General features: G+C 42.4%; 2 protein-coding genes across 5 annotated transcripts; one reads left to right on the top strand and one right to left on the bottom strand.

Moving 5' to 3' along the window:
- Window positions 1-165,280: 165,280 nt before the first annotated feature.
- BMPR1B (bone morphogenetic protein receptor type 1B) lies at window positions 165,281-397,720 on the top strand. Of its 3 annotated transcripts, XR_009555817.1 has the most exons (14): window positions 165,281-165,413; window positions 228,436-228,509; window positions 296,024-296,228; window positions 354,413-354,572; window positions 367,018-367,120; window positions 368,143-368,245; window positions 373,627-373,723; window positions 375,638-375,776; window positions 377,511-377,703; window positions 379,882-380,179; window positions 384,092-384,267; window positions 385,506-385,636; window positions 392,708-395,187; window positions 395,510-397,720. XR_009555817.1 is itself a non-coding variant. In XM_060247045.1 (13 exons), exons 3-13 carry the CDS (start codon window positions 296,156-296,158, stop codon window positions 392,831-392,833), a joined length of 1,599 nt encoding a protein of 532 aa, XP_060103028.1. In that variant the 5' UTR covers window positions 189,350-189,423; window positions 228,436-228,509; window positions 296,024-296,155; the 3' UTR covers window positions 392,834-393,187. The 3 variants fall into 3 exon arrangements, 2 of the variants coding, with proteins under 2 accessions (XP_060103028.1, XP_060103029.1); XM_060247045.1 differs by lacking the exons at window positions 165,281-165,413; window positions 395,510-397,720 and adding an exon at window positions 189,350-189,423 and having other exon boundaries at window positions 392,708-393,187; XM_060247046.1 differs by lacking the exons at window positions 165,281-165,413; window positions 228,436-228,509; window positions 296,024-296,228; window positions 395,510-397,720 and adding an exon at window positions 344,547-344,675 and having other exon boundaries at window positions 392,708-393,187.
- A 19,659-nt stretch (window positions 397,721-417,379) lies between these two features.
- UNC5C (unc-5 netrin receptor C) lies at window positions 417,380-910,687 on the bottom strand. Of its 2 annotated transcripts, XM_060247042.1 has the most exons (17): window positions 910,550-910,687; window positions 638,881-639,102; window positions 598,770-598,913; window positions 561,020-561,123; window positions 520,282-520,462; window positions 510,373-510,540; window positions 508,110-508,274; window positions 488,702-488,758; window positions 485,538-485,729; window positions 466,177-466,521; window positions 462,530-462,617; window positions 450,327-450,495; window positions 447,899-448,132; window positions 434,187-434,336; window positions 433,348-433,512; window positions 421,376-421,554; window positions 417,380-417,946 (listed from the first exon to the last, which is right to left on the bottom strand). In XM_060247042.1, the coding sequence occupies exons 1-17, from the start codon at window positions 910,671-910,673 to the stop codon at window positions 417,781-417,783; spliced, it is 2,853 nt and encodes a 950-aa protein (XP_060103025.1). In that variant the 5' UTR covers window positions 910,674-910,687; the 3' UTR covers window positions 417,380-417,780. The 2 variants fall into 2 exon arrangements, with proteins under 2 accessions (XP_060103025.1, XP_060103026.1); XM_060247043.1 differs by lacking the exon at window positions 488,702-488,758.
- Window positions 910,688-1,077,657: the final 166,970 nt, after the last annotated feature.

The raw sequence follows: 1,077,657 nt of genomic DNA, 5'->3' as shown, positions 1-1,077,657 counted from the left end.
ATTTTAAAAAAAAAATGCTCATTTAACCTCTAGACTCCTAGATGTGTCTTTATCATTACTTAAGTGTAGCAAAGTAAACACTGACCACATGTTCACTGAGGAGTTTACAAGAACGGCTGCCTCAATGTGCAGTGTCCAGACTTTAAGCAGCCCTACCACCTCAGTGCTTTGCAAATTCGATAGATGTTTGTAGGAAGGCTGGAAAGTTAGATACCTGACAGAAGAGGGATGTGTGCATTTTTAGGAACAGTTTTTGTGGAAAGTCTGCAGCTTGTTTAAGGTGCAGTCTTGAAAATCAGACTGGGGAAGTGGACAGTTAAGGGTATCAAATCAAGGTGGTTTGAGAGGTTTTTGGTTGTCGTAATTAGTCCATCATTCTCAGTGAACAGCGCATTTTAAGTTTCATTGGTACTCAACTAAATTAGAAAGTAGGAACTGCTGCACTTTGTGATCCTCATAGCATGGATCAGGAATGAGGTGAGGGCACCTTGATGCAGACATCTTCTGGTTTCTACAATCATTGTTTGGAGCTTTGTTTGACTTTGCTCAATAGGGTTGGTTTGTTGCAAATGCTTGCTTTGATTTTCTTTTTGGGTCCCTGCAATTTTTCTTCTTCCTTTAAATTTCTGTTGTCAGCTTTGCTTTTGGATCCTGTTACAAAAAAAGCACAGTCAGTGAAGTGATACGATGTGTACATAAATAAAAAAAATGCCTATGGAACTGCAAAACTCATGTTGTCTCACTTCTTAAAAATTCATTGTATTTTCATAAGACCATAGTAGAACAGCAAAAACATATCAAGCAGGAATGCCCTTAGACTCTTTCTGTTTGCTTTATTCTTTGCATGATTTCCAAATTTTGGCTGTATAACAGAATATTTTGGCAGAGGTGTGTGCAAGGATGTCTGATCTCTATAAATTCGAGACAGTAAATAGGAACTGTAATTCTATCTTCTCTGCCTAGGTTTATCTGATACTGTATTTAGCCTTGGCACAAAGCATTCTCTGATTTCACTTTAGGATATTTAACCATCTATAGTAACATGGTCAATTACTTCATGATAACAGTAGCCTCATAAGATTCTTATGAGCTGGGTATCTTTTGACTAGGAGAATGTGCTGTTGTTTTCTACCTTGTTTGTACAAGAAATGAATGCTGCACATGACTCTATAAAAAGCTAGAGGCAGCTTTACAGGAATACTGCCCCTGCTTTCAAATGTTTAGATTACAATTAAAGACAAATGCAAGTCTATTTGCAAACAGTATATTAAACTCCAGAAGCCAAACTCTTAAATGCATCAAGTCCATGTTTGACATTTTAACAGCATAGGGTTGGTTTCTGTCAAGCCACAATATAATTTAACATTAAAATGCACCAAGAAACAAAAATAAGAGATCTGTCATTCATTCATTAAGAAACTGTAATCTAGTGTAATATTTATAGTCCTAAAACTCAACAGTGTGTTTTCACAATAAATCCCCTTTCATTGCTCCACATAGAACAAATATTTCAGTCAAAAAGCTTGCTGGTTGAAAAGTACCATGTTTAAAGATCTTCAAAGCCCACCCCCCCTTTTTTTAAAAAAGTGCACATAAATCCTTTTAACCAGCAAAAGCTTAATTTAGGCTGGAGTTTTACTTTCTGGGGACATTAATATCGTGCTCAGACAAGATCTTGGTTATATCAGAAACACACAGGGCCTAATTTATTATTAGCAGCCTGGTGTTAATTAGGGGGAGTTACCAGAAATAGTTTGCTTGATGGAAATTTATTAGGAAATCACACTTTACTGATGGCAAAATGGCAGTAACTGAGAGAGCACAGCCTCTATTCAAAACCAACTAATTAACAGGGTGTTAAAATTCCTCTGAGGAGAACTTTGGTTCTAATCATGGGAACCTCTACCACTGGCTTCTCTGGGCCATTTAAAAGAGGAGGGGAAGCACTACTACCCTTCTGAAGTTTCAAAAATGGTGAAATATTTCATTGCCAATGAAATCATTGAAGCCCCAGCTTATTACACAAGAGCAGAGATGATACTCCTTTTTCACCAAGCTGCTCATTTATTCTTTTCATTGGCATTTAACTCTTTCCACCCTGTAAAGCAGTCATTAATAATTTTAACTGTTTGGGAGGCTTTTTTAGTTTTCCAGAGATAACCTTGTATTGAGGTGCATTTTCAGATCATTGTTTTTAAAATCTCAACTTTTCTGTAAAATGGAAGCAAGTCAAAGACTAACTAGGTTGCTTTAAGGAATTCATAAGGAGAATTTTTCATTTTCTTAAGTTCCGTGACTACACTGGATGTGGTATCTGCATGTCCTGTCAAATCCTGCTTAAAGATGTATCATAAAAGAGTGGAGCTAGGAAAGTCAAATGTGCAAGAGGGGGGAGCGTGCTCACAAATGCCCAGTTTTCTGTAACACCATTCAGTGTGTCTGTTGGACTTCTTCAATAATTATTCCAGAAAATAAGTAGCAGGACAACTATAGGTTTACCATGTACATTTTATGTGACAGGCAGCACACCGCATCATGTTTCTGTACTGCTGATCATGTGGACCTGCTTGTGGCAGCTGCATATTCATGCTGTGAATAGCTAATCTCAATTTCTTGCCATGTTTCATTTCTATATGCTTCTGCTTCTACCTCCTGGTACTACTTAACACAAAGGTTACATTTCTTTATTTGCATTATTTATAGTCCACTGAAACTCAAGGTGAATTAAACCCTACAAGTCAGTATGACTGACAGGATGGGGGCATCCAATAAACAATACCGTAGGGCTTGGATTGCAGAAATAATAAGACATCTGAAGGAAAGCATAAGCATGTAAACATGATACGTTAAAAATGCAGAAATGACATAGTAGGACCCTACTTGCTGCAAGAGAAAGTATGTGCTATGCACAGTTGTATAGTGTTATAGTTCCTTTACTGAAGAATTTTTCTGAACAATTTATTTAGAGCACAACCCTATTACCTGTGTAAAAAAAGTTCTCTTGAACATTTCAGTTTTGCATCATTTGCAGAAAGCCAGGAGTGTGGGAGCCTTCCGAACCTCACCAGTCAGACATTCTATAAGATGGAGCCCACAACAAAGAATGCAAGTGTATGGGTGGTTGCTGGTTTTGCCACTTGGAGGGTGGCCCTTGCAGAAGGCCCTGCTCAAGTGAGCAAAGATGTCTGCAATATTTTAAGTTTTTAAGTCCAATAGTCAGAGGTGGAAAATGGAACCCCAGAAGAACTGGTAACTGGGTAGGAACCCCAGAAGAACTGGAGTCCTTTGTGCATTGTCAATTACCATTATCCTGTATTCCAGCATAGTGGGAGCTTCATTTCTTCCATGAAATGTATGAACTAACAGCAACATTTGAAAAAGAGATTCAAAGAGGAATGTTATGCCTCAGAGGTATCAGCTACTTGTTTGCTTGTTCTGTTCCAGTGTCTGCTGTAGCCACCTACAAATATCGCTAGAGATATTCCTTTAAGAAGCAAGAATTCCTCCCCCCACAGGGTCACACAACAATGATCTCTAAGGGCCATTTATGTTAATTGCCGGTAAAGGTTCAGATTCCAGCTGCACTTGCTAAAATGTACATCCCCTCAGAAGCCTCAATAAACAATTACAAATTGCACATAGACATGATAGCTGCAGTTCTCATGCACTGTGACTGTGCTGCTATCCTATATAAGATTGCCCTTGGGAGCTGCTTGGGGGATGCTGATGGAGTTAACTGCTGTGAATTTGTGATCAAAGCTTTGACTAGCATGAACCATGGTAGTTAAAAATTCGCAGGTAATAACTTCTAAGTGTACCAAGCTAACAAATGATCCAGTATTACTTTTTAATTTACTTCATATATACTCTTACCTTTCTCCCCAGTAGCAACCCAGAGTGATTTACATAATTCACCTTTCTTGAGAGAACATAAGAGCGGGATACGCGGAGTATAAATCACAAATTAAATTACATTTAAATTAAACATAAGAGAAGCCATGCTGGATCAGACCAGTTACCCATCCAGTCCAGCACTCTGTGTCACACAGTGGCCAAAAACCAGGTGCTATCAGGAGGTCTGCCAGCGAGGCCAGACTCCAGAAGCCCTCCCATTGTTGCCCCCCAAGCACCAAGAATACACCAGGGCGTCACTGCCCTGGACATAGTGTTCCATCTATAACAGGGGTGGCCAAACTTGCTTAACATAAGAGCCACATGGAGTAAACATCAGATGTTTGAGAGCCACAAGACATGAACATCAGATGTTTGAGAGCCACAAGACATGAACATCAGATGTTTGAGAGAAGGAAGGAAGGAAGGAAAATAGATGGGGAGGGGGAGAGATGTAAAGCAACTTTAACTTGGCTTGGAGAAGTGATTTAAAGAGAGAAATGCCTTCTCCAAGCTGGCTGACGGGTGGTGGAGCTTTGAGAGCCACACAATATGTGTGAAAGAGCCACATGTGGCTCCTGAACCACAGTTTGGCCACCCCAATCTATAGTGTCCTTCCATTTTATATGTACATAAACCCTGTGAAGTAGGTCAGGCTGAGTATGTGTGACTGGCCCAAGGTCATCCAGTGAGCTTCCACAGCAGAGTGGGGATTTGAATCCCAGACCCTAGTCCAACACTCTGCCCGTACACCAAACTGGCAATACCATTTTACTTAGACACCAGTCAGCTTCGGATTTTGTCTTGTATAAAAACTTTCAGAAAGGCTGAGCTACAACAGAAAGTCACCTTGAAGCAGCAGCTTGCTTCCAGTAAGTACAGTACAAAAAATACCCTTTCAATTTTTGTTAAATTGCAGAGTGGAAATAAATCCAAATGATTGCTATAAGCAGGCAGTATCAAATGCCACCAGGTAAAGGACTACCTAGAGCAGTTGTAAGATGTACTTAAAGGAGACACTTGGGGCTAATGTATGTGTCTTTATATATCAATCAGGGACTTGTGGGTGAAGAGTCTAAACTGCCATCAAGAGGTGCAGAGAGTGAAATGATAGGAAAATTGTGTTTTATTATGGCAATTTCACACATGGAAGGCATTATTTGGTACTGAATTCACTAAAAGAACTGCTATACGCATTATGTGGAAGAAGATGGCACACAGATGAGCTGTCCCCAGACTGTAGCCAGACAGTTAGCGGCCGCAGTCACACTCACCATTAAATCCATCCTTAACCCGTCGCTATTATACCCCACAGCTTTTTTACAACGAATTTCCTGATCAGACATCCCTCCATCCTTCAGTTCTAAGCAGCGTTGGTCCCATCATTGGTTGATCAGAGGTCTCAACCGGACCTCATTTTTTGAGATGGCATTCCACACTCGCGCAAGCGCAGTACCGTGGGATATCGTGCTTGGCTTTTTTTTTTTTAAGGTGCCAGAAAAGATGGGCGATCTGCCCCCCCCCCCATTTAAACACCTGGAAAGGAAGGGGAAGCCCAGGAGTTCTCTTTGCTGTCTCTCCGCCTGGCGGGGAGACAGCAAAGGTGGGTGATCCTCCTCCCCCCCATTTAAACACCCACCATGGTGTTTAAATGGGGGGGGGCACGGCAACTCTCTTTGCTGTCTCTCTGCCTGGGTCATCTTCCTCCCCTGGCAGGGAGACAGCAAAGGTGGGCAATCTGCCTCCCCTCCCATTTAGGAAAGGTCCCCTGGGCAAGCACCAGTCATTTTCGACTCTGGGGTGATGCTGCTTTCACAAAGTTTTCATGGCAGACCTTTTACAGGCTGGTTTGCCATTGCCTTCCCAGGTCATTACACTCCCCCCCCCCCCAGCAAGCTGGGTACATATTTTACCGACCTTGGAAGGCTGGAAGGCTGAGTCAACAATTGCTGGCGCAATGATATCATTTGGAGTGGGCTCTCGTAGGGAAGCGGATGTGCGCTTGCAACGAATCAGCTACAATGGCGCGTTCAAACATAGAAAGTATGCTCGGGAGTCGTCGGAAGCATTCTTATTCCGGATTTAATGTACTATCAAAAAAGTCCACGTCTCAGTCGTGGCAGTTTGGGACACGAACGAGCCAACGACCATTGCCAGATGCTGATGTTTGGACAACCGCATAAAATCCGACATGCCCATCTCGTCAGTTTATGTGTGTCTGACCTCGGCCAGCAACTCCCTGGATGCAGGGGAAAAAATAACAGATCAGAGAATAAAGCTTAGTATAACCTTTTACCTGCTATGCAGACAGCCTGTTCATGAACCAATATTCAAACATATCCCACCCTATCTGAAATTGTCCAAAATCCTTACTGAGTGTCTGAATATACCTTTTAGGATCCCTTGTAAAAGCTACCTTTTAACCCTACAAGACACCTTAGCCCCTTCAAGACTTCTCAGGAAAAAAGTTATGCTGTAGAAAAATGTGTCCAGTCTTTTCTAGTTGTTTTCAATCCTCTGCATACCAAAGGCCTGTAATACGATTGTACTTAATAGCTTTAAATCATTTTATGATGTAAGATTTTGAGCTGGCATCTCCCCTTTCCCTCAGTTTTTACAAAATAGCTACAGCTCAGTGAACATGAAATGCAAGCGGAGTCCGAGAGTGTGAGAGTTTTTGGTGCAGCTGCTGTGGAAGTTGGAATGATCCTAAAGGTTAGTTGCCATGGCTGGCTGTGTTAAACAAGCCCCACTGTGTGTTTGTGGTATGCAGATTATGTGCTTCATCTGCTGATACTCCACTGTGCACATTTGGTAGACTACTTCACAACATTCCCCTAGAGGATCTCCAACCTCAAGCGCTGGTTTAATACACTGCCTTGTCATTTGACAGAGGGTCTAAGCTCCTTTTGGAATTCCTCTCCATCTGGAATAGTTCTCAGTGTGGTGGTGTAATATGGCACGCAGCCAATATGCTCTGCTGCATTCTTGCTATCTCTATCCCCCACGGTGTTCTTAAGGCCTTCCTGTGGGCACACATGTTTTTGGCAGCAGCTGAATTAAACCTCAGAGAAATACACCTTTACATATAAGTGTGAAGTGCTTTGGCCTTCTTATTTCATGGAACGTGCAGCATAATTATGAGAGACATAAAACTTGCAAGCATTGGAGGGTTGTGAGATTACATCACTGGAGATAAACCACTAATCCTTCAGATTCTTTTCTAGTAACTGCCTTTCCTAGTCATTTTCTTCCAAATATTCCTTCAGGCTAAATAAATCTCAGACTCATATAAGATATTGTTCTGGAAGCAAAAGCTGATGTGGGAATTCACTCTTCATGAGTTATAACTCAGTTTAAATGGATGCAATTTTGGGGTGGCTGCATCACATACATAAGTTTATGATTTGTTTGGTATGAAATAAATTGCTGAACATGGAACAATTGCCCTGAGTGTAAATGGCAAGACATAAAAACCAGGTGCATTTTTTGCTTATCATGTCATTGACAAAGAAATAGACAAATGTGACTCTCTTTTTTTGGCATGTGTGAGCTAGTTCCTAGAAAAACTTTAGTAGACTAAAAGGTGCTGAAAAAGCATGTAAGTGCCTGTAGCCATTGGGTTCAACCCAGTGAAATTGACTGGCAGTAGATTCAAGATGTACAAGAAGTACTTCACGCAATGTCTAAGTCACAGAACTCACTAACTTTGCTGGTTTTAAAATAGAAAAATATGTTAAGGGTAGATTGATCTAAGGTGGTTAGTCATAATGACTTAATGGAACTTGAATTTATACCTCTGGATGCCAGCTGATACTGGGCAAGGTCTGAGATTTTTCTTCAGCACTGCTATTTAAAATCCTTTCGCTGGAGGTGAAACATGCACATGAAGCTGCCATATGCTGAATCAGATCATTGATCCATCAAGGTCAGTATTGCCTACTCAGACTGGGGGAGTGGCTCCCCAGACTCTCAGGCAGAGGGGTTTCATATCGTCTAACCACCTGGTCTTTTTAACTTGAGATGCTGGGGATTGAACCTGGGACCTTCTTTGTAGCAGGCAGCTGCTCTTCCACTGAGCCACAACTGCTGCTTGGCATTGCACTTGTTCATACAAACAATGTGATCTGAGCTAGCTACCTGCCCTTGCCTGATCGTTGTTATTGTATCTATGGTGCTGTCTAGTAAAATGCACAAAGATAAGTCAATAAGGAGTAGTAATGGTAATTGTGTGCCATCAGGCCTCATCCAACACAAGACCATGTGTTGGGGAGGGACGGTGGCTCAGTGGTAGAGCATCTGTTTGGTTAGCAGAAGGTCCCAGGTTCAATCCCCAGCATCCCCAACTAAAAAGGGTCCAGGCAAATAGGCGTGAACCCTATTTGCCTGGACCCTTTTTAGAGCCGCTGCCAGTCTGAGTAGACAATACTGACTTTGATGGACCCAGAATCTGATTCAGTATAAGGCAGCTTCATATGTTCATGGAGTTTCCAAAGAAAGAGATGAGAAGTGGCTTGCCATTGCTATCCTCTGCATGGTGTCCCTAGTTGTCCTCAGTGGTCTCCCATTCAAGTACTAACCATGGCAGACCCTGCTTAGCTTCTAAACTCTGACAAGAGTAGGCTAATCAGGACTATTCAGGCTGCTCTAGAAGGACTAGGAATACAACATTCCAAGAGCCTAGGGTCACTTTGGAAGATAGGCAATAGATGCTGTAGAGACAGAATAGCAACGTGTCCTAGAACAAAGTTAAGAGTCCAATGGCCCCTTCAGGTATGGCCTCTGAAGGGAATCTTTGTTTTCAGGCTTTATGGTGGTTCTCAAGAACTTTGTCAATAAGGGCCACTGCAAAGGCAGAATTGCAACGACATGGAGTAAAGTTTATGCCACAGGTTCCCCTTCACTTCTGGAGGAAGCCAGACAGCTCTGATAAATATTAACAGCGGTGCCTCTTGCTAGGGATGAAGAATATTCCCTATTTCACTTGTTTTTATTTCAGTTATATTTGTATCAGATTTCAGTCATTCACTACAGGTTTTGTAGATTAATTTGAATAGTCTATGCATGTGTAATTGTTGCTATTTTTATATGCAAAACTATGTGAAAGTAAAGAATGCAAGGGTCACCTCACACAAGTGAGAAGTGAACTTTACGTGGAGATTTGGGGGTTGAAACAACAGAGGTGAGATTTTTGAAATTATCCCTTCATCCAGTTTTGGTTATACTGGATGCAAGCAGGCAGGGGTTGTTAAAGGAAAAGACCAAGTAAAGCACAGATCAAGTGACAATCGGCTCTTCAAGGCAAGTCTGCCAGCTACAGATGAACCCTCTAAACCAGAAAAGTGAGCATTTGTACCAAGTGGGAAATTAGAAGAAAGAGAACATTTTGAAAACAATCTTCAAACCACTGCCCTCCCCAAGTCTACAAAGATCTTAGGACAGAGAAACTAGAGTGGGAGACAAGGCACATACTGATCCTTTGAAGGAACAGTTTATAAAAGCTTGCTGCATTGCTGTCTTGATGACAATCTAGGAATCAAAGCCAGGTAGACCAGGACCAACATTGAAAGGTTATATGTTGGACACTGCTAAACCGGATTTAACTGGTCACTATAATCCAATCAGCAGTCTTCCCTGAAGGACCTCCATATACAAATGGGGATGTGCGGCATTGCTGGCTGTTCCCTAACACCAATCTAAGTAGAGCTTAAGGATCTCCCCATGAACCTTCCTGTTCCTTGACATTAATTTATCACAGCAATAAGAACAGTTCCCATCCCATTGTGAGCAATTTATTGTTGGGGTCAATGAGAGTGTGCTTGTTCCAGGGATCATGTGGGGCTGAACTTTCAGTTTCTGTGAAACTTGTTAAGCAAGAATCCACTTTCTGCACTGATAAGATTTTAAATGGAGCACCTTCATTTCCTATATCTGCTTTTAATTTTGGTCTCAAGTGATACAGCATAGTTATAACACAAAGATTTTTGAGGACTCTGTTAATGAACATGACATTTTCTGGGATTTTCTTTGTCTGTTTGTTTACCACCAGATCTCTGTCTGAAAGCACAAGGCTGCTTCTCTTTCAAAAATCCATTATATTGATTGCAACCATCACCACCACCACTCTGCCCTGAAAGTGTTGATTCCTGACTCAGAAGGTTATGATTCCATATTCAGAGGCAGTGAACCTCTGAATCCCAGAACCAGGAGACAACATCAGAGTAAGGCCTCAGCCTCTATGCCCTGTTGTTGACCCTGTAGAGCAGGGGTGTCAAACATGCGGCCCAGGGGACCAAATCAGGCCCCTGGAGGGCTCCTATCAGGCCCCCGAGGAATTGGCTGTCATCTGCTTCCTTCTCCCTCTCTCTTGCTTCCTTCTGAATAACAGCTTGCTTTGCAAGGCTTGCTCAATTGCACAGGAGCTACAGAGCAAGGACTCTATTTTCTCCATTGGCTGAGGCTCCTCCCTTGGAGAGCAAGGGGGGAAGGGGAGCTTGCTTTGCCAGGCTCTCTCAATAGTAGAGCTACTGAGCCAATCCTCTCTTCCTTCTATTGGCTGAGGCTCCTCCCCTCTCCTGACCCCTGGGGAAGGAAGGAAAGAGCCAGAGCTTCCTTTGCCCAGTTTCCTGGATCCCATGGGAGAGGGACACATACAGCCCGGCCCAACATGGCTTGGCCCAACAAGGTCTCATTTATGTCAGATCCAGCCCTCATAACAAATGAGTTCAACACACCTGCTCTAGAGGAATTGGTTGGCCACTGTATGAGACATGATTCTGGACTAGATGGACCATTGGTTTGATCCAGCAGGGCTCTTCTTATGTTCTTATGATGGATCTTTTTTCTTTTTAAAAAGGTGGGGTTGCATTTGCCCCCTTTAAGAGTGAACTAGCCATCATTCCCCCCATTAGATTTCTAAAGAATAAAAGGGAAATGTGGGATCCTTTTAAACACCTTTTCTTCCCCCTGAAGTGACTGAGGGACCTTGATATTCCAACCAGCCTAAGATACGTCTTGTTTCATAACCTCGAGCAAGTTCCACAACTCCACTGAAGTCACTGGAGTTGGAACTGCAGCTAAGCATTAGCTGAGGACTTGACAACTCAGTCCACAGTATACGTAAGCAAAACGGAAATGACCATCCCAAAACTTTTATTTCTTATATAAGATCTCAATAAATATGCCCTGTAAATTATCCATAAACATCTCTTATGTACACTGGCATAGCTGCAGTGCTCTCATTTGTTTTCCTGATGGAACGTTAAAAAAAAAAAAACTTGTCCAGTTTCCTCAAGTATACTTTTATGCATGCTTTGGTCAGTTATATTAATTCTGTTTACCAATAAAACCAACAAGATTTCTAGGTTATAAGCTTTTAAGAGTAAAAGCTTCCTTTGTCAAATGCAAGTAGGAATGGAGATCCCTGAGCACTTAGATCCCAGAAAAATCTTATTTCTGGAAATCTTGTTGGTCTTTAAGTTGCTACTGGACTCGACTGTCTTCTTTATGTGTGTGTCAGATTGCTTCCGATTTATGGCAACCTTAGGTATGAATGACTTCCAGAATGTCTTATCGTTAACAGCCTTGCTCAGGTCTTGCAAACTGAGGACCTTGTCTTCCTTGACTGAATCAACCCATCTTACGTTGGTTCTTCCTCTTTTCCTGTTGTCTACAACTTTTCTGGCAGACTGACACAGCTGCCTACCTAAAACTATTTACCAGTGCAGTATTTTGAGTTCTACTAGCTATAGCTACTAAACTGGCTGCTATTAACATAGGGCAGGGGTGGCCAACAGTAGCTCTCCAGATGTTTTTTGCCTACAGCTCCCATCAGCCCCAGCCAGCATGGCCAATGGCTGGGGCTGATGGGAGTTGTAGGCAAAAAACATCTGGAGAGCTACCGTTGGCCACCCCTGACATAGGGTTTTTCAGAGCCAGTTCCTGATAATGGTTTGGCTTGGATCCTGATCTCCTTTCCCACTCACACAAGAAACTTGCACTCACAGAAAAGGAAGAGGACGATTGTTGCTGAATGGTCCCTTTCACTGCAGCCTCCCCACTTTGACCTCTGTAGTGTTCCCAGGGATCTACTGATTCATGGGGTAGAAGTGGGGAGGTGAAAAAGTTGCTGTTTGTGTAGTGCAGTTTGACTCACACTGCATAGGATCCAAACCAATGTCTGTCATTACTTTCTCCCACAAAGTAAATCAGAGCTGCAGGTCCACCTTCATGAAGGACATCTGGCTGTAAATTTTAAATATCCATTGCAAAAATTATCCTGCTAAGTTCCCTGCAGTTTTACAAGAGCTTTGGTCACCTATGCAATAAACAGAGGCTGAGTAAGAAAGGGGAAAATGACAAAAATATTAAGTTGCATGGAAAATAGTTCTAATAAAAGCAATCGTGTCTTTGAGAATTTTGGCTCCCAGCTGTTTGGGAGGAGGGGTAAAACATATAAAAGAGGACATATTGAGAAATTTGCTAGAAACTAGAACATTATGGCAGTAGCCCAGAGTCCTCTTGCTAATTTGTATAGACAGGTTGCTGCATTAGATGAGGGAGTATTAAAGAATCTCTCCAACTGCTCTTCTTAATCTCATATGACTAATGATTCATGCATGGGGCTGACAAATGAAGTTCTTGTTTGGCAGACCCATTGGGTTCAAGTTGACCCAAGAGTGATTTTTTGGGAAGATCTCACCCTGGAAGTCACCTTCTTCTGGCTGATCTCTTTAGTCTGAAGAGTAATTGTAATTCTTCTGGAAGTCACCTTCTTCATGGAAATCTGCCTATCGTCTCAAGCATATCCTGCTGTCTATCAACTAAAGAGTTGAACCTAATGAGTATGCTTCATAAAAAGAAATGTTTCATAGCCAAGGTGCTATTTTAGAAGGTCAGTGTTCAAGGGGTAAATTGTGAGCAAAATCAGATTTTCTTTTCCTGAGTTGACACCCATTGCATGCCAAGGTCTATAACAAAGAAGCATGTCCAAGGAGAAAGCCAATAGCAACAACAAGGTCCAAGATGTCAACATGAGGTTCTATATGACCAATTCCTCACCAGCAGTTGCTCCGCCCCTGAGCTTCTGCTTGAGCTGGTTCAAGTGACCAATTCCCCACCAGTTGCTGTGTGGGTGCCTTTTGATCCAGGGCTACCTCACATTCCCCTTGCGGTGACCAGATCTCCAAAAAAACCCAGATCCGGTCACTGTGAGGGGAATGGGAAGTAGCTGCAGATCAAAAGGCGCCCGTGCAGCAACTGGTGGGGAATCTATCGCTTGAGCTGGCTCAAACAGAAGCCTGGGGGTGGAGCAGCTACCTGTGAGGAATCAGTTCATGACTTACAGCATAATGCTAAGTAGAGTGACACCCTTCTAAACCCATTTTCCCAAGCAAGTACATTTTATGCATGTAGTCTGTGTAAATCTGTACAACAACTCTATGAAGGCGGTACTAGCCCCCAAGTGGTACAATGGAAGCTGAAAACATCAGTGCCTAAAACCCTGTTTGTGACAGCTTTGGAGCTGTGGGTTTCTTGATTAGTAGCTTAGCCAAGAGCCATTTGCCAATAGCTTTGTATCCATTTAAACGATCCCAGTGAACTAAAACTGGAGCGCGACGATCTAGCAACAGTGATCCATGCCACGGTCACCTCGAGGTTGGACTACTGCAATGCTCTCTACATGGGGCTGCCTTTGTGCCGAACCCGAAAGCTACAGCTAGTGCAGAATGCCATGGCCCGGCTGTTGTTAGGACTCCCAAGAAGGGAGCACATCCGGCCAGGGCTCCGGGATCTGCACTGGCTGCCAATAGCTTACCAAGTCTGGTACAAGGTGCTGGTTAATGTTTTAAATGTTTTAAATGGTTTAAATGTCTTAAATGTCTTAAAATTTTAAATGTATTAATTATCTTAACTGTTTTTATGCTTAAATTGTACTTATGTGGAACTTTGTGCTGTGAGCCGCCCTGAGCCACTTGTTGGGAAGGGCGGGATAAAAATCATTAAATAAATAAATAAATAAATAAATAAATAAATAAATGAATGAATGAATGAATGAATGAATGAATGAATGAATGAATGAATGAATAAAGGATGGGAGTTTCATCAAAGGTGATGAAGCAGAGTGCAGCAGAGATTCTGATCCATGTGATTGTGGGCCCTTCAAGGTGACCACACAAGCCTATCCCAGGCCTCTCACAAATATCTTCTGACATCACCTAAAAGCACTAAGTAAAAGATGCTTATCTCAGAAGTGTCTCAGCTGCAGGCAGAAGTGTCTCAGCTGCAGTAGGAGAAGGTGCTTGGATCTAGAACAGAGCTGCTGGTAAGCTGTTGCTGAGTGAGGAGAGTTTGTTTGTCTGGGGGTAATTGCTGGCCCCACCCTCTGCTGTTGCTCTGGCTGTTGAGTCAGAGATGGGTGGGGGCTTGAGCCTTTAATTTGCAAGGCTCATCCTTGTCAGAGGTGCGAGTCTTTGGCGTGAGCCAAAGGGCTCTTGGCTTGGGACTCTTGGCCTGAGGGTCTAGCTTGGGGGTTCTATAGATAAGTGGGTAGTTACCCAAAAGTAGTTTCAAGTGGCAGTTGGTAGTGGGATTTAAAGATAAGTGAAGATAAAGAAAATTTTGAAATGGATTGCAGCAGTATGGCTGGTGAGGGAGCAGAGGCAGTGACGTGTGAAGACTGTGGGATGTTTGTATTTCTACCTGAGAGTAGCACGAATTACACTTGCAGCAAGTGTAAGTGGCCCTGCTGGAGGAGAAGATACAGGGATTAGAGGCTCGTTTGTGCACACCGCAGTGTATAAAGGAAGGTGAGGATTTTCTTGACAAAACGCATGAGGCGCTCTTGAAAGGACAAGAGGAGAGAGAGGAAATGGTATCTCAGCAATTAGAAGAGAACCCAACACAGGAGGAGGGTTCCTGGAAAAATGTAACCCGAAGGAGAAAGAAAATCAGGAGATGTTCTGAACCCCTGCTGCTCAGCAATAGGTTCCAGGATCTCCCCACAGTAACTGATTTTGAACCATTGGAAGAAGGCCTACTTCCCCAGCCTCCATGAAGCTTGAACAAAGTTTCTCAGGATCCTGTGGATAAGAAGCCTGGAGCTTCTGCTCCCCAATATAGGAAGAGGAAAGTGGTGGTGTTGAAGACTCCTTACTCAGAGGGGTGGAGCCCAAAGTGTGTCAACCAAGCTTGTCATCCCGAGAGGTCTGCTGTCTGCCGGGAGCACGCATCCAGCATGTGACAGAAAGGATTGGAAGACTTATCAAGCCCACGGATTACTGTCCTTTCTTGCTGATCCATGTGGGAACAAATGATACTGCCCGTCATAGCCCTGAATGTATTAGAAAAGACTATGTGGCTCTGGGTCAGAAGATGAAGGAGCTGGGTGTACAGGTTGTGTTCTCATCAGTGCTTCCTGTTGAAGGCCATGGTTTAGGATAAGAAATAAGCAACTGGCTACGTCAATGATGTCATCAGGAAAGATTCGGATTTCTGGACCATGGCTTAAGCTTTCGAGATGGTGATCTTCTATCGGGAGATGGTTTGCACCTTACAGCGGTAGGGAAAAGGGTGTTTGGTAACAGCCTTGCTAACCTAATAAGGAGGGCTTTAAACTAAATTGTATGGGGGAGTGAGACAATAATTCAAAGCCTCGTATGATGCCAGAAACTGGGGAGAAGAATATTAAAGATTGCAAAGAGTGGCGTATTCGCTAGGTAATGTTAACTTGCGGGCTTGTATGGAAACTAAACCCTCACGATGCATAAAACGTGGATTCCGATGTCTCTACACTAATGCACAGAGTATGGGAAACAAACAGGAGGAACTGGAAGTCCTAATAAAGGAAGGAGACTATGACATAATAGGCCTTACTGAAACGTGGTGGAATGACACTCACAACTGGAATATTAGGATTCAGGATTAAAAGGGACAGGCAAATGAGAAAGGGCGGAGGCATAGCAGTATATGTGAAGGAGGTATATACTTGTGAGGAAATATGTGAATCAGAGTATGGCAGCTCAGTTGATAGTCTCTGGGTAAAAATAAAAGGAGTAAGAAACAACAGTGATATTATTGTGGTGGTCTGCTATAGACTACCAAGTCAGGCTTGGATGAGATACTTCCACAGCAAAGTTCTCCAAGAGAAGGGATACAGTGATCATGGGAGATTTCAATTCCCCAGACATCTGTTGGAAGTCCAACTCTGCTAAAAATGAAATTCAAAGTCAAATAGATTTCTGACTTGTCTTGCTGACAACTTCCTTTTCCAGAAAGTGAAGAAGGAAACAAGGGGATCTGCTATCTTGGATTTGATTCTCACCAACAAGGAAGAATTGATTGAAGTGGAAATAGTGTGCACCATGGGCAGTAGTGACCATGTGATTTTGGAATTTACAGTCTTAGGGAAGGGAAAAGCTATACGTAGTCAGATTTATGGGTTGGACTTCAGAAAGGCAAACTTTGATAAACTTAGAACTATGCTGGGTAAAATCCCATGGTCAGAAATACTTAGGAGGAAGGGGGTTCAGGAGGGGTGGGAGTTTCTTAAAAGCGAAATACTGAAAGCACAATCACAGACAATTCCTATAAGAAGAAAAAATGAAAAAAGCCTAAAGAAGCCAAAGTGGCTCCATAAACTGCTCTCTAAAGACTTGAGAAATAAAAAAGACTCCTTTAGGAATTGGAAGGAGGGCCTTATAACCAAGGATGAATATAAACAAACCAGTGCTTGTAGATAAAAAGTTAGGAAAGCTAAAACTCAGTATTAGCTTAGGTTGGCCAAAGATGCTAAAAACAACAAAAAAGGGTTCTTTTCTTATGTTCAGAGTAAGAAAAAGAGCAAGGACATGGTAGGCCCATTGCGAGGGCAAGAAAGTGAAATTGTAACAGGTAATGAAAAGAGGGCGGAACTGCTCAATTCCTACTTTTGCTCAGTCTTCTCTTCTAAGGGGAACGGTGCTCAACATGGTAGAAACAGAACATATAAGGAGGGTATGAAATTCCAACCTAGGATCAGTGTAGGGGTAATACATAAACACCTAGTTTCTATAAATGAAACTAAGTCCTCAGGGCCAGATGAATTGCATCCAAGGGTTCTAAAAGAGCTTGCAGATGTAATTTCTGAGTCTCTGACTATTATTTTTGAAAATTCTTGGAGAACAGGAGAGATGCCAGAAGATTGGAGGCGGGTGAATGTTGTCCCCATCTTCAAGAAGGGGAAGAAAGAGGATCTGGGTAACTACCGACCCGTCAGCTTGACGTTTATACCTGAAAAAGTTTTAGAACAAATAATCAAACAGTCGGTCCTGGAACATTTAGAAAGAATGGATGTGATTACTAAGAGCCAGCATGGTTTTCTCAAGAACAAGTCATGTCAGACTAAGATGATCTCTTTTTTTGAGAAAGTGACTACCTTGCTGGATCGGGGGAATGCTGTAGACATTGTTTATCTTGATTTCAGTAAGGTTCCACATACTATCCTTGTTGACAAGTTGGTAAAATGTGGTTTGGATCCTGTTACCATTAGGTGGATCTGTAACTGGTTGACAGATCACACCCAAAGAGTGCTTGTGAATGGTTCCTCATCCTCTTGGAGAGGAGTGACAAGTGGAGTGCCTCCGGGATCTGTCCTGGGACCTGTTTTGTTCAACATTTTTATCAATTATTTGGATGAAGGAATAGAGGGAATGCTTATTAAATTTGCAGATGATGCTAAATTGGGAGGGGTTGCAAACATAGAAGACAGAAACAGGATACAGGATGACCTGGACAGGCTGGAAAACTGGACTAAAATCAATAAAATGAATTTTAACAGGGATAAATGTAAAGTTCTGCATTTAGGTAGGAAAAATCCAATGCATGGTTATAGAATGGGGGAGACTTGTCTTAGCAATAGTATGTGCGAAAAGGATCTAGGGGTCTTAGTGGATCATATGCTGAACATGAGTCAACAGTGTGATGTGGTGGCTAAAAAGGCAAATGCAATTTTGGGCTGTATCAACAGAAGTATAGTGTCCAGATCACATGATATGATGGTATGGCTTTACTCTGCTCTGGTAAGACCTCACCTGGAGTATTGTGTTCAGTTTTAGGCACCACATTTTAAGAAGTATATAGACAAGCTGGAACGCGTCCAAAGGAGGGTGATGAAGATGGTGAGGGGTCTGGAGACCAAGTCCTATGAGGAAAGGTTGAAGGAGCTAGGGATGTTTAGCCTGGAGAGGAGGCAACTGAGAGGTGATATGATCACCATCTTCAAGTACTTGAAGGGCTGTCATATAGAGGATGTTTTCTGTGGCCCTGGAAGGTCGGACCAGAACCAATGGGTTGAAATTAAATTAAAAGAGTTTCTGGCTCAACATTAGGAAGAACTTCCTGACCGTTAGCGTGATTCCTTAGTAGAACAGGCTTCCTTGGTAGGTGGTGGGCTCTCCTTCCTTGGAGGTTTTTAAACAGAGGCTAGATGGCCATCTCACAGCAATAAAGATCCTGTGAATTTAGGGGGAGGTGTTTGTGAGTTTCCTCCATTGTGCAGGGGGTTGGACTAGATGACCTTAGAGGTCCCTTCCAACTCTATGATTCTATGATTCAGTGGATGAGATGCTACTAGGGTTAATCACTTTGTGTTAGAAATATCTTTAAGGGCAGATTTATATTAATTATTAATTATATAATTAATATATTAATTAACCCACTTATCTACTCTGCACCTCATAGTACAAAAGAGATAGCTGAGAAAAGGGAGGGGAAGAATGGATGCCTCATGCTTTATTGCCGTTACTGTGCTGCATGCCACCTCAGGTGAAATGTTCACAGCTGTGAAAACAGTATTTACTTTTTTGAACAAAATCATCTATTCTGAACATGGCCAAAAAAATGTGGGTTAAACACCCACTGACCCACATACCACACACAGAATAAGGCCATATTCCACTGGCTTGGAGGAATCCCAGAAAAAGTTCTAAAAGAGATTATTGAGGGGTGACATTTCCCCAAACTGGAGAATGCCAACTGCGCATCACTGTGGGGTTGCCCAACAAGCAAGGCAGTAATAGAACCTTACTCTAGGCAATCCCAGCACCAGCATTTGGGTCAGGAGCACAAAGCAGTGATTACAGCATGGTAGAGAAAAGGCTAGGAAGACAGAGAAAGAGATAGTAGAAACTGGATGGGGCGGGGGGGAAAGGAGAGAGAGAAAATGGAAGGGAGAAGATAATGGGAGTTGAAAAACAGTGGGAGAAAAGGCTGGGGGGGGGGGCGGAGAAAGAGAGTGAAATGAGGGCCAGGGCAGAAGGCTGCAAAAATAGAAAGAGTAAGAAAATTGAAAAGGTAGAGTAGAGGGAAGGTGGAGGTGGGGGAAAAAGCCTGTGGAAAGAAAGAAAGGGGGAAATAGGGTGGTGGCAGGTTTGGTGGCGACCTCCAGGTAGTAGCTGGAGATTGCCTGGGATTACAACTGGAGAAAATGGCCGCTTTGGAAAGTAGACTATGGCATCATTCTCCACTGAAGTCCCTCCCCTCCCCAAACCCTGCCCTCCTGGGGCTACATCCCCCAAATCTTCAGGTATCTCTCAGCCCAGAGCTGGCAACCCTAGATGACAGAAGCCTGCATAAAAGAGAGAGAAAAGCGAAAAACAGGAGGGGTGAAAATTGGAGGAGAAGAGGGGAGAATTTGGGGATGAGGTGAATAAAAGGCTTGCACAGAGAGTGAGAGAGAGTGGAAAGGGGAGGCTGGAGAAAAAGAGAGGGGAATAGGGGAGGAGGAAGCCTGGTGGGAAGAGACAGAAGGTAGGGGAAGTACAGAGCGGTAGGGTTTTCCTCTCCTGCAAGATTTGCAGATCCCCAGCTTGTAAATACATCATCATTCCTTGCAGCCTCTTGGACAAACATTCACTTGGACAAATAATGGTGATCCGGAACTGGCTGAGCTGGAAGTGGGAGGAATGAAAGGTGAGATCAACTCTTGCAGTTTTTTTTTCTCTTCAGATCCAATTGGAGAGCCTGAATTCTCTACTGCTCTTGGATTAGGAAGGGATACGGGCATCTTTGTCTTCCTGGGAAGCAAAATTTGGCTTCATTGGGCACATGGCAAGGCCCACCATGCCCACCTCAGCTAGAGAATGGGAGAAATACCTGGAGACACTGACATAAGCAAATTCCAGGCACTTAGTTGGCCAACAGCCTTTGCACCTCTTTGCTTTCAGACCCTCCAGCCTAATGAGGCTAAAAGACGTGCAGGGAAGTCACATTGTGCCCATTCAACATCATTGACACTGGCAGGAAAAAGAGAAACTGTGACTGGGAGGAACATGGCTGCCAAGTAGGGCTGCCAGCCTCCAAGCTTGGAGTACTCCTAGAATTACAACTAATTTCCAAGCTACATAGATTAGTTTCCCTGGCAGCTTCAAAGGATGGGCTCTGTTAAAGGGTGATTAACATGTGGAATTCACTGCCACAGGAGGTGGTGGCGGCCACAAGTATAGCCACCTTCAAGAAGGGTTTAGATAAAAATATGGAGCACAGGTCCATCCGTGGCTATTAGCCACAGTGTATGTGTGTATATAAAATGTTTTGCCACTGTGTGACACAGAGTGTTGATGGGCCGTTGGCCTGATCCAACATGGCTTCTCTTATGTTCTTATGTTCTGTGGTACCATGCCCCTGCTGAGCTTCCTACTCTTTCTAAACGCTCCTGGCACTACCACCCAGATTGCCCAAGCTGGTGTTGGAATCCCTTCGACCAAAAGGGTGAAACTCAAGGACTAAACTTTCAAGAGCCCAGATTAATCAAGAGCCCCTATGACCACGGTGGCCAAACTTGCTTAACTTGTGAGCCACATAGAATAAACATCAGATGTATGAGAGCCACAAGACATGAACATCAGATGAATGAAGGAAGGAAGGAAATAGATGGGGAGGGAGGGAGAGGTGGAATGAAAGCAACTTTAACTTTACATGCATTCTCCAAGCTGCCATCTGGCTTGACTTGGAGAAGTGATTTAAAGAAACAAATGCCTTCTCCAAGCTGACCAGCAGGGCAGTGGGGCTTTGAGAGCCACACAACACGTCTGAAAGAGCAACATGTGGCTCCCAAGCTGCAGTCTGGCCACCCCCACCCTATGATATTTGGGTTGGCTCTTGGTGATATAAGTTGGAGACTCCATCTTGGTCTGGGAGCCTGTGGGTAATCACAGCAGTCTTGGGGGATGAAGGGGAAGGAGTGGCTGCTGCTGGAAGAATAAAAGGGAGAAGTGATAGACAGGGGCCCAAGGACACTCCCCTTTCCTCTGCAGCCCTCTTCACACAGACCTTTCCTTGCAGCATCTGTGCTGCCCCTTTAAAGAGAAACCAACAGAATTCTTCCTTTTAAAACCTTCACACCTTTGCTCTCGCCCCTTCTGTTCCACATGTGCTGGTTAGTAACCTTCAGAGAACTTGAGTGGGCAATTTGGGAGGTGGCGTTTGCCTGCTTCCTGGCACCTTTTACCAACTTGTGGCAGACGAGAGCTTGTTACATTGATTCAAGTAAATGTGAAGTTGTATTAGTGCCACAACAGAGAATAAGCAATGTGATTTCCTCAAAATATTGGCTTAACCTTCCTGCCCTCGGAGAACTCCCTATTGTATGTTTTGGCACCTCTACCTGCAAACTCATCTCCCAGCCAATCCATTTGTTTAGTCTACAGGAGTTGGGCTTTACGCAAACACATTTTGTTTTTCAAAAGCCTGGCTTAGGAACCAAAGGCACGAGGAGGAGCTGAAAGGTAACAGTGCTGCCCAGCTATGAAGGACTGTCATGCACACTTGACACTTGTTGCTTGTCCCAGGAGATCCTCATTAGTAATATTCAGAGGCACCATATTGACACAACGTGAACCAAATCTTTCTGCCAACAAATCCTTCGGCCTGCCCTTGAAATGAGCAAACACAGGGAAGGGCAAGCAGCAGCCAGAAGCCTACAGACACTTTTTGCCTAATTCACTGTACGGAGGATATATTTGGCCTGTGGAGATGGAAATTAAACTGGATTCTGGGGTATTATCAGTGGCACTCACTCCATGGCTCACAGAGAGCCACATTCAGCCTCCTCGGTAGCTCAGTTCTTCCTTTCATCTGGGTGGGTGCGGTACCTTCCCTTTTATGGGATGCCCTAGCTCCACACCCACCTAGACTGTATCCAGTCCCCTTCCCTGTGCTCCACCTGGGAGACTATAAAGGGAAAGGGAAGCCTTCCCTGCTGCCTGTCTCATTGCTTTCCCCCCATTCCTTGGCTAGTCAGGGGTGCTGCTTAGCTTCCCCCATCCTGGCTTTCTCCAAGTCTTGGCTTGACCTTGCCTTCTGGCCACACCCCTCCCTGCTCCTGCCTGGCTCCCAGCTGCTTTCTTCTCCAGGCCTTCCTCACATGGGTGAATCAGGCCCCTGTCTGATCTCAGCTCAGGCCTGGGACAGGGTCAAGTTTGGGTCAGGTGCTGGGTCCCAACAACCATTTACTCATTCCACTGCTCTGGCAGCAGCTGTATCAAGGTTGGGAACCACTTGCCGACAACAAACCCCACCAGACAAGGTCTTGCCACTTTCTAGAAAGGTGAAGCAGATGCCACATTGGGGAACAGCACTCAGAAGAGCCACAGGTGGTTCCTGAGCCCCTGAGTGAGTATCACTGAATTAGTGTGTTTTAACATTAACAGTGAGACAAAAATTTAATATGATACTAATTTAAGATTCCTTGTTATCTGGTATATTTTGGGAATGGTTCCTACTGGCATGGGAACTGGCCATGTGACACAGGCAACCCACACTGCTGTTCTTTGCAGGTCTTTCAGTAGTAGTGGAGGAAAGTGCCATCCACTTTGAGCCAACTAATGGCAGCTCTGTAGGGTTTTTAAGGCAAGAGACAAGCAGAGGTAATTTGCCACTGCCTGCCTCTGCATAGCAATCCTAAGACTTCCTTGGTGATCTCCCATCCAAGTACTAATCAGGTCCGATCCTGCTTAGTTTCTGAGATCTGATGAGACTGGGATAGCCTGGGTGGCCAAATTGCTTAATGTAAGAGCCACACAGAATAAATGTCAGATGTTTGAGAGCCACAAGACATGAATGTGGCTGGACTTGCTGTGACCTATCATATCCCAATATGCTGACCAGTCCAGCCAGCCAGCACAGCAATGGGGTGGGACTTGGAGAACACAATTACCTTTAGAGGGAGAGGAAGAGAGGAAGAGGTGGAAAGAAAGCAACTTTAATTTTAAATGCATTCTCCAAGCCAGTCCACGGGGTGGTGGGGATTTCGAGAGCTGCACAGTGTGTATGAAAGAACTACATGTGGCTCCTAAACCACAGTTTGGTCGCCCCTGGCCTGGACCATCAGGGTCTTTCAGTAACAACCATATTACTATAGAAAATATTTGGTTTGTTCTTCAGACTGAATAACAACCATTTCAGCCTGAGGCAGCTTCAGGCTTTCCAGCCACATCAACCTATGTTGTACAGCTCTTGTATACAATGCATTGTCCCTGAAGTATAATCTGCAGTTGATGCATCTCAGCTATTATAATGCAGCAGAAGATCCTTTATAAATTGATGAGAGACCTGTGAGATGTGCATAAGCCAGTCTGAATTTTCAGAGGAAAGATAGTTTGTACACGTAATCAACTTTGTGTGCATATCTGCAAGCACCCTAAATGTGAGATTTCGGTATTGTACCTAGTAGAACACGACAGCAATCCTCAGCCACCTTGGCATACACCAAGAGAGACTGGAAGTCAGTGCTGGGTAAACCTAGCATGTGCTGTTACAGGTTGCAGTTGTCCTGAGAACAAACCCTTAGTTGTCACCTATGCTGGATGCTTTTGCTACATTAAAATTGGACTTGTTTTTGGTGAAATCCACGATACTATTTGGCTGTAATTCTTCTATTCACAGAATATACTTTAGCAGGTCTTGGGCATTTTATTGGCCTTTAAATCTCTAACCGAGTATGTGTCTAATTTCTTAATGGGTTCCTATTTGTTTCCTTTTAGTTATTTTTGGTACAAAGTTGTAACATCGTGGTACTGGATTTTACGGCTTTGGCACTGTCACAATCACCCATAATGGAGACTGTGTCAAACCTTCCATTAGACACTCTTGTTTTCTAGAATTTTATGATGTGGGCATACTGCCGGATCTTTACGTATATGCTTTTTAAAGAATTTTTAATTCAAAATTAATTTTATGAGAAAACAATTTGACTGTTTATTTTTATTAAGATGATATCTGTTTCAGGTACAATTTTTTTGCATAGTTTGTTCCAAGTGTAACAGATCACATATTATATAAAGCCTGAGTTTTATTCTTAATTCCTGGTACTACTACTCTAAATTTCAGCAAATATGTGAACCAAAAAAGTATTCTGGGATGAAATTCAAGAATTGTCGATTATTTAGCAAAAAGCATGGTTTCATTGCCTTTAGCATCTTGTAAATTTTTTTTAATGGACAGGATATTAAACATTTAAAAGTATTTGTAATTACTTTTCAGTGCAATTTTATAAGGATTTTTCTTACACTTTCCTGGCTGTTCTGTAAAAGAGACCGTATAATAAAGGAAGTAATCTGAATTACTGAAAAATAGACACTGTTGTTGATTCAGTTTCATATTATTCATTCATTGCTGATCTCGAATCCCCCTAGGAACCCAAAATAAAATAACCTCCCTACATTTCCTCTGTCCAAGAGGAACATTTCTAACCTACTCTACTCTAACCTACTCTAGGCCCAATCATTTGTCTTAAGAGCATAATTAGGGATGCTCAAACACCCACTGTTTCGAGTCATATCCCATTTGCTGATCATGAACATGGAGCCTTTTTTTTTTTAATCGGTTCAGTCATTGATCAGTTCCAACATGTTTGATGTGTTACTTTTCATTTATTCATACAGTACAATACAATTAGCATTTTTGTGTGTGTGCATTCCATGATCGGAATCTTCCTTTTCCCCCTCCCCAAGGATTTTTTGTCACTGCAGATTTGGCAGCCAATTTAATAAATGTACGTTTATAAATAAACGCTATTTTAAGAAAAAGACTTACCATTTCATATTGTGTTCTGTTACTGACAGTTCCATAGCCAGGATTGGGGAGGGGGAGACAGGGGCAGTTTAGTATAGTGAAACTTACTTCCGAGGAAACCTGCTAAGCAGATCAGGCTGCCCAAATGGAGAAGCTGCTCTTGTTTTGTTTTGACTGATAGGACTGGTTCTAAATGTTTTCTGAGGGGGGGGGGCAAAATTAAAAAATGGCACCTCCTTATGGGCCACTCTGTATTATGGTCCCATAGAATACAATGGACTCCATACCCAATTTGGCACCCCCCCACTGTCAGCGCCCTGGGCAAGCACCCCCTTCTGCCCCCCCCCCCCCCTAAATCCAGCCCTGTTGACTGAGCAGCCAATGTGTGTCTGTTCCAGGTCAGGGCTGGCAAACATTTATGAGAAATTTCATATTAACTTTACTTTTGTAATACTTTGGAGGTTTGGATTGTTCAAAACTGTCACCTTCATTTTAGCATAGACTCCAGCCTCACCCAACAACACTTTACAAATGCTAATGACCTCCCTGGCCAGAAAATTCACGCCTCCAGCTAGAAGCTGACAGCACAGAAATGAAAACAGCTTTTATCTCCAAAAGGTTTTTTTTTCTCTTTCTCTGATCTCCCTACCAGAACAGACATGGCACAATCAATCTTCTGGCTGGGCTGGACAAACTGAGGAGGGGGCTTTGCTTGGCAAGAGCCCTCTTGTAGCTACAGGCCTGTTTATTGACCTTATTTTGTCCATGCACATTTTCACACACCCTTCAGGAGGTGTCATTCCCCCCTCGCATAGTTAACAGACCAAACCAGCAGGAGAGGATAGCAGCAGAGACTGGGGGGAAATGATGTTGCACCAATGGCATGTTATTTCCAGCAAATCCGCCAAAGTGATGTCACATCACTAGTGTATCATCAGAGATAACACTCTAGGATTCTGAGAAAACTCAGCAATAAAACTATAGAATTGTTGTCCAAATCCAAATATTTGCCCCTCGTGCTGGCCCTCAGTGGACCACTGGCCAATGGAGAGGTGGACCAAGAGGGCTCCCTGCCAACCTTCCATGATCTTGAGTGGAATCATGTAATGTGAAACCCCTCCAAGGCAGGGAAGTGAAACTCTACCATCTAAAGGAAACAGAACTCCACCAGCACCACTACTGTGCAGCTGCAAAGTTGCTTGAGAGCCAGGAGAGTAGGTAACAGACTGGATGTTCAGCTGATGGATAACTGCAGCTGTCAAACACTGTATGTTCACTTATCAAACATATTTGTTGCAAGATTTGCAGCATTCCTTCATGTAATAGAACACAACAAAATCAAATGTCTTTAGTTTTTGGTGAACCAGAGACACAATGGGTTCTTGTTTCTAAGCAGAGGTGACTACCTGTTATCTGTGGCTCTTTGGGTCCCCAGCAAGAGGAGGAATGTGGCAGGAGGAAAAAAGAATAACATGTACCTTGCTGTCACCTCCTGCCTGGAGCCATTGCTACTCAGAGGCCTTGGACTTTACTGGGGTTGCAAAAGAGTATATGCACACTTTGCTGGTGTTGCTGGGGCACAAAGTGGGCTGCAAATGAAGTGCCACGTGAGCTTCCTCTGAGCGCCACCCTGGGTTCTGTTGGGATGGCAGAGGAGGAAGGCATTCAAGAGCTTCCTCTGGCTCTGCCTTTGATGACTGCTTCTGTACATCAAGGACTGAATGATCCATAACACCCAGCATAGAAGTCTGGCTAAATTCACTCTTCAACAGAAGTGGATTCGAAGATGCAAAGCAGTGCCGGATTAAACCATGTGGAGGCCCCTAGGCAGTGAAAATCTCAGAGGCCCCTTGCAAATTATCTCAGAGTCGGAGCACCCCCACCACTACCTGTGGGCCCCACTGCAGTCTGCAGGCACTTAAAACCCCTTCTACAAAGCTGTGGGGGAAAGGCAGAGAGAGGCAAACTTGGCAATGTCGCCAGCAGCAGTTGCACCAGGCAAGCTGGGCAAAGAATGGCTCAGTTGCTGGCTGCACAGGCAGGCTGGGAGAGCTGCAAGCAAGAGAAAAATGGGAGCTGGCCCGGGACCCCTAAAGAGGTGGGGCCCCATAGGCCAGTGCCTACTTGGCCTAATTATTAATCTGGCCCTGATGCAAAGTAGGGTTACTAACCTGCAGATGGGGCCTAGGGTTCTCTCAAAATTACAATTTATCTCCACACTACAGTGATCAGCTCCTCCAGTAGAAAGGGGACCTTCAGGTGCTGGGTTCTCTTATGGTATCACATCTTCACTGAAGTCCCTCCCTTACCCAAGTGTCACTCTCATCAAGCACTGCCGCCAAATCTCCCACTCAAACTTGGCAACCCAAAGGCCAGAGAATCGAATCATGAAGAGCTGGACTGGTCTGTGGGTTATTCTGGGTCACAAGGAGCCTTTGTGTACTCTAGCTCCAGCATATAGTTTGTGAAGGACTCTCTGGAGCACACTGCAAAACTTGACTATCAGGCAAGGGACTTAATAGTGCAAAATCTCATAAAAGCTTCAGACCTAGCAACATGAAACACAGTATTGTGCCTTAAGCTTTTAAAAGGTTTCTTGTTGGCTAGAAATTAAAAGTCTGGATGTGGACAAGCTTTTCCGATTGCATTTGGAACAGGTGTCTGCTGCAATGCTGTGGAAAGAGAAAAGCAAGCACCAGGAATTCCCAGCCTTTGAAAGAGCGGCATAGAATGTGCCTGTGGGGTTGCCAAAGCACAGAGGCTTGCATGAGATATTCATTGAAAGGATAGGACAGTGAATGGAAAAGAACACATATCTGCGAGAATCTGGCAACCAACCCCATCCCCCCCTCCACACACACACACACTTTAAAGTTTTGGGATAGCAATGCTGCTGTGAAGAATGTGAATAGTCTTTGAAACCAATTTAGGTGGTAAATCTTGAGCTTCAGGCTTTCCAGGTCAAAGTCACTCACCTCCGTGAATATTTCAGGCACTGCAGTTTCTGCACTGAAGCCAAACCAGTGGGTCCCTGATCCCATCCAGGACTGTTTACATGAGTTCAATAAGTCTTAAATGCAGGGCTTTTTTGAGCAAGAACACACAGGAATGCAATTCTGGCTGGCTTGGTGTCAGGTGGTGTGGCCTAATATGTAAATGAGTTCCCACTGGGCTTCTTCTACAAAAAAGCCCTGTGTGAAACAATGGTGATGTCAGGGAGTGTGGCCTAATATGCAAATGAGTTCCTGCTGGGCTTCTTGTACAAAAACCCTGTGCAAAACAATAGTGATGTCAGTGGGTGTGCCCTGATATGCAAATTAATTCCTGCTGGGCTTTTTCTACAAAACAAGCCCTGCTTACATGTGCATAGGACTGCAGCTTCAATGTGTTTGTTTCTCCAAGCACTCACAGGGATCTGTAGGCCTTTTGTTCTGGAAAAAGAGGTACCGGAACTCTCAAGAGGGAAATGAAGGAGAAACATACGAGCACCTCTCATGAGTTTTTAAACATTTTTTTGATAATTTTGTTTCCATTAAGAGGTTCTGGAACTCTGTTCCACTGTGCTCCTCCAGAAAAAAAGCCCTGGGGATCTGAAGGGACCAGTCAATACTATGTAGCAACTAATGGTTAGGATCCAGTGACTCTCATCCAGTAAATGTTCCTGTGTTGGAGAAAGTTTTCCATTAGGCTTCTCTGTGTGTTGGATAAAGGTTTGTTGGAAGGGATTCAGTGGTCCTGCCCTATGGTTCCAGCATTTCAGATATATAATTTGGATCTGAAGTAATAAATAATATAACCTGCCTTTCCCCTGGCATAGTCAAGGCTCAAAGTGAGTGATGACAACAGATCTCTCTCTCTCAGCTTGACTTCGCAAATGAAGATTTAAGAAAGGTGCAGTAGTCCATGTCTGCTGCAGGCTCGCTGGTGGCTGACAAGACGAATGCGGGACAGGCAGGTCTGGCCACAGTGGCTGCAGGGAAAAGTCTGATTTGGGGTTGGTGCTGTAGCAGTACGATTCTTTCTCTCTCGTGACAACAGATACAATGCGAAAATATTAACTAAAACCAGGGCTTTTTTGTAGCAGGAATTCCTTTGCATATTAGGCCACAAGCCCCTAATGTAGTCCCTCCTAGAGCTTACAGTAGGCCCTATACCAACAGCCTTGTAAATTCTTAGAGGATTGGCCACATCAGAGGTCTGGGGCCTATTATGCAAAGGAGTTCCTACTACCCAAAAAGCCCTGACTAAAACACGTAGGTGAGCATGTATGTGTGTGTGTTGTTTATATCTATCTAGTATAGATGACTGGAGAAGGAAATGGCAAATCACCCTGTAAAAAGTCTGCTGTGAAAACGTTGTGATGCAATGTCACCCCAGAGTCATAAACAATTGCACAGGGGACTTCTTTTGCATCTGTCTGTCTGTCTGTCCGTCCGTCAAGCACTTAAGCCAGAACTGTTCAGACTGCCACATTTAAGTCATTTTGTGTTACAGAAATTATTTGCAGGCAGACAGACTTTTAGTGGTAAGCTACTGTAATATTTATGCAATTTTAGTAAGGCAGTTCAACCATCCATGGGTATGCTGGGTGACTTTCCCATTGTTTTTTCTGTAAAGAAAGTATGAAGGTGAAAGGCATACAACTGATAGTAAAACTAGGTCATTATTCCTTCATGCTAGATATTACACATCACAGCTATCAGATAATCAGAGGCTTAGACCTGGAGGAAGTTTATGTTAGACTTGCTTAGTGGGGAGGGAGCTTGGATGGTATTTTGGATGTATTGTGGGTGGAAGTGATAGAATTTGAAATCAGGCAGACACATTATTCTGGAATAGTAAAAAGAACAGAATGTACAGTGAGGGCCGGCATAAATATTCTTGCACATTTTACAGAAGACATAAAACAGATTCCAAATGGTGAATGAGAGCAGGTGCAGCATTCATGGCCCAAATCTGCAGCTTATCAAATTGCTTTTTCCAAGGAACAAAAAATGTTTAAAAGTGGTGATGTTATCATGGCCAAACATTTCATTTCAAACAACTCCCCTTCCTCATGTTCTAATGGGTCATTGCAAATCAATACCATGATTCCCTTCAAAGTCACTTGATTATTATTAAAAGTAATAATTATTCAGTTCTGTTTCTAACAAATGTGTTGGGAAAGGCCAATCAAGAATACACTATGGGTTGTATCCATATTGCAAGTGGCATTCTTTTCCTGTCTCCCTAACTTTCCTGTCTCCCCCTCTTGCTGCAGTCCACTGAACCCCCACCCCCAATTCTGTACTAAGGTTCCTGGAACCTCCAGGAAACAACACCTGGTAGGGTTGCCAGGTCTGTATTGAAAAATATCTGGAGACTTTGAGGGTAGATCTAGGAGAGAGTGGGTTTGGGGAGGGAAGGGAAGGGAAGGGAAGGGAAGGGAAGGGGCCTCAGCATGGTACAATGCCATAGAGTCCACCCTTCAAAGCAGCCATTTTCTCCAGGGGAGCTGAGCTCTGCCAGCTGGAGATCAGTTGTAAAAGTGGGAGATTGCCAGGCCCCGCTTGGAGGCTGGCAATCCTAACACTTGGCATAACACTGAAATTATAAACCAACGGTGTGACTCAGTTAAGACAGCTTCACATGTTCAGACCATTGATCTACCAAGTTCACCATTGTCTTCTCTAACTGGCAGCAGCTTTTCATAGTCTCAAGTGGAGATCCTTCACATCACCTGCTACCCAACCATTTTAGCTGGAGATGCCTGCTATTGAACCTGAGATCTTCTGCATGCAAAGCATATGCTATACCTTTGACCATCCGTGTGTTATGTCCCATCAAATCACTGATAACTTATGGTGACCCTGTGAATGAATGATCTCCGAAGTGTCCTGTCATTAACAGTCTTGTTCATATTTTGCAAACTGTAGGCCATGACTTAGTACTGCTTTCTGCAAATATCCAAGTTGGATATCTCCGCATCGTTCATTCTTGCATGCAGATGTGGAATAAGGAGAGCTGATCCTATGGGGTCTGGATAATTTATATTGCTTAAAAAAGGAGGGATCTGCAGCACCCACAGGACAATCCCATTCCATATTGTCACAGCACAGGCAATTGATAGGATGCAGAAGAGTCAGACCTCTGTTAATGCATACACTGATTTTACTGGCAAGGACACCCTGATTCTTAGCTTAGAGCCATCACATGCATAAGACTCAGGGTCCTCCTTGCCAAGCCTTCATGATGTTCAAGGGAGGCGAACCACTTCCTGTCACCCAAACCAGTGGGCCTGTGGGTCAAAGATAATGGCATCCCTCAAAGGGTCTCTGTCCCAGGTATCTTCAGCCTACAAATTATGCCACAGGGCGCCCACCTGAGCTATACAGTGTTCCCCTTGAGCAGCTTTTCCTGCAGTGCCACCACCATGAGAAGGGAATGAACTAACTGCTTGGTCCCCCACCCTACCTCTAATGGCTCTCCAGAGGCCATGTTGCAGGTCCACCAAGAAAACAGCCTGCATTCACAAGATGGATTCTATAAGGTTTTCTTCCCCCACACCTGACACAGCATGCAAACCAGAGGGGGTCAGGCTGTGCTGACTGTTTCTCTTGCCACTGCAGCAAATCCTTCCCCTTCCTACACCTCTATGAAGGTGGCAGTTCTGGAACAGCCTTCTCCCAGCACGAGGAATTCTTTTAAGAGCAAGAGTGTTATTGGGGGAAAGCTGAGGTACTACATGCTAAACTGGTTTATTGTTAAAAGATACTTGGCAAACTTTCAAAGAATATTTTTATTTTATTTTATCAAATTTATATCCTGCCCTCCCCTAATGGGCTCAGGGCAGCTAACACCAACATATTAAACCACATTTCAATACAGATCTTTCCCTCAAACAGCTTGATTTTATTCAACATCCAGAATGTCTTAAGCCATCCTGAAAAACTTTTAAAAGATGGCATTGCTTAGCATCTTTATATTAATCCACCACTAATGAAAGTTGGAGGCATGTAGTGATACCACCAGTTCAAAGTTTTCTTTTGCTGTGAGCAAACTGGGTAGACCTAGGCAACCACTAAATCTTTTAGCCCTAATGTCCTCTGTATTATTGTTATGATAATTCCTAAGTACTTTACATGTTAAAACATTTTAGGAATTATTATTATTATTATTGTATTTCCCTGTAACCACTAATATTGTAGCCTATTAGATATGGCCACTGTGGCTCTTGGGGAATCCACCCAGCATTTTCAGTGCTTCCTTATGCTGAGATAGAAACAATAGCAAGGGATATGGAAACAGAAGGAAGTTCCAGATTTTGCAAGCTTCAAAATCTGGACTTGGGGGCATGATATTGTTGCCAGCAATATACTGGTACATGATGTTATTTCAAGTAAATGCATTTTCTGATCCAGGGTGGTTCTATATGGAAAATGCCATGGAATTTGTCAGAAAAGGTCGTAAATGAGTCATGCATGCTTTAAGATATTCATTGTTAATCTGCCTGTTGAGAAGCAATGTACTTGATACTGCCATAACTTAACCTTCCTCTTACATGTGGGAGAGGCTGTAAAATCTTGGGATGCTAATTGATTAACTAAGATTCTTGCCTGCTCCAGACTAGCACAGATGGCAAAAACAGTACCCACAGCCAAAAGGAGAGCAACGTAGTGGCACCAAAATGCTCACACAGCTTTAGAGCCTCAAAATAAGAATTGCTTCAGTTACTGTTGCTCTGTTGAGGCCACCTTTGAATTTATATGGTAGTAAGCCACTTCCTAAGATTCTATTATTCTCAACTTGGACCGAGAAATAGAGTTGATAATAGAACGAGGGAGAGAAAGAAGTGGGACGATACACATAAATGGAGGCTTGATCTGAAAGGGACTGGGCTCATCATAGGTGGGGAGTGATTTTTTAAATCTACACCACCTCCAAAATTATTTGTTTGTGCTCCTTTCCTTTCACTCATGTAAGTGAAAGTTTGCAGTTTTCTCCTATGAAGGAAACTACAGCACTGCATTTGGAGACTGTGTTCTAGTGACATTTCACCCCTTAGACTGGGTAGCCTATCTCTGCAATAGGGATTTGTTATTGGGGTGCACTTTTTATGTGCAAAGATGCACCCAGTTTTCCATGCAACATGGAGCCCATTTGTTTCCAGTTATCCATGCCCCCAAATGATAGACCTTTTGCCATGTGATTTTGTACAGTATATAGATAGTGTCAGGTTTCCATGCCCTATTAGTTATTTTTTATTACTTATTGCAGTTTTGAATTGCCTAATCTCTACTATTTTGGGGCTCGATGCAATGTACAGACTTGTAAAAACAACAGAAACAATATCAGGCTCCTCCTTGCCAAGTCTTCATGTTGCTCAAGGGAAGTGAACCACTTCCTGTCACCCAAACCAGTGGGCCCGAGACAAAGATAATGGCATCCCACAAAGGGTCTCTGTCCCAGGTATCTTCAGCCTACAAATCAGTGTAATACATTAAGGTGAAATTTACAATGCCCTCCCATTTCCAGCCTGTGGGTGCCTCATGGATATGGTGGGAGGAATTAAACCAGTCAAGGGAGTAGAGAACAAAGGGAGGTGCCACCCATTATGTAAACTGTCATTGCCCTCAACAGAATGCCTGGTGGAACATCTCTGTCTTACAGGCCCTGTGGAATTGCATAAGATCCTGCAGGGCCCTGTTGTTATCTGGCAGGGAGTTCCACTAGGTTGGGGCCATGGCTGAAAAGGCCCTGGCCCTTGTCAAGGGCAGTTGGCTATTTCTGGGGCAGGGAATCACCTGCAAATTGTTATCTGAGAAGCGTAGTACTCTCCTGGGAGTGTACTGAAGAACATAGTATAGTCCAGAAACCGGAGAACATAAGAAACAGAACCTAGGGTAAAACAATCAGATAGCCTATAATTGTAATGGCTGCAGTGATCACCAGCCTCAAGAAACAAACTTAACCCCTGCTTGGTGGCAGAGTACAATTTTTAAGAATTTTGTTCCATACAATTGAACCACTTCCATTCATTCTATACAAAAAGTGATGTGCCACAGTGGTGTAGATAGAACAAATCTGTCTAAAATAACTGCAGACTTCAGGCCACCCTGACCTGTATTCTAATCTACATGACTAGTTGTCTTACCACATTGTCTGATGCATTTCACGGCTGCTTTAGAAGGTGGACTCCATGGCATTATACCCTACTGATTTCCCTTCCCACCCTAAACCCTGTACTCCATAAGTTCTACTTCCAAATCTCCAGGAACCTGCAGTTGTCAACATTATTCCTATTGCAGTATCTGGTGCTTCTCAAAAGGTGGCTCAAGGGAAAGGGGAATCCTCCAGAACACTGTGAAGTGCAATGCAGGGATCTACAATGGGTAGAGAAATTGTCCTTTTGGTTATAGAAGTGGGATTTTGGATCCAAACTAAGTACTCAGGTGAATGCAACATTATCTGTTTTCAAATTTATATTTCTACTCTTCTTTGCATTTAAATCATGTTTTAATGGAATCAGTTTTATATACTAATTATGCAAAACAGGCCTGCTGCCCTTTGCAAATATAAAACTTTTGTGAGGCTCCGAATTGTACAGACACCTGTTATTCTCCTTCATTCCCCCCCCCCCACACCAAGTCGTCCAAATAAAATTGCATGTGAGTGTGCTGAACAGATTGAGTCTACCACCACCAGAGATCAGAAGTTCAAGAAAGACCTTGGAGACAAGTGACTTTGAAAAACTCCTGAAAAATGATTGCATTTCCATCATGATTGCATTTCCTTCAGGGAAAAAGTGCATTTCCATCACCAACAAGATTGATTTTCCAGGTTTCAAGAAAGCATTTTAATTAAATTAATATGTCTGGAATTAAATGCTCAAGGAAAAACCCTTGTTTGGAAAATAACAATTGAGCAAAAGAAAAGAAAAGAACCCCACACCCTAAATTATTTGTCACCTCATTCTAAAAGAACGTAAGAGGTTATATTCACAGGGTTATGTCAGTTGAGGGTTCTGACTGCCTTTGATGATACATTCAAATAGGATTCCAGACACTAGTTTGTGTTTTTATAGCTAGGATATTCCAGATTGGCCATAACAGAAGATTGGATAGGCTGCTTCTTCTTACTTTGAAAGGTATTTCTCAATACAAAGCAATTTTAAGTTTTATTAACTTGGAAACAGAGAGAGCCAAAACTATATTTTGGATAAAAGAAGTCACCTCTCGAGGATGTGAAACTGCCTTTTAAAAGGATTCTTTACTGTGTTTCTGTGATCCTATGTCCATAAAATCCAGAGGAACGATACTTTCATAATAAGGTATTTAAACTATAGGTGATGAGGGGAATGATCATATTCTCTCCCCCCCCCCCCCGCCAGATAACAGTCTTGTTATTAATTTCCAGCACTGTACAAAAAAAAAGAAAAGGAATAATTCTGGCCAAGACATTTGTAGAGGGTAAAATCATCTTTGGATTTACAACCCCTGGGTGTATTCATGAAGAACAGGGAGAGATTTATGCAGGAGAGATTAAGTATGGGAGAATACCCAACAACTCTCCTACTCAAGAGGAGCAGTGAAAAGTGATTTGTGCAAATAAAGCCAGGCTGGCACCATTTTGTGTATGGAAGAAGAAACGAAATCATTTTTATTAGCACCTTCCTGGTTTTTATATTTTCAGTGCAAATATGTCAAGTTTTTAGACGCCAGCCTGTGCCTCACAGAATGAGAAGCACTCAATCAATAGGGAAACAAAGAAAACTTCCTTTTGTCTGGGAAGAAATCAGTGCTGCTTGTGCTGGATGAAAATAATATTCTAGTAAAGAGTTTCTGGGAGGAATGGTGGCATTGTCAAGCCTGATCTTTTCAGATGATGATCTTGGGAGCTAAGCAGAATTGGTACTTGGATGGGAGGCACCAAGAAGTCTCTGCAGGCAAGGCAATGCCGAACCACCTCAGCTTCTCGTCTGCCTTGAAAGCCCCTTGCTGGGGTTGTCATAAATTGGTAACAACTTAATAGCACTTATGCAGGACTTATTTTTTGTAGAAAAGGACCAGTAGGAATTTATTCGCATATTAGGCCACACCTCCTGATGCCAAGCCAGCCAGAACTGCATTCCTGTGTGTTCCTGCTAAAAAACAACAACAACCCTACAGTTATATATGTAAAGTGTTTCTCCTTTCTCCAGAGCCCGGTATACTGTGATCTTTTGCTCCACAAGGACGGAATAAAGAGTCAGACACAGAGTATTGGTATAAAATTGGGCCACTTTATTCAATATTCTAATAAACAGCAAGGGTACCCCACCAGCGGCCTGGCCAGGGCTAGGGGTCACTGCGACCGCTCCCCTGCCATTAATGGGCAAGAGACCCAGCCCCCCAGCTGGAGCTGAGTGTTACTCACCTCCCTCCAGGCAGGCCCAGCAGGGAGGCATGCACCAGAGGGCCCAAACCCAGATGCACGTCTCGCCAGAAAGGCACCCTCTAGCCGAGCCTCCTGGACAGTCTGCATTCTCCAAACCCAGGTCTTCAAACCCGATGGCTGATCATGCCAGACCCCAAATTCCCCAAAAGGGGGATGCTTCACAGTCCTCCCCTAGCCGCATAGTGCCCTAAACCCCAAAAACCAGCCACTACTAAGGCCAAGTCTCTACTTAGGGCTTAGCGCCCACCGGGAGGCCCAAAGCCCCCCCGCAACCCTTGCTGCAAATCTCTCAGGAAAAGCATATTACCCTTTTCCGAGAGATGGACCCCATCCCCTCTGTAGAGATCAGGAAATTTCAACAAAATGTCCGGATGCGGCAAATAGTGGCCCAACCCCTTTTCCAGCACCTTCCTGATCTCCTTATTAGCCTTATACTGGGCCCTTTCTATAGCTGCAGGGTCCCAAGCACAACGCCACACCAGGCGGGGCAGCATGGCTGACCAAATTATGGTGATCCCAGGCCATCGCTCCCGAATGTGCTGGAAATCATCCCGGGCCTGCCAAACTAATGCCTTGCCCTTTAAAAGTCCCAGATCGTTACCTCCCAGGTGAACAATTAAAACCTGAGGAGGAGGACCCACACAATCTTTAAACAACAAAGGCAGCAGGCCCGGCCACTGAAGGCCCCGGCGCCCCCGCCATTCGATACACACATGCTGGCTGAGAGCCAACCGCAGTTCTCCGAGCCTGATGAGTGGCCCAAAACACGTGGCTATGGCCGCATATGAGAACTCGGCTCCTCTGGCCAGTAACAACAGCATCTAAAGAGAAAAAACAGTTAAACAAGAACAGAACCAACAATAAACAGACACCAAGTCACTCATAGCCTAATAAAAGGACGCACGTAAGCCTTATAGGCTGAGGAACGCCACCTGCCCAATCTCTGAATGGAAGTGGAAGGATACCCCATGACAGCCGCTGTTGAGGCTGCCCCAATTCTAAAGGAGTGGGTCCCAAACCACACCCCAGACAACGCCAACTCACCCAAAGCCCGTGACATTACTGCCCAAAACTGATGCTTCGTCAACGGGCTACGATTCGAATGTATAAACAAAAACCCCTCCATGGGCCCCTAACTGCCAAATAAGCAGCCAACGCAGTAACTGGACAAAGCTCAAGCTCTGAACAACTACCCAACTCGAGCACCGTACCCTTCTGCAACTGATCCATCTTAGAGCGACGGACAGTGATGATTGCCTTACCCGCAAATAGCTGCAGATCCCTTAACAACAGAGCCTTACCAGAAACAACGTTTCTAGACTGTGCCACCAGCTCACTTACTCCAAGAGCCCCCCCAAAAGCTAACAAAGACGCAGCGTGAAACAAACATGCTTCAAATGATGAAGCACACACCACGTCCCAAACCCTCTTCAAACCCCGCAGAATCAAAGGAGACACAGGATTCCACATATCAACCCTGGGATCGGCCTCTCTGGCCCACCCCTCCAGCATCTTTTGAATACGAAAGTCAGCTGTTTCTTCCCTATAACCCAGTGCCTTACTGACAAAAGCCAATGCAGACAGGCGCCCCCTAATGGATCGCACAGCCAACCCCTTACCTCGCAGCGAAACACAGTAATGGAGCAAATGTTCCACCGGGAGGGGCCAAACCCTGCAATACCCTACCTCAGCCCTAAAGTCTTCAAACTGCTGCACATCCCGTTCGTAAGACTTCCTGGTGCTGGGTGCAATGGCTAGACCTATCGCTCTGCAGGCCTCAGCTCACCAATCAGCCATAGCTCCTGGGGCATTGGCACCGGCTCTCTGTCGGCATCTGGGGCCAGCTGATGAAACCTCTCCATCTGCTTACGAGATAGAGCGTCAGCCACCCCGTTACTCACCCCAGGAACATGCTTGGCTAAAAACAAAATGTTAAGCCGTAAACAACGCAGAGTGAAGGCCTTCACCAATCTCATAACCCGGCCAGATTTGGATGAAAAGGAATTAATGATGTGGACCACCGCCATATTATCACACCAAAAATGGACAGTGTGATTGACCATATCCTTCCCGCACAGCCAAACCACAACTAAAATAGGAAAGAACTCGAGAAACGTAAGATCCCGGTTCACACCAACCTTTACTCAGGAGTCAGGCCAACTATCCGCGCACCAATGTCCACGGAAATATACTCCAAAACCCAAGGAACCAGCAGCATCAGACATGACCTGAAGCTCAGCTTGAACCTCATGTCGTCCCTCCAAAAAGAGACTCCATTAAAGGACTCCAAAAATTCCTGCCAAATGCTCAAATCATCCCTCATGCTGCAGGTGACCCTAGTTCTATGCTGAGGCAAGCGTAACTCTGCCATAGCATCACACAGCCTTCTAAGAAAAGCCCTCCCAGGAGCAACGTCCCCAAACGGCAAAGCAGCAAAAGGCACCATCCCATATGTTGAGGGTGCCCCCATAAAGAAACCAGCCATGCCAGGATGCCCTGCGCCCGGGTACACACTAGGAATGCCTTGCCCACATGACCAAGCCCAATTCTGAAACGCGCCCAATGCAGAGGAGGTAGGCACCCCCGCGGTTGACATGGAAGCGCCCTGCCCGGCCACCAAAGCAGGCCCCCATGCTCCCCATGGCCAAACCTACGCAGGCCCCGCCTGTAAATTATCACCCGACCTACCTCCGAATCCAGCAGGAACCAGTGGCAAACCGACCCCCGATGCTCCAGCCGCCATGAAATCCACCTCCAGACCGCAAAGGCCAGCGTCCCTGCCAGGCACGACTCCACCAGACCTGCCCTCAAGAATAGACAGCCTGGTGAGAATACTCGCCTGCTTACCCTTCTTAGATTGCCTCACACCATGCTCCCCACCTGGAGAAAGGATGCCCGCTGCCTGTTCCAATGCTCTCAATCTGCAAGCAATATTGGAATCAACCATCATATCACCCTCCTCATCAGAAGAGGATAACGGTGGTGGTGGCCTTTTTGCAGGAGCCTTGGGTGCCTTAGGCGCTGGCTTTTTTCCTTTGGGCTTGCCCGACCCTTTTCCACCAGCCATCTAAATAGCAAGCACAAGACCACAAAATGGCCTCCTGCAGCTCCACTCTAAAATTGCTTCCCCTGGAAGAAGAAAGGAAACTCAAAATGGCCAAAAAAGCCTCTGCTGCACACCAATGTCTCGAGTAGGAGAAAAATGGGGGGGGGGGAGGGGGAGGCTCTCCAAAATGGTCACCTGCCAACCTCAAGGGCAATAATAAAAAAAAACCGGTTGCCCCACAAGCCCACATCCTCAAAAATTAAAAGGGGAAAGACCAACCCCTGGGCTCCACAACCCCTGCACCAGCAGACCCCAAACCCTAGACAGACTCAGCCAACAAGAAGGACAACGCCACGTCCTCCACCACCTCCGATGCCACCACCAGCCCGCAGCACTGCAGCCGATGCTCCAGCCAACGCTCCAGCCAATGTTTCACCTGCCGCTGCCCAGTCGACTGCCCCAACAAACCCCAACGTCCAACCAAAAACAAAAGAAAAGCCTCAGCCGATCGTCTGCCAAGATGAAGGAGCCGACGAGGAGCACCGATCTGATAGTTAGACTGTCAGATCCCGCCTTTTTCTCTGCGTGCTGAAACGGGAGCCCCCTGACTCTTCCCATCCAGGGAAGCAAACTCTACTCATGCAGCCTAGCAGCTATGCTGCAGTCTGCAAGCATAAGATTATAGGAGCATTACAGGCAAAGTCTCTCCCAGGAGTTCTTCAGGTTCACATTTTCTCCTAGCAGGATACATTTACTCCCATTTTCTATGTTATATGCAAGGTTTTTTGTTTTGTTTTTTTAGCAGGAACACACAGGAACACAGTTCTGACTGGCTTGGTGTCAGGGATGTGTGGCTTAATATGCAATTGAGTTCCTGCTGGGCTTTTTCTACACAAAGCCCTGCACAAAACAATGGTGACATCAGGGGTGTGGCCTAATATGCAAATGAGTTCCTGTTGTTATATGTGTGGCTGGAGGTTCATCTATCTAAACCATATAATAAAAACATAGGAAGGATCAGACAAAGGTCCATATAATCCCATATCTATCCCTGTTTTCCCAGGCTCCATCCCTAAATCTCCAGGAGTTTCCCAACATAGACCTGGAAACTCTACCCCACAGCTCCTGCTGATGGCCAGGGGAGACCTGACAACCCTGCCCATATCCCATTTTCATTGATATGATCTATGGGCAAAATGTAAGTACTTGTTTTGAGCGGAAGAGGTTGCTAAAGGAGGCAACTGATAATCTTTTCAAAAATGCATAGGAATAAAATTGAACAAGCAATGGCAAGAGCTGAATGCAAATTTATGTTTATGTAGCAGAAGAAAACATGTGGAACGATAAATCTTGTACACCTGGGAATTGTCAAGAAATGCTACCTCCCACCCCCAACACACAAAGTCTTGCATTAGGTGTCTCATAGCTGAAACTGTGGCATTGAGAACAGGTATCTGGCAAGCCTTCACAAAATTAAAACATGTATCCTAATTTTTTAATCATATTTTTTATTCTGCCCTTTCTCTTGGGCATTCAGGTTAACATGCTTAACTCTTCTGTTTCCATTCTTCCCTCACAGAAATCCTGTGAGATAAGTTAGGCTAAGACAAAGCGAGTTGTCACCCAATGTGCTTCATGGCCAAATGGGGATTTGAGTCCAGCTCTTTCCAGTCACGACTCCACAGTGATGTCTCTTGCCACATTCCATATTCGATTCACAGAAAAGCTAACAGAATGACTTTAAACAACATTAACATAAACAACAACTATACTGTCAGAAGCCTTTAGCTGTGTTGTAAGTCATGTGACTGTAGAGCAAGTTCACACATTACCGGCTTCTCAGCATTGTAAAGTATAATGTATCTGAATTATGTATTCTGTTACTACGCCAAGGTGACCTAGATTTCATGCCCCAATCCCATTGTCTCATCAACCCCAGACTGCAGAGCCAAATACAGAGTGAGAAAAGAAGAAAATCAGCAGACAGGTTTCAAAATGAAGGGGGAGGGGAGTTCTTCCAAACTAAAAGGAAGTAGATTGGGGGGACGTTTGTGGACTATATTGGGCCAGTGCTGTTTATCTGGAGAGGAAAGAAATTGAAGGGCACTGAAGTAATATGGATCTAGGGAAACAGAACTGACCTGTTCAGGTCTCTCAAGGCCAGCCTTGCCCTTTCGTGTGTATAATTTCTGCCAAGTAAATGACTAAGGAATTCAACAGTTTATTTAGGTAAGTGCTCCTACACAAATGGTCTCTCTTCTATCTGTGCTGAGATGGTTGCCTTGTTGGGCTGGCCCTGAAAATGGCTGTCAGCATGTATATAAACTGTGATTTTAAAATTACAAGTCTGCACCCTGCCTTTGTTGAGAGAGAGACAGCTGTACATGCCCCCAAAATAAGCAATCACTTCTGTTTATTATACTTAGGAGTTACCCTGCAGAAAATGAACTTTCTGTTCTTTAATCTAAGAAGATATATTCTTCCTCCTCCTGTTCACCTGTCAAGTAGGGATTTACAGGATTTAAATGGTTGTCATAATACACTGTGGAATCTTTCCAGGGGTGCCTGGACTGAACAGGCCTCAAGCCTGCTGGGATGTGGTAGTCCCTGGTTTACATCAGGCTCTGGTCAATCGTTGCTCTCAGTCCCAGATGTGTCCGTGTTTAGTGTGTTGTTCTTTGTCACAAGCCCCTGACATTCTAGGGTTACCAACTCCACCTTGGGAAATTCCTGGGGATTTGAAGGAAGTGTCTGGACATATGCTCCCTCCTGTGAATGGTAGGTAAGGCTGTCAACTATAGGTTAGGAAATACCTGGAGATTTTGGGGGTGTAGCTTGGGGAGGGTGAAGTTTGGGGAGGCGAGGGACCTCAGCAGGGTGCAATGCTATAGAGTCTACCTTCCAAAGCAGCCATTTTCTTCAGGGCAGGGGTGGAATTCTAGCAGGAGCTCCTTTACATATTAGGCCACATACCCCTGATGTAGCCAATCTTCCCAGAGCTTACAAAAAAGAACCTTGTAAGCTCTTGGAGGATTGCCTACATCAGGGGTGTGTGGCCTAATATGCAAAGTTGCTCCTGCTAGAATTTCACCCCTGCTCCAGGGGAACTGATTTTGTTTGTCTGGAGATCAACTGCAATATTGGAAGATCCTAATAGTAGGGTTGCCAACTCTTGGTTGGGAAATACCTGGAGATTTGAGGGGAGGAGCCTTGGGAGGGCATTGTTTGGTGAGGGGAGGGACCTCAGCAGGGTGTAATACCATAGAAGTCACCCTCCAAAGCAGCCATTTTCTTCAAGAGGCTGAATGGCTGTCACCTGGAGATCAATTGTAATAATGGGAGATCTCTAGATGCCACCTGATGATGATGATATTGGATTTATATCCCACCCTCCACTCCGAATCTTAGAGTCTCAGAGCGGCTCACAATCTCCTTTATCTTCCTCCCCCACAACAGACACCCTGTGAGGTAGGTGGAGCTCAGAGGACTCTCTCAGCAGTTGCCCATTCAAGGACAACCTCTGCCGGAGCTATGGCTGACCCAAGGCCATTCCAGCAGGTGCTGGAGTGAGGAGTGAGGAATCAAACCCAGTTCTCCCACATAAGAGTCCTTAACCACTACACCAAACTGGCTCTCAGTGGTGCTTTCCAAGTTTTGCTGATCATAAGGAGGGCATGTATACCTAGATGTTTTCATAGGTGTTATCCTCACACAAGGTGGTGTGCAGGAAGGGGTCGACACACTCATATCCATTCTTCCACTCTACATGCCCAGCCAGTAGGGTTACCAATTCTCCCACAGCCTCTGGCAGGGGACTGTTTTTGTGCATGCTTTGCGTGTGCAGCACAATGATGTCACTCACAAGTGACATCATCACACCGGTGATGTTGCACGCCAGCTGCTCTAGGAGCTTCCAGGAAAACTCTATAGTACCACAGAGTTTTCTCTCCCAAATTGCTAGAATGTCTGGGAAAACCATAGAGTTTTCACAGAAACTCCTAGAGCAGCCGGCGCATTACATTGCCGTGTGATGACATCACTGCGAATGATGTCATTGCACTGGTGACATTGGGAGGATCCCCCCCACCAGCCCAATGTGGGTACCTCCAGGGAGGGGGAACTCCCACTCGGCCTGGGAACTTGGCAGCCCTACTGGCCAGTGTCATGGGTCAACCTGATCAAACCAATGCCAATGAGGTGAAGGAGGCTGACAGTGACCAGGAAACATCTGATGCAGGGCCCCACTCACAATCTGATGATGGAGATGTGTCGGAAGATACTGCCACTCTGCAAATGGAAGGCCTGCCAGCCAAAGATAGCACACCAAAGACTCAGGCCCCAAATTCAAAGGAGACCCACTAGGCTGCTTTGCCCCACCCCCCAATCCCCAGAGCTGCAGGAATGCCAATGGCAAAGAGTGCAGCACAAGCCATAGGAGCAGAGGTGCAGTGCGCATTTAGCAGCCCAGCAGCATCTGAGGCTAACAAGCCAGGGTGATAATTCACTTAGCAGCTCAACACGTTCCAGCTGTGAACCTGCTATAAATGAAAATGAGCTGGGAGTGAAAGCAACAAGTCACCACACCTCTGACTCAGCAAACGCAACCCTGGACTTTGCTCTGCTCCTGTGACCTTCAGACTGGCTCTTGACCCTGACTCTGGAATCACCCTCTCTGTACTCATGAACAATTTTGTACTACTTGACCCTTCTGAGAGCCAGTTTGGTGTAGTGGTTAAGTGTACGGACTCTTATCTGGGAGAACCAGGTTTGATTCCCCACTCCTCCACTTGCAGCTGCTGGAATGGCCTTTGGTCAGCCATAGCTCTGTCAGAGGTTGTCCTTGAAAGGGCAGCTGCTGTGAGAGTCCTCTCAGCCCCACCAACCTCACAGGGTGTCTGTTGTGAGGGAGGAAGATAAAGGAGATTGTGAGCCACTCTGAGACTCTGAATTTCCGAGTGGAGGGCAGGATATAAATCCAATGTTGTCATTATCTTCTATTTTTTGGGACAATGCTCAGAACTGTGCCCTGATTCTTCAGTAGCTGACCTTTGAACACCTCGACTTTGATCTTGAAACTTGGCTTGGGCTGAACCCAGACACTGACAGCCAGTGGCCAGGGAGGACCTGGGAACCCTAAACTATTCAGTGAACATGTGAAGGAATCATGTGTGCGGGGTTAGTGAACAAAGGAATATTTGTAAGTGAAGAGATGCTTCAGCTGCAGTATTGACCCGTGGAATAGATTCCAGAACTCAGTTCTGGGTTGCATAACTCTTCTTGGCTCCTCCTTTTCAAATGTTTTCCTATCCTGTACATTCCCATGAAATTCACAGCAGAATTTCTGTTTAAATTTGCTATCATTTGATAGCAGTGCCATCAACTCCAGCTGTGGAGGAACTAAAATCATTCTATTTGTGAGAACAATTCAGCAAACATTTATAATGCAAAAGTTTTCATGTGTAAGCCCTATTTTTTGAGTTCTCACCAAATTTCACCTAAAATAAAACTATGAGCGTCTGGTCCAGCATTCTGTTTACCAGGCATTTCTATGCTAAGTACATGCTATTTCAGACCAGGTGGGATATAATATTTGAATTCATTAGTAGAACATGATTCAGAAATTAGAGTCTCTCTGTTCAAAATGGGACTCTCTCATTGTTGGAAATGGCAGAGAAATTACTCTTGTGTGTGACTGGAGCTCCTTCAGCTATACCTAACAATAGAGAACTCTGCATATGTATACAGGTTTCTGAATCACAGTTATATTAACTTGCAACACAAAGCAAAAAGTTTTGTTATGATGACAGAGAACATTGATTCTTGAAAGTTTTAGTAAAGGGATCAATCCACATCATCATATCTTTAACTGGAACCCACCTGTTAGTTCCAGTTCCCAAAGAGAAACAATCTACCATGTCCAAGCTATTTGGAATTCATGATGCAGGGAGTGTGAATAATCTGCCATGAACTTTCCTTGCACGTGTTCTACTGAAATGAAGCATGTGTGCCAGAGGGCTGTTGAGCTTCCACGCAACTCCTCTTTGGTTTGAGAAGCTTTTATGTGATGGATTCCCAAACAGCCCTGATGCATTATGTGACTTTGGATGGAAGGACTGGAATAAACAAGGGATTCCCAATCACTTTTGCAGATGTAATATGTATTGTGGAAGCATTAAGGGGCCCTTCACTGTCCCCCCTTCCCCTGAGTAGAAAGGATGAATAACAGTGAACATGCCTTTCCTTGGGCCTAACTAGAACAATTGTGAACTAGGAATCTGTTTGGTGTACTGGATCAAAAGAAATCTGATTCTCTGGGAGCTTCATTGGACCAAAAATAGATAATGCTTAATGCTGGAAATCTTCCCTTTCTCCCTGGGGTAGAAGAACTGGTCCAGTAGATTGTGTAACATGGCAGCTCTTAAAAGTACAATGTCCCCAAAGTATTGGGGAGTGCTCTAAAAACATAATGCCATTGGACTTTTATTTTTAGTCCAGGTTAATTGACAGATGGCTATGGGGTGGCACTATGCACAGGGAGATCTAGTGAAATGGCTTTAGGTAGTCGTCACTGCTGTACAATGAACATTCCTTGAATGTATGTAGTGTTTGCTACTCCTGACAAGCTATGCTCTTTGTGGGTTTTCTTTTTCCTCTCTGTTTTATAGGTGTCTTATCTTCCAATATTTTATTTCTAAAGGATTCTATTCTTCTGTGTTCTTATGGATACACAGCTAAGATGAAATATTAACTGCTAATGGCAGGAGATTCCTGTAGCTAAAGACTGATTTATCCCTGAAAGCCTCATTATACACACACACACACACACACACACACATACACACACACATATATTGGCCACTGTGTGACACAGAGTGTTGGACTGGATGGGCCATTGGCCTGATACAACATGGCTTCTCTTATGTTCTTATGCTTTTATTACTTTCTTTATACCATATGTGCAGATACCCACATGAAGAAGTATTAGAGGGAACCACATAGTACATGGCTGCAACCCTTGTAACTGGAAAAAGTGTGCTGTGGGTGTGGAGATACCTGCTGGCTGCCTCCATGCCCTTTTTAATTAATAGTACAATTTTCTCCATAAAGTAACATAATCAATTGCTCAATCTTATGCAGAAAACAAAAGGGGATTGTATTATGTGGGAGCAAGCCCACATAGGTGACTGTGGAATTGTGAAGACTGTTCTCATAAACCTAATAAAACTGATACCTGTTGATACCTGCTGCAGAATTGTGAGGTAAATAAACAAAAAAAACCTCCGCCATCAGAAGGAAAGTTCATAGCTTATTGTTTTGCATCCTCTGTGTGTTTTCTCTTTGTATGGAGTCTTTCATGCACCCCCCCCCCCCCCCCCAATATTTAACTCTGAAGTGGTACCAGTCCATTTTTACTGCTATAGTGGGGTTGCCAGGTCTGGGTTCGGAAATAACTGGAGATTTTGGGAGGAGGGTGGGGCTTGGAGCATAATGAAGAGGAGGAGGAAGCGATTGGATTTATAGAGGCTACCTTCCAAAGTGACCGTTTTCTCCTGGGGAACTGATCTCTGTCACCTGGAGTTCAGCTGCAACAGCAGGATATCTCCAACCACCATCTGGAGGTTGGCAACCCTAGTAATATGCTACCTCATTCTCCTATGCATGCAGACTAGATTTCCTCCAAAGAGAGTGACTTTTCTCTCTCATCTTCTCTTTAGCTTTTAATGCAATAGGTAAAACGATCACAGTTTTCCAATGAGGAAGAAGTGAGTGACAGTCAGTCATGTAACTAGTACGGAGAAGATGGAGGTACTTGCTGTGTACAAAATCAGTGTGGTGCAGTAGTTAGGGTGTTGGACTAAGATCTGCGAGACCCAAGTTCACCAGGGAAGCTGGGTGACCTTGGGCCAGTGATATACTTGCAGCCTAACTTACTGTTCAGGGTTGTTGTGAGGAAAAAATAGAGGAAAGAACAATGTAAACTGATTTGGGTCTCCACTGGGGGGAAAGGCTGGGTACAGATAAAGTAAATTTAAAAATCCGGAGAAAGAATGAACCAAGCTGTCAAAGGCCACGTAATACACTATTATAAAATAATGTTAAATGATGTAATGTTTCATTTTCACTTTGAGATCATTAGATAATGGTTTCATGAGGGTTGAATTATTAGGAAGGGAATTCAGAACAAATCAGCAAGTATCATAATGCCCCTGTATAAATCGATGGTGCGGTCTCATTTGGAATACTGTGTCCAATTCTGGTCACCGCACCTCAAAAAAGATATTATAGCATTGGAAAAGGTGCAGAAAAGGGCAACTAGAATGATTAAAGGGTTGGAACACTTTCCCTATGAAGAAAGGTTAAAATGCTTGGGGGTCTTTAGCTTGGAGAAACGTCGCCTGTGAGGTGACATGATAGAGGTTTCCAAGATAATGCATGGGATGGAGAAAGTAGAGAAAGAAGTCCTTTTCTCCCTTTCTCACAATACAAGAACTTGTGGGCATTTGATGAAATTGCTGAGCAGTCAAGTTAAAACGGATAAAAGGAAGTACTTCTTCACTCAAAGGGTGATTAACATGTGGAATTCACTGCCACAGGAGGTGGCGGCGGCTACAAGCATAGCCAGCTTCAAGAGGGGGTTAGATAAAAATATGGAGCAGAGGTCCATGAGTAGCTATTAGCCACAGTGTGTGTGTATAAGTTTTTGGGCCGCTGTGTGATACAGAGTGTTGGACTGGATGGGCCATTGGCCTGATCCAACATGGCGTCTCTTATGTTCTTATGATCAGAAGGCAGACAGCAGCTTGCTTTGGAGCCTAGAAGTTGGTAGGAAGCCTTATTTGTTTGTTGTTTATTTTGATTTATAGCCCTCCCTCCCCTGTACAGCTGGGCTCAGAGTGGGCTATTTTTAAAACACATTATATGCAATTAAAACATTAAATAATTCTATAATGCAATAAATATCATAAAAGAACAACTAACACAGTTAATAGATGGCATAAGAATATCCCAGGTGGGAGATGAGTATCCTAAAGTCTATGTAATATCGTTTAACTCCCGCCCCCAGTTCAATGATTTAATTGAAAAATAAATAAATAATTACAGAATTAACATAGAGTGTACATTAAAACAATTATCTAACAATTACTGACAAGACAATTAATGAAACACCAATTATAATATTGTTTAACTTCAGCCTTCCTCTTGCTATATGTAAGGGACATAGCTTGGGTGGGTTATGTAAATTTTATAGCAAATAGTGCACTTGGAAACTGTCAAGTGTTATATAAAAGCTATGAGTTGTTACTAAACAAATGCTGCATTTTTCAAAATACTTGAGTATTCCCAATAATACAGAGAATATGCTATTTAAACTATTAAGTTATATAGTTAGTGTATGAAATCTAGAACAGTAGGACATAAAAAGCAATTTGATCTAGAATACCTTTGGGATTATTCTGGTATTGTATTGAAATCTGACTAAAGAGTCTGAACTCCTGAACAAATACTATTGGCTTAAACTAATTAAAAGCTCCAGAACATGAAGTTAAATATGGGATTAGTCTACATTATTCAAGCAACAAGTGGTCTACATTATTCAAGCAACAAAAATAAATAATATATAGCTTTAGGAAAATTAGATGGATACAAATTGCCTTTGAAACGTTTAGGAAATGTTAATAACTTCATGCATACAAGTAATACCTTTGAGCTCAAACATATTAGTAAATATAATAAGCTTGTGAGTGTAAGTGTCTGTAGTGTGAATACTCTGAACCGCAGGATGTTTTCTTGCAAAGAGGTGGGCTGAGTACATTAGGAAACTATTTTTACCCAAAGGCATTTCATTTGTGTATCACTATGGAGGCGGTCACTATTTGTGTGTGTGTGTGTGTGTGTGTGTGTGTGTGTGTGTTATTTATTATACTGAACATGCCTGGAGGTTTCTGCACACTAAAGCATTATAAAGGCTGTACATAGATTTTTCTTTTTACTAATGGAAAAGCAAAGTCAATTTGTTCTCATTATTATAACCGAAATGAATAGGAAAACTACAACATTGGTTAAAATTCATTAATATTTGTTATTCTGGCACCTGGATGTCTGGCATACAAAGTTCAACGAGAGTTCACTTTCAAAGGGAGGGGAAAGAGAAATAATGAAACAAATAGGGAACCTTTCCAATAATCATAAATAGGTCTTGTAACAGAAGATAATTTCTCCTGATAGGTCTTTTCCACAGTGTTTGCACCAAGTATCAGTGGCCTTTCTATGCTCTGCCTGAGCTAATTTTGTTCTTTTTCAGCCAAACAGTTTCTTTCTGTTACTTTTGCAGTGCTGATGTACTATTCTATTAGTGACATTCGTGTGGCACATTTTGAGTCTTGTGGCACCTTTGAGACCCACAAAGTTATAGGTAAGTTTTGTTGTGCATGCACACTTCTTCAGATACATATCTGAAGAAGTGTGCATGCACACAACAGCTTATACCTTGAATAAAACTTTGTTACTCTTAAAAGTGCCACTGGACTCAAATTTTGTTCTGCTTTTTCAGATCAACATGGCTACCCACCTGATCCGTGAGGCAGTGGAAATGATTCGCTGATTTTTGCTTGTGTGAGAGGAAGTGCTGCTGTTTAATTAGTCTGTGAAGTTTCCTCTTATTCTCTTTTACCTTTGTGTTAGTTTTTGAGGAAGTATGTCTGTTAATTTTGTTGTAAATCTGTTAGGGTAAATGTTTTGGGATTTTATTTGCAGTATGCAACTGAACAACAACAACAACAAAAAGCACAAATATTGAGTTTTTGTGTGCTCTCACAAAAGTCTGTTTGTCTTGGGGGGGGGTGGGGGGTCATGCATGCAGTTTACATGCCTGAATTCTTTTCCCTCAAGCGCTATTTCTTTCAGTGTTTGTTTTCCAACAAGCATTCAAACTTGCTGAGAGCACTGGTAGTTCGGTCTACGACCTAGGCAGAGGTGGTAGCTCCCTCAATATTAACATTGGTCAATATGCCCACTGTATAACACCAGGGCTTTTTCTGTGTACTCATCAGTGTCCTGACCTGGATGGCCAAGCAATCTCAATCTTGTCAGATCTTGGAAACGAAGCATAGTTGTCCCTGGTTACTACTTGGATAAGAGACCACTAAGGAAATCCAAGGCTGCTATGCAGAGGCAGGCAGTGGCAAACCTTCTTGATTTGTCTCTTGGCTTGAAAACTCTACAGAGTTGCCATAATTCAGCTGCGATTTGATGGCACTTCATGGACATACATACACACTCACTGGTATCAAGTACTGGCCTCTTTTTTGGAGGCTCTCCCAATTTCCTGAGGGGGAAATTGGTAGAACCTTATATACCAGTATGGCACCTTTAAAACAACAACAGCAGCAAATAATTGTACAACACTGCCTACTTCTGGAGATATAGATGTATGCATATGTCTCTTCTTCCTTGTTGTTTGTCCTTCTTGGTGTGGAAGCAAAATATTTTCCTCTGTGTCCCCTCTATAACACTGCCCAGAGGTGCAAAATTGAAGTGGTTGTCCCCAATTCTGCCAGTTTTGTCTCCTCCAACTATTTCCCCTTGGTGATCTGATTGCCAAGTGACAGAAAAGTGTTTTGGCCAGAATAGTGGGCATCAAGAGAGACACAATAAGGCCCCTGCAGTACATTTCCTTGTAGTCAAAATACAACCCTCTGTGCCTATTCTGTCAATCTATCTGCTTATCTTAGGATGCCCAAATGCCATTCTACAATGGTATCTGCTTTCCTTGGAGACTTCGGGTTGCCATTCTGGAACTAGGGTTACCAAGTTCAATTCAAGAAATATCTGGGGACTTTTGGGGGTGGAGCCAGGAGCAAGGGTGTAACAAGCACAACTGAACTCCAAAGGGAGTTCTGGCCATTGCATTTAAAGGGACCACATACCTTTTAAATGCCTTCCCTCCATTGGAAATAATGGATAGGAGCATATTCTTTGGGGGCTCATAGAATTGGACCCCCTCTTCCAATATTTTTGAAACTTGGGGAGTGTCTTGAGGAGAGGCATTGGATACTATGCTTAAAATTTGGTGCCTCAACCTCAAAAAACAGCTCCCCCCAAGCCCCAGATACCCATGGATCAATTTTCCATTATACCCTATATGGAATAATGGAGTGCCCAACAGACATTTCCCTCCCACCCCTACTACTTTCTGATGACCTGAAGCAAGGGGAAGGCCTCCAAACTAGGGGATCCCCTGCCCCCACCTCAGGATTGGCAACCCTATTGGGAACTGAGGAAGATTTGGGGGGCAATGCATGGGGATAGGTGAAGTTTGAGGAGGGGAGGGAATACAGTGGCAATGCAATGCTATAGGCTCCACCATCTTAAAGCTGCCATTTCCTGCAAGAGAACTGGTCTCTGTAGCCTGCAAATTAGTTGTAATTCCAAGAAATTCCAGACTCCATCTGAATGTTTGGCTACTGGCATGCCAAGGGCAAGACTTTCTGTCTGTTATGTGAAGGTATTACTACAGTGACAAGAGCTAATAACCACAAGACTTTTTTTGAGCAGGAACATACAGGAACACAGTCCCAGCTGGCTTGGTGATGAGGGGGTGTGGCCTAATATGCAAATGAGTCCCTGCTGGGCTTTTTATTAAAAAACAGAAAAGCCCTGAATAGCCATATTTGTATCTAAAAAAGATAGTTGAATTATTCTTGAATTATTACAGATGTTCTGTGATACCGTGCAAAAGCAATTTGGCACAATATGCACAGTGCCTATTCCCATACGTTGTTACATAACCTTCCCAAAATTAACAGAAACCCCTTCAAAGTGAACTCTTTTTGCACTGAGGAATGTCAAAAATGTAATTCATTTTGTGTGTGTGTGTACATTTTTCATATTGTGACACATGGTTGTGCTTTTCCCAGGATCCTTGTGGTTACAGAAAATGTATTTGTTCCAGAATTTGCAGTTCACAGACACCATATAGGGTTACTACCCTTCCTTCAGCTAGGACCTGGAGATCTCCTGGAATTACAGCTGATCTCCAGATGACAGAGATCACTTCCTCTGGAGGAAATGTCTACTTCAGAGGATGGACTCTACGGTGTTATAACCTGTGGAGGTCCCTCTCCTCTCCAAACCATGCCCTCTCCAAGCTGTACCCTGAAACCTCTAAGAATTTCTCATCTCAAATTTGGCACCCCTGGACAGCAGGGGGGAAATGGAGAAAATTCCAGAACTTTCAACCCTTTTTGGACTAGGGTTGCTGCCAGGTCTGTGTTGGAAAATACCTGGAGACTTTGGGGGGTAGATCTGGGAGAGGGCGGGGTTTGGGTAGGGGCCTCAGCATGGTATAATGCCACAGAGTCCACCCTCCAAAGCAGCAATTTTCTCCAGGGAAGCTGATCTTTGCCAGCTGGAGATCAGTTGTAAAAGATGGAGATTTCCAGGCCCCACCTGGAGGCTTGCAATCCTATCTTGAACTAGGGTTGCCAACTCTGGTTTAGGAAATACTTAGAGATTTTGGGGGTGGAGCTCGAGGTGAGCAGAGTTTGGGAAGGGGAGGGACTTCAGTGGGGTATAATGGCATAGACTCCATCTTCCAAAGTAGCCACTTTCTCCAGGGCAACTGATCTCTGTTGCCTGGAGATCAGTTGTAATAGTAGCAGATCCCCAGCCAACACCTGGGGATTGGCAACCATATATTGGACTGCTCATTGAATACATGTAGGTTTGTTTGGACCTGAAGAGCAGTCTAAGGAGAAAAGGTCCAAAATTTAATCTCAAAATTCACTTTAATAAAATGTTGCAATCATGTATAATTTTCAAAACGGTGGCACAGTTATTTGGAAAAGATGTAGACTGAGTCTTCACTTTTCAGAAATGCAAGGATTATGTTGTATTCCACAAGTGAGAGATCAACAGTGTTTCTTTTTTGTCTATTGGATGGTTTATTTGTGTGTAATTACAAGGGCTGATCTTACCCTGACATACATAGGGCAATCTGAAGAAACACTCTGAGGTCAGGGAGGTGAAATCATGCTGAGAACCTTGCCAGAGAGCTTGAACATTTCTGTGGCTTTTCTCTGTTTACTTTGGAAGTAATATCAGGTTCAGACAATTACCCACTGGTGTTGCAGCTGACAACTCCAAGCAGTGTCGCGTTGGATAACTATCTTTTCTCTGAAACATCACTTTTGAAATCCAAGAATATTTATAAGTGATCAGAGTGACGGGGAGCCTGTGAATTGTGAATGAAGTGGTCTCTCTGGAGAAGAGAAATAAGTCCAATGGACAGAAACTTTGTGGCTTTTTGACTGAGAATTTGTGCACACAGAAATGCTGCAATCCAGGATACTTTGTGGACAGAGCACAGTAAAGAAACTGCAAATAGGGACTGTATGCATTACACAGAAGTATGTGTGTTTTGTGTCATGTAGAAAAGAAGAGGGATGTAGCTAGAGAGTTGCCTCTCATGCTTTTGCTTAAATAGTTAATATGGCATATGAGCACTATGAGTGCTTTGAAAAGGCCTGTGCTCCTTTCATCAGTTTAAATCTATGAATTCCAGATCTCTTTGTTTCAGATAGTATGGAATATCTGGTTCTGGGCCCTTTTCTGGTGACTGAGAATTACCGGTTTCAAGAAGTCCATAGTTTGTGTACTTATTGCTTCTGTTTTACAGCTTTCGAATACACACTGTGTGTCCGTACATGTACAAGCACACACACAAGTGCTAATTTTATGTTTGACTTTAAGAAACAACTTTTCCCTTTTCACAGCAGGAATAACAGCCCTTGATATTTTAAGCTGTCATTTTCCAGTTTCCAAAGTTTAATTCATTCATTGTCATTTTGCCTGATTTCTTTTCTTTAATTGTTTTACCCTTTCCTTATGGCAAGCTTTAATTTGTTGTATAGCCAATATTTGCCCATATCTCTCATTTGTCTCTTTTTCTCCTGGCATTTCCATTGTATGGTATATGTTCCCTGCATGTTCTGTTTCTGAGTATTGTCCTGTGTCTTTGTAATACAAAGAATCTAAGGAAATTCTTAATAAGATGCAGCAAAGGACTCGACAGCCAGTGGAAATTTGGAAGCTAATTTTAAGGGATCTGCTAGTACAGTGAGCAGGAAAATTGCCAGAAGACCTAGAAATTTTAGTTATCCGAGGATAATCTGTAAAGAGGAATTTTGCTACCATAAACCACAAAAATCAGACAAGAGCAAACATTCTGGTAACGCCTCCAGTGTTTCCAGGCACGGTGGGTCCTAACTCTTTTTCACCTGCTTTCAGTGGTTCTGGCTCAGGTCCCAGGCAGGGCCTACAAGTGCAAAGGTGCATGAAAGGGAAAAGGCAAACAAGATTTCACCCAACATGTCAAGAACTTATCAAAGGTTCAGTCCTAGAAGTGGGTAGCAGGTCAGGTGGAGGCACTTTTTGTTTCTGCATGTTTGCTTTTGAACTGGTTTGCATGCTGCTAGGTGTGTTTAAATGTCCCAAAATCTTGCTTTCATCTCGACCTTCTCTTACATTAAAAAAATGTTTTGGCCAAGGCAGGTGTGCCTAAGGGGGAAAAATATATAGACGGCTCCAGCGCATGTAAGTTTGAGGCATGGCTTTGTGCAGCACTCCCTGCCACAATTGTCAGATCCCTTTTGAGCATCAAATATATGGATTTCTTGAACAGCTGACAAAAATGGAAGAAGCAGGCAGAACACATTGCAATGGCGACTTGGGAGAAGAGACAGTTGTCATTGTCTGAAAGAGGTGGGGAGTGTGCAAAAACAATTCAGGGATCTGTTTTGGTGGAAAGGCTTTGAGGCTGGGAAACAGTGTCCAGCTTGCTTGAGCTGGTCATGACAGGATGGCTAAGGACCCAGAGAACTTCTTGATTTCTTGATGGGATATGGATGTGACCTAGGTGTGACTCTAGCTCAGGGGTGGCCAAACTTGCTTAATGTAAGAGCCACACAGAATAAATGTCAGATATCTGAGAGCCATAAGACATGAATGTGGCTAGACTTGCTGTGACCTATCAGCTCCTGATATGCTGACCAGTCCAGCCAGCCATGGAGTGGGACTTGGAGAACACATTTAGAGGGAGAGAGAGGAAGGGAGAGAGAGGAAGAAAGCAACTTTAATTTTAAATGCATTCTTCAAGCCACAGACTGGCTTGGATCGGAGAAGGGATTTAAAGAGAGAGATGCCTTCTCCAAGCCGACTCACAGGGTGGTGGGGGCTTCAAGAGCTGCACAATATGTGTGCAAGAGCCACATGTGGCTCCGGAACCACAGTTTGGCCATCCCTGCTAAGCTCTATGTGAGGAGGAAAGCTGCAATTGGGTTGTAACCCAACATATCATGATGACAAGCTGTAATTCTGAGCCCCGCCTACCTACATGCAATGCCATCTTCCTTTATTGCTTCTGCAGGTGCCTGGGTGGGAGGGACTGCTAAGACAAAAGGGGTCTTGAAATCTCCTTATGTGCCTGGCCACAGTTATCCAGGGGCTCTAATCACATGCAGGTGATATTATTGCAATGAAAAATACACGGGACCCTTTTTTGAAGGTTCAAAATAAGTAATTGGCTGAAAATACTGCAGCAAGGGTCCATAACTTGACAGCCTTGAAAGATGAATACTGAATGTCTGTTTGCTCCTGGGCACAATTCAAACTGCTGACTGTTGCCCATAAAGCCCTAATTTATCTGAAATTAGGATATTTTAATTGTGCAGTTGTTTACATAGTCACTCTACTGTACCATTTTAAATACCTTCTTCTATCTGAACCTACCTGTCAATTCAAAACAGCACCAACAACTTTCTAAAGTGACACAGGTAAGCATAAAAGGCAGAACTCTCAGCTGAAGCATCCAAGTTATAGAATTTCCATCCTATAGAAATTCACAAGATAGCAGGACTACTAGATTTTTGACACCAGGTGAAAAACCGTTTCAAAAAAAAATTATTTTTCCCAGCAGAAACTCATTTGCATATTAGGCCAGTCAGAACTGTGTTCCTGTGCATTCCTACTTTAAAAAAAAAAGCCCTACCGATTCCAATCTAGCCATAGTGATTCATTCCACAGTCACCTCCCACCTAGACTACTGTAATGCACTCTACATAGGACTGCCCTTGAAGGGGCTCCAGAAGCTATAGGCAGTCCAGAATGCAGTGGCGAGATTGCTGATGGGCTCTTCTTGAAGAGATCATATCTACCTTGTTTTGAACTGTAGTGGCTGCCAATTGAGTTCTGGATCAAATTCAAGGTGCTTTAAAGCTTTCTTGGAGCCATGCTGGCTGGGGCTGATGGGAGTAGTAGGCAAAAAACATCTGGAGAGCTACCGTTGGCCACCCCTGCTTTAGTTGGTGATTACCTTTAAATCCCTAAATAGTCTGGGACCTTCATACCTGGCTGACTATCTCTTCTGACATTTTCTCCCTTGAAATTTGCATCATTCAACTCACAACTTGTTTCTGGTGCCTGGCCCCCAGAACATTTGCCTAGCATCCACCAGGATGAGGGCCTTCTTTGTAGTGGCCCTATCCTGGTAGAACCAGCTGTCAGATGATACAACCCATAGGGTCTGCAAAACAGAGCCGTTCTTTTTGGCTTCCAGTTAATTGGGTTTGTTACCTGGGCTGCTTTTTAGTTTTATTAGTATTGTGTTTTAAACTAAGATGTTAATGTTTTAATTGTTGCAAGCTGCTTCAAGACCACCTGATTGCAAGATTTATATATTTATATAATATTTAAATAAATAGGATAAAATAAATTTTAAAAGAAAATAATTCAACAGTGCTAGTGAAACCAGCTTGATTTGGGTTTTTTTTGGGGGGGGGAGAATACTTATCAAAAAGCTGTGTTTTATCACTGGTTTATGTTGGTCTTTTTGTTATCTACCAGAATGTAGTCATTGGGAGAGCAGGGCAAGAAGTGGGGCTTTTTAAAAAAAGAAACAGCTCAACAGGAACTCATTTACATATTAGGTCACACCCCCTGATGCCAAGCCAGCTGGAACTGCGTTCCTGCTAAAAAAAAAAAGCCCTGACAAGAAATATACAAAGTAAGCAACATAACAACAAAGTTTCTTCCAGTTTTTTCCTTAGCCTGTGACTGCTATGACATTTGTTTTAAATTACTCCAGCACGCGTCAGTAAAAAATACACTTTGTCTTAAGCACTGAGAGATACAAGCCTCGTGAGTAAATGGTTGTTAAATTATATGCACTAAGGCTGTTTTTTTTTTTAAAGCAGTTGTTTCAAAATTGATACAATATGGGTTATGGCTGAGGAAAAACTAGTGGGGAAATAAAGCAATTGTAATGTCACACCATGGGCAGCAGTTGCCTACTATGAATGGGCAAACTTTTAATATTTATTTTGAATGTCCATCCCATGGAAGACTCCTTGTGCCATGGTGAAAGTTGGCAGGCTGCTTTCTTGGTCATTGGTGGCCCATAGTGAAATTACTTTATTGGCTAAATGAGCGCTTTAATGTGATGTGAGCAAGCAATAATAATATGATGGTATGCAGGGCTTTTTTGAGCAGGAATGCAGTTCCAGCAGGCTTGGGGTCAGGGGTGTGGCTTAATATGCAAATGAGTTCCTTCTGAGCTTTTTCAACAAAAAAAGTCCTGTGCAAAACAATGGCGATGTCAGGATGTGTGGCCTAATATGCAAATAAGTCCCTGCTTTCTACTAAAAAGCCCTGATGGTATATAGAAAAGTTATGTATACTTTAGAGTGCTATCTGTTGGAGAAGAGTTGAGGAACACATCACAAATGTGGGTATGGAAAATGACCATCTGGGTTATGCATGCAGAGCAGTGTAAAGGTTATGGTGTTGCCCACAGCCCATGTGTGCACATGCACAGGCATACACACACTCTTCTGATACACTGTGGTATGCACAACTAAGGCCTTGTTTGGGGGGGGGGTGGCATGGCAGAGCCCCCAAGGTGATAAAGTGCGCTGCACTTTTATTGAAAGGCCCTGATCTGAGTGGCCTGAGCTAGCTTGATATTGTCAGATCTTGGAAGCTAAGCAGGGTAGGCCCTGGTTAGTACTAGGGGGGGAGATCACCAAGGAAGTCCAGGGTTGCTGCACAGAGGCAGCCAATGGCAAACCATCTCTATTAATCTCTTGCCTTGCAAATCTTACCGGTTGCCATAAATCAGCTGCAACTTGAGGGCACTTCACTCACTCACTTTCTCTCTCTCACACACACACACATAGTCAAGCACACATCCAGAGTCAGCCGCAGACACACACTCTCCCTCTGATTGCAAGTCATGGATTCCAGCTTTGAATGTTCTTTTGTATAAATGCTTCTGCAAAGGAAACTAGTACAATGCTTGCTAGTTTTCAGTTTCCAGGGAGTTTTTACCATAGCAAACCATTCCAAATTGTGATACCCCCCCCCCAGTCTGAATTGGAGCAGTCCATTCTACCACCTAAGTTTTCCTTCACTTCATTCTCCTGCATCCCTGAGCTAGGTCTATAGGTAAGTGATCTCCACCCCTTTAATACAAAGTTGCATGTGGGGATTCCTTCAAAATATGTTGGTGGCTGGAGTTCAGAATGTGAATTTATAGATCTTCCAGACTATTTAGCACAGTCCATAAAAGTGTAATTGCATGAGTATGCTATGCTCCAATGATGCACCTCAGACTCTTATCTCTATGTGAGCATTTTAAGCAGATAATCCTTAAGGATCAAATCCCTACCCAGCAGGAACTCAGTTGCATATTAGGCCACACATCCTGGCATCACCATTGTTTCACCAGCAGGAACTCATTTGCATATTAGGCTACACCCCATGACAACAAGCCAGCTGGAACTGCATTCCTGTGTGTTCCTGCTCAAAAAAAGCTCTGTCCTTACTTAAAATGCACTGGAGAGAAAAATGTTGGTTGTGGAGAAATTGCAATGTATGACAATGTCACACACGCAGGGTCACTGATAGTACATTCCTAACCTGAATCCTTCATTAAAGAATTAAATTCTGTTCTTCTGAGACTCCTTTCTAAATACACATTTCAGATTGCACTTTTAATTGCTGCCCGTGCTTTCACACACACTGAAAAATTCACTTTCGGTGCACTTTGCAACTGGATTTTACTGTGTGAAATGGCAAAATCCACTTGCAAACCGTCACTGGTGGATTGTTAGTTAGCATATGTGAAAGTGCTCATGCTGTTTTGGAGCTTCCATCTGGCACGGTGTAGTCTCTCACTGGCAGCTGAAAGAAGGGTTGCCAACCTCCAGTTGGGGCCAGTTTCACGCCACCCAGGACTGTTGACAAAGCCAGTGCCGTAGCAATATTCTCAGGAGAGAACACGGGAGGCCCAAGTTGTGTTACTTCTTATTGCAATGTGTGAAACCGCCTTCCTGAAGTAAACGCCGCCTGCACTTTAGCGGCGCCGGGGCGGGGGGGGGGGGGAGGAGAGGAAAGAGCTGCCTCAAATCCCTTCTCTCGCCCGCTTCTGGCTCTTCACAGGCGCTAGTGGGAGCTGGAGAGGGCCAGGCGACCAAAGCTGCAGCCCGCTCGGCTCGGCGTGCGGAGAAAGGAGGCGCGAGGGGAGTCACCGCGCTGCAGCTCGGGCGCCGGGGCGCGAAGCGGGAAGCGGCGTGGTCGGAGAGCAGAAGGGAGGGCAGAAGAAGAGGCAAGCCGCTGCTTGCTCGCTCGCTCGCTCGCTCAGGGGAAGCCACGGTCGGCGGCCCCGGGGGAAAGAAGCCCAGCCCCGCGCGCTCCGGGCGCTGCAGCCTGCCGGCACGCACTCTGGCTTCGCAAGTGAGTTGGGGCTCCTCCGGGCTGCCTTGCAAGGTCGAGGCCGGGGCGGGGAGGGCTGCCTCGGCCGTTTGTCAGAACCCTCCGCGCCCTCCTCGCGGTTGCTTTGGGAGACGCCTCGGATAGCCCCAAGGCGGAGGGGCTTCTTGCGACGGGGGACGAGACCGGGCTACGTTGGAGACGGGGAAGCTCCTGCCAGGCCTTGAGGCGAGCGAGAAAGTTCATGAGGTCATCCTCAAAGAGGGTCCCACCGGCAGTCTCTGGTCACCCCCCGCCCCCTCTGCTGGGCTTTGCCCCCAAGTGCGCTGCTGCTCTAGCCGGAAAGGGGAATGCAAACTCGGCTCTGCCAGTTGCACGAGTTAGAAGAGTGGGAACCTGGGAGCGCAAAGACGCTCTGCTGAATTGCTAGCCGCGGGTGGGGACAGAGGAGACCCATCCTCGGGTGAGCCTTGCAGGAACGAAGTAAAGTTGCGTCTCTGATACTTTCCGTGGCACCAAACTTGGGAGCAGCAGCTCTTACTGGTAGGGTCTGTAGTGCGGGAAGGGAGCAGCTTCCCTGCAGAGAACCTTGGTCACAAGTGACGGTAAACACGTGTACAGCCTGCGTGTATGTGCGTATGGCCTGTTCGTAAAAAAGAATCAATGTGTGAACGCTTTACCAATGAAACTGGGAACGAGTAGTCCCTGGGTAATTGGGGTTTTGCCCATGTTTTGCAGGGGCATTGAATGTAATGTGGGAATCGCTGAACGCTTGCATATAAAAATTAAGTGTACACTGTATGCAGATTGTATGAGTCTCTGCTGTAACTTGTGAATAGGGCATTAATGTCAAAGTATGACATGGGACAAGAGAAGCCTTTTTAAAAAAGTAATGCTTGCTGGTGTTAGGGTGGCTGGTTCTGTGTCACGGGTGCTGTTGTGCCGTCCGTTTAGGCCAGTGTGGGGCCAATGTAGTGATTAGGAAAGGCCTTGTGTGGATAGCAGGTGTCCAAAGTGTTGAATTGGACACTGGAAAGATGTTGGCAGGTGAGACTGGCTAGGTGAGGCTAAATTCCAAAGGAGTAGCTGGGCCAGCCTCTTGCAGCAAAACCAACCAAGAGACCTTACAGGAAGGGACCATGGTTCAGTGGTAGAGCATCTGCTTGGCATGCAGAAGGTCCCAGGTTTGATCTCTGGGATCTCCAGCTACAAGGATCATGTGATAGGTGATGTGAAAGACCTCCGCCAGAGACCCTGGAAAGCCAATGCTAGTGTGAGCAGGCAGTATTGGTCTTGAGGGACGAATGGTCTAATTCAGTATTAGGCAAACTACAAATGTTCATGTGACCTGTGGCACTAAAGACTAATGTGTTCAGGAACTACAGTGGCAGAAGCTGCCACCTTTGGAGAAACGTCATTTGGATAAGTCCTTGGAACAGCAGTGGGTTTTCTGGAGCATATTTCAAATACAAGTAGCGTGGGAGATTTGACACCTGCTTTCTGTATTGTTTCGGGGGGAAACTGTTGCTTTGAATGATGTGGTATTTTGGAAGAAGGGACATCTTTTAAAAGTTGGGACCTTTAAAAAAAAGTGCACATGGAGCAACTGGATAGAGAGAGATGTAAACCCTTTGCATGGTCCCTTTGCTATTGACTGGCTGCATGGAAAAGTGGGGCAGGAGCATAGGAGTACCCTCCCTTGCAATCACTAGATCATAAGCAAGGTGAGTAGGTTTGGAGGTAGTGTTCCCATGTGTGCTGTCTCCAAGTTGGTGGCAAAATTTGGAAGACAAAGTCTGTGATCATGGAGAGAGAAAGTCCCATGGACATTGTTTCCACATGTAGGTACCATAGTTACCCTTCCATGATGCCATGAAGGTGTTGATGCCTTACACTCTCTCTGCATTCAGTCAGAGAGTTGGAAGGGATCTCCAGGGTCATCTAGTCCAACCTCCTGCACAATGCAGGAAACTCACAAATACCTACCCCTAAATTCATAGTATTTACAGGCTCACCTAGTCAGTCTCACTTGGAGGGGTTATGTGTACAGACTTTCATTTGAAAGCATCCATGGCTGGGAAATGTTTGGGTATATGTCTATAACAAGAGCTTGATTGAGCTCTGACCACAGAGAGGTTTCAAATACAGAGGTGGCCAAACTGTGGCTCGGGAGCCACATGTGGCTCTTTCACATTGCATGGATCTCAAAGTCCCCACTGCCCTCTTGGCTGGCTTGGAGAAGGCATTTCTCTCTTTAAACCACTTCTCCAAATCAAGCCAACTGTTGGCTTGGAGGATGCATTTAAAGTTAAAGTTGCTTTCTTTCCCTTTCTCTCTTCCCCATCTATTTGCCTTCCTTCCCTCCCTCCTTCTTCCCACCCACCCTCCCTCAAACATATGACATTCATGTTTTGCGGCTCTCAGACATCTGATGTTTATTCTATGTGGCCCTCATGTTAAGCAAGTTTGGCCACCCCTGTTTCAGAATAATTTTATCCCTCCTTATGTTGTGCACTAGAAGCTATTTAAGTTTTTGGTGTGAGCTGCAATTTGCCACTATGCCTGAACTGGCAAACTATGGGGGTTGCAAATTGTGGTTTATTTACACTTTGGAATCCTTGCTTTGCAGATTGTAACCCACAGCTTGTCCTTTCAGGTCCGAGGGGGACAATGAAAGTAACTAACTAGCCTTTGGCACATTAAGCCTTGAGGACTAAAGCCAAACTTTTTCAAGGTTTCCTTGTATGGAATCTCATTGAGATTACAGAAACAATAAAACAGTGCAGTCAGCATAAAATATCCAGTGAAGGATTTAGTAGGACTAGGATTACAGAATTAGAAAACAATGTGAACAAGGCAAGATATGCAGAGTGGATTACAAAAATAGAAGACAATGCAGCAAGAGCTTGCTGATACCTACAGTAAACATTGCAGTATAGCACAATCTTATTCCATTATGAAATCACCCTCCTGATCTGCTCCATTCTGCTACAGTTTTAATCCCTTTATGGGAATGCCCTCCTGAACTCTTGTGTTTTGCACATACAAAGCTTGTTGCATTGGTTAGGGAGTTGAAAGCTGGTGTAAGCAATAGTAATATTTATATAATGATTGTAAAATGTTTGAAGTTCTTCCCATATACGATCTCTATGCCTTATAACAGCCTTGTATGGTGGGCTGGTATACTGCTTTGGAGGTCCAATTGGTTGCTGAAAGACAGCATGTTACCTAAAGCTGCCTCAAAGCCTCAGCTCATATTCTGTATTAGGTCTGTAATTTACATACTGAAAACATCTAGGATTCTGTGTGTGCCATCGAAAGTTGTATCCAAATGCACTGCTTTGAAGAAGGGTGTAGGAGGGAACGTTCCTACTAAATGTAGTACAAAGTAAAGCAATGGATACTAACCCCAGGGGTTAGTGAAATGAGCTGAGCCCATCTTATGTTCTATTTGCTTTTCATAGGTACCTCTTGTAGGGCAACTTTGTCCAATTACACTGTATCAGAAATGTGTTGCACTATTGCATAGTGGCCTGTGATACTGAAAAAGGTAGAACAACATATGGAGGTGTCAAGGCAAGCAAAACTCCATCAGTATGGTAGAGGAAGAAAAATATTGCAGTGAGGTGGGTTTAATCAGTGTAACATGGATCTTACCTCTAAATTGACACGATGTCTAGTTAAGCTAAGGCAGAGGTGTCGAACACATAAATGTCATGTTGTTTGGCTGGACTGTGTGTGCCATAAAATGTAACAGGAGGTACTGGAGAAAGAAGCTTTATAAAGGTGATTTCAGATGTCAAATGGCAATAGCGAGTGAATGACAACAGCAGGCTTGATTGGATTAAGTGTGATATGCAAAGGGGTGGTAGGTGTGGAAATACCAGCTTTGGTAATGATATAGGACAGGGTTTCCCAAACTTTTCTTTCCTGTGGCCCGGTTATTTTCACACTTCTCCTTCGTGGCCCACTAAAATTTGGGGGTGGAGCCAGGAGACTTTGGAGTGGAGCTGGGAGACAGGAATTATGTAATTTTCTGTGGTGTCAAGGACCAAGTGATGTCACTTCCAGGGCTCACTGAATCAAAATTCCACCTTTTCCTGTGATGTCACTTCCAGGGCACTTCCCCAAACCTGCCTCTTCTTCGGAAGTAAATTCATTTTCAGAAAAATCTCTCTGAAACTCATGTTGAGCCAAAATGGGGGTAGAAGGTGGGCGGTCCTCTCTTTTCACCCCTACACCTGCATGCAGCTATCTGTTTGTGTGTTCTTCCCCAGCTTGCAAGCACTCCTAATGCCCATGTTCAATTGCCTGCACCACTTACCCATCCCTTCCTCAACAGCACTGGCCAGTGTATGCAGTTGGGAGTGCTGTTGCCATTGCCATCAGGAATGCCAGCACTATGTACCACCCACACTGGGCCCTGGCAGCTGCTCTGCCTCAAAATATGCTGACACTTTTAGTAGGTCCTTCCTTCAGCTGCTACTACTGGAACCCTGCCTCAGGCTACAACCAAGCTTGCTTGGTTTCAAGAAAATCTTTTGACACCTATTTTTCATACTTTTCTTGGGTTGAAACACGGGGAAATTGCTGTGAAAGGTAGCAGAGAATTGTACTGCAATTAATGAATTTCAAGTTACATGAAGTTCATACAAGCTTTTCTGCAGCTATCCCAAAAAGGATATTTATGAGGAACTTGCAGCTTTTTACTGGCTGTGTTTCCCATGCCTTTAAAAGCAACCTGTTGTGCAGATACTTAGCCAGTGAACTTCTTTCATCCTTTTTAATATTTACAGGAGGAGTTAAATTTTGGTGTCAGGCAGCTGTTAAAAGCAGGACCAGTAAAATGGTGCCAAGTTCAGAGTACCATCTCATAGAAGGCCACTTGGCTATAACTGGGGGTGCCAACTTTTTATCCAGTCCAAAATTCCCTCATACAATGCCCAAAAAGCACCAGAATGTCCACCAATGGGGCCAGGGCACTAGAAGCCCTCCCACTGTTGCTTCCTCCCCCCAGCACCAAGAATACAGACAGAGCATCACTTGCAGGGAAAGAAAGAAAGAAAGAAAGAAAGAAAGAAAGAAAGAAAGAAAGAAAGAAAGAAAGAAAGAAAGAAAGAAAGAAAGAAAGAAAGAAAGAAAGAAAGGAACAAAGGAAGGAAGGGAGGTGGCAAAAAAACCCTGCCTTCCTCACCATCAGATGACCCCAAGCCCGCAAAAATTCTGCCCAGGGGTCGTTTAGTAAAAAAATGCCCACTCCCTGCCCTTCCCAGCTGGAAAAAAACACACACCCTTCTTTGTTGCCCAGGCCTCCTGGGGAAATCTCCCCAAAAGAACATACTGCAAGGCACATGAAAACCCATACCTTGAAGAACACTTCATGGGTCTAAAGTGCCAGCAGATGCTAGTTTTTCTCTCAAACACTGGGAGTGGGGGAGAAGGAAGGAGAGGCAGCCCAGCTCCTCTCTGCACAACACAGAGATGGGGCAGGGCTAACTTTGGCTTTTCTTGTGACCCGGTAGTGTGGCTTCCATGGCCCGGTACCGGGTCATTACCCTGCAAATGGGAAACGGGTAATTTAATAGAAAAAGAGGTGCTGAAGTTCATTAGCACAACTCATTTGCATATGCCACACATCCCTGGCATCAGTAGAAGGTGTACTAAATTAGATCAGCTCAGCATCTACCTTCGAATGTTTCTTGAATTAAAATTGTCATAATAAAACCTTACTCCCATCATACTTTTAAAATTACTTTTTACTCTGCGGCCACAGTGGCATGATGAAGATTTCCATCTGTCTTCTTTATATTTTGGTTATTTTCCCATTTTTTGTGCGGGAAAGTATTAGAACATTTGTCAAATCTTAAGAGTTCAGCAAAATTCTCACAGGGGGTTTGAACAATGGAGCCCAGAAGCAAGGGGTTTTTTTTTAGGAGAGGGGTAAGAAAGAAAAAGAGCACAATAACATTTAGAGATTCCAGAGCTCATCTCCTGTGAGCTCTTGCCCAAAATGAGGCTTGGACACGTCTGATATTAGAAACCACAACATTCAGTTGCTGACCTAAGAGCAGCAGTGCTCTTACAAAAGAATTTCAAAGGAAGATTAGAAAGAGGGACTGCTGAAATGCAATTGATAACGATGCTCAAAGCAATGCGTCCTTCTGTGGTGAACTGAGAACTTGTTTTCTTGTCTTATTATCATTTGGCATCTGAAATCACTCCACTCTCCAAGATATAAGGACCAATCCAGGTGTTCTAATTCCTAATCAGGGTCTTTTTGAAAGAGAATAAGTCCAGATAGGAACAGAGAAATCCATTTTTTTTTAAAAAACCCAGCTTTTCAGACTAAGCCAAAATAGTTTCCTCAATATACATTGTGCTTGCCAGAAGAATCCACCCACTCACCTACCTGCCCACCCAAGAAAAAGTGTGCTTGTACACCAAAGCCTATACCTGGAATAAAGCATTGTTAGTCTTAAACTGCCATGTTGGGACTCCAAATTTGTTTTTTTTTCCTCTCTCTCTCTCTCCAAAAGAGAAGGAGCATCCCTGGAGAAGGAAGCCGAAGCTCTCTGTGTGTGTGTGTGTGTGTGAGAGAGAGAGAGAGAGAGAGCTTTGTTTTTGTATCTCTCCAGCACAAAGCAGAGTTCGTTCTCTCTCTCTCTCTCTCAGAGGCAGGAAGCGAAGAGCCACTGAGGGAGCTGGGAGAAAGCTATTGTGCCGTTGCAAAGTATTTAAACTCCACTTTTCTCCCAGTGAGGACCCAAAGTGGCTTTGTTCCATTACTCCATTTTATCCTCACAACAACAACCCTGTGAGGTTGGTTAAGCTGACAGAGCGCAACTAAACCAGTCTCACTCAGCAAGCTTCCATGGTGAAATAGGGACTTGAACTTGGGTCTCCCATATCCTAGTCAGACACTACTCACTAAACTATACTGGCTCTCCAGATGAAGAATATATGGCTCGCGCTTGTATACTCCATGGATTCATTACTGTCATTAAAAAAACCAGTGAACCGTTTTTATTAACTTTGCAGGTGTAGCTTTTTGGGAGACCAACTGCTTTGCCAAGTAGAAGATCCAGACATTTATCCCAGTTCCTACCATTTCTAGTTTAAAAATTAGCTATTCAGGGAAAGATTGTTGCCTGGGAGAATCAGAGCAGACAACACTGGAACACACACAACGCCGTTTATGCTGAATCAGACTCTTGGTCCATCAGGGTCAGTATTGTCCTCTCTGACTGGTGGCAGCTCTTCAGGGCCTCAACAAAGGTCTTTTCACATCACCTAATTTCTTTTTCTTTTTTTGCCATCAAGTCACAGCTTTACTTACAGTGACCTTGTAAAGGTTTTCAAGGTAAGAGATATTGAGAGGTCTGTCATAACCCTGGTATTCCTTGGTGGTTTTCTAGCCATCCATGGCCAATCCTGCTTAGTTTCCAAGATCTGATGAGATTGTGCTATCCAGGGCAGGGCTGTCACATACTGCCTGATATTTCTAACTGCAGATTGAACCCTGGTACCTTCTGTGTGCCAGACACTCTACCTCTTATTCATAACCCTCCCAAATAGGCTTACCCACTTGGCCAAGTAAGCAAGTGGCCTGATTTAAAGATAGGTAGTATTGGATGTTTAGATGTGTAAAAAGCCTTTCTATTGCCCAGAATGGTGTATTTGTACTAGAAGACATGAAGAAGAAGACTGTAGATTTATACCCCGCCCTTCTCTTTGAATCAGAGTCAAAGAGTGGCTTACAGTCTCCTTTATCTTCCCTGTGAGGTAGGTGGGGCTGAGAGAGCAGCTGCACTTTCAGGGACAACTCTTGCAAGACCTATGGCTGACCTAAGCAGCTGCAAGTCGAGGGGTGGGGAATCAAACCTGGTTCTCCCAGATAAGAGTCCACACACTTAACCACTACACCAAACTGGCTCTTAGCTGAAGTTCTTTGACAGAGGTGTTGTAGGCAGCTTGTGCTCTGACCTGGATAGCTCAGGTTAGCCTGATCTAGTCTAATCTTGGAAACTAAGCAGGATCAGCTCTGGCTAGTACTTGGACTGAAGACTTCCAAGGAATCCCAGGGGCGGGATGCAGAGGCAGGCAATGGCAAACCACCTCTGAATGTCTCTTGCTTTTAAAATTCTATGGGGTTGCATAAGTCAGCTGTGACTTGGCAACAAAAGCAACAAGGCAGTTGGTTGGCAATTTTAACATAAGCAGCTGGCTCTTAGAGGCTTTAGAAGTGGAACATGGAAAGGTAGACCTAAAAGATGCCTGATATTTATCTAGCCAAACCTCTGGTGTTGAACTAGTACCTGACATTATTATGACGTTACCTCAATTCATAGTAGAATATGCTTGTATTTTTCATATTGCATCCCTTATAACCACCTTCTATTTTGGCTGAAAATAAGTAGTTCAAGGCCATGCAATATTACTTTATATTTAGCAGAGTCATGGGTTACTGTAGTATAGATCAGGCCGTTTTGTTACAATCTTCAGCAAGGATTTTTCCGGAAATCCATGAGTTCTGGTTGCATGAAAATCTGATATTACTGATTCCTTGCTACAGATAACGACCTTGCATGTTTCTTAAATGTTTTTTGCATGTATCTTTTTGCAGGTTTCTTTAACTCATGGCCATGCTGAATCTTGGTTTTGTAGTTTTAAGACTGGATAAACAACCTTATGCATTTTTTTGCTTGCTAGAATGAACTTTTGACTCTGTGCAAAATATTACATGAATGTAAAGACTGCAGGATAAAACAATCCTAATTGAAAGCACAATTTATGGTATATCAACTGCTTGGATTTTTACATCAGGATTTTGAATCAACGGAATCACAGCATTCGGCCTTCATTTCCTTTGTTTTGCTGCTCTTTGAATTTCAGCAGGGAATCTTTGTAGTCCAAACCCAATGCTCTGTTCCTTATATCAGATTTTCTGCAAAGTCCCTAACAGATTTGTCCATGTCAGGGAAATTGCAAAGTGCTCAGAAGGTGAAAAGCAGAAGGGACTGTACTATGCCAGCCTGTAAATTTGAAAAATCTGTTATATGGAGCTTTAGAGTGTAAGAAGATCTTCATTGGAAATGCTATCTTAGTTCAGCATTCTGTTTTCAAACTGAGGTGCTTTGGGGAGTTCAGATATGGCAACGATGGCTGTACCTCCTATTTGTAAAGAACTCTCCTTTTGAAAGTGCACATAATTAGTTCAATGAATGCATGACATTCAGTTATTTTTCTTTTGGGCTCATATTATTTAGGATTGCCAGAGAAAAATGTTATGATGATAGAAGTAACAAATAGTATTCTTGGATATTTGATCTACAGATCCCTTCCCCTCAATCCTCTCTTGCTTAGAGCTTCTGTATGGTTTTGCTTTTTGTCCCTCCCCATCAGATTATTCCTTTCTTCAGTTCTGTCCTGGCATAACCGTGGTTTAGTTATACTAAGCACAGTTAATCGACCATCTGAACTGCACCACTACACCAACTGAGATAAGACTGGATATCTCAGACCAGGATACAAAACTGGTTTATTAATCAGGGTTAGTCCTTCACTGTGGTTTTGAGTCATGTAGAAATGTAGTATCTTGGTTTGTTTCAAAACTTCTTACTTCCACAGCCTACAAAATTGCCTAGTGAGAGCAGTTCAAACTCAAGACTGCTATCACCAGTGGCTTGACCAAACTATTATGAATCTCTCTGGCCACAGACACCTGTCTCCCCACCTGCCCCCCAAAGACACAGCAAAACAGTGTGTTCCTTCCTTGCATCCTTATGGGAAAAATGGTTACAGATCTATCTACAGTGTGGTTCACACAAGTACTCTTCGTATTTATTCCACTGAGACAGTGGACATTTGGAAGGGGAGTTGGAGGAGTAAAAGCAAACTGTACCCCAGTGTTCCCACAGTAAAGCAACCCCCACCCATTCTTTAATGCCTATCTTGTCTAGGTTACTATTCACAGCTGTTACTGCTCGGTACTTGCTTTCTCTGATCAGTAAATTGCCTTTAATGCAGCTCTTGCTATTGAAAGGGCCCTTGAGAGTGAATTTGGTTCAAAGGCTAGAATCTGGAAGATCTCGGTTCAGAAACCCACTCTGAAGCTTGTTGGGTAACCTTGGGCCAGTCACTCTCTTCCAATCTAACATACCCCACAGAACTATTCCAAGGATAAACTAAAGCAGGAGAGAAGATGTACATTACCCTGAGTTCCTTGATGAAAGGGTAGGACAAAAATATACTAAGTCAGCTTCTGTGAAGTTGGGAACTGAATGTTCTTAAGTATGTGACAGGCAGCTGCTGATAATGTGGAGATGGAAAATACTTGGGGATATTATGGGGTTGGGGGTGAGATTGTAGTGTCTGCTGTAAGAATCTGATATGCCTTGAGGCAAAGACAGGACATTTAGGACAGTTTGGTTGAAACTGTGTGTGGCAGCAGCAGGTGTTTATTTTCCCCAGGGTTTGGTGGGGCAAGGGTTAACATGAAGGCCTCACTAATTTCTTAGTTGTCCTCTGAGCTGAAAGGGCATGGCCCAGTGATGGCAAAGGGGTCGCCATGTTAGTCTGTCATATCAAAATAAAAGTTCAGTGGCACATTAACAACTAACGGTATTTCATTTCAATATGAACTTCACAGCCTATTTCTTCAGGTAGATATGTGAAGGAAAATTGTATTGGGAAATCTTATAGAGAAGGTTGGGATGAGGAGGAATTGAGGCTTGTGAATTAAGCTATGAGTCTTTCAAGTATAAATCTCACTGTAAGGAGAAAATGGAGGCGCTTATGTCGACAGGGTAGATGTAAGTACAGTAGTAAATCAGCAATATTAGTAGTTTAGCATTCTGGATGATGAAGATCAGAAATTTAGCCTTATAAGCATATAGCCTAAGTGAAAGTTAAGTGATCTTAGTACAAGGTTATAGTCTGATAAAACAGGGGAGAATGTGTTTTTGTATAAAATGTTGTTCAGTTGCAGCTGATTTATGGTGACCTCAGCAAGGGGCTTTTGAGGCAAGTGAGAAGCAGAGGTGGCTTGCCATTGTCTTCCTCTGCAGAGTCTTCCTTGGTGGTCTCCCTTCCAAGTACCAACCCTGCCTAGCTTCTGAGATCTGGTAAGATTGGACTACACTATGCTGCCTTCCCCCAAGGCTAAGAATAGTCAGTGTAATGTTTAATTTGTATGAGTTCTAATGCAGTATTTAAAGGGCCAAACTACATATTTCAGCAACTAAGAGTCCAATCTGTGGCTGCAGACAACATTTTAGTGGATAATTTAGCCATTTAAAAATGGCTGTGACCTTGTCCCTCTCCACAAAAAAAGTGTGTACGGGAAAGGCAAGAACACCTGGTGCTGCCATAGTATGGGCTTGACCAGGATTGAGTCCTCATGGCAATTTTTAAACTGGTAAAATTTCCTGTAAGGTGGTTTCTGTGGCAATCCTGTGGATCTGTGGCCGCCATTACCAAGTATTTTAGCTTTCAGGGACTGGTTCTGAGAATGTTTGACACTTCTCATAGGAAACTTTCCCACCCTCCCATTGCTGGCAGCTAATGATAAGCAAGTTGATTATGTGGTGCGACTCTGCCATCAGTTAGGCATTGTAAAGCAGATAGCAGCAGGGTCTCTGATGCAGAACACACTTCTGAACCCAGGATTCACTGATCATCTGTGGCCTGAACACATGTTTCGCTAACTAAGTCACACAAATCACAGGGAATCATGGTATATGTGAACTGACTTCAGATCTTCAACACAAAGCTTGTTTTCAGACCACTCCCTGTTTAGTTGCACTTCTTTTACCCATGCTGATACTTCACTGGCCTTTGCCTCTAAATCATTTTTTCAGCCTCCTTTCCTCTTGGGTATTTACTCCTTAGCTTTCTTATATTCTGTCTGAATAAGGACATGGGGACTACTAAGAAAGAACAGGCTTGATATCAGTAACTAGAGTCAAAAACAGGAGAAAGGAGCAGGTTAAATTTCCAGAAGGATATCTTAAGGATATCTTAGTTTATGTACCATTCAGTTGGGCACCGCAAAGGAGGCTGGGTGCATTAAAAGTTTGTCGTCATCACCATTATCATCCCCATCACTTTAGCAACAGAGCTGACTGCTGAGTGCCTCCCTCCAGTTTCTGCTTATGGTTTCTGTAGGCTGTAGTTCAACTGGTTTGGATGTAATGGCAAACTATGGTAAAGAAACAAGACTTGAGTCCAGTGGCTCCTTTAAGACCAACAAAGTTTTATTCAGGGTATAAGCTTTTGTGGGCAACACACTTCCTCAGATAAAGAAGCATACAAAAGTTTATACCTTGAATAAAACTCAGTTGGTCTTGAAGGTGCCACAGGACTTGAGATTTGTTCTGCTGCTTCAGAGCAACAAGGCTACCCGCCTGAATTTATGGTCAGGAAAGTTTCAGAAGGCAGCCATGTTGGTCTTTAGCACAGTTAGATTCAACTCCAGTAGCACCTTGGAGACCAACAAGAGATTTAGAGTATAAGCTTTTGAGAGACAAAACTTTTGTCAGACATGTATAGAAATGGATATCTCTGCATCCTTTCATTCTAGTCAGGAGGTGAGAGGGATGTTATAAAGGTTGCAAAGTCACCATGCATGTTGTTATCCGATTGATTAGAGCAGAGGGGAAATGCTTGGGGCAGAAAATTAGCTTCTGTGGTGAGATAAGAGTCCTTAGTTGCTATTCAGCCCTGGAGGGATCCATTGTTCTGAATCTGTCAATGAGTTTGAGAAAGAGGATGTGAAGAAGGAATCCAAGTGTGTGACATAAGGGAGGAAAAATCTTTAGAATACTGATTCATTATGAACAATTCACTCCCTTTTTACAAGTAAGTTATGTATGGCTTTACTTTAAAACCAAATTAAAATTAGTTCACAATAAAAATTGAATTAAATATTAAGTAAATATTAAATAATGAAGTTTGTTTATATGTATGTGTGAGAAAGACATTTCTCTTTTGCATGCATGCCGATTTGCAGTTTCTGCTTGAAGTGACTGACTTGCTTGACGTAACCAGCTACAATCTTGTAAACTAAGCATATCCTTCAGCGGATGGGGTTCAGACTGTTGGTGACCTTTCATTCTTAAGATCAGAAGACTCAAAATCTGGTTTCAGAATATCTGCCAGCAGTTTAATGTCTCTGATTCATGAAAGGGTGGTTCACAGACTCAAGTTGGCTAGCCTTTTAAAGCCCTTTCTTTGGCATTGTTTCCCACAAAATATGAACCTGCATTAAAAAAATATGGTTTCTAATTCCAGTTGTGTTGAACCAATAAAAAAAATGTGTTATACATAAATTGAGGGGAACTTTCTGCGTTAAGGGTAATATTCCAATGATATTTCTTTCTAATCTGGAGTTGCTGTATTGAATTCTGAGATTTTAAAATGTGTTAGAACTATACTGCCTTGGTTCCACTGGGTGGGGGAAAGTGCTGTCAAATCACAGGTGACTTACGGCAACTGGCAACCCTGTGGGGTTTCAAGGGAAGAGATGTTCAGAGGTGATTTGCCATTGCCAGCCTCCACGTCATGACCCTGTTATTCCTTGGAGGTCTCCCATTGAAATACCAGCCAGGGCCAAACCTTCTTAGCTTCCAAGATCTGATGAGATTGGGCTAGCCTGGGCTATCCAGGACAGGGCTGGTTCCAATTAGCAAATTAGAATTCCTAGGACTGAGCGTGCTTTCTGGCTAGCACTCTGAGAGGATCTGGAAGCTGGGTGACTGCAGATGTTGGTGAAATGGAGAGTCATTGGCTCCATTCCTACAAAACTTAGCAGGCTTAGTTTTCATGTTATCTAGATGGATAATGACAAAAGTTCACCCCTCTGTCCTTACAAAGGACTGACGGACCCCAGTTTGAGAAATGCTAGTTTAGATGCTAATAGCTGCCTTGAGTTGCCTTTAGGAAGGAGATACGAGGTATAAACTGAATAAATAAAATCTCCATTGTGAAATGGAATATTAAAATATTTCATTATCTTCAAGCAGCTTTTTAAAAAAATTCAGGTGTAATTAGTTTTGTTTCTGAATTATTTCCTTGATTATAGTTTAATTTCCTGTTTTCACTGCCTAAACTGAATTCAGAAGATTTAATAGCCTCTCACAAGTCTTAAATAACTAGAAAAACTTATATATGTTTTCAGATATATTTCAGTAAAATCTGTGTGGGATCAAGTAGCTTAGTGTTATACTGTAGGCTGTGAACCATCAGCCGCTGCACATCTGGTCGTGGATTTATGGAGTCTGCTATCTCTTATTTCCGATACCTTCCTAAAGGGGATTAACTAACACATTATATCTCTGGCCACTCGTTAGGCCAGGTGGAAACCTGTTCCATTTCATCCAGTTTCATTTTGACATCTGTTTATTTAACAAACAATAAGTTTTTTTTCTTTTGGCATATTAGATTGGATCCCAAGGTGAATGTCAACATTCAGATGGTGTCTTCCGCTCATGGAAGGGCTGTCTTATATCTGATGCTATAGTATGCACAAAACAATGAAATTAAATGTAAAGGTGTTTTCCGTTGTCCATTGCATGAGGACAACTAGAGAACCTACTTCTTACAGCAATTCTACTCATGGTTCTTTAGCTGTGTTAACAATGATGATGAATTCTAAGGTTTTTTTTTTTGTGGGTGGGGGGGAGGAGTTGTGATACAGTCCTCCCAACTCAAAAAAGGCTGACTCCAACTCCAGGGTTTGTACATTCACCCAGCTTCTTGTGCCAGTATCTACTTCCCAATATTTGCAGGAGGCAGAGAGAGCCAGGAGTGTCAGTTGGTTCAGAATTTTTAACATTTATTTTACAACATTTATACTGTGCCCATTGGCATACCTAGCCTATTTGGCATCCAGGGCAGATAATTTTTAACCCCCCCACCTCCGATACTCCCTCTAAACTGTGGAGTCTTATGAGCAATAATTCTACTTCATGAGCTACTGGAATTAAAGTTGTGAGATACTGCATAAATTAGTTTGCTCTGGGGCCATTTTTTCCTGAGCTAAGACAAAAATGTGTGAGCCAAAGGCTAAAAAACTGTGACCTAGCTCACATTGACTCAGCTTAGAGGGAACCCTTTCCCCCTCCTCTATTTTTTTTGCCATAAAATCACAAAGCAAGAGGCAGTTGGAGGTGGTTTGCCATTGCTTGTTTCCACATCAGTCCTGCTTAGCTTCTGAGATATGATGAGATTAGGTTAGGCTGGGGCTAGCCAGGTCAGAGCCCATCCTCTATACCAGGGGTGGCCAACGGTAGCTCTCCAGATGTTTTTTGCTTACAACTCCCATCAGTCCCAGCCAGCATGGCCAATGGCTGGGGGTGATGGAAGTTGTAGGCAGAAACATCTGGAGAGCTACCGTTGGCCACCCCTGCTCTATACAACAAAATTATTTTCAGTAATTATGAAAAACAAAGAAGAACAAGGGCCAGAAAATAGATTCAGGTGGGTAGCCATGTTGGTCTGAATCAGCAGAACCAAATTTGGTCTTAAAAGATGCTGCTGGATCCAAACTTTGTTTCAGTGGCCAGAAAAAAATTTGCAGACAGTGAAAAAAATATTTAACTTCGTACATATAATCCTGCCTGGGGAAAATCCAACATGATGTTCCAGCATGAGATCCAATGTGGTGTAGTGCTTAAAGTGTTGGACTAGGTCCTTGGAAATCCAGATTCAAATCCCCACTTGTGCCATGGAAGATTGCTGGGTGACCTTGGGCCAGTCACATTACTCTCAGCCTAGCCCTGACCTGGATAGCCCCAGGATTGCAGATCTCAGAAGCTAAGCAGGGGCTGATGTGAAGGCAGGCAGTGGCAAATCATCTTGACAACCCTAAGTCAGCTGTGACTTGACAGCAAAAAAATAAATAAATCTGTCAGGCTACTTGTATTCTGAGCAGGCACTTGGGTGGGGGCTTCTGTACTCCATTTTAAAGCTGAAGAACTGATGATCCCAAATATCTACAAGGCATTTAGAGAGCTTGGAGTCTGCCTTTGTACTAACTTTTACTAACTAACACTAGCCAAGGCATCACAAAATGGTGATCACAAGCTTCATCAAACTAGATGTTACAAAACACACTACTCCCCAAAGGTGTCCCCATCCTCCATTGTTTCCAAGGGACTAAGGTCAAACCAGAGGATCTCTGCAGTAGAAACTGAAGGAGAGTGGATTTTTGCAAGCTCAGCAGAACCAGTGCAATGTACAGAGTATGCAGCAGTAGCAGTACAATCACAGAGTGCCCAGCAGAACCCAGTGCCATTGTGGCAATGCCAGCTGATGCCAAGCACAGAATCACAGTCCAAGGGGAGGGGAGTGGAAGCCTAGCAGAAAAATTGCAATGTACAGTGCCTAGCAAACCCAGGGCTATTGTGGCAATGCCAGCCGATGCCAAGCATGGAATCACAGTCCAAGGGGAGAGGGTTGGAAGCCCAGCAGAACCAGCACAATGTACAGGGTCCAGCAAACCCAGTGTTTTCTGTTCATAATATCAACAAAAGCTTACGACTATACTTCTCTTAAATATGTTTTATCACTAAGCAGGATAGGGATGTGAAAGTCTTGAGACCAAGAAGTGAAAATAAAGGGGGAGTGACACAGAGAATTTAGGTGAAGAGGGATAGAAATGAATGAGAAATGTGTGGAAAAGCGAGAGAAATTAAAAGACGGAAAGGTTGTTTGCTTTTGAAGATCTGACTGAACTGAGTGCAAGGAGAGGAAGAAAGAAAGGCTAGATTATTGGAGAAAATGACCAGCAAGGCTGGCAATTACTATTGCAGCTATCAGTGTGCTGTCTCAGTTGTTGCTAAGCGAGTTTGCTTCTGTCTTAGAAAAAGGGAGTCCAGCTGATCCTAGCGTGCTTTTTGCTATGCTCAGAATTCCCTGATCCCCTAGTGGCTGCAGCCAGAACTACCGTTTAAAAATAAAAGGAAAGGTGTTCATCTGGATACATGCCATCGCAAAGGACCCCTTCAAAGACCTTAATCTTCAAGGACCGCTTCAAAGACCTTAATCAAGCTGTGCCCAAGGCAGACCACACCCCCTGCCCTGCCCTTGGTACTCCACTGGTTGTGCCTTTCTGGGCAACCAAAGCAGTGGAGTTGAATGCTATCTTCTCTTTCAGCGCCGCTAGCAAGTGATAACCAGGGATTTCTGAATTGGAATTTCAAGATGGATAGACTTGTTTGGGGGTGGGGTGGGGGCTTGCTGTGTTTAAAGAACCCTTCTCAGTTGGCAAGGACCAAACTATATCTGATGGTGTCCTTATGTCTGCTGTGGGGATTCCACAACCAATTTAAAGTGATTTAAAATGCTGCAAGGGCCTGATCCTGATTGGGTCTACACAGAGCCAGCTCATGGGAGTAGGCCAGGTAGGTGGCTGCCTAGGGTGCCACCTGGCCCACAGTGGCTCTGCTGGGCACATCCTCCCCCCTCCCCGCTGCTGTTGACTTCCTGGGTCTGTACAGACCTGGGAAGCTGAGAGCAGCAGGGTGGTGCAGACTTGGGAAGCTGAGAGCGGGGTAGCCCTGGGTTTGCAGTGTGACTGGCTGAAGCACTTTCGATTCTCCCCTTCAAATGCCAAAATGGACTCATCCTCCACAGCTGTTTTGGCATTTGAAAAGGCTCAGAAGGACAACAGTGTCTCACCCTGTTGCATCGTGGGCCAAGTCAGGATCAGGCCCTTGCAGCATTTTAAATCAGTTAAAATAGTGATAGCATTCCCAAGGCGGCACGAGGACATGACCATGTCTAGTTTGGCCAAGTCCCCTCCTTTTCAAAGATAAGGTTTGATACTATGGAAATTGTGGTACTTTGCGATGGCATGTATTTGTGGGTTTTTTTGACCACTTGAAAAGATGCTGAGTGTGTGTGTGTTGTAGTTTGAACCAGGATGAGTGGTAGTTTGCCTGTCCCTTAGCTTAGCTTGCATTTTCTGCTTCTTTACAGTTCATTATCTATGGCACTTCAGCAGGGGTGGAATTCTAGCAGGAGCTCCTTTACATATTAGGTCACACCATCCTGATGTAGCCAGTCCTTCAAGAGTTTACAAAAAAGAGCCTTGTAAGCTCTTGGAGGATTGGCTACATCAGGGGTTGTAACCTAATATGCAAAGGAGCTCCTGCTAGAATTCCACCCCTGTACTTCAGTATTAGTAGCGTGATAACAGTTACATTTTCCAGGCATAATTTTTGTTTTTGAAGGACTGGTTTAGTGCTTGTCATTTTGATCACCTCAAAGGGAGCAGTATACCTTGATGAACTACTCCCTGCCAATGGTGGCACTGAAAGAGTTAATGTAAACATGGTGCTGCTGTTGTTGCAGCAAGGAATGCCTTCACACTGTCGCTTCTTGGTATTCCTCCTTGTTTTTCAGCCCCTATTCAATATACCACTTTTGAACCCTTAAAACTCTAAATGGTCTGGGCCCCTTAGTATGTGAGAACTCGCCCGTGTTTACCCCCATGTTCCTTAAGATCAACTCCTGAAGTCCATATCATCAAAGAGATAAGACCGATAAATAACCTAAGAGTGGGGCCTTTTCCTCAATGTTATGAGATTGCTTTGCCTTTGATAACTGACTGAGTCAGCTGTCTTTTAAGAGACATGTAAAGATTACATTGTTCCACCAGGGCTGATTAAATTGATCCTGCCTCAAAGACTTGTCCGTTGGTTTCCAGAATGCTTGAGGAGATTTAGAGAGCTTGACTCACTCAAGGTCTTGTTTGGGCCTGGAATTCTAGTTTCCCTGAGAGCCAGCATGATGTAGTAATTAAGAGGGATGGTGAGGAGAGAGGCCCTGAGGACTTTCCTTCCCACTGGAGGCCTGCTGCGTCTGAGGGACTGTGGCTGGACCAGCTTCATCAAGAAGGCAGCACTTCTGGGACACTGACTGCTGGATCTCTGGTTTGGGAAGGGAAAGTACTTTGCGGGAGTGGGAGGGAGCACCATAGCTTGTGAACAAAACTGTGTTTACTCTTATAATAAATAGTTACTTTGCTTAAGTCAGGGTGTGTGAGGGGGGATTTAAGAAAGGAGGCCTTAAGTCTTGTACTTGCCCTTACTTCCATCTGCCTGGGTTACATTTGTGGGGGCTCATCCGGGATCCCTATATTATTGCAAAGTGTAAATTGTGAGTCAGGAGATTTTGGGCTGTATTTTTCACACACCTTGGATTATATACTGCATATATTGTACCCTGAAACATGGCCATTCAAATGCTGGAAGGGTGATGCAAGGGTCTGGATATTGTTTCTCAGAAAGCTGTTTTGGTTACTCGGATTGCTGAAGGATGTGATATTGAGATGGTAGAAAAAGAAGTATGCTCCATTGAAGCTTTGGGTCAGTGCAAAGTGTGGGGTCTGTTTTTCAGGCATGAAGACAATGCTTATGTTGCATTAATTGAGTTGCACGTACCTGCAGGACAATTACACATTCCTGGAAGTATTCCAACTAAGTTTGGGGAATAGTATTTATAAGACACAGTACCCAAAATGTGGAATTTGTAAAAAAAACTTTCAATATTTTTAGAAAAAGAAGGCAAGACGATTTCTGAGATGGAGAGTATTTTACAAACCCCAGATTTCAAAGCAGCCACTTCCGATGACAGTACTTCTTGCACAGAAATGATAAAAGCTATGGGAGAAATTCTTGGAAAGGCCTTGCAGGTTTGCCCTGATTCCCTTACTGGAAGCAGAGACTCTGTTCTGGCAATCTAACACCTGGGCTGGGTGAAGAAGAGTATGATGCATGGATCCAGCATGTCAAAGCAATGATGCAGGACTGGGAAGTACCTGAGGCTGAAAAAAGAAGACGTCTTACTAGAAATCTGAGAGGGCCTGCAATAGATAACATCCATAGCCTGATTTCTAGCAACCCTCAGGTTAGCATACAAGAATGTGTTGATGCTTTGGAACACACATTTGGCAATATGGAAAGTGCTAAATATCTTCTTTGTAGATTCAGAACAACCATACAGAAGGAAGGAGAGAAACTGTCTTCCTATTTGCAGAGACTGGAGAAAATTTTGCAAAAAGTAATTCAGAAAGGTGAACTTACCCCCAGTCAGATGGACCGAGTGAGAGTTGCCCAAGTGCTAAAGGGGACTCTATACAACTACTTCTAATGAGGATCCATCTGAGAGAGCAGCAAGAGAATCTGCCAACTTTCTTCCAGCTAATGAAAGAAATCTGAGAGGAGGAAGAGAAGGAGATGACTAAGGACTCCTTTAGAAAACAGGGTCAAAGAACCACCAAATCAATGGCCCATGCTTCAACAATATCATATATGACAAAAGCTGATGAGTTTCCTCCTGACCATGATGAGCCAATAGCATGCTTCAGGGTGTGGGAGCAGCTAACAGAAGCAAGGTTCAAAGAAGAGGCCAAGATGAAGCTGCCAGGAAACTAACAGGAGCACATCTTACAACTAAAAAACAGGAAGACCATCTTTCTTCTGCTATAAGTGTGCTAAGGATGGGCGTATATCTCTTCGGTGTCAAGAAGAAGAGAACCGTTCATTAGTAATTCAAAAACTTCGTGGCATATGGGAAAGTCAGGGAAACGACAGACAGGCTTGGTGAAAGGGCCATCCAAGTCTGAAAAAAAGAGTGGCCCTGACATGGAAGGCAAGAAAGATGACACTAAAGTTGCTTATCCAGGGTTCCCTACTGGACTAGTGGGACTCTGTGCAGAGATCCAAGTGAAACTTGAGGCCCAAGAATGTAAGGCTGTGCTTGACAGTGGATCGCAAGTTACCATCGTTTTCAAATCCACATATGACAAAGTGATGTCACAGATACCAATCCATCCTCTTGAAGGACTCTATCTACGGGGTCTCAGTGAGTCAAATTATCTGGGCTATGTCATTGCCCAGTTGTAGTTTCCTGAGGAAGCTGTAGGAGTTAAGGAGGTAATGCATACAATGGCCCTGGTTTGTCCAGACCCCAAAGGGTTTCCAGCTCCTCCTGTGATCATTGGGACCAGCTCCCATCTTTTCAGACTGCTTGCAAAGTACTGTTAGCAGCAAGCTGGGGAACAGTTTTTGGACACATTAAAAATGCATTCATTATGTGCAGCAGCTTATCGGCACTTCATACAAGGTCATGGAGAACTTGAGCAGCCAGTGGGGACTTAAGAATATATGGGGCAAAGCTCTATTGTGATACCTGCATGGTCTGAGAAGCAACTTCAAGCACATATATCTGCCTCCAAAACACAAAGAGGGACTGTTCTTCTAGACCATCCTGGAGATCCAGGGTTGCCTACAGGATTATTGGTCCTGGCTGGACTTATTGATCTACATAAAGGAAAGCATCCACAAGTGGTGGTGAGGATTGCCAATGTACCCAATCATGACATCACACTAAAGCCATACCGAAAGGTGGCAGACCTGTTTGAGGCTGTTTCTGTGGAAACAGAGATCCTGAGTTAAAATTAGATCCAGCTGTAATTGACTTTGGGGATTCACCCATTCCTGAGGCATGGAAGGAACTTCTGAGACAGAAACTCTGCCACAGAGCCCAGGTATTTTCACTTCATGAATGGGATCTTGGGAAAGCCAAGGATGTGGAACATCGTATTGGACTAACAGATCCTTCTCCATTCCGTGAATGATCCAGGAAATTGGCATTAGCTAAGATAGATGTAAGACAACACCTTTGTGACTTACCAGCTAATGGCATTATCACTGAGTCCCGTAGCCCCTATGCCTCACCTATAGTGGTAGTGAGGAAAAAGAATGGGAAAATAAGAATGTGTGTTGATTATTGGACACTAAACACACAAAACCTGACCAGTACACTATGCCTCGTGTGCAAGATGCTTTGGACTGTCTAATTGGTAGTCAGTGGTTTTCAGTACTTGACCTTCGGAGTGGATTCTGTCAGATTCCACTTGCAGAGGAAGATAAGGAAAAGACAGCTTTCAATTTGAGGTTTTATCAATTTGAACAGATGCCTCAAGGCATCTCTGGGGTCCCTGCCACCTTTTAGCGGCTCATGGAAAAAGCTGTGGGGGACATGAATCTGCTGCAAGTATTGGCTTATTTAGATGATCTCATAGTGTTTGGGAAAACATTGGAAGAACATGAGGAACCGCTTTTAAAAGTATTGGACCGATTGGAAGCCTATGGGCTTAAGTTGTCACTTGAGAAATGTTGTTTTTGTAGGACATCTGTCAAATACATAGGGCATATAGTGTCACAGGAGGGGGTTAGTACAGATCCAGAAAAAATAAGTGCGCTCACTCAATGGTCACGTCCTCGGCATTATAAAGATCTGAAGACCTTTTTAGGGTTCACTGGTTATAATATTCAGTTTGTCCGTGGCTACTCTGCTATTATGAAACCCCTAAATGATTTAACTAGAGGTTACCAGTCAACTAAGATGAACCCTCGAAGTGGCAAGAAAAAGAGGTTAATGAAAGGGACCACAGAGGAACTTTATCACGATCCTTTAGAACCTTCTGGGGAACAATGGGATAAAATTGTGAGAGGGTATTTAAAGAGATTATCAAATGTCTAACAGAAGCCCCAGTCTTAGCATATGCAGACCCCAGTAAACCATTCATTCTGCATACAGATGCCAGCATAAATGGACTGGGTGCAGTATTATACCAAGAGACTGATGGGAAGAAATGGTCAGTTGCTTTTGCATGCAGGGGACTCACCCATAGTAAGACCAGATACCATATACACAAACTGGAGTTTCTTGCTCTAAAGTGGGCTATCAATGAGAAATTCCGAGACTACTTACTTGGGGCTAAATTTCAGGTGCGGACTGACAATAACCCACTTACCTATGTACTCACAACTGATGCTTCTGGTCACAGATGGGTGGCTGCCCTGTCCAACTATGACTTCAGCATTCACTATCGAGTTGGAAAGGCTAACATCGATGCAGATGCCTTATCCCGATGGCAGCAAGATGACAGGCTGGTAGTAATTCTTGCTGAAGGCATAAAGACTTTGTGTGGAGAAGATGGGCTGAAATCAGCAGGAGCCCTAGAAGGTGGTGTTGCAGAGAATCTGGGTTTGCCACCTGAAACTATACCTTCTGTGTCTGTCAACTACGTTGCACTACAACAGTCACCATTACCAAACTTAAATGCTACAGATTGGAGTGAGGCTCAGCAGAGAGATCCTGATATTAGAGACATTTTCTTTCTTGTGAAAAGGAATGAACAGAATCTATCAAACAATGTGACCCTGTCAGCTGGTGCCACCCTCTTGTGGAAAGAAAGAAGGAAATCACAGATCATTAGTGGGGTATTATATCGAGTCATATCTGAACCAGTAAGAGGGCAATGCAAGCAACTGATCTTGCCCAGACAGTATCGATGGACTGCAATGCGTGCTTTACATGATGATTTAGGACATTTGGGAATTGAAAGGACACTGGAGCTACTTAGGGACAGGTTCTGTTGGCCTCAGATGGCAAAAGATGTAGCCAGGAAGTGCCAGACCTGTGCATGCTGTGTTCAACGGAAAACCCTGCCCATTAAGGCAGCTTCTCTAGAGACCATTAGCACCTCTGGCCCAATGGAATTGTTGTGCATTGACTGATAGGCAGAATTATGGAAATATTCTGGTTGTGACAGATCATTTTACATGCTATGCCCAAACTTATCCAACGAGAGACGAGAAAGCAAGCACTGTTGCAAAAGTACTTTGGGAGAATTTTTTTTCTGTCTATGGCAGGGGTGGCCAACGGTAGCTCTCCAGATGTTTTTTACCTACAACTCCCATCAGCCCCAGCCAGCATAGCCAATGGCTGGGGCTGATGGGAGTTGTAGGCAAAAAACATCTGGAGAGCTACCGTTGGCCACCCCTGGTCTGTGGATTGCCATCAAGGATTCATTCTGATCAAGGGCCAGATTTTGAGAGCCGCCTGTTGAAAGAAGTGCTGAGCCTGGCAGGAGTCAAGAAGTCAAGGACTACCCCATATCATCCTCAGGGTGATCCCCAACCAGAAAGATTCAACTGCACTTTGCTAAATATGTTGGGCACCCTCCGGGCTGAGCAGAAAACCAAATGGAGCCAGTATATAGCCTTCTTGGTGCATGCCTGCAATGCCACCCACAATGATTCCACAGGATTTACACCATACTTCCTGATGTCTGGGAGAGAGCCTGGACTCCCAGTAGATCTGGGAGATAATACTCAGACTCATCTTCAATATGTGGAAAGGATGAAGCAACAATTATAGGAGGCCTATCGGCTAGCCACAGCAGCTGCCCAGAAAAGCACCGATCGCAACAAACATCGCTATGACGCCTGAGTGCGGGCACATGAACTTCTACAAGGGGACTGAGTACTGATCAGAAACCCAGGTCTCCCCGGAAAGCGCAAGTTGACTGATAGATGGACTGCCGTATGTTGTAGTCAATAAGCTGGGAACTTTGCCAGTCTATAGGGTCAAGCCTGAAGATAGCGATGGGCCTGTGAAAACCCTTTTTATTGAACATATTGAACATATGAAGCTGCCTTCTACTGAATCAGACCCTTGGTCCATCAAAGTCAGTATTGTCTTCTCAGACTGGCAGCGGCTCTCCAGGGTCTCAAGCTGAGGTTTTTCACACCTATTTGCCTGGACCCTTTTTTGGAGATGCCAGGGATTGAACCTGGGACCTTCTGCTTCCCAAGCAGATGCTCTATCACTGAGCCACCGTCCCTCCCCTTCAAAGAAATCACTTGCTTCCAGTTGGACAGCTGCAAGGTATACCTGAAGCAGCACTATTAAAAGTCCAGCTTCAGACTGAAAGGACAGTGAACACTAGCAGGAAACTGAGAGGACAGGGAAACCTGCCTGCTCAGCATTTACAATTTGGAGAGATAGGTGATACTTCTGAATCGGAGGATGATGGGTTACAGGGACCTGTCTTGGGGGATGAGATGTGGCCTAAGCAAGTAGATCTGCTGGACAGGATGCCCCATTGAGATGCAACCCAAGGAAGCAGTGTGCCCTGCCCTCTAAATGCAGAAGCTGAACCCTTTTTGCCACAAGCAGTACTGCAGAATTCAACAGCCACTGAAAATGTAAATGCTGATACAAATCACCCTCCAGTCATGATAAATGTTGAAGAGGAGAATGTAGATAAGCAGAATAGCCCTACATTTGGCAGTGAGACATCTGACGAAAGCCCCTCCTCTGCACTGACCCAAAGTCCAGTCAATGAGGAAGAAATAGCCTCACCCACTATTAGGAGATCCAGCAGAGAAATACAGCCTGTAAGAATATTAACTTAAGATAAACCTGGTGTTTCAAGTTATGTACCTGTTGACCCTCTGAAAACATTCGTCACTAGAGTTTGGGCATGGGTTGATGCCGTTTAGACATGCAACATTGTGTTCCTATAATATAGATTTGCCGGGATGGCCAAATTATGGCTGTGGGGGGGAGAAATGTAGAGCTTTGGGGATATATGCTGTTGGGGAGAGAAGTGAAAATACTTCATCTGCATATTGGGAGGAGTGTATGTAGGAGTGACTAGAAGAAAAGACAACTGGGTAGTAGGAGGAGCAGAGGCCTAGTCGTTTGGGCTCTCCAAGGACTGAAGTGCTGAGGCCTCAGCTGAAGAGATTTTTGTCTGGTGTGGGCCCTCTGTTTTTTTGGAACTGACTGCTTTTCTGGAGGAGGTTAGCCCCAGACCACCTGCCTATGAACTGAAGCTGACTTCTTCTGTTGGATGGTGAGGAGGAGGCCCTGAGGACTTTCCTTCCCACTGGAGGCCTGCGGCTTCTGAGGGACTGTGGCTGGACCAGCTTCATCAAGAAGGCAGCACTTCTGGGACACTGACTGCTGGATCTCTGGTTTGGGAAGAGAAAGTACTTTGGGGGTGGGGAGCACCATACTCTGTGTACAAAACTGTGTTTACTCTTATAATAAATAGTTACTTTGCTTAAGTCAAGGTGTGTGAGTGGGAGGGGGGATTTAAGAAAGGAGGCCTTAAGCCTTGTACTTGCCCTTACTTCCATCTGCCTGGGTTACACTCTAATCTGGAGAACCAAGTTTGATTCCCTACTCCTCCATATGAAGCCTGCTGGGTGACCTTGGGCCAGTCACAGTTCTTTCAGAACTGCCTTAGCCCCATGTACCTCACTGTCTCAGCCCCACTTTCCTCACAGGGTGTCTGTTGTAGGGAAGTGGAAGAGACCCCATAGGGTAGAGAAAAGTGGGGCATAAAAATTAACTTTTCTTTTTTTTCTTGAGTAGGGTTTGTCTGACTTCTGTTCAAATGGGCCTAGCTCTCTGGTTTAATTATGAATTAAGAGAACATTGTGAAAGCGACGTCACCTCAGAGTAAAAAATGACTGGTGCTTGCACAGGGGGACTACCTTTATCTTTAAGAGAACAGGTTAGGGATATTTAGTACAAATGGATAAAAATTGGAGCCAAATCAGATAGAATGTGCCCTGGAGTTCATTTGAAAGCCTATGAGGTGGCAGTGACAGTGGTGAAGAAATCTTTTTTTTTTTTTTTTTGGTCTCTTATGCCTTTGTATCCACCTGCTAAATTTTGCCCTTCTCAATTATTTAACATTGTACAGTGTCTGTTGACACCTAAGCAAGATTTGGTTGAGTTGGCATCTGATAGGAGCTGTGAAACATTTGCTAGATTCTTTGCAGATAAAAATCTCTTTGATCCACTGCTATCTGGATGACACATCTGCCCTTGACCTATTTCAATCTGGCTTCATCCTCAGTCTGAGACAGTGTTAGCAGCTATAGTGGACAGTCTCAGTAGGCAAATAGACAGGAGAAAGGAGTCCCTGTTGGCCTTGCTTGGTCTCTCAGCAACATTTGGAACCACTAGCATGCAGTCTTATCACCTGGAACATCAGGTGAACATAAGGCATGTGGCTTTGTGATGCTTCCAGTCCTATAAGTGAACATAATAGGTCAGGGAATGCAAAGCACAGCAATGGTGAGATTTGGAATCTGTTTTCTGGAAGTTGGCCTATGGGGTGCTCAAGGCTTTTGTTCTAAACCTGTTGTTGTTTAATATTTACATCAGACTGACCAGGGAGATCGTTATTGTGGCATGCAGGCAGATAGTGGCTTGGGGAAGGCATAGCTGCAGAATGAGGCCGAGGGCCAGTCCAAGGGTTGAGTACCAAACAGATTCAGAGGCAGTCTGAAGGCAAAGTCTAACAGTCCAAGAGTCAGTCATGGGTCAGATGTCACAATTCTGAGGTCTATAGTCAGAGGCAGTCCGAGTGGTCACAACAGTGAACTGGGTCCAGTTCAGAATGCAAGATTGGCTCCAGTAGAGTGGTTACTGGATCAGAGGCAATTTGACTCATTGCTTCTATGCCTGGCTTGTCTTCTGCTTCCCTGTTTATGCTAAGATCACAGCTGGGCAAGTTTGTGGTGTTAGTGATTCTCCTGTCTTGTTAATGCCAGCTGTCTCTAGGCTGTGAGGTGTGCGCTTTGCCTCCTTTCAAATAGTTCATGCCATGTCCTTCACTGCTGACATTCCAGTGGTCCTGGGGACGGGGGAGGTGAAGTGGCTCATGAAACCTTGTCTGAGCCTAATGATGGCCAGCTCTGTATATATCTTCAGCTAAGCCCCTAGATGCTGCTGTCTTAGTTCTGGATGCTGTCTGGAGGCCATGGTCAAGTAGCTAAAGGAGAGAAACTGAATCCGAACAACACTGGGATGATGCTAGTCAGAAGGGCAGATAGCATGAGAGAGGTTGCTTTGCCAACTTTGGGTGGTATACTTTTGAGATTAGTGGACTACTTTGTTAAAAGACTAGAGTTATTATAGGCCCGGATTAGTGATTAGAGACGCAAATTGATGCTGTTGATAGATTATATGTAGTTACCTCTAGCTCATATGTAGATAAGCAGATCGTATGTAGTCACCTCTAGCTCAGAAGGCACATCTTCTCATGGCTCCAGATTAATTTGGTTGTATGGATTCATACTACTGTAATCCGAGGCTAGACTTCTATAACATCTTGTATGTTACAGACTACTTTGAAACCTCAGTTGGTACAAAATGAGCAGCTGCATTGTTTCCTGGGGCAAGTAGGTGCAGACATATTACAGAAATTTGAGAATATCTACATTGGTTGCCAGTTTTGTTCTGGGTTCAGTTTGAGGTGCTGGTTTTGATCTTCAGAGTCCTTTATGGACTAAGACCCATGTACTGACTAGGCCACCTTTGTATGGTTCTGTAGCACCACACGTCTCCCAAAAGGACTTACATTCCCCACTTCTTCCAAAATCAATTAAATCTGCTGCAACTTAGGGGTTTTTTCAGCTCCATTCTTATGAAGTGTGCCATCTATTTTAGTAAAGGCTATTACTTCTCTATTAATTTTTAGAAATAGGTGCAAAGCAAAGTTTTTAAAGAGAACTTTAAAAACTGAACTGTGATAATATTTTGTTCTTCTGTGATGGTTGGAATTTGGTTTTTGGTGATGCTGCTGCTTTAGTTGGGATAATGTTCATGTTAATGATGCCCTTTTAATAGTGAGACATGTTTTAAATGATTTTTTTTTACTTCCTTTCTATGCGAAAGTAGAGTGTAAATATCAAAGAAATAAATAGTAGTCCTTTAAGTCTTATCTGCTGACTTCGCGTTTGGCTTTTTTTCCTGTTAGCTGGTGTGTTGTGATGTCTCATTGCTATTAATTTGGCAGGAGTTGGATTTTAATTCTGCCACTACTCTTCTACAAATTGTTTAATGTTTTCAGGTTTGTATGGCATTGGATTTTAAGTTGTAGTTATGTTTTTAAAACATTTTGTAAATTGCTTTTAAGTAGCTTTAGAAAGTTGGTGTACATTTAGGTAAATAAACTGTGCTTATTCTGGTGCGTGCCATCCTCCATCCCTTTCTGCCCCTTTGAGAAAAGCATAGTACATCCTACTTGCAAATGAGAAAAGGGAATGCCTCTTCGTAGCCACTGCACAGGAAAAGAAGAAAAAGTCATATACAGAACTTCCCAAGAGTCTTTGTATTCACCTTACACTGTGATTAGTGTTCAGTGTAGTTTTCATCTTGTGGATCTCTGACATGGTTGTTAAGATGTTTTTTGCACTTTCACTGTAGTCTGTATTGTTCTGTTTTCTTCTGCAGTCAATCACAGTCTGTTTTCCATTCCGCCCCCTCACCCTATGGCTAAGTGTTAATCCAGGAGTGTCAGACTCATTTGTTCTATTTAAGATTAGGTAGGAGAGACATAAACTTTATAAAGGATGCAGACAAACACAAAGATTTTTTTTTAAAAAAACCTTAAAATAAAACATGCTTAAAATGTTAGCACTTGTCGGTTTTAAAGGTGCTTTCTTTGTATTTCTCCCATGGGATCCAGAGAACTGGGCAAAGGAAGCTCTGGCTCTTTCCTTCCTTCCCCAGGGGATCAGGAGGGGGCAGAGCTGCAGCCAGTAGAAGGAAGAGTGGCTTGGTTCAGTAGCTCCACTGTGCAATTGAGAGAACCTGTGAAAGCAAGCTCTCCCCCCCCCCTTCCTCCCCAAGGGAGGAGCCTCAGCTAATGGAGAAAATAGAGGTTTTGCTCTGTAGCTCCTGTATGATTGAGCAAGTCTGGCAAAGCTGTTATGCAGAAAGAAGCAAGAGAGAGGGAGAAGGAAGCAGATGATAGTTAGTTGCTGATTTGGCCCCCAGGCCGAATGTTTGACACTCCTGTGTTAACCCTTTCTTCAGTTCACATGTTCAGCTTTTTTCACCTCACTGACATAACAAGATCTTAAAGGTAACCAACAGTTTTCCAGTGCTTCAATGAAAACTCCAGTAGAAAATACACAATAATGACCCTGTGTGGATCCCACCTTTCCACACATTGTGTCCAGATGTGGGTAGACTGAGGGAGAAGGAGAGATCTGTGGATATTTCAAGCTTCAGGTTGAACAATTTCATGTGATAAAGCTATCATGCAAACACACTCTTAGGTTCTAAAAAGTTTGCAGATCCGCAGTCTAGGGTTAAGGTGAGGTAGTGAGACTAAGTTTGCGATGGTTGTCCAGAAAAGCTGAAATCTCCCAGCTGAACACTTGGTCTTGAGGAACACTGGTGGATGGTAGCATTTTCAGACTCCTGAAACTGCTGTAGATTAGACCCCTGAAGTAACATGCACAGATCTCTTGATAATTATTTTGAAGCCTCTGACATAAAGAACAGAAATACTACAACTAATGACAAAAGTTTTTGGAGTGTTCAATTATGCCACTGCCAGTTCCACTTTGCTAGTATTGCAATCCATGTCAGTATCAAGTTGTATTTTAAACATGGGAGTCCAGTGTTTGGTAGAGTCCTCCTTTGGTAATTTAGCAGTGCAGTGACATCACAAGTTACTCGAGCTTTGTCCTTGTGCTAACCATAATGTCATTACAAGCTCCTTGATGTGTGTCGTATCAGGTGGCCTGATTCAGATCTCATGAAATAAATAAGGGAAAGCATCATGGAAAGCTTTAGTTGAACCATTTTAAAATTTACATGAGCCCAGAATAAATCTCATAAGCAAATGTAATTTGTAGGGATTACCAGGATTCTTTCCTAACAATCACTGTTTAGTATAACCATTAACATTTCATTTTAAGTGGAAAAAAGTCTCCTTTTCAAATAGATATTTACTTTTCTGCAGAATGTCTTGAACTGCAGAATATCAGAACATGTGATAACAGTATTGAGAAAATAAAGATTCTTAACCCAGGTTCATATAATTTTTCCATTTTAACTATACATATATTAGTGCTGTGAATTATAGATTTTGAAGGCATGAAACCTTGGTCTTATTTCTTGTGTGAATAGGCCCATTGATTCATTGAGTCACTGTCTGGGTGAGTTCATGGAGCAGCATTTGGTGGAAAATGTGGTAATAACTGAAAAGTGGTTCTAAGAATTACATCATCTTCTTTCTCAGTGATCCAGGTCAAATATGCATGTTTAGAGTATATATAATACTATTTTTTTTAAAAAAGGGCAAATGTATTTTGTCCCTTAAGCCAGTGAACTCTATTTGTTTGGGGCATTATACCTTACAAAGAAACTGCTGTGAAAGCTACTGATAACAAATGAGAGAGATTTCGTAAGAATTTCAGAGTTCCCATGCATTATCTTCATATTTAAATGTTTTAAAATACTTATCTCCTACCTTTTGCCTGTCAAGTCAAATGGGACCCAGGGCTGCTTACCAAAAAGTCATGCCCAATAGGCATAAGAGTCCAAAAAAGGCAGGGTTGAACAGCTGGTCTTACTCAGCCCTGGCTGGAATTCACTCTTTCCTCTGGAAGCAGGAGCAACGTTCTGAACAGTAGCTGATACACTACTGTTCCCTTGGTGGCTTACAATTCTAAATTAAAACCATTCATAATGCAGTATGTTCCCATTCACCCAAGAAAATGTGTGCAGCCAAAACCCCACTAAAAGTCCTAAGAAATGAAACCACCATAGTGTACCTCCTGAAACTGTCTAAGGATGATGCTCTCCTCAGGGAATCTATCCCACAAAGTGGAAGCCATTGTTGAAAAGCACCAGGCTCTGCTGAATGTCAGGTGGGCAACTTTAAGCAGGGGGATGAGCAGAATGATGATAGCTAAAGGACCATAACTTGCCCATGGGGACATATGAAGTTGGTGGGTGGTCCTTCAGATATGTTTTTCCTCTAAAATGAATTTGTGTGAGCTAGCTCAGTTTTTTAGCTTCCAGCTCACGCATTTTTGTCTTAGCTCAGGAAAAATGGCTGCAGAGCAAACTAATTTATGCAGTAGCTCACAAAGTAGAATTTTTGCTCACAAGACTCCACAGCTTGATTTGAACTTGGAAGCAAACTGGCTGCCAGTTTATAGTGCCTTATATCAAATCTTCAAAGTAAATCGGAGTGATCATTTACATATTGAAATGTCAGATAGTGGTGAGTCTGAGAACCAAAACAAATAAGGTACTGGAAGATCTGTGGCTGGAATTTTGCTGTGTTTCTGAAGGTTAATAGAAGTTTTGAGGCCCCACAGAATTTGTCTGAGGATGTTGTCTTCAAAACAGTTGGTGAAACCGCATATTAAGAAAAGTGTTACCCTCTTTTTCACCTACATCACAGCCATAGTTTGGTCTGGGAACATGTTAGGATTTACCCAGCTCTGTTAAAAGGCTATCACAAATTCCCAGAATCTTGTCTGTGTTTGCCCAGGAATGGTAGTTTAGTCAAGGCTATTGAGAGATGAGTTTGACCTAGGACAGGGGTGGCCAACAGTAGCTCTCCAGATGCTTTTTGTCTACAACTCCCATCAGCCCCAGCCAGCATGGCCAATGGCTGGGGCTGATGGGAGTTGTAGGCAAAAAACATCTGGAGAGCTACCATTGGCCACCTCTGACCTAAGAACCTCATGGTTTACAGTCAAGATAGATTCAGGTGGATAGCCATGTTGATCTGAACCAGTATCAGCCAGACCTAGTTAAGTCATGCCAGTCAGGTAGCATCAAGTCACCCAGAGGGTGCTGCCAGGCTTAGGGTACCCAACCTCAATGTGGAACCTGAAGATCTCATGGGATCACAACTGGGCTCCAGACAACAGATCGCTCTCCCCATCCTGGAGAAAATAACTGCTTTGGAGAGTGGACTCTATGGCATTATGTTCAGCTGAGGATTCTCACTTTACTGACAGAAGCAACTTTGGTTCCCTAGCAACAGCCTCTGGCTAGCACCTTCCGCAGTGGCCCAATCCTCATCTGTCCTAGGGCAAGACTGAGGAGAGGAGTGAGTGAGTGATAGGAAAGAGGTGGCCACCATGGCCTCTGAGGAAAAGCTTTGTGAAGCTGCAGCCAAGTGGTGGCCCTTTTTGAGGCTGGTTGATGGAGAAGACACAGAGAAGCATCAGAGATGTGTCTGTCTCTGTTTTGGTGGTTTGTTCAGTGTTCCTGGGCTAGCAGAAGGTGGGGGAGAAGGGGAGTGAGCCAGTAGGAGCGCAGAGGTGCAGAGTGACAAGTAATGGACCAATGGTTTATGGATCTCAGGTGTCAACCAGTGGGAGAACTCCATTTGGCCAATACAACTGTGTTTTTTTATTATTATAAAGGATAGAATGGTAGGAGAAATGCTTGCCAAAGACTAGGGGACACGTGATGGAAATATGCTGGGAACTCTGGCTATTGTTCCTTTATGCAAGCATGTTTTGAAACAGATTTCCACACAAATTACTTGTTCTTCATGAGGAATACTGCAATAACACTGCAAATAAGCCTTCTTCTATAAAGTATGAATTTAGTAAACTTAGGCTGAATTAGAATAAACATTCTTTCATTTTCCTGTGATTCTGTAATATTGCTTACTCATGCTAAGTGGCTCTCAGGTTTTGGAATAAGTCTAATCTAAGCTTCCTAAGCACATGGTGTTAGCAAGGAAGGAGCAATGAATGTTTTAACCCATTAGAGATGTGTGACATACAGTTACTTAAGGTGGTAGTGCATCAGTGTTCTTTCACAAGTTTTTCTCCCTTAAAGCATTGACACTTTTCCTGTTAATGTTAGCAAAGACAGAATTTCATACTCTGGTCTTTCCCTTCTGTTGCTGATGTGCTGCTTGGTCTTTGACCTTGAATTTTGAAGGTGGAACCATTGTGACTATTTAGTATCTTTTGAAAAAAAAAAACCCATAGAACTGCGATAAGTTTGTTCTTTGAGAGGCAGATTAAAAAATATACCGTAACTGGCAGGTGGTGCCTAAACTGATCAAGGAGTGGGATGACAAGGATATTGTGAGTAAATGGCAGAGGTGTGTTTGTGTTTATTAGTGTTGGCTTAATGAAAATGGGAGAGGCTGTTGATAGGCATGCTTTTGCTATGTCTGAGTCATAGCTGTTCAGATTTGTGATCAACGTTATCCATTGAAATTACTTATTTTTACTGCAGGAAGGTAGAATGCTGGGTTATATGTAAATCATTATATTTCTAGTTGAATTGTATAAAAAAGAGTGATATGTCTGTAGAAGCATCTTAAAGAATTCTGACTCTGCTAATCAAATGCCTCTGCTAATCAGCACTAACTGTGGCTCTTTTCAGTATGCTTCCCCCCCCCCTTTGACTCCCCAGTGCCAACCCCCCCCCCCCCCCACAAAAGGAGACTGCTCAGTGATTTGTCCTCAATTGTCAAGGAGGTTATGGAATAATTGTGATGCAGTCTTTTAAAGGAGGCATGTCAGGGCAATAGGGCCCACTGACTCTTTGTTTTACCAGTGTTGTGTAGGAGATGATATTTAAAACTGAATCATTTCAATCTGGATTTAGATCCATTTTTGTCATGAAGTCCATTAGGTGATTCTCTGGGATAATCACTGTCTTTAGAAAGCTGTCATGAGAAGAAAGAAAAATATCTGTTTCCCTGGTACCTCACTCATTATAGAAAAGGCAAAATACAATTTGTGCTAGGTAACATTTTAGGATATTTAATAGATTTGGTTTGACTTCGTCTCATATTCGTGTACAGTGTCTTTTCAAGTGTTTCTCAAGCTTGAATGATACATGATTATCCTGAAGATGAACTAAACACATCAGACATGTTTTGTGATCTGCCAATTCTTGACAACTTCTGTGATTTTGGAGGCCTGGATAGGCAGCGAAATCAGGTTGTGTTGACTCAGCTCTGTTTGGCTGTCATATATGAATGGTGGGTTATGTTTGGCTTGAGGTGTGTATGAGTGAGAGAGAGAAATTTGTCAGGCCTAGTATAATTTGCCAAAGAAATAGCAAAAATTATATATAGAGGGACACCAGCTGGTATTTTTAAAGTCCATAATGCCCCTGCCAAAAGCAGCAGTGTTGTCATAGACTGGAAGGTCAGTATTTCTTGTGAAATTGTAATGATGACTAATTTTTCTTAAGTTTGACTATATCATATAATAAAAACTGCCACAGTTTATTATACTTTTCAGGATGTTGTATCATTTTAAGTTTGTCTAGAAAATACAATATAATGAATTGGGAGACCACTTCTCCATACAAATGGACCTGAGATTTCTGTAATGATGTTGAATGTCCTCTGGATGCTTAATGCATTCCGTGTTGTGATACGTGAAAGGGCAGATGCCAGTCTGAAATGTGCATTTGTTAAAGCAATATCAAGCCAGTTTGTTGAATTCATGACTCAGCAAACTTTTGTGTATTTATTTTTGGGCTATGTTCATCTTCACATGTGGCCTCCAGTGCCCATTTGTGCTTGTGGGAAAGGCTTGTGCAACTATTTTTAATCATACACACTATTGCATTTTGCCTATAGAAAGTGTCCTTTTTGGCCTGGTTTTACAGAAGTGTGTTGTTAAAAACAGTGTCTTTCTCTGCGTGTTCGAGTGAGACGTGTGTTGGGGACCATCTAAAGCTACCTTCAGACTTCATCTTATATTTGTCTATGTGTATGTTTTGTCATATTCCAGCATCTCCTGTATAGTGAAATGCATTGGAAGAGGCACATTTGAGAATATTAATACCAGCTACAAGCAGGTGTTAGAGATAGCAGATGTGTTGACAGATGCATATGTTGTTGCTTGAGTGCACGGAACAATTTCCACCTTCATTTTCTTCCTCTTGATGTTGTCCTCTGAAATCTGGCTTGCATTGCTATCTGTCCCCTGGACCGTTCACCCAGTGAGCTTCATAGCTGCGTAAGAGATTTGAACTCAGGTATTCCTTGTCAAAGTCAGGGCTAGCTCACTTTGTCTTTGATGTTCCCCATTCAGTATAGAGGTATTGCATTGAGATTTTTTAAATAGCAAAAGAAGTTCACTTCCTCTAATTTGGTTCCCCTTAAAGCCTTATAACCTAGGTGATTGCTTAGGTTGCCTATATGATCTGGTTGTACCTGTTCCTAACAGTTTAGCCACTGCTCCATGCTTACTGACTGTCAGATTTCTACCCAAGAAACAGATTACGCCTCATATTCTATAATATACATATTCTATAATATAGTCAGTTTTTCTACCAAAATAGCCTAATAGTACTTAGGCTTTAAAGGACGATACTGTTTTTTGTATTCTAATTGTATGTCCTTTCTGCATAGAATTTAAGTATTCTGTTTAGGACTCTTTAAAAAAAATTGACTGCCTTTAGTGAAGGTGTGCCTTACTTGTCTTCTTGTTGTTATAAGAGTTCATTTGACAACTCCTTTAATCTTTTGCAGAAGTTTGCCAGATGTCTGTTATTTCAGTGGATTCATATTTGAGTTCAGAACTTTTTAAAGGTCACACCCAATTTTACAAGGATGAAACCTAACCTGTATTTTCTCATCTGATCTGAATTTTTTGTTTAAAAAAATCATAATTTTTAGTAATTTATGCAAATGTTTCATCCAAAATTAAGTTCATTAATATTGAAGCAAATGCTTAATTTCTCCCACTGGAATAACTGGGATTTAATAGCTTAATTTTGGCTGGACTTCACCTAGTGAAGCTACTATTCCTTTTTTCAGAGTCCCCCATATCTTGTAACTTAATCCACGAGAAGTTTCTGACATTAGTCTCTGTGTTGGTTTTTATTGGATAAAGTTGTTTTCTTTCTTTTAAAGTTGTTCTCTCTCAGGAGCTCTATCTGTTGATGGGTGGCCCTCTGGATACTGCCCCAGTGAATTTGGCTGAGGAACTGGAGGCTGTGGTGGAATGGCTGAAAAGGAGTCAGTCTGTGACTGGGTGGGGAGGGGACTTTGGTTGGGGTGCTAATTCCTGGCCACCTCCAGATCAGACTACTGTGACTCGCTCTGTATGGCTACCCTTGAGCTTGACCTGGAAACTCCAACTGATCCATAATGTGGTGGTGAGAGCCAGTTTGGTGTAGTGGTTAAGAGTGCGGACTCTTATCTGGAAGAACTGGGTTTGATTCCCCACTCCTCCACTTGCAGCTTCTGGAATGGCCTTGGGTTAGCCATAGCTCTCGTAGGAGTTATCCTTGAAAGGGCAGCTCCTGGGAGAGCTCTCTCAGCCCCACTCACCTCACAGGGTGTCTTTTGGGGGGTGGGGGAAGGAGATAAAGGAGATTGTAAGACACTCTGAGACTGATTCAGAGAGAAGGGCAGGGTATAAATCTGCAGTCTTCTTCTTATGTGGACCCTGCGAACAGCACATCTTTGAGCTATGCTGCGTGAACTGCACTGACTTCTGGTAAAGTATTGGGTCAGGTTTAAGGTTCTGGCATTAGCCTTTAAGATCCTAAGTGGTCTGGAATCCACATATCTTTGGGACCACTTCTCCTGGTTTACCCCTCCCCCCCGAAGAGCCCTTTGCTCAACAGATAAAAACTTACTCGTGGTCCCTGGCCTGGGAGACATCCCTGGCTTTTTGGGACAGCCCTGGCTCTAATCTGGTAGAGCTCTTTGCCAAGCAACATCCATGCCCTGCAGGACTTAATGCAGTTCCACAGGGCCTGTAAAGCACAGACAATTGGTTGAGGACAGTGATGGTTTCCATTTGGTTGGCACTTCACCAGGCTGTCATTCTCATCTTCAGCCTTTCTCATGAGGCAATGGCACAATGGAAGTGTAGTGCCATCTGATTAGTTTATCTAATGTGCTTGCTTTTAACTAATGCATTTACTGTTCTTAATTGTCAAATTATGTACGAATTTTGTTTTTATTGTTGTATACTGCCCTGTCTCGTGGGGAAGGTTGGTCTAGAAACAAAAATTAATTAATTCAATTCATATTAAGTGGAATTGACTTGCTCAGTGTCTCTAGAGTCCATTCATGCTAGATTTGGCAGTGTAGGTTGGGAAATTCCTGGAGATTTGGGAATGGAGTCTTGAGGGGGGGTAGGCTTTGGGGAAGGGACCACAGTGGGATGTAATGCCATAGAGGCCATGCTCCAAAAAAGCCATTTCCCCAGGGGGGAATCATCTCTGTAGACAGGACACACACAGCTCAAAGAAATATGCATTATGAGTGTGTGGAACATCTCTTTACTTTTGAAACAGCTTTTTATTTACTGGGTTAAAATTCATTTAGGCATTCAGTAGGGATTCAAGGAGACAGATAAAATTATTTGGGGGGCTGGATCTGACCCTGGTCAGCATGTGACTGTCTCTGATACAAATTAATGAAATCTTTTCTCTTCTGACTTGTGTTTAGAGTTTAGTTCTATTCAGATGTATTATTTGTTTTCACTGTTATTTGTTTGGACGATTGGATTTGATTTGCTGATAATTGTTCAAATCTTGGTTAGCTTAACAAATGCTGGTTGCATCACTTTTGCTGTTTGCTGTGCTTCTCCCAGTGAGAATTGATAGACATCCTGGTGTGCATTGTGCCGAAGGTGGTGCTCAAGAATACGAGCCAGGGTTACATGTTCATATGTTGAATGAAACCACATGGTTAATAAATCAACTTCAAACCATGGTTTTAGGGAATAGTTCGATGATCCCTAACAGATCATAGTTAATGAAGAGGCCTGTGTGACCCAGTACCATAGTTGGTGTCCCTTTTTGGTAACATATATCTCCTTGGTAGTCTTTGTGTAATGGTGGGGGTACATTCACAGGGCTTCTGGCAAGTCCATGTCATTGCAGTGGACTGTGAAAGCATCGCAGAAAGATTGGAATCTGCTGTGGTTACTGTGGTTGTGGTAGATTGGGAAAAAAGGGAAATCTGCTCCGGTTGGGCAAACTGTTGCAGCCATAGACCCCACACGAAGGTGGCACTTCATACATTCAGTGCCTTCCCGGAACCCTTTCAGCAACTCTTGTGTTCTCTTCTAGGCAGTTGTTTGTTTGGGAACAACCAGTGTTCCGAGCTGGCACAGTCTGCTAATAACACCATCATGTGGCATTTCACAACCCATGTCAGTGCCTGTTCCACTTTGTCTTTCAGTTGCAGATGAGGCCCACCTCACTCCCTGCATGTGTTGGTGCTTATTTATTTGCTCTTGGCAGATTTCGTCGCTGCTGCTTTTGCTAAGTGAGCACTTTTTAGCGACGTTTGCTTGTCAGTGAGAGGTAGTATAGAAGGAATGCTAGCAAGGCAGCTGGAGGCCCTGTGGTGTTGACAAGAGGAGAGGTACTGCCAGCCAGAGAACTGATTTATTAGTAAGGCCAGCATCCCTGTCCAGAGCCAGGACAGAAGATTTCTGATGTGGTTTCCAGCATCACCCAAATATAATTGGCCTGTATGTGTGTGTGCTCACATCCTCTGGGTGCCAGAGGCAGCAACTCATATCAGGTGACTCTAATGAGTCACTGGGCATCTTCTAGCTGGGCTTTTCAGCAAAATGGTGGCTATTTAATATATATTCTAGTTCAGATTTTTTTTTGTACTTCAGTCAGGTTATGTGGTTGTCCTTTGTCTCTCCCCATTACATTTGCCTTCCATGATTGGCCCAGGCAGTAGGATTGCTTGTATGCTGAATGTTGCCCATCTCTCTAGTTGCAGTCCCATTCCCTTCACATACCTTTTTGGTTTAACAAAGCTTGAGACCAGATGTTACAACAGGCTAATAGGAAAGGAAAGGTCCCCTGTGCAAGCACGAGTCGTTGCCGACTCTGGGGTGATGTTGCTTTCACAACGTTTTCACGGCAGACAATGGTTTGCCACTGCCTTCCCCAGTCATCTACACTTCCCCCCCAGCAAGCTGGGGACCCATTTTACCGACCTCGGAAAGATGGAAGGCTGAGTCAACCCCAAGCCGGCTACCTGAAACCCAGCTTCCGCCGGGGATCGAACTCAGGTCGTGAGCAGAGCTTAGGACTGTAGTATTGCAGCTTTAACACTCTGCACCATGGGGCTCTTCAGCAGGCTAATAACCAGGCACCAAATTGTCATTTCCTCTCTCCCTTTTCTTCTGATAATTTTTGCAACAAGAAATAATGTCTTAGTAAGCTACCGTATGATGATACAAGTTTCAAGGAATTTTTAGTCCAGGCTCAACGTTCTTCTGCTTGCCAGTTGCTTACTTTAGTATTATATTATTATTTCTTCGATTCAGGGCTTTTTTTGAGCAGGAACACAGTACCAGCTGGCTTGGTGTCAGGGAGTGTGGCCTAATATGCAAATGAGTTCCTGCTGGGCTTTTTCTGCAAAAAAAAGGCGCTGCTTAGATTTATATCCTGCTTTCCCAAAATGGTTTCAGGGCGGGCAGCATCAAACTGCATAACATTAAAAACCTGTTAGTATATAATCATTAAAGACAGATGAAACAGTTGAACAATTAGAAGATGGTGACAAGGATAGAAGAAATTCAAAATAGAACAAATTCAAAATCCCCCCATAAGCTGGACAGATGGTAGCAGAAGTACACCATTCATACTAAACTTGATCTTAGCCAAAAGGCCACTCATAGTGTACTGAAACTCCTCATGGAGTTTGCTTGTCCTTGTGTGTCTTTGTGTGCATCTGAAAGTGATTGGGCATGCATGTTTGGCTTCTGATATATAAATTACATACTGTTTAAGTGGGTTGAAGCAAAACATTTCTTAATTTCTTCCCAGTGTATCTAAAGAGGGGGCTGGGATACTATGTTGTCTTGGCTTTATTCCCAGCTCAAGAGTTTATTGCAGGATTCCCCAGTTCAAAAGAAGAATGGTAAGGGTGTCCCAGATTTTAATTTAGGCCTGCTGCTATTTAGACTACAGGTAGTTTTATGTGATATAACACTTCCTTGATACCAAAAAGTTATCTTTGCATATATAAAACTAGATGTTATAAAGATATGTTCTAGTTTTTTTTTCACATATTAGTTTTCTATGTGTAGGGATTTATTTATTTATTTTTTAAAAAAGAGATTTGAGCGTTTTAGCTCAAACCGTGTGCTGCATCTGCTGTTTGTAGAACTCTGTAGCCATCTGTTCTGAGGAACCTCTCTGGGCTTGGGTGTCATGTAACGTAGTTTTGGGGAGCTATAGAGTGTGTTCAGCAATCTGTGTCTTGTTGTCTCAGGAATTTTATTTATTAAATCATTTTTATCCTACCTTTTCTGATGGAAAAGTGCCCCAGGGATGCTCCATTGGATAGAAGTTTCAATTCCTGGCCAATTGGAAACAGAGATCTTCAGGTGCTGATTTATTTTATCTCTTTACTATATTTGTAGTCCACCTTTTCCACTGAGACTCAAAGTGGAGTTACCTACCAGTGTCCTTTCAGTCCAGTTGCCAGCTCTGAAGATCTTTAACAAAGTAATGTGGTTAGTTGTGGCCGCCATACTTTCATTGTGTTTCTTCATACCACTCCCCAAGAAATAAATGGATCTTCATCGTGGTCTCTATGCAGTCCCACATATGGGTTTATCCGCAGGATCGAGCCCATCTCGGAGAATTCAAAGCAATCCTAAAGCGTTATTTTTGGCGCGCCTTTCCCCTCGTCCCGGGGAGGGGGCAGCGACTGCGCATGCCCAGACGAGGGGGAGGCAGCCAGCCCACTCAGTTTCTTCTTTACCGCCGTCCGGAAAACACCTATCTCGCTGATCTCCCGCTTCATTGCAGTCCCTTCACTGATCTACGTTCCCGTTCTGATCTACGTTCTTCTTTCCGATTCATCTTCTCTTCATTCTGGTATCGTTAAAAAAAAAATATTTCTCTTTACTTCGTTTTTCGACCCCCTCTTCCCCCCCCTCTCTTTCCGGGCGGATGGAAGGGAAGGAAAAAGAAAAAATTACCTTTAAGAGGTGCGTTCGCTGTTCGACGAAACTACCATCTACGGACAGGCACTCTCTTTGCCTTTTCTGCCTCGGGGAAGCACACCGAACAGACTCTTGTGTGCACTGTAGCCAGTTCGGCAAGCAGGCGAGGAAAAACCGCGCGGCAAGACTCAAAAGCCATTTGCTAGAGTCGTCTCTATGCCCGGGAATGGCGCAAGCTGCAGCCTCGCAGTCATCGCCGTCTTCCCTACTTCTAAAGGGAATGACTCAGCCAGTTGCTTCCGTGGCGCAGATTCCCAGCAAGCATAAATCCGGCAAGCACCACAAGAAGTCTGACGACTCCAAGAAACGGCATCGTACCGAGTCGACCCCGAGGGACCCTTCGACCTCGACTCCGAAGGACCCTTCGAATCCGAAGTCTCCCAAGAAGCAAAAACTTGTTCATAAGACTCTCGAACCCGACGCCGCGATTCGACCTCCTCTCGAACCCGTCGTCATAATTAGGCCTCCTACACCTCGGCCTGCCATGACTGCTGCTGCCTCGACACAGACTACCCCGGCTTCGTTATCCACCTCGACTCCGGCCATCACGCCTTTGGAGATTGTGCGCATTAGTTCAAGATTACCATCGGTGCACGAGTCACCACCAGACCAAATCTTAGGTACCGAGTCTCTGACTTCGACCAGGAGCCAGCGTCTGATTCCTCTCGAGGACCGCTTCCGTGAGCTCCCTACGCTACAACTGATCACTTCACCGGTGTTAACGAGGAACCCCTCGACTCCGATAGAACCCCCTCGGCTCCGAGATGATAGATCCCGAAGTGGACGCAGGGACCATTATTATTATTATTCCCCTTCGAGGTCTAGATCACCATCTCCTCGCAGATACCACAGATACTATAGATCGCCCTCACCCGGCTCCTACAGCCATCGCACCCGAGAACACTGTCGGGCCCGTGAAGACTCCAGACCCCGAGAGAGACCTTATTACAGGGATTACTCCCGCGAGCGCGACCGCCCTCGGTACCGAGACCGGTCTCCTCACGACTACCAGAGGCCCCACCACGATCGCCATCAGTACCGTGACCCCAGGCCTAAACTGCCGTCCCCTATCAATCCGACACAACCGCCTGCACTTGAGCCTCCTGCACCTGAGCAGCTCAGAAAAACTCCAGAGGTTGACACCATAGATGACTCGGAGGCTGAACAATCCGTATCATCCAATTCCTCAGCTTCAAACCTCCACTCTCCGGATTCAGACATAGCCAAGCCGGCAGACCTCTCTCCATCCGAGGGCCCTAAGTCATACCTTGACCTTCTATCCAACATGGCTACATCTCTTAATGTAAAACTAACATCAGACGTCCCTAGAGTCTCTGACGTGGTCTATGACCTCGTACATGCGGACCTCCCTACGGGATCATCTTTTCCTATGCTCCCAGTCCATTTGGAAACTCTAAAGGAAGCCTGGGACAAGCCGGCCTCTGTTCCGCCGACGTCCAAGAGAGTTGAGGCGCTATACAAGGTGCATGCGCCAGAGTCCAAGTTTCTCTTCAGCCACCCAGCTCCCAACTCTATGATCGTCCACTTTTCCTCAAAATCCAAACAAACCAGGCACCCTGTTCCCCCCGAGAAAGAGGGTAAAAAACTAGATACCATTGGGAGAAAAATTTACTCCCTCACTACTGCTACTACCAAGATACATAATTACATGGCATATTTTTCTGCTTACGCCTACAACCTTACAACACAACTGAGCTCTTTGGTCACGGCCCTTCCGGAAGCTGCCCAAAAGCAAGCCAATCATGCCCTGCAGGAACTTTCTAGAGTGAGCAAGCAGCAGATAAATACTGCCCGTCATGCAGCCCAATGCTCCTCCAAGACATTAGCTTCAGCCATTGCCCTGCGCAGGCACGCCTGGCTCAGGTCTTCTTCTCTGCAGCCGGACATCAAATTCAAAATTGAGGACTTGCCGTTTGATGGTCTAGGACTGTTTAATGCTACCACGGATGACATACTCACCAACGTCGACGATAGCAGAAAACGAGCAAAGCGGCTAGGAGTCACCCAGCCACAATCCATCTCCAAACAAAGACCTTGGAGGCCCAATTACTTCAAACGGTCCAGATCCCCACGCCAAAATGAGCCCTGGAGACGCAAGCCTACCCAGACTAAGCAGCCATTCCAACAAAGGGCTCGCCCTCAGACCTCAAAGAAGACAACACCCACCAATAAGCAGTCTCTTTGACTCTCCTGCTCCCCTTCTAACACCTCATCGCTCGGACATCAGACTGCAGCCGTTCTTCCACAACTGGGAAACCATAACATCCAACTCCTGGGTACTCTCAATCATTCTAAACGGGTACTCAATAGAGTTCAATTCGACCCCAACTCACCGCAGGTTCATCTCTACCCCTCCGTCACCCCATCTTCTCCAGGAAGTAGCAACCTTGCTGGCCAAGGGGGCTATAGAGCCAGTCCCCCCCTTATACCATCGCACGGGGTTCTACTCCCGCTACTTCCTCGTTCCGAAGAGGGACGGGGGCCTGCGTCCCATTCTAGATCTCAGAAAACTCAACCACCATATTCATCACAAGAAATTTCGGATGGTCACACTCCAATCCATCCTTCCGTTGCTCCCAGAACAAGCTTGGATGGCCTCGATAGACCTCCAAGATGCATACTTTCACCTTTCCATCAGCCATCATCACAGGAGATTTCTCAGATTTGCCATAGGGGATCAACACTACCAATTCCGTGCCCTTCCTTTCGGCCTCTCCACAGCCCCGAGAGTGTTCACGAAATGCATGGCGGTAGTAGTAGCGATTCTGAGACAACAGCGCATCTCCATTTACCCTTATATAGACGACTGGCTGGTCGTCTCCCATTCCAAGGAACAGCTCCAGTCCGATGTCTCCGCGACACTGTCCCTCCTGGCCACTCTGGGCCTTCAAGTCAACACCTCCAAATCGAACCTAACACCTACTCAATCCATTCAATTTATAGGGGCTCATCTTTCGACTCTGTCATGCAAGGCATATCTACCAGCAGACAGAGCACAACACATCATGTCTCTGGCCAGAGACATTGTCCTATATCGTTCCCAGACAGCTTTCACCTTTCAGAGGATGCTAGGCCTCATGGCCGCCACCACCTCTGTTCTCCTGTTTGCCAAACTACATATGCGCCCTCTTCAGCTTTGGTTCGTGAGGACCTTTCATCCTCAGCGTCAACATCAGCTCACTGTGCTCACTGTCCCGGCTCACATAATTCCGTCTCTCAAATGGTGGACTGTGCGCCATCACCTTCTCAAGGGAATGTCCTTTATTCGGACTCCTCCCTCAGTGATTGTCACTACGGACGCTTCAAAGTGGGGATGGGGAGCCCACTTAGGACAGCTCACCGTACAAGGCCAATGGACAGAATACGAACGCTCCCTTCATATAAATTGTCTGGAGTCAATGGCAGTCCACAGGGCTCTGCGGTCCTTTCTTCCATCACTTCACAACAAGCATGTCCAAGTCGCATCGGACAACGTTGCAACTGTCTTCTACATAAACCGACAAGGGGGCACTGCTTCCATCAGACTGTGCAAGAGAGCTTTGAGCCTATGGCACTGGAGCATTGCCCACGGCATTTTCCTATCTGCAGTGCATCTACCCGGAGTCCAAAATGCTCAAGCGGACACTCTAAGTCGACATCCCATCAACAATCACGAGTGGTCCATCAACCGCCGTTATCTCCTTCCCGTGTTTCAGAAGTTCGGTACGCCGGACATAGATGCCTTTGCAACGCAAGAGAACACTCAATGCCCACGCTTCTTCACCCGCGGCCAGCCGTCTCCACTGTCAGCAGGGGACGCCTTCCTGCAATCTTGGAGCGGCCCAATGCTGTACATGTTTCCACCAATTCCTCTCATTACGAGAGTATTGCAGAAAATCATGACGGACAGTGCCAATTGCATCTTAGTGACTCCTTGGTGGCCACGTCAACCGTGGTTTACCACTCTCCTCCTGCTGTCTCACGGTCTCTTTCACCGCTTCCCGCAAACTCAGGACCTCCTCTCTCAGCAGAGGGGCAGGGTTCTTCATCACAACCCTACTCTCCTCCACCTTACAGCATGGAGAATCAATTCCTAACTTTCACACCAGAAGTCCGTCATATCATCCTCAATGCTAGGAAACCGGCTACCAGAAAAGCCTATAACCTCAAATGGAAACGCTTCTCTAAGTATGCGGAATTACATTCCTTTCGACCTGAGTCAGCCAATATCAATCAGATTTTAACTTACACCCTGACTCTCTCCAAGGCTGGACTCTCTCACTCCTCTCTGAAAGTGCACCTGGCAGCTATCTCTGCATTCCATCCATGCATCGATGGCTCCACTGTATTCTCGCACTCCACCACTAAGGCCTTCCTGAAGGGAATCCTTCACCTTCACCCTCCAATTCGCAAAATACAACCTGCTTGGAGCCTATCTTTGGTCCTCAGTCAGTTAATGAAGCCACCATTTGAACCAATGGGTTCCATCTCCTTACACCTTCTGATGTGGAAGACTGCCCTTCTAGTAGCCATCACTACTGGCAAACGAGCAAGCGACATCTGCGCTTTCAGGTCGGACCCTCCGTACACTATTTTCCACCATAACAAGGTGGTGCTGCGCCCTGATCCCGCCTTCTTACCTAAGGTGGTATCGCCTTTCCATCTTGGGAAACCTTCCGTCTTACCTGCGTTTTTTCAAAACCCTACAGACATGGCCCAACGCACCCTGCATCACCTAGACGTACGTAGAGCTCTGGCCTTCTACATCGAAAGGACTAAACAGTTCCGACAGGACAATAGACTCTTTGTCTCTTATGCTACCCATAATCAGGGTGCCAGAATCTCGACTCAAAGATTCTCTAAGTGGATTACCTCCACTATATCTTTATGCTATGAACTGGCTAAGCAGCCCGTACCTGAGCACTTGCGAGCTCACTCCACCAGAGCGGTCGCAACCTCAACAGCCTTCTGTAAGGGCGTTCCGATGGAGGACATTTGCGCTGCTGCGGTCTGATCGTCCCCATCTACCTTCGCCTCGCACTACGCTCTCGACGTTCGTGCCCGGCGTGACACATCCTTTGGGCAGGCTGTGCTGAGATCAATCTTCGACTGAAGTCATCTGCGGCCTATTGTGAGTACAAATTTATTCTACTTATTCTACTTTAACTTGCAGAGCTTCTTTACAGATCCAGCACCCGCCTCCTGCAAGGTAGCTTGCCAGTCACCCATATGTGGGACTGCACAGAGACCACGATGAAGATGGACAGGTTTCTTACCTGTAACTGATGATCTTCGAGTGGTCATCTGTGCAGTCACACATACCCACCCAGCCTTCCCTGCTGCTGGACTTTCACATCATTGCATTTTATACACCTACCCGGCGGCGGGAAGAAACTGAGTGGGCTGGCCGCCTCCCCCTCGTCTGGGCATGCGCAGTCGCTGCCCCCTCCCCGGGACGAGGGGAAAGGCGCGCCAAAAATAACGCTTTAGGATTGCTTTGAATTCTCCGAGATGGGCTCGATCCTGCGGATAAACCCATATGTGTGACTGCACAGATGACCACTCGAAGATCATCAGTTACAGGCAAGAAACCTGTCCTTATAAAGCATATTCTTTAGGTTTTTGATATGTGCACTGAAATGCTTTACTCTTAAACTGTGGCATATTTCAAGTGAAGAACAATTCAGTCTGTTTGGTGTAGTGGTTAAGTGTGTGGACTGTAATCTGGGAGAACTGAGTTTGATTCCCTACTTTCTCTGAGTGACCTTGGGTCAGTCACAGTTCTTAAAGCTGCTCTCACCAAAATAGTTCTGGAAAGAACTCTCAGCCCCACCTACCTCAGAGGGTGGCTGTTGTGAAGAGAGGAAGGGAAAGGAGCTTGTAAACCACTCTGAGAAAAGGGTGGGATATAAATCTAACCTCCTCCTCCTGTTATGCACACACTGTGTACTGCAGATTTTCTGAGTGGTAAACCCTGAAGTTTGACTTTGGATTCTGCTCCTGCCTTATGCACTATTCTTTTTTCCTCTGGTGTGTTCATTCTGCAGCTATACCCCCACAATGCAGTTTTTCTAAACTAGGATGGAATGTCACTTGTGACGTGTGTACGGTGGCGTCCATTTTTTTTTTTAAATGTATGCAGTTGTCCTATTACATCTGCACAGTAGCATCCAGCAAGCACCTTCCATTTAAATTCTTGTGGTTCAGGTCTTGTGCATACATTTTAGCATTAGTTCATTGAATAAAAAGGAACAGAAAGGAATGCAGACAAAAGGGGGGAACCCCTGTTGAATTTGACTAGACTTTTTCTGCAAGTGACAAGCAGCTGCTAAATTCCATTTTCCACATTCTGGGGCTTGTGTGCTGTGTTGTTGACCACTGTGAAAAATGGGAGTCACACAATCTTATAATATGGGGGAACATGCTGAGTGTACAGAATGTGCAGTAGAACCCACTGACCCTGGCATTGCAAACTGTGATCTTCGATGACACCACCATACTTTGCACAGGGCTGCAGTTTGTTTGGGAGAGGAAAAAAGAAGAGTTGGAAGAGGGTTTCCTCTTTCATGAATATTTCATTATGGATTTGGGCTTGGATTGCATTGCTCTGCATCCTAGCTTCCCTCCTCCAATCTTGGGCTGACCAAGTTTAGCAATGAAAAGTATCCCAGGCACCTCCTATGGCTGACCAGTTCCTGCCCAGGATCTGTGATGGTATCATCCATCCATCCATCCATCCATCCATCCATCCATCCATCCAGAAGTTTCTGTTCACCCCTATCTCCCAATCATGTGGGGAGAGACTAAAAGGGCACTCCCAAAGATGACTGTTTGCCAGGCAGAAATGATGCTCACATAATCCCCCTCCCCCAGGTCACCTACAGAAAGAGCTTTTCCTCTTCAGAATTATGTGGGTTTCTCTCTCCCCCTTCCTGTTTTCTTGAAAACCACAACAGTCTAATCTATGAAATGGGTTTTCCACTTCCACCGATTTCACCTGTCTTTATGCTGAGCTCTCCAAAGACTCATATTCTTTGTGTGTGCGCATGCGTACACACACACAGAAGCATCCCTGGTGCAAGTGTGCAGGAGAGGGCAACCCAGCTGGGCTTGCTGTGCATGTGCGGAGCTGATGGCTCCCTGGCTGGTGTGCTGTTTCCTCCTGCTGCCCACTTTAAACTGGATGACAGGCGATGGCAGCCCAGCTGGGTGCAGAGTGGGCAGACGACCTGGATGTGGGCATGGGAATGGCCTATGAGGGGCAGGAAGGGGCAGGGGGGATAAGTCTGAGGGTATCTGTATGTTTTTGAATTACCTTCAGCTTGGAAGCAAAGCAAGGGAAAAACTGGCACAAAGGCTCTCTCAAAACACCCCGGAAAGCTGCAAATGGAAAGCAAATCAATCACTGAAGGGAGGAAAAACAATGCAGAATTAAAAAGAAACCTGACAGACATGCACAGTGAAAGTGAGGCAAAGCACCCATGCATAGTAGGCCATAGAGGTAATCTACAAAACTGCTTCCCTTCCCTTGCAGTAACCTGTTCCTGACCTATTAGAGTCTATATTTTTTGAAAGCGAAGTTGAATATATGCCTCTTTGTTTCTGTTTACTTAGTTTTAGAGTCTATGCAATGTGGAAACTATTTTCTAGCACATAGACCTAAGCAATGAGCTTTGTGTTAGATCCAATTAGAATTTTATCCCCTTCCAAATGGGAGACTTCAAAATGTTTTACTTGGCTGCAGAGGGAAAAACATAATAATTCACAACCCTCCTACCTTGATCTTCAGCAATGAAATAGTACTATGAATATTCCTTATCATATATTATATATGATTTCTTTCTATACCACCTAAGACGTTTGACACTAAGTTCATTGTTAGCGCATTCTTTCAGAAGTTAGTAGAGACATTAGTTAGTGGAGACATTGCCCATGTGATAGATACGCAAGCCAAGGAAGGAAAAATTACAGTATGGTAGAATGTCATGCCTTATTATTGGTGCTAGTTTATCTGGCCTTAAGACCGGACCATGTATTGTATCATACAACTCCAGAATAGATAAGATGGTAATTGGACATTGTTCAAAAGAACGACTTAAAGCATACTCCACAGCTAGAACATACCTAATGAGATTTTTAAAAAAGCTTTGAACAACAACTCTCCTGCAAATAGAACAGACTATCTTGAAAGTCTCCTTGGCTTCAGGATTTCTTTGCCATTCAAAAATATGATCAAAACTGCCTCGCATTCACAGACCTAGCTCTGTAATGTTTCAAAACGTGGCCTTTCAGGGTTGTTTTTTTTAAAAAATAATTTATGTCACTGAACAACTGTGGAAGCTTTCAGGTTATCATGAACTTTCTGCAAGTACAAATGAATGCTAAATCCTTTTCTATTCTGCCACTACAGCTACATAGCCTGAATGATTGCATATTCTTTTCCCAGCAAAATAGAATTGCCAGGAACTGGCAGGAGAGCTGGGAAGAAGGGTCATGGGGAAGGGGGAAGCACAATGTCAGCAGCATTACTGTGTCATTTCTGTGGAAAACCTGGAAGTGACATAGGGTAGCTCTAGGAATCTCCAGAAATTCTGTGGTAAAATCAGAACTTCTGGTGATTCCTAGAGCTTCTCTTTGTCACTTCTTGGTTTCCCCTGGAGGTGATGTAGCTTTGCCGTTGGCATCAGTGTTTTTTTTTTTTAATTCAAACCATTGAGTGACCTTGCATAGTGAAAGGCGTACAACAATAGTTGATAAAATAAAAAGTAGTATAATCCTGTTTTGTATTGTCCAATCATGCTTATTTTACTTAAGCATTTTTAGGCCCCTTTCTTCCCAGGGGGACTAAAGGTGGCTTGCAAAACAATTTCACGTCAACAAACAAAAACAATTTAATTTAGACCGGTTCAGATCTGGTAAAATGATTTTCTCAGGTTCCGGTCTTCAAGGCCTGAGCAAAGAGCCAAGGACCCTTTAACATGCTTCTGATTGTGCCCAGGTTAAATACCTGCAAAAAAATAGGATGGCAAAAATGTCAGCCTAAATGGATCTTAGCATCTGGTAGTCTGTTGTAGCTGAATTCCCTCCTCTGCCTGGGCCAGCATTCAGTTGAGTGGCAGCAAATAAACCTTTGTATTTGCTAATTTGGAACATCTCTAGGCTGCCTTGTAATATGCAAATATCCTATCAGCAATGCCAAGGTATAACTGGATTTTATTTATGTCACGGTTCACAAGGTATCAGCATATAATCTACCTGGGGAACAAGGCTGGAAGCCCAGCCTACCCAGGTGCTTGCCCACTATGACTTTTGACCACTAGGTGGTGACAAACACAGAACATATATCACAATACTCTGGCTGATATTATGCCAAAAATATATGGATTACGCTGGAAAACTGGCACAAAATGTTGGATATTTGCCATCGTTAAAGGTTAAAATTAATGCAATGGGCCAGTGGTAGGAATTACATTGGCTACATTTGTTTAATGATTTCTTCCAACATTTATTTTTCTTTCAAAAGAGAACATTATAAATGCACAATCTTGTCAGAGACAGGCTCTAAGAATTTAGTGCTTACTCCTTTCTGTGTGAGGTCTCCCTCCTTATACAGTAAGTTGAAAATCATTGTGACTGTGTATATTTTATGTGTTTTTAAAAAGTTCACAATTTTGCTGTACAGTACTTTTATTTACAGTGGATTTTCCAAACCTATCATAAATACTGCTTTTAGCCACACACCAATTCACTTCTGAGAATAAAAACAAAATTTAAAGCAACTGAATGGCAGTTATAAATTAAACATCAGTTCTTTTAATAGTGGAATTAGTCTTGTTACAAGAGCAGGGTACCCATTCTTGCATAATGAATGTTTTGGATATCACTCTTCAGGCCGCTTCACAGCCATCTTACTGATAACACTTTAATAGTCTTAGAACAACACTGGTAAGAAATGTGTGATCTTCCAATGGATTTAGGTGATAAGTCTCTATTTGTTCATCTTGGTCCTTCACTATAAGAGGATAATTTTTGTTTTCAGAATCTTACTATTATTAGAGAATAAAATTTCCTAGTAACTCTTAGAATAAAACAGCCCAGTTGCATCTTCAGAGACCTAACAAACTATTTGTTTATCAGAGATTTTTTTCTTTACCTTTCCAGGGAAGGTACCCAAAGCAACTTACAAAACAGAACACAATAAATGATAAAATATTAAACATTCTTAAATAAAATCCTGCTTCAAACAACTAGATCATAATGTCATAGGTAAGTAAGAAGTCTAAAATGAACACATTCAGACCAAAGCATATTAAAATGTGGTTCAAACCCTCAGTTTAGAGCAAACACAAATGTTTTGGCTGGGCACCTAAAAGAGAGTAATGTAGGTTCCAAGTGAGCTTAAAGGGGAAGGGCATTCCACAGGCAAGGTGCCACTACTGAAAAAAACCCTGTCTCTGTTTGCCACCCACCTCACCTCTGAAGGAGGGGACAGAGAGAGCAGGTCTTATGGGACAAATTTAGAAACATATTCAAACATGAACTTTCAGTTTGCATTCTAAACCCCACCAGCTATATGTCATTCTGCTTACTGTACCTCATTCCTTGTCTGAAGAAGTGTGCATGCACACAAAAGCTTACGTTCTGAATAAAAGTTTGTTGGTCTTAAAGGTGATACTTGACTCCTGCTTTGTTCATACCAACATGGCTGCCCACCTGGATGAACTTTCAGAGTCAGAGCTGATTTAATCAGGTGCATTGAAATATAAAGGCAACAAAGATTTCAGGTTTTCACGGCTGGTAACATCATTAGGGTTTGTAGAATCTTTCGGGCTCAAGTGCCGTGTTCTACTGGAGAAAGTTTTCCTTCCAGGAAAACGAACGAAACGTCTGAAAGGAAAACTTTCTCCAGTAGAACACGGCACTTGAGCCCGAAAGATTCTATAAAGGCAACAGCTTAACTTTTAACATACGTGTTAACCTATGTCTGTTCTACTCAGGGTTTTTTTTGCTATATTTGCATCACAAAAGATATTTACTGTGCTACAGTAAACCTGGATAAGTACCCATGTATGTTTTACTACAAGGCAAATGGCAGTTCTAAGCAGAGAGACTGTTCCATTTGCGCTGGGAAACCAAAATGGGTAGAGAATGTTCAGTCTCTTCCTTCCTTAGCACTGCCGCCTCAATTCCAGTCAGGCTTTTTTATCTTTAACATATTTTGAAAATAATTCATCTTCTCTATTCCTGCATGTACAAAGGGGTTTATATATAAATAAAAGATTAAACATCCAGTGAGATAAAATAATAACATCTAACATGGTTTAAATGTTACAAGATAGAATTTAAAAAACATGCATATTAAGAATTCACTGTAAATGTTTGAGCATCTCTAAACGTAAAAGAGTCATATAACATAACTCATAATTCCCACATTCTTTGAACATCCCAGAATGTCAGACATTTAAAAAGATGTGTGAAATACTAGTTATGGGTCTCTTGAGGTCTGCCTAGTTTTACCCTAAATCTGCTTCCCAGAGAAAAATAGGGTTCAGATGACATGACATTGAAGTATCATGATTAGAACTCGTATCTTTTTTGGTTCTGAACAGTGAAATAATTTTTAAAAAATGCAATTCCTTTGGCTGAAAATGACTATCCTGATCTGTTGTTTTAGCCCCAGTGGTGGGAAAAGATGGCTCCTTACTTTTATAAGAGGGCCTCTCCCTCAATAGAAGATTGACTCAGTGTTTCAGTATGTGAACTGCAAAGAAACAATTTTCCTATTCTGGTATTATAATGATTATATGATACCATTATTCAGGCTGCTGTCCGTTTATAATACTAATTCTGTTCAGGAAAAAGAACAGGGCCTCTTTCTGTGTATTCTTTAAATCAGTGAGGCCTTGGTTTTGTGGTAGACCATCACACTAATCTGTCTGAGCAAAATGCATATTAACCACTTTGATGCATGAAAAGATTTTAATTTTTGTTTAAACAAGTTTTTAAATTACTGAAGCAGTATGTCCCAGAGAAAGATGAATAAATTTCAATGGCTGTGATTTTTGGCTACAGTTTCTTAAGGAAAACAGAAATGGGATTTTCTTTCCCCTGTCATGAGTTTCCCTCCCTCCTACTTAGTGCACCTTTAGTGGTTTGTTTTAAAGTTATATCTTAAACCTCAGAATTACAATATGTTGTGGTCAGGTGAGAGACATTTTTATTATTTTATATGTTAATAGCATTTTTCTTTTGCTATTCTTAAAAGTCTCTCCCCCCCCCCCAAAAAAAAAAATCGTGGCTCTTGCAATACTTACTACTTATTTTCTTCAAGGCACAATTTGAGGTGTTTTTTTATTTGACAATAATTGCTTGCTGAATAATACCTTTGAAGAATACATTCATTCCTGTCAACTGTAGGAATAATATTAGTGGGAATATCATTTTTGGGAATCCCAGAAGAAGTTTGGTCATTTTCACAGAGATGTTATGAGAATAGCTGCCAACTCTGGGAAGCAAAATTCCTGGAGATCTGGAGGTGAAGCCTTCGGAGGGCAGGGTGTGGGGAGGGGAAAAATGCCATAGTCCACTCTCGAAAGCAGCCATTTATTTTTTAGGAGAACTCATCTGTGAGATCAGTTGTAATTCCAGTAGATCTCCAGAACCCACCTAGAAGCTGATATGTCCTGAAGCAGTCCTGATATGTCTCCTAGCTGTTAATGTGTACAGTTATAGTAGAACTGCTCCCTTTAAGGGGATAGCATCTAAAATAATCCTTTGGCACACAGTCATAGGTTTTCACATGTGTGCTTTTGGTTATGATGTATCACTTAATGATGCTAAGTCTCCCCTGACCCTCTGCTGTCAGATCCAGGTTGGAAGGCTCCTGGATATTTGGGGATCATCATCATCATCATCATTTTATTTATATCCCGCCCTCCCCGCCGGAGCAGGCTCAGGGCGGCTAACAACATGAATCAATACAGGGATGGAACCTGGGGAGAAGTGGGGTACAATCCCATGGAGTCCCTCCGCCAAAGCATCCATTTTCTCCAGGGAAGCTGATCTCTGTAGTCTGAAGTTGACCTGTAATTTTGGGGAATCCACAGGTTTTGTCTGGAGGCTGGCATCCCTACATATCACTCAAACTGCTTTTAAAACCTGAGTTTGATTACTGCCTTGCTGTATAGAATATAGAGTTGTATTACAAACAGACGTTTAGAAGGCATGCAAAAGCAGTTATGTGGTGGTTTGAATCCTAATAACAGAACTTCTGAGAGCAAGAACATAAAAACATAAGAGAAGCCATGTTGGATCAGGCCAATGGCCCATCCAGTCCAACACTCTGTGTCACACAGTGGCCCAAAAAATTATTTTTTATATATATATATATATATAATTAGCCACTCTGTGTGTGTGTGTGTGTGTGTATACATACACACACTGTGGCTAATAGCCACTGATGGATCTCTGCTCCATATTTTTATCTAACCCCCTCTTGAAGCTGGCTATGCTTGTAGCCACCACCACCTCCTGTGGCAGTGAATTCCACATGTTAATCACCCTTTGGGTGAAGAAGTGTGCTATAGTGGGTATAAAGTGTCAAACTATGACTGAGGAGACCCAGGTTCAGATCCCCACACTGGATAGCCTAGGCCAGTTGCTCTCACAGGGTTGTTGTGAGGATAATGTGGGCAGAAGGGACCAAATTCAGGCTGTAGTGGGAAGGGGGTGAAATTGCTTTTTTTCCATTTTATTTTTTTATTTATTAAACTTATATCCCTTTCTACCCCAGGACCAGGGCAGCTCACAACATATAAAGTAACAATAAAAACTGATAATGTAAATTAAACAAGTAAACTAAGATGGCATTAAAACACTAACAGTCCAGACATCTCCTGTAGCATTTTAAACAGATAAGCTAGCCTAATTTATAGCCATTTTAAAGCAGATGACGGTAGGTACCCTGATATACAACAGTTCCCCATAGGTAATCAACAGTATTCGGAAGGCACTGTGCAGGTACCAAAGGCAGGAGAGGCCGAGATGGTTTAATGCCTGCCTCCACCCAAAGGTGCTCTGTTCACTGAAGGGGTGTGGAGGTGATTTTGCCGACCCCCCAGTCTCTGCAGTGTCCTGAGCTGTGTGGCTGTTGGAAATGGCTACTGGTGGGAGGGAACATTGGGAGAATAGGTGACTGCCAGCGTCTTCTGCTGAGGGATTGGCCCCCTTTTATTCTCTCTGTTGTAATTTAGCAGACTCCTTCATCTTCGTGAATTCATTAATGTAAATGTCCCTGTAGCTTCTCTGTGGATGTGTAGCTCAATGAAAATTTGGACCAGAGGCGTCACTAGGGCAGGGCCAAGGGGGCCATTGGCCCCCCCTAGAGCATTCTCATTGGCCCCCTAGGGCTCTTTGAAGGCAGCAGGCGGCAAGCAATCACAGTCTTTATTGGCGGGAGACGCGGGGAGGCTCTTTCAAGGCAGTGGCGAAGCGAGAGAAGGCCGGGAGGGAAGAGGAAAGCGCAGCTCTCCGCAGGCAGGCATCAGAGGGCGAGCAGGCAAACCAGGGAAGGGAGGACGTTGCGAGCCAACCAGCGAGGGAAAGGAGGCTTTAGACGCGCGGGGCGCAGGAGGGAAGGGAAGGGGGCAGGCAGGCAGAGAGCGAGGGAGTCCCTCACGCAGGAGGAAAACAGGCGGCATCGGCCGCGCTCGCAGCAGCAAGAGGAGGAGCGGGTGAGGGGTAGCGCAGGAGCATTGCCGGCAGTGCGCATGAGCGCCAGTGCTGAAGACTCCGCACCGCAGGCGCTGCTGCTGGCGGCGGGGGAGGAGGGGGCAGGCGACGAGGACCCGAAGCGGGCTTCTTTCTCGCTGGTTCTCGCCAGGTGCGCTGAGCTCCCCCAGCCGCCGCTCTCGGCTAGCAACTGGTCTTGCACAAGCCCGCGCCGCCGCCAGCGCCTTGGGAGGGACGGACTGATGGAAGAAGTAGTTTGCAGGACGAGCAGCGCCTCTCCTCAAGTTTCGGGACGGTTACCGTCCCCAAATCTTTTGGCTTCTCCAGGCGGAGGCTTCCTTTGTTCGAACGCGAGGGATTTAGCACCTCTGGGCAGCGCACGAGGACTGCTGCTCTTCCCTCCGAGTCCGGCACACTTGGCCCCAGGGTGCAACCGACTTGGCCCCAGGGTGCAACCCACGCACTTGGCCCCAGGGTGCAACCCACCCCAGTGACGCCACTGATTTGGACCCAGGTTCAAAATAGTTTCACATTGAGTGTTGCAGGACTCAATACACGCTTAGAAAAATTTCTTGAAGGCACATAATGCAGCTTAACTCCTTCATTGCTTTTTAGCTCCCAGTTGGGAAATTCCTGGAGATTTTGGAGCATGGAGCCTGAGGACGTTTACACAACCCTGCAAATAGGGCAGCAGTTTGGAGTGGAGAAATTGGCAGACAGGGGAAGGGTTCAGCCTCCCCTAATTTCCATTGATGGAAGTTGATTTTTCTCTGTTAAAAAATTGTCCCTGGGCTCTGTTACATGTGTTTGTGTGTAGCTGGCTCCTGAGTGTAAGCTATTCTGAGATCCTTAGAGGGACACAGTAAAATTAGATATTTGTCATTGATTATGAAATTCTATCCAGAAAGAAAAACTCAGTTTAAAGTCTTTATAAATCACATAATTTTTTTTCATTCTTTGTTGGGGAAGTTACAAAAAGTTCAATCGGTTTGTTTGGAAGAGCTAGTTTGGTGTAGTGGTTAAGTGTGCTGACTCTTACCTGGGAGAACTGGGTTTGATTCCCCACTCCTGCACTTGCACCTTCTAGCATGGCCTTGGGTCAGCCATAGCTCTGGCAGAGGTTGTCCTTGAAAGGGCAGCTACTGTGAGAGCCCACTCCAGCCCCACCCACCTCACAGGGTTTCTGTTGTGGGAGAGGAAGGTAAAGGAGATTGTGAGCCGCTCTGAGACTCTTTGGAGTGGAGGGCGGGATATAAATCCAATATCATCATCATCATCATCATCTTCTTCTTCTTCTTCTTCTTCTTCTTCTTCTTCTTCTTCTTCTTCTTCTTCTTCTTCTTCTTCTTCTTCTTCTTCTTCTTCTTCTTCTTCTTCTTCTTCTTCTTCTTCTTCTTCTTCTTCTTCTTCTTCTTCTTCTTCTTCTTCTTCTTCTTCTTCTTCTTCTTCTTCTTCTTCTTCTTCTTCTTCTTCTTCTTCTTCTTCTTCTTCTTCTTCTTCTTCTTCTTCTTCTTCTTCTTCTTCTTCTTCTTCTTCTTCTTCTTCTTCTTCTTCTTCTTCTTCTTCTTCTTCTTCTTCTTCTTCTTCTTCTTCTTCTTCTTCTTCTTCTTCTTCTTCTTCTTCTTCTTCTTCTTCTTCTTCTTCTTCTTCAGAATGGGGGAAAATAAGATTCATAACTTTTTTAAAAAAACACTTCTGTTTTTAAAGAGAGAGTCACGCTTAGCCTTTTCCCCACCTGTCTTTGTAAACATTTTGAACATATTGCTGAGCAGTTTGCCAATGGTTTACTATTAGGTTCTGTGAAAGCATCAGGTTTTTCTTTTTTTGGCTCGCCAATTCTCCTTTCCCGACAGCATATGAATGTTATAAATAGAAACATTTGAGGAAAGAGAAAAGAGGACACACCCATTCATCTCCAATGAAATACACTGGGCTGCTCCCATAAATGGAATGATTGATGAATAATTTAAGAAAAAATTAAAGGGCATGTCCTTTATAAAAATAAATCATTTAGGGGAAATAAGTTCGTGCCAATGTCTGGTTAACTCAAAGGTGGGTCATCTTGATGCGAGTCAGTGGGCACTGAATTAAGCCCTCTGTGCCAGCCATTTTGTAGTCTCCTGTGGAATCTTGTAAGTGCATTTTCCAGATCCTGTTTGAAATGTTAATTTAAGTACAGATACAAGTACAAGAGCTTAAATAACTTGAACTGAGAAATAACACTTTAAATCTTGTGTATCTCTGGAGATAGAAGTGTACATGTATGTATGCCTATGAATTTTAATATCTGTTCAGTATTTATTGAGATAGTTTGTTGAATGGAGTTTCTTCTGATGCTTTTACAGGGAATGTTAATTAGAAAAGTACCTGAAGGAAAATACAATGTATTCAAGAAGAACAGCTTTTTAAAGTTAAACTGGCTGTCAGAAGTGCTCAAAAGATGTACAATTCCATCTAAGCATTCACTGGAATCATATTCCATAGTGTTTTGCATGATGTGAGAAATTCAGTTACCCTAGCAGCTATTGAGAGTGTTAAAAAGTAGGTCTTCTATTCCCAGCCCCTTTTCCCAATTGTTCCATAGTACTATGTAAGTGGCTTGAGGATCGGAAGGCTGAAGTCATGTTAAAGTCAGTCACACTGATCCAGAGTTTGTGGATTTATGAATGCATAAGAATGTGTATGTAGATGCATGTTTTGCACTGATGATAAAAAAACACTTAGTGAGAGCACCTACCTACCTGTGTAGTGAAATGGACAGATCAACCGAATATTCATGCATACTTTAGAACAAGTAATTTGAAAACTGAAATGTTTAAAATGAAATGTCTGGAATGCAGAGTTGGAAGACCATGCTTTAACTTCACAGGGAACACTGTAGTATTATGAAGAGGGTGAAAATGTAATATTAGCTATGCCAGCCACTGGGAATGCAAGATTAGCCCTGGAGGAGAATCTACAAATAGAAGGGAAACACCATCTATATTAAGATGGCACTCTCTATTTAGAGTAAAGATTTAAGAGCTAAGGTTACTAATATTTATACATATCAAATTTCAAACATTGGAAGCTAAATTAGGATACCTTTAGACACCTATTTCAATTCAGCTTCAGTTTGTCTTGTATAGAAATCTAACACAGGCTTTTGTGCCCCCAAATCATAAAGGTGAATTTGAAGAGCTTTATTTCCAAAAAAGTTGTTAAATTTTAATTAGACACCTAAGCTTGTGTTTGACTTTCGAGAACTTTGGCTAACCACTGTGAGTTAATATTGGCACTGTAATCTTCAAATCGTGCCATACCGTGCTATGCACAACTTCTCACTTTCTCTTCTTTATATATCGGTTTGCATCTTTCGCCTTTCTGCTTCCCAAGTAAAATTGCTTGTTCCTCTTGAATATTAAATTTGTTACTCTTAGAAATTGTCAGGAAGAGAAGTCAAATGATATGTCTACCTGCTTAATTTAAACTTGAATGTGGTTATTTTAACATTTCCTCAGAAAACTTGGAATTGTTCTGGGGAACATTCTTGAAAAGTCTACAGTCTTCTCAATCCATGGGCCTATTAATGTCTAAGAAGTCATTAAAAACAAGAGCCAATTGACAATAAAAGTAATATATGTTTCCCAGAAATTAAGTACCATTGGGTTGAATAGTAATTTGGCCAGCAGACTGGTATTTCTCTCTCCCCCCCCCCTTTTTTTTGTGTTAGTAGGAATTAATTTGTTACTTTTTGACATTTTCTTTAATAAGGAGGTGTGAAACTTGAAGCTTTGAGAACCAATGTAATCTATGAAGGATGTTGTTTCTTTCTTCTCCAGCCTACCCACAGCTGTTGCCAGTGTAACCTGATTTTCTCACTGCTCTAGTCACATTTCTTCACTTCAGAATTTGTGCTGGCTTCTCTCTCTTCTTCTTTTTAAAAATAACATTTCTCATTTTTAGGCCTCAACATAATTATGGTCTGCCCATATGCGCCCGTGTCTTTCCTTCAGTGACTTATACTGCTGTTTTTAGTCTCCCTTGCCTGATGATGGCAGCAGAAGTGTGAAAAGGAACAAAAGGTTAAGAAACAAGTAGTGTTTCTGCTGAAAATAACACCCTGTGTGTTGACCTCCTCCATAATGACATGTCCTAACACTTACTCCATGTTGTGCCATCATGGTGATATGAGCTGCCTCATTTCCTGTGTCACCTCACTGACAATACCCAAGTCAAGGGAATACCCAATATTATGGCACTGTTTCAAGGAGTGAGGGGTACTGTGTGTTATAACCAGCCAAGAGGAAAACTTGACCCTGATATACACATCTGGTGGCAACTGCAAGTTTTCCTATAACATTAAGTTCTATACTAAGTGAAAATCTGAGTCCTGATAGATCTGCTCATAGTTCTATTCAAGTCTGTACAATGGGGCTTAATTCAGGGAAGTATTCTTAGGACTGCAGTGTAAGAGAGCTACACATGAAACTTCAGTAATCTGAAGAACAGCCTGTCTCTTAAAAACAAAATTGTGTGTCCTTTTATTACAGAACTGTGAAGGGGGTTTTCTTTGTCAATTTGTGTTTTGATAAAACCATTCCCACCATTTGACTCAAACTGTATTTCAGAAGTGGGAGAAGCAATGAACTTTTGCCTAAGCATGTTTTTGGATATTTGCATGTCTTAGCAGTACATAACACTTGCTTGCAAAAAAGTAAAATTATGGTAATGTGCCTCATGTGTTGAAAATAGATGTGCAGTTTAACAAGATTTTTTCTTGTTTTTAATTGAGTTCTGATTTAAAAAAAACAGAAAAAAATACAAAAAATTAAGCAAGAGTAATAATCTTTCAGTAACATCTGCTCCTTCAGCCAAAATATTAAAATAACTACCCCTTTCCCATCAAACATAAATTCTCTTTAAAGTGCTAATATGTCCAAATCATTCATGTTCAAATATCTCCTTTCCGTACAGCATCACAATTGTCTTCACTGGGCATGTAAAAAGGGAAGACCAAAGAAAAAGAGGGGTACACAAAGCCATGAAAACTAGGAATTTTGTTGTTGTTTTTCGCCTGTTATCCTACCCTCCCCACAAATGGACTCAGGGTGGGTTACAAATAATAGAAATAACAATATAGATCTAGATAATTAAAACCGTAATTCAAGATTATCAGTGGTCGGGCAACCATATAGGTAGCCAGATGTATGGCTGTTTTCATATCCATATCTTTGTACTAGATTTCAGGTTGTTCCCACTTGGGCATGGACATATGAAGCTGCCTTATACTGAATCAGACCCTTGGTCCATCAAAGTCAGCATTGTCTACTCAGACTGGTAGCGGCTCTCCAGAAGGTCTCAAGCTGAGGTTTTTCACACCTATTTGCCTGGACCCTTTTTCGGAGATGCCAGGGATTGAACCTGGGACCTTCTGCTTCCCAAGCAGATGCTCTACCACTGAACCACCGTCCCTCCCCTTGATTTCTTTAGGTCTTTAAATATTACATTAATTGTATATTTTGATGATGGGATTTTCTTAAAAAGAGGTGCTAGACTGAGGAATTTCTACGTGCCATGCTTATTGGTCTGAATGTTTAATCTCTGAATTGCAGGTGTGGTTGGGTTGGGTATGGTTATGACAGCAAAATATATTCTGCATATGCCTCCATAACTAATTATTACTCCCCATTCACACTTGTGTCAGTCATGATATAGACATCACTTTTAGTTTGATGCAAGTTTTCACTGTGATCTTTGGTACAAATAAAGAAACATTTTATTCTTGGGCAGCCATTTGTGTGGAGCACTGAACTCTCTGTTTGGGGTTATCCTTAATACTTCATCAGTGAAATACTTCTTAGTATGTCCCTATGGTCCATCATTTGTCCTACAATGAAAACTTTGCTGGCAGCAAAGGCTGGTACACTTTTAATCCCTCAAGCTTGGAACCTGGAGCACATCTGTTTCTAAGTGTGGCTGAGCTAGAGGTGATCCCATATATAAGCTGTTCTGAAGGACCACCCAAGTGGTAACTCTCTGGAAAATAAAATACAACTCTCATGTCCACCTGTTGTTTTTTCCTCCCTACTCTAGTGTATGGAGTTGCAAGTCTGGAGCTTGCTATCCCAGGTTTCTTAATGGATCTTTGTCATTTTTTTGGAAGGCAGTATCAGCTGCTCTTAAGACCACACACAATATTAATTGGAGTCAACAAGGAGGTCTGCATCCATGCCATGCTGTTTTAAACATATTACTGGCAAAACTAGCTGCTGCCCTGCTGTACTACAATTGGAATGGCAGCAAGCCCTTTCATCGTACTTGTGCCAGTACATGCTGACCAGAAGCTCTGTTCAGTTCATTAGACTAGGTGGAAAAAGTCTTGAGTACGTAATAATTTTAATGGAAGACTTGGTGGTGAAATGGGATTGGAGAAGTCTTCTAATTGCCTCTCAAGCTATTGTAGCACTAATTCTTGTAAAGTGCCCAGGTTTCATCATATGACAAGGTTTATAAAGTGTGGAACAGAGCTGAAACAGAAGTGTTTCCATAGGCTAGCCACAAGTGCTCACTTCTGTATTAACAGACCTAACTCCTCTTCCTCTACTGCAATATGGTAATTGCTTAAACTGAATTCTGCTTGTCTTTAATGACTATATTTTGAGGGCTGCTGTCTTGAAGTGTGCCTAATAGGGGTGTGTGCTCTGTGTAAACTGAGCCACTCGTGGGAAGGGCGGGATATAAATGCTAAATAAATAAATAAATAAAATAAACAAAGCAAAAGAAATCTTATTTATATTTATCAGGTATTTTCTCAGCTGATTACTGAGGCGGGTAGTGATTTGGCTACCTGAAGAATTGTGAAAATATTTGGGATTTTTCATTGCAGCTGAATAGCTGGTGTATGAAGTTATTGCCCTCTTTTTAAAACACCTTCTGGGTGAACTCACTGCTTCAGAGTTCACGTGCAGTGTTGCTAAAATACAAAAGGCAATTATAGGGATTGTGTTTCCTTTAAATGCCTTTCCTCCTTTGGAAATAATGGAGGATGGGGGCATCTTCTTTGAGGTTCATCTAGTTGGATCCCTTGGTCCAGTCTTTTTGAAACTGGGGGGAGGGATTTGAGGAGAGGCACTAACAGCTGTGCTGCAGATTTGGTGTCTGTGCCTCAAAAAATAGCTGCTCCCCTGAGACACAGATAACTCCAGATCATTTCTTCCCATAGGATTTAATGAAGCTAAAAAAAAAGAGAAGGGTTTCCTGAGGTAAAGGTAGTCCCCTGTGCAAGCACCAGTCATTTTTGACTCGGGTGACGTTGCTTTCATAACGTTTTCATGGCAGCCTTTTTACGGGGTGGTTTGCCATTGCCTTCCCCTGTCAACTACACTTTTCCCCCAGCAAGCTGGGTACTCATTTTGAACATATGAAGCTGCCTTATACTGAATCAGACCCTTGGTCCATCAAAGTCAGTATTGTCTTCTCAGACTGGCAGCGGCTCTCCAGGGTCTCAAGCTGTGGTTTTTCACACCTATTTGCCTGGACCCTTTTTTGGAGATGCCAGGGATTGAACCTGGGATCTTCTGCTTCCCAAGCAGATGCTCTACCACTGAGCCACCATCCCTCCATTTTACCGACCTCAGAAGGATGGAAGGCTGAGTCAACCTCGAGCCGGCTACCTGAATCCAGCTTCCGCTGGGATTGAGCTCAGGTCGTGAAAAGAGGGCTCCAACTGCAGTACTGCAATGTTACCACTCTGCGCCACGAGGCCCCTAAGATTTTCCCTGAATACTTCCCAAATCTGAATACCATGCCAATATTGGGATTTGGGAATATTGGGAAATATTTATAATTTTTAGGTTCAGTATGCCCAAACCCCACATTTTTTTTGCACATTCCTGGTGTCTAAGAAAAGGATCAGATGGTCAGATGAGCATATGAAATATGGATCTAGAGTTAAAATTTTGATTTCAGTTGCTAGATTTATTAAAGTGCCATATTGAAGAAGAGATGGAGAAGGTAAGCCAGCTCTGTTTCCATCACCCGGACTTACCTTTAGGCCTCACTGACACAGACTCTGGTTGTTCAGCATGTATATTGCAAGGAAATGTATTTGACAATAGGAATTCTAGATGCTGATTCTTATTCTGCAAACTTTTCTAATGTTATTGCCCTTCTATTCACCCTTTACTGTGATTTGGTTCTTCATTTTGTCTCTTTTTTCATGAATTTTAAGCACATTAGTAAAGGAAAACAATTCTGGAAGATCTATACCCAGTCAAATAAGCTATGGGAGCCCACTGCTTTTATTGCAAATTAGTGTCCAGCTAATAATGAGGTCCACCATTTAGTTTTGAATTTGTGACAGACTATGACTGTATGGTTTTCTTGTCTGTGTACTTAGCTAGAAGAGGTAAGAACTTTTGTCAGAATAGACTGGAGGAAGAGCCAGTAAAAACAAGGCAAAGATCAAGTTCCTGGGGTAGAATATTCTCTAGGAAGGTGGCAAGGTCCTGCCCAAAGGCTAGCAAAGGTCAGCATCTAGTGACCTGTGCAGTCAGACGTGGGAGTCAAAAGGAAAGTTAATTTCCATATCCAATGCATGCTGGAGCAGCAACAGACTGCAGAATGACTTATTCTAAATCTCTAGCTTTGGCACAGTCAGTAGATGTACTAAATCATTTTAACTACATTTAACATATGCAGGAATAGCATTACAAGACCTTTATCCTTATGGAAGAAATACTCTGTATGAGGTAAGTCTGGGCATAGATATTCTTTGTAATCCTTTTCCATTTACAGGAGCATTGGTGAAGTCAATTTGACATGGCATTCTTCAACAGAATTGTCCTATTGTGTTTGTTCATAGCCTAAGGTTTGAAATGTACTTCTCATTCCTGGATTGGTTCCCTCTTTTGATCACTGTGAACAATCTTTGGTCAGTGACCTGGCCATTACTTAATGGTTTGAAAGGATTGCCTGGTTCTCTTTCTTTATTTTGGCTGTGAAAATCTGTAGTTTTTTCAAGGTATGTTCAGTGATTAACAGGCCTAACTTCTCACTCCCTTGTGGCTGTGACTTAGGAACAATGAGTCACACTTGTGGAGCATAATGTATTGACAGTTCCCAAGTTCGGTGCATTCACTTTATTTCCAACCTGGTTTAAGTTTTTATAAAGGTTTACATAAGTTGAAACAATGGATTTAACTTCTTACTATACAGGTTGACCAACTGTTCAGTATATGTAGTTTAAACATTTCTATCACCATCTCTGTTACCATCACCATAGCTTTTTGTACACTAAAAAAGCATGTGATAACTGACAATTATTCTGTTACTTCTTCATCCTGATGTCCAAATACCATTTGAAAGTGCATGATGCTCCATCATTGTACCATGTGGTTTTAAAAATTAAAAGTTTTTTGGAATGTAATCAATTCAAAGGGAAGGAAGAGGAGACAGTCAGCATTTTTTAATTATTATTTTTTCAACTTTACAAATACAGTTATAGTAGCCAACACAGATTAGATATTATAATAAAATAACAAAAGACACAAAAAGTTGTCCGTTATAGTTGTGCACTATAGAAATATACAGAGTTTTAATAAAATCTAGGTAAGGATAAAGAATAAAATAGTGGTATAATAGCTAAGACTTACATTGTTGCTTAATGCAGCACACTATAGCAGCTTAATCGAGTGGTAGATTTAGATTAATTAAATCATTAAAATGTCAATAGAATAAGAATTGTTGAAGAGCATTTCATTGTTAGACATAAATCTTCCAAAACTGGGAACTTCTATAAAATTGGGCCTGGAATTGGCTTTTTTTTTTTTTTTTATTTATTTAAGATTTGTATCCTGCCCTTCCCACAAGTGGCTCAGGGCGGCTTCCAATGGTAGATCCAACAAAATTACAATAATTAAACATATAAAGGGATCCGTATTTAAAACAGATAAAACAGATAAAACAGATAAAACCTTAATTATTAATACACATTAATAAATATTGCAACTGTATATAAAAGAAATCCAGCAAGTTACATTAAAATTCTCAAGCTAGTTATAGGCTTATGAGACTTGATCTAAAATGTATATGTAATACAAAAGTCCCACACCCTATTTTACCATTCATCAATTGAAAGGGGGTTGCCTTTGTTTCTCATACTGAAGCTGTTATAGCTTTTGCTGCTGCACAGAGGAGGGAAAGAGATACATACAAACCCCCCCCCCCATGTGAACAAATAAATTACCGTAAGTATATTGAGTGAAATAATGTCAGCCTGCATCAAGTTGACATAGTTAGCTTTGTGGTGGTGGTGGTAAGCAAAATTGGGTAAAGCCTTCCCTAAACGTTGTTTTCTTAGCTCTAAACTGGCCCAAATTCATGCTGAATTTTGGCTCTTGAGCAGGTTCGTGCCTAGTAACCAAGGCTCCTAAGAACCACCACAGTTCCTCAATGAGACTCCGTTTAGCTCTCCCAGGACACCCCCAAATCTAGTAGGAAAAGACTAATAACTATCCCAGCTTCCAGTACTGTATTTCCATTTCTTGCATCTTAGTATATATGACTTTTAGAGGATAAGCACATTAGTCCCTGAATCATGTAATTCTCCAGTCACTCAACTTTCATTCATGGCAAATCAGGCAGTTCTCTTTAAGCTTGTTGTTGATGTAGATGGTTTCTGTAGTGAAAGGCCTTGCTCTTTTTCTCTGAATTCAGTAGATTTTTACATTCTGCAGTTTTGAGTGTTGCATTTAAGAAAGATCAATCTTCAACACTGAGATGACAGATCCCTTGGTCACCTGAGTTTCACCAGTCACATCTTGGGCATTTGAACCCAGAAGTGGGAACCAAAATGATAGTTTTATATTCAAACAAATAACTGTACTGTGTCAGTGTCTTGGAATCCTGTCCATAATAAACAGTTTATTCAGTGGCGGTAGGGAAGAGGATAGAACAAGAACACCTGCATGTCAGAGGCTGACAAAGAAACTGGTGTTTTGAGAACAGTCCTTGCTTATGTAAAGAAATGTCCTATACTGCCGCAGAGGTCTTGGAGAAATAATTAGGAGGTGGGGGGAAATTCCACATATACAGTTACTGCCAGGTAAGGGCTACTTCAAGTTCATGTGGCACACAAATTTCTATCCTGTTCCCCCGCATGCCTTGTGGTAAACATTGTAAAGCAAATGTCACAGTAATCATCTGAAAAATAGTTGGTTTTTATACTCCATTTTTCACTACCTGAAGGAATCTTACAGCAGCTTACAATCACTTTCCCTTCCCCTCCCCACAACAGGCACCTTGTGAGGAAGGTGGGGCTGAGAGAGCTCTGAGAGAACTGTAGGTCATCCAAGGTCACCCAGGTGGCTTCTTGTGGAGAAGTGGGGAATCAAACCAGGTTCTCCAGATTAGAGTCTGCTGCTATTAACCAGTATACCACGCTGGCTCTCAGCCATCTGCAGAGCCATTGATGCCAAATGTCTCTAATATATGGTTATCAGTATGTGTGTTTTGGGTATTTCTGTGGATTTGTCAATGCACACCTCACTTTTATTACTACAGTTATTTGCTGAATAATTTATTTATTATTTTTTTTATTTTATTCGATTTATATCCCACCCTACCCCACCGAGGTGGGGTAATAAGGTGTGTGTGTGTGTAAAGGCTGTCAAGTTGCAGCTGACTTATGGCAACCCTGTAGGGGTTTCAAGGCAAGAGACTAACAGAGGTGGTTTATCATTGCCTGCCTCTGCATAGGAGAGGTCTCCCATCCAATTATTGCTTAGCTTCTAAGTTCTGATGAAATTGGGTAGCCTGGGCCATTGAACGAAATGACATGCTGTGGATCAATGAATGACTAGCGATTGTGTACAAATTGCAACATGCCATTACCTTGAAACCAGCAAATTGTGGTTTTACCTCCAGACTAGTGTTGCAAACTCTGGTTTAAAGCTGGTGTTGAATCCTGATTCGGAGGAGAAACAAGAAACAATTCATTGTTTTCAGATGTGATTGTAAGCCACAGCTTAGGTTCACGCTTGCTCCAGCTGACTCACAACACATGAATTAAGTGACCATGTAGCATATGGCTCATTGATGCAGTGCCAAACCATACTTCAGCTTCACATCTGAACAAATAGTATATCCCCTGACACTTATGGCTTTCTACAGAAATTGCAGCCAGCAATTTTGAAAAGAAAAGATAGTGAAAGAACACAAATCCAAGTCAGGTGAAAGATTATAAACTAATGAACATTGGGTTCAATTGTGGTTTTTTAAAAATGAATCTTAACTGCTGTATCTATCCATATCTATCAAACTAATATAAAATTTTATATGGAATGAGAAGAACTCTGCTTTAGATTTAGGATTTTGTTTTGGAAAATCTTGCATTAGCTAGGTTCAAAACCTCTGATTTAGAACTTCAGGTTTTGACCATATTTAGCAGTCCATGGTTTAAAAAAATGCTTATTTTCAAAAATATCAATTGCTGCAGCATGTTTAAAGGTCAAAAGATCATGAAGTTTCTGCCTCAGGCTAGGCTGGATTAATTTATAATTTCAGGCATTTTTTAAAAGCACAAGTTGAACCTTTAACCTGGTATTTCCTGTTAAATGATTACAGGAGGCAAAAATAGACCAAGTGAAAAGGTTATTCATGGTTATTAATGGAGTTAATATAAATTATTGTTACCTTGTGCATGGGATAGTGATGTAAATTAAATCAGAAACCACCTGCTTTTCTCTTTGGTGGATATAGCACATTCTAACTAGTAATTCATAGAGATGTAAAATTTCTAGAAAGTATGAAGCCGTGGTGGAGGGAAGGTTTTCTTTTCCAGAAAAGACTCAGACATTTTGAGAAAAATTGAAATACATGCAATACTTACTTTTCTCTCGAACCTAAGTTCCTTTTAACAGCAATTATAAATTAGCATATACATCTAGTATATTTATGGAATATCAAGGTATATTTATTTTCTATATAAAATTGCAAGGATGGCCCAATACTTGAGAAAGAGTTGCAGACTGCTGAATCCTATGCTACCATAGCTCATTTTTTTTCAAATGCCATCTGAGAGATAGGGGGGGAAAGTGAAGGTAGAAAACAAATTCTATAATAAAATACACGTATTATTTGGACTGGATGTTAGGGTGATCTGGCTGCGACATCTGTCACCCCATTGATCGCCAGGGTTGATTTGGCTGATCTGGCTGGCTAGGTGGGTATCCCCTACCTCCCTCACTGCTCCATGTGCATCCCTCCCAAAGCTGCACACTCGGTGGAAGAGCACGACCATCCCAGATAGGAGTGTACTGTTCCTCGGTCAAAGGTATACAATAGCTGTGTTCCCCTGCTATTATTTGGGCAGAAACACTCTCATATAGTAACAATACGTAGACCACCAGCATAATTGGATATCAGATTGAATTTTATAATATTGGAAACACTGTACACTTCAATAAAGGTAACAGTGTTGGTCTGCAGTAAAACTGAATTGAGTCCAGTAGCTTCTTAGAGACCAACAAGAGTTTCAGGGTGTAAGCTTTCAAGAGTCAGAGCTCCCTTTTCTGAGTCTTGTGTCTGATGGAGGGGGCTTTGACTCTCAGAAAGTTAGCTCTTTTATAATGTTGTATATATTAATTGTTGTCCCCGTAAACAAAGTATTCTTAAAAGTGCTACTATCTATGTCTATAGTATACATAGACTTATATCATTATGTAATGGCCCAGGCTAGCTGGATCTTGCCAGATCTTGAAAGCTAATCCGGGTTGGCCCTGGTGTAAGGAAAGCCCCCTACTTTTCATACATATGGATATCGTGATCACCAGTATGGTTGCCAGGATGCCTGGAGTTTTAACTCTCACACATTTGCTCTAAGAAGTGGACTTTGCTTACAGTTTCTAAGGCTTATGTGGATACTATAAACCTCAGCTTTGCAGCTGCATTCTATATCTCTGATGAGTGTTAGCCAGAACTACAGACGTGCTCCAGCTACTCCTTGTGTGCCCAGTCGTGGCCGCTGCAGTAAAAGAAGCCATGCCACCATGAACTGTACAAGCAAACAGTTTCCACCCTGTTTCCATGAACCAAAGGCTAACACCACCAGAATCCATCTTGTTTTCCTGATTCTATCTCCAGCATCTGCTTCAACTTTTGCATAAGGCAATCAAGCTTATCCAGGCATGGATCCTGCCAGACCACTCAAGCCTTTGTCTAAAGAAACCCAGGACAAAGACTGGTGTCAGGAAGAAGACTAAGAAAGAGGAAGACCATCTCCTGCATGAGCCAAGTCTTTTGTCTAAACCGGGTGATACCTAGGTCAATATTTGATTTTCTATTGTCACCTTTTCAGATAAGCCCATCTAATCTTAAGTGTTCCCCACTCAGTAGTCACTTCTATTCTATCACTTTGGAGCCTACCCCACGGCCTGTTTCAATCTGAAAATTCTTTCAGGTACCCAGGATCCAGGCAAGCTCATTGGTCAAGAGCAGGTACCCAATTAGGTGCCACCAAGGAACTTGCTATTGGCTCTACAACAGTCCAGCCCTCCTGGTCATTGCAGAGCTTCCCCTTTCTCCTCCCTCCCATCCCTTGAGGGCTCAAGGGTGTCCTTATAACCTCTGACCCAACTCCACTCATGTGTTCTTCTAGCAGTATCCTAATTCCGCTGTCTAGATCCATCCCCAATTCTGTCCACAGTTTTGGGTCCATTTCCCCCGTCCTCTTTTGTCGCCATTGGAGCCTTCCTTGAAGACTACGATAGGTAATATTACCCTGTGTGTCTACTCTTATATGTTCCCCTATCCATCTATCTATATTTCCTAGGACTGTGTGTATGTATGATTGTATGTGTATTTTTATCTTGTATGGAAGACTATATTTTTCTTAATAAATTGTAATTGATTTCACTAAATTAGAGTCCCATTATTTAAGCAGCACTCTCTGGTTGGTTAATCTTGTATACATAGGTAAAAAGATTTCGAGTGAGCCAGGTGCCCACCTAACGTTAATTCCCCAACCTCGTTTGGAGGGCATTTCGGCTTACACTGGTTAATATCTGGATGGGAGACAACCAAGGAAATCCAGGTTTGCTATGCAGAGGCAGGCAGTGGCAAACACTGCTTATATATTGCCTTGAAAAAACAGTCGGGGTTGCCATAAGTTGACTGTGACTTTGACACGTCCCACCACCACTGGTGTTATTGGTTGTTTTCCATTTTCATACTATGCACATTTTGAGGGAAACTATCTTAAAAACCATTCCACTAATTCCACTGTTTCCTGCAAGAAGTCCTTAAACAGTGGTACAAGAATCTTTATTTTCTGTCCTAGTAATGCATTAATTTTTAAATTAGTTTTCCTTAGACTTTTTCATGCCATACATTTTGAGTGTGAAAACATAGTCTTAAGAAGCATTTCAGTCATTTTAAAAGTGAAATAAAGGAATTTTTCTCCCTGGGTGTCATTCCAAATTTTTCAGTTTTTGTATTGGAGAAATTGGGGGGGGGGGGCAGGGGGCATATTTGCATCCTAATCTTGCATTTTTAATGGTCTCCACATCTTTAATCATTTAGCATGATGATTACTTGTTGGTTCTTTAATTGGTTAGCATGAACAGTGGCACAAGAATCTTTGCTATTTTCTGTACTAGTAATATGTTAGTTTTTCATTTATATGGCATCCCACTTTCCCTTTTGGTAGCTCAGAACTGTGTTGGCCAAATTGCCGTCAGTTGAGGTAGGGGAATTAGTTTAGGTGGGCAAAGATGGCAAAATTTGAGTGGGGTTAAAACCTGTGTATAGTCTGTCCACCCAGGAGCCCTTACACAATAACAAGGAGATGGATGACTAAAATAGGTATTTTATTAGAAAAAACAGTTCGAACATACAAGAAATAGAAACCACACAACAATCATACAGTTCCTAAGAAATATAGAGGTGAAAGGTTTGATAGAGAAACACAAAGGGGATGACATGGACAAGGTGATACTGTACCTCTTGAAGTATTCAGAAGGACAAAGTCTAGAGCAGGGGTGTCAAATGAGTGCCCTAGGGCTGGATCAGGCCCCTGGAGGGCTCCGATCAGGCCTTGAGAACTCACTGTCATCTGGTTCCTTCTCTCTCTTTTGCTTCCTTCTGCATCACAGCTTGCTTTGCCCGGCATGCTCAATCGCACAGGAACTACAAAGCAAAGCCTACATTTTCTTCAGTGGCTGACCAGCACATGAAGCAGGTTATGTACAAAAGCTCACAATGCCCAGCCATTTCATGTTTTCCCCTGGGTCTTAGGCTCAAAGCATTGACCATGAGATTTCTGTAATGAATTTTCAGTAAATCAAAAATAGGTTTGCAACTTACAGACACTTGAACAGTATATTCAAGATTGCTACAACACATTGTCTCCAGATTTTGATGCAGTAATTCAGAGCAAGAGATGTCAGTTATCAGAAACCATTAAATTAACAAAATATTGCAAGAGTACTAATCTTTTAAGCATCTTTTTTAAAGTTTTTTTTTAAATACTTAATTGTGTTTGTGTCCTTTATAAAGTTTATATCTCTGCTACTTGGCAATACACCTTATGATACACTTGGCCTGACCCAACAAGGTCCCATTTATGTCAGATCTGGCCCTCAGAAGAAATGAGTTCAACACCCCTGGTCTAGAGGCCACAGGAGGAAGGTTGCAGGCCTATTGTGTCTGGGAAATTATAGATGTTTATATGCAAATACTAGAAGTGACCAAGGTAAAATGGGAGAGCTGGAATGCTTAGTGGCAGAGGAGAACATAGACATTGTGGGCATTTCGGAAGCTTTTGGGATGAGGAATATCAGTGGGATACAGTGATTTCTGGATATGGATTATAAAGAAGGATAGGAAGGGATGGGTCAGAGGAAGATGAGTTCAGTAAAATTGAGAATCCAAGAGAAATAAGATTAGTTTACAGAAACTCTGTGGGTGGAAATATTGGACCCAAAAGGAAGCTTAACTCTGGGAGTTTGTTATTAGCCAACAGATCAAAAGTTAGAGGATGATATAAAAGCAGCAAAGAAATTAAGGCAAACAGCTAGATTAAATAATTGCGTCATAATAAGTGGTTTTAATTACCCACAGATTGATTGAGTCAATATGTGTTCAGGTCAGGAGAAAGAGATTGGGTTTCTAGATACTCTCAATGGCTCTGTCATGGAACAGATGGTCACAGAACCTATCAGAGAGGAGGCGATCCTGGACTTGGCTCAGGACCTGGTGAGAGATGTAAACATGATAACACCACTTGGGAACAGTTACTGTAATGCTTTTACATTAGAATTTCTGTAAATGCCCCCCCCCCCCCCCCAAATCAACACAGCCATATTTAACAAATCACCAGACCCAGATTGCATACATCCAAGAGTTCTGAAAGAACTCAAATGGGAATTTGTGGATCTCCTGACAAAAATATGCATCTGTCACTAAAATCTGCCTCCATTCCTGAGGACTGGAAAGTAGCTATTGTACCCCCATCTTTAAAAAAGGTTCCAGAGGACATCTGGGAAATTACAGGCAGGTCAGTCGAATGTTGATGCTGGGTTAGTTGGTGAGCTCCATTATAGCTGAATATAGTTGTTGGTTCCAACCTATTTTAGCTAATAAGGACTAAGTCCCACATCTATGGGATGGCTGTCACAGCATTCCTATGCCTTTTAAATTGTGGCATAGCGACAATTAAATTGATAGAAACACCTTATTCTTCTTGTTTGCATGCCTTTTTATGCAGTTAGAAATGTTCATATCACATTTTAAAAAATCTACAAATGCAAAACAATCTCAAATTCTGGCAGCTGGATTCCATGGGATATTTTCTTACACTGCTTAGAGACCCAGCCCTTTGTACAAAATGTTCAAAGAAACACAGACTTTGAAGAGTCCAGCTTTGTCTTTGCAAATATTCTGCTGAAATTTTGCAACATACGTAATGGCCTTCATCCACTCATGGGTAGAACTTCTATATGAGTGGAGTTTTCATATAGCATTATAGAGGGCAATGTGTTCTCTGTTGCGCATAATGTAAGCCACTGGGAAACCTTTGCACATTTCTTGTAACCCCATTGCTTCCCATTCTGCCCTGGAAGTGAACTCCAAGGTCAGATTCCCCTGCTAGGTAGACTGGGAGAGAAAGCGTTCGTTTCCCATTCTTTCAACAGCCTGGCATGCTGAATGTGTGTGATGCATGGGGGTACATGCGTTATGGAGATCCCCCAATTGTTCAAATGTGGAGACCTTTGTAAGAAGGTATGTAATGTATAACAACACAAGCTGAGAAAAGTTCAAAATTGACATTTGGTGCAGCTGGTCAGAGTGAGTATTGTGCAAATGCAAGGCAGGGGAGGTAAGATATTACATCAGATCCACTGCTTAATATGGTTTATCTTCTAAAGTAAAAGCCAGTGTTTGGCTGCTGGAAGGTTACTATAGCAGTAAGCTGTTTCAGCCTCCTTCTGAGCCATTTAACCAAGAGAGAAACTAATGGGAATTCAACAGTAGCAACACATGGTCTTGGGCTGTTAATTTTCCATTGTACTTGTATGATTTTGAACAATAGTCATTCTTTGATATTTGCTTAACATTCATTGGCATCGCTTAGCACGGTCATTAAGAACAGAGGGGATATACTTATTTGCATTTTTAAAAAAAAGAAACTATACTTAATATTGCTGTTGCAGTGAACTGTGAAAAAAAACCTCAAGCAGTGTATAATGTGTACATGGTAAATCTTGCAGAATTCTTGGAGGAAGGATATGGGCATAGGCATGTGAAGTGAAGTATAACCATTCAATTAATTTAGTACATTATTCACTATCCTTCCTTTCATCTTTACATGGGAATAAATTGGCTGGGTAATGCCTGTGGTCTGTTGGGCACAATTTCTGAAGCGTGTGGGGAATAGAGAGAATGTTAACTTAATAACTATTAAGCTTAAAACATATGTAGTATGTCTGCTGTTAGCCCTTATTGTGTATTTCATAGTATCCTTGAGTATGCTGACTTAATCTGATATCTCTTCACTTTCACAGAAATGCATTATGCAACTCATCCAGATAGTGGGATTTTGTAAGGCATGGTGGTGCCTATATGAGAAATACAGCACTATGTAAAACCTCTGTAATAAATATGGGCTAAAAACACCACAAGTCTGAGAAGGCAGGAAGATCCTATTCCTAAGGTACCATTCTGGTTTTTGGGTAATAAAATCTACCTCACAGAGAGACAAATCAAGATTTAATCTGAGATTAGTTGGATAAAATATGCATTGTTGATTCTGGATAAAACTGATAGGGATAACGTTAAACTGATATGTATAAAACTGACACAGATAACATTATTATGTTTTTAAATACCATAATTATAGTTTAAAGAATTTGACATCCATAATTAGTTCGCTGCTGTGGAAAGGAGGGGTCTTTAATCTGGGAAGTGTCAATGCGGAAGTGTTTTTGTAAACTGAGGGCCAAACTAGCTGTAATGACAGCCTCGTGGCCACCGTGAGAATGCTGACACCATTTTAAAGTCACTTAAAATGCCACAAGTCATTTTAAATGCTCTTGTCCCCTCCCACACCTTGTTAAGTACCTCAACAGCTGCAGGTGTGTTGGGGGGGTGGGGACCAGGATGCTTCAGCCTGCTGCACTGCAGGCCCAATCAGGTATGGGCTCTTGTAGCATTTTTAAATTAATTTAAAATTATGTTGGCATTGTCATGGCAGCTGTGAGGTCACTTCACATTAAGTTAAGACAGGAGAAGACAGGAGTTAAAGTGGCTCATGCATCTTACTAGGTTGCTTTAGGTAGTCACTTTCTCTATCACAGAGACATTTAGATAGTCACTTCCTATTTCACAGGGACATTGTAGGGATAGAATGGAACTGGTAGAATGGAAATAAAACCAATGTTATATCTTATTCCTGGCCATGGTGGTTAGTATGAAAGTGCTGCATTATGACAGGAAGTTCATAGGAGGAGGGATCTTGGCTATAGCATGTCCTTGTCTTTTTTTTTTTTTGTCTTGCCCAATATAAATGGCTATAGTTTCCAAGGATTTGTCACTGATATGTGCATTCAAGATGGATAAAGGCTGTGCTAGTCTGTTTGAGTCACCAGGAGTCTTAGAGAAGTATTTTAGCAAGAGTATCCAATAAAAACTTTCTCCTCAGAATGGAAGACTTTGAATATGATGTCCAACCATGGGGAACTCAAGATACCCACAAGATATGGCTTGATAGGAAAGATAGAATCTGTTGCTCTTTTGTTGTTGTTGGTTATTTTAAGATACAACAAATTAAAGGACAATGGAGGATGTAATCATTATTTTCAGAGAAATAAACCACAAGTCTCTCTCCCACTATGTTTCCCCCAGTCTGCTTACATTCCCCCCTGTAACTGTTTGCAGGATTTTGTTGTTTTTTTAAAGCTCTATGACAGTTGATCTTTTTGCTCCTTCTTCGTAAGGAAAAGTGGCATTTTTAGTGTAGATGCTTAAATAGATACTTGACAAGCATTTGAAAATGTTTTAGTCCTGCCATATGTCATTGTATTGCTAGTGTTCCTAGGAATACAGAGGCAAGTCTGGAAATGATTTAGTGGGTTGCTTTCTTGGCTTGGTAAGTATTTGTCTTAATAGGTGCAGTGTGGGCTTGGCACAGTAGATGAAAAGCCAGTTCAAGGAGAATAAACTTAGAAACTGTTTCTATTAAGGGATAAAAGAATCCTCTACAGGACAGTACATGCATGTGACAGAGGTTTAAATGGACTTGATTTGCTAGAGAACATAATTTGGAATAGAAAATATAACTGCAGTATAGACCTTGGTCAAAAAATTGTGTAGTTGAGATCAGGGCAGGGGGAAAAATACAGAACACATAATTGTAAAACTCTCTGCCACCGTTAAAAGGAGATAAGGCAACTTTATGGAGGATAGATTTAACCATGAGCAACTGGATCAAATTAATTTTTTGCTTTCAAGTTGCAGCCAATTTAGGATGACCTAGGGTTTTCTTGGCAAGAGACATTAAGAGGTGGTTTGTCATTGCCTACCTCTGTGTGACAACTCTTCCTTGGTGGTCTCCCATCTTTGCTTAGCTTTCAGGATCTGAGGAGATCAGGCTAGCCTAGGCTATCCAGGTCAGGACAAATTTTTAAAATATGCTAGATGCCTTCATAGGCCTGCTCATAGAGTTCTTGAAAGACTCCGGAGGCCCATTAGAAACAGAATGTTGAACCAGATTGTCCTTTGTTCTGTTCTTGTAGTTCTTCAGTTATATTTGAATTCTTTCTGTCTTCTTCAGCATTTACCACATTGACATGTATGTACACACATTAAAAAATACTGTTAATATGCTGAATGACCTTATACTTTGGTGACATAATGTGTCAGTGTTTGTGATAAAAATTTATAGCCACATTGGTACTTATTTTTGGCTGCTCATGAATCCTAAGCTTGGATCTTTCACTGGGCTACATTAGAAAAGCCTGTTGTAAGACTTGTGTGATTCTCATAGGTTGAAGTTGTTCCTCAGAAATGCTTTGAAAATCATTAGTAAAATAAAATTACTTTATTGTTCCATATATCATAGTATCCTTAAAATCTACTCCTGTGAGAAAAGCCTGAAAAGCCTGAGACTATTCATTTTAGAAAAGAGATCACTAAGTGGTGGGGGGGGGCATGATAGAGGTTTATAAATTATGCACAGGATAAGAGAGAACTGACAGAGAACTTTCTATCTTTCTTCCAAAATACTAGAACTCAAGGGCATCCAAGGAAGCTGATGGAAAGTAGATTCAGAATGGGCAAAACAAAATACTTCTTTACACAGTGAGTGATTAACATGTGGAATTCACTTCCAGAGGATGTAGTGATGGCCACAAGTATAGATGGCTTTTAAAGAGGACTAGACAGATTCATGGAGGAGAGGTCTATTGGTGACTATTAGCCATAGTGAGTAAAGGGAACTTTCATGTTCAGGGGCAGTCATCCCCTGCAACCCAGTGCCAGAAGGCAACATCATTGGCCTCTGTGTCCTGTTGTTGGTCCCCCAAAGGAACTGGTTGGCCACTGTGTGAGACAGGATGCTAGACTAGATGAACCCGTAGTCTGATCAGCAGGTCTCTTTTTATGGTCTTATGAATCATCTTACTGTAAAAAACAACAACCCAAGCCTGTTGGTTAAAGTTGAATTTGGTGTTTAGTCACATTGAAATTTGCATGACAACAGCAAAGTACTGTTGCCTTCTTCTGTTGTAGACCAGACTACTCAAGGGATTGACAAATGGAGCCTCATGTGTCAAATAATGAACTCTGCCTGGTTCTCAGTCACTAACACAGTTGGGTGTGTGTAGAAAAAAAGAGCGGGATCTGTGGCAACAGAATTTGACAGCAGGTCACTTTAGATAGTGGGGCTCAAGGTAATGTTCAGCTCACCATACTCTAGGATTTCCAGGTCCTTTGCTCTCACCAGTGGGGGGAGGGAGCCTTCTGGGAAGGGGGTGGGGCTCCACCCCAAACACCAGTGTCACCGATGTGATAATGTCATGTGGAAATGATGTCATAATATTGGGGACATCATGGGGGATGCAGTGGTGTGAAGGCAAAACTTTATGGTAAAATTGCCTTCAAGCCATAGTGTTTTGCCCACAAACCAGAGCATTCCCATGTGACATCCCCAGCATGATGGTGTCACTTCCACGTAACATCATCACACCGGGAACATTGCATGGGGATGTCACTGTTTGAGGGTAGGATTTCCCCCGCCAGCCAGGAGGCTAGTGGCGGGCAGAAGCCCCCAAAAGTGGGGATCCCACACTCAGACCTGGGGTCTGGAAATCTTACTGTGCTCCCTTATCAGTGACAACCAGGAAAACAAATTCTAGTGTAAAGTCTTGGGGCCAAATTAGGTGGGCAGATGTCTAATTTGAGCAGGGGGAAGAGTGCCAGGGAGAGTTCCTCCTTCTGTTAAACCTCATGTCCCACCAGTCCCTCAGTGTCTTCACAGCTGAGGTAAATCTTTGTTCCTATTTGATTATTGCACTTGTGGGTTGATCCACACAGTTCTTTCACAGTAATGTTTATGTGGCCTTCATATTTCTTTTTTAGTTTTCTTACTTCCATGATGTTTTACTTCATGGTGCATTCAGAATGTTCCTGAAATGGCCTTAATGTGTTTATTTTACCTCATTCTTTTACAAGAGATGCTGATTATGAGGTGCTTTGTGGGTGCAGAAGTATTAGTTCAGCCATCAGTACATAGTAAGGTAGATAAACTATATTTTAATAGTGACCAGTCTATTTTATTTAATCTCAGTGTGCCATTTTTGAACCCCTTGCCTTACCAGATTTTTGGGTTAGTTTTAGGGGCTTGAGGAACATGCTTTAAAAGGTGACTTTGCTTTTAGATTCTAATCTCTTATCTACATTTGCTCTTTTTGTTTTCCCCCTGGAAATAGACATGCTATCTGGACTAAGTACAATGGTACTCAGTGCTAATTGATTGGTCTTGAACAGTGTTTGTGCAGTGGCCAATGAAAGTCTTCCAAGGTGAATGCTTTGCTGATAATGTCTTAATAGAGATCATAAATCTCTCTCATTCTCCCCCCAGTTTAGCTAGAAAGCAGTGCATTTATTTTGGAAATATTTCTCTGTAATACATGATGAAATGGAACCTGTTTTATCCAATCTTAGTATCTTGATAGCATAAGCAATATCCTACATTCCCATGTTACTAACACTCAGAAACATCTGTGGATTCAGGCATAGAAATAAATGGTCATGTCAGAGGTCAGATTCCATGTCCATTGTCAGATAATTCTACCATGATTATTACTACCATATAAATATCCAGACACTCTCTTTTTATTAAATTTGTATTATTTATTTTAATTCATACTTAGGTTTTTTTTTTTTAAATTCATTTCTTAGCTAAAAGATTCCTGAAACAGCCCACCCTTATGTCCAGACAGATCAAGACTACATCCATTTAATTACTGATTTTATCAGTGCTAGACTTATAAAAAGTTACTCAGTAGGACTTTACTTGAGGTCTTTCTCTCTGGCTGTTTCCCCTAAAGGCGATGGATCTATATGAGTACTGTCCCTATCATTTCACAATAACACTTGAAATTGAAATTTATTGATGTTACAGCCCATAGCCAATATGAATACATTCAAAGAAGCACAATCTGTATGTAATACAGATAGTTACATAAAATAGTATACTAATTTAAAAAGAACTAATGTCAAGTCAGCGGCAGTAACACTGTTAAGATACTCCATTATAGTCTGTGAACACAAGACTATGAGTTGGATTGTTTGGACAGTTTGCATTGCCTGTGAAGGAAACATTTATTCATCTACTATTACTAATTTATAGGCCACTCTTCCCTGAAGGGCTCAGGGCAGTGTACAACATCGAATAAACCTTCAAAATTTAAAAGACGTAAATAGCAGTTAACTTACAAAGAAATCAATGAGATAATATATATCAGTTCATTGATGATAGACTGTTCTTCTTTTCCCATCATAGCACATGTCCCAAACCAGATATGGCAAAAGGCCATCACTATCCTCAACTGTAGGCCTGATGGAACATCTCTGCAGAACTGGCTTAGGTCCCACAGGGCATGAGTGTCACTAGGTAGAGAGTTCCAACAGGCAGGAGCCAGGGCCAAAAAATCCCTGGGTCTGGTTGAGGACAGCTAGATATCTTTTGGGCCAGGGACCACCAGTAGGTTCTGATCTCCTATGTAATGCTGTTTGGGAGACATATTGGGAGACATGGTGCTATAGGAATGCTGGTCCCAGATGTTAAGGGATTTAAAGGTTAAAACCAGAATCTTGAATCAGATCCGGCACAAAATTTGGAGCAAGTGCAGCTGGTGAAGCACTGGTTGAATGTGTGCTCTTATTGGTGTACCTGTAAATATCCTCGCTGCTGCATTCTGGACAAGCTGCAATTTCTGGGTCAGCCTCAAGGGCAGCCGTACATACAGTAATCCAGCCTTGAGGTGACCATTGCATGGATTACTGTGGCAAGTTCAGGAGTGGGAACCAGGAAAAAGGGGACCAGTTGTTTAACTTGGCGCAGCTAGAAAAACACCTGCCTAGTAACTTTTGCAACTTTGGCCTCCATAGATAACGAGGCATCAAGGAGCACACTCAAACTCCTGATGGTTGATCCTGGTGTTAGTGGCACACTGTCAAATATTGGGAGTTGACACCCCACCCTTGAATCACCCCCACCCAGCCACAGGACCTCTGTCTTTGCTGGGTTCAGTTTCAATCAACTGTTTCAGCCATCTAGCCACAGACTCCAACTCTTCAGCCAAGTTAAATGGTCACCCATCAACAGATATAGTTTAGTGTCATCAGCATACTGATGGCAACCCAGCCTGCAACTTCATACCAGCTGGGCAAGAGGGCGCATATAGATGTTAAACAACATTTAATATCTGTATGTGCCCTGCACACCAGAGGGTATCAGGAAGATACCCTCTCTCCAAGCACTACCCTCTGTCCCTGACCATGGAGAAGTGAAGTAAGCCATTTCAAGGCTACTCCATGAATTCCTACATTGATGAGGCAGTGGGCCAATAGGTCATGGTTAACTCTGTAAAATGCTGCTGTCAGATCTAAAAGAACAGCAGCACTGACTCACCTCGATCCAATTGCTGGTGGAGATCATTTGTGAGGGTGACCAGCATCACCTCCATCTGACTGCCAGGGTGGAAGCTGGACTGGAATTGATCTAGCTCTGGAGCTGCACTGCTACCACACTCTCAATTACCTTGCCCAGAAATGTAAGATTTGAAACTGGGCAGGAATTAGCCAGATCCAATAGAACTAAAGATGGCTTTTTCAAGAGCGGTGTTATCCCCTGGAATTAAATGTCCTTTGAGACAATTGGAACCTGCTTAATTCTGCTTTTGAGGACAGTAAGACTGGTTTTATGGCTGTCCTTTCCTCCTGTCTGACTAGTATGATCATCTGCAGAGGTGCTTCCCCATCTTGTTCAGCAGTTGGCCTTTTCAGCCAAGATTGTGCATCTCAGATTTCCCCAAGGCTTTACTCACACCTATTTTTTCTTAACTGCTCCAGAATACCATAGCATTCAAGCATGTTTTTAAGTTAAATTAATCTAGTGTTGTTCATGCTATGCCCTGACCTGGATATCTTAGTCTAGCCCAATCTCATAGGATCTCAAATGCTAAGTAGGGTTGGCCCTGGTTAATCCTTAGATGGGAGACCTCCAAGGAAGTTGAGAGTTGCTATGCAGAGGTAGGAAATGGCAAACTACCTTTTATTGGTCTCTTGTCTTGAAAACCCTACAGAGTTGCCATAAAGTCAGCTGTGACTTTCCACCACCAATCATGCTGTGGCACATGGCAAGCCATATTTCCAATTACCATCAACCAAAAGAGTCACATACAATTATATAACTACAGAGTTTTAAATATAAAACAATAACTTTTAAAATTACCAGATTATTGAGCATCACATTTTATTGCATGCATAAACATAATGCATGGAAATACAACTTTTGGGTTACCGTTTTCCCAAGTATGTTATAAGATTCTGCATATGTAAAGCTGATATAGAAGCATATATTTGAATTCGTTTAACCTGGTGTCATCTACGGAATATTTTGAATTGGCTCTGAAGAAAACATTTTCACATTAGCTCAGTGCAAATGTTGCTGTGAAGATGCACATAGTGTATATATAGTGTACACATTATATAGACACAATATATACAGTGGGTACTTTTTACATTGCATTTTGCTGGCTTCTGCTGTGAATAAACTTGAACATTCAGTGTGTGTGTGTGTGTGTGTGTGTGTGTGTGTGTGTGTAGCAGAACGTTCCCACCTATATCCTGGTACTAGTCCGCAATTTTAAAGTGAACAAGTGTTAACTCATTCTTAACAACAACAGATATATTGTAAACCAAAATGCCCTCAAAACGAGGTTGGGGAATTGTCAGGTGGGCACCTGGCTTAGTCAGGATCTTTTACCTGTGTATACAGGATTCCACGTCCAGAAATTAATGCTTAAAATATTAGGGACTCTAATTAAGTAAAACAGTTAAAATTTATTAAGAAAAATATAGGCTTCCATACAAGATAAAATACTCATAAAAATCATACACACAGTCCTAAGAAAAATAGATAGAGAGATAGGGGAACACAAGGGTAGACGAACAGGGTGATATTTACTGATCGTAGTCTTCAAGGAAGGCTCCAATGGCGACGAGCGAGGAAGTGGCAGAGGGGACCCGAAACTTGGCCTTAGAATCGGGGATGGATCTAGGCAGCAGAAATTGGGATACTGCTAGACGCACACCTGTGGGTAGCTAGTCCACAGGGTATAAGGACTCTCTTGTGCCCTTAGGGTAGGGGAGGTATGAGGGAGGAGGAAGGTGGTCAGCTGATGCATGACCTCACGAAAAGGGGAGGCTTTGCAGTGACCATAAGGGCTGGACTACTACAATAGCCAATAGAAAGTTCATTGGTGGCACCTAATTGGGTGTCCATTCCTGACCAATGGACTTGCTTGGATCCTGGATACCTGAGTGAACTTTCAGGTTGAAATGGACCAGGGTGAGGCTCCAAAATGACTGCTGGGGAGAAGAATAGGAGAGATTACTGGGTGGGGAGATGATTAAGACTAATAAACTTATCTAAAAGAGTGACAATAGAGAGTCAAATCATTGCCTAGGTAACACCCGGTTTGCACAAGGGAACTTGGCTCTGGCTGAAGATGGTCTTCCTCTTTTTCTGTCTTTTTCTTGGCACCAGTCTTTGTCTTGAGTTCCGTTAGACAAAGGCAGTGGCGGTTGGACGATTAGCCACTCCTGGGGTGGGTAGATTGCTTGCAGGCACAGGTGACATCTGTCGAGTACGTGAGCCGTCCGCTTTGCTGGAATGGAGTCAGGCCTTGTAGGAAGATGGCTGCATGTGGTGTTAGTCCTCCACGGTGGATTCCATGGTCAGTGCTTCAAAACCATTCGCCTGGACAGCTCCTGGTGGCGCAGTCCTCCGTTCCATGGCCGGGATGGACGTCATACAGGACGACGGGAAGCCATCTGTTCTCCTGTTGGGCGTTCTTGTACCGGTCTTGAGTGCCTTTGTAGCGTTATGGCTGCTAGTACTGCATGGGTCCCTTTTGCCCCTGGATAGGTATACTCACACTCTCTGGCCAGACGTGTGTGAGTCACTTCTCCAGGTGCTCTGGCAACCCAGTTGGTGATTACGATGTTCTGTAAGGGTTTTTTTCTCACAATATGTGTGTTTACTATTAACAGTGGTGTTACAATTACATGTAACACCTAGGGCTGCTGCTGAAACTGGCATTTCCGTCTGAAGTTTTCTTGCTGTCTGATAACATCAGAGATCATTTGCCGTGGGTCAAAATAACAAATTGTGCACTTCTTCGGCAGCTATGGCAGGGAAGTATGCGAAATGGAGATGTGGGAGAGCAAACCTAGTATGACATTTTTGCCAGCAGCCCTCTGTTGTGTTTAACATGTAGCTGCATCTTTAGAATCAGCCTGGGGATCTCTGTTCCTTTGTTCACTCAATCATGATGCATCAGATGTCTTATTTCAAATGAGATTCTTAGATTTAAGGGAAAACTTTAGCTTTCAGCAGATACTGAGGTATTCTTCATTAGTTTTATTGTATTTATACATGGCTCCTTTTGGGGGGGTGTGTGTGAGAGAAATTTCCTTACGTTTCCCAGAAGAAAACTAATCTTCTAGAAACAGATGTATAGTCCCAACTGAGATTTTTGTTTAAAAAAGCTGCCCCTAATTACAGTCCTTTGATTGAGCTTTAGCTATTTACTCTAGGACGTGATTCTCAAGAGCCACATACAGCTGTGAATCATTTTTATTGATGGATCACTCTTTTAAAGTAAATAGCACTATACTGTATCTGAAGAATGTTCTTCAGTGCTGTCTGATGCATTGTATGCGTGCTATAGGCAGGTTTTTTTTTTCATGAAAGCTTTCTCAACAGTTTTGCTGTGCTGAGCAGGCATGGAATGAAATACTACCTTCTTCATGTTGTAGCACTTTACTTGTAATTTGCTGCACCCTCAGAAGTTTAATGATAGATCCTTATCTTCTCAAAAGATTTTTGAGCTCTATTGATTTAAAGTAATTTCCTTAATTATCTTAATGCTGTCCCTTTAATTATTCCAAGATGTTCCCCTTTATCAGAATTTGGTTGTTGGGGCATGTAATTGACATGACAGGTTGAAGGGCAGCTTTCTTTATTAGCTTACCATGATGTTGCTTCTGCAGCATTATTCACATTGTGTGACATTTTAATGGCCAAGATATTTTTAAAAGAATGCCATATTGCAAGTTCCCAAAGCAAACTGCAACAGCACTGTACTTTACAGGGAACTTTTGTAGACAATCAGCATTGCCAGTGTGATTTGCCCATAATTCTGAAATAGAGCAGTTTTAATAATGAAAGCTTAATAGTTTTCTTAACTGTTTCTACTACTAAATTATTGACTTTTTTTTTTAACCTGTCATTGCTTAGAATTCTGCTGGTGTGGAATTCAGAGGCATGATCTAGCCCACCCAGTTGATAAATAGAGTAATTTGTTCCAGGTGGCAAATAAGAAGGATCAAGTGTTTATGAACAAGCTGCTGGCCATCTTCATAAAAGTTGCTTACTTCTCAGTTGGTGAGGCCATATGATCCTGGTTCAGCCATTTCACACGCAGCCTTCTCTTACCTCATTCCTTTTTCTTTCTGAAAAACAAAACATTAAGCACCATCCATAACATTTCTCTACACAATATGATTTTAAAAATTTCTGGGATTCCTGGTGATTTACTTCAACTTCTGCTATTGCCCCAAGTTCCCATCCCAAGTTCTGCTCCTGGGGAATAAGCCCCCCCCCCCATAACAACATAAGGGGCGACGTGCTGGTCAGCAATGGCAGTTGGAATTGGAACCCCTCCCCGCATTCTTTTCAGTAGATATCTTTCATGAGATCCAAACCTATACATGCAAAGTATATCTAAATGGTCCTTTATTCGTTTATGTTGTCCATAAAGACCATGTTCCAACAGACTATACAACTGGATATAGTTGCTGCTTAACAATCAGAACAGCTCTCTCTCTCTTTTTTCTCCCCCTCTCCCCAAGGGAGAGAGCCAGTTTGGTGTAGTGGTTAAGTGTGCGACTCTTATCTGGGAGAACTGGGTTTGATTCCCCACTCCTCCATTTACAGCTGCTGGAATGGCCTTGGGTCAGCCATAGCTCTGGCAGAAGTTGTCCTTGAAAGGGCAGCTGCTGTGAGAGCCCTCTTAGCCCCCCCACCTCACAGGGTGTCTGTTGTGGAAGAGGGGAAGATATAAGAGATTGTAAGCCTCTCTGATTCAGAGAGAAGGGTGGGATATAAATCTGCAATTGTCTTCTTCTTCCCTCTCCCCTCCCTCCCTTTCTCCTCCTTTTTCTTCTCCTTATCACAGATTAAAGCCACAAGTAATGATCTCCATCCTCTTATCCAGTTTGCAAGAACACTTCCAATCTTGGAAAGAAAACAAAAAATAACAGATTCTGATCAGGTCTTGATTATGATCTCTTTGTTTTCTTAAATGGAGAAATCAAGCAGGTCTACAGGGGTATTCCAGGTAAAGAAAGTGGCACAAATTGGAGAAGGCTCGGCCCTTCTCAGCCAAGCCGGCATCGCCGGCGTTCAGGCTGGGGGCCGTCTTTGCCCTCGCGGAAGAAGGGAGCATCAGACTGACAGCCTCGGTACATCCGGGGCTAGGTCTGGGCGTGGCGTCAGGGCTATATAAACCCTGGCCCCGCCCGGACCTCGTGCTGTCTTCTTGGCTTTCTGCCCGCCCACCCTCCCTTGGCAGTACAGGTTTCAACCGGTCGCCTTGTTGGGGGCCAGGTAGGAATTTTTTCATCTTCACATAATTGGCCCATGTCGAGTTGTTTTTCGCCTACCTTGTACTGCCTTATAGCTGCAGGTTAATTATGTAGTTTGTAAGCTGGTCGCTGGCCGGGGATGTGTTGGCCACAGTGTTTGCAGGGGAGCACCTATGGCCTAGCACCATTGGTGCGTGTGGTCTGTATGAACCGCAGATGGGCTACACGGCTCAGTGCGGGGAATGCAGATCACGGTGAGCCTCACCTGGGCGAATCTTTCCATGGGGGATCGATGCTAGCCCAGGTGGAGAAGGGCTGGGGGCTGGCCGCTCAGTTACAACCCGAATACGGCGGGTTTGTGCTGGGGGCAGGGTGCTAGCCCTTTGGACAAGGCGGGGTCCGTGGGTGACCCCAGGGGCTTGTCTGGTTAGGCTTATCCCTGCCGAGTTTACAGGTTAATTGGGTTTAATAAAGCGGCCCGGTTTAAACCCAATATCTTGTGTCTGTCTCTTCTTTCGACTGGGGGGGGGGCAAGGCTGAATGCCTTCCATTCTTCCCCTCATGCCACAGTTTCTCTGTCCAAAATATACTTGTGCACCTCTACTCTCTGAAATAAAAGAAATGCATGGGAATTAATTCATAAAATGGTGAGAATTACACTTGCTTTGTATGCAGGTAATTTCCCCCCTTGGTTTTGAAATTTAAAACTGCTAGATTATTTTTTTATTTGCTTTATTTATAAAGGTAGTCTCCTGCGCAAGCAATGAGGCATTACTGACCCATGGGGTAACATCACATCATGACATTTTCTTGGCAGGCTTTTTGTTACAGGGTGTTTTGCCATTTGCTTTCCCAGTCATCTACACTTTACTCCCAGCAAGCTGGGTACTCATTTTACTGACCTCAGAAGCATGGAAGGCTGAGTCAACCTGGAGCCGGCTTCCTGAACCCGGCTTCTGTGGGGATCGAACTCAGGTCATGAGCAAAACTTGGACTAGATTGCAAAATATCAGAACTGATTCATTCAGACAGCATGAAAATCCAATAAACAAGGCAGTAGGATTAGGATTACAAAATTGTAAAACAATGCAAACAAACCTTTTTAAGGCATGCCATAGCATAATTGCTGGCTGGCTTGGAAAAGTGATTTAAAGAGTCAAATGCCTTCTCCAAGCTGGCCAAGAGGGCAGTGGGGGCTTCAAGAGCACACAATATATGTGAAAGAACCACATGAGGCTCTCGAGTTTGGCCACTCCTGAATTAACCTATTATAGTGATGCAAAGCTCTTTTTCAGCCTCTTGTAAAACATTTATGGAACACCTAACAACCATCTTTTTTTCCAGTAATAGCTCTTGTGCTTCCAGTCCTAGATGATCACAACTTGTGATGGATCATGGAAACAGTGATCTTTTCTTTGGCCATCTTTGGTGTGCTTTTTTTTGTTTATGTCCTTGTTGTGGGACATGGCTGGCTATATGATGTTTGTCTTGGTGAAGGAAGCTGGATTTTGATTATATTTTAATTATTTCACATCTCAGTTCTAATCTTCTCAACTTCACATAAGTCATTTAGAATTCTCAGTTCTCTAGCACTGATCAATGCTGGAGTATGTATTAATGTAGAATGCTGGTGGCCTTTGCTGCCTTTCAGGTTCTGCAAGGTATTGGTGCTCACCTTCAGTATTTCACACCTGGTTATCTTAATGTATTTCAGTCTTTTCTGCATAAAGCGTCTATTCTTTTCATACTCTGTTTAAAATTAGCTTACCTTAACAGGGATTCTGATATCTGGTTTCTCATTTACATCTATATTTCTTGCTTGGATGGAAGAAATCTTGATTTTAGAGACTTATTTGAGAGATATATGGTTAAACCAGGAGCTGAGTTAAGAAACATACAATAGGTCCAGTGTTGGACATATTAGTGTTCGTTACAGATTACTTCAGAGCTGTCTTATAATCTGTTTAGCTTCACTACTTAAGAGTTGTTTTTGAAAACTTCTTCCTTCAGTATCAGTGACACCAAGCTTTCTTGGATATTGTTCGTATTAGTGTTGGAGGTTGGAAAGAGCATGATTGCTGCATTGCATTGTTTGAGAACCATATGATGTATGTCTTAACTGGACTATTACTGTAGTTTATAGGATTTGAAGTTTGAATGTTGCCTTTTGTAAATAAAGTTTAGTGAAATATAAGATACCTTCTTGATCCATTATTTAAGATCTCCGTTGTTAGATGGTTGGAGAAATCAGGCAATCCATTTTACATTGTGTGTAAGCCACCTTCCTTGTAATTCTGAAAACCCTTCTAAGTCTGTTTTAGAAACTTCTTTGGAATATCAATTTGTCAGTTTTTCTGTTCTTTTCTCTAATCCATAATGAAGGTACAGGGAATAGGGTAGGGGAGACAGGAAGAGGTGGGGTCTTCTGTTGATAGCCATTTGCCATCAAGAATGCATATTCCACTGTAGCAAAGTCAGATTATTGCATCTGGGGAAATAAGTCAGACAATCAGTGTGTGTTTACTTTATTTGGGTTCTGGGAGAAAGGCGGGATTGTAGCCTGTGTATTCAATAGTTCAGTAGTAGAAAAGGGGGGGGTATAAACTACCCAATCTTCTTTTCAAGTCCATGAATCAGTATTAGTAGCATTAGCCAGCATTTGTATGCGGATAGGGATTGTCCAGAGGGGAATAGGACAAGACCCCCCCAAAAGGGGGGGGGGGAAATCAACCCAAACTGGAAAGTTAGCTGGGGAGGTTAGGGTAAAACCAATAATCAAATATAGCTAAACATGCAGTGCTAATGCAAAAAAACATTATATGGTAAGATATTTTTTGGGTATTTTTTAGAGTTGGTTTATACTGAATGCACACCCCTAATTAATTACAGCATTTAAGTTGAGATGCCATTTGCTTGTGCATGGGCACTCTGATTTTTTTTTAAAGTATCAACATTTCAACCTGACATTGCTACATAAATCAGTTATAATGATCAGGTAACATCTTTTTAAAATATAGGTGAGTTCTAAATGTGGATTGGAAGTAGTTGCATGAATTATGTTTATTACTGTATCATATGGAGATACCACAGTATACTCTAATTTGTTATGGATCTTCCTGCTTTAGTGCTCACCGCTAATTGTAATTTTTTTTTTAAAAAAATATAGGACGGTACCCAGTTCTGTGCTCTACTAAAGTGAAGAAGAGACGGCTGCTTCACAGATTTCATTTAAAAGGTAAGACAGTGTTTTCTCCTTGGGAGTTTATAGCAGATTTTGACAACAGCCTTATTAAATTTTGTCATCTGTCCTGTCTCAAACAAGTGATAACATCATTTGTACAATGAGTGGAAGCTGTAACTCCTTCTGAAGTATCTCTTGTGATAAGTGGTTGTAGTTCAGCATGACAGAATGGATAGCAATTTGTTATGCAGTTATACTTGTAGCATTTCACACACTCAATGTAATTTAAAATAGTGGCTTATCTAGTACGGCTCCATTTGCACAGGTGATAGGAGGTGTTAAGAAATATTTAGGAGTTTATGAAGCACTTTGAGGCTACACTACATGCTAAAAATGCAGCTAGAGTTCAGGAAGGGCTGTTTACCCAGTTTATTGAAACTCATGATTAAGCATGTAGTGTATCAGTAACAACTTGCGCCCGCGCAGAGGCTACTGGGCCGTCCCAGAAGCCTCCAGCGCAGGGCGCGGAATCACCCGCCAATCAACAGCTGCGGCGGGTAGTTCAACAGGTCAGGATTGGCCTGACCGACCTAGTAGGCTGTACCGGGAATTGTATATAAGCGGGGCCCGGCCCGCGTGCTCTCTCTCTTGCAACGTGCTCCTAATAAACTATGTTGCCCTACGCTCGTCTCCGCTTCGAGTACGTTACACTGGCGACGAGGATGGGATCATAGCCTCAGCGGCTAACACGGAGATCTAGGGCAACCACGAGTCCTGACCGCCGCCGCCATGGCCACACAGAACGGAACCACCGGCTACATCGAGACATTCGACCCCGCCAATCCCGAGGGCTGGGAGTCCTACGCGGAGCGGGTCGAGTTCTACCTCAGGGCCAACAAGGTCACCGACGCAGGCACAAAGAGGGACGTTCTCCTGAGCGTCTGCGGGCCAGCCACGTTCGAGATCGCCAAGGGTCTCTCGGCTCCCGCCCGCCTCACGGAGAAGTCCTACGAGGAGATCATCAGACTCCTCACCGGCCATTTCTCGCCACAGCCTTCGCGGGTGGCCCGTCGGTTCCTGTTCCACAGAAGGGACCAGGCCGTGGGGGAATCGGCCGCCGACTACCTGGCGGCTCTCCGCAAGATCGCCGGGAACTGCAACTTCCCCCAGCTGGAAGACACCCTGGCCGACCGATTCACGTGGGGCCTCCGCGACGAGAGGCTCCAGCAGAAGCTCTTCGCCAAAGAAGAGCTCACCCTCCAGAGCGCCTTCAGCGAGGCGGTGGCGTTCGAGAGGACCTCCAGGACCTTCCCCAAGGCCCGGACAGAAGCCGCCCACCACGAGGAGCTGGACCACGACTGCCCAGAGGAGGAGGAAGCCCACCAGCTGCGCCGCCCAGCCGGGCCACCCAGCAGAGCCGCCCAACGCCCCCGAGCGGCCGAACGACCCCCAGCGACGGAGAGGGTCCCGGCCACCAAGTGCGCCAGCTGCGGCGACCCCCACGACAGGCGGGACTGCCGATACCGGACCTGGGACTGCCGGAGCTGCGGAAAAACGGGCCACATTGCGAGGGCTTGCCGAGCCAAGCCCAACCGCCGGAGGCCGGACACGCATCACGAGTCGGCGGAGTTCCACTCCACGGACTCCACGTCCCTGCAGGTACTGAACTTGCCCCTCTCCACCCCCGATAAAATCAAAATGGCGGTCCTCATTGAGGGGAACCCCTGCCAAATGGAAGTGGACTCTGGTTCCTCCATCTCCATTATAGCGGAGGAAACCCTGAGGAAGCTGTGTCCCCCCCAGCGGCTGCAACTAAGGCCGGCGAACTTCATACTCCGGGACTTTCAGAAGAATCCGGTGCAAATCGCGGGGTGGGCGCGGGTGCAAGTCGAGCAGGGGTCCTTCTACGGCCCGCTGGACATCCTGGTGGTAAAGCGCCAGCTTGCCACCCTGCTAGGACTGGCGTGGTTCAAACCCTTGGGGATCCGGGTGGAAGGGGTGGGGCAAACCCTAACACCCAGGGGGTTCGGGGAGATATGCCAAGAGTTCCCGGACGTGTTCGATGGTTCTCTAGGGAGCTACAAAGGGCCGGCCATCTCCCTACCGCTAGACCCCACGGTCCGGCCGATTCGGCTCAAGGCGAGGAGGGTCCCGTTCGCTTTAAAGCCAAAAATAGAGGCCGAACTAGACCGCCTCACAGCCCAGGGAGTCCTGGAGCCTGTGGACTACGCCACCTGGGAGACCCCCATCGTAACCCCCATCAAGCCAAACGGGGAGGTGCGGATCTGTGCAGACTATAAATGCACGATAAACAAGGCACTGCAGGATAACCCCTACCCAGTGCCGGTGGTAAGCCACGTTCTGGCTGCCCTAGCGGGGTCCAAGATCTTCGGGAAGCTGGACCTGGCACAGGCCTACCAACAGCTCCCGGTAGATGCTAAGACGGCGGAAGCCCAAACGATAGTGACACACAGGGGGGCCTTCCGGGTGAGGAGGCTTCAATTCGGGGTTAGCGTCGCTCCCGGGATCTTCCAGAGTATAATGGACGCTCTCCTGAAAGGGATCCCGGGAGTCCAGCCGTTTTTTGACGACGTGCTAGTCGCCGCCCCGGACCCCGAAGAATTCGGCAACCGCCTAAGAGAGGTACTCCGCCGGTTCCAGGCAGCGGGGCTCAAAGTCAAGAGGGAGAAATGCCTGTTGGGGGGTCCCACGGGTGGAGTGCCTGGGGTTCGCCGTAGACGCAGCGGGAATCCACCCAACGGAAGAGAAGACCCGAGCCATTGTGAAAGCGCCAGCCCCCACCTGCAAAGCGGAGCTACAAAGCTTCTTGGGGGTGCTTAACTTTTACCATTCATTTCTCCCCCACAAGGCGGCCCTAGCAGAGCCCCTGCACCGCCTGCTGGACAAAAAAGCCCCTTGGGTTTGGGGCAAACGCCAAGCAGCCGCGTTTCAGGCAGTCAAGGATGTGTTGGTGTCTAATGCGGTGCTCCACCATTTTGACGAGGGCCTCCCCGTCATCCTGGCATGCGATGCGTTGCCATACGGGGTGGGAGCAGTCCTGGGGCACCAACTACCCGACGGGAGGGAGGTACCGGTCGCATACTACTCCCGCACACTGACACCAGCCGAGCGCAACTACGCGCAAATAGACAAGGAGGCTCTGGCAATCGTGGCGGGGGTCCGCAAGTTCCATGAATACCTGTATGGGCGGAGGTTCACCATAGCTACGGACCACAAGCCCCTCTTAGGTCTGCTGGCCCCCGACCGTCAACCCCCCCAAATACTGTCGCAGCGCGTGTTGAGGTGGAACCAATTCCTCAACTCCTACACTTACACACTGGTACACAGGGCCGGCAAGGCTATGGGTCACGCGGACGCGCTCACCCGCTTGCCGCTTCCGGAAACGGGTCCAGACCCCGCCCCCGCACACCAGGTCATGCTAATGGAGAGCCTCCCGGAGCCGCCCCTACACGCAGCGGAGGTCGCCAAGGCCACCCTGAAACACAAGACACTAGCACGGGTGCTCGACTGGGTGGTGAGGGGCTGGCCGGAGGGGAACATAGGGGAAGAATTCAAGCCGTATAAGACCAGGAGGGAGGAACTAGCAGCCCACAAGGGGTGCCTGTTATGGGGAAGTAGAGTGGTGATTCCGCCCCCGCTGCAAAAGCGTGTCCTAGAATCTTTACATGAGACCCACCCCGGCATAGTCCGAATGAAGGCCTTGGCCAGAAGCTACGTCTGGTGGCCGGGGATGGACGGGGAGATAGAGGGCTGGGTCCGACGGTGCCAAACGTGTCAAGAGTCGCGGCCCGAGCCTCCCAGCGCCCCCGCCACGAGGTGGGAGTCAACCCGAAAACCATGGTCGAGACTCCACCTCGATTTCGCGGGGCCATTCCAGGGGCAGATCTTCATGATAATAGTGGACGCCTACACCAAGTGGTTGGAGGTCATCCCCGTAGGGTCCACCTCATCCGCCGCCGCAATCCGAGCGCTGCGCAGGGTCTTATGCACACACGGGACCCCGGACACCATAGTCTCAGACAACGGGACCGCGTTCACGTCTGCAGACTTCCAGGCGTTCCTCCATAGATACCTGATTAGGCACATAAGATCTGCCCCCTTCCACCCAGCCACCAACGGCCAGGCGGAGCGGATGGTCCGCACCACGAAAGAAGCCCTGGGCCGAATTGTGCAGGGAGACTGGGACCACCGATTAGCGGCATTCCTTTTCGACAATAGGGTCATCCCCAACCCGGTCACAGGGGTGAGCCCGGCAGAGCTCCTAATGGGACGCAAGCTGACAACCTGACTGGACAGACTACACCCCGACCGGGCGTCAGACACCCGCGGGAGCCCCGAGGTTCGGGACGCAGCCAGGGGGTTCTTTGCGGGCGACCCAGTCTACGCCCGGAACTACGCAAGGGGGCCTGATTGGGTGGCGGGCCAAGTGCTACGAGTGACGGGGTCCCGCCACTATGATATATCAACCGAGGGGGGCCAGGTATTACTGCGGCACATAGACCAGTTGCGCCGCCGCACGCTACCAGAAGAGCCGGCGGACACAGAAGAGGCGTGGTCCGGGGAGGGGCCAACCGAGAGCCGACCTGAGGACGAGGCCCCAACGCCCATCACGCTGACGCAGGGAACACCAGAACGGTCCGAGCCCGAAAGACCCGCGGAGCCAGCCTCGCCGCCTCTGGCCACACCACGGGCCACCGAAGCACCAACCGCGGAAGCAGCGCCTCCCCCACCGGACCTCCCTAGACGGTCCACCCGGGAGCGCCGACCTCCCGCGTATCTCAAGGACTATGTTCCTTAACTAGGGGGGGAGGGGTGTAGTGTATCAGTAACAACTTGCGCCCGCGCAGAGGCTACTGGGCCGTCCCAGAAGCCTCCAGCGCAGGGCGCGGAATCACCCGCCAATCAACAGCTGCGGCGGGTAGTTCAACAGGTCAGGATTGGCCTGACCGACCTAGTAGGCTGTACCGGGAATTGTATATAAGCGGGGCCCGGCCCGCGTGCTCTCTCTCTTGCAACGTGCTCCTAATAAACTATGTTGCCCTACGCTCGTCTCTGCTTCGAGTACGTTACAAAGCAGTTATAGTTTACATATGAATAAGAGTCATTTTGAATAAAGCATCTTCATTTTTAAATAACTAAATGAGTTGCCACAAGATTCTCTTTTAGAAGAGAAATTCCTCCTATGTGTACAAGAAGGGGGAATGCCTCTTTTATAATGCAGCTGTGATCTGCGTTTTTATAAGAATCTGCATTAAAAATAACTATATTTTTATAAAGTATATTGTCTGAGTTAGAACACCTTTTATTTAAAATATTTTAAAACTGATTGACTTGTTAATTAGTTCTGGTTGCAGCTCCTGTTAACAGATGATAACTCTGGAATTTAATTTTTTCCCAGTTTTCCCCCTTAAAATAGCTGAAATCAATATCAGAAACCATTTTTGAAACCACTTTCAGCTTTGAAGATTTAACATGCAGCATGGTGCCTGTTGTTTGAGGGGAAGCAAGCATTGGGCTTGTGGAGCTCTTAGACGGCTTTTGGATCCTGGCTGCAATATGTATAAGGGTTGCCAGGTCTGTTTGAGATGGTGGTTGTGTGTGTGTGTGTGTGAGAGAGAGAGAAAGAGAGGGGGGGATGTTCTGGGAGTCAGAAGTGTCACCCCCGATGTCCCAGTGTCACGGAAGTGACATCCCAGGGACACCAGAAGTGATCTCATGTTCCATGCCTGTGTCACCTGGAAGTGATGTGGGTGCTTTAGGGGTGACACTCTGGTTTTGGGGCAAAACTCTATGGTAAAATCACTCTCAAAAGCATAAGAGTTTTGCCCCCAAACCAGAATGTTGCTCTGGCATGCCCATGTCACTTTGGGGTGACATAGACATGCTGCATGACATTGCTTGTGGGGGGGCAGAAGTTCCTCCTGTTGACCAGCTGATTGGCAGTGAGCAAGACCCCACAAAACCAGGGAATCCCCCGCCCCCAACTAGGGAATGGCAAGCCTTAAATAAATACCTGTTTATACATTAGATAATGTCTGAGCCCGCAAGATAACCCATCTTGGAGAATCCCCCTGTGAGGGATCAGATCAGACGCTTACTCGGGAGGGCGACCACTTTAAATTTCTCTCCAGTCACCTTCCCTCAGTCACACTCACAGAAATCCTTTCAGACTGCTCAAAATTAGGCACCAGACGGTTTTAAAATTCAAAACCACAAAAATATTTATTAGATAACAAAAGGCAAGGGAGAGGGATCAAAATAATATTGATTAAAACTAATCAATAGCAAAGAATCAGTTGGCAGCAGAACGTTGGCAAATAATCAGTTACAAAGTAGAGATTTTATCAGGCTGAGGTAAAATATAACAAATAACAGAAGATCTTTAAAACACAGGCAGGCTTCAGAATTCAACTGAATTCTACTTCAGACAGGCTGTGCCTTCTGGGTGCTTAGAATGCTGTTAGTTCAGTTGTAATAGCCCTGTTCTCTGGCTCTCTCTCTCTCTCTCGGCTTGACTTCGCGAACGAAGATTTAAGAAGGGTGCAGTAGTCCACGTCTGCTGCAGGCTCGCTGGTGGCTGACAAGACCAATGCGGGACAGGCAGATCCGGCCACAGTGGCTGCAGGGAAAAGTCTGATTTGGGGTTGGTGCTGTAGCAGTGCGATTCTTCCTCAATCTCCTTTTGTCCTCAAGACCAGCTATGCGTGCGTTCTCAAAGGAAGAGACAGCCTGGTGGATGGTGTGCCTCCATGCTTTGCGATCTGAGGCTAGGTCAGACCACTGGTGATGGTTGATGCGACAGGTGCCAAGGGATTTCTTCAAGGAGTCCTTGTACCTCTTCTTTGGTGCCCCTCTATTTCGATGGCCGGTGGAAAGTTCGCCATACAGAGCAATATTGGGAAGGCGGTGGTTTTCCATCCTAGAAATATGCCCTGCCCAGCGCAGCTACTTAAATCATAAAAATAACAAACTACAATCACTCCTAACACACACATATCGAACTCCTGACTGGTGCCACTATATTGTCCCTTACAGATGACACCCCACTAGCTAACTTCCAGTACTTGCACCCCTCAATACTGATGCATCTCAGCCCCACAGCTAGTCTGCTGGTCTGAGTCTTGGGTACTCCTGCTGATCACCAGAATCCAGTTCTCCCTTCTGTGTGTCTTTGTGTGATCTAGTTTGTACATGGAGATTGCCTGATGTGCTGGCAAAATCTCCCTCAGAGAGTTTCAAACTGCCTGAAAACTCTCTCTTTCAGACAGAGACTACCTAGCTCTGTCTCCCACAAGTTGCTCAGCTTCTTTGGCTGCTCTCAGCCCCTCATCCAGTTGGTTTTACAACTGACTAGCCTAAGTCCACAGTCTTCACTTCAGACTCCTTCTCTGAAGACTTCTCTCGAAGACTCCCTGGCTAAGACTTCCCTCCTGAGGTGTTCCACTGTTAAGCAAACCTCAAATGGATACTTTTTTGCTGCAACCATGTTCCCTAGCTACTCAGGCTAAGTTCCGGAGTCCATCACCCCCCCCCCTTTTTTTGCCCGACCAGGAATCCAAGCTTATAGCAGTAAGTTGTATACTCAGATCTTCACTCCAGAGTTTTCTTTACAGAGAAATGCACATGTGCCTTCCTTTGAACTCCAGATCATTGATTTGCTGGGGGAAGGCGGGCAGAGATCTGTAAGTACTAGTACACATGTGTATTTCTGGTCTGGAATGTCCATTAGTACTTACAAATCTGAAAGATGCAGCCTTTAAAAGTCTGAATTTTTTTTCTGAATAACAATAGAAACCAGGGACACTGTGCTGTTCTGCAAACACTAGGAAGCTTAAGTTGCCACCCAAGTCCTATTTCTTTAGTAGGAAATCCAACTGCAAATACTGAAGACACTTTCAAATATTTGCACCCAGTGTTTTGGGAAAGTGGTGTAGAAATGCCACTTGAGGGGGTATGGGTAAATGTTGGCTGCTCAAATCTTTTGCTTGGTATTGTAAAGATAAAGGTAGTCCCTTGTGCAAGCAATAGTTGTTTCCGACTCTAGGGTGACGTTGCATCACAATGTTTTCACAGCAGACTTTCTACGGGATGGTTTGCCATTGCTTTCTCCAGTCTACACTTTACTGTGTATTGTATTGTATCGTATCATATTGTATCAGAAGAAAAAGAATTGCAGATTTATACCCCGCCCTTCTCTCTGAATCAGAGACTCAGAGTGGCTTACAATCTCCTATATCTTCTCCCCCCACAACAGACACCCTGAGAGGGCTCTCACAGCAGCTGCCCTTTCAAGGACAACCTCTGCCAGAGCTATGGCTAACCCAAGGCCATTCCAGCAGGTGCAAGTGGAGGAGTGGGGAATCAAACCCGGTTCTCCCAGATAAGAGTCCACACACTTAACCACTGCACCAAACTGGCTCTCAATACAATCATATTGTATTGTTTATGAAATGTTGTGAATTAGTAGGAGCTGTGGGAAAGAGTTAAATTAAGTTAAATTAAATGGGCTTTTAGGATGTTGTAGTAGCACAAAAATGTTGTGTGTCAGTAACTAATATTATTGTAGTTAACCATATCAAGTTATTTCATTCCCTAAATATGGTAGTTCTAAAATCAAAAGGAAAGCATCTGATCCAAATGACAGTTAGAATGTGAAGCTTCAGAAACTGATTGTATTCACAAATATGCACACTGTTTCTCATGGTCTGAGTCTGATTAGGTGTTAGGGTGGTACTGTTATTGCAAACAGTAATTGCTTCTCATTTGATGCTCCAAATGGCACCATATGGAGGTAGTATTCAATCAAGCCTTGATCCTCTAACAACTGTTTGGTTTGTATATTATGTTAACATTTCCACTCTAGTTGTCAAGATGTGGTTTTTTTGTATTCCTGATATCTTTTGTTTTAAACTGGGTAAAACTAACAACAAAAGCCTGAGAACAGTTGCATTACTATTCAAAATAATGGGGTAACTGCAGCATCCATATGTTCCTATTTATTCAAGTGCATTTTTCCCTTGCAGGAAGTAAAAATGTTCTTTGACATGATTAGTTAAAACCTGAGATTTCATACCATAATCTACTTCAAACCTGTCACTAGTTTTACTTACTCTTAAAATCATTTTAAATTGTGATTTTCAGTTGTAGGTTGTTCAGAAATATGCTTTCAGTGTGCTTAGTTGAGGCTTAAAATTAATAATAAATTTTATATTACACTCTATGCTATATAAAATACTGCAATTATACATGGAAAAACTATAATAATTAAACCGTGCATGGTGATAGAAAGTGGATGGCCCACATATTGCAGAGATGTGCTTAATAAAAGTCTGGGGGCTTCCTCATTTTCTTACTCTTTTAAGCAAAGATTTTCTGGGTGAGTAGAGAACCAAATTTAACTGCAGTTAATAAGAATGCAATGTGGAAATGAATGTATTTTAAAATATGACATTTATTACTAATAAATGTCAGACAGCATAGCTGGATGAACAGCCTGAGTTACCAGGAAGTGGTAGACAAAAAAAATTTCCTAACTCTGGGTACCTTTAAGGAACTGTAGCTTTGGACTGTCAATGCATTTGAGAAGACACTTAATTCCAGCTTTCATCCATGAAACCCTGTCTACTTCCCTCCATCAGAAGTAAGATTTTCCCTCCGTTTCCCTGTCTGACTGAGCAGCCCTAGTGGCCTGTTTTCTTCTTTCCTGAAGAATTCTGGCTGTCCCATCCTGTCTCAGTATGATATATTGTCTGCTGGCTCTGCCCAGGAACCTGAGGGAAGGATCAGGAGCCTGCTGTAATTTAGACAATTTAAATGGCACTTGAGGAGTTAAGCAGAGGCTGGATAATCAACTGTTAACGATGCTGTGGTTGCACATTTGGCAATGGATTGAGTTGGTATAGCTGACTTTCTATGCCCCTTCCAGCTCTAAGATAATTGGGCTTCTCTTTCTCTTTTTGGTGTCCCTCAATTTGCAATATCCCTCTTTATATATGTGGAATATCTCTCGGCTTGGCTTCGCGAACGAAGATTTAAGAAGGGTGCAATAGTCCACGTTTGCTGCAGGCTCGCTGGTGGCTGACAAGACCAATGTGGGACAGGCAGGTCCGGCCACAGCGGCTGCAGGGAAAAGTCTGATTTAGGGTTGGTCCTGTAGCAGTGCGATTCTTCCTCAATCTCCTTTTGTCCTCAAGACCAGCTATGCGTGCGTTCTCAAAGGAAGAGACAGCCTGGTGGATGGTGTGCCTCCATGCTTTGCGATCTGAGGCTAGGTCAGACCACTGGTGATGGTTGATGTGACAGGTGCTAAGGGATTTCTTCAAGGAGTCCTTGTACCTCTTCTTTGGTGCCCCTCTATTTCGATGGCCGGTGGAGAGTTCGCCATACAGGGCAATCTTGGGAAGGCGGTGGTTTTCCATCCTAGAAATATGCCCTGCCCAGCGCAGCTGCGTCTTCAACAGCAGTGCCTCGATGCTGGTAACCTCTGCCCGCTTGAGGACTTCAGTGTTGGTCACAAAGTCCCTCCAGTGGATGTTGAGGATGGTGCGAAGGCAGCGCTGATGAAAGCGCTCAAGGAGTCGCAGGTGATGACGGTATAAAACCCACGATTCGGAGCCATAGATGAGGGTTGTCATCACAACCGCTTTGTAAACATTGATCTTTGTGCCTTGTGGAATATAATTTAAATGCAAAAAGAAGAACCAAATGCCAAATAGGGTGATTGTTGTATGTTGGAGTTGGGTTGTATGTGAAAGCTATATTTATTACATTTTATTTGGCTGTATGTGAAAGGCACATTGATTCCATTTTACAGGATTTCAGGAAGCAATAGCAAAAAGTGCACTAAATAATAAAAACATCAGTTTGGTGTAGTGTTTAAGAGTGAGAGACTCTACTTTGTTGGGTGACCTTGGGTCAGTCACAGTTCTTTCAGAGCTGTTTTCTTAAGGGCAGTTCTTGAAAGAGCTCTCTCAGCACCACGTTGTGGGGAGAGGAAGGGAAGGAGATTTTGAGGCTGCGATCACACACCCTAAATAATGCATTTTCAATCCACTTTCAATGCACTTTCCAACTGGATTTTACTGTGTGAATTGGCAAAATCCATTTGGAAAAGTGCATTATTTAGTCCGTGTGATCACAGCCTGAGTGAAGGGCGGGGTATAAATCCAATCTCCTCCTCCTCTTCTTCCTATTTCTCCTCCTCCTCTACCACAAATGTAAATAGCAATTTAAAAAACCCAAAAATAAAGAGCAGGTAACCACTTGAAGTACAAAAACATTTCCGCCATGCTTTCAATATCTTGATCTCACTGTCATTCTGATAGGGTGCGTCAATTCACTATGTTTGGAGATGATTTTCTCAATAGATGCTGAAAGTAATGCCATCGCACAAGAAACCAATTTTTCTCAGTAAACAAACAGGTAATGAATATTTTCAGATTTGGATATAGGAGGGATACCTATTTTAAAGATACTGAATAAACCCTTTTTGGATGTTGAGAAAGCAGTGTCTTCTACTTCAATTTGGCAACAACTACAGAGGCATAAATTGATCATTGTGTTGGGTTATCACACTTGCAGGTAAACTGAAGACAGCTTGAAAGAAAGGGCCACAAAGACTTTTCCTAATACGCTCAGAGTATTTGCAAGCAATATGTCTGTACTGTAGCCTCAGCTAAGCTAAGCTGTTTGTGCTGTCCAATCAAAAGTGGGTCATAGAAAAGATAAACACAGCTTCATCTAGCATGAGAGCACAAGGAGATGAAGGCTTCTAGGTCACACAAGATGTTTATATTGGGTGGGAAAATGTATATTGTCCAGCTGTTCAACATCATGCAGGCACTCCAGAAAGTACCAAAGTTTTGCTTTCAAAAGGACTTAGCAAGGACGTAGTCATCTGACAAATAAATAGCTTTTTAAAAAGAAAGATCAGTGACCCATAATCTCTCACTACTATGTTCTATGATCTCTGAAAATGCACTACCCATTTCCCCCTGTGCATCTTCCCACAATTGTAATGAAAGGATTTGACACTCGCATATATTTCTGACTCAAAAATATACAATTTATAAAGAACCTTTTTTTTGGGGGGGGGGGTGTAATTTTCATGCTTGATTTCACTGTGTATGCTGTGGAATAGTTTAAAGAAGGAAACCAAGGAAAGGAAATAATTAACACTTGACAACGGCTTTCCTTTTGTCAGAATTGTATGGCTGTTTATACAAATGCTTTGACTGCCATGTAGAAAATATACCTGAAGATAAGAACATAAGAAAAGCCATGTTGGATCAGGCCAGTGGCCCATCCAGTCCAACATTCTGTCACACAGTGACCAAAAAACCCAGGTGCCATCAGGAGGTCCACCAGTGGGGCCAGGACACTAGAAGTCTTCCCACTGCTGCCCCCCCCAGCACCAAGAATAAAGAGCATCATGTGCCCCAGACAGAGAGTTCCATCTATACCTTGTGGCTAATAGCCACTGAGGGACCTTTTCTCCATGTTTATTCAATCCCCCCTTGAAGCTGTCTATGCTTGTAGCTGCCACCACCTCCTGTGGCAATGAATTCCATGTGTTAATCACCCTTTGGGTGAAGAAGTACTTCCTTATATCTGTTCTAACCTGACAGCTCAGCAATTTCATTGAGTGCCCACAAGTTCTTGTATTGTGAGAAAAGGAGAAAAGTACTTCTTTCTCTACCTTCTCTGTCCCATGCATAATCTTGTAAACCTTTGTCATGTCACCCCTCAGTCGATGTTTCTCCAAGCTAAAGAGCCCGAAGTGCTTTAATCATGGGGAAAGTGTTCCAATCCTTTTCCCAATACTATAATATCTTTTTAGAGGTATGGTGACCAGAATTGAAAGTACTCCAAATGAGGCCGCACCATCGATTTATACAGGACCATTATGATACAACAGGTATATGTAGTTAACCATAATAAAGTAGCACAGGCCTTTCTCTTTCTTATATATCTAATGAGCTAGGTCAAATAATTCCAAAATTATGTTACAGCCAGAAATAAATGATTAAAATTATTAAACTTCCTGTGAGTCCAGAATATCTTCCTCTCTAGAGACTGCTTACATGATTCGTAGTTATGGTCTTCCTTCTTCTAGCTACACTCCTCTTCATTCTTCTGTGCATATGGCTTGTTATTCACTCTCTGCCAGTGCGGAAATACAACAGGACTAGGCCTTATTGAGAGCCAGTTTGGTGTAGTGGTTAAGTGTGTGGACTCTTATCTGGGAGAACCAGGTTTGATTCCCCACTCCTCCACTTGTATCTGCTAGAATGGCCTTGGGTTAGCCATAGCTGTCCTTGAAAGGGCAGCTGCTGTGAGAGCCCTATCAGCCCCACCTACCTCACAGAGTGTCTGTTGTGGGGGGAGAAGATATAGGAGATTGTAAGCCGCTCTGAGTCTCTGATTCAGAGAGAAGGGCGGGGTATAAATCTGCAGTCGTCGTCGTCTTACTAGAGAGCAGTGCTCAGTCTTATTATCCATATTACAAAGTCCATTTTTCCATAGTTTATTTCTGAACTGGACAGGAAACTGCAAGGGGCTGTGGCTCAACAATAAAGCATCTGTTGGGTATGTAGAAGATCCCAGGTTGTAACCTTGGCCTCTCCAGTTAAAAGAAGCAGGTAGCAGCTGATTTGAAATACTTTGCCTAAGAATCTGGAGATCTATGCCAGTCTGGGGAGACAGAACTTACTTTGATGGACCTGTGGTCTGATTCCATATAAGGCAGCTCCATGTATCCATAGGGATTGGCTTATTGTGTGTGGGCATGATACCCCTTTCCCCCGGTGATAAGTAAGGCCTGAACTGCAGGAGGAGTTGTCTCTGGGACATCCTTGAAACTGTTAACTTCCTCCAGGCTGACAGAGCTGAAAAAGCACATGTTCAAGGATTCAGACACAATTGTGCTGTAGTGCATCAGATGGTACTTTCTGTGTGGGATGAGGATGCACTTTCTCCTACCAACTGTTTTTTAAAAAAAGGTCTGACTGAGGGCACTCCCACAAATGTTAGGATTCCTTTACCTCTTCTATGAACTTTGAAATAACTCAAGCTTAAACTTTTGTGTGAGAGTATATGGCTTGCCAAGTGCATCATAATAACTTTAAGGAGAACATAATTTAAGAACGAATATTAATCCCTACCCTTTAAAACAAGCAAAGCACAATTTAAGCGCCCTCCTTACAACTAACTTTTGTGGTTGCAGCTGTTGGAATGCTGGAAAGCAGCAGCTGTAAAAATGTGAGCCCCCCCCCCTTTTCTGTTTTGCATCATCTTTGAATACATGGTTGTATGGCCAACGGGAAAGCTGCTGCTGCAGTTACTTGTGATGTTCTTTTTGTGTATATCTCAGGGAGGATTTTGTCAGCCTCAAGCTTGCTTTATATCATGCCATGAGGTTGCCGCTCCAAAAAAGTAAAAGAAACCTGAGAAGGAGATAGAGCTTTCCTGCATGTAACAGATGGTTACTGTTTTAAACGCATGCATAACCCAGTCCTTACCTCACATAAAGCACTGTGAAAGAAGAGTGGGGGGGAGCCTGTTTGGTGGGAAAGGGGAAGGTGAGAGGTGAATGGGGGGGGGGGGAGGCAAAGGATGAAGAATAAGGAAAGTTGATTGGAGCTTTCTTATATCCTCCTTAATCACAGTCATATGGTAGGCTTCTTTTTCAAGCAAGCAGGAAGGGGAAGGAGCGATGGCCATGGAAATGTGTAGTGTGTGCCGAAGTTCTGCAGGCGAGCTGCTGCGTCTGGTAAGTTTCTTTTGTGCGTGCTTGCTGCTTGTAATGAATAGAGGTCTTTCCAAAGCTGCCAAGCCTGCAGCGAATGTGGTCAAGGGATTTATTATGAAAAGCACCAAATCTTGGCATAGAGCTAATTGTGTATAACAAGAAGCGTGCTGGAAACTCGGTCCTGAGAGGTGACAAATGCTGCAAGAATTCTATTTCTGACATTGCTGAAAGAGGTTTTGTGTAGGAGAATGCCTGCATGTCAGTGCCTTACTGCTAATGAGCTCCTTAACAGAGCTGCATATTTTCTTGCTGCTGAACTTGGGTTAAGAAAAATGGAGGTTTCTCAGTTGGCTTCTCTCCCCCCCACCCCTTTGAAAGCCAATTCCAAGAGTGATAACTCCCACCTCAGATCCTATAAGTAAATGTTTAAGAGCTGTTGTTGCTCTACATTCTTGATCACACCCACACAGTGGGGGGCTGGGGAGATCACTGTGGAGAGTTGCATTGTTAAGAATTTGCTTTTATTTCAAATACTTATAGTAGAAGTTTAGAAAGAAAGACCTTTTAAGAAAAAAAATGCTCCTTGACGATTAAGAGAGAGAATAACAAATATTTATTAAATTCAAACACACCCTTTGTCAAACAGCATGAGGATGTTAAAGGCTTGTTGGATGGCTTGTGTACATGGCCTTTTGTTTCCATTTTTGAAATTTATGCTAATACAACCAATATCCTAGTAACCACTAAAACAAACATCAAGGAGCTGGCTACCTTCATCTGCCTTTCCACTGCTTCTCTTCACTTGAGTATTAATAGAACTCCCATTGATTCTGTCTGCTTGTTCTGGCTAATATATCCTCTTTCAACCACACCAAAGATCTGTTCTGTGCTCTTCTTTAAGATCTGTGTGATATTCTTTCAGTAGATCTCAGTGGGCAGCCCTGTCCTGAAAGTATTTTGCAACAGGTACTGGAAAGGACTTCACCACAGCTGAAGAGTGTTTAAGACAGACTTCTTAAAAGGTTGCAGGATTAACCGTGCTACTTTTGAGAACTGACCAGTGTACATTTTAAATGTTGAGTAGTGATGGGGCTGTGAGAAAGGCGACGTTGGCCACAGTTAAGAATCACAACACACACAAGTTTGTTGTTATTTGGAATCAGTACAAGGGTTCATCTGTCTCTTTACTCCATCTACCAGTAGTGGCCAGATGTGCCTCAGACAAGCATACCATGAGGGGAAGACATACATTTCTAGTCAGTTTCAGGGGGTGTTGGTCTGGTGTAGAACAGCTAGATTCGAGTCCATTAGCAACTTAGAGACAACAAGATTTTCAGGATATAAGTTTTTGAGAATAACCCTTGTTATTAACCTTCTTGTCACCCATATAATGATTCCTAACAACATACTGGGTCATGAGAGAGATGAAATGTACTCTGAAAAAGGTTGTTGTCTTGGAACATCGCTGCTACTTTTTGCAGAGTCCCATTCAGCATTGATTCTCATCCCTTAACGGTACAATATATGAGCAGTGACATTATCCTGAGAGAGAACTTAAGAATGCTTTGAGATTTTCTGAAGGCTATGCCATACTTCAGAGGTGTCAGGGAATACAAGAAGCATCACTGCTGCCTATAAAACACAACCCCATCATTAATCCCTGATTTACTAGGAGCAAACTGGAAGAGAAGACTGGGAAGCCAGTATAGAGAATTCCAAAGCTGAAAGTCTTATTGTGGTGTGGGAGCTGACTGAGAAAGTAGGTATGTATACTTTTGAGTGTCAGAATGATTTATGCCTCCAATTTAATCCCCCACCCACAAGTCCTAGGTTGTAAAAGTTCAGAAAATATTATATATATACAACTAGTTCAAGGATCAGCTTTAAACTTCTTTAAGTGGAAAAAGATAATGTATGTGTGTGAGAGAATATACAATCTAGTTACCAAAGAAAATAGAAGGCATGCTCTGAGCATCATTGGATCACTGGATCCACTCTGACTTAGAGGAACTGGAGCCAACTTGTATTTAAGTACCAGTGATAAAAAAATCAGGGCTTTTTTTGTAGCAGGAACTCCTTTTGCATATTAGGCAACGTCCCCCTGATGTAGCCAATCCTCCAATCCTCTTCTTACAGAGCCTACTGTAAGCTCTTGGAGGATTGGCTACATCAGGGGGGTGTAGCCTAATATGAAAAGGGGTTCCTGCTACAAAAAAAGTCCTGGATAGATTGATCATCTGTATTCATCTCATCCTTCCTAAGACCATGTATGTTTCTTCAGAAATGTATCACCAGATAAAAAGGAGCAAGGTTGTGGAAAAAATGTGAATAAATAATATAATTCTTTGGAAGCAGAGAAAAAATGTAGTTCTGGATATCTATTTAGTATACTTCTGCAGGATTGATTTTAAACTGCATTAAAATGTTAGCATGCCAGGTCAGCGCAAATAAGCAGGTCAGCGCAAATATTAAAATTGCAATCTTATTCTTTCTTAGAAGTAAAGGCCATTGAAATTGAGGGATTATACTTCTGAGTAAATATTGGGATTTGCTGCATCAGTTACACAGCTGTAAAATTTAAATTACTAATATAGCCTTGAATATTTCAGTGCAGTGGTAATTTAATCTGGTTTAAACTGGCAAAATGATGTTAAAAGTTCACTAGTGCTGGCAACATTTTTCTTGAAGTGTCACTGTACTGGTTCTCATGTTTTCTTTGCTTTGAACAGTACTTCTGGTACTGTGGAACATTAATTAGAGTAGTAGGATAACATTTGATTACACTAAGATTGGTGAAGAGACATAACTATTCTTTATTTTTTTTCTCAGTATGTTTAGTGCTTTATGAAGTGATATAAGTAAAAAGGCAGGTACCTATCTCAGGAAGCTTAAAATCTCAATTGCAAAGGAATATGACGGAAGCAAGGAAAAAAAGAGGCATAGGTAACAAAGGATGAAGTTTATTTGTGTGTACTTCCTGGAACTTTTATCACCAGAGACAGTGATAAAAAAATCATATTTAACTTGATTGAATTCCTAGGGAACTGTGGTGCCAACAAGAAGAAGGCTCTGTTCTATGTGGTAATTAATCAAACATCCAATAGAGAAGATCTATGGATAGTGGATGGCTTTCTGCAAAGGTTTGGAAATAATGGTCCCTGTAACAAGGAAAGCACAGAGAAGAACATAAAATAAATGTCTTAAGAGCCTTTTTAATATATTAGTAGCAGGATTCATATTGTCATTGCCCATATTTATTTTTGGTGTTTGACCTTCTCTAGTTATCAGATACTGTCTTTTTTGTTACCTTAGTCAAATTCCTTTATTTATTAAACTTGGGATGCTGCCCAGGAAAGATCTCAAAAGTATTTCCATTATGGAGAGCTATTTTACAGCCAATTTTAAAATGACTTTTCATATTCCTCTCTTTTTAAAAGGGTACTGTTGTCAGATACATTTTCTACTTAGAAGCTGAGAAAAACTTGTGGGGAGGGGAGTGGAGGGGAAGTGGTAGATAGTTCCCTTTGTGAAAAAACATAAAATTATGTAGCAGTCATAGTAGGTCAGTAGTTTAAATTTTGGAAATTTGGCTCAAGGCTTTCCCTGCAATGTGCTCTTGGTAGTCTGGTTGGAATATTAATTCAATGCAATCGTCAACACTGTGGAGCACATTCTTGCTAACTCACCAGTTTTGCAGTTTGAATGAAATCTTAACTAGTAGTTATGATACAAACAGAGTTGCTGCTGATACTTATTCTATCTCTTTGCTCATAATGTCCAGATAAAGGCATAAAGGCATTGTGCTAATGCATTGCCCATGACCAACATGTGCATGACATGCGGCAGAGTGGGGCAACACACAGTACAGTTATTCCAAACATACATTGACATTTGTCCAGCCTCACAGTTCCAACTATGGTAGTTAAGCCTTTGAGTGAGCACCAATTTGTGCCATTCTCCCTTCTTATTACAGACTGGAGGCTATTCCTGATGGCCTGCTAAACCCATCTGGGACCAAAATTGGGGGCTCGGCTCAGAGGGAGTCCTGCTCTGCAACGTTTGTGGATGGTTGGGTACAGCCCACTGTTTTTATCTAGACCAGGGGTCCCCAATGTGGTGTCCCAGCACCACCAACACCTTTTCTGACACCTGCTAGCTGTTTGTTGAAAGTAGGTTTGGCCAGGTTGGGCTGTTTCTCAACAGGGCTTCTGACTGGCCATGGGAGATTTGATTGACTGTGAGAATTAAAATAATATTGTTATGTAGCAGCATTGGTTTTGTCCTCTCCGTTCTCTTTTCCAGTGCATTTTCTGAAATCATTCCTCCTGTCCCCTTCTTCCTTTGTGTGTGTGTGTTCATGTGTGTGTCTGCCTCTGTTTGTGTCTGCCTCTCTGACCACTTTGTGGATGCACTCATCACCTTGTGGCAGAATTATGTAGATGCGTTGCAGGCTCAAAAAGGTTGGGGATTGGAGAGATGGAATATGTATTATGTTTATTATGCTAGCAGGAGACAAACTTAAAGTGAGAAAAGACCATATACAAATGTATGGTAATGAAATAGACATTGAATTAAAATCTGTTCCAAATGTAATATCTCAGATACAAATGGGTTCTCTATGTGACATATAATAGACATTCTTGTGCACCGTGGTACAATATAAGGGTTCTAATGAATATGTGGTAAAAATATGTTATATTGCATACATAGTAGTGATGAAACCAGTGTTGTAGTCAAAATTGATTAGTTATGAAGTTTGTAACTTAAAACTTAAATGATGAATGCAGTTATATACCAACATAAATAAGAATGATTGTATTTTATGGATAATGCCTTAACATTATAATGAAGGTGATGAAAGAGAAAACATTCTCTGTCCTATGTATCGTGTACCACATTATTGTCTTTGACAAATGTAATTATGTTGTATAACCATTTTTCTTTTTCTCCTTTCTTTTCTATCTGCTTGCTGTTTTCCAGTAGTAGTAGTAGTGGATCCCTAATCTAGACCTTAAAAAGAGAATGGAAGAGGAACACAAAGCCATATTTTATTTTAACTGTTGTTTGTGAAGTTGTATTGATAAAAGCTGACATAAAACTAGGATTTGGATTTCAGTATATCCCTCAGATCATGATTTGGTTTGACAAGAGTGGACCTGCACTATTCATGTTGAATGTACCCCCTTTGCTCTGACCATTCATTACTTTAGCTGAGGATTGTGAAAATGTTGCTAGAGAAGAAGCTGGGATGTGTGCATTTGTATGACATGCAGTTGACTAACTGCAGTTATTAAAACATCTTCAGACTAGGTTTGATGGTTCTTAACTAATGATAGTTTGGTTGATCATGTTAATTGTAGTTCAGTTAAAACATGGTTTATTTATTTATTTACATTAGACTTTTATCCCACCCTCTCCGCAAGCAGACTCAGGGCAGCTTACAACAGTCGTTTACACGATTAAAACAATAAGTCAATAAAATCTATAAAACATTAATACAATTAAAATTTAAAAACTATTCCACGGTGCTGTACCATTACTATGTTGGCGGTTCTGTTTTTCAGACGGTTGGTCACCGGGAACTCTAGCTGATGTCAGGTGGCAACTCTCAGTTTAAGCATCGAAGGCCTGTCGAAACAATTCGGTCTTTCAGGCCCTGCGGAATGTAGGAAGGTCCCGCAGGGTCCTTATGGCCTCCAGGAGAGCATTCCATAACTCTGGTGCTGCCACCGAGAAGTTGAATAATACTTGGGGCATCTTATCAGGTCATGGAAACGCTGCCTAGGCCTTTGCTTTCAACTCCTTGCGTATGCAGGAATCCCATTTAGTTCACTTGCCACTGGGTAAAGAAGCATTTTATTAGAAAGTGTGGCATAAACAGTTTGATTCTGAAATGTGTTTGCTCATTGCTGAGTGTACAACATATCAAGCTTATGTTGTTATAATGTCATTGTAACCATGTTGCAGTGGCTTCATGTGAGGATGTGAACAAATTTTTTAATGCATGTACATAGTAAGGAAGGGACATTTCTCAGGCAATTCAACCCTTTTGTTATTTTCTGAGAGATTTTTTTGTACTTTTATTTGACTGGTTCTCCGTTTATTAAATTAAGTGCTTTGTCTGTTTTAGTAAAATATTAATAAATCATCTACCCCCCCCCCCCGAGACATTTTGCAGAGGTCACGTGATAATGCACCTGCACCGCTCCTTTAAAATAGGTTTCTTCTCATCAGTTACACATCTGAATGATGTAAAAAACATCAGTCTGGCCTCTGGGGTTAGACCTAACACTGAAATATTTGTCAGGTATGTCCCACACATCAACAATGAATGCTGGCTAAAGTCCAAGTGAAGCCATTTGTGAAAATAATTTTGAGTCCAGACATGTGCAATAAACAACTTCTGGTCCACATAGGCTTGTGTTCAGTAGGTTTATTGTAGAAAACAGAAGGAAACATGGTACTCGAGGGAAAATCAACTGAATCATTCTTTGAGAGGTCCAAACATGCAACTACTTGGCTACATATAAGAAGTAATATGATATCAGGAAGCTGGGATTTCCTTGGTTGACATTTCACTGAATTTGGGGACTTTTCACTTAGGCAGGTGTTCAAAAAATTTGTCAAGATAAACATCTTCCCCCAGTCTAGAGAAATCTGTTTGAGACTTCACAGGAATAACAGCTGCCTGATCTCTCTCTCCCCCCCCCCCCCAGGAGCTCAGAGAGAAACTCATGTGTAATCTTTAGATGCTTTCCTATCCGGGCAGTTTATATGGTCATACCTGGTTAGCTTCAGAAGCCTTCAGACCAGTTTCTAAGTTTAGCTAGAAAGAAGAGCAAACTATGACTTATGAAACTGGTAGCCCTTTAGATACTCCAAAAGAAACTTGCAAAGTATGAGGTTCAGAGTTATGCCAAGTGGGAGGTGGGACCAATTTTTAAGGTCTGCTCATCTGCAGAGCTGTCTGCAGCTCCAACTCCCCCTTCCTTTGCCTGCCTTGCTGCTGCTGCCTCTGCCTGCCCAGCTTATTTGGTGGTGGGAACTCCAAGCCCAAGTGCAGACAACTCTCCTCAACCTGGGAAGAGTTAATCCCTCTCCTTTTTAAGTTTTCATGTTTTTCTGCAGACCTGTAGGGATACTGAAGGTCTATAGAAGAATAACTTCTATGTGATCCTGGCCCCATTCTCTTAAGTTTTTCTGTGTGCATGGGGGCCAAGTTCAGAAAGAGATGCATCGATGTTGTACATGGCAGTGAAGATTTTGATACTGATTGACTGTACTGTTAGAGAAGGTTCCAGAAGGCAGAGAACCCAAGGGATAAGACAGTGTGGAAGCAGGATGGTAGAATAAAGGAAAACGAAGCAGGTGATCTCACTTCACCTTGATACCGGATCCAGCAGTAATAGTTAGGCCTTTAATTGCCTATTAAGAATTAACTGCATGAGGGAAAATGAACTGAAATTCAATATAGATAAGATGCTGATCAAGTCAGGAAATTGAGGATTTAGTTGTCTTGCACAAGATTATCTCTCACGTCACCTACCCCAAAAGATAAGGTTTACAATTCAGATGTGCTTCTAAAATTAATTTTGCCCAAGATTTGTGGGTGCTGGCTATGGCTATGGGAATTTAACCAGTCTTGACTGTTATTCCAGTTGAGCCTTTTTCTGGAAGATGATTTTTTTTTTGTTCCATGTTAAGTTTTCATTTTTTCTATGGCAAATTTTTAACTATGGCAAATTCTCAAATAGATTGTGGCTGACCTTGAAGACATATGCAACAAATCAGTTACAGGGTGCATCTACACAGCAAAGATTCTTGGTTTCCCTGTAATTGCTGCTCCAATACAGAGGCATTCACATCTGGGTGTTTATTTGTAGCATTCATCCATCTGGGAGTTTGTTTGTAGCATTCTACTGCAAACACATACAGGGGTTCTTTTAGGCAAGTAAAGTTAATTTGGCATTCAATTTTGTATACCTCCTGTGCTCTGTCGCCAGAAGGCTTTTTTGAAATTGTTGGTGACACAGCTTTTGTGTTACAGTGCAATGATTCTCAGCTTTCTTTCTTTTTTTTTTTTAAAGTTAGTCTCTAGTCCTTTTCATTGCCCTCAGAAAGCCCTCTGATAGCATTTGAGGGAAAATGCCCAGCCATGACAGTCTGATAAAAGGAACACAGTAACAATGTGGGCAGTAGTGTTGAAAAGGCACAGCTTTCTATCCTGGTAGCTTCCTAACACACTTTGACTGCATTCTTTCTAAGAAGATTGTAGCATGCATAGGTTATAAAAGTTCTGAGGTTCTCGATAGCCTTGAAAATGGATTAAGTCATATGGGTGTTCCCCCCAAAACTGCAGTGGTTCAGAAGCTAAAGTGAAGGAAAACCACCATGTGGATGCAGTCATAATCTAGTGCTTATGCAGAGAGCAGAGATGGTGAAGTATGATGCTAATTTCCACTTAGTGCTTTGGATTACTAGACAGTTTTTTTAGCTGTCGTATTGTATGTAATGCCAAGTTTAGAAAGTAGTTGTGTAACTTCAGCATAACTAAATAAGTGACAGTTTTATTTCCTAATACACGTTGCATACACATGTTATACAGCTAATTGATTACAGGACAGAGGAATTTCTTATAATGTGTGTCTTCGAGCCATGAAAACAAAAAGTAATGTGATAAATGGCCCTTGTCTTCCAGGAGTCAGAATGCTTGCCTTAATCAGCAATTTGCTAGATTGGCTATTTTGGAACATAAAAAGACCTTTTGGGAAGTGGAAAGCTGTCTCCTTATCAATGTAGGCTTTCAATAAATGTTTGGGCCCCTTTAAGGACAGGGAGAGAGGTCCTGAAACCTTAAGCTACTTTTAAAGACTTAATTTGCTTTTCCTGTAGAGCTTAACACTTCACACCTAGGGGCTGAATTTCCAGATAATGAACTTTTATTTGCCTAAAAAGAACCCTGCATGTGTTTGCAGTAGAAGGCCCAGATAAGTACCAGTTCAGCCTTTCTGTTAAACTTTTCGGCTCCCTACACTCTGTCTCTAGTTCTTCCTCTGTATTTCCTAGCTCTCTTACTCTGCTAGTCCTTGGCTTTACCTTTCTTCTGCTGAGGCTTCCTATATACCCTGTACTGTAAGGGCTGTGCAGAAATATTGCAACCTTTCTGGGAAACATTAAATTCTTAATCAGACTGTTGTTCACTTGTTGCTTATAAATAGTATCATGGCAACCAGTTTCTAATTTTGTTTAAAATAATTAGAACGTTATTGTATTTGCAGAAGTGGGTCTTCCTCACCTTCCCATTTCTCCAGCTCTGACAACTAGGGTTGACAGGACTGTGCTGGAGACTTTGAGGGTGGATCCAGGAGAGGGTGTACTTTGGGGAGGGGCCTCCGCTTGGTACAATGCCATAGAATCCACCCTTCAAAGCAGCCATTTTCTCCAGGGGAGAAATTTTTTGGATTTTCTCCAGGGGAGCTGATCTCTGATAGCTGGAGATAGTTGTAAAAGCAGGAGATTTCCAGGACCCACCTGGAGGCTGGCAACCCTATGTGACAACTGAAAAGCTAGATACACATGGGACGAAGGTGGAGGCCAGTGGAGCATCTTGAGCTAGTGGAAGATGTGCTGGTGGAAATAGAAGGTGATTAGTCTCAACAGTTTTTGCTTGAGCAGTCTCCGTGTTGACTGGCATTTTGTCTACAAGGGTTTCCCAATTGTTGGTGATGCCTTTTCATGAATCATAGTGGGCTTCTGGTGGGTGAGGGAAGATGGTAAATGATTTGCTTATAAAGGTGCTTAAAATTTGTAGGCTCCAAGCCCAACCCCTCCTCGTTTTGTCCTGTGTAATATCTGCAGCATGTGTACTCTGTGTATAGGACACAGTGGTAAATGGGAACTACTTATGATTTTACAAATCTTGGGCTTCAATTTAGAATTCCAGCAGCACATTTGTGGTTTCTTACAACTCACATAGTTGAATATTGTTGTCCTTTTTTTTGCCTTTATTACAAATCCCAGAATCCCAAAAGATCATATGTCAGCCAACATTTGTTTTTCCTTTGCAGAAGGCTCTTTGGTTTGCCTTCAGTGGACCACTGCAGTTATCCTGGGAGCTGGAACTTAAAAATCCCTTTTGCAGTAGCCCTAAGGGGTGCATTGAGATTCTCATTTGTTCTGCAGACATGCCATTCAGACCTAAATCCGTGCTTTGAAGTTGTCTTGCTGAATTCAGGATGTTACCCCAGATTTAGCAATTTCCCCATTACAGCCGTAGGTTTTTACATGATGGCCAAGCCAGCCGAAGTCATGCTAAATTAAGCATAGCTAGAAGCTACTGAATTTGGAAACAAGTTTCTGTGAGCTGTACTCATGCATATTATAGGGTTTGGCCAGAAAGCAACTTGACACTCACACCACTGGTAGTAATTATGCAAGAAGCTTTGCAGTAGCAACCAATACAGGAATTAGCTGTTGTTTTTTTTTTTTTTTTAAATTCTGCTACTTCTTGTTTTGTTTTTCTTAGCCAATGTTTGTTTCATAATCTCATATGAATAATGGAAACAACATCGCTGAACCCCAGCAGAGGTATTTTAGAACAGAATTTTGGGCTACATTCAGTGATCTGCATTAGATTTAGATAGGCAGCTACAGTTTACTTTATTGAAAACTTTTCTTATGCACCAAATATGCTCTCCATTTCATTCCTCCCTTAGAAACTGAATGATGATGCAGGAGCTGAATTTGTCAGATTGAGCTATAGTATTATGTGTGTATAGTTTTCCTCCTGCTGCAGAACCTGGATTTCTAGTGTATAATTTCTTGTGTTTTACCGAATTAATGCAAAGGGTATATATATATAAATTAAGATATCTCTAATTGAATCATGTTGACCTACATTTGTAGAAAAAGAAGAATTTTAGATTTATACCCTGCCCTTCTCTCTGAATCAGAGACTCAGAGTGGCTTACAATCTCCCATATTTTCTCCCCCCACAACAGACACCTTGTGAGGTGGGTGGGGCTGAGATGGCTCTCACAGCAGCTGCCCTTTCAAGGACAACTCCTGCAATAGCTATGGCTAACCCAAGGCCATTCCAGCTGGTGCAAGTGGAGGAGTGGGGAATCAAACCCGGTTCTCCCAGATAAGAGTCCACTCACTGAACTACTACACCAAACTGAAATACATTTGGCTGGAATAGCCCATTCAGTACTGGCTTTATATAGCCCCTGTGTCAGTTGGTGATGTGTTGATTAGTTTTTAAAAATGGGAACTTGGCTGGATGGCAGAAGGGAAGGCAGTAATATGGCGAAATTAACTGGGGAAGGGTTGTGGCTCAGTGGTAGAGCTTCTGCTTTGTATGCAGGAAATCCCAGGTTCAGTCCCTGGTAACTTCAGTTCAAAGGTCCAGGTAGGAGATCATGTGAAGAAGAATAATAATAATAAGAAGAATTGCAGATTTATACCCCACCCTTCTCTCTGAATCAGATACTCAGACCGGCTTACAATCTCCCATATCTTCTCCCCCCACAACAGACACCTTTTGAGGTGGGTGGGGCTGAGAGGGCTCTCACAGCAGCTGTTCTTTCAAGGACAACCTCTGCCAAAGCTATGGCTGACCCAAGGCTATTCCAGCAGGTGCAAGTGGAGGAGTCGGGAATCAAACCCGGTTCTCCCAGATAAGAGTCCACACACTTAACCACTACACCAAACTGGCTCTCTACACCAAACTGGCTCTCTGTGAAAGAGATCCTGAGATCCTGGAGAGAAGAAGAAGAAGATGAAGAAGATATTGGATTTATATCCCGCCCTCCACTCCGAAGAGTCTCAGAGTGGCTCACAATCTCCTTTACCTTCCACCCCCACAACAGACACCCTGTGAGGTGGGTGGGTCTGAAGAAGGCTCTCACAGCAGCTGCCCTTTCAAGGACAACCTCTGCCAGAGCTATGGCTGACCCAAGGCCATTCCAGCAGGTGCAAGTGGAGGAGTGGGGAATCAAACCCGGTTCTCCCAGATAAGAGTCCGCACACTTAACCACTACACCAAACTGGCTCTCCAGAGCCACTGCCAGTCTGAGTAGATGATACTGACTTTGATGGACCAAGGATCTGATTCAGTACAAGGCAGCTTCATATGTTTACTACCTGTATTTCTTTGTTTTAGGTATTTTGACCTGTGTGTTCTGCAGTGGCATACAAGAAGGTAATCAAACAGTACTGAACAACGGCCAGTAAGAAAGTCTAGCAATAGAGACCAGCGTATTTGGAGCTGTACACCATCTTCTCCATAGGTTTCAGTTTTGTCCTAGAAAGCATTAGGTGTTCTATAAACAAGTATATATTTTACTGATTAATAGCTGATACTGCTAGAGAATGTTAAATATACTCAGAACAGAGGCTTAAGTTTTCGATAACTAGTGAATTGAAAAGATCAACTGGCGTTAATTTTACAGGTCATGAAAATGTTGTTGAGGATTTCTTCCTCTTAAAAATCCTTAAAAAGCTCTTTAAAAACAGCAGTTTTGTTGAGTTTCTTGTCTTTTGCAATGCAGCAAATACACACATGTAAACACATACATACACAAAATAAACACTTAAAATACATTGGTTGTTAAAGCAAGAAGAAAAAGATTTTGTAGGTGCAATTAGTCAATATTAACTCTCTGGAAATGTTAGCACCTTTGAGAATAGCTGAAGTGATGTTATGTAGCCTGCAAGCATATCCACTTTTGTAGAATTAGTTTGCTTTTCCTCCGCAGATTAACACATAACACCAGTGGGCTGAATATCAAGGAGAATGATCTTGAAAAACATGTATTTTCCTCTTATTTGTTTTTCTTAGCCTTAAAGCAGATGGGTTGTGTGTAAAGGAGTAGAATGCAAAGAGGGGGGGGGATAAGCAGTATTTTAAATTAAATAATCCATTTAAACACTTCAGGGAATAGCTGCTTTTTTAAAAAAAAAACCCAAGAACCTAACAGCCTTCTTTTCAGTAGACACCAGGTTATAAATATTGTAAGTCTGGGGCTTTTCTGATTTTTTTTTAAATTACTCAGTGACTTTCACATTTAGTGCTTGATGCAAAAGCAATCAGTGTGAGGGTGATTATTATTTTATTGTATGTTATAGGCAGGCTCATAGGCCTGAAAGGAGGTGCCATGTCTGAATTTGAAGGGCAACTTTTTATCCTTGTTCAGATACCCAAGTAGGAAATGCATGTGTAATTGCAATAGTTGCATAGCATTCAACAGGTACAATTTAAAACAAGCAGCTGAGAACTTTGAACAGTGTGTTACTGAAAGGGCACAAAATGAATTGTAAGAATTGGTAGTACAACAAAGCAAAAGGAGGCAGTGAGGATCCCTAACCTGGGGAATGTTGGACCAGGGGCGAAAGAGTGGCCAAGCCAAAATGTTGCCATTTCTAGACAGGTTTTGCCAGAATTGGGTTCAGTTAAAGACTGAGACACTGGAGTGTGAGTGTCAGTTCTTGTTTCAGCAAAAGTAGGCTGCCCACTGCCAACAAAGGCTGTATGCCATGCTGCGCCCAGTTGGCTTCAGCCATCCCTCCCCTACTCAGTTGCAGGTTTTGTAGTGCTGTTGTAATTTGTCTTAATGTTTTCTTGTCACAGCTTTAGGGTGGTTCTCAGCATTGGGGTGGATTCATTGGCGGGGGGGGGGGGGGAGGCTATGCCTGCATGCCCACCTCCTCCAGGTGGAGGCTCCCTTAAGGGAACATGAGATGAGCCATACTGTGGCATGTGCATTTGGTATCTGTCACTTGGCTTAGGTGGGAAAGGAACCACTCAGAGGCTTGTGCCCATGTGAGGCCACAGGATTTGCCATTCTAGGTTGACTCTCAGCTATCAGGCTGGGGAGGTGGGCTACCTGATTGCTGGATCTGTGGCCTATGTGGTGTCAATGCTCTGGTAGCTGTAATAAATGAAGCTGTGGCCTGTTTTGCCCCAATTAGGTTTTTTGTGTGCATTCCCACCCCCCGCTTCCCTCCCCTGCCCTTAGGACTGCCGTGCAGTTAAGAACAGTACAATACATGCTTAAGTTGCAACTGACTTACGATAGTAATGATAGTATGGTAGTTGTGATGGTATCCTAGTAAGGGGCTCTCAAAGCAAGTGAGAAGCAGAGGTGGTTTGCCATTGCCTTCCTCTGTAATAATAATAATAATAATAATTTTAATAATTTTTATTTGTATCCCGCCCTCCCCGCCGAAGCAGGCTCAGGGCGGCTCACAGACATGGAGGTTGCCTTCGTGGTCAGCATAATACATACAATATGCAAAGTTAGAGAAAAAGTGCACTTAAAACACAGAATAATGAAGACAGTAAAGCAAGGCTTCAGAACAATATAATGGATCATTATATAACATGCTTCTTAATAGGTTCATTTTAGAGATTAAAAGTATGCAGGCAGGTGATGAATTCAGACACAGGGTTGTTTGCGAGCACTCCTGTATTATACTTTGGGTCATAAAGTTAACAAGTCTGGAAGAAATATGAACCTGATCTATGATATGCTAGCCTTACACGTACAGGACAGATTTTTAACTAGTGATTTTTAAGGCACCTTTTTGCTTGAAATATGTGATAGAATGGAGTACATAATATCAGAATGCAATGTAATTCCATTATCCTTTTTCGGGAATCTATGCGAGTCAAAAATTTGTGAGCTTGGCATTGATTTTTTTTTTTGGGGGGGGGGGAGGTTAATGGTGCAGAAGATTCCAGTTGCACTCTAATACAACACAAAAACAAAAAAGTAGGTAGAAAACTATGTTTTAAGGTGTCAAAATCCTTTCACTTTATAGGTGTCAAAAACATACTTTATCACATACAAATGTTATGCTGTTGTGCTTCTGCAGAGAGGCAGCCAAGTAGATTTATTTTGGAATTTACTTGTAATCCCAAAGGAAGAAATTCCTTCCCTTCAAAAAATCTGTGATTGACTTTCTAAAATGCTCATTTCTTGCTTAAAGATAGTCCATATGGAGCATAAAGCATAAAAGTAACTGGATTAGTAATGGGGGAGATGAAGGGAATCCACTTGTATGTGCTTCTCTCATGGCAATAACAAGCCTCCTTTGATCATAGCTGAGGCAGGGCTTTTTTATGGGAGAATGTGGCAGAACAAAGTTCCATAACCTCTTTGCGGAAACAAAATTCTCAAAAAATGTTTAGAAGTTCATGAGGGGCACCCGTGTGTTTCTCCTTCATTTCCCTCTTGAGAGTTCCAGAACCTCTTTTTCCAGAAAGAAAGCCCTGATCTGAGGTGATATAATTCTGCGGTGATGGTAACATATCCACTCTTGGTAGCATGGATAGCTTCTTGGAGAGGGCACATGATACAAGGTTCTAGAATTGTAATTTGTTTATGCTAATCTAACTGATTGATAATGGAGGAAGATTCCTTCTTGTATATATGGGTGAAGCTGGAGCTTTTTATTCTTGCTGATAACGTATGTCTGAAGCCTGTATTCATGACATGTTAGGGTGCTCCAAGTTAATCTTGGTCGCTGAGAGTTCAGAAGGTCTGTGGTCATAGTTGACTTAGTTACTCAGTTGTACTTGTATCTGATGCCTTTGAAGATTGTTTGTCATCTGCAGCTGATCCACAGTACTGTTAGTGGCTGGCCACTTCATGTGTATAGTTCCAATTTTTATTCTATCTGTACTGGATCCCACTTGAAATGTGTCCTGCGCTGTAAGGATACCTCTACTCATAAATCTGCCCAGGCATTTAGACACTCTTCAGAGACCCTCCTTTATTCTCCTTCTGGTAGATCCAGATGTAAATGCTTTTAATAATAAATGTTGACTTCTAGAGCAAATCAATCCTGAACTCTCCCTAGAAGCTAAAATGACTAAACTGAGACTATTGTACTTTGGTCACATTATGAGAAGACAAGAGTCACTGGAAAAAACAATAATGCTAGGAAAAGTTGAAGGCAGCAGGGAAAGGGGAAAACCCAACATGAGACGGAATGACTCAATGAAGGAAGCCACAGCCTTCAGATTGCAAGACCTGAGTAAGGCTGTTAATGATAGGATAGTTTGGAGGATATTAATTCATAGGAGAGAGATTCAGATGGGTAGCCATGTTGGTCTGAAACAATAGAACAAAGTTTGAGTCCAGTGGCACCTTTAAGACCAACCCATTTGGGGTATAAGCACTTGTGTGCATGCACATTTCATCAGATACATTGAAACAGTTTTCCTGAAGCCTTACATATAGGTGTGTGTGGGGGAGTTAGTTATCAGAAGGGCTAGTGTAAGTAGTTAGCATAAGTAACTAGGCAATAAGTATAGCCAGGGCTTTTTTTGAGCAGGAACGCACAGGAGCGCAGTTTGGGCTGGCTTGGTGTCAGAGGGTGTGGCCTAATACTCAAATGATTCCTATTGGGCTTTTCTGTAGAAACAGTGGTGACATCAGGGTGTGTGGCCTAATATGCAAATGAGTTCCTGCTGGGCCCTTTCTACCGAAAAAGCCCTGAGTATAGCTGAGATTGGATTAAAGCAGTTGTTAAGACCTGTGAATAGCAGCAAATTAGCATACAAATAAAAGAATTAATAAACAGATGTGAGAACTAAATATGAGTCCCGTGGCATCTCCAAGACCAACAAAATTTAGCGTCTCAGATATGTACTTCCTAAGATGCATATGAAATGTGCATTGAAATAGAGTTCCTCAGGCGTTACATATAGGTGACGTGGGGGGGGGGAGGGTAGTTGCCAGGAAGGCCTGATTCAGTGAAGATGTGTAAGTACAGCCAGGGCTTTTTTTTTGGTAGAAAAAGCCCAGCAGGAGCTCCCCCGTGCCTTTCCCAGCATGTCTGCCACAGCGGGCATGCTGGGGAAGGCTAAAGCAATCGGGGAGGTGTTTAAACATGCCTCCCTGCACCTTCCCTAGTATACCAGCTGGAACCCTGGCCAGCCCCGGCAGAACTCCTCTCCTGTGTGCTCCCACCCCCCAAAAGCCCTGCAACTAAGAATTGAATAATGCAGTTGGTAAGGTCTGTGAATAGCAGCAAATTAGGGTTCTTATCTCACTACACATGCTAAGTCACTCGGTTCTCTCTCACACCCAGAATTAAACTTAATTGGTCTTAAAGATGCCATTGGACTAAAACTATGTTCTATTAATTAACAGGGTCACCATAAGTCAGAAGTGACTTGACGACACTTAAGACACACACAGCATTTCCCACGCAGTATTAACACCACACACACATACGCAATTGTTGACTGACTGAGCATCTAAGCCAGAAGGCTAGTAATGGGAACCACAGTGCTGTCTAGTTCAACGTTTTGTGCTGAACTTTTAGGATAAATACATAGAACATTGGCAGACGAAGTGCGGGATAACAGGGCACTAATTATTCCTGTTCTTTATAACAAAGCTATATGTTTTAAGACCTAGTATTGTTTGATGATATAAAAATCTATTTCCTGTTGGAATCTGTTGGAATCACAGATGTGCAGAAGCAGCTGTACCCAACCTGGACGCATGCATCATGGATCTCTAACCCCATCCCAGCCCACCCCATACTGTTGGCACATGCTTTTTATTCCCTTGGCCCACTGTCGGCAATAAGAGGAATGGAAAGTACACCAGACTTTCCAGCACACGTTGTTTCCTCTCATGCTATTTTGAAGAATGGCTTATGGGACAAACGCCGTCCTTTTTTCCAGGACAAGCTGTGTTTTTGTTATTAAAGAAAATAAACTTTGCCAATACAACTGTGATTCAAAGTCTCCCCATAATCAGGTGCTGCATTTAAGTTGACACCAATGACAAGAAACTTACTCAAAGGGTTCCCTTCCTGCCTCACAGCAGTTCCTGACATCACTGTTGGTGCCACGCTTGTTAAACTATGGAACGTAATTTTAAAGGGCAGTTCAGGATCGGTGCCATCCAAGGTCTGCATTATGGAAACCTGCAATAATTGCCCAATTTGAGCCAAGTGGCAAGAAACTTTGGATGGAATTTCCCCGTGGATGCTTTCCTCTGCTTGCATAAGCTTGCTGTATTATATAGCCTTGAATTATTTATCCAGAAAGTGTGGTTAAATTTAATGAAATATTTAATTCCTTTGTCCTTATTTGTAGGGAGAAAACGCTATCAGTGTAATTGTAATGATTCTTGGGCACACACATAGTTAGCCGTTCAAGATGTTTTTAAAAATTATATTGATGCATTACATAAAACATTTGAGCCTATTCCATAATATAGAGAGAAACCATCTGTTGTTCTTCTAGAAGTCATTTGAGCATATGTGGTATTGGGAGAGATCCTCATTGCTTTTCCTTATTGTGTATGAATGGTCTGTTAATCTCCATTCTGGGGTTTGACAGTAGCTACTTTAGATAGTCACCTTCCCATTTGTTGCCATGATACTGCCATACTCCTCCTTGAATGTGGAGACTAGCCAGAGCCTGCCAGCTATGTTTGGTGATTTCTAAAGAGATTAATAACACTTCCACACTTTTAAAGCAATGCTGCATCCTACAGGACACTGTAAAGCAGTGACATTCACTCAGTGTCTTGGGAGCCGCATGTGGCTCATGGACATGCCACCTGTGGTGGTTCTTTGCCGTGTTTCCCCCATGTGGCTCCTGCTCCCTATTCCAGGAAAATGAGGAAGGCTGTTGTCCAGCTTCTGGCTGGAAGATGGTTTCCACTTTGAAATCCTGTGTCCATACCAAGCTTTCTGAAGAATGTGTGTGTGCAATAGTGTTGTCTGGCTATGGCTACCTGCAGGGATAGAATTATAGCAGGAGCTCCTTTGCATATTAGGCCACACACCCCTGATGTAGCCAATCCTGCAAGAGCTTACAAGGCTCTTTTTTGTAAGCTCTTGGAGGATTGGCTACAAAAGGGTGTGTGGCCTAATATGCAAAGGAGATCCTTCTAGAATTCCACCCCTGACTACCTGAGTATCTGAAAGTAGTTTTGAAATTTCACTTCCATTGTGATCAGTTCTTTTTATTACATACTAGGGCAGCAGTTATACTCCAGGATCAAAAGAAGGACCTCATACCAACACACCCCACTTCAAAACATCTTTGATACTCCTTTCTGTTTTTAAAGTAGTTTTCCAAATACATGGCAGGGGGCACCAGCTGTTCAAGGGAAAGTAAAACACCTCACTGATGTAGTGAAGCTCTTTGCTTTTACTGAAGTAGTATCTTGAATGCCAGCCTAGATAGGTAAATGTTTACCTTATTGTATTAATGTATTCCCTCATTTTCTGTTTTTTAAATTTTGGATGAAATGCCTCAGCCCAAAAAAAAAACACGCACTGATATTAATAATGGAAATATTTTAAGCAGTCTTAATTAGTGCACTTGGCAGTATGCCAACTTTCATTAATGTGTGTGTGCGGTGGGGGGGGGCCACACTTATTTTAATTTAGAAGTGCTCAAATATTTCCCCAGGACTTAGTGATTAAATTTTAGCCTCAGATTTTCAGTATTTTTCAGGGGACTTTAATTAGTCAAGGAATGTGAGTTAGAATATGACCTTGGGGTGACCTCCTTGCTTGTAATACTGTGTAATCAGTTACATGTAGGGCTACAATGGCTCCACAGCTCTTCCTCAGTAGTTATTTAATTGGGAAGTGTTTTGCTCATTGAAGCATTTGACATGTGAGATGGAAGACATCAACTTTGGTGGTACTGAGTCTTTGGTCATCAAAGGCATTTTCTTTAATATCCCAGGAGGCCCATGCTATAGCAACTGTTGCAACAGAACCAAGATGTTCACTCCTTTATGCCGTCTATTCAAGTCTGAAAAGTTCAGTCCCTTATTTAATGAAGGGAAATGTATGATGGACACATGCAACTGAAGCTGAAGAAATGCCATGTATTCTTTATATGCTGACCTTATTTTGAGGATTGGTTGCATTTTCAGAATGTGTGGTTAGTATTCTACCTTGAAAAAGAAGGGAAAAAATAACAGGAAGAAAGACTGATGATAAATATTCAGAAGAGTGAAAAAGGAAGAAAATTAAAGTGAACGGTCGTGGAATTGTAAAAATTGTAGCTTATTACAGCTGACAGCAGTTTGTGCTGCAACAACAATATTTAATTCAAGAAACCAGAAAGCCAAGTATGCCTAGTTGTACTTCAGGTATACCTACAAATCTGCAGATATTAGGTATACTTATGCACAGCCACAATTACAATGGGAAATACTTAAGAGTGTTCACCTTTCCAGCAATAAAGGTTATCCTATTAGGGTCAGTAGATTGTCTGCATATAAACATTGAAACCTATAGCTTAACTATTTTCACTGGGCTAGGGGGTCCCGTTCCAGGGGCACCCAAAGAGGCTGCCCCTATCCCACCATTATACCCTATGGGCTATTGCACTAAATGGCAACATAGGACATAATCGAAGGGTGCTGAGGGGCAGGGGGGGTTGAGGGAGAGCCCCCCAAACTGCAGGGAACATGCAGGGGACTCTCCCTTACAGAACCCCCAAGTCCCAAAAAAGATTGGGCCAGGAGATCCCTGTCTGTGGGCTCCCCCCAGGGCCCATTTTGCTGGGGAAAGCCCTATTAGCCACTTCCTCCACTATAATTACCACTTCCTCCACTATAATTGCTGTGGGAAAAGTGGCTCTGGCCAGAAGAGAGTTTGAGGGAGATCTCCCAAAACTGTAGGGAACCTGCAGGGGGCTCTCCCACATGTAACCCCCATGGCCCAAAAAGACTGCACCTATCTGTGGGCATCCCAAAATGTACACTGCTCTCAATGGTGAGAAAAAACCAATTAGCCACTTCCCCTACTGTAATTATCGTGGGAAAAGTGGTTCTGGGAGCAGGGAGTTTTGGAGAACCCCCAAAACTGCTGTGCAGCTTCAGGGCACTGTCCCACACAAAATTCGCAAGGCCAAAAAAAATTGGCCCAGGGGGTCCAATTCCTGGGGCACCCAAAGCCAAACCTAACTTCAAATCAGAGAATCTCTATAGGACCCTAATGCACTACATTCATCTATCTACTCTGTATGCACCCTGGCACCAACATAAACCCAGTTGCCAACCTCGGTGCCACACAAAACACAATCTGGTTAAGGTCTGCTCTGCAGACCGGGCTGCAGCAAACCCAGATGCCAGCTCTCCAGCCCTGCCCCAAACAACGTGGGGAGAACTGGCTAAGCACGCCAACCATGCTGGTTCTGAGTCTTTCACCCAGATGCCAGCTTCCCTACCACAGAACACATAATCTACAGATACCAGCTCTGCAGCCCTGCCCCAAACACAACACAACTCTCAAACAACAGGAGCAGTGTACCACACCTAGGTCCACATCTGTATTTGACACAAAGCAAGATGAAGCATTCAGACTTACCTTGAGCAATGAATGGTTGGCTGGTCCAGGCTCTTTGGCGTTACCCAAGGTGCACCACGAGGAGGCGAACCAGAGTTGCACCCCAAATGAGGGAGATCTTTGGGAGGGCCTCAGAGAGTGAGAGGGAGGGAACCATTCCCTATCTCTCAGCAGCAACACATACCAGCCATCACTGTCTCTCTATCACATCTGATAGTACAGCTGCCATCTTGGTCTCTCATATCTGGATTTTAAAAAAGGAATTAAATAAAAGTCTGTCTCCTGTTGGAAGTGGAAGGGGGGGTTGTGTGTATCTCTGATCTAGCTTTCCTATTTTGTCTGGATGACTTGGTGTTTGTCAGGGTCAGATTGCATATTGCCATGATTCTCCTGTTTTCTCTCCAAACACACCCAACAGGGGAAAATATCTCCTTACAAAAGACATGCTTTCTTTGGTGTTATACTGATCCTGTTAGGTGTTCTAGTTTTGGTAATTTCACCTCTCTGCCCGATTTCATCTCTTTGCCCAAGTCCCAAAGCTGATAGCATTACATACTGGAATTTACCTAGTATTGTACTGCCACCAGGAAACTGAGCATGTGCAGGGACAATGAGTGCCACTGAGTGATGAGTACCACCAACAGCACAGGTGTAAATGTAGGAGATACACACTAATGTAGATGATTTTGAAAGATGGCAAGTCCTTTTTAGGGTGATCACTCTGGGACATATGTAATCTAAGAGAGCCAGTAATTGTATGCATGTGCCTACGGTAAATAACTGCCAGCTGCTCTGCTGAATGCTGCTACTGTTCAAATGCAATCCTGTTTGAAATATTCTCTGTTTTAAATTGGGAGCAAATTGTCAAGACTATCAAATGAGGTGTTCTGCTTGATGGAGAATTCAACGCAAAACATGTGTGCACAGGTGACCACTCGATGAACAACAGTTAAAGGTAAATGCAGCTCCGGTTAACTGTGTTTTGTGTGCATTTTGTTGATACCAGGTAGTAGTTGAATTTAGGGAGCAGATACTAATATGTCCAGTTGCAGGCCTATAGGAAATTCAGGTGTATTTTAGAGGCAATTAGGTGAGGGAAAGCTTGGCCAGAATACTGGAGCTCATACCTCTGTACTTTGGAAATCTCTTCTAGTTTGTTTAATATCTGTAATATGTTTGAGCTTTTAGTGCCCTTTGCAAGTGTTTTATAGACTCAGTGTGCTAAGAGCACTGTCTTCACCTCTGTAATCAGAATTAATTACAGCTTTGTGTTGAGGGAGAGGGGTACTATGACTTTCCACTTTACAAAGCCATGTTTGCCATGGTTTTGTTGCAAATTAATTCAGCCTAACTAAAATCAGTGTATTATTTTACATTAAGAATGTATTAACTTACATTAAGAAGTGCACTTGGAAAAATTCCATTTTCATAGCATTTGGATCAACTTCCTTGCAAGTATGTGTGATTGGAATCATAATCCCATATATGTTTGCTGAAATGTCATCCTGCTATCTTTAAGAGGGTTTACTCTCAACTAACTGTATTCGGGATTATTTTACTGTATTTTGATACAATTGATGCTTTCAAGAAAAAATATGACCTTTGCAAAAGTAACCTACGGCAGGACTTGAACAGAGAACTTCCAGCTGACCCTATATATTGTGTTATTTTAGTATTGTAGATTGGAATGGAACAAAAGAGCTCAGCCATGTTAGGGATGACTTTTCTACCCAAGAACCCTTAAATTTTCTAAACAAACAGAGCTATCTTTCACCATTAAATTATCATGGATTTATTCCCAGAAGTTGGTTCCTTATCCCTTTTTCATATATATTCATAACTATATCTGCAAATAAATAATAACCACAGGTTTTTACATCAAGTAGAAATAAAGCAAGTAGAGTCAGCTGCAGTAAGATACTCTTAAAATGCATTCAGTTTTATGTATCGTAGGATAAAATAGAGCTATGTTAGTGCAAGTATAGAATCATATTGTGATGACAGAAGTTCTGATTTATATAGGAAAGTAATTAATTATATTGCATTGCAGATATTTAATTGTATAATAAAGATAATTCTGCTGATGCAAGATGGGGAGAAGGGCCCAGAATCTGGGGCTTATATGGCTTTTTTGTAAGGTCATCCACCTTCTTGTTTTGTCTTACCATATGATATGATGAATGTATGATATGAATATATGCATATTTTTCTGTTATGATGCATGCATCCAGTCAGTCAGCAATTCCTACCTTACATCCAGCATTGTAATGAAGGTTCAGATCAGATACAGAAAATGGAGGTTCTTTTAATCTGACAGGAAATTCTATGGCAGCTGCAGTTCACAGCAAGCTCATCAGGGTAACCAATCACAAAATGTACCATTCATGTTGAAAAGTTTCAATCTTTGTTCTGTGATATTTGATTCTGGATCCCTCCTTGATAAAGGCTTTGTTTGTATACAAAAATTGTATTCTACTTTGTTCTGTAAGGGATATCCAGAGGTAGCATGAAATGTAGTACAGCTGCAGAGAATGCCTTATCTCTAATTGTTGAATGCCTTATTTCTGGCAGCTGGCCAGTCCAGTAAGAGCCTCCTGTAATGAACATCAGCTGACATCAACTGGCAGGCAGGGGGACATGGGACCGACATATTAAAAATGCAGCATGGATTTTAAAAATATTTCAGGTAAAGGCTCAGTAATCAACAATTTAATACGGAATCCAAGCACTGGATCACAGCATTAGAGGGTTTTCTGACCTTCAGTGAAGAGGGTTTCTAGCAGGGAGTTGAAAATAGCACAGTGTGAGCACAGTGTTCCATAATGGGTCTTTGGATCCTTGTCCTGCTTACTATGGACTTTTTAATATATTTTGCATCAGAATAGCTATAAGCTTCAATGGATTGTACAGCGATGGGCAATCAGTTTCTTTCTTTCTTTCTTTCTTTCTTTCTTTCTTTCTTTCTTTCTTTCTTTCTTTCTTTCTTTCTTTCTTTCTTTCTTTCTTTCTTTCTTTCTTTCTTTCTTTCTTTCTTTCTTTCTTTCTTTCTTTCTTTCTCTTTTGTAAAACCAGCAGTTGTGAAAACAGCTAGTGAAAATCAAAATGATTTGTATTGAGTACTATTTCCTTCCTCTCTGGTTTCTGATTGTTTCCAATTTCACACCAGGTAATTCCTTGGAGACAGTTGTCATCACTTCTTGCCTTTCAAGCTTGGGATCAACCCATTAAGAATTGCTTTTGTAATAGCTAGTATATATGTATACATATGATATAGGCTTAATGCCATTTCATTGCAGGAAAAAGTATTGTTGTTTCTGTTTGTCTAAAATATTATTTGGATTTATTTATCATAAAGCAAATAGAATGGTTAAATATTTTTTTCCTGACCTCAGTGACTTATTTGTTGGCTTCCTGCTGCTGGGGCTACTCCTTTTTGTTTCAATAGAAATGTGTAGTGGTCTTCTCCGCTCCCTCCCCCCCCCCCCCCCCCCCAGGCAGCTATAATACAGGAACCTTTGATTGCATTTGGGAGGTGGAACTGATGGTGTAGATCTCTTGCATCTTGTATTCTACCCAGACATTCTCCTACCTGGAACAAATTTAACTGCAGGATTTAAAGCTGTTTTCAATACCTGGATGAGTGGAAACTTTGGTTGGCTTTAAATGGCTAAGGTGGCTGCTGGTATGAATACTTTGTTGAGTTAAAGCAGCACTGGATACAGAAAGATGAGTTGACAGAGGATACGATGCACATTATGTGGCTATTTCTAATATGTCTATGTTTGATATAAAGATGTTGACCAAGGGGACCAATGGTATGCCAGATAACAGTCATATCCTCCCACTCTGAGGTGATGGTTTCCAGAAAACTCATGCTGTGTTGGGAGAAATCACATTACAACTGGTTTGGCACCAGTCAGTAAAGCAGGCATTGTACTGTGCAGGTAGCTGAGGGTATTTATTGAAACAATAGTGTTTTTCATGTAATGTTGAGACACCCTAATCTGAGCTCTTTCTGGCACAGATATTCTTTACTTACTGTATTCTACCAGGTGCACTTTTGCATCATTAGCCTTGGAAAAAACTTTTCTTTAGAACAGACAGATCCTATGTATCTGAAAGACCTTTCCTAGCTGCCATCTTTGTCTTTTTTATCTTTATCTATATTTATTTACAAGATTTATATTCTGCCTTTTAGTGTAAAAACACATCATAAAATGGGTTAAAGGCACACACAAGTGCATAAGCAGAGGATTAAAAACATAGGACAGGAAGCAACTGGTGAAGATGGACCAAGACTGGAATCATTTGGTCCCTGTGATCCACTTCAGTCAGCATCTTACTGTGGCATTCTATCCCAGCTGAAGTTTTGAATGCTTTTCAAGGACACAGAGCACATTGTAGTAACCTAATCTAGATGTTAGGATGGGATGCACCATGCTGACAACATCTTTCCTGCCCAGGACAGTCTGCTGCTGGTAAACCAGTCAAAGAATGGTAAAAGGCACCCGTGATCACAGCCACCACAAGCTTATACAGCAGCAGGCCCAGGTCCAGCAGTACCTCCCAGCTCTTTACATGTGCTATTTCAAAAGGAACAGAGTCCTGTTCAGAGCAGCAGACATTGCAGTTCCTATAGCTGTCTTTCTACTCACCGGTAACACTTGTCTTGCTATGATAAGCATGATTATCTGGGGCAGTGATGCTCTTTGTACTAGTGGGCAACTGGAGCATTCAGAGTTCTCTACATATTCCTGATTAGTGATCCTAATATACTAGTTAGAGAATAATATAATAATATTTTGAGACTGATTATCCTAATTTTAGAAGTGTTGGAAGAATACAAATATGCAGCCATCCAGGATGCATTAAATTGTTAATCGATGTGTTGCAGTGTTGCTTGCTTTTAGACTACCATTGTTAAACTTGCAGTTGGTAAAACCAGACTTCTAATAATGAAATGTTAAATGCTGAGGAAAGTGCTTCCCAAACCTATTCTTCAGGAAGAAGTGTAGCTGCCACCAAATGGGACCAACTAATCTGGCAGGCTGTTCAGAAAGATAACATGGTAGAAGGTAACACAAGTTTCTGAGCCAGTTTGGTGTAGTGGTTAAGTGCGCGGACTCTTATCTGGGAGAACCGGGTTTGATTCCTCACTGCTCCACTTGCACCTGCTGGAATGGCCTGGGGTCAGCCATAGCTCTGGCAGAGGTTGTCCTTGAAAGGGCAGCTGCTGTGAGAGCCCTCTCAGCCCCACCCTCCTCACAGGGTGTCTGTTGTGGGGGAGGAAGATAAAGGAGATTGTGAGCCACTCTGAGATTCACGGTGGAGGGCGGAATACAAATCCAATGTAGTCTTCTTCTGAGAGGCTCAGGAGAACCAATAGAGAGATCCCAGGGCATTTTCCATTACCAGTCCAATTGGAACAGATCTGAATTACTGGAATTCTCCAGGAATTTCTGGAATTATGGTGCAATATTTGTCAGAGTACTTTTTTCAAGAATGGAGTACTAGAGACTGGGGTAAAGTTACTAAAGTTGGAAGGGTTAAATAATTGTTTCTTAACCAAGACTGCTTGCACTCTCCTTAAAACACTAGAGACCTGTTCCTCCTTTAAAAAGCCATTTATCATCGCTATAAATTTAGCAGCCAGTCTCCAGTCATGAGACAGGACCAAGTCTCTTGTGATCACCCACTTAGAGAAATGTCTGTTGACTTTTCAAAATAAATAAATATTCTCAAACACCCCCCCCCCCCATCAAGTTTTGGAGGATTTTTTTTCCTGAAATGCATACACTGCCTTCTGTTAAAATAGTTGTAAAAATATTCTTAGATATGCCCCAGTTCTCCCTAAATTTAGAACAGGAAATACCTGTGGCACCCATGTGATGCATGTTGGCAAATACTGACTTTTTGGAATACTGTAACTTTGGTTGTCATTTGGCTTTTGGTATGTGACAAACATTTTAATGAAACTAATGCTACTCTAAGATTGCTGGAGAAAATGAGACTCTGCATTGGGGAGTATGAAAGCTCCCCTTGAACCTGTTTAATTGAAGCTCAGTCACACTTGTGAATTTTACTGTTCATTATTTTAGGGATAAGGTGATAAAAATATTTAATCATAGGATATTTTTGAGACAGAATACGGTGGTTCACCTTCTACTCACATTTGAAGAAATTATCTATTTGGCCTAAGATGCTTTCATTTCAGAAATTGGAAGTGCCAAATTCAGGATTCCACAAGTACTGAATATAGCTTTTATTTTTGTAGTGTTTGAGCTTTTGCTGCACTAATATTTCTTTTTTCTTTTAATCATTTATTTTATTGTATTACACATTCTAAATCTTTGGTGTATTATTGTCTTATGTATTTGTAAGTGTAAAAATATGCAGTAGATATATATCAAGATGGCAGAAGTAATTGTATTTAATTTTTGAGATGCTATGCTTCTAAAGAACATGTGGCACTTTCCTTCAGAAATCGCCTGTTAACAACTTGGTTCCCTTTAGAAGTAAATTTGCTGTGATGTTCAGAGGTATGCAATTGGATCCACCCAAGCTGAAAATATTTCTGAAAAATACCTTATTGGCATTTTGGGGTATATTTCAGCTTCCTAAATGTGCGTGGGTTTTCTTCAGAAAACCGAAAAAAAATCCCAAGAAAATCCTGGATATATTTGGGAATTACAAGTAGATCCAAACCAGTGGAGAGGCAGGAGCACTATGCTGATCTTCTTCGTGGTCTCTGTGCATTCACACATATGGGTAATCCGCAGGATTGGCCCCGACCTCGGAGAGTTCAAAGCAATCTTGATCGTAGATCTGGCGCGCCTCCCACTTGTCCTGGGAGGAGACAGCTACTGCGCATGCCTGGACAAGGGGGAGGTGCTTAGCCACTCAGTTTCTTCCTTACCGCCGACCGGATCGCACCTTCCTCGTTGATCTCCAACTTCTTCATTGCAATCTCCAACAACTACCTTCTCTTCGCTTCAATTCTTCATCTTCTACTTCTCCTGGTATCGTATAAAAAAAAAAAAAAAAAAAAAAAAAGCCTCCTCTTACTATCTTTCTGGACTTTCCCCCTCCCTCCCCCCCCCCCCCTCCCGGGCGGATGGAAGGAAGGGACAAGATAATCTTTAAACGCTGTACCAGCTGCTCATCCAAAATCCCCTCGTCCGACGGCCACTCTCTTTGCTTGTTCTGCCTTGGAGAGGCACACCGTCCAGACTCCTGCGTGCACTGCAGCCAATTTGGTAAACAGGCCCGCAAGAACCGCGCCGCGAGACTCAAGAGCCACCTCATGGAAACCTCACTCCGACCGGCCATGCCGCGTGGCGGACAACAACAACCCGCGCCATCTTCCCCACACCTCGTGGGAGAGGCGCAGTCGGCAGCTTCCGTGGCACAGACTCCCTGTAAGCCTAAGACCGGCAAGCACTCTAAGAAGTCGGACGACCCCAAAAAGCGCCGCCGCTCCGATTCCGCCCACTCGGACCCGACGGGTAGCACTAGCTCAAAAAAGCATAAGACCCGCCCTCTCGACTCGGCCTCGAACCCGACCACCAAACCGAAGGCCCCGAACCCGACCGCCACTGCCTCCGGATCGATGCCGAAGACTCCGACGTCGAAGTCGACGGCAACACCGTCAATCACTCCGTTGGAAATCATCCGCATCTCATCAAAGTCGCCGTCCATTCCGAATTCCCCACCAGACCAGCTGCTGGATACGCACTCTACCGCATCCGTTAGGACCCACACTCTCGACCCCACTAAATTCATAGATCTCTCACAGCCGATAGACGCCCACGCGCTCACCAGAGAACCCTCGACCCCGAGAGATCCCCTGACTAGACCTCGATCTCACAGTCGCAGACGCACCAGGTCCCGCAGTCGCCGACACACCAGGTCCCGCAGTCGCCGCCGTACCAGGTCCCGCAGTCGCCGCCGCACCAGGTCCCGCAGTCGCCGCCGCACCAGGTCCCGCAGCCGCCGACGCTCTCGCAGCCACCGCAGGGGGAGACACTACTATTACTCTCCATCGAGATCTAGGTCTCCATCCCCACGGCACCGAAGACGGCACCGACGATCACCATCCCACGATCGCCATTACCACAGCTACCAAGAGTCTCCGCGCTACCGAGATCGCACACACAGACTCCAAACTGCATCGATCGAATCGCTTCACCACCATGACGACCCTACGGACCTCGGCGCCGAACCGAAGCTCCCGTCACCACTAGAATCCCTACACACGGCTCCCAAGACAACACCTCAGCCCGACCTACCTCAAGGAACCGACGACGGATCCGAGGAGGAACTCTCCGACTCCGACCACTCTTCGGGTTCGGACCTACAATCCCCAGACTCCGACATAGCCAAGCCAGCAGACTTATCACCGTCTGAAGGCCCAAGATCCTACCTCGACCTTGTAGCAAACATGGCAAGCTCGCTAAATCTAAAGCTCAATACAGACGCTCCCAGAGTCTCGGACGTCGTTTTTGATCTAGTCCACGCGGATCTTCCATCCAGCTCTTCTCTCCCAATGCTCCCCGTTCTACTAGAAACACTCAAAGAAGCATGGGACAAACCGGCATCGGTACCGCCAACATCCAAGAGGGTTGAAGCGCTGTACAAGATACACGCACCTGATTCCAAGTTCCTGTTCACCCACCCGGCTCCGAACTCGATCATTGTACATTCGTCCTCGAAGTCGAAGCAGACTAGACACCCGGTACCACCAGAACGGGAGGGCAAAAAACTCGACACGATCGGAAGAAAGATTTACGCCCTCACTACAGCCACAACCAAAATCCTCAACTACATGGCATGCTTCTCCGCATACACCCACAACCTGACCACCTCCCTCGCCGCATTGGTACCATCCCTGCCCGAGGCATCCCAAAAGTCAGCCACCACCACCCTGCAGGAGATGGCCAGAGTAACCAAACAGCAAATCAACACTGCCCGTCACGCTGCACAGTGTTCCTCCAGAACCTTGGCCTCAGCCATAGCACTCCGCAGACACGCGTGGCTCAGGTCCTCCTCCCTCCAACCAGACATCAAATACAAAGTTGAAGATTTGCCCTTTGATGGCCTTGGCCTGTTTAGCTCCTCTACAGATGACATCCTCACATCTGTAGACGATGGCAGGAAGAGGGCAAGACGACTGGGAGTCTCCCAACCTCTGACCCAAACCAATCGACAAAGGAACTGGAGGTCCAACCAATACAAAGGGAACAGATCCCCACGGCAACAGGAACCATGGAAGCGCAAACCACCGCAGTCCAAACCTTCCTTTCAACACAGACGCCAAACAACCAAGAAACCTTCAACCACACCCAAACCGTCTCTCTGACCTCCCTGCCCCGAGCCGTCCAGTCTCCCTCCATCAGCCAAACCCATCAACACGACTACAACCATTCTACACTGCCTGGAGGACCATAACATCGGACGCCTGGGTCCTCGCCATCATTCAAAGAGGCTACCTAATAGAGTTTACGTCCACTCCAAAGCACCACCGGTTCCTCACCACACCCCCGTCCGCACCCCTGCAGACGGAAATCGCGTCTCTGCTGGACAAAGGCGCGATAGAACCAGTCCCACCCCAATACCATCGCACCGGCTTCTACTCCCGGTACTTCCTGGTGCCAAAAAAGGACGGAGGACTCCGACCCATTCTCGACCTCCGCAAACTCAACCTACACATAACCTACAAGAAATTCCGTATGGTCACGCTTCAGGCAATCCTCCCGCTCATCCCAGAACGAGCATGGATGGCGTCCATAGACCTCCAGGACGCCTACTTCCACATTACAATCAACCATCATCACAGAAGATTCCTCAGGTTCGCCATAGGGAAGCAGCACTTCCAGTTCTGCTCCCTTCCCTTCGGTCTCGCCACAGCACCAAGGGTCTTCACCAAGTGCATGGCAGTAGTAGCAGCCACATTACGCCAGCAGCAGATATCAATCTTCCCGTACATAGACGACTGGCTGATCGTCGCCCATTCCAGGGAGCAACTACAACTGGACGTCTCGACCACCCTCTCCACCCTGGCCACCTTAGGCCTCCTAGTCAACCTCTCAAAATCCAAACTAGTCCCTACCCAGAGGATCCAATTCATAGGAGCAGACATCTCCACGCTCTCGCAAACGGCTTTCCTACCTCAGGACAGGGCACTCGCCATAATGTCACTGGCCAACACTATCATCGCCCAGCGCTCCCAAACAGCGCTCACCTTCCAGAGAATGCTAGGCCTCATGGCAGCAACCACAGCAGTTCTGCGGTTTGCGAAGCTGCACATGCGTCCCCTCCAAATGTGGTTCGTAAGAACTTTCCGCCCTCACACACAACATCAATCCACACTGCTCACCCTTCCACTACACATTGTACCATCCCTCAAATGGTGGACCAAGGAACGTCACCTCTACAAGGGCATGCCATTCAAGCAGACACCGCCCTCGGTGATTGTAACCACAGATGCCTCCAACTGGGGATGGGGAGCCCACTTGGAAGACCTCACGGTGCAGGGCCAGTGGACAGACTACGAACGCTCTCTCCACATAAACTGCCTGGAGCTCATCGCAGTGCACAAGGCTTTGCGGTCCTTCCTCCCATCGCTAAAGAACCAGCACGTCCAGATCACCTCCGACAACATCGCCACAGTCTTTTACATCAACAGGCAGGGCGGCACCGCCTCCGTCAGACTCTGCAAGAGAGCCCTAGCCCTGTGGCATTGGAGCATAAGCCAGGGCATCTTCCTCACGGCCGTACACCTACCAGGGGCCGAGAACACCCAGGCAGACGCCCTGAGCCGCCACTCCACCAACAACCACGAGTGGTCTATCAACAGCCGATACATCAGACAGATATTCAGCATCTTCGGACAACCGAAGATAGATGTATTTGCTTCACCGTCAAATGCCCAATGCACCCGCTTCTACATGAGAGGTCCTCCATCCCACCTCTCCAGGGGGGATGCCTTCATACAAACTTGGAAAGGAACACTCCACTACCTCTTTCCGCCCATTCCACTTATCACCAGAGTTCTACAGAAGATTCAGGTAGACCACACAAACTGCATCCTCATAACTCCATGGTGGCCGCGCCAACCCTGGTTTACGACCTTGCTGCTCCTGTCCAACAATACCTTCATCCAGCTCCCTCAAACACGGGATCTCCTCTCTCAACAGGGCGGCAGGGTCCTTCACCACAACCCGGCATCGCTCAAATTAACAGCCTGGAGAATCAGTTTCTAGACTTCCCTCCGGAGGTCCGTCAGGTCCTAGTGAACTCCAGAAAACCATCTACTAGGAAATCCTATCTATTTAAGTGGAAACGCTTCTCACACTATGCCTCACAGCACAACTTCGACCCCAACCTCGCCACTATACCTCAGGTACTAACTTACACCTTAACGCTCTCCAGAGCGGGTCTGTCGTATTCTTCCCTGAAGGTACACCTGGCAGCCATCTCTGCCTTCCACCCCCGCATCGATGGCACAACGGTATTCTCTCACCACGCGACCAGAGCTTTCCTCAAGGGCATCATTCGCCTACACCCACCAATCAAACAAGTTCTACCCACCTGGAGCCTGTCCCTAGTCCTGAGCCAACTCATGAAACCACCCTTCGAGCCCATGGCCTCCATCCCACTACACCTGCTGTCATGGAAGACGGCACTACTTACGGCCCTCACCACAGGCAAGAGGGCCAGTGACATCTGCGCATTCAGAGCAGACCCACCGTATACGATATTTCATAACAGTACGGTGGTCCTCCGACCTGACCCGACCTTCCTACCCAAGGTCGTCTCTACCTTTCACCTAGGAAGACAGTCCACTATACCAGCCTTCTTCCAGCACCCCGCGGACGCGGGACAAAGGGCACTCCACAACCTGGATGCACGGAGAGCCCTAGCCTTCTACATAGACAGAACCCGCCAAATCCGTAAAGACCCTAGACTCTTTGTCACCTACGCTACCCATAATAAGGGCAGCAGAATATCTACTCAGAGACTCTCCAAATGGATTGTTGCTGCCATCGAACTCTGTTACCAGCTGGCAAAACAACCAATCCCTCAACATATACGAGCCCACTCAACCAGAGCCGTGGCTACCTCGTCTGCCTTCATGAAAGGCATCCCTATAGAGGACATATGCGCTGCAGCCGTCTGGTCCTCCACATCTACCTTCGCCTCGCACTACGCTCTCGACGTCCGTGCCCGGCGAGATGCCTCCTTCGGACAAGCAGTGCTACGATCGATCTTCGACTAACCACTGTGAGTACCACTATCATTACGTTACGCTCTAACCCTTCATGTTCTTACAGGTCCAGCACCCACCTCCGAAGAAATGGCTCGCTAATCACCCATATGTGTGAATGCACAGAGACCACGAAGAAGATGGACAGGTTTCTTACCTGTAACTGGTGATCTTCGAGTGGTCATCTGTGCAATCACACAGACCCACCCAGCCTTCCCCGCTGCTGGAAGCTAGTAAGCACAGTTATTTCCACCTATCCGGCGGCGGGAAGAAACTGAGTGGCTAAGCACCTCCCCCTTGTCCAGGCATGCGCAGTAGCTGTCTCCTCCCAGGACAAGTGGGAGGCGCGCCAGATCTACGATCAAGATTGCTTTGAACTCTCCGAGGTCGGGGCCAATCCTGCGGATTACCCATATGTGTGATTGCACAGATGACCACTCGAAGATCACCAGTTACAGGTAAGAAACCTGTCCTTTGCCGGGCTTCTACCACAGTCCCTTTAAAGTTTAAAGTCCCTTTAAAGGCAGTCCCTTTAAAGACAGCCTGAGGATTAACTGTGCTGGGGGAAGCAGACTGTTTCTATTTGCTTGGCTTGGGGTTGGTTGCTATAGGAGGTGTCTGCAACAGAAGCTGCTGTGCCACAGTGAACAATCTGATAGCCATGGTACAGTAGATCCTGGGGCCAGCTTCTCCTGCAGTGCAGTTTAAACTGTACTGCAGGAGAAGCCATCCCAGTCACCCATCCCAGCCGGATGTTTAAACCATGCTACAGGAGAAACCAAGCAAGCCCCTGGATCAGGCTGGCTTTTTGCTATTGTTATTACTGATATTTTTCTTGGATCTATTGGTCCTGGAAAAAAAAATCAGGATTTCAGAAAAATTCCAGATCCCAATACCATACTGGATTTTCTGGAAATCCCCCCCCCCCCAAAAAAAAATAAATAAATTGGGATTCAGCAGACCTAAACAGAAAAATATTGATTCTAAAAAATCACACAACTCTAGTGCAGTGACTTTGTTTAGCTACAGTTCTACCTATTTTATTGTTTTGGTTTTATTCTGTCCTACTCTGCAAGCAGGCTCAGGGTGGAGTACAAGATCAAATGATTAAAAGCAATTAAAATAACAATTAAACAATTAAAGCCACTCTATTTCAGAGTTGGATACAGAATTAGTCAAATTACATATGGTTTCAAGTTGAGACTGAAGCTCATCTATGCATGAGGTGCTCACAAAGCTATGCATGAGGTGAAAAGCTACAACTGGCATTGACTTCCGTTTCTATACATATTGGAAACTAGGGTTTCCAGACCAAGCCTGGCAACCATCATGAGGGTTGGGGATGGTTTTATGGGGGCATGTGACATAGCTCAGTGGTTTAGCCGTAGAGTTTCTGGTGGTTCCTAGAGCTCCCCATTGTCACTTCCAGATCATACCAGTAACAGTGGTGATTGGCAGGTAACCCTAGTGGAAACCCATGTATATTAGGATTGTGGCACATGTTAATTTACATGAATCTAGCATTCATATCTACTTAGGCATGCATAAAGGAAGTTGGCAACCTGTAAAAGTGTCCTTTTGCTAAGCAGTGTTCATCCATCTGCTGTATGTAATATGCTGCAAGCAAGTTTGATTTATTTAAGTGGCTGAGTGCATTAAAAGCTGGTAAGAGTTTGATGTTTCACTCTACTCATTCAAGCCTTTTATTCAAATAATTTGATCCATTGATTAGTTTCATGGGTTGTTGTAAAAAGAATGCTGTGGTTTACCAAGTGTGTGTTTTTAATTTGTTTAATTTATAATTCAGTAACACAATCCTTATATTTCATGTAAGAATGGCAGTCAAAACATTTCTTCTTTTCACAGGGCTCCCATGCTTATAGAAGGCAGGGCACCACTTGGCAGTCAGTATGTCAGGTTGTAGTATTGCCGCCAAACATTTCCTCTGGCACAGATTTCTATAGAAGTCATGCTGTAGCTAAAGAGTAGCTAAATAATGGCTGAATGTGCTACTAATTTTCTTGCTAAAGAGGAGAAGAAGGAACTGTGGAAGTAGGCTGGGGGCAACCTGTCCCTGATTGGCTGCCTCAGATGGAAGGTTCTCTGTCTTCATGGGCTGGCAGTAAAGCCCATTTCCATGCCCACTCTGTTGTGGGGTGAGGTCAAAACAGGCGTTCTATCAGGTTTTTTTTAGTTCTGCTTATAGAATTAGCAGGCCCATGCTCCCAAGATATTCCTTGAAGTCTCAGTATGATTTTTGTGCAATACTATGTATTGAAATACAACTTTTTTTTTTTTAAGTGTTTCTGTAAGCCAAGAAGTCTGCATTATAGGGTTGCAAAGTCCAATTCAAGAAGTATCTGGGGACTTTGGAGGTGGAGCCAGGAGCAAGGTTGTGACAGGCATAATTTAACTCCAAAGGGAGTTCTGGCCATCACATTTAAAGGGACCATGCACCTTTTAAATGCCTTCCCTCTATTGGGAATAATGAAGGGTAGGGGAACTTTCTTTTGGGCTCATCGAATTGAACCCCCTGGTCCAATCCTTTTGAACCTTGGAGAGTATTTTGGGGAGAGGCACTGAATGCTATGCTGAAGATTTGGTACCTCTATCTCAAAAAACAGCTCCCCCAGAACTCCGGATACCCGTGGATCAATTCTCCATTATGCCCTATGGGAATCAGTCTCCATAGGGAATAATGGAATGCCCAGCAGACATTTCCCTCTCCCCCTGCTTTCTGATGACCCTGAAGCAGGGTGACGATCTCCAAACCAGGGGATCCCCTGCTCCCACCTGGGGATTAGCAACCCTACTGCATTGGCAAAATGTAAATCTCTGATATGCTTAAGGGAATAGGTTTTTGAGAGTGGGGGTTTATTAAGTTGAACCATTGAACAATTGTGTAATCATCATAAATTACTAGTGGGAAGCTGTTATATTTGTTGGGGTTGGGGGGGCGGAATCCTAAAATCACAGTTGGCAAGCTAGGCAAAATTTGACCCTTTCCTTGTAAGTAAAGAAATTCTGACATTTTGCTGTATGCTCAGGTACAATAAAGGCAAATGTTGTCCATGTCTGTGCTGGTAACACAGTCAGTATTCCTGTTTGCATTATGAGCACTGTTAGAGAATTAGAGTTACAGCACTGCTGTTTTCCATGCTTTTGCTTTCTCATTAATGTAATTGTTTTCAGTAAGAGCCATAGGAGCGTTGCAAAGAAGATTACTGAAGTCTGTGTGGTATTTCTGAAAGCGATATTTTCAGTCTTTGCTTAACCCAGTGTGAACATTAAGTATGTTAGCATGACTGTGTATGTACACTAGTGTATGTATAGTTACCTTTACCCACCTTGGATCTTGAGTTCTCAGGAGAGGGTATGTATCTGTATGTGTGACAAGATGTGTATGTGGTATTTTTGCACACGTGTATGTTTATAAAATAATGTGAATGTGTATATGGGATTTTGTCCTGATGTGGGTCGCTCAGGCTAGCTTGATCTCATCAGATCTTGGAAGCTAAGCAGTGTTGGCCCTGCTTAGTACTTGGATGAGAGACTAGCAAGAAGTCCAGGGTTGTGACTCAGAGGCAGGCAATGGCAAACCACTGTTGTCTTGAAAGCAAGAAAGTCAGCTGTGACTTGATGGCACTTTCTATCACCATATAGGATCACATGTAAAATAGCATGTGCATTGCATGTGGCTAAGAGAAAAAGGGATGAGGAGAGAGAGAGACATCTATTTTGCCAATTTCTTTTGTCTCCGAACTGTGGTTCAATATATATAAAATGGCTGGATTCCTCTGTTAGTATTCCGTTTTATTCAGGCCAAATCTCCCTTTGATGTATATACCTCCAGTGTTTTATGTCAGTTGGTTTGAGAGAGACTGCTGCATTGCCAGAATGAGATCCAGATATAGTTCAAAGAATTTATAGGAATATTTTATTGTACATCTGTACAACCTATTTATTGTTAAGGATTGACACTTTTTAGAATACTTTGCATTCTAGCAAATTATGTCCGTGTTCTCTGATTACAAAACAATGCATCATTTGCTTAACAAATAAAGGTGACGTGGGCTCCACCGAAAATTTATGCTGTTAATAAATATGCAAAATCTTCTTGGCTGTTTCTGTGGTTGTTGCAACAGTGCCAGAAAAATGACTAAAGTGAATCCTAAGAATTGTAAATTGCATGTGGCTTGTGGAACAGGACCTCTGCTGTTCCCATTCAGCCCTCTCTTCCCTGAAAGGTTGCACCCAAGAGTCAGGAGAAGTGGCAGTTTTGAAATAGCATTTGATGTGGGGTAACCTTGTGTGTGGGGTGCACATGGGGAGAAAATCAATACAAATTTAACTTTTCCTCTTGAGCAAATGGAATTGTCTTCTACTTATAAAAAAGGTAAAGGTAGTCCCCTGTGCAAGCTCCAGTCGTTTCCGACTCTGGGGTGATGTTGCTTTCACAATTTTTTCACGGCAGACTTTTTATGGGGTGGTTTGCCATTGCCTTCCCCAGTCATCTACACTTTCCCCCCAGCAAGCTGGGTATTCATTTTACTGACCTCAGAAGGATGGACGGCTGAGTCAACCTCAAGCCGGCTACTTGAACCCAGCTTCCGCCAGGATCGAACTCAGGTTGTGAGCGGAGCTTAGGACTGCAGTACTGCAGCTTTACCACTCTGCACCACGGGGCTCTTCTTCTACTTATAGTAGAGTACTTATTAGAAGTAAGCTATAGCATGCTTTGAACATTCATCTACAAAAGCAGATAGGCAATTTTTACAAGGGCAGGGCTTTATGAAGCAGCCTGATAGTCTAGTTTATCTCTGTCTTGTCAGAGCTCTGAAGCTAAGCAGGGTCAGCCACAGTTAGTACTTGGATGAGAGACCCCCAAGGAAATCCAGGGCTGCTACCCAGAGAAAGGCAAACCACCTCTGCTCAACTCTTTCCTTGAACACCCCATGACCTTGGAGCTGCAACTGGACGGCACCCTGTGATTATTAATTAGGGCTTTCTGAATTATGAACTTGCATGTTAGTTCACTTGCTAATATGTTCATATCCTTGTCCAATCAAAGTGCACATTGGCTTGCCATTGCATGCCATTGTTCTCTGAGTAGCCTTGCTTCTAGACACACATGGCTTGTTTCTATTGTCTATTGGACATAATTTCCCCATAGATTAATGAACACAAAATGTTCATGCATTTTTGGTTTTGTTTATTTTATTCTTTACACTAATCTGTATGTGATTTTTGCTGTTTAAATTACAATCCAAATATCCACTGGACAATGATTGATGAAAAGGGCTGTCATTAAAACTGTTGTGGAAGAACTGTCTATTTTGATCAATCGAAATTTGATTTTTACTTCTGCCACAAAGCTCAGGGTGGTATTTGTGCTTCTCTTTCATTTTATTCTCACAGCAACCCTCAAAGATTTGTAGACAGAATAAGTGCTCTAAGAGAATAGCTGTCCTGGTTCAGGCAATAGGTGTAAATCGTCCGGGGTCAAAGCACAGCTATTTGAAAGCTCAAGCATCAAACCAGAAGGACAGATCCAAAGAGCACAAGCCAAGTCATAGTCCAGAAGGTTAGAGCACACAGAAGTCTAAAGCACAGCAGCACGCAAGGGTTGTGGACAAGTTGCTTCCACACTGGCTGGCACTTTTCTGGCTGGTGTTATCTGGAATCATTCAAGGCCAAGGTGCAACTAACAGAAAAACCTTGGACATTTTCCACTCTGTACTACATCTCATTATTTCAGGGGTCTCATGAGTCCCCGTTGGCTCTTGGTCTAGCTTTCCACTTGACTGGATGCCTAATACAATCCTTTTCTTACTCAAACCAGCCTCATATCTGGGTATGCTGTTCATAGTCTGCCTCCTCCATCACTGTTCGCCTTCCTTAGCTTCAAGCTCTTTTCCATCCTTGCCTTTGTGACTGAAAGGAACAAGTATGGCTTGTCTGCTGTCAGCCCTAACCTTTCCAGTAGATCAGTTTCTTCAGGGTAATTGTGTCAGCTTGCTGTAGAAGAACCAGATTCAAGTCTAGTAGCAGCCTAGAGACCAGCAAGATTTGGTTAGCACTTAGATGGGAGACCACCAAGGAATACCAGGATTACTGCACAGTGCACAGGATTACTGTGCAAAGGCAAGCCACCTCTGAACATCTCTTGCCTTGAAAACCCTACAGGGTTGCTGTAAATCAGCTGTGATTTAATGGCACTTTCCTCCTCCAAGTGCTGAAGCTGTCGTTGTTGCACAAATTCCATTGAAATGTTAACATGGAAAGCTTTGATTATAAGCAATGAAAGTTGAAAGGACAGTATTTTTAAAAAAAAAAAACAACTCATCCTACACATCCATATTCAAGTTGTTCAAATGTGTTTCTTCTGTCTCTCGAAGGAGTTTTTTAGCTGCCATGAACTCTATTATGCAAGTGTGTATAAGAGCAAGCACACCCTGTCAGCTGTGCATTTTATACACATTTCATTACAGACACTGGAGAACAGGGCCCTGAGCAATTTGAAGATGAGCTAGACTTGTATGCAGGCTTCCACCCAGTTGTAAACAGAGTTTATTAAAATAAAACTCTAAAAACCATGTGTGAGTTGCTGTACTTCATTAAGATGTTGTAGTCCATTCTTTTTCTGATTTGTGCTGCAGTGGCACACAGTGCAACATGTGAATGCACATTGTTTCAAGGGACTGAATGGCTTGCCTGTCTGATACTTTCTAATCGATTCCAGACTTTTTTCCATTACATCATTATTATAACAGACTTTCCTTGCAAATATGAACAGCTGCTGTGCACTTTTTGAGTGTTTTATGTTACAAAGTGTGGCAGCTTTTCTAACTCTGTGCAAATGGTGGTTAGATAGAGAGGGGGCCCAGCTTTTGATACAAGGCAAAATGATCAGAGCCAAGTTATGAGCCAAGAAGCTTTTAACAGGTCCTGTAATGAAAAAGATGGGGCAAGGAAGATTCTAATATCAGCATTTTGGAATGCCTAGGGAATAACTCTTGCCACATTGACCAAAGGTTGCTGATGTCCATTCTGTTATCTGCATATTTACAAGTATAACTTGAGAGAATAAGAACTGAATTGTTGCTAATTCTCTAGAAGAAATGACAACCAGTAAACTCATTGATCTATATTGTGCGGTATAACCAGGTGAGTAGCCATGTTGATCTGAAGCAGCAGGACAAAGTTTGTGTCCTTTAAGACCAACAAAGTTATAAAGTATAAAACATTCTTGGTCTGAAAGGTGCCACTGGACTGAAACTTTGTCATGCTGTAGAACCTTTTGTTTAGTTGGCATGATGTGTGTGTGACTTTATTTTTTAAACCAACCCTAGGTAAATAGGGACTGTAAATGAAGTAAATTAATAAATTGCTCCCTTCAATAAATGTTCACAGGAATGCATTTTCTTCTTGTACAAAAAGATCTGAGACTGAGGCAAAGGTAGCATCATATATACAGTGGGAGACAGCAGAGCCCCACAACTTTTCAGTTAAAAGAATACCATTTAATTGTATACCTAGATGAAGTATTTATTCAAATATTAATCTAAACTATTTCAAAAGCATTGTGCTCCTCTAACTCAGGCCAGGATGGTATAGTAGTTAGATTGGTAGACTAGGATGTGGGAGGTCCTGGTTCAGGGGAGCAAGTTAAGAGCAGCAGACTCTAATCCGGAGAACTGGATTTGATTCCTCACTCCTCCAGCTGGGTGACCTTGGGCCAGTCACAGTTCTCTCACAGTTTTCTCAACCCCACCTGTCTCACAGGGTGTGTGTGTTGTTGGGAGAAGGGAAGGTGATTGTAAGTCACTTTGAGACTCCTTCAGATAGTGAAGGGTGAGGTGTAAAACCAACTCTTTTTGTTGTTCTTCAAATCCCCTTTGTGCCAAGGAAAGACTGCTGGGTGACCCAGTCACACATTCTCAGCCTAAACTACCACACAGAGTTGTAAGGAGAATACACTGGAAAAGAGAATATTCTAAGCATCTTCAGGTCACCATGGAAGAGAAAAGTAGGATATGTGAAATAACTTCTTTCTAACTTCAGTGTTCTTCCTTGATGCCTCTTGGAAAAAGATTTTTCCCACTGAACATTAGCACTAAAATGTGCTTCTGACCAGGCTATTCTGTTGTTTTGTTAGTCTCCTCCTTGTCTTTTCCTCCCTTTTTTTCTAGTAGGCTGTCTGATTTCATCCTGTATTATAAAGAATACAGAATTGTTGGAATATCTTTACAGAGAACAGTAATGGAACTTCGTTGAGTGAAAAAAGTGAAGCACCCAACATGCAGTACAATCCTTTGCACATTTATTTTACCCCCCCCCACACACACTTTTGTTCAATAATGCTTACTTTTAGGCATGTTTGCATAGGATTGCAGCCTTTAATCATTTAAAATTAGCTTAAATATTTATTACTTTACTTCTAGCATGATTGCAAGAGCAGACATATACTACAAAAGGTTCAATCAACGACTTAACCTGAAACTCAAGCTAATAAATCAAAACACAAAATTGCAGTTATCCAAAAGCATTCTTTAGTCTCCTGCTTTCCAGACGGCTATGCTTGCCCACGTTTGCTTTATCCTCTCCTTGATAACCCATCTACATTACTGTTATCCCTGTGATTAACAAAATGAGGGATTTTGTTGCCCCACTCATCCAGTTGTGGTTCATAATACCACATTAGTATCTAATCACATCACTATATGCTGACCTGACATTAGTTCTGACGTTGACCCAATGTAGTTGCTACAAATAATTCAAACATGTATTTATTCTGCTGCTTGTAATTAAACAGTAATTTTCTCAATTAATCCTAGTTTAAACACTTTGTTGTTCTTACCCTATTCCTCTGCCTGTAACCACTTTGGCACACAGAACTTTCTTTGTGATGATTTGTGCTATGTTAGTCAGACAGAGAAAAGCTATGGATGCCTGTGATTCAGACAGTTGGTATATATATATGTGTGTCTTTTAAGCTTTCTCGAGCCTTATTGTGTTGTGGCTTGGGCACAGTTTCCTACTTGAAATACTAATGGTTGTTTAAGTAAACTCAGGGTTTATAACAGGTGTGGTTGTTAATAGAAATGAATTGTGACCTATTAAATAGGGTATTCCCTGCCCGATAGTTGCATTTTTTTCCAGCTGTTCCCAACATTCGGATGACTCCATTTCACATGGATGGGATAGGTGCCCATTTAGACTGTGTGCATTGGATTAGGGTCTTTATAGCTTTACAAATAAAATACAGTTTTACATGTAAAATTTGCCCATGTCCTTGAAGGCCTGAAAATTTAATAAAATAGAAAACATCAGATATGCTAGTCATCCCATGATGTCTTATCCTAGAGGTCCCCAGCCTTTTTGTGCTAGTGGGCATCTTTGGAATTTTGACACAGGGAGGGGGAGCCAACTGTAAAATAGCTGCCAAAATATCAGTGAGTGGGGTTATGTGTAACTCTGGTATTGTCTCTTCATCATTTCAGGCAGAAACTCTGCTTATTGGGATGCCTTTTAAAGTCAGCATATTGTTTAAAAACATTTTGTTGCTTATACACAGTGTACCTTCAGTCATGCAGTGATATTCCTTGTGCTATGGTGGCAGTCCTGCTGAAGAAACGTCTTCTGAAATCCCGACAGTCAGTTATGTCTCCAGTGGCCAATCAGAAGTCATGCTGTGTAGAAGCCCCACTTGACCTGCCCACAGTCTAAAACATTTGTTGAGCACCAGAAAAAGTATCGATGGGTGCCATGGGTACAACTGTTTTCTCTTTTGAAATCTGCCAGTGCCTCTGTAAAGCTGAACTTGCCCTTTTCTTGGAATGTGATTTTTTAAAGCAGAAATTGGATTTTATATTTCAATGCAGACAATATACCTTTTCCAGCATTAGACTCATAGATGACCCAAATGGTACTTGTATGTGCGTCCTGACTCCTGATCATCATCAGAAACGTTGTAAAAGGTTTACTCCAGAATTTAGAAATGTCTCATAAAACCTCTAAACAGAGTTGGAAAATTATTTTCAAACAAATGGTAAATGGAGTCTGAAGAGATCTGCTGTAACTTAAAAGAACAAAAGTAGTAGTGGTTCTAGTCTAAAATTCTAAATGTCTTGGCATCAAATGTGGAAAATGTTTATAGTATTGTATAGTTTTACTCCTACTACTACTGACCAAAGGGGCGGGGGGAAACACTCAGTGAATTACATTCTGGGAGTGTAGAGTTTGCACACATTAAATACCTTGTTCTGATAAAAAAAAGAATCTTGTCTTTCTGTATTTAGAAAAGGGGCAGTGTATGAAGACTCTATGACCATTGCAACCTTGAAGCTTCATTCTGGGACTTTCAGTTTTCAGTGCATGAGTTAATCCTTTGGATTTGAGCCTGCAGTCAAATGCATCATAAATATTACTGTGTGAAGCCTACTGGGAAACTACATTTTTTTCTGAATTATCTAAAATCTGGAAAGAACAGCTGCATGTGAAGGTATTTTGCAGCAAAAGTCAACTTTTCATTATTTCATACGTTGGTCTATGTGGATTAGCCAAAAGAGCATATATTTTAGAGATTTTCAGAACATATCTGGCCAATTACTTATGTATGATCAAAAGTAAGCTGTAGGGTTGACAGCCTCCAGGTGGGGCCTGGAGATCTCCCACTTTTACAACTAATCTCCAGCTAGTGGAGATTAGTTTCCCTGGAGAAAATGGCTACTTCGAAGGGTAGACTCTATGATGTTGTACCCTGCTGAGACCCCTCTCCTTCCAAAAAACCCACTTTCTCCTGCTCCACCTCCAGAGTCTCCATGTATTTTCTAACACAGACCTGGCTACCCTAGTAAACTGTGAAATTTACTGTCCTCTGCTCTTTAATTTCATCATATTTCCCCTGATGTCTGCTTGGTCCTTTTGCTTTTCCCTCCATGGTCTTTTCTGGCAGCTCTTCCCTTCACTTTTTGCTTAACTTCTCCTAAAAAGGCAAATTTTAGCTTTATCTGCTACTCTAACATTTCTTCCACAATCTATCTGCAGTTGATTTTTGGTTTGCTGCAGTTTGTGTAACTTTGCTGAATATATTTTATGATCTTTTTTTTTGTTAGCTGGGTTGCCAATTTAATAGGCCAAACAAAAACAGTAGATAGCTCAAATAAAATAAACAAGCAATGTTATATTCTCTTGACAGCAAATGTGTTCATTGAAATTCTGTTCATGCCTTACTGGTGCTTATAATGTTTATGAACATTCCAAGTCCATCAGTGCAGTTTTGTTAAAGTCTGTGGCGTTTATGAGTGATTGACATAGAGGCAGTGTTTAATGTGCACAACATTCTATGTCATCTCTTTTTTTGTGTAAGGTTTCTTCAATACAATCTTGTCCTTCTACACTGTTGCTGTAGCCGTTCTTCTGTTACCTTAAGCTCTGTTTCTTACTCCCTAGATAGTTTATCAGATTATTGTTTTTCTCCCCTCTTCCTTTGTTACGCTCTATTTCCTTCTTTGAGTTTGAAATCTATTCTCTGTCCCCTGGTTCTTTCCATTTCTTCCTTTAACATTCATCTTTGTTCCCTCCCCCCCCCCATCAATAAAACCAAAATTTTACTCATCTATCACCCCATTCCTCTTTTTTATTTTCTTTCTAAAGTTCTTGAACATATTGTTCTGTGCCAGTGTCTTTCATTTCTCTCTCTCTCCCCCGCCCTCTTGATTTTGTCCTATCTGGCATTTGCTCCTTTTGTTCAGCGGGTTTTATTGACACCCGCTTGCAGCTATTTGTAGGTTATTTTCTTGATCTTATTTTCTTTACACTAGATCCTAAATGGAGTAACTTTCATTGGCTTCACTGAACTTAATCCAATCCGAAACAGAGCTAAACTCTTTTGTGAACTCCTCTTTTCACCTTTCTTGAGTCTTGCATTTTGGGTACTATTCTGTCATGGTTTCAGTCATATCTTAGTGCTTATTTGCTCTGTTCTCTTTCTTCATGTGTCCTAGGATGAGTGTCAAGCATTCTATTTCTTTGTCTTCTGTATCATTTCCCTTTTGATGCAATTATCCTTTTGTGTGATCTTTAATGCCAATTTTCTGTCACTTGCTTTCACCTTTTCTGGTCCTTTTTTCTCTTTCCCTATCTGCCCCTAAAGTGGAGCATCTGCCACATTAAGTGTACTATAAGCAACTTCCACACTGGCAATTCCAAGATGTAGAAGTGTTCTAAGAGTTCAACTGCCAACTAAAGAGAAAAGCGTTATAATTGCTAGATAATTATTATGATACATGAAAGGTAATAAGCTCATCAATTGCCTCCTCTTACTCAATACAAATTTCAATGCTAATATTATTTATGTGTGATGTTCAGCAGTTGGGAAAACAGTGAGTTTATGAGACTCATGCGCACCTGTGACCCAAGCATGATCTTGGTCTCTTGAGGAGAGAGTCATTAGCTTCATTTTCCCTTGATAATTTATCTTCCTCTTCTATAGTGTACATTTAATTAAAATGCCTGTAAACTGAGAGTTCATCAGGGACTACAATGCAGAGTAGTCTGGAAAGCATCATTGCAATGTTTCTTAAGGAAAGTCATCTCAGTGAACGTCCACTACTCTCTTCAAAATAATGTGCTTTGAGTGCCCAGATATACCCAGCCATAGATGTCACAGCAGCTACATTAGGTTCCGTGTGCACTGAAGCATCCAGCACCTTGAGGTTTAGGGCTTTTTGCAAGAAACTGAGAAATACTTCCCAGGCAAGCATAGATGTTATGGCTTCATGATAACCTGGAAAACCTCTCTGAGCTCATATTAGCATTGCAGACTAGGAAACCAATACAAATGTGAAATATTGCTAATATGGTGCTTTGGGGAATCTGATGGTCTGTTTAGTCTTCACAAGGCAACTTAATTCTGTCATACTGTGTACAGGACTTAGCTGTGGACAGATGATCATCCACAAGTCTACATGTCTTTGCTTGCTTTGCTTCTTCTGGGACCCCTCTGTCATCACCCTCATTCCAGACCCTTAACTGTTTTTCTCAGGGATAAACTTGCAGTGCGGTGGTGGTAGATCACATAGTGAGTTTCATTTGGCATTTGTCATGGCTGAAACTATACATTACTTCCTGTCTAAATGCGAAGGCATTGAAGTTCTGAACCAAGAGCCACTTTAGGTAGCCATTCAAGATTCCCACAGTGGAACAAAGGGCTGAAACATCTCCAGCTAGTGTTCTAGAGGAGATTGACCTTCTCTCTCCTGGCTCCCAACTCCTTAATATTTTTTAGATTCTTAAATCACTGCTCACACAAAGGGTCTTGTAGCAATTTACAACATTAAAACCATATTATAAGATTAAAACAAATAACAAATATAAGGTCAATATTAACATTAAAATATTAAACTATTAAAATATGTGGATAGCTCCGTACCACTAATAAAAAACAACCCAAACATATGGATTACTCTTCAAAGATGAACCTGAACAGTTCAGCCTTGCATGCCCTGCAGAAAGTAACAATTCGAGCAGGACATGGGTGTCATTCAAGAGTGCATTCCAGGGGGTAGGGGCCCCAACTGAGAAGGCCCTTCCCCTGGTGACAGCTAACTGAACCACCCCAAAGACCAGGCACCTACAAGATGCCCATAGATGATGACTGAAGGGAGCATGGGGAGTTGTAGAAGGGCAGTCCTGTAGATATGAGGGTCCAAGACTTAAGGGCTTTAAAGATTAACATCAGCACCTTGAATTGGATTAGGAAACTTAACTGGTAGCCAGTGCAGCTGTCACAGAATTGGAATAATATGAGCTGACTGTGAAGTTTTCAGTCAGGATGGTGGGATCTGGATATATATATGCCTCCAGCATGATTACTGTGAACTCTCAGTTATCTTTAAAACTTTCACTGGAACAATATTATAAACTCTCAGTGAGCTCCCCCCCCCCTTTTATGATGATCACCTGTAGATCCACTGGAACTCTTGCTTCATGAGTCAACCCAGAAGATCTAAAACAGGACAGTGTTGTAGGAGGGAGAGAAGAAGACTAAATGTATGGATTCTGTTTTCTGCAGTAGGCTCCATATTCTACCCTGTGACTTGTTTGTCAGCAGAATAATACAATTAATGTGCAAATTCCTATTAATCTCAGTGCTCTTGTTTTCATTGCTAATTATGCAGTGTGACTTGGGAAATGGAAAAGGCATTAACTTTGAGGGTAGAGTTTACCCGCTGTCTGCTTTGCCATGACACCTATTTAACATAGATCAGCTGTAGTTTTACCCTCACTATATTGTTCTAACAGAAGGACAATCTTCTGGAATTGCCTTTTCCAATAAATAATGATGGAAATTGGACTTCACATTCAATTTTATTTTACTTTTACGTTTCAAGAAGGGATGCTGTCTAGCAGCTTTTCCAGTTTTAATTCCAAGTTCAAACTGCTTCAAGGTATAGTAAGCTTTTGCCAAGGAGTTATAATAAAGACTGTAGTCAAAGTATTGTGTCCCCAGGGTTGTTTTTCCAAGCAAACTTGATCAGGAAGTTGCTGTGGTCTAGTCCCATCTGCTGGAAGCAAGACGGACAACGATTGAAAGTGTGTCAGTTTGAAAAGGTTATTAATTCAGGGCATAGTAGCCTGAATACTGAAGAGAAGCTTGGGCTTGTCAAAACTTGAAAGCTAAGAAGGGTTGGGCCTGGTATGGAAGACCACTGAGAAAGACCAGGGGTTGCTAGGCAGAGGAAGGAAACCACTTTTGCTAATCCCTTGCCTTGAAAACCCCGTGAGGGTTTTGACTTCACGGCACTTATATGATTTGGAACAAAGGTTTGATGTTGGCATTATGAAGCTTGCATTTTTGTGCAAACATATTGAAACAACTTTCTTGTTGCTCTTGCCACTGCAGTAGCCCCTCTCAGCCTAATTTGGAAGATAAGTTATGGCTTTTTCTGTCTTGTTACTTCCTTGACAAGGACTGTGTGAACAGGAAGAGACAGCAAGGAGCAGCAGCAGGGCCATGTGTGTTGGGATAGGAAGATCCAGAGCCCTGGGATTCCAACTCTTTTTTTTTTTTTTACAATGTGGAAAGTGAATCTTTTCTGCTGCTATTGAGTAACACAGCAGGTATCACATTGATTTATTTTTAAGGTGTTACAAGGAGCTTCCCCTCACCTTTCCCCCAATTATGATTTATTATTAAATTATTTCATGAATTGAACAAATATCCTGCATTTAAGGGTATTGAATAATGTTCGGGTATAAAGAAGCGTTTTAGCCTGGCACCTGAAAAGAGAGTAGGATATGTACTGAGGTGAGCCTAGAATGTGTGTCTATTTGGAAGTCCTAACTATTACAACTTGATAAAAACTGAATTGTTATGAGGCAACAGTGAGAAATCAGTAAATTTATCTATTCAAGGAAGTTAATGTTCTGCAGTGGTTAATGCTTTTTCTGGGAATTTTGAATTTTAATCAGTGCCTTATTTAGTCTTCCTTATGAGTCTGCATTTGACTGCCTGCAGTGCCCGCACATATGCTGGCAATATGTTCCTTGAAGGAATTTGATGCTAACTGAAATGTTTAGTCTGCTTTAAGTGATCTCTGCTCACTGTATATCATTGTTCGTTGGTTTCCCCCCTCCCCCATGAATTGGGTGACTTCCCAGCAAAAGTGATCCAGCTGGTATAGCGGGCAGGCACACAGCTGTTGGTGGACATCAAATCTCCTAAAAGATTAATATGCAATTAAAGGGCCGAACATTAAAAACAAAGTGTAAAAAAATCATAAATCAACATACATGTATTTATTGTAGAAAGCTAAAACCTTTTAAGGGCCCATCATAAGCCTCTGTCCTATGTAAAATCATAAAACCTCAATGGGAACCCACTCAACTTGACCTGACGCATTTTGACCTAAATTGGTCTTCTTCAGAGGTTAGAAAGGTAAGTACACATATTGACTCGTAATACAGAACAGAATAAAACAATAGAACAATGCTGGACCACAAGGAAATTTAGTGACGTGACAAAGGCTTAGAGATATTCTTGAGGTCTCTTGTTCTATAGCCTTATGTCTTAATCAAGAGCATACCTATAGCATTCAGTGTTTTTTTGTATGCCACGTGGTCCAGAATTGATCAAGTAAAGTCAGAGCCTATGTGCCAACTCTTGCCTTTGTCACTTCACTAAATTTCCTTGTGGTCCAGCATTTGTTCTATTGTTTTATTCTGTTCTGTATTATGAACCAATATGTGTACTTACCTTTCTCACCTCTGAAGAAGACCAATTTAGGTCAAAACACGTCAGGTCAAGTTGAGTGGGTTCCCATTGAGGTTTTATGATTTTACATAGGATAGAGGCTTATGATGGGCCCTTAAATGGTTTTAGCTTTCTACAATAAATACATGTATGTTTTATGATTTTTTTACACTTTGTTTTTAATGTTTGGCCCTTTAATTGCATATTAACCTTTTAGGTTTCTTACTCCAGTTTTTGGGTTAAGTTTCTTTCCCTTCTTTGTTTTTCTTTGGACATCAAATCTCCATCATAAATGAACTACCTGTGAGAAGCTTTGAGGGAAGTTACATCCTGTTAGACAGACACATTATATTGCTGGTTGCCAATGTTAAAATTGGATCAGAAGGGAATGGGGTCTGTGGGCAAAGGTAATGTAAAATAGGCTAGATTAGTCTTAATGCATTGCCACAGTGCATGAAGTTAATTCTGAATCTAAAAGTTTTGTAATATATAGTTGATTTCAGGGCTTTTTTGAGAAGGAACGCACAGGAACACATTTCTGGTTGGCTTTGTGTCAGGGGGTGTGGCCTAATATGCAAATGAACTCCTGGCTTTTTCTATACAAAAAGCCCTGTGCAAACCAATGGTGATATCGGGTTGTGAGGCCTAATATACAAATCAGTTCATGAGGTGATTTTTCTACAAAGAAAGCCCTGGTTGAATGTGTAAGTAAACATAAATAGCCCATGTCCTGGTTCTTACTTTATTTAATCTGAACAGCAATGAATATAAGGTTTGTTCTACAGATTATTCTATATAAGTTGCTCTATTCATAGGGTCCAGTGGAATTATAAATGGATACAGACAGTTAAGGCAGATGTTTCTTCAGTGGCTCTGCCTGCCATGTGGCCACAAGGTCTTGTTTTGCACGTTATGTGAGATTATGATTTAATCTGACATGGTTTCGTTGTACATTTGGAATCTTAAACATTGTTTAGGCTACAAAAATGGCTTTATGTCTTCACCAGGCCAGTACAAGAAAAATGAATGAGAACCAGAAAAAAATACCCTGCATAATTACAACTACTGTTTAATTAATGTACCCTTGTTGAGTTTAAGTCATTTATTAAGTTTGTAAGAGATCAGTCTTGGGATTTAGAAAAAGTATTACTTGAAAATGTATTGAAACACTGGTAATATTCAGCACAATCTAAGTTGGATCTAAATGAGTTATTCTCTTTCGAGTTTTACTGACCCCACATTTTGGTGCTCAATAAAGGAAAGGAAAGGTCCCCTGTGTAAGTAGCAGTCGTTTCTGACTCTGGAGTGACGTTGCTTTCACAACATTTGCACGGCAGACTTTACGGGGTGGTTTGCCATTGCCTTCCCCAGTCATCTACACTCCCCCCCCCCCAGCAAGCTTGCGTACTCATTTTACCGACCTCGGAAGGATTGAAGGCTGAGTCAACCTCAAGCTGGCTACCTGAAAACCCAGCTTCCACCGGGAATCGAACTCAGGTCATGAGCAGAGCTTAGAACTGCAGTACTGCAGCTTTAACACTCTGTGCCACGGGGCTCTTCCTGCTCAATAAAACAAAACCTCTTTAATGCAAAGGTATTTGGAATCTTATCAGCATTTTTTTTCTTTACAAGCAGAAAGAGTAATATTATGTTAAGAGGTAGTCCAATGCCTTTAAACTTATTTAATTTACATTTAATATTCTTTTATATGGCTAAATTGCATGTCATCTATATTAAAAGAAAGCACAGCCCCCATTAATTTGAATTGGACTAAAGCTTCTTCTCATCTCCTAAATTTGTTGAATTCAACCATGATATGTATCAGAAATAAAACCTGAATCTGTGAATTTCACCACCACCACTAGGCTCCGCCAATACTCTTGTCATAGTGTTGTCACTCATTCCTTGACTGTGTCGCAGGGAGCTTGTCTTGCAGTCTGCCATAGTTGCTATCACATAACACATGCTGGGAATTATTAAGAAGGGAATTGATAACAAATCAGCCAGTATCATAATGCCCCTGTATAAATCGATGGTGCGGTCTCATTTGGAGTACCGTGTGCAGTTCTGGTTGCCACACCTCAAAAAGGATATTATAGCATTGGAGAAAGTGCAGAAAAGGGCAACTAGAATGATTAAAGAGTTGGAACACTTTCCCTATGAAGAAAGGTTGAAACGCTTGGGGCTCTTTAGTTTGGAGAAACGTCGCCTGCAGGGTGATATGATAGAGGTTTACAAGATTATGCATGGGATGGAGAAAGTAGAGAAAGAAGTACTTTTCTCCCTTTCTCACAATACAAGAACTCGTGGGCATTCAATGAAATTGTTGAGCAGTCAGGTTAAAACAGATAAAAGGAAGTACTTCTTCACCCAAAGGGTGATTAACATGTGGAATTCACTGCCACAGTAGGTGGTGGCGGCTACAAGCATAGCCAGCTTCAAGAGGGGATTGGATAAAAATATGGAGCAGAGGTAGATAGATAGATATAGATACAGATATAGATTATAGAATTTTTTTTTGGCCACTGTGTGACAGAGGGTTGGACTGGATGGGCCATTGGTCTGATCCAACATGGCTTCTTTTATGTTCTTATGTTATAACACAATGGGTCAGTCTGTCTCTCTCCATCTATCTGTCTGTCTGTCACCCATCTGTCACCCATCTATCACCCATCCACCACCCATCCACCCATCATCGCTGAGTCTTATATATTGAAGAAATTTCAAAAAGCCTTTTATATTGAAGAGATTTCAAAGACTGTATTTGATTATTTTCATGTATATCTGGAATAAGTAAGGTTCCACAGTGAAATCTGTCATAGTTTTAAGAAGGAGTATTTAAAGTCACATGCTAATTTTGAGTTTAACAAGAGTGAGGTCACCCAAATGCTGGGGACAATGACTACATACACTAAGTAAAACTTCCCTATTGTTACCCTCAGCTTCTACCTATCTCTTTTTATGAAAGAAAGGGTACTAAAGACTATCTGGTAAGCTTTGTCCTATCAAAGTCAGTAACAGAAACTAAAAGCAGGTTTTGCTTTTAGTTATTCTGCCAGTATGACTCAGGCTTGACCTGGAAGGATGACTTCCTTAGGCAGTGATGGTAGTTAATCAAAGAGGCCATTAACATGTTCTGCCAAAAGGAGTGCTAATTATTTCCCACTGTGGTGGTTTCTAATGTGTGAACTCATTTAATCATCTGGCAGCTTGTTGGTGCTACATAACTAGAATAATTCCTGCTGACATAGATGCTAGATTTAGATAAACCTTTAATATTTTCTGAATGACAAGGGAAAGAAAAAATGGCTTTAAGTAAAAAAAAAAGGAAAATGTCTTTTTCCTGCACTATATTGGAGAGTTAATGTAAAATATTTAAGATGGGTCTGCATAATTGGTAATCTGGCCAGCTGAGCGCATCCCATTAGGGCTGGATGTGCTTTTTCATTGGTGAAAAAGTGTCAAAAGGGTCTTGTTTGACCACTAAAAAAGCTATGTTGAGGGGTCATGAGACCTGCATGGACAAAGGTTAATGTGGAATGGGGAGAACTGGTTTGACTGTCCCTCCCTCCCCCCCCCCCCGGTCATATTTAATATGTAGCATTTTCAGTGGACCGCCATGTACTCCCATTGGAGTGAGCGAGCCCAGTAGATCCAGGACCAGTTTGGGTGTCAGAGTTGCGTTGCATATTCCCCCCTCCCTTGCTTCAATTATTCCCCCCCCCCCATTTTCTTTGTAAGCTGTGATTCTCCAGTTTGGGGGTGTGGGAATCAGGGCAGAAATCAATCCAATTTTTAAAAAGTTTTGTCTACATATTCTGTCTTGCAAGTATACACATGGATTCTTTTATGGTCACTGGCTACTCATGCAATGATGCTTTTGGTCATGTCCTACTGTTTGGGATTTCTTTGCTTCAACCATCAAAGATATGATTCCCTCAAACGACAAAACCATATGCTGCCTTTATTATTTGCAAATATTTATATCTTTGCAGTTGTATACAGTTAACTTATATTTCAAAGTTAGTAGCATATCCACATCATAATTTAGATTTTATTGTTTTTTGAAGGATGATGGGGCAAACTTGAAACAGCTCCACAGATTCCAGAAGTTACACTGTGGTAATAATGAGGTTTAAAAGGCTGGTTGGTTTATTAAGTGTTCAGTCAATAGTTCTGCAAATAATAATGAATAAGCTCTCCAGTCATCCTCTAGCAGTAAAAAAGAAAAAAAAAGGCTTTTGGAGTTATGTTATGATCTTCCTGTCTAGTCCCAAGACTCTAAAGTATTTATGACTTGAAAACAAAGTATCTTACAGTCAAAGGTAAGAAACTTGGTGCTAAAAGAGCAACAGCGTGCTTATAAAATGGAGAAAAATAATTAATAATGGTTCTTTAGCAGGCAGCACCCCATGTATACTGTTTGCCCCCTTCCAACCTCTGTCCTAGTAATACTTCCTTTTTTTTTTTTTGCTTAAAGCCCAGTTCTCCCATGGCTCGGCTTTTAATGAGTAAGCTCACACATTGCCTATATTATTTATTTTCTCATTAGTTTGTGAGGAATGCAGCACTATTGCCTGATTATTTTGTCCAAACAAAGAACCTAAGCTTTCACGCAGAGGTTGTTGAAATATGTATGATTACTGAAAGTACAACTCGGTCCCACTTCCTGTATATACACCTTTCACTAATGTTTTAAATAGCTCTTAGTATCGTGTTTATGATGTCCTGTACTACTGTTAGGGTTTAAGGGTTGGTGACCTTAATTTGTGTTGGCCTGATAATTTACCAGCATTTTGGGGAAGAACAAAGCAGAAGGCTTCTCTTCTAAAACTGGCAACTCTTAATATGCCAGCCTGCTCTCCAAAGTCCAATGTACATTTTCTAAATGATCCCCCGCCCTTGCACTATTCCTTTGCCTGAAAAGATTTTCTTTCCCACCTGCCCCTGCCTTCAGAAGCGAGACAGGTTATTATTGGAGATCAAGACTTTTCCACAGAATTTAGAATCCAGAGCTTAGAAGACTTTCCCTGGTATTGTTGGTCAGGCATCTACTTTTCCAAAAAGAAAGTCCAGGTTATCCTAGTTTACCTGGGCCTTTGTAGATCTGACTGATATTTTTAGAATTGTTCTGGTAAACTGGATTTTTTGGGGGGTTTTTTGTTTGTTTTACTTTCTATTTTTATAACCTGTTACAGATACTTGTTTTTTAATGCTGGTTCTGAGCTGCAGATTGCATGAACAGGTGAACTATACATGGTTTTATGGAAGGTGTGTCATCATGACAACCCTTGAGTCGTCTTAACTCCTCCCCAGTAATGGTAATATCTGGAGGCCATATCTGGAAAGCATATATGTAGTCTCAGTGCACAAGACTCCAGCTGAGCATCACCCTCAATACCATCTCTTGCCTTAGACTGCTGTTTAGTCAGTTGTTGGCAACAAACACAAACATACCCTTACTTGCTGTTAGCTGACCTGAGCCCATTAGGGGAAGGCGGGATATAAATGTGATAGATAGATAGATAGATAGATAGATAGATAGATAGATAGATAGATAGATAGATAGATAGATAGATTAGATAGATAAATGTACCTGGCAGCATTCATCATGGTGAAAGAGCCACCTCTGAACCAAAAGGAAAAGTGGGAGAGCCAATATGGTGCAGAGGTTGTGACCCAGATTCAAATCTACACTCATGCCATGGAAGCTCACTGAATCTCCTTGGACCAGTCACACATTCTAAGTCTAACCTATCTTGCAGGGTTGTTGCGAGGGTAAAATGGAGGGGATGAGAATAATGTAAGCCTCTTTGAGTCCCTATTAGGGAAGAAAGGTGGTATGTAAATGAATTTAGTAAATACATAAAATATATATGTTTTAATAAAATAAGAACATTGTTTTACATTAGATCAGGGGTCGCTTTGTAGAAAAAAAAGGTGGTGGAGCTCATCCAGGGATCGTTATGCAGCTGTACCTACTATTCAATGGACAAGGTGGAGGAGGGGGAACCCTCAGAAAGGTTCAGGAGCTGTGCTCCTGTGAGCTCCTGCTGAATCCAAGGCCTGCATTAGATGATGCTGGACCTCATATACAGTAATGAGTAAGCCGCGGAGTTGTATTCCCGCATTTCTTAGCATCTTAGGAAATACATGAAAGAGTGTTCATTTGGAGCGCAAATACCAGTCAGAAGATTGCTTGTGCACATGTTGGCCTGATGTGCAGTGTATGTGCATGTGCATAAATATACAAGCATGAGTTTGGACTCTGAGGACAATCATGTTCACCATGATTTTTCTTTTCTAATTATATGCACATGTCTGTGCTTAATGTATATTGCAAATAGAGGAATGTAAATAGAGGGATGCTCAGACAGAATGTATTTGAAACAAATGGGATTAATTGGCCTACAGGTGCCTTCGCCTGCGTTGGATTTGTAGCCTCTGAGTGAATAACGCAGCTTTACCCACATGAATACTTGCATTCACATTGCTACAGCAGGAGCACAGAGCTGGATAGCTTTCCTTTGTAGCTTCCTGTCCCAAATGTTTGGAAATGGCTTTAGAAAAAGGTAGCTTGGATTTAATTAATTTAAACTGTTAAACTGTGAGGGTTTCCCCTCAGGCTTAGCCTTGCTGAATGCTGGAACTCATTAATAAACAGTCAAAACATCACACCTGCAAAATATTTTGTGTGTGAAATCCTGCACAAGACTGTTAGTCACTTATGTCAACCGTGCTTGTCAAGGCATAGCTCCTTGATTTCAAAGGGAATCCTAGCTGCAGTGTTTCTATATTTGCAGCACACCCATGGTATAGTTCAAAAGTGGCAAATTGTTTCATAAACAATATGTAGTGGCTTCTGATTGGATAAACATTTGGGATTGGATGAACATAAGGAACAGAGGTCCATCAATGGCTATTAGTCACCGGTTATAGATGGAACTCTCTGTCTGGGTAATGATGTTCTGTATTTTTGGTGCTTGGGGGGGGGCAAATAGCGGGAGGGCTTCTAGTGTCCTGGCCCCACTAGTGGACCTCCTGTTGGCACCTGGTCTTTTGGCCACTGTGTGACAGAGTGTTGGACTGGATGGGTCATTGGCCTGATCCAGCATGGCTTCTCTTACGTAGTTCCTGAGATTAAAATGTGGCACCTTATCCCAGCCCAGAGTGCAAGCAGAAACAGTGAACGGGAGCAAGTGAGACATCCACAGAGGAATAGGTTATATTATTTATTTACTTCTTTCATTTATTGTTAACCTTTGTTGCTGAGACTCAAAGAAAATTACAATATACATGACACAGGAAGCTTTAGTATACTGAACTGAGACCATCAGTCCATTAAGGTATGCACTATCTACTCATAAGAACTTAAGAGAAGCCATGTTAGATCAGGCCAATGGCCCATCCAGCCCAACACTCTGTGTCACACAGTGGCAAAATACATATATATATATATATATATATATATATATATATATATATATATATATATATATATATACACACACACACACACACACTGTGGCTAATAGCCACTGATGGACCTCTGCTCCATATTTTTATCTAAACCCCTCTTGAAGGTGGCTATACTTGTGGCCGCCACCGCCTCCTGTGGCAGTGAATTCCACCTCCTGTGGCAGGAACTCAGAGACTGATTCCTCACTAGCAGTTGCTCTGCTCCTGGGATTCTGCTTTTTCTGGGGAATTTTGATCTGTGACTCCCTTTCCTCCAGTTTCCCTTGTGGCTTCCGGAACTCTAAAAAACAAGAGCGGGAAGGCACAAGGGAAATTGGAGGGGGTCGCAGATCAAAATGGGCCCACACAGCAACTGATGGTAAAGTGATCACTTGAACTGGGGAAAGCGAACCAGGGAAAGCAGAAGCTCAGGGGTGGAGCAACTGCTAGTGTGGAATTGGTCAGACGCTGGCAGCAGCTTTCTTCAGTCTGCAGTAGAGGTCTTGCATAAGACATCCAGTAAAAGAAATTCAGTAGGACTACTGCCACAAAAAAGGGGGGAGGGAACCCTGCTACGGTTATGACATACCATAGTGTAGAAGACGGCTTAAAAAGAAGTGGGTAGTGCAGTGAAAGGAAGGTAATACATACAATATACACTGCACGTCTTCTTTTATGTGTGGCACATGTGCATATACATATATCTCAACAAACACTTATTCTCTTATAAAAGCATCATTATATATTACAGTCCCAGTCCCTTTATAAAAATGCCCCTGTGAACATTTCTGTCTTGTGCACTCTGGAGAATGATAGAAGCATGAGAGGCTTCCTGATCTCCCCAGGCAGGGTGCTCCAAAAGTAGGGGCCATTGTCTGGACTGAATAAAGATGGAAGAAAGCTTTTTTTTTTTTTGCAGCTGCAATTACTTACTTCTCTAGTTATCAAATTGCAAGGGTCATTTTGTTGAAAAATAGGTGGTGGAGCTCATTAGCATAACTCACTCACATATACTGTTCCCCCACCAGCCAAAAGCAACCTAATAGAGGAAAGGAGAGCTGCAGGTGAGCGAGACCTGCTTGGGTTGGCTAGAGATCCAACCAGCCTAAGCAGGTCTTGCTCACCTGGGACTCTCCTTAGCTGCACAAGATCTTGAACAATTTGAACTACACTGTCCATATAGGTTTCCCCTTGTGCATCACTGGATCCAAGCCATACAGTTGAACTAAAATAAACAAAATAGTTCTAAGTTATTTTATTTTTGCAATTTGTATAGGGTGTTTAGAAATAGTGCCAAAGTTAATGTTGAAGATTTTAAGACTTTTCCTCTTTGGGGCTGGCTTTTTAGTTTTGTGTTTTGGGATTAAGCCAATAGGGGAATGGTAGGGGTTAGAAGGTTTTTAGATGCACAATAGAAGTATATTACCTAGTTATAATGTTAATATGTTCCACACCAGGCATAGAAAATAGGGCCAAGTTATGCATTTGAATGATGAGAACAATTTTGCTGGCTACCAAATTTGAGATATTTGCCTCAGGTTTTTTTAACTGTACCTCTAAAATTAACAGTACCCAGCTTGCTGGGGAGAAAGTATAGATGACTGGGGAAGGCAATGGCAAACCACCCCGTAAAAAAGTCTGCTGTGAAAACGTTGTGAAAGCAACATCACCCCAGAGTCCGAAACGACTGGTGCTTGCAAAGGAGACCTTTCCTTTCCTTTCCTAAAATGAAAGGAGGAAAATTCAGACAGCTAAAAGTAGCAGCCATGAGGCTTATGTATACTATGTATATTATGTAAAATCCCTCTTGTTTATAAAAAAATACAAAGTATAGTGAATAAATTCTGGGTCAATAAGTAAAGGAGAGAACAATATTTCTGCTCTTTGTTACTATGGAAGAGGATTGAGGCTGAGTTCAGCTGTGTCACTTAAAGTGCTTTTCTGCCCATTTTACCAATAGTATGCACATATGTAAAACAAGGAAGTTTTAAATGTGCTTGTTGTACCACATTTCTTCTGAATTGATTGACTGACCAGAAGGGGTTGTTGATTTGCAATTACATTTATTTATTTCAATTTTTAGCCTGCCTTTCCCATGGGACAGGCTCAGGGTGGGTTACATCATAAAAACAATCAACAGTAAAAACAATAAAAGGCAAATTTAAAATGTATAAAATCTAAAACTACAGAGTGACAGTAGAGACTAAAATAACAGGCTCTGCCTCATTGTTCAGGTCCAGCAGATCTTACAGCACTGGGATGGATTGAAGGGGGGAGGCCAGTAACAAGTGATGTCCACTGCCTCAGCTGAAAGTCTGGTGAAAAGAGCTCTGTTTTGCAGGCCCTGCGAAATTGGAGCAGATCTCGCAGGGCCCGGATCTCCAGGGGAGCTCATTCCACCAGGCAGGGGCCAGGGCTGAAAAGACCCTGGCCCTTGTCGAGGCCAGATGGACGTCTCTGGGGCTGGGTATCAAAGGTTGTTGGGTCACTGATTGTAAAGACCTACGGGGCTCATACAGGGAGAGGCAGTCCTGAAGTTATGCTGGCCCCTGGCTGTATAGGGCTTTATAGATAAGTACCAACACCTTGAATCGAATCTGGTACTCAATAGGTAGCCAGGGCAGTTCACGCAGCACAGGATGGATCCGTGCCCATAGAGGCTACAGTGTCAACATCCATGCAGCAGTGTTCTGCACCAGCTGGAGTTTCTGGAGGAGGGTTAAGGGCAGCCCCATGTAGAAGGAGTTACAATAATCTAGCCTGGAAGTGACCATCGCATGGGTCCCTGTGTCCAGTTTGCGTGGGGCAAGATATAGGACCAACTGTTTGACCTGCCTCAGATGGGAAAAGGCTGATCTGACATTGGTGGTAACATGGGCCTCCATAGTCAGAGAGGCATCCAGGAATACCCCCAAGCTCTTCACCCTCAACGTGGGCATAAATGGAACTCTATCAAAACATGGGAGCCTGATTCCAGCCTCCTATAACCTAGGCACGGAACCTCCATCGTCGATGGATTCAATTTCAGCCAGCTCTGTTGCAACCAACCAGCCATGGCTTGCAATGCCCTACCCAGTTCCTTCAGGGCTGAGTCCAGGCGGCCATCCATCAGCAAATAGAGCTGGGTGTTAATCTGCATATAGATGACACCCCAGCCCATACCTCAGGATAATCTGGGCAAGGGGGAGCATGTAGTTGTTGAATAACACTGGGGGAAAGAATTGCTCCCTGTGGCACACCACATTGTAATGGGTGTCGCTGGGATACTTCATCCCCAAGCGCCACCCTCTGTCCCCAACCTTAGGGAAAGGAGACCAGCCATTGTAGGGCTAGCGCCTATATTCCTGCATCAGAGAGGCAATGGGCCAACACTTCATGGTCGACCGTATCGAACGCTGCTGATAGATCAAGAAGGATCAGTAGCACTGATTTCTGCATTCTGTATTTCTGAGGCATTAAATTTGCTGTTCTGCATTAATCAGGATCCAGACTGGATTAAAAGGGATACCAATATCCAGTGTTTGAAAAACAGGCAACCATAGTGGAAAATCCCTGGCCTCTTGAAATCTTCCTTTTCCAGCAAGACATCTTGCATTTGTGAGATGTGGTTATTCATCCACAAATGTTTGGCACACACTCTATAATGTGTTCCTAGCTGAATGTCACACTTAACCAACCACACAGGTTGCTTTCAACCAACCCTGATGTGCATGCTGTTTTTAAAACTGGTACAATTGTTTCCTTCATTTCTGAGGGATACGAATTTCTGGCCATTGCCAGCTTTTAGGGCAGTCAATGAGCAGTACTCATGTAGATCATTTTAATACTTATATTATTACTATAAATACTTCACTTGCTGGTGCTCATTAGAAAATTGTCTATTACCATAAAGCAGTAAGAGCCTGAACATGTTCTTATGGAAGTAAACAGAAATTTTGCCAATGCTTACTTCATTGAAAGCAAGACCTACTTAGGATGTTATTTTTGGAAATGGGGTTTATATGGAGAAACGCTTTTTGTAGTTTAATAAGTACTATTAGTTGCATCATTTGCCTTTTAAGTTCTTTTCAAATATTCGTTTTAAAAATAGTTTCTGACAAAATTGTAGGGGCCTTTTGGTCTGAGATTATTTTGGTAATCTCCCCTCCCACCGATATGATCAAAAGCCCTTTTCAACCCTGATGATGTCATGCATTTGAACACTCTTTGCTGGCAAACTATGTTAAACTTTTTTGGTGGATTATATTTATTTGTCCCAAATCATAACAATAATAGTTAGCATTTTCTTAGTAGCTCCCAAAGAGTCTTAATCAAATAGTGATGTACATTACAGGAAGTGGAAAAAGGGAAGTGCAAATGACTTTTTCTTTTACTGTGCTCATGCTCAGATGAAACTTGTATGACTTAGAACGTTACTCACATTTGGCATTTACTCCAGGTTTTCAAGCTGCTCTTTTCCATTCAACAAAGGGGCGGGGGGGGGGAACCAAAATGAATTTACTCTTGTTAGTTCACATGAATTGCCAATGAACCCTTAGAATAAGGAGTGAATTTATCCACTCGTTAGTTAGTCCTAAAGAATATAGTAAATAGCTATACAAAACAAAAAAATAATGTAGTAAACAGCCAGTGGTCACCCTTACTCCCAGCTGTTCAAAGTAAACACCTACACAAATAACAGCTTTGCTAATCTTGGAGAACTGGGGGAAAGCTGCTTTTGATGGTTTCAAAGAAATTTCTGGAGAACAGGGAGTCTGGGTTTGGGGTGCTCGAGAACACTGGACTTAGCAGCAGGAGACAACTATGGGGTTGTTCCTGAGGAAAGAAGCAGGATTATTGAAAGTCGGGGGACTGGTCAGACTTTCAGTTACCCAAATTCTCTATGTATTACAGTGTAGTCTTGTACTACAATGGCAATGGTGTTCCAGGGATCCAACTTCTTTGTGCGCTAATGTATAAACCTGATTGTGCTGGATTTATTACCATTTATTACTCTGTCATTGCCTCTTTTATGTGCAACCATTTATGCAGCCTACATTCTTACAAAGGCTAAGGCAGTTAGGAATTGTTGTTTTTCTTAAAAAACCTTTTTTTCAATGCCTTTCCAGAAATCTTTTGACATCTACATTATGCAGTAATTAAATTTAATGATCCTAACTAAATAATATTTTGATATGTAAAGCCGTAAAGGGGGTTGGAGATTTACGCAATTTGGCTAAAACAAAGGTGGTTCTTCCCTTCCCTTCTCTCCTCCCTTTTCCTTTCCACCTGCTTGGAGAGAGCTCCGTTTCTTCAGACAAGCTTCATAATTACCCTTCTGTGCCTGGTTTGAGCCTCCAGGAAAGGCCCACAGCATCTGTAAAGCTGGCAACAAAATGGTATTTCCAGGCAGGCAGGGAACTGCAGGGTAGGGAGCCAGTTCATGGGTTTGTCTGAGCAGCTGAGGACTTCGGCTGAGTAATACCAATGGTGTACAGTAACAGAGACTTGTGCCATGAGCAAGCAAAAACAGCAAGCAAGTCCTGGGACCAATATTTATAGACCACTATGTGGCACTTCTGGAAAGGGGGAGAGAGAGAAGACGCATACACACAGAAGCAAGTGAGAGCAAAGCATGGGCTGAGACGAAGGTGGATTTGCATCAGGGTTTGGGATTTCTTCTTAGAAATTATGTTTTGTTTGCATTTAAACAAAGTTGTATTCTTTCCACTCACCAGGTTTAAAGTGTGTTTGAAGGTGAACCACAGCAGTCTTGTTCCAAGGATGCAAGGGACATTGAAGGATTCTGAAGGTATGTTGTTGGTTTTGTTCCAGCTCACCTTTCAGTGCCTTTGCTTGCTTTCAAGAGCGATATTAGCACCTGTGACATACTGCACTTTTAAAAGCTTATGAGTGCTGGGTAAACAGATAAAGGACTGTGAAGGGTTAATTCTTCACAGAGCCAGAGAGCCTTGAGTGACAGGCTGTTCCAAGAGATCTGATTGGTTATCATCAGCTGAGCAGACAAAATCTGGAGAGATCTGCATGCTGAGGGGAGATTCAGTCATATTTCTGCCTTGACTGAACAGAATACTGACAGTCTGATTTCAGCCCTAGCTGAGAAGCGTCAAGTACTGAAGGTTTTGGAATTCAACTTTGGCTGAGAGCAGTTTAACAGAGATAGAGAACTGGGGGAAAGTTGGCAAGGAAGTTTGAGAAGTAGGCAAAGACTTCTATTTGGGCCAAGGAAAGGAGACAGGTCTTCTAGAAAAAAGAAAATTCCCTGCTCAGTCAGACAGGAAGTTAGCTCTGATGAGTGCAGAGATCCCTGCTCTGGTGTGCCTGTAGAAACCTAAAGAGTCACTTAAAAACTCAATATGTGTACTGATGTTTAAAGAGAAGGGATTTGGGTACTGGAAAGAATGTACCAACCTTCTGGGAACCAAAGAAGTCTTGTATTTTGTGGCTTTTTGCTTCCAAGTATCTGTTGACAATTTCCAGTTAATTTCCCTATTTCATGTAAAACATTTCTACCCTGCATTCTTTTGCAACAGAGTGGGTTACCTGAATGCATGGAGACCTATCAGGACTTGGTTTATGTAATTCCTCTTCCCTCATTTATAAATAGTACTGAGCCAAAAAAAAAAGGCAACGAGTAAGCTGTTCAGAGTAAATGTCTATATATTGTTAGGTTAAAGCTGCATGTAATAGTGACAGATCCTTTGGTTTATACCCAGGTCTGTCTGCCCCAATCATATATATAACATGGAGAGTGTATTGGGGTCCAGTTTCTATGGTAAAAAGGTATTGCTGCACTATCCCCCCACCCACTGCTTATTCTCCATAGTCTGCTTGCTCCCTATGCTCAAGGATTTGCTTTGCAACCAAGCCAGTATTGGAAGTGCCTGGTGAGATAAGAAGAAAATGTGGAGAGGTTACTGCTCTCTTCACCTGTACATCCATTTTGGTGTAGAAACTGAGCCCTCCTGCTTTATACATGCTTTTTAGGATGGACCTGGTATCATATGTATGAAGATTATGCCTTATACTGACATACAAGGCTTCATAATTTTACTGGAAAAAATGGGAGAATGGTCAATATCAGCAAGTCTTGTAGGAAACAAGAGATTAGCTGTATGTATTTTAGGACAGGGAAATATATCTTTCTTAAATAACTGTAAAAAGAGCCCCGTGGCGCAGAGTGGTAGAGCTGCAATACTGCAGTCTGAGCTCTTTGCTCATGACCTGAGTTCGATCCTGGCAGAAGCTGGGTTCAGGTAGCCAGCTCAAAGTTGACTCAGCCTTCCATCCTTCCGAGGTCGGTAAAATGAGTACCCAGCTTGCTGGGGGGGGGGGGGGAAAGTGCAGATGACTGGGGAAGGCAATGGCAAACCACTTCATAAAAAGTCTGCCATGAAAACGTCATGATGTGATGCCACCCCAGAGTCGGAAACGACTGGTGCTTGCACAGAGGACTACCTTTTTAAAAAAGTAACTGTATGGCAGTTGAAAGGAAGTGAACTTTCAAATGTAGCAAAACCCCTCATCCAAAGAGCCATTTTATCATTGTATGAAGAAATCTGTAAACCATTTTTTGGAAGGAAGATAATTATCCTGAAACTCTTGAAATAAGGTGCATAAACATTGAAATTGCTCTCTCTAAAAACTGTATGCAGATTAATTTACTTGAACAAAATTTCACTCATTTATGTCTTAAAAGATAAGTGTGGGTGTTTTGAAGTGCTTTCAAATAAAGTTGCTCCAACATATGAAAGGCGACATTATCCAGTGACCAGCAGTGTAAGCAGTGTGCTATAAAGTCCTTGTTTCACATCCTTGCCACATCCTCAGTAACTAGTCTCAGGAAAGCTCTGAGTCCTTTCTAATAAAAATTTGTGTAATACTTGCTGAACAGTGGTCTAGAAAGTGCTCAAGGTATGAAGTTGGAAAAGAATAATTATCAATCATTTATTCAAAGATTAGATGAAAGAAAAAAGCCCCTGATTATTAAATGCATCTGTGACGGAAAGCAATGGGTTAACCCTAATCTGAAGACGCACAGGGCTGCGTCAGGTGACCTGAGGGTGGGGGCAAAGTGCTCAGAGCTCTCAGGGAGGGAAAGAAGTTGAGTGAGAGAAACTGCTGAGGCAGGAGTTCAGTCAGTTGATGTCTGACAGAGTGGAGGCCTGTCAGAGAAGTCTGTCAGTGGTGAAGTCTGACAGAGACTGAAAGGGTCAGTTCAGGCCTGGTAGAGGCTGAGAGGACAGCTGATCCTGTGAAGAAGCTGGAGACGGAGACGGGGAAGTCTTCCAGAGACTGCCAGCTTGACCAAACCAGCCAAGAGGGCTGTGTGTGTGTGAGTCAGTTAAGACCGGAATGGTCACAGACACCAGGAAACTACTCTGAAGATCTAGTGAGGAGGTTGAGGGAGTGGATGTGGGTCTGAGACACCAAGAAGGGCTGAGAGGAGAGACTCCAGTCGAGGGGTGAGACTAGACACATCGATCCCAAGAGGCCAGACCTTGGCTAGAGGTGGAGAGTGAGTTGAAGGGAAACTGTGAACCGTGTAACTGTGAAAGATCCAAGAAAGAAAAAGTGATTGTAAGCTTGAAACAACTGAACAACATATAAGCCTGTGTAAATATCTCCCATATCCCCAGTTTAAGACTTTTTGTTACAATAAATCTGTGGTTTAAGTTAAAGTTCTCGTGAGCCTATATATTTTGTGTAAAGAATAAACAAAGCTGCTGTGGTCCCATCAAAAGAAACAAGTAAAAATACCCCGAAGAGACTAAAATATAGAGATCCAGTGAGGCCTTGAGGCGGGCGCTGCTATAGCATCCTTATTTACCCCTTGGGCAAGCAGAAGGGTTAACTACTAAGTAACTCTTTCAAAGAAGTCCTGATGTTTTGCTTCATTGGATTTGTCAACCACAAAGGCTAGTATTTAGAGCCTAAGTTTTTTGTCATACTCAGTACCTATAAGAGACACCTCCATACTTGGTTATAGATTCTCTTCTGTACAGATTATAATGAGCATATTGGCTACAAACAAAACATAACAAAATGCTCATTTTTAGTAAGTCTTGAGAGTGAAGAGAGATGTATTTTCTTCATTCTGATCAGAAAGATTCTATGAAATGAGGTTTTTTTTTAAATACAAGTGTTAGTTCCATATAGCTGAAACCAGCTCATGAAAGGCAGTGGCTACTAATATTGTTGTATCTATGTTTTATCTTGTCTTTGTAAAGCTAAACACCACTATCCCTGCCAGACCCATGCAATGCTGTTGGGTATAATGTATGGTGGGTGAAGATCTTTTAAATATCATTCATTTTCATTCATCTTATTGGAAAGAATGAGAAGAATAAATATATTTTTCATCCAGATTTTCCACTAATTAGGCTGAAACAGTCCATCTTATACACATTTTTCAAAAGATTGAAACACTCCCCGCAACTATAAGGTATCAAGCTTTGTCCTTTAAAACATAGGTGTTTTGGTTGGGGAGAGATTGTGAGAGAACATCTTTCAACCAAAGGCTGTGGGACTGTACCTCCAGTCGGTTCTTTGAAGAACTTTTACCAATATGCATCTCCTAGTTCATGTATCATCTACCCACCAGCACTGGTGTTTAACCTATGCTAGGGATGGAAACTATTGCCTGGATGTAGGGCAAATATTATCTAAACCAGCCCTGTCATCTCTCAAGGTCAGCAGTAGTTAGAACTCTACACTGGAAAAGCCATTTCCATGTCCTGGTTCTCACCATTGCTTTTCTACCACATCAGCCATACATCTTTGTTGAAGTATTATATTCATCCTTAGGAGATGTTCATCAATTAGAATAATACTGAGATCTCCTAAGGTAACAGTTAATGAGTCTGTAATTTTAGGAGGGAAATGCTACTGATTTTTTTTAAAATAGCCCAGATATAATTAAAATAACACCCCCCCCCCCGAAGTTCTTCTATGGCATGGAATAGAGAATTGGTTTCTGATTTAGAACTTACTAAGTTATGTCCTGTTCAACATTATACATGCGCACCGGCAGTGCTTGGTCTTGCTCAACCCTTTGGAAAAATGACCGACTATTTATGTGATCTAGAAAGCTTCCGGCAATGGAGAGCATTTATGTTAGCAAGGATGAATGTCTTTTCCTTTATATGTTTTTTATGGCAGATTCCTCCAAATCCCATATAGTGAGAGAGTCTGTCCTCATGGGGTGAACAGCCCAGATTCCATCCAATGTATATTGCTGGACTGTCAGTTATATTCTAATCCCCGGAGATAACTGTTTGGAAATCTTTCTCTCCTTCCCTGTAACCTAGTGAATGGGATTGATTACCATCGCCTACTGAAAGATAATGAAATAGAAATCACAAGGGCTGTTAGTAAATTTCTGGAGAAGTCCATTAAAATCTATGCGGGGCATGTTTCACTATAAATTTTATTAGCTTATTGTTCTTAATCTTAGACTGTATATCTGTCCTTATTTCATGTTATGCCTGAGTATGCCAATAAAAGGTATGATGATGATGATGTATTAGTTTCTGTACACATGCAGAGCATGTTTTGTTTTGCCAGTTTGCATTTATGGACATTTGAATCTGCCTTATATTGCGTTCATATAGATCAGTATTATCTGTTGTGACTGCTCACAGGTCTAATGAGTCTTGAGGAGAGAGGTTTATCCCAACACCTCCTATCTGAGATGCTTTCTGCTTGGAACCTTCAAGGATCAATGCGTCCATGCTCAAGTCTCTGCTACCGGCTCTCCTACTCTGCTACTTGAGCATGTACGCGTTGATCTGTGATTGAATTCTTTGTACTGTGGCTCCAGTTAAAACAGCATCGAGAGAAGAAACAAACGAAACTGTAGGAAATCCAGGGAATACGGTCTTTTGAACTCTTTGTGAAAAGTTGTGCGGAACGATGCCCTTGTCTCCTCCCAGGTTCTGAACTGCTGGAAGCGGCTGAAGGCAGTGCCTCTGAGACGTGACTTTAGGAAACAGTTTGGGGGAGCATCATGTGGATGTTCATTCTATTATTTTGCTGTATGGACTTATTATAAACTGTGCACTAAATGTTTGTTTACACACTTTTTGTGTGAGAGTGATAATTCAACTGGTGAGGTTTTGAAGGATATATTGTGCTTAATACACTGGTACCTGTGCTATTGTATTACTTCTGGGATACATCTCTGGGCTTGCCAACACTTCACTGAAGCTGAAAATTTAGTTGGGGGATATATTCTTGAACAAAATAGATCTAAAGTAAAGCACATTATGCACCTAATGCATCCATCAGATAAAAAGGTGTAAGGGACGGAGATGGAAGTGTAGCAGTGTTTAGCTTTCTAATACTTGGCAAAGAGTCAGACTCAACTGTGTGTCTGAACAACAATACTTGGCCATGACTAAAACAATAAAAATAAAAATCCGAGCTTTTCATTATCTTAAATTCAAAATAGATTTAGGCTGATACATCCAATTTTGCTTTCCCAAGTGGGCACAAAGGTTCAGGGTCCATTTTCAAAAGAACTATAATTTCATTTATTATTTGTACCCTCATTTCATTCACTGGAGAGCCAGCTTGGTGTAGTGGTTAAGTGTGCGGACTCTTATCTGGAAGAACCGGGTTTGATTCCCCACTCCTCCACTTGCACCTGCTAGCATGGCCTTGGGTCAGCCATAGCTTCGGAATGGAGGGCGGGATATAAATCCAGTATCATCATCATCATCATCATCATCATCATCATCATCTTCTTCTTCTTCTTCTTCTTCTTCTTCTTCTTCTTCTTCTTCTTCTTCTTCTTCTTCTTCTTCTTCTTCTTCTTCTTCTTCTTCTTCTTCTTCTTCTTCTTCTTCTTCTTCTTCTTCTTCTTCTTCTTCTTCTTCTTCTTCTTCTTCTTCTTCTTCTTCTTCTTCTTCTTCTTCACTGTATGCATGAAAACAAATGCTTTTTCCAGTGATGTAATAGATCACTGTGATTTTAAACAGCCTTTCTTAGCAATGTGAACAAAAAATACGGAAATTCAAACCTGGATCTCTCATATACCAAAACATTAGTGTATTTAAAAAAATGTATATAATCTTTCCATCCTGTTGTTACTGCATTGTTTTCTGCTGATGCGATGCTGTTTTTTTTGCATTGTATCTTCACTCTGTATCATGTCTGGTATAGTAGTCTTGTACAGGGCTTTCTTTATAGAAAAAGCCCAGCAAGAACTCATTTGCATATTAGGCCACACCCCCGACATCACCATTTTTTTCACGCAGGGCTTTTTGTAGAAAAATCTTAACAGGACCTCACTTGCATATTAGGCCATACCCCTGGCACCATTTTAGCCGGAACTGCATTCCTGTGCATTCTTGCTCCCAAAAAAGTCCTGGTCTTGACCAAACTTATGTAATTTTCATTATTATATGTCATCATATTGATTGTATCTGTATAGATTGTGTAATCCACTTTGAGTCTGGGGAATTATAGTAAATAAATAAATATTGACTGCAAATACAAGTTCTGATTTGACTTAGTATGAATTGATCTTTCAGGACAGAGATATGTGGATTCTCAAAGATTAACTGTTTTAGCCTTCCGTTTCCTATCTTTTTAAAACTGGCTCCAGGGTTTTCTTAGAGGATACTGACGCTGGAGTCCCCTCATGTGAGTTGCCCATTTCCGAGGTTATAGCTTTTTTTGTCGCCTGTGTAACTGCCAGATATGTAAGGTTCTCCCTTCCCTGGTTTGCAATGACTTGCTCCCATCTCTGCGTGGTTTATGCTGCTTTTCGCCCAGAGCTTCTCCATTACAAATTTCCTCTTTGCTTTCCACAGAACTGTCTAAAAATTCTTTAGTTAATGATGTCACTTTCTCCATCGCCAGCCAATAGCAACATCACTTCCTGTTGGCTAAAGGGAATTTACCAAGGCTTTTTATACCTAGTGGCTACCACAGCTAGCCGAGCTTCCTTATAAAAGGTGCAAAACAACATGTACCTGCATATTATCAGAGACATGGGGATATGCCATACAGAAATGCATCATAAATCAAGCTTTCTTCCAATTCCCTGTAATATATTTATTTCATTTTTCCCTGCCTTTCACCCCAGTGGGAACACAAAGCAGCGTACATCAATCTCCTCTCTTTCATTTTATCATCTCAACCAACTTGGAGAGTGTGTGACTGGCCCAAGGTCACCAGCGAGCTTCCTTGGCACAACTAGGAATTTCCAACCAGGGTCTTCCAGCTACTATTCCAACAGTCTTAACCAGTACACCACATCAACTGTCATGTTATTGGATAGGATGTGCTGTTATCAGCAACAGCTGATGAGTGTAGTGTAGTGGATAGCATGGTGGACTAGGATCCTGGGTGACTCATCTTCAAATTGCTGCTTCTATCATGGAAACTTAGTGGTTAACCTTGAGTCTATTACAAACTCTCAGCATGGCCTACCTCATAGAATTGTTGTTAGGGAATGGAGGAGGGGAGAATAATGTTCTAAGCTGCTGTGAAGTAGGGGTGTGCATTCGGTTCGGCTGAACTGTATAGACCACCGAATCACCCCTGATTCGGAAGTATACGGCACCGTATACTTCCGATTCCATTTTCAGGCTATTAAATGGGAGCCGTATATGGCTCCCCGTATACTTCCGTATAGATATTCGGAAGTATACGGAAGTCAATGGGAAAGGTGGGAAAGGAGCTTCTGCAGCCTCAGGGAGCTGCTTGCTTCCTTTCCCACCTTTGAAAGCCTTTTCTCGCCTCTCCCATAGCCTCCCTGGGATCAGGGAGGGAGGGGGAGGGGGAGAGGAGCCCCAGCAGCCAATTTGCCCTTATCTTACTTTAGTGAGAGGACTTTTAAAAGTGCAGTGTCCTTTTACTTTTCTTGATTTGGGTGGCTTGGATTTCTTGAGGTTAGAGTGAAGGTGTTTTTTGGGAGGGAAGAGTAAAGTTTCTGTATTGTTAAAAGTTAAGTTTTTTACTGTTTTAAAAGGATTATGTGTTTGATTTGTTGCTGCTGTGTTGTGCTGCTGCTGTTCCTTTTCTCTTCTGGTTCTGGTTCTTGCGGGGGGGGGTTGTTTGGCCTAATTTTCATTGTTTAAAAGGCCACTTTTTTAACAGTTGAGTTTCTTGGCCTTCTCATGTTGTCCCTTTTCCTGGTTCTGTTTTTTTTTTGGGGGGGAAAGCTGGCACCTGCGTGAGAGACCCAGAACCAGCAGGCTTGTTGTGCTTAGCCAGCGCTCCCCATGTTGTTTGGGGCAGGGCTGGAGAGCTGGCATCTGTAGATTGTGTGTTCTGTGGCAGGGAAGCTGGTACCTGGGTGAGAGACCCAGAACCAGCAGGCTTGTGCTTGGCCAGCTCTCCCCGTGTTGTTTGGGGCAGGGCTGGAGAGCTGGCATGTGGGTTTGCTGCAGCCAGGTCTGCAGAGCAGACCTTGAGCAGATTGTGTTTTGTGTGGCAGTGACGTTGGCAACTGGGTTTATATTGGTTCCAGGCCTGCAGGGTTCATAGCGTAGATAGAGGGATGTAGTGCATTTGGGTCCTATAGAGATTATCTGATGTGAAGTTAGGTTTGGCTTTGGGTGCCCCAGGAATTGGACCCCCTGGTCCAATTTTTTTTTGGCCTTGTGGGTTTTTTGTGGGATAGTGCCCTGAAGCTGCACAGCATTTGGGGGGCTCTCCTTAAAACCCCCTGCTCCCCAGAGCCACCTTTACCATGATAATTACAGTGGGGGAAGTGGCTCTAATTTTTTTTTCTCAGCATTGGGAGCAGTGTTCCTTTTGGGGTGCCCACTGATGGGTGCAGTCTTTTTGGGCCAGGGGGTTTTTATGCTAGGGAGTCCCCTGAAGCTGCCCTGCAGTTTTGAGGCCTCTCCCTCAAACCCCCCTCTGGCCAGAGCCACTTTCCCCACAGCAATTATAGTGGAGGAAGTGGCTAATTGGGCTTTCACCATCATTGGTGGCAATGGGCCTTTTGGGGAGCCCAAAGACAGGAACCCCCTGGCCCAATCTTTTTGGGACTTGGGGGTTTTATAGGGGAGAGTTCCCTGCGGATTCCCTGCAGTTTTTGGGGCTCTCCCTCAAACTCCCTGCCCCTCAGTAGCCTCTAATTATGCCCTACGTTGCCATTGATTTCAATGGCCCTTAGGGTATAATGGTGGGATAGGGGCACCCTCTTTGGGTGCCCCTGGAATAGGACCCCCTGGCCCAATCTTTTTGGGACTTGGAGGGTTTGTAGGGGAGAGTCCCTTGAAGGTCCCCTGCAAATTTGGGGGCTCTCCCTCAAAACCCCTCCCCTCCAGGCGGCTTCCAATATACCCTATTTTGCCATTGATTTCAATGGTCATAGGGTATAATGGGGCCGTATATTCGGAAATAGCCGCGCATCTACCGTATATGTGGCTATTCCGAGTATGGTAATAGGAAGTACACAGTATTCCGTATCTTTTTGGCCCCGTGTATTTCCGAATCCGTGTAATTCCGTATTTTTTTTTTGCACACCCCTACTGTGAAGTCCCTGGTGTGGGGAGAAAAGTTGGATATCAATAGAGAAATGCATGAATGCATAAAAGTCCTTCACCTTGGACTTGGACACAGGGAAAAGTTAACTAAAGGGAAAAGGCACAGACAAACTGATTTTGTATGCAAACACAAAGAAAAATAAAAGTGTTATTTCAGTTATAATTTATCCTGAAATGAGGTGAGAGAAAGCACACAATCTTCTGTGTTGTGTTGGTTGAAAAGAAGCAGATGACATCAGGGTTACTACTACTGCGTGGACAAACCCAAGACCCACATTGGAAGCAATTTGGGGCATTTTGGCTTTTCTTAACAACCACAGTCTTTCTAATCAACATGCTTGTAAGAACCATTGAATTGAAGAATGTAAGAACCATTGAAGCCATCAAAGACTCTTAATCACATTCTTCCTTTTAATAGTTACCCCCCCAAAAAACAAACAATCATAAGCATCCAGTGATATTTGACACAAATGCTATGATCTGGTAAAAACACGTTAAAATTTAGTGATGGAATAATTTGGAAGATTACTCTTATCTTCTTATTTTGAATCTGTGCACTTCTCAAGAGGTGGGAAAGTATAGAAAGAGATGAGTTATTTTGTTCTTAAGGAACCAATTTACACATGCAGCCAAGAAAACTGAATTGGCTCCGTACCTTTTTCTTTGAACTATGCATAGTATGATTAAAGTCCTTTGGCTTGCTATGATAAATTGACTCTTGAGAAATAGCCTTCTCTCTCAGCAGGAGTCCAGCTATACTAATTTTTCTATATCCTTCATGGTCCAGATCACGTTTCCATAAGACAAAAAAAAAAAGTATTATTATATGTTTAAAGGTTTTTTTTTTTTTAATTTCCCCTGAAGGTCAGGATATCATTTGCTTGGTGCCAGATCACTACAGCAGGACCTGAGGCTTTTGTTGAAAATTGAAAGAAACCAATGAGTTAAGGTTATTATAGATCTCCCTACTCTAAAAGTGTGAAGCATGGCTTTTAATTAACAAACACATTTTCCCTGTGTCTTGACTTGGAAAATTGCATGGTAGTGTACCTACTTGGGTTAGTTGACTATTCTTCACTTTTTAGGAGCTACGTGCAATATCTATTTTCCTTGCTTTCTGACATTCTGTGCCATTGTTAACAAGCTGTGACAAATCAGCATATGTAGCTGCAAGCAAAGAAACCAGCATTTCTGAAAAGCAAGGAAGTCCTACATTCTCGCCATCTCCCCTATCGCTATATCCTGTTGACGTTTACTAACTTTCTGAAATGTGATTTTCATGTTTATTGCTGGTTCTGCACTGGTAAATCAAGTTTGGCAGGTCATGCATTAGTTGGAGGAAACAGACTGACCCAGGATGCAGAGTTCTGGTAAACCTTTTGAAGGCTATTTTCTCTTGCCCCCCTCCCATATTATAATGAATTTCATTACAAAGTGTGCAACCTAGTTAGTTAATTATTAATGAGAAACATTCAAGAGTTATAGTTTCTAAGTCTTTTCTTTGTGTGTGTGGTGCCAACTTACAAACTAGAGCTGTTACGCTAATATGTAGATCAGGGGTGTCAAACTCATGGGGAGGGGCGGTTGCTCAGTGGTAGAGCATCTGCTTGGTAAGCAGAAGGTCCCAGGTTCAATCCCCGGCATCTCCAAAGGGTCCAGGCAAATAGGTGTGAAAAACCTCAGCTTGAGACCCTGGAGAGCCGCTGCCAGTCTGAGTAGACAATACTGACTTTGATGGACCAAGGGTCTGATTCAGTAGAAGGCAGCTTTATATGTGCGCTTATATATATATTTGTTATGAGGGCCGAATCTGACATAAATGAGACCTTGAGGTTGAGTCGAGCCATGTTGGGTCGGACCATGTGCGTTCCTATTTAAGATTAGGTAGCAGAGATATAAATTTTATAAAAAACACAGACAGGCAAACATATTTTTTTTTAAAAACTTAAAACATGTTTAAAACGTTAGCATTCATTGGTCTTAAGGATGCTTTCTTTGTATTTCTCCCATGGGATCCATGGAACTGGGCAAAGGAAGCTCTGGCTCTTTCCTTCCTTCCCCAGGGGACTGGGGGGGAGGAGCCTCAGCCAATAGAGAAAATAGAGGTTTTGCTCTGTAGTTCCTGAGCAATTGAGCAAGCCTTGCAAGGCAAGCTGTTATTCAGAAGGAAGCAAGATATAGGGAGAAAGAAGCAGATGACAGCCAGTTGCTCGGGGGCCTGATTTGGCCTCCAAACTACATATTTGACACCCCTGATGTAGATTATCAACACAGAAATTTGTTAGCCAGGCTCTAGGTTTTTGGCTTGGCCATCATCTGAAATTGTTAACTTGAAATTGATTATTTGGTTGTTTTTAGCTAGTTGTTTTAAAGTTATGTAATTGTTTTATTGATGTGATGTGCCCTGAGCCTGTTTCAGGAAGGATGGGATAGAAATGTAAATTAATACATAATAAATAAACAGATGAAATATTGGAAGGGTGTCGTGGGGGAAAAGAGAGCAAGTGCGAGCTCAAGCAGAGGAAGGAATGGAGAAGAGATGAGGTCTTCATGGGGGAGTACAGTCTTCCTTCCTGTTCCCTTTGAGTAACAGTTGAAATCAATTGTGATCATAATGGAATTAGATCACTGAGATAAGAGCATGACAGGGAAGTGCAGCTTTTGATTCCTCCCTAGTCCAGTGCCTGCAACCCCGCCAAGTTTCCTTTCACCTTAATAGATTAGTCCATATTGCGTAGGTTGCAGATGTCTTGAGAGGGGCATGTAAAATCAATTTCAAAGTGCTCTAGAAATGCCTTTAGGTCAAGTCACTTTCAGTTGTCTTTTGGAGTCATTTGGTGTGATTTTATTTCACCTATCCTGTCTTTTTGTAGTGCGCTATAATTTAGATTATCTAAGGTAATATTGGTAATTTGTGGTACAACAACCTGCTGGGCCCTTGTTTTAATCTTGGGGAATAAGGGATCTACTCAGCTGGCCCCAATCTCAACTGCTAAATATCAATGAGTTCACCAGATTTATCCCACATTTCTTTTCATAAGTAGGTTTACTCTCGCTATTACTAGCAGACCTGCAATGAGACTTTTTGTTCCAAATCTAAAATCTTTTTTCCTATTCCCTGTTGAATCTGGAAATAGAGAAACTTTAGAAACCTATGAGTCATTCTTAAAGCAAGTTAGGAGACAGCATGGTGTAATGATAAGAATTCTGGACTAGAGTCTGAGAGACCCAAAAATCCACAGTCCGCCATGGTAGTTCACTAAGTGACCATGGGTACACAGATTTGCCTATTTTACCAGGTTGTTTTCTCATGAGCCAGCAGGTTCTTAAGAAGAACAGGAGCATGGAATTTAGCAAAATATTCCCAGATACCTGACTATGATATGTATATACAGATGTCATTTTGTAGAAAAATAGGTGGTGGAGTTCATCCAGGGATTGTTATGCAGTTGCACATACTATTCAATGGACAAGGAGGTGGAACTCTCAGAAGGAGGAGGAGGAACTCTCAGAAAGGTTCAGGAGCTGTGCTTCTGTGAATCTGAGGCCTGTGTATATATGGGCTTTGTATCTCCATTTGCAAAGGTCTTGGATAACGAGACTTAAAAAGACCTCCAGTTGGAAAGCTGCTGCCAGTTGGAGCTGAGACAGAAAGACCAGTAATCCAATGGTAACAAGGCAGTTCCTTATATTCAGTCTGACCTTGAGCTTCAGTTGTATTTATTTTTAATCTTTCTACCCATACTCTTCAGCCCACCCATGGGTTCTTCTGGTGGCTTACAGCTCTGTAACGGTTGGAGTGAGAGTGCAAAACATCCCAAAAAGAATGCTGTCTTTGCTTGTTAGCACAGGTCCACCCTAGATGGGTTTTTATTTAAAACCTCTAACACCTTGATCCTATCATCTTTGACAGAGATCCACAAAGACTCTTTATGAACCTGCATGGGCTTTGGTGAGCACTGCGGTACTTTTTCCTTTACCTCTGAATAGTAGACCAAAGGGAGCTGATTTAGTTTTCAAAACGGGAAGATACTGACGGGAATGCCACTTGGGGGTGTGAATGTGTCTGTGGATCTTCCCCAGGATGTGCTGGATCGTGGTTGGAAGTTCGATTGACATTTATTGAACTTAAAGCAGCATACCTAGGGTAACAGCTTAAATTTAAGAGCAATGTTTTAGAATTACTGACATTTATATGACCCTCCTTTACAAAAATGGCCAAGTAGAATCTATTTCTGGTTTAAACTAATTCTACATACTCCCTCTTGTGGCTAGAATAGGAGAAAAAAAACCCTGTTGGCACAGTTTTATTTTCAGATACCCAAGAATATAAAATCAACAGCATGAATGTTCCTAAGCCTCTTGGATTTTTACCAGTGTACATACAGAAGTAAACATGAGAAGCTTGCAATTTAGAATTAATTTTGCCAAATAAAATAAAATAAAAAAATGTAGTGTACATTGCCATCCTAAGCAGAACGACACCTTTCTAAGTGCATTGAAGTCAGTGGGCTTAGAGGAGTGTAACTCTACTTAGGACAGCATGGCTAACGTATGAATAACAAGGTAAATATATACATGTTTAAATAAAAGCCAGCCCTTGGGTGAACTTAGGATTTTGCAGTTGATCTGAAGTCCTTTCTCATCCCAACGGGGCAGAAATGTAAAAGAGGTGGAACCAACATTCTCAGCTTTAAAGAGAACCAGTGAAGCTTCAACAAGCCTTAGGGCTGAGCAGAACAGCTCACCATGCACAGTGCCCTGTGAAGAGGAAAAGGTCAGGCCATGATTCCCTCTGCAAACTTCCCCTTGCCTCCACTCAAATCTAAGAGGAAGATAGTGATGAGCTAAGCAAAACAATAGCTTTCGGTGGAAACTTTCATAGAATGTTTTAATCTTATGCACTCCATTTTATCAGGGTGAAAAGAGCCATTCATTTTACATTGGAGGAGACTCTTTGACTGTTTCTTGCTCTTAATAACAGGATAAATATGAATATGCACTTTCAGAAGGGAGATGCCATTATGTGCTGTTCCACAAATGTGTATGCCCTTGTGCAAGAGGAGAAATTGGGCTTATTTTCCTGCATTGCCCCTTCTATGATATTCTCAGAGATGCATTTATCACTCTTCTAAAAAACCCCTGAAGAAGATTAGAGGAGTGGTATACCACTTCCTTCTAGCAGACCTTGAGCCTGGAACCATGACAGAGTGTTCGGCTACTAGAGTTTAACCGAGGTTTAGTACTGGTTCAGTGAAAACGTATGGAATTCACTTCCACAGGAGGTGGTGGCAGCTACATGCATAGATGGCTTCAAATAAACATATGGAGCAGAGGTCTATCAGTGGCTATTAGTCACAGGGTATAGATGGAACTCTTTGTCTGGGACGGTGATGCTCTGTATTCTTAGTGCTTTGGAGGGAGCAACAGTGGGAGGGCTTCTGGTGTCCTGGCCCCACAGGCGGACCTCCTGATGGCACCTGGGTTTCTTTGGCCGCTGTGTGACAGAATGTTGGACTGGATGGGCCATTGGTCTGATTCATCATAGCTTCTCTTATGTTCTTATCTGTTATTTTTGTACTTTTTTACGGAACAGTTTTCTGTAAACATTTTGGATTGGATTTGGATTTATAGCCCGCCTTATACTCTGAATCTCAGAGTGGTCATAAACTCCTTTACCTCCCCCCTCTCCACAACAGACACCCTGTGAGGTAGGTGGGGCTAAGAGAGCTCTTACAGCAGCTGCCCTTTCAAGGACAACTCCTACAAAAACTATGGCTGACCCAAGGCCATTCCAGCAGGTACAAGTGGAGAAGTGGGGAATCAAACCCGGTTCTCCCAGATAAGAGTCCGCACACTAAACTATTACACCAAACTGACTCTTTTGCTGATGTATGTTTTATTCTGCTGATCAGTGACCATAATAAATGGTTTATTGATGTTTTGAATAATTCAGAAAGTAGGAATCAACAGATTCCTAATTTAGAAAAAGCTCAAACTTTTCCTGCTGATGACCAATTCATCCTTATTTTAAAGAGGGCACTGTACAACATGTGGCTCCAAAGTTAAGATCTAGCAGATGTTCTGGAGAGCAGGCTATGCAGAGGGTGCAAAGATCTCATGTTCTCAGAAAAATTCTTAGATTTCTGAAAGACCTTTAAAGAGCTAGTACAGATGTTTAAGTGAACGCTGTGCTCTTTGTATTTTCTAAAGAAGCTGCAAAAATAACCCATTTCAAACTGAAAACATAAAATTGGTTTCATACCATAGAGGAAGCCAATGAAATGGAAACCACATGGGAAGCTATGAGTACATCTGGTAAGAAAGGCTATAAGAAAGCATCCTGATGGTTGCCTGCAATTCATTATATTATTATCTCCACCAAACCTACCTAGACTCTGTCAATTAGGTCAACGTTCTTATGAAAATTGAATAACATTTGTCTGTGGATAAAGTCTAAAGTAATACTAAGTAAAGAGAGGTAGTCAGTGAGGAACACTTATGCACATGTACATTCAGGACCAATTAATTATGTACTCTGATTGTTGTGTACAGTAAATTAATGATGAAGTCAACACCTGATGATTTTGCAGGTCAGCATGATTGTGGGTCACATTTTTGCTCAATGCACCATAACGGTTTTACACTCTTGGCTTAAATTTCAAACTTCAGATTCTTCACACAGCACATTCTAGGATACTGTTCAAAGGATAAGAGGCAGCAAAGTGGAATGGGTAAAATTCTTTAAGAGCAGAATAGTTTGGATAAGGTTGTATATACTAAGCACCATCAGGTTGATTTATGGTGACCCTATAAATGACCTCCAATATATCCTATCATTAACAGCCGTATTCAGGTCTTGTAAATGAAGGGCCATGGTTTCCTCAAATGAGTCAGTCCATCTCATGTTGGGTTGGTAAGGTTCTAGAGATGGTGAAATTTGGGAAATCCAGGTCTGGGTCCTTAAAAACTAAAATGTGGAATTCACTGCCAGAGGATGTTGTGATGGCTACATGAATAAATAGCTTTGAAAGGGGGTTGAATTCATGGAGGATAGGTCTATCAGTGACTACTAACCAGGGCTTTTTTGGTAGAAAAAACCCTATCAGGTACTCATTAGCATATTAGGCCATATACCCCTGATGTAACCATTGTTTCGCAAAGGGCTTTTTTGGTAGGAAAAACCCAGCAGGAACTCATTTGCATATTAGGCCACACCCCCTGATACCAAGCCAGCCAGAACTGTGTTCCTGTGCATTCCTGCTCAAAAAAAAAAAAAAAAAAGCTCTGCTACTAACACTGGTAACTGGGGAGAACCTCCACATTCAGAGGCACTAAACATCTGAACCACAGAGCCAGGAGGCAATATCATGGGAACATTTTGACTTCTGTGTCCTGTTGTTGGCCCTCCAGAGGAACTGCTTGGCACTGTTTGAGACAGGTTGCTGGATTAGATGGACTACTGGTCTGATCCAGTAGGACTCTTCATATGTTCTTAAAATATGTTTGCTTCAGCCTACTAAAATCTCAGTCTGTGTACACCTTTTGCTGGATCTTGTTTCTCCTTATTAGAATCAGCTATTGAACACCCAGAGGCATTTGGGCCTTTTAGATCTGATTGTTATGGTATCTGTAGTGGGCTAAATCTGACTGTGTACAGGTATTCAATTTCACCTGCAAACTGTGACTCCTACCACATAATCACACATGGCTGCTATAGAAACAAAGCTGTTTTAGAACGCATTAGAGGAGAAAAGGCTATATTCTAATAAGGACAAATTTAGGTGCAGTGAACTTTCAAAGGTACATTTATATATGCTTTCTGCTTGCCTGCCAAAGACTATTTATGCTACAAGTGCAATAAGGCATTTCTTTTTTATTCAAGGCTATCATAAATCATCTGTAATAAAGATACCTGATGCTTAAAGGATTACATTTTTATCTTTTCTCTGTACTACGTCTGGCTGTTCAGTAACAAATATATACTGAGCTATTCAGAGGAATGCTATGTTAATATTCTTAAGACCTTAATATCTGAAACTTTTTTCTATTGTCAATTTTGAAGAAACTAATGTAATAGTTTGAGCAGATTTCTTGCAGAAAATGTCTGTGGGGTGGAGTTTCCAGGTGGTCATTTTTATTTCAGAAGAAAAGCTATATGAAAGCTTGCTTTCTTCTCCCAGCAAAATCAGGATTGTGCAGCCCAATGATAGCCTCCTAGGTGAGCATTTGGCAGGCATTTATATTGGGTGCTTTGTTTAGGAACAGTCCATCAGGTATTAAGAAGGCCTTAAAATTATTGTCACAGTGTTTCTCTGAGTAGTTCAGCAGCAATGCTCCCTCTAACCTGTGGAGTCTTGTGAGCAAAAATTCTACTTTGTGAGCTACTGTCATTAAAGTTGTGAGCAAATGATTTGGCCACTGGATAAATTAGTTTGCTCTAGGGCAATGGTCCCCAAACTTTTTGGCACCAGGGACTGGTTTTGCCGCCCCCTCCCTTTCCCAATGCTGCACCATGCTTCACCCCACCTGCTTATTGCAACGCGGCACCACACTCCATCACCCCGCCACACGATGAGGCTCGGCTCCCCACCACCACCATGGCTTGTCCCCTCCCTTCCTTTCCCCAGTGCCGCACCATGCTCTGCCCTCCTCCCCCACCTGCGCTATCAGAGGAGGCTCAGAGTTGGACCTACCCACTTCGACAAGGCCCGGGCTGATTCTAAGTTGTTTGAAGAGCAGGCTGGAGGAGGAGTTTCACCCCCTTCCTCATTTCCGGAAGTGGGGGGGGGGGGAAGCCTCCTTCAGTGCAGTATTCAAATAACTTAGAATCAGCCTGGGTCCTGCCGAAGTGGCCCAGGCCTTGTTGCGGCGCCCCTCTGATCACGTGGGGGGCGGACGATGGGGTTCAGCTCTACTCACTTTGGCAGGGTCTGGGCTGATTCTAAGTTATTTGAAGAGCACTCTGAAGGAGGCTTCTCCCCCTCCCCCTTAACTTCCAGAAGTGAGGGAGGGGCAAAACTCCCCCTCTTCCAGCCTGTTCTTCAAACAACTTAGAATCAGCCTGGACCCTGTCAAAGTGGGTAGGGCCAACTCTGAGCCTTATTGTTCCTCTGATCGCATGGGTGGGGGAGGGGGGTGGATAGCACGGCACTGGGGAAAGGAAGGGAGAGGACGGTCTCTGGCGGTGGTGGGGAGCTGAGCCCCGACATGCGGGGTGGGTGACAGAGTGGCATGTTGTGGTGCTGTGGAGGGCACGGGGCGGTGGCAGCGGAGGGGGGGGGGTGGAGGGCAGGGAATGGCGGCCCAGTTGCTAACAGGCCGAGGACTGGTACTGGTCCGCAGCCCGGGGTTTGGGAACCCCTGCTCTAGGACCATCCTTTCTGAGCTAAGTCAAAAAATGTGTGAGCCGGAGGCTCAAAAACTGTGAGCTAGCTTACACTAACTCAGCTTAGAGGGACACTGCTCAGCACGTTTGTTATTGGATTAATGGAATTGTGCTCTTGCGATTCATATTATTTTAATGTTTTATTTAAAATGTTTCATGCCGCCTTTCCACCCTATCAGGCTTTTCAAGATGGTGAACTCGAGACCATTCAATAAAAAATCATGAGCATACAACATCAGAACCAGGAGGGAAGCCAATAGTCATTATTGAGGGTATGTGGAATGAAAAATGTCTTCACCTGCTGGCAGAAGACACTGATAGAGGGAGATAGATGAGGGAGAGTTTAGGAGAGAGAATTTAGGAGCCATGACTGAGAATGCCCTTTCTCAGGTTGCTATTCATCTGGCCTCAGATGGCAGAATTAACTGGAGCAGGGCCTCCAAAGATGATTGGAATGAAATGAGGAAGGATCTGTAAAACTGCTGTGAGCTGTATCCTAAAAAGTGGCTCTTAGAAAGGAGTAAGTGCCACCTATTTATAGCTTGATCAGTTTTCAGATGATTGTCCATTTCACACATGCAAGAGAATAAGATGGGAGAACTCATATAAAGTTCATATTTTGAGGTGTAACCTTTGCATAACATGGACCTGGCTTATGTGACCAAGACCTGGACTAGAGAGGGTGAATCAGTCACCTTGCAAGACCTAGCACTGCCCGCCCCCCCCCCCCCCCCCCGGCTGCCAGTTTCTCAGTCCTGAGTTCAGGGGCAGGGTGGGTGGGTTTGCAATACTTAATTCAGGAGGATTACTCCTTCGAACCACTCCCCATCCCAAAGATTACTGGTATTGATGGTCTTGACCTGATGTGAGATGCTGAGGAGATCTTGGCCATATGTCTGATGTATTGATCACCTATCACACCAGCAGATGGCTTACTGAGCCTATTGGAGGCAGTAGCTGAATGGGCCTTGGAGTTACCAAAGTTGTTAATACTTTGGGATTTCAACATTCATGCTGATGAGACTGCTGCCTCCATTCAGGCATCAGACCTGGTGGCTTCCATGGCAGCACTAGGGCTTTCCCAGTTTGTATCAGGTCTCAAACATGGAGCAGGCCACAGTTTGGTATGGGGATGGAGGTGGATTTGGCTTTGAAGGAGGAAGTACCATGGTCTTGAGGGCCCAGCTGGGTGTTTTGACCTCCCAGTCTAGGTGACAAGTTGATTTACACTCCACTGTGGAGACTAATGGACCCAATTGGGTTCCAGAATGCTCTGTGGGATCTGATGCCTTCTGGCAACTCATTGGATGAACTGATAGAGGACTAAAACTTCTGTCTCTCTGAAGTCATTGATAAAGTTGCTCCCAATGTCCTCTACGTTACCAGCAAATGTCATCCCCGTGGTACACTACAGAACTCAAGGGGATAAAATGGGAACTTAGATGACTTGAGTGAGTTTTGTGGTGTTCCTGTGGTGAAGCTGCAATAATGTCATATAGGACGCTTATTAAATCCTGTGAGGTAGCAGTGAAGGCTACGGAGAGAGAATTCTACTCAGCCTCCATCTTGCCCACTAGCTCTTGCCCAGCACAATTCTTTAGGGTAATTATATTCTTGACATCCCTCACAAAGAGAAATTTTTAAAAAATTAGTGATATGGCCATTTGCTGTGAGGCATTTAAGAGCCCCATGGCTCAGAGTGGTAAAGCTGCAGCACTGCGGTTGGAGCCCTCTGCTCACAATCTGAGTTCGTTTCCAGCGGAAGCTGGTTCAGGTAGCCAGCTCAAGGTTGACTCCGCCTTCCATCCTTCCGAGGTCGGTAAAATGAGTACCCAGCTTGCTGGGGGGAAAGTGTAACGACCGGGGAAGGCAGTGGCAAACCACCTCGTAAAAAGGTCTGCCGTGAAAATGTTGTGAAAGCAGCGTCATCCCAGAGTCGAAAACGACTGGTGCTTGCACAGGGGACCTTTCCTTTCCTGTGAGGCATTAGCAAGCTTTTCACAAAGTTTTGTCACTCCACTGTGATGTATCCGCCAGTGTTGACCAAGTTCATCATAATGTGCTATAAAGAATATATTTAAATATCTATAACTACATTATGGCCTAGGACCTGCCTACCTTAGGGACCATCTCTCCCCACATATTCCCCAGAGAGTACTGAGATCGGGCTCTCAAAATCTTCTTGCTATCCCCGGGCCAAAGGAGGCCAGACTGAAATCCACCAGGGACAGGGCCTTTTCTGTAACGGCTCCTTGCTGGTGGAACCGGCTGCCGGAAGAGGTGAGGGCCCTGCGGGACCTTGGCCGGTTTCGCAGGGCCTGTAAGACAGCCCTCTTCCGGCTGGCCTATAATTAACTGGCATTAGAAATTCTATAGAAGGTTCAGTGTAGTATTTTGATAGATCGCTGTTTAAATGTTTTATTATTTTACTGTTTTAACTGTTGTAATTGATGTATTTTAAATTTAAAATTCTATGTTAGATTTTTTATGTTGTGTGCCACCCTGAGCCACTTCGGTGGGAAGGGCGGGATATAAATTGAAATAAACTTAAACTTAAACATTTTCAAAATCCACTATTAAGATAGCCCATGATTTATCCCCAGTCATTAAAACAAAATGTCTTGCATGGTCTTAGAATGAAAAACCATGAAAGAAAAGAATCTCAGACCTGGAACCAAAAATGCCTCTCCTTATAAGGAGTTGCTCTTATGAGTGCAGAAATAGCAAAGTGGTTTTGGTAATTCTAACAATTCAGTGTGATCAGGGAGAACACATTGCCATCTCAAAAGCTCACCAGCTCCACCTACTTGTATCTTGAGGAAACATACCTCCGGTTGGTACCAACTATCAACCGACTGACCGCGTGGTCTTAAGCAGAGGTATGTGCTTCTAAACCCACTGACTTCATTGGAGCTAAAATGCTGCACTCTGTTTAGGATTGCTCTTCAAGTTGGCTATATTTCTTTGCAGGCCTTCTATTTTGTTACCAACCTGATAAAGGCTTCTGTTATGTTTTCAAGGGGAAAAAAAAGAATAGTTACATATGTATTCAGTTGCTTAGAGTGAGTTAAACTGGGCTTTAATAGCTCTGAAGCACGCAAGCAATGTGCTTAGGAAGTTCTGCATTTATTTTCATCGATTTTGTATTAATATTGGAATAGAGACAATAACATCTTTAGTGTTTTCAGAGCTGTGAAAACAGGCTTGTTGCAAACTCTGCTGTTGAAGGGCTGGTCATACTGACAGTATTTAATATTTTGTAGACTCGTTCTTTCAAACATCTGTCCCTCATTTAAAACATTTTAAGAGCAGAAGTCTCAGAATAGTGTGGATGAAGTGATAGCTGTTTATAGCATAATGCAACTTCTGCAACTGAAAATGCGGGGTGGGGGGGCAGCATGCTGGCATTTCTGTGAGAGGGAAATGAGCCATCAGTTGTGATATGGATCATTGACCCTTCTAGCTCCTGTAAATATATGGAACTTTCCTGTTGAAATGACTTGAGGCCTTGCTCTTGCCAAGAACACATTTATAAGAATATTAATACGGCTGATGTATGAAAGCATTCTAAAATAAATATGGAAGACTTGGAGAAACCTGAACAAAGAAGAAGGGCTGTGTGTGTCTTTGCTTTCTATGACACATCCTGGGTCAAATTAAAACCATACCATTTTATTGAGCAGGATTTTGCAATTAAATGGAAGGCTGTTTTTCTTTGCAACTATGTTATAGTCAAGTGTTTACGTTCTAAGTGGTACCTTAAGGATGTTTTCCAGCTATGCCATGTGAGGCAACTGGCCCCTTCCTGTTTCGGCCTGACCTAGCCACAACAGTCCATGCAGTGGTCACTTCTTGGTTGGACTACTGTAACTTGCTCTATGCTGGCCTATGCTTGAGACTGTTCTGGAAACACCAACTGGTCCAGAATACAGCAGTGCGAGTCCTGACTGGAACATCATGGACAGCACACATTCAACCTTTGTTATGTTAGCTGCACTGGCTTCCAGTGGAGTGCTGAGCCAGGTTCAAGGTTTTGGTATTGACCTTTAAAGCTTTGGGTGGCCAGGGACCCATATAGAACCATCTGATCCCCAGCCTAAAAGAAGTCTAGGTATCCTTGGCCTACCTCCCTAGTAGAACTCTGTGCTGAATAGCATCCGTGCACTGCAGGACCTAATGCAGTTCCTCAGGGCATGGAAGGCAGAAATATATCCACTAGGCTTTTGATTGAGGACAGTGACAGATGTCATCCTACTGATACTCCCTCCTCTCCCTCTCCTTTTTTCTTTCTGCCCCTTTCCACCTTCTTGTGGGGGTAATGATAAAGTTTGGAATCTGAAATTGAAGTGTTTTTATCTGTAGATTATTTAAATTGTTTTATTATTTATGAATGTTTTATCATTATGTTGCTCACTGCCTTGAGCCATGTATATTCAGGGGTAGGGTAGTCTATAAACTGAAACTGTAAATAAATAAATAAATAAAAAAGACCTGCTTTCACCAGAGTCATAACGTTATTCTATCTACCCCAGTGTTATATGCTGTGACTGACTGTGGCTCTCAGAGGTCTCAAGCAGGACAATATTTCATCTTTGTTTCATTTATTTTAAAAAAGAAAGAAATGGAAATGACAGAGACTGAAATAGGGACCTCCTTAATGCAAAGTGATCTCTCTGCCCATATCTCTCTCTCTCTCTCTCTCTCTCTCTCTCTCACACACACACACACACACACACACACTCTTTTAAATCTGATGTATGCTGTGCCTCAGATCTAGGACGGAATGATCTGTGCATCCATCACTACTTTCATAATTCTGTCTTGGAGGAGATAGGGCGTCCAACAGAAAGTCTAAAAATAACGCCTCCCTTCATTTGCCTGTCACAAAGTCAGCTTCATAACAGCAACTGGTTTTATCAGCAGGCTGGAATGCTGGGCTGCAGACATTTTAAACCACTCACAGGTTGAGGGAAGAGGTTTGCAGTGGCAATCAGGAACACAGAGGGTAGTCTACCTATGCAGGAGAATGAGGTGTCACAGTCCTGAGATAGTACCACTACTGGAGCTTACAGTAGGCCCTGTACTAAGACTCCTGTAAGCTCCAGGAGGATTGGCTACATCAGGGGTGTGTGGCCTAATATGCAAAGGAATTTCTGCTACCAAAAAAGCCCTGGTTGTTGTGGTGATTAATCAAGGTGGCCTGTAGATATTTTTTACAGCAATTATGGGTCTGAAATAAACCTCCAACTGAAGCAAATATTAAAACCTATGTATTTTAGTGTGCAATTTGTGTGTTTGTTACAGTGTGGAAAAGGAATGGCCCTGCAAATAAAATCACCTTTACTCACCATTGAAGAAAGTTATTTGACTGATCTACAAAGCCTGTGTGCTGAACCATTCACCCATTAGAGTTTTAACAGCTGCAGAAGGTTTTTTTCAATGGATAGAAAATTATTGGTTGCAATTTTATATAATTAGTAGAGCATAAAACATGTGGTGTGCCTAATTAAATGTTTAAGGCCATTGGCACTATGTATCTACTGTTGGAGTAAATGAAATGGAAAGTGGTTATCATGATTTCTCACTTGATAAATTGTGCTTATAATCCATTCAAAGACACATTTGATCAGGTGAATTCTGTCCTGACAGACTCCATTCAGCTTTTAGTCATGGTTTCTTGACTAGCCAATGCTTGATTTGTTTTAGTACTTCTAGCTTTCTAGAATTGTAGAATATAAGTACATGTTTTCTTCCTCTGTTTTGTTCTTCTTCTTCCTTAATTATGCCATGTGACGCAAGAAATCCTCCACATTGGAAGACAGCTGTGATGTTTATTAATAGTTAAAGGCCAAAAAAAATAAATAAGGATGTTTTATACAGTGTTTTGGCATTTTCAGAATCTCAGCTTTCCTTTTTCACCTAGAAGTTTTATAGGTATTAATTGGCCATAGTGAGTAACAATAGGTAATTTTGCCATTTATTCATTAATTCAGCCAGTTTGGTGTAGTGGTTAAGAGTGCAGACTTTAATCTGGGAGAACCGGTTTTGATTCCCCACTCCTCTACATGCAGCTGCTGTTGTGACCTTGGGCCAGTCACAAGTTCTCTCAGAGCTGTCCTCTCAAGAGTAGTTCTCGAAAGAGCTGTCTCAGCCGCACCTACCCCACAGGGTGTTCGTTGTGGGGAGGGGAAGCAAAAACAATTGTAAGCTGCTCTGAGACTGCAAGTGAAGGGCAGGGTATAAATCCAGTCTTTTTTTCTTCAATAGGGAATATGCTATCAAAAGGTTATGATTGAATGAGAGGGATGTTACTAAATTAGAAAGTTTGTCATGGTTATTATTTTCTTTTCCTTTTTTGCTGTCAAATTGCAACCAATGTATGTTAATCCAGTAGGGTTTTCAAGACAAAAGATGTTCAGAGGTGGTTTGCCATTGCCTCCCTCTTTGTTGCGACCTGGTGTTCCTTGGTGGTCTCCCATCAATATACTATCCAGAGCCAAGCTTAGCTTCCACGGTCTTATAAGATGGGGCTTTCCTGTGTGGGATGAAATCTCAGTTGTCCATTTACAGAATAAAATAATTACATTTGATGTAAAATCAGCATTCAAATAGATGCTTGTTTTGCATATGAATCGCATTAAATGAAGCTTAATGTGATGCTTCTTTTGCATATGAATGACATGAAATGATGCTTAATGTATAAATGGCTTTAAAATGCCATAATAATATATGAATGGAATGGAAAAAACTAGCAAAGAAATGATGGGGTGAAATGCTCACAACAAATACATCTGAAAACTAAACAAAGAAAATGGCATATTCATACATCCTTGGTGTAAGTTCTACCCAGGAATTCATTTGCATATTAGGCTATCCCCTCCCATGTAGCCAGTCCTCCCAAGTGCTTACAGGGTTCTTCTTATAGGGCCTACTGTAAGCTCTTGGAGGATTGGCTGCATCAGGGGAGTGTAGCCTAATATGTAAAGGAGTTCCTACTACAAAAAAAGCCCATGTTCTACCACTGTTTCCACTTCTTAATAGATTTTTATATGCCTCAAACCAGTGTTTCCTCTAAGCTGAGTTAGCATGAGCTAGCTCACAGATTTTTAGCCTCCAGCTCACAGGAAGGATGACCCCAGAAGACACTAATTTATGCAGTAGCTCACAACTTTAATGCTAGCAGCTCACAACTTTAATGCCAGAAGCTCACAAAGTAGAATTTTTGCTCACAAGATTCTGCAACTTAGAAGGAAGTTCAACTGTCAGTTGCATATTTCATTCATTTATTTTATCTAAGCTGCTCATAGCCTTTCATGACCATAACTTTATCGAGGCAGTGTACAAGAATAAAAGCAACCAGGTAAGCCAACAGCAAATGCACTGCTAAAACTCTAAGAACACAACACAGCAGCTGACAAAAATATTAAATTATTTTAGTAGATGAAAATATGCAATTAATTTAGCAGCAATGAATTAGATGCATGAAAAGATCCAATCTCATTCTCGTGCATGTCTGAACATGCTAATTACTAAATGCCTAGGAAAATGGAAATGCCCAGAGCTTAAGAAAGTATGATCCAGGGCATACAATTGTGGATAAAGTATTTCACTAGCAACCATGAAATGTCCATCTTTTGTGCCGTGCTGCCCCCCCCCCCCCAATCCAAACACTGCTGTATAATGAAGTATTGTTGGGATATTTGTTTTAAAATTCAGAGGTGATGTTAGAGAGAAAAGGAGGCAATATTTATAAAGAAAATGATTTTTGAAAAAAATATCAGAGAACTGTACTTGGGATGAAAGAAAATAAAAGATGCATTCTAGCTAACTACATGCTAACAGTTACATGGCTGGATCAAGTAATGGTGGTCCTTGTTGCTTCTTGTTTCCAGTATTATGATGGCCAGAAGATCAGCACAACCTTGCATAGAAGATCAAAGCATTCTTACAAAAACAAGGTGCTTACTGACCAGTAGAAAGGTTACAGGTCAACATATTTCCTACTTGGTCTTCCCGGGTATGCTACAGACAGTTTCTAATTGGATACAAACTACATAACATCATGGACCCAAACCACATAATGTCATGTCCTGATTACTAATGGCTAACAATAACAGCTAACATTTACTAATGGCTAACAATAAGAGCCCCGTGGCACAGAGTGGTAAAGCTGCAGTACTGCAGTTGGAGCCCTCTGCTCACGAACCCAGCGGAAGCTGGTTCATGTAGCTGGCTCCAGGTTGACTCAGCCTTCCATCCTTCCGAGGTCGGTAAAATGAGTACCGAGCTTGCTGGGGGGAAAGTGTAGATTGACTGGAAAGGCAATGGCAAACCACACAGTAAAAAGTCTGCCGTGAAAATGTTGTGAAAGCAATGTCACCCCAGAGTCGAAAACGACTGGTGCTTGCACAGGGGACTACCTTTACCTTTTACCTTTACCTTTAACACAACCCCATAATGACTGAAATGTTGAGTGACTTGGATTCCAACAAGTACACATTACTTAGTACTTGGGAAGGTTCTCACAGATGAAGGCAAACCATGAGACCCACAGTTTCCAGTGTATTAAAGGTTGATGCTCAAAAAAGAATCAGCAGGCAGCTTTGCTTTTTTAGATCTGGTAAAGATATGTTGTCATGCAGATCTGTCATTAAGCAGCTGTGAACTGCATTCTCTGTGTTGACTGAGATTTTCAAAATGCTTTCAGTGGAAGCCCTAGGTAGAGCACGTTGTGGTAATTCAGCCTCAGTAGGTCAGAGCCTAGATAATAGTAGCTGTATGTCACTCTTCTGAGAAGCAACACAGCTGTTAACCAGCCAAATTTGTTAAAGGTATTACATACCAGATTAGACCCAATTATCTGCAGATGGGGCTGAAAGAAACCCCTGAACTATGAACCTGATCTTTCCGAGGAAAGCCATCAAAAACAGGCTGATTCACTGCTATTGATTAGCAGCACTTCATTTTTTAAAAAAAATGTTTCAAGCTTCAGTATATTGCCCACATGTAACTCATACTACCTCCTGATACTAGACTTCCTTGGGGGAATCAATGCTCTGGGGTACTATGCCCCTGGTAGCCCACCCCATCCCCAAGTGGGACTGCTCCCCATTCCATTTGGAATGGGGAGCAGCTACAGATTGCAGCCTGAGCCCTGTGCCATACTGAGCCCCATGCCATTCAGCCCTGCTGACCCCTGTGATAGGTGGGGCAGGAGTGTGCAGCCCTGCCAAGCCCTGTGCTGGGAGTGGAAGGAGGTGGTAGTCAAGGCCATGGGCAAGCTGCGTGTGTGGGGCAAGCTTTCTCAGGCAGTTTTTTCTTCCCAACCCTTCCCACGTCAGACACCTACTTATTATTTTTTTCAGAATGTCCTTTGTGTTATTAGACTTAGAAGGACTGAGTGTTATGTTTTATATCACCAGATGACTGCTTCCAGTTGTTTCATGTAAATGGCATTTATCATGGTGGAGTAGATGGATTGCCACAGAATGCCATAGCACAAATACTTCAGGGATGCACCCTTTCTTGTAACGGGCCAGATAGAACCAAGACTAAAGCCAGCTAGCAGTCCTAGTACTTGTCTTGACCAAGTGGTCTAGAAGGAAGTCAGATGTTTTTAGGAAGTTTGTGGGGTCAGGTAGGGTTGTTGTACCCATTAAGCCTTCTGATGGACTATTGGAGATTTGATTGGCTGTGTAGAATTTAAATTTTTTTTTTTGCTTTGGCAGCAGTCACCATCACAGCACACGGTTCTGCACTGTGTTAATTGAAGTTAAGCTGTCACGATCCATTTTGTGGCTGGCTCCACCTCCAGCGGCAGCCATTTTGTTCTGAGAGAACTGTGGCTGGCCTAAGGTCACCCGGCAGGTTTCATATGGAGGAGTAGGGAATCAAACCTGGTTTTCCACATAACAGTCTGCTGCTCCCCAAAACATCAAACTACAAACTGCCCAGCAGAGTCTCATGTGTTTGCTTCATTGGTTTCCTGAAATTGCAAAAAAATCAGGAACCAGGTAGGGGCAGTCCTAGTGATTCTGGAGCTCTGCACAACAGTCAAGGATGCTCCCCTTTCCCCGAAGCTTCAGTATTCTCAGGATGCATATAAGTAAAAGAAGTGATATGTACTCAAGTCTGCTGATCTTTAGCACTGCACTATGCTGGCTGATGTCGTGTGAAGACTTCTGCTGTAGTGATGTGGTGGGAAGCCAGGACTGGCTTTTTGCTTTGAAAAGTTTTTATTTATTTATATTTAAAATATTTGAATCTCGTACCTCATACACAAGACAATGAACAATGCAATAAAACATCACAAAGCACAAAGGGCATTAACACCGTTTTAGCAAGAGCTTTGGGGTGGAAGAAGAAAGTCACCCACAGAAGAACATGCTGGGTTTTCAGAAGGCATTGAGGTTCCTGAATGCAGCACTGAAGAATCAGATGGTTCCAAAAGCAAGCATTAACAGTAACCCACTGAGGGAGATTGTAATTCCAGCTGAAGAAGGCATTACATTGACTGTGATCTTCACAGCATTCTTGGCCCCATCGTTTTGAATTCTGGGCCATTTCTGGGCCATTTCAAGAATTATGATCCTTGGCCCAGTGACTGAAGGGCAAACACAACTTTGAACACAGACTACATATGAGGAATCAACTTAGAACAGAAACTATATATGAACGCTAAATAAGAACCTGAAGTTTATTTTTTTTAAGTTAAAGCACAAAATATGAAGTTCCATTAGCAAATAGAAATGGACAGATTTAAAATCATGGCTGAGATTTAAAAACACACAGCTAAATCTGCTGAGTTGGTTCACCTTCTTCCCAACACCTTCTGCAATAGAACTTTCTTGCATGCCTTCCTAAATGCAAGGGAAGGTGCCCTCCATACCTAAGGGTCTATCACAAAGGACTGGATATGGAGAAAGCCAGTGCCATAGCTGTTGGTGTGATAATGGTCCTAAGAGATGGTATCACAAACACAAGGAGGAGTGTAGCTGGCACACGGGAGTACACCAGGAGGCATGGTTCAACAAGTATGAAGAACCTAGGTTGTGAAGGGTTGTTATCTCATGTTCAGATCTATCTTATATTTCCAGCAAATACCTAGGAGGCTGTGGAAACTGTGAACAGGCACCTAGAGACAATTTTGAGATGGTTGAGGCAGTGGACATTATTGAACACCAGCATGGTCTCCATGCAGGCCCATTTGTGAACTCTGCTTAGAACAGGGAATTTACTACTTCCATGTGTCTTTTGTGAGCCAGGGTTTAGGTTTTTGACTTGACTGTCAACTGAAATTGTTAACTTAAAATTGTTGGTTGTTTTTAGATGGCTGTTTTGAAGTAATTGTTTTATTGATGTGACCCGCCCTGAGCCCGTTTCAGGGAGGGAGGGATAGAAATGTAAACAAATAAGCAGACTTAATCCAGATAAAATGGGGGTGCTACTGGTAGAGGCAAATATTGATAATGTAGGTTACTACACAGCAGTCTACATAGAATTGCCTTGGAAAACTGGGAGCTATAGTAGGCTAACAAGATTTTATGCCATCACAAACTTTTGTGGAGAAGAGCCCACTGCATTTGAAGAAATCAATTAAAGCTTATGCTAGCATGACATTTTATTACTTTTTGAGGTTCAGCTAGACTTCTATTTGTTGGCAGATGATTGCATACTAAGAGATTGGACTATTATGTAATTATCCATGCTTAACTTTGGTTTCAGTGTTTGTTTAGTATTTGTGTGCTATGTTCAGCCCAATGAATTACGGTATATTTACATGTTTTTTTCTTATTGGCATTATTATAATATGCAAATTTAGAGGTTAGATATTGCTCTTTACTGTGATAATATATCTCTAGGTTTAGTGTAATAGTGACTGTGGAGAAGTATTGTATAAAGGCAACAGCAATAATAATTTAATAATTAATACATTATTTCAACTTTCCCTTTTTATGATTCAGAATTTAATGGGAACTTCAGTTCCACAGTGTGCACAGTTGGTCCATGGGTGAAAGGGCTTGAACTAACATTCTGCAAAACAAGTCATCCTTCAGGGCAATAATTATTGACTTTGGAAAAAGGTAGGTATTAACACTGGTCTTAACTAGGCAAATGTAAGGAAGCCTTACTCTGCTCAACATCTGCTAAATGATCGTCAGGAAATGATGAGGTGGGTTTAAATTTTGCTCAGAAGACTGTGCAAACCTTGCTAATAATTGCCCCCTGAAAGAAGTTCATGTTTCAGTGATGCATCAGTAAATGTATACTTCAGAATAAACAGACTGTGACGATTAGAACGTGAATTCCATAATGAGTTTAACAGTGAATTAAGCTTCCTAGCCAAGCTATGAACTTTTCACCGTGTTGAGTAGGGAGATGCCTCTTTAGCTGTGATACTCAAGTGGGAAGATGGTGAGGATGCGTGGAGGTTCCCCCCCCCCCCCTTGCCTGCAGCTTGGATTGTGCAGTGGCATGATGGGCTCTTGGGAGGCTGCTCCATGGAATTTTGTGTTGATTTTCTAATGGTAGCCACTTGTCAAAATGCAAATTACAAGTTTTGAGCTGTGGTGCCCCAAGTGGTGAACTATTAATAGTGGCAAAATGTCTTGTCAGGCTTCAGCATAGCATCAATCCCAGTCATGCCATTGATTCTCCCTGTTCTAGCCTTGTCCATAAGTATTACCAAATCATACTTATGCCTTTGCTTGTACAATGGCTAGATACTACCCTATCTCTGTGGTTCTCTGCTGTGTTTCTGCCTGTGTTTTGTTTTTTGTTTTAAAAAACACATGCTTGGGAATACGTATCTTCCCTATTTCTGGATACAGAGAGGGGGAAAGAATGGAAGAAGCGAGATACCAAAAGAACTGTTATTGTGCCAGAGACAATACTTCACCATCAAGTAAACGGAAACTGTCACATAGATGTCCTCCTGAAATGATACAGCAAGTGCACTTGTGATGTACACAGAATTGTTGGCCTTGAACTGTGTTTATTGACCCCTCCCGTCTGGTTAATTGGCACCTCAGATTCTATACTAATTAGTGTGGTTGCGAGGGACAGGTGGTGCAATTCTCTTTTAGTAATCCTTGTCAGGAGCGTCTGTATGATATTTTGTTTAATTAAAAGTAATGTGTAGTAAGAGCTCATGAACATTTGGCAGGTTATTGCTGTTCTGCTCATAGTAGTTGCTAGTCAAGGATTTTTCTGCAATGGTTAGCAGCCTTTTTTTTTTTTTTGCACTCTCAATTGTTTGTACAGAAGGTATTCTTTAGGATTTCCCAAATCCAAATCATTCAGTTTAGTGATGTCTCTTATGTACAGAATGCCTTAGAAGGATCCAGCACCATATTTGTTTGCATAGTATTAAATGTCTTTAAAAGCACATTCAGTACAAGAAAATGTTAAGGTAGAGGGCAGGTTTTTTACTGGATGGGGGAAATACTGGGTTTCAGTTATATGTTTTCTAAATTATAGAGCCAGTTAAAAATTATAGGAACACATAAAAGGATCCTTGGCTTTTAATAAGGCTTAGATTTCCTAAGAAATATATATATTGGTTAGGGATGTGAACAGAAATTGTGTTGCGGTTTGCCTCATTTTGTCTGATAAAAACTTTGAATTTAATACTGTAACGATACTTAAAGTTAATTAATTCACTAGTCATATGCACTGTTTTGAAAGTGAAACCCCCTTCCCATCCAACTGGGGTGTAGTTGTCAGAGATTACACTCCTTACCAAGGGAACCTCTGTCTCAGACTTCACATTGATAAAAGCATCCCTGTCTAGAGCTAGATTCAAGTCCAGGGATGTCTGTGTGCCAGTATCACATTGGTGGGCCAGTCCCCTTCCCTTGAACGCTCCCAGGGACTGCTGGCTGCAGCCTGGCAACCCTAACCGTACCATCACTCAGTATATTGTCCCTGGAAAACTGCAGACAGAGAGGCAAGTGGATCTCTGTATTTTAGGCTATTAAAATTCTCCCTTGTAGCATAAGGATAATTTCCCCCCTGGCTTTCCTGCTATATTAGAATTCTAATACAGGTAAGAAGGCAGGACAGGTACCATGTTCAGGTGGGCCCATGAGAGAGATTACTGAGACTCTGGATAGAGTGACTGCAGTGAGGGTGGGCGGAGGGAGCATCAACAAAGGGCACCACAAGAAGCCATGGTCCTAGAAAGCAGCTCCACTTCATTGAGAGCAGCTCTGAGGGTGTGGGAATATTTTTTAAACAGAATCTTTGAGAGCTTTGACGCAAACACGGTCACCAGGCAGTCTTTCCTTGACTGAAATTCTTCATCTAGTCCGAGGGCCAAACTAGATGATATGGTGTCCCCCAGAATGCCCTTGCCATTTTACTGTTGGGATTTCCTCACTCTACAAATTCTGTAAAGGTCCAAGCCAACTCAGGACCATGGAGTAGGGGTGGGAGGAACTCCTGTCCCACTCCTTGGTGCCCCTTGCAAGAGCACAACCCCCTCATGGTATTCTGATTGAAGCACCTTTTATGTTTGCTTACTTTGACTTGGGTCAGAATATCTCTGCTTGTGTCTTCCTTAGCCTATCTACTGCTAGGTGGCAAACAACAAGTCATTTAGCCACCTTAACTGTCCGGCTAGCACCAGGAAATGGAAACTGAAAGCAAAACCCAGCTGCAGACCTCATGACTGCACCAGGTGAAAAAACAGGTGGCCAGAACTGGCATAGTTGGATTTGGGTTTGAAAGTCAGAGGAACTTTCATTTGGATTAGTTAGCCTTCTGGGGTTGATATCTGTGTGTTCAGTAGAAGAAGAGTAGGTTTTTATACTCTGCTTTACTCTACCTGAAGGAGTCTCAAAGTGGCTTATAAGCTTCTTCCCTTCACCTTTCCATAACAGGTAGGTGGGGCTGAGAGGGTTCTGGGGGAACCATGACTGGTCCCAGGCCACAGCAGGCTTCATATGGAGGAATAAGGAATCAAACCCAGTTCTACAGATCAGAGTGAAACTGCTCTTGACAACTACACCATGCTGGAACATGTAAGCCAAAATGCCCTCAAAACGAGGTTGGGGAATTGTCAGGTGGGCACCTGGCTTAATCAGGATCTTTTACCTGTGTATACAGGATTCCACGTCGAGAAATTAATGCTTAAAAATATTAGGGACTCTAATTAAGTTAAACAATTAAAATTTATTCCAGAAAAATATAGGCTTCCATACAAGATAAAATACTCATAAAATCATACATACATACCTAAGAAAAATAGAGAGAGATATAGAGACAACACATGGGTAGACAAACAGGGTGATAATTACCGATCGTAGTCTTCAAGAAGGCTCCAATGGCGACAAAATAGGACGGGGGAAATGGACTCAAAACTGATCAGGAATCGGGGATGGATCTAGACAGCGGAACTAGGGTACTGCTAGATGCACACATGAGTGGAGTTGGGTCAGAGGTTAAATAGGTTCCCTTAGACCCTCAGGGGCTGGGAAGTACGAGGGAGGAGAAAGGGGAGGCTCTGCAGTGACCATAAGGGCTGGACTTCTGCAGTAGCCAATAGCAAGTTAATTGGTGGCACCTAATTGGGTGCCCATGACTGACCAATGAACAAGCATGGTCCAGGGATACCTGGTTGAACTTTCAGGTTGCAATGAACTAGGGTGAGGCTCCAAAATGACAGTTGGGGAGAAGAATGGGAGAGATTACTGGGTGAGGAGATGCTTAAGACTATTAAACTTATCTAAAAGGGTGACAATAGAGAGCCAAATCATTGCACAAAGGAACTTGGCTCTGGCTGAAGATGGTCTTCCTCTTCTTTAGTCTTCTTCTTGGCACCAGTCTTTGTCCTGGGTTCCGTTAGACAAAGGCTTGGGTGGTCTGGCAGGATCCATGCCTAGATAAGCTTGATGGTTCCATGGGTGGCTCACATCTGTGGTGTACGTGTGCCTTCCACTGTCCTGAAATGGAGTCTTGGTACTGCTGGAAAATAGCTGGTGTTAGCCTCCCAAAGTGGATTCTACGATCAAGGCTGAAAACCGCTTGGTCTGGATAGCTCCTAACGGCGCGCTTTTCTTCCGCTCCAAGATAGAGATGGCATTGCTGGCGCTCTTCCCGGAACACGGAGCGCTGCTGTAGCATTGTGGCTGTTAGTAGTCACAAGTCTTTTCCATTCTGGTAGGCAAACCCACGTTCTTCTGTCAGATGTGTGAGAGCTCTGTCTCCAGGCACTCTGGCACCCAGACGGGTGACTACAATATTCTGGAAATTAGGTGCATTTCCTTACAAACATGGCCACATTTCTGAAAAGTGTTTTTTTTCTCTCATTCATATTTTAATTAGAGCCATTTTAGTATTTGTTGTACTGGCATGCTGTGGTTGATGTATTGCTGTGTTTATAGTCCACATACATTTTCCAAAGGATCACCCAAACCAGCTAACAAAGAATGTTCAACACAATTGGGTGAAGACAGGCCAGTTACAAGAGTTTGCAGTCTCTTCTTCCTCTTTCCATCTGACCACTCTGGGGGCAAGGAAAGAAGTTGAAAGCAAGCCATGCTGATGGATGGGGCGTCACCATTTCTTCTGCTAAGCTGGAAAATGGCTGGAGTCCAAGAATGGAACCACCAAACTCTCCCCTTTGTACTGTTTCCTTTCCCCAGACTTTATCGTATAAGTGGCTCTCTCCTACCCTTTATAGAAGAGGATTATGTGGAGAGCTCTGCATTTGATAGGGATATTCTATACAGTCTGTACTGTCTCTTTAGCAATGATTCTTCTGTTTGATCACTTGAGGAGCCTCTTGGATCATTGACAGCAACAAAATCAGATTTAGTTCTAGCCTGACAAAGGAGATTGCAAACCGAACAGCAATAGTGGCACTTCACTGGTATTTCCAGAAGCACACCAGCTATGAGAAGACATCCAAAGTCTTTGGAAGATAGCTGGCAAAACGATGCTATAAAATCAAGGCATGGCATTCCTGACCTTCTATTCACCTTTGTCTCTCAGAAGTATTACTGAGAGGATATCCTCCAAATTAACACTTGCGAGAGATACAATCCTGAAAGGATTATTGACTGGATTTAAATTTCCTCATCTGATATCCCTCTGCATGTCATTTTAGATTCTTCCGGTGATAATGCAAATCCAGCATATGAATGCGTTGATCAAGCAAGGGTAGAGCTGAGAAGCTGGGTAGCGTAGATGAGTGGACAAAAGGGTATTTTCTTTTTAAGAGAGTGTTGAGCTATTTCATGTTACAGAAAAATAAATCTGGGTTGAAACCAATTGCAGTTCTCTGCTGCATGTAAGCTCTGTTTACTATTGTTGGGGGTTTTTTTAGGTTAATGTGAATGGCATTAGTACTCTATACACATTTACCTCCCAGGCAAAAACAGTGTCATACGTATGAAAAGAGTATTTTTGTATATTTTTTTTTACAATGGAAATTTTATTTATTATGATTAAAGGTATCAGTTATAAATAAAAGCCCAACCGTGGTGACAGTTCTGAGGATTTTCATTTGTTGGATATAGCCTGCACAGGATTGACTTACACTGTCTCTGCTGTGCCATTGGCTGATTCTGCTCTCCCTGCCCACCGCTGGCCTCATCAGGCATGAAACCCTGCAGAAGACCACTGACCTTTGACAGAGACAGTTCTCTGCTGACAGGGAGCTTACTGATAGTACTGCTTCTCCTCAGGGCCTGTTGTAGGATGTCCAGGGGCGGGGGGGGGGGGGAGTGAATGCTTCACTTGGGTGGGTGGGATGACAGCAAGGATGGGAGGCACTCACCCAGAGGCCTTTGGTTATATCTTTCCAGGTTGGTCGGAAATTCCTACGGTATCACTACAGGCCTCCTGGGGAACCACTGTTGCCAATCTCCAGTTGAAGGCTGTAGAAGCTGACTGGGTGATTTTCAAACCAGTCTAACCTGCCTCACGGTGTTGTTGTTGTTCAGATCAGAGGGGGAAGAGGAGAGGAGAATGCTGTAAGCTGATGTAATGACTGTCAGCTCCTCCCTATTAAACAGTCTGTCAGAGATAGACTGTTGGTCTGAAGTCACTGAAGTCATGAAGTTGTATATTGATATTTATTTGTTCATTGCAAACTTTATAGAAGTCCAGTGGCATTTTAAAGACTAGCAACATTGATTCCAGCATGAGCATTCATGAGTCATTGCTCACGTCTTCATGTGCCATCCCATCCAATGAAGTGAGCTCCAACTCAACAAAGCTCAAGCTGGAATCATTGTTAGGAAGTTTGAGTCCATTGGCACCTTTAAGACCAACAAAGTTTAAATTATGGGTATACACAAAAGCTATTAACCAGAATTAATCTTTGTTGGTCTTAAAGGTGGCACTGGACTCACACTTTGTTCTGTTGTTTCAGATCAACATGGCTACTGACCTGAATCTGGAATCAATGTTGTTACTCTTTAAAGTGCCAGAACAGTGCTACAGCTGACTAATTCACTTGTCTTTCTGGAATAATCACAAATGTTGCTCATCTTTCATTAAAACTATTTGTTGGATTGGGCTTTTGTATTCAGTGTTACCTAATTCCTCTTTTCATAGCAAACCCTGCCTTGCATGGCTTTCGTATACGCAGGTCACATTGTTTTAGCATAGTCTTTTTTTGGTGTCAAAGATGACCCCTCCCCCTCCTCTTTAAGCAGCAGAAAATCTGGTTGGATTCAACCTATTATTTTAGTGCCTGTCCTTTTATAGTAAGTTAATTTTGATATGTGATACTCCAAATCCTTTTATACTAGTCTGTGAAACAATAGGCATGTTATTGTCTTTGAACGGGAGGCAATGACACATATGAGCCACGGTAATTAAACCCAATACTGAGCGAATGCCAGGGGCACTGTGGAAACTTTGAACCAGTGCCAAGAGGCAGTTTTGGAATGGAAGCAGGCCAATAAAATTAATTTTAATCCTTACAAGACAGAGGTGCTGCTGGTGGCTGGAAGGACCTGGAAACTGAGGTTTGTCCTGTTCTGGATGAAGCTGTGGTCTCCCAAAAAGAAGTTTGTAGGCAGGATTTTGCTGCTGTACTGAGCCTTCTCTTGAATAAGGAGATGGCAAAGGTGGCCAGGTAATATGCACTTAAGGGGGAGAGTATTTGTCAGGAGACTTTTCTTAATAATGACCTGTGTTTTTTATGGACTGGAGCCACAAAATTTTCAAAGAAACACAGTAACACTTCTGAGGGAAAAAATTAAGCTGGCTTTAAACTGAATAAGGAAGCCACTGATCACTTCTTTTCAGTAGTAACTTTAAAAAATATATTGTACCTCACAGTAGCATGCTGATATCCTAGAGTCTACAACATCCATTTTGGCAGCTATGACAGATCCCTCTTGGCTACCAGTCCCTGCTTGCCTTTTTCTTCCCCGCACTGAAGCAAGTCTTTATTCTGGCCTTTCTCACGCTCTGTTGTTCCCCTTCTGACTGTGTCTCCTCTGTAGACAGTTCTTTTCTTCTAAAGCAGTCTGTTGTTTGCCTTCTATTTGCAGGTCCTGGGCAAGTGAAGCAACTACTATTTAATCTCTTCAACAATTGTTAATACTTCTCTTTCTCAAGTTCCTAATACCTTGTAATGGTGTGTTTATATTTAAGCTAGTAAGTCACCTCTGGCAAAATAAAACTCAGTGTATTTCAACCAAAATATTTGAAATGCCATTGATTTAGTCCTGTTTAAATAAGTAGGGGAAACTCTTTCATTGCAGCTTCCTAACCCTCTGACTCTTTTTTTTCTGTGGGAGTCCTCTCACTTCCTGTAGTGCCCTTTTGGTGGTCACAGAGGGCAACTGGAAGAAAGAGAAGGCGACTAACGAAAGGCTTCCAGCAGTGGAACATCCATAGGTAGGGGTTGTCTCCTACCCCAGTGAGCATTGCCAGCCAGCTCTCCAGTGACCAGAGGGAGATTTTCTTTTTTTTTTTAAAGCCATCAATGACATCATACCTCTCAAGGAATCAGCAGAAGCTCTTTGGAAAAGTTTTTGGTGATTCCTAGGGAAGACTGTTATCACTTCCAGGGGAAACCCAGAAATGACATGCCATTGTCAATGGCTGCACTCCATATCCCCCACATCTGGTCTCCTGCTTGTTACCAGGATCCCTATCCAAAGGATAGGAACCCTATCCAAACTGTCAAATTGTGATGGATATAGAGGACATCTAGAATGAAAATTACATCTAGATTGAAATGTTGGCATGCACAGTATGTTCTCCATCATGGAAGAGAACAGCAGTGGGGCAGTTTTGGGTCATGTGGAATTGTGACTCCTCTGACTTTTTAAGATGAACCATGCCTCTACTCCTCTGAAAGATATGTCGAGTTTCTTTTCTAAGTTATGAACAGTTTAAAGAGCATCTGTTTTGGTATACCGGGCTCATAGTCTCTTGCACACTGAAGACTGAGAAGTACAAGCTAATGTGTCTCACTTTGCCTGTCTTAATTCACACTTGTGCAGCAATTAGCATGTATAGGCAGCTAAATAATCCTTTTTCTCCTGGAATTTTATATCCATATGAATGCATTCCCATATGCTGAAGATTGAAAGTGATCCGGTTTTTGCAGTCAGTTTCTTACATTTACTTCTCTAGTTCTCTGTGACTAAGTCATTCTGATATACCCTGTTTCTCTGAAAATAAGACCTACCCAAAAAATAAGCCCTAGCAGGATTTCTATGCATTTGTTAAATATAAGCCCTACTCCGATAATAAGACCTAGTGATGGGCGTGGCTATGCAGCGTATCTGCATAGCCACGCCATGCATTTCGGAGAGGAGTGGTAAGGAAGACTGAAATACCTTTTATCTGCTACACCTGTATTTGAATAAATGTAGATTGTTGTATCATACTTAATAAAAAATAAGACATCCCCTGAAAATAAGCCCTAGTGTGTCCTCTTGAGAAAAAACAAATATAAGATAGTGTCTTATTTTCGGGGAAACACGGTACTTCTATTTACCAGAACAAACAACTGAAATGCAGCAACTATGTTTCACTGTATATAGATTAATTCAGACTCATTTAGCAATTTGATAAGCAGAAGAATAACAAAGTTATTCTAGAATAGCAAAGTAGTATGATTGGAACTATAGTAGAGGAAAATTCTAAATTTCATTCTGTCTACTGATTGCATCTGAACCAAGTATCCTTTGACACACAAAAACTTATGCTGGAAGAAATGTTAGTTTTTAAGGTGCCACTGGATTTCTCTTTTATTTTGCCACAAGAGTCTAACATGAATATTCCTCTGCATTTAATAGGTCATAATTTAATGAGGACAAATGAAATCCCAGGGAAGATGCCTTGAAAAGTTCTTGGAAAACTGCAAACTTCTCTAGAGAGCAGTTTGAAGTGTGTTGGTATCTCTGCACTTGTTACAAATGATGCCCCAGGCATGATCTTGTAGGTGGCGCCTCTTTTTTTTGTATATTTGTGTGTGTGTGTCTGCACTTGGAAGCCATGTTAACCTCTGGTGGCTGACCCCCATTGGGGGCCTGGAGGATATTCAGAGAGGTAGCTGAAAGCTTGCCTGTGTCCTCTCAACTGGATATTTGAAGGAGGTCTCCCATCCAAATACTAACCACAGTGGACCCCACTTAGCTTTCGAGATCTGATGAGATTGGGCTTCGAGATCTGATGAGATTGGGCTTCAAGTCAGGGCATGGGGGTCCATTTTTGAATCCATTAGCACCCTAGAGACCAACAAGATTTTTGGGGTATAAGCTTTTAAGAGTCAAAGCTCCCTGGTCAGCTCTGAATCTCAAAAGCTTACCCCCTCCAAATCTTGTCAGTCTCTAAGGTGTTTATGTTCTGAATAAAACTTTGTTGGTCTTAAAGGTGCAACTTAACTCCTGCTTTGTTCAAATAACTTCATAAGTGACCATGGCACTCAGGGAAAAGATAGACATAAAACAGATTAATTAACAACATTTTTTAAATCTCTTTTACTGTTCTATAAATTCATAATTTAGAGAAAACATTGATGGTTGGCAGTACCGATGTTAACCCTTCATCACAAATATATCTGTGCTGAAAGATCTGCAGTGGCTGCCCATCTGTTTCTGGGTGTAATGCAAATTATCGGTAAATACTTTTAAGGTCCTTAAAAGGTCTGGGGATACTTGGAAGGACTGTATCTTCTTGTACTGTCTTAGACACCAGTTAAGGTACCCCTACCTAAAGAGGTGAGGTGGATAGCAACTAGAGACAAAGCTTTTTCAGTGATGGAACCTCGCTGTTGGAATGCCCTTCCTTTGGAGGATCACCTACCATTCTGTTGTCTTTTAGGGACTAGACTAAGCATTCCTTCTTATCCAGGTTTTTGACTGAAGGGTTCTGTCCTTAATCCACTTTATAGTCTGCCTGATCAGTGTTTTATGGTATTTTTTAGACCGTTTGATTTTATTTTGTGATGTTTTAATTTTTAATGTGTTGGTTTTTAGTACTGATAAATTATACAGAATATACACATACAAGTTCTTTCAGTCATTGCACTGCTGTTCATCATGGAAGAGCAAAAATTCATGCAGATTTACAAGAAAGGGCAAAGAGGTTCCTTGAATTGGCCTTGTGACTGTCATTCACCCTGTCACATGGCACAGTTCCCTCTAAGCTGAGTTAGCGTGAGTTAGCTCACAGATTTTTAGATTTTTAGACATTCTTATCTTAGCTCAGGAAGGATGACCCCAGAGCACACTAATTTATGCAGTAGCTCACAACTTTAATGCAAGTAGCTCACAAAGTAGAATTTTTGCTCACAAGACTCTGCAGCTTAGAGGGAACACTGGTTGCCAGTGTGGTGAAGTGGTTAGGATGTTGGATTAGGATCAGGGAGACCCAGATTCCAAATTCCCACTCAGCTATAAAGCTTGCTGTGTGACCTGTGGCCAGTTGTTCTCTCTGTCTCTCTCAGCCTAACTTAACCCCATGGGGCTCTTGCAGGCATAAAAGGAGGGAGTGAAGAATTGTTGTAAGCTAACTCTGAGTTCGTTGAAGGAAGGGTGCAAGGTAAAAATGTGATTGATAGGTGAGACTGTGATGCTGGGTAGAGTTGCCCTTAATGAAGCAACAGCAGATAGAACATATTGCTTCCAGATGGAGAATAAGTGGCTAGGATCACATTACATCAGTCAGCCACTACCTGGGCTGCTGGTTCCTCGTTTCCCTTCCAGCATGCAACAGAAAGTGAAGCTAAAGGAAATCATACTGCTTTTATTATTAGATTACGTAATAAAAATGAAAATATTTGAAAACTCATTATGCTATTATTCTCATTGTGGGGACCCTCTTATACATTTTCAATTTAAAAAATGTACAGCTATTGAACATGCTCAGTGAAGTTATTTTTATTAATTTGCAGAGCACATTACCATGCCTTTCCAAAACAGACAAAAGCACCCACTAATTAAAATCCCTTAGAATTCTGGAAAAGCAATCGTTTTGAAATACTCAGTTTGAGGGGAGTTAGAAGGCAAGTCGTTAGCCAAAAATGCTTTAAAGTTAGAAGCTTTAAGTTCCTGTATTGTGTCAATTGCCCGCCTGAGCTGCTACAAGCTTCATTATACTGTGAAAGCTGTCAGGGGGTATTAACTGATAGCTGTGTGCAGTGAACCCTTGAACCTGAACTGGTCATCTGTGTGCAGCCTGTAGCTGTGGCTGTGTTTATTCTTGACACGGTTGGCAATAATTTGATTGCTTCTTGGAAGGAGAAATGTCCTGTATGCTGAAGTTGTTCAAGAAGGAGCTTTGGGAACTAGAGAAGGATTTGGTGTGACATTGCTTGAAAACTCTACTTTTTGACTTCAGTGGGTGGCTTTCACAGAATGAAAGTTGGGTGAGGGTTTTACTTTGGACTCTGTGCAGAACTTGGAGGGATGTACTGGGGGAAAGGCTGTCAAAGCACTTAGAAGATAAGAGCATAAGAGAAGCCATGTTGGATCAGGCCAACTGGCCATCCACCCCAACACTCTGCATTGCACAGTGGCCAAAACCCAAATGCCATCAGGAGGTCCACCAGGGGCCAGAACTCCAGAAGCCCTTGCACTGTTGCTCCCCCAAGCACACAAAGCATCACTGTCCCAGACATAGTGTTCCATCTATATATTGTGGCTAATAGCTCCATGCGTTTATTGAATTCCCTCTTGAAGCTGTCTATGCTTGTAGCCATTACCAGTCCTTGTGGCAGTGAATTCCATGTGTTATTCACTCTTTGGTGAAGAAGTACTTCCTTTTATCTGTTTTTAACCTACTGCTCATTAATTTGATTGAGTGCCCATGAGTTCTTGTATTGTGAGAAAGGGAGAAAAGTAATCCTTGTATTGTGAGAAAGGAAGAAAGGTAATTCTGTATCTACCTTCTCTATCCCAGCTTCTAAGGAGCTGGCATAGTTAGCAAATCTGCAGGTATACCGCCCCCCCCCCCCCTGAAGAGTTATGGCAATCCTGCAGCATGTTCAAGACAAGAGACATTTAGAGATGGTTTGTCATTTTCTGCCTCAGTGACCCTGCTTTTTTTTTTGTGGTCTCCCATCCAAATACTAAGCAGAGCCTTTATGCCTGATTAAACTGTATGCTTGTCTTAAGACCATAATAAACAAAGTAACTAACCCGCCAGGGCTGACCCTGCTTAGCTTCCAAGATCTGATGAAATTAGGCTGGCCTGAACTATCCACATCAGGGTTCTGCATAATTACCTGTGTATTTTCCCTGACAAGGCAAATAGTTGTTTCCTGAGACTATTTCAGATAGGGAAAATGGTGCTAGAGAAAAGGAAAGGTCCCCTGTGCAAGCACCAGTCGTTTCCGACTCTTGGATGATGTTGCTTTAACAATGTTTTCCCGGCAGACTTTTTATGGGGTGGTTTGCCTTCCCCAGCCATCTGCACTCCCCTCCCCCCAGCAAGCTGGGTACTAATTTCACCGACCTCGGAAGGATGGAAGACTGGGTCAACCTGGAGCCGGCTACCTGAACCCAGCTTCCGCCGGGATTGAACTCAGGTCGTGAGCAGAGCTTAGGACCTGTGGCACAGAGTGGTAAAGCTGCAGAGTTACTCTTTACTAAAACCAGTTGAATTAATGGGTTTAGACTGGATAGGACTGTGTGGTTAATCTCTATTGCAGGTACTTAGCAAGTTTACACCTGCTGTGTTTCAGAGATCTTACTGTGATATGTTCTTTCTCTATGGCCACTTAAACATTTTTGATCTTCTATGCGCTGTTGATGCTCTGTCTTTTAACATAAACCACAGTATGGTGTTTTGTCTTTTGATTAGCTTCCACTGTGTATGATCATAATTCATGAACAAAGCAACATACATTTGGGAATTGATACGAATTGATACTAAAATCTAGGACCTCACTTTCTTGATAAAGGGTATGTATACTTCTTTTGAATGTTCAGATTGTTACATTTGCATGTACTTTCTTTCAAAAGCAAGACAATTATGACAGGACACTATCTTTACTGAGACTTGTTTTGCCGTTGGTCCTTAATTGTGTATGTGTATATACAGATGTTAGATAGGGTTGCCAGGCTTCTGATAGGGGCAGGCCCCAAGTCCCACTGCCCACTGATGCTTCTAGCAATAGTAGAAGAAAATTTAGGAAATATAGGACATTTTTACTATGGAGTTTCTCATAATTCCTAGAAGTACCTGGAAGTGAAGAGAGTAGCTCCAGCAATCACCAGAAACTATGGTAAAACCATACTCTAGAAACCATATTCTAGGAGGCTACTAGAATAGCCAGGAATTTTGTAGTAAGTAAATGAGGCTTTATGTTTCTTTTAATATTTTTTAGTAGGATATTGCCACCCTAACCCTTCTGTTGGTTGCCATGCAGCAATCATAGTGTTAGAATAAACATCGAGTTTTGCCATTTTAAGGGAATAGTATTCAGACAATGTCCTAAGAAGAAGCGACTATATTTTACATGTTTGTCCTTCCAAAAATATTAATATTGGTTGTTCTAATGAAAGATATCTCTGTTCTTCTGTATGACCACAGCATAACTATGATTATTATGATTTACCAAATTATGTAATTTCAAAAACCCAATTCCTTATTCAGTGACCATCAGATTATACTGCCTTTCATGTACATACGGTAAATAAGCACTGAATGGGTAGAGAAAATATCTATTCTTATATTTTCTTTAACTACAAAGATTTTATAGACTAAAATACTGAATGCACTAAAAAGAGAACAAATACATGTTGAATGATCATGAGAAATCATCCTTATTGCAAAAGAAATTGAATTGTAATTTCATGTTTGATATGTATTTTATGGAGATCTAAGATAACAAGCCATATTATACCTTCAGTGGTATGTTATAGCTGAGGCAGTCAGAGAACATATGCGTCCCACTGTTTGTTTTAGCTTCACACTTTCTGCTAAACCCTGTTTTCTCTGCACTGTGTTAGTCAGTGCAATGCTTTGCCATGTAAGTTTTTTAAAAAACGTTCATTTCCTAGAAGTTTGTTTAAACAACCCATGTAGGCAGCACTCTCCCAGGTTGAGGAAAATCCTGTATGAACTGGAAAGTGTTAGAAAGGCTTTAATGAGATTATCATGTACTGTTGGTTCACACACACAGAATTTAAAAAAAAAAATCCTAGTGTGGGCAGCTGTGCAGTGTTACAGGGGACAGGTGGCGGAATTAGAGAAAATAAAAACAATCTGTAATAGCGAAGAAATAAGGTTATTTTTAAATAAGTTTGGTCTTTTTACAAACTTCATCTCTAATGTGTAGAAGTGTTAGATAGAATTGCATTTAATAGTAGAAATTGCTGAGTTCTCTGTGAATATTGTTGCTGTTTTTCATTTCACTGTGATCCTGAACATGTTTTGCAAATGCTTGCAAGAAATTTGCAAAACATGTTCAGGATCATAGTGAAATGAGAAACAGCACCAGAGACTTTAATGCTCTGTGGGGGCCCTTGGATGAAAATTGCTAAGAAAAAGGTTGCCAGGTCCCCCCCACCACCACCAACCACAGATAGGGAATGAGGGGGTAGGGTTGCCAGCTCCAGGTTGGGAAATTTCTGAAGGTTTGAGGGTGGAGCATGAGGAGGACAGGGACCTCAACATGGTGTGATGCTACAGATTCTATCCTCCAAAGCACCCATTTTTCTAGGTAGTCTGGGCTCAGGAAATCAGTTGTAATGCTGGGAGATCTCCCACCAGGTCCCACCAGGAGGCTAGCATCCCTAAAAGACAATTGTGTTGCTTTCTCTCCCTGTATGAACTCTGGGCCAAACAAACTAGATGTGTGAGTTTTTAGAGAGTTGGCAGCAGTGTGGAATCGCTGTTTAAAAACAAAGAATAGCCCATTTGGCCTTAGAATGACACTATAGAGGAAAAAAGAGTCTTGATTCTTTGCAAACATGGTGCTGTTAGTTCTAAAAATACCTGCTCCAGATCCCAAGACAAATCTCATATTCAAATCTCAATAGACACAGAAATAAGGTTGGAGTGGGAGATGAAAATAAACTTGAACTGGCATAGGCATACCCCAGATTGTGGAATTATGGTACACCCTCCCAATTCTAAATCTGATTTTTACATCCTTCCCCTTAAATAAATACTACCAGTTTTAAATATTTGAAGAAAACAGACTGAAATTATATTTTGGATGAAAGAAGATTTGTACACATACATATTGTTACCTACAGTTGAGTATTAGAACAAAGCTGAAATATGATGAATTATGGAAATATGAAATACTGTTGATTTATTGAATATATTTTTCACTGTCAAAATATAGTTTGTTTTTCTCTACAGTTTGCATTCTTACTTCCTATACACATGCACAGATTGGTGCAAAAATATGATATTCAGTCTTATGAGAATATTTGAGAAGCAATAAGAGATATTCTTTGTCATTTTTCAAATATCTTTGAATTTAGATTCCTGTAGCAAGTGCTCAGACTACATGTGGCAGAAAATGAGGACTTTGGGATGAAAGGTTACAATACACAACTATTTAAAAGATGTATGCATTGTTTCAAGGGTGGAAGCAGCAGAATTATAACTATGGGAAAGTCTACACAAATAGGGTGAGAGCATAGGGAAATGAGTGTGTCTCAAAATGAGGGATACTCACAAAAGTTCTCCCTGAATTTTAATGAATATTATGGATTTTAGTTGGAGTGTTTGTGAAGAAATTTAGATGGCTTGTTTTATATATTGCATATGGTAAAAAGCATATCTCTGCAACAAAATGGCATAGCATTTTTTTAAATGAAAGCAGATGCATATTTTAGTGTACCAGTATATTGATACAACACTATTAAATCATCATTTTTAAAAAAAACAAAGAGAAACTGCTGTGTGGAAGTCCTGTCACCATTATGCTTTTAAGGGAAACTGCTCAAACTGTCACCATGTTTTGCCCACAGAAAGATATTTTAGTTCACGCAGTCACCCCATTGTTGTTGCCTGAATTTAAAGGTTTCTCTATCTTTGAGGAAAGAAGTTTCTGTGTAACAATCTGCCGCAAGAATCCACAGTTCATCGTTCACATTTAACCATGCAGTCTCATCAAAATTAGTATTGCCAACTTAGAATGGCAGAGGATCTTCAGTATCTCAGGTAGAGGTATTTTAACATCATTTAGTACCTGATTCTTTCAGATTGGGGTGGGGGGGATACCAGGGATTGAACCTGGAACCTTCTGCATTCTAAGCAGATGCTCTGCCACTGAGCTGCAGCCCTTCCCCAATGGCATATTTTACTGTGCCTGCATGATTTCCCACACATTTTTGAGATGTTTTTAAAGTACAAGCACATGTTATTCTCTACTAATTGTCATATTCTGCTACCAACTATGTGCCATTCATGAAAGTATTTGGTACTGAAATAAATGTTTTCTTCAGCTGTGTTGGTGGCCTTGATGAGGACAGTAAGGTGGGGGTATAAATTTTGTAAATAAAAATGAATACATTTACAATCAATCATGCAGGAACTGAACTGTCAAATGTTGCCTTCCCACACATTTATAACTGACATTATTCTTTTTTTATCTTTTCTGGTGATGAGATCCAAATGATTGGGAGTATGTCTGTTCAATAATGCCTCTAAGTCAAATTCCAAAAATCTGTTTGAGGTCTCGGCCAAATAGTAGTTAAAACACATTCCTACAGCTGCATTCACTCCTACTTCCTACATCTGATCTATATACTTGTTATTGTTGTTATTCAGTCGCACAGTTGAGTCCAACTCTTTGCGATTCCATGGGCCAAGTCATGCCAGGCCCTCCTGTCTTCCACCATCCTCCAGGGTCAACTCAAATTCATGTTAATTACATCAGTAACACTGTCCAGCCATCTCAACTTTTGCCGTCCCCTTCTTTTTTTGCCTTTTGTCTTTTCCAGCATCAGGATCTTCTCTAGTGAGTGCTCCCTTCTCGTTTGGTGACCAAAGTATCAGGTTCAGAATCTGACCTTCCAGGGAACAGTCAGGGTTGATTTCCCTTAGGACTGACTGACTTGATCTTCTTGCAGTCCAAGGGACTCTCAAGAGTCTTCTCTAGCACCACAATTCAAAAGCATCTATTCTTCTGCGCTCATCCTTCCTTATGGTTCAACTCTCACAGCCATACATTACTACTGGGAATACCATTGCTTCCATGGGGTTTTCTTGGCAAGGATACTGGAGTGGATTGCCATTTCCTTCTCCAGTGGGTCACATTTTGTCTGGGTTCTCTGCTGTGGCCTGTCTATCTTGGGTCGCCCTGCATGGCATAGCCCGCAGCCTCATTGAACCATGCAAACCCTCTCGCCATGTCAAGATTTTTTTCTTGCATGACCAACATAGAGACAGTCTCCTGTGTCTAGTGCAGATAAGCCCTTTCTGCTCAAAATGTCAGGGTTTATAAAGAGTTTCCCCCAGAAACTGGTATCACTATCTTTATCTTATCTGATTATATGCGTCGTCTACATTCCAGAATCACCAGCTGCATCAACAGATGGCCATTCACCCTCTGCCAATGGACCAGTTATCTTTATTCTTTCTGGTTCTTCTCATCATCAATAATTATGCTGCCAAATCAATCTATATAAGGCTAAGATTGTCCTTAGATAACTTTTACCTTTAACCTACTTTTCTAGTAGCTCTCTCAGCTTAAGTGCTTGATAGTGCTGGATAGCTTGAACCTTTTATGGCCATTTCATAAGAGAACCAACCCCCAAAGAAATTCTGCCATAGCAGCAATCCATGAGAGAGAACCTATATACACCTCTTAACATAACAACAGTTCTCTTAAAGAAACACTTGCACACCAACACCCCCCCCCCTTTATTAACCCATAATATAGTCATCTTCTTTTCTCAGCTGCTACACCAGATGGTATATCTTGAGATAATGATGATGGTAATGTCCCTTGAGACATATCTAGAGGTGTGAACTGAAGACCTGAATTGACCCATCATGATCAGACCCAATCTCATCTTGGATTACTGGTAACAATTTCTACATTTGCTATGGATAATATTCATTCCACAAGAAAGGTGTCAAACTCCAAAGAAGTAAATTGGGCACCATTATCAGAAATTAACTCCTTAGGATCCTCTTCCCTACTGAAAGCAACAGCCCAAAACTTTATCACAGCAGCACTCTGGCCACTTAATAAAATAATCTATTAAAAGTAATAGCATAACAGCATTTAGCAGGGACAGTATCAGAATGTCCCACACTATCAATTTTAGCCTTTTCCCACACAGAATGTGGAAATAGGACTGGCTGCAATGGTGCTGGATGTGTTACTGACGCCTTATCGTGTAATTTACAAGTGACACAAGCCTTACTAGCTGCTTCTGCTTAAGAATCTATCCCAAGCCACCAATAATCTTGCAGTCATTCTTTAGTGTGTGCAATTCCTTGATGTGTATCGGGGCAAGATATATAAATCTAGGCTGCAACTCTTCTGGAACAAGTAGTCATTGTGTACCTTGTAAAAGACAACCATTTTGTAATAAAAGCTCATCACACACTCTAAACTAACAACAACTCTGAGTTAGGGACGGGAGGGACGGTGGCTCAGTGGTAGAGCATCTGCTTGGGAAGCAGAAGGTCCTAGGTTCAATCCCCGGCATCTCTAACTAAAAAAGGGTCCAGGCAAGTAGGTGTGAAAAACCTCAGCTTGAGAACCTGGAGAGCCGCTGCCAGTCTGAGTAGACAATACTGACTTTGATGGACCAAGGGTCTGATTCAGTATAAGGCAGCTTCATATGTTCATAATTACAATAATGCAATTAGGCCATTTATTCATTTAAAAATCCCCATATTCTCTGCTGAATTAGAAATGTTAAATATGTATCATGGAATTTCTCTTGTGTACCCAATACATACTAGCCATCTTTTTTCTTCTGAACAGATGCAAAGGTCCACCTTAGTTGGAATGCCAAATAGTCCTTTTAAAAAGGTAAAGGTAGTCGCCTGTGCAAGCCCCAGTCATTTTAGACTCTGAGGTGACATCGCATGATAACGTTTTCACAGCAGACTTTTTACGGGGTGGTTTGCTATTGCCTTCCCCAGTCATCTACATTTCCCCCCCAGCAAGCTGGGTACTCATTTTATTCACCTCTGAAGGATGGAAGGCTGAGTCAACCTTGAGCCGGCTACCTGAACCCAGCTTCATAGGATTATTACATTTTGCAGAATGTACTAAATATATTTTTAAAATACTATAGGGCAATGGGTGGTTTGTTAGAGTGAGGATTTACAGATGGAGAGTGCAGCACTGCTTTTCATTGCCCTGTTAATCTGCCATGTCCATCTGTAACAGGGAGGCATTGTGTTTGGAATGGATGCTGTGAAGAACACTGCATCACACAGCAGCGACATTATGCTGTTGGTCTGTAGCACATGTGGGAAAATTATCTCCATTGACATTGGAGATGTGTCTGTGCTGGAAAAATGGTTTGAAGTCTGGGAGCATAATAAGGACATGGTAAACCTTCAGGGTTAGAAAAATACTGAAAAAGCGTGAGGTAATGGAATAGCTGGGCAATGTGTATTACCTTCAGTATAGACTTTTCCCTGTAAAAGCGTGCCCCAAAGCCCAGTTAATGCTAATACTGTTGATAATACTGGGTGCTGAAACATATTACAATCCTACGTGATATTCTAAGTGAAGTCAATCTGAATTCTCTGACCTACACTGGTTATGAAACTTAAGTGAACACATTTTTTAAAAAGAAAATTGAATCATTCTGGTTCTGGTGGGCAAGGGAACAGGCCAAAAAAAGTATGTTGGATGTTGACCCCTGACTGTAAGAATCAGCATCCAAGTTTTGAATAGGAAGGTGGAAGGGCATATTGTAGGAGAAAGTCAGGAGGAGGGAGGGGTGCTTGTTGGGTACCCAACTGGATTTAAAGGAAGCCAAAAATGATCCAAACATTACAAACCCAAATGTGTTTTATGCTGATATTCCTTACTGAAAATATTATATATATAGTTACAGGTGGAAGTAGTAGCAACAAGAAAACAACCCCTTTCTCAGTGGTTAACCACTACTGCCCGGCTTACTTCTGATTTCTCCCCCTTCTTCTACTTCAACACTGTTTATCTATTTTATTTAGTTAGGTAATAAGTACCTTTTTTTTTTACCGTATCCTTCTCCAAGGAGCTCAGGCAGCATTTATTATTCTGCTATCCTCCATTTTTGCATCACACTGAGGTGGGTTAGCCTGAGAGTAAGTGAAGGGCCCAAAACCTTATCAGCTTCATCATTAGGGTTGCTAACCTTCAGGTTTTACAACTGATCTCCACATGACAGAGATCAGTTCCCATAGAAAAAAATGGCAGCTGTGGTGGGTGAGCTTTTCGAGATTGTATCCTGCTATGATACCTTCCTTACTGAAATCTTGCCCTCCCCAGACTCTATCCCCCCCCCCCCCCAAAAAAAAAAATCTCCATGTATTTCCCATCCAGTTCTGGCAACCCTAAGAATGGAGATTTGAACCTGAGTTTCTCAGATCCATCATTCTAACCACTTGGATTTTAGGTCTTTCCTCTCTGCTGCTGCTGCCTCTGCTTCTAGGTTCCCTTCCTGAATCACCCTTGACTGTGTGACTCAGCAGCCTGCCAGCATTTTTGCAGGCTGCCCTGTTTGATGAATACGGGGCTAATCCTGCTATATCTCAGTTTGATTGTTGAGATAGGAATCATCTACTATCCACCCAATTTTTGCAAATGTTTTGGGAACGCTTATCAAAAGAAGCTGCTGGAAGCAAACCCCCTGAAAGCCATTGCCAAAAATTAAATGGAACCATTCTAGGTTGAGAGCAATATTATTTTTACATTTCCTCATCTCTTTATTTTGCGTGGCAAGAGTGTACTGAGCATCAAGTGCTGCTGCCTATCACTGTCTCCTGTCCCAGGGTACGCAATGCAGTTCACACAGAATAATGGGTCAGAATCAAAATAGATCAGAGGGTATTCTGAAGTTAGAGGTAGCTGGTTTATATAAGGAATTCCTGCAAACATTTAAAATATGCATTTGACGAAACTCATGTGTTACTCATTAATGATAACATTTACAGTGCCATTAATTCATTGAACTCTGCAGTTGTGTATGCCAATCATGTATATGTTTATCTGAAGGAAATCCCACTATTCTTAATTAGGCTTAAGTGTATTTAATTGTAGCCTTCATGTTTACATCAATTTGTATTATTTCCCTCTGGTAAAATCCACATCAATTTCTTAGTAAAAAGAGATATCTTAAAAATAAATGCATAGAAACAGTTGGATGATATTTTATTAGAGGATAAGTGTTAAGATTTTTTTAAAAAAATAATTCTGCTGATGTGTTCCTTCACCTTCTCCACTACGAGTTTCATGAGGACATTGTTGCCAATAGCAACTGCAGAGAATTTGTTAGAAAACACACTTTTTTTGTTTGTGTGTGTGTGTGTAGGGGGGCACAATGGGCCTCTAGTCTACTGTGGCACAGCTTTAAACTTTATTAAGTCAGCCTTGCCCTTCCTTCTTTTCTGCTGAGTTAAATGGAAGAAAAGTTTGGCAGGCTCCCTGCTGTGAACTTGATTGATGCACAGAACATCTGAGGGACTTTTGTTTCCCTGCTTGCTCCCCATGAGTGCATAATGTGTGAATACTCAAATAAGGTCAGCCCTTATCACAAGTAATCTAGGCCTGAAAGCAGATCAGCAGCGACAGTCATACCCCATAAATGGGAACACAAATCATCCTCTGTATTCTTTGGACAAGTTTTGGGAATTTTTTTTATTTCCTTTTCCCATCTTGGAGGATTGGTTGGGAGAGATGGGAGCACGGGGTGGGGTCAGTGCAGCACTGAAAGGCAAAGGAATACGTGCTTAGAATAGAATACCATTTATTAATCTGGGCTGGGGAAGGAGAGGGTTGGGGATTGTTTACTTGTAACAAAGTGTTAGTCTTTTCATCGGGAGACTGGAGCTGTGTTCTCTGCTATAGGGTTGCCCATGGCTAGCAAGGTGGAATGTTGCAAGCTGGAAATCGAGTAAGCAGAAAAGATTTCTTGGGTTTATTTAAAGAGAAAGAGTACAGTAAGGCCAACAGCTCTTGGATTGGATATTCAGACTGTGTTTCTAAGCACAAGATTCTTGGAAGGGATTTCTATTGGTTTCCATGGCCCTGAGGCGTGATTTTAAAAAGTGATGCAAAAATCTAGCCTCATGTTTAAAGTGGCCCTGAGGCCCTGTCCTTACAGTCTTAGCACTCAGGTCACAGATCTGTACTAATACAACTTGTTCAAGCTGGTTCAAATGAGGTCCTAGACACATGGAACTCTGCAGAAATACATATTTTTCCTTATCCTCCTTGTATCCTGTTTAAATTACTCTTCCTCTTTCAAATATATATGTCCAGGCCTAAGAGGCTAGTTTAATCAGATCTATCTGAATTATTCCCAGTTAATATTCCGTGTAAAAAAGGTAACTTTGACCCACAAGGCAGGACATATATACTTTGTGCAATATGCTTGCTAATCTGCACAAGAAGAACAGAAATGGGTATTGGACTGAAAGGCTGTGATAAAGTTTTGTCACTTCCATATTTCTAGCAACAGGCTATTTGTGAAAACTTGTATAATGGGAGTGACCTATCTATCCTAAAAACAAAATTCCTCAATATTTTGGAGAAATTTCGCAGTAGCTCATTTATTTCCAGATATTTTTTGCTTTGCATTCTTTTTTTTCTCCAACTCTGTAGTGTGCAATTACCAGGAAACATGGTGTTCAGTATTGATTCTCATATTGGTCTGTCTGTTCTCCCTACATGTAGCATTTAGTTGTTTTCACTTGGGCGGCAGAATTTCTTGCTCCTTGAGGTTATTTTCGCCTGTGATGTGTGGCTGTTGTTTTTCCTCATTACCTAATGGATTCCGTGGTTTGCTGATATAAGAAAGTACATAATAGGTTAATTAGCAATAAAACAAATCAAAGCTAGAGTTACACTACTGATGAGATTAACAGGCGTGGAAACAATGATGTCATTCTTTAAATGGAGAAATAAGTGAGATCCCCCCCTCCTATTTATGTTATCTTGTAGGTTTTTATGGGAGGACCCCCCATGTAGAGTTTAATTATGCTTGCGCTAGCCTGTATTTTATGCTGGTGGGCAAATGTAATATGGGTGAAATTGCTTATATCAAACAAACTCTGAAAGCCTGGAGGGTCTGCTTACAAAACTGGTGTAATCATATAGCTTCAAGCTTTATTGATTTTGAATCACACTTTGGTTACCAAATACCTTGCCCTTGCTTCGATGTATACAGCTCTGGTTCCTTGATTGTGCCAAATATGTGATATTCTGAAAACAGAAATAAAATAAAGTAAACCTGAGCCTCCCCACAGAATTCCTTTGGCTTCTTATAGCTCAGAAACCTCAGCTCCTTTGCCTAAGAGGCAAGGATGCTTACAACTATGGTGGTAGAACCACATGTATGTATTCCATCTACTTTTGTGTGACCAGTTGTATTTCTCTCATGGTCTTTTATTTTAATGACTTTGACATGTTATTGAAATCTCATAAACAAGAAATGTAGGAACTGTAGTAAGATCATTTTCTTGTAAGACGCAAAGCCTCTTAAAGATGGGTCACATATCTGCTGAAGACATAAATAAATTAGATCCTGTGAATTTAGAGGGAGGTATTTGTGAGTTTCCTGTGCTTTGCAGGAGGTTGGACTAGATGACCCTGGAGGTCCCTTCTAATTCTGATTCTATGATTCTATCATTTGCTATTTCCCAACTGTGATTTCATTCCAAGCATCGAGTCCCAGTCCTCACTACTACTATATCATTTAAAGCTTTAATACCACATTGCTATACAGGTTTATTCAGAAATAAGTGTCATATTCACTGAGGACTTAGTAAGTGTGCATACGATTGCACAGTAAGTGATTTTAAAAGTAGACTTCTGGCATAAGCTATCCTTATGAGTCCCTCCCCTCCTTCTCTGGTGGTATCAGTGCCCCCCCCTTGTGTTGACAAGTGAGTTTAGTGGAGAAGCATTCAGATTAGCTTTGAAACTAACCAGACATGTTTTAAGATAAATTAAGAACTGTAGTAAGATCATTCTCTTGTAAGATGAAAAGCATCTTAAGATGGGTCAGAAATCTTCTGAATGTTAGGGATTTCTGTTTGAAATTCTGTTTCTTTATCTCAAACAGTGTGATGGATCACTGGATCAAATAATCATTGAGAGGCATTTAACATGAAAAAGCAAAAACATATTTATTTCTACAGGGAAAGGGTACTGGGAGATGAAAATAACAAACACTAAAGAACTACATCCTCCTCACACTAGGAGGTTAATGTGCTTAATGGAGGCTACTTCCTCCTCCTTCTCGACCTCTCTGCCTGAACAAAGGAAGTCACCTGACTAACTGACCAAACAAAAGATCTTGATTGACAGCAGTCAGTATCTTCTTCCTAGGTCATGCAGACAATAGGGAATCAGGCACAGTGTTAACCCTATAATGACTGGAACTTTAGAACATTGCAAAGGACGTATAAAACAGATACATATTTCCAACATCCCTTCTCAGTGTCTAATCTCAAAGTCATTATACATTCAATAGTCATTACTCATAGGATGGAAAACCACCGCCTTCCCAAGATTGCCTTGTATGGCGAACTCTCCACCGGTCATCGAAATAGAGGGGCACCGAAGAAGAGGAACAAGGACTCCTTGAAGAAATCCCTTAGCACCTGTCACATCAACCATCACCAGTGGTCTGACCTAGCCTCAGATCGCAAAGCATGGAGGCACACCATCCACCAGGCTGCCTCTTCCTTTGAGAACGCACGCATAGCTGGTCTTGAGGACAAAAGGAGATTGAGGAAGAATCGCACTGCTACAGGACCAACCCTAAATCAGACTTTTCCCTGCAGCCGCTGTGGCCGGACCTGCCTGTCCCACATTGGTCTTGTCAGCCACCAGCGAGCCTGCAGCAAACGTGGACTATTGCACCCTTCTTAAATCTTCGTTCGCGAAGCCAAGCCGAGAGAGAGTCATTACTCATTATTCACTGTAACATTCACATCAACTAGATTCATCATTTCACATAAACGTTCAAATCATGCACAAGGTAATGGCTTAGTAAGTATATCAGCTACCATAGCTTCTGTACAACAATATTCTATCTTAATCAGCCCCTTCTGGTGTAGATCTTTTACTAGCTCACATTTAATACCAATAGATCTACTTCTGGCTGTTCTACTTTCTCCTTTACATATATCAATACAAGCTTGATTATCTTCAAACATTACAATAAGTACAGGTTCTTTTATCTTGAAGTCTTTCAGCAGATGAAAAATCCATTCAAGTTCACTGCAGGCACTGGCTGCTGACACACACTCAGCTTCTGCTGTAGATTGTGCCACTATAGTCTGTTTTCTTCTAATCCATTCTACAAGTCTATTTCTGAGGAAGAACAAGTATCCGCTAGTTGATCTGTAATTGCACGATTCTTCTGCATAGTTGGCATCCATGTATCCAACTAGTCTGGGATTCTCAGAAGATTCAGTGATCAGTCTTAAGTCCATAGTCCCTTTTAAGTATCTGGCAAGTTTCTTTACTGCATTCCAATCATGGTGATTAGGCGAACTTACTTTTCTGCTCAGTATTCTGACAGCAGCTATGATATCAGGTCTGGTAGTTTTACTCAGGTACATGAGTTTTCTTATAACTTCTCTGTACTCTCCAATGTCTTTGAGTGGTTGACCACCCTGAACTCTCAGGTATGCAGGTATCTTAGATTCTTTACAGTCTCTCATGCCAAGAGATTCTATAAAGTCCATAATCTTTTGTCTTTGGCATAGTTGAAAGGTTCCATCCCCAAGTCTCTCAATCTGTATTCCTAGATAGAGTTTAATATCTCCAAGTCTTTTGACTTCAACCTCTTTGTTCAGCTTTTCAACAATGTCTTTAATGTCCTCTTTGTTCTTGCAGCTCACAACCAAATCGTCAACGTAAACCAGAATGTATTGATATTCTCCATCTTTGAGTCTAGTGTACATGCAGGGTTCAGCTTTCCCTTGCTCAAATCCTTGTTGCTGTAGTAGTCCAGTTATTTTGTCATACCAGCTTTTTGCGGCCTGTTTCAAACCATACAGTCCTTTGTTGAGTTTGAAAACACAGTTCTCTTTGCCAGGGACTTGAAAACCTTCAGGTATTTCCATATAGATTTCCTCTGATAGCTCACCATTAAGAAACGCTGTCTTAATGTCTAGGTGCTCTACGAGCATATCTCTAGATGATGCCACACTCAGTAGTGTTTTAAGTGTAGCACTATTGATAACTGGTGCAAAAGTCTCTGAATAATCAGTTCCAAATTCTTGCTCATAGCCTTTGACTACTAGCCTTGCTTTGTACAAGTCTATAGTTCCATCATCTTTGTATTTTATTTTGTAGACCCATTTCCATCCAACAGGCTTTCTTCCTGCAGGTAGCTTTGTAAGACTCCATACATTTTTTTCATAAATGGATAGTATCTCTTGTTCCATTGCTTGAATCCATTTCTCCTTTTCTTCATTAGGTAAATCACACACTTGTTTCCAGCTCTCGGGTTCCTCTTTAGGTTTCACAGTCTATAGATCTTACAGTGTCACAGTATCCATATTTCTGTTGTGGTTGCCCTTTTGTGCTCCTTTCTGATTGTCTTAAAATGAGTGGAGATTCTGTCGCTCCCTGCGGTGCGGTCCCCATTTCCCCTTCTGGATCAGTAGAGTCTTCAGAAGGTAGACCTGCTGGTTCACCGGTGGTCACTACAGGTAACCAACTATACCAATCTTCAGAAGCATCATCAGTAACCTCAGAATCAGATTCAGGTACACAGGGTGCTCTAGGCAAATTACTGTCATCCACAAACACAACATTACAGTGTTTGGTCTTATTCAGCTTTGGATCATAGACTCTGTAGCCTTTTCCCACTGAGGGATATCCTACTATGAATCCAATCTCAGTCCTTGCATCAAGCTTCCCTCTATTTTCTCTAGGAACATATGCATAGGCTTTTGCTCCAAAAGTTTTAATATGCTTAAGTCCTGGCTCCAAAAGTTTTAATATGCTTAAGTCCTGGCTTCTTGCCAAACCAAGCCTGGAACGGAGTAATTCTTGTTACTTTTGAAGGTATTCTTTTGTGGATATACACTGCTGTATTTACAGCTTCAGCCCACAGGCCTTTAGGTAATCCAGAATGCATGAACATTGCTCTGGTCATTTCCTGTAACACACGATTAAGTCTCTCTGCACTCCCATTCTGCTGTGGAGTGTATGGGACAGTCACTTTGTGTTCAATCCCTTCTGCTTTCATAAATTTCTTAAACTCATTATTGCAATATTCACCACCTCCATCTGTCAGCAAGCTTTGAGGTGCATGCCCAAATCTGTTTTTAATCATGGCAACATATTCTTTAAATTTATCAAGAGTCTCATCTTTTGATTTGAGCATATAGACAGTGCTATATTTTGTCTTTGCTTTTGTGAAAACTGAGAAAAATTTATTTATCCCAGTCGAGGCTGTTATAGGCCCACCAATATCACTGAATATTGTTTCTAAAAGCCTTTGATTATGCACACTGCTTTTTCCACTGAAGCAAGGTGCAGTTCCTTTTGCTCTCAGACAAACATCACATCTTTCCTTGGATTTATCACAATGCACAACATCAAGTCCACAATTCTTTAGCAACTTCTCAACACTCTGCAAGCGTCTGTGTGCTAACTTTACATGCCAAGCATAAACACATCTCCTATGGTCACACTTTTTGCCTTCAGTCTGGCAAACAGTCTTTTCCACAACACCAACAGCATCTGACCTTTCACTTAAATCCATAATATAATGACCTCCATTTCTTTTATCCAGTTTAAAACTAATTCCAGAATTCTTCTGAATAATTTCACCTTCATCTCCTTTATCAAGATATATAGCATAATTATTTCTTATAAGCACTTGGCTTGAAAGTAAATTCTCAGTTGATTCAGGTGCATAAGCTACATTTTTCAGTCTTACTGGCATTAAATCTCCATCAGTGGTAAGCAATTTCATTTTGATCTCACCCACACCATAAACTTGTAAGGGTTTCTGGTTGGCACCTATCATTTCAGATCTCTGACTTTCATCCATCTCTGAAAACATGCCTTTATATCGACAAATATGCATAGAAGATCCACTAGCAATTAAAAAATCTTCCTCTTTCATCAATAAAATTCACATTATTAACATGCATGGTACTTTCTCTGTTCTTTTCTTTGTTCCCACCTGGGCCATGTGGCTTGGAAAATTTCTGTTTTAAAAATTTCTGGCTGCTATTATTTCTATGGCCACGAGATGGCGCCCGTGTTCCCTCATTTGAAACATGTGCTTTAACATTGCTATTCCTTTGTTCAGTAGCAGCATCACAATTATTACAATATCTTGTGATATGGCCTTTTGGCCTACATCTATGGCATATCATATCTCTTCTTGACTTATTCCTATACTGTGGTTTCAGGCTTAAAGCAGACATAGAATCAGACAGTTCAGTGTCCATGTCCCCAGATCTGGAGGCTGCTTCCTCCTTGATAGCATTTAACAGGCCTTCCAGACTCAAACCCTTTTGCAGTCTCAAAATCATCTTAATTGGCTTGTAAGTACTGGGTAGAGCTTTCAATATAGTTGAGATTAAGTCTCTTTCTTCAATAGCTTCACCAAGCTCCTGTAGTCTGGATTGCATGCACATAAGTTCCTTCAGACGTTTAGTCACGTTCTCCCCTTCTTGCACTTGAAAACCAAATATTTTGCTCTTTAAATCATGAATAGTGCTTTTGGGAATTTTGTTATATTTATCTTTAAGGCATTCAAGCATTTGTTTTGCAGTTTTAAGAGTGTGCAATTCAGGAATTTCATATGCCTCAATAGACTCTAAAATGAGAGTTTTTGCAAAACCATCTAGCCGTTTAAAATTTGATTTTTCTTGCTCATTCTCATGGGGATTTTCAGACAAAACTCATTCAGCTCCATAACTCTAAAGTCTTTGCATTAGGAGCGAGAGCCAGAATGAGAAATTATTTTTAGTTAACTTCAGGGTACTAAATCTTATCACTGGTGGGTTACTCACGGTACCAAAACCAAGATTTGCAGTGGCTGTTCCTGAAGAAGTAGAAACAGAAGATCCAGTGGCTCTTCTCTCTGGTTTCGACATTTTCACAGCAATCAGGCAGGGCAGGGTTAAAGATTCTTCCTTCCTCACTGGAGAGAAAAGGCGGCTGAATGTGTGCGCATGGTTGCAGCAAGGCTCTTCCAAGGTCTCTGACATAATCCACAGAAAAAGGGTTAAAAAGCTCCAAAAATTCTCTTTCTAGCACATCTGAGGCTGTTAGACAAAAGTAGCAGCATTTCCAGATCGAGACAATCTGAATTCAAAGCTCATTTAAATCAGAATGCTCTCAGTAATGGCAAGAGGGAAAAAAAATCATTTAGAGTTCAAAAAACAGTCCATGCTGTAAGCTACCAGCTGGATGGCAAAAACCATGCTTCCTGCTACCAATTTTTTAGAGATTTCTATTTGAAATTCTGTTTCTTTATCTCAAACAGTGCGATGGATCACTGGATCAAATAATCATTTAGAGACATTTAACATGAAAAAGCAAAAACATTTATTTCTACAGGGAAAGGGTACTGGGAGATGAAAATAACAAATGCTAAAGAAGTACATCCTCACACTAGAAGATCATGTGCTTAATGGAGGCTACTTCCTCCTTCTTCTCAACCTCTCTGCCTGAACAAAGGAAGTCACCTGACTAACTGACCAAACAAACAAAACAGGTTTTCCCGCTTCTAGACCTTGATTGACAGCAGTCACTATCTTCTTCCTAGGTCATGCAGACAATAGGGAATCAGGCACAGTGTTAACCCTATAATGACAGGAACTTTAGAACATTGCAAAGGACATATCAAAACAGATACATATTTCCAACACTGAAGACATAAATAAATTAGATTTTCAGTACAAACATGCCATGGGGCATCTGTTTAGTAAAATAAGATGATCATGGGAAATTACAATTTGGATTTATTTTATACAATCCGATCTGTTTTTCTTTGTTTACTCCCAAATGCATAAGCTTATCTAAGGACAGTTTGTGCAGTAACTCCTATGATATAGCTGTTGCTGAAATCTAGTTATCTCCAAGGAAGGGTGCTGTATTGCAGGAGTAACTTTGACTGTACATAGGTAGGTGGTTACTTCCATCACCAGTACTTCATCTCTGGCAGTCACAATAGATGTCAAGTGCTGATACGGAAAGTAAACCTTTGATCCAGGTAATCCATAGGATGTGTGTTTGCCTGCTTAATGACCAAGATGTGGTGTACTGAGCACATGCAAGTGATTTATGGTAGTGACCACACTGCATATGCAAATCGAATAATAACTGACTAGACATACAGGTTGGGATCCTAACATATGAACATATGAAGCTGCCTTATACTGAATCAGACCCTTGGTCCATCAAAATCAGTATTGTCTACTCAGACTGGTAGCGGCTCTCCAGGGTCTCAAGCTTAGGTTTTTCACACCTATTTGCCTGGACCCTTTTTTGGAGATGCCGGGGATTGAACCTGGGATCTTCTGCTTCCCAAGCAGATGCTCTACCACTGAACCACCGTCCCTCCCTTCTTCTATTTCTACAGTAGTATCCTTAATCATAGAAGCAGTGATCCATTGTGTAACACTTCTTTCAGCACTAGGAGCTTTCTGCATATTACAAGATGTGGGTCTCATGGTTACAAAGTTCCTTCACCAGAGTAACATACTCTGCAAAGGAGCATCACCTCTGCAGCCAAAAGCCTGTGCTAGAGAAACAGAAGAAAGAGTTGGACCCTAAGACACCAATTGAACAAAAAAGTTACAGTGACATTTATTAAGAATGTTGCCCCAGAAACAATCCAGTAGTATGTGGCCAGGATTCAAGGAATTGTGCTAGACATACCCAAGAGTTGGGACATGCCTTGTAGTAGGTTCCTCCCCACCTTTAGACAGCATGCAGTATCATTGTCTGCTTTTAAAGCTTCCATTGATTTCAAAAGAAATCAGAAATTAAGAGTTTCTGTTCGAGAAAGCCCAAAGCTCTGTAGTTGACACACCAAATTCAGTTCATAGTTACTTGAATCCTGGTCTTTTCCTAACTGTAGCCTTATGAATGGACGCACTGAACTTCTTTGAATCCTGGTCTTCCAAAACTGTAGTCACATGAATACGTGGACCATATAAGATAATATTGTTCTGTGGTGTTTTCTTCTGCTGTGATATTTTCTTCTATAGCTTTAGAAGTATAATGTTGCCATCTATCACAGGAGAACTCCCTCCCCCAATGCTCCTGATTTTAATATTCTATCAGTGTAAAACTAGATTAAGAATATCTGGAGCAGACCCATTGAACCAAATGGCTGAGCTTCTGTTCAGTTCTAGATGTGAAGAGAACTAATGTCATGAGGTCAACTTTCAAAATGTGTTCTGCTGATTTATTCAGACAAGGTATCTTAGTAACTGATGGTGCATCAGTATGCACTTGTAGGCAGCAATGCATTGGATCCAAAGCAGGGCTTTTTTGTAGAAAAAGCCCAGCAGGAACTCATTTGCATATTGGGCCATACACCCCCGATGCCAAGCAAACTGGAACTGCATTCCTCTGTGTCTTTGCTCCCAAAAAGCCCTGATCCAAACTAATTGTTCTGAAGACAGAATGGAACTTTCTTGTATCCCCCTTTCCACTTTGGTTCACTGAAATTTCTTCCGAAATACTGCTCCTGGAGGACAGGTGACCTTGAAAAATGACACGATGGGGTCAACAATGGGAACAACACCATGGACATTGCCAGTTTACTCTGGATCCAACCCAGTGCTAAAGTCCACATGTAAGCGTAGTGCCATCAAGTCACAGATGATTTATGTAGGGTTTTCAAGGCAACAGATGGTCAGAGGTGGTTTGCCATTGCCTGACTCTGCATTGCAACCTTGGTCTTCTTTGGTGGTCTCCAATCCAAATTCTAACCAGGGCCAACCCTGCTTAGCTTCTGAGATCTGATGAGATGAGGCTAGCCTGGGCCATCCAGGCCAGGACCAGTGTAGTAAAAAGGGAATACTTAGAAGGGTGTAACTCTGCTTAGGATTGTAAAGAGTATTCATTCTTTTGTCAGATGATTTATGATGCTTATTAATACTTTAGTCAGTTTTGGATGACTGCAAAATTTCAGCATTAATCTATAGTATGAGCAAAGCAACAGATGTGACTGCGGTTGTATAGATGTGTACAAAGGTATGCATAGTGTTCCTCTTCTTAGAGAGCAATCCTAAGTAGGTCTACTCTGAATTCTATAACAGTCTATTCAATGGGGCTTACTCCTAAGAAAGTGTCCTTAGGATTTCACTGTTAGTTATATATTGAAGAATTATATAGAAGAGTATGTTTAATATCTTTAATATACTATTTTTACAAGATTAATTCATCATGTTGTAATTAAATTTTTGTATGTATGTATGAATGAGAGGACCTTTGCAGAAGCTGTCATGGTGTGTCTCAGAACAGAAAGAAGTTCTGCTCATAACTCCAAAGCTTCCTTATCTGCCAGCTAGACTTCTCTTTCTGTTTTTGTCTCGCGCAGGTTCTTATACAGGAATCTGGTTTCTGTTTGCTGTATTTCTGGTCTGATTCACAGGCAAATGTTCTGAAGTTTTAGGTTGAAGAGTTCTCTTAGACCTCCGTGTTTCTCCACTGGGTCCCCTGTTGATGTGTTTCAAATTTTGGTCTATCCAACTGGTCATTTATCTTCTCCTACCTTTTTTGTACTGTGATTCAATTGCTAGAGTTGCCATTTCCAGCTTGGGAAATGCTTGGAGATTTGGGGGTGGCACCTGGGGAAGGCAGGGTTTGGGGAGGGGAGGGACATCATTGGGATATGCGGCCATAGAGTTGACTCTCCAAGCATCCATTTTCTCTGAGTGGATGTATCTCTGTCATTTGGAGGTCAGCTGCAGTTCTGGGTAGGCCCCACATGGAGGTTGGTGATGTTATTCCATCGCCTATAATGTCAGCTTTTGGAATTCATTTCAGTTAATCTCCCTGTTGGGAGACCATGGTTCTGTTTTAAATTTAGACTGCTTTGCTGTTTTTAAATTATGATTCTGCGATACATGTTAATCTTGTGATCCCTTGCGAAACAATGTTTTTATTGAATTATATGGATCAGGTATATGAAGAACGATGGTGAACAAATGATAAAATGCTCTTGTGATAGAACTGATGCATTCAATAGTTTCATTTTGTAAAGTGTTTTTATTCTTATATTCTAACAGTGAAGTCAGGATATCTTTGGATATTTAAAGCCAGTGACGAGCTGTGAACAGGCAAGTTAGAGCTGTCTACAAACTTCAAAAGAGCCCTGGGTTTACATAAAAATGTGAAATCTGTATTTTAAAAAAACCCACACTGGGCAGCTTTAAAAAGCCAAAAATAATAAAAGGAGTACCTATAGCTTAAAAAAACCCAATAACCAGATTCCCTCAGTGGTTTTTGCTAGGCAACTATTCCAAGCTTAATTCTGTCAGTAAAAGGCTGGGAGAAAGGGAAATGGCCCTTTCCAGGCATATTTTGGCCTTTGATGGAGAGATCCTTGAGGTCAGGCCTGACAAGGGTTGCCAGCTCCAGGCTGGGAAATTCCTAGAGATGTTGTGGTGGAATCTGAGTTGGGAAGGGAGAGGCCTCATCAGGATATAATGTTACGTGCTCCCTCCAAACCAGCCTTTTTTCTAGGGAGACCAATTTCTGTGTCTAGAGTTCAGTTGTAATTCTGCGGGGGTGAATTCTCCGGGCCCTAACTGGAGGTTGGCAACTCTAGGCCTGGCAGCACCCTCTGGGTGACTTGGTACCACCTGAATTGGATGACTCAACTAGGCCTGGCTGCTTGCTACTGTTCAACAGCAGCCACCCTGTGAAAGCCAGTGTGGAGTAGTGGTTAGAGCTTAAAACTAGGGTCTGTGAGACCCAGGTTTGAATCCCCGTCTTGCTGTGGAAACGCACTTAGTAATTTTGGGCCAATCACATACTTTCAATCTCACCTACTTCACAGGGTTGTTGTGTGGTTAAAAAGGATAAGCTGCTTTGGTTTCCCCCGTGGGGAAAGGTGAGGTATAAATGAAGTAAATAAGAAATATAGCTGAAGATGGGAGGAAAATAAAAGGTAGATTGGTGAATGGCTGAGAAAGGAATGAAGCAGGCAGAGTGTATGAGGATTGCCAGAGAAGGGGAAGAGGTTAGGAGACTCCTAGAAATTTTGGGGAAGGGGAGTTTGGAGAGGGTGGGGTTTGAGGGTGAGGGGGGGGGCACAGACTGGTATAATGCCACAGCCATTTCCTCCAGCAGATCTGCCATTGTTAACCTGCTGGTGAGGGCTAGAGATCACCCAGAAGTAGAACAGCTCTCCAGTTGACAGAGATCAATTTCCTTGGACAAAGCGGCTGCTTTGGAAGGTAGAATCTATAGCTTTATACTCTGCTGAGGTTGCTTCCCTCCCCAAATCTCACTGTCTCAAGACTTCACCCCCAAATCTCCACAGATTTCCCAATTTGGATCTGGCAACCCTCAGAGGAATTGATACAATGTAGCTGGGAAATCCATTTTGATTCCTGGAGAGCTGCTGTTGCCATTGTTGCTATGTGTGTGTGTGGGGGGGGGTGAAGGAAGCAGGCAGGAGGCTGGGGAAGTGATGGAGCAGAAAGAGAGAGAGAGAAGGGATTAGGTGACAGAAAAAGAGAGAAAGAATAATGGGGGGAGGCAGGAAAATAAAGAGAGTGATGAGGGGGCAGAAAGAGAGAGGAAGTGACATGCATGGAGGAGAGGGAGTAAGAAAAGGGTTGGCAGGGGGGAGGAAAGGTAGGGGAAATGGGATAGGTGCCCTCAAGTTTCTTGTGGGCCCCCACTTGTATTTATTAAATTAGTAATAAAATGAAATTCATAACTAATAATTGTGTTTTAATCGGGCCTCATACTATTCTTCCTCCCCCCCCATCATTGAGTATATGATGAAATCTGGAGCAGAGAGTGTGGGACCAAATTTAACAGTGCAATCCTAACTAAGAACACTTACCTGAAAGTAACTGAGTAGCCTTCAGTAGGATTCTGAGTAGTCCTGTTTAGGATTGTACTGTAAATGAACTAATTTGGACCCAGTTACCTTTAATAGAGCCTAAAGCAAAATTGCCTATTAATAATGTCAATGGACTAGGGGAAAACTCCCCCAGTAAATTACTGCTTTAATTTATAAACATCACACTTTGTTTGAGTCCAAAGGGTAGACTGTGATGTAAAAGTCTTTTTTTTTTGTAAAACTCATTATTCATGTAGTTATTTAACAATGTAACCCACATATCTTTCTGTTGTTCAGTACATAAATTTGAGTAGTCATAGTCATCATTTATTATGACCCAAGATCAGCATGAGTAGTGAAATAATAAAGTATTTAAAAAACCAGTTGCTCTTTGGGGGAGAGAAAAAAAGACACATTCTGCGTTCACAGCAATGCCTGGTTCTCTCCCCAGAAGGTCCTTATGCCTCCTATTATGGAGCCTTCAGAATTTGATGCCTTTGTTTTGTGCATGTGAGTGTGAAAGAGAAGAGGGGAGCCTGAAATCTCTTCCTCTCTCACACTCCCTCTCTGTTTGGCTGCAGCTTCTAAGTTTACACAAATTCCCTGTGTGGGCAAGCAATCAGTCCGTGCTCCTGTCTCAGGAATCCAGTCCAGCTTGGGAGTCTTGCTGTCCTTTTGTCGTCCTCCCCACGAGGTGATCCGTTGAAGACGATGTGGTGACAGAACCAGTTTGTAACAGGCTTGCCTTTCACTTTCTCATCTCCAGGCTTCGCTGGCAAGACTCCTCAGAGGATCTGAGAGAGGCGGGAGCAGAAAAGGCTGTTCAGTGAAATCAGGAAGGGACCGAAAGAAATAGGAGATTGGAAACCACAAGCAAATCAGAGCTGCCGCTTCTGCAATGAACTGGCTAGATGAACCAAACTGGCAGCTTCATGTTTCTTTGCTCATGCTCCTCTCCGTGCACACCAGGGGTAAGAAGATAAAATGTTATGCAGTGTGCTTCTGACAGGGCGCTAAGCTGAGGGATAGCATCTCGCTTCTGTGTTTTTCTTAAGGAAGGAAAAGTTTGGGCTGGACTATTGGAACTTTTAAGGCTTGCAAGCCAACCCGTGCTTTGTGTGAAAGATGCAGCATGTTTGCATGTGCTACATTATTAGGGAGTGCATTGGATTGGGAAGCTTAATTCGGAAGCAGATAGATGCTACTGCTAGAAGCTTCTACAGTGAAAGGTTACCCCACCCCCTCATTTTTCCTGTTGGTCCTTGAACTACTTTATAATTTGTTTTACAGTCTAGTCAGAGTTCATAGAAGCAGCAAAATATCTTTTAAGAGCATTCAAATTTTGGTGGCAAGTTAAGGTTGTTTTTGATGCTGATTCAGTTTTTGAGAATATTAAGAGCATTTCAATTTTAGTGGCAAGTTAATAATTAACTATTTGGGGATATTGTCATAATGTGTTGTAATGCAATTATAGAAAAAAGGGGGGAAGTGGGAATTTGAAAATTTCTGGCTGCTTCCCTTTTTAGAATATGATTTTTTTTTTTTTAAAGAAAAGCTTCTTGAAGAATTCAGTTGATCACTCAAGGAATATGAGTAAGCATGATTGTGTTTGCTTGCTTTGAAGGGCTGGAAATATGTTCATTTTTTAATGTGAGAAGTAAATGATGAAATTATTATATGAACCCATCAGTTATTGAATGTATGGCACATTTAAAAAAAATCATAAATTAGCAGTCAGAGGAAGAAATGCAAGAGAAGTTTGAATTTGGAATTAATGAATTGAATAACAATGCCTCTCTTGTAATAGTAAATATTTTAGAATAATTAATAAACATAGTAACTAAAATCTGGTTAGTTAATTTTTGAATAAATTAACTTAGCATTTTCTCTGTTTCATGACATGGTCTTTTTAGAGAAGAATTCTTTGCCAAAATTCAGGTCACAGTTAAGCATCCTTAAACCTGTTGAAATCAGTATGCTTAAACTTTCTCTTGTTTCTCAGTAGTGGCACATTTCAAATTTCAGATGGAGGGGCACATTTAATATTCCCCCCACTGTGAACAAAGTGTTGCTTCGTGCTAGTGGATTCAGAAACTAGTGGGCACAGAGACAAGGCCAGTTTAGAACCTTTTCCCTTCACTTTTGCTTTTCTGTGTGCACATTTTTCATAGGGGAGCATTCAGTGTTCTGCAGTCTGAAGTGGTACAAGCTAGAGACACAGCTTTACCACCTCCTCTGTTGTTTGGGAGAACTAGATTGTATGTGTTGGTTGCTCTGCCTCTTTAATAGCATTTCAGATAACCTTTACGTTCTAAATAAAAGTTCTAGAATACTTGATTTAATCACTTTGCTCCAATACGTAATGTGATCTGAAGTAGAGCAGTCAAACTGTTGAATGAATATTGCGTAAAGGGTGGTGGGTTAAATAAAATGCTGGATACCAATAATACTTTTGTGGAAGATCAGATCAGAATAGGACCTCTCCAACAGGATGCACTTTCTTGGAGAAAAAGGGACTGTGATGAAGTGTGAAGTTCCAAGATCTAGAACTTGTTTTGGAAGTATCTCAATTTTCCACAGAATGAAAATGCAGATTTGGAAGAGAAATAATGGATTATTTGGTTAATCTACTATCCTAAGATGCCATATCCTTTCTGAAATATGGCTGACAGATGCCTATCCACCTGTCATCATTTGTTAATGAACACTGACCCTATCTCTCTTCACAAATATTGGCCTAATGATTAGTTAAAATTACATTGTATTTAAATACAAAGGTTACTGATTGAGAGAAAACAGAGTAGGTGCCTATGAAGCAACTGGTGTACTGTATAATTTCACTGTGGTCACCCTTGAGTCAAATTGTAGATGGACACTGAGACAATAATTTCCGCATTCCTGCTTTTCTAGGTTCATTGTGGAATCTAGTACACACCACATGGCCAAATTCTACAGATGGTCCAGTTCTTACTGATTGATAGGCTGCCAGCCGCTGGGTAGTGGCTGGAGATCTCCTGGGAGTACAACTGTTCTCCAGGTGATAGAGAACATTTCCTGAGAACATTTTCAGAAAAAAATGGCTGCTTTGTAAGATGACATTATATCTTGCTGAATTCTCTCCACACCCTATGCCTTGCCCTTCCCAGACTCCACTCCCCAAATCTCCAGGAATTTCTCAAACCAGGGCTGGAAACCCTACTGGTTGAATAAATAGTGGTGGTGGTGTAGTGAGAAATGGTTGTCTGTAGGGCTCAGAGTGACTTGCCATCCAGTGCCTCAAGGATCTGTCCTGGGACCTGTTTTGTTTAGCATCTTTATAAGTGATTTGGATGAAGGAATAGAGGGAATGCTTATTAAATTTGCAGATGATACTAAATTGGGAGGGGTTGCAAATACAGAAGAAGACAGTTACAGGATACAGGATGACATTGACAGGCTGGAAAACTGGGCTAAATTCAATAAAATGAATTTTAACAGGGATAAATGTAAAGTTTTGCATTTAGGTAGGAAAAATCCAGTGCATGATTATAGGATGGGGGAGACTTGTCTTAGCAATAGTATGTGCGAAAAGGATCTAGGGGTCTTAGTGGATCATACGCTGAACATGAGTCAACAGTGTGATGCGGTGGCTAAAAAGGCAAATGCAATTTTGAGCTGTATCAACAGAAGTATAGTGTCCAGATCACGTGATGTGATGGTATCGCTTTACTCTGCTCTGGTAAGACTTCACCTGGAGTATTGTCTTCAGTTTTGGGAACCACATTTTAAGAAGGATATAGACAAGCTGGAACGAGTCCAGAGGAGGGCGACGAAGATGGTGAGGGGTTTGGAAACCAAGTCCTATGTGGAAAGGTTGCTGGGAATGTTTAGCCTGGAGAGGAGGCGGCTGAGAGGTGATATGATCACAATCTTCAGGTACTTGAAGGGCTGTCATATAGAGGATGGTGTGGAATTGTTTTCTGTGGCCCCAGAAGGGCCAGAACCAGTGGGTTGAAATTAAATCAGAAGAGTTTCCGGCTCAACATTAGGAAGAACTTCCTGACTGTTAGAGCGATTCCTCAGTGGAACAGGCTTCCTCGGTAGGTGGTGGGCTCTCCTTCCTTGGAGGTTTTTAAACAGAGGCTAGATGGCCATCTGACAGCAATGAAGATCCTGTGAATTTAGGGGGAAGTGTTTGTTAGTTCCCTGCATTGTGCAGGGGGTTAGACTAGATGACCCTGGATGTCCCTTCCAACTCTGTGATTCTAATAGTATTTGTTGGTGAAGAAGACTGAATTTGGGTCTTTAGTCCTTGGGATTAAAGAAAAAAGATACTTTGTAGCTCTGTATCTCCTGTAGTATCATCTTTCTGTTATTAGAGTCAACTTTGCTTTAGTGACTGCAAAACTACTAAAATGTGTTTTGATTTATATATAGGGAATTCTTTGAATGTTAGGTGAACAAGTTCATCACAGTTGCATAGATTTAGGTTGCCTGCCTCAGTTTGATTGTAATATATTGTTTTTAGTTGTTACTTTGTGTTTGGTCATGGCCAATGGTTAAAGCCAAATAATTCATTATGAGTACTACTGCTGTCATTATAAGTGACTGGAGGATGCTTGGTAGAGTTTATGCATCATGAACACATGAAACTGCCTGATAATGAATCAGACCATTGGACCATCAGAATCAGTATTGTATAGTCAGACTGACAGCAGTTCTCTGGAGTCTCAGGTAGCGGTCTTTCGTATCACATGCTGCCTCATCTTTTAAAGTAGAGATGCTGGGGATTGAACTTGGGACCTTCTTCATGCTAAGAAGATGCTGTACCTCAGAGCCAGAGCCAGTTCCTAATACATCTTGGCTCTTGCTGGCCTAACTTATCCATTTTAGAATCTGCAGATTGCAGTGGCGTCACTGGGGTGGGTTGCACCCTGGGGCCAAGTGCGTGGGTTGCACCCTGGGGCCAAGTCGGTTGCACCCTGGGGCCAAGTGTGCCGGACTCGGAGGGAAGAGCAGCAGTCCTCGTGCGCTGCCCAGAGGTGCTAAATCCCTCGCATTCGAACAAAGGAAGCCTCCGCCTGGAGAAGCCGAAAGATTTGGGGACGGTAACCGTCCCGAAACTTGAGGAGAGGCGCTGCTCGTCCTGCAAACTACTTCTTCCATCAGTCCGTCCCTCCCAAGGCGCTGGCGGCGGCGCGGGCTTGTGCAAGACCAGTTGCTAGCCGAGAGCGGCGGCTGGGGGAGCTCAGCGCACCTGGCGAGAACCAGCGAGAAAGAAGCCCGCTTCGGGTCCTCGTCGCCTGCCCCCTCCTCCCCCGCCGCCAGCAGCAGCGCCTGCGGTGCGGAGTCTTCAGCACTGGCGCTCATGCGCACTGCCGGCAATGCTCCTGCGCTACCCCTCACCCGCTCCTCCTCTTGCTGCTGCGAGCGCGCCCGATGCCGCCTGTTTTCCTCCTGCGTGAGGGACTCCCTCGCTCTCTGCCTGCCTGCCCCCTTCCCTTCCCTCCTGCGCCCCGCGCGTCTAAAGCCTCCTTTCCCTCGCTGGTTGGCTCGCAACGTCCTCCCTTCCCTGGTTTGCCTGCTCGCCCTCTGATGCCTGCCTGCGGAGAGCTGCGCTTTCCTCTTCCCTCCCGGCCTTCTCTCGCTTCGCCACTGCCTTGAAAGAGCCTCCCCGCGTCTCCCGCCAATAAAGACTGTGATTGCTTGCCGCCTGCTGCCTTCAAAGAGCCCTAGGGGGCCAATGAGAATGCTCTAGGGGGGGGCCAATGGCCCCCTTGGCCCTGCCCTAGTGACGCCTCTGGCAGATTGGAAATAATCATAAAATCTTGAATCTATGCATCAACTATACATCATGACAATTTTAAAGTCACTACAGTATGATCAGGCTAAATGTGAAAATAAAAACATCTACTGGTAGCATTTTTCTTTCATAATGGGTCAGGCGGTAAGAACCACATGGTTAAAAGATAATTAACAATGCTGTCCTGTGGAGGTTAACTCAGAAGTAATGCCCACTGTATTCAGTGGAGAGTCTTCCCAGATAAATGTACTTAGGATTCTATCCTCTTGAACAGGGGTGTCAAACTAAGTTGTTATGAGGGCCAAATCTGACATAAATGAGACCTTGTGGGGCCGGGTCATGTGTGTCCTAAAATGTAATGCCAGGTGGCAGAGATATAAACTTTAAAAGGACACAGACAAACACAATTAAATAGTTTTTTAAAAAACATGATTAAAACATTAGGACTTATTGGTCTTCAAGGTGCTTTCTGTGTATCTCTCATGGGATCCAGGCAGCTGGGGAAAGGAAGCTTTCCTTCCTTCCCTAGGGGACCAGGAGGAGAAAGAGCCTCAGCCAATAGAAGGAAGAGAGACTTGGCTCAGTAGCTCTGCGATTTTGAGAGCCTGGCAAAGCAAGCTATCCCTCCCCCCTTCCTCTCCAAGGGAAGAGCCTCAGCCAATGGAGAAAATAGAGGCTTTGCTCTGTAGCTGCTATGCAGTTGAGCAAGCCTGGCAAAGCAAGCTGTGAAGCAGGAGGAAGCAAGACAGTGGGAGAAGAAAGCAGATGACAGCCAGTTGCTCAGAGGCCAGATAGGAGCCCTTTGGGGGCCTGCTTCGGCCCCTGGGCTGCATGTTTGACACCCCTGCTCTTGAGTTTCCAGAATTTAGGAGATATGTTTTGAATTTCAGAACATAATCTATATGGCACCTTCTGTAAGATGTGGTGTTGGTTTAAGATGTGGTGTTCTGTATCTGTGGTGATGATGATGATGATGATTATGTTGTTGTTGTTCCTTTAACCTCTCAGAGGTTTTGCTGGGAAGGAAGCCACAGTGTAAACCTGCTTCCAAGTAAGGGTGGTGTGGATTACATTCTGTGTGAAGTTTTGGAAATGAAAGTTGCAGGTGTTTATTTTTCTGATTTCCAAGGATCTATTAGAAAAAAACAGCAGAAGTTTAGGAATAGATTTGGAAGAATTACAATAACTTTAAAACAAATATATATGTTTGACATATTTTAAAGAATATATGCTAAGCTGCTTCTCCCATTTTAAAAGATAAATTCTTAATGGTTTGGCTAACCCTCAAGGGAAACAGATCTGTACTAAGTGATGAACATCTGTAAGGGCGTGGAGAGATTTATGCAGGAAACCTGCAGTGGGCTGCTGAAAGACAAACACAGACAATTTTTCTGTCAAAAGGATTGGAATTCTGTTGTCTTATTAGGATATGGGAAATATGAACAAAAGTAAAACACTACTAGAGGAGTACAGTATCAAATCAGAGTTAGAAATAAAAGTTTAATAAAATAGATATCCCGTATCTTTGAACCTCATAGATTCATTCACTGCTTCCTTTCCTTGCTCATGGGAGCATTTGTTCTTACGGTATTTTCCAGTAAACTAAAATTCAGGCAATTGGTGCATTTATAGTCCAAGAGATCACAACTATTAACAGAAAAACAATAATTTCTAGATTTTGTCTGTGGGAGTGAGCACAGCACACTTGTAGACACATCTTCTTGATGCGCAAGTGGGAATATAAACCAATTACTTGTAGTTTTGCTTGTTCATGACCTTTGGAAACACCTAGTGTTTGCTTCCTACATGTTGTAGTAACCCAGAAATCGTTTGCACGGCATCTGGCATAAGTGAAATATTTACACTTGAGCCAGATTGGCCATTAAGGCTCTCGGGAAGAGTTCAGGCAGGACTGTGGCCCCAGGGGGCTGCCCTACTCTAGGGCCACTTTGACCTCAAGCGAAGGACAGCTGCCATCACTAGTGAGCAGGTTAGCACAAGCTACTGCAAGTAGGTGAATGGGTGCAAGCAGTTGCTGCAAGCAGCCACCTCTGCTTGGTGACCCCAGCCCTGTTGGAGCCTGTTCTTCTTTTCCCCTTTGATAGCAGGGCCCAGTTTTTAGGGCAATTTTTTTTGCCTTCTATCTAGTCTGTCCCTTCTTTCAATTGTGCAAGGACCTTACCAGTACCACATGCAGAAACCCTCCAGTTAGTCCAAGCCAGCACATGCATCAATGATTGAAGAATGCAAGCTTCATTTACTGGTGCCAAATGTTCTTCTTGCAAGAATCAGCACAACTTTAAGGTGTGGGTAGGAAGGCGTTATCTGTAGTTCAGATAGATGGTTGGTCAAAACACCACAGCAATTGGGTTGTAATAATTGTCTGGGGAAATAGATCTGTCCTGTTGTTTAGTATTTCCGCACCTCACAGATGATTTGAATGCAGAAGTGAAGAATATGCTTATTGAATTTACAAATGATATGAAATGGAAAAGATTCATTAACACTTTCATTCTTCATAAATTGGAGCAATATCATGTTAAATTTAATGAGGCTCAAATTCAAAGTACTGCTTTAAAAATGACCTTTGAGTTGTAGTAGTCTAGTCTGTATGTTGCGCGAAGATGTGATGCTCATATTAAAAATTATTATTTGTAATTCATTATGGAAAGTATAACAGGTATAACATGAGAACTCAAAGGAAGTATCATTATGTTTGTAGTCAGCAAAAATATTTTGTTTGTTTGTTCGTTTGTCTTCCTGGCATTTCAGTATTCTTTCTATAGATAAAAATTTATGTAGATAGAGATTATACAATACAGTCAGTAATGGAACCATTGGTATTCAGGTTATTCATAACTCTGGAATTGGGTGAACAGTATACAAGTCAAACCTCATAGCTCATACCAAATTATTTAGAAGGCTAAAATACAAAGGGCATTGCAGATAACTTCAAATGATAGTTTCAGGTGGATAACCATGTTAAATTGTAGCAGTAGAACAGGATATGAGTCCAATAGCACCTTGAAGACCAACATAATTACATGGTAATGACAAAGAGAGCTTTGATGCACAAAACCTTATACCCTGGAAAAATTTGGGTGGTCTTTAAGGTGCTACTACTTTCATAAGGTGGTAAATAAAAAGTGTACATTGGGACAAAAAAATGTAAACATTGCATTTATGCTGAGGACACCTTGACTGGTTGTTAGAGCTTGGAAAGGAAATCTTACTGAAACTTTCTGAGATAGCTTACTGAAATTGTTATGTTACAGAGGAGATCTGCCATTTCAGCTTCATTTATTTATTTATAATCTGCACCCTCTCTTCAACAGAGGACTCAGGACAGTTCACAGCACACAAAACACAGCAGCAAATCTTTTTTAAGCTGCGCCTTGCCAAAGGCTGAGCACATCTCACAGAGGTCTGGGAGGAGCAGAGCAGAGCAGCTCTGATAGCTGAGACAGCTGGAGAAATTGCTGAGGATTTCTGAGTTTTGAAGGACTACATTCTAAGGTTTGTGGGGCTGCCTAAAATTCTAAGGTGTGATAGCTGGGGAACTGCTCTTTGTTTGGTTGACTGCTCTTTGTTTGGTTGACTGCCTTAAGGGTGAAAGAGATTGAGAGTGATTGCTGCTGATTGAGAGTGATTGCTGAGGAGTGCCCTGCTCCACCTCTTTGCATTTTAAGCTGCGCCTTGCCAAAGGCGCGAGCCTTTGGCGCGAGCCGAAGGGCGAGAGCTAAAGGGCTCTTGGCCTGTGGCTCTTTGCCTAGGGGCTCTCTAAGGAGCAGGAACCCAGATCCCTGGCTTCCTTGTTCTCCAAATAAGGTAAGTTCCCAATAAGGTAAGTTTAGGTAAGTTGACCCGCCAGAAGGGGAGCCACTTAAACAGCATTTAAAGAGGACTGTATATTTTAATATATATATATATATATATATATACAATGAAGATAGAATGCCAGCAGGGGGTTGGGGGCTTTCCAGTGTTTTGCACTGAGTGTCACATGTATGACTATCTGCCCAAAGGACAGAAGTCTTGGGTGTGTGCTCGATGCAAGGAGCTCCTGGTCCTCAGGGAACGAGTTCGTACCCTTGAGGCCGAGGTGACTGCCCTGGAGAAGCAGAGACGGTCAGTTAGGCACTTGGGGAAGACTCTCGGGGGCGTATTAGATGAGCCCCGCTCTGAACGTAGCAGCCCCGTTGCTGCCAGAGAGCGTGAGGGTCGAGAGGGAACAGGGCACCGTGCTGAGGATAAGGGGAATGCGCCCTCAGAAGGGACCTCTTCTTCGGTCGGTGAGCGGGAATCCTTTCGCGCCAAGGAACCATCCCTGAGCAGGGGGAGAGGGGGGGTATTGGTAGTTGGTGATTCGATCATTAGGCAAGTAGACAGCCGGGTGGCGAAACCGCGTACTGACCGTATGGTGACTTGCCTGCCTGGTGCGAAGGTAGCGGACATTACGCGTGTAGTAGATAGACTGATAGACAGTGCTGGGGAGGAGCCTGTGGTCGTGGTGCATGTTGGCACCAACGATGTGGGGAAATGCAGTCGTGAGGTCCTGGAGGAAAAATTTAGGCTGCTAGGCGGGAGACTTAAGGCCAGGACCTCCAAGGTAGCCTTCTCGGAAGTGCTACCTGTTCCACGTGCAGGGCAGGAGAGACAGGCACAAATTAGAAGTCTCAATGTGTGGATGAGACGATGGTGTAAGGAGGAAGGGTTTAAGTTTGTTAGGCACTGGGATGCTTTCTGGAACAAGCGGGAGCTGTACAAAAGAGACGGTCTCCACTTGTCCCCGGATGGAACCAGGCTGCTGGCGCTTAAAATCAAAAAGGTGGCAGAGCAGTTTTTAAACTAAATCTTGGGGGAAAGCCGACAGGAGATGAAATGTCTCTGGTTCGGGAGGACTCGTCTCAAAGAGATGAAGGGTTAGCTGCTATTTTTCTACCGGGTAACGGACCGGAGTTGTCCACTGTGAAGGTGACAAACAATATGGACTGTCTGCCAGTGTCTCGAGGCGGCAGGAGGAAGGTGGCGGGCCTAGCTCACCTGGGAAATTATAGATGTTTGTATGCAAATGCTAGAAGTGTTCAAAGTAAAATTGGTGAATTGGAATGTTTAGTGCTGGGAGAAAACATAGACATTGTGGGAATTTCAGAAACTTGGTGGAATGAGGAGAATCAGTGGGACACGGTGATTCCTGGATATAAGCTATATCGGAAGGATAGGGAGGGAAGGGTTGGAGGTGGGGTGGCTCTGTATGTCAGAGAGGATATACGGTCCAGTAAGGCTGAGATCAGAGAATTAGATTCACTTTTAGAAATGCTTTGGGTTGAAATAGAGGGCCCAAAAGGAAATTTAACTATGGGAGTTTGTTATCGCCCACCAAATCAAAAGAGAGAGGACGATTATAATATGATGGAAGGCTTAAAGATAGCGGCTAAACGTAAAAACTGTGTTGTAATAGGTGATTTTAACTACCCGCAGATTGATTGGGTCAATATGTGTTCTGGTCGAGAGAAAGAGATTGAGTTTCTTGATGCTCTCAATGACTGTGCTATGGAGCAGATGGTCTCAGAACCTACCAGGGGTGGGGCGATCCTGGATTTGGTCATAAGTAATGCCCAAGACTTGGTGAGAGATGTAAAAGTGATTGCGCCGCTTGGGAGCAGTGACCATAATGTTATTGATTTCACCGTTTGTATAAATAGGGAGTTGTCCAAAAAGACCACCACAACCACGTTTAACTTTAAAAGGGGTAAATACACTGAGATGAGGAGGCATGTGAGGAAGAAACTGAAAGGAAAGGTACATACGGTCAAAACCCTTGAGAAAGCTTGGACGCTATTTAAAACTATAATCCTAGAAGCTCAGATAAAATACATACCACAAGTTAGGAAAGGCACAAACAGGCATAAGAAAAGGCCTGCGTGGTTAACAAACAAAGTAATGGAAGCTGTAAAAGGTAAGAAGGACTCCTTTAAGCGGTGGAAAACCAGTCCAAGTGAGATTAGTAAAAGGGAACACAGGCTGTGGCAAATCAAATGCAAGACTGTGATCAGGCAGGCAAAAAGGGACTATGAGGAGCATATTGCAAAAAACATAAAGACCAACAATAAAACTTTCTTCAAATATATTAGAAGTAGGAAACCAGCCAGGGAGGCAGTGGGGCCCTTGGATGACCATGGGGTAAAAGGATTACTGAAGGAGGATAGGGAAATGGCTGAAAAGCTAAATGAATTTTTTGCCTCCGTCTTCACTGTAGAAGACGAGAACTTTTTGCCCGCCCCAGAACCACTAATTTTGGAAGGGGTGTTGAAAGACCTGAGTCAGATTGAGGTGACAAATGAGGAGGTCCTACAACTGATAGACAAATTAAAAACTAATAAGTCACCGGGTCCGGATGGCATACATCCGAGAGTTCTGAAGGAACTCAAAGTTGAACTTGTGGATCTTCTAACAAAAATCTGTAATCTTTCATTGAAATCTGCCTCCATTCCTGAGGACTGGAAGGTAGCAAATGTCACCCCCATCTTTAAAAAAGGTTCCAGAGGAGATCCGGGAAACTACAGGCCAGTCAGTCTGACTTCAATACCGGGAAAGTTGGTAGAAACCATTATCAAGGACAGAATGAGTAGGCACATTGATGAACACGGGTTATTGAGGAAGACTCAGCATGGGTTCTGCAAGGGAAGATCTTGCCTCACTAACCTGTTGCATTTCTTTGAGGGGGTGAACAAACATGTGGACAAAGGAGACCCGATAGATGTTGTTTACCTTGACTTCCAGAAAGCTTTTGATAAAGTTCCTCATCAAAGGCTCCTTAGAAAGCTTGAGAATCATGGAGTAAAAGGACAGGTCCTCTTGTGGATCAAAAACTGGCTGAGTAATAGGAAGCAGAGAGTGAGTATAAATGGGCAGTCTTCGCAGTGGAGGACGGTAAGCAGTGGGGTGCCGCAGGGCTCGGTACTGGGTCCCATGCTTTTTAACTTGTTCATAAATGATTTAGAGTTCGGAGTGAGCAGTGAAGTGGCCAAGTTTGCGGATGACACTAAATTGTTCAGGGTGGTGAGAACCAGAGAGGATTGTGAGGAACTCCAAAGGGATCTGTTGAGGCTGGGTGAGTGGGCGTCAACGTGGCAGATGCGGTTCAATGTGGCCAAGTGCAAAGTAATGCACATTGGGGCTAAGAATCCCAGCTACAAATACAAGTTGATGGGGTGTGAACTGGCAGAGACTGATCAAGAGAGAGATCTTGGGGTCATGATAGATAACTCACTGAAAGTGTCAAGACAGTGTGCGTTTGCAATAAAAAAGGCCAATGCCATGCTGGGAATTATTAGGAAGGGAATTGAAAACAAATCAGCCAGTATCATAATGCCCCTGTATAAATCGATGGTGCGGTCTCATTTGGAGTACTGTGTGCAGTTCTGGTCGCCGCACCTCAAAAAGGATATTATAGCTTTAGAGAAGGTGCAGAGAAGGGCAACTAGAATGATTAAAGGGCTGGAGCACTTTCCCTATGAAGAAAGGTTGAAACGCTTGGGACTCTTTAGCTTGGAGAAACGTCGACTGCGGGGTGACATGATAGAGGTTTACAAGATAATGCATGGAATGGAGAAAGTAGAGAAAGAAGTACTTTTCTCCCTTTCTCACAATACAAGAACTCGTGGGCATTCGATGAAATTGCTGAGCAGACAGGTTAAGACGGATAAAAGGAAGTACTTCTTCACCCAAAGGGTGATTAACATGTGGAATTCACTGCCACAGGAGGTGGTGGCGGCCACAAGTATAGCCACCTTCAAGAGGGGTTTAGATAAAAATATGGAGCACAGGTCCATCAGTGGCTATTAGCCACAGTGTATGGAGCACAGGTCCATCAGTGGCTATTAGCCACAGTGTATGTGTGTATATAACATTTTTTGCCACTGTGTGACACAGAGTGTTGGACTTGATGGGCCGTTGGCCTGATCCAACATGGCTTCTCTTATGTTCTTATGTTCTTAAAATAGAGAATAAAACTGATAAAAACAAATAAATACAGTAAAACAGATTCTAATTAAAATTCAACCAGTCATCAGCCCTGGAACAAATCTGGATAGCTATTCTGCACAAAACAAGGCTGTCTTGCATGTTCTGCAGAATTTTAATAGATCCTGCAGGGCATGAACCTCCTCAGGGAACTAGTTCAGAGGGCAGGGGCAGCCAACGAGAAGGCCATGGTGGATAACAAATGGGATACTCATGGACCCGGCTCCTGCAGTAGGCCCTTTGATGAGGATCAAACCTAACCTACATGTAGTAACTTGACCTACAAGTACAGCAGGATGAGCTGGAACATCCTATATTGCTTTGGATGTTGTAGTTTGTTTGTTATGCACAAACTATCTGCTAATAGATAGAGATTAGATCAGGTCTACTATTTGAGTCACTGTGCAATTCACTCTCTCGATTTTGTATCCCTGCAACTTACCCAGTGATTTTGGTTGGGATGAAAAAAGCCATTAGGAAAATTCTGATTTTAATGGGTTTCCTGATTCTTTGTGCTCCCTCTGGTATTTGAACAGGTTGAAGTGAAACCAGCCTCTTCTGTCATCTGAAGAGGCTTAACTGCTTTGTGGATAGCTTTCTAAATGATGCTAGATCATAGAATCATAGAGTTGGAATGGACCCCCAGGGTCATCTAGTTCAAACCCCCTGCACAATGCAGGAAATTCATAAATACCTCCTCCTAAATTAACAGGACTAGCATTGCTGATCATATGTTTTGGAGGGCACACCAACTGTCTGATTAATGGTCCTGTGGCTTTTAAAATTATTGGAACAGCTTCAGTTCCTTCACATCCCACTCCTGCTCATTTGAGTTCAGCCCATTGTCTGCTCTTCAAGGAGGTGATATTAAATCATTGTAAAATTATTTTACAGAGGCTAGAGCTTGGCATTGGATCCAGGATTTTGGTATTGCAAAAAGCTACCTGATTTGTGTACTTTGGTTTGTTTAAACAAACAAAACCATCGCTGGAGGCTCCATGCTACTCCCTCTCCCATGCCAGTCCTCACTTTCTTATAACTAAGCACAGTTGGAACATAAATATATATTTACTACCCATGAAAACTTTTTTTTGTTGCTTATGCCTGCTCTTGAGGCAGAAACAAACCTAATGGGCTTTAAGGCATCTGTAAAGTACATACCACATGATCCACCAGAAGAGTTTGTTTACTTCAAAAATCAAATTCTATTCACCCACTCGTCTTGCTTATTAATGTTGGACTGAGTGGAGGTCAAAAACACTTGAAGCAGAGCAAGCAAGAGTTCTTTGCTTTGGCCAAGAGAACTCAGTGGGAAACTTAAGAACTGAGCTTGCTGTTCATTATGTGCAGAATCCCACCCTCAATTCTATTCCTCAGGCCTATCCCAACATTAAAAAAACCCCAGAACTGACAAAGTGTTGAATTGTTATATTCACTTGCTATTAAAACGGTGTCATCATATCTAATGGTTTGTCCTTGTTGTTACCTTGGATTTTATACAGTTGTCCTCTTAAAATCCATAACAAGTTGGTAGATTAGAGTATGGAAGGGTAAGTTCCCCAGAAGATGTGTATTTTGAGCAGCAGATATATAATACAGATATATAATACAGATATATAATACAGCAGATATAATACAGTTGTATATTAAATATTGGTTTTTCCCCAGTGTAAAATGATCCCAGGTACCATATGGCAAAATACACTGGAAATGTCAGTGGTTAGGGAAGGCACAGCTGTCAAATGCATAACCGTGGTGTGCTGAAGACTGAGGACCTCTGAATGATAGTCCCCCAGAAGACAAAGGGATTACCTCTTCGAGTTATTGGCTTGTAGTCTGTAGCTGGAAGGTTTTATGCTCCACCTATTATATTATGTTCTTGGCTGCTATCCTCTACTTATGTTAACCTTCTTATTGAAACATGATTTGTTAACAGCATCGCAGATGCTTGAAACGTAATCTCTTTGGTGATTTATCTGAGGGGGAAATGACAGAAACTCTACATGGTGTATCCGTGTCATCTTTGTTGTGAAACAGGTATAATATTCCAAAACTAGCGTCCATACCCAGTGACAATAGGGTGTGCTTTCTCTCCTTTTGCCTTAAAATCAAGTTGTCTGTATTGAAGGTAAGAGAAGAGTCCTCCTGGATTGGAACAAAGATCCAGTATCTTTTCCCCCCTGGTTGCATTGCGGGGGAGGGGGGGCATGAAGTAGGTCATAAAGGCCATAGCCCCTGCATGTGGGGCTTTCCCCAGCCAGACTTCTAATTGGCTATCAGAGATTTGATAGGCCGTGGAAACTTTTAAAAAATGTTGCAACCAGTATTCAGAGGTATACTGCATCTTGTAGGTTTGATGCAGCTATCCAGTTAATCTCCCTTCCTTGAATTTGATTAGACTCCTTTAAAGGCCATCAGAGCTAATAGCCATCACTGCATTGCACAGCAATAAATTCATGTTGTTGTTTTTGTTAGATATTTATTATTTATTAATTGTTTAACACATCTGGGTGCAGCATAATAGTGGATTCCAGTTGCCTTGGGGGAACGGTGGGTTTATAAATGTTTCAGATTAATAAACTGAAAAGATAGCAAGGATTTAGCTGCAGGGTTTTTGGTTTTTTTTTTTTGTCAAGTAACAGCCAACTTATGGTGACCCAATAGGATTTTCAAAGCAAGAGAGTTTCAGAAGTGGTTTACCATTGTTGGCCTGTTCATCACACCCCTGGTATTCCTTGGTGGTCTCCCATCCAAATACTAGCCTGGGCTAACGCTGCTTAGCTTTTAAGATGTGGTGAGATGTGGCTATTCTGGGCTATCCAGGGCAGGAGCTGCAGTTTGTTTGTTTTTTTAAAAGAAAGTGGGCCGGACCATATGGGGCTTTTCCCAGTGAGGCTTTTAATTGGCTATTGGGATTTGATTGGCTGTGCAGATTTTTAAAAAATGTTGCTTTGGTGGCGGCAGCTGTGACTGATGGGAAGTTGAGGCAGTCCTTTTGTGTCTGGCTCCTTCTTCTGCAGCATCCCTTAAAAGTCCCTTAAAATATTATTTGCTTTAATGCTGATTTAGACATCTCCATGTCACTTGGAAAGATTGTAAATTAAATGAGAGAATGGAGCACTTATCTTTAAATTTAAAAAGCTGCCTTGTGTCTGTCCTTGTTTCATTTGGCAGTTACTGTGTGTCCTAGAGAGAAAGCTGTTTAGAAGCAAAGCATTGTGATACGTTTTGCATATCTCAAAGTTGTGGCGATAATTCTCAGAGGAGGAGTCCTTGTGTCAGTTGAACACAAAACCAGTAGCACATAAAGGACTGTTTTCAGTGCTGTGCTGCTTCTGCTTGATCTCTATCAGCTCATCATCGTTTCATGAACTGAGTTCTTTCATGTGATAGAGTGTCCTGCAGTTTTCCTTTTCAGTCACAAAACAAGAACTGGCCTTGTTCTTGCCTGTAAACCACTTGTGTATCTGTTATGTGACAATATGATTGCATTGGGATTCTGCATATGTTAAAACACTGCCTGGTTGTAATCTTCTGAGTCAACGTTCTTTTTGGCAGTGAGGCAGTATGTCTGTTCCAAAGTAAGTGTGCGTATGTATGTCCATGTGTATGAATGCAAGACTGCCATGCTCTACAGTACAGGTCCATGTACTGAAGGAGGGGCAGGGAGGTTTACCTGCAGTGGGAGGAATATATGTCTGATTTTATGCTATAGAAAGGTTCAAAGGCCTCCTGGTATCTGTACATGTGTACCAAAATTGTCTACTTCGTGGGCCTAGTGTATTTGCATTGACACTAGTGCAGTTGTATTGCAGGTTGCTCACATGCTCTGGAAAAGCAACAACAACAAAGCAAAATACTGATGTAAGCAGTTACACTAGTAGTTCTCCATAGCTTAAAGATGGAAAACAGTACCCAGCATACCCAAGGGATGTATCGGGGTGTTCGTACAAGCTCAGGTAATAGTCATGGCCAGTTCCTTTTATTAGCTTTGTGTTCTACTCAAAATAATGTGACCTTGCTACTGCATAATTGTCTATAGATTAGCCTTTTCTAATATGCTTTCTGTGGGACTATCCTTGAAGGCTGTCTAGAAACTCATTGGTACAGAATGAAGGAACTTGTCTTTTGTCAAGTGTGAGCAGGTGGACACGTATCAGTGGTACTTCTTTGTTTCTTGGTGCGATTCAAGGTGTTGATTTTGACCTTTGAAGCGTGCAATATTTGGGGACTGGAATACCTGAGTGTGTGTTGCAAATATGCCTTTCTGCTGCTGAATTCTGCAAGTTTGGCTTCTGGTGAATTCCATCATAACTAGAAGTATACCAGGAGCAGGGCATTTGCATCAGTCACCCCAGTATTATGGAACCTTCCTACCTGCAGAAAGTTGACTGGTGGCATTTCTCCTGCGCCTTAGAGCACACATTCAGACTTTGCTATTGAGCCTAAGCTCGTAATGTCCTTGAAGAAATGATTGCCATGGTTAAGTGTATTTTTTATATCTGATGCTAAATTTACTGGATTGTTATGTTATTTTTAAACTGAAGGTATTATCTGATTTTATGTTGCTGACTTTTTATCCTGGTGATTCTGCATTTTTTGCTATCTTTAACTTTGTTATTTGTTGTGGTTTTTAACTTCTACCATAAATCACATGGAGCATTTTTCTAATATAAAAGCAGGATTTAAATTTACAAAACAGTAGGAACCAAACTGTGAACTCAAATTGAACCTTTTGTATCCAATGTGTCTATTTTTACTGGACTCTACAGGCTTTCATAGTTGATCAGTAGTTTGTTGTGCAAATTGTGGCAGTTTTTCCTCAAGACAGCATTCTTTATGGAGATACTGAACTTTCCTGGAACTCAAGATGCAGTATGTTGCTTCTCTAAAATCTGCTATACTGAACATAATCATCAATAGCAATAGTTTTAGTGCTGAGTTGAGCCTGGTTGCTTGGCAACTAACTTTGAACTATGCTACTGTACATCCACCGTGTGTACTGTTGATATCCAATATTATATTTGCCTTTAGAGAAACACTTTCTTTGAGACAGGTGGTGGTGGTTAGAAATCAAAAAGCTGAGGACTTTCAAAAACTGTATAGAATGTCATTGTGGTGGGAGTTTGTGGAGGGGGAAAGTAGCATTGACAATTAGCAAACTGATGCAGCCACAGTTGGTAGGGAATTGAATAGCTTGGGAATTGAAAGGAGAGGCACTTGTGCAGAAATCTAAAAACTGTCCTGGCAACAGATTTTCCTGTCAGCCCTATGCAGCACTCTGAGTTTCTTGTAGTTTGGGGGTGATAATCTCAGAGATAAAGTAGTTGGTTTGATGTGCCTGCTGCATGCTCCCAGCAAATTTGGTTATCATAACTATTTAACTATCTTAGCAAAGCTAGGCATTAAGGAGACATACTTTGCCCTGTTAGCTATGTACATTTCTTGCTTGCTTTTATTTCCTTCCAGCAGCAGAGGTGGTATTTGTTTTCTGGGTAGTTTTGGAAGACTCATGTGAAGTGTCAGTGGCTTCAGTATGGCTCTCTGATTTGAGCGTCTTCTGTGTATGGCCAATAGAGGAAATAAATGGCCTCCTTTCTTTATGCATTTATTGTTCAATAGCTACTTCAGTGCTCTCTTGGCCATAGATTTATGTGACAGGAGGAATCGTGATGGTAATTTCATCATCCCCAGTCTCTGAACCCAGTAGCTTAATCCATGGGTTGGATCCAGCTAGCTCTTTTGCTCAATCATGGCCACTCTCCCTCTTTGTTGTAGCCCATATCTCACATGGTGTTTGTCCATGCTGGTCCATGACCTCCAGCTTAGACTTTTTGGTGGACTGCTTCCTCCCCTTTTCACCAGTGAAAAAGATGGTTAATCCAAATCCATATAATATAAATGAACAAGCAGCTTTCAGTATCTAAGGCTGTTGATGTGCAGGTGTGGGGGAAAGTAGGTTGGCCTGATTAATTTGGAGTTTGGGTATATTTCTAATATAGTTCTAGTAAAGGAGAGATTTTTCCTATTTCCTGACAGATTTTTTTCACATAGAACATTTCTATGCACATCTTCCCCTTTAGTGTTTCATGCCACTCACACATTAGCAAAATCTTTATTTCTCTATTCAGATACTATTTAGATTAAATTGCAGCATTACACTATCAATTCATTCAGCTGCACTTGTGTTATTTCTGTCTTCTTTTGATAAACAATATGTGGATTCTTCAGTTGTCTAGTTTTGCTTTCAGGGAGCTGTTGATAATTTACTGTAGGCATGTTTGTGAATACTTGTCATTTTTTTTAAAGGAAATAAATTACCACAATGCAGGCTGCAATCCTAAAGGCATTTTTGTGAGAGTAAGCCCCACTAAATAATGTACTTCCAAATAATCTGGTTTAGGATTGCTCCCACAATAATTTAACGATTCCCCCCCCCCTCCTCTCCTCTCCTCTCCATGTAAGACTTCTTGCCTTAGAATGCATCTTAGCCTTGGGTTTGGATGAAAGTGTACTTTGGCTCTGTGGTTGAGCTTTTAAGTCTTGTGTTCAATACTTACAGGATTTTAAAGAGCTAATTAAAGATGTGGCACCAATGGTGCAGTGGTTTTGTCTTTACAAGGCAATTAGAGAAAATGACAAGATTTGTGTTTCACTTATGGGTCTCCAGTCTTCAAGATTTGTGGTGTATGTGCTTGTGTTTTTAAACATTGTGGTTTCAAATGTATTGCCATCAATGTGAGATGTAATTAAACTAAAGCAATAATGAGCAGAGAACAAATCCTTTTTTATTGCAATCTCCTTAATTAATGAAATGCCCTCAAGCAGTATGAGTTTATTTCATCCAGCTGTTGTTTATTTGGAGGTGTTATGCCTCTTTTAACAGCTACAACAGAACATAATGTTTTTTTAACTTATAACTTGGCATCTTGAAAATTCTGTCTATTCTTTTAAAAAAGAAATGCATTTTCTGCCCTTGTGATTGTAGAGAAACACTTGGAAAATGTAGGAGTGTTGTCTTCTAATTTTTTATTGGGAAACAGTCACTGTTGTGAACACACGGCAAGCCCTGCTGGTTTGGACCACTGACCCATCTGGTCCAACATACTCTTTATCACGCAGTGGCAATATTTGTCCTGGAGGGCAAACAGACAGGGCATACAAGTCCAAGCCCCATTTTTTATGTTGCCTTCTAACACTGGTTTTCAAAGACTTCCTACCTCTGAATGTGGTTCACTTTACTTGCCATGAATAATAGCCATTGATAGATCTATCCTCCATGGATCTTTCTAATAATCCCCTTTAAAACCATCAATGTGTGTGGTCAGGAAATGCCTCAAGGAAAATACTCTTGGGTCTGTTCAGGTTGTGCTAGTCATGAGAGCCAGTGTAGTGTAGTGGTTAGGAGTGGTGGACTCTAATCTGGAGAACTTAGTTTGATTCCCCACGCTTTCACATGAAGCCAGCTGGGTGACCTTGGGTCAGTCACAGATCTCTCAGAGCTCTCTCAGCCCCACCTACCTCACAGGGTGTCTTTTGTGGGGAGAGGAAGAGAAGGCGATTCTAAGCTGCTCTGATACTCCTTTGGGAAGTGAAGTGTAGGGTATAAAACCCAACTCCTCCTTCTCTTCCTCCTCCCTTCCTCCTTCCTCATATTTGAGTTCTCCTGCCTTCCCCCTCCCAAAGACACTCTTGAGAAAATAACTAAATTGCAAGATGTAAATTTAATTGGAATAAATCAGGGTGTAACATAGTACAACAAGCCCATCTGGATAAAGATTTTTTTCATCAGTCTGTACTGTTTAAAACCTGGCATTCCATATCTCCTTGTTATCAGTTATATTGACCAGTCATTCCTACCTCTTCCATCAGCCAGAATGAAAATGGCTTGAGATGTTCTTTTTAAAATAAAAATTGGGAATACAGAGAGGTGATTTAATATTTGTAAGTGGGTGTGACTCCTCATGAACCCTGTGGCTATGACCAGGTTGAGAAGCATCTTTACTTGATCACTTTCATATACTTTATACTTTGTTTTTAACTGCATTTGTGTCCTGTTTCACAACTCTGATGCATAACTTGCACATATAATTTATTCCCTGCCATATAAGGAGAGAGGGTTTGCTCTAAGGACGTTCACTTGTTTTTGTCATTGATTCACATGCACGTGTTTTGCAGAGTTTGCATGGCTACTATAACCCTCTACACACAAATTGAAAAAAACCCATCAAAACAATGCTGGACATTAGCATCAGCAGTTACACAAACGAAGATGAACTATTTGTACTATTTGTTTCAGCTGTTGAACGGATAGTTGAGAAGACAGCACATGACAAGCACCTCCTAAGCCTGGCACTTTCCCAAGACCAGTGCTCCATGCAGTTGCTTGCCCTGAAATCTAGCCCAGGGGAGGTCTGAAGATATTTACGCAACGTGGGTATTAAGATATATTATGCATGCAAAAACCTGAACATTATTACAAAATATTCATAGAGGAATTTGGCACTTATTTAAAATGGAAAGTGATGTACCCAGAACTGGATGTTAAATGTTGGATGTGTAGGTCGTATATAGGAAATCTCTTATATAGTGAGAGTGTCCCAAGGTCAAGGGAATTTGGGTAGGAGTTTGGGGTATTATTAAAACAAGCATTGAATCTGTTAAAACATTTGAACCAGGTTATTTGAAAGAAATAGTAAACTGAGATGATTTCATTTGCCATCATCAGTTTATTCATTAATAGCTAATATTCATTATGAGAACCTCCTTTCTCAGATGGGTGAGTGTGAAAGAGATGGAAATTGCTTTATATAATTTACATTTTGCTTTCATTTCTTGCAAAATCAGGCTAGATGGCCATCTGACAGCAATACTGATTCTGTGAATTAGGCAGATAATGAGAAGTAGGGCAGAAAGGGTTGTATCAGTGCTTAGTTCTTGTGGTGCTTTCGTACATGCCCAGGGAAAGGCTGATTGCCACTTTGGGGTCAGCAGTTTTTCTCCAGGCCAGTTTGGCAAGAGATCCTGGACGTTTTTGCCATCTTTTGGCCATGGAACAGGAGTCACTGGGGATTTATGTGTGGGAGGGAAGTATTTGTGAAGTTCCTTAATTGTGCAGGGGGTTGGACTAGATGACCCTGGAGGTCCCTTCCAACTCTATGATTCTATGAAAACGCTCTTGGGCCCTGTTCAGACGCACAGTATAATCAGATGTCACTGTTGTTTCCTTCTGGATTTAAAGTGGCTGATCAAACAGCAGCATCTGCCTCTCGGTATTAACTCATGGTAGCCCCCCCCCCCATTCTTCTCAGAACCGGATTATTTTGTTACCTGCTCCTTTGCGGTGTTTTTTAGTTCTCTGGTTTCACCTCATAGTTTTATCTGTCTGGATAGTTCTGCTGCAATATTAACCAACTTCCAGATGTCCGAAGGCTGTCCTGGAGCAAAAGGAACCTCAGACATCCGGTTTACGGTTACCTTTTTTTTTTTTTACTACTTAGCGATATGCGCATAATCGCATCATGTTTTAACCTATGCACATGTGTGCATAATGCGCACATGTGCATAATAGTGGAGGAAAAAGAGAACTGCATGGTGCTGTCATGTTTCACCGCGGAGTGATTTGAATTGCAGTATGACAGTCTGATCGATAATATCTGGAACAAAGATATTTGGAACATAACCGGGTCAGTTTAACATGTACTCAACACGCTGTGTGAACAGGGCCGAGGGTTTGAAGATTCAGGTTAGATTTGTGATTCTGAACAACCTTCTCCCTAGTGCTTCTTTTAAATTAGAGTGGTCAAGATGGTGGAGGTCTGTGTGATACAGAGAACTACTACCAGCATCTAAAGTTAAAAAGTATTTATTAAAAAGAAAATGTTCTCAAACATACTTTTAGCACAGCACCAGATTGAGTAAGAGGTATGAAAGAAATGGGTAAAATGCAGTTCCTCTGTCCCTTTCTCTATATATGCCCTATCAGATGTTAAAATATAGGATAGGCTTCTTAGCTTTGGAAGTTACAGATCTCTACAGAGTAGTTATTACCTTGAAGTTTCATCCAGTTCTTCCTGCTCACACATGGTTAATGGATCTCAGTTAAAAATTCAGACTGCTCTGATAGATTAACACCAAAGAGTGAGCTTCCTCCTTGCTCCCCTAAATTTTATCACCTCTCTTTTACCCACTCACTGACAATGTCAGGCCAAATCAGAGAAGCTTTTCCTGAAGTCTACAGAATTTCCTTCCTGAAGTCTCTCTAGTATTTAACACCACCAAATAATATTTATTATTCTACAGACATGACCTTATGCCACTTTTCTCAGAAACTATGGATTGGTTAGCAAGATCTGGAGGAAGTAAACTTCACCTTGAAGTCCTCCAGCTGCTGAAGCAGAGTCCATCTTAGTAGGTGCAGGTTTTTCAGCTACTGGAGAGCTCCCAGAGAAGGCAGATACTGATCTTACTGAGTCTAAAACTTAACCAAGCCCTCATATTTTAAGGCAAGGCCTTATAGCGGCTAGAATTCTACCTCATTAAGCAAAATTACAGAGAAATTAAAAGAAGCCATGCTCTAGATTGGACCAGTGCTCTGTGGCTTCTCTGAATGACCTCTGAGTTTGTTCCTGCCTTGTCTGATAGTAAACCCTTAAAAGAGCTTTGGGCAAACAGTTATTTCATTTTCTTTTGGATTTTCTAAATATGCTGTTTTGAATTTCTAAATATTTCTAAATATGCTATGAACATCTCTTACACTCACAGTGCCATTCTAATCAGAACTGTACTTTGTTTCTAATCCCTTTTACTTCCATGGACTCACAAGGCCTCATAACTCAGTTTAGGATTGCACTGTGGTTTAAATGTTATGTATCTGTTCCCCCCTGTAAACTGCCTGCAGTAGATTTTGGCAGAAATAGTTCAGTAGTCCTGGCAAGACTTATGAATTATGAGATTTATGCTGCACATCATAATTTGAACATATGACATACCTGATGAGCGGAGTGACAGTGGACGAAAGCCAAGCACTTGGCACTTAAACTTATTTGCAATAAGATATTTTCCATAAAATTTGAATCTGAGTCTGATCCATATTTCCACATTAATTAATCTAAGTCCTCAAAGCAAAGTCAACTTTTGAGATAACTTACAATACATTGGCTTGTTTATCAGAGTTTTGTCCTGCTTTATTGATCTACAGTTTCAAAATCTTTGATATAATCTTTTTGGGCTTGAATACTTGGGTACCTGGGACTTCCAATCCAGTTTAGTTTCAGTTAGTACATTAAGTAACTTTGAGTGTATCAAGACTTCATAAGATTTTTTGCTGGTTCGAGTTGAGTAGTAATAGCTCCTTACACCTTCTTAGAGTTGCTTATACTTGGCCTTGGGTTTGGGACTCATTTTCAAGACAGCAGATCTGAAAATTTACCAATTAATCTTGGGAAGTTCTTCTAAAAGTTATTAAAAGCATGGAAATGGAAAACTATATTTTATTTTTCGCAGATAGCTATTTTCCATGTGCATTTTAAAGTATTTTGGTATGGTAAATAAACCCATTTCTTGCAAACTGCATCACTGCATACACATTTTCATAGATACCATGTAGGTGGAAGTCCTGCCATTAATATTGCTGTCCAGTCTGATATCACTCAGGCTCACCAAATACTATTGACTCCTCCATGACATCATCAGGACTAGGGATGGACCCAAATCGAAATGTGAATTGTGATTTGTACCTAAAATAGCTGATTTGTGGTTCATTCAAAATCAGTCTGGGTACTCGCACTATGCATGACTAGCAAAACAAAGCAGCTTGTTTTGGGGGTGGTTTGTCTGTGTGATTGACAGGAGATCCTCCTTACATACTGCGACCTTCCTGATGTGATGACATCACCCCAGCAAACGTGTCTGGCATGATAACATCCTTCCAGGTGATGTCATCATGCCAGGTATGTTTGCAGCACACCAGTACTTTCTAGACCTTCCAAACCAAATGAACCAACAAACCACAATTCATCCAGAATTTTTTAAAAATGAACCAAACAACCAAATCAGGCAAAACAACAAACCACTAAATGAAACAAACCACCATTTTTGCGTTTTGTGTCCATTCCTAATCAGGACCCATTAAATAGGTCTCTTCTTTGGGATTATGAGTTTCTGGCAACATTACCTTCTCTCCGGTGTCCTGTTACGTCTCCTCGCCATAAAATGTTTGAGTACAGGCCTGTACTCACTGGGAAGCCATTTGGACTACTGAAGGCTTTGGAGGTCTTGCCCAAAGCAAAGATATATGTATATGACAATTTTACCTTTCCCCCCAGTCCATTATACCTTATTAGTGACTTCAGAAGTTAATCCTGTGAGATAGTACGCATTCCTGTGGTCGTATCATGGTTTGGGACAGACACTGATCCAGAGGATAATCAGGGTGGAAGTTGGATGTCTTCCACATTAAAAATGGATGTTTACTTCTATTATGTAAGATAGATTCGGACTTTGATATATGGTGCATATCTGGAAAGTTTTACTCTTTACTGTAAGGAAGAATGAGTAGCAAGGAAAAGGTATTAAGCTGTATGTCTTAACCATGCAGTACTGTTAATCTTTTAAATCAGGGGAAAACTTCTGTTTTTTAAAAAGTTCTTTCCACATTTCGATATATGTTATTTGAAACAAAACATAGATTCTTCCTGTCAGCAGTTTTGGGGTCACATGGTATAAAGAATATGAAGCAAATCTCTAAACAAATGAAAGACTTGTCAGAACTGTCATATTTGAAGGTTGCCATAAACCAGCTCCATCAAAATACCAGGTTGGAATGCAGTGCTTTTTCAAACTAAAAGATTACTGTGGATTTGACTTTTCAGGATTGTCATTGAAAGCTTTTATACTTGTACTCAGAATTTTTTTGGGAGTAGAAAAAGCCTGGCATTAAGTCATTTGCATATTAGGCCACACCCCTGACAGCAAGCTAGCCGGAACTGCTTTCCTGTGTGTTCCTGCTCAAAGAAAGCCTGGCATGTACCACAATGCAGTTCAAGGCATTTTCTTCTGGTAACACCTTCAAATTCCATTTATGAGAAGACATGTTTAATTTCTTTGAGTGGAAAAGTGGTCCTTAAATAGGAAACACTGAGGTTAGAGAAGACACTTTAGTCTATTGCTAGGATAGAAAATTTAGCCTTGATCTGTAGTGCAGTGTCTTCCTGCCTTCAACTCAGTGTTTGTATTCATTCAGATAAATGGTATTGAAATCCAGGGTATCTCTTGTTTTATAAAACATTGCTTTGCCAATTTGGGGATGTGATCTAGATTTACGAAGCTGCTTGCCTTGCATTATTTGGCTTTTCTTCTTCACCAGCTCTGGAATTCTGGAATTTATTAACAAATCATGCCTTGGGAACTTTATTCCCATTTACTGCTGCTGCTTTTTGGAAATGCAAGGAAGATGTTACAGTGAATTGCCTTTTGGCAAAAGCTTCAGATCAGCAGCCTATCATGTGATGACTGCAGTCATCAATTGAATAACATGTTTGTTTGAATCTGTCTTGGATTTCATTATAGGTAAGGAGAAGACATACTGCCAGGGCTATTCCATCTTTGACTGTGGAAAGGCAACTATATTTGACATCCTATTCTGTAGTGTTCATTTAATGTGTAGTGATGGGTAGATGGATTGCAAGGAATGCATGAATTTGTCAGATATTATGAGCTTACTTTCCTAATATTGATGCTAGTAAATTCACAATTTATCATAGAATCATAGTGGGAAGGGGCCATACAGGCCATCTAGTCCAACCCCCTGCTCAGTGCAGCCTAAAGCATCCCTGACAAGTGTTTGTCTAGCTATGCTTGAAAACTGCCAGTGAGGGGGGCTCAACGCTTGCCTAGGTATCTGATTCCACTACTCTTACTGTAACCCCCTCCCATATCAAGCCAGTATTCTCCTATATAGGTCCAAATCTAGAAAGATATCTAGAATCTTGTCCACATGATTGGCTTTGGTCATATAGCATATTCTTTTGGAGACAGCACTGCCAGACCACTGTTTGCAATTGGGTTAACTTGAGAGCCAGTTTGGTGTAGTGGTTATAAGAGCATGGACTCTAATCTGGGAGAACTGGATTTGATACCCCACACCTCCGCATGCAGCTGTTGGTGTGACCTTGGGTCAGTCACAAGTTCTCTCAGAGCTGTTCTCTCAAGAGGAGTTCTTGGAAGAGCTCTCTCGGCCTCACCTATCTCACAGGGAGGGGAAGGAAAAGGAGACTGTAAACTGATCTGAGACTCCAAATGAAGGGTGGGATATAAATCCAATCTCCCTCTCCTCTCCCCCCCCCCATTCTTGTATATTAGAATATTCTAGAAAGATGGTAACAAAGTAAGGTTTATAATCTGCTTCCAACTAGCCATGGAATTTCCCCCCTTTCCATATAATTTTCCCCTTTTGCTAGTGTAAATATGATATGATAGCATTGGCAGGAAAGATACCAGCCAATTGCCTTTTTCTATTTCAGAAGAACCCTTTTGTATGTTGTAAAAGATGCATTATTCACATGTTGTGGACAGTGCTGCAGAACCCAAGGTGAATTATTCTCAAACTTGGGTATTTATCACATAGAAGTCCATGTTTAATCTTATAAAAAGTAATGTTCCTCAATTTTTTTTCATAATTGTGCCATTTGGAGAATGGCAGGCAGCCAGTAAAGCACTGAATAGCCGTTTAGGTCCATCCCTTGTCTGTCTCACTAACAATGTGTGCTGCTTTTTGTCTTGTAGACATTACACAGTCCTCTGTCAAGGGAACTTACAGTTATATTTAGACATGCAATAAATTAACCTTGGAGAAGGCCCAAGCCATTCAGCTATATTTCCTTATGAAGCAAGACATATATTTCACACAGAGAGTTTTGAATACAGTGTTTCTTTAAAAATAAGTATCCTTCTAGTATTATGCTAGTGTTAAGGGGTATTGATTGCTATTGCTTCTGGTTACCAAATAGTGCTTTTTCTCTGATTTTGTTATATTTCATTGTCCTTTTTGTGTCCTGACTTTCTAAGTTTTGGGGATCATATTTGGCTACAGGAGTCATTAATAAGCTTGTGAATTGCTGGCAAATTAATGTTGGAAAGCTGGTTAACTGTAACATTTAGAGATGGTTTATTTTTAAGTATGATTAGTCTGCAAATCTGGAATTCAACTCAAAGATAACTGAGATGCTACTATGACTCAACAGATGCTGGTTTCTAGCTGTAGAGGGCTGGTGAACAAGCCAGCATTAAGCCGGGATGTTTGTGTTCACAGATACCATGAAAGTATCTTCATATTAATGTAATATATGAAGTGTTATGCTGGTGTATGTGAACAGAGCAGTCTGGATTCGGATCCCTGCTTCAGCTATAGAACTTGCTCTGTGATGTTTGGCCAGTCAGGATTTCTCAACCTAGCTGAAATTAATATATGGTGAGTGTAGACATGTATGTTGCCCTGGTGTCCATGAAATATTTTTTTAAAAATATAGTAGCAATAGGAGTTTATTCAAAGATATGGTTCTTTGTTCTTCTTACTTTGTCTTGGAAGAATTTATTACTTATTTACTTAATTTATTGCCCCCTTTCTCCACAGTGGGTACCAAAAGTGGCTTATCATTCTTCCTTTCCACAGTTTATCCTCACAACAACCTTGTAAGGTAGGTTAGAATGAGACTGTGTGACTAGCCCAAGGCCACCAGAAAGATTCCATGGCAGATTGGGAATTTGAAGCAAGATATCCCAGATCTTAGTTTGACACTATATTACACTGGCTCTCAATCTGTTTATCAGATTCTGTTGGTTTCTCATCTATTTGGTTAAGAGGGGAATTCACTGTTCTACAGACAAGGTGTGTGGAAATGTTTCAGCTATAATTAAAAGGGTGCCATGTTTAATGTTTGCAGAGTACTGCTTTCTTTGTAGGATTTGCAATTAATTGCTTTGCCTAGAACAGATCAACCTAATATTAATAGGTATTGGCAATGCTGAACTTCTTACACATCCTAGGTGGATGAGTTTATTTTAGTCTTTGGGTATATGTGACCTTTGTAAATAGCAAATTTGGCTCAAAGTGGGTAAATGCTTGTTCTGCTTTAAAAAATGTGGAGATGATATCTATTTCCCTTCTCCCCAGCACAGGATTGGGGGAAACAGCATTAGTTATATACAACTGTCTGGAATATTGCTCTCTGTGGCCTGGTAATAATGAACAAAACGAATCAGTGAATCACTTAATGAATTTAAATTGCAGGCTTCTGTGGCATACTGCAAATGTTGAATTATTTTGAATAGTACAAGAGCTGCTGCTGTAGCATCTGTATTTTGTTTTAAAATGATAAATGCATAATTCAGTGATTATGACAACCCCAGTATTCAGTCATTAACTGTAGATGTATTTACAGATTGCCCTTACAGTGTATTTTTTTAAAATGAATCCTAAGAAACTACTTTGCCAAAAGTAGGAGCCTGGAGCTAGCTAGCATTTATACTGTGGTACTACTCTGACAACATTCCACGAGAGTCAACGTAGTGCAGCAGAAAGAGTATTGGGCTCATACTGAGAAGTTTCAAGTTCAAATCTTTGCTTGCCTTTGGATCACATAGACTTTTATAAAGATAATGGGAGGGGCATGGGGAATGATACATAGAAAAGTGTGTGAAATTATTTAGAAGCTTTACAGGAAAGCAACAAGTACCCAAGCTATATACAAATGATAATATGATGTCCATTGGGTAAATGGAAATACTATTCAAAAGCAGCTTTCAGTGGCATTTAATGAATGAAGTGACAAATTCAAGTAGCTAAAGTTAGAATTTGAAAACGTTTGGTTATTGGATATTTCATAACTTGAGAACTAGACTTATTTCTATAAACTCAGCAGAATTTTAAAAATATTTTTGGGAAAGTATTATGCTTCCATTAAAAGCTGTTGGTTCAGAATTGTATGCACTGAAGGGTCCTCTATGTAATCCTTCCACTCTGAATATTATTTCTTTAAATGGTTTGCATTATTCGGATATTGTAATAATATTGAGACATAACTTTTCATTGAAACCATTTATATTTGATGGCCCTGATGGTGGCTGTTTCACTGACCTCTAAGAATTGCCTGAAACTCTATGGTTGTACATCCCCCCCCCATGTCCATGACTCTCCCCCTGCTACCCCATTGGCTGCCAGGCCATGCCGGCAAGTGGCGAACCTTGATAAAAACACAACAACAAAACTTATCAAAAGAGTTTTGGAAACCCCGGATTAAAGCTTCATTATATGCCAAAGTACAGTGTTTTATCCATAAGGTGTCAGGAATTAACATTGTACTTCAGCAGTTTTTTTAAAAAAATCTCTTGGCCTTCAGAAGCCAGAGTGAGTTAAGGACCCCATACGAACAGGACCGTAAACAATATAATACAATCCCATTCTCAGTCTTTCCTCCTTTTCCCCCTTTTGGCATAACTCTTGCAGAATCAGATTCTTTTCAGGGTTTCTTTGCGCATTTAATTTTTCCTTGTTACCCATGTGAATAGCGCAATAATAACATTATAAAAAGTAGATATGATTACTTTGTAAAGGGAAAATTATTTCCATGGTGAAGATGTTTAATCACGGATGATTGCAAGTGGCAGCCAATAAATACAATATTGTGTGACTGCAATTACACTGTACAAATCTAAAGGGTAATAATGTTTGTTAAATTAAAAGTCCAAATCTAATTATTGTATTGGAGTGGATAAATGGTTGTGCAGAGAAGCTGTCTGAAGTTTGTTTTGCATTCCTGTCTTTTAAATACAACATGAGAAAAAGGATGAGGTGAAACATTTTGCATTGATTCCTAATAGGAAACCTTTAGTTTCACAGCAACAATGGCAAATAAAAATGTTTTGGGGGCATTGCACGTTTTACAGACACACTTTTCATCCTTTTAACCATGGCCATTTATCATCTAGCCCTCTCATCCTTGTTCATGCTCCTTCTTTAAAGTAACAAATGATGAATTTGTAAGAAGTGCCTTTCCTTCTCCATTAAAATTGCACCTTGATATCTCTGCACTGACAATTAAGAAGTAGCACTTCTTTCCAGGAGAGATGGCTGGCTTCTGAGCTTTAGGAGCACCTCTCTGTAACAAACTTAGCTGACACTTCCTGGAGTGCATTCTAAGAATGCAGCCAAAGAAAAGAAAAAAGCTTTTGGTGGCTTTCCTGAATAACCATAAACCTAACATTGCCACTCACTTTTACCTGGCAGTTTAGTGATTCAGCAAACACATTGCTGTTACAATATTTATTTATTGAAACAGTTTATACCCTACTGTTCCACTTTAAAAGTATCTCAGGGCATCAGTGTTTGCCTAGTGACAATATTCTTGATTCAAAACATGAGCCTGCCTTATATTGAAGCAGACCATCACTTAGGTCAGTATTGCCCACTGAGTCTGACAGCATCTCTCCAAGGTCTCAAGCAGCAGTCTTTCACATCACTTCCTACCTGAATCTTTTAATTTGAGATGCAAGGGATTGAACCTAGGACCTTGTGCATGGCAAGCAGATGCTCTATCACTAGGGTTGCCAAGTCCAATTCAAGAAATATCTGGGGACTTTGGGGGTGGAGCCAGGAGACTTTGGGGGTGGAGCCAGGAGACATTGGGGCGGAGCCAGGAACAAGAGTGTGACAAGCATAATTGAACTCCAAGAGAGTTCTGGCCATCACATTTAAAGGGACAGCACACCTTTTTAAATGTCTTCCTTCCATAGGAAATAATGAAGGATAAGGGCACCTTCTTTTGGGGCTCATAGAATTGGACCCCCTGGTCCAATCGTTTTGAAATTTGGGGGATACTTTGGGGAGAGGCACTAGATACTATATTGAAAATTTGGTGCCTCTACCTCAAAAAACAGCTCCCCCAGAGCCCCTGAAACCTCCAGATCAATTCCCCATTATACCCTATGAGAAGATGTTTCCCTCTCCACCCCCCTCCCCCCCCCTTTCTGGGAAATCTGATGCAGGAGACAGAACTCACTCACCTCCGGAGGTGCAAAGGCACATGGTCCTTTGGGGGCGTGGCTGGGCTCCCCTCCCTTCACCGGCCAGCTGACTGGGGGCGGGAAGCAGCCTGAGAAAACGGAAGAGCTCTGGCTGCTGCGATCGGGGCTGGGTGCGAAGGGCTGCTGTTCTCCCCCTCCCCCCCCCCGCTTTCCTTTTTATGGCCAGCGGGAGGAGGAGGCTCCAAATCTGGGGTTTCCAGGCCTAGCGGGGGATTTGGGACCCCTATCTATCACTAAGCCACAGCCCCTCTTGGTATGTTCCTCATTATTACACACGTAAGTGTAGTTGAGTCACAACCGACTTATGGAAACCCCAGCAAGGGGTGTTCAAAGCAATTTGGTGTAGTGAGTAAGAGTGAGGACTATAATCGGGAGAACTGGGTTTGATTCCCCACTCCTCCACGTGCAGCTATTGGGTGACATTGGGTCAGTTACAGTTCTCTCAGAGCTATTCTGTCAAGAACAGTTCTTTCAGAGCTCTCTCAGCCCCACCTACCTCACAGTGTGTCTGCTGTGGAGAGAGGAAGGGAATAAGATTGTAAGCCACCCTGAGCCTCTGAGTGAAGGATGGGATATAAATCCAATTTTCTCCTCCTCTGAAACAGAGGTAGTTTGCCATTGCCTCCCTCTGTGTGGTCTTCCATCTGAGTAATGACTTTATTTAGCTTCTGATTGGATGATATATCTCCTCTGTTATTACCTGTAATAATAATAACAAATGTGCCCAGTTTTGTTTGTCAGTAATGGTTATAGAGGCCATTACTTAGGTAGTAAATGTGTCCCTGGGGCTGCCAGTGATTGAACAACATTTTTCCAAATTAAAATAAAAACATATCCCTACTCATGATGGCAGACATCTTTTAAGAGGGAGACATCTGGCATTGGCTATTTTATTTTTTTTAGCTGGGGTTGTTTTAACTGTTATTGTAAGCTTCCTTGAACCAAGGGGAGATGTGGGATATAAGTGTTTTAATAAATAAAAATACAGTAGCATATCAGGGACGAAACTAGGTTGGAAGTCAAGATTTGTTGTTGTTATATGGAAGATCAGCTAAGCCTTTTGGGCAAAAGACACTGATCAGATTGATTCAAATCAGATCTGAATGCTCGTTCTAGAATTAGGCATTGTTTCTTTGTTTTTGTTATTGTTCTTAGCCAGTCATGGAATGCTCCCAGTGTCTGAGATTGAATAAGACGAACTGAATAAGCCGAATAAGTTTATTCGGCTTATTGAATAAGCCGCCCTGAGCCACTCGTGGGAAGGGCGGGATACAAATCCCGAATAAATAAATAAATAAATAAATAAATAAATAAATAAACTTTCTTTGCATACCAGAGATCCCTTATATTACTTGGACCCAGGTTAATGAATCTTGTAGAGAGACTGGAAGTAGGTTTCAGCACTAAAAATGAAGGCTCAAAGTAGCAGAAGAATACTTCATAAATTTGTAAAGTGCATGTTATCATCCATCCTTTATCATTTGCAGTTCTGCCTTTCACGCTGTTAGGAATCATGGCAAATAAAACTGAGCTTTTGATATGTTTAAAAAATCTGAGGAGAACTTGGGATAACTTTAAGTTACAGTCCTCAAATGTCCTTTGAAGTAATTTAAATTACTGAAGACACATAGATGGTTGTGAAAATTCCATTTACAAGATTTTTGAAGATTCAGGTGGGTAGCTTTTTTCATCTGAAGCAGCAGAACAAAGTTTGAGTCCTGTGGCACATTTAAGACCAACAAAGTTTTATTTTGGGTATGTGCACACACATGACGGCTTGTACCCAGAATAAAACTTCGTTGTTCTTAAAAGTGCCACAGGACTCAGATTTTCATAGCGCAAGTCAGTATTTTTCCTAGGTATTCTAGTGTGAGTGGGGTGGGTAGTATAACTTAAGTGACTGCCTTGGAGGTAATAATATTATGGCAGATGGTTACCAGGTTTTGCCAGTTTTCAAGAAGCTATCTGTGAGGAAGCCTATGTAGTTTTAAGTGGATGGCACTGGATTTCCTCTTCACGATTGTTATACAATATGGCCTTCAAGCGAAAAGCAAACTTGTGCCAGATACGTTGCTACCTTCCAGCATTATTGTTTTAAGTTAAACAAGACTTTTCCCACCCTAAGAATATAAATCATGTAGAGATTTTCCTCAAATAGAAATGTTCAACTCTCTTTCCTGTGAGTGCTCTGTATAAACAAAGGGGGGAAAAGGCTGATGAAGGCTAGTCTGAAAAAAGAAATCTGTACAACATTGTAGATAGTTTACATCTCCTTAGGGTTCTGGGTTGCACCATGGCACCAGAAGTTGGGATAAAAAGAGCTTGCTACTACTGTTGAAACAACACAAAACAAAACACCCTGTTCCCTGAACTTCAGCAATAGTTAGCCATTTGTTTCTTGACTGGATTCGCACCATGGAGTTAGTCTTGGTCTGAAAGCAAACACATCTGCAGATGTCATGCTGGGTGAGCTTAGAGGCTGACCAAATGGCACTCATTAAATCTGTTTTCATTCATGAGTGTCAAAGCGCTGTCTGAACGGAAGCAGATTATAAAGATAAAATGTGCTGCCCTCTTCTAGAAGCCAATAAAATGATTGAGAATTTAGATTTTATGGGGCATAAATATCATGTTTCATTTTGAAGGAAAAAGACACCTGCAGAAATTTCACACATAGAACAGTAGAGCAGACTTCCAAACACACACACACACACACACACACACGTATGGACATTCAAACATACAGCTTTTGATTTCCAGGCTTACTGGAAATGGCAAAAGTCTTCACATATAGGAAAAGTGGTGTCAGTGTGTTGTTCAGAAATGACAAAGGAGCTGGCTGGGAGGGTCATTTTCACCCTCCTCAGTGCCTTCATTATTCTAACTGTAGGGATCTGAAACCCTTTATCTTTACTGGAAATAACAGTAAACTGTTTTCATATCACTGTCATTTCCATAAAGGTAGAATAGAAATTAAGAGAAAAGGGATTTTAGTTCCACCCTAGGTAGAGTGACTTGTGACCCATTCTGCTAACAGGGAATAAGAGATCTTTCACTCATTAGACTGTTTACCCATGGGATCCCATGGATGGGGAGAGTTTGGAATGGGCTCCTCTGATGCAGATTGAAAGACTTTCTGGAACTTTGAGCATATGAGGAAGTCATGCAGTTGCCATGATTAGTGTGCATTCAACAAAACATCATCATGTTGCTTCAACTTAATGATGCACCATTAAAACAAGGATTATTGAGCAAGTGGTAGCACCAATCATGGGGTGATCCAAGCGCAATTGTTTACACTTAATCACGTCCTACTTTGGAATAACATTCTTTAGTTTAATAGCATCATTACATTAAAATATTTAGGCCCATCTTCTAATGCTAGAGCTATGCCTTGTAAAAGATGAAATAGCTCTTTGGATGCACTGAAACAGTGTGCCACAACTATAAGGAAAATATCTCTGCTAATTCAATGGCTTTTATGCTAGCAGAAATGGGCCGCAGTATATACAACATTGACTTAGTAATGGCAAATGCAGATTTTGCAGGAGAATTGCATCCTGAGCCAAAAAAACCCCAGTTCTCTTGAACTTTTCCTATTATGAGGTTCGCTTCAATCCTGAAATTATGTACCTTGATGCAGGAAGTGTCTCTATGGCTCATCTATAGGAAGAATATTATTATATGTAGTAGGTATCCTAGGTATTTCCTAGGAAGAATATTATTATATGTAGTAGGTATCAAGATGAAAGCACAGTTGAATTTATAACCTGTCTACATCACTTCCTCCAGTGCTGTATTCCTCCTTTATTCCTCTCATCAGCAGTACCACCTGACCATGGGAGAGCTGATTCTAATAATTTGACTAATATCCACACAGGTCAGGGGGTAGTTATGCGTAGGGTATAGTTAGCAGATCTGTGGTTATGGTAGGAAGGATGAAATTCCACCCACTTCTCTTACCTGCCACATGGATCCTATGACTCTAGGCATCATCTCTCCTGAAATTGGATGAGGCCATTTGGAGGAGAGGATTCATGGATCATGGGATCCAAACAACTGATATTGGTCATTTTCAGTTCCACATTTTAAAAGAAGCAGCTCATATTCGTAATTCCATAGTAAAATTCTTAGAAGGTTTGGTCAGTGCTGTGTGAACAATGTGATTCTACAGTCTTTATTCTAATAGCTAGCCATAGAACAGGAAATTTTAAAAGTTAGCTAATATTGGTAACCTCTGTAGGGAACAAACTGTAACTGATATTTCAGGCTTACGATATCAACATTGGCATGTCTGAAAGCTTGCCTGTGAATGGTTTTAAAAAGTTAATTATGCAAGAAAAAAGTATTTCAGAAGTCATCTTGCAAAGAAGGAAGTAGGAATTATGAAAGTAAGAACTTGTCTAAATTATTTTTTTAAACTTACATTATTATAACAAATAATATACCTCTGTGATAAGCCCAGTTCAATCGCTAAGACTTTGGCAGTCACTATGTGTGAGCTTCTCAGTACTCAATAGATACAATGTTGTTTGAACAGGACAGTATTCCAATTTCCTAGGTTTATGTGCAAAATGGAAACATAGATTGTGTTGCCCTGTGACCGAAATGGTACCCTCACATATCAGGAGGATCATAGGTGGCATTATCTTGCATTGTGAAAGGTTAATTGCCAAACTTGTAATGACTGGGCATTCTCTCTATATTTAGCAGAGGCATGTGACAGTCCCCTAGTATCGTTGTACCAATTCAGAATGAAGGCAGGGAACTGCTTCCAGTCCCTTTAAACCAGCATGTTTTCTTCTGTGGTTAAGGGATTTTCTGTGGTTTAGGGAGCTTTTCATTTTGTACTTTCCCCGCCTGCATTCTTAAGAGCAGGAAAACCTTCTAAACATATAAATCACCTTAAACTGAGCTACATGTTGAAATCCATAATTGGAGCTAAACTATAGCCTTTCTCCTTTAATATGCAATATCTTTTTGGGATTGCTTTGCAGACTTGGATATTTCTAAGGATTGTACAAACAAAACAAGATGGATTGTGGTGAAGTTGACATATATTTCTGATTGTGGGTGATAATGATAGTATTAATAAGAATTTGAATTGCCTCATAAACAAACTGTGATATCATAGAATCATAGAGTTGGAAGGAACCTCCAGGGTCATCTAGTCCAACCCCCTGCACAATGCAGGAGACTCACAAACACCTCCCCCTAAATTCACAAGATCTTCATTGCTGTCAGATGGCCATCTAGCCTCTATTTAAAAACCTCCAAGAAAGAACCCTGCACAACCCCCTGCACAATGCAGGAGACTCACAAACACCCCCCCCCCCTAAATTCACAAGATCTTCATTGCTGTCAGATGGCCATCTAGCCTCTATTTAAAAACCTCCAAGAAAGAAGAGCCCACCACCTCCCGAGGAAGCCTGTTCCACTGAGGAATCACTCTGTCAGGAAGTTCTTCCTAATGTTGAGCCAGAAACTCTTCTGATTTAATTTCAACCCATTGATTCTGGTCCTACCTTCTGGGGCCACAGAAAACAATTCCACACTATCCTCTATGACTGCCCTTTTCTAAAACTGATGCCTTTTCTAAAAACGTGGTCACATTTTGCCCTTCACAATACCTTCCAAACTTCAGAAAGTGAAGCATCCCTTTGAAGTTTCTCGCAGCTTTATTTCTGAAAGGTCCAGAATTAAAAAAACACACACACCATAAATTTTAGTGAGAGTTAGTCACATTTGCCACAGGTTTTTGAATTGTCATGCTTGTTACTTCAGCCATCTGTTTTTGTGTATGTAATTCTTGGAAATGAAACAGGCTCTGCCGATTCTGCTTATGTGATCCATGCAGGAAATAATATAAAAGAAGTAAATACCAATGTGGAATAACCAACATATGAGAAGATAAATGCATTTTACATGAGCACTTTGTGGGTATTGCAGTTGTGCTTGGGAAATCACTTTACCAGGGTTCCCCAAAGAGTGTCAGAATGAATCTTAATAAAGAATGAAAAATTGAATGAATGTAGCCAAAATGCATCTGGTGGGAGTATTGATATACAGATGCCAGCATTTCAGAGTACCATGGTTTTTTATTGTCTAACTACAGCTTAAATCCTGATTGCAAAGAGCTGGAAGAATTCTAGGTACTTAAATATAAGGTTTTGGATGCAAAAAGTAGTTCAATCAGCTGAGATTGTCCAGTTATAAGGGGGAAAATAAAGTAGCCAGCATTTTCTAAGAACTGGTAAACCTTTTGATTTTCTGGTCCTGAGACTAAATTCTCATTCTCTCACCAGATCTATGTGAGTTTATGGCAAGTTAAAATCTAGTGTCAGGGACATTAAACTGAAGACAAAAAACTGAAGAGAATGTAATGTCTTCAGTGCTTTCTTGCTATGTCTTCAGCTTGGCCTCTCCAACTCAGGTTGACTGAAGAACAAAATTGTCCTGGATTAGTCTTTCTGCTGGGTTAAGAGAAATATAATCTAGATATAAACGTAGATTGAGTTGATATTATAGTGTCTATAAATATCTAATATTAATTTTTTTCTTGGAGTTTCTATCTGAATGGCCATGGCAGGAATTAATTTTTGCTTCTGTCAATCAGGCCTTCAGAGAGTAAGCTCCTTTGGGAGTTCACACTTCATAGGAATGAAAAATGAGCTGTCCATTGCCAGCCTCCATTTCCACACTTGCCTTGCTTGCTGGGCTACCTTCCCTCAGAGATACTTCTTCTCTCTAGAATGCTTAATAGTCTATGGAATAATAAAGTGATATAGGTAGGAATGGGAATTCATTATAGGTGCTTGCTGGAAAAGAGAACATTCCTACATAGACTTTTCTGAGCCCGAACCTCTGGAGAGTCACAGTATAAATTATGGAGCTATATGGACTTAATACAATATTGTGACAGCTTCAGAATATTGCACAGGATTTTTCACACATTGTTTTCCACCCCAAAACTGAGCGGTATTGCTTGGCATAGTGATTAGAATGTTGGAGTAGGGCATGGGACAAATGTGTTTGAATCCCTGATCTGCCATGGAAGTTTGTTAGATGTTCTTGGGTTCATTGGAAGCTCTCAGCCTAACCTACCTGTTGTGAGGACCAAATGGAGGAAGAAAGAACAACATAATCCCAATTAGGGATAAATGCAGGTATAATTTTTTTTAAAAATAAGCAAGCAAACATTTTAGCCATGTGAGGGGTGTTCAACATTGTATTTGTTCGAACTATTAATATTTTGCAAAATTTAGGGTATTGTTGCTATGGCCTTTAAAGAGCCCCGTGGCGCAGAGTGGTAAAGCTGCAGTACTGCAGTCCGAATTCTCTGCTCATGACCTGAGTTCGATCCCGGCAGAAACTGGGTTCAGGTAGCCAGCTTTAGGTTGACTCAGCCTTCCATCTTTCCGAGGTTGGTAAAATGAGTACCCATGTTGCTGGGGGGAAAGTGTAGATGACTGGGGAAGGCAATGGCAAACCACCCCGTAAAAAAGTCTGCCATGAAAACGTCGTAATGCGATGTCACCCCAGAGTCGAAAACGACTGGTGCTTGCACAGGGGACTACCTTTACCTTTTTGCTATGGCCTTTATTTTCCCTTTGCCCTCTCTCTTGATGTTTGTGCTTGGGGAACATGCCACATAACAAGTGTTTTTTCCTGTGAATAGATTGTATTGAAGTGTGCTATCTCGTTCACACATGTCTGTAATTCTAACTTTGTCCATATACTTTTAAAAGTTACAACATTGATAAAATGTTATCCCTCCCTCTTCTAAGTTATACAGCTTGCCTCCATGAAGTATGTTTGCTGTAGTCACCTGCTCATTATTCTGTATTTGTTTTAAGGTCTGGCCAGCTGTTTATAAAGGAAGCTGCTGTCATTGAGTAATATCTTTCCATGGAGAATAAAAGCAAATCGAAAAGCCAGAGATAGGAGAGAGAAAAAATACATTACATATAGTTTTTTTTAAAAAAAATAACAGCAATTCCACTATTGCAGTTAACAGTTGCTTCATAATGGGCTTCTTTCACATGGGGATGCAAAGAAATGCCCCTCATGCTATAGCAAGCAGTGTGCAGGCAGGTGAGAATGGTGCCCACTTGCTCCAACCCTACACTTCAGGGAAAAGGATATCACGTGCTTTTGAATGGAAGAAAGATGACAGGCACATAAGGTGTGTCGTGTGGGTGCATATGTACCCACTGAAGATAAGACAAATAGGTCAAAGGGCAAGAAAGAGAGTTATATAACCCTCACTTATTTGGTGTAGTGGTTAAGTCTGCGGACTCTTATCTGGGAGAACTGGGTTTGATTCCCCGCTCCTCCACTTGCACCAGCTAGCATGGCCTTGGGTCAGCTATGGCTCTCACAGATGTTGTCCTTGAAAGGGCAGCTGCTGTGAGAGCTCTCTCAGCCCAACCCACCTCACAGGGTGTCTGTTGTGGGGGAGGGAGATAAAGGAGATTGTTAGCTGCTCTGAGATTCGGAGTGGTGGGTGGGATATAAATCCAATTTCTTCTTCATCATCATCAATTTCTTCTTCCTCCTCCTCCATCCAGCTCAAATATCATTATCCATGTACCTTGGAGAATGATATAACCATCCTTTTGTTTTGGGAATTCCTAGCATACATGTTATCTTCACCTGGATGTCCCAGACTGGCCTGATCTTATCAGATTTTGGAACCTAAGTAGGGTTGGCCATGGTTAGGACATCACCAAAGAAGTCTAGGGCTGCCCTGCAGAGACAGGCGGTGGGCAAACCATCTCTGTTGATTTCCTCTCTTGAAAACCCCATGAGATCACCATGAGTCAGCTGTGACATGATGGCACTTTATACACACAGCACACATTTTAAGCTCATATCACGTTATTCCATAATAAGGATACTTTGGGAATGACTGCAATGTGTAAATGAGGTCTTAGATTGTCATAAGGAATCCTCCACCTAAACATGGCAAGAATTCTGACAGTTCTTCTCATACTTGTGGTTTTATAAGAATTTTTTGCATCACAAGGTATATTTGAAAGAGTAGTGTGGGGTGAATGTTTTAAATAGCATTGTGCATTGTCTGTAGAGAAGAACTGACCCTTAAGAGAACATAAAAGCCTTTATGTGAACAGACGCAGCGGAGATCCACATTACCAGCGAAACCAGCTTTCTACAATGGAGATAAAGAGGAGGAGGTTTAAAAGAGAACAGAGGTATTTGGGAAAATTAGTCAGTATTAGTGTAATATTCCTCCAAGGAGTGTTTATAATGCCCACCGGAATGTGTGGGTGGTGGGATCAAATTCCAGACGTTCATTTACTGACATAACACCCTCAAACAAATACACACCTACCTCTGTGTTCTTCTGACCTGTAAGCTGCATTGAAAAGACCATGACACCTGAATTCAGAAAATGTGCTTTGTGTGGAGATTTTCTTGCTTGTTTTTATTTGTGACTGAAATGAAAATGAAGCACAGCCTGCAACATAGTTAATGCTTTGGGGGGGCAATGTAAAAGGTGTCTTTCCCCCCCCCCTTGCAAATATACTTTATTTCTGCTTTTATATTTTCTAGCTGCAGATGTTTGGAATTATGTCTAGCACAACCCAAGAAGTAAGCATCTTTTGAGATTATTTTTCCCTTTAAGACTTATGCAAGGTTTCTGTGGTATTTTGCTTAGTTTCCATTCATCAGTGTCAGGTGTCCTATAAATGTTCTTTCAGCTGTATTGGAGCTATTTATCTGTAAATGGATTCCATGGGAATGGGAGAGGGGGAAGCTACAGATAAAGAACCCATCTGTGTGGGTAAGGCCCAGTCATGTGTATTTTCCTTGCAGAATCAGCATCCAGTAGCTCATTTAGATCTGTCTGCACTGAGCTTGATCATGAATAAGAAACTTTTATGTGGGTCAAGAAATTTTAAAGAGCTCCCCATGTTGCCCTGTGTCTTTACAGAGTTATACCCTGGAAAGTCAATGTAGTGTTTAAGAGCAATGGCCACTAAGTTTGGTGTAGTCGTTTAGTGTGCAGACCAGTTTGGTGAGAGAGCCAGTTTGGTGTAGTGGTTAAGTGTGCGGACTCTTATCTGGGAGAACTGGGTTTGATTCCGCACTCCTTCACTTACAGCTGCCGGAATGACCTTGGGTTAGACAGAGCTTTTACAGGAGTTGTCCTTGAAGGGGCAGCTGCTGTGAGAGCCCTCTCAGCCCCACTCACCTCACAGGGTGTCTGTTGTGGGAGGAGAAGATATAGGAGATTGTAAGCTGCTCTGAGTCTCTGATTCAGAGAGAAGTGCAGGGTATAAATCTGCAGTCTTCTAATTTGGAGAACCCAGTTTGATTCTCCAGTCCTCCAAATGAAGCCAGCTGGGTAACCTTGGGTCAATCACTGTTCTTTCAGAATGCACTCAGCCCCACCTACCTCACAGGAGTATCTGTTGTGGGTAGAGGAAGGAAAGGCAATTGTAAGCCACTTCGAGACTCCTTCAGGTAGAGAAAAGCAGAGTATAAAAACTAACTCTCCTCCTCCTAATTCTGCATACCTGCAATAGTGGCCATTTCACTTGGCCAAATTTCCCTCTTTCAATGGGGTAGTATCATGAGGCAAAGCATGTGACAGAATTGTAGGAGAGACAATTTAATGAACAGTATTTTTGAAGGATCTGTAGGAAGCCCACACTTAACTTCAAACCCAGGTATAGAGAATAAAGGTTGCTACATATCATATACATACAACAAATGTGTGCATCCTAGAGTGGTAACATATGCCGTCTTGTCATTTTCCAGATGGTACTGTATATAGATGCAACCAACCTAGATAAATGTATGCATGCAGAACCATCTTACAGGGGGTCATCGTGGACAAAACATCAGGGTTTTTTTCTCTTTTCTGACCATGTTAACAAAAATAAATTGAACCATCACTTTTTAAATGTACACATTTTAGCATCACTTGCATATAAATTATGTGTAAGGCCTCTAATGGGATAAAGAAACAAATGAATTGGAAATACCAGCAACAAAATTAGAGAAAATAAAAAGGCTCACAATAATACAAAGGAAACGGAAGAATATTTGTGCATCCCTAGACATCACTCTGACTTCCACATCCTAGACAAACAGATCATTTTGTGTTATGGATTAGGCTGTGCATAGTGGATGCTAGGACAGTCGTAGCCTATTTCCCTCCGTTTCAGATTGCTCTGATTTCATTGTTGTGTTAAAGAGTGAAATGGGTCAGATCTCAGCATAATTGTCAGTACTGAAAAGCCATTAAGTGTCTCAAAAATGTTACATGCTCATCTGATTAGACAAGAATGTTTCATAAAATAAATGTATTAGCATTTAACTCATGGTGCCATATTATCACCACATTTTCAAGGAAGGTCAGTGAGCACAGTGATCTTTCAGTATGTTTACATTTTTAACTCTTCCAAATGGAGATAGGAAATGTCAGATCCTTGGATGTGCAAGTGTCCTTGGCATACCATTTTGCTTGAACCTCGTTTATGTATTTTTGCAGTTCTTTTACAATTTAGTGTTGCTTTTATTTTACTATGTCACATGTCCTGTGTGAATTATTCCAGCGCATGCATTCTTCTTTGTTGCTGCTTTTGTAGTGCGTGGCTATGTTCATTAAAAGCACATACTATTTCCTTTTTTTTTTTAAGTGTAAATGTTAGTGACTTGGACAGTTTGCAGCTTATGTTTTGCAGCCTGTTAAATTAAGCAGCTTCTCTTGTTTATGCTAAAATGCAGATAAGTGGCTTTCAGGGTGCTGTTTGTAGTTCCCAAGAGGAGTCAACACATTATGTGTGAGAGTCTACTAGTCATAACTAATGATCTTTTGGCTTGCACTGCAGAACAAGCAAAGAGACAGGGAATTCTGCAGAAAGGGGAGAAAGCCATTTGTAAGGTATGTTAGTAGTTTGTGTATGGTGGCGCCTGCTAGGACAGACCTTTCGCTGCTCTGTTGTGTTAATTAGGAGCAAAATATGACCTTCCTCTTACTGGTGTAGAACTGTTTGGTTTATTATGAATATGGAGGCAACACAGAATTCCAGCCGGCACTGCTTAAACAACTGCAGGTATTAGGGTGATTAAGCAAATTGGATTAATGCATAGTGTCCAACTCTGGTTAGCTCTACCAGTTTAATTTGTACAATGCCTATTCATTGTGGTCATTATCCAGTCATAATTATTCACTTTCAATTGCAGCTGACATAAATGGGCAAATTAAATGTGTGTTTGAAATTCTACTTTGAAATAGAAGCAACATTTTATTGGTTCCCCACAATGACAGGATTTTATATACATACTGTATATAAAAGATCTTAAGACAGCCCCCCCCCCATGGATTTATAAAAGACTACTGAGTAATAATTCCTCAGTGGAAGAAACTGTGATAACAATATGGGTCTTTTCACACGTTGGTGTGTAGGTGCTGACCTGCAGTATTTTTTCTTTTTGGTTTCCCTGTGGTTTCTTCAAACTGCTTTTGATCCAGTGTGAGAAAGCATGGAGCTGCAATGAATGAAGAAATGACCAAAGGACAACAAATTGGAAAGAAGGACATGAGGAAGCTCAGAGGAAAAGCTGTTGCAGGATGGTGCTGGAACTCTGGGAAAGCCTTTATGTGAAAAGATCCCTTGATAGAGGGATGACTAGAAACAGAAATTTGAATGACAGAGAAATGCATTTGACTAAAACCGATTCCCCACTAGCCTTGTTCCCGGCTCATTGCTCCTTTTCCTGCTGCGCTTCTGCTGGATTTCGCACAAGTTGCCTTGCCTCTTTTCAGGTTCCCTCTGTGGCAGGCAGAAACCAGTTTTCAGAGGATCCTGCCTGCTACAGAGGGAACTTGAAAAGAGGCGGGGCAATTTGTGTGAAATCCAGTGGAAGCGCCGGCAGGAAAAGGAGCAATGAGACCAGAACAAGGCTAGTGGGAAATCAGTCTTAGTTTCCACTGGAGGTTAAATTTATGTCTAGGCTCTGACTGATCTGAGATCTGGAAGGCAGTTTCTGTTCAGTCAATTTGAATAACTTTTGAACAACTTTTGCCGTACCCTGCAGATTTGCCATTTGGCTTGCTTGCTGGTCAGAGGTTTAATGTTAGGGTTGCCTGCCGGCTCTGGCCTGGGCAGATGAGATTTCAGGGCAGTGGCCTGAGAACTCTGGAGTTTGAGGAGAGAAAGAGGCTCAATGGAGATGAGCTGCTTCTACTTCTGTGGGAACTGATCTCAGTACTCTAGAGATCAATTTTAATCTTAGGAAACCTCAAGCCCACCCCGCCCCCCCACCTTGAGGTTGTCAACCCCATTTGTTGTTTAAAGCACCCTCTTATAGTGACCCTGCTCAATGAATGTCATAAGATGATTTCTTTATAGGGGGAGATGGGTGCTGATAAATGCTTCAAAATTCACAGAGTCAGATTTAATTCCTTTTGGTCTCTTCCCATTCAGTGATTCTATGAAATAGCTGGAGGATTCATTGAAATATGATGCTACTGTCCATTTCGAGAAAAGGAAGCAAATGGAATTAGAACCTTGAGTTAAGGTTGTCGTTGGCAGTAATGAATTTCTTTAGAGCTGATTTTTTTTTGTATTCAAGTGTGCCCTAATTTAGAATTATGAAATTCACTAGTGACTTGGAAAGCGCCTTTAGGTATCAATTTTGCAACATGGAAAATACTACATTAAATTACTGGGACAGCCCTGTTTCTTTAATATTCATTTTAAGGTGTTTGTTTAAGTTAATTAGTCAGAAATTGGTTACAAATGGGTTAGGATGTGTCATGCAGTTACACCCACCCACCATACTTAAAAGCATACGTTGCATCGTAAATCTGCCTTGGAAATTGGATCAGCGTTTTCACTCATTTGTGATTTTGCTAGGCATAGGATTAACAGAGCTTCTCTGCTGCTGCTAAGAGTGAGCTACATCCTTTCTGCTGGGCCCTAGATACGAAGAAAGAAATGTGACAGGCCCATTTTGCATAGAGGGCCAAGGTTCGTATGTGCATCTGAATCCTCTCAAGTGTTGTGTTTTTCTTAGGCTTAACCTTTTGGATTTTGCCTTCATATTTCTGTAATCTGTCTTCAATGTTTTCTGAACAAACTCTGATCAAAATACTTGTTCCTCTTCACTGTGTGAAAGATTTGTACAAGATGTCAATGGATTTATACCCTGCCCTTCACTCTGAATCTCAGAGTGGCTTACAATCTCCTTTATCTTCCTTCTTTACTTTCCACAATGGACACCCTGTGAGGTAAGTAGGGCTGAGAGAGCTCTCCCAGAAGCAGCCCTCTCAAGGACAGCTCTGTGAGAGCTATATGGCTGACCTAAGGCCATTCCAGCAGCTGAAAGTGGAGTAGTGGGGGTCAGACCCAGTTCTCCCAGATAAGAGTCCACACACTTAACCATTAAACCAAACTGGATCTCTACTATGAACACACAAGGAAGAGGGAGGAAGGAGTGTTGAACTTCCCTGTCTCTTGACTCTGAGACCTGCTGAAGTCACTTAGGCGGGAGGACAAGGGCTGTGAAGGTGGGAGGAGATTGGAGGGAGGGGAGTGACTTCATAGATCACTGTGATTAGATCTGACTGATACAGGAATGGATGCAGCTCATTTACCAGCTGAAGCTGGAAAAAACACTCCAGACCACCATAGCCACTTGGTTTTCTAAAGAGACTAGCACTCCCAAGCTGCAAACCTGGCTTTACAAGTAGAGTATAACCCAATGTAAGACAGGGGAGATCTGAAGTCCCTGATCTGCCTTTCTGCTAGCCCAGAGAACCTTTTCAGGATTTGGCTATATGCTGTATATCGTTATACCTATTTCTCTGTTGAGCCAATGTGTAGGTCAAATGCTCTACACAGTGGGGCCAGAGATAGACAGGGGAGATGGTTCTGCAATTCTATGGAAAGCCCTGAGTTTGCATGAAAATATGAAATAAAGAAGATGAAGATGATATTGGATTTATATCCCGCCTTCCACTCCGAAGAGTCTCAGAGCGGCTCACAATCTCCTTTACCTTCCTCCCCCACAACAGACACCCTGTGAGGTGGGTGGGGCTGGAGAGGGCTCTCACAGCAGCTGCCCTTTCAAGGACAACCTCTGCCAGAGCTATGGCTGACCCAAGGCCATGCTAGCAGGTGCAAGTGGAGGAGTGGGGAATCAAACCCGGTTCTCCCAGATAAGAGTCAGCACACTTAACCGCTACACCAAAAATACATTGAGGATTGGAACCCCTCCTCCCCTCCTCAGATCATAGAAGCAACACCTGATTCTTTAAGAAAACTATGCCACTAAGATCTTTCAGGACCACTTTTTGAGATCTTGGCAGCCATTTTTTTGGGGGGGGGGTGGATTCCAGGCAAGCCACAACCAACATTGCTGAGGATTCAAAGCCTTAGTTACAGCAGTGAGTTGTGGAAAAAGATTGAAAAAGGTTGAAAGATAGAGAGAAAGGAAGGTGGAGGAATGATAAAAGGGACATTGAAAATGGCAGAGGAGGCAGAAAACAGCAAGTAGGTGAATGAGAGAGGGGTAAGCCGAGGCTGCCAGAGGAAGGAACAGACAAAGGTAGTAATTTGGAAGAAGAAGAGGGGAGAAGTTGCAGGCACTCCCAGGGAAAGACAGAAGAAGAAGACTGCAGATTTATAACCCACCCTTCTCTCTGAATCAGAATCTCAGAGTGGCTTACAATCTCCTGTATCTTCTCTCCCCAAAACAGACACCCTGTGAGGTGGGTGGGGCTGAGAGAGCTCTCACAGCATCTGCCCTTTCAAGGACAGCTCTGCAAGAGCTATGGCTGACCCAAGGCCATTCCAGCAGCTGCAAATGGAGGAATCAAACCTGGTTCTCCCAGATACGAGTCCACGCACTTAACCACTAAACTGTATAGCAAAAACAAGAGGAAAAGAAATAATGGAGAAATAAGACCCTAGCCCTCCAAGTCCTTATGGGCCCCCCTACTTCTTATACTTTAATATAAATTTCAGACTTTCATATAGATTCATAAATTCCATGTAGTGACCAATGTTATTCATTGTAATTAAATAAAGGTTGGGCTTTTTATATGCACTATTGGATATTTTTCACATATAAGCTTAAAAGGCAGCTTTTAATCCATCTGGAAATGGTAATAATGAATACTGTATGAGTAGTAAGTCAGTCTTCCTTTCCAGCTCACGGTTTTCCTTTTTCTTTCACCCTTCTACCATCACATGCTCTATATCCTTCATGTAGTGTTGTGCCTGGTTGAAGTATTTTTTGCTTGCCAGCTTTACAATCAAAGAGAGTGCAAGGGGAGGGGAGGAAAACAGCTGAGCCGTATTTGGCAACTGTAGCCGGGCTGCATTTCTTAACTGCCGAATAACAGATCACAGGTGCAGGATTAACCCAACATACGGTGCTCTGTTTTGTTAATGGAAGCCCCTTAGCAGCAGTAGTTTAGTGGTTTGTCACATGATTCTCATCAAGGGGGGAATCTGGCAAGGATAGAACAGGCCCTCGGAAATTGAATGTAAGTAGAAGAGGTCAGGTTTTTGTTTAAAGAATCTTAACAAAACACTTTAGAGAAAGGGGGAAAAGGAGAATGAGGTTTTCCATGTATCCTCTTTGTGGGGGAGTGGGGAAGTTCATTGGCTTTTTAACAAAAGGTCAGGCATGGAGGCACATGATTGGAGGATTCCATTGAGTTGAAATACGATTTCTTAAATGTGCATCAGCTACCTGTGGGGTAAAGAGGACTTTTTGTGTGCGTGCCTTGTCCTGCCTTTCTGCATTTCCCCTCTCCTAATTCTCTTCTGTTAATTCTCTGCTACTCTCTCTCTAGGCAATAGATTGCTCCCATTACATTCACTTGAAGCAAGTCACATTGATTTCCATTGAGATTTACTTCCAGCTAAATGTGCTTAATATCACAAGCAGCTTTGTATGCGTCAGATTTGTGTGGGTCACACCTATAATTGTATATTAAAAAATTAATATAAAATACAGTTCCAGCTAGAAATCTAATAAATATATAGCAAAATTGGCTCTAAATCAAGCCTGCCACTTTTTGTTGCCGCCCTTCTGCAAAAAAGTCAAGAGATTAAATTTAAACATGGCATTGTACATATCTTGACTTTTTGGCTAAGATCAAGTGTAGTATCACATCTGTCCTTTGTAGGAAAAAAACCCCTCAAATCCAGGCATTACTTTGGTGTGATAGCATAACTGAGCTATTTTTTTAAAAAAAATATCTGGTAGTTTTGGTTTAATATAAAATAAGTATATTGTATAATGAAGGGCTGAAAAAGCTTTAATACAGTCAAGTGTTACTTGCTCAGAAGCGTACCACAATGATCGAAGCAGTTTAGATTGAAATTAGTTTCTGCTTGCATGAAAGAGCAGAACATTTTAATGCCCTGTGTTAATTAATTGCATTAAGTGTGCATCTGATACTGCTTTATAGCATTTTTATCTGTAAACTTTAATTTAGACATTTAAAAAGTTTTTTTTTTGTATTCCACTGTACTGTTGGTTGTTAGTAGGGATTCTAAAAAAAAAAAACCCTGGTTCAGCTTGCATCCTGTTCACTGGCCACAAAAGGGGGACCTAATTTTTAAACTGTTGGTTTTATAGTTTGTCCATGTGTTCATTGGTATTCTACAAGTTTTTTTCACCGTATTCTTTCCTAACTATGTGCTACAGTACAATTTGATTTTCACATACATTCATTTTCTCATAGCTTGATCCATCTCCCCCCCCCCCCCCAACACACTTCTTGCTGTGTAACTGCTCTGTTCAGAGGAGGGAAATGGTGACTGCATGTGGCTGAGAAAAGGAATGCAGGGAGAACTGTTGTCTGGATGCTGAGTTGCCACTGTGAATATCCTTTGCATTCACCACACAAAGTTACGGAGTTCAGTGCTGCAGAAGTGCTGATGGCTGCTAAGTTAGATGTTTTAGATCTATTTATAAAAGGCAAGTCTAGCATCAGCTATTGGCCATTCGATGCCTTAAAGGAACCTAAAAGGGCCTGTGGGGGCACTACTCCCTGACTTCCAGGCAAGGCCTTCTTCCTGACTTCCAGGGGCCTCCAGGGTGCCTCTCCTGAATCCTGGGTTAATCTGGGGTTGCCTTTTCTGTGGTCTCAGTGCCCATGGGGCTAGGGTCCACACTATCCTTAGCAATTTCAGCAACTGGTGCCTGAGAGCCCATTTCTGCTGCCTCAGAGTCACTGACAGGGGTGGTAACAGGCTCAGCTGGCTGGGCATCAGCTGCTGCAGGGTGCTGACTGCTGACACCAGGCCTGATTAAAGTCCTGGGTGGGCTGGCTGTGGCCCATGGGCTGTAAGTCTGACACCCCTGGTCTATCACATACAAAGCCCTTATGCTGTGTGTTGCTAGTGTGTAGGTTTTTTGCATAGTTTGATCTGTCACATTAATTCTTTTGCCTTGTGTCAGCTCTGGTTTCTACTTGGATCCAGATTTCTGCAGTCCAAATCCTATTCCTGTTGTCTGTCAGAGGTCCCATCCTGTTGATTGTATTGACTTAACCTGGCTTGAATATTAGCAATAAAGGCAGCCAATAAATAAATACATAAGGCAAATTTATACCAGATGCTGAGGATGCAGAATGGGGGAAATACAGGTGTCTTTGAATTCCCTGGCAGAAACATCTTCTGTCTATTTTGGGGGATGGGATGCTGGAAGAGGTGACATTTTGGTTTTAGCCACTGGGGTTTCTTCTGACAATCGTATGTTATAAATCATGTTCTTGGCAGTTTCTTATGTTTAAATTGATTTCAAATCATATGTTATGAATTTCCTTGTAAGATTTCTCTCCTTATCCTCAGGGTATTAAAATAAAAAAGGAGAAAATTGACCCCATCTTGTGTTTTAAAACTGTGCTTTCTTGGGTTGCCTTCCACCAGTAGATGGTTGACAGAGCATTTATTTATTTTCTTGTCTGAGGGAGAAGGTCCTCCCTTCCCCCATTTTGTGGCAGGCAGCCAAAAGAATGCAACAAATTCCTCTCTATTATTGTCAGAAGTCAGCGTGCTTCCACCACAGCTCAGTTTATCAGCTGTTCTGCATTGGTTAACATCAGAAATGCTGCCCCTCCCCATACTGTTGGAACAGACCTACTAAATTAAATAGTGCTGCTGACCGAGCCTGATTATTGTTGTTCCATGCATGTTGTTAATTATGGCTCATAAAAAAAGACTTTCCCTGACATCGGAACAGGAGCCATGCCAAAACTGAGTGCTGAAGCACACACAACTGTTGCGCCTTTTCCTCACAAAAATATTACAGGTGTTGCTTTTTAATATACTGAAAGCTGTAGCCCTCTATTCCACTTGAGAAACTGCGTTCAAGATAGCTCACTGATATAATAAAATACATAAACAGGGCATCACACTGAAGTAAACCATCATAATAATTACAGAAGTTTGGTAGTGGCAAACTAGAAACACAGCAGTCATTACAGAATTAACTCGCTGTAGAATGCCTTTGCCCACCTGCTGAAGATATGAATGGTAAAATACAGGTGGAACTCTGTGAAGTGAGAATTCCAGAAACAAGTATCCATGGCAAAGAAGGCCATGGTGTACACTACAAGAGATTCTCCCCAGAAGATACTAGTGAGAGGTGTGCGTGTATGAGTTCATATGAGAGGTTGTAATCACAGTATATCACCTATTTGTGATATAAGATTAATGATTTTGACCTGCTTTACAGCTTTGTGGTACCAAGATAATGTACAGTAGGTGATGCCTTTTGGACACTTCAGAGTTACTACTGTGATACATGGGGTATGTGCGTGTGTGATTGCTATGTTGGCAAGCTCAGAGAACTAATTTACCATGGGTATCAGGCTGCAATAACTCCAGGCAATAGGTCCTTGCTAGGTAGAATATTCATATGATTTTAAAAATGTTTGTCTTCTGTTTTCTGTACAACTTCAGCAATGTTTGCACATGATGCAGACAAATGGATCAAGAAAGCCTCAGAGGGGATTTTAATGCTGCGTGATGAAAAATATATGTTTGAGCTTCTAGCATGTTGGGAAAGCAGACCTTGCTGAGGTAATTTACTGGTTTTGGAAGAAAGTAATGAACATTAATATTTCATATACCAGCTTTATAATGTTAAGCTGTTCTTAGTGCACTATAATTTTATATGACATGTCAATTTCTTTTTAACAGCAAAGGTTCAAACATCCCTGCCTCGTTTGCCCTGAAGTATACTTGCCAATCTGTATGTCATAATCTGAAATAATAATATTTAAATTTTCATTATATGAGAATTTTGGTGCTAAGGGACATGTAGAAAACTTTAATCACAACTATATCTGATTATGTTTTCTCCTTTTTCTGTACATGCTTGCATTGATAAGGCAAGTTTTATACTCAGATTGGACCAAAACCAGATATAATTCTAAAGATGTTTTATCTGTGTTGGTTAAACTTGTCCATAACTATGATAAAAGTTCAGAAGTGGACTGTCAGATTATGCACCCCTCCAACATTTCTGCCTTGGAGAAATACATTTCTTCAATACTCCTTCCACTTTTCTTACAATTCAGTCCTAAACAGAGTTGCAGCCTTCTAAATTCATGGAAGTCAGCGGTCTTAGAAGGGTGTAATTGTGTTTAGGATTGCACTGTTAGCCGCAATAAAATAGCAGCGCTATTACAATTACAATTCAGTCCTAAACAGAGTTGCAGCCTTCTAAGTTCATGGAAGTCAGCGGGCTTAGAAGGGTGTAATTGTTTTTAGGATTGCACTGTTAGCCGCAGGAATTTTATATCAGCATAAATATTAACCACAGTGAATGCTAACCAAGGATCACTTTCTGAAGATGAGTATTTCAGAGATCCCCATTATATTTTCCCCAGCCTATTGATGCTTGTTTACTTTAGATCAAATTGTTCTCTAAATTTGCATTGCAAGTAGGCTGCAGCAAGGTATAGTCCAGGCCACCTCGTTCAGAACATGAAGGTTGCCAATACAATCTACCTTGTAAAAATGTTTTATGATTGCTCTCTGAAATCCTATATTTGGTAGACTGGTCTGTGGTTTAAAAGGCATAATTTATTGTGGTTTCCTTATAGCGCTGCTATTTTATTGCCGATTAGTAGCCAGAAATATCCTTTGGAAGTTCTTTTATCTGATGTCTGAATCATATAGGGAGTTAAAGCAGTTAATGTTTCCCTTTCTCATAAAACCAGTAATTTTTAGGATGTCATTTGACTTATTCAGATGCAATCAGTCAGTTGATCGTATGCTAGCACACTTGGTGCTATTGTGGGTTATTTCCTGATTTTTTTCTTTAAAAAATAAATGCTTGGAGACTGAAACAGAGTTGTTTAACATGCCACTGTGGAGGGCCAAGCCTGTGACTTAGTGGCAGATTGCCTCCTTTATATGAAAAGGGTCCTGTGTTTGTTCCTTGACATCTGCAGCTTAAAAAGGATCTCAATAAGTAGACGTTGGGAAACACCTTTCTGGGGCAGAAACCCTGGAGAGTAGCATATTCTGGTCTGACCTTGGTGTAAGACAACTTCATATATTGTGTGACAAACATTGCAGGGATGCAGGACATGAAAGGGCATGTGCCACCCCAAATTAAGCATATCAATGTGCATGCTTAATGCTTCCATTTTAAATCAGCCAGATTCAGTGTGACTTTGAGAAATTGGTCTAAAGTGTATAAAATTAAGAAGGAGATACTAATATTCTGGGGGGCAGTTGCATGCAAGTAAAATGTAGCTTTCTCTGTCAGCCACAGGAGGTAGAAAAACTTCATTACGCCCAGAAAAAAATACAGTGTAAGATGAAAATGGAGCCTAGAACTCTAGTTTTGAAATTAATATTTGTATTTAGAATCATAGCTCCATAAGCCAATGTCTGAAAGCCTTTGCCTGGAACATTTATAAAGAGTTCATTTCTGGTCCATGAATAACAGTGTAACATGGTCACAATCCCAGTTATGTGTCTGTTTGTTGAAAGAAGGACTTGGTTTTAAGAGGCTCGGTTCCACTGACCCAGAAAGTGAACATCTGTTGATGTTCCCTTGCCCCCAGTGTAGTTTGAATTTTAAAGAATCTTAATCCAAAAACAGTAATTTTAGAGAAAGCTACAGAAAGGGGTCTTATTTTCTGAAATAAGTAGCATTAAGAAAGAGAAGTTTGCTTTATAGGTAGATTATATATACACCCACCTCCTAATGTTAGTTTTGGTCACATACTACTTATTGTTTCAGAAGCCCAAAGGATTGTGCACCTGTTACAGATGTATGCCTTAATAATGATTCCCAGCAATGTATAAAACTACCTGTTTGTTTATTTAAAGGATTTATATCCAGATGGTCTCCACGGTAGTTTACCACAGATAAGAACAGTACAAAAAAAAGAGATTCGACTGAATAATGCAGGCAAGAAACACTCAGAAATTTCACCTGAGTAATGCCCTTTTTCCATATAAGGAATTGCCCATTGGAATGTTCCCCTCATGCTTAAAACAAATCAAGAGGACTTCTTTGCATCTAGGGGTGAATTCAGTGACACTCTTTCATTTTGAGGAGGCTTGTTCAGGAAAAAAGTCTTGGAACACTCAAAGGTAGAGTTGCTGGCCACTGGCAGGGGATTGAGAAGGAGGTACAGTTGCCAGATCCAGGTTAAGAAACTTGTGGAGATTTGGGAGTGAAGCCTGAAGAGAGCAAAGATCTCAGTGCGATAGACTCTTCCCCCCCCCCCCACTCCAAATAATCCATTTTCTCAAGGGGATCTCTGTAGTCTGGAAATGAGCTGTAATTGCAGGGGATCCCCAAGTCTCACCCAGAGGCTGGCATCCCTAAAACCCCTTCCTCTTATGCAAATCTCTGCCCATACCGGAAGGGAGTCTTTGATCACAACTCTTTGAAAACATTGGGAATGACAGAAACTTTCCTCCACTTTTTCCAGCACTATCCACATGCACAGTGAATTGCCTTTCACATCGTGCCTCCACTATCTCTGCATAAGTATCAATCAGCAAATCTGTATATCTGAATGGAAGACAACGCCCTTCCTTTCATGAAAACCAAAGATATAGAATGTCATCTTCCTTTTTTTTAATTTCAAAAAGCTTTTTATTGAACACATAAGCATCATACATAGAAGGCAAGATAAAACAATAAAATAAGCATTGAAGCATTATACTTATCTAGTAAAGCATGATATCTGATAGAGGTCAGACGCAGAACTATTCTTCTGAGTAGATCAAATAACATTTGACATTCATAAACAACACAAACCTCATAATATTCAGAAATCAGTACCACTACACAAAGAAGATATTATTACAGGCAGTTGCACTTCATTTCAAGTCTATAGAAAAACCAAGGAAGAGTAAGAGAAACAGAAAGATCAAAATGAAAGTAGTTGACAGTAGTAGAAGCTGATGATGATATTGGATTTATACCCCACCCTACACTCCAAATCTCAGAGTGGCTTACAATCTCCTTTACCTTCCTCCCCCACAACATACAACCTGTGAGGTAGGTGCGGCAGAGAGAGCTATGGCAGCTCTGCGAGAGCTATGGCTGACCCAAGGCCATTCCAGCAGCTGCAAGTGGAGGAGTGGGGAATCAAACCCCTTTCTCCCAGATAAGAGAATGCACAATTAACCACTGCAAACTGGCTCTAGAAGAGATTGATTGGTTAAATGTTATGTATGGAAGTGAACTCAAAAAAGGGAACAATTTTTCTTCATAAGAGGTAGTTTTAGGATAAATGTGTATGAGAGAGATTTTATCTGTTATCTTCTCCATTATCAATTGGACCCAGATGAACAAAGCAGGAGTCAAGTATCACCTTTAAGACCAACCAATTTTTATTTAGAACGTAAGCTTTTGTGTGCTTTCAACCAGAGGGAGAGTGAAGGTGCTAAACAAGATTTCCACAATGATGCAATTGCTGTTTTTGCAGCTGGTCATTTTCCTTATGAGTAAATGTGGAACTATAGTTGGTTCTTAAAACACAATTTGTTGCTGTATCAAATGCTAATTTTTGAAATATTGTATTGTTTGTGGACCAAGTTACCAAAAATATGGATCATTTCAACATAACCATGAAGTAAATGATATAGCTAGCTAGACAGACAAACAGATATACCTTTACTGAATTATGCCGACTGCTTTGTTGAAATTCTGTATATGTATGTGAGAATGATATTTTCTTACAGGTGTAAAAATTAAACTGAGAATTGTACCCTTTGGTAATTTTGTGTCAGGCCACTTCATCAAAGAGAATGAGAACTGTCTCCTGTAATTTTGATTCTCATGGCTTCTGAGTTGCAAAATGGTGATTCCTTTCTTGAAGATCCTGGAGAGCTGCTGCCAGTCTGAGCAGACAATACTGACTTTGATGGACCAAGGGTCTGATTCAGTAGAAGGCAGCTTCATATGTTCATATGATCAAAGGGATTCCGAGGTTTATTCAGTAGTAATATGCATTTGTATGGAATAGTGATTTTATTAATAAAAATCCTAGCATTGAAAAATGTTTAAAATTTTTTGTAATATTGAAAACACACTCCAGCTTTAGGAAAAGTATTTGTATGAAGTTGATCTATGAGGTTTAGCAGTAGGTGAAAAATGGTAGAATAATGAATTTCATTTACCAATTTCTTAAAGTATGGTTTTGAGCATCTTGGTAGCAATTTGCTACTAGCAAGCGCTGATAGGTATTAGCCCAGCGTTTCCAGCTGTGAGTCAGGGGGACTCACAAGTGGGTCACAAAGCCTCCAAAAGTGGGTCACAGGCCAGCCTTCCCTAAAGGCTGGTCCTGCCCTTTCCATTGGTCTGTTTTGTATCTTAACCAAGATCTGACCCTGGAAACAGCATATTATTTGGTATATTTTCTTCACTTAATATATATATATATATATATATATATATATATATATATATATATATATATATATATATATATATATATATATATATATATATATATATGTTGATTGAGTAAAATGTGTCCTGATGATTACTAGAGTGAGTTTCATAGAACCTCAGGGGTGATTAGAAGGAGTAATGGAGAAAAAGAAGGTGATCAAAGGTTGGGATGTATAGACAAGTTGGTACCTGTCCAGAGGAGGGCAGCAACAAGGGGGTTTGGAGATCAAGTCCTATAAGGAAAGATTAAAGGAGCTTGGTATGTTTAGCCTTGAGAGGAGACAATTGAGAGGGTGATACAACCATCTTCAAATAATTGAAGGCCTGCCATATAGAGGATAACCATGAAATTGTTTTCTGTTGCCCCCAGAGGGGTGGACCAGAACCATTAGGTTGAAATTAAATCAAAAGAGTTTCCGGCTAAACATTAGGGAGAACTTCCTGACAGAACAGTTCCTCAGTGGAACAAACTTTCTTGGGAGGTTTTTATTGAAATTGTGATGATACAGTTAGGACTCTCCCTCCACTTAATATTTTTTTGGTTCTCCCCTCTCCCCAATAATATAGAACAATATATAATAATTAAAATAAATTTGTGAAGTTAGGCAGATCATGAGAAGGAGTGCAGGAAAGGTTGCATCAGTATTTAGTTCTTGTGGCTCTTTCTTATACACCCAGGGAAATGCTGGTTACAACTTTGGAATCAGGAAGCAATTTTTTTCCAGGCATGGAACAGGGGTCACGGGGTATGTGGGGGGGAGAGGTAGTTATGAATTTCCTGCATTGTACAGGGGGTTGGATCAGATGATCCTGGAGGTCCCTTCCAACTTCTAATCTCTACATGCAAAGACTGTGTATGTTGGAATGCTACTTTCTTGGGGTTTATGGTGGGGGCAGCTGTGTTCAATATTTGTTGATTTCTCAAAAACCTCTGGTTTTCTGCTATAGAAAATGAAATGCTGAACTGAATGGGTGTCAAGGTCATAGTTGGGCCAGTCTTGGATGGATCACCATACCAAGTAAATTTGAAGTGAATAAGAGTCACAACAGTCTAAAAATAAGAAGGGGAAACTGCCTCTGCATAAGTACTCTTGGCTATGTCATATGTTTATCCCACACTATTTCTGAGTAACTCAGTGGAATAGTACAGAGTTGTCTTGTCCTGCATTTGTCACAAGAACTCTGTGAAGTAAGTTGGACTGGTTGTGACTGTCTGGCTCAAGGTTAACAGGCAAGCTTCATGGCTAAGTCCCCAGTCTGAGCTCAGAACTCTCAGGTTGTTAAAGTATCCCTGCACAGAAACTTAATGTGTTTGTTTTCTTTGTTGTGCAGCCAGTTTCCTAGACAACAGACCCTTACGTAGTTCTGGGAAAGTGAACATGGAAACAAGGAAGGAAGATGGTGGAAGCACAGCAGCTGCTCCCCCACAGAAGATGCTGTTATGCTACTGTTATCATCACTGTCCTGAAGAGTCAAGCAACAATACCTGCAAGTTAGTGAGATATTTCTTCACATAATACAAAATTGCTGGGGAGTTTAATGGTTTAAGGGGCTTGAAAGAGCGTTTATTCATGGAAGATTGGTCCATCAGAGTCCATCCGGGGTATAGCAGATGTTTTGGGATAACCCCCCACCCCCAGAAGTCTTTTTGCCTGGCTGATGGATCTTCTGCAGTCTGCTACTGTTGAAAACAAGATACTAGACTAAATGGATCTTTGGTCTGATCCAGCAAGGTGGCTTGTACATTCTTATAATTACAAAATACAAAATAATACAAGGTGGTGAAATTTTGTAAATGTGAGGGGTAAGTTTGATGTAACTACTAGATGGCTTCTGAACTGTAATTTACAACCTGTAATACTGATTGACACTTGGATTACTTGTGTTAGCATTGCACATAGGAACCTTAATTGTTTCATGTATTCAACTGGTTCATTTTATCGTTACTTCAGATTGTAATAACATACAATGAAATCAAGTTCTAGCCAAACACCATAAATTACAAAAACTAAGCCCATCTGTAAATGCCCAATTCCATAAACCAATCTCAAAATCTGTTCAGCTAGCCCCCTTCCTTAAAACCAAAGTAACAAAAAAGTCTTTACCCATGGGAGAAAAAGGCCTCGTTCTGAAGTGTCTTCATGGGAGTGTGTTCCACAGCCTTGTTGCAACCCCTGAAAAGACCCATCTCATGTTATTACCCTATTGTGCAAGTTACCAGTAGGAGCATACAGGCTAAGGTCAATCAGATGCTAAGGCCAACATTTTTTATTTCTCTAATGCACAATAAATGTAGTGGTGGTGGATGGTGCCAGAATTCAGCATATCCTATCTCTGCAGGCCATACATACTATTCATGAGCACCCCACCCCTTGGAAGTTTACATAGTATTTCAGGGAGTTCCTGAGGTCAGTGCAGGAGTAACATTCCAGATATCAAGAATGCACACAACTATGCTGCTCTTTATATTTCAGAACAGAATTTTAAGGATCCCACAAGACCACGTCCCTCCCTTTCACCCCTAAATAAAAGCCACATGTTTTGTGTTTCTTAAATGAGTATAGTGAGTTAACACACATTGTAGGTAGCTGTATTTGTTCATTTTTGGGGGGTGGGTCTCAAATGATAAAATGACAAGATAATACTTTTGTGATTTTTATTTGGTTCTAATAAAAGAAGACTAGATATTTTGCAAATTTAAAACAAAAATGGGATGGGATGTTCGTTGGCAAGAAGAAAAGCTCCATGGGACTGGTAGACTGGGTGTACCATGGTAGGTTCACAGTGTTATGCTGAGCTGAATTACACCATCTTCGCCCTTTGCCTTCAGTGAACATAGGTCACCAAAGTTGCTAGGCTGGCATTCTTTCAACTACCCCAGGCCAGGCAGCTTGTTGCAACCCCTGACCTAGCCACAGTAATCCATAAAACAGTCACATCCAGGATAGACTATTGTAACTCGCTCTATGCAGGCCTACCCTTGGGACTAACCTGAAGGCCTACCCTTGGGACTAACCTGAAGGCTCCAACTGATCCAGAATGTGGCCTCATGGGTCCTTACTGGTTCTCCTCAAATGTACCATTCAACCCATGCTGCACGAGCTGCATTGGCTTCCGGTGGAGCACCAGATCAGATTCAAGGTGCTGATTTTGACCTTTAAGGGCCTGAGAGGTCAGGGACCCACATACTTTCAGGACTGCCTCTCCTGGTATGCCCCCCTTTAGCTCTTCACTCCAAAAATAAGAACTTACTGGTGGTCCCCAGCCTGAGAGAGATCTGGTTGTCTTCAAGCAGGAATTTTTTGGCCCTGGCCCTACCTGGTGGAACTCTCTGCCCGATAACATCCATGCCCTGCTGGATTTCCTTCCTTTCTGCAGGGCATGTATGGCATTTGATTGAGGCAGCAGCAGTACATAGAGCTGTCTGGAGCTCTCACACGCTGCTCACTATACTCCTGGGGGACACAGAAGAAATTATGTTTGCCATCTGTAATATAAGGAATATTTTTGCTATTTTGTTTTTAATTTAAGATATTCTATTTTATTATATCATTAGCTGTACTGAGCCCTGCTCCAGGGAAAACCAGCCGATAAACCTAAATAAATAAATAAATAAGTGTAACTCTTCTTAGGATGGTGCTGTTAATGAGGAGAGAGGCTGTGGACCAGTGGAAGAGCATCTGCTTTGTACGCAGAAAATCCCAGGTTCAATTCCCAGCATCTCCAATTCAAAGGGCTCAGGTGGGAGGTACTATGAAAGACCTTTACCTGAGACCCCTGAAAGCTGTTGCCAGTCTTTGCATGTGTTGACCCAATGATCTGATTCAATATAAGGCAGCGCCATACATTCAATTAACGCAGGTAATGCTTGGCGCAAAAATAGTCCAAGATAGCACCAAAGAGAGGGTTGCCAGGCTTGAGGAGGGAGAGCTTCATATGATTATCCAGAAGAGATATCACACACACACATATATACACATCACATGCAACTGTCTAGGGATCCCCCCCATTTCCATGATAAAGACCATAGAGTTTGGGGAATTCCTAGACTCTAGAGCATTGCAAATACTGTGACATCTGTTATTGGTGATCTCCAAGCCACTCCCCCACCACTACATTTTTTTTCTCCTGCTGCTCCACTTGTTGAGCATAGGGAATGGAGGGAGGAGTCAGGAGCATAGGGACTGGAGGGAGGAGACCTCAAGCCGGCTACCTGAACACCCAGCTTCTGCCAGGGATTGAACTCAGATCGTGAGCAGAGCTTAGGACTGCAGTATTGCAGCTTTAACACTCTGTGCCATGGGGCTCTTTCTTACCTAATAAAAGCATTCCCTTATTCTAAATGTCTAAGCTATAAAGGCCTGTTGCATGCTTATGATATTCATGAACAAGTGAGGGTTCTGAATACCTTAAAGGTTAGCAGTTCGTTCTTTTGTTTCCTTTACTCTTTTTTTCTACATCTTTCTGTATTAACATATCATGCTATTAATCCATTTAAAAATACAACAAAAATATGTATCGCTTTTAAAACCAATTTACAGAGTGTGTTGTGGCACCCACACAGAGATTTAGAAATGACAGTGAATACTTTCTTACTAGGTGTTAAACTATCATCAGCTGTTTAAACCAAAGAGGCATCTTAAATTTATTTGAACATAACACTGAACTGAGAGGTCAGGAGTTGGATGCAGTGAATTCTGCAAGAAAAATATATCATGAAAGGGATACTCTTAAGGAAGAGGAAGACAGCTCTACAAGCTGAAATTTAAATACCAGGACTTTTTTGTAGCAGGAACTCCTTTGCATATTAGGCCACACCCCCCCTGATGTAGCCAATCCTCCTGGATCTTACAGTAGGCCCTGTAACAAGAGTCCTGTAAGCTCTGAAGGATTGGCTACATCAGTGGGTGTGGCCTAATATGCAAAGAAGTTCCTGCTACAAAAAAAGCCCTGGTATTTAAATTTCAGCTTGTAGAGCTGTCTTCCTCTTTCTTAAGAGTATCCGTTTCATGATATATTTTTCTTGCAGAATTCACTGCATCCAACTCCTGACCTCTCAGTTCAGTGTTATGTTAAAATAAATTTAAGATGCCTCTTTGGTTTAAATAGCTGATGATATTTTAACACCTAGTAAGAAAGTATTCACAGTCATTTCTAAATCTCTGAGTGGGTGCCAGTTCTCACCTAAGATAAGGTAGTAGCGTCAGCTATTCCTTTTGTGTTACTTCATACTGAGTATGGGGAATACTCTAAAGAGTACATAGATCCAAACAGGCAGCCATGTTGGTCTGAAGCAATTGAACAAAGCAAGAGTCAAGTTGTACCTTTAAGACCAACCAATTTTTATGTAGAACATAAGCTTTCGTGTGCTCTTAAGCACACTTCATCAGACGGTGAATCCAGCACAGTGAGCAAAGCCATACATAGCTGAGCAGAGCGATATATAGCTGGTAGGACACCATGAGCATGGACACCAGTACCAGAGCTTGCAATAAACCCAAGTGCCAACTTTGCTGCCACATAAACCCAGACAACACAATCACTGGGCCTAACAACATTAACTATACCATCTCAGGCTCATTCACTTGTTCATCTTCTGATATTATCTATGCCTTAGAAAGCTTGAGAATCATGGAGTAAAAGGACAGGTCCTCTTGTGGATCAAAAACTGGCTGAGTAATAGGAAGCAGAGAGTGAATATAAATGGGCAGTCTTCGCAGTGGAGGACGGTAAGCAGTGGGGTGCCGCAGGGCTCGGTACTGGGTCCCATGCTCTTTAACTTGTTCATAAATGATTTAGAGTTGGGAGTGAGCAGTGAAGTGGCCAAGTTTGCGGATGACACTAAATTGTTCAGGGTGGTGAGAACCAGAGAGGATTGTGAGGAACTCCAAAGGGATCTGTTGAGGCTGGGTGAGTGGGCGTCAACGTGGCAGATGCGGTTCAATGTGGCCAAGTGCAAAGTAATGCACATTGGGGCTAAGAATCCCAGCTACAAATACAAGTTGATGGGGTGTGAACTGGCAGAGACTGATCAAGAGAGAGATCTTGGGGTCATGATAGATAACTCACTGAAAGTGTCAAGACAGTGTGCGTTTGCAATAAAAAAGGCCAATGCCATGCTGGGAATTATTAGGAAGGGAATTGAAAACAAATCAGCCAGTATCATAATGCCCCTGTATAAATCGATGGTGCGGTCTCATTTGGAGTACTGTGTGCAGTTCTGGTCGCCGCACCTCAAAAAGGATATTATAGCTTTAGAGAAGGTGCAGAGAAGGGCAACTAGAATGATTAAAGGGCTGGAGCACTTTCCCTATGAAGAAAGGTTGAAACGCTTGGGACTCTTTAGCTTGGAGAAACGTCGACTGCGGGGTGACATGATAGAGGTTTACAAGATAATGCATGGAATGGAGAAAGTAGAGAAAGAAGTACTTTTCTCCCTTTCTCACAATACAAGAACTCGTGGGCATTCGATGAAATTGCTGAGCAGACAGGTTAAGACGGATAAAAGGAAGTACTTCTTCACCCAAAGGGTGATTAACATGTGGAATTCACTGCCACAGGAGGTGGTGGCGGCCACAAGTATAGCCACCTTCAAGATGGGTTTAGATAAAAATATGGAGCACAGGTCCATCAGTGGCTATTAGCCACAGTGTATGTGTGTATATAACATTTTTTGCCACTGTGTGACACAGAGTGTTGGACTTGATGGGCCGTTGGCCTGATCCAACATGGCTTCTCTTATGTTCTTATGTTCTTATGCCATTAAATGCCAACAATGCCCTTCAGTTCTCCTTACAGGGCATACAGGACAAACCCTCTGCCAAAAGATAAATGGACACAAATCTGACAGTAGGAATCACAGAACTGAGAAATCTGTGGGAGAACACTTTAACCTTCCAAAGCATTAAGTGGATGACCGCAAGGTAGCTGTTTTACTGCAAAGGAACTTCAAGAAAAGAATGGAGAGAGAAATTGCTGAATTACAAATTATTATGAAACTTGGAACAAACACCTCCCCAGGACTGAACAGGGATATTGTTTTTTTTTTATCTCATTATAGATGCTAAACCCACTCTCAGTGAGTATAGCTATACAACCACAGTATTCCAATGTGTTTCTCTTTTAGAATTGTGTATAATTTTTTGTATTGACATACTCAAAATAGGGATATTGGCTGTATATCTCATTGGCTATTCTTTACCCATTTTCACTATATTTTATTGTATTCCTTTTTCCTATGGCAAACTAGAATTATGTTCACATGTCAAAAAGTAAATTAGGTGGACAAGAACATCACTATCCAATGTATTTCTCTTTTAGCTGTAGTTACACACTCAAACAGGGACTTTGGCTGCTTATCCCATTACATATATTGAACCCATCTCCCATTGTCATTGACAGACAATCTCACATTTTGGCATACTACTGTTTTGTTGCTTTTGCATGCTCATGCTACTCAGATCAAAGGTTTGCTCAATTTGTTAATTTTGCTATTCTGTCATTGTACCATTTTACATTCTAAACCACTTCCTACCAGATAATTTTACTGCACTGTCATTGGTTCTTAAATGTTGCATTCTGGGCCACTGCCTACCAGCTTTGTATGGCTCTGCTCAGCTACATATGGCTTTGCTCACTGTGCTGGATTACTCGTCTTATGAAGTGTGCTTAAGAGCACACGAAAGCTTACATTCTAAATAAAAATTGGTTGGTCTTAAAGGTGCAACTTGACTCCTGCTTTATTCATCTGAAGAGTACAAACATTGAAGTTTATTCAACTGCAAATATTTACCTGGTTACATAATACAGCTGGCTTTTCCCCAAATGCCACAAGGCGGCTGACTAGTAATTTGGTCCCTCAAATAGTTGCTTTGCACAAGAGGGATGAGGTGATTCATTTCATGTGTGTGTTTTGGGTTCGGTATGAATCCCATGGACTCTGGTAGCTTTTCAAGGCTGGGGTGTTGGGTTTCCTTGTTACCTTACATCAGCACAAAGGATATGTAAATACTGTCAATGTATCTGAAGGAGGTGGCGGCTGAGTGCACAGGTGTTTAGAGGACTGATTGATGAACAAGGACCTTTCTCCAGGAGAGGTGAAAGCTTTTGAAAGGGCTCCCTAAACCTTGTAAAGGTTATGTTAGCCCGCAGCCTTTTGAAACTTTAACCTTCTCTGTGAATATGCTGTGCACCTGGGAAGTTCCAAACAGACATTTGTTTGCTAGTCCTTTATGAACATCTCACTATAAGAAAGCTTTGATGTTTTCAAAAGACATTTGGTCTCCTTTTTTTTTTTAGTGCTAAAATGTGTGCAAATCCAGCACGAGTCATTATTGCATATAACAGTTAACTTGTTTGTTGTAGACCACTGGTCACAGTTATACTTTATACTATATGTTCTGTATCTATTTTTTTTGAATAAAATATATGAAGTCACATATTAGTAATGAGTTAACTGTCTCACAGCGGAACAAAGTTAGAGTCCAATGGCACCTTAAAGACCAACAAAGTTTTATTCAGGGTGTGAGCATTAGTGTGCATGCACCCTTTTCAGATTGAATGGAATGAGATTTAACCATTCCATACATATAAGGCAGAGGTTGAACAGCAAATTGGTATGCAAGCATACAATATAATGAAATGTTTTACCAGATGCAAACAAGAATAACAAGCTATGTTTATAAAGTTATCATTGTTTAGATTCAATTATGGAAGAAAACGGGCAAATAAATGTGTCAGATGTGTTAATTATGGAGCACTAAGGTTAATTATCTCACCCTGATGTCATGCTCCATCCCTCTCCTCTCAAGTGTGGAGGTAACTGATGGTATCTTTTCCCTTGTGATGGGGTGATTTGTTGTGCTGCGTTATGTCTCGTCTGACACCAGACCTAAGAAATGAATTCGAATATACCATTCTGATTCAGTCCATTACAATCTCTATTCTGCTATGTCAAATAAGAAATGCACTAAAATAAAGAGGATGTGTAGCCGTTCTTGGTGAGAATAGAGATGTAAGGACTTAATGAATTTAGCATATGTAGTGAGATAAAAAAAACCCCCAATATCCCTGTTGAGTCCTGGAGAGGGGTTAGTTCCAAATGTTGTAATAATTTATAATTCAGCAGTTTCCCTTTCCATTCCATTCTTGAAGTTCCTTTGTAATAAAACAGCTACTTTGAGGTCACACTATGAATGTCTGAAGAGTTCTCCTGTGATTCGTGATGTCAGATCTGTGTCCATTTATCCTTTGGCATAGGGTTTGACCCATTTGTCCTATGTAGAGAATCAAAGGGCATTGTTGCCACTTACTGGCATATGCAATACTAGAAGATGAGCAAGTGAATGAGTTTGAAATGGTGTAGTTGATGTTGTTTGGTCCAGTGATTGTATTGTCTGGGTGTATGTATTTGGGTTTATTGCAAGCTCTGGTACCAATGTCCATGTTCAAAAGAGATGTTGCCTTATTGTGGGTGAGTTGTTTGAGACTCAGGGGGGGTTGTCTGTGTGCAAGAAAAGGTTTGCCCCCATACTTGTGAAAGAGACCTGTCATTGTCTAGTAGATATTGTAAATTATTGATGATGTGTTCAACTGTTTTGAGTTGAAAGTTGTATGTAACTACTAGTTGTGTTCTATTTTACTTTGATCCAGAAAAGTATTCTCCATTCACTACTGTTGCTTTCCTAGTTTTTCCTTCCCATAATCATTTTTGGAATGAGCCCGATAGAGGAGGGTGGGATATAAGTATAATAACTAAATTATTCTGTGGAGATAAGAGAAATAGAAGAGCCCCAGATTCTCTTGAGACACTGTCGTACATGGTTAATATTGCCCCTCAGGTCTATCAGCACATCTAAAGAAAGCTGAAGGATTGTGCCTTCTGGCTTAATTAGTGTGTTAACTGCCCCCAAGTCTTTCCTTTGGCAAAAACAGAGCATAAAATATTACTCTGAGCCTGTCTGAGAGAACAAAGTTTCCCTCTCTGTTCTGTTCAAATCTAGGATATGCTAGGCAGAGGGAAACGGATTCAGCAGATACAGATTATTTCACAGAGCAGCTGGCCTTTGACTCAGTGCGATTTCTTGCATGCCTATAGTTTGCATAAACATCAAAGTAATGTAGCCCGTAGAATGGTTTTAGCTGGGTAGTGCTTAAACTGATGGTTTTATGGGTTTAGAAGGGGCATCGCTCTATTACTGACTGACCCACCCTCCAGTAAATGTGTACTGCATAAGTTTGCATGAGCTATTGAGTTTAAAAAGTTTAGATCCAATCCAAAACAAACTTTACATTACAATGAGATTTTATTGTCCTATGCTTTGAGGGCCAATACAATGTTCAGGTCATAAATTTCTGGCTTGAGAAATCCCCTTTGCAAATCTGAACTTTAAGTACCAATTTAAGAATACCTTTCTTAATAAGAATACTCAGGTAAGCTGTATGTGCTAGTTCCTTAGGCCTGGATCCTGTCAACATGTTCTCTACATGCCAGAGTTTTTCTGCCATGGAATGCAGTTCCTCTTGCACAAATACTTTTGTTTGTGAAAGACTCATGGAAACCATTGACCTTGTAGAAATAAAACAAGGGGAAACAATTTTCACAGCAGAGACTAGTGTGCATGGAATTCTTTCTAGGATGGATGGATGTGCATATTGGTTTGGGTTTTGTTAAATATCTCCATTTTCATTCTGATATTTTGACTGATCTATCGCAACATTATATCACAGTACTGCATATTTCTAATTTTTAATATGTGATAGATACAGCCTTCACTGTATTTACTTAAATGTTAAAAAAATTATCCAATCCAAACATTGGAGAAGGGCAGCATGTGATGCAGGCCTCTTTGTAACTATACCAGCCACTTTTGATTGCAAGTAGGAAGAATGTGTCAAAATCTACCAGGCTCTACAAAATTCACAGGTCAGTAAGAACACTTCCAGAAGTATGATACTTGTTTCCCTCGTGAACTCCAGGACTAGGTCTAATCTGCTCCTTGGGTGGGTTGGATATAGGCTAAACTGACCATTTCCCCTAGTTTCCTTGTTCCATTACAGATTCCCTCATGATGTTCCTTAGGTACCTTTGTTCCTCAGAACACATTTTGTGGAGATCAACAGACTGCTCTGGGAAGAGAGAGGCGAGACAGTTCATTTTGCTGAAATTTTAGTCTGGATCGAACCCCTTGCCTTCAGCCTTTAACATACACTGTAAATGTGACATGCTTGTTTTCAATTCCTGGCATAAGGATGTCTAAATTAAAACAATACACATCTGTGCTGGATTTTTATCCTATATCTATATGGCACGTGGTTATAGCATATCTGTAGGGAATCTCTAAGTAGGCAAACTGCGTGAGAAAAAGGAAGTTCTCTTAGAGGAGGGAGGGTTTTTTTGATTATTTGAATAGAAAAAGTAGTTGTCAGGCCAAGTTTGATTGTTAAGATGCTGTGGCATCCATGCAAATGAGACTTAAACAGCTGCAAAGCTGCTAGTCTACGTCTCTCTCATCTGACATTTTAAAAAGATCTCTGTTAAGATCACTTCCTTGGTCTAGGTAATCTTTAATTAAAACAAAAACTACTTCATAATCTGTCAGCATTTATGTTACAGGCTACATTTTTAAAAGTGTTTTCCATGGCCATAAAAGTTCTCTCTTAATGAAAATGTAACACACCAAAAATTCTGTTGTAGTATTGAAACACAGTACACTGATGTTGGATCCAATTGTTGGTTGCCACTTAAGTGATGAATCTGCCAAGGAAGGAAGGACACACCTAGTTTGATCTTTATTCTTATGGCATAAAAGTTTTATGCTTTCTCTATGAGGAGGTGATTGTTGGACTTCTAACATTAGTTGATCCTTTAAAAATGAAAAAAAAAACCACACCCAAACCTTAATTTCTATCCAATGTTTGGTTGCTGTCTCCCCCAATTATCCTTGTTTGTTTCTCTGCATCAAAGACACCATGCAAATACATAAAATATAAGCTAATATAATATCCTGCCCTAATGGATGTCTTTTAGTCTCTTCTTGGCAGCCCTCCCTATAATTTCTTTCCTGAACTTGAGCAATGAAGTCATAATCATTGGTACCCAGAAGGACAATTGTCTAACTTGAATTACCCACATACGTTGCATTAAAGTACAGTAGAAGTAATTAGGAAATGCCTTCTTCTCTAGACTACATAAATGGCTTACGTTTCAGAAGTAGCAAATTATAACCTCTTTAGGATACATTTTAGGGAGTCTGTATAGATGAGTCTCTGGGCTATCTTTGCATTTGTTTGAGTAGGGTTTGTTTATATTTGGGGAATCCATCCACATGTATTTATACACCTATTACATTCATATGTCCAGGGGTAATATCAGATGACATGAACATCATATATCTATACTTCTATAAAATACAAATTTTAGGCTCCTGAAGCATAAGGTTTTAAAACTTCTCCAGACTCTGTTTGTATGAAGGTCATGCAGGGAAGGGAGGTCACTTGATTTTGATGATCAAAAATAGGCTTTCTGCTTTATTAATTTTTTTTAAAGAGCAAATAAATGTATTTCTAAAGGACACAGCTTTCCCCCCCATTGAAAAGCTAAATCAGAGCTTTGATTAGCAAAACTTGTGGATAGGTTGATGGTTTAAAATACCTTTTCCTTCTCCATAGAGCCCTGGTGCAAATTGAGGTTTCACAAGGCTGTGATTAACATTTTATAAACATGGATATTCTTGGTTCCTTTAGCAAATATGGGCTCTATAGGCAAGAAGTGCCACATCTCCACCTCTCCCCTCCTGCTGTGCTTCATTGTTTTAAATGTTTTTTCTTCCTGTTATGTTACTGGAGGTAAGACGTGGACGAATAGCGGGAGGCGGGTGGCAGAGTTGAATTGTACTTGGACACACACACTTGATGGCCAGTTTGATGTAGTGATTAAGTATGCGGACTCTAATCTGGGAGAACCGGGTTCGATTCCCCACTCCTTCACATGCTCCTGCTGAGTGACCTTAGGTCAGTCACAGTTCTTGAAAGAGCTATTCACTCAAGAGCAGTTCTCTCAGAGCTCTCTCAGCCACACCTACCTTGCAGGGTGTCTGTTCTGGGGAAAGGAAGAGAAAGGAGATTGTAAGGTGCTCTGAGATTACAAGTAGGGTATAAACTCAATCTCCTCCTCCTTTGTGTTTTGCAAATAATTGTTCTACCACCGCTCACCCTATGAATAAGTAGACAAACATATAACTATGTATTCCATCCTACCAGTTCTTGCCTTTTCTGACTGGCCCTTGTGTATGCAGAGATGTAGCTTGAGTTGCTTCATTTTTTTTTCTGCAATATTGAGAATTCCCTTTTTTAACTCCTCAAATCCCCACAACCACCATGGCATTTTGCTGGGTGAACTTCTCTGATTGCCTGGTTTGTTCTGGGTTGAATCTCCCCCCCCCCTTTGGTTCGTTTTCAGTCTTTTCAAACATTCATTGGGTTTTTTCCCACTTATCATAGAACATGGGGGAATCTGAAATAAGTGATGACTCTCAGACTGTGTTTCTCAGACATTGTGCCATCAGGCTTCAAACACTACATTCATTGCAAAATTCAGTTAAGTGATTTGTCCAAATACTTGAGTGTTCTGAATTTTCAACATTTAACAGAAGTTTTCTAGCATCAATTTCTAAATGTGGCATTTGTTCAGTAATCTAGCAATACCCTATTCCCAAATATTTCTGCTCTGGAAACTGAATAAGATTTCTAGCAGCTTGGAACTGACTAGAACAAAATTCTTCTATAGAGTGAATAAAGTACTGAAGAGTTTTATTTTTGAAGCCTTTGAAACATCCTTTCATCCTTTAATGTAGGATAATCTATGAATTATGTAGTATGCTTACTACTGCTTTTCTTATGGGAACTGCTGGTTAAATAACTGTTTCTCTCCTATTCAGAACGGATGGCTATTGTTTTGCTATGATAGAAGATGAGGACTCTGGAGGGCAGACTCTTACCTCAGGCTGTCTAGGGTTAGAGGGCTCCGACTTCCAGTGTCGGGTAAGAATGTTTTCTGAACTTAATCTGGCCTTTGTGTGTTTTTATTTCACTGGAGTGTAATCAGGAAGGGTGGCATACTGCTTTCCTCTTACTTACTGAAAGCTTCTGCCACATGTAAGGTAACTAGCTCATGGGGTCATGCTTTGAAGATATTTGTAGTCTTTATCTGGTAGCCAATCAACACAAACCAGCAAACCATCTGTATAGTTGTTGTATTTGAAAAACAATGGGCTAAAACAATTGATGACATGAGTGTTAAAACTGTAGGATATGCTAGGAGTAATTCATACTTATGAAGCCATCGTAATCTTAGTGCATAACAATATCGGTGAAAAGTTAATTATGTAAAGAAGGACTCCAACAGCTGAGGACCTTAAATCCAGGGGTCGCTTTGTAGAAAAATAGGTGGTGGAGCTCATCCAGGAATTGTTATGCAGCTGCACCTACTATTCAGTGGACAAGGTGGGGAGGAGGAGGGGGAACCCTCAGAAAAGTTCAGGAGCTGAGCTCCTGCTGAATCTGCCTGCTTAAATTTCTCTCTCTAAAAAGAAGTATCTTGAATTGATTGATTGATCATCATATTTAGTATTGTGAATTTTAGAGTATGGGTTGTGCCCAGCCAGTGTTTTTGCTCAATGTTGGCCAATTTTCCTCCTTATGAAAGCTCATGTCCCACATAGTTTTTTTATCAATGTGCAATCTTGATAAACCAGAACTTTCGTTGGGGGTCCTAGGAGGCCCCATCCTCCACCCTCCGTTTTTTAACTGGTGAAAAAGCTGGTTGGTTTTTTTGTATTGATTTATTGAAAACACTTACTAGCCACCTTTCATCCTTGCAGTATGATTGGATCCATCTCTGTGACACTTATCCATAACAGCTCACACAGTTGCCACTTTCAGAAAGGTTTTTTTTACCATTTTGAGAAAAAAAATTGTTTTATTGCTCTTTGTTAGCTTATTTGGTATATTTTCAGCTCACCCCTTTTTAGGACAAAATTGCTTATAAATCATATCTGTTGCAGGACACTCCAGTGTCTCACCCACGAAGATTAATTGAATGCTGCACGGATCAAGATTTCTGTAACAAAGATCTTCACCCTACTCTGCCACCCCTAAAAAATCAAGGTAACAAAAGGGACAGTCTTGGTTTCCAATTTGCATGTGTTTTCTATTTGTAAAAAACAACCAAAAGACAAGAAAACCACTCTGTGCATCTTTTGCTTATTCCAGTGAATCATATCTAAGAAGGCCATTTTCTTTTGGATAGTTTCCAAATTGAGAGAAAATGACATTGTCCATATCTTCAAAACACATACTTAAAAAGAAAAAATCAGTGAGCTGATTGGCTAGTGGGTTAAATCAGAGTTGCAATGAATATTCTAGGCTCAGTAATTGGAAATCTAGCAAATTCAGAAGAGGTGGATTATTTTCCTCAGGGAAAAAAATGAGAATGTCCCCTTTTTATTTTTGAGATCCACTTGGATACCGCTATTTGTCTTTAGCACCGCTTCCCCCTCTTTGACTGCTGGCTCTTCATTCTCCCTAGACCAGTCCCATAAGTACTCTGTGCAGTCAATGGTGTTATGTCACAAAGCTAGCTAGTCAAATTGGCCTGTTCCAGGGATGTCACTGATAGAAAGTGTAGCCAACAGAATTATTTTTAATGGGCAATTTTGTAAGGATGGCTGGAAAATTGCTAAATGGGAAAGCGTTTTTTTGGCACTGTGGAAAATGAGTAGTTTGGCCTATCTGTGGGCAAACTGAGGCCTGTTATCTTCCAAACAGCTTTCAGGCGACAGCCCTAATCCAGAAATAAAGAATGAATGTTTCATTCTTGCCCCTTTTGACTCCATGCCAAACTGCCTTCTGCTTTTGCCATTGTAAAAAAACTGAGTAGACTTTGCTTCTGATCCAGGAGCCTTATGACCGGGGTCACATCTCAGGGGAAACTGGGTTCTAGGAAGGTCTTCCAGTTGCAGGTCAGAGGTGGCTGAACTACAAATTAACCCAAGGACAGAGGTGATGTCAGGAAAAGCAAGGATATTGTTCTCTGAAGTGTTTCTCCATGCCTAGAGTATGCTAGGGATGGAAAAGGGTCGTTTTCTAAATATGAAAGGAATGAAGAGGGTTGTGTCTGCACAAACATATCAGAACAAGAAGCTGAAAGCTTAGCCAGACTGGAGAGAAGTGGATGGGAGGCATTAAAGTTGTCAAAGAAGAAGAGAAAAATGCAACAGCAGTTCAGATACATTCACAGTCCTGAATAGTCTCCTTGCTCAACAAGTAAAATGAACTCTGATGAGAACAAGAAGCCCCTCTGCAGGGCTGGACCGTCTACTTATTAAGGAAGCAAGGAAAAATAATCAGATCCCAGTATAGCATTGTCATTTGAAACAATAAAAAATTATTACTGAAAATCCCAATGAAAAGGCAGACTGCAGCAGATGAGAGGCAGAATCTGTCTTTACTGATTAAACTCCCTTATAAGCAGAAGTGTTGGTGCCACCATGTCTGGCTTCCCGCTTGTATATGTGATTATTGAATGAGCTGGGTAGCAATGGTTGGAGAAAGGGCAGAGTTTGATGTGTGTGCAACCCACAGATGCCAGGTTATTCATGCAGTAGGCCTGAATATTAGAACTGAGGAAAGGGCGGGGAGGAGAGAGAAGAGGGTATGCATGATGATGTGCGTACATTTTTAACTGAAGCTTGTTTGGAACTCTAAAGAAGATGAAGAACTTGGATGGAAAGTCTCATCCCTTTGAAATGCTGACTTCAAATAGGGAAAAAAACCCCAACATTTTCACTTCCCCAAAGCTGTGTGCATTTTAGTGAAGGCTATTTTCTTCAGCATTTTTATGGGCCTCCCAAACCTTAATTTTGCAGTATTAATCCAATGAACGGTGTTGCATTTTTGAATGAAATAATATCAGTGTGTAATGAAACTGCGCTTTAAAAAAGGACCACAAATTCATTCAGAAATATAGTTCTCTATAAGTGGCCTGTTACAGGAATTTTGTTGAAAATTCTTTCTTCCATTTGCCCATTACTGAAGGCAGTGATGGCCTCTATTCATGAGTCCATGACATTACACTACTGTTGCCCATTTTTAAAAGCTGGATATTTGCCTGCCAGTTGCTGCACAATGTCTTCATACGTAGGTCATGAATAATCCACCAAGTGTTTCTTTTCTGCTACTAATGATTCCAACAAAATTAAAGGGTTTGTGCTAAGACGTTTGGTCTGTTTCCATTTCCTTAACCTTGCTTAGCATGGATAGAAGCACAAGTGAAGGAGTAATAATAATGATGATGATGATGACAGGGGTGCAGTCTACAGAAGGCTTCAGAAATCAATAGGTCTTGAACCTGCTATAAAATGCTTGACGTCCATAGTTCTTGGGCATGCTTAACTCTGCCTCCATCAACCCCTGAGGAGATCACTCCAGTCACTGACATATCAGTGATGGGGATAATATATGAGACATTTCTCTGCTCCAGACAGAAACATAAACCATAGAAACTTAGAGCTGGAAGTGACTTCAAGGGTCATCTAGTCGAACCTCTTCACAATGCAGAAAATTCATTCCTACCCCCCCCCCCCCACTCCCCCAGTAATCCCTGGTCTATGCCAAGTGGAAGACAGAAAAAACCTCCAGGATCCACGGCCAATCTTGAGCTGGAGGAAAATTCCTTCCTGATCTTGAAGTGGCAATCAGCATTACCCTGGGCATGTAAGAAAGGGCCATGTGACTCATCTGCTGAGATAGATGGGAGCAGCAAAGAGCATAGCAGACCAGCTCTTGTTACTCCTTCATTCATTTCAGTGGGGCATGTGTAGGAGGGGTTTCTGGTAGATACTGTTAGGTTGGGGTTTTTTAGGTGGAAAATAACCATCACCTTGTAACCTCACGTGTTCCAAAAAATCATTTCTTGGGCTCTTCCACATGTTTTTATGATGCATACTTACTTCTGGGCTGAGAAGTACTGGTTTCTCACAGATAGCACTATTTTGGTGCCTAATTCATCTGTGTATACACAAGATGGCACTGGTTGGCCTGGCCTTAGAAGGTACATAAGGTCTGCCCTGGTTAATACTTAGTTGGGAGGCCACTAAAGAGACTAGGATTGCTGTGCAGAGACAGGCAATAGCAAACCACTTCGCTTCATCTCTTGGCCCTGAAAACCCTGTGGGGTCACCATAAATTGGCTGTGACTTGATCACACTTTCCACAGTACATGAGATTGGAACTGAACCTAACTGTAGCGGCACTTAGCATTTTGCCTTGTTTCAGAATTTTGTTTAAAAAAGAGGGAGGCCCCAAACTGAGCCTTATTGGCTAATACTGTGAAACCAGAGCTGTCTGGCTGAGCACAGATGAGAACAAAACAGTTGTCCCACTTTAAGCTGTCATTACCCTTTTGGAAGCACATAGTTGTAATACATTGCAGCCTATCGCCAGCTCCATTTACTGGAGATGTATCTTGCTAGCAAAAGTGTGTATCTGATTAATCACAGAGCAGAGCGTTTTTTGCCCATCTCCTTTGTCCCCCATAGCAGCCGCTTCCTTCGTAAGGATGAGTGTTCTCCCTGGTGGATTCTCAGATTCCCATCCCCTTGCTTGGAGTGATAGTTCAGGTACAAATCTGCTGCCCTTGTGAGAATACCACACAGTACTGTTTTCCCAACTGGGAACAGTGTGCCAGTGTCTTCTTTCAAAATGGAATTGAAAAAGCAACGGTGATGTCTCAGATGTTTACACCACTAATGCGCCCGTAGCAGGTAACGTTAGGTTACAATGTTGGACCTGATGCAATCAGGTGATACATTGTTCACTGTCCTCTCATGTGGGAAGCCGGTCGGGAGGAAATGTTGTTCAGTGGCCAAATAGCAGAGGAAATCAGACCTTGGAAATAAAGCTGCCGGGTGGAAAGCTTAGAGTCCCCACGGGACCTTTCTGTCGCATCGCTCTGGTAAACCTGAAATGCAATAGCTCTATTCTAGGAGGGATCAATAAGGCTAGAGTTCGCATAGCTTATGGGCCTGTACATCTTTTAGCTTAGAGCTGGGGCCTAAGACAGGCAGGCTCCAACCAATCCTCTTTATTTGAAACAGCTAGATTAGTGTGCAGGATGTGTTGCACATCACAGTTAACAAAAATGCAGGCTTGTGGTTCAAAAAAAGGTTGCTTTCGCACTCCATGAACTAAGAATCTGAAGAAAACTTTGCTCTCAAAAACCTGTACCCTCTCCTCCAGTTTATCTTCAAAACAGCCATGTGAAGTAGGTTAGGCAGAGTGTGTGTGACTGGCCCAAAGACACCAATTAGGATTCCATAGCAGAGTGGGGATTTGAATCTGGTTCTTCCAGATCCTAGACTGTCAATCTAACACCATGTTGGCTCTCTATGCCTCTCTAGGTATGAATTTATGCCTAGGTTATCTCCCCACTCTGTAAATAAATTAGAGGGTAGGGTATTCTCTGGAAGCCAGCAAAGTCAACGTGCATGAAGCATGAAATCTAGGCTGGTGCCTAGATTTGAGTTGAGGGGTATCACACACAGACAGTATAATAGAACTTTTGGCAAGGGTATTATTCTTCCATTTTCAACAGGGCATTGCTATGCAAAAGAAAGACCACCTAGCAAGCAATGAGCAAGGTGCCTTTGATCAGCCGTAGCTTCAAGACTAGGGTCTGTGTGCTGTCTTCTATGCCTTTCTAATCTCTAGAACTAATTGTTGCATTGCACTTTACATGGGGGCTTCCCTTGAAGATGGTTAGAAGACTTCAGCTGGGATGATAGTTGGCTTTTTAGTATTCAAGGAAGCACCATCACATACCCCCAATATTAGTGTTTGCTCTGGTTACCAGTTCTCTTCCGAGCTCAATAGAAGCTGCTGTTTTAACTTTCAAGACACTTCTTAGCTGGGAACCTGTATGCTTCCAAACAATGCTTTTCGCTCTCTGAATCTCCCCTTGAAATAAGGAGACAGTTTTCTGCTCAGAATTCTTTTGTGCTGTTACAGCAGTTCCAGCTTTACTGGGCAATGTGCCACTTGGATAAACCTTCTGGGAGAAATATAAGGCTGTCTTAGGGAAGTGTTTGGGATCTGAGCTTCAGTTAAAAATGCACTTTAAAATTGTATAATTTATTTACTTCATTCATACCCCCACTTTGCTCCCCAATGGGGGCCCCAAAGTGGCATACAACATGGTTCCCCTTTCCTCCATTTTATCCTCACAGCAAGAACCCTGTGAAGAATTGGGCTAGTAGGGTAGACTGCAGAGTGTGTGATTGGTTACCCAGCAAGCTTCCATGACAGAGTTGGTACTCAAACTTGGGTTTTGCTTTCACTGCATGCTTGTGGGTTTTTATTGTTGTCCTTTTACTGACAATTGTAAGCAGCTACATATAGATGGAGAAATAAGATAACAACTATTTGTAATAAATGAGATAAATACAGCCTCTGTCAACTTCTTAAAGCCCCCCTTTCCATTTTCATTTGAGATTTTGCAGAGGGAAATGTCCACCACAAGGTCTTGCTGATTTCAGTGACTGTCTGTAGCATACTTCTCCTCTTTATCATCCTGTTCTGCTACTTCAGGTAGGTTCTGTGAATTTGTGATTTTTCTATTGTCTGTCTCTTCCCACCATTGCATATTTGATCTTCAACCCTATGAGTAAATAAACTGTAAAGATAGCATATACCACAGAGTCTAGGGAGAGGGCTTTGGCACGATTACTCTGGTACCCACCCCCTAGCAAAATGTGCTGCTACCACAAAATCTCAGGCTGGTCATTGTTTCCCTTATCAGGATGGCCATGGTCGGGGCTAGTGTCAATATGCCTGAGCTGAGACATCTGCCAGGACTAAGTGCTTCTGTTGGGACCCACTGGTACCAATCGTGTGTGCTTCTACTGCTGCCCACCCACTTGCTTGTGGGCAGCCTGCCATCTGTGCTCCCAACTGTATGCAGCACCCAGCCTCAGGGGATGGGCATGTGGGTGGGGGAGGCATCAGGGAGTGCAGGTGGTGAGAGGGCTTGTGTGGGGATGGGGCACTGGCACCAGTTCATCTGCTGCTGGTACTTCTGATGGGCAATATCACCCTCATTGCGGAGAGGGTGGGATATAAGCTTAACGTAATAAATAATAAAATAAATAAATAAATCCTGGGTGGCTTAACAGGCATTTGCTGAAGAGTGCTGTTTGGAGGCGAATGGGTGGGGGCTGCTGATGCTGACACACAGCGGAAGAGAAGGAGGACTTCTTCAGGGGTTGGCAGCCAGTGAGCACTCTCTTTCCCTAGATGGGGAAGAGAGCTGCTGCCCCTGCAGGTGACAGCAGCAACACCTTGTCAGCTAGACTGAATTCAGTCCCTGGAGACTGGTTCTTGCCCCCTGCTGCTCCCTATGAAGGACTGGCTAGTGAACCAAATGTACTTTTGGCACCTACAGCAGACTGGTCCTTGGAAGTACAAAGACAGACCATCTTGAAACAAAACACAGGTTTGTACCAGTTCTTTTTGAACTTGAGTCCTGCCTTTAATAACCCCAAGGGGACCTCAAAAGCCATTTAATTTTTTGTGCAGTGTATTTCCATCTTTCCTATTTCCCATTCTCTCCTTTTGTCCTTTGTATCTTTTTTTACACGTTTTGTTTTCTTTGTACCCTTCTTCCCCTTTTCTCTCCTTCCCTGAAAAAAGGAGTTAAATAATCACAGTTATGGCACAGCAGAACTGATCCAATTTATTTCAGGTATATCCCAGTTTGGGTTCTCAGCCCTGCAGCTGAAGCATGTAGCATTTTAAAGTGATCGTTACAAGATAAGAGATGTATAACAAATACAACTGCTAACTTTCAGTTTCATGATTTATTTATTCAGATGACTATACCTGGTTTTTTTCCCCTGTAACCAAGAACCAAAGCAACTTAGAATATTGCTTGTTTGATCCTCAAATCTTCTGGGTGATATTAAGCTGGGAGAGAGCAATTGGCCCAAAGACACTCCGTGAGCTGCCATGGCACAAGTGGGGATTCGTTCCAGGTTTCCAGTCCAGCTCTCTAACCACTGTCCCAGGCTGGTTGTGGCATGATGGACTGAAATGGGAGTCAGCTTCTGCACATAGCTGTTAATTCCATTGCATATACACACCTAGTTGAAATTACTAGAACTGGAAACGAATTCACAGAATTGAAAGAAGTGCATTGTGATTTTCTCCCATGGAGAAAGATTTGAAACTTGAAGTTTGAAAAAGCATAATACAACACTATTAGCACAAGGTTTGAGGCCAGTGGCACCTTTTAAAGACCAACAAAGTTTTAAAGGTGTTTAAAGGTCTTAAAGGTGCCAGTGGAGTCAAACTTTGTTCCGCTGCTTCAGACCAACCTGGCTGCCCACCTGGATCTAGCAACACTACTAAGTAATTAAGTGGACACAGGTTGTAGGTTTTAGGTGTGCGTGTCTGTGACCACCCAGAGGTAGAGTTATGTGTATTTGTTTTCCCATAAAACTGTAGGTATAAAAGGCAAGAGAGCCGGCCTCGTTACAGCATTGGACTGGAGCAAGACGAGACTTATATTCCACCGGGAGAATCCTTGAAAGACCTCATTGAACAGTCTCAGAGCTCAGGAAGTGGATCTGGACTCCCTCTGCTGGTAAGAAAGGAGTACTTCTGATGTAATAAATACAAGCACCAAGTACAGCTTCCTGATAAATACAACAACATGAAAATGAAATAGTGTTGACCTCGTGTTGCCAGTGGAAGGTTGCTTTACTACAAGGTACCATGATAAACAAAATGTGACCCATAACCCAGTTCCTGGTTTCAAGTGGAACAGCTGGGGGGAACCCAGGGTAGCTAGATCTGCAGTTTGCAGTCCTTTTTTACAGGAAAAGTGGGGCAGATCTACTGGCCCGGTAATTTGCCTTAATTCTCAGCCCCTGAGGTTTTACTGTGTACTATAAGCTGCGAGTTAATGGAGGAAAACAGCCTAATTTCTTTCACTGGCCTTTGTCTCATCTCCCTCACATTTTGTCAAAGTCCACACATGCATAAAGGTGCTTTATACTAAATCAGATCATCGGTTCAAAAAGGTTTGTATTGTCTACTCAGACCAACTGCAGCTCTCCAGGGTCACAGGCAGAGGTCTTTCATAGCATCTACTGCCTGGCCTTTTTAACTGATGGTGGTGGGAATTGAACCTCGGACCTTCTGCTTGCAAAACAGAGGCTACAGCAACAAACAAGGTGTTAAGTCTCTGAAGTGTCACAAGATTTGCTTTGTTCTCTCTCTCGTTTTGTGGCACAAAGTGCTGGTGTCCTGAATGATACGTGCTGACACTCCCTTATAAATTCAGTGCCAGAGGCTTTCATATTTCCTAGCCTTAGAGAACCCAGTCTGCATTATTTTGGTTGCCAGGTAACTTTTGCTGTGGAATTCCTGTGCACTGCAAAGGATTCTGGGTGTCATTCTAGAGTGTCTTCTCAGCTTCTGCAGGGACTGGCTACATCTCTTTGTCATAGCTGTGCACTACAGGAAAAGACAGTATGTTTTAGCAGCTCCTTAATACACTCCTGCAGCTCCACACTGAGGACAAGTTCGGTCATTACAGGGTAAGCCATCTTCCAGCTGGCTTCTCGAGTCACTCTCTCTATAAAATGAACTAGATTTGAATCCAGTAGCATCTTGGTTACCTACAAGATTTTGGGGGTATAAGATTTTTATAGTTGGAGTTCCATTTGTCAGATGAGGTACTACTGGACAAATCTAGCTCTTCTACTGCGGACCAACATGGCTGAAAGTCTTTGCGAGAAGTGTCAGATCATCAGATGAACCTCAAGAAATATAGCTGTGAATGAGGTATTGCTTGACATCTCAAAGATATTCCATGAAATATTTAACAGGAAAAATTCAGCTACCTTTTCAGTCTAATAGTTACGTAGTCTGAAATCAGTGGATAGAGTTGCATAGTGAGCTGGTGGTGGATTTAGGGGTGGGGGTGTACAAAGTTATGCTTAGAGACAGGCCTTTTTTGTAGCAAGAGCTCATTTGCATATTAGGCCACACACCCCTGATGTAGCCAATCCTCCAAGATCTTACAGGGCTCTTAATATAGGGTCAACTGTAAACTCCAGGAGGATTGGCTACACCAGGGGTTTGTGACCTAATATGCAAAGGAGTTTCTGCTACAAAAAACGCCCTGCTCAGAGAAGATCCACTGTGATTAGTATGGCATATAACTATGTGTAGGAAAGGCCTCACAAAACTGCTTATCTCAGTTTCGATGCTGCATTAGTTTGCCAAGGACATTTGCTTTGGAACTTGAGGCACTCAGAACTGTTCAACGCAGGTGGTGTTTAATGTGAATGCCTGGTTTTGCACGTGACAGGTACAAAGGACTATCGCAAAGCAGATTCAGATGGTGAAGCAGATTGGCAAAGGTCGTTATGGAGAAGTCTGGATGGGGAAGTGGCGTGGGGAAAAGGTGGCTGTCAAAGTGTTCTTTACCACGGAGGAAGCCAGTTGGTTTCGAGAGACAGAGATCTACCAAACTGTCCTGATGAGACATGAAAACATTTTGGGTGAGTATCATTTATTAATGAAAGTTCCTTATCACTGTTTTCCTTTACCCACACACATGGGTGATGCAAGAAGAATTTTTGTACTCTGTTAACTTATGTAATAAAGAAAACAAACAATGAAACTATTAGTTTCAATCTACTATATACTACAATTTACTATATACTAAAAAACTGAATATGATTTAGAAAAAAGAGCTTCTGTAGTAAGACATCTGGATGTATACTGTTTAACACACAAAAACCTGGTGGGAGAACATTTTAATCTTCCTAGATAGACATTGTATTGCTGACCTAAGAATGGCAGTCCTCGAACAGAGAAGCTTCAAAGGAAGATTGCTGCACTTGAGCTCATTCAGAAATTTAGAACAATGAGCTTCCCCGGGGCAAAATAGAAACAGAGGGGTTTTATCTCTCTTCAGATGCTAATTTGCTTCCCCATAGCATTTCTCCCCTGCTCTAATCAGGCGGTTTCCATTTTACATTATATCTTTGTGTACTGACTCCCCTCTTTGCAACACCCCTCTCACCTTCAGACTGGGTTATAAGGACTCAAGGATCTCCATTCCAACTTGTATCTGATGAAGGGAGCTTTGACTCTTGAAAGCTCACACTCCGGAAATCTTGTTGCTCTCGGAGGACTTGAATCTAGTTTGTTTTATTGCCCAGGATATACTCTAAACTATTAGAACTAGAAGAGCATAAAAAAAAATCATTTCAAGCTGCCATGAAACAAAATGGCTAATGCAGAAATATCTATCAAAGGTTGGCAACTCCCCCCCCCCCCAAGCAATGTCATTTTTGTGTTAATTTCAAAACAAGTCAATACAATGTTCTTTACTGCTGGTGTCTTACTCTTTGCATACTGAGTCAAGTTTACAGAAAGAGCCAGATATGGGAGCTGGCACTGGAAACGGTTCTCTCCAGAAGTACAATTTCAGCCTCACAAAGTATATTTAAAAACCCCCATCAGATTTCAAAGTTTAAAAGTTAGATTTTTCAAATTATCTGTCTTGAATTCAACACCTGTGCCAGATGTTATATTTGGACAGCCATTTGTGGGTGAAGTACTGTCAAGTCACTTCTTACTTATGGCAACCCTGTGAATCAGCGACCTCCAAAATGTCCTATCACTGACAGCCTTGCTCAGGTCCTGCAAACTGAGGACAACCATTGCATTAGGTCTTTTCCCTTGTTGCTCTGTGGTCTATTTACTTGTTTGCTTGCATCCCTACTGTCTCCATTCCAAGGATCCCATGGGGCCCTGGAGAGTCAAGTAGACCATACTGACTTTAATAGACTGGTGGTTTGGCCAAGTATGAGGCAGCTTCAAATGTCAGTATAATCAGTGCCCCAGTGCAGACTATTTCTAGTACTCTGATTGTGCCACAGAACAGAGTCTTGTTCTGATTGTTCAGAGAGCACATGTACTTAATGGGAAAACCATGCATGGCAGTTTTTGACATTGTTGTGGGTGATAAGTTGGTTCTTAGCACTTCACACATGAACACACACACACAAAACTTCCTTATACTTAATCACAATCTGGCTCCATTAAAGTCAATATTATGTATTCATACTGGCAACAGCTCTCCAGGTTCTCAGGCAGAGGTTTTCACATAACCTACTGCTAGATCCTTTAACTGGAGATGCCAGGAATTGAGCCTGGGACCTTCTGTATGCCAAGCAGATGCTCTACCACTGAGCTATGGCCCCTCCTTATATTCTTACGTAAGTAAGCCTTATTGGATGAGTTTTTAAATGCTTTTTTATGGTGCATTAAGAGCCCCGTGGTGCAGAGTGTTAAAGCTGCAGTACTGCGGTCCTAAGCTCTGCTCGCAACCTGAGTTTGATCCCCAGTGGAAGCTGGGTTCAGGTAGCCAGCTCGAGGTTGACTCAGCCTTCCATCCTTCCGAGGTCGGTAAAATGAGTACCCAGCTTGCTGGGGGGAAAGTACAGATGACTGGGGAAGGCAATGGCAAACCACCCCGTAAAAAGTCTGCCATGAAAACATTGTGAAATCAATGTCACCCCAGAGTCGGAAACAACTGGTGCTTGCACAGGGGACCTTTCCTTTTCCTTATGGTGCATTACTCAACTTATTTTGGAATGTTGAAGAAATTGAATTTGCAACTCCTTTAAATAGTTTCATGCTTTTTCTTTTTTGCTTTTTCCCTCTAGGGTTTATTGCTGCTGACATTAAAGGTACAGGATCTTGGACTCAGTTGTATCTGATCACAGATTACCATGAGAATGGCTCCCTGTATGACTATTTGAAATCCACTACCTTAGATACAAAAGCCATGCTGAAGCTGGCATATTCGTCAGTCAGCGGATTGTGCCACTTGCACACTGAGATTTTCAGCACTCAGGGCAAACCAGCTATTGCTCACCGGGACCTCAAAAGTAAAAATATTTTGGTGAAGAAGAATGGAACTTGTTGTATAGCAGACCTGGGCTTGGCAGTTAAATTTATAAGGTGAGTACTCCAGTCTCATACAGACCTGTGAATGTGAGAAGAAACCAGTTGTTTTGGAATTGGGTGTTGAGGTTTCTGAGGGATGAAATGGTAACCATATTTGACTGCCCAAAAGTTGCAAATTGTACACTTGTAGTTATGGATTTCTTATTTGTTTTGTTATCTGATGAAGTGAGTTTTGACACTAAAAAAAAATTATACTAGGGGTGTGCAAAAAAAACCAGCAATGGTGTTTTTCAGGTTTGGGTATATTGAACCTGAAAAATGTTTGTATTTTCTGATATTTCTGCATCCCAATACTGGTATGGTATTCGGATTCAGGAAACCCAACTTTTTCCGGTCTATTATACTATAATGGAGAATCGATCCAGGGGTATTTGGGGCTCTGAGGGGGATGTTTGCCACATAGCTGTTAGTACCTCTCCTCAAATCCCCCCTCCAGTTTTAAAAAGTTTGGACCAGGAGGTCCAATTCTGTGAACCTCCAAAGAAGGTGCTCCCATCCTCCACTGCTTCCACGGTCTCTTTAAATGCCTACTCTGAGCTGCATCTGAATAAAAGATGAATAATAGTGGCAGCTGAAAAGAAACTATTTCTTTTCAGCTTAATAAAGCATAAAAAAAATACTAGTAAGGTACTGCTTACAGATCTCTCACATCATGTTTTGATCATCACATTGGGTTCTGCTGCCAGAATTCTGTGCACGCATATGGCCAGTACTTCTACCTGATTCCCACTTGGCTTTGAGCTTTCTGGGAACCCTCAAAAGTCTTAGAGGCACTAGCGTTGGGAATGACAGATCTATGAACCAAAGCTGTATGAAACCAACCCTTTCTTCATGTTCTGAACTAATGAATTTCCAGGGGTCATTTTGTAGAAAAATAGGTGGTGGAACTCGTCCTGGGATTGTTATGCAGCTGCACCTACTATTCAGTGGACAAGGAGGTGGAACTCTTAGAAGGAGGAGGTGGAACTCTCAGAAAGGTTCAGGAGCTGTGCTCCTGTGAGCTCCTGCTGAATCCAAGGCCTGAGAATTTCATTCCAAAGTGGAAGAATATACAGAAACATTAGTTGAAGGTTGGCCACTTACATTCTTTGACTCTCAAGAAATAGAGTGTGTGTGGGGGGACATCCTACTGGGTAATGCTTTTGTTTCATCATCTGCAAATTAAATTGTAAGAATATAGATTTGATTTTTAAAAAAGACCTGTGGTGAAATTAAATTAATCACTATAGAAACAACCTTCAGGGTGCATTCAAGGAGAATTTGGCCACTTCAAGGCCTGTAAATAATTTCTTCCCATTGGGCTTTCCCTTGGTCTGTTTGAAACTCGGCTGCAGTATTCACTGCCACAACAGGAAATGAGAGTGAACACTTCCAGGACTTTTGCAACCTAAGGATGCGAAGTCTACTTTAAATACAGCATCAGGTGAGGCGGCCACATCTCCTGTGGGCCTTTATGCTTAACCAGTGCTCTTTGGCACTGTGTTTTCCCCCATGCAAAGCAGATGCATAGCCTCTTTGTATGGGGAGCGGTCTCATTTCAGTGAAAGTCTGTTGCCACCACTTGTGCAGTTAGAATATTTCCTATTAAGATGGCCAGCATTCTTAGCACTCCATTTACAGGTTCTGTTTAGTGCCTACATCTCCTGCTTTTGCTCCAGTAAGCCTTCACAGGGACAGCTTATCATGCCCACACACACCTGGGGATCTAGCAGTTTGTTGTCCCACTGCTTCCCTTCCCCTGGTGCCCTCTCAGTAATGCGTTTGAGTGGGACTTATTGTGGTTACAAAGAACAAACTTCCAGCATTCAAAATAATAAGGCATTTATTAAAAGGAAAAAAAAAGGTCCACACACATGCTCTGAACAGCAGTAGATCGAGCAAGGTTACCAAGCAAAGGTGCCTGCCAGGGCTTGAGATGGGCTTTGATTGTCCTGTCCTGGCTAGATACATTTGCCTAACCAAGCCTTAAGTGCTGGGTGCCTGTGAGAGCCATCAATGAGACGGGGTGCTTGAAAACAAGTAACTGCTCTCCTGGTTCCTGTCCCAGTACTGACAGAGAAACTTCTTAGAAAAAATTTGTGAGTTTGTTGCCCCAGGATGTCAAATTTTGAAATTGAGACGTTGGAGCATTTTGATGATTTCTGATTAAAACAGTAAAGCAGGAGCTCATGTGTGAGGAAAATTGCTTTGGTGAATTTACATCTCCCAAAGTGCCAGCCCTTGCTGCCCTTGATATACAGTTCTCTGAAAGGTACATGTGTGGAGCAGATCATGTATGGGGTTTAATGCTGGCTTCCTGGCTCAGGTGTGCACTGAAATGGATCCATGCTCCACTGAAACCTATCCAGAACCCGTCTCCATTTGTTCTAGTGTTGTACGTACAAGAGAGATTTTACATGGACAAGTGGTCGCATCTGTGATCCCCACTTGCATTCTAAAATGGAACAGGCCTCGGAAGATGTGTATCAAGTGATTATTCTTATTTAGTATATGAGATTATCTGAACCCTTGAGAAGATGACTAGGAAAGAGGTTAAATAAATATATAAACAAACAAGAGAGGGACTTATAGGAGAAGGGAAATCTTATCTCCACCACCTTCTGGCTTCTCCTTTTGCTCTGACTGTAAAATGGTCCCTAGCCCAGCTGATCCTGCAAGTTTACAGAAACACCCTCTTTAGCCCTGAGTACCTCTCCTAGTGGATAGTTTTAATCTGCACAGGTTAATATACTTAGCTATTAGATATATGATGTCAAGAAGAAGACGACAACTGCAGATTTATACCCCGCCCTTCTCTCTTAATCAGAGTCTCAGAGTGGCTTACAATCTCCTGTATCTTCTCCCCCCACAACAGACACCCTGTGAGGTGGGTGGGGCTGAGAGGGCTCTCACAGCAGCTGCCCTTTCAAGGACAACTCCTGATAGCTATGGCTGGCCCATGCCATTCCAGCAGCTGCAAGTGGAGGAGTGGGGAATCAAACCCAGTTCTCCCAGATAAGAGTCCACATACTTAACCACTACACCAAACTTGCTCTCAAGCCATACATGGAACTTGAGTCTCATAAGCAGTTTTAGATGTCAAGATGGTCTGTCCAAAGAAAAAGTTGCAGCTGACTTATGGTGACCACATAGGGTTTTTAAGAAAAGAGATGTTCAGAGGTAGTTTGCCATTGCCTTCTCTGTGTAATGACTCTGGTATTCCTTGGTGGTCTCCCATCAGACTACTGACTAGGGCAGACCATGCTTTGCTTCCAAGCTATGGCAAGATTGGGCTAGCTTGGGCTATCTAGGCTGAGTCAGGAAGCTCTTAGGCTCGTCTTAAGCCTCTCTTTGCATATCTGGGCCCTGGAAAAAACTCATGTGGCTGCATTTGAGAAAATAATGTAAAAATCTAGCAATATGTCAGTACTTTCTGTTAAACTTATGCAAGAAAAACAGTCTCTCTTATTTATAGATTCATCTCCCAAGTGAGTAAATTGCACTGTTCTTGCTTTTTGGTGTCCTCCATTAATAGATGAAACACTGAAGCATTAGGAGACCAGCCACATTAAAAATACAACCTTTAAAGGCGGCTCGATTGTTATCCTCTGCATCAGAATTCCATCTTAATGCTAATGAAATCTCACAAATGTTACGCAGCATCCCCTGCTGAGTCTTCACTCTGTTGTGGTTCTGCATTTGAATGCTTAATATAGCCCCAGGCAAGTAAGCCTTCAAAAATGAATTCTTGGTTAACAGTTAAGAAGCTTTCTCAGTAAAAATCATTTCGTTAAGATTTAACTCTTACTTCTGACCTTGCAGGTAGTTAAAAGATTCCACTCACTCTCCCCCCCTCCCCCCAATCCTGTTGGTTATGAAAATGTATTAAGCATTTTTCATTGTTTGTTCCTTTCCCTTATATTCCAGTGATACAAACGAGGTGGACATCCCACCAAATACTAGAGTGGGGACTAAACGTTATATGCCTCCTGAGGTTTTGGATGAAAGCCTGAATCGGAATCATTTCCAGTCATACATAATGGCTGACATGTACAGTTTTGGGCTCATCCTTTGGGAAGTAGCAAGAAGATGTGTTTCAGGAGGTAAATGGTTAAAATGTTAAGTCTGTCTTTTTCTATCCATATACATTATTTCTATTCACCTATCTCTCTCTCTCTCTCTCTCTCTCACACACACACACACACTCTCATCTGTTTAAAAACATTGGCAGCCCTAAACATATTTATTTCCGTTTCCTTCTGCTGGGACTTATTTTATTTTTCTGCTTCTTTAAGTCCCCCTTTAGCAGCGAAGATTTATTCTCTGTTTTAATAGTCTCTTTAAAGATGCAATGCTTCATAATTGTAGTGGGAATTTGGAACTCATTTATGGGCACTTCCAGAGTTATAAACATTACTGCTAAAACAGGAGATCTCCTGTTGTTTATGTAGAAATACAATGGGGTTGATTTTTGCTTAGGTACCCTGATTAACAAAGAGATTACTTAGATTTAAGTGCAGAAAGACAGGCATTAGCAGGTGTTAGGCAGAATTAGGAAAATTACAGGGGGGAGCAAGGCAGTTCTTGTTTAAAATTAATTCCAGCGCTAAGGAGATTGGCACTTCTAAGCCGTCTTCTCCATTTTCTTCCTTTAAAAAAAAATGATATTTGCTGTATAGCTTTTTGCAGAGCTTTCCTTTAGCCCTCTAAAATGGCAATACAGAGATTTAATCTCCTAAACTTAGAGTATTTAAACAAGCAGGTTAAGTTTCACCATCACCCTGGAGAAGCTTTGGGGCAGGCATGGCTCACAGTCTGAGGCCTGTATGGAGTGCTGAACCTTGCCCAGAAGACTTGTGAAATAATAATAGAACAATTAACAGAGGAATAGTAGAGTAATAATAGAGAAATTCAATTCCTGTCTTTTACCACTGATCTACTAGAGTCTGTGAGAATTAGTAGTAATAGTTTCCAGGTCAAGAGGCGAAGGTTCTCAGCTGGCTTAAAATTAAGCCTTTTGAAGTACCCAGTAAACCCTCTGCACGCAACCATTTTGTTGTGTTGTGTTGTGTTTTTTTGTGTTGTGAAGTTCCCAGTAAACCCTCTGCACACAACCATTTTTTTTGTGTTGACTGAACATGCAGAGAGCAAGAGTGGGCCCCAGGATTCCCCATTTCTACATGATCAGCAACATATGCAAGGACACTGTATCACTTTGACTTCTTCAACTATTGCCCAATGAATATATTTCCTCAGTTGGATTTCCATCATGTGAACTTCTTGAACCCTCATGAACTTTTAATTAAGTATATTGAGGTAATTAGTTAACATATCTTTTCAGGTATTGTTGAAGAATACCAGCTTCCATATCATGACCTCGTGCCTAGTGACCCTTCCTATGAAGACATGAGGGAAATTGTATGTATGAAGAAGTTACGGCCTTCATTTCCCAACAGGTGGAGCAGTGATGAGGTAAGGAGATGGATGACTGACCTCAGAGTCACCTAGTTTAACCCAAACTGAGTTGGCTGGCTTATAGAAGGTAAAGGCATACATACATTTATTTTATTCAACTTAAGACTCACCCCTCCCCTACTAGTGCAAGGCTTGGGGCAAGGAACAACATCTTTATAATAGCAAATAATAAATTAATTATTAAATACAGTTCTTAAAATACTAATTGCAGCAAACAGATGGCACATAAGAATGCAATAAACCTAATTGGGAAAATTTGAATACATCAGATCTAAGGAAAGGCAGGAGAGAAAAGGGAGCCGAAGGGACCAATCGGATGGAGCTGCCACTCTTTTAGAAAGCTTCAGCTGTAGGCTCAGTGAAATAGCTCTGTTTTTCAGGGACGATCTCAGATGGAAGAGCATTCCACCAGTTCAGGGCTGGGGCCAAGAAAGCTCTAGCTCTAGTTGAAATTAATCATAAGCTTCTTGGTCCAGGAATCATCAGTAGATCTTTATCAGGTGACCATCATGCTCTTGGAGGGGAGTGTTTCGGGAGAGGTGGTCTCAAAGGTATGTCAGTTCCAGACTTTAGGGCTTTAACCAACACATTGAACTTGACCCGGTATTCAATCTGGAGTCAGTGCAGCTGACGGAGCACCAGTTGGATGTGGGCTTTAGCTGGAGTTCCAGTAAGAACTTGTGCCACTGTACTCTGGACCAGCTGAAGTTTCTGGGTCAGTCTCAGAGGTAGCACTCATGGAGCAAGTTGTAGTGATCTAGTCCGGAGGTGACCATTGAATGGATCATTGCAGCCAAGTCAGGGTGAGATAGGAAGGGAGCCAGTTGCTGAGCCTCAAGCAGTTGTAAGAACGCCAGCTTAGCAACATTTGTGATCTGTGCCTCCATTGGCAGGCACATTGTCAAGAGTTGGGAGTTGGCACTTTGAGCACTGTGTGCAGGGAAGGGTGGAATATAAATTTAAACATGAAATCAACAGAATAAAGCCACAGGATTTCCATCTTTGATGGATTTAATTTCAGTCAGCTCTGTTTCAACCAGCCAACCACAATCCCCAAACCCTCTGCCAGGTTTCCAGGGGTAGTGTCCAGCTGGCCATCTATCAACAGATGTAGCTGGGTGTCATCCACATACTGATGACAACCCAGCCCAAATCTCTGCACCAACTGAAACTCTCCTGTAGTGTCACCCTCTGTGACACTTCAAGGTTGCCCCTCATATCCCTATGTTGATGAGGCAGTGGGTCAGTAGGTCATGAACTACTGTATCAAACACCAGTGCTGACCTACCTTGATCCAGATGTCTATGGAGATCATCCTTGAGGGCAACCAGTGCCATCTCCATCCTCTAGCCATGGCAGAAGCCAGATTGGAATGGGTCTAGGGCCAGTGTATCATCCAGGAAAGCATGGGGTTGTTCTGCTGTTGCTCCCTCTTTACCCAGGAATGGAAGGTTCAATACTAGGCAGTAGTTGGCCTGATCAAAAGGATCTAAGGATGTTTTCTTTAACAGCATCCATACTATCTCCTCCTAAACTTCCTGGGAAGTCCCCTGTACCCAGGGACAGATTTATAATGTCTGTGGGGGCGGGGGGGGGAGCTTATTCAGTCTTTGCTGGCCTTTTCCAGCCATGATGGACATGGATCTAAGAGGCAAATAGTAGGCTTCACAGCACTCAGGATCATATCAACGTCACTTTATTTAAGATCATCTTGGGAGAGTCAGCTGAATTGGTCCAGTATGGGACCTGAAGATCACCAAGGGGTCTCCAGTTCTCTTCCCACAGATCTGGAAATGGTCACCTGCAGGGGGGAAAGGGACCAGCTTTGTATATGGGAGACATGCAGAGGAAAATAAGCACCCGATAAACAGTTTTCTGATTGCAGTGTCTTAATGCTGTTGAAATAACACCTTGATGCTGCAGGTTAAATTTTACAGCTTCAGTATTTACAATCAGGATATTAATGTATTTGCTTTATCCCTGCTGTCTCCTCCTTAAAAAGTAGGTCAACATATTGATCTGCCCTTTAAAGCCGCATTTCTATCTATAGGTTGTTAGTGAGAGCCAGAATACTTAAATGTTTTAAATCCACCGGAATTTGCTTTGGTTCTTGGCTGGCAGAAAATAGCAACTCAGGATTTAGAGTGGACATGTGCCAAAGACCTTTTCTGCTTGAGGGGAAGTCTTGTGGATGTCTTTTGCTGAGTCTCTTGACTGAATTTTTACTTAGGAACAATGAGGTAGTCGTTAGCATTTAGATTCTTCTAGTCCAGTTGCTTCTTAATCATTGGATCTCTTGAACCAGGCAAATGTTTTTGGTCACCGTGACACTGTGTTCTTCTCTAAGCTTCTAGCACATGTGGACTGACCATGCCTGAGCTTTAGAGGGCAGGATGTTACATGTGATAGGCATATTTCTTTATTAGATTTTACCCTGCCTTTCCCTACCAAAAGCTGCCAACAGTATATGTTGTTTCACAGGAACATATGAAGCTTCTTTATGTCAAGTCGGACCACTGTTCCATCTATCACAGTATGGCATACTCTGATTGGCAGTGGCTCTTTATGATCTTCAGCATAGTTGTAACACTAGTTAACCGAGATCCTTTTAACTGGAGATACCAGGGACTGATCCTGGAACATTTGGAATGCAAGCAGGCACTCTAGTGTTGACCCACCATATCCTTACCTCTGTTTTAATCCTTAGAACAAGTTTGTGGGTTACATTAGGATGAAAGATAGTGACTGCCTGAGGAAACCCTTACTAGTATAGTGGGGGTTTCAGTTTGGTCCCCCCATTGTGATCCAACACTCCATGGGTTCCCATAAATTTATATATGTATTTATTTACAAAATGTATATCCCATCTTTTGGGCCAAACAGAGTCACTGAGGCAACTAACGAATAAAAACAGAACATTAGAAAACACATTCTAAAAATCAATAAAACAATCATAAAACCCAGTAATTTAAACATAGGGCAGAAAGAAAAGGTCATTAAGGGAACACCAAACCAAACAAACAAACAAAAATTCACCTACCAGTGGAACAGTGATGGAGAGGGTAATAGATGAATGTTCTGAGGGAGGGAGTTCCACAGTTTTAGGACCACAATCAAGAAGGCCTGTGTAAACTAAGAAGGTAAGGGCACTCCAAGCAGGGCCACATATGATGATTGCAGTAATGGTTGAATAGGTTTAAATAAATAGTAGGAAGTAGAAGTGCCAGTCCTCCCACGTTCTTGCCATCTGGTACCTTGACTGCTGGTAGAAGGAGAGGAGGAGGTGCACATGCCAGCATCACACTGGCGAGTTTTTTCAGGTCACCACATCACTTTCTTTACTGGAGTTGACATAAGCATGTTGGCACAACATTCAGGTGCCAGACCCCACCCTGCATTTCTTCCAGGAGGTTGCCAGTTGCAACCTGGCAATCATACAAGGAAGCCAGGAAGTCAGACTAGATAACCATTAAGATTTGTGACTCTTCAGGAGCCTCCATGATCGCTGGTGTACAACATGGAAAAGCTAGCATCTGAGTATTTTCGTACTGTTGGATTTGTAGCGTGGTGTGTACCAGTCTTGCAAAACAGTTACACATCCCTGTGTGTGGTATTCAGCCCCCAATGATAAACTTTTAGTATCGACAGCCTCTCTGTCAAAGGGACAGTGAAAGCCCACGCACAAGTCTTTCCCCCCCATGTGCATCTTACCATTTCCCACCATTTGTAAATGCATATAGGAAATGGCTTCTCAAATCTGTACTGGTATTTTCCTTTAGGGGAAGGAGGAAGTTGTCTGAACACTTTCCACTGAGAATTTATAATGAAGGAAAATTGTGTTTTGGAATCAGTGGACCCGTAATTGATGTACCGCAGACAGATCTGCCGACAGTTATGGCGATGCTATGCAGAGGTCATTAATCTTGTTAAGTGGTACAGTGTAATGCTATTATTGTAGGAGACAGCTGTGATTTGGGAATAGCTGTCTTCACTTAAGTATTCTGCAATTAGATTTTAAAAAGACTTAAATGGCAAGAGTTGTAAACAATTTTGAGTGTGTGGGTTGTGGGGGGGAAGGGCCTAGGGAAGGATTAAGAAACCTATACCAAAGCAGATGGTGAAAATTTGGTATTTGGGGCATTTATGCCCTGAATTAGAGCTATCCTTGCTGCCCAAAACTACTGACTACAGTAGGACCCCATGACACTTGATAATGTACTCTCAAGGTCACTCTGTTGTGTTCTTCAAAATGTTCAGAATTTGGCAGGAAAGCATATTGTGCGTAACCTGCCTAGCCAAATGAGCTATATCTGGCTCTTTCTGTATCTATACAGAGCCTGCTTCGGCGGGGAGGGTGGGATATAAATACGAAGAATAAATAAATAAATAGTTCCCAAAGAAGGGCTTACCTCCCGAAGAGGCATCTGGTAAACACATTTGCTCAACTGCTGGATTGCAATTCAGTAGCACCTTAGAGACCAACACAATTTGGGGGAATGTGAGCCTTTGAGAGTCAGATCTGACAAAGGGAGCTTTGATTCCCAAAGGCTCATAAACCCCCTCCCCAATCTTGTTGGTCTCTAAGGTGCTAAGGGACGCAAATCTAGCTCTTCTACTGCAGATAAATAGACATGGCCAAAAGGAGACTGTGAAGCTGCGTCACAGGGGTGTGGGTCTCATCCTGCTAGTGTAACATATGAATGGTGGCATATTTTGGTGAAGTGAATAAATAATAGACATTGTTCTTCTAGAATGAACACATGAAGCTGCCGTATATCGAATCAGACCCATCAAGGCCATTGTTGTCTATTCTAACTAGCAGTGGTTCTCTAGGGTCTCAGGTCACTTTCACACCACATACTACCTGATTCTTTTAACTGGAGATACCAGAGATTGAACCTGGGACATTCTGCATGCCAAGCAGATGCTCTATTACTGAGGTGTGGCCCCTGTCCAAATGGAATGCTTTAAAATGCCCAAATGTGGAGCAGTGCAACCTCCAAACAAGCAGCACAGATACTCTTGGGGGGAGGGAGGTAGTCTGTTTATTTTTTCAAGATGTGAATTTATCCTTGAAAAGACACAACCAGACTTCAGTCCCATAACTCTTTTCAGCTAATCCTAGTTTCTAGTCCAGGCAAGCTCAATATTTATTGTCAATTTTGGTCCTCAGTTGGCCCTCTAAGAGTAAAGTTGTCCTCTAATCCAGCAGTTCCCAACCTATGGTGACCCACAAGTCAAAATTTACTTGGTATGGTGACACATCCAGGGCTGGCCCAAGTTTTTTTGGTAGTCTAGGCAAACTATGACCTTGGCACCCATCTAGTTCAGCATTCTGTTTTTTGCAGTGGCTAACCAAATGTTTTTGAGGAACTAACCATAAAACAAAGGGTACAGCTGCCACCCCTGTGAACTCCAAGCTAGTGGCTTTCTGACATACACAGCCTTTGAATATGGAAGCTAGATTCCACCTTTTGACCACCTCTTCTTCTCCATCATTCCCTCTAACTCCACTAACATTCTTACTCCAATGACTGCCCTGATGCTCTTAACTTGATCAGCATGTATATGCAGTAAAGACAAAAATACCAACTTAATGTATGACATGAAAGAAGCTCTTTCCAGGGGTCAGATCTTGGTTTCCAAGATACAAAAGAGAGCAATGGAAAGGGTAAGGGTAGCCATTAGGGTGGGCTGACCTACAGCCCACTTTCAGAGGCTGCACAACCCATTTTTGGGTTGTGATCACAAGCTGGGAAACACTTCTCTCTTCCATATAGTCCCTCGGGCCTGAATCAGCTCCAGCTCTTGGATTGTCTACTGGTCTTCATTGATTCGGTGGGTAGAAACAGAACAGAATTCAAGTCCAGTGGCACCTTTAAGACTTAACAAGTTATCTACATATGAGCAGTCTAATGTGTGCATACATGAATATGTCTGTCACGTCCAGCATCTAGAAATGAGATCAGGGGCTGACATTGAGGGGCAGCATCACTGGGCAGGTGCTGGGGAATTGCAGTGCCCCTCCCATTCTGCAGGCAGAAGCAGGGGGAAAGTGGAGACCAGGGAGCCGGTGGGAAGCTAAAACTTTACACAACAGGTTGCAGCTGCCTCCCTGAGAGAGACAGGCAGGTGAGTGAATGAATGATGAGCACTGCTGTTCCTAGCAGCTATATGGTTGCTTGCCGGCTCAGCTGCCTGAGCTGCCATTTACACACAGCAGACTGTCACTAGTTCATCTGTAACACTGAGCATTGTGGGAAGATGGAATCCTCTCCCTTGAAGAGATATCTACTCTGCCAGATGCAGCAGCATCCATAGCTACTCAGATAGAAAAGTTGGCAGTGGTGAAGTTGGAAGGGGACAACACCACCAGTGAATCATGAGTAGGAGATGCCTCTTGCATGTGGCAGACCTGGCCCAAAGTGGAGGAGGCGCAGTCCTGATTGGGAATGTAGCGTAGGGCTTTAAAGAACCTTTAACTAAAGTTACCATGTAACTGGCATGGGGATTAACACAAGAAGAGCCCTGCTAGATCAGGCTGGTGGTCCATTTTTGCCAGCATCCTGTCTCGCAGAGTGGTCAGACAGTTACTGTGGAGGGCCAGCTACATGGCATAGAGGCCAAGGCCTTCTCCAGATGTTGTCTCCTGGTATTCAGAGGGTGTGGTTGGCACTGGATGAAATCTTGCCAGGGTCTCCATGGGTCACCCATGGCTGGTCCTGGGTGGGTCAAGCAGCATGGGTGGAATGCTGAATGCTTATGGGACCTTGCCTTATATCAAGACTACAAGCATTGAAGGTACCAACAGAACTACAGTGCTTTTTTCTATGCACAAGTGAATATTATGATTTTAGTGAATATTGTTCATAACGTTCAATGTGTAAGTTATAGTCAACAATGATAATAATCTTTCTTTCTTTCTTTCTTTCTTTCTCTTTCTTTCTTTCTTTCTTTCTTTCTTTCTTTCTTTCTTTCTTTCTTTCTTTCTTTCTTTCTTTCTTTCTTTCTTTCTTTCTTTCTTTCTTTCTTTCTTTCTTTCTTTCTTTCTTTCTTTCTTTCTTTCAGTGCTTAAGGCAGATGGGCAAACTCATGACGGAATGCTGGGCTCACAACCCCGCTTCCCGGCTCACAGCTCTGCGAGTAAAGAAAACACTTGCCAAAATGTCAGAGTCACAGGACATTAAACTCTGATTCAGATGACAAAAGGCACCTCTTTTGCTAAAGCTCATAAAAATGGACTTTCCTTCATGTTTCCAAGAGACAGGAAGAGGAATGACAAGCCTTTGTTAATATCAACCTTGAATGCAGTCCTTCATCCAAAAGCCTCTGTATGGTGACACAGAAAGCTTTTCTGGAGCTCCAAGAAGGATCGTACCAACACCTGCTTCAAGATGATGCATGCTGCTTTCTATGGAAGCCCATAATAATATTATTATTATGACTATTATTATTTGGATTGTTTAAATTTTATGAAAATGAACCTTCGAAATACAAAAGTACAAAAAGAATTATATTGTTACATTAAAAGGGGAGAATCAAAAGAAATCTCATCTGAAGTTTAAAGCAAAGTGGCAATTATTTCCCATTGAGTTATTGCACTCCACAACAAAGTACCTGCTGTGTTCTGAAATGAAAGGAAGGTACAATAGAAACAGGCTTACCTGCTAGTTGCATTTGATGTAAATTTGATGCATTTGATGTAAATTGTATCCAAAGTTATGTGAGTTGCTGTTAAGCAGTATGGCTCATACAGTCTTGCTCTGCTGATGTCCCCTGTGCATTAGACTCTTCAAACTAATGGCTGTACCTTTGGAGCACCCTCAGTCAGTTCCAGGGTTCTTGTGCAGGAGATGTGCTGCCCAGGGGGATATGGCCAGAGCCTGGCATTCTCAGATCTTTAAAGCCGCGGACCAGCAGGGGGAGGTAAAATGTCAGGAAGATAATTAAAACATGAAGTAAGCGTCAATATTTTCAAAAATACACACTCCTTCCCGTTTGTTATTCTCATTCCTGTTTGTTTTAAAGAAGAGTTTTTGTGAGTTATTGCAGAAGGAGCATCATGTTTTCAATAGCTTGCTTCATTTTTGCTCTTGCCCAGATTCCTACTGAGTTTCTAGAAAGAGGAGAACCTACCTGAACTTTAAAAAAAATATTCTTATATTATTTTCTAAACAAATTGGTATATTGTTGATTTATCTCTCTGTAATTGTATTCATAGACACACCCTATTATTTGGGCTGGAATCCCGAGAATTGTAAGGATGTTTCTCTGCACGCACCTAATACTTTTTTTGGAGGGGGGGGTTCCCTTCCTTCAGCAGCCCCCATGCTTCCAAATGGCTACGCATGAGTGGTACACAAGTCTGAAGCTTGAAGGAAAAGTCCAAAAGGCACACATATGGGGCTGTTTTGGTTCCCACTTGCTTGAGAATCTCCTGTGCCATCATTGATAATTCTTTCTTGAGGATCTTGTGTTTTTTCTGATATAAAGTTGCCCAGTTAAAAATATGCCTGTAAAGTACAAGCCCTACCCCAGTTATATTGAAATTGCAATATTTTTTTAACGTATTTCTGAAATGAACATGCGTGGCTAACCATGCTAGAAGGTTTTTTTAGTATGTCTAGAATTTTTGGTGTAAAGTCCACCAGATTGGCTGTTGAGCAGTTTTGGTGCTCACATTGGACTGGGGTCGAGAATGTGAACTGGGGTCCAAGTGTAAACAGGGTTGGAAAGATGAGGTTTTGAAAAGGGAACATTCTTATTTGAGGGACCTTTTGTAATGACTGTTATGCCTCTAGGGGTCACTGTGCGGCTTCTGATTCTGAAAGTTCTGGTGTCTGTAGAGAAAGAAGAGAAAAAGCTGCAGGTTAGATTCCAGAAGTATAGCTATCAGGCATTCTCCCCTGCTTTGCAAAGTTAGTGGACATCAAAGGTTTAAAAATATTGGGGATAGAGCAGTGTGTATGAAGTGAAACACTTTGGTGTGATAAGCTGGAAGTGGGGGGAATGTAATTGGTAGTTAGAGCTTGTTTCAGACTCTGACTTCACAGAGGAATACTGATATGTATTGGATGTTTGCTTACTCTAGTCTTTTACAGGGAAGACTTTGGGTGCTAGTAAGGCATTTCTGTACCCTCTGGCAGCGGCCCTACGATAAAGATTTGTTCAAGAACAGTCATGAACCTTCCCTCTGCTTGTGAATCTGAAGAGACCTACAACTACATTCAGTTAAGCATGGGAGAATCTCATTGATTTGGGGCTAATATATAGGCTATGCTGTGGGCAATTTGACTGGTGAAGCTATTAGTTGCTGCTACATGTACATTTCTGTTCCAAAGCAGAAGTCAATCATGCACAGAGCCAGCTTCTTCTTAAGATACATTCTCCTCCTCTTGGGTGCCTTACATCTTAACAGCTAGTACCATAAATTCCCAGTGCTATGATTGGTGATTAGCTAATGGAGGCTAAGAAAAGCCCAAAGAGATTTTGACCTGGCTGCGATTGAAAACAAGATGACCCATTTAGGATTTTGCTATATGATAAAAGTGTGTTCCCTGGTTCTGCTCTTTTACTGAACAGTTCCAGCATTCAAGACAAAACCACAAAAGTGGGTTTTTCCCCCTAATTCAGTTAAAAACAAAATGCCCCATTCTATCCCATTACGTTGCTGTAATTCTTGCATAGTTTCATCCAGACATAGTTACCCTGATTCACTTGGGCAGCAGTAAATGACAGAAATCTGTCAAGATAATGCATGCTGCTTTCTATGGAAAGAGATACAGTGAAGTTCATGGTCAGTTATGAAAGATACTTAAATAACTGCTGAGTGATGAAAGTATTTTCAGCATATGCTTGAGAGTTCTCAAGGCAACAGAACAGAGTCAATGAGTCAAAGCCTATGCTGTACCAAACACATGAAGTCATGTTACCAAAAACTGTGGGCATCCTCAGTTATGTTGTCATCATCCTTTCCTTGCCATAGAAATTCCCTACTGTATCTTCCTGTACCTTTGTAGTTCAGATTTGAGAAGAACCAGAAAAAAAGAGAAACACCAGAAGGCACAGGTTTTGCCAATTATGATAAGCTAAAAGATGATATATTCTGAGATCCTCTCACTCTGATTCTGGTTTCTGAGAAAACTGGTTCTTACCTGCAGGCAATATCTTCTTGGAATATGGTAAAATGCGGATAGTTTCATGTTGCTGTTCAGTGCGTGATAAAGCTTGCTTTCTGCTCGTCCAGTTTGCAGCTGATATTAACCAAGCCATTTCAGCTTCTCAAAAGTGATTTAGCAGTGGTGAAATAAGTAGGTGATGAAAAATGAACTTGCAATTAACCAGCTGGAAGATTGCATTGCCATCAGCTGAACTGTGACAGGAAATCAAATTAATCCACATTTTACATTCCAAGAATTCTTCAGAGTCCTGAAATCATAATTTCCCACAAAAATAAGTAGGCACGTTAAACCAAATCCTTTTTTTTGTTGTTGTTGTTAGAGGCCTGTGTATTTTAGGCTTTCTGTTGTTATAACTTGAGACAGTTTCTTCAGAGAACACAAAGCAAAGTTTCAAAAGGATGAGAGTTTCTTCAGAACACAAAGCAAAGTTTCAAAAAGATGGCCTTATAGCTCCAAGTTTCTGAATTTCCATATTATTTCAAGATGCAAAAGTGTTTCATTTACAGCCACCAAAATAAAGGCAAGATGCCAGCTGGTAGGCCATATCACTTTTTCTTCTGTTCAGGCTTGCATTTAAAAAAAAATATGTGTGCGTTTATAGAGATATAATTTTGAGTTGGGAGTCTGGAGCTACTCCATTTATATGGATTAAGGGTAAAATATTACAGATGATAAAGCACTAAATAAAACCTATTTATTTGTGAAAACTTGTAGCTGACAATTCACAATGATGGTGTGATATGGGGAAAATGGGACATTAGCAGTGAAATGACAAGGGCAGAATAAAATCTTTTTGTTTGCTTCAGTTTTTATAGAAAACTTGAAGGGTCATTTTCTGTTTCTCTAACTAAACAAAAAGTTATGCATTGTGGATATCTGAATGGACAGTCTGCATTCACACAAAAATCTGGTTGGTTCATGACACATGTGCTTCCTTCCTCCTCCTTTGACATGCAGAGCTGAAGTGCAACTCTTTTTGCATTCAGGGGAATCTTTGTCTAACCACTATTTGCATTTACATCTTATTTGGACTGCATGAAAAAAAAATATATTGTAAGCCTTGTTTAGAATCCTGGCTGGTAGACAAGGTACAACCAACTAGCATTAAACCATTGTTTAGAATCTAATTGTTGAGGTGAGAAATAAACCCCAGTTTGTTAAAGTCAACCCAGTGCTGATCTTGCAACAAGCTCTGGTTTCTTTCATACCAGGTGATTTTAAATAGGTCCATTTGCAAAAGAAAGAAGGAGGAAGCCTGCAAGTCTGGGAACCAACTAGGCTTACCATGAACTAACTGCTGTTTGTGCAATTTGAATGCAGCTGCCGTCTCCATCTGTGGTTTGGTTTTAGCACTATTGTGTGACTTACCACAGTTCTACTCATGCAGATAGGCAAGCTCTTTTCCAGTTAACTGATTTTCATTCACATTTGTGAGGGCCAGTTAAGTGATGTCATTTCCTGCTGGTTATTATGCTCAGAATAATGACCTGACACCCTACTTCAGACCATCAAAGCACTGTCAAAGTTAATGGTTATACATGGGTACTTTGGAAGAGATCATGTAACAGAAGTTTGAAAAAAGTTTTCAGGGGAATGTAAAGCAAAACATTTCTGTGAATGGGAGGTATGGTGAGAAGAGAAAGCTTCAAGAAGGAGGATTATCTGGCTACTATTAGCCCTTTGCTAGCACAGCACAAGTTATTTCTTTTGAAGAAAAGTTGGCAATGTAATTTTTTTTTATTATAATGATTTGTGTTCTTTTTTGAGAACCAGTGCCTTATTCAATCTGTAAATAGTATAACTGTAAAAACTAGGGAACAAGCCTATGTTGTAATTGTTGGAGATGGTATATGTCTGTTTTAACATTCCCCAATAAAATGTTTTCAGTTCCCCTTTAAAATATGAGCTTTCTTTTCAAATAGTTTGGCTTCTTTGAATCCTGTAGCATTATTTAACATCCATATATGTTTTGATTGTGAAATGCAGATTTATGAAACCACTGCCCAAGACAGAACTGCACCATTGTTTTCAGTATTTTGCACTAGCATCAAATAAGAACTGGTGGATGATCTGGTCTATTTCTTCTAGCTTTTATCGTCCTTTCTCACAACAGCTGTCACAGGTTGAAACCAAGGTATGGATTGTAGCACTCCAGCTGCTTTCATGTATGTTTGCCTCTAGTCTGCTGCCATGTTGGAAGTAGTACAGTGCAAGAGAGCCAAGGAGGGTTATTAGTCCTCACCCTGTGTCATAATGAGGCCCTCAGGTCTTCCACCTCCTCTCCAGGATCTCATGGTATTCTGCTATTTGTGGCATCCATGAAAAAACAGGGACTGCAAGTTCATTGCCTATCCCCCACCATTCAAATTTATGGTTCCTTCAGAGCCTCAAGTGCTGCTGGCCTCAAGGGATTAATGTCACCTCTCCCAGTGTGGAGTTTAGCTTCATAGTCTACAGCAGTGACAGGTTACCCCTCAGAGAACCAAATGATTTGTGAGAACAAGAGGAGAGAACAAAGTAGGGCCCTGCAAAAAATCATGGGAGTAAGTACCGATTTGAGAATCCCACTCATCATATTTCACAGGTGCTTTGAACAAGGGGATTCTTCCTCTAACCCCCTTTCCCTCAGTTTGCTGATGTTTTGTAGCATCAGTTAACTCAGTAGCAGCTGTCATCATCCCATGCTTTATGTGGCATTTTCAATTTTGATTAGGCATTTTCTAACCTAATGTCCCCTTGTTCTTTTATTGTTTTCCAAATTTCTGCAAACGTGGGGAATCCTGAGTGGCCAGTTCCTGTGGTGGCCCTGCTTAGGTGGCTTTCATTGTCCATACAGAGACCAGCAGAGGCTAACAGAATGCTAGAGATTCAAGCAAACAGATGAAGAATTCCATTTGAATTGAGGTACACTGAAAACGTGAACCTATAAAGTTCACTTTCAAATGTACTTTTAAAAAATGATGTAAAGGATTTCACTTTAGAATATTTCCCAGTACAGTGGAGTAGAAATTTCCCAAGTTCACAACCCACACTGATGGGGACTCTGCTTAAGCTTTGGGGAATGTAATAAAACTTATTGCACTCCACAATGAAGTGGACACTTAATAGGTTGGAAATAGCAAAGTCCCATTTCTTAGCCCAGCTACCATGTCCCTTAGACTTAGAAGAGCCCTGGGAAAGTTGGTGTTAAGCTGGGAAAGTTGTATGAGCCCTGGGAAAGTTGGTGTTAAGCTTGCATTCAGAGGGCCTGTAGCAGTAATGTTTAGCATATTTCTCACTGATCTGAAGGAGCATATTTTATGGGTGCATTTTAAAATTGATCACCTGCTGCTACAGGCAGCTACAGTTTTTATCTTCTATTTAACTACTATATTTTGTTGTATTTTTCTATTGCCAAGAGTCACTTCATGTTTCAACCATGTTTTGACAGCAGTTTAATGTTGTTGCATAGGAAGGACAGGTCTGCATAATGGACGAAACACATCAATCCAAGCATCAAGCCCCAGTGTGGCATATTCATTGGGAAGACTGGATTCCCAGTCTTCTGGTTTCTTTGCCTTGTGTTACAAGCTGCTTCTAGGTGAGGTGAGCATTTTGTAGGGGTGGGGGTGGAATACACATATCCCGCCCTGAGCCACTCGTGGGAAGGGCGGGATATAAATTCTAAATAAATAAAAAATAGATAAAATAAATAAAGATTGAGCCACTTCGGTGGGAAGGGCGGGATATAAATCGAAATATAAATAAATAAATAAATAAATAAATAAATAAATAAATAAATAAGATTGCAATCACATGTCCCACCTGTGAGCCCTCTGTTTTTAACAGCTGAATGACAGAAATTCAGCATGTGAAGATTTTTCTGCAATGGACTTTCAGGGATAGGAATGCATTCACTTTTTATATTTCTGCACTTCTGCAGTTGCTGGAGTGCAACTTCTGTATCATGCTTATTCCACAATCTTTCTACAATTATTCCAGAGTAGTATAGGGATACTACATTACAAACCACATAATTTGAGTAATCTTTACAACAACCTTTTAAGTTTGTTAGTATTACTACCTAAATGTTGCAAATGTGAAGGGCACAGAGAGAATGAGATGCCCAAAGATACCTAGTGGCCGTGTGGCAGAGGTGAAATGTGAAACAGGGAACCTGTTTTTCACCCACTGCGCTTCAGTACAGTGTGCTGCCCTCTTTGTTCCTGAGAGAGAGGCTAGGATTGCACGTAGTGCATTAGCTGAGGATTTTCTTGACAGCAGAAATTTGAACCCAGATCTGCCTGGTTTTGGGGCCAACACTCTGGGCACTACTCTGCTACACACAGCCTTTTAATTCCTTAATTGTTGCCTAGCAACAGTGAACAGCACTCAGCAGTTCCTTCTCCCAGTTTAGCAAATAGTAGTAACTCTAAAGGTCAAACTTGACAAGGAAGAGATGGGTTTTTAAAAAGGAGATACAGCACATGGGGAGCTACCTGAGTCAGACCACTGGTCAAGGTCAGGGTTGCCACTTGATTGACAGCAGCTCTCCAAAGCCTCAGGTATAGATTTTTCACATAACCTACTACCTCATCAGCAGATGCTCTGCTACTGAACCATGAGACCTCCTTGTATGGCTCTTTGCTGGATTCTCTGTAGCATGGCGTTAGGGATGGCAGTTCTGTTGCCTCTCTATAGTTGCTTGCATGTAGTGGAATTTCAGCCTCTTGCTTGCATACATTTCTCTTTGCCTTACCAAAAAAGAAAAGGGGGTTTGGGAGTCAGGTCACATTCTGCTTCATGTGTGTACTTCACCAATTTACTACTTTGCAGTAATTACCTGCACTGATGGGACTTGCTGGTGTTTCAAGCATTTGCCCCTTATTATTGATTTACATGTGAAACACCAATATAGGGTTCAGGAAGAACGTTCCTTGTATAGATTGATGTCAGGATGTGGTCCGTAATGTGGGACAAATGCCCACTCAGTGGTGCCTTGGATCATAAAGAGATGTATTTTGAACATGACCCTTCCACCTAATTTGAACGTGATGTAGAGCATTGTGGGCTTTATGGTTGTTGTTTTGAGAAGCATATTGAAAGGTATAAAATTGCTTTAAGCCACTTGATAATGCATTTATCCCTTCAGCTAGGGATGCTCCTTACACCATGATATTTTTTTGGTTAAATGTAACAAAAATTATTTGACTTGGAAGCACAGAAGCTTTACACAGTATCCCCAATTCTCCACATTTCCTAATTAAGGGGAAATACCATTCAAACAAATTACAAGGATGATCTGACTCCAATGGTAACAACAGAAATAAATTTTACTTACTAGAATAGGAAACAACTTACATGACATACTCATGTAGGTACATTTAAATTATTGTGAACGTATGTTCTTAAGAACATATGAAGAGCCTTGCTGGATCAGACAAGTGGTCCATCTAGTCCAGCATCCTGTCTCAACACAGTGGCCAGCCAGTACCTCCGGACAGCCAACAACAGGGCATAGGGGCCAAGACCTTCCCCTGATGTTGCCTCCAGGTTCTTGAGTTCAGAGGATTAGTGCCACTGAATGTGGAGGTTCCCCTCAATCACCATGTCTAGTAGCTGTTGATAGACTTATCCTCTTTGAATCTATCTAATCCCCTTTTAAAGCTGTTGATTCCTGTGGCCATCACTACATCCTCTGGCAGTGATTCTACATTTTAATTACTCACTGTGTAAAGTAGTAGTTCCTTTTGTCTGTCCTGAACTTCAAAAAAGGTTAACTTGCTACATCTACAAGTTCATGTAAAAAAGGGAGAAGAGAGGTCCTACGTAAAATGAAACCGAAGGCAGTCAATGGCCAAAGTGGCTCAACATCAAACCAATGAGAGGGTGGGACCAACTGCGAAGTGAACTTGAGTGAGATAATTCTCTGCATGCAAGAGAATCTGGGAGGGACAGGAACCTTGTACCTCCCAGATCCTATTACATGTAGAGTTACAATATCCAACACCCCTTCTTACTGTCACATGCTAGTTTTCAAGTTTCAGCTTATCTCGTTTTTCAAATCTGTCTCTTGATAGAGGCTTGGTCAGGATGTCAGCCACCATCTTTTCTCTTGAACAGTACTCCATCTTTATTATGCCCTTCTCAGTGAAACTTCACACCAATGTGTTTAGTGCACACAGCCATTTTTTTTCTGATTGAGAAATCTTAATTCAGCTCTGATTGTCTTCTTTAAGTTGAATTGGCTTTTGCTCATTAGCTCCTTTGGTAAATGGTCTAGCCACAACAGTTCTTTGCACACTATATATTCAGACTGTAGAAAACAAACTTACTGTAGATTGCTTTCTACTGACCTAGAAGAACACTTGTTGCTTTATTGTCTAAGCTGTCTCCTGCCCAATCTGCAGCCATGTAACACACTAACTTTGGATTACTGGTGGATGGGAATTCTGAAGTTTCTTTTAGATATCTAGCCACCCTTTTTACTGCAACCTAATCTTTCTTGCTAGGTGCACTTGTCTTTCTACTAAGGATCCCTACACTGGTTGCAATATCAGGTCTGCTAGTGGTACTTAAGTATGGAACTTTTCCTATGTCATTTCTGTACTGATTGTCTTTAAGTAAAGGCCCACTTCTTTTGGTGATCTTAAGAAAGCCAGTTTCCATAGGTGTTGCCACTGTGTTGGCATTTTTTAGACCTAATGTCTATGAAAGTTCAGTTGTTTTCTGTCTCTGGTTTAAGAGAAAGGAACCATCTTCCTCCCTTTCAGGTAGTAAGAAACATTTCCTAGCTCCTTAATTCTACTTTGTTCAGGCACTTTAACCACACTGTTATATAAGTCCATTTGCCTAACCCAGAATCGAGTCATCAACATACACAAGAATACACATACATCAACAATATCCACCTTTGGGTTTAGTGTACAGACATGAATTCGTTTCTCCTTGCTTAAAGCCTTGTGTTATGAACATTCTGTGTAATTTTTTATTCCAGGCACATGCAGCCTGTTTTAGTCCCTTCTGCAGTTTGCAGACTAAATTTGGTTGTTTGAGGTTTATAAAACCTTCTGGCTTTCAGGATCTCCTCATGAAAAAATGTTATCTTTATTAGATGTTCGACCTGCATCTTCTTGGACGCTGCTATACTCAAAAGTATATGTTTCACCACCGGTGCAAAGGTTTCATCAAAGCTCTAACCATATTTTTTTGAGAAGCCTTTAGAAACTAATCTTGCTTTGTAGTGTTCCATGTTTCCATCTGCTTTTTGCTTGACTTTAAGACAGTCACTTGCATCCAATAAGATTCTTTCCTGATGGTAGCTTAATCAAGGTCCACATTTTATTTTTGTGTAGAGCATCAGTCTCCTCTTGTGCTGCTTTTTTCCACCTATTGGCTTTGGTTGCTGGCAAATACTCTAATGTGCCCCATGTCTGGCACCTTGCCTTACCATAATTGGTAAGGTGGATGTGTGCTCCCTTTTGTGGGCTGTCTGTTCTTTGCAGTCAAGATTGCTTCACCTCACCATTTATTGGGTAGGCCTGCATCCATTTCCTCAACTCCAGTAAGGATCTCAGTCTCCTTCCAGCAGGGCCATTCTGCTCAGGTGTAAAACTCACTGACTTTCTGTGCAAGATATCTTCCTCTACCAAGAACGTTTGTGTGTGATGTGATATAAACTTACCATCATCGTCCATATGTAGCATTTGAGGCTTTCTTCCAAACTCATTAGAAAGCATTGCAACATCTCTCTTGAGGAATTTGTGAACTTCACTCTGTTGCCTCAGCAGATATGCAGCTGAGTACCTTGAGAAATAATCCAGAAATGAATTAATTCTAATGGCTTGCTAATATATATCTCAGTTCTGGGTGGAAATGAGGGTCTAACTCCTTTTCTCGTATACAAAATGTACCTTTGCTTATGTCATTTATGTCACATGACTTTACCTTAATGCCTTTGATGAGGTTCATGCTCTGAAGGTCTAGTATTACCTTTGGACTACAATATCCTAGGCGTCTCTGCCACAGTTGCAGGCTCTTTGACTTTCATTTCATGTGCCAGGTGTACGTCTTTCCCTGCAAGACTCAAGTCATATACTTTTCACTTTGGGCTACCTTGTGCATATTGTCTTTGCTAATAGTACATTTCTTATTTCCAAAACATATGTCAAAGCCATTGCTGTCTTAATACAGACCCACTTAATAAATTACAGCTTGACTCAGGTACATACAGGACATCCCCAGCTTGGTGTAGTGGTTAAGTGCGCAGTTGGTAAGAGAGCCAGTTTGGTGTAGTGGTTAAGTGCGTGGACTCTTATCTGGGAGAACCGGGTTTGATTCCCCACTCCTCCACTTGCACCTGCTGGAATGGCCTTGGGTTAGCCATAGCTATTGCAGAACTTGTCCTTGAAAGGGCAGCTGCTGTGAGAGCCCTCTCAGCCCCACCCACTTCACAGCATGTCTGTTGTGGGGGGAGAAGACATAGGAGATTGTAAGCTGCTCTGAGTCTCTGATTCAGGGAGAAGGGCGGGGTATAAATCTGCAATTCTTCTTCTTCATTTAAAAAAGTCTTGTGAGGGTATGGTACAGCATAAAGTGCCAGTACCTATGCCTTGAATCTGTATTTATTCACTATTAGCAATTTTTATTTTTCCTTTTTCACTTTAAGTTCATCAAAGAAACGCTTGCACTATGTGTTTTGACTAGATGCTCCAGTGCCTAGTAGCCACTTATTCTCTTTTGATTCTGATTCAGCATAATCATAAATAAGGCTTTTCTGGTCAATTAATTTTGTAAAAAAAAGTTTTCTTTTGTATGCTGCATTAGGACCATCATGCTTTTGATTTTTAAAATTGCTGCTCTGTTTGTTTATAGCTTCTGTGCTGATCCTGTGCATCTTAGAAAAACTGCCATTAGCTGGTGGCTCTCGACAGTTCTTTTGTTGCAATTAAAGCAATGCTGCGATTAGTTTTTCTCCCTCTCGCTGGGTGGGACTAGCTCTTTCAAGTTGTTTCTAGAAATGTAACTTGAGCCATTTGGTGATTCAAATTCAGTATGACATTTTGAGCATTCCGCCCACAGTTCTTTTAGTGCCTGGCTGAAAGTGTTTGCATTTTTCTTTTAGTTTTGACTCTGCACACTCACAAACGCAGAAAAATCTTCCCCCAAAGTCCCAAGAATAAAATTTGCAATTTGTTCATCGATTAGATTAAAGCCACAGATTGCTACATTTTCAAACACCTGCCTCAGTTCAGATGTATATTTTTCACAATATTCCTTGCTATGTAACCTTGTTTTGCAAAGTTTTCTTATCCATACTCCTTGTGATTTAATACTAGTAAACCCAAAAACTCTTCTAGGTCTCCAAGCATTTCTTTTGCTGTCTGGGAATTTTCAAACATGGAAGTCTCACTGTCATCCAGTGATCCCATAATAATGTTTTTGGCGATCCTATTTTTTATTAACCCAGAGTCCCATTCCTGACCTTTCTATTGGTTTGTCATCCTCTAGGATTCCAGCAGCTCCTTTTCTTCAAGGAGTATATGACATCTTTTAAGTCAGCTTCTATAGCTCTCAGCAGTAAATTTTGGGATCTCCAAATGCCTACTTGATTCATCCATCCATATCACAGCAGTGTTGCAAACAACAATGGAGAATTTTTAAAGACCACTCCCCCACAAAGGGAATCTGCTAATCAAAGTCCTTTTAAAACATTAGCTTTTGATAGACTCTGGGCCCATAACCTATGTGGGAAGCACAGAAGCTTTACACAGTATCCCTGATCCTCCATGTTTTCTGATTAAGGGGAAAATGCTGTCCAACCAAAATACAAAGATGATCTGACTCAAATGGTAACAAGAGAAAAAAAGTTTACTTATAAAAACAGAAGCACATCTTAATGTGACATATCCATGTAGGTACATTTAAATTATTGTAAATAATTAACTTCAAGAAAGGTTAACTTGCTACGTCTCCAAGACCATGTAAGAGAGAAGAGAGGTCCTATATAAGATGAAACAGAAGGCAATCAATGGCCAAAGTGGCTCAACATCTAACTGATGAGAGGGTGGGAACAACTGTGAGGTGTACCCAAGGGAGAACATTCTCTTAACCTTTTTCCTCCCAAATCCTCTTGTGTGCATAGTTACAATATCCAACAGATGTAAAGAGCATATTTTTGCTATTGCAGGATTTGAAAGTTCTAGGAAGAACAGTTCATTTCAGGATTGGGTCTCACTTTGAAAACAGTTTACTGTAGTGTGATCCTGACCTCAGTAAGGGCAAATATATGTGTGACCAAGCCATCCTTTGACTTGCAATCAGAGCTTTTGTTCAAGAAGTTGCTACATTCTTGATTTACACAGTCCTCTCTCTAGAAAAGCAAAGTTTGCATGGATACCTCACTATATGTCTTATGATTTGCCCTCCTTGTATCTAGAGTGTTCTCCATCTGCTGGTGTTTCTCAGCATTTGGGTAAAAGCCAAATGGAAGACCTGTCAAAGCACAAGGAGGAAACAGTATTCCTGATGTATACTCCTTTGATTTAAACAGAACAAATTAATACATTTCATTGCATTAAACTACCGAGCTGTCTCAAGTTGCAAGTGTCTGAGCTGACTGGTTAGCTAGACATTTAGTTGTTGATTGTAATCAGGAAAAGTGGGTAGTGGGAGGGAAAGAGAAGATCCTACAACTCATAATGATTTTGTTGCAAGAGGTGGCTCACTGGTGTTGGAGGTCCCACTGATTTAAACCGGATCCCTGTATGTGATTCAGGATTGTGGGGGGAAATGTTTTTGGAGGAATAAAAAGTCCACGTCTGGTGTATCCATAAACTGATGTCACAGCTGGTGATTCTCCCTGCTCTCTGATATTCCCATGATTTGTGGTGAAATGTTCAGGATGGAGGCAGAGGAGAAAAAGGCTGCATCAACCTTTGAAGGAACTGTTTTGCCTTCTGGAGTCTGTTGGATAAATTTTCATGCTATACAACTGAACACTGTGTTGGGCAAAGAGTTTTACTTCAAGTGCCATCTCTCCAAGTTGCATTCATCTCTCTCAATTTTTGGCCAAGCTGCTGATGTATAAAAATGAAGTGTTCTGACTTTTTATTGATTAAAATCAATTCTTTGCTGGCTTCTGAGACCACTTATACCTCTATCCAGAGACCATCTCCAGGTAGAATATTGTTATTCCTGGGAAATCAATGGCTGGGAAAATATGGTGTTTTCCAGCTGGGGGCAGCACTTTTTCTTTAGTAGCATTCATGGATCTTTGGTCAGAAGCGCAAGGATGAACAGAAATATCATATGCCCAAGTAGAAAGATAGGAATAGATGGAGGAAGCTCAATTTCTCTTCAAATAGCTAGGGATTGAACAATTTGGGGACCAATCTATTATTTTAGCTGAGATATGAAGATCCACCCAAGCCTTGAGCATAGCCTGTCAGAGTATTATTTTTCTCTGAGCCACTGATTCCCACACTCTTTCAGAAGCTGCCATAAAAACTCACCTCAGTTTCTGAAATGGTTTGTCCTTTTTCAAGCTGGGTTGGGTTTATCAGCAGCCCCGTGGCACAGAGTGGTAAAGCTGCAGTACTGCAGTCTGAGCTCTCTGCTTACAACCTGAGTTCGATCCCAGCGGAAGCTTGATTCAGGTAGCTGGCTCAAGGTTGACTCAGCCTTCCATCCCTCTGAGGTTGGTAAAATGAGTACCCAGCTTGCTGGGGGGAGAGTGTAGATGACTGGGGAAGGCAATGGCAAACCACCCTGTAAAAAGTGTGCCGTGAAAACGTCGTGATGCGACGTGACCTCAGAGTCAGAAACGACTGGTGCTTGCACACCTTTACTTTTTTACAAGTTATTTAGCTGAACAGCACCTCTATGTTCAAAGGCAGGATATTCACTGTGTGTGTGGGGGGGGGGGGGGGCAGGCAGAACGCTGAAGGGATATTGCCCTCGGAGGGATAATAGCTTGTTCTCTGCTGGACGAAGTGAACCTTTGGTGTGACTCAGTATGGTTGTTGGTTTTTTATGCTTTCTGTCCCTAAAACCTTGCCTAAAGCCCTTTGGGATGGATAGCCCTAGTTTGGAACCTGCCTGATATCTTTTCCTTTAACATTTGAAGGAACCCGAAGGAGGTCTCACTCAAGCCAAGCCTGCCTTAGCATCCTAACACAACCCTTGCCAGGCAGCTGTAGTCTTGAAACTTGAGACATTTTCTACTTGTCTGTAAGGTCCATCTTGGCAGTTATAGTCTGTCCTGGAAAGGAGACTGAGACATTGATTTGTGTGCTGAAAGAGTTCCCTTTGGGAAGGAAAGAAAAAAGAAGCAGCAGTAAACTCTTTTTTTAACAAAGGAATCTGAAGATGCTTTCTCCATAACTAAATGAAAGGACACACATGGGATTTTTTTTTCACTTGCTTATAAATATAATTTATAACCTGTTTAAAAATTCTTTCTTACACTTTGTACATGTCAGACTGACAGCATAAATGCAGGCAATTTACAAACAGAGGGCAGGAGAAAAAAAGGGGAGAAGGGGGAAGAGGCACACTCTGAACTAGTAAACTACACCTCCACTGTACAGCAATACAAAGAATGCAATGGCTAGCACTTTCGCTGTTAGTAATTCTTTAGAAAAAGGAATTGCATAGAAGATACAGCAATAAGGGAGATCAAAATCAAACCAAAAGAACCCCCCACTTTCCCATATTTGAACAGCAAAACAAAACAAAACATCCCTAGCATGAACAGTAAGTGACACTTCAATAGTTTTGCTGTGAGATGTTAAAAGATGAAAACCAACATTGACCTTCCAAGCTTAGGCTCCATACTGGATTCCTTCCCTCCCTCAGATGCCCCAGTTTCAGTTGGAGTTGGTTCCGCCTGTGCTTATGGAAGATATAAGTCTCTGGTCTCCATATTGTAACTGTTCAGTGAGCTATGAGGAAAAACATATCTCTGTTAAAGAAGTGAAATTCAGGGGATGCTGTAAATATCATCCCCAGGAGCATCATATCTCTTTGTACTGATTATGTTTCAAGCCCTCTCTCAAAAAGAGGGGTTAGAGGTTGATGTGTGGCTTGGGATTTAATTTTAGAAAGGATGATTTGCAAAGGCTGTGGATGGAGAATGGGCACTGTGCAGCTTTACCTAGTATTAGAATGTTTACTTTGCTAAATTCTCCCCCCCACCTCACTTTAAAATATCTCCTTGGTTAATATCACAGCTAGTTTGTGGAAATGACCAGGCAGAGGTACACTGGCTCAAGTAAACAATACAAAAACTTTTCCTAGCCTTGAATGGAACTACCAAAGGATGTGGCATTTGACTTCCTGACCCTGAAAAGAAAACCAGAATTATTAGATGAGATGAACCTATAGCATCTTTCACTGACAAAGCCATATAAACACACATGTAACAAATTAATAGGTTGGATCCAACACCCCCAAGTGCAGGGAGTGAGTTCCCTGATTTCCACTGCAGATCCTGAGGCTGCATCCTATGACTTGTCCTGAATTTTGAGAGTGACATTGAGGGAGGGGATGCATAAGGAGGCCTGCAGTGGGAAGGAAGGGGAGATAAAAATATCCATCCAGTGAGTGAGATTCCACTGGAGCCAACCCAATTATCGTTGTGAATGTTAACAAAGGTTAAACTGTTAGATTTCAATACAAATGGATGACATATCAGGCTAAAACATTTTATAGGCAGATATTCTCAATAAACAAAAGAAATTTCAAATGTTCTGTGAAAGACTCCTACAATTCTATCCTTTCCTCATAATTTCATTCAAGTGTTCTTCCTATGTGCTGCTCTCCTTGATTCGGTGTTAACAGGATTATCCTTGTTGGTTATGATGCAGCCAGTCAGGGAATATTTGTCCAAGACGACGACAGCATGATGTTATATAACCAATCAGTTTTGATTACATGATGGCAACACCATACAAAGTCAAATCAGAGCGAGGGCACTGTTTTCTGTCTCCCTTTTGAGTGAAAGAATATTTTCAGCCTGAAAATGACACCCCCTGGATAATCACTGAAACAGAGGTCAATGTGTCACAGAATGTGAATTTTGTTTTTGTTTTGACTTCATAAGGAATCACCTTTGAAGAAGGGGCAAGGAAGATGAAGGCCATTTATTAGACACAGGCACCACTTATTCCTAAGCTTTTCTGCATGAGAAAATAACGTCTCTGTTTATCAAATTATGAAACCTTGATGCTACCCTTTTAGTACAGAGAATGGTAACCAGCAGACGAGTATTTAGTATGAACATGGACACAGCTTTGCATTTCATCTAGTTGATACTGGTGAAACCTTCAAAGGGAATAAAGCACTGCTCCGTGATTTTAAAAGCCACATGGGAAACAACACATAGCAATGACTCTGAAGGGATTACCCTTGAGGAGATCCAACAGGAGCCAAGGGTGAGTGGTAGGATTGGTTTCTCATTCAGATATACTAGCAAGGCTCTGAAGTGAGGGGTTAGGTATCGGAAATCTCTGTAAGATAGCTTTTATTAAATATCCTGACTATAGGAAACTTCAGTGAATCACTATATTAGTGATACCTTTTACATTTACAAACCATTAGAATGTCAGGTCATTCTCACAATGAACAAAATCATGATACTCAGCATTTTGTAATGCTGCAGAGTATTCAAACACTTCATATGCACTGTCCTCAGTAATCCTTATAGTTCCCTTGTAAATACGGACAGCATTGCTATCCCCAAAATGGAATGGGCAAGCTGAACTTAAGAGGCAGTGGCTTACTGAAGGTTTCTTCTAGTGACCTTAGAGTCTGTAAGAGTTAAACTAGGGCCTTTCTGGTTCACAGTCCAGTCTCTTCGGTTACACTTCACTGGCTCTCAGTATGGATATTTAAAGGAAGAGCAAGGGTAAGATATTACATTCATTACTAAGATGAAAACTCCATACGGCACCATTACTTAGCCCCTGACCACGAGAGTAAGAAATGAAAACAAAATGAAAAGCATTTGACCCTGATCCAGATATGTTTTGGGGCAGCAAAAGGTGCATGAAGCTCTTATTCTTTTTTTTATTTTATTTTTTGTATTTTATGTGTGTGCACCTGGAAGTCATGGTGACCCTCTAGTGACTAATCCCCTACTGGGGGCACGGAGAATATTCAGAGAGGTGGCTGAATAAAGCCTGCCTCTGCCCTTCTGGCTCTGGTATTCTTTGGAGGTCTCCCATCTAATACTTGCCAGAGTCAACTCTGCTTAGTTTCTGAGATCAGGCTTGCCTGGACTACCCAGGTCAGGGTGAAAATCCTATTCTTCACCCACCTATATAGAAATGACCAATTTGATTGAGACTTGATGACTGCCCCCTTTCCCCATTTCTGTATTTTGGATGCTTTCTTGCTAGATAAAAGCAAATGTATAATCTACATTCTCCAAATGTGTGATATACTTTCTATAGGTGTGAAGCAGTAAAAACAAAGGCATACGATGATTCCCTCAATCGTAATGTCAGTGAAAGATTCCACCTAAATGAATGGGGGATATGTTAGAGGGATGCAAAGAGTACTGCAGACCATCACAATGAGAAAAGGAAAGCAATCTGCGTAGGGACATCAAAGGGGTGCCAGTATACTAGTCATGAACTTTGTTCTTTCTGAATAAGATCCAGCAGCATGTATATATACTAATCAAATGTATTTTATCTGAATACTACAAGAAAATGGCATAGCAAACAAGGCTAAAATAACTTCCTCATCATTACTTAAAAATTAAAAAAATACATTTCTTCAATTGCCCTAGTTTTATATAGTTGTGAGTGCGTATATATATAGGTATATTATTATATTAAATTATATTACTAACAATTGAATTATGTGTACTATAAACTAATCTGAAAATTATAAATGGATAACAGAAAAAGTTCTTGATATCTTTAAAAAGAATAGAAAAGGCCAGTGAGATTCAGGAAGTTTTACTTGTCTTAATCTACCCAGTTCCTGGACCGAACCTGACTGATGGCTGAGAATATCCAGCTTTTCACAAATGTAGTTTACTAAATTAATTCAGTTAGAGTTATCGCCAGTAACACACTGAAGACCAATGAGATTTTCAGGGTATAACCTTTCAAGAGTCAAAGCTCCCTAAGACTCAGGTCTGCATTCATATCTGACAAAGACAGCTTTGACTCTCGACAGTTTATACCAAGAAAACTTTGTTGGGTCTGTAAGGTGCTCCTGGACCCAGATCCAACTGTTCCACTGCAGGCCAACACAGCTACCCTCTGAGACTAATTCAGCACCTTATTTTAATGTAAAAAGAGTGTGTACTCTGCCGCTAGATGGCAGTGGACTCAAACACTCAGAATTACAGAGGCCTGATTCTCGAATTCCTTATCTCTCGAGTCTCCTCCCTGGTCCACCTGCCACCCCTTGCAGTTAATTCCTTGCTTCCTCCTCGCCATACATTTTATGGAGTTTGCTGTGTAGTTTAAAAAAATATACACCTTCACATGTGAATTCAGCTTAAGCAATAATACTGCAGCAAAAATATAAGTTGGGAAGCTCGTCAGCACATTGACTTGCCAACACGTACATCTCTGTGTTGAAGGTTACATGGATGTCAGATCCACACATGACTGCGCACGCTTTGTTAACTACAGGTATGGTATAATTATTATTACAACAAGGAGACTTGCGTCTATAAAAGGAAAACCATATGGCTAACAAGTTACAAGCCTGTATCCTGTGACTGATATATAGCAATGCATATATGTGATTACAACCATCAAGGCCCTTACTAATTAATGGAGGTTGGCTACCCAATGCTTATAAAAGGAGACCCTTTGAGTAGTTAAAAATATGGGTTGGAACTAGCAGTTCTCTTTGAATCCCATGCCATATCTGAAACACCAAATTATCAGCTATTCATACAGCATGTCTCTCTCTCTCTTCATATACAACTTCTACCACTCTTTTCTGTGGCTTCTGTCTTCTTTAGAAACTTAAAAAAGGCAGGAGCCATAGTACAGAGTGGTAGACCATCTCTCTGGAACTCCATAAAGGCACGGAACTTTTGCATTTGAAATGATCAAGACATCCTATACACAAGCTAAACATCACTATAGGGAATTACCACCTCAATAGGGCTATTATAGCAGACACATACCCATAAATTTTGAAGTAAGTTTTCAAAATCCCTACCCCTTTAATTGACAAGATTTTCTTATTTGCCAGTCATTCCTCTAGTAGTCATTCTGGATGTCTAATGTGAGGTTTTCTCTTCACTCAGGGGAGATGACTACGTATCCTCTACTCATTTCTATCTAAGTATTTCAGAGAGGCGGGCAGGATCCATCTGGTGAACATAAATCAAATCAATACATAATCCACCCCACCACATAAGGTTAGCTCATGACCTTCATGTTTTTCCATTGCCCCCATTGTGTAGATTGGTTTACTAGATGGAAAGATATGCTTGTTTTCCCAGAGTAAAGGGACAGTCAGACACCAGCATCTTGTTACCTTTTCCAAGTGGGTAAGCCTAGAACTCTCTTTCACATATGTACTTTCAAGCCTGCCCTGATCTACCTGATGAATAGTTAATCCAGAGTCAGCATAAAAGTTTGGTCTACAATACCCTCAGCAGTTAATTCACAACTCCCTCCCTCCTAGAACAGAAGAGAGCCAAGTCAGCTTCTCAGCCTTTATTCCTTTAGTAGATTCCACCAGTGTTGTATATCCATCTTTTCTTCAAATATAGCTTCTGCTACCAGGCAGCCAAAAGTAACCTTGTTCTCCCTTCTAATGCCTGCCACATTTACTATATCATGCCTTTTTTCTTGGCTCTAAACTGTTTCTACTCATCGTAGCCCATCTTCTCCAAACCTCAGGCTGTCTGCCTTTTCCCACATTATTCTTGCTCTCTGCTTCTGCTTCCATGTGGCCTAGGTGGAATTTTGCTGCATCTCCATGATCATGTTTTTTAGGGGGATTTTTGCTGTCAAGTCACAGCAGACTTATGATGTCCCCACAGAGTTTTCAAAGCAAAAGATATTGGCCTACCTCATTGTCGCCTTGGCAGTCTCCCATCTGAGTACTAACTAGGGTTGACTCTGCTTTGTGTCTGAGATCTGATGAGACTGAGCTAGCCTGAACTATCCAGGCCAGGGTTTACCTAGCATACTGTATTTTAATTATAGACATATGGATTCTTCATGAACGTATGTGGCTGATAAAATCATGCAGTTTGTTCTAAATTTCTTTTAGAACTCCTTACTATGGAATCTTTGGGCAGAAACAGTAGTCTATTGATATGAAAATATGGATTATTTAAAAATACACATGTATGAAAGGAATTAATGGCAAAGGATTTCTGTCTCCAGTAACCATGGCATCTGGCTTTGGGAAGTTAAACAGAAGCTCACTCTGAGTATAACAGAAACCAAGTCAAGAAGGTGGGAGAACTGGATTCTGTGTCACTTGCCAAGCCCCTCTAGAGCGTTCTGGAGTTCATGTTGACCACACTTGGAAAACACTTCATGTCCACAATGAACCCAGTCAAAACCTATCACTTGCTTTTGACTGTTCAAAGGCTGAAGGCCAACTCCTTTCCTCACACAGAATGTTTTATGAACGCTGCTCTGAGTTTAATAAAAACACAGTCACTGGGTGGAAAATAAAAGCCTGTGGAAATGTCAAAAATGGGGAAAAGGTCAGACAAAATTCACCTTCTGTGTTAACTAATGGCATTTTCACAGCTACCTTTAGAAATGCAGACTTGAGAAACTTCAGAGAAATAAAATCCTGCTGAAGAATGCAAAGTGAAGATGAAAAAAAAAATGCCGCTGGTTTTGAAGCCTGGGGCAAGAGGAGATAGTGAGAAATCTTTTCTAACAAGGGAAAGGGGAGACAAAAAAGTGAGAAACAAAAACAAAACAGAAAACCCACCCAAAAAGAGATGACCTGATCATTTTTACAAAGAAGACCTATCTTTACTAAGGACCATGCAAAATAAATCTGAATATAAGCAGCAGCTGGACAGCTACCCATTTCACATTTCAATGGCCATCAAATGCCAGTTATTCTAATCCTCTGAAGCATCTGAGAGGGCATGAGATGGAGAACACACATGTGTACAAGGCAATGCATAACAAGTGCTGGAAGGATTGAAAAAGACACTAAAAAGAAATCCAGGACAATCTAAGCTCACTGTTCTAAAATAAGCACATAACCAAGCTAAACCCTGGAGGTGGAAAGTGCTGTTAAGTCAGCCAACTAATGGTCGACCCCTTGGATTTCCAAGGCAAAGAGACTAATAGAGGTGGTTTGCCATTGTCTGCCTCTGTGTAGCAGCCCTGGACTTCCTTGGTGATCTACCATACAAATACTAAACAGGGCCAACCCTGCATAGTTTATGAGATTTAATGCAATGGGCCATCTAGTTCAAGACAGCTAAACCTTAGCAGATCCCATATTGGATGTTTTATATTAAGGAAGATTAAAAGACCGATTCAGATGGCTAGATTTTTTTTTTCTCTGCCAGCAAACCATGAAGTAGTATTAGTTTTTCTAATCCTCTGAAGCATCTGAGAGGGCATGAGATGGAGAACACACATGTGTACAAGGCAATGCATAACAAGTGCTGGAAGGATTGAAAAAGACACTAAAAAGAAATCCAGGACAATCTAAGCTCACTGTTCTAAAATAAGCACATAACCAAGCTAAACCCTGGAGGTGGAAAGTGCTGTTAAGTCAGCCAACTAATGGTCGACCCCTTGGATTTCCAAGGCAAAGAGACTAATAGAGGTGGTTTGCCATTGTCTGCCTCTGTGTAGCAGCCCTGGACTTCCTTGGTGATCTACCATACAAATACTAAACAGGGCCAACCCTGCATAGTTTATGAGATTTAATGCAATGGGCCATCTAGTTCAAGACAGCTAAACCTTAGCAGATCCCATATTGGATGTTTTATATTAAGGAAGATTAAAAGACCGATTCAGATGGCTAGATTTTTTTTTTCTCTGCCAGCAAACCATGAAGTAGTATTAGTTTTTGATCACTGACGCTATCATGGGAAGTTCTGACATTCTCATTATTGTCTTTCACAAAGATTAAACCACAAAGTATATTATTCCAACACCCAGTTATTTCCTTGTACTGACTGGTGCATGCACAGAAATCAGTCCCTCAAAGAAAGTGCCTTGACTTCTGAAATTAAACATTCACACACCCTTGCAATGGTCATTTTCTTAGAAAGGGGCAAAAACAAAACTATTGCCCCAAACCAGATACTTCTTACTGCCTACAATGCAGCCACAGCACCTACAGGTTTCTGCACATGCAAGTCCAGATGGAAACCCACTGATGCCATCCAGACATGCAATCTGATTCCCCACTTGTTCCTTGAATCCAGAGCATTTTTTGTGGCTGTGCAAACCTAATCCACTACCGTGTTTTTAAATGTTCAATACATTCCTCAGGTGAGAACAGGCACCAGGCATGCAGGTTACTTTCCTTTGAACTCTACAATGTTTAGATATTTATCTCTGGCCTTAAACAGGAACAAATACATTGGATCCCTTGCAACTTGCAACTTCCAAATGTCTTTTGGATTGGGACTGAAACCTTGGATGAACACTCTCCCCGTAAAGACAGCATTGTGAAGCTGCAGCTATCAATGTGGTGATGTGTGCAGGACCAGAGATGTCACTGAAAGATGCCAAACGAGTCCTATGGAGCCTTGTTGGTTACAGCAAACAGAAAGGGAAGCCAACTGCTGGGCATCATCTCTAAATGAAATGGCCAACACAGGCTGAGGTTTCTTATCAGCATGAATGTCTTATTATTATCTGGCAGTGAAGGCAAGCATTATTTCTTGCAGAATTAGTGCTCATTCAGCAGGTCAGCAGAAGGGGGGCGGGATTTAGGATGAGCTGCAGGCCTTGAACAAAGGCCATATTTCGAGAAGACACTGATAAGACCCCACTAAAAACTTCCAGAGTTGGGTGCTGCCATTGCTCAAATGATTAATGCTGTGGATAAACTTGGAAAGCAAAAATAATAATAGTAATAATAAGAAGAAATATAATATTCCTCACACTAGATACTATTCAGTAAATAATCATACAAGCAAATTCTTCTTTTTTTTTTCCTTTTTTCCTTTTGGTAGGGTTTTGTTTGTCAAACCACGCCAAGTTGCATATCACATACACACACACACATTTTGATGATGGAGGCAGGATATGTTGTGAGCAGGGGGGGAGAAATCCCTGCAGTTTAAGCCCCCCCCAGGAACACAAGCATCCCTTGGGAAGGTGGGGGAGAGGTATGTGCACTCCTGCTGACCATCAGCATTATCTCTTTGCCCAGATGTATGAGTTTTAAAAGCTCTGGCTTAATGACTCAATCAAGAAACCAGGCTGGTGACAGGAGGATTAGTTTAAGACATCTGATGGACAGATTTGCAACCATGAAATGGGTCTGAAATGAATGTTCGGGAACGGAATTCTATCTGAAAATAGCCACAACCCTGCTTCGTCCATGGCTTGGTCTAGAATGGCTTTCAACAAAAAGAAGAAGCAAAAAATATAAAAAAGATAGCCACGGACAGTCTTTTTACTTCCCGCTGCCCAGGATTGTGATGTAAACAATGTTCATAGAAACTGGGATTGTTAAGAAAGTTTATCCATATATCTGGATAGCAATAAAAAGCGTTTCCTAGGAAACTGTAAAACCCTGTACCAAGCGGTGTACAGCCAAGCTGAGAGGAATGTTAGACTGAATTATATTATCCAGGTAACAACTTTCGGTAACAACTTTCGGATCCTGTGAAAATGTACATTGAGAATGTGCGTGAAAAGTCAGGATGTTTCATCTCTTCCCTCTGGAATGCCTCTTGTTATGAAATGCATTGGCCCTGGGGTGCTCAGTGGGAGTTAGTCACAGCCGGCATGGTTAACATTCCTTCCTTCTCATTTTGAGGCTGCCTCAGTACTTCCCTTCTGCTGCCAAGGAAACGACCGTCTCGTGTCTTCCCATCTCTTCAAGGACTGTGGCCAGCATGCTCAGGTTCCCATCAGGGAAGTTCTGGGCTTCCCAAAGGTCTAGGATCACACCGGTAGGGCTTGATTTTGTTGCAAAGTAATTGAGGTACCTGCAAACAGGAGAAAGGCTTTTGTTAAAGAATAGCTGCCATTTGCATTCACCGTTCCTTCTTCTGAACCCAACTCTATCGTGCAAATAACTGTCACTAGCAGCACTGGGAAGATGTGGGATCAGATATTCAGATGTCACTGCTAAGCAGAAGCTAAGAGGCAGCCATGTCCTTGCGGACAACTTTTGCTTGGAGGCAGCATGAAAATAATGTTTTGCAGATGTGCAGGTGTCTGATCATTCTCAGGATAAGCATGGCATCTGCTGCCTCCATGCCTGGAAAGACATGGTCCCATGACCTAATGCTATTCACATGACTACTTCTCTCTGCCCTGAACTCAGAATAACTAATGCCACTTAAAACTACTGTACTACTGGTAAGTGAGGAGATCATGCCTTACACCGCACCTCAAAAAGGATATTATAGCATTGGAAAAAGTCCAGAAAAGGGCAACTATAATGATTAAAGGGTTGGAACACTTTCCCTATGAAGAAAGGTTAGAACGCTTGGGGCTCTTTAGCTTGGAGAAACGTCGACTGCGGGGTAACATGACAGAGGTTTACAAGATAATGCATGGGATGGAGAAAGTAGAGAAAAGAAGTACTTTTCTCCCTTTCTCACAATACAAGAACTTGTGGGCATTCGATGAAATTGCTGAGCAGTCAGGTTAAAACAGATAAAAGGAAGTACTTCTTCACCCAAAGGGTGATTAACTTGTGGAATTCACTGCCACAGGAGGTGGTGGCAGCTACAAGCATAGACAGCTTCAAGAGGGGGTTAGATAAAAATATGGAGCAGAGGTCCATCAGTGGCTATTAGCCACAGTGTGTGTGTGTGTGTGTGTGTGTGTATTTTTTTTTTTTGCCACTGTGTGACACAGAGTGTTGGACTGGATGGGCCATTGGCCTGATCCAACATGGCTTCTCTTATGTTCTTATTCTTTTTAAAGATCCCTGCCTGCAACCACAATGTTGTCTGTATTAGAGGACCCAGCAAGGTGTGCTTACACCACACTAATTCCACCAAAACTGATTCCCATCCTTGACTTCAGGTGCAAGCTTCTTTGAGATGAACGGATCTCTGCACAAAGTCATTTCAATGGGAATTATGCCAGAGAAGTTCCAGGAGGATTTGTCATGCATTGGTAACACATAGGGTGTGGTCAGATGGGCAGGTTCCCATGGCAGTATCTTGGTTTAAATAAACCACTTGAGTTTGGGGTGGTTTCTGTCAACCAGATAGTGCTCCCTAAGCTGGCATTAAATAAACCACTTGAGTTTGGGGTGGTTTCTGTCAACCAGATAGTGCTCCCTAAGCTGGCATTATAGTTCCACAGACCTGTGGTTGGTCATCCGCATTGCTAATGTGCTGCAACCATGGACCTGTGGCTGGGTTGGTTCCACCCCCCTCTCCAAGTCCTGCTTTGTGGTATGCAGAAGCAGACAAGCACACATGCGCTCCTGGCTGCGTTCTGTAGGGGCACTGAAGTGCACATCGGAGTGGGGTTGGGGGGAAAAAGAACATGCCAAAGCACAGTGGAATGATCACATCACTCATGCATTTTCATGGCATGCCTGGGCGATGAGACTCCTAGAAACCTGCCACTGAAGTGCTTCACTGAGGTAGTCACTGGGATTTGCTGGTGACTAATTAATCAGCATGAATATAAGAACATAAGAGAAGCCATGTTGGATCAGGCCAATGGCCCATCCAGTCCAACACTCTGTCACAAAGTGGCCAAAACTCAGGTGCCATCAGGAGGCCCATCAGTGGGGTCAGGACACTAGAAGCCCTCCCATGGAAGTCAATCAATCAATCTTTATTGCATTAGCAACAAAATGCCATAGCAACCGACAACCAGACACAACAATTAAAAAAACATTCAACAATAGAGTTATTGTTGATAAAATATCATGATATTGTCATGATAAAATTTAGGCTGAATTAGCAATAAAATTTATCCAATGACATCCTAAGAAAACAACCCAGAGTAGTAAAAAGGAGAGTAGTTCATATATCTTATTACTCATTTTTTTAAAATCTATAATGGCAGTCACAAACTTTGCCACTTGGAAACTAATATATTTATCTCTATCTGACAGTAGGAATACTAATTTCTTTTGGTCTGACCTTTCAAGAAGGTGAGATAAAATGGTATACAAAAACCTATTTTGTTCTGCCTCATGTTTTACACAATAAAATATGACATGAGATAGGTCTTCAATAGACATTTGATCACAGGGGCAAACACTTTTCTCATAAGGTATCTGCTTAAAACAACCTTCATTGGCCAGTAATGGCAAGATACCAAAACGGGCCCTAGTAAAAGCTTTTTGATACTTGAAATTAATTAGATTAACAAAATATGGAGAAGATACCAGACGTAAGAGAGATAACCGTTTATAAATCACAGAAATTCTTAATTTGCCTAATAGTCCCATGTCAGCTTGAATACACTGATCCAACAATCTTTGCTTGACAAGAGATTTGGCATTGTAAAAACCAAGGGATCTCAGATAATCAACAGAGAAGCCAAGCTTGGCCACTATTCTCAAAACAAAACTGCACCAAGACCTATCCTTCATTTCCCCGTAAGCCAAAGTAAGTAATTTGGAAGTCACATAAAAAATAATCTTCAACCAAAAATTGATAGTTATTTTATGAACTAAGGTTGTTATCTGAGATAAAGATAATTCTATTCTAGTCATTACGGAAGGTGTTGAAGGTGGGACAGCAAGAAGCCTGCGTGTAAATTTATTTTGGGACATTTCTTAAGTATGGCAATTTCCAGAAGCCCATACTGGCGCTCCATACAGAAGCTGGGGTAATAACTGCATTTTGTAGATTTCTACAGCTGGACGTATCAAGCATCCACCTCTTCTCCTATAAAATCACAATAGTCCCACAGCAGCTTTTCAAGATTACGCTTAGCGTAGTCAATATGGGAGGCCCAAGAGCCTGATTGATGGAGCAGCACACCTAAATATTTGAAAAAGGGAACTTGTTCTAGTGGTTTCTCATCCATTTTCCACTTATAATAATGGGGTCTTCTAGCAAAGACCATAATCTTGGTTTTATCATAGTTTACATACAATAGGTTGTCTTTGCAATATTGGCTTAAGTGTCTCAATAACCTTCTAAGGCCAGTTTGGGTATGAGAAATTAACAAAATGTCGTCTGCATAAAGTAGGGTAGAAATAAATTTATCTTCTTCTTTAACTGGGAAAAACTCGGGACCTGCTAGATAGTCTACTATATCATTCAGGTATAAATTAAAAAGAGTCATTTTAGCATAAAGTAGGGATGAGTGGGGCACAGGAGTCCATTTGATCCAGAGGAGAGGGGTGGCTATGTCTGGCCAAACTACTCATATAATCACATCCATATACATTCACTGCACAACTCATGTGGGCAACACGCTTTACCTACCTGTCCAATTTTAGTTTGTGGGCCAGCATCCTCCAGTCATGACCTCTTGTCTGAGGAGCATCTAGGCTGCTGCAAAGCTTTTGTCGGATTGGGAGAGGAATACTGAATGCACAAGGTCCTACGATGGTGGTGATGGTGCTCGCTGGATCCATGAGTGGGTATTCAATGCCAGTAGGTTCCTGCATTTGGAGAATATGGGCAACATTATTGGGGATGGAAACAAAATCCACAGGGAAACGTAGTCTTCTGGCTATAATAAAGGTTGGATGTTATGAAAGAAGATATATAATATATAAAAATACAAAGATATCATAGATAGATAAATGGATAGATGAAGATGTGGTGTGTGTGTGTGTGTGTGTGAGAGAGAGAGAGTGAGTGTGCATTGGACCATCCACTTAACATAGCACTGAAACCACAGACTGGCTGAAGATCGCCAAGGTCTCAGATACTCCCAGGATTGCTATCTGAGGCTGCAATCACACACACAAAATAATGCACTTTCAATCTAATCAATGCACTTTTTCCAACTGGATTTTACTGTGTGAACTGACAAAATCCAGTTGGAAAGTGTACTGAAAGTGCATTATTTAGTGTGTGTGATCACAGCCTATCCTCATGGGAAATGTCTGGTGTGATGCTACGGTGCTAATGCCTTCTGAGGAGTTTTTAAGCTGAATTTTCTGTCAGATTCATATTAAACATGGCACACAAGTTCAAAACAAGAGTATAAAATGAGGGTTCATGAAATAATGAAACCTGAAAACAATCCTAAAAGCCAAAACTAGATAAGCTAAGTGGCAACTACATTGTACACAAAAGTTGGGTCGGGGGCACTAAAACCAGAAAAGTTGTTAATCAGCCGCCAAGAGGACATTAAAGAGGAAACCAGGTAAATCTTCTGAGAAAGAAAGTTTACAGTGTTCCCTCTAAGCAGAGTTAATTGTGAACTAGCTCACACATTTTTTAAAAATGCCCTACTTTTCCATTTCATTTGTGCGAAATGTGTGGTGTATAGCAGAGCATTTCAAACTGATGTAAGAGTCTGTGAGGAAGAGTTCTTATAACCATGCATTCTACCATTACAAGACTTGCCACTAAACAGCACCACATGCTTTGATCACTGTGTTGTCTAGTGCTTTTCCAATGATGTTTGAAGTACAGAGTTCAAACAAGAGGTAGGGATGATTAGTTATTCTGCATGGCAATGACATTGCCATGGGGGAGTTACTCCACAATCTATGTATCCTGCATGGTCCTCCTATTTAAAATGTTACCAAGAAATGCAAGACAATGTCAAATTCTTGGTGCTAGTTCTAGAATTAGTGCTAGTTTGAATGTTACCAAAAATGGTCCTCCTATTTAAAATGTTACCAAGAAATGCAAGACAATGTCAAATTCTTGGTGCTAGTTCTAGAATTAGTGCTAGTTTGAATGTTACCAAAAATGGTCCTCCTATTTAAAATGTTACCAAGAAATGCAAGACAATGTCAAATTCTTGGTGCTAGTTCTAGAATAAGTGCTAGTTTGAATGTTACCAAAAATTAGCCTTCATTGATGCCATCTGGAGGAGCAAAATAAGATGTGGAAAGATGATGATATTGGGTTTACGTCCCACCCCATACTCTGAATCTCAGAGCGGTCACGACTCACAATCTCCTTTTACTTCCTCCCCTTTACCTCCCCGCCCCCCACAACAGACATCCTGTGAGGTAGGTGGGGTTGAGAAAGCTCTCATAGCAGCTGCCCTTTCAAAGACAATTCCTACGAGAGTTATGGCTGACCCAAGGCTATTCCAGCAGCTGCAACTGGAGGAGTGGGGAATCAAACCCAGTTCTCCCAGATAAGAGTCCATACACTTAACCACTGCACCAAACTGGCTAATAAAGAGAAACTTCCACAAGATTTTTGAGACCTGTGCTGGTGTCAAGATGATTTCAGTATATTTCCCTACAAAAAGCCAGCAGTCAAAAAACATTTTTTAAAAAAAAGTATAATATTTACATCCAAGCCCTTGTAGTTCACTTTGTCTCTTGCAACAACTCTACTACATAAACTTGACATGGAGTTAATCCCTTTCAGCCAGCACTTCTAGTTTCAATGTGGCATAAAGATATAGAGGCAGTATGGTTTGAGGCAGGAATGTGGTGTAGGGTTGCCATCCTCCAGGTGGCACCTGGAGATCTCATGCTATTACATTGATCTCCAGCTGGCAGAGATCAGATCCCCTGGATATAATGGCTGCTTTGGAGAGTAGTCTCTATGGCATTGTACCATGCTAAGGTCCCTCCCCAGGCTCCACACCCAAAATCTCCAAGTGTTTCCCAATCCAGAACTGGCAAACCTAATGTGGTGCCATCCCAATAGGAATCTAAACTGCATCAGAAAGAGATTAATTCTGACATTGTCTAGTTCTGAGTCTGAGACGCTTCCTCTTTTGTTCACCAGTTCTTCATTTCACACATACATCCATATGTTTTGCAGAACGTTACACAGAATCTTCCTTGGCTAAAGCATTAGCACTTCGGGTGTTGCATTTGTTCTGAAAGCCAACACAGAGTTTGGGCCTAAGCAACAGAGAAAACCAGCATTGTTCCATTAGACACACTAGGTATGAGTGAGGATTTCTACAAGAATGTTTTGTGACTGAGTGTGGCTTCTACTACCTTCTTTCCTCCTACTGCTCCTTGGACCTGTGCCTGACCTGTGGGGGCCTAAGCAACAGAGAAAACCAGCATTGTTCCATTAGACACACTAGGTATGAGTGAGAATTTCTACAAGAATGTTTTGTGACTGAGTGTGGCTTCTACTACCTTCTTTCCTCCTACTGCTCCTTGGACCTGTGCCTGACCTGTGGGGGCCTAAGCAACAGAGAAAACCAGCATTGTTCCATTAGACACACTAGGTATGAGTGAGAATTTCTACAAGAATGTTTTGTGACTGAGTGTGGCTTCTACTACCTTCTTTTCTCCTACTGCTCCTTGGACCTGTGCCTGACCTGTGGGACTTTAGTGATCATTTGCAAGTGGATTTTGCCATTTCACACAGTAAAATCTAGTTGCCAAAGTGTGTTGAGAGTGAACATATATGAACATATGAAGCTGCCTTATACTGAATCAGACTCTTGGTCCATCAAAGTCAGTATTGTCTACTCAGACTGGCAGCGGCTCTCCAGGTTCTCAAGCTGAGGTTTTTCACACCTACTTGCCTGGACCCTTTTTTAGTTGGAGATGCCGGGGATTGAACCTGGGACCTTCTGCTTCCCAAGCAGATGCTCTACCACTGAGCCACCATCCCTCCCCTAAGTGGATTGAAAGTGCATTATTCAGGATGTGAGAAAAGTGCCCTATTTCACAATCCAAGCAATTTCAACCTGCACCTCATTTCCACAATTATCCTTAGAGACTATACATATTAGGTTTTTCTTTTTAACAAGTGGCATGGGTGCATGGTTCTGCAGTCCCACAATTCAGGAATCTTTGGAAAATTGTTCCCAATGTGCAACAAGTGCCGTAACCAGGTAAACTACTACTTGTTTTTTAAAACAGGTTCTGGTTCCCATGATTCAGGAATAATTGAAAAAGCACAACCAGACCTTCATCAAGGTTCTCAAATGTCACATTAAATATGTGAAAGATATACATGCATATCACATGAGTGGATCATAATGAAGACTTGACTGCACTTTTCTAGTGCTCCCTAAATCATGGATTTCACCCATGGTAAAACACAAAACAAAACCCATACCTTTTCTTCATTGTCCACAAATAAAAGTGTGAGTGAAGGAACTGTTCTTTTTCAGTCCTTGGATTCCTCTATTCTTTGAAATTCAGACTAAGATTATCAGAGCGATTCCACAGAAGCAAAGAGAGATATACAGAGAGAAACAGAGATCAAACTCCAAGCAGGAGAGAACTGGGTCACTTTGCTTCTCTGTATTCATTACCAAGTATGACAAAGTAAAAGTCTCACACCAGGTTGTTAGCTGATCTGTAACTGTCTGAAGGCTGCATGGAAGGGATAGGAAGGAAAGTTGACTGGGAGAGGGTACTGATCATCTATCAGCCTGCCAGAGGTATTTCAGATAATGTACAGTCAGTTATTATCAGCAACATCCCATACACCTGATATGCAGTCCCAACCATGTCTTATCTGAGCGGCAACTCACTGCAGGAAGCTCTGCTTCGACCACTCCCAGAAAGCCTCTGCAGCTATACCAGTGCTACTGCCTACTAATCCCACCACAGCCCCAAAGTCCTACATTGTCACAGGCATCCCTGTAGGCTCAGGAACTGAGACAGACAGTACAGGTGATGAGAGATTCTCTTTTTTGGACAGGTATTGCAGTCTTTCTCAAAAGATCAAAGAGTTCTGTAAAGAGCTTCTCTCTCTTATGCTAAGGCCTGATGGCCTAAACCTTTTAAATTGGCAGATGCCTCCTGTCATTTAAAACTAGAAAGGGGCCCTGCAGGTGGCCATCGCCCACATAAATCCCCAAAGAGAACATACATTTTTGAAGGCAGCCTGCTACAAAAGAAGGCTGTCTTCGGCAAGGGGAAATGTCACAATGGAACAGACATTTCAAATCCACAGGGGAAACTATATTGACAAGCTGAAAAAGGGAATAAAAATGAGAACCACGTCACTGGGCAGTCTGATGCTGCTGTTATACAGCGTGTCTCATCTGTACTATTCCAAATCAATTCACAAAGTATAATTGCCCCCATTTGCAGATGGGGAAATTGAGGTCAAAACGCTCATCCGAGAAAACAAAACAACACAGCACCAGAACTAATGCTCTGACCTTTGCCTTATTGTTGTTTTTTGCCCAAGATCAACACTCTTTTCCTCACAACATCCACAGCTGAATGATATGATATGAAAAACTGATATGAGAAAAGGCTGACTGCCAGAGATAGAAGTTTATTGTTAAAACCAGTATCAAAACATACTTCTACAGTGCTATCCTAAGCATAGATACATCCTTCTAAATCAATTGGAGTCAATTGGCTTAGATGCAGGGAGCTCTGTTTAGGATGGCACTGATAAGACCCTCTGAAGGAAAACCGTGCCTGACATTTAAAAGTCTAGGAGAACAATAAAAACATATCACTTCAGGATCTCACATCTGCAGCAGAAGAAAGGAAATTAATTTGGCCATCACATCAGCAGACAGGCAAAGCAAAGTAAATGTTGTCTGTGAACTACTAAAGCAATAAAAAGGATCCGCTTTAAATGTCAATTTCTTTATTTTTCTCTGAGCTGCCTTGTTGATTTACATGAGAAAGCTGGCGCAATGTGAGCTAACTCTACAGCACTGATTCAAAAACTATTTTAATATTCTCAAATGCCTAACTCAAGCCTCAAGACATAAGCAGAGAGAGAGTGCCATCTTCCCCTCTCCCATAATTTTCTTCCACCAGAAGTGAAGACTTTTTTGCTTCCTTTTGCATACTCTTACCAACCCTCTTTCTTTTTTGTTTTCAATTGCTGGGTATATATACTGTTTTTAAAAGTTGATTTTCATATATTTTAACTGTTCACTACATTGGGGGCCCTACTTGGGAAAAAATGGCATACAAATGTCTTAAAAATAAACATAAAAATAGTATGGATGGTGGTTGAGCTTCTTTTTAAAGCTTGACGTTAAATGCTGTTGCTAGGCATTACTGATCTGAGAGTGATCCTCATTTCTAGGTGCCTATGGCTATGAGTACCGAATTTGCTGGGGGTAAAGTGTAGATGACTGGGGAAGGCAATGGCAAACCATCCCATTAAAACATCTGCCAAGAAAACATCATGATGTGACATTACCCATGGGTTGGTAACATCTCAGTGCTTGCAGAGGGGGAGTACCTAAAAATACGGAGCAGAGGTCCATCAGTGGCTTTTAGCCACAGTGTGTGTGTGTGTGTATAATTTTTTTTGCCACTGTGTGACACAGAGTGTTGGACTGGATGGGCCATTGGCCTGATCCAACATGGCTTCTCTTATGTTCTTACCTTTACTTTTTTATGGCTACATGAAATAGGAATGAGCTATGTATAATTTCTTTACTTTCTAGTTTACTGCAGTTTCCTAGAGCTGAAGAAAAGCACATATATGACATTGGCTTGCTTCAGTCACAATGTGAAAACATGGTTGCTTTTAATTTGTGAAAACAAGATCTGACTTCCAGATGATCACTGAAACTCTAATCTGTCTCAACAAATTGTCTTCAGTTACTTGGATGGCAGCAGGAGAAAAATGTAAAAAGGCTGTCAAGTGACAGCATGATGTCACTTCTGGAGGGAACTCAGAAGTGATATCAAGCCTCTCTAGGATTTTTTGGAAACTCTATTGTAAACCTATCACAGATGGCTGCTCCTCAAGTCCCTTCCTGTACCCCCAAGCCTCCTGAGGGTTGCTAGGCCATTTCTGGCCACACTATATGAAGAAAGGGTGGGAAAGTGGACACTCTGCTTCTCACTTCTTCCCTGGGACTTCAGTGATAATGGTGGAGGCAGGGAATTCTTCGAAAAGGTCTCATTTCTCTTCCTGGAACCTTGAGCATTATAACAGCAGTATTCACAGTGCAAGATTCCCTGGTTCCTCAGGGAGCCTAAACATCAGCTGTCTTGGAGAAAAATACATTTTCCAGCCACATAATGTCTTGAACATGGCCAGATGCTGGGTGGGGGAGACGATGCCAGGGAGAAGGAGATCTCCTCATCATCTTCCCAGCTGAGGTGACAGCTTCACAAATTCTCCTCCTGTCTTCAGCTGTGAATGTGCATCAAGAGAAAATAGCACAACAGAAGGGAAATTATGGCACAAACAGCAATGCTATACATGTAAAATGACAACATAAATAACCAGCCTGCTGTTATAATTCATGTCAGTTTGTGCAACTCATTTTTAAGGGGAGGGGGGGAGGTTAAGAACCTACAGACAAAAAACTGCATGGGGAAGCAAGGGTACTGGAGATTCTTCACAGACTCTGGTGGACACCCAACAGTGTGGGGAAGAAAAGAGGAAGACTCCATAGAAATAAAGGAACATATATCCTCACAGCCATAGTTTGCAGTAACTAATAAATACTTGTTTGTTTTATGTTATCTGTTTGAAGCACATCCAATTACCATGTTAGATTGCACAGAGAAGCCATTGAAATCCATAAACACAAACACAATTTCAACAGGAAGGAAGGAAGTTTAAAAGTGAACAGGGCACAGATTCCAGTCCTGAAAAACACAAAATGCCCTACAGCTTACAACAGCACTACAGATAAGATTAGACTAGCCAAGTCATATACAAAAGAACCCCCTCAGGAAAGTTCCTCCATTAGCATGCCACAGCCCAGGAAGCACCCACAAGATAATGACTTAGCCCTACCCCACCTGCCTGAGTAGATATAAATTACCTGCCTACAAACTTCTTCTCAATTTGACCCAGAGAGAACTCCAGTTTTCTGGGTTACACCTCTGAGGATGCCAGTCACAGTTGCTGGTGAAACAATGCCAACACCATGGCCACACAGCCCAGAAAATCTACAACAAAGAATGATCTTTGCCTGGCATCTAAATGACACCAAACTAGGTGCCAGGAAAACCTTTTCAGGAGAGTTGGGCTACCACCAAAAAAATCCTGTGTCTGATTGCTGCATGCCTCCAAGAGTTTGAGATGAAAACAGTGCTCATACTGCTATGGGACAAGCCCCCCCACCAATGTTCTTTACTGTTTGGACTTTAAAGCAAAAAAAAAGAGACAGAGAGAGTGCTTAGAATGAAGTCAGCAGCTGCCTACTGTTATGCTATTCCTCTGAAGATCTTATTTCTGCCCTTTCCTACTGTATATGTTACCAGATCCCATTATATACAATAAGATTCTTAAAGTACATGCTAGAGTTTCACTAAAGAGAGTATCCATTCTTTTTGCTCCCTTACTAAGTTAAATTAGGGATTACTTCAGTGTGGTACTTTACTGTAATAATTGTTTATGATAACTTGTTTTACCGTCTGTCTTTAATATTATGGCGTCCCCTGCTGAATATATAACTTTACTCCCAATAACCAAGCAGATGTTCTCTGTAATGGCTGTACAATGCAAAATTAAGTGCCTTTCAGCCCGTCATCTCCTGGTCCTTCAAAAATGACCCAGAAGAATCCACATTCTGTGATTCAGACAGCTCAAGCTTCGGCAGACTCAAGCTGTTGAAAACACTGAACAGTCTTTCGAACAATGAACTAATGATGCTTACTCTACAGTAGCTTTGTGTGTGCATGGGTGGTCTGACCCAAATATGGCTTTTTAAAAAGTGGGAAAAAACAGCCTAGCAGGGCCTTTATTGCAGAAAAGGCCCAGCAGGAACGCAATTGAATATTATGGCACACACCCCGATGTCCCCATTGTTTTGCATAGGGTTTTTGGAGAAAAAGCACAACAGGAACTCATTTGCATATTAGGCCACACCCCCTGACACCAAGCCAGCCGGAACTGTGTTCCTGTGCATTCCTGCTCAAAAGAATCCCTGCAATCTGGTAATTCAGAACAATTTTATGATGGCTGCATTTGTGTGAAAATCGGTTACTGCTTTTCGTGACTTGACATTAATCATTAATGTCTATTTATAATTTAATTAATATTCCCTAAATTAACCAACATCTTGCTTCTTTGCTCTGAAAGGCAGCTATCCAGAAAGAAATGTATACCTTACACTGCAACATTGATTCTTCTGGGACTCCGTTCTCAACTAAACTTGACAAAGATTTTTCAGCACTAGATGGTCCAGTTTAAGGCTTCTTTTCACTACCTCTGTGTATCTAGTGCTGTGAGGTCAACATCATTTTTTTTTTGCTGTCACATCATAGTTCCCTTATGGTGACCCCATAGGGTTTTCAAAGCAAGAGATGTCCAGAGATGGTTTGCCATTGCCTGCTTTTGATATTCCTGGGTAGTCTCCCATCCAAATACTAACCAGGGCCAACTCTGCTTAGTTTCTATGATCTGAACTGATTGGGCTAGCCTTTCTATCCAGTTCAGGACATCACTACTAAATGCCAATTTACAGTTTTAGTAAAAGTACAGTATATTTGGATGCTGCAGGCAAATAGGACCTAAATGAAATTTTCTGCACTGGACACAGGTGTGGCTTGTTTCTCTTGCCCATGCCTTTCTCCTGCTCCTCTCTTCTTCCTTTTTATGCACAGTATGGAACACAGCTTTAGTTAGGAAGCCTGTGGAAGCAATATCTTTAAGGGTTAACACACAGTCTGGAAAAGACAACAGAAGACGACTAACATTCCACCCTTATTTTTAGCAGAAACATCACTTTCACTATGCCCTACTGAATCGCTACTGTATTTCTAAGTAACAATAGCATTAGGGCGTTCTTAGACCCCAAACCAGATTTAACCAGTCAAGCCAGACACGTGTATTGGATTTCTTTGCTACGCCACAGTGTGTAGTCAACTAACCAACACAAACTTGAAAACTCTCACAATGAAATTATGATGGATGTAACAGCCAATTAATAGGTGTATATGCCAACATGTGACAACATGTCATCAAGGCTATATATAAAGTACTGACCACCCTGAAAGAGGGTGGAGCAGCTTGGTATGTAAGCCTTGTTTTAGGTCTGCTCTCATTTTATTACAATACATTTTATTTTCTTCCTCCTCAACTGGACTTTGCTGAGTGTTTCTGTTGGGTGGGTCACTCAGATCACAGATTTGTGGAATAACAGCAAGACTCAAGATTCCTGTTAGAAACCAACTCTAGTTTCCCATCACATCTTAATGCTAGTACTGAGATATTTTCTCCCCACAGATCTGATATTCTAACCCAGGATTAAGCTGAGCCTAAAAATCCAAGTTTGAGGAGCAAAGAGACTTCACTCCAACCAGGAATAGTTAATTTAAATGACATAGGAGACAGGAGAGAAACAGAACAAATCCTTCATCATGCTCCACACAAGGGATGGCAGAGGAACAAAGAGAAAGGGTAGCGGACAAACCTGAAAAAGGAGATGTATTTGTATTCATCGTGCCAAATGTTGCTCTGCATACATCCTAAGGCACTTGTTTCTGGGGCTTTACCAGTGGAGATGGAGACGAATTTCCAAATATACTTTTGTGTCATTTATACAACATATATTTAAGTGTAAAAAACATTCAACATATAAAGTGGACTCACTCACTCATTACATGGCCCATGGCAGTGAACTACCAACATTCCTTCAAAGTCCAAGTGCTAAATCACTATTCAAATTTGTTATCCACCTGAAAGTACAGATCATCCATTTATTTCCCTTACTAATCCTTCCGTCCTTCTATTTTGCACTATCTTATTTATCTAAGATGTCAGCTTCAGGTTCAGAAATCTTATCAGCATTCCGTCTGTCTACCCTGTCTGAAGATAGCAAAATCATAAAATAAATTATTCCTTATCCCTGTGTGACTGACCAAGAGCCTTAGTGCTCTTTGAGGAATCAGTTCTCCTCAAAAGGGGGATTTTCTCCACCTTTTCATTAGTTTCAGTGTCAGATCCACCTCCCTTCTTTATCTGCTGCCTCTTGTGCATTCTAAACAGAAAGCGTTCATCATATGGAGAGCTGGCCCTCCTCCCCCCATACTCCCAAACCCTAAAAATCCTGTTCCTTCTGTTGTTGCTGGCATTGTGCAGTTACTGAACTCTGCAGACCTGCTGGTCTTGAAAAATAAAAACACTATCCACAGTCAGCAGGGGTGGACTTGTGTGGCTCAGAGATATGGCTTGAGGAAGGCAGGCTGCTGGATGGTTGCTATGGTAGCATGACGCCACGGCCATTCCTTATTAATGTCAGTGGGGCTTTGGCCTGAAGTTGTTTGTAACTCAAAATGGGTGATGAGACTCTGGCCACAGGGCCACAGCAGGCCATGGGGAAGAGGGAGGAGGACAAGGCAGCTGCTGAACTGAGGAAAATGTCCACCCTTCATTACATAAAAAGAAAAGAAAGGCAAAATGATTCAGCTTGAAGGAGCCATTTTTGCACTGTATGGGAGAGATGGCAGCGTTTGTCTGCCATTGTCTTGGGCACTGTCCCCATTGAAGGTAAAGGGTCAATGCTGTTGCTCTGGGGTCAGAGAACTCTGGAGCACCTCCCTCAGCCTCAGACTGATCCTTCAGGATCCTAGTGCCTATTAGTTAGCTTCAGAATACCTCATGCAATTCCCATGGAAAATCTTATATTACTCGGAATGCTTATTCTTACTCTTACTTGGTTCCCCTTTAAAAACTACATTGCAGCAAAAACAATACCCTGCTCACACTCCTAAGCAAAGAGCTTAAAAGTAAGCTGTGCAAAGTTTAGCTTGAATCTGCTTTCAAAAATGATATTTAATGATTGTTAGGCATTAAAGAAAATGCTTTGTTACCTATTCTTTTTCTTATACTGTCATTGTGTACAAACATTTTTCTAGGAAAAATGGGTAACTGACTCTAAGAAGCAGCATAATGCAATCAGGGTCCACTTCTCAGAACAGCAATGCATGTAGAAACCCCTTAAATTCAGAAGATGCCTCAGTATATACTATACGGGGCAATTGCCCATGATCTGGAACACCCAGGTATGAATGCCAACTCTGCCATGGAAGCTTGCTGGGTGACCTTGGGCCAGTCACACACTCTCAGCCTAACCTTCCTCACATGGCTACAGTGAGGATAAAATGGAAGAGAGGAGAACAATATAAGTTCCTTGTTGGGGAAGAGGTGGGGTATAAGTGAAGACAATACATACATACAGAGACACATACATGTATTCATGCATACATACATATATAATGTTAATTTTCTGCATTTTTTCTTTTAGACTCTAGGGTTATAGAACCTGAAGATTAATGGATACAGTTAACAGGACATATTGTGTATAAGCCTGTTAAGTAGTCACTGTGGGGAAGGGACTACAATTTTCTCCATTACTGAATAGCGTGAAGAGATCTGAATCTCCTTACCTCTGAAACTGTACAATTGAGCTGAAATATCTGCCCCTCTCCTTCGACCTGCCGTATGCAGAGTTTGCACACGAGCTCCAAGGTGTTCAGGCTGAACCTCTCCAGGGTGAAGGTACAGTGCAGATTTCTCTGACACCCACTCCAGATGTGATAAAAGGGAATTTCCTGCAGAAGAAGTGATAAGAACATGAAAATGGGCCCTTTGATTCTTGACAGTTTAGGCAAGCCTCAGCCAGATCTAACTCCCAAGTGAGTGAATCATTAGTAAGTTTAGGGCAAGGAGAAAAATAAGTACTTCTTTTGAGCATGATGGAATGCTCTACCAGGCAGCATGTAATTTAAGACCTGGAATTTAAATAACCTGGATAGCTCAGGCTAGTCCAATCTCATCAGATCTCAGAAGCTAAGAAGGATCAGCCCTGGCTAGTATTTGGATGGGAGATCTCCAAGAAATATCAGGGTTGTGATGTGGAGGCAGGCAATACTGAATGTCTCCTGCCTTGATAATCCCACAGGGTTGCCATACATCAGCTGTGACTTGATAGTACTTTATTTATTTTTTTAAAAACCTAGAATTTGCATGCATTTGGTATTCTTTTAATTATTCTTAGAGAACTGCTAAAATGAACATTTTTGTTGCTTAAGTATGTTCCACAAGATATTCTTCTATACACCTGACATTAATAAATTTGATACAAGGCAGAGCACCTTGTTCACAAGTAGGGATTGCATGTTTGGCTATAACTGTATGACTGTACAAGTAGAGATAATGCTGAATATCAGGACCTTTTCACTGTTCTTGTCTTGGCATGTCAATGATTATTTCCAGCAATTGTTACCTGGTATTTAGCCAGCAGTTTGCTCTTCCAGAGGGAGTGGGTGATATCATGAATGGACAAGCGGAGATTGTGGGTGCTTCCTTTGAAATGCAGGTCCTTTGGTTCTTCCAACAACTGACCACCCATTTGCCTTTCCAGCTGTAGCACTTCCTGAGAGTCAGCAAAAAAAGTTAATTGTAATCAGCATGAATATAAGAACATAAGATATGTTGGATCAGGCCAATGGTTCATCCAGTCTAAGACTCTGGGTCACAAAGTGGCCAAAAACTAGGTGCCATTAGGAGGTCCACCAGTGATACCAGACTCCAGAAGCCCTCCCACTGTTGCCCCCTAAGCATCAAGAATACAGAACATCACTGTCTCAGGCATAGTGTTGCATCTATACCTTAAGGCTAATAGCCATTGATGGATCTCTCCTCCATATGTTCATCTAACCCCTATGCTTGTAGCCATCACCACTTTTTGTGGCAGTGATTTCCACATGTCAATTACTCTTTGGGTGAAGAAGTACTTCTTTTTATCTGTTCTGAACCTAAGGTACATTAATTTCATTAAATGTCCATGAGTTAGAATACTGTAAGAATGGGAGAGAAGTACTTCTTTTGCTACCTTCTTTATCCTATGCATAATTTTGTAAACCTCTATCATGTCACCCTTCACTCATCATTTCTCTAAGCTAAAGAGCTTTAATTTCATTAACCTTTCTTTATAGGAAAAAATGTTTCAAGTGCTGTGGTATCTTTTTTGAAGTGTGGTGACAAGAACAGTGCACAGTATTCCAAATGAGGCCGTACCAATGATTTATACAGGGGCATTATGATACTGGCTGATTTCTTTTCAATTACCTTCCTAATAATCACCAGAATACCATTTTTGTTACTGTCACCCACTGGGTCAGCATTTTCAGTGAGTTATCAACCATGACTCCAAGATCTCTCTCCTGGTCACTCTCCACCCCTTTGGACCCCATCAACATGCATTTATAGTTAGGAGTTTTTGCTCCAATGCATATTACTTTGCACTTGCCTGTGTTGAACCTCATTTGCTATGTTGATGCCCAGTTACCCAGCCTTAACTGATCCCTCTGTATTGCCTCATAATCACCCCTGGTTCTCACACCCTGAACAATTTAATGTCATGCACAAACTGCTCACTCTCAACTACAAATCATTAATTAACAAGTTAAAAAAGCACTGCACCAAGTACTGAGTCCTGTGGTAACATACTGTTTACCACCCTCCACTATGAAAACTACCCAATTATAGTCACTCTGTTTTCTGTTAATTAACCAGTTTTTAATAAACAAGAGGATTTGTTTCCTTACTCAATGACTACTGAGTTTACTTCAGAGCCTTTAATGAGAACTTTATCAAAAGCTTCCTGGAAGTCTAGGTAAACAACATCTATTGGGTCATCTTTGTCCAGGTTGTCCACATGTTTGTTCACCCTAGCAGGTCAGAGAGACCAGATCTTTCCTTACAGAATCTATGCTTGTTCTTCCTCAATAGCCTTTGCTCATCAATGTGCCTACTAATTCTATCTTTAACAATGGATCCCGTCAACATACCCAGTATTGATGTTAGACTGACCAGCCTGTAATTTCCTGGATCTCTAGAACCTTTTTTAAAATATGGGGTTACATTAGCTACCTTCCAGTCCTCTGCCTCCCTGGCTAGTTTTATGCCACTAATGGATTTGAATAATTTTTTATTGTTGGTTTTGATATTTTTTATAGTATGTTCCTCATAGTTCCCTTTTCCCTGTCTGATCACCAACTTGCATTTTATTTGCCACTGCCTGCAATCCCTTTTATTTACCTCACTCGGACTAGCTTTCCACTGCTTAAAGGAATCCTCTCTTACCTTTTACTGCTTCCATTACTTTGTTTGTCAACCATGCAGGCCTTTTAAAATACTTATTCGTACCTTTTCTAACCTCCAGTATACAGTTTATCTGAGCTTCTAGGATTATAGTTTTAAATAGTCTCCAAGCTTCCCGAAGGGATTTAACCCTACTTACCTTTCATTTCAGTTTCTTCTTCAGAAGCCCCCTCATTTAAGAGAAGTTACCCCCTTCTAAAGTTAAAAGTAGTTCTGTTGGTCTTTTTGAACAACTCCCTGTTTACATAAATGTTGACCTTAATAACATTTTGGTCACTGTTCCCAACCAGTGCTATCACAATTACATCTCTAAGCAAGTCTTCGGCATTACTCAGGACCAAGTTCAGGACTACCTCTCTCCTGGTAGGTTCTGTGACCATCTTTCCCAAGGCAGAGTCATTGAGAATATCTAGAAACCCAATCTCTTTCTCCTGACTTGAAGACATATTGACCCAATCAATGTGTGGGTGGTTAAAATCACCTATTAACAACACAGTTATTTTGTCTAATTTCTTTCCTTGCTATTTTAAAATCATCCTCTATTTTTAAAAAATCAGGAATCACTGTATCCTACTGATTTTCCTCATCTCACCAAATTTCTGAAATTCCCACACTGTCTTATGTTCTCTGACACAAAGCATTCCAGATCCCTCATTTACTTTGGTCACTTCTAGCATTTGCATACAAACATCTGCATTAAAAAGCTACCTGGATTTTCCCAGTAGCATCCCGCTGAATTGGATGTAGGTCGCATAATGGACTGCTGTTTGAATGCCCAGGGTGACAAGTGGAAGAGCTGTGTGATTGCACCAAGCTGTTTACACCACGGTAGGGTGTTCCCCCCCCCCCCAGCCCCTCTCAGAGGAGTGCTTGTGCACTTCTCTGCTTGAGTGCACACACAGGGGACTTTTTAAAAAGAACAGCCCTTTCTGCAGCGGGTCATGGCTGAGCTGCACTAGCAGTGTGAATGGGCAACCGCTGCTGGGATCCTGTCCTTTCAGCAGCTGCTTTCTGATAGCCCGGAAAGGGGCCAAACTCAAGCAGGTTTTTCCCCTACTAGATAATACTGGGTCAATTTCACAGTGTGAAACCAGTCCAACTCTCTCTGCTTCTCCAGGTCAGCCAACTTGGCCTCAAGAGTGCAAACTCTCCCTCCTGCCCTACAGGAGGTTCTTGCACCGAGTACACACCCATGATTTCTGTCCAGTCATAGGATTTAAACTCTCTCTCTCTTTCTTTTTTTTGCAAGAGAAAACATTCAGTTTGCAATTCAGCAATGGTAGGAGCTAAATCCATGCTTCTACGACTCAGCCTCCTGTCTTTGCTCTTAGAAGCTCAGGGTGGCCCTTTAGATGGAAACACTATTTGAACTCTGCTGGCCCGAAGTCTTATATTCTCTCCACTGCACTGTACTGGCTCTTAATCCAGAAATAGTAGTTCCCTCTTAACTGTGAATTAGGCTGCCTGCCATCAAATAAATCCCCAAAGAGCAGCTATTACAGGAACAACGATCTATGAAAGGAAGGAAGGAATTCTGCTGGATAGGCATGCATGCATTACAGGAAAGACACATGTTATACAGCGTGACTTCGGAACAAGGACACAAGTGGAACCTGTTCCAGCACTGCAGAAACTCTACATGATAATCACGTTCTAATCAGAACAAGAAATATTACACAATAGGCCAGTGTGCCCTGCTATGTGGTTTGCTTAATTGCTTGAGAGGGGTGAGGTCAAAGCACAAGCACGTAGGTAACACTCAGACATTGACAATGTGTCATTCTAGATACTGTTCAGCTTGAGGGATCTTCAACAGAACCTCTTCCCACCCCATTTCAAGTGGCTTCAATGCATGAAATTGTCACAGCCTGCTTGACTGCTTCATTAACTCGTCCCATTTTAAAATGGGCTTGCAAGTCAGTCTATACAAGAGAAACATTTTAAATTGTTTTCATAGGATTGTTTTAATCACCTGCTAACAATAAGAGGGAATTATCAGTAAGGGGGTGAAAAAGAGAATGAAAAAGATAGATAGGCTCCAAAATAATTCACCTTGGCTGAGGAAAGCTATACATGACTGGCAGTAACTCAGTCAGGCCACACCCAACATCCTCCTCTCGCTTAAGTAATGGAGTCTGGCAGACAGGAGGAGGCAGTCACATCAAGTCCTGCCTGGAGGAGAGAGCAACCAGGGGCGGTCCAACACCCCATGGCGCCCTAGGCTGACTCACTGCCTGGTTCCCCCCCACTCCACGGCCCCCCTCACCCCCCATGCTGCCTCCTCCTCCTCCCTCCCTCCCCCACAGCATGTTAATTTCAAAGCCAGAATGGGCTCTAGTCGCATTCCAGCTACCTAAAGCCCCCTCCCGCCTCTGTCTCCTCCCTCCCTTCCCCACTGCATGTTAATTCCAAAGGGAGGGAGGAGGAGGCGGTGTGGGGGGGACAAACTAGGCGGTTGCAGGGGGGGAGGCCCATTTTGCCGCCCATGCCCTGCTGGTGCCCTAGGCAACTGCCTAGTTTGCCTAGCAGGGGAGCCGGCCCTGGGAGCAACCCAGGAGGAAGCTGCAGCTGGTTGGATGAAAGGATAGAGGAGAGGAGCCAGTCATGGCAGGGCATAGGAAGGGTGGCCTATTTAAGCATCTGCAGCAGGCCAGGGAGGATGCAGTATCCCTACTCAGACCACGGGTGAGAGCAGTGGTGGACTGGCCAGGGTGTCAGCTTGCCCGATGGCAAGTGGGCCCCTGATAAAGTGGGCCCCCTTAAACATTAGACAATATGTTTAAAATGTTAATGTCCTTTTACTAGCTTGAAAATATACTGCCAGTAAAATGTACAATATATGTACACTGTAATTACACACATACACACATTTATTTCGCAAAAGTTTTAATTGTACCTTTTTTCCATTTATGTATTTTTTTGAAATTTTTATTTATTTCTTAATAATTAAATGATAGCCTTATAGTTGTGGGTGGGCCCCCTTTGCCTCCCTGGCTGGTTTCCTGCTTCTAATATATTTGAAGAAATTTTTATTGTTGGTCTTTGTGTTTTTTGCAATATGCTCCTCATAGTCCCTTTTTGCCTTCCTTGCCAGGTAAAAAGTTTGGGTGTTTTACTGGAGCCTTCATTATCAATGGAGGCCCAGATAGCAGCCACTGCCAAGTCAGCATTCTTCCATCTGAAGCGGGCAAGGCAGTTGGCCCCCTTCCTGGAGCGCCGGGACCTCGCAATAGTGATCCATGCAACGGTCACCTCAAGATTGGACTACTGTAATGCCCTCTACTTGGGGCTACCTCTGTGCCGGACTCGGAAGCTACAGCTGGTGCAGAACGCGTCGGCCAGGCTACTGTTAGGGCTCTCGAAATGGGAGCACATACGGCCGGGGCTGCGCGGACTGCACTGGCTACCAATTATCTACCGAGTCCAGTACAAAGTGTTGGTTATCACCTTTAAAGCCCTATATGGCCGAGGACCAGCCTACCTAAGGGACCGTCTCTCCCCATATGAACCCCAGAGGGCACTGAGGTCAGTGGGTAAAAACAAAATGACCATCCCTGGGCCGAGAGAGGTCAAACTCCAACATACTAGAGTACGGGCCTTTTCAGCGGCTGCACCGGCATTGTGGAACCAGCTTCCGGAGGAGGTGCGGGCCCTGCGGGACCTCGGCCAGTTCCGCAGGGCCTGCAAGACCGCCCTTTTTAGGCAAGCTTATAACGACACTGACTGCTGAGTTGCCTGGTGTAAGAACCGCCATCTATAAGACTACCTAAACTGGCAGAACCAGCGCCATAACAGCTCAATCGCTGCCAGATACACTCATATATATCTAGGCTAACGAAAATCATGTATTTTAACTTAACTGACTGGTTTTTATGCTTAATTTTAATTGTTAAATTTAAAGTTTTATCATTTATGTTAATGTCTAAGTTGTTGTTAGCCGCCCTGAGCCGCCTAGGCGGGGAGGGCGGGATAGAAATAAAAGTTATTATTATTATTATTATTATTCCTGATCACAGTCTTGCATTAGATTTGCCACAGCCTGTGTTCCCTTTTATTAATCTTGCTTGGACTAGCTTTCCACCGCTTAAAGGAGTCCTTCTTACCTTTTACAGCTTCCATTACTTTGTTAACCATGCAGGCCTTCTCTTATACCTGTTTGTGTCTTTCCTAACTTGTGGTATATATTTTATCTGAGCTTCTAGGATTGTAGTTTTAAATAGCCTCCAAGCTTCCCCAAGGGTTTTGACTGTATTTACCTTTCCTTTCAGTTTCCTCTTCACATGCCTCCTCATCTCAGAGAATTTACCCCTTTTAAAGTTAAATGTGCTGGTCTTTTGGGGCAACTCCCTATTTATGCAAATGGTGAAATCAATAATGTTATCAATTCTGCTTGTATGCAAACATTGGTGCAGGAAGACTGTTGGCCAGTGCTTCCTTCACTCTTCTTTCATAAGCCTCTTTCTCCACTGACTCCACAGCCCATAGGTTCTAAGCAGACTTACTGGGTTTCCAGGTGAGTGAGTGGGGTGGAAATGGCATCACACAATGCACAGTGCCACTTTCAGCCCCCAAAATTGGAAGTAATGTCTCCCCATATCTGAGCAGGGCCTTCTGCAGGTGCCACCCTGCAAATGGGCAAATTCAAGCCTGTAATCATGCATTCTCTGTAGTGGCCCCCACTTTATGGATAGCTTGCCTGATGAGGTTAGGATGTGGGGTTGTCAGCCTCCAGTTGGGGTCTGGATATCACCTGCTTTTACAACTGATCTCCAGGTGGCAGAAATCAGCTCCCCTGGAGAAAATGGCTGCTTTGAAGGGTGGTCTCTATGGCATTGTACCATGCTGAGGCCCCTCCCCTCCCCAAACCCACCTTCTTCCAGATCCACCCCCAAAGTCTCCAGGTATTTTCCAACACAGACCTGGCAACTGTGTTAGGAGGGCTACCTCTCATTTTCCTGACTTTTGCAAACTAGGGAAAATCGAATTATTCAAGGGGGTCTTTAGTATAGGAAAAAGGGCTATTCCATAACAATGTGCTTCAGAAGGAAGTATGGAGTAAAGGATTACAGGGAATGTAGATCATACCCCTGTGTTTAATTTGTACTGCTGTAAGTAGGTTCCTCCTTTGTAAACTTTGCATTCATTGAATGTGTCATGTTAAATACTTATGGTTTGATTCAGCTCTGGCTGCATCCAAATTTCTACAAATCAAATCCTATTGCACTGTCTATTGGATGTTCCACCCTGATTGATTGTACTGACTTATTTATGTGTAATCTGCCTTGAGTCTCAGTGAGAGCGGCAGACTCTGAATAACATAAATAAAAAATTCCCTGTTTTTCGGCTGCATGTAGCATGTATCACACAACACCATTTTCTTCCACTGTTCATTCAACCAATAGTGGGAGAATGGGAGGGATCAATAGGAACCCTCCTGCTGGAAGTGGATAATTGGCATCCCTAGTTCTAAGGAATATTTGGGATCTTCACCTCTATCATTCCACAGGGCCTGTAAATCAGAGCTGTTCTGCCTGGCCTTTGAATGAAGTGGCAAGCGTCCAGTCAAACTGGCCTCCCTTACTGTAGCTCTTCTTCCTATCTGGCCCAGTTTAAGATCTTTAATGGCCCAGCAGCTTCAGCTTGTGTTCATCATATTTTTAATCGATGGCTGCCTGTTTTAAGATATGTTTTAATTTACTGAACTACTGTGCTTAATCTATTGTATGCGGCCTGTTGTAATCCACCCTGAGCCCGCTGGTGGAGAGGACAGAATAAAAATCTAAACAAATCAACTATAAAACACTTCAATATATTAGAAAATATCTAAGGAGAACATAAGAACATAAGAGAAGCCATGTTGGATCAGGCCAACGGCCCATCAAGTCCAACCCTCTGTGTCACACAGTGGCAAAAAATGTTATATACACACATACACTGTGGCTAATAGCCACTGATGGACCTGTGCTCCATATTTTTATCTAAACCCCTCTTGAAGGTGGCTATACTTGTGGCCACCACCACCTCCTGTGGCAGTGAATTCCACATGTTAATCACCCTTTGGGTGAAGAAGTACTTCCTTTTATCCGTTTTAACCTGTCTGCTCAGCAATTTCATCGAATGCCCACGAGTTTTTGTATTGTGAGAAAGGGAGAAAAGTACTTCTTTCTCTACTTTCTCCATTCCATGCATTATCTTGTAAACCTCTATCATGTCACCCCGCAGTCGACGTTTCTCCAAGCTAAGGAGGATTCATTTCAATCAGTCGAAGCCAGAGTCCTTACATCTAATCATTACAATAGTTTCAAAGACTATGGCCTTCATTTATCTCAGCATTTGTTATGTTGTTAATCTGATTTTAGGACTAATTTCTGCACAGCCACTGATCTCTGTGTCTCCTGTCCCCCCACCCATGGTCTGCAGTCGGGGGTATAAATTTCTCTGCCAGCTGAGCATCACACTTCAGGCATCTGATGCATTAGGCACCAGCTCAATAAAGTTTATACCATAATAGATTTGTTATTATTTATGGTGCCACAAGACTCTTTTGTTATTTTCTGCATGTCCTCTCTTCTGTAAACAGTGGTTTGCAGAATGTATCCCAAACATAAGATTTAATTTTAAATGTATACCACCTGGGTTTTATTTGATACCAGCTTAATCTACAACCTGTCAGGTGGTTTAAAGATTACACAAAGGTGGCCTAAACATATCAAATGGATAAACAGATGCATGCAAACTGTGACACATTCATTAACTTCTCTCTCATAGACATGCACACACAAAGAAAGCAAAGCTATTGAAATCAAGAACAAAGAGAGATTTTGATCCAGCAGTGAAGTGTAAGAACATTATGTTGGTCATGTTCATTGTCTAGTTAGCATAAAAGAGAACACTCACATCCCCAGCAAACCTAGCACCTGGCAGACTCTAAAGTCAAAGTGATATTTGCTTTTAAGCTATTAGAAGAAAAGGAACATAATTAGAAAGCTTTTAGAATTAGGGTCCTGCCAATCAATCAGTTCCAACTTCTTTCCAGTAGGCTTAACTATCTCATGAAGATGTCTAAAGAGCAAATCAATACTAATTATTTGATTGCTATCAACGATCTTTATGCCCAAATTATCTCCCTGGGTTGTCTAAAGCAAAATTCATTGCATTTCATCCATATCCTACTCAGACACAGAGTGTATTGGCACACACCATAAAAGAGATTCACCCTTACATTCTTATATATGATCTGGCTCATAGTAATCACTATATCTGATAGCCCAAGGGATGGCTCCTGGATGGATATCTGCACAATGGGACGAGGTACTGCTATAATTTTGGTTTCTGCAAATACAAGTGAATCCACAAGTAGGTAGGTAGGTAGGTAGGTAGGAAGGAAGGAAGGAAGGAAGGAAGGAAGGAAGGAAGGAAGGAAGGAAGGAAGGAAGGAAGGAAGGAAGGAAGGGAGGGAGGGAGAAATAGGCCAAAGGGACAGTGCCTTTTGACGCACTTCACTGCAGCAATGGCCTGAAGCATACTAGGCCTCTGCATCAGGGACAAGAAAGAGGGCAGGAAGGGTTGCATCACTGCTTAGTTCTTGTGGCTCTTTCTTACACATCCAGGGAAATGATGATTGCCACTTTGGGGTCAGGCAGCAATGTTTCTCCAGGACAAATTGGCAAGGGATCCTGGAGGGGTTTTTTTTTGCCATCTTCTGGGCATGGAGTGGGGTCACTGGGGATGGATGCAGGGGGGGAGGTATCTGTGAAGTTCCTGCATTGTGCAGGGGGGTTGGGTTGGATGACCCTAGAGGTCCCCTCCAATTGTATGATTCTATACTGTATTATACCACTCTATGCACACCATGTGAAATTTCCCTGCATTCTTCTCTGTTCTTGCAGTTTTTCCCAACCTCTAGAAAGATCATTTCCAGGGTTTCTTGGAGGAATAGCTATGTGGGTTGGAATGAGGAAGGATAGGGCTGAAATCACTCTTTATTCCACAAGCACAACTCTGCTGAGGAAAGGGACTCAGTTCATCCATTTGTCCTTCCTCAATTCATTCCACCAACACTCAGGGTTGTTCCTCCATGACACCAGAAATAATATTTCCCAGGGTTGGAAGTGGCTACAAGAAAGAGAGGAAAGTGTGATAACCTCTGTCCATGGATGGCTGAAGGGTCAATGAAAACACCATCCAATACTGAATCAGACTAGGAGCATGTGAAGTGGGCTGTAGAGCTGCCCCTCCTCATTCTATTTGTATACCCTGTATTCAACAAGCCATTCTGCAATTTTGGCAGAATGGAACAGAGTAATTTTGCTTTCCTCCAAAACTTACCCAAGCAGAACCAGCTGGCTCCAATAATCCCAGCTTGCAACTATACAGTGAATGGAACTAGATGATGCCTTTCATTATGTGTAACCAATGTGGAATTTTACTATTAACTAAAGTACTAAGCTGCAGCAGTGGCTAAAGCTGAACACATAACTCATAATATCCTTCTCAAGTTTAAAAGTGTATCCAAAGGTGAAGCTGAATTTGAATCACCCCCATCTTTGGCTGCATAAAACAGACTCATTTAACCATACTGAGCAGAGCTGTAAGAAGTTTGGATCTATCATAGCTGATGATGGCTAGTCTCCTAAACTACATAAAGTACATAATCTTGAGTTTCATGTTAAAAGTCTTGGTCACTTTCTTGTAAGTACTAAGTTAAATAAAGGAAGGTTGAAAAACAGCTAGAGAGAGATTTCCTAACATCAATTAAAGCAGCGCCTTGAAAATTTAAGTCATCCAGTCCATAAAACATCTAAAATTTGGATGGTCAAACATTCGGTTGTTTTGCCTTTCCTTTCTGCTGCAATATTACAAAAGGAGCTCTCAACTCAGCACTTTTTTTAAACTATGCAGTATGAGTTAAACTCAGGTACATGTCATCTGCTCCAGCAAACTCACAAGCAAGGGATTGTGGGTCTGAAGGTGCTTCCAGATGGAAAGTTGCTTTGAGTGGCCAACATTTTGATTCAGGGTAGCAGAAGCATGAAAGCTACTCATGACATCTGCCAGTTCCCCACTGCTTGCTGCTAGGCCAAATGGCAGACCACAATAGCGCAATCCGCTATGGTGGCACAACCTAAAAGAGTAACTATAGCTCCAACCAGAACTAACCCGGTGGGCTTCCTTTAAATTATGCTGCTTTCAGCTGAAGTTACAGTGTTAAATCAGGCATGCAGTCTGGGCATGATCCCAGGTCGTTCTACACAACAGGTGGCCCTTCAGCCATACACAGCACATCAGCCATGTTCTTTGCCTAGTCAGATGCTTTATAACCCTCCTGCCCCCCCCCCCCCCCCGCATTCTATTTGTAAAGCACCTGGTAGATCACAAACATGCAGCAAGGAGCTGCATATAGTGCAGCCTTGGATAATGGAAACCTAAGTAAGCTTTGAATTAGCTATTCAGCAAATCCATGAAAAAATGTACTAAGGCTGGCTGTGTGCTTCTCATAAAGAGGCAGAATGTGTCTCCATATGTGGCCAAGTATCTGAATTTATAACAAAAAAAAAAGCTACCTTGTTCTCACCAAGAGCCAGTTCAGTGTAGTGGCTGACTCTAATCTGAAAAACTGGGTTTGATCCCCCACTCCTCTACATACAGCCAGCTGGGTGACCTTGGGTCAGTCACAGTTCTATCAGCTCTCTCAGCCCCACCTACCTCACAGGGTATCTGTTGTGGGCAGAGGAAGGGAAGGCGAAGGAAGCCACTCTGAGACTCCTTTGGGTAGTGAAGAGTGGGGATACAAAACCGACTCTTCTTCTTCTGATAAACTTATAAAATCCATGTTTCCTGAAACAGCCCCCAGACTCCGGCATTCGTCAAAATATTATTCGTCAGCAGGTTAGAGGCCTCTGTTCCTAATTCTTAGAAGGTATTTGCTTGTATATGCAAATTCTGGAGAATATGAGAAGGCGCCCAAAGACTATGTGGATCAAGACGGGCAGACAGGGAAAGAATCATTTGTCTTTGGGAGACTCAGACCTTGACACTGCTAGGAACTTAATCCCCTTTTAATGAGTTTGGTATGTGAGTAATAATATTTTGATGAATAAAATGCAGTAATTTTCTCATAGAAGCTGTCAAGATATTGGCCCAAATAAACCTTATGCCCATCAGGAAAGCTCATTTGGCATGCACTCTACAGCTGCAGAGAGACAACAGTTTTAAAAAGAGAGTTGAAGATGATGTGACAGTGGCACTGTGCCGCAGTACTAATGTGTTTGGGCCCAATGTCAACTCTGGTCAAATAGGTCTTACAGGTTTTTGAGGCCCTACAAAACTCTATGGAAATGACGTGAGTCGATGTGGCAATGGCATGAATGCACATACCATGGGAAATGGCACCTCTTCTAGCCATAAACCTGTGTTCTCTAAAAAAACCTTATACTCTCTGTTCCTTCCTAGTCATTCAGCCATTTCCTTCCTGTATTTTTAATGCCTGCCAAAACTAGTCCCACCACTCCCGTGACAAAGACAATACACTGTAATGTTCAATTACACTCGTTGCCAAACAGCATCCAGACGGGAAGTGGGATTTTGTTAGCAATACACCAAGCAGTGCAAACATATCCCAGGCAGTGTTTACTGATACATCCTTGGAACTGTTGCTATGTACAGCTCATAAGGGCAATCCATTCTACAGGTAACCTGCAAGTGGCAACAATCAGATACTGACAACATAGCCAAACACTTAATGATGAAGGCTTTTAAGCTTTCACTGCTGCAAAGATGCCATCAGTGAAGTGGTGGGGTTTATGAATCTGCCCTGGATCTGATTGATCTATAGATGAGTGTGGATTCGTGTCTGTCTTCACAAACCTGTTCCAATAAACATCACACACATACCAACAGTCAGTAGGGGAAGATTATTGGAATCATAATCATGCACAGTACATATGGAGTCAAGTATGTGCATATTTAAATATGTGTTGTAGAGCGAGGGGCACAAATATAGAACAGCAACAACCTTGGTTCATTTCCATTGCAAATTCTCAGCACAAAAACTGCAGACAAAGTCATCTAGCAAAGCAATATAGCAGCAGGCGCTTGATTAACAACCCAGGAGCTTCTTTCATCATTATCAACTATTTACAAAGAGGCATTTATACGTTTTGCATCTCTGGGGAGCTGGCACTTAGCATTAAAAATACATGAACCTCCAATGAAGTCCTTTTCCACCTTATGGCCTTTTAATAATGCAAAAATTTCAAAATTCAGGTTATGATATAGGTAAACAAAAGAAGAAAGAATCCTGGGAAAAGAATTAGCTCAGTGTATAAGAGAAATCATTGCACAGAAAGGCAGCCTTGAGAGTTTTTACTTCTGCATTTCATTTCTCCTTTTCACCCCTCTCCCCCAATTATGAACGTATGACTCATTCCTCACTAGGCTTGTTCCAGCGTCGGAGTTCTTTTCCCCTTATGCTTCTGTCCAATTTCGTACAAGCTGCCTCAGGGTTGCTACTCGCTCTGCCTCTTTCCTGCAGCAAGCAGAAACCAGTTTTCAGAGGATCTTGCTTGCTGCAGGAAAGAGGGGGAGAAAGTTGCAGCTCCGAGGCAGCTTGTGCAAAATTGGATGGAAGCATTGGGGGGGGGGGGGGAACTCTGACGCCAGAATAATCCTAGTGGGGAATTGGTCTATGTCTTGTTGTCAAATGTCCTCCCAATCAAAAGCAGAGTTCAAAAAATAATAACAATACACAAATGCTGGTGATCAAGAGGCAAATATATAGGAATTACAACATCAAACTATCAAAGCAATTCTGCTAAAGGAAGACCAATTTACCTTGAGGGCATCCTGGTTGTCATCTAGGCAATAGACTCGGATGTTGTACTCCAAGGAAGAGCAGATCAGTGGCCCAAAGATGGCCAGCTTGAGCCGCTTTGCAGCTGCTTTGGTGATTGACTGTCCTACTAAAGCATAGGTGCTGAGAGTTTCTGTCAGGATATGGCAGGCTTCTGGATTCAACTGGATGTAGCATGGGGTGGTGAAGTTTTCTTCTCCAACTGCCACCACATCCTGAAAGAAAAGAGTTGACAATCTTTTTAGCGAGCAATTGCCTGAACACTTATGCTGCAATGGCTAAGTTCCAAATAGTCTGTAGGGAGCAGAATCTAGGTCCTGACCTGGATGTCCCAGGCTAGCCCAATCTTCTCAGAAGCTAAGCAGGGTCAGCCCTGGTTAGTACTTGGATGGGAGACCACTAAGGAAGTCCAGGGTTTCTACGCAGAGGCAAGCAATGCCAAACTGTCTCTAATGTCTCTTGCCTTGACAACCCTATAGAGTCTCCATATATTGGCTATGACTTGATGACATTTTCCAGCACCACAGCTGAGTTTAGACAGCAACTTAATTTATATGCAAGGAGCCAATTTCAAATATACATTAATAAATAAAATGATCCATGTTCTTTAATATTGTGTTGAATCAAACAGTGCTTTGGCACTCTTGGGTCTTCTTCCACATACAGAGTACTAAACTTTTCCTTAACCATTTTACTTTGCAAAGTCAGGCATTGCTGAATGCAAAAGGCATGGTTTGGCAAAAAAAAAAACACCTCGGAACCAAAAAAGTGACACTCCTTTCTATGCATTCTACATTTCTGAATGTTTCGGAAACACAAAGCTTCAATGAATTTACAAGCCTTCAATTTTTTTTTTCTTAGCAGAAGTTGGCAGTGCTTGTGATGCAGAGGGAATAAGATAGCTAGACTGAGTGAATTCCTAGTTTAGGAAGAGATTCAAGAGCTGGGTTCAGGAAAAGGTGATACTGCACATTTACAAAGGTGACATACCATTCTTCCTGAAGGGCAGAAAGAAAAGTGTAATCTGCATTGCTGATTCTATACCCCCCGCTGGCCAAACCATGAAACATTTGTACTGGCACTCATAACAGTGACTTGCCTCTAGCAGCACAAACATCTGTTCAATGGATAGAGATAGGAGGTCTGTTCCAGAAAGAGAATGAACCTGCACAAGATTTGATTACTGTGCTAGCAGGAGAAACTTATTGACTTTTGCAAACTGCATTCATAATCTCGAAAACATGGTCAATACCAGCACTGTCATATAGCCATTTGACACTATGTTATATTGAATTAGATCATTGGTCCAACTGACCTACTACTGCCTACTCTGACTGGCAATCACTCGCCAAGGTCTTGGCAGAAATATTTCCCAAATGAAGAGATGATGGCAAAAATGGGGGAAAGCAAAATGAAATAAAACATGGACAACCAAAATAAAACATGGGCAACCTTAAAGGTATGCAATAAAAGCCAAGAGTTCTCAAGAGTACAGTAGCAATTTTTGAAAGAAAGAACAAAACAACAAAAAAACAGTAACAGAAAGCTGGATTGGATGCTACCATTTTGTTCCATTGACACTTGTATGTTGCTCTGGTTCAAGGAATCTTCTGCTGATGCAAAATACAATTAGTGCCAAAAGAACATGAAGGTGCCAATGGAACAAAATGGCAGGTACAACCCAAGACTATTATGTATAAGGCAAACCTACTTATGATACACATGGGACACCTCAGAAAGAATCACTAAACAGAAAAGAAGTGATACAGCTCGCTCAGTTCCAAGGTTTTCTGTATCATAAAACTCGAAATAACAAACCTGCTGCACTTGTTTCATCACAGACTGGCCTTCGACCGTGAATCTATTCCAGAGCATAACAGGCAACTGTTGATGCATTCAGGGAGAATTTAAATACTTATGCTATTGCCTCTATGTATCTATAGCAGCAATGCCAAATTCTTGCATCTTTGTTCACTTCCAGAAAGTTCATGAACTGTGTTCCAAAGGCAGGGGTGAAATTCTAGCAGTAGCTCCTTTGCATATTAGGCCACACACCCCTGATGTAGCCAATCCTCCTGGAACTTACAAGGCTCTTTTTTGTAAGCTCTTGGAGGATTGGCTACATTAGGGGTGTGTGGCTTAATATGCAAATGAGCTCCTGCTAGAATTCCACCCCTGTCCAAAGGTCTAAATTACCTACTTTGGAAAATTTCATCTGTGATGCACATCAAGCACTGACCCCTTGAAATTTTATATACATTATTTTGGCTTAACAACTAATCTACTGACAAGCAGGGAATTTTTGATAGTACAGCATTCCTAATATTTCCATTTGTTATAACATATACACTTGTCCAATACAAGTGCCCCTAGAAATGCTGTACATGATGAAGGCTGAAGAGATCTCACCTCCCATTGTCCTTGGGTCGTTTGGTTCTTCAGCTGGATCTTCCAGTCTTCCATGTTTGGTTCTGCACAATGGTGCATAGTTAGGATGACAGGCCGTGTCAGTAAAGTTCCTGGAGGCCCACAGCTTACCACAGGGGTCAAAAGGGTTTGACTGTCTTCCACTGGAGGCCTGGCAGGATTATAAAGAGGAACCATCAAGGTTGTTGGATTGTTTTAAATGATACCGTAGAAAATTAACAGATTTTTTTTATTTTTAAAGAAAAAAATAGTTACTCATCCATGAAGTGGGGATTTCACATTCTATAATAATCAAATCAGTTAGGAGACAAAGGGAAAGTATCACCGGAGAGCACTAGTGCCCAACTTTTGCAGCCCATGTTCCAAAGGACAAAACATGCCATTGTACAGCTATAGAACCCATACTGGTCCCATCTCAGCTTCAGATATTGTGGTTTCAGCAGTGCAGAAGAGGCAGGTTGTACAGGGTTGCCAAGCTCTAGGTTGGAAAATACCTGGAGTTTTTGGGGTGGAGCCTGAGGGCAGGTTTTTGGGAAGGGAAAGACTTCAGTGGGGTATAATACCATAGAATCCACCTTCCAAACTGGACATTTTATCTAGATGAGAACTGACCACTATCACCCAGAGATCAGTTGTGATCCCAGATCTCCATCCACCACCAGGAAGCTGGCAACCCCACAGGACCCCCATGGGTAGTCCTGGGACAGTTAATCCTGACCAGAGGGCGGTAGGTGTCAAAACATCACATTTCTTGGAGGTATCCAGATTTTCTAATTTAGAGAAAAATTCCCATTAACAAAAATAGAGGGTTCCTTTTTGTCTGCTACTTAGTGCAAATTCACCCAATTAGACTAGTAATGATGACCAGAACTCCTTCCACTTAAAATATAAGAAGGATGCAGTTTATTTACAAAACAGAATAAAAAAATAGAGGTGTTCAGACAAGCAAACACAAAAACAAAACAACCTTACTAGCCTATCCTAGCCAATACTTGCTACAGTTAGCAGCTTCTCAAGGTTGCTTGCGGTTTCTCTCTCAGCAATACAGTTCAAGTCAGGACAGTGGAAGCACTGAGGCAATTGTACAAACTTCTCTGAAGAGTTCCAACCTGCAGCTTTCTCCTCACAAGGTTTTCTGCAGAGCGTCAAGCTTCTTACAGTTCTCTGGTTACCAGGTGGTTGCTTCTGTTGATTTCAGCCAACTGCAATGCCCCAGACACAATAGTGTCTTCTGCAGGGCCAGCACATGGGAGTAGGCAGGGTAGGCAGCTGGGTGCCCCCTCACTCTCCCTTCCCATGCGGCATGATCTCACCAGCCAGCAGGCAAGCTGAAAGCCCCGGGCGCCTTCCTTCCATTTGAAACAATGAAGGATAGGGGCTCCTTCTTTGGGGTCTCATAAAAATGGACCCCCTGGTCCAACTGTTTTGAAACTTGTTGCTTTGAGTAGTGGCACGAATGCTATGTTGAACATTTGGTGCCTCTACCTCAAAAAACAGTCCTCCCAGAGCCCCAGATACCCATGGATCAATTCTCCATATACCCTATTTTTATTTTAATATTATCCTTTGTTATCTCAATTTTCTGTTTGTATATCTTTTAAGTTGAAGACTGCAGGGCTGCCAGTTCATTGGAACTGATTCTATTTGAAAGAGAATGAGCAGAGAATGGCCCTTCTCTGTGAAGGATGAGCAAGACTGAGATGTAGGACTTAACTGACCACAAAATTTTGCAAGCCAGAACTAATTGGTGAATTGAACTTTGACTGCCTATTTTTCCTGTTTACTGCTACATGCATATTTTATCTTCATTGGTTTTGCTGCATTGTTCTGTACGATGGAAGTGATGCATTGTATACTATATTTCAACTGCTGTTACCTGCCCTGAGGCCACTTGCAGGGAGGGTAGGATAATAATTATGAAGAAATTTCAAAAATTCTCTGTGTATGCAAATATTACTATGGTTGATTTTATAAAATAATTTTAGAATTTCAAGCTTCTAAGTGTCTTTACAACATCTTTGTTTACCCTCTGGCGACTCCCTGGATGATCTGGTAGAGTCCTGGAACGATGGGCTCTCCAGGGCCATCGAGGAGGTCGCACCCAAGCGCCCTCTGCGTTCCCGCCCGAAGCCGTCGCCCTGGTTCAACCAGGGGCTGCGGCAACAAAAGCGGGGACTCAGACGGCTAGAGAGGCAATGGCGGCGTACTCGAGACGAAGTGACCCGAACATCTTATAGAGAGAATTTGAAGGCCTATGAGATGGCAATCAAAGCCGCAAAGAAAGCGTTCTTTGCGGCTAAGATTGCGTCCGCAACTTCGCGCCCGGCCCAATTGTTCGACATAATTAGAGGACTTACAACACTGCCGCAAGGCAGACCAAATTCTATTGAATTGGAAATAGGCTGTGAGGCTTTTGCGAAATTTTTTGTGGATAAAATCGCGTCACTCCGCCCCGACTCCTCTGCCAATTTTGAGACAGTTAGTGAACCCGAGGCTCCGAGCCTGTCTTCGGATTATATGCTGGATGACTTCGACCCCCTCAGCCTGGAGGAAGTTGACAGGATACTCTTAGCGGCTCGCCCAACTACCTGTAAATTGGACCCATGCCCTTCCTGGCTTATTAAATCTTGCCAGGGTGACCTTAGATATCCTATACGGGATATCATAAATAGATCCCTGAGGGAAGGGCACTTTCCAACGCCACTCAAAGAGGCCGTGGTCCGTCCCCTCTTAAAGAAACCATCTTTAGATCCGGCCCAATTGGCAAACTACCGGCCGGTCTCAAATTTGCCCTTTTTGGGCAAACTTATCGAGAGGGCAGTGGCGAAGCAGCTGCAGACTTTCCTGGAGGATGCTTCCATCCTTGACCCATTTCAGTCCGGCTTTCGCCCGGGACATGGGACGGAGACGGTGCTGGTCGCCCTAATGGATGACCTTCAACGGCATCTGGATCGGGGCGGCTCGGCGGTGCTGATGTTGTTGGACCTGTCGGCGGCGTTCGACACGGTCGACCATCGGCTACTGAAGGGTCGCCTCGCCGACGCAGGGATTCAGGGGTTGGCTTTACAGTGGCTTTCCTCTTTCCTTGAAGGTCGGGGACAAAGGGTCGCAGTTGGGGGGGAGCTGTCCCGGAGGTGCACACTTGACTGTGGTGTGCCTCAAGGGGCGGTTCTCTCCCCGATGTTATTTAACATCTATATGCGACCTCTTGCCCAGATTGCCCGAAGGTACGGGCTAGGGTGTCATCAGTATGCTGATGACACCCAGCTCTATCTATTGATGGATGGCCAGCCGACCTGCGTCCCGGAAAATCTAGACCGGGCACTATATGCCGTGGCTGAATGGCTCAGACTGAGCGGGCTGAAGCTTAATCCTGCGAAGACAGAGGTCCTTTGCTTGGGTCGCCGTGGTCCGGAAGGGGGAATCCCCCTACCAGCCTTTGACGGTACGCCGCTGATAGCGGCGGACAGGGTCAGGAGCTTGGGGGTGCTGTTGGAGCCTTCCCTAAAGATGGAGGCTCAGATAGCAGCCGCTGCCAAGTCCGCGTTTTTTCATCTTAGGCGGGCAAGGCAGCTGGCCCCCTTTTTGGAGCGCGACGACCTAGCAACAGTGATCCACGCTACGGTCACCTCGAGGTTAGACTACTGTAATGCCCTCTACATGGGGCTGCCCCTGTCCCGAACTCGGAAATTGCAGCTGGTGCAGAATGCCGCGGCCCGGCTGTTATTAGGTCTCCCAAAGCGGGAACACATTCAGCCGGGTCTTCGGACCCTGCACTGGCTTCCAGTAATATACCGAGTCCGGTACAAGGTGCTGGTTATCACCTTTAAAGCCCTATATGGCTTGGGACCTGTCTACCTGAAGGACCGTCTTTCCCCGCACGTTCCCCAGAGAGTACTGAGGTCGGGAACACAAAATCTCCTTACTATCCCTGGGCTGAAGGAAGCCCGGTTGAAGTCCACCAGAGAAAGGGCTTTCTCTGTTATGGCCCCTACATGGTGGAATCAGCTGCCGGAAGAGGTGAGGGCCCTGCGGGACCTTGTTCAGTTCCGCAGGGCCTGTAAGACGACCCTCTTCCGGCTAGCCTATACTTAGCTTGAGAATTTTACTGTAACTTGCTGGATTCCTTTTATATATAGCTGAAATATTTATGTGTATTAATAACTAGGGTTTTATCTGTTTTATCTGTTTTAAATATGGATCCCTTTATATGTGTAATTTTGATGGATCTACTATTGGAAGCCGCCCTGAGCCACTTGTGGGAAGGGCGGGATATAAATCTTAAATAAATAAATAAATAAATAAATAAATAAATAAATATGTCACTGCATCTTTTAGTCTACTTCTTGAAGCTAAATTTCCAGGGGGGAGCTGTTTTTTTTTTTTTCTGAAAAGAGGGCATTAGGCCAAGTAAGTTTGGGAACCTCTGGTTTAGAACATCCACAACCACATGGGGCATATGGACACATGGGGCTGTGTGTTGAAGGTGGGGGGAAATGCAGCAAAGAAGCACCAGCACTACCACTGTATTGGTCAACTACTAGTCTTTGCGTGTGTGTATTGCTAACCTTTAGTACGGTAAAAACAGTACATGAATAGCAGAGCTGTACTTGATTCTTATACATGAATAGAATTGCATGTGAATGGAGGAGAGAGAGAGAGGGAGAATGGATCAGGGTACTTTATGGCACACATTACTTTCCTATTCATAAATTCTTGTGTCTCCCTGCATATAACTATATGCAGTTCATGGACATCAACCTTCAGGGCATGAATCAGTCACTTCCTGCCAAAGAACTTGGAAAGTGCTTTCCTGATGAGCAGATAGTCTGCATTATGGGGATGGGTATTTGTCTGTATATTTTGCTCCATTCTGGAAAAAAAATGGATGTTGGTCATTATTATTACCATATTGTAGACATTAAACCAGATGAGGCATCAATAAATTACAGTTCTGTTGAAATATGGCTCTTTTTTATAGAATGGTGGATCTGAGGACAGTTTAATGCTAAATAGGAAGAAAACAACCTTTGCTATGCTGCTAAATATGAGTACAGCTTGCCTATTGCTTGCAGGCTCCTGTGTGAATATTACAAATGCAGTATAAACAAAAGGGACATTCAAAAGCTAATTTACACTTGTATAGATTTATATTGCAAGAGACACATACCAAAACAAGTTTCAAAGGTTCTCTTTTATGCCTTTGAAACACTCTTTTCTGTGCTGGATGTACATGGGTGTTTTCATGTGGCCACATCCCTTGGCTCTCTTTTTTATTAGTATAGCAAAGTTCTTCCTTCACTGAACACACCCGTTCAATATCTGGAAAACTTCTAATGATGCATATTTTAGGTCTGTGTGTGTGTGTATGTGCGTGTGTGTGGGTGAGAGAGAAACCCTACTGTAACCAAAGATGATACTTGCATGGTGTAATGGTTAAAGTGTCAGATTAGGATCTGAGTAGATCGAGGTGTGAATCCCCACTTTGTTATGAAACCTTACTGGGTGACCTTGAGTCAGTCACACACTCTTGGGCTAGCCTACTTCACAAGGTTGTTGTGAGGATGAACTGGAGGAGAGGAGAACAGTGTAAGTTGCTTTGGGTCCCCATAAGGGAGAAAGATGGAATATAAACAAAGAAACAAATAAATAAAGGATGCTGGCCCAGGGGTATGGGCTAAACTGTCTACCCCACTTTCCAAACTCCTGCATTGATACTTTCATTCGCTTTATTCATTGAAATAAGCAATGCCTCAGCAAAGATAAACTGGTTCCAAATGGGCTTAGTTGTCATGCCTCCCTGAAGGAACCTGAGAATTGTCATTTGTGTAAAATATCTGGTTTGTGATTCTCCTGGTCACTGCACTAGAATCTGCAGGGTGCCCTAGATGGAAGCCGCACTAGCTAATCATTTTAAACATGCAGTAGATACAATGCTGTGTGTGTGTCATACAGATTCCATTAAAGCAATTATGTCCTCTGTCATTGTGCCTATCCATTTGGGTAGCAGCAATGAAATCTTGCTTTCTGACTGACAGTTTGAATAGCTGTGTTCAAAAAGAAAGAAAGAATAAGCACACATATCAAGTGAAAGAAGAGAGATGAATAACTCACAGGAGCAGATGGTGACCCTTCCAGTCATGTTAAGTGATGGTTTTGCAAATGTAGTCTTCCTGCTGCTGTTTTCCTTTATATAAATGTTTGTGTGTGTTCTAAATTAGGATCGAGATGCTTTGGGCACCATCTATTAATCTTAGGGCTACCTAGAATTATTCTGTAGTTGTTTACGTATCTTTTCCCCCTTCTCTCTTGTTTTTTTGAAAATACGTTTGAAGGAGGGGGGGAAATCCAGACTGGTAAATCACGCACGATTTTGTCTATGAAAGAAGAATAGGAATAATAATCCTATTTCTATTAATCTAATAAACCTAAAAATCTGGAATTTTTATTTGTTTTTGACTAGCTTCAGCCTAGTCTGCCAAACTGTATCTAATGTCAAATTAATTCTCCCAAATATATTGGTTCAAAAGTGGCTGCTTAAAAAAAAAATCCCAAACTTTTTTTCTTCTGAGGGGGGAGGGCCTATTCGTCAATACAATTTTAGTGGTCCACCACAAATATGCTTTTACAATAATATCCACCATCCAAATTCGACAGACTATGGCTACCATTTCAATCACAGAAAGTGGCTCTCTCACAGTGTTTGGAATCCTATACGTGCTGAAAGCACAGAGCAACATCACTTTCAAGCTTTATTCGTCCTCTGAAATCAAGAGGATGACACCTAAGTGTTTTACACAGGTAGAATCACAGAATCATAGAGTTGGAAGGGACCTTTAGGGTCATCTAGTTCAACCCTCTGCACAATGTAGGAAACTCTAATGAAATAGTTCAGAAAGATCCTTTGGTAACGAACAGGGATCATGGACTATACTACTGTGTACAGGACATACTGTCTTTGCTGCCAGTATGCTCTCACTATGTAAATTCTGTAACATTTAACATATTTTTAAATGCTTATGCTTTGTTTCAGCTCTGTTTCAGATTTCTAATTGTTTTCAGATTTCTGCTATCTAAATGCTACTGCATTGTTTATTGGATGTCCCATCTTGTTGATCATACTGATTTACACAGTGTAATCTGTCTTGAGTCCCAGGGAGAAAGGAGAACTATAAATAGTGTAAATAAATAAACTGTGGTTGGATCCTGTTACAGTCAATTTTAGAAATGTTATCCACTTGGAGAGCTTTCCATTGAAAGTTAAAGGAAGAAATCAATTTCTCTTTAAAATAACTATCATTTTAATAGGAACATGTCATATAATTTCTAAGATATATTTCTTTTAGCTGTCTGCATTTAAGGATATGCAATTATAAAGCTGCCTTATACAGAGTCATTATGTAACTATGAAGATATTACAAGAAAACCTGACGTGTTTATTAATTGGAATATTGAATCACATCATTTTAACATGTTCTTAATTATTTTTAATCTATAGACTGTCATCGACACACATTGCAGTCAAGAAAAGATTTATATATGTATGCTTGTTATTAGTTAAGCATTATGACAAAAAACATGTCTTATGTATAGTTGTAATTGTTTGTAAGTAAGTTTTAAAGGAGAAAGAGCCCATAGTTCTCTGAAAAATGACCCCAATTACCCAGGCGTAAGAGGGTGCCTCTCAGCCTTGATAACAGTGCCATCATTGTCACTAACACATCTTCTTAGAAAACTGGAAAACAGCAGTGTGTGACTCTTTGGGAACAACGCTGGCATTTAATATGGACCATTAGACTCCCATGTTGATGGTTAAAGGTAACACTTCCACTGACACCCCTGTGCTTTCAAACGCTATAATGGGGATGAAATCAACAAAAAATCCTCACAGTGCTTTGACACTCATAACCTTCAACTGGTCGAAAGAACAGCTTGACTGGGCTGAAAAGCGAAGGCTGTCAAGAGTCTCACTGCTAGAGAAAGGCAGCAAAACAAATCTAGGAAGATTAGATGGAGAAAGAAAAGTTTTGGAACATGCAGGTGGGAAAACAAGGAGGTTGGTGTGCAGGGCTCTGAGGTATAAGAGCTTTTTGCGTGAGCTATTAACAATTGCCTTGCCACGTTCTGAAGCAAGGCTTGAGGGCCTATGGGGTTTGCTTAGAGTTTGCTTTGTTCACAAAGGCTGAAGCGTGCCCATGATGACTTTGACACTGGAACTTGGCCCGTCTTTTCCATTATAAAATCCATTTTGCAATTTAGTATTCAAATAATCACCAGTTGATGGGAGCTTAATTGCTCTATTGATTGTTTTGTTATTGTTTTTGGGAAACATGCATGAGTGATGAAGAAGCCTAAACTCAGGATTTCAGGATATTGGTTTGCCATGCATTTGGACTTTCAGTGGTTGCTCGACAAATTGTACAGATACCCAATAAACACAAGACGTTGCTGGTTGGGTTAATTAATTTCCCAGCACAACGGTAGATGGGATATTGTAGCACATGATGACATGCTGGGCATCACCTGTTAAGATATATTTTTATGTGACGTAAGGACAATAGTGGCAGTTATATGTGCTTAAAAGTGAAACTGTCTCAGTTTCATTAAAGAGAGAAGTGGGTGGATTGGATCCATGCAATGGTTACTTCAAGCCTAGACTACTGTAATGCACTGCATGTGGGTTTGTTCTAAAAGACAACTCAGAAACTCTGGTTGATTTAGAATGCAGTGGCCCGACTACTGTTTGGTGCTAACCAGAATATATGTATCACTCCCATACTGCAGAATAAAGTTCAGTGGCCTCTTTAAGACCAACTTTGTTAGTCTTAAAGGTGCCACTGGACTTGAATGTTGTTCTGCTGCTTCAGACCAAAACCTCTCCTGCTATTTTCAGCTGTGACAGATTAGCTCACCAGAGCTAAGACTTCTGCAGGTGTCATCCTGCAAACAGAAGTGTAAATTATGCCCTTGACGGTTTTCTGGCACCCAACATGTGCTTTTAGAAAGCGGGTGTGGCCGGATGGAATTTATGCCCAACAAGGCTTCTAATTGGTCTTTGGAAATTACACTGGCTATGCAGATTTTTTTTAAAAAAACATTGCTTTGGCAGCAACTGCCACCATCCCACGAGAGTCTACTCCTAAAATATCTTATTGGTGTTTTAGTATATTTTGGCTTTCCAAATGTATTCAGGTTTTCTTGGGAAAACTGGAAAAATACCCCCCCCCCAAAAAAAATTAAAAAAAAAATAAATCCTGAATATATTTGGGAATTGCTGGATAGATTTGAAAACAGCAGAGAGGCAGCAGAAAATTGCTCCCACTTCTCAGGTGTTTGTTGGGCTTCTACTGCAGTCCCTTTAAAGGTTTAATAAAGTTTAAAGGGACTGCAGAAGACAGACCGAGGATCAACTGTGCCAGCAGGGGGCAGACTGATTCTGCTGGCTCAGCTTGGGGCTGGCTTCTTGTGCGCCCTGGTTTAAATTGGGCTGCAGGAGAAGTCCTCAGCAAGGATCTGCGCACCACTGGGAACTATCTGTTTCCTTCAGCATGCAGATCCTGGGTCTGGCTGCTCCTGCAGCACAGTTTAAACCAGGCTACAAGAGAAGTCCCCAGCCAGCCCCAGCATCGGGCTGGTTTTTTTTAGCCAATGTTTTTCTTCTCAGGTCTATTGGACTTGAAAAACAAAACAAAACAGAATTTCCAAAAAAATCCCAGATCCAAATACTATACTGTTATTGGGATCCAGAATTTTTCAGAAGTCCCAATTTTTTGGGGGGTCCAATAGACTGAAACCCAAAAATACCAGTTTAAAAAAATTGCACATTTGTATTTGTCACTGTGTGATTGAAGGTAAGCTATGGGAGCCATACTGTGGTTGGCTCTGCCTCCTGTGGCAGGCATTTTGTGGGAGCCATTATGTGGTTGTGCCCACCATGCCGTGTCCAAATTTAAAATGCATCTGCAGACTCTAAAAGGCTGGGGACCCATGTCTCAGTGGATGATGCTCAGCAAGTTAGGGGCTGTTCTTCAGTTTCACCTTTACTGAAAATGTAAACTAAAAGCTCATGATGTGGCAGATCAGCCCTTTGGAACTTTAAGGTGATTTCTCATGGTTTATTCCTGGCTTAAGAGTCACTCACTGATGGCCTGCGGCAAATAAGAATTGCCACGGGCTATCAGGCAGGGAAGCTTTGTTAAATTGGAGGAAAGTAGTTTATCTACTTATTTTAGACCTTAATTGTGCCACTGTGACCTTATGCGGAAAGTTTATTTACCTTCTGTAGCACTATATACAAGCTGCTTTATGTACGGCTACCATGTGGTGAGCCATTAATGTAGAACTAACCACTGCTATTCAGGTGGTCTATAGGGTCCTTTTCCAACACTAATTCTTTAACAGAATGACAGGTCTCTTTGAACAAGGATAACTGTCATTTGTAAATGAGGACTGAGTTTTTAGCAATGGGGGGGGGGGCAGAATCCATAATAATGCCAACATAACAGCAGAACAGGCTAGACCTTTTCAGTAATTAGTGATTATCAAAATGCAGGACATGAATAATGTAGACCAAAAAAAGGTGGAGGAGAGACTCTTGGTCTTTTAAAATTTAATTTACTATGTTTATTAGTTTAGGGATGGATAACAGACCAGCAAAACCACAGAAGTGTGCTCAGTATTACACAGCCCCCGGATATCGGTGGCTGAGTGCAGAATGAATATTCTTGAACAATTGCAAAGTTAATGAAAGCTGAATAAATCCAGATGTTTAATATTGCATCAAATAGCAAATTCTTCATTTAGATGATGTGATACTGGAAATACAAGATGTACACATCCCTGCATGTAGCTGGACCAGAGCTGGTAGTGAAGAGCTTCCAATAATTCCAGAAACGTCCCTGATATGGGTTGTCATTTTTATATTACCCCCTGGGGTATATCCATGCAAACATATCTGATTTGCGGTGTTCATTCTGAATGTGAAAAACAAATTTCCTTGGTGTAGATTGTGGATAGGGAGATAGACTGCCCTAGTGAAACATCTTGCTGCATTGCATTTGCACAACTGATTTCTATTTTTTTTATATTTATGATTAACGTCAGTTAAGCAGCTAGGATTGCAAACTCTGGATTGGGAAATTCCTGAAGGTTTTGGGCGTGTGCAAAGGATGGGGCTCAGGGAGGGAGGAAATGCAGCACTTCACCTTCCAAAACAGTAGGATTGCCAGGTCCTCCCTGGCCACTGGCAGGGCGGGGGGCGGGGTTAGTAGAGATGCTAGATCCCTCAGTGGGGGTGGAGGTCCACTGCTGCCAGGCCCCAACTCTCCACTATCAATCAGCTGGTTTGGGGGGGGGGGAACCTACCCTCCCCAAAGGGAGGGACACTCAACATTTTAGTGACATGCCTATATGACTCCAATATCACCCAGCGGTGATGTAGGCATTTAGGGGACATCAGGGCAAAGCTCTGGTTTTTGGGCAAAAAACAAAGCATCACTTGACATGCCTATGTCCTGGATCACACTGGAAGTCACATGGGCACATTGCTGAAACATGGAATGAAAGCCCCTGCTCCTGGTTAGCCCACCCCCATTCCCCACTGGCTGCCTGGAAGGACCTGGCAACCCAGTTTCAAAGTTGGGGAACTACTGGAGATTTAGGAGTGTAGCCTGGTAAGACCTCAGTAGGATTCAATGCCATTCACAGTCCATTTCCAAGAGTATCCATTTTCTCCAGGGGAACTGATCTCTGCCGTCTGGAAATGAGCTGTAATTCCGGGGGATCCTCAGGTTCCACCTGGAGGCTGGCAGCCCTGAAAAGCAGCCATTTTCTCCAGGGAACCTGATCTGATCTCTGTCCTCTGGAGATCAGTTGTAATTCCAGGAGACCTTCAGGCCTACTTGGAGACTTGCAACCCTTTGCAGCAAAAGCCAACAGGGGTTACAGCATCAAAATCTATCCCCTCATCACAAATGTATATGCTGCACAGAAAGGACCTGGGCTTAGATATTTCTCAACTCCCTTTCTGGATCTGGTTTGCAAACCCTTTCTGTGGCCTCAGCAGCTTTTCAGCCTTGCGTCAATAGATACATCTATATGCTGATCAGAATGTTGCATTAATAGACTTAGCCTCTTCCTTGCAATTAGTTGCTAAACAAATGCACTGTAAGCAGAGACTCTTTTACCTCATGTTCTCCTTTCGGTGAACCGTCACATACATTTCGTACACTCTCCCCTGGGGAACAGCCCCTGCAGGAATCAGCAAACTTACTCCTGCAGAACAACAAAAGAAAAAAGGAAGGCAGAAGGGAGGGAGGGAAGAAAGCAGAGAATATTAAGACCGGGGGTGGGGGGTGGGGAGCCTGAGTTCTGGAAAAAGAAGTCGTCTAAGAAGATGCCACTAGGCATGCCCAAATTCCGTCCATCCCCTCCAACAAAACAGAACACTTTACTCCCATCTGGATGCTTATACCTGGCAGCTTTATTACTTGCATCTTCTGCCCATTTTTCTTTATTAGAGGAACTAGAGAAGGGGGGCTATCTTCCCCTCTCTTTTCACTTTATTTAAAGAACAAGCAGATGGCTGCTCTGCTGCTTGCATTGTAAAAATTAGGGGGGAAACCAACAGTTGCATTTACTATTTCAAACAACAGTAATGGGATCATTTCCCTTGGTAATTCTTATTTAATTAATTTTTTAAAAAGAAAGCCAGTAGAATGCTGTCCCATGAAACAACAGGCAACTGTAGTCCTTTTTTTAAAATAAAAAAAAAATCAAGGATATTGGCTTATCTGGTCCTCATCTACCATTCTAAAGCACTTACTTTGTTTTGGACTAATAACAAGAGATGGGCACAATCTGCATTTTTGAGCTTTGGCTCATGGCTAAACCATGAACCGAACCTCAAGCTGATACATTCGTTTACGAACAGGACCAGATCATATCAGTTCATGATGCCTGCTTTCCGCTTGTTGACGCTTTTGGTAAGGAGCAGAAAGCAGGGGTATAAATGGCTCCGAGCCATAGATGACATAGATGAGCCATAGATGACAGTGCCTAATCATTTATCCAAGTTAGTTTGTGAATAATTTTGTACAATGCAATCCTATTACCTTGTGCAGAACATCCCTCTTGAATAATTCAGTTTTGTATGGTTTGCAGAAATCCAGGAGATTGGATTGGAGCTTTCACGATATCCTTGGGCAGGCCACTCCATAAGGTCAGAGCCACAACAGAGAATGCATGTGTATGGGTAGTTGTGGATTTTGACCATTTGCAGGGACCAAGTAGTCTGTGAATGGAAAAACAGCCTCCAGAGTAGAATGATGGCCCCTGGGAGTGGAATCAGTAGTCTGAAACTGGAATGACAGCCCCCAGCAATCATTCCAATCCCAGAGCATTTTATCTCGGCCCAAGGACAGTCATTCTACTCCCAGGGACTGTCATTCAGCTCTGGAAGTTGTCATTCCAGGCCCAGGGCAGGTTTCTTGTAATCCATTTCACATTTTCATTGCAACTTTTGTGAACTGTAACATAGTTCAATGGAGCCTATGCAAGTCAAGTGGCATTAGTGGCTCCCATTTAGGGTTGCCAGGTCCTCCAGTCCTAGCCACTGGTGGGGATGGGGATAAAGTTGTTGGCTCTAGGCTGGGAAACTTCTGGAAATTTGGGGTTGGAGCCTGGGGAGGATAGGAAACTCAGTGGGATATAATGCTATAGAGTCCACCTGCCAAAGGATCCATTTTCTCCAGAAGAACTGATCTCTGTAGTCTGGACTCTGGAGATGAGCTGTAATTCTGAGGTCCCATCCAGAGGCTGGTATCTCTATGCCAATGAGTCTAATGAGTCTAAGGGCCTCTACCATTGTTCCCAATGACATTCCTTTCATTTGTTTTGTACATCCCCATAATGGCAGACTGACAGAAAAGTATGGGGAGGGGTATCAACAATGAAAGCTCTTACAGCCACTCTTTAAGAGCAGGAAAATGCAGACAGGATTCCATTGTAGGAATCAGCAGAAAGAAATTAGTCTGTGCTAGGAAGCATCTACTGAGGGGATCGATAAAAGTGCCCCCTTGGTCCAATTCACTTGGAACTTGGGGGGTTTTAAATTAGCAGGAGGAGTATGTTCAGTGCAGGTTTGGTATAATTATCTTCATAAACAGCTGCCCCAGCCCTATATACATTCCACATTGAAAATAATGGTCCCAAACTCCAAAAGCACACAGATTTGAATCCCAAAATGGTAATGTCTTATTGCAAAATAAGCAATCATGGGGGGGGGGGGTGGATTCACGCACACAACCCAAGCCTGAATGCAAACATGAGTGCAAAGTTACACATACATCCCAGTTATGGTGCTGCTGTATGAGCAGGCATTAGTGCTAACACTAAGTCCCAGATATTGGCGGGCCCTGGGCAACTGCACATTTTGCCCACAAGATAAAAGGTCTCATGCCACAATCCTGGTATTCCTGTTCTGAATTTAAGCATGCATTGGTTGCTGTGTGAAAAGCATTTTGCTAATCAGAAGTAAAACGCGACCTTGCTCCATGCATGAACTCTGGAGTGCCAATAGACAATACAATCCTGAAAAAATCCATACCATCTACTACCCAAACCCCATCTACCCAACCAGAGCTGGTGTGTCCATTAGGCAGCGTGAGGCGGTTGCCTGGAGCGCGGCTTTGGGGGGATGGCACCAGTTTTGGTGCTCCAGTTCGGCCTCACTTCCTCAGCAAGGTAAATAGTGAGCTCGGCAGCTGCTGTGGGGCTGCCAGCCTCAGCAGGCATGCACGTACGCTGCTTGCTCACTGTCACTCCATCTCTCTCATCTGTGCTTCCAAGCATAGCTGTGAGGGGCAGAGTGATGGTGTGCATGCGTGCAAACTGAGGCCAGAAGCCCTGCTGTGGCTGCCACCGAGCTTGCCCTCACTGAGGAAGCAAGGGGTGGCAGGAGGCACCTGGTGTGGGGCACTAGCCTTGCGCTGGCTCCCCAGTGTACCCAACATTCTGTAGTGTGTATAAGACATGGTTTGCACTGTACTCTATTTTAGTAGGAAAGGAAAGGTCCCCTGTGCAAGCACCAGTCATTTCCGACTCTGGGGTGACGTTGCTTTCACAACGTTTTCACAGCAGACTTTTTATGGGGTGGTTTGTCATTGCCTTCCCCAGTCATCTACACTTTACCCCCAGCAAGCTGGGTACTCATTTTATCGACCTCAGAAGGATGGAAGGCTGCATTAACCTTGAGCTGGCTACCTGAAAACCCAGCTTCCACCAGGGATTGAACTCAGATCGTGAGCAGAGCTTAGGACTGCAGTACTGCAGCTTTAACACTCTTCCTAGCACTAAAAAAAAACCCTATGTAGTTTTGTAAATGTCTTTCTTTAGCTCTATGTCATCTGAAGCAAATGGAAATGTAGAGCAACTGATTTGTTTCCTAATTAATTTGTCCTTATTATGTCTACTGGCAACACAAAGGTATTTTGCCTGGAAGCGGGGTTTGTTTTTTGGCACTGCATGAAAGAAAAGGTCACAGCTTCCGAATGCCACTTCACATGTGAGTTGGGAAGTCTAATGCTTCTGAAAGCAGTGACTAAGAGCTTTGCAATTTTTGGCTAAAGAAGGCCAGGGCTTTGGGAGGAAAAGATGTTTAATATCTAAGCAACCCCAAATGGGAATAAAAACACTGTATAATTTTAACTAGAGAGATGAAGATTTCCAAATTTGTTTTGTCTTCTGCTGGAAAGAAATATTAGATGATTTCACATTACACTTTAGGAAACACCATTAAATGTCTTTCTTATAATTACTTGCAAACATTATTTACCTGAATTGGGTACAATCAGATGACCCCCGAGAGAGTTGAAGGTACCGAAAGCGGTACACGATGGATCTGTTTGTCGAGCGAGACTCTGGTTCTTAATATTTAATGCTTCATTATCTAGCAAGGACTGAGTGATCTGCGGAGAGAGTTTGGATGAGAAGTCAGATGGGTCGTCCTGAGGGGTGACTGCACCTGAATTGTTGTACACCTTGATCTTCAAGTTGGGCAGTGGATCAAGAATGGGAGAGTTGGTCATGGGGATTTTATCAGACACATCATGCAGGGCATAGACGGGCCCTCTGTACATGGCGGCAGCAGATGTCAGGTCCGGAGGTACAGCCAGGAGGTCTGTGTTTAAAAAAAAGAGAGACAAAAGATAAACATTATTACTCATGGCTCTACTCTCTTTTGAAGCAATTCCTTGGGGTAATTTAAAAAGCAGCCCGGATCTGTATAGCCCAGGCTAGCCTGGTCTCATTTGGTCTAAGAAGCTAAGCAGGATTGGTCCTGGGTAGTATTTAGATGGAAGACCTCCAAGGAATACTGGGGTTGTGATGTAGAGGCAAACAATGGCAAACCTAATTAATTTGTCCTTATTATGTTTATTGGCAACGTCTTTTGCCTACGTGGTCACGAGGAGTCAGCTATGACTTGATAGCACCAAAGTAAAAAAGCAGTTTTGTCTTTAAAACCTGAAGGACGACCACCTGCAAGGAGTAGTGTCTCGTTAGGCACTTCTCCTTTTCCGGTCTGAGGGAATGGAAGGGCCACTTGTTTCCAGTACATCCACCTGGACCTGAATATTTTGGTAGCAATCCTAAGCAGGTCTACTCAAAAGAAAGTCCTATTTCTTTCAGTGAGGCTTACTCCCTAGAGATTGTTAGGATGGCAGCCATTCTTTCTTTCATTAACAGGTAAAATGGGTGAATCTTTTCTTATGGGACATGCTTCTAGAGTGAATGAAGGGATTATGAAAATAATGGAGCATTCTTTCTGTCCATAACAAAACAGAGATCTTTACTTATATATGAGTGGGGAGATACTAATGTTATCATCTGTACACAGTTAATTGAAACCACACAAGTTCAACTATCTATCGTAATTCACACCATGAAACACAGATCTTGGTTGCAGACCTAAGGTTTAGAAGTTTAAAACTTGACCTACTCTTGAAACCGAACAATGAAACTCAATAATGAAATCCTAATTCACTTTAAAATACTGGTACATGAGATCACGCAAGTTTTGAAGTGTGAAATTAAGATTTCTTTTGTCTTCTCAAAATATTCTTTGGCATTCATAACTGCATGTTTGAATCTAAATTATTTTTTACTACATTAATGTCAGCTCTTGACACTGGCACTGGATTCTGCTGTGGTTCTTTTATTTAAAATTCTCACTTTAACTGATGCAGTCAGAGGACCAGACTGTAAAAGTTTTGGGCAGTGGACAAAGAATAATAAATCCAGCATCATTAACACCTGGAGCCCAATCCTAAAACTTTGCTGAGCAAACTTTTATCTGGCACATTTCTCCAAAATGCTGACTGCAAAATATCACTCTGTGTGTTCAAAAGAAAGAGGAAAAAAAGAAAACACAGAACTGCAAAGAACTATGGAAATCATACACTTTATCATCCCTAGTCAAGGCGGAATTGTTGCCTGTAGCTCATTCTTGAACGCCTTCTGCAGTGCTGATTTAAATGAATCCTTGGCAGGCAAACTGCAGCTCTTGTTAATCTCCTGCATTGGACAGAACTACAGCTATATTTACTTCCAACCTAATTTAACTTTAATACGCAAAAGAGTATTTTTAATGTCATCTTAATTAGTACTTTCCATTCACCATTTTCTCTTGGCTCCCATGTCTTCCATTCTTAATCGGCAGAGCCATGATTACGTGTTAGCTACCTCTACCCTGACCCGGATAGCCAGGCTAGCCTGATGTCATCAGATCTCAGAAGCTAAGCAGGGGCAGCCAGGACTGGATCTACATGTTTTTGAGGGGGGGGGCAAAATTAAAAAGTGATGCCCCCTTACAGGCCATTTTATCTTATGGTCCCATAGAATACAATGGACTCCATACCCAATTTGGCGCCACCCCTCCATTAGTGCCTGGGGCAAGCACCCCCCTCTGCCCCCCCTAGATCTGGCCCTGGGGCAGTCCTGGTCAGTGTTTGGATGGGAGATCACCAAGGAAGCCCAGGATAACCATCCAGAGGCATGCAATGGCAAATCACCTCTGTTAGTCTCTTGTCTGGAAAACCCAACCAGAGGTCATCATAAACTGGCTGTGACTGAATGACACTTTCTACCACCAACATCTAATCAGTTTATATAATTAGCCAAAGCAACTGGCCATTTTTCCAGTATTCTATTTTTCTATGCATGTGAAAGAGGAAATAAAAGGGTAGAATTCAAACACAAGGGGAAAGACAGGTTGCTTACCTGTAACTATAGATCTTCAAGTGGTCATCTGTGCATTCACACTCATGGGACAGAGAGCCTGCGCCGATCCCTGAATTGGTACCTAAAAAGCCTGGGATTTTTTCGCGCTCGGCACCAACGGGCATGCGCAGGCGTCCCAGTGTGCATGCTCGCCGGCGCCAGTGCGAGGATCCCGCCAGTTCCTTCCTGACCGCTGGAAGCCCCTACTGGAGGGAGACCTTCAGCAGTGGGGAAGGAGGGCGGGTAGTGTGTGTACAGATGACCACTCGAAGATCTACAGTTACAGGTAAGCAACATGTCTATCTTCTTCATGGTCTCTGTGCTTCACACTCATGGGAGATTAGCAAGCAAGACATACCTGGAGGTCGGAAGACAGTCAACCAGAAGAAACAACTTGCAGCACCGCAGCTCCCAGACGAGTCCTCTGTTGAGCATGCACGTCCAGGGCGTAGTGCTTCATAAAGGCATGCGGAGAGGACCAGGTGGCAGCCTTGCAAATGTCTGTCAGGGAAACGCCTTTCAGGAACGCCACCAATGTCGCCATCGCTTTTGTGGAGTGTCCGCGAATAGGCCCAGGTAATGGCTTCTTAGCCAACAAATAACACAGTTTAATAGTCTCAGTGAGCCATTTTGAAAGCCGCTGAGACAAGATTCTGGAACCTAACTTAGGAGCAGCATAAGAAACAAAAAGATGCTGGTCCTTACAAAAACTCTTGGAGCGACTCAAATAAAACAATAAGGCACGCTTAACATCTAAAGCATGCAACCTACGTTCCTCATCCGAGGAAGGTGTAGGATAAAATGTGGGCAACCAAACTTCTAAGTTAAGGTGGAACTGAGAAACCACCTTGGGGAGAAAGGAAATATCAGGACCTAAGGACACTCCAGACTCCTGAAAAGCTAAATATGGGTAGTCACAACGCATAGCCGTGAGCTCCCCTGCATGGCGTGCTGATGTGATGGCTACCAAAAAGGCAGTCTTCCAAGATAGGAGCTGTAACGAGCATGTGGCCATCGGCTCAAAAGGACGCCGAGTCAGCCTGTCCAACACTAGAGTCAAATCCCACAACTGTGGGGGTGATCTCAAAGGAGGATGAAGCCTAAGCAAACCCTTCAAAAATCTCTTAGAATGAGGGTGTTCAAAAACTGAATGCCCCTCCACCGGTTCATGGAATGTAGATACTGCCGCCAGATAAATTTTAATGGAGGAAAAAACAAGGCCAGCATCCACCAGAGACACCAAAAACTCAAAAATAACCAGCAGCCCCACCCTCCGGGGCGAAACTGTAGGATCAACTAAAAACTGAAGAAACTTCTGCCACTTCCTTTCATAAGAAGTGCGGGTAGACAGCTTCCTGCTATTCAAGAAAACATGTTGGACTTCGCTGGAGAACTCACAGGGTCGACGAACCACGCTGCTAGCTTCAGGTGGGGCACGTTGTGATGGAATACATGACAGTCCTGAGCTGACAGAAGATCTGGTTCCGCCGGAAACTGGTAAAAGACCCCCCTCGGCAGTTGGAGCAAGATCGGGAACCAGTTCTGCCGAGGCCACTACCGAGTCACCAGGATGCAGCATGGTCTCTCTCTTGCGATCTTGTTGACCATCCTTGTCAAGTGGCAGAGGTGGGAACAGATATAGGAACTGACCTTCCCACGAGAACAGCAGACCGTCTCCCAACGACTCTGGATCCGAGCCCCCCCCGGAGCAGAACAGAGGACACTTCCGGTTCTCGGCTGTGGCAAAGACGTCCACCTGAGGATACCCCCAGAGCTGAAACACGGGTTGAAGGAAGCGCCACTGTATCTCCCACTCGTGCGGGGAAGCCGCACCCCTGCTGAGGGAGTCTGCTTGCAGATTAAACACCCCTGGGAGATGTGCAGCCTTCACAAAGATGTCGTGGTCCAGGCACTCCGACCACAGTTCCAGTGCCAGTGCACAGAGCCATCGAGAAACTGTCTCTCCCTGTCTGTTGATGTAACACATGGCAGTGGTATTGTCCGTAAGCAGAGCAACAACCTTCCCCGCCACCATGGGGTGGAAGGATTGAAGAGCAAAATGAACTGCCAGCAGTTCCAGGTAATTTATATGGCAATGAGTCAATTTCAAAGGCCAAGGGCCCCCCACACAGACAGTGTCCATGTGGGCCCCCCAACCCCATAAAGATGCATCTGTTGTGATCGTCACTGTTGGCACAGGCAGGTGGAAGGGAGCTCCCTGACAAATGTTGTCCTTTGATTTCCACCACTGCAGTGTTTGAAGAGTCACAGGTGGAATTACAAACCTCTTTCGAGGTGAGTCCCTTAACGGTCGCAACTGACGAAGAAACCAAAGTTGTAGGCCTCTCATCCTCAGCTTTGCAAAGATCAGCACGCTTGTAGTCGCTGCTATCAGCTCCAGCATCCGCTGCAGCTGCTGCGCCGTGCCCCACTTTTGAATCTGCAGAAGTTCGACAAGGTTGATAATGTCCATTGCTCTCTGCTGAGGCAGGAAAGCACGATGAAGGTTTGTATCCAGCAAAGCCCCTATGAACTGAACTGTCCGTGATGGAGTAAGGTGTGATTTCTCCAAATTGACCTGCAGACCCAAGGTGTGAAGAAGACGAAGAGTGGTGGCAATATGGTTTGACAAACTTTCCTTCGACTCCGCCACAAGGAGCCAATCGTTGATGTATGGAAAGACGACTATCCCTTGAAGCCGGAGGTGGGCAGCCACAATGCTCATCATCTTCGTGAACACCCAAGGTGCAGTGGACAGGCCGAACGGAAGGGCCTTGAACTGGAAATGTTGAGAACCTACTGCAAACTGAAGGAAACGTCTGAATGCAGGATGGATGCTGACGTAGAAGTAGGCATCCTTGAGATCCAGTGTTGCCATCCAGTCCCCTTGGTTGATGAGGGGCAGAATTGTTTGCAGAGTGGACATTCTGAACTTCTGGTATAGAATAAACTTGTTCAGATTCCAAAGGTCCATGATTGGTCTCAAACCCCCGTCCCGCTTGGGAACCAGGAAGTAATGAGAGTAGAAGCCTCCCATCCTGGCCTTTGACAAGGAGGATATGATCACCGAATTGGGCTTTGGATGCATGAAGAGAAATTCCGCATCGGCCTCTTGGACTCAGTGCATGTGGTCCAACCTTCTTGATGACACAGGTATAGAAGCAGGCTTCGCCCAGGGCTCCTTCACCGCCTGTAAGATGACCTTTGTAACAGGCAGGGCAACTGCTGTAGACGTATCCCGCTGCATGATGTTGAATACAGTGTCGTCTACAACGAGTTGTGGTTATGTCACCGGGAGAGAGAGGGAGAGTGCCATTCTCTTCACCAGGTCCCCATACGACTTTAGATTCTCCGATGGTGAAATGGGAAGATCCTCAGCGGTATGAGACACTGGTGAAGGTTCCAAAGCCCTGTCCGGATCATCGGTACCAACCTCGGAGTCCGACGATGAAGACTCTCTCCTCAAAGAATGTTCTGAGAGCACCGGTGTTGACTCTCTGACGGGGGACCGGATCGACACCGACGACCTAGGCTGGACTTCCTCCACCACCACGCCGCATCTTTCGGACAGGACGGACATCGATGCCGAGGGGCGCCGCCTAGAGTGCTGGGAAAGCCTCGACATATGGGATGCCTTGGATTGCTGGTCCCAGTCTGCAAACTCCTGAGGGGGGTACCACTGGTACGGCGGGTATGGATAGGAGTAGGGAGGCCACTGGCACTGCTCCCACGGTGGAAGCGGTGAGCTATGGTGGTCAGTTCCAGCTCTCTCCGACCTCTTGCCTGATCCAGCAGTGCCAACAGCTCCATCGGTGCTGACACCTCCACCTCTGAGACAGAGTTGCTCTCACTGTGACGTCTCGAACCTGAAGAATGGGAGCACTGAGTGAGGTCAATCTCTTGCTCCGATAGATGCAACTGCTGCGAAGCACTGCCTCTCGACACCAAAGGGCTACTATGTGGGGATGCCAAGATCTTCCTCGGTGGAGCGGTCGACATCGATGTTGAAGTGTCATGTGAAGGGGAAGGAGTGCGGGACGATCTCTTCTTCCACTTCTCCTTAGATTTCACCTTCTTCAGTGCGGATGATTGGGTCCCCGAGTCATCCCGACGCTTCTTAGCTGGGGTGTCCACTGACCCTTCAGAAGGTCGCTTTGTGGAATGCCCGCGTTCGACTGGCATCGCGGTCCTGATCGGCGATGTATCAGCCGATGTGACCGTCGGGGCTGCGGCCTCTCCCATCGGTACCGATGGTCCCCATGCCATCTTTTGAGGACGAAGTGCCGACTCTACCAATGCAGCCGAAAGCCTCGCTGCTCGATTCTTGCGAGTTTGCTTGGAAAAACTCAGGCAGTACGAGCAAGAATCCAAACAATCTCCCTCGCCCAAACAAAGAAGACAGAGGGAATGGCCGTCGGGGGGGGGGGGCAATCTTCTTCCCACAAGAGCGGCACCTCTTAAAAAACCAACCAACATCTTTCCATAGACGCTAAGGAAAAAACCCACCCAGGAAAGTCTCTGAGGGGAAAAACAGAGGAAAACTGGGCCCCGAAGGGCAAGTCCAACAATTTTTTTTAACAACACTAACTATCTAACAACTAACTAACTAACTACACTAAGAAAATAACAAACGGGCTATATACAACAAGAAAAAGCAATCGTAAGATTACTTTACCGACTGGGGACACGAAAGGAGATCCTCTCAGCACAGCGGTCAGGAGGGAACTGGCGGGATCCTTGCGCTGGCGCCGGTGAGCATGCACATTGGGACACCTGCGCACGCCCGCTGGTGCCAAGCGCGAAAAAATCCTGGGCTTTTTAGGTACCAATTCGGGGATCAGCGCAGGCGCTCTATCCCATGAGTGTGATGCACAGAGACCACAAAGAAGATTCCCTCCTTCCCCCTCAGGTTGCCTGAAGTGGTATAGTTTGGGAAAATTCAGCCACTACTAAACAGTCTGTCTAAATGTTAAAACATTTTGAAATCCATTTGTTGCAAAAACAAAAACATATGCCTTTTGCACTCTTAAACATATGCTGAAGTTCATCACTGAAATGAATGAGCTTTTAAAATGCTTAACTTTCAGTGACGTCCTAAGCAGAGTTGTGGCTTTCTAAGTCCACTGAACTCAATAGATTCAGAGGGGTTCAAGTCTCCTTAGGATTGCACTCTATAGAAGGTTCAGTGTAGTATTTTGATAGATCACTGTTTAAATGTTTTATTATTTTACTGTTTTAAAACTGTTGTAATTGATGTATTTTAAATTTAAAATTCTATGTTAGATTTTATATGTTGTGAGCCGCCCTGAGCCACTTCGGTGGGAAGGGCGGGATATAAATTGAAATAAACTTAAACTGTATGTTTGTTCAGCACGGTGAAAGACATTTTGATTTGCTATATAAACTTTATTTGGACTGCTACTTGTATCATGATAGGTCTGATTTCAAAAAAAAACTCCAAAGAGCAAGGGAACATATTTAAATACAGATGGTATAACAAGCATTTAGAAGGCTTAACCCATGAATCATCCTTTCACCACTGTGGTCCATGGGATTACTGCTCCAGGATTTGCAACCTGATCCCAGGCTTGCTTTCTGAGAAGTGTGCCCCATGCAGTCTTTTCTCCAAGCTGAGTTAGTGTGAGCTAGCTCACAGTGTTTTAGTCTCCAGCTCACACATTTTTGTCTTAGCTTAGGAAAAATGGACCCAGAGTAAACTAATTTATGCAATAGCTCACAACTTTAATGCCAGAAGCTCACGTAGTATAATTTTTGCTCACAAGACTCCACAGTTTTGAGGGAGTATTCCATGTTAAACTAAATGGGATTTAGGGTTTGTAGAATCTTTTGGGATCAAGTGCCGTGTTCTACTGGAGAAAGTTTTCCTTTTCTCCAGTAGAACACGGCACTTGATCCCGAAAGATTCTACAAACCCTAATGATGTTACCAGCCGTGAAAACCTGAAATCTTTGATAAATGGGATTTCATTCCATTTTAAATATGCATAGAATTGCAGGCTAATGCTGAGGCTTCCTCCTTCATCAATGACTTGGAATCCAGCATGCATTTGCAGATAACATCAAATCAAATCTCACAGGAGGGTAAAAATAAAAGCGGGCTGCAAAGAGTTCCTAAAGGATCCTTGCAGAGTGACTGATGGGCAAGGGAATGGCAGACTAAGATTCAGTGTGAGAAATTATGAACATTAAACAAACAAACAAACAAATCCTTATGTCACATAAAACATTATAACATTTAAAACTTCTCCAGAGGATATGGGACTTGTTGAAAACACCTGTGAATGTTCTGCAGAATTAAGCAGGAAAGTTCAAAGAACTATTAAGATAAGGAGTGAAAATAAAACAACATGTTGGATAGACACCTTTGTTTAGAATGCTGTGCAACACTTTATTTGCCCTTTAGCAAAATGTTTACCTGGGATATAGTGCCATAGAACTGAACTTCCAAAGTGGCTATTTCCTCCTGGAGAACTGATCTCTGTTGCCTGGAGATCAATTGCGACAGCAGGAGATCTCCAGCCCCCACCTGGAGGTTAGCAACCTTAGACCTGAATGTACATATTTTCTGATTTTAGTAGGGTGATACCAGATGGCTGGTTTGGGGCAGCTTCAAGCCGCCCCAAAGAGAGCTGGCCGGAAATTGAGTGCCCTGGAGCTTCTGGACAGTGCTTGGAAAAGGGGTGGGCTGTGGGTGCCCGGGGAGTCACGCATCCTGTCTGTGGCTGGGCAGGTGCCTCGGAGGCACCCCAGTGAAAAGGCACCACTTTCAAAGTGGTGCCTTTTTGAGCTGGCTCCTGGCAAGCCAGGGGTGGGACAGGGGATGGGGTGGGGACGGGAGGTAGATGTACACATGTGGACACGCTTTTTTGGTCCACCTGCCTCGCACCCCCTGGGTGGCTTTAAAAGTCCATCTGTTATCAGCCGTGGAATCCTTATCCACACTTTTGCAATGCAATCCAATGCATAATTACCTCCATTCATTTCTATGGGTTTAGACTGCGGAAACTCTATTTCACATTCATTCATTCATTCATTCATTCATTCATTCATTCATTCATTCATTCATTCATTCATTCCAATTTATATCCCGCCCTCTCCTAATGGGCTCAGGGTGACTAAAAACAGTTTAAAAACCACACAGAATATTAAAAAATACAGAATATACAATAAAAACAATTTCATACATACTATATAGTATTGCGAGTAAAGTCTCATGGTGACTACAATGTTTTGCTAATCCAGTCTATTTATCTTGCAACTTAAACCTTGTATCTCCATTCTCAGTTCTTCTGCTCGCTTAATTTTGTTTTTTTCCTCATCTTAATCATGTTACACCTCTGTATGTTTCTCTTCATTGGATCCCATTATTCTTCTAATGCTCAGGTCTTTTCATGGTTCTGCACCTTATCTATCTTGATTACTTTCTTCTCTAGTGTCTCTGTACATCAAACACTAATCTTCTTACTAAACTTCTACTCCCTTGAGTTATTTCTTGTCTCTATACTCTCTCTTTGCAATCCTTTATGCATATTGCTCTTTCCTTTTAGATATTCAATTGGCTTCTGCCTTGTCCCACTTGAAGAAATTGTTACAAAGTCATCCCCCCTTACTATTTGTCACGGCTGGGGCCGGGTCAGGTAAAGTCCAGAGGCAGTCCGAGGTCTGTAGCCAGTAAGCAGGAGGGTCCGAGGCGCCAAATCCGAATCACTGTAGAAGTATCGCAGGTCTGAGGTCCAGAAGCCGAGGTCAGGGAGTCCAGAAGTCCAAAGCCAAAGTCAGGGAGTCAGGAACCAAAGTCAAGCCGGAGTGGATGCTAGAATGTCAGGGAGATGACTAGTTGCTTCCACAAAGCTTCCTCCCAAAGCCCACAGCTATATAGCCCTCTGCTGGCTGTTGCCCGTTTGGGCTAATTGCTGGCTCAGGGAGGCAGCCAGGATCCTGTTACCACTCAAGCATCCTTGCTCTTAGAAGGGCCAGAATCCTCTCAGAACTCAGGGCTCAGGGAGCGTCTTGCTTGTGAGCGTGCCGCCCTCCTCCGATCCCTGAGGTCCTGCCGGAGGCGGTCACGCACACGAGCCACCCGAGAGGGCGAGGCAGGGGGGCTGGGATCTTCTCCAGCAGGAGGCAGGGGCACTGGTGCAGGTGGCAGGGGCACAGTTTCCTCATCAGACTCAACTTCCTCTGAAGGGTCCCCAGCACCCATGACACTATCCCCCCCCCCAGGGCCCCCCTCCGTCGAGGGACCTGGAAGGTCGGGGTGGTCGTTGTGGAACTGGTGCACCAAGTCCGGGGCATGAAGATTGTCCTCGGGCTCCCAAGACCGGTCTTCTGGGCCGTATCCCTCCCAGTCCACCAGGTACTGGAGGCCTCCACGATGGTACCGGGAGTCCAGGATCTGGCGCACCTCATATTCTTCCTCGTCATCCACCAACACTGGTGGTGGCGGCGGTGGGGAAGGAGTCCGAGCTGGGTCAGGGGGTGCAGCCGGAACAAGGAGGGAGCGATGAAACACGGGGTGAATGCGGAGGTGGGGTGGCAACTGGAGCCTGAAGGCGACGGGGTTTATTTGTTCAACGACGGGGTAGGGTCCAATGAACCGTGCATCCAGCTTGTGAGACCGACCAGGTCGGCGCAGGTAGCGAGTTGAGAGCCACACCTGATCCCCCGGCTGCACTGGAGGGCCTTCTTGCCTCTTTCGGTCCGCAGCCCGTTTATATGCCTCCTTGGCTTGCTGTAGCTGCTCTCGGAGCAAGTCTTGGCTGGCACGGAGTTCTTGCAGGTAGGCATCGACGGCGGGGACATTCGTGGGTGGTAGGATCGCTGGGAAGAACCGAGGGTGGTACCCGTAGGTTGCAGCAAACGGGGTCATTTGGGTGGATGAATGGACCGCGTTGTTGTATGCAAACTCCGCTAGGGGCAATAGAGTGGTCCAGTCATCCTGCTGGTAACAGGTGTAACAGCGGAGATATTGCTCTAGCGTGGCATTGGTGCGCTCTGTCTGGCCATCTGTCTGTGGGTGGTAGGCCGAGGACAGGTGCACTCGAGTACCCAGGCTGGAATGGAGGGCTTGCCAGAACCGAGAGGAGAACTGAGGGCCCCGATCGGAGATCAGATGGGCTGGGAGTCCATGCAGACGAAAGATGTGTTGCAGGTAAAGCTGGGCCGTCTCCTGAGCTGTGGGGAGTTTCGGGCACGGAACAAAGTGGGCCATCTTGGTAAATAGGTCGACGACCACCCAGATACAAGTCTGACCCTTGGAGCGTGGAAGTTCCGTGATGAAGTCCATCGAGATGGTATCCCAGGGTCCTGAAGATGTGGGCAAGGGCTGCAGCAACCCTGAGGGTTTGGCTGGGATGTCTTTGGCCCGTCGGCAGACGTCACAGGAGCTGACATAGCGGGCAACATCAGCGCGAACTCGTGGCCACCAGAATTCCCTTGTCAGCAAGTGGGTGGTCTTATGCTGTCCAAAGTGCCCGGCGGGTAACGAGTCGTGGGTCAGGCGTAGCACTTCTGCCCGCAAGGGCCCGGGCGGCACATAGAGGCGTTCGCGGTGTAGCAAGAGGCCGCCTCGAGTCGTGAACTCCCCTGTTGGGTCATCTTGGAGAGCCTGGAGGTGTTGCTGGACCCAGGGATCATTGGCCTGGCTAGCCCGAATGTCCTCCACGAGTGCTGGTGAAGTGGAGGTGGCTGCAAATACTGAGGGCGGCAGGATTGGAGCAGCGGGCGCGGTCTCAGTTGAGGCAGGGGCGTATTCCGGTTTCCGGGAGAGCGCGTCTGCTTTCCGGTTCTGGGTATGGGGGATGTAGGAGATCCGGAAGTCGAAGCGAGAGAAGAATAGGGACCACCGGATCTGGCGCTGGTTGAGACGGCGGGTGGTCTGGAGGTGTTCCAAGTTCCGGTGATCGGTGAGCACTTGAACAGGGTGGCGAGCCCCTTCGAGGTAATGTCGCCAAACCTCAAACGCCACCTTGATCGCGAGCAACTCCCTCTCCCAGATGGTATAGTTCCTCTCTGCAGCAGTGAGCTGCCGCGAGTAATAGGCGCAGGGCTGTAGTGGCTGGGACGGCTCCTCGCGCTGGGACAGCACTGCTCCCAGGGCCACGTTGGAGGCATCAGCTTCCACCGTAAAGGGAAGCTGGGGGTCGGGGTATCTCAGGAGTGGCCCGGTGGCAAAGCGAGTCTTCAGGGTGGAGAAGGCGTTATCGGCCTCTGGGGACCAGTGGAAGGGTTCTTTGGGGCGGAGTAGTTGAGTCAGGGGTGTGGTCAGGGATGCGTAGGCCGGGATGAATTGCCGATAGTAGTTGGCAAAACCGAGGAACCGCTGCAGGTCTTTGCGATTCTGAGGAGCCTGCCAGGTCAGGACCGCTTCTACTTTTTTCGGGTCCATGAGGATCCCCTGCGGTGACACGATGTGCCCAAGGAACTCGACGGAGCGCAGGTCGAAGTCGCACTTCTCCAGCTTGGCGTAGAGACCATGGGCTCGTAGGCGCTGCAGGACCTGGCGGACGTGCTCGGCGTGCTGGGCAGGATTGCGGGAGTAAATTAGGATGTCATCCAGGTATATGATCGCGAAGCGGTCGAGCAGGTCCCGGAATATGTCATTCATGAACCTCTGGAAGACAGCGGGGGCATTGGTCAGTCCGAAGGGCATTACCAGGTGCTCGTACTGCCCGTATCGGGTCCCAAACGCGGTCTTCCATTCGTCTCCGGGCCGTATGCGCACCAAATTGTACGCTCCACGGAGGTCCAGCTTGGTGTAGATTTGGGCCCCCTTTAGGCGATCCAAGAGTTCAGGGATCAGTGGTAGAGGGTACCGGTCGCGGATGGTGATCTTGTTCAGGGCCCGGTAGTCATTGCACAGCCGGAGCTCCCCACTTTTCTTCTTCACGAAGAGCACTGGAGCAGATAGGGGAGAGGTTGAGGGTCGGATGAATCCGCGTTTCAGGTTCTTGTCCAGGAAGTCTCGCAGAGCTGCCAACTCCGGCTCCGACATTGGGTACAGACGCCCCACCGGGAGTGGTGCCCCAGGTACCAAATCAATGGCACAGTCGTAGGGCCGGTGAGGGGGAAGCTGATCAGCTCCTGTCTCTTCGAAGACATCAGCAAAGTCCACATACTTCTGAGGGAGCTGAGGACCACCACTCGGGATGCCAGCTGCTAGAGTGGTGGGAGGAGTCAGATGGGGGCATGGGTCTCGGAAGCGTAGTTCCTGCTGGGCCCAGTCCACGATGGGGTTGTGCAGCTTCAGCCAGGAAAGGCCTAGAATCAGCGGGAAGCGAGGCATGCGGGCGACATCAAACCGCAGCTGTTCTTGATGCTGCTGGACGTGGAAGGTGATGGGACAGGTCTCCTGGGTGACGGGGCCAGAACGGAGGAGGCGCCCGTCAATAGCCTCCACCAGCGACGGAATCCCTTTTGTCTGCACAGGGATCTGGTGCTGCTTCACAAAGGCGGCATCTATAAAACAGTGGGCCGCTCCCGAGTCCAGCATGGCATACACGAACAGCCAGCGTTCGTCAGGCAGACGGAGTTTGACTGGTAGCAGGAATGGCCCTGGGGTATCAGCCCGCTGTTCGGAGGACCCAGCTAGTCGCCCCAGGCTGGGGGGTCCACTTACGCCTGGGGCTGCCCTTTTGGCGGCGGTGGCAGCGAAGGTCCAGGTATCCGATGCTTAGCAGGGCAGCCAGAGGCATAGTGGCCTGCCGTGCCGCAGTAGAGGCACAGATTCTGCGTGCGGCGTCTGGTCTTTTCCTCTGGGGTCAGGCGGGGTCGAGCAGCTCCAAGCTGCATAGGCTCATCCTTGGTGCTGGTACTAGCTGGGGACGGGCGAGGAGCCAGGTAGCACGGCGCAGGGAGCTGGCGCCCTCTGGTCTTGGCTTGGCGGCGACTTTCCAGGCGGCCATCGATGCGGAGGCAGAGGGTGATAAGTTCTTGGAGCGTGGGTGGCTGCTCCACCCTGGCCAGTTCATCCAGGACCTCCTCTGCCAACCCCTCAGTAAACTGGTCCATCTGGGCAGCCTCATTCCACGCCAAGTCCTGGGTCAGGAGCTTGAATTCAGTGGCATATTGAGCCACCGAGGAGTTGCCTTGTTTCAGTGCCCTGATCTTCCGGTTGGCTGTGGCTGCTTGGACTGGGTTTGAGAAAGCAGCAGACAGGTGGGCCTCAAACCCCTGGTAATCAGTCAATAGGGGAGAGGAAGCGACCAGTAAGGGTGTGGCCCATTTGGCCGCCTGCCCCTTTAACAGACTGATGACGAAACACACCTTGGTTTTGTCATTGAGGAAGTCCCGTGCTCTCAGTTCAAAGTACAGCCGACACTGTGCTAGGAAGGCAGGAAATTCTTCCACGGCACCCCCAAATCTGTCAGGTGGGGGAACTGGGCACTTGGCTGGAGCACTGGCCGCAGGTTGTTGCTGCAAGTGCACTACTGCCTGTGTTAGCTGCTGTACCTGGGCTTGGAGCGCAGCCAGTAGTTCTGTGGTTTCACTTGCTTCAGCATCCATCCTGTGGAGTGGGTGTTTGTCGGTGGAAGCAATCTGTCACGGCTGGGGCCGGGTCAGGTAAAGTCCAGAGGCAGTCCGAGGTCTGTAGCCAGTAAGCAGGAGGGTCCGAGGCGCCAAATCCGAATCACTGTAGAAGTATCGCAGGTCTGAGGTCCAGAAGCCGAGGTCAGGGAGTCCAGAAGTCCGAAGCCAAAGTCAGGGAGTCAGGAACCAAAGTCAAGCCGGAGTGGATGCTAGAATGTCAGGGAGATGACTAGTTGCTTCCACAAAGCTTCCTCCCAAAGCCCACAGCTATATAGCCCTCTGCTGGCTGTTGCCCGTTTGGGCCAATTGCTGGCTCAGGGAGGCAGCCAGGATCCTGTTACCACTCAAGCATCCTTGCTCTTAGAAGGGCCAGAATCCTCTCAGAACTCAGGGCTCAGGGAGCGTCTTGCTTGTGAGCGTGCCGCCCTCCTCCGATCCCTGAGGTCCTGCCGGAGGCGGTCACGCACACGAGCCACCCGAGAGGGCGAGGCAGGGGGGCTGGGATCTTCTCCAGCAGGAGGCAGGGGCACTGGTGCAGGTGGCAGGGGCACAGTTTCCTCATCAGACTCAACTTCCTCTGAAGGGTCCCCAGCACCCATGACACTATTTGTTCTTCATTTTGAACTCAAATATTTCTTTTTTCTCTCTTACTTAAGATGTTAACAATTTAAAGACCCTTCTTTTACCCTTCCCCCATTATTTTATTTTGGCCAACTAGTGAAACAGATTCCTTCCTTGCCCTTTCCTTCTTATTTTCATCTACTTTTGCTTCATCTTCTTTCTTTCTTTTTTAAAGTGTGAGTCTGTGGATTAAGGACTGGTTGCATTTTATTTCTGTAGAGAAGCAAGAATGTTACAGGAACTTTTAGATGACAAGCAAGCAACCTGCAATGATCTGTAGAGGGCACTCATTTTCCCCTCTATTCCGCCCCCCGCCACACTACTTATTCCTTTCCTCTCCCCGCAGCCCATAACCTCTTCCCTTTTCCTGATTTGCTTTCTTCTTTCTGCCCATCATCTAACCCACCTTTATCTGTTCCTCTGTCTTCAGCTTTCCCTCCTTCCTTCCCAGCCCAATAGCCTCGTCCTTGGAAAAACCTAGCTGAGTTGCATGGTACTCACCAATGCCAGGCCAGGCCCAGGTGGACAGTAGATTAGATTAGATTAGATTAGATAATTTTATTTGTATCCCGCCCTCCCCGCCGGAGCAGGCTCAGGGCGGCTAACAGCATTATATAAAAACAAAGTTATATCCAGCATTCAAAATTCTGACAAGTTTAAAATCAATCAATCAATTAAATTAAATTAATAAAAGTGCTATTGCTATTCGTTCTTTTGTGGTGGCGGTTATCCTTAGCAGCTTCTTTCTTCAGCGAAGGCCAGTCGGAAGAGGAAGGTCTTGCAGGCCCTGCGGAATTGTTCAAGGTCCCGCAGGGCCCGCATTTCCTCTGGGAGTTGGTTCCATAGGCTCGGGGCTACAGAGGAGAAGGCCCGGTTGTGGGTGCATTGCAGCTTCACCTCTCTTGGTCCGGGGGTGGTCAGCAAGTTTTTTCCAGTTGACCTCAGTGCTCTCTGGGGTTCATATGGGGAGAGACGGTCCCTAAGGTAGACAGGTCCTCGACCATATAGACCCATAGACCACTACTGCCAGCCCAGCCCACCCCTGCTGTGTGGAGACCTTGCTGCCACCAGGCTCAGTGGTTTAGTTAGTGAGTCTCTGGTGGTCCCCAATAGGCCTGTCCCCAGCAGCTCCTCCACCACTGGGACACATGACAAGAGAAGGGGACAGGGCAGGACCTTTTCTGGGGCTGCTTTGGCCTTCAAGTCCACACCTGCTTCCCACCAAAACCAAGGCTTGGAAGGCTTAGCAATATTGTGTTTGCCTATCAACCTGTAAAATGGCAACTGAGAACAAAGTTAGAATCCAGTGGCACCTTTAAGACCAACAACTTTTTATTCAAGGTATGAGCTTTCATGTGCATGCACACTTCTTCAGATTGATATTAGGAAAAACTGATTCAGAGCCCATGTGGGGTAGCTTTGAATAGTGGAAACTCTTGGTGCAAGGCTACTTCCAGATGTTAAGAACACTCTGTGTATTTGTAAAATGAAGAATCACATCTTGAGAAGGAAAACAGTTTCCTGTATTTAGCTTAGTGCCCAAAGGGGGAAAAGACCGGAAGTCTGGTAGATCAGGTTTTGGCAAAGGGTTTTGAGGTGGCAGAGGAAGGCCCTCAAAAGGTGCCAAACGCATAGGTTATTTATCTTAAAGTGACGATAGTAACCATCATGCCAGAGAAAGAGTACTAGTGGAGAGACCTTAGTCTTATAACCCAAGTAACAAAGCAGGGTACACTCAAGATTAGAAAATGGGAAAGCTACCCAGAAATCTTGAACAGTTATAAAAAGATAAACCTTTAACATCGACAATACTTTTAGTGAAAGTTAAACCAACTGAACCACTATATCTTGTGAAGTCAGTAACTTCAGACATAGTTCTGTGTTCAGTTTTGTCCGCCTACATCTTCTAAATCCCCCAAACTTATGAAAATATCTCATCCCTTCCCTATCAGTTTGTTTAAATAAACCAAAACTTGTTTTAAATCACTACCCATGCCTACTGTGCCATTTTCTGAAAGATAAATTTTGACAACTGAATCAATGACAGGGTGATCATTCTAGGGAAGTGCTTAATAGAATGGTCGCCCCTATCACAGACCCCTTCCAACTCTGTGCTTCTATGAATAAAACTGTGTTGGTCTTAAAGGTGCCACTGGACTCTAACTTTGTTCTATTGCTTCGGATCAATATGGCTGCCCACCTGGATCTATCTTCATTCCAACTGAGAGTTCAGCAGGAATTTTTCTTAAAGCTACAGATGTGGTTTCTATTATTTTCAGAAGTTTTAATTTTCCAATGTATTCTTTTTTATTTCATATTTTTCTATAAACTTGGAATTTCAGGTTTGTAGAGACACCCCCCCCCCCCCGGTTCCTAGCTCCATTTTACAGGACTATTAACCTACACTCTATGGCTTGGCTCAGAATAAAATATATGCTGGGATGACATCTCTTATCACATGATATCTTGATATTCTGATATTGCTCAGTCAAGTATAGTAAACATTAAATACCAAGGTACACCAAAATATATACAGCACCGTTATCTATTAGCAATTGAGAGGGGTGTGATAGGAAAGACAACTAAAAAGCTTTGAGAACTGCAACTCCCAGGCCTGGACAGAAACATCTGCTATCACTGTCAGTTTTGAAATGGGAAGGGTTCTGCCTGTGCACTGAGAGCACTGCTATGATGCTCCCACACTTAGGACTAAAGCAGCATGTGGAGGCTGACAATTTCTATAGGTCCCAGTTTTGAAACAATGTGGTAATGTCTGTGCTGCACAGATCATATTGTTCAGCTAGGGATCACTGGTGGCAAAGCACATCACTACATCCAGGGGATGAGTGGATGAGTAGTGCAGCTGCTTTGAAATCATATTGCACCACATAATATTCAATAATAATCAAGCATCCATCAAGAAAAACCAAGCACCCATGGGAATGGGAGAGAGATGGATTGGGATCTTGTGGTTTTTCATTATGGATTCTCCTTTTCTAGAACAATGCTTCTATGAATAAAACTGTGTTGGCCTTAAAGTTGCCTCTGGACTGTAAGTTTGTTCTATTGCTTCAGACCAACACGGCTGCCCACATGGATCTATCTTCATGGCAACTGAAAATTCAGCAGGAACAATGGACTCCCATAGGTGGCTAATACCATTAAAAAACCCCAAACAAAACAGAACCAAATTAACAGATGCAGTGATGGAAGCCAAGTCAAAAAAGCTGAAAGGAGGTGGATATAGAAGTGGTGAGAATTCCCAATGGAGGAGCTTTCAGGTTATGTTGACTGGGAAGTAAAACTGCTCATTAGATAGGGCATAAACAGTGGCTGGCTTTTGGAGCACATACTTTTTATGTGGACGGTCAATTAGTGGTATCTGCATATGAAGGACTTCAGGATGCAGTTCCTGGGAAAGATCTCTGCCTGTCTGGAGACCTGCCGCCATCAGAAGAGAGAATACTAGGCTAGGTGAACCATCATCTCAGTATAATGTAGCTGTTTATGCTCACACTGTCAGCAGTCAGCATAAACCTGCTTTTGTTTATACCTTTCCCTCATGCTTTTGATTTATTGCTCTCAAATATTTTAGAAGTTCTAGCACTTCTTTCCAGGAAATATATGATTCCCTCCCTCCTTAAAAGGTATTCCATTCAGGAGTCATAACTGAAATGATCTTGGAGAAGGTTCTCTTCGGAGCTTGTGCCTCAATTTGGTCAATGTGAAATAATGAGGGAAAACTAACCTTGCCTCGCAGCTTTGATATTAACTGGCTGGAATCCACCATTTAGAGCAGAGGAGTCTATAATGTCTGACTCAAAATCCCGGTGGTTCTTCCGATAGATGAACAAAGCGACAATCACAGAAATAGCAAGGCACACGATCACTGCAATCACGATCCCAACGTAAAGTGCTACATCGTCTGAATCAGGTGCAGCTGGAAAAAGGGATTTGGGGTAGGGTGTGAAAGTAGGAAACATTTAGTATGGTAAACAGTCTCAGAAATTTTTACAAATATTAATCTGTATTGCTATCACAATGTTAGTATCTATTTTATGGGCTAATTTAAAATTCATCTCAAAAGCTCTGTAGCAGGGTTGTACTCTTTCTATTAGGGAAAAATGGTATTTTAGCTTTCTCTCAGTCATTTTTAAAAGAAAATCTATATTTATATATAGTTATAAATCTATATTCATATATCTTTTCCTTTTATAGAGGCAGCATAACTGCCTGTTTATAACTGGATGATCAAGGAAAGCTTAGTCAAAAGAGGTATTCATTACAGCATTCATGGTAAGATGATCAATGCTACTTCTTCAGGGCATCTAATCATAAAACACTCTTTCTTTTACCTTTTCCACCCACACTGCATGCTTTACTTTTCTAAAAAGTAAACAAACCTTAAACTAAACAAACTTCTTAAGTTTGTATGTTAATCAAATTTGCATACTTGTTAAGGGAAATATTTCAACTGATACAGTTACATGATTTGAAAGATACTTAAGAGGTTATAATTATGTGCCAGATATCCCCTGAGTTTCTATTTTGGTACTGACTGTGATTTCTTGTGTAACCATTTTCCTTCATACATATACAGAACTCTCCTGTTTATAATGGCTTCAATCAGTGAGATACTATGAAGCAATGCACAGAACTGGGAAAATCTGAAAGTGATGTCAGTCCTCTCTAGGAATCATTAGAAATATTATGGTTTTACTCTAGAGTTTCCAGCAATGCCTAGAGTGCAGTGCCACCACTTCAAGCCCCCCCCCCAAATGTAACAATGCAGTTCACTGATGGTACCCCCCCTCATGTCCCTGACCCCCGGGATTCCTGCCAGTTGCCCGGTGGCTGGCAACCCTAGACAAAGTTGTGATTTGAACTGAGGCCATGACATTGGGTGAGGAGGTTATATCTTCCTCTTCCAATCCTTCTGTAAATGTAAGTATTGATTTACCTATAATGATAGAAGACAGAAGAATGTACCCATGCATATCAGCATCTAACTTAAGCTGGGCTGCTACCTGTGCAAGGCTGCAATGCATATAATAGCATGCTAGAGTTCTGTAGCCCAGGCACATGTGGCACTGTTGTGCTAAAGTTGTACATGCTCTGTGTGGGTAGCAGTTCACTTTAAAAAGTTGCTGGGTATGACTGAAGTTGCATGGGTAAGTTCTTCTGACTTGGCTGCATAACGTTTAAATGAGGCCTAAATCAGCCTTCCAGAGGAGAGTTCAAGGAATTTGCAGTTTGACAGCCAGCAGGGGAAACAGATGGGTTTCAGTAAGCCAGGTCACTCTTGCTTCATCTCTGGGATGGAAATGGTAATGCATTCCATTTGTATGGAAAACTATATAGATATCAACAAAGAGACGGACAGAAAGAGACAAATGTAGAACAAAAGGAAATGTCAACATACCTTAACTACAACAGTGGAATTAGTCCTGGACTAGGGTTGCCAGGTCCTAGGATTTCACTGGTGGGGGGTGGAAGGGAGCTTTCTGGGAATGGAACAGGCTGGGGTGAAGTCACCACATGTGACATGACATCCCTGACATGATGATATTATGTGGAAGTGATCTCATCACTGGCGATGTTGGGTGGTGATGCTGTGGTTTTTGGGGAAACTGTATGGTAAAGTTGGGCTCAAACCATAGAGTTTTGCCCCAAAACTAGAGCATCAGTCATCATGCCAAGGACATTGTGTGAGGTTGTGGCTGTTGGGGCCAGGGCTTCTCCCCACCAGCCAGCTGTTTGGCGGCTGGTGAGCCCACAAAATTAGGGGATCCCCTACTTCCACCTGGGGGCTGGCAACCCTATCCTGGACAAAGGATTTTAAAAAGACTGTACTGACAATGTACAATTATACTTAGCATTATGATTTCAAATCCTTCAAACATATTAAGAATGCCGACATCAACCCTGTAAGGTGACTCCCCTACCCATTTTGTAGGTGAGGCAGTATTTAATTTTGAGACACAGTAGTTTATCTTTACAGCTGAACTTGTGGCTGAGATGAGGCTTTCCCATCCGGTTCAACTGGCCATTAAGCTATATTAGATCTGAGAACCCAGTTCAGACCAGACTACTACAACTTTTCTAAGAACACACCATGTTTTGATATCATTCCCCTGAGGAAGTAAGGCCAACTTGTGAGACTTTTTTGCTGTCTGCCTGTAACATGTCTCCTGCGCTAATCCCAGTGCTATAACTATTGCCACTCATCCCCCAAGAGACAGTACCAAAAGGATTGAATACATGTAAGAAATGTGACACAGATGCAGAGTATGTGTGTGGGAAGGAAGGCTGAGATAAGGCAAGCATATCACCATTTTTTATTCTATCACATTGTGTTCTTTCACTGTATGGAGACTTTTTTAAAAAAAAAAAACCACCCTATTTTCATGTTTTTGATCTCCTTTTTGTTGGTGTTTAGGCGCTCAGTTAAGAACTCAGAGATGATTCCCTCTTGAATATCATCCAGCTCAGTGCTAATGGAACTTAAAGGCTGCATTTTGTAAATGCTGCCATCTATATCATTCTTGTCTGTCAGTGGCCTTCTCAGACAATAGTGGAAGCCAAATCAGTAGAAAGCCACTCTATTCCACTATCTCTTCCCCAGTATCAAAATCAAATGTCTGCAATCATTTTAACTGCTTCCCAATTAACTTCTTTTGGCTGATGACGGAATACAATTTCTCCTTTCAATTTCTTGCTTGCCTGGCCCTTTTCCCTTGCCTCCATTATTTACACTTCTTTGCCTAGTACATCAGCCTGCACTTTTTTTTTTAAAGCAAGCAAAAGAGAACTCTCTTTGGATTTAGCACTTCTTGCCCATGAGAATGAGCTGAAAGTAAATCTTGGAGCAGGAAATTAGAATCCAAGAACATAATATCAAACAAGACTTACAAGAAAATCCATATTCATTCTGGGTTCTCTGTTCAGTTGAAATAGGGTAAATGAAACCTTTAAAAGAAAAAAAAAGATGGGAACAAAATCAAAATTAACAAAGGGAACTATAAAAATACATGCACACATACACACACATGAAGAATGGCTCAGTTTTTGTTTTCAAAAAAAGAAGGAAGGAAGACAAAGGAAAGGAAACCCATGGTACTTTAAAATTCGGATTCAGCACACACTTACATTTTGCATCTTCTGTCTGCTGAGAAGTTTCACTAAGAATTAATAAGTAGGCAGATTGAATTTCAGAGCCAAAAAATCGGTCTCGAGTCACTAACTTTGGAGTGCTTAAAGTCTTTCTTTTATAGAGCATAAACTCTAATGGATCTAATTTATTTCAGACATCAAGGGTCATTAGCATATGGAAAGTCTTCTTCCCCCCAATCCTTGCCATATGCTTTAATTCCCAGGACATGTTCAGTGGGGCTCTAAACAGTTTTTTTTTAATTTAATCATAGTAGCTTGCTGCTGGTCTAATAGAACTGAAAGAGACTTGCTGTCAACGGTCAGAGGTTAAATACCCACTTACTGGGAGCTCAGCCCCTGCAAAAGCCTCATACCCCATCCCCTTTTTATCTGAGATTTCTGGGGAATGGCTCTAACCTACCCTTTAATAGAAATCCAATAGGGATTCTCTATGGAGAAAGCAATTTGCCAGAGAGTTGGAAACAGGCTGTATTCCATTTGAGATCATTAGGAAATCAATAGGAGCCTTGAGATTGTAAAGTAATTTATTTTAGATTTTGAAGGCATTGTGTAATATTGTCAAAATCATAATATTATTCACATTTTTTTCTGTTACAGACAAATAGCAAAGAAATTGACTCTATTCTCCTTCTTCCTTATTTCCAGTGATAATGCAGTGCTTCAGCATTTTCTCTTCTAGGCAACGTGCCCTGAAAACCCTGTGACAGAGACAAGTTATTTCTTTTCTTTGTGCCAACAGAAATAATGGGTTGGATCCAATGACTCCCTTTCCCTAATGAGAATTCCCACAGCTGGTGAAGGCTCCTTATTTAGCAAAAGGGAGTTGCTAGATCCAACCAATTCTGGCTAAAATTCTAAGCATATTTAATTGGAGAGTGCTGACTCTTGAAAGCTTATATCATGAAACTCTTTTTTGTCCCTAGGGTGCTACTGAATTCAAATTCTTGCTGCAGACCAACACAATTACCCTTTGAAATGATCTTAACTGGAAATTAGTATCTCTCAGGTCAGTTGGACTTGCTTTCAGGTAAGTATGTTTAGAATCAGGGCCACCAGCTTGAAAAAAAATTGGGCCTCTCCCATTTAGACAGAAACACATTACATTTGGGAACTACCTATCACCCCCCAGGATACCAGAGACCATGCAGTTTGAAATCAGGTTAAAACTATAAACAAATGAAATGAAATGAAGTGAAATGAAATGAAATGAGGAAACACAATATGGAAGATTATGAGGTTTACAGGGCAAACCTAAGCAAATTTGCTCCAGTCTAAACCCACTGAAATCATATGAAGCTGTCTTCTACTGATTTAAGACTATTGATCTGTCAAGGTCTGTGCTGTCAACATCAATCAATACCTTAAAGGAGAATAAGCCTGTACAGGATTGTGCTGTTAGTGCAAGATGATCTGGGAGACCTTGTCATCTGTAAGAATCAACTTCTTCTTGTGCTCAGGGTTACAATCAACTGAACATAATACTGTGAAATAAGGTACATTTTCTAATAATTGCTGTTTCTGTGAGGTCTCTCCCTGGTGGGACAGCAGTGAATCCCTGAAAAGGGGTTTTCAGTTCTGACGGAGGCAATATCTGGCTGCCCCAGTAGAAAATGTACTTCCACTGTAGAACTCCCCAATTGCTCCTGAGAAGCTCCAACAGCTTGGGGCTGCTGCTATGCTGCCTATGCTCTCTCTCTCGGATCTCAAAGGTGTTCAGCAGGACCTCCTATATTATTGCATTGACAAGCACCACAATAGTTGTCACCAGCCATCTGGCACATGCTTCCCCCCCACTTTTTTTTTTTTTTTAAAAGCTGAACTCCTCACAGTTTGTTTTCATCAATATTTGTCCTGGTCCCAAATCAAACAGCATACCAAATTTCAGATTTAGCCAGAAGTGAATAATATTCTGCTGTAAGGCAAAAGAAGCAAGGTATTTGATTCCTGATCCTTTACATTGGTGCCATTTATGTATTTATGATCCCATGTATTTTCATGACACATTTATGACACGTTATGCATTCATGACATATATCCGACATTTCTTCCATTATGGAACTCAAGGCAGCACAAATATAATTAATTGAAATTACTTCTAAGCTCACAGCTTGGTTCAGGCAATGACAGGGTTCAGACCAGGGTTTCATTAAGCTAACTGTGATTAGTGTGAACATCAGACCCAGGATGCTCTACTAACTAGGGTAACTTAGACTTCATCAAACCAGCATCTGAAACTATGGTTTGAAGTTGGTTTAATAACCACAGTTAGTCTTAATAATGGATTTGTGAGATATATGCAAATATCCTGGCTAAATTCTGGCTTGTTCCACAGAGCTGTTTTCCCTGCAATGAAGTACAGGGTGGTAGCGGGGTATCTTCTAGGTGGGGTGAAAGTAATGAAACTAGCCTTTGTCGAGGCATCCAGGATTGGAATGATAGCCTGCAAACCAAATGGTGGTTTCACAGATTAGCCATAGGTAAAATAAACCATGGTTTTGTGTTATGTCTAAACTGAGCTAATGGCACCCAAGGCAGCTGGGATCCCACAAGATCTCCCATCCAAGCACTGACCAGACCCAGATTGCCTTAACTTCAGCAGGCCATATCATACAATTTTCAGCCATTTACTGGGGACAGTTAATCCACTAGGGATCAACATGGAACATGTGCACTTGGAAAGTAGGCTGTGCATGCCCATGAAACCTTTAACAACTGATTATTATTGACTTTGTCTCTACACACTTTAGGTCTGAGAACACAATATGGCCTTACAATGATAATATGCCTTGACCTCGGCCTGATTTGCTAGTAGCAGTATAGAAACTTGACTTCTTCCTATATCGTTCTGATATTGTAAAAAAGTAAAGGTAGTCACCTGTGCAAGCACCAGTCATTTCTGACTCTGGGGTGACGTTGCTTACACAACGTTTTCACGGCAGACTTTTTACGAGGTGGTTTGCCATTGCCTTCCCCAGTCATCTACACTTCCCCTCCCCAGCAAGCTGGGTACTCATTTTACCGACCTCGGAAGGATGGAAGGCTGAGTCAACCTTGAGCCAGCTACCTGAACCCAGCTTCTGCCAGGATCGAACTCAGGTCCTGAGCAGAGCTTAGGACTGCAGTACTGCAGCTTTACCACCCTGCACCAAGGGGCTCCTTCTGATATTATAGGAATGGAGAAACCATGTGGTAGAGGAACGATGATGTGGAAAGAACCAAACATTAGATGATGGTTCACATATGCACTGACTGTAGAATGAAGTGATCAGCTGCATATGTGAATGAATCACCACAATAAACACAAGCTTACACAACTGCAGTAAATATGCCACCACAGAAATAGTATTTGTATATGGAGGGCTTGCTTACACATAGCAAAGCTCCATTTGCCCTTTTCCCCTCGGTATAAGTTCATGGGTACTATACTTGGCCCTATGTGCAACACACCTGTTGGTTGTGTCTTGAATTCTGAGACGGAATATATGGTCAATCCTCATGTTAATCACAATAACCTTGCTATGAATCTTTATGTTGTAACCCACCCTGAGCCAGCTTCGGATTGAAGGGTGGGATAAAAACTGAATAAATAAATAATAAATGAGTAATGCTTGGGATGTATGGGGGAAACAGTGCTCTATTGAGATTCCTGTGTGTATGGAAATTGAACCTGTAGTGGGCTGGATCTGGTCTCTTCATTTTCACTGGCGTCAATTGACACATTTGACTGACACCCATCAAGCACTGATTGATGAACATCTGAGAAATCCGGTGACTTACATGTATGTGTGAACCAACATAGAAACTCAGTTTAGAGTGCTGGTAGGTTGTCCACTGTGTGGTTTTCCCCATATGATCTCCTCCCATGTGGCTTATTCCTTCCTATATTACTGGAACAACACAGGATGAGACAGAGAAAATAGCTCCGAAGCCACTACCAGTCACTGTAAATAATGTTTTTGTAGTCCTTTTGTGGACAAGGAAACCAAACAACAAGACCAGTTCATACTATACTGATGAACGCAGCTATTCTGAAAAACGCTAATGGGCCATGAAAATGGCAGCCCTCTCTGCTGTTTTTATGCAAACACTTCTGGCAGTGGACAGACTTTAATTGAGCATCTCTCTGAACTAGCTTTTAATTCAGAATTTTTATCATTGTAATTGGAGTAGGTGTGCCAAGGAAAAGAGCTGGGGAAACAGTTTACAATTTCTGTTTTGCATTACATGAGTCTGGGCATCTCTTTAGAAGGCTGCTGTGTTTTTTCCCCTTTCTTCCTTTCATGCTTGTCTATCTGGTTTTTCATATAATAAGAAAGGACATTTTCTTCAGATAATGAGAGAAATCTGCTGAGATTAGTACCTGAAATAATGAAAAATGACTTTTCTCCCAGCTTCAAAGTAAAAGCGGTGTAAAGCAGGGATTTGTTCTTCCCCTTCCTTGATCTATTTTACTAGCGGTATCAGAACGGCTGCATGGCAAGTACCAGAGGGACTTCAGCTATCACCACCATATTTCTTTGCTGGGGGATGAATGTAGGAAAACGGTGTTGCTGGATTTGACTCCACAATTGTTGCTAGTACTGATGATCTGTGCCTTGAGCAGCTGGTGTCACAGTTGGTAACTTACTTTGAGAAAAATAATTAATTTAAGTTGCTTCAAGTGGCTTTTGATGAAACAAGAAAAATGTTTTCAAAGGTCCTACTGGCGTTTGTTGCAATTCCTTGTGTGTTTACTGCTGGAATAGTTACAGCACTATTAGTTCAACACCTAGACACTCTCTTGCATTTAAACAAACACCTCAAATTATTCAGTGATGGGAATTAACAATTTCAGGGCTTTTTTTTGGGGGGGGGAGGGTGGCAAACTCAAGACTGTTAAGTCTTTGTTACCATTTATGCTTTCCCCCAACTGGCATTGCGTTTGAGATTTTTTTAAAAGGGCAAGCCTTTTTTTGGACTTATTTGAGCTTGTTTTAAACTTTGTAGCCATTTCCTACTGAAATAGTGTGATGGTCAAAGCCTGAGATAAACTGTAATTTTTGAACCACATAGCCCCGCCCCCCCCCCCCCGAAAAAAAGAAATCTTGCAAAGAATTCTGATTAGTTCCATAGCCTTTTCAACAGTGCAGATCTGAAACACAAAAGTAGGTCCAAGAGTAAGCAATAACATTGTATAAGAAAGAACAGAAAAGGCCAGAATCAGAGTTTTCAGGTCTCCTGCTATAGTGGGAGTCATTCCACCCCCAGTCTACCATTGCTGTTCAGTATATAGGGTTGTCAATCTGCAGATGGGGTCTGGACTACAGATCTCTCAGTTTCAGTTGATCTCCAGATGACAGTTCCATGGCTGTTTTGGAGGGTGGACTCTATGGAATTATATCCCTCTGAGGCCCCACCCTTCCCAAATCTTGTGCCCCCCAGGCCCCATCCCCAAATCACCATGAATTTCCCAACCTAGAATTGGGAACCCTACCAGTGCAGCAGTGGGAACAAAATGAGGGAAGGAAGTATTATCACAGGACATAAAGCTCTAACAATCCCCCAAATCTCTATGGTACAACACAGATTTGTGAGATCTTCTAGAATGTCACTGGTGACACCATGATGACACTTCTGGTTACATGATAGGAAGTGCAGCATTGTGTGATGCCTAGCTTACCCCCTCAAAGCTCCTTGGGATTGCCAGGGATGGCAAGCTTAGTAGGAATTAGTGAAGGAATAAAGTTTAAGAAATACAGTGAAGTGGGTAGACAGAAAGAGGAATATGGCTGCTGGCTCAGCATTCTTACCCTTCTTTAGTGCACATGTAATAAGGTTTTGCTAGTGACTGAGTAATGCAAGGGAGGTTTGGATAACATCTGGGGTTTCTACTTGATGAGAAACTTACAAACTTACAAACAAAACACAATTTTTACAGACTTACAAACAAAACACAATTTGGTCTGCTATGAACATTTGGTAGACTACCACAGTTCTTATAAGTTAATGTCGAGGTAACAGATTGTAATTTTAACCAGTGTATTCTAGTTAATATTTCTTCTGGAGCTGTATAATTTTTAAATTTTAAATTTTTTATTATATGTACTATATTTATTAAGCTAGAGGATGTTTGACCACTACTGTATTATTTGCCATATCTCATTATTCATACTAATGTCCTATATTTTATTTTCAGATTTATTTTTTAAATATCTTACGTTTTCTTATTTAGGTCCATCTTGATTTTTACAATTTTTATGTGGTTGTTGTTGGCCTGCATTGTGCTGTGTATTTGGTCATGGACCGTAATAAAGCAAACTGAAACTGACTACCACAGTTTCTTATGATCTACCCTCTTAAAGCTCCTTGGGGTTACTACTTACCAGTCAAGGGATGGCAATCTTAGTAGGAATTGGTGAGCCACAGCTTTCCATTATACCGGACCACAACTAAATGTCAACATTGGAAAAATGTTAACCTATTTTCTTTGGATTTTGAGAATTTCAGAAAAAGGATGAACACTGCAGTGAAAGTCTCTTCCCCCTGAAGTACTAGATGAATCTGTGTTCTGGAGAAAACTTTATCCAACAACTCTTCAAAACAAACTGGCCTGCCCTTGCAAGCTTATAATAAACAATTTTTCTTCAGCACTTTGTTGAATACTTTGCAGTACTGCTTTGTAGCCTGGAATTAAACATCTCTTTTTTTCTTTCATCCCTTGAGATTTTTTTCTCCTTTATCTGTAAATTAAAACATGACTCCAAAGGAAAGCAACGTACTGATGCTTAATTGGAATATTAAATAGCTGCACCTCTTAAATTATGAAGCTCGTTGTTCAGAAGCTTGAGTTTGCAGAATGGGATACAAAGAAAATGAGTTTGGGCTGGAACTTGGGTTATATACTGAAAAATTCCTCCTCCTCTCCATGGGCTGCAGAAAGATGGAATGGAGAATGTTTTCTAGGTAACTCCTGGTGGTTCTTTTATTAAAATGCTACATTCCTTTTTTTTGTTAGATTTATGTGGCAGAGTAACTGCTTTTCATTTTAAGAGTCTGTCATGGGGACCAGAGCCGGAGCTGGTTACTATTTTATTTAGCATAGTCAAATTTCAATAAATCAAGTCATAAAGCACACCAGACTCACTGGCTTCCTTTAGTAGACCTGTATGGATCTTTCTATATTTTATTTTACTTACAGTAGGACAGCTACAGCTATTATTTATGTCCTAAAATCCCAATAAGACTATTTTAATTCCCCCCCCCCCTTTTTCTGGTTGTTTGGAACCAGGCAGGACACCACTGCTCATCGTTGTAGCCCTCTCACCTCCCTGAAGTCCCTGCTTGCAGCCTCCGCAAGGGACCCAATGCCCAAGCTGAGACTAGGGCTGCCAATCCCCAGTTGGGGGCAGTGGATCTCCCAGTTTGGAGGCCCTCCTCCCACTTCAGGGTCATCAGAAAGCAGGGGGGATGTTTGCTGGTTACCCCATTATTCCCTATGGAGATCGATTTCCATAGAATATAATGGAGAATTGATCCGTGGGTATCTGGGGCTCCAGAGGGGCTGTTTTTTGAGGTAGAAGCACCGAATTTTCAGCATAGTAATTGGTGCCTCTCCTCAAAACTGTTGCCAAGTTTCAAAAAGATTGGACTGGGGGTCCAATTCTATGAGCTCCCAAAGAAGGTGCCCCTACCCTCCATTATTTCCTATAGAAGGAAGGCATTTAAAAGGAGAAAGGTCCCTTTAAATGTGAATGCCAAACTCCTTTTGGAGTTCAATAATGCTTGTCACACCCTTGCTCCCAGCTCCATCTCCAAAGTCTCCTGGCTCCATCCCCAAAGTCCCCAGGTATTTCTTGAGTTGGACTTGGCAACCTGAGCTGAGACTGACAGTTCTGGCTGAGCAACCCAGCTGAACTGTGGGGACATACCCATCAGGTGCAGCAGGACTGGATTCTTCCCTGTGCCTCAGCTGGCCACTGCAGCATACCCTTGAGGTGCAGCGGTACTGGCTCCTTCCCTGCAGCCCAGTAGGCAACCATGTTCCTTGGACATGATGGTACAAAGGCAAACCAACAGCCCTGCAACCAGTTCTCTGAAAGGGGCCTCCACAGTGAAGCCCCAACTAGAAGAAAAGCCTCAGGAGGATGATTGGCCTGGGCAGGAGGGGCCTGCAACATCTGTGAGGGCCTATTTAAACCATGGCAGCCCCAGGCTGAGAAGGAGGTGGTTTGGGCTGATTCCTTTCCAAAGCCTGTGGAGACAGTGGATCAGAGAAAAAAAGTTAGGGAGTGCCTCAACTGGAGGAGAAAAATGTGGGTGATCTCAACCTCCTGTCCTCTGCTTCTGAAGGAGATTTGGAAGATAAGCCCCTCTTACAGCTGGGGAACCAGAGGAGAAGAGGTACTTGAACCCTGTCCTGAGTTCCTTGGGGGAAAGTGGTCATTTAAAAAAAATGTGACATGCATGTGATAACTTAAGTTTACCTCATAAATTCATAATTCCAAAATGACCCTTTCCCTCTTTATGATCAAAGACAAATTCCAAGTCAAACATATACAGAAGAAAACATATACAGCTACTTTTATTGCTAGGTTATTTTCTGCTATCTGGAAAGTCTCTCAGGTTTTCACTAATGATGTCAGAGGTCAGCACTGACATCAAGCATTGCAAAGACACATCTCAACCATTTGTCTTCTTTCTGAAAGGTTGATTATTGACAGCTAGAGCGAGAATGACCACCATGTAGTTTGAAGTATTGTGCAAGTTTCACCAACCATTTACTAATTTATCAACCTATTCTTAAGGGAATAATGAAGTCTGCCTTTCTTCTGACTAATGCTTATGAAATTACATTCTTTGGCTCCAAGTAGTTATTGTCACTATGAAGTCAACAGGTAATTTGCCCACATTTCTAACCTAAACATAATATTGCAAGTTTTTGCCAGAAGGTTAAATAAAACCAAATGTCAAGATATTTTGCTATCCAGATAACTGATGTCAAACACATTTTGTAGATAATGTCAACTCTTGGAGACAGCTTAGATCAAAAGTTCCAAAAAGCCCCAAAGGTGTTTTTTTTTTCTAGGAACAACAAGTTGCATGGCTTCCCCAATGAATTCTGGAATATCAGTATGGTGAGGTTCTAACAATTCTCTGAAAAGGATCTTCACCAATCTTATTGAATTATCCAACTGTAAAAAGTTTTGGAGGAAGTAGATCCCCCACCCCTGCTGAGTGGTCAGGTTTCTCTGAGGTTCTCTTTAAATACTATAGGGAACTAAGACTGAGTCTGGGGTTATCCATCCCTGTGTCCTGTATAATATTCACTTGAGAACTGTAGGTTCTCTTCATTGCCCATTGAACAAAAATGACCAATTCAGATCATGAATGCTGCACATACAGAGAAGATAATTCAGTCTTCCTCCCAACACTATTCTCCTGGGATTCTGTGTGGCCCATTGGTGAAACCAACAAGTGCAAACATGGGCTTCTCCAACGAACCAGTATTCCTGCAGACTGTTTCATTCTGGGGAAATTATGCACTTGGGAAAGCTTCTACATATTATTTTTTTATTCTGCTTTTCTCTCTAATCAGAATCCGAAGTGGCTTATAACATCATTCTCCCATCTTCCATTTTACCTTCCCAAGATATCCCTGTGAGGTAACTTAGACTGAAAGATTGTTACAGCCCTAAGGTCACTAGGTAAGCTTCTTTGGCAGAGTGATGTTCAGACCTGGTTGTCAAATATCCTAATCAGATGCTCTAACCATGCATCACAGTCATGATCTGAAGCAGGCATCACAGACACAGGAATTGAGAAGAATCTGAAACTCAAAGCCAATTGTTATGAAAGATACAGGTGGAGACTCTGGGCCCAACCTGTTTACTCCATCATCTATAAAGATGCCTCTCTGTGAAAAAGGTCAGATTAGATTTTGAAAGAAGTAGAATGAGAAGCAGACAGACTCTGCTGTAAGTTTACTGAAGCACCTTAAGAATGAACAATCTCTTTTTGTCTCTGAGGATCTTGTGTGATATACTAGATTCGCTTCATGTTAGGAGATTTTATTTGCCTTTAACTCTATATTTGTATTGTAAATCGCATTTTACAACTTATTGTAAGATATCCCTTGAAAGGGAACTGACTCAAGTAAGCATGGAACAGCTTACCCCTTGGTTTGGTTTACGTTCCTACTAGCAGCATGGTTCTGGCTGGAAACAGAACAGAAAGGGCACTTCATGAAGACAGCCACATGTATGATGTGATTCACAAAAATTGGTTTTGGCCAGTTTCACCAAGCAGGATAAACCTATTACTTTTGGGGTTTAGGTTCCTCACTGTCCAAACCACATACACATCATTTCATGCCAGCAGCTTGTAGCCATGGAGATATATGCTTTCACTTCGTGTTCCCACAGCAGTAACCACACTTCCAGTATGTTAAGTTTTCAGTTTTCTCTGGCAAAAAAGATCCCACAGCTTCCTTGAGTGAATCATCCCGTTGCACATTTCATTTCTGGTTATTCAGTATGGAAATCTAGCAATCATTGAAGGAAGCTAAAAAGACCCAGGCTTCCAAATAATCTCTCTTTCACCAAATAGTTTTGACCCCTCCGCCCCAACATGCCACAGAATGCTTTTGTTCTCTACATGTAAAGTAGGGAGGAAACTCAGGCTGACTAAGGAGCATAGTCCATAATGATGGATGAGTGAGCTTAGTATAGACATACATTTACATAGTTTATTCCCTTTTTGTATGGATATCTGTTCTTTCTGCACTTGCTATCTCATGTTCAAGAGCCAAATGGAAAATGCTAAAAGCTCATGTGCACATATGCTTTACATCTGGCTGGTTAGACAGGCCATTATGTAGACTTCTATATACATTCAGAGTGCCTTATTACACATCATTTACAAAAGGACTCATTTCATGCTTGGTGCACGTGCATGCACACACACACAGACACACACACACAGATGATGCTTTAGTGATTATCTCTTGAGTGCTTTGCTCCCCCCCCACCATTATTTTGCTTAAAACAAGTAAAGGAAAGGTTCCCTGTGCAAGCACCAGTCATTTCCGACTCTGGGGTGATGATGCTTTCACCACGTTTTCACGGCACCAGTCATTTCCGACTCTGGGGTGGCTATGCTTTCACAACGTTTTCACAGCACCAGTCATTTCCGACTCTGGGGTGACGTTGCTTACACAACATTTTCATGGCAGACTTTTTACGGGGTGGTTTGCCATTGCCTTCCCCAGTCTTTTACACTTTCCCCCCAGCAAGCTGGGTACTCATTTTACCAACCTTGGGAGGATGGAAGGCTGAGTCAACCTTGGGCTGGCTACCTGAATTTAGCTTCTGCCAGAATCGAACTCAGGTCGTGAGCACAGAGTTCAGACCACAGTACTGCAGTACTGCTGCTTTACCACTCTACGCCATGAGGCCACTTAAAACAAACCAAAGACCAAAACAAATCCTATTGCATGCTTGCTGAAACCTAGTATACTCAGAGTCTTGATAGGTTCTCATCACTTTAACCAAATCTACAATCCATTATAGCCTCCACCTGCTTTCAAAATAAGTACAAAAGGAAGCCAAATGCATTTTGCATCATAAAGGACTGATGTACACTGCTGATTATGCAGGGCATGTCCCAAGTACGTATGCCACAGACAGTAACTTTGCTGTATCACAAAGGTAAATAGATATAATTACTCAATTAAATATTCTTCCTTTTCAGGAATCATCTTGGAAGTGATCCAACATGATTTAATCATCATATACTGATGCACAGAATGCAGCTTTTAAAAAAGAATAATCTCTAAACCTAATGCTCAGAATTTATGGGCCAGCAGTATACATCAAAAGGAAAATTATCTTCCTTGTTCATGTTTCTGGGAGTGGTGAGGTCCCCATGTTCTCTTTGGCTGCTCCCACACTGCTTCATGCCATGTCCACAGGTTCCACGGAAGTGGTTATTGGTGGATCATGTGATTAGGCAGCACTTGGCTAGGCAGCAAGTGACTGGAAGTTAGTGTCCAGTTAAGGATCCTTATTGTATGAGCTGCAGGTATGAAGATTCAACTGTGAAATAATATAACTGGAACCATAACTGCAGGAATTAACCTCTAGTGTGTAATCCTTTATATTCTGTGTACATATTGCTTCTCTGTTTTTTTTAATTCTTGCTTTTAGGGAAGGAAGTGTGGTCAGTGGTAGACTGTTTACATGCTGAGGATTCTGGTCCAATCCACATAGGTGATGTGAAAGACTGCTAAGGATCCTGGATAGCCACTGCCAATTAGAATAGAATGAAACTTAGAAACTCATCTAAAGGTTTCTTCTCTTCACTGGGCTGAAGTCATCCAACCTAGTCGGCTTGCTCAGGTAGAGCTATGTAAATTTTTGTGTGGGTCCCTATTGGAGAGAGTGAAGGTTGACCCTCCAGAGACATCCAAGCTCTATTGTATGTGCTCTTCATGTGTATTTTCTTTGCTGAGATTGCATGCCTTGATGTTCTCTCCCTTTACTTTTTTTTTTCTTGGGTGGGAAGTAGATGACTTCATCCCACTGAAGAAAAGAAATCTTCAGGTAAGTTCCAATGTTTTGTTCTCCTTCAGTGGTGGTGGTGGGGAAGAAATCCAAACTGGTTAGCTTTACCCAAGCTGTACTTCTGGGATGGGTCTATGGTTCCATCACCTGCTGCAATACCCTTAAGGGGGTCTGGAAGATCTTTCTCAAGATTCTCAAGGTTTTTTTAAAAAGTTTTGGCTTGAAGCAGAGCTCTAGCCTCCTACTTGAGTAGTAGGGCTATCCAAACAGGAGGGTCAGCCTATGATCTCTCCAATAGGGACCCCCACAAAAAGCTGCATAGCCCTACCTGAGCAAGCAGAGGCACGATCTAACCAGCTTGGGTGAGCCCCCCTAATGAAAGAGAAAGTAATTTTCAACATCTGATTTAGCGGTAGAAAGCAGAGTTACAAAACCCCTAAATTTTAAATTATACAGTTGATTCAGATTTTAGATTGGGTCATCACATGGATTTTAACTTGAAGATTATCCCTTTACAAACCCCTTTACTGCATTGATACACTGGCATTATATAATAACTTCTACTAAATTGTGATGTTCCATATACATAAGAAACAGGGAAGATGGTCCATGTGGAGGTAAACAAATGAACTCTTCTTCATGACAGCAGGCCAAATTTTAATGTGCTTTACAGCAGAGACTGTTGCTGAGGGCTAAATAAAGCCATTACAATAATTATTAAATGATTGTAAAGACTCCAACCAGAAGATGTTGTGTTCTTGGGAGGCATCATCTAGCAATGGCAGTTCTAAATTTTCAATTTGGGCGGGTTTTTTTTTTTTTTAAATCAGCTTTCTCCTCACTTTCTCCTCTCTTTCTCTGAAGGCAGCTAGCTTAATGACTATTCATTCTTTCATGTTAGGAGGAAAATACTAACTACAGAATAAGAGAGTGTGTGTACCAGCAAGATCATTAGTCTGAATAAATGTGACAGCCAAGTTCCACCAGAAACGCCACAGTTAGCGGTAAGCAGAAACTACAGCTTTGGGTGAAAAATACTGTAATTACAAAGTGGGGGGGAGCAAGGAAAGCTCCACAATTTTTATTCCCCAAGAAATCAATACCAGTTCTGACTGCTAATTTACACAGGAGTAGGGCTAGGTGAATGAAAGAGCTTATTGATCTTCCTGAGTGATATTACTGTAGTGAATAATGGACTTGTAAATGCAAACCAATATTTTCTGGGATATCTGTATTTATTTATACAGCTATGCCTACTTTATTCTGTGTGAGAAGAAGAGACTGCTTTTGTGAGTATCCTATAACTAGTTCAATCAAGATGGCATACAGAAATTCTGGACAATACACTTCCTTACACTCTTCACTGTATTCTATAAGGTTTCCCAGCAGCTTGGCCCAATACTACCCATAAGGTCATGTAGCTGGACAAGAATGTGGACCTGAGGACATTCTGACTACTGGGACACAATGGCCCTTCATATCACATGATTCCAAAGCATGGATCTAGACCAGGGCTGGCCAAACTGTGGCTTGAGAGCCACATGTGGCTCTTTCACACATATTGTGAGGCTCTTGAAGCCCCCACCACCCAGTCAGCTGGCTTGAAGAAGGCATTTCTCTCTTTAAATCACTTATCCAAGCCAAGCCAAGCCAAGCCAGCCAGTGTCTTGGAGAATGCATTTAAAGTCACTTTCTTTCCACCTCTCCCTCTCCCCTCCCTTCCCATCTATTTGCCTTCCTTCCTTCCTTCCAACATCTGACACTCATATCTTATGGCTCTAGGCCCATATATTTACATTGGTTTAATTGTACTGGCTTCCCTCAGAAGGAACTCTGGGAAATGAGAAGTTGGGTGTCTGTGTTCAAATCACATTCATATATTTCTGGTGTAGTGAAAGATTGCCATCTGGTTGGTGGAAAGCAACTACAATAGTCTAATACAGGTTAAAAGTGTGGGGTATGCACACCCTAAGAAAAACAATACATAGTTTCTGGTAGGGTATATGTGCCAGGCTGTAACTTTCCTATTCCCCATCAGGGGCAGTATTGGTGATTCTGGGACCCAGGGCAAAAGTCCAAGATGGGCCTCAGAGTCACTGCCACTTCAAATTGCCCCCCTCAGGTCACTCTTACAGGAACCAAGCAAGGGGTGGCCTTTACCATGTGCAAGGTGAGTGGGAGGGGCTGCTGCTGGAAGCCATCTGCCCAAGTCCAAAATAGGGAGGTTGGAAGCAGTGATGGCAGGAAAATTCTGCTCTTCTCCTCCTCCCCCAATTAAGGGGGGAGCATGGCTGGTCCCCTCTCCCAGTGCTAAGATCACCCTGTTTCCCATGAAAAAATGTACAGGGGGGCTGTGACTATGATCAAATCATGAAAGCTTTAATGCTATTAAAATGAATAATAGAAACATGCAATGTTGTGTACTCCCTGAGTGAAGCAACAATTCTGCTAACACAACGGTATAATGAAGATATAATGCTGCTTGATTGTGTTGGAAATATGTATCTGTTTTGTATGTCCTTTGCAATGTTCTAAAGTTCCAGTCATTATAGGGTTAACACTGTGACTAATTCCCTATTGTCTGCATGACCTGGGAAGAAGATAGTGACTGCTGTCAATCAAGGTCTAGAAGCAGGAAAACCTGTTTTCAAAGATTTCAGGTTTTCACGGCTGGTAACATCATTAGGGTTTGTAGAATCTTTCGGACTCAAGTGCCGTGTTTTACTGGAGAAAGTTTTCCTTCCAGACGTTTCATTCTCAGCTGCGGAGAACATCCTCAGTGGCGTTGCAGCCGGAGCAGGTGCTCTGACCTTCTTGGCTGCTGTGCCCACTCAATGCACAGCAGCCAAGAAGGTCAGAGCGCCTGCTCCGGCTGCAAAGCCACTGAGGATGTTCTCCGCAGCTGAGAACGAAACATCTGGAAGGAAAACTTTCTCCAGTAGAACACGGCACTTGAGCCCGAAAGATTCTACAAACCCTAAAACCTGTTTTGTCAGTTAGTCAGGTGACTTCCTTTGTTCAGGCAAAGAGTTCAAGAAGGAGGAGGAAGTGGTCTTCCATTAAGCACATGCTCTTCTAGTGTAAGCATGTAGTTCTATAGTGTTTGTTATTTTCACCTCTCACTACCCTTTCCCTGTAGAAATAAATATGTTTTTGCTTTTTCATGTTAAATGCCTCTCAATGATTATTTGATCCAGTGATCCATCGCACTGTTTGAGATAAAGAAACAGAATTTCAAACAGAATTCCCTAACAGATTGTGAGTCAGATAATTATAAGAAGCTTCTTTTCCTTACTCAGGAATTATTCCCACAGTTATATTTCAGTGTTTCTCCTGAGGGTTCCATAATTCTCTAAGTACACTTTGTCCTTACTTTACTGTGGAGCAAGCTATCCTCATTAAGTTCTATGCTACCACTCACATCAGCTCTCTAAGGTGACTTGTACATCTGTGATTGCTGTTCATACACATCCTCTTTAGAGTGACCATCTTTTCAGGAGGAGATGATCTAACTGTACAACTCATCTAACAGTGCCATCCTAAGCTCAGTTCTAAGCTCAATTAACTTCAATGGATTTAGAAAGGCACAACTCTGCTTAGGACCACCCTATGCACAAAATAGGTGTACCTTTCCATCACTGTGGAGCATCTTTTCTGAAACTTTCATATTTTGAAAAATGCTAACTTCAGCTTAACTTCCTCTACAAGCCAGTTATGGACACTAGGAGGTATTGTACTGTAGGGCTGAAAAGATGCCATGTTCCGACACCTACATCATCTTGAACTACAGTTTTATCTGGAAGAACCTGAAGTAATTGGAATGGATTTACATATACTAAAAGAGAGGCTAAAGGGGCGGGGGAGGAAGTATAATAAGCCTAGAGCCATAAAATATGCCAAATCATTTTTTTTTCAGTAGGAATGGCTCACAGAGCAAGATTATAAATATTACAGGCATATGCACCCCTCAAGTATAAAGACACTACTAAACAAGCTAAGAGGGTAAACATGCAAAGTATATTTTTATATCACAACTTCATTAGGACAGGGGATTTTTTTTTTTATCAAAGAGAGCAGAGAAGTACTCATACTAGCATATTACCCACTCTCCCAGAGAGGATGATGGCTTTACACTCACCCGTCGCTTTTGCCAATAAAAAGCAATATCCTATTTCCATAATAATGGCATACCTATAGGGCTTTTATTCTGGAGGAGCATAATTTTGTTTGAAATTTCTGTTTAAATTGCTTTAGTTATGCATATACACAGAGATGACACACAATGGTCGAAATATAATCTGGTAATAAAGTTCTGGGTTTTTTGCAAATTTATCATAATGGTTCATTCACACCACTGGAGTTACATGTACATTAGATTTTCTGCCTCCTGGACATGATATCAGAGAGTTAACTTTAGTATAGTTGTTTTCTTTTTTAATGCAGTATTAGGGAAAAAAAGTTTTGTTCTTTTATAGTCATAAAGTTTTCTTTTCTCCTCTGTAGTGATGACAGAGGTCATTGAATTGCAGGCATGCGAACTAGGTTTTTTAACTTTGACTGTCATGCAAAATGAAACAGTAGCAGAGAGGGCATAAGGAACCATTATGGAGCTGTTAGTCTTTGCAGTGCTTCATAAACCTGCACAATCTTTCTGACCAGAAACCATGGCAAAACAGAAAAAAAATAAATAGTATGCCTGCCCATAGACCCATAAGGCATTTTAAAACTATCAATTGTATACAGCCTAAGCTGATTTTTCAGGAAACCAAATACTTGCCAGCAGGAATACAGTATTTTGATCACAGAGTTTCCCTGAAAAATACACATGGAGGACAAAATACAAAGATAATTCCAGAAAGATATACATTTTGATGGAAACTGGTCTTTAGCCAATAAGGCTCGGCAAGTCCCCTATCCCTATAGGTAAGGAATCTATGGTGTTTTTGGTTTTATTATGTTTTACTTTGTCAGGCTCCTTGATCAGGTTCTCTGGACATATGGAACATAAATCTTCTAAATAAATCAATTTCTAAAAAGACTTTCTTGGGTGCCAAATGCATCATGCTGATATCTACTAATCCAAATGGCAGTTGGAGTACCAGCCTCCAGGTGGGATCTGGGGATCCCCTGGAACTACAGCTCATCTCCAGACTACAAAGATCAGTTGCCTGAGAGAAAATGGTTGCTTTGGAAGGTGGATGTGATGGATAGCAGGCATATGCATGCTAGGAGGCAGTGCATGTGAGTGACAACTAGTGGAACTCACTCTGACTGGTGACCTGCTTCTGTGTCAAAAGAGGGTGGCAGTTAGACAGCTGGAGAAAGCAGTTACAGAGTGGAAGGAGTTGGAGAGTGTCTGGAAAAGAGAGTGGTGGTCTTTGTAATGTCCTCTATTGTGTGTCAAGGGACACAAAGCAGAGTCTGATTCAGAGCCCGTGTGAGGGGGCTTTGAATAGTAGAGACTCTGGCAGAAGACTGTTCCCAGGCATTAAGAACAATCTCTGTATTTGTAAAATGAAGAATCACATATTGAGAAGGAAAACAGTTTCCTGTATTAAGCTTAATGCTCAAAGGGGGGAAAGACTGGAAGATCAGGCTTTGGTTTTGAGGTGGCAGTGAAAGGTCCTCAAATGGTATCAAAAGTCCAAGTTATTTATCTTAAAGGGAAGATAGTAATGATCTTGCCAGAGAAAGAGGTCTAGTGGGACAAAGCAGGGTACACTCAGGATTGTGTAATTAGAAAGTGAGAACTGGAAATCTAGAACAGATATAAAAAGAAAAACCTTTAACATCGACGATACCTTTAGTGAAAGTTAAACCAACTGAAGGGTAACACTGTATCCTGTGAAGTCATTAACCTCAGACATAGTTCTGTGTTGTTTTAACCATCTGGCTACATCCTCTAAATCCCAAATACCTCTGTAAATATCCCATTCCTTCCCTCCCAGTCTGTTTAAATAAATCAGAAAACACTTTAAATTGCTACCTGTGCCTATTGTGCCATTTTCTGAAAAGTAAATTTTGACACCTGAAGCAACGACAGGGTGATCGTTCCAAGGGAGTGCATAGTAGAGTGGACTCTGTGATATTGTACCTCACTGAGTTACCTGTCCTCCCGAGGCTCCATTCCCAAATCTTAAGCAGTTTCCCAGCACCCATGCCTCCCAGTTCCACACCAGTGGCCAGGGGTAACCTGACAACCCTAAATAGCAGACTGGGGAAAATAACTGGGCAAGAGAAGACAAGTCAGGTGGCAAAATCCTAATGAAGGATTTGATCTGCCTTTTTTGGCTTTTTTGGAAGAGTGCTCTGATTCAATACCAGCAGGACAGAAATCTGTAGTTTAAACATACTTTAAATGGTTTATAGAAGCACAGAACATGACCTGTTTCTGCCAAGTTTTCCAAATTGTTTAAATATAGGTCCCCCATCACCCTGCATTGCTGCAAAGCAGGGAAATCCCTTTGTATTCACTACACTACATGCTCACAGCAGTACTTCTATAATAGCTGAAGAATGCTGAAGATTTAATTTGTTTTGAGCTGGCAATATAATTTTTTTCCAAACCACGAATGTCAACGTAGCAGCATTAATGTACTTCCACTCACTCTGCATACACAGCCCATCTGTACAGTTCTTGGATTGCAAGACAAGACCCTCACAGTCTTTGCCACCGTTCTTTGGTGCTGGAGCCGTGCATTCCCTCCTGCGCCAGTGAGTACACTCTGTTCCACATGTAGACCACTTACTCCATGCTGTCCATCTCCCATCCACTGTTAGCAAGAAAACAAAACAAAATAAAGACATTGTAAGGGACTGTAAATAGAAACAATCACTCTTTTTAGATGTTTTTAGATGTCCATTCACTGTGCACAAAAAATACTGGAAGAAATTCTGTTTATTCAGATCGCCACCTGCCTGGAGGCTTAATGGAATGACATTTGCAAGGTGATATTTATCTTCATGCCACGAAAAGCTGTCCATTTCCACAAGGGTTTATTAAAGGGACAGGGCATATTTTTTTTCTCCTGGCTACCTGGAAACATTATTCAGAATATAGATTAAGCATCTCTTTGTGGTGAAAAGTGAGTCAAGTTGTAGCTGACTTATGGAGACCCTGTAGGGTTTTCAAGGCAAGATATGTTCAGAAGTGCTTTGCCATTGCCTACTTATGCCTAGTAACCTTGTCTTCCTTGGTGGTCTTCCACCCAAGTACTCACCAGGGGCCAACCCTGCTGAGAGTCTGCAATCTGATAAGATTGGGTAAGCCTGCACCATACTGGTCAGGTTGGCACCTATGCACTTCAGCTTACAATTATTTCAGACAAGTACACTAAAGGATTACTCTGCAGTTTAAGTCTGTGCCTAAACCATTTGGTGTGGAGCAGCCTAGATTTTTGGAGTGCAGTGCTGCACTACACCCTTAGGAAGATCTTTACATTTATTCAGCTCACCTTTAGATAATAAACTCTGTTCAGAGAGCTGCCAGTCTGCATAAAGTCAAACTGCTGACACCCAGAGCCCTGGAAACTCAGGATCTCCCTAGATATTGGTACTGTTGCATTTATTAAAAGATTGGAAAATCAAGCACTCAGTCCTCTGGGCAAAAAGTCTGTGCATGCATACATGCTTATATGGTGTATGAGAAGCAACCTTGAAATAAAATGTAGAATCAAAACCTTCATTAGGACAGCTGCATAGTTTAAATAGATTAGCCTGTGACTAGTCCAAAGTGACCAGTTCTATGGATTTAGTTTTTTAGTTCTACAGCAAAAAATACAGAAGTGACAGAGACCTCCCTATTTTCTGCTCTCAGTAGGGGAATTCATTCTGTATGAGGCATTGAACAAGTGTGCTGACCTTCCTGGATACATCAGAGCACCAAGAATTTTCCTGCTGCGTCCAAAGAATGCAATTTTGCTCACTCCATTTACAGAGAACAGGATGTACAGAAGCTCCACAGGACTTTAGAATAGGTGACTTACTGCTGATGTCATGCCACCCTGGAAACGTACAGATTTTATCACAGCCAGAATGTGTATGCTCTCCTGTGGTCTTCCATCCATTGCTTTCTCATGTCCTATATCTTGGAGCACCATGGTTCCGCCCTGCTCCAGTCTGCTCTTGGCTTAAGTAGCAATGCTTGGGATTTGGAACGAGCATGTCACTGGATGCTTTAAGGTGGCATACGGAAAGGCAGGAGAAGTCAATGCTCTGGCTGCAACACAGGTCACTTTGTACTAAGCTGGCACAGAGGAAGAATCTCATATTAGATTTCAATGGAGCCAAAGGCAACCTGGGCAGGATTGCAGCCAAACTATTTGAATCAAGTAGCTATGGCGTTTAAAAACATAAATATAAGAGAAAGTTGTTAACATGAATACTCTTATTTTTCCAGTGGAAAACAAAAAGGCCATTTCAACTCAGAACTTTTAAATACTTAAATCCAAAGCTATTTCTAGGGATTTCAACAGAGCCCAGGTTGAAACCACTAAGATTCTGAATTTTCTAAGGTTACATAAATTCTAAGGGTTCCAAAGCACTGAGATGAAAGAGCAAGCTTTGTGTAATAATAGGTATTTCTCCACTGCTGTTTGCACACCATTCTGCATATTATAAGGGACAACAGAGTTCATTCACTAGAAAGAAGAATGTCAGGTCAGAGAAATGCTGGATACTTGAAGAACACCTCATATACCATATTTTGTTGCTGGCCAGCACCTATCATTTTTATTGATTGATAAGTTGCTGTGCTTCTCTAATGTGATTGATTACATTATATTGTAAGATACCTTGATCATTTCTGAAGGTGACTGGAGGAAAAGAAAGAGATGGGATAGAACTACTTGCAAAATAAATGAATAAGAATACCTGGACACAGTGTGGTGCAAGTTGTTTTCTGGAAACTCTGGCCTTCACAGAAGGCACCACCATTGAGTGGAGTGGGGTTGGTACAAGTCCTTGTCCTCTTTTGGTGGCCTCTTCCACAGCGGTTGTTGCATACAGACCACTCGGTCCATGTTGACCATCCCCCATTGACTGAGAAGTGACAAAAGAAAAAAGTGGCTTAGAAACAGGGCAGAAAACACTTTCAATCCTGAGAATGAGACACACCATCACTATTTCCTGCACTGTTTGTTTTGAATAATCTATTTGAAAATTGTCCTGCTTGTCTCTTTATTACACCAGTTTCACACCTTCAAATATTTAGACAATCACTACAATTATCTAAACACTGTAGCTGAAGAAGCAGAAGCAGCAGAGTTAGTTTTTATACTCCTCTTTTCTTTACCCTAAGGATCTCAAAGATTACAATCTCTTTCCCTTCCTCTTCCCACAGCAGGCAACTTGTGAGGTAGGTGGGGCTGAGAGAGTTCTGAGAGAACTATAATTGGCCCAAGTTCACCCAGCTGGCTTCATGTGGAAGAGTCAGGAATCAAACCCAGTTGTACAGATCACAGTCCCCTCCTCTTAACCACTATAATCCTCTTAATCACTGTCTAAATACACAATGATGCTTTGCTAAAAGCTACTTCAACCTGTATTCTGTGCAGTTTTGCTCATGGTTCTCTGCAGGCTGCTGAAACTGCTCCTCCCCCCACACATTGTGCTCTGCATCTAGGGAGCTGATCTAGCTGATTTTAGACCTTCTTAACCAGGCTCAGCTACAGTACTTCTCTACTCAACACTGGCATGATTGATGAATTCTAATTAAATCAATCAACAAACACAAATGTACAGCACATGTCCTGCTCCCCAGCAAATACACAGTGTAGTCTTGAGAACACTTTTCTGGAAGTAAACCTGAATAGGATTCTCAGTAGGCCTGTATAGGCTTGCTCCCACAGCTACCTAACTATAATTCTATCTTCTATTGACAAATCTTATCAGTCAAATTCAGGGTTTTGGCAGGGTTTGTGACACGGCACTAAAAGGCAGCTTCATCCCATACAGACTCTCGAAAACATGTCTCTGAAGCACCAGCCATCCTTTCAAGAGGACTCACAAATATTGACAGCTGCATTACTACCTGGCCATATGACAGACACCCTTGCCAGTTATGCTAAGAATCCTGAAAGTTCCCTTGCTTTGCAAAGGTAATGGGAAGGAGACTGGAATACACAATCAGGAGAGCTGCCAGTCTCTCTTGGTTCTTTATCTTCCCGTATCTCTTTATTTCTAGAAGACATAACATCTAGGTGATTTTGCTCTCCTCTTGCTCCCCAGGTATGAAGGTCTGGGTACACACAGATGCATGAGCCCATGGGCACAAGCCTAATGGCCTTTGTCTTTGCTCTCAGTCTTGAGAGCTGCAGTCTTGAACTGGCAGGAAGATCAGTCAGGAGAGACAGAAAGACCTGCTGTGTATATAGAAAACTCCCAACCCACCTTTCTATTATTTTTCTTGTTGTATTTTCTCTTTTGTATTTTAAGCCGCTTTGGGTCCTCATGGGGGAGAAGAGTGGGATACAAATAATTAAATAAATAAACAAAAATAACAAAAATATATTTAGCAATTGTTCTCCCCTTTGCCATTCCCAATGGCTAGGCAGCCATCAGGATTTTGAGTATGGTATGGAATGACCGAACTGCATCACCCGGGTCAAATGCTATGCAGACCAGAGACAAGAACCCAACTTATTGGGTGTCCCGCCCAGCCCGGGCAGGGACTGCGCGGAGGGGACCCCCCGGCGCCTGCCAGCCGCTCCAAGCCCCCGGCATCGCCCCAAGAGCCCTCCCCACCTCTCCAAGCCCCTGTGGAGGCCCCACCCCTCACCTCGACTGACGGGGCGAAAGCAGCCACCCGAGCGACGCCTCCCAGACGGCGAGCCCGGCTTCGAGTCCGTGAGGTCTGGCCGGGGCAAGACGCCGGAGAGCAAGAGGGAGAGCCATTCAGCTCGTCGCAGCACGAGACGCTCCCTTGCAGCACGCCGCTGAGGGCTGGGACGCCCGAGGCACGCCCAGTCAGCCCGGCCCCGACGCACCTCTCCTGGGCGTCTGGGGCTTTGAAGGGGGGAGGAGCCAGAGAGGGGCAGGTCCTGGGAGGGGGGAGGATGGGTCGGGAAGCATAAAAGGAGGGAGGGAGGAGGTCGCTGAGGAGAGCTGGCTGATGCGCAAAGAGGCTGCCTCGCGAGAGAGAGGGACAGGAGCCATAGCACAGCCAGGAGGGAACGGGGGCCTGCGGTGAAGTAACCCAGTGCCCACCCCCCTGTTTCTGAGACCTCCGGGGAATGCCCCAGAGTGCCCGGGTGGGGCAACGGCGACGCCGGGGGACCGGGAGGGGCACCAAAGACCTGACAACGTGGTGGAGAATGCGGGCACTCTCCCGAGCCTAGGACGACCACGCCCCCATATTCCGGCCCCGCCCGGGTGGCACTCAAGCCGAGTGGCGACCCCAACCATTGAGCCGGAGTCCAGCGAGTCGTCGACGGACGAGTCAAGTGAGGACTCCGTGATACATGTGGGGCGGACCGCCGCCATGGACACTAACCCCGCCCCCGTGGATTTGGCCCAGTTTGGGCAGTGGCTCGCAGACCACCAGGCGCAGCTCCTACGGGAGGTCACCCAGCAGCAGACGGCGGCCCAAGCCACCCTCGTGCGGGATCTTCACCAGGCGCTCCTCGCCCGCCCGGAGCCGGCGGGGCCAACACCATTCGGCGCCGGGAGGAGCCCCTGGCCCCCTCTAACGAAGCTGGGGGCGGAGGACGATGTCGAGGCATACCTGGAAGCGTTTGAGCGAGTGGCTGAGGCCGCTCATTGGCCCAGAGAGCAGTGGGCCTTTATTTTGGGACCCTACTTGACCGGGGAGGCCCAAGCTGCCATGAAGGCCCTGGAGCGGGCTCAGGCGGCGGACTATACAGCGCTCAAGGCAGCCATCCTGGACCGCCTGGAGATCACGCCTGAGGCCCACCGCCAGAAGCTGCGTTCCTGGCTGCCTACGGGGGAGACGCGACCACGCTCAGCAATAGCGACCCTCAAGGATGCCGCCACCCGGTGGCTCAACCCCACCACCAGCGACGGGCGGCGCATCGTGGAGCTGGTGGTAGTGGAGCAGCTGCTGCAGGTGCTGCCGCCGCGTACCCGCCATTGGGTGGCCTGCTGGAAGCCAACCCGTCTCAGCGAGGTCCAGGAGCTGTGGGAGAACTTTCAGGCCGCCGACCACCGCGGCCTGCCCTTCCGCGCAGAGGGCGGCAAGCCAGGGAAGGGCTTGCCCCCACCCGGCGGACGGGCCGCCCCAGGGGCGACACCCGGGAGGGCACCCGGGACCGGAGACCGGGGGGGCCGGGCGCGGACGCCGCCGGCCCGTGCCACGCCGGGGTGGTGGAGGCCCGGAGCACGCCCGGCGCTACCCGGACTTGGTCTACGCCCCGGAGGCCACGAGGGGGAGAAGGAGGGGCACCCGCCGCCGGAGGCCCGCCGTCCAGCAGGAGACATAGGGCCCTGCTTCACCTGTGGCCAGTGGGGCCATCTCAAACGCGAGTGCCCCCTGATGGAGTGCGACGTGAGCTGGGAAGAGTCCTGGCAGACGGCTGAGGCGGGGGCTCGCCCCCCCCCTGGACGATCCCGGTGTCCTTGGGAGGGCGGCAACTGCAGGCCATGGTCGACAACGGCAGCTCGCTGTCTATGATACGAGCCCACTTGGTGCCCGCCCCGCTGCCTGTCATCCGCACCGCCGCCATCCGGTGCGTCCATGGGCACATCGAAAGAAGCCCGGTGGTGTCCATCCCACTGAAATACTTAGGCCGCTACTGGAGCGTGCCGGTCGCCAAAGTAAGCAGCCTGCCCTACCCAATACTGCTCGGGCGGGACGCTCCGCGTTTTGGCGACGTAGTGGAAGCAGCCAACCCCGGCCGACCAGGCCAGCCTGCCGGGGCCGGTTATGATGACGCCGCCCCCGCTGGGGAGACAGAGGACAGCGACCCCGGGGAGGGCCCGTCCAACGCAGAACGTCCCGTGGCGGGTGGCCGAGAGGCGTGGCCGGCGGACCCGCAGTTCGTGGAGGCTCAGGCCGAAGACGAAGAATTGGAGGCGCTGCGGCGGCACGAAGCAGTCCGAGACGGGGTGGTTGTAGACGAGCGCCGGAGCCGGCGCCTCCCTCGAATCATCCGGGAAGAGGGCGTGTGGTTCAGAGAGGTAAAAGGGCGGCTGGGCCCCGGGAAGCAGCTGTTGGTCCCTCACAGGTACCGGCCCGAGGTCCTGAAGGGCGCCCACGACCACCAATGGGCGGGCCACCAGGGGGTGAAGAGTACTCTGACCCGGGTGCTAGCCAACTTCTTCTGGCCTTCCGTAGCCCGGGAGGTCCAGGCCTACTGTCGCTCCTGCGGTATCTGCCAACGCCTCGCGTCTAGGGCCGAGCCGCAAGCCCCCCTAGCCCCCTTGCCCCTAGTGGGGGTCCCGTTCGAACGAGTGGCTATGGACTTTGTCGGGCCCCTACCCCGCACCCCTCGTGGGGCCCGCTACATCCTGGTCCTCATGGACTACGCCACCCGGTACCCGGAGGCTATCCCCCTGCCCACCATGAAGAGCGCGGGCGTGGCCAGGGCCTTGATGCACTATTTCGCGCATGTGGGGTTGCCCCGGGAGATACTCACAGACCGAGGCACACCCTTCACGGCGAGCCTCATGCGGCAGGTGTGCCAGGCGCTGCACATCAAGCAGCTCTTCACCTCCGTCCACCACCCCCAGACTGACGGGCTGGTGGAGCGGATGAACCAGACCCTGAAGGCCATGCTGAGGAAGACAGCATATGACCACCCCACTGCCTGGGACCTCTATGTGGACCCGCTGGTCTTTGCCATCCGAGAGACGCCCCAGGCATCCCTGGGGTATTCCCCGTTCGAGCTGCTGTACGGGCGGCAACCCCGGGGCATCCTGGGCCTGCTCGGAGAGCAGTGGGTGCAAGGCAGAGCAGTGCCGGAAGAGGCCCCGGAGGAGTACGTCAGGCAGCTGCAGGGACGCCTAGAAGACGTGCGGCGGGAGGCCCGGGAGAACCTCGCACAGGCCCAGGAGGTCCAGAAGAGGCGTTATGACAAGGGCGCTAGGGCCCGCGGGTTCCAGGTGGGAGACGATGTCCTGGTCCACAGGGGAGCGATGGGCCAGAGCCAGGGGGATCCGTGGCGGGGACCCTCCCAAATCACCTGAGTCCTGGGTCCCCTGACGTACGAGGTCCAGTGCGGGCCTCGTGCTCGCCAAAGGAAGACCCTCCATGTGAACAGCCTAAAGGCCTGGGTGCGGCGGGAGGCGCGGCCGGAGCAGGGGCTCGTGGCCGAAGATCCGGGTGAGCTCCCGGACGGAACCCTGCCCTGGACGACCGCGGGGGGCGCCGGGGGAGGCCCGGTGTTGGACGCCGCTCTCACCCCCAGCCAGCGACAGGAGCTGCAGAAGGTCCTGGCCGAGTGCCCGACGGTATTCTCCGACCAGCCGGGCCTGACCACCCTGGTCAAGCACCGGGTAGTAACCCCTGCAGGCCAGGTGGCACGCGCCCGGTGGAGGCCCGTCCCACAGAAGCGCTGGGACGTGATCGCCCGGGAGGTAAGGGAGATGCTGCGCCTCGACGTCATCGAACCGTCACAGAGTGAGTGGCGCAGCCCGGTGGTCCTGGTGCCAAAGCCCGACGGCAGCGTGCGCTTCTGTGTGGACTATCGGGAAGTGAACAAACTGGCCAAATTCGATGCCTACCCGATGCCGCGGGCCGATATCCTAATCGACCAGCTGGGGGAGGCCCGGTACCTCTCCGCCCTGGACCTCACCAAGGGCTATTGGCAGGTGCCCATGCACCCGGCCGACAGAGAAAAGACTGCTTTCGCCACCCCACAAGGCTTGTTCCAATTCAAGCGCATGCCCTTTGGCTTGAATGGGGCTGCGGCCACATTCCAGCGGCTGGTGGACAAGGCCCTAGCCCAATGCGAGGGTTTCGCTCGGGCCTATATCGACGACATCGTGGTGTGCAGTCCCACCTGGGAGGCCCACCTGCTCCACCTCCGCCAGGTACTCCACGCCCTGCAGGCCGCCGGGCTCCACGCTAACCCGCGGAAAAGCCGCCTCGGCTTCCAGGAGCTAAAATATCTAGGGTTCCTGGTAGGGAAAGGCCAACTCCGACCCCTGCCAGAGAAGGTCGTCACCCTGGAGCAGCAGCCCCGCCCGCGCACCAAGAAGCAGCTACGGCGCTTCTTGGGATTCGCGGGCTATTACAGCAAATTTATCCCCAACTTTGCGGCAGTGGCCACCCCGTTGACGGACTGCCTGCGGAAGGCGTGCCCGAACGTCCTCCAGTGGGGGCCAGCCCAAGACGCAGCGTTTGAGGCACTGCGTACGAGCCTCTCCCGAGACCCCGTGCTGAGAAACCCGGACTTCTCCCAGCCCTTTGTGTTGCACACAGATGCTTCGGGGACCGGTATCGGGGCAGCCCTGCTCCAGGGGGGCCCTGGGGACGAACGCCCGGTCCTATTCATCAGCCGCAAGCTCCTGCCCGCCGAGCGGGCGTACTCCACCGTAGAAAAGGAGGCCCTGGCGGTCAAGTGGGCCGTCGGGGCATTGAAATTCTACCTCACCAACAACCCTTTCCGGTTGGTGGTGGACCACGCCCCCCTGCTGTGGATGTCGAGGATGAAGGACTCCAATGACCGAGTCCTTCGCTGGTATATGTCTCTTCTCCCCTTTTCTTTCACAGTGCACCATCAAGCCGGGGCCGACCACCGCGTGGCCGACTACCTCTCCCGGGTCTTCGAGGAGGAAGCGGAGAAGCAAGGGACACGGGGGGGGGTGTGTCCCGCCCAGCCCGGGCAGGGACTGCGCGGAGGGGACCCCCCGGCGCCTGCCAGCCGCTCCAAGCCCCCGACATCGCCCCAAGAGCCCTCCCCACCTCTCCAAGCCCCTGTGGAGGCCCCACCCCTCACCTCGACTGACGGGGCGAAAGCAGCCACCCGAGCGACGCCTCCCAGACGGCGAGCCCGGCTTCGAGTCCGTGAGGTCTGGCCGGGGCAAGACGCCGGAGAGCAAGAGGGAGAGCCATTCAGCTCGTCGCAGCACGAGACGCTCCCTTGCAGCACGCCGCTGAGGGCTGGGACGCCCGAGGCACGCCCAGTCAGCCCGGCCCCGACGCACCTCTCCTGGGCGTCTGGGGCTTTGAAGGGGGGAGGAGCCAGAGAGGGGCAGGTCCTGGGAGGGGGGAGGATGGGTCGGGAAGCATAAAAGGAGGGAGGGAGGAGGTCGCTGAGGAGAGCTGGCTGATGCGCAAAGAGGCTGCCTCGCGAGAGAAAGGGACAGGAGCCATAGCACAGCCAGGAGGGAACGGGGGCCTGCGGTGAAGTAACCCAGTGCCCACCCCCCTGTTTCTGAGACCTCCGGGGAACGCCCCAGAGTGCCCGGGTGGGGCAACGGCGACGCCGGGGGACCGGGAGGGGCACCAAAGACCTGACATTGGGTGATGAGTTTTGTGGCTCAGACTGAGAGAGAAATAAGGAAGAGGTCTGTTGGGCATTGGAGCCAGGTAGACGAGCTAGTAGGATGCTATGCTGGTGCCTGGTAGCATTCCTAGGCACGCCAGCTGTATAATTGTCTCCATCTCTGGGGGTGGGGGCTGCCCTCACAGCAGCAATGATGTAGGCTTTTTTGGCAGGCCTTCTTGGAACTGCTGCGGCAGAGCACCTCACCCTCTTTCTCGGCTCTTCCAGCTCTCCTTCTCACTCGCCCTCTTTCTAGTCACGAAACATCTTGCATTATTGTTTTTATGGGTATTTGTCATAGAATTGAAGGTTTGGGCATTGGGATAAATGCATTTTTGGGAGAGGGGGGCCTATGTGCCCACTCCTCAATTTGGGGACTTCCTTAAGGGGTTTTGGGGGTGGAGCCCCTAGCAGCTCGCCCAGCACAGGGCTGTCAGCTAGCTATCACTACTAGGTGGCAAGGAAACCACACACTGGCTGGCGCCTATGTGGTCCCCACAAACATTGTCACTGCTTAGTCCCCCCTCTCCCAACTGGTGGGCTGGGGATATGGGTTTTTATCAGACGACAGGTTGTTTGATGCCTGGCTACATCCCTATGCTGTGTTGATGTTCCTTGTTTTGTTCCCAGTAAAGCTGTGGCCAATTTTCTTCCCACAAAATGATTTGTTGTGTTGTATTTTTCTTCTACACATTCTCTCCCCAATAGATTATGGGCCTGCAATAAGTTTGCCTATTCCCTACTGACTGTTTGTGGCATGTAATGCAACACAGAGCTTGTAGGCTGTGGCAACACAGAGCTTGTAGGCTGATTACCTTTGGTATAGCACTGCAGTGCAGACACAGTCAAAAACAATGACAGGGAACTTAGTTGTGTTCCCAACCCATACTCCTTTCTCAAAACCTTTCAGCAATGAGTGAAGTTCCCAGTCAAGGACTTTGTGTTCAGTTAGAAAAATCACTGTGGTGAGTGTACTGAAATTTGCTAATTTTCACACATGGTTTGTATTCTCCATCTGAACAGCATAGTGCTTGTCTGTTGCGCCTCCTTTGCATCACAAATGCAGCTAATCAGCTCTATTCAACCAGTTTGCAATAGAAAGTGGAATTAAAAGACCTCATTGTGACTTCACAGAGGCAATTGCTTACAATTAAGCATAACTGCTGCTGTGAAATAAAGGTTGAAGCATGATCTGTCTTATAATTAAACTGATTGAAATAAAGCTTATGAGGATCAGCTACTGTATCATTAGAGTTAATTCTTATCCTCTCTATGCTTCTCTTTATTCAGTGGACAATAGAAGCTGGTTGCTTCACTCATTACCCCAGCCACCCAAAGCAACCTGCCAGGGACATTTGGGTGTAGCAGCTGCATACAAGAGGCATAATATGTAGTGGTGGAAAGTGCCATCAAGTCACAGCTGACTTATGGCGACCTTGTAGGGCTTTCAAGGCAAGAGACATTCAGGGGTGGTTTGCCATTGCCTGCCTCTGTGATGCCTCTCTGGTATTCTTTGGAAGTCTCTCACCTAAATATTTGCCAGGGCTGACCCTGCTTAGCTTCCGAGATCTGATGAGACTGGGGCTGATTCTGCACTCACCTTTCTCCCAGGCAGGCTTCCGTTTCTGGGTGCCGCAAACTGGCGATTTCGCACCAGTTGCTCCGTGCCGGCATTTTGCGTGGGGCAAACCCTCGATTTGCCCTGCTGCAGTGTAAACCTGAAAAAGCAAGTTTACACTGCGGCGGGGAAAATTGTGGGTTTGCCCCACGCAAAATACCGGCGTGGAGCAACTGGTGCAAAATTGCTAGTTTGTCCTGCCCAGAAACGGAAGCCTGCCTCGGAGAAAGGTGAGTGCAGAATCAACCTGGGTTAGCCTGGGCAACCCAGGTCAGGCACATAAGACAGAAATGCTTAATATTTGTCGGTATGAACTAAACCTGCTAAATCCAACCACCAATAGAAATACACATTGATAGTGTAGACCAGTATGGTTTCCCATCTGGTTCCATGTGATTGGTACAATATGCAGGAGGGATGTATGTTAATATGTCTGCCAGCTACCCGTTCAGTTTAGGGCAGAGGTGTGATGCCTCTGGCCATGTCTCATATCTTCAACAGACCAGTACTGCAATAAAAGTAGTTGATATTGGTTGTGGCTGGCATGATGTGCAAGAGCTGTCCCTCTTTTGCTTAAGGTCTATGCAATGCAGCTGTACAACTACTAAGCTGCTTATTCTGCTCATAAGGTAAAAAATGTCAGGGGTGAGTGGCAAGAATCTGCACACTACGTCTGAAAGACACTTTGATCAATCTGAGGCAGAACCACCTCCTTACCATAGACTATGACAGCAGCGGTCGTACTTTTCCTCTTTGCCACAATATTTTTGGCAACGCAAGTGTAGTTGGCTGTGTCAGAGAGGCGTGCCTGCTTTATGATCAGGTTGTGGTCGATAGTGATGTAAAAATTTCGGTCTTCAACAGGATCAATCACCTCTTCGTTCTTCATCCACTCCACCTGGTGACAGCGACAGGAAAAGGTCATTAGGGAAAAAGTACAGGCATTTCATTCTGATATCAGGGCAGTACAGTTCACTGCTGCAAAGCCATGCATCTTTGTCCTCCAGTAAGTATTTCAAAGTACACAATAAGGCCTTCTGAGCTGTCCCACTTGTTTTCTGCTTACACTTTCCAATTCATCATTATTCCCTAATCATATTTTTGCACCTCCCAATGGGTTCCAGTGCAGTTCTCATAACATTCTTCCTGGGAGCCTAGATTTCTTTCTGAATCATGCTAGCCTCATCTCACCTATACAGTGATCATCATCTGATTTTTAAACCCTTTTCTGACCTTCTCTTTCTGCTTGATGATCCATGACCCCACCTTTGCCCACTGTATGGCCTTTCCAGTACTCTGGCAGGACCGGATTTACATGTTTTTTGAGGGGGGGGGCAAAATTAAAAAATGGCACCCCCTTATGGGCCATTCTATCTTATGGTCCCATAGAATACAATGGACTCAATACCCAATTTGGTGCCCCCCCACTCCGTCGGGGCCCAAAGAAGTAATAGCATCCGCCCTCTGCCCCCTCCCCCAGATCCGGCCCTGGCAGCTGGCAAAATGTTGATTCAAAGTACATGCCAGTTATTTATTTAACCTCATTTATATTCTGCCTTTCTCCCCAGTGGGGATGCAAAGCAGCTTACATCATTTCCCCTTCCTGTATTTTATCTTCATAACAATTAAAAGGGACAGGGTTCTCAATTATGTCTGAAGAATACCCTTCACAGGTCTCTCGTCCTGCTCAGCAACCCTGGATGTTTGCTGCTACTCAATAGAGCAGCAGGGGGGAAATGGCAGAGAAGTCATTATCAGCATGACCCCTCGAAGTGACTGTACAGTAAAACCCAGAGTGTGGTAACAAGGAGATGCTATCACTTCTAGATTTGCACCAGCATTGCTGCAAAGTTCATCTACATGTCACCATCTCATAAAGCTCTCATCAGTTGCCAGCATTGGGCTGGCAACCAATGTTCCCCCTAAGCTGTGGAGTCTTGTGAGCACAAATTCTACTTGATGAGCTACTGGCATTAAAGTTGTGAGCGAGCGATTTGGCTACTGCATAAATTAGTTTGCTCTGGGGCCATCCTTCCTGAGCTAAGACAAAAAATGCATGAACCAGAGGCTAAAAATCTGTGAGCCAGCTCACACTAACTCAGCTTAGAGGGAACACTGCTGGCCACCCTATGATGATGACACATGTTTGTGAAGACATACTGATCTCATTCACATAATGCCTATTCAGGTATACACATAAAACATCTTAAACATTACTAAAAAAAAAAAAGTAACGTGTGAACAAACACCTTAATATATATGTGTGTGTGTGTGTGTGTTTATGTATAGATTCCTTTTGATACATGTTTTCCATCATCACATTTATAATGAATTTATAGTCCTACACTTATACAATGGTTTCTTTTAAAAGTGTTTTTAGAAACATCAGGAGGAAAGAGTTAAGAACCTACATATGTGCTCACTAACTACACAATATTCCATTCATTTCTACCCTAAAGAAGCACCCCATTCTCTGGGAGCTGCCTGAGGTAAGCTACCCTAACTTGGCTGAACATCCAGTGGCTTATTTACTTTTGAACTGAGCATGCTTTAGAGGTCCAGGAGGGATCAAAGCAGTGCCTTCATGTCACTGGTCCACTGGAATTTGTGCCCAGAACTTTAATCAGATGAATAAAAACAAAAACATTCTCTCCCCAAGTCCACCCAACGGAATACAGAGGAAGTTCAATGGTAAGAAAGACCTAGTTTGTACTGACAAACATCTCCTTTACCCAAAACCATTTGAACATCTGCCCAAAGAGACTGGAAGCCAACCAAGTCTGCTAGTTACAGAACAGTAACAGGCTATGGATAGTCCTTCATACAGGCAGAGTGGTGTCTCCCGTGGTCACATAAAGCTTGATTCATACTCTAGTAGAACTAGTCAGGTATCTCAAAAGGAGAGATTATTTCAGGGCAGAAGAGCATACATTATGACTGGTGATTCAATTTTATCATGTAAATTGATCCCTAAGTGGCTTAAATGGACTTAGAAGATCATGATTCTGGTTAGGATTGCACTGTTTAGTGACTTATTGCTTGATGACCTGTAATGGAACATGTGAACTACCTCCACTGAAAATTATCATGCTTGAAGTGATATAAAAGCTCTGCCTGAGGGACATGATGACAGTTGAACCTTTAACACATGCAATGTATCATTTGGCTTTGTTTCCCATCAATTAACAATGAACTTGCTTGTGAACAAGCCCTGGTGCTTTTCTAATTCTCAAGTGAAGATTATTATATAAAATGTTAGGTAGTAAATTATCTTTTCCTACAAATGCTTCTGAGCAAATGTAATAAGATTTGTTTGTATGTCAAATTCCGGCCTGTAAAATGGAAATAATACATAAGAACTTAAGAAGAGTTTGGTTAGTTCAAACCACATTTCTGTTTAATTCATAATTCTGTTTCCAGCAAGGGCCAACCAGATACTTCTAGGAAGTCCACAAGACAGGCATGCAGGCATGCTGAATCAGAATAGGCAGTGAGGCACACACTATGATCCCAAGGGTTTTAAAAAGATATTTTGCCCCAAAGTGCACCACATTACATTCATTCACAGTGAATCTAATTTGCCTTTTGCTGCCCATTTACCCAGGTTAGAGAGATCCTTTCAATGTTCTCCATGAGATTATTGGGTTTTACCATTCTAAATAACTAGGTGTCATACATAAACTAGGCTTTACTGCTAGCCATTTCTGATTTCACATCATTTAGGAACAAGTTAACCTATCTTGATATAAATGTCTACATAACTCTCTTGCTTATTCTCTTCATTACAAGAACTTTTCCTGTGTCTATCTTATAGGGTTGCCAAGTCCAATTCAAGAAATATCTAGTGACTTTGGGGGTGGAGCCAGGAGACATTGGGGGCGGAGCCAGGAGCAAGGGTGTGACAAGCATAATTGAACGTCAAGGGAGTTCGGGCCATCACATTTAAAGGGACCACACATCTTTTAAATCCCCTCTCTCCATAGGAAATAATGAAGGATAGGGGCACCTTCTTTTGGGCTCATAGAATTGGACCCCCTGGTCCAATCTTTTTGAAACTTGGGGGGTATTTTGGGGAGAGGTACTGGATGCTATGCTGCAAATCTGGTGCCTCTACCTCAAAAAACAGCCCCCCCCCCAGAGCCCCAGATACCCACGGATCAATTCTCCATTATTTCCTATGAGAATAAGTCTCCATAGGGAATAATAAGGTTCCCTTCCCTCCCCCTGCTTTCTCTCTCTCACTCACACACATGCTTAACTGTCTCTGGTGCAAGTGGGCAGCCGTGTTGGTCTGAAGCAGCAGAACAAAGCAGGAGTCTCTGGTGCCTCCACAACGAGGTCTGGAAAGTACAGGGGTTACGCTGCTCTTTTACACACACACTCACTTATCCAAAAAGAAAGCAAAACAAACAGAGGGGCTGCACTCTCACGAGGTCTGCTGTTGCTAACCCTTCCCCATGAAGTACTTCCTGCTCCAATCTAGAGGTACGGTGTGGCTGTGGGGGAGGAGCTTCCCCCGCTGGCCAGCTGGCTGGGGGTGGGGGGGAGCCTGTAAAACCGGGGATTCCCCTGCTGGGACCTGGGGATTGGGAAGCTTACTATCTTATGTTGGTCTGCTTTACAAATTTCCTCTGAAGATAAATAATAAGGACTGTAGAAATACTTTACATACTTAACAAGCTGTAAAAACACTTCACAATAATAAAACCAAAGTGAGTGCTGGCCTCACTAGATCAGCACTAGAACTGAATCTGGCAGTAGGTTTTGAAACACCTCAGTCCATATGAAATGTGGCATGAAATTTATCAGCAAAGACAACACGCTAAAAGCTGATAGTGAGAAAAAAGAATTGGCCCAGCTACTAATGTCTGGAACGCAGCACAATCTATGGACTCAAAATGAGTATGAATTGGTATTATTGTACTGACAAATATCCCTTTCCTTCACACCATTTGAACATCTACCCAAGGAGACTGAATAATGCAGGTCATCCAGACAATTTAATATCAACGTCAAAGGCCAGAACACTACCAGCTCTCCATGTTAAAATTATTTGGTGGTCTAGGGAATAGCAAACTGAAACAAAAACATTTGAGATGCTACAAGTTAAAAGATAAGGGCACAGAAAATCCAGCAGAGTATACAGGAAGACCATAGGTAACTTAAGGGGCAAGCAAACAAAGCATGAAGATGAGACAGATTAATGGAAGACCCTTTATATAATTCCTTCGACATACCCTCTTAGGTCTTCTCCTTTATACTTTTGGGATTAACCTCTACTATATAGCATCTAGAGGTCTATTTATTAAAATCAAACCTTGTAATACACTTTTCTTCAGAGGTGTGTTAATAATTCCCTCCAGAACACTGCATGAATTTTCTCAGAGTGAAAATTCAAACCATTTGCCAATGGTTTATGTGCATAATTTATCATTAAAAAGTAATATATTGCATTTAAACTTCCTTAGGGTGTTGACTCAAACCACTGGATCTGCCGGTATGGTCTTTTAAAGATGAGGCAGTTACATTGTCATTGAAAATAGAACTATAAGGCAAACAACAATTGCACTTGATAGAGCATGCACCTCAAAATTACCTTAGGAACAGGAAAAGTCTATTTGCAATAAAAACCAGGCCCATCTACATTTTTGCTATTATGTAAGTCATTAGGTCTCCTACAACACAATGTTTTTATCCATTAGGCTGTGTTGTTGCCAAATTCTGGGTCTGAATGGGGATTATTTATTTATTTCTCATATGGCAGAGTTACACAAAGGAAGCATATAATAATATAAAATACTGAACCAAGTTGATAAAACTGGTATGAAGACCAATTGGGCAATCCCCCTAAATGCTAATATCTAAATTTTCAATCCACTCAGTCATAGCCGAGGAGAGTTCAAAGAACTCCATCACATCTCCCTGGAAAGTATGACACTCACATTCCTGTAAAGTTGCCAGCCTCCAGGTGTGGGGCCTGGGGCCTGGGGATCTCCCCTTTTTACAAACTGATCTCCAGCTGGCAGAGATCAGCTCTCCTGCATAAAATGGCGGCTTTGAAGAGTGACTCCATGGCATTGTACCATGCTGAGGCCCCTCCCCTCCCCAAACCCTGCCCTCTCTCAGATCCACCGACAAAGTCTCCAGTGTATTTTCCAACACAGACCTGGCAACCCTACCTGTGACAGATGGAAAATAGTTTCGTGGGCTGCACCACAGTCACATTTGGGTGCTGATATTTTGCCCCTTTTAAATAACAGGTCTGTACAGCTGCCAAAGCCTGTTCATATTCTATTAGCATGGTGCACCCTGGATAATCTAAAGAGCTAGAACTTCTGGCTGCCAGACAATTGTAAGATCTCCTGGCTACACTACACACATGGAAACAATCTGAAAGGGGAATATATGCCATGCATTGTTTTACTAAGGAGCTGAAGGAGATGTGGTTCCCTTAATTTCATCCCCACTATAATACTGTGAGGCAGCTGTCCCCAGGTCACCACACAAGCTAAGGGCTCAAATAGACAAAACAAAATCTGGCTGATATTTACCATCTTCTCTGCGGTGATACAAAGTCTCTTTGCTCTGATGGCCAAGATAGACATGACAGGGCCAACCCACATGTATTTGTTTACACATGTGCACCCCAAACACAGTATTTATTGATCTCAAAATCCTTCCTTTCCTCATCATTGTACAAATGTTGGGTCAAGGGAAGCAAAACTCTTCACTTTTCCTCATTGCTTTAAGCATATTTTCTTCCTAGTCTAGGTTGCTTTCGCTTTGAGACTTTGGCTTGAGGCAGGGGAGAGAGAAAGATTTAGTTCCCTCACCTGTCTGCTTCATTTTGTGTACAATAACTACATGTGGTTCACCATTTTAGGAGGCCCTGAGACTTGCTGGCTGGGGCTGTTGTTTAATTTCGCTTATTTAATCTCTCCATTCATAGTTTATTTTCCTGGCACACACCCCTCTCAAGCCCTAGGGATGGTTTAAAGGAGAGCCTTCAGGCTGAAAGTGCAGTCTAGAAACAAGTTTTTAAAAATGGAGAAAGGCAGTCAGTAGCTCCTATTTCCTTCTGTGTTTGCCTACTAATGTGTATTCATTAACTATGTTTTAAAGCGAAACCATGTTTTAATCTAATTGAAAGAATCAAGCATTTCCTTACTGTGCAGAGGAATAGACCAAATTTGATTTCGAGACAGCCATCCAAAAAATGGTTTGATAAAGAATGTAAATCTGCCAAAAAAGCATGTAGCACTGCTTTTCATGCCTATAGACACTCACTATCATCTGAAAATCAAACCCTACTGAAAGATTATACTGACACAAAGAAATTATACAAAGCAATTGTGGTGAGAAAAAGGAAAAATTATTTAAAACTTACCTGGGAGAAACTAATTCAATCAGCAAATGAAAAAAACTCCAAGGTCTTTTGGGAAATGATTTCTCAACATTATCATAACGTTTGTTTCCCGCTAGATACAATAATATCAGCAAACGCTTGGGAGTCTTTCTTTTGGCAAAATCTACTCAGACAATTCACTAGCTCAGCAACTACAACCTATCTCCAATCTACCAGAATGGCCGCCAGTTACATCCAAAGAAGTAATAGCACTTATCAAACAATTTAAAAAAGGGAAGACTCCTGGTATTGATACTATACCACCTGACTTTCTGATCAACAATGTAGATTGGTGGGCACCACTCTTAGCTTCTTTATTTACCTATATAGACTCCACAGAACATATACCAGAAGACTGGAGGAAAGCAATAATCGTACCCTTTTACAAGAGAAGAGAAAGAGATGACCCTGCCAATTAACATCCCATCAGTCTTAGTGTAATTGGTAAGTTGTATGCCAGTCATCTTTTAGATAAATTAACAACCTGGGTTTTACAAGAAGAGATCCTTGTCATGGAACAAGCTGGCTTCAGAGAAGGCATGTCCATGATGAATCACTGCATCTATTAGAGAAATATAAATCAAAAGGGCCAGTTTCACTATATGCTGCCTTCTTGGACTTGAGATCTGCATTTGATTCTATATCTAGAGCATTACTTTGGAACAAGCTGAAAGCTATGAATATTGATGCCAGACGCCGCATCTTAATTCAAATTCTTTCTACTAATACCTCCTCGAGAGTTAGATGTAACCAAGCTGGTCATATTTCCAACATAATTCAGACAGTAAAAGGAGTCAAACAGGGTTGTGTTCTGGCTCCAACTCTTTTTAATCTTTATGTCAACAACTTGATTGAACATCTAAGCACCACAGATCCTCATCCACCTCAACTGGCCGATAGGTGCATTCCAGCTCTTCTATTTGCTGATGACACAGTATTGCTGTCTAGGACTCCGGTGGGCCTGAAGAAGGCTCTTAGGACTTTTGGTCAATATTGTGTTACTAATAGTCTTGTGATCAACTTTGACAAAACCAAGATTGGCTACAATAGGAAAAGTAGGTCTTGGAAACTAGAAGGCCACACATTAGAGCAAGTTTCCTGTACCAAGTACCTAGGGGTTATGTTTCATGCCTCTGGAAAGAGTACAACACACCATGAGTATGTGACCACAGTAGGACAGAAATCTACTCAAGAAATCCTCAAATTTTACCACACTAATGGTGGCCATTTTCTTCTAGCAGCCCTTCGCCTTTATCAGGCAAAAGTTCGGCCACAATTGCTCTATGGCTCTATGTAAGGACCTCCACCTACTAACTATACCTCTTTGCAAAAAGTGCAATCCAATTTTTTATGATCTATCTTCCAAGTACCCAAGTGTATGTCTAATGCAAGTTTATGTCTAGAATCAGGCTTGGTTAAAGTTGAAGCTAAGGTGAAACTTACTTCCATTCTTCACTGGTTGAGACTAAGGCGAAATCCACAGGCTCTTATGATTTTTTTCTAAAAGATGGATTTTATTCATCCTGGGCAAAAGGGGTCCTTCAGACTTTCCAATCTATTGGACTGACAGAAGACAGTGTGCTCCGACTAGACAGCTCTCATGCCAAAGCATTGATTCAACAAAGGATACAATATCGAGAGGCAGGAAGATAACACCAAAGTACCTCATTCTTTAATTCCAGAGAACCGCAAGTACTTAACTACACCGGCTCCATATCTCTCATTACTGGTGGTACCCAAACATAGAAGAACCTACACATTGGCTAGATGGCAGGCTCTTCCTTCTGCAGTCCTTGATGGAAAATATAAAAAGATTCCCTTGAATCAAAGACTATGTATCTGTGGATCTAATGAGATTGAATCAGTTGAGCATATCTTACTACACTGTAATATGTATGTGGGGGGAGGGGGAGTGGGCTCCCTCTTGGGTATCCTGCCCCCCCAGGGAAAGTGTATGCACAATACATAGCCTCTCCTTTCCCGGTGTAGTGAACGCCGCATGGTCACTGTCCGGCTATGCCTGGCAGATGGTCACTGCAATGGCCTCTCCTGCATTACTGCATCTGTGGCAACACCATCCCGCTGGTCCCCCCCGTTTCTCACAGAGTTTGCCACATCATGGTGCGACCGAATGTCCGGCGGTATAACCGGATGGGCAGGCTGGGCTCACCAACCTCGCCAGCCAAAAGAAGGAAAACTCTAACATCAAACCTGGGCAGATAGAGCTCGTTAATGTAACACCTACCACCTGGAGGACTCGCTGCCGGCGTCCCGGCTTACTGGGCCATGGCAGATGACCCCAAGGTGAAAGGGTGGAGCCAGTACCGCGCACACTGTGCTTCACCTAAAAATTCTTCTGCGCAGGCCTGAAGGGCATATCCACATCCACATCCACAACCCACAACACACCAAGTCCTGCAGCGATAGGCAAGGGGCGAAACGGCAGGTGGAAGATGCCACTGGAAGCCGCAGTCCCGATCCTGTATGTAGGCGGTTCAGGGTATTGGTCGCCTGATGCTCACCCGGAGACGAAAGCATTTTTCGGCAGTACCCTGAACGACCAAGCAGCCTTATCTAGGGACAGCACTGCTTGCTCCGCATGGAGAGGGGCCTAGAAAAGGTGCCCTAAACAAAGCTTGTCTCTCCCCCCCCCCCAGTTGGCTAGCCGCGGTCAACGGGCATCCTTACTTGCGGTCAAAAAATAACAACAAAGAAAAGGCATGCACCTGCCTCACAAAGTGTGCAAAGACTAAAGCTTGCGTGTTGGAACATCAGAACCATGCTTGACACAGTAGACAGTGGTCGCTCTGAACGACGCTCTGCTCTAGTTGCCCACGAACTTCTCAGGTTGAATATTGACATAGCAGCTCTCAGGTCCGTTTCCCTGAGGAAGGTAGTCTTCGAGAACATGAGGTCCGTTTCCCTGAGGAAGGTAGTCTTCGAGAACATGGTGCTGGCTATACCCTCTACTGGTCGGGTAAGTCAAAGGCTGAGAGCCGCCTTTCTGGCGTTGGCTTCATGGTCAGGAACTCCATTGCCTCCAAACTCGAAAACCTGCCAACAGGTCACTCAGATCGCATCATGTCCATGCGCCTCCCACTTCAAAACAAGCAGCATGCAACACTCTTCAGTGTGTATGCCCCAACCCTTCAAACAGATCCTGCAGAAAAGAACAAGTTCTATGCTGATCTACGCAACCTCGTACGGAAGACCCCTACAGAGGACAAGGTGATCATCCTTGGTGACTTCAATGCCAGAGAAGGTAAAGACTCGGAAGCCGGGAAAGGAGTACTTGGCAAACACGGCATTGGCAACTGCAATGATAACGGGCGCCTCCTGCTAGAATTCTGCATGGAGCACCAGCTCACCATCACCAACACTATCTTTCAGCAGAAGAACAGCCTGAAGACAACCTGGATGTACCCACGGTCCAAGCACTGGCACCTTATCGACTACATTCTGGTGCGCCAGAGAGACCTTCGAGATGTCTTACACACCCGAGTAATGCCCAGTGCGGAATGTCATATGGATCATCGTCTTGTACGCTGCAATCTCTGTCTTCACTTTAAACCCACACCCAGGAGAGGAGGTATCCCTCGGAGGAAGCTTCAGGTTGGCAGCCTTCAGTCAGCCGAAGTTAAAGCTGCCTTCCAGGCAAAACTCCAGTCAAGAATTGAGGACCCCAGTTGCCCCATAGACCCTTCTCCAGAAGCACTCTGGGAACACCTAAAAACTACCATCCTGTTGATCTCTGAAGAAGTCCTTGGGTTCTCCACAAGGAAGAACAAGGACTGGTTTGACGAGAACAATCAAGAGATCCAAGAATTACTAGTGAAAAAGAGATCTGCCTACCAAGCACATCTTGCTCAGCCCTCCTGTCCCGGGAAAAAAGCAATCTTTCGCGCTGCATGTAGCAACCTCCAGCACAAGCTTCGAGACATTCAGAACGAGTGGTGGACCAAGCTTGCAGAGAGAACCCAGCTGTGTGCAGACACTGGTGATTTAAGAGGGTTCTACGAAGCCCTGAAGGCAGTATATGGCCCATCATATCAGGCTCAGAGTCCCTTGCGTAGTGCAGACGGCCAAGTGCTCCTCACAGACAAGGCATCCATACTGAACCAGTGGTCGGAGTATTTTCAGGTTCTCTTCAGTGGCAACCGCGTAGTTCAAGATTCAGCAATCCACCTCACCCCACTTCAACCAGTGAAAACAGAGTTGGATGAGATCCCCACCCTAGAAGAGACTGTTAAAGCCATCAAGCAACTGAAAAGTGGCAAGGCAGCGGGAGTTGATGGAATCCCACCAGAGATCTGGAAGCATGGGGGCACAGTACTACATAGCACACTTCACAAAGTACTTGTCACCTGCTGGGAACAAGGCAAACTACCACAGGACTTTCGCGATGCAATCATCATCACTCTACACAAGAACAAAGGGGAAAAGTCAGACTGCTCCAACTACCAGGGGATAACCCTGCTTTCCATCGCAGGCAAAATCCTTGCCAGAATACTCCTGAACAGACTGGTGCCCACCATTGCAGAAGAACTCCTCCCAGAGAGCCAGTGCGGCTTCAGAGCTAACAGGAGCACCACCGACATGGTATTTGTTGTCAGGCAGCTCCAAGAGAAATGCAGGGAACAGAACAAGGGTCTATATGTGACTTTTGTCGACCTTACCAAAGGTTTTGATACCGTTAGCAGGAAAGGCCTGTGGCAAATCTTGGAACGTTTAGGATGTCCCCCAAGGTTCCTCAGCATGATCATCCAGCTACATGAAGACCAGCGAGGCCAAGTCAGACACTGCAACGACCTCTCGGAGCCCTTCCCAATAGGCACAGGTGTAAAGCAAGGCTGCATTCTCGCGCCAACTCTCTTTACGATCTTCTTTAGCATGATGCTTCAAAGAGCCACAGTAGATCTAGATGATGACGATAGTGTCTACATCCGCTATCACACCGATGGCAGCCTGTTCAACCTGAGGCGACTAAAGGCTCACTCCAAGACAATGGAAAAACTTATCCAAGAGCTACTGTTTGCTGATGATGCTGCACTCATCTCCCACTTGATATCAGCTTTGCAGCATATGACGTCCTGCTTTGCAGAGGCTGCCAAGCTATTCGGCCTAGAAGTTAGTCTGAAGAAGACAGAAGTTCTCCACCAGCCTGCACCCCAGGAAGATTATCACCCTCCCTGCATCACTGTGGGTGAATCAGTTCTGAAGACAGTCCAGCAGTTCAGCTACCGGGGGTGCATCATCTCCTCAGATGCCAAGATCGACAAGGAGATTGACAACAGACTGGCAAAGGCAAACCGTGCTTTTGGCCGACTGCACAAAAGAGTGTGGAGCAACAAGCATCTGAAAAAAGGCACAAAGATCAATGTTTATAAAGTGGTTGTGATGACAACCCTCATCTACGGCTCCGAATCGTGGGTTTTATACCGTCATCACCTGCGACTCCTTGAGCGCTTTCATCAGCGCTGCCTTCGCACCATCCTCAACATCCACTGGAGTGACTTTGTGACCAACACTGAAGTCCTCAAGAGGGCGGAGGTTACAAGCATCGAGGCACTGCTGTTGAAGACGCAGCTGCGCTGGGCAGGGCATATTTCTAGGATGGAAAACCACCGCCTTCCCAAGATTGCTCTGTATGGCGAACTTTCCACCGGCCATCGAAATAGAGGGGCACCAAAGAAGAGGTACAAGGACTCCTTGAAGAAATCCCTTGGCACCTGTCACATCAACCATCACCAGTGGTCTGACCTAGCCTCAGATCGCAAAGCATGGAGGCACACCATCCACCAGGCTGTCTCTTCCTTTGAGAACGCACGCATAGCTGGTCTTGAGGACAAAAGGAGATTGAGGAAGAATCGCACTGCTACAGCACCAACCCCAAATCAGACTTTTCCCTGCAGCCACTGTGGCCGGATCTGCCTGTCTCGCATTGGTCTTGTCAGCCACCAGCGAGCCTGCAGCAGACGTGGACTACTGCACCTTTCTTAAATCTTTGTTCGCGAAGTCAAGCCGAGAGCGAGAGAGAGTAATATGTATGTGGATATCCGTGTGAAGTTCATTGTCCCTCTGCTTCAAGCTTACCCCCGACGTTCTGATAAAGAAATCACAACGAGTCTTCTGAAAGAGACTAACTCTTGAACAACTATTAACAGTGCAAAATTCTTTGCAGCTGCTTATACAATACACCAGCAAAAAGTTGATTTGTTTTATTACAGGGTAAAATTGAATTTTTATCTAGTTTTATTTTATTTCCCTCAATTGATACCTTTTGTTTTATTCTGATCTATGATCGTAATAAATATATTGATTGATTGAGTCCTATTTGTTACTGACATTATACTTATTCTGGTGTTCCACTGTCTGATTTACAGAACATCTTCCTCCCCTGCTGCTGCCTGCATGCCTGAGATTATTCTGTTCTCTTTGAAACTATATCCTGCTGCAGACCATATTGTATGTATTGAAATCAATGCACATAGATGGAGGGCAGTCATGAACATGCTTGGCTTCATCCCCCTTCCTATGCATGATCACCAGCGAATGAGCAGAGTCTTCATTCCCATTTCTTATGCAACCAATCACATGCACACACAGTTTAGATGCACGTAAACACCACATGTACAAGTCAGCCATTGCACATAAGGGGCAGGTACAGCAGGCTTGCACCCTCTGACTAGGGTTGCCAACCTCCAGATGGTAGCACAAGATCTCCCATTATTATAACTGATCTCCAGGGAATAGAAAACTGCCACTTTGAAAGGTGGGCTCTATGGCAAACCCCGCCCTCCTCAAGCTCCACCTCCTAAATGTCCAGGTATTTCCCAACCCAGAGCTGGCAACCCTAACCCACTCCCTCTTTGAGCGTAGATTTCAACAGGCACAATGTTGTCTGCAGCCTTGACCTGGATAGCCAAGGCTAGCCTGATCTTGTCAATCTTGGAAGTGGCGGTCAACCCTGGTTGGCATTTGGATGAGAGACTACCAAGGAATCACGAGGCAGAGCCAGGCAATAGCAAACCACCTCTGACGTCTGTTCCCTTGAAAAGCCCACCAGGTCACTATAAGTTGGCTGTGACTTGATGGCACTTTAAACACATACAATATCATCTGCAAGGGAGGTTGGGCAGTTTCAGGTTCTTTTTGGAGCTTTGGAAATTGAATAGCTGCATTGTGACTCACTTGTGCATAAGGAAGTGTGATTCACTGGCTATTTTAGTTTAATGTAGAGAAAATTCCTTTTTAACCACAATAACATTTTATTCTATTCTGCTTCCAATGTAAGGGTCAAACTAGAAAAGACTCTGGAAGACTCACAATTGGATCTCCAAAAAGGTTTTTATTATTATTGTAAATGGCAGAGACAGATGGCTCTGAATGAAGGTATGGCATAGGAGATAAGAGTTTTAAAAATCTCTCTATGTGCCCCTGCAAAGGGGAGTAACTGGCAGAAGACATCCCTTATCATCTCGCACCCCCATTACCCTTGGTGCATAAGTACAGGCCATGGCTGGTCTAGGAGTCGGCCAGAGCATGGCCTGGAAATGTACACTAAAACCAGGATGGAGTAGAGCCAAACAAAATGGTTCCTGGTGGCAAAGAACAAGCCTGAATTTGCTTTTTTGAGAGGTGGCTTTAGAGCATTTCTCTCAGTTATAGAGTGCACAGAAAAGAAGCTCTCCCTATTGCAAAACCTTAGCACCTGGTTCCTCCCCTCCTGATCAAATCACCCTAATCAATGGCCTACTAATGCAGCCAAGTAGCCTTTTCTCTCCACCACTCAAGGATCATCAGCAGACATTCTTACATTCTGGGTAACACTGCGTCAAAAGACATTAACAGTTCCCAGGGTTGGATCTACACATTTTTTGAGGGGGGGGCAAAACCAAAAAAATGGCGCCCCCCCCCCTCAAAAAATGAATGCACCCGTGGGCAATCTGACACACACACTCATTTTAAACACCCCACTGGGTGTGTGTATGGAGAGGGGAAGCCTCAGCAGGGCTGGCCCTAGAGCGTTTTGAACACTAGCCAAAACTAACTTTGTGCGCCCTTCTGCAGCGCCACACCAAAGAAGGGGTTTAAAGTTTAAATTCTCTTCTCTGGAGTTGTGCAGCAGTGGCAAAAGGATAGGAACCTAGAATCATAGAATCCTAGAGCTGGAAGGAACCTCCAGGGTCATCTAGTCCAACTCCCTGCACAATGCAGGAAACTCACAAATATCTCCCCCTAAATTAAAAGGATCTTCACCTGAACAGTAAGAGAAAAACCCAGGTTGGTTTTCCCTTCTCAATATGGCATGCATTTCTTTCCAGGGATCTGATGGCTGTTTGCGTTTCCTTAAGTGCATAAACTGTTTGGGATCTGGAGCAAAGAAGGCCACAGTCCTAAGCATACATACTTGATACTAAATGCTGAGCTATGTGGAACTTACTTCTGAGTAAAGGTTCAGGACTTTCAGCTGCAATTTTAGGTTCCCTCTCCTCTAGTCTCATTAAATTCAGTGGGACTTTCTTACAAGCCAGCACAAAATTTAGAGAGCTTCTCACCTTGAAAAAAGAGAACTGGTAATAATATTCATAGTTTTGTTCCTGTATAGGGTGCTGTACAGACTAACATAAGGAAAGTCTCTGCCCCAACTGAGGAGGTTATAGCTTGCATTTTGGCAAAGAGGGAGAAAGGGGGAAGAGCTAAGGATTGCAAGGGACAAGTAAGCGAAAATGCAAAGAGTTTGCAACTGGATACTCTAAAAACTGGGTCTGGGTAAAAGTCGGATCTACACAGATCTTCGTGAATTCATATGATTTTTACACTGAAATGAAATCAAACCACTATTATTATGCTGGGAATTATTAGGAAGGGAATTGAAAACAAATCTGCCAGTATCATAATGCCCCTGTATAAATCAATGGTGCGGTCTCATTTGGAATACTGTGTACAATTTTGGTCATCGCACCTCAAAAAAGGATATTATAGCATTGGAAAAAGTGCAGAAAAGGGCAGCTAGAATGATTAAAGGTTTGGAACACTTTCCCTATGAAGAAAGGTTAAAACGCTTGGGGCTCTTTAGCTTGGAGAAACGTCGACTGCGGGGTGACATGATAGAGGTTTACAAGATTATGCATGGGATGGAGAAAGTAGAGAAAGAAGTACTTTTCTCCCTTTCTCACAATACAAGAATTCGTGGGCATTCGATGAAATTGCTGAGCAGTCAGGTTAAAATGGATAAAAGGAAGTACTTCTTCAACCAAAGGGTGATTAACATGTGGAATTCACTGCCACAGGAGGTGGCTGTGGCTATAAGCATAGCCAGCTTCAAGAGAGGACTGGATCAACAAATGGAACAGAGGTCCATCAGTGGCTATTAGCCACAGCATATTATTGGAACTGTCTGGGGCAGTGATGCTTTGTATTCTTGGTGCTTGGGGGGGGGGGCACAGTGGAAGTGCTTCTAGCCCAACTTGTGAACCTCCTCTTTTTTTGTCACTGTGTGACACAGAGTGTTGGACTGGATGGGCCATTGGCCTGATTCCATATGGTTTTTCTTATGTTCTGTAGATCCTGTCTTAGGCAGGACCACAAAAATCATGCCTCCAAGGATCACCAGTGCAAAAACAGGATTCCAAAGCATGGATCCTCATGAATTCATATGATTTTCACAGTAAAATGAAATGAATCCACCATCATGCTGTAGATCCTGTCTTAGACTATAGGCAGCACCAGAAAAATCATGCCTCCACGAATCTGTTGTGCCACAACAGTGGAAAAACATGTTCTCATATCATGTCCATGGGCAGCGTTTGCACCACAGAAATCATGGATCCATGATTTCATGGCAGCACCATGGACCAAAACCTTGATTTTGAACCACAGATCCTCATGGATCCTCATGATTTTTGCTTTGGATCCCCCCAAGCTCACCATCCAATCACATATCATGTCCACGGGCAGAGTTTGCACCACAGAAATCATGGATCCACAGCTTCGTGGCAGCACCATGGACAAAAAACGTGATTTTGAACCACATATCCTCATGGATCCCCATGATTTTTGCTTTGGATCCCCCGAAGCTCACCATTAGTTCTTATATCATGTCCATGGGCATTGTTTGCACCACAGAAATCGTGGATCCACAGTTTCTGGGGTAAAAATTCTGCCCATGGAGATGATATGTGATTGGATAGTGAGTTTGGGAGGATCCAAAGCAAAAATCATGAGGATCCGTGAGGATTCGTGGTTCAAATCCAAGCTTTTGGTCCATGGTGCTGCCACAAAACCATGGATATATAATTTCTGTGGTGCAACCTCTGCCTATGGACACGATATGTGATTGGATGGTTAACTTGGGGTGGCCCAAAGCAATAATCATGAGGTTCCATGAGCATCCATGGTTCAAAACCAAGTTTTTGGTCCATGGTGCTGCCATGAAGCCGTGGCTCCACGATTTCTGTGGTGCAAACTCTGCCCTTGGACAGGATATGTGACTGGATAGTGCGCTTGGGGGGATCAAAAGCAAAGATCATGAGGATCCATGAGGATCCGTGATTCAAAATTAAGTTTTTGGTCCATGGTGCTGCCACGAAGCCATGGATCCATGATTTCTGTGGTGCAAACTCTGCCCATGGATATGATATGTGATTGGATGGTGAGCTTGGGTGGCCCAAAGCAATAATCATGAGGATTCATGAGCATCCATGGTTCAAAACCAAGTTTTTGGTCCATGGTACTGCCACGAAGCTGTGGATCCACGATTTCTGTGGTGCAAACTCTGCCCTTGGACAGGATATGTGACTGGATAGTGCACTTGGGGGATCAAAAGCAAAGATCATGAGGATCCATGAGGATCCGTGATTCAAAATTAAGTTTTTGGTCCATGCTGCTGCCACGAAGCCATGGATCCATGATTTCTGTGGTGCAAACTCTGCCCATGGATATGATATGTGATTGGATGGTGAGCTTGGGGTGGCCCAAAGCAATAATCATGAGGATCTATGGTTCAAAACCAAGTTTTTGGTCCATGGTGCTGCCATGAAGCTGTGAATCTACAATTTCTGGGGTGCAAACTCTGCCCATAGACATGATATAAGAATTGATGGTGAGCTTGAGGGGATGCGAAACAAAAATCATGAGGCTCTGTGGTTTGAAAACATGTTTTTCCACTGTTGTGGCACCACAGATTCATGGAGGCATGATTTTTTTGGTCCTGCCTATAGTCTAAGACAGGATCTACAGCATGATGGTTGTCTGATTTCATTTCACTGTAAAAATCATATGAATTCATGAGGATCCGTGCTTTGGAACCCTGTTTTTGCACTGGTGAGGCGCCACGAATCCATGGAAGCATGATTTTTGTGGTCCTGCCTATAGTCTAAGACAGGATCTACAGAATAATAGTGGTTTGATTTCATTTCAATGTAAAAATCATATGAATTCATGAGGATACCGACTTTTACCTTTTTCCCTAAAAACTTTCTCCAATGCAAGTCAATCACTGACTTCTTTGAGACTCTCCTACCAGCAGGTCCATGATCTTCCCTTCGGGTTTGTTGGCTCTAAGTCTGGAAAGGGTGGAGGGACAGGGGGTGGGGGTCTTGGAGAGAGCGAGCGAGTCTTGTTTATGGAAGAATCCCAGAAGTGGAATAGAGAAAGCGACTCTTCTTTTTATTCTCTGTTTCGGAAGCAGCAAATAGTCAGCCTGGATTTTTTTCTCACCTGCTTTACTTTGATGAGCTGCAGGAATGAACTGCAATTGTCAAACTGCTGGCAAAGGGCTTTTTCATGCAGAGCAGAGGCTGTTTTTTGGGGGGGAGGGGCGAGATGAAAGCACTTCTGAAGGGGGGGAGGAGATAGCACGCGAGATTCTTCCCTCCATTCCTCCCACCCCAACACACAACTGGTTACGCTGTCAGGGAGGTGTGTACGAACAGGCGCCAATGGGAAGGGGCCGGGGTGGCAAGGGGGGGGGGGAGAGAGAAGAAAAGCAGCCGGGAGTGACCGATTATTGCATTCCAGTATCGCTGCGGATGAGGCAGGGGAAGGGATTCCAGCGGGCCAGGTGACGGTGCAAAAGAAGCTGATCTTTCTCGCCCCTTCCTGAGGGAGGGAGGCACCCAATTTGGCGCCCCCCCTCTGGCAGCACCAGGGCCAAAACACCCCCTCTGCCCCCCTGTAGATCCAGCCCTGACAGTTCCCATTTACACAAGGAAACTCACCCACTTGCACAGATTCATGGAGGCCCTGAGCCTGCCTAGGCGGGGAGGGCGGGATACAAATAAAATTTAATAATAATAATAAAAAGATGCCGAGCACCTCCCTCTTCTCCTTCTGTAACTACTTCCATGGAGCATCACATGCAAGTCTCTGGACTCACAGAGTAATTCTTTATTAAGGTGCCATCCTGTGCCTGCTCTTGTATCACAGTCTGCCATCTGGAGGTGCCAAATCTCTGACTCTGTCTGATCTGTCAGCAAGAATCTTAATTGCCCATAAAACTGGGACCCTTTATTCAGTCTGCTCGAGATTTGGCAGGGTGGATGTTGCAGTCAGAAATGTGCTTTCTTTCCTTTAATTATCTACAAAACTAAGACCCGTTCTCCTGGCTGCCTGAAATGTAGCAGCAAAGGGTCCCTGGGGTGAAAGCTTTAAAAAAAAAGACCCCTGACAATTTCAATCCAAATTGGATAGAAAACAAACAAGATACAGCTAGATGTGTTTACTGTTGAAAGCAATGGCAAGGAAAAATGAGCAATAAATAATGTAGTAATAAAACAGAACAATTTATAGAAGGGATGGGGGAGAAAAAATGTGCGCATTCCTATAATCCCTTCCAGCTTTTTCTGCCTGCCTCTGAGAGAGTACATACCAGTCAGGAGCAAGATTAAATGTGGCTAATTTTGCCTTGATCAATATAATGGGTAATCAGACTCTACTGCATTCAACACTTTATCAATTACACCACACTGGCTGTATTGCTTCAAAATGTCTCACGTGTCCATGTCCTCTGTAGACAACCACTTTGTGAGCTTAGCATCTAACCATGTCTCAACAGGGGAAGGGGAAACGTTTGTTTCATTGTGTAGTCAGCATTTATAGACAACTGGTTCCCTAGTGAAATTTATCCTCTATGTGGGAAGATTTTAAGCAGTGACTGTGGAAGAGACCATCTGGACAAGCAAGCAAGGAGAAGGTACCAATTGTGCTGGCTTGTTGTATGATTCCCCCACTGGTAAGTCAAACTGAAAATGAGCAAGCCTGCATCTTTTCTCAAACCACAGCAGATCAGGAAGTGATTTAACTTTAGATGGGGAGGGATGGGGAGGGCAACCACATTATGGGTTCAGAATAAAAGTCTGCTGGAAGCCTGTATATGGTCTACAATAATATCAGCAGACTGCGGTGTTAACCCTGCAATGTTAAACAGGATTAACCCTCCTCTGGTGTAGCGCTCGCTCAGTATCCACTAGGGTTGCCAGATCATCCCTGGCCACCAGTGGAGTATGGGAGAGGTAGGGTTGCCACATCCAGGTTGGGAAACTCCTGGAGATTTGGGGGTGCAGCCCAGGGAGGACAGAGACCTCAGTGGGGTTACAGTGCAATAGACTCCACCTTCCCAAGCATCCATTTTTTTCCAAGGAAAATGATCTCTTTAGTGTAATTCTAGGGGATCCCCAAGTCTCACCTGGAGGCTGGCATCCCTAGTATCCACATATGAAAAGCTGCTGTTCTTTCAAATTTTTCATTCAGAAAGGTTTCTTTTTTCTGCACAAGCATAATATGCTGATGTTGTAAGACTGTGATATAGATAAGCTGCAACCTGTGCACAGTCCTTAGCACTGTAGACAGCATCAACCTCACAGTATTCAGGTAACAAATTCCAAGGTATTATGGGAAATAGAACCATCAACTTTCTACTTACATTGCAGTGTGAATAAAATCTGAAGGATTGGAATGTCTGTTTTTTATTTCGTTTCATGTTTATTTTGGGGGGTTTTGTCATCAGTTTCACTTCTCTTACCATTGCTGATTTTATATATTGTTGGTTTTGTTTATTGGTTTCTATTGAGTGCAGATCCTGCAAACTTCATACATGGATTGTATGGGATTCATACAGATCATGGGTTGGATCCCACAGATTTACTTCTTTAAGCGTGCTTTCTCTAGTGTAAGGTGTGTTCCAGATGATGCAGGAGGTTCTTCCTTCAGCAGAAGAGCCTCTTCCATCAATAGGAAGTGCATCAGAGTGGACACCAAATTCTCTCGCTTTTCTAGGTTCACTCACTTCATTTTGGCTTACTGATGTCTGTTTATCTATTATGTAGGTACATGCTGTCAAGTCAAACATACTTATGGTGATTCCAGTAAAGGGCTTACAGAGAAAGTGAGAAGCAGAGATGGCTTGCCATTGGCCTCCTCTACAAAGTCTTCTGTGGTAGTCTCCCATCCAAGTACCAATCCTGCTTAGTTTCTGGAATTTAATGAGATTGGGCAATCCCATGCCACCATCCCTCCATGTATCTATTAGTCTAAATAATAAATGCTATAATCAAAGTAAATGTTAGCCTTTCACTGTGTTTCACTTGTATCTAACAATGAATTGATTTTTTAAAATTATATTCTTGACTGGACATATTGTTGTGAAGTTTCACAGGTAACTTCCTTCTGAATTGAATCTGTGAAAATGCAGGTTTACAAAGGGTTTGTGACTGACTTTTGTTGAATTAATAATCACTGTGGATTATACAAACCTCTGTCATTACTAACTTGTTGATAGACTGTTTAGATGACAGAATGTAGAGGTACACAGAAGTCTGCATAGTCCATCTTCTACATTGTTAGATTTTGGTAGGATATCTACTCCTCTACTTACTGTTAGGATTCTATCAAAAAACAAGAAATAACTGCACCTGGATCTAATCCATTCTTCAGCAAGTGTATATTCAAAATTATTAAGCACAAATTAGTGATTGTCTTTTTCTTTTGAGATCTTGAGTATAAGAGTGTATATTCAAAATTATTTAGCATGAATTAGCGATTGTCTTTATCTTTAGATTTTGAGTATGCACTCTAGCTTTGAAATTTCAAGAAACAGTGGACTCATGGGACATCTAGCAAGAACAAAAAAGCAAACAGTGCAAGAATGTAATTGGTTCTGACATAGATATAGGTATTGTACGCCAACTTAACATCAAAAAACCCTTGCAGAAATAAAATGGTGCAACATTAAGAAGCTTGCTTTCAGTCGCAGGTTTGTGGGGGTTCATTTGGTCAGCTATTATTATTCATTACTCGTCTCAGCCCTGAATGCACTGAAAGCCATTTGGCAAACAAATACTATCACAGCCTCAGCTCCCAGCACTGCAGTATGGGAATAATAATGCCACCCAAGTTCATAGAGCTGATGTAAAGATTACAGAGATTGCATACATGAAGTGCTCTGGATCTACCAAAAGTTCTGTAGAAATGCTTAGTATGTTGCTGGTTTCACATTCGGAATGCCACTATCTTTCTCCTGTTGTGTGATGTGAAGGGACTACTCTGACTTATAGCTGAACACTTCCATCACTGCCCTTTATGAATGGATTTTAGTATGTGAAGAAGCTATTAGATTTATATTCAATATCAGAGCGGTCACAACCTTCCCCCCCACAACAGACATCCTGTGAGGTAGGTGGGGTTGAGAGAGCTCTGTACAGCAGCTGCGCTTTCAAGGACAACTCCTGCGAAAGCTATGGCTGACCCAAGGCCATTCCAGCAGCTGCAAGTGGAGGAATGGGGAATCAAACCCAGTTCTCCCAGATAAGAGTCCACGCATACACCAAACTGGCTCTCCAGAAAAGAGGTGAGAACAGACAAAAGGCCACCAAGCAACTGGAGAAACTCGCTGCCCAAAGTAATAGGCCCAGGAGGCCTGTTGCCTCATCTTCACAAAAAGTGAAGAAAATGTGGGCAGAAACAGCAGATGGGTGTTTAAGCACACCCTGTCAAAATAAAGCTAGGAAACACTGAAGGCAGCAGGAAAAGAGAAAGACCCAGCATGAGATGGATTGACTCAATCAAGGAAGCCACAAGGGCCCTCAGCTTGCAAAACCTCAGCAAGGCTGTTAAGGATAGGACATTTAGGAGGCCATTAATTCATAGGGCCACCATAAATCAGAACTGAATTGGTGGCACTTAATCCACATCTGGCCCCATCACTCCTTAGCAAATAGAAGGGGAAGACATGGAAGTAGTGACAGACTTCACATTCCTGGGATCCAAGATCACTGCAGATGGTGACTGTAGCCATGAAATTAAAAGACGTTTGCTCCTTGGGAGGACAGCGATAACAAACCTAGGTAGTATAATAAAAAGTAGAGACATCACCCTGCCAACAAAAGTCCGTATAGTCAAAGCGATGGTATTCCCTGTAGTAATGTATGGTTGTGAGCTGGGCCATAAGGAAGGCTGAGTGCAGAAAAATAGATGCTTTCGAGCTATGGTGCTGGAGAAGAATCCTGAGAGTCCCTTGGACTGCAAGAAGATTAAATCAGTCAGTTCTACGGAAAATCAACCTTGACTGTTCCCTGGAAGGTCAGATGCTGAAGCTGAAGCTCAAATATTTTGGCCACCAAATGAGAAGGGAGCGCTCACTGGAGAAGATCCTGATGCTGGGAAAGACAGAAGGCAAAAGAAGAAGGGGACGGCAAAAGATGAGATGGCTGGACGGCGTTACTGATATAACTAACACGAATTTGAGCAGACTTTGGAGGATGGTGGAAGACAGGAGGGCCTGGCATGACTTGGTCCATGGGGTCACAAAGAGTTGGACTTGACTGTGTGACTGAACAACAACAAAATCCACATTCATAGGGCCACCATAAATCAGAACTGAATTGATGGCACTTAATCCACATCCACCTTGCCCAGTGGAGTAAGATCACAGGGAGAGGCCCTCCTGACTGTCCGATCAACCAAAGAAGCTTAATTGGTGGGGGCATAAGAGAAAGCCTTTTTGGTGGCAGCCCCACAATTATGGAACAATCTCCCCACAGAAGTGTTTCTGGCCCCCCCAATCTTGATCTTTAGGAAGACAGCTAGAGTTTTATTCAGGATGGCATTAAATTAATTTAATTTTCCCACCTATCAGCAGTTTTACATTGTGATTTTAGTTCACAGCCTTTTATGTGTTTTATGTATTCTATGCTTTATGCTCTGTTTACATTGTAAGTTGCCACAAGATAGAAAGGCAGATAATAAATATTTTAAATAAACAAACAAACAAATGAGAGGTAGCAGGGAGCACTGGATATAACATCAGTTCTAAAAGTATAATTGTTAGTGTATACTATTATATTTACTTGGAATAAAACCACCTGTGCAAGAAAGCAGTGACTATTCTGGTGCTTTCTAGATCTCATGGGCCCCAGGTGTCATGCTCCCCTGCTGTCAAAGGGGCTCACACCTGTCTTCACATAAAGTGAAGACAGTGAGGGCAGAAAAAGTGGGCGGGTGCTTCCATAAAGCAGGTCAATGCAATCAACAGGATGGGACATTCAACAAACAGTGAAATAAGATCTGGGTTGTAGATCCAACCAGAAATCTTCAAAAAAAAAACAGAACAAACAATAGAACTGAAGAACAAAGTATGATATCTGAAGAATTGTACACAAAGGCTTAAACCCAGAATTAAACTTTGTCTTAACGGTTCCACTGGACTTAAACTTTGTTCTGTTGCTTCAAACTGACACAGCTACCTATCTGAACAGAACTGAAGCAAAGCACAAGAAACATTAAACGATGTAAAATTACATAGTAGAAATGGATCCAGCTTACAGCAAACTGTACAGAACAGCATAAACCACAGTCCCTAATAATTTGTCCAAGTAACTTTGTGAATCATTTTGAAGAAAAAGAGTTGGCTGTGTTATTGCTTTTCTACCTGAAGGAGTCTCAGAGTGGCTTACAATCACCTTTCCCTCCCCTCCCCAAAACAGGAAACTTGTGAGGTAGGTGGGGTTGAGAGAGTTCAGAGAGAACTGTGATTGAATCAAGGCCACCCAGCAGGCTTCCTGTGGAGGAGTAGGGAATCAAACCAAGTTCTCCAGATTAGAGTCCACTGCTCTTAACCAATATACCATGCTGGCTCTCATTTTGAACACTACTATCCTATTACCTTCTTGTGGACTCCCTTCAGCATTGTGATTTTTCTAGTAAGTCATCCCAGGCAAATTCTTATGGAGTGCAATTCCATTCCACTGTCTCTGTCTCTATGCTGCTAAGGCATCTGCAAACTTCAGGCTGCAATCCAATGTGGCAGTAATTTAGAGTGCTCTGCACCTTGTAGTATTTTCTGCTCCCCTCCCCATCCTGCTCCCTGGTGGGAGACAGATGTGTTGTCTCTAATTATATCACTGATTGGCATCAGGAGATATATTAACATAATTGGCACATTTGTTCTAATTAACAGAGGGAACCTGCCACATGTCACCCCACATGAAATGTGAGACCAACAGCCATCAGCAAGGGGGGGGAAGAATCCCAACCACTGTCACAAGTGTTACCACGAAGTCCTAAACAGGTCTCTATTTCAGCTGGTATTAAAATAATGCATATTAATATGAGAACAGATGAAACACAGCTAGGTTTTTTAGTAGATTTAGAGCTGCCAGTCGCAAGTGGGAGCAAAGGATCCTCTGATTTCACAGGTTCCAGCTGGCCAGTGGTGGAAACCCTGTCCCCAATAGCCAGGTTCTGGCATGACATCCCCAACATGACGACATCATGCAGAAATTACATCGTCATGCCAAGGACGTTGCACAGCAATGCTCTGGTATTTTGGACAAAATTCTATGGTAACCACAGAGTTTTGGCCAAAATATCAAAGTGTCACCATGTGACATCATCACATCTGGGATGTCACAGATGTCCCCCACTCCTAGAAAGCTCCCTCCCCCCCCCCCAGTCAGCAGGTAAGAACTGGCAACCCTAGTTGACAGATAAAAAGTATACAGGTCAAAAAAATATTATTAGGGCTTCAACATTTGACTAAGGAGTCAATGAGATCAACCAATTAATTTCTTCCATCTTTAAACTGCTTTTTAAAATATAAATACTTACAAAAGCCATGGGCTGCAGAAGCCAGAAAGCCAGTGTAGTAGAGCGCAGGCCTAGGATCTGGAGGACCTGGATTCAAATGCTACTCTGCCACAGAAGCTTGCAGGTAACCACAGTCCAGTCACTCTCTTAGCCACACTCTCAGCCTCCCCTCCTCACAGGGTTGTTATGTTGTAAGTCAATCCCCCACCCCCAGGAGAAAAGTGGGTAAAAAGTGAGGTTAAATAAATGAATAGAGGCTGGTGATTGGCTGCAAAGTTAAAATGGCCCAGGAGCAAGCAAAGCATAGAGGCTTCTGCTGCACTTTAAAAATGCTCTTTAGGGGGCATTCAAGCCAGCAGCACTAACTATGTGTACCAGCTCACATATTGCCTCATTTTGCTAGAAGAAGCAGTTGTTGTGGAAGTAGGCAGTTTATGTGGCAGTTTCCCTGTAACATATTTTTTGAGCCAGTAATCGTAAAGCAGAGCTGGCTGTAGCAGTTGCATGGGCACTCTGTTAGTAGGGTTGCCAAGTCCCCCACAGGCTCCATAGAGTTTCCCTTCCAAATTGCTAGAGTGTCTGGAAAAACCATAACGTTTTCCCAGAAGCTCCTAGAGTAGCAAGCATGTGATGTTGCCGGCATGATGACATTACTTGCGAGTGATGTCATCACGCCAGTGACGTTGGGAGGGGATCCCCCCACCGGCCCAATGCAGACCGAGAGGTTGGGGACCTCCTGAGTGGGAGAACCCCTGCCCAGCCCTGGAGCTTGGCAGCCCTATCTCTTAGGCTTGCCAGGTCTCCAGGTATGGCAGGAGACTTCCAGGCAATCTGCCCTGTTGCCCACCAGGACCTCAAAGGCTGGCAGTAGAAAAATTGTGGCAAAGTTGGGGGTGGCACATGGGCATTGTGCTGCTGTGCAACATCACTTCCTGTGAAAACTGGAAGTGTTGTCATAATGTTGGGGGTACTCTGGGACTTGGCAAAAAATCTTTTTTTTTTTTTGTAAATTCCAGAGCTTGCCCACCACAGAATTACATCATTTCCAGTTTTTGCCAGAAGTGACATTGTGCACCACCATGATGCTAGCACGCCTGTCCCCACCCCCAAAATACTCCCTGGGATTTCAGGCTATGGCCCGGCAACCATATACATTCTCCTGGGAAGAGTTGCTAGCCTGCAACTGTGATTCTAGAAGCTGTTGGAGTGAGTGGAGCCTGGGAGAAAGTGATGCCATTGTGTTGTTGGTGAGGCAGGGACACTCTGGTACACGGTCAAAACCTCTACAGTAGAAGTCATTTTTAGCGTAGAGATTTTGTCCAAATACCACTGCGTCCCTGCATAAAGATGTAATTACTAGTATGTGCTGGAAAATTGCCATGTTGCTGGCAATGCAGGCCAAGGCCTTGCTTTCCTTCCAATAAAATCCCTCCCAGTCAGCTGACTGGTACCGGGGGGAGCGCCCAGAGTGGGGGATCCTCTGCCCCTGGCAGGGGCCTGGCAACTGTAACGTTGCCTCCCCCAGTGGATTGAGCATAGGCATTGAAGCAAGAATTTAATTTATTTTATAAACAGGGCAAGCTTCAAAATATAAAAGAGTAAATAATCTGTTGACAAGCATAGATATTCATAAATGATTTTTTGTTTCAAGCCAAAACAGCACTTGCCAACTAGAATTCTAGACTGGATCACAAGGGAATAAAGAAACCATTACAGTAAAACCACAGCAATCTCATAAATGGCAATGGTGGGGCAAACCACATTGACTTATTGCTGAGTTATCATTATCTTACTGTGTGCTGCCAATAAGGAGAATGTGTTTTCCTACTGTAGAAACACTTTCTTAATAGCACATATGTCTAACTTACAGTTTGTCTATCAGGATTAACTCAGTGACCACTCTGCAAATCCTTTGAGTTGGGTCTAAAAGAACACTAAAGGAGGAAGTGGCATAAGAAGGCAGTAGATGGCTGTAAAGCCACTGTGTGTAGAAGGGAAGTAGTTGACCTGGAAAACAAAGTGTGGAGGAAACAGAGGACAGGGAACAGGAAGCTAGAGTGGGGCTAGGGAGATTCTTGGAATGGGACTAGGAAAAGAAGAATGGCAGCTATGGAAGGAAATAGGGGGAAGGCAACACTAAAAACATTTGTCAACAGGGGCCTGAGGAAAGTCAGCAGGGGCTGGAGTAGGATGCCTGTTGTGTCTTGCATTCAGTCCCGAAATTACAACACAGCGGATGCTACAGAGGTGACCAGTGGAAGTCCACTGGCCCCCGGATGTAGCTCCGCAAATACGCTCCGCCAATCAAGATCTGTGGTGGGAAGTTTAACTGGACTGGACCTGGCCAGACTGAGGGTTGTTCCGGGGTATGTATATAGTCGGGACCCGGCCCGCGTTGCCTTGCCTTGTGATGTACTCGCTAATAAAGCATGTCATCTTCAACACGTATCGTCACTCAGTACATTACAATGCCTGAGGGAAGACCTGAGGGGAGATGAGGTACAGAAGCAGGGACAGAAGTGGGCTTGATAGAAACTGAAGTTTGGGAGAGGGACGTGGCTCAGTGGTAGAGCATCTGCTTGGGAAGCAGAAGGTCCCAGGTTCAATCCCTGACATCTCCAAAAAAGGGTCCAGGTAAATAGGTGTGAAAAACCTCAGCTTGAGACCCTGGAGAGCCGCTGCCAATCTGAGAAGACAATATTGACTTTGATGGACCAAAGGTCTGATTCAGTATAAGGCAGCTTCATATGTTCATATGAACCTGGACTAAGAGAGAAGCTAGGGGCTGAGGAAAGGCATGAAGGAGGCACAGGATGAAGGTCAATCAAATGGGGCACAAACAGAGGAGTCTAGAAAAAGGAGGAAGAGATAGGTGAAGAGTGGCAATGTAAGGTAATGCAACCTATGAAGGCAAGGACAGGCAAAGAGTTAAGGATGGGGAGAGGCAGAGGGAAAGGGAAATGAAAGTGAAGCAACACCAGCTGGGTGTAGGGCATGGAAGCTGTGACTGGTGCCCAAGTACACAGAAATTGATTCTTGAAAGTACTGCAGTGATATGCTTTGTGAGAGTGGAAGTTGATTTGAAAAGTGAATAAGCAATGGCTTAGATAAAGCTTACAGTGAAACAGGGAAAAATAGACCGGTTACACCTGTCAGCTTTTATTCCCTTATGGGAACTAATTTGTGACTTTGAATTTTTTTTTCATACCCTTGTGGTTGTGACTTACCACTTAATAAATAACTACAATATTTTAGACAACATTTTTGGACACTATTTCTATATTTTTGGTATTGGTTTGTCGAGGATTAACTTTATCACAGGAGTCAGTGGCACATGGTGCCTACACTTAACCTCCAGGTGGTGGCTGGAGATCTCTCAATATTACAACTGAAGAAGAAGAAGATATTGGATTTATATCCCACCCTCCACTCCGAAGAGTCTCAGAGCGGCTCACAATCTCCTTTACCTTCCTCCCCCACAACAGACACCCTGTGAGGTGGGTGGGGCTGGAGAGGGCTCTCACAGCAGCTGCCCTTTCAAGGACAACCTCTGCCAGAGCTATGGCGGACCCAAGGCCATGCTAGCAGGTGCAAGTGGAGGAGTGGGGAATCAAACCCGGTTCTCCCAGATAAGAGTCCGCACACTTAACCATTACACCAAACTGGCATCCAGGTGATGGAGATCTGTTCACCTGGAGAAAATGGCTGCTTTGGAAGGTGGGCTCTATAGTATTATGCCCACTGAAGTCCCTCTTCCTCCTCAAATCCCCAAGTATTTTCCAACCCAGAGTTTGCAATCTTACCCACTTTCAGGGGTCTCATGACCCACTTCTGGGTTCTGACCCACAGATTGGAAAACAATGACATAGCCGACAGCATTTCTACATCTCCCCTTATATTCTACCACCTGCTTATATCTGCCAGAACATAATCCCCCTTCCATGCATCACAGGGCACTGTAATTGAAAAAGCCACTTCCCAGCCATTGACTATTCAAAGCCATCTCCCGGCTTTAACTCCCTTTGTAAAAACTCGCTTTCTTTCTTTTTTCCTGAGCAAAAGTTAAAACACTGCTAGAGCAACAAGTCACCTGGATGGAAATGCATACATGTAGGAGTTCCAATTAAGGGACAATGGTAGCAAAAACAAGACCCGCTGTCATCAAACAAAGCAAACAGTTATATTAACAATCAATTAGATGCAGCAGCCACCTGATGCTGCACATTTGGAGTAGTCCCCAGGCTGCACTGCCCAGACAATACTAGACAAACGAAATGCGTGCCCATGCTCGTTCCAACCTGGCAAGCAACCATTATTGCTCCACACCACAGTGACACCTACTCATCCCTCTCCTCGCTCTTAATATGACATAAATGCAAGCACAACAGCCGTTTTTAAGCCCAATTGGGTCACCACGTTTTACAGCAGATGCTGATGCTCTCCAATTAAACTCTTAGGAAGAAACGACCCCTTTATAATTAGCGAAGCAATTATCCCCCTGTTGAAGGTGCAGCGAATCAGATATTCCAATGCAAAACTTCATTTAGCTGCTTATGGCATATTAACTAATCTTAGATCTCATGGATGTTTTGATCTATAACCTTATTGCAAGGAGTTAATTTGATGAGGCGGCCTCACTTAGAGACTGTTTCTCATTCCCAAGGAGATTCGGCATCATTGAAAAGGAAGCAGAAGCAATAAGAAAGTGGATTAGTCACTAATAACTCTACTGCATTGTCTTGGGGAGGATCCCTGAATGTGCCTCCCCCACAAAAAAAAAAATCTTTTTTTTCATTTCTTTGGCTTTCCAGAGGTTGCTATATCAGCTCATTAGGAAAAAGGGTGGAATTGCTGCAGGCCCCGTTCTGAAGCAAAATCATCTACAGAACATTTTCTGCTACTGTTCATGAACCGACGTAGACCTGAAGGCTCATTCACTGGTGCTTCCAGATGTTAATTTGTAAACATAGCCGCAGGTAAATCTAGCCAAGCATCTCTAACAACTGTCCTTCAAATGGATTGTTTTGCTATTGGGCTGGCTGAGCTCAGTGCTGAAGACCAATGAAAAAAGCCTGCCAGGGACTGTGGCTGTACATGAGAACACTATAATTTAATGTTCAGGATCCCTACAGGCTACTTTCAAGTGCAATGCTTACTGCAAAATCAGATTTGGCTTTTAGGCAGAGCAACTGAGAGCCAATAGATGGGTTGTCATTTTCAGCTGTGAAAATGCTTAGAACGATTGGAATGAAATAAATACCCATTAGGCCAACAAGTAGGGAACACAGCAATTCCTACAATGCCCTGACAAACCAGAAGGGTTCATACATAATGAAGAGCTTCCAGCATTCAGGGATAAGGAAGAACAGAACACAGCTACTTATGTATATACAAGAAGACTGCTGTAGACAGGAGCTTGCTTTCAAACAAACTGTCCTTCCAGAATTGCCCAGGCTGGGGTAATCTTTTGTACAGCTGTTAAAAGCACAAACATCTTGTCTGGAATTGGCTTTACACACAATGAAACTCTACTACCTTGTGCATTTTATCACTCTCAGGTATGGCTTAAATGCTAATAGTTGCATTAGAGTTGTTCCTAGGGTTGCGAACTCAGGCTTGGGAAATTCCTGGAAAAGTTGGGGTTGGAGCCTGGAAACGGTGGAGTATGAGGAATGGAGGGACCTCAACATGCTATAATGCCATACAGTCAACTCTCCAAAGCAGCCATTTTCTTCAGGCAAACTGATCCATTCTGCCAGGCGTTTAGTTGAGGCATTGGGCATCCAATACTACTCAACCCCCCTGCTCAACCCCCCAGCCCCAGCCTGATTGCTAAATCTTTTACTTGGCCATAACTAACCGTGGTTTGTTAACCCAGGAGTGCTTGGACCTGTTTATATCTGAATTACAACTCTGACACAGACCCGGGATACTATGTTTTTGTAGACTGCCATCTTTTTGTTTTCTTAATTAAATTGGATATTTTTAAAGTTTTAATTTGATTGTTATATGTTGTGTTGTGACCTGCCCTGAGTCCATTTGCAGGGAGGTCGGGATAGAAATTAAACAAAATAAATACAATCTCTGTAGTTTGGAGATCTGCTTTAATTCCAAAAGACCTCCAGGAACCACCTGTAGGATGGCAACCCTGGTTGTTCTTGGTGAAGAACTGAAAATGGAAAGAAGGCAAGGCCAAATGTTAATGGTGCAGTGGGAAAGGGAAAATTTATTGTATGAATACCAAAAACCCATATGATAAATGTTCCCTTTCCCACAGCACCATGGGCATTTGACCTCACCTTCTTTCTTCTTGGTGACTGGTGAAGCTCTCTTGTTTTCCTGAGGAACAGAGAGATCATGTGTCTTTTCCCATAGTATCTGGCTCAGAGCAGAAATAGTATGACAGAAAAATGACAGCATGAGAGAAAACCTTTCTCAGTTTTCATGATTTAAGGGCCACTTAAACTAATAATTCAAAAATGAAGATCAGTCTATGTGTTGGCGGGGGGTGGGGGGAGAGAAAAGAAGTAAATGTGCATGATGCAATGAATCAAGAGCAGCACTATCAGATTTTCCATAGTGCATTCATAGATCAGTTATCCAGTTTCAGATTCTTGGTGAAATGAAAGCCCTGCTGTGATGGACTCAGGCCCTTAGCCTGAGTAGCTGAGAAACAGGCTTGCAACGATTGGCTGCAGCATTGCCCAAGCAATGGAAAAGTATCCTTTGGAGGTTTGCTCAGCAGAAAATCATCTCAGGATTTTTAGTCTTAGCCAGGGGGTCTTTGAGAGAAGTCTTCAGAATACCAGTATGAAGTGAAGACAGTGGGCTTAGGCCGGACAGTTGTAAAACCAACTGGGCAAGGGGCTGAGAGCGGCCAGAGTGGCTAGGCTCCTTGTGGCAGACAGAGATGAGTGGACTCTGTCTGGAAAAGGGATTTTTCAGAAGGTCTGAAACTCTCTGAGGGAGTTTTGCCAGTGCATCAGGCAATCTCCAAGTACAAACAAGATCACACAATTAAACACTGAGGGGAGAACTGGATTCTGGAGGTCAGCAGATGTACCCAAGACTCAGACCAGAGGACTACCTGTGGGGCTGATACGCATTGACATAGAGGGGTACAAGTCCTGTAAGATAGCTAGGGTAAAAGGGTCTGTGAGGGAGAATACTGACACCAGTCAGGAGTTCTCTATGTGTGTGTGGGAGAGTGATTGAGGTTTGTTATTTATATGATTTGCCACTTCCTAAGTTAGAATAAAACATCTGAAGAAACAGCATTCTGAGTGCCTAGAAGGCACAGACAGCCTGTGTGAAGTAGAGTCTAGTGGGACTCTGAAACTTGCCTGGTTTATTGTTTATTTTAAGGATCTTCTGCAAAGTCTTGTTATATTTTAACCACAGCCTGAAAAAGTCCCTACTCTCTGTAATTATTTTATTCTGCCAACCAGCTGTCAACTGATTTGTCTTCTAATATTGAACAGTTATAATCAATATTATTTCATCCCCCTTCTTGCCTTTTATTACCTAATAAATATTTTGTGGTTGTTAACGTTAAAACCATCTGGTGCAAATTATTAATAGTTCTGACAGGATTTCTGTGAGTCTGACTGAGGGACTGAGGGAAGGTGACCGGGGAGAATTTTAAAGTTGTCGCCCTCCTGAGTAAAGCCTCTGACTGGGTCCCTCACACCTGCATTAACAAAATGAAGAGTATCATTGTCTACATTAGTTAACCACTGTTGATCCGGCAGTCAGAAGCTGTGTTTCTGAATGGAAAGAGGCGCTCAGAGCACATGAGTCTGCGGTCTGATCATGGTGAAGCAGCTGATGACACTATCTTTGCATCGGGGCTAGAAAAAGCTGGTGCTTCACTTTCCTTCTGTCATTTAATTACACAGTGCTGGTGTGCAGAATTAGCCCTCTCCTCTGCTACCTGGTGGTTCAGAGTGCTGTCCTAACCCTGGTAAAGGACATGCTGATTTCCCAGATTTCCCCTTCAGATCCTTAAAAGGTGATCCAAATAAATAGTAATCCACATGGAACTTAACTTGGAGGTAAGACCTCCCACCATTTTTTCCCCATTCATGAGACTCTGATGAGTTTCCAGAAAGAGGCCATCACAGGAGGAATTGTTACAGTGACAGACAGGGGAAAAACAGTTTCTCCAAAAGTACCTGAAGGACATTAGCAGCATCAACACTAGGGTTGCCAAGTCCAATTCAAGAAATATCTGGAGACTTTGGGGATGGAGCCCGGAGCAAGGTTGTGATAGCATAATTGAACTCCAAAGGGAATTCTGGCCATCACATTTAAAGGGACCACACACATTTTAAATGCCTTCCCTCCATTGGAAGTAATGAAGAATAGGGGCACCTTCTTTTGGGGTTCATAGAATTAGATCCCTTGATCCAATCCTTTTGAAACTTGGAGGGTATTCCGGGGAGAGGCACTGAATGCTATGCTGCAATTTTGGTGCCTTTACCTAAAAAAAATAGCTCTCCCAGAGCCCCAGATACCCGCAGACCAATTTTCCATTATACCCTATAAGAATCAGTCTTCATAGGGAATAATGGAGTGTCCAGCGGACATTTCCCTTCCTCCCCCACCTCCCCTTTCTGATGAACCTGAAGTGGGGGGAGGGCCTCCAAAGTGGGGATTGGCCCCTACCTGGAGATTGGCAACCTTAATCAACACTATTTTAGAGTGATCAATATTCTTAATTTTTCTTTGATGCTTTTTATAGTCCTTGTAACTTTAACCTACTTCAATGTACTTTTATGCTCCAAAGAAACTGAAATTCAAGGTTTGTGCTGCTGCTTTAAAAACTTTGTTGCTTTACTCTGTTTACAACCCTGAAGAAGAGTCCTGGCTCAGTTTGTGACTCATCAAATTGAAGCCAGGCCTCCAGCATATATGCTGTCCCAGGGTATGGCTAGAAAGCACACAAGAGCTTTGATGAAGCTCAACCAATCTGAGCAGTACCTAGATGGGAAACTTCCCGGAAGGCTATTCATATGGTTGTTTAATCCAGGTCAGGAAATTCCAGGAAATTGGGAGGGGGGTGGAGCCTGGGGAGGGCAGAGGAAGGAGAGGGGCTCAGCAGGGATGCAATGCCATATAGAGTCCACTCTGCCAAGCTGCCATTTTCTCCAAAGGAACTGATCTCTACAGGGCTTTTTTTGAGCAGGAAAGCACAGGAACACAGTTTCGGCTGGCTTGGTGTCAGGGGGTGTGGTGTAATATGCAGATGAGTCCTGCTGGGCTTTTTCTACAAAAAAGGCCCTGGATCTCTATAATCTGGAGACTGGATGCAATTCCCTATCTAGCTATGAATATGAATTTGATAAATAAGTAACATCATCGGTTGAAAACAAACCTTGCTTTTGCTATTCCATTTAGACAGGACAAAACAGAATGCTGATCAAGTATCTGGGGGTTACATTCAGGATGGTGGAAAATCAGAGCAGTGCATTGAGAGTACAAGCCATACATTTCAGTCTTCTGGCCAAGAAAGGATCTTTTCTGCGGTGCATTAGAAGTGGGTTGCTACCATTATCTAGTACAAAGAATTAAATGATGGCTCCCCAGTGCTGACATAAGGCTAGGGGAAAATAAGGTTTGTGGCCTCCTCCTAATAATTTGAGTGTTATATGTCATTCTGTCATAGATAAACATGCTCAGGTCTTGCAAACTGAATGTCATGGCTTCCTTTATCGAGATAATGCACATTTTGAAATATTGGAGGGGAAAAGATAAATGGCAATAAGAAAGTGCTTGAATGTCACACTCTGGGATAGACACTCTTGACAGCCAAATGGCTAGATAGTTTTCTCTTGAGGCAGAAAGATTCAAAGATTCAAATGACTTCAAGGGTAGATGGACTCCAAGGAGAGATTATAAATTCACAAGACTCAGGGAAGAAGCTCTTCCTTCCAGCTTGCTCTTTACCTTGGATGGGCATAAACCCCGAAGGGTCTTTACCTAGGGAATTTACCTTGCTCATGTAGAAGTCCTAACTCTGTGAACTAAGGCAATGATGGAGCTTTAAATGCTGTAACGTCAAAGATTTCTAGCCTATCCTGATTAAACACTGTTGGGATAAGTACCAATTATAGGGTGAGAGGATTTCATGTGTTTCACCTTTCCTTTGTGCCCTTATTCGCCCTAATGTTTGAACAGGCCATATGTATTCTTTTATTTTTGTTCATTAGAGTTTCTTATGCTTTGGCTGCTCAAACCCTGATCTCTGCAAAATCATCACACCTATCTGGTCTTGGTATCTGAAAAGCAATAAAGGGGGGGGGGGGCAGGAAAACTCATCACACCTTAAGCACCATAACTCAAAATTGCAAAAGTGTGACAGATTGTTCCCATGGTAGCTTGGAGGAAAGAAGTGGTGGTCTATTCCTTCACATTATGAATTGTAAAACAAAATGCCAAAAATAAATAAATAAAATAAAGCTAAAGGAAAATACTCGGGTTGTGCACTAAATGAATAGTAGGGCAGAGTCCATGGGATGAAGAATTATTTTCAAACTATAATGTGGGTCATGAGACACCTGGGAAACGGTACAAAGTTCTGGGAATTTTTAGGATGCTGAGTCAAGCAAACCCTTCCTCCCTTCATCAGGATTGACTGAATGTTCTCTAACAGAGAATCCTCAATTATTTGTGCTAGAATGAATTGGTTAGAATTTTCTAATCCTCCAGAATCACTGGAAGTTAATTGGGACTGACTCGGGACATTGGAGACACTGCTAGTTGTCTTCTTTCCTTCCAACTATCCCTTCTTGCCTTCTTAACTATATTACATTAAGGGTCTTTCAAACATATAAGTAAAGTCTTGAACAAAGAATGCATTCATCTCCAAATTAAAAAATCATGTAATCCTTCAACTCACCCCCTTATCTTTCATCTTTTCCTTTCCTCTCCCCCCTTCAAAACTTTATCTCACCAGCTACAGTTAGCGGCAGCAATAAAACACCACATTAAGGTATTCATACTCATTTGTATTTGGCCCTTTGTTCTTTTAATAGCATTGGAAGGAGTCTACAGAGAAGCTCTATTAGGCTAATCTCTAATCTGGGTGTTTGATCTCCCTCCTGATTAAGAAAAAAGTGAGAAGGATTGGGAAGGGGGGGGAGATTCCATTAAGCAGAACTCTTCAGAACAGCTACTGTAATAGATGAGTCTTGGACCTGCCAAATGTTAATTGGTGCCTGCCCCAACAGCAGTACAGATAGGTTTCACAGCCAATTAGCTTGCAGTCATCAATCTCTCCTGCTTGACAAAGTGAATTAGTATGTTGCACAGTCTGGAACACGGCAGTTATTAGCAGGCTGGCTTGTAGATGATCCTTCCAAGAGCTCAGTGCCAGATTTCTAAGAAAGAAGCTGGGGAGGGTGAGTCCCCAAAGGGAATACCCTTGAATCTGAAATGCTTTGGGGGAAACACCCTGGGTGGGGACAAACTGGATTAGTAAACAATGATGGACGTGCTGCTGCACGTATTGAAAGGCAACACTTTCTTGATTACTTCCTGAATCAGCCTCCACTAAAATTAAATTGTGCACATTAAATTAAATTGGTTTGGAGGGACAAACTGCAACCACCATGGCAGAATAAGCCAACCTTGTAAACAGATCCATAAAAGTTACTATCTTACAAAATACGTTTTTTTTTTCACTAGCCCTCCTGCCCCACATGTTGATTGTATTTATTTGATTTCATTTATACCCTGCCTTTCTCTCCAATAGGAACCCAAAACAGCTTACATCGGTCTCCTCTCCTCCATTTTATCCTCACCACAACCCTGTGAAGTAGCTTAGGCTGAGAATCAGGTCACTCAGCAAACTTCCATGGCAGAGTCCTGGGTCGAACCTGGATCTCCCAGATCTTAGTCCAGTACTCTAACCCCTACACCTCATTGCCACATGCTTGAGTTAGCTAAAAGAAGAACCAGCTTTTGCAAAGTTTCTTATTTTCCACGTTTCCTTCAAAAAATATTGCAAATGATTACAAAACAACTTTTTTATTTTAAAAAAGATGTTTCTTGTTTCTTTCAATTTGCTTATTCTATCACAGTGTTCTTTTTAATTTCAACCTTTTTTTTGGTTCTAGGTATTACTAATTAGTTTGCTTCTCATGCTACAGTTTTATCGCATTTGCATGGTTTACACGGTTTTTATATCACTTGTATGCAGTGAATGGGGAAAAGGTGTCAGGAAACAAATGCAGTTTTGTCTAAAACAAGGAGAACCTATGTCGGAAACCAGAATTTGTTTAATTGAAATGGCATGTTCATGAAATTCTGTAGCATCCTGAATCTCTTGGCAGGATGCATACATCAAAAGTGAGAGACTCCTTTCTATTAATCATGCTGCAACTCTCCTTCTCTGTGAAGGTTTTCTGTACTAGCTGTTAAGACACAGGGACAATGTGGATGTTTGCTATGCTCATAACAAGCACACTTACAATCTGCCAGTCATGACTAATCTCAGCTCCTAGGAAAGGTAATGAAGTCCCTAAGTACCGCCATACATCTGCAACATGACATGCCCCATTGCAAATACTCTTGTCACTGTGCAACAGCTGGTTGTTAGGATGTTCAGAGGCAAAGAAGTTGATTTCTTTTTGAAAAAAAAACTGATTAATACCATGACTGTCAAACATCCCCCCCCAAAACCCTAATTTACCAGAAGCCAGCTCATTTTTGGATTAAATTATTATTCTTCCCCAAGGAAATAAGACAGCAAAGAAATAAAAATATCAAAGTTTTTTTTTAAAAAAGTCTATTAATTATTTTTATCTGGTTGTTTGTGGACAGTTTCAGTGAAACTGTGATTAGTTCCAAGCTTTGGTCTTATACAGAAGCAACGTGTAGAATCTCCTGAGAAATCAGTCATCAAAAGACTAATGACAACTATCGTGTTACTTAACAATGAGATGCTAACTTGGCTTTATGCAAACTGAAAAGAATTTCTTGCATTGGAGAGAAAGAAATGAGAGAGACAGCATTCTAAAGCAGGGGGGAATTAGCGTCATTAACAACTGCGTTTTCTACTAATCAGCATTCTGAAATTTTCAAATCACTGAGGGATTCCACGACTGATACAAATTTTATGGCTATGTAGCTACGCACTGTGCATGCAATTCACTGAACAGAATTTGTGGCAACAGCAGAACCTCACAGACAATTATGTGCAGTAACCGGTCTACCAATTTAAGACCCACTGACTTCAATTTTACCCATGCAGAACTACAGACCTACTGGTAGTAAAGATATGTTTTTATAGAAAAACTTGTTTGCCCCAGAACCAGTGCACAATCCATCCAAATCACTGCTTTTAGAATTAAGCATGTGTTCACTAGAAGCATTATATGCACTAAATTAAGAATGTGCTTAACTCTTCCACTGAGATCAATAATGCTTATTAAAGAGGTGAATTCTGGCTGGGAAATTTCTGTTCTGCATATCATACTCCTGTTCAAATCAAGGTGGATACAACAGCTTTGTTTTGGCTGTAGTGTTGTGTGTTTGGTACACACACAATACTGCTGTTTCCCTTGTGAAGTGAATGTCAAAACACTGTCAGTAGACTGAGCACAGTCTGAGATTTTGAGAATGATCTGGATTAGGAGTTGCTGTGTGGCAAGCAAAATATTGTACATGAGAAATATTGCAGGAACACAAAGATCTTCAGGTTACTGCTTGAAAATGATTTTGGTAGGCATGCCCACATCCTTCTAAAAATCTTCCAGTGCATTAGCCACTGTCTCCACTGCACAGGGTAGGGTTGCCAACCTCCAAGTGGTGCCTGGAGATCTTGGACTGGTAACACAAAGGACAATTGTCCCAGAGAAAATGGCTACTTTGGAAGGTGGACTCTGTGACATTATACCCAATGAAATCATCCCCTCCCCAAACCCTGCCCTCCCCAAACTGCACCCCCGCCCAGATCTCCAGGAATTTCTCAACCTGGGGGTGGCAACACTAGCAAAGATCCTCTTGTCTAAAAAAACCCTATGCTTTGCTGCTTCATTAGTCACTCAGAGTTCTTTGATTTGCTTCAATGGCAATACATTTTGAACTGAATATTATTATGGATTTGAATTGTAAATTGCTTTGGGAGTCAGTCTGGTTGAAAATTGTGATATAAATCTAACAAATAAGCACACAGTGAATTGGTGACCCACTGGAATCCAAGCCAAACCAACTTGCCAGCATTTCTTTATAAAAATATGGAAGGAAAAGGACTTTTCAATTTAAATTTTAAAAGGGCATTGCCAACCACTGTACCAGGATAATGTTATTTTCGCGGATGGGTTCCTCACCCCATATGCATTGTTTTTCCTGACTGCAGTAAGGTCACTTCCACAACATAGATAGCAACATTCTCTTCCATGTGTTTTTAATTGATATTAAGTAGCACAGAGAAGGAACATTAAAAGATGGATTATATTTTTCCTTTGTTCCTGCTTCTTATCAGATCACAGCAAGTGCATTCTTATAGCAATGCAGCATGAATGTTTCTCTATATGCAGTCATAGAGGTGAAACAAAAACCAGACTTTAAAAAAAAGTTTTAATATTGTATGTGAAAGCTGATTGCTTCAATGACAATATGTTAGAAAAAGTGGAGGTGGTGTTTGGGATGAATCCCAGCCCTGCATTCATAAATTCTACCCAGTGTTTGTCTTAGAGATAACTGTTAGAATATTGCTGAGTTTTCATTTCTTGCCAAGAGAGCAAAAGAATGAAACTAAACTGCCTGTAGCTCTGCCTAGTGGGCCATTCTAATTGACTCTGAAGTCATTAATCAGTTCCCAATCAATCTATTCTACCAGCAGCAGGCTGTTAGATCTCCATTACCTCCCATTTATCATGCCATCGCCTAATTCACTGCACCATTAGCCACAGATTAGACTTCAGTTAGGATAACTATGTCAACCCCCCTCCCCCCACTCACCTCAGCCACTGGGATTCCTTCAGGTGGGCGACACTGGAGGAGGACTTCCTGTTCCAAGGACACCTCCTTCCCCAGAGGCTCCTGCTCAAAAGTCTTTCGTAGATCTAGGGTAGAAAAGAACAGAAGTATTTTATGATAGCTTTACTGTAGCACTTGGAAACACTCTTAATTGATACTCATGTAGGTATGGAAGGATAGCTTCTGTCATTGTTCTGCAAAGGGTCAACCATACAACCCTTCAGGACCCCTCTCACTGTGGTTGGTCTAGCCGCCAGGCAGTGCCTGGCAACTGGCATAAGGGATGTGGGTGGAGATATAGGGGGAGGCTGTGATTCTGGCTACAGCATCACATCATTTCTGGTAAAAAGCACAGGTAGCTCTAGGAACTGCTGGAAACCAAAGAGTTTCCAGTGATTCCTAGAACCACCCTATGACACTTATATTTTTCTCCAAGCAGTGATGTGTTCCCCCCAAAAAGTGACATGGTGCTGCAGTCAGCATCACAGTTTTTCTTTCCTCCCACCAATGCTCAGTGCTGCAGCAGGTAATGGGAGTAGGGAGCATGGGATTCTTGCACCCCCATCAGGAGGATGAAGCCCCTAGTCCTAGCAGTATTAATGGTGGTAGGTAAACTTTGATTTCATTGTTATGTACAATACATCATAGGAGCAAAGGAGCCACTGACTTGAGGAGAAAAAAGGGGTGAATGCTGGGGGTTCAACCTTCCATTGGGAAAACAGCCCTTTTTGCTGTCTGTATAACTCCATCCTAGTTTCTGGTTTTTTGGTTACTCAGAATATTACAGAATCCAGGGAACCAGCTTTTATACTGATAAATAACATGAAATGTATGGACATCTTGACTTATTTTCCAAGACTACTCAAGATCTGAATGTTGACATCAGTGCTTAGTTCTTGCGGGCCTTTTCCTAATTTGTTTGGGTAACATAGCTGGAAGTATTTCTCAGCAGACTAAATAGTCACAGATGGAGCTTCCTGAATCATCTGCTGAGATGGTACAAGGTCATCTCACAAACAATCAGAATTGTAGAGTTGGAAGGGACCTCCAGGGTCATCTAGTCCAACCCCCTGCATAGGAACTTCACAAATACCTCTTCCACACTAACACATCCCCAGTGACTTCTGCTCCATGTCCAGAAGATGGCAAAAACCTCCACGAACTCTTGCCAAACTGGGCTGTAGAAAGGTTGCTGACCGACCCCAAAGTGGCAATCAGCATTTCCCAAGGTGTGTAAAAAAGGACCACAAGAACTAAGCACTGATGCAACCCTTCCTGCTCTCCCTCTGATGATCTGCCTAAGTTCACAGAATCAGTATTCATGTCAGATGGCCATCTAGCAGCCTCTGTTTGAAAAACTTCAAAGAAGGAGAGCCCACCAGCTCCCAAGGAAGCCTGTTCCACTGAGGTAGTGCTTTGTCAGGAAGTTCTTCCTAACGTTTAGCCAAAAAAATCTTTTTGATTTAACTTCAACATGTTGGTTCTGGTCCAACCTTCTGGAGCAACAGAAGACAACTCCACATCACCCTCTATATGACAGCCCTTCAAGTACTTAAAGATGGCGATCTTATCACCTCTATGTCATCTCCTCTCCAGGCTAAACAATAATGAGCTTCTTCAACCTTTCTTCATAGGACTTGGTCTCCAGATCCTTCACCATCTTTTTTGCCCTCCTCTGGATGCATTCCAGGTTGTCTATATCCTTCTTAAATTGTGGTGCCCAAAACTGAACACAATACTCTAGGTGAGGTCTAACCAGAGCAGAATAAAGTGATACCATCACTTTGTGTGATCTGAACATTATACTTCTGTTGATGCAGCCCAAAATCAAATTTCCCTGTTTAACTACTGAATCACACTGCTGACGCAAGTTCAGCGTATGGTACACTAAGACCTCAAAATCCTTTTAGCACATACTACTACAAAGACAGGCTTTCCCCATCCTGTAATTATGCATTGTATTTTTCCTATATAAATTCAGAACTTTACATTTACCCCCATTAAAATTCATTTTATTTGTTCTAGCCCAGCTTTCCAGAGTATGACTCTATCTTCTATAGTATTTCCTACCCCTCCCAATTTAGTGTCATCTGCAAATGTAATAAGCATTCCCTCCATTCCTTCATCCAAATAATTTATAAAGATCCTGTTTGATGATTTGTTCAAAATTTTTCCATTTATAGATGTCAAGCTGGTGGATTGGTAGTTACCCAGATCTTCCCTTTCCCCCTTCAAGAAGGGGGACAACAACTGCCCACCTCCAGTCTCCTGACACCTCACCTGTTCTCCAAGAATTCGAAAAAAATAATGGCCAGAGCCCCAGAAATTACATCTGCAAGTTCTTTTAGTACCCTTGGATGCAGTTCATCTGGCCCCAAAGACTTAGATTCATTTAAAGAAACTCAGTGTATCCCCTCTCAGCCCCACCCACCTCACAGGGTCTCCGTTGTAAGGGGGGAAGATACAGGAGATTGTAAGCCACTCTGAGACCCTGATTAAGAGAGAAGAGCGGGGGTATAAATCTACAGTCTTCTTCTTCTATGCTGATCTTAGGCTGCAACTCCCTTCCCTCATCATGTGTTCTGCTTTTATCATGTTGAGCACTGTTTCCCACACAAGAAAAGACTGAGGAAAACTAGGAATTGAGCAGTTCTGCCCTCTCTTCATTACCTGTTTTTCACTTTCATTCCCCATAATGTGCCTACCATGTCCTTGCTCTTTTTCTTACTTTAAACATAACAGAAGAATATTTCTTTTTTGTTTTTAGCATCTCTCACTAATCTAAACTCATATTGAGCTTTAGCATTGCTAACTCTCTCTCTACAAGCACTGGTTGTTTATATTCATCCACGGTTATGCCCACCTTCAATTTCCTAAATGAGTCTTTTCCATTTCTCAAGTCTTTAGAAAGCTGTTTATGGAGACACCTTGGCTTCTTTAGGTTCCTCCCACCGTTGGCATGAATCCATAATACACTGAGTGCAGGTTGATGGTTACATACCACTAATAGCAAATAGGTGACCCACGGGTTACTTGCAATTAAATTAGCTTAATGGCAAACCACAGGAAGACTGAAGCAAAGCAGAATATCTGTGTAGGTTCTTTATGCAATTTTGTTTTCAGTGGAATTAAAATTACATCATAGAAAGTTAAATTATAAAATGTGTACGTGTATCAAGTCCAAGAGCGTAATCTAGCAGAGTGCTGGAGAAATTACTCTACAAAGTCCTTGGGAGGTTTTGGTCTTTCTTGCTCTGTGCTACAGTTGCCAACCTCCAGGTGGCACCTGGAAATTGCTTGGAATTACAACTGATCTGCAGATGATAGAGATCTGTTCCTGTGGAGAAAATGTCTGCTTTGGAGGATGAACTCTTTGGCATTATTCTCTGCTGAGGTCCCTTCCCTTTCCAAACCTTGCCCTCTCCAGGATCCACCCTCAAATCTCTAGGAATTTCCCAACCTATAGTTGGCAACCCTAATTACTACTACCATTACTACCACCAGTACTGTTACTACTACCCTTCTAGAGACACAACTCTACTTATAATACTAATACTAGTAGAATTTAGGGTTATTTACTCTTTGCCTTGTTCATTTACCTAAACATGGCCAACTTTTTAATTAATTAAAATATACTATAAAGTTAAATTTGCAGTGGAGTCGCTATGTTCAACCTACATCTTGCTTTACATAATTTATTTTTAGATTTATCTAAAAATCTAGATTTTAGATTTATCTTTAAATAAATTATGATGTGCTAAAAACTACCAAATTAGCTTACCATTTCATACAAAAATTGATTAACTTCATTCTGTTGAAATCTGGTATGATGTCTTTAACTACAGCGATTGGAATATAGAACTACTAACGTAATTGTTGGTTTTGTTACTGGGTTCAGTGGTTGATGGGTTGTATTAAAGTACAAAGGAGGTCCATTGCCTTCAAATAGCAATGCAATCGTATTCATGAAAAAAAAATTCCTGATATGCTCCTGAATGATAAATTTGGAATGTCAGGGAGAAATGTATAGTGTTAGTTCACAATAGGATGCAGCTACAGCAATAAATAGCAAGAGATAATCAACTACAGCTATTGCTGTGATTGCAATGAAAGAGCATTCATGCTACTACAGCAGACAATAATCCAGGCTTGTTCCCTGGAGTTTGGTTTTACTTCTCCTCATCTACCTACTGAAACATTACTGAAGTATTACTAATTCCTATCAGCTCATCATAACATATTTTGTCACATCGACTCATAACTACAATCTTTCTTTCTTTCTTTCTTTCTTTCTTTCTTTCTTTCTTTCTTTCTTTCTTTCTTTCTTTCTTTCTTTCTTTCTTTCTTTCTTTCTTTCTTTCTTTCTTTCTTTCTTTCTTTCTTTCTTTTCTTTCTTTCTTTCTAGAAAAGGCTGCATCAAAGGATATGGACAATGCACTTCCCCATCCCAGTAGTTCAGAAGGCTTTAATAACTCCAAACAACCTCTTTCCTCTCCTCTCCATCATGGTGACCTGATGTGCTGCAATACTCAAAAGGCACTATTACATCCCACTAGGTCAATGATCCACCAAATGAAAGTACTCTTAACTACAGACCCTGACATAATAGACTGAAATGTCTTCAGAGAAGCCATTAGAGATTATCAAGTAAATAATGCTCCCCTCTCCAATTGACATAATTGTGTGTTTACAAGACAGTGAGGGCTCACATTCTGTCAGGTATCTCCTTTTGTGTATTTAGAGCTGAACTCAGCTAGAGTATACATCCTTTGTGGTCCAGACAGATAACCAGTTTAGCAACACAGACTGTTTACTCAAGCAGTGATAGCCAAGCCAAGAAAATACACTAAAGTTAGGAAAAATTGCACCCAATTCATTTTGGTAATGTAAAGAGTGCAGGAAGCACAGGTAAAAGAGAGATGGCACATAGTCTATTTATGTACAGGAAATATCTATTTAGAGAGTTGATTAAGCCCTGGTTGTTGTTGTTTTAACATCCACAAGGAGGCTGGCCTTGTTTTCACTGTTCCCCTTTCACATAGTCAAGGGTGCCTGGTTTCAGATCTGCCCTGTGCACCAGTCTGTATTTTCTATGTCTGCTCCCAAGGGAGCACACAAGTAGCCTAAAATAAGGCATATATCTTGCTCAGTTCTCTTGTTTACTACAGCTGCTATCCACATGGCTTTGGTCTACTTAAGCTCCATTGGGTTTCCAGTCCCAGGTGGAGGTGAATAATCCCCCACCCCCAGTGGGCCAGTTGGGGAACATTAGCAGTGTGCTACATTGCTGGTGTTACTTTCCACCAGGGCTTTTTTTTTTATAGCAGGAACTTCTTTGCATATTAGGCCACACAACCCTGATGTAGCCAATCCTACTGGAGCTTACAGTAGGCCCTGTACTAAGAGCCCTTCGAGGAATGGTTACATGGGGGGGGGAGCCTAATATGCAAAGGAGTTCCTGCTACAAAAAAAGCCCTGCTTTCCATGCACCCAGAAGTGATGTCAGCATGTTGCTGGTGGAAGCTGTGGCACCACTTCTGATACACACAGGAAGTAATGTCAGTTACCCCCTGCCAGCAAGTTATACATAGTTGCCAGAGGGCACCTGGTAACCCTATGGTCCCATGATTTCCAGCATATTTTCCCTGATGGTCAAAGGAGAGCTCTCCCTTTCCACAAATGGGCACTCAACCCAACTTGTTTTCTTTCCCTCCAGTTTTTGGGACATCCAAGAGGCTAAGCTCTATAGAGCTTGACAGCTTGCACACTGTTTCGTATCATTTTGGTTGGTCTTGATAAAAGGCTTTGTTATTAGATTTTTCTTTGGTTAAACATAGCTACTTGGAATCCCTAGATGTCTATTTGATTCTCATTTCTTGAGTTCCATGTTTTCCCTCAAAGCTGCTATTTCTGTCAATAGTGAGCTGCATTTTCCGAGCACTCAAAGCACAGCAATTATTACTGTGTGGAGTATGGTTGTGTGCATCTAAAAGGTATTGTAAAGAGTTGCAAGCAATACAGTTCTCTCCTTGTAGGTCTGTGGACCTCTTCACAAAACTGTTTATTTATATATTCATTTCTTCAGCCCCTGCTCATGGGGCTGCCATACTGACATGTAACCACAGCTTTTTATGTATCCAAGAAAAACATACTTGTCATGTTCGGATTACAGTCAAATGGGAGAAGTAAAACCTCATGTTGGTACTGGATGTATAGATACAAAAAGTGGGCATGTGAGCCCCTAACGTCTCAGTAAAGTAAAAGCAAGTTATACATCCAAGAGTGTAGAGCTACATGTGGCAAGTTCACAGCAAGTTCCTGTGAATTCCATTTTTCTGCAGCTGAAATCGCCCATGTAACAGTGAGGTTTTATTCTCTTTCAACTGTAACTCAAATAAATAAATAAAATAGATTCAGGTGGGTAGCTGTGTTGGTCTAAAGCAACAGAACAAAGTCTGAGTCCAGGGGCACCTTTAAGACCAACAAAGTTTAGCTCTGGGTATAAGAAGTATCTTAATACTCACACTTCTTTGAAGTATGCATGTACACCAAAGCTTATACCCAGATTTAAACTATGTTGGCCTTAAAAGTGCCCCTGTATTCAAACTTTGCTCAAACAAATAAAATATATTTATCTGAACCCCCCCCCCTCAACCCCCCCCCCCAAAAGTCAGAGGGTGAATGGTCAATTCAATCATATGTTGTCAACAGAGCATTCTTAATGAAGTTATCAAGTGCTTTTAAAATTATGTGCACTAAACAGCATAATAAAACCTGAAACACATAGGGCGTTTTCGCACTGACCTTAATCGGCAGCGACGTCCCTCTTCACCGCGCAGGATCTGCGCGGATTTTGCACCAATTGCTGCGGAGCACCCGGAAGAGCCGCAAAGTCCCGCGGCTTTTGCGGCACAAATGGAAACTGTTTTTTGGCGGTTTCCATTTGCGCTGCAAAAGCCGTGGGACTTTGTGGCTCTTCCAGGTGCTCCGCAGCAATTGGTGCGAAATCCGTGCAGATCCTGCACGGTGAAGAGGGACGTCGCTGCCGATTAAGGTCAGTGCGAAAACGCCCATAATTTATTGAATTTAGCACATTCGAATCAGTAACATGGAAGAGTTTTGTTGTCTGATGTCAGTTTACACTCTTTTAGCTCTATTCAGTCATATATCAAGATTAAAACAGCCATTTTTTTCTGAGTTGGGCCAATGGTCTTTTTAGGTCAGTACAGTCAACCTCAAAGGGCACGGAGTCTCAATGTTTTTCAGTAGGATTCTACTTTAACCCTCCTAGTAGACAAGAGATCAGCCAATAATCTTAACAAATAGTGTTACTGAGCAATGACATCTTTTTATTTTAGAGTAGTTTCTTACATTTTTCCTTGAATCCAACACATTCTGTGGGTTTAACATTCATTTCTGTGCCATTTTTAATCCACTTTCCCAAACTACTTTCTGTTCAAATGCGTAGCCCATAAGGAATTCCTTTTGTACAAAATTGCCACTTAATCTCATCCTGGGTTTTTTATATGATGGAAGTGAGTGGTGGGTAAAAGTTAAGGGATATCCTTTATCATTTTCTGTGAAATGCGATAAGAGGCAGGTGAGATGCCTTCAAGGCAGTGCTAATGCAAGGGTGACTAATGAATAGGCATGAAAAACAGACACTTGCCAGCAAGGAATTAAATGTAAACCAGCAACATACAGAACAATGGAGCATTACTGTCAGAAAAAGATGGATTTCTGCCCTTGGTAGACCTTAAAGACTCTTTATTTCTCTCATATGCTCTTCTCAGTAATTCTAGCTAGGACTTTCCCTCTAAAACAAACATGGAAAGAGACTATGGAAACAAAAAGAGCTTTTATATGCATTCCTTTTTGACTTGCAACTTTGATTTAATGCGAACGGGTGCTGTTTAATAAGTACTGCTTTCCACACATGATTTCAACAGAATAATGTTGACGTCTCTAAGGAACTCTTAATAGAGGCCTGCACACATTAATTTACAGAAGCATTAAAAAAATCAAGATGCCAAGATACAGCAAAGGTGCTATTTTGAAGTTTCATTTGTAAGGTTACCTATGACCTAGTTTTGCAGTCAAGGAATGATTTGTCTTGAACAGCCATGGTTACAGCCAGGACACCTAGCACTTTGGGATGCCCTATAACATAAAGAAATGGGGAGCGGGGTAAGGCACCCCCACCTCACTTTCAGACTCACAGCACAGAAGTCCACAAGGCCAAGAAGAAAAACGGCCTGGATCAGACTTAGAGTCTAATAAATTGCCAGTTAAGAATATCAGAACAGCCTGCTGGATCAGACCAGTGGTCTATGTAGTTTATTGTTTCACACAGTAACCAAGAAGTTGCCCTGGAGATCCAAATAAACAGGGCTTAGAGGTCAGGGCACAGAGGCCCTGCTGCCACCTCTCAGTACCAGTGTTCCCTCTAAGCTGCAGACTGCAGAGTCTTGTGAGCAAACATTCTACTTTGTGAGCTGCTGGCATTAAAGATGTGAGCTACTGCATAAATTAGTGTGCTCTGGGGTCATCCTTCCTGAACTGAGACAAAAATGTGTGAGCTAGTGGCTAAAAATCTGAAAGCTAGCTTACACTAACTCATCTTAGAGGGAACACTGCTCAGTGCCAGTATTCAGAAGTTAGCTGCCTTTGTATGTCTCTATATTTATATATAGGGGGCTCCCTTCAGTCACCACAGCTAGTAGTCTTTGATGGACCTCTCCTTCGTGAATCTGTCTAGCTCCACTTTAAAGATATCTGTGCTCATGGCCAATACTACCTCCCCTGGCAATGAATTCCACAGTTGTATTACTTGTTGAGTAAAGAAGTATTTCCTTTTGTCTGTCCTGAATGTACTTCCCAACAATTTCATTGGATGCCCCAAGTACTAGTATTATAGGGCAGGCAGAAAAAGCTCCTTCTATCAACTTTCTCCATCTCATGCACAGTTTTATTAACCTTTATCATGTCTCTCATTAGCTATATTTTTTCTAGCTAGAAAGCTCCCAGCCTTTCCTTAAAGGAAATGTGCTCCAATCCAGCCCTCTAATCATTTTTGTTGCTCTCCACTGTACTTTCCCCAGGTCTACAACATTCTCTCTGAGATATGGTGACTTGAATTGCACATAGTATTCCAAATGATATTTTTATATAAGGGCAATACAATATTGGCCATTTTATTTTCAATCAGTTTCCTAATAATTCCTACTGTGGAGTCTGTTGCTGCACAGTGGGTCAACAATTTCCTTAAGCTTTCCTCTACAACCCTACCTCTTTCAATCTTACTCTCAGCCAGTTCAGATCACATCATCAATTACTTAAAATTAAGGTTTTTGTTCTAGTATACCTTATATTTTCCTACACTGAATGTCATTTGCGACATTGTTGCCCACTGACACAGTTTAGAGAGTCCCTCCTGTAGTTTTTCATAATCTGAATACTTTGGTATCATCTGCAAACTTGACTACTACACTGCTCACACCCAATTACAAATCATTCATGAATAAATTAAATTAGTGAAGCTAAAATAAGTTAAATTGTAAACTGAGGTTTTCAGATACCCTTTGCAAGAAGGTTCATTTATAACAGAGAAAGACAAATTTAGAGAGATTTTTAGGACAACACGTAGCAATTCAAAAATAACAATCTGCAGTCTTTGTGTCCTGATTGCTGGCACACAGCAAGCACAAAGAGGCAGTCTCTAGGCATCAGAGTTTGTGAAGCAATTCCAGGGCCAGGCATCAAAACATAGTTCCAGGGTTCAGGCATAGGGTAGGCAAAACTGAAACTGAATAAACTGAAACACTTCAGTGTCCCCATTTCCCAGTTGAAGGTGGGAGATCCTCCACTTTGGAGGGCTTCTGCCCACTGCCAGCCAGCTGGCTGGAAGGGGAAACCCTGCCCCAATCAGTGATATCACTGCACATCACCAATGTGATGATGTCACATCAAAGAGATACCATCACACTGGAGATGTTGAATGGCAACACTCTGGTTTGAGGGCAAAATTCTATGGTTTGAAGGCAATTTTACCATAGAGATTTGCCCTCAGATCAGAGTGTCACCCCATAATATGCCTGATGTGATTATATAATTTCCATGTGATGCCATCACATCAGTGGAACTCTGCCCCGCTCCGAGAAGGCTCCCTTCCACTACCCACAATGTGTGGTAAATATCTGGTAACAATACAACACTAACAACTTTAAGTCCAAAGGGAAATCCAAGAATGAGGATACAAGGGTCAGACACTAGTGATGGGGGGGGGAAGGGGTGAATTAACCAGGAGCTGACTCTCTGTTGACTTTCTGAGGGGGTCTGAAGAGCCAGTGCACTGGTTTAGGATCTATGCTTAGCCCCTCAGACTGCCTCCTCCTGCAACACCTCTGCCACTAGCTGTGGGTGGGGTCATGTCTGCTGGCTGCCTCCTCCTCAGAGAAGTCTTCAGCATCTCTTTGCTCTGCTGAGCTTGGTTGGACACAACACTATGTACACAAAGACTCAAGTCTCCAAAAGCCCAGAGTTGTGTGGGTACATACCTGAAAGGCTGTGCGTGTTTAGTTTTCCCATGGCACACTGCCATAACTCATTATTATCTATAATATAAATAGTTTCTAAATTGAAATAGGTACAATCCCATTGATATTCTGTATTCTCTATGTTAAAGCCAAGAAAATGAATGATAGAAAAGACGTGTGATACCACCATATTTGCATGAGTAATGGGAAAATACACAGAAGTCTCATTTGAAAGGTTATTTTGAGCTAATCATGTTTGTCAGATCCTCAGCGCAGATTTTGATATCTTCAGGATAACTCAGCACAAGTTATGTTGCAAGATATTGACATTTAATCTGCTTGCTTTTTTTTTTTTTTACACAGCAGCATCTGTGTTCATGTCTTCTTGCAGGGATTCTTCACTCTTGCAAAAAACAAGCATGCCTCTTGCTTTCAAAAAGTTTATAATCCCAATAAAGATAATTGAGGGGGAGGGGAGAAAAGTCCCACTACACCAGCCTCAAGACTGTATTATAATTTACCTGCTACAGAGGATAAAAATGGCAGGCACATAGAGATGTCCTGGCTGCCACCCACAGTTGTGCTCCTTAGTTGTGTTCCAGAATCCAATGTTTTGCAGGTTCAAGGACCAAAGTGAAAAAGTTCTTTGAACATGGGGAGAAGCAAGTGCCAGGCTTCTGAGCTATGTATCTCTCTGAAACAGCTCACACCAATCATATTCTGGAGCTTTAAACTACTACCTATTCTCACCAAATGTTGTGTATGGCCTGGTAATCTGTGGAAGAATCTTTTACTCTATGCGGGGGCATCAGGCATAATTGGTATCCTGAAGTGTGCTTGTGTGTGTTGTTTTGAATTTTGAGGGTGATTAACACATGGAATTCACTGCCACAGGAGGTGGTGGCTGCATGCATAGACAGCTTCAAGAGGGGATTGGATAAACATATGGAGCAGAGGTCCATCAGTGACTATTAGCCACAGTGTATTGTTGGAACTCTCTATCTGGGGCAGTGATGCTTGGTATTCTTGATGCTTGAGGAGGGCACAGTGGGAGGGCTTCTAGTGTCCTGGCTCCACTAATGGACCTCCTGATGGCGCCTGGGTTTTTTGGCCACTGGGTGACACAGTGTTGGACTGGATGGGCCATTGGCTTCTCTTATTTCTTACTTGCACTCTTCCGGAAATGTCCGAAGGTCCCTGAATCTTTCTGGGTACACAGGATACTTAATCCCTGCCAAATTATAGCTAGTTAACAAAAGCGGCCAATAGTGAAAGGCTGTTTCTTTTCTTAGTCTTGCCCTTAGCCTTCCAAATCTTCTTGTCTTAATACTTACATATTGGGAACATGTCCATCAATATTAATGAGCAGTCTGTGGGTGAAACTTTAACAGCATCCAGTTGTTGGCTCCAGTCATCTGCTCTGCTTGTTTTAATAGAATCAAATATATTAATTTACATTCATTGTGTGAGACTCCATTATGGAGAAGAAACTAATTTCTTGCTGTTGTAAATTCCCCACTTGTAAACTGGCATTCACTAGTCACTGAGGCAAGTTGTTGGACTTGAACTCACCATGATAGACTAAACACTTTGGGTGCTGGCAAGAGATTTCCAGGTCTAATATCTCCAAGTAAAAACTTTGTGGAAGCATTATTCTCATATTTGTATCTTCTGATAGGATCATGACTCTGTTCTAGCTTCCTTGCCATCCATCCCTGATGTTTTCTTCAGAACTGTCAGTTCTCATTACTTCAGTTATTTGCATTGATAATGTTGTATGAGTTTCTTCATCTCCAAGCATGTTGACTGAGGCAATGCATGCACGAACATTTGATAATGACTAAACACAAATTTCCTATTTGCATTATTGATCAGAAGCTTTCATACGTGCCACAGTCAGAAGGAGAAACAATCCAGAGACAATTCATCTCTGCAGAGACTGACGAATAATATAAGCTGTAGCACAGATATGCCCTGGGATAAGAGAAAGTATTCTTAGTAAATTGCTTAGCTCACCTAAATACTTGTTATGAATTAATTTTGTTCTGGGTGATATTTCTACATAATTCATATAGATAACAAAACTGCCTATTTAGACATGGTGTGATTTCCCTATATGCAATTAATTGTACAAATGGGGAAAAATGCTCCAATATTCTATATGGATGCACTGCAAAACCATACCCCATTTGGAAACCATGTCATAAACATCTCCAGTAGAGGTCTACATTAGGACTCCAGGATAACTGTCAAAAGTCACTCCATTTTTGTTCCTCTTGCCATATGTATCCAAATAGTTAACAGTTATACAATGCTAATGCTTGTGCTTGCTATGCTGGCTGATTGCTTTGAAGCATCCTCGCTGCTTATCTAGAGGGAGGGTGGTATGTCTGGAAACTCACATGTTACTATGCAACCAAGGTCAAGGGAGCTGATGGAGATATGGCCAAGGGGTTAGATAACAGGCACCTGGGGTGATGATAGAGTAGGATGGAACCCGCACAAAATACCTGCTGCAGCTTGGCGCGCTTAGCTTGAATTGTAACAGTTAAGCCAAAGGGCTTATAAGAGCAGGGAACTGGTGGGAGAGCCAGTCCCGACAATGCCTGCACCTGCCTATGATGCTGGAATAAAGATCTTGAACTTTACTTGTCTGTCTCTTGCCTCTGGGCCTGATATTTTGTCAGAACTCTACCCACCCCTGTGCGGCCTGAACCCAGACTAATGATGGCTTGCGAACAGGACCAAGCTACAGGGACAACAACAACCACCACGACCGTGTTGATGCGCTTAGAGCTTAAGAGGATGGTCTTTAGTGACGCAAGAATGAAGGTTGCACACAGTAGTTGTAAAACCACTATATACAGTTTATTTACACCTCTCACTCTCCAATCCGACAGAATGCTCCGCTGCTCTCCAACTTCCATAATCCACACATAGCAAAGTGTCTTTGTACATTTATACATCAAGTGACCAATCAGCATCCTGCTCAGTCATGCTGACTGTGCTTCTGGGCTGATGCAACCTGGCACCCAGCCACCTCCTGTCATTTAGATCATCTAGCTTAGCAGATCAGTTTCACTTTCCCAGCATGTGCTATAAACTGTCAACTCTGTCAAATACAAGCGACAGATCGACGAGGAGGAACCAAAGCCCGAAGGGGTGAGGGTGACTCCCGCCACAGTGATGGTTCAGAGGAAAGAGTAGGGTTCCATGGATTTCTGGGAGAGTATTATTGGAGATCTGACAGAGGACCCCCCCACCATCGCACCTGACTCTCAGGGCTACAGAGGTCCTACCACCCGTGAGGGTTCCAGGATGACGATAGTGGAGGGGACTACCACCGCACGAGTGGCCTGGGGAATGGCAGTAATGAGTGGATACAAGAAGTCCTCACCAGCCAGAGCAGCCAACTACGTGAGGAGATGCAGGCCATGCACGCCTTCTTAATCCAGAAGATGTGCGACCTTGCCTGACAGCTGCAGACGGTGGCGGAGTGAGTCGTGGCTGCACTGCCCAACAGGTTCCATGGGAGGGCAATCAACCAAGGGCCCCTGCGAGAGGAGAGCCACCCGTGGGGGCGAATTGGCCCCCCAGCCCCAACCCAGGCTGGAGGAACCTGCCCTGGTACCAGGCGGGCCTCGAGTCGGAGGGGCGAAATTTGATGGCGACCCTGCAGACCTCGTCTACTACATATGCGGGTGGTATACATCAGGAGCTGCCTTCGTGGGGCGGTTGCCCAGTGGTATGTCACCCTATTCGGAAGTCGGTCCCCGGCCCTAAATTCGGCCACGGACCTCCTGAGGGCTCTACGCTGCCACTTTGAGGACCCCCTGCAAGAGACCAATGCCATATCGGCACTGCAAGACCTGAAGCAGGGCGCAGGGTCAGTGCGTGATTACCTCAACGAATTCAGGGCACTGAATTCGAAGGTCCACCAATGGGACGAAGGGGCCAGGATCAAACAATTCAAGCGGGGCCTGAGCTCCAACATCTATGACGAAGCCCTAAAGATGGGGGAGCTAAGAGACCTGGTCGGTTGGATCCAATTAGCCTGTGAGATAGAGGATCATAACAAGATGATCGCACTCCACAAGAAACAGCAGAGTGGGCCCCCCAAAGAGGGCCAAAAGAAGCCCCCAACATCAAGCCTTCCCAAACGGGCCCCCGAGTCACTCTCCCGAGAGGAGCAAGACTGTAGAGCCAAGGCCAAGTTGTGCTTCAAATGTTTGGGGGTGGGGAGAAACACATCGCCAGCGAGTGTCCGAGCAAGCCGAGAGAACCGCGAACCTCCACACCGATCAAGCCAGAAACCAAGAAGAAGACTGGGGGGTCGGGGACCCCGATTGCCAAAGCCAAGTCTGCGGTGTTACAGTTCCGAGAACCGATCCTGGAGGAGTCCAAGGGGGAGGACGGAGAGGCCCAGCTGACAGGAAACAATAACGACGTGCTGTGAGGAGCATGCAGCAGGAGGTCCAAGCCACAGCCATGCCACTAATATCCAGGACTTTGTATTATGTGCCAGAACCCTAGTGAACCCAATCACAAAATGGTTTACCTGCATCAGGGCCCTATTGGACTCGAGATGCTTGAAAGACTTACTATTGCCCAGTTGCACTAGAGAGAGCCAAGTCCATAATTTATTTATTTTATATAAAACATTTATTAGCTACCTTTCTAACTAATAGTAACTCAAAGTAACTGATAAGGTAAATAATAAAAAATACAATAAAATTGTCAAGAATCTGGTCCTCCACAACAGAGATTTGTATTTAAGCATTTGCTTTTAAATCTCATACCTTTTTTACTGTAACAGTCAATATCCCAAGTTTAATTACCTTTTGGGTCATTACTTAAAGTATCTGAGATAGTTAGTTGTTAGCAACTGTAAGTGGGTTATTTGCACTGCAATAGAAAGTAGCTGGGAACTGTCATGTTAATTGTTTGACAGCTAGCCACCTAGATTGAATGACAGCTCAAGTAGTTACTTGACAGCTAGTGATCTAAAGATCTATCCTAGATGTAATATTTGATAAGTCAAACATTGTGATTGGTTACCTAATTAGGAAGTTGACAGCTGGGCTGCTATGGAAGAAGCCTGGATGCAAGACTAATACTTCCATGAAGAAGAGCTCAGAAGGCTTGAGGGCTGAAGGGGCAGAGAGATGTGGAAGATGGCCACGCTATAAGACTTATGCTTTGATGCTCTAATTTGCTGCTGAAGACACTGCTTGTCTGGTTTTCTGCTGTGACCTTGGTGCTACCAGCTGGTTAAGAGCAATAGTAGGTGAACTTAGCAAGATAGGTTTGTTGTTTTAAGTGTGCCGTTTGCTCTACTGCGTACTCCTTCCCTTTACTTGAATGTTTTTATGTATATTTCTCTTTTGTAAATAAATTTCTATTTGTCTTTTAATTGGAGTTACTGGTCCATGCCCAAGTCTTAGTAGTTATTCCAGTGCCAAACTAACGCTACCACAAAGGAAATTATCCTTGTTTTCTAAAACTTTGGCCAGGTGATATCAGCTGGTATAGACTGGTATCTTGACAAAAATACATAAAAGCCACAATGTAATCAATATTTATAAACTGCCACTGGGCAGAAGAACTAATCAAATGCTGTCATGAATAAAACTGTCTTTAGCTGTCTCCTAAAGATGGAGAGCGAGGTGGCCAGGTGCACCTCCCTGAGGAGGTTGTTCCATAATCATGGGGCTGCCACTGAAAATGGTCCTCTCTCATGTATCCACTAGACAAGATTCTTTGGTTGAAGGACAGTTAAGAGGCAGGAATGTATGGAAGAAGACAGTCCTTCAGATAATGTAATGTAAGCAGTATCCTGCTTATGACCTGGCTGTTTAGGAATGATCCTGTTTATATGCCTGGTTGCCAGAGCCGCCTCCGTCTCCTTGTCAGTGCAACTGAAATCAATTGGATTAGACTGGAATTAGTCTGCATAGGATTATATTGTAAAACTACAAGCGTAGTATTTCCTCTTCACAGGATTTGTTAACCTGGATCCATTGTCTCTGGCAATCTAGTGGGTAGTGAATCTTTGGTAGTGAACCTTTAGATTTAAATTGGGTAGAGAACCTTAGGGTTTAAAATTCACAGGGGTAATATTAGTGGAACCCCTGAGTATGTACAGCAGGACCTCTGTTAGGTTAATTATGTCTTCTGTGAAGTTCTTCCATTTGTCTTTTCTGAATTTGTGCACAGTTTAATTACGATGAAAGGTGAAAAATATCCATATTCTTCATGCCATTCATAATTTTATAAACACATTTTATGTCTTTCCCTTTAATCACATTTCCCCCACTAAACTAAAAGTGCCTTTGATAATTTTGGCTGCCCTTTTCTTTACCTTTTCCAGCTCTATGTCATCTTTTCATAGAAGGAGTAACTAGAACTGAACACAGTATTCCAAAGTCTGTCAACGAATTCCAAAAAGCTAGCTGTGTTAGTCTACAGAAGTGAAAACAAACAGAAGTCTTGTGGCACATTAAAGATGAAAACACTTTTTTTTCCAGAATACACTTTCAATGAGTTGAGTCCATTTTCACAAGATGCACTTTTAGCAAGCAAGTACGTATGTATATGTGACAAGTTGACAACACATATATGTATGTCACGATGGCTAACCCACATTGCACATCCAAGGAATCATGAAAAATTCATCTGGAATTTTTTTTAAAAAAGTTTGTACTTAAAAGTGCCAGAAACCTCCTGTGGAGATTTTTTTTAGTGCCCATTATGGTCAAAACAGCGTAAGACACAGGTCATTTCCTCAAATAGTACACTGTTGTTTTCAACTTGTCTCTTACAGCTATTGCAGTATAGTATCACTTCCCACTAACCCATGTCACTACCTCCTCCATGTTACTTCACCTATTCTTGGCTACAGCCTTGTACTCCCCCCCCCCCCATTCCTTCAGTCATCTGTTGTCTCTCATTTGCCATAATTCTTCTTTCTTTGAGAGCCAGTGTAGTAGAGAATTACCTAAGGATCCAGGAAATCATGATTCAAAGCTCTGAACTGCCACAAAAACGTACTGGATGACCCTGGGAAAGTCACAGTCTCTGAGCCTAACTTATCTCATGGAGTTGCTGTGTAGATAAAATGGGGATGGGAGAAAAAATGTAGGCTGTTTTGAGTTTCTTGGAAGAAGTGTGGAATAAAAATGTTTGCACGTCCAATATTTTTTTAAACAAAAATAGAAAAGACTGGGGAAGTATATCAGAATCCAACCTGAACTGCAAGAAGCCATTTGTAGCATCTCTGTATCCAAGCTTCCATTCTGGTTACTAGGGGAAACATGGAACAAGGGAAAGGGCAAGTACAGCCATAAGTACACACATCATACTCCAGGCTTTGTTTTTTATTCTCTTTTTGTTCACTACCACCTTGTTCAGCCTGAGAGACCCACATCAAGCAGAGAGGAGTTTATGAGCCACAATTTGGCCATTTGTAGTTTCACCATAAAATCAAAATGAAACTTTAAGTGTTTGAAGATATTAAAATTCCAAAGAGTGAAAAAAGGAACATTTCAAAGAAATATGGGCCATTTCTGGAAACCTGGATATGCTTGGTGACTGAATTACTCACTCTAGCACCGCAATCTTGAAAAGGTCATTCAATTTGTAAGTTTTAAAATAATCTCTTCACCTTGTAATCTGTTAACAAAAAGAGAAGAAAGTCCACCAAGTAGCTAAGCTTTATGAGCACACATGACTTTATCTGTCATGGTCATATCTCATCTGTGAAAATTCAGTTAATTTTCCTGTTGTACACACTTTCCATAGATTCTGACTGGCGATTAGAATAAGACTTAAAACCTATTCTCAGCCTTATTGCAGATATTTATTTATTGTTACAGATATTCCAGTAGCTACTGCCATTATCAGCTGAATTAGTCAACCTCTTCACTACAACCAGGAAGCCATCAAACACATTCCCCTTTCTGCTGCCTCTAGGTTAAAAATGATGGTGTGAGGTGCAACTGCTGTCGAACTCAAAAGCCACGTACTAAGGCGGCGATCATACACACTAAACAATGCACTTTCAGTACACTTTCAATACACTTTCCAATTAGATTTTACTGTGTGAACTGGCAAAATCCAGTTGTAAAGGGCATTGAAAGTGCATTATTTAGTGTGTGTAAACACAGCCAATGTGTCCTGATGGCCAGCTTGCCTCTGCCCTCTTCCATAGCTCCATGCTGCAAGTTTCCATTAGGTACTTTTATACCCAATACTCTTGTTCTATAGCATGGAGGTATCACTTTATGTGCTCTTGCATAGGGCATGCTAGTTTGGAGCCTAGACATAAGGTTGCCAACCTCTAAGTGGGTTAACCATTCCATAAAATTTCTTACAAATGGAAAGCAGTAGCCTCCAGCAGTCACACAGAGAATAAGCTTCATCAGTATCCTTTTGCTGTTTGTTCTTAGCAATCATACAGTATATCTCAGTTAAATGTGTTACAGTAGATCTGAAGCAATTACACTCCCCAAAGGTTTTAAAGTGATAGCAATCGTACAAGAAACAGCTTAAATCACAACTTTGATTAAGGCCCTTAGGTTCCATAGTTTCAAAAAGGTAAATAAATCTAGCTTCAATTTGACATAGTTTTTTCCTGATATCTATCCTAGAGATCTCCCAGAATTACAACTGACTCCAAACCGCAGAAATCAGAAAATGGCAGCTTTGGAGGGTGGACTCTATGGCATTATACCCCACTAAATTCCCTTCCCTCCTTAAAATCTGCCATCCTCAAGCTCCACATCAAATATCCAAGAATTTCCCAATCCAGAGTTGGCAATCCTACTTATATAAAAATCTGAAAATGTCTTGGTCCTGTACTTTTATTATTTTTTTCTTTTCAAAAGTGGAAGTACTTAGTGCATGCTGAGTCATTAATACACCTAGTTGATTCTTGGAAAATACTGGTAGGCCTGAATCAACAGGGAAGTTAGTGTTCCCTCAAAAAAATCCCCTGGTTTTATCTGAGAAAAGGTAGGAGACTGGAATATGGCTGTCCTTGAGGGTCCTATCTAATATGTAATATGTCAAGAGAAATTTGAATGTTCTCCACAGCACACTGAATAGCAAATGCCAACCAAAGTTGAAAAGTCTTTTTATTACTCCATCATAGAATGATGTATTACTTACTATTTCTTATAACATTTTTTCAGAAAGCAAGGAGTACAGAACTTTTATCCTTCAGAATAATTTTAGCTCATAGACTTTGCCTTATTCCTTTTAATATACTCCAATATAATCTTTTGGTGACCCTCAAATTATGTCTTTACAACACTGTCAGGATTATAAATACAGGGATGTGAAAATGAACTTCAGAAATAATGTACAAGTGCTGAACCTAGACGAAAAAGGTCAGTTGAACTCGGTCAGTAATGAATGTGTAATTTTTTTTTTTTGCCTTTAAATTCCTTTTTTAAATAAATGCTTTTTTCATGAAAGGAGACTGAATCAATCAGTCTTTTCTTCTCACCGACACATTCATTTTACCAGTACACAGCGGTAGGTATCTGAATACTATTTATACTACAGTTTCTTAAAACAAAATCCTGCAAAAAAGGGTCCTTTCAAATAACACAACTTTTAAAAAGCACTCTAAATTAAGTCCAGCAGCAAATTATTAAGTGACACAGATTGCTTCCTTTAAAAAGTATTTTTGAAGCTGTAGTGGAGTAAATTTCAAGACACTCCCCACAAACCCTTCCAATTATTTGACAAATTTGGAAACATGCCAGAAAGATTTTTTTTTAAATGATCTTTTACAAATATTGCTTGAGTGTGGACACAAATTCTTGAATGGAGAAAAGCTAAGACACATAAGGACTAGCAAAACAACATAGGTGTTTTTTCGTGAGAGAAATACACTGGACTAGGATCATGAAAAGATGACATAGCCCTGAACCACAAGAATCAGAGTAAACGTAGTAATAAGAGGTGGACAGGACAAAATAACTAATGGCTGGCAGATGTGGAAATGAGGAAGATCTTGCAGGTTTGCTAACAAGCTAGAAGCAGCTGAAGTCCATGTACAGTGGCTGACTGTTTTTCTCCTCTTTCTGCAGGTATGGTGCCAAGGCACAAACTGGAACTTGCAGTCTGGAATGTGTGGCAGCTTGGTGGATGTGGATCAGTCCAGTTTTGTTTGATATATTTGTTTGACTATTTGTTTTTCTAGTTTGGAATATTTCCTCCCTCTTTGTAAGCTACTTTGGGTCTCTCCAAAACTGAAGCAACCTGTATGCTTTAAATAAATAAATACTCAAGTAGGGAAACATGGATCCTTTGTTGCCAGAAGAAGTTTGATTGATAGCCAAAAAGCAGAGGTACAAGCACACATATACGCAGCTGGAGAAACTGCTTGTGCTTAAGTGCCACTTCATTAATACTACAAGTGTGGAAAAGCACTGTATAGTTATGTACACCCTCCTGTGTGTGTGTGATACACACACATATATGATAAGTGTGTGTGTAATGGATAGCTCTGAGTTCTGCTGTCCAGGTGTCACAATCAATCCCTGATCCTCTGGAGTGTATGCAAATTCCTAGAGCTTCCAGCCAAAGAGTGGTCATGGATCCTCTGTGTAAGAGAGGTGGGGGTTAGGGCTCAAATGGATATACAGAGAAATGGGTTGAATAGGGATAGGACTAGGTATCGCATATTAGGCAGGTTGGTCTATTTTACAGAGGCAGCAGTTTAGGGATAGGTGAGAGGATCAAGGAAAATACCAGTTAAATATATCTTCATAGTCTATGTTAAGGAGTGATCAGACTGGGAAAACATAGTAATTAAACAGGTAAGGTCCACATACTTCCAGCATCCCTATCAGCATAGTGAAGGTAGTAGTCAAAGGATCAGTGATCCCAGTATTTAGTGAGAAATAGTCTGTGACATTTTGCTCTTTTCTGAGACCTCTTATATGTAACACCTGTAAAGGAATCTCTCTGTAGTGTTCTGAGGTGACATGTTTTGATGCTTCCTAGCCTTCCTTGAGAAAAGGAAAGGTCCCCTGTGCAAGCACCAGTCGTTTCCGACTCTGGGGTGACACTGCTTTCACGGCAGACTTTTTACAGGGTGGTTTGCCATTGCCTTCCCCAGTCATCTACACTTCCCTCCCAGCAAGCTGGATACTCATTTTACCGACCTCGCAAGGATGGAAGGCTGAGTCAACCTTGAGCCAGCTACCTGAAAACCCAGCTTCCACCGGGGATCAAACTCAGGTCGTGAGCAGAGCTTAGCCTTCCTTAGCACTTCCTTATTCCTGCAGCTTCTGAAGGCTCTTGCTTTAGAATTTTTAGTTGGTCTCAAAGAACAGGGTGGCCTAGGCTGTGGTCAGATGAGCACTTTAATCCAATGTCATTGCAGTTCTCTTTTGGATTTAAAGTGCATGATCAGACAGCAACATCCGCCTCCTGTTCTGGAAGTTCAAACTCTCCTGTTGCGAACTCAAGTTGGTTGAAAAGTATGAACTACCTCGTCCATTTCTGCCCACCTTTTTTTTTTTATCAGGTAGCTCTGTAAGCATAAACTGCATAATTGCCCCTAGTTCATCAATCACTGCTTGGGTGTTTCTGCATCCAACACTCTGTCAGGATCTGGACCTCTGGGGAAGTTGTTTTAGAACAATTCCCCCAACCTCTCCTGTTTCTTGGAGTTGGAAACATATTTCCCTCAAAGTTGTGCTAAGGAGTGCTGGTGCACAATTTTTCAACAGGCTGCTCATAGATTTCTGCTCTCTGCTCATAACCTTCATTGGAAACAATGGAGAATGGGGGAACCTCCTTCTGAGGCCCATAGAATTGGACCCCGTGGTCCAATCTTTTTGAAACTTGGGGAGGTTTTTGAGGAGAAGCACCAGCAGCTATACTGCAAACTTGGTGTCTCTACCTCAAAAACAGACTTCCCTCAGAGCCTCAGACACCCCAAGATTGATTCTCCATTATAGCCTATAGGGCCTTCTGAGGCCCATAGAATTGGACCCTGTGGTCCAATCTTTTTGAAACTTGGGGAGGTTTTTGAGGAGAAGCACCAGCAGCTATACTGCAAACTTGGTGTCTCTACCTCAAAAACAGACTTCCCTCAGAGCTTCAGACACCCCAAGATTGATTCTCCATTATAGCCTATAGGGCCATTTGCTATAATAGACCCCACAGAATACAATGGAGCTGGACCCCCCCCCCCCCCTTTTTTTTGCACACTCTTATTATGCTTTTCAGTATTATTTGTAAGCTGCCTTGAGGGGGAAAGTAGGATATAAATATTTGAATAAATAAGTAGTTTGGGCAGGTTGAAAATGTTTAAACAACTTCCTGTTTGTTAGGCTAGGCAGGGTTTGGCAGTGGTTGTTCCTCTTTGTTTTACTTGATCTGTAATACTGTCATATTTCACTAAAAAAAAATTGGACTGCAAGAGCTCTCCTTCACTCCAAGTGCTGGTATGTTTTCTAAGGTTCAGCACAGGGCAGATCTACCAATATAGTGGTCTGGGGTAGGTAGACCTGTTCTCTGGAGACCAGATCTACCAATATAGCGGAAAGGGATGGGTAAACCTGTTCTCCAGAGGCCAGGTCTACCAATATAGTGGAAAGAGGTAGGTGAAATCTTACTTGATTGTTTTCTCTTATAATGTGAAATTATTATTAAAATATAGGTTAAGTATAATTTAAAATAATTTGTCCTGAGATTTATACAGTTATGGGAGTAAAATCTAAAAAACTAATTTATATGACAGTCAAATGTAGACTCACTCACAACTTTAATCATACTAGCTTTTTTGCTCACAGAGTAGAATTTCTGCTCACAACACTGTGGAGCTTAGAGGGAACACTGGTTCAAAAGCTGTGGAAAAGTAGTCCTTACTTAGGTTCCCATATTGGCAGGGAGCCCTGGGAGACTGGCAACTCTTCTCCCCATCCCTCTTTCCCCCATCCAAATTGTGTTAGCAGAAAAAGGGCTGCTGTTTAAGAGGATCCCATGATTGACACAAGAGTAAATGTACTGAAGTCAATGGTGGCTACTCTCATGTAAATCCGCATCATGCTTACACTTCCCCCAAGTATTCCAAGGAAGACAGGCAATATGAAGGAGACTTGAGAAGGGCCAAAGTACTTGGCAGAAGGATCGTGGAGCTGTCAAAAAGGAGCCGGAGCTTCGGATAAACGTTTATCCACATGCATGGATCACCCACTCTGTGGCTACTGCACAGCAACAATCTGAATGGTCAACCATGGAGTGTGTGCACAGTGAGATGGTTTAAGGGTGACATGTTTGGACAAACCTTTCCAGAACACTGGATAAAATACAGATGTGGATAGATTATCCCAAGTCTGTCATCGGGCCACAGCCTCAGTGTTCACGGTATGCAGGGGTGTAAAGATTGGAAGGCCAACCAATAGAGGAAACCTTCCCAACTCTTAGTGGAGGTGCTCTTCTCAGTGAGTGTGTGTGCAACGAAAGTCCGGAGATGGACAGCCTTGTTTTCTATACATATATATTAGTAGCACGTCCTTACCCAAGTGTGAAAAATGATTCTATGGGGCACCCACGAGTACACTGCTTTAAATAATAGAACCCCCCTTACCACATGGGTACTAATCATGTGATATTTTTATAGATCAGCTGACCACATCAGTATTAATCCTATGATATTTCTATAGATCAACTGACCAAGTCATTTTTCAGGTCCAATAGACCTGAGATTTGTATTAATCAGAGGACCATGAGTCTACTGGATACTTCAGCAGATCAGATACTGACATCGTTGCATCAAAATGGGCAAGGTCAGTTAATTTACAGTTAGTGCCTTTCCTTGTGGACTTTGCTGAAGGTTGTTTTAAAACTCATTTCCTATTTTTTTTGATGAAACAACCATCCATGCACACCCTTAAGCTATTCAGTTCAGGATTTAACATTTGAAAAATGTATTAGCATCCTTTCAGCACTATGTTGCCAGGTGATGTTTAGTGGAATAAGAAACAAAAAGGTCATTTTATTTGATATTCAGTTTCTTAGAAAATGAATAACATATAACCTATTTCTAGGTTTGCTATTGTACAATCAGGTATGCTATCCCATCTACAAGCTACTTAAAATTGCTAGGTTTCAGGGCACAATGAGAGACAGCTAAATTACATTTTGTAATGGTAAGGCTTCATCAGAAGGTGTGCTAAATCTTCAGTAACACGTTTCAAAGAGTTTTGGGATGAACTTACAGTTATGGCTATGGATTTTTTCTCAGTATATTTTGGTTCAGGTCTATTGGACCCCCCCCCCCAAAAAAAATTGAGATTATGAGAAAAACTTGGATCCCAACACCAGGGACATATTGGGATCCTGGATTTTTCAGAATACCAGTATTTTTGGGGTCTGATAGACCTGAACAAAACAAAAACCAAAAAACCAAGAGATGGGGCTCTTTTGGGTGGTCCCTTTAAACCCGACTGCCAAAAAAATCTCACCAAGCTTCCAGTCCTGCAGGAAAAACTCTCCTTGCAGGTTCAGCTAGGGCTCTGCTGGGCAGCCCGGTTTAAACCTGGCTGCCCAACAAAGTCCGCCAAGCAGTTGATCCTGTGGGAGAACTCTTCCCATAGGCTCTCTGCTGGCAGCCCAGTTTAGACTGGACTGTACAACAAAGCCCGGTCAGGAGCCAATCCTGTGAAGAGAGGTCCTTCCACAGGTTCTGCTGGGGTTTTGCTGGGCAGCTGGTTTTGCCAGTAATTTCCAAATATCTCCAGGATTTTTTCAGGGTCCCCCCCCCCCAGTTCTCTCCAAAAATCCTGGATACATTTGGGAAGTCAAAACATACCCCAAAAATAACAATAAGTTGCCTTTAAGGTATATATTCGGTTCAGATAGACCTATTTTAGGGCTGTCAAGTCCCTACGCCGCTCTGGTGGGGGACTATTCTCTCATGTGTGCTTTGCACATGCGGTGCAATGACATCACCCAGAAGCGACATCATCATACCGGGCACGTCGTGCCACAGATGTTCTAGGATTTGCAGTAAAAACTCCATGGTACCATAGAGTTTTTACTGCAAATCCTAGCGCATCCCTAGAGCGATGTTCTAGGATTTTCAGTAAAAATTCTATGGTACCATCGAGTTTTAGTGCAAATCCTAGAGCATCCACGGTGCAACGTGCCTGGCACGATGACATTCCTTCTGGGTGACATCATAACACAGAGCACAATGTGTGGCAATGGGGCTGTTTGGGGGTGGGGATCCCCTTGGCAGCCTGCTCTGTGCTGGTGGGTTGGGTCCCCCCCCCCCGAACCGAGGGATCCCCACCCTGGCGGGAGCTTGGCAGCCCTACCCTATTTACAGTGAGTTATCAATATGTGGTTAACAATAAGTCTAACCATAAATAAGAGCATTAAGGCAGCAATATTGCACTCAGGAGAACTAGCCAAGTCATGCTTTCTTCCTATAATAAATTATCATAGAAAACCAAGGTTTGTAGTACATCAGTATGTTCTTGCTTATGAATTCCTTGCTTGCTTGGTCTCTTTGACCCCTCCTCTCTCACACACACCATGTACTCAAAAAGAAAAGTTTTCACAACCTTCATGGTACAAGATTGAGATGATGTCAGCCACTCAAATCCACAGTGCTACATTCTGGCTTATGGTGCCTCTTTTTGATCAGATTCAGAAGGGTAGCCATGTTGGTCTGCAGCACCACAGCAATGTGTGCTTGAACATGAAAAAGTGTGCTTGCACATGAAAGCTTATACCTGGAATAAAATTTTGTTGGCCTTAAAGGTGCCGCTGGACTCAAAATTTGTTCCTTTTGGTCCGTATTTCTGAATGCATGAATCCTGGTGTTTTGTTTTGCAGCATCACCCCCATGGTACAGAGTAGCAGCTGCAGATCAGGATTCATAGCAGATTTTGTTGAATTTCATGTTTTAACAGAACCATGGCTTATCAGGACCTCGCAATGTAATCTATGTAAATACCACTCAATTGAACAAATGTTTAGCATCAGCAGTTTACAACATTTATTCACACAGATCATCTCAGTAATCCTTATTAAAACCCTGTAAAATAGGTTATTACTGTTACCCTAGGGCTGATGTGTTTCCACTGGAAGGAGGAAGGAAAGGATCTCAATATAGTGGAACAAACAAGCAAACAATAAATAATAAATAAATAAATGTCACATTAAGTCACCCTAAGAACACTTCATAAAATCATAGCCAACTTGCCCTACACCAGTTTTCTCCACACTGAGGGTCTACATGGATCCACCCAGGGTTGGGCTCACAAACATGGTCTGGGTCTGTTGGGGCTGGACAATTAGTTCTTCTGGAGAAAATGGCTGCTTTGGAAGGTGGACTCTATGACATTATATCCCATTGAAGTCCCTCCCCTCCCCAAACCCCACTTCCTCAGGCTCCACCCCCAAAAGCTCCATGTATTTCCCAACCTGGAGAGGCAACCCTACTATTTGCCAGGGACCTGCTTACCTCCAGAACTGCCTTTCCCTATATGAACCCCAGAGAGCACTAAGATCAAGTTTCCAAAATCTCCTTGTGATCCCTGGGCCAAAAGATGCTCAGCTGGTTTCCACCAGAGCTAGAGCCTTTTTGTAACAGCGCCTGCCCTGTGGAACAGTCTCTCTGAAAATATCAGACTTGCCACACCTCCACAGGGCCTGTAAAACTGGCCTTTAACAACTAACAAGGAAGCGACCACTATACCACAGCATGGATATCTAAACTCATCCCAGTATAAATATAGAGCACCTAACAATATTTAACATTATTGTATGCAGTGCTAAATACGAACTAATAATACTGACACCATCATGGATTTCAGGATTGTACTCTAAATGTATTGTATGTGTATGAAATTATTCTTAATGATTTTATTTTAACATTATGTATTTTAACTGTTGTTAGCCGCCCAGAGCCCGATGGGGGAGGGCGGGATATAAATATAATAAATAAATAAATACTTATCAATGTCATGAACATTCAGAAGAATGGAGCAATAGTTTTACCACTATGCATGCTTTTCAAAATAAAGTCACATCTTCTAAATGTTAGCACACTTGCAGGAAGAAAATAGAAGTATATTTCCATGCCACATAAAAGAAACATATACACACTCACCTCTTCATATTCAAGTTTAACTGTGCAATTAAACAAAAATATACTGCTTTTTTTGGGAGGGATGCATATTTCTTCAAATTACTTTTTGGTTAATTCTGTTATATGCTCAGTGAACTGAAATGCTGAAGATCATTTCCCGCCCCCCCCTCCCCCATGTTAATGGTCTTCAGAAAGCGTCCAACAGAGGGCGCATTAATTCTATATCCTTACAAAACACTAAGTCCAATTGTCAGAATGGAGGAGGGGGAGGAAACAAATCTCTGTTTTGAATGTGCTAGGCAAAGAAAAAAAGGCACTAATTATGTCACCGCAACGCAGTGCGACTTGTGTAGAAACTGCCAGATTTGACCATTAAGGGAAGTAACTACTGCAAGTGGAGCACTTTATGATTTTTTTCTCCTCCCACCAAATATAATAGTCTTCATTTTAATGTACTTATTAAAAATGAAAAATCTCTAGTCAAGTATCATAAAGCAGAAGAGTGCAGAGCTTTCCTATCTTCTGTCCTCCTACAGCTGCACTGCACTGACTAATATCTACATCTGTAATAATCTGAAGCAATGCCTTTTAGTTTGGCGGACCTGCTCTGGAGTAAATAGACTGCAGATTGCAGCTACTGTGTGTTAATTACAGGCAAACACTGTTTACATCTTGAGGACTGCAGCTCATTAGAAGAGCTTTGCATGTAGAAGGTCCTAGATTCGATCCCTGGCATTGCTAATTAAAAGGACCATTGCTAATTAAAAAATGATATGAAGTATCTCTGCCTGAGACCCTGGAGAACTGCTGCCAGTCTCAGCAGACAATACTGACCTTAATGGACTGATGGTCTCATTCAGGATATGGCAGCTTGTTGTGATTGTTCAAACAATTATTATCTATCATTTTAATGCCATATATATATATGTTATCCTATCTTGGGTGTTAACCATTCCCTATTAGGTGAGTTAAATGGCCTTTTGATAAGCCACACACCCCTGATGTAGCCAATCCTCCAAGAGCTTACAGGGCTCTTAGTACAGGGCCTACTATAAGATCCAGGAGGATTGGCTACATCAGAGGGGTGTGGTCTAATATGCAAAGGAGTTCCAACTACCAAAAAAGCCCTAAAATGTCCACACCTCTTTCAATGCATGGATAAAGCAAACAGTCTTTTTCAGGATTAGTGACTGTGAGTAGGCAACAAAGACAGAATATGAAGATTGAATCTGTCTGCTTTCAGCTTTCTCTCTGGGCTAACTTAGGGCTGTCTCACTAAAACTTAGGAGGAAGGAAAGGATCTCATTATAGTGGAACAAACAAGAATGAGGTTTGTTTGTGTGTGGACAACTCATGTGTGCTACAGTTCTGTTTTGGACTCCAGCACACATGGTGACCATGGCACCCCCTTTTGTTTTTTTATTTTGAACTAGGGGCTGACAACCAGTCTTACTTTGTTTTCCTCATGGAGTTTGTCAGGGGCAGGTCTAATTACTTGCTTGCTATGCATTGCATTTGAAAACTCACACACATTTGCCCAGCAACATTTGTAAAAATTTGCTTAAAGCCATGAATAAATGACTCAACTGGTTTCTCAGTGCTTCGTGCTGTGTTGCTGGACTAAATGTTACAAATAACTGTCAGGTTAAAAAAAAACCATATGGCTGTAACCCAACTGAATTAATTAAAACTTTCCTCTGATTGGGGATGAGTAAGATCAGGCTGAAAGCCCCTGAATGAGAGGCAAGGAAAGATGTTTGCCAACTATGCTCCAAAGTCTTCCCCCTACCCTGTTTTCTTCTGCAACACACATTTAAAACTGCCAATAAGGAGCTGCCAAATTTAGCTCATCAGCCAGTCTACTAATCACCAACCTGGGTTCAAAGAAAGCAGTTTTTTCTTATGTGCATATGGGCTATTAAGCATCTGTGGCATTACTGGTTTTAGCGCAGAGGTTTAAACAGCATCAAGAGAAAATGCTTACATACTGGTTTTTCTTGAAGGGGAAGAAAAATCCCTGAGCATTTTAGTCAAACTATTCCAATCCAGAGTGCTAGTCTGTATGTGTTAAGTGAGCCACATACTAAAGTGATAGGACAGCAAAGTGTAAAAAACAACAAAACACTACAGATGCATTAATAACCCCAGAGGGATAGCTTTGTTAGTCTACTGTGGTAAGAAATATACAGGGCCAGTACTTCATGGCCCTTTGAGTCTGCTGTTTGTTTCCCCACCCCCATAACCTCATATATAAATGCCTGTGTATAGAGGACCCATTGCATGCATCTGATGAAGAAGGCTGAAGTCTAGTTCAAAAACATTTGTTCTGAAATATAACCTTGTTCGTCTTTAAGGTGCCATTCTGGGTTTTTTTACAGGATACATGTGACTCAAGAAGTTCTGGTTTATCCAGCACAATCTGGGCGTGAGGGAATGAACACAGAGTCTATTAGCTGCTCTAATGGCATATCTCTGAGATATGCATGGCAGTAGCACAGAGTAATGCTGGAACAAGCTGATGTGCTAGCGAGGAAGGCTGTGGAACCAGGGCTGTGGCACAAGATATTCTGCTCTCTAAGTTGCCCCAACCTGGGAACACCTCCCCCAAATGACATAAAGTTATGCCAGGGGAAAAAAACACAAAACAGCATAGCCCATAGGGTTCCCACACAATTAGAGAATCCAAGTGCCCCACCACCACAAGTGCAGCCCTGCACAAAAGTCTGGGCAGAACAGAGGACAATGGCTATAGCAGCAACCATTTACCCCTTCTCCAGGAGTAGTCAAACCCTCTCCTCTGCCCAGTCAACTACATGTGACTGACCTATGGGGAAAGGTTTGAAAGTTGTAATGTGCAAAAGTACAGTTGCAATCTCTAAATTCAGAAAACTTACTTTTACCATTTCCCATAAATTTTAGGAAAAGGTTTAATCATACAACATCTATTACTCTGTCAATCAAAAGTGGAGGATTAGGTACTGATTAATTATCCAAAATAACTTGAGTGCACTGGAAAAATATAAGCCCATAAGCATAAATTTTAATAGCAAAATATATTTCAGTTTCTCATTTAGGGGGTTATGCTGTGCCCAGAGCCACTTTGCTACTATTAATTTTATACTTCATAGTCTGATTTTTTTCCTTCCTGGGTTTAAAATGAAAGCTTGAAAGCTAATGAGGAAGGGCCATAGTTTAGTGGTAGAGCATCTGTTTAGTATGCAGAAGGTCCCATGTTCAATCCCTGGCACCTCTAGTTTAAAAGATATGGCAGTAGGTGATGTGAAAGACCTCTCTCTGAGACCCCCTTAGCTTTCAAGCCACTGCCAGATTGAGTAGACAATACTGACCTTGATGAATCAAGAGGCTGATTGATGTATTCAAAGATCTTCTGCTTCAAACCTGACTACTAAATTTATATATAGGGTGATTTTTTTAAAAAAAATGTATATACATAATTGTATTAGAAACTCAGGACAACAAAAGTTCCTGATGATAAGCTTATGGTGACATCCTACATGACCTGCAATTGCCTGCTGACCTGGCTACATAACGGTATGATGGTGCTTTAATTACCAAGCAAGAATGCCGCTGCATGCCTGGCTGAATGGAAACAATAAATCATAATAGTTATGAGAGGTACTGAAAGAACTTCAGCTTGAGGAAGGGACGCTGCCATCTATGTATCTCATTGTAAGGCAGGTAATTACACACCCTTAGCCTTAACAGCATTGCCCTGTTTCATTAAATTACAATCACTTCAATTAAAGGTCTAAATATAACATGTCCACAATCTATCATGCGTTACTTGGCAAAGCACCAAAATCTACTTCATAATTTAAAGTAGTTTTTTTGACATCTCAAAGAACTGATGAAACATTTCTAAGGCTCTCTTGGCCTCCCCTGGATATTTAAAGTTCAGCATTTATTTGTTAGAAAGGTCCCCTAAGACTACAAAGATCTGTTTGTTGCCTGAAGCATAATCTCAATAAAAGAGGTATGTAAAATACTTGTGTTAGTGTCTCCTGAAGGATATTTATTTGCCCTTCTAAATCTCTATATGAACTATGAAAGGATTCATTCATCCATTCATTTAAAACACTTCTATGTCAACTTCCCAACCAGCTCAGGATTCCCAAGACAGTGAACAGTAAAACATTTCCCAAAATTGCAAACATTAAAACAGTGCTTAAAAGACAAATACATGAAAAATATTTAGAACAATTAAATAAAACATATGAACACATAAACACATAAAACATACGATGGACTGAGTGGGCATGTAATAAGTTAAGTTGTACAGATGCTTTGCTACACAAACTTTCTCTTTTTTAATAGGAACAAGATACAATAAATGGTCTTAGACTGAATCAGACCATTGGTCCCTTTGGGTGTCTGAGCCAATTGGCAGGAGCTCTTCGGAGTCTCAACTGAAGGTCTTTCCCAGTTCTACTACCTGAGATATTTTTAACTATAATTCCCTGATGTCATAAGAATGCAAATCCTGTGCCCTACTCAATACCCATGTGCCTCATGGGCAATGTCATCTAACAGTCCAATCCTATTATTGGCTATAGCAGCACAAACATGTACTTATTCTTGCACTAAATGCCTAGAATGTCAAAAGTATATCTTCACTATATTTACATCACATCAATCAGAAAATACATTTAGAACAGTGTTGTTCAAGAGCTACCTGTGGCTGTGGCTCTTTGACATGCCACCTGTGGTTCTTCTGGACACTGCTCCACAAAGTGTACGGTTGCTAAGTCTAATTCAAGAAATATCTGGGGACTTTGGGGGTGGAGCCAGGAGACACTGGGGCGGAGCCAGGAGCAAGGGTGTGACAAGCATAACTGAACTCCAAGGGAGTTTTGGCCATCACATTTAAAGGGACAGCACACCTTTTTAAATGCCTTCCTTCCATAGGAAATAATGAAAGATAGGGGCACCTTCTTTTGGGGCTCATAGAATTTGACCTCCTGGTCCAATCATTTTGAAACTTGGAGGGTATTTTGGGGAGAGGCACTAGATGCTATACTGAAAATTTGGTGCCTCTACCTCAAAAAACAGCCCCCCCAGAGCCCCCGATACCCGCAGATCAATTCCCCATAGGGAATAATTGTCCAGTAGACATTTCCCTCCCCCCCACCGCTTTCTGATGACCCTAAGGCGGGAGGGGGGGAGGGCCTCCAAACCTGGGGATTGGCAACCCCCTCTCTCTCACACACATACACACTTACCGACTGGTTCCTCCACAACGACATCTGAAAAGAACAGGGGCTATGCTGCTCTCTCTCTCTCTCACACACACACACATACACTTCGTTCCTCTGAAACGAAAGCAAAACAAACCGAGGGACTGTATTGCTGACCCCTCCCATGAAGTACTTCCTGCTCAACTTCAAAGGCACACAGACACACACACATTTTGAAATGGACCTGTTTGCAGGTTTCTAAACCTGCTGGAGATCTAGAGCTGCATGGTGGCTGTGGGGGCGGAGGGAAGCCTGTAAAACCGGGAGATCCCCTGCTGGGACCTGGGGATTGGGAAGCCTAACAAAGTGGCACCCACACCAAGTTGCAAAAAAGTATGCAAGGACATTGCTCCATGGCACTTACAGTTGGTGGTTCCATCTTGGAAAAATCACTAGTGCAGGGATTAGTGGACAGGTAAGCCTCAAACTCCAGGCCTAGTGCCAGGAATGGAAATATTGGGTTTATCTTCTTTAGCAATGCCTTCATATTCTCCACAGCCTCTGCTTTCTCATCCCACCAGGAAGCTGTCAGGAGGAGAGCAAACTGGCTGAAAGGATGGGAGAGAACCATTGCCATCACCATGGCAGCCACCCATGAAAAAAACCAGTAAATTGCTCAGTGTATTGGAGGCGGTTTTACTCTTCTTTCTGTGGCCAACTTGCTCTCCTCCAGGAGCCCTGGAAATCTCACTGTGTCCCCTAAGCTGGTGTTCCACACATACTGAGAAGATAGTGAGAAATCCAAGAGGGACTTCCCTTCACTCCAAATACATAAGAGCTGGCTAAGGTTCAATGGAGGTAAGAAGAGACAACCCTACAAACTCAGAAGTAATCTGGTAATTTAAAAAGTTTTATAGTTATATTTTAATATTAATAGTTATATCTTATATTACTGTATATGTAAGTTTGGAGTGACTTACAGGACATATGGTAGCCATGAAGTTCTTTTAGTTGGTATTAATTGCAAATGTGGCTCTCTTTGTGAACAATGGAGCAGATACTATTGATTTGCTACAAGCATCAATGATAAACTATGACCATTAAAAATCTTGCCTTATCTTTAAATACATGAAATATGGTTGTAATCCTAAGGTTACGTTCCTGGGAATAAGCCTTATTAAATAACATGAAACTTACTTTCAAGCACATTTGCTTAGGTTTGCTCCTTACATACTACGTGTTTGATTTTTTTAAGATCAAAAGTTCAACTTGAGATGTTTAATATAAAGACTTGATCACTTGAGTAAACAGGCAACATTACAAGCCATTTTTAATTATTCTTTTCCATTTGTGATTACTTCTGTTGTTATAACCATAGATGGAATGTTGAAGGAGGGCCAGGTTGAATAATATGAAGATAAGAGCAAAAGGAGAAGCCTGCTGGATCAGACCAATGGTCCATCAAGTCCAGCATCCTGTCTCACACAGTGACAAACCACTTCCTCTCAATGGCCAACAACAGCACATAGAGGCCGAGGCCTTCCCCTGATGTTGCCTTCTGGCTCTGGAATTCAGAGGATTAGTGCCTCTGAATGTGGAGGTTCCCCTCAGTCTCTATGGCTAGTAGCCATTGATAAAATTGGGAATCTATCTAATCTCCTTTTAAAAGCTGTTTATTCCTGTGGCCATCACTACATCCTCTGTTAGTGAATTCCACATTTTAATCATATTAATTTTAAGATAGTCACAGTCTCTACATATAGTGAGAGAAGAACTGAGTTCATATGCTAACCTGCTTTGCCTTGGGGGTGTGCCTCCCCCAGCTCCCAACTTCCATTGTGGATCTATGTGCATATAGACTGTAGCCAATTCCAGGACTATTTTGGAAGACCATTTTAGTGATCTAGGCCTATACATCTGGCTTGGACATTCCCTCCAGAAGAATGTTTGTAGATGGATCAGTCATGCCAGCTGATCCATCTACACTCGGGTGTATCATCCTTCTCTACCACATGTAGGCATCTAGCAGTCCTCTCCTAGACAGAGTTACACCCTTCTAAATCTACTTCCTGTCATACCTTCACCTTTATATCATCAGTTCTCTTTTACACTGAAGAAGTTGTCTGAAGACAGGTTCACTCACAGGTGTGCATCAGTAGACATCCTTACCTTTAATTATTTAACACTTGATGACTGAAAGCTAACTATGTGAACCAATTCCATGCAAACCATATTGAGTTTGAGAGGATATGAACATTATCCTTATGGCCGTAAACCTCTAATGGCTCAGTGAAAAAAAGTAATTAAGTGATAAACACACATGTGTGAAGCAGCCCTGACTATTAGACATGATTCAGAAAGACTGGGCAACCACTTTTTCTCCTCCAATCATGCACTGATGCAGGCTGCAAAATAGATTATCACCAGATGGGAAAGAAGCCTGATCAGGAGACGCAGAGATAATTGTCAGAAGGTACCAGAACAACACTAGTTTTGAAAGCTTAACAGTGCTGTTTATGAATTCTCCTAATTGCTTCTACAGAGCCCATGGAGAGAAAAGAGTGCATCACACACATATATACACACGTTTTTTAGGGAATTCATTCATTTTACTAGAAGAGGAATTTCTCTTTTGCTAAAATGTCAGCCTAAATGCCAAGCAGTCAGCTTCTAGTGAACATTCACCCAGAGCTGTTTGCATCTTGTGCCCAAAGGCAAAGGAAACCTTGGTTGAGTGATGTGGTTCCTTACACTGTAAGTCAGGTTAAACTCATTTCATCCATATGATACTGAAATGAGAGTCTCCAGTGCAAACAGGGTATTACAAAAGCGGACCTTTACTGGAAAATTAATGAAAATTAAATATTTGTATAATGAACCCAGTATCTTTGTTTCTAGGAACAGTTTGCCTTGAGTTATTTCAGTGGAGAGGACCAGATACAGATGTGACAGGAGAAGGAAGGGCTTAATATGAAGATGAATGTCAATACGGTTAAGATGGCTTTTTTTGTTATCTCGTTCCCTTTGATTACGATACATCCATTTGGTCTAGTAAAAGCAGCACAATGAAATGATCACATAGATCTAATCTATCATCATGGGATTGCACTCATCCTGTCAGAAGGTTTATTTGGATAGCATAACTGTATGTTTGACTGCAGACAGTTTTCTTTGGATTGAAGAATATTATTTGAGATGGGCTTCAAATATGACAGATTAATAGATCCACATGATGGGATTTGGAGTTCAAGTTTATGTCAAGGGAAATAAATACTCAAATTTGATATGTGAATTTAGAAAGCACTATTAATTTTAATTCCATCTGCATTGCTGAAAGAAATATTAACAATGGAATTTAAAATCTGACAAATGTTGTAGTTTGTAAAATACCATTCAGCCAAGTAAACAAATATTGGAACACGTGTCTCATATTTGAAAAGCAAATTGGTCATAGCTCCAGCTAGAATGATCATACAATGTACAGTATTTTGCAAATGATTTTGCTAAGGTTTTTAAAAAATCAGTTATTAAAACCTCATGCCAGTTAAGTGATACTTTTCTTTGAATTCTAATCCTATAGTAAAAAAGTAGATTGCATAGCTTTTATTCTGCCCCCTCTTTTTTACTTTGTACATTGACTCAGGTATAATTTTAAAAAAACTATTAACAACTGTGTCTGTTTTCGTTCTATGTCCTAAAATACTGGATTTCATACTAAAATATATTAAATAAATACAAATAAAACGATTAAGTAGAATTAGGAACGGCATAAGCATGACATCATGAGTTAATAATCAGCAATAAATATATTCCTGTAAACCTGAATTACAGGGGTGAACTGGGATGCTAAAACTGTTGGCACAGTAATTAACATAGCAATGGTGCACAGCCTGATTAAGGAATAGATAAAGGTTTATTTAGGAAGTAACATACTTGATAGGAAAGGGGAGAGATAGATTCCTGACTACATCTTTAGCTGTGAAAGGGGGGAGACTGAGTGTGCAATTTATGAGAAGGGGGGAATTGCCTAAGAGCAGCAATCTAGAGACAGAAGGAATTACACTTAACAGGAGAGAGAAGATGCTGCCCAGGCTACCCTGTCTAATTGTATTCTTGTTGCTCCCTTCAGGGCTTTCCTCTCTTCTTCTTTATATGCCAGACATTGCCTTTCCCAACAAAAACATCTTGGGAGCAAGCTTAGCCAAATGGCTGCTGCAGTGACCACAGAGTCATCTCTGAGAGTTACTTGGGTCACCAGAACAGTGACATGGGCATAGGCTTGCTTTTTACATCTTTTTGCACCTTGCAGCAGGGGTGAGCCCACATCTGTTGAGGCAAGACTATACCCATCACCTTCACTGCTGTGGCCCAGGTCTGAGCTGAGTGGATCCTACAGCACTGCTAGACTGTAACAACTGCTTGCCCAGTCAAGGCTAGTGGCTTAACAGGAAATTTCCTAGTAAACTAAATAGCCAGTCTGCCTAGGATTGAGGGCCTCCAAATGTGGTCTGGAGATCTCCCAGAATTAGTTGATCTCCAGATGGCAGAGATCACCTCCCCTGGAGAAAATGGCTGCTTTGGAGGGTGGACTCTATGGCATTATACCCCACTGAGGTCCCTCCCCTCCCCAAACCCCACCCCATAATCTCCAGGTGTTTCTCAGCTCAGAGTTGGCAACCCTAAGTCTGTCCTTGCTCATATCCCACCAAATTTGCTATGCACCACCATTTGTGGCATATAGAGTCTCACAAATGTATGTACTTTGAAATGTATAAATTCATTTTATATTTCTGGGTCACAATCAGAAAATTCATGACTTTTTTAGTAAGATGACAACCCCCATCTGCAAAAGATTGTCACGCAAATGACTTACTTACATGCAATACGAACATAAGCCTTCCGGCTCTTTGTAGTGCCTGCAGAGCTCCAGGCCACACACTGGCACCAGTAATCTTCTGGACCAAAGAGTTCTTCAACTTGCTGGCGTGAAATCTCAATGCTTACTTCTCGGACAATCAGTCCTGCAGAAAACAGTTAACATTCCATGTTTATCTCAGAACATTACAACATTTGTTTGGACAGATCTTGTAAGACAATATCTGGAAATGTACAGAATTTTTTTAAATAGCAAACTTTATTAGTGTCTTCACTGATTGAAAGATCTCAATGAAGTATGTTCCTTTGTACATGTTTGCCAACTTTGGGGTGGGGGGGCAACGAATAACCTTGGGGGTGGGGACAGAAAATTTTGGAAGCCAAGGAGCGATGAAGGATACCTTAATTCTTGAGATGTGACATCCTGGGGTGCCTAAGGGAGCAAGATTCCTGTCTACTAAGCACTACATGGGCTGACCTAATCCCTGCTGCTCCTGTGCTCTTGCGCTCTCTGGGGAGCCTGGACATGACTTCATAAAGCTTGGCCTCAGTGCGGCGAAGTGGTCAGGAATGAAGAGGAGGCAGCATCTGAATGCAGCCAGCAATGAAGCTGGTCTCTGTTGGCACTGCTGCTGTGGCTGCTCCCATTTTATTTTTATTTTTTTAGTCAGCAATCCAAGACTATCAATAGTTTCATAAGACTAGACTCATGCCACTTGTAACGCCCCCCCCCCAAAAAAAAACCACTTAAAAACAAGGGGGAAATTGAGTTTCTACACCAATGAGGGAGGAAGATGGCAGAAGGTGCAGAATGGGAGGAACAACCCCAGTGTGGGCATGGGAGTGGCCAGTAAGGAGCTGGAAAAGGGTGAGGAGGAAATCTGAGGGAATCTGTATGCTTTTGAATTACCTTCAGTTTAGAAGCAATGCAAGAGAAAACTGGGCACAAAAGCACTATTAGAAAACCTGGGAAAACAACTACTGGAAAGTGAACTGAGTGTTGAAGGGAGGCAAATCAATGCAGAGCAAGAAAGAATAGACAGATATGAATGGGAAAGGGAGGCAAAGCATCTGTGCATAATAAGTCAACGTATTTCTACAAAGATGTTCCCTGTGCTTCCACAATGAACTTTATTATTAAATAACAAGTACAATAATACAGCATGTGATCCTAATAAGGTGGTTGTGTAGCTATTCATCACATCTTGCTGAGAAGGTGATTAAGGGGAAAAAAAGAGAGCCAAACAGCATTTAATTAATCTAGCCACAAAACAAAGTTAAACTATCTAGAAGATTAATGAAGTAGTACTGTGTTTCGATTAGGGAGGAACAGAAAGTATCTCCACAAATTCACCGGAAGATGTGTGTGGAGCCTGTATGTGTACAGCTGTATGGATAACTGGGTTCTCTTTGACTGATTCTGCATTAGCCTTTGTCCCCGTCTCATTCTTGGCTCTCGAGTTTGTGCAGGGCGAGGAGCAAGCAGGGAACATGCAGTCCCACTCCAGAGATGCCAATGCAAAATCTGGGAAAAAGAGCTGCCATGAGGAGCCCTGAACTGAAGGGAGACAAATGCTAAGTGTGCAATCGGTATCTGTGTAATCAGGGATCTTGCTTTGCTGATGCTTCCTAATTGTGTAGAAAAAGCCCAAAGTGGTGAAAACATGAGCTCTATTCACATCCCCTGCTGGTAGGTCAAGTGTGGTGGTGGTAGTGGTGGTAGTGGAGGCTGCTGCTAGATTTCCCAATACACCTTTAGTGAATGCATGATATGACTAGGGTTCAAATGAATCTACATCTCTTTGAGATCTGAATCAGCAGCTTATAACATGAAATTATACTAGCAGCCAAACTCATATTGAACATTTCCTCATTCATTCCGAAGTGTCTGTGGTGTGGCAGAATTTCCAACACTTACTGATTGATGGTCCAGTCAGAAAATGTTGGCAGTGCCTGAAATGTAGTCGCTTTGTTTAAGGATTAGTCATGTTCTTGGGCTTATGTCTCATAGGCCTCAATAAAAGTGCAGCACTGGAGACCATGCACATTGAAGGTCGTACTAATTAAAAACCTGCTATTTCTCAGCCTATGTTTTACTCATAGACTCCTGCCCCAACCCACACTGGCTTGCCTCTTCTATAAATGAATGCTAGGGATGTAAATATAGGGGATTTGGAACACAGGGTGCAGTTTGACCCTGCCTAAACTAATGTTTATGTGCTGTAAGCTGAAGTTCTATTTCCAGTTCTCCTGCCACACATGCTTCATAACATGAATGCCCATGATTGTACAGTTTGGGCAGCCCTGCAAATCGTGGAAACAAAGAATGTTTCTTCATTTTGCCTTCAGCATTACACAGGTCCTGTTGAGGAAGCCATCAATTAATTACCTGGTAATATGCAGTTGCTTCCATTGCATGCCAGTAATAAAAAGGAAAGCCCTCAGCATTAAAACAATGTAGTGGAACTGAAGGATATAAATATCACAGTGCTAGTGAACACTGCTTATGCCCCCTGCTAGGAATCAGTATCCATATGACATATTGATAGATAGATGATAGATAGATGAATTTATTGTCATTGTTCTCAACAAAAAGAGAGCAACGAAATGAGGTGCTCTTCCACAAACATACCAACACATCAAACACACATATTCATAAACCATTTAAATACATCTAAAACCATTAAACCATTTAAACCATTAAAACCATTTAAATACATCTAAAACGGATAAACATTCATAAAACCATTTAAACCATTTAAACCATTAAATAAACATTCATAAAACCATTAAACATTCATAAAACCATTAAAACCATTTAAACCATTAAATACATCTAAAACAGATAATCCCTCATAACCCTGCATTTAACCTAACCACAGCACTTGGATAGAAACTGTCCTTAAATCTGTTTGTCCTAGCCTTCAACACTCTATATTGTCTACCTGACGGTAAGATCTCAAAAAGCAAATGGCCCAGATGTGTATGGTCCCTTAGGATCATTTGTATCTTCCTTTTACATGCCATATTATACAGATCCACCAATGAGGGGAGAGAACATCCACAAATCTTTTGTGCTCTTCTCGTCACTCTTTGGAGCACCCTTCTCTCTGCTTCCGTGCAGCTCCCAAACCACGCGCAGAGGCAATAAGATAAAATGCTCTCAATGGAACTACGATAAAAGGCAACCAGCAGACTCCCTGACAGTTGTAGTGATCTTAAGAGTCTTAAGTAGTATAGTCGTTGCTGGGCCTTTTTCTCTAGAGCTAAAGTATTTGCCCCCCATGTTAGATCCTGTTTCATGGTAATTCCCAGAAACTTCCATTCTGTCACCTGTTCTACCATAACACCATCAATAAACAACGGCTGGGTGTCCAAACTACTCTTCCTGTAATCCACTGTAATCCACTATAATTTCCTTCGTTTTATTTATATTTAAAATAAGATTATTTACTTTACACCAAAGGGACAGCTGTTGAATATTGGTGGAGATTAGTCCTGTATGCATTCTTCTGCAGATGACTAGAGATGCTGCTTTTTGCAGCCTTCCCAATCATGTGGAGGAGCATGCATATGCATATTTGTTTGTGCATAAGGGCTTCCTGCAGATAGTTTACATGTGTACATCTGGAAATGGGTCAAGCAGGTGTGATTCCTTGTGATGGTACGGCATACCAAACAGGTCACAATATGGGACCTCCCTTCCACATTTAGCATAGAATGATGGTTGTTACCAATGTTGTTCAAAGCACTTTTAATCTTCCAAGTCACACTAGTGGTGCACAGCTTGGAAATAGTTGCATTAGCATATGCTTCTAATGTATTTGCTGCTGTTAGTTCTCTTCAGAATGGTGAATAAGGAGTGAAATATTTCAATTCACGAAACAAAAATATAACCTATAATTCTCTATGTATCTTTTGGCACCACCATTGAAAGGAAGCAGCATCTTTAAATGGTGTGTTAATATTTTCCAGTGCTCTATAAACTTACTAATGTGTACTATATGCCTTGCAAATGTGGAAAGAGCAAGAGTCCAGTAGTTGCATGTTAGATACTAACAAAATATGTGGCACAGTATGATCTTTTGTGAGTCACAGCTAATTTCTTCAGATTATCTGATACTAAACTCTTGCTCTTTTCTATTGTCAGGGCTGGTTCTAGGGGTTCTGCTGCTCAAGGCAGCCCCCTGTGCAGCACTCCCCCCTGGCTCCCTCAGGAAAATGAAAGTTCGCACACGCGCTGCACAATGACGTCAAAAGTGATGTCATCAAGTAGGCCAGGGATAAGGAGAGCCGAGGCTTGTGTATTGCTCTCCTTGCAAGCCCCGCACCCACTCAGGCTTCTTGCTTGCAGAAAGCCTGATCTGGGGCAAGGAGAGCCGAGGCTGGCGTATCGTGCTCCTGCAAACAGCACAGTATGCAAGCCTAGGGCCTGGCTCATCAGGGGAGAGAGGGGGCACCCTAAGCAGCTGCCTACTCCGCCTACTCCCATGTGCTGGCTCTGTCTACTCCTACAGATAGATTAACATGGCTAGCCATCTTGATCTATACGCATATATGGATGCAGTCTTTCGCTGCTATGCATGCATCCCTCTAGTACTGGGCACTTCTACCTACTCAAGACCAATTGCTTTCAAGGAGCTGAAAACTGCCTAGCTTGATAAGAATGTTATCTGCAGTGAAGGACCACCTCCATAATGTATGAAGAGGAGCATAAAGAGAAACAAAGATTCAAGCCATAATATTTTAGCAAGTCTCATCTCTTAGAAAATAAACAAAAAACCTTAGCTTATGATCTTGACCGGGGTGGCCAAACTTGCTTAATGTAAGAGCCACATAGAATACACGTCAAATGTTTGAGAGACTCAAGACATGAACAACAGATGTTTGAGAGCTACTAGACAGGCAGGCAGCCAAATAGAGAGGGGAGGGAGAGAGAGGTAGAAATAAAGCAACTTTTAAATTTAAATGCATTCTCCATGTTCCCTATGTTGGCTGGCTTGGCGAAGAGATTTAAAGAGAGAAATGCCTTCTCCAAACTGGCCAGCGGGGTGGTGGGGGCTTCAAGAACCACACAATATGTGTGAAAGAGCCACCCCTGATCTTGACATACTAGCTTTACATAAACCTACTTTTGCTAGCCTTGTACAGTACTGTGTTCAGAAATATATGACCAGGAAGTAACAGAAATGTCTTGTCAGATCAAATTGGAAAGGTGGCTGTACAATTTGAACAGCTGGAAATGGATATCCCTTCAGTGTTGTATCAAGACAACTAAACAAAATCTATCAGCCTTTGCTAATGCTGTTGAAGTGCTTAACGCAATAACACTTCCTAGGTGAGTTAGAGAAAATGAAATTTGTTAAAGGATTTGTGAAGGCAAAGAACTTATTATGAGGGTATATAATATGATACTGTAGATCACATGGAATAGCAGGAAATGGGTTTTTTTGGTCATCTACTGCTGAATTGCTGAAGTGCATCACATGGGGAATGATAAATTAAGGAAGAGAATGCCTGTGCAGCATCTAAATTTTTACAACTATTACTTGTCCAGTTAGAAAACCAAAGTGCATTCATACTTTAGTAATGGTCGCTGTGCCAGTTCATACAACAATAGGAGTAAACATCTGACCCTACTTTATTAAAAAGATATTTCAAAAAGAACAAGGAGCTTGTTCCAATGCACTGTAAATAAGGCCATAAGAATGCATTCTCCCTTCCTCTCTTCCTGTGCTCTTAGGAACAAGGCCAGCCTCACACCCCTCTTTTCCTAGACTGCAGCTTACTGTTTGGTTGGGTATTGTGAACTGGGTCTAAATACTGTGAGTGCTGGAATAGATCCTCCCTGCCTCCACCCTACTAACGCCACCCAAAAATTGACTTACAAGCTGGAACCATGGCTGCTGGAGTCCTTTGCTTTTGTATTTTAGAATAAAACCAACCTGACAGGTGAGGTACATACAGCAACAGGATGTGTGAGCATGAGCCCTCTCCTCCATATTTAAATGGACTGTGACCCTGATTCCAGACTCCCTGGACTCCCTTTTTGTGTTACCATTTATGGACTGAGTTAACTCTGGCCTAGTGTCAGAGATGCAGAACTCTTATTGTTATGAACTTATGTGAACACAGGCAAACTGCTTCTATGGACATGATAAGCAGCAATATGGACATTAATGACAAATACCCACTTGCCTATTTTTTATAGGCAGTGGATCCTGTGTGTTTCTAAGCATTTGGCAACTGTGCCAGCTTCAATATAGACATTTTACTCTGTGAGACACCCCAGCTTGGCTAAAAGGCCCCCCTGCCAGCCACTGAAAAGATCGCTGGATACAAGGATGACACCTAGTGTTGTGTCTTGCATTTCAGTCCTGAAATTACAACACAGTGGACGCTACGGAGGTGACCAGTGGGAAGGAGCTGGGCGTGTTTAGCCTGGAGAGGGGGTGGCTGAGAGGTGATATGATCACCATCTTCAAGTACTTGAAGGGCTGTCATATAGAGGATGGTGTGGAAATTTTTTTTGTGGCCCCGGAAGGTAGGACAAGAACCAATGGGTTGAAATTAAAGCAAAAGAGTTTCTGGCTCAACATTAGGAAGAACTTCCTGACCGTTAGAGAATCACCGTTAGAGTGATTCCTCAGTGGAACAGGCTTCCTCGGGAGGTGGTGGGCTCTCCTTCCTTGGAGGTTTTTAAACAGAGGCTAGATGGCCATCTGACAGCAATGAAGATCCTGTGAATTTAGGGGGAAGTGTTTGTGAGTTTCCTGCATTGTGCAGGGGGTTGGACTAGATGACCCTAGAGGTCCCTTCCAACTCTATGATTCTATATACTTAGTCTGGAGTCTCCTTCATGAAAACTGCACCTCCATATCATAGGCAAAAGATTTCTCCTATGCTCTGCCAAGGAATCTCCTCTGCTAATTCCCTATCTAAAGACGAGATCCATAACAATTTTGCTAACAGGTGGGCTGCAGTGAAAGAGGGATGGCAGAAAATCCATGACAAATTGTGGACTCATTCTTTCATTAACAGATATGCCTTCTGCTTGTGCGTCTAACCCTATGTAAGCAGCAACATTGACAGTAAAAAGGTAAAGGTAGTCCCCTGTGCAAGCACCAAGTCATTACTGACCCATGGGGTAAGGTCACATCATGATGTTTTCTTGGCAGATTTTTTATGGAGTAATTTGCCATTGCCTTCCCCAGCCATCTACACTTTACCCCCAGCAAGCTGGGTACTCATTTTAACAGCTTCGGAAGAACGGAAAACTGAGTCGACCTTGAGCCAGCTATCTGAACCCAGCTTCTGCCGGGACTGAACTCAGGTCATGAGCAGAGCTTGGACTACAGTACTGCAGCTTACCACTCTGCACCACAGATCTCTCAACATTGACAGCAGTTCTGTTTAATTTAGGCTTCAAATGCTAATCATCAAGCAAGCATAGAAGGGCAGTGGGTAGAATTACAAGTTCTGGGTCAGGGAAACCCTGAAGATTTTTAGGAGTGGAGCCTGAGGAGGGGAGGGACTTCAGTGGGGTATAATGCCATACATAGTGTCCAACTTCCAAAGTGGCCATTTTCTCCAGATGAATTGATCTTTGTCACCTGGAGATCAGCTGTAACCCAGGAGATCTCTAGCTATCACTTGAAAGCTTGTAACCCTAGCATTCCATTCTTAGCTACCTGTACTGGCAGAATGTGAACTGTTAAACAGGTATCCTCTGTCTTACCTTACCACTGCTTAATCCCTTTGTATTCAACAACAAGAAGAAAAAGTGATTTCTAGGATGTGCATTTTTGGGGGGTGTGGGGTTCCAATTTGGGTCTATTGGACCAAAAACCAAACAAACACTGGTATTCCCAAATATGCCTGAATCTCAGTATCAGTATTGTGTGGGTAAATATTCTGGAAACCTCAATTTATTCAGCTCCATTATACCCTTTGGGGACTGTCACTTGTGGCAGTGGAACTCTACAAGTTCAAAATGCATTTAAACTTTAAACGCATTCTGAATTCACACACTGAGTCATCTTGCAGTGGTGGCATGACTCTGTGAGTTCAGAAGGAATTTAAACTTTAAACTCACAGGGTTGCACAGCTGTGGTGGCATGACTTGACAAATGAACTCAGAAGGCATTTAAAGAGAGCACGGTCTCTTTAAATGCCTTTTAGTCATGCCTGAATAAAAACCGAATAATAGTTGCTTTTATTTGGGCATGGCTATTTCAGTTGCTGAATCAGATTATATAATCTGTATTTGGCTGAATATTGATAAGGTATTTATTCAGCTTGGAGAGCCAGTTTGGTGTAGTGGTGAAGTGTGCGGACTCTTATCTGGGAGAACCGGGTTTGATTCCCCACTCCTCCACTCGCACCTGCTAGCATGGCCTTGGGTCAGCCAGAGCTCTGGCAGAGGTTGTCCTTGAAAGGGGCAGCTGTTGTGAGAGCCCTCTCCAGCCCCACCCACCTCACAGGGTGTCTGTTGTGGGGGAGGAAGGTAAAGGAGATTGTGAGCCGCTCTGAGACTCTTCGGAGTGGAGGGCGGGATATAAATCCAATATCTTCATCTTCTTGGAATATACTGAGCACACACCTCTAGTGATTCCTTGTAATGAGTGAGGTGGACAGGCAAGAACAATGTATATGGTCAGCATCTGCTGCTGGGGTCTTTCTCTTCAGGACTTTGACACTATAATTGCCATTTAGGGAATGAAAGTTGGGAATGCTTCCTCTCCTGATCCACCCTTTGGAGAAAGCCAGGTCTTTCCAAGCTGTATGATTCTTATAAATAATTAAGTTAGATGGAGGTTATGAAACAGGGTGCCCCTGCACTTCGAAGCAAACATTTTTAAAAAACCATTCTTTCAGAGAGGCTTTAGAGTTCAGAATAAAAATGAGTTAAATGTTTCATCTGTTTTCAACCAGAACCAGCCAGAACCAGTGTCACTCACTTATTTGTACAGACCAAATTCACAACTGAATAACTGCCAGTAACCCCTGAGCAAAATCCAGGAAATTACAAATTTGCATACATTAATAAATTTGCATAAATTTAAGACACCAGGCCTCAGAAGCATGTGCTTTCCATTTCAAGTTATGTCATAACAAACTTAATTGTAGAGGAATAATTGTATGAGTTTGCAGAGGACTAAATGCTCAAAAAGTGCTACACATTGTATAAAACCCCCATAATTTAGAATTGGTAATGAAAGGCCTTGCATGCTCATTTATGGTACTGCTTGCACTGTTATCCATAGTGAGCAGTAATAAAACCAAACAGCTTTGGACAGGGAAACTCATTCATCTGCCTTCCAACCCTCTATTTTCTAAATGCAGAAAAGGAAACAATATCTTTTTTCTCCATTATGGGAAGATTTCTAATTTGCTAGATCCTGACTTGAATCCCTCTGTACATATCTCTGAGTATAGTACTCTACAAGCATTGGTTGATATTCTTTCTAAATAAACAGAGCAGCTAAAGATCTGGTTGCCATCATGCAGGCCTGGTCTTGTCAGACCTTGGAAGCTAAGCAGGGCTGACCCTGGCAATTATTTGGATGAAGACTTCCTTGGAATACCAGCACCAGGAAGCAGAGGCAGTCTGTATCAAGCCACTTCTCTGAACATCCTCCATGCCCTAGCAGGTTTGCCAGAAGTCACCATGACTTCCAGGCATGGTTACACGTAAAAAAAAATTACCACCCCCCCAAACAAAAAGAACCTGGAAGTCATGTTATACAAGCTGACCTCCCCACACACAATCACTGATGCATGAGGTAAGTATAAGACCACTCCTTTTTGCACATATTTATAAGTAATACCTGAGACATGTTTCTGGCTCAGTCATAGCACACATAAAAAAGAGCAAATGATAAGTCCAAGCTCAAATTTAGCTATGTTTGTAAGCAGGGGTGGAATTCTAGCAGGAGTTGCTTTGCATATTAGGCCACACCCCCATGATATAGTCAATCTTCCAAGAGCTCACAAAAAAGAGCCTTGTAAACTCTTGGAGGATTGGCTGCATTGTGGGGGTGTGGCCTAATATGCAAAGGAACTCCTGCTAAAATTCCATCCCTGCTTGAAAGAAGGTTGGGACATGATAAACCAATATTTTAGCAGGTATCTATAAATTTCTCCTTTAGTTCCAAACTGATGCGCAATACAATTTGAAGTCTGTGACATCCAGTGCCATCTTGCTGATCACAGAGGCCACAAGACATCAAGAGATGTCCACTGACGTCTGTTGACTTTTTCTCATAATAAAGTTTCTGGAAAACTTCTGATGACATATTGAGCACGAGAAAGAATCACAGCCCTGGAGAACTTATATGAGTCCAAATAACTAAATGTTTGCTTTATAGAGTAGGAACCAGGGCAGGTGGTCAAGTAAAAGGCCTACAGGGATGTGAGAAATCTGAGCCAGTCTTATCAAAGTTGTTTTCCCCTCAACAAAACATCCAAATGCACTTAAAGTTTCAGCTTAGGTGAAATCCACTGAAAAGCTATGAGTTCATTTTAAAAAATCTTATTTCATAGCACAAAATAGCTAATAGAATCATAGAGTTGGAAGGGACCTCCACGGTCTTCTAGTCCAACCCCCTGCATAATGCAAGAAACCCACAAATTCACAGGATCTTCATCGCTGTCAGATGGCCATCTAGCCTCTGTTTAAAAACCTCCAAGGAAGGAGAGCCCACGACATCCCAAGAAAGCCTGTTCCACTGAGGAACTGCTCTAATGGTCAGGAAGTTCTTCCTAATGTTGAGCCAGAAACTCTTTTGATTTAATTTCAACCCATTGGTTCTGGTCCTACGTTCTGGGGCCACAGAAAACAATTCCACACCACCCTTTATATGACAGCCATTCAAGTACTTGAAGATGGTGATCATATCACCTCTCAGCCGCCTCCTCTCCAGACTAAATATGCCCAGTTCCTTTAACCTTTCCTCATAGGACTTGGTCTCCAGACCCCTCACCATCTTTATCGCCCTTCTCTGGACCTGTTCCAGTTTGTCTATATCCTTCTTAAAATGTGGTGCCCAAAACTGAACACAATACTCCAGGTGAGCAGAGTAAAGCGAAACTATCACATCACATGATCTGGACACTATACTTCTGTTGATACAGCCAAAATTGCATTTGCCTTTTTAGCCACCGCATCACACTGTTGACTCATGTTCAGCATATGATCCACTAAGACCCCTAGATCCTTTTTGCACATAATACTGCTAAGACAATATATAAATATATCCAACATGTACAATTCTAAAACCAACACAAAATATAATCCACTAAAATAGTAATAATATCACACTGACAATCTGCTATGACCAAAGTATTAAAATCAGTTCAGTTAAGCTCACACAGTTCCCACCATTAATCCCAATAAATGTTAGCACTAATCAAAGGTATTTTGGCTCCCCTCAGGTGAAATTTCAGTGGCAATTCTAGAAAGGAGAATAAGTAGTAAGCAGGGTTACCAACTTTGAGTTGGAAATACCTGGATATCTGGCAGGTGAGCCTTGGGATTTAGGGAAGGGAAGGGAGGGATCTTATCAGAGATGTGACACCATAGAGTCCACTCCCCAAAGCAGTCATTTTCTCCAAGAAAACTGATGTCTGAGGTCTGGAGACCAATTATAGTACTGAGAAATATCAAGACTCTGCATGGAGGTTGGCAACCCTATTAAAAGAAATGGTAACACCTACCTGGCCAGTTAAATACACGACTGTTCATATGACTGCCAAGGCTGGTATTAAAACAGATATTGTCCTCTCTACTATGTATGTAGCAGGCACTTCACATAAACATTACCTCAAACACGAACCCCAGTTCATTAAATCCCTTTCCCTTTCCTGAAGATGAAGGTGGGGCGGGAATGGCTTGAAAGCACACAGGTCTATTGGTGAAGCTAAGTTTTGCTTACTGAAGCAATGAGCCTATGTGTCCAACTATGGTGTCTCAGCTGGCCCAATGCAATCTTTGTCTACCTGTAACCACTGTCTGCTGTTGACTCCTGTCAAGTTTGTATAAGGAATATGGTGATGGTAATTTTTCATACTGCTATTATCTATGTATCTTACTGCATTAAAAAAAGGCTTTACACTGGGCACTGTTCTCAGTTTTGAGTTGCCAATTCTTCCACTTCCTCCTCTTGCACTCACCATAGGGTTCAACTCCACCTTCTCCTACCTTTCCCTCTCTGCTCCACTTCTTCCTTAATTCCTCAATCTAAATTCTTTTGCTCTTCTTTTGAGTGAATCCTTTCATATTTCAGTTTTAAAATGGGAAATATAAAACTTGCAAAGCATTTGGAAAATCACCGCATTGTTAATTCTGCTTTATATCTTTTATTACCTCTCTTTCAGGCTTTGCCTTCTTTTTAAAGATTGTGATAAAACTGAGGAACGACCTGTTTCTTATTCTGTGACCTTGTTCAGATGATGGCTGGCTGGCAAGAGAGAACTGTACACTTTCCCCTGCAAAGTCCTGAATTGCAGTGTGAGAAATCACCTCACAGTGATGTGGCCTAAATTCTTGTGAGGCACGTAGGCTAGTGAGGATTATCATGGGATGCTGGTCCAGCAATTCAGTTGGAATTTGCAGAACCATCATTAGAAGCTAAAACCTGGATTGCAATGTTTATTTTTAGATTTAAAATTCTTCATTCTTCAGAGGAATGTTATTTACATTACCTGTTAAAGATGGTTTTCAAAGCTCTTGGAAAAATTAGTAGATGATAGACTGCAGAGACTGAGTTTGTCTTTTGAAACTTTAAAGTAAATGGAATACTCTTCTGCATGTAAACTGATTAAATCCAGAGTGTTTCGCTTTGACAAATGGAACACTAGCTGTAGAGCAGAAAGGGCATGCTCTTTGTACTATCTGGGTCTCCCCATTTCAAAGACTCTGCCCACATATTGTAAATTTTTAAATACAGAAAACTCTTTACTAAGGCCAGATTAAATGTTTTACCATCAGGAGAGTTATCAGGCAGGTTCCTAGGGATTCCCTTTTCTGAACAATTTTGTGATTGTAAATCAGGAAATCTGGACACTATTTGGCACCTCTTTATTGACTGTAAGAAGAATGAACTTGCTAGAGATAAATGGATTACAATATATATTCAGAAGTGGGGGCACATCTCAAAACAAGAAGTAGTAACAAAGTTTCTGGATGATGCTGATCCAAGTGTAACTCTTGCTGTGGCAAAATTTTTATTTATTGTTTTTAATTATTCTTTTTTCATAATGAAATATATTATACTTTATACTTGTATTCCTGTTTGGTTATTTTCTGCATTATTGGACTATATTACTCTGTACCATTACATTACTGTGAAAACTTAGTTGGTGTTAAAGGTGCAGCTTGTCTACTGCTTTGTTCCATTACCTTACATGTTCATGGAATGTTGTGCATGAATGGACTGGTCACTATGAATTTGGAAAATGCCAAGACAGTGCTCCCTCCTCAGAATGGCCACTGCCTGGATAAGATCTGTTTGCATAGCTCCTCTCTAGCACAAAGGGCCATATTAATGTTGCCAGCTCCCAAACCTGGCAACCAGCAGGGGGTGGGGGGAAGCCGAGGCCAATGATGGCCTGGTATTGCTCTGGTATTCAAGCAAAAAAGACACTGTGTTTCGGGCCTAGGCCTACTGACACTACTGGTAGGTCTCCCCTACTGGCCAGGTGGTAGGGGCTGGCAGCCCTAGGCTATATATGGACCATCATCACAAATTTAAAAGCAATAAACAGCCTTTGTTGTCCCTTCAACTGAAGTCACCTTCAACTTTTAAATAGGACTAGTAGGTCAAAAACTCCTTTGGGTTTCATCTGAAAAACAGTGGCAATTTCCCCCTACCATTTCTCATTTTATCAAACTGGTAAAGATAATAGCTGAAAGTGAGATAAGGGTTCATGTACTCAAAATATATCAGAGGGTGATCATCGTTAAACATGGTCTGTGGAAGGAAAAGTCAGTGACTTGAACAGAAGGAGGGCAATATTCACATGGAAAATGGGACTTTCAATTTGCAGCTCAATGAACTCAGTGGGTCTTACCTCTAAGAAGTCCTGCACAGATTTGGGCTGCTGAATATCTCCAATTTACAATTCAGTTTCTCTTTACTGACATAGTCTTGATGATACTCCAAATTACTAATTTAAATGACACAGCTTCAATACTTTACAATAGAAACATTGTTTTGCCATTAAGAAGAGTTGATATTATGTTGGAATCCTGTTTGTAGGGCTCAATAATGCTTCAAAGCACATACCTTGTAGAGTTTGCTTCTTCAAAAAAAAAAAGTTGAATACAAACAGCCTTCAGATGAAAAACAGCTAAGCAAAAAGTTTTCTCATCTAAATGGGAAGGTGATGATTGTATATAAAAACCATCTGCTTCTTTCATACCTCATTTTCTGTGATTATCAGCTGAAATCTTTAGGAAGTTTGTTGGAAATAACCTCAAAAGATAAATTAGTTTAAAAATGTGCACTCTGTCTTTTTACTAAAGCAGAAAAATAGGCATAATACTGTGGCTTTATACTGCAGAGCTAGTACTATAATTCAGATGGTGGATAAGTCAGTGAGCACAACCCAGTTCTCTCTCCCATGCAGACAACTGCTAGGTGCAGGGCACTCTACACGGATGTCCAATCACTTGGAAGCTCAGTTCATACAATCCTGTAGACCCTTCTAAGGTCAAAGAAGCCTGCAAACTAGGTATCTATGAAACTTGGCAGTATCTGTAGGGTCGCTAGGTCGCCCCTGGCCACTGGCAGGGAGTTAGGGGGTACGGTTGCCAGCTCTAGATTAGGAAATTCCTGGCGATTTGGAGGTGGAGCCTAGGGGGACAGGGACCTCAGTGGGGAACAGTGCCATAGAGTCCAAGTTCTAAAATATCCATCTTCTCCAGAGGAACTGATGTCTGCATTAAGCAGCCAGCACTGGCTGAGTCATGCAAGTTGCATGGTATTAAGCTGCCTGGTCATTGATGGTGAGCTTAGCCCTGCTGAGTCTTCCCTCAAAAGCCAAAACAGTTCTGAAAAGGGCTCTGCCCCTTCCCCTACCTTTTACTGATGGAAGCCAAGGCTTGAAGGCTAGCAGTACTGTTGTGGTTGCTTAGCAGTCCTCATAATGACTAAGGCAGAGGGCATTCATACAGGTGCTGCTTCTATTATTTTGGGTGGGGCTTTATTCCGTATTTTCTTATTTTATATTATTCTACAAACCTCGAGCTTTTTCATTGGACCAGTGGTCCATGAAGAAAAGTACTGATTCCTCTGACTGGAAGTAGCTGTCCATGATCCAGGCAGAGCTCTCATATAATCTACTAGTGGATCCTTTTAACTGGACATTCTGCAGATTGAACTCTGGACATTCTGCAAGCAAAGCAGATGGTCTAGCAGTGAGCAATCACTTCTCCTGAATGATTTCAAACTTTTTGTCACCACTGGCCATTTTTATTTCACATTTCATTTGTATCAACCCCCCCCCCCAACAATAAAATGTATATATTTTTCCAAGTTGTGGTACTCCAATAAATCAGCATTATACTCATGATATATATAGTACGTAATATCTTATATTATAATAGCCTAGTGTGGCCTCATCTGTGGATACTTAAATCTGCAGGTTGGGGCCACCCTGACAGAAAACAGATCACTCTGAGAACTTGGAGGACCCCCCCCCCCCCGCCATGTGATGATATCTATCAGCACTTTGGATGTTCTAATGCAAATGCTAACCATTATTAAAATTTCTGTTCCCATCATAAGAAGACTACAGATCATCATCTCTGCTTGGCTGACTGGCAAATTCAAACACTAACAGAATACAACAAATAGCTTGTTACAATTTATTAGAGCAGGTTTTCCCCCACCCCCAATGAATGAGCCTGAGGCATTCTTTTTACACAAACATTTGATCCGGCAGGTTTTATGGGCAGTGAAAACAAAATAAAGTCAGTCATATATGAAACCAAACATTCTTTTTATACACTAGGGAGATCCATTGATTTTTACCATCCAAACATAGGTGCTGAAAGCTCTGCTCCTACCTTAGACTTCTCAATGAAGGTAGAAATCTCAGATTAAGCACCATGTTCAAGCAACCACTGAAATAATACAAAACCTGCCTTTTCAAAAGCACAGAGCAATGGTGATTTCATATCAAAGGCTGATGATGTATTCAAAAATTGATCTCTTATAAATTTGTCACAGAATATTTCTGTAGCTGTTCTTTGAGGAAGGGGAGAAACTAGAGTATGTTCTCTCTGCTCCTGTTCAGAGGCATCAGGGTCAAATGAAATGAGAGCCACAATCAGACCTTCAGCACATTTTGAGGGACAAAGAGCAGCTTCTGGATAATCTCCTGCGGATAGGTCACAGTGCCAAAGAAGGGAGAGCTTTAATCAGTACTTTTTGTGTGGAGAAAAAAAAAAGCGCTGCACTCATAAATCAGGTTGCATCATTTTCCATCAACTTCCCCTCAGAACTTGGAAAAGCACCCACCAAATGTGCCAATACCAGCACCAAACAAAGAAAAAAAAAATAGCCCTGAATTTCCCTTTGTGTTGTTTCTCTCAGTTTCATATGGCTTCCAATTCCAGGGCCTTCTGAAGCTGGGAAAGGGTCATGGGCAGAAAGCGTTAACCCTCTCCTCCTTTGTGCTATGGTCTAACACTGAATATCAATCTTCATCTGTGGCTGTTTACCGAGGAAAAATAAGTGGAAGTCCAGTTGTGGATCTTGCTTAGCAACATTTGTGACCTGGTTACAGTAGTCTAATCTGGAGCTGACCATTGAGTGGATTACTGTGGCAACATTTGTGACAAAGGCATCCATTGCTCAGGCAGCATCCTGGATCACAACCAATTTCCTAATCGTTTGTGCTGGTCTTAAAGGCACCAATAAAAAACCAGGGATGGAGAAAGACTAAGCAACCAGAAAACACCAAATATCTCCCTTGTGTGATGAAAACAATGTACTTAATTACACAAACACATGAAAAATACATAAAGCAGTAGTAATGCATATGGCAAAAAAGTCAAAATGTTGTCACTCACACACTGTTGACAATATATACAATGGTCAGAAACACAAAAACCAAAACATCCAGTTCCAATACAATTCCAGGCTTCCAAGGAATATGTAAAGAATGTTTAACACTCAAGAGTAGTATGAATATAAATTCTCCAAATGTGCGTAAAGTAGCTTCTCAACAGAATTTCGATTGTTATCCTTTCCATTTTGATAAATATCTTTATCAAGAGATGCACATACAAACAATTTAAGCCTTTATACCGAGGTTCTCAAAACTATGCACAAAGTTCAAAATATATTTTTAAAATATGAGCCAGATACCAATGAGAACTTCTAGCTCAGAGAAAGAATGTAGCACTGTGTTGTGAATGTTACAGAGGCTGTAAGGCTCCAGAGATAAGAAGCATTAAAAAATGGATGGAGCCAGGCCAATGGGGGGGGGCAGTTTTTGACAATGCATTGATCAGCCAGAATACTGTGTGGGTTGGGGGAAATACACAACATCACCAGCCTCTGCACAAAATCTTATTAATACCTCAAATAACCGTTGTCCTTTACAATTCCTGCCTTGCTATAGAGAGAAAATACCTTCACATTCTCTGCAACTGACACTGGCAGGCTGTTAACAAGTCTAGAGGGATGACAACAGCAGGGGCTGCAGCTCAGTGATACAGCATCTGCTTGCCGTGCAGAGCTTCACAAGATCAATCCCTGCCATGTCCTTAAAAAACTCTGCATGAGACACTGAGAGCCTGCTGCCACTCTGAGTCTGCTCCTGACAAGGCAGTGGGGAGGAGGCCTTTTCAAGGCCTATTTTGCCCTTTAAGGCAGAACTCCTGGGGCCATTCCTGACTACAGTTGCCAGCTCCAGGTTCATAGGGAATTCCTGGATATTTTGTTGTGGAGTCTAAGGAAGCCAGAGTTTGGGGAGCGAAGAGGCCTTGACTGAATATAATGCCATAGAGTCCACCCCCCAAAGCAATTCTTTTCTCCAGGATGGAGACAGAGATCTGCTGTCTGGAATTCAGTTGTGATCCCAGGAGATCTTCAGTCTCCACCTGGACGTTGGCTACCCTAGCCCTGGCAGCACCTTCTAAGTGACTTGCTACCACCAGACTGGCACAACTTAACTAGACCTGGCTGCTTGCTCCTGTACAGCAGCAGCCCCTCCTGACAGCCAGTTGCCAACTCCAGATTGACAAATTCCTGGAGATATGGATGGAGCCTGGAGAGGAGGGTTTGAGGAGGGGCAGGACCTCAAACAGGTACAATGCCATAGACTCCACCTCCAAATCAGCCATTTCTTCTGGAAATCATTGTTGCCAATCTCCAGGCGAGGGCTGGAGATCAGTTCCACTTGAGGTGGGGGGGAGAGTGAATGCCCCTCTGTGGGCACCCACAGCCTCTTTCTGGAGCCACTGTATTTTTCTCCACAACAGGCCTTAGTCCTAGTGTATTTGTGTGTGTGTATATAAAGACAAGTCTGACCGACAAATCAAGCCCCTAGCCAAAACCCCTGGACCTAGAAACTTGAAATTTGGGGAGAACATTATTTTCATGATGTATACAGTCACTAAGAAAGGATTTTAAGGAATTCACTCCCTAAAGGGGTAAAAAGGAGTAAAATGTGCTTTCCCATAAGGATACACTGTGACTTGGAGGCTGCTACCTCTTTCCCTGCTCACAGAGACAATTAGAACAAAAGGATATTTGCATAATCTGCCTGATTGGACATCACCTCCAACATTCTAAAGCTCGCTAGGCTTGCCAGTCTTCCTGTGCAGCCTGGCTGGTCTGAGTTACAATGACAGGAAATTGCTGATAACATCCCATACTTCATCCCCCCCCCCTCCCACTAGGCTTCCCAACCCTCCCGCTCTGGCGGGGGACCCCAGGATTTCCAGCCTCTTCCCCCGCTCCCCCAAAAATGGAAGTGGGGGGAGGGGGGAAACGGCGCCAAGGAGCGCGGCGAGCCGCCCCATCTCGGAGCGGGCGGCCGCTGCGCTGCTGCCGCCTCTTCTCTGCTCATCGTAGCTGCTCCTCCGAGATGGGCTCAGGCTGAGCCCATCTTGGAGGAGCAGCTAACATGAAGCAGAGAAGAGGCGGCAGCAGCGCAGCACCATCGCCCGCTCCGTCTCTGAGGTAAAATCAGAGAAGGGGAGGGTGGAGACAGGCCGTTAAAAAAAGCAGCAGGAACAAGCTGGCACCGAACACCACACCAGTCTTCTTAATGTCTCGCCAGTAAAGGAGATCAACAACGGGAGAGGCTGAGGTGGCCTTCCTGGGCGGGGGGCTCCTCTCTCTTGGACGGCAGAGGGGCGCTGCGCGGGGGGATGGCGGGTGGCTCATCTCGGTGCGGGGGGGCGGGCAGAGGTGGCAGGGGGGCACTGCGGGGAGGCTCCTTGGGCTTCTCCTCAGGCTGGGGAGCTTCGGTGGCCAAGGCGAGAGGCGAGGAGGACGACAACGAGGCAGCGCCAAAGGAGTGGCTGGTCCAAGCCGGCGGGGGCACAGGCGGGGGCCGCTCCCCGGAGGCACCCAGGTCCAGCCGAGGCAGGGCTGGCCACGGGCGCTGTGGCTACGGCCGTCGGGGCTGCCGCCGGCTTCCTCTCCCTCACTTCCAGCCGCTCATCGTCCACTTCTTCTTCCTCTTCCTCCTCGTCACCCTCCTCCGCCACGTTCCTGGCCTGCTTCCGCCCTCCCCTTCTCTGATTTTACCTCAGAGGCGGAGTGGGCGGTGGCGCTGCGCTGCTGCCGCCTCTTCTCGGCTTCATTTTAGCTGCTCCTCCGAGATGGGCTCAGCCTGAGCCCATCCCGGATGAGCAGCTATGGTGAGTGGAGAAGAGGCGGCAGCAGCATAGCAGCCGCCCGCTCCAAGATGCGGCGGCTCGCCACGCTCCTTGGTGCCGTTTCCCCCCTCCCCCTAGCTCCACCCCAGTGTCTCCTGGCTCCACCCCCAAAGTCCCCATATATTTCTGAAATTGGACTTGGCAACCCTACCCCCCCACACACACACACACAAAAACTGGAACATAGAGGACGTTTGCATATGCAGTCTGATGAATCCTGACCCACAACACTCTAAACAGTATAAATTTCCTATTGGGAGTCATTGAATGTGCCCTGAGGTAAATGCACTTCCCAGCCCTCCTCTAAAAATTCACTAGGATTTTGCATAAAAGCCAGTATGGAAACTGAGCTTTCAAATGATCAAGGGGAAATGGTGCACAACCTTAGAAGGCCCTATTTGGAAGTGAGCCTCTCACATGAACATGTCAAAGTGTCCACCACACCAGTGCCCCCCAAACATTTTGGCACCAGGAACCAGTTTTGTGGAAGACAATTTTTCCATGAACTGGTGGGGGTGCTGGTTTTTTTTGCTGCCCCAGGCTGCCCCCACATCCCATCCCTGCCCCCCATGGGGGTTTTTAAATGAGGGGTAGGTGAAGGTCACTGCTGTGCTGCCCCTTCCACCCATCTGGGACCCGGGTGAATGAAAGAGGTAGTGCTTCGGAGTGAGGCAGAGGCATCACACTGTCCCTTTCACCCACCCAGGTGGGTGAAAGGGGCAGTGCGGTGCCTCTGCCTCACTCCATGGCCCGGTTGCTAACAGGCCACGGACTGGTACTGGTCCATGGCCCAGGGGTTGGGGACTCCTGCACCACACCACCACTCCCTCAGGCCAACTCCCCCCACACCTCTCACAGCCATCACCTCTTACTGCCCACAAGAAAACTCCTGGCAGATGTCGTGTAAGATACACCAATGTTACAAGGAGGAAGCAACTTAGAGATGCAGCGAAGAAATTCACAAATAGTACCTAAATACCATAGCAAAGCACAAGTATTAAGCTAGTGTGTGTGTGTATACAAACATACACATATACTGAACATTGTGATCATATCTCAAGTATAAAGTAAAATAAATTGCAGGTAATGATGAATATAAAAGATTGTAGAACTAATATAGACAAAAAGAAGTTACCAATAGCTTATATTAACCAAGATATTCACTAATTCTAAATATTATAGGCAGGCTATAAATTTCTAAGCAAATAAATGCTAAAGTAAGATTTGAATCAACAAATAATCATGGAGATTGCATCCAATCAATTAAAAGAGAAAGAAGACTCCCATTTGATCACCCAAATATGCCATATTTGGGCTGTGGGACCTGTATGTACATAGGTTTGTGTACATCTTATGTGGTACATGAGTTGTAGTAAGGATAATAGGCAAGATGGAGATAAAAACTGATTAGCTGCAAGCCACTATTTCTAAAATGTGTTTAATTATACTATCATACAATACTTTCTTATAGCATAGCTATACTTTAGAGATGTTCTTTGTGATTGCCCTGTACGTATAGGACTCTCATTTTTCCCCTGTGTATTTTCCAAAGACCAAGTTGAACATTGTTTAGGAACACTGCATGAGATTTCTGTTTACGATAGATACTGGTGATGTTGATTGGAACATAATGAATTCCACCCTTGCTAAAAATGCAATATTATATAGCTGATAACCTGCTGTCTGTTAATAAAGCCAATAATTTGTTGTCTAAAGCAATATAGAACTGCCCAATATAGAACTGGTCCTGTTTATAGTTATTTGTTAATGTAATTATAATTATTTGTTTTTTAATTAAATGATACCCAAAGTTAATTATTCTTCTCAAAGGAGGAGCAGTAATTCCAGCCAGCCAATACATTTCTTCGCTTTAAAATTAAAAGCAATGGCCTAGCAATTTAACCACTGCACCTTTCTGGTTAGAGGGGGGTTAAAATAATTCCTACAATAAGCTGAGGATTTGGTTCATGAACATAAATACATTTGTGACAAGCTGTCCTTGCTGGTCAGCCCCTTCCTGTCATCCAGCAGTGCTTTACTGTCACATTTGGGGATCCCTGAACAATGTTTTGAAGGGCTGGTCAGAGCAAAAAAGCCGCATGGAGAGGGAAGTTCCATGAGGAGAAATGTGGCAAACAGCAGCGGCAGTGGCTACTCCGCATTTGACATTAAGTCCAGGGTGGTTTCATGTTTCTTTATGGATGAAATGTCCAAATGACAAAACAAGGAGAGAGAGATAAAGAGAGACAGACAGACAGATCAGTTGGGGAAAATAAGTTTGCAAGTGTATTTCATATCATGGGCAATTCAGAAAAAAAAAATGAAAACAAAATAAATCCACTTCTCATTCCTGGTTCATGACTGTTTAAATAATAGTCCTTCAGCACTAGGTAGTATTTCCTGGTCCCCAGCATAGCACTTCTGCAAAATCAAAGCACTTTGGAGGCAGTTTAAAGATGGCAGATGAATCTCCATGTGCAGGGAAAAAAGGCAGAAGTTGCAATTTAGTGCTTTCATGGAAGAGGCTGAGAAAAATTGGAGGGAGTAGATATCCTAGCCATTTGAGACAGTAGGAAAATCTGAAATGATGCACGCAAGTGAAGAACAACGAAAGAAAGAGCAGAAATTAAGGATAAATACAATTGTAAAAGTAAGAAAGACTTTTATTTTAAAATTTTCAACTTTTACTTCATTCACACATCTATTCTGAGATACTGGTTCGACAGAAAATGCCTTATTCCCGTGATCTTAATGCTGTGTTACTTTTCAGTGACTGGCAGAGACATTGAGGGAATAAGTACAATCAGTAAAGTGACACATGGGGTCACTAGGGAGCCTGGTTGAGAGGCTTGTTTTCCTTTCTCTTAGTTTGGAAAGAGCAGGACAGCAGGACAAGGGTAGACGTCTAAAATCACCAGCGTCTTATTTTTTTTCTTCTGCTGCTGTCAGTTAGGGATCATATTTCACAGCTAACTTCAAATCTTGACTTTTTTTTTTTTTAAAGGAAAGCCTCTCAAAGGTTTCTCTCCTCCCGTGCTCTTTCCTAGGGCACTGTCAAGCTAAATGACTTTCTCCAGACAGGCAGCAGCTCTGGGAATTTAAAGTCTGCTCCCACATTTTAAACACACTCTGTGCCTCTGAGAGGCCAGGAATCTTTAATTACCTCATGATCATTTAGGGGCAGTTGCTCTTGGAAGGGAATAAATGGGGTGTCAACATAACAGGGGGTTGCGTAAAGGTAAAGGACCTTCTGAAAAGGTCTACCCAGACGTTTTGAATAAAAATATTGCAGCTTTGTGTTCGTGTACATATTTATGCCTCCTGCACAAAATATCACATTTGGATCATATCCAGATTTGACTACTGCAGTATTCCCTATATTGAGCTACGTGGAAGACAATTCAGAAGATTCCAAATGCCACAGGATGCTCTGGGATTTGTGGAGGTAGCCATATCACCCAATTCTTGGCCCACCTACACTGGCTGCCAGTTTGTTTCCAGGCTCAATTTAAGGTGCTAGTTTTGACCTTCAAAGCTCTATATAGTTAGGAAACAACATAACTGAAGGATTGCCTAATCCTTTATGAACCTGCCTGACTTACTGGTCATCTTCAGAGGCCCTGCTTCAGGTCCCACCCAGCTTCTGAAATTAGGTGGGTAGCAAAACAGGAGACAGCCTTCTCAGTCATGGCACCAAAGCTCTGGAACTCTCACCCCAAGAAGATTCGTCTATCCCCTTTTATTGCTATCTCCAGCCAGTGGCTGAAGGCTTTTTTGTTTTGCTTGTCATTCCCCAATGATCCCTCTTTCCTAATGAATGTGTTATGTTTTGTATGTATTCCAACTGTTTTATATGTATTTTAGCTCTGTTTTTAAACTCTTTTTAATAGCTGTTTTAATTAGATATGTTTGGGAGCTGGGTTTATTTTAATGGTTTTATAATGTATTTTATCATGTATGTTTTAAATTGGCAGCCTTTGTAAGGGCAGAAAGGTGGGCTATCAATTTTGTAACTGAAATTTTCAGTACCAAAATATCTTCTCTGTACTTTCCATGTCCCATTTTTCCAGGAAAGGCAGTGCTGGCATGGGAATGAGTTATGGACTCCTGTCAGGTGACCTGATGAACTGTCAGGAGTTGTTCCTTATATGGTCAGTATAACCTATGAACAGGGCTCAGTGAGCCTGATGATTGTACAGTGAGGTAAAAGGAGTCTGGAAAAGACAGTCACTTGCTACAAATATATATTCCTTACTTGTGGAGATTAGACAAAACTTGAGTTGGCCTATGCTACGAAAGAAAGGAATGATGGGCCACTGAATGGTGGGGGGTGGGGGGTGGGGAGAGCTGGTAGCCCTTTTCATGTTCTTTTTCCAGTGCCACAGTCCGTGGCCATTTCAAGGCATTTTAAAGATTTATTTTCATGCAAAGTGTTATATGTATATTTCATTGATATCACAATGAAATAAAAATAAATATATGCATCTATATTGTAAGAAAGTCATGAATTTAGCAGCATTTATTAATTTATTTATTCATTTCTGCCCTGCTCTCCCTGCCCCTAAGTGGTTACCCATAGTGCAGGGGTGGCCAACGGTAGCTCTCCAGATGTTTTTTGCCTACAGCTCCCATCAGCCACAGCCATTGACCATACTGGCTGGGGCTGATGGGAGCTGTAGGCAAAAAATATCTGGAGCGCTACCGTTGGCCACCCCTGCCATAGTGGTTTACATCATTCGCCTCTCCTCCATGACCCACCCACCCTGCTAGTTTGTATCAGAGATCAGCAGATGAAGCCCTATTTGTAATCTGTAATCATTGGCTCCTCCTGGTGTTGCTCCTGTTGTCTAAGAACAAAGCAAACCTCTGCGATGTCAATGTCACAGGAGCTCAGCTTAGGCCTGTTCAGCAGGTACATTGGTCTAGGAATGTATCCATTGCCTTTCTCTACAACCCAAATTCCTCCAGTACATCAGAATCTTTGCTGTGATTCTGAGCTATCTTGAGAACAGGCTGGGCCCTACAGCTGACACCACCTGCCCTAATTTGATCTGGCTATACTTTATATCAGGGGTGACAAACGACCGGCCTGCGGGCCAGAGCTATCCCACCCAGGACTTTAATCACCCCCATGACTCTTTTCTCCCACCTCCTGCCCCTCCTGTCCTCACCCTTTGAAGCTCTGAGGCTGTGAAAGTTCCCAGCTCCTCCTGCCTTGTTTTTGCCAGCTGAAGCAAGAAGCTCTTTTGGGCTTGCAAAGCTGGAATTAAAATGAGAAATGGATTTTCCATTAAGGTCTCTGTGCCCAGTCACCTTAATGGAAAATCCATGCCACATTTTCCTTAGAACTTTGTGCTGGAATGTGTTTCAATGGAGTGGAGCTCAGTTTCACTTTCCACTGTTCCTATGGCCAGCTGAAACTGCTACTTCCTGGAGTTGTGTCCTTGCAAATAAAGGGTTGATGCTTTCAGCCAGCTTATCTATGCTGAATGGACCTGTTAATTGGTGCCTAGTGATCAGTCTAACCTGGGAACCCACAGCCAAAGGAGGATATTACACTAGAGAGCCATTGCCAATCTGAATAGACCGGGGGGGGGGGCAAAATGTCCAGCCATGTTTTTCTAGGTTCAGAGGTTGTGCTTTTTCTTGATGTTTTATTTTAAAAACTGCATTGCCAAATCCCACTATTCTCCACCTTTCCACTTAAAACAAAATACTGCAACAATTTTAAGAATGTTTGTTTTTAAAAAAAAAAAAAAAACTTTGTGTTTGTCTGTGTCCTTTATAAAGCTTATATCTCTGCTACCTGGCATTACCTTTAATAACATGCATGGCCTGGCCCCCACAAAGTCCCATTTATGTCAGATCCAGCTCTCATAACAAGTGAGTTCAACACCCCTGCTTTTTATGATATACTTCCTATATAAGATTCAGCATTGTGTGTTATCGTCAGTCATCACTGCTGCACCCTCGGTTACTGCCTCCCATCTAGTTAGGTGGAAGGAGCAGAAACAGCTACTGTACCCCGCTTGGGTTATACTTTCACTATTTTGAGTTCATATGTGTTGTTGGCCATGTCAAAAGCAGCATGTCAATCTAGATTACCTCTGGTCTTGTGCATTTTTCCCAGTGTGGCTAGTGTCATGCAAGAACTTCAGCAGTGGCCTAGCATGGTCACAGCCTTTGCCAGGGATGCTTGAGTACAGGGTTGCCAGCCTCCAAATGGCACATGGAAATCTCCTGGAATCACCATTGGTCTCCAAACTAGGAGTGTACATTTTAAAAATCTGGATTTTTTTAGATTCAGGTATATTGGGCACAAAAAAATTGGGATTTTCAAAAAAACACCTTTGAAGTCCAATATTAGTATGGACTTTGGAATTTGGGGGGGGGGGTTGGAGGGGGGGAATTTGGCTTCATTATACCCTATGGGACTATTAGAGAATGTGGAATCTATCCAGAGGTATCCAGGGGTCTTGGGGGTTGTTTTTTGAGGTAGAGGCACAAAATATTCACATAGCTTCTGAATTGGACTGGGGTATAGTTCTATGGGCCCCCAAAGAAGGTGCCCCCATCCTCCATTGTTTTCAATGTGGAAAGAAACAGCAAAAAAGCAAGGACTGATGTCAAAATAGAGAGTCTGTGAAGGTGGGGGGATTTTGCAATCCCTCCAGTTTCTCCTGCAGAGACTCTGGTTTGACATCAATCCTTGCTTTTTTGTTTTCTCTCCCCACTGAAAACAATGGAGGATGGTGACTCCTTCTTTGGGGGCCCATAGAACTGGACCTCAGTGAAATATAATGCCATACAGTCCACCTTCCAAAGCAGCCATTTTCTCCAGGGCAACTGATCTTTGTAGTCTGAGGTAATGATGTTTAATAAGCTTTAGCCAAGTTAGAAACAAAGCCAGAAAATACCGTATTGGTCTCTGCCCTCCTTAAACTCTGCCTTCTCCAGGCTTACCTTCAAATCCAGAAATTTCCCAACATGAAGTTAGCAACCCTAAAATATAGCCATAGATATATATAGCCATACATAGATGGAGAAAAAGGTCAGACCTACATTGGATATTGTTGGATGGTATGCAGGACTCTTTTTGTAGCAGGAGCTCCTTTGCATATTAGGCCACACACCCCTGATGTAGGCAATCCTCCAAGACCTTACAGTGGGCCTTGTAAGAAGAGGCCTGTAAGCTCTTGGAGAATTGGCTACATCAGGGAGATGTGGCCTAATATGCAAAGGAGCTCCTGCTAAAAAAAGAGCACTGATGGTATGTCCTAGGAATGGATGTCAGGTTCTCCAAATAACATCATTAGTAGTCAGGAAAGAGTATTAAATCACAAACCAAACTTAAGCTTAAGAAGTGTCTTCATGAACTTTTCCTTGACAAAATTGTTAATATTATGAACATTCAGAATAGTTGACATATTGGATTTACATCTTGGATGTACTATAACAAATTTGTAATGTCTGGTCTGAGCCTTTAAAGAATTTAATGTGTGGGACTCTTCCATTTACTGTGTTTTTTCAGTGTAAACAAGGATGTATTCCTTACTTGTTGTCTGATGCTTATTCTTCATTCACATAAGAATAATGTGCTTTTAATAATAATGCTTATGGGCCCCTCCATTCCCAAGCAGCCAAAAGGAAAGATGTGAAGGAAAGCATAGGAGAAGTCTGAGGACACTAAAAAATGACAGCAACCTAAATGTATAACATAATAAAGGAAAAACTGCATGGGTATATTTTATATTGAGGGAGGAAAACTGTATTCCGTGTTTTATGGTTTTATATTACTGGAGCATGATAGAATTGTGGTGAAATACTGCTATCCAGTAATAAGTGGGATATACTTGGCCCTGGACAGATTTGTGTCTAGCATTTGGCATCACTGATGGTGTACCACCCATTCTTTGATGTCTCTGTTTCTCTGCCATGCTGGCAGATGACTTTAAAGATTCTATTCAAAGGAATATGTATTTATTATTGGCCTAATGGTGTTGCAATTAACCACGGATGTCTTAAAGGCAGAATCACCGAGGTACTGAACAGCTTATCTGAGCATCTGATAGCTCAGATAAGTTTGGTGCTTGGAGTGGGGGGGGGGGGCAACAGCGGGAGAGCTTTTAATGTCCCAGCCCATTGATGGACCTCCTGATGGCACCTAGGGTTTTTTTGCCACTGTGTGACATGGACTGGATGGGCCATTGGCCTGATCCAACATGGCTTCTCTTATGTTCGTATAGCTGAAGACTCTTGTCATCCATATTCTCACTGTAGTTCTACAATTGCTCACAGAAGGCCTCATAGAGTTAATAAGGTAGTTAAGGTCTGTCAGTTGGGTTTAGACATCACACTAAAGAAACCACCATATTTAAATCTATCCTAAAGACCAGGCAATAACTCTTAATATATCTGCCCATCTAGGCAAGGTGGATCAACTGTTTGGAAAACTGTGTTTTGTAATTTACATGTTGCTTCTCTGTTGTAGCCCCTACCTTATGGAATGACCTTTCTGAGGAGGACAGGAAGGCTCCTGCTCTCCTGGCTTTCCTCAACCTATGCAAAATGGAATTATTCAAGAGGATTTGTCTATGCAGGCAATAGGGTTGCACTGCACTAAATGATTCACAAAATTAATTAGATAAACTATTAAGGACTGTGGTCTATAATAGTGTGTATAGATCACTGAAACTGGGATTCTGTGATGTCATTTTTGCACATTTAATGTGTCATGTTAATACTTATGCTTTGTTTCAGTCCTGTTTTAAGATTTCTGGTCGGTTCTACAACCCTAATTCTATTGCAGGTTTTAAAAAAAATTAATATCCCATTCTGTTGACTGCATTGACTCACTCTGCGTAATCCAGAGACTATAAATAACATAAATAAAATAATGAAATTTAGAGCAGCCATTGAATATACCTAATTACCAAAAAGCCAGTTTGCTACATTGTCCTCTCCATGGCTGTATAACATTGTCATTGTACAGTTCTGAGGTCAACTCTGTCAGTAGGTTGAGTCTGTAGTTCTACTGTCAGCTGAAGTTCATAAGTGATATTAAACCAAAGTTTGGGATCATTCAGACTTTGTGACACTGAAAGGATACCTGGCAGGAATGCCAATCAATAGAATTCTCAAAGACATCCCCATGCAGAATACAGATCACCATGCAAGACAATAGAAGTTTTATGCGCCACAAAGATAAATAAACACACCTGTGATGCTTTAAAAAGCAATGCCCCACAGCTGTTCTGGGGAAAGTAAGCCCATGCAAGGAAACTTGACCTGGCTTGTTAAAAATCATAGCATGTAGTATAGTTCTCAGATCTAAGTTTCAAATTTAAATGTTTATTTTAAAGCGCACACACACAGAGAGAAATGAGGGAACTAAGAAAGGGAAACACAGAACTTACAAAATAAAATCAAAATACAGTTTTTAGCTAATATCAAACCTGAGAGGACTCTCTAGTCTTTTCTCCTTTGTTAAGAGGCAGGCCAAACAAAGACTCCTAGATGGGTTAGTCAAAAGATGCTCCCCCTTTTTTTTGCTAGTTTTGAAGCAAGAGTTCACCTTTGACTGATCAGAAAGTAAGTGTTCCCTCCAAAAATGGCTAGCCCAATTACCTATTTCCCCAGGATCATGGAGGTTTTGCACTCAGCACTTTTTAGGATTCTATGAAAAATTACATGCAGGGTGCAGAAGCGGAAGATTGGCTGCAAAGGAATTTTGTGTCGTGTGCCCTAGAAACATCAAATGAGACAAAATGTCTCTGAAATGAGTCATCACATATAGATGGGATATGTGGAAATGAACATTGGAGGAAAGAGCATTGAAGTGTCTTAAGAACATAAGAGAAGCCATGTTGGATCAGGCCAATGGCCCATCCAGTCCAACGCTCTGTGTCACTCAGTGGCCCAAAAAAATTTATATATATATACACACACACACACACACTGTGGCTAATAGCCACTGATGGACCTCTGCTCCATATTTTTATCCAATCCCCTCTTGAAGCTGGCTATGCTTGTAGCCGCCACCACCTCCTGTGGCAGTGAATTCCACATGTTAATCACCGTTTGGGTGAAGAAGAACTTCCTTTTATCCGTTTTAACCTGACTGTTCAGCAATTTCATCGAATGCCCACGAGTTCTTGTATTGTGAGAAAGGGAGAAAAGTACTTCTTTCTCTACTTTCTCCATCCCATGCATTATCTTGTAAACCTCTATCATGTCACCCCGCAGGCGACGTTTCTCCAAGAGCCCCAAGCATTTCAACCTTTCTTCATAGGGAAAGTGTTCCAACCCTTTAATCATTCTAGTTGCCCTTTTCTGGACTTTCTCCAATGCTATGATATCCTTTTTGAGGTATGGCAACTAGAACTGCACACAGTACTCCAAATGAGACTGCACCATCGATTTATACAGGGGCATTATGATACTGGCTGATTTGTTATCAATTCCCTTCCTAATAATTCCCAGCATGGCGTTGGCCTTTTTTATTGCAATCGCACACTGTCTTGACATTTTCAGTGAGTTATCTACCGCGACCCCAAGATCTCTCTCTTGGTGAGTCTCTGCCAGTTCACACCCCATCAACTGTATTTGTAGCTGGGATTCTTGGCCCTAATGTGCATTACTTTACACTTGGCCACATTGAACCTCATCTGCCACGTTGATGCCCACTCACCCAGCCTCAACAGATCCCTTTGGAGTGCCTCACAATCCTCTCTGGTTACCACCCTGAACAATTTAGTGTCATCAGTTTAGTGTCTTCTATTTAGTGTCTTCTATTATCAATTTAGAGTCTTCTATTATGTTTTGCAATATTCAATGTCAGATAGCTATGTGGGGTTAAAGCTAAAACTAGGCAAGCTTCTGGCAAATTTCACTATAACATTCCCAACATTCCCTCCCAGTAATATAGTTGCCTCTTTGTAGTATGAAGATTCAGTCTTGGAGACAAAGACTGTCAACAAATGTACATTCACTGATTCCACGTAGCAACCCATTCCAAAATTTTAAAATAAATGAGGATCCCTGTGGATTGCAGTTTAATGTACTCAGAAACACATTTCAGCTCTTTGTTTATAATATTGTCCTTTACAGAACATATGTTGACAATAATTTCTTATCTTTAGTCAGAAAATAGAATAAGACTATTTCAACTTGTTAAAATAATTGAGCCTCCAAGGACAGTTTCTTATTTCTTCCCAGCTATTCTCAGGTGGATTTGGGCCAACTCTTTCCCCTGATTCCCAGCCTGCTGTATTTTCAGCCATTGCTGGCACAATAGGTACCACTTAGCTTCTTTATTTATCAATGACAAAAATAAATTCTGCCCAGGAAAAAAAAAAAGATTCACCAGCCACAGCACACATTTCCTTTGGTTTGGTCCTTCCGGTAGTTTAGAGTTTACGAACCAGTAATCCTTTACATCCCTTAAAAGATTTTTTGCTCTCCCCCCCCCTCCAATTCACTCCTTTACCTTTTACAATTCCAGACAAGTTGCTCTTCCAAATATCTTCTCCGTTATGACTTTATTTCACATTCCTGATTCTCTGTCCTTGTAATCTCTAACTAACACCTGCCTATAAGGACAGAATGCATGACCAGCCACTCCACATATGCATTTTACTGTGAACTTGCCTTGTTCTCCTTGGCATATTTTCTTATCCGAGGGCTTAGAAGAGACTCTGGTTCTAACATGGCATTTCAGAAGCAACTTATAATGGGCTTTTCTTCTTGCAATTTACACATTGGTAGGGCTATAGTAACAGGACCGATGAATATGGACTTTATCTTCCTTTTACATGTGAACAACTAATGCATGGCTAGATAAGTGCTTACAGTGCATCTATTAAGAATTTAAGCATCTAAGAAAAGGAAATAAAATTGCAACCACAAGCCACACTAAATCTTTTGTCTGGGTTTCCAATGTGCCACGGCCAAAACCAGTGTACTACACCTCGCTGTGCTGCCACATAAGCAACCTTATTTGGATTCCAGTAGAAAGGAATAATTCCTCCACTTTTCCATGTTCACAGCTCTCACTTAATTGTACAGTAGTTAACATCTGGGAGTCATGTGATCCTATTGAAGTGTTATAGAAATTGAACTGCTACTGAGATCAAATCAAAGGGCAGGTACATGTAATGAGAGCTAGAGCAAGAGGGAAAGAATGAGAGAGTGAGCATTCAGTGTTATTTTGGTTTAAATGGTTTAACAAGGCATCTGATCAGAGTCAGAAAGCAGTGTGAGAAACCAACCATGAAAGAATGGGAGATATTTTCTACTTGAAATATATAATTCCCTGCTTTGAAAGTGTGGAGAACTCACAGTGGGAGAGAGACAACAAGATTGTATGCGTGGTAGAATAAGGAACGGTATGAAACCGCAGGCAAAGAAAAATCTGGCTATTTCATAGAGGCCTAAATGAAAGCCAAAAGGCCATGTTACTACTTATAAGCAAACCAAAACTCATCATTACTACCTAATATATGTTTGTCTTGTTTTAAGAATGCTCAAAGGAAGCTTTATCCATTATGGTAGCCAGTTATGCATGAATGATGTCATTTTTTTTTAATTGCAAGCCAGCATGATGTAGTAGCTAGAAACAGTGTTTGGTTGATAGTCAATATAGTGCAATGATTAAAGTGCTGGACTAGGATCTGGGAAGACATGGGTTCAAGTTCCCATTGTGTGAGGGAAGATTACTGCATGACCTTGCCAGCCACACTCTCGGCCTAACTTACCTCTTGGGGTTATTGAAAGTATGGAGGAGGGCATAATGATGTACACCCACCCTAAGCTCTTTGGAGGAAGGGCAAGATAACCATTACTAAATAAATGAAAAACAAGCCTCTCAATTATCTCCCTCTTTGTTCCCTTTTCCTTGCTCCATTAGTAGTTCACAGGAAATCCTGATTCCCTGTCATAGGCAACCAGATAATGGGGGATTGTGGGAGAAGGCTGTCCTTCACAGAAAGTGGTTGTTGGCCTTCTGCTCTCTAACAACAGAAAGCAGTTTCTTTTAACCATCTGTAAGCTGTCCAAGTTGGACTTTGATAAGGGAACAGATGCTTATCAAAGGATGCCATTCAGTAAAATATATGGAACCAGTTCTCAAAAGAACTATCCATTTCAGTAATGTCTGAATATCAAGGCTTAAGGAGTAAACCCGCTAACAACCAAGGGCCAATTTAAATAATGACTTGGAACATGATGGGCGACGTTTCCACCAGGCATCTGGGATTGTACCAAAAAGAGGATGAATTAATTGTCTTAAAAGAATTGTCTACAAACAAAAGCCTGGCTTTGGAATACTGGTTTAGGGATGGTTGAGAAGTGATGTGAAAAATTCCAATATTTGCTCAGTAGATCTAGGCCAAATGTACCAAAATAATCAAACTCAGAGAAAAAAAGCAGATAAATATTTCCAGATCTAGGACCTGGGGCAGTTTTAGCCACTCTCTAGGTATAATGGTTGAATCTAATAGCAAAGTTACACCCTTCAAAGCCCACTGAATAGAATCCTTCAGTGCTTTCTTATCCTCATATTGTGACTATCAGGGCAACAATCAAAATGTACACTTTCAAAATCAGTTGAAAAAACCTAAAGCCTAACTCATGAGATTTCCAAGTCATCTGGAAGAGTTATTTTTTCAGCCATTAGACTAAACGCTGATGACATCCTCATATGAAAGAAACACATCTTGCTTGTTAGACAGTCATTTTTCATAGCTATCGTAAGAGCACTAAGTCCTACTTCTTCATTTTGTATGACTCAAACTGTATTGATTACTAATATTTCAATATGAGGAGAATCACATCATCGACATAAATATGTTTACAACCCTTGGGATGTTTTCTAAGCCTCTTAGGTTTCCTCATAATATTAAATGTAGTCAATGACCCTGTGCAGGCAGTAATTTGTACATTTGTCATTGTGAACACACCCACACACATACATACACACCATAAGCAAAAATGTTTACTCAAACTAGACCCTACTTATCCTTATGATAGTTTATATTTTTGTATATCTTGCAGGGAGAAATCAGAACTGCTGTGGCAGGCCTGACCTGCCCAGTGTAAGGCTTGCATAAGCTGTTGCCTAGTCATGTGAACTGCCATACACAGATTTGACCATTGCACAGAAGTGGGACTTATGGAGAGGGAAGTGTCTGCCATGATGGCTGCTAGGCTCCATTTCTGAACAACAAAAACACTACTTGTATGGATCAAGATGGGTAGCCATGTTAGTCTGTCTGTAGCAGTAGAAAAGAGCTTACCGTGCCACAAATTTTGTTAGTCTTTAAAGTGCAACTGGACTATTGGTCTTTTCTACTACTCAGGGCTTTTTTTGTAGCAGGAACTCCTTTGCATATTAGGCCATACTCCCTGATGTAGCCAATCCTCCTGGAGCTTACAGTAGATGCTGTACTAAGAGCCCTGTAAACTCTTGGAGGATTGGCTACATCAGGGGGATGTAGCCTAATATGCAAAGGAATTCCTGCTATAAAAAAGCCCTGCAACTACTACTTGTATGAGTAATGATCATGAAGTTTTATGTCACAAACATCATTTTATGGGCTTGCTTGTGTGTGCCATTTATGTATGATACGGGTATTCTTGCAGATTTTGGTCAGCCAAATGACAGAGAGTCTTATAATGTGGTTTATAGTCTGCATCCTGTTCTTGTAATTGTCCCCCACTCTTTGCTAGGGCTAACAGTTGCTGCACTGTGCGCCTAACTAAGTAATGACCAAGTTAAAAGGTTTTTAACAGATTTCTTTGTGACAACTTTAGGAAGTCTATGCGCCTCGAGGCCTTCTTTTTAGTTTAGTTTTTAGTTTGTTTGTTTTAATGATGTTTGCTATACGGATGTTTACTTTGATCTAAGTACTACTAATTGTGCATAAAGTTGCAATGTCAGGATTGAAACAACAGTAAATGAAGACAGAGGTATTGATCAAGCTCTTATTTACACCTACCAAATTGGACATGATTAGGACACAAGCTGAAGTATTGCCCTTTGAAGGACAACTACAGGCATAGTGGGATAGCATATGTGAAATCGGAGATACCATTATACATAAGCAAGCAGAGTCCAGTGCAAAGTCACTAGGAACACATCTGTGATTAACCAATGTGTGTTCCAAATAAAAAAGTGTTCATTGTACATATTTTCAATGCATCAACATTAGAATATTTAATCATATGATGATCTGCACAACATTTTACTATTTCACTTAAAGAAACAGTCATTTTGGGCTACTGCTGATAGAGATTGTCAGATGGCTCATCCAGTTCACTTACTAATGAGTTGGTCTTCATATATTCGGGATCTGGGACCCTCTGAGTGGGAAATGCATAACATCAGAGTCAAATGACAGGAAGAGGGTTAGCTGGAGTTATAACATCACTGGTGGTAAGGCTAGGAGAGCCAATTTGGTGTAGTGGTTAAGTGCGCGGACTTATCTGGGAGAACCAGGTTTGATTCCCCACTCCTTCACTTGCACCTGCTGGAATGACCTTGGGCAGAGGTTGTCCTTGAAAGGGCAGCTGCTGTGAGAGTCCTCTTAGCCCCACCCACCTTACAGGGTGTCTGTTGTGGGGGAGGAAGATAAAGGAGATTGTGAGCCACTCTGAGACTCTGAGATTCAGAGTGGAGGGTGGGATATAAATCCACTATCTTTTTCTTCTTCTAGGACTGTTAGAGTTTACTGTGGATTGGGAAATCCCTAGAGGTTTTAGAGATGGAGACTGGGGAAGGCAGGGTTTAGAAAAGGGGAGTATAATCTCATAGAGTCCACCTTCCAAAGCAGCCATTTTCTCCAAGGGAACCTTTTTCTGTTACCTGGAGATCAATTGTAAATCCCAGGAGATCTCCAGCCATCACCTGGAGGTTGGCAAGCTGAAAGATTGTGGACAGTGGACCTAAAGAGTTGATGACAGGAATCACAAGCCAAGCACTAGGAACTGTACTAAACAAGCAACGGTCCGAGCCACAGAGGAATCCTTTTCACCACTGAGTGACCAACACGTCCACCAGCAACAGAACCTTCCAAAGGCAGCAACCCCAATCCAGCAGGTGGGGCTCCACAATCCCCCTTAAAGTCTCAATCCATGAACAGAATGCCACTAGTCTCGTCAGCATTTATACCCCACTTTTCAACCATTCAAGTGCCTGAACTGCATGCACGCTATGGTCATAGATCCAGAGAAGTTAGCCATATTAGTCCTGTCAACCGGTTTTGGGGGCAATCCCCCTTCTTCCCAGATACCAATTACCAGGCAGGAGGCTTTGTTGTTCAGAGAAAACTGCTTTATTTTCACTTCTGCAGAGAGTGGAGAGAGGCCAGCCATGAGACCGCCTCTCTGCCAATTTGGCCAAGCCCCTTGCCTTATAAGACATCCCCGACGTCACACATCCCTATCTCACTCTGAGGCTGTCTGCCATTGGTCAGAGCTCACAGTCTAGCTTCAATGGCCGATTAGGCTAAGGGCTTTAGCCGTATAAGGTAAAAGTTACAAATATCTCCGCCCAGCAACACTTCCTCTTGTCAGAACTTGTAACTTCTTTATCTATATGCTTAGTTAGAATGGTACTCAGTTAGCACAACCGACTCCATATTGTGAATTTTACTAACCCTGTGATTCTGCATTTCAAACAACCACTAACCACTGAAGGGTGATAGATAATCACTCACAAACATTGCAGGTGCCCTTTGATGTTTCCAGTTCTGACACCTCTTATCTATGCAGTAACAGTGCGTATGACTCAACTGAGTATACAGCTCTAAAACTAATTTTGCCCTAGTGGTTGATTAATTCTTTGTTGTGCACTCTACTCACTATTTATGCTGAATATTATAAACCACAATACTTATAACAGTTGTCTTGTTAACATATAAAGAGAAAAAAGAAGCATTTTAGTTTTGCAGGCTTAAGAGGCTAATATATAGAAAAACAGTGAGGGAGGGGGAGTGGGTCCAATACTAGCAAGCTTTTGAGAAGCTGCAATAGGAAATGGCCTAACCACCAACCGCATCCGGAAGCTAGCAATTCGAAAATAATTCAGCTGTCAGACAGATGTTGAGGAGAATGTGGGGGCTTCTAGATTTTCTTTTCTATTGAATAAATGAATGTTATTATTTTCCTATCAGTCCGTTGCTGCAAAATAGTAGTCCAGCAGCACTTTTAAGACTAACAAATTTTATTATAGCACAAGCTTTTGCGAAACACATCTCTCTTCATCAGATGCATGGAGGGTATGTAGAAACTGGCCAGAGATATATAGGTGGTAAGGGGAGAGGGGAGTGGATGCAGGAAATGAGTGCCATGTAAATGCAAAGCAGTTGCAAAAGTCATGAATAAGAGAATGTAAGCCTGCACAGCATTTTCTACTACAGGTGCTCGTGCAAACACAGCAGAACACACCAGGTGCCTTCCTAATATTTTATTTCTTGTTTAGAATGTTTATACTTCCCTCTCTCCGTTAAAAAAAATGCATTAGTTTCTAAACAACATAATTAAGAGTAAATAACTGAGATGTGCATTGTAACTAATAGAAACTGGCATAGAGATCCCCCCTCTCCCAAATAGGAAAATCTATTAAAAGCGACACTTACAAGGATTTCCTGTTAAAACAATAACAGATACCAGATCATAAAGTACAGGTGGAAAATAAACAACCATTATAAATACATATAATAATATTAAAAATTTAGCAGTAGACCATAGCAGCAATGGGCACGGAAAACAAGCAAAAACTCAACAGACAGCATAGAAAAATAGCCTGGTATTCAAAACTTAATAAATTTGATATTTCAAGGAGGGAATTCTAAAGGCAAAACTTCACAACAGAAAAGGCAGTCGGATCTCTAGCTGCTACCCACTTCACCTCTGAAAGCAGGAGGCACAGAAGAACGTTTTGGGGAAGGATCATAGCTAATGGACAGGTCAGTATAGTTAAAGTATTATTTTTAGGAACACATTCTTTATGGTGACACCCTTCTAAGTCCATTGAGTTATACACCCTTCTAAGAGTTGCATCCTTCTAAACCCAATGAGGTCAATGGACTTAGAAAGGTATAGCTCTCTTTTGGACTGGACTGCTTAGAACAGTAAGTACTCTGATCAATACTCAGCATATAATTTCACCAGCAGAACTCTTCAAACTGTGAAGCCTCTGTTGAAACAACCTGACAGAGAAACATATATATAACTGAGCACAGACAGATTCCTTAATCACCGATGGCTTAGCGACAAAAGTAGATTTAAATCGATGTATAAATCGATGGTGCGGTCTCATTTGGAGTACTGTGTGCAATTCTGGTCACCGCACCTCAAAAAGGATATTATAGCATTGGAAAAAGTCCAGAAAAGGGCAACTAGAATGATTAAAGGTTTGGAATACTTTCCCTATGAAGAAGGTTAAAATGCTTGGGGCTCTTTAGCTTGGAGAAACGTTGACTGTGGGGTGACATGATAGAGGTTTACAAGATAATGCATGGGATGGAGAAAGTAGAGAAATAAGTCTTTTTCTCTCTTTCTCACAATACAAGAACTCGTGGGCATTCGATGAAATTGCTGATCAGTCAGGTTAAAATGGATAAAAGGAAGTACTTCTTCACCCAAACGGTGATTAACATGTGGAATTCACTGCCACAGGAGGTGGTGGCGGCTACAAGCATAGCCAGTTTCAAGAGGGGATTGGATAAAAATATGGAGCAGAAGTCCATCAGTGGCTATTAGCCACAGTGTGTGTATATTTTGGCCACTGTGTGATACAGAGTGTTGGACTGGATGGGCCATTGGCCTGATCCAACATGGCTTCTCTTATGTTCTTATGTTCTAGATTAATTGTAAAGCCTCCCCTAGTTGAACAAGCAGAACTTAACATGGTGTAGCTCTTACTCTTGTAGCTCCAAGAGCTTAGAAAACTGTTTGCTTGGCACTGTGCTGAGGTTGTTACTGGCCAAGATGATATTTTTATTATTGCTGTTGTTATATTTATTTATTTGATGAATCACCTCATCCCAGCTGGTGCTGGGCTCTAGATGATGTACAACAATAAAAATATATACAGTACCCAATAACATCTATTAATTAAAAACAAATTGCAAAAGATCCTGGCCCTTGTGGAGGACAGCTGTGCCTCTTTAGGGCCAGGGATCACCAGCAGATTTTGACCAATGGAGTGTAATGCTCTTCCAGGGATGTAGTGGAGGAGGCAGTCCTGTAGATACATTGGTCCCAGACCACTCAAGGCCTTGAAGGTGATAATCAAAACCTTGAATCTGACTTGGTACTCAACCGGAAGCCAGTGTAGCTGGCACAATTCAGGTAGAATATGTACCATCCATGGCGTTCCCACCAGGACTTGCACTGTCACATTCTGGACCTGTTGGAGTTTCCAGGTCAAAGTCAAGGGTAGGCCAGCATAGAGCCAATTACAGTAGTCTAGCCTGGAGGACTGTTGCATGGATTACTGTGGCTAGGTCTGAATGAGTCAGGAAAGGAGCCAGTTGCCTGGCTTGGTGTAGATGAAAAAATGCAACTTTGGCAATATGTGAAACCTGGGCCTCCACTGAAAGAGTGTCACTCCCAGGCTCTTGATGGTTGGTGCTGGTACTAATAGTGCCCTGTCAAGAGCTGGTGATCTGTGCTCCAACTCCAGCCCTGGTCCCCCCAGCTACAGAACCTCCATCTTTGAGGAGTTCAGTTTCAATCTACTCTTCTTTAGACAGCCCATCACAGCCTCCAAACCCTCAGCCAAGGATGACAGGGCTGAGGCCGACTGGTCAGCCAACAGCAAATATAGCTGTTCTCACTATGGAATTTTCTGTATTCTGTCTTCCCTTAATCAATAGCATGTTTCCTCCCAGTTTTACTTTGAATATGGCAAGAAGACTGTTATCATCTGGAATCCCAATCATGGAATGTAACATTCTTTCTTTATTTTTTAAAAATAAAAGTAGATTAAACATAACCTTGATCTGACAACATGGTGGAGCAAACACAGGGTTAATTCTTGAACCCAAATCCGGCTTTAGCACCCACACCTCACCTTTTATCACATAAAAGTTGATATAATCTGAATAAATGATATTCCCCAAGCCTGTTTTAGTGGTGTGCTATACAGAGGTGTTCTAAAGTGTCCAAGATAGTCAAGGCTAGATTTATTCAAAACAATGACTTACCAGATGTTTCATCGACTCTCTCATCTACCACATGGTCCTTTTGATGAACCCATTCACTGTTACATTTGAAATAGATCTGTGTGGCAGGGCTGGCTTTGCAGTAGAGATTCACAGGCTTATTCTTTACAATGTAGGCTTCTTCTGGCTCAATGAGAAAGTGTGGAAGGGGTTCTGGAGGATCAGAAGGGAAGGTTTCTGGGAGTTCATGAAAAAAATCATCATCTACAAGGGGAAAAAATGGAGAGGTACAGTTAAATAACAATCATTCTGATCTAAAAAGATAGCCTGTTTTTAAGTTTTAAGTCTGGGAGAAGAGAAATACAAGCACGTAGATTCTTTCCAGGACTACAGATAAGCATTTTCAAGAAATATTTCAAGAAATATTTAACCAGGTTTTGAGATTTTTTAGAAGTGTCATTATAACAGATAATCAGTAATCAGTTGCAAAACTGAAATTATTTATTCAAGTAGGAATATTCACTTTTCCCAGCATCACGTTCTACCATCAGGCCTTTATAATATTGAATAGGCTTTTTAATTTGAAGGTACACAGTGAGGTAATTTGAAGGTACAACTCGACATTTTCCTATGTAAAGTCCTGATTCTCAACTATCCTAGTAAATGTTGCTCTAATAACATCATCAGGAGAATAAAAGGTTTTGCAAGACTCATTTTTGTTTCCCACTATGGTAAATGGTGACGCTTTTAGATAAAAAGTGAAAATTATGTGGAAAGATCAGTTGCACACCAGAGGTTTACTAATGTGCAGTCTCTTAGAGTTGCCATCTCTAGGTTAGGAAGTTCCTGGAGATTTGGGGGTGAAGCCTGAGGAGGGTGAGTTTAGGGAGGAGAGGGAAGTCACTGGGGTATATTGCCAAAGAGTATCCTTGAAGGAAACAGTTTTCTCCAGGGGAACTGTAGCCTGGTGATCACTTGTGATTCTGGGAGATTTCAACACCCCACTTGAAGGATTGGCACCCCTAGCATGAAAACTGTCTATCTGAGGAAATGTGTGTTTGTGCCTTTTGCATATATGCAACATTGACCCTGTTGATTGAGAAATTTGCCCCAGATGTGTGCATAGTATCCATTCCTCAACAAGTAGCAATATTGATGCAAGCAATCAAGAACACGCTGGTAAAAAAAGAAACAACCTTAAACTACCAAATTCCACTGGGTTCTATCAGTGATATAAATTAACAACTCTGGCATGGATATTCTACTTACTTACTGGAATCTGAGAATTATTTGCTTTACTTCATTTGTCATTAGATTAGCTATCTTTAGATAATAATAAGAATATACTGGACCCGGTCACAGTTTCAAAGTCTCAGATGTATACTAATGCTGAATAAGGGGAAGAACAATGGTATACATATTCAGGAACTGCCAAATTATAATAGGTTGGTTCATGAGAAATATTTAGACATGTCAAATCGGTGGTGGGGATTACTTTTACATCTGTTCTACATGTTGTTCCCGAAATATGCAACCGGTTTGAGCTTCACTGAGGTTTTCTTAAAACAAATAAAACAATGTTTTAAAATGTTGTAGAGCTAGATGTCCTCTTAAGAGGGAATACTAGATTCCTAAAATGATTATTCTCTTAGGACCCCCATTTCTGCTCATGTCTGTGTGTTTTAATTATTTTAATTGTTTAACATCAACTCTCTATCTATCTATCTATCTATCTATCTATCTATCTATCTATCTATCTATCTATCTATCTATCTATCTATCTATCTATCTATCTATCTATCTATCTATCTATCTTCATCATCCATCCATCCATCTCTATCATCTATCTACCTATCATGTATCTAATCTAAAGCTTATTTTAATGTTTTAATTGTTTGCTCTCTTGGGGACCCTAAGTTGTTTAGAAAGGCAGCTTAAAAGAGTTTTGAATGAATACAATAAATAAAATAAATCAAGATCACTTGGAGCAAACAGGAAAGGTTGGTATTAGTTGAACAATGTTATAATGCATTCAAGTGATTCTCCACTGGTAGATTTTTCTGTTTATAAATTACATTGATAAAAATAAAAAACAGAGCTGCCTGAATCAGAGCCTACATCTTTTTTTTAAAAAAATCTATGTGATGCTTTTGAGCACACCTGTTAAGTTTAATAATTCTTGGTAAACAAAGACTGGCAACTAAAACACTGACTATGACATGATGGAGACAGACAATTTTTCAAGAAAATGGGAATTATTTAGAGCTCCAGACTTATTCTGGAACTGTTGTTAACTGGTGTGTATTTGCATTGATGTTTGCTACAGGGCTTGATAAAAGCATCCTAGCCCCAGACAGCAAGTACAAGCAGGTTGGTGACAAGATAATCACTAAGTAATTTATTTTACAGTGGTACTTTAAGTACATGTGTTTGTTTCCTTCATTACTTCACACTTCTGCAATTGATTAGCTTACACTACACAGGATTCCTGGTAGAGAACATTCATGTAGTGCTGACTCACTGGTAAAAGATAAATCTGCACATAGCTGGCAGGAGGAAATAGCCAAATGAGCTGAGAACATTTTCGGATTGTAGTGCTGGCTTGAAGCATGCTAATGCTATTGTAGCAGTAGAAAGACAGAGTATAGTAAATGCTTGCTAGTAAAATAACCATTTTGAAAAATTCTTAAGTAATTTCTATTTATTTATTTAATCCAGTCTTTATCCCACCATTATTTCTTTATTGAATTCATGGCAGGACATCCCTGAAGAACTCCCTTATAGGCAGTGGCCCAGATTTCCTCAGAAAAGAGCAAGAGTCCAGTAGCATCTAAAAGACTACCAACATTTGTGGTAGGGTATGAGTTTTTGTGAGTCACTGCTCATGAGAGCTCATACCTTGCCACAAATGTTGTTAGTCATTAAGGTGCTACTGGCGCTTTTCTACTGCTATTGGCCAAAGGTGCGTAACCATTTCACTGAGTCTGATAGAATTAAGTGGGGGGGGGGGGCTATTCCAGTTCTTCCAGTTAAGCAAAAGTCTTCCCAGCAAGCTTCCCCAGTGAAACAGGTTTTCTTCCCATTCAGGGAAACATCTCTCCTTGGAATACAATGTAGGGCACTAAAAAGAGAAGTGTTAGAATGTGTCTCCTCCCCTAACCCCAGTAGGTATTTTTCACGTCTAGGTCTAACAGTAGATTGACTAGAGGGAAAGGATAAACCACTCCTGTCCCTGTATTGTGGCCCCAATCCAAACCATCCTTTCCCACAGATTGCCAGCCTGCCTTCTAGTTGCACCCTTAAACTCTTGTTCTACTAAGCTACCAGCTGATAACTAACACTGTATCAGTCTATTGTTTGAATCAATATAAGATGACAAGCAGATTGGGTGGGGAAGGTCCAAATATCCTACAGAGGAAGAAATCCTGGAAGGTCTGTACTCATAGAATATTAGGAAGATTTGTACCACAGAAATCATCCATACTGGAAGGGTCAGTGCTATATAAACAGATGCACAGGATCATGGCCAGGCCATTTATTATAACAAGAAGAATCCACATGACTGTTTTCTCTCCTAGGAAAAGTGGGTGCAGAGCTGCACAGGAAAGCCTAGAACCACCTTTTGAATGGGGAGAATGCAGAGGGGAAAGTCCAGAAGGTCTGGCATTAGACTGAATGGCCTGTCACATGGTAGCAGACCAGTAGGGGAATGAAAGCTCTATCAACTCTTATGGGATAGTTCTACAAACTATTTGGTCCATATCGGTCACTTGCAGGAATGAACACATAAAAACAGTCTGTGAGGAATGACAAGTACTTTCCTGAATGATTCACTGATAGCCAATTATGGTTATTATTTGTGTTACTTTTCCCCATTTGGGGGGCTAAAACTCCTTATTTTGATTCCATAGCTATCCCTGCTGCCTTCATTATATATAGGAAGGTGATTACCTGTTAGGGTTCCAGGACTGGAAATACCTGGAGATTTTGAGGGTGGAACCCGAGGAGGGAGGGGTTTCGGGAGGGGAGCGTCTTCAAGATGGTGTAATGCTATAGAGTCCACCCTTCCAAAATGGCCATTTTCTCCAAGTGAACTGATTTCTGTTGCCTGGAGATCAGTTGTAATCCCATAAGATCTATAGCCACCACCTGGAGGCTGGCAATGCTACCACCTATGGATGATGTCACTACTGCATGAAGCCTGTGGAGAATGGATATATTCTTCTTCACCGTTTCCATCTTACAGTATTGTTCCAATGCAGCATACGATTCTGTGTGTCTAACTTTCTTTGGTTGCCTTGAGAAATGTGTATATGTGCAACTTGTCAGGATTCTGGGTGACATGACAGACCTGTTTTCCACAAGCTATAACATTACCAAGGTAAACTGGCAACCCCCCCCCCCCCCCGCAATCTCAAAACCCTCTTTGATTGAGGCCTATAATGTAGCTAAATAAGGAAACTTCACATTTCTGATCAGTATGTCACTAAAAGAAAACATCTCCATAGGGAAACTAGCCTGGACACTAAAAATGAGCTAGTTTTGAACGGTTTCCTTTCTGCTTTCCCTCTGAACCATCATTTTGCTTTGAGAGGGAGAAACCATGGCAGTTTGCTGGGGACTAAAGCTCTTTCCATTGACTTGCAACCTCTATTGTCAATATGCAAGAGTATTTTAGATGACCAAGACAAACAGTTCTCACAGGGGCAAAAGGATGAGGGAGTAACTATTGACAGATCTATCAGTAAGAAGTTGACAGTCCTGACGGCCTTATTCAATCTCCCCTTTTCTGCTTCTGAAGCAGTTATCGTTATACACAGTGATGGACACCGGTGATGATCAATAAAGCGCCACAGAATATTACACTAAAAATACTGCAGAAGGTTAGCTCTCCCTCTACATGTCAGTCTTCATGAAGATTAAATGTCAGGCAACTACCTTTCTTTACCCTAGATATATCTATATTTTCCTGTGTCCAGAATTACACAGGATATGAAAGACTTTTCCTCCTGGCCTTCAGCTTTTGTAGAAAGACACAGAAAGAAAGAACAATGACAGATGAAAGGGACTGGAAAAAACATAGATATCAGGGTACCAGTCTAAATGTCTAGAGTTTCACCTATCTGTATTGGATATGATCAAATCGAGAAGGTTTGAGGTTTCATGAAGTTCCGGAGCCTCACAAACTATACTGGAGGAATACGATATTCTCCCAGTAATTTAAAGCAGCATATTTGTTTGTGTGACCTGACTCAGTTAACAAAAATCATGTTGTGCACAAATGCAAGTCTGTAGGGGTAAGTTGAGACAGATTTGGGAATCTTTGGGAAATATCACTAGTTGTATCAGAACTCTTTCCCCCTAATTCTAAACTCATCATATTGCAAGAATGCAAGCAGGAACAACCAGCATATAAAGCAACACGTACCTACCTACCCTACCTACCCACATGCACAAACACACAAAGCATGTTTAAGTATTAGAAAAAAAGTCATTCATATTGAATAGCCACAGGGCACATTTTTTCTTCTTCTGGTTATTTAATTGCAAATAAGCAAAGAGACAGATGGAAACTAACAAAGCCACATATGTTTTATAATTAAACAAGCATTGCCTTGCTAATTCTTGGTGACTGAAAAAAAAACACCCAAACATATTCATTTTCCTTGACAGCTCCCAGTGCATTTATCAAAGATAGCATTGATTATCATGCCAGCCAATCTGTACATGAAACTTCCACTCATATGCCCAAAATTCCAATTGTACATACACATGATACATTTGGGGTCTAGGAACTTTCTGACTGTTTTAGACAGTTATCCTACATTTTACTTTTTCTGTGTTTCAGAATGCATCAACTGCGAAAGTAGGCTGGAAACTTCAACATGGGAAGTATGCAGTAAACACCCATGTTAGAGATCTTGATGTCCCTTAACAATAATACACTAGCAATAACACCAGTATAGCAAAACAAAGAAAAAACTCTTTGGCCGTTTTCGCACTGACCTTAATCGGCAGTGACGTCCCTTTTCACCGCGCAGGATCTGCGCGGATATCGCACCAATTGCTGCGGAGCACCCGGAAGAGCCGCAAATTCCCGCGGCGCAAATGGAAACCACCAAAAACCAGTTTCCATTTGCGCCGCAAAAGCCGCGGGACTTTGCAGCTCTTCCAGGTGCTCTGCAGCAATTGGTGCGAAATCCGCGCAGATCCTGCGCGGTGAAGAGGGACGTCACTGCCGATTAAGGTCAGTGCGAAAACGCCCTTTGTTTCAGAATTTTGGGCCTTCTATTTATGCCATTTTGCAAACACTCTACTACATCAAGTGTGTTTACTTCTGTCCACTAATGATTCAATGAAAGAAGGAGTGGACTGGATTCTCAAAGATAATGTTCAGGTATCCATCATGTGTAGCCATACTCACCAGGCCTACTGTCTGTGTCCTTCAGTTCAGAGGTGAGGCAGGTGGCTGACAGAAACAGGGCTTTATCAGCAGTGGCACCTTGCCTGCAGAATGTCCTCAGTCTGGCACCTGCCTTGCTCTCTTTTAGGGTTAAAACATTTATTTTTACTAAGTCCTTATTAGTGGGAGTAATATGTTAACGACATTTTTAAAGTCTACTTTTTAGCCTGAGACTGTTTTAAGCTACTCACCATTTTATGCTGCTTCTGACTGGATTTTTAAAAAAATTAATTTCCTATTGTGCTGTGTTTTTATTAATCGCTTTGAGCAAATACCCTGAAGAGGTGACAAAGAAGTTTGATTAAATAAATAAATGGGAACTCCACATGTATGATCCATTCCTAGAAAATAGCTATAGAGGGCCTATGGATCAGGCCACAGTGCTGGGGTGAAAGGTCATTACTGTTTCTCCCTGAACCATTTTTTCCAACTAAAAATATCTCTTCAGTGCTGATGGAAACAAAAATGAAAAAAGTCTGGCATGGTGCCTTCTCTCCACCCCCCTCCCCGCTTAGTGGTAGGAAGTAATGTCAAATCGCAGTTGATCTATGGTAACCCCTTCAAAGGGGTTTCAAGGCAAGAGATGGTGGTTTGCCATTGCCTGTCTTTAGGGTTGCCAACCTCCAGTTTCACTTCTGATCTCCACACTACAGAGATCAATTCCCCTGGAGAAAATGGCTATATGCCAAATGGCCTCTCTAGTACTCTACCTTGCAGATGTCCCTCTACCCCCCAATCCCTCCCCAGGATTGACCCTCTCCTAAAATCTCCAGGTATTTCCAAACCCAGATATGGCAACCGTACTCTGTAAAGTATCCCTGTACTTCCTTAATGGTCTCCCATTCATCCCTTGTATTCACCAGGGCTGTCCCTGCTTAGCTTCTTATGTGATTGGGCTAGCCTATCCCATTCCTGCTACCCTAGTTTACAACAGCCTTAGGGAAAGACAATTCTGAGTGGACAAATAATATGCAGCATTGGAGCTCTAATTCATATACGCCCCAGAGGTCGCTTTGTCCCAGGATTTTCTGATAGTCCCTGGCCCAAGAGATGCCTGTCTTGCCTCTACCAGGACCAGGACCTTTTCGGTCCTGGCCCCGACCTTGTAGAATCAGCTCCCTATGGAGATCCAGGCCCTACCTGGCTTGCTGGCCTTTTGTAGGGCCTGTAAAACAGAGCTGTTCCGCCAGGTTTTTGGATGAGGCAGCGGGCATCTATTTTAGACCACTTGGTCTCCCCTCTACTGTCCTACTGTATGTGGTGCTGTATAGTGGTACCATTTTTGTGCTATACCACCTTGCTGTCATATCATCTTGTTGAATCATTTTGTTGTACTTTATTGAATGTTGAAATTGGTTTTATTATGATTTTATTGTGATTTTATTTCTATTTGATGTACTCCACTTCGAGCCCCCAAATGGGAGAATGGGCAGAATATAAAACAACAAATAATAATAATCCCCCCAGTATATTTCAAGCTGGAAATACTGCTAGGCCCTCCTTGACAGTTGTTTGGTGGATCATGGAGTGAGGGAAAAGGATATTCACAAACCTAAGACACCTTCTGTAGTTTTCCTATGGAAACCTTTATGGATGGGAATCCATTTTAAGATGAGCACCAGTGTTTTTGAGAGACTAAAAACCTCATTGCTGTTTCATTCTTTTTTTAAACCTTTGTATCATGCATTTGTATTGTAAAAAGACATTCTCATTCCTTTGTAGAATTTCTGTTGTTCATTATTCACCAAGATATTAGTTATTGTGGAAGAGAATGTCTAACAATGGAAAGATGATTGGATTCTGCTATTCTCTTCACCACTACCCCTCAAAAACACCCTACCTAACAACAAGATGATACAGTCTCATCTCTACCAGTTTTCAAGGTTCCTGGCCTACACATCTGCTGCACGCCACTAAGATGTAATAGGCAGCCTTATCAGACTGATGGAATCAATGCTGGAAACTCGTTTTGTTCTTCTCTAGGTTCCCAGATGTGATTAGATCTCCTGTAGCAAGAACACAAAATGTTATTTCCTTCCTTCCAAGGCAAACTATATCTTAAAAGTCCCATTCTTGGGGGGCTTAGGAGGAGGAGGGGGAGAATTACAACTTGGCTGTCCTCCAGCACAATTAAACACATGAACATATCTCCCTGTCATTGTGCAATAGCTCTGCTGTGATCCATAAAGTATGGAGAGTTAATCTGAATCTTCTAAATGAGACAGAAATCTGCTTTCATTGCTTCAACTTAGCCATAGAGCATATGTAACCTATTAATACAACTGCCTTTCCCCTCAGTAACTGACTTTAAAAAGGGTTCCAGAGGAGATCCGGGAAACTACAGGCCAGTCAGTCTGACTTCAATACCTGGAAAGTTGTTGGAAACCATTATCAAAGAGAGAATTAGTAGGCACACTGATGAACACAAGTTATTGAAGAAGACTCAGCATGGGTTCTGTAAGGGAAGATCTTGCCTCACTAACCTGTTAGAGTTCTTTGAGAGCGTGAACAAACATGTGGACAAAGAGGAGCCAATAAGTGTTGTTTACCTTGACTTCCAGAAAGCTTTTGATAAAGTTCCTCATCAAAGGCTCTTTAGTAAGCTTGAGAGTCATGGAGTAAAAGGGCAAGACCTCTTGTGGATCAAAAACTGGCTAATTAATAGGAAGCAGAGAGTGAGTATAAATGGGCAATTTTTGCAGAGAACATGGTAAGCAGCGGGGTGCCAGAGGGCTCAGTACTGGGTCCCATGCTTTTTAACTTGTTCATTAATGATTTGGAGTTGGGAGTAAGCAGTGAAGTGGCTAAGTTTGCAGATGACACTAAATTGTTCAGTGGTGAGAACCAGAGAGGATTGTGAGGCACTCCAAAAGAATCTGTTGAGGCTGGGTAAGTGGGTGTCAACATGGCAGATGAGGTTCATTGTGGCCAAGTGCAAAGTAAGGCATATTGGGGCCAAAAATCCTAGCTATAAATACAAGTTGATGGAGTATGAACTGGCAGAGACTGACCAAGAGAGAGATCTTGGGGTCATGGTAGATGACTCATTGAAAATGTCGAGACAGTGTGCGATTGCAATTAAAAAAAGCCAATGCCATGCTGGGAATTATTAGGAAGGGAATTGAAAACAAATCAGCCAGTATCATAATGCCCCTGTATAAATCGATGATGCAGCTTCATTTGGAGTACTGTGTACAATTCTGGTCACCGCACCTCAAAAAAGATTGTAGCATTGGAAAAAATACAGAAAAGGGCAACTAGAATGATTAAAGGGTTGGAACACTTTCCCTTTGAAGAAAGGTTAAAATGCTTGAGGTTCTTTAGCCTGGAGAAACGTTGACTGCGGGGTGATATGATAAAGGTTTACAAGATTATGCATGGGATAGAGAAGGTAGAGAAAGAAGTACTTGTCTCCCTTTGCCCCCCCAGTCGAAATAAGAGACAGACACAAAGTATTGGGTTTAAACCGGGCCGCTTTATTAAATTCAATTAACTCGTGGGCATTCAATGAAATTGCTGAGCAGTTGGATTAGAACTGATAAAAGGAAGTACTTCTTCACCCAAAGGGTGATTAACATGTGGAATTCACTGCCGCAGGAGGTGGTGGCAGCTACAAGCATAGACAACTTCAAGAGGGGACTGGATAAGCATATGGAGCAGAGGTACATCAGTGGCTATTAGCCACAGCTTATTGTTGGAACTCTGTCTGGGGCAGTGATGCTATGTATTCTTGTCCTTGGGAGGCACAGTGGGAGGGCTTTTAGCCCCACTGGTGGACCTCCTGATGGCACTTGGTTTTTTTGACCAGAGTGTTGGACTGGATGGGCCATTGGCCTGATCCAACACGGCTTCTCTTCTTATGACTCTCATTGGTATATAGAGGTCATCATGACAAAATAGCCACTGACAAGGACTATCCTCCATGAATTTGTGGAGTCACCTTGCTTCTAATCTGCCTGTGTTTTAGTTCATATTATCTTCCCTTCCCTCTGATGTCTTGATGCCAGGGCCAGCTCCTCTGTGTGAAGGCAATAAAGACGAGTTCTCCCTAGGAGGAAAGGAGGACATCTTGGGTGCTTTCCCACTGTCCAATCAGGGAGGCAGGAATCAAAACTTCCTCTTCCTGTGGCTGTGGGGAACCACCCATCTTCAGTTCCTTTCCTGCCTCGACAGGGAGAGCATGTGCTTAGGATAGGTCTATCCCTTTAAGTGCTTCTCTATCAAAAAAAAAGGACCCCTCACGGTAAGTGCCAAGGGTCGTTCTAGCCAAAGGTAAAGTAGTGGGACCACCTAATCATGCTAATTGGAGTAGTACAGGTCATCCAGGGAGAAGCCTGACCTCACCTAGTACCTGTCTATCATTTTATTATTAACTAAAGTATTCTCATTGTTCCAGGGCTACCAGTGCTATCCTGAAGATTTGGGAATGGGGCCTTGGGAGGGTGGAGTTGCATTTTGGTTATTTGGAGGTCATATTGGAAAATGGGCTGTATTCAAACTGAAAAAAGTCTAGGGTACAGCGGTTCCTTGACCACACATAGTAGTATCCTTTTAAGGTCATCCAATCTGGTGTAAATCACTGCACTTTGTGGCAATAAATTCCACAATTTAATTAAATGTTGTGTTAAAAGATCATTCCTTTTGTCTGTCCTGAATCAATTGCATATCAACATAATTGAGAACCTCTGTAGTATAGTGGCTACAGCGATGGAGTAGAATTGGGAATGCTTCAAATTTCAATTGTGCCATGATACATGCTGGTTTACCTTGGGCCAACTGCTGTTGATTATTGTGAGGATAAAATGGATAACAGAATAATATATGCTGCTTTGTGGTCTTTGGAGGGTTGATGGGAAAATGTAAATAATTGGATGTTCCAAAATTCTAGTAGTATGGTAGAGGGCGAAAAGCTTCCTTCTTATCCAATGATCCACTCCATGTATAATTTTAGCAACCTCCACTCCCTCTGCTCTTAGTCACCCTCTTCTTATGGAAAGTGCCTCAAACTCTTTAGCCTCATCTGGTATGGGGCTTTTAACTCTTTTGGTTGTTCTGTCTATGCTGTTCTAATCGTTGATCTGAAAATAATAATTGGAATTGTTCTGCATAGGAAGCAAACCAACCTTGTCCTTTACGAAAACAACTGTGTCCTTGATTTTCAAGGACAAAGTCAAAACACAGTATTGCTTTTCCCTCTAGATAAAACAGAACAATAGACGGAGCACTCAGGAGCATTCTCCAATATGATCATTGGATCTGTCTGTGTCCTGTCACTCCACAATATGAATTTCTTTCTACATAATGTCACATTCACCTTTATTTTCATGCAATAAAATGTACAAGCAATCTGGTATTGTGTGGGGCTCTATGCCATCAGGAGACGAGGCTTGATTAATAGCTTAACTGATTTCACTCCCACAATTCATTTCTATTTTTAAAAACCTGGTTTCACTGCTGCAATTCATCTGTATTAAAAAAAAACCCTAAAAATTTCCAAAGCCATTTGCCATTTAATTCTAAACTTTTTATACTTTAAATACATGTCTGAGTTCAGAATGTGTTCTCATGTCCATGCTGCAGCATCCTACATGCACATGGTAAAGCAAGGATGTACTTGGTACTAACGCTTGAAATATAGGTCAGACTTTCAGCTCTCTGCTACAATAATTAGGGGCCATTTTTTTTGTACCTGTCATAACCTATCTAGTTTCCACAGGCATTAGAGAACAACCTAGGCAAAGTTAAGCACTTCCACTGATTTTTCTAAAGTATTTTGTTGGCTTGCACCTTGAGCTCATGCACAAAAAACACTTTTTGCAGGAACTGCTAATTTCACGGTGTGTGTGTGTGTGTGTGTGTTACATGCTTAAAATCACCAAAACATTAACAATGGGGAAAGGAAGTTTTTATTTGATATTTCAGTTATTTACTAATTCCTATGCATCAGCTCTAAGAGAAATACAATGTTCCATATATCAATGTACATAACCCTATGCAAAAGATCTATAGCTCAAAATGAAGCAACAATGCTCATATAACTCTTCTCATATTAAATTGTGTGTATATAAAGTTCTTCAAGCAGCTGATTTATGGCAATCCCAGCAAGGGGTTTTCAAGGCAAGTAAAAAGCAGAGGTGGTTTGCTATTGACTTCCTCTGCAAAGTTTGCCTTGGTAGTTTCTCTTCCAAGTACTGACCCCACAACTTATCAGATCTGATGAGATCAGACTATACACATGGAACAAATGGCACTGGAGGTAGGCAGGTCTGCAAGGTTAATTGGGAGCCTCTTCTGCATCAACACCTTTCTCTCCTCTTCTTATGACTTCTGAGCTGGAGGAGGCTGGATGGGTAAGAGGGAGATGGAGTCTCCTTGCTTACTCGCCCATCTCCAGCACTGTTGCCTCAGTACTGGTGCTCAGCAGCCAAAGGGAAAGTTTGAGGAGAGTGGCTGGGGTGGTAACTCTGGAGGTAGGAGGATGAGAAGAATTGGGTGGTACTGCAAGAAGGGAGCTGCAAGAAGGGAGGAATGATACAATGGCAAGGGGAAGGTAGATGGGCAGAATGGTGAGTAGAGGTGTGGATGAGCAACGTGGTGCAGAGACAACTGATGGGGAAAGTGGTGATGAGAGTGGTGAGTGGGTAGAATGGCAAGGAGAGGGGTAGCTGGGCAGAATACTGAAGAGGGGGTCGATGGACAAAATGGCAAAGAGGGGGGAGTGAGTAGAGCAGTGAGGAGTGGGGTGTGTGAACAGATTGAGGAAAGAGGGCATAGAGCGAGGGCAAGAGTGAGGTGGAGACCAGTGTTGGGGATAAGGGGCAAGAAGAAATATGGTGTTGGTGGGAGGAGTAGGTAGAAGTGAGAAGGAAAGAGCAGAGAAAATTGGCTGGGGTGAGGACCAGTGAGGAAATTTTCTGGTGAGTTTCTCATGGGTCCTCCACTGTTGTGTACATACAATCTCTTTGCTGTAGTGTATATGCAACCTCTTTGTTTTTGAAACAGAATTTACTTTACCATAGTTCAAGAACAATTTTAAAACAGATAGCTGCCAGGATAATTCCTGTTGTATTTTGATTCCCATTGTTCAGTTAAACCTTTCACAATGCATTACAACACAGGCAGCTGTAGTTAACTGCATGTTTGGAACTTGTGTATTTTTTAATGTTATGATTAAAAGGTTTTCTGGAAGAACAAATCCTGTTTTGTGTGAAATGAACAGCAGGTGTTACCTGGGACAGACAGCTTTATTAGGCGTGAGATAATGGCTTGTTTGAGAGTGTGCTCTTTCTGAAAAAGAAAATTACTCACTAGCTGTTTGCAGCTCTACTGTCTTGCACCTCATCAGCTGAGATAGACAAGGTATATATTGCTTATCAGAGTTCAGCACAGATTTAATCTTACTTTTGTTCTATTACCTCACTTCTGTGCTTGTATTTTCATTTGCATTTCTATTACGATCAACATGAACCACTTTTTAAAATTGTAACCCTTTACTGTTCATCTAATTGTGATGTAATTTTCATGGATTGTCCCTCTGATGAAATGGATCCTTTTTGCAAAATTGCAGGCAGGCAGAAGAAAGCATCCCTTTCTAATAGCCAGTTACAGAGTAGGCACAAGGAGGCATTTGGCAGCTCAAGAAATACAAGGACAGAGAGCATCGCAGAACAAGCAGAGACTTTCGTTTGGCAACCAAACAAGTCACAATACTCTACAATTAATCACAGCAAAAATACTCTACAATTAATCACAACAAAAACTGTATGCTGAAGACTATACTCTACCTGGCTCTAAAGGAATGGGAGAAAGAAACCTCAGATACCTTAAATCGCTCACCCAAAGCAGCTTCATATAGCTTAATAGAGCAGCAAATCCTTGCTGATCACAAAGCAATGGTGCAGCTTTCTCCATAAATGCAATCTCTCAAAGAAAGTCATCATACTGGCAGGGAAATTGGGCCAGTCCAGGGGCGTAGCTAGGGCTTTGGGGGCCTAGGGCCCAAGATTTATGTGGGCCCCCCTATGTGTGTGCACGCCGCCAGAAACAGGATATGATGTCACTTCCGGTGATGTCACTTCCGCAAGATGGCCACCACTTGCAAGGGAGCCCTGCTGGAAAGAGGAAGTGATGTAACTTCCCCAAAATGGCCACCACTTGTGGGGGGGGGGGAAACAGGAAGTGGTGTCACTTTGGGGGCGGCACCCCCCCCAAGATGGCACTGCTGGTGCGATCTAGGTCATGTGATTGATAACCTGATTACCCCACCACACCATGTGACAGGGAGAAATGCCACAAGCAGCCTGCTGGCCCAGCTGTTCCCCTTGTGCCCTGAACTTGTGGGACTTCTATATTAAGCAAGCTTACAAGAAAAACAAGGAAAACAAAAACAGGCATGCTGATGTGGTTTTCAACAAGCAAAGCTATAAGGAGGTCCCCATGGAATGTCTAATCACTTAGATTTTCTCCCAAGCTAGGATTTCCCTTGCCTTTATGCTAGTTGCTACTATCAGATCTTTCCAGGGATCCCTGGATGTCCCATAAGTAAGAATAAGACAGTCAGCTATGTGTTAAATGCAGTTCTTTATCTATAACTTATAAACATATAGATACACACAATGCAGGTTAAGATGTAACACATTACTGTTTCAGATGTTATGGAATAAGAATCAATTAAGGGGCTATCTGAGGGGTAGCTCAGACAGTGTCAGGTGACCACTAGCCAGAACTCCAAAGTCCCTTAGTAGCTCTGCCCTTTTATACTGTTCTGTCCAATGGGGTCCGGGAAGCCCTCTTGACTGTAGTCTATCAGGTACTCCTTGGCATATCTCTGGCTCAGTGAGTATTTTATACTGACAGTGCCAACTCTATGTGTTGCTTAGGAGGCCTAGGGACTTAAAAGGGGCCTTTCCTATCCTTTTAGAAGGATAGGCCTATATGATTTTATATATGGCTGTATAATTTAAATGGCTATATCTGTTATGTAGGTGCATATAGCTTCGATTTACTCAAAGCACTTCAATGTATATGTAAGGCAAGGCTGAGACTCAGTATATCTCTATACCATAGCTGTAATGTAGATAAGCTAACCTAAGAGTATAGTGTTGCCCTTTCAACTTTCAGGCACTTCCTGGCTGGGAGACTACTTCCCTGTATCTGATTTCTCTGTAGGGGAATTCTAATACTTAGAAAAAACCCTCTGAAAAGCATTCAGGAGTCTCTCTTTGTATTTCAGTGCTAGAAAGAGAGATTAGTGAAATATAGTTTAGCTTCTGCTTGAGAAGCCTTCTTAAAAGTCACCAGCAAGAAGTTACCAGCATTTACCAGCATACATATTTCTATGAAAAGTCCATTTCTCTCAAAAGCTATGAGAAAGCTTTTAGCAGAAGGCAAGCAGGCAAGCTTTTAGCAAGGATGCCTAAGTGCCCCCCCCTCACAACAAAAGCTTTCCCAACCATGTGAAAGCCATTATAGGGACCCGAAAATGCCCCCCCCTCACAACAAAAGCTTTCCCAACCATGTGAAAGCCATTATAGGGACCCGAAAACTTACTGGCCTCGCCGGTAGTTTCTCTTTCTCTTTCTCTCTCTAGCTCTCCAAGCAGTCAAGCTCCACAGCACAGAGAACGCAAACTGAAACTGGCGCCCTCTGACGTTGCAGACTGCTCCTGCACACCACAGTGGCAAGTAAGCCAATGATCAGCAGGGGGCGGAGCCAGGTAGGCAGCTGAAGCCTGCCTGTCTGCTGGTTTCAGAGAAGGAAGAAAAAGCTATGGAGAGAGGCAGAAAAGCCTTAGCCTGCTGCGACAAAATGACGCAGCGCAGCAACACAGCCATTGTTCGGGAGACCTGGCTGGCACCACCAGTCCCGAGGTCAGGGCGGGGCTGCTCTGCACCCAGGCAGGATGGGGCGTGCGGCTCCCAGCAGCACCTTTGTGTGTGTGTGCGTGCGCGCGTGCCGGCTGCAGGATCCAAGCGCAGCAGATGCCAAGCATAGCTTAGAGGCAACAAAGGCTTTTTATCTTCCTCTTGCCTGCAACACAAAGCGCAGGGACGCTGGTTCACGGCTCAGGCCGCAAGAAGCCTGGCCACGCAGCCCTCTCTCTGCCTCCCTCCCTCCGGGGTTCTGGCCAAGCAGCAGCGCCTGCCCACCCCCCCCACAACCCGGGCCCTGCTGCTCTTCTCCGAGGCCATGCCCGGGGGGGGGGGGGGGGAGCAGCGGCCTCAGACAAGGCCTGGCACCAGCAGGGCTAGATTAACAGTTAGGCCAAGTAGGCACCGGCCCATGGGCCTCCCCGCCTTCCCCCCCCCCCTGCCCCCCCCTGCTTGCAGCCCTCCCCACCTGCACGCGCAGCCTTTGGTCGACTTGCCTGGTGCGGCGGCTGCTGCTGGTGGAGTCGCCAAGTTTGCCTCTCTTGGCCTCTCCCGCGGGCGCGGCGTTGTCCCAGGGGCTTCGGAGAAGGGGACACGGGCGGGACTCCAACTCTGAGATGACTTGCAGAGGCCTCCATCAGGCTTCCTCCGGCACTGGGGGCAGAGGGGGTGAGGATGGGCTCGCGGCGACAGGGCTGGTCCCTCCTGCGCCTCGCCTCGCCCCTGCCGCCTTGCCCGCCCCCGGAAGGGCTACAGCCAGCCTCCAAGGGAAGGCCCCCATGGGCACGCAACAGATGCCTGGGTCGCTCCCCGCCAGCCACTTCCGCGGTCGCCTCCTCTCCCCCTCTTCTAAGCCCTGCTCACCAGGCTGGGCCCCCGGGGGTGCGGCGGGGGCGGGGCTGAGGAGTCCGCAGGGAGGGAGGGCCTCCCTGTCGGGGGCTCTGGCCGGTCCGGCGTCGTGGCTTCCCTGGCAGAAGGCCGGGAGCAATTAGCTTGACGGGAGCAATTAGCTGGGACCCCCCCACGGGGGCGGCCTCCTACAACTGGGGGGGAGTGTTGGAGGAAGGATCTACACCCGGGAGTACCGCTCCTTCGCCTGTCCCTCCTTTCCCTCCGCAGCCCCACTTGTGTCCCTGGGAAGGAAGCCCTTCTGACACCCCCACCCCAATCCAGCGGGAAGGGAAACCTCAGCTGCTGCAGGCCAGACGCGGATCTGGGGACTCCAGGATCGAATCCTGGCTCCGCCTGGGCAGCTTTGGGGGAGGAGCCCAGCGGCTGCCCCTCGGGCATCAGGGACCCCCCTTGGCAATGTGGGGACCCCCCAGACCTGGGTCGACCCGCCCCCCCCTCCCTACACCACTGGGCCAGTCCGCTAGTTTATACAGAACTGAAGCTTCTGAGACACTATAATGAAATTATAGTGAAATTCTCTATTATCTATGAAATTCTGTATTCAGATAGACCTGTTTCTGCCACACAGGTTTTGGGAACATCTGCTCATCTCATATCTGGTTGTTATTTAGACCGATTCCTCACTAGCAGTTGCTCTGACCCCAGGTTTCTGTTTTCCCTGGCTCAAGCAATCAATTCCAACAGCTACTGCATGGGCACATTTTGATCCATGGCTCCCTCCAATTTCCCTCGCGGCTTCCTGCTCTTATTTTTTTAGAGATCCAGAAGCTGCAAGGGAAACTGGAAGGAGCCATGGACCGAAATGTGCCTATGTAGCGACTGGTGGAAAATTGATTGCTTGAGCAGGAGAAAGCAGAAGCACAGAGGTGGAGCCACTGCTAGCAAGGAATTGGTCTTAAGAGTATCTGCTGAGCTATCTGACAGAGGAGGCTATGGTCTCTTATAGCTTATTTAAGGATGGGTTGCCAACTGCCAGGTGGTGGCTGCATATCTCCTGGGATGACAACTGATTTCCAGGCAACAGAGATTGATTCACCTAGAAAAAATGGCTGCTCTGAAGGTGGACTATATAGTATTATGACCACTGAAATCTATCCCCTCCCCAAACCTGCCTTCCTCAGGTTACACCCCTCAGGTTACACCCCTCAATATTGAGGTTTTTCCTAGCCCAGAGCTGGCAACCTACTTTAAGGTACCATAAGACTCCTTGTTTAATCTCTGCCATTGCTATCCCTGCCTTTACCAGCCCATCCAATTGTGATAGTAGCTTTGACATAAGAATGGCCTTTTCCATAAAATATAGATTGTTCCCAGGGGTGGAATTCTAGCAGGAGCTCTTTTGCATATCAGGCCATACACCCCTGATGTAGCCAATCTTCCAAGAGCTTACAAAAAAGAGCCTTGTAAAGGAGCTCCTACTGGAATTCCATCCATGATTGTCCCTATTTAAGCCCCATAATACAGAAAAATAAAATGGCTTCTTTTTCAATTAGTGTTGTCAATATGTAATGAACATCCCTAATTTGCATCATGGTAATTAAAGAGAGAAAGAGTTCAGACAGTTATTCATTATAATAAATGATCTGGAATAGCAAATAATCCACTGTTTTGTTTTGCAAATCTTTATAAGATAATATATTCAAACAATTTTTTTTATATGCAACACAAAAAGTGTGTAGTTATGCTTCACTAAGACATATACCAGGTGGATCCGGCCAATCTCTCCTTCATCCTCTTGTAAAATGAAAATCCAACTTCATGCATTTTGCCATTCAGCCAAATATGCCTTTCTTATGAAGATTCCAAAAAATTATTTAGTTCTTTTGGGCTGTTGGAAATAATTTTCATCTTAGTCTTTTTTCCTAAATTCAGGTCTTTTACTTTTGGAAACACTGTGATAAAATCACTGACAAAGAATCTGTGGTTTAGATAAGGCTTAGTTAATTAACAGCTTGAAGATTCAAGTCCAGTAGCACCTTAGAGACCAAAGATTTTTTGAGTATAAGTTTTCAAGAGTCAAAGCTCCCTTGCCCCTTCATCAGATGGGATGAAAGGAGCTTTGACTCTCAAAAACTTATATCTCAAGCTTGGTCTCTAAGGTGCTACTGGACTTGAATCTACTTGTTCTACTGCAGATCAGCACAGCCACCCTCTGAAACTACCAACTTGAATGATCAGAAGTTCAGAACTCAATGGCTGGCCACCCAAAGGTACCTTCTGCTTTTATGGCACACATTTACTTTCAGATTGGGTTGCCAGGTCTGTGTTGGAAAATACCTGGAGACTTTGGAGGTGGATCTGGGAGAGGGTGGGTATTTCCCAACACAGACCTGGCAACCCTATCTTAAAGTAAACTTGCATCATAACATGGAATACTGCTGGTGAAGGAGGGGTCAGGAGGAGGAGGAGAAAGAAATTTGCTTCCAATACAAGACGGTAAGTAGGGAGAAGCGGGAATGGGGAAGAGAAAAGAGATGTTGGGGGAAAGAAAAGGAAGGAAAGAGGGAAACAACTTTAAAAGGCATCAGAAAATATAAATATTTTGGCAAGTAGTTTCTTCAGTTTCATTTTGATATAAACTCAAGAGACTGAGACCGTCTTTGTCTGATCACTGTAAAAAAAATTGAATTCTAAAACCTACTACATTCTCAGCTCCCTCCTTATATATATATACCCATACAACACAATTCTACCTTCTGGAAACCAGGGAGGAAAACTTCACAAAAAGTTGAATACTCTCCTTTCTGATCATAAAAAGAGTAAACTTTTTTTTAAATCTAGAACAAATAGATAACTGTTTAAAAGCACCACTTGGCTGCTGGGAGTCAATTCTTATTTGCCTCAGGGGGACCTGACAAGCTGCTATTTGCAAGCCTTTAGGCTGAAATGTAACTAGAGACTGCCTATATGTCTTTGGTTTGGCTCAGATTAGGGAGATGACAAAAACCACCTCATTTGAAAAGACAGTGTGCCATACCCATTTAAAGTAGGGGAAAATGCAGTGGAAACTTCCTTCTAATTATTACTCGGTTATTCCTTTGTGCTGTCACCTTTTCTTTTTATTTGTTTAAAACTAATAAAATATTTAGGCCCTTTAAGAAAAAGAGAAAAAAAGTGGGTCACAAATTGAGTTGGAAACTTTATCTCTGCTGCTTTTTTCATGCAACAAAAGCACACAGTATTTAGTTCCTAAGCACTGCAAGTGTGAGCTCCGGGCACTTTATCTAATTAGGAAACCGACACTAGTCAAATCAGATGTCGTTGTGATGGCAGATTATGAGCAACTGTATCATTAATATATGGTGTTTTCTTTCCTTGAATAACTGACTATTGGATTTTAGAGGTGGAAAGACTTGGCAGAATAATGCAGGGTCAGAAGATAAGATCTCATCTTTTCAATTTGCCCATAAAGCTTAACTGTGTTATTCCATTTGGTTTTTGCTTTCTGAAAAGCCAGCCTTAGATGAGGTAGGAGCTTCTGAACCACCTGCAATGCAAGAGTCATTTGTACCCTCAGCTGCCATTAGGAGCCCTAATGGTTGACATGGGGTCAGAGAATTATTGCACCTCTAAGAAGCATCATTTCCTTCTCAGTGTAAGGATTCATTTTTCTTTGACACATTAGCCCTGAAACAGCTCCAGGCGCTTGACCCCCTCTTTTAACCTTGATAACTAATTAAAGACGGACAAGACTTAGGCTAAAATAGTTTTTGTTAAACCTATTCATTCTTAAGTCCCCTAAAGGCAAACTTTTTCACTTAGAACATAGTTGGCCATATGTACAGCAAGATAAAAGACCCAACTTGAACGTAACTTGGGGAAAAAATAGAAAGGAAAATATAATTTTTGTCATGAAAATAGCATACATTGTTGTACACCGTGCTTCACCACTCACGATCCACTCCAACAAAAATGCTAGAAGCTGATTTTGTAGAAGTGTTCTCAAGTACATGATTGGGAAGATTAGCAATTTATAACCTGGTCAGAAAGAGGTTATCTTCTTTAACACAGATCTCTGGAATCTCAGCTTCTCAGAAATAAAAAGATTACATTTTGCTTACCACAGACAATTTTGCTCCCCCCCCCCCCCCCCGCCCCACAATCTTTATGCATCATAGTTCTAATTCCCATGGTTAGCTTCCCATACTGGTAAACAAAAATTCGCAAGGGCTGGAGAAAACAAGATAAGGTATATGCAAATATGAAGTAAACCTGGGTAATTACCAGGCATGGAGAAATTTTTTTTTTTCACATATATGTCAAAGTTAAGCCCCACCCTCCCAACTGTGAAAAATTCAAAAGAGGTACAGAATGCAAATATAAGGGGAAAGTTGAAATGAGGAGTGGAAAGTATGCAGGGTTGAGATATTACATAGGAACCCCAGAATGTGCATGTTTAAGAACATCCACCTGACAATCAAGTCAGAGGATAGGAAATGAGCTGAAAGCTCCAGCATTACAAGGGAGAAATAGAAGAGTCATAGCTGCAAAAAAGAGGTTTACAGGCTGAAAAGATTTTCTAAATTGTGGTTAAACCAGACAGAGCCTGTTACTGGAAGACTCTCTGACAAGTATCTGAAAGCCAAGGCCTTTAATCCTGGTTTAGCCCTGTCCCTAAACTGGCATTCTGCACTAGAATCATAGAATCAGATAAACCAACTCTATGACTCTATGATTTTAGTGTAGAATGTCAGCTTGGGGACAGAGATAAACCAGGATTAAAGGTCTACTGCAAAACTGGTCCAAGCGTTAGGTTGAGCAATTTGAGGTTAAACTGACCAGAAGTTCATTCTTGGAGTTTCTCTGCATGAATCTTTCCACACAATTGGGGAATAACATACACAAGGTAATAATTGGAATAGAAACTGCTGCATGAAACAACATGCAAATAGAGCCAGACAGAAGACGGAACGAGTGAATTGCTAGATGTTGTTGAACATACAGACATAAAAATAAGCTGGCCTTGAAAAGATGTGGCTCCAATGTATACAGAAGAAACAGTTGTAGCAGATGGTATAACTGACCTTTGTCCTGCTTGCTCAAAGCAATGGAATCATTTTCCTTTACATTTGGCCCATGTGGATCCAAGAACCAAAAAAAAAAAAAAACTGTCTTCATATAATAAGAATCTTGTAAAGAAGCCATGCTAGTGTTATCTGTTCCAAAGAATATTTCACAATGTAATGGAGAGATGGGGAGGGCAAGAACATGGACAACAGAGAGGGCTAGGGAATGAAGAGATGAGCAGCGGGAAGGGATTTTTCCCCTCCTATGAGTCCCTGCAGATCCCCCCAGATCCCAAGAAATCTTACTGAAGTATAGTTAACATTAACCTCTTTGGGAAAATGTAAGCTACTCTGGAAACTTCTTAGAACCCAGTCTGTCTCTCTCTTTCAATTTCAAAATTTTATTTTTAAAATACAAAACAATACATTAAAAGATAATTTAAATAATAATAATGATAACAAGCAAGACAATAATAATAAAGAAATCAATAGATACACACAGTAGTATCATAAGCAACATAGTCAAAACTAAGTAGTATAGACTGAGTAGATCAATAAGAGAAGAAATCTACATTTTTTCTTGTAATCTACTAACCAATGTTTTATTAGAAGCAATATAATTAAAAAATGGAGACCACTTCTCCTTGAAATCTGCTTTATATAAAGGATTTTCTTCGTAACATTTTGTGTCCCTTAATAAATATTAACAACTATCAGATTAAACATGCCATTTATCAGTGTTGATGACAATAGAGGCACAGTGAGGTAGTCACAGGTATACTGACAGGGAGAAAATGAAAACTTAATAGCATTCACATTAGATCAAAGCAATGGTTCATCTAATTCAGCATCCTGTCTCATACAATGGCCAACTAAATGCTAGTTTTAAACCACTATGTTAATTGAGAATTCCCTTGCAACATATTGTCTCCTAGATTATATCCACAGTTATATAGTGAAGATAAATAAGCATAGTTAAGTGCTTTGTACGAATTATTATTTATCATTAATTCTCTGTAATGAGGAATTTAAGAAACAGTTATTGCTAGACTGGGAAACATGTAGTCTATGGAATCACTGCTATTTTTTGCAAACTCAAAGAGGACCCCAACTTTTCATCCTGAATCTTCCTTGGATATCAGATGACTCATACAATCCTGAAAAAATGTATGTAAATAAGGTTGCCAGGTCCCTCCCCCCCCCCCCAGTGATGGGGTTGCCAGGTCCAGGTTGGGAAACTGCTGGAGATTTGGGGATGACAAGGGATACAATGCCATAGCATCCACTCTCCAAAGCATCCATTTTATTTGGGGGAACTGATTTCTGTAGTCTGGAGATGAGGTATAATTCTGGGGGATCCCCAGGTCCCACCTGGAGGCTAGCACCTTGTATGTAAAAGGCAGGCCTATTATAACTACTAAATCAACTACAACATCAAATGAGAGTCCTACACATAAGATGATACATGATATACTGAAGACATGGATTAAGCCCTGCACTGGCTATTAAGCCCTGCACTGACCTCCATGCATTCATCAGGCAACGTGCACACAGCCTGGGGCCTGGCAAAATGCAGGATTTCTGACTGTATGGACAGACCTACATGGATATACTATAAGTCTGCCAATCTCCAGGTGCTGGCTGAAGACTTCCCATTATTACCGCAGATCTTCAGGTGACAGAGATCAATTCACCTGGAGAAAATGACTGCTTTTGAGAACGAACTCTATGGCATTATACTCCACTGAAGTCCCTCCCCTCCCCAAACTCCACCCTCTTCAGGCTCCACCCCCAAAATTTCCATTTATTTTGCAACCCAAATGCAACGTATATACATATAGTGGTTTGCCAGTGAGCCAAAGATCCCACTGCTCCCTCCACACACTCATATAAATAGGATGATTACCTCTCATTTGTATTATACAAATGTCTCTTACTTATGAGCAAATACTGCTTTTCAGATGCCAGAACATTACTTTATTTTGTGGATCCTAATGGCATACATTATTTGTCCAACACTAGTTATCTAATGCACCTACTGCCAATTTTGCAGGAACCATAAATCCTTGTCTATGCGACTGATTTATTTTTGCATGAGTCCAAATCACATTAGAAGCCATTAGTGACATTCTGCAGAAGTGGTTGGCAAGGAAAAAATTCCACTTTAAAAATACTATAACTATCTTAATATTGAATTAGGCAGACTGATTATTAAGCTAGAAAATGTTAGGTGGAAGTCACACTAAAGTCTCAGGTTACACAAGGGGATGCAAACCACACCATCTCATAGGATTGTGAACTCTGGATTGGGAAATTCCTGCAGATTGGGGGTGGAGCCTGGAGACTATGGGATTTGGGGAAGAGGGACTTCACTGGGTATAATTCCATACCCTCCAAAGTAGCTATTTTCCTGAGGGGCACTGATCTCAATAGTCTGGAGATCTCCAGGTCCCACCTGCTAGTTGGCAAGTCTAATCGAAAACTTAATAACATTTCAGAGTAGCGCCAATATTATTGCCTCAAATATTATGAGAAACTGTAATCTTAAGTACTCCTGGCAGCCAAAACATGGGAAAGAACATAAGAACAATGAGCCATGTTAGTTCAGGCCAATGTTCCATCTACTCCAGCATTCAGTTTCACATATTGATCAACAAGTTGCCTCAGAGGTCTAACAAACAGAATGCAAAGACCAAGGTTTTCCTTCTGATGGTGCCTCCTAACACTTGCATCCAGAAATTTACCACCTCTGGACATGGAAGTTTCCTTTGGTCATGATAGCTAGTGGTGATCAGTGGACCTATCCTACATTAATCCAATTCCCTTTTAAAGTCATCTATGATCATGGCTATCACTATGCCCACTGCCATTGAATTCCACAACTGAATGAATGAAAGACTTCCTTTTGCCCATCCTGAATCTATTGCCCATCAAGTTCATAGGGTGTCCCCCTGGCCTGAATTCTGGTTTTATGGGAAAGGAGCCCTAACAGAGTATATTCCTCTAGAATGCATCAGAGTACATGAAGCAGAGGTCAGAGTTTCAGAGTAGGATCTGGAAGACACATTTTCAAATCCCCACTCTGCCATGAAGCTTGCTGGGTGTTGGTGATCTTAGACCAATCAGTTTCTCTCAGCCTATCCTAGCTCATGGGGTTGTTTTGAGGATAGGTAGGGTGATGTACATGCTCTGAGGACTTGGGAGGAAGGACATCATTTTAAAAAGCTAATAAAAAAAATCCCCCAAGAAACAAGAGGCTGTTAGGATTAGGGTACAATAGTAGATAGCAGCTAATTTATACCACAGAAACATGTCATGTGACTTTTTCCTGAATGCTGACTATGGAATCACATGCGTGAATATTTGCCACATCAAAATAAATACCCTCCCTGCACATAGAAAACCATCCTGTCATGGAGAACTATTTGAGAGTACTGTGTTGCTGCTACATAGATGTGATACACAGGATGGTGGTGGAAAGCACCATCAAGTCACAGCTGACTTGTGGCAACCCCATGGGGTTTTCAAGGCACAAGACGTCCAGAGGTGGTTTGCCATTGCCTGTTTCTGTGTCATGACCCTGGTATGCCTTAGAGGTCTCCCAACCAATCACTAGCCAGGGCCAACCCTGCTTAGCTTTTGAGATCTGACAAGATTGGGCTAGCCTGGTATCCAGGTCAGGACTGATGCATGGGATGCCCAAACATAAATGAAAGATATAAATATAAATCCATATGCCAAACTCTATCCTAGTTTGTCTAATATGGAACATTTCATTTCATTTTATTCGATTTATATCCCGCCCTCCCCACCGAGGCGGCTCAGGGCGGCTCACAAATGGTACAGATATAAATGGTAAGGATATAGACAATCCTTGATTTTTTTTTTTTTGTGTGTAGCATAAGCTATTTGCTTGAGAAGTCTGCCATAAAAAGTATCCCTTTGAGCTCATGTGTTTATACACTGAGGGCATACCCTTTATTCTCTGCATCTCAGCTCTCTTTCAGCCACCAACAGACTCAGCAAAACATTACAAGAATACAACTGGTGCATTGATATTAACACCCTGTGGGTTTTTTCTCCTCAAAGCTTTAAACAGCAATGGATTAATTCCAAGGCTCACAGTATGACAGTACAATTCCATCTGTCGCGTATGACTTACAGAAGCAATCTATAGGCACACAGCTAAAAGTTCACAAAGTGCAAGTAATATATGGTGGTATTTGGTTACACATTGCAATTTTTTACCCCCTGCAGTAATTAATTCCATCCACTCCCTCTTGCAAAATTTTGCTGATTTGCTATTATTTAGTTCAGTTCTCATCACCAACTCTTATTTAATTTAAGAGAAGTTTTCTCAGCCTGGAAAGAAAGTCCCAACATTCGCCTCCCTCCTCCCTTCCCTTGCACTCCTCCTCTCTACACAAAAGTTCAGCTCAGGCTCTTATGCCATTTGATAATTAACCCTTGTGATGCTGATTTCAAAGAAAAGACATGGGTAGAAGTATAATATAGTCTTCATAAAGGCCACACACATTTATTAAATGGGATAAAAGAAACAATAATGTTGTTTATGAAAACGTGAAAGCGGAAACCAATGGCCCCAAAGATAGGCCATATCTCCATTTGGTTATAATAAAAACATAAGCCACTACCTGTTGCTTTCCACATGGCTTTTGGCCTGTGTGGACCCCAGAAGCTTAACAATCATGCTTTTGACTTTTTGTTTTTCCATTCTGGTCAGCAGAGGAGTACTACACTGTCATTTCTCATAAGAATCACCATTTTTATCTGAAAATGGTGAGTCGTCATTACTTCTGAGTCATCATTCTATTCTATTAGGAACTTGTTTTAATTTGGTCAACAAATGTCCTAATACGTTCCTGCTTCCAGTGCACATAGCCACATTTTTTCCAATGCTAGTTATGCAGAACTGTGTGGCAGAATGTATGCAAACATTATCATTTCTACCATTTTAAATATGGGAATGTTCTATGTACAATGAGGCTCAGTCTGGCACTTGTGCTTTCTGCTAGGAAGCTATAGGTATAGAGAATGTCCAAGCTGGGCAATGTATGCTCCAAAGCCAATGGAATCAGCAGAAGGTTACATACAAGTGAGAACTATATTTATATTCAGCACATAGAGAATTTCTCAACCAACAAACAGGTTATCTAGCTCATGGTTGCAAGTTCATATCTTTAGAGTTCTAGTCTTATTCCAATTGCCAAATGTGAAGTAAACAAGTATCATTACTGCTAGAGAATGATTGCACTAACTACTACTATGCCGAAACAACTAGATTTCAGTAAGGGAAACTTCCATAAAGAGCTAAGAGTTGGAGACGCCAGTTAATTTGGGGTTTATAAACTCTAGTTGAAACTTTCTAAGAGCTAAACTACATGATCAGCAGAATCCCATAGTAATGCTCTCACTCATCAGACTGCTGATGAGATCATGAGTTTGAATGCTAGTTCTTATTTTTTAAAAGAAAGCCAAACCAACCAACATCCTGTCAGCATAAATAGTATATATGAGAGGGGGGGATATGAGCTCTCTCTGCTAGGTTTCAAATTCTCTGAAACTTATATGAAGCACCATTCAAACATGTGATTCCCCATTTTCAGCATGAAACACAACTGCGTCCTGATTACCACATTCTGCTAATCATGTGGCTTGACTCTAAGTTTCCAAACCTATTTAATTATCTCTTTGCAATATTATAATGCAACCATATAACGGTGCTAGCTGTTTAAACACTGGCTAATTTTCAATTGACAAAGGGGTCAGGCAAGGATGCGTTTTATCTCCCTATCTCTTCAATCTGTATGCAGAAGGTATCATAAGGAAAGTTGGATTAGATTTAGAGGAAGTTGAAGTGAAAATTGCTGGAAGGAACATTAACAATTTGAGATATGCAGATGACACCATATTACTGGCAAAAGACAGTAAAGACTTGAAAAGACTCCTGATGAAAGTTAAAAGCAGAAAGTTGCAAAGCAGAATTAAAGATGAACATCAAGAAGACCAAAGTAATGACTACTGGAGAATGATACAACTTCAAGGTTGATGATAAAGAAACTGAATCTGTTCACGATTTACTACTCCTTGGCTCCATCATCAACCAAGAGAGAAAGTGCAAGCAAGAAATCAGATGGAGATTACATCTGGGGAGGGTAGCCATGAAAAACCTAGAAAAGATCTTTAAGTGTAAGAATGCGTCACTGGTGACCAAGCTCAATTCATACCATAGTATTCCCCATTACTAAGTTTAAGTGTGAAATTTGGACAATGAAGAAAGCTGACAGGAAGAAAGTGGTGTTCTTTTAAATGTGGTGTTGGAGGAGAGTTTTACAGATACTGTTGACTACCAAAAAGAAAAATAAGTGGGTTCTAGATCAAATCAAGCCTGAACTCTCCTTAGAAGCTAAAATGACTAAACTGAGGCTCATATACTTTGATCACATCATGAGAAGACAAGCCTCACTGGAAAAGACACTAATGCTAGAAAAAGGTGGCGGGAAGAAAAGAGGAAGACCCAACATGAAATGGATTGACTCAATCAAGGAAGCCATGGCCCTCACTTTGTAAGACCTGAGAATGGCCATTAATAATAAGATGTTTTGGAGGACATTCATTAATTGGGTCAGCATAAGTCAGAATTGATTTGACAGCGCAATACGCACACGATTTGGTGAATAAAGGTGCACTATTTCACACTCTATATGAGAATCCACTGAAGATACTATAAGATCAGCACTATCTTTGAAATGTTTTAGATCTTCTGAAATATATATTTCTCCCACTGGGAAACCACAAAATCTCAAACACCTTGCTCAAGGTCTGGTAGGGGGGGAAGTGAGTGAAATGTGGTTAAAGGACCTGATCCTGCATGTGGGCTTAGCACAAGAGGGTTTTTTTTTTTAAATTATAAGAATGCTCTGACATTTTGTTTTCTCAGCCATTTTTCAGAAGCCTATTACAGCTTTTATTGCAAAGAAACATTTGGGATTATTTTCCCTTCCAGACAGTCTTCCACCCACGTCACAACTGCCATTACATACCTCCAGTTACAACTGATTAATTTGACGAACACAGTGCAGCTAGCGCTCCATATCATGCACTATTCTTAATTTGCCCTTTTCTTTGGTACTATCATTTTTTTTAAAAAAAAGTTCAACTGACTCTATCATTGCATGGAAAATAACACATAGTACTCTGAGATATATTTATTTTCTGAGCACTATAAAATTCTAAATAAATGAGAAGGTAAAATAGATAGCAATAATTAATGTAAAGGCTTGGCTGGATGCATTTGTTAATATTTGTTTAGCGTTACCTAAAGCATTGGTTTTTTAGCAAACCATCCCAAAGTGCCTCTCTCTTCTTTCTTTCTTTCTCTCTTTCTTTCTTTCTTTCTTTCTTTCGTTCTTTCTTTCTTTCTTTCTTTCTTTCTTTCTCTCTTTCTCTCTTTCTTTCTCCCTCCCTCCCTCCCTTCCTTCCTTCCTTCCTTCCTTCCTTCCCTCCCTCCCCTTCCCTTTCTTTCATTGATCAGATTTTTATTTATTACAGAAAATGTCTAAATGCAAAGATGCAAGACTGGGTCCCACACTGAGATTTTAGATGAATCTATCTGATCTTTAATCAAAATAATTCAGCCAAAGCTCAAAACGATTCTCAGCTTTCTATTCTCATGGCTCCCCTACTACTTCCTTTTTTTCTTTTTCAGACATTTCCCCCTGTCTTTTCTACCCCTCTCCTTTGGTTTATAGTTTGTGTTCTTCTGTTTTACCTTTTCTTTTATTCAGTGTTTCTCTATGGCTTTGTCTTTCTGATGAAAAACCTCATATAGGTGAGGGGGGAGGGAAGGAACCATACTAATTCTAAGAACATGAACATAAAAGCAGCACTGGACAGCATGAGCTAATTTTACAATATATACAGTCTGAGATCAGAGTCCCGCCTCAAACATCCAATCAATAATTACCAACAGGCAGGCATTTGATCAGCCATTTGGACTACTGCACTAAGCAGTATAAGTACAAGGTCACTAAAGCTGGTCTCATCCAGCTGATTTCTATCAACAGACATTAAAGCAGGCAACAGTGACTATATGGCTATATGGACTGTGACTTGAAGATGACTTGGGGAAACATGTACAAGATTAAACTATTTAATAACAAGTTTGGGGTTCTATCTATTTCAGTAGCAAAACTTTATTTTATTTATATCTTGTCCTCCCCGTCGAAGCAGGCTCAGGGGAGGTAACTTAGGTAAAGGCACCACTTTTGGCTGAAAATTGTGGGATTTGTGAACAAAAGTCACATGTAAGTTGAGAAGAAGAATTGGAGCATACAGTGAGAGTCAACCCTTTAATCTCAAAGATCTTTTTAAAAAATGAAACAAAACTGACTTTACTCTCATAAAAATTTATAAGTGGTAGAATCACCGCATAAGTTAATTAGTAATAATATTGCAAACACTGTGTACAACAGGTATTTAATTCCTACTAGTTTTGCATGTAGAATAATAGACCAGCAGCAAGGATCAGACTATTCTGTTAATGTATATTTTATTGTGCTGGCCTATGACCACAAAATTGATTGATTGGCTGGCTGGCACATACATATTAAGGGTCTACTAGCACTTCAGTCAAGAGGATATTGTGGACCTGTCATGTTATCCAAACTTTTTGGCAACAAATTCTGATTATTTACGATATTATGTATGATTAGCTGCTAGAATGTATTGTTATGTTGCTTTGTATTCTAAAAGAATGTGTCTTGGCCACAGAAAGGGAAGGTGTTGTTTATAGCAGCATGACAATAAGAAGATAAAAACATGAGATAAGCCATGTTGGATCAGGCCAATGGCCCATCCAGTCCAACACTTTGTGTTACAGAGTGCCAAAAAAACCCAGGTGCCATCAGGAGGTCCATCAGTGGAACCAGGACAATAGAAGCCTTCTCACTGTTGCCCCCCCCCCCCCCCCAAAAAAAAACACCAAGCACCAAGAATACAGAGCATCACTGCCTGAGACAGAGAGTTCTAACAATACACTTTGGCTAATAGCCACTGATGGACTCTGCTCCATGTTTAGCCAATCCCCTCTTGAAGCTATGCTTGTAGCTACCACCACCTCCTGTGGCAGTGAATTCCATTGTTGATCATCCTTTGGGTGAAGAAGTACTTCCTTTTATTCATTCTAACTCAACTGCTCAGCAATTTCATTGAGTGCCCACAAGTTCTTGTATTGTGAGAAAGGGAGAAAAGTACCCAATGGAAATCTATCGCTACCCAATGGAGATCCTTAAAATGTTAATGTACAATCAGATAAATTTATTAAAAATCAGATATATTTATTAAAATGGTTAGTGTTTGTAATGGCATGGAATGATAAAGATGGGGTTAGACTTTATATATATATTTAATGTTTTGTAATAATTAGTGTGGTGTAGTGGTAGGGTTGCCAGGACATTGGGTCTTGCTGACAGGATGGGTGGGAGGGAGCTTCCCAGGAGTCTGTGTGTGGGGGGGTTATGTTACCACACATGATGTCTCCAACATGGTGACATCACATGTAAGTAATGTCATCATGATAGAGATGAGCAGCTATGCTCTGGTATTCTGGGGGGGGGGGGGGAAATAGAATTTGCCCCAAATACCAGAGTATCTCTGCACAATGTCCCTGGCATGATGATGTCACTTCTGTGTGATCCCCCCTCCCACCTGGGATGCCAACCCTATGCAGTGGTTAGACCTAGGTTCAAATGCTAGTGAGACCTAGGTTCAAATCCTCCTCCATGCCAGGGAAGCTTGTTGGGTGATCTTGGGGCAGACACTACAATCACACAGTTACTATGAGGATAAAATGGAGGAGAAGAGAATGATGTAAGTGCTTTGAGCAGAAAGGTGGGGCATAAAGAAAGTAAATAAAGAAATAAAATAGCCATGAAACATTTTCTTTTGTAGATATAATATTTTGAAAAATAGTTGTCCAATTTGGAATTAATATGAGTTCTACAAAAGCATTACTTCTGTTTTATTTTCAGTTATTTTCCTTAGCATAGAATTTTGTCTTTTACACAAGTGCCAGGCACTGAGTGTCCATTTTCATTGAACTATACAATGCAAGCCCAAAATCTTTTTCTTGGCCAATTATTGCCAGGTCAGGTCCATCTGTGAATATCTGAAGTTAATTCTTTTGGCACCTGATATGTTTCACTTTACACTTATTTACACTGCGCCTCATTTGACATATTGCTGCCTAATCACATAATTGGAAGTTCATTGGTGTTATAACTGAAATATTCTGGTAGGTATTTGATATATAGGAAAGAAAATGCCGCCTTATTATTTTTTTTTTAAGAGTGAAGATTTGTTAGAGAATATGCAACAGCAGTGTGAAGAACAAGTTCCTTTACATGACAGTTCATTTCTGAAGAGCTAAAGAGATTACTGTCATCACCTATAGCCGAAGTATTACTGTCCCCAGTAAAAAAGAGATTAAATGTTGTTATGTTCAGCAGGTTATTCTTCATTTGTTCAAGCGGAGGGAAGTAACTGCTCTGCCTCACCCCAAAGCCACAGAACAGAATGTTTATTTATTTATTTTTTTAAAAAAAAATCAAGAATATGGAGTGGTACTTTGTGTTTAAATAATGTACTGCAAGTGCTAGATTCCTAAAATAAGCCACTGTTAAGTGTGGAAACCGACTGAGCCATAAATTATTTTTGTATGAAGTGGTATTCTCAATTGTAGAGATATTTCATGTTTTGGGAACAATGTAAACAAAATCTTTAAATTTCAAAGACTTTAGCACATGTTTAAGACATAATTCATGGTATACCGTGGTGTACCATGCTTTGGGCAGGCAGTCTCCAGGTGTTTCAGCCACCCTTGCAGAAATGGGGGGGGGGGACAATGTTTTGGGAACAATGTAAACAAAATCTTTAAATTTCAAAGACTTTAGCACATGTTTAAGACATAATTCATGGTATACCGTGGTGTACCATGCTTTGGGCAGGCAGTCTCCAGGTGTTTCAGCCACCCTTGCAGAAATGGGGGGGGGAGATTATGTTCTACTTCAGGGGTGGCCAATGGCAGCTCTCCAGATGTTTTTTGCCTACAACTCCCATCAGTCCCAGCCATTGGCTATGCTGGCTGGGGCTGATGGGAGTTGTAGGGAAAAAGCATCTGGAAAGCTATCATTGGCCACTCCTGTTCTACTTGTTGACATCACATCCAGGTGAAAATGCTAGCTCCAGTTTGAGAAATTCCTGGAAATTTTGGGGGTGGAGTCTATGGGCAGCAGGGTTTGGGAGGGCCCTCAATGGGGCATAATGTCACCTTTCAAAGCATCCACTTCCTCTAGGGAAACTGATCACTGTAGCCTGGAGATCTGTTCTAATTCTGAGAGAGATCTTCAGCCACCATCAGAAGGTTGACAACCCTAGTGTTAGACCATGTTCTGGAATTTCCAGGAATGTCTAGATGTGTGGGTGCCACTTCTGGGTTCTCACCTGGAAATGATGTCAATCAATCATGCAATGTCCCTTCTGCCTGTTGACCTATCTCCAAAACACCTAAGGCACCATGTAAAAGCCTGGTAACTCTAAGACCATCTCAAGTAATAAACTATGGTCTCTCAGCTTCAGCCCCTACATGTGAAATATAGAGATAATAATGGTGACCATACAGATCTTTTAATGCAAAGAACAGAAAATAATGTACAAGAAAGACTTCAACCACTCAGAAAGTGCTAAAAATAATAATAATTTTCACCATATAACTTGCTTCCTTACTGCCAGTCCCCCACCCCCCATGCTACTTTCTACAGGTTTGTTTCTGAAGCAATTATATGCATACAATACTTTTGTCATATTGCTTTGTTGTGTCTCCTGACCTGCTCCTGTTAAGAGCTGCATTAAAAACAGCTAGAAGGTAGAGCAAACTAGTTCACCATAGTCTTAGAAATTAGCTGGTCAGGTCACTGGTCAGGACACATAGCTGTCAAAAGCCAGCAGAGCAACAACTGTTATACACTGAATGGCCTTTCACTGTTATTTGAATTAACTCTGGAGATGAAAGAAGCATAGCAAACCTTTCTAATGTCACGTGTCACTTGTCTCTGCCTCCATGTTGGTGAAGACACCAGCCTGGTTTGTACATGCATGCTGGTAAATCAAGCAACAGTGTGCATGTCTGAATTGGCCATCTTGGAAACAACACTGCTACTCAGAAAGTTGGTCCACACACAGTGACCTGACCAGCTAATTTATACGCGGTACACCAATAAGCTGCATGCGCATGACTTTATACACATAGCTGGAGAGCCCGGATGCCAGTCCCTGATTGTTAAGTACAAATTCTATATGCATAAATTTGGTTCACAAATTTGTGTGAAGGTGTGGAGGCAGAGACAGAGGTGTTGTATGCATTTCCATTAGCATTGCCAGCTCTGGACAGGGAAATTTTTGGAGATTCTGGGGGTGGAGCCTAGGGATGCTAGAGTTTGGAGAGGGGAGGGACCTCAACATAGTATAATACCATATCATCTGTCTTCCAAAGCAGCCATTTTCTTCAGGGGAAATGATTTCTGTAGCTTGGAGATCAGTTGTAATTCTGAGAGATCTCCAGTCTCTGCTGGAGGTTGACAATTCCATCCATGCAAGTCTATACACCACCAGGGTAACACTAAGTAGGAAGATAAGGGGAAAACCCATTCTTTTCAATACAAGCAGCAGTGATATTAATTCTTGTTTCATGATTATAAACTCAGCACCAGAGGTAGCATTTGTTCCAAGTTAATGAATCAAGTAAAAGACATTTATTTAGCTGGTGCTAACACCTGTATTTCTGCAACGATAGATCAACTAGCTGAGTCCATGTGAATGCCCAGGCCATATGCTTGATGCCAGAGAAATTATTTTATTTCCCTCCATGTTCCTCTGGCGCATATAAAACTGAAAGCAGCAACATTTCCGCTCTGTCTCAATATAGTCTGAACTAAATCACCTAAAATGTGCCCCAGGAAACAAATGCAGTATTCATTTCTCTGTTCAGTTCCTTGTAAAATAGTATCCAAGAAAGATTAGAACTCTCCTCTCAGATCACCAGTAGAGATTTCTACCAAGACTGCACAAAGACTGACCTGTGTTTTGCTGAGCTCCTTGGAAACTGAATCATTAGCACCTCATTAGCACCGGCTACCACTGAGCAGTTAGTCATTCATTTGGATGCTACTGCTGTAGGGCAGCTGAAGTCATTGCTCAACAATTAGTCTCTGTTTACGTGGAGCAGATGTGATCCATAGCTGGGAACTGGTCTTCCCGAGAGCATGGAGCTTCCATTTTTGGTGTGGGTTAACAGACCTGTGGAGCTTTATGTGCTTGACAGTGGGCTGAATTCAACATGTGTGTATTTATTGACTCTCATGCAGTTGAGAAATGCTTGCTCTGTTTGGTGTTATGATTTGACTATTATTGTATATATTTATTTGGATGCAACTATTTATTTACTGTTATTATGTAAACTATGGCTATAATCCAACAGGCACACACCTGTCTGTACATACAGGGAAGATGTCCATAGAAAGCTATATATGCCCTTACTTTGTTCTTCCTTGTCAGCCCTCCTGTGCGCAGGCTACAGGTAAAGCCATGTCTTTGAACATAAGACTTGTTTAGACTTTATGGGGGGAAAGGGAGGGGAGCCTAATGGATAGTTACATTCAGCACTGTACCCTTACCAGGGAATGTATGGTGCCCTTTCAATAAACATTGCATCATTTATGTGTGAAATTAGTGTTTTCTTTTACTGAATACTATTTACATCTCATTTAAAAACATTTAAAGCAAAATACTAGCTGAATGTTAAGTGTGGCTATGGCACATCCTGGCTACGGCATGTATTTGTACAGATTTTTGCTGATGCCCACCACCATTAGTTTGAATCTAATTTTATTCAATTTTGTAATAATTAATAATTATTCCAACTCACAACATGCCACCTTCAGCGTGCCTAGTGCATTCCAAGTACCAGATGATAGGCTCTGGCCCTGACAGCCCAAAAATTAAAAGCAACACAGGCCTGGGTGTTGGCAAGAGAGGATCAGTATAAACAGAAACAAACTTTATAATTTATCTGCTTCTGCTGCAGTCTGCTAAGGAGGCTCATCCCTAATGATGCCCCCAAGGGTCAATGGAAGACAATATGTGGGGGAAAGGGGAGCCTCCAATGAGTAAAAATCACTCCCTTTTGTGATACTGCCTTTCAGTAGCAGAAACATTGTATATAAGAAGCAGAGGATCCAAATACACAGTGGAAGATCAGGCTTTGAAACCAGCCCATCTGTTTGCTTTCCACACTATTATCAGTAGCTAGAATGTTGATAGCATTCAACTGGAAATTAGGGTTGGCCAGAGCTTTTTTTGGAGCAGGAACTCCTTTGCATATCAGGCCACACACCCCTGATGTAACCAATCCTCTTGGAGCTTACAGTTTTGTTGTTCAGTTGCACAGTCGAGTCTGACTCTTTGTGACCCCATGGACAAAATCACGCCAGGCCTTCCTGTCTTCCACCATTCTACGAAGTCTGCTCAAATTTGTGTTTGTCACATCAGTAATGGTGTCCAGCCATCTTATCTTTTGCCGTTCCCTTCTTCTTTTGCCCTCTGTCTCTCCCAGCATCAGGATCTTCTCCAGTGAGTGCTCCCTTCTCATTTGGTGGCCACCGTCAGCATCTGACCTTCCAGGGAACAATCTGGGTTGATTTCCCTTAGGACTGACTGTTTGATCTTCTTGCAGTCCAAGGGTCTCTCAAGAGTCTTCTCCAGCATCACAGCTCATCTATTCTTCTGCGCTTGGCCTTCCTTATGGTCCAGCTCTCACAGCCATACATTACTACTGGAAATACCATCGCTTTGACTATATGGACTTTTGTTGGAAGGGTGATTTCTCTACTTTTTATTATACTGCCCAGGTTTGCCATAGCTGTCCTCCCAAGGAGCAAACGTCTTTTAATTTCATGGCTACAGTCACCATCTGCAGTGATCTTGGATCCCAGAAATGTGAAGTCTGTCACTACTACTCAGCTTACAGTAGGAGTTTAAAGTAGGCCCTGTAATAAGAGCCCTGTAAGCTCTTGGAGAATTAGCTCCATCAGGGGTGTGTGGCCTAATATGCAAAAGAGTTCCCACTACAAAAAGCCCTGGGGTTGCCAATCCCCAATTTTGGAGGCTCTCTCCCTGCTTCAGGGTTATCAGAAAGTGGGGGTAGGTGGGTTGAATGTCTGCTGGGCACTCCATTACACCTATGGAGACTAGTCTAAACAGGGTATAATGGAGAATCCATTTGTGGGTATTTGGGACTCTGGGAGGGCTGTTTCTTGAGACAACAAATTTTACCATCTGGTCCCTCTCCTCAGAAACCTCTCAAGTTTCAAAAACATTGGGCGGGGGGGGGGGGTTTCAATGCTATGAGCCCCAAAAGAAGGTGCCACCATCCTCCATTATTTCCAATGAAGGGGAGGAGTTTAAAAGGAGAGTAATCTCTTTAAATTTGATGGCCAGAACTCCCTTTAGAGTTCAATCATGCTTGTCACATCCTTGCTCCTGACTCCATCCCCAAAGTCCCCAGATATCTCCTGAGTCAGACCTGGCAACCCTATCAGCAAAGAAAAGACCTACAATTCAAGCAGGAAGAAAATGAGTATGGGACCATTTCATTTTGGGAAAATTTTCAAATAATCGATTCATAACACAGTCAATAAAAAGGAAGAATTTATTGAAATATGGTTCCCAATAACAGAATATTTGATGGAAAATGAAATTATTCCAAATAATTCATATTATAAACATTTGTTATATTTTTAATAATAATAGTAAGAGCTTGTATGATTTTACAGAGTTTTATAGTAAAAAGGATCTATAGCTGTATAGAAGACCTAACTACTTTATAAGTAAAATAGACTTCAGTTTTTTTGTAAATTTTGTATCTAGTTGTTTAGTATTATTTATGGCTGTAATATGTCTCAAAAACTGAAAAATGAAGATTTAAAAAAAATAAAAATAAAATAAAATTGTTTGTCTGGATATCGCAGATGAAACACTGTCAAGAAGGGCTGAATAAATAGGGAAATGTAAAGTTTGCAGCCAGTTCTAAGCTGATCCATTTATTTACATTTAGAAATATTTGTAAACTTAATGCCAAGTTTTACTCTCCCTCACACATCAGCACTCAAGAAAGAACAATAGCTTGACCAAACAATTTCCTATCACTTCATTACTGATTACAAACTCTGCTAGAGTTATTTCCCCTAACAATCCAAACACATACTCATATCAGACTCTACCCACTAACACCTGTTGTTTAATGCTAATTTCTTCTAGCTCACTAAGAGAAATTGCTATTGACTGCTTTCATTAGGCAACTATTGACCCTGCTCTACTGGAGCATCGTGGAGAAGAAATTCTCTAAATGTGCCCATACATCATCTTTTGAATGTCAAGGTGCAACAGTCATGTTGAAGGATATGGTTTATTTAATCCAAAATTAAAATTTTATAGGCTACATTACCTAAAGTAAATTGCTTAATATATTTAGGAAAACAGCTGCTTTTCTAAGCTTGCTGCTTAGGCTACTAATTCTTCTTAAGAAAGTGTCCTTGTAAGCCAATCCTGTGAGATAAAACAGCAGAAAGAGTTACAAACACCTCTGTTTGCAAGTCTGGCAAGTCAGTGTGAACGAATGTAGTCCACTAAATAATAATAATAATAATAATAATAATAATAATAATAATAATAATAATAATAATAATAATAATAATAAAAACACTATACAATTCTTATTTTATTTTGGTTTTAAACTGAAACTGAACCATGAGGAAAAGTTAGGTATAAATGGTTTAATTAATAATAGAATTGTAAAGGTTCCTTTACCTTTACAATTCTATTACTTCTTAATTAAACCATTTATACCTAACTTTTCCTCATGGTTCAGTTTCAGTTTAAAACCAAAACAAAATAACAAACCCCAAATCCCACCCCCTCAAAAAAAGAAGATATCTGCCATTCAGACTCCCTCAAAATTCATGGACATATGGACATATGAAGCTGCGTTATACTGAATCAGACCCTTGGTTCATCAAAGTCAGTATTGTCTACTCAGACTGGCAGCGGCTCTCCAGGGTCTCAAGCTGAGGTTTTTCACACCCATTTGCCTGGACCCTTTTTTGGAGATGCCAGGGATTGAATCTGGGACCTTCTGCTTACCAAGCAGATGCTCTACCACTGAGCCACCGTCCCTCCCCTAATTCCTGGCAAACAAGCAGGTCTTCCAGTTTCTACTGAAGATCTCTAAGGAAGGCACTCAATCACCACTTCAGGAAGCCTTTTCCACAGAGCTGGAGCCATGATGGGAAAGGCCTAGTCTCTGGTTGACGCCAGACAGGCCATTCTAAGTGGTGCAAAAGCCAACAAATATCTGCCTGAAGATAATAGTTGGAGCACAGGGACATATTGAAGGAAACAGTCCTTCAAATATGCAGAGTATCACAGCTACAACTGAATGACATACTGTCATTTCATCCTGGGAAGCACAGCTCAGAAAAGCAGAGGGTCTTTCACTGTGCAACAATTGCCTGTGTGTCCTGTACAGGCTTGGCTTATGTTTAAATTGTTGAGCTGAGACTGAAGGTCATCCTGGGAACAGTTCTTTGCAAAAAGGTTTTACATCAAAGTTCAGCCTACAGGCTGTATTTGTATATATAAGCCAGCATCTGGCTGCGCAGATAATGATTTTCAAAGTAAGCCTCTCTATTGAACTATCAGCATACTCTTTCTGAGAGACAAAAATATCACCCTATTAGTAATCTTCTTGCAATTTTGCCATCACACCTGGGAGCCGGATGGTAGTGTTATATAAATAATCTGAGACACTTACTTGTATCGCACACACTTCTCTCTTTTGCCATTACTGTTGTTTGTTAGGCATATGAAAGCTACCCAGCTGGGAAAAATCTGAAAAATACACATATGCGCATTGCTCTTGTATTTGCAACCACTCTTTAAAAAAAGAAAGAAAGAAGCAAGAGTCTACTTCCCACCTAAATTCAGCAATAAAATTCTTCACTTATGTTCTGTTTACATGCCCTCTACAAACGGCATTTAATGACTGCTGTTTCTTTTCACTCTGCCCCCATGCTAGAAAGGAAAACAACAGCTGCCCCATCTTCCTTGGCATTGACTAAGAGAAAATGTAGAGGAAGCTGGCTTGAAAAAGGCATTCTGTGTTATTATTCTGACCCATAGGCAAGCATACAAAAGAAACAGTGGTAAACTACAGGAGTTATTTCAGAAGTTTTCAATACCATTGCTGGATTCATTGTATGAATGCCACTGCCCACCAGATAAATCCAGCAGTACTTCCAGGAAGACAGCAGGGACAAGCAGATAGTGAAAATGCAGATTACTTCTTTCTGCTGTTTGGCCATGCCACAAACTAAAGTGTGGCTCATATCTTCTCTCTTTAATTCCAGATTACAGGGGCAGTAAATATAGGCTGTTCACTGGTGAGTCCAGCATGCTTCACAAATGCTCAAAAGCCCTCTGATCTAACTTCACAAATTCTCCATGCTGAAATGATCCTGTGGTTGAGATCTTGTTTTCCTTTAAAGAAGCACCAAAAAGCATCTGGACCACTCCATTATCCTTAAAGATCTTTATATATATGCTACAGCTAAAAATTCATTGAGCTTCTCTGTCATCTCCACTTCTTCATGTAGCAATCCTTTTATTCTTTGGTCAAGCCTGGGTCCCTCTGGGTCACCATTTCTTTTGCAGGTGAGCAGTACCTAGGCTTGTAGGTCCTCAAGGTTAAATGAATAAATAAAACAGACCTTTGTAAAAATATATATAAAGGTTTATTGATTAGACTTAAAAAAACCCCAGAATATTACTATGCAGCATAGTCTCCAGTGCTCAGCAGCAAAGAAATAAAAAAGCTAACATTCTGTCTAATGCATTCCATACCTGGTAGGGGTGTGCTTGCAGTGTAGACTGGACTGAATAAATACCTAACAGTAAAGAATACTAAATACCTGGGTTTTATTTGGGCACAGCTTGGAGAAGGCACTTAAAGAGACTGTGCCTTCTGAGTTCACTTGCTGAGTTGCACCACTGTGACAGCAGCAGCATAAACTGACTTGAAGGCATTTAAAGAAACCTCTTTAAATGCCTTTCCCAAGTTGGCCTGCATCACTGCTGCTGCTGCTGCACAACTCAGTGAGTGAATTCAAGCATTTAAAAGGTCTCTTTAAATGGCTGAGTTCATGCACCATGGTGGCATGGGCTGGTTTGGAGAAGACATTTAAAGACACCTCTTTAAATGCTTTCTCCAAGTCAGCCCCTGCTGCCCCTGTGGCATGACTTGGTGAGTGAACTCAGAAGGCATTTAAGGAGATCATAGAGTTTTGGAGCACCTTCTTTGGGGATCCAATCTTTTTAAAACTTGCAGGGGAGTTGAGGAAAGACACCAGCAGATATGTTGCCAATTTGGCGCATCCACCTAAAAAAACAGCTCCCCCTCCTGAGCCTCAAATACCCCCAGATCAATTCTCCATTATACCCTATGGGAAAGGTCCCCATAGGATATAATGGAACTGAATAAATTCAGGTTTCCTGAATATCTACCCGAATCTCACCACCATGCCAACATTGGAATTCAGGTATATTCGATGGCACATCTTCTTAGAAGAATTCAAGCTAGAGCTTTAAGCATTCTCTACGCAGCTGTCATCATGATGTAGCATAACACAGCAAAAGAGTACTAGCCTGGCAGAATCACAAAGTCATCAAAAGGCCTCACTGTTCCTCTAGCAGGTTTCCTGCTCAGGATATATTTAAAGAAATGCTTTCTGTTTGTACTGATGCTTTCAGCAACCTGCTCCTCAAATTCTGTTTTTTCACGGCTAATTATTGATTCACATTTCTTTTGTCAGTGACTGTGTTCGTTGGACAGAATTTCCACTTTCTAAAAGAAGCCTCTTTATTTTTTATAGCTTCGTTGACTTGTGTGGTTAATCATGCAGGCTTTTTTTTTTTTTTAAGACTTGGCAGTACTTTTATTAACTTGGGGAATGCATTCTATCTGGGCTTCAATTAGGGTGGTTTTAAATAGCTTCCAAGCATTCCTCTAGGGATTAGATTCTCTTGTGTTTCCCTTTCAGCTTCTTTTTAACAATTTCCCTACTTTTTGTAGAGTACCCTCTTTTAAAATCAAACCTTACAGTTTTGGAGTGTATGGGTAACTTTCCATTGCCATGAATGCTGAGCTTAATAGCACTGTGGTCACTGATGCCAATTGGTACAACCTTTACATCTCTCATGAGGTCTTGAGCTCCACTCAAAACCAAGTCCAAGATTGCTACTTCTCTCTTGGCTCTGTGACCAACTGCTCCAGAGCACAATCATTTATGATGCCTAGGAATCTCATTTCTACAGCAAGACTCAAGCACATATTTACCTATTCAATGTGGGGTAGATGAAGTCTTCCAGTATCTAAACAGTATCTGCTTTAGTCACCTCCTTTATTTCCTTCTCATCTCAAGATCAGCCTCTACGGTTGATCAGGTGGGTAATAGTACACCCTCACTTTTAAGTAACTTTTTTTTTGCTGTCAGGCCACATCTGGCTTATGGCAAGCCCATAGGGTTTTCAAGGTGAGAGTCATTCAGAGGTGGTTTGCCACTGCCCTCCTCTGTGTCATAACCTTAGCACCCCTTAGCAGTCTCCATGGAAATACTAACCAGGACTTGACCCTGCATAGCTTCTGAGATCTGGCAAGACAAGATCAGGCTATCCTGGCGTAATCAGGTCAGAGCAAATAGCCCTTGTTGGGGAATTCATTCTTCTGTTTTCTAATGTATTTGATTCTATGCTCTCTTTGATGTATAATGCAACACCTCTCCCCCAACCTGCATCCTACAGATTTTTCCCATTCCACCATGTTTCTAAATTACCACTATATCTAAATTGTCATTTAGCATCAACCACTCCAGCTTTCCCATCTTGGCTTGGAGACTTCTAGCAATGCATGCAGACACCTATAATGTGTTTCGTTGCCAGCCCAGCAATCCTCACCTCTTTCACCCCTTTGTTGCCACACATGGCCCTCCTTTGCCATACTATCCTCATTCCCAAGTTTTACTATGTGTCTATTAATATTATGTTGAGCATTTAAACAATATTCCGCCTGGACTAGGGTTGCCAGATCCTGCCGCCTCCCCAGCAGGGGCCTTTGCAAGGCATTCCTGGAGGGAAAGCAGATGTGTCCAATGTGATGATGTCGCACAGAAGTGAAGCCATCACACTGGGGACCAGTTGCTCGCACGCCTAAACTCCAAGTGGCAAATTCAATGCTGGAGTTCAGCCCCTCACCCACTTCTTGCAAACAGCATTTAAAGTGACCCTTTAAATCCTGATGGCAAGAAGCAGGGCCCCCACATGCCTGAACTCTAGAGGTGCTTGGCGTTCAAGCATGTGGCCAGCAGCCACCCATCTCCCACTCTCCTGAAAGATTTAAAGGGCCCTTGAGTTGATCTGCGAGTCATGTGCTCCCACCGATCCGATGGAGGCCCTTTAAATCTCAGAGGAGTGGAGGGAGAGAAGTGGCTGCTGGTGGTCACTCTTGGGGGTGGGGATAGGAGCCTGTGAAATTGGGGAATCCCCCACATCCACCTAGTGAGTGACATCCCTACTCTGGACTAACATGTCCCAAACTGGGGACAAGCTGACTCACCTCAATCAAGTAGAAGCCCCTCCTAACAGGACCATATGCTTCTAGTGCTAGGAGATTACCAGTTAGCAGCCCTAAACAGCTCAGAAACCACACAATTTCAAGCAAAATAACAGTGCCCCTGTTCACCTCTTGTACCAATCCCAAGCTCAACTCTCCTGTTAGAAACCTTGTTTGAAGCACTACTCGCAAGCCCCAGGAACAGGCCCCACAGTGGTCATGAGTGCCTCCTACAGGCACTTTGTCCTAGACTACTCTAGCAATGTCATTCTACTCTACTCTACTCAACTACTCTAGCCGCCCTGAGCCTTTTTCAGTGGGGAGGGCGGGAAATAAATTAAAAATTATTATTATTATTATGTCACTGTTAGCTTTTATGCCATCAATAAGCCCTTGGAATCTCTGTTGTCAAGTTGTCGCCATTTAGGAAAAAGCTGGCTAACAGGGAAGGCAAAGGAATAATGAAGCTAGAGCAAACTGCCTATATCCACCCAAACATCCTCAAATATGATTAAAAATTTAAAGATAAATTAAAGAGCACAGCTACAGGGGAACAACAGTCTGGCTCTATTATTGGCTTGAATATTTATTTCCAGGTATTATGCCAAGTGTGTAATTTACAAAGAAAACATTAGAATTCCTGACCCTATCCTTAGACTTAATCTATTAATGCAGAAAACATTCATTTAAGCAAGGCAGCACTGCATTTCAGGCAAGATTTCAGGGATTGCAACATGAATGAATAATTAGTTATTCTCTTAACAGTTTAAAGCCAATGCCTGGTAGTACTTTGAAAGAGGCCAAAAACATAGCCTCTGATTTCTTTACTTACACAAACATGCTTGGCTAGTTTCCAAAGCAATTTCAGTAAGTATACTGGTGGTGGCAAGATACATAAACTTTATACCTATTTGGGAACTCAGTATAAGTTAATTTCTCTAAGGATGTATATTGTCAGATGGCTTGTCTTTACACAGCCAGGACCAATGTGGTTACAACCACATATCTAATAATTGACCAGCTTTCTTTTAACCCCCTTCCCCTTTTTACCATACATTTTGCGAAGATGCATGCAGATTTTGGCTCCAACCAACTTTTCCACTGATGAAAAATGGAAGAAGGGGTCTTTTTGACCACCAAAAACACTATGGGGATCACAGGACCTCCCCAGACACAAGCCATGTGAGATAGAGGTTATAGTGGGAAAAGGAACTGAGTACAATTGCTTCATTTATTTATTCATGTTACTCAATTTGTTGCCTGCTCTTCTCTAAGAATAGGGCTCAGGGTGACTGACATCAAGAACATATATAATGGCTGATAAAATTTAAACATTAAAATACTAAAAACATCAATAGTAGATCAATATAATATCCAGATGACAGAAAAAAACTGTACCCACCAGCCCCCTGGGTGACAGGGATATGGACGAATGAGGAGGGAGGTGGGGAATATGAGAGTGACAGACTGTTACTGTCCTCAATACCTGGCAGAACATTTCTGCCTTGCATGACAACCAATGGCTGGCTTCAATACATAACTATTTCAACTGGGCAGTTTTAGAAGCAGGGGCTGCTTTAGCATAATTAAAAAAATATTTTACAGTGCCATCCTAAACTGAGCTCTACCCTTCTTATTTAAGTGAAGTCAATGGACTTGTCATGGCACTGTTAGTAACTCACTAAAATGGGGCTGCGCATTAGGACTGACTGTGCAGGAACTGTACACAAGATGGTGTCCTGGCTGTAGTTGGATACTGACTATGGAGGCAAAGACCTTAAATTCAAGGCTGTATTAGACATTGACAATGGAGATGGAGACCTTAATTTAAGTCAAAGTAGGGATTTGCAGGGCTAGAATAAAAATATCCACAAATGCCATTCCATATGCTGGTGTTGTTGGATCTGAACATATCTTTCAGAATGGAGGAGTCCATAGCTGACAACACACATTTTCTTTCTTCATGAAAACAGTGGTCACTTCTCCACACTGTTAAATTGCTCACACTGATTTCAAGAGAATACACAAGGAGAAATTTCTGCAGGATTATACCCAGGCTAATTCAATTTTACAGGCCTAGCTTCACCGTTATAAAAGCTTTTGTTCATCTATGAAGAAACTTATCCACTCATCAAGCCATATTCAATACAGCATTTCCCAAAATGAAAAAGTAACCTAATACAGAAATTCTGCAGTTTAGTGAGAGTAATTCCATTTCAATGCAACAACTGATTTCTTTTTCAGTATCAATACAGCCTCCCTTGTACTCCTCATAAAGGCACCCAGAACTGTTTAATCACATTTCCATATGCTTTTGGAAGTCCTCTTAATCTGATTCAGTCATGGCTACAGACAGTTTACATTTTTAAAAATGGCAAACTTAAATACTTTGGCAAGATTGAGAGCAGTTACGATGGCTTTTGAGGAGAAGTTGGCTGAGAGAAGGCAGCAAACAAATGACTCGCTTAGAAACTAAAACCTCCTCTGGAGACCCTGGATTTTCAAGTTCATTTAAACCTTATAACAAACTTTACATTTCAAATCATATCTTGCAGGACAAGTGATAGGATTACACAGCTAAATCCATAAGCATTGATTTTGTCTCAGTCACAGATGCACTGTATGCAGTATTGGAAAATCCGCTAAGAAGATAAGGTTATGACATACAGCAAAGAGCATGCGAGTATGGTTTAGATAAACTTGTCCATATCTGAGCCTCACATCATCTGAAAAATACAAATGGAGGTATATGGAGATTTTCCTCCCCCCCCCCCCCCACTTTCAAATCGATGACCTTTTCTCTTGGAGGCTGTTACAGAATGTCTACTGTCACAGTCATGACAGGGTTGCCATAAGTCTTGACTGCTCTGATTAGGACTTCTTAACTTCCAGAATCAGTCCATGCATTCATGTGTGTGTGTGTGTGTGTGTGTGAGAGAGAGAGAGAGATTTCTGGCAAATACTTAGTACTACAAGCAATTCTTTTATTTCTTCAGAAAATCTGTATGCCTCCTCTTTAGATTTGCTCAAGTCAGTTCAGAACTAGAATAATTACATGTTTTTATTCTGGGCTGAGGTTTTCAATATTGGTTTCAACATAATCTCTTTCCATGCTTTATTTGTATTTTTTTTATTTTGTAAGCCACTTCAACCAAGCTCCAGGAGAGGCAGCTTAACATTTTTCTTGATAATTAATAATAAAATGAAACTAATCAAGACAATGCCGTGACCTAGATAGTGTTTGCCCAAATACCAGAGTGTGAAGACTGTGTGAAGTCCCCAATGTGATGATGTCACTACCAGGTGATGCCATCATGTTGGGAAGGTTGCACAATGATGCCTCTGTTTAGGGAAGGGGTTTTAGCAGCCCCGTAGTGCAGAGTGGTAAAGCAGTAGTACTGCAGTACTGTGATCTGAACTCTGCTCATGACCTAAGTTCGATTCCGGTGAAACCTGGATTCAGGTAGCCGGCCCAAGGTTGACTCAGCCTTCCATCCTTCTGAGGTCGGTAAAATGAGTAACCAGCTTGCTGGGAGGAAAGTGTAAAAGACTGGGGAAGGCAATGGCAAACCACCCCGTAAAAAGTCTGCCGTGAAAACGTTGTGAAAGCAACGTCACCCCAGAGTTGGAAACGACTGGTGCTTGCACAGGGGACCTTTACTTTCCTCACCAGTCACAGCAGATAGGAGCATCTAAGACCAGGGGATCCCCTGCTAGGTCCTGAGGGCTGGCAACCCTACGACCAACAATATTTAATTCTGAGTATAAACAAGAACTTAGTAAGTGAAGTGAAATAAGAACCCAATATTTCTGCTGAGCCTTGGGGGTTTCATTGTCCTGGGTGTTGAAGTAACTTGTGATTCAGCAATCTCCCTTTCCAGATAATTTCTGAAATGCCTTTATTAAACTACAGTTGTATTTTTAGATTTTACAACACCTGACAATTTCAGATTCACTAGTCAACAGTCAATGCTTAAAAATGCTTAGTATATCCACAGATCTTAAGCAAAAAATTGATTAACTGGATTTCTAAGTGTGTACATTATTTTCTCCATGCTGTTTTGCTCTGAGCTGTTAAAGGCTTTGTTGAAACCCCCCGAAAACCTCCATAGTTGCCTTACTGAACCTGATAAGACCATACATAACAGCAAGGTTTTCCATCATCTTCAATAACTCCTTTCCCTTAAAAATATACCTTTCTTGGGTAGCGGGGCCAAGTGCACAAGTGTCAGCCAGGAGCTGTATTGATGAAGACACTTTTGGCCATGGGATAAATAGCCACTCTCATGTTTGATTGGAAAATGATTCCCCTATTTAGCCCCTGCTTCATCAATGCTTGACTGAATGTAAAACTGAAAGTGAGCTGCTTCCCCAGGGTGCACTGTTCTTGATAGGTTAGCTGTCAAATGCTCCATTGTCCAAATTACAGCACTACTGCAGATTTCCCACTAAGAAACAATTTACTGCAGCACTGTGCCATTCGTCTTATGGGCCATGTTTTCCAGTGAGGCTTTTCAGGTATCAAAAGCTGATTAACTTACTGGAGACACATGAACACTGTTGCAATGCTGCTGTCATCTATTCACCAAAATTTCCATTTTCTGTGTTGTCAGCAGAGTATGATAATAAGAGTACACTGAAGCAAACCTTTACTTGCAAGTAAGCCATACATCTAAACCACAAGCCAGGATCAAAGAGATATGTCAAAGACTATGACAATTAGAAAATATACCTTTCCCCATCCAAAAAAAGAAGAAAAGATTAAAAACTTATGCAAGTTTGCCATAACCTTTCCTTTTTCTTGGCATAGTTAATGGCATGATCTAAAAATAAATAATTTATGCATCATGGTAATGTTTTTAAGAAAACTCAACTGATGTCAGTTGTTGGGGAGAGTAAAAAGCCCAGCAAAATAAGAACAGGAGAGAAGCTTAGATATGCTAAGCAGTTTACATCTCTCTAATCAACTGAAGTCAATGTGCTTAAAAGGCTATAACTCTGCTTAGGATCACACTGATAGTGATGTAGCCATTCTCACAATAGTCGTCTACAGACTAGGCAGTAGTGCATAGTAGTATACAGAAGTATAGTTATTGAAGATCAACCACACAAGTTAAGGAGTCTCCTGTATATAAACAAAACACTTTGTCTAGTTACCATTTTGCCTCCTTGTTGCACTAGTGACCAGTAACCAAACCTAGGCTTCATGCTGGGATAATTAGTGCCTTCTGCTGACCCACATTTGAAGCTACATGTGTGTTTTGAGGGCATTCCATAAAAACCATTGAACACAGTCTAGACCAGGGGTTTGAACTCATTTGTTATGAGAGCTAGATCTGACATAAACGAGACCATGTTGGGCCATGTATGTAATAAAATGTAATGCCAGGTATCAGATATAAACTTTCTAAAGGACACAAACACAATTCTTTAAAAAAAAAAAAAAAACTTAAAACATGCTTAAAACATTAATACTCTTGCAATATTTTGTTTATTTAACAGTCTCTGATAACTGATATCTCTTGCTCTGAATTATTGCATCAAAATCTGGAGACAATGTCTGTGCTGTAAGCAATCTTGAGTATGCTGTTCAGGTGTTGTTCATGTGAGTATCAGTAACTTGCAAACCTACTTTTGACTTGTTGACATTCATTCCAGAAATGTCATGGTCAATGCTTTGAACCTAGGTCCCAGGGAAAAACATTTAAATGGCTGAGCATTGTGAACTTTTATACATAAATTGCTTTGTGTGCTGGTCAAGAACATGTAAAGCCATCATGACACACAGTGAGGGCTATGTGTTTCTCTACAAAACTATAGCCTTCCCAGAAAAATAACTGCTATGAGGCAATGCAAGAATAGAGAGATAGTCATGTATAGTGGTCAGGATCAGCCTGCTGTGGTGGTCTTAAGGGTGTTTTATATCTCTCCTATTCAATTTAGGGAACTGGGTAAATGAATCTCTCGCTCTTTCCCTTCCTCCCCAGGAGATGAGGAAGGGGAGGAGCCTCAGCCAATAGAAGGAGGAGAGGTTTGGCTCAGTAGCTCTGCTGTATGATTGAGAGTCCCTAGTAAAGAAAGCTCTTCCTCCCCACCTTCCTTCCCCAGGGTGGAGCCTCAGCCAATGGAGTAAATAGAGGCTTTGCTTTGTAGCTCCTGTGTGATTGAGTGAGCCGGGAAAAGAAAGTTGTGGTGCAGATGGAAGCAAGAGAGAGGGGGGAGGAAGCAGATGACAGCCAGTTGCTTGCAGGCCTGATAGGACCCCTCTGTGGGCCTGATCCATCCCTTGGGGAGCATGTTTGACACCTTTTGTCTAGACAAAGCCAGCTGTGCTTTAGCCTCACTGAACTTAAGAATAGTTAAGCTTTTGACCAGTTAAGCTTTTTCCCACTGGAAACCAGAGGTACAGGACCAAACATTTTCTGCATTGCACCATTTGTCATCAGAGAATATAATGCATTTATTTCCTGTACTTCCTGACAGTTAGAGTGGTTCCTCAGTGGAACAGGCTTCATCAGGAAGTGTTGGGCTCTCCCTCCTTGGAGGTTTTTAAACAGGTGCTAGATGGGCATCTGACAGCAATGCTGATCCTGTGAATTTAGGAGGAGGCATTTGTGAATTTCTTGCATTGTTGGACTAGATGACCCTGGAGGTCCCTTCCAACTCTATCATTCTGTGATTAAAGTAATTCAGCGAAGAAACCACTCTGTTTATCCACTGCTGACTTGCCTATGAACCTCACAATGCATGCAAAACATACAGGATTGTAATCCTAACTTCTTAAAAGAGCTTCAGGATCAGGACTAAGCTTTGATATTTTCTTTTTAAAAGGAATATCAGGGGTAGGGCATTACCTCAATTCACTCTACTGAATATATTGAAAATATTTCGAAGTGTGCATGTGTACATAAACAACTAGATCATCTCACTGAATCTTGTAGAATCTTGTAGACTGCTGGCAACCTTCCAATGGAAATGGTTGCCTTCTATCAAAAATATGTGAGCCACCACAGGCAGTAACTAAGACTGCTGAGCGGACAAACTAAGCAGTATATGGAGGCGACACATGTACCAATAAGAAAAATAATTCCTATTCAATGGGCTAGCAGTCACATTTATATTAGAAACAACTTGCTGTGGCTGACCTATTTTCAAATAAACAGAATGAGTATTATACACAGAGTTATTTAATAGGAGATAGACCATGACAAGCAGAGAGAAAAGCAGATGTAACAGGGAGGGACATCATAAAAGAGGGAACAATATGGTCCAGCCACTAAGTTCTGTGATAGTAATGTGGACACTAAATACATATTTACATGAATTTATAACTTCTCAATTAAAACTCTAATATATCAATCACACTAACTTAGTTTATATATCCTAGGCCATGATGACACACAAAACTTTGTCACAAAAGTTATATGGCTATTGCTTGTGTATTCCTTGCAGTGTACTCCTTGCAGTGATATAGGGATGGAAGTTTTGCACAATGAATTTCCTTCTGTCAATGAGCTGTCTCTATAGTGAAATGGTCATTTCAAACAGTGCCACTTCTCCCACCCTTTTTTGCCATGTAATCTTCCTTCGACTTTTAACATGTTCTAAATTGAGCACTATAGTGCTAAACCAATATAGCACCTCGGTGACACCACTGAGATGCATTGACTCAATGAAGTCTATGGGGGGCATGGTGACTGAGCTTCAGGCTGGTTGCATCCCTCCTATGCTCCTACTATTCCTGCAGAAGATTAACGACTATTCCCAGAAAACACAGACAATTTTGGAAAGAACATCAAAGTCAAGCATGGGAAGGACTAGAGCAAAAAAAGGTACAAAAACCCTCCTTATAGACGTCCCAGAAAGGGTAAAACTGACTTAGAATCTGAAGATTCTGACTTGGAGACTTCTCTGTTAGAGGAAATGGCGGCCGAAGGGAGTAATCCTCCCCAAAGTGAACAGACTGAGATATCGCATGCCCTTCAGAGATAAAGGATGAAATTAAGAGTGATTTAAGGTCTCTTAGTGGAGAGGCTGGACAATTTAAAAAGAAACTTCGACTTCTCAAACAGTCAGATGAACCAATTAATAAGAAATTGGAAGAACTGCAGCGTTGAAAACAACAGATAAGAAAGCTGAAGCTGCATATCAGATGGCAAAAAAGACAGCAGAGGATTTGAAAAACTTTAAGGACTTTAAGTCTTGGGTCAAAAATAAGATTATACTCCAGGAGTTAAAATTAAGAGAAAGAAAGGCCAAACTACATGAAATATCTGTAAATTTTGGAGAGACGGAAAACCTTACTACAGCTTTAAATAGATGGCTGAGTCAGATTCTTCTCACAGAAGGGGAAGCAGAGCCTTTCCAAGAGATTGTTACCTCTGCCTTCCGATTAAATATTTCCAAAAAGGCTCTTGACAACGTTTCCCCGGACATTGTTGTTGAATTTAAACAACCACAGATAAAGAACAAACTGTTAAAAATCACCAGGGAAAAACAAGGACTGCACCTTGAAGACACGACAGTTTTTTTTATTTCCTGATATCCCAGCTGAAGTAATTAATGCAAGGAGGAGACTGAGAGGAACAACAAAGATTCTTCGTGACAAAGTAATTCTGTATAGATGATTACCACTAGACCATCTAGTGGTCAGCATGGAAAATCAAACTTTTATTGCTTATAGTGAGGCATCTGGGAAGGAACTAATAAACAGTGTAATCAAACTAAAGTCTGGAAGAGTTTGAATTGGGAAAGTATGTTTTGAATTGGGAAATTATGTTTTTTTGAGGAATATTAATAGGAGAATATATTTATAGCTAGAAGATAGGATAAAGATATGATAAATGGGAATGGGAAATGGGAAATGAATTGTTAAAGCTAATGGAGTAGCAAGGAGGTGGTGGGTGTGCCCCCCCCTCCCGCCAGAACTCCAACTGTAGAGATTTTTCTACAGCACCCAGTTCTGGAGCTTTCTTTTGTCCAGCTTTCTTTTGCAGGCATGAGAGAAGATAGTTAGAGTTTTAAAAATTAAGTTTGAAAAGATGGAAGTCCATGAAGAAGTAAAGAAGCTTTGGAAAAAAAAGAAAGAATATAATTATGATTAGAATAAGAATTAGGAAAAGTGGTATGGGGATCGGGTGAAAATGGGTATAGAAAGGAAATAAGATAAAGAGGAAGGGGTTTATTTATTTGTTGTTAGTATTCAGTTTGATTTGTAGAACGTAATAAGCAAAAAAATGAAATGAATTTATTTGAGATGTATAAATGATATATGCATACTTAATGAAATATTAATACTGCAAAAAAAAAAGTCTATATATCTCAATTGTGTAACTACAGCACCGAAGTGCTATATTGGCTTGGTGCCACAGCAATCAACTTAAGTCCATAAAAGAACATGTGGCAAAAAAGGGCAGGGAAAAAAGCAACATTCTAGGAAGTGCTATGGACATTTTAGCACAGCACAGTGATTCAGAAGTGCAACAAAGGGATTGAAAATGGGAAAAAAGCAATTTCCCTAAAAAAAATGGCTCAACCACACTTTGCTAGCTGGACACAAGTGGGTTTGTATGAACAGGTAAATAAATTGTGTTAGCAGCCAATTACTAAAACGAGTCTGTCTGAAACGACAAGAAAAAATCCATTAGTAACTAAAACAGAATACAAAGACAGTTTGTAAAAGGGCAGTGAGTCTTCTACATCTTTCAGATGGGATATTCCCCACCACCACCACAGGATACGTGCAGGAAAATAAGGCAGCAAAATACACAGCATGAATTTTTACTGCAACAAATATAATGTAAGGATTTCCCTTGAGACAATAATCATATTTGTTACCTGCTTTTCCTTCAGAGATCAAAGAGACCCAGTATATAGGTTATTTTGAGAACCAGTTTGTATGTTACAATAATACTGGGGAAAAGATCACTGGTTGACCCTGGATAGTAACTCACATGCCTGCAAACCAACCTATTCCACAGGTTTGTTGATTCATTGGAAAAAACTTCCCTAATCTCTTTGGAGAAAAGGTAGAATAAAAATGTGACAGACTAACAAAATACTTATTGGAGTGGGTTAGACTGAGAGATAGCAACTTGCTCATGACCACCCAGTGAGTTTTATTGATGAACAGCTATTTGAGCTAAAGTCCCAACACTCTAACATTATGCTCTGCTGGTTCTCCATTCAGTTTGTTCAGTTAATGAAAAACAAGGATTCGTTTTGTGTAGCACAGCAGAAGGCTACAGAATGACAAAGAAAGAGAATCAAGGGGAGGAATACCTTAAGCATTATTGTGCCTGCAATCTTGGAGAAAAGCTGTGCACCATATGTTTATCACATCATCTGAGTTTGGGTAGCATAATTTAAGGAGAAAGAAAGATTAAAAGAAGTTAATTTGGTTATAAACCCATCTGATACTCAAGGAATACAGTCTGTATTCCACTTGTGGATGGGGAAAGCATTATTTAAAGCAAACTAAACCCTACTAATTTGAAACATAATTAGCTGCTAAATCTTAAGTGGATGCTTATGCAAGTGTGGATCAAAAAAGGAAAGAAGATGGAATGACATGACAAATGTTACTGATGAAATCTAGATTGTATGGTGCTAGTGGGTGTGATGCTTCTGGTACTGGATGCAGATCTAGTGTGATAGCACAGAATGCTCAGCTACTCAGAGAACTAAACAATTTGTAGACCAACTTCCATAAGGCAAGGGAAAGTTGTCTGTTTGGCTAGGCTTACAACTTTTCACAGACTTTAGGGGCAGGGTTAACTTTGTGTGTGTGTGTGTTAACCAAATTTATTAAATTTTCACAATATACTGAAATGTATTTCAAATAATAAAGAAAAAAAGCAATATTTCAATCCTTATCAATACATTACACAATTTCTTTTTCTTTTTTCTCACTTCCCCCACCTCCTTTCTTTGACCTCCGTCAATGCTTCAAGCTACTGAGAAAAAACAATTAAGGTACCATCCGTTTTAGAATCTTGCACTATAAAATTTACATAAAATCTAATAACATCTCTATATCTCTACTTATAATTTGGTCTTCTAGCTTTCCTTCAGGACATTGTTAGCACATCCTGATTTATCTCAATATACTAACTCATATCACCTTAACCTTTTAGTTCACCATTAGTATTACACTTATCTTTCATCTATTATTACATCAGTTATAGCTATTTAATTCTTTTTAAGTATTACACTTATCTTTCATCAATCTATTATCACATCAATTATAACTGTTTGTTGTAATTATCACTATATTTTCTAACTGCTAATAAAAGGAGCTATCGTATATTGATTCAAAAAATTCTTTCTAATCACCTGTCTACCCCATTTCCCCCAATTTCAGGTTATACTTTCAAAAACCACCAAATGTCTCTTAAATCTCCATTGTCCTGAAACTTCTTCCATTCATCTTTAAATTTTTCTGCATCACTGTCTTTCAAGATTCTAGTAAGTCTATCCATTTCACTCCAATGTAAAGTTTTTAAAATCCAGTCCCATTTATCTGGTATTTCAACTTGCTTCCACTTTTGTGCAAACAATGTTCTTGCAGCTGACAACATATACCACACCAAAGTCCTGTCTTGCTTCGGAAAACTTTCCATTTGTAATCCTACCAGAAAGGTATCTGGTGCCCTTTTAACTGCATATCCCAAAATCTTCGACATCTCTTGTTGAATCATTTGCCAAAATGTCTTGCTTTTTCACATGTCCACCACATATGATAAAAAGAGCCTTCATGCTTTTTACATTTCCAACACCGATCAGATGCCTGATTGTTCATTTTTGCCAACTTCTTAGGTGTCATATACCACCTGTATTGCATTTTCAAACAGTTTTCTTTTATATTATTACATGTCGATATTTTCATAGAGTTCTTCCATAGGTGTTCCCATGTCTCCATTGAAATTTCTTTATTCATATTTATTGCCCATTTAATCATTTGAGATTTTACTACTTCATCTTCTGTAGACCATTTCAATAACAATTTATACATCTTTGCAATCAACTTTTCATCTTCCCCTAATAGCACTTTTTCCATTTCTGTCTGATCTGATCTTGCCTTATACCTGTAGTCCTGATATATTTATCCACTAGACTTTTAATTTGTAGCATCTGGAACCAATTAAATTTGTCTTGCAGTTCTTCCTCCGCTTTTAATTCTACTTAGCAATTGTTTGTATATAACCCATTTGTCTTCCTGTGAGTCAGAAATCCATTTTATAACTTCCATTGGTACAATCCACAGTGGTTTCCTCTCATCACCATATTTAAAATATTTTTTCCAAGTATTCAACAAACTGCTTCTTATAAAATGATGCCGGAAAAAACCATCCATCTTCTCCTTCCCATAATACAAATATGCATGCCAACCAAATGGATTTCCATGACCTTCTAACGCCAATAACTTCTGGTTGGATAAGGTTATCCAGTCCTTGAGCCATACTAAACATACTGCTTCATGATATAATTTGAAATCCAGCAGTTGAAAACCTCCTTGTTCTTTCGCATCAATTAGTATTTTCCTTTTGATTCTTGGTTTTTTTCCCGCCCATACAAATTCAGAAATCTTTTTTTGCCATCTATTGAATTGTTTAACATCTTTCACAATTGGAATTGTTTGGAAGAGGAAAAACATTCTTGGTAAGACATTCATTTTCACGGCAGCTATCCTGCCCAAAAGAGACAAGTTCAGTTTATTCCATTTCAACATATCGGCTTCAATTTTACGCCAAAGTTTATCATAATTATTTTAAACAGATCTATATTTTTCATCCTGATCTCTACACCCAAATATCTTACTTTCGAGGTGACTTCACACCCAGTTGCATTTTGAAGTTCTTTCTGTTTGCGCAATAATAAATGTTTACTTAAAATTTGCGATTTTTCTTTATTTATGTAAACCCCAGCAAGGTCACCATATTTTCTGATTTTTTCCAATAACAATGGTAATACTTGTATTGGATTTTCAATAATAAACATCACATCATCTGCAAAGGCTCTATATTTATAAGTCCATCCTTTCAATTTTAGCCCCTCTATTTCCTTATCTTCTGTTATTTGCAACAGCAAAATCTCTAGAGTCATTATAAATAGCAATGGGGATAGAGGGCAACCTTGTCTTGTACCTTTGCTGATAACCATTTGCTCTGTTAAATATGAATTAACACATAGCTTAGCTCGCTGTTCAGTATATATCACCTTCACCATTCTTATAAAGTCTTTTCCCAACTCTGCTTTTTCCATCACAGCAAACAAAAAGTCCCAATTAAGATTGTCAAAGGCTTTCTCCGCATCAGCAAAAAAGAGTGCCACTTTTTGTTCCGGATGTTTTTCATAAAACTCTACAATGTACACCACTATTCTGATATTGTCTCTAATTTGCCTCTTCGGGAGAAAGCCTGCTTGCTCCTCACAGATAAACCTATGCAGCTATTGTTTTAGCCTTTCTGCCAAAATTTTTGCAAAGATTTTGTAGTCATTGTTAATCAATGAAACTGGTCTATAATTTTTCACATTTGTAGCATCCCTGTCTTCTTTTGGTAACAATGAAATAACTGCTTCTTTCCAAGCATTTGGCACTTGCTCATCCAAACGGATATTATCATCAAATTTTGGAGCATTGGAACTAATATATTTATAAGAACTTCATAAAATTTTGTTGAAAAGCCATCCGGTCCCGGTGCTTTCCCTACTTTCATTGAACTGATTGCAGCTATTTCACCTTTTTCAATTGGGTCATTCAGTGTTTCTTTCATCATTTCTGTTGTTGGATTTACCTTCACATTTTGTAAATAAGCTTCTATTCTTTCTTTATCAACTCGCTGGCCTTTAAATAAGTTAGCATAGTACTTGTAGAATTCCCTTTTGATGCCCTCCTGGTCTACAATTTCTTTACCACTGGTTTTAATCTTGATTATGTATTTATTTTCCCTTCTTTTCTTCATTTGCCACGACAAATACTTTCCAGGTTTGTTTGCCCCTTCAAAAGATTTCTGTTGGAGTCTTTTCAAATTCCACTCCACCTCTTTATTCAGTAAATGACTCTGTAAAATTGTAATTTCTTGCAAAATTTTCTTTTCCCCTGGTCTCTCTCTTAATTCAATTTTCTTTTTACTTATTTCCTTTTGTAAGTCCAACAATTGCTTTTCTTTGCCCTTCTGTCCTTATTATTCAATGTAATTAATGTTCCTATCATCACAGCCTTATAGGCATCCCAAACCATTTGAAATTGGGAAAAAAGCTTTAGTTTCTTTTTCTACAGATGCCACTACCTCCACTTTCTGTAATGTCATCATTTATCCTCCACCTCCTCTCTTTTTTCCTCCCTTTAGCCAACCACATCAACGGATTATGGTCTGCACCTATTTTCGGAAGAATCTTTACTTTTTTTGTGATCAGTACCAGCTCTTTTGTAGCCCATAACATATTAATCCTAGAAAATGTATTATGTCTGGCTGAAAAAAAAGTATAGTCTCATACCCTGGGGTTGAATTTTCTCCACACATCTTCTAAGCTCTCTTGTTTAATTAGTTAAAAAAATGCTTTAGGTAGTTTTCCATCTACATTTTTTCTCCCAGATCTATCTAAAGAGTTCTGAATAGTTCCATTAAAGTCATCCATAAGCATTATCTGATCGTATGTTACTTGATCCAGTTGTTTCATAATATCATTGAAAAAGTCGCTCTTAGCCCCATAAGGAGCATAAAGTCCCAACAATGGAGTCTTTTTGCCATACATCAAAACTTCTACTGCCAAATATCTAACTTCATTATCTTTAAAAATCAGTTTTGGCTCCAGCTCCTTCTTTATGTAAAAAATCACTCCCCTTTTTTTTCTTTAGCCAATGAACCAAATTCTTCCCCTAAAAATTTGTTATGTAAAAATTTGTAATCCGATTGTCTAATGTGCACTTCTTGTAAACAAATTATATTACATTTTTGTTTTGTAATCCAATGAAATGTCGCTGTTCATTTCTGTGGCGAATTTAGGCCATTAACATTCCAAGAAATTAATTTGTAATCCATAATGATTCTTCAATTAAGCTGTGTCCCCAAAATCCTTATTGTCCGCCATTGAATGTCTATTATGGAATACTTCAGCCTTTTATACTCAAAAGTAAGTCCGGCTGGTAAAATCCATCTATATCTTGTACCTTTTGCCCTTAATTTATCCGTCAAAGGTTTAAATTGTCTTCTGTCACTTATGACCTTCCTTGGTAGTTCCTTCATTATTCTGACTCTGCTCTCCTCCACCACCAATTCTTTTGCAAATTGTTAGCTCAAGATCCTTCCCATTATATCTCTAGTGGTAAATTTAATTACTGTGCCTCTTGACAATTTACGCCTTCTGGCAAACTCTGAATTGACCCTGTACACGTAATCACATTGATCTTCAGTCTTCTCTGGATCTTCACCCAAATATTCAGCAATAATAGTCATGATATATTTTTAAGTCCTCTTGATTGTTTTCTGGCACCCCCCTCAGACTTACAAAGTTCTCCATCAGTTTACAGTCTTGTAGTAGAACTTTTTCTTGAATCTTCTTTATTGTAACATCTTGATTTGTAACTCAATTTTCCACTTCTTGCATCTTCTGTGTTGTTGCTTGTGACTTCTTCCTCAGCTCTTCAATTTCTTTCTTGATCTCTTTCTTTACAGCTTCAGCACTGGAATTTATTTCTTTTGTTAGTTCCTTAGTTATCACTTTTGTTATTTCTTTAGTCTCTTTAGTCAACTTTTTCTCACTTGTAGTTATCAAATCTTTCATTGCCTTTGTTAATCTGGCCTCCATAGCATCCAGCTGTTCTTGGGCAATCTTAGACATTTTGCCCACTACTGAGCCAGCTCTTCCATGCGTTCTTAGTCTGTATTTTGGATCAGACATCAGACTTCAGTCTTCCCATAGCATATAATAGACCCCAAGCTGACCTCACCAAACAACAAACCGATAACAAGGTTCAATAGATTAGAGCCTGTCCTCTTCAGCAAGCCCAAAATCGCTGTCCTCAGAGCTTCCTGGACCAAGAAATTAATATTTAAAGTTTTGTAAACATTCAAAATGGTGGCCACAACTTTTTCAGGCCCCAACTCTATGATTTTTGGGGGCTAGAGTAGGCCTGGAGGTCTAGAATGTGTCCCTCTTCTCCCAGTGCTGTTTCCTGCCTCTCTGGAAGTCCCGTTCTCAATGGTTTCCACTCTCACAATAGTTCGTCACTTCCTGTTTCCCAGTTGCAAGCCGAGGTTTTGTTATGACGGGGTATTTTTTTTTTTTGCAGAAGCCACAAAGGTAAACAAATCCTGGTTTTTTTTAATTTGACAGCGTCTATTAAAGTCCCAACCTCTGTAAAACAGCTTTACTTCTTTGCAAATAGTTCCAAATCTTTGTTTCTTTAGTTTAAAAACGTTCTTTTAATCCCGAAATGAAAGATAAGAATTCTACCTTATCAAGTGTCCAAAACTTCCTTACACCGATCGTTCCAATCTTCAGTAGTCTATAGTCCATAGAAAGTTGGGGTTGGGTGAAGTTATGTCAACTTAATGACTCCAAAAAGCCTTTGTAGACGTTGTTATGTGATTTTTCACGGGAGATTCTTCGAAGCCGAAAAGGAGCCCCAGCGGAACTCCTCGCCAGCCAAAGTTAAACTCCTCAAAATCTTGCAAGCATGTCTCGGACTCTTCCCATAACTGGGAGGGTAGACAGCAGGTGATAAAAACACCTTTTATGTCCAGAACAAAGGCGTTGGTCCACTCCACGAAAGGGAGATGCGTCAGTTCCCCATCTTTCCAACTCCGGAAGCCCCAGGGGCAGGGTTAACTTTACAAGGAGTGCTGATTAATGCAAAAGAGGTCCTAGGATGAATGAAAGCTGAGGAACAAGGACCCCAGAAAAGCTGAAAGAAGGATGCAAAGAAGACTGTATATTGTTGGGGAAAGAGCCTGAAGGAATGTTAAAGAACAGTGCTTGAGTAAAAAAAACAGAGGGGGGGAAAGGAAGCAAGGCAAGAAGGGGCTCTTTAAAGAAGAGGCTGTGGGAACTCCATAGAACCCAAAATCATTATGGACTGTGGCATGTCTATGAAATGAAAAAGAAACATCCTCATAAGCAGCATTTGCTGGAAATCAGTAGGCTTCAGAGAGAGGGTAGGCAGGAAATTTATTATTTATTATATATTTATTACTTTAGTCTTCTATCCTGCCCTCTCCGCAAGCTGACTCAGGGCGGTTGTCATTGCACAATTTAATCACAATTTAGCACTTGGTTTCTTTTGGCCACTGTGTGACACAGAGTGTTGGACTGGATGGGCCATTGGCCTGATCCAACATGGCTTCTCTTATGTTAGTCTGGATCCAAGCACATGTCTGGATCCAAGCACAACCCCACAGACAAACCAGATTTGAATCCAAAAACCACCATCTGACAAAGCATTTTAAAAATATCATCACTGGAAAGTCCAGGAGATATACAGCTTTGCACCTCTCATAGAAAACATGCAACAACTGGCCCTTCTTTGCCTTCTCTGGAAAACCATCCCACAAATTTGACCATATAACTTCAGAAAGCACAGATTCTGATACCACCCGATCTAACAACTCAGAGGGTAGAACTAGGGTTGCCAATCCCCAAGGGGGAGGCAGGGGATCCCCCGGTTTGGAGGCCCTCTCCCCGCTTCAGGGTCATCAGAAAGCAGGGGTGGTGAGGAGAATGTCTGCTGGGCACTCCATTATTCCCTATGGAGACCGATTCCCATAGGGTTTAATGGAGAATTGGGGCTCTGGTGGGGGGGTATTTTTTCAGATAGAGGCATCTGGTGCTTTTCCTCAAAATACCCTCCAAGTTTCAAAAAGATTGGACCAGGGGGTTCAATTCTATGAGCCCCCAAAGAAGGTGCTTCTATCCTTTATTATTTCCAATGGAGGGAAGGCATTTAAAAGGTGTGCCGTCCCTTTAAATGTGATGGCCAGAACTCCCTTTGGTATATGTTTGTCACAATCTTGCTCCTGGCTCTACCTCCAAAGTCCCCCGTCTGTATACATTCTGTGAACAATATTATTTTATTAAAAATTCTTTTAAGTGTTAATCCACCAACTAGGGTGGCCAGACCGTCCCGGTCTCCCGGGACATTCCCGGTTCTGGCCACCCAATCCCGGCTCCCGGGCTGCCTATACCGGGACCATTAAAGGTCCCGGTTTAGGCAGCCCCGGAGCCGGTGGGCCGCGGGCGCAGGCGGGGAAGGCGGCGAGTGAGGGAGGGAGCGTCCCTGCGCCTGCGCAGGGCCCCTGCGCAGGCGCAGGGACGCTCCCTCCCTCACTCGCCGCCTTCCCCGCCCACGCGCGGGGCCCGGCGGCAGTGGTGGAGGCCTCTCCGTGGCCTCCGCTGGTCGCTGGAAGCCCTCCAGAGACTCTGGAGGGCCTCCAGGGACCAGCGGAGGCTGCGGGGAGGCCGCAGGGCACCCGGCGCTGGTCCCGGAAGGCCTTCCAGAGCCTCTGGAAGGCCTTCCGGGACCAGCGCCGGCCAGCGAAGGCTTCCCCGCGGCCTCCGCTGGTCCCTGGAGGCCCTCCAGAGACCAGCGGAGGCCGCGGGGCACCCGGCGCTGGTCCCGGAAGGCCTTCCAGAGCCTCGGGGACCAGCGCCGGCCAGCGAAGGCTTCCCCGCGGCCTCCGCTGGTCCCTGGAGGCCCTCCAGAGACTCTGGAGGGCCTCCAGGGACCAGCGGAGGGCGCGGGGAAGCCGCGGAGCACCCGGCGCTGGTCCCGGAAGGCCTTCCAGAGCCTCTGGAAGGCCTTCTGGGACCAGCGCCGGCCAGCGAAGGCTTCCCCGCGGCCTCCGCTGGTCCCTGGAGGCCCTCCAGAGTCTCTGGAGGTCCTCCAGGGACCAGCGGAGGCCGCGGGGAAGCCGGGGAGCAGCCAGCGCTGGTCCCTGGAGGCCTCCAGAGGCCAGCGCCGGCAGCTCCCTCCCTCCCTCGCCGCGAGGCCGCCGCCAGAGGACTCCCCGCCGCCGCCGCCGCTGGACGCCGCTGCCCTGGAATCAGGTAAGGGGGCCGAAAGCGGGGGGGGGCGGGGGCGGCCTTCCTTTCTTCCCTCCCTCCTCCCTCCCTTCCTCCCTCCCTCCCTCCCTTCCTTCCTTCCCTCCCTCCCTTCCCTTCCTTCCTTCCCTCCCTCCTCCCTTCCTTCCTTTCTTCCTTCCCTCCCTTCCTTCCTTCCTTCCCTCACTCCCTTCCCTTCCTTCCTTCCCTCCCTCCCTCCTCCCTTCCTTCCTTCCCTCACTCCCTTCCCTTCCTTCCCTCCCTCCTCCCTTCCTTCCTTTCTTCCTTCCTTCCCTCCCCCCCTTCCTTCCTTCCTTCCTTCCCTCCCTCCCTCCCCCTTCCTTCCTTCCTTCCTTCCTTCCTTCCTTCCTTCCTTCCTTCCTTCCTTCCTTCCTTCCTTCCTTCTTTCCTCCCTTCCTCCCTTCCCTTCCCTTCCCTTCCCTTCCCTCCTTATGTTCTTATGTGACACAGAGTGTTGGACTGGAGGGGCCACTGGCCTGATGCAACAGGGCTTCTCTTATATTTTTATGTGACACAGAGTGTTGGACTGGAGGGGCCACTGGCCTGATCCAACAGGGCTTCTCTTATGTTCTTATGTGACACAGAGTGTTGGACTGGAGGGGCCGCTGGCCTGATCTAACAGGGCTTCTCTTATGTTCTTATGTGACCAGAGTGGTGGAGTGGATGAGCCATTGGTCTGATGCAACAGGGCTTCTCTTATATTTTTATGTGGCACAGAGTGTTGGACTGGAGGGGCCACTGGCCTGATCCAACAGGCTTCTCTTATGTTCTTATGTGACACAGAGTGTTGGACTGGAGGGGCCACTGGCCTGATCTAACAGGGCTTCTCTTATGTTCTTATGTGACCAGAGTGGTGGAGTGGATGAGCCATTGGCCTGATGCAACAGGGCTTCTCTTATATTTTTATGTGGCACAGAGTGTTGGACTGGAGGGGCCACTGGCCTGATCCAACAGGGCTTCTCTTATGTTCTTATGTGACACAGAGTGTTGGACTGGAGGGGCCACTGGCCTGATGCAACAGGGCTTCTCTTATATTCTTATGTTACACAGAGTGTTGGACTGGAGGGGCCACTGGCCTGATGCAACAGGGCTTCTCTTATGTTCTTATGTGACACAGAGTGTTGGACTGGATGGGCCACTGGCCTGATCCAACAGGGCTTCTCTTATGTTCTTATGTGACAATACTGACTTTGGTGGACCCAAGCACTGATTCAGTGTAAGGGAGCTTTGTGTTTGTGACTGGAGTAGATAATACTGACTTTGGTGGACCCAAGCACTGATTCAGTGTAAGGGAGCTTTGTGTTTGTGTCTTCTGGTGCAATTTTGTTCTCAGATCCTGTATTTACTTCATCAGTATATGGGATAAGGCACTTTCTCAACTGTGCTGCATAATGCAGCCTATTTATTTTGTCCTGTTGGCTCTGTTGGCTCTGTCTGCGCCACCTTCATCACTTTCGGGGTGTGGATCCCCCAGTGGGGTGGTCTCGTGACTCCCTCCGCCGGCTGTTTCTGATAGCCCTGCGCCCCCTCTTTCATTTTATATGTGTCCTGTGCGGGTGCCACCCTCCCGCCGGGAGATGCCGCAAAATGAGCCCCCTTGAGGCTTATGGCGGCAGGGCTCGGGGGAAGCGAGCTAGACTGCTGTTCTTTTGAGGGGTTATAGAGTGTTTCGAGCCCGTCCCTGTGGCATCGGTCCCATCGTTGTGGGGCCCAGGGGACCGATGCCACAGGGACGGGCTCAAAACACTCTATAACCCCTCAAAAGAACAGCAGTCTAGCTCGCTTCCCCCGAGCCCTGCCGCCATAAGCCTCAAGGGGGCTCATTTTGCGGCATCTCCCGGCGGGAGGGTGGCACCCGCACGGGACACATATCAAATGAAAGAGGGGGCGCAGGGCTATCAGAAACAGCCGGCGGAGGGAGTCGGGAGAGCACCCCACTGGGGGATCCACACCCCGAAAGTGATGAAGGTGGCGCAGATAGAGCCAACAGAGCAAACAGGACAAAATAAAGAGGCTGCATTATGCAGCACAGTTGAGAAAGTGCCTTATCCCATATACTGATGAAGTATATACAGGATTTCAGAACAAAATTGTTTCCGGCGGTGATATTTGGGGGATTTTTGGGGATGTCACAGGAAGTGCTGTGAAGTCACTTCCTGTTTCCGGCCGTGGCATTTGGGGGAAATGATGTCATTTGGGGGAAATGATGTCACAGGAAGTGATGTCACTTCCCATTTCCGGCAGGCGACGCGGGGAAATGATGTCACAGGAAGTGATGTCACTTCCTGTTTCCTGTGGTGGCATGACGTCACCGGAAGTGACGTCACTTCCTGTTTCCGGTGGCGCGCACGCGCTGCACGCGCGCGCACCCCTACCTCCCCCCCCCACGTGTCCCTGGCTGGCCTTCAGACATTATGGTCACCCTACCACCAACACTAGCTGAACGTCTGTTATTGCCACCACTTCTCTCCCATCTTCCATCAGCCTTCAAAATGTTCTTGAACTTGCTGGTGTGTAAATTACAGGAAGAATAACAGAAATTTAGTACCCTGCACAACCTATCAGAGCATATTCATTTATATTGGGCAGCATTCCACCCACCCCCCTCACACAGCTACATTATTCCATAGCTTCTTTAGTTAATTCTTTGGATAATTGGTTTGGGTGGCTTACCTCTGATCTGATTTCTATTGGAAAATATATGATCTAACAGCACACCTTCCAAAACAGATTTCTCCTTCTTTCCCCACCCCCCAGCATTTCAAGAAGTAAATATAGGAAAGCCTGTAATTAGAAACTGCACATTTTTAATTGAGCATGTGTATGCTGTGGATATATTTTTATCCTCCTGGAAGCACTTGTTTATTTCAATTTCAGGATACAAAGAAGAACTTTATTTTGTTTTATTATAGACAGCTGTTACATAAATTACAAAAGGATTTTATAGGCTATAAGAAGTGATTCTCACGCAATCTGCTTTCTTAAGATAACTTACTAAGTTCTTTCCTCTAGGCCTGGAGGCTCACAGGCAGAATTGTGAATTTAAACAAGATTAAAGTTATGATAATAGCTTCCCATTATGAAATCTGTTGCTGGCTAGTTACACAGAAGCAAGCCTACTGCAGTGTGGTCTCATTGATTTCTTTCATCTTTAAATATGCATTAAATAAACAATTTGTCCTTTTATTTAGCAGGATAAAAGTGATATGGTGGAACAAATGCACCATGTTATGCAGAAATGCCCACACTCTCCCCAAGTATTTATTTAGATGAAAGATGAGGCTTATTTCTTAGTCCTGGCAGTTAAAATTTCTGACAAAAGTAAATGACTGATTCAGGCTTGGCTTTTGAGTATGATATATTTAATGGGAATGCATTTACAGCTGTGAAAAAAGTGAAGTTACATGTCTCCATTTTTTAAAAAAAAGTTTTATACTGTATGCAATTTCACATTCAGGTGTCAAAAAGAATCTTTTAAGCATTGCTTTCATCTACCTATTAGAAACTATTTTTGTTTCAGCAAGCAGAACTGTTGTTGGCCAGTGGCCATAAGAGTTCTGAGTGTCACACATTTATTTATGAACAAATGCATCCGTGAAAATTCTGATCAACCCAATCACATTTTTTGTTATAATTCGGAGACAAATTGTCATTGAGGCTTGTCAAGTGGAGATCATGGCAGACTAAAGCTTTTTCTCTTTTTCAGATGTTATCTGAACACAGGAAAGGAGAAGATTTTTTTCCCTGACCTTGTTCCCAATCTCCACATGTTGATTTGAAGGCCTGAAACATTGTGAGAATAGAACGGCATGCTTTTAAGGGACAGCCCTGAGAAACTATTTTCCTGAGTTCCTGATTGTATGCTGAGCGCAGCTATCTCTACCCAGGATCAATCCACCCTCTAACACATCTCTCTGATGGTGTTGGTGTGCTGGAAACCAAACAAGGAGAGAGGAAAGTTATGCCTGTCTAGACACAATGGCACTGCAGCACCTCAGGACTTGCAATGGACCTGGTAACAGTGCAGGTCATAAACTATGCCTGTTACCTTCTCTAAGCCACTGACCCCAGGATTGCTGCCAGCACCTTGGGGGCTTGCACTGGTTGCTTGGCAATGGCCACAGAAATGGCCCTGCATGCATGACAAAATGTTTTGGTATACCATTGTTCTGCACATCTTATGGGAATTTGCTACAACTGCTCTATTCAGACTTCTAAATTAACACATGGATGAATTCAGCAGCAGAGCAACATATATGATCCAGCTCATGCCCCATCCATTGAAACAGTATGTGCCACCACCTAAAGAGAAGCACTGGATAAGTCAACTTGCCCGTCTCTATGCAGGCCTTGGAGATCTCCCGAAATTGATCACCAGCTGACAAAGATCAGTTGCCCTGGAGAAAATAGCTGCTTTGGAGAGTGGGCTCTACAGCACTATACCATGCTGAGGTCCCTCCCCTCCCCTTCCCTCCCAAGGCTCCACCCCCAAATCTCCAGGAGTAGGGCTGTGAAACTGGACAGGCATGGAATGAAAGTAAGCAGAGAACGAGTTTGGTGTAGTGGTTAAGCGTGCAGACTCTTATCTGGAATAACCGGTTTGATTCCCCACTCCTCCACTTGCACCTGCTGGAATGGTCTTGGGTCAGCCATAGCTCTGGCAGAGGTTGTCCTTGAAAGGGCAGCTACTATGAGAGCCCTCTCAGCCCCATCCACCTCACAAGGTGTCTGTTTTGGGGGAGGGAGAAAAAGGAGATTGTGAGCCACTCTGAGATTCAGAGTGGAGGGCGGGATATAAATCCAATATCATCATCATCTTCTTGTTGTTGTTTAGATTGCACTATTAATAGGCTTGATTGGACACAATTCACTCATTAGGGTTGCCAGGTCCAGGTTGGGAGATTCCTGGAGATTTGAGGGTGGAGCTTGAGGAGGCCAGAGGCCAGCATCCCTATCACTCATCCATCCTGAGTAGGTATAAGAACTTTGGGGGTATGTCACGAACACAGACTTCGCCTCTCCCCAAGTCGTCTTCATAGTCAGAAGAAAGCAACTTCTTAAAATGGATAACCCCTTCATTCCACAGTCAGATTATAAGGCTGTATTAATCAAGATTTTTTCTGCTTTACAGCCATTTCACTGCCCCTGAGAACACAAAATTAATAAATTTCTACTGTAGTCTACACAGCTAGATCACTGCATGAAAACTCTGTAGATTCTACTGGGCAGTTTACCTACTGAGGAGAAACAAGCTGAACCAGCAAAAGTTACTGCAACAAGCAATTCTTTAAAAAGACCTTTTACATGGGAAATAATGGAAATATGCAGTTCTGATTCATATATTTAAAAGATTATTTTATTACTGATTTCTCTCTCGTATTTTTTTTTGTCAGTCTGTGAAACTAACCCTGTGTTTTTGACAGAAAAGTGAAATCTGCTGTAAAGACCTGAAAATATCTAAGAGATGCTATCCATCCACCCACCCACCCACCCACCCATCCATCCATCCATCCATCCATCCATCCATCCATCCATCCATCGCCTCTCACTATATATATATAACCTTATTCTCTTGCATTCTCAACACCTAAAACAACTGGCTGTGAAAATGGTTTTCATTAAAAAATAACAAGCACAAAATCACCAGGGGATAGATCAGGGCAAACTGAATAAAAAATTCTTCAATCATTGCTCAAGTAGGTCAACTGGAATTAATTCAAAGGGCAAACATTCAAATTGAGCCTGCTGCCTCCCAGCCCCCAACTCAACACCAGGCACACGCTGAACACCCCCTTTCTGTCCTTTGACATGGCCAAGTGGAAAGCCTGACATACCGATTATTTGATTAGATGAGAGCAGCTATCGTGCTGGGGCTGGTTGCTTTGCCTCAGTACTGCATTGTAACCACAGAATAACTCAGTTGAGGCCTGGGAAGACTAGCAATGTCTCTATGCCCACATTTAGAGACTGAAAATCTTATTGGAAGAAAAATCAAATCAAAATTGAACGTGATATACGAGAGCTGACACAGATTCTGTTGGGTAGAATCTTGCGGCTCTCTATATTAGAAACTGCTTCCAATACAATATTGCAGAATTATCTGAAGGCATGTAACAGTTAACTGCTGAAGCTAAGCAGATCTAGCCTTGTAAATTACTTGGATGAAACACCGATTTTTTTGGGGGAAAGAAGTTGTTCTGTACAGGACAAGTAAATCGTCATAGATACACTATTAATGAAGCCTTGATCCTGCCCCCCCCCCCCCCCCCAGAGTGCCATCAAGAACAATAGATCTTCTTCATAAGGTCACATACAAATTACAGGTAGATATGGCAATAAAACCCTTTTTGTGTATAACCTTTTAATGGGATGGCGCTGTCTTACATTCAGAGTCACTTCTTTTCAGGTAAATACAGCACTATAAGTGAGAATAACTGATGACAGCTGACAGCACCAATTTTCATCCTAGACCAATTAATAAAATACCTCCCATTGCAGTCATGAGCTCTCAATGGTAGTGCCCCTACTATGGAATAGCTTACTAGAAAGGGAGAGGAAAGCACCCATGTTTGTGGCTTTTAATAAATGGTGCAAAATGGAACATTTTGTGAAGGCTTTTAGGGTGAAGTTGATTAGTGAGACTGGTTTTATTTCGATCTCCCTTGGTTACTCCATCAGTGTATTTTATAGTTTGTCATTTTCAATTTTTGATGGTTGTTTTAGTTACTTTTGCAAGCCACTCTCCTAAAAGAGAGAAGTTTTTTTTTTTTTTAAAGGATTTAAAATGTGTTAGTAATGTTTTCAATGCAGCTGGAACCCTTGCAAGTTCCATTAACCACACCATCATCATTCATTGTTCTGCAGCTGGGTTCCCCAGATATTGCAGCCCTTGAATGTTAAGTCCGTAACATTCCTCCTTGGTTGAAGAGATCATTTATTTTGCATAGTTCTTCACTTAATGGAAAGTACTTCTGACATACCTGAACTGCATTGATTCCCTTAATGGCTTTCAGTTTTCTTTACATTGAGAAGCAGGCAGATTACTAGTAGTGTTTAAGAGGCTTATTTATCTCATGGTAATGTGTTTTATAAATGACTTTTAAAAAAATCATTTCTTCCACAGGAATGCCACTTCCTTTCTAAAAATAAAATCAAGACCAAAATATTTATTTCGAGCAAAGATAAGCATTCACTACAGTGTTTTTGACGTTCCAATCAAAATACCATCATAAAAAAAGAAACCCAAGAAAATAATGCCCCCTTCGAAAAGAAGCCTGTGATATCTGGTCAAGAAAGGTTAACTCTAGAGGGGGTACTGTTGTGACAGCTTTTCACTGAAGCCTTTCTAATGTAACAGCTGTCCTGTTTAAGACATTCCTTTTCCCAGTGCCCTAACAAAGCTAATTAACCCTCTCTTTCTAAAAAAAAAAGAAGAAAGAAAGAAGAAGCAACACAGCCTGATGGTTTAATAAAGATGTGCTTTTTTTCTTGACACTGCCATTAAGGGGATGCACAGAACAGCAGTCAGCATCTATCTTTTACCTTAGATTTTCAGTTGACTTGCCAAAATGGGATGGTCATGAAAATGGTAGGAAAAGATTAGAATAAAATCCCCAAAGTGCAGATGTGTTTGACTGTAGTAGTAAAAGAGGTTAATAAACATGGGGCGGGGCAACATTCGAGACTAATTGGGGTTACTGCAGCATGAGCCTTTTGAAGCAGAGGTCAGTTTTATCAGATATAACAGCAGGAAGCAGAAGGTGGTTCGTATGAAAGCATGAGGGTCAGCTTTGGTTCAACTGAAGATAACACAAGTTGAAGAGAAGCAGTAAACAATTTCGAATGAAATAAAATAACATCCAGCTCCTGAAATGCTGCCCTTCTTAGTTAAAAAAGTGCACTTCCCCTGCAGTTATATATTCATTTTATCATTTGAATAAAACAATGTTGTGTTGAGATTTCTCAGTAAGAGATAATTACGTAAACTAAAATTTCACTTGTTTAAAATTCTTCATTGTTGTGCTTACCCAACACTCTTAGGAAGTCATGGAATCCAGCTTTTTCAGTATCTTTAGGTAATGGGGCTGTTGACTTCAGCTTGAGAAATTCCTGGAGATTAGGGGGTAGAGTCTGGGGAAGGTGGGGTTTGGGGAAGGGAGGGACCTAAGCAGGGCCAGCCCTAGGGCATGGGGCGCCCCAGGCAGGCTTGCCACCCCACAGAAACTGCATGCTGGCCAGATGCTCTCTCCACCTGCTCTCTGATGACTCCAATCATCAGAGAGCAAGCGGGGAGGGTGCCTGGCTGGCATGCAGTCTTTGTAGTGCGCTCCAAGTGTCTTCCACCTAAAAGTGGAGGACGCTCAGAAAATGCTACAGAGACTGCACACTGGCCAGACACCCTCCCCGCTTGCTCTCTGATGATCAGAGTCATCAGAGAGTGGGCAGGAAGGGCACCAGGCCAGCACAGAGAACAAAATTTGGGCATTTGCCTATGGTGCCAGACTGGACGGGCCAATTTGGCACACTCCCCAGCCCAGCGCCCTAGGCAAATGCCTAATTTGCCTAGTGAAAGGGCTGGCTCTGGAACTAATTGAAGTCTAGTGCCATAGAGTCTACCCTTGAAAGCAGTCATTTTTTTTAAGTGGAACTGATCTCTGTTGTCCAGAGATTAATAATTTCAGGAGATCTCCTGGCCCCAAAGAGAGACTAGAGAACAAGCTGCAAACTCCATGTGAAAAACACCTCTTGACTGTTTTCCACAAGTATAAATGACTGAGCAGAGTGAAACCAGGGAAGCACAGGGCTTGAATATATGAAAGTTTTTTGAGTAGTACCAAGAATTTGGAAAAAGCAACCAGCAAAACAGGACCTTAGACTGGTTTTGCCTGTTGCTACATCGGTGGGATAAATGGATTTGGAAATATTTGGCTGTGAAAAATACATTGGAGATACAATTTGTCTATTTACTACAAGGAGAACAGGTGAACTGTATGTAAGCAACAAATGTATTGTAGAGATGGATTTTTTCATTTTCCATACCCATGAGCAACTGGAAATGCACAGACACTAAGTCACAATTATAACTGTATTATAAAATCCTTTATACTTGTGAAACACAGACTCAATAGGTATTTTTCACATGGAGCTTGTGGCTTGTTCTCCAGTCTTCAATCCACGGGACTCTTTCCAGTTCACCCAAAGGGAGGCTGGCAACCATGGGAGGGAATGAAGACAGCTATTAGCAGAATGAAGACAGATATTAGCAGGGCATTTCAACTAGCTAGGCGCCTGTCTTGAGGGAATAGAAGCCATTTTATTTTAAATAAGCCATTCTATGCAAGACATACAGATCGTTTTACTGTACTATTACATAGATTATTATCCAAAACATTATCCTTACCTCTCATTTACATTTAAGTGTGGGTTGTGCCATAATTGATAGTGTTCATCTCACATTTAATAATTTAATGTGGCTGAGGTCTATTTAGGTTTTATAGAATTGGTCTCTTTATTATACCCTTGGGCTACAATTTTCCAACAGGAATTGTCTAAATGTAGCTTTCCCTCCTTCTTCCTATATGAAATGCTTCTCTCTATTACCTGCAAGCTCAGACCCAGAGGGCAAGAAAAGAATTTGAACCACCAAACTTGTACATACAAAGACTTCTATGTTTAGAATCAGTCTTTTTCCTTCTTTCTGATTGCAGTGCTAATCAGAGGGAGCTATTTTACACCACACCTAGCAAACAAATATGCTTCCCTGTTTTGCATGGCCTTCTAGGGTTGTCTACTTCCAGGTGGTAGCTGGAGATCTACTGGGATTACATGACCTCCAGGTGATAGGAATTATTTCACCTGGAGAAAATGGTCCCTTTGGAAGGTGGACTCGATGGCATTTATACCCAAATGAAGTCCTTCCCCTTCCCAAACCCTGACCTCCTCAAACTCCATCCCCAAAATCTCCAGTTATTTCCCAACCTGATGCTGGCAACTCTCTCTCTCTGTCTCTCTCTCTCTTTACACAGTGGAAACAATCAGGTTCAATGCTGGACAAAACCTCAGGAGTTGCAACCCTATCTCTTAATGAATCCTTGTTATAAATTGCAGTCGTGCCAAAATTGGACCCCTGGGATCATGTCATTGGTTAGCCTTAAACACGGTGTCACAAGTGTCTACTACATTTTTTCTTCATGATGTCCTATGATTTGCTATCCAGTTGATTTCCTCTTCCGAGGTGGTATCTTCAAGAGACACTATTATTAATCTGAAAAAGAGAAGCTGTATTCCTTTGCACTTTTTTAGTGTGTGTACTGCAAATTATGGGTTTTTGAAAGATTTCACAGCATTGATTTCAAACTGCATGTAAACAAAGCATCTGGACTTTGTTTTAATGAGGTAAAGTTTAGCCAACACTTCCTTAGCGGAATGTTTTTTCCCTAAACTATCTAATTGGTAGCAAGTATTTCAGCAGCCTGTCCTCTTTCTGCCAAAGTGTTTTCTAAGTAGGGATGAGGGAACAAAAAAAGGTGCAGAGCTGTTCCGATCGAAAGTTGGTTTATACCTAATTAGAGGAAATCTCAGTGAAAGAAAAATGGTGGCTTATAAAATAGAATTTTCAGAACATTTTGCTGACACTTTGCTGAAGCATATAGAATAGGATATGTTGCCCAATCAAAGCCCAAATCATAAAACAGTTGTTTTTATATCTGTTTTGCAATACTTGGCACAATACTTACTTATTTGTATTCCTTCAGGAATTGACATTCTGAAACTTAGGTATGCCAATAAGCAGCAAACATGACAAACAAAGTGACAAATAAACATGACTGACAAAGTGAAGCACAGATACTGGGGAATGGCAATAATGCCCACCAAGGCCAGAGACCAACTAACCACAGATGGGTCTTTTAAGGGAGTACCCAAAGAGGGCATGGCAATATTCAGCATTAATTGCCTTCATCTACATAAACAAACAATTCCATGGACTGTTGAGCCCTCTGCCTTGTATCTTCCCTTCACATCATAGACGGCAATGTGTATATGTGTGTGTGTGTGGGGGGGGGGGATTTCAGGTAGCCTCTATTTGAATAATGTGTGCATATGCTCACAGAGAGAGGGGGAGAGAGAGAAAGAAACCTACATCTGGAAAGTGCCTGTTATATTGAGACTGATTTCGCACTCAGCTTATCCCGCTGTCACGTTCCTCTTCTCTGCGCAGCGTCCATCGGATTTCCCACTATCTGTGCTGGAGTTACAGGAAGCGTCGTGGCTTTCACGCAACCAGTTTTGGTTTGCTATGCGAAAGCTGCGACACTTCCTGTAACTCCAGCGCAGATAGTGGGCTATCCGAGGGACGCTGCGCAGAGAAGAGGAACGTGACAGTGGGGTAAGCTGAGTGCGAAATCGGTCTGACTTTCCCCTCTTCTCTTATAGTGCACAAAGACTGAACTGACAATACAAAGGAAGCTGACACCTTGTTTGGAAGACATTTAAGTCTCACACACATATACTTATATTACACTTAGGTTGACTAGATTGTTACTTCATTCCTCCCCCCCCCCCTTAATCCTATGGTTTTTCTGGTGCTTTTCCCCCACCCAATCCCAGTTCTTCTGTCTGTTTAATCTTCCTTCTTGGGCTGGGGCTTCTTTGTATATACTAGAATGCTGACCAATAAACATTAAATAAGGTAGAAGAGAGGTAAAGTGATATGAGTTGATTTTAATGTAACAAGGATGACTGCAGTATGTGATTCATTATATTGTCTAAAAATAGACTGCTCTATACTAGAGTGGAGGTAATATGTGACATGATGGATTGACTCTAGTTCTTTTTGGAACTTTGGACAAGATAGTATCATTGGTCCCTTTTATTACTACTTTCTACAAGCCCCAACTCTTCTTTTGACCACATGAAATTTGTTGAGTTTAATGCCACAGGACATTTTCTACATAACTTATGTATGTTTAAACCAAAGTAAATCCCACTGGTTTTTTGATGGAAATTATATCCAGGTAAGTCTAAGGACTATAGCATCTTTACAGGTCAAGGTAACTCACTTCTTAATTCAGTGGTATTCAGACATGGTATTTCCAACTGGCATTCAGCTAAGAAAGAAATATACACCCATGCCTCACTTCTGGTGATGCTGGACATGACTGGATGGACATGACTGGATGTCTATGATTTTAGGTCACCCTGCTGCCAGGTGGGTTATGTAAATGCCCAGCCACACTTACCTATTGGTTTTGATAGTATATTCAAATAAGCGACATAGAAATCTTTGTTAAACTGTGTATAAAACAAATGCACCTGGGACAAAAGAAATAAGTCTGATTCAGTCCTGTGTATGGTGCCTGGAGTGGAGGGTGTTCAGATGCAGGGAGCAAATGGGAATCTGTTCATTGTTAGACTAAGGCCGTTTTCCCACTCACGTTTTACTGGCGCCACGACCATCCTGACGCCGGCGAATCTGCCTGGATTTCGCAACAGAAGCGCCGGCGCTCCCAGAAGCGCCGTCGCTTTCCGTCGCTAAGCCAGCGCAAACGTTTTCCTGCATCTTTGCGATTTCCGTTTGCACTGGCTTAGCGACGGAAGTAGCCGGCGCTTCTGGGAGCGCCGGAGCTTCTGATGCGAAATCCAGGCAGATTTGCCGGCGTCAGGATGGTCGTGGCGCCAGTAAAACGTGAGTGGGAAAACGGCCTAAATGATTTTACCTGTGCCTGCACAAGCAATTTAGGACTATCCTGGGAAAGGTGCTGCAAGCAGGTACTGTTTTAGGACTGCAAAGAGACTCAGCTTTCATGACTGTACTGTTTGCAGAATTCTGTCTTCAGGAAAGTACTACTTGCAGAGGGCTCTGTTTTCTATCCCTGCCTCCTCAGTTTGACAAAAAAACAAAAAAAGAAAAAGAAAAACCCTTAAACAAACACGTTACTGAAAAACACAGCAAGAGTCTTATTTTTTTGCCCTTACCCTATGAATGAGGGGAATGGGAGACATGAACTTGGTTCATAGAAAAGGGAGAAACAGACGTAGCAGGAGAACCTTAGAAATTATTTCTCCTTTACCAGATGGTAAAAAAAAACTAGAGACAGAAGAAGTCAAGTTATGGGCAAAATATTTAATTCATAGCTGAATGCAAAGTTGTAGACTTGACGGCTGTCAGCACTCTAGCCATTTTTAAAAGAAATGAGTGATCTCAATCTGTCACCTTTACAAAGTGTGAGTGATTCTGAACCATATGACTACTCATTCATTTGTGGTCTATACTTGGAGAGGGAAAAGGTTCTGTTGTCCACAGGTCAAAAGCAACAGAAAGATAAAAGGCATCCTAAAAATGACCACCCAGTCCCGCATCATTAAAAAGTAAGCTGCTGAGTAATATGAACGATAATAAGCTCCCATGAGAACAGGAGAAAATTAGTACAAAGATGAGTGGCTGGGCATTGCAAGAGGAGAGGAGAAAACCATCAGGAAGAAAATGATGCTCAAACAGCATTCCTAGTGGAGGAAGTCTTCTGGCTTTGTCCAGAATAATTTTATCCAAAAATCTGTTTCAGTTATATATTATACACTAAAGGGGCAAAACTTTCTGTTGACAGGGATGCTCAATAAACTGCTGGTTCATCTGGTGACCCATCCACAAGTTGCGAACCACACAGTCAAAACATTTGATGAACTCTTTGCCTGTGATCCAGCAGATCCTCTATGTTCCACTGTGGAGACAAACTGGTTTCCTGCATCTCATCCCCTAAAAAGCCACTCCCCTATCAGTCTTTAAGTGGACAAAAGTTAACATGACAGATATAAGGTGACTTATTGCGTCCCTTAGGCTATCAGACTCAGTGTTTGCTAACAGTGACTGACTGCTGAATCTGGACCAGTTCACATACACATGCCACTAAGCATATTCCTGCCTGCAGAGGCCTATGAATGGACAAACTGCAAGTAATCGCTACTTCAAAACCAGCTGACCATGATTCTGATGATAAGTGCCTTCACCGATGATAGAGACGATTCTCTGTGATGGCCATACAGCTACTACAAACTACAAACATGCATCTCATTTACTGAGGCATGACTTGCCCATGATCCTGTAGCATGCAAAGCCACTAGGGTTGCCAACCTCCAGATGAGGGCTAGAGATCTCATGGAATTACAACTGATCCCCGTGTGACAGAGATCGGATCACCTGGAGAAAGTGGCTGCTTTGGAGGGTAGGCTCAAAGGCATTATACCTCACTGAAGTCCTTTCCCTCCAAACCCTGCCTCCTTAGACTCTGCCCCCCCCCCAAAAAAAATCTTCAGGTATTTCCCAACCTGGAGCTGGCAGCCCTAAAAGCCACTTATGCAGGCAACCTGGAGCTGGCAACCCTAAAAGCCACTTATGCAGGCAACCTGGAGCTGGCAACCCTAAAAGCCACTTATGCAGGCAATTGCGCAGAAGCACCTAACCTACAGTACAGGTACAAACCTGATAGATATTCACATTTTGTGCAAAATGTAGTATGCAAAATGCAAAATCCAGTAAGGTATCAACTCACTTGTAAATTAGCCCCTTCATCACAAAAACACTGCATTGATTGTATTGTACTGATGTGTACATGTACTGATGCCTATGTGTTAATAATAGGCACTGCGACTATGCATACAGATAGGCTTAATCTATCAAGATGGATCTAGTTACAGGAGTTGCATTGCTTCTTTTACTCTACCCTAGCTGTACTTAAGGGAGAGGATGATTCATTTACTCAGTTTAACCATTTTTTCAAGCACTTTGCCATCCAGCAGGTGTCTGCCCAAATAAACATGCATCTCAATTAGGTATGTCAATCTGAAAACCATTACTTCTTTATGTATTATAACTGCCAAATTACTTTCTTCTGTAAAATAGAAATTAGGAGACCCCCAGCATTATTTCTCAAGAGACCCAGTACAAACTTGTAACATGCCTCCCCACAGACATGATCCCATCCCATACTTGGAAACTCAAGAGTCACCTATTTTATGCCTGAAATGACATGTGCAGATAATATCATAGCAATGTTAGTCTGTACATACAGGTCCCAGTAAAATGACCCAACTCCTCCCCCCCTTAGGGCTGGAAATTTGTTCAATGTGTTAACAACATAAATATTATACTTAAATCTAAGCAGCAGAATGAACTTTCTTTACTCTCTGGCATTTATGAACCTTCTTTACTCGCTGGCAGTTATACCTGTAGCTTACATATGAAAATATGAAGGTGCCTTATACTGAATCAGACCTTCAGGCCATCAAAGTCAGTATTGTCTACTCAGACTGGCAGTGGCTCTCTAGGGTCTCAAGTTGAGGTTTTTCATCCCTATTTGCCTGGACCCTTTTTTAGTTGGAGATGCCGGGGATTGAACCTGGGACCTTCTGCTTACCAAGCAGATGCTCTACCACTGTCCCTCCCAACAAATAGGGAAAAGGTACCTGAACTTTCACACCTGTGGGTGAAGGCAACTGCTGATGCCTCTCAAAGGCCTCTTAAGCAATACAGCAATACCTTGGGCAGCCATATGGTTAAAAGAGTAGGCATCTTATAAATTGGAGCCATATCTTCACAATCTGTCAAGGCAACACACCTCCCATCCTCAATATTTTGTCCCTGAACTAAATCAAATGTCAAGTGTCCAGCCCAGGGGCTAGAACCAGCTCACTCTGGCTTTAATCAGGCCTGTGGGGCTCTTTTCTCCCCCTCCTGTCCTCACCCTTTGAACATCTGTGGCTGTGGAGTTCCCTGTTCTTTATGCCTTGTTTTTGCTTGCTGCAGACAGAAGCAAAGCTGCAAAGAAAATCCAGAATGGATTTTCCATAAATAAGGTCTCTGCCCACATAGATAGTCTATCCGGACCCGGAGACCTTAATGGAAAATCCATTCCATGTTTTCCTTGCAACTCTGTGCTGCAATGTGTTTCAATGGAATGGAGCTCAGTTTCACTTTTTTGCTTTCCTTTGGCCAGCTAAAGGTCATGCTTCCTGGAGTTGTGTCCTTGCAAATACAGGGTTGATGCTTTGTAGGGTTGCCAGGTCCAACTCAAGAAATATCTGGGGACTTTGGGGGTGGAGCCAGGAGCAAGGGTGTGACAAGCATGATTGAACTCTGAAGGGAGTTCTGGCAATCACATTTAAAGGGACTGCATGCCTTTTAAATGTCTTCCCTCCATTTGGAAATAATGAAGTATAGGGGCACCTTCTTTGAGGGGTCATAGAATTTAGATCCCCTGTTCCAATCTTTTTGAAACTTGGGGGTGTTTGGGGGAGAGCAACCAGATGCTATGCTGAAATTTTGGTGCCTCTACCTAAAAAAACATCCCCCAGAGCCCCAGATACCCACAGATCAATTCTCCAATATACCCTTTGGGAATCGGTCTCCATAGGGTATAATGGAGTTCCCAGCAGACATTTTCCTCCCTCCCCAACTTTCTGATGACCCTGAAGTGGGGGGAGGGCCTCTAAACTGGGGGATCCCCTGCTCCCAACTGGGCATTGGGAACCCTAATGCTTTGAGCCAGCTTGTATCTGCTGAATGGACCTGAGAAATGGGGCCCAGTGAGTACTCTAACCTGAAAACCCACAACCAAAGGGAGGGGGGATAATACACTGAGTAGACCTAGAAGGGGGAGAAGCTTGCAAAACGCAAGCATTTCATGTTTTCCCAGGCTTAGAGCAGTTCATATTTTTAGTTTCTGCTGTGATCCTTGTGTTTTTTCTTGATGTCTTATTTTTAAAATTGCATTGCCAAATCCCACTGTTCCCCCACCTTTCCATTTTAAACAAAATATTGTGTTTGTGTCCTTTATAAAGTTAATATCTTTGCTACCTGACATTACATTTTATGACGCACATGTCCCAGTCCCTCAAAGTCCCATTTATGTCAGATCTAGCCCTCATAACAAATGAGTTCGTCACCCCTGGACTAGATAGTTACCTGGAGCTCAGCTGGAACTTTTGAAACATTTAATCCTTATTGGCATGCTTTTTGGGCCTGCACTACATGGTCCAAGGAGAATGACACTTAATAAGCCTGGTCATTAGTTTGGCTAGGTGTGAATTAGGTGTGAAAGTGGAGGGGTTCATGTAAACATCCTGAACCAACCAAGAATCCATCAAACACCTTTTATGGCTGACTATCTTGAAAGGAAGTTGCAGAGACTCTATCAGAGCTGGGCAGCATCACCAAACTCTAATGCAAGTTAGTCATGCTGTTAAAGCCAGGGATGAGTTACCTGAATGCTTGAAATCACAGGAGACAGTCTCTATTATTACCTAAGTGAAGGATAACCATGCTGAGAGCTGGGAAGCGACGTCAATAGCTATAGTTTGGTAGTGCATATCAGCTGTTTAAATGAAGTTGGTCATAATTTAACCCAGTCATCAAGTATCTTATCTTTATTCTGGAGTATGTGGGCAAAAGTGCATTTGTTTACCAAGAGTATACATAATCATCTACAACTATGTTTATTTTATTGATGCCAAGCTGGAATGCTGAGTAAGAAAAGAAGCATTAAAGCATTAAAACATCTGCTTATTTAACACAACAGAACGGTACAGCATAAAATCACAGAGACTTGCTAATGAGAAATGTGTGAAGAGATTTCTGTTGGAAAGTACATGCTGTACCTGGGGAAATAAATGTGGGGATAGCTACAGTATACATGAGATGATGATGAATTTCTCAAGCAGCCTAAATTAAAAAGGCATTTAAAAAGGAAAGAGAAAATGAGAGACCGAGGGACTGTATTTTATAAATAGTGGGTGATGGGCTGCTTTTTCATTGTAGTAATGTAGGTCAGTTTAAATGAAAACAAAATGGTGGTATGTGTTGGCACAGTTAAAGTTAGAATCTGTTTTAAGAAGACAAGCAGGCTGATACTGAGTTTACTTATTGTTTGAGAACTGATCGACCTCAAATAAATCTGCCTCCGTCCAATACATGTTGATAATAATCTGCTAGTGGAACTGACAGGACAGCAAGACAGATTTTCTTAAGCATTTTAATTGACCATCAAAAGCACACATGTAGACAAACACACATCTCTATCTTTTCTAGTATTTGCTCTGGAAAGGGATGAAATTTAAGAATCAATACCCTCACCCTAAATGGGCTCTGTAAAGGATCTGTAGGATCTTCTGCCAGCACCAAATGCTCATACATGGCTCCTCCATTGTGGCCCCCACCTTGTGAACTGGCCTGCCTGAGGAGGTCAGGAAGGGGCTTTCCTGCACAGGCAATAGAGTTGTACTGTACTAAATGATTCACGAGTTTCTTGGAAAATATTATTAGAGACTGTTGTCTATATCACTGAGTATAACTTGCTGAAACTAGGATCCTGCAGAATTTTGCATCATTACACTTTGCTTGTGTTCTATTTTGAAACTTCTGGATGGTTGTACAGCCTATTGCATTGTTTATTGGAAGTCTCATCTGTCAATTCTGTTGACTCATTTTTAAATGCAATACTGTTGGATTAAAAATTATTTTTTAAAAATTCTGTTGACTCACTGTATAATCCATCTTGAGTCCAAGTGAGTCAAAAAGTAAAAAATAAATACAATAATCATATCTGTCTACACAGTATCATTATGTTATCACTTTCAAAATGCAATTCTGGGTTGGTTGAGATCACAGTAAAGAGGACTAAAAAAGCATAATTAGGGGGGAAATTCTGAAACTTCAGCAGATGCAGAAACAATGGCAGCAATCAGGATTTTATAAAGGTTAACAATCTCTCGAGATTCCACATCCCTACAAAACATTTCTTCTCTCTCAATATAAGCTCTAATTTACGTTACTAATTTATCTTACTGACAAATATTCTATGTATATATTCCTTTGGTGATATCTAAATACTGGTAGAACATAGCTGCTAAATCACAAATCTGGAAATCCCCACTTGGATTCTTAAATTGTGAGGAAAAACCCCATTACAGAACATCGCAATCACCAACTTGGTTGCCAGATCACCTGGAGAAGTGACTCACACACATCTGGCCAGGGAGTGTGAGTAAACCTATCCAGGGGCAAAAGGAACTTATGCAGTATTAGCAGCCATAATGCTACAAAGGCACTCAAGACCGATACAAGAGTGCCCACCAGGAGAACAGAAGACTTCCTGCCTTTCTGTATGACGTCTATCCAAGCCATGGAACAGAGGAAACTGCGCCGCCAGGAGCTATCCAGGTGAATGGTTTTGAAGCACTGACCATGGAATCCATCGCGGAGGGCTAACACCACACGCAGCCATCTTCCTACCAGGCTTGACTCCATTCCAGCGAAGCGAATGGCTCACGTACACACCATATGACACCCGTGCCTGCAAGCAAGCTACCCACCCCAGGAGTGGTTAATTGTCCAACCGCCACTTTCTTTGTTTGACGGAACTCAAGACAAAGACTAGGCCAAGGAGAAGACGAAAGAAGAGGAAGACCATCTTCAGCCAGAGCCAAGTTCCTTTGTGTAAACTGGGTGTTACCTAGGCCATGATTTGACTCTCTATTGTCACCCTTTTAGATAGTCTTAAGTATCTCCCCACCCAGTAATCTCCTCTATTCTTCTCCCCAACTGTCATTTTGGAGCCTCCCCTTGGTCCATTTCAACCTGAAAGTTCACTCAGGTATCCAGGATCCAAGCAAGTCCATTGGTCAAGAGCAAGCACCCAAATAGGTGCCACCAATGAACTTTCTATTGGTTGTTGCAGCAGTCCAGCCCTTATGGTCACTGCGAAACCTCCCCCTTTTTGGGAGGTCATGCAACAGCTGACCACTTTCATCCTCCCTCGTACCTCCCATCCTCTAAGGGCTCAAGAGAGTCCTTATAATTTGTGGACTAGCTACCCACAGGTGTGCTTCTATCAGTATCCCAATTCCGCTGCATAGATCCATCCCCGATACCTGATCAGTTTCGGGTCCCCTCTCCCATTTCCTCGCTCGTCACCATTGGAGCCTTCCTTGAAGACTACGATCGGTAAATATCACCCTGTTTGTCTACCCATATGTTCCCCTGTCTCTCTATCTATTTTTCTTAGGACTGTATGTATGATCTTATGAGTATTTTATCTTGTATGGAAGCCTATATTTTTTCTTAATAAATTTTAATTGTTGTACTTAATTAGAGTCCCTACTATTTTTAAGCATTACTTTCTGGACATGGAATCCTGTATACACAGGTAAAAAGATCCTGACTAAGCCAGATGCCCACCTGACAATTCCCCAACCTCATTTTGAGGTCATTTTGGCTTACACCTGTTCTATGAATTCAGTAGACAGCCTTTGGTAAGTTATGCTCTCTCAGTGTCAACCCCCAATCTGCAACCTATCTTCCAAGGCTGTTGCAAAAATTCTAACAGATGTGAAAATGCAGCACTCTAAAATACTATGTAAATGCTAGAAATTATTATCAATACACTATATAACTGGTTTTAGGGAGTGAAAGTAGCATGGTATAGCCTGATCTAGCCTGTTGGTGCAGTGGTTAGTGTACAGACTCTTTTCTGGGAGAACCGGGTTTAATTCCCCACTCCTCCTGCTGATGTGACCTTGAGTCAGTCACAAGTTCTTGCAGAGCTGCTCCTCTCAAGAGCAGTTTCTGTTAGAGCTCTCTCAGCTCCAGCTACCTCATAGGGTGTCTGTTGTGGGGAGGGGAAGGGAAAGGAGATTGTAAACCACTCTGGATAGTGAAGGGTGGGATAAAAATCCAATCTCCTCCTCCTCCTCTTCCTCCTCCTCTCATCACATCTTGGAAGCTAAACAGGGTCAGTACTTGGATGGGAAACCAGAGCAGAAGACTCTGCAGAAGAAGGCCATGGCAAATTCCTTCTGCTTCTCACTTGCCTTGACAGTCCCTTGGCTGGGGTTGCCACTTTATGTACGCACACTCAACTGGTATTTTCAAGGACAAATGCCAAATCAATATGCTTGATGCCTATTTTTTGAAGTGCCTTGAAAAAAGTTCAATGTCAGCTGAGAAATCATTATCCTCTTTGCTGTCGTTATTATCATTTAATGGAGCCCCATTAGTGAATATGTCAATGATGCTTCACTAAGTAACATAAGCAAAAGAGAATGGGCTCATCCACAATCTAGTTTACAATCTAAATGCATCATTGTTTATACCTGTATTAGTCATTTCACTAGATGGCAAAGCCTGTGTTTCACTCCAGTCTCATAAAGGTTAAGAAACAGTAGCAGTAGACATGTATCTAATCCAAGCCGTGGGTACACCAAGTGAACTATATCAGAAATAAACTGGAAAAGAAGGGAGGTGTGAATAAGGAGAAACATACCAACAACTTAACAGGAAGCAACAGAAGATGCTTGCAGAGGATGCCCCACTTGGGATTTTATTTTACCATTCTCTCCTTTTTTTTAGCTTACCCAATATTTCAGTCACTAAAAATAAAACTGGGAGGTATGCGGCACAGTACCTTCATTTAAAGAAGTAACAGCACTCTATACTAAAGCAGAAGCAGAGCCCTTTTTGAGCAGGAACGCACAGGAATGCAGTTCCGGGTGGCTTGGCATCAGGGGTGTGTGGCCTGATATGCAAATGAGTTCCTGCTGGGCTTTTTTAAAAAAAAGCGCTGTGTGGAATAACGGTGATGCCAGGGGGTGTGGCCTAATATGCAAATGAGCTCCTGCTGGGCCTTTTCTTCAAAAAAAGCTCTGAGCAGAAGCATTAGTCCAGTCCTCCTCCCAGCATATTGCCTATACTGGTGCTGCTGCCTAGTAAAGAAGTGTGATTCTGTACAAGTGTCCATATATGGTGTGAGGAATGTGTTTTGTATGCTCAGTCATGTCTGTGGTTCATGTTGGATTGGCTTGCTGCGAATTTAGTTGCCACTCTACAACTGTTTAACTATTCTGTTTACTAAACTATTTTGACATTAGTCTAATGCTTATTTAGTTCTGCTTTTTAAAAAAAAATGGGTGGGGGGAGAAATTGAAGAGATATTTTTGTAAAGCAAAATCCATTGCTTGGGTATACTGCCCATACAATTGAAATAACTGAGGATGAGTGGGAAAAGCTTATTATATGGGAACTGAAGAAGAAAAAGGATGAAACTAACACACTATAACCTTCAGCTAGAAAGGAGATCAGCCTGAGGCATAAGACGAAAAGCATTTACTGAATGTGTCCAAAAGATACCAGGTACACTCTGAACATTAAATTGATGACAACCCACTGCTCACAGAATAGCCCGGATCTAAAAAATTTTTTTAAAAAAAATCCCTCATCCCCCCTGCTTCTATTCCCATTTTAACTAATATATGGACTCAAAGAACCTCACTAATTCAAGTCTTCATCTGCCGCAGGCTTGAGGAATGTGAGATCAGCCACTCAGGATCTCCAGCCAGCTCCCAGTGGACTTCCTAATGGTCTGAGGGCAAAGAAATAATGTAATTTGTCAGGAAAGGGACAAATGCTCTAATAACAATGTTCACCTAAACTCTGGCAACATCTCAGCTTAATTGTCCCTGCAAGACACTATAGCTGAAGTTCGGCTTGGAAGAGAGTACTACAAAACGATGTTGTTTGTCGGGTCCTTTATTGAAAAATTCAGAGGAAGCCAAATGTTGTGCTCCCTAGAGAGCGCAGTGCAGAGGGTCAGTGACAGGTAAGATTAATACATTGCACCACTACTGACAAATCTAACTTAGAAATATGTGGAATATTATCATACCTTCCTGCTTTAAATGTCTTTATTAGAGATACAAGATTTATGGGTCTTTTTTAAGAGATAAGAAAAACTTTGAACTCTACAAGACTGCAGCTTACTGGATCTGGCACAAATCCCCCCCTCCCCACCTCCAAATGTACAGATTTGAAGGACACTAGAAAAATCTTCCTCTGAATGACAATTTCTTGCTTCTTGCTTTAGTCCCCCCCCCCACCGCAGACCATCTAAATGAACAGAAAAGAAGGCTCAGTTCAATCTCTTGAGATATTAAAATATGCAATAAGAAATTATGTCAAAATGTTGGCTGATTGCTATGGATTCCAAAGCAATTTGTCATGGATACTGTGTAGCCCCCAACAGAATAAGAACCATAGAACAGGACCCATAGATGCTCATCCAAAACCTTGAGTCTATCAACATAATGCATGTGGGTGTTTGAAGTATTAATCATGATCAGAAGTTCTTATGCATGCCAGGACAGCTACAGATAATTTGGTACCTAATATTCCTAATAAATACAGGGTACAAACCTAACAGATGTGAATGGAACTTGTGCTGGAGAGTTTGCCACTAGATCAGACTTGTGTAATTTCCATTTTTTAGACCAGGGGTCCTCAAACTTTTTAAATAGGGGGCCAGTTCACTGTCCCTCAGACTGTTGGAGGGCCAGACTGCCGTTACTGTACAAGGCCGCGGGCCATCAGTTCTCCGTCTTCTGAATCTCTCTCCCTTCCCCCACCACACACCCCGGCCTGGGAACTCACCTCACCTCGGTATCACCTCACACTGTCTCCGCTGCCTCAGCCCAGTGCCGGAAGTGTGCGTTGCTAACGCGAGTTTAGGTCGAACGCCACTTCCAGTCTGATTTTGCCATAACCCGGCGGGCCGCATAAACGTCCTCAGCAGGCCGCATCTGGCCCGCGGGCCATAGTTTGAGGACCCCTGCTTTAGACCATAATGGCACTTCAAATCTATTACTGAGGTAGGACAGACAACTGTCTGCTTTATACTGAATCAGAGAGCTCACGAGTATGAGTAAGGTATATAGGAGAACACTCCATAAGAGCTTTAACTAATATATATTGAAAACAATATTTTAAACAATATTTTAAATCACAATATTTCCACATTAATTTGAAATTATTTCACAGTCCATTTTACAATATACGTTTTTCTTTGTTTGTAGGACTTCCTGAAGTCCAATTCACCAATGCAGGTGTGATCGTAGTTCCCAAACTGGTGTGGCTGCAACTGGACTGCTGCGTCTGTCCACTTTCAGAGAACCCTTCTTCAGGCAGCTCACCAAGGAACACAGTTTCAATTTGGCTCTGCTCTGCTTATCTCCAGGGATCAAGCACAGCTCCACATTTCTCTTTGTCTTTAGCTTCCTTTGAAAGGCCCTTTCAAATAATTTCAAATTAATGTGGAAATATTGTGATTTAAAATATTGTTTAAAATATTGTTTTCAATATATATTAGTTAAAGCTGTCATTGAGTGTTCTCCTACATACCTTATACTGAATCAGAGCCTTGGCCCATCAAGGTCAGTATTGTCTACTCAAACTGGCAGCAGCTCTCCACGGTCTTTCACATCTGGTCCTTATAACTAAGGATGCTGCAGATTCAGCCTGAGACCTTTTGCATGTGAAGCTAAGGTTTTCCCACTGAACTACAGTCTCTCTCCTTGGTCATCTTAGCTAATTATTATTAGAAGTGCCTGTGTGCACTTCTGTAAATTAAGATTCTGTCCCCTGAATACTTCCCCTTTCAGTGCAATGCTGGAGATAACTTCATGCAGAACTCTTAAACAACCATCCATGTTCCAGGTTGTCTATATCCTTTTTAAATTGTGGTGCCTAAAACTGAACACAGTACTCTAGATGACGTCTAATCAGAGCAGAGTAAAGCAATACCATCACTTCATGACCTAGACGCTATACTTTTGTTGATCTAGCCCAAAATTGCATTTGCCTTTTTAGCTACATCACACTGCTGACTCATGTTCAGTATATGGTCCACTAATCCCCCTAGATTCTTTTTGCACATACTGCTGCCAAGGTAAGTCTCCCACATCCTATAATTATGCATTGGATTTTTCCTACCTAATGCAAAACTTTACATTTACCCCCATTAAAATTCATTTTATTTACCCCATTAAAATTCATTTTAGCCCAGTTTTCCAGCCTGTCAAGATTATCCTGTATCCTGACTCTATCTTCTACTGTATTTGCTACCCCTCACAATTTAGTATCATCTGCAAATTTAATAAGTATTTCCTCTATTCCTTCATCCAAATCATTTATAAGGATATTAAACAAAACAGGTCCCAGGACAGATCCCTGAGACACTCCACTTCTCACTCCTCTCCAAAAGGATGAGCAACCATTCACAAGCACTCTTTGGGTGCAATCTATCAACCAGTTACAGATCCACCTAATCCTCTCTGGAATAACACCTTTTCACTGAATTAAAACAGATTTCTAGTTGAAATATGGCATTTTCCCAATTGATCCAAAGGTTTTGCTTGTTCAATAAAATATTGGCAGTTTGTGAAAATCATCTCTCAAAATGTGCAGATGCAATATACCTCCAAAAGAAAATCACCACTCCTACAGGACTGATTTACTTTGCTGTCCCTAAGCTCATTCACCTAAGGTGTTGCCTCAGTTTGTTTTACCACAGGACGTTACGGAAAAGATGGATTGACTTAATAAAGGAACCCTTCAGTTTGCAAGTTCTGAGCAAGGCTGTTAATGATAGAACATTTTGGAGGTCATTAATTCATAGGGTTGCCAGAAGTGACTTGATGGCACATAACACACATGTTTAATTCTAGACAAGAAGAACAACACTCATTCTCTTCACAGCAGACATTCAGCTGTTGTCATCAGACTTTGCCCTGTGAGATCCGGGTTAAATATCCTCAATAGTAGAAAGTCTAGGTTAACTTCCATCTGGAAACTAAAATCCATTCACAAGTCATACTCTAGGCTTTAGTTGCTTAAGACTCTTCCTCCCTTTTCCTACCAAAGGCAATCCAAAAAATCTTTCATTCATTAGCCCTGAATCTGAGTATATTTATGCTAGTGTAATAGTTGCACAGGCATGTGAGTTACAGGGACGATGTATCACCTGATTTTTAAGAATTCTTACTGGCTGTTGGTTTGCTTCTGAGTGAAATGCAGCTGGTTACCTTACAACCACACACTGTCTGGGACTTGGAAAGTTCATTCTACATATAAACCTAACTAGTGTAAAAAGTTGTCATCACATGAGGCATAATGTTTGTTTTCAGTAGAATCACCCTTCCCCTTTGTTATATTAACTCATACCAGTTTTGTTCTTTTATTAATCTACAATTGTTAAATTTGAGCTATGTTTTGAACTTAGGTTACTAGAAAACTAACATTAAACCTTAACAAATGCAAAAGAAAAATATCTAAAATTGTTTCTGCTGTTCATATCTGGGGTATTTTTATAACCCAAGAACAACTGGGGGTGAGTTGTAATTGGCTGTACTTTAAAAACATTGTACATCAGTGTGAAAAGATACCCATAATGTCAGTAGCAGGACCATTTCTTCTTTCAGACTTGAGTGGGATAACTAGCTCACCTTTCAGCAAAATCTGTGACCTGGAAAGAATTTAGCTGTAGGGGACACTTTAATGAAATGGAAAACGATTAGAAAGCAAACAGGTACAGTCTTAAATATGCCTTTGGACCATGGCATCATGCTTGGGAATAGTGTGTATTTATAGTCTTCTGAGGCTTGTTTCTACTACAATAACAGGAACATCATTTACTAAACAAACACCAGATGCCCATATATCTCCAACACCTGACAGCTTTTTTGGGGGTACTGAGCACAGAAAACTTCTTCAAACTGAGCCATCTATTAAGGAGAAGAAGTAAAGCTTTCAGTGTTAATAATCAAAAGTAAAATAAATATATGGGCTCAAGTGTCCCCAAATTGGTAAGAAATTATCTTTAGGTTATGCCTTTATTATTATTTTTAACAGGAACAGAACAGCCAGGGCTTTTTTTGAGCAGGAATGCACAGAAACCCAGTTCCAGCTGGCTTGGTGTCAGGGGTATGGCCTAATATGAAAATGAATTCCTGCTGGGGGCTTTTTCAAAAAAAAAAAAAAAGCCCTGAGCAATCTGTTAGTCTCTCTACCACACTGAATGGAAGACCATGTGGCAACCCCTCTTTGCTGCCATTCTACCAGGGTGCGCTGCAGTAAGCACATAAAAGTATGGAGGGCGAATGGTTCATTTGCAAACATGCAATGTAGCACTAAATAGGTGGTAATCCCAGCTCCCTCTAGTGGTCACTGTATATGCGCTGTCCACAATGGAATAAAACACTAGAAGTTGCTGTAATATCTCTAGAGTGGATATGATCAGGGATCCCTGGCACACAATTTCTATCAGTACTTAGCCAGGAATCCTCAAGTGGAATATACAAACACAAACCCCTCTCCTATCGCTGTTTCCAGCCAGCTATTCAGAGGTTACTGAATGCCCGACCACACTTTCATGAGTTTGTCTAATCATTTCAAAACCATTTGAAATAGCAGCATCACCACAATTAATTACATAAATTAAGCATGTATAGCATGAAGAAGTACTTGGTTCTATTGACCTGAAGCTATGGTCAGTCAATTTTGCTGGGTGACCCTGAGGCCGAGAGAGAAAGAGATCATAGAATCATAGAGTTGGAAGGGACCTCTAGGGTCATCTAGTCCAACCCCTTGCACAATGCAGGAAACTCACAAACACCTCCCCCTCAATTCACAGGATCTTCATTGCTGTCAGATCTAGCCTCTGTTTAAAAACCTCCAAGGAAGGGGAGCTCACCAACTCCCGAAGAAGTCTGTTCCACTGAGGAATCGCTTTAACGGTCAGGAAGTTCTTCCTAATGTTGAGTCAGAAACTCTTTTGATTTAATTTCAACCCATTGGTTCGGGTCCTACCTTCCGGGGCCACAGAAAACAATTCCACACCATCCTGTATATGACAGCCCTTAAAGTACTTGAAGATGGTGATCATATCACCTCTCAGTTGCCTCCTCAGCACCCTAAATTGGTAAATATCTAGAGGTTTTGGGTTTTTTGGGGAGGGGAAGTTTGAGGACAGTGGGGTTTGGGGAGGGGAAGGACTTCAATTTGGTATAATGCCATTGAGACCACTTCCAAAAGGGCCATTTTATCCAGATGAACTGATTCCTGTCACCTGGAGGTCAGTTGTAATCCCAGGAGATCTCCAGCCACTACCTAGAGGCTGGCAACCCTACATCAGAAAAATCTTTCATCCACCTTGTCTAGACATGTCCCCTTTTAGTTTTTTTTTTTTTTAAGGCATCAAATGTTTTAACATTTTCTTGTAGTATGGTTTTCTAACCCCTTGATCATTTTGGCTGCCTTTCCATCTCTGCAAAAGTATTTGTGTGCATGTGTGTGTTAGAGCAAGGAGAATTACACATAATATTCCAAATGTACAGCACGATAGTTTCATTTGAGGACATTACAAAACTGGCCATTTTATTTTCAATCTCTTTACAGTATCCCTAAACTGGAATTTATCTTTTAATTCTCACTTCATACTCTTTGCATTGAGCTAGCTGTAATGAACCTAAGATTTTTTTGTCCCTTAGATAATCACAGCCAGATCAAATCTCATCACTGGATAGGAGGCTGGGATTTTTTGCCACAATGTGCAGCACCTTTAGTTCAGATTAATCTCTGTTTAAACGTACTGCTCTGTCACCTGAAGACATTATTTTGAATATAAGGCACTGTAGCCTGAAGCACAGATGAAAATGGATAATTCCTCTGAGTAGCTCAAAAGTCAATGTCTCAAAAATCAAGAGAACTGGTATTCCAGCATTTGAGGCATTGGCACGACTGATGGAAAAGATACGTGGTTTCAGATGGATCACTTCTTCTTCATTAAACTTGATTTAATCTAGTTATTATCAAACAGTGGTGAGGAAATGAAGATCAGATTGTTTTGCCTAATTTTTTTCATAACAAAGTAACTTTTACTTCTGAGCTTAATACCTTCAGACAGTCTTATGTTTTTCCCCCATTATTTTTGAACAGACTACTTCTCACAAATGTGTAAGGTCAGCTCTGTGAATCTGTAAAACAGCAGCATCAAAATCTCTGTTTTTTTCAATTTTTCAGTCCCTCTCTATATTAATAGCATCAATTATTTCTGCTACACTAATTGCAATAAGAGGCTGAAAAGATACAATTCTCTCAGAAAAAGACAGAAACTTAAAGAGGAGAGCATTTAAACAAATGAATAAAGGGTTGCTTGGGTAATCATTTAAAAGAATCATTTGCCAGCAAACTGAAAAAGGGTTCAAAGGAGTACTTTAAAGGTGATGAACAGCTGAAAGAAACTGGCGTGTTTCATTTATTAAAAAGGAATTAGAAAGTGGAACAATAATATTGAATTATTTAGCCACTTTGCCAGGTTATATCATCATACCAGAGATTAGGTCCATTATATCATGGAGCTCTGTTAAGTCTATGCTTCTCTGCTAGATTTTTGCAACAAATAAATAATTTTCTAAATATCTCACCAATGGCTCCTTGACAAAATTGACTTATAATTCTAGCAATATACCATGCCTTGAACAGATATCTTTGGGTCACACCAAAGTAAAGTCTTTTTGTCATGTTATATATCTTCCATTATGGAACTTGTACTAAACATAGATTCTAAGAATGTCTCACATACGGGGAATGCCAGATTCAGACCTACTCAGCTTCAGTGCAGTTGCTACAGCATGTGCCTTCCAAGCACACAAACATGTCCTGCATGACCCCGTCTAGTACAATGCATTGCCTTATTGACCACAACCATACATGCATTTCTCAGACAACACGCTATGGAAATGTTTAAGTTACACAGGAAGCAGATATTCCATTCCAGAACTACAGATCATACTCTCATTACTGAACTGGATTCAGGAGGGTAGCCGTATTGGTCTGAAGCAGCAGAACAAAGTTTGAGTCCAGTGGCACCTTTAAGGCCAATAAAATTTTATTCAAGGTATAAGCCTTTGTGTGCATGCAAACTTTATCTGAAGAAGTGTGCACACACACAAAAGCTTATACCTCGAATAAAACTTTGTTGGTCTTAAAGGTGCCAGTGGACTCAAATTTCATTACTGAGCTGTTACTCTTTCTGATTCATTTTTTAAAATTTCTGTGTCACCTTGATACCTTTAAAGAACAGTATTGTGTGTACTGATGTAGATCAAATGGAGACAGTAAGAGTTGATAGGTTTGTCTCACTATATATATATATAATTTAATCTTCCCTCTTCCTGTGTTGGACTCATGTGCACAAGTGCACACAAGTTTACACAAGTGCACATGGTTTTGTGATGGTCAAAGTATAGGCAACCATCTCTAGATCTTTGCACTTACACCCCATCACCTATAACACCTTTTCCAGGTAGCCAAAATATTAACACAGGTTGTTAGTCAAGCAGTGATGTGGGTGTCATCTGCCTCTTTCCAGCACAGTGCTGGCAACATTCCAGCATTTTGTTGTAAATTCTGGTGAAGACATCCTACTTGTAATGGGAACAGCTGATAGGAATTGCCATTAGATGTTACTGAAACAGTCATTTTTAAGTTCCTGCTGAGCATATATGTGGAATTTTGAAATAACCAAAATAGATAAATATGTGGGATGTCTTGGGGAAGATCTCTAGTATATTTCTTATCCTGTATTTATCTGAAGCTGGTGACAGTGGCTGTTCCCACTGGTGTGTGGAAATATGATGTTGTAGGTCATTCAGAGACACAAACACAACAAAAAAGATAAACATTATAACAGAGCACAGTAGCCACTACACCTCAGCATGCATCAATCTGGAGTCTTCATACTTGTCTGCTACTTTAGATTTTAGATGGTTAAAGGTTTTCTTTCTTCCAGCTGAAAATGCCTATATTATAAAGCTACAAAACTTGGAAAGGGTAGAAACCCTCAAGGTTGAGACTCTGCCGGGTCTGTTTATTTTTAGCCTGCCTTTCCACTCTTCCTTAAAGTGTTCAGTTGTGATGTCTAAAGTTAAACTGAAGCCAAGAGTGCCAGGCATTTTAAAAGCACTCAGACTGAAAGATTGACATATCTAGTGACTGAGCAGAATACTTAGGTTGTATATGCCTTTAGGCCCAAATAGATTTACTTTCATGTGGTTGTCTGGCATCTATAAACTTACAACAAAGTGGCCTTTCTTCCTTCAATTCACTTTTTTTTCCTACGGCTGCAATCTCTAGCAACAATCCAACACTATTCTTAGTAATTGGAAATTTTCCTCTGCAGAGCTCCATGCCAAGAGATTCCACTGGAAAGGACAGCCATTTATTTCTTGTCACTCCTGACGCTTAAGTCAGCCAGTCATTACTGAGCTTCTGTTCTATCCTACTTTCAGAGGCATTCAGCTGGTCCAGTGGTTTTCAAACTGTGTTCTGGGAAATCCAGAGGCTCCCTGAAAACTTGCCAGGCCTTCATCAACAACCAGATCAGTAATGGCTCACAAGCTTCCCTGAAAGACAGATTATTCATTACTCACAAGCTGTCCTTAACTATACAGCCCCAGCGGAGCACTGAGTGTGTGAACCCTTCTCAGTTTAACCCGGGAAGAATGAAACCCAACAGGCCTCATATGAATGGTCTGTGCTCCCTTGAACATATCTGTTGTGATATATTGCAATCCCCCCATCCCGGGGTTTTGCCATCACAGCTAACTCATGGCAACCCTGCAGGGTTTTCAAGGCAAGAGATATTCAGAGGTGGTTTGTAATTCTCTGGATCTGCATCACAACCCTGACATTCACTAGTGGTCTCCCTTCCAAATACTGACCAGGGCTGACCCTGCTTAGTTTCTGAGATCTGATGAGCTTTGCCCATGGTAGCCTGGCTACCCAAGTCAGGGCTTAGTGTTGCCAGCCTATAGGCAGGACCTGGAGATCTACTTTGCAACTGATCTCCAGCTGGCAGAGATCACCCTCCCTGAAGAAAATGGCTGCTATGAAGGCTGCATTGTACCATGCTGAGGCCCCTCTCCTAACCTCACCCAATCCCAGATCTACCCCCAACGTATCCAGGTATTTTCCAACATAGACCTGGCAGGGCTGCAAGTTCCAAAGAAACCATTTTTATGTGGAAAGGCAGAAAGTTTGAAAGCACTGACCCTAATGCTGCATCAAAACTTGTTCTGAATGGACACACTGAAAAAATTCATTCTTTTTAAAAATCCATGCCTAGGTTCTATATGCCAAATTTAAGAGAGGTCTCCATTGACTTTCCAATAACTATTTCTTTGCAGTATGATGATTCAGCTGTCTGGCTCCTGGGACACTGTGGTAGGCTCTGATTCCTCTATTTGTTTCAGATTTCTGCTGATTGCCCTAATCCCAGCTGCAGTCTCCCCCCTTTTCCCTCCCTCTACAGAGTATTCAAAGTCCTGAAGCAGAAAGGAAAGACAGGAAAGCCGTGCTGTGTGAGTAAAACTTCACTTGTGGGACTTCAAATCCATACCATAAATTACTGCCCCGATTTTAAAATGCTAGTTTGTTTTCCTACTTGGCTCTACCTTCTTGCCATCCCATAGCGCCTCACACTTGCCATATTTAATGGCAGTTGGAATACTGAATGAGCAGTTCTGCCTTCTGGCAAAAGAGCTACAGCAATACCTGATAAAGCAAAAGAAAGAGTGACTGTCCTCCCCCCCACCCACAACTATAGCCAAAAATGAGATAAATCTCATAACGTGCTTTTCTCCGTAATGGGGACTCAAAGCAGCTTGCATTGCTCGCCTTTCCTCTTTTATCCTCACAATGACAACTCTGTGAGGTAGGTTGGGGTCAGTGGGTGTGACTGGCCCAAAGTCATCAAACAAGTTGCCATGGCAGATTGATGATGTGAACCTGGGTAGGGGCGTGTAAGGAAAAAAAAACAGATTGGTATTTATATTCATTTTGGGCATATCATACCAGGCAAATATTGGTAAATACAGAATTTCTTGTGTCAATACCAGTACAGTATCAGGTTTCAGGAAATACTCAGTATGTCTGGGTCTATATATCCAGGGAGAGAACAAGAAGGCAGGTTTGGTGTAGTGGTTAAGTGTGTGGATTCTTATCTGGGAGAACTGGGTTTGATTCCCCACTCCTCCACTTGCACCTGCTGGAATGGCCTTGGGTCAGCCATAGCTCTGGCAGAGGTTGAAAGGGCAGCTGCTGTGAGAGCCCTCTCAGCCCCACCCACCTCACAGGGTGTCTGTTGTCGAGGAGGAAGATAAAGGAGATTGTGAGCCGCTCTGAGATTCGGAGTGGAGGGCGGGATATAAATCCAATGTCGTCTTCGTTTTCTTCTTCTTCCCAAGTCCCCTGCCAGTTCCACTGGTCAATTTCACTCCCTGTCACTTAGCTGATAGTGAGTAAAACTGACCAGTAGATCTGGTCAGGTGGCTTGGGAGGAAGGCATTTAAACATGCCTTCTTGCTCTCCCTTTTCTTCCCAAGCCCCTGGCCCAGTGGCTGGGGAACTGAAGGGAGAAAGGGGGAGGCCACCCAACACAGCAGACAGATGGAGAACCCAAGGGAGCAAAGGGAGGCATTTTTGCTTCCCTAGTCACCCACCAAAGCAGACTGCTTGGGAAACCAAGGGAAAAGGGGGAGTCATTTAAAACACCTTCACTTCACTTCCCCAGCTGCCTGGCGAGGCGGACAAGGTGGGGAACCAAAGGGAGAAAGAGGGGAAGCAGTTAAAGTGCCTTCCCATGGCAGGCAGGCTCAGAAAGGGAAAGTAAGGCATGTAAACATACCTTCTCTCTGTACCTTGCCTCCCCCAGTCACCCTGCCATGGTGGAAGAGGGAAGGGACAGAGAGAAGTCATGTTTAAATGTTTTTCCATTCCTTCCCCCAGCTGCCAGTGGGAAAGGCATTTAAATCTAACAGCTCACACAAGCAAGGGAGTGAAACTGACAATCTGTCAGTTTCATTCCCCTCTGCAGGTCAGCTGTTAGATCTGCACACCCCTCATCTGGGTTTCCTAGATCCTAGTTTGGCAGGTTTACAAGCATACAATACATGTTCTGAGAGGTCAGAGAAGTTACTAAATCCATTTTGTTTTGTAAAGTATGGAATATTTTCTTCCCAGCCTTTCTATGCTATCTTACTCCCCAATGTGGAGCCAAATCAGCTCATGTCATCCTCCATTTTATCCTCACAACAACCTTGTGAGGTAGGTGAGGCTGAGAGTGTGACTGTCACTCAGCAAAATTCCACTGTGAAGATTTGAAGTTGGGTCTCCTACGGTGCGATCACACGTCACATTAAAAGCGGGTGTGTAGCACTCAAATCTGAACCGCTAAATATTGATTCGATGCAGGGCTGATCAGACAAGCATCCAAGAATGCAACTCATTCTGTTGTTGAGCAATCAGGCATCCACTACTATCACACTCTTTTCTTGGTGCATGCATGATCAGATGTTGATTTCTTGGGGGGGGGGGTCCATTGAACATGTGCCCAACTGTTTGGAGGTGGGAAATCAACCGTTGCTTCAGAGGCGGGGGTGGGGGGAAGTTTCTGGAATTAACGTTGCCGATTCAAACCAGGGAACTGCCAGGAATTACTTTCCTAGAAATCCCCCCCCCCCCCCGATCCTGTGTTGATTGGAGAAGCAGAAGCATCACCTCAGATTCCCAGATGATCTGGCAATGCACATGTCTGCTGGGGCTTTTTTTTAAAAAAAAAAGGTGGGAGGGGCAGTAAACATTCCAAGGGGCAGTATCGCGCATGAGCTGTCCAAACAGGAAAAAACCGATCTTGTGCTGCTTCTTTGAAAAAGGGCCGGACTTTCTGCGCTATCAAATGAATGTGACATTGATCCGCAGCAAGCCGGGATGACCCTGGATGACGCTCGATTGCCAGATGTGGATGTCTGGACGAACATATTTAATCCGTCAGTGAGACGGAGCTGTGTTACCACTAATGGTACGTCTGAATGCACCCCTAGATCCTAGTAAGACTATACCACATAAATTCTGGTAAGTCAGGGAAGTTGTTAGGCACCTTTATTTTAACACGATGGAATATTTTCCATCCTACCTGTCTATCCTTTGTGACTCTTTGGTAATAAACCTTTGCTTTCATTGCAAACAGCAATTCTGGAGCTTATCTGTGCCAGGATCTTTCAACTCCCTCCATTTTTGGCACTGCAATTTCCTTCATCAGGTGGCCAGTTTTGAGGCTTTTAGCTTTATTTCCTGATGTTACACCTGCCACAGACAGATAGATGGACTGACAGACACGTCCTTTTATTATTATAGATATTGCCCCAAAGAGTCATTTCTTAACTTCTTAGTGATCTAGACACATAGATCCCACTACCACTTATCTGGCTTATAAATCAGGAGAAAAATACTGAGATACAATGTTAAATGTCTTCTCTGTCCATTTTGCAGCATGCAGTTTGTTAATGATGGGTGAGAATTCAAAGGTTGCACCTGTTTGCAGTTGTTTTTTCACCAGCATAAAATTAGTATGCCTTACTGTATATTAATTTTACTTAGCAGCAATGCTGCTTTTTGACACAAGCTACCTGATCTGCAATTTCATACGGCAGAGTCATTTCTGGAATACATCTTGAGATCTTTATGGGAAGTTGCATTTATTAATACGCTGCCAGTAATGTATTAGGAAAAGAGGTTTTTGCTTAGACCTCTCTCCTTATCTAACGTGAAGGGATATTTTTTTAAAAAAAATGTAGAGAAGCATTTCAAAATCTACTTGTGGTCTGAATTGATTCCATTCTTTGTAAGATTTTGCTGATTGCGTAAAACAGTCTTTAGCATCCCTACATGTGTCAGGTTTTCTACTCATCTGTTCTCTCCCGAAAAGACAAGGAAACCTCAGGCCTGTTCAGGACTTGAAGAGAGAGACAAATTCAGAAAAATAACATTAAAGACCAATTTAAATATTTCATGTTTAAATCTAAGGTATAAATTGCTCAAAGCTTCAACTGTCAAGAAATCACTGAAAGCACAGAGGAAAATGCCATGAGATTAAAGCCAATCCATCTCATTGTCAATGGAAGACAGTTGCTAACTGCAGACATTCTCTTAATGTTTTGATTGATTATTCAGTCCCAATTACTGACATTCTTTAATAGCTTAGGTCCAGTTCCAGTTTTTGTCATTGCTTCTATAAAGTTGCCAACATCTATTGCTTTATTTCAAATGTCATAAATGCACTGTAGAGAATCCACAAAAAACCTACAGTAAAAAATAAAACAAAAAAATGGAATATTTCAACCTCTTGTCACAATATCAAACTGAATGTAGCATATATATATATATATATATATATATATATTAACAGTTCAGAAATATTTAAAAATAATTATCATATTCAACAAACACCTTATAATTGTAAAGAATCCGCATAATTTGTGGTGAATTTGTTTATAACATTTCATTTTTAACCCCTACGGGTGCTTTCAGATGGGAGCATTTTTCAAGTAACAAGCTGAATGACGATGTTGCTGGTAATATTTATTTTATTTTATTCGATTTATATCCCGCCCTACCCCACCGAGGCGGGCTCAGGGCTATAGGTAGGCAGCTCAAAAAGAAATGATGCTCAAAACTCTCATGCTAGTTGCTATTCTTTGTTTGAGGTATTTTTCATCATTTCAGGACACCTGGGAGAAAACTGCTATTATGAGGAATAGACTTGCTATTCTTATTTCTGTTCATATCGTTATGTGAAAACATTTACAACTCTCCCAAAGTGAAAAAAGTAAAAACATTTACATTTCTCCTAAAGGATTATTCTGGTGCAAGCAAATTTGTCTCTTGTCGGTAACGTCTCTAGTTCAGAGGTTGATAATCTGCACAAATAAAGGAACTGTGGTGCACAGGAACTTACTGTCTTTGCACGTTTTGGGTTGCCACTCAAAGTTTCAAACTGTCAAATATTTCTTATATTTTCTTAATATCAATAATAGCCCTGTTGGACAGAAACTGTTATTCCTACTCTGCAGATGGAACACTACAGTTTAGAGAATAAAGGTTCCATATTCTGTAAAAAGATAGCTGTTTATAATTACACAAAAATATCATTACCTCAATTTGAGTAATACTTATTTTATCTTTATATTATCCTTTGTAAGAGCAACAACAGGTAAAATGCAGCGGTTAGAGTACCTGACTTGGACTGGCAAGAATAGGGTTCAAATCTTCACCAGCTCTAAAATTCATTGGGTAAACTTGGGGAAGTCGCTCTCTCTCAACCTAGCCTACCACAAAGGGTTGTTGTGCGGATAAAATGCGAAAGGAAAAATCATGCTTCTGGCACCACTAAGTTCCTTGGAAGGAGGGCAGGTTAAAAATATAGCATATAGATATGGTTGTCAGTCTCCAGGTGGTGGCTGGAGATCTCCTGGGGTTGCAACTGATCTCGAGGCAACAGAGATCAGTTCACCTGGAGAAAATGGCTGCTTTGGAAGGTGGACTTTTGGCATTGAAGTCCCTCCCCTCCCCAAACCCCACCCTCCTCAGGTTCCATTGCCAAGATCTCTGGATATTTTTCAGCCTGGAGCTTGCAATCGCAACCCTACATCAAGATCAATATAATATATTGAGGAAAGCAAGCCCATGCCCAATTACAGTACTTGTCAGGAGGAAAAGTGCATGTAGTCTTGTGGGGGGAAATCCAAAAGCAGAATCAGTATCACCTCTGTTAATAGGATCAATTCTAATGTCATGAAGCAGTGGGGAAACTTTTGAGCTCCCCAGAACAATCCTTTATGTTTGATGAGTTTGGTTTGGAATTTGCAACAAATCAAACAAAATATAGTAAAGAAACAAACAAACAAACAAAACCCTAAGTCTTGTTTGCCACCTGAATTAATTCATCATTCCTGCTTACCTTTTATTCTTCCTTAGAAAGTTTTTGCTTTGGCAAATCTAGCACTAGTGAAATCCATTTTTCCCCCAAAAATCTGGAAATCGAGTTTTCCAGTTGCAGTCAAATATTTACAAATGGTGTAGTTTTCTAGCTAAGAAAGAAGCAACCAAGCTTCTGTCCTTCAATTACTGACTGCTACTGCTTTTTTCTTAAGAAGGTGTAAGGAATGCAATACATGTGTAACACAGCCAGAAATGCTCAGCGCTTCTCAATTCAAACTCCATTGCAATCCAAGCCTCCCTCTTACCCCAACAGGGTTTCCAACTTTGGAAATTCCTGGAGATTTGGGGCTAAAGCCTAGGGAGGATGGGGTTTGAGTTGGGACTTCAGCAGTGCATAATGCTGTAACATGAAAGACAGCAAGGTGTAGTGGTTAAGAATGGAGGGCTCCAATCTGGAAAACCAGGTTTGATTCTCCACTCCTCCATATGAAGCCTGCTGGGTGACCTAGCACCAGTCACAGTACTCTCAGAACTCTCTCGGCTCTACATACCTCAAAGGTACCTGTTGTGGTGAGGGAAAGGGAATGCTTTGAGTGGGGTGCCAGGTCCAACTCAGGAATACCTGGGGACTTTGGGGGTGGAGCCTAGAGACTTTCCCATTCCCTAAAGAAAATACAGCAGTGCAGTTCCTATGAATACAGCCTTTATTTCCTAATCCTCCCTTTTCTGCCTTCAAAGAGTGAGTTCCCCAGCAGCTGCACATCCACTCAATGAAAGTGAAATTTGTCATACTCCCCCCCCCCCCCCAATCCCTTGCCAGGCTTTGGTAGCATTTTCAAGCATGGCTTTATTAAGGGGCACACACACTCACAAAGAAGGCAAAGTAAACACAGTTTGCAAGCCCACACTTTTGTGATCTCACTGGGGCAATGTATTCATGGGAGTTGCTGAATATAAACATCTGCTGCATTTCAACCAACTTCTTCAGACTAACACAGGACAACCAAAGTAAGGAACAGAGCAATCTAGGGGGTGGAGTTTTCCTCCATCCCCTAGATTGCTCTGTTCCTTACTTTGGTTGTCCTGTGCCAGTTTTCCTCCATCCCATAATCAAGTTCTAGTTAACTCTTCACTATTCATTTTACTATAAAAATGGCTTCTGAAACAAATGCAAAACAGAGGGACTGTGTTCTCTTCCTTTCTCACATTCTTCACACACTCACCGAGAAGAGCCACATGGCTCTGACTGCTGCTCACCCCTACCCCCATGCAGCTTTCCTCCTGCTGAGATTTAAGGCACATCAAGGCTGTTCAGGTGAGGCTTCCCTGGTTGGCTGGCAGCAGAAAGGAGCCTGCAAAACTGGAGAATCTCCTGCCCCAACCTGGGGATTTGCAAGTCTAGCTTTGATATTCTGTAGGCTAGAAAAAAGTGGTGCATAAAAACCAACTCTTCTTCTTCTTCCTCCTCCTCTTCTTCTGAAGAATCCATCCTCCTAAACAGCCATTTTCTCCACGGGGAACTGATCGCTGTTGTCTAGAGATTTGTTGTAATTCTGGAAGACCTCCAGGACATACATGGAGGCTGGCAACCCCAATAAAGCAACCTGCTCGTATTTTTAAGTGCCTTAAGGATTCTGCAGTACTAAGACCTGAGTCACCATAAATAAAAGTAATAAATATATGCACAGAGCACCACATCCCTTAAAAACACATTGCATTTAAAAAATTGCAGGTTCATCCAGATGACCATCTGTAAAAGATGCAAGGAAATTATCTCCCCAGTTATCCAGATTTTCCCTTCCTTGCCCTTTTGCAAATCACCAATGTTTGATGGTGTTGCTTTCCATGGCAGCGCATAGACATGGTTTAAACAATAATAAAAAGAATGCTTCTGTGCATGTACAGAAAGTATTTCCCTCACCAGTGCAGCATCTTCCACATACATATGTTAGATAGGTCCTCTAGAATAGAGGTTTTCAACTTCTTATTTTCCAAATCAAAAGGGATATCTGGCCCCTGCATTCATTATATTACAGAGATTACAGGCCCTTCATTGCTCAACAACAGCCAACATCACACACCTGCCTGGTTTTGCAATAGTTGGCATAAAATAGAAAGAAGTTCAAGACCTTCACTTGCTACAACAACTCTCTCAAGCCCTCCCAACTAAGTGACAATGGAGCTTGTAACTAAAATACCAAACATTAAGACTGACACACATGAAATATTAATCCCCTTGATTGCCTACATTTGCATAGTAATAAAAAGGAAGTTCATCCTCTTCTTGGCCTGCTCTGGCCCCAATTAGGAATTCTATTGCAATACCTGAGATTCTGGAGAAAGATGTAGAAAGGGAATGGGCTGGGGGGGGGGAGGGAAGTATCCCCCCCAGGAAACAGCGGTATTAATGGAGCTTATCACTACCATCATTAATTTAATCAGAAAAACCTTCAGGCAGAAGACTGCAACAATCTGTTAAGAAAACATTCTCCCAAAATGAAAGCAATTGTAATTTCAATTAGGCCCAAGCTTTTCTTTCTTTTTTTCACTCATTTTCCTTTTAACCTTCTTTTCGACCCTTCTCTTTTCACACTCTCACTAATTCTATGCTATTCCACTTGCTTTCAAAAATAAGTCTGGCAAATGAATGATATTTTCCCCTAAGGAATGTTTGGCTAATTAAAAAAACAAAACAAAACCTTGGTTTCTGATGCAGTTCAATGTAATGATTTTAAATGACACACACCTTAGAAGATTTCATCTCCCTGTGCTTTAGTATCTGATTCTTACAAGTAAGTAAACCAACAGATACAGTACCTTAGCTACAGTCTGCTGCCTAGTTTGGCTCTGACTTTAGAACCAAAATATTTTCAGGGGCTATCATAGCAGGTTATATACTAGCTTAGGCCTGCCAAGCCCCACCACTGGAATTAGGCTTCCTAACCCCCCTGCCCTGGCGGGGGACCCTCAATTTGACAGCCTTCTCCCCCACTCTCCAAAAATCCGGAAGCGGGGGGGGGGGGGGAACGGCGCCAATTTTGGTGCCACTCTCTCCCATTGTGTTTCCCAGTCCTTATTATTGGGCAGCAGCAGGTAACGTTTTGTGAGCCTCAAAAGAAGGTGCTTCCCCCTCACAGTGCCCGGCCGCCGCTGCAGCAGCAGGAGAAAAAACATTAAAACTCATGAGCTTCAAGAGCATAATGACATCACTTCCAGAAGTCCAGAAGTGACAATATAATAAAATTTCTGGTGATTCCTAGAGCAACCACTGTTGCTTCCAGTCTCCCCCCGCCCAAAAGTGATGTCATCATGCTCACATTACTGCCTTCACAGTGTCCCCATCCTCAACCATGGCCTGGAAATGCTAGCTCCATCTCCTTATCTATGCACTTCTTTCAGGATCAAGAGCTTATGCTTTCCTAGTTTTACTATGGTGGCAAATGGGTGTGGGGACAGAATAGATCTCCCCAAAATTTTTTTATGGAATTGCAGTGCATACCTAAGCAGAATGGCACCCTTCTAAATCCACGGAATTTTAAGTGTGTAACTGCATAGGATGGCACCATTAAGCACTAGGCAGGTTTGTATTAACATATCTATTGAAGAAGTATTGGTATAAAATGAGCTCCCCAACCTCCCATCCAGCTATTGTCTCTTTATGTTATTCGTCCTTGTTGGAACCAATATTGCAAAATATTCCTAAAAGGGGGGGGGGGGGAACCTAACAAAAAGCATCTTGAACAGAACCTTTCACCCTCTGAGTTGCAAAACACATTTTCAGGCATCGGTGGCTCTGAGCCAAACACTCTTCTGCTATGCTCTTGTGATCTCTTTAAGCCCACCCATTCAAAGTGAAGGTCAAGTGGGTAAAAGCAAGCCACAGTGCTCATTCACAAAGCTCCTATAGTCTACTGCCTTATGCGTAGCCCATCCACTAGAAGGCTATTATCTGCTATTCACTTTCCACACCACCCTGATCCATAGCTCTAAGTCCTTCCATAACAGTTCCTTTCTTTCACAGGCTGTGCTTTCTACCTCTTGTAATGGCTTGATGTAAGATATTTGAAAGCTTTCTCTCCTGCGGGCAGGGTGATCTAAGCTTTGGCAGCTGACAAGGGGCTCCCAAATGACCTTTTTTCCTTTGGAGGCACTGAAAGGAAATTCTGTAGCTCAAGTCACCTTCTCTTAGTTTACTAGGTACCATATTAATGACATCAGTATAATGACCTTACATTAAAAAGAAGGCTTGGTCATTTTCTAGCTAAGCACTTGTTGGCAGATTTCCTCTTGCTCCAGATTACTGTTACTGACAGGTTACTTTAAAATCTGAAGAAATGATCGGAGTTGCTAAATAGTTAATTGAATATGTTAGTTTAAATCTCGTTGTGTGGGTTGTCTGTACTAGATCAGATATACGAGCTCTGAATAGCTTTACCTGTTTGTTACTTGCTTTTAGAGGAAAGGAATTTTATGCCCATGAGTTAATACAGATTAAGAAGTAACAAGAGACAGAGAGGGCAAAATAAAAGAGAAGAAATGAAATGAGATCCAGTTGGTTAATGAAGTCATCGTTTTATGTCAATAATCAATGAAGGCCTTTGGGTCAATTATCAGTAAAGGACTACATTCTGTTTTTTATCCACTTTATTACTTCCAGTGCTAGGAAAATTTTATCCTTCTGAAGTTTACTTTGGACAGAATCCAGACAAAAAGGAATACCTTTCCTATTCCATCCAATGGGATATTGAACATCTTTTACATTGAAATTAATGATATAAATGTTTTTAACTTTACCATTAATAACAAGGCTGCTGCATATCACATGCATTTTAGGTTGCCAGCCTCCAGGTGGGACTTGGGGAATCTCATGCTTTTACAACTGATCTCCAGCTGACAGAGGTCAGTTCCCCTGGAGAAAATGGCTGTGCTGGAGTGTGAATTCTGTATCATTGTCCCATGCTGAGTTCCCTCCCCTCCCTAAACCCTGCCCTCTCCAGACTCCACTCCCACCCCCACCCCCACTCCACCCCCAAATATCCAGGCATTTCCCAACCCAGAAATGGCAACTATAAACTTGAGTGAAAAATAATTTAAAACCAGGATGAATATCTAACTTTCTAGCTATCCCAACTAATTTATATACACACACAAAATAGTTAGACTAAAAACAAAACAAAGCTTAGAAGAAGCCAAACACAAAATTGTCTCTGCATTGGAAATTCCCTAATGTATGTTATAACTTCACAGCCTTTGCACATATACATACAGCGAAAAGCAAGAAAACCAACACAGCAAACTAAGAAGAAAACTGAATATATAACTTTTCTTTTTAAAAATGGATTAAAAAGACCTTTTGGCTAAGATCAAGTGTGTGACCGTTAAAAAATTGGAATCACCCTTAGTTTAGCAACTCTGTTTACATCCATGGTATATGTGTGTGAAACTTCTTTGGCTTTCATTTGCAAGTTTAAAAAAGTGTGTAGTGTATGCCATTCCCTTGAGTATTATTTTAGGTGTCTACTTTTATCAGTTGTGAACTCTCACTGATTTATTCAGCATAGCTGTCTGCATATACACTATGAATGGATAGATTTTGAGGTTTAAGTCAACATTCAAAGAGTATAAAGGGGAGGAACCTTGACCTTAAAAATGATATTGAGATGTTTATTTCAGATCACTCTGAGCACACTGTTCTCATTAACACTCAACACATCCCTTTTTTGTTTCATATTTCACATCTCTTGAGTTGTTTCATGTAGGAGATATTGAATTTGGCCTCTTGCCCACATTAGCAGAAAAGCATGCACTATGAAACGCTTTGAACTTCTTTCTGCCATCTCATATTTGGAGAAGCAGACCTCACAGTGGTTGGTCGCTGCCACAGATTTCTGCTTCAGCAGGCTACATTTACAGTGAAGGTGCAAGAGTCAATTAAACGTCTCTTTAGCATTTCTTCCTTTTCAGTTTGTCAGCATGTCACAAGGAGCATCTCCCTACACACAAAGGCTAGTGTCACAGTAACTCATTGAAATAAGACGTCAAAACTAATCCCACTCTGCTTTTAGGCTTCAGTGGCACACATCATAGAGAAAGTGGGGACTTAGGCAAATCCTTCCTGCCGGCTTCCCTCTTTGTTTGTTTGTTTATTCTATGAAATTTCCAGTTTTGTCTATGACCAGCCTTGTGCAATCTATTTCAGAATATATACAAGAATTCCCTGTTCCCTTGGACTCTGAGCTATGTTCTACCAAGTTGTCATAGCACATCACAGCAGGCTTGCTCACTTGCCTAGAAACATATGGAGAAAGGTCTCAGCTGGAAAAGACATCTTTGCTTATCCCCAACATTCTCTGGCCCCTTCAGTAAAATAGTACTTATTTCCACCTACCAGAGTCAGACTCCATTTTACTGTTTTCTTTGTTGCTATTCAGACAAAGATGCAATTGCTTTTGCCCAGCAGAACAGAAAGCCCAGCATTTATGCACATAAAAATGTTGTGTCAGGGAATAAAGTTTTTAATAATTAAAATTGGCATCCCAGAGACTGCAGCTGCCTTCAGCCATCTTGATGAGAAGTAACAACACTAAGCACTAATAGAACAGTAGAGCCCCCTTCTGAGAATCTCACAAAGGGGTCCACTCATCAGGAAAGTTCTCTTGCGTAGCTCCTGTTCCTTTCAGAGGAGCTTGAACAGGAGGACTTGCCAGTGGATTATGCCCATAATTAGTTAATTAAGGTTTTCATCATCCCTGTGAATGAATGATGAATACAGTCTTTCCTGTAATAATGCCAGCTTTGAGGAGAGCGGGGGAGGCAGAAAGTGTGGAAATGAAAGAATTTACCTCAGCCAGGAAATGGATTATACACAGAACTGACTCTGGAATGCTTATTTCTAAAGTTCAAACTAGTTAGTTACAGAGTTACCACTTTGCTAAGAAGACTGGGAAAACAGACCATTGTTTACTTGCATATATATTGATTTTTTTATGTGGTCTTCGCATGTGATACTGAACTGAACCTGGTAGCTGATGGGCAGCCAATGGAATGACTGAAGAATGGGCAGAAGATTTGCCTAGCTCCTGATGATAACTGAGTCACAGCATTCCACACCTACTGGAGTCTACAAGTTGATTTCAAGGGAACACCTATGTATGTAGAGTGCATTACAATGTTACAATGATGTTACTATGGCATGGATCTGAGTAGCCAGATCAGCTAACTCAAAGTTGGCAGTTGTCTTTTTTTAGATTGGAAGAAACATTTTTTGCAGCTGTATTAATATGCTTCTCTAGCAGTAATTCTGGGTTTAATATAATTGCTAGGGTTTTAACTGAGTCAGCAAGGGTAAGTTGAACCCACTGGAAACTGGAAGCACATCTCTTAAGAACTCAGGCTTCCCAAATAGCAGTTCCTAATCTTGCCAGGGTTCACTTTCAATTTGTTCACACTCAACCATTTAAACACAGCAGTTTGGCAGCAGCTCAAAAATCTCTACTGTACCACCAGGAGATTCTGACTCAGTGGTATCAACTGGGTATCTTGAGTATATTGATGGCATCCAATTACAAACCTAAGTGCTGAATAGCAATAAATCCCACACTGATGATAACTGATGTCCAATGGCAGCCCTCTGAGTTTTGTCCATAAGGAATTATTTAAAACGATCCAAACAACATCCCTGATACCTATTTCAGCCTCCAAATATTTCAACAAGATGGCATTGATAACTGTATATCATTACGCTTAGGGGGGATTCTGACTTAGAGGCGTTCAGTCGTAATCCCACAGATGGTAGCTTCACCAATGGCTATATACAATATTTTTTGACTGACTGAATTGTATACGGATTCAGCCAGAGATCCTCATCAAAAGCTACCAGCAATGTGTCTGTCCCATAGCCCAGTCTGAAACCTTACTGAAAAGAGTTCAGAACAAATGAGTGAATTTTGCCACAAGGATGGGAAAGACTGATGAGACGCAATCCTGCCAATAACTTCTAGGAACTTTGTGTTCAAAGCCCCCACTGCAGCCTCAATAGCACATGTTATTTGGAATCCTAAAATCCCCCAGAGAATTCTCAAATCCAATAGGATTCCTGAGCTTCCATAGCCAGACCATTTTAAATGGCCTCCCTCACCTGTGGAGTGTCAGAGTCACCTTCACAATTGTCGATTTAAACAGTCAGTCCATAATTAGGCCAAATCTCCAACTTTAAAACCAAATCTTCATTCAAAGGTTTGGTGCAAAAGATTATGGTAAGTCCAAGGTATGACCTCTTCAATGTACTAGGTGTCATGATTTGAGAGAAGCCCAGGGTAGCCAAAGAAGCTATAAAGTCCTGGGCCTTCTGTGGCAAGGAATGCTCAGCCTGCAAGTTGACATTCCTCAGTATAATCAGTCCAGGTGTTTTTAGCATCTCATCTGAAAGCACCTCTGCCACATCAGGAAGGGTGCCCAGTGAAGAATTAGGCAGCCAGTAGACTAGCAGAATATCAGAACTACTGTAAGTTTCCAACATGAGAATACAATCAATGTCAGTGATTGGGTGTCTGTGAAATTTGATGGAAGATATATTTACAGTTTTGTATTAACTAACACTGAGGGTCACCAAGGAAGCATGAAGACAGACATCCTTAAATATAAATTGAAACCATATATACTGAACATGGCGTCCAACTGGGCTACCTGGTAAGGATGTCCAAAATACAAGGCCTTGCAATGTTTCCATTCTTTCCTAGATGTTAGTTTTAATAAGGTGATCCAGGGTAATTATTGCTGTCCATTATGGCCAGTGGCTTATGGGGTTCCCAAGGGTTCCGTCTAGTCTCTGACACTGTTTAACATCTCCATGGAATCTCCATGGAAGATCATTTGGAGATCTGAAGTGAAGTGTCACAAGAAAGCACATGCTATGCCTTTCCTTTAATTCTTTCTTTTCTAGTCTGGGGAGGCAGAGAAGGCCATAAACCAGTATCTGTAATAAACTAAAGGTCAGCTGTAGATAAACAAACCGAAATTTAATCCAAGGCAGGGATCCTATGGACTGGAAGTTAACTCTTAAATGGTTATAAAAACTGTTCTGGATGGGGCTGTATTCCCAATGAAATATCAAACTCTTAGACACCTCATTGTTCCTGGGGAATCAGGTGGCAGAGATGGCAAGGGAGGCCTTTTACCAGCTTAAGTTGAAATAAAAAAGGCTACTTTAAAAACAAAGATGTGGAATGCTATAGTACAGCTTGATCTTGTCAGATCTCAGTAGCTATGCAGAGTTGATACTTGGAAGGGAGAGCACCAAAGAAGACTGCAGAGGAAGGCCATGGCAAACTACCTTTGCTTCTCACTTGCCTTGAAAACCCTTCATTGGGGTCACCATAAGTCAGCTGTGACTTGATGCCACTTCACACTCACAACACTTTAAACACTAGTGAACTCATTTGATGCAATCTTCCATGAGCCAGAATACACTTTGTCAGATGTTCTGCCTCACAAAATATTATGCCAAAGTTAGTCATTAAGGTGTTGGCAGATTCTGTCATTTTGGCTGCAGCAGACTAACATGGCCACCTCAGTGCAACTTGAGTAGTTTTACCAGCTGCAACCATTCCCAGAAAAAGTCCTTTCCTTGCTTCAATTTCAGAGTAGTTTGCCACATGACACGGTGTGCCAGTAATGAGAAAACACAATCTCAGATCTATTACAGCTTGATACAACAAGCTCACTTGAAACCATGGTTCAGGTCTCCTTCACTTATCACCATTTATTCCTATTGACATTAATAAATAATAAATAATGTAATGAGGATTTTGAAATTTGCATTAGGTATCTTGCCAATAATGAACATGGATTTATTGTATTAACAAGCCTATGAAATATTAAATATGCAAACTTTGACTCATAGGGCTGCACTTTAGCATTAGGTATATTTGTGCATGTAATTTGATGTTTTCAGTTGGATAAAGCATACCCCTCCTTATTCACCTTGCCCTGAAATATGCACATGAAGGAGAATATTGGATACATTCCTGGTGGGGTTGCCAAGTCCAATTCAATAAATATCTGGCGACTTTGGGGGGTGGAGCCAGAAGCAAGGTTGTGACAAGCATAATTGAGTCCAAAGGGAGTTCTGGCCATCACATTTAAAGGGATAGCACACCTTTTAAATGTCTTCCTTCCATTGGAAATAATGAAGGATGGGGGCACCTTCTTTTGGGGCTCAGAGAATTGGGCCCCCTGGTCCAATCCTTTTGAAACTTAGATGCTGTTTTGAAAAGAGGCACTGAATGCTATGCTGCAAATTTGATGCCTCTATCTACAACCTGTCCCCCTCTCAGAGCCCCAGATATTCACAGATCAATTCTCCATTATACCCTATGGGAATTGGTCTCCATAGGGACTCTATGGCATTCAACCATGCTGGGGCCCATAACAGACATTTCCTCCCCACACCACTTTCTAATGACCCTGAAGTGTGGGGAGGGCCTCTAAACCAGGGGATCCCCTGCCCCCACCTGGAAATTGGTAAGACAAAAATAGGAAAACACTGTGTAATTTACAAAGGAAGAATAAATGCAACCACTCTTATTATGCTTTCAGTTCATTGGAACATCACAAACACAACTTTCAACCAAAATACAGTGGCTCTTCACTGAGCTGAACATACATAGTCGCTCCAGATCAATATGCAATGCTATACAGGTACAATATCTTGCTGTCTAAAAATGTCCTGTTTCTTGGTAGATGCAAGAGTACCATTTATCTAAGTGTAGTGAGGATAGACGTCCTCAATCCCACAGGTACGGTGACACGGGGCCACTTCTGTGTTTCATACGCCACTTCCACTGGCCGCCTGTATTTTTTCCGGAATCTGTGCTTAGGCAACAGCTCTCACATAGCTTACATGTCTTATCTGCATGCTTGGTTCTCCAAAGAATCCAAAGTACTCTACACCAAATAATTCTGATTGTTTCTTCAGAGACATCAGAAAAAAAATCCACAAACCATAACCAGAAACTGTACAGCTTCTCTGATGAAAGACTTGTCTGGTGACTCTGTGAGATCATTCTACATTTGAACAAACAGGTTTTTGGCCACTGTGTGACACAGACTGTTGGACTAGATGGGCCATTGGCCTGATCCAACATGGATTCTCTTATGTCCTTATGTTTTTAAAAACCATTAACAGTCAGACAGCATATTTAGCCAATAGCAAAAAAAATATTGAACCATCAGATAGAAAAAAATATCAAGCAGCCTTCCTGAATTAATAAGCAGATGGAATTGCCTTCTATGGCAAGCCATCATAGCCTCCAGAATAGCAATCAGATAGGTAAATTTTACCTCTTTTCCTGCATCACACTCACAAATTTAGAAATTAAAAACACCAGCATTCAGATTGACAGCCTAGGCTGAGATTTACCCCAAAACTGTCCTCCACCAACACACAGCTGCTCTTGGACTACGCTCATGCATTTGAAAAAAAGCAACATAACTTAAGCTTCTCTCCTTCGCATGTTCACTCCCCACTCTGTCTTCCTCCTCCTCTGGGTACTGAAAAGAGCTGGGTACTGCCCTTCCTCCAAGTCCATTTGCCAAAATAAAAGGTTGAATCCCATCAGAATTCATTTCTTTGTTTCTTACACAATCTTAGTCTGTTCTCTTCCATATTACATCCACACTTTTCACAGCCTTTGTCCAGACACATCCCATGATCCTTAGCCTATTTGGTGGTCAAAAGGAGATTCCTTGCTCCTCTTTCAGCAGTATAAAAGCTGATTGGATCTAACTCATTTAGGGTTGCCAGGTATGACTCAAGAAATATCTGGGGACTTTGAGGGTGGAGCCAGGAGCAAGGGTGTGACAAGCATGATTGAATTCTGAAGGGAGTTCTGGCAATCACATTTAAAGAGATTGCCATGCCTTTTAAATGCCTTCCCTCCATTTGGAAATAAGGAAGGATAGGGGCACTGGATGCTATGCTGAAAATTTGGTGTCCCTGCCTCAAAAAACAGTCCCCTCCGAGCACCAGATACCCACAGATCAATTCTCCATTATATCCTATGGGAATCAGTCTCCATAGGATATAATGGAGTGGCTGGCAGACATTCCCTCCCTTCTGATAACCCTGAAACAGGGGGAGGGCCTCCAACTCAGAGGATACCCTGCCCCAAGATCCCTTGAAGACTGGCAACCCTAAACTCATTATGTAGGTATTTCAGTTAACAACACTGAGCATTTCTGAAGCACTAAGGCAAGTTTCCATATATTATCATGCAATTGCAATAGCCTTGGAATGTATTTCAATTCTGTATTATCATCTCCAAACCATAAATGGGAATTTGAGGCTGGAAGGAGAAGCTCTGCTAAGGCCTAATTACTAGCCAATAACCAGCTTCCAATGCAAAGTACTGTGAACTACCATTTTCAGTATCTGAAATAACGCATCTTTGAAAGTTAACTTTGATTACTGCTTATGTACAATAATTTTTCATTATATTGTTTGGGCACAAGGTCCATTACATTATAAAATGTTGCATCAGTAAGAAATAACCCCCAAATTTCTAAGGAATACTTTTATTAGGATAGGGGTGCCAACCTCCAAGTAGGGCCTGGAACTGCAACTGATCTCCAGACCATAAAGATCAGTTCCCCTGGAGAAAATAGCTGCTTTGGAGTGTGGACTCCATGGCATTATACCCTTCTGAAGTCCATCCCCTCAGTAGGGTTGCCAGTCTCCAGGTGGGGCCTGGAGATCACCTGCTTTTACAACTGACCTCCAGCTGGCAGAAGTCAGCTCCCCTGGAGAAAATGTATGGTTTGGAGGGTGGACTCTATGGCATTCAACCATGCTGAGGCCCCTCCCTTACCAAACTCCACCCTCTCCCAGATGCACCCCCAAAGTATCCAGGTATTTTCCAACACAGACCTGGCAACCCTATCCCTCAGTAAGTCTCACCCTCCCAAGGCTTCATGTCTCAACTCTCCAGGAATTTCCTAACTCAAGAGTCGGTAACTCTCTATATATCAGAAGTCCAGTGCAGTTCCTATATCTCATCTTTCATTTCTAAGGTTTGTTTAGGTTCTCAAAAAACAAAACAAAACCTGCATGTGGGATTTTCCCTCCAATTCTTGTCCATAACAGGAACAATTTCAGCTTGTTATGTTCTTTTTAAATAACTGAGTAGTACCTTGAACATCAAAAGAGAGGAGTTTGGAAAAAAAACTCCTTGCTCATGACATGTTAAGAGTATTCATTTTTCTTAACAACTGATGTCAAATGTACAAGACAGATTATGATCTTTCACTTATGAATAAATAATTTGGTAGAACTGACATCTAAGCAAAGAACATTGCAGAGTGACTACTTTAGGCACATAAAAAGGCATGAGAGGCTAAAAAATTGCAAAATGAATGAACCTTGGCCTGGTGCTGAAAGGAATGTTGTAGAGACCTAGAGAGAACAAATACTCCTAAATTTTCACTGGCAGGTGAACAGCACCGTGCGGTTAAAAGTGCACTGAAAATGAGGTCCTTTTTGCTCACTGGTATTTTGATATAAAGCAGTGGTTGCATTTTGGAAAAAGTATCCATGAAAGCATGAGATCATTACTTTCAATTAAGCTTGTCAGCATGCTTAAGACAACTGAAATGTCTGTCAGCATTTCCATTATAAGCCTCCCCCCACTTTTTTTTTCCCTTTCAAGGGAATGTAACTAAATCATTCTAAATAGCTTCATACCCAAGGATCAGTAGCTATAAGCTCAGGTATGTTTGTGAGTGAACAGAACAAGATACCAGGTCCACTCAGACATAAGTTTCATTTTATTAAATGGGACTTACATCTAGGAAAGTGTTTGGACAATTGCAGCCTTAAAGCCTGAGCACTGGATGTATCTTGGAGACACATTCTTTTGAGCATAACAGCTGTGTTGGAAAGATGTGAAAGGAAAATATCTGCATGCAATTCTAAGTTATTTGCTATTGAGATCCTGAAGAAATATATGTAAGAATGGCACATGGCAAGTGTGTTGTTAATTGTGCAAGATCTGAAACATGGCAAGTGTGAGACATCATTGTCACTATTCTTTGTACCAGTACAGTCTTATCTGCTCACAATCAAATATAAGCAGTCTTGTGATGACTGGACTCAGGAAATATCTGGGGACTTTGGAAGTGGAGCCACGAGACTTTGGGAGTGAAGCCAAGAGCAACGTTGTGACAAGCACGATTGAACTCCAAAGAGAGTTCTGGCCATCACTTTTAAAGGAACCATGCTTCTTTTAAATGTAATCCCTCCATTGGATATAATGGAGGATAGGGGACCTTCTTTGGAGGTTCATAGAATTGGACCTGCTGGTCCAATCTTTTTGAAACTTGGGGGGAAGGGTTTGAGGAGAGGAACCAGATGCTATGCTGAAAATTTGATGCCTTCCTCAAAAAACAGCCCCCCCGAGCCCCAGATATCCACAGTTCAATTCTCCATTATACCCTTGGGAACTTGTCTCAAGTGGAGTGCCCAGTGAACATTCATTTCCCCCCCCCTCGCTTTCTGATAACCCTGAAGCAGGGGGATGTCCTCCAAACCAGGGGACCCCCTGCCCCCAACTGGGGATTTGCAACCCTAACTGAAATGATCGTAATATCATGCATACCTGAGCTTTACAAAAATCATTCTATGTCACCACCATTTTTTGCAAAGATGATTCCTCTTGGGAAATTTGGCCCCTGAAGCAGCAAAATCTAAACAATCCCATTTCATTCCGTGCTCACAAATACCCACAGCCAAAATTTTTTTCCAACACGTGGTGAAACTACACTAGTTCCCAGACATGTTAATTAGTGACCGGGGAGTTCAGTTCGTTGCCAACTTCTGGCGGGAGTTCTGTAAACTGACAGAGATTGAGCAGAGTCTAAGCTCCGCATATCACCCGCAGACGGATGGACAGACGGAGAGGGTGAACGCTCTGCTGGAGCAATATTTGAAGTGCTTTGTGAACTATCGGCAGTCAAATTGGGCAGACCTCCTCCTGTTTGCCGAGTATGGATACAATAACAGCATATATAGTTCCACTAAAACCTCTCCATTTTTGATAGTGAATGGATATGAGGGAAAGCCGTTCCCACAGTTACCAGGGGGAGTGAAACCAGATGTGCCATCAACTTTTGAACAATGGTGGGGAAAGTTGGGGAAGGCATGGAACAATATCCAAGAAAACTTGGACGCAGAAAAGAAACTTACAAAAAACATGATAAGCAACACTCACCCACTTGAGACTTTAAAGTGGGGACAGTGTTTCTATCTACCAAAAACTTGCCTTTACCACAATCATCTAAAAAACTGGCATACAAGTTTTTGGGACCTTTCCGTATTAAATGTGTAATCAATAAAGTGACCATGGAACTTGATTTACCTAAACTGTTTAGTAAGATACACCCCATCTTTCATTGTAGTTTACTTCGGAGAGATCCTGGAGCTACGCCTTGGCATCCCTGACCCCAAGTTCCAGAACCTATTCCAGTTGGGAATCAGAATCATCATGAACTAAAAGAGATCTTGGATGCTAAACTGAAGTGGGGTGTATTGTATTTTCTGATTAGATGGAAACATTTTTCTGTAGCACACGACGAGTGGGTCGATAGCTCAAATGTGAGAGCGCCAGAGCTGATTTAAAAATTCTATGCTAAACATCCTTCTAAACCCCGGAAAAAGCCTTAAGGGGGCAGTATGTCAAGCATACATATTTCTAAGTGCCATGATGATTTCTTAGACAGAGAACAGGCCACTAGTATCTACCGCCCCCCTTCTATTTATACTGAATTAACATATTTAGACTGCAGCCTAATCCCAAGATTTATAGCAACAACAGAAACCTCTACCAAGAAAATTATTCACTGGATCTACTTTATATTTTAAGAACTGGAAAACACTACTAAAGGGACGCAGGATAAAAATGTGCAGACCCTTCAATCATCAATTATCTTCAAATGCTGAGTAACTTAAGAGGTCAGAAATTGTTCAAAGCCAAAAGCCCTGTTCAGTTTTGCAAGAAAGTGACAATGAGAACCACTGTGCACACAGTATTTTTGCAAATTAGTCGACTAGGCAATACGAAACCTCTCTCTATTGCAGAAGTATAATTAGCTTTCCTGTCCCACTTCATTTAGCAATGAAGTTGAAAAGAGTGGATATAATCATTGGAATACTGTTCTGTCACACTAACTCAGTCATCATGATAAGATCAAAAGCAAGGCCACATGATACTGCATTGGAAGCAATTGGGGCACCCTGGAGAATGCTGCTAAATTGTTTTCCATGCTCCAAATAAATAAAAATAGTGTGGCAGGATACTTATCAGGACCCAGGACTTTAGTGTGATTAATTCTGCAATTTAGCTATAGTTTATTTGAGAGTTAGAGATAACAGCAGAGCCCCCAGGTAAAAGCTAGCTCACTTGTGTTCCTGACTCCATTAATAATCTGTGCAGAATTCATTCAGCTACTAAAACAAAGCCACTCTATTGTAGGAGGAGAAAGAGCTGCAACGGCAGGTACCCCCTTCTGCAGCTCCCCTTACCAAAGAGAACCCAGCAATTTCTCAGAAAGAGGTATAGGAAAGTCAAATCTATCTTGCCAACCAAGCCTCTTCTTTTTTCTAATTGAGGAAACTGAATGAAAATGTTATTGAAATTCACCATGTAAAATGATAAAAAATGACCCACCTGAAATGCTTAATAATCCCCTCACATGATTCATATAAATATTTAACAAAGATAAGAATCAGATTGCTGCACTTTTAGTTTTTGTAATTTTAACAGCTGGATGATAAATTCAACCAGCATTTTAAATTGTTCACTGAAACTATAGTTCACAGTAAAGGTTTAGCTCCAAAAAGGTTTTCTGCTCTGCATTTTCATTTTGACACACTATGGCCTCTAGAAGTCAAGCAATGATTGTAAATGAGGCCTGTAAATTCAGACATCATACCAAACCGAAATTATCATAAACTGTAGTTGAGAAACTGTAGCCAAAGCCATAGGTTGGATCATGTGAATAAATTCCATGTGGATTAGATAACCTCTACTGCAGTATATGATTCCTGCTGCATAATAACTTGTCTACTTTTTTGAAAACCACTGATCTTGTGCAAATAGAAGTGCTTATAGGGTTGTCAAGTCCCCTGTGGTACCATAGAGTTTCCCCAAAATTGCTAGAGCATCCCCATGGGAAACCATATTGTTTCCAGGAATTTTTAGAGCGTCCCCGTGTGATATGTCACTTCCGGATGCCACGCAGTGATGGGGCCCTTTGAGGGGCGGGGTTGAGGCCCACCAAACTGGGCGATCTCCGGCCCCCTGGTGGGAACTTGGCAGCCCTAAAACATTAGCAAAAGAGGAAGTACATTACACAGCAGAGACAATCTAGTACACACAGAACTTGTTCATAGAATCCAAGGCATGGTTTCTAGTGTTTCAGCCAGCTGAGTGCAAGGAGCTAGAGAAAGATAGAAAAGTTTAAATAAACAAACTGCAAGCCACCATTTGTCTACTCAAACCAAGGGCCAGATTAACAAATAGGCCAAGTAGTCACTGGCCTATGGGCCCCCATGCCTTTAGGGGCCCCGGGCCATCTTTTCCTCCCGGTTTTCCTCCTGCTTGTAGCCTTCCCAGCCTGCAAGCACAGCAAGCAACTGAACTGCTCTTTGTGAGGGGGGCCTTGAGATTTCGACTGCCTCGGGGCTTCCGCAGGGTTTAGTCTGGCACTGATCAAACCTCACCTAAACCATGGTTTGTGTTCTTTAACCATGGTTTGAATTGAGTCTGAGTATGATTTGAAGTATAGTTCTGTGATTTAAAAGCCAAAACATATGCGAAATTGGGACATGGATGGTTCTTCTTTGGAGTTTTTAAAGAGAGCTAGCAAGCACACAGAGCTTTGATTTGGTTAAATGCCATAAGGCGTAAAGAGAAAAAGTTTTACCTCACTCTGTACAAATTTGCTGATAAAAAGTAACTATTACTATCCTGCATTGTTTCAGCTTTGATAGAAAATGCAGGTTAAATGATATAATGATATAAAGTACAGTATATGTTTTTATCAGCAAATTGGGCTTGCCAGCTTCCAGGTGGGGCCTGGAGATCTCCTACTTTTGCAACTGATCTCTTGCTGGCAGAGATCAGCTCCTCTGTATAAAATGGCTGCTTTGAACAAGGACTCTATGGCATTGTACCATGTTGAGACCCCTCCCCAAACTCTGCCTTCTCCTGGAACTACCCCCAAAGTCTCCAGGTATCTTCCAACATGGATGTGGCAACCCTAAATGGTGGGCTAATTGATATAAAGTACAGAATATGTTGTTTCTGATCAGCAATGCAAACAGGAAGCATAGTGCTAACCCCATCTCCAGTGCACTACAGCCATGATACAAACTGGGATCTTGAATGCCTGGCATTTTCCTTCTACAAATGCAGGGAAGATCTATTCATGAACCCCAGTAGTCATGTCTATTTTGGCCATAATTTGATTTATAAAGTCTATGGTCATATTCACAAATCTCACATATGAGTCAGAAATGTGTTTTGGTTGCTATGAGTGCGGAGAAAGTTGAAATGTTTGAAAGAAAATAATATAAAATTTCACATGCAGGTTTTTCATTATGTGCCTGCCTGCTGAGAAGCAACAACTGTCCAGACCTGTCTCATATTACAGGTGAGAAATCCATGTTTTGGTTTTAAGGTGGAGCACTTAATCTTTCTCTGTATACTTCCTGGCTCAATTATTTGATGAACAGTAGCTTATATAAGGCGGATCAGGCTAAATTACCCTAGTAAACCCTCCTAACGCACAATTTTTTTATTTTATTTTTTTAAATCTTTTCCTCTTCTGTGGAGATGGAACTCTGTCCAATAATGCACCATCACACTCACCTCATACCTCTTTAAGGCACTGCAAATAAGCAAGGTTCCATTATGTATTTGCCACAAAAGAAGACAAATAACCCCTCAAGAGGTACATCAGTCAGAGCTAAATGTTCACAAGCCAAGCCAGGGCCCATTTCCATCCTTCACACCCTTTCAGTAAACAGGCTGTTCCACAACACGTTCTTCATCAGGACCCGTAAGCTAATACAGATAAATAATCAAGCCACCAAAGCTTACAGGGAGGAAGAGGAATGCCGCAGCGAGCACAGAGTTGCTGTCATAAGCAACAAAGGGAAAAAATAATATTGAACCTTTACAGGGAAACGCATGTTTGTGCAGAAAGTTTAATCACCTCTCAAAATAGCAAGCTGTCAAGGAAAGTGGGAGATCTGTTCTTCCTTGAATCTTTAGTTATGAATCTTGTGGAGGCAAAGAAGGGACATGGTAGGGTGAAGGAAACCTACCCCATGAATGTCTCATTCAGTCTAGACAAGCTCCTTGACCTCAACACTGGGCAAGTTATAAAGCATGAGGCACTTGCAAGACACACAGGAATGCTAACATACCTATTTCCAAAGAGTTCACACATACTTCCCTGTTATTTCTCTAAGCTTCCAGCCAGAAGGTTTGCCTAACAAATATTCATTTCCCTCCCAAACTGTTGAAATAAAATTTCTTTTCTTAAGAAATGTTCTTAGGACATTACATGGTAAAAGAAATATTTTTATTTATAAACCAAAGACTATTCCTAGCAATTACATCAGTGGGAAGGATTTAATGAAAAACAAAGGTAGCTTGGGGAATGAGTCCCATCTAACTTTGCAACACTTCCAAGTAAATATATGGAGACTTAGTCTGCAAGAATATATATATATATATATATATATATTAACTTCAATTATGCATTGCTGGTTGTCACTAGTCTGAACTGTGAGATCACACTGTTTCACCAAAGAGACCGGGGGGGGGCAGGGGGGGGAATCCTGAGAATGAGTCTTGTAATGTGGCAGTGGGCGCTGTTGTTCAAGCAACTACCTCTGCATGCTTTTAACTCTGTCTTTAATGGCAATTATGGAGTCTTTAAAATCCACTTGTTGGTAAAATGACAGCTAGAGGCATGAAATGCAGCTGAAGCAGTGTGCCAATCGTAAAGGCAAAGAAGAAAAATCTATTTTCTTAAATACTGCAGAGATGTTACAGTTTTCAGCTTAATCTCAGTTAGCTAAGAAATGCAGATTGCCTTTTAACTTGGAAGAAGACAGACAAATCACAACGCATATTTTAGGAAATCATTTGTTTTCTACCCACCCACCCTTTACAATCTGAAGAGCCTCTAAAGGCATTTCATTTCTAAAGTGCACAGTACACAATTTTGATTCTGTTTTGCTTTTGAGGTAATTTGTTTTCAGGGGGCAGACTGGGATGTTAAAAGCACCCTTGAACAAGTTATACCAAGTGGTCCCAACAGCAGTAACAGCATACAGTACATATAGCCAAAAGCGGCCCTCTGGGGTACTGGCCCACCAGAAAAAAACATTATTGGCAAATTGGGTCCCCTGCTGCCAAGCCCTAACCCCCCCCCCAGCCGCTGATCAGCTGGGCTGGCGGAGGGACTTACCTGGAGAACAAGAAATGCCTAGGTCTTTGTTACTGGCATCACATAGGAAGCAACATCATCACACCAGTGACATTCAGTCAACGCTCTGGTGTTTGGGCAAAAACTCTATAGTAGAAGCTGGTTTTACCACAGAATTTATGCCCAAATATCAGAGTGTCACAGCAACAGTATAATATAATGATGTCACTTCCTGTGTGATGCTGGCAACAAGGCCTGGGCTCTTCTCTTTCTCCGGGTACATCCCCTTATTCCTCACCAGTTGCCAGGAGGGACCTGGCAACCCTATGGTAAATGGAAGACCAGTCTGGCCCTGCCTCTTTTACTTCCCTTCTACATATCAAGTATGAAAATGTATAATAAAACAACTCATTTGGATGATGTTTGTGTGGCAAATGAAAACTGAATATCACCTTGACCAGGGTAGCCCAGGCAAGCCCAATGTCATTAGATCTCAGAAGCTAAACAGGGCCAACCCTGGAAAGTATCTGGATAGGAGACCTCCAAAGAATACCAGAGTCAGGAGGCAGAGACGGACTATTGAACCATTTATCTGAATGTCCTCCATGCCCCAGTAGGAATTGCCAGAGATTGCCATGACATCCAGGCATGGGCAGGTGCACAGACACGTGCACACACACTATGTAAAACATATACACAACTCCTCCAAACCCTAAAAGCCTAGCTTCTAACATTACTTTTCTTGCCCAAGGTTGTAATGTGACATAAAGGCCGAAAATAGATGGTCATTAGTAAGCTGGTGGGAAAATGAGCAGCCGGAAGCCTCCAGACATCACAAGGTCCACCCCCGGAATAGGGACAGGCTGTATGTGCCCTAGAGGAAGTGCTTTGGAATCACCTCAGAATTTAGGTACCACTTTGGCAGTGGTACCTTTTTGAGGCAGCTTCAGATAGGCCCTGAACAGGCTGCATGTGGAAAGCGGATGGCAGGCAGATGTGTGTGTGTGTATGCACTTTTTTGATCCGCCTACCTCCCCTCCCCTGGGGGCTTAAACCACCCATCTGTTATTACCCAAAAAATTCTATAGCCCATACAACATTTGAAGTTCTATTACAACTCTAGATTGGAAAATTCCTGGAGATTTGTGGGGCGGGGCCTGTGGAAGGCAGGTTTGAGGAGAGGAAAGACCTCATCAGAGTTTAATGTCATACTCTAAAAGTCATTTTCTCCAGGGGAACTGAGCTCTGTCACCTGGAGATCAGTTGTAATTCTGGGAAATCTTCAGGCCCCATCTGGAGACTGGCAACACTATAATATGTAGAAACTTTGGTGGGATATTCAGGAAGAAGTGTCTGTAGGACAATTAAATATGTAGAACTAGACAGAGGGTTAGAGAAAGAAAAAAAATTGGCCCTTGTATACTTTTTGGTTTGTGTTGTTTTAGTTATAATTACTAATTTATAGGAGTGAAGTACTTTTAGTCCTTTTTCTTTTAACAGAAGACCAAAAAGTATAATAGGGAACACAAGGCCAAATCTCCGTGGAGAATCTGGCAATGGGGACCAGCATTTCATGGGTGAAAAATTCAACATCTCAAAACTCGTCAGCATTTATTTTTCATTATTTTAGCATGTGACTTCTGAGCAAAGTTAAGTAGGCATCTAGACTACGTTAAAAACCACCAGATGGCAATATTGTATCTTGGGCACTGAGACTGAAACTCCCCACTGTGTAGATTCCGTCCTGTATAAAACCAGAACTCAGTCTTTAAAGCAGAACATCCATGCCACAGCAACTTGCAAATTAAAAGAGGTACAGATCATTGTAATGCTGTCATGGCTAGTGGAGAATTTTGTGCATCATAATAATTTATGGTTATGTGTCCCACACCAGAGTTTTACTGTTTCAATTCACAGTCACCATATGGTTTCTTCACGACCTGTATCTGAAACGGTGTGAATTCACTTATCTAACTTCATTCGAATGTTGAATCTCCCTAATCTTACCTACTCTGGGATGTGTGAATCCATTTTAAAAGATAGCTGTGTTTGTATGCATAATGCAGCACATGTTGTAAGCACATGTCCACAGGAGCTGCTCATTGTAGAAATATGTATGACTTAACCCCACAAAAAAAAAATCATAACTTGCTTTAAATAAAAATTAGTTTTCAAAGGATCTATAAAAGCCAGGACTTCTCATATGAGGTGTTTTTTGCCTCTCATCTTTGCATTCAGAATGTAAAATTCTTCAAAGCCAACAGGAATATTTTTATCGTATTTTTTCCTACCGATCCCAAGGAATTCAGTGGAATTTATTTTGTAGTAATGGTGTGTGATGTGGCAGTCCAAATCTCCTAAAAGAATTCAGTATTTTTATTGTCAAAGAAACACATCTGATCTGGTTATCAGTGCAGGGGCTTTAAAAGACAAAGGGTATCAATTCACATGTTTGGACTTAAGTAACAACTCATCTATAAGAAAGGAGACGGAAAATGGTTATTTATTTGTGGGTTTTAAACTAATATTCTTCCCATGGTGATCCAATGGAAGCAGGAGGCAGCTTCTTCAGAAAAAGTGGTACATTCAGAGAACTTAAATGATGGAGACTGGAGATAAATGGAATACCTTAGAAAAATTATAAAAAAACTGGTGTGCAGATCTGGAAGCCATCAAGTCACTTCCAAATTAAGGTGACCCTATGAATTAATGACCTCCAAAACGTTCTCTTATTAACAAATTTGGGTTTTGAAAAGTGATGGCTCTGGCTTCCTTTATTGACTCAAACCATACCATGTTAGGTCATCCTCTTTTTCTGCTGCCTTCAACTTTTCTTAACATTGTTATCCTGGCACCACTGAAAAAGTCTGATAACCTCAGTTTAGTCATTTTAACTTCTAGAAGGAGTTCAGGCTTGATCTGATCTAGAACACACTTTTAAAACTATAACTGCTACTAGTTAGGCAATTGCTAATAAACAACTACTACTTATATCTGCAATGTCTCTATTATTTGTCGATTAGGCAGGTCATAGTTTGCATGGACAAAAAAGCAGCAAAGCCATATGAATAAACAACCAAGTATACAAAATACTTCTTTTACAAAACTTATACTGCATTTGTTAACCATAAAAATGTAAGCCAGACTGGAGAAACTGACAAAGCATCAGAACCTATTGCATTGCCGTTAAACATTACAGGACCGAACAAATACAAGAGCTTCGTTTTGTATAGTCCTCTTGCACACTTTTATCCAGAATAACCATAGTTAAGTTGCAAGCTCTAGCAGTCTCACGTGAATTCTGTCACTGCTAGAAATCAACACTTAACACCTTACCAGAAGTTGTAGTAACCTAACATGTCACAGCACATTCATATCAGCTTGCTACTAAGGCTGCAATCATATGTGCAGTTACTCTTACACCTGCCCTACTAAAATCAATGAGGTTCCAACGTAGGTAACTATTTGTAGCATAATTGTTCAGGTGTCTTTTTAATTGCCATGGTAAGGCAGAATGAAAACACCCAAAGCTGGAGGCCATTAACTTCACCATGCCTTTCTAAAAATCACTTGGCATCATTATGGGCAGGATTCCAGGCAAGGTTAAGTTTTCATGGTTTCCCATTGGAGTCAAGTAGCCAAGCAAGTGTTTAATTATCCCATTAACATCAATACAAATTGATGTTTTTGACTATAGCAGAATTATTCCATGCATATTTTACTCTGAATGGGATCACACAAAAAAAGAAATGATCAATTGAAAGGCTGGGGCTTAGACAACACCTGGCCTAGACAGACTTCCAATGGTTTGCACAGGGCAGAAAGAAACCCTGCAATGGTATTTTCCAGGGTGAATTCTGTGAGCTCTTGGCAGAACTGTGGCAACTGCTGCCAGCAACGGGGTTTGATAGCTTGCTTTACTCTGACAGCCAACTGAAGGGGACCCAATTAAAGCTATCACCTTTCCTATTATATACCTTCCACTTTTGGCAGCCAGAAGCACTAGCATCCTTGATCATGATCCAGGTTCCATGAATATATTTGCATCTCCTATAAAATTAAGGTACCCAGAAAAATTGGTTCTCCCTGCCTACTGAGTTCTCCAACTTTATGTAACCAGGTATATTCCACTCCTGTATTGCAGAAGAAATCAAATGGTTACACATGATCTATAAAAGTCAAGAGTTGTAATAAGTTCAGGAATCAGAAAATAATAGGAATGTAAATCAGCAGTTTTCCTAAGGGAATCAATGTTCAGTTTGCTTTTGGAAATACTGATTACTGCCGCTGCTACTGTTTAATATTTACTTACAGCCGGCATACAGAAAAATAATTTAGCCTTCTTTCAGAAAAAAATGTGAGAATTTGCAAGCAAAGCGGGGTAGCTTGCTCTTTGCACACAGCAACTCTGCACCCAGAAATACAAGTTGTTCTAGAAAGTACTCTAAGGCTGCAGTCAAACAAGCAGTTCATGCCAATATTGTCACATGGTCAGACAACAGCATTTGCCTTCTGTGTCCCAGTCTTTGACACCTGGGTCCAGCTCATCCTGGAAGTGGAGTTTGCTGACACTGGGGAAAGTTAGTGTATGCCAGTGCTTCCATGCCACTTCTTCTGATGCCTGAACCCCCCCCTGTCTCAAATGGATGCCAGATGGAAAGTGTGAAGGTCACTTCCATCTCTGTCATTGGGGGGAGGCGGGTTTCACCCAGTAGGAAGAACTTATGCACATGCACAGTAATGTGGGTGCTTCAGTGTGGGACTGGCACAAAGAGAAGCCACCAGGGTATGCTATCTAGTAAACCCTACAACTATTTAAACTACTGCAAATAGAGGCACAGCCGGATTGTGTGAAGACTCTAGTGTGACCACAGCTTACGTCAGCAGTGCTATGGAACTACTGTTTGAAGAAAAAAATAAAGTCTTCTGTGTGTATTTCCTATAGAAGTATTTAGGAGGGGGAAGGAGACTAACAGTGCAATTCTATACATATTTAATTAGTAGTAAAACAATCTACCTCCAGTAGGACTTACTCCTAAGCAAGCACACACAGAACTGCACCCTAAAGCCTGTACAGAGATACTGTATACCATTATGGGGGACTGTGTAAGAAGATGAAGAACATATGACTGTGAAATAAGCAACAGAACAAAGTTGGAGTCCGATAGCATCTTTAAGACCAACAAAAGTTGGGTTTTCCGGGCTACGTTGCCTTGCTCTCAAGTTGGGTCCCCGAGCTCTCCTGCTTGCGGCCCCCTGAATCAGGCAGGGGGAGGGGTGCCACGGATGTGACACTCCCAAAGAGGCCGTGGAGGGGTCTCTTTTTGGCATGGGACTTTTACAGCAAGATAGGGGCGCAACAGCAGTTGCTCCTGTTCTTTCAGTATGCCCTCTCCCCGTTGTGATCGCTATTAAAGCAGCAAGAGGTGAACGCCAATCACTTGCTTTTCTTCTCTTCAATAAGCTTTTGATCTATCACCCCTCTATCTCAAGCATGACAACTCTACAATGCAAGTAAGTCAGCTTTCAATTGCCAATGGCTAATGGGTCGTTTTTATATTTCAATAAACTGGCAGTTCAAAGGAAGGGAAAGAGGTCGATACCTCTAATTTCCCTGTGAATTTCCCCGTGAAAAGCTAAAGAACATCTCTAAGTACTGGAAGTAATTTGAACTAATCTGAATATGGATACTTAAATTGACCCAGATCATAATTGGGTATTTGTTAAAGAAACTATTATTCGGCTGCAATACGGTCTGAACAAAATGAGATACTTGTTAGAGGGACTTCTCCTTGTCGTCTGATTTGAAATTCATATGCTAACATCTAAAACTCCAGTTGGAGGAGACTGGGAAGGACAGGCTATCTGGGACTCTGAGCTACTTTTCAACCTGGATTAATGGACTGAATTTGCTGACAGAGAAAAATGGTTTTGCTAAGCAAAATTTTTCACAAAAAAGATATTTTAAGCAGTTTGAAGTCTCTGGGGCAAGATCTTGGTTTATTGACAGAGTTGGTTAAGAAGCAAATGGGAGTTTTTGTGCTGAAAGCTATCAAAATCTCAAATCTACATGAGCAGAGTGCTAAAGAGAACCTGGTGATGTCTATGGAATTGAAATGGGAGAGCGATCCATTGGGAAACGAACAAAAGAAAATTAAAACAGAACCCTATGGCATAGTTTAAAAAGAAGACCAGAAATAGAGACTGATTCAAGTTAGGTCGAGAGGAACAAGGGCTGTGGAATTTTTCCCACTTTTTTCGAGAAGGATGACTGCATTAAGAAGCAAGAAGACACATTTTAACCAGAAAATCATGATGTGGAAATCTTTCAGAAAGAAGAGCCTCCTGAATTAGATTTTTCTCAGTGGATAGTTGGATATGTGATATTAGAAGGCTAAGTGAGATTATTTTTCCTTTTTTTGTTTTTTTGGGGGGTTACAGTAAGTTGTCTTGTTTAAAATAATATGGATATAAAAGTTAAAGGACTAAAAAGTCTTTGAAAAGAATTTTATGTAAAAATAGTTAACTTAGATTAACTTTTAAGAAGGCAGATAGCATAATTACTTCAAGTCAAGTCAAGTCAAATTTATTTTTATATCCCGCCCTCCCCCGCCAAAGGTGGGCTCAGGGCGGCTCACAGACATGGAAACCATGATTTAAATAAAATACAATACAATGTAAACACGAATTTTAAAATACAGTTCAAATACACAAATTAGTTAAAATAAATAAAAACAGATGTTATAAGGTGCTATAAAATTACAATCAAACATAAGATGGCTAGATGGTTACAGGTCAATTCTAATTTCGATTTAGCCAGGTTCTATCTCAAAAGCCAGCTGGAAAAGATAGGTTTTGCAAGCCCTGTGGAATTGATTCAGGTCCCGCAGGGCTCGCATCGTTTCTAGAAGTTGATTCCACCATCGAGGGGCCATTGCTGAAAAAGCTTGCTCCCTGGTTGTCTTCAATCTAGCTTCTCTTGGCCCAGGGATTTGTAGAAGGTTTTGAGAACTAGATCTCAGTGCTCTCTGGGGGACATATGGGGAGAGGCGGTCCCTAAGGTAGGCAGGTCCTCGGCCATATAGGGCTTTAAAGGTAATAGCCAGCACCTTATAGCGAACACGGTAGATAATCGGCAGCCAGTGCAGGGTGATTTCCCCTCCCGGTCCACCGCGGCCCACGCTAAGGACCTCAGTCTTCGCTGGATTCAACTTCAGCCCACTCAGTCTGAGCCAGTCAGCCACGGCCTGTAGCGCTTGGTCCAGATTTATAGGGACATCACCAGTCCGGCCGTCCATCATTAGATAGAGCTGGGTATCATCAGCGTACTGATGACAGCCAAGCCCGTACCTCCGTGCAATCTAGGCAAGGGGGCGCATAAAGATGTTAAACAACATCGGGGAGAGAACTGCCCCCTGAGGCACCCCACAGTGAAGTGGGTGTCTCTGGGACAGCTCCCCCCCGATTGCCACCCTTTGTCCCCGACCTTCAAGGAAGGAGGAGAGCCACTGTAAGGCTAGCCCCCGAATTCCTGCGTCGGCGAGGCGGCGGGACAGCAGCCGATGATCGACCATATCGAACGCAGCCGATAGGTCTAGCAGCAGCAGTACTGCTGAGCCGCCTCGATCCAGTTGCCGCCGGAGGTCATCCATGAGGGCGACCAAGACTGTTTCTGTCCCATGGCCCGGGCGAAAGCCGGACTGACATGGGTTCAGGACGGAAGCGTCCTCCAAAAAATCCTGTAACTGCAACGCCACAGCCCTCTCGATAATTTTGCCCAGAAAGGGCAAATTTGAGACCGGTCGGTAGTGTGCCAATTCGGCCGGATCTGATGTAGCTTTTTTCAGGAGAGGGCGGACCACTGCCTCTTTCAAGGGTGTTGGAAAAATACCCTCTGAAAGGGATCGGTTTATGATGTCCCGTATAGGACACCTTAGTTCCTCCTGGCAGGCCTTAATTAGCCAGGAGGGACATGGGTCCAGATCGCAAGTTGTAGATCGTGCAGTGCCAAGAATTCTGTCGACTTCCTCCAAGCTGAGCGGGTCGAAGCAGTCCAGAGTTAAATCAGAAGACATGCATTGGGCCTCGAGTTCACTTACTACATCTAAATTGGCAGGGCAGTCGTGGTGGAGCGATTGGACCTTATCTGCAAAAAATTTCGCAAAAGCCTCACAGCCTATCTCCAATTCCTTAGCCTTTGAATTGCCCTGTGGCAATGTAGTAAGATTCCGAATTATTCTAAATAATTGAGCCGGGCGCGAATTTGCAGATGCAATCTTAGCCGCAAAGTATGTTTTCTTTGCGGTTTTGATTGCCATCTCATAGGACTTCATAAACTTCCTATAAGATGTTCTAGTCGCTTCGTCGCGGGTACGCCGCCATTGCCTCTCTAGCCGTCTAAGACCTTGTTTCAGCTGGCGTAATTCCGGGGTATACCACGGAGCCAGCCTAATCCGAGGTTGCAGAGGGCGCCGGGGTGCGATCTCTTCGATGGCCCTAGAGAGCCGGCTATTCCAGGTCTCAACCAGGCCATCGAGAGAATCGCCAGAGGGCCAGGGATCCCGCAGAGCCATTTGGAATCGTTCCGGGTCCATTTGGCTCCGCGGGCGAGCCATAATAGGCTCCTCGCCTAAACAGGTTTGGGGAGGCATATCTACACGGGCCTTGAGGGCGAAGTGATCCGACCACGGCACCGCCTCTGCGGTTATATCGTTAATTACTTGATAAATTGGTGAACTTGTCTTTAACAGATAATGATATTAGCTTTTTAATGTTTGTTATTGATATGGGTAATTCTACAAGTTAATCTATAACTGTTAAGAAGGTAGATATTGTAATTATTTTGTTAATTAGTAGATCTCCTAATATGTTTGTTTGAAGAAATTGTCTATAATAAGATAGATAAATTATTGTGCTCTATTTTTAATCTGTCAAGGATAAAGATATTGGTCACAGACTGTGATAAGGAGAGAGAAGGTGCATATTAGTTACAAATCAGGAGATAAGATTTCTTTTTAGTAAGAAGGGTTTCTTGAAATGTTCTTATCTTGGTGAGTAGTTGGGTATGGAACTCTCAAATAAGAACATGCATGTGATTTTTATTTTTGGGTTATAATAAGTTGTTTTTTCTAGCCCAATAGAGATATAAGAGTTGGATTAATTGTTAAAAAGGCAGACAGCACAGTTGTTATGTAAACTGGCAGATTTGTCTTTAGTATGTCTCCCAGAAAAACCGTTTATATTTAGATAGACAAAATATTATGTTGTAATTTTCTCTTAGCTTCTTAAGGATAAAGATATGAATTTTTTTTGTGTCTATGTTAATGAGGATAGTGTCAAACTAACAAACTAGTCTGTGTTTTTAACATGGTTAAACCAAAGCAGCTAGTTCTGTGTTGAGACTGCTCTGACTTGTTTAGACTTATATGTGTTGATGAAGAATTGTTTAGACTTGTATTGCAAATAATAATTTAGTAAAAATGTTTTGTAATAAAAGATAAAGATGGTAAAATATATGGAAGTCTATACTTGCAAGTAGAACAAATTGGATATTTTATTTGGAGGTAGAATTAAAACTGATATATTTGTATTTTTCTTCCCCCCCCCCTGCTTTTCGCATTCTGTATATGCCCCCCTTTTTTGTATCTATCTTATGCTTCTTTCTTTTGTCGTTAAAACCAATAAAAATTATAAAATCTAAAGACCAACAAAGTTTTATTCAGAATGTAAGCTTTTGTGTTCATGCACACTTCATCAGATGATGAAATGGGGTACAATGAGTAGTGCTACCTATACCGTTTCATCGTCTGATGAAATGTGCATGCACATGAAAGCTTACATTCTGAATTAATGGTTCTACTGGACTACAACTTTGTTCTGTTGCTTCAGACCATCATGGCTGCGCTGCCCACCTTTGTGCAATAAGCACTAATTTTGCTTCCTATTCATTAAAAGACAAAGCATCAGGTTAGAAAAGGGCCAGCCTAAAAATTGTGCCACCTCACCTGCCAGATCTTCAGGCAAACTTGGAAACCCAGTGAATCGCCCAAAGTGCGAACAAATATTTCTCTGCCTAACTGGCTTTTATGTGGCTGACTTTGAGTGCTGCCCTTGAACTCAGCTAACACACTAAGTGCCAGCTCCAGCTCTGTCAGTGCTTGCACAGTAGTCTATTCTGCTGTCACATCCTAATTAAAAAATCATTGCTCCCCACAATGTTTACCAGCACAGCAAAAATCAAACCAGAAGGCAAAATCAGGTGGGGCGTGACCAAAGGGACAATATCTGTGCTGTCAGCCATGTTCTTACCATCAGGCCAAACATATGTGAATTTAGAATTAAGCCTTCTTTTTCTAATTGAAAGGTGTTATTGTTGTTGTTTTTGCTCACAGACATTCAGCTATATCAAAACTAAAACAGAGGGGTGTTACTTTCCCCAGTTTTGGAATAAATTTCAACAGGTTTCAGATTCCTTTGTTTTGCAGACTGTTCACAAAGCATACCTTCTGTAAGGTCTGCTGCTCATTGATGCCATTAATGTTTAGTTGGGGCTGCCACCCCTTGTGCAGAGCCACCCCCCAGATGGAAACCCCAGTGGTCTGGGGATGGAAACAAGGCTTCAATTTACCAGGTCCATTATCACCCCTGGACGTGTAGAATGATAATGGAAGTGACAGAGGTGCAGCTGAAAATTGGCTCTTAATATTTTATGTGTTAAAGCGAAGGACTAGAAATCTCACACTGCTCTTCAGGGAAAACACTTGTGTGTATGTGTGTGTGTGTGTGTGTGTGAGAGAGAGAGAGAGAGAATGTGAGTGTGTGCATATATGCATGGGGGTACGTAAAATTTTCCTCTCTAATTATATATTTTTTTCTCTTTCACAGATATCTTAATTGCATCTTCAACTCAGATTAGAAAAGATAGTTCTAAAGTAGGAGAAAGGATGACCTCACCTGGTTTTTAAAACACTATTTCAGCAGTATTTTAAGAAAATAAATAGTACAGATTAAATAGTGCAACACAGGCACTATTACCTAAATGTGGTGTTGCTGGAATGATGAAAGAGAGAGGAAGCACAGAGAACACACATGCCATAGCCCTTGCTTCATTTCCATCTGTGTGTTCAGTCTGGGGACTGGCTAGAATGTGAGCCCTCAAGCAGCATTTTCAAATTGCTTCCTTGAAAACCATCTCCCTTGTTTTGTACTTCTGTTACCTGTTCCATTTCATCAGGGCGATATAATGCTTGCAAATTAAACTCTTATAACAAGACAAAAAGCACCCCTGCAAAACTATTAATCAAGGCTGTCAAGCAACTGTTGCCATGTAATGGGAAAAGAGAAACAACCATTTAAAAATTAAAATGCTTTTTGTATCCTTTTAAGTGATTGCTTATACAAACAGAAAATCAGCCGCCTGGCTCTTTGCCTAGCTTTACCCACAGACTGTGCACATCACTATGCTACTTACAGGAAGCAAAACAGAGGCTTGTCAATTTTTGAAGACGGATGCATTCCTCTTTAAAGCCCTCCTACATGGTACCTGATCAGGGAACGATTCTGGAAAAAGCATATAGCTGCTGAAATTTTTTTGCTCTTTCTTGGTCACCTTCCCACTCATTTCCCTAACAGCTTTCTCATACAAGACTAAGTAAGTCCCCCCCACCCCCCAGAACCAATTGGTCTTTCACAGCATAATCCAGAGAGCAGGGCAGAAAGTCTTTTGGGAGCAGACGAGCTGCTACATGGGCGCAGGAAGGGTTTGCACCGACGTACGACCAGCGCCACCACAGCAGGGGGGAGGTACGTGCGTGGGGGGCCACCTGAGCACCGCTCTGCCTGAGGGCAGCAGCGCATGAGGGCTGCATCCGAGCGTGGGTGGAAGTGAGGCAAGGTGCGGCATTCAGGTGGAGGAGGGGCTGGTGTTGGGGGCGCAACCAGGCTTGGGCGGCTTCCTGAGCAGTTTGGCTCATGACATGCTCTCCCCCCGAGAGGCTCAACTTTACACCCGCAAAAACAGCAGCGGGTCCCATAGGCACTCATTGAAACCAAAAACAAAGGCTGCCTCTGCCACCGCGGAAGCTCACAAACCTTTAGGGAGCGGTGTGATTGCCTTGCTAATCCCCTTGCGCCTCGGGCAGACGAGCCCCCTTCCCAGCATCCAATCATGGTCTCCCCCCTCCTAGAAATATTTCTGCTCTGGCCTCACACAACTCAGTTGTTAGGGAGAGGAGTGCGTGGTGGAAAGCTCTGCCGGAGAGCTCCCGGCCCTACAGACTTAGAGGGACAGGCAGGCATGTTGGTGACGGTTTTGCATCACACGGTTGCTTTGACAGTATCTTTGACTTGCGAGGGGGAGAAAGAGGTCCCGAAGGCTCTGCATGCAAGGACTGTTGCCCATGGCTGAGTAAGTTCCACTGCCCCCCCAGCCTCCCCCTCCCCTCGCTCTCGACCGCTGACAGCCTACCCGACCCCACAAGGCTGTTGTGCACAGGGCACTAAGGGGGGGATGATGAAGTGGACTCAGAGTTCTACAGCTGACGCACTCGCACTCTGAGTTCCGCGGCCCCCGGGGGACGTGTTCCATGCACATGGCAGGGAGTGTCAGGGCAACACAGGGGGTCTCTGGGTGCGGGGATGTCTGCTGCTGGGCTGCTCACTCCCAGACACACATTCCAGCTGCTGTCTATGACAGCGAACTCCTGCACTTGGTATTTCCTGCTTGTTTGCCTGCCATTGGGAGAGTCTCTGACAGGAGGGTGTGAGGGGATTGACGGCTTTTCCATGGTCCCACACGGGCCTGTCTCACCCCCACCCCTGCCTCGCCACTAAGCCAGGCTTCTCGTGTGCACATGCCCAGCTTCACTCCTGTTCCCTCCCCATGTTGGTGGGACGTCTCTCCTTTGCCTGTGATGGTCTGCCCATCATTGGCTCCATTCTCTGGGGATGGGTTGGGGATGGCTATCAGCCTCTTTGAGGCCACCTCTCCCCATCCCTGACTTTCATGAACCACGGCACATGTGCCAGGACTGGCCAATGGGGGGGTGGGCTGGCCCTCCCCTACGGCTGCCTCCGCCTCCCTTGTGCCTATGCCAGCGGCATTGCAATGGCGACTGTCTCCTCACTGCAAGCAACGCCTCTCCCCTCCCCACGCTCCAGCGCGTCAAAGTCCTCAGGAAGTCTACTAGCGGCGCGATAGCTATGCCGCCACTGGCCGCCGCTTATGTCTGGATTGGGCTGTCAGTGCACTATTGGTTCAGGCTATAATTCCAACATTTTCATGACTAGGCCATGATAATTTGATAATATAGACAACCATTTGTCATAGTTTCAAGAGCGCAGCAATGTTGGTCTGCAGTAGCACAGCAAGATTTGAGTTCAAGGAACACATTAAAGACCAAGATTTCCAGAGTATAAGCTTCTGAGGTCAAAGGTCCCTTTGACAGGATACTTGACTCTCAAAAGCTTGCATCCTGGAAATCTTATTGTTTAAGGTGCTACTAGACTCAAATCTTGCTCAACCATTCTTCACAACATCTTCCAGCTGCTGGCCAGATTCATGAATGTCTCAAACAATATCTTGTGTCATTATGCAATGAAAAAGAAACTTTTAAGATGAGCTATACTAGGAATGAAGAATTACAATCTGAACATGTATGGAAATCCAGTGGTTATGGTGGAGGATTAGCCCTAGCCTGTCCTTTTTGACCAGAAAGGCACCACTGGAATTCTGACACAACATGGTGGGTACAGTCACAAAATGGTTGCCCAAGTTTAATTTCAAAGAATCATAGAGTTGGAAGGGACCTTCAAAGCCATCTAGTCCAACCCCAAGCACAATGCAGGAAATTCACAAATACCGCTTCCACCCCCAGTGACACCTACTCCATGCCCAGCAGATGGCAAGAAATGCCCCCCTCCAGTATCCCTGGCAAAACTGGCCCGGATAAAATTGCTTCCTGACCCCAAAGTGGCTAACAGCATATTCCTGGGCATGTAAGAAACGGCCATGAGTACAAAGCACTGATGCAACTCTTCCTGCCCTCCTTCTCATGAGCTGCCTAAGTTCACAGAATCAGCATCTAATGATGGCCTGCTATCCTCCAGAGAAGGAGAGGCCTCTCCCAAGGAAGACTGTTCCACTGAGGTACCACTCTAACTGCCAGGAAGCTTTTCCTAATGTTTAGTCAAAAAATTCTTTGGATTTAATTTCAATTGGTTGGTTCTGGTCTGACCTTCTGGGGCAACAGAAAACAACTTTGCACCATCCTCTATATGACAGCCCTTCAAGTACTTGAAGATGGTGATCATATCACATCTCAGTTGTCACCTCTAAATGTACCCAGCTCCTTCAGCTTTTCCTCGTAGGACTTGGTCTCCCGACCCCTCACCATCTTTGTTGTCATTCTCTTGGTCACGTTCCAGCTTGTCTATGCCTTTCTTAAATTTTAGTGCCCAAAACTGGACACAGTATTCTAGGGGAGATCTAACCAGAACTATACCATCAATTCACATCACCTGGACACTATACTTCTGTTGATACAGCCCAAAATCACATTTGCCTTTTTAGCTACTGCATCACACTGCTGACTCATGTTTCAGTCACACAATGAAGATCCTTGTGTTGTAATGGCAGCTGCTTCCAAACTAATATTTCTGAAAGCCAAGCCAATCTCCAATGGTGAATTAAGAGCCTTGCTGGAAAAGCCTCACCTGACCTTACCCACTTTCTAAAAGCATTTGGCAGGCCCTAGGAAAGGTGTTGGTGAACACCACAGGGCTCACAGGGACCATGTTGAGGACCTCTGTTCTATGTAATAGACATATGGCTAGCACAGGGGTAGAAAACGTTGGCTCTCCTGATGTTTTTTGCCTACAACTCCCATCAGCCCCAGCCAGCATGGCCAATGGCTGGGAATGATGGGAGTTGTAGGCAAAAAAACATCTGGAGAGCCAATGTTCCCTACCCCTGGCTAGCATTAATGCAAGACAATGAAAATCTCCTGGCTTAACTACTCATGAACTTTTGGCCAGCCATGAACTTCATCAGCACTGCAATCATGTCAATTTGATATTGCTTGAGACAGACAACTCAACAATGGGAGGATGAAAAGCCCACAATTGTGATTTCTCAACCGGCGGTTGGTGGGTGGGTGGAGGAGAGGTCAATCTGTTATAACATACCTGCCAGGATATTTTCTTTCCTTCTGTAAAAAAGTCTGTCAGTTGCTATATTGAGAATCACAAAGTACTACAATTTACATTTCAATCTTCTAGTCTGTCCATCTGTTAACACGAGGCATTAAAATTTAATAACTGTCAAGATTTCTGATGGTATATATGCTTTTTGTGATTTGCGCACAGCAAGGTATTATTTTAGAAAGTCAAATTGCTATACACGATCCCGGTTTTTTAGTTGGATGCAAATAGTTCCTGGAAGAATTATGATTTTAAAAGTTCACTAGGTTGGATTCCTCTTGCTGCATTTCAACAAGTACTAATTTTGCACGTGCCTGAATACTTGGGATTTCTTCCTGCATTTCTATGAATTTGTAATGATGCAAGGTAATTTTTTCAAGGTCATTGGGAGGCCAAGCAGTTATTCAGACATTAAATTTGTTCACATTTTTTTTTATTTTTGGCAGCTTTGCATGACAGATAGCAAGAACAGTTTGTGCACAGTAGGAAGCAAAAGAGATGGCACAAAAAAAGTGTAGGCCAAATGAGAAGTGAGGGGGAGAGAGTGGAAAATATTGAACAAATGTTCCAGAAAACACTAAATTTTGACCTGGAACTAGAATATAGACCTTTCACCTTTAAATGTTTAGCTGGTCCAGGCACACTTCCCCAGTGCATGTGCAGAGCTCCTCTACTTGCAGTAATTTATTTATTTATTATAATGGAAGAAGTAGATCCAAAAACACATTTATAGACTGGGTATAGTATACAGACTGGATTCCACCACTAAAATTCCATTTTGGTTGAGCTGTCTGAGCCAAAGGAGATGTTGATCAAGCAAGTGAAAATGAGAAGGTTGTTCAGCATGGCGGAGCTGAGAAACATGTTCTCACTGGGTCATCTTTACGTGAGACACCAGAAGCAAGTCAGCAGGGCTTAGAGGATGTCCAGCTTGATCCAGTAAGAAGAGAAACTGACCAAAATTTAACTGAAGGAAACTCTTGTCTGAGAGAAATGTGGGACAGAGAAAATTGTGAAAACCTGGGGCAGAATTCTGAACTTCTCAAGAGTGTGCCAGTTCGGAGGAAGAAGAAAGCTTATATATGACCAGACCAAGGGGGAAAAGCTAGTTCCTTCTTTAAAGGGCAGAAAGGGCTCCTGTACTACATTTTTTAAATTGTATGAACTGTTGAAATGTTTTAATGATTTTATTGTACTTTGATTTTAACACTCTGTTATTTTAACTATTGTTAGCTGCCCTGAGCCCATTAGGGGAGGGCGGGATATAAATGCAATAAAATATATATAAATAAATAAAATTAACGCAGATTCCATAAAAGGTTCAGATATTCCCTGCATATATTTTGTTGGCAAGATTTTTAATGTATGGGTAAGCATTTCTTTATTTATATGAATTCTATTCTGTCTTTTCCCAAAGGCTCATTTTTGTTTTATTTCACTTATTCCTTCCATTGTATCTCATTTTCTATATGTGACTGAGAACCTTAATTATAGCTATTTTATAAAAACAGAAAGAAAATGAATGTATTAATAAAAGATGGTATGAACATATCTTCTTGGAGCTCTTTTGTACTTTTTCAAAGGTGGCTTTGTATTTCCTGAAAAACCTATATTGGCTGCTAAATCTTATCAGACAGACAGCTTCTGCTATCAAAGAAATGCTCTTGCAATATCCACTATCCTCATCACCCCTGTCACTCTTCATTTGGGCGCGAGAGGCAGATGAGATCCCACTCTCGTGGCAACCAAACGAGGGAACAAGCAAGATAGAAGAAAAGTGCCTGGAGGAATCTTTGGCCTGTGCACACATTTCCGATTCACCTGCATTTAATGCTGTTAATATTTTAGCAGCTGTGGTACCAGGGTCAAGCTGAAAATTTGTTTTCTGTTTCATTCTGAAATATCAGTGCATTCTCTTCCTCACTTATATTTTCAAGAATAGAGGGTTTTGTTGTTTTTTTTAAAAAAGGGAGCAAATGAGGGAAAAGTGTATGAAAAAGTCACAGCCATCATTCTCGTTAATTCCAATCTAAAACATTGCATATAAATAGATTATGATATGTGTGGCAAAATCCCCTCCCTTTTGCTTCCAGAGATTCAGCTGTCAGGATCAGGAGGTGCTTCATGAAATCAGGCATCCTCTCGTGGGAGGGGTCTTTCCTGACCTTATAGGTCATGTCATAAAATACAGGAGACTACATAAAAATACAGATAGGATGAGGCCTTATTCAGATATCATTACAAACTTCTGTTCATCTGTGATCGAATACTTCCTGATTTAGGCAGCTCTGTTCAATTTACTTTGATGCCAGAATGAAGGAGCTACAACAAATTGAACTGGGCTTTCCCTCTCCGCAAGCCTGAATTCTAAACCTCGATTTCATCCTAGTTTGGAATTCCAGCTTGTGGAGAGGAAACAAACTTTAATTTGCTCAGGCAAAATCAACATTATGTATTTAAGTATAAGTATAAAAGATGTGGAACTCTGTGGAACTTGCTGTCTAATTTAGTGGGCATCTTCAAGGCACAAAAGTACCTATTTTTAATACAAATGTATTTTAAAAGATGAGGAAGGAAGGCAGATTGGTAGAGCCAAATCTTATCGGATTTCAGATACTAAGCTGAGTCAGTACATGGAAGAGAAATCACCAAGGTAGACTCCACGGAGGAAGGCAATGGCAAACACCTCTGCTTCTCAGTTGCCTTGGAAGAAAATAAGAGAAGCCATGTTGGAACAGGCGAATGGCCCATCCAGTTCAACACTTTGTGTCACATAGTGGCCAAAACTCAAGTGCCATCAGGAGCTCCACCAATGGGGCCAGAAATCCAGAAGCTCTCTGATCGCTGCCCCCCAAGCACCAAGAATACAGAGCATCACTTGACCCAGACATAGTTTCCCTCTATACCTTGTGGCTAATAGCCACTGATGGACTTCTGCTCTATATGTTTATTTAATCTTCATCATTTCTTGCAGCAGTGAATTCCACATGCAAATTATTCTTTAGGTGAAGAAGTACTTTCTTTTATCTGTTCTAAACCTACTGCTCATTAATTTGAGTCCACACAAGTTCTTGTATTGTGAGAAAGAGAGAAAAGTTCTTTCCCCCTCTACTTTCTCTATCCCATACATAATTTTGTAAACCTCTATCACAAGGGTATCAAACGTGTAGTCTGAGGGTTGGATCAGGCCTCTGGAGAGCTCCTATCAGGCCCACAAGCAACTCATTGTCATCTGCTTCCTTCTCTCTCTCTTGCTTCCTTCTGCATCACAGCCTGCGCTGCCAGGCTTGCTCAGTCACACAGGAGCTACAGAGAAAAGCCTCTATTTTCTCTATAGGCTGACCAGCACATGAAGTAACTTACGTACAAAAGTTCACGGTGCCCAGTCATTTCATGTTTTCCCCTGGGTCTTAGGCTCAAAGCATTGACAATGAGATTTTTGGAATGAATGTCAATAAATCAAAAGTTGGTTTGCAGCTTACAACACCTGAACATCATACTCAAGACTGCTACAGCACATTTTCTCCAGATTTTGATGCAATAATTCAGAGCAAGACGTATCCGTTATCAGAAACTGTTAAATAAACAAAATATTGCAAGAGTGCTAATCTTTTAAATATATTTTGTTTTAAGCTTTTAAAATCTTTAATTCTTTAAACTTTCTTCATAGGAAAGGGGTTCCATCCCCTTAATTGTTTTAGTTGCCCTTTCCTGCATTTTTCCAAGGCTGTATCTTTTTTGAGATATAGTAACCAGAACTGTACATAATATTCCAAATGAGGCCACACCATAGATGTATAAAGGGGCATTATGATACTTGTTGATCTGTTTTCAGTCCCCTTCTAAATAATTCCCAGCATAGCCTTTTTTAAAAAAATGCGGTCACACACCGAGTAAACGTTTTCAGGGAGATATGTACCATGACTCCTCTCTCCTGGTCTGTTACTATCAGCATTTAAATCCAGGTCAGAAGGCGGGAGTGCTGCAAATGATGTCCAGTTGAGAGTCAGGATGCAGAGGTACAATGCAAAACATAATTAGCTTAATTAGAGAACGAGATACACACAGAGGTGGAATATGCAGAAAATTAGCATCTGTAATGAGATAAGAATACAATGTCCCTTTTCATCACTAGAGGGTCCATTGTCCCGAACATGTTAATGAGTTGCAATTTCTCTTTCTGTTAAGTTGGTGCTGTGCCTCTTGCAGTCCTTGTGGCCATATGAAGATTCTCCTGGCATGCATCTTCTGATCTCAGGCATTTCCTTCTTTCCAGCTCTGTGTTATGGGTTAACCAAGCAGCTATCAACCTCAAGGCAATGAAGCGGACTTGAAAAGTTCTGAAGTTCAAATGTAATGCCATCAGTAGGGTATTAAATAATGGAGAAGAAACCCTGTACTAGTCTCTTTGCAAGGGGGAAGCACCAGTTTAAAAAAGAATATCCGCAGCAGAAGCCACAAAAATGGCAGCACAATTTCTGCAGGGTGTCAGAAAATGCATTACTACTAAGTGATGCAGCTCCAAATGAAATCTGTATGGGTCAGCTGCAGGTTAAGCTAACAAAAACAATAAAAAATTAAAACTGAACAATTACAAAGCCCAAGAGCACTCAGGAGACAGAGTGCTGGGTGGTTTTGTCATGCAGACAAAAGGATCAATCCCTGCCCCTCTCCCTGGAGTTGATCCTTCAAGCCGTGAAGTAATAACTGTATTTTCTGAGACACAGAGAGAAAGATGTTTCCCTTCAGAGTGGCATTTTGCCAAACTGTCTGACTTTAGAATTGTCAGAGACACTGAATTTCACCAAATGGTTATCTGCCGTGCATTTCCTTATACAATACCTTTATCTCTGTGCTTCATTACTGTTTGGTCATGTGTCTATCTTTTCCCAGAATCAAAGAGGATGGACATTTTTTATCAGCGAAATGCTAAAAAGAAAGTGGCCCTTTACTAATATGGAAAGTTTTTTTAAGCAGACCTAAACAACAAAAGAGTTTCTTTTCAATGCTCTGTGTGTGTGTGTGTGTGTGTGTGTGTATGGAAAATGTTTCACTATAAAGCAGAAGAGAAAATAAAACTGTGTCTATTTCTATTCTAAACTCAGTTGGCCACTTGTTTTTATTACTTTTATACCATTCTCCGCACAGGGTGGGCTCAGAGTGGTGTACAACAGTTTACATCAAGAAACATTAAAAACAATCCACTAATCTAAATATGCAGATAAAATACAGAACACTTAAAACAAACAGGTGATATACCAGAAAGCCTAACCTAGATGGCGTCACAATACAAATTTAACCCCCAATGGCAGGAAGTGGAGAGTGAGAAGGCAGCTAAATTGGCCAAATTGCTGATAAAAACTGTTGTCATCAACCTTATGTAGGTTTGCCAGGTCAAGATCACCTGAGGGTGGGGGAGGTGATGTTCTAGGAGGTGACATCACCCCATCCCCAATAGCAACATTATATACAATGTGACTTCCATCACCCAGAAGTGACATGGGCATGTTAGTGACATTGGGGAGATGCTCTGATTTTTGGGCAAAACTCTGGTAAAATCAGCCTCAAACAATAGAGTTTTGTCAAAGATTTCAGGTTTTCACGGCTGGTAACATCATTAGGGTTTGTAGAATCTTTCGGGATCAAGTGCCGTGTTCTACTGGAGAAAGTTTTCCTACCAGAAAACGTCTGGTAGGAAAACTTTCTCCAGTAGAACACGGCACTTGATCCCGAAAGATTCTACAAACCCTAATAGAGTTTTGCCCCAAAACCAGAGTGTCACACACACACACACACCCTGTAATGCTACCAACATGCCAACTTTACTTCTAAGTTATGTCACATGTGACATCACTGTTTGGGGAGAATGGGGGGAGGGGGAATTCTCTCCTGACTGTTAACTGGCTGAGGAGAGGCAGGAGCCTGCAAAACCAGGGGATTGCCCACTCCCCCCAGGCAATTGGCAACCCAGCCATATGCTTGATAGAACTTGTCTGCCTTGCAGGCCCTGAGGAACTGTAAGAAGTCATGAAGGGCTCTGATGTCACTCAGCAGAAAGTTCCATCAAGTCAGAGCCAGGGATATTAGTTACAGTTAGGGTTGCCAGTTCTGGGTTCAGAAATTCTTAGAGATTTCAGAGTGCAGACTAGGGAGGGCAGGGTTTGGCCAGGGGAAAGACCTAGAGTCCACTTTCCACAGCAGCCATTTTCTCCAGGGAAACTGATCTCTTGTCATCAGGAGATCAGTTATAATTTCAGAAGATCACTGGGTTTGCCTAGAGGTTGGCAACACTAAGTAGCATTTACACTACAAAAAAAAATAACCGCATAGCAGAACACATAACTAGGAATAAGGACTGTGAATTGTAGATCATATGTGGATTATCAAGGTTTTCTCCTTCCAGAACAATAAACTAATTTCCAGCTCACTGATTCTCCAACTCACAATTAGGGGCTTTGTAAAATGAGGGGAAAGCCAGACTTGGCTATACTATATAGCCTGTGAACATTATACTGTGTACTAAACTGCAACCAACTCCCCCCCCCCCCCCAAAAAAAAATCTTACACTGTTTCTTGATAGGCACTGCAGCAAATACCCTAGAATGATGTTCCCTGGCAAAGTCTGTTGAAGCCACTGTACTATGCTGCTTTGTACCAACAACTGCTTCAGGAGGGAAGGTGACATGGTATAGCCTGATCTCATCAGATCTCAGAAGCTAAGCAGAACCAGCACTTGGAAAGGAAATCACCAAGACTCTACAGAGGAAGGCAATAGCAAATCACCTCTTCTTCTGATTGCCATGAAAGCCCCAGCTGCGTAAGGCAGCTGCAACCTGGCCACACTTGTATACACGCACTAGCTGCTTCATCACTGCTGGTTGCTTTTGCCAAGTCCAAGAACTAAATTATCCAGGCAGAAACTTTTAACAGGATACTCAAATAAATCAGGGAATCCCTTGCTATTCATCCCATCCTTACAACTGTGCAGCAACACATCCCTTAATCTCCCCTTCCCCATCATTTGGAAATAGGGTTGCCAAATCCAATTCAAGAAATATCTGGGGACTTTGGGGGCGGAGCCAGGAGACATTGGGGGTGGAGCCAGGAACAAGGGTGTGACAAGCATAATTGAACTCCAAGGGAGTTCTGGCCATCACATTTAGGGGAGGGACGGTGGCTCAGTGGGTAGAGCATCTGCTTGGTAAGCAGAAGCTCCCAGGTTCAACCCCTGGCATCTCCAAAAAAGGGTCCAGGCAAATAGGTGTGAAAAAAACTCAGCTTGAGACTCTGGAGAGCCGCTGCCAGTCTGAGTAGACAATACTGACTTTGATGGACCAAGGGTCTGATTCAGTATGAGGCAGCTTCATATGTCCATTTAAAGGGACAGCACACCTTTTCTTCCATAGGAAATAATGGAAGGATAGGGGCACCATCTTTTGGGGCTCATAAAATTGGACCCCCTGGCCCAATCCTTTGCAAACTTGGGGGGTATTTTGGGGAGAGGCACTAGATGCTATACTAAAAATTTGGTGTCTCTACCTCAAAAAATACCCCCCAAGCCTTCAATACCCGTGGATCAATTCCCGATTATTCCCTATGGGAATCGTTCTTCATAGGGAATAATAGAGTGCCCAGTAGACATTTCCCTCTCCCTCCACTCTTTCTTAAGTGGGGGGAGGGCCTCTAAACCAGAGAATCCCCTGCCCCCTCCCTCTCTCACACACACAAATACTTACTGGGTCTTGTTCCTGCAGAACTTTACTTGCTCTGAAAACGAAAGCAAAACAACGGGAGGGGCCGTTCTCCAATGAAACTGTTACTGACCCTTTCCCATGAAGCCCTTCCTGTTTCCTGCTTCCTGCTCAGCCTTAAAGGCACACATTTTAAAAATGGACCTGTTTGCAGGTTTCTAAACCTGCAGGAGCTCTAAAACTACATGGTGACTGGGGGGGGGGGCAGGGTTTCCCCCGCCGGCCAGCTGGCTGAGGGCGGAGGGAAGCCTGTAAAAACAGGGGATCCCCCGCTGGGACCTGGGGATTGGGAAGCCTATTTGGAAAAGAAGGAATACTTACTTCCCTATCAAACCTAAACTTACTTTACTGATTTAAATACTAAAAACCTATCATTTATAACTTGCATATAAAATCATACTATGTAAGAGTATAAATGCCACTATTTTCTATTTTTAAAACCCTGCAAATATACCCAATACCTGAGAGTTGCAACCTCCTGCAGCCTTCACTAACTGTCAGGGGAGGAACTGGGGAAGACCCTGCTCAGTAACAGTAGCTGAATAACATCTTGCTGAGTTTGTTCTCCACTCGGCACACAAATATGTAAGGCCTGGGTGTGCCTAGAGGCATGAGCCAAAGAGCTTCTAGCCTGAGGGGTGAGCCTGGAGCTGGGCAGAAGAGCATAAAGCAGAGGCAGAGAAGACATTGCTTAACCATAGGAAGCCTCCCCACTCCCTTTCTTATTTGGTTTGCTTTTTCTCTTAGTGTATTGTTAATCTCTTTGTGTCCCCATCAGGGAGAAAAGCAGAATATAAATATACTAAATAAATGGGGGGGGCCCTTAACACATGAATCTTAATTTTTGATGTTTGAAGATAGAAAAAATATAAAAGTTGGAGGTACAAAGTAAATTATATAGCAAACAAAAATAGCTGTATTATTTGGAAATCAGTGTAATCTTTCAAACAGAAACATCCAAAGAACTACCTACTCAAAACCTGTGAGCAGGATGTCAGCTGAATCAGCAGGTATTCAAACTTATTTTTTTAAAAAAATTCTCATATAACTTTATTTCCAGATTCTGGATTCCTGATTACCTGCTTTAAAGAAGTACCAGTACATTTGAAATTATTGATGTATGGCCTTAATACCACTGGAATTTACCATAAATGTGTATTTTCCAACTCTTTTATCTGCTGCTGTTCCTTTGTGTCTTTTTGTCTATACAGGTACAAAATGCACAAGTGCTTGTGTGTACTGGTAAAACACAGCAGAAAAGAAAACATGACACACATTCTCCATGTTTAAGAGCAATGGAAGTGCTTATCTAAAGTATCTGAAATCAACTAACCTGATCTTCATTTGGCCTAAATTAGTGTAACTGAAACATGGGCCATTCAGAGATCCATGTTTTGTCACATTTCTGATTAGCCACTGGAAACATGCTGAACTTTGGGGGCCTCTTTTCTCATAACCCTCTCATGAGCAGCCATCCTGCAGCAGGTTAGGATGAAGGCTGGACTCCCACCCAAGTACAAACCTCTTTATTGCCACCTACCTCTTAGGGCTGCAAACTCTGGGCTGAAAAATTCCTGGAGGAGCTGGGGGAGGAGCATTGGGAGGGCAGGGACCTCAACAGCATATAATGCTATAGAGCCCACCCTCCAAAGCACCTGGTGGCTGGCAATCATACTCCCTATGTTCCCTTATATTTTCCCAAATTTGTCTGGGAGTGCTTTCAAGAAGAATTGCTACTGGATCATGCTTATATCTACACACAGTAGGAACAGTATACTGCATGCCATGATTTCTAGACAGATGCCCTGAGAAAATAACAATGTGCAGTAATTTCTAGATTATTAGATGTTGCTGAATATGTTCCTGGGTATGAGGATTTCTGGGTCTTTACTGTGACCCTTTTCAAACTGCCTTTGTATTCCATTTTAGTAACTGGTTGCTAATTGGTTTTTTTCCTGTAATTTCAGACAGATCCATTTTAGTATCCGTTTCAACTGCTAGTTGAATTTATTTACCTTTTCTTACAAACCCACTTGCATCAGGTTAGCAAAGTGTGGTTAAGTTGCTTTTCAGGGAAACTGCTTTTTTCATTTTCAACCCCTTTGTTGTGCTTCTGAATTGCTATTTAAAAATGTCTATAGCACTTCCTACAATGCCACTTTTTTCTCCTGCTCTTTTTCACCATCTTCCTTGGACTTAAAAAAAATTGTTCTAAGTTTTCCTGATCCCCCCTCCCTCCAGTGGAGTCAACGCATCTCAGTGGTGTCATTTAGCACTATAGTGCTCACCACCTAAGAACGTAACAAAAAAAAGCATCACTGTTTGAAATTACCATAGCACTTCAGATACGGCTCATTAGTGTAAGGAAATTCTCTGTATGAAACCCCATCCCTGTATCACTTTACTCGAAACTGGGCCAACAATGAATAATGTCTGGTTTAGAATGTAATATGAAAAGGGCCTATGTAATGTTCTGATTCCTTACTACCCAGTCAAATAACCAAATACCTGGAGCATCTACAATATCCAAAATAAGTGTTTTTGATCTTGCCTAGTCTTGACTGCCTTGCATCAACTACAGGCCAAAATTTAAAATGTTTGTTATCACATCTCCTAGCTCATCATCAGTTAAAAAATAAATTCAAACCATCAAACTAAACAAGACAATCTGAGACTCTAAACTATTCCCCCCCAATCAATTTCCAGCCAACTTACAGCACCAGTACATTGCCTGGCTGTGTGTAGTAACTCTGGTATTCCTTAGTGGTCTGCCATCCAAATATTAACCAGAGCCGATTCTACTTAGATTCTGAGATCTGATGCAATCCAGGTCAGAGATCAAAGAACCATTGCTATGCTTAAAGCTGGAACTCCCCAAGGCTTTTTTAATAGCAGGAACACACAGGAACGCAGTTCCGGCTGGCTTGGCCTCAGGGGATATGGTCTAATATGCAAATAAAATCCTGCTGGGCTTTTTCTACAAAGAGTCCTATGTGAAACAATGGTAACATCAGGGGTGTGTGGCCTAATATGCAACTTCCAAACAAAACCACATTCAAATGATTTTGTCTGCAAAGAAGGTTGTATATTCCTAACAGCACATCTGATGGCAACTTTGCTGATATATAGAGTATATCAGGCTGTTCATGAGTTCTATCAGGCTAAACTCATCAGAAGTGTGGCAGCTTAGGGGAAAACTGCTTTCTTTGTCACAACATGATAGTTTACAAATCATCTATGCTGCAGCTGTTTGTCTTTAATGTTGATCATAAGCAGGCTGTTCTTCCCTCTTCATTCTGCTCAGGTTCTCCATAAAACTAAGAGGAGATGTGCCAGCAAAGCTGTGGGAGAGGAAGTCTGGGAATGGGAATGGAAACAATTGTACCAATGGCCAAAGTCAACCACGTATTCCACAAGTAAAGTAGGCCACTGACAGAGTAGCAATTATGGGTAATGGACATCCTCCTAGCACATTCAAAATGGTCTGTGACTCCTCAAGAATGCAGTCTTAACTAATAAAACATTGTAAACCAGACACTATTTTTTTTCACTTTTGGCATAACAGTGCAAAGACCGATCTATATTTATTTTTAAAATTGCCAGGGAAAAAGTCATTTTAATAGATTTTATTTAAAATGTATTATGAAAGGCCTTAAACAGCATGCACCACAGAGGGATCTCTCTCCCCTTCCATCTGTTACATGGTGTTCCACATGCTGACCCCAGACAGACTAGCTTGTCACCAGAATTCCAAGGACCCATTTGTTACTGTGACATCTCTCATTTAACATCAACATATACATGCCTGCTGTTTCTTTCAAGATAATTTGTTAATGCCACCATCTTTTCTGACATTGTTTCAAATGTCCTCTCATGTAATGTGTGCTGCTGTCCTCTGATCTATTAACTAGGTAGCAAGTGTATCTGCTTCCAACAGTAGTGCATGGTTTGTTACAAACTCAGTAGAGCATCATGAGTTTACAGCACTACAATGGAATAGTACTTAGCATGCTCCACAGTCAGGACTCCCTTGCCTGTGTGTGTGTGTAACATGCTGTCAAATCACAGCTGACTTATAGTGACCCTGCAAGACTTTCATCAAGGCAAGACATGAATGGAGCTGGTCTGCCTCTACATTGCTACCCAAAACTTCCTTAGTGGTCCCTCAGACAAGTATTAACCAGGGCCTACCTTGTTTAGTTTCCAAGATGTGACAACATCAGGCCAATCTGGGCTATCTGTTCAATCTCATTTTAAAATTAGCTGTCAACTTGTCTTGCAGAAGATTTGAGGAGCGAAGGAAGGAAGGGAATACCGATTTTACCATAGAGTTTTCCCTCCCAAATTGCTAGAGTGTCCAGGAAAACCATATAGTTTTCCTGGAAACACCTAGAGTGGCTGGTGTGCGATGTCGCTGGCGTGATGATGTCACTTGTGGGTGATGTCATCATGCCGGCAACATCGGGGGAGGTTCCCCCCACCAGCCCAATGTGGGCTGGGAACCTCCAGGGTGGGAGAACCCTTGCCTGGCCCAGGGGCTTGGCAGCCCTATGACAAGATGTGCCACAGCTTTGAGAGTTTTCCCTCAGAAAGAGCTTTGGATTTGCCCCTTCTCACAAATTAACTCTCTTCAAGACAGAAGCTAAATAACCAGTTCTATCTCAGGAACTGAGCTGACAGTCTGCTCTTAGCTCCAATTTCCAGTCGAACTTCAACAGAACTAAACACTGAGATTTACCCCCTCTGCCAGCCTCCTTCCACTACATACATTCATTTCAATGGAAGTGGCTTAGCCAATCAGAGAGAGCTTTTCACCACTCACCCAGATAAACTACTTTAAGACCATCACAGCATGCTTGAAACAATTGTTTATTGCATGCTATAAAAACTAATGCTGTGATTATTTAGATGAACCGCTTGGCTATTTTGATAGCTGTTTTGAACAAAACCTTGTCTGTGTGCTTTATTGGACTGGGGCACACAAGAACCCATATTTGGATTACAGCTATTTGTGCAGCTTTCTTTCACTCTTGCTTAAAAGAGAAAGTGTACACTTTGGCTGCATCCAGATATGTACCTTAGCCATGACCAAGTAAAATGTTTAGGAATTTTGCTTGTTACCTTCTTGCCTTCTCAGGTGCAGAATCATGGTTAATAATCAGGTTTAGATAGAGATGATGGAGGAATGCAGGTGTGTAGGTTATTCAAAGGCAATTTACACACACATACACAATGGAATACTAAATTAGGGTGTAACCTAGGCTTAGAACATTTACTGGGTTAGCTAGACTTAGTGGGTAAGCTAGCTACAGTTAACTCTTCCCTGCATTCAAATGTTATGGGTAACCAAAGTTACTTTTTAAATGCAGTTCTTCACTTGAGAAAAGAGGGGCGCATATAAATCTTGCAACAAATCGGATTATTACAATGAACGTAGCCTCAGTTTACTACTGGATGCTCACTCACTGGGGGAGAGTGTTTCTCCTTGGTACCAATAAACAATCAGCAAATGTCAAGACCTGATTAATGCTGGCTCACCCACTAGGCATACTAGGCGATTGCTTAGGGCGCCAGGAGGGTGGGGGTGCCAAATTATGCTCCCCACCCCCTCCTGGTGCCCCAGGCAGGCATCTAGTTTGCCTGCCTCCTCCGCCTGCCAGCTGCTACCGCCGCCTGCCACCACTGCTGCCGCCACCTGCCCCTTCCCTTCACCTCTTCCCCATGTCTCCATGCCCCCTGCACCTTCCCCCTCCCTGCTGTGCTTTCCCCCCTCCCCACCGCATCTCCTCCCTCCCTTCCCCACCCCATGTTGATTTCAATGCCGGAACTGGCTCTAGCACCGCGTTCCAGCTATCTAAAGCCACCCCCCCCCCCGGCTGATCATTCAATCGGTGGATAAAACCGCACCGCAGGGTGTCGCTCACAGTCTGTCAGCACCAACATCCTGAAAGGGTAGCCCCGCTGCTGCTGACTCCTCCCCTCCCCACTTCCTGGATGGGAGAGTGTGGGGGCGTAGAGCCACGGGGGGAACATGGAGCCATATGGGTGGTTTGGGGGGGGGGCACCAGGCAGCAAGTCTGCCTAGGGCACCATGGGGCGTTGAGTGGCCCCTGCTCAGAAACACAAAATACAAGTAGCACCTTTAAAGTCACCCTAGTTTTCAAAGAACAAAGAAAGCACAGATGTAGACATGAGTCACTCATTTAATCCCAGGAGGCAGTATTTCCCAGGAACTGTATTAATCCTGATGCACAAACTCATTTAAAGCTGTATGCTGCAAATATGAATTCACCTTTCAATCACTTCTCTAGGTTAATGACACTGAATAATAGCACATTAGCAAAGTGCCATTCCAGACACTAGCCAGGCATGCCAAACAGATAATCTGACAATCGTTTCAGATTCATTTTCCATGAACAGAAACACTGTTAGGGCTTATTAGGGCTTATTAACTGGCCCATCTGCACACAGTGCAATGCATAGCACAGGGGCTCAATTACAAGGATATTTGGCCTGTTTTAGTGTTGTAAAACTTTTTTTCTAAATGCTCTTGCTCAACAATGTTCTAGTTTATTTGCACTAATTGTTTCAAGCACTAAGTAATGGAGGAGGTGCAACAAAACAAGACTCCAACCTACTACATGTTGAAATGATATCATGTTCCATCAATATGTACACCCCAGTGTATCCATTTAGTATGAATTATACTTGATTCTTCACTATGACTACAGGTTTCTTGTGTCTACTGAATTTGTACTTACCACTGGAAATGATCTGGTTTTTAATCTATGACAAAAAAAAAAAAATAACTGGGTTGACCTGTGCATGGACCTTCCTGGCATCTTGCCAAGTTGAATGACACCTGTGTGAAGCCCAAATGTTTGTAAGAGGCCATAAGAAAGAGGAAAGAAGGAGTTTGGTTCCCTTGCACAGTTTTGCAATTCAAAATTTGACATATCCATCAATTTATTTGAAGAAGAAAAACAATGAGTTTTCCATCTTGAAGTCTGATCTTTGACCTTATTCTATTCCCTTCATGTTGTTACTGGACATAGCTCTATAATCATCTTTGCTCTCCCTGGTACACTTCAGAACTTTTCACTGATAGTTTTATCAAAGAGTAAGATTTCAGTGGACCATAAGGGTGTGCATTCAGTTTATATGAGCTGGAATAAACCATGTAAAATACCTTACTTGTGTTTTTCAGGTATGTTTTCAGCTGGATATTTATCCAGGGTATTTATCCAGTTATCCAATATGTCTGAGCTTGAACCCGCCCTCCCAAAAAAAAATTCAGGATTTTTTTTGGGTGACCATATAGCTGGTTTTAAAAGTTGTTTAAAAGGATTGCATTCCCTTTAAATACCTTACAGGTGAAGCCACAGCTTGGAGAAGGCATTTAAGGGAACTACATTCCCTTTAAATGCCTTTCCCCCCTTCATTGGAAACAATGGAGGATAGGGGTGCCTTTTTCTGAGGCCCATAGAATTTGATCCTATGGTCCAATCTTTTTGAAACTTGGAGGATTTGGGGGGAGGGGGCACCAGCAGCTATGCTGTGAATTTGGTGCCTCTACCTCAAAAAGCAGCCACCACAGAGCCACAGATACCCATGGATCAATTCTCCATTATACCCTGTAGGGACCATCAACTATAATGCTCTCCACAGATCAGGAGTGGCCAAACTTGCTTAATGTAAGAGTCAGGTAGAATAAACCTCAGACATTTGAGAGCCACAAGACATAAACATCGAAGGAAGGAAGGAAGGAAGGAAGGAAGGAAGGAAGGAAGGAAGGAAGGAAGGAAGGAAGGAAGGAAGGAAGGAAGGAAGGAAGGAAGGAAGGCAAATAGATGGGGAAAAGGGGAGGTGGAAAGAAAGCAACTAACTTTGAATACAGTCTCCAAGCTGCCCACTAGCTTGGCTTGGAGAAGTGATTTAAAGAGATAAAAGCCTTCTGCAAGCTGAGCAATGAGGCTTTGAGAGGCACACAATATGTGTGAGAAAGCCACATGTGGCTCCTGAGCCACAGTTTGGCCACCCCTGCCATAGAGTATATAATGGAGCAGAAAAAATCATACTGCACAGGAAAGGATCATTCCAGTTCCATGGCTAACACAAAAATCAAGATTCTGGCAGTGAGAAGTACAAAACCCTTTATAGCTGTACTTACATATAAGTACCTCTGTGCTTACAGACTAACTCAGAGCTCTCGTATTTGTCAGTATTATGCAGTTGTCGATTTAAGAAGTGGACTGTAGAATCTTTTGAGGAGAACTACCACACTCTAGCCCATCTCCTGCTCTCTGAAATTTAGTACTGAGATGTCTTGGACCGCTAATTGCTCTGGACCACCTGTGTTAGCCAGTCCCTTTAGGTACCTGTCATTCATTGCATGGGTAATCTATTGTGTTTTTTCTTAGGCAGTAGAACACATTCTCCCAAGCCTCTGCAGAAACTTTAACAGTTTGTGATGCTGTGGATTCAAAACACCTAGCACAGGTTTCTTCATTATATTTGCTAGCAGTGTGTGGTCTGATTGGTCACCTATGCTGTACACAGAAGCAAACCAGTGTATTTGTTGTGCTCCACAGATCACGGCATAGGGGCCCCATACAAATCTGTGTATAATGCAGTACTAATAACCATTTACATTTTTATTCCTGTGAGTAGTTTATAGGGGCCCAGTACACTGCTTTGCCTGAGGCCCATAATGCTGTTAAGATGGCCCTGCATGCATGTCTCCTTTATCACTTCCATTTGTATTATAATGAGCTATATAGGACTAACAGATATGCTTCCATGCACCTTACCACTAAAAAGTAACTCTTGAAACAAATATCCTCTCCAAGACCTTTGACTTTTGCGAATACCTAGTCTTCTAAATGTATCACAAATGTGAATGAATTCTGTAATATGCATGATGAAATTCAGTGTCACTATGCAAACGACACATGAGCTTTGCAGGAAAGTTTTTGCTAGCAAGAGAATAGATTCCTGTGTGCCACTGACATTGTTCCTTTCCTACATGCGTTAATGTAGATTTTGCATTGCAGTGTGATGCTTTTCACTGCAGATATTTTTCAACTGCAAAAGCGTGTTGTTGTACAACATTTCCATGTATCAATGTCGCAGCTGGTATTAAGATGGCATTCTGTTGGCTGATTCCTCACTAAACATGCGGACAAATTAATCCAACAATCCTATCAACCGTCTGAGCGTTCATAGTACTTATATTTTACAGACCAATCCACGGTAATTTAAACTAAAAGAACTAGGTCTATCTCATGCAACTGAACTGGCTTAAATCCCTTCTGGCTTCTTTCTGTCACAGCCTTAAATTGCCCAAAGTACAACAACACTTCTTTTTGCTCTCGAGTTTTCTTATGGTGACTTGTCCTAGACTATATTAATTCATATTATTTATAGTACATCTTTCTCATTGGGACCCTAGGCAGATTTCACAGAGTGAGTCAATGCAATCAAGAAGATGGGCCAATGTAATAGGATTAGGATTACAGAAATCTGAAACCAACCAGAAATCTAAAACAGAGAACTGAAGCAAAGCTTACGTATTAATGTGACACATAGATCCAAAAATATACCCAAAAGACACCTAATTGGTATTTTGGGGTATATTTTGGCACCCCAAATGTATCCAGGATTTTTCAGGAGAAAAAAAATCCCCAAAGAATCCCAGTTATATTGAGAATTACTAGCAACCCCCAAAAAAACAACTGAAGGGCTGGAGCAGATTGCTCCTGCCGCTCAGCTGTTTTCAGGCTTTGTTCTGGCAGTCCCTTTAAACAGGGGGTGTTTAAAGTGATTGCAGAAGACAGTCCACAAAAGAGCCAAGTCAGAAGAGCCAAGTCTCCCCCTGGGGTTCAACTGGAACTCAGTTTTGCATAGTTTACAGAAAGCCAGGAGAGCGGATGCTTTCCTGATCTCCTTGGGCCAGCCATTTTGTAAGGAGAAAGCACATGTGCAGGCAGTTCTTGGTTTTGCCCATTCTAGGTTTGTACTACAGAAGGCCCTGCTCAGATGAGCCAAGCTGTCATGGTGTAGTATAGGGGGAAAGGAAGTCCTGCAGAAATGGGAGACCAAGACCATGAAGGGCTTTGTATGTGGCAGCCCATACCTTAAATTGAGCCAGGTAACTGATGGGCACCCTTACCTGGATAGCCCAGAGTAGCCCAATCTTGTCAGTTCTCAGAAGCTAAGCAGGTCAGTATTTGGATGGGAATACCAGGACTGCTACACTGAGGCAGGCAATGGTAAACCACCTCTGAATGTCTTCTGTCTTGAAAACCCCATGGGGTCACCATAAGTTGGTAGCAACTTGACAGCAAAAACCAAACAAACAAATTACTGATGGGCAGCCAGGGAAGTGACTGCAGAACAGAAGTAATGTGCTTGCTGTATCCAGCTCCCAGTAAGACCTACGTATGGTGCAGTACAATAATCTAGGCTCAATGTTACTGTGACATGGATACAGGTGGCCAGATCAGCCAAAACAAGGTAAGGCCCCGATTTAAGGGCTAGTCGGAGTTGGATGAAAGCCCTTTTTTCAGTTGTACTAATTTGCTTCCCCTGCAATAACATTGGATCCATTATAACACCAAGGCTTTGGACTGAGTCAGTAAGAGTCAGCTGAACTCCATCAGAAGTGGAGAGCACAGCTTCCTTCAAGATCTCTGTCTTCCCAACCAGCATTATCTCTGTCCTTTCAGGGTTTAGCTTCAATTTGTTCATATTTAGCCAATTAGCCATAGTAGCCTGAAATTTAATTTAGCATATTCTACCTTCCCCCAAAAGTACCCAAGCCATTGCTTACATGAACCCCATGGTAATGGGCTCAGTACCTCTGCTTATTCTTTCATGCTCCATTTTCAGTCTGCCCTGTGCACCATCTGATTTTCTGTATTGTTCATTAAATTTTCTTCAGGAAATCTCTACACAGCCTCTCCAGTAGACTTTATCTTGAATGTCACCATGATCATTCACATTCTGAGTTGTGTTAAGTCAAAGTGACTGCTTGGTACTCTACTATGTGTATGGATATTTCTGTTCCTTACATTTCTACCATATGGCCAACTGTCTAGGTGACAAATCTTAAATATTTTAGTTTTAACAACACTGTGGGGTGTTAGTAAAATTACTGCAGTACCATACGAATGACAAGTAAATGTTGCTACTGTTCCTCATAGAGGAACAGTCTTATGCAAAAGGTGCTGTACTGGGATTTGGGAATCCCAGCCTCAATTCCTCAGTTTGCCACAGAATTCCCATGTGACTCTAAACAAGTTCAAATAATTTCTTACAGCAGTTTCAGGTGTTACATTTTACAGATATGTACCTTGAAACCTGTGTACTAAGATGCATGCAGCTGCATTTAAGAAAATGTATACAGAGTTTATTGTCAGTGACATAGACATAGATGAATGCCTGTAAGCAGATGCTCCAATGCCCTTCAGCAAAACCATGTCTTTATTTATGTGGCTTCCCCATGGGAACAGGCTTGTGTGGTTTCCCTATCGTCTGTATGGTTGCCAATACAGTGCAGCAGCAATGGAGCTTCCAAATGGCAGGCTCACCTACAGTTCCCTGCCCCAGTCCTCCAACAGTGGCCATCACCCCCCACCTCTATCCATTTCATATTGTTCTATCAACATATCATCATAACAATAAATGTACCAGTTCCCGGGTTTCATTTTTTAAAAAGTAAGTATCAGATTCCTTCAATTGCAGAGGTATGCTTTTTTCCTTTACAGAGATATACCTTTCCCCTTATATCTAAACACTTAACTTTTTCTTAATATTAAAGCTGGGAATTCACAGAATATGTTACTCTTACTGGTATAATGGTACATTGATATAATGATATTAAATTGATGATATTAAAAGAAGTCCACTGTGTGTGTGTGTGTGTGGCGGCGGGGGGGGGGGGGATAGCTGCTGCAGAAAAAGGGTTAAGGAAAATGGTTGCCATTTGAGTACAAAAATCCAAACTTTCTGACCCACAAAGAGCTATCCTGGCTTCACTGTTGTCTTTCCCAAACTGAAGCAAAACGTGTTTGAGACAGAGTGGCAACAAGCCATAGAAACCCTGGGAAATTCACAAATGCACCATGATCCTGTGGGGAAGGAAGAGGAGTGGAAATGGTGCCGACAGCACTGAACCTGGGGCAGATAACTCTTCTGGATTTGGCAGATAACTCTTCTGGATTTCACCTTTAAAGCCCTAGGTGGCCTGGGACCATCATACCTTTGAGACCACCTCTTCCCATATGAGCCCTGGAGAGCTTTACACACTTCCAACCAGCACCTCCTGATGGTTCCCAGCCTGAGGGATGTCTGCTTTGCATTGACCTGGGCAGCCCTTGCCCCAACCTGGTGGAACATGCTCTCACTTGAGTTCAGGGCCTTGTAGGACTTACTGCAGTTCTGCAGGACCTGTAAAATGGAGCTATTCTGCAAGGTTTTTGGTTCAGGCATTCAACCATTCTGGCCTCTGCTGTCCATGGCCCCTCTCTCAGTGCCCCTATTGTTCTGGATACTATTTGGGCACTGGGATTTCTTTGGGTACCTATTCCTGCCTAACATGAGGCATGGGTTTTTGTTATTATCTGTTGTTGCCATTCATTTTTATTGTTTTTTATTGTTTGATGGTTTTAAGTTGTAAGCCACCCTGAGCCCACTCCTGAGATAGGGTGAGGTATAAATTGAATAAATAAAATAATAAATAAAATTAAACAGTTTGCATTTCCACACTTTTGCGAACTCCCTGGGGCAATGGTATAGATAGCTTTATTCACCACAGTTGCTGAATGTAACAATCTGCTGTATCTCAACCAACTTACAGAGAGAGATGTCTAGGGGTGGAGTTTTCCTCTAGTTAACTCTTTACTATCCCTTTTACTACACAGCTTCTGAAAGGAATGCAAAATGAACAGAGGGACTGGGCTCTCTGGCTTCATCTCTCGCACACATGGATCTTCCTGCTTGCCCCCCCACCGCATCCTCAATCTTGCTGAGATTTAAAGGTACACATGCACCTTCCAAAATGCAAGCAGTTGTAAGCTTCTGAAACTGCCTGAGATCTAAAGGCACATTGTTACTGCTGGGGCAGAACCTGCAAAACTGGGGGATCCCCCACCCAGATCTGGGACTGCCAAACCTAACCACAGCTTGGTTGTAAATATACTCATTTGCAAGTGATCTAGGCTGCATCACTAATGGACAATGCTCTCTTTCTGCTAAAGCAACCACTCACAACCAGATAATCCTGCTTGGGCAAGCAAGTCCTCCAGTTGTGAATGACTGCTACAGAACAACATCCAATAATATGGCCCTAATAAGCACATCTGAATATCCAGGATTTTTACATTCCAAATAAATAATTTTTACCTTCCTCAAAGTATGACTTTGTTTCATTGCTCTGTCCAAAAAAGACAGTGCTCGCTGCAAGTAAATAGAGAGTATACCAAAGCATGTATTCCATAGAAAGTAGAAATGATACTGGAAGCCTTCAATCATGTGGGTTTTCCATGTTCCTCCCTAGGAGTGTTGAAGCTTTCACTGCCCCATGGGGCCCAGAATGCCTGCTTGCTTTGGAGAAGGCTTTGCTTAGAAAATGTCTCATGGCCAGGATGATTTCATGCCTCATTACTCTTGTCCTGACACAAATTATGGAAATAAGTTTTGAGAGCCAACAATTCTATGTCTATGTGGAAGACATTTGCCCTGCAAAATGAGTGAGGAGAATGGGGGCTATAGCAGCCTTAGTGGTATATTATTATATATTATTATTATTATTATTATTATTATTATTATTATTATATCATCCATTATTATTAATTATCATCATCAATTTAGTCATGGTATATATATTTGCTGAGAGTGTTTAAAATATGAGCAATTATTTCAAGGAATGGCAGCTATTTCTGTAAAAAAAGGCATCAGTATTTTCTATATATTCATGTATTACAAAATGGGGTCAATTTATAAATTATCTCTTACTGGCACTAATATGTCTTAGGATAATTAAACAAGGGGTTTGGTACGTTGTGATGAGTGAGCTGTAGAGTCTCCCAGTGCCCAGGTCTGGCTTTAGCATCAGGTTCCTTCAAATGAATTTCTGGGACATGCCCTGACCCTGACCCAGGCAAACCTGATGTCGTCAGCTCTCAGAAGCTAAGCAGGGCCAACCCTGGCAAGTACCTGGATGGGAGACCTCCTTGGAATACCAGAACAAGAGGCAGAGGCAGGCTGTATCAAGCCACTTCTCTGAACATCCTCCATGCCCTTTAGGGGTCGGCAGAAGTTAAACATATGGCTTGGTTTTCAGCATTCCACTGAATGATGGAAGCAAACATGTAAACAGCAAGTGAACAAATGAGTTTAACAATAAATTATTCCTGGCTTCCTAGTTTGGAATTAAGGAGTATGTGTGGAGATAAACCATGACTTTCAGACACATTGCAGTCTTCATGTCTTTCCCCTAGGCTGAGAAACTGTGTTCTGTGAATCAGTGGATCCCCAGGAATGTCACTGGGGTCAAAAAGGAGGCCTCAGTTTTGGGGGAAGGGGGAAATAAGTGAAAATTGCCCTCCACAAGTGCAAGTGCACTTGAGATTCAAACAAATCATATTAACTTGAGCAGGTTTAGCTAGTTCTAATTTGCTGAAAGGAACACACTCTCCTGTGTTCATTTATCTACTTTCTTTAAGACTTCTCACTGAGTCTCAAGACAGATATGCCTGCATCCTCTCTGTTGTCCTCCCTATGTCAAATTCCGAACTGTTAACTTCATGGGGCAGCGACTTGCCTTCTTGTTCTCTGTGAAGAATGATGCCATGATGTATCTCTAGAGAAGATAACAGAAGGATTGTGTTGTTACCTATTAAACTTGCTGTGAAGGGTCCCTGTGCTTATTTTATACATTTATATTTGAGCTATGCATAGAAATGCCAGAGGTCACATTTTTTCCCTTCCTTTCACTGATTTTGGATGCTACCATTTACCCACTTTGTCACTATGTTCATGCCCATATATGTGTATGAGAGTTCTTATCAGCATGCTATTCAGAAAACAGATACAGACCTGCCATTTCTATAGCCACGGTTAATCTTAACATGGAACAAGTACAGTTAAAGACACAGTGAGGCCTACCAGCTGTTGACCATTCATCAGCCTTCCTTTATCAAAATGTCCCTGACTTCCTAAGGCAATTTGACAGGAGACTAAATCCATACTTACACAGCTATCTTTCATTTTCATTGTGTTTGCAAAACAATGAGAAATGCATAACAAAAAAAGTCTGAATTCCTTACAAACAAGTGCTACCCTACCACCCCCCTCTCTGCCATCAGAACTCAGTTGTACGCTAAGTATCTGCTCAAAAGACCTTGTCTGTAATGATGCTCACTTAGTCCTTTGTGATTTCTCTTGTGACCACGGACCACAGAGCAGCTGTAGTGCTCCCTCCCAGCATCTCAGACAAGAATAGTCCATTTTCAAGCAGTCACAAAGGAGTCTGCTGGCATGCCCGTGGGGAGCGGTAGCAGTTCCCACATGCCAACTGTTGCTGGCCCAGACCATACAACAGTCCTTTGCTGCTTCCCTTTCATGACCTCCTACTGAGACTCAGTGTCCAGGCCTCTGCTCTGGTACACTAGGACAATCGGCAGCAAGTAATTCTGGCTGTATTCAGGCATAATAAGTCATCAGTCATATAGTCCTTTAGCCAGCAAATGACTAAAAAGCCCCTTCCCTCACTTGTTTGCCCTTTGACCTCCCATTGAGCCACCCAAAAAGGAGACATTTAACTTTTTTTGTCAGCCCATTATGTTTAGGAGGTATCAAAATCAAATCAACAACTCTCCCCACTGTCTTGGCCTTTTCCTTTTCAGGTTGTTTCTCTTTGTCCTTTTTGGACTTCAGCTCATTTAGCACAACAGGAGTTTCTGGCTGATTTATAATAGGCTTCAAAAGACAGCTGCTCTACAGATGCTGCGGCCAAATCTTGGTTTTAGAAGGTCTCTATTGGGATACTGAAAGAGTCCCATGGCGCAGAGTGGTAAAGCTGCAGTACTGCAGTCCTAAACTCTGCTTATGACCTGAGTTTGATCCCGGCGGAAGCTGGGTTCAGGTAGCCGGCTCCAGGTTGATTCAGCCTCCCATCCTTCCGAGGTCGATAAAATGAGTACCCAGCTTGCTGGGGGGAAAGTGTAGATGACTGGGGAAGGCAATGGCAAACCACCCCATAAAAAAGTCTGCCGTGAAAACATCATGAAAGCAACATCACCCCAGAGTCGAAAACGACTGGTGCTTGCACAGGGGACTACCTCTACCTTTTTACTGGGATACTGAAAGTGTACTGCGATAACGTTACTCTGAAAAACAATGGTTCCAAAGGAAATCCAAAAGCAACGTCACAAAAGAGTGAGATGGTAAGTGGCATCAATGATGACCTAAGCAAAGATTTTATATTGAAGGAAGGGCAATGGCCTGGCCAACCTTGTCCTGACTTCATCTATAGACTTAGAAGGCAGGCTTAAGCCTTCCTGTACTTTGCCCGATGCAAGAATGCTGAGGGCCTCGGAATGTGCTGCCCTTTCACCTCCTTCCTGGAATACACATTTGGGGTAACAAGCTTGGGTAAACATCGGTCTCTTCATTCTGCACGTTGTTAGTAAATGATTGTGTAAAGAATAATGTATATAAATAAAGCAATAAAGCAATGCAGCCACTGACAGACAGACTGGACAGACTGGTGCGATGAAATAGTAAAGGTGGATAAATAGTATACTAGATAATGAAGTTAACAGAATCCTTCTTTAAAAGGTATCAACCTTCTGGCTGGAGGGCATGTGACCTAAGGTTGCCAGGTCTGTGTTGGAAAATACCAGGAGACTTTGGGGGTGGCTCAAGAAGAGGGCAGGGTTTGGGGAGGGGAGGAGCCTCAGCATGGTACAATGCTATAGAGCCCAACCTTCAAAGCATCCATTTTCTCCACAGGAGCTGATCTCTGTCAGCTGGAAATCAGTCGTAAAAGCGGGAGATTTCCAGGCCCCACAAGGAGGCTAGTGACCCTAATGTGATCACCATAAGACGTCTCATTTCTAGGTAGCAGACTAGGCAAAAATTTCTCATTTTTGGGTTCTATGGGTTTTTTTTGTGTGTGTTTTCATGTTGCATCAATGCATTTGCCTCATCCATAAATGAATATCTTCTGTAACTAGAGAACAAAAATCTAAGGATAAGTGTCACTGGACAGTCTCACTGACCTGCCAGCCCTGTTCTGTTTCAGCCCTCCAAGGTGTCTACATACTCAGTGGTCATTCCAAGTCCCTGCCAGTGACACCACTCTCCGGAATTTGCATGACTCTCAGAAGGCTTTTCTCATGCTTCACCTTTGGTACACTATCACCAGCTGGTCAATTTAGGAAATTCCTGCGAAGAGGGCAGGCTCTCCTAGCTCCCCTTCTGTATTGCCATTTTAAAGCTCCACATTGTACCCACATTGACCACTACCCAGCTTGCCATACTTGCACACTCCAGCAATCTAGCAACTAACTGCCTCCCTTCCCTGATGCCCATTTTAGATTACATGTTCTGAACAGTGGGGGTAGGGATATGTGGTATAGAGAGAAATTACTAGCATTTAAAATAGAAAAAGATTTATTGAAAAAGAAAATCCACACATGTACTTTGCACAGCAATGGATTGAGCAAGGAATACACAGAAATAGTGTAAACATAGGCTTCTCAAATCCCCCGCTTTGCCTGGTGACCCCCGATTTGAAACCTTCTTCTCCCGCTAGCCAAAACTCTGGAAAGCGGGGGGGAATGGCGGCCCTTCCCACCCAGCCCCGATCTCAGCAACTTTTCCTTGCCCTGCCCTTCCCACCCAGCCCCGATCGCAGCAGCCTTTCTTCAGTTTTCCCAGGCTGCTTCCAGTCCCAATCAGCTGGCTGGCGGGGGAGGGGGGGAGAGAGGGAGCCCCGCCTGCAAAGGACCATGTGCCTTTGCACCTCCAGAGGCTTGACTTGAAAGGCTTCCATTTCAAGTGTCTGTGTGTGTTTCTGTGAAGAAGCTGGCAGCAAATGGTGAGTTGAGAGGCTGATCCGCTGCTTCAGACTGGCCAGAAAGAGGGGGGGGGGGGGAGAGGGAAACGTCTTCATTATTTCCTAAGTGATCGATTCTCATAGGGTATAATGGGGAATTGTTCTGGAGGTTTCGGGGGCTCTGGGGGAGCTGTTTTTTGAGGTAGAGGCACCAAATTTTCAATATAGTATCTAGTGCCTCTTCCCAAAGTACCCCCCAAGTTTCAAAACGATTGGACCAGGGGGTCCAATTCTATGAGCCCCAAAAGAAGGTGCCCCTATCCTTCATTATTTCCTATGGAAGGAAGACATTTAAAAAGGTGTGCTGTCCCTTTAAATGTGATGGCCAGAACTCTCTTGGAGTTCAATTATGCTTATCACACCCTTGTTCCTGGCTCTGCCCCCAGTGTCTCCTGGCTCCACCCCCAAAGTCCCCAGATATTTCTTGAATTGGACTTGGCAACCCTATGTAAACATGCAGTGTTCTCTTCCTCAAATCTCTTTAAACTATATGTAGCTCTGCTCATTGTATCTGATTCCTCGCCTGATGAAGTGTGCTTAAAGCACACAAAAGCTTACATTCTGAATAAAACTTTTGTTGGTTTCAAAGGTGAAACTTCTCCTACTTTGTTCTAGTGCTCTAAAAAGTTCCCCATTACCTTGGAGTCTTTGTATTTGCTGCTAGCCCTAACCCTTTGTTATTCCCATGTAACAATGGCAAGCATCAAACTGGAGCTCAAGTGTGAGAGCTCCTTCCTCCAAATGAAATCAACCAAATGGACCTATAAAAATGTGCCTTTTTGTCCTTGTGACTCAGGAATTTATTTCCTCTCTCTTACTCGTGGTCCATTCATTCTCTTCCTGTCCTTCCAAAGAAGAGATACCATCTTGCATTTGTCATCCCTAAGTCTCTGTCACCTCCAAGGTGTCACATTCCTTCCAGAGAGTGAGATGGTCCTTTGACTGGTCTTTGTTAGCTAGAAGCATTTACCTAACAAAGCCTTAAGTACCAGATGCTTGAAAGAGCCATCAACAGGAGAGAGAACAATTAACTGCTCTCCTATTGCCTGTTTTTGAGCCAAAGGAGAAATTAAATTCAGTGTGAGCATTTGTAGCTACAAAACTCCCAGTGGCATGAAGTAACCCTTAGTGAAGTGCATTTCCTCTACAGACTTCAATGTCAATACACTGTGCAGATTATCACCTTGTTGAAGTATTTTAATCCTGAAGCTATCTTTTCTGCCTTTATTTATAAAATACAAAAACATTACAAAAGCCATTGGGAAATACAAACTGAGACTACAGCTAGATTGCTTAAGGTGTTCCCAGCAAACATGGAAGCAGCAAGTTACCAGACAAACAAGACTAAGCTTACCCTCAATCATTTTCTGGGCTGATCACAAATTTCAAATGCAGCATGGTAGTCTTAACACAGACGATGTTTTGAATACATGTCATTTGTAATTCCATCTCCCTTCTTATCAGTAGAATTTATATTTCTACTGGTGTAGAATTTATATTACAATTTAAATTCAGCACAATGTCTTATTAGTGAACAGCTACTTATGACAATTCCCACAGAAAATAGAGGAAATCCATCAGCCATCAGCTACTATCCCACATTAGAGTTGCTCTGAATACAGACTTTTCATGATTAATTTAAAGACTTCTATTAATGTTTCAAACCTGGTCGAAAACTGTGGACATCATACATACACATTCTGCTAACCAGTTTGGCAATCATATATATGGAATATGTGAGCAAGTAAACAAGACTGAGCCTATTCCATTTACAAAAGAATACTAATGAAATTTATTAATCAAATCACAGAGTTTATGAACATATGAAGCTGCCTTATACTGAATCAGACCCTTGGTCCATCAAAGTCAGTATTGTCTTCTCAGACTGGCAGCAGCTCTCCAGGGTCTCAAGCTGAGGTTTTTCACACCTCTTTGCCTGGACCCTTTTTTTGGAGATGCCGGGGATTGAACCTGGGACCTTCTGCTTCCCAAGCAGATGCTCTACCACTGAGCCACCGTCCCTCCCCCTTTATGTATTAAAAGAACTCATAAGGAGTTAAGGTGGAGCAGGCAGCCTGAAGCATAAGTATCAGTACCTTTTCCAAGCCGATCAAAGGGCTAATGTAGCACAAGTCGCATCACATTTATCCTCCACAGCAGAGTTCTGCCATGGAGCATCAATGGGGAGAAGAAATCTGCAGCCATTTTCTGAATTTGCAGGAGAGCAATGAGAGGACATACCGCTTCACACAGGAAAGTTGCCTTTGATAGCTACCAGTCTTTGGTGCTGAGAAAGTTTCATTCTACCTGCACATTGCTAAAAATATAGTTGATTAGTGCTTAACAGTGAGACTAGAAAAATACAAGGGTATCAAAGACTATAAACCCAAACACATATCCCTCACATTTAACACAAAAATTGGGGAAATCCTATTTTCCTTTAATGCTTCAGTGGTTTCTCACTGATTTCCACGGAGCAGCAGATTTGATCTCCCCTATTCATAAGGGGGAAAGGAAGAATAAAACAACGCACGCACACACAAAGACATAACTCTACCCAATTAAACTTACTTCTGCTGAATTTTATATAGATTTACATTCCTGCTTTGGAAATACGGTGCTCTCCACATGATTTCATCAAAGCTACCGGACAAACACAGTCAGTTCCGTTGACTTCAGCACCACTAACCTCTCAGATTTAAACTGTATGGATTAGCTAATTGAGTTGCCAGCTGGGTACCTAGCCTCATGTGTATGTATTCACATCCTGTGATCTGGCCTAAGAATACAGATGATAAAATGAGAAACTCTCTTTCACATAGTTCTTTTGAGCATTTGGTAGCCGAGACAACAGCAGAACATATGGTAGACTTCACATGTGACATTTTTTTCTTACACAGGAGAATGTCTAAGATGTGAGTAAAATGTTAACTGTTTTGCAGAGGAAGAAAGTGACCCTTATCTCTTTCGTGAGGAAATATTTTGTAAAGCTGTTGGACGCAGCAGCTTTTAAAATAAGTTACTGCCAAGTGCTGTTCATTAGTACCTGGAAATAACATGGATCAGTGCCATCCTTCCATCTGAAAGCTTTCTCTGAATCAGATTAGATGTGACCAAGAAAATTAGTGACTTCAAACTACAGAACAGTTTTGCAGAGGTGCTCATTTGGTTGGGCAAGTGGTGATTCCTCTCACAAAATTTCCTTGATCTATATTACTCTCCTTGCAGCTGCTGAAGTTCCCCATAGGAGAGAATGAGTAGAAAAACTATACAAGTCTTTCCTTCCTTAAAGGGCTTATATAGCACCTGGACAGAGGTTATTTCAACAGGGGAAATGGCATAGGAGGGAAGGATTAACATCTTTCCCATGCCACTCCCCCAATCAAATTGGCTGTATCCCCCATGCCCTGTCTATAAAAATAATGCCAGTGAACATAAGAGGAGCCACACTGGATCAGACAAATGGCTCATCCAGTCCAACATTCTGTGTCACACAGTGGCCAAAAAAACCAGGTGCCATCAGGAGGTCCATCAGTGGGTCCAGGACACTAGAAGCCCTCCCACTGTCCCCCCACCCCAAGCACCAAGAATACAGAGCATCACTGCCCCAGACAGAGAGTTCCAACAATACACTGTGGCTAATAGCTACTGATGGACCTCTCTCTGCTTTAAATAGGAAGGTTTAGGGGCTCCACTGCCTGCAGCTGATGAGTTAATAAAAGTGATGCAGGGGGAAAAAGTGATAACAGAAAAACTACTTTGATTGCAACAGAATACATCACTGGGGGGTGGGGGGGGAAGAATATAAGGAATTCTTCATATCCCAAGACAGAGTGGGAAAAAGCTGAAAAATGGAAATATTACACCAGGACATGTGAATGAGAGGCTGCAAGGGGAACATGAAGCACCTAAAGCTGACCTTCCCATCTCAAGTTAATGGCCGTCTACCTCCAGGGATTATATTTAGAGAATTTATTCTGTTTGAGCCTCATTTGGGTGATCTAATGGAATATAGTTCTATACTGCCCACTGTGTTACATATCTGCTCATCTGTGGATTCTAAACTTTCAAATAACAGAGAAACCAAGTGTGTCAGAGATATATCAATATTTGATAAGTACCTAAAATGTTTGCCCGTATTAAAAAAAACCCCTCAGTTATATAGATAGCAGATAGTATAACTGATACTAAATGATTTCCAGAGAAAATACGGCATCCATGCATTTTCTTAAGCATTTCAGTTGACCTTAAACACACATAACCTTGGTCTACTATACCTCTCCTTCTGCATCATGATTGTGCACGGCCTTTCTCAATGACACAAGAAACAGGAACTTTGTGGAACAGATGCATATGGTTACTGCCTTTATTATAATTGGTTTTACTTTCATAAGGATTGTGCCCCTATATACACTAAAGGACAGAAAGAACATGTTTTTCTTTATATAAGCATAATAAGAAAAATATTTGGAGTAATGAGATCTAATTAAATATTATTTCAATATATAAAGAAGTTGCCTTCAAACTGTTCACTTCATATTAGTCACCAAATTGGACTCATAGGTCAAGTCAATTCTAGAACTTTTAGAATTTTTTGCTAAATGAACACTCAAAGTTACAAGGCTGGACACAAAAGTATCTCATGTGGCTCTGTCATTATAGTATGAGAACACAAGTGGAACCTGTTGAATCACACCTGCTCATGGACCAGCTAATCCAGTATAGCATTTCACACTGCAGCCAGCAACAGGGCCGGATCTGCGGGGGGGGGGGGGGCAGAGGGGGGTGCTTGCCCTGGGTGCCAATGGAGGGGGGGGTGCCAAATTGGGTATGGGACCTGTCAAGTCGGCTGATTCAATAACGAGGCCTTGTTGATACAAAGTTTCTAGTTTATTGATATCATTGTTCTCGACTTCAGGGAGATTGAAAGACTGAGGAACATACAGCAAAGTATAATCATATAAGGTGTACTTCAAAGGGATTCTTTAGGGAGGGGGTACTATGCAGAGCACATTCACACATTGATGTTACAAATTCGTTCTCAGGCCTGTTGTGGCCTTGGGCGTATACTCCCCCCCCCCCCCCCCCCCGTGCCCAGCCTGAGAAGGCACTATAATCTCTTTCACATATTCCCATTTCAAAGCAAAGCTACATAACAAAGGAAGGGAGGGGGGAAAGGAGAGTTTGAGCTAGCAGCATTGATATACAGTGTGGCTTTTACCCAGAATGCTTCCCCCTGAACCAAAGATGGAATACAGAGTTGACCAGAGCTGAAGCAGACTTGACAGGACCATAAGATATAATGGCCCATAAGGGGGCACCATTTTTTAATTTTGCCCCCCCCTCAAAAAACATGTAGATCCGGTCCTGCCCAGCAAGCTGCCCTGGAGGGCCAACAAACAGGGAATAGAGGCTTTCCTTTGATGCTGCTACTCAGTACTAGTATTCAGAGCATTGCTGCTTCTGTATATGGAGGCTCTCTTTAGTCACCCTGGCTAGAAGCCATTGATGCAGCACTACCTAACCCACTTTTGAAGTCAAGTTAGAAATACTATAAATCTAACAAAGCACATCATTAGTGTGCTGCTTGATCTCTTTTTTAAAATGAAAAATTACTACTAAATAGTAGCAAACTCTTATTTTTTATTGTCTTCCCTATTTAAAATGGAAAGCTTTGTTTGCTGGTTTAAAAAATATGATAAAACTGGAATACAGCTGACAGTTTTTTCAACAATTAGGGAACTTTGCCGATGAGAGTTATGTTCTATATACCTAATGGTTATCTGTCTTGAACACACTTGTAATGTTATTTATTAGGAAGAGAGTTGAGGCATAAAGGCCTTGTGCTGGCCAGAAATCAAAACATAATAGCTACCCCTTTCATAATAAATCCTGAATACGCTTGAGCTGATTTTTATTCCTCCTCATATATATTGCACATAAAATATATGTAAGGCTTTATTTATGATGCACAATAGCTAATAGAATAGATAGTATTCCAAAACCTTATTTAATTCTTTATTGTACTCTATTACTGAAAGCCAGTTACAGCAACTTAAAGAAAGATTTTTTTTTTTAAAAAAAACTTTTAAAATATTCTACATATATTGAGGAAACCCCATTTAGTTCACTTTGGTGAACAGTTATTGCTACAGGGCTGGTTTTAATTTAGTTTATAGTTGTTGCGAATAGTAAAACAACCTCTTCCTTCACAGGAGAGAGATTTGTGGCAAATCCCAGACTCTCTAGGGTCAACATGCTTGCCCTATAGGAAGCACCTCCTGGCCTAGATGGAAATTTTTCAAGCTTTATCTTCTTTCTGCTCCCTTTCTCTCCTTTCTTACTTTTCTCCACTTTTGAGAACATTACTAAGCTACAGCTACCTAGAGGGCTTTTCCCCTGGGGGAATGTGGTGGAAGGGAGTTCCAGGACCTCTTCATGAAAACAAAATTCTCAAAAAATGTTTAAAAGTTCATGTCACTTCCACATGGCATCATCACGCTGGGATGTCATGCCAGGTGGTGGCTGTTGGGGTAGCAATGGGCAGGAGCCCACAAAATCAGGGGGTCCTTGCTTCTACCTGGAGGCTAAAGATACAAATAAAGGAACAAATGCAATTTGAGACAAACAGCAAAAAAAGCAAATACCATATATGTATATAAATGTTTTGATAACAGCAATTTGATGCAATATTAGGATAAAAATGTTTGGAACACTAGCTTTCAGTTTTGCTTGTAGCACTGATTGTTATTGTGTGACAGTATTTTGATTTTTTTGATTTTTCTCCGCTTGGGAGCTGGCAACCCTATATTCAAGAGTACTTTTCCTTGAATCCCAGCCTTAAATATTGTAAATCTGCATGTACTGCTGATTGCTCATACAGCAAAAAGTCCCTAGGATAAAGGTGAACACCTGCAGCTCTGATAAACAAGAAGAGCAGTCTCATGACCAATAAGAAAAGCTCAACTGGGCATATTGTTTTAGGACATTTGGTCCCTTAGATGGCAAAGTAAACAATAAATGAGGGGAAATTACATATTCACACCACTTTCTCAACCTGGTAAGTAAAACGTATAAAGACTTCAGTTGAGGATGGGATTTTAGCTTCTTGGGATCTGAGGAATTTATGAGCTTTTTTGCAGATAAAGTCCTATCACTCCATTGTGACTTGCCTGCCAATCTTAATACAGTGAGTGAACTGGAGGCTCCTTGGCTGTCTTTGGGTTCAGTTTTCATCTCCTTCAGTCTGCTCTTCTCTTCCGATGTTGACAGAGTCCTGGGTGCTGTTAGGCCTACCTCTTGCTTACTTGACCTGTGTCCCTCATGGCTGGTTAAGGCTAGTGACAAGAGTATCCAGGGCCCTATGAAGGAAATCATCAACCTGTCCTTGGAGATGGGAGTGTTTCCAGAGGGCCTCAAGGAAACAGTGGTCTTACCACTCTTAAAAAAAGCCAATGATGGATTCTTTAGATACAGCCAATTACCGCCGCGTCTCAAACCTGCCATTTCTAGGCAAGGTAATTAAGAGAGCTGTAGCCGAACAGCTTCAGGGCTTTCTGGAGGACACACTGGCACTAGACCCATTCCAATCCGGGTTCTGCCCTGGCCAAGGGACTGAAACTGTCTGGGTTTCTCTAACCTGCTTCCATAATGCTCTGCAGAACAACTCGTGAACCATCAGTCATTAGAAATACCTTCTGCACAAGCCCTAGTGAACTGCACATGAACAGACCCCGTGCATTTCAGCGTGGCTTAGAGAAATTAAATTCTTGGTATGTATGTTCTCATATGTGCAAAGAAAAGGCAATGAGCCATTTGTATTTCAGTTTGTTTTCTCTTAGCATAAATATGTTATGCTACTATGTAAAGTTTTTGAGGGTTAAGAAAATATTGTTTTGCTTCTGGGTAGCTATTAGTAAATTATCAGCTATATATTATTTATTTACTTATTGCCTGCAGGCTTTGTAACACTAGATAGATAGCCAGCCTGATACATCTTTAGTAGAATAAACAGCTATAAGGAAAAACAAAAGCCCACAGATATTTATAATACATTTATTGTGAAAATATCCTACTGAGTATAGGTAAAATCTCCAGCCTTGATGAAAAATTAAACCAAAGCTCCATCTTATGATTGCCAACAAACACAAGCAGTTGAATTTTACAAGCCCTTTCCAAAATCCAAAATATTATAGAAGTATGCCTAAAATCTAGCCAGCTCTTTCTGGATAAAAGTTAGCTAAATAAATCTCTAGTATTCGCTTATGAGTCTTCATGTTAGGGTCATGAATCTGTGTTTCTACTGGAATGACACTGAAAGCTCAAAACTCAATGGGAATAATAATTTAACAAATAAACTGAAGAGTGCGGTTAACTATACTACCTTACCACATCATTCCTCTAGTAATGCAACCTACTATCTACTATCTCTGCTTGTGATACAATGAAATAATGAGACAATATGGTGGTAGCACTGTTATTTGGAAGTTTCAAAGGCAGGATAAATATAATGCTATGATAATGGTAGTGTATAGCAGGGGTGGCCAATGGTAGCTCTCCAGATGTTTTTTGCCTACAACTCCCATCAGCCCCAGCCATTGGCCATGCTGGCTGGGGCTGATGGGAGTTGTATGCAAAAAACATCTGGAGACCTACTATTGGCCACTTCTGGTAAATAGCATTTGTAGCCTGGAAGAGACCAGCCAACTATCAGGAATTTTGGTTCTTGGGAAAGAGCAGCCTGGGATGGGTGAAGTCCTGTATGTGTGAAAGGTTCCTACCTGGTGGCTAAGAAATGAAGGCTTGGTTGTAACGGCAAATGTTAAAGAGAATTCAAATCACATCCTAAAGCTTAAGTTTAGGTGTCTCTGTCAGGCTCCTGTGACTGTCAGGACAGAAACCTGTGATGCTGAGCTATTCTTTAAGAACTGAAAAGGTAAAGGTAGTCCCCTGTGCAAGCACCAGTCGTTTTCGACTCTGGGGTGACATTGCTTTCACAATGTTTTCATGGTAGACTTTTTACGGTGAGGTTTGCCATTGCCTTCCCTAGTCATCTGCACATTCCCCCTAGCAAGCTGGGTACTCATTTTACCGACCTCAGAAGGAGAGAAGGCTGAGTCAACCTGACCTGGCTACCTGAACCAGCTTCCACTAAGATCGAACTCAGGTCATGAGCAGAGGGTTCGGACTGCAGTACTGCAGCTTTACCACTCTGTGCCACGGGGTTACTCTTTAAGAGCTACCTGTTCATAAACATTCTTTGTTATTTTTATTCAAGTTCTGCCTCAGTGATCTCTGTGTTCTTCTGGCTCATGAAAAACTTACCTCATGGCAGTGTATCCAAAGCCTTTAAATCTGTTACCCTATTATATCTTACTACCAAGGAAAACAACTAAGGGAGAGGCTTTATTTTAAAAGGGGCTGGTTTCCTAAAACCTTAAGATGCTGTGTGAGTCCCCCCGGATGATTTATAAATGGCTGAGTCCAGGGTACATGAAGGACCACCTCCTTCCATATTGTTCATCCCACCAGTCTGCCTCACAAGCCCTGTTCTCTGTTTCCTGACATTCAAAGGCAAGGTGGGTGACAACCAGCGGCACCATGTTTATAAAATGCTCTTCTCCTTGAGGCTTGCCGGGCACCTATCTTGCTTTCTTTTAGGTACAAGGCCAAAATGTTTCTGTTCACTCAGTTAAAGGGTTGATGTTTTATTATTTTAGTCTGGAAACTGTAAATTTAAACTGTCAGTCTGTTTTATGCCCAAGGACTCATGTTTTAATTCTTTATGTGTAGATAATACATGACAAATCTGATACAGGACTAATCTGAGTAGCACTTAATCCTGGATGTCAATTCCTAATCTGTAAAATGGGTTTGTACGACTATATCTAGGGCATAAATTGACATTTACTCTTGTACAGGTAAACATGGAATTGGATTGCAGGAGGGAGCATTGAAGCTGATGAAAGTATGAAGAATTCAAAGAAGATGTCAGGATTTGCTGTAAATCTTTCTTTCATTCTTTTTTAAGGGTGCTACCACTACTGATAAGCAAAGACCAATAGGAAAACCCCTGAACAATTGGGGGGCAAAGTTCAGTGTAAATCTTTAACAAGAATCATGTAGACTTCATGAAAAGTATACAGACCTTTTAAAACTGAAACATTGGGTTGAATCCAGCCAGCATTTTCTTTCAGTCTTGTCCGGCTGTCTTACTTATTTCTCTCCCTGACCCTCATGGCAAACTGCATGATCTCTAGCATAGCCTTTTTTGGTGGTCAAAAAACCCCTTTTCTTCCTTTTTCATCAGCAGAAAAACTGGTTGGATCCAGTCCATTAATAGAATTCCATTATGTAGGTTTCCTTGAAAACATTTCCCTTTTCTCTGAGCATTCTTTGCTTCAGTGGCACTGTACCGTACTAACATAAGCCTAAGTATTGTCTAAATAAGGCTTCATCTAGCTCCTCCTTTGAAACCAAAATCATGGCTACTTCTATGACTGCAACAGCTCCCTGCTAAAAAACCTAGCCAAGCCCAAAACAAAATCATGTATTTAAGCAGTTCAAACTGGAAAGAATTGCATTGAATCATCTGATTTCCGTAACCAGACATGCAACATGAGAGGTATTTTCTCTCTCCAGTTACTGGCTCCAATGCTAACATTGTGAACAGAATAGCACTCTTTAGAAAATGTCAGTTTCTGTTTATCTAGGAGCAGTGTGCAATTGCAAAAACAGCAACTTGAGAGGAGTAACTGCTCTTTCTTAAGGGACCAGAAGGGCTGGAGCATTAAATAGCAGCTTTGGTAGTTCCAGTATTTAAGGAATTTCCTATCATAAGTATCAGGAAATACCCTAGGCATGAAGACAGCCACAGAAATGACTGCATCCATTCATTTAATGTTAAGATGGTAAAAGGGGAGCCCAGCAGTGTTACACTTAGAAATTATAAGCACTTAAAATAATAACTGCACATAGAATAAGAAGCAAAAAAAAAAGTGCATGATATAAAAGCAGGGAGGATTGAAAAACTGCTTTCTAGGATAGATACTACTAAGATACTAGAATGAATACTATTTCTAGAATGAATACTACTCATTATGATTTTTATGGTTTTTTCTTCCTCCCATATATCCTAAATTTATTATCCATAATACTGCTGCTGGAGCATTACAACCACTGGAGGTAGCGTGTTCAGTGCCAACAGTAGTATCAGCAAACCAGTCACTAAAAACTATAGTGCTCCAAGTTAGGAGTGCCTAGATTAAAATTAACACAGGCAAAGCTCAACAGAAACCATGGCATTCAAGAAGCCATTAGGAGACCTTAAATTATTAACATGGCTTTGTTTTTTCATGATTAATTATTAAAAGTTGAATGCTTGTCAACATATTCATCACAGTACCAAGAGATTAGTGTTGTCTCATGCGCTGTATTATCCGCGTTCTAAGCAGTGACCTTTGAGTCATATTTCATGTCCCAAAAGGTTTCCAGTTTTGGCATGTCTTACTTAATATGAAGCAAGAAACAAGCAGTGATTTTTATAAGCCAGTGATGCATTTAACAGATCTAGCCAAATTATGCCCTCATAAATGAAAGAGTCTGAAGAACAAAAATAATTACAATTCATGCACAACATATACACTCACACACACACAGTATATTACCTTGCTGCTAATGAAAGGGGTTGTGCTAATTTGTATGGGTAATGCAGTTCCAATTTAACAATATAAAGCTCCCCAAATGAGCTGGGGCCAATATAGTATGCATAGGCTGAGTTCTGTGCTAGGTACAAATGATTACTTTTCAAGTTTTCATATATGCCAACTGGATCTGTTCAAACTGCCCCTTTTCTGGTTACAAAAGGCTTTGGTCTTTCATCATAAACCAAAGGCTAAACAAGTGCTTTGGGCTGAAGTGCAGCAAAGTTTATTATTGTCATCATGAGGATGCTATTAGTGAAGGATCCTAGTTTCTTAAATGAACTCCAAGACCTTTATAAACCAAGCCCCACCTCTTCTCCAAAGTTAAGGGGCAGTTTATATTGGGCTTGACACCAAATCCTGTACTACTCTATTTTAGGAACACGGTCAACCATAGCATCTCCCATTTAAACTTATCTGGCAGTCTTGGCAGCCAGGCTAAAACAAATTCTTTTCCAAACAAAGAAAAAAATATTCAGTGTTATTTTTGAAGACAATTCTTAATGTCAGGCTCCACTACACTCCTGCTATAACTTTCAGGAATATGGTAGAATCAAATGCCTCAGCATCAACACTCTCCATGACTGATAACAGACGGCCAGTTTAGGGCAGATGGGAGGAATTCCAAATTGGGCTGGCTCAAAAAGAAGCATCCCAAAGCATCCAAATGCTCCTCTGCAAGCTGTTCCCATCCTGTCTACAGGGTGACTTGGCATGATCAGACGGCTGTTGCACATCATCCCCTGTAGCTAGGTTTGGGCTTTTTCCCCCCATTCATTTTTTGGTCATGTATATGAGAACTTATACACCCATGTGCCTATTTGCTTGAAAGCAATATTTTTTTTTTAAAAAAAAGCTGGAAGCAGTTTGAGGTGGCTTGGCGGGTTCACACCACCAGGGCACCTGGCTTGCACACTTCTGTGTCCAGATGCCAAAGAGGCAACAGGGTGTGAGGCTGAGAAATTTGCTACCTCTTTGAGCATGGTAGCTTTTTGAGCTGCTCTAAGGACACTGGAGAACAGGGAGAATATGGGCTGGTGATGGACGGCAGATGTGCTCGTTTGGACGGATTTTTCAAGTTGGTTTCTGAGGCATCTCTGGGTTGCCTCAAACTGCCACTCTGTAATCAGCCCATGAGTTGTATTTTCACTAGAGCTGCCAACCTCCATATGGTAGCTGGAAATCTCCTGGGATTACAACTGATCTCCAAGCGAAAGAGAGTTTGCCAAGAGAAAACCCAAACTTCCTCCACGAACTCCTCAGGCACCACTCCCAAAATCTCCAGGTATTTCCCAATCCAGAGCTGGCAACTCCAAATTCTACCATTCTTTCTCCTTCTCCTTTAACCAAGCCCAGCTTGCAGCTATGGCAAGAGTTTGTCTGAAGCAACAGTAGTCATGGAAAACCAATGGTAACAAATGGGATTCCAAAAAGTCTCCATACAGAGCTTCATATGAACTTACATAAAGTAAAATAAATAAAATTACAAACTATTTTTCTAAGAATGTTATTTTTGGGCTTAAAATTGAAACTAGAATATTTGGCATATAGCTAGTTATAATTTATTGGAGACAAAAAGGGTTAGGTTTTCCAAAAGAAAAAGAAAAAATTACAGAGCCATATCTGACATGCTCGTGATTTTAGGGATCCTTGTTGTAAACAGTGTAATTCCAGTTCAACCGTTGATTCCAGCTGCAAAGAGCTTTTGCAAGTCATTAATCCATTAAATCCAGTTTTAAGTATGCAAATCAATGTCATTTAGACCTGCAGGTCAGCTCTGGTACTCATAAACAGTCTCTGTACTAATGACATCAAATTGTCTTCTGCCTTCATTTCCATTCCATCTCCAGAGAGGTTTTGTTGTTTTTTCTGGAAACATTTGATTTGGTATTTGCAAAGAAATAACTCACGGCAGGAGCCACATTTCAATATGATAAAACATAAATTATGTACTCAACATCCACTAGGAAACTTTATCAAGTATGCAGGAGTCTGTGACCTGCATTTATCTCCAAATGTTCTAAAACAGTTATGGCACCTAGACAGCATGAAAGAAACTAAATTATGACATTAATTCACTTTCGTTTGCTTCATTTTCTCTTTTTATTAAAAAAGGACAGCAAGGGGTTGAACAGATGCATATCTAAGCACAATGTTTTGATTTTCCTTCAACTTTTCTCTTCACAAATAGAAAGGGGTGGGAAAGAATCACCTGCCATTTCCACAGTGACATAACATAGTTTTGCGCTTCACGACCATAAAAAGGATAAACCAAATGAATGCACACTCAAACATCTTGCCTTGTATCATCTCTGCTCACACAACATAGGATTAATTTATGGAATTCACTGCTACAAAATGTAGCAATGGCCACAAGTTTAGGCTTTAAAAGAGGATTAGACAAATTCACGGCCAGTAGATTGTTAGCTATGATTGTTAAAGAACTGAATTTCTGAATGCTAGTTGCTGGGGGGCAACATGTCCCAGCTTTGTCCCACTTATAAGACCATGCGGTTGTCCACTGTGGGAAACAGCATGCTGAATGAGCACAACTATTGGTCTGACCCAGAAGAGCCCTTATTTTCTCACTTATGCTACATATACCTTTAAGCCACACAGATGCTACTCAAACAAACTGGATAACATCCTGGTTCCTCTCCCCTTAAAGTCTGTAAAACCTCTTATATACCATTGCTGTGAAGGCCCAGGGCCAGGAAGTCTCTGACACAAAAAACCTAACAGCAGCTGTTGTGTTGCTTCTAGGGGGTCTATTCCAACCCTTGCTGGCAAGTGTTTCATTTCCCCCTCATGCCAGATATCATGAGGCATTATGAGACCATTCATAAGATCAGGCTAAAGGCCAGTGGCAGGAGATATTGTATCTTTGAAGTTGCTTGACTTCCATTCTGAGAGAGCACCAGTATGACATTACTTGTTAAAGAGAATGCCTTCAAGGTTAAAAGTACACATATTTTCTAAGAAAGAAAGAAACCGTTTTGCCTTGATGCTTATATACAGCCAGTACAAACAGAATTCAGCTGCCTGAGTCTAAGGTTACAATTTTCACATGCTAACTAGCCTCTCTTTTGGCTATAGGACTTTCATGTTGTTTTTAACAAAGAAAGGAAAAGGATTCCTGTGACACTGGCAGATGGGTGCCGTTGACCATATACAATAGATAGTATATTTTTTACAGATAGTTTTCTGTCCATTTTGTATAATTCAACAGTTTCCCAGTTAGCATGGATAGAATTATGAGCAGTCATTTTTCCCCTGTTATTCTTTAGTTGCATTATCACATGACATTGCCATGCATTAATTTCTCCAATATTGAAGCAGCAGCAGCTTACTCTCTTTCCATCACCTAATTTTCCATGTGAGAAGTCAATACCAGCATCTGTTAATGCACAAAACCTCCCCTGATAATAGCATCGGATGTAGCCTCCCTAATTGAATTCTGGGAGTGGCTTCATTTTGCTACTATGCACACCAAACTACCCAAAGAGTACCAAAACCCCTATTGTCAAGTGCTTTTAGATAAGTTAGATCACCGGTAGTGACAGATTCATATTCAGCAGTGTCTTATTAGTCACATCAGCAATTCAAACTATTTTTACAGGGATTGTGGGTCAGGAATAAAGCAGAAAGCAAGAAACAATGAGAAAACACTGATGTAAATTAGTCACTGATTTAGGGGTTTTTCTCCCCAGACCCCTAATAGAACTTTAATCTCCCAGTGTACATCTTTAATTTATCCCTCAACAAAAAGAATGAGGAGGTATGATTCTTTATTAACTCCAGTGAGGTTTCCTCCCCCTAAAGATTTCATTGGACCAATTAGACTCTCACACAAAACAGGCAATCACTCTAAAAATCTGCTTAATGGCATTAACAGTTTACTTAGATTAGCAACCTTTATTGTCATCTAAAGATTCCGGAACAGTCTCACTCCAAGGAGAGTTAATCATGAGAAGAGGTGGACTTTCACAGTCATAATCAGGCATATTTTAGAGAAATACAGCAGGGCAGAGTTGATTTATGTGGAAAGTATACATGCTACCTCTCCACAGTCCTGCTATCAAAAACCTGTCTTTACTGCTACATGCTGGGACAACTTCCAAGCACAGTGAGATTTCACTGAAAATTATGGGAAGTGCAGCCTTCTCTTGAGCTGGTTTGGTGTAGTGGTTAAGTGTGCGGACTCTTATCTGGGAGAACCGGGTTTGATTCCCCACTCCTCCACTTGCATCTACTAGCATGGCCTTGGGTCAGCCATAGCTCTGGCAGAGGTTGTCTTTGAAAGGGCAGCTGCTGTGAGAGCCCTCTCCAGCCCCACCCACCTCACAGGATGACTGTTGTGGGGGAGGAAGGTAAAGGAGATTGTGAGCCGCTCTGAGACTCTTCGGAGTGGAGGGCGGGATATAAATCCAATATCTTCCTCATCTTCTTCTTCTTCTTCTCTTGCCTAAAAAATGGATTGCACACCCCTTATAATAGGGAGTCTCTCTATTCAGTGGCTAACTGGCCATTCAGGACACTTGGAGAAGTCCTGGTTGTCCAGTGGACTGTGGGAGCCACTTCCCTACTGGGAGCATCCCAGACCCAAGTTGGGCAAGATTCACCTGATGCAAGGGTGCTTCTCTTGTGAAGTGAGCAGGATCTGAAGCCACTCTCACCATTAGCCAATGATCTCTGGTCATGTGTGCCTGCTCTTCCTCCTCCAGCTCCCTTGGGAATGCATGCTGAGAGACAAGGCTCTTTTTCAGAGCTATTTTTCTCTCCTAATCTGCTCCTGTCTCTATTGTGAAAGCCAGTGTTGTGGTTATGCTGAACTAGGACTGAAGATCCTTAGGTCTGAATCCTCCTTCATTCATTAAGCTCACTGGATTTATTTTTATTAATTTATGAAAACTTTAACATTCTGCCTTTCCTTACAGTTAAAGGAAGCTTACAACAATAGAATGTATTCTGGTAAATTTGGATATCTGTATTTGCATGATTACATTGTTCTGATACACTACTGTAGAGTTTTCTTGCTATGCCACTTTTCGGCCACTTTTCTGATTTTGAAAGGCACAGATTAAAAAGGGAAATTATATATATATATATATATATATATATATATATATATATATATATATATATATATATATAAAATTTAGCCTTGCAACTTTCTCTGTGTGCCTTCATAGTCCCCAAATAAACTCACAATTTGTTCTTGTAACCACAAACAGATGCCACCTACCAAGCAAACAGAGAACAGGAAAATAGCATGTATTTCAGAGGTGCTGAACTCATTTGTTACAAGGGCCAGATCTGACATAAATGTCAGTTTGCTGGTTGGGCCACGTCTGCCATAAAATGTAACATGAGGTACCATATATATAAAGATATAAAGGTACCATATTTATAAAGATTATTTCAGATGCTGAATGGCAATAGCAGATATGACTGGATTAGATGTGATATGCAGAGGGGTAGTAGGCATGGAAATACCAGCACTGGCAATGAGACAGGAAACCTAGGTCTCAATTTGTTATGGGAGGATTCAGTCCACGAGGATGAGAAGAATAATTGGAAATAAACCTGAACAAGTGAGCAGTGACTCACGAAAGCACATACTCTACCTCAAATTTTGTTTGTCTTTAAGGTGCTACTTCACAAGAGTTCAGGCAACCAGAGACAACACTTTTTACTGCTGTTAGAAACCACAGCATTCAAAACCAGTGGGGCAACGTTTTAACCCAGGGGTATCAAACGTGAAATCTGGGGCTGAAGTAGGCTTCTGGAGGGTTCCTATCAGGACTCCGAGCAACTGGCTCTTGTCTACTTCCTTCTCCCTCTCTCTTGCTTCTTCTGCATCTCAGCTTGCTTTGCAAAGCTTGCTCAATTGCACAGGAGCTACAGAGCAAAAGCTTGATTTTCTCCATTGGTTGAGACTCTTTCCCCTCCTGGTCCCCTGGGAGGGAGGGAAAGAGCCAGAGCTTCCTTTGCCCAGTTCCCTGGATCCCATGGGAGAACTACAAAGAAAGCACCTTTAAGACCAACAAGTGTTAATGTTTTAAGCATGCTTTATGTTAAGTTTTTAAAAAAATCTTTTATCTTGTTTGTCTGTGTCCTTTAAAAAGTTTATATCTCAGCTACCTAATCTTAAGTAGGTACACACATGGCCCAGCCTGACACAGCCTGGCCTGGCCCAACAAAGTCTCATTTATGTCAGATCCAACCCTCATAACAAATGAGTATGACATCCCTGTTTTAACCTTCCAGGACATTCAGTTGCTGACCTAAGAGTAGCAGCACTCTTACAAAGAAATTTCAAAGGGAGATTATAGAGACTGCTGAATTGCAACCGATAATGAAGTTCAAGACAACGCATCCTCCTAGGTTTCTTCTCTCATTACCAATGCCTGCTATTGTCATTTGGTGTCTGAAATCACTTCCTTCTCCAAGAGAGAAGGACAGATGGGTTCGTATTTGAGATGTATCTGAAGAAGTGAGCATTCACTCATGAAAACTCATGCCCAGCCACAAATTTTGTTAGTATTAAGGGCTACTGAACTCTTGCTCTCTACCACTTTTACAGAATGCAAGCTGTGCTTTTAGGTTTCTTCCCCACCCATCTGTTAGAACTGGAAAAAAGGATCTCTCCAAGTGCCAAGGAACTGACTCTCTCCCCCTCCTCCCTCCCTCTCTCTCTTTCTAGCTGTTTCTTTCCCTCCCTCCCTCTGAAGAAGTGTGCAGGGACACTAAACATTGCTGGTCTTCTTAAAGGTGCTACAGAACTATCTCTCTGTCTCTTTCCTTCCTCACCCATCCCCAGAGGAGGGGGAGGAGCCCTCAGCCAATCAAGGGAAGGGAGGCTTGGCTTTGTTTGTTTCCTTTGTGAAGCAAGAAATAGACTGGGCAAAAACCAGCTTCACTGCTGGAAACAGGAAAGAGGAACAAGAAGTAGGAAGCAGCAGATAACCAGTTGCTCACAGAGCTGATAGGAGCCCTGCAAGGGCCAGATCTGCCCTGTGGGTGGTATAGTTGATGCCCCTTTTCCACAAAGGTGTCACTGGCTGGCATAGGCTCAGTGAAACGCCAGAACAATGGCCTGCCCCAGCACCTCACTCTGTACCAGCCAGTGAATCAGCTGTCTAAGATCTCTGACGCCAGAGCTGCTGTCACTGCTACTGTATCTTGGCAAGGAGGGAGGCAGGTCAAGACCTCACAGTGCTTCTTGCAACCATAGTGAGAAGGGGGAGGGAGCAGCACCTGCCTGGCCACACCGGTAGGCAACATGTTGAATAAGGCTGCATGGAAGAGTGACGATCATCATTAAAAAAACATCCAGAGGGGAAGGACCTTGGGGCTTTCAACAGGCAATCTCAGGAAAGGGATCCCCCTCCTTGGAATATTTTGCCAACCTGCAAAATTTCTTTCTGGGGAGGAGAGAGGAGGGGGCACGTGTCTCTCGGTAAATCTTATGGATTCTAGCTGGAGCATGGGGGAAGGAGAAGCTTTGGGAGATGGACATGGTGGCAAAAATACTATGAGATGGAAGCTGGGGTAAGGAGCTACTCCTCTCTGTTAATTTAATTTGTGTTCCCCCAGAGTCCCTTCCTGAAAAAATTTCTGGCAATGGCCCTGGGTGCCAGCGAACTAAACTTTGTTCTGCTGCTTCAGACCAACACAGCTATCCACCTGAATCGATCTTCTATCTTGAAAGAAAAGTGTCCTGTTTTCTAAAAATATTAGCAGTCTTCCTCCACCCTCTGAATTAATGGAAGGGCCTATGGTAGGGTTTGGCAAAAGAGACCTTCCTTCCTTCTTTTGCTCACCAGACACCCAACACAATCATCTGCTATTGTTCAAAATTTACAGTTTGTGCTATTATTAATTTGCTATTACAACATAGATTATCTTCTCCTTACAGCAAAGGAAACAGTGGGATTTTTCAAAACCCAAGAACTTATGATTCCTTGCATTTAGAATTTATGTGGTAACTGTAGAAATTCATGCTATAGTTTGGGGTTAGTTATACCGCTAACATAAGTAGTACATTATGTGTTCAATCCTTGCTCATTTAATAGAAAGTGCCATTGAGCCAATGAGACTAGAACAGATGGTACTGCTTTAGCTATTCCCTTTCAACTTTGTCATTCTGCCACTTTCTACCATGTTGAAAACTAAAAAGCATTTTGTGGTGTAATTTTCTAAAAATTTACCAAGGAAAGATGGGAGGAGGAAAGGGATAATATCTGTTTGTAATTTAATAGAGAGAGCGAAGACCCAGCACTTAGAAGTTTTACCCAATATTTGGAAACAATAAATTATTGGTCTATGCTTACTCCATCTTCACAAGCTTTACAATTAGTAGACTATCTAGTTAAAAAGTCAAGGTAAAGCCTTGATAGATTTTCCCAGCCACCATGGGAGTGTCAGGACTTCTTGGAAGTTCAACAACGTATCTTGCAAACTGTAGCAAAATATCCACCCTGTTTTGAAATGTTTAGAAAACCCTGCCTTAAAGTACTCAAGAGTGTTTCAAAAGCCAAAAGATCTAGAAACATGTTATTTTTAACGCAACAAAACCCCTAGATATTATTATCACTAATCTGCATCTGAATGCAACCACTGAACTTAATATTTTGAAATCTTGAATGAAAAAATCCAAAGAAACAAAAATAACATGAAAATCATAAACAATTATTTTACAATAGTATTTACATGATTCTTGTTTGAACTGTGGTCCCTCCAAATTCATATTTTTAAAAGAAAAACATTAAACTCTTATAGGCTAAAAACTGCTTAAATTGACAAGTCACACAGATTAGGAATAAATGGGCAGTTTTCACAATGGAAGAGTGTGAGTGGGGAACGAGGTGTCCCACAAGGACCGCTATTGGGAATGGCATTATTTAATTTGTTTTTAAATAATCTGGAATGGGGTGTGTGTGTGAACAGTGTAGTGGCCAAGTCTGCAGATGATACGAAAATATTCAGAATGGTAAAAACATAAACAGATTGTGAGAATCTCACTAAACTGAGTGAGTAAGCAACAAAACGGCAAGAGAAGTTCAATGTAGGTAAATTAAATAGGTGAAAATTCTGCACTGAATCTGACACTGATGGTAGTGGAAAGTGCCATCAAAATGCAGCAAACATAGGGCAACCCCATAGGGTTTTCAAGGCAAGAGATGCTGCGAGGTAGTTTGCCCTTGCCTGCCTCTGCATAGCAACACTGAATTTTTTTGGTGGTCTCCCATCGAAATACTGAACTTAGCCAACCCTGCTTAGCTTCCAAGATCTGCCAAGACCGGGCTAGGCTAGCCTGGGACATCCAGATCAGGGGAATCCAGCATTATGTGTCTGCAATCTAAAACATCTACGCATTTTTTTTGTCATTGGTCTCCTAGGAATTTACTCTTTTCTCACTTCTCATCACTTCTGTATAAACGCTCTGTTTTTCTCTGACAGTCTCAAACATCAACCTATCAACCTTTTCATTACTAGCTTTGTATTGCTGGATTGTAAAATATGGATTCAGAACAAGAACTTTGCCATAACGTGCCCCAGAATACTCTAGTGTTGTTACCCGTTCATTAAGTAAGCGACTGAAAACTGTGATCATGCAGTGAATTACGAAGACAACGGAAGCGACCTTAAGAAGATGAAAAACAAAATAATCACACACAACTTGTTTCAAAATTCCTGCTCTACGAGGGATTTGTATGCTCTGCCACTATGCAAACTACCCTGTACTATGCAAACCGTACATTTCAAGAGATAAAAATGGCATGTGGTATGCTTATCCAAACATAATTCCTAACTGAAGCAAAAACAAATTTCTGTTTGATGAAGGTCAAAACCCTTTAACCATCATGGAGCTGCTTATAGGAGGTTTGAAGCAAATTAAAGGCTCAAGAAAAATTAGATTCAGACAGAGTGAAGGAAAACACAACAGGGAACAAGAGGTCTGGAAGAAGTATTGCACATACACCCTGCACTATGAGTTATCTGTATGCTTCCACAATGGCAAAAGTGGACAATGGTAAATTAAAAGCAAATTACTTGGGCAAGGGGAAAAGAGATGAACACAGGGCTTGACATTCTGCCTCCTGTCGCTTTGACTTCTCCTTTGATACCACACAGGCAAACACCCTGGGGCAGCTGTCACAGAGGGCTCCAGCGACTCTGATTTCAAACCTCAGGCCAGGAAGCAGTATTTCGAAGGCCAGTAAACCACTCAGCTCTTGCCTCCTCTTCATAAATAATTTCTCTCGGCCACTGAGGAAGACTAGATGTGGCTCTCAGCTTCATTATCGTTACTTGAGAGCACTCTCAGGCCCTGCATCTATGCAGGCAGCTTATTCCTCATTGGGAAACCATAGCAGCCAACTGGGAGCAGTGAGAGTAGCAGGCAGCAGTGACTGCTATCCTTGCCTGGAATCCTCACTGCTGTGCACTCTCATGCAATCAATCACGGCGGAAAGGTCAACAGACAGCTTTCAAATAACTGATCCATTTAACTACTGACATTGATCTGAGCCAGAGAAGTGGAGTTATTGAGGAGGGAAGAGGGAAATAGAGCAGGAAAGAGAAAGGGAATGGATGGTTTTTTGTTGGTCAGTCAGCAGAGTCCCTTTGACTTAGAAGGAAGACTAAAAACATAATCCAGCAAGCATTTCTTTTGGCTAGTTCACTAAGTAAATTGCTAGGGGTTAAAGGTATTAAGCCCTGACCTTAATAGCCCAGGCTAGCTTGATCTTGTCAGCTCTCAAAAGCTAAGCAGGGAATTTGGGTGCAAAACTGTCAAGGAAATCCAAGGTTGCCTCACATAGCCAAACAATGGGAAACCACTTCTGAGTGTCTCTTGCCCCTACAGAGTCACCATAAATTGGCTGTGACTTGACAGCAACAAAAAAAAGTTTTATGTTGCCTCTGCACCAGTGACTGAGCTACAAGGCACACAGAGAAGGGAGGGAAATGAGAAAAAGTACAGATTAGAGCTGGGTCCACTTCGCTCCCCCCCGCCCCCCAAAAAAATTCTGGCCACTAAAATATATACTTTTTCCAATTTGAGGCACACTTCACTTAAACCCCAAATAGTTTATATATAAAAAGTGTATGAGAGTAAACACCAGCCTTCTTCGGACTAATCTACCTTCACTATTGCTGCATGAATTACTATCTGGATGTTCCACTTCTGAGGACTGGTAACTCAACTGCCAGTCTGCATAAATTGTGATTAAACAATCCAAGCATTATGTAGAGATAAACCTGTGGAGGCAGTTTGGAAGAAAACCACATCACATGAATGGGACACACAGAGATACAACAGTCAGCCTCCTATGGGAGTGAGTTCTTGGACACACAACATACTTCAGTTATGTGTGGAACACTGGTAGTTTTGTGGCATTCTTATGAGTGACATTCTTCTAATGTTGCCTCCCTTTTCCAAAGCACAAAGAGGCATAACACCATTTGGATAAAGGAAAATAAAGGGAAATGTTTATATATTTACTTGTGACTCTGTGTATGTTTAAATACCTGAATTTGTAGTGCAAGCATCTTAAGAAAAAAGGAAGCTGAGAAAGCAAGCCCTTCCACCAACAAAAGAGGCTCCCTTGCCCCTCCTCAATGCAGCCTCCTGATCTATATGGCTATTACTCCATGCAGATCCTAGGAAATGGGACCAACAATCCTGGGATGAGGAAGAATTCCCAGGTGGGGGTGGGGAGATCTATCATTAATGCCTTACACTGACTGCTGGATCCATCCCATTGCTTCAAAACACAACACCTTTCAAAAAATGTCATTCACATTGCTAATCAAGGGATAATATAACCATTTCTGTAAGAAGCACTTGCTTCTATTATAGACAGAATCTCTCTCCTACTATATGGCCATGTCTATCCATGTTACTATAACCTCTGAGCTGGATTCCCATACCATGCTGTATGTGAACTCAGATGCTTTGTACAAAACTTAACATGGCTGCCTGTTTATTTTCTAGGACAGGTCCACATGGTCATATAATACCAACACAATGAATAAACTTCACTGGCCACCATTTTCCTTTCCAGTTCAGTTAAAAGTTCTGTTTATCATCTTTAAAGCCCTGTACATCCTGGGCCCACATTTCTGAAGTAACATTTATCCTGCTATAAATTCATGTGCATCAAATTGGAAATCACATCAAATTCCCATGATGCATCAGTGGTGGTATGAAATATGGGAGTATTTTTTTTGCTAGATAAGACCACAGACTGGATAGAACAGTGTAATGCACAGCTTACCTTTAAAAGCAATATGTCTAAGTGGCCACCTTGACTCTATGCTTTTGATGTATCAACAGACAACTTGCAAGTAGAAAATTTAATTAGATCTCAGACCATATAAAAAGCCCCATGGTGCAGAGTGGTAAAGCTGCAGTACTGCACTCCTAAGCTCTGCTCACAACCTGAGTTCAATCCCGGCAGAAGCTGGGTTCAGGTAGCCAGCTCAAGGTTGACTCAGCCTTCCATTCTTCCGAGGTTGGTAAAATGAGTACCCAGCTTGCTGGGGCGGGGGAGTGTAGATGACTAGGGAAGGCAATGCCAAACCACCCCATTAAAAAAAAAGTCTGCCGTGAAAATGTTGTGAAAGCAACGTCACCCCGGAGTTGGAAATGACTGGTGTTTGCACAGAGGACTACTTTTTTTTTTTTTTTACAGTCCATATATATTTATCACTAAGTAGTTGGAAGGTTTAGATATGACTTGAACTCCATCTCTTTCTTTGTAGGAGTCGGGCAAGCTCGTAAGAAATTTTGAAGCTAAGTAACTTTTTATTATATAACTACATTGAATATCTTGTATTTGTAATGTCATGTGTTGTACTTTATTTTAATATTCAATAAAATCACTCAGTCTGGGGGAAAAATAAATCCATGTGCATGTTTGGCTCACCTCACCAACCAAGCCTTTCCAGTGGTCACTCCATTATGACTTGGTAGTGGTGGACAGTGCTGTAAAGTTGCAGCTGTCTTATGGTGAACCTATATGGTTTGCAAGACAAGAGATATTCAGAGGTACCATGGCCTACCTCCACATAGTGACCCTGGACTTCTTTAGTGATCTCCCATCCAAATACTAACCAGGGCTGACCCTGCTTAGTTTCCAAGATCTGACAAGACGTGGAAAGACTGGGCCACCTTTGTCAAGGCCATTTACGGCCTAACTGATGTTATGTATTAGACCCATCCCTTCCAGTTTTTCAAAAAGTTTACTAAGCCTGTATATCTATAAATTTTTATCCCAGTCTTCTTCTGAGGAACTCAGGACAGCACATACATCATCCACTCTCTATTCTGGAAAGTTCTCTGTTCATACAGAATTTCTAAATTTCAAACTAGTAGGTTAAGCATTTATAATTTGTTAAGTTGGCTGATTGTTGATTCTGGTTTTATAATGGGCAGTATGTTTAGCACTTCTGTTTCCAGAGACTTCACTCTGATTTTAATTTTTGTTGTGAGTTATGCTGAGCCTATCAGGATGACAGAAATAGTTTAAATAAAATAAGTATGGGAAAGACCACCTTCCTTCCTTCCTAATTAATAGGTTTCATCAAAATCCATTTAAGTTTAGGGAAAGGTCAGTGTGAGCTGCCCTCTGCCCTTCCCTAAAGGAAAATAAAGTATGGCCATTTAGATGCTACAGACTGCATGGGAGGGGGGGAAGTGTTCCCTAGATAGAAGGGCTTAGATCATTCTGAGGTCCCACATGAGTTATATCTCAATGAAATGTACCAAGGAAAGAAATGGTGCTGAAGGCAGTATCACCAGCATAAGAAGTGAAATCCTGTGCATGTTTATGTAAGTGTGTCAGGAGAAGCGATATTACATTTTAAAAGAGAGGGAACAGAACTGAATATCAAGAACAGGATTAAATCATAAAATCTATCTACTATGGAGAATCCAGTTTGTGAGATAATCTTTTCTATAAAAAGGGAGAATATTAAAGTAAATAACTCAAAGAAGCCCAGGAAATGCTAAGCCTTCTTGTGTAACAGATGGATAATACAATCTGGTGAACCACACATTACATTCCGCGTGTACAATAAAAAAGGCTACAGGGGGAATGTTATTTTCACCCCACATTATCTTGACAAACTCATGCATGATGCATGCACGCACACACACACACACACACACACACTGCTATAATAATCCACAAAAATATTAACAACATATACATTGCAAAGCTTGACACTAACTGGAAATATAACAGCTGTTTCCAGCTCAAGTTGTTGTCATACTTTGTCCTTTAAAAGTCTGCAATTCTACTCTAGTGTTATCAGTGGTAATCATTTTTAAGCCATAAACTATCTTATGTGCATAACTGTGAGGTCCAAGACAAACACAATAGTGAATATCAATCACAGAAAATTGCAGAATTATTACTTGTGAATTCACACCTATAGCTATTTCATTGCTCCCATTCCTACTTGGTGTAGGTGGTTTTTGTTCTCATCCCTTTGAAGGAAGAAAGCATGAGACTTGGCTGCCAGACACTGAGGCAGACAACCAATAGAAGAACAGCCAATTAGAGCACCTTATAAAACTTCCAGGTTTTTGTGCAGTGGTGGCCGAACTTGCTTAACATAAGAGCCACATAGAATAAATGTCAAATGTTTGAGACCTACAAGACATGAACATCAGATGTTTGAGAGCCACACTACAGGAGGGAGGGAGGAAGGCAGGCAGGCAGGCAGGCTTTAACTTTAAATGCATTCTCCAAGCCACCAACTGGCTTGGCTTGGAGAAATGATTTAAAGAGAGAAATGCCTTCTCCAAGGTGACTGATGGAGTGGTGGGGGCTTCGAGAGTCACACAATATGTGTAAATGAGCCCATGTGACTCATGAGCCACAGTTTGGCCACTCCTGCTTTTGACTATCCCATCGTCCCATTCCTTTACAAGAAGAAAACTGAGTTTTAACATCTGACTTAGGACTGTCAAGCATAAAAAACACTTGATAAACTATTCTTTTGGAATGTGGAGGTTTATAGACTGCAGAAGGTCCAATTCGTAGCACAAATTACATAGAAAAATTGTAAATCACATTTTGCACATGTTTATTGATTATCAGTGTAATTTTCTTAAGATGCTACTTCTGATATGTCCATATGTAGATACAATACCTCTGTTTGGCATCTTATATCAACACAAGGTCTCTTCCACAGTTGGCAAATGCTGAGTCATCAGAGGAGCGTAAGCAGAGACTAAAACTTTTAGCATTTTATTTGTTCAGGTGGGCTCCATTTTTAGTCAAACTATCCAAAATGCATACTAGACTTACTGAACTGGGAAGACTGATTCCCAATGCAAAGAAAAAGGGTAGTTTCTAATTGGAGGAAAGTACCACATCCGTTACAAAATCTACAGTCTATATGTTCTTTGTAATCAAAGCTTTTGAATCTGTGGACAGTTTCAAACAAACTATTCCACACTAATAGTAAAATAATTTTTAAAAAAACCACGATACTGTATATTATCCAAGAAACACAGCTGGTGATCTGTAGACTTTATTGAATCAAATTCCACTGATTGTACATATTCTTTATTTTTATTTTATTGGTATCACAGAATGATTCAAAAAGTCTGAGGTTTTTGCACCATTTAATTTCAAGTATTGAAGTTTCAATGATGTATGTCAATGATGTGACTCTAGTGTTTACTACATTGGTAGGGCTAATACGCTTATTCAAAAGGTATGGTGGCTTTTTGCCCAAAAGAACATTTTATTGGCTGTGGTCACACTGGAGGCTTGGCGCGATCTGGCTGTGCCTCTATTTGCAGTGATTTAAATAGTTAAGGAGGTTTTTCATCAGACATTCTATTTTGAACCAGCTTCACTGCATGCTCGCCCCATGGTTGATCATTCAGATTGTTGTGGCTTTCCTTTTCTTTCCTTTGGTCACTTACCCATGTGCATAAGTGTGTCTCTGAAACTCCAGTTCCACAATCTCTGTGCCAAGTACTCCAGCCCCTCTCAGTCTCCTTGGAATACTGGGGAGTAATCTTATTGACTTCAGTGCATTTATCCTTGTGTCAAGCATGGGAAGCTCTCAGACTCCAATGTAGAAACAGGACTGGGGTTTTTTTTTGGGGGGGGGGAGTTGTTGCTTGAAAACAAGTCCCTTGAGGACTCCCAACCCAGAATGACTATTTGGCTATAGTGTATGGCGATGAGCAATGCTAGGGGTGCTTATGCAAACATAGCTATCTGGTTTTTTAAAAAAAGAAGGCAGAAATGGAATGGAAGGTTCAGACTTCCCAAATGGCTTGACTTCACAAGAGGGGAGTTCAGACAGCTGGAAACATGCATTGGAAGTGCTGGCATCCATAAATGAAGAAGAAGATGATATTGGATTTATATCCCGCCCTCCACTCCGAAGCGTCTCAGAGTGGCTCACAATTTCTTTTACCTTCCTCCCCCACAACAGACACCCTGTGAGGTGCATGGGGCTGGAGAGGGCTCTCACAACAGCTGCCCTTTCAAGGACAACCTCTGCCAGAGCTATGGCTGACCCAAGGCCATGCTAGCAGGTGCAAGCGGAGGAGTGGGGAATCAAACCTGGTTCTCCCAGATAAGAGTTTGCACACTTAACCACTACACCAAACTGGCTCTCCCCTTATTATGCTGGGCTTTCCCCTTATTATGCTGCTTCCAAAATGGGATGCTGACAACTGGGGCATGTTGTCTGATAATTCTCTTTAAATCCACAAAGGTAACATAACTATATCAGTGTGAACTGTTCATGCGACCCCAACCACTGTCAATTGTAATGAGTATAATAGTACTGTTTGGTAAGTGACCTGATCAGACATAAGTGGACCATGGATGACTACAACACTGAACAGGTAACTGGATTTAAATATTTAGTTGTTCTTTTTAACAAAGATCTTCCTTGGAGATAGCACAAAGTTTAATAATTTGTAAAAATGTTTATGCAATTCATAGTTTTTATGCACAGTAGTGATGGTCATCTGCTCCTGGCAGTAATTATACTTTTTACATGGATGATTATTGCCAACATTATATAGCTGGATTGCGGGGGTGAGATCAAAATTCCCCAGAAGTTATACAGACTCAATTTGAGAACACTTTTGCATCTCCCTTGGGTCACACCAGCTGTGATGTTACAAGCTGAAGCCAGGCTTCCTTCTATTAAGGCCTGAACAGATAAGGTGTATCTCATGCACTATTTAAAGCTAAACCAGATGTCTGACACCAGCTCCCTCAAAACTGTTTACCCGAACAAATAACCTTGCATAAATTCAACAAAAGATATGAAGCTTTGTTTCCATATTACAAAGTTTCAATGCAGTTCTCTGAATTAACTGGAACTTGAGTTACAAAGAGGTTAACCAAAGTTATATTTCTGAGCTCTGCTTCATAAATCCTGCTCTCTGTGCAAGGCGACAACCCTTCAGAGATGGCAGTCGGAGACAAGACATTTTCAGTTGTGGCACCTCAGTAGTGGCACCTTTTGTAATACCTTTTTCCCCTTGACGATCACCTGCTGCCTATGTTGTTTTCTTTTAGGAACCAGGGGGGAAAAGTTTAAATAATGTTTAAAATGTTTCTGTTCACCGAGGCTTTTTACTAAGGGGTTGATCTTTTAACACTATTTCATCTGGAAAACTGCTATTTTAAGCTTTCAGCGGGCTGTTTCTATGGTCTATGTATTTTTATGCTGGGCTGGGTTTTTAAACTGGATTTTTAAAAGTTTTGTTTTTATTATTTTTATTTTATAAGCCACTTCAAGCAGTTTACAGGAAGCGGCAGAAAAAAAATCTAAATAAATGAATAAAAATATTTAATCTCAGTGTTTTTATATCATTGTAACATAAACAGCTCTATGGGCCAAAGTTTGTCTTTAATGAAGAGGCATAAACGGTATGTTTGAGTGACAGAAAGAAAGCTAACCAGACAGAGACCAAAGAATGTCAGAAACACTGGCAGAGTTCCTCTTCTCATAATTCTTCTTGGAGGTATCCAGCTTTGAAGCAATCTTGAATTACAAGGCTGACACCACTTCTGAAAAGGCTCCTGGAATGATGAATACCCTCTTACCTCTTCTTTGTCATTATTCTTATTATTCCAAAATATATTCTCATAAGGCCTTCTATAACACTGACAACTCAAGACAAGTAACCAGGCAAGTGACAAATCTGTAGCATCAATGCCTGCCTTTTCAGGACTACATATAGTCTCTTTCTCTCTCTTTCTACTTCAGACCCTCAAAAGAGACAAAAGGCAGTTATTTACTTATAATTTTTACAGGCCACTGTTTCTCTATGGACCTCAGGAAGGAACCTTACTTCTTGGCTGCAAAATCTGTTTGCTGTTGATTAACCTGAATGGCTCAGGTTGGCCCAGTCTCATCAGATCTTGGAAGTTAGGCATGGTCCGCCCTGGTTAGTGCTTGGATGGGAAACTAAGGAAGTCCAGGATTGCTATACAGAGGCAGGCAAACACCTCTGTCCATTTCTTGCCTTGAAAACTGGACAGGATCACCATAATTTGGCTTTGAACTGAGGGTACTTTCCATGACTAGGAAATAGACATGAGCTGCCCAAGACCAGCCAGTAACCTTCATGGCTGAGTAACAATTTTAAATTGGGTCTCCCTTGTCCACATACAACTGTTCCTTTCCATTGAAATCAAGCTTAGAAAGGTATACTTTAGATTAGGATTGCAGTGAAAGTGGCATTTTTGATAGAAAGTCCATTGAAATTAATGAATGTAGAGGGGTATAACTCTGCTTAGGGTGGCACTGTTGTATTTCTCCAATCCTGCATCTCTAATTCTATTATGTTTTTGTCCATGAAGGAACACCAGTGGAAGGCCATATACATTATACTAGAGAATATGATCTAGTGAAACATGTATTCTTCCACATATACTCCTTGAGAAGACTACCGTTATGCCAGAATCAGCCAAAAAGCTCAGTGAGGATTTTTCACAGATAAAGTCAGGTTGATTCTAATTTCTCATCTCAGTGTGACAAAGTTGAGGATTTATTTTTAAATAGGTCAAACCCTTTCTGAGCAGTCAGACAAATTAATGGGATCCCTCAAATGTGTAATGCACTGAGGATCAATTCTAGTTTTAGCAGAGAATTTCTGAGAGAGAAAAACTGGTGTTATATGTGTTCCACTTCTGATGACATATCTGGGACAAGCATTTCTTCCTTATGGTGTCTGCTTGACACATTTAATAAAATAGGCCTGATCCCCAAGCCCTTGGAGCTGAAATGTATATATCCTTCCAATATGGCTTAATACAATAATTATTACAAATAATACAAATAATTATTGATTATCATGCAGCAAAGACCATACTGGCAGAAATCCTACTGTTAAGACATGCAGAAATGTTATGCATGTAACATATAACAGCCTGGGACAAGTATATCTAAGGGACTGCCTCTCCCCATATATCCCCTAGAGAACCTTATGCTCTGCTGAGCAGTATCTCCTGGTTGTCCCTGGCCCAAAGGATGTCCACCTAGCCTTAACTAGGGCCAGGGCCGTTTTTGTCCTGGCCCCTGCCTGGTGAAACAAGCTCTCACTGGAAAGTTGGGCTCTGCAGAATCTGTTGCAATTCCACAGGTCGTAAAACAGAGCTGTTCCCCCAGGACTTTAGTTGAGGCTGTGGGCATTACCAAACATTAATATGGCCTCTCTGCCACATACTGGCCCAATGAAGGCTGGTGATTGATTTTGATTATTAATATACATTTATTGTTCAGCAGGGGACCAGGTTTTTGAAATGGATGCCATCTGAAACTGTAATTATAGAACTTTTAATTAGTGGATTGATTTATTTGATTTTATGTTTTATTTAGTTGTTTAGAATTAATGTAATTGTTTTATTCTTGATGAAACCCACCCTGAGCCTGTTAGGGAAGGATGGAGTAGAAATGTGAATGAATAAATAAATAAATAAATATGTGCATCACTGGATATGACATAATTCAAAAGCATCCATCTGCCTTGGTTTGTATTTTCCCCAAAACCTCATGCCACTGGCAAATGGATGTCCTCTTCTGTTTCTGTCTTAGAAGAAAACCCTTGTTAGGTGCTGCTGAACTGCTTTCTCTGTAAAGCAATAAACTCTGCTTCTTTAGCTGTCTCCTTTTTTTTTTAAATCATTTTCCTGTGTGGCACAGTGGCTCCAAGCCAGAGATTGTCTACAATGAATAGCTGAGCAAACTTGAAGCCTGTCTTCAAAATCAAGTCCAACCTGAGTGCCTTGAATAACAACATAATTTCTAACAATTTGTATACCTTGTCTGCACTGATGAACCAAGAATCATATTTGCCTTTTATCCTGTTGCCACATAGCAGATACCTTCAAGGACAGTTGTCTCCCCTTGGACATAAATATGACACCACTGTTTAGATTTGTTTGTACCACAAATGCTCTGTTTTATCTATAGCCTATTTAAGCATCCATAATCTCCTATTATATAAAATTGTACAAAGATAAACTTGGAAAGGCTGAAAGAGGAGAGCACAAAAGTAGGCTTGAAACTCAACATCAAAAAAACTAAGATCATGGCATCTGGTCCCATCACACCTTGGCAAATAGAAGGGGAAGACATGGAAGTAGGAAGTAGGAAGGCCAAGTGCAGAAGAACAGATGCTTTTGAGATGTGGTGCTGGAGAAGACTCTTGAGAGTCCCTTGGACTGCAAGAAGATCAAATCAATCAGTCCTCAGGGAAATCAACCCAGACTGTTCCTGGAGGGTCAGATGCTGAAGCTCAAATACTTTGGTCACCAAATGAGAAGGGAGCACTCCCTGGAGAAGATCCTGATGCTAGGAAAGACAGAAGGCTAAAGAAGAAGGGGATGGCAAAAGATGAGATGGCTGGACAGTATTACTGATGTAACAAACATGAATTTGAGCAGACTTTGGAGGATGGTGGAAGTCAGGAGGGCCCGGCGTGACTTTGTCCATGGGGTCGACTGTGCGACTGAACAACTACAAACTTGAAAATATCCTCCCAGGTCCACTTCCCTAAAGAAATCTTACTCCAAGCTATGGGGCGATATCACCAGTAATGAACATCTTTGTATATACAAGGGACCTTAAGAGGTCTGCTAGTTAAGCATCCCACTTCAGGTTGAATCCCTTGGAACATATAATCCCTTTCTTAGCATAACAAGTTGCTGTGAGGATGATTCCCTTGGAAGCCACCTTCATGAAGGGTATACAAATTATGGGTTATAAAAACAAGTCAGAGGTATGTGAACCTTAGCCTGTTATAGTTGACAACAGGAATTCAAGCTGTTCAAGATAAGTCATTCTGATGTCTTGAATGATCAGTGATAGTATTCACCAGGGCTTTTTTGGTAGAAAAAGCCCAGCAGGAACTCATTTGCATATTAAGTCACACACCCTGACATCACCATTGTTTCACTCAGGAATTTTTGTGGAAAAAGCCCCGTAGGAACTCATTATTAGGCCACACCCCCTGATGTCAAGCCAGCCAGAACGGCATTCCTCTACGTTCCTGCTCAAAAAAAGCCCTGGTATTCACTAAATACTTCCCTTCCATGCACTAAAAACAACCCCAGTGCTCTGTCTTGGGTTGTTTTTAGTCACTGACATTTTTTTTGCTACCTCTCACACATTTCTAGACAAGACTGTCCATCTACCCAGCGCTGGCTGTTTGCCACAGGGTTTTTCAGAGCAGAGTCAGCATCAACAAGGTGAGTCTGTCTGAATATACAAACTTGGCAGGAGGCAAACTGCAGGACCTTGGATAGTTCTGAGGCTGATAACATGTTCCAAAGGCTGTTAAAAAGATAGACTGATATCTTAATGGAGCAGGCTCAGAACTATCCAACAAGGCCCTACTCCCATAGGGAACCTTGCACTCCTGTGCTTTGCAACCTCCTAGTGGGCCTCTCATCTTTTGCCGTCCCCTTCTTCTTTTGCCTTCTGTCTTACTTGACTGTGCAATTGAACAACAAAAAGTGGGCCTCTGGTGTCTCCAGCTCAGTGACTGTGACCTTGGAAGGCATTGGGAGTACAGGTCTTCTGAAGGCTTCGGCTGAACACTTGGGGGGGGGGTGTTGGGGGAGTGCTCTGGGATTTGGGCCTAAAGATGTTGCTTCCTTCCTCTGCATCTGACTATCCCTAGACAGAGTTGCAGCCTTTGTTGGGATATGAAAGTCAGCAATAGCTCCCTCTTCTTCATTAATATCTGGGTCTGTGTCAAATGCTAGACTGCCCAACTCTTCATCCAAACATGCGACAAGATCACTGAGTGGTGACATAACATTAGGCAGATTCAAGGCCAACATCAAAGGTTGGCATGGATGGGCAACCCTCAAAACCTACAGCCTGGCAGATAGTCCACTACTGACTGGTTGATGTACCATGATATACCATGAAGAAATGGCTGATGGCAGCTCTACTCGGAGGTAGGAGATCTACAGGGAGTGAAGATTCTTTCATGCTCCTTTTAGATCCACCAGCAATTCTGGGTCTAAATAGAACATAAGACAAATAATCATACAATTCCTTTCATGGTAGCTGTAACAGGGGGTGGAGTGAGGTGGAGAAGGAAGCTGTCAAGATAACATTACAAACTATGATGGTACTGAGGAAGTGGAAGAAAAGAGCTGCAGTTAAGAAAGAGGGAAAGGAAGAAGAAGACTGCAGATTTATACCCCACCCTGTTACACCTCAAACGACTTTTTATTGGGGAATATTAATATTTCTTATCTCAAAATGGTGGGCCTACAAGGTGAGGTGTATAGGATCTCTGTCTTTGTCTACGGAGATAGACCACTGAAAATCCTTTGGTTAATAATGGATTTTATTATGGCATAGGGTTTCAAATAGTTACATCCCAATCAAACAATTTCAAACATACAAGAGGAATTACAAAGAGGTTAGCTGAACCAGTATGGATGGGGGAAGGTGATATAATACCTAGATCTTTGCAGGGTAGGCTCAGTCAGAGGAAATGCAAGGCCTCTGGAGGGAGATTTCTCTTGAGAGGAAGGGGGGTTGAGGGTAGGAAGGGATGAAGGGGGTTGCCACCTCCTCCTTTTCTCTCTTTGCTCTCGGGACCCTCTGAACCCGCTCCCCCCACTAAACCTGACAGGTTGGGTTGTCTGTTTTCTAGGGTGAATTACGTCACATCCCTCAATTAAGCTACCCAATGAGGGGGCAGAGTGTCACACCAATGGAAAATCGGGGTGTCATATGTGTAATATCCAATCAGAGACCATTAGTATCATAGATCCATACCCCAACGTAGGAATTTTAATTACACTGGCCAAATGACTTTATGACCTTGTTTTTCCCAAAACTGGTTCCTTTGAAGCTCCCCAAAAGTGATAGATTTCTCTCTTAGTGTCAAACATGGATGGGTATCCATCATGTGGTCAGGGGACTGGTTGACTTTGATGGCCTTAGCAATTAATTATAGAAAAATAGAAACTTTGTTAAGAGTCAAAATTGTGATATCAGTTTACAGGTTATACCACACATTCACAACAAGATGAGTACTTAGCCTCTAACCTTCGTGTTCCTGCTGTCTGGCTCTGAAGAATACCAGACAAGCCATTTATTTGTGTTGGAGGTTTCCTGGTCATATGCTTTGATAACAGGACTTTTTAAAGGTTGCCAAAAGAATGAAGGAATTTTTATGGCACTGCCCACCAGTCTTTCTCTGTGCCCGAAACTTTTTCATTCCCAGGAGCAGAAAGATGGATGCTTCTCAACCTTTCAGCTGGCATCATGTTTGTCTGGCTTGTGGACCAGAACCACATAACAGACCTGCTTTGGGGTCAAGAAGGAACTGGATTTGTCTCCCTTATGTGCAAGAAAGACCATTCAAGGACAACTCCTGCAATAGCTATGGCTAACCCAAGGCCATTCCAGCAGCTGTAAGTGGAAGAGTGGGGAATCAAACCCGGTTCTCCCAGATAAGAGTCCATTCACTTAACCACTACACCTTACTGGCTCTTCATACAGGAAGCTGTAACAGAGGAACCCAGAGACACCCTGTACCCAATAGCCCTGGCCAGAGATTTCATTACTATAGATAAGGAAACAATGATATAGAAATCTGGAAAACTGGCTAAAGATGTTCTGCTTTTTTCTTTTCACTGGGGGTGGGGGGGGTGGGGTTCAGCTGAGAGTTATCTTTTCCACCACGATTCAATCTACCTACTTTAAACAGTGCAGTCTACTGTCTTAAAATACTACCCTATGAGGTGGTTCAAATCTTGCTTCTAAAACAAACTCATTAAGTGAATTTAGGCTAGCTATGCTCTCTCACCTGTGTTTCTGCAATACAGAACTAACAATGTACAGGACTGTTATAAGAACTACAGAAATAAAGAGGTCTGAAAACTCCAGCATTATTCTCCTACCTCTTAATGTGAGGTCAGACATCCAACACATTTCAGAGAACAACATCAGCTGATTTTCCTCTTTGTGCACAGACTTGTCACAATTACATGAGAAGTGTACTCAGTTTGTTCTATTGACACATCTGAATTTTCTCTGATGTAAGCAAGCAGCCTGTTACAAGGAAAGCAGTCTGATTTTGGACAGTCCTTCAAAACAACACAGTGGTGTTGCAAGGACAATGACTGTATTGATGTACAGATGAAAGCAAGAGTAGATTTATTTCTTTGCATGTCCATCTATCAAGCAATAGTATTTCTTAATATCCTTCATATGCTACCTGAGTCTTGGGTAAATATTGTCATCTTATGTGTGTCCATTAAGTGTTTCTCTTGGTGAACATTGTTACAACTCCTCCCCCTTTGGAAACACAGCTGGGAAAATTTATCCATCTGCCAAATCTTGGGATTTTTAAAGGGTGCACTCCTAAAGGGGAAAAATGTATCTCATTTTTCACATTGGATGCTACTGAAATAAACCACATGCAAAACTCAGTCCTGGTCTGAGAAAAACTTCAAAAAAATGAAAACACTATTTACATATTGTTATGCTACACTGAACCAAACAATGAGCTACACAGACAACCCTTCTTCACAAGAAGTTACAAGACTGATAAACAGGCTTGACTTCACTGAGCAACAGTTACTAGTATAAGGATTAAATACTTCACAAGGTAAGTCAATATGAGCCCTGACCTGGATAGCCCATGCGAGCCTGATCTCATCATATCTCAGAAGCTAAAGAGGATTGACTCGGGCAGTCACTTGGATGGGAGCCTTCCAAGGAATACCAGAGCCAGAAGGGAAGGGGAAGGCTTCACTCAGCCACCTCTCTGAATATCCTCTGTGATAGGGGCCAGGCACCAGAGGTTGCCATGACTACCAGGTGCCCCCCCACACGCACACACATAAAAATACAAAAATTTGCCATACAAAACAATCTTACTGTGACCCTATGTTGCTATTACAAAGGAAGAACTAGATTAGCGCTCCCCAACATGGTGCCTATGAACACCATTGTACGCACCCACCAACACTGTTCCTGGTGCCTGCCAAGTGAGTGGGGTCAGGGGTGGCTTTTGCTCAGCAGGGCTTCTGGTTGAAGACCGCAGATCTGATTGCCAATGCAGATTAAAAGGCATTCTTGTTAAACTGAGCTTCTGCCTGAAATCCTGAAGTGTTACTGTTACAGTTATGCATACCCTCACTCCCTGATCATTTGTGGATGGCTCCTCCTCCTGTGATAGCCATTTTGTGGTTGTGCCTATCACCCTATGTCAAAATTCCAAAGATCCATGAAGACTCAAAAAGGTTGGGTACTCCAGAGCTAGACTGTGATACTATCATCATTGTAATTTACCTGTTTTCTACAGCTGTTACTGTTAACTATTAAACATTTCCATGTGTTGAAAGATGACCTATTCAGAACACAAAGCCCAAGCAATGCCTAAACTTCATTCCAGGTCTTTTTGGAATGCATCTGTTATTAAGTGAACTTTACAAAGATGCATTGAAATGAGCAAGATTTTCATTTTCTTTCTCCCTAAAGGTAAAAAAAGAAGTTAAAGTTGGCACTAATTGATGATGCAAACAGTAGCAGAAGAAACTCATCCAGTAATTCCAAACACCAGGGAAATGCAGTGATGGCAGGTTTACTACAGAATAATTTACAATCTGTTCTTATAGTGAACCCAGTGTATATGACCAGCTGTCATGAGGCAGAACATGCTTTTCTGGAAAGAGAAAGAAAATGTGCGATAAGGCAAAAACAACAACAAAAAACCCACAACAACCCTGATCTGAGAATAGTAGTGTTTTGATTGCTGGGGATAACTGCCCAGTCTTGCCATGTTTCTACAAATAGTCCTTGGATGCAATGGCATCAGAGACAGAAAAATGATATTCCTTGAAGAACAGCAGGTGGGTCATTCAACTTAGACCTTAGGAACACCTTAGTAGGCATTGGTAACATCACTTGCTGATTGTAATTTTGCCAATTTAAAACAAATAAGTTGCTTACACAACAAAACATAAAGCATAGTAGTGTGATTTGCTTTTTGTGTAGCAATTTTACAATTGATTTCAATTTTACTCATCAGTTATCATTTTTCTTCTGCTTACTTTCACTTATATTTATTAGAAAACACTGCAGAAAGCCTGCCTTAATGTGACTGTACATCAAGTTCAAATCGGTCAGTCTCAGAATGAAAATTTACAATTTTCTGACCTGTAAAGCTAAACATTAGGGCCAGTTCTGATCACAGTCCTATTTAAGATGCCTTTTATATTTAGAATTTAATAGATATTTATGTCTGCGCAGCTAACAAGAACTGACATAAGGAATACACACAGAAAAGTAGAAAAGGGCAAAAAACAAGAATAACAAAAATGAAGGGGAACACTTTCAGCATTAATCCCTCCACAGTACATTGCTAACAAGATTCCAATCTGCTTTGTTTGATACTGTAGGAAGACAAATGGCAGCAGAGTACATTGAAAAGGGGAGAAAATGTTCTAGCCAGGAGAAAGAGCATTCCAGAGCTGAATCGCTAATGTCTCTTCAGGGTTGGGACTGGCAGCCTTTCATTCTTTTCTTCCTCAGATTTCTCGCTCAAACAGAAGTCCATATGCAGAGGCAAGTACCACTTAACTCTCTTTCTGTTTATCACTCTTCCTCTGACATCTCTTTAGCTCACTGTTTTTTTACAATGGAAAAATAGGCCTATACTTTAGAGCTGCAGCATCAAACATTTTCTTGGCTGTCAGTATTGACAGCCACACCCTCCCTTCTCCCTGCTTGGTGTTCCAACAGCCCGAATACATCCCAAGTTAAAGTCAAGAGGGAAAAAAGGAAAAGTCCCTTATGCAAGCACCAGTCATTTCTGACTCTGGGGTGACATTGCTTTCACAACGTTTTCACGGCAAACTTTTTATGGGGTGGTTTGCCATTGCCTTCCCCAGTCATCTACACTTCCCCCACAGCAAGCTGGGTACTCATTTTACCAACCTTGGAAGGATGGAAGGTTGAATGAACCTTGAGCTGGCTACCTGAAAACCCAGCTTCCACTGGGATCAAACTCAGGTCATCAGCAGAGTTTAGGACTGCAGAACTGCAGCTTTAACACTCTGCGCTACGAAGACAAGCTGAAAAGCCAATTTTGCTAGCACTGTGATTCCTCTTCATGTGATTGAATTAGACCAAAACACCCTGAAAAATTAACACTTTTAATGTTGTGTGGTGCTTTGAGTATTTTGATCAGAGAAGTGATTATTAAATATTTCATAATGGATTCTTGTAGTTATGTATTATAAACCTAGGGGAAAAGAAATGTTGTAGAGCAATACTATAGCATCACATCTTTCCTGCTAATTGTCCCTCCACTTATGATGTCTGCTGAAAAGCCAGCTATGCAGCTTATACTGTGCTAATACCTAAATTAGCCTTCAAAACATGTATTCCACCTGTCTACACTATGGAATGCATAGTAAAAAAAATCCATCACTTCTGTTTTCCTTGCAATGAGAAATCATTGTGAATTTTAAAACATTTGGACCTGTTGGTCCACTCTAGACAAGAACATAACCATCCTTTAGATTTCTCATGCTAAATAAAATGGTCATAACAGTTTTTCTATTGACTTGAATTGTGACCTAATAAAATTGTCATCCAATCTGCAAGGGCAAAACAGTGTTTTCCTTTAATAACACACTGTTTTGTCCTTGCAGATTGGATGACAATTTTATTAGGTCACAATTCAAGTCAATAGGGGGGAAAAACTGTTATGACCATTTTCCTGGCGAGAAAGGAGCTTGGAGAGAACCCAGTTCAATCCCCTACTTGAGAAAGAGCAATACCCTTTCAAAAAGGCAGATTTGTTTCCCCCCTTTTTTAATCGCAGCCCTCATCTATAGAAAAGCAAAAGCAAAGAAGGCTTCCTGCTTTCCCTTTTCTTGCTAGAGGATGCTCATTAGGTAGGACATGGAACCACCTTCTAGGTGCCTCTTAGGCTTCCACTAGCAGGGGAAAGCAAGTCAAAAATCAAATTAATACATAATAAATAAATATTGTTAATATGTCCCCACATTTCACCATGTTTCTTTTTTACCATATAGCGTTGGTGGAAAGTCAGCATCAAGCTGCTACTGACTTTGATGGCCTCATTCTGTTCTCAAAGCAAGAGACAAACCGAAGATATTAGCCACTGGCCTGCCCCAACGATGCCAAGTGTCTGGTTTTGACCTGGACAGTCTGGTATTGTCACTAACTGTCCAGTAAAAATTTAAAAAAACCAGAAATGTAAATGTCTGGTAAAGTCAGTGAAAATACTGAACTGTCCAGGTCAACTGGCTATCTTACAAAGTTAACTTACAAAGGCATGGCTCATGCTGTTTGAGCTTGAATGAGGTGGTGCTGAGCTTCAGTTGTGTCCAGTATTTTTTTTAAAATATCTGGCAATCTTAGCTGTCCCTGTGTGGCAACCCTGGACTTCCTTGGTGATCTGCCATTCAATTGCTAGCCAGGGCCAACCCTATTTAGCTTCTGGGATCTGGCAATCCATGTCAGGGCATTGTATAGTAGCCACAGCAGTATGCATATTTGAGCCACGTGTTTCTGATTCCTGTATCCAAAATATCCTGAATGACATACCTTCAAGGCAGTACCATCTGATTAAAAGGACACCTGTCTACACAACTCCTCTAAACAACCTACTGATGTCAATGGTCATTCATTTTCCATGTTCAGCCACAAGGCAAGACTGACCTCTGAAAACAGCCCGGCCTCTCACTCCATGTTTCAATCAAAGTGCGTTTTTCACTACATCACTGTAAATTCCAACACCAATGTAATTTAATTGGTAACATTTATCAGACATTAAAAACAGCCCTGTAGAACAACTGCAGCGGAATGTCTGAAATTAGATGTATACTGCCAGTCCCAGCCAAACTTTGTGTACTATTGTCATGTAAAAGCAGAAAACACACACACACACACACACATATACAAACACATTTTTTAAAAAAAACCCTCAACATTCACAAACCACAGACATATTCTTTCTAAAAGTCAAACATGGCCCATAATATATCTCATTTAGCCTCTTTTTGTCTCTCTGTGTATGTCTAATTCAAAGCTTGAAACTGAGAAGGTGAAAATAGGTCGGTTTATGCAGCTTTCACTTTCTGCTTTATTATAAACAAAGGGCAATTCAACAAAAAATGTTACACTTAAGATGGTAGCTTGGCTTAATTTCTGCTTGACAGCCCTAACCTTAAGAAATGAAATATCAGTTTCCTATATAAAAATATTTTCCCACCAATGTGGTAAATGTTAAAGATAAATCAAAGCAAGAAGGGATTATCTGTTCCTCCTCCCAATCTAACTTTATGGGTGGGGTCACTACATCTTCTGCAAAGCATGCTTATTCATCGTCAAAAAATTGTAGGTTGTTTCCTAATTTTTTACTAACTTGGGTCATTTGTCAATTAAGTACTTGCCCACGAACAACATGAAATCTCCAAATGTGCAGCAGTCTATTGTGTAGCTCAGTGGAGCCAGGCAAATAGAGAGGCCCAATTTCCTTCCCCAGCCTGGTTCTTATGAGCAAGCAGCTATGGAAAAGATCCTAGAAAAATAAATGATGGAAACATTTCAGCAACTAAACTGTGATTTAGCAAGGCTTTTCAAAGAGTACATTGTAACAGCCTGCTCTCATCATGAAAGATCCCAATTCAGGGTCAGAAGCTGAAAAGTTTGAATTAGCAAAACAGCTTAGGAATTTTCTTCCTAATTGTACTGTGTGCCCCACAAACTCCCTCCCTGTCATAATATTTGAAAAAAGGAAAATGAGTACTTTAGAAGAAATCTTTTAAGTACAGCATGCTGGGTTGTTTGTTTGTTTTTTTTTAAATCCTTATCCTTGTTTTGAAAAATTAAAATTGTATTGAAATTACTATATTTGTTTGGTTCCACAGCAAGTTTTTACTTAAAATAAGGTTAGTGGATTCAAAATAATGGCTGATATACATTTACAGCATGCCTGGTATGCTCCGAAGGCCTCCCAGTGAAATGACAACATGGAGGTAATTCACTAAATGGAAAGTCTGTGCATTTCAGAGTACCGCAGATCACTCACTCTTCCCCATTCATTTCGGTGAATTGGGGGGGGGGGGAGGAATTAGCTCTTCTATTTTTAGAAGAGCCAAAACCCAGTGCTAATTATAGGATCTACAGGTCAGCTCATGGAGATCCCTGTCCACAAGTCAATACTTCCTTGAACAAGGCTGAAAAATTTTTTTGAAGCTCCAATAACATGTGCCTCTTAGTCCCTGGAAGACATAGATTCATATAATCACAGAGTTGGAAGGGGCTATACAGGTTATTGAGTCCAGCCCCCTATTCAATGCAGGATCAGCACAGAGCATCCCTGACAAGTGTTCGTCAGTTTCATGGTAGGGATGTCTCACCTTGCTCTCTGCAAGCAGCAGCAACCACAGACACCAAACATTGGAGGCTGAATGGAGAACACCTTCAATTCATGAGCTTGTGATCCTCTCCCATCCTAAAATTTTCTGTGCTGCACACGGTTGTTATTGCCAGATCCACTGGCAGGAAAACTGAGCTGGAAAGTAACCTCTATAACAGACCCAGGTTGGAAGCAGTAACTGGGTCCCTCTACCTTACCAGCACAGTAATTGTGGGGTGGGGGGGGGGGAAGAAGATGCTGAAAATAAACTGGGACAGATGAATAATAATTTTCATTTATATTAAAATATGGATATTTATGCTAATAACCCAGAACAGCAAAAAAAGAAGAAGAGGAGGATGAGTTGGTTTTATACTCCACTCTTCACTATCTGAAGGAGTCTTTGAGCAGCTTAGTCACCTTCTCCTCCTCTCCCCACAACAGACACCCTGTGAGGTAGGTGGGGCTGAGAGAACTATGACTGACCCAAGGTCACTCAGCTGGCTTCATGTGGAGGAGGGGAAATCAAACCTGATTCTCCAAATTAGAGTCCACCGCTCAACTTTTCAGGACAAAAACCCTACCTCGTCCTGCCCATTTCTAAAAAAAAAAAAAAAAAAGGTGTTGGTGAATGCCATGATGTCCACAGGCTCCATGCAAGGGAGCTCTGTTCAAGCCACCACACTAGCTCTCCAATGACAAAAGCTCCCCATTTAATCAATAAGTTCCTTTATCAATTTAGGCTTCCTCCCTTTATGTTTGATATTATGAGCCTGACCTCATTGTACAAAACACCAAACATTTTAAGATATTTTGTTCATTTCAGCAGTTCAAGAGTCTTCAGTCACTTTTTGTGTATGTATTAAAATTCTGATCAATAGTTAGTTAAACTAATTACAACTTGTCCAACATTCTAAGCCACCTTAAGTGAGTGATGATTGTATAAAGCACGAGTGAAGAAGACTGCCTTGATGAAAGTTTAATTTCATTAAGTGCAGGATTGACTTTTTAAAAAGAGAGTGAGCAGCCAAGTGATAATCTGAGAAGACCTTCCATTGATTTCAAACTCCGGTGTCCAATGAAGTATAATTTTACAAATGCATGGTCAAAACTAGAACAGACCAAGGACAGGACTTCTGCAAATGCAACTTCTAGGCACTTGGAAACACATTAAAGAAAGACAAGAATACACAGAGGATTCCCACAGCTTCCTAGGAATAGCTCAGTGATCATACCCTCGGGCAACAAAGTGAAAGTTTTTACTTTTACTCTCTCCCATACAGCAGAAGTTCAACAAAATAAATAAATAAATAATTAACTATTACCTCTTGAGTAGTAATTTACCTAAAAGACTAATCTAATGGTTATCATATATGCATTTATACAAGGGAAAACAAGAAATGATGTATTAAAACTTACATGAAGTATATTATACAATTGTCAGTCATCAATAAAAACAAATGATAGATGGTTTTGCCATTTATATATCTGATTTAGCTGCATAATCTATAAACTGGAATCAAACTCTCCTATATGCCTTTGGCTTCCACTTGTCCAGACTTACTTATCTTTGATGCGTCAGGTGGTTTTTTTTAGAGTCAGTGACATAGATGCCAAGTCCATGGACTTAGCTGCCATGCAACAGAAAAGGACATTAATTTGAAAACAGTTTTTGCCACCATATACCTGATGCTGCATTTCAAAACAGTGAACCATTTCTAACAGAGTGTTTACATATAGCCAACTGTTCAGTCATAATGATAACTGTGGGTTGGCAGATAACGACACTATCAAAATGCTGTAGATAAAATATTTGGGAAGGGCTGACCTCTTCCTCCCTTTCTTTAATATAAAATGTATTTGACACTGCAATCCTAAACATGCTGTGGTCAATTCATATCTTATGTTCCCTCCATAAAGGGCAAAGAAATGCTTCTGCAGGGAAGGTATAAAAATCTGTCCTAGGTTTACTGAATGACTCAGCCCAGTTAAATGGAAGATCTCTGGACTCCCCCACCCCCCTCAAAGCTCACAATGATTGAGTCATTAGCCTACTCAAAAAAGCTATTTGATCTGAAGTCCTCTTTATACAGAAACAACTCCTCAACATTCTCAGCTGGGCGGAGTGGATAGATGGACAGTTCAGCCTTTAGAGAGAAGGAGTGGATTAGATTATCTTTTTCCATTTATAATTCAGTTTTTAAAAAATCTACCTTCAGTAAACTGAACCTTGTCTGCTAAGGAAAACCTGACCATCTGTTATGAAACACTGTGGAAGAAGACATGATTGCTCTCTTTTAAGTATTTGAAAGGCTGTCACTTAGAGGAGGGCAGGGAGCTGTTCCTGTCAGCAGCAGAGGACAGATCTTGTAATAATGGTCTTAAATTACAGATTAGGTACTCGCTGGATATGAGAATTTTTTTTTTTTTACACTAAGAGTAGTTTAGAAATAGAACCCAGTGCCAAGGGAGGTGGTGAGCTCCCCTTCACCGGCAGTGTTCAAGCAGTGGCTGGACAGACATCTGTCAGGGGTGCTTTAGACCAATCCTGAGTTGAGCAGGGGATTGGACTAGATGGCTTGTATGGCCCCTTCCAGCTCTATGATTCTCTGACTCGAAGTAAGGAGCAGTTATTGGAGATCCCAATTCTGACTGGGACCAGATTTTGAAGAGAGACCTCCCACAGCAGGGGGGAGTAGATCCACCCTTATAGAGTGTTGTCCAGGTCAGCAATAACCCCCCTCTCCAAGCATTTCTATTTCTGTATTGCTATCAACAAACCTTCTGATACAGTTACATGTTTTAAAAAAAATTACTGGTTGTGTAAGTATGTCCTGTGAGGGAAGGTGGCCTGATTTCATCAGCTCTTTGAGTAGGAGACCACAAAGAAAGGCTCTGACCTGGATAGCCCAGGCTAGCCTGATCTCATCAGCTCTCAGAAGCTAAGAAGTGTGGGCCCAGACTAGTATTTGGATGGGAGACTTTCAAGGAATACCAGAGTCTCATCACAGAGGGAGGCAATGGCAAACCACCTCTGAACATCTCTTGTCTTGAAAACCCTACAAGCTCACCGTAAGTCAGCTATTAACTTTATGACATTTTCCACCAAGGAAGACTGTGGGAAATCACCTCTGCTTCTCACTTGCCTGAAAGCCTCTTGCTGGGGCAGCCATAAATTGGTTGCGAATTGACAGCACTTATGTATGGCAAAGTCAAAAGAAACAAATGTTGCAGATCCAAAAACTGGAGGATTTAGTAAACAAGCAATCATGTTCAGTGACTCCACCAACTTCACATATAAATGAGGTCCTGTTTTAAACTCATCATTCAAGAGGAAGGAAAACTGCATGCAGTCAATACTACATGCCAAATATATGCAAACCAAAAGTTGCATCTTAAGGTTTTCTTCAACAGCCTTCATTGAAAGCCCCAGTATGTCAGTCTAAGAATCTCCAGATGAACGTGCATGAAGTTACTCTGCATATCTCAATTTAGCTAAGAAAACCAATGTCAAAACCAATTCTTAAAGTCATGATTACAATTCTGCAACAGTGATGAAGAAGGACTTCGAGAAAATGCCTACAAGGGACTTGCTCCCAGAAATTAAGCTTGTCCAGCCCATAATATAAACCCTTCTGTAGATGTACGCTCTTTTAATTATATAAAAGATTGTTAATAATATCCTATTTCTTCTGCCCTTTAACTTACGGGAAACCTGGATTTGGAGAATATAAATATTAACAACTCTAAAACATAAACATAATTAGATATTCAAAATTTTCAAAAGGCATAAATTGCAAATTATATATATAGTGATTATTTAGGTGGTAAAATGATTATTTAGGTGGTAAAATGAACTCAATCCAGACACAAGTCATTCTTTTGAAAAAAACAAGAAACATATAGGTTTGATAGGACTTGTGTTGGAAGCTTCTAATACTTTAAACATCAAGTGCCACTAGAGGGTAGTATTACTGCAATATAACACCTGTGCTATTTTCTTTTGCTTCCTTTAACTCATTTATGCATGCACTTCATTTTAGCAATCAAATAATCCACAATCACTGTATTTTATATATCTATAAGAACTGTTAATTGCCAATTTCCTCTTTCTTTTAATTTCTTCCCCTATCTTTTAAAATACATATATCTGGGACTGAGGATATTTTGAGTACGTATATTTTTGTGGGATTCAGAAACATGGGGGAGAGGGAGAAACAGGGAGAGGGGCTGTATTTATTCTGATTTTTAAAAAATCACAGCACCAGTTAATTTAGGCAGCCTCAACAATGAATGACAAATAACTGCTTTCAGGAAAATATTAAAATTCCCAGGTATGTTAACGGAATCAAGTCTGCAAGCCCCAAATTTGATATAATGTAGTCTCAAGAGCAGACTTAGCATTTCCATAACTCAATTTGCCTCTTCTGTGACAGAGATGTATAGTATTGATATGCAAAAAAGAAAAGTGGTTGTGTTGGTGTCAGGGACAATCAGGGTCCCCACTCCTGCGCCCATTAGCTGAGTGATTTGGAAGTGGTGCAGTGGTTGAGTCATTCCCATGAGAAATTTTAAAGAAGGACACAGATACTCTATCTGGGAATATTGATTGAGACAGGCAAGTAGCTAGGATACTTTTTCAGTGACAACGAAATTAATGATTTAGTGATTCATAGCACACAAGCTGCTTCCACAACCTCTGGTAATTGTTTGTCATGCAGATAACTGGCACACAATCTGACCTTGTCAAATTATCAGAAGCCTATAATAATGCCATCGCTGAAGCTACCTTGTTGGCACACCGAAAAAGAACAACACATCCATAAATTAATCATCTCTTAATGCTAAAAAGGTATTTTAGCAGTTTTGAACATGAGTAGTTAAGCTGCAGGGCAGACCCCAAGTACAGTATCTCTGCTCACCTTGCAGTGATCTAGAGAACCTGGCAATATTAATAAATAACAACAACATTCACACTTTCCCCATCACTGAACAAGCTGAAACAGCATTTTGTTAGAACTGGCTGAAGTCATTGGGTCAAGTGAAGTTCTATAGCAAAGTTCTAACACCCTCTGCACGCTACAGTTTTCTCCCCCATCTCTTCTCTCCCAGCAAAGTGAGTAAGGATGTGAAATGAAATCTCAGCAGGAGCTCAAAATAGACCAAGCTGGAGGATTACAGGCCTCTGGGGACTGTTAATGGGCTACCGAGGCTGTTGCCTTGAGGCCACTCTTTTTAATACATTCCACATTTATAGTGGCTAAGAATTTGTTTATATCTGGATTTAGTTTCTGGTGGCCTGAATAAAACTTTTGAGTCATGCTGAAACAATTATTGGTAAAAGTGGCATTTTTACAGAATCGGCCCTTAGAAGTTTTTTGATAGCCCATATAAAGTGGGGACTCTTACCATATGATCAACTGTGCTCATACATTAAAGAAGGCAGTGACGCCTGAGAGAAGATGGCCAGAAACATAATTTTCAGGGATGAAGTCACCAACATTATAACAAACACATGTAAACAGTGAACATCATCAGGATTATATCAGAAGCAAATGAGCATATGAACAGGCCATCACTGCTATTCAGCCACTTTCATGCCCTTTAAAACCTTATTCTTGATCTATAAACACAGGAAATAGCCTGAATCAGACCACTGGTCCATCAAGGTCAGTATTGCATACACTGACTTGAAGCAGCATTCCAGGGTCTCAGATCTTTTTAACAGGGGGTGCCAGGGATTGAATTTAGGTTTTTTTGCATGGCAAGTGGATGCTCTACCAATGAGCCATGCACATGTACACTTTGGCAAACTACTAAAATGAGCCAGCATGGTATAGTGATTAACAGTGGCAGACTCTAATCTGGAGAACACTGAAGGCTTTTGGGTGACTTTGGGCCAGTCATGGTTTTGTAACTCTCTCAGCCCCACCTATCTCAGAAGGTGTCTGTTGTGGGGAGAGGAAGGAAAGGAGACTGTAAGCTGCTTTGAGACTTCTAAAAGTAGAGAAAAGGGGGGTATCAAAACTAGCTCTTCTAAATTTCCCCAGTTCAACTTGGAATGGTCCTGGTTGAAATAAAATGAATCTTTTTTTTTATTTTAATTTCAACCCTCATTCCACTGTTAGTCACATCTGAGCTCCCATTTTGCTATGTGTGCAGAGAGTGTTGTCAAGTTGTAGGTGACTTGTGGTGACCCCAGCAAGGGACTTTCAAGGCAAGCAGAGGTGGTTTGCCATTGCCTTCCTCTGCAGAATCTTCCTTGGTGATCTCCTTTCCAAGTACCAATCCTCCTTAGCTTCTGAGATCTGTAACACTAACTACACCACAAACCTACTTGACTTCCCCCTTTTCACAAAAACTTCCCTTGTCTCAGCCACCAGCTTCAGAATTATGGACATGGTGCACAACAAGTACATTAAGTACAAGAGTCTACTGAAATAGATTATCTGGTGCCATGTATAATTAGAGTAGCACCTAGAACTTAATTCAGAAATCCATGGTCATCTTCACCTCTGTCCTTGACTGTACACGTTTGAAGAAGAGGGCAAAGCTTACAGGCAATGCCTACATGCAATGAGTTGGCCTGCAGTGAAAAAGAATTTGAGTCCAAGTCAAAACTGATTCCTAGGCAGTGCTCCCTCTAAGGTGAGTTAGTATGAGCTAGCTCACAGCTTTTTAAGCCTCCTGCTCACACATTTTCACCTTAGCTCAGGGAAAATTGCCCCAGAGCAAACTAATTTGTGCAGTAGCTCACAACTTTAATGCCAGTAACTCACAATGTAGCATTTTTTCTCACAAGACTCCACAGTTTAGAGGGAGTATCAGATATTGGATCTATGAAATCTGATGCCCAAATTAACATGAGACATAGTTTTCCCACAAACAAATAAGCTGAACTGCAGTTTGATGCAGGTGAGAAAACCTATGGTTATGAGGGACCTGTTTGCATCGTCTATGTGTAGCATAATATCATGATACTGTTACCCCTGGAAGGAATGGATATAAGGATCACTGTGAGGAAAGAAGGAAGTGAGGGAGAGGCAGCATATTATCTTGATGCTTGCTACCGTTTGTGAATCAAAGTGATGTGAAAGGAGCCCACCATTGTATCTGTGCTTCTCCTGAGGATCCACACTGAGGCCTCAGATAAATTTGTTTCTGGGACATAGAGCATATATATTCTTTTAATGATTAAAAGGAAATCCATCAGCAAAACTTTACTTGTGTATTAGCAATTACAATCAATGCAAAAGTGTTACTGTAGCACAAAGCATGTAAATCATACCCAGCAACATATATCTAAAAAGAAGTGACAGATGACTGTAACCGCCATTAAACCTTTATCGCATCCCTGCCATGTAATGCAATTAGATGGCAAGAAACAACTAATGTGTATCGCTCTAGTGGGAGAATGGAGAAAATATTGGATTCCCTCACTTAATCTATTTATATCTTGCAGTGGGGGCATTAGTTAGATTAAAGCTAGAGACGTTGCCCCCATTCAGTATGCTAAGTAGTGTTTGTCACTCATTGTGTTATACAACAGTAATAGCTGTAGAAGCCATGCACATTACAATCATATTGAATTAGCCAGAGATGCAGCACTAACATTTTCTGTTCCCTGTGTGCTGTCTCATTACATACAGTTAACTTTATTTTCTTATAAATAAAAAGGCAGAGGGAAGCAGGGACCTTAGAAAGTTCTTAATAATGAGCATCATTTCCCAGAAGCTGATATCCATACTACAACAGTAATATGGGATGCTATTGCTGCTTTAACAATGAACCGCATGGCTGTTTTATTAACCGGAATATAATGTTTGTGCTTAAATGGCAACACTCAGCTGAGAGTCACACAGGATTTGCAAAGTAACAATTGATCTTCACAATGGTGTTTTATAAACACCCCTTTGCTTTACAGGCTAGAAAAACAGAATGCCAAATACACATCAGCACACTTAGAGAATCCCATCTTACAGCACATCTCTGATGGCTGGCATCTAAGCATAGCTCACATCTCTTGTTTCTGATCTCTACTCAAGGGTATTGTGATGATGAGCCTGGCTGGGACACAAGGACTGTAGAAAAGTGAGAATTGCAGCCAAATGGGCTATGTTCTACATGATGGATCTTCAAGTGCAAGAGTGATGTACACTGCACTGGCATTCTAACAGTTACAAGTTAATGAAATCTGCGGAATCAAGCCTTGAAGCTTCTTCTGCATTGTACCATTTCCAAGCATATGTATATAGGATAGAGGAGACACAAGGCTGCATGTTCTATCACCAGCAAGCTGTCTACCCATGGAAAAACAGCAGCTGAGGGAGAAAAGAAAGTTGAACCTATTTTTCAACAAATGACTGTTTTTCACAGAGAAAACATTCAAAATGCCTGCGACCTCTCAAGCACAGCCCAATGGATCACTACTAGAAGAAAATACTGGATAAAAGTCTTCACATTAGAAACATCTTGTCTCAATAATAGGAGGAGGCTAAAGCAACTATTAAATGTTATTTGTCCACAGGAAATCCAAATGTGGCTATAACTATAGTATTTTCAAATATTCACTTAAATGGATGCAAGAAAAAACATTTCTCACATCATGTATTCTCTGATCTATTCTGGAGTCTCTATCACTCTATCCCCACATGAGGCAATTATAGAAAATCGGTCTCCAAAAACATACAGCATCTATAAGAATACTAACATAAAACCAAACAGCACACAATTTCAGAGCAGTAAGAAGAAAAAGTCATTCAGGTAGTTCTCATGATTCTGCTAATATATTATCCTTGCAAAAAACAACACCACCCACAATGTGTAATTCCATTTCCTGGAACAAGACAATATGAAGATGTTTAGAGAGTACTTCTACCAAATCATATATGGTTACTGAAATAAAGTACGCTAAAGACATCACTTCGATCATTTCAAATAGTTGGAAGTGCCACCTTTTTACTTCCAAAAGACACATTATGTTCCTCACTGCTGATCAACTTAGATGATTCCTGTAATATTCATAAAAATAGGCCACAGCAGAATGAATTGTAAAATAAACTACAGAACAAAGTTTGAGTCCAGTGTCACCTTTAAAACCAACAAAGTTTAATTCTGCGTATAAGCTTGTGTGTGCATGCACACTTCTTCAGACATGTTGAAACAGACCTCACCAACCATTACATATAGTTAGAGGGTTAGCTGCCAGGAAGGGCTAATTGGAGTCAAGATGCAGAAGTAATTGAGCAATAAGTATAGTTAAAATTGGATTGAAGCAGTTGGAAAAACCTTTGAGTATCGGCAAATTGGCATACAAATAAGAGTTAACAGATGTGAGAACTGAATGACTTAGCATGTGTAGTGAGATAACAATCCATATCTCTGTTAAGCCCTGGAGGTTCCATTGTACTGAGTATCATAATAACTTGTAACCAGCTACTTTGAAGTTTCCCAGTGAGTGACCTGGGAGGCTGAAATGTTCTCCTATAGGTTTCTCAGTTTTATGATTCTTGATGTCAGATTTGTGTCCATTTAATTTCTGGCATAGGGTTTGACCTGTTTGTCCCATGTAGAGAAATGAAGGGCATTGTTGGGATTTAATGGCATATACAGTGTTAGAAGATGAGCAAGTGAATGAACCTGAGATGCCGCAGATGATGTTGTTAGGTCCAGTGATCGTGTTGTCTTGGTATATGTGGCAGCAAAGTTGGCACCTGGGTTTATTGCAAGCTCTGATACCAGTGTCCATGTTCAAATTAGATGTTATATTATTGTGGGTGAGGAGTTGAGACTGGGGGGCTGTCTGGGCAAGAAAAGGTTTGCATTGAAGTACTTCTGAAAGAGAACTGTCATTATCCAGTAGAGGTTGTAAGTCACTGATGGTGAATTGGACTGTTTTGAGTTGAGAGCTGCATGTGACCACTAGCGGTGTTCTGTTATTGTCTCTTTCGGGCCTGTCTTGCAATATGTTTATGTTAGGGTTACATTACTAACCCTAACCAAGTTTTTTGTTATTTGACAACTTTTGGATAGTTGTCAGTGTTTTGGAAGCATATGTAAGAGAATCTCTTTGTAGAAAAAGCCCAGCAAGAACTAATCTCCATATTAGGCCAGACCCCCAACACCAAGCCAGCCAAAACTGCATTCCTGTGTGCTCCTGCTCAAAAATAGCCCTGCTTTTCTTACATAAAGGACCATCACAAGAATCTTTATTCTGTGGACTAGACATTTCAGATATGGCTTCTGTTTGAGTTTCATTCTTTTCTTTTGCTAATGTATATACCCAAGTTTTTATATTATTCTATTTTACAAGGCAAATTTGCTTTTCTTTTACTCAGGTTCATAAACCCGTCTAATAGTTCCACTTAGTGCTCAGGTTCATAGTCCATCTAGCACTTATTTCAGGTTCTGATTACATTCTTATCTGGTCTTTTCTCTCACTATCTACATAATACATGGTATAGTCAAGGCTCTCTAGATTTTTGGTACATCTCTGAGCAAGCACCATATGTTTACACTGTTATTCTGCACCCACAAAAACTGTGCACCCAATGTGCATAGTCTATGATGTAGATGAATTTACCAAAATTCACTAAAGGCAATGAGTAGCAATAGTACCAGCACCATCTAAGCAGAAAAAGTAGTAGAGGCAGTAGTCAATAGTTGTTTTTTTTTCTGGTTAGCTTAAAGTGATTTGTAGTATAACTCAAATGGTTCTCTGTGAATTGTGCTGTTCATATTTTCTGGGTTCAAACACATTCTTATTTAGAGTTTGATAGGCTGATATATACTGTATCAGCCTATCAGACTCTATATAAGAATAGTTACTGGGTTGAATGACTTCTGTGTAGCCTTCCACCAATTATCTTTTCCAGTTTTTGCTACACAATTTAGTTCCCTTTGAAATTCCTTAGTGCTACTGGAACATTCCTTCCATGGTGTCCATAAGTCCAGAGGGATATCCATGTCTGACTGTTGCAGCAAAAAAACAGGAGCCTTATGACACCATAAAGACTAAAAAAATGTATTCCCTCATAAACTTGTGTGGACTTATCAACTCTAGTTCATTAATCCTTGTGATGGAATAAAATCTTGAAATGCCACTGGACTCCTATTTATTCTACGAAGGTGCATTAATTATAGCTGGTACTAAGCATTTGTTTTAAATAATATTTCTCTCATAAGCAATTTAAGCCTTGAAACACATTTTTGTAATACATTTCCACATCCCATTAATCTTCCACTCTGTTTCTATTCAATTAACTCTTTGTACCAAATTTAAATTAGTCAGGGCCCATAGACCAGGTGCATCTTGCGCATCAAAATCTACTACCTGAATTTCCAGCAGAGCTGCCTTGTCTATATATCTGCAATTCAGATTACATTTAGCAAACACTTGTAGTCCCCGGAGTGTATTTCAAGCTGGTATTTCAGTGTTGAAGTGGTTTAGTGTCTCGGGCTTTTAAAGTTTTAAGAAGACATTACATTAGCTTGTGCCCCCATGTCAATCTTAAAATTCACTGTTTTGTAATCATTAATGAGAAAATCCATGCCTTGTAGAGCTGCAAAAAATCAGAGTACCAATGAAGGGAGCATGTGGGTTCTTATCTGTCTCTGCCAGAATAACATATCTTTTCCTGGAGATTTTTTTCTTTTTCGTTTCATACATTACAGCATTGACAGAAAAAAAAAAGTATGCACTTATCTAATACCCTGTTTATGCTATGACTGATGCCACATGTAACATGCCTTCATCATATTAGTATACTTCACAGGCACTGTGTTCGCTCTTGTGCTTTTGTTCCTGCTAGTACTTGCTTTGCTCCGAGACTGCCAGTCTTCTAGCTTTAATACATTGTTCTGTCATTACAGTCGTTTGTTTCTCTTCTCACCTTTTCCAGTGAAGAACCTGTAGCATTTCCTTAAAACATAAACATTCCTAGAACAAAGTCTGAGTCCATTGGAATCTTTAAGACCAATAAAGTCTGATTATGGGTATAAACTTCTGTGTGCATGCACACTTCTTTCAGACACCTACCTGAATCTCAAATACCTAGAGACATTCATTATTATTTTAATTCAACTGTCTGCTTCCATTTTATCTTATTATACTATGTATATTTGCCGCACCAAACTTTATAAAATGATGCCAAAGGGAAATGAAGTTTTAGGGAAGAAAATTACTGTTCATTTTATAGAACAACTACTAAAGCTGGTGACTTACATTTGTTGACTGCTGCTGTTCCTCAAAACATATTCCTTACACAAACCCTCTCAGAAGAACATTTACAAATCCTACTTATATTTGGGAGGATTGTGACCATCAGTAAGCTGTTTTTATTAGTTTACAACCAATAGTTATCAGACCGCACTACAGGACCAGCAGCAAATAATACAGCTATATGACTAGCAGTAGACAAAGAGCCAAATAATCCAACAAAACAAGCTCAACCTTGTATTTATATCTGCTCCACAGCACCAGTTACATTAAATGAATTCCATAACACGGAATAGCAATGGGCTAAAAGACAGTTGAGCCCAAGTGATAATGCATACTGTACATAAATGAGTGGACAGGCCTTATGACCCACCCACCACTTCATAAACAGGTTAACTATCTGCAACAGATCATCCTGAAGTGTGAACTCTCTACCTTCTCTTGAAGATGACGATCTTGTTCAAAACTCCATCCCTGCCAAAAGTTCATAAAACATGGTTCCACAAGACATATATAAATACATGCTCTAAATACGTATCTACTTTTCTGAAATGTGATAGTAGCAATTTTAGTCTACTTATTCAAGACTGTTCATCCAGCATGAGAAACATTAGAAACAGCACCTTCCACACATATATCTGATTTCCAGTCATTCCAAATTTTGATTGCAAGTGCTGTTGGAGCCCCACAGCAGAGGGAGCAGAGGGGGCACTTGGTCTGGGGCGCCACTAGAGGGGAGGGTGCCAAATTGAGTATGGAGTCCATTCTATTCTATGGCCCATAAAATAGAATAGGCCCATAATCCCCCTCCAAAAACCATGTAGATCTGGTCCTGCCTCACAGAACTAGATGGATGGGTAGTTTGGTTCACAAGTTATCCACAAGTTGCAATCTGTACAGTCAAATGTTCAACACACAGTGATTGAACAGTTTACATTTTGGGGGGGGGGGGGGGACAATGGCTGTCCATGCTTGCTCTCATATTGCTTTCCCGCTGCTTCTGCTCCTACCACCTCCATTCCCAATCTGCTTGTTGGCCATAAGTACATAAAACATTTCATGGGAATCTTACAGGTGTGAGTTGTCTTTCACAGCTGCCTGGTATGGAGTTTGTTAATAGGAAAAGCAGAGTAGCCATCTGAATCAGAAATAATGAGTACATGTGCATTCTCACAATGCTTTGTCATGGCAATTTCCTTCTCAAAACTATTTTCTGTCCATAGGTGGGGATGGGGAGATCAAGTTACAAAATAGGCCTTTGCTCCATTGTGGATGAGCTGTCAAGAGCTAGTAACTTCTCATTTTCTTTTTCTTTTTGTTTTCCTCATGAGTGTGCAGTATATGTTAAGAAAGACTTAAGTTTTGCATTGAAGGTGAAATTCATCAAAGCATTCATGGTCACTTTCAAATCCAGTGCAGCTGAAAAGTATAGGAAAAGAAGACCACCTAAAATGAGGTGGATTGACTAAAAAAAAAAAGCCTTTGGTTTGTTAGGACCTGAGAAAGCTGTCAACAATAGGACATTTTGGACTTTATTAGTTAATGGACTGGAAGTTAATGGACAATACATAACACAGTAGGTCAACATTTTTGCAGTGCAATCCTAAACATTTTTATACACTTCTAAGCGATGACCTCAATAGACTTAGAAGGGTGTCACTTTACTTTGGGTGCCACCCAAGAACACGTTCCTCAGAGTAATCCCCACTGAATAGACTTCAGTAGGATTCTGAGTAGTCATTCTTAGGATAGCACTGTTTGTGTACTAATTTTAGGGACACAGCTTGATGTCCAGGATCTTGAAGTAAAATTGACAAATGCTTTCTTAGCCATGGAGATGTGCAGCATAAAGGAAAGCGGGAAAAGTCTTCCATGTAAAGAAAAAGGAAGAAGAGAGGGAGGAATGCTGCTGGCTGCACAGGTTCAAAAGCAGAACCTGGATCAGCTGCTTTTAAAAGAGACTCCATGACAACAGTGTATATTCAGGGCATTTTTTGTAGTAGAAACTCCTTTGCATAGTAGGCCACACACTCTGATGTAGCCAATCCTCCAAGAGCTTACAGTAGGCCTTGTAAGAAAAGCACTATAAGCTCTTAGAGGACTGACTGCATCAGGGGTGTGTGGCCTAATATGCAAAGGAGTTCCTGCTACAAAAAAAGCCTTGGGTATAATACTGCACATGCATAACCTTGGTCACCATAACAAATGCTGCCACTGTGCATATGCAAAACTGTTCACACTGCTTCTTGCAAGCAAATTTTCAAGGTGATCAGAGAAGTTCGTCTTGACAAAAACAGGCATTTCAAAACAGGGTAAATTCAAATGTCAATCACATTTCTACCAAAGCTCTCATCATCCTCACTGGAAATTCACATCGACATCCAGGCCCATGAATTGTTGCAGACTACTAACTGTCTACAAATGTAGCTGGGTATGAACCAATGGTTCCAATACCATTAAAATGTAACAGAAGTCAAAGCAAGCATTACAAGTTTTTTTTTAAAGACTGGTGAACTAACTTTCTCATTCATAGTCAGCTGTATTTGCCATCAATTCATTAATTATTCTGACTGGTTTTATTTGCCTTTTGCCCACATTAAATGAAAAATAAAGAACTCTTAATTGTTAGTTTGTACCTAGACTTTACAACATCTGGAAGAAGTTAGCAACAGTGTTTAATGCCAATCACACGAAAACATTATCTATCTACTGAAAGCTGATTTATTTTAAAGGCCGGAAAAAATCAACAAAGAGAGTGAATGTGTTATCCTAGTTAACCCTGCACTCCCTATTCAAGCATTGATAAAATACCAGAGAGGCTCACATCCTGCCAGATCTCAAGGCTGCTTTCTCATTTTAGCTTGGCCTAAATGTCACTAAGAAGGGTGTTTTGAGACATGAGCCTGCATCCTCTCTCCTAATACATCTTATGTTTCAAAGGATTGCAGCCTTGTGTTGGACAGACAGACAGAAAATAAACATGCAAGTCCACATTAAAGTGCACTTTAAAAGCCTCAATATACTTTATATCATGGCAAAACAATCTAACTGGTGGCTCTGCGAAGCCTGACAAGCTCCGTTTTATGACAAACCCTACTATCAATTATAGTGTAAGGTTATGGAATGCTGCTCCAAAATCCGAAAGATATTAAGTGCATGTTAAATACCTGCTGTTAAGTAAAATGCTTCCCTGAGGATTTTAAACCTCAACAAAACTGATTAATAAGAAATGATTGATTTTTAAAGGCCAGAGTATTTATTTTATTTTGTTAAATTTATATCCCACCCTCCCCGCTGAAGCAGGCTCAGGGCAGCTGTAAAGAGTAAAAGCAAAGTTTGCATTTCTTCTTAACAAATGTTTTATTTATTCCACAGCAGCAAATCCCAACTCCAATCTTTTTATCTGGTTCATACCCAGTCAGCTTTCCTTGTACTATTGTTAGTCTAGAATGTGTTACTAAAGGTTAAGGTACACAGGGCTATGAAACTGTGAAGTATATCATGGTGTATATTATTATCTATTTGCTGTACATCTTATCCTGCTCTCATTGCATTGTTTTATACATTTTGTAATGCAATTTTCTGCACTTTTTGACATATCATGTCTAATACTTTTTGCTTTGTTTCAGTTTTCTGTATTTCTAGTCCTATTGCATTGCTTATTAGATGTGTCATTCTATTGATTGCTTTGACTGACACTGTGTAATCCACCTAGAATCTCAAGGAGAGTGAATTATAAATAAATAAATTGCATAAATTTATCCTTGAAGAATTTACACATTCTCTCAGTTCCTCCATCGCATGAAGTACTGCTTTGCTTCTTTTTATTTTCATATCTCAGATATGCCTTCACATATTGTTGTACCTAACACAGAAAGCCCAAATGAAGGTATAATAATGATTTTTAACCATGTATTTTAGTTGTGCACTAAAACTCAAGGTTCTGTTGTTCAGACATCCTGGATCAAACATTTGACATTACAAGACTGAGACTACCAACGGATCCTAAGTATTTTGCTATCATGTTATTTGAAAGAAAAAACTAAATGAGATAGGCTTTGATATGATCATTAGCTTATTGACAACTGCAAAGACATTGATAACAACAAGCAGGGGGGAAATAGGAGTCACAACGTTCAGAATGGTTTAGTAGAATAATCTTAAGGCCAAACAGTGCCACCCTAAACTGAGCTACAAGCTTCTAAGACCATTGAGTTAAATGCTTAGGGTGTGAATTCCAAGTATTCACCAATTTTCCAGCTATTGCCTCCCATCGAGTGGTGGTAGAAAGAGGAAAGGGAGGCTGGAGGGCAAGTCTCCTTGCCTGTAAATGGTGGAGTCTGTAATAAAATGCAATAAATTTAGGTGGATGACATTTCTATGCAGGGCTTTTTTGGTAGAAAAAGTCCAGCTGGAATTCATTTGCATATTAGACCACACACCCTGACATCAAGCCAGCTGGAACTGTGTTCCTGTGTGTTCCTGCTCAAAAAAAAGAGCCCTGTTTCTATGTAAAATAAATATATGAATACATTTGAGTTTTACTTATAAATGCCTTGGCTTGTACCTTTGCACTGCCTGGACTTCCTTTTAACTCCTTCCCTAAGATATACATGCATGTAGACACACATTTGCATCTGATGAAGTGACCTCTAAATTTATTCACAAACACTTAGGAAATCTAAGATGTTAAAGTAATAAAATATTACTCCTTGGTTTTGTTTCTAGGAGAAAGAAATTCAGCAAGTCTGCTACTTAGCATTCACTTATCCTGAATTTTTATTAGAATTCACAACAATTTATAGTTAATCCCCTCCCATAAACACTACAGTGCACATAACCCACTTTTACAATGTTGGCTGTCTTGCTTCCTTGGCAAATCACTGGTTGGACTCAGGAAACATGTTCCCTCCAAGTATTCTCTTTCATCCTCTGCCTGTACTGCTGTCACACAGTAAAACATACTTCTGAAGGTTTCAAATTAGCCTGCACTATCTTGTATAACACTCTTCCCCTTTCACACACCCCACAAATCTGATCTGTGCTTTTGTCAATTCTTCCTCTGTTTTACAGCACTGGTTGTGGCAGCTCTTTCACATCTCTGCAGGAATTCAATATGAAACAACAGAGAAGAGATGTTCAGTGGACACAGAGATGTATTAATAATTTGTCTTCCCATCAATTCATGCAGGGCTATTAAGGAAAACAAGTAAAACAACCACAGTTGCTATAAATGGACCATGGCTGGCAAACCACCACTTGATTTGGTAAAATCAGAACCCAGAACAAATGTATCCAGCATACTGAATATTCTCACAGGAAGTCTACTTACTCTAACCACAGTGATTATTCATACAGCAATATGTGTCTTCTAAACACATGGCTCATGTAGACAAGTCTATCTTTACATACTTTTCCATAAGACTTAAATGAGTGAAGTTCACTACAGATGACATCAACTTTCCACATCTCCATCATAAGAATTTATGTCACTTCAGTGTGAACAATACTGAAGTTATAAGATGATGCTCCATTTTCACTCTGGGAAGCAGTCAGTGCCTCTGCGGCTGTGTTTTAATATAATATTAATATGCAATTGACTGCCTAATCCAGCCTTCTTCAATACCACACGGGTGGGGGGGGGGATAGATTGTCCATCAAACTTAACTTCTTCACAAGTGGGTCATGAAAAAGGTCAGCAATACTATAAATGTGATTTCAAGTTCTCTGTGAAAACATTGGCTTTTACAGGAATGAGTGACATCTACCCTGCAGTCCTCAAGCAACCCCTTTATCAGCACCCTATGGGTCCTACAAAATTGCACAGGAGTCTGTCCTCAAAGACCCCAGTGTTCAGTCTTCCTCCAGGCTGCAAACGTTTCCCTGATTTTAGATGGTAGAGAGCTCTGCCTATATGTACAAGTGTTGCAATATAATATGGAAATTATTTATTCATTTATTTTATAGAGCAATCACCATACCATTATAAGTTGCCTCTATGCTGCTTGTTGTTCTTAATAAAAAAAAATTCTCTGTAAGTGGGACATACACGATGTGTGGAGCAAATGAGATCTGGCAATGGGAAGACTAAAAGTGCTTTGTTGTGGATGCACAGATGCCTGGAAACAGATCTCAACCACAGCTCATTTTGTCCCTTTAAAATACTGCTTTGGGAGCTTCCATATGGGTTCCACATGCACATGGGAGTTTCAAAGATGCAAGTACATCATCCACAAATTGTTTGCTCTTCAAAATACCAGTTTACACTTCAACAGTAGTGTTTGGCACCCCTTTATCCCACCCTCCCTCTGAAGAATTGAAGGAAGCACACACTGTTCTCCTGTTTTCCATTTCATCTTCACAACAAACCTGTAAGGAAGCCATTCACAGTTATAGCAATTACTCAGAACATTGTATCATGCAATGGACACAGTTCTGTCTATAGCAGAACAAGTATTCATGTTTTTTAAAAAAAGACAGGAGGAAAGTTCAGATGAAAAATCCACGTAAAATGCACCTGCTGACACCCATCAATCATATAGGATGTAATGCATCTATTCATGCAAAGCAACATTTATTTCGATCTGCAGTCTGCCCTGTTCTAAAGTCTCAGGGTAAATAAGAACAGTGCAGATATTAAGAAGCGGATGGAAAAGTGGAGAGCAATGGTGGAAGAGGTGCCTTTCAAATGAATAGAAGTGCAATGTTTTCAGTGCTAACAATGGAAGAAAGGCCCAGGGCTCAACAAAAATATACTGTAGAAACCTATAATCTTGAGAGTAAGATACAATTACCAACACTTGCTTAGCTCAGACTAGGATCCATACTGTTTAGATCCAAAGATGTGTGCCATATGAGCTAAAAGATATCCCCCTCTGGCCCAGAGTAGTAGTTAGTCATTACCTTATATAAGAACTATCCATTAGAAAGAGACACCATCTAGAGTTTATAGCTTTGAAAGCTCAAACCCAGAAAAAGAGTCACAGAATGCTTTAGATGAGGGTAGGGGAAGGCAGCATCTCCAGCTACAGATACTCCTGTTCAAAGTGGCAAGTGGCTGCCAAGATGTTTTAGATAACTTTAAGGAAGCCTTCCAAAATTGATGAAGGTTTCTGGAAAATGAACTAATCCATTCTCAATGTCAGTTAACACTATTCTGTTTGGATGAAAATGAAGGTAAATGTCCAAGCCCATTTCAAGGGCTAAATTGACCTTGCTAACAACTAGGCATGTCAGTAATGCTTTCCTTTGTACAAGGTACCTTGCTTGCACAGATCATGCCTTCCATTGAAACAAGAGTCATCTGATACCAGAACAGATTAAGAACATAAGAAGAGCTCTGCTGGACTAGATCAGTGACTGATCTAATCCAGCAATCCAAAATGACCAACAAGGAAATAAAGGGCAAGGCCTTCTGCAAAGTTGCCTCCTAGCACTGGCATTCAGAGGTTTTCTGCCTCTGAATTCACCATGGTTAGCCATCAACAGACCTATCTTCTATGAATTTATTTAAGTCCCTTTTAATGCTGTGCATGCTTATAGCTATCCCTACATCCACAGGTAGTGAATTCCACAATTTAATTACTGTTTGAGTAAAGAAGTATTCTTCACTTTGTCACACCATGCGATTTTTAAAGCTGAAAAGTCCCAGTCTCTTTAGCCTTTTCTTATAGCAAAGGTGCTCCAACCCCTTAATCATCTCAGTTGCCCTCTTCTTATTCCAGCTCTATTATGTCCTTGTTCCAACTCTATAATGGTCCAACTGATGGACCTCCTGATGGCACCTGTTTTTTTTTTTTTTTTTTGGCACAGAGTGTTGGACTGGATGGGCCTTTGGCCTGATCCAACATGGCTTCTCTTATGTTCTTATGTTTTGAGATACAAAGATCAGAAGTGCACACAGAGTCAAATGGAGTCTCCCCACAGATATATATATGGGCATTATCAATCAATCAATCTATTTATTCAGCCAGCGACCAATACAAGTCAAAAGTAAAAACTATTCAATAAAACATTTAAGAATAGGTCTAAATATAACAGAAATATCTATAAGATTTGACATTTAAAATCCATACATAAAAATTTAAGATCTACACCACTTAGATATCTCTAAAATTTAGAATCTATATATAAAATTTCACACAGAATTCTACAGGCTGCTGAAAAAAAATTAGCACAGCTAATAGTGACCTATAGGTTTGCGCCCATCAAAAGCTTCCTTAAAATATCAACATCAGAACAACCTAGATAATCGTTAAGCAGAGGGGAAATTATATTAGATAGAACTTCCTGATAGAAACAACAAAACAGTACATGTTTTACAGATTCTTCCTCTTCAGTGCCACATGGACAGGTTCTCTCCTTCATGGGAATTTTTTTATAATCTCCCTTCTAAAACTGCATTATAATTTCAGCTGCATTTTCAGTCCCTTTCCTAATAATCCGCAGGAGTTTGCTTTTTTCACCCTTGCTGCATATTGTGTCAGCATTTTCATTGAGCTATCTACTACAACCCCAAGGTCTCTTACCTTCTCAGATTAAAGATCAGGTTAAAGTTTTATATTAACAAAATCAAAGTTTTATAATTCAAACTAAAAAGAGAGAGATTGGCTTTCAACACTTGGACATATTGAGGTGATTCTTCATTAAAACCCTAAATTCCTTCTCGGAGGGACTGCTGGCCAGCACATGCTCTCCCTTGGTTCTCCTTTCAAATAAGTAATATTTTACATTTGCCCTTACCTTTGCTTTTACCCAATCACTTGTTTAGGCAGATGACAATCTGATTTTCGGGAATAACCTAGATATTAATCAAAGGCTGAAGTGAATGATAATAATGGAATAGTGCCCTCAGATAATTATCAGCCATGGACCCATCTCTATTTTATCTCCAGTGAACCGTCGGCATAAACAAATGGTCATTATTACTTTGGATAGGCACTTCAGACAGGTGCTCAGCAAACAAGCTGAGAGTGAAGAGTGAAACAAGACTCAAAGCAAAAGTGTATGCTAACATTCTGGGATGTTCTCCCTGTATAAACAACCTTTTGATAATTCATAATGGCAGCCATGAATGAGTGACCTCACAGTCCAGACAGTAAGCCAAGCTTCTATTTGGGTGCCCTCACCAAAGATATCCATTATTTCATCTAGTTTATTCATGTATATAGGAGTTTTCAACACCACTAAAGCTGCAATAGCCCATCATAATAAACTGTGAAGTTTGCTTAAGATACAGTTTGTACAACAAACTCAAATTGCAGTGCCATCCTAAGCAGAGTTACATTGACATTAGTGGGTTTGAAGGGGACAGCTCTGCTTAGAATGGTACCATTAGTGAATCAGAAATAACAAATCTTTCTTTGTACAGAAACCCCAGTTTGTCTGCTTCTTGACTCTTCTCATACCTTCCAATGGGAAGCCTATATTGCTGTCTCTGTGACCAGCCATCCACAATAAGTGATGCAACTCAAGAAACTGCAGTTTGTGAATTAGACACCACAACAAACCAGAATTAGCACAATTTGTAGTTAACAAGCTGTGAATAAACTTTAGGTTGAAATTTCAATTTGCTGGAATGTCTGCATTCAGATGTTACGACAAGCCAAGTTTCATATCAAACCTTCCTCCACCACAATGTTTGAATGAAGCCTAAATTGCAGTAAGATTATGCAGGAAAGTAACTTAGTATACTGAATTACTCAGCTCCAGAGCACAGCATGTGTGTGTGTGTGTGTGTTGTGTCAAGTGCCACCAAGTCACTTTCAATTTATGGGGATTCTATAATGAGTCCTGTTGATCAGACACTAAAAAGCATGAAAAATATCAATAACCATTGCCATTTACTTATTTCGTTGGTATGTTTATAAACTGCCCTTCCTCTGAGCTCAAGTCAGTGCACAAGGTTCTCCCTTATTCCATTTTATCTTTTCATCAACTTTGAGATTTAGTTTGGGGTGGGAGAGAGTGGCTGGTCCAAGGTCACCCATCTGTTTCATGGCAAGTAGGGATGTGTCCTTGGATTTCTCTAGGTCTGCTATATCATGATAACCAATACATTTCACTCACTATATGAAAGTGGCTTGCAAGCATTTTTGTATTACAAAAGCTGTTGTCGACAATGTTAAAGCATGTTTACTTGTCACAAATTCCACTGAAATGGATCAGATTTACTTGCAAGTAAAGGGATTTGAGAAGATCAGAATGCTGATATCTAAAGTGTGCATTCTGCTTACTAGACCATGCTTTTTTAAAAAAAAGCATACAGACACATAAACGAAAAAAACTTATGACAAAGTGCAGGTATGGATTATTTGGGGGGGGGAGGGAGAAGGAAACAGAATTAAGCTGATGCTCTCTAAATGTACATCAAAACTATAAACATATATCAAAATAACTCAAAAACAAACTGCATATATTTTGCTTACTCTTCAAAATCTGTGACATAGAAATTCTTCTTTGTTAATCTTACTATAGTCTTCTGAGCATTAACCTTCAAGGAGGAAAAAATGCTGGTTTGGTCAATAAAAAGGTGATTTCAGCAGCTCAGCTAAAGTGGAAGCCAAGGGTTAATCCTTTTGCTAAGTATTAGGAGCCATCAAAATTCCTTTACTCTTCATAGAAATAAACCTACAAATGTGTTGAAGATGCAAGAAAGTCTGAGTGAAGTATTTAAGCTTCCTTTCACAAACCAAAAGGGCCCTATTCACCAAAATATTTACATTTCAGAAAGTCAGAGATTTAGCACATTCATATGCTGGTACCTGTCTTCATTTGCTTCATTTCGGCCTTGTGGGGCTTTTTTTCTTTTTAGTTGGCTCCAGGGTTTACTTACAGTAGCCTAGAAGATTATTCTTAGACTTCCCCCACCCAGGGAGACCCAGGCAGAAAATAGTTGGCAACATGTGATAGATCTATGCCTTCTAACACTGACATCATTTTATAAACAGAGGGATATTAAAGTGACCATTAGTCGAAATCCTAATAAACAAGCAAAAGTAGTTTCCTTTTTTAAAAAACCATATGCTTTAGATGTATGTAACGTTGTTAATAAGATATGTAGTAATGTCTAGACTGGGTTTTAGAGCAATAAAGTTCTAAGGCAAGTACAGACAACATACAGCCCTTGAGGCAGTTCTACATGGCCCTGAAGAGGTTGCCAGAACAGCTCCTGCTTCTTAGAAGTTACTAGTTCTCATGGCTGCAAACCCAAATTTGAAACTTTATCTCATAAATTCATACAGTGAATGCAGAGAATGGCAGACAGAGCATGCATGCAGGCACAATTGTTATACTTGCACCTATTATCATTTGAGGTAGGATTGTATTAAATAAGTTTTTAAAAGGGCAGCAAAATGAGAATTTGTGAACAAGGTCAGTCAATAGCATTGCCTAGAGAACACAAGCCCATTTTTAAAAATAGATTCAAGCAGGCAGCCGTGTTGGTCTGAAGCAGTTGAACATAGCAGGAGTTAAGTTGCACCTTTAAGACCAACCAATTTTTATTTAGAATGTAAGCTTTCGTGTACTCTTAAGCACACTTCATCAGACGAGAATTGATTCTCGTCTGATGAAGTGTGTGCTTAAGAGCACACAAAAGCTTATGTTCTAAATAAAAATTGGTTGGTCTTAAAGGTGCAACTTGACTCCTGCTTCGTTCAACCATTTTTTTAAAGTTTGCAATGAAAGTGACTTTGCTAGTTTTCCAAATGCAGACTGAGTTGGCTCTCACATTCATGGGAGCAAACCAAGCTGCCTTCTACCATATATTTGGAGGAAAATACAGATTCAAAAATTGTCAATGAGTTCCTTTCTCACATGGTGTGCCAGTACTAAACAGGGCTCTACCATAATTATCTTAGTATGAGGAAATCTCCTTAGATCTAACCCACCAATCACTTCTTCTACATGATCTATAGCATCCTTACTGGCACACTTGTTCTCTAGAACAACTTACTTCTGTGTTTTTGCAAAGCCCAGTCTCAACTGGCTTTAAGGAAGATATATAAAAGGTTTTGTTTCAGAGGGCTGTTTCTAATTGCTGAGTTACCAGTGGGGAGGGATTAGAATGCTGAGTGTTCACGTTCTGTGCTTGGGGCAATGTTATAGAACATTTTGTCCAATTGTGAACCTTTATACTGTGGTTTTTCCAAAAAAACCCAACACATATTATTTACTGGCTTGCTATTGTAGAAACACTGGATGTGTGTAGGTGTTAAGTTCCATCAAGTCGCTTCTGACTTACGGCAATCCTATGAAATAATGTTCTCCAAAACATCCTATTATTAACAGCCTGGCTCAGGTCTTGCAAACTGAGGTAAATAAGACAGATCACACCCAGAAGAACCATTTAATATTCAAAAAGGGGGATAAAACCCTTAGGGTGATAACAGACAGGCAGTTTGGGGCTGATCGGAGGCATCCCAAATAGTGCCGGCTCAAAAAAAGCCACCCTAAAGCCTCCACACGCTCTCTAGCAAGGTGACCCCATCCTATCTACAAGGTGACCTGATGCGTTCAGAGTGGGAGGCGCCTCAGAAGCCAGATTGCTCTTTTTCTTCCCGTAAGAGTCAAGCGCTGGTGTGCTTATGCACTCAAGCACTCCAGCAAGGTTTTTTTAAAAAGAAAAGAAAAAGCCAGATACAGCTTGGGGCACCGTTTCACCCCACCAAGGCGTCTCACTTGCACTCTTCTTCTTCCAGATGTCGAGGAGGCAACTGGTGTGCGGCTCAAATATTTGCTACCACTTCAACAGTGGTAGCTTTTTGAGCTGCTCTGAGGACGAGGGAGGATGGGGTGAGTACAGGATGGGGACCGGTGGCAGATGATTGTGTGTGGAAGGATTTTTGGATTGATTTCAGAGCCATCTCTGAGTTGACCCAAAGTGCTGGTCTGTAATCACCCTTAATGTAGCATTTTTCCTTTCAAAATCAAATTTAAACTGACCCTAGGAGGCTTAAGTAGCAACCTTAGAATAGGAATTCACAACCACTGACTTACCGGCGGCCACTTTGCAACTGCAGGGTTGGGGAGCTATGACTGAAGGACTCTCCAAAGAGCCATGGTGTGGCTCTAACTGGCCTGTGGTGGTTCTGGGAGCCTCTGGCAGCTGAGCGGTCCTGAGGCTGTTGGCCTATCTGCTGTCTCATCATCACTTTTCCCTGCTGGGCTGCGGTGTGCGTCAGCTGCTGTCAGGTCCCACACCTGGCAATTTAAAGCCCAAGGAACTGGTGCCTGGTCTGCTTGGTTCTCTGCACACTTCTTCCTCCCCTCTGTTTTGGTTCTGTTGTGCATAGTTGCATGTTATTGCTTATGTCACAGCTTTCTGGTGGTTTTAGGCTTGGGCCAGATCCATTTTTGGGACGACTGTACCTGTATGCCCACTTCCCTGAGTGGGGACCTCCTTATGGAGTCTTGGGAGTTGAGCCATTTAGCAACATGCCCAGCTTGGGGGCAGCTGGCTCCTCTCCTGGGTGGCAAGGGTTCCATGCAGGGGCTCGTGCCTTTGAGAGACCTGCTTGTCACTCCTGGTTCCCCCAGCATGTGGACTGAGAATAGGGTTGCTCGATGTTTGGATCCTGCTCTATGCTGCACCTAATACTCTGAATCAGGGCTTTTTTGGTAGAAAAAGCCCAGCAGGAATTCATTTGCATATTTGGCCACACCCTCGGACATCACCAATGTTTCACATGGGGCTTTTTGTAGTAAAAGCCCAGCATGAACTTATTTGCATATTAGGCCACACCTCCTGGCATAGCCGGAACTGCGTTCCTGTGCGTTCCTGTTTAAAAAAAACAAACAAACCCTGCTCTGAATGCTGTAATCCATAAATCTGTGTCCTGTTTTACTCCCATCATTGTCTATTTGTTTACTTTGTAATTCCTGTTTCCTTCTTCACTTTGTGCCTGGCACTGCCTTTAGGAATGCAAACCAGTCAATTTCATTCAATTTCCACTTTGAATTCTCATATTTCACATGTCACTGACTGGCAAGAAATTATCTAAAAGGACAGGAATAGCCCACAGACAAATAAAACACTGCACATTTTTGTCCTAACTCATTATGACATTGAAAGTGTAGGAAACATTTCCCATAATCATTTAACCAAGGCTATTACAATGTCCTTTTACCACCAGACATACAGAATAATCAGTCTTCAGAAATAATCCTGCTTTTGGCTTTTTCTCTTTGTTCAACTGTGACTGAAGGGGGGTTTTTTTAAAGCATGTAATTTTATCTTTGCTTTATAGGTTTGAAAACAACACACTTTTAAATTGATTATGATTGTCAGCAACTCCCCAGTGTAAGCATTAAACAAAACAAAATCTGGCATCAAATAACTGACCTCTACTTGTTTTCAGTGATCAATATAGAACTGTTTGGAAAGAAAGCAGAGTATATTTCAGCAAAAGTTCATCGCTAAGCATCTTGAAATTAATGGGCCTCAAAGCACAGGAGTCCCTACTCCCACCTTCTGTTAAGAGGTGTTCAATTCCATAAAATTCATTTATCACCAGAAAAAGTTAAAAGAACCAGAATGCACCTTTGCGTTTTCATTTTTTCCCCTCCACATGTGACAGAAGAAGCTACTGCTACTGCCAAGGCTAACTATACAATCTCATTAGGCATCTATAGATCTCATTAATGCCTCATAAAAGAAAATCAATACATTGCCTAGCACAATCATATAAAAAAATTGACTGTTCTTCAGCGTACTGTTGAAGATTTAAAAAATGAAATTTCAATCAATAGACATCAGTAACATTTCTTTTCTGGGAGTATATGTAGCAGGAAATATAGTCTTAATGGATATTGAGAACAGGAGGGTACACGTCTGAATCTTTACTTGTAGGTGCAGTGCTTTTGCATTTATTGGTTATAATGGAATTTCTTGCTGTAGATTAAGATCCTGCTAGATGTACATAACCACCTGAGTCCCAAGGGCCAAGTTAAAATTCTAGAATAATGTTCACAAATTCAAAATGTAAATCCAACATTTAAATATAAACACAACTGTGGAAAATGTTCCCAAAGCTATCAATAGTGGTTCATTAACCAGTGTTCCCAGAGCAGGGTCCTACTCACAATCTGCTTTGTAGAAGGAGCAAACAGAACTGTGGGTTCATCCAGAGGTCACACCTGGAACAGAGTCGTAGATATCCAGAAGACCTTCTTGCAACAGCAGGAATTCTTCTTGTGAAGATGCTGGAGCTTGTTCCCCTTTCCTCCTGGCAACATGAAGTGGGGCAGCTGTGTGCTATGGTGTTGATCTCAGTCAATGAAGAGATCAGCTGTCAGCAATTCCTGCTCCTTGCCCTTCCCAGCTTCTTCAACTCTTCCTAACCACTGCTGCTCTCCCAGGGAGAAGAGTTCAATTCTTCCCAAATAGCAGTTTCAGCTTGGTGTCCTTTTTGGATCCAAAGATATGTCTTTCAGAAACAGGCTAATACTGTCTTCAGCACATCTTAATAATAATCCCTTATCCTTTCAGCTAGCCTAGACCTGCTTTATACCATCTCTCCTAGTCATGGTGGCTCTTTCAAAAGCATGACGTGCAAATTAATACAAACCTACGTGCATAGCAGCTATCTGCTAGTCTGGCCTGGTCTAAAGCCAATCTGAATATCTGCAGTCTACTAACCAGCCCTAGGCCTCAGACCATTTTTCCAGTACAGGTTTACAGGTATATGAGTTAGGGTTGCCAACTCTGGGTTGGGAAATTTCTGGGGATCTTGGGATGGAGCCTGGGGAGGGAACGGTTTGGAAGGGAAAAGATTTCAGTGAAATATAATGCCATAATGCTCACCCTCCAAACCAGCCATTTTTTCCAGGGCAGCTGATCTCTTTAGCCTGGAGATGAGTTGTAATTCTGGGAGTCTCTATGCCCTACCTGGAGGTTGGCAGCCACAATATGTGTGTGTAGTTATCATCTTTAGCCATGAAATCTGAATAGGGTTACCAGGTCTTACCTGGCTTCCAGAGGGTCCATTCTCTCTCTCATGTTTCACCTGGAAGTGATGTAATCATGCGAGGCATGTTGACACTCCAGCATTTTGGTCAAGAAATCGACGGCAACTATAGAGTTCTGGCCAAAATGCTAGAGCGTTGATATGCAGCATGCCCAGCATGATGACATCACTTCTGGGTGATGTTATCATGCTGACAGTGTTGATGTGGGAGGGGGCTGTTTGGAGGTGGGGCTTCCCCCACTTGCCAGCTGGACAGTGGCAGATTGGAGACCCAAAATTGGGAGAAAACCCACCCTTATGGGAGACTGGCAACCCTAAATCTGAGTCTGTGGAATCTAATCTACATCCCCAGAAGAATAACAAGAAAAAATATGCTATGGATCAGATGTGTTAGAAAGCCTCTCTCCTTGAATTGCTATCCCAGACTGTAAGGCAACTCACCAGGAGTGGGCTCTATGAAATTCTGCAAAAACAGATCCAGAGTGGGGTTACAATCAGAAGTACCAGGTAGGGCCTGAAGGTCTCCAAGAACTGCAACTTGGCACCAGCCAGCAGTTTTCCCTGGAGGAAATGGCAGACATGGAAGCCTTGGAGTAGCTACAAAGGATGGATACTCTAGAACTTCCACTTCTATGGGATACCATAGAGACAAGCAAAGCTGATTGATTGTCTTCTGTAAAAAAACCAACAACAACATTAAGGCTATAGGCCAAATGGGGGTCAAGAGTGGGAAGGGACTGCTGTTGGCTGGCACACTCCTATGAGTGTGGGAGGATTCCTTTCCTTAATGCTGAGAAAAACCCGGAAAAGGATTTTGAAAGGTTTTTTTTAATGTTTGAAATATGTCAGTTATATCAGCACAAATATTTAGAATCAAATGATTCATGTGATATCGGAACAAAAGCATATAAACACCTCCAAGTTATGTATGTGGGGATGCTGGGGAAGTGATATGAGGCAGGGCATTTAAAACTAAAACTTGAATTTTGGTGGAACAAAGTGATCTCATGGAAAGAGGAGGAATTCGAGGGGCTGACCTTTGACATAGGTGATATCACATGCCTGCTGAGCTCCCTCCTCTCCCCAAACTCTGCTGTCTCCAGGCATTTCTTGAAAATGTCCAGATATTTCCCAAATAGGCAATCCTAGCCTGAACTCTCCCTGGAAGCTAAAATGACTAAACTGAGGCTATCACTGTTTGGTCACGTTAGGAGAAGACAAGAGTCAGTGGTAAAGAAAACTGCTAGGAAAAGTTGAAGGCAACAGCAAAAGAGGAAGATTCATCTTGAGATGAATTGACTCAATCAAGGAAGTCACAGCCCTCGATTTGCAAGATCTGAGAATGGCTGTTAATGATGGGATGTTTTGGAGGACATTAATCCATAGGGTCACTGTAAACTGAAGCAATGTGATAGCATTTAACACATACACACAATCTAGTCACAGTATATAAGTGTGGTGTTTGCTTGGTGGGCTGCAAGTTGCAGAAGTGATACATAGCTGGTTCAGAAGCTAGACTGGGCAAAATGTAAGTTTTTCAGAAATCACAGCACATTTGAAGCTGACTATTTTACCTACTAGCAGATCACAGTTCGATCTCATTTTGGAACCAGATCTAACAACATTGTTAGTGTGCATAAGACTCATTTGTGAACCCTCTTAGATTGACAAACACACACACCATTTTTTTAAATCTTTGTTTTAAATAATATAGTATGCTAAAAGTTTATCCTTTTTGTTGACCTTTTATTAAAAGCGACATTTCTTGTTCACCATTAAAAAGTTTTTATAGAGTTTACATACTCTGAAAGCCAAGTAAACTTTTAAAAACCATATTCAAAGGAATCTCTCTCTTCCCTCCCCCCCTTTTCAAAACAGTTTTCACTTAACTGTTTTAAAGAGTCTTTTTTTCCCCGGGTGGTTTGTTTGACAGGCTTGAAGTTATTCTTAAGTAATATTTGTCTCTTCAAATATCACTCCAACATTCCATTATGGACACCTGTTGTTGATAATTACAGGCCTGTCTCCTAACCACTTCCTCTGTTTTATGTCAGGGCAGGAGTCAGCTCACTTGATTACAAGTAGCTACCAATGCACACAAGCCCCTATGGGAATTGTGCAGTTTTGTGTTTACTGAGGTCCTAACGCAAAGAAGAAGCAGCTGAAATAAATCTTCCTTTAAAAAAAAGACTATCTGAAATAGTATAATTAATAACATGTCCATTACGGTCCCCCCCCTTTCTAAAATAGCTGTTTTGACTCCTGTGGGACTATTAAATATGTAGTACACTGTTCCTAAAGTTAATTGTACCTTTAGTCGGAGACTCAAAAATGCCCTCCAACCAAATCCAGTAAAGAAGTTCATTCCTTCCCAAAATTTCTGGAGAGCTGCTCAATCAAAGGAAGTTTATGCTTGCTGTGTAATTTGCATTCAGAAACAGAACTTCCTTGTCTTTGGTCTCAATATAAGTGTCTCAGTTTTTAATATAAAAGATTAAAGAAAGAAAAGCTACACTTGAGACTTCCTCTTTTCCACAGCAATATAAACTTAATTTAAGTAGTTTACTTCTTTTGAATATTCATTGAGGTTTCTAATGAGGTCTGATTTTGAAGCTATGCTGGGTGTATGAAAGTAACAACACCTGTAGGGTTGATATGTCCTTTGCAATGAATCTCCAGTGCATATGAACACAGCATGCATCATGTCTACATGTTCTTGGAGAGCTGATGTTGCATGACTAGAAGTCGGTAACCTGATGTAAAGTTCATATCAGTGGTATGTAGCTCCAGCAGCAATTCCAAGCATGCTTTCCTGGGAGTAAGCCCCACTGTGTAACATAGGACTTATGTCTGAGTAAAGCTGCTTAGAATTACTCTGACTGAGTAAATTTCTTTCACATGACTTTTAAATTGATCTCCCCAAAGCCTGTGATTTTACCCTTGCTCACTGAGGAGGAAACCTAATTAAACTTCCTGGGATGTGTCTAAGAACTTTTATATAGGATGAGGCTCTAAACATCCACACACACGTGCTAGAAATCAAGTAAGCGTGTTTAGGACTAGGTGAAAAGTCAGCTTTTTAAAAAAAATCCACCATTCACTGACTATAAATAAAATGCAACAAAATTCATTCTCAAACATTTGGTCATTTTAGGGACATAACATCTACAGCCAACGAAACCATTTAGGCAAGTGATGAAGCAGGAATCTTACATAGAAAGGGTTTTTTTGATCACAGACCAACAACCACTGTTCCAAGGAAAAAATATTTCTTGTCTTGGAAGTGGTTAAAAAAGAGACCCCCCCCCCCCCAGTTTTTACTGGTTGGAATTGTTATTTGAGTTAGTGCACATAACTAGCAATGGTTTACTAAAACCTTTCAAAGAAAAATTTTGCAAACAGCTTCCTTTAAAGTTCTTTTAAAACCCTCATACTACTGCCATAAAAAGCATATTACCCAGTAATTGCTGTTCTGGATGCATGTCTTTTATTTTCGTCCTTTTAAGTGGGATGAGATCTTGTAAAGATATGGGAGGATTATTTTCATGACTGCTTAGTGGCAGGAAAGAAAATATTTCCTCGTTAATGCCAGAATTCCTAACTAATGCAACATTCTGCTGCATTTGCTTCTTTTATTTTCTTTAAACTATATTTCCAGTTTTGCCATATTTTAAGGATGTGCACTATATTACAGAAGGCTTTTGTGAACAACCCCCCCCCATCCTATTATATGTCCAGTTCTTTCAAGTGGAAGAGGCTGACAAAGTTTCTACTATTGTAATTACCTTATATTGTGCAACTTTACTTGGAATGTGGTGTACAGTTGTAGTTGGCTTATTTCAGAAAGGGTACCGTAGAGGTGGAAACAGTAAAAAATACTAAAATGATCATGGGATTATAACACCTTCTTTTCAGTTAAGAAAAAATATGACTAGTGGTTGCTGGTAGGAAGGTGTATTTGGTCACTATACCCTGCTTGTAAGCCTTCTGGGTCATTTGGTTGACTGTTCTCAGGGGTGGGGGTGGGAGGGGGATGCTATACTAGATGGATCATTAGTCTGATCCAGCAGGGCTCATCTCAATCGATATAGTCAAGTTATAGGATTGCCAACCTCCATGTGGTCGCTGGGGATCTCCTGCTATTACAACTGATCTCCAGGCAACAGGGGTCACCTGGAAATCCATTGTTCTCAGGCTCCACCCCCAAAATCTCTAGGTATTTCCCAACCTGCAGCTAGCAACTTTAGTCAACTGATACGAACTGGATTCTAATTGCTGGACTCCATGAGTTCTTCATTTTTCTACACAATATGTTAAAGTAGGCAAGCAATTACTATCCTGCTTATGCACCAAAGAGTACAGAAGTTATTTCAAAAGTTGTCTCTCTACACTTTGGGATCATTTACAATGACAGAGAATTCCAGTGTATTTTAGTCACACCCTTGACCATCACTTTCTGATGACAGCTAGCAGATAAAGAGGCCCATTTACCAAGTAATTTGTTGTAGTATTCATACAACTTGGTTGCCAACAACGTGGGGGAAAAAATGTCCTGTCTCTTTAATAGAGGCTTATTTGTGGGAATAAGCAGGGCAGGTGAAACTTTTCATGGCAAGGAGATGAGTAACATCACCTGGTAAATAACAGCCCATAAAGGGACAAGACACTTTCCCCCTCTAGATTGTTGGCAACACAACCGTATCTATAGTATCTGGTAAAGATTTATCCTAGGAATCTCTGGAATGATGATCAGGTACACATATACAATAAAATTTCCATAGCTTTCCATATGGGCAGATAGCCTCTTCAACACAGGACTGCCAACTGTGGTAAGTTTAACACTTAGTATGTGGTTCTATGCAGGCTGTAGTCATTCTTGACTTGGAAAGCCAACGAGCCTTGGCTCAACAAGCCCTGGTTCTATGTATAAAATCAGGGACCATGCTGAAAACTGCCAGCACAGCTTATCTGAAGTATGATATAGTGTTTATACAGTCTTCAACCCCCAAGTGAAGCATAACCTTATTCACCTCTCACACCACCTTTTGTCTCTTTTGAATCACCTGATATACTCCTCGAAGATGTTAACATACTCTCGCAGGCCCAAATGAGTTAAGGCACAGTTATCTTAGGTTAAGTGATTCTCTGCAGGCTAAACTGTCCATTATCTGTGATAAGCCACACAATACCTCACTTCCTTTTTTCAGTTGCTTGCAAGCAAGTTGTAGGAAAAGATCAGTGCCACCCTAAGCACATCTACTCAGAAGGCTTCTATCCCAAAGGGGCTAACCCCCACCCCCCCCGAAAATGTTTCTAAGATGGCACGGGAAAACCACTTCTGAATTGTTGACTTCTCTTTCATTACAGATCAAGAAAGTGGTAGAGAACTTTTGTTTCAGATTTTGCATTTAGAAATTCCTGGGTTCAGATCAAAAAAGTAACTTTCAGAAATGGAATAAATTGAGAACTGTATCATAATAATATTTGATAGAAAAATTGTGCTTGCTGCTACAGCTGCAGATGTGACCTGGTAGAGAGCATTTATTTCATGCATATAACATAAGGCAGACTTGTAATGAAACATCTGGCTTAATGAGATACATTCTGGTAAATTCTACTATAAGTTACCCAACACAGTGAAAATAAACATTAAAGCCCATCTGCAATCTACTAACAGAATCAACTTTCCAAGCCAAGAATGACTATAAGTCTACAAAACCCTGCCTTGCAGAGGTGAAAGCAGAAGACAAGTGCCATCCCAAGTAGTGTGAAACCCTTCAAGCCCACTGAAATCAATGGACTTACAAGGACACAATTCTGCCTAGGACAATGCTGTAAACCCCCAATAGAGTAAAGTGTACATATATCCATGGTCTTGTGCACCCAGGCCTTATTTCAAAGCATTCTCAAGTTTTTTGCACTAGCAGCTGTGTATCCATTAGCACAGTACTGGTTGTTCAGATGTCTATTAAACTAGCTGTTCTTGTATCAGGGCCTGTATCATTAATAAATTTATTCTCATATGTTACTTGCCAGGAGTCATGGTTAGTTATGCCTTTGAAGAGTAAGCAACACCATAGTGTTCTGCTGCTGATATTGAACTGCAACTTCCCACAAATAAATCAAGACTTCTCCTACAAAGCAAATGCTATGAATCAGCAAAAAGGGACAAGAAACTTGACACACATTGATTACAGTTCCAGACATCTTCACTCATGACAAAATGCCACTGATCTAAATCAAACATACTTCCAAATGTATGAAGTCCATTACAGCTCAATCTTTCAAGGTAAAATTCAGCTTTCAAAAGGGCAATCCAAGAATTTCACTGGCTGCGAAGATAACACACAAAAATCACCACAACATATGAGAGGAATTCCAACTTTGACTACAGCAGAAATTTGAGGCAACTCTAGGACATTGTTAGGTATACATGTTAGGGTTTCCAGGTTTGTGTTTTAAAATACGTGGAAACTTTGCAGGTGGATCTGGGAGAGGGTGGGATTTGGGGAGGGAAGGGCCTCAGCATGGTACAACATCATAGAGTCCACTCTTCAAAGCAGCCATTTTCTCCAGGGGAGCTGATCTGTCAGTTGGAGATCAGTTATAAAAGCAGGATGTTTACAGCCCCCACCTGGTGGCTGGCAATCCTAGGTTTCTAATTACAGCACTTATGTCAGGCATGTTTGCATCTTTTTGCATATCTTGCTATTCCCACCCTTATGAGTTTTTGTGGCCTTTCCCCTGCATATGTACCATGTTTTATCTTCTTACCCCATTTCCATGAATACCTGCCTTATTCCTCACTAAAGCCTGTTATGTAGCGTAATACCAGAAGCTTTGAATTGCCTGGATTAACCAGCACAAAGTTCATACATACACTAGCCCATTTCCACATTAAGTATCTAAACAGGTAAATCTGCAAGTATTCATCTGATATAAGTATTAATCCTTATTCCTATATCTTGAAGAGTAAATACTGTAAGTATATATAGTAAGGGACACATGCTTGTACACACCTTAGAAATGTTAATGCCCTATTTGGAGGAGAGAGATAATAAAATGTGCCATCCTATGTCTCTCAGGTTTTCATTGTTTGCTGAATATACAAAAGGGCCTAAACTAATGCTGCTGTAATAAGCCACTTTGTGCTGAAAAATAAAACCCAAAACATTAATGCATTGCTTACTCAGTCTCTATCTGCAAAGCATTATTCAGTCTAAACACAATTCAGATCTGATTTTCACAGTCCATAAATGTGTACATATTTTGGTTCAACAAACAAAATAAGTGTTTTAATTTCACTGAGAGAAAGACAGAGCAGGTAAACACATCATGGGAAAAAAATCCATATTCACCTTGCTTTTGAAACCTAAGATAATTTAAGGGGAAAAATACAAATAATCATATGTATACTGAAAAAAGAAACTGCTTGCATTGATTATCCTTGCATGGAAAAATTGGGAATTTAAACGTCAACAAATTAACTGGAATTTGCTTTCACATTAACTATTTGCATGCAGGCATGTGAGCATGTGAGCATATAATGTTGCCTTCTACTGAGTCTTCTTGGCTCAGTATTGCCTGTTCCCACTGGTGCTAAACTTGGGGTCATTAATGGCCCACAGCTGAACCTTTTCAATCTTTTGTGGGAATCCTGATATCTGAAAAGGCTCAGATAGGTCTCTTCGATACTGAACAAGTTCACCAAAATGCACATGAAGTCTTCTGTGAGTAAAGCAGGCAATAAATGAAGTAAATACATTAAATAAGCAAACAAACAGGTTACACAATGTCCTTTGTTCACAAGAATTTCAAGTTATCCTTCACTCCACACTGTGTCTTCATTAGGAAGCACATTACCAATCTGGGGAGCCATCCACCCAACCTTTTAGACAGTCCCACATTGAAAGATGTTGCTTAACCTCACTTCAAGTCTCTGGTTTCTTTCCATTAGGCAATCTTACCCACTTCCTCCTTCCCTCACAAGATTTTCCCTTCTGTCTTATTTTATGCTGAGCAACCTCATTATCTATTTTTTATTTGTTTGTCTATGGCTGTCCCACCCAATAAGTGTGTGTGTGCATGTGTGTATGTGTATACTGGTCCAGCCCTGGTAACTGAGAGAAGAAATTAAGTCACTTTTATATATTCTGCTTTTGAAATGATACATGAGAGGATTCCAAAAGTTCAAAATAAACAAAACATTTTATTTAACTTGGAAAAGAAAATGTCAGGTGGAATCAGATGTAGGATGAATGACATGAACAGATAATAAAACTGAGGTAACTTTGTATTCCCGCAAACACCAGATAATGTGTTACCAGCAAATAAAATATTTCTGCTATTTAACAAGATCATTAACAGAGGAGAGGCTTTCTTTTCAGTTTCTGTTTAAACACTCAACCTTAGGTTTATGAGTTTCACTGACATGTAAAGTTTAGAAGGCAGGAACATACAACCAAGTTCCCCAAATCTTTCTTTTTTCAAAGGCAGGAATCACTCCTCTTTTCAAGTAGTTATTTCCCTTCCTAACTGGGCAGGGTTCACTTCTCTTTACTAGAAACTATTTCCCTTTCTTAGCTTTTATGAGAACACTCCTTGACCCACTAACTCTGTTAGCCTCCTTCCCAGTCCACAGTCAGTGCTTAACTGTGTCTTCTTCAACAGTCAGTTCTAAACTGTTATTCCTTAACTGACCTTCTCAACAAAATTCCATTCAAAGAACCTTCCACTCAAAGGTTCCCAGACTCAGTTAGACATTTAACCTTGGCAGTCCATTACAGACCCTTAGCCTTTTGAGCTAGATCTCACAATAGTGATTATACCTCCATTAGACCTCTCTTTCATCTTTGATATCAGGCAGTGGTGGTCTGTCTTAACTCCATGTTTTTTCTGGCATCTAATAATCTATTTTTCATTGATCAAGACAGTCCACTCCTTGATCACACGGCTTGTTCGTCTGTTACTGTTTTCCCCTGTCTTCTGATAGCCAATAGTTTCCCCCTTTACCCTAATTCATACCTTTTCAAGGTGCAGTATAGTGGGTACCATGCAGTGGTTATAGCAGTCACTTACAATAGAAGTCAGAAGGTGATGCCAGGGAAGGGGAAAGCAGTTAACAAACTGCTTCCACCAGCAGGATAATTGCTTTGTTTCAATGCAGGGTGGGATCTAGGGTGGGGGGGCCGAGGAGGGTGCTTGCCCCAGGCGCCAACAGAGGGGGGCAAATTGGGTATGGAGTCCATTGTATTCTATGGGAAAATAAGATAGAATGGCCCATAAGGGGGTGCCGTTTTTTAATTTTGCCCTCCCTAAAATAACATGTAGATCCAGTCCTGTTTCAGTCATGTATTTACATGAGAAGAGCAAATTTGATATTACATAAATATGACAATTAATTTATTCTGCCCTTTCTTTTTTTTAAAAGAAGAAAGAATGGAAAGTAGCCTCAACAAATCTGAAAGTGGCAGAGGAAAGAGGGGGGGGGGGTTTGCACTTCTTTTGTGAGTCAATTTCATGATCTAAACCCAAAAGCCAATTGACTTTATCGTCTCCATGCTGGAGAAGCAGCTTATCTCCCCCCTAAAAAACTCAACATGGCTTGCAAGAAAATGGATTTTTAAAATCACCCATTTCTCCATGTAACATCTACTTTAGTTTTTTTTTTGGGGGGGGGGGTATATTCAATAAGTGACCTGATCCTAACCGTGTTGTAGGCCAAATGAAATAAGCACTTGGGATGGGAAAGGAATACTTCTTCTAAGCTGTGAAGTCTTGTGAGCAAAAATTCTACTTCATGATCTAGTGGCATTAAAGTAGGGTTGCCAATCCCCAGGTGGGGGCAGGGGATCCCCCGGTTTGGAGACCCTCTCCCTGCTTCAGGGTTGTCAGAAAGCGGGGGGAGGGGAGGGAAATGTCTGCTGGGAACTCTATTATTCCCTATAGAGATTTATTCCCATAGAAAATAATGGAGAATTGATCCGCGCGTATCTGGGGCTCTGAGGGGGGCTGTCTTTTGAGGTAGGGGCACCAAATTTTCAGTACAGCATCTAGTGCCTCTCCCCAAAATATCCCCCAAGTTTCAAAACGATTGGACCAGGGGGTCCAATTCTATGAGCCCCAAAAGAAGGTGCCCCTATCCTTCATTATTTCCTATGGAAGGAAGGCATTGAAAAGGTGTACCGTCCCTTTAAATGTGATGGCCAGAACTCCCTTTAGAGTTCAATTATGCTTGTCACAGCCTTTATATTGGCTCCACCCCAATGTCTCCTGGCTCCACCCCCAAAGTCCCCAGATATTTCTTAAATTGGACTTGGCAACCCTATATTAAAGTGGTGAGCTACTACATAAATCAGATTGCTCTGGGACCATTTTTCCTAAGCTAAGACAAAAATGTGCGAGCCAGAGGCTAAAAAACTGTGAGCGAGCATACACTAACTCAGCTTAGAGGAAACACTGGTCCCATGTTACTATAGTAGAAATAAAAATATTTTATGTTAAACCAGACTTGTAAATAAGTAAGTAAGTAAAATTTTATTTATATCCCGCCCTCCCCCGCCAAAGCAGGCTCAGGGCGGCTAACAACACCCATAAGCAAACAATACAGCAGATAAAAACATTAAATTAACATTATTTAAAACCAGTCAATACTTAATTAAAACATTACTAAATCTGATGGTAACATTGTTGTTTTGATGCTATCCCTGTCAGTTGACATAATAATAAACAAGGTCCCTGAACCGAACCATTTTGGCATTTTCCTTTATAACAACTATAATTTAGCAGTTCATGAACGCCAGCTTGAAGAGGGTGGTCTTGCAGGCCCTGCGGAACTGGTCAAGGCTCCGCAGGGCCTGCACCTCCTCTGGGAGCTGATTCCAAAGGTATGGGGCCACAGTAGAAAAGGCCCGTGCGCAGGTATTCTGAAGTTTAATTTCTTTTGGCCCAGGGATGGTCAATTTGTTTTTCCCTACTGACCTCAGTGCTCTCTGGAGTTCGTACGGGGAGAGACGGTCCCTCAGGTAGGTCGGTCCTTGGCCATATAGGGCTTTAAAGGTAATGACCAGCACTTTGTACTGGACCCGGTATACAATCGGCAGCCAGTGCAGTCCGCGTAGCCCCGGCCGTATATGCTCCCACCTTGGGAGACCTAGCAACAGCCTGGCCGCCGCATTCTGCACTAGCTGCAACCTCCGGGTCCGGCACAAAGGCAGCCCCATGTAGAGGGCGTTACAGTAGTCCAATCTTGAGGTGACCATCGCATGGATCACCGTTGCTAGGTCCCGACGCTCTAGGAAAGGGGCCAACTGCCTCGCCCGCCTCAGATGGAAAAATGCTGACTTGGCAGTGGCTGTTATCTGGGCCTCCATTGATAGGGAAGGCTCCAGTAAAACACCCAAGCTCTTTACCTGTCGCGCCGCCTTCAGCGGCGCACCGTCGAAGGCCGGGAGAGATATTTCCTTCCCCAGAGCGCCACGACCCACACAGAGAACCTCTGTCTTCGCTGGGTTCAACTTCAGCCCACTCAGCCTAAGCCACGTTGCAACAGCCTGTAAAGCCTGGTCCAGATTCCCTGGGACGGAGGCGGGCCGTCCGTCCATTGCAGCATTACTTACAGTGACCAGTACAAAAAAAAAAAAGAGTAATCTGGTATTAAAGAAGAAGAGGAAGCTGCTGCCACTGCCTTGGATACTACTTAAACCACATAACTTAATCTTGGCAGTGGAGTGGGAAGAAGAGGGATTGAGCTGGAAAAAATAAAGTTAAGGGGCATTTAAAACAATGAAGTTCATGCTGAAAAGAATTCAAATGACCACATTGAGTACATAGGCCTAGTTTTTGGTAAAGGTTATATCTGCACTGATCACACACTTAGAAAAGCTTTAGATTTGTTGATACTTGTTTGGGGTTTCACTAATGGACTGATAATAGAAGGGGGAGCAGAAGGAGGTCATAGAAATACTTCATAGTAGTTGCAAGTATGACAGTAAAGTGATTAATTACTGCTGTATTCCAATCCCAGCTTGCACATTAGTTTACCAGACAAATCTCTGTCTGTCACCAGAATGGCATTACAATAGCGGCACAATAGCCACTTTCACAAGACACTTTAAAACAACAACTTACCAAAATGGGGTTGGATGGCAATAACATTTGGGCTTTAAGCTGTTTGTACTTCAGAAGCTTCTGATCTCAAGGTTAAGAGCTTATGGTTTGCTGCCTGGTTTTCAAGATGAATAGCAGGGTTTTGCAAAAAAAAAAAAACACATTTATTTTTACTGTGCTGGTATTTATAATTTTCAGTTTCTGCATTTCAATTACATGGCAAATGTTTCCAAAATATATTTCTCTATGCACATTTGGAAGCTGTTTTACTGGCCCTGGATATTAATTGCTTTAATAACACCATAGTTTGAGGTGATTGTAACAAAAGCCACACACGCATATGATGGGTTCTTCCTTGTTCTCAAAAATTTAAGATTCTCACTAATTGATGTACTAAAAAAGAGATGTGTATATATATATGTGCCTACATTTAAGAACTTCCTAAAAAGTGGGAGAAGGAGTATCATATTTATCTATGTGTGTGCATGTGTGGCTGTCCCTTGGGAATCTGGCAAAAGAGCTGATGTACCTGTTGGGCAGAAATCTGGGAGAGGTCAGCCATGGAATGTTGGCTTCACTGTCCCTGGGTGTTTACCCACCAAGTGTTTGCCCAGTGGTGCCAACTATCCTATCTGTGTTGAAGTGAGTATGCACTGTTTCTAGTCCCCATGGCAGGGAGCTGTCAGACACCATGCCATGCCAAGCGCCCTATCTCAGGGGTTGTGGTGTGACTACCTAGCTGATTGGGTGCTGCAGAGGAGCATGGTCAGCATGAAGGAGGGTGCTGATTGGGTGCGCACTTGGTTGGAATCTGCAGCAGCATGGACGAGGGCTATTTGACCCATCATGGGCACTAATGGGCTACACCACCATTTTTACCGGTGCAACTTTGAGCCTTGAAAAAACTTTGGGAAACGCCTTATGGGCAACAGACCCTGTGGAACACCCACATCTACGTTGTCACAGGGTTCTCACCAACAGTCTGCCACTGTGAAGCCATGGTGCCTCTGCTCCAGTAGAACTGTGCAGTGTAACAGCACTTGTACTCTGCAGTGGTGTCAGTGGCCTTCATGCAGACACAAATCCCATCAGCTCCTGGCGCTGATTGCTCCCCTTCTCCCAGATTGTGCTGCAAATCTAAGCCTTTAATAAGAGCAGGGCTGGCCCTAGACCATCTGGCACCATAGGCAAGGTTAACTTCTGGCACCCCATACGCTGAATACCAATTTTCAAAAACAGATGAATTGAGGGGGAAATGAAAACCACAAAACTTCAAATTGCTCCCTGACCTGAATAGCCAAGGTCACTGAGTCACATGGGGGAGCACCCAATTTGGCAACGCCAGAAGGCCAGTGCCCTAGGCAGTTGCCTAGTTTGCCTAGTGACAGGGCTGGCCATAAATAAGAGTTTCTGATAATTTACTTAGAATGCACATTAATTTGTAATTTCCTGGATCCTCTAAGAACTCCTTTTTAAAAGATCAGTGTAATAGTTGTTAACAGGGCTTTTTTGTAGCAGGAACTCCTTTACATATGTACCCCATATGTACCCCGGAGAGCACTGAGGTCTGGTTCCCAGAACTTATTAACAATCCCTGGGCCAAGAGAAGCTAGGTTGAGGGCTACTAGGGAGCAGGCCTTCTCGGTGATAGCCCCTCGTTGGTGGAACGACCTTCCAGAGATGGTGCGAGCCCTGCGGGACCTGAACCAATTCCGCAGGGCTTGCAAAACATTTCTTTTTCAGTTGGCATTCGAGACAGAACCTGATTAACTAACGAGCAGATACTTAGCCATCTTATGTACATCAGGATTACAACAATTTAGCACCTATTTTATATGTTTTATCTATTTTAAATAACTTATTTGTAACTGATATTTAAACTGTTATGTTGTTTTATGTGAATCATGGGACTCCCATGTCTGTTATGCTGTTTTATGTGAATCATGGGACTCCCATGTCTGTTAGCCGCCCTGAGCCCGCCTGGCGGGGAGGGCGGGATATAAAAATAAAATATTATTATTATTATTATTACATATTAGGCCACACACCCCTGATGTAGCCAATCCTCCTGGAGCTTACAGTAGGCTCTGTACTGTTTTTAAGGTTTTAAATGTTTTAAATATTTTAAATGCTTTTAATGTTAGTCTAATTCTATGTTTGACTCTTGTTGTAAGCCGCCCTGAGCCACTTCGTGGGAAGGGCGGGATATAAATCCTAAATAAATAAATAAAGTACTACTGTAAGCTCTTGGAGGATTGGCTACATCAGGGGTGTGTGGCCTAATATACAGAGGAGTTCCTGCTTCAAAAAAAGCCCTGGTTGTTACTTTCCACTCTGCTGGTGTGGAGACCAATTTTAGCAACAATTTTCATATACTGGATTAACGATACAGTTGCCAGGCTCCAGGTGGGGCCTGGCGATCCCTGTTTTTACAATTGATCTCCAGCTGGCAGGAGAAAATGGTTGCTTTGAAGAGAGGACTCTGTGGCATTGTACTATACTGAGGCCCCTCCCCTCCCCAAACCCTGCCCTCTCCTGGCTTCACCCCCAAAGTCTCCAGGTATTTTCCAACACAGACTTAGCAACCCTAAAACACTTTCACATTAGCCCTGCTCCCAAGCCTAACTCTGGAGAAGTAGTGTATAAATTTCCTTAATAAACAAATATATAACAAATACATTTGCTTATCTGATGAAGCATGCATGCACATGAAAGCTTATACCCAGAATTAAACTTTGTTGGTCTTAAAGGTAATACTGGACTCAAAATTTGTTCTAGTACATTTGAGTTCATTAATAACCTTGGAGTGTATGCCACCCAGACCTGGAGAGACAGTATTCCGACAACTTCCCCTGTTTAATTCAGTTCTTTTCTGAAAACAGTGATTTTGGTATGGGTATATGCCCCACATTTGCAATGGTGAAAAAAGGCAAATAATTCATTCTGTTTCTTTGCCATCTTCTTTTCTTCCTTAAGAAATTGTTTTGCTAGTTTGTCATGTAACAGCCCAGCTGCTTCTTGCTACTGATATATTTGCTTGGTTTAATATTTTTAGTAACCCACTGCTAAATTCTCCTTTTTATGTATATTATCAGGTTCTGTTTGTTTTGCCAGAATATGTGCTCTCGTTTGGGAAAATCTTCCAGTTTTTAAAGGAAGAGTATTTGCCATTTATGGCTTCCTTAGTTTGAGTTATTAACCATGCCAGCATCCTGTTAGACTTTGTGGTACCTTTCCTAACCTGAGGCATGAATTCTGACTTTGGTTTATTTAGTGTGGTTTTACATAGCTTCCAAACATCCTGAAGGGATTTAACTCTTGATTCTCCCTTTGAGCTTCTTTCAGACTAGTCCATTCATTTCTATGAAGTTCCCTCCTTGTAAATCAAGTATGAGTGTGCTGGACTTTTGTCCTTACTGGATTAAAGATACAGTTGCTTTTGTCCAACACAACTTTTGTCCAACACCGTCACATTTTCCTTTTCCTTTCTGCGCAGAAAAAAAAATCTGGACATTCTATTGATATAAATGTTGAACTTAGTGGCATTGTGGTCACTGTTCCAAAATGGTACATAATCTACGTCTTGCACCAGGTCTTCAGCTCTGCTCAGAACCAAATGCAGGTTCAATAACCAGCTCTTCCAGTGTAAAGTAATTTATAATATCCAGAAACCTCATCTCTGTAGCATAAATACACATTAACCCAGTCAATGTGAGCCATCCATTATTACAGCCATTTTCCCCTTCAGTCAGTTCCCATTTCCTTTTCCAATTCAAGAACAGCCTCGAGGGTTTGCCCACTTTTAACTTGCCTTTAGGGCCCATTATCTTCATTCATAGTGATTTCATGGGAGAGTTTAGTCCCTTTATGCTTCCTAGGTTATTTGGCTCTATGCCCTCTTGATCTCCATAGCAAGTGACAAGACCACCTCTACTTGCTATTCCCTCTACTCTTATTCTTCACCTCCAACCAAAACTATATCTGGAGTGTAACAATATGCTTACTTCTGCCTCTCCCCTATCTCTATTGTTCTACCTTTACATATGTAGGGTCCATGGGGCAGCTGCCCTTTTTGCTTATCCTGTGACCTGGCACCAAACATAATGACACTGTAAAAAAACTGAGCCCTACATCAGTAACTTCATTCCTGAAACAACTTATATAAACTCTCTCTCTATATATAAAAAATAGCATTATGGGTTATGATGCCCCAAAGCATAATATAATGAAGCCCTTAGGGATTCTGGAAAGTTTCTTATGATGTTCTCTCAAGTAATTTAGAAAGAAAACTTTTAAGTAACTTGCAATTCTTTGCTTTTCTAGGTATGCTTAGTTCTGCTTCTTATTAGCATTAGTTTGGCCCAATTACAGGTACTTCCCTATTATAGATGCACTATTATTGGATGATATTTGATTTTCTACAGTGTGCATTGCCTCAGAAAAACTACAGATGTCCCATTTGTGCACTATGTGAAAAAATTCCAATGTACATTTAGCTGACATAGCATCAGCTGTTGTTTAAACTGGGCTTAGCTAATGGACTTTTAATGTCAACGGGGTTATATCCAGTGAGTGGCTATTAGCAGGAACAGGCCATTTGTGTGTTTTTTTAAAACTCTCTTCCTCAAATGTTTTCTTTTTCTTTTTCTTCCAAAGATTCCTTCCTTTGATTTAATGACTGTCACTAAATGTAAAGCAAATGTAAAGACTAGGGAATCTGCTGTGACTTCTAAAACCAACTCATTAACCTCAGTCCAACCTACAATGATTACATGCATCTTGTGCATCTGGCACAACACTGATTTTTTTTAAAGGCAGTGCCCAGACATTTGTTTTTATTTTTTTTTTAAAGTTCTATCCTATATTCCAAAGAGTGAGCTTTATGGAACTGTTCCACTGATGGTAGAACCTTCCACTTGTGCAAAAGAATCTTCTACCAGCAAAAAACTCTACTGTTAGCAGAAGGGATCTTAAAGGCAGCTTCCAAACAATCAAAATTAAACACAGTTGAAACATAAAAAGCATTAAACCATATGGCTAGTAACAACATCAAGAGTAAAACCAGAAAGCCTGATTATAGGATCACTCCAAATGGCCAACAACATTTCTTACAGGCCCACCATGGTAGTACTAGAAAGTGCCATCAAGTTACAAGACAAGAGATGTTCAGAGGTGGTTTGCCATTGCCTGCCTCCATGTCACACAACCCCAGGGTCGGTGCTAGGCTTTCTGGTGCCCTAGGCAAATCCCCCACTAGTGCCCCCCCCTTTAGTAAAAATATAGGGGAAATGAAGAGCACCAAACTTGAAACTTTTCACATTTTTAATTTACTGATTTTTATTTTTAATTTTTTTTTTAAAAATGTGATATATTATAAAAAAAAATTGTGAGAATAAGTGCTTGCTGGCCATACCAGGAAAAAGGACGGCAGGCTAGGATGAGGTGGGAGACCAAGTCGCACACTGGGGAGAGGGGGGTGGCTTGGCTTTGTTGAGGGCAGCTTGGTGATGGGAAAGGACAAGGTGACAGTGGTCAGGAGCCAGAGTAATGTGTAGGGAGGGGGTACCCAGTGGTGCCCCCAAGGCCAGGTGGTGCCCTAAGCGACTGCCTACTTCCACGCACCGGCCCTGCACAACCCTAGTATTTCTTGGTAGTTCCCCATCCAAATACTAGCCAGGGATGACCTTGCTTAGCCTCTGTGATCTAATAAGATGGGCAAGCCTGGGGTATCCAGATCAGGGCCAAGCCTACTACATATTAGAAGAATAAAAACAAAATTGACTGAGCACCTATAACTTCAACAACATTGGTTCAAGCAAAGTCACTGTGGGTGACGGGGGTTCCCTGATCAAGGTGCCAGAATTAAAAAGACCTTTCCTTCAGTGCTCACCCACTTTATATGAACAGGTGGGCACAAGAGCAATACAACCAGTATCATAACTCCAGATAACAAAATACAAATGTTATTATTAATATTTATCTCAATGTACTGTTTATCCAAACTTTCTATATATGTGAATAGTATATCTTACAAAGTTACACCAAAAAGGCAGTGTGTTCATAAGCCTAAGAGTCTGTATATCAATATAAACCATGAATCCCACCGAAAGGGGAAAAAATCCCAATGTCCAGTAAAATTCAGTCTTCACTTCTTAGGGTACCAAGACTTGCTCCAAAGAGTATCCCAAACAGGAAGTCGACTGAGAACTTGTTTTGTACTACACTTCTTCCCAACAGGACCTCTGCAAAGATCTGATATCAATCTCTAGTTCCCATTTCATGTTGCAATATTCATCTCTGCAAGAATTTGTAAATCAGTATATAGTTTCCAATTTTTCATTCATTAATCAGTATTCATCAGCTCTAGTCAACAGCAAAGAAAGAGCCCCATGGGATTTAAAAGTCCTGGCTGAACAGGTGGGCAAGCAGAGACTTGGAAGCAATATTAACAGTTAGGCTTTATAGGACTTCACATCAACTCAGTCAAGAAAATAATTTTACCCAAAGCTCCACTATAACAGTACCCTTGCAAAAAAACAAAAACAAACTGAAGGACATTTTCAAAGAGAAATTCAAAAGGTACTTCAACTAAGAGTGTTGTCTCTATGAAAAAAATATACAACAAAAGCCTTCTACAATTAAGGCAAATTATTAAGCTCTCTGTCTCTGAGATGTACCAGATAAAAAGTTTGTGGTATATCATTCAGTCATTTGAAGTTGGTTTACATCCTGTGATTTCTTATAAATGCAAATTTAAGACCTTTTTCTCCCTGGAGACTTTTTACCACAGACTTGCTTTAAAGGGAAGTAAATAAATGAACAATTTAACAAAAACAAAGAACAGTTGGAAGGCTTCATTGATCTGGCATTCAGTATGCAGAGGTGTGTTAGGATTTATTATGAGAACTTTTGGAACAACAGGCAAAGCAAAAGGAGTTGAGTCATTTAAGAATATGTAATACAAAAAGGGAGGGGTGATCCTTCGTTAATGGTTATGCCACAAAGTACACTGTTGTTTTATATACACTTCTGTGAAACCTTGGTGAATCAACTAAATGCACAAGAATATATGCAGAAAACTCTTTTTGTGTGTGGGGGATGGAGGGAGAGGTGCAACGCATGGGTATTTACAGTATGTTGCTAAGTAATGTTTGGAAGTTTCCAATTGTGCTTTGTGTGAAAGGTAAGATGGAAGGTGATAGTAGGGGGTGGAGAATAGCAATAAGTCAAGTTTACGCCTGTAAAACACAGAGTTTTCTTGGTACACCTACATGCAGCAATTTATGTACAATTGACTCGTGGCTGGATGCTCTTGAAGTTGTGTATCTCTTGGATTTTCCTTTCTGAGCAAAAAAATCTAGAAGACTTACAATACTGTAATATTCAATGATGTGAGAAACACACACATGAACAAATACGAAACTGTCTTATACTGAATTGAACCATTAGTTCATCAAGGTCAGTATTGCCTACTATGCCTGGAAGCAGCTCTCCAGGGTCTCAAGCAGAGGTCTTTCACATCACCTACTGTCTGAGCCTTTTTAACTGGAGATGCCAGGGATTGAACCTGGGATTTTCTTTATGCAAAACAGAAGCTGTTTTAACTGTGCCACAGCATCTCCCTGACCACCTCCCTGGATCTAGTCTGCGATGCAACAAGTAAAGTTAAAGATATACCTCTATTTAGGATAGTACCATTAGCCATCCACTTTGCTGGAGACCCTCTACCCAAACTCTGCTAAATGCTAATGCCATGAGCTAGATTTGGATGATACAGAGGTAGCCCAGGCCCCTACAGGAAATGAAAAGCAAGGACACAACATAATGTGTCTGCAGGGCCAATTCCAGGTTTCACAGAGCTTTTGTCCTTGCCCCCTCTCTTCCTCTCTTCATGCCTGTATACTCTGCCTCCAAGTACTCATTGCATGAGTTCAGTCGCCCACAGTCCCTTGCCCCAATGATGCTGAGCAGTATGCAGCCAGGAGTGCCACACTGTGGCTACAGATATGCCACCACCATACGCAACCTGCACAACTTTCCCCAGCAGCACTGGGCAAGTGTATACAGCTGACAATACGGGTAGCAGAGGGCTCATATGTGGATAGGGGGACAGGTGCACTAATGGATGGCAAAGCAGGTACATGGGTGCAGAGTCAGTGACAGTGGGCCCTGCTAGAAGCCATGGGCTGCAGCAGCTGCCCCACCTCAGGGTATGTGAATGCCAGCCCTCCATGTCTGCCACCAGGCAACCCTGCCGTACCTCTGAATACTAAACCATGAAAGCATAATATTCAAATCAGGTGTATATGTATACGGATACATATCCACCTAAATCCAGGAATCAGCTGCGCAATCTTTGTGTGCATATGTTTCAACAGAACACTGAGATCTCTCTTGAATATTTGGAGGTGGGGAGCATGTGCCCACTGCCCAATGCAGGGAAGATAATTATCTCTGCATCACCCAACCTGGATCTGAGGCAGAGATTACACTTATACTGTGCATGTTATTTCACCATGGTCCAGAAGTTAAAAAAAAAAAATTGACGGCACCCTAAATGAGAGAAGATGGCATGCTGGGAAGAATATAGGCAGAGACTCACAAAACCCACAGCTCCAGAGCTGCATACATTTACAGCAGTTCTGGAGATCCTTTTCACTAATCCTATATTGATTTGTAAACAAACAATCTCTTTGGCATCTTTGGTTAATGTACTAGGAACAATTTTAAAGCCAGTGCTTGTGACTTACAAGCATTAAAAAAGACCCCAAAACCCCACACCATGATCTTACAAATAACCCACAAATGGGATGTTTAATATATAGATAATAAATTATTATCTATAATATAATACAATTACCTATTATTATCTATTATAACCCCAACCATATTAACGAATATTTGACAGAAATAATATTGGTCTCTCTCATTTTTTTTGAATGCAATGAAACAGAGCTGCATGCAGCATCTGTCCAAAACTTTATTCCCCTTTAGAAGGACATGAAAATGTGATTATTTCCTTAAACAAAACAACACATACAATTATTGGTTCCCCCTCCCCACAGACTGCTAGAACCTAGGAAAGAAACTGAAGAAATTCAAAACATGGTTTTTACGAGATTCACTGATAATCCATGTCATTTAACATTTCAACCGATCAGCAATTTTTTTTAATCCTTTGCTTCATGAAAACTGACTGAAGTGATCAGCTGTTGGCAGGTAAACTCCACTTCTTCAGCGACACATTTTGTAACCAAAAAACCCCCCTGCACTGTACATTTAATTTTCTAAACATATTCTAAGACTGTTCAGTTCCATTGTTCTTAAAGGAATAATTAAGCAGTCATATGTAAAGCTGTTTGTGTATGTGAACATGTACAAGTTCTGTGTCTGGAGGAGGGAAGAGCTCTGGCATAGTTAACAGTGCCATCTAGGGTTGCAAACCTCCAGGTGGTGCCTAAAGATCTCTCTATATTACAATTGAAATCAGTTCCCCTGGAAAAAATGGCTGCTTTGGAGGGTGAATTCCACGGGAGGGTGAATTCCTCGCCTCCCCAGCTTCCCCCCTGCAAAATCTCCACATATTACCCTACCCAGAACTGGCAACCCTATAAGCAGAACAATTCCCTTCAAAGCCTATTGAAGTTAATGGGCTCAGAAGGGTGTAACTCTGCTTAGGATGGCACAGCACATTTGTCAGAAATCACATAGAAAGTAGTTTGCTGAATTGTTGCTTGACCTACAAGCCTGCATTGTGAGTGGTTACCTATACAATTTATTAAACTCTTATTTCCTCAAACTACAAGTATAAAAAAGGTGTTGCATAAGAACATAAGAGAAGCCATGTTAGATCAGGCCAATGGCCTATCCAGTCCAACACTCTGTGTCATACAGTGGCAAAAAATTTTGTGTATATATATATACACACACACAGGCTTGTGTATATATATATATACACACACACACACACACTGTGGCTAATAGCCACTGATGGACCTCTGCTCCATATTTTTATCTAACCCCCTCTTGCGTAGTGTTTTATGACAGCTAGACATTTTAGAAGAACTGGATTCTGAAAATGAACATTCTGTTGTATTGTTAATTTTACTTTTCTGCCTCACAAAAGCTAAGACAGTAGCCAAAACCCAAATTACCCTTATGAATGGAATGATTTTAAAAATATATCTCGCCTACCATGTATATTTTATATAACGTTGCCAACTACGGGTTCGGAAGTTCCTGGATATTTGGGGGTGGAGCCTGGGGAATGCAAGGTCTGGGGATGGGAGGAACCTCAACAAGGATATGATGTCAGGGTGTTCAGCCTTTGAAGCTGGCATTCTCTACAAGGGAACCGATCCCTGTCATCTGGAGATCCGTTATAATTCTGGGAGATCTTCAGGCTCCAAATTTAAATGTAAGACAATGAAATACATGCATAGAACAAGCATTTCTATAGTTCTGTATCCACAAGGCAGTAATGGTGATAAGATCACTGCTGTCACCCACTGAAAAGGCAACTCAAAGGACAAGTGTCAGTAGAAAGAGGCACAAAACTCTTGTTAAAAGAATAATTATAGAGAAGGGGCACTTGGTTGTGTTATAATGAAAATTATATAAGTATTCCACACAGAGCAAAGTTATATAGCAAGATGAAAATCTGGGCTAATGTTCCTGACATAATTTTAGCAAATTGGATTCATTATGCAGACCCTAGTTTCTGAATAATGAAATATTGCTTTGTCCTTAGGGTTTAAATAATTACCTTTTTCCACCAGACATCTATGAAGACAGATAAGGCATGAATAAGTACTGAAAAAGTTCAGTGTCATAAAACAGACTGATGTATTTTAAAGGCAGTCTCTTTTTTTAACCAATCTGAACTACAAATCTGTCGAAGAGGAAGGCGCCTTTCAGGAACCCAGCATAGCCATAGAGTCTCATGACTGCATACCAGTTGCACAATGAAGTGGTGGAAGTGAGCAAAATAATTGGCTCTCCTATGTTTCCCATCACAAAATCAACATTTGACCCTCTTTTATTTCCCGCAGATGCTTTACAAGTAAAATGGCTTACACTGTGCACTGATCCAGCCTACGGAAACATCAGCATTTGCAGTTTCCTAATGTTTGGGTGATGAAGCCCACTTTTCCTTATGTAGTATCCAGTACATAATTATTTTATGCTTTTGCAATCTTCAGTCACTTTTAGCTGTCTTCTCACTAGAGAAGCAAGGCAGTGCAGAGCAACATGTTCAGCACTAAGACTCAGATCCAAAATGCCCAAATATCCTCAAAAAATACCAACATTTCCTCTGCCCTGAGCCCTTTCTGGGATAGGGAGGAATATAAATAGTCTAAATAAGCACTGCTGCTGCTACTTGACCCCACAGCAGCATTTGCCACAGTTGATTATGACCTGATGGCCCACCATCTTGCCAACACAAGGACAGCCCTGAAATGACTGGTTTCCTCTTCATGATCAGAAACAGAGAGTGGCACTTGGGGAGAGGGTGTCTTTGTGCTACCCCTTGACATGTGGCATCCCTCAGAGAGCAATCCTCTCCCTGATGTTATTTAACATCTATATGCACCCTCATGCTCAATTAATCTAGTGGTTTTGGCTGGGTTGTTACCAGTATGCCGATGACACCCAACTATATTTGTTGATGGATCCTGAATGTCTCACTTTCAATAGATGCCCAGGTCACAAATACTGCCAGATCAGCCTTTTACCATCTGTGGCAAGTCAGGAAGCTGGTTCTCTATCTCTCCTCTTGCAAACTGGCAACATGGATTCATACAATGGTCAACTACCAGATTGGATTAATGCAATTCACTCTATGCAGGGCTACCTTTGAACCTGATCCAGAAAACTTCAGTTGGTGCAAAATGCAGTGGTTCGCCTCCTATATGGGATGCCTGTGTGAGCACCGATACAGCCAGTGCTTTGCCAACTGCATTGATTGCCAATTGTGGGCTGGATTAGGTTCAAGGTTATGGTACTAACTTTTAAGGCCCTATGTGGTCACAGAGCAACATAGACTGTCTCTTCTAATATGTTCCCTGAAGAGCTTTACGCTTGGCTGAATAACATTTACTGGCAATTCCTGGGCCAAGGGATCTGACCCAGCCTCAACCAGAGCCAGAGCATTTTTGGCTCCGGCCCCAACCTGGTGAAACATGCTCCCAGTTGAGATCAGGGCCCGTAAAGTTGTGGATCTTATTACAATCCCACAGGGGCTATAAAATGGAGATGTTCTGCCAGCCCTTTGGTTGAGGCGATGGGTGCCTCACCACATCTGACCTCCCCAGCTCTAACCAGCCACTCCCTTATTCATCCAACCATGCAGATTATGATACCAACTTGTATTATTGACTATAGTGAAATTTCAAGCAGAATTTAGAGGCTAGAAAATGGTTTGCAACAAATGAAATCCAACAAATTTCAAAAGAAGCAAGGATAGCTGCAGTGGGACTAGGCAAATTGCTTGTGTTGGCTGTAATCCTAAACAGTCTCAATTAGGGATCGGCATGAATCTAAAAAAAAAAACCTAGTTCAGTTTGTGGTTTGTGATGGCCTCCAAACTGAGCCCCAAACCAAACTCAGCCAAAAAAAACCCTCACTAGAACTGAGCCAGTTTGGAAAGTCCAGTTCTCCCTTTCTTCCAGCCACAGAGAAGGGGGGGTCACCCAGGAAGGGTTAAATGAGTGGCAGTCATTTAACCTGTCAATTTTGCTTCACTCTGCTTTGAAGCGAGGGAAGCAAAACTGATGGGTTTAATGGCTCACAGTCATTTAAACCTAACAGCTCAGCTGTGAACCCTGCAACACTCAGCTGTTAGGTTTAAATGGCCCCAATCAACTGAACTGGACAAATGTCTGATGAATGTTCAAAGAAGGCACCTTCCCTGAACATTGGTTTGGAGGCTCTAAACTGACCCAAGTTTGTTTTAAATTTTGGCTTGTGAGGGGGTTTGAGCCCAACCCTAGTATCAATAGAGAATGACTCATTGGGAATTCTGAATAAATTTATTTAGGAAAGCATTACATATTATCTACATTTTTAAATTTTATTTAAAATTGTATGATAAAGGAATATAAAACAAAACTTTTAGAAAGATGTTAAGCTTCTTTAACAAAACATTAAAACTCTGATTATAAATGCTTGTATTTAAAGTTGTCACATTGAGATGAAGCATCTGCAGAGCTAGAAGGTCATCAAAGAAGTAAGTAAGAACGAATCTGACACTTCCCTGCTTACATTTGTTTCCATTTTCAACTCATTTCCTCCCCTACATGTTCAACATATTAATTGCAAAATGTTCCAAATTAAGTCGTTGCTTAGATAAAAATTTGCATCCCAGAGGCTTAATGTTGTTTCCTTGAGATTGCCTGTTCAACAATATTATGATAGAATGAGCTCAAGAGAGGTCTGATCTTGAGACTGGGCTCCATGGAGCACTTGCAATAAATCACTTACTACATTAGTGTTCTTTTTGAGTCCTTGAAAGCAGTTAGTCCTGAACTATGCCTCCGTCTGAGAGTACATTGAAGGTACTAGGGAAAAAAGGCCTGCCTGTCTCTTTTATTTCTCACATTTGATCCTTGACTTGGCCTTTAAAAGCTCACACTGTTTCATCACTGAAAGCTCAGTCTTAAGGAAAGAACTGGCTAATGAAAATGACAGGCAATGCAGCTGCTGTTTTATCACCATGGATGTCAAGAACAGTGCCTGCTAAACTTGAACATCTCCACTGGGTGGCTAAGAAGTGCATACTAAACAAGACAGTAAAACATTCAAAACTGAGTGTATGGATAAAGTTTACCCTGCAAACCCTAAGTTCTCACAAAGACCAGTATGCAAAACTACATTTTACTTTAGAAGTCAATTTGGGTTCAGTAACAATGAACACTTCCCAACCAGTTTATTTGCATATAGGAAGGGGTTGCAATGTTACATAGCATTCAAACAATCCTAAGAACACTTTTCTGGGAATAAACTGTATTGAGTAGACTTGAATGGGATTCAAAGTAAACCTATTTAGGATTGCACTGCAAAGGTGTTCTTTACTCTTAAACTGAGTGAAAATGCTTACCTGCGGCCTAATCTATCTATGTTTGCATCTTTATAAGAACTGGGGTCTGTCTAAGAAAGAACCCAGCTACAGCCATAGCAAACAAAAACTATTTCACTGGGCTTGAGAAAAATACATTTTTGAGTTGCTCTATGTATGGCAAGCAAAAATTAAGAGAGAGGAGAGGCACTTTTAAAAAGGAATTAAAATCTATTTCTGCCAAAGTGTTAGGTTTGCCATCCTCTTAGGGTTGCCAATCCCCAGTTGGGGGCAGGGGGATCCCCCAGTTTGGAGGCCTTCTCCCCACTTCAGGGTCACCAGAAAGTGGAGGGGGTTGGGAAATGTCTGCCGGGCACTCCATTATACTCTATGGAGATCGATTCTCATAGGGTATAATGGAGAGTCAATCTGTGGGTATCTGGGGCACTTGGGGCTGTTTCTTGAGGTAGAGGCATCAAATTTTTAGCATAGCATCTGGGGTCTCTCCTCAAAACACCCCCCCCCCGCCAAATTTCAGAAAAATTGGAGCCCCAAAAGAAGGTGCCCCATCCTTCATTATTTCCAAATGGAGGGAAGGCATTTAAAAGGTGTGCAGTCACTTTAAATGTGATTGCCAAAACACCCTTTGGAGTTCAATTGTGCTTGTCACATCCTTGCTCCTGGCTCCACCCCCAGGTATTTCTTGAGTCAGACCTGGCACTCCTACACAGCACTGATAAAGTGATACAATTCCACAAGTTAGATGTAATGTAGGCCATGAGGGCCTACATTACATCTAACTTGATTTATATATATATAAATCAAGTTGTAGAGTATTTGTCTTTTATACCACAGTATGTTGCAGATTGGTTTGAGCTCTGCAAGGGAAAAGGATGGATAATAGATAAAATACCTGATGACCAAAACAATCTTTGTTTTGATGAACAAAACATTTGAAAATTTCTGATATCATTGCTGCAATTCAAATTTACTTTTTTCTTCTGCTGACGGAGAAAAATCAATTGTCTGCCTTTGGGTTTTAGTGCTTCTGTCAAGACATTTCTAACCCCCACCCTAAAGTAAATATTAAGAAAATCATTAAATAAAATGAAATATTTTAACGTTTAATGTTTCCCATTGCAGAGGCTGACTGTCTCATTCTAAGGAAGAACAAATCAAATTATGACTCACAAGCACCATATAATCAGGTACACATTAAAAACATAAAGAAACATGAATGTTCATTGTCCAGCTGATTAAATCTAATTATTTTGCAGCTAAGAATAAGGCTATAATAAGCAAGCAAAATCATCAGACAACAATCTGTACTTCACAGCTATCTTGGGGAGGGGGGGGGGCGTGAGGTGTACTGTTGCAGTCCAGCATTAGTGGTTACTGTTTTACACTATCAGAGACAGGCTGCCAGGGATGCCACCAATAAGCAGCATTTTACATACCATCATTTTCAAAATAGTTTGCTTGAGTTTGCAGTTCACTTGAGGAAAAACACAGTGGGCAGCTTTGATCACGTTGTATGACTTACCAGCATAATAAAATGGAAGGAGGGGTGTGTCAGATTCCGCACCAAATTATTAATCTTGTTTAATCTATCAAGTATTCATGAGCTCAGTCTGGGAGGAAAAAAATATGTCACTAACTGGTTTGCAGGGAAACCCTACTCAGCACTTCTTCTACTAATACAAATAGTTACATCTGACATATCAAACAGAACTGGCTCACTGATGCATCAAGATAATTAAGTCCTTGTTTCTCCAACCTCTCTCTTCCTTTTTTTGCAACAGGATGCATTTAGGTGCTTAATTAAAAAGAGTATCCCCAGAAGGTTAGCATATTCACATATTATATTTCACTTTTTCCGCACCAAGCATTTTCAAACTGCTGCTGTGGCTCATACAGTGAGTTAGGGTAAATATCCGCACATATGGCTCCTTTTATTCCCCTCTTTTGGAATTATCACTTTAATTTAATTATAGGCTCTTCTGGTTTGGGTTTTTTAAAAAACATTTAACAATACAATCCCCCCACACAAACACATGGAACAAATGAAACCAAATCAGTGTAATATGTATAACCTTTGGCCTCCGCTTTTAAGCCCACCTTTTTCACCATCATCCTCAGCCTATAAATCTGTCATTACTGTGTGTGTCACCAAAGCACCTGAATGATGCACTATAAAAAAGAGCAGTCACAGTATGCAATGCCCAGTGGAAAGTTTCCAAATGCATGATGAAATGCACAAAACAGAAAAGTTCAGTAAGTACCAGCAAGCTAAATACTCAGATGGTATATCAAAGCAAAAGGAAGTTCTCAATATTCATGAGTAGGGTTTTGTTTGTAGCAGGAACTTCTTTGCATATTAGGCCATACACCCCCTGATGTAACCAATCCTTCTGGAGCTTGTAGTAAGCCCTGTACTAAGAGCCCTGTAAGCTCTTGGAGGATTGGCTACATCAGGGGTGTGTGGCCTAATATGCAGAGGAGTTCCTGCTTCAAAAAAAGCCCTGTTCATGGGTATGAGTGTTTGTTTGTTCCTGATGTTTGGTATTACGCTTGTAGTTAATCCAAATTCAGCTAGTGTTTTCTTGGTTCATTATGGATAATAATCAGCAGTGCCATCATCTGGGCTGGCCGGCACAAGTCTCCCAATAGGAGTAGCCTTTAACGGTTGCCAAATCCCCATTACCGCAAGGCTTGGAGTGAGACCTGGTGATGCCATAGGGGCAGGGGGGAAGGTAACAATACTGAATCATGGCATAAATGGTAGTACTTCTATGCAAGTCTAAGAATTGTACTACGTACTATCTGTGAATGTGAGTATTCATAATTATATGGCTTTGAAGAGTTTATTTAATGCACAAAAAATGTTCAAGCTCAGCATGGCAATTAACCATAATTAATGCTAGATATAAAATGTAGTTAGTTAGGGGCAGTTCAGTGCCTACTAGGGATGTGCATTTGGTTCGGCCGAACCGTATATACAGCCGAATCAACACTGATTCAGCTGTATACGGAATTGGCCGTAGCCGATTCCCATTGCCGCCTATTATGCGGCAGCCGAATACGGCTCGCCGTATACTGCTGAATAGCTATTCGGAAGTATACGGCTGTCAATGGAAAAGGCGGGAAAGTAGCTTCTGCAGCCTCAGTGGGGCTGCTTGCCTACTTTCCCGCCTTTAGTGGCCTCTTCCCGCCTCTTCCATAGCCTCCCTGGGATCGGGGAGGGGGAAGAGGAGCCCCAGCAGCCAATCCAAAGCATGCATTTTCAAAATGCATTGCAAATGCATGCTTTGCAGGGCTGTTGTGTAGCTGATGGCCCAGCCATCAGCTACATTGTTGTTATTTTGATCTTTTGCTTACTTGGGTATCCAAGTAAGCACTGTTGTCTGGCCAATCAGAGAGCAGTGCTATTTTTTTGAAATTGCTCTCTGTAGGGCCAGAGAACCTTTTTAAGGAGTCTTCCTGGCTGGACTCCTCCATTGCTGTGTTGGTGTATGTGGGTTGGTGTGAGAGAGATTGTGCTGCTGCTGGCTGGCCCTTGGCTTCAGCTGCTGCCTGCTGCTCTCTCACTCAGCCTTACCAGACTTCCCTGGACTCAGAGAAGACAAGATAAGACAGTTTTGGGGTTCTTGTTTTAGTTTTTGTTGGTAAAAGGACTAGAGTCCCTTTACTTGTCCAGATTTGGGTGGGTGAGTACTGGGTGGGTAGCCTATTTGGGGTTGGGGTTAGGTTCTGCTGGGGGTGGGGGCCTGGGGTGGGTGGGGGTTGCTAATTTGCCCATATCTTAATTTAGTGAGAGGACTTTTAAAAGTGCAGTGTCCTTTTACTTCTCCTGATTTGGGTGGCTTGGATTTCTTGGGGTTAGGGTGAAGGGTTTTTTTTGGGGGGGGGGGAAGTTCCTGTATTGTTAAAAGTTGAGTTTTTTACTGTTTCAGTGTTTGATTTGTTGCTGCTGTGTTGTGTTGCTGCTGTGTTACTTTTCTCTTCAGGTTATTGGGGGGGTGGTGGTGCTGTTTGGCCTAATTTTCATTGTTTAAAAGGCCACTTTTGTTCCCCTTTTCCTGGTTCTGGTTTTAGAGGTGGGGGTGTTGTTGACTGATTTGGCCTGAGTTTTCTTATTGGTGAAAGGCCACTTTTTAAAAACTTGAGTTGCTTTGCTTGGCCTTTTTTTCCTGTTGTCACTTTTCCTGGTTTGGGGGTGGGGGTGTTGTTGACTGATTTGGCCTAAGTTTTCTTATTGGTGAAAGGCCACTTTTTAAACACTTGAGCTGCTTTGCCTTTTGTGATTCTGCTGGTTTTGTTTTGGTTTTTTTAAAATACCTCTGGTTGGTGTGGGGGTTGGCGAGGGTGTGTGTGGGCTGTGTGGGCTGGGTCACTTTCTTGTTTTTATAGAGTAGATTGTGTGTTCTGTGGCAGGGAAGCTGGCACCTGGGTGAGAGACCCAGAGCCAGCAGGCTTGTTGTGGTTGGCCAGCTCTCCCCGTGTTGTTTGGGGCAGGGCTGGAGAGCTGGCATCTGTAGATTGTGTGTTCTGTGGCAGGGAAGCTGGCACCTGGGTGAGACACCCAGAACCAGCAGGCTTGTTGTGGTTGGCCAGCTCTCCCCGTGTTGTTTGGGGCAGGGCTGGAGAGCTGGCATCTGTAGATTGTGTGTTCTGTGGCAGGGAAGCTGGCACCTGGGTGAGAGACCCAGAACCAGCAGGTTTGTTGTGGTTGGCCAGCTCTCCCCATGTTGTTTGGGGCAGGGCTGGAGAGCTGGCATCTGGGTTTGCTGCAGCCAGGTCTGCCTCAAACCCCCTGCCCCCCAGTAGCCTCTAATTATGCCCTATGTTGCCATTGATGTCAATGGCCCATAGGGTATAATGATGGAATAGGGGCACCCTCTTTGGGTGCCCCTGGAATGGGATCCCCTGGCCCAATCTTTTTGGGACTTGGGGGGGTTGGAGGGGAGAGTCCCCTGCAGGTCCCCTGCAAATTTGGGGGCTCTCCCTCAAACCCTCTCCCCTCCAGGCGGCTTCAAATATACCCTATTTGCCATTGATTTCAATGGCCCATAAGGTATGATAGGGCCGTATATTCGGAAATAGCTGTGCATCTACCATATATGCGGCTATTCCGAATACAGTATTCAGTAGTATACGGGGATTCCGATTTTTTTTCCCCATATACTTCCGAATCCGTGTAATACCGAATTTTTTTTTTTGCACATCCCTAGTGGCTACCACTGCCTATTTACATCTCTAGCAATGATATACTGAAAGGTACATTAGGATAGAAAATTGTGCTGACTCGGTTTCAACTTGCTGCCACTGTGCCTATGTCAAAGAACAGGCAATCAAAGAAGCCTTGGATGGGTAATAGCAGACACATGTGTGTGCAGATACCCTATCCAGGCCTTTTTGTTAGAATGGAGGCACAACATATGTTCAGAGGAGCTAAGGATTTCCTATGGCAATCTCCACCAACAATCTCCTTGTAGTGATTTTTGCAAATGTTTGAGGACTACTATATTTTAATATCTTCTTTTACTTTTCTCAACTCCTTTATCTGCCATATCAGCATGCAATAGCTTGAAATTCTGTGTGTGCACCCAAAACAGAAATGTAGGGACCTGAAACCACTTTAAGAAAAAGTTCACACAATATGCAAGGCATGGCTGTTTAGGGAGATGCTCCCACATGTCAGCCATCCAAAGCACCTTGGCTCCTCTTTCAGCCTCCTGCAAAGTGTCATGTAAAGCTTTCCTGTGGTGCTTCCAGTTCTAAAGAATGGCCTTCTTAGAAACAAAGAAACACTAGCAAAGGCTACACTCCTAAACTACTGCAGTGACCAATGAAAGCGCCCACAATCTTAAAGATGATTTGATTTTTTTTAACTTAAATTCATCAATTGGCAGAACAAAAAAGCTAGTGGGAAAAGGAAAAATGGCTTTCCCATTCTGCTGTGAGATGGGCCACAGTGAGAATTTCTCTAATGCCTCTGGTCAAGTAGTAGATATTTCTTCAATAGCCATGATATAGCTACCTGACACTGTCACCTGAGGGTGCAATCCTACATGCAGTTAGAACAGTTTAAGCCAATTTATTTCAGTATCCTTTAAATATACTATATGTGTGCAGGATTGAACCTTTGTTCAATCTATAAGCAAAATATTAGCTGACTTTTTTTTTATTTTTGACATTATGAAAGGATTTTTTGTTGGAAATTATAATTTTAGTTTTTATGAACATTACTTTAAATTGCTAAAAGTCACCTGGACTTTACACTGAGCAGGCTATAAACACTAAAGAAATAACAGGAAGTTTATCTAAAAGACTGCATTGTTTACTTTTTACTCAGGATAGTTAAGCTTCATGAAAGTTAACAACCTAGGGACTTGAAGTTCTGGCTCACCTCTGACAAATTTCCCCCAGGAAATATAGGAGATCCTGACCCCTGGACAAAAAAAATTACATATGCACACATTCTGAAGTATTAAAATAATAACTAGTAGCACAATAGAAAGTTATAATTCTCTTCCTGGTTAATAATAAAGGTGCCTTTCAGTGCTTTATTCTGAGTGGTTTATTCTTGTGCTTAGTGGCACATCTCTCTTGAGATGGGGCTAAAAAAAAAATCCATCAATTACTCAATTAGTAATGTTATTTTCCAAGAGGTAGTGGAAAGAGAAGGAGAAAGGACTCCAGAAATGCCCAAGGCATCTATGACCTACTTCAAAAGCTCAAGAGAAGAAACAGGGCAAAATCCTGGATAATTATGAAACCACGTTATTAGAAGCAAATAAAATTGAAACCATTCCAGGACGGTTTTCTTTAAAAAAAAAGACAAAAGAAAGAAAGACTCTGTTACTTACTAAATACCAGGAAACCAGAAGACATTTTCATTTAGAATATTTATTTGATTGAGTTTGGATTCCACAAAAGCTAAAACAGATTTGAAATCTGAATCCTCTGGATGTGTATGTCTACTATTTTATATAAGAACAACAAAAAAGAGCCATAGGATCAAGGCTCAGCATTAACCATGAGCTTTAGATTTATTTATTTTTTTAAGTAAAACACCAAATCCCAGGACTATCAACACTCACAGGAGGGAGGAGAGGATATTGATCAAAGTGGGGCAGGTCTTTCCCCCTAATTTGCAGCATCCACATACAGACAGGTGTTTCAGCCAAGGCACTCAGGGGCGGTCCGCACAGACCCTACTATAGATGGAATGATCAATGCGTGGTGTGATAATCAAGTGCATAGAAAGGGTATCATAGCTGTGATAGACATTAGAATAACTGAGAGTATGAAGAAAAAGCCTTCACCAATTCTATCTAGCAACTATGAGTGCTTAATAAGACCATCATATCGTTCACAAAATAAAACTTAAAAGTTCAACATACAGGCCACAAAGTGTTAACTTTTTTTCTAACCATCCCAGGCTCATACCCTCATACCACAATCTGTGCTCAATGTTTATCATTTACATACATGAGAAGTACAGACGAAAATAAACTGGAAATAAATGCACCATCATCCCTAGCAGAAATCACCAGTATCTGTTCTTTCTTTGTGTAACTGTGTTTGTTCCTATACATTTATTAGGTAAGTATCACATTTCCAGAGCATGTTATAGTTCCTCCAGATGTGGCAAGCTTGATTCCTATTGCTCTCTCATCCATTACATAGTGCAAGCTAAGTTCAAAATGCCCATGTGCGGTTCATGATCTTTATATTATTGCAACAAGCAAAACAAAGAAATACCATGTATAATTCAGAAATGGAGTAAAGTTTCACAAAAGATTAGTATCGGTGTCCTTCTTCTAAAGAGGTTCATCTCTACCAAGAGAACTGACTGCCGCCATTGTCTCTGATTAGAGTCACAGAAGTACCTACAACTTTCTACTGGCTTCCATTCCAGAAGATTCTTAGGCAATCACAACTGTAGCTGTGGCCATTTCAATGTAAAAAACCCAGGGACTGCACTGTTTATAAAGAGCATTAACATTATTATTAACACACCATAAACCAAATGTGAACTGCTAATCCAAACCCCCCCAAAAAAACACCTGGGTTTTTTTTGTTAAGAAAACTGTAATCAGGGCCAGAATTGTTACAAAGTTATTACAGTATCTGATATTTTCCAAGCTTTTAAACTGAGTTCCCTTTGTAATAAACTTACTCCACCCTCCAAGCTTACTCTCCAGACCCACTGCAGCAATCTCTTCAGTATGCCATCATACACAATATTTGCATGCAAACACATGTGTAAAACTTACTGCTATGTGCATAACTAAAATAAGGCTTCTCAGACTCCCTCTTAAAAACAGCAAACAGAAGAAGAAGGCAGGGCTGGGGAGGAGCAGCTACTGTAGACAAGCACCCCTATGTTCCACAACTGCCATGAGTACCATAGTAGTTTGGGCAGCTATTGCATCAAATCTCTACAAGTGGGAATAAGGTGTCTCTGACTCTAATATTGCAAGATCTTCTCCCACCACAGAACTTCACAAGCCTCAAGGCATCTGGTGTTCCCTAGTGAAATAGTATGAAGCAATCTACCAAACAGCAAATTCCAGAGAGGGCGCCATTTTCATGTCTTCAGTTTCTCTCAGTCATTGGAAAAAAGGAGTTATAAGCCAAAACATAGTAATTTTTGGATTTTTTTCTTCAGATAGAAGACTGGCACCTTCTTCTGGCCTCATTCTTTCTTGGCCAATATAAGAGAGAGGGAATGACTAGGAAAGAGTTTCTCTGTATAACATGGACATACACAACATACAAAATTTGTGGTATTATCAACCATCTCTAAACCAGCAACTCTTCAGATACCTTATTATCAACCCAGATCTCTAGGAATGTTTTTGAACTCTTAGCAGTTTTTTTGAAAACTTAGTATAGCGCTTGTAAAAGTTCCTTAAAAGTTCATCACAAATTGTTCAAGTGCTAAATTCAAGATTTTGGGATCTCCCAAAGAAGCTACCCAAAGTGGGTCCCAGAAACTGAAAGAGGCAGTTTGTGCAAATGCATAATTATTTCATGTTGCCTCTTGCAAAACAAGAACAGTGATGAGTTGGGGAAGGAGGTCCACTGCTGGCCATGGGGTGTTATTTCTTAGGTGTGCGTAGAATAAATGTGAATTCCTGGGTGCACTCACTTGTCTTTTTCTTTCTTTCCACGGAAACCATGTAAATAAGTTTCTCGCCTGATTATCGTTGTTATGCAGCATAAACACATAAGTGGAACTTCTTTCTGTCATTCATTATCAGGCTTACTTATACACAGCGAGGAAAGTTCAAGGAGGCTGCTGCCAAACTCCACTTACAAAGGAAATATTTCCTAATGCAGAAAGCAAGTACACAGTACAGACTCAACTGCTTTTGAGGTAAGACTGTAGCAAAACATTCACCAAGGGACACAGAGACATGGGTGGACATAAAGATAATTCAGAAAGGGATATTTTACAGTTGTCTGCAGGCTACAATAAGAACAGAGAGATTTATTCTGAGCGGGGGGGGGGGGGGGAAGAGCTCGTAATATATATTTAAACAGGAACTGCATTACTCTGTACATACAAACAAATTCCTTTGGGCGGACCATGTTTTAGGCAAGCAAGAAGAGGGGAAGGCGATAGCAGTTCAAGAAAGCTCTGTTCCTGCTGAGTAATGCAAAAAGGAGAATGAGGAGGATCAACTCTCAAACATATCAGTCTGTCCAAGCTGGCTAATAAAACAAAAGAGATCTCGCAAGCCAGCTAGTTGTCCCATTCATGGTGCTGTGCCTGATCTCCCCACCTTGCCCGCACTAATCAGATTATCTTCCCATTTGCCTGTCATTCTTGAGCCTGCTTTGTTTGACCAATTAACCCCTATATTTATTTCAGATGTTGCAAGACAAAAAAGCAAGTTCACCAGATCAGTAGCCTAACATGAGCTGGTTCATTACCAATTTCCTTCATTTAACAGAAGTTCAGAAAAATCTCTCTTTATATCTCCAATCAGCCAGATGTTGTTCGGCAAACGGGCAAAACATATTTTCTTCCCCAAATTGAACCCTAAAAGCCATCCTCCTGCTGGTGTATGTTGGTATTATTTAATTCCTCCCCCAAAATCTGTCTCATTACAAGCTTTGACAGAAGTTTAATGTCATTCCGCTCCTGGTTTTCAACACAGCAGTCAAAATAAAGCGAGAAGGGACTCAACAATCCATTCAGATGCTGTTCTGAACTTACAAAATCTGCAAAGCATCATTTATCCTGGGAATACTGACATAAAAAAACTGGCAAGTACTGTACCTTGGGTCAATGACTTCAAATGAAATACATCAAACACTGAAGTCAGTTTTGTCACAGTGGTTTAAGCAAGGGATAACTGGCATACTGTAACCACTCTGGATCAAGTGGATGCTGGATAGCATTTATCTACATGAAGGCACTTGGGACTGGGCAACAGTTCTGAAAGTCAGGCTGACCTCAAGACATGCTGGAGTGCAAAGAAGAAAATCCAAATGGCATCTTTTTCTGCTAGTTAATGTGCTGTTCAATTCACCGGGAAATTCCCTTGCATAAGCTCCACTGAAATGAACAGAACCTGTTCAAGAGTACTACTGCATTCTTGCCTAGCCCCTTCATTTCAAGGTTTGCACGCAGAACAACTTCCCCACCACACTGTGCCCCACAGATCAGCTCTCTTCCCCACTCAGTCAAATGACTGCCCAAATCTGTGTAGGCAGCCACCTCTATCTGTCTCTTGTTTTGAGCCATTTGTGACATACGCAAAACGACAATGTGGCTTTCTTACTATAGGGTTGGTACACCTTACAAATACCGTGAACAGTGGGAAACAGTAGACCTTCCCCTTTACAAAAGCAGGGGAAACAGTGGGAAATAGTAGACCTTCCCCTTTGCAAAAAAACAGGGGAACGCATCAGCTTGTCTCGCTGCTTGGACTCCGTGGCCATCTCAGCCTCTCGGCAGTCAAGTCATAGTGAACTCAAGTACTTTGGGAGAAAACAACTTTGTCCTTTTAGGGGGCGGAGGGAAAGAGCAGGGGTGCGAGCTACTGTTAGGGGGGAAGAGTCCGGGTTATGATTCCCAAAGTGTGGGTCTGAGGAACGTGCTTAAGAAAGGGGAAGGGTATCATCCCTGAAGCCACACACGGCGTGCAAAAACTGCATAGCAACACAAGCGGAGGCAGAGGCGAGGACAGGGAGACGGGGAGCAGCAGGCCGTGCCCAGAGCTTTCCCCTCTGCTCCTGCTGCCCCAGGTGGCTGCCCGACTCCAAGGGGAGAACCTGTCCCCGCCCCGGATCTCCAGTCCCCCGAAGGACTGGCCCAGCCACCAGGGGGCCTCTTTCCCTCCCCCCGCCTCGCCCTTCGGGTCCTGGAGGGAAGGCAGGCAGGCGCTCAAGCTCCGCGGGCTGCTCCCATTTCAAAGCGCTCCGAGCAGCCCGAGCCTGAGCGCTTTCACCCAGGGACTGCTCGCAAGGGGCTTTTCCCATCTCACACCGCAAAATCTAACCGCGAATGGCATTAAAGCAGACTCGGCGGTGTGTGTGAAAGGCAGCGCCCCCCGCTTCTCCGCGACTCGGCCGGCAGCGAGACACCTCCGCGGAGAGAGCGCGGCTCAGGGGGATCCCTTCGAAGAGCTGGGGGGACCCCTCTCCCCTCGCCTGGGAGCGCCGGGGACGGGAGGTGGGCTGCGTCGGGAAAGAAATCACCCTGTGGGAAGTTTCTCGAGCTGGGAGGCACGAAGGAGGAGTGCGGAGCAACGCCGGGAAGGCAGGACTCGCACCCTCACCCGCACCGCAAGCCCCCGGCTGGGTCAGGAGCAGCAGCCGTCCCCGGTCCACTCCAGGCCACTGCTGCCCCCCCCCCGCCCGCCCGCCCCACTCGCGAGGTCAGCCCCGCCGAACTCCGCCAGCGGCTCCCCGGGAAGCCCGCAAGAGGAGCCAGCTCGCCCGGGAACCCAGGGAAGGCGCCGAGGTCGAAAAGCAACCAGCAGCTACACCAAAGCGAGGGTCCGCTTTCCCTTCGCAAGACACACCTCGCGACCTAGAGAGAGCCCCGCTCCGGGTTAGTCGGAAGAGGCAGGAAACATGTGGTTGCCCTTGGCACGGAGGGAGAGAGAGAGAGAGAGAGAGAGAGAGAGAGAGATAGAGAGATAGAGAGATAGAGAGATAGAGAGAGAGAGAGAGAGAGAGAGAGAGAGAGAGAGAGAGAGAGATAGAGAGATAGAGAGATAGAGAGATAGATAGATAGATAGATAGATAGATAGATAGATAGATAGATAGATAGATAGATAGATAGATAGATAGATAGATAGATAGATAGCGGCAGAGGGCTGGAGGCGCCTGCTGCGTGGTGGCCCCGGGTGCCGGGCGGGCTGCCTTACCTTGGGCGGCGGTGCCGGGGCTGCTGGCGCTCAGGATGGCCAAGGCGGGCAGCACGACCATTTGCAGTAAGTATCCCAGTCCCAGTCCGTAGCGGGCAGCGGCGGCGTCCAGCCCTTTGCCCATGGCTGCTGCCGGTGGTGCTGGGCGGGCGACCGGGGCAGGAGAAGGCAGCAGCCCCCCGCCGGCGTCCCGGTCCGCCTGCCCCCTCCCCTCCCCTCCCGCCCCGCCGCCGCCGCCGCCCGAGTCCCGCGAGCCTCGACTTCGGGGCGGCCGCAGGAGCAGCAGCACTTGTGCGAGGAAAGTGGCCCGAGGAGAGGAGAGGAGAGGCGCAGCCCCGCAGCCGCGAGGGGAGGGGAGGAGGGCGGGACGAAGGCGGAGGTGGGCTGCCTGCCTGCCTGCTCAGCCGCCCTTGGCCGGGAGACCCCGCGCGGGCTCCTCCTCCTCCTCCAGAGGCAGGACCAGGCGCCGAGCCCAAAGCGCGCGCGGGGGGAGGCAGCAGGTCCAGGCGGCGGCTGTCAGGCGGAGAGGACTGGTCATTTCATAGCCTGCCCCAGAAGAAGTCGGAGGGAGCCGGAGGAGGGCGGGCGCGGAAGAAGCAGCCGCAGGCGCCGCCGCCTCAGCAGCATCCTCCCTCGCTCCCCTCACTCGGGCGGGAAGGACTCGAGTGGCGGCGCCACAGCCACGCCGAGGCACACGCCCCTCCGCGCGCGCGCACCGCCTGGGAGGCAGCGAGAGACTCCCCGCCGCGCGCCTTGCCCCTCTCGCTCCCTCCCATCACCACCCCGAACGCTGCACGCTGGCGAAGCCCGGGCTAAGGCACCGCGCTCCGGCCAATGGAGCGCCGCAGTTCCCAGGCAACACCCGCAAAACCCGAGCTGGACTCCCGGCCCGGACTGCCCCTCCGGCTCCCGCAACGCTGGACGAGGGCTTGGGCGTCGTCAGCCGCCCCACAGCCGGAGCTGCAGCAGCCAGGCTGGCTTCCGAGTGCACCGCCGGAGTCAGGGCGACCGGCCGGCTCGCCGTCTCCCAAGCGAGAGGGAGCAGCCGCGTCTTCCGTGCCCTGAAAAGCCGGGCGGGACTCGGGCGGCGGGGAGATGGTCTGTGCACGGGGACTGGGCGTACTAAAGCGGGCTGTGCTCGTGGGTTTGGGTTACTTAGTGGCCAGGGTGTGATCGTTACGAGCTGCAAAATGGGAGCGAGAAGGAAGGAGAGATTTACACACAAGCAGCCGGGGTTTCCCTAGGCAATCCTGCTTAGAAGAGCAGCCAGCATTCTCGAGCCGTGCAAGAAGGCTGCGATCAAAGCCATCGGGAATGGCAGCTCCCAGCTAAGGCAAGAGTTATATCGCAGCACATTCTATAGCTCCTCCCTAAAACCACACTGGTTCAGTTCAAGGATTCGTGTTTGGGAGCTTGGCTGCTCCACGGTTTAAGCCCAGGCTTCTCCAAAAGCAAAGCTGCCTTTTAAAGGAAGGGCGCATTATAGCCGGATCTGGGCAGATGATCCGGGAAGCTAAGCAAGGTCGGTACTTCGAATAGAGACCATCGAAGAAAACTCTGTAGCCGCCCAAGGTAACCCCTCCACTTCTTACTTGCCTTGAAAAACCCCTCGTTGGGGTCACCATAAATTGGCCGTGACTTGATGGCACTTTGCACACTCTTGCCTTGAAAACCTTGCAGGGTTGTTGCCATAAGTCAGCTATGGCTCGATGGCACTTTCCACCAGTATTGTCCTGAAGGCAGGCTATACATTGCAGCTACATTGATGGCACTTTGCACACAGCCAATGTCTCCCATTGACTTCTTCCTTGGGGTTTAGACAAGTCTTGTTTCCTTTGCCTTTACTTGGATGCTGCAGGCTAGCCCCTATTCCAGGGGTGGCCAAACTTGCTTAATTTAAGAGCCACTTAGAATAAACATCAGATGTTTGAGAGCCACAAGACATGACTGCCAGGTGTCTGAAGGCAGGCAGGCAGGAAGGCAAGTAGATGGGGGAGGGAGAGGGAGGAGAGAGGGAAAGAAAGCAACTTTAAATACATTCTCCAAGCCATCGGTTGACTTGATTTGAAGAAGTGATTTAAAGAGGGAAATGCCTTCTCCAAGCCAGCCATTAGGGTGGTGGGAGCTTTGACAGTTGCACAATATGTGTGAAAGAGCCACATGTGACTCCCGAGCCACAATTTGGCCACCCCTGCCCTATACCGTGGAAGCTATGCAGGGGCAGCCCTGGTTAATATTTGTATGGGAGACCACCAAGCAAATCCAGGGTTGCACAAACCACCTAGGAATGTCTCTTGCCTTGAAAACCTTGCAGGGTTGTTGCCATAAGTCAGCTATGGCTTGACACTTTCCACCAGTATTGTCCAGAAGGCAGGCTATACATTGCAGCTATCTGTATCCAACCACTCTGCAACAAGGCCTGCTGAGTAGCTGATCATGGGACTTTCTGCTGGAAATGAATGGAATAATTCCACAATTTTGTTAAGGATCATCTTCTTGTTCCAGTGGGGTTTTCAGCCTGATGCAGGCGCACCAAGAGGGGTGGGGGGCAAAGTATAAGTTGTCCTTATGATCACAGTAAGGGTTTGGCAACAGACTTATGGCAAGGTTTTCGGACTCAAATCTGTGGGCTGGAGTCCTCAGCAAGAGAGGTCTGCAGGAAGCTTAGCTCCTGCAGCTCCTGATTATTTAAGTGACCAAAAGCAAAGTAGAGAAACCAGAAAAATCTATCCCAGATGGATTCCAAATATTCCTGTTGACGGAGAGCTGTATGGATGAAGGTGGTTTGCAGGAGTGCGTGGGAAGTGGGGTCATGTTAGAGCAGAGATGGACACAGAAAACAACCTCTATCAATTTCAAAATGTGAGTGAGGTGGAATTTATTCATGATGGCCCCGTTTGCACTGCAGCTCATAAATTCTCTCAGTAATCCTGCTTGGGACAGCTTTAAGCTCTGTTTACTCATTCAAGAAGAAGGAACCATTCATTTCTTGACTTGCTCTGCATATCCTGTTCTTTGGCAAAAATGGCTGCCTGTGACCCTTAACAGGATTGCTTTCTAGCCAATTAACTTAAGATTGATCACCTCTGTGATGGTTGGAGTCTGTCAGTTACACTTAGGATATCTTCTGTTGGATGGATAGAGTGGTTAAGATACATGTGACCAATTGTCAATAGCATTTCATGTCCAACTTGTGGTATATTTACTACTTTTTTATTCTGTTCCCGTAGATATTATGATAACCTTATCCAATAAAACCAAAATAACACTAGTTAAGACATGACTTGACATGGCATACTGGGACAACATTTGAGAAGCACTGATCTGTATCTAAATAAAATTACTAGGGAGGAAAACTTTGGGTAGGTTGACAGGTTGGATATGTTGACTAATTATTTTGCCCCAAGGGGGCTCTGTTGGCCCTAAAGACACTTCATAATGTAAGGTAGACTTTCTGTTTTGATAGCAGAACCAAAAATATTCCAAAGGGGCTTAAAGCTGATACATTAGACACAATGTGAAGTGACAGCAGCCAACCAAAGTTTCAAAGAATAAGGAAAGAAACAGGTACTGAAAGCCATTATGGGTTTCATTGAGAACATCTCCCTAACTCATCTGTGTCTCTATATATTGGAAGCTAACCAGAGTCAACCCTGGTTAGTAGCTGGATGGGAGACACCAAGGAATACCAGGTCACTCCACAGAGGCAGGGAATGGCAAACCACCTCTGAATGTCTGTTGCCCTGAAAACTTCTGGGTTGCTGTAAATTGGCTGCAATTTGGCTTGGCTTTTTGTCTCTCTCTGATTTGTGACTGATGCAGTCCTCCCCAACCTCATTCATGTTTAATGGGGTATATTCTCAAACAGGAACGTGTTTAATAAGCATGTCTGCTGAAGTTAAAAGCCAAGAAGAACTGTTAAAGAGGTGCATTTCAAAATATTAAATGCAAGCTTGCAGATGAAATGGAGATTTGGAGTAGAAGCTATTACTACAAAACCAGAAGGTTGATCATATCCCTGCACTTAAGCAACACCAATTTTGGACTGAGAGATGTAGAACACACCCCACCACATTGTTCTTTCACCAGGCAGATGAGCGGAGAAGATGTGGGTCACTGTCAGTGCAGTCCTAAGAAGGTCTACTCAGAATCCAACTGAAGTTTCCTCCATGGGTTTTAGGATTGCAGTGTAACAGCCACAAATCCCTTAGTTATGGAACTGGCACCATATGCTAGGTTTCTGCCACTAGACAAAGACATACCTGTTAACCAAGGCTTTCTGATGCTTTTTAAGAAGAAGAAGAAGATATTGGATTTATATCCCACCCTCCACTCCAAAGAGTCTCACTACAGCTCACAATCTCCTTTACCTTCCTCCCCCAAAACAGACACCCTGTGAGGTGGGTGGGGCTGGAGAGGGCTCTCGCAGCAGCTGCCCTTTCAAGGACAACCTCTGCCAGAGCTATGGCTGACCCAAGGCCATGCTAGCAGGTGCAAGTGGAGGAGTGGGAAATCAAACCCGGTTCTCCCAGATAAGAGTCCGCACACCTAACCACTACACCAAACTGGCTCTCCAAGAGTGTTTCCCCCCCACACACACTGTTATTGTTCATGATGGTGTTTTATTATAAGCCACCTCAAGCATCTTCAGTGAAAAAAGTGGAATAGAAATCAGTAAAATGAATAAATATTGTCCAAGTAGGATGCCAGGTTCTTTAGTCTCAGGCACAGACAAAGCCTTTCTATCTGTTCCTATGGCTACTTGTTGCTGTTTGTTGCTTTGTGCAGCCCATGGCTATTTCTATCTTTTTTCTCTGTGGTCTCAGATATCCAGCATTTGGAGAACACCATCACAGCCAGCCTTTTGTTCAATTTGTAAAAGTAAAGTAGAAAGAGCCAGCATTTTGCTTTGCATAATACCTGAAAAAATGTAACAAACTCTCTCTCTCTCCCCCCACTGCCAACTCTCTATAAGCTAAGCTCCTAGACAAATAAGAATAACAGTCCTATGCGGAATCTTACTCTGTATTCTACTCAGGTCTATACAGTGGGATTTATTTTAAGGAAAGTGTTTTTAAGATTAGGATGTTTTGATGGGATCCCAAATGAGAAATTCAGAATTCAGCCATCTGGGAGTTATTTTAGGTGGAAACTAAAGAGGGAGGGGAAAAAGGGAATACATATACATCTATATTTGGTCATATTGCTAAACAAGTGGAAATAAGATTATTTATAGATGCCAGATCTGATTATCAACATGCTTCTGCCCTCAAGACCTTACAGCCTAAACCAGTTCTGGAAGAAGCGATCGGAAGTGGTTTCAAGAGTGTTCTTAGGAAATCTGGAACAAATACTGGGAAAACAGATTTGTTTATGAGAATTGCCTTTTCAACACACAGGATATAGCCACGTGTTGTCAAGTCACAGCTGACCTATGGCAACCCGGTGGGAGGGCTTCCCAAGCAAAAGACCTTCAGAGGTGGTTTGCCCTTGCCTGCCTCTGTGTCGTGACCCTGGAATTTCTTGATGGTCTCCCAGTCCCATCTAAGTACTAAACCAGGGCCGACCCTGCTTAACTTTCAGAAACTATCAATAGATTCCGGTGGGCAGCCTTCTTGGTCTGTGAAGCCACAGAAGAAAGTTTGATTCCTGAGGCACCTTTAAGACCAACAAAGTTTAATTCTGGGTATAAGCTTTGGTGTGCGTGCATTGCACACTGGAAGATATCCCATTGTGGGTTTTTTTTTTGGGGGGGGGGGAGAGAAACGTAAAATAAGGTCGTGCACAAACTTCGCATTGTGCCTGGTGAAGATTGCAGTCCTCCCCCCTCGATCCAGCACAATCTGGCACTTTCGTCTGCCCTTTCTTTTTGCTGGGGGGGGGGGGGGGGACATTTACTTATTGAATTGAAAGACATCTTTTCCAAGCACTTCGCAGTGCCTGAAATCAGAGAATAGCCGGGAGAGGAGCCGGTCCCTTCGCCAGCCGGCTGGCTTTGAACAGCGCGCAGCCACCAGAGGCAGACTCGCTTTCCCGTCGCTCCCTTTCTCGCCCAGCCTGGCGAGCAGAAGTGAATTTGCTGCAGCGCTCTCCGGCTCGTAGTGGATTTGCTGCCCAGCAATGCGGGCGACGCCAAATCCTGTCGCCCGGAACCGTAACTCTTGCGCTAGCCTGATCCCTCCTCCCCGCGCTGCCCTCCAACTCTGCGCGACCACCAGCAGCCCCGGATTATTGCGTGGAGATCCATCTCCCGCTCAACTACTCTGGCCGAGAGGTTTCTCCACAGACGCCGAGCTGGGCGTGCACTGGAGCCGCCTGGGCATGTCGAACTACGTGGGTTCCAGTCCCTGCCTGGACTGAATGCAGGAGCCGAGACTGAAGCCCCACCAAAGGCTTCCCTGGTCAACGGAGCTTTGCTTTCGCAAGACACCCGCAAAACCCGAGCTGGATTCCTAAGTGTAGGAATGGCTCAACCGCGTCCAGCTAAGCGAGAGGGTAGATTTAGTTGTGCGGAAGGCTTCCTTGGTTAAATTTAGGGCTCTGTTCAGTGATTTGCAAATGATGAAGACAGCAGAGGGCAGAAATCGTAAATTTCAACGGAAAGCTATGGTCTGTCCGTAGAAGGAAGGTTAGGGGAAGATGCTGTCGTGAAGGGCAGGAATAGACGCTACGGAAGCTGCCCCGGTCTTGGATGCCTTTAAGAGCCGCATTCTAATGGGAAATCCCGAGCCCACAAGGAAGTGTTTTCACGGGTTACATTTCCAGGAACTGTTAAACGGCATAGGAGCCCAGTCGAAAGGAAGGAGAAGAACACAATTGGAGTCCAGAGCACTTTTAAGACCAACGTTTTATTCAGAATTCGTGCTCTTTCGTGTGCATGCATGCGTACTTCATCAGACGATGAAATGGGGTACAGTGAGTAGTGCTACATATAGCTGATGGGCAGTGGTTAAGCATGCAAAGTAGTACAGAGTTAGAATCCAATAGGAAAAATGTTGAAAGTAACAATCTGAAAGGACACCAAGTTTGGTCTGGATAGCATTTGAATGGGACAACATCAAAGGCAGTAAACATGTCAGAATTGGAAAATGATGGTGAGAGTGTCACAAGGCAATAAATGCAGAGTTTGTTAATTGCTCTATTGCTCCTCAAGCCTGGGTTAAACTGAGAACATGTTTTTTTCCCCACAGATGTGTTCCTGTCCACCTCATTTACTTTTCAACATGTAGCGTACATTATAAACATCATTCCAGTTTGCCAATACAAAAAAACCCCCAACAACATTCGAATATAGTGAAAGACGGGTTTAGCATCTGTAATGAGTCGTCCATTCTGTCTAATCTCAAATACTTCCTCCTTACATGCTCTGACCAAAGCTAAGATCTCACAGACAGTCCCCTTCTGTAATACTGACCTGAATAAGAAAGAGTTGTTATTGCTGAGCTGATGCATTTAAGAACTCAGGGGAAACACTTTATGAGGATGGGGATGAATTCCAAAAGTTGTGACCCTGAAGATCAGTCGCTCAGGGTACTGATGAAACTGCCTTGGTGTCTTGGGATATTGCTGTGTAATCTCATTCTAACAGCTGCTTCACACATTAAATTCCCTTGCTACTAGGAGGGAGAGGAAATGAAGTTAATATTGCATTTTTAACATGAGAAGCTTCAGGTCAAAAAGTAAGCTACAAATAAAATAAATAATATTAAATGTTTATTTTTATTTAAGACGTTTCTATGCTGCCTTTCTCCCGAATAGGGTCTCCAAGGAGGCAAACATCAAAACATTTTAACATTAAATGGCTGAGACATTGAGACAGCATTTAAAATAAAGTACGCATACTACAATTAAACAATTCAATAAAACATAAACGCACCAACATACAACCAGGGAGGAAAAACTATAAGTTACTGGAGGTATGCCAAACAAAACAACACAAAACTGCCCTGGCCTAGATGGTTTAAGCTAGCCTGACCCCACCAGATCTAAGAAGGGAAGCAGAGTGGGCCACGGTTAGTATTGGATGAGAGACTACCAAAGAACTCCAGGGTCACTATGTAGAGGCAGGCAGTAGCAAACCACCTCCAGAGAGCCAATTTGGTGTAGTGGTTAAGTGTGTAGACTTTAATCTGGGAGAATCAGGTTTGATTCCCCACTCCTCTACATGCACCTGCTATGTGACTTTGGGTCAGCCACAAATTCTTAGGAGAGCTGTTCTCTCAAGAGGAATTCCCGAAAGAGCTCTCTCAGCCCCACCCACCTCACAGGGTGTCTGTTGTGAGGAAGGGAAGGGAAAGGAGATTATAAAACATTCGGAGACTGAGTGACAGGTGGCATATAAACACAGTCTCTTTTTCTTATTCTAAATGTTTCTTGCCTTGCAAACCCTATGAGGTCACCATGAGTTGGCTGCAACTTGATGACACTTTATGCACAAGACAAAAAGTTCTTCACTAACAGGTGGAACAGAAGAACAAATGAAGACAGATGAATTGGCCCCAGGAGTGAGTTCCAAAGGTCCAGTGCCACAACTGAGCCCTTTCAAGGGTTGCCACCCATCTAGCCTCAGATGGTGGGAGCACCCTACTCAGGGCCTCCAAAGATGACCAGAGTGGCTAGTAGGTTTATATGGCCATAAGCAGTCCTTTAGGAATGCTGGTCTCAAGCTATATAGGACTTTAAAGGTGAAGACCAGCACCTTGAACTGGGCTTGAAGGCAAATTGGAAGCCAGTACAGATAGAACCAGACTGGAATGATATCATCCACTGCAGTCAACATCCTGGCCATAGAATTGTGTACCAACTGTAGCTTCCAGATAGTCTTCAAGGGCCATCCCACACAGAACATATTGCAATAATCTAATCTCGAGGTTTCCAGTAGGGTTACCAGACCCCCAGTCTGGCCAGGAGAATCCTGTTGGAACTCAGTCCTAAAATGGCTGACTGACTCCATCTTAGTAATAGTAATGTTGTTTCTGCAATGTCATGCTGAGTCATGCTGCATCGTGATCCAGCTGTTACCTGTTACTGAGGTAAGGTGGGATGACCTCACCTGTAATTAGGCTTTGTGCTGACTCACAGAGCTGATGCAACCTTGCATAATTGGTACGTGTACTTAGGGAAGCTCAGTGAGCCTGCTCAGTCTGCCTGTAAGGATTGTGGGTACTGTGAGGCCCACTATCTGGGTGGCAGCGATCACTGCTGGTGTTGGATCCTATGCTACTGTGCTTGGATCGTGCTGTGTATACTTACTGCTGTATACTGTTATCTATCGTGCTGTGTATACTTACTGCTGTATACTGTTATCTACTGAAGTGTCTACTGATTACTGTGTATGACCTTGGCCTGGCAACAACTCTGAATATTGGATACTTTCCTGGTAAATATATCTACCATTGAATACAGCTGTTTCTCTTGTCTATTAATTCCTGTGTTTTGCCTGTCCCTCTCCTTCAGCTCTTCTGCTGCGTGCAAAATACTCTAACAAATCCCCCGGTCTTCTGGGCTCCAATCCACTGCCAGCCAGCTGGCTGATGGGAGAAGCCCCACCCCTGAAGAGGCCTGTCACGTGCAATGACATCACACAGAATTTACATCATCACGCTAGGGATATTGTGCTTTGACGCTCTAGCATTTTGCCCAAAAACTCCATAGAGTTTTGGCCAAAATACTAGAGTGTCAACATGCTATGTCCCCAGTGTGATGATGTCAATTTCATGTAATGTCATCATGCTGACCATGTAATGCACAGTGATGTCACTCTGCCCCCCCTCCTGCATGGCTCCCTCTCACCCTCCACTGCCAGGACAATCAGACTTGGCAACCCTAGATACCAGTGTGTGCACCACAGTGGAAAGATCTTTCCTGCCCAGGAAGGGTGGCAGTTGGCTCACCAGCTATAACTGGTAAAAGGCACCCACCTTGACCACTACTGCCACCTGTTTATCCACCAGAAGGCCTGGGTCCAGTAAAACCCCCAAACTATGCACCTGCTTCTTTAGGGGAATGCAACTCCATCCAGAACAGATGTCTGAATACCTGGATTAAACCCTCCCCTACCAGTAGCATCTCAGTTTGGTTGAGATTAAGTTTCAGTTTGTTAGCCCTCATCCATCTCAAAACTGCCTTCAGGTACATGGGTGGCATTTCTGTCTGAAAATCCTGCACCACATAATGCTTGCATGCTTGTGTACATGTCATTCTTGTGGTATGCACCAGAAAACTTTTAAAGATCTCGTTAAGTGGCCATGAAAGTCACCTCCTGTGAAGCATTCAGTGATAACAATGAATATGCTGTCTGAACCCAGTATCTCATTTCCTCAGGTGTAAAAACATGGCGCTTCATTTGGTCAGAAACTGTGATATCCCTGCCCACAGAAACATGATCTCAAGGAAAGTTGTGTAGCTGGGATGATGAATTATGCATTAAGAACGATGACTGTGCGTCTGCATGAGTGTATTGTTTCTTAATATCACTGGAGAAACATGTTCCCATCTTTTGCAGCTTAGAAGGGCAGTAATCATAGTGAGTATAAGGCAGTGTAGGACAAACATAGAGCAAAAGTCTGACCTAACAGAGTAAAGACCTATCAGTGATGCAATTCAAAAGGCTTCATGATTAAGCATTTAAAAGACTGCTTCAAAATAATTTTAAAAACCGTAGTGTTTGAGAATCAAAGACAGGGGTGCCATTCCAGATTTTTATGAATGTGGGCAAGGGTCAAAGGATGCATAGTCTAGAAAAGTCAGTGTTTGGATGCATAGTCTAGAATAGTTAGGAACAATCTCCTCCATGTATATTCAGAGCACTTGTTAGGGTCATTTTTTTAGATACTCCATAATGATTTGTATCCCTCAAGAACTGTGAGTGGAGGAGAGCTTTCAGTATGGAACTCCCCCCCCTCACCCCCACCTTCTGCAGTAGCCTGTCATACCTGCAAAATGTTGCCCATGAAGCTGAGGGGATTCCCAAGAACAGTGCAAGGTGAATTGTGGGAGTCATACAGGGTCTAGAACCAAGGAGTTGGTGAGAAGCGTTAGATACAGAACTACATTTATGTACAAGCTAAGGAAGTTACAGCTTAGGGCCTTAGAATATAAAAGGAAAGGTCCCCTGCGCAAGCACCAGTTGTTTCCGACTTTGGGGCGATGTTGCTTTCACAACGTTTTCACGGCAGACTTTTTTATGGGGTGGTTTGCCATTGCCTTCCCCAGTCATCTACGCTTTCCCCCCCAGCAAGCTGGGTACTCCTTTTACTGACCTCGGAAGGATGGAAGGCTGAGTCAACCTCGAACCGGCTACCTGAAAACCCAGCTTCCGCCAGGGATTGAACTCAGGTCATGAGCAGAGCTTAGGACTGCAGTACCGCAGCTTTAACACTCTGTGCCACGGGGCTCTTTTAGAATATGAGGAGCCTCTAAAGAAAAGAAAAATGCCTAAACATTACTAAATTACTACTTGGGAAAGGGATAATGCTACAGTGTCTTGTAGCCTGATCTCATCAGAAGCTAAGCAATGTCAGTCCTGGTTAGGACTTGGATGGGAGACCACTAAAGAAGTCCAGGGCTGCTGTATAGAGGCAGGCAATTGCAGACCACCTCCGTTTGTCTCTTGCCTTGAAAATCCCATGAGGGATCACCATAAACTGGCTGCAACTCTCCATCCCCACTACCACCATCACCAGGTTTTGTAAACCTGGCAGAGTTTAGAGCATTAGCATGTCTTAAATCTTGTTATGTATAGGCCCACCTGACAGAGAGAAGGAGACTGCTTCGCTTGTTCAGCCTAAATGGCGTCTACAGCAACATTTTGAGGTGTTCAGACCGATTTCACATGCAACGCTTTTCCTTCACTGGACTAGTAAATACATCCCCTTCCAGCCATATATACTCATGATGAAATGGACATGTGTTTTTCTCGCATTTGCGTACACAAGCTGATAGGGTTTCCTTTCCTCAAGAAGGGGGAAAAATGTCATTCTTAGAGGAGCTAAGTAGATAAGATGCTGAGAGATCTACAATCAGATAAATCCAGCATGTTTTAAAAAGAAATAGCATCTATATGGGACCCTATAGGACTATTCAAATTGGTGCTGGGATGTGTGGTAGAGAGAATCTAACTCTTACAGCTCCCATATGGTTTCAGCAGTCAAAATTAGTTCCTTCTCCCCCTCCACATACAGTGATATTAGCTTTACAAGTGGGGAAAAAAATATGGACATCCTTTTTTTCCTTCTCTGCCCCCTGTATCAACTCTGACCATATCAAATACAGTTTCCATTGCTACCACCTCTATGAATTTGGTGCCCTCTGCCACTTTCAATATAGAGAAAAATTAGAATGAACTTTTACTGTTATTTACTTGGCATTCAAAATGAATAATCTGAAAAATAAACCCTAACCTGGGTAGTCCATGGTAGCCTGATTTCATCAGATCTCAGAAGCTAAGCAGGGTCAGCCCGGTCAGTATTTGGATGGGAGACTATCAAGGCAGTCCAGGGTTGCTATGCAGAGGTAGGCCATGGCAAACCTCCTCTGTTTGGCTCTTGCCTTGAAAACCTCAAGGGGTCATCATAAGTCAGCCGTGACTTGATGGGGGGGGGGACCCAGACAAACAAACACATAACTTCCATTTCATTTGGTGCCTCTGAATGTTTGGTGCTCTGGGCAACCACCTAGTTTGCCTTTATGGTTGAGACCAACCATTCCCCCCCACCCCAGTAATTAGGAAACTTTAGAATGTACTTTAGAATGTAACAGGGGTGTTAAACATGCGACCCAGGGGCTGAATCAGGCCCCTGAAGAGCACTTATCAGCCCCCCAAGCAACTGGCTGTCATCTGCTTCCTTTCCCCTCCCTCTTGCTTCCTTCTGCATAACAATTTGTTTTTCCAGGCTTGCTCAATCATACAGGAGCTACAGAGCAAAACCATTGACTGAGGCTCCTCCCTTGTGGGAGCTTCCTATGCCAGGCTCTCTCAATTGCACAGCAAAGCTGCTGAGCCAAGCCTCTCTTCCTTCTGCTGGCTGAGTCTCCTTCCCCTCCTGATCCCCTGGGGAAGGAAGGAAGGAAAGAGCCAGCATTTCCTTTGCCCAGTTCCCTGGATCCCGTGGGAGAGATACAAAGAAAGCACCTTTAAGACCAACAAATGCTAATGCTTTAAGCATGTTTTAAGGTTTTTTTTTTAAAAAAAATAATTGTGTTTGTCTGTGTCCTTTATAAAGTTTATATCTCTGCTAGCTAATCTTAAATCTACCTAATCTTAAAACACATGTAGCCCGGCTCAACATGGCCCAGCCCAACAAGGTCTCATGTATGTCAGATTCGGCCCTCATAGCAAATGAGTTTGACACCCCTGCTCTAAAAAAAAACAGAAGGTCTTCATCTTCCCCTTCTGCTTGTTTCCCCTAGCAATGAGATAGCATGCCAGTCTGAGATGGGAGAATACCCTGGCAGAGTTTTAAAGCTTTCATTAAAAGATTACATTTGTAAACAGAAAAAAACCCAAAAGGTGTGAGAGTTGATGGCAACTTCCATAAAGAGAAAGCAGTTAAAAATGCAGAAAACCAGGGCAAAAAAATGGGAAGTTTGCCTCAAAGTCAGTGTAAAGTCAGAGGGTACTTCATGCAGAGGCACAGGGAAGCGGCTCAGCTTAGCTTGCACAATTGAAGTGGCAGTGTAGCAGCAGTGGCGGTGATGGAATTCAAACTGTGCCTGCTCAGGAAACGTAAAAAGTGATGAGGCTTGGACAAAAGTAACATGCTGGGCAAGTGAATGGTGGGGAAAGGATCAAGCGAGGAAAAGAGGCAGCGTTCCTTGATCTGAGTAAACTGAACTCATTTCTCTAACCTGCTTCACGCTCCTTGGTCAGTCCCTTGGCATGTCTTCAGAGGGCAGCTGTGTTGGTCTGCAATAGAACAGCTAGATTCAAGTCCAGTAGCACCTTGGGGGTATAAGCTTTTGAGAGTCAAAGCTCCTTTTATCAGATACAGCTTGGAACAGAGATTTCTGAGCCTTATATCACAGTCAGAAGGTGGCAGGGATGTTGTAAAGAACGAACTCAGGATGCAGTGGCATAATGCACATTGTAATCTGCTTGGTTAGAGCATAGCATTGCCAGCCTCCAGGTGGGGCCTGGAGATCTCCCACTTCTACAACTATCTCCAACTGATGGAGATCAGCTCCCCTGGAGAAAATGGCTGTTTTGAAGGGTGGAATTTATGACATTGTACCATGCTGAGGCACCTCTCCTCCCTAAACCCTGCCTTTTCCTGGCTCCACCCTCAAAGTCTCCAGGTATTTTCCCATCCAGACCTGGCAACTCTACTAGAGCAGAGAAGAAAAGCTTGGGGACAGAAATTAGCATCTGCAGTGAGATAAGAAGCCTATGTCTCTATTCAGCGCTGGGGAGTCCATTGTTCTGAATTCGTAAATGAAGTAAAGTTCAGCAGTCTTGCACTGTAAACCTCCCTTGAAACTTCTCTGTTTGAGGACTGCCATGCTTAGGTCAGCAATGTAATGACTTGGAAGATTAAAATGTCTTCCCACTGAGTTTTGAGTGTTGTCTGGTATAGAGGAAGGGCACTGCTGACATTTGATGGGGTATATAATGTTGGAAGATGGACAAGTGAACAGTCCCAGAGTCCATGTCCATTTTAGGAAGGGATTGTTGTGGGTGAGAATTTGTTTGAGGTTGGGAGACTGTCTGGACAAGAAAGGCTTGCTTCCCAATGCTGTGTGAGAGAAGTTTCATTGTCCAGTATAGGTGTAAGTCATTAATGATGAGTTGAACCAGTCTGAGCTGAGATCCGTATGTGGCAGAGCTTGTGCATGCCCTGTGAAGGTGTATTTCATCAGTGACAGCGATGCTCCTAAACAAGTCTAAAAATGGACACCTGAACTACTTGGTGTGGAGCCTTATAAATTATGATGTTGGAAATGAAGGACTTTGCACTGTCTCTTAGCCTCAGACTTCAGAGGGAGTTTATAAGAGAGTCAGAGAAATAGAGATACCAGGAAACTGACTATCCTTCCCTTTTCTCTATGATGCTATCCATTTGATGTGTAGATTGTTACTCATAGATTGTGATCGCACACACTAAATAATGTACTTTCAATCCACTAATTTTCAACTGGATTTTACAGTGTGAACTGACAAAATCCAGTTGGAAAGTGCATAGAAAGTGGATTGAAAGTACATTACTTAGTGTGTGTGATCGCAGCCCTAGGGAATCTTCCTTCCTTCTGGTCTCACAACTTCTCTCCACACTGTGCCACCTCTCTTCTCCATCTTGGCACCATAAAAGCAGGACAAAATCTATATGTTTTTTGAGGGGGGGGCAAAATTAAAAAATGGCACTCCCTTATTTATTTTATTTTTACGACTTCTATCCCGCCCTTCCCAACAAGTGGCTCAGGGCGGCTTACAACACATGGGCTCATTCTGCCTTATAAGCCCATAGAATAGAATGGACTCCATACCCAATTTGGCGTCCCCCCTCCGGTGGCGCCCTCTGGGGCAAACACCCCCCCCCCAGGCTCTCCCCTAGATCTGGCCCTGCATAAGAGCAGAATATTTCCTTCGTCTCTATCCATCCTAGTTAGCTAGACTAGACTAGAATCCTATCTCTATCCTGTCTAGAATGGAGTTTCTTACAATAAAGGACTCATAATAGTTTTGCAAAGATAAAGAGGCTCTGTGTATAACTTTGTTTCTGTCAGCACACACAAACCAGATTGGCTCTGCTGTATTATGTGCTTTGAGCACTCTGCTACCCAAATAATCCTTCATTTGTTTGGCATCCTCTCCATTGGTGGAGATTGGTGTGCTCCTGCTCTCTCTGAGGTGCTAGAGGTCAGTTCCAATGCTTGAATTTCACCTAGGATGGGGGAGGCAAGGAGATAAGGATAAATACTTCTTCTCCAAAAAAGCAAGAGGGAAAAAAATCCCTATGACTACTTGGCTGGGACGCCAGAGGCAGAATAGGTGGGGAGGTGCCATGGCTTGGTGGTAGAGCATATGCTTGGCATGCAGGAAGGTCCCAGGTTTGCTCCCTAGCATCTCCAGTTAATGGATTTGGCAATAGGTGATGTAGAAAGCTGCTGCTAGTCTAATACTGACCTTGATGAATGATGGTCTGAGTCAGTATTTGGCAGCTTCATGTGTCCATGAGAGATGCTTGGGGGAGCTGACTTCATGAGAAGAAAGGCACGGGTGCTGGAGAAATCCAACAAAAACACAAACAATATCATGGGATCAGTGAAATGGCAAGATTCATTAAAGGGTTCCATACAGCAACTATTTCTATATATTAAAAAGACAGAAAGATCCAACCATCTTACCTAGTTGGACCTTGAGTCTTCACATAAGGTGAAGGACTTGCAGGGAGCCAAAGTCCAGTTTCACAGTATAATGGAACAAATCTGTTCTCTTTCCCATCTATTTACATCAGGCCTGGAAAGATTGTGCAAGCTTTTACTGCTTTAGGACCTCAACCAAATTAATATTCATAAAGTCAACTAGGATGACACAAAGAGCACAAACCAGATGGGCCAGATGGCTTCAGGCAGAATTTGACTCGATGTGACATGGGGTATTTCCTTGGGGCCTTGATAAGCCACTTTCCCTCTCTGAAGTGTGTGTGTCATAATAGGTACTAGGCAGAGGATGAATAAGGCCTGAGTAATCTGTTACTGGGATGTGAGGTTGACATTGCCCTACTGAATGCTAATGATGATAGCAGGAAGCACTGACCATGTAACTTGTTCCTTACGGAGGAATCCCTCGAGTATCATTTTTATAAGCGTTAACATATACAAATTTATTGTATTTATACCACAAAACTTATGTAACCAGTCTAAAGCATCTAAAATATATCTCTGTTGTTTAAAAAAGATATTAAAAATTTAAGGGAGGTTTCTTTGGGATTGTGATTTTTAAGGAAGTGTATTTGTTGATTTCTCTTTTGTCTCTCCAGTAGCAAATCAGCCAACAGGGCAAGGAACAGAAGTCATATCTCTAGTACCTGTTTCGTTACCAATAAAACAGGCATGATTTACTGCTTTCCTTTAATTGGGAGACCAGCAAAAAACCAAAAAACAACGATTGGCCCCAGAAGTGAGGGAGGAGCTCTCTCTCTCTCTCTCAGTTTGAACAATATTTTATCTTATGTCATATCACTTGACAAACAGCATAACAAGATAATCCCTGGCCTAGTTACTGGAATCATGCAAATTTAATATTTGTTTAAAGAAACAGCCTACATTCTCAACTTTGCTGGGATCATGCAACAGTTCGGGATTATAGGAAAGGGAAAATACAATACAAATTAAAAAAAACTGTCAGGTTCTTCCCCTGTTGGACCCTGGGAGGGGCCAGGTGGCCGCTCCAGGATGGATTAAACCGGGGACCAGACATGCCTCAGACTGAGCAGAGGGGTAGGTTAATGTCACCTAGACACTCCGGACTGCTCTATCTCTTGTCGTTTGCCCCTTCTTTCTCTCTAAACTGGCTGAAATGACAACACCAAGCTCTTCCTCCCCGACGTGTATCACTGGCTCCCTTTAAATCTTGTCCCTCCCGGTCTCTGCCCCCTCCCAGCTTGTCTCCCCCATTTTTATTGAGCTCAGCTGCGTGAGGTTGGTCCCTGCCAGTGGCTGCGTCACCAGGGGGCGTCCGAGGGTTTCCCTGCTGGAGGCTGGAGATCCTTCCAATGCTGGAACCAGTGGCAAACAGGGCGGAGGTCGGAGGGGTGTCTCCCGTCAGTTCCCCCATTGGCGGTGGCAGCGGGCAAGGGCCGGGAGGCAAGCCCTCCAGACACACCTGCTCTCTTCGGTCTTCCCTGGTATCTAAGCTGTCCTCGTAGAATCGAGACATGAAGTCTGTGTTGGCGTGGAGATGACCCTTCCGGTACTGGATGTGGAGCCTGAAGGGGAGAAGGTACCAGCGGGAGACTCTATCATTATGGTCTTTCATCCTACTGAGCCACTGCAAGGGGGCATGATCGGTGCCTAAGATGAAGGGGTTGTTGGCCAGGTAGAACTTGAAGGCCCCCACAGCCCACTTGACTGCGAGGGCTTCCTTTTCTACAGTGGAGCACTTTAGTTTGGGGGGGGGGTGCAGCTTCTGGCTAAGGAAGAGGATGGGGTGTTCTACCTCGTCTTGTTCTTGCGAGAGCACGGCACCGAGTCCTGACTCTGAGGCATCTGTGTGCACCAAGAAGGGCACTGCAAAGTTGGGGTTGTATAAGGCCATGGCATCCGATAGAGCATAGGCTAAGTCCTCAAAGGCGACCACGCAATTTGGTTGGGTTGAGTCTTCTTGAGGGCATCGGTGAGTGGGGATGCCTGTGAGGCGAAGTGAGGCACAAACCGCCCGTAGTAGCTGATAAGGCCAAGAAAGCACCTGAAATGTTTCTTCGTGCGGGGTAATGGTGTGTCGCGTATCTGGACCACTTTCAGGGGCCAGGGTTTCACCTGTCCATTTCCCACGAGGAACCTGAGGTACTTTAACTCACAAAATGCTAACTTGCTTTTCTGGGAGTTTGCCTTGAGTCCAGCCTGGGCCAGCGCTCGCAGGACAGCCTGTACATGCTGTAGGTGTTCCTCCCAAGAGGCGCTGAAGATGATGATGTCATCAATATAGGCTGCCGCTAATCCATGGGATCTGGCTAAGGTGGAGTCCACCAGACGCTGAAAGGTAGCTGCTGCCCCATGGAGCCCAAAGGGCATACGACAGAACTGATATAATCCCGAGGGGGTTGTAAAGGCCGTTTTCTTGCGGTTCTTCGCTTTCACCAGGATATGCCAGTTCAGGGCGGAGAGGTATCAGGCTGCCCCGAGGAGATCGAGAAGATGATCCGTGCATGGCATCGGGTATGCGTTGAACCGTGAGACTCTGTTCACCTCCCGGTAGTTGACGCAAAAACAGGTGGAGCCGTCCAGCTTTGGCTCCAGCACTATGGGACTTCGCCAGGCACTTCTGGATGGTTCAATAATTCCCATGGTGAACATATCCTGGACCTCCTGCTCCACCTGTTCCCATCGCCTCCTAGGTTTTGGCCTCCACACAGCTCTGGCCACTTGACGGGGTTCCATGTGGATGCAGTGCTCAGCGAGTGGGGTGACTCCGGGCATGCTGGAGAAGACCCCCGGGATCTGGGACACTGCCTCCTATAGAGTTTGTTGTTGTCCTTTCGACAGCTGGTTGTCATATTGGGGTTCCTCCGTCGGGGTTGCCGGGACCCAGGGGAGCACCGGTGACAGCAACTCTTCCGGCTGGCAGCCTAGGCCTTACCAGGGCACTTTTTGGGGGGTTCCAGCGCTTTAAATGATTGATATATAGCAGATGGAGGTCCCGGGCTCTCTGCCTGCACCGGACTTCATAGGTGACTGGTCCGACTTGGTGGTAGACTGAGAAGGGTTGCTCCCAGGTGTCCGGGCCCTGACTGGGGATGGCCCATCGATGCACCAATACTTGGTCTCCTGCTTGTAACTCCCTCTTGTGGGCCCCTCGATTATAATACTGGTGCTGTTCCTCTTGTGCCTGCACCAGGTTACAGCGTGCTTCCTTATGGGTGGTGTGTAGGCATCCCTGGAGGAGTTGGATGTGCTCAGTAGGGGTACAACTGGGGACTTCCTCCGTCCACCTCCACTGGCCCTCAACTAAGTCGAGCAGTCCGTGAGGTTGACGCCTGAAGGGCAGTTTGAATGGGCTGAAACCCATGGAGGCCTGTGGGGTCTCTCTGAGGGTGAACAGCAAAGGGTCTAGGAACAGATCCTGGTTGTGAGGGCAGTCATAGGCAAAGTGGCAGAGGCCTGCCTTGAGGGTCTGGTTGAACTGTTCGACCAGCCCATCAGTTTGGGGGTGGTAGAGTGAGGTAAAGATCTGTTTAATGCCCAAGGAACAGCACAACTTGTGCATTAGGCGGGATAAGAACGTGGCGCCTTGATCAGTAAGAATTTCTTCTGGCAGCTCAAAGTGAGCAAAGATGTAGAGGAGCACCCTAGACACCAGTGGGGTCTTCAGGGACCACAAAGGAACTGCCTCCAGATATCGAGTGGCATAGTCCACCACCATGAGTACATACCGATGACCTCGAGGTGTGCAATTGAGGGACCCTATGAAATCCATGGCCACTCATTGAAAAGGGTTCTGCTGTATGGGCAACGGGTGCAAAGGGGCTTGTGGAGGCATCTGTGCCGCGACCGTTTTGCATAGCGGGCATGAGCGGCAGAACTCCTGGATATCTGTGTAAACGGATGGCCAAAAGAACCAGGCCAATAACTTGGATAGGGTTTTTTGTGGCCCCTGATGCCCAGCCCATGAAAGATTGTGGGCGGCCTTCAGAATCGTGGCCTGGTAAGCTTGGGGGATAAGGAGCTGCGTCTTCTCAGACCCCTCCTTGGTGGCCTCGGGGACCCTATACCAAACTCCTCCCCTCTTCTCAATTCAGGGCCATCTTTGTGCCCTTCTCAATTCTGGGCCATCTTTGTGCCTTCCTGCACGTCGCCCTCACTTATTGCCACCGCCTCCTGCGAGACCTGCAGGGTGGGGTCAGTCTCCTGGTCACAGCAGGAATGTGGGTTCACCTGGGCCATCCCTTCATCCCCGTCTTCCTCCACGTCGGAATCTTTGTTCAGCAGCCCCAAGTCATCCATATCACTTCCCTTGGTTGAGGGCCCGGTGTGCCGGGCATCTTCCCCCAGCAGATTACTCTCACCGGGTGCGGTGGCCTGGTGGAGGAGTTGCTTGAAGCCAGGTAGGGGTGTGCAAAAAAAAATATATGGAATTACATGGATTCGGGAATACACGGGGCCAAAAAAAATATGGAATACCATGTATTTCCTATTGCCGTACTCGGAATAGCCACATATACGGTAGATGCGCAGCTATTTCCGAATATACGGCCCCATTATACCTTATGGCCATTGAAATCAATGGCAAAATAGGGTATATTGGAAGCCGCCTGGAGGAGAGGGGCTTTGAGGGAGAGCCCCCAAATTTGCAGGGAACCTGTAGGGGACTCTCCCCTACAAACCCCCCACGTCCCAAAAAGATTGGGCCGGAGGGTCCCATTCCAGGGGCACCCAAAGAGGGTGCCCCTATCCCACCATTATACCCTATGGGCCATTGAAATCAATGGCAACATAGGGCATAATTAGAGGCTACTGGGAAGCAGGGGGTTTGAGGGAGAGCCCCAAAAACTGCAGGGAAGCTTCAGGGGACTCCCCCCTGGTCCAAAAAGACTGCACCCATCTGTGGGCACCCCAAAAGGAACACTGATCCCAATGGTGAGAAAAAAACCAATTAGAGCCACTTCCTCACTGTAATTGTCGTGGGAAAAGTGGCTCTGGGGAGCAGGAGGTTTTGAGGAGAGGCCCCCCCAAACTGCTGTGCAGCTTCAGGGCACTGTTCCACACAAAACCCACAAGGCCAAAAAAAAAATTTGGACCAGGGGGTCCAATTCCTGGGGCACCCAAAGCCAAACCTAACTTCACACCAGAGAATCTCCATAGGACCCAAATGCACTACATCCCTCTATCAACTCTATGAACCCTGCAGGCCTGGAACCAATATAAACCAAGTTGTCAATGTCACTGTCACACAAAACACAATCTGCTCAAGGTCTGCTCTGCAGACCTGGCTGCAGCAAACCCACATGCCAGCTCTCCAGCCCTGCCCCAAACAACATGGGGAGAGCTTGCCAAGCACAACAAGCCTGCTGGTTCTGGGTCTCTCACCCAGGTGCCAGCTTCCCTGCCACAGAACACACAATCTACAGATGCCAGCTCTCCAGCCCTGCCCCAAACATCATGGGGAGAGCTGGCCAAGCAGAACAAGCCTGCTGGTTCTGAGTCTCTCACCCACGTGCCAGCTTCCTTGCCACAGAACACACAATCTACAGATGCCAGCTCTCCAGCCCTGCCCCAAACAACACATGGAGAAAGTTTTTCTTCCAGACGTTTCGTTCTCCGCAGCTGAGAACAAAATGTCTGGAAGAAAATCTTTCTCCAGTAGAACACGGCACTTGAGCCCGAAAGATTCTACAAACCCTAATGATGTTGCCAGCCGTGAAAACCAGAAATCTTTGATAACACATGGAGATCTGGCCAAGCACAACAAGCCTGCTGGTTCTGGGTCTCTCACCCAGGTGCCAGCTTCCCCCCCCCCCCAAAAAAAAACAGAACCAGGAAAGGAGACAACAGGAAAAGGCCAAGAAACTCAACTGTTAAAAAGTGGCCTTTTAAACAATGAAAATTAGGCCAACCCCCCCCCCCCAAGAACCAGAACCAGAAGAGAAAAGGAACAGCAGCAGCACAACACAGCAGCAACAAATCAAACACAGAATCCTTTTAAAACAGTAAAAAACCTTAACTTTTAACAACACAGGAACTTTACCAACTCCTCCCCCCAAGAAAAACCTTCACCCTAACCCCAAGAAATCCAAGCCACCCAAATCAAAAAATTAAAAGAACACTGCACTTTTAAAAGTCCTCTCACTAAAGTAAGATATGGGCAAATTGGCAACCCCCCCACAGGCCCCCACCCCCAGCAGAACCCCCTAAACCCAAATAAGCTACCCAGTACTCACCCACCCAAATCTTGATAACTAAAGGGACTCTGAGTCTTAAAAAGTCCTTTTACTACCTAAAATAAAAACAAGAACCCCAAGACTGTCTTACCTTAGAGACGTCTTCTCTTCTCAAGGCAGGTCAGGAAAGGCTGAGAGAGAGCAGCAGCAGCTGAGGCCAAGGGCCAGCGCAGCACAATCTCTCTCTCTCACACCAACACACCAAACAACAACAATGGAATGGAGTCCAGCCAGGCAGACTCTGACCCTACACAGAGGATACCCAAGTAAACAAAAGAACAACAAAGTAGTTGATGGCTGAGGGACTAGCCCAGCCATCAGCTACACAAAAGCCCTGCAAAAGCATGCATTTGCAATGCATTTTGCAAATGCATGCTTTGGATTGGCTGCTGGGGCTCCTCTCCCCCCTCCCCCTCCCTCCCTGATCCCAGGGAGGCTATGGGAGAGGTGGGAAAAGGCTTCCAAAGGCAGGAAAGGAAGCAAGCAGCTCCCCTGAGGCTGCAGAAGCTCCTTTCCCACCTTTTCCATTGACTTCCATATACTTCCGAATATCTAAATGGAAGTACACGGGGAGCCATATATGGCTCCCAGTTTACTGACCTGAAAATGGAATTGGAAGTATACGGTGCCGTACACTTCCGAATCAGGGGTGATTCGGTGGTCTATGCGGTTCGGCCAAGCTGAATGCACACCCCTAGTCTCAGGCCGAGAAGGACCGAGAACGGGAGGCGGGGAACAGCCGCGACGTCTACCTGCTCGGCCCATCCTGCCACCTCCAGCATGATCTCTACCACCAACCAGGCATGCGGCTCGTCCATAAAACATGCGATCTCCATCCAACGCTGCACCTGTAGCTCCGCGGGCAGAAGGTTCCACCTAACCATTGAAATGGTGCTGCCAGAGTCTAGCATCGCTTCGACAAGGTAAGGACCCAACTTGGTATACACCGGGGGGGGGGGGGTGTGGTGGTGGAGGCAGAGTGATGGTAGACAGTCAGCAAGGCCCAGTCACGGGAGAAGTCGCATTCCATCATGGTACAATCATGTTGCAAATGCCTCCACTGCCCGCACATGTAGCAGGGGCCTATGGGCGGGGTCTGAGCCTCTGGATATCCATTGCTGCTGGGACATGGTGGAAGGGCTGATGGGCCTCCACGGGTCATTGGCTCCTGTGTCCGGCCTCTCTGAAAGGGGCGGGGGCGGGCCCACCCTTCTCTGGCTGGAGGGTGCCCCGGCGCCTTCCTCCCCCCAGATGTTCCCCCATCATATCGCTTAGGGGTCTTGAGGGCCTTGCCACTAGGGACAGCTGCTGAGTAATTCTCGAGGAGAGTAACCAGGGCTTTCAAGTCCGTGGGTTTATTGTGCACCACCCAGAGGGGGACTTCCCTCGGCACAATTTGGAGAATCTGTTCCCCAACAACCTTCTCAATTACCACTTCCTTTGTGGTAGTCCCGGGCGCTAGCCATCGCGTCGCTAACTCTGTCAATTCTGCTGCCATAAGGTGGGGTCGATCCTCGGAGCCCCAATGTCAAGTGCAAAACTTACTCTGGCACGATTCCTCTTTGACTTTAAAGTGGTCTAGCAGGCGTTTCATACTGCGTTGTAGTCGGTCACTTGCCTGAGAGGTAACCCCCGGAATGTGACCTGGGCTCCCCCAGTCAAATATGGGTCCAGTATATAGGCCCACTGGTCCTTGGGTCATTGGGCCATCTCAGCTGTGCATTCGAAGGTGTCCAGGAAAATCGCTATGTCATCTTCCGCAGTAAGTTTGGTCAGTAGTGGAGGCGGAGGGCGCACAGAGATCCCTGTGGGGCTGGGGTGCGTAACTTGCCATACTTTGCACATGCCTTTCACCAGTGTCTTCTGGGACTCCCTTTGCTGTGCCATCCACTCTCGCATCATCTGATCTTGTTGCTCCGTCATCCACTGGGTGAACTACGGCATATCGAAAGCCGGAGCAGCCGGGTCAGACATGGTTGTCAGCAGCATCACTGGGCAAGGTCCCCGGAACCACGGACAGGCTAAGACCGGCCTTCGAGGCTGCCAGCCAGCAGGTGCAGGAATGGAGGGGCGGGGCCAACTCTTCCCTGTACAGGCCACCAAGTTGTCAAGTTCTTCCCCTGCTGGACTCTGGGAAGGGCCAGGTGGCTGCTCCAGGATGGATTAAACCGGGGACCAGACACGCCTCAGACTGAGCGGAGGGGTAGGTTAACGTCACCTAGACACCCTGGACTGCTCTTGTCGTTTGGCCTCTTCTTTCTCTCTGAACCGTCTGAAATGACAACACCGAGCTCTTCCTCTCCAGCATGTATCTCTGGCTCCTTTTAAATACTGTCCCTCCTGGTCTCCACCCCCTCTTAGCTTGTCTCTCCCACTTTTATTGAGCCCAGCTGAATGAGGTTGGTCCCTGCTGGTGGGCACGTCGCCAGGGGGTGTCTGAGGGCTTCTCCGCCGGAGGCTGGAGATCCTTCCAGTTTGGTGTAGTGGTTAAGTGTGTGGACTCTTATCTGGGAGAACCGGGTTTGATTCCCCACTCCTTCACTTGCACCTGCTGGAATGGCCTTGGGTCAGCCATAGCTCTGGCAGAAGTTGTCCTTGAAAGGGCAGCTGCTGTGAGAGCCCTCTCCAGCCCCACCCACCTCACAGGGTGTTTGTTGTGGGGGAGGAAGGTAAAGGAGATTGTGAGCCGCTCTGAGACTCTTTGGAGTGGAGGGCGGGATATAAATCCAATATCTTCTTCTTCTTCTTCTTCTTCCGGCGCTGAAACCGGCAGCAAACAGGGCGGAGGTTGGAGGGGTGTCTCCCGGCAGTTCCCCCGTAGGTGGTGGCAGCAGGCAAGAGAACAGAGGCGGGCCGGGAGGCAAGCCCTCTGGACACACAGCCTAAAACCTTGCAAACGCTGTCAGCAAAAAGCCTGGGTGGAAAGAAATTTTTGGTCTGGCATAAAATTATCAAGGCTAAATGCTGTGAACCCTGACCTGAATACAGCAGAGTGGCCTGATCTTGTCAGATCTTATAAGCTTAGCATTTGAAGTTTCCAAAACTTTTTCAATAATAACCTCACATAGAGTCCACTGAAAGAATTCAGTCTGAATTTGAACAAAACATGGATCACTATGACCAAATGATTCGGATAGCCAGCTCCTGGTTTTGAAATTCCTGATGATTTGGGTGCAGTGCCTGGGAAGGCTCTTCAGCAGGGACATAGTGCTATAGAGTCCATCCTCTGAAACTGTCGTTTTCTCTGGGGAAACTGATCTCTGTAGGCCGGAGATCAGTTGTAATTCTGGGAGATCTCAGAATTACAACTTTTGCCTGTTAAGGAAATGTGACAGCTGGTGCACCAGCCCAAGCTGGGAAAAGGGACTACATATCCCAAATGATATCTGTGCCATCCTATGTAACTCAGGATCTAAATTACCTGGAGCAAAAACTTGGAACATTCATGATTGACTTTCCCTAAACTGCAGCTAGTTCCTTTAGTCAGAGGTGGGGTTATGGAAACCCACATGGGCCTTGTACAGACCTTTGGAAGTCAGACTCTTCTCAGTTGTGCTTTGTTTCTGTTTAAAAGCTCTGAGGCTATATATGGTGTGTGTAATCTTCATCATTCGTTATTGTAGAATATTGTAATAACCATAATGTATTTTGCAACAGGAGGAGAAGAGAAAAGAGGGGAAACTCTTTAGAACAGCAAAGGATGCCACTGAAAAAAGAAGCCCTCAAAAAAGAGGAACATTAGCAACATATGACAACAGAACAAGAGAAAAACAAGTTAAAAACAAAGGATGCATTCCTGAACTCCTATTAGCAAGACCATGCCTATCAGTTTTAATGGGACAGGACTGCAGTCCAAGATTAAAGCAAGCAAAATCAGAGGTAAACAGAAAACCAGAGGAGGGAACCTTTTGTATGTTTCCCTTAACACTCAGTGGAACATCTAAATGTAAATGCAATCCCTACATGACTACTCATTTTCCCTCCTCTGACAAGGCATTTGAAACAGCTCTGTTAAGATTTGGTTTAGCTTTGCAACAAAGATAGGAACTGTAAATAAATGTTCTTATCCCCTCCCTGACATATTCTGACAGTCACAAATGCCACATTATACATTTAAAAGTGGGAGAAATGAATAAAGCTGATTAGGAGAATTGTTCTAAGCTTTGGATTTGAGCCAAGGTTAATAATTGGGTCCCTCTTCACAAATATTCTATGCAGGAACCTACCTCTTTATTTGCAGCTGCTAACATCTACTGGCAAAAAGGTTGCATGTATATGAAAAGAGAATGTACAGCTGCTTTTGACTGGGAGCCTTTTGGACTTCAGGCCTACTGATAACTGTGGCTCTTGGTTCAGCCACCTGGCAAGCCTCAGTATGGAGCATATGGCATGTGACAGGGTGGAGTTGGCTGTGTTTGCTTGGCCTGTTGAATGTTTCTGATTCGTTATAAGATAATGATGAGCTAGGGCTTACAGAGCATCCATGCTAGCGCATTCATGCTCTGTATCACTTCTTCAGTTTGGTGTAGTGGATAATTCAGAGAGCCAGTTTGGTGTAGTGGATAAGTGCACAGACTCTTATCTGGGAGAACCAGGTTTGATTCCCCACTCCTCCACTTGCACCTGCTGAGATGGCCTTGGGTCAGCCATAGCTTTCATAGAAGCTGTACTTGAAAGGGCAGCTGCTATAAAAGCACTCTCAGCCCCATCTACTTCACAGGGTGTTTGTTGTGGGGGGGGGGGGGGAAGGTAGAGGAGATTGTGACTGCTCTGAGACTCTGAGATTCAGAGTATAGGGTGGGATATAAATCCAAAATCTTCTTCAGGCAAATCATTCTGGAGGGACTGGTTGCCTAAAGAGGCAGTCAGAATTCAGAGTGAAGACAAGATGGAGTGACAGGCTTTGCAGGGGGCTTAACATGTAGAATGGAATGGGGTTGCCCCAGTATATATTCTGATGAACAAAGGGCATACTGTCATTGTTTGGGTCAAGGCCAGTAGTGGAGAACTAGAAAGTACAGAAGAAAATATATCTAAGGAGATTTTAGAATAACCTGGCGTTGTTTTTATGTCACAATAGCACTTTCTCTGCTAGTCCTTCCAGCACTTTTTCTGTTTCTCCACCTGGGAATGTGTAGTTTGCAGGTGACCACTGATGCACTGGAAAACTCCAGTAGTAACCTCCCCAAAACTATAAGGGCGTTTTCGCACTGACCTTAATCAGCAGCGACGCCCCTCTTCACCGCGCAGGATCGGCACGGATTTCGCACTAATTGCTGCGGAGCACCCGGAAGAGCCGGAAAGTCCCGCGGCTTTTGCGGCGCAAACGGAAACTGCCAAAAACCAGTTTCCATTTGTGCCGCAAAAGCCGCAGGACTTTCCGGCTCTTCTGGGTGCTCCGCGGCAATTAGTGTGAAATCCGCGCCGATCCTGCGCGGTGAAGAGGGGCGTCGCTGCTGATTAAGGTCAGTGTGAAAACGCCCTAAGCAACCCACCTATTGTCTACTGTCAAATGTCCAGGCACAGAGAAATAGGGATGAGCATGAACAGGCTCATGAACTGAAGTACCTTGGACCCTGTACATCCAATCCTCAGCAAACTTGGAGGGCAGGTAGAATAGAGTCTGTTGGACATTTCCTGTTAGTTAAGTGTCTCTAGAACACTGAAGGGGGTGGTATTCTACTGCATCACAAACCTCACAAACTGAACCAGTTCATTTGGCAGCAAAAAGTTTACAACAGTTCGTGATTCGTGAACTGGGTATGCCATAAACCATGAACTGAATCAAACTGCATTTTCCCGGTTTGTGCCCAACACAGAAATCTAAAAAGAGAGGGAAATTTTGTATAATCAAAGAATATTTTTCTTGTATTTTGGTACACCTGCATTTGGAGTTGCATGGTCAAGTTGTCATTACAACCTTTGAGGCTTCGGCACAGAGAAAAGTAGGTGTGGAATGTTCCTTGACATTCTCCAGCAGGAGAGCCACATGCTATTAAATGCTGTGGTGTTTGTTCACAGTAGGAATACACAATCCCATTATTGTTTGCTGGCTTCTATTATAAGGTAAAACACACGTATTGAGTTTGCAGTGATAGATGTAAAAATGACCGCTTTTCAGTCTTTTCTTGTAATCATCGTGTCTTGTTCCATTCAGTTTTATTTTCAGCACCATAGTTTAAAATTTGCTAAGGAAGGGGTACTCAGCTCAGGAAATGCTGCATCTCAGCTGTCTGACATTTTATAAATTCAACACAGAGATAATTTCCATTCAACTTTTAAAAGAAGGTTTGCCTTTGTGAGACTACTTTTTTTTTAAAGTGGAATTCTCCATTGATACTACTTGTTGCTCTCCGTTAATCCTTTTAATATTGTTTGTATCGTGGTTTATTAGATTTATATACCTCTTTTGGGTTTCATAGATGTTTGAACGACCTGACCTGGATGACCAAGGTTAGTGTGATCTTGTCTGATCTCTGAAGTTAAGCAGGACAGTCCTGGTTAGTACCTAGATAGGAGACCATCAAGGAAGTTCAGGTTGCTATGCAGAGGCAGGCAGTGACTAACCACCTCTGAATTTCTTTTGCCTTGAAAACCCCATGAGGGGTCACCATAAGTCAGCTGTAACTTGATGGCGTGCTCCACTACCACCAGATGTCTGAATGCAGGACACTGTGGTTCATAAATTCTTCTGTTGCCATTAGGCAGGTCTGATAAAGTGTATTTTTAAAAGTAATCTCCTGGTTTTTGTATTCCACAGCCGACTCCCCCGACCCAATTTTGGATGAGACATGCTGCAAATTTTATGGTAAACATGTTCAATAGTTGACTTTACCATGTTCAACTGGGACAATAAAATGGCAGCTGATCACCAGGTCTGTTTGGATTGACACTGATTTATTTATTAAAAGATTATTTCCTGCCTTTCCTCTTGTTCATATGAACATATGAAGCTGCCTTATACTGAATCAGACCTTTGCTCCATCAAAGTCAGTATTGTCTTCTCAGATTGGCAGCGGCTCTCCAGGGTCTCAAGCAGAGGTTTTTCACACCTATTTGCCTGGACCCTTTTTTGGAGATGCCGGGGATTGAACCTGGGACCTTCTGCTTCCCAAGCAGCTGCTCTACCACTGAGCCACCGTCCCTTCCGTTCAAAGTCGATCAACTTGCCTGACAAACAGATAAAAGTGTTTCAAGGTAAGCTGTAGTCCAGCTTGGCTTTGCTCAAATATATGGGTACTTTTAACATACAATTATATCTTAGTGAGCTGTTCAAATGCTACAGTTTATATTCCTCTAGGGTTGCCAGGTGGTGGATGGGGGCAGAATTTTCAGATCCAGGATGCAGAACTCCTGGAGGTCTGAGGATGGAGACTGGGGAGGACAGGGGCCTCAGTGGAGTACAATGCCATAGAGTCTACCCCCAAAGCATTCATTTTCTCCAGAGGAACTGATCTCTGTAGTCTTGAGGTGAGCTGTAATCCTAGGGGATCTCCAGGTTTCACCTGGAGGCTGGCATCCCTAACTCCCTTTCTCTATCTCTTTATTGGTAGGACTATAATCATGGTCACATCCTGCTTCAGATCATGGAGAAAGAGAAAAGGAAGGAGACTATGGGCGTTTTCGCACAGGGCTTACCCCGGAGCGACGTCCCTCTTCACCACACAGCGTCTGCGCGGATTTCACACCAACTGCTCCGCAGAACCCGGAAGAGCCGCGAAGTTTACATTTCTGTCGCAAATGTAAACTGGTTTTTGGTGGTTTACATTTGCGACGCAAAAGCCGCAGCTCTTCGCGGTTCTTCCGGGTTCTGCGGAGCAGTTGGTGCGAAATCCGCGCAGACGCTGCGCGGTGAAGAGGGACGTCGCTCCAGGGTAAGCCCTGTGCGAAAATGCCCTGAGTTCTCCTTGGGCTGGAACTAGACCCTTAAAAGCTGGAAAGAGATGGAACAGCTTAGTTAAAAACTAGATAAAAAGGGAAAAAAATGGCCTGCCAGTGAGACATAGGCACCAGGCAAGTTTCAAGGGGGAAACCATTCCAAAAGTGAGGGTGTCATCATTGAAAAAAGCCCTGTCTCTGGTTGCTACCTGCCCCACATTTATAAGCAGGAACACAGAAACCAGTGCTTGGACACTTTCCTTTCCTTTCATGATTCATGATATGTCAGCTGCTTATGACATGATCAGCCATGCCATTTGTTAGAGCCTTTGGAGCATGCTGTCGGGTTTTGGGGGGTGGCACTCTGAGATGCTGAATCATCACTTTGGGATTTGACCTGTGGAGTTCTGTAAGTTTCTGATCTTTCCCCCCCATGCTTTCATTATCTGTATCAGGCCTTTATCTGAGATCGCTCAGTGCTTTGGGCTTGGATACCATCGGTATGCTGATAATACTCAACTATCTATTTAACTTAGGTTCCATTTTCACCAGTCTTTGAACCAATGTCTGGACTCAGTGGATGAGGGAGAAAAAGCTGAAACTGAGTCTGTCAAAGACAAAAGCAATCAAGTTGAAAAAAGCAGATATTCTTGAAGGGTTTTACTTGCTTGTTTGGGTGAAAACAATTTTATTATTCTGCAATATATTATATTAATACTCATCTATTATTAAAAAATTAGTACCAATACATTACATTTTCCACCTCCCTCCCCCCTTTTCATGACCTTCATTGGTGCATTTTAATTAATATACCAAAAAGAAATAAAAGGTAATTTTAACATTTTAAGAATCTTCATTAAAAAATCTTATAACTATAATAAAATAAAAATAAGGATTATCGTCCATCTTCATTACAATCCTTTAGTCCTTAGTCCTTATCTTAAAAATAAAATTGAAGAAATATATATTCCCATAGTCTCAATTTTAACTATAAACCTTATCAAAATAATCAGTTGTGGAAAAAGATAAAGAAAGGATATGATCCCATAGTCTCATTTTTAACTGTAATCCATTTACTATTTCTCTAGTGTTCAACTGTTGTCAAAAATTACCAAATGTCCTTTAACCTTCCATTGTTTTTCGACATATTTCTGAAAATTTCCCCATTCATCTTTAAACTTCTCTGCATCATATTCTTTTAAGATTCTTGTAAGCTTGTCCATTTCACTCCAATATATAACTTTCATAATCCAGTCCCACTTTTCTGGTGTTTTGTCCTGTTTCCACATCTGCGCATACAATGTCTGTGCAGCTGAAAGCATGTACCACATTATCATTCTATCTTATTTTGGAAATTTTTCCATTTGTAATCCCAACAAAAAATATTTCTGGTGCCTTCTTAATGTTATAACCCAAAATTTTTGAAATCTCTTGCTGAATCATTTGCCAAAATTGCTTTGCCATTTCACAAGTCCACCACATATGGTAGAAAGATCCTTCATGTTTTTTACATTTCCAACATCTATCCGACACCTGATTGTTCATTTTCGACAGTTTCTTAGGTGTCATATTCTTTAACACTGCTTGGGAATCTTTTCTGAGAACTTCTATCTTTTTAAAATTCCTTCTTGCATTCAGTTGTAGAGTCTTTTATCACTTTAACCAATCTTGCCTCCATGGCATCCATTTGTTTCTGCATTTTAGCCATTTTTGCTTCGTCAAGTGACTTAGCCCTCGTATGAATCTGCTTTGCTCCTGATTTGTGGATAGACATCACTGCCTTCCCATTGTAAAAATAAACTTCAAAGTTGATCTCACCAAATAGATTTTTAACTATACAGTTTTATAGATTGGAGCACGCCTTTTCAGATGAGCCCAAAATCGCCGTTCCCAGAGGTTCCTAAGTTGAGATATTAATTTTTTTAAATTTTATTTTCTTCAAAATAGCGTCCACGGCTTTTCTGCCCCCCTCTTTTTTTTTTTTTAAAAAAAAAAATTCTTTTTCTTCTAGAGTGCTCCAAAATTGGTTCAAAGCATATAGTCCAATAAATCTTGCCTTCTAATTATGATATTTGCTGGCTCTGCTGTTTTTTAAAGTCCCATTGTCTTTTTAAAATTGTTAAACTTTTGACCTTCTTTCAATGGCCACCGATGTTTCTCTATGATTATAGTCCTAGAGAGGGCTAGGAGGCTAGCAGTTTTCCCTTCTCTTAATGGCCACTTCCTTCCTTTCTTGCCATGAAGTCTCGTTTTCTATAGTTGAGAAGTCTCACATTACTTCTATGACACCACTTCCTGTGACGTCCTGTTGATCAGCAGTTGTTTTGGAGGGAGTTGTTAGCCCGACCACAGGTATGCATAACAATATTTATTCTTCCTCTTTTAACCTTGTTTCTCTAATTTTCTTAGTCCCAAATTTACCCCCTCCTTTTTTTTTTTTTACAGATATAGATGAATCCAGACCTTTATTTTTTCTCCAAATAAGTCTTAATTTAGTCCCGGAGTGATAGATAAAGATCTTTACCTTTAAAGATCGTGATCCTTTCGAGCAACGTTCTCTTCCAAAGTAGATGTTAATTAGTTCCAAAGAAGCTTTGGATCATGATGAATTTAAGTTGATTTAACAACCCCAGAAGTCCTCTGTAGACGTTGGAATGCAATTCTTCTCCGGGGACTCATCAAAGCCAAAAAGGAACCCCGCTGGGATACCTCGTCAGCCAAAGTAAATCCCCTCAGAATTTAATAAGCATGTCTTGGCCATCTCCTTGCCTAGAATATGTAGGCAGCAGGTGTTAAAATCACCTTCTCTGCCCAGAACAGAGGCTCTGGTCTGCTCCTCTATTGAGAAGCACCTCAATCCTCCATGACTCCAAAACCGGAAGCCCTGGGATTTACTTGCTTGTTTGGGATGCACAGGGGACTACCTTTACCTTCTTTTTTTTTTTTTAACCTTGGGATGTGCTTAGGTTGTTCTTGTTTAATCAGGTGAAGAACTGAGGGGTTCCTCTGATCTCTGCCTTGTTAGTCAAATGAGAGTTTGGCACTGTAGCTACAAGAGCATTTTATAATCTGTGCTTAGATCATAAATAGTTCTCCCTTCTAGATACAATTGGCCTGGTCATGCTGATCCAATGCTTCTGAAATCTAGTGTTTTCGAAGCTTTGCCATCTCAACAGCTTAGTGGTGGTACAGGAGAGAGATGAGTCAGCACCAAGACAGAGACAGGGAAAGATACTCAGTTTCATGAGAGAAGGAGACCTTGTGAGAAGCTGTAGGTCTCAAGAGAGCACATGTGACTTGCCCATCTCTCTTTAAAAAGGCTGGGGAACTGTCTGAAGAAGATGCATTGGACTAAGTGCTCTAGGCAGCACAGAAGTGAGGAGAAAAAATCAGGTAGTGACTGCCTTCCCAAGATGAACTGAAACCACAAGGGTAAATGAGGGCCAGATGGTAGCTGTGAGCCAAGGGTTGCAGTGAACACAAACACCTCTCCCACCACAGAAAACTGGGTTATTGAATGACAAGTGGGGTTCCCAAAGTAGGCAATCCGGAAGCTTCAACTGCGATGGAAGGTGGAAGTATTCCTTTTGGTAGATTCAGACCTTAAAGGCAGAGCCATAATGAGCTACTTTTGCACCCAAGGCAACAATATAAAATTGTGATTCCTATACTTCCATAGCAGTTATTTTGGTAAATGTTATTTTTTCATAAATAGCAAGAGTAATGATAACACAACATTTATTTTAGTCATGATATACTTTTTTCTGTGCCCCTCAGCTTTGTGTACCTTGCCCTTGTTGCAGCTCTACTTAAAGACTAATTTATTGTAGCAGAAGCTTTCATGGAGCAGAGCCCACTTTATCAGATTCATGAAGATCGATACTCTCGGAGGTTTAAAATTAGTTTGCTACATATGCATAGTGGGGTGGGGTTTTTTGACCCCTTGTAAGTACATGATACCCACATATTGTGACTGCTAAATGAATTATGATGCATGGTTCTCTCTCTCTCTCAAAAACTACTTAAACAGCATAAAAACCCCTCCTTCCCAACAAATGCTATTATCAGTAAGGACATTTCAGCCTCTTTTGTAATGCTATTAATATTTTTATGAATCAAAGATAGAAGAGGATGGAAACAAATGTTTCCAAGTTTGATTATCTACATCTCTTTTTATAACTTGTTAGAATGACATATCAAGAAAAAGGGAAATGATGTGCAAAATTATTTTTTTCTTTGAGGAATTAATGAGAAAAAATGATATATATTTCCTTCAAAGTGCAAGTTAATGCCTTTTTACGTGTTAACAGCACTGTTATCCACTAACCCCTCAAATATGTTTATGTGCTCTATAAAATCTTCATATCTGCAGCAGCATTGATATAAATTATGCTTTAGTCAACGTGCTAAGAGCCTGCACACTCAGGAAGAGAACAAAGATTTGCATATAAATTCTACATCTATTTATAACTTCAACAGTAACTTCTTAACATGGTCACTCTCCACACAAATCAACATCAGAAGGAAGGCATTTGAAACTGGCACAAACTGGAAGTTGTAATCCCCCCCACCCATACATTTTGGAAAAATTTCAGAAACCGCAGGATTTGTGATCTTGCAGAGATTATGAAGAGATCAGCCGAGGTTGAGCACATGCTATTGTCTTCGCTGCAAATAATGTCTAACCCTATGTCTAAATATCCCTGTATATGGAATGTTAATGCGTCAGTCTAATTCAGAAGTCTTCTCCTGGACTAATACATTTAACCCAAGCCCTTTGTTGCTGACTACTTACGGTCATTGATGAATCAGAGCAGTTAGTTGCTTGAATAGATAGATAGTTCCAAACTGTTTGATGAAGCTCCAGTTCTCATTGGACTGCCAGCCTCTAGGTGGACCTGGGGATCCCCTGGAATTACAGGTAATCTCCAGGCTACAGAAATCAGTTCCCCTGGAGAAAATGAATGTTTTGGAGGGTGGACTCCATGAGATTGTACCTTGCTGAGGTCCATGTCTTCCTCAGGCTCCATCTCCAAATCTCCAGAAATTTCACAACCTTGATCTGTCAATCCTATTCCCTGCTGGTGGCTGGAGGGGACCTGGCAACCCTAAGTTCTCATCACCAAATTCTATGACAATTTCTGCACAGTCTTTGGAGCATCTGCAAAGAAGTCTTGCCCAGTCCTGGTTCACACAGTGTTACTACTACTCTCTCTTGGCCATTATTAGTTCCAAAACAGCACTGTTGAAATATAAAAGGGTTTATAGATGGACACTCCTAGCCATGGTTTGAGAGCCTCATTGCACTCTACACCACACCAACATGACATAGTAGTCAGAATGCCAGGCTAGAATCTGGGAGTCCCAGGTTCAGATCCCAGTCAGTTTCATTCCAGTGAAACTTGTTTGCAATCCCAAATCTGGCAGTCAGTTAAACTCTGGTCAAAATGCCATGCTTTACGAACCAGCCTAGAAAATCGGGCTTGGATTCTATGACTCTGCTCTGTAGTCACTAGACAGACCTCCACAGTGGAGCACACTTTGTCTGCCACTAGCCCTTCCCCTCATTCATGATCAGTGCTTTTCAATGATCTGTTGGGCAAGCAGAAGTGCCAGTTGTCCAGCATGCAGGGAAATCCATCAGAGGATCCTAGCCATTGTGCTTTGTGATGGTCTCTGATACTCACAGATATTCCAAAATCATATGCTGGAGTGAAGAACAGAATAAGCTACATATGCAAGGACCTACTATGAGCACCTGGCATAAACAAACGATTAACTATTCCTAGACTGTACCACATTAGGGTTGGGGTAGAAGTGACAAGTTCAATATCTATGAGATTTTTTAAATAAAGGAATGCTCAACTATAGCACATAAGCACATGAGAGAGGTGGGACTAGGTGGAATCTTTCTCACTGACATCTGCTTTCTAAGTGCAATCACCCATCTGCAGAATGAAATGATATAGTTCAAGGGCAATGTTCATCTATTTTAATATGCTCTGCCAATTAAATTAATACTCCTCTGTTTTCCCAGTCCCTCCTTTTGTTTGAACCTCTGTGGTATAGCAAGGGCTTCTTTTTGCCCAAAGCCTCTCTAGGAAAGCTACAGTCTGTACATTCCACTTGTATTGGCTGTATAGAACTCCTTTGTGGATTTTCCAGTGATAGCTGACAAATTGGATTAACCTTTTGCGATACTCAGCATTGGTAGGCAAAGAGCACAAATGTATTCATTTTACAAGCAGGTTAACTCAGCTGTGGAAACATTCAAATACTTGCTGAAATAAGCTCAGCTGCAACAACAAAAAAGACATGATCCGTGATCTCAAACCAGTTCCCTTGCTGATTACTTTAGTGTGCAATGTGGATAGAAAACTGTGTCTCCTATTCAAAGTATGCAATACTAGTACTCAAAGTTCTGGTTTTAGTTCTGTCAATCACTGACTCTAAGCTTACTATGTGCATCAGTATCTGGACATGACATGACATTGTACATTAATCATGCAGAATCTCAAGACTTTTTTGGGGGCCGGAACACAGTTCTGGCTTGCTTGGCATCAGGGGTGTGGCCTGATATGCAAATGAGTTCCTGCTGGGCTTTTTCTACAGCAAAAAGCCCAGCAGAATTTTAAGTTTCTCATGTAATTCTCTAGCAGGCTGAGCCTGCAATCCTAATAATACTGTATGTCTGACTAGATCTACTGAAGACTGTTCTCTAAGGTAGTTCTGCTCTTAGTCTCCCCTAGTAGGTTTAAACAGATCTGAAGCTGAGAGTTCTATGAATGGGACTCTTAATGTTCCCTCCCCCTTTCTCCAAAAACAATACGCTCATGGGGCCTGAATTTGCTGGGGACTGAGATACTAGGGTGGGGTGGAATGAAGATTAAGCCTCTCTCCTGTGCCATTTTCCAATCTGAAATGGCCTTGAAGAGCAGCTATTTGCCACACTGGAGAAACATACGGGTATCCATATAGAGATGCAGGGAAGGGCAGGGGGAGCTGCAGTTGCACTGTTCTGATGAGGCATGATGTCACCTCTGACAAAAAAACTGAATCAGACCATTGGTCCATCAAAGTCAGTAGTGTCTACTTAAACTGGCAGTCTCAGGCAGAGGTCTTTCATATCAGCTACTGCCTGTCCCCCTTTTAACTAGGGGTGGGGTGGGGTTTGAACCTGGAACCTTCTGCATGAAAAGCAGAGGCTCTCCCACTGAGCTACAGCCCCTCCCCAGAAGTTCTCAGATGTAAGTCAATGCAGCTTATTCCTAGGTTAGGATACAGAGGAGTGCTATGTTGGCCTCCTCTTTCACAATATAAGCAATTTACTCATGAAAAGTACTGCAAAATTGTGTTGTTTATTAACAGACTGGTATTTGCCGTAAGCATAACAGCCTTGAATCTTTCATTTCTTGCTCTAGGGAACTGAAGGTTATCAGTGCCTGTCTAGACTGTTATGTCTTTAATTTGAGGTTTATATTTTGCTTTATATTGTTTCAGCTTTTAGTAACACATGAGAATCTAATATCAAATAAATGACTGTATAATGGATGGTCCTTTGGCTGTGATAGCACACAATGTCTCGCATTATTGGAAGTCTCAGACGATCTATGTTCAAGGATTATTAAGTAGCTTACACTGAATTTCTTAGTTCATTTCATACCAGATGCAGTCATAAATTAGTTGATGGCAATCTGTTAATAAAAACTTAATATTCTTCATTATCCACTATAAAGCTATTCACATTCTCCCAATAAAGCTATTCTTAGGGTTCTTAAGATGCAGAGATGTCATGCAGATTAGAATCTTTGCCTTTACAGTAGCCCCAAACAAGGTTTCCTAACTTTCCATGTGAGGTGGTGCAGTTTCTAATATGAAAAAAATGTAACAGAAAGTCATATAAACACTGCAGCTGTAATATCCTTTATTATTCTTTCTAAACTCAGTATGAAAAAAAATGCTATAAAATATAAATAAAGAATCTTATTCTTGAGTGGAGGGATAAGGCTGTGCTTGTTGACAAATTTTTCTTTATGGTCTCTTCTGTTCTTTTGACTGATAGACAGAATTGGATTAACCATGATGCTAAATACGTGCCATTTGCAGCTGGGTAGGGTTGGATGGGCATGCCATGGAGGAGTATAGAGGATGGGGGTGAGTTGTGGCTGGAATTGCAGAATGAGGAGCCAGGTGAGTGAAGAAATGGGAGAGAGGCTTGAATCAAGCAAAAGATGGAGCATGCAGGAGACAGAGAAAATAAAATCAAAAATGGTCTATTCCTAAAGTCTGAGCATTGCCAGCTATCATGGCAATGGAAGAGCATTCTGAAGCAGGAATGGAATATGATCTGGCCAATCTAGTGTAGGTCTACTTAATGCTAGCATGTACACTCATTCTGGATCTATGATAATTGCATCAGGAGATGGTCCTATATTTGCTAATTAATTGTGAAAGTTTGCATGTTTAGCAGGTCATCCTGTTAGTCTGGTTGTATGGTGATCTCTTGGAGTCACAAAGATAAACCCTTAGGCAATGGGGAGTCTTGTGATTCCTGATTACCATATGGCAAGACAGCATTTTATTTTATTTTCTCCAAAGGCTGATTAAAATTCCTTGGTTTTCTCAAGATGAATTCCCTTATACTCCTGGCATTGGGTGGTCTGGACTTTCTGGGTTTCAGGAGGAACATCTCCTTGGCTCCTGCTTCATGCCATCTTTTTTTAGATTCTATTTTTTCTTCCCACTAGACCTTTAATCCTGATTCAGCCCTGTCCCCAAACAGATTTTCTACACTAGAATCATAAACGCATAGAGTTGGTTTCTATGATTCCATGATTCAGGAGTAGAATGTCAGTTTGGGAACAGGGCTGAACCAGGATTAGAGGTCTAGTATGGAGTTGGTTTAGCCAGTTTATCTCTTGGCTGTTGTTACAGCCCTGGGCACTCTACTCCTGGGGGAGAAGGGGTGAATCAGCCCTAATGGAGGCAGCTGGCTGGACAATGGAAACAAGGCAGTCAGGCAAGTCTGTTGTGGGGGAGGAAGATAAAAGAGATCATAAGCAGCTCTGAGACTCTGATTCAGAGAGAAGGATGGGGTATAAATCTACAGCCTTCTTCTTCTATACCAGTTTTGAGTGGTGGTTAAGTGTGTGGACTCTTATCTGGGAGAACTGGATTTCATTCCCCATTCCTCCACTTGCAGCTGCTGGAATGGCCTTGGGTTAGTCATAGCTATCACAGGACTTGTCCTTGAAAGGGCAACTGCTGTGAGAGCCCTCTCAGCCCCATCTACCTCACAGGTGTATGTTGTGGGGGGGAGAAGATATAGGAGATTGTAAGCCACTCTGAGACTCTGATTCAGAGAGAAGGGCGGGGTATAAATCTGCATTCTTCTTCTTTACTTCTCTCAGCATTTCTTGGGATAAAATTACCCTCTGGCATATGATGTGTGCCTGAGGCAAGATAATTGTGATGAGCGATGGATGAGTATAATGTAGAGCCATTAATTTGGTTATGCCTAACATACCTTAATGGAGGAAGGAAAACTGACCAATCTTATATGCATACAGCACATGTATTCTGAGAAGAGTGAGTACATTATCTAGAAAGCAATAATACCTCATTCCTTCTTTGTGAAGCATTACAGGACAATGTGAACTTGGCAATATATGACTTCACTGAGTTTGGGGAAAGAACGGAATGTAGGGTTATTGTAAATAAAATGTGTATGAACCATTTCAGCTTACAGCACTTAGATATGATACTGTTCTCCTCTGTACAGTAATTGAGAATGATGGAAGATCTACTATTGGTTTGTTCAAAGAGCTTTCCCTCATTTTCTCTCTCTCTTTTTAAAAGTTACTTTTCAAACTGTTCTTTTTGGTGACATCAACACCTATTTCCTTGTTAGCTTCATGGTACTCAGTAGGCCATCTTCACAATGAGGATGACTAAAAATGATAATGTAGAAAAGGTTGGGTGAATTTTTTTTTTAATCAGCAAATAGAAAATGTGTCATGAAATGAGACTAAGACTACCTAAACCTTTGTCTTAGTGCCATCCTAACTACAGTCAGTCTATGCTCAGCCCTATGGCTTTGATGAACTTAAAAGGGTGCAACTATGCTTAGGTTGGCACTGTTAGAATGCAATCCTATGTAGAGTTACTCCACTCTAACCCAACTAGAATAAAGAGGAGGAGGAGAGGGGGAAGGGGAGGAGAGGATTGGATTGGATTTATACCCCATCCATCACTTGGAAGTCTTAGAGTGGTTTACAAGCTCCTTCTCCTCCCCACAACAGACACCCTATGAGGTAGGTGAGGCTGAGAGAGCTCTTTTGAGAACTGCCTTTGAGAGAACAGTTCTGAGAAAACTGTGACTAACCCAAGGTCACCCAGATGGCTGCATGTGGAGGAATGGGAAATCAAACCTGAGATTAGAGTCTTTGCTCTTAACCACTACCCCATACTGGCTCCCTGCATTGAACTCCATTTCTACCTTCCCACAGCCTCTGGCAGATCAAAGTTATTTGAAGATATAGCAAACAAAAAGATTAATTTTCCTTGATGAGAGACATTAAGTTGTATTTAGACAGAGTTTGAAGCTTGTCCAAGCAAGGCATTTCTGAGGATTGGAATGTAACTATTATAAAAAGAATTCTAGATGCGATAAGGAAAAATACAGAACAGCAAACTGTTTTTTAGTGTTTGGAATTTGGCTGAGTTGATTGGTTGGTCGGTCATGGGAAGCAACACTTTAGAATATGCTGAGAAGCTTAGTTTTAGCTGTTCTGAGTTTGCACTGTAAGTGGCAGGGGGTTAATTGGAGCTTTGGGCTCCTCTGCTGATTTCTCACTTGTGATACAGCCCTAAACAGAGCTCTAAGCTCATTGTCTTCAGAGGCACTTAGGACTGCACTGTTAGGGAGTTACCCCACAATGACTTGTAAATGAAAGCTCTCCAGAGGGTCAGCAGAATCACCTGATATTTTTGTTAGAGAGCCAGTTTGGTGTAGTGGTTAAGTGTGCGGATTCCCCACTCCTCCACTTGCACCTGCTGGAATGACCTTGGGTCAGCCATAGCTATCTCAGGACTTGTCCTTGAAAGGGCAGCTGCTGTGAAAGCCCTCTCAGCCTCACCCACCTCACAGGGTATCTGTTGTGGGGGGAGAAGACATGGGAGATTGTAAGATGCTCCGAGTCTCCGATTCAGGGAGAAGGGCAGGGTATAAACCTGCAATTCTTCTTCTTTCTGGGCTGTGCTACATTTGAGACTGCAAATAGGAAATTTACTATTTAAATACATAAACATATCCCTTTGAAAAGCTCCCTCCAGATACAGAAGTAGCATTTCAGAGCAAAGGCTATAGTGGGCATGCCAATGTTCAAATATAAGGATCTGTTTAGGTGTGGAAGCCATCAACCATAATTGTCTTACCTGCACTCTTGTATAGTATAGTCCATGAAAAGCTGCAGCTACAAGTGTTGTCCATGAAAAGCTGCAATAGTATAGTCCATGAAAAGCTGCAAGTGATGGCTCTGACTGTTTTACCTCTGAATGAGAGAATCTCTTTGATGGCACTGTATCTGAGATCTTTCAGATCTGGCATCTATATCTGAGATTCTTCATACTCATCTACATGAATGCTGACAAGTAGAGAGGGATGATCATGTAGTGGGAACTGGAATGACAAAGTGCAGAGTAAAATGACAGCAGCATTCTGGGTTCCTCCACTCTGGGTTCCTCTTCCAATCCCAGAAAGCTTCCACTACTGCCCTCTCTCTCTCGGCTTGACTTCGCGAACGAAGATTTAAGAAGGGTGCAGTAGTCCACGTCTGCTGCAGGCTCGCTGGTGGCTGACCGCTACTGCCAGGAACTGTCATTTCACTCTGGGGGCTCTCATTCCAACCCCAGAGTAGTCTATCTATCCAGAGACCTTAATGGAAAATCTTTTCCACATTTTCCTTGCAACTAAAAGGCCAGTTCTTTGCTGCAATGTATTTCAATGGAGTGGAACTCAAATAGTTTCACTTTCCAGCATTTGTATGGCCAGTTGAAGCTGCTGCTTGCTGGAGTGGTCTCTTTGTGCATAAAGGGTTGATACTTTGAGCCAGCTTGTCTCTGCTGAATAGACCTGAGAACTGGTGCCTAGTGAGTACAATAACCTGAGAACCCACAGTTAGAGTGGAATATTACACTGGAGAGCCATTACCAATCTGAGTAGTCTTGGGTGGGGGGAGGAAGTTTGCAATGCCTGGCCATTTCATGTTTTCCATTTTATATTTTTAGTTTGTAATTTTAGTTTCCGCTGTGATCCTTGTACTTTTTCTTGATGTTTTATTTCAAAAACAGCATTGCCAAATCCCACTATTCCTTCACCTTTCAATTTTAAACAAAACATCACAAGAGTTTTAACCATGTCTGTACGGGAAGTTAAAAAAACAATATCTTTAATCGTGTTTGTCCAAATCCTTTATAAAGTTTATATCTCTGCTACCTGGCATTTACATTTTATGACATGCCTGGCCTGACCCCACAAAGTCCCATTTAAGTCAGATCCATTCCTTTTAACAAATGAGTTTGACACCCCTGCTCTAGGGTTGCCAAGTCTAATTCAAGAAATATCTGGGGACTTTGGGGGTGAAGCCAGGAGACATTGGGGGAGGAGCCAGGAGCAAGGGTGTGTAATTGAATGTCAAGGGAGTTCTGGCCATCACATTTAAAGGGACTACACATCTTTTAAATCCCTTCCCTCCATAGGAAATAATGACGGATAGGGGCACCTTCTTTTGGGGCTCATAGAATTGGACCCCCTGGTCCAATCTTTTTGAAACTTGGGGGGTATTTTGGGGAGAGGTACTGGATGCTATGCTGAAAATCTGGTGCCTCAACCTCAAAAAACAGCCCCCCAGAGGCCCAGATACCCACGGATCAATTCTCCATTATTTCTTATGAAAATAAGTCTCCATAGGGAATAATAGAGTTCCCTCCCCTCCCCCCCCCCGCCATTTTCTCTCTCTCTCTCACTCACACACTTAACTGTCTCTGATGCAAGTGGGCAGCCATGTTGGTCTGAAGCAGTAGAACAAAGCAGGAATCTCTGGTGCCTCCACAATGAGGTCTGGAAAGTACAGGGGCTACACTGCTCTTTTACACACACACTCGTTATCCGAAACGAAAGTAAAACAAGTGCAGGGGCTGCACTCTGACGAGGTCTGCTGTTGCTAACCCTTCCCCACGAAGTACTTCCTGCTCCAATTTAAAGGCACACACACATTTCAAAACTGGACCTGTTTGCAGGTCCTGCCCAAGAGCTAGAGTGGTGGCTGTGGGGAAGGGGCTTTCCTCGCCAGCCAGCTGGCTGGGGGCGGGGGGGGGGAAGCCTGTAAAACCGGGGAATCCCCTGCTGGGACTTGGGGATTGGGAAGCCTACCCTGCTCTGTGTTGTTTTATTTGCGATTGACTTGTTCAGACATGCAGGTTATCACTTGATGACTTAGAACCATAAACTTTGATGAATTGAGTTATTCAGGCAAACAGCAGAGAGACAACTTGGGAGGATAGAAGGAAGAATCAAGTACCAGCAGGGAAGCTGCCAAACACTGATTTTAAACCATATTGCCTGAAATGCTTAAACAATTGGAGGAAATGAGGTAGGAGCAAAAGTTGAGTCTTAAAATGACAGCTGGTATAGCCTGGAAAATACTCCATCTAAGCTATGGAGTCTTGTGAGCAAAAATTCTACTTTGTGAGCTGCCGGCACTAAAGTTAGGTAAGGTAAGGTAAAATTTTATTTATATCCCGCCCTCCCCCGCCGAAGCAGGCTCAGGGCGGCTAACAACATCTAAAAGCAAACAATCAATAATACAACATCAAGTTAACATTAAAACATTAAGACATTAAAACCATCAATACTTAAGTAACAATTCTAAATCTCGCAATAAATCTGGCGGTATCATAATAGCAGATCCCTGAACCAGGCCATTTTGGCATGTTGTGCATTTATAATTTAGCCATTCATCAGCGCCAACCTGAAGAGGGTAGTCTTGCAGGCCCTGCGGAACTGATGAGCTATTGCTAATGTTCAGAAGTTTGAGCTATTGCATAAATTAGTTTGCTGCCGGGCCTGGCCAGGCCTATGATGGCCCCCCTGGACTTAGCCAAGAGCCCCCTGCTCTCCTCCCCCTTCGCCGCCAGTGGTCTGGGGCTGCCTGTCCTCTCTCTGCTGGCCGGGGCTTCTGCCAAGGCTGGGGCCAAGCGGGCTCCCCCGGGCTGTGGGGCCCGGCTGGGCAAAGGGAGCCGCCCTCAAGGCCCCCAGACCCGCAAGGAGTTTGCTCTAGGGCTATTTTTCCTGAGTTAAGACAAAAAATGTGTGAGCTGTATGCTAAAAAACTGTGAGCCAGCTCACACTAACTCAGCTTAGAGGCAACACTGCTTGGAAATGTAGCAAGTCTCCTAGATTCTCAGCTTGCTGGCACTATCAGACATTTCATCATTCCTGGAAATACTGCTTCTGAGTGTCTAGCTCCTAGCAATGACATCACACCATTGAGAGATAATGATTAATCCATACTGCCATATTACTGGTATACCTCTGGGAATAATATCCTTGCACAAAGCTACACCACTGCCTTAAATACCTCACAGACAGGCTGGCTACTTGAGATATACGTATGGGCATAAGATTTTTCTAGCCAGGCTCATCTCTAAAATCAATACAGATAAAAGACATTTACTGCAATGTGCTATTAGATTTCCAGATCTCTTATATTAACATTTTGACAGTAATAATGTTGTGAGCTCTTAAACTTTCACTGAATTTAAAAAAGGGAATATCTGTAGAAATTTTAAGTGAACCAATGCTGCATTTTAAACATTCATACATGTGGCTCAATTTACACTTATGGTGGGAAATGCCCTCCTTAAACCCAGTCTACCATGTTGAAGACATGCAGTATTTATAGAAAACTAATCTAATTTAATTTTAAATAATAGAGCTGAAGGAAACATTTGCAAACATTTGAAATTAACCAGATTTTTTGCAATTTCAACATTCAAATTTTGATAGTGAAATTTGGACTGACTATAAACTTTTGCTTCATGTTTTATTTTTTAGACTTGTTGATATGTCTTGGTTACTCTGATTTAAAAAAAATGTATAAGAAAGGGAGTCTATATTTCATGGCTTGTATGTTCTTGAACACATATGAATGAACAGCAGCCATTCATTTATATTGATATAAATGGGTGTGTTCTCAGGGTTCCTATTCAACTGGGACTAAACGTACTCTGTGGGGTCATGCCTTTCATTCTTCATTCTTCTTCAGCTCTCTTTCCTTCCCTCTGCTCATCTTTCTTGTTCAACACATAGGGGCTTAGTCAGCCTAGCAACAGACTACATGCTGTCCAATAGGACAAACTTCTGAACATTAGCAATGAAATAAGCTACAGCTAGTAAACAGTGTTCCCTCTAAGCTGAGTTAGCATGAGCTAGCTCACAGATTTTTAGCCTCCAGCTCACACATTTTTGTCTTAGCTCAGGATAAATGGCCCCAGAGCACACTAATTTGTGAAGTAGCTCACAACTTTAATGCCAGTAGCTCACAAAGTAGAATTTTTGCTCACAAGACTCTGCAGTTTATAGTAAGTGCTAGTAAGACCCAGCAGACAGTTTCTAAATTCAATCAGGTATCAGCAGCTCAGTGACATGCCATTTTTGTAGGATTTGGTGGTCCAGGGCACATGGGTTCATCTATCAGACAGGTGTGTTTTGAATGCTGCTCTGGAACAGGAAATCAGATGTGATAGGCTTTTATTCCTTTTGTTTCATGGTTGCATGGAGACCAACAACCATCAAAGTGTCCAGACCATGTAAGGCTTCACCCCAACCTGCACACTACTGAGGCTAAAGCCCCTGAAGAACTGCAATGACATTTTGCTCTTGGAAAATAACTTGAAACTGAGCTATGGATTAATGAAAATTCTGGCTCTCTGGGTAATCATACCAGCCATATCAGTGTGATTATACTAGCAATATATTCACTGCTTTGCATATGACATAAATTAACCACTCTTTGTTCAACAGCATTAAATTTGTTTGAGTTAAAAAGGGCATATGCTATGTTCCTTCAATAACACTCCTTTGTCATCGTAATGTACATTCTGTCCTCCTGGAGATTAAGAGAAGCTTTTACAATCTGTGTGAGCAGAAAAAAAACCAGACTACAGAGCTGTGTGGCCCATTATGTTTTTGTTTTGTTTTGTTTTTATACAGTATAAGTGAATCATAAAGTTACAATGGACTCAGGAAGATGATCTCAACTGATGTCTGGAAGTAATTTTATAATTGCCCAATAACTCAGAAATAACAGTGGCCGCCTGTTTCCCACGGTATTCTGTCCATTGCGTGGTCTGTTTTCTGATCTAACCCATCCAGTTCTAGGAGTCCCTTGACTTTGGAATCTGTTTACCTTCATGAGCTAAAATGTTCCCTGCTGTAAATGAGATTTTGTCATGAAGACAAACAACTGGGGTGGGGTGGGGTGAGAAGGCAAGGGAAGAGTCAAGTGGGCATTTCAACTTTCTGCATGTGTATGGATCTAATCTCTCTCTCTTTCTGTATGTGGGTGCGTGTGTCTTCCTGTAGTGAATGATTGGGGCCATTATATTTTAAAGACTCTCCTCTTGGTGCAATTCATGTTTATATGGCTCGTTCAATTCGATTTGAGCATTTCTCATTATGGACAGAAGGAATGCAAAATTTGGTACATTAAAATGGACACTTAAAAAATCAGGACATCAGGTTGAGCTAGTCATGGCCTTGTTAAAAACTGACCTGTGCTTGATTTTTGATTCTTACATTGCAGGAATTGTCATTCACCTCTGGCTCTATCCCATGATCCTCTGGTAGAACAGGCATGCATTTATATATATGCTAATATTCTGTTCTGCCTTTTGGCTGATAGGATCAGCAAGACCACTATTGAATCCAGACTAAAACAACCCACATTAAAATCCACTAATTTATACCAACAGGGGTAGTCGGAGGGCAGAAATGGCCTTGGAAAATTGAGAGTTGGATCCAACTATATTTTTCCTCTGGTGGAAAAGTAAGGACAGGGTCCCATTTGGCCGCCAAAAAGACTATGCTGGTGGTCATGAGACCTATATGGACAAAAGCCAAGGGGTGGGGGTGGGGGCTGCAAATGAGTGAAAAAGTTGGTTGAATCTAATCCAGTGTTTTCTTGATTCATTGTGCACAGTAACTGCAGACAAATAAGTGGAAAATTATTGCCCAGAGTGATTCAAAATAGCCATGAGTGATCACTAAGAGAGAAATCATTTTGGAACACAACAAAATCAACTGAGAACAGTTACTGGCTCATGTCAGTTGTAGAACTTCTGATAGTCTATCAAGCATGAGGCACTGTGGCCTGGATTTTTAATGAAAGGAACCCAAAGTGGTTTGCCAAAAGGCTGAAATACATCAGCAAGAGCTTTTCATTCCATATAATCAGGGGCAAAACACAAGTTGTGTTGAACCATGAAGGCCCATCACATTTGGACTGATGACTTAATTTCCTCCCCCCCCCCCCTCACACCAGAACTAGCAATTTCTTATCAAAGTAGGGCTATGACCCACAACCATCAGGTTTCTGGAGGCTGCCTGAAATTTAGGGTTGCCAGTCTCCAAGCGGGTGACTAGGAGAAAAACTCAAGGGTCTCCATGATTACCAGCCTCAAACAAATCACACGCCCACAATGGAAATTTACAAATATTTCAAATATAACCACACACTCTCATAAACAACACCCTTATAGTATTAAACAGTTCATTCGATAGGACCTCAATGTGTATACTTCATAATCAAATTAATGTACAGCTACATTGCACAAAAGTCCATACAGTCCATTCCCTTCCATAAAAATCTCCTCAGTTTCAAAAGACTCCATTTGTGAAATTTCAAATAGTACAGCTTGGCAGCATCACTCTAGCTTAGCATCAGCGAGGCAGTACTTTTGTTCCCTTGTTTCACTTTTGTTTCATCCAGCTTCTAATAACACATGGTTCAACACATCAGGGTGTGGCAAGAACACATACAATTTCAATACACATACAAGTGAGAAGTATGTACAGGGGAAGGGGAGTGAAAAGGTTGCAACGGGTAACTAGATTATGCCTTATGTATTTGAGAGTGTTGACAATTAGTATTTTATTTGAAAGATCAAATTGTTGAAGTCTCTGCAAAAATAAATTGCAAATGAACACGTTGTACAAAAATAATTGTATGACAGGGCCATTAGATAGGTTCAGAATGGCACAGATTGTTAAAAGACATTAAGACATTGTGAGAATTTTGAGGCTGTAGAAATTTATAAACAAAGGGAAATTTGGGGCTGCAATTTTACCAGTTGCACAGCCTGTTTCTATGCAAAAGTAAGTGTTTTGATGCCTGTTTCTATGTAAAGAGCAAGTGCTTTTGAATCCAATGAAGATTCTCTCAAGTAAGCATTACTGTCAGTTTTCCTTAAATTCTCCTGATCTGCCCATTTCCTCGTCTTCAGCTTCTGTCTTGTTTATCACAATTCTTGGAATGAAAGTGTCAACAGGTGTCATAGAGCATGTTGAAGGCATGTGGTGTTGATGCTTCGCAGCAAACACCAAAATGCAGCTAATTAAAACCTCATCAGTGAAAATTATTTTTTTGTTCACAATATGAATTTAAAATAGATGAATCATGGACAAAAAATGTCCCAGTTTTTGTGTAATTCAGCTTGCTCTAGTCCACTAATGCCCCAGCAAGCAGGATTTGTTTGCAAAATAAGTTACATAACTATTTTTATAGTACCTTTCACTGTTTATCTAGCTATATGTTTATAGCTCAGTTTTCTTCCCAGTAAGGCTCCCAAGCGGCTTGCAACATTGTTGTTGCCTCCTTTATTTTATCTTCATGACAAAAATTCTGTAGGGTAGGCTAAGGGGAAAGAGAGTGACTGTCCCAAGGTTACCCAGTGAGTAGACTGGGGATTTGAACTTGGCTCGCTCAGTTCCTAGCGTGATACTCTACACACTATGCCTGACTGGCTCTGATTACCGGAATGGTGAAGGAGGTAGGGAACACCCACCTGGCCAGCCAGATCAGCCAAATCAGCCCTGGCAATCAATGGGGTGACCATGTGGCTGAACAAATGGCCCCATGAGACCTGAGCAGGAGTGGGGTGCTCCTGAAAGCTCAGCAGGGTTCCTGGGATGCCCATGGGAGGACTGGGCCCACTCTAGATGCCTGGACTGACAAAAAGTGACCACAGGCTACCAGTAGGATTAGGAAGTGCTGTAAAGCTGCATGGCCAGGCCAGGGATCACAGCAGGCTAGAAGGAGGGGATGTGATTGAGCCCAAATTGATGCCAGGGTGGGAGGGACAGGGACTATAGCAGCAGCAATGAGGCAATCAGTTGGGCCTAAATACTGCCAGAGGAGACAAGCATGGGGAAGAGCACCAAGGGTCAAAGAGACTGACAGTCCATCATGAGACATAAAGGCAAGAGCTATGGAGGAGGAAAGCAGAGCTTTGGCCGTGAAGAAACTGAGAAGAGCCCTCTCTGGAACAGTGGGTCTCCTCAGGAGGAAGGTATACTGATGTATGGAAGCATCATAGAAAGGGGAAGAGAAGTAACTTGAGCAATCAATTTTCACACATGGGCCAAAGAGGAACCTTGGGGAACTTGTCTGCAACTGAGCAGCTGGGAACATGGTCTGAGGCCACAGGAGCAAGCAACAAATCATTTCTCAAGTGTTCTGCAACTTCAGGTTAGTAGCATCTGAGGAAATATGGGTCTTTTAAAGTATTTTGTATAGGGACTGGAGGAATGAAATGTGACTGTAGATGTTAAGGTCTGGTTTATTTCCCTTTTTTATACAAGTTTGAGTTGGAGTTTGGGATAAGAACATTTTCAGCACTGGGAATGTTTACTTCATGTATTTATTGAGAACAGATGCACGGAAGTTATAAAGGTTTGCAACAGCAACCTTGATCGGGTCTGTGATAAGCATGTTTTGGAAAACTTGTTAAAAATTCTTATGTAGGCTAGGCGTGCATTTGAATATGTAGTTGAGAACTGATTTTTTATTTTCACTGTGGGTGTTCTTTGCTGCATATTTTGCTATAATTTGATTTATTAGATCCACAGCAGACAGGAAGAGGGGTACCCCAATTATGGAAAGTCTCCCCCAAGCATTTTGTGCAATCCTGTCAGAGTTACAAAGCCTTTGAAATCAGTTGGGTTTAGAAGAATGTAACTGTTTAACTTGTACTAATCATCACCTAGTACCCATTTTACTATCTTATCCTTCTGAACTTTGAAGTCAGGCTATAACTTACTTGTATGTAATTTAGAAATGCACATAAATCAGGCTGGGCATAAATGTTTTAAATAAATATATAATTCTGGCTTGCTTATATATTTTTAAATAATTGTAATGTGCCTGATTTGGAATTCTGAAGAACTGCTTGGTGTCAATAGAACTGTGAAGGCCTGGAGAAAAAAACCTGGAAAAAATAGTATGCTCTCCCCTCCAATAGAAAAATTGGGGGTCTGAGGAGGCAGGGGACATTTTCTATCTTGGAATGAGTGAAAAGCTTTTCATGGCAAGGTTTTATTCACTCAAAATGTATACTCTGAATAGTTGAATGTAAGACAACAAAGTTAGAGAATAACAAGCAGGGACCCATAAGACTCACAGTGAGGAGCTGATTATCCCATTCCTTCTCTTGCTTCTTCTCCATTCCAGTGTTTCTGTGGGCCTGTCTATTTTGAGAATTAGTGCACCCAGATCATCAATTATTGCAAGGCCACATCAAGGAAAGTTGGTTCCCTTATATAACTGATGTCTGCTTCACTGCTATAGAAAACAGGAAAGAACTCTAGTTGGATCGCAATAGGGTTCATTTTATGTTCATATCTGCCTAACTTCATCATTTACACATCTCTCTGTTACCATGCTCTTTCATATAGACATCATTTGGAGATAACGTTTGTTTGCCAAAAGTAATCTTATTGTGAGATCATCTTAGTATGTTGTCTTTTTCATTCCATGTTTTGATAAATATATTATATGGGTTCCGATGATATATTATTATCTTGAATTGATAATTAATTAGGAAAAAATCAGCATGCTTCACAAAGACTTCCCCCATTCAGCTAATTAAAGTTGAATAGGTCAGGAAATACTTCGCCTTGGTATCTAAATATTTTAATAAAATGTGAAGTTCCATGATGAATTCACAAACCTCCTCTGAATTCCTCAGAAGTTTTCACCCTATAAATATTTAAAAGAATCTCTCTGATATGTAAACACTCACTTTGTCTCTTTTTTCATCCTGATAAACCCAAACAAATCAGTGAGGATGGGGGCATGTGGAGGTGGTGGTCTTTTTTCTTTGTTCAGATGTTGTTCAGCATATTCACAGATACAGTGAAAAAAATTTTTTTGCACTAATCGCCCTTTTTACTTGTTCCTTTTCATCATCCTATCCTGTTCAAAAATGCCGAGATGAAATCTAACTCTTAATCTTAGCTAATGGGAAATGTGTCTAATTAAAATCTCATCAGTATAAAAATGTGTTTTGTTAGTTCCACATATCCTAAGTATATAGTCTAAAATAACTCCTTCCTATAATTTTGCCACTTTAATTTGAAATGCATCCTCTGTATAATTACATAGTGCTCTCCCTCAATTAAGCAGCTTCATGGGAGCAAAGAGTCTGGTGCCTTCCACATAGATTCTTTCCCCAACCTTTTCTTGGGATTCCAATTTAGTTTCTTTCTATAGAATTCATTTCCTGTACTGCTGAATTGTATCTGCCGCTGGGTGAGGCAGCTTGTAATGCTTCACAGTTTTCATGTTTCAAGCCAAACCCCACGAAGAAACTGCTTCTCAATGATAGTTATGAACAATTCACTAGGTTCCAGCAACAGGTGAGTTTCAATATAGGTAGGTAGCTAGTAGTAGAGAGCAAGCAGTTCAGGTAGAGTCTGAAATGACAGGCAAGGTATCAGGACCCTGGACAGAGCACAAGAGAGCTTCATGCTTGGTTGGGCACATGATTAGGTAGTCTAGAGTGGCATTTTAGCACTGAAAGAGGTAATAGTCTTGGTCTGAAATAATAAGACATAGGCAGCCATGTTGGTTCATGGCAAAATACATCCTAGATAGAATGTTCTGCTGACTTCAGTGAGTGGGGCTAGCATCAGGTTGCAACTGTGACTTTCTTGGAAGAATAAGTAAAGAATAAGATGAATAAGCAAAAATGGCTGGTATCCAATTGAAAACCAGCAGTTGATCAAATATCTCTCTGATGCTGGATGAAACATACATCACCTAAAAGGCTAAGAGCACTGGAAAGGTGTGATAGCATTTATATCAATAGTACTGGAGAATTAAGCTATTCTTCAGTGGTTGTAAATGTATCCTGAATGGAAGATGGTCTCCTTGCATCTCTTTGTTCAAGAATCTCTAATCTGGAGAACCGGGCTTGATTCCATATTCCTCCACATGAAGCCTGCTGGGTGACCTGGGGCTAGTCACAGTTCTCTCATAAGTCCCTTAGCCCCACCTACCTCAAAAGGTGCCTGTTGTGAAGAGAGGAAGGGAAGGCAATTGTAAGCCATTTTGTGACTCCTTATGGTAGAGAAAAGAGTGTTTAAAAACCAACTCTTCTTTTTCACTTTCCCTATGAACTTCAGTACATACACAGGGCTGCATATTTTACAAAAAGAATTCTCCAGGTGCCTCTCCAAGTGGTGGCAGGTAATAGGAACTGGGAGAAGGGGATCTCCCACTCCCACCTAGGGGACTGGCAGCCCTCATGGTAACCCAAAGTGAGGAGAGTTAGAAATGATTGTTTCTAGCTGGAGGAATCATTGCCATACAAGACTCACAAGGAATCTACTAAAAAAAAGAAAGCAGTCTTAAAAAAAAAGCAGCCTCCAAACTAGCATTACAAGGGAGCCACTTTACTTCATTGTGGTTGCAAACCTCTTTCCCACTCATCCTGGATGCAATTTAGGGGAAAAAATGTTATGTGAATTGGACCCTTGTGAAGCATGTCGAATTGACAGCCCATGAGATTGAAGTTCTGTTTATTCACAGACTAGGTATAGTGCAAACTCCCCTGTATTACTCAGCCAATGTGCCTCTATCCAAACAAATGAGGCGAAATGTCTCCAGAAGCCAGCATGTCTGTTTCTAGCCTTGTCCTTTCTATTGAGACTAACAGCAAGGTTGCTGCACATGGCGAGATGAAACTTGTCTGCTGTGAACTCTTGTAAGGGAAGTTAATTACCAGCCATATAAGACATTATGGTAAGCCAAGAAAGGGCATTGTGTGGGGGCGGGGAACTGACTGCCCAGTAAATCTCTCATTTATTAAAGTGTCTCAAAGTGCCTGCATTTCATTTACCGTACGCCATACTGTTTGCAGATTTCCTTGAAATAGAGGGTAACTATAATTTTGAAAGGATCATTACTCTGAAAGTTCCACGGCACCTGTTTTTCTGCTAAGCTCTCTCCATCCCCAGTCCAAAGATCCATACTGGGGGCACCTATGGGAGTTGCGAGCAAGCTTTTATTTCTCCTTATGGTAGAGAAAAGCAGTGTATAAAAACCAACTCTTCTTCTTTACTTTCCCTAGGAACTTCAGTACATACACAGGGCTGCATTTTTTAAAAGAGAATTCTCCAGATGCCTCTAGAAGTGGTAGCAGGTAATAGGAACTGGGAGAAGGGGATCTCCCACTCCCACCTAGGGGATTGGCAGCCCTCACGGTAACCCAAAGTGAGGAGAGTTAGAAATAATTGTTTCAAAAGCCTTGCAATACAGGCTCTTTTGAAACGAAAGGGAACTTCAGCAGCAGACAGAATGGGGAGTTTGCCTTTCTAAGGGGAAAGGGCAAAAAAAAATTCCACTGTGTGATGGTGGGGTTTTTTTGGGGGGGGGGGGAAATCATATCAATATTTTAGTAGATAGGCTTGATGATAACATTTTCTATCCTTTTCTCACTTTTTAAAAAAGATACTTTTGGATTTTCAGGAATATAGCAAACCATCACACTGAAGAAGTATTTCTTAAAACAAAAAGTTGAGATGCATAAGAATATACCATAGGAATGTAAAGGTTGTTCTTTTGCATCAGACCAAAGGAAGCCAGCCTCCAGGTGGGACCTGGGGATCCCCTGGAATTACAGCTCATCTCCAGACTACAAGATCAGTTCCCCTGGAGAAAATGGATGCTTGGGAGGGTGGACTCTGTGGCATTGTACCCCACTGATGCCCCTGACTTCTCTAGGCTCCATCCCCAAGCAGGATCTGGCAACCCTACCATCCATCCCCACCAGTGGACAGGGGGGACCTGGCATCAAACCAGCATCCTGTTTCAGACAGTGGCCAACCAGCTGCCCTGGAGAGTCAAGAAATAAGGCAAAGAGGGCAAGACTTTCTCCTGATTCTGCCTCCCAGAAATGGTATTCAGAGTCTTGCTTAGATTTATTATTTGTAATCCACATTAATGTAAATTGTTCACATTGCACATAAAAGAATATATACTTGAAAGCATATATATAGTATTCCCACAACTTGTTTATTTTCTTATTTATTCCATTATGGCAGAGCTAGAAGTATGGATTTTGCAAGGAATTTATTATGGTGGCTCTGAAAATTTAGATTTGTGACTGGTTGGCTGTTTTTCTCTCTTTTGTGTATGGGTGGTGAAATCAACATTTATTGATAACCCAAGTTTGCCATGTCTATATATAACCTTTTATTCCCTCAGTCCTCACATATCAGGAAGTATGGATTTTTTTTAAAAAAAATACATCTTTGATTCTGTCAGGAAATGAGTCAGAATTGTTTTAACCTTTTCCACACAGTGGTCTGTTGTTCTCTTATGCAACAGTACGAATCAGAGCATGTTAAACATTAGTCAGGTGTTGCATCTGCGTTCATCAGTGACCATGGGTGTTCCAAGCCTTATTCTGTTTGCTCACTTTTCAAATAACTGGTTACTCATATTGTGGTATGTCACCACTTTCTAATTCCCAGATAACCATGAGAACTGACATAACACTGCAAAGTCCAAATGCTCTAATGTGTGTGTGCATTGGGGCGGTGGGGGCTCTGATCTGTACAGGAGGGCTATCCCACCACATGGAGCCATAGTGGAGAAAAGTATGAAGTGGGCAGATGCTGATCTAACCTGCTTGTTTGAGGGCTCTCTAAGTAAGCTTTGGTCTGTTACTTAAGAGTATTAGGGGACATGGGCTCCCAGACAAAGTTCCATCTGGGCCCTGCCATGCCCTTGAACAAAAACAAATACCACAACAAAACAAATCACTTTGTTCTTTGTTACTGTTAATAGAGTATTAATTGTTCATTAGGTAGAAATATATGAGAAAAGGGACAACATTCTTAAAGAACACATTTTACTTCACATCATTCAGAGTGGTAAGCTGCAGTACTGCAGTCCAAGCTCTGTTCACGACCTGAGTTCAATCCTGGCGGAAGCTGGGTTCAGCTACCCAGCTCAAGGTTGACTCAGCCTTCCATCCTTCCGAGGTTGGTAAAATGAGTACCCAGCTTGCTGGGGGTACAGTGTAGATGACTGGGGAAGGCAAAGGCAAACCACCCCATAAAATGTCTGCCAAGAAAACATCATGATGTGATGTCACCCCATGGGTCAGTATTTACATACACATATACATGTCCACCAATACAGGATACACTTCTAGTTTAACTTCTAATCTCAGACTTCACATGTGAAGAAGAAGAAGATTGCAGATTTATACCCCACCCTACTCTCTGAATCAGAGACTTAGAGTGGCTTACAATCTCCTATATCTTCTCCCCCCACAACAGACACCCTGTGAGATGGGTGGGGCTGAGAGGACTCTCACAGCAGCTGCCCTTTCAAGGACAGTTCTGCGATAGCTTTGCTAACCCAAGGCCATTCCGGCAGCTGCAAGTGGAGGAGTGGGGAATCAAATCCAGTTCTCTCAGATAAGAGTCTGCACACTTAACCACTACACCAAACTGGCTCTACACCAAACCGTGCTTTAACTAAGTCTAAAACAAGATGTATTTTAAAACCATAAATACAAATTATATTCATATATTTAAGCTAGGATACTGTTTGCTTTGATATAGACTGAAACTAAGGCACCCACTAGTCCACTTTTATAACCTTCACTACAGATTAATAAAGGCAACATTCATGTAAATTGTGTATGTTTGTGTGTGTGTGGAGTGGGAAATCACTGCTTTAATAGAGTCCTGTGAAATAGTAACTGGACACTTCCCTTCTGTTCATAATATAAACAGAGGTTTTCTGTTATTCAAAAAACTATACTATGTATGTTTTAACTCCCAAGCCCAGGGAGGGATGAGAAGGAATTCAGCTGGAAAGGGGTGGACTGGGGAGACAAACCCAGAACTAGTTGCGGGGGGGAGGAGGGGAGAGAAATGAAGGCATACCAGGCTGGTTGAGGGGCTTATCAGTATCTCATGATAGGCAAATATTTGCTTCAGCCTCATGGTTTAAATAAGTTTGAAGGCATGGAAAGCTTCCTTTAAAAATCACTGCTAAAAAGGGGTAGCAAACAGCACCATCCAGGAAGGCTGAGCATTAGGGTTGCCAAGTCCAATTCAAGAACTATCTGGGGACTTTGGGGGTGGAGCCAGGAGCAAGGGTGTGACAAGCATAATTGAACTCCAAGGGAGTTCTGGCCATCACATTTAAAGGGGCAGCACCCCTTTTAAAATGCCTTCCTTCCATAGGAAATAATGAAGGATAGGGGCACCTTTGTTTAGGGCTGATAGAATTGGACCCCCTGGTCCAATCATTTTGAAACTTGGGGGGTGTTTTGGGGAGAGGCACTAGATGCTATACCAAAAATTTGGTGCCTCTACCTCAAAAAACAGCCCCCCCTCAGAGCCCCTGATACCCACGGATCAATTCCCCATTATTCCCTATGGGAATCGTTCTCCATAGGGAATAATTGCCCAGTAGACATTCCCCCCCCTGCTGCTTTCTGATGACCCTAAAGTGGGGGGGAGGGCCTCGAAACCTGGGGATAGGCAATCCTCTCTCTCTATCTCTCTCACACACACTTATTGGGTCTGGTTCCTCCATAAGGAGATCTGAAAAGAACAGGGGCTATGCTGCTCCCCCCCCCTCTCTCTCTCTCTCTCACACACACACACACACACACACACTTAGTTGCTCTGAAATGAAAGCAAAATAAGCCAAGGGACTGTGTTGCTGACCCTTCCCATTAAGTACTTCCTGCTCAACTTTAAAGGCACACACACACACGCACACATTTTGAAACCGACCTGTTTGCAGGTTTCTAAACCTGCCCAAGATTTAGAGCTGCATGGTGGCTGTGGGGGCAGAGCTTCCCCTGTCGGCCAGCTGGCTGGGAGTAGAGGGAAGCCTGTAAAACAGGGGGATTCCCTGCTGGGACCTGGGGATTGGGAAGCCTACTGAGCATCTGTCAGCTTGCTCTGCTATGCCTTGCCTGAGCTCCTTGGCAGAACTTCACTAAAAGTAAAACAAGTCCATTCACTGACCCCTCAGACTTACTTGAGCCCTGGGAATTTTGTACCCCCATTTCTCCTGTTTGATGAGAGCCCAGAAGACTGGGAGGTCCTAGTACCTTGTACTAGTACCTTTGAACTAGCCTCAGAAACAAATTTAGTAACCATAACTACAGTGTAATGTTTGAGTGGTAGCTAAGCCCAGATAGAAAATGAACTGCAGCATTTTGAACTCAATGAAGTTTCCAGATCATCTTCAAAGGTAGTTCTGTGTACAGCATAGCTTGAAGTTTCTGCAGTGGGGATCAAAGTGGCCAAATCAGCTCAGTAAAGATGAGAGATCAGTCTCCCTGCCAAATGAAGGTAGCTGAATGTGCTTTAAACTGCTGCTTTTATCTGTCTCTCCCACTAGAAGAGCAGAATCTAGCAACGCTCTTTATGGAGTCTACTGAAATTACTATACCTATCATTGTACCTGTGGTAGGGGGCACTGTACTCTACAGAACTTGGCCACCCAGCATTGCCCCTGTTTTTGCTGTAAAGGAATCCAATGAAGGTAGTGGAATAAGCAGAGGCTCTGCTTACATGTCTGTCTTTATGTGTTCCTTGCCCTGTGATCTATGAAAGAGCCAGTAGGAGGAGTTTTCTTCCAGCACAGAGGAGCAGACAGATGCAAGGGAGAAAGAGCAGGCAGAGCTACGCACCAACGGCTTTCATAGCTTCCAAGGACTATAGGGTTGCTAAGACAATTGGAAGACATCCTGTGACTGTGGGAAAACATTATTGCTACCCCTTTTTGTGTGAGAGAGATAGGACAGGAGGGATGCAGAGAGATCCCTGAGTCCTGCCTCTTCAATTTAAATACTGCAAAGAGCAGAGTGTGTATAGCAGAAATGGCCTTAGTCAGTGGGAATGGAAATGTTGTGATTAGAATGTGCTACCTTTCCTGTCACACTGCCTGCCAGTGTTTGCTCTGCTGATGCTCCATTAGGCCATGAAACACTTGCAGCGGCAAGAAGGGGACAGTATCCTGTCAAAATGGCCAAAGAAAAAGAGCCACTCTCAAAGGCTGCTGATGCTGCTTGGAGCCAGTCCCAGTATCAATTAGCCTTGGATTCAAGTGCTTTATGGCCGACTCCTTCTCAGACAGGTGGAAGGAATCATAGCCCTTTTAAGTGTCCTCTTATAATTCCCTTTGAGCGTTCCCCTGAAGTGGTGGCTACCTGTCACTGAGTCCAGCGTTTTGTGCATTAATGTTAGTCCTCGTCTTCAGCTGCTTGGAGATTTGTCTTCCTTAATAGGCAAGTCAAGGCCAGGGCCTGCACTCATGTCAGCAACGTTCCCACCAAAGAGCCTGGTTTTCATCTTTATGGCAGTCTTTCACAGTGTTGTCCAGAGTAATTATTAGTGGACACCCAGCTGCTACACAACACACATACTCTGTCACTGTTCTAGTGAAGCCATAAAGACAGGGCAGATTGTTGCGGGGGGGGGGGGGGGAGGAAAGCAGGGACAACTCAGCATGAATCTCTATAAAGGAGAAGTCAGACAGAAAGAGAGCTGGTTCTTCCAAGGGGGATCTTGTTCGGTGTCTTAACCTCTTATTGCCTGCTTCTATAGCAGCAGCAGGAAACATACAGAGGAATTTTTCTCCAGGCCAGTTTGGCAAGGGATCCTGGAGGTTTTTGCCATCTTCTGAGCATGGACCAAGGCTCACTGGGGATGTATGCGTGTGGTGGGGAGGTACTGGTGAAATTCCTGCATTGTGCTGGGAGTTGGACTAGATGATCCTGGAGGTCCCTTCCAACTCCATGGTTCTATGATTCTATGAATGGTGCCAAATGCCTTCAAGACCTAGACGTGAATTAAATAAACAAACCCTTTTCTAATTGTTTTTGTACAGGTGATTAATACAACATCCAGTGATAGTAAGTTCTATAGACCAATCACTTGTTATATGCAGTATGCCTTCATTTCAGACCTTGTGGCTATGAGTGTTAGGGAAATCCTGATTCTTTTTCTCCTCTGTTTTGAGAGTAGATACCCCTGCCCCTGCTTCAGTCTATGGTACTACAGTCAGATTGACATATTACGTTTTGTTCATGGGTGTTCCTATCTGTATACAAGGTGTACATACCCGTATTAAGAGTGAAGCATACAAGGAAGTTTAACTTGAATTACAGCAATATGATTTTAAATTAACATGTTATTGTAGGAGGTTGTACCTCCAAGGTCAACCACCTGGTCTGGTGTGCATCATTTGTAAGCAGTCACAAACCCCCAGCACAAGGGAAGGTGGGAGTCAGCTTCACCCTGAATTCTCTCTCTTTCTCACCCAGGAGCATTTTTGTCTTAAGCTGGGACTTCATTTCAAAGGAGATGTAGCCATGCAGACCCAGGAAGTCCCTGCCAATCCCCATGAGAGAGCTGGACCCTGCAAGGACCAGAGTGGGATATGTGACTCAGTTGTTAGCCATAATGTCTTCCTGACTGTCTGCAGTGCTCCCAGATCTGCTGGCAAGCAACCCAACCAGCTGGTGCAGCCATTTAAAGGAACCATATTACTCCTTACATTCCGAAGAAGTGAGCAGTGACTCATGAAGGCTGATAATGTACCACAAATTTTCACAGTCTTTAAGGTGTTACTGAACTCTTGCTTTTTTCTACTGCTACAGACAAACTAATCTGATCTACTCCTTCAGAACTCAGGTTTCCAGGCCTGGCCTGGCAAACAGTGGGAGAACAGGGGAGCAGAGATTGGGGGGGGGGGGCGCGACCATTGGCAATGGTGTGATGTTAATTCTGGGGGAAAACCTGAATGGACATCATGCTCATTTAGGAATTGCCAGAAATTCTCTGGAAGTGACATCATGCCATCCGTCTGTCAGTCATCTTTTTTTTTTTTAAGTTTCCCATGGGCTCTCTGAGTGGTGGAGGAAAAGAGGAGCTGGGGACAGGAGGTTTCCTATTCAGAGTCCACTTCCAGAGCTGTCCCTGATTCCACTAGTGTTCCTCCACTGTGGGACTAGCACCAGATGTAGACCACTGATGATGGGGGCAGAGAAAAGATAAGTTTGTATCCCCCCCCCCCCTTCAGCATTGGAGATGAACCCAGGGGCAGAGCTCTCATCCACAGATGGTTTAATGGAAACTACATGGTCATTTCTGGGTTTTTTTTTAAGTGATACATTTCTTTTAAAAACATAAGAACACAAGAGAAACCATGTTGGATCAGGCCAATGGCCAATACTCTGTGTCACACAGTGGCAAAAAACAAACAAATCCAAGTGCCATCAGAAGGTTCACAAGTGGGTCTAGAAGCCCTTCCACTTTGCCCCCCCCCCCACCAAGCACCAAGAATACAGAGCATCACTGCCCCAGACAGTTCCAATAATATACTGTGGCTAATAGCCACTGATGGACCTCTGCTCCATATTTTTATCCAATCCCCTCTTGAAGCTGTCTATGCTTGTAGCCGCCGCCACCTCCTATGGCAGTGAATTCCACATGTTAATCACCCTTTGGGTGAAGAAGTACATCCTTTTATCCGTTCTAACCCTACTGCTCAGCAATTTCATTGAATGCCCCTGAGTTCTTGTATTGTGAGAAAGGGAGAAAAGTACTTCTTTCTCTACTTTCTCCATCCCAAGCATAATCTTGTAAACTTCTATTATGTCACCTCACAGTTGACATTTCTCCAAGCTAAAGAGCCCCAAGTGTTTTAACCTTTCTTCATAGGGAAAATGTTCCAAACCTTTAATCATTCTAGTTGCCCTTTTCTGGACTTTTTCCAGTGCTTTAATATCCTTTTTGAGGTGTGGTGACCAAAATTGTACACAGTATTCCAAATGAGACTGCACCATCGATTTATACAGGGGCATTATGATACTGGCTGATTTGTTTTCAATTTCCTTCCTAATAATTCCCAGCATGGCGTTGGCCTTTTTTTTTTTTTATTGCAACCACACATTGTGTTGACATTTTCAGTGAGTTATCTACCATGACCCCAAGATCTCTCTCTTGGTCAGTCTCTGCCAGTTCACACCCCATCAACTTGTATTTGTAGCTGGGATTTTTGGCCCCAATGTGCATTACTTTGCACTTGGCCACATTGAACCTCATCTGCCATGTTGACACCCACTCATATATTGAAATAATATAGTAGTGATGGGCACAGTTGTAGACAGCTTTAAGAGAGGATTAGATTAATGGAGGATAGGTCTGTCAGTACTAGCCATCATCACTAAAGGGAGCCTCCAAATTCAGAGGCAGTTAGCCTCTGAATTCCAGTGCCAGGAGGCAACATCAGAGGAAGGCATTGACCTCTGTGTCCTTTTGGCTGGTCCTTCACAGCAAATGGTTGGACACTGTGTGAAGCAGGATGCTGGACTAGATGGACCACTGGTCTGATCCAGCAGGGCTCTTCTTGTGTTCTTATGAAAAAGTCCATTGATATCAATTTTGAACCGCCTGCCTCCTCTCTTTTTTAAAGAAGATGCCTCCAAACTCTGAAGCCTTGCTCAGAGAAAGACCAGGTCTGCTTGGGTACATTTGTACCCTTCAGATTTGACCAGGTGCATGAGTACTTTATACTTTAGTATCAATACTAGCGTAATGATCTTGTTGGCTGGAATGGCTGCATTTGTAGAGCAGGATGGCAGCTCTAGGATTTGATAGAAATAGTTCTCCCCAGAAAGCATGTATCATGTAAATCAGCAAAGTACAACAAAATGACAGATGACAGAGGTGGGGCATAAATGGAAGCTGGAACCAGACCTAAAAGAGCATTTAGCTCAGATTATTCACCATTAATCTAAGGTCTAAAATGTATTCATAAACTGATTTATGAAAAGGCTTTGATTAATGAAGCAATTGCCAACCAAGCATGCTACTAATCCACAAACCAAATAAGACCCTGGCTAAAAGTCTATCATTTTAAAATGCAGTTTTCATTATAATATGTTGACCAGCTCAAGATAGTCAATCACAATGAAGTCAAGCAATCAAATTATCCCCAGTTGCTTATTCTTCAATTTAAGACAGTTCCCAAATGATGATTTCCCAAAAATATCTCCTTGCGGGAAATGTTCAAGATGATGTATCATAAACTGTTGTTGGAGAAAATACAAATATTGATAGTTATGGACCTTGAGGCAGCATGTAATAGTTTTTAAGGGGTTTTTTTTTTTTTTTGCCCATGCTGTGACATGGGCAAAGTCTATGGCTGGGGACAAGGTCAGTCACATCCAGATATCAATTTCTGGGCACAATTCAAAGCGGTCAGTTCACACCCCATCAACCTGTATTTGTAGCTGGGATTTTTGGCCCCAATGTGCATTACTTTGCACTTGGCCACACTGAACCTCATCTGCCACGTTGACACCCACTCATATATTGAAATAATATAGTAGTGATGGGCACAGTTGTAGACAGCTTTAAGAGAGGAGTAGATTAATGGAGGATAGGTCTGTCAGTACTAGCCATCATCACTAAATGGAACCTCCAAATTCAGAGGCAGTCAGCCTCTGAATCCCAGTGCCAGGAGGCAACATCAGAGGAAGGCATTGACCTCTGTGTCCTTTTGGCTGGTCCTTCACAGCAAATGGTTGGTCACTGTGTGAAGCAGGATGCTGGACTAGATGGACTACTGATGTAAATGGCTTGGAGCAAGGGTGCTGGAAGGACTGTCTCCTCCCATATTATATGGGCTGCCAGCTGAGATCCCTGTTCTCTTTGCCCCCGCATGCAAATGCCCCCTCTGCCTTTGAAATGTCACCTTGAAGCTCACCTGGAACCTAGTTGACTCTCCTTGAGGCACCCCACCCCCCCCAAAAAAAAATCTCTTTGGCCAGGATTTTCACTAAGGTGTCTCATCTTCTTTAGCTGGTTCATGGTGTGATAGTAACCCCAGCACTCTTTATCAACATTGTTTTAGACTCCTCTGTTTTATGTACTTTTATGCCCTGAGTTGCTTTCATTGGCTGTTTTTTATTGGCACAATTTTAGTGATTTTATTGAATTAATTTTTATTGCTATGAATTCCTTTTGTTGTTTTGTTACTGTGATTTGCTTGTTGCGAGCCACCTCAAGCAGGTCTGGAGAGGTGGCATAATTTTTTTCCCCAAGTCATAATATTTTAAACAATACTCTTAGCTTTAAGGATCAACTAGCCAAAATTGGAAAGACCTGAATACTACAGAGATAAGTCATGCAGTTTACCATCCCAGATGAATGTGCCTCTTCTAACATTTTTTTAAAAAAAAACATTTTCTGATGGGTTTGCTTGTTGAATGGCAATTGAGGGAGGGACAGGGAGAACCATGGAAAAGCAATACAAGTAGGAATGCCATCCAGAGGATAGGATGGATATATTTGCAGACATATTGCATGACAGGATCTGGACTAATGAATATAAAGTACAGAAAATAAGATTTTGTCTAACTTTGATAATGAATTTCCTGACAGTGGGGTGTATTCAACACTGGAACAGTCTCCCTTGTGAGGTGGTGAATACTTTGTTGTTGGAGGTTTATTGACTGGATGATTCCTGCTTTGGCAGGAGGTTAATCTAGTTGACCCTGGTGGTCCCTTCCAACTCTGAAATTAATTAAATAAACAGACATTCCATGTACTTCAGAAGAGGGGTATTTTTTGGCTTGAGTGTTTTGAAAAATCCAACAAGGTCAATCTTTGAGGATGTTGGTAAACGGTAAATGTCGGTAAGCTGCTTGGTTACTCAGAGAGTTACAATATCTCCCACAATACCTGATCCCCTCATCTGATTAAGTGTGCTTAGAGAGCACACGGAAGCTTACATTCTGAATAAAACTTGGTTGGACTTAAAGGTGCAACTTGACTCTTGCTTTGTTCAGCTACTTTAGACCAACACAGCTGCCCACTTGGATCTAACTTTAATGCCAGTAGCTCACAACTTTAATGCCAGAAGCTTACAAAGTAGAATTTTTGCTCACAAGACTCTGCAGCTTAGAGGGAACACCTGGGGGCTGGCATTTTGTGGTGACTTTGCTAGAAAGAGATTTCTTGTCACTGAGCGCATTTGTGAAACCTGCAGACTAATCAGAGAATGGAAGTCAGTTTTCTTACATTAATTAAACTTTGATTGTGTCCAGGACATTTTTTTGTAGAAAAAGCCCAACAGGAACTGATTTGCATATTAGGTCACACCGCCTGACATCACCATTGTTTTTGTAGAAAAAGTCCAGCAAGGGCTCATTTGCATATTAGGCCACCAAGCCAGCCAAAACTGCATCCCTGTGTGTTCCTGCTACCCCCCCCCCCCTGTTGTGTCCCTTCATGTTGAAGGTGCATTTACCCATATTGCAAGTAGTGCCCACCAAATTCTCTTCAGTGCTCCTTTGCTTTAACTCAAATCTGCAATGGAGGCAAGAAGGAGATAGATGCCTTCATGAAGCCGGAAAAGCATCTTGAGCTGTACCGAAGTCTGCAATTCCCATTCTGTAACTTTCACTCATCACACTTCTCTCTCTGTGTTTCTATTAAATACAACACAACATGCAGCATCTTTTAGCAACCTCTTAGCAGCCCTTTAACAAATACATGCATTGTACCCTATATGGAGATACATTTGTACTTTCTCAGTAGTTCACAGGTCACTTGTTTGCATGCAGGCATAGGCATCCATGGACCAATGACTGCAAGACATTCAAGGCAGCAGGGTATTCCAGAACTATAATGGAGAACATCTGTTGAGACATCAGCATGGATTAAAAAACCAGTCTGGCCATTTTGGATGTGGACTGAGCCACTGTCAGATCTAGCCTAATCTATATGTGAGGATCATTCATTTTCAGTGGAGAGTTACTCCAGACTGAGCCCCTTGATTTCAATGTCTAAGATTGCCCTAAAATATGATAGATTTTCATCCACTGAAACATTGTCCCTCTTTTGTATTGACTTGTATAGCTTCCCTGTGATGTGGGATTGGAAGGTTTCCTACCATTTGAAGAATTTGTAAAGATGAGCTTTAAAGTGAACAATTTGCATTCACTGTTAATTTTTAAAGAACATTTGGGGCTGCAGTTCACCAACACTTTTGGATTGGGACTGAAAATAATTCAAAACCCAGCTCATAAAACAGAAGTCTTTTCATGGAAGATTATTCTGCTACTGAAGTCAAAGGGGCTGGTTTTTTCGGTGCCACTTTGGCCATGATGTAAGCAAACAGTGTAGACAAATGTTCCCACACTCATTGCATTGCTGTTTTTTAAAGGGCATCCTTATCAGGCACAAAACCCTTCCCTCCAGTACAACTAAAGGACAGGCCTGAGCTTCAGCAGTTCTTTGGACTACAAATGGTGGCAGCACTCCTGCAAAGTCTATAGGTGGTGGAAATTGTTGTTAAATTGTAGCTGACTTATGGTGACTCTGTCGGGTTTTCAATGCAAGAGGTGTTCAAAGGTGTTTTGCCATTGGCTGCCTCTGTGTAGCAACCCTAGACTCCCTTGGTGTTCTCCCATCCAAATACAAGCCAGAGCCAACCCTTTTAGCTTTTAAGATCTGTCAAGATCAGGCTAGTTTGGGCCATCCAGGTCAGGAAAGCTCTTAGGCTGTTTTTTTTTTTCTTTTGACACTTCATTCTACAACACTTTTCTTTCTTTTCTGCTCCCTAGGCCATATTGAAAAATGCTTTAGAAATTCTTCTAACTCCTTAGGTATGTATGTGGCAGATATCAAAGCAAAAGTCAAGGTTTTGGGACTGTTGTTGTTTGGATTGTGTCCTTTTTCACTGACGAAATGTCTTTGGGACCAAATACAGCCCTGAGGCTAATGAGGAAGGAGAAACCACCACAATAAAAGGTTTTTTTTAACAAAAAAATCTGCAGGCTTGCTTTTAAAGTTTGGCCCAGATGACAAGGCAATAAATGCCGTTTTCATAATCGCTGCTGCTTGACACCAAGATGCACAATGTCTGATAGAATTCCCCAGATAGAAGCATGAGTCAGCTCCCTCACTTGTTTAAATTCTTGCCATTAAGGTCCTTAAGTACAGTTTACAGAAGTTTGTAAATATTTTTTCTCCCAGTTTTAGTGCAGTTAGGATTTTGAAAAAAAGTTCTCTGTAAGAGCAGGAGGCCCCTCCACGAAAGGCTTCCCACATCCGGGCTGCCCTGGGTGGGACATCAAGGCAGGCCACCCTCCAAGAGGTCAAAAGGGCCATGGTCCAGGAAGCAGTCACTCACCTTGTAATTGGTGAGATGATTGTTGTGGATGGCCAACGCTCATGGAGAGTGCAGCCTTTCACCAGCTGCAGTGATGATGGTTGAGGCTCCGGTCTCCAGAGTGCAAGGCAGAACTGTGCACTTCACAGCAGACCTCTGGAGCAGCCAGCAGAGTTGTCAAGGCATGGCCCAGGCCCCAGGAGGGAACAGTCCTACCACCAGGCTACAAATTAGTTCTGCTCCACATGCAAGGATTAGATGCAGGTCACAAAACATTGCTGATATTTGATACAGAGAAGCCTGAAGAAGTGGGTGGGTGGCAGCAACATCATCTGTGTCTACATGGTCATGGATGCTGGTACCAACATGCTGGCAGAAGTTAAGGGTGTATGCTTTAAGGGCATCATCTGCCTGGTGCACATGCTTCAGCTGGCCTTACAGCATTGGTATTCAGAAGTTTGCAGCTTCTGTATAGAGGTTCCTTGTTGTCTCTATGGCTAGTAGCCACTGGTGGACCTATTATGCCAGGACCTAGTCCTTAAAGCATCAGGGTACAGTCTGAACTCTACCTGTACCTAGTAGAAGATCTGACCATGATCTAGTGGCTCAATTTTATTTGTGGAAGCTTCAGAGCAACCAAAGCTGGCAGCTTGCCTCATAAGTTTATCACCCACTACATATGGAGATCTGTTCAGTTACCTACACCAGAGACCATCTGCATATTTGCAGAGATAGCTGCAACCATTCACCAAATGCAGGAGAACCCTTCCTAAGATCACCAAACACTGCAGAAGTGCAAGGCTCCAAATTAGAGTTGCCGACCTCTTCACAGGGCTTGGAGGTCTCCTAGAATTAATCTCTGGACTACAAAGATCAGTTTCCTTTGAAAAAAACCTGCTGCTTCACAGTTAATGGTATGCATAAGTAGGGTCGCCAACTCTGGTATGGGAGATTTTTCAGGTGGTGCCCAAGGAGAGTAGAGTTTCGAAGGAGCTCAGCAGGCATGTGATGCCTCAGAAACTGCCCCCCCAAACTGTATTCTAGGCTAACTGCTCTCTGCAGTCTGGAGATCAGCTGTAATTCTGAAGAACTTTAGACCCTTCCCTGGGGTGGGTAACACAGTATGTAAGAGTTAGGGTTGCCAGGTTTGACTCAAGAAATACCTGGGGACTTTGGGGGCAGAGCCAGGAGACTTTGGGGTGAAACAAGGAGCAGGGTTGTGACAAGCACGATTGAACTCTGAAGGGAGTTTTGGCCATCACATTTAAAGAGACCTTACTCCTTTTAAATTCCTTCTCTCCACTTGGAAATGCTGGCGGATGGGGCACCTTCTTTGGGGGCTCATAGAATTGGACCCCTTAGTCCAGTCTTTTTGAAACTGGGGGTGTGTGCTGCTTTGAGGAGAGGCACCAGATGCTATGCTGAAAATTTGGTGCTGATACCTCAACAAACAATCCCCCCAGAGCCCCAGATACCCACAGATCAATTTTCTATAATACCCTATGGGAACTGATCTTGTAGGGTATAATGGAATGCCCCTCCCCCCTCCTTCTGTCTGATAACCCTGAGATCCCTAGGAGATCCCTGCCCCCAACTGGGGATTGGTAACCATCGTAAGAGTGCTGTTTGGGTTTGCTGTTTCTGGAAAGTTCAAAAACCCTTGGAACTGTCTGAGGACTTGTGGTTAATGCCCAGTCAAATGATACAGACTGACTGCTCCCATCCTTAGATCCCATGTGTCTTTCATTTAAAATTCATTTATTAAAAATATTTATATGTCTGCCTTTCATAGGCCCCAAGAGACATGCTGGTCAGAACTTGCCGTACTCTGCAGGTTTCTGTTTGATGCCTGGCTAAGACATCAAAAGAGTAGCACATTCTGTTTTCTTGCATTTATAGCAATGACATTGACCTCTGGGACTGAACTGAAGAACACAATCTTGAGGAGCTGGGCACAGTCACCAATGGGCCCTGCTGACTCATGATATGTAGGTTCTTTTGAACTGTGTGTGCTCCTGAAACTCAAGAGAACCCCTCTGTTATCTTAATACAATCCTAGTTTAGAAGGTTGTCCAGATTACAGTGACTCTTTGTTCTCAACTAATAATTACAGTATAAAATGAAAAGTAACCTTAACATGTGCTACATGACCTAGTTCCTGATGTTTCTTCCTTCTTCCTCCTTTGCTGTGGTTGTGATTATGCTAATAATGGCATTTTTTATTTTCTCCCCTCTTATAAATATTCTGTATTGCTTGCATTAAGGAAGCTTAATAGTATTAAGTATGATTGATTTATCAATCACTGCAAGATTTATGGGAACTATTGTGAATTAATACAATGGCTAACATCCCTTAAACACAGAAGTGCTGTCTATACTTAAAACATACATTTATTCTGTCATCGACTCAGCTGGGCGAGAACAAAACTGGAGGATTTAAGGCTTTGCATTGTAAATAATTCTCATTTAAATATAAACATGAGAGCTCTACATTTAAGAAAAGAGGCCACCATCAGGCTGTCCTGGCTTCCCTTGCCTATTTAAATAATAACTAACAAGATGATCTCAACATTTTTATTGACTCGTTTTGATTAAGTTTTCAAATATTCCACTGATTTTTCTCCCCTAAAATATAGGCTGGGAGCATATTTGTACTCATTGGTAACATTTCTTCATGGAATTGACTTGCAACACCATTGGAACAGCTCAAAGTGGTGGGTTATACTGAATAAATAGATGATTCAGCTCCACAGAAGACCATTTAGACCCAAAATAAAAATAAATGTGTGTGTGTGAAGGAAATATATGCAGTAGCATTGTTTAGAGGTGAGAGTGTCAGAATAGGCTTTGGGAGACCCAGGTTTGAATCCCTACTCTATCATAGAAGCTTGCTGGATGACCTTGGGCCAGTCATGTTCTATCAGTCGAACCTACTTCACAGAGTTGTTGTGAAGATAAAATGGAGGATGGGAGAATAAAGTTGTATGCCTGTTTGGGCCCCCATTGAGGAGAAAAGTAGAGGATAAATAAGAAATAAACTTGCTGTTTGATTGCCAAATATCACTTATTGAAACAGAGTTTTTCATGCAGAAGAATACCCATTTCTGGAAAGGAAAGGTCCCCTGTGCAAGCACCAGTTGTTTCTGACTCTGGGGTGACGTTGCTTTCACAACGTTTTCACGGCAGACTTTTTACGGGGTGGTTTGCCATTGCCTTCCCCAGTCTTTTACACTTTCCCCCCAGCAAACTGGGTACTCATTTTACCGACCTCAGAAGGATGGAAGGCTGAGTCAACCTTGGGCAGGCTACCTGAATCCAGCTTCCGCTGGAATCGAACTCAGGTTGTGAGCAGAGAGTTCAGACCACAGTACTGCAGCTTTACCACTCTGTGCCACGGGGCCAGTTATACCCATTTTTACACACACAAAATTGAAATTCCAAGAAACAAACACTGAGTTGAAGAAAGGACAAAGTAACCTTGCTGGGTGATTATATGGGTGCAAGCGCCCATATGGCAACTGCATAGGTTATTCAAGGCAAGAGACTAACAGAGGTTGCTTGCCATTGCCTGGTTCTGTGAAGCAACCCTGGATTTCCTTCATGGTCTTCCAGCAAGGTACTAACCAGAGCCAACCCTGCTTAGCTTCTGAGATCTGATGAGATTGGGCTAGCCTGGACCATCCAGGTGTCTGTACATGAACATTACTTTGCAGCAGCTTCTGAAAACTCAGCATAATCTAGTTCTCATTATAAGCCGCTACCTGTTTGTTACAATTGATGACCTCAGATGGGAAATGGTGATTGAGACATGTATTCACATTGACTATGCAATGGGAAGTCTGGTTTGGTGTTCCCTCTAAGCTGACAGTGTGAGCTAGCTCACAGATTTTTAGCCTCCAGCTCACACATTTTTGTCTTAGCTCAGGAAGGATGACCCCAGAGCATACTCATTTATGCAGTAGCTCACAACTTTAATGCCAGTAGCTCACAAAGTGGAATTTTTACTCACAAGACTCTGCAGCTTAGAGGGAACATTGGTCTGCTTCCATAGAAATTTATTCGTGGCTGACTCCAGCTGTTTGTCTGCAGTTCTTAATGCATTCTTAATACCTTCACTTGCAAAAAAGTTCTATTGAAATGAGCAGGACTAACTTCCCTGGAAATATCTTAACAGTGGGTTGCTCCCAAATGACTCCCTGCTTTGAATTCTTCACTTGTAGTTTTCCCACAGCCCAGTATAGTCCATGAAAAATTTTCCAAGGTTTATTATACTCTTAGAAAATGTTTACTGCCTTTTAAATTTAAAATTATCGTACCAATTATCCAAGCTTTGTAATGCTGTGTTGAATGGAAACGCTGAACTGAGACCTGTTTAGAGTACATATATAATTAAAATGAATTAAAATGTGATTAGATGGGATATTAAGTCTTGATAGAAGGTTTATAATTTTCTGAGAAGGGCAATAAAGACAATTGGCTCACATACACGTTCACACATCTTGAAGCTTAATGCGCTCTAATATTTATTAGTAAAAGAATATGGGTTTTACAACATAAGTATGAAGTATGTAAACAAAGCATCCAGGCTTCTAAAAACACAGGGAACCAGTTCCTGTAAATGTATATGTTGTGCCTGAAATCCTATCATTCTGATGTAACTGCAATGGTTTCCTATATTCTCCATAAAGCTACCAATTTTGTATGCTGCAAAAATTCACTAGCATTGGCTGCAGCTAGATAACATAGCAGGCACACACACAGTCACTATAAGGAAGTGCCATTTTTCTAAGTGGAGCTTCCAATAAATGTAGGGAAAGTCAATGGTTTTCTCATAACTAGTAGAAACTTTGCCAGGTACAATTTAGTGAGTTAGCTATCACATACAAAGTCCTTAAAGGAACTGGACCCAACTGGCAACTTCTGTGAGCTTGGGGGTGAGACATGGGGGTACAGGCATCACATGTGCTATGACATCATTCTAGGAAGTTCAGCTCTGGAGGTGATGTTTATTAAGCATAAAGTCTTCCACACACTGATTGCCTTGTTGTATTAAACAGATAAGTTTACATGTATTAGTCTGGTTTTCCCCCATTCTACAATTCCAGCATGCTTGAATTATTTTATCTTATCAGGAATCTTTTTTGTTAGATTCAAAGATTTTACATCTGGTAATCTGCAGTTTACTGATAATCTGATGTTGTTGTATTTTGTATTCCTCCTACTGATTGACTGAGAAAGGTGATCTATAAATGATGATGGTATAATCATGTAATGATAATAATATAATTATATTGCTAAGTCCAAATATCTGTATGTATAGCATTATAATTATTTTTCTAAGTCCAAATAGCAATATGTATCTTTAAATCCTTATTGTCTGAAATATTCAAGTTGCATGAGAACAGTTTTTTTTTTAAAAAAAAATCAGAACAATTTTCTCCACTTATAACAAACTTCTACATCAATAATAACTTTCTTAAGTTATCTGCTACTTTGTTAAGTATCTGGCCATGATAACAAGCATAGTAGATAAAGGGAAATATTTTTATGACCACTTCATATGGTTGCCAAATTATTACATCTCAAACAATGAGACTCACGAAGAGACCTGCTCAACTCACATGAAATGACAATACTTATGGTAGCATATAAAATCTATGACTTCGTGTAGCTATAATTATGTGGCTTTGAAGAGATTATGCACTAAAAATACAAAGCAGTTGAGCTGTTCGTGCCGGCTTATTACCTCCTACGTAGAATTTACATGCACAATATTTATAGGCCGGCAGACAGGCACAGAAGTTGTAGATTTAAAAGTAGGCATCAAATATGGTGGTAGATGACAACCCTCAGATTAAAACCTGCCATTCTGAGGCCCTCAGAATGAGCTCCAAAACTTGGATCTCAAAACTGAACCCTGAGACCTGGCAACCCAGTCACATGAATTTCTCTTAAAATCAACCCTGATCTAGGGGAGCTTTTTTGGTGGACAGTGCTGGACAGGATAGAAGCATGGAATGTGGTGTAATACTAAATCATGCATTTGGGGGTCCAAGTGCGATTAATTTTTAAAACCAAAAAATAGTCCTATTTTTAAGTGAATCTCTCAATCTTTAAATTACAATATCTTTTTTAAAAAATCATAGGTGGATGTCAGGAGTCTGGTACAGGGCAATCTACTGAAGATGAGAAGCAATCTGTCTGAAGGTCTGAAAGCTGAATTAGCTAAGGAGGGCAGTTCCCTCTTTATGTTGTCTACCAGCCCTCTGATGGCCAGGGGGAAGATTTTTAAAAAGGGCGCCAGGCTGATAGCATGTCATAACTTCCCGAGAATACCCAGAATTGGAATTGGGTATGTTCACACTACACTAAATAATGTGTTTTGCAACTGGATTTTTACTGTGTAAGAATAGAAAAAATCCAGTTGCAAAACACATTATTTAGTGTAGTGTGAACACACCCTTTGTTTTGCTAGTATGACAGCGAGGTAACGTTCTAGGATTTGGGCAAAACTCAAAGGTTTTACCCTAGAGTTTTGCCCAAATCATAGAACATTGCCCTTGATGTCATGGCAACAATACGATGTCACTTCTGGTATTTGCCAGAAGTGATGTTGTGCCTCTAACACAGTGTCACTTTCCCCCATTCTCTCTCTCTCTTTTTAAGTATTTCTTTTTTTTTATTATTCCATTTAGTCTGTTACAACAAATATTTGTAGCTATATACATTTCAATCTCTCCGTCCCTCTCTCCCTCCCTTTACTCTTTGTCTTTTCACCCCAGCCATGGGCACAAAGTCTTAATCTTCCACTGAATGTCTTTTCTTCCTTCTTTCAACATCCAATCTAGGTAGGTCTTCCATCTGGTCTTAATTTCATTAGATTTCCCCTCCCATGTTGTCTCTTTGTTGATTGACGCCACGATGTCTGACTGTATAAATTCAATCAAATAGTTGTGCCAGATTTCTACTGTCCATTTACTTTTGTCTTTCCAACCCAAAGCTATAACCGCCTTTCCCGCCAGTATCATAGCCTTAACTAAATTTTGAATACTCCTATCCATTATCGGGCCTCCTATTGTTCTTAACAACATTAGATTAAAATCTATAGTTAGTGTTATATTGCATACTTTTTAAATAATTTTGATAATTTCCTTCCAAAAGGTCTTTACTTCCGAACATTCCCACCACATGTGTGCATACCAACCTTTAGAGAGTTTACAGTGCCAGCATAATGGGCTTAACCCTGGAATCATGTTAGCTAGCTGTGCTGGTGTCTTATACCATTTTGTAAGGAATTTATATTCAAGTTCTTTAAATTTGGTTACTTTGATTTCTTCTGTTCCTGTCATAATTTTATCCGCCATCCTCTCTGATATCTGACCTTCATGGCTCCATCTCCTTTGTAAGTATTCTGTTATTTTATCATTTATTATCATCTTTCTATATATTTTCCCTACCAAACCCTTTTTCTGCTTTGCCATTTCTTTGTATATTACTTCCATTGGTGCATCTATCCAGAGTTCTTCATTTTCGCTAATCATTTTTACTGCCTTATATAACCCAGCTATTTTTAACCAATATTGTTTACCTATTTCTTCTGTTACTTCCTGTAAGGGTTTAAGATTTCCACTTCTAAACATATCCCCCACTCTTTGATACCCTTTAAGATTTAACATTTCCCACCAATTAATTTCTTGCACTTCCTCGTTAACAGTTTCAAGGGGTGCCCATCTAGAAACTTTTCCTAACCAATAGGGTTGCCATTTCTTCCAAACTTCTAATGATGCTCTTCTAGGGCCTATTATTAATTTTAAGTCTTTATTCGTAACTTTAGAAAAAATGTCTAATCTACCTATATTATTATTAGTTTCATTCTCAAAGTTAACCCACTTCTGAGTCTTTTCCTTGCCTATTTCTAATAATGGTTTTGGTTGAAAAGCTTCATAATAATTGTTTAGGTCTGGGATTCCCCATCCAAATTCTGATTTATGACTATAAATTATTCTCTTATGGAACCTGCATTTTTTACTGTCAAATATCCACTCTTTTAATGCTCTGTTCCATTGTTCAGTTTTATTTTTCATTGTTCCCAGAGGCAACATTTGAAATAGGTATGTTAACTTTGGTACCTAAAACATTTTAGCACTCCTTATTCTAGATGATATTCCCAACGTTTTCTTTTTCCATCTTTTCATGTCTTTCTCTATTTTTTTCCATATTTTAGCATAATTATCCTTTATCATTTTATCAATTTTTTTTGCAAAACAATACCTAAATATTTAAATTTCTTAACCCCCAATCCTACGTTCGTACTCATATTTATCTCTTGCCTTTCTTCTCTATTTACATTAAAATATATGATTTCTGATTTTACCATGTTGACCCCTAGCCTTGAGCACTTTTCGAAGTCTTCTAGGATAATCTTAACCTCTTTAACTCCCTCTTTAGGGTTTGTCATGATTACTATAATGTCATCTGCAAATAGATTGAGCTTCATTTCTTCGTTAACTATCCTGTAGCCCTCTATTCTTCCCGAATTTTTAATCTGTTTTGCTAATTGTTCTATTGCTATTATAAATAAGAGTGGAGATAGTGGGCAACTTTGTCTTACTCCTCCTTGTATGGGAAATGCTTCTGAATGTTCATCATTTATTCTTACTTTCACAATTCCTCCTTTATAAATCTCCTGAGTTGCCTGTAAGAACCCTTTCCCTATTTTCTTCAATATTTGCCATAAATACTCATGAGAAAGAGTGTTAAAGGCTTTATAAACATCCAATTTTAGTAACCCTATTATCTTCTGCTGACCATGGTATAAGACATTGAGAATATTTCTAATGGGGTGTGCTATATTTCTACCTTTAATAAACCCATATTGATCCCCTTTTATGATTGTCGGAATGACTTTCTGTAGTCTATTTGCCAATATTTTTGCAAAGATCTTGTAATCTTGGTTTAAGAGGCTCATAGGTCTATATGAATTTACTTCTTTCGGATCCTTCTGAGGTTTTAGGATTAATATTATTTCTGTTTCCCTCCATGTATCTGGGGCATTCTTCCCTTTCAAAACTTTGTTAAAGACTACCTGCATTTTGGGTGCAACAATCTCCATCATTTCTTTATAAAATTCGCCTGTAAAACCATCTAGCCCTGGCAATTTGCCTTTTTAAAATTCTTTTATTACTTCCCTTATTTCCTGAACTGTAATATCGCTCTCTAGTAATTCTTTCCCTTCTTTCTTCAAAACTAGACTGGTTGTCTCCTGAAACTCTATTGTGGTCTTTTTCTTATATAGATTTTTATAAAAGTTCTCAAAAGCCTTGATGATTTCCTTGGAGCTTTGTGTTGAGTTGTTATTAATTTTTATACTTCTAACCTTCTGTTTTGCTTTTTTGATCTTCAAATAGTTCGCCAATCTTTTCACTGTGTTAATGCTATTCCTCTGAAAGTCGTTCTTTACCATAATTTCCTTTTTCCATATTGTAGCTATATCTAGTGTCTCCAACTGTTTTTGAATCTCTTTAATTTTGCTCTGTACTATAGGGCAATATTTTACCATTTGTTCCCTTTGTAACTTCTCTAGTTCTTGGAATTTGGTTTGTCTTTTTTCTCTTTTTATACTCTTTTCTTTCTTTATACAATGATCCCTTATTACCTCTTTGGCAGCATCCCATAGTATATTAGTGGGTACTGTTCCTCTGTTTTCCTTAAAATATAAGTTTATCTGTGTTTTCATAAATTTTCTGTTTTCTTTTGCCATTATTAAATTGTTATATCTCCAGGGTCTATTTGTTGTGGGTAATTTTAACTCCAATTCAATATTTATGGGAGCATGGTCAGATATCCAGATTGGAAAGGTTGTAATCTCTTTTATAAGCATATTATTATTCTTTTCCAGGATTGTGTAATCTATGCATGACACCGTTTTATGCCTACTGGATATATGTGTGGGCCTAGATAGTGAGCTTATAAACGCGTGTGCTTCTTTCAGGCCCCATTCCCCCAACTTAATATTTTTATTCTTTGTTATGTCCATATTAAAATCCCCTGCTACTATTTCTCCCTCTGAGAATTGTTGAATCTTCTTAAAGACCTTAATTAAAAAATTATTTTGCTTTTTGTTTGGTGCGTATATGTTCACTATAGTAATTCGTTTTCCTTCCAGTTTAAACTTAACTAATAGGTATCTACCTTCCTTATCTGTTAATTTTTCAACATCCTCTACTGTAAAGTTCTTATGGATCAAGGTTGCCACCCCCCTAGCCTTGGAAGTCCCTCTAGCTTCTGCTAAGAGCTGCCATTTCAGATCTTTTATTAATGGTTTTCTATCTTTTTTCGTGTGTGTGGGTCTCTTGTAGACACATCAAATCTATCCTTTGTTCTCTGGCTATTTTAGTTAACCTGTATCTCTTGAGGTTTGATGTTAAACCATTTACAGTCAGTGAAAGTAGTCTTATTGTCTCATCCATTTTCTTTGTTTTTTTTCATCTTTGGCCTCCCTGGCTGTGGGTGGTTTTCTTTATTTATTAGAAAGTACCCTCCCTCCCCACCTTCCCTGTGGTTAAGACAATAGTGTGAATGAAAACATCATCCCGTCTCCCCACCTTCCAGAGTGTATGCACCCCTATCCTCCCCTTACAGCTTATTCCATAAATTAGCTCATTGAACCTTTGTATACTTCCTTTCATGAGCTTTCCTCGTGAGAATCCGTCCTCGTCTTTTATCATGCCTATTTGATGCTCCTTCTCCTGGGTCGTCTGCTGCCTCCATGCCTTCCTCCGCTCTTTGTTCTCTCAAGTCATTTGTGGCGATTCCCAGTAGTCTTAAGAGTTCCTTTGCCTCCTTAGGGTTTCGGGCTATCAACCTCTTCCCGTCTTTAAATATTGTTATTGAAGATGGATACCCCCACGAGAATTTTACCTTATTATCATATAGTTTTTGCCCATAAGGTCTCATTTGATTTTTTTTCTTAATAGTTTCTTGACAAAAGTTCTCTCTTACCCAGACTTTATTACCTTTAAAGGTCAAATTCTTCTTCTTTTTCAAAGTTTTATATACTTCTTCTTCTACCCTTTCTCTTGCGAATTTAATGATGACATCCCGTGGGGCTCCTCCTTCTCCTCTCCTCTGCAATCTATGGGTTCTTTCAATTTCTTGGGATTGTACCTTAACCCCATTTTCTTCTATCCAATCTCTAAGTGTTCCTTCTAAAAGCTTATTGTTTATCTCTTCTGAGATCCTTGCAAATATAAGGTTGGCTCTCCTTTTCCGGTCTGATAGCACTATAAGCTGGCTAGATAGCTGTTCTATTTTTTGTTTATTTTTAGTAGTCAGCTCATTAGCTGTGGTAGCCATCTGCATTGTTTCTTTAAGTTCAGCTGCTAAGTCTGTAACAGATTCCTTCACTGTTCTAATGTCCGCTCTTATCTGTTCCTGAGAAGTTGTTACAATATTTTGAAATACAGACAGTTGTTCGGAAAGCTCTTTTATAGTCTTCGCCATTTCTCCCACTATCTTCCAGTTAGTCTAATGAGAGCTTTGTGTTTTCCCTGGGCATTACCGCCTTAGAAGGGTAATAAACAATTGTTTTCTTACCCTCTGAATGCTCAAATAGAAATTCCTTTGTTATCCAGAAACTCCTACATCAGTTTCCTCTTTTAATTGTCCTTGAGGATGGACTAGTCACATTCTTTTTGAGATTTTAAGATAATAGTTCCAAGGAGAGGTCGGGCAAGCTGCTGGCTTCTCTCAGTGCATGCGTACAACTCCCCACTTTCCCCCATTCTCAAGCCTCCATTGTCCTGCTGGCAAACCTAGAATAAGCAGACCACACTGCAAAGCTGGGGGCAAGAAAGGCAGGTAGGGTCTTATTTAAGCAAGGGAAGAGGGCTGAAGAACCTAAGCTTAGTCTTGGACAGGTCCTCACAGGCTAACAAGGTGTCCACACTGAAGAGACAGCTTGCAAATCTATGCTTTATATAGGGCCCAAAGCTTTGTGGTTTGTTCCTTATATGAAGCACAGTCCATTTGAATCTCTGAAACTAGATTGGTTGATGAACTATAAAACAAAGAGTAATGTGCTCTTTCAATCAAGTTCACTTTCAAACATATACTTGAAATCCCAGTGATGGTGGGAAGGGGAGACTGCAAACTGCTTGACCATAAGTGCACAGCCATCAGTGGGATAAGACAAGTTGGAGTCCTGGTTGAAGTATGACATACCCACTGATTCCCTCCTGGTTATAGCCCTGACAATCAGCAGCTTGTCCTCTTGGTGACTCAGCCACAAGAGCCACTCACCAATTTCAGGGACCTGATGTAGAATGAAAAACAAAATGAACACCACCAGCACAAAACAGCTGTATGGCCTTAGATAACAACATCTGATAGTGGAAGATTCTACAAGCATAACTTTTGCAGATGAGAAAGTAGAAAAAACTTTACTTTTTCCCAAGTTGCAATTGGGCTATCAACCACAATCTGAGAGAGAAGCAATGTGGAAAACAACGTAATAACAGTGTATGAACTCTCTTGTCAGCTTTAGTGCCTAACCATGCACCAGTGGTATCAGAGACTAGTTTAGCACACAGTATATGTTAAATGATGTTCCAGTTGATGCAGCTTCCTCATGCTGTGAATACATTAAAATGAAAGCAAAAGCGATGCTTAGGGTGGTGTGAAGAACAGCATTTTTTTCTTCGGCAATTTCCCCCCCAGCAACAGTTTCCAAATAAAGTGTAGTGAAATTGATTCTGATGCATTTCTGCTTTCACATCAGAAAATATTGAAATGAGCACTCAAGAAAAATAGCTGCCACTTTTAAAGTTGACTTTGACTTTTCCAGTTCAATGTGGCATCCATCAGTCTGAGAACGGGAGGGAATCACCTACCATCTAGAAGTGAGGAAGGGGTGACAAGTCATCCAAGAAGGAAAAAAAATACACCCATACATCCAGCATGAGTAATAAAGCTCTCTCCTTCCTGAAGAAATTGGGATTTAAATTTCAAATCAGGAGTCCTCAAAACTGGTTCTTGATTTCTGGCAGGGATGTTGCAAGAAAGAAGAAACTTTGCATTCCCAGGGACATCTTCCATGAAGCTGAAGATATAATAGGCTTCAAGTTTCATAATTCTTTTAGTTGCTACCCCAAAATTTACTTTCTTTTGAAAGGAATGCTACAGGTTAACCCCTTGAAAGCAAAGTGCATTTTAAGTGCTCGTGCTTCAATGTACTGATAAAAGTGACCAGCTGAATCATGCGATAGTAAAGCATTGCATTCACAGCTTCTTCCCTAGTTGGACTCAGACATATGAGGTGGGCATCCATAGAAAAAGCATGTCAAACTACTAAAGGGGAAAAAAAGCATAATCAAAATGATCAATAGCTTGGAACACTTTCCAATGGGAACAGCTAAAGAGCATAAGCCTTTTCTGTGAAAAAAAATTACCCAATGCTCATTGTATTGTTTATTGTATGTATTATACTCTTTTATTGTGCTTCTTCTGATTTTGTAATCCAATTTTTATCACATTGTTTATTGCCTGTATGATACTGTCTTTATTGCATTGGCCTCCAAATTTGTAATCCTGTTTTATTGCACTGTTTGTTCTATAGGGTATACTGTCACTGTTGCTTTCTCTAATTTTGTACACCAGTTTTTATGCATTGTTGGTATGTATTCCTCTGCTTTATTGCATTGTTTGAAAATCATGCAATCTGCCTTGAGTCTCAGCAAAAAGGCGGACTATAAGTGAAATAAACCAATAAATGATTTTGTGTTCAGAAAAAAGGACAAATATGATAAAGTCTTATAATGGAGTGTATAATATAGTGTAGCCTGATTTCATCAGAACTTGGAAGCTACACAGAGTGAGTACTTGGATGGGAGACCACTAAGGAAGACTGCAGAGGAAGGCAATGGCAAACTACTTCTCTTTAACTACCTGCATTGAAAATCTTAAGGGGTCATCATAAATTAGCTTTGACATGATGGCACTCTACACACACACTTGGAAAAAGTAGATAGATTTCCCCCCTCCTTCTCCACAACTGCTAGAATTCAGAGGCATCCACTAAAGTTTATGGGAGGTCGATTCAGAAATTACAAAAGAAGGTATTGTTTACAAGGCATAGTTAACTTGAGGAATTCACTGTCATCAGATGTAGTGATAGCCACTAGCATAGAGAGCTTTGAAATCTATTTTTTTTAATGATTGGTTCATCAATGGCCATTAATCATGGTGGCTAAATAGACCTCCATGTTTTGAAGAAATGTGTTTCAACTTATGGCATTTGATGATGAAGTTCAAGAATGATAAGAGACTTTGACCTCTGTGCCCCTGCTGAGGATATTCTGGGACATGTGACCACTGTGGGAAGCAGGATGCTGGGCTAGATGAATCATTAATCTGATTCAGCAGGGCTCTTCTTCTAGTCTTATTAGTCTTCAGCACTTTCTTAATCTTTTCCCAGAAAATATCTTTCATAGATATACACCTTGTGGTCAAGATTTTGTATTCATGGTAATAATGTATGTTCATTGTAGATAAATGTTCCAAACAAATATTTGAATAGCTTTTGTGAATCGAGGGGGTTCATGCCACTTGCTGGACAGTACTTGAAACAAAAATATCAGCTAGCTGATTTTATGACTTGAATGGAGAACTGAGGAACAAATGCCCAGTGTATAGTATAGCTGCAAGTCGTGAATGTATTTTAAATGGGAACTGATGGGCCAGTGTGGTGTGACAGCCAGTGTGGCATAGTGGATACAGTGGTGGGTTAGGAGCCAGAGGGACCTGGGTTTGAATCCCCCTTCTATCATAAAATCTTGCTGGGTGATCTTGGGCCTATCACAAACTTTCAGTCTGGACTACTTCACAGGGATGTTAGAAAAATGATAAGAGGAGAATGGTGTCCTATAAGCCATTTTGACTTCCAACTATAGGAGCAAAAGTGAAATATAAATAAATAAAAGCAAATGCACCAGATGGACCATTGTGATGTACAACAGCTATCTGGTATTTGAATGGGAAACATGATGAGAACTATTTATATTGGATCAATGCACAATATTTCACCGGTCTCTGCATTCTGTACTAATCAGTCTCAATACCTGCACAAACTTACAGGCAAGGTCCTGAGCCTGCAACTTCCTGTGTTTTGATTTGCTTCCAGGAGATTAAAGGGAAACATATGGTACATCTGTGTGTTTGGGAAGGGCTCAGGCAATGAAGATGTGTGGTATAAGAGGAAGCAAGCTTCATTTTAGATGGATAATCGAGACAAGTAAGTTTTTTACTTATTGCAAATAAACAGATTGCTAGGTCATCAGTCTGGGGAAGCAGCAGAAGCTACAGAAGCACTTTATTTTCAAAGCACATAAGGGAAGAATAGCTTCAATTTAAACCTACTGTGGGGAATTTTAGGTAAAAAGAACCTAATTACCTATTTGGACTCAATCCAGGACACTGAGGTTAAGTTAACATTGCTTCTCTTGGAAGAATGCCAGGGTATACTAATGACCTCAAGTGCTGGTGTATTTGATTTCCTATTTTAGCCAAAAAGAGGAGCAGCCCAGCATCCCTTCACATCATGTTGGGGCATTGCCTGCACACTCACTTGGAAAAGAAAATCAGTGGGATCGTCAAGGAACCAATGCAATTTCCTGAAGCAACTTGGCAACATTTGGATGTCACCTACCCTTATATGAAGACATAGCGCTTAAGCAAAACTATCCTTCAGTTGTTAAATTATTAAGTATATACCTTGCCTATACTCCTTATTTTGTTGTATACAAAAGACTTTACAGCAGGTCCATACAAGTTGTGACCAACCAAGCCAGGCTTATTGCAATAGCTGTGTGTAAAAGCTCTGGAGGTATCACCACAACATCTGCAATTCAACTTCCCTTCCCACCAAGTCTGTCCTATTCTGCAGCATCTTTCGTCACGGCTTCCATTGATACTCAATGCTTGCTGCTGGTGAAGAGGAGCATTTTCATACCTGGGGGATCCAACTACCTCCTGGACAGAGTTCCAGAGAAACCATCCTACCACATGAACACACATGACATGAGTGTTATATTAAATTATGAGAAATTAGTTAAGCTCTGTGAACAGAAATGCATTTTTTTTTTTTGGGGGGGGACCTTCTGTAATCTGTCTGTGGGACAGAATGATATACCTGTCTATCAGATAATCAGACAATTAAATAAAGAGACCAAATCTTGAAAAAAAAATTAAAGAAACCTCAGTACTGACACTAGAGCCGTCATTATGGATGCTGTTTTGTTGTTGTCATATACAGATTTTTTCTAGATCTTTGATGTTCTTGTCAAACCATGTGGCACCTCTGAGGTTTTTCATATAAAAGCTGGGAATACTCATATAAAAGCTGGGAATACTCCAAGTTTGCACAGATGATGAACCTGGGCATACAAAGCATGTGCTTGATGGTTTGCCTATGGCCCTTTTCTGTAGACATTGTAGGGTCCCAACTAGGTATGTTACAATAGTTCCAAGGTTGTCAGCCTTTTCTTTAATGAGGGCTCTTTCTGAGCAATGAAAAACATCCTGAGCTAATCCACCTCTAGGTATATATATTCCATGTTGTGTGCTGTCCTACAAACTGCCAGAAATAAAGCTACCAGCTAAGCAACATTGAGGAAAAAATACTATAGAATAAAGCTTTTAACAAAGCCTAGAGCAGATATTTTCACAATCTTTTTTTTCTGGGGTCTTCTAGAGCAGGGAGATCCCCAATGTGGTACCTGCTGACACCTTTTTGGGCACCTGTCAAGTGTTCTTAGAAACTGAGTGTGGCCAGGTGGGACTACTACCAGGCAGGACTTCTGATTGGCTTTGTAGATTAAAATAACATTGTTTCAGTGCAAGCTGCCACCATAATGTTTACTTTATTCTCTCTCCCGGTGTATTTTTAAAAATGTGGGTGTGGGCGTCTTCCTCCTGCAGTGGCTATTTTATGGTTGGCTCTGCATCTCGCAGTCACCATTTTAAGGCTGTGCCTAACACCCTAGGTCAAAATTCTCAAGATGCCCACAGGCTCCAAAAAGTCAAGGATCCTTGTTTTAGAGAATGTAGGAGCTACTCTGCAGCAGTCCTGATGGAGATCACAGCTGTACTTAGTAATTACCTGGCTCCTAATACGAATTTGCTTAACTCAAAATGTTGGATGTATTATGAATTCAATGACATTTCCAGAGAGATACTTCTCCATCTCCAAACACGTGCTCTTACAAAGCAATATTTAGACATGTAGGCACATGGGCAAAAAGATGTTGAATGATGGAGAACCTTTCATCAAAGGAAATCACAGAATAACAAGAAGTGTTTCTCTGCTTTTAGACTGTCTATTTTTGTCCAAGCCACAGTTAATGGAGAACTTGAAAATTATCCCAAATGGTGATTTTTTTAAAAAAAGGTTCTGTGGAGGAGGGGCCAAGTCTAGGAAAACTTTTTAACTAGGGAACTGTACAGTCTGCAATATGAGGTTTTTATAATAAAGAAGGTACAGCTCTGGGAGAACTTTGGGGAAAGAAAGCTTTTTTCTCATTGTCCCATGTTGCAAATGGCTGAATGAAAGTAGCCTGAAAGACTGTGGCTGGCTTGAAGCCACTGGGTGGGTTCCTGAAGAGGACAAAGACTTCCTGATCTGACAAAATCCAGTCTCTGCTGTGGTAGTCAATATCAAGCCAATTTTGAACCAAACAGAAGTAGAGATGCCAGTCACTGTTTGACACTTAATTAGTTAAAACTGGAACTTTTTATTGTCTCCAGACCAACTGTGGAACAGGTTCTCAGTGACTGACTCCTCTTTGGATGCTGCCTTCCATGCAAGGTATTTGAAGAAGCTGGTGAATGCTCTTCAAAGTCAACTCTATGAATAGTGTGGCTTCAGAGAACTCACCATCTCTCAGCTTTGCTTTCCAAACAGTAAAAGAGTAAAAGAAGAACCTTCTTTACCATGTTGTGCAAAGTGTGGTGTAATGGTTAGACTGTTGGACTAGGATCCCTACTCTGCCTCATTGACCTTTGTGTGTGGCTATGCACACACTCTTGGCCTAATAGTCTCACAGGCTGTTGTAAGGCTAAAGCAGAGGAGAACAATGTAAGCAGTGCTGAGTCCCCATTTGGGAGAAAAGTAGGACATAAATGAACAGATAAACAAGATTTTAAAGCCATTTGGCCAGTAGAATATCTGTTAAAAAAAACCAGACTAGACTACTTTTATTAGGTCTTATATGATGCACTCAGCTGTCTTCTCTTGTTGAACCATTAGCAGTTTACAGAAAGTGCTAACTCAATGGAATTCTATAGTCTTTCACTGTACGTCAGTATGTACCAGTAATTCTCTTCAGAAACTACCAGTTAATTGCTTTTTCTGGGTTGGATCCAGTCTAAATATTCCACTCTTGGAAGGCACTTCTGTCCATGGAACAGAGCTTTCCTGCCACTCTCTGTTGCACAGAAGTGCATTGATCTCCTGGAAATGTTGCTCCTGGAGGACAGGGAACCTTCAGAAATGGCCCAAGCCGCTTGATGAAGAGGGATTTGGCAGAAATTGCACCTTGTCTTCTGTGAGTGGAAGATTTACTCTTGATCCAAATTTGGATTTTCTATGTTGCCATTCTGTTGACATCAGTTTTGTTTCTGATTTGTGTCAGCATAGTGGAAGTTGTCTACCATATATAACTTTGTGTTGAACAGCACAAATGGATACCTGCAATGCAGTGAAAATAGAATTCCTTTTGCATGTAATGTACTTGCAACTTCTCATTATATAGACCGTACCCCCCAAGTTATTTTTATTACCACCTGTAAAAACAATGCACTGTTCCTTGCAATACAGCAGAACAGCACAAATTATCAGAGGAAACAGAAGCAGAGATCACATCACCCCCACCAGCTTATTGTACTGCATCTCCCTGTACAACCTTTTATTGAATTTAAATTGGCTCTGTAGGGATGGCATTGTTATTTCAGACCAAGTTCTAAATGCTACTGAAGCTGAAGAAAAGATCTCTGGGTTAATGGATTGTGGATTGGATCATGACTGGATTTGGTACCTTGCACAATTCATACCTAGGTGCCCCCTCCCTTTGTTCACTTACCATTTGAGGGATGCTAACATTGAGCTGTGAGTCCAAACTGAAAGAAAGTCAGGAATGACAATTCTACAAACCAGAATACCTAGGATTTTGAAATGATAGGGCTTTTTTTAAATAGAGAATAAATCTTTTCAAATGCATTCTTGGGTGCTCTTATTTAAAGAACTATGTCTTCTGGGATCATTTAGATAGGAAGAGGCTAAGATTGAGATCATTAACTGGATTCTTTCCAGTTTAAACTTGTTGCATTGTTTTTACCAAAGTACTTCATCCAATGCAGGACTAATTAGAAGTGACTAATTAGAAGTGGTTTGCATTCAAGTTTTCATTTCTTAAATAACAGGATGGATGATTCTTTGTGCCTTATCACAATGTGAGGGCCAAACTTGTGACTGGAACTTATCATTGTGCACCCATTCCAGATGACCAGAAGGAAGGTTGGGTCTGGAAATCCCCCAGAATTACAACTGATCTATAGACAACAGCAGGGGTGGCCAATGGTAGCTCTCCAGATGTTTTTTGCCTACAACTCCCATCAGCCCCAGCCAGCATGGCCAATGGCTGGGGCTGATGGGAGTTGTAGGCAAAAACATCTGGAGAGCTATTGTTGGCCAGCCCTGGACTACAGAACTGAGTTCTCCTGGCTGAAACAGTTTTGGAAAGTGGATTCTTTCATTACATCTCCACTAAGGTGCTTTCCCTTTCCAAACTCTACCCTTCCCAGGGTCCACTCTACATCTCCAGGAATTTCTAAATCTGGAGTTGGCAACTCTAGGAAGAGGGGATTTTGGTAGTTGCACTTTAAAAACTATATTGGTTTAAACTGAAAAAAATGTAAACATATGCTAAGCACCCCAACTGAATGAATGTGGGCTCCAAAATGGTATATTTGGCTGTATTGCATCCTTTCTTTGTATATATTATGATGTGAATCAAATATTCTAAGGAAATACAAATAAAAGATATACTGGAAACTCAAAACCAAAATAGTTTCCATAGTTAACAACCTGTAAAGCAAACAAACACATAACTAAGATTTTACCAGTATTTTAAAAAGTTGAATTAGTGCTAAATAGTATCTGAAAAAGGCAAAGGAAGAAGGGGATGGCAAAAGATGAGATGGCTGAACAGTGTTACTGATGTAACTAGCATGAATTTGAGTGGACATTGGAGGATGGTGGAAGACAGGAGGTGTGACTTGGTCCATGAGGTTGCAAAGAATTGGACTTGACTGTGCGACTGAACAACAACAAGAAGTATCTGAAGAGGAGATATCTTTTAAGCTTCTACGGAGACAATATAAAGATAATAGATCTCCTATTTCAGGATCAGGGCCATGAGGCTTAAAATGAAAAATTTTAAAATATTATAACATAAAACTTCAGAATAACAATTTTAAAAGCTACTATGGTTGCCTTTCTGAGCATTTGGAGAAGAATGTTCTGATACTGGACCTTGTGCTATGAAGGCAGAACTAATCTTATATCTGCAAGATCAAAGTTTGATGTCATTCATGAAAGAGCTTGCTAGATATCATGTTTTTATTGACTGCAAGTGGAATCAAAGTTTTGGACTGAAGGGCGAAGGGCAGTGGCAGACAGGCAGCAGTTGTGGACTAGTAGTCCTTTGGTTGTGGACTAGTAGTCATTTAATCATTTAAAGCCCCAGTCCTAACTGGAAACAGCTGTCTAGATCAGAGAGAATGAATGGGTTAAAGAGGACTTAAGGGGACAATCGTAAAAGAGTGTACTGGTAATTCTACTCATATCTATTCATATGGGCTTACTCCCAGGAAAGTGCTCTTAAGAAGAGTTATACCCTTAAGTTCATTGAAGTCATAACAGCTCTGTTTAGGATTGCACTGTAAGCAGATCTTGGATTCTTAAGAGAGGAACATGTATTTTTGTCTGTGTCTACTGTGCATCCTAGAGTGACTCATCTCAAAGCGGAACTAGCACCTCCCACAAGTTCTCATTTCAAGTTTTGCTAGAAAACATGACTTCGCATAAATTGGCTGTCAAGTTTTATAGAGAGTTCAGCAATCCAAAATGCAGAGCATCTTGCATTCTCATGAGTTTTTATCCCTGTATCCCAGTTTATCCTTCAGGGTACCCCCAACTCCAATGTTTATGCACAGAATGGCTTCCCTCTCCTTCTTCATGAATCTCGTAAAGTAATCCCTTTGCATATGAAAATTCAAGCCAAGATAAACCAAGAGTAACCTCTAGGGCACTCTAGAATTTTGTTCGTCTTTGCTTTTGTTCCTACAAATGAATATGGATAAGCTTACCACAGGATCACCTGATGGTTATTTAATTAATCTGATGTGCTACAGCTTTAAAAAAGCAAATCTGAGCCACCTTTGTTGTGAATTGGAGAAGCACACACATTATCATTTGAAATAATACAACAAATGTTTGTTTGATATGAAAGTGAAAGAGATTAGAGGCACAAGAAGTTTCATGAGGACTATCATGGCTACCATTTCACATATCCGTCTCTTTCTTTGTATATATACAAGTTCTGTCATCCTACTTCTCCTCCAACTACTTACCAAGGTAAGACCAGAGAAGAGTATAACATTATTTCCCACAGGAACAAGCAGGATGTAGCCTTGGCCACTTATAATATCTGGGAGCCGTTAGGGGAAGATAGAGTTGACATCACAATGAATGACACTGTAATATTACCCCTGATTAAATACCAAGTGACATTATGGTGTGATGATACTCTAGGAATTTTGAAAATCATTATGATAAATCTGTAGAGATTTTAGAAATCACTAGAGCATTGCTGTGACACTGTGATGTCACTTCCATGTGAAATCATGGCATTACTGTGACATGACATTCCTGCAACACTGCCTTTTTCTTCATTTTTGCTCCCACTGCTCCACTGAGCAGCAGCAGGAGTTTGGAGCAACAGGAGTCCAGCAGCAGAAGGTCTATAATGGGAGACTTGGCCACCTTAACTTGTAATCTTGTCTCACTTTACAGGGATGTGAAGGGGAGCTAAGTAGCGAAGGGCACAAACCAGCTCACAAACGAAAGTACATGAGTTTTGGCTGGTTCGCGGTTCTGAAGTGATGTTCACAAACTGAAGAGCTGCCATGAACTTCCACAGTTTTTCATGTGGTTTGTGGCAGTTCATGAAGAGCAGCAAGCAGGAGTTTAAATGGCTCTGAGCCGTTTAAACCCTTGCTTGTTGCTGTTCATGAAAAAAAAAAGCTGTACGCCAAGGAGCAGAAAGCGAGGAGTTAAATGGCTAACAAACTGGTTTGGTTCACGAACTGGTATGTCGGTTCATATCTGGTTCGTGGTTCAGCAAAAATGCAGTTCATGCCCATCCCTAGAGCTGAGCTACAATTGTCAGGGGGGACCACGTAAAACAGGCCCTTTTCCTATTTTCTTTTCTTTTTTGTATGGGGAAACAGATGCGGATGGAGACCTTTTCATGGTACTACCAGGAAAGATGGGATTTTTCATTGTTCATATGTTTTACTTATTAAGGGGAGGGGGTCAGAGGTTAGGTTTAGCTTTTGATGCTGCAGTTGGCTTTCAAGCTCAGGATAATCTTAGCAACATTTCCACTACTGCCCTCTATGGCTACCAAGAGATACACAAAAAAGTAGCCATTCAGTCTAAGGTCTCTTTATAGATATTTCCCCCCTAGTGCTTCTTGTCTGTTTTCCCGATATTGCTTTCAGATTCCAGTTAATAATTTAGAGCATCACGACTGTGTTGCTTGACATAGAAAAACTTCAGCCATTCACATTCTGACTGACCCTTCTGGCTCCATTCACTGCTGACAAAGCATATCCTTAAAGTCACTTCAGTTTGGAAGAAGATTAAAGGCTGAACTACCCAACATGGCAAGCTGTGCAATATTCTCTTCTGTGTGGCCCTCTTAATGTGTGGCAAGACATTCACCATGTTGTAACATGGCGATTTCCTTATCTCCAGCAACAGTCAGTAATGGGGAGTGGGGACAGGAAAAACAGTGGTATCAACACAGAGTGTTATTGTTCACTAAAAAAAAGACCTTGAACACATGATGCTGCTGTATACTGAGTAAACTTAGACCACTGCTCTATGAATTAAAGTATTGTCTAGTCTGACTTGCATTGGCTCACCAGTGTCTGAAGGAATGGGGATGAACTGGCTCATGAACTGAAGTTCATTATTTATTTTGGCCAGTTCATGGTTTGCAAATTGAGGTTTGTGGCAGGTCAACCAGCACATACTTCCCATGAATTTCAAGCAGTTAGTGGAGGTTCATGCTAGTTTGTGAATGGATATATTTCCAGACTATCTTCATTCAAACAAAATATTTACCAAACTTCAAAGCAGCAAAAGGAGTGAAATTCTCCAGCCTTGGAAACACTTTTGTCAGTTTCAAACTAGTCATGTCAGTTTCAAGAGGGTTCTCCCTCCCTCCTTTACGCATATTCCTTTGTGTTCACTTCCATTTTCGTGAACAGACCTCACAAAATCCCACCCCCTCTTTCTTGGATTTGTGACTCTGTGCTTTGAGAGCAGTCCTTTTAAGCTTGCAATGCCTGATGGGCATTCTGCACATTGTGACTGGTTGTGCTGAGCTTGCAAAATCTCCCTCCCCTGCTTGGATTTCTTGTGACTCTGCTTTGACATCAGTTCCTTTAAGCTCACAGTGCCACAGTGGGACGGGGTGCTACTGGGCATTCTATACACTGAACTGGTTGTACTGGGCTTGAAAAAAATGCCCCCCTTTCAGTTTGTACTGTAGAATTCTCTGGTTAGACATTAGTCCTCTTTTACTTGCATTGCTACAATTAGCACTGGGTTCTTCTGGGCTTCCAAAAATGCCACCCCCACTTCAGTTTCTACTGCAGAGATTCTCTGGCTTGACCTTAGTCCTGTTGGGTTCACACTGCCACAGTGGTAGTGGTTCTACTGGGCACATTGTACTGGTTTGGCTGGGCTTGCAAAAATGCCCTCCACCTGCAGTTTTCTGTTCTGCTGTGCTTCTATTGCCCTTGCTTCCCTCCCTTTTTTTCTTCCATTGCAGTCAATGGAGGATGGGGCACCTTCTTTGGGGGACTGTAACTCAGGCCTCATAAACCCAATCCTCACTAAAAGTAGATGGCATGTATAGAAGAGGCAGCTGGAGATCCTCTGTGATTTTGATGTCTCTAGCTTGCACTAGGACAATTCTACACACTCCTGACCTGCATTTGTCATTATCCCAGAAAGCACTTTCCTCAGGGCACTTTTTTTTGGGGGGGGGGAGTAACTTGGACCCTGTAAATCCAAGAGACATCAAATTCTGAGGACAAGTAGAGGAGAGTCAGCTGAAGATTTCTTGTGAGTTTGGTTTCTCTACCATACTGGGATGGGGTTTTTACCACATCATGAATCTCACAAACCAAAATGGTTTGTTTAGCCCCTAAAAGTTTGTGATTATTCATGGTTCATGAACGAAGTATGCCACAAACCATCAGATTTTCCTGGTTTGTGCCCCTCCTTAAAGTAAACATCTATCACATCACTTATTACCTTACCCTTTGAACTGGTGATGAAAGGGATTGAACCTGGAACATTCTGTGCACAAGGAGGTGCTTTGTCATTGAGCCATGGCTCCTTCTTTTGACACAGTGATGCTGGTTTTGGTGGTATGTCTTGTGATGTCCAATTTGGCCTATGAACACAATCAGCAGTGGGGATGGCCTCTGACAGGCCATCTAAAAACACATTTCAGCAGTGATGGCATTTTGCTTCATGCCTAAGTATCAGACCTGTATAGAGTGCTTTGTGTAGGAACTGAGCAGCTATGCAGGGTGCTGGGCTGAGAGTCTTCAGTTTGGTGAAATGAGGTTGGAGATGTCAGGAAGATATGAAGCTCATTAATTGGCCTTGGGAAAGTCACTGTTGGCCACTTATCATTCAATAATTGACTGCAATGCACATTCAACAATGTGGATACTGGTTGTCTTGCATACTTATATGAAAATTTATGAGGTGTCATGCTAGATTGGACCATCATACAGTAGCCAGTCATTAGCATTGGAGAGCCAGACAAGGCATAGAGGCCAAGGCCTTCCGCTATCTTGTCTTCTACCACCAGTAGAATAGCAGAATTAAAGAGTTGGAAAGGGCCATACATGCCATCTAGCCCAACCTCCTGCTCAGTGCAAGATCAGACTAGAGCATCTGTGACAAGTGCTTGTCCAGCTGCTGCTTAAAGATTGCCAGTGGGGGAGGGGGGAGCTCACCATCTCCCTCAGTAGCTGATTCCACAGTTGAACAACTCTTGCTGTAAAAAAGTGTTTCCTAATATGCAGTCGATACCTTCCTCCAGTACTGTGGGGGTCTTCTGGTGTCTCTGGACATGGAAGTTCTCTTTAGCCATCTTTCATGCCTAATTCCCTTTTAAAGCAATCACTACACTTAATGACAATGAATTCCCTCATTTAATTAACTGGATATAATTTAATGTGTACATTAAAGATATGTTACTGCTTCCCACAAACAAAGCAGGCATTTATTTGTTTATTTATTCCCATCCTTTGTTTTAAGTGGGGACCCAAAGTGGCTTGCATCATTCTCCCCTCCTCCATTTTATCCCCCAACCACCCTATGGAATAGGTTAGTTTGAGTGTGTGTGACTGGCCCAAGGTCACTCACTGAGCTTCCATGGAACTGTAGGAATTCTCATCTGGCTTTCCCAGATCCTAGTCAAACACTCTAACAACTATACTACATTGGCTGTCTTTAGGAGTGTGGTTAGGAACAATACTTCTCCAGCTCAGTTTTCCTTACAACCCGATCTGTCTGACACAATAGCACTATTATGAGCTTTTGAGCTTCTGTACCAATACTTTTTCTAGGATATGTGATACTCTTATCTGCTAAATTGCTCTGTGCCTAATCACATTCAGTTCTCATCATTTGTAATGTAACTTAGGGTATAATAACACTGATCTGTCATTCATAGTTTTATCAAGGACCTAAAACACCTGGCATTATGCAAAAAATAAATTGCATTACAGACCATCCCTGCCTGAGGACTCCAAATATAATTGGGCTGAGAGTGTATTTTGCAGCCAAGACTAGCACCCTGACAAGTAACCAGGATTGAATATAAACTTGGAACCATCTAGTAGTAAGGCCTTTGAAAGGGGAATATATGCTCTCAGATACAGGATTACATGCCAATAGGCAAATCAGTTTTTAAAAGGGTTCATTGACATTACATCATGCATATGTGCTCTCCTTTCTAGCTGGTAAATATACATAATTTCCTAAGGAGAATTTGTTCACTGCTTTCATGGGCATCAAGGCAGCCTTCAACTGCATTTCACACATAAGGCTTTGGATCAAATTAGACCAGTTGGGAATTCCTGGATAATTATTACATCTGATTGTGTGTTTACATACTTCAACTACCGTGAGAATAAGATGTCCAACAACTAGTTGCCTCTCAGACCCAATCCCTGTCACAAAAGGTCTTCGATAAGGTTGTATTTTGACACCAGATTTATTTATTTATTTTATGATTTATATCCCGCCCTTCCCAGCAAGTGGCTCAGGGCGGCTAATCTGTATTTATATGACCTCTCAAATTCATTAAAAGTGAATCATTTTCATGCTCCTAGTCTGGCTGCACATGGTATTCCACTTTTACTTGATGCAGATGATGCAGTTCTTCTTTCTTGTTCACGGGTCTTCTCCAAGCATTTGTTTCTTATTGTCCCAACAATCTGCTTCCCTTTAATTACACCAAATCCAAACAATGCGTTTGCAGAAATGCCCATCATGGAAAAAAGCAAATTCATGGTTCCTGGATGGGCATTTGATTGAGTGAGAGCCTAATTTCAAGGATTTAGACCTTCATTTTGCCGCTTCTAATAACTGGAAATTGCATTATTCTTGTCTCCTCGAGTCCACCAAAGTACATCTAAAAGAAATCATGAGATTTGTTAAAAATCATTGTACCTTTTGCTTTGGAAGTCTACCAAACAAAAATTAGATCTTTTCTGCTCTGGTTCCCAGCTCTTCCAAAATCAAATCTTTATAGTCAAAATTTCTCCATGCCATCTCTCAAGCACCTAGTTGCATTTCAGACTCCAACTTGTATTTAGAAGCTGGCCTTATTTCTGTCTCTTCGATGGTATGAAAAACTGTGGTAAAATTTAAATTTTATTTGCTAGACTTGGATTTTCCACCCTGACCTTTTAAAATGGACTGAACTTTATGTCCTGGACAAAGTTAGTAGAAGAAAGACTCTCATATCTGTGTATTTCTTACCTAGTTTTCCTTCAGATCTTTCTTTAGTTATGAACAAGGTAAGTACTAGCAACCATGGCCACCATTTCCTTAGTCAATGAGTCTTGCCAATACATTGTGATCCAGGAAGTGCTTTGCAATTCTATGGGGTATATTCTACAGGTGTGCAAGCAGAAGCAACATCCCCCTTCCCCTTCCTTCACCGACACTCTGCACAGCCCAATAACCTTCTGCTCAGTGTCAGGGATCCTCATGGACAACAGGCCACAGAGCATTGAGACCTGCAACAAGGTCTCATGCCTAGAAAATTGCAGTCCAAAGGACTCTCAAGATTCTTCTCCAGCACCACAGCTCAAAAGCATCTATTCTTCTGTGCTCGGCCTTCCTTATGGTCCAGCTCTCACAGCCATACATTACTACTGGGAATAATTGCTTTGACTATACAGACTTTTGTTGGCAGGCTGATGTCTCTACTTTTTATTACACTGCCCAGGTTTGCCATAGCTGTCCTCCCAAGGAGCAAAATGTCTTTTAATTTCATGGCTACACCCACCATCTGCAGTGATCTTGGATCCCAGAAATGTGAAGTCTGTCACTACTTCCATATCTTTCCCTTCTATTTGCCAAGGTGTGATACAGCCAGATGCCATGATCTTAGTTTTTTTGATGTTGAGTTTCAAGCCTACTTTTGTGCTCTCCTCTTTCACCCTCAACAAGAGGTTCTTTAGGTCCTCCTCACTTTCTGCCATTAGAGTGGTGTCATCTGCATATCTGAGGTTGTTGATGTTTTTCCCCGCAATCTTAATTCCGATTTGTGCTTCATCCAGGCCAGCATTCTGCATGATGTACTCTTCATATAAATTAAACAAGCAGAGTGACAATATGCATCCTTCTAAAACTACTTTTCCTATTCTAAACCAATCAGTTGTTCCATATCCCGTTCTGACAGTTGCTTCTTGACCCTTATACAGGTTTCTCAGGAGGCATGTGAGGTGCTCTGGTACTCCCATCTGTTTAAGGACTTGCCACAGTTTGTTGTGATCCACACAATCAAAGGCTTTATCATAGTCAACAAAACCGACGTTTTTCTGATACTCCCGTGCTTTCTCTATAATCCAGCGAATGTTGGCAATTTGATCTCTAGTTCCTCTACCTCTCCGAAACCCAGCTTGAACTTCTGGCAGTTCCTGATTGACATACTGCTGAAGCCTAGCCTGTAGGATCTTTAACATGACCTTGCTGGCATGTGAAATGAGTGCAATGGTGCGATAGTTTGAACATTTCTTGGCATTACCCTTCTTTGGGATTGGAATATAAACTGATCTTTTCCAATCCCATGGCCACTGTTGCATTTTCCAGATTTGTTGACATAATGTGTGCATAACTTTAACAGCATCATCTTTTAGGACTTTGAAAAGCTCAATTGGGATACTGTCATCTCCACTCGCTTTGTTGGTAGTAATGCTTTCTAAGGCCCATTTGACTTCACACTCCAGAATGTCTGGCTCAAGGTCAGCGATTTCACTGTCATGGTTGTGAAGTATATTGAGATCCTTCTTGTATAAATCTTCTGTGTATTCTTGCCACCTCTTCCTGATCTCTTCTGCTTCTGTTAGGTCCCTACCATTTTTGTCCTTTATCATGGCCATCTTTGCACGGAACATTCCCTTGATTTCTCCAATTTTCTTGAAGAGATCTCTTGTCCTTCCCATTCTATTATTTTCCTCTATTGCTTTGCATTGTTCCTTCAGGAAGGTCTCCTTATCTCTCCTTGCTGTTCTCTGTAAATCTGCATTCAGTTGGGTGAATCTTTCCTTTTCACCTTTGCCTTTCATTTTCCTTCTTTCCTCAGCTATTTTGCTTTCTTGCATTTCTTTTTCTTTGGGATGGTGCTGATTGCTGCCTTCTGTATAATGTCATGAACCTCCGTCCAGAGTTCTTCAGGCACTCTAGTTCCTTAAACCTATTCTTCACCTCCACTGTATATTCATAAGGGATGTGATCAAGGTCAAACCTGAATGGCCTAATGGCTTTCCCAGTTTTCTTCAGTTTAAGCCTGAATTTTGCAATGAGTAGCTCATGATCTGAGCCGCAGTTAGCTCCAGGTCTTGTTTTTGCTGACTGTAAAGCAGCGTCTCCATTTTTGACTGCAGAGTATATAATCAATCTGATTTCTGTGTTGTCCACATGTAGAGTCACCTTTTAGGTTGTTGGAAGAGGGTGTTCGCTATGACCAGCTTATTCTCTTGACAAAACGCTATTAGTCTTTGTCTGGCTTTATTTTGTTCTCCAAGATCAAGCTTGTCAGTTGTTCCAGTTACCTTTTGACTTCTTACTTTGGCATTCCAGTCCCCTATGATGAGGAGGACATCTTTTTTTGTTGTTAATTCTAGAAGGTGTTGTAGATCTTCGTAGAACTGGTTGACTCAGCCTCTTCTGCATCAATGGTTGGGGCATAGACTTGGATTACTGTGATATTGAATGGTTTGCCTTGGATACGGACCGAGATCATTCTGTCATTTTTGAGATTGTATCCCATTACTGCCTTCCTCACTGTCTTGTTAACTATAAAGGCCACACCATTTCTTCTGCAGGACTCTTGGCCACAATAATAGATGTAGTGATCCTCTGAGTTAAATTCACTCATTCCCGTCCATTTTCGTTCACTGATTTCCAAGATGTTGATGTTCAGTCTTGCCATCTCTTGTTTGACCACATCTAGCTTACCTTGATTCATAGATCTTACATTCCATGTTCCGATGCAGTATTGTTCTTTGCAGCATCTGATTGTTCTTTCACCATCAGACACATCCACAGCTGAATGCCCTTTCGGCTTTGGCCCAGCTGCTTCACTCTTTCTGGAGTTAGTTGAATTCTCATCCCCAGTAGCATATTGGGCACCTTCTGACCTGAGGGGCTCATCTTCCAGCACCATATCTTTTAGCCTTTTGTTACTGTTCATGGGGTTTTCTTGGCAAGGATACTGGAGTGGTTTGCCATTTCCTTCTCCAGTGGATCACATTTAGTCTGGGTTCTGGCTGTGGCCTGTCCATCTTGGGTGGCCCTGCATGGCATAGCCCACAGCCTCATTGAACCGCACAAGCCCTCTCGCCATGACAAGGCAGCAGTCCATGAGAGAGCTCACAGAAAGACACTGGTTTAATTACCAAAGTGATGTGTTTTTTTTTAAAAAACTACTGTCCAGGATTCTGGTTCCACTCACACTGGGTTGTCTTTTGAAGTATTTTCACTGTTCCATGGATCAGATGAAACAAAAATGTAGTTTTCCTTGCAAAGTTAAAAATCCCTAACGGATATTTTCCTCTAGTCTCATATTTGTATTACAGCTTCTCTAGTGTAGGTGCAATTATTATGATGATCATTATCTTCCTGAATTGCAGCAAAATCTCTCCCACTCCCACCCATTCTGGGTGAGTTTGACATTTTAGTCTCATAAGTAGGCCTTGTAATGATGGAGGATGCCTCCAGCTCAACAGATAGGATTTGGTTTCTTTCAGACAGGCGAACAAAAATATCGGTGTGTGGGGTGGGGGACTGTAATAGATGCCAGTGAGAGAAATGAGATGTTTTCATCCAGCTGATGTTTTGGTAACCAAGGAAAAAGCTCTTTTTGAATATAACTGTCACTTCTGAGCATTAGTGATATTCATCAAAATCATCGTTAGACTCTTTCAAAGAGTAATTAGGCATCTTACTGGAAATAAAATATTTTACAGCTTGTTATTTTTTGCTTGCAAAAAATCTGTCAGTATGATTGGTGGGATGTATGTCTGGAGAGAAGGTTTATATATAGCAGTGACCCCTGGAGCAGCACTTAGAAATATGTTACATGCTTCTGAAGGCCCCTACCATCATGTTGGTTTGCTGGACCTCAAGGATGGAACATAGAGGAGAAGGGAATGGGCGCCCAGAAAGATCATGCTAATCTCAAGGGAAGGCTTCATTTACCTCGAATATGGAACATATATAGAAACCCCTTCCTGGTTCCCTTTTCAAGTAACAGCAAAGTGCAGCTCTTTCCCTTCTTTTGCAGGCACATGGTATCTCTCTTAAGTATACTTTTGACACCAATCCACCCAACAGTTTGTATGAATACTTGAATACTGATATCAACTTCAGCCTGACTATCAGGCATACCTGGCAGGTAGTGTTCAACATTTCTCAACAGCTAAGAGAGATCGAAATTTAGGTAGCCTTTCCAAGTCATCCAGCATAGTGCTTCTATATCATTAAGGGTGCTTATATGTATTATCTTACTCTTGACCATTGATATCATAGGAAGTGATGGGTGTTGCCTTCTGGACTTATGTTCCACCTGGCTGGGTTTGAGCTGAGCCCTTGCAGTAACACTGAAAGGTTTGGCTCAGCCCCAACTAGAGGTAGCACGGGCAGGAAGCTTTGGAGTTACACAGCTTGGAGTGACAAAATACCTTGAACTATCTCTAGCAGCTTTACATCCCTTCCAAGTGGGCAAATGCTGTTTACTCCCAGTACAATTCCATCGCCAGCTAGAGATGGACAGTGTGGGGCTGAAAGACAATGGTTCCCAAGCTCCAGAAGTCAACTGCTGTGAAAAGTGCCCTTGCTGCCTGGCAGGCAGCAGAGCCTGTGTTTTCTTTTTCAGTCATTCTCCCCTGCTTTCATTAAGTGCCTGCTGGTATCTCGAGCTCTTGTTGTTGCTGTTTTTCTTTTCCTTTTGTGAGTGGATGCTTGAAACGCATGCAATGGCAGCAGTGGGAGTCGTGGTTTTTCCACGGCAGGTATGCAATGTCTAAAACTGGCACAGCATCCCGTGAAGAGAAAAAAAATGGCAACAGGCAGAGCGATTAAGAATAATGGCAGCATGTACGAGCGAGCCACATTTTCTTGTGCTTCTCCCAGCTCTTGAGAGAGGCAGCCCCAACGGCAGCTTTCAATTGCTAGTTTGCCTGTGGCCAGAATCAAAGCAACTTGAAGTAGCAAACCAATGACAGTTTCCCCCTGAGGTCATATTTGTTGTTCCCTATTTACAACAAGAAAGGCCCTCAGCACAAATCCGTTGCAGCTTGGGGAATAATTTGTTTACTCCACAAGCATACTTGAATGTGTGTGATGCTCATTTCATAGTAATTTGCATTGGGGGGCCTGAATTAATGAAAACAACTCTTCCACCAACCCATGCTAATTTCACAGGGAGCAAACTACAGACAGATACCACAATAGATGTATCCACACAGCAACAGACTATCTATATAATCTAAGCTAGTTAGAAGGGAGTCTTAACAAAGCCCCTGGGTAATAAGTTTGCAGGAGGTATAAATTATGAGATGGATTTCTTTTAAAGGGCTAAAACAAAAATTACACTGCAAGGCAAGATGCTGAAAAATCGAGAGGAGGAAAAAATCTCTAGATTTCCCTCCTGCATCCTTATGCAGCATGCTTTCCAAACATCTGCTTTATCACTTTTCTGGAGGGCATAATTTAATACTGTATCTGACTACCAACTTTGTTTAGAAAGCCAATGACAAGATATGCATTTCCTATCCCAGTGCATTTCTGATGGCATGTGTTTTGGAAAGAGCAGATTTCAGAGAGAATAACATCAAGTCACATATACCCCACATGTTTTCAAGGATATTAATTGACAATCTTTTGTACTTGCATCGTTGATCATGATTAAATCATCAGTGATAACTTGGGAAGCTTTTGTTAATTATTAACATTACAGGATAACAAGGTCACCCTTTTCTGCTTGGTGGAAGCTAAGATGAGGAGTATGTACCCTGTTTTGACAAACAGCAGACTGATGCTAATATCATCAGCTGGTCTGGGCAATGGGTTATTTCAATTGACTGTTCAGTCAGTTACTGATATCATCTTCAGCCTCCTCCCTTTCTACACAACTCTTTGTTGCTGCTCCTGTCTCGAGTACGCCCCTCCATGGCCCCTCCCAGCCCAGTGCCAGAAAAGAGTTTCTCCAATCCTGGGGTGCTGTTTCTAGCCCACAATTTGGAAATATTTCTACAATCTCCCCAGAGACCACTGTGTGGCAGCATGCCAGATGTGCCATGCCCCCTTCCAGAGGGATGCAACCCCCCAACACTTGTCCTCCTCCATCCTCCACAGAGTGGTGGCCAGTGGGAGGAAAGATTGGTGGCCAGTGGAGAAAGAAGAGGCCCACTCCCTTTCAGCAGGGAGAAGTGGCGGTGGGGGGGGGGGAGGAGACCACCCCAAGAAAGATTCCTGGCACTTGGGGTGCTGTGGGTGGTGGGAAATCAAGACAGGCCACCCTCCAATAGTTCATTCCCTCAGGGACATGGACAGTGCCATCCAGAACATCTGGAAGGACTACATGGAGGTAGCATGTAGTCACTTGCCTTGTTGGTGAGATGATTGCTGTGGATGGCCAACCTTTCTCCCTCATGGAGGACATAGCCTTTTGCCAGCTGCTGCAACACCTGGCTCCCTGGTTCTCCATTCCTCTTGTGGAGGACCATGAGTCAACAGTCTTACCCACCATGTGTTGCTCCACAGTAGTGATGGTCAAGGCTGAGCTCTCCAGAGTGCAAAGCAAAATTTTGCATTTCATGGCATCCCTCTGGAACAGCCAGCAGCATGGCTGCCTCTTCCTCTCCACCCATTTGTGCCAACCAGAGAACCTCTCTGTCTGGACTTTCAGAGAAAGGCCCATGCCCCAGTCAGGCTATAAGAGAAAGACCCCAGTTCTGCCACCAAGCTGCAGAGTTGTTCTGCTTCATGCTCAGGGGATGAATGTAGACCACATGGAGCAAAACATAGGCATCATGGTACAAAGTAGCCTGATGGAGTGGGCGGGCAGCAGCAACATTATCTGTGGCTGCATGATCATGGACACCAGTGCTGACATGCTGGCAGTGGTGAAGGGTGTGTGCCTCAAGATCTTCATCTGCTTGGTGCAATGCGTCACCTGGTGGTGAAGGATGCTCTGGGGCTGGGAAGCACTGTCAAGGCCACCTGGGATGCTGCCACTCTTGAGATGTGGTTCTTGCTGGAGACCTGCCAGTGCCTGGCCACCCACTGTGTGAGAGACAGAGAGAGGGGGATGAGCCTGAACACTGACTCAGCCTAGACTTACCCACCTATTGTAATTCCACCTATGCCATGACTGCACGTTTGGTGGAGCAGAAGAATGAGGTGCAGGGTGTCATCTCCTACATCCTGCATGAGGAAGAAGAGCTGAGCATAAATTCCAGTGGGTGACTCTCTCCCAAATGGTGCATGTCCTCAAGCCCTTCCAGGACATTACTGACATGCTCTGTGCCCATATGTCCAGCTGTTATGAGGTGAGGCAAGGTGACATAAACCTCACAAACTGAACCAATTTAGTGTCCAAAAGTTCATGATGGTTTGTAGTTCATGAACTGGGCATATCGTGAATCATGAACTAACCACATTTCCCCAGTTTATGCCCATTCCTAGTCATGTGATCCCCAAGTTGCAGTTAGAAGTAGTACAAGCCAGAAATGGGTTTACTTCCCTCTTTACTCTCTGTGAGTTCTAGCTACTAGTGTGCCAGGAAAGAAATAGCAGTTGGAGAAGCAAGTCTGATGCTTGTGCTTGACTTGAAGCAAGGGATTGGTATCTTCACAGTCAGGCTGTTTGCTTTGGGGGAAAGATGCTGTTCTGCAGACCAGAACTGACTCCTTGCTTAACATGTAAATTTTTATAAATAAATAGATATTACAAAGTGAACCATTGGTCTCCAGTGATTTTCCATCCAAAAGGCAATCAAACCTTGTATTGCTGTCCTTGGAATTTTTCACGCTCAAGGAAAATGGAGAGCATGGAACAATATGTAATCAAATGACATTGTTAGTTTTGGTTGGTTGATATTAAATGAATGTTCTCATACTGTTGTAGTGAAGCAAATAAAGAAGATATATACATAGAATATAGGAGGGAGTTCTATCCTTGCATTAAAATTGGTACATATTTCTGTAGATATAAAATTGACATTGTTCTTATGATATACACAAAGCTGTACTCTTCTAAGTTCATGGAAGTCATCATACTGTCCATCCTTTAAATGGACAGATTTAAATGATTCAATGTCTATATATTTATATATTTTCAGATTTAAGTGATTCAGTGTCTATATATTTATATATTTTCATATCTAAGTAACAGAGCTAGATTCATGTCCAGTAGCACCTTAGAGACCAAAAAGATTTCTGGGGGGTCAGTTTTTAGAAGTCAAAGCTGACTTTGTCAAATACAAGCCTTGTATATGATGAACTCCAGGTCCAACTCAGGAAATATCTAGGGATTTTGGGGGTGGAGCCAGGAGACTTTAGGGGTGGAGCCTGGAGCAAGGGTTTGGCAAGCACAAACTGAACTCCGAAGGGAGTTCTGGCCATCACATTTAAAGCAATTGCGCTTCTTTTAAATGCCTTCCCTTCATTGGAAATAATGGAGGATGCAGCATCATAGAATTGGATCCCTTGATCCAATCTTTTTGAAACTTGGGAGGGTTGTTTTGAGGAGAGGCATCAGATGCTATGTTGAAAATTTGGTGCCTCTACCTCAAAACACCCCCTACCCCAAGCCCCAGATAGCCACAGATTGATTCTTCATTATACCCTATGAGGACCAGTCTCCATAAAGTATAATGGAGCACCCAGCGGACACTCAATTCCTCCCTCCCCTTTCTAATAACCCTGAAGAGGAGAGAGGGTCTCTAAACCAGGGGATCCCCTGCCCCCAACTGGGGACTGGCAACCCTAGGGAACTCTGAATTTCAAAAAGTTATATCTTGAAAAACTTATTGGTCTCTAAGTTGCTACAGGACTCAAATTAGTTCTTCTACTGCAGACTAACATGGTTACCCATCTAATAATATCTTAGTTTCTTGAGTGCCAATGAGACACTTTTTAAAAAGCTGACAAAACCTGGCATACATTTTGGGGCCCTTCTTACTTACTCTGACAATCTGCTCCACAGGGAAGGTACTACCATGGTAGACAGAGAAGAAGTGAACAGCCCTGTGAGCGGGGGAAGAATTATGGGAATGTAAAAAAGCAAGGTCTGTGAAGTACATAAGTAGAAAAGCAAGTGGCCAATTGAGAGACTGGGATAATAGGATGAGTTCCAAACTGGTTGCAAAAATCAGGGCTGAGGGATAATTCTTTATAACTTTTTGTGGAAGGTTGTTGGTATTGGGATGTGGGAGTGATAAAAATTTAATATTTCTAAGATGAACCAACCTGAAAGTCTTTGTCCATGTGACAGAGGAGATGGTGAGTGTCTGAAATGTTCCCTTGGGGAGATCTGGAAGTTAGTTATGGCCGGGTACTTGTAATGCCTGGAGAAGTCCAGGAATCTTTCTCTCTGGAACGGAAGAGATTATGGAGGAAATTGCTGGAATCAGTCACATATTTATTGTTTTGGTGATTTGGGACATTTGTTAGGATCCAGTTATCTTGGGAGAGGATTTGAGATCCCTGGGGGAAATGGTCCTTGATTAGGTTGGGTTTGATTAACAGGTTTCCTGTCAAGGCAACTACGGTATATTCCTCTTGGTTTCCTTCACAGTACAAAAGCATGTTTCCTCCAAAAGCACTTTCCTGGCTTGACCCTAATCCTGTTAGGTTTGCATTGTCACAGTGGCACAGTTTCTGCTACTTTGCAAAAATGCCCCTCCAACTTCCTTTTTAATTCAAAGTCTCAGAGATGTTGATTCTGTTCTGCTGAGCATCTATAGTTCTTATGTTTTTTTGCTGGTCTGTTATTTTTTTTGGTCCTCCATTGGAAACAATGGAGGATTGTCACCTTCTAACTCAGACTTCATAAATCCAATCACCCCCAAACTTGAAGGCCACATAGAAGAGGTCCAACTGGAGGTCCAATGCAACTTTGGAGTCTTTAGCTTGCCTAGAATTCATTCCATATGCTCCTCAATGTTCTAAACCTGTGCCTATCATTTTCCTAGAAAGCACTTTTCTGGGGGCACCAATTGAGACCAAACTTGGAGGGTGGGTAGAGGAGGATCAGCTGGAGATCCCCTGTATGTTTGGTGTCTCTAACATGCTGGAGGGGGGGGGCATTCTACCATATCACAAACTTCATGAACTGACAAAAAAGTTCATGACAGTCTGTGGTTTGTGAACTGCACATACCGTGAACCGAACCATATTTTTCAGGATCATATCCATTCCTACTTTTAGAGGCTTCTTACCATTTTTCCAAGGATCCCTTATACTGTTGTGTGGGTTGCTGCTAGAACTTCCATCCTTTCTCTGGCAGCCCTGGGAGCTTGGGAAGGCATTGTTAATGTGTTGTGTGGTTAGGGTTACCAATCCCCAGGTGGGGGCAGGGGATCCCCCGGTTTGGAGACCCTCTCCCCACTTCAGGGTCATCAGAAAGAGGGGGAATGTCTGCTGGGCACTCCATTATTCCTTATGGAGACCTATTCCCATAGGATATAATGGATAATTGATCCATGGGTATCTGGAGTTCTGGGGGGGGGCTGTTCTTTGAGGTAGAGGCACCAGATCTGCCCCATAGCATCCAGTGCCTCTCCTCAAAACACTCTCCAAGTTTCAAAAAGATTGGACCATGGGGTCCAATTCTGTGAGCTCCAAAAGAAGGTGCCCCTATCCATTATTTCCAATGGAAGGAAGGCATTTAAAGTGTTCCCTTTAATGTGATGGCCAGAACTCTCTTCAGAGTTCAGTTGTGCTTGTTACACCTTTGCTCTTAGCTCCACCCCCAATGTCTCCTGGCTTTACCCCCAAAGTCCCCAGATATTTCTGGACCTGGATATTGAATTGGACCTGGCAACTTTATGTGTGGCATTGTGAGAAACTGTGATGTCACTTCCAGTTGTGTAACTAGAAGTGACATGATGACATCACCATGTTGCTCTAGCAATCTCCAAAATCTGTATGGTTTTACCATAGAGATTTGGAGGATTACTGGAACATCATAGCAATGTGTTAGGTAACTTCCTGTTATGTAACTGTCCTATTGTGCTCCTCAGGCCTCGGATTCAGTGGGAGCTCACAGGAGCTCAGCTCCTAAACCTTTCTGAGAGTTCCACCTCCTTGTTCATTGAATAGTATGTGCAGCTGTATAACAATCCCTGGATGAGCTCCACCACCTATTTTTTTACAAAATTACCCCTGGTGTTCCTGCTGCTGCACTGGGCAGCTCACTGCGCCAACTGGAGGCATTACTTAATATGGATCTAAGTGCTAAACCACCAGCTTTTAGGATTGAAGTGACAGAAGGAGGCTGGGTATAAAAACATCACTGTCACTGTAAATTCAGTGCAGATTCTGTGAGGGAAGTGAGAGGTCAGTACCAATAAGAGGGCTTAGCAATACAAATAATATGTATCATATACAATTACTTTTGAAGGACAAGCAAACATTTTTAAAGTTCAACTATTGACCAAGTCTTCCACACAGAGACATTTTGAGGACTACTTCATTGTGTACACAGCATTTGGATGTGAATATTAAGTGCCAGTCAGTGCCACCCTAAGCAAAGTCACACTTTTTAAACCTGTTGACTTCAATTGACTTAGAAGAGTATAGCTCTATGTAGGATGGTGCTGTAGGTTTTTGTTTTAGAAAAATGTGATCGTTTTGATCAGGATTGACCACTACCCCAATTTACCTAACTTTATTTAAAAAAAAAAAAATTAAACCATGCATCCTGCCAGCAGTTACTTTAATGGGGAGTAAGGTGGATTTTATTGACCTGACATAAAGCCAATTAGAAAACATATAACTTTATAATGGAAAGAGGGAGAAGCCTTTAATGACTGTGGCATTGGTGAACATTGTTATGATCCTAAGCTCATTCAAAGGGTAAGACTTCCTTGTGCAGAACTGCTGACTCTACACCTACTTCAGCAAATGAGCTCTGAACAAAATATGAATTTCTTTCGACTTAATGACGTTTAATCCTTTTTGTCCTCCCGAGTTCAGTATATGAGTCTTGTACATGACTTATATATATAAATGCAGAGTGATGAAATATGAGCAAAAAAAAAAAAAGTCGACCAGGAATACTTTTATTTTTTTTGCTGACGTATTAATTCATTTTCATTTCATACGTGGTCTCACCATCAAGGCTAACTAGATTTTATGAGAAGAGTCACTGAAGTGAAAATCAAACCAATGAATCGTTTAATATGAACTAATGAACACCAGATATATATATATATATATATATATATATATATATATATATAAAAGGAGGCTTTAGTAACTGGTTTGGTGCTTTAATTGTCAAGCTGATGTAAATTCAGAGCACTCATAAGAAAAGCAGTGAGTACAGAAGAGAAAGTGGAATCACTTCACAATAATTGGTTTTAATTAAATAGCTTATAAACAGCTCTGGCCTGAGCAACACAAGAGCAAGAGAAGGGATTTTTTTTTTCAAGGTAAAAATAAATTGCATTTGCAAAAGGTTGTAAGTAGGGCAGAGACCACCATCATGTTTGCATTTGAGAACATTTCTCTTCTGCTTATCTCCACCAAGAACTCAATTAATGTTTCCTGGTTCCTGTGAAATAAACTAATCCATTGGGAACTGGAGAAAGGAGAAATATACCAGGCTAGAACAGGCCTGTGATGATTCTCCAGCACAGCATTCAAAAACATTGGATGCTGAATGGAATTTCTATCCATGTATTTGTCATCTGAGAGAGCCTTAATATATTTTGTTGCCTGCTCTGGATTTCTGCCTAATGCGTGAAATAAAACCTTCTTTATCCTTTTTTCTAAAAGGCCAAGTAGAAATTTACTTTGGCTGTAATCCTGCATCCAGTTACTCATATATTTCATTTAAGTCAGTGGTACTGCACCCTTTGGCCTGTGATGATCATGTTCATAATAATTACAGGTCAGCTATCTGTTGCATTAGATCCTACTTAGTGCTCCTCAAGTACATGTTATATGTTGGTTTGAAATCAAGTTTTAAAATAATGAAATTAAAGCAGTTCATCTTATAATGTGCAAAATTGATTTCTGTATTTCAGCAGATGTTTCTGCCTCCTTATATGGCAGCTCTGTGCGTTCAGGATTCATATTAATAAAAACAGATAGATGGTTTGCTTGACCTAGATACAAATTGGGGGTGGGGATTGGGATCATGGGAATTTTCAGCAGGTGAGAATTGTGGGAAGATTTCTGACATCTATTTCAGGTGCAGGCCGAACTTTTGTCCCCCCCCCACCCTCCCCGTCGCAGGTGCTTAAAGCCTGAGCAGTTCCGGATTAAACCCTGTGGATGCCACTAGGTAGTCAAAATCTCAGGGGGGCCCCTTGCAAATTATCTCAGAGTCAGAACACCCGCCCCACCGCCATGCCCCCCCGCGGGCACCTTCTCAAAAACCCCTTTGACAAAGCTGTGGGGGGGGGGCAGAGAGAGGCAAACTTGGCAACGATGCTAGGAGCAGCCTTGTCAGACAAATTGTGCAAAGAGTGGCTCAGTTGCTGGCTGCATGTGCAGGCTCCGAGGGCTGCAAGCAGGGTAGAAACTGGGGTGGGGGAGAAAAGCTGGCCTGGGGTCCCTAAAGATGTGGGGCCCATAGGCCAGTGCCTACTTGGCCTAATTGTTAATCCAGCCCTAAGCCTGAGCGGGGTCAGAGACCAAGGCTTTTGGTGTGTGCTTGTTCTACAGAACCCTTTTCCTTATTTAAATTGTGTTTTATTCTTTTAAGCAGTTTATTTAAACTGTATGGCATATATAAGCTGTTTTGGATCCCCACTGAGGAAAAAAACTGGGTAAGAAATATTCATAAATAAATAGGCAGTGTGTTATTGGGGTGAAAAGAGAAAAGAAGGCCTCCTAATGAGGGCTGCCAACTTTGCATTGGGAAATTCCAGGAGATTTTGGGGTGGAGTTTGGAGAGGGTAGGGACCTCAGCACTACATAATGCCATCAAGTCCACCTCCAAAGGCAGCTATTTTCTTCAGTAGAGACTGATATTCTGGAGGTGAGTTGTATTTCCTGGAGATCTCTTACCAGGCCATACACACATTGGATTTGCATCCCATGGCAGGAGTGGAGCAAAACAGCAAGGAAAAACTGGAACAAAATGAAAGAAAATCATGTCCCCCCCCCCACTATAGGCTGTTTGGATAGGGAAATCAAATTATTTTTGTATTATTTATGATAATTATGAAACACCCAGTTTTCCAAATTATTTTAATTAATAATAAGAGAAGAGTACAAGTCTACAAATCTGAGCAAACAGCTATGCTAAAAATATCTGGGATGTATAACTGAATCAAGCAAGGTCGTGCTAATCAGAACAGCTAAGATCCAAGAGGCAGATTTTCATTGACTTCCATTCAGCTAAGCCAATAAACTTAACTTCGCAGCAGCATTCCTCCTTTGGGTTTTATACCTTCATAACTGACCTCATTGGGTGACAGAGATAATTTTAAAATTTCTTACTTAAACTAGCCAAGTAATGAGCTACGGGCCAGATGTTCTGATAGTTTTCATAGCCACAGGTCACAGTGAAGATTGATCTCAAAAATTTAATTCAGGAACACTGAAATACATAACATTGCAAGTTTTCCATATGGAATACCTAGTGATCCATGCATTCTAAGACCAATATGTTGAAATTAATGCTTCTTCACAAATACATATTCATTTCTTGGGGGCTGCATCATTAAGTGATAACTTACATATGCCAATGTTCCATGAGAGACTATGGTTTCATCTGTCACTGCAATACTTTTCAATGGAATGTCTTCATAAATCAAGGTTATTTTCCTATGTTAAATAGAAAATGTTTTTATGTTATATAGAAAATGTGACAATACTTGTAAATCCTCATGGTCCAGAGCTTCTAAACCAGGGATCCCCCACTTTTCTGAGCCAGCAGGCACCTTTGGAATTCTGAACACAGGGTGGTGGACACAACTATAAAATGGCTGCCATGAGAGGCAAGGCCAGCCACAAAATGGATGCCACAGGAGGTTGCACCTACTACAGAACATCAGGGTGTGAGTTTATGTATATCTTTAATAGTGACTCTTCAACATTTCAGGCAGAAGGTCTGCTTAATCAGATGCCTTCTAATATTATTTTAAAATTATTTTCTTGTATATATAGGTACCATAGAGTTTTCCCAGAAACACCTAGAGTGGCTGCCCTCCCCGCCAGAGGCTCCGAGGGACTTGGCAACCCTAATTAGATCCACTAATGATAGCTTCTGTGGGTAGTCATGTTGGTCTAAAGCAGCAGAACAAAATTTGTTCTGAGTCCCATGGCACCTTTAAGACCAACAAATTTTATACATTTTCTGAATACCAGAAGTGTGCATGCACACAAAAGCTTATACCTCGAATAAAACTTTGTTGGTCTTAAAGGTACCACTGGACTCAAACTTTGTTCTAGATCCACTAGTGGTTAGAGTACTGGACTAGGATCCTGGAAGCTTGGATTAAGATTTCCACACTGCTATGGAAACTTGCTGGATGATGACCTTGCGCCAATCAGTCTCTGTTAGCTTTACCTATCTCATAGTGTTATTATGTGAAATGGAGAACCATGTAAACTACTCTGGGCAATTTGAAGTAAGGGTGGGATGAAAATATACTAAATAAGTAATTTTTAATCTTTAAATTAGTAATTCTTAAATGTTAACAACCCGGGGATCCCTATTTTTATTTTAAAACATTTTGCAGATCTACAAGGCCATCCTTTCTCCCTCACTGATAAACACCACGTGCCAACAGTTCCCGATGTATGTAAAGTATGGCCCTTGAAGGTTTTACTCCTCTCATATCCTCTAAAAATTACAGTGAAACTCTCACCAGCTACACTTCTAAAGCAAGTTTTAAAATTGTTTTATTACCTGTACATTGCCTTGAGGGTAGATCTGAGAAGGTAGCTGGCTCTACAGGGCCACAAGCCCTAACCAATCTCACCCCTTGATTGAAAGGAACTTTGCAGTGGAGACAGCAGAGCACTTCCTTATCGGTTAAATCTGGACAGAGGACAGGTGAACAGAGGAGGGAGAGGGCCTGGAAAAATGCTTTAAGAGCTTCTCGCAAATAGCTCACAAGAGTTATGCTTCTGGTTCAGTAGAGAACATCCATTAGGTATTATTGTCTATGAATGGCGCCTGTGAATGGTGTGTCCTTCTCTTTCAATGCTGAAATCTTTTGTGTTGGAAAACAGAGTTAAACAATTTTATATTGGAAGTAACTATGATGATTGCATTAGTGATTTATACCATTGTTGCAACCTAACCAATTAGAATTCTTAGGGAAATTAGTTCCAAGGGCCCAATAAGCATCTTTTCTGAAGGGTGATCTGAGGTGATCAGGAAGCTGGGTGACTACAGGCAGTGGCAGCTTTATCAGCACATGTCCTCTAGAAGAATGGTGAAACCACTTTTCCTGAGGTGACAAACCCTTGTTTGTATTCTTAGTTTACAGAATTTTCTCGGTTTACTAATTCTGTTTTCATGGTGGCTGGCTGGACATGTAACGGGATCACTCTCTGTCCTTACAAAGGTCTTGCAGACCCCTGGAGCACCATCCCCAAGTATCCTTGGGTACCAGGTCCCTAGATATTGGGGGGGGGGGGGTACACTTGTTGTTTGCCCTGGCATGCATGCTGTTGGGAAGTGGATTTTGTGTTTCCACAACATTTTGTGAACCTTCTCAGTTTCCCACAGCTTTGCTGCATTCTTTTAGAAATGTGCTTTTCCACAGTTTTTTGGGAAAGATTACAGCAAAGCTGGGTAGCTGCCACATGGATGGGAAAGTGCAGATCTTCCCACACACGTTGGCACCACTTTCCATGTCCCAATCTCCTGCAGTAGTCATCACCCTGATATGCCACCACAAAGCTTTCAGGTGTATTAAAATTTTGGTAAGTGACATATCTAGATTATATTACTATGACAACTTCTGATTAGAATAATCCCTGAAAAACCTCCCTGATGACATAAGGAATGGGCACCATGGAGAATGGGATGTGGAAAATGTGGGGAAACCTGCCATGTAGAAGCCTGATTGCTGCTGTGCTGAATCAGCAGCCACAGAGAAAATACACAAGACCATGGCCATATGGAAGAGGTCCTCATTTCCCCAGATGTTCTATCAAACTATAGTCCAGATTTGTTGTGAAAGAATGGCCTTTACCTGCAGTTTTGTTCTAACCACAAGATGGCAATTTGATATGGAATTTCATTTTGAGAACCTCGTAGGCAATAAGTGGTATTCTTGGCAATATAATAGCATCATGTGCTATGGTCTTCCCGCCCCCCCCCCCTTTAAGGGGAAGGGGAAAATATGAAATGAATGTTCTTAGTCTTTTTCATAATTCAGGTTGTTTCTTTTGGAAAAAAAAAGACTTGCTTGTTTCCAAACAGTACATTTGTGTGTTTCTAGTTTCTCAAACAGGCTATTATTCTTCCTTTTGTGTGGATACCACCCTCATGTATAATTGTAATAATAATATTTACCCCACTTGGAGAGCTCTGCTTCTTGAAAGCAGGGCCTATTATTTATGCCTCACAGCTCCTCAGCAAAAGAGGCTGATCAAACCATTCATGTGCTACAGATGGAGTGGGCAAGGACTCATAATGAGTTAATGGTGGAGGGAAGGGTAGGGGGGAAAAAACAGTCAAAAGCTCATGGTTCCAAATTCAAAGCCCACTTAAGACTGCTCTTCCATATACCCCATGTGGCATTTACTGTTGTGTACTTTCTTTCATGCCTTTTCAAGTTTCTAAGCCCAGCTTTCCTCTTTGTTTTTTTGAAAGCACATTTTGTACTTCATTTTATCATGAACCACGTTAGAATTGTTTCCCTACTTATATTTCAAAGCAGAGTTCTTTTAGTGCTGTACTCGAGCAAGGTTCTTCTCAGTGGTGCCTGTTTCTGCACTTCAAAGTCAGAATCTTTTTTCACTTCTTGAGATTCAAAGGATGGTTACTTAGCACTTTTTTTTTTAATAACAGGGATTGATATACTTCAAACCTAGACAATTAGTTCCATCTTTAGGAAATTCTTTATATGCCAACATTTGAAGACTTACAGTTCTGTAGTTTCATACTGTTTTGACCACTGAGCATCCCATCTACTCCCTTCCCACTGCAGCCCTTTTCAGATGTTCTCTTATACATGTGTTGCCTGTTGTGATTTCCACAAAGGGTCATTCACACAACCAGATGTCACATGTATTTTCATGTACAAAACACTACCACATGTGAGCTGAAGTTTCAAACATGTGTGACTGACATCATCCCTCACTCCCATCACCTAGAGGATATCCTAACATCCACAGTCATGTTCTTGCCCTTTGAAAGTCTTCATTGATGCCACTCAAAGCTGATGTCAGTCTAAAAGTCACCATGAAAAAAGTTTGGTGTGCAATTTAGACATTTAAATCCCTGCTTTTTACTAGCTGAAGTACACAGACCAGTCCTCTTGGGCAATGAGGAAGATGCTCTCTGCACTGCCATTGGCATCTTCTTGCATTCTGCTCCTGCCCATCTAGCAGATAATATGGAGGGTGCAGCCAGAGGTACTGATATTGGGGATTGGGGGAGGGGTCACGGCTTAGTGATAGAGCATCTCCATTTGATGCTGAAAAAAAAGGTAAAAGGTAGTCCCCTGTGCAAGCACCAGTCGTTTTTGACTCTGGGGTGACATTGCTTTCACAATGTTTTCATGGCAAACTTTTCACATGGTGGTTTGCCATTGCCATCCGCAGTCATCTACACTTTCCCCCCAGCAAGCTGGGTACTCATTTTACCAACCTTGGAAGGATGAGTCAACCTGAAGCTGGCTACCTGAATCAGCTTCCGCTGGGATCAAACTCAGGTCATGAGCAGAGGGCTCCAACTGCAGTACTGCAGCTTTACCACTCTGTGCCACGGGGCTCTTTTGATGCTGAAAGTGTTACCTAAATTGGTCTCTATGTCACTTGTGAAAAATCATACACATGTTGTGGAGTAATTTTCTGGGACAAATCTTGCCTGTGAAGGGTGGCTACTAAAATTGTGTTTCAAGTGTTTCAAAAACTGAAATTTGCTTTCTTTAAACTTCTTCTAGCCTGCTCTTCATGAGCTAAACAAGGCTCCGAGTATCTGCTAAAAACAAGTTTCACATAGACCACAATCAATAAAATAAAATACCAGAAAAGCCAAGAGCTGAAGAAAACCATAGTATTCATTTCAAGTTTTCAGCCACTTTATAATGGCCTCATAAATGTTTCCACTTTCCAAAGTTCCTAGAAAACTAACAAAGTAGAAGCCTTTCTCCAAAATTGCAGGGAAGCCACCAGAATGAAAACCCATTACCAGGCAGGTGTCTTACTGGTCTGCTGGAGGAAACAGAGTAGAGACATTTATTAGATGGATTGAGGTCCTGCATGGGCTCATACTAGGAGTGGCAGTCATTCACATCTGTGAGCCCCAGATCATGGAGGCCTTTAAAGGTCAATACTATCATCTTGATCTGAAACAGTGTTTCAAAAGCCACATTCTATGTGGATGCCTGCAATGTTTCTGACATGAGCCTGTTGCAGCTGGAGCCCAACACATGTGAATTTTCCGCCTTGGTCTCCAAGTGGCAATGAACAAATGTTCTCCATTTCATTTTCCATTTATGATCATTGACATTGTTGATCAACAGCATTGCACGATGGATATTCATTATTTGCAGTTTATATAATACACATAGTGGTTTACCACTGTACAAATAATGGCAGGCAAAAGTGGACAGGAGGAAAATTTGATGGAACAAAATTTAAGAATCACATGGTCAGTTCACTTTAGGGAGAAGTGAACTGGAGATTTCTCAGGTCAAAACAGAAGGCATGACAGATCTGAAACCATCCTTTCCTTCAAGTGCCAAAAATAGCCTTCCACTTGGCCTTGAACACATGAAGCTGACTTATACTGAATTAGACCCTTGGTCCATCAAAGTCAGTATGGTCTACTCAGACTAGCAGAGGTTTTCTAGGGTCTTGGACTGAGGTCCTGCTGCACATCAGCTACTGCCAGATCCTATTAACTGGGGATGCCAGGGCTTGAACCTAGGACCTTCTACAATCCAAGCAGATGCTCTACCATTGAGCTACAGCATTTCCTTGATTCATAGACCATATCATGGGTGGTGTTTTTTTGTTGGTATTTTGTATATTTGTGTATGTGTGTGTGTGTTTTCACCTGAAAGTCATGTCAACCTCTGGTGACTGACCCCTACTAGGGGCCTAGAGGATATTCATAGAGATGACTGGAGAGAGCCTGCACCTGTTCTCTCAACTGAGTATTGCAAGGAAGTCTCCTAAGAAGTAACCACAGTCAACCCTGCTTAGCTTTTGAGATCTGACGAGATCGGGCTTGCCTGGGCTATCCAGGTCAGAACATCATGGGTGGGTTTTGTAGGCTACTGAGGTGTGGCTGTGAGGTTAACTTTTATATCAGCTTCTTTCTGAAAAAGTTTGATCTCAGCAAAGCAATTTTTATCTCTGTGAGTGCTTCTGCTATTTTCCTAAAGAGGAAAGGGGGGGAAGAGGATGATTTCATGTGAAATTGCTCGGCATTCTGCTGAATTTCCATTTCTTCCATTCAGAGATATACATTTTAGTCATGGGAGTGGAGTTGGTAATGGTTGAGGAAATAGCACTTCAGCTCACTGTTTCTCTGAGCATTACTTGGTCTGTCACCCAAGTTTTCTCGTGGGTAAAAAATTATTATTCGGTTGTCTCTGAAGATGGGGTGTTTATCAAGGCATCCCACACAAACCACTTACTCCCTTTAAAAAAGCCCCATACTTCTCCTTGGCTTGAATGTCCAAAAATAGATATTTTGTATGCAAATGTTTTATATATATATATATATATATATATATATAAATATATAAATGTATATCTACATCTATCAATCTTGCCTGTCTTCCTTGCTAGGCATTTGCCCACCCACACTGCCAGTCTCTTGTGAATGCTGAGGAGAGTCTGGTGAGTTATTACTCATTTCTGACTCTATAATTACTCAGTTTTACTCTGTGCAACAAAGAGTGGGCGATGGGGGAAATTACAGGTGAAGGAGAATTTTCATAATGCTAGTAAATATACCTTGCCATCATTCAGTGCAGGTACATTCTCTATGTGCTACTGCAATGCAGCCTTTCCATAATCCAGATATGCAAAGGAAGAGTTACAAATTCATATTGTATTGGAGGTGCCGATAGATTTCAAGCCTTTCCAGCCTATGGAGCTTTGTGTGGCTCTTCCTTAATAAAAGAATTGGAGCTAGGGTTGCCAAGTCCTCTGCTTCCTGGAGCAAGGGACTTTCACGCACGCAAAGTGTGCATGTGGCGCAATGATATCATCTGGAAGTGACATCATCAAAATGGCACCACCCCCCGTGTGGGCCACTGTAGACATTTCCAGAAAAAACTCTATGGTTTTCCCTGACGCTCTAGCCATTTGGGTGGTCAAAACTCTATGGTGCCTGTTGTACCATAGAGTTTTTTCTTCCAAATGGCTAGAGTGTCTGGGAAAACCACAGAGTTTTTCAGGAAACACCTGGAGTGGCCCTGCACGGGTGCTGCCATTTTGATGATGTCACTTTCAGGTGATGTCATTGCGCCAGTGATGTAGGGGAAGTTCCCCCCACTGGCCCATTGTGGGCCGGCGGGTTGGGAGCCTCCTGGATGGGGATTCCCCGCCTGAACCAGGGGCTTAGTAGCCCTAAATGGAGCCCACTGTGCCTTCCAGTTCCTCCATGGACCTGCTACTGCAGAAGTTTAGCAGCCTCTGTGCTTGTGCCCAGTAAAATCTTTTGAAAGAAGAGGATAGCAACACAAATTAAACCAACAAAGGACTCACAGCATTATCATTATAAGAAAATCACTTTTCTCTGTATAGCTGATGGTGCGTCATATTACAGATATACGACTTCTTCTAAAACTTCTCTGCCTGCCTGTCTGTGCACGTAAAGTGGACTGTGTACTGTATATATAAATTGGAGAGGTGAGTCAATAATCTGGTGCTAATGGCATATCTACAGTTTATATTTAGCACCTAGTTTATTTCCATATTTTTATTATGTAGTCTGCTAAATAGACCAACTCTTCAAAGCCACATACTTTGGACTACACACACAGAAACCTAATCATGAATGAATGAAATAACCTACTATTAATAATACAACTTTTCAATGTGATACCAGGCTTCACCTAGGACTGCCACGCTCCATGTGGAGGCTGGAGATCTCCTAGAATGTTGGGGTTTTTTTGGCAGCACAAGAAATTTGATATGGAATTTCCTGTATCCAAGTGTGTATCCAAATATGGATGGCATCCATTCACACTGCTGACAAAATCTCTTGAATACACTGTGACTTGGATGCTGGTTGTAACATGGATCAGGCAGAAAAAAAACATCTTACACAAGATAGTAGTAACATCTTTGTCTCCCAGAATTAGAAAGCAGTTCCCCTGGAGGAAATGGCTGCTCTGGAGGGTGGACTCCATGACATGATACACTGAGGTCCTTCCCTTCTCCCAACCCTGCTCCCCCAGGTTCCGCCATCCAAATCTCCAGGTAGTTCTCAAGCCACAGATGGCAACTGTAGCATCACCCCATGATATCATCAAGCCCCACCCAGTGAGTCTCAGGGTATGAAATAATTGGAAGCTGGCAACCCTGCCTTCCTTCTCAGTGTACTGATGCTCACTTAAGCTAAAGATGAAACATGTCCCTTGGGGCAAGATGCAGTACAGATTATTTTCTATATGGAAAGACTTCTAACTTCAGTGTGCAGGAAACACACACACACAAACAAACTGATGCTGAACCTTTCTGGGCAGAAATATAATAAGATTAGTCCAACAGTTTGAAGGAAAAAAAACTTCATAGATAGTAGTAACAGCTTTGATGTAATCTGCCAATCATAAAAGTCGAATTCAAAAGTTTTATGCCTACATGGTGGTAGATTATCATTGAGGAAGGACGGTGGCTCAGTGGTAGAGCATCTGCTTGGGAAGCAGAAGGTCCCAGGTTCAATCCCCGGCATCTCCAAAAAAGGGTCCAGGCAAATAGGTGTGAAAAACCTCAGCTTGAGACCCTGGAGAGCCGCTGCCAGTGTGAGAAGACAATACTGACTTTGTTGGACCCAGGGTCTGATTCAGTATAAGGCAGCTTCATATGTTCATATGTACTCTGTGCTCACTCTGCCTTTGAGCAACTTGCATGCAGAAGGACATTTAAACTGCTGAATTGTCTTACCAAGATGTCAGAAGAAAGAGCAATTGGGTATGTATTTAATTTGCTGAGTCCATTTCAAGAGAGGCTTTAGCCACAATCCCTTCAGGAATCTATTCTGAGTCACCATTGATCTGACCTTCTGCAAGACCATTCTGGCAGAATCCTCACAAACAATAGCTGAATAGCTGAATTGCAGAAGCTTGTGAGAGGACAACTAAGCTCTCCAAATCTGCAACTTGGGTTTAAAATATGGCAAAGGAATATAGAAGAAGACCACAGATTTATACCCCGCCCTTCTCTCTGAATCAGAGACTCAAAGTGGCTTACAATCTCCTATATCTCCCCCCCCCGCATCAGACACCCTGTGAGGTGGGTGGGGCTGAGAGAGTTCTTTAAAGCAGCTGCCCTTTCAAGGACAACTCCTGCAATAGCTATGGCTGACACAAGGCCATTCCAGCAGCTGTAAGTGGAGGAGTGAGGAATTAAACCCAGTTCTCCCAGATAAGAGTCCACACACTTAACCACTACACCAAACTGGCTCCCATACTGCATACCATACACCTGTGTACTGATGCAACTGTCATCAAGCATAGTAATATGTGGCTAGTTGCAATGGATATTTAGCTATTTGTTTACATATTGTGCAGCTTTTTCATTGAGACTCAAGATGAGGAGACATGTAATAAACAATGTAACAGGATGAGGATTTCAAAAATCTGAAACAAGACATGAGTATTAAATATGACATATTAAACAATACAAGAAATGGTATTACACAAATAGAAATGTAATGTAGTGAGAGCAAGATAAAAACACACAGCACCATATAATACATATTAGTGTGTATTATCTACACACCATGTAGATCTATCTATCTATCTATCTATCTATCTATCTATCTATCTATCTATCTATCTATCTATCTATCTATCTATCTATCTATCTGTCTGTCTGTCTGTCTGTCTGTCTGTCTGTCTGTCTGTCTGTCTGTCTGTCTGTCTGTCTGTCTGTCTGTCTGTCTGTCTGTCTGTCTGTCTGTCTATCTATCTATCTATCTATCATCTATCTATCTATCTTAGTACAGTTTGTACTCTTGTTCTCCCTACTGAAACATCCTGAATCATTCCACTATAATGCAGCCCTATTCCATTCTAAAAATGCCCTACTAAAGAGTTCTCTTTTATGTAGTTCAAAGAATGCCAAAAGTTGTCTGACCTTCTCAGGCAGGTCATTTCATAGGGTGAAGTCCGCTACAGAGAATGCATGTGTATGGGTAATTGTTGATCTTTCCCATTTCCAGGGTGGCAGCTGTAGAAGGCGCTATTCAGATGAGCAAAGTTGTCATAGTGGAGCATAGGAGGAGAGGTGATCCTGCAGATATGAGAAACCAAGGTCATGAAGGGCTTTTTATGTGATTACCAGTATCTTGAGTTTGGCAACTAATGAGTAGCCAATAGAGTGATTGCAGAATAGATGTAATATGCATGTACCATCTAGCTCCTGATAATAAGCAAGCTGTGACATTCTGAGCTGCTTGGAGTTTCTGAGCTGATTTTGAGGGGAGACCTATACAGAGCGAATTACAGTAGTCTAGTCTTGATGTTACTGGGGTGTGGATCCAGGTGGCCAGATGATCTGAGTCAAGATTGGAACAAAGTGTGAAGTTTTTGTGTGGCTGAATTAATTTGTTTCCTCAGCAATAATGATGGGTCTAGTATAACCCATAGGCTTTTGACTGAGTCGGCATGTGTAAGCTGAACCCCTCAAAAGTGGGAAGTGCAATATCCTTCAAGACCTCAGTCTTCCCAGCCAACATTATCACTTTCTTCTCAGGGTTCAGTTTCAAATTATCTATCTCAGCCATTTAACCATAGCAGTCAGGCACTGACTCAAGACCTCTGCTACACCCCCAGAAGACTTGAATAGAGAGTTATAGAACAGAGTGTTGTCAGCATACAGATAGCACTCAATTCCAGAACTACATATGATTTCTCTTAAGGACTTTACACAGAGATTTAATAGCATGGTGGATAAGACTGCATCATGTGGTACTCCACAGGACAAATCCCACTCTGTTGGTAACTGATCTCCAATGGAACCCTTTGATTCTGGTCCATAAGAAATTATTGAAACCAATCCAAATCACATTCCCTGATATATGCTTCTGCCTCCGAACACTTTGACAAGAAAGCATGGTCTACTGTGTCAAAGGCAGCAGAAAAATCCAGTATGCACAACAAAGAGGCATGGCCTTTGTTGGCAATCTGATGGAGATTAGCTAAAGCCAGCAGAACCAACATGGTGGTAGACTGTCATTCTGCTACTCTATTCTTTGTGTTCACCCCACTTTTGAGCTACTTGTCACATAGTGTGTCATGATTCTGCGTGGTTGAAAAGAGTCTAGAGCAAATGTGTTATCCAAGGAGGCCTGGAGCTGTAAAGTCACTGCTGTCTCAATTACCTTTCCCAGAAAGGGCAAATTGGTCATATCACTTTTTTTGTAGGAATACCTTTTACAGCAGGAAATGGACGACCACCTCTTTGAGTGGTGTATGGAAGGTGCCCTATATCAGTGACTGATTTATAATGGGCATCAGTGATTTATTTTTGTGGTCCTCACATGATTTCAGTAAGCAGGAGGGACAAGGATCCAGAGCACAATTGGTAGTCTTCACAGATTCAAATATCCATCACAGTAACTGGAACAAAATGATCCATAAAGAGACCACAAGAAGCGTAAGATGTTTTTTCTGCCTGATTCATGTTACAACCAGCATCCAAGTCAGAGTGTATTCAAGAGATTTTGTCAGCAGTGTGAATGGATGCCATCCACATTTGGATACACGCTTGGTTTGGCATATGGGTTGCCACAAAGAGACATTCACAGTAATATTCACTTTTACTTGTAGGTTAGAATTTGGGTTCCTACTCTCAGGTTCATATAGCACAGGCAGGTCTGCACAAAACAACATATGTTTATTAACAGGAGATGCAGGTACATAAGTAATTGGTTTTAGAATAAGGGAGCTCATAAAGTTAATAATTCTGGCTGACAAACCAACTAGCTGAGCAGGGATTGCACCCCATGAGACTAAACCAGTTTGCACAAATATCAGAGGGGAAGCAGAACTTTCCAGTGCAATGCTCAGGATTTTTACAAAATGATTAGAATGGTATTGTAATGGAACAGGGCAGGAAGTTGCTTCAATACTGTGGTCTATTGCAGTATTTATTGTACATATCAACACCTCCTTATTTTTTACTGCAATGCCCTCTACCCAGGGCTTTTGTTTTTTTTGTAGAAAAAGCCCAGCAGGAACTCATTTCCATATTAGGCCACACCCCCTGATGCCAAGCCAGCAGGAACTGAGTTCCTGTGTGTTCCTGCTAAAAAAAAAGGGGTGGGGTGGGGGGAGAACCCTTTCCTTCATAATGGTATGTGATGCTTCAGACAGTTTTTATTGCTTTAGGTAGTTTTTCATTTGCATTGTTTTCCAGTTCTGTTATTCTGGTCCAACTGTGTTGTTTATTGGAGGCCTGTGCTGTGTGAATGAATTATTGTTCATATTTTGTAATCTGGTTTGATTTTCAGTGAGAAAGGCAGGTCATAAATGCAAATAGCAGCAGCAGTGATAATGACAACGACAGTAGTAGTAGTAGTAGTAGCGGCAGCAGCAGCAGCAGTACATACACCATGCTTATCCAATCTCATTTATTTGAAGCCACTTCTGTGTATATACCATCCTCCTGACCTTTTTGCTCATTTCACATCTTCAAATATTATGACCTAAGGGAAGAGACATTAATGGAGTTCTTGCACATAGAAATAGGCTATATGCATTTCCATTTATTCCTAAAATCAACCCCTTCAATCCTTTCCCCGCTCTTAGCAGAATGAGAGTTTATCTGCATCATAAAGCAAGAGAGCTGAGTAATCGGTAATGAGTAATTTATGAAATTAAATCATTTTTCGTGTCCAACAAACTTGTTTTATTTTTCATCCAGAATTAGTTAGGAATTCATATATTCATATTTTGGATTGATTAGAAATTTCAGTCTGTGGGAGGTTGGTTTCCCTTCCACTGGCTATGCTCCTAAGTTCTCAGACGCCTAGAAAAATGGAACATGGCCTATAAAATGAGAAATGGAAAACATGTGTGGTATTCTTTACCAACTATAACACTGAATGACACCTTCTCAGAATGTCAGAAAAATAACATAAAATTCCACGATTTCAACAAAGGGCTTTATCATAACGGCATATTTGTTAAAAATTTTTTTAAAACAAGCCACATGACAAAAGGATTCAGGAGCTGATGAGAGATAAGGAAGCCAAGGAAGAGGTTGCACTGTGCCCATTCCTCTAAAAGATGTTTTGTGTGCAACGCAAACAAACCAGTGTCTTCACTAACACCCCAGATAAAATGTCTTTGCAGTGACTGGCTGAGCTTTGTTGATGTCAAATGGAATTAGGCCTTCCTAGCTGTAACTATGCATCACAGAGGAACCTACTGAAGGTGGGGAAAATGAATCACAGTTCATCAAAGCTGAAGAGAAGAAATGGGCAGGTAGGAGAGATGCACATGATCAAGAGCTGGAGATACAGGTAGTGTTGCCCAGCTCCAGGTAGGATCTGAAGATCTCCTGGAATGACAACTAATCTTCAGATCACAGAGATCAGTTTCTCTGGAGAAAAGAAGAAGAACATTGCAGATTTATACCCCGTCCTTCTATTTGAATCAGAGACTCAGAGCAGCTTACAATCTCCTTAATCTTCTCCCCCCACAACAGACACCTTGTGAGTGGGTGGGGCTGAGAGGGCTCTCACAGCAGCTGCCCTTTCAAAGACAACTCCTGTGATAGCTATGGCCAACCCAATGCCATTCCAGTGGAGGAGTGGGGAATCAAACTCAGTTCTCCCAGATAAGAGTCCACACACCTAGCCACTATGCCAAACTGGCTCATCAAAATGGATGCCTTGGAGGGTGGACCCTATGGCATTATACCCTACTGAGTTTCCTCTCCTCCCCAAATCTTACCCTTCCCTGGCTCTGCCACTCAAATCTCCAGGAATTTCCCAACCTAGAGTTGTCATTCCTAGATACAAGGGGTTTCCTATTGATTCAAGATATGTTTAATAACCAGCTAAAGCCATGCAGGCTTCAACTGAAAATTGATGTGCAACAAGAACATCTAGTAAAATGGGGCACCATGTTTTGCAATTCTGCTATTTCTTATTTAGTCAATTGTTTATGCTGGAGAAGGGAAGGTTAAATATTCTGATTATCTAGTCAATAGATCAGTTCAGGTGTAAAGCAAAACCATTGCTTATTTTAGCCATTGTTAGTGAAACTAGAATTTAGCTTGCAAGCTGATCAGTGAATCCTGGTTTGTCTCAGCAACTCCTGGCTTCATTGTTATCCCCTGCCTCTCCGCCAAAGGAGCAGCTGCTCTCCTAGCCTTCTTTTCAGCACTCGGCTGATAGAAGAGACTGGTGGCATAACCAACCAACTTAATCATTGGCTGACAGCAGTGAGAGAGCAGGAAAGCTTTTCTTGGGAAGCTTGGGCTGTTTTCAGAACCTCAGTTGATTGCCAAGCTGTGCCCCTCTCCAAGCTCCATGGTTAGCCAAGGAAGCTGCAAGGCTTGTGCATTTACTCTTCCTTCATCAACCCCCTTGGTTCAGATTTCAGTGCAACGCTCAGACACAGACTCTAGTTCCCTTCTAAGCATTTTGTCTCTGATTCAAGGCATAAGGTGTACAATACCCTTGTGCCAGACAATGCATGACCCCCATTCTTACTCATATCCCTTGACATGTTTCATCAATGTGCACACATCAGCTGATCACTACATGTCTAGAGTATCGACATGATTGGATTCAGTTCAGTGTTTCCACTTGGACCAGAGCTCTTGTGCAAGTGGAAATGCAAGAAAAAGACTGTAGCAACCACTTGCATTAGGTCTTTTGAGGAGGTTGGAACCATACCCTCCCAAAGAGAGGTATTCATTAAAACCAAACCCATTTGGCCCACCCAGCCTGCCATGATACAAACAGCCATGAAGAGCAGGGGTCAGGTCTACACATGGTAGGCTGCAGACATATCAGCAGGTTATCTACTTCAGCAGATCTCACCAACAAGGTTGTACTAGCCTAATGTGGAATCTATATTCATAGCGGATATGAGTGATCTCATCTGCAGTACACATCACAAAACCATCACAGCAGGCTTGTGCATTTTCTGGGTCTACATTTTCAGGTGCCTGGAAAAAGAGCCTCTTCACAACCCAGAAAACCCCAGCTAAATGGTATTCTGTAGATGCAATGGTGGCAGAGAAGAGAGCTGACTTTGTTGCTGTCACTGCCACAGAGTAATCATGATCATGAGCTTTCACTTGTGCTAAAGTCACATTCGCTTTGAGCTTTCCTGCAATTGCACTCCAACCATCTGTCCAGCGACATAATTGTTCCAAGATCCTCAGTGAACCAATGAGCATTCTGGGTTCCCTGAAGTGATCATGTCCACACCCCAGGTCATCTTTTCTGTACCACAGATCAACCAGGGCTGCAACAGGAGGCGCTATTCTCATTAGTGCGTAAAACTTCCTTTAGTCCATTTTTGAGCAAAGGGATATCAGCCTTTCAAATGAAACCTAGACATCCAGAACAAAGTTTGATTCCAGTGGCACCTTTAAGACCAACAAAGTTTTATTCACAGTATAAGCTTTTGTGTGCATGCACACTTTTTCTGGTATGTATCAGAAGAAACATATATGCACAAAAAAAGCTTATACCTTGAATAAAACTTTGTGGGTCTTAATGGTGCCACTGGACTCAACCTTTATTCTGCTGCTTCAGACTAGCATGGCTACTCCACCTGAATCTATCCAGAAACAGCAATACAGATGGAATCATAGAATCATAGAGTATGGTCCTCTAGTCCAACCCCTGCACAATTCAGGAAACTCACAAACACCTCCCCCTAAATTCACAGGATCTTCATTGCTGTCAGATGGCCATCTAGCCTCTGTTTAAAAACCTCCAAGGAAGGAGAACCCAACACCTCCCGAGGAAGCCTGTTCCACTGAGGAATCGCTCTAACGGTCAGGACGTTCTTCATAATGTTGACCCGGAAACTCTTTCGATTTAATTTCAACCCATTGGTTCTGGTCCTACTTTCCTGGGCCACAGAAAACAATTCCACACCATAGCCTCCAAGGAACACTAGAGTGGCACAAGGAAGGTTTTTTTGTTTGCAAATATTATTTGCTGTTTAATCTAGGTCTTTTAAAGCCTCTACAAATTATTTCCATTTAATTTCTTAAAGCTGAATGCTATGCATCGTGTAACTGCTCTCTGGTACAATCGTCACACAAGAAATCCTGATTATGAGAAAAAGTCTGAGAACAGGAGATGGTTATGCCTCATTCTAAAGAGGCCATCATTCAGAGAATGAGGCAAGCCTCACAACTGCACAAACCTGGAGGGTGTGGAAGATCCTCCTTTAGAAAATCCTTGGAATGGACTAGAGAGGGGATTTCCAGCACCCACTACCAGGGATTTTGTGGGGGATAGGGTGGACTGGAGATTTTGGAAAGAACTCTGGAAGCTTTGATCTTCTCAGAATCAAAATATATTATTTCCAAATGATGGCTTGGGTTCTATCTGAGTCGACTTGGATAGATAGATACAGTGTTGTTCATGCTCACCAGGAATAAGTTTGCTTAAGGCAGAGTAATACATCATAGAAACATCTTTGGAGAAGGTATCTTGCAGGAGACATTAAGGATTGTCCTGGAATTTTCTGGTCACTGCCATCTTATTTTCCTTAACTGTTGTTTATTGTTCTGTTAATGCTTATTGTGTGATTGTTCTGTTTTTATCATGTGGTACTTGTACTGTTGCTGTTTATATTCTCTCATTGTAAGCCGCCCTGAGCCCATTTTGGGATAGCATGGGATATAAACTCAATAAGATAGATAGATAGATAGATAGATAGATAGATAGATAGATAGATAGATAGATAGATAGATAGATAGATAGATAGATAGATAGATAGATAGATATACAGACAGACAGACAGGCAGGCAGGCAGGCAGGCAGGCAGGCAGGCAGGCAGGCAGGCAGGCAGACAGACAGACAGACAGACAGACAGACAGACAGATAGAACAAGCAGAGAGCCTGCTAGAAATCTGGCCTAGCAGATGAAAGACAATAGAAAAGGTATTAGGTGAGCCTCAAGGGAGAGGCCATTCCCAAGATGAGATGCTGCCACAGTCTTTTGTTCATACTCTTGTTCATACTCTCTCTCTCATCTAATATTACACAACAATGGAAACTGAAACAGCAGCTCCCCAGATAATCTTCAAAAGGATTGGATTATTTCATGATTATACCACATTATTTCCAAATTAGCTATCAGCTGGACTTTGGCTAGTACTTGAAAGCACTAGTAGTCAATCTGTCAGCTTGCTCTTAATCATGAAGGAACCCATTCATTTAGATCCAGACAGTTTTCCTGCTTTTACTTGGCTTCTTTATATCAGCAATGATGCAATTAAAGGGATCTTTACATATTGATGTCCATACCATGCTGAACTCAGGTTATGCTCCCCCCTTTTATCAGCAGTAATAACATATTCTAAGTTTAGCAATTAATGTGGGTAAAATATTTTTATGGTACTTCACACCCATCTATTCCTGCCAAATTGCCACATAGCAGTGGCGAAAAGCAAGCAGTGATGGTTCAAACTGACCAAAGATCATACTGCTATTCTGTGTCTGTGGTCACTGCTTCTGCCAAAAAAGTGGCATTGATCACACTCTACAGAATTGTTTTCAAAGTTAAAAAAAAAAACTCTCTCACACACCTCTAGCCAACCTATAAGACATGCATCCTTAACAAGGCTTTTGCCAGGTTCTAAATATATCTGGGTGAAAATGTTCAAGTGAGTAATGATCCTTAGGAAATCAGTGAGACAAGTCATTAATTCAAGTGCTAACATCTCTATTACAAGGTGCCATGCTACAACTCCCATATCTATTGTCTATATATGCGTTCAGTTTAAAAAAAAAAAGAACTGCAGTACTTAAAACTATAAGCACATTCACACAATTCATGCACAGAGAGATTTATGTGCCCCTTCTTAAAAGGGATGGAGCCTTGTACAGAATACCATGGCTGTGCAGCAAAGAGCAGGTGTTCCTTTTTCATAACCTTTCACATGCAAAGCATCCTCTGACACCACCACTGTACAATTTAGCATTCCTTATTTTTGGAATTTTAATCTGACAACAAAAAACCAGGTGTTTTAAATCCAGAGGAAGACAATTCTAACAAGTTGGATGTAAAATGATGATCAGGTTTTGATCCTTGTGGCCAGGCCATTCTCAAATGTGTCTCATTATTTGCCATAGGGCCATGCAGCCAAACCACCAAAGGAACCATCGCACCAGAGACCAGCATTTTGCTCCTTGCTAAGCACTTTCTTGGCCAGTGGGAAGTTCTCCACTAGCACTTCAGGGAAAAAGAGGAAGAGGGCAACATCAAGGTCTAGCATTTTCTCCCAGTCAGTTGTAAAGGATGTTCTCTATACAGAGATGAGCACCTTTCCCACACCTGCCCAGTTACAGAGATGCCAGTGTGCCCTTCCAGCACAAGAACTGTTGCAGCATCTCTTGCTAGCTTGCCTCTCATCTATTATAGCTAGGGAAGGGCGCAAACTGCATTTTGCAGTTTGATTTGTGGTTTGTGGCTGAACTATGAACCAAACCATGAACTGAAACACTGGTTCATGAACTGAACTGGTTTGTATTGGTTTGTGAGCCATTTAAAGTTTAAATACCCTGCTTTCTGCTCTGTGCCTTGCTTTTCGTGGGGAGCAGAAAGCAGTGGTTTAAATGGCTCAGAGCACTTTGTTGTTTCTGGTCTTCAAGAATTGCCAAAATTGCATCAAAATTTATGGCAGTTCTTCCATTCACAAACTACGAACCTGCCAAAATCCATGACAAACTTTAGTCCATCAGCCAGTTCATGCCCATCCCTAATCATAGCCTGGCTTAATGACTGACTTAAATTTCAGCTCCAGTGCTCCCCATAAACTAGTCTCTGTGTAACTCACTACGTCTAGGCTTTGCCCCTCTTGGTAGATTATTCTTCTAAGCTGGACTGCTTTCAATCCAGGAGTTGGTAAATGCCTCCTTGAGCCAGAAAGCAATGCCAGCTCTGTTAAAGGAAGCAGCTGTGAGAACCCTCAAAAAATTGGCCTTGGACCAGAAGGTTAAACACTCATGGAGGAGAGCTCCATCAGTGACAACTAAGCATGGTGACTGAAGGGAGCCTCCAAATAAGAAGCAGCAAGCCTCTGAATACCAGTGCTGGAAGACAGCAGCAGAGAAGGGCCACAACCTTTATGCCCTGTTTGTTTGGATCTCCAAGGTAAGCAGTTGGCCACTATGAGAAACAATATGCTGGGGCTGCCAGCCTCCTGAAGGAGGCTGGCTGGTGTTCTCCCAGACTTCAACTGTTTTCCAGACTACAGAGCTCAGTTCCTTTGGAGGAAATGACAGGTTTGGAAGGTGAACTATAGGGCATGACATCCCTACTGACCTCCCTCCCCTCCTCTGACTTTGCCTCCAAATCTCCATTAATTTCCCAACTTGGAGTTGGCAACCCTATGTACTAAGTGGTCTGATCTAGCAGTCTCTACTTAAGTTCCTATGGGATTTTGATTGAAAGGAGAGTGTATATTACCAAAGCAATTGCATGATAAGAAAGGGAGGGAGTCAAAATACAACCTGATCTGGATAGAGTAATGCAGATGAGAATAACTGACTGCCCTTCTAAGCCAGGCACACTCTCACAGAGAGATATAGCATAAAGAACCCAGCAAGGGACTATGGGGTGCCTGGAATGGGGAGGTAAAATATAGCCTCCACCAGGCAATAGAACCATCCTGCCCCCTGTAATTTGAGCACTGCCCCATGTCAGTTCCTGGTCAGACCCTGTTGTTGGATCAAAAGCCATGGTTGTCTCTGCCTTTATCTATAAAACAGTACTGTTTTTTTGGATTGTGACAGAAATTTCCCCTTCAAGTATTGTTTGCTATATAACAACAAAACTACATTCTGGAATAATATTACATTTGATAGCAAAGCAAGAGAACGGATATTCTACCATACAAATAGTAGAACCGGATAAAGTAGACAAATATTAAGTATAAATGTAACACTTAGTTACTGGCAAGTTACCTTACACACAGTCAGCAAATTCACACTGCACCTAATTCACACTGCACCTATTAAATAGGCACACTTGGAGAGTATGGAATCTGGCTGTTGGCCTATTAAGTTGCATTTTTCACGCTGAATTTCAGTTTGTAATTCAAATTCACTCCTCTAACCCTCTGCCCCCATTTTCAAGCTCTTCAATCAATCACTTCTAAGGTAGTTTTTCAATCCTTTTAGCCATGCTCATGTCCAAAGAAATTTAAATTATTATGTTTTTACATTTTCATATTAGGTGTGCAGCTTGCAGGTCAAAGTCTGACTAGCTGTTCACAAAATCCTGCCTTAGTTGCTGCTTGTGTAGAATATGTCATGTTGAATAAATTTTTTTTTGCAGAGAATGCTTTGTTATCCAGCATTCAAGGGGAGGATGAGAGTTGCTGCTAAATCAAATGTGCTGGTTAATACAGGTTAATATTGAGGGTGGTCCATGACACTGCCAGACTTACATGTCAGATGGCTCCAGCTTTCTCCTAGGGATGCTACACATTTTGCCATAAATGTGATTGACAGTCTAACTTACCATGCTTGAAGGTTTTGATCAGACATGAGCCAATCACCCAGCCTGTTTGGTTGATGTCAAGCAGCTGCAATTGCTTGTCAGTTGGGTTTGCATTGAGCATCTGCAAAAGTGTGCATGTGCAGATGCTGCTGATTCAGCCTGATCAGCAGCCATGAGTGTCCCTGGAGGTTTCTTCAACAAATACCAAGAAGAGAGTAGGGTTTTGTTAAAGCATATACAAATTTATGACAATTTGTATATGGTTTTGTGACTTATTTGTCTATTAAACATTTGCCTGCTGAGCAGAGCAGTTACACAGCAAAGGACAGGAAAACTCAATAAGGCTGTGCAAGAACATGCATGCATGGAAAGCCATTTGCAGCATACTGCATGGTTAGGAAGGAATGCAGTGAGGCATCTTGTTGAAAAGCCACAAACAAGTTGACAGATGGTCTGACGGGCCATTAAATCCTGCCCCCCCCTTTGATATTTGTTACAGAAAAGCAGCATGTGAACTCCAGTGGTGGGTGTTTGAGCATCGCTACATTCTCCTTTTGGAAAGCACGTAATTATGTCCAGTTTCTGAGTTAATCTCAACACATGTTTTATGTCCTTTGGTTTTTGATGTATATTGCCAGCCCTATTCTGTTGCAGACACCTACTTAGCATTGCTCCATGTATGCCATAGTATGTTTTCATGTGTGACTGCTTTTTCACTTAAGGAGTGGAACAAATAATTACATGTTTGATAGCAGTACCCATTGAAAAAGGATTTACTATGTTTTTAAAATGTTTCTGATAATATTTACCAAATTTACCAGATTTTCTACAGATGGCATATTCTGTCTTTGTTAGTATTGCATTCCAGTAGATATGAAGTATACTATACCTCTTTTTTGGAGGGGGAGGGAGGTGAGTGGAAAATGCTGCTTGAAAGCACTGGTTTGAGCCAACATGCCAAAGGTAGATTAGTGCATTTAGAATAATCAATACCTTCAAAGGCCTCCATATTGTCGCTCTTTCTGCATATACTTACATTTTTAGCATAATGTATTGCACCAATAAAAGATGAAAAGAAGTTAGGTTTAGAAGCAAACCACTTAAATAGAAAGCAGGGGAAAATCCAATTTACTATTACGTTTTTCATACCAATTTGCAAAATCCCAATATATTTACTTACATTATTAAAAACTGCCTTTCACATATGGCTGGGTCACATAGCAGGAGTATGTCTTAGGACTGGTTAAACAAACTGATGCCCCAAAATAATGTGGGTTCTTATACAATTATTTTAACGTGCGGTCCAGTTTTCAAATTCTGTGATATCAGAACACATGAAGCTGCCTTATAATGAATTAGAGCACTGGTCCATCCAAGTTGGCATTGTTTACTCAAATGGTCAGCAGCTCATGAGAGTCTAAGGCAGAGGTCTTTCACATCACTCTTTAAGTGGAGATGCTGGGGGTTGAACCTGAGACCTTATGCATGCCAAGTATATGTTCTGCTACTGAGCCACAGCCCCTCCCCTACTGTTAGAATGATTGTTTCTTCATCAGAACTGGACATTGTGATCAAACGAATGTTTCATTTCTCCAAAATGAGATTGTTGGAATGTTACTGTGATTTTACTGGTTGTAAGCTGCCCTGAGCCTGCTTTGGCGGGGACGGCGGGATATAAATCCAATAAACTATTAAACCAAGATAACTTCAGTCTTCCACAGATGAGAATGTTTATGAAAATCAGTTCAAAGCCAAGGAGGAATCCTGGATGGCATAGCTAAGTAGGTTAGGTGGAGTTTGGAGCACTGACATCTGGGGGGGCCTTTGCCCCCCAAGTCGGAATAAAGAGGCAGACGCAAATGAGTTGGCAAAACTATGGGCCACTTTATTAAATGAACACATAAACGGCAAGGGCAACCAGAACTGAGGCCAGGTCAAGGCCAGGGGTCTCAACAGACTGCTCCCCTGCCTATTAACGGGTGAGAGACCCGGCCCCCCCGCCGGAGCTGTGTGTCACAGCTCCCGTCAGGCAGGCCCAGCAGGGAGGCACGCACCGGAGGGCCCAGACACCAGACACTAGACACCAGACGTGCGTCTCAGCAAAAGGCACCCATCCAATCGAGTCTCCAGAACAGTCTGCATTCACACACCTTGGGTCACAAATACCCAAAGGTTGATCCTGCCAGACCCCTAACTCCCCAACAGGGGGAAGCTTACCGGTCCTCCCCAGGCTGCATGGAACCATAAACCCAGTAAAACCTGCCACAACTAAGGCCAAGTCTCTACTTAGGGCTTAGCACCCACTGGTAGGCCCAGCACCAACCCCAGCCCTTGCCCAAGATCCCTCAGGAAAAGTATATTACCCTTTTCTGAGAGATGCACCCCATCCCCTCTGTAAAGGTCAGGATATTTTGTAGAAATATCCAGATGGAGCAAATAGTGGCCCAAACCACCCTCCAATGCCTTACGAATCTCTTTATTTGCCTTATAATGAGCCCTCTCTATCACAGCTGGATTCCAAGCACTGAGCCACACCAAGCGTGGAATCATGGCCGACCAGACTATAATGGTACCAGGTCATCTCTTCCTGATGTACTTAAAACCATCTCGAGCTTACAAGATCGAAGCCTTGCCCTTAATCAGCCTGAGATCATTCCCCCCCAGGTGAATAACTAAAACCTGAGGAGGAGGGACCACAGTCCCATGAAATAACAGCGCAAGCAAACCAGGCCACTGAAGACCTTGGCGCCCCCGCCATTCAACAGTAACATATTGGCTGAGCCCCAGCTGAGAGCCAACAGAAGTTCTCTGAGCCTGATGTGATGCCCAAAACACATAACTGTGCCCGCAGATGAGAACTTGGCTCCTCCGGCCAGGAACAACAGCATCTAAAGAGAAAAACAGACAAGTTATAAAACCTAACCATGACTACCCCAGCTCCAAAAAACAGCTAAGAGTGGAGCAAAGGGCGAATATAACATTTATAAACCCGAGACCGCCAATGGCCAAGGTGCTGGATGGTCGAATATCCCAAGGCTGCGGCTGTAGAGGCTGCCCCAATTCTAAAAGAGTGGGTACCAAGCCTCACTCCAGACGACCCAAACAGAGCTAAGGCCCTAGACGTCACTGCCCAAAACTGATGTTTTGTCAGAGGGCTGCCTCCAGAATGACAAAACAACAACACTTTGCAGCCTCCCCGCACCGCCAAATAATCAGCCAATGCGGAAACCGGGAAAAGCTCCGCCTCTGAACACGGACCCAGCTCCACTACCGCCCCAATGCCGCCTTACCCTCCAGTAACCTAACATCCCTAAGTGACAAGGCCCTGCCGGAAACATCATTCCTGGAGCTTGCCACTAACTCACTGATCCTAAGTGCCCCAAAAAAGGCCACCAAAGAGGTTGCATGAAACAAAACAGCTTCAAAGTGAGATGCACAAGCTGCTCTCCAAACCGCCTTCAAACCCCTAAGAATTTTGGAGGACATAGGATTTCTGATATCAGGATTAGGCCCAACCTCTCTGGACAACCCCTCCAGCATCTTTCGAAGATGAAAGTCTGCTGTTTCCTCCTTATACCCTAACGCCTTGCTAGCAAAAGCAAGCACAGACAGGCATCCTCTAATAGATCGCACAGCCAATCCCTTACCTTTTAAGAAAACACAATAATGGAGCAACTGCTCCACCGGGAGGGGCTAAACAATGCGATACCCTACCTCGGCCCTAAAGTCTTCAAACTACCGCACAGCACGTTCGAAAGACTTCCTGGTGCTAGGCACAATGGCTAGACCTATCGCTCTGCAGGCCTCGGCTCTCCAATCAGCCGTAGCTCCTGGGGAATTGGCGCCTCCTCTTGATTGGCCTCCGGGGCCAGTTGACGAAACCTCTCCATCTGTTTACGAGAGAGAGCGTCAGCCACCCCGTTATTCACCCCAGGAACATGCTTGACCAAAAACAAAATGTTAAGCCGCAGACAACGCAGAGTGAAGACCCTCACCAACCTCATAACCCGTTGCGATTTGGATGAAAGGGAATTAATGACATGAACCACAGCCATGTTATCACACCAAAAATGTACCTTGCGATCGGCCATATCACTCCCCCACAGCCAAACTGCAACCACAATGGGAAAGAACTCTAAAAAAGTGAGATCCCAGCTCAACCCAGCCTGCATCCATGAATCTGGCCAAACATCTGCGCATCAGTGTCTACGGAAGTAAACCCCAAAACCCAGTGACCCAGCAGCATCAGACATGACCTGAAGCTCCGCCTCAAGTCTCATGTCTTCTCTCCAGAAGGAAATCTCATTAAAGGATTCCAAAAACTCCTGCAACACCCACAGGTCCTCCCTCATGCTGCTGGTACCCTAGTCCTGTGCTGAGGCAAGCGAAGGCCTGCCATAGCGTCACAGAATCTGCGAAGAAAGGCCCTTCCAGGGGCAATCATTTTGCAAGCAAAGTTAAGATGCCCACCTAACTGCTGAAGCTCAAGCAGCGTAACCTTTCTCCTGAGGAAGAAAGTACTAATCCTATTCCTTAAATCCTCCAGCTTCTGAAAAGGTATTCTGGATGATTGCGCCAGGGTGTCCAATTCAATTCCCAAAAAGACAAGGCATTGGGCTGGGCCCTCCGTTTTCTCCTCGGCCAGTGGCACACCCAACTCAGCAGCCAGCTCAATAAAGCCGGACAATAACTGAGTGCAATGCCCAGTACCCACAGGACCCACAAACAGGTAGTCATTAAAATAATGGACAACATCCTGCAAGCCCACTTTTTCGTGCACAGCCCATTCAAGGAATGTGCTGAAACCCTCAAAAGCCACACATGATACAGAGCAACCCGTAGGCAACGCCCTGTCCATATAAAATTGGCCTGCAAAAGAAAAACCCAAAAGCTCAAAATCATCCGGATGGACAGGGAGAATGCAAAATGCAGATTTGATATCGCATTTAGAAAACTCAGCCCCCTGACCGCAGCGTCGAATGATGCCCACGGCCTGATCAAAGGTAGTATACCTAACTGAGCATAGTTCCTCAGGAATCCCATCATTAACAGAAGAACCCTTGGGGTAAGAAAGGTGGTGAATCAAAAGAAATTCACCAGGCGCCTTCTTTGGAACCACCCCCAAAGGGGACACCCTAAGGTTAACCACTGGAGGACTAGAAAATGGGCCCCAAATCCTGCCCTCTACCAGCTCCTTGGCAATGTTAGCCTCCACTACATGTTCTAAACCATTAACAACTAAGGTTCTGAGACCAAGTTGGCACCCAAGAACCCTGAAAAGGAATTCTAAAACCCAATGTAAAACCGTTCAACAAGTATAAACTATCAGCCCTGCATGGGTACTTACGTAGCCACCGCTCAAGAGGTCCCTTTTCCAGCTTGGGAAGAACCCCCGCTCCCGCCCTGTCTCTTTTGGCCCTTACTGGCCGAACTCTCAGACAGTTGCTAAAGGAGTGTGGACTGGCACACATGGGGCATTTGTGCTTGAACTGGCAAGCTTTCCGATCGCGCACCCCCTGCGAACCAAACTCCCAACAAAGCAAGCGGGGTTGAACCGCCTGCCTCACTGAACTGCGGTAAGATGATGACGAAGCAGAAGGAGAAGTGGAACCCTTTGCAACTAAATGACCGCTGTCAGAGTGGTCACCCAGATTGGGCCGTGCAGGTGACATAACCTGCAGCCACAATTGTTGATGGATATGATTCCAGGGGAGGGAAGGGTACAAAGTGGCCCTCATCCTGAATTCCTTGCCATAATGAATCCAGGCCGGGCCGCTGAACATTGTGTATCCTTTGTATATAATGTCCATATACCGGATTAGCGCTGCAGCCCGCCAGGTCTGAGCACGTGCTATCACTCCAGCATACACAAAAAAGCCTAGCAGCCAATTAGCCCAGGTCCGATCCACCTTCCTCTTTTTTAATTTCTCCTTCTCCTTGTCGTCAAGATCCTCCTTGTCTTTCTTTTCAAGCTCTCTAAATAAAAGGGAGAAAATATCCACATATTCTTCCTTAAGGATCTTGTCTTTTGTGGCCGGCAACAGGTGGTCACCCAAAGGTAAAGCGACATCACCAAAGGGCATGGCACCAAAAGGGACCGCACCATATGGGGAAGGTAAACCCCAACCCCCAGTTAAGGAAGGTGCAACCCCCTGCTGTCCAGCCCCTGGCCAATTCCCAAATGGTCGAAACTGGCCCTGTGGCCATGCCCAGCTAGCCTGAGGCCCAACACCCAAAGAAGAAGGAGTGTTTGAACTCCCAGGAACCATGCCTGCCGCATTAGGTGCAGCAGGTCCCCAAGGCCCCCATGGCCAAACATGCCCTATGAAACCAGTAGAACCATCACCAGACTTAACTGGCAATCCAGCAGGTACAAAGGCAGTACCTGCACCCACAGCACCCAAAGAAGGGCTAGATCCGGCATCAGGAGCACTCAGACCCACGGCTCCTCCGGTGGCAGCAGCAGACCTGCCCTCTAGAATAGATAATCTCGTTAATATAGTGGCCTGAAAAGCCATTTTTGAAACTGGCCCCTTTTTAGAAACCAACAAAGGTGGCAACCCCATCGCCTGTTCAAGGACCCGCAGCCTCAAAAGAATGGCAGCATTCACCTCATCCTCCCCCTCCTCATCAGACGATGAAGGCGGCGGAGGACGCTTCTGCATAGGCTTAGGTGCCCTATGCGCCGGCTGCTTACCTTTCGACTTCCCAGTACCCTTCCTCCCAGACATTCTCCTCAATACAAAGAGAGACGCCAAAACCGTAGAGTTTAAGGCACCAGAAAGGCTCTAAAATAAAAGCCCCTACAATCCTCACCTAAAATGGCTGCCACTAATCACACCTAAGATGGCCTCCACCCCAGAACACCTAAAATGGCCACTGTAGAAGCTGTCAATCTAAAATGGCCACCAAACACGAGGCAAGCATAACTGAGGGGAGGGGCCTGGCTGCCAGAGATTCCATTACCACTAGTTTTTAAATTTTAATTTAAGATTTCATATTTTTTGAAAACAATGCCCTTTAAAAAACAAAGCTGTCATTGAACATATTTTTTTTAAAAAATGTTTTCTTGACAAATTCTTAGTTGGGCAAATTGAAGCCCCATTGCCCCCATCGTAGCTATGGTAGCAGCCACTGTGTGGCTGACTGAATACATGTGCTGAGGTTGCTTGCAATTCATATCACCAGGCTGAAAAAGAAAAGTTCTTAATAAACAATGTTGCGTAGGCCCCTCAAACACAACTTTATTTTTTTATATACCCCTTTCCAGTTGTGTGTCTGAATGATTTATAGTGCTCCATTACACCGCTAAAGTGCTAAATAATAAATAATTGCAGGAAGCGTGAAATCAAGAGACACACAGTTAAGACAGGAGGAGGAGGGAAAAGGAGGTATGCTTTCTAGGGAGGTTTTAAAGTTAGGGGCAGGCTGACAAACCAGAGAGCATAGGAAAGCTTTTCCAGATGGCAGGAACCACAGTGGAGAGACCTCCTTAAAACCACAGATGGTTGGCTGTGTATAGGAATGGTGTGTACAGTCAAAGGGGAAGACAAGCAGACTAGGCAAGGAGCAAAGTAAGATTTGTTCATGAATAGAGTTGTCTTTTAATGGGTTCCTTGAAATTATTGGGTGAGGTAAACTGGGAGTAAGGGAAGACTTTTTCTTCTCAAAGAAAAGACTCAGCAGGGCTCTGAGCTGGGAAGACCTGTGCTCCTTAGGAAGGGAAAGGTATGAGAAAACTTCTCTGGCACAGACCTGCCCTAAACTTCGCTAATTTTCAGAGCAGGGTCAGAATGCAGCCTTGGATGATGCTTCTAGGAAAGCAACCCTAAGCTGGTCTACTCAGAAGTAAGTGCCATTTCAATCAATTGGGCTTAGTCCCTGCAAGGTGCATTTAGGACTGCAGCCTTCGTTTAAGAACATAAGAACATAAGAGAAGCCATGTTAGATCAGGCCAATGGCCCATCCAGTCCAACATTCTGTGTCACACAGTGGCCAAATATATATATATATATATATATATATATATATATATATATATATATATATATATATATATATATATATACACACACACACAAACACACTGTGGCTAATAGCCACTGATGGACCTCTGCTCCATATTTTTGTAGTTTGTACCAAGTGCTTTTCCTTTACCCATGAATGGCTGTTTACCAAAAGAGCTAAAAGGTCTCTTCCTATTGACTGGTCATATTGACAGATCTGGGCATGGAACAAGGGTCACTGGAGGTGTGGGAGGAGGTATTTGTGAATTTCCTGCATTGTGTAAGGGTTGGACTAGATGACCCTGGAGGTACCTTCCGACACTATGATTTTTTGATTCTGAGTATCACATCCTGAAATGAATGAAAGGGAATGTTAGCCATATCCACAGATGAATTCCCTAGAAGTGTTCATGGCTAGATTATAACACAAAGCTAGGTTATTATTGACAGATTTATGCAGCTCAATTAACTTAGTTTAGATATATATAACTTGCTTTCTTCCCAATGGTGATCCAAAGCAGCATACAACATCATTTACCCCACCTCAGTTTTGTCCACACAACCACCACCATGTGAGATGGGTTAGGCTGAGAGAGACTATGGCTGGCCTGAGTTTATCCAGTGAATTTCCATAGAAGATACTCTTAATGAATGTGCCATGGACTAATACTCTCAATGATTGAGCCATGAAACAGATGATCACTGAACCTACTGGGGGAGACAATCCTGAACTTGGTCCTAAGAAATGCTCAAGACCTGGTAAGTGATATAAATGTGGCAGATTAAAGGAAGTACTTTGGGTGGCCAGCGTATTTTAGCTCGCTCGCAAAGCCAAATGGACCCCATGCGGGTACAGATGGCTTTGCGAGACTCTTGGTCCCCTGGCGATTCTCTCAATGAGCTGGTGGAGACCTGGCATAACTGGCTCTCCACGGCCATTGATGAGATCGCTTCCAGGGTCCCTCTCTGCCCTTGCTGAAAGCTGGCCGTGTGGTATAGCTCGGAGCTACGGCTGATGAAATAGGGGCTGAGACGGCTAGAGAGGCAATGGCGGCGGGCCCGTGACGAAGTGACAAGAACATCCTGTAGGTTGTTTATGAGAACCTATGAGATGGCAGTCAAGGCTACTAAGAGAGTTCATCTTACGGCCACAATTGCATCTGCGAACTCATGCCCAGCACAATTGTTTAGAACAATTTGGTCACTAACTGCCCTTCCACAGGGTAATGAAAATGTTAGGGAATTGGACATACGCTGTGAGACTTTTGCAAGTATTTTCACAGATAAGGTCTTGTCACTCTGCTGCGATCTCCTGGCCACTCTTGAGACAGTAAAGGAACTTGAGGCTCCGTGTACGTCTTCTAGTCAGTTTTTGGATAACTTCACTCCACTCAGCCTGGAGGAAGTTGACAATACGCTCTCTATTGTACGTCTGACTACTTGTAGTCTGGACCCATGTCCATCCTGGCTTATAAGGGCTAGCTGGGAAGAACTTCGGGTCCCCCTGAGGGAAATTGTAAATCGGTCCCTATCTAAAGGAAACTTCCCTCAGCCTCTTAAAGAGGCAATTGTCTGCCCCCTCTTAAAGAAACCATCTCTGGACCCGGCCGTATTGGCAAATTACTGGCCGATGTCAAACTTGCCTTTTTGGGGCAAGATTATCGAGAGGGCGGTCGTGATGCAGTTACAGAGCTTTCTGAATGACGCTTCCATACTGAACCCTTTTCAATCTGGGTTCCGCCCAGGTCATGGAATGGAGACAGTTCTGCTTGCTCTCATGGATGACCTCCAGAGGCATCTGGATAGAGGTGGCTCGGCAGTACTGATGCTTCTAGATCTATCGGCCATGTTTGACATGAATGATCATCAGTTGCTGACCTGCCGCCTTGCCGATGCTGGGATACGGGGGTTGGCCTTAGAGTGGCTCTCTTCTTTCCTTCAGGGTTGGGGACAAAGGGTGGCAATAGGGGAGGAACTGTCCTGTTGGCACCCACTTGTGTGTGGTGTGCCACAAGGGGCAGTTCTATTCCTGACGTTGTTCAACATCTACATGCACCCTCTTGCCCAGATCGCCCAGAGGTTTGGGCTGGGATGTCATCAATATGCAGATGACACCCAGCTTTATCTACTGATGGGCAGCCAGTCCAACTCCTCCATGAAAGATCTGACCATGGCACTTCAAGCTGTGGCAGGGTGGCTCAGGCTGAGTCGACAGAAGTTGAATCCGATGAAGACAGAGGTCCTGTACCTAAGTTGTGGCAGTCTGGGAACCGAGGTCTTACTACTGACCTTGGATGGGGCACCACTTACACTGGTGCCCAAAGTCAAAAGCTTAGGGGTGCTCCTGGATCCCTCTTTAAATATGGAGGCCCAGGTGGCAGCAACTGCCAGATCAGCCTTCTATCATCTATTGTTGATAAGGCAGTTGGTCCCCTACCTCGAATGCAGCGACTTGGCGACAGTGATCCACACCACGGTCACCTCAAGATTGGATTACTGCAATGCCCTCTACATGGGGCTGCCCTTATCTCGAACCTGGAAGCTTCAATTGGTGCAGAACGCAGCAGCCAGGTTGCTAATGGACCTTCCTATATGGGAACACATTCAACCTGTGCTGAAAGTGCTGCACTGGTTGCCTATTGCATATCTGGTTCGTTTCAAGGTGTTGGTTCTTACCTTTAAGGCCCTATATGTCCAGGGGCCTGTGTACCTGAGAGACTGCCTTTCCCCACATGTTCCCCGGAGAGCACTTTGGTCTGGATCACAAAATCTACTTACAATCTCCGGCCCTAAGGAGGCCAGGCTCATGTCAACTAGAGCCAGAGCCTTCTCTGTAGTGGCCCCATGCTGGTGGAATGAGTTGCCGGAAGAGGTCAGGGCCCTGCGAGAGTTCATACAGTTCCGCAGGGCCTGTAAGACGGCACTCTTCCACCAGGCATTTGTGAACTAGGCTGCTGGCCATTACAGTTTAAAGCAATATATGAACCACCACCAACAATCTGCTGTATATCAGCTGCAGAGAGGATAACTTAAGATCTACTATATAGAGAACTATAACATTGGAAATGTAAGAACATGGCACCAAAACATTTTTCATGTATTTTATGTTTATTTTTACTCTATGTTTTATGGTTTTAATGCTGTACTACCATGTTGAATCATGCATATGCATGTCTATGTGAGCCGCCCTGAGCCCGCCTCAGCAGGGAGGGCGGGATATAAGTGGAATAAAATAAATAAATAAATAAACACTTCCTCACCCAAAGAGTAATTAACACATGGAATCTACCACCACAGTGGTAGCAGCTACAAGCATAGATGGCTTCAAAAGGGATTGGATGAACATATGTAGCAGAGGTCCATGAGTAGCTATGTACCACAAGGTATAGAAGAAACATGATGTTTGGGTCAGTGAGCTTTGTATTCTTGGGGCCTGGGGGCCATAATGAGAGTGCTTCTAGAATTCTGCCCCCTCTCTGGAAGACCACCTGTGCTTGGGGCACAGAGGGTGATAACAGACGGGCAGTTAGGGGCAACTCAGTGACACCTCAGAAACCGACCCAAAAAATCCTTGCAAATACGAACATCTGCTGCCCAGTCCCATCCCATACTCACCCCATCCTCCAGCAGCCCCAGAGCAGCTCAAAAAGCTACCACTGTCGAAGTGGTAGAAATTTTTTGAGCCACATGCCAGTCACCTGTTCAGCGGCTGGGTGGGGAAGTGTGCAAACAAGGCACCTTGGTGGTATGAAACTGCCAAGCTGCCCCAAGCCACTTACAGGTTTTTTTTTTGGCGGGGGGGGGGGGTGGCGGCGGGGGTGGCGGTGTAAAAACTTCCCAGAGAGCTTGAGGGCATGAGCGCATGAGCACTTCACTCATTGGGGAAGAAAAAGGAGCAGTCTGGCCTCTGAGGCGCCCTGCATCTGATCGCACCAAGTTGCCTTGCAGATGGTATGGGGCCGCCTCTCTGGGAAGCATGTGGAGGGTTCAGGATGGCTCTTTTTTTGCCAGCCCAATTTGGGATGCCTCTGATCTGCCCCTAAATGCCCGTCTGTTATCATCCAGTGTGACACAGAATGTTGGGTTGGATCACTGGCCTGATCCAGCATGACTTATGTTCTCTTATGTTCTTACTAGCAGTAAAGCCCATTGTAGGAAGAAATACAATGGGCCCTAGAAAAAATATTTGGGAGGGGGGTGATGAATGTATAGCTGGCAGGAAGGAAAGAAGACAGACAATCAGAATGAAAGAAAAAAGAAAGACAGAGAAAGAAAGAACTGTAGGAAAAAGATGGGGAGAAAAGGATGAGTGTCTATCACCACTCCCCCTTGTCACAGAGAGACTACCCAATGACAGGGAGAATGGTGACAGACAGAGTGCAAGGCCACTCCTGTGGTTGCCACATCTTCCAATAAAAATTGAGAGATGTGCCCACACATTAGGCTTTTATTATCTCTATGATGCTCTTAAGAGTGGAGGTTTTAATCTGGGTCTCCCAGATCCAGGTCTAACACTTTAACCACTACACCATACCTGCTTTTTGCCATTAACAGTTGGGAAATGTCTATGCTCTCTACGACTGGGTTGCTCACTGTTTTAAGTGGGTCCTATTTTCTTCTGTGTTCTTCAGTGTAATTTCACATACCTGTGTATTAAAAACTGGGCCTTCTGACTTTTTGTTGTAATAATGACCCTCCCCCAATTTTTCTGCTTCAAGTTCTGACTAATGAATCTGTAATACAGTACTTTAGTACAGTAATACCCTATTAAATTCATTGAAGTCAATGAGTGTAACTCTGCTTAGGATAGCATTGTAAGCACCTTATGAAATAGGCTGCCATAATAAATGTATTAATCTTCTAAGGTACCAAAAGACTCTGGTATTTTGGCTGCCACACAGCAAATCTGGCTGGTTATTACTTGCTCTTTCATTGTTTCTTGCATAGAACTGCTCACACACTTTCACCTGCCATGAACACTTGCATAACTTCAAAGAACATATGAAGCTGCCTTATACTGAATCAGACCTTTGGTCCATCAAAGTCAGTATTGTCTTCTCAGACTGGCAGCGGCTCTCCAGGGTCTCAAGCTGAGGCTTTTCACACCTATTTGCCTGGACCCTTTTTTGGAGATGCCAGGGATTGAACCTGGGACCTTCTGCTTCTACCACTGAGCCACCATCCCTCCCCATTAACAAGCCTGTTAACACTCATTTCTTCTAGCTTAAAAAAGTAGTCCCCTGTGCAAGCACCAGTCATTTCCAACTCTGGGGTGACGTTGCTTTCACAATGTTTTCACGGCAGACTTTTTATGGGGTGGTTTGCCATTGACTTCCTCAGTCATTTACACTCCCCCCCACCCCCCCAGCAAGCTGGGTACTCATTTTACCGACCTTGGAAGGATGGAAGGCTGAGTCAGCCTCAGGCCAGCTACCTGAACCAGCTTCCGCTGGGATCAAACTCAGGTCGTGAGCAGAGGGCTCCAACTGCAGTACTGCAGCTTTACCACTCTGCGCCACTGCTAGCTTATCTTATCCTTTTTCTTCCAGCTCTTACTTATAGAGGGAGGGCTTCTTTCGCTTACCACAACAGGAACACTTTGTCAAACATACCTTTCTATATATCACTCTGAAGAATCTTCTGCCAAGTAGGCAAAAAGGGCCCAAGCAAGCCACACACCTCTGTGGGACACAAATATATTCTGGCAGGTTATTGGGTTAAACAGAACACTTTGTGCATGGAGACCCCAGAATCAGCAGCTGAGCGCAACACTAGGACTGCAGCAGTGGTGATTTTTCTTTGCTTTGTAGAAAAGAAAAACATCTCAGGACTTGCTGAGAAGGGAAAATTGCCCCTTCCTCATATTCAGAAATCCTCTTTTTATTATAAGTTCAGTTCCAGGGCTGCACGCTACCAGGGTGTCATTTGGATATAGCTAAGGTTGAGCCCCAGTGAGTCCTTGCTCTGATTTGCTTCATATAAACAGCATGCGACTGAATGCTTTTCTCCATCTAAAATTCTATATGCGAGGGAAACATCTAGCTCAGGCACTTCTAGTCCAGTATTTTGCCTGATATCGTATATGCAGGGATTAGCTTTTTTTTTTTTTTACAAGGAAACATCTCCTCCTTACATTATAAGTACTACAGTCCAGGTAGAGCTTTAGCCCTTAATCTGCTGTTTGCATGAAATGAACTTCAGAATGCTCAGAGTGAAGCGACTTTCTCCTCCCTGTCGCATGCTATGCACAGCCTAGGACTTCCTAGCACAGGCTCATCCCTGGAGGGATAGATCAGTCTTTCTGAATTCTCCTCCCTGTAATCAGCCACAGATTGTTTTCATTGCTAGCGTCAAACCTTCCCCCTTTTCTGTAGGTATTCAAGCACAAATGTGCAGAAAATGACATCGATTATAGCCCAAATAGCACCCACAGCCCGTGCTGTGCAATCTGAGCCAGTCCTCTCTGCAATTAAAGCCTGTCATAGCTGACCTGCTCTTTATTAAACATTAATCCTTGACTGCCACTTCATGCATCAGTGAGCACAGGATTGGATCTCATTCCGAACCAGCCAGCTCTGTGCTCTTAAGCAGTGAAGTGGGAGAAATGCAGTCCACAGTGGACTTTGGCTAGTAATGGTAATGCAAAAGGGGGGCAAATCCTTGGAATGAGAAATTAAAGAAGGGCCAGGGGCAGTCTGCTGCCATAGGCGGTGCCTCAACCATTAAGTCTTCTTTTCTGCGGCTAACACTGCAGTATTGATAGCTTCTTGCGGAAGCTACTGTAGCACTGAAGCTTTAAATTTTTATATTAGTGGATGAAATACAGTTGGCGGAAGCCTTCTTTCCAGACAGTTTGAAGAAGCTCAGCATTTTTGTTGTCTGCAATACATCTGATACCTAACCTGAAGAAGCCAAAAGTGAATCAGGCAGGGAGACTGTATTTGTGGGTTTTGCTGATTAAGGCTTGTTTAGACAATCGACAGAGATGACCAAAGACAACTTGGTACCCGAGACAGAAAATCTAAAAGTTCTTACCTCAGACATGTAAGAATTAATTTCTTTTTCTTTTTTTAACAAATGGCAATTTGTGTTCTTGAAAGGCTGTCCTGTGAAGTTGCATCCCAAAACAGGAAATCAAACCCCATCTAATGGTAGGACTGTCTGACAATCCATATCTGGATACTGCCCCAGAATTGTAGTTGTAGCCACCTACTAGGCACTCTACCTGCCTGAGATAAGAGCCTGATAGGTGTTTGAGAATGTTACTCTCCTAAAATTGTTTTCCTTTCATAAAAAAGCAGTATCTGGAGCTCTGCTGCCTGTCTTTGTGTGATAATGTGTATTTTGCTCCTGAATCAACTCTTATGAATGAGAGAGATGAGTCACAAATTCTGATGAACTTGCCAGGCACTAATTACTTTATTTTTTTTAAAAAAATCTGTAATTATTCTCTTTTACATCTCTTCAGCTTCCAGCTCACCCCCAGGATAACTGATGGTGTGAACAGAGCTATTGGGAAGCAAAATCACAGCATCCTCAACTGGAAGAAAGCCTATGAATGTGTTTACATCTAACAATTGCTATCCATGTCTGTCCATCCCTTCTCTCTCTTGGCCTATGAATCTATATGAGCACAGAAAATATGTGGGAATGAGTGTTCTGAACTCCCTTACTTTCGTGACTGAGTGTGCTAGCCCTGCCCAATGCACATTGTTCTGTAGAGTTGCCAACTTCAAGGCATGGTCTGGCATTCTCCTGGAATTACAAGTTGTCTCCAGACTACAGAGATCTGCTCAACTAGAGGAAATGGCAGCTACAGAGGGTGGATTCTTATGATATACAATAACAGATGATGCAGTATCTCAGAGGTGGCCAAAGGTAGCTCTCCAGATGTTTTTTGTCTACAACTCCCATCAGCCCCAGCCAGCATGGCCAACGGCTGGGGCTGATGGGAGTTGTAGGCAAAAAAACATCTGGAGAGCTACCGTTAGCCACTCCTGCAGTATCTCATTCTCTCTGAGCTCCCTACCCTCACCGAACTCCATTCTCCCCAAGAACTGCCTCCAAATCCCTAAAAACTTTCCAAGCAGGAGTTGCCAATTAAGAACTGCACCCACATGTGGCAAACATGTATAGAAAGTGGCAAAGCCAATGCACTCCATCACCCTGCCTATATGTGAGGCCCTATACACAGATATAACCAGGGTAAAGACCCATGTGTCTACATTTTGATGGTGAGTTCCTTTGGGCAGGGATCTGGCTTGCATTATGTCATTCCACAATGCTCTATGTGCACTGATGGTGTTTGCAGTAACGAATAATAAAGAACTGTAGACAATACCCTTGGTTCTGTTCTCCTGTCGGCCTGGGATATATTGAACAGCTGATGGGAAACTTAGTTATGACCTTCCGGAAAAGTGTTTTCCCAAGAAATGGGAGATCAATGCACACCACTGAGGCCCCTGTCTGTAGTGTGGTGAGCTGTAACAACATTGGACTGCTCTGTCCTTTTCTGATAAGACGTGTAGCTCTGTAAAATGATTATCTTTCATTGTACCTTCAGCCCTCCAATTGGCTTGCCAATGTGAAATGACAGGTGGATTTGAAATGTCTTTGTTATTGCCAGCTTGGCCTGTATTAACCATATCATGCAGCTGGAGGAGGACCACCAAATAAGATATATCAGACTGCAGTCAGAACAGAGAGTCAGGTTAACATTGGATTTGCCTGCCTGTGTGGTGGTCTTGCCTCTGTTGCTTACATTTAGAACTCCACGTTGTGATTCTGCAAGACAGAACAGCCTTCAGAAGTGCCATCATTTCTGAAACTTTTGTGCTCTGCATTACCAGATGTCATTTCTCTCCCTTTTATGAATGAGTCAAGCAGTTGATAGACCAGACAAGAAGGCGAGGGTAATAGCACTACCGGAATATTCTCAAATTTGGCCACATCAGATTGATGACTAATAAAACTCATTTTCTCCATCTCTTTCGTCCATTATTTCTCCCCTCTCTACTCCCCATCTTTGCTAAGTCCCTTCTCATTAAAAGTATTTATTGGACTGGCAGCATTATCTGGTCCAGAGAAGCTGAGCTGAGCAGCGTAATGAGAGCACTGTTAGTATTTTGCTGCTATTCTTGCAGTGGGCATAGCTGTGCAGTTACTGGAAAGATATGTCTTTATATTGTGATATGCAGATTATAATAAATGGGCTGAAATGGTCAATTTGCACACAATACCATTTACTAGGCCACTATATGTGCAATAAGTAGTATTAATAAAATAGGCGAGAGACATATAAATTCCATGGGAAATAGGTGAAGACCTTTTACAAAAAGCAATCTACATTATGCATTTATAAAATATACATATGTATTTTACAACTAGTGCTGTTATAATTTTATTATTACAAGCACCATGTGTTTGCACATGGTTATTATAGTCTATGGTTATGACAAAGAAAATATACTATCTAATTTTTTTGCTTAGCCAGTCTTGTTCACATTAGATTCCTGGAGGACTGAAGTGTAGACTTGCTGACCACTGCTGAATCCTCCTCTCTTGAGTGAATAATGCCTCTCTTTAATTCTAATGTGTCTTGAGATGGACATCAAACTTTCAGCTTCCACCAACCCTCCTTTCCTTTCCAAAATAATGTTTCAAACTTGTGACCTGCACAAACCTCTGCAAATGGCATTCCACAGTTTACAGACAGAACAATATTAGCCATACAGTGGTCAAATCCAGTGAACCATGAATCGTTCACAGAATGGATTTCTCCCCTTGAAGTCTTATGTATCCCACCAAAAACAAACAAACTACTCCTGAGTTTTGGAGGAGACCATAGGGAACAGAGTGGGATGTGGAGTATTAAATTACAAAGGGGGGAGCAGCAGATATTTTATGCATTATATTTATGCATATTTATGCATACATTTATGCATTTATAAAATATACATATGTATTTTACAACTAGTGCTGTTATAATTTTATTATTACAAGCACCATGTGTTTGCACATGGTTATCACAGTCTATGGTTATGACAAAGAAAATATACTATCTAAATTTTTTGCTTTGCCAGTCTTGTTCACATTAGATTCCTGGAGGATTGAAGTGTAGACTTGCCGACCACTGCTGAATCCTCCTCTCTTGAGTGAATAATGCATCTCTTTAATGCTAATGTGTCTTGAGATGGACATCAAACTTTCAGCTTCCACCAACCCTCCTTTCCATTCCAAAATAATGTTTCAAACTTGTGACCTGCACAAACCTCTGCAAATGGCATTCTACAGTTTACAGACAGAACAATATTAGCCATACAGTGGTCAAATCCATGAATCGTTCACAGAATTGGATTTCTCCCCTTGAAGTCTTATGTATCCCATCAAAAAAAAACACCTGCTCTTGAGTTTTGGAGGAGACCATAGGGAACAGAGTGGGATCTGGAGTATTAAATAACAAAGGGGAGGGGAGCAGCAGATAACACACCCCACCTCTTGTATGAGTTTTTGCTCTGTTTGCAGAAGAATTTGCCCAAGAGGCGGGGAGACAGTTCCATCAGAGTCACCTTCAAGCTGCAAATTACTTCCAGTTGTGATTGCAAGGGTCCTCTGATCCTCAGAAGTTGCTTTTTGGGGATCATGGGGAGAAGAGGGGGAGAGCTGTTGCATTCACAGTTCACTGGATCTAACTCATGAATTTCTGAGATCTTTTTTTTATAGAATTCACATTCTCACCACCTTCCTAAAAAAACCCAAACCCAAAATTAAACAAGGATGAAAATCCAAAAGCTCTTTCTTATTATAGATAATACTTTAAATACAAACTTCCATGAAGCCAGCCTAGCATACGTATTTTCTGGTTCAAGAGAAGCAAGCTGTTTGAGTATGTAAATTTTCATGCTGAACTTTTCAAAGCAATAGCAGAATAATCCTGTTCATTGCATTCCATAATCAAGGCACAAACCTTTTTCAGAGGGATAGTTGATATTGGCTGCCTTAAAAGAAATAAGTATCTATGAGTATGCAATATATGAATATGCTATGATAAACATGACAATACAAGGTTAGAAATGCAGAATTTTGCTCAAGCCAGTATGAGTACTTGTAAAATGAAGTTTTTGTGTACACATAAACAGAATATTTTACAAGTTGCCAGGCTCCTGATACCTAGTAAAATGGCATGTTCTGGTTGCCAAAATTGCTAATACTTCTTTTATCATCACTCTTGCTGCTTTATACTGAATTAGACCATTTCTACAGCTAACCCAGAATTATCTATTCTGTCTAAAGAAGAGGTCATTAAAACCAGAAACCACAATCCATAGTCCCATGCAATTGTCCTATAATTTTTTTATTTTTCTGCCTTAGGATACATGAAGTACAAAATATCAAGAGTATATGGTTGTGGGAGACTTTGTGGGTATAAGAACTATAATGAAGCTGGACTGCTTATGTAAGAAATTTTATAGCACCATTTTTAAGTTTTTAAATTATAAATTGTTATATATGTTTTGATTTTATAACCATAAGGTATTGTATTGTGGTTTGTGACTGTGAGTCACCCAGAGTCCATATGGAGTAGGTGGCATACACATTTAAGGTAAATAAATAAATAAACATTTAAAAACAAATATAACACCATTTCAATGTAATGTCAAACTTATAGGATGGGGGAGACTTGTCTTAGCAGTAGTATGTGCGAAAAGGATTTAGGGGTCTTAGTGGATCATACGCTGAACATGAGTCAACAGTGTGATGCAGTGGCTAAAAAGGCAAATGCAATTTTGGGCTGTATCAACAGAAGTATAGCGTCCAGATCACGTGATGTGATGGTATCGCTTTACTCTGCTTTGGTAAGACCTCACCTGGAGTATTGTGTTCAGTTTTGGGCACCACATTTTAAGAAGGATATAGACAAGCTGGAACAGGTCCAGAGGAGGGAGACAAAGATGCTAAGGGGTCTGGAGACCAAGTCCTATGAGGAAAGGTTGATGGAGCTGGGGATGTTTAGCCTGGAGAGGTGGCGGCTGAGAGGTGATATGATCACCATCTTCAAGTACTTGAAGAGCTGTCATATAGAGAATGGTGTGGAATTGTTTTCTGTGGCCCCAGAAGGTAGGACCAGAACCAATGGGTTGAAATTAAATCAAAAGAGTTTCTGGCTCAACATTAGGAAGAACTTCCTGACCGTTAGAGCGATTCCTCAGTGGAACAAGCTTCCTCGGGAGGTGGTGGGCTTTCCTTCCTTGGAGGTTTTTAAACAGAGGCTAGATGGCCATCTGACAGCAATGAAGATCCTGTAAATTTAGGGGGAGGTTTTTGTGAGTTTCCTGCATTGTTCAGGGGGTTGGACTAGATGACCCTAGAGGTCCCTTCCAACTCTATGATTCTATGATTCTAGTATTACTCTGGCCGACTAAATGAGGCAGTATGGTGTAATGGTTAAGAGTATTGGTCTAGTATCTGGGAGTCCCAGGCGCAATTTCCTAGTAATGCCATGGAAGCTCTCTGGTTGATCTTGGGCTAGTCATATTTTCTCAGCCTAACTTACTTCAGTCACCAAGGTTGTTGTGAGGATAAAATGGAGGACAGAACAATGTAAGCTGCTTTGGGTCTGCATTCGGTAGAAAGGTGGAGTACAAATGAAGTAAATAAAAATTAAAAACATCTCCTGGTTAATCCTCTTCAAATCTATAATCAATCATTTTTTTGTAAAGTATTTCTCATAACAGGTTTAGCAAACTACTGTACATGTGATAACAGGTGCAGACACAGCAATTTTGCAAGTATAGTGGAAAATGTTTGGCATAGGATTTATATTAATTGCAATTCAACAGACTTTCAGCTTGATCCATCAGTTATAATCTGGTACAACCCCAAGGAATTTATTACTTTTTAATTCGGCTAATATACAGTAAACCATGAAGGCAAGATTCCGCCCCCCCCCCCCCGAACATTTATCTCAAGGTATGGGGTTTACTGGGCCTAGTAACCCAAACACAGGCCACCTCAAATGTGCAGGTGTTCCCTTTCACCTCCCAGTCTCTCAGAAAAATGTCCAGGTAAATTTGGTGCTCTGGCTTTCATCAGGGTTTTTATTTATCACTAAAAATGTTTGTCTCCCTAAGCCTACCCAAATGCTTAGCTAAATAAAAACCCTGGATAAACTGACTCATCCAGAGCAGCAAATCCCTGTCTGAGGGAAGGAGTTTCTTCATCCTCCTTTTTAAAATGTTGAGGCTGACTCTCCCCCTCCCATCCAATAGAGTTCCAGGGGCTATGAATGCCTTACAATTGTTTGGATTTGCCTCACCCTATAACCACAAGTATTGGTTCAGAGCTCTGGAGGAAAGGAGGGACTTCAGGAGATGATTGCCACAGCTGCAATCCTGAGAGACCAGAAAATTTTAATGAGAGGTTGGGGTAGGGTTGCCAAATCAAGGTTGGAAAATTCCTGGAGATTCCAGGGGATGGGGGGGTGGGGCCTGGGAAAGACAAGACTTGGGGAATGGCAAGACCTCACCAAGGCATAATGCCAAAAAGTCTGCTCACCAAAGCAATCATTTTTTCACTAGGAGAATTGATCTCTATAGCCTGGAGATCATTTATAATTCCAGGAGTTCTCCAAGCTCCATCTGGAGGTTGGCAGCCTCAGGCTGGTTGGCCCTATCAGCTGGCACAATATACGGTGTGCTCTTTAAAAGGGCAGGGATGCTGGTTGAGGAGGACTCTTGACCATCAGCTACACACAGAAAGGAACAGGGGTTGATGGAAGAGGGCGGAGGACTAGACACCTTTCCATTCCCAGTTGAGGACATATAGCAAGCTAGGGCATATTCTAGATTAGTGATGGGCATGAACCGAACCCCAAAGCAAAATTTGTCATGAATTTTATCTTCTTCATAGTTCATGAACTGAAATTCACGATGGGTCTACTATCATGAACTTCTACACACTTTTAAAGCAGTTCATGGTGGATTATGAGTAGAAAGCAGGGGTTAAAGGGACTCTGAATCCCTTTAAATGAGCTTGCTCCTCATTGCTCAGCAGTTTCAGGCTTTCTAGTGCAGTCTCTTAAACTTTAAAGAAAATGTGAAACAGCTGAGCAGTGAGGAGTAGATTGCTCCCTGTTACTCAGCTGTTTTTTGGGACTGCAGTCTCTTTCAAGTGGAGTTTGCAGAACCATGAACCATGAACTGGTTACCCTACCACAGATTTTGTTAGTTTTTAAGGTGCTACTAGACTCGTACTCTTTTCTACTGCTACAGACAGACTAAAATAGCTGCCCATCTTGAACCTGGTCAGTTTGCGAATGAACCTCCTGGTTCAAATCAATTTGTGGTTTGGTTCATGGTTTGGCCACAAACCATGAACCAACACAAACTGCATTTTTATGGTTCAGACCCATTCCTATTATAGCCATAGGCCCAAGCCGAGAGGCTGGCAGGCAGACTGCGACTGAGAATTGATCAAGTAATGTACTGTAAATATACATGGAATAGATAATAGCATGCAGATTTCCTGACATGCACATCTGCCTGTATCAGAGATGCTGACATGAACATGATTGATATTTGAACTTACCAGGCCTCGGATTCAGTGGGAGTTCTCAGGAGCACAGCTCCTGAACCTTTCTGAGAGTTCCACCTCCTTGTCCTTTGAATAGTATGTGCAGCTGCATAACAATCCCTGGATGAGCTCCACCACCTATTTTTCTACAAAACGATTCCTGGAACTTACCATGATCAAATTATTCATTTACATGCCTTGATGTTTTGCGTCTGTCTGGAGACTGCTTCTACAGACCAACCTACATTCATTTGCTTTGTATGCTGCAGAGTCATGAGCATATGAAAGCAGCCAATTACAGCATTTCTTCATAATGGTTTCTTCATGTGGTTTCCTACAGAATAATTCTTTCCTTAACCCCCTCCCTCAAAATTCTCATGAGAGAGTATGAGAATGTGCATGTCTGATCTGAACAGCAAACCCACCTTTCCTCCTATTAAGGAAAATTATGTTATGTGGCTGTGATGTGCCAATAATACAATGGGAAAAAACCCATGCAGCCAGCTGCGAGGCATATCTCAGGTGTGGATGGAGGGCCAAAGAATCCTACAGTTCCCAGAAGGCAGTGTGAGAATGCACATGTGCAAATCTGGACACTATGCCTTCCATTTCTTAACAACTTCCAAACCAAGCAGTAACTCAGGAAGCTGTCACATAAAATTAAGTGTGTGCAGTGTTATGTTGTATACACTTGAAGAAAGTGGCATGCAGCAGACAGGTAAGTGATTACAAATGAGAAGGCACAGAGAGGGTGTAAAGTACTGGGGTCGGCGCAGTAAGAGACCAGAATCGGAGAGTGATTTCAGAAAGCTTTACTTCAGGAACACACACACAGACTGAGCTCTATTCAAACTTCCCGCTCCTTTATACAATTCTTGCCCCCTTCTGATTGGTCCTTAACTATGTACATGGATTGGCTATTTACAGGGCCCTAAGGGCGTATCAGGGTACAGTATGAGCCTAGATGTTGATTGGCTACTTATGTTTCAATCCTTCCCCTGATTGGGCACGCTTAGGCCTTCTCTGGAACCCTGGTGTGGAGTACAAGCTTTGGCTTGTTCAGCTTCCCTCCAAAAGTAACAGTTCCCTCCAAAAGTAACAGTTCTCCCATTTGAGCCTAGGACACAACAGAGGGGATCTGTGGGAAAGCAGTGTGTGTCTGCACATGCCCAGTTCAACTGTGAACTTCACACTGGTGAGTGATCATTGACCTGGATCAATGTGATGGCTTGCTCCATCTCCCCCCCCCCCTTCCATACTGTTTGTTTGGATTTCACATTCATGATTTCACATATTTAGCCTCTCACCTTTTACTTTGGCCTGTCTTCTTCTCCTAATCTATGCAGTTTCATCTGCATTCACCTTCTGCTGGTTATACCATGGATTGTTTTACATAAACTAGGGGGGGAAATACACTGATAGAATTGACTACAAGTTGCCAAAAATTGCAGTATCTTGCTCATGTTTTTGAAAACTCTTAACATCCTACCATCAGAACAATCAATGTTTGTGAATATACTGCTTGCAAAGATGTGCATGCTGACTGACTTTAAATCCCTGAAGTACATTATCTTTTACTACTGTCCCCTTGAAAAAGTGTTTCTGTTTGATGTTATGGATCTCATAAGGGTTTTTTTTTAGAAACATATCCACCCAAACATATCTATCCAGCCTGCATTCTGTCATTCCTTTTCAGAATAAAATGTCCATAGTTCACCATGGGGTAGAAATTGGAAATGTCTCATTTGCTGAAGGTACACCTTAGCATACATTGCATAGATATTGTGGCCAGATCTATGCACACAATATTCTATAGCTCCCAGAAGGGAATGAGGGACAGTGGCTCAGTAGTAGAGCATCTGCTTGGTAAGCAGAAGGTCCCAGGTTCAATCCCTGGCATCTCCAAAAAAGGGTCCAGGCAAATAGGTGTGAAAATTCTCAGCTTGAAACCCTGGAGAGCCGCTGCCAGTCTGAGAAGACAATACTGACTTTGATGGACCAAGGGTCTGATTCAGTAGAAGGCAGCTTCATATGTTCATATGTCTTTCTCCATGGAAAGTATAGAAACTGTGACTGAACTATGAACTTACTATTTCACTTTCTTTTCTTTGGTTTTGGTTGAAAAACAGCACAGTAGATGCTGTTTAAAACATAAAAATGTCAGTATCCATTTTGAAAGAACTTACCACAGAGGTGCATTGTTCACATTTCACATCAAATAACAAGGCATAATTTATGGAGGGTTATTACATTATTAAAGACTTTTAGTCAACTTACTGTTTTTCTTTCTCACCAGCAAGTCAATTCATTAACCTATTAAAAATGATTACAGTATTTCAGTGCAGATATTGTATGAAAACAGCAGCTCCTGCAGATACAGTAGTTCAGACAAGGGGCTGCTTCATGTCCCCATCCCATCCCTGGAGAAATCATATTAACCTTATCAAAAGGCTGCGAAGCTTCCCTCAAAAGTCTTCCAGAGTTTGCCTTGAGCTAGAATCCTTTAATTTGTTTCGAATTTTGCTTTCATTGAAATTGTGGTGATAACTCTAGTGTAGACTAAACACATACAAGTGTGCAAAGTTTCATCAAGTCACAACCGATTTATGAAGACCCCAGCAAGGGGATTTCAAGGCAAAGGAGAAGTAGAGGTGGTTTGCCATTGCTTTCCTCTGCTGTTTTCCTTGGAGATTGCCCATCCAAGTACAAAGCTGCTCCTGCTTTTTTATTATTTAATTATTATTTGTAAAATCTCAGAAAGTTGCAAAAGCTGAACAGGACTCCCTGTGAAAGTTTAACACAAGGCAAGATGCCAGCTATCATCATTAGGTGAGTGCTTTTCCTCTGCATTTTCCCAGGATGGGTATCACCTCCTCTATAAAAATGAAGTTATTAGTATGCATTTAATCAGAATACATTCTGTACTGGCTTGCAGGTGCTAGAATGGCCTTGGGTCAGCCATAGCTATTGCGGAGCTGTCTTTGAAAGGGCAGCTTCCGGGAGAGCTCTCTCAGCCTCACCTACCTGGTGTCTGTTGTGGGGTGAAGATAAAGGAGATTCTAAGCTGCTCTGAGACTCTGACTGATTTCGCACTCACCTTATGCCGGTCTCACAATCATCTTCTCAGCGTGGTGTTTTTTTGATTTCCCACTATCTGCCCCGAGGTTGCAGCAAGGATTGGCATTTTCACGCAGCAAACAGAAACTGGTTTTTAGCAGTTTCTGTTTGCTGCGTGAAAATGCCAATCCCTGCTGCAGCTCTAGGGCAGATAGTGGGAAATTGGAAGGACACTGCACTAAGATGAATGTGAGAGCAGCGTAAGGTGAGTGCGAAATTGGTCGCTGAGATTCAAAGTGTAGGGCAGTATAAATCCAATTTCTTCTTCTTCTGATTTTGTTTTTCTTATCTGTAGGACCCTATATGGTTGAAAGGAAACTTCCTGTATGTATGATTTCCCTTTAAATGTCTTTAGTTAGAATCATTGGTTTGGTTGAACAATTTTATTGTGTTAGAAGTCCTTAAGGTCCAACCTAGTGGGCTTGCCCTTTTCTTGTGTGTAACATGAATAGGAGCAAGGCTGTTTCTCACATTCTATCCCTGTTAGAATCTCCACAGTGACTTCAACCTGTTGAATGTGGCACTGGTGCCCAATATAGCAGTCAAGAGCTTCTCATCATCTCTTCCCACAAGAATGGCTTACTTCTTCCAAAGATTGTTAGCAATCTAGGTGAATGTGCCAGCCTGTGTTAATTTGAGTAAGCTGCCTTTGCCTCAGAGTTCTCTCAGTTTACTTGAATGCTAATAAAATCAAGTAATACATGAAATATTTTCATGGGGTGGGGGACAACATTGCCACATACATTGACCAGCATCCCATAAAGGATTCTCTAATAAAATCTAATTAAAATACACAGTTTAATCTTGTAATTAATAAATCACCCCATCAGGGCTCTTTTTCTGGGACAACATGGTGGAATGGGGCTTCAGAAGCTCTTTGTGGAAACAAAATTCTCAAAAATGTTTAAAAGTTCGTGAGGGGCACCCATGAGTTTCTTCTTCATTTTCCTCTTGAGAGTCCTGGCACCTGTTTTTCCAGCCTTGACCCCTATGAATTCTTAAATTTAACCTCAGGGCTGGATTACTATAATTCATTTTATGTACGGTATCGATAAAGAAGACCTGGAAAACTGCAGTTGGTGCAAAATATGAAAGTTTAAATTGACGAGAAGTAGATGTTTTGAACATATCTGATATATAATATTTCTGTTGGCTTGCAATTTGTTTCTGAATTCTGTTAAAGGTGTTGGTCCTTACTGTTAAAGTCCTTCATAGGCTCACTTTCTTAAGGTGCCACCTTTTCAGTTAGAGAACTGTAATCTGTCTAACATGTCCTGCTAAATGTTCCTTCATGCAGATTTGGGAAAATAACCTCCAGTCTGATCTTCAGCATAGCCTGTAATTGCCCCTTATAGAAAGGCCTCCTGGTAGCTATACAAAGGTTATCTTCCTTGCTGGAGGGTGGTTGTTCTCCTTGTTGCTAGATGGAGCTTTTTTTAAGGAAGGTTTTTAGTATGGAAAAAAGATAAGAGTTATCATCGTATTATCAAAGATTTCAGGTTTTCACGGCTGGTAACATCATTAGAGTTTGTAGAATCTTTCGGGATCAAGTGCCGTGTTCTACTGGAGAAAGTTTTCCTTCCAGACGTTTCGTTCTCAGCTGCGGAGAACATCCTCAGTGGCGTTGCAGCCGGAGCAGGCACTCAGACCTTCTTGGCTGCTGTGCATTGAGAGTATTGTTTGTTGTTTGCTGTCAGTTGTTATTTTGTACTGTTGCCCATGAGTAAGGCACACTGGCAACATCCTGCACCCATGGATTGCCTCCCAGCATCCAATAATCAGAGATATTCTAACTCTGAACCCAGAGGTCCCAGTCAACTATCATGGCTAATATTGAATGATAGCCTCTATACATATGTCCAGCATACATTTAAAAAAAAAATTGCCTGGGGCTAGGGTTACTAAAGCCAGGGCCGGCCCTAGACTGTCTGGTACCCCAGGCAAGGCTAACTTCTGATTCCCCCCTGCACTGTTAACATCACCAAGTCACATGGGGGATGCCCAATTTGATGACCTCAGAAGGCCAGCACCCTAGGCAATTGGCTAGTTTGCCTAGTGGCAGGGCCGGCCCTGACTACAGCCTTTCATGGCTATGAGTTTCATGGCAAAGGTTCATTGTGCAAAGTAGTACTTTTGTCTGTCACTATTATCTGCATTGCTTTTCTATTCCAAGTAGTGTACGGAGGCCAGAGATCAGATTGTGGTGGCAGTTGTTTCACAATATCAAAATGCATTCTTTTGGGTTAATTCAAGACTCTGAAAGAAACCCTTTATTTCTGACAATAAGGTAGGGCAGCTTTATGAATGATACTGCACTTCAGTTTTCTGTTCAACATCAGAGCAGAGAATGATTATTTTCTCTTATCGCTTCACAGGAATTATTCCACTTTTATCCACAAATGGATGTCTCCTTCATTCCTAGCTTAGGTGTAAGCAATGCTGCTCAACTTTTCAGTTCCAAAGCTTATCTAAAAATGTTTTGAGCTGAAATGGAAGCACTACTGGGACACTACATAAATCTGCATTTTAACATGACAGGTAGGCCACTTCACACATTCCAGTTTTTGCAATAAACAAATGTCCACATATACTTGCTAGACTTATCACTAGTTATACGCACGTATGTGATGTAAGGAATTACTTTGTGCTGTACTTTGTTTTGCATTAACTGTACAGAAACTTGCACAGTTTTTCACATGCAATATATATATAATATTGGGAAGGTTCACCAAACCAAGAAGTTTTGCATTAAAAGAACAGTTAATTAAGATGTCTGCATAAGCATATGGAAATTAATACTCCCTCTAATTTAGCAGAAACAAATGCAGCTGATTCTTAATGAATGTCCAAACAAAGTTCTTTTGGATACTTTCAGTTTTTAAAATGAAGTGCTTGTTAGCATTAAAAAAAACCTAAGTACAATGGATATAAAGTACACATTTCTTGTTGTAATTGGGTTTTTTTATGATAAATTATAGCATGACATGCTCCAAGTGGAAGATATTAACCACATTTCTGTGTAACTAATAACAGTATTTCATATTCAGGTTTCATAATATCATACCATAGTTCATCATAAATTGAACAATTTACAAAAATAAGGAAGAGCTAATTTCCAAAAGAAGGATGAAGAATGAGAGATCCAGATGTGTGGCTGGCAGATATCAGTGAAATTTAAAAAATGCAGTAAACAGGCTTGTCCATTTCATCTCTACCTAAATACTAATCTTTAAAGAAATTTCTGTAGTTATAAAAAAGGGACCCATTTTTCCAAATATGGGGTCTTCCAGATCATGTGATCTGATCATTTCTGGAATTTTGAAAAGAAGTGTATTGGCCAGGGGCTGAACTTGGATATCGACCTGTGATATATTATATAACTCTTTTAGTTTGATTGCAGCAGTGAAGAAAACAAATGAATAAGAGTTTTCCATCAGATTTTTTTTTTAAAAAAAGAAGGAACAATTGGCTTAGTTTGTGTATCAAAAAAAGGAACATGACCTTCTTCTAGAAGTGTGGAAAGAAGACTTCCTGATGCAGCTCAAAGAAAAGAGCAAATCAGCACAGCTGTGAAGATCATTACTGTAATGGCTGAAAGCACACCGCGATCGGGCTTGACATGCGCTGGAGAACAAAGAGCTAAAACTTCAGGAGTGGAACATGTTACACATAATTAAATATGGATCCCAGTTAATCAATAGTGAGTGCATAATTACTTTTCTCAAGGTTAGTTAGGCAGGGCATTGAGAGGGGACAACAGTCAAAATGAATAGAGTCAAGAGTAGAGAATCAGCGGTATGCCATTTGGAAACCAAGGAGGCTATTAGGAGTGGAGCCCTGTCATACTTGAGAGGGTCATGCTGAAAATTTTATCAGTAGCCTCATTAAGGAGCCACTAAACAAGGTCAAACAGGCCTCTGAGAAATGGCAAAGCCGCTCAAGTGGTGCCGGCAGATGATGGTGTGTGTGTGTGTGGGGGGGGGGAGCCAGAGACGTGCTTTAGTTGCACCATGTTATACCTGATAAGGGCTAAAGCTAAGTTGGAAAGTTTTAAGCTTTGCAATTCTAAATACCAAAGCATAAGAACAAACTTGTAATGGTGAGGACATGTGTGCACCTTTAGGGTATACAGGTGTCTGTGTGTGGGAGAAAGATGGTTGGACTATTGGCTGCAATTCTGAATCACTTGAGAGTTAAGGTGAAAATATTTTTAAATAGCTCAGACCTTGTTATTGGAAGCTTCTGCTGTGTACCTGCCACCTGATGGTAGGATAAAGGGGTTGTATGAATGCCAGATGCAAATGGTGTGCATTGACATAAACTACGTTCCGTATTGGCTAAGCTGGGAACTGATGGAGTAGATAAGAGGTTACAAACTCATGAGCGAGACATACCTGATTTTTATTTTGGAGAAATATAACCCCTAGAAATATTATATGGACTATTCGTCTGGAAGTAGCATTGCTATGAAATTGACCTACAGCAAAATTCAAGCCAAATTTATCAGGCAAACATTCCAGGGCAAGTTGAAAGAAATTATTAGTAAGTTGTCGCAGAATTTTGCATCAAGCGAAACATGAGGAGAAATTGGAGGGCCCACACATGAGAAACATATTTAGAAAATATAAAGGAAATTTGCTTTTAAAAATCAGTAAAATAGCAACAGTTCCCAATGAAGTTTCACACTTTTCTTTCATTCAGATTTGGAGATCAGCCAAAGTTACAATGAAGACCCACCACAATGTCTTGTAAAATGGCTGCAAACATTTTGTCTAAAGATAAATCATTGAGGTATAATTGCAGTTTTTTTGCTGGGAAGCAACAGGTGAAGAATTCTGAGAAAATTGGTTAGACAAGGGAATTGTCTCAATGGGTTCTGTACATCTCCAATCATTTTTATTCATGGGACAGTCATGCATCCTAGTATCCAGAGTTCAAACCTAACACTGAAAATAGGTCCTGGGAGGTGGAAAACAAAAATTACAGAGACCAATTTCTCACTAGGCTTGTTCCAGTCTCAGAGCCCTCTCCCCCCGCCCAAATGTCCAGTGCTTCCATCCGATTTTGCACAAGCTGCCCTGGGGCTGCAACTTGCCCCGTCTCTTTCCTGCAGCAAGCAAGAACCTCTGAAAACCAGTTTCTGCTTGCCATGCCCTGCTGCAGCTTATACGAAACCGGACAGAAGCACCAGGGGGAAAGGGGCTCTGAGACCAGAACAAGCCTAGTGAGAAATTGGTCAGAGTGTTTATTATATCTTTATACATTCAGACAGTATGAGCATCATTGATATCTAGCTTTAAGGCATTGAAATAAAGATGGGGGGGGGGGGAGAGAAAAATATATCTTGGGGCAAATTCAATTGTTTTCCAAATTGTCAAGTCACAGGTTTTCCAGGCAAGAGATGTTCAGAAATCATTTGCTTTTGCTTGCTTCTGGGATTTCCTTGGTGAGACCCTGTCACCCATCCAAGTGCTAACCAAGGCTGACCCTATATAGCTTCCAAGGTCTGACTAGATCAGGCTGGCCTGGGCTAACCAGGTCTGGGTCTTCAGCAATGACAAGTAATAAAAACCTTAAAGAGAAAAGTTGAACTCAGGCCCTCCAGACTTCATATCAAAGCTATCTCCGACTTAACAATATGGCTGGTGTGAAGACTGAGTGGAAAAGCCATAGACTACAATCACCCAGCAATCCAATATCAGAAACCTATGATTAAGACCAGTGAAAATAATACAGGACACTATGTTGGACTCGGCCAGTTAACTGATTTTTTTTTAAGTGTGTTGCGGCGGGGGGGGGGGGCTTTTCCTTAAGAACTCAGCAGAAGCAGACAAGCATCTCTCAACTCATATATCTGTCTATTCCAAGCATGATTTGGCTACTCATTTATCACTAGCCGAACCATATTTGGGATAATGAATGAGCCAGCACATATCAGATCTTTTTTTTTTTTCAGGGGGGTTATCAAAGCCCATTCCAAAAGCAGTTTCATAGCAGTGTGCATATGAATTGGATACCCTTTAGTTCTTGCTTTTGTGATAATTATGTTTGTCACTCATAGCTCATTAACGATCTTGATTTTTAATGGATTGATGCACATGTTAATCAATCAGCTGCAATATTTCAGTGGAGGGGAGCGAGGTTTGTGCACCCACTCCTAACTATATGATAATGGCAAGTCATTTAGAGGATTTGTTTAAAAAAAGAGAAAAGAATTTAAACATCAGAGCAGCTGAATCAATAAAATTATAAAATCTGCAAGCCACTGAACCACACTGTAGGTGAGCATAACTGGGGGGTGACTTGACTTCAGTGTGATCAGTACTCCAAAATCATGCTAGAATAAATGCTAGATAAATTCATTATGTTTTTCAAGAAGATACATTAATAGTTCTTCATTCCCCAGTTTATCCCTGCAAAACCCTGTGAGGTAGGTAAGAAAGAAAGAGCACTCAAGGTCATCCAGTGCACTTAATATCAGCATGGTGATTTGAAACTCAGGGCGTTTTCGCACTGACCTTAATCGGCAGCGACGCCCCTCTTCACCGCGCAGGATCTGCGCGGATTTCGCACCAATTGCCGCAGAGCACCTGGAAGAGCCGCAAAGTCCCGTGGCTTTTGCGGCGCAAATGGAAACCGCCAAAAACCAGTTTCCATTTACACCACAAAAGCCGCGGGACTTTGCGGCTCTTCTGGGTGCTCCGTGGCAATTGGTGCGAAATCCGCGCAGATCCTGCGCGGTGAAGAGGGGCGTCGCTGCCGATTAAGGTCAGTGCGAAAACGCCCTCAGTCTCTCCAGTCCTGCTGTTCTAATTACTAAACCACACTGGCTCTCTGGAAGAAGACATAGTGACCATATTATGGCTTGCAATGCTACATGTGTGCTAAAGAGACATCAAAACTGGTATTCCTTCCTATCCAGACACATCAGAGGGTCTTTCTGCTCATGGGTTTTCCTAGACTCCCACATTGTGATAATAAATTCTTCACTTGCAACCAAGTCTGTAGACAGAGGTGGTCATGAATGCATGCCCCATTTGGATGGTTGAAAGGAGGCTTTCACCTCAGCATATAATAGCAATAATAATAAAGGCATAATAGTTTGTGGCAACTGCTTTCATTTAAATGATGTGGGCTTCTTTCAAGAATACAAAAATTTCTGGTTAAAAATATCTGTAGCAGATGGTATTTCCTAAAGTGGTAGTGCTCCAAATACACCACTCATCTGAGCCACCCAGTTCTGCATACCTAGGATTTATCTTTGCTCAACAAGGATTTTTTTTAAAAAAGTCATCCTTATGATTCTTAAGTGATCCTGGAGGGGGGGAAATCCCCCCTCATATCTTCTATGAGTGTGTGCATGGCAGATTGCTTAAAAGGAGCAAAGAACAAATGCATGGAAGTTATTATTTTCTTAAGGAAAGCGTTAATTATATGTAAAATCTGCTAAACTCATTAAGCATGCATATATACTAAAACAACAATTCAATGCAATCTTAATCAGGCCTATTTGGAAGTAAGTCCCACTGAATTGATTAAGACTTATTTCTGGGTAAAGGTGAGTAAGCCTGCTGCCCCAGACTTTTGCACAATGAAAGAGGTCACCTAGTCACAGGTGTTTGTGGGCTGGCTCAGATATTACACCAGCTTGACAAGTGGTGGGTTATGGATAGAGGGAGAACATAACTCACAACTCCCCGCCCATAAAGTCTGGTGGTCCTGCTATCAATGCCATCAGGCTTCCATGTATTCTGTGTGTGGTATGTAGGCTCTATATGCCTGGTGAAACAGAAAAATGAGCTCTGTGTGTGGAGTTAACCATGTGTGGGGGAGCCTTCCTATGTCAAATCAGATGATGCAGAAGCCCATGGATTAGGGTTGCCAACCTTCTCATGGGGCCCAGTGCTTCCCCAGAATTACAACTGATCTTCGGACTACAGAGATGAGTTCTCCTGGGGGAATGGCAACTTCAGAGGGTGAACTCTATGCTATACCATAGAGTCTTGGTGAAACCCTTCCTCAAATTCTCCTCTCCACAGGCAGCACCCATAAATCTCTAGGAATTTTACAAGGTGGAGATAGCAGTTTACTAAGGATGGCCATTGACATTGAAGGTAGATCCTGTTGTATGCTAGGCGGGTGGGAGGGCAAACTGTGTTCCTGGCATGCACATAAAAGCTTACATGCTGAATAAAAGTTTGTTGGTCTTAAAGGTGCTACTTGACACCTGCTGTGTTCCTGGCTATGCTCATTACTTATAAGGCTGCCATATTTAGGACCTTTTCAGTGATGGTTCTCACTCAATGGAAATCTATCCTATTTAGAGGCAGATTTGGGATGAGGTAGGGACATGGGGGGAGCTGTTGGTGCAATGGTGTTATATTGCTTCCAGGGAAACCCAAGAAGTAATGTCACACCACTATTTATCTGTTTTGTTCCTACCCTGCCTCTCTCCCTAGTAGAATTGCAAAGTGGCTTACATTGGTCTTCTCTCTTCCATTTCATCCTTAAAACAATCCTGTAAGAGTGTGTGACTGGCTCCGGGTCTCCCATATCCTAATCTGGCACTCTAATCACTGCAACACCCTACTTTTGAAATGGCTTCTTTTATTTTACGATTGTAGCATTATGCAGGTGGTGGCACCACATAAACCACACCAATGCGTTCATGTGTAAACATAATGACTCACTTGCTGCATAAGGAATGGAGGGGTAAAGTGTACAATAGGGTGATGTCAATTGAAGAGGATTGGAACTTATTCTTCATCTGACAGATGCTTGCTTGCTGACACTACAAATGAATGCAACTTAATAGAGTTGTGTGTATTCTGGTACAAACAGCTCTTTGGCTTCCATTCTCCCACAAAACCATATGGGCAGATCTCCTAGATGAGATGGCTTGCATCCTAAACAGGGAAGTCAGGCAGTGCTTATGGCACTGGGATGAAACGGAGGAAACAGATCTTAGTGACAGATCTATAGAGGTATTGAGTGAAGCTGGATGCATCCAATTCACTGTGTGATTTTCTGCATGGTTTTAAAAAAATCATTTCTCGTCCCATATTGCATTTTTGTGCCTTCAGTTTTCACTCTCCCTATTGGGAGGGTCCAGCTGTTTTGAGACCACTTTTTACCCTGTTGTTTTTCTGGAAGCTGATTTTGGGTCAGCTTGACCCTAGTGTATAATGTTTGTGTAATGTTTCCGTTGGCTTTATTTGTACCACCCATTTCCAGTCCATTTCTCACAAGTGTACTGCTATCAGCCTTGAACCACTCCCTCTCCCAGATAAATGATTTCAGTAAAAAAAAATGTCACTGATAATGACACTGATGATGACAGCACCCTCTCTTGAAAATCCTCATTATTTAAGCCACATGCAGAAGAAAATCAACTCACTCCATGACTGTAAAAATACAGACATATGGAAGAACCCTGCTGAAACTGATTCCAATGCATGCAGATGAACTCCCAAAAACATTGGGAGTAACTTGAGCATGTGGAAAAGGTTCTCACCACGTTCAGTTTAATTCGTCCTATCTGAAATGAGCAGCAGCCTGCCCTTTCAGTATTTTATGTATAATCCTGGTTACTTCCTAACTTCTTGCCAAGCTTGTTTTTTAAGGTCTGGTTTCACAAAATATAACTCAAAAATGGTCCTTTACCTATCACCACTTTCTTACAATCCAGATGGACCAAATGTGAAATTAATCCACCACCATTTACCATGGAGATCTCTGTGTCCTTATATTGCAAAAAGAAGATCTCCATTCCAACTCATTTCTGACTAAGGGAGCTTTGACTCTTGAAAGCTTCTACCCTGAAAATCTTGTAGGTGCTACTAGACATGAATCTAGCTGTTCTATTGCAGGCCAACACAGCTACTCTCTGAAGCTACCATTACTGTGTAACATACACAATACAGGTATATTTTATAATATTCTAAGACAGATGCCTTCTAGCAGTGTTCTGAGATAGGAGATGACACTCTTTTCACTCATAACTGTTATATGTTTGAAGCATAAAAATACAGGAAAAGAGTAACATGAATATGGTAGTTGTTTGGGCTGCTGTCAGTTCTACAGTCCCTCAGGAATCCTGCACAAGATCCATTGACATGAGTGGGAGCTGTAAAAAAGAACAGGATTCTCCAGAAATACCATGTTCCTTTTAGTTGTTGCTGGCATCTGCTGCTTCAACATGTGGGCAACCATGGGACAGCAGAAGTGGAGAGAAACAGCAGTCTCCCAGCCTTTCGGCTGCTTCTCCCAATCTGGGATTTTTTTTCTAGAATTCTTCCCTCTCCCCCAGTTTGCTCTGAAAAATCTTATACTTTGGAATGCCAAAATATACTCATAAATACTGATAAGATATTTTTGGGGTGTATTTTTGGCTTGGGAAGATCCAAATACACATTCCTACCTGGGACTTCGTGTATACAAAGCAGATACTTTATAACTGAGCCATGGCTGCTCCTCATCACTCCCTATATTACATGATCTTTTGATTGCTGTTTTTTCCCCCTGTCTGATTTGAACCAATTCTAGGCTCAGATATAGCTGGATATTTGATGGTGGAGCCTGGAAGAATGGGGTTTAGGGAGAAGAGAGACATTGTATAATGTCATCAGTCAACCTTCCAAAACAGTTGTTTTCTCCAGGTGAAGCAGATTTTTTTTTAAAAAATACATAATGGAGTAATAAAAATACATTATTTATGTAGTCTGAAAATCAGTGGTAATTCTGAGAGATCTCCAGCCTCCACCTAGAGGTTGGCAACCCTACATGACAAGGCCTATTTACATTACTGGATGTCCCTCCAATGGGTCTTCAGAGAAAGATCTAAAAATGCCACATAAATAGGCCAGTGGATACTGCAATTCTAATGCTAGAGCATTTTCCTATATAAGAGAACAAGTTGTTCTTGGTATTGCCTTAGAAAATGGTACATATTGCTTAGTTTGCAAAATTTGAGAAATAGTAACTTGCCAGTTATTCTGTTTGAAATGAGAAGTAGCCTACATCAATATTTACTCAGAAGTCAGTGCTCAACTCTTGTAAATTATAACTAATGTGGAAAAATGTCAGTAGTTTGGCTCATTATTCAAAGATGTCAGTGCTGCATACACATGACCTTGAGGTGTGCTGTGAGGGTGAGAAATAGCAAGAAGGCATCCACTTCAAAGCACAAAACAGCTAAACACACAAGGTTACTTGCTTTAACATTTCAACATGACTTTCTCCACCTTCTTCCTGTAATTTAAAGATCGTAATGGGATGGATTTTCAAGATGATAGGGGACAAAAACCATTAGGGTGTGGAAAATATGTATATGGCCATAGTGATCCCGGACTAGCGGGCGGGGGTTGAGACACAACAGGGCTCGACCCCCTTCCAGCCTACGTCCCATCCCGACGGTGGCAAGTAGTAGGGCCAGAGTAAATTACCCGCCTCCGTCACTGGTGTTATGTAATGCCAGGTCCATCAATAATAAGATCTCTACCCTTCGGGAGTTCCTGTTCGAACAGGATATGGACCTGGCATGCGTGACCGAGACCTGGGTGCACGAAGGGGAGACTGTAGCTCTCTCCCAGTTGGTTCCCCCAGGATTCTCGGTCGTTCACCAGTCCCGGACTAGCGGGCGGGGGGGAGGGGTGGCTATACTCATACGAGAGGCTTACTCCTTTCGGGCCCTCCCGCCTCCGGAGATCGGGGGCATTGAATGTGCCGGTTTGG

This window comes from Heteronotia binoei, chromosome 9 (genome assembly GCF_032191835.1).
Source record: "Heteronotia binoei isolate CCM8104 ecotype False Entrance Well chromosome 9, APGP_CSIRO_Hbin_v1, whole genome shotgun sequence".
NCBI classification, from domain to species: domain Eukaryota; kingdom Metazoa; phylum Chordata; class Lepidosauria; order Squamata; family Gekkonidae; genus Heteronotia; species Heteronotia binoei.
This window is presented reverse-complemented; position numbering and strand designations above follow the sequence as displayed.

Coding starts and splice junctions, on each gene's coding strand:
- BMPR1B (XM_060247045.1), top strand. CDS start 296,156: ATGAACTGGCTAGATGAACCAAACTGGCAGCTTCATGTTTCTTTGCTC. Junction 296,229..354,412: donor CCTCTCCGTGCACACCAGGG/GTAAGAAGATAA, acceptor TTTGTTGTGCAG/CCAGTTTCCTAGACAACAGA. Junction 368,246..373,626: donor GCCACCCCTAAAAAATCAAG/GTAACAAAAGGG, acceptor TTTTCATTTGAG/ATTTTGCAGAGGGAAATGTC.
- UNC5C (XM_060247042.1), bottom strand. CDS start 910,673: ATGGGCAAAGGGCTGGACGCCGCCGCTGCCCGCTACGGACTGGGACTG. Junction 508,275..510,372: donor TTGCACCACACTGTGTCCAG/GTATTCTTATTC, acceptor TCTTGCTAACAG/TGGATGGGAGATGGACAGCA. Junction 434,337..447,898: donor ACAACCAGGATGCCCTCAAG/GTAAATTGGTCT, acceptor GCTGACTCTCAG/GAAGTGCTACAGCTGGAAAG.